The following is a 1,153,433-nucleotide window of genomic DNA, read 5'->3' as shown; positions in this document are numbered from 1 at the left end:
AAACCGTGCGCTTGATGGGCACTCTGCATAGGCAGCCCTGGGGCCTTTCAGGAGGTCCCCGGCTGCCTAGCAACCGCACAGCGTCCCGCGATCTCATCGTGGGACGCTGTACGGGCCCCCTGAACGTCGGGTGCAGCGGGCACCCGGCGGCAGCAGTTCCGACGAGCCGCGCCGCTCGGCGGAACTGTTAACACTCTAAATACCGCTGTCAGAGCGGTATTTAAAGTGTTAACAGTTCTGACAAGCGGCGCGGCTCGTCGGAACTGCTGCCGCCGGGTGCCCGCTGTAAGAACAGCCGGCAACCGACGTTGTATGGAGCGGGATCCACCCGCTCCATACCATTTGTTCGACTTGCGAACACAACGGACTTGCGAACGGGCTCCCGGAACGGAACCTGTTCGCAAGTCGGGGACCACCTGTAATTGCATTTTTTATTGACTGATTGTCCTTTAGGAAGGAACTTAGATTAATTTTACATGGAACAATTGTCAATCAGATAATCATTGGAACATGTGAAACTGAAGTATAATCATGCAGTGTAATCACAACCAAGGAATGGACAATGAATGAAAATTCATTCACTTATCGTTCGTCGTTCATTTTATGCAGGAATAAAAATTTAGCAATAATCGGCTTGTATCAAGAGGCAGTCGGTAATCTATGACTGACTTCCTGCTTACTCTGAATAGAGGGAGGTGGCCAGAAGAGATCTCTGGTGCGCTCCGCCTCCATTCAGTGAGCGCTAATCTTTGAGATGACTATCGGGCACTAAAGCACTAGACAGTCGTCTTGTGTAAAAGGACCCAAAGAGAAAATTACTGGAACTATCGCCTTATCAAAAGTCACTAAAGGTGCCTTGAGAAGTTGCTTAATGATGTGATGTAAACTTAGAAGGCCACGTATGTCATTGGCCAACTAGTTATATATTACATGCATAGGCATATTTACAAACTATAATAGAGAAGAGGAATCTGAAAAGAAAATGCTGGAAGAGACAATTGTCAAATTTGTTGTTCCTTTAATGTAAAATGTGATAAAAGTACTTTATAGCAAAAAAGTCCGCTCTCACTGCAGCTCCCTGTTCTGATACTACAATTGGACTACTCGCACATGGGCATTTTAAAAGAATCTTGGGCACAACACACATTAGACAGCACTTTAGAGATGAGCGAGCACCCAAATGCTCGAGTCCACGTTATTCGAGTCGAGCTTTTCGTAAAATTCGGGAGCTCTACTGGAGTAACGAACCCCATTGACTACAATGGGAGACTCGAGCAATTTTGTATGTGGGACGCCGGGTCCCGAGCTGTTTTTCACTAGGTGTTCTCTCTCTCTCTCCCGCCAAAAACTGGGGCGGGGTCGAACATGGCTTGATGCTCGTTCAAGTAACGAGCACCATCGAGTACGAGCATCACGCTCGGCAAAGTATGTTCGCTCAACTCTACAGCACTTAGATATCCCATCTGCGTTGTGTCCGATGTGCTGAACACAGAACACTGACATGTTTTATTCTCATCCAAAAATCGGATAAGAATAGGACATTCTGCGATTTTATTATTTTTTTACTCAGACTAACAGTCCTTTTAAGGTCCGAAAATCGGACAGAAAAAAGGTCCATGTAGAGCAGCCTCATCAATATCGTTCTGCACAAGAGTGTCTATGTACTGCTCTGCTGATGCTGTCTTGATGAATAAATACTGTTTTCTCATGAGAAGACTCATTTCCAGCACAGTGATTTTCAACAGCTTCTGCTGTCTGGGACATGACAAATAAAAATGAACATAGGAGTTCCTCTTTAAAGTGGCATAAAAGCAGAGCTTGACTTTAAAGTAGCTATTTAGGCTTTCTGGGCTAACTGGTTCATTTGCCACCTGGCGATCTATTTCTCTCACTGGCACAGTACTTTTACTGGCTTAAAACCATTCTATGGTCGTTGTAGTGGAAATCTGCTCTCTATATACTGACTTGAGGGTCATTGGGTCCAACCCCCTGCATTGAGCAGGGGGGTTGAACCCGATGACCCTGGAAGTCCCTTCCAACTCTACCATTCTATGATTCCAGGTGAGTTTTTGTCTATACATAGTAACCATTCTGAACACATAGAGTTGCAGTATAACCCATGAAAATTAGTCAAAATAGCAACCCGAGCCTCCAGTTAGGCAGAAGGTTGATTTCAGGCTACTCCAGATGAACAATGACATTGACACTAAGCTGCAGTCACTGATCACATCTGTACCCCATTAGAGGCAAGTAGCCAACAGTGAAGAAAATAGACAGCAAGGAAGCATTAACAACATTTTTCCCTTCACGTCCACATATATTCGGGGAGGTACAGAAGCATTGTCCATTAACTAGGACTTAAGTTGACCATACGTATCAGACGACTAAACAACCTTCACCCAACAGCTGTTTCCTATAACCTCCCTGTAAACATACATGCTCTGCTGATTTATTGTAACACACGGGGAGCGAGAAGCCACTGCCAGACGTCTCTGTTCCTGCAAGAGATAATATGCTGCGAAAGGATCAAACATGTCGAAACCCAACATGCCCCATCATTCTCTCCCCAACACCTGCCATCAGGCTGCCCCCACACACAATAGATTCTTTGCTAATCTGTCTGAAACAGCCAGTCTGGAAAAGTTTTTATCTGAGGTATGTGCGGTAACAGTCCTGTCAGTTCATCTTCATCGTGATGTACAAGAAAAATAGTGTGGCATCACTTCTATAATAGTTTTGTCTTTTCATATGAAAGTATTTAACATCACATATCTTCGTTGTGGAATGCTTTCTACAAGGCAGTGTAGCAAGAACTTATTTCATTTGGCTTCCGTCTTGGTTTCTATCATGTATTCTGCATAAACTGCTCCTCCGAGTTGAACAACTGTTCACAACATCTGCTCTTGCTGCCCCCGGATGTCCATTTGTGAACTCGTATTTTCCAGCAGTAGCATCCAGATCTGTTGATATTTGTTTGCCAGATTCCCTGGTTGGTTACTTCGCCTGTTTATCTTTTGTTTTGTCTTGCTGCTGTCCTGATTGGCGCTGGGTCAACGACTTCCTGCCAATCCACTGTCTTCGGATTCTAAACATTTACTTTTCAAATAAAGTATTGCAGATGTCCCAATTCCAGTATAATTCAGAACAGACTCCTGCACAATAGGGGCTACTGTACATAAACAATGTAAAGGCTTAAGTCTCTGTAGGTTTGGCATCCTCTCGCTGTACAACCATATAACAAGTGTTATTACGGTGTTTCCCAACCACGCCGATCTAAAAGTGGCATCTTTCTAAAAAGTAATGATCACCAGCTGCTAGCAATGAACATTCCTTCTAAAATTAGTACCCTAAGTTTTTAAAAGACTGCTTATACCATGATGTGTGGTTATACTGCAGTTCTTGTTACATTTTGGGTTGCTACTACTGGTCCCAAAGGAGCGAATGCTAGGACAAGCAATGTGCAGCAATTAGCGCACTGCAACAAATCGCTGAGAAGGGCATTATGTTCAAGGTTCTTAATATGCCAGTCTCAGAGCTTCTTCTTTTTTAACATATACCAGCTCCAACTGTCCCTGTTATAGCTTGTGCCAGCCACAGATGTCATCCATAGGAGTCATAGCTACAGGTATGCCATATACAGTACAGGTGCCACCTATAGCAGTGATAGACACAGATTCCACATAGACCAGTAATATCCCTCCATCTGTTTTACACCTGCTAGCCTCCCAGGTGCTATAAAAGGTTGTTTCTGCCTTCTGGGTGCCTCGCCCCACCTCCTTTGCCTTTCCTCTTAGGATTCAGAAGGCACACACTGTGCCTATGCCGGAATGTAAGGTTGTATTGTACTGACCAGGGACAGATACAGAGTGCAGAGGACCTCTGTGCAAAGAACATGCCTCTCCCCCTCCCGAAAATAGAGAAGAAAAATATATATTTATATATGTTAATTTTTCAGATTTCTTCTCTATTTAGGCCCAGACCGCCTTTAAGACTTCTTCCAGCCATGAATAATCTCTACACACTCTCCCCATCCTGCCTCTACTCACAATGTCCCTCTCTACTAACAATGCCCCATAGAACTAGCACCATCTTTGTAGACCCACATAATCACAATGGACTAATGCTAATGAAGATTATATTTAGATATATACATAGTAACATAGTATGCTAGGCTGAATAATGACAAATGTCGATCCAGTTCAACCTGTTTCACCCCCTTAATTATCCAAAGGAAGGCAAAAAAAACAACAACAATGAGATAGAAGCCTATTTACCCCATTTTTGGAGAAAAAAATTCCTTCCGAACTCCATAATGGCAGTCAGAATAATCCCTGGATTGACATTTGAAAAGTTCCTACCTGACTTCAACACTATCAGTCAGAAGATACCTGGATCAACAACCCTTCTGGTTATTTATTGTCTATAGATATATAGATTGACTGCAACAAAGCCCTGGCTCTATCATGTCATGGTTGTATTGAAAGTCTGTGAAAGTAACAACGATGGTACCACCTGTATCTGGACGGCGGACAGCAAAACAGTTGGAGCTCCTATTACTTGTCAGGTGACTCTCTCTACTGGTGGTCTGACGATGGCATCCTGAGCCCAATTGCCTTGTGTATGTGCCCTCACACATGCACTGGTCCTAACACCTCCTAACAGTCTGGTCAGAATGGCCCAGGTGGGGGGGCAATTCGTCGATACAACCATACAGCTTCACACATTCCAATATTGCACCCCTTTTGAAACTCTGTTAACTTGGCAAAATCTCTCCAATTACGTCGTAGAGGCGTCTAGTGGTCAACAAGCTCTACACAAGTGGAAGAAGAGGTTCCTACACACAAGGAGCCTCCGAGAGCCTTTTTATAGGTCAAGAGTGGAACCACTTTTAGGGCCTCAGGTGGCAAGACCATTCATCCAATCACCTCATAACTCTAAGCATTTGTATATCTGCCTGAGATGGAACTGCATGCCGAGTTTTGCAGCAAAGCAACAACTCCTTCTAGGGGCTTGATTTTTTTATGACAAAGAGTGTATATGTGGCATTATCTATGCTGAAGACGTGGCGACCTTATTGGCTGCATTATGTGACATTGACTTTTGATAGCCACATTTCTAAGCAGAATGAATTGCGCACCATATTGTAGGTATGTGATATTCATTCCTATTTATTGATTATGAAGCATTATACTAGTGATAAATTTTTTTAATAAAAATCATGTTTTTTTTCATACAGTCCTTTGCGCGATGTACGTTAGAAACATGTAATTATTGTATTCACGTGATCATATCTTTGGGAGAGATATTTACATTGTAGGGTTACTGTGGGGACATCATTAGTTAGGATATCTCAATCAGGTTTGAGTGCTTATGTATATCTTCTTGCTTTTTTATTTTTGGAGGGTTTTTTTATGCTCTGTACAGAGCTCACTGTTCGCATTAGTGAGTGATGAAAGATTGTTTTACTGCTGTTGGATGGAGTTACTGGAGAGACCCCCACATTCTGCCCCAGGGCCCCCCTGCCCAATAGCAGCTGCCTTCCAGTGTTAATTTGTCCTATCCTATGTTCCTAGCACAACTCTTTTCTGTCCAACTACAGTGGTTACAGCCAAAAATACTAAGCTGGTAGCAGAATTAACTATCATCCAAGAAAAAGCTGGTGTCCGGAGAAAAAAAGGTGAAGTTCAGCAACAAAACAACGTATCACTTATGTAGCAGGTTCAATATGATATATAACATGATTGCAGTCATTATCTTGTGTAAGTGACCATGGAGTCTAGTCTATTAACAGACCTATTAGTCATGGACCATAACAAACATGGGCCCGGCAGAGAACAAGGCAGGTAGTTTTCACCAATAAAACCAGAAGCTGTTAAGGAAGATGGTTTCCAGTTTTGGTCCAAGTTGGAATGTCATGTTCTGGAGCTATGGGATGGAAGCCAATTGGCAAAAGAGATGGTACTGTGCACAGTGGTTTTGTTAGCGTGTTAAAGGGCAGTTCTTGTGGTGCAATTCAGGTTGAAAAGGGGTCTAATGAGAGTAGAAAAAGGATCTGCTTTCACTTAAGAAACTGCGCCGCTCTTGTCTGTAGACTGTGTCCATTACTGCAGCTCAGCACCGTTCACTAATATAGATGAGCTGCAACATCAGACTCAACCAACAGACAAGGGCGGTACTGTTTCTACAATAAAAACAGACCCCTTTTCCTGATCTCAATCAACTCCTTTAGGTAAAAATAAAATAAATCAATCTTGTTATTTGTATAGTGCCAACGTATTCCACAGCACTTTCTGGTAATTTATTTATTATTACGCACCAAGCTGGATACTCATTTTACCGACCTCAGAAGGATGGAAGGCTGAGTCAACCTTGAGTCGGCTACCTGAACCAGTGGGGATTTAGCTCTCAACCTTCAGGTCGTAAGCGAGAGCTTAGGAGTGCATTCTGCTGACTTAACACTCTGCGCCACACGACTACTACAATACCAGCAGAGCAACAACATAAAGCACAGATGGGTCTGGAATAGAGATGAGCGAGCGTACTCGGTTCGGGTGTTTTTGCACACGAGCACCGCTTTTTCCGAGTACATGACTACTCGGACGAAAAGATTCGGGGGGAGGGGGCGGGGGGGCGGCGTGGTGGAGCGGGGGTAGCAGTGGGGAACAGGGGGGAGCTCTCTCTCTTCCCCCCCCACTCCCCTCTGCAACCCCCCGCTCACCCCTGGCGCCCCCCGAATCTTTTCGATCGAATAGTCAGTTACTCAGAAAAAGCGGTGCTCGAGTGCAAAAACACCCGAACCGAGTACGTTCATCTCTAGTCTGGAACAATGTGGGTTAGCAAGGTACCACAACACCTACTATACTAAAACAGTAAGATTTACTATAATCCCCTCACACCTTTTTGGGGTTTGTGAGAGATTCACGGTTTGATTGGCCAGATGGGCTGCCACGCACTGTCCATGTGCCACCCAGCAGCTTAGCCAATGTTTTGTGAATCAAAGTCACATGGTTTGACGCAACAGACATTGGTGAAATTAGATCACTTAAGGCTATGGTAGTTCTCAGTAAGTTCTTGTAAGTGATGTTTGGGATTCTTTTCTTCACAGGCAGTCTATGATAGAACAAATCAGATTAAACCACTTACATTTCCTGAAATAGCAAAGTAATGACTAACATGTGTCAGTTTATGTAAATCTAATCCCTCAAATCGTGATATGCTCAGTCAGCACTACAGAAGCTCAGTTATGATGAGCCAAACTAATTGAATTGTTGCCATGTAAAAGCATACTCAAACAAACGCAATTACAAATCATGGTGGAGGGGAATTTGCTGTAGCTGCATACTGGATCTAAGTGTTTATGTTACGTTCACCCGCAGGGCTTATTCACCTTATCTGAGTGAACGTACAGAACCCTGAACTTACTTGCAAAAGTTGAGAAGTCCATGAGTTAAACACATTTTTTTTATTGAAGTGCAGATGTTTTTTGTTTACAGAGTACATTTGTTACAGTCCCACAATACTTGCAACTGACAGCATTGGACTGATGTAACTTAGTCCTACCCACAATCTTTACAGAACTTGCAAACTTAAGGCCCATTTACATGCAAAGACAATCTTTCAAAGGATTGAAAGATTGACAGTTTTGGCTATCGTTTTGCATAAAGTGCTAATGAACACTAATGTCCTTTGTTCTCGCATGGGCTGTCAGTTGAATACAATGTAATCTCCAACTCCCATGCAGAACACAACGTGCGGTCCCTATTATCTCTCTCCGGCTGAAGGATGGATTTTAAACTCACCTTAAAATCATCGTTCAGCCAAAAAGTAAACGATGGCAGCGTTTACACGCAACAATTATCGCTCATATGCCATCATTTGAACGATAATCGTTGCGAGTAAATGGGGCCTTCGTTTTTATAGTTACATAGATAGAACATAATCAATGAGGTCTAATAGGTTATTTGTGAGTCAACTCCTAAGAAGTTGACCCACATCACAGGGATTCACTCCAAAGTCAACTCCAAATGACGGTTCATTATTTTGCCACAACATGGGGTCCATCAAGCAATCCTCTGTCATTCTGTATATTGCAATTAAATGGAGTCTATATCAGAGAGGCACACATAGCACCTACATGCTTTACTACACAGTCATTGTTCCGTGGAAAGAGATCTAACACTATTTTTCTGTTCCTTGTAACATGCTCGAAATCCATACTAACGGCTCATATAATGTCTATTAATATACTTGAAACCTTTCAATAAAAATCATTGAAAAGCAACGGTTCTAGGAAATGAAAAAAAACTCAACATTTTCCACAAAAAAAAAACCCCATCTGTGAAACAAGCATTTTTATGTGCTTTTTGATGCCGCAGTGGCACAGTTTACCCTGGCCCAATTATGTGCGGATGAGTCCTTCCAGTACAAATACAGTTTTTGCAAATACTATCCTCTCTCAAAGAAGGCATCCAATTATATATATTCCACACTACGCTGGCAAAAGGCACTCCGGTGTTTGGACCACTGGGTTATAGACTACATTTCATTTTCTTGGCAGATGTGTTGGTAATTTTATGGTACAGCTGCCCGGCGCCAGGAAGTTGTATAATATGACTCTGGAGTGAATGACAAGAGAATGGCCTGCTATGACTTTCTATATTCCTTGGTACTTTCTAGGAAAAATAAAACTAAAGCTAAATATAAACCGGATCTGTTTCTTTGAAAAGTCCCATTGGGATAGATTACAGGTCCGATGTCACATTGTGTCTGAGCAGTAGGTAGTGAGATTTCATACTGTAATAGTGTGAAGAAATATATAATGTCCAACCGTCAAGTCTCCACATTGTATTTTATGCAAAAACAGCTAATTGCAATTCAAAAAACAATTACATTAAAACCTTAATATTTTCATTTAGGGATCATAATTCCCTATTCAAGATCTCCGAGAGTGAAATGTGTGAGATTTCCCTGATTTGGTCAGTTCAGAGCAGTGTGTCCAGTTACCCAAGTACAGTTGTTGTCCTGACATTTTATCTAGTATGGAGGTATTAGTCAGCTTTGTTCAGTACAATTACGGTATATTATAACCAGAGAGATTCTGTGAATCTTTTGATGATATTACGTACTGTAGATGGTGGAACATCTACAGTACGTAAAAGGAACATTTTTCTGAAATTTCTCCACAATATTTCTATACAGTTTTGCACAGATTGGTGAACCTTGGACTATCTTTGCTTCCGAGAATCTTTACCTCTCTAACATGCTCTTTTTATTCACAGGGCTGGAGACTCTACTGCCTCCTCTGTTTATTATTTTTTATCTATGGGTCTAGGATTTTAGGTCTAGCAAACCTCCTCCGCTCCAGTGATTTTTTTAAACACAGTCATGTGACTCAGTAGAAAATTGACCCTCCAGCTGTTTTTCATTAGTACCACTTACTTTTCCAGCATTTTGTTAACCCTGTTGACATTTTTTTGAGATGTGTTGCTGCCATCAATTTCTAAATGAGTTACGTTTTTTTAATGAAATGGAAAAATATCTCACTTTCACCTTCTGATATGTGTTCTATGTTCTATTGTGAATACAATATGGTTACACGAGATTTCCAAATCATTGTATTCTTTTTTTCCTGAACATATATTTGCATTTTACACAGTATCCCAACTTTTTTGGGATTTGGCTTGGACATAAACAGCATAGGACAGCAAGCTATCTATTACTGGACATGTTTGTATGAGTTAGGGTGGGGATTGGGTGTAGTTAGAGATGTGGCTTGATATAAAGAAAAACTGTCGCCACCTAATGTGTCCCTTTTTCTCTTCATTCAAACTTGAAAGTTATGCTTACCAGACCTACAATAAAGTCACTTCTTTAACATAATTACAATGAAATTATATCAAAAATGAACACTGATTGGCCTCATGCCATCTTGTTGTGATGGAGCTGATGGGGCGACGTAAGAAGGCCCCCCCAATAAACAGCTGCCGTGATTAGCACTAATTGCAGAACCTAAGTGGATAAAGTTATCTCCGACCACGGCCATTGCGGACAGGTGTCAGATACTTAACACAACCTGCACTCAATTGGTACGGAGTGGGCTTAGCTCCCAAACCTAGTCTATAACCCCCGACCCCACAAGATCTATGACATACATGTGTATCACAGATAGCTAAGGGGTTAAGATTAGAGATGAGCGAGCGTACTCGGAAAAGCACTACTCGCTCGAGTAATTTGCTTTATCCGAGTATCGCTGTGCTCCTCCCTGAAGATTCGGGTGCTGGCACAGAGTGGGGAGCTGCAGGGGAGAGCGGGGAGGAACGGAGGGGAGATCTTTCTCTCCCTCTCTCCCTGCTCCCCGCTGCGACTCACCAGTCAGCCACAGCGGCACCCGAATCTTCAGGGACGAGCACAGCGATACTCAGATAAAGCAAATTACTCGAGCGAGTAGTGCTTTTCCGAGTATGCTCGCTCATCTCTAGTTAAGATGTTACCTATCCATGTTTTTTTTAACTAAGTTCTCCCGAAACAATCTGAAAAGTATGGATATGGATTTTTTTTATTAAGCATTTAGTTGAACAGTTATTTGTAAAATATTTCTTTGATAACTCAAATTATTGATCAAAAGTAAAAGTATCTATGAATGCTCAAAAAACAAGAATACATTTACTGGACCGATATTAAAAATTCCGAATAATAAAGCATCAGGAGACCAAAAACTAAACATGGTGATTGGAATCATTCCGGTGAAACAGTGTATGATCTATGCGATCTAACTAGAACCCTTGAAGGGGTTATTTCATGAAAGCAACTGCTATCAATGTGCCCTCTTAGAACATAGGCACATCACAGTGAAGACAAATGCTGGCTTCCGCTTTAGTGGACTCAAGCCATCCATGTATTACATTGTTGGACATTCAGATGCAATGTAATACTACATTTCCTCTGCAGTGGCTATACCTTCCCTGGTAAAGCCTACTGACTGTTATAGCTGTTCCTTCTTTGGAAGTATTAGTAATGAACAAGTATAAGCATTTTCAGTGTGTTGGTTATATTCTTGAGCAGCCCAGATGTCACTGGTCATATCACTACTATACAAGCCATATCACTACTATACCAGCCCTAATAAGCTTCATACATTCAATTTGTATTTCCATAAGTTTATTCTGTGTGCTTCATCCCATCCACTGGTATTAGTTATGTTGTGGTTGTGAATCTTTACGGTTGTCAGAGAGACTGAATACATGTATTATGTCTGGTATATTATTACAGACACACTAGCATTGAAAGCAAAATCTAAAGTGTGTCCAACAGTGAGCTATGTTGGAAAATCTTGATCAGAAGTCTGTTTGTATTAACTCCAAATGTGCAAGACTTAGTATGCAGAAAGAGATTTCCCTTAATAGAAAATGTCCAATGTTCTAAATGCCTTGTATAATGAGATTCATGTCACCCAAGATTGATTTTAGTTAGATGATTAAAGAGGTTGTCTAGGATTTCGATGGCCTTTCCTCGTGAGTCCCACTCAACCCTACTCACGTGAATGGGCTGAGCAGCAGTGCCAGGCACAGCCAAAATCCTGTGTAATGTGCTGTATGATGGATACACAATACAGAGACCTCAGCACTTGGGCATATGGAGGGTGTTCTAAAGTGACTCCGTCACCAGATTTATGCTGCCCTACTGAGAGCAATATAGACTAAATACAGGGATCCTAATTACAGCGCCAGATCACTTACCTTGTTTCATGCCGTACGTTCCATAAATTCAGTGTTTCTGGGCTGACTTGATATTCATAAGCTATAGGCTGCCTTGTTCCCGCCACTTTTAATATCATACAGACTACAAAATTAAATCTGTCAATCAGCGGTGGAGAGTAGGGTTCAGCAGCTGGCAGCTCATGAATACTGAGGACTACAGAGAATGCATACAGAATGGAAAGGTCTACCGCTATAGCACAGATACATTGATTTTCTAAAAAATAGAACACAAAACAAAGTAAGCGACCCAACCCTATATTCGGACTCTCTGTGACTAGTTTACACTGCCCTCACATAGTACAGCATAAATCATGTGACAGATCCCCTTTAAACCTACTTCATTAGGCCCCATTTACACTGAAAGATGATCGCTCAAAAATCGCGCAAATGACAGTTTGAGTGACAGTTTTGAGCGATCATCTTCGTATAGTCTATAGAAGCTAATTAGCTACTAAAGAGCTATGCAGGCGGAGCAGGACATTGCCACTATCGCTTGGCAAACAATACAGCTGTTTTGCAATAGCAAATTGTTCTTCGCGCCTACAGCTCGCATCCCGCTGTGGACTACCAGCGGGACATGAGCTGAAAGAATTTTATCAGCGCTGCCGACTGTGATAACCTCCCTCACTGCTGATAAGAGTTCATCGCTCAATTCTAGAAAACTAGAATTGAGCAAGGAACAAATCGTGCACGAAAACTGCAGGATGTCCATGCAGTTAGACGCAACGGTTATCGCTCAAAAGATGGCTTTGAGCGAATTTTGAGCGAGAATCGTTGTGTCTAAGTGGGCCTTTAGTCCCAGAATAGTAGCTGGATATCTACGTATTTTCTGACTACAGCAAAACTTTTGCAGAATGCCTGTTGAGCAATCAGAGATCATAATGGGGATTATACCTTTCACGTGGTGTTGTATGACTTACTGGTTCCAGCTGTTCATATAGTCATGGAAAACCCAGTCTTGATACTAAGGAAGCAGGAATTATTCATCCTGGAAGGACATTTATACAGTAACTGATTAGACATTTAAAACTGATTAGTCATTAATCTTTATTCTTTGCAATTGGAAAGGACTTAAAGGCAAAGAGGCCATAAGCAGAGACAGAAGGCTGTGTTCACACATTGCATTTTTGCTGCGTTTTCATGTATTTTTGATTGTTTGTGATCTGCAGCAAAAAAAAAAAATCGCAATTAAAAAACTTGTGCTTTTGTATACATATATTTTTATTAAAGGAGTTTTCCGGTCAAAAATACTATTGATGACCTATCCTCAGGATAGCATCATAGATCACAGCATGCGTGTTCTTTATTTTTTTTTTCGGACAACGTTCACTGTGAGGGTTAAATAATGTGTTACTTTGATAGATCGGACTTTTACGGAAGCGGCAACACCAAATATGTATTTTTCTTTTATGATTTAGATTTTTTTTATTATAGGTATTGCAAAAGGGGGTGATTTAAACTTTTATTACTTTTTTTTTAAACTTTGAAAAAGTTGCGAAAAAGAAAAATAACTCTTACAATTTGCTATTGGCATAATAGTACCGGCCTGTAGAATGACTTTAGTACATTATTTATACTGCTCAGAGAATGCAGTGAAAAATAGAAATTAAAAATATGCCAGAATTACAGATTTTGTTAATCTTGCCCCTAGAAAAAATGGAATAAAAAGCGATCAAAATTTTACATGTTCCTAAAATTAAATTAGATAAATGAAGACTGGAGTTCATCCCGCAAAAAAAGGCCTTCTAGGGCTCTGGTAATGGAAAAATAAAATTAATACGGCTCTTGGAATGAGGCAACACAAAAGCAAACCTTTAAGAAAAAAAATGTTTTAAATGTACAAAAATAGCAAAACATAAAAAAACTGTATAAACTCAGTATCACTGGAATCGCGTGACGTGATTAATTTTATCGCATTACTTATTCTGCACGCTGAACGTCATAAAAATGAAATCCAAAAAACAAATGGCAGAATTTCTTTTTTTTCCCCAATCTTCCTACAATTTTTTTTTACAAAAGTTATGCAATACATTATATATACCCAAAAATGATGCTATCAAAAAGTACAACTTGTCCCACAAAAAACAGCCCTCACATGGCCATGTCCATGGAAAAATGAAAAAGTTATGGCTCTTGGAACGCGACTGGAACATTAGTTGAAATTAAATGATTGGCCCATTTAAAAAACCTGCCCTGGTGGGTCTGACAGGGGGGTAAGAAACCCGCCACTGAAGGGGATAATGGAGAGTTTACTTTATTAGTCTGCATTTCACCTGTCAGTTTATTTTCCTGAGTGAATACATTGGCGAAAAAGCTATTTAACAGATTTGTTTTCTCCTCATCACCCTCTACTATTTTTACTTTTTAAAGGGCCATCATGTTCCATTTTAATCTTTTTGCCATTTATAGCCCCATTGTATGTTGAAACAATAACTCTTTGAAAAACTGCTAATTGGTTCCAAAGTCCCTAAAATATCAACTAAAAGTAAAACAAAGTGAACAAACCCTGTCCAGTAATAGGGATGGCAAGGGGCCATTAGCCATCACCAGAAGAGGCCCATTTTGTCCTTGTTGAGAGGCCAACTCTCCTATACTCCACCCCTAAATTCTCTACTTTTATGCGAGTTTGGTTTGCACAGTGATTTATATCTCAAGTCTGCGCGTTTCCAGTGGTTCTATTTAAAGTATAAACCTCTAAAATAAAAGACTGAACAATCCTGTAAACTGTTTTTGAAGTGAAGATAGATTCAGCCATCTAATTGTGACATTTTGTGCTTAGTGTAGATACTGATTTTAAATAAGATAGTGCTCTAATACATTTTTTGGCCACAATGATAAAATTGTGAAAAATAAATAGATGCGAGTGTTATTAGGAAATGTGACCTTTCTTGGGGCGAAGTCAGACGAGTGCTTTTTTGCGCGCACCCATGTGTGCAAAAAAAAAAAAACACATCTGATAGAAGCATTGGTTTCCTACGATGTGTTCACATGTCTGTCTTTTACAGGTGCAAAATACTTGCCCCCAAAAAAGACAGGACATGCGTGCACCGGAAAGGTTCCGTGCTGCTCTAAAAGATTCCCCGCGGGGAGTCCCCTCATCATTGAACACTGTTACAGCACTGTCACAGTGTTCAGTGATGAGGGGACTCCCTACAGGGACAAAAGAATCCCCTGCCACAGCTGTCACAGCTGCGGCAGATTATCACGATCTTCTCCCATTGCTTTCAGTGGGGTCGGCGCTGCAGCCGCCCCATTAAAAAGCGATGGGATGCAGGCAACCCCCGCAGTGATTTTCGGGGAAGGGCTTGAAATAAAAGCCCTCGCTTTTATTTATTTATTATAGCTCTGAAGCACTTTCTGCTAACCGGGGATTTAAAAATCCCAGCCTCCAGAAAGTGCTAAGTCTGAATGGCTGAGCGCTCAGCCAATCACAGGCAGCGGTCAGCCATTCATTGAATGACAGCTGAGCGCTGCATGTGATTGGTCACAGTGCTCAGCCAATCAGAGGCAGGGCTCAGCCATTCATTGAATTCATGGGGGATTCATGAAGGAATCCCCTGCCATAGCTGTCACAGCTGTGGCAGAGGATCGCGATCTTCTCCATATGTTTTCAATGGCGTCGGCGCTGCTGGTGCCAGCCCCATTAAAAGCGATGGGCACGGAGTTACGGTCAGGCGCATTTTGCACATCAGTACAGTGCATTTTTTTGCGTACATAGGTGCGCAAAAAAAAATTGCTCATCCGACTGAACCTTTAGGCTGGGTTCACACAGAACGGATTTGCCGCAGAAATTCCTGGGATTAGTCAGCCTTGTGGACGAGATTTGTAAAAAATTTCATCCACACGGGGTGGCCGATCCGTCACGGCAAGGCCAAGCGGATCTAGCACTGTGGTGCGGAATTGACAGCCACAGCGGAATGCCGGCGGCCTTACTGCTCCAAAACCTCTGCGAAATGCTGCAGGTTTTGAAGCTGCGGCTCTACCGCGGAAATCTTGCAGCTTTTCGGTGCGGCCAAGCCACGAGATTTCCGTCCGGTGGGAGTCCAGCTTTAAGGTGCATTTGCTTGTATTTGGTTGTGGTAGAGTTAAAATTGTACTGATGGCACTTTGCAAAAAACACATGAGCTTCTGCCACAGTTTTCAATACAGTTGTGATGTTTACAAGTTAAATATTTATTTTACATGTTTTTTTGACCAGCAACGTGTGAATGCTCCCTTATAATTACATATACATATGTGTATATAAGCCTTGGAAAAGATAATATGCCACCTGCACATTCACCGCCAAGGACTGCCAACATGACAAACAGCAACCCCTAGCTTAACATCTCAATGAATTTTCATTGGAGTTGCCTAATGCTACATTTCATTTCTCTTGTAGTTGCACCACAGAGAAAATGAGAAATTGAGGAAATGAGAAAGGCCAAAGTGAACAACACCTTTGAGTAATCCCTGGTTTCCACTACTACAGCTTTTTTAGAAATTACCGAAGGTATGTGCCAAAATAGTAAAAAAATTCTAATATACTTACCCTTCAAATTCAACGTATTTTTTGGCACCACTGCTGATTGAGGTCCCTGCTACTTCCTTCATGTGTTGTATGACCACAGCAGCTACTGTGGCTGACACGTCATTGCAGCATTGTTGAGTCAACTGTCACTTTTGGTAGACATGAGGGACACCCAATGCAATGTCAGATGGAAGGACTGTTGGCACAAACTAAGGCCCAACGCACACGGATGTATTTGCATTGCAGAATCCAGTGCGGGCATCCGCCTCCGGATTCCGCAGCAAATGCTGCCCATAGGCATGCTATAGAATATGACTTTTTCCTGTCCACGAGTGGAAATCATTTGCGATTTTACACTCTGGAGGGAAAATTGCAGCATGTTCCATTTCGGCACAGATTTCGCATGGACAGCTTCCATTGAAATCCACATCATTGCGTAGTGACGGTGCTGTGTCATCTGTACTGCATATGTGCCGGCTGGCCCGGCCTGCACACCTTCAAGACAGATCTGGAAGGAGATGCAGGTGTCCGCAGGCGTCACCGGACGGGCACCTGGTCGGATTTCTCTGCGGGATCCCGCATATGGAATCCGACCCGGCCAAGTCCATTCGGCCTAAGGGAAATTTTTAACTTTGTCTGCCAGACACTGTATCAAGTATTCTGTAAATGTGTTATTTTACAACTTTATATTACTTTGTGAATCATTTTACACAAGATATCTTAATGTGATACAGAACACAATGCAATTTTGAATGAAGTTAGATTTTTAGACCTAGATGACTATTCAGTGGCACAGAGTAATGTTTTATGCTTTACAATGTTACTTTGTGACAAAGAAATGTTTTCCAGTCATTTACTCTGAGGTTACTAAATCCATTTTACGGCTAATGCGCAGCTTACAGATGGCGGTCCATAGTGTTTATGTCTAAGGATTGCGTTTCAGTAATTAATGCTGTAGAAACGTTTTTGTAATTAAGCTTAGAAATTGTAAACAGACTTAACTGACCCTGTAGGATTCTACCCTTTGAGCAGGAGTAGGAGTACAGAACAGGTGCATTTTAATTGCTTTCCGGAAAATCCCAGCATTGAAAGTAGAATCAGTAGATTTCACTTTTCAAACTCCAATGCACCTGTTACTATGCATAGTGCATGCTAATGGTATATTGTGTGATACTTATTGTTTATTGAACAGAGGGCAAACAAGAAACCATTACTTTGGCCACTCATATGCATACTTTGATGTTTCAGTCATGACCCCTGTGAATGGCATTTCCATATACAGATTGATAGATTGATGCACTTATATATACATTGATGCCCTTAGGCGTCTGTACATAGTGTAGATCTCTTCTGCAACTGAAGACACCCTTCTACTGACTGCCAGCTGGCTCCTAGACTTGTCATTGTTTCTTCTTGGTGCCATCTCTTGTGGAGGAGATCTGCATTGTGTACAGATGCTCTTATTTCAGTATTGCTTTCTAAATTCGGGTACTTGACTGTAGCACTGACTGTGTAATTACCAGAATGAAGAATTCCTTACTTATATTTCTTAAACACTAAACACGGAACTAGTTACTTGACAGATTAGTGCCCATCCAATCAAGATAGATGACATTTTTGGTTGCATGGTGTTAAGTTAACCCTTTCCAATCCTATTTGTATCCTGGTTTTCCTAGGGGGCTTACTGTTTTTCTGCCATTATACAACGGCGCTATCTGCTGGCTGAAGCCAGTACTGCATGAGGTGACACGTTGGATAGGCTCCGACAGCAGAGAGGCTGGCAATATACAGTAAGAGAACCCAGACGGATGTCTTCCAACATCGAAGCTGTACAGCCTTAAATCATAATGTCTTCAGAGGTCAGACAGTGGATTGGAAAGGGTTAATAGAGTTATGGTAAGGAATAGTGGAACTCAATTCCAAGTTTCCCCATTCTGGCATGGCTAATCACAAACTCCTTTAGCGTATCTTAATGTAATTGTAGTTGTGATTCCATCATTCTCTATGTAACATGATTTTTTTTCCCATGCAGAATTACTGAGTTTGCATTGAGGCCACAGCGTTCATTTGAATCAGGTGACTTTAACCCTTTCCAATCCACTGTCTGACATCTAAAGACATTCTGATTGAAGGCTGTACAGCTCTGATGTCGGAAGACGTCCGGCAGGGTATTCTTACTGCAGATTACTGGCCGCTCTGCGGTCAGGGGCCTCCCCAGCATGTCCCATACCGCGGTACTGGCTCTAGCCAGCAGATGGTGCCATTGTATAATAGCAGAAAGAGAAAGACCCCTAGGAAACCCTGAATCCAAAATTGGATTGCAAGGGGTTAAAGAATAATTGCACTTCTCTAAAAACTTTTGACATGTGATAGCGATAAATACAGATCAGGAGGTTTGATTAGTGGGGTCCAGAAGGGCTGAGACCCCAACTAATCCCTGAAATGAAGGGGCAGAAGTGCTCATTACTCTTCAGCTCTTCTCAACGATTGAAGACAGACTCATGGACGTCTGACATTTTGGTATGATCTGTCTAGTTCTACAAAAGTGCAGTTACTTTTGAAGTTGCTGCGTAGCCCCAGCGTAACACCTTCATACACCTCACAGCCCCACTCACTGCTACAGATAAATGTAACAGAACAAGTATGAAAGATTCTGACTTCCACAATATTATCTGTCTTTTCCTGACAACATTCTATGAGTATGTTATGTTAGTGGTCATACATGTCAGAATCGTGACCCCACAAGCTGTCATAACTGAAAGGCTGCCAGATAGCACACAAAGTACAGTCTGCAGAGTCAACATTTTTAGGCTCTCTGGGGACAAAGAAAAACATTACTTACTAGACATCAGACAGCTTAAACAATACTGTTTTTAACTGCAGATGAAAAGAATTTGTCCATAAGAATAAGTCATGCAAATGTAAACCCTGAGATTCCATAACCTTCAGCAAAATATCAAACTGCATTCATTACTGAATTAGCATGAATCCACTTTGTTTTTGAAATGAATATTCTCTTGATGGCGGCTGAAAGCGAATGCGTCTGTGATGGACAGATAACACGCAAATGCAACGGGAAATGGGAATACAATATTATTAAGAAATGTCACAAAAATCACAATATTACATACTTAAATTTGGAAAGAATTAACATAAAACAGATAACAGCTTTCCCTAATGATTACAAAGGAAAAAATTCTGTGGCCACACTCGTATAAAAGCTGATTCTTATCTATTTTCTCTTGTCTATTCTCATCTATTTCACTCTCTCTCATTCTAGGACGCCATCCAATTCTTCAGTGAGTTAGCTTCTTCCAATTTACTCTTAAAGGATTATTTCCATCTCAACACGTTATTCCAGTGGGTCGCACTCCTGCCAATCAGCAAGTCCTCCTCTATCTTGTAGATAGGAAATAACTTAAGGAATCTGTGGCCCAAACCATTAAGCATTGGGGTTGCTCATCTATCCTCCTTCCAATGGTAAAAGAATAGTTTCCATCAGGTCTACAGGCTACTCTCGTTACCATCCATATGTGACAGACTATGGAGGAGTGCTTGGCATTTACCGTGAGGTGGTTGGTTGTGAGTCTTCTTGGGATGTCATATCACGTTGCTGTAATAATATCACAATGATGGACTCAGCATGTAAAGATGATCACTCACTGCTATCTTGTGCAGAATTTCCCATGCTGTGACAGGATACCTCATTATGCCACACATATAGTGGACTTGTCCAAAAAGAGTACAAATTAATCCTCCGTTCAATCTCTTATACTCCCTTTTGCATCTGCCAGTGGCACCGAATGCCTGAACAGCACTGTTGCACTGTAGACCCTCAGCACAATCTTTAAAATTGCCAATTTTACCATTCAGTACGCTTAAAACGTTTAGCACATACCCATGCCAGTAGATGTGTGTATTTGCACACCTCCTATAGACCTCTATGGAAGTTTTTGTTATGCAAAACACAGAAAGATAGGCCGGGTTCTAATTTTTTCCGCCCCCCCAAAAAACGGGCACAAAAAAGAAAAAGTGGGAATGTACCCATTGAAGTCAATGGGTTCTATTCTCTGCGTTATGCGCACAGGAATTTACCGCACGCATAATCCTGGCATTTAATGTTCGTCTATTTAAGTCGGAAGGGTGTATATCTGATACTCCATTCTCCCAGGACTGGAGTTGCTGTGTGCTATGTGCACTGCTTTCTATAGACTGTACAAAGTAAACTGAAGAGATTCTGGTCTCTGTCTTTCATACACAGAACCTCATCATATAGGAGTGTACAGTAAGATGTAGCAGTGTACATATATATAAACAGCAGCAAATATCACATCATTAGCTCCAGCATTCACCTCTATGACGGAGTGTCTCTCTCTCCCGCTTATCTCTGCTCTCTGCATACAATTTATTGAGCATGATGACTTGTTCTCCTGCTCAGCCATACTACTGTCCCATGTTAGTCATGAGAAAACAGACAGTCAACAGCAAGGTATGGGGAAGGGAGATAGCACAAAAGTGATTTGTCAGCACAAAAAAGTTATTTTAGAGAGCTTTGCTAATTATTATACTGGTTATCATAAAAACACAAGTTCATTTGAAATTATAATAGACAATGGCACGTAGAACAGATGCCTGACCAGTATCATGAAGGACACCACCAGTTGCATTGGAAGAGTCTGATGCTTCTGACATTCATATGTCCATCCCAGTTTGGGACTAAAGTCTCTGTCAACACCGCAGCCTAGATTGGCCTTTCAATATTTTCACTTTCAATATATTCACTTCTGGGATGGATCCCCAAACCAGTTCTCCCCCAGCTTTTTTCCCATTTTTCTTCTTTTTCCTTATTTTTCACTTTTCTTATCTTTCTCCTTCGTCTTATTTGCTCCTTAAAGAGGTTGTACTACAATTACAAGTTATTCCCTATCCACAGTATAGGGGATATCTTGCTTATCATTGGCTTTCTCACTGTTGAGACTCCCGCCAATCTCAAGTACCCTCTTCATTTTACTGCACCTCCCCCAGTGAAAAGGAGACTGAATGGACTACTGGTTTTTCAAGTACACTAGCGCTGCATTCAATTTCAATGGGACTGCGGCAAAAGTTGAGGGTACCTGCTCCGGTACTTCCATCCAAATGAATGGAGCGCTGATTGTTCATGCTCAGCTACACTCTATTCGCAGTGCCATCACTGCAGGAGGGAAAGGGGAGCGACCTCCATAGTGAGATGTAGAGCGGGACATGGCAGTCCAATTCTCAAGATGAGATGGGGGTCTCAGCAGTGAGACCCCACGAATCAACAAGTTATCCTTGTAATTGTGGTAAAGCTTTTTCAAATGGGTTTTCTTCATTTAATACATTTATCTCCTATTCACAAAATAGGGGTTAAATGTATGATAATTGTGAGTCTGATTTCTAAGATTCCCAGTGATGCCAAAATTGGCATATCCAAATGCCCCATGTGAATATACATCAGACTAATAAAACTAACCCTCACTAATAAAACTTGATCTTTATTAATTAAGCATAAAAAATAGTAAAACTATCTCAACACAAAGTGCTATAAATGTATAATGTATGACAGCTGCCTCATTACATTAGGGGAGCTTGTACGCACTGAATCACAATACAGTCATTAAAGAACAACAGTACCATGATTCAATAGTAAGGCCAATTCATTGCAGAGTACCTGGTCCTCCATACTGCACCCTGGGTACTTCTTTATCCTTCCCTCAGATTAGAAATGGGGCTGCCTGAAAAGAGTGTCCCTAAGCAGGCAAAATAATGTTATTATACTATTATACTCCTATCTGTTATTATTAGAGATGAGCGAGCATACTCGCTAAGCCAAACTACTCGAGCGAGTAGTGCCTTATTCGAGTACCTGCCCGCTCGTCTCTAAAGATTCGGCTGCCAGCGCGGGGGAGAGCGGTGAGTTGCGGGAGTGAGCAGGCGGAGCGGGGGGGAGAGAGTGAGAGAGAGAGATCTCCCCTCCGTTCCTCCCCGCTCTCCCCCGCTGCTCCCTGCACGCCGTCGGCACCCGAATCTTTAGAGACGAGCGGGCAGGTACTCGAATAAGGCACTACTCGCTCAAGTAGTTTGCCTTAGAGAGTACGCTCGCTCATCTCTAGTTATTATACTCCTAACTTTCAACTTTTAACTTAACTTTCCAATACCCACTTTCGCGCTCACCTCTATGCGACTCATTCGGGGACTGCACCAGGGAAAGAAGCTTAGGGTAACAAATAACCAGGAAAGAACCTAATAAATCTCTCCCAGTTGTCACATATTCTGCATAACAGGTGCAAAATTTCATATGGATCCTACAGCATTGGTCCATCTGCCTAAAGCAGGGACGTACATGTATAACCAAAGCCCTCAAACAAGTACCTCCATCAAACTAAATACACAAAGAGCACCAACTTTTTATTAATGTTTGTGTATATAACAAAGTAAACATACAGTATCAAGTAGTTCTCGCAGGACCGTATACATTGTAGGAAACAGTTAACCAGAACATTTTCTTGTGTAGTTTCAAAACATAGTTTAGTTTATGCATTTCTCCTTTTGATTTTATGATTAGTCAACTTTGACGTGATCTCATTCAATTCCTTACGGGTAGTGGGTGTTTGTGGAGTCTTCCAATGTCTGGGGAGAACGGCACGTGCTGCGGTTAGGAAATGGCGTAAGAGATCTTTCTTTATTGACGAGATAGATCCTGGGAGGATGGAGAGGAGGGAATGGAATAGATCCTCTGGTAACTTTTGTGTAGGTGGAGCACACTAAGTGAAGGGCGGTCCCACCACACGTGCAGCATGGTTCCAATGCCCGAACCGCATCTCCAGCAATTTGATGTAGCTGATGGATAGATGCGATGTAGTAGTGCCGGACATCGGTAGCATCTTCTTAATAGTTTATAATTCTTCTCCTGAGCGTGCAGGCCATGGGCAGCTTGTGGGACAGTAGAAATGCTTTGCTCCACTCCTATGGTGTTATGGATGTGGCAAGCTCTTCTTCCCATGCGCTCATAAAAGCAGGGTCCTGAGTAAATTGGCCATAAGTTTATGAGAGGCATGAGATCAGAGGCGAATTTTTAGTAAAGACAGTCTCAAAGGGAGTCAGAGGGAATTTGAACACAGAGTTGGATATGTTGTTGTTGAGATAGTGTGAAAGTTGCATATATGAAAACCATGAGAGTGAGACTTGTGGGTGCAGATTTTTAAGTTCAGTGGAGGGTGTCTTGTTTCTGTTCAGAATCTGGTGGATTCTAGTGTCATCTGACTCAAGCCACCCCATAAATCTCTCTGTTGCAAGGCCTGGGGGAATCTCAGGATTATGGAAGAGGGGAGTCAGAGGTTCTCTATGTCTAGATAAAAAAATGTTTTCAGTAATCCTATCCCATGTGGTGAGGAAATCTGGGGTGAAGAAGGAACATTTAACCTTATTGTGGGGTCTGAATGAGGGTGATATCTATGGTAACTCTTCTCAGAGAAGTTCCCAGAATGTCGGTTTCCAATTCGATCCATAGTTTGGACTCCCCATGAAAGTGCCAGTCATACAGTCATAAGAGTAAAGCTTAATATCAGGGAGCCCTGCCTCTCCTGTAGATTTAGTTTTTTTCCGGCCGCGGGGAACGCAGTGAACGCTTGCCATAGCAATTCTCCGCTCGTGGGCGGCAAATCGCAGCATTGAGCCTATCTGACAGATAGGCTCACCTCGGAGAATCGTGGCAAATCGAGGTGAGCCTATCTGTCAGATAGGCTCAATGCAGAGAACCATCAGCTCTCCCCTGCTCCCCGGCGGTAGCTCCCGTGGTGGAGCTCCGCCGCGGGATATCGCAACGCCCGTGGACAGGCATCCTGATTGAAAAACGTGTAGTCCCTGTCTTGAGCGTGAAGAGTTTGCCAAATATCACCTAATTGCAGATTATGAAGGTGCTGTTTTATGAAGCCTAAGTGTGAGTTCGGTAGATGGCCTCTAGGATTTGTGGAATTCTGTGGTTTTTTAAGGTAAAATTTTGCTCTGGGCAGAGAGGCATCATTAACATTGGTCATGAGAGGGTTAACTAAAGTTTGAGAACTATGAAAACTTGTTTGATTATCTATTTTGTTTTCCTTATAGAAAAGACAGTTGAATTAACAACTTTTTTCCTTCAGTTACATGAATGCAACTGAAAACGTGAAGTATTTAAGACGGTTGAACTGTCTCCTTGGCTGGCAGGGTTTGTAATTAGCTGTGCCACACTGGAATTAACTACACAGGGAAAGTCTGGAGACCGTTGTGTTACTTATTGTTGCCAACTTGGCTCTGTGTCAGTAATATCGGCCAGAAGTTTGCCTGGCTGGAAATTGGTTTCATGTTGCTTTCAGAAATGCAAAGTAGTAGTTTACACAATAATAACTGTAATGAAAGTTACATGAAGCACGGGGAATTATGTAAAATCTGAACCGATCAATGACACTGCGCATGGGTATATGATAACATGCTAAAGATGGCAAATATCAAGTGGATGAAGAAAGGCAAAGTTCATTAATTTCTACTCACGCATTTCTTTCTGTTTCTGAAATGCAGGGGTTTAAGTAGATAAGGGTGGTCTCACTTCTGTGTTGGGGGTTCGACTTTCCTGCTTTGTTTGGGGAGCAAGAAAGGGGAATCCCTGTGGCAGAACGGCTCCGTTTTAGGGTGGAACCGAACAGTGCGGGAAGGACCCATTAAAAGGTTAAAATGGCATCTTTTCATTAAGGAAAATTACAAACTTTTGGGTTTCAGGTAATAGAAGGTTAAAAAACATTTTACACCAAACCATTATATTTTAACAAAAATGCTACAAATGGATGAAAAGGAACCTAGAAATGTGTAGTTTTGCCAGATTTACGAGGGTATGTCAGATCTAGAGATGAGCGGGCATACTCGCTAAGGCAAACTACTCGAGCGAGTAGTGCCTTATTCGAGTACCTGCCCGCTCGTCTCTAAAGATTCGGCTGCTGGCGGGGGGCGGGGAGTGGCGGGGAAGAGCGGGGAGGAATGGAGGGGAGATCTCTCTCTCCCTCTCTCCCCACTGCTCATCGCCGCAACTCACCTGTCACCCGCGCCGGCTGCCGAATCTTTAGAGACGAGCGGGCAGGTACTCGAATAAGGCACTACTCGCTCGAGTAGTTTGCCTTATCGAGTATGCTCGCTCATCTCTAGATCTGACATACCCTCGTAAATCTACACATTTCTAGGTTCCTTTTCATCCATTTGTAGCATTTTTGTTAAAATATAGTTTTTCACCAGTCTCAACCAATTCAACATAGTGTTCAGCTTTATGATTTCCAAGGAAGCCTTTAATTACTTTCAGAAAACTGATCCATACTTCTTTCTCCTGTTCTTTGAGTCTCTTAATCCCTACTTGTGACTACTGCAAGGGCAGATGGGTAACACTGCTGTATGGCTTGGAGGAGAGGGTGGATATTGTGGTAATTGGAGAAATTGCTGTACCATTACTGTGGGAGGCTGCATGTGACTTGTAAGGTCAGGGCACAAATTTGGCTGTCATCCATTTTTTAAGAAACAGGAAATATTCATATAACTGTTTCCTAAAGAAAAACACGTGTGCCACTCTATATTTTCCAGTATAAACTGCCAAGGTCAAAGACACGAAGCATTCTGTTCCTATAGGCTGCTGACATGTAAATCTGGTAAGGATTCTGTTTAGTGTTCTTTGGATTCTTGCACTACTGCTCAGTCTCCGCATTGGATAGAGCAGTATCCTTTTTTTTGTTTGCCACAGTTTTCTAGCCATTACACTGCATTCTAAGAAAAACTGCCAATCATATAGGGGGAGGGGCTAGTGGCACCTCATGAATAAACTGGATCTCTTGCTGGAAGCTGCTAGAACAAGCTGTAAAGGCCCATTTACACGTAACGATTATCACTCAAAATTCGTTCAAGCAACTGAAAATGAGCGATATCATTACATGTAAACGCTGTCATTGTGCACTTTTCATTAAAACGATGATTTAATGTGAACGTAAAAACCATTGTTCAGCCTTAGAGAGATAAAATATCTCTAAACAGACTGCATGCTGTGTTTTCCTCCGAAGCTGGGAGATTACATTGTATTCTGCCAGCAACCCCTACAAGAACAATGCAACTGTCTACACAGCTAGGCGTGTGATTAGTCACACGCTGGGTCCTGCAAACAGCTCCTGAAGGCCCTTTTACATGCAAATGAAGATGATAAAGTGTTAATGGACATTAGTGTCCATTAACACTGTATGCAAAAAGATTGCTAAAATTTTCAATCTTTCAATCATTTGAAAGATTATTGTCAGGTTTGTGCTGCTGGGATCTGTTGTTCTACAGGGTTCCAGGAGCACACCTTCACAAGTGTGGGATAATTGAGCCGGCTGGGTGTGGAGTTCCTCCTGCCAGCCAATCCCCACTGGTCTGCTGCATATAATATATATATATATATATATATATATATATATATATATATATATATATATATATATATATATAAACACCAGTCCCTCTGCAAGAGGAAGCTAGTATCCCTTCTCTCTATGGTTTGGTTTTCCTGTATGCTTGTTATATGTGTTCTGTGTGTGAACAGTGTCTTGTCCAGTATTGGTGCAGGTAGCCAGACATTAGGTGTGCATAGTCTTGTTCTGTTTGTGTTCTTACATTACTTTTCTGTCAGTTTCATGTGAGTTTGTCTTTGCTCTGTCCTGTTGGATCGTGTGTCATCTCTAGGCTAGTGTGGCCCTTAGGTTCCAGTGCGGGGCCGCCCTTATCGGGGCAATCACCCTGCTTGCAGGCAGGGTTCTGGTGGATGTTGTCTTGCTAGAGTAGGGACTCGCGAGACAATGAGGAGCCTTGAAGTGGTTTGTGGGCTTAAGTGACTTGGCCAATTCATGAACCAATAACTCGTACTTTCATAGCAATTCCATCTGTTATGTGTGCAAGTATGCAAGAAGAGTGTTTTGTCAGTCCCTATGTTATATCTGTCCCTAAGTCCAGTTCGCAGTTCACTGTCTTGTTGGTGTTACAGTCAGCACGTCCGGTATGTATTCGTTACCCTTCCTGCGTCTAGTGACCCATATTTCTAGTTTCCGGCGTCTGTTCTGGCTGCCCCTTGTACCCTGTTCCTGTTGGCAGTCCAGGATGAATGTAACTTAATCATCGTCCCAATAAAATTGTAGGCGCAGTACGGATCCTGTTCCGGTATCCGCCCTGCGGCGAGGTGCGCCCAGCGGACATCTTTGCGTGTAAATGGGCCTTAAGTTCTTAAAAACTACCGCACATTACCCCATGAGCCACAGACCACTGAAATTAGCATGTTGGCCATGTTGAGAACAGTTTAACCCCTTAAAACCACAGAACGTAATTGTATGTGGTAGTTAACGCAATAGGATGTAAACTTATGTCTTGTGGATGGTGCAGGCTCGGAAGTGAGCCCGTGCCATCCTGCAGCAGGAGCCAGCTGTGACTGATAATCGACCTACTGCTGCAACAGCGGCATCAGTGAGAACATTGATACCTGCTCTGAACTCCTTACATGCGTGATCAGTGTACATCTCGGCCTGTAGAGCGTTTACAGAGAAAACACACTCCCTCTGTAATTTCATCAGCAATCTGCGATACAGTTGTGGAGGGTCAATGTGTTGCCACGGCAACTAGACGCTATGTATTGGTGTCCAAGCCTGCTATGGTCTATGATCGCTATTGTGAGCAATAATGCATTTCTGTACAGAAGTACTACAATTCATTATCATAGTGATCAGAGTGTTTATGGTTTAAGTCCCCTACAGGGACATAAAAAATGTAAATATGGATATACTACTTGGCTTTCCAGACTATATATAAACTCAGAAAAATAGTGATCTTTAGATGCACTCATTTTGGTTTTTACAGGTGTCAACAAAATAGAAGAAAAGGACCGAGTCAGACAGACTCACCGGATCATTAAGGCCGGGCTCACACGAGTGTATGCCTAAAATGCTGCGTGTATAATGTAGTGCTTTACCGCAGTGATTTTGGACTATATATCTCACGTACGCCGTCATGAGCAGTCTTCCTGGTTTCTTTTTAAACTTCCCGCTGTCGCCTAGCGACGGTGTGTATAAACGGTTACTATGCGCCCATAGAGAAGATTAGGCCTCTATCGTGTGTAATACGCTGTAAGATCTAACATGCTGCGTTCTTTTTTATATGCATATGATACGCAATGTGTATATACAAATGTGAGTGGATCAATGACAATCAATGTACTTTCATGGGATCCATTCACCGAGTATTATGAGATTAAGTTATGCTCATGTAAGCCTGCCCTAGTGGACTCTCCAGTGGGCCCCGGCCCTGGCACAGTAATGAGCATTTCTGTTCATTCTTTCCATTGTGGTTTCCATCATAAACGCTGGAAAAAATAGTGCTATTTTTTCTGGTAAAATGATGTAAACCATGATGGAAGGCAGATAGAACCCATTATAGCCAATGAGCTCTGTCTGGTACTGCCGTTTTTTTGTCTTTCGATGGCTCCAGTGTTTTCATTCTGCTGCTCCATGATGGAACAGAATGGCGAACATATTATGGAAATATGAGCAGAGCCTTATTAGTACATATTCATCAAGTGTGTAATATCACTATGAAAACAGTCAAAACAAATGGGTAGGGGGGAGAAAAACGACTTGCCACCAGGGCTTATTCCTTAATAGCTGATTATCAGGTAACCTGCTGTATTAGAGCTTATCACTAAATCTTGATGACATGGGTATGCAATTATAGCAGCAAAGATTATAGTGCAATTAAAAGTTGGCATGTTCTGTATAGAAGGAGGGTGAGCCCTCGGAATCTTTTCATCTATTGAGTCCAGTCTAACATTTCATTAGTACTACAGGAGTGAGTAGAGGGCTTTATCGATGAGCAGAAGATTGGGAACGAAAGTGTGTCATCTGTTAGTCATCTGCCTGTATAAAGATACCACCACATGAAAGTACCGCTCGTTTGTTGGGCATCTTTCAAGTAACACCATAAATCATCTGTTGTCGGCAGCACTGTGTAAACAGCAAACCAACGAATGTTCGGCTACGGGGTGATCAAATAACTATGTAGAAGTACATGAGGGGACGATACAAGGATCTCTCCCATGATTTGTTTACACCCAGGACTGCGACGGTAACAAGAGGGCATCTGCTACGTTTAGAGGAAAGCAGGTTTCATCACCAACATAGAAAGGGATTCTTTACTGTAAGAGCAGTGAGACTGTGGAACTCTCAGCCTGAGGATGTGGTGATGGCAAAATCAATAGAGGAGTTTAAAAGGGGACTCGATGTCTATCTGGAGAGGAAGGATATTATAGGTTATAAATCTTAGGTTAATTGTTAATCCGGGTATACAGGCAGGTATGAACTATTAGGTGTTGATCCAGGGATTAGTCTGATTGCCATTAGGGAGTCAGGAAGGAATTTTTTTCCCCAAAAGGGCTAATTGGCTTCTGCTCTTGTTTTTTTTTGCCTTCCTCTGGATCAACACAGGAGGATAGACAGGCTGGACTAGATGGACATTGTCTTCATTCGGCCTAACAAACTATGTTACTATGTTACATACAGTAGTGCTAATCACGCCATTCTAATGCAGTTGACCAAGTCCAAAATGACTTTCAAAAAACATAAATCTGGGCTCAACCCTTGCAAAAACGTTGTTCTGTGTTTGCATCTTTAAGGACTAACTAAGGAGAGTCGTATAACGTTTGATTCCCAGCAAAGTATTAGTACGGTACTAAAATGATGTCTTTAATAACCGACTTAATTAAAGACCCGTGCTTAAATAATTGAAGCCATTTCTACAATTTATTACTTTCATGAGAATTGGAACCAAACAAGCTCATTTTTGCTTAGCTCATTTTTTTTCCATTTTGGATCAAAGCCGCCAATGAGATCATTTTTAGAACTTTTTATGACATGTCTTCACAATGCTTGTGTACCCTTTGGAGGATTTACCTTTCATCTAAAAGAAGTCATGTTTTTTTGCTGCCTATTAACCTTCTGTATTCTTTCCACACAAAGAAATACTTATATGGGACTCCATGATTGAAGCAGCATTGTGTAGTGCAGCTGAAAGGAACCTGCTGAACGAAACCCTTTCTGCCCCGATGAATCATACGATACCCTTAATTATCCCAAGAATCTGAGCTTCCAGTTTTCCCCATCTAAAAAGCTGAGTTTCTACATTACATTATAACACTAATTGATTGTTTTTTATCTGAATGCCCCCTCTGTACAGTGTTCTGGGAGCTTGTGCTAACATATCCTGGGTTTATCCAGATTAGTTTTAGCGTTTTTCCTTTATGAAATAATTCACAAATTTTTGCATCCAAACCGTTGAGCTTCCAGACGCTCCTGGAACGTATGAATCTATGTCTTTTGCTATTAAAAATGATGAAAACAACAGAACACCCTGAAAGTCTGTAAATATCTTCATGTACTTTAATTGCACAAAACTGGTACATCCTGATTCTATGAAGGTCTGTTTTATGTTTTATTGCAGATGTGTTTAGATATCTTATGGAACGTATTATGGTCATACGGCTGCTTCTAGAGCTGTCCTCATCTGCTTAAAGGGGACGTAGAACCTCTGAACATCACCATAAACTAAGTTATTGTGCTGTTCATGGAGGTGCCAGGGAGCCGTGGGATGTATTTTTTTATACCCTCCTGCTTCCCTTTTTCTCGCAGTGTCCGTCGGTGAAGTCCGTGCACGGTCTGAAAAGAGTCAGAATTTCAAAACGCGTGCGGACTTCACAGCGGGCAGTGGGAACGAGGGAGCGGGTAAGTATAAAAATGACATCCTCCGGCTCCCTGTCACCTTCCTGAACACCACCATAACTTCAGAAGTGACAGGTTTCCTTTAAGGCTGGCTTCACACAGATGTTTATGTATGTGTAATACACAGAGAATAGAATCCATTGATTTCAATGGGTTTGTTCACATTTCCATGTTTTGCATACACATTTTGATGGAGCAAAAAAAAAAAAATTGAATATTGGCCCCATCAAGGGGGGGGGGGGGGGGTGCGCAAATGTGTGCACAATACGCAAGCACATGCATGAAACACTGTATAGTCGTACATTCAATCTATGTACAGGTATGACTGTTTGGCTTACTGACAGAATTGTTTTGTGGCAATGTCAAATAATTCCCACATCAACTTCTTTAAACACAAACAAATAAAACTGTACGGTGCTGCGATCACAGCAAGACTGCATAAAAAAGGGAAAAGTAACTTTTTTGTGCAATATTGTAAATACGACATTGAACATTAAAGTGAAAGTCCACTTTTTAACCTAATGTTGTTTTTACTTCTGACATTATCCTGAGGTCTCCATGTGTAATGTAGGTGCCGGCTGGAGTGGTGGACTCTGGAGCAGTGGAAACATGTTCTGTGAAGTGATGAATCATGTATGATTATCTTGCAGTCTGACGAGTGGATCTGGGTTTGGTGAACGCCTGGCAAATACTACCTAAAAGAATGCATAGTGCCTACTGTAAGGGTGCTGTTAGACGGAATGATTATCATTCATAAAATCATTCAAACAAGCGAAAATGAATGATAATCGTTCAGTCTGAACGCAAGTCAACAACTGAAGGATGAACGAGAATCGTGAAGGGTCCCTGCCTAGAAGCGGAGTATTTGTCTCCATAGAGACGGCACCACGGCCTTCATCCTGGGCCCTGGCTGTCCCTGAAGGAACCCCCGAAGAGATGAACCGACCAGCAAAACAAAACAGAAATGAAAAGCAACAATACAACTGAAAAGGAACCCACAGCAACTTATCTGCAAGTAGAGAAACACCCAGCACAGCAGAGCTCCAGACTCCAAGTTCTCCTCTATGGAACAGAATAAGCAGCACTAATCACCAGGAAGGGTGAGAATATATAGCCACTCTTCACCTGAAAACTGGAAGATTGAATAGAAAAACCACACCTCCACCCTACTCTCAGGCATGACTAATCCAGAATGCATCCATGCAGCAAAGGCAGGTAGGACCAGCAAACTCTGCATATGGTAGATTAACCCTTCACCTGCTTAACAAGGCAACAGGTCTTTACCTGTGTTAAGGCCACCATGCCACAACGTTGTCACGACCGACAAGCCGCGACAGTTTGCTTGTATAAACAATAATTGTCTAAAGGGAGCCTAAAATATAGTGGAGGAGGGATAATGGTATAGGGTTTATTATCAGGGTTTGGGCTACACCCCTTATTTCCAATGAAGGGTAAAGTTACTGCTAGAGCATACAAAAGTGTTTTAGATAATGGTAAGCTTCCAACATTGGAGCAACTTCGGGGAATGCCATTTTCTGTTCCAGGCATGACTGTGTCCTTGTGAACAAAGTGAATTTGATGTAACTCCAGTGGCATGCACCAATGGCATACATAGTAGAGATGGGACCCTATAGCAAAAACTTAAATGGGCCCAATATGACATCTGAATTTACCACCCAGGACAGTAGGGCCTAGCATTTGATTCCTGTTCCATGCCCTTTGAATTGACTCTTAAGCAAATTGTCCACCTCCTTGTTTGCTAACAATACAGTGTTTCTTTGGAGGAAAGTCGTGCATATGGTTTTGCTATCTAGTAGTAAAATGGACAGTGCAATCACAGCTGGGGCCCTCTCTCTCTTCTAGGGCCCTGTAGCATTCTGTTTGTAGGCTATGTACGCCCTGGATCTGCACACAGCCCTGAATCATCCATCATCATCACAACTTTGGGATGATTTAGAACTCCTATTGTGAGCCAGGCCTTTTCATCTGACACCAGTGCCTGATCTAACAAATTTATTTTTGGCTGAAAGACTAAAAATTCCCAAATACACACTCCAAAATCTCTTGGAAAGCCTTCCCAGAAGAGCGAAGGCTGTTATAGCTGTAAAAGATAGCCCAGCTGTCCTACAGGCTCATTTAGGTGTATTGGCCAAGTGGTCATATATTTTTGAATGTTTCATTAATGTGAGGTAGATTCTCCTCAGTATATACAAATAGAGGACCATTAGATTCTACTCAGTATACACACACAGAAAGGTAAGGTAGATTCTCCTCTGTATACAAACGGTTTCCCTAGGCTTTATGGTTTCTGAAAAAAGAACTACCGTGTTTCCTCATTGAATGGCTGTGATTTGGTTCTCATTGAGTGCTGGCTCTGATTGGTTCTCGAGCGCCGCGGCTCAGCCAATCATAGCGATCACTTGCTGGAGGCGGGGTTTTCAAACCCGGTTACCAGCAAATCATGTTCTGTCATCGACTGAGAACTGCACGGAAGCCTGCAGAAATGCCAGAGAGCAGCGGGAGGGACCCATACGGTGCCTGCTAGTTAAGTATTGCTTTTTCTACATAGTGTAGCCATGGCTTATTTTCAAGGTAGGGCTTATATTTCAAGCCTCCCCCCCAAATCATGGTAGGGCTTATTATTGGAGTATGTCTTACTTTTGGGGAAACAATGGTATGTCATGTATCGCGGATTTTGACAGTTTTTTACGCTTAGAATTGAGTATTGAAGTTGCAATCCCTTTACTTTTCCTATTAGGATGTAAAGAATAATTGTGGCAAATTTCATGTTTGTGCGGTTCAGATGAGTGTTATTAGTTATATTACATAGGGGGGCACTTACTTTTGCACTTAGAATTGAACAGTCAAGTTGCGACCCCTTTACTTTTCCTACTTAGGACCTAAACAATGGTTGGGCCAAATTTCATGTTTGTACGACACTGGAAAGTTAGGGAATTAGATTCAGTACATAACATAGGGGGTCACTTACTTTTCCACTTAGAATTAAATAATGAAGTTGCGATCCCTTTACATATACTACTTAGGATTTAAAGGGGTTGTCTCACGCCGAAACGTTTTTTTTTTTTTTCAATAGGCCCCCCGGTCAGCGCGAGACAAACACAAGGGATGGGTTAAAAAAAACAAAACGTTTAGTACTTACCCGAATCCCCGCTCTGCGGCGACTTCTTACTTACCTTACCAAGATGGCCACCGGGATCTTCACCCACGATGCACCGCGGGTCTTCTCCCATGGTGCACCGTGGGCTCTGTGCGGTCCATTGCCGATTCCAGCCTCCTGATTGGCTGGAATCGGCACACGTGACGGGGCGGAGCTACGAGGACCAGCTCTCCGGCACGAGCGGCCCCATTCACCACGGAGAAAACCGCACAGCGCAAGCGCGTCTAAAATCGCCAGAAGACAGCGAATTTAGACGGATCCATGGCGACGGGGACGCCAGCAACGGAGCAGGTAAGTGAATAACTTCTGTATGGCTCATAATTAATGCACGATGTACATTACAAAGTGCATTAATATGGCCATACAGAAGTATATAACCCCACTTGATTTCATGAGACAACCCCTTTAAAGAATGGTTGTGCCAAATTTCACATTTGTAAAACACGGGGAAGTTACCTAACGTAGGGAGTCACTTACTTTTGCTCTTATAATTATTCAAGTTTGGACCCCTTTACTTTTCCTATTTATGACCTAAAGAATGCTCCTGCCAGATTTCACGTTTGTGCGGTACAGATATGTGTTATTATTTACATGACATAAGGGGACACTTACTTTTGCACTTAGAATTGTATAATCAACTTGTGACTAGAGATGAGCGAGCATACTTGCTAAGGACAATTACTCGAGCGAGCATTGTTCTTAGCGAGTACCTGCCTGCTCGGAAGAAAAGATTTGGATGGCGGCAGGGGAAAGCAGGGGGGAACGGAGGGGAGATCTCTCTCTCCCTCTCTTCCCCCAGCTCCCCCCTGCTCACTCCCGCAACTCACCGCTCCCCTGCCGGCAGCCGAATCTTTTCTTCCAAGCGGGGAGGTACTCGCTAAGGACAATGCTCGCTCGAGTAATTGTCCTTAGCGAGTATGCTCGCTCATCTCTACTTGTGACCCCTTTACTTTATCTATGTAGGACCTAAAGAATGCTCGTTTCATATTTCACGCTTGCACGACAGGCGGAAGTTACATAAAATAGGGGTCACTTACTTTTGCACTTAGAATTGTATAATCAAGATGAGAGCCCTTTGCTTTTCCTATTTCAATGGGAGCGTTATATCGCGATTGACGCGGCGTTCACACTGCCGCGTTAATCGTGGTAAAAAGCGCCTGTGTGAGATAGGCCTTAAAGTGCACCAGATTTATCACAGTAGCTTTGCTGAATGATAAATCTGTCAAATTTTAAAACTGTCTAGTCTAGGTTTAGACCACCTATTAGTTGGCTTAGTTTATGCTAAAAATTACAACAAAATTTTGGCAGTATTCTTGGCAATTTGCTGCAATTTAAGACACCCTTTTTTTGGACAAATTGGAAGAACTGTCTAAAAGTATCTAAAAGCACAGAGTATATGTTGTAAATCATGTAAGATTTGTGCCAGAAATCTGTTGTATTTTAAATAGTAAATAAGCCCCAAAGTGTGCAGATCTGTCAGCCTGTGAGTGCAGGGAAGCAGCCTGTGAAAATAGTCCCTCCCCTAGGTTCCAGCTTCCAATATACTACAGAAGCTCGGTACCTAACAACAAGCAGTTGATTGTAGAGGGTCTGGAAGGGAGCCCCCTAGTGGCAGCCACTTCAAACTTGATTTACAGAGGTAAAACAACATTTTTAATAAAAGTATATTACAAGATTGATGTGACTAACACAAGATATTAGATAAGCATAAGTTGTCTGAAAAGTTAGTGCCCATTTAAGACCAGCAATGTCAAAACTATATTGGTTGATTAACCCTTTCCAATCCAATTAGTATTCTGGTTTTCCTAACAGGGGGCTTACTCTTTTTCTGCCGTTATACAACGGCGCTATCTGCTGGCTAAAGCCAGTACTGCATGAGGTGACATGTTGGACAGGCTTCAGCAGCAGAGAGGCTGGCAATATACAGTAAGAGAACCCCAACGGACGTCTTCCAACATCCGAACTGTACAGCCTTAAATTATAATGTCTTCAGACGTCAGACAGTGGATTGGAAAGGGTTAACATTCAAATTGACATCAATATTTGTAAACTTCAAGGCAATGCGACTAGTCTGTAAACCGCTAACATCAGAGTTTGGCTTGTATATTTACTAGACTTGGAAGCTTGTGTGAAATGCGTTATTTATTTTGCGACCACGATACTTTTTTGACCTTAACAATTTGTTTTCAGTGATGTTTACTACTTCTTCCTGACCACAGAAGATGCAGCGCTGACTTTATATGGCAGTTTATAGGGTGTCTTTGATTTTTATTCGGTCTTTCAGTATTGTGAAAGTGAGTAGTAACAAACCTTGTGTCTATTTATACAGCGTGCTCTTAGAGACAGGCCGTTCTTCATTCGCACATGTGTATAATACTAAGAGGATACATTTCTTAACTGAAATCTCTTTGGCAGATTTTGAAATTGATCTCTTACGTAATGCAATAACTTACGTTATTTCTATGTGACATTTATTTAGAGATCCCGACATCTCCACTGAGAATACTACATTTGTATGAATTATCCTTTAAAGTTTGGAACAACTTTTCACCGTTTCATGGGAAAATCAAAGTCCCGTGTGTATCGTTCTAGAGCCATCGGCCCAGATTTATTAAGACAGGCACTTACTGCGATGCTCTTAATATAAAGTGTGATGGAGTCACACAATCATAGAGATGTTCCTATCATAGCCAAACATGGCTGCAATGGGAGCAATACTGCATACAAGATGGCCAGGAGGATGGAAACAGCCGAGCACAGCTGGACCACGCTGCTTCCATGATAGAAGTCAATGGGAGTTACACAAACAGCATAGTACAGCAAGCTTCAGTGTTTCCACAACTGCCGAGATACAGAAACAGTGTAGCTTACTGTGCTATGGTGTTTGTATAACTTCCATTGCCTTCTACGGGGGTTATGGAAACAGCAAAGTGAAGCCCGCTTGGCCGTTTTATAGGTTCAGGGGCAGTGGGAGCTGCAACACGACATAGCAGCGTGTCCCAGAGACCCACACTTGTGTGACTTTTATGGCATATCCTTTAGCTATGCAATAATAGGCAAGATGGGAATACCCCTTTGATAGCACCTCTTAATAAATCTTTTGGCAATTTGTATGCCTGAAAAACAAATTTGTTGCCAGATATGAGCTGCTGGCATAGGTTTGCGCCATCATTTATGCCAGTTTATGTCGTAAATTATAGTAACTCTGTTAGGCCATGGGAGGCAGCACCATCTTCCACTAAGCTCTGATTACTTTTTGTAAAAGTTGCAAGCATGTAGAAAACAAAAAAAGGTTGCATACTTTTCGCAAAGCAAGGTGTGTGTGCCAAAATTCGTTACTTTTTTTAATGCCAGAACATTGGCGTAAGGGCTAATTTAAACACAAAGACAATCTTTCAAATGATTGAAAGATTAACAGTTTCAGCGAACATTTTGCATAAAGTGCTAATGAGCACTAGAGACCATTAGCACTTTATCAGCTTTATTTTCATGTAAATGAGCCTCCAGGAGCTGCTTGCAGAATTCAGCAAGTGGTCTGAGCTCTGCAATTAGCTTCTTTGTTCTTGCACGGGGCTGTCATCTGAATACAATGTAATCAGCACTCCCGTGGAGAACACAGCGTGTGGTCTGGGTTATCTTCTCTCCATCTGAATCACGGATTTTAAGCTCACCTAACAGTCATCGTTCAGGCAAAGATTGAAAGATGGAAGCATTTACACGCAACGATTATCACTCAAAAGCCATCGTTTGAGTTCATTTTGAGCGATAATCGTTGGGTGTAAATGGGGCTTAAGTGACTTGATGAATTCCCATCAATATGTAGCATACAACAAAATAATTGCTATTGAAGTGGCAAATATAAGAGATACATGATGCTGAATTTTGTCATACAAGACAGAAGGGCTTGCTTTCCTCTCCACATCCTTTAAATTACCATCCATAGCCTAGCAATGAAGCTTCTCTGAAAAGGTAAGTACTACACAGGTCAGTCACCCAGTAGCAAAGATGATGGACTAACCAGGGCTGAGCTCTCTCTCTCTAAGGCCCCCTAAATAGCCACATAGTCGGCCGTTATGCTATGTACGCGCTTGTTTTTAAGAATAATAAGTATTATTGGCATGATCATATAGCCACTGGCTACTGTGGCTGGGCAGAGTTTCAACCACTAGTGTTTTTTCTGTGTGAAGATACCGTCTCGGTGAATATTTTGGAATCACTTGGATTTCTACATTGATAACTAACATGTGGTCTGATTGTTATCTACTGTAAGTCAGACATAAAGACAAAAACATTCTAACTAATGATACACAAACAGTTGTAACATTCATATGAGTAAAATGAGAAAAAGTAAGTGAATTCTTGAATTATATAACCCTCTGATTTACCTTTAGCAGCAATCAACTCGACAAAATGTTTTCTGTATCAGCAAATTTATATAATGTTGATGAGGAATTTGGGACCATTCTCCCAAGAAAATTTGTTGATCAGTATTTCTGGGATGCTGTCAAACATCAGCCGCTGACTGATTTGGCTTAGGGCTACTTCTAAGAACAGCATCATAGGGGTCCCCTGTGATGCCCCTCCAACTGTGATCTTAGCTGCAGGAGCTTCAAGGCCATTATCCGAAGAGTAGTCTCAGTCAAGTGGCAGCTTACACGGATAGGTCAGAAGGACTGCAGTCTGCTACCAGAGGAACAGTTTAACTTCAGTTCCCCTGTTCCAAAATCTGGTGACCGGGCAGCCACGGAAGTGTGACAATGTTGTGTAGGCTTCCTGTGACACCTTTGCTGTGTGCCACCAAACGTTATCCTGCTGGAAAAGGACTCTTGGAAGCCGCCATGAGAGGAACACATGTGGCTGCAGGATGGCCCCTCCAGACCATCACACCAGCAGTGCTGGCAGTGTGCAGCTCCACAGCAATGGCAGTATTGAGGTGCTCACCCCGAGGTCTACAGAAATGAACACAGCCATTGTCAATGCCCAAACTAAACCTAGATTAATTGCTGGTTCCACTCCATAGCAGTCCAGTTTTGTCATTCATGACACAACTGCAACAGAGGCGACAGTGGGTGGGTGTCAGTGGCCATACACGTAATGGACGCAGTGAAACCAAACGTTCTTCAGCCAAGTGCCTGGAAATGGTTCCAACAGACACAAGTACTTGTGACAATGGTGCCACCTGTCTCAAGATGGTGGACAACAAAACAGTTCATGCTTGTAGAATGATCAGATAATCCTCACCACAGGTGGTCTGTCGAGGGCGTCCTGAGCCCAGTCGCATTGTGTGTATGTGCCCTCATGCATCCACTCGTCCCAAAACCCAAAATCCGGCAATTTTTTGATATGACCATCCAACTTCTCGCATTCCAATAATGAGCCCCCTCTCCGACTCTGTTAACTGGATGAATCTCTTTGATTGTGTTGTAGAGACATGTCTAGTGGTCAATAAGTTCTACAGAAGCAGAAAAAAAGGTCACTCCATACAATTAACCTCTGAGAGCCTTTTAATGAGCCATGGGTGGAACCACTTTTAGGCCCTCAGGTGACAAGACCGTTCATCTAATCACCCCACAACGCTAATCATTTCTATATCTGCCTGAGATGTAACTGCATGTCCAGATTTGCAGCAAAATAACAGCTCCTTCGAGATGCTTGATATTTTTTGACAAAGAATGCACTACTGTTTTTTCCCATCCCCTTCACATCATTAATAATTTATTATCTATGGAGTAATGGTAAGACTTTGTAGGAACTGTTCAGAAGACAGTGTTTTCCATCCTGAGGTTAAAAACTTAGGCTTCAGGCTCGGGGCCAGAAATTATTCAGTGTGTATACTTCATAAAGTAGTTCATAGAGTAGAGTTTAAATTTGGAACTCTTGCTATTTTATAATGGTAAACAGTAAAAGAATAACAATGACTCACAAAATATGACAATTGTTACCACTTACAGTAAACAGTTCAACCACATAAAGAGCACAATTATAAATTCGAATCTTACATCAAAACAAACAACATTAGATTTTGGTACCAAGTATTAGTTTTTTTTCTAAAAACACACCTACTTTGGGGTCCTCACTGCCACCCAGCCTATTACAGAAAAATAGAGACCTTTGTCAAGTACCATAAGGAATCTGTCACCATCTGTATATTCTCGTCCAGCATAAAGTAGTGATAGGTACACTGGTTGCAGAGGTATGTGTGCCTTATTTATCTGATAGGCTTTCTATTAGCTTTGCCACTATTGACTACTGTTGTATTGTGTGCCTAAATGCTGTTGCTTGACCTGTTCAAAATTTTGGAAAACCTCAATTTTTCCAGTTTTTTATTGATATTTACATAGTTTAATATCTCAAATCTACTTTGAAATGAAAGCATTGAACAAATTAACAAATTAAGATTGATGACTCTTCAACGTAGCTCTACCTCTAGTTGATAACAGCTTTATACAATCGAGGCATTCTTTCTACAATTGCATTCAGATATTGTTCAGAAATTTCTTCTCAACGTTGTTGCAGAAGTTCCCACAAATGTGCTGCACTTGTAGATTGCTTTGCTTTCACCCTTTTGTCCAGTTCATCCAATACAAGCTCAATGGGGTTTAACTCTGGAGACTGTGCAGGCCATTCCATTCTTTGAACCCTACCAGCTTTTTCTTTTCTCCTTCGGGCTTATTTACACAAGCGTATATCGGACAGCATTTTCACGCCGATATACGCTTCCATTTGAGCAGTCCCCCCATTCCCTCCCACTCACTGGCTCTCTGCTTCTCTCCTCTCCTCCGAGCAGTTTGCAATGGGAGTGGACGGGACGGGGGCAGAGCTAAGCTCCCGCCCCTTGTCCATAGCCAGCAATGGGAGTGGGCGGGACAGAGCGGAGCTTATCTCTGCCCCGCCCCACCCCCTCCTATTGCAAACGCCGGAGTGGAGGAGAGAGACAGAGAGGCGGTGAGGGGGAAGGAACGAGGGAACTGCTTATATGGAAACATATATCAGCCGTCTGTGAAAACGCCGGCTGATATACAATCGTGTAAATAAGCCCTTAAACTCTGAAAACGCCGTGCTAAACGCTGGATAAAATTGCCTGTGTGAGGGTGGCCTTAGCAGTGGCTTTCTTACTGATACTCTTCCTGTCAGACCTGCAGATAGAAGTTTTTTATTCACACTTGAAATGGAAACTTGTTCATTTTTTGTGCTGTGAGGCGCTGATCACAGAAACTGTTGACACTGAAAGACTTCTCATCTGACTTTGTAGGGGCCTTTTGTCTGCCGGACCTCTTCCTGTTTCCTCCAATTTCCAATCGCCTTTTGAGTGAGCACTCAATGGTACCATATATTGTACATACAGGTTTCCTGCGTATTCACTGTATATTTCCACCAGCCCATTTACTTTAGTGGTCTATTGTGGTGCGTAATACACACCAAAATAGGACATGCTGCATATTTTTTCATGCACTAGTTAAATAGTATAGGTTCACTATGTTAATCTTCTGTTTGTTTAACCCTTTATGAACGTGCCCCTTTTTTTCCATTTTCGTTTTTTCCTCCCCCCTTTAAAAAATTCTAACTCCTTTATTTACCCATCGATGTCGCTGTATGTGGGCTTGTTTTTTGCGAGACAAGTTGTATTTTCCAATGGTACTATTTAACGTACCATATAATGTACTGAAAAACTTAAAAAAAATTAAAAGTGGAGTAAAATGAAAAACAAACCATCATTCCGCCATCTTTCGGTTCCTTTTTAATATTTCGTCCTATTCCCTGTCCCTTTTCAGACTACCCTATGCACAGTGTGCTTCCTTATTCTGAACCCTGTGACATAGCTGTAGGGGGTCATACTTGAGACCAGGCCCCTAAGCCAGGGGGACCCAAAAGTTCCCTTCGCCAATGTAGCAGCCATCACAGGGCCCCTCTTAGGACTTGCACCGCAATTCCTGCCAGTCCGGCAACAGCAGAAACTTTTTCACTGATGTTCTTGCCTGAGCAGCGCCAGCCCAACTCCTACGCCAACTCTCCCTCTCTCACAGACGCTGCGGGGGCTTTGGGGAGGAGTTGGGCTGGCGCTGCTCAGGCATGAAAGTCAATGAAGAAATTCGTGCCACTGATGGACTGACCGGAATTGTGGTGTGTGTGTGTAGGGGTGTTCAATTACTTTGCAGGATCCTAAGATTTTGTGGGGGTATAGGAGGACACTAACACTTTCTGGGGGCACAGGGGATCATAAAATCTTGTGGCAGGCACAGAGGGGATCATTGTGTCAGCTCTGCGGACCCTAACACTTTGTGAGGGTACAAGGGTAACCTAACACTTTGTAGGGGCATGAAAGGGTCCTAATAGTGTGTGGGGGACACATGGGGTTATCTACAATGGGAAATTATTACTGTGGGGCATTAAAAAGGCACTAGTACTGGGACACAATGGATTATTACTGTATGGAGGACAAAAAGAGACAATATTTTTGTGTAGGGGACACTGAAAGGAGGGTGCAGTGGTAGGATGAAGATCTTATGAAGTGAAAAGTCATGAATGAAATATGTGTTTATTATGGTCTGGGCCCAGATAGATTAAAAAAACCAAAAAAAAAAACAGACTGTGCCAACCACAGTGCCATCTGTGATCACTGGAGGTAACTGCACTGTAATCACTATCACTGTGTAGAACTGGTATTTGACTATTATATGAGGACTATATCATATGAAGGTATACTATAACCCATGTCATACAGTATAGTGTTTTTATTAATTGCAAAGCATCACCATCCTCTTCTGCAAAGGTCCAGTACTGTCAGTAACCATTGTGCTCCACCGACCCTCATAGAGCTGCTGTACAAAGTATAGGATGTGAGTACAGGACATGTCTGTGTCGCCGCCGCCTGCTATGTGCCAGCACTGCCCCTCACATGCTGTGCAGCAGTTTACACGTTGTGCCTGCTGTCTGTATGTCTGGAAGTTGTCAGGAGCAGCATGGGTTTCCTCCCTCCTCTGTAATCTTTGTCTTTGTCAGTTCACTCCCCACCTTCCCCCATCCCGCCTCCACATCCTCAGCCCATCCTAGAGGCTGTGAGTGCAGACCTCTGGAGAAGGTGGTCTCAGTGGTACCTGCAGCTCAGCCAAGGAGAATATGCCGCTGCTCTGCCTTCCTGTCCTGCTGCTGTGTGTGACTGGTAAGTGCTGCACCCGGGGGTCTGATGTGTGAGAAGTTTAGGAAGGAGCTAACATGACTGGCACATGAGGTGAAGTGCCATTCAATAGCAGGATGTGCTGCTGCTCCCCAGAGGTGAGAGCCAGGAGGAGCATGTGACCCGTGTACAACTGCTGGGAGACCAGAGGTGCTGAGGGGTCCAACCGAGACAGCAGACAAACCACATACATAATCATGGATATCTGCCTGCCAGCTGTTATATGTTTCCTATTATGGGGATGGCCAATATTTATTCAAATACACATGTCTGACTGTCATCTATCTATCTGTCTATAATACTGTGCAAAAGTTTTAGGCAGGTGTGGAAAAAAATGCTGCAAAGTAAGAATGCTTTCAAAAATAGAAGTGTTAATAGTTTTTTTGTAACGAAATGCAAAGTATATGAACAAAAGAGAAATCGAATTCAAATCACTATTTGGTGTGATCGCCCTTTTGTCTTCAGAACAGCATCAAGTTTTCTAGGTACACTTGCACACAGTTTTTGAAGGAACTCGGCAGAGAGTGTGTTCCAAACATTTTGTTGATGTCGGCTTGCTCAAATCCATCCGTCTCTTCATGTAATCCCAGACAGACTGGATGATGATGAGATCCGGGTTCTGTGGAGCCATAACATCATTTCCAGGACGCCTTGATTTTCTTTATGCTGAAGATAGTTGTTAATGACATTGGCTGGATATTTGGGGTTGTTCTCCTGCTGCAGAAGAAATTTGGGGTCAATCAGATGTCTTCTATTTTCAAAAATAAATTCTTACTTTGCAGCATTTTTTCCACACCTGCCCACATTTGCACAGTAATCTATCTATCTATCTATCTATCTATCTATCTATCTATCTATCTACCCTGTTTCCCTGAAAATAAAACATAGCATGATTTTCCAGAATTTTTGAGGATGCAAAATGATTTTTCAGGCTTTTTGAGGATGCTTGAAATATAAGCCCTACTCCAAAATTAAGCCCTGCTAACAGTTAATTAAAAAAGTCAATTTAAATAGTGTCCAGGCAGCTATACATGTAAAAAAAGTTAAACCTTTTTGAACAAAAATTAATATAAGACACTGTCTTATTTTCGGAAAAACGCGGTATCTATCTATCTCTCTCTCATATCTATCTATCTATCATATATCTATCTATCTATCTATCTATCTATCTATCTATCTATCATATATCTATCTACTGGTTGCATTTTTTGCAGTTGTAGTCTCTACAGGAAATCAATCAATCAGACAATTATGAAAACTCACCCCTACTCTGATACTGTGTCACTCCAATGTTACAGTAGACTTGAACTGTAAACTGTGAAGTTCTCCGACTTGGACGACTGGGTACTCTAGCAGACAAACCTTGCTGCCTCTAGTCCTTGCCAACTTATAGAGATAGATGTCTGCTTCTGCATAACATTACCCAGCAGAAGAGTTGGATGAAAGTTGTGCAGAAGTTGTGTATGTTTCTATTATAATGCATGGTTGACAATCAATTGTAGCCTTTGCTTGCAATTTCCATTGACCTCTATATTAACTAGTTTGGGGTCATCAAGAACTGCAAACAGGGCATCCTCGCACTATGCCTTGTAATTTAATATTTGTAGTGTAGGTAGGTAAAACCCCCTGCTGTAAGCACATGACTGACTCCTAAGGTGACGCACACATGACAGGGGGGGGAGGGGGGTTGCCATTGCCTTCCCCAGTCATCTTTTAACTCCCAGCAAGCTGGGTACTCATTTTACTAACCTCCGAAGGATGGAAGGCTGAGTCAACCTTGAGTCGGCTACCTACAGGTCGTGAGCGAGACTGCATTTTTGCTACCTTAACACTCTGCACCACATGGGGCCCAATGTAGTGTACATCCTGTCGAACTGTTAGTCGACACGTTAGACAATCTTGTAGATGCCTCTCTCTACAGCCCACTTGTCTCATGTCATGCAATTTTCATGGTATTGCAGGCACAGCTTCCATCCACGTCAATGAGAATGGTTCGGGGAACAGCTGATCAATGCGGTCCCGAGTGACAGATGTCTGACAATCAGCTATTGAGGACCTATTTTGAGAACAGGTCATCAATTGTTAGAGCTGGAAAACCCTTTTAAAGGGAACCAGTCACCAACCTAAAGCACCGTAAAGTACCTTATGGGGCTTCCTGGTTCCCATGGTGCCTGTCCTAACGGCACCATAAGTTAGTTCATGGTGCTTTAGGGAGAAGACAGGCGCCCTTTAAATACTACAGTTATGAGAGAGGGAACTGATATATAAAAATTTGGACACACTGTAGTTCAAAAGGGGTTTCTGGTTTCAGCAACTAAAGTTTATGCAGTGTGTAATGACAAGTTCTGCAGATTTCTGATATACATTTTACAAGGCTTCCTCACAATTCTCTGTTTGCACTGAATGGAATTGTTCACTGCAATGCTCACATGGGGGCATGGCTCGTTACAATACAAGGTTGTGATAGATACAATGTACTGTAACAAACCAGAGCATTTCTTCTACTGCTACACTTCAAAAACTGTTACTGATGTATTATTAAACATAGTGGCCAAACAGTATATTATCTGCACTTTGAGTACAGAACAGTTTGCCTGCTCTTGGAATAGCGTTTAAGGACATTTTATTATTACAGTATTAATCTATTGCTCAATGAAGCTTAGTTAGCATTTTGCTAAATTTCCAGAATGTCATAATCTCTGCTATATTGAGGCTTAAAGGGGATGTCCAGTTGTCCAGTTGCAAACTATTGATAGGCCATTAATAGTAGATTAGCAGAATTTTGCTTCCCATGGCCCCCGCCGATCAGCTGTTCACAGTGCCAATGTGCTTGTGCAGTGAGCTAATTTCTGCAGGAAGCAGACAGCTCCGTTCCAACTTCAGTGGCCAGGCTTGGTATTACAGGCAAAGTTCCTAATCTTTTCAATGGCTACCTGGCTTGCATTATCAAACCTGGCCACTACAGTTAGAACAAAGCTCTCTGCTTCCTGCAGGATTCAGCTCAGTGCACAAGCATGCTGGCCTGGAAAACAGCTGATCAGCAGCAGACCCCCTGTGATCGACTATTGATGGACTATCCTGCAGATCTGCTGATCAATAGTTTCCAACTAGACTACCCCTTAAAAATGACTTTTACGTTCTCACATTCTTTTGACCTGTCATAAAAAAGCGTCAGACTTTATAAGGCTTCCATCACACAGACATTTTTGTACAGCGTTTAGTGCTGCCTTTTCAGCACTGCGCTAAACGCTGTACAATGCTCTCATTCATTTCAATGGGGCTGCTCACACAAGTGTCAAAATGCAGCATCTTCAACCTTACTAGTGATGAGCGAACATACTCGCTAAGGGCAATTGCTCGAGCGAGCATTGCCCTTAGTGAGTACCTGCCCGCTCGAGAGAAAAGGTTCGGCTGCCAGCGGCGGGCAGAGAGCTGCGGGGGAGAGCGGGGAGGAACGGAGGGGAGATCTCTCTCCCCCTCTGCTCCCCCCTGCTGACTGCCGCTACTCACCGCTTCCCCTGTGCCGGCAGCCGAAACTTTTCTCTCGAGCGGGCAGGCCCTTAGCGAGTATGCGCGCTCATCTCTAAATGCTACGCTTTGACAGCGATGCATGTTCTATCTTTGGCCATTTCAGCCCTGCGTCACCCATTGAAATGAATGGGCAGCGGTTTCAGTGCTGCTGAAAACATGGCACAACTTGGTACCATGTTTTTGGCAGCGCTAAATGCAAGCGCTAGCTGCACTGCCTAAAAAAAAAGAAATACTTGCCTAGCTGGCGCCGTCGAGCTCCCCGCCACTATTCTTTGGAGCTCCAGGCAGTCTGCCTGGCACTTGTCAAGCCGACAAAGCATCGGTTGCTGGTGACGGGGATTGAAATCCCCGCTTCCCAGCGAAAGATTGCACTGATTGGCGGAGCCGTCGCTCCTGAACCAATTAGAGCCGGCGCTTCATGCACCAATCACAGCCATTCAATGAATGGCTGTGATTGGTGCATCCAGAGCTGGCTGCGATTAGCTGAGCCTGCTGACACTCAGTGGGCTCAGTCAATCAGAGCAATCTCTTGCTGGAGGCAGGATCTTCAAACCCCGTCACTAGCAAAAGATCCTCTGTCAGCAATGACTAGTGCCGGGAGCTCCAGAGAACAGCGCAGGGGCCGAGACAGCACCAGCTAGGTGAGTATTGATTTTTTTTTCAGCATCCTTGGCTGCGTTTTCAGCTGTGCTGAAAACGTAGCCAAAGCGTTGAAAAAAATGCATGACAACGCTGCATTTCTGCAAACGCCTGTGTGACGGAGGCCTTAGTGGGGGCCATGAGGAGGCTTGCAGTTTTTGGTCAGATTTTTTAATGTAGATTTTGAAGCCAAAAAAGAGCACTTGTATCAGTCCTTTACTCTTTCCACCATGTGAACATACCCTTAGGCTGCTACTTATGGGCCAGTGCGGTCTGCTTTCCCCCAGGCTAAAAGTTGTCAGCCATTCCCTGTATGCCATTCGGTTGGCTCCCTTAGAACATACTTGTTGGAGCTTGAGGATCTCAGCCCTATGATCGATGGCCAGCTATGGGCTTTTAGTTTGGCGTAATGGTGGAGGTGCTACCATAGGATTTTCAGCACTGTTATCAATGCTGTGAGGGAATCCATCCAGCTCAGGACAGTTGAGACCCTGCAAATAGATAGAGATGCATTCACACTGCGTAGTCTACCTGGCCAACTGAGTTTGCAGCCAGGAGCAGCGTGCTGCCTGCTGAACCCAGATAGAACCATCTCTACTTTTAGTAATGTGAGCTGATTGATAACTAGCTGCTGTTTAAAGTCCCAAGAAACCACAACAGTTGTCCTATGAAAGGCATGTAATTTGGCATGGAATTTACAGTAAGAGGATAACACAGTTGGAGCAATGTACAGCAGGTGCGGTCATAGCAAGGCATATCCGTATCAGTGTATCTGCTGGTTTGCTATAGACTATGTGGCTATCTATTAAATTAGCTGATCCAAGACACAATGATAGCAAGCTGGTAAAAGCTCACATTACACACAGTAGCTTTTTATTACATGGAATGATGTGGGTGGGTGGTTTTATGCTATTGAGTAATTCTCAGCCTTCCAAGTATGAATGGCTCTGAGCCATCAGGAGAATATGAAAAATGCTTCACTGCCTGTATACAATGATAGTGGCTAGGACAGCTGCACCAAAAAGTGACTGTTGTGTAGCTGCAGTCAAGGTGAAGTAGTGCAGGCAACTTGCAATACCTCCTCCACTTCACATGAAATCCTCTTGATAGATCCCAAGTGAGCAGCTCTAACTGAGCATCTTTCCTCTGTGGCTACTAGGCGGAAGTCTGAAATAGAGGACTTCCTCATTACATCTATATTTTCTAATAGGGTATCCAAAGAGGCAGAGCCAACGTTAGGAGGGGGCAAGCTGGACAATTGTCCAGGGGCCCCAGGCAATCTGAGGCACTGACTGGGCTTGCCAATGTGCAAGTGTACAGACAGATTGAGGCACCCTCCCTGAGCAGTGGAATAGCAATAGGGGTTGCAACTGTTAGGTCCGTAACTAGGAGGGCCCAAGGTTCCTTCATACCACTAACATGGACTTACAAATGACAGACAGTGTAATGCCTTCTTCCTGTCACTGCAGTAGGCCCCTAAACTGTCATCTGTTTAGAATTCCTCAGTGGGCTCCGTGTAATGTGTTCCCCCCACAGCCCTGCTGTAGTGCTATACCTGCTGCAGGGCTCAGTGACCATGGAATGTTTGCATTGAATAACCCTTAAACCCTTCAGGACCAGATATTTTTCTTTGTTTCTTTGTCCCCACCTTTCAAGAGCAATACTTTTTTACTGTTTCCATTGACATGGCTCTGCGAAGGCTTGTTTTTGTGTGTCATTTATTGTACCATATAATGTGTGGAAAAACTTTTTAAGATTTTAACATTTTTTAAGTTTAAGTACATAAAAAAAAAAAAAAGAAATTGCTCTAATTTGGGGGGGGGGGGGGAGGGGGTACATTTTTACTATGTACACCCACCCCACCCTCTTGAACAAAACAATGACTGATGTTATCAATAACACCACCACACAATGCCCATTATTCGTGCTACTATATAGTGAGTATTACTATCAGAACATAGGTGGGACATCATTGGCTGGAGGGTGGGGTGGGTGTGGCTAGCTGCAGCTCATGAATATGCAGGATTACTTCTGTGTCTGGCTGCTACTTAATAAATTGCAAGTTTCTCCAAAACTAATAGTGGGCATTGTGTGGGGGTATTATTGGTAATATCGGTCATTGGTAACATCAGTATGGAGGTCATATTTAATCACTGTATGGTGGTAATATTTAGTCCTGCTATTTGATAACTACATATGTACATAAATATTTTTTTTCTAAAACCCGAGCAACACCCCAGGAAGTACTAGAGTTCAGCACTTCAGCACTCTGCACGCCACCTCCTGAACATCTCCGATATGACTATGTTGTTAATGCAATATTTCAGTATTTCGGGCCCCATTTCTAATTTTGCCCAGGGCCACGTTTTCTCTATAACCGACCCTGCAAAGAGGGGTTGTAACAGCAAATATATTGTATTCTTATGCTGCAACAGAAAACCGTAATCTCTCAACAAAAAAAACACTCAGTTTAGGGGGGTCTATACTTTCAGCAACCACTCGCCACTAAGGGCTCGGTCACACGAGCAGCGACCCGCGTGTATCTCTGCACGGAAAAACGTCCGCACCGCGTGCGGCCGAAAATCCACATGACCACGTCCATTGCCACCCATATGTTCTTTCTTTGGCAGGTGCGGATTTTCGTCCGCACCTGCGGGGCTTTTTTTTCCACGCGGAACTACATGCGGATCTCCGCTCGTGTGACTGAGCCATAACGGTGCATATCCAGCTAATGTAATTGGTGCAGTTTTGCCTAGGGAAAGTTTGCAATATTTTACAGTACGAGCCACGTGGATGAGCTTTCAAGAAATCTCATCCACGTGCTGCAGGGAAATCTGTAGCGTAAACTGACCTTATTAATCAATGTGATGATGAAACATGATAAGGTATGGAATTAGGTCTGTTTTCCTATTTTGTAGAATGACACAGCTTATGAAGCATAGAACATCTCCTACATTATTTAACAGGTCTGGAATTTATGGAAATGACACATCAACCACCAGATGAATAGGATTATGTTTTTAAGGACAGAATAATCTTGAAATTTCAGTTTGACTTTTCTTTAACCCAATACGGACCAAGCACTGTAAATTTATGGTACTTGGTCCTAGGCTTTAAACGTGGCTGATAGTAAAAAATATGGCGTGACATTAAAGCTCCTGCAATAAAGCAGGAGCAGGTCAAGTCTTTAACTGTTAGTGACGGCCGAGGACCCGGAGGAGAAAGCAGAAGTGGTTTTTAACAGCATCTGTCTTCTCTCTTGCAGGCTACATAGCAGTCAATGAGCGCTATGTAGAGAATAGAGAAACTACAAGTGTCACTTCTGCTAATCGATCAGGTCATCAAGTGACCACTGGGTGCTCCCTGCCACAACAGAGCTGCAGAGTCTTAGCAGACCCAGATCTTCTCTGTTAGTGACTACTGTCACACCAGTGGGATGTTTTACCTTGTAACTGGGGTACCTATGGATGCCCTAGTTACAGTGAAAAAATGTGAACTTTAAAAGAAATGTCAATGTGAATGACCCCCAGAGGTCTTATATTACATCATGGGGGACATAGATGTTAAAAGAAATAGTTACAAAAAGAAGTTTGGAAAAATTACAGAATAAAATTAAAATATATATAGAAAAATGAAAACTACCCACTGCTGACGCCAACCAAAACTGTCACCATATGTACCCTGTAATCCGAGAGAATACAAATCATATTTCCAAACGTTCGAAACAAAATAAATGTCTGACTGCACATGGAGAAAACAGCAGATTTAAATTACTAACTCTATAGTGGCACCATGGAGGACACTAGAAAAGTACTGAGCAGTGTAAATGTGATTTCAGTAGCTGTAAATCCTTTACCAGTTAGTTACTGCAACATGTCTGGTCTGTGTAAGTCTCTCCTTCAAGTCTCTTCTCTTTCCTCCTTCTCCCCTCCCTTCTTTATAAACTTATATGGGCAGCATGTGTTATCCCCCTTCTCTACTTCAATGTTATAGGTCCTCATCTATGTTATAAAAGATAGACTTCACATGACAGCAGGTATTTGACAGCAAATTAGAAAGAAGGATATCCTTAGTGCTCAGCACAAAAGCAACATTTTAGGTAAATCACCTAAACACAACTTATTACAAAGTGCTGTGACCTTTTAAACCTATTTTTGGTAGAGGTTTAAATTTTGTTTCCATCCGACACTCTGATAATATTTTAGATAATTGTTTTACATAAACATGTTGGAGAGGTAACAAATCTGATGTGACAGTTAATTACTAGAGTTGAGCGAATGTACTCTTCCGAGCTTGATGCTCGTTCGAGTATTAGCATACTCGATGGTGCTTGCTACTCGAGCGAGCATCACACCGTGTTCAACCCTGCCCCAGTTTTGGCCCCTCCCTGCCGCTAACGTGTCAGATTTTACCCCTCCCCGCTACAATGCTGCGCACGTCAACGGTAGTTTGTGGCTGGATTGGTAAAGGAGAGAGAGAGAGAGAGAGAATGAACTCAGGAAAAAAAAAAAGCTCAGCAACCGGCGGGCCCCATACAAAAATGCTCGAGTCTCCCATTAAAATCAATGGGATTCGCTACTCGAATAGAGCTCTCAAACTTTAGGAAAAGCTCGACTCGAATAACGAGGACCCGAGCATTTGGGTGCTCGTTCATCTCTATTAATTACCCATCGAAATAACTAGCAAATGAAAAAGTAAAAGAACCACTTTGCTGAGGACATATAGAAAGGGGTTAACTCTTTGTTTTATTAGAAATTGTGCTTTCAGTCCTTTGAGTCTTTTTTTACACATCGTGTTTTTGTGATATTTTAGGATCTGTGACATAGTATTTGATAAATTGGGAACAATCTGCTTCTTGCATTCAAGAAACTGGAAAATAATAGCTTTTATGATAGAGTACCTGAGTTTTCAACAAAATACACCAGATTCTCCTTACCTTCCTTACCTTCTCATTTGCTGCTGTTTGCACCGTTTCATGTCTGTAAGTTCTGGTTTTCAGGTGGTCTTACCCATTTTTCTGTTGCTTTGCTGTTTGTAGTCCACTTTCAAGGAGGCAGCATATAGCAAGCCTAGCATTCTACCAGTAGTTCACTGCCCTGACTCCCTTACCCTTACTTCCCATGCTGCATTGCCCTGGCTCTGGTCTAATCAGCATGGAGGCAGCATCTGAATGCCCACCCCTCTGATATCCTGTGACAATCAGACATTTAGAGACATTCTGGCCAAATGGTAAGTAAACCCACTATAATGTGTGTGTAATGTGTGCATGCACACAAACAGACACACATTCACATGCTGTAATAGCAGAGATAGAGACTGTAGAGATTGTTATTGCAGTGTCTGCAGATCTGTCAGCCTGCAGACTCTAAGTGGAGGGGAGCCACCTGTGAAGATAGCTCCTCCCTCTGTTGCTGTGGAAATGTCCCTGTTGCTACTATAGAAGCTCTGTACATAAAGACAGAGAGTGCATTGCAGAGAAGCCGGAAGAGAGACCCCCTAGTGGAAGCCACTTCAAATGTGATTTACAGTGGTAAAACAACAACATTTTTAATGCAAGTATATTACAGAAATGATTAGATTAACACAAGCTAGCAGACCAGCAGAAGTTGCCTGAAAAGTTAGTGCCCCTTTAAAAAATGACCTCTTTCTTCACTGTATGACTAAACTGCTTCATTTATATACATGAGGAACAAGTACCTTGCAATAGTGGTTTGCCAATGAAGACATGAATAAACCATGGAGTTAAATGTCTTGGTGCGTTGGCCATCTGGTTTTTGGGTTTTTCTCAAGCTCTAATCAAGAACATTTTTAGGGATCTCCTTTTGAAAAGTACTTTGTTTATTTGCTGAGATGACTGCAACACAAGTCTGGCTTTCCACACGGGATGTCTTGTTTTGTTCTGAGACTTTGGAACTTATGTCTAACTAAAAAGGCTGCCTTCACATCCGTTCGGACGTTCCGTTGCAGATCCGGCACAAAATACTAGAAAAAATAATGCTGCATGCAGTAAAATGCCGGGCAGCTGAGCGGAAACCAAACTGACCCCATTATAGTCAATGGGGATTGTTTGGCGCTGTTCGGTTCCTTCATAATACGGACCAGTTCGGCCAGGAGATTCCCCTTTCCTGCTCACCAAATGGAGCAGGAAAACGGAACCCCCCACTGCATGTGTGAAAGCAGCCTAATATACACTCCCATTAATGAACCATCTTATGAGCTGATATGTCAAATAATAAACACCCTGTTCACCTCATTTGGTTGATTTGTTTTGCCTAAAATGTACAATAAATTATTTAAAAAAAAAAGATTTTAAAAAGAAAAGTCTGGTGACTAAAGTCCTGTTCTTCGGTATCACTACTTGCTTTGCTATGGCAGCACAACCACTGGTAGAATGTATTGGCATATGGCTTTTCTTGGGATGCATTCTTTGACATCACTGTAATTCACATCATAAAACCATATTTTTTCCCTTGTCGTTGGCAGGTCTCGCTGAGGGAGCCATTGTCTCTGATGGATCCTGCACTTTTAAAAATAGCACATGTGCCTACAAATCCGGCTATGCGTTTCTCCCATGGATTGTAAATACGGAAGGTAATGTAAATGCCGTCAACTTACTGTTATCTTTCCCGTCATTTCTCCCAATTACATGGGTTCTCTCATAAAGGCAGAGCCTGTCCTTAGGACCTATTAGGACCTACTGATACCATAGAGGGGTGTCCCCCACTTGGGAATTTCCACCCTATGATCCAGAATGTTCTAAGGTAGACGGGACTGAATGAGTGTGCGGACACAAGAAGGGTTTGTCTTGGTGAGACTTAGAAATCATACTTATATTCTTCAGGTCAAGATATTCACAAGGCGATAGTCACTTCAGACTGCTGTAATTCATATACATTCGAACATCCATATTATAGCCACAGCGCCTGGACTTCCCATAGTTCTATGCAACTGAACTTCGATCCAGGGTGCAGAGGGTGCAGAGGGTGCAGAGGGTGCGGTCGCAGTTAATCTTACCAGTCAGATGTCCAGGTCCATTGCAGCCATTCTGGTCTCCACCAATCCAGTCCCGAAAGTTCAAGCAGTGATCATGTACCTTTTATTGTCCTCATGACTGCTGCAGCCAAACACTGGCCTCCGTAGTCACATGATTGGCTGCAGTGGTCATGTGAACAATGGACAACAACCGCTGAAAAAAGCTTCCAGGACTGAAGCGATGGGGACCAGAGTAGCTGCACTGGCTTGAAGGGACATCTAAATGATGAGTACTGTCTTACTTCTTTAAAACTTTGTTCCATTTCCTGCCCATTAAACTTTTTTTTAGGGCAACTTTTGCAATGCGGGTGCTGCTGCACAATTTTTTTGCACAGTGAACAAGAGTACTTTGCGCACAATACTGTGCATTCTTGAGCGGTCACTGCTAGTTCACATGAGTGGGGGAATCTCTCCTGCCCTGATTTAAATGGCTATTAAGCTAAAGGAGGTGCCAGTGTGCACGGGTTTGTGTAGAGTATACGCGTGCGTATATAGATGCGCATTTGTGCACCTCCCGCAGACTTCCATGGGGATCTTTGGTGCGCAAATGCAAACAACATAGGGAAGGTCCTATTTTTTTCCCCCAAGAGAAAAAAATAGAAATGAGAATGAACCCATTGACGTCTATTCTCCGTGTATTGTGGCAGGATTTTTCCACGAGCCAAAAATGCGTGCAGATACGGTCGTCTGAATCCGGCCTTAGTCTCACTCTCCTTTAGGACCTAGTCACACAGCCATATTTTCGGTCCAGGTCCTTTCTGTGTATTCTACGGACAGCACACGGACTCATACTAGGCGATTCATAGGAGGTTTTCACAGGGACCACTGTCCGTTTTCGTCTGTTCTCACAGACAGCTGTAGGGCATGCAGTGTATATATGGCAGATTCCCCCGCTGTCCCCATCTCTGTGTAATGCCTGAAGTTACTGGATTATTAGATAATAGTTTTCAGCGTTGGGTTGTCAGAATGAAGAAACAATTCTGGTTATATAATCCCCTCCTTGCGGTTCTGATTCAGCAACTGTTCCTGAAGAAGGGGATTCCCATCTACTCATTTGTTTCCCGTGTCGTTGAATTTTCCATCGCCTGTTGTAATTAAAGAAGAAAGCCTTATGACTTCACATCCACACATGGATATATCTGTGCAGAGGGATCTACACTCATTTTTCTTAACCATTTCATAACTGGAGCATTTTAACTCCTTACTCACCAGACACTATTTAGCAATATTTTATTATTTAATAAACTATTGCTGCCTGTGGACGACCGGGTCGAATCCGGCTGCGAGAATTCTCACAGCCAAACCTGACCCGAGCGCCTGCAGAGAGCAGCGCGGAACTCACCCGCTCCCGCAACTCCCGCTCTTTCATGTGCCGGGCAGCCGACGCATGCGCAGACCGGAGCTGGCGGCCGGTGAGTGACGTCTCTGTGCTGGGCTCTCCGAGCCCCGCACAGAATTAGAGCATACCGCGGTTTGTTTGCTGCATGGGATTTCGCGCAGACAAACCGCGGCCGTCTGCATAGGATTGCGTATTGTAATGCAATCCTATGTAGGTGTGTATGGGTGGAAATTCTGTGGGGAATCCTGCCGCGGAATTTCCACCCGTCTGCAGGCGGCCTATCTGAGTGATTTTTTTTAAGGCTGGCTTAACACAAGATAGAACAGGCTGCAATGTTTTCCCGCATGGCACCGCGATGCTATGCGGGAAAGAAAGCATGTTCTATCTTTCTGCGTGATCCCACATGGCACCGCCCATTCTTTTCCGAAGTGATGCAAGGCTGTTTTCACATGAAAACGACTCACATCCTTGGGGATTTCCCATGGATGGTGATCGCAATAATGGGGTGGGATTTATTAAGCGAATCATGTAGAAATTTGCAGTAACAGCGTAAAGGGGTTTTTCCAGGAAAATACTCAATGACGTATTCTAAGGATAGTTCATTGATAGTTGATCATCTGGGGTCCGCCACTCAGGACCTTGGCTGATCATCTAATCAGGCGCCTGCTGTCATTGCTGTTACACACAGGGCACAAAGCAGAAGCTGCAGCTCCGACCTATTTGTGGTGGCCGGCACTTGTGACTGCAGGTGCAGCTTTTATTAAAATCAATGAGAGCTGCGTCTGCAGTTACAAGCACCGATCATTACATAGGGATCGGAGCTGCAGCTTCCGCTCCGTACCCCTGATTGTAGCAGCGCTGACAGCAGGTGCCCAATCAGCTGATTTACATGTGGATTTGCGCTGCATATTAGCCCGATGGGTGTTAATGCATGCATCTGTGCATATTTAGGGCTCTTTCACACAGGTGAATTCATGCAGCTAATAAACATGCGCAAAAAAATTGCGACTAATACAACCAATGGTTTCTTATGGAAACATTCAGATAGGGGAATTTTAGCTGCGCAAAAAACTCGCACATAAAAAGAAAGGATATCAGCGACAGAAATTCCTAGCTGGGTGAAAAGATAGGACCTGGCCTATCTTTGGTGTGCGATGCACAGGAGTGTCCATAGACTCCTATGGGAGATAGAGGGGAGAGGGAGTGCTGCCACGCCACTAAACCCAGAAGCATCTTTTAAATGTCCCACCGTACACTCCTGTTAGTCCCCGTGGGGATGAGAGAACATCCTGGATGTTCCCTTTATCCCCGCAGAGCCAGAAGGATTTCCCCACAGCGGGGAAAGAGGGTTTTCCCTGCCGGGGAGATGGAGGTATTTCTTCATTCTCTTCAGCCCTCTCGCAGGGAAACACCTCTCTCCCCGCTAAGGGGATATCCCTCCATCTCTCCGCTAAGGGGATATCCCTCCATCTCCCCACTAAGGGGAAATCCCTCCAGCTCCCTTGCAGGGGAATCCCTCCATCCCCACTGAGATGAAGGGAATCCCAAGCAATGAAGGAAAGCTACGTGACTGTTGCAGAATTGTTTTTGAAAAGTAAGGCTAATTATATACGGGCGTTTTCAGTGGGAAACCTCGCATTGCACTCGTGTGCACCTTACATGCTGTATGATGCTTTTGCCGGCCCCATTGAAAACAATGCGCGATACGTTCCAAGGTAACGGCCAAAGATAGGACATTTTGCGATTTTTTAAATTTTTTTTCACTCATGTGTATGCCCTTATTCAAAAGAATGGCGTTCATATTTGTGGGAAACTTGTGTGTCTCACAATGCACAAATCTTCCGTAATTTTCTTGGCCGTGTGAGAGTGGCCTAAGGGGGAGATTTCTGAAGTCATGCAGCGCAGGAAAATCTGCTGCTTTCCCATACAAGTCTACAATCTTCAGAGGGTGAGGGCGGATTTACACTGCTGTGGGTGCAACTACGTTCGGCAGTACGGTGTGTAGCTGTGCCCGAATGTGGGACCATTTCTCTCCCTCGCCAGCAGTTTAAACTCTGCGCCAGAGCGCAGGAGTTCGAAAAAAGAGGTGGGAAGACAGCGGCTGCCCAATCTTCCCCTCACGTACTGAACACATGGTCAGGTCCTATCTTTTCCCGGCTGTATAACCATGCCTGTCAGAAGCTGGCCTAACGGCACAGGAACCAGGGAGCGGGTGAGTATAAAAGATCCATCACCCTTCTCCCCGTCACCACCCCTAACAGCAACATTATTTAGTTTATGGTGCTACAGGTTCCCTTTAAATATATTCCCCTTCTCTAAACAATGGCTCTGTGCAGTGAGTGTAAAACTCAGTCAGTTTCACATAAAGGTAATTTTATTTTACAGTAGTCTAATAAAGTCTGTCTTAATCTTTTTCCACACATTACTTCCCAGTAGACAGTTTTTCTTTGTGGAAAAACTAGGAAAAGTTCCCTTTGAAATGGAAACAAAGTTTGTCAGACCCACCATAACTTATATTACAGGAGCAATTTATCACATTAAAAGTAGTACAAACGTAAGCAGATTTTTTGATTCCTAAATACAATTGCAAGAAAAAGTAAGTGAACCCTCTGAAATTACCTACATTGATTACTAATAAAATACAATCTCATTGTTAGCCAACTTACAATTATAAACAAACACAATCTAACTAAACTAATAACAGACAAACATTTGTACAGTTCAATTCTCTTATTAAACATCCACAGCGCGGGGAGAAAAAGTAAGTGAACCTCTGTGTTAATGACTTCTCCAAGGGCTAATTGGCACAGGATGTTTTGGTCAAGGAGATGATATGGGTTTCACATATGCTTTGCCCATTGCATAAAGGCTCACAAAACCTGGTTGCTGATAGATCGGTTCTTCTCATAAAAAAATTGCTTATGTTACCCATGCAACCGTGCAAACACTTTTTAGAAGACGTGTTATGCATGGAGCTGAAAAACCCTACAAAAAAAACATCTGCAGAGCAGATAGAAGACAACCTGACAGGTACGCGGGGGTCACTGCCAGGGGACAGGGTCTGATTCCACTGCGAGACCTCACAGTCAGAATCTGACCCGGCCATGGGCATTCAGCCTTAACAGTCAGACCACATTTTATTAGTAACCAATGCAAAGATCCAGGTAAATGCAAAGGTTTCATTTACTTTTTCTAGCACTGTACATACTAGACCTCATATATGAAAGCAAGTGCCTTTGAAAGGTCAATCAATGTGAATCCTGTTGTCATTCTTTAAATGTATTATGTCATACGTGTTAGATGATGACATAGATGGAGTCTGTAATCTCATCTGACCACCAATTACTATAGCAAGTGTCAGAGAGACAATTTGGGGGAAAATGAACTAGTGCAAACTTGATGACTTGCTATTGGTAGCTACTCTGTGAGTTGTGGGAGAGGGAGGCTAATTAATATTGTGCAGATTCTCTTAGTCGCAACCACAAAATTACTGCGTAAAACTGCTAATGCATATTGTTTATGGATAACGTAGATATGTTGAGAAAGTGTTTAGGCCCCCAAAACAGTGATGATAAATGTTATTAAGTTGTCTTAGGCCTCCTGCACATGGGGTCATATTTGCATTACAGAGTCCATGGTGGACGTCCGCCTCTGGACTCCGCAGCAAATACAGCTCATAGTATTCAATAGCAAAACCCCATTTCATCTTCACGAGTGGAAATCTATTGCGATTTTGTGCAGGCTACACGCAGCCGGCTTACATTTAAGTCAATGGAAGCTGTCCGTCCTGTGGCACTTCCGCAGTGAGCACTCTGGAAGTATCGCAGGATACGCGTCACCCCCAGCACTAGTGGTTACTGCGCATCCACAACGGAGTGCCGCCCGGCACATCCGCAGAATGTGCAGAAGCCGTCGGACAGGTAAGGTGGGGTCACCTGCCAGGCACTGGGTCGAACTCTGCTGCGGGAATCCCGCATGCGGGGTCCGACCCGCCTGTGTGCAGGAAGCCATAGTGTTACTATACAGCAATATGGCTAAAATTTATATTCCACCCTACTGTGAGATCTGAAGTTTGGCTGAGTGTATTTCAGCAGCAAAAACACAATTTTGTTTGATTGTGTCACTACTTACTGTGTCTCAAGCTTCCTTCCTCTCTCCCTAATGTCCTTAACCCCTTCCTGCTCCATGACGTACCGGTACGTGATGGAGCGGCGGGATATGTATGACTAGAGGTTGCATGGCAACCTCTCTTCATACAGTGCGGGCGTCAGCTGTTTATAACAGCTGACACCCGCGGGCAATAGCTGCTATCGGCCGTTCGGCCGATCGCGGCTTTTAACCATTTAAATGCCGTTGTCAATCGTTCGGGGGTCCCACACGGCCCCCCCGCGGTGAGATCGGGGGAGCCGTGCAGGTGTTATGGCAGCCAGGGGCCTAATGAAAGGCCCCAGGGCTGCCTTACCAGACTGCCTATCAAGCCATCCCCGTGGGGTGGCTTGATAGACTGCCTGTTAAATTGCAGTATGACGTAATGCTATAGCATTACGTCATACTGCAGGAGCGATCAAAGCATCGCTTGTTAAAGTCCCCCAGGGGGACTTCAAAGTAAAGTTAAAAAAAAATCAATACAGTTTTTTTAATTGTAAAAAAAAAGCTATAAAAGTTTAAATCACCCCCCTTTTGCCATATCTATTATTAAAAATTCTAAATTCTAAAATAAAATATGTATTTGGTATCGCCGCGTCTGTAAAAGTCTGATCTATCAAAGTAGTGCATTATTTTTCCTGCACGGTATACGTCGTCCGAAAAAAAAATAAAGAACGCCAGAAATGCACTTTTTTTAGTTACCCTGTCTGCCAAAAAAAATGCAATAAAAAGTGATCAAAAAGTCGTATATACTCAAAATTGATACTAGCGGAAACTACAGGACATCCCACAAAAAATGAGCCCTTACTCAACTACATCGACGGAAAAATAAGAAAGTTATTGCGCGCACAAAATGACGGCAGAAAATAATTGAAAAAAATTAAATGTCTTTGAAAAATAAAGAGTAGTATAGTAAGAAAAAACCTATACAAGTTTGGTATCGTAGTAATCGTACCGACCCATAGAATAAAGTTATCATGTTGCTTCTGTTGACGTTTGTGAGCCGTAGAAACAAGACGCACTAAAAGATGCCGAAATGTCGGGTTCTTTTTCATTTTACTCCACTTAGAATTTTTTTTAAAAGTTTTTCAGTACATTATATGGAACATTAAATAGCACCATTAAAAAAATACAACTTGTCCCGCAAAAAACAAGCCCTCATACAGCGATGTCAATGGATAAATAAAGGAGTTACAAATTTTTTGAAGGGGGGAGGAAAAAGCGAAAATGGAAAAAGAAAAAGGGGCTGTGTCATTAAGGAGTTAAAATTGGCCATACCCTAGTAAATCTAGTAGTCAATCAGATTTAGCTGATTGATCATAAGATCATATCAGATGCGCATATTAGGTAGATATTTTAGATATTAGGTCAAAAACTGGATCTAGCATGTTGGATATTTTTTGTGACTTCTTAAATGCAGGCATTGTCATATTTAAAGTTCTGGTCACAAGTGGAAAACACACTGCAGTGCCAGATCTGTTACATGACGAATACCGGCAGTGACTGATGGACCTCAGTGATTCATGATGGGGTCTGTTGGGTTCTGCAATGGTGTCTGTCGTGTTGATGGGAAAAATAGCACTGCATGCAGTGACATTCTTCCTGTAAAAAGTCCTAATAGAGCCTCAGACGTAGATGTGAACACAGCCTAAGAAATCTGCCATAAAGAACAACATATTGGCGCCAGTAAGCATGTGCCACTGTTGGCGTTACCGCATCAGTTTTCATTTAATCAGCCTAATCAGTGCCCTATGCAGTGATCTCTCTGCCTTCTGCCATCAAAATAAATAGCATTGTTGTCCAATGACATTCTAAGCAGATCAACTATGAACAACTAGTCATTCTTCACCCTGCAGTTTAAAATCACTAATTTATGTCCAGTTTAAATTAATAGGGTTTTCCAGGACTATTGTATTAATGATCTATCCACAGGATAAGTCATCAATAGTTGATTGGCGAGATCAGCTGTTCGGGATCTCCATTGATCAGCTGATTGAAGAAGCTGTGGCGATTGGGTAAGCAATGCGGTCTCTTCTCAGGCTTGTAGTCTGACAGCAACTCAGTCCCATGCAAGTGATTGAAACTGGGCTACAGTACCGCACACAGCTGCTTTACAATACTAGGGATGGGCTGAACTAACAGTAGTGCTGCTGTCACTTCAATCAGCTAATCAGTGGGAATCCTGTATAGCGGACACCGCTAATCAACTATTGATAACCTGTCCTCAGGATAGTGCTGGAAAACACCTTTGTGGGCTGCATTCCCACGAACGTATATCGGCTCGGTTTTCACGCCGAGCCGATATACGTCGTCCTCATCTGCAGGGTGGGGGTAGGATGGAAGAGCTAGGAGCAGGAACTGAGCTCCCGTCCCTTCTCTGCCTCCTTTCCACCCCTCTGCACTATTTGCAATGGGGAGAGGCGGAATGGGGGGCGGGGCTAATTTTGCAGACCTTAGCCCCGCCCTGCCCCGCCTCGTTTCATTGCAAATAGTGCAGAGGGGCGGAGAGGAGGCAGAGAGGGGGCGGGAGCTCAGTTCCTGCTCCTGGCTCTTCCATCCTCCCCCCCCCTGCACATGAGGACGACGTATATCGGCTTGGCGTGAAAACTGAGCCGATATACGTTCGTGGGAATGCAGCCAAAGGGATATAGCTGATAACTCCTTAACCCTAGGATCTAGAACCCTTGGTGAGTACATCATTATATACTGGCAAAATGCTAGCCTTTGCTATGATAATGTATGCCATGCTTAATGAACTGTTGAAGATTGTTGAAGCCAAGAATTACATTCCATAGTATTATGTATGTTCTATCATTATTCTAAAGCTGAACTAGCAGAGCCTTGCAGTTTAATTGCCATCTGTTTTTGTTGACAATGTCAGCTTTTCTCTTACGGCTTCTTAAATTCCATATATTCCATTATCAGCACATGTTTTTGGCTCGTAAACTGACAGGTTTACAGAGTGAATTATTATCGGCATAAAACTTTCAGAAATGAAATATATCTAACCATAAATCACATTCCTCAAACCATCGTCCAAATGTCCATTAAAATAACTTTTTGGTAAAGTAAGAACAACTGTTTGGATGTTGATGAGCTTTATTGGTCATTGCTCACCATCATAAGTCTCAACCGCAGTAATACTTTACACTGTAATATGTTAGAATTGATTAGGTTTCAGGAACATAATAATGTTATGGCACTCTACAACATCCAAGTTGTATGGAGCCATAATACAGCATTTATAGAAATGTATGGGGCCATACTATATGCCACTGACTGCATTTGCTCTTGTGGAATCACACAGTAAGAAAGCTGTGGAGTTTCATTAGATGTTGTATTTCCTAGACATTCCTCCCCAGAATTATTGCTTTCAGATTAGAATACCTCTATAATATAGAGCCATACGGAAGAACCAGTGGTACACAATATGCCCTCATCTCCTTGGTATGGAGGGGTCCAGGGACTTTGCATGCCTCCATACAGACTCTGCGCACACTGCTTGGCTGTGGGTATGTGATGTCTTACGCTTTCAAAAATTTTGTTAGCAGTCAACAAATACTCCCTGCACTAAGAAATGTATGTAGGCTACAGCCAGTGCAGAGATGTCTAGTTATGCAAATATAATTCTATCATCCATTAAACACTCATATAACTTCTTTCCCATGCCAAATACACTGCAATGCTTCTCAAAGTAGTCTACAAGGCATATCTCACAGCCCAACAAAGTCACAGAATGGGGCTCTACAGTATTTCACAATGTTTCAAATGCGGTGAGATAGAAGCTGTCCCTGTGGGACTGCTCATATACTCAATCCTCTTGGAAACACGACTTTGTATCCAGCACCCCAAGTGAAAGTTACCTCCACCTGGGACATCTTCGATTGGATAAGTCAAAACAATGTTAATATTCCCAATAATGACATTAAAATCGTCCAAATGTTAACTGCAACAGCCAATAAAACCATCCCACAGGTCTGGAAACAACTCCTACCTCCTTCCAGAAAACTATGTTTGGAAAAGCTATTCTTTCTTATGGGGGTGGACTGGATAGTGGCAGCCAAGAGCAAGGAGCAAAGGGTTCAGGGATTCTTCTCAGCTTGGGGCAGCTTAATTGTCCTGCTGAGAATAAGGACACAAATACACACTTACTTCTCTGTTATAACAAGGTCTATGGAGAGTGCGATGCGAGGTGAAAACCCTGTTTCCTTGCCATGATACTATGGCATCTCCAAATTCTGGGGTTCTCTTAATATCCACATTTCAGGTTTCTTGGGCATCACTAGATATTGTGATATTCTTGACTCAAGTAAGGGACGGCCCAGCACCACAGACAGTAAATGGTTACATGTACTGTTACATTGTATGATTGTAACTTTGTTTACATGAAAACCATAATGTTTGTAATTCCTGCTCTTTAATCACAAAACAGCAATGAAAACAGTGTGAAAAATAACAATACATTTAATTTAAATAACAAAATGTATTCATTTCTGTAAACATATTTAGGAAATGTATTTACTGTTCACAGTGTGTATAGAGTTTATGTTTGATTATCCATAACACCCCCAATATTATACATAAACTACTTGTTGGCTAAATGATTTCCTTCAACTCCTCTGGAAACATGGTTGCCTAGCCAAACATAGATGTCAGGGAAAAGAGTGGGAGGAAACCGGATACAATTCACCCTGTCTGATCACCATTTCTTCCATAGAGGGATATTGATGGACAGCCAGGCTGCCCACAGCTTCACACTAGATAAATGATCCCAGGTGCAGGAGCCGAATCTCCCTGCTACACTATATTAGCTGAGTGCAATGCACAAATGGAATGAGCAGCTGCACCAAATCACCGAACTCAACGCTGGTGAACTCTACCTGACATAAAGGGTTTCGGTGACTAAACCGCATTTATTGAGCAGCTTCTTCAGTGATAATATTTTGTCCCCGGGGATCTGCAAAACGGAAAATATTGCGCAAATAAGTTGTCCAGATATCAGTGCCTCTTGTCAAAAATGGTGACATGGTGATTACATAATAGCGCCACACATTGTACCACTAATAGTGCCATAAACTGCCCACATGTGTTCAGTGCCAAAATAAGGCTGCCATATGCTGCCTTTGTAATACCTCCATACTTAACATTGATTCTAATTAGATGCAGAATTTGTCAGTAGGGCTGTGCATGGTAAAGGCACACAGAGTGCTCACTAGAGTAGTTTTAGACCTTATGACTACCTGATCCTTTTTCTTTTTTCATAGCAGGTGTACTTTAAAGAGGTCATATTAAGATTGCAAGTTATTGGTGGGGGTCTCAATGCTGATCCGCCGCTGATCAGCAAAATGGGACCCCTGCATCCCATTCCCCTGACACTGCGGGGGTCATTTTCTTTTCACCGCAAGGATGTCAGTATGAAGGGAGCACTGGCCACATTCATTTCAATGAGGTTGACGGAAATACCCGTGTGACTGCCGCTCGGCACTCCCATTAAAAGTGAATGGAACAGTGGTGCGCTTGCATGACCAGCACTTCATCCAGTCTCCTTGTCCCTGCAGTGAGGAAGATAGGGGACACGGGACCCTTGATGTTTACATCAGTGGAGGTCTCAGCAGTGAAACCTCCACCGATCAGCAAGTTGTCCCCATCCTATAGATAGGGGAAAACTTGCAACCTTATTGCAAAACCTTTAAATCTGTACTTTAGATATTTAGGATTATTTCTTAATAAAAAGAAAGTCAAATCACAATGCGGTATTTCTGCACCCTAATTTGCTTTGCCGTTCCATTTGAGATGCCCCGTATCATTCAGAATGTTGTCTCTTAGTAGAAATATGGGCATACTTACTTGCTTGCATAGGATTTTTAGAGGGATTGCCAGGCTGGGTGATGTATAATTTATATACATAGACTATTTTACAGCCAAGTAAGTGAGCAAATAGAAAATAATGATACCAAAATTAGAGCATTTCATGAATTCCACGGCCCTGAATATCCTGAATATCGTCTAGGGCTGTATTTAAACTGATTATTTATTGCAGTGCTGCATTATATTTTCCTCACACGTGTCTACCAAATGTGGCACAGATGTTGTGATAGCTTTCTATGCAAATACCATATAAAAGTTCATACGGAAATCTAGTCCTGATGTGCACTTCAGTGTCTCTAAGTTTGAGTTCATGTGAGGAGCATTTTAATAGAGTTTCACATTTGCATTAGGTACAATAGGAAAGCCTCTTCTCAGGAAATATTTCACTAAATACGGTATCTGAGCTGCACCATATAATAGTCAAAGAGGTTTTTAGATAACATGTTAAGAAAACTCAATACTGTAAATTCAATTATTACACTTTCTATATGTACGAAAACTTCTTTGAGATGATCATCCGAAGTTTTATTGGAAATAGTCATCTAGAGGGGTGGTCCCATCACATGGGATGGTCAGTGTGCGCAGAATATGATGGAAGTGAAAGTCTATCACAGGAAATCAGGATAAACGGGCGGTCTTTTCCAAAAGGTGGTCTTTTGAAGATGCTTCTCTGTACTTTGTGTTTCAAAATAATAAAAAAAAAACTAATACCATACAAAGTTCGAAATCACTTGCATAGACTTAGCGTGCGGGCTAGGGGGAGCTTACTGTGTACTGATTTAGTATCGAGTTTAGCATATGTATGCAGTACGCTCCTAAGCTCCCTCTAGTGATGGCTGCAGGTAATCAGATTTTTCAGATTATCCATTTTGTAAAAAAATAATAGCTTATCTTCAGTATACGCTACCAAATGCTGGTACTGCCTCCTGTGTACTAGTCAGGTTTCACTTTGGAGAGCTTTGTGATTTTGCCATGCCATAGCCATTTCTAGCATGTTCCTTTGGATCTTTTGTTTCAGTACCCACAAGCTTGTAGTTGTTGTGTCTTTTTGCTATACCTCTTGCATTTTGTCCTATCTGTCTGTGAATCTCTCACATCCTTCCTTTTGCCTGTTGTCCTTAACTCACATGTAAGTCTCGTCCCGTCTTCCCAGTCTTCTATAATTTTCTCTCCGGTTTTTATCTAAGCACATCTAGAGAATCTAGTCTGGTTGCAAACATGGAGTTGCCCTTATCAGAGCTGTCACCCTGCTTTAGGCAGGATCAATCAGGGTAGAGTGAGATCCCTCTTCCCCCATACTATGTCTCTTGCATCCGTTTTGCTTGGACTACCTCTTCTTTACTTCATACTCCTTTCCAGTCTGTTCATCCTTTTAGTCTGAGGGGCTGTGAGGGTGCTTTCACAGCTGTGCTGGGGATTCCGTTTTCCTGGTCCGTTTGGGAATCAGGAAAGGAAAATTTCCATAGCCGAACTGATTTGTCTCTGGATGGAACTGAACAGCGCCAGTTGAACCCATTGACTAAAATGGGGTCTGTGCACTTTCCGTCCAGCGCTTTTTCTTCCGGTAGTTTGAGAAGGATCTATGGTGGAACCTCCGGCCGAAGGTTCCAACACAGATATGAAACTGTCCTGAGTCGGTCTCTCTCTTCAGGACAGGTCAGACGTAATATCAGGTTTGTCTATTTCCCTGCATGCTGATCTGGTCCTCATCTGGCTGCAGTATGTAAATAACCACATGTTCAAACCTTTCTCGTAAAATATATTTTTTGAGTCTTACCGCCTTAATCCGCTTCTCACATCTGTCAGATGGCTGTATACTTGCCCTGATACAAAGCCGGTCTGTCCTGCATCCTTCCTCACAAAACCTTTATTCCTCTTGATTTATCTACAATGCGTCCTGAATCTCAGCACACGGTTTTATCTTCAAAGCCATTTCTGGACTCATTCCCTGGGCCTTTATATGAAATATTTTCCTTTGTGTTTTTCAGTTCCCATCTCCGTACTTAGCTGTCTTGTCAGAATAAGCAGACTCAGCCTTTCTGACCTTTCAATTGGGATACCTCTGTGAACGCTCAGTAACCCGATTCTTATAGCGTGAACAAGAGACCATTGGAAACATTCGCTGATATTGTAGTTTCGGAGTCTAGTAAGCCATCCAGGCATAATTCTATGCTGCACTTTCATGCTTGTTCCTGTGTGTTGCAGATGGGTTTATGTATTAATATACCACTTAGCCCTTATTTCTTATGGGTGCCATTAGCAAAATAATGTGCCATATAACTGATGCTGTGATGGCAACATCTTAGGGACCTTTCACAAGCACCGGACAATACACGGAGGTTGGCGCGGAGGTTTCCACTCCGACCTCTGTGTATTTGTGGCATTGACAGCATGCACCCGCTCAGCTGATCAGTCGGGGTCATGAGCGACGCACCCCAGCTGATCAACTATTGATGACCTAATGATAGGTCATCAATAGCATTTCCCTGGAAAACCCCTTTAGGCCTTAGTCACACGGGCGTTTTTTCACACGATTCGTGTATCGCATGACGGATGCGCATCCGCAAATCGCGTGACCGGTGCGCGCAAGTCGCCCGCAAATCGCCCGAAAATCTGCTCCTAGCCGCGTTTTATTAGAAATGGGCCGGAGCTGTCCAGCGCATTGCATTCAATGGAGACGGCAATAGAGCCGGCTCCATTTAAAGCAATGCGCTGCGGGCGAGCCCGGGATTAATTGTCGGGAAGGGCTTAAATATATAAGCCCTTCCCTGCAATTCATCCTAAAATGTGTAAAAATAAAAAATATATATATACTCACCTTCTCCCGGCAGCCGGAGCTCCGCGCGGCTGTCCTGCAGTGGGTGTGAAGGGGGTGTGAGTCAGACCTGCCCCCTGATTGGCTCAGCGCTGAGCCAATCAGAGGCATGTCTCACTCACACCCATTCATGAATTCATGAATGGATGTGAGTCAGACCTGCCCCTGATTGGCTCAGCGCTGAGAGGCAGCAGTCACTCACCCATTCATGAATTCATGAATGGGTGTGTGAGTGAAACCTGCCTCTGATTGGTCAGGGCTGTGACCAATCAGAGGCAGATCATTCAGCAGGCGGGGATTTTAAAGCCCCGCCGGCTGAATAGTGCCGAGAAGCAGTTCAGGAGAACTGCCGCCGGCCGCGGCTGGACTCCGGCTGCAGCGGAAAGGTGAGTATACAATTTTTTTTTATTTTAAACACATTTTAGGATGAATTGCAGGGAAGGGCTTATATATTTAAGCCCTTCCCGACAATTCACCCCGCGCACGCCGGCAGCCCATTGCTTTCAATGGAGCGGCTGTATTGCCGGCTCCATTGAATTCAATGGGCAAACATCGTTCTTCTTTGTTACAGCTGTTACAGCTGTGGCAGAGAAGAATGATTTGTCTTCTATATGTTCTCAATGGGGTCGGCGCTGCTGCCGCCGGCCCCATTGAGCGCATATAGAGAAGAGAACAGGAATCGCAGATCGCAGATAGGTGCGATCTGCGATTTCTGTTCTATAATTTATCGGACGAGCGCATAAAAAGCGCTCATGTGTCCGATACCATTGCAAAGCAATGGTTTTATAAAATCGCCGGACGCATGCGCAAATCGCGGCTAAAAACGCCCGTCTGACTAAGGCCTCAAAGAGAATCTGTCATAAGAATAATCCATTGTGAAATGTGGCCTCAGCAAATGGCATCAAAATAAACATAGTATAACAATTATAAGATTGAGGCCAACATAAGGCCTGATGCACACGGGCGGATTTGATTTGCAGAATCACTATCTCTTCAGGGACTAAAAAAATAGTGTAAAAAAGTTCAATAAAGTTTAATCTAAAGAGAAAACAACTGTTCAAAAAATACACATATTCCCAAGAAAACCCATTTTAAATTGATAAAATGCCCCCAAAAATGCTTAAAAAAGCAATACATAATAGTCATCACCGCACGTGTAATGACCCAAAAAATGAAAGTATTTTGTTATTTATTGGGCACAATGAACGCCGTAAATATAATTTTAACAAATAATGCCAGAATTCCTATTTTAGTTTTGTTTGCCTCCCCAAAAAATACTATAAAAAGCAATCCAAAAGTCACATGGACCTCAAATAGTACCATAATATACTGCAACTCTTCCTGCGTAAAACAAGACCTTACATAGCTCCACTGCTGGAAAAATAGAAATGTTATGGCTCTGCGAATGTGGCGATGCAGGCAATTGTTTTTCTTTTAAAACGTGTTTTTATTGTGCAAAAGTAGTAAAAAATAAAGGAAATCTCCATAAACTTGGTGTAGCAGATAAGAAAGTTATGTTATTGCTACTGAATGGTGAATGCTGTAAAATCAAAACCCAAGGGTACACGCGTATCAGCCTGTTTAGGGCTATTTCCAAATCTAGTTCATGTGCAAATACGCTTTGTTACGGCGAGCGTATTTGTGCATACATTTGTCTGTAGAACCCTTAATCCGATATGCGCTCTATGTAACTTACTAGCAAACTGTCTGATGGATGGTTGACCAGTTATGACTAGTCTAAGTTCTCTTCCCTCTGCTCTGCCAAACCCGTCCCTTGCCAAATTGATGTCTACAGCTCAAGCTAAAGGAAGTTTGGAGACTTCAATCAATGATTCTGAGGACATTTTGGGATCTGCACAGGTATAAGGACACTTACCTACACACCACCCACCTATGTATATCATTGGTTAGACCCTAAAATTCATCTGACAATTTTCTTTAATGAGGCTTATGGAGAGTGATGGCTACCGGCAGCTGAGGACAGAGGAAAGTTTCCAAAGGTAAGTATGTTGGAAGATGTTTTCTAAGGTTAAATAATAGGGTAGCCATTAAGGCCTTTTTATATATTTCTAAAAGAGAAACAATTGTGGCATGGTCCACTGTATGCCGCATTACGGAGGTATCTCCCCTAGAAGCATTGCTTTATATATATATATATATATGCTCAATATATGGCACATGATGGAGCATGATATGGCGGCACATGGAGTACCTACACCTATTTTGTAGGGAGCAGCACAGGGGGTTGTTTGCTGCCATATAGCTACATGCACATGACTGCCAGATGTGAGAGATCTTAGTATATCAGAGCTGTCTGTTCTAACGAGGCAAATGGGAAGTGAAAATGATATATGTATGGTCCGCTAGGATTAAATCACTAAAAAGTAGTAATATTGTAAATCCACTCCAGAAGACCAGCTCTTTATGTAGATCAGATGTGTTGTGTTGCAGGTTCTACCACCTCATGTGAATACTGACCTTCACGTTCCAGAGGGCTACCCGTTTAGAAGATAATTTTTCAGTGCCAGTTTAGAAGGTCTTCTAAAATAGGTTGCACAACTTCAAAGAGTTCTATCAGAACCCCAAGTTATCCCTTATCTCAGCGCTCCATTCACTGTAAAGACGTGAAGTGACCCCGCAGTGATGAGAAAAGAGGGACACAATACCCCCAGTCTCAGGTCCGGTGGGGGTCTCAGCTGTGATCCCTACTGATCTTGTGGATAGTGGATAACTTGCGATTCTGATGCAACCCCTTCAATAGAATTTATACTTCATTATACAACAATTAAGCTTTATTTACATAAAACCAGAAACCCCTTTTAAGACGAACTCTGAGTTCTGTTTTCCTGTTTACGTTTTCAAAAAGCATTTTTGGAGTTGACTTTTATTACCAATCTGGATTTCCGTGTCCAGTTTTTCAGACCTGTCCTTTTCCAAGAAAGTATCATCTTCTTTGCAGTATTAACAGAGTTTTCTCTGCTGCAACAGATGTTTACAGATAATTGAATGTAACATTATATCATATTAAGTCCTGTAGCGTGCTGAAGGTTTTTATTCAGACTTTTTGTGTACAGAGGTTATAAGCGCCACTTTGCTGCTCCGGTCTTTGGATTTATGTCAAACAGAGCAAAATGGGGGCGGAATTTATAAGTATTCTTATGCCAGAATTGGTGTAAAAAGTTACAAATTTTTGCGAAAGTCTCACTTTCAGGACGATGCGCAAAGGTGGCCCAAGAATTGACAAATGTATGAAGAGGCTTGTGTCCCTTAATACATTTGGTGTATTTTAGGGTGGCTTCACATCTGCCGCAGAGGCTCCGGTTTCCTGCTCCGTTCCAGGAGCAGGAAAAGGGAATCCCAGGGCCGAATAGCTCTGTTTCAGGATAGAACCGAACAGTGATGAAAGGAAGCCATTGACTATAATGGGGTTCGTTCGGTTTCTGCTCAGCTGCCCAGCTAGCCAGAAGAAAAAGCATGGCATGCAGCGCTTTTTCTTCCAGTGTTTTGTGTCTGCAACGCAACTTCCGACCGGAGTTCCAATGCAGATGTGAAGCCACCCTTACTCTAGTCTTAGATAAATGTACCCCCACGTCTGTACATATGGCATGCTAAGGGTTTCTGTAGAAATGCTGCAGATTTGCTGCCATTTTGCAAAATACACAATATTTTGATGTGTATTAGCAGTTAGGGCCTCAATAGACGAGCGTGTTTTTGCAAATTTTTGCGCATGGGAAAATCCAGCCTGCAAAACGTGGAGAGTAGAGCCCACTGATTTTCAATGGGTTCATTTTCACTTCTTTTTTTTTGCGGGTGCAAAAAAATAGGACCTGCTCTATTTTGTGTACATTTGCGCACCAAAGAGCCCCATAGAGGTCTGCAAACATGCACATCTGCATGTGTGGGTATGCGCTAAATGTTGTGCATACCTGCGATCACCGACACCTCGTTAGGTTGATTGTGCATTTAAATGAGCCATTTAAATAAAAATTGGGCATGAGCGAGCGTATTGCGAGATATGCTTGTATGTCAAGGCCCAGGTTGTGGTAAATACCTTGACCCTACTGCTGTAATTAGCCCTTACTAATACTGTTTTAATTAGTTCCCAAGCACTGATGTTTCATTTGTAAAATGGTCCTTAGATGCCCTTAGTCTTTATGAGATACTATGAGCCACGTGAATAAGGCCTCTTTCACACGGGCAACAACGATCTCGCCCTGAGAAAATCGCAGAAATATCGCAGCTTTGCTCCCGTGTTTTTCCAGAGATATCGCTGCTTTTTTTTTAGAATAATCTCTCATTGGATCCCGACTGCTTGCCATGAAATCGTATGATTTATTTATCGCGAAAGTCAATAGGACTTTAAATGTTAAAAACACAAGTTCATGCAAAGCGATGCGACAAACAAGGAAGTTCTAAAGGGAAACATGGGCTACAAAAAAAAATCACAAATTGCGACAAGATAGGGCAGGCCGTGATTTTTTTCGCTCGCAACATTGCATCAGTCAAAACATCGCTAATGTGAAGGAAGCCATAAAAAAAGCATTGGCTTCACAAACATGCGTTTTCTCGCACTGTTGCATCGCGGGAAAATCACACAATTTTGTCGCCCGTGTGAAAGCGGCCTACAGACCATGTGCTACCTCTGCTGGTGGAATAATTGGATTCTTATGATAGTGGAATTCCAAATTCTGCCAACATATCCACTAGAGATGAGCGAGTATACTCGCTAAGGCACATTACTCGAGCGAGTAGTGCCTTAGCCGAGTATCTCCCCGCTCCTCTCTAAAGATTAGGGGGCCGGCGCGGGGGAGCGGTGAGTTGCGGCGGGGAGCGGCGGGGAGAGAGGGAGAGAGAGATCTCCTCTCCGTTCCTCCCCGCTCTCCCCTGCCACTCCCCGCCCCCGCCGGCCCCCGAATCTTTAGAGACGAGCGGGGAGATACTCGGCTAAGGCACTACTCGCTCGAGTAATGTGCCTTAGCGAGTATACTCGCTCATCTCTAATATCTACCTATATTGGAAGTAAATTGGTTAGGGCTTAGTCACAGGGGCGCATCCTGTTACTGCAGGAAGAAGACCGCCACACTTCAGGATGGACGTCTCTCTGCAGCGCCGGAAGAAAGAACATGTGACCGGCTTCATTGTACGGACGACGATGCGCCCATGTGACTAAGCCCTTAGGCATATGCAACAATAAAAGCTTATGGTGCATATAGGGAGCATATCCATTGGGCCCAATTTTACCAACACGTTCTAAGAGACAGTTTTTTTGGTATGCACTTGAAAATCTGTAACAAATCCTTTGTGTGTGAATTTCCTACCTACCTTAATCTGTTGTTGGGTTGCTTTCACTTACATTAGGTATTTATGTACCTGCAGTTTCCAATAAACTAATGTAATGCTCACCAAGGGTGTTCCCATTCTTTACACTATAAAATATGAAATTATGTAGGTATATATGACACATGTAAGATGTTTTCTTATATTCTTTCTGGGTTGCAAACATCTTAAGCCTTTGTGCCTATTGGTGTCACAAGATGACTGGGTTCACATCTGCGCTGGAACCTCCGTTCTGAGGTTGTGTTGCAGATACGGTACAAAATACTGGAAGAAATAGAGCTGCATTCAGCATTTGTTCTTGTGATAAAATGCCGGGCAGCTGAGCGGAAACCAAACAGACCCCATTCTAGTCAATGGAATCCTTTCGGTGCTGTTGTGTTCCATTATAAGACAGACCCGTTCGGCCTGGGGATTCCCCTTGTTACGTGTGCTGCTGGGATCTGTAGTTCTAAGCTTCCTAGCAGCACAGCCCTCACAGGGTTAATTGATTGAGCTGACTGGGTGTGGTACTTCCTGCTAGCCAATCTCCTGGGTCTGTGCTCACATATAAACCCAGTTCCTGGTCAGTCTCTGTCTGGTGTTGAGGGTGAGCAATCATGAATCCTTGTCTGTTGCAAGCTTGCTGTGTGATCTGTGTCTTGCTGGTTCATGTCTGTTTGTTCGTTTATATTCTGTCAGTTTTGTGTCAGCTTGCTGTGTAACCTGTCTTCTGTTCTGTCCTGTTGCAGCTTGCTGTGTGAACTGTGTCTGGTGCTGCTGGACTCCTGGTTAGTCTAGGGACAAGCGGTATAGCCAGGAGCCGTGAAGTGGCCCGCTAGCTTTCATGTTTTGTGCAAAATGTCAACTAATACCTGGTATTTTCATTCAGCTTATCATCTGTTACTAGTGTTTGCATTTTGGCTGCTGTATGCTGTGTATTCTGGCTCTGTGTGTCCTGTGGTTCAGTCCCTGTCATGTGGCATGTGAATGCGTCCTGTTCTGGTGCGTGGCTCCTAGGATCAGCTATGGCCCAGATCCAAAGATCGCTGGGCTACCCTTATTGGAGCAATGTCCCCGCTTAGGTAGGGCCATGTCATCCTCGGGTAGCAGAGGGTCAGTTTGCCAGAAACCCGTGTGCGTACCCAGTCCGCTTTGGTCGCGATCGCGTGGGCCCTGTATTTAGTTTGCCCACACGATCATAACACCCCTTTCCTGCTCCATGAATGGGACCCCAATGCAGATGTGAAATCAGCTGATGTCTATTGATTAAAGACCCCTCCATTAGAAAGTGTTAGTTACATTTCAAGAAATACACAGACAATTAAGATTTAAAACCACATTTTAGACAAATGAAAAACGGCGTTGTGCATTCAATGGAGAGCAAAATACACAGAATTTTCTTGTCTTTCCCATTGCTTTTACAGAGAATCCATTATTAAAATTTCAATGCCAGTTTTATTTTTTTGTATATGTTAATTGCTTGACTCCCCATAGGAGTAGGGCATGCAGTTTCGGTTCATCCACTCCCAGCATCCTCCATATCCTTCTGGCATTTCCTGCGGTACCTCAGTGCTCAGGATGCAATATTTTCTGGTTATAGTGAGATGTTGCTTGCTGGCTAAACTAAAAAACATAATTTTCGGTGTTAATGAAACATTTATCAAACCAATAACTGCTTTATTAACCCTTCCCAATCCACTGTCTGACGTCTGAAGACATTATGATTTAAGACTGTACAGCTCCGATGTTGGAAGACATCTGTCGGGGTTCTCTTACTGTATATTGCCAGCCTCTCTGCTGTCGGAGCCTATCCAACGCGTCACCTCATGTAGTACTGGCTTTAGCCAGCATATAGCGCTGTTGTATAACAGCAGAAAAAGAGTAAGCCCTCTAGGAAAACCAGGATACAAATTGGATTGGAAAGGGTTAATACAGAAATACTGCTTTTTTAGCCAGAACACGAGGTCTCGGCTTCTGACAGCGGTCTACAAATCATGTCCTATGAGGAACGGTTACAGCATCTGAAAATGTTTAACTTGCAAAAAAGATGGCTGAAAGGAGACTTAATAGCGGTCTACAAATATCTGAAGGGTTGTCACAGTGCAGAGGGATCAGCCCTATTCTCATTTGCACAAGGAAAGACTAGAAGCAATGGGATGAAACTGAAAGGGAGGAGACACAGATTAGATATTAGAAAAACTTTCTGACAGTGAGGGTGATCAATGAGGGGAACAGGTTGCCATGGGAGGTGGTGAGTTCTCCTTCAATGGAAGTGTACAAACAAAGGCTGGACAAATATCTGTCTGGGATGATTTAGTGATCCTGCACTGAGCAGGGGGTTGGACCCGATGACCCTGGAGGTCCCTTTCAACTCTACCAGTCTATGATTCTATGACAGTAAGGAGTGCTGTGAGGGATGCCAGAAAAATGCAGTGTATGCTGTAAACAGATTAACAGGAAGCCTAAATATAACAGTTAATGAATATAAAGAAATTTATTACTACAGAAAATATAGTTTTTTGTCAGTGCAGGAGATCTTTTAAAACTAGCAAGATTTCATGTTTAAACAGTGGAGGTTACCATGTCAGTAGGATCCAGAGGATGACGGGAGTGAATCAACAGAGAGTTTTTGCCCGACTCCTGCGAGAAATTAAGCTAATAATGTAGGTTTTTTTAGGGTGCCTTAAATGTGGCCAAAAATTCCACCACCGACAAATGGACATCAAAATCTACATGTTTTGCAGACAGATTTGCAGCGAAATTGCTGCGTATTGGCAAATCTTCAGTAAAATCAACCACATATGAAAGCACAGTTTTTGAAGGCACTCTGCAGGGAGGATGTTTCAGACATCTTGGAGAACTAAGCTCAGATCTTCTGTGGATGTAGCTTGCTCAAATCCTTCTGTCTCTCCATGTAATCCCAGACAGACTGGATGATGTTGAGATCAGGGCTCTGTGGGGGCATATTATCACTTTCAGGACTCCTTGTTCTTCTTTATGCTGAAGAAAGTTAATGACATTGGCTGGATGTTTGGGGTTGTTGTCCTGCTGCAGAATATATATGGAGCCAATCAGACCCCTCCCTGATGGTATTACATGATGGATAAGTATCTGGTGTATTTCTCAGCATTGAGGACACCATCAATCCTGATCAAAACGAAAACTCTATTTGCTGAAATACAGCCCTATAGTGCAAGGAACCTCCACCATGCTTCACTGCTGCCTGTAGACACTCTTTATTGTACCACTCTCTCCACCGTGCTTCACTGCTGCCTGCAGACACTGATTATTGCTTTTTGGCCACAATCCTGCCATGAAGACCACTTCTGGCCAGACTTCTCCAAACAGTAGATGAGTGTATCTGGGTCCCACTGGTTTCTGCCATTTCTGAGCTGATGGCACTGCTGAACTTCTGCCAATTTCAAAGGACTGTAAGCATGATGTATTTTCAATCTGCTGCACTAAGTTTCTTTGGCTGACCACTACGTCTACGGTCCTCAGCGTTACCTGTTTCTTTCTCCTTCTTAAAAAGAGCTAGATCAGCACATCTTAAAACCCCAATCTGCTTTGAAACCTTTGCCTGGGAGAGACCTTGCTCATGCAGTATAACTACCTCGTGTTTTGTGCTGTGCTCATTCTTGCCATGGTGTAAGACCTGTGACATCAAACTGTCTTCCACAACCTCACCTTTGTAACAGAGTTTGAGTGTTTTTCATCTAGATTAAGCTGTTTCTGTTTCAGTTAATGACTAGAGATGAGCGAGCATACTCGCTAAGGCAAACTACTCGAGCGAGTAGTGCCTTGTTCGAGTACCTGCCCGCTCGTCTCTAAAGATTCGGGTGTCGGCAGGGGTCAGGGAGTGGCGGGGGAGAGCGGGGAGGAACGGAGGGGAGATCTCTCTCTCCCTCTCTCCCACCCGCTCCCCCCTGCTCACCGCCGCAACTCACCTCTCACCCGCGCCGGCAGCCAAATCTTTAGAGACGAGCAGGCAGGTACTCGAATAAGGCACTACTCGCTCGAGTAGTCTGCCTTAGCGAGTATGGTCGCTCATCTCTATTAATGACTGTGTTTCAAACAACATATGAGAATTATAATCATTAACATCTGCTTGGTATAATTGGTTAATCATACACCTGACTATAACCCTACAAAATCCCTGACTTTGTGCCAGTGTACCAAGAAGGAATGATGCTGTTTTGAAGACAAAGGGCGGTCTCACCAGATTCTGGTTTCATTTAGATTTCTCTTTTGTTCATTCACTTTGCATTTTGCTAATTGACAAAAATAAACTATCAGCACTCCTGTTTCTGGAAGCATTCTTACTTTGCAGCAGTTTTCCACATGTGCCTAAAACTTTTGCACAGCACTGTAATTTTAAATGGCGTTAGAACTTGGATGTAATGGAGTCCTTGACTTATAGCAGATGAGGAGCTGTTTGGTGTACTTGGCTTTTCAGGAAGTACGGAAATCCTATCACTTATTCACTGTGTGAATCCCCTAAAATATGACCTTTATTAGATATTTTTTTTAAATGTAATGCCTCACAAACACAAGAACAATAAACAAGAAAAACCACACAAAAACAATAAACAAGAAATCCTATCACGGTTTGGTGAGCTGTAACTAATGAGTTGGTCAGAAAACAAAATCTTGCACAGCCAATCAGTTACTAATACTAATAAAAGCCGTGTTTGTGGATAAAACACAAGCATCCTTTTCAGGATACAATGTTGCTTTGTCATTTTTCTTAGGTGGCGTATGATTATTACAGCTTTTTCAAAAAACAGCATCCTTTGGGTAAAGTCACTTTTTGTGAAGTTTTGCTCCCATAGGCCTTAAGAGATGTGTTTTTGTGCTGCATTTAAGGGGGCCTTCACACTGGTGTCCAAATTGTGCGAGATTTATGCGTTGTGAGAAGCACAGATCTCGCATAAATGTAAAAACCATTCTTTTGAATAGGTTCACATTCATTTACGATGTTTTTCTGCATAGCACTGCGTTGCGATGCTATGCAGGAAAAAAGTTGCAGCATGTTCTATCTTTTTCCGATATCACCCACTCCTTGCAGTGGGGCTTGCGGCAGCACCAATCCCATTGAAAACAATGGGAGAACTCCGCGATCCTCTACTCTGGCTCTGACAGCCATGGCGGGGGATTTCCTTCAGCCCTCAGGGATGCAAGGCCATTTTCAGATGAAAATCCTGGGGTTTCACGTGAATTGCGAGGGCGATATCGGTCATGATTTATGGCCGATATCGCCAGTGTGAAAGAGCACTAAAACTTCACAGCGTTAAATTACAATTTGTTTTTTTCTGCTGTTTTTCACAATGAAAAACTTGTGGTTCCAAAAGGAATCTTTTAATTCCACAGTGTTAGGGCTATTTCCACGAGCGCATATACGGCGATGGCGTTTTTACGTTTTCACGCCTGCTCTGAATGGGCGTTTTTCTGCGATCACGCACAGCGTCTTCTCGTCCATTCACACGACCGTGAACATCGTTTTTATCGAAAAATTACGCCGCACCCCGGAAAACTCTCGCTCTGCCAAAATCCTCGGGATGCTTTCCAGTGTCTATATATAGAGGCACTTGTAAACTTTTCGCAGTGTTGGACGCTGCAAAAATGCCTCCCCCTCCCTTCTCCTTCCCTGCTCTCATAGGAGTCTATGGGACCTGCCAGCGTATATTGGCCAAGTGTATATGTGCCTGCCGCGTATATGTTCTTTTATTTGCGCTGCTGGTGTATGTGCGCACTATATATTCGCCCGTGTGAACGGCTGAATTGGAAACCAATGCTTGACATGGGTACCGAATATGCGCCTGGGTGTGAAAACGCGTCGTATATGCGTTCGTGGGAATGAAGCCTTAAAAGTAGAAGCTAAGTGAATGAGATGTAACAAATCACCTAAAGGTCTTATTCACACAAGCTTTTTTACGCGGCTATTTAGCTGCGTAAAAACGTTTGCCAAGACTCGCTTCCATGTGAAGCATTGGATTCCAATGCATTCATTCACATGGGTGATTTTCAGGCACAAGAAAAAATTGCAGCATCAAAATGTCAGATCACTGACTGTTTACGATCGCTTAGTTTTCATGCTGCGACAAACGATAGGTCATAACCTATCTTTAGATGAAAAACGCAGGAAGTTCCCATAGACTCCTATGGGAGCTGAAAAAAAGGGATGGGGAGGGAGTTTACCTGCATCCGGCTTGGAAAAGAAGACAGCTGGCTGTATTTCAGCTAATAGAAGCCATTCGGCTGATCGAGGCAATTCCGTGCTGGAGCGTATTTTTCATGCGATACGCCTGTGTGAATGGACGAGAAAACGCAAATTAATTTCAGGACTCGATTGCGGCTAATACTGTGATTTTCGGCCCCATTATAGTCAATGGGGTCTGCCCGGCACTGCTCTGTTCCATCCAGAGACAAAAATGTTTAGCCATGGGAATTCCCCTTTGCTACTCCCCGAGCGGAACGCAGATGTGAAAGTCCACTCAGGGCTTCTTCAGACGGGCACATGTGCTAATATACTCGCTGCTACACAGCATTATAACTAGAGATGAGCGAGCGTACTCGTTAAGGCAAATAACTCGAGAGAGTATCGCCATTTTCGAGTACATGCCTGCTTGCCCGAAAAGATTCGGGGGTCGGCATGGAGGGGTGTGGGGGTGGGGGGGGGGGGGGTGGCGGGGGAGATCTCTCTCTCTCCCCCCGCCACCCCCTGCTCACTCTCGCCGGCCCCCAAATCTTTTCGGACGAGCAGGCATGTACTCGGAAATGGCGATACTCTCTCGAGAAATTTGCCTTACGATCGCTCATCTCTAGTTATAACACATGTACCTGTCAAAAAACGTACTTTTTTGCCAGTTAGCTCTCCGCGCTAGGGCGCGCAAGCAAAATAGTAAAAGCAAAGTAAAAAAAACAAGCAAGTAAAAAAACTGCAGGCAAGAAAAACGTCCTTGAAAACAAAACAGTTGAACTCAATGTTTTTGTTTTGTCACGTTTTGCTGGCGTGATTTTCACGCCTGCAAAACGATCCGAAATCACGGCCATGTGTTTAAGCCCTCAATCATACTGCTTCAGTCTATTGCTGTATTATCGGAAGCCTAGTGACATCAGTGCTGGGCTATGAAAAAGTCATAGATAAATCTGCAGTTACAATGTGTAGTAAAAAGCTATTTTTCATATTTCCGGAACGTCCAATCTGCCACCTTCTTCTAGTTCACATCGGTGCCCTTTCTAAGTTGTTGAATGCAAAAGAGCTAAAATAGATGCGACCAACTCACGGAAAAAAAGCTTCAGCTTTAATTATCATTTAATGTCCTAAGTGGTTTCACTTCCAGATACTCCACATAGCAATTATAGGTATAATACTGAATTTGTACCAACGTGTACTTAGTCATCTCGAGAATAGAAATAATGAAAGAGTAAAAGTTACAATTACCAGCCAGAGTCTCAGTTGTAAATATACATGTAAGCTTGGTGCACCAGAGACAGATGATACGCTCACATAAGCATACATGTATAATGCTTTCAAACGAGCCCATAACATTATGCTTACATTCGTCTTTTATCATGTTGGTAACCCTAGTAGTCAAATGTAATGGCGGAGGTCGTGCGACCACTTTGTGCAAATCTGTATTATTGGTAATTTGACACTGTAATTAGAGATGAGCGAGTATACTCGCTAAGGCACATTACTTGAGCGAGTAGTGCCTTAGCCGAGTATCTCCCCGCTCATCTCAAAAGATTCGGGGGTCGGCGGGGAGCGGCGGGGAGGAACGGAGGGGAGATCTCTCTCTCCCTCTCTCCCCGCCGCTCCCCGCCGCAACTCACCTGTCACCCGCGCCGGCCCCCGAATCTTTAGAGACGAGCGGGGAGATACTCGGCTAAGGCACTACTCGCTCGAGTAATGTGCCTTAGCGAGTATACTCGCTCATCTCTAATTGTGATGTTTTTGATGTATTATTTGACAGGGCTCAGACAGAAGAACGTGTTTGTGCACGTGAAACTCACGCGACAAAGCGAAGACATTGACTTCAATGTGTTCGTTTTCACGAGCGCGTTTCTCATGCACAATCCCTGCGCGCACGCAAAAATAGGACCTGCCCTATCTTTGTGTGTTTTATGCAGAAAGCTGCCACAGGTTAATAAAAGCAGGGAAAAGGGTATGATACTGCGAACAACGCAGAGAATAGGAGACAGATGGCCTTCCAGGGAAATGTAGTAACACGTATGTGCGTGTGAACTGGCATTTCAAGTGCAAAAAACACATTTCTATGCGCGGACACGCGCTTATCAGCTGAATTATGGCCGTCTCCACACCTTGTTCACACACAAATACACTCCATTGCGGCGAGCATATTTGCACATACTGTCATCTGTGGAAGCCCTCAGGTCTGTTCCAGACAAGCATATTGTAACACAGCTGTGGTATGGATCTGTAATGCGGACGTGTTGCAGATGACGTTACAACCGTATGTCATCAGTCTTTGCTTCCATATTGGTTTTATTTTCCATTGGGCAAATACTGATCCTTATTTGCCAAATATAAGAAACCAAGGCACTTATAAAGTAAAACACGAACCAAATACAGAACTAAAATATGCTAGTCTGAAAGCAGCCTTAGGCCTCATTCCCACAAGCGTGTTAGCGCAGCTAAGTTACAAGTGCAAAAAATCGCGACTTTTAGAACCAGTGGATTCCTATGGAAATGTTCAGATGAAAGAATTTTAGGCGTGCAATAAAATTGAGCCTAAAATAATAAGCCAAGCATGACTGAAATCCCGCAACTAAAATTCCCTGCTGCGTGAAAAGATAGGACCTGACCTATCTTTGGTGCGCGATGTTCAGGAGTGTCCATACACTCCTAAGGGAGCTGGATATCAAGGGAGGGAGATTAGGTAAGCATTTCGATTGTTTAGTTTAAACTTCTAAACAACATGACTGGGAGAGGAAGAGAGATAAGAGGGGAGGGAGTGCTGCCGCGCCGCCAAACACAGCACATTTTAAATGTCCCGCTTTAAGCTCCTATTAGTCCACACGGGTATGAGGGGACTCCCCGGGGGTTCCCTTTATCGTCCCTCTTCCCAGCGGAGACTAACAGGAGTTAACAGCGGGACATTTTAAACTTGCTCTGCTTCTGTCCCGCTGTGGAGAACGAGGAATTCCCTGTAGCAGGGAGAGAAGGAATTCCCCTGCAGGAGAGAATAAGGAAATCCCCATAGTGGGGAACAAAGGGGACCAGGGCTATGAGGCTTCCCCAAAAGCGGGGAGAGAAAAAGTGCGGAGTTAGATAGAACTGCCCTCTAGCCTCTCTCTGCTTGCTATGAGGGAATCCCTGGGATAACCCCTCTAGCCCCCCCCCCCCTCTGTCTCTCCCTATTACAGGGGGATTCCCCCATATCAGGAAGAGAAAGAATTCCTATGCAGGGTAAAATAAGGAAATCCCCAGTAGCGGGATATTTCCTTACTTTTCCCTGCAGGGGAACCTCTCTCTCCCTGCAGCAGGGATATCCCTCCAGCCCTGCTGAGATGAAGGGGGTCCCCAGCAATGAAGGAAAGCCCTTATTATGTGTTCCTACTATTAATCATGCAATATGTAGTGGTAAATGCTTGCGGCCTCCACAGACTGTCTATACTATGTTGCACGGTACTAGTTCTAGTACTTTAGATTCAGTTAGGGCTTCTTTATATGGCCGTAGGCGGAATTGCGCACGCATTTGCGCAGTGGATAAGGTAGCTTTGTGCGCATATTGGCGCATAGTACTGTACTTTTTGCGCAAAACACCCCTGCCCTGATTTAAAAGACTATTTAGCCTAATGAGGTCCAGATGTGTTCTGTTTTTCACAGAATTGTGCAATGTATTGCCCTTTTGAGCACACATTAATGCACCTCCCATACACTTCTATGGGGGCCTTTGCTGTGCAATACACAGAACAATAGAGCAGGGCCTATATTGTGCACCTGCATAAAATTCATGCGCAAAACACATCCATGAGAATGAACCCATTGACATCAACGGGTTCTATTCTCTGTGCATTGTGCTGGCAAATTTTGCGCACGCAAGTACATTCATCTGAAGGAGCCCTTAACTGCGGAATGCAAAAGTGTTCTGCCCGTGTGAAAGGTCCCTTACCTGAGAACTGTAGCAGAACTATTGACCTCTTAGCCCCTTACTGGTCTTGTCCATATAACTTAGTCAAACATAAACTGGGCTTTGCACATTGTAACCTGTCACTGTAGATGTCTCATCAGGCATTAGCAGGGGACATGCAGCTTACTGCTCTGTACCTTCCAGGTCAGGATATTAGGAAAGAGATAATCCCTTTTTGTTCTGTGTTTTGATGGAAAAAATTGCATTGTATGCAGCATTCTGTTTCTCGCCAAATATGAGGGAATGTCCAACAGAGACTCCAACACAGATGTGAACAGAACTCCCTTCATCCTCTTCTTTCCTATTTACTTAGGTCAGCAATACGAGGGAGCTCTAGACACAAAGCACATCCGTTAGCTCTTAAAGTGTCTGAGTCATACAAACAGAATGCATATAAATAATGTACCTGGACAGGCTGAACGTGCTACTGCTAAACTGTGTGGGATTGTATCATGGGCTTTATTACAATAGTTAACATGGTTGGCTTGAGTACAATGGGGATTGGTTCCTTTTAGTCCTTCGCACCTTAACCTTGCTTCCTACCTTCGACTTCATTGCAATATATTGTAAAACGCATAAGCTTGTCTTTATGAGCTCTATAATACATACAGAATTGTTGTACATCAGAGAGAATACAGCCATTGAATCATGATACCAATTGTAAGTAGCATTTCTTTCCTTTTACAGGCCATTATGTTTCAGTGGATATAACTCGTGGAATGCACGGACAGAAGGCTGTTCTCCTCAGTCCCGACCTCCAGCCTGATGAATGGAGCTGCCTTAGACTGGTTTATCAAATTACTGGACTGAAGTTTTCGCTCAATCCCAGTATGTTAAGTGTTTTTGTGAGGCCTGAAGGAGAGAGCTTTGATTACCTTCTATGGTCAAGCCAGGAACAGTCAGATGGCTGGTTAATAGGAAGTGTAGACTTAAGAAATTCAACCAAAAAGTACAAGGTAAACAATTATTATATATTGTCATTATTTTACAACCTTTTGTGGGAGAAATGTGTATATGTATATATGAGCTCGAAAGTTGACTCCTATCTATTAGAGATGAGCGAGCGTACTCGCTAAGGCAAACTACTCGAGCGAGTAGTGCCTTATGTGAGTACCTGCCCGCTCGTCTCTAAAGATTCGGGTGCCGGTGGGGGAGAGCAGTGAGTTGTGGGAGTGAGCAGGCGGGAGCGGGGGGAAGAGAGTGAGAGAGAGATCTCCCCCCCCATTCCTCCCCGCTCTCCCCTGCCCCCCCCCCCCCCCCCCCCCCCGCCGGCACCCGAATCTTTTGAGATGAGCGGACAGGTACTCACATAGGGCACTACCCGCTCGAGTAGTTTGCCTTAGCGAGTACTCTCGCTCATCTCTACTATCTATGGAGCCACATCAGTCTATAAGAAAATTCAAAGCAATAGAGAACAGCAGCTCCGGGGGATTCAGATTTCCTATTGCTGCTCTTCAAGGGTCATTAATACAATACAAATGCTGTTTGTGGCCACTGCATTGTGTGAACAGGAAAGGTAAGGAACGCGTTGCAATGTGCAAACGGCTATCATAGCAGCCCCTTTTCTTTCTATGTTCACAAAATACCCGTACTGACGGCTCTTGGGAGAATAACACTAACGGTGGGCTTCACACTCTGCGTGTCTGCTGGGGGCTTTCTGCAGCGGAAAACCCACAGCAAATATGCTGGAAATCCGCAGTGGCCAAATCCGCTCCTATATGATGCTGATTTGGCCATGGATTGTCTTGCAGGCCATCCACAAATCTTAGCCGTTGTATTTTAAGGGTTGAATTCCGCAGCAGCAATCCACAGCATAAATAGACATGCTGCAAATACTCAAAAAGTTGGGAGACTGTATAGAATATAAAGGGAAGTGAGGAGAACAGTTGTTGGAGTTTGGGGAGAGGAATGTTGTCCAATTCTTGTCTGATGTAGGATTCTAGCTGCTCAACACTTACATAACTTAGTAACATAGTATGTAAGGCCGAATGAAGACAATATCCATCTAGTCCAGCCTGTCTATCCTCCTGTGTTGTTGATCCAGAGGGTCCCAGGTCCCTCCCACTGTTCTTTACAGCTCCGATGCGCTTCCCGAAGTCCTCAGCTGCTCATACAACATCACTTTCTGGTTATGGGATTCATAAATCCCACCTCTCAGAAGTGATGGCTGTGATTGGTTCTTCAACCGCTGCTCAGCCAATCAATGCAGCGCTAGATGAACCAATGTGATGTCTGTGATTGGTTCATCCAGCACTGCATGCATTGGCTGAGCAGCGGTCAAAGAACCAATCACAACCATCACTTCCTGGAGGTGGGATTCATAAATCCTGTAACCAGAAAGTGATGTATGAGTAGCTGAGGACTGCTGTAACATTAGCAAACCTCTAGAGAGCAGCAGGGAAAACCTGGACCGAGCCTGTTAGGTAATGTATTCTTTCTTTTTTTAAATGTAGTGTAATTAAGGCTTATTTTCAGAATTTGGCTTCTATTTCAAGCCTCTTCAAAAATTAGGCATGGGCTTATTTTTGGGGGTAGGTCTTATTTTGGGGGAAACAGGTTAGTTCTAAAACCTCTATATACTTCTCAGCAATGATAGCACATTTCAAGATGTGTAAACTGCCCATGCCATAGGCACTAATGCACCCCTATACTATCAGAAATGCAGGCTTTTGAACTGTAAGCTGATAACAAGCTGGACGGTCCCTCTCTACTTCAGTCCGTAGGACACGGTGTTTGTGGTATCCAGAAATCATTTCAAATTTTGATTAATCTGAACACAGAACAGATTACCATTTTGCCTCAGTCCCTTTTAAAGGAGCTTTGGCCCAGAGAAGACATTGGTGTTTCTTGGTTGTGTTGATATATGACTTCCTCTTTGCATCATACAGCTTTAGCTTGCATTTATGGATTGCATGGTGAACTGAGTTCACAGACAATGATTTCTGGAGGTTTCTTGAACCCATTCAGTGATTTACATTTCAGAATCATGCCTGTTTGAATGTAGTGCCGCCTGAGGGCCCGTAGACCTCAAGCATCTAATATTTACCATCAGTCTTGTGCCTTGTGCAGATGAATTTCTCCAGATTCTCTGAATCTTTTGATGATATTATGTACTGTAGACGGTGGGATATTCAAAGTCCTCGCAATTTTATGTCGAGGAACATTTTTCTGAAATTGTTCCACAATTTTAGGCACAGTTTTTCACAGATTAGTGACCTCTGACTATCTTTGCTTCTGAAAGACTCTGCCTCTCTAACATGCTCTTTTTATACACAGTCATGTAATTTAGAAAATTGACCCTCCAGCAGTATTTATTAATACTACATACTTTTCCAGCCTTTTGTTAAGCCTGCCCAAACTTTTCTGAGATGTGTTGCTGCCATCAGTTTCTAAATGAGTTAATTTTTCTAAATGAAATAGAAACATGTCTCACTTCCACCTTCCCCTATGTGTTCTATTGTGAATAAGAGATTTTTATATAAGATTTTTAAATCATTACATTCCTTTTTTTTCCTAACATTTATTGCTGTTTGTAATGGGAGGGGGCGGGACGGGGGCAGAGCCTTGCTCTGCAACGCCCCACCCCCTCCAATTACAAACACCCGGAGGAGAGGAGAAGAGAGGCAGAGAGCTGGTAAGGGGGAGGGAAGGGGGAAGACAGCTCAGATGGAAGCACACAGTCAACTGTAATCAATGTTTTTACATAAAGAAACTGTTTGATAGAATGCCTGTAGAATTGCATCCATAGAAAACAACATTAGCACTACTGCTCTTTTCATCTTTGGAGAATCACTACCATATTCAGAGCAAAGCATGCTGTCACTTATTTTCTTTGCACTCTTTTGTAGATTATGCTGGAAGGAATTCTTGGAGCTGATGAAAAAAGTAGCATAGCAATTCATGAGTTAAAAATGACCACTGGATATTGCATTGGTAAGTTTTAAATGGTAACGTATATGGCTGGAGACACTTGGCATTTTAAATTGTTGCAAGAGATGTTATTGTCTTTGTTGAAACGCCATATATAATTGTATTTTTCTTCTTGCTTATTTCATTGGGACCCGTATACACTAACCGTGAGACATAAATCTTGTACAAATTTGCAGGGTTTGATAGTAAAATAAACAGAAAAAAAGTCTCAAAAAAGCGACGAAAGAGTCTAATAGTGTATTACTAAAGTGTAGTAGCACTAAAAGGTCTAGTTAAATGTACAATACAGAACAATGGCTTGCTCAATAATTGAACATGCTGGTAGGAGTTAGATGCATATGGAGTAGAATATAACACATAACTTCAGATCAGATTTTTTTAAACATCTTTGTGGGTTCAGTTTCACACATGAAGGAGATTCGTGAAAACTGTCTAATAGTAAAAGGTGTCTTATTGCTCTTAGCAACCAATCACAGTGCAGCTTTTATTTCTTTTAGTGCTCATAAGGCATACTTAACGGTGTCCTAACCACATGTTTATATGGGCAGCATAGTGGCTCAGTGGTTAACATTGCTGACAACATCTGCATGGGGTTTAACCCTTTGCAATCCAATTTTGGATTCAGGGTTTCCTAGGGGGCTTTCTCTTTCTGCCATTATACAATGGCACCATCTGCTGGCTAGAGCCAGTACTGTGGTATGGGACATGCTGGAGAGGCCCCCGACAACAGAGCGGCCAGTAATAAACAGTAAGAATACCCTGACGGACGTCTTCCAACATTAAAGCTGTTCAGCCTTCATTCAGAATGTCTTCAGATGTCAGACAGTGGATTGGAAAGGGTTAAATGTTCTCCCTGTGTTTGTATGTGTTTCCTCCCTCACTCCAAAAATATGGAGGTTTGGGTGGTTTCACACTTGCATTCGGGACTCCACTTTCCTGCTCCATTCGGGGAGCAGAAAAGGGGAATCCCCATGGCCAAACAGTTCCATCTCAGGATGGAACCAAATACTGCCGAAAAGACCCTATTGACTATAATGGGGTCCGTTTAATTTTTGCTCAGGTGCCCTAATTTTGGAGCCGGATCTGCGATGGAACCTCCGGTAGCAGATGTGAAACGGGCCTTAATTGGCTTCCTATGAAATTGCAGCCTAGTGGGTGTTGAGCACTCCTATGATAACCACTGACTTCACTAGTCCACTGTCCCATTGAAGTAAATGGAACAATGCTGCAGTATTCAGTACGGCTGCTCCTGGATGTACAGAGTACAGGTGTACAGAGTATATAAAGAATGAAGAAGCTACGAACCCTTCAAACTGCTGATTGCCAGAGATGCCAAGAGCCAGAGCTTCACAGACATAATATGAATGGCCTATCCTAAAGATACACTATCAATATTGTAATCTTGGGAAATCCCTTTAAATTACATAATATTAAGAATCCTGCATTTTTTTCTCTTCATGTGCATAAAGTAAAAGAAAATTAAAAATGCCTACCAATAGAAGTTACAACTGATATTTCCTCTACAGTGGCACAACTACAGAAAGAACGTTAAAGATGGCTATATATATAATAAATTACATGTTTGCCAGACAGACTCTGCAGTTCTTGCCACAAAGAAAAACAAATGATCTGTTTGTCTGGTTACTCAGCTAAAGGATCATTGTGTTTTGTCCAAAGTTCCATGGAGTAAGTGTCTTCTATCACGATTATCATGTGATTAAGTGATATGTATCTGATTATCTGCCTTTATGTTGCAGAATGTGATTTTGAGGGAGACCATCTCTGTGGTTACGTGAACAGCTGGAACCCAAATGTAAATTGGTTTGTTGGAGGAGGCAACATCAGAACTTCACAGGCTGTCATGCCGAATGACCACACACTAGGCAATGAGATTGGTAAGTGAGTTAATTTACAATGTCGTGGGGATACATCAATGTCTGATGCAGACAATAATTATCAGTGCAAAGTAAGATGTTCTTCAAGAATCCTGAAGATCCACATGCTAATCATGCTTGAAAATGTACAATAATACCCTCATAGTAACATAATATGCTAGGCTGGAAAAAGACATATAGCCATCCAGTTCAGCCGATTATCACCCAATGTTGATCCAGAGGAAAGCCAAAATGTCAGAAGCCAATTTTCCTCATTTATGGGAAAAAATTCCTTCCTGAGGCCAAGTCTGGCAATCAGAATAATCCCTGGATCACCAACGCTTCTGATGTAATCAGTGACTAATAATGTAATATTGTAGTGCTCAAGAAAGGCGTCCTGGTCCCTCTTAAACTCTTCTATTGAGTTCACCATCACCACATCATCAGGCAGAGAGTTCTATAGCCTCACTGCTCATACAGTAAAGAACCCTCTTATATTTCGATGTAGAAGCTTTTTTTCCTCTTGATGTAGAGGACGCCCCCTTGTTATAACCACAGTCTTGGGTATTAATTGGAGAGATTATCTCAAGACTAGGGCAACGGGATAAATGTATGTTCTCATAAATCTTTTAATTTTTCTTCATATACCCACTCCAACATATGTATCATACTATCTCGTCAATAAATTAGTCCCACTTTTTAATTGAAGATGCACCACCTTTCAGAACTTCTCCTTTTTTTACACTCTTAGGACACTACATGTATGTTGACTCTGCCTATGCCAAGCAGTACCAAGAAGTGGCACAGTTGGTGTCTCCTTTAATTATTAATCCCATATCTGGTTGCCTTTCCTTCTATTATCGTATTCATCGTGAAAGTAGCAACATTTTTATGGTCTATACAAGAGACTCACATGGGTCCTATGAGGAAATCTGGAAAATGGATGATGTGAGACAAGGAGAGTGGAACCTGGCTGAGGTTGATTTGAATGCATTATTCCCAGTAGAGGTAAGACAAGTTTGATATAATATTGTTTTAAAAATAATCATTATGATGTAGTCCTTTTATCTTTTTTCATTTTTCTTAATGTATCTTTTTAATTCGTGAGAGGACATGAGCATATTATCCCATGATTGCTCATATAAGACACTACAATATTAGGCCTACTAAGTCTACAAAGGCACACCTGGGGGCCTTCATTAGACCCTGACCGCCATGACAATCTATCGATAGTCTGAGATCTGGGTGGGTATGGGGAGACAGAAGGAGACCCCTCCCTCCGTCTAACTGCTTAGATGACACTGATGCTATTGTTTGTGCCATCTTTATGGTTCAGCACCCAGGATTAGTATTATCTCTGATCCCTGCCCATTGCAGCAGGATGTAAGTTGTGTGTTAGAGCTGACATTTGCGGCTAATGGTGTAGGCTCAGCTCCAGCTAAGCGTGTTCTTCACCACACCATACATATACATCAGGCTGCAGAAAGAGTGCCGTATATATAAAAATATATGTTGGAAATGGACTAAAGGAAGGGATTACAATATGATTTCTTAAAATAAAATGTTTCAATATTTCAGATCGTCTTTGAAGTTGCGTTCAATAGCATCCAAGCAGGATATATTGCTGTAGATGATATTTCATTTTCTACTGAACACTGCAGTGAGGAAAGAGGTATGAGCTACTTATGTCTATTAGTCTGCCAATACAGCTATGGTTGCATTGTCTCTCTTCATAGATATAGATTACTTTGTGCATGTTTTCCATCCCCAAAAATGTGTTTCATTAGAAAGTCATGGTTATCTAGCCCAAATATGTGCTAAATCTTCAGAATAAATTCCTGGCAGTGAAGACACAGCTTTCCATGTAAGTAATGAGTATAGGAGTACCAAATTAACCCTTCTACATAAACCTGTAGGTATTACTGGTGTAATAGAGACAGAAACTTTTGCTCCCTTATTAACCCCTTCAGAAAACATACAGTAAAACTCGTTAATGAAATTCAGTCAGCAAGCTCCCTTATTATCCATTTTCTCATCCTCGGTAGCACATGTTAATAAATCATTACTTCAAGTACAGCAGAATACCGGTAATCCCATGCCAGTGTGAGCCTACATACCCCACAATTACAGTGTAGGCAATAGAAAAGTAGCCCACCTTCAATCCTGGCACCCCACTCTTTGGAGGAGGTTGTAGCCCCTTGCCTCTTGTTGTCTTTTGTGCAGTGTTCTGGCTTTATTTGACCCTGCTATTTAGTCCCTATGTGCTAATCATGTCAGAAAGATGGTGTTTTCCCTGCAACAGTCAATAGTGATCGTAGAAGGCTATGTGCAAAGCAGATTAATTAAGGAAACACAACAGACCTACAATGACAAGTCCACAGGTACAACACCACCTGCTAAACAGATAAGAAATGGCACCAAACTGGGTCTGTTGCAAACATGAAGAAACTGAGGTCTCCATCAAGCTGCATGTCTGAAGACATCCATGGCATTCAGCAGAAGATTGCAAATAGCCCTCGGAAATCAATTCATAGAATCATAGCATGGTAGAGTTGGAAGGGACCTCCAGGGTCATCGGGTCCAACCCCCTGCTCAGTGCAGGATTCACTAAATCATCCCAGACAGATGTCTGTCCAGCCTTTGTTTAAACACTTTCATTGAAGGAGAACTCACCACCTCCCGTGGCAACCTGATCCACACATTGATCACCCTCACTATCAGAAAGTTTTTTCAAATATCTAATTTGTGTCTTCCTCCCTTTCAGTTTCATCCCATTGCTTCTAGTCTTTCCTTGTGCAGATGAGAATAGCGCTGATCCCTCTGCACTGTGACAACCCTTCAGATTTTTGTAGACAGCTATTAAGTCCCTCAGCCTTCTTTATGCAAGCTAAACATTCCCAGATCCTTTAACCGTTCCTCATAGGACATGATTTGTAGACCGCTCACCATCTTGGTAACTCTTCTGTGAACTTGCTCCAATCTGTCTTTTTTGAAGTGCAGTGCCCAGAACTGGACACAGTATTCCAGATGAGGTCTGACTAAGGAAGAGTATAGGGGGATAATTACCTCATGTGATCTAGACTCTATGCTTCCCTTAATACATCCCAGAATTGTGTTTGCCTTTTTGGCTGCTGCATCACATTGTTGATTCATGTTCAGTCTATGATCTATTAGTATACCCAAGTCTCTATCATGCTTAGCCCAATTTCTCCTATTCTGTATGTGATTTTTAATTTTTCTTGCCCAGATGTAGGACTTTGCATTTTTCCTTGTTAAATACCATTCTGTTAGTTGCCGCCCACTGTTTAAGTTTTTCTAGATCTTTTTGAATACTCTCCCTCTCTCCCCTAGTGTTGACTATCCCTCCTAGCTTTGTGTCGTTGGCAAATTTGATCAGTTTCCCATCAATTCCCTCCTCCAGATCATTTATAAAAATGTTGAACAACACTGGGCCCAGGACAGAGACTTGTGGTACCCCACTTGATACATTCTTCCACTTGGATGTGCAGCCATTTATGACCTCTCTTTGAGTACGATCAATCAGCCAGTTGTGAATCTACCTAACAGTTGCCTTGTCAATCCCATATTTGGTCAATAAGTATGGTAGGAGATACTTTGTCAAATACTTTACTAAAGTCAAGATATACTATATCCACCGCATTTCCCTGGTCAACCCAGTCGGTGATTCTGTCACAGAAGGAAATTAGATTCATCTGGCATGACTTGTTTGTTACAAACCCATGTTGGCTCTGGTTAATTACTCATTGACCCATGGCTGTTTTCTATGATTGACGAAATGTGGTTTCATTATTTATCAGGTTACAGGAATTCATAGAGTATGTACTGGTCTACTGAAAATCCCCACCTGACTCACTAACCACTATTGCATTACCATAAAATTGGCATTTGCTGCTCAGTGTCATGAAGAGAAATAGTGGGCACCATTTTCTTTAAAACAACTATCAGTAGGGTGGTTTATCTGGGCATGTTTGAACCGGTTTATGACCAACTAACACCAGAAGAAAGAATGTACTGCTATTTCCAAAAAGATGGACTCATTGGGACAGGTTTATGAACTGTTTATAGATGGGGTTATGGCCTCCATTTTCTCCAGAACTTGTCCACATGTGATTTGTATCTGTGGGGAAACATAAAGCAGAAAGTGTATGCCAATAACCCGCATATTCTGGATGAACTGAGGGAAAGCCTTACAAACAATATCCACAACATCACCATTGAAGAGTTGCTGGCAGTATCAGCCAACATGTTGCAACATGCCCAAAGGAGCATAGATGTGAATGCGGACCACTTCCAGCATCTGCTGTAACATGTCGGTAATTCAATAAAGCTTTGGAAAAAACAATCCGCTCACTTATTCTTCCTGCCGTAGTATTGTCAAAGGTGGGCTACTTTTCCATGTCCCACCCTGTATAATGTGATTGTATCTAGAAATACTGTATTCTAAGCAGTATATAAATACATGACATGCAACATAGCTCTAGCGACCAGAAGGAACCTCTTGTTTCCAATGTTGAATGCATTCAAAGCAATCAAAACTGCTAAAAGTAAAGAATCAACTTTTGTATTACGAACTTCTCTTACATTGTGACTCAACACTTTCTATCTGTGGTTTGAAATTCGATCAGAACCCCCTGGCAACATACCTTTCAACATAAAGAATTTGTCAACTGTCCAGGTTCTGCTTCCTCTAATATACGCCTACAGGGTTCCTTTTCCGCGCATGTTGGATTATCCAAGGACCAGCCGAAAAATGCAGCACTTCTGGAGGCCAGATAAAAATAGAAAGGCAGTGTGTATTCTCAGAAATACAAAGGATGATATATGCCTCCTTAATAACGAGAATGTGATGAGGCCAGGAGGCTTAGTTTATATAACCATGGACTGTATACAATATCTAGACAGTCCTGTCTGTTGCATTTTCAAAATAACCTTTCTTGAGAGCTTATTAGGTTTTGGCAGATCATTTTACATTTGGCATGTAAACCACCTGATCTCATTGTTTGGTCATGTGCACAGCTGAGTTCTTTCCATCACAACCAAGTACAGTCAAGGAAACAAATCTGTCCTATTTGAATAGATTCGCTTTCACTGTAAAACAATGAAAAGCATTTTCTAAAATCACTGAAATGTAAGTAAAAGCCCCGGAGTCCTGTAATAGAATCTATATCATTAGAACTTTCTTAAGTTTACTTTGGAGAAAGTTCAGAGAAGAGTTACCAAGATGGTGAACAGTCTGCAAATCATGTCCTACGAGGAACGGTCAAAGGATCTGGGAATGTTTAGCTTGCAAAAAAGAAGGCTGAGAGGAGACTTAAAGGGGTTGTCCCGCGAAACAAAGTGGGTCTATACACTTCTGTATGGCCATATTAATGCACTTTGTAATGTACATTGTGCAATAATTATGAGCCATACAGAAGTTATTCACTTACCTGTTCCGTTGCTGGCGTCCTCGTCTCCATGGTGCCGTCTAATTTTCAGCGTCTAATCGCCCGATTAGACGCGCTTGCGCAGTCCGGTCTTCTTTTCTGAATAGGGCCGCTCGTGCCGGAGAGCGGCTCCTCGTAGCTCCGCCCCGTCACGTGCCGATTCCAGCCAATCAGGAGGCTGGAATCGGCAATGGACCACACAGAAGACCTGCGGTCCACCGTGGGTGAAGATCCCGGCGGCCATCTTCGCAAGGTAAGTAAGAAGTCACCGGAGCGCGGGGATTCAGGTAAGCACTATCCGGTTTTTTTTTTAACCCCTGCATCGGGTTTGTCTCGCGCCGAACGGGGGGGCTATTGAAAAAAAACAAAACCCGTTTTGGCGCGGGACAACCCTTTTAATGGTGGTCTACAAATATCTGAAGGGCTGTCACAGTGCAGAGGGATCAGCCCTATTCTCATCTGTACAAGGAAAGACTAGAAGCAATGGGATGAAACTGAAAGGGAGGAGACACAGATTAGATATTAGACAGTGAGGGGAATCAATGAGTGGAACAGGTTACCACAGGAGGTGGTGAGTTCTCCTCCAATGGAAGTGTTCAAACAAAGGCTGGACAAATATCTGTCTGGGATGATTTAGTGAATCCGGCACCAAGCAGGGGGTTGGATCTAATGACCCTTCCAACTCTACCAGTCTGTGATTCTAGGGTGATGAATGAGTGGAACAGGTTACCACAGGAAGTGGTGATTTCTCCTTCCATGTACATCTTCAAACAGAGGCTGGACAGACATCTGTTTGGGATTTAGTGATCCTGCATTGAGCAGGGGGTTGGACCAAATGACCCTCTCCAACTCTACTATTCTATGATAATAAATCAGTAGTACACATATATGTTTAGTATTAATTACTGATTTATTAACCTATGAATTGAGTCTTCTACAAGCGTTTTCAATGGCCATTATTAACAGTGATATTGTTTTTAACACACAGTGGAAGCATATACACTTTATAAAATTGGCAATTAATATATTCACTTTGCCTTTATTGTCATATTATTATCATTGTCTGTGCGCTAAACATAACAATGTGACAATACTCACACACTGCTTGAAAAAAGTCCAAGATGGTGGGCTGAAAAGTCACAGGTTAAAATATGGGTGAGCAAAAAGGAACAGGAGAATTGTGGAACACTTCCATTTCTTCCTTTATTTTGTAGTACATGTAGGGCCATGTTCAGAATATTTGACAATCTGGCACCTGGCATTTCCTATTTATGCCAGATTTAGGGCTCCTTCACACAGGCGTATATGTGTGCGCAAAATTGTTTTGTCGGCAATACACAGAGAATAGAACCAATGATTTCCATGGGTCCATTCACATTTCATTTTTTGCATGCATTTGCCCAGCAAAGACCCCCACAAAAGTCTATGGGCGGTGCGCAAATGTGTGCACAATGTGCATTATGCTGTGCAATCCCATAAAAAAACACACCTGTAACTCATTAGGCTAAATAGTCATTTAAATCATGGCATGGGTGTGTTCATCAGAAAGAGGATTCTGATTGTGTTTAAGTGGTAGGGCAGAATTGTGTTATACGGCGCAGCACAAGGTCATCACTTCAGCAGCAGATGAATGTCGAAAACATTAACTCCTGATGGGGGATCAAGCTTGCTTTCCCCTTGATGCTCCTATTTCTTTGTGTAAGCAGAAAGTAATCAGAAACATTTGGAATGACATCAATACTTTTTATCTGTCTGCTCTGTTAGAGTAGTGCTGTCTGCAACTCTGTACTAAATAGACACAAAGGAAAGGGCTATACGTGGTTTTTAACAAACTTCCTTCTCATCTTACATATTTTTATAGGAGCAGTATTCAATGCACACGAAGCTGGTTGTGATTTTGAGCATGATCTCTGCAAGTTCCATCAAGACGATAAAGATCTTTTCGGTTGGAGCCGGGTGAAAGTCAAGCCCAACGCCTATAGAATGGGAGACCATACCACCGGACTGGGTACATTATGAAAAGCCCATTCAGCGAGTAATGTGATCTATTCATTGCGCTTTTTTGTAACTAATTGTTCAGGTCTTTTCTGTGTGTTCACTGTGAGTGTATGCGTTTATCAACAAACTAGTGTCAAGGTGTATTTATGACTAAAACTAACTGTTTAACCTCTTAGATGCTGTGGTTAGTAGTGGCATCAGCATCTAAGGAGTTTGCCAGTGGGAGGAGGCTCCCTCTGTCAATGTGTTACCATGTCCAAAAGGGGTTTAGCAAAAGCCCCAATGTCTGTCATAATTATCTGCTTATTTGGCCTTGCCTAATTGCCTGCCAGAGTAAATCCACAACATCAATTCCAAAGCAAAAAAATGCAAGCAGAATTACTGTTACGGATGTTATTGTGTATTTACTGCAGAATTCTGTTGCTGGTTATGGTGTTGAATTTTATATAGCATTGAAGTCCATGATGAAATTTCACATCCAAAATCTGCAATACTGCACAGGTTACATTGTTGCAACAAGTATTTCTCCAGTGGAATAAATCCAGACAGGCAGTAATGCTTTCAAACACTAAGTATTTGAAAGAATTATACAAACAATAAGGCTATCTCGGTCGCCAGTCCCAAAAGGGGCAAAATAAGTAAAACTAAGTTTTAAAAAAAGATTAGTTAGAAAAAAAAATTTTCCCCCAAAAAATCAATGAAAAATTCAATGTTTTTTTAACATACAAAAAAATATTTTACATGATGCACAAAAAAATAAAACTATGGTGGATTTGATTTTTCGGCATTCCCCCTTGAAGAAAAATTATGTAAGTTATTTAGTAAATTATATGTACCACAAAATGCCACTAATAAAAGCTACAACTCTTCCCACAAAAAGCAAGCTGACGTACCATTATATCGACTGAAAGTTTTATGGTCACTAAATTGGTGTTAGGGGGTCACCAGGCTTATCTCTGATATAGATTTCTCATATTCTTTACTGTTGCATGAAGCCTTTTGAAATGGTTAAGCTTGTCCTGATAGCGTCAAAGATGGTTATAAGCTTGTACTCCCAAATTCTTCTGTGAAGTTGAGATTTGAAGTTACTTTTTAATATAATAACCTTCATATGTTCTATGTTGTGTCCATGGCAAGAAATATGCTCAGCCATAGGCAATTTCGTCTTCCTTTCTTTAATCGTGTGGCGATGAGATCTCATCCTGGCTTTCAGTTTCTGTCCTGTTTCTCCAACATAAAGGCCCCAACAGAACATTTACTGCCCAGGATCAGGTACACAACATTGGAAGGGGAACATGTGAAATTCCCAGGGATCTTATAGTCCTGCTGTGTGTTGGGGATTTGTATCCTGTCCGTGGTCCGTACATGTGAGCAGGTCTTGCAGCTCCTTACATTACAGGGATTGGTTCCTTTTTGTGTGTCGGAGGGTAGTGCACTCCTGATTATAAATTTGCTCAGATTTTGAGGTTGCCTGAAACATAGGTGGGGAGGGTCTGGGAATATGGTTTTCAGACTGTCATCCTTGTGTGATGGAGTTTCCTTGTGGTTTTCCTTAGTACCTCTAGCTGTGAATTGTAGGTCACTACCAGAGGTACATGACCGTTTTCTTCCTTCTCTGTATATTGAAGTAGTTGATTTCTGGGTATCTGGGTGGCTCCGGAGATTTGGTCATCAACTGAGGTGGGATGGTAGCCCTGATTTACAAAAATCCTTTTTAAGATGGCATAAATGTTCATCTCTGCCTGTTGGGCTGGAGCAGATCCAGTTGTATGTAAGGCCTGGCTGTTGATGTACTTTTAAATGTGTTTCAGGGGGAAACTGTCCCATCTGAGGTATGTGGGCCGATCAATCGGTTTTCGGAATAGGGATATCTGCATTGAGTTGTTTAAAACTTTTATGGTGGTGTCCAAAAAGTTGATTTCTGTATATGTGTAGTTTAATAACAGCTTTATGGTGGGGTGAAATGTATTGAATCTCTCATGGAATTTTATTAGTTCCTATTAAAGGGAAGTTGTCATCACCCCTGAGCCCCATAAACTACATTATGGTGCAGAGAACAGGAGTTCCAGGGAGCTGTGTTTCATACTCACAGGGTGCCCTATTCCAGCACTGTGTACCAGCAAAGTTGGCGCATGCACACAGAGTGACACTTTTCAGTCGGCTCTGTGGACACGCTTTCCCATTCATCTCTATTGCAGACAGTAATGAAGCACCTGATGAGTATGAAACCATCCAAACATAGTTTATGGGGTTCAAAGGTGATGACAGGTTCCGTTTAAATATTAATGGCCTATTTCCTGGATACTTTTGGGTCCAAACCCTGAAAGCAATACTGATTAGCAGAATAAAGGCTAGGTTGCACTCCACTGAGTACTGCATTGGCTTCATTGCTAATACAAGCATAGGCAGCTTGTCTGTACTGGCGGCTGCGTACTGTAGTGCAGCTCAGTCACGTTCTTAAGGATTAGCCATTAACATTTATTTCCTTGAAAGGCTCTTTAAATATAACTATATTACTAGTGTTATTACCAAAACTAAGAATAGTAATGCAGAAAATATATTAAATGTCCACTCTCCTATTTCCAAATTAAAGCATCTACAGAAAAGGTATTAAGTTCTGAAAAATTATCAATAAAAACAAAAGTATAAGTTGCAAAAACCTTCACAATGTGCATTCATAGCTGTTTTAATTAAACGTTCTGCAGTCTGTGTCTTGCTGTTAATGTTGGTTCCAGCATCTTTTTGAACTCCACAGGTCGCTCTTCAGATCTTGGTAGGCCCAATCTATGTGGGTTAAAAAGGTCACATACTGCATTATAAATCCCAAATGATAAAACCGTACTTAAATCAAACAAATGAAGGTATAAATGAAAACACCAGGGATGCTCAGCAGTAATTATTTTCTCCAAATTGAGTTTCAGCTTTCAACTCCTTCCAGAGTATAACCTCTCTTGGTGTTTTCGGGCAAGTTTTTTAAGCATTTAATACATAGTTCATAGGAAAAAATTAAAGGGGTTTTCCGGGCCGCGTACAACTTTAGCTCCCTAATGCTGCCCTGGCTAATGAAGCTCTTTTCTGATATATACTCACCAGAGTTCTGTGGAAGAATTCTGTCTTTGCCGCATGGTCACATGATGACTCCTCACCAAGTTTCTTAGCTTCCGCCCATGTCGCATCCATCTCTGCCTTCTGGTGTGGCCATTCAATATTAAAGTGAGACTGTTCTTCGACAAACATTTGGCATGTCATAGAGACACGTCAAAAGGTTTGAGTCCCCCCCACTGATCACTGATGCGATGCAAGAAAAGCACTTATCCCAATGCTGTATCTGCTCACTAGCTGAAGATGGGATCATGGACTTTCTATGAGCCTGTCTTTAGCTAGCAAGCAGAGACGAGGCTCAAACGAGCACTTCTGCCTATTTGTTTGGAAATGATCAAAACTTCTGACATCTCTCTATGACATGTCAAAAGTTTTTTAAAATGACAGTAACACTTTAAGAGTAACTGTATGACTGTATGCACTCGTGCCTGCAGCGTTGGTATGCCTAAAACCCCAATTTGGAAAATCCCACATATCTATTTATCGGTGCTGGTCTTTACTGTGCTCTTAGGCTGAAATAAATAACATTTCTGGCATCTTTTGTAATAGGCATGCATCCACATAAAGTATCAGATGGATAATGGAAACTTATCTCCAGTTTGATCATGAGTAATAGATCTTATTTCGCAATTCATCCGTACTCTTTTGGTACTTGGAATGAAAAGTACAAGTGACATTTCAGATGTGTTAATGCATTATTTGCTCATTGCTATCTCTTTTCAAGAGCTGAGTTGCCACAAGTTTCCTGGGTTTACCAAAAGGGTGGAAATCTCGTTTTTTGGCTAAACATTCTGGGGGAAATTCATAAAGGCAGTTGCAAGACTTCTGGCAGAAAAAAGTTGCAAACTTTTGACTTATGCAAAAATATGCAACTTTTTGGCCTTTTTCCGACCCCCTTAATACTTTACTAAAAAGTGGGCAGGGCTCATTAGAAAATGGTGCGACTGTCTACAGCATGAAGCTTTTACTGTAATTTACGACAACTCATAATTGGTGTAGCATTTATTCTCTGGTATAGGGATTGCCAATGATGTGAGAAATGTATTCGTACACTTGCACATCTTAATAAATTTGGGGCATCTTACTCTAACAGCACCGCACTAAGACTGGTCTATGAAACACTGGTCTTAGGTAAATGTGCCACGTTATTTACAGAATGTCTTATCTCAAAAAAATGGGCAAACTATTTAAGAGCTTTCATTCAAAATTGTTTTCTTTATTGATAATGATATATTAGGGTTTCTTGCATCATTGAAGCACAATATTAGGTTGCCTGCAGACGGACGGGTCAGATCCGGCTGCAAGGATTCTCGCCGCGGGACCCGACCCGAGCGCCTGCAGAGAGCAGCGTGTTCTCACCCGCGCCCACGGCTCTGGCTGTTTGATGTGCTGGCTTGCCGGGCAGCCGGCGTATGCGCGGACCGGACCTGGCGGCCGGGCAGTGACGTTTCTGTGCGGGGCTCTGCGAGGACAAACCATGTCCGTCTGCCTAGGATTGCGTTTGCTAACGCAATCCTATGGCAGCTTCCAAGGGCAGAAATTCCGCGGGAAATCCCCCCGCGGAATTTCTGCCCGTCTGCAGGCGGCCTTAGTTTGCATATGTGTGAGTTTAAAAATGCATTCAGAGCCGCTTTCACACAATGCAGATTTGGTCAATATTTTGTATAAGTTTTTTAAACTAAAACCAGAAGTTGAAAAAGGTGAAGCATAAAACTTTTCATTATACCTTTTGATTTGGGCTTTATAAAAAAAGATGCAAAACACTGACCAAATCTGCACCATGTAAAATTGGCCAAAAAGATGATTTTATATATTGAATCTGATCTAATCTACGAGATGCTCATGAAGGGTTACAGGAGTTTTCCAGGACTACACTATTGATGACCACCACTCGGGATCTCCACCGATCAGCTGATTAAAGAGGCTGCGGTGCCACAGTGCGTACCGCGACCTCTTCTCAGGCCAGTGACATCACATTCAGTCGTCACGTGGCCTGAGAGCAGCTGAGTTCCATTCAGGTGAATGGGACTGAGCTGCAATACGAGGCAGGCACAGCCACTATACAATATATGGTGCTGTGCCTGGTTTGGGCCAAAAAGATTGCAGCACTCACCTGTCACTTCAGTCAGCTGATTGGTGGGAATCCCGAGCAGTGGACCCCCACCAATTAACTATTGACTGCCTATCCTGAGGATAGGTCATCAATAATTTACTCTTTACTCTAGTAGGTTTTTTAAATTAATTTTTACAACGAGGACTTGTCAATCATATGTGAACATGTGGAAGACATTTATAGGAACGGTAATTTTTCCATAGATGTGAAGTGAATTTTATATTTAGTATTGCCCTACAATGTAGAACCAGTCTAACCTGGCGTAAGGCTGGGCATGAGTTGTAAGACAATCTGAAAGGCGCCTTATACATTTGCCACATTTACAATAAGTTAGATGACATCCCAAACAGAACATTCTCATCACAAAAGAAAACATACATAAATCTGTATACATAAATGTATCTGAATATGGCTGTGCATGTGCTAATATCATTTTCACTCCATAGCCAGTTTCCATGAATGTTCTCCTATACTTTCAGATGAATGAGTGTATGAGTTGTGTAATGACTGTCTGTACTCTTTTCAGGTTATTTTATGTTGGCAAACACAAGATTTTCCTCTCAATCTGGATATGTTGGACGCCTGTACGGTCCATCCCTGCCAGGAAACATGCAGTACTGCCTACGATTTTTTTACACACTCTACGGGTTTTCGAAAATGAGTGACTCTTTGGCTGTTTATATCTTCGAGGAGAACCAGGTTGTTCAAGAAAAAATCTGGTCAGTGCAAGAGTCGCCCAAAGGTGTCTGGCTTCAAGCTGAAATCAACATAAATAAGCCTATGACTTGCAAGGTACAGAATGTTTACACAATGTTACATTTACATTGGAGATTATACGCTTTTCATACTTCGTCTTTCCTCTGCAGAGCTGGTTCTATCTTGGTTTGTTCTGTATGCATAGAAACCAGGACGGAATGTGGCCGCAACCATAGGGGTGAATATATGAAACCTCTTGGGTCTCCTCAACATTTCCTTCCCTGTCCATCTTTTAAACTAGACAGAGAAGAGGTGAGGAGAACACTTTTCTATCCAGTTTAAAAGACTCGCAGGGGTGGAAATTATGTGGGAGGAGACCAAAAGGTACACAGGGCAGAAACATCAGATGCACATAACATTGTTCTTGACATGAATCACTTTTAGCCACATTTATCAATGTATTTGTGCCAGTTATGTTGTATTTTACTACAAATTAATGTCTAATTACATGGGACACATTTATTAACATTTGCACATCAATTTTCAAATTCATAAAATGCGACTTTTTAAAAAGTCACAGGATTTTTGCACAATCTCTCTTAAATAGATGGGTGGCATACAAATTGTAGAAACATCTCTAGACATATTTAACCCCTTAGGCCTCATGTCCACGGGCAAAATATGATTTAAAATCCGCAGCGGATCACCCGCATGCGGATCCGCATCCCATAGGGATGCATTGACCACCCGCGGGTAGATAAATACCTGCAGATGGTCAATAAAAGTGAATAAAACAAAAAATGGAGCATGAAAAAAAACGTGACATGCTCCATTTTCGTGCGAGTCTCCCGCGGGGACGGCTCCCGCAGGCTTCTATTGGATCCGCAGCAGACCTAAAATAAGAATAACTTACCCGCAGCGAACCGGGCAGCTCTTCTCTTCTTCACGGCCGGACCTTATTTCTTCGGCCTGGCGGATGTGCCTGGCGCATGCGCGTGGCACGCAGCCGGCAAGCCGAGCACATCCGCCGGCCGAAGAAAGAAGATCCGGCCGTGGAGAAGAGCTGCCCGATCGGCAGCGGGTAAGTTTATTCTTCTTTTCAGCGCTCATGTCCGCGGGGCAGGAGGGACCCGCTACGAATTCTCCATGGAGAATCCGTAGCGGGCCTGATTTTCCCCGTGGACATGAGGCCTTAGGGACATGGCCAAGTTTGGTACTTAAGGACATAACAATTATTTAGGATTTTCATCTCCATAACTTTTTTATTTCTGTTACCAGGTGGTATTTGGCAGTTGGTGTAAAAGTTTTTGGGACTGTGGTCTTGCAGCACTTGATGACGTTTCAGTAAACATTGGAAACTGCCAGATAGCTGGTAAGACATTTGTAGTTTATAAAATATACTGTGTTTATCTGTCTATGTATCCATCCAACGCAGAGAGTATGGCCAAAAGTATACAGACATCCCTTTTATTTAGTAATTACAAGCATTTCAACCACACCTATTGTATTAGGTGTATAAAATCAAGAAGTTATTTTCACTCCTTCTGCAATTCTATAACAGAGTGACTGAAAGTTCTTACTTAGACCTCCCTCACACGGGCGTTTTTTTCACCGTTTAAGGGTGCCCACCCACTGGCGTTTGCGATTTTCGTGCGTGAAAAACGCCGCGTTTTCGCGGCGTTTTTTGCCGCGTTTTCACGGCGTTTTCGCGGCTTTTCCATTGACTTTCATGGGTGCATTAGGAGAAAAATAAGGACACATAGGGATGCATTGACCACCCGCAGGTAGATAAATACCTGCAGATGGTCAATAACAGTGAATAAAAAAAAAATGGAGCATGAAAAAAAACGTGACATGCTCCATTTTCATGCGAGTCTCCCGCGAGGACGGCTCCCGCAGGCTTCTATTGGATCCGCAGCAGACCAACGCCCACCCACTGGCGTTTGCGATTTTCGTGCGTGAAAAACGCCGCGTTTTCGCGGCGTTTTTTGCCGCGTTTTCACGGCGTTTTCGCGGCTTTTCCATTGACTTTCATGGGTGCATTAGGAGAAAAATAAGGACACATATGCAACTGACAGTTCCTATGTTAAAAAACGCAACGCAACGCAACGCAAAACGCCAGTGGACAGGAACACATGTTATCTCTATGCCTGTGCAGGAAAAACGCAAAACGCAAACGCAGGTAAAAAAACGCAAGTGGGTGGGCGCCCTTAACTCTGCTTTTTTAGCACTTTGCTAAACACTGTGCAACGGTGCCATTTGTCTCAATAGGGCTTCTCAGACAAGCGTTAAAATGCAGCGTTATTAATGCTGCAATTTTAAAGGGATGTCTGTTCTATATGGGCGTTTCAGTGTTATGCTGTGCGTCACCGATTGATATGAATGGGCAGCTGCTGAAAACGTGGCACAGCTTGGTACCGCGTTTTTCCAGCGCAGATAAGCTCTTCCCTAAAAACAGAATTTTAGTGTAAAAAAAATAAAAATAAATAATACATCTATTCTCTTCAATGGAGCCGCGGCTGCTCACTCACCCATTCATAAATTCATGAATGGGTGAGTGCTGCCTCTGATTGGCTGAGCGCAGGGACCAATCTGAATACTCCTCACAGCAGTGCAGGAGAAGAGCCGGCTGGATGCCGCTGAGCCCCGGCAGCTGAAGAAAGGTGAGTATAGATTTTTTTTATTTCTATCACCATTTTTTGTTGTTTTTCAGGAAAGGACCTTTATTTAAAGCCTTTTCCTGAAAAACAATTACAGGATGCCGGCAGCTGGATCCCTTACTGCAGCTGTCATCTGTGATAGCTGTGGTAGGTAATTTTTCATTCCCCTCAGGGATAAAGAATTCCTTTGCTGCAGCTGTCACAGATGTGGCAGGCGCAGTAGGGAATTCTTTTTCCTCGCGGGGATGAAGGAAACATCTGCTGCATGCATATGTAAAGAAGAGAAGAGCTTATATGTGTTACCATGCAGGGCGGCGCTGGGTCCTGCGGCCGGCGCGCACCGCTCCGATGTCGGCTCATTGGGTCAGACCAGACAACCTTAAGGCTCTCCAGCGGTTTTTAGGTTTTGCAAATTTTTACCGCAAATTCATTAGAAACTACTCTGTTATTGCTCAACCCCTGATCGACCTGACTAAGAAGGGGGCCGACTTGGTAAAATGGTCGCCGGCAGCCCTTGAGGCCTTTAGTCAGCTAAAGAGGGCATTTACAACTGCCCCGGTGCTAATACAGCCGGACGCACGACTATCTTTTTTCATTGAGGTAGATGCGTCTGAGGTGGGGACAGGAGCAGTATTGTCGCAGGAGGTCAGTGGGAGATCTGGGTATAGCCCATGCGCGTTCTTCTCGCGGAAGTTTAATTCAGCAGAACGCAACTACGACGTAGGTAACCGTGAATTACTGGCTATCAAATGGGCTATGGAAGAGTGGCGACACCATCTTGAGGGTGCTAGACACCCAATTACCGTGTATACTGATCATAAGAATCTAGTATATCTCGCCAATGCTAAAAGACTCACAGCTCGTCAAGCCAGGTGGGCGTTGTTCTTCGCCAGGTTTAATTTCGTCGTGACATATATCCCAGGGGAGAAGAACGTGAAGGCAGATGCCCTATCACGGAGTTTCGAGGTGCCGGAAAGTGAGACTATGACTCCCGAGAATATCTTGGCACCTGGCGTGGTGGTGGCAGCTGTAGAGTCTAACTTCGTCCCCCAACTACAGAATGCCCAGCAGGACGCTCCTTCGGGGGTGCCGGAGGGCAGATGGTTTGTGCCAGAGACCTTACGTCTTCGAGTCATGGACGAATCTCACTCGTCGGTTCTCGCAGGGCATCCAGGGTTTCAGGGGACCCTGGATCTTTGTTCCAGACACTTCTGGTGGCCAGGCATGGCTCAGGAGATCCGCAACTTTGTTAGGGGATGCTCGGTCTGTGCTCGCAACAAGAGTCGACGGCGTCCTCCGGAGGGTCCCCTGAGACCGCTACCGGTTCCTTCCAGTCCATGGTCGCAGTTATCGGTAGACTTTATCACTGATCTACCAGAATCCCAGATGTGCACTACTATCTTAGTGGTGGTCGACCGGTTCTCAAAGATGGCACATTTTGTGGCGTTAAAGAAGCTACCTTCGGCAAAAGAATTTGCCAAGATTTTTGTAACAGAAATAATTCGTCTACATGGGGTTCCCCAAAATATTGTATCTGATCGCGGGGTTCAGTTTGTGTCGCAGTTTTGGCGTGCCTTCTGTAGAAACCTGGGAACGTCGCTTTCCTTCTCGTCAGCATTCCACCCGCAAACTAATGGTCAGACTGAGCGGAAGAACCAAGATTTAGTGCAATATTTACGGTTATTTGCTAGCGAAAAGGCTGATCAGTGGGCAGAGTTCCTGCCATTGGCAGAATTTCCACTAAACAACCGCCCTTGTTCTTCCACTGGGGTATCTCCATTCTTTTGTGTATACGGTCAGCATCCTCGTTTTCTTACAGCAATACCTACTCCTTCGGTCTGTCCGGCAGCGGATGTCGCCACAGATACGCTTCGGGGAGTATGGGAAGAGGTACAGAAAAACATGGAAGCAACGGGGACTCGTATGCAGTTGCGTAGTGGGAAGAGTCTGTCTGTATCTGAACCTTACAGGGTGGGACAGAAGGTATACCTGTCTTCTAGAAATCTCAAATTGAGGGTCCCATCCTTGAAGCTAGCGCCACGTTACGTGGGTCCGTTTGTCATCACACGGGTGGTAAACCCGCTCGCCTACGAACTAGGTTTGCCAACTACATGGAGGGTTCACAGGGTGTTCCATAAGTCTTTATTGAAAACTTGTGTCCCTTCGGTGATACGGTTGGTACGGCGGTTCCACCGTCGTTTTCCGGATAAGCCTAGTCGGGTTTCCGGGGGCCCGGAGGTCCCCCGTCAGAGGGGGGGTAATGTTACCATGCAGGGCGGCGCTGGGTCCTGCGGCCGGCGCGCACTGCTCCGATGTCGGCTCCGGCGTCCCGGAGCTCTGCAGTCGGGGCAGCCAGCGTGCGGCGGCGTGGGCATGTCCACCCATAGGGTGCCGCCCGCTCTCCCCCACCTTCCTTATGCACAGTGGGAGAGTCGGCTCCTCCCACTCTCCGCCCCCGGGCGGAGGCTTGAAGTTAAAAGGCTGGCAGTGACCTGAGCTAACTGCCAGTTATTGGTTCTGCTAGCCTCTAGTCAGGTCTGTTCCAGTCTGCCCTAGTTGCTTGTCAGTATCCTTTCGTTTTCCTGTGAGCTCCACCTCCAGCCTTGATTTACCTAGTAAGTTTTGTTGGTCTGTTACACCTGCCTCTTCTGTCGGCACTCTGTCCCCCGTTAGTTAGTTGCATCGTGGTAGTCGCCAGGTCCCTAGCCAGTACAGGGACCGCCGCCCAGTTGTCCGCCTGGGGTTAGCCAGGCCCGAGGCAAGTAGGCAGGGACAGTGGGGTGCGGGAAGTTCAGGGCACCCCACCTGGCGCTTGGGGGGCAGAGTGCCGTAACAATATGTTATTACCACGGGGAAATGGCAGCGTCGGACAGGAAAGTATTTTTAAAATTTTTTTACACTAAAATTCTTGTTTTTCAGAGAAGAGCTTATTTGTAAAGCTCTTCCCGGAAAAATAATTCAGGGGTGCCGGCAGATCATTGTCTTCAATGGAGCCGCTGGCAGCAGCCACGGCTCCATTAAAGAGAATGTGTGCATTATTTTATTTACACTAAAATTATGTTTTTTCAGGGAAGGGCTTATATATAAAGCCCTTCCCTGAAAAACAATTCAGGGGTGCCGGCAGACCATTGTCTTCAATGGAGCCGCCCACAGCAGCCGTGGCTCCATTGAAGAGAATGCGTGCATTCCCTATGGTGCACGCATGTCCTATCTTTACAGGCACACACCTGTAAAACACGGACATGTGAACACATCATAGGGAATGCATTGTTTCTAATAGAAGCGTGTTTTTGTGTGCGCGTATGCACGCACAAAAACACGCTCGTGTGAAGCCACCCTTAGTCCCAGCCCAGCACAGTGTGACTGATAAGTGCACAATAATGATGGCATGTGGGTTTGCTGCTGATTGCTGCAGTTTTGAAATATAGAAGATTGATGGCAGTAAAAACACACTGAGCTGATTTCTGCAGGACACAACAGCTCTGTTCGGCTGTAGTTGCCCACCTTGGTATTACAGGCAAAGTTCCCATTGAAGTGAATAGGAATTTAGCCTGTGATACAGAGCTGGCAACAGTAGTGGAAATGGAGCTGTGTGCTTCCCTCAGTGCATGAACACACTGGCCCGGAGAACAGCTAAGCAGTGGGGGTCTCAGGGAGCTGGACAACTTTTTTAAAGATTTCAATCGTGTCTAGAGATTAGCGAGCATACTCGATAAGTGCAATTGCTCGAGCGAGCATTGCCCTTAGCGAGTACCTGCCCGCTCGAGAGAAAAGGTTCGGCTGCCGGCGCGGGTGAGCGGTGAGTTGCGGGAGTGAGCAGGGGGAGCGGGGGGGAGAGAGAGAGATCTCCCCTCCGTTCCTCCCCGCTCTCCCCGCCGCCGGCAGCTGAACCTTTTCTCTCGAGCGGGCAGGTACTCGCTAAGGGCAATGCTCGCTCGAGCAATTGCCCTTAGCGAGTATGCTCGCTCATCACTAATCGTGTCTCCTCTTTCCCTTCTTTCCTCTAAAATATAGAAATGTAGTTCTTTAAATATTTCTTGATAAGTTTGGTTCTTGAGATCTTTCACCATTTTTGTAGTCCGTCTTTGGACTTGTTCTATTTTATCAGTGTATTTCTGTAGATGAGGACTCCAGAACTGAACACAGTATTCTAGATGTGGTTTAACCTTAGCGCTATACAGAAGGATCATAGTCTCCCTCTTTCTACTGGTTATACTTCCAGCTATGCAGCTGAGCATCCTACTTGCTTTCCCTACTGCCTGGCCACACTGTTGACTAATTTTGAAGCTGTCATAAATCAGTACCCCTAAATCCTCATCTCCTGAAATCCTAGTTAACGCTATTTGCCGATATGATACTAAAAATTTCTCCTCGTCAAGTGCATTATTTTACATTTAAAAGCTGTGAAGCGCAGTTTCTGTTACTTTGACCATTTATCCAGTAAGGCTAAGTCATTGTCCGTGTTACACAAACCTCCAGAAAAATCAACGGTATTACACACTTTTATGTTATCAGCAAACAAACAAACCTGACCTACCAAGCCTGCTCTATTGTCACTTACAAAGGTATTGAAAGCAAGAGGGCTCAGCACAGAACTTTGTGGTCTCTGCTTGTGAACAGCTTCTGTGCAGAATACACTTCATTAACAACACTTTTTCATGTACCCTTTTACCAACTGTAAATCCAATGGACTAACAATGATTTAAGTCCAACTTTCAATAATTTATGTAAGAACTCTTTATATGGAAATAGGATAGTTATCCAGATAGGATAAATTATTATTTTTTAAAGTGGTTTTTGTCCTCTTTTTTTAGGGGAGTTTCAATTATTTTAACTACAACAATATATCAAACTAACTAGGTAGCATCTATTCAATCCATTTGTTTCTGCATCGGTGCAGTAATAAAAAGTTTAAAAAGTGTGATAACCTTTATCATTAGTAGGGTTGGTAGGTATGAAATCCTTCACACATGTACACATTTTAGATCTTTTTCCTTTCATTGCAGATAGGTTTCTACCTCCAACACCTGGGAAATGTACTTTTGAAAAAGATGATTGTGGATTTCAACAAGAATGGCAAAGAAGAGGAATCTGGCACAGGATACGAGGAGCAACACCTACATCTTACACAGGACCAAGGGGAGATCACACTTCTGGGGTAGGTGAGTCCTGTGTTAATAAACAGACTTTCTGTAGTCACTTTATAGCAAAGAATAAAATATTGTGCTTCCCTTAACTGTCAAAATAATGTTTGATTACTAATATATGGATATAAATGTTGCTCGCCTACTCATATCTTTTTCACATATTAGGCCATGTTCATCAAGGGCTTTGTTTTGAGTCTTTGATGGCAGTTCTATTACTTTTAATAGCAAGAATAGTAATGACAGACTCCATTATAAGTCAGTGGGCTGATTGGATCTGCCAATGACTGCTCCATAAAACAAATACAGTTTATTTTTACATATCAGAGCTTGAGCGGGTACAAGGGGGGGGGGGGGGGACTAAAGTAATAAATGGCATGGGCGAACTACAATACCCAGAGAGATTATCAAAATTATGGTTATATATATATATATATATATATATACATACCAGGGGACAATATAGGGATCTCTTCTATGATCTATTTATACCCAGGCCTGGGACTGTAACAAGGGGGCACTCTCTACGTCTAGAGGAAATAGGGTTTGTACACCGACATAGAAGGGGGTTCTTTACTGTAAGAGCAGTGAGACTATGGAACTCTCTGCCTGAGGATGTGGTGATGGCAAATTTGATCTTAAGAGTTCAAGAAGGGCCCTGGACACCTTTCTTGAGCCTTAGAGTATTACATCTTATAGTCAATGATTACTTCAGAAGGGTCGGTGATCCTGGGATTATTTCGATTGCCATATTGGAGTCGGGAAGGAATCTTTTCCCTTAAATGGGGAAAATTGGCTTCTATCTTACTAAGGTTTTTTGCCTTCCTCTGGATTCACATTGGGGATAATTGGTTGAATGGGTATATGTATTTTTTCGGCCTTATATACTACGTTCTGATACCCAAGGCCATGTGTAATCAGTACACTAAACTTTAAATAAGTAGCATTAGGGTCAGTTTCATATGATTGTATTGTAACAAGTCCGTAATATGGATCCATAATACCACTGAATTACAAATCAAATTGCAACTGTATGTCATCTATATTTCAAGTTTTTAAAAACACGGTATGTGCTACTTTTCTCCTTTTTTGGTAAAAAATACGTCCAGTCTAGTCTGTGGAAAGTGATTACAATATGGATGTATCCATATTTCATCAATTATTGATCTGTGGTTGCATCTCATTTGCTATCATTGCTTTTACCTTTACAGGGTAAATATAGTTATATGTTGAAATAGAAAAAGGTCTTTTCCTGTTTTTTTTCGATCTATTGTATTTAATGTGTTTTTTTTTACAGTTTCACATATTAATTTATTGATCTCCAATCCTATTTTTCTAATTTCACCTTCATAATACGCTCATTTTTCCAGCTAAATATTATTTTAGCAATCCTCACTACAGGTTCATTACGATCAGTGATGAACGAGCATACTCACTAAGGGCAATTGCTCGATCGAGCATTGCCCTTAGCGAGTACCTGCCCGCTCGAGAGAAAAGGTTCTGCTGCCGGCGGCGGGCAGGGAGCAGCGGGGGAGAGCGGGGAGGACCGGAGGGGAGATCTCTCTCTCCCCCCCCGCTCCCCCCTGCTCACTGCCGCAACTCACCTGTCACCTGCGCTGGCAGCTGAACCTTTTCTCTCGAGCGGGCAGGTACTCACTAAGGGCAATGCTCGCTCGAGTAATTGTCCTTACTGGAGAGGAGCGAGCACCAAAATGCTCGGGTGCTCGTTACTCGGGACAAAATTTTCGCAATGCTCGAGGGTTCGTTTGGAGTAACGACCCCCATTGAAGTCAATGGGCGACCCGAGCATTTTTGTATATCGCCGATGCTCGCTAAGGTTTTCGTTTGTGAAAATCTGGGCAATTCAAGAAAGTGATGGGAACGACACAGCAACGGATAGGGCAGGCGAGGGGCTACATGTTGGGCTGCATCTCAAGTTCCCAGGTCCCACTATTAAGCCACAATAGCGGCAAGAGTGGGCCCCCCCCCCCCTCACTGTCAGCGTAAAGATCGTTCTCCTCTGCCATAGCTGTAACAGCTGTGGCAGAGAAGAACGATGTTTGCTCATTGAATTCAATGGAGCCAGCAATACAGCCGCCTCCAATGAAAGCAATGGGCTGCCGGCGTGCGCGGGGATAAATTGTCAGTAAGGGCTTAAATATATAAGCCCTTCCCTGCAATTCATCCAGAAATGTGTTACAATAAAAATATATACCGGCGTATAAGGCGACGGGGCGTATAAGACGACCCCCCAACTGTCACCTTATACGCCGGCAATACAGCGGAGCAAAGAATAAAAATCATTACTCACTTCTTCTGACGTTCTGCGGTGCTCCTGCAGGCTGTCGCTCCCTCCTGGTTCCCGGCAGAGCATTGCTTTCTGGACGCAGGACTTGAAATCCCCGCCTCCAGAAACACAGCCAATCACAGCCATTCAATGACATCATTGTTATTGGCTGTGATTGGCTGAAGGCACGTGTGTTTCTGGAGGCGGGGATTTAAAGCCCTTCGTAGAGAAAGCAATGATCTGCCGGGAACCAGGAGGGAGCGACAGCCTGCAGCAGCACCGCAGAACACCAGAAGAAGTGAGTAATGATTTTTATTCTTTGCTCCACTGTATTACCGGCGTATAAGGTGACAGTTGGGGGGTCGTCTTATACGCCCCGTCGCCTTATATGCCGGTATATATTTTTATTGTAACACATTTCTGGATGAATTGCAGGGAAGGGCTTATATATTTAAGCCCTTCCCGACAATTCATCCTGCGATTGCCGGCAGCCCATTGCTTTCAGTGGAACCTGCTGTATTGCTGGCTCCATTGAATTCAATGGGCAAACATCGTTCTTCTCTGCCACAGCTGTTACAGCTGTGGCAGAGAAGAATGATTTGTCTTCTATATGTTCTCAATGGGGTCGGCGCTGCTGCCGCCGGCCCCATTGAGCGCATATAGAGAAGAGAACAGAAATCGCAGATCGCACATAGGTGCAATCTGCGATTTCTATGGCCTAAGACCTTAGGGTGCCTACCCACTAGCGTTTTTTTTCCCTGCGAAATTCGCAGCATTTTTTTCTCTGCAGGGGTCTATGGGACTTGTAATGTTAAAATCGCGATCGCGCAAAATCGCGATTTCGCGGTAAATTGCGATTTTAACATTACAAGTCCCATAGACCACTGCAGAGAAAAAAATGCTGCAAATTTCGCAGGGAAAAAAACGCTAGTGGGTAGGCACCCTCAGTCAGACGGGCGTTTTTTCGCGCGATTTGCTGATCGCATGACGGATGCGCATCCGCAAATCGCGTGACCGGTGCCTGAAAATCACCCGAAAATCGCCCGAAAATCTGCTCCTAGCCGTGTTTCATTAGAAACGGGCTGGAGCTGTCCGAAAGCAATGCGCTGCGAGCGAGCGTGGGATGAATTGTCGGGAAGGGCTTAAATATATAAGCCCTTCCCTGCAATTCATCCAGAAAAGTGTTAAAATAAAATATATATACATACCCACCTGCTCCCGGCAGTCGGCCTGCAGTGGGTGTGAAGGGGGTGTGAGTCAGACCTGCCCCCTGATTGGCTCAGCGCTGAGCCAATCAGGGGGCAGGTCTGACTCACACCCCCTTCACACCCACTGCAGGCCGGCTGCGCGGAACTCCGGCTGCCGGGGGCAGGTGAGCATATATATATATATTTTATTTTAACACTTTTCTGGATGAATTGCAGGGAAGGGCTTAAATATTTAAGCCCTTCCCGACAATTCATAGCAGCTCCGGCATCAACACCACTTTCCCTCCTCTATGTCAGAATGCATCTGTGGCGAGCCGCGGGAGGGGCAGATTTTAATACTCGGGTGACACCTAATCTCGCCAGCCACTCACTGCAGGGGGGTGGTATAGGGCTTGAACGTCGCAGGGGGAAGTTGTAATGCCTTCCCTGTCTTTCTATTGGCCAGAAAAGCGCTCTAACGTCTCAGAGATGAAAGTGAAAGTAACTCGAACATCGCGTGGTGCTCGTTACAAGTAACGAGCATCTCGAACACCCTAATACTCGAACGAGTATCAAGCTCGGACGAGTACGTTCGCTCATCTCTATTACGATCCTAAAAAGTGACTTTTTTGGAATCCATTTAAAAATTTGGAGGCATGATGACTGTCTTGTCTCAACAGATTATTTTAATCCATCTGTTTAAGGGATAATGTAGTGGAAAAACCTGTATCAGTTTAAGGGTCCATTTACACCAAATGATATATCGTTTCAACGAGCGAATGATGTCCGAGTTCGCTCTATTAGCCTGTCTATACAGGCAGATACATCATTGAGTTCGCTCTATTAGCTTGTCTATACAGGCAGATACATCATTGGTTCAGTCAAACGAGAAATTGTCCAGTCGTTCACATAAGTGATAAGGGAATGAGAATAACTGAGTGATCGGTATTTAAACTGAACGATAAGTGAAGGAGCCAACGATGATTTTTAGTCCTGCGCAAAATGAGCGACGAACGAAAAGTGAACAATTTATCATTCGTTGTTCAGTCATTGGCTGCATTTACACTGAACAATTATCATTCAATTTTGCTTGTTTGAATGATTTATGAATGCTAATTGTTCCATATAAAAGGCCCTTAAGCCGCTTCTACATCTAAATACAGAATTTTGCTTTGATTCACCGCCACAGTAAATGTAATAAGATGATGGCAATCATTTAAGATAGCCTACAAATTCAGTCAGTCTGTCAAATGCACTATTATGATGTAAATAGAACTGAAAGGTTTATAATTAGTGAAATTCCATTGCTACTTTGTGTTTGATCCTGAGAGTTCATGGAATCTGTTTAGAGGGGAATGCAGACAGCCGCGAGATTCTCACAGCGGGATGCGACCTGTGCCCCCTGCAGTGACCCGCAGCTTAACTGTCCTGCGTCTTCGCTGTGCTCTGCAGATGTGACGGCTAGCCCACAGCCGCACATGCACAGTGCTGAGTCGGCGCATCAGCGATGATGCACTGAAATAGGACATGTTGCGATTTTGTAATCACGCGAGTTTTCTGCGATCAAAATGTGGCTGTCTGCATAGGATTGCATAAACCAATGTAATCCTATGGCAGCGTGCAATGGTGTAAATTCCACATGAAATCCCACCGCATTCAGCCTAATGCGTTTCTACTAGAGGTGAGCGAGCGTACTCGCTAAGGCAAACTACTCGAGCGAGTAGTGCCTTATGCGAGTACCTGCCTGCTCGTCTCAAAAGATTCGGGTGCCGGCGGGGGAGAGCGGTTAGTTGCGGGAGTGAGCAGGGGGGACCGGGGGGGGGGAGAGAGATCTCCCCCCGTTCCTCCCCGCCCTCCCCCGTCGCTCTCTGCCCCCCATCTGCACCCGAATTTTTTGAGACGAGCGGGCAGGTACTTGAATAAGGCACTACTCGCTCGAGTAGTTTGCCTTATGGAGTACGCTCGCTCATCTCTAGTTTCTACTAACTAAAGTTCAGATAATGTGAGGCAGCATTTATCCAAGAAAGAGATGGAAGCTATTGGAATAATGTAACATTTTTGTGCACTTTATATCTGAACATAGGCTGCTACCTTACATAGTGATAGAATTCAGTTTCTGTTGATTCTATTAAATATAATCTTGACTGGACATTATTTCCAGTTTGGAAAGGACTTCTACTTGTAGCCACTTGGCTCCACAATGGGGTCCCATGCAGTTGCAGGTTACGTAATATTTTTATGGCCACCCATTTTGAAACCCAATTAGTAGAAAACTGTGAATATAAAGAGTATATAAAAGCATGGTTGTGTTATGTGGATAACATGTTTCTATTATTTTTGGAAGATGAGAAAAAACTAACTGAATTTGTAGAATATCTTAATGGTTGTCATAATCTTTTTAGATTTTCTTTGGAGGTACTTTTATGTTCTATAGGAGAATCAATACTAAAATTAGTGAATTATTTTTGTTAATTAATAAAATACAAAGTGAAAGAACAAAAGAGAAATGTAAGTCAAATCAATATTTGGAGTGACCAGCCTATAAGCAGAGAGATAAAGAAGGAACACCTAGCTAACTTAAATGAATTCAAGTCTCATGGTCCAGATGAATTACCCGATGACCCTGGAGGTCCTTTCCAACTCTACCATTCTATGCCTTTGTCTTCAAAACAGCATAAATTCTTCTAGTTACACTTGTACACTGTTTTTGAAAGAACTTGGCAGGGAGGTTGCTCGAAACATCTTGGAGAACTAAGCACAGATCTTCTGTGGATGTAGGTTTGCTCAAATCCTTCTGTCTCTTCATGTAATCCCAGACTCACTCAATGATGTTGAGATCAGGGCCATATCATCACTTCCAGGACTTTTTGTTCTTCTTTACCTGAAGATAGATATTAATGACATTGGCTGGATGTATGGGGTTGTTGTCCTACTACAGAATAAATTTGGAGCCAATCAGACCCCTGCCTGATGGTATTAAATGATGGATAAGTATTTGCTGTATTTCTCAGCATTGATGACTCACTTATTTCTGACCAAATCCACACGTCCATTTGCTGAAATGCAGCCCCAAATATGGCAAGGCACCAGCTCTGTGCTTCACTGCTACCTGCAGACATTCATTATTGTACCACTCTCCAGCCCTTCGGCAAACAAACTGCCTTCTTTATTTCTAATTTTGACTCGTTTGTTCAGAGCCCCTGCTACCATTTTTCTGCATCCCAGTTTGTATGTTTTTGTGCATAGTTGAGTCGCTTGGCCTTGTTGCTACATTGAAGATATGGCTTTTATGGCCACAACTCTTCCATGAAGACCACTTGTGGCCAGACTTCTCTGAACAGTAGATGGGTGTACCTGGGTCCCACTGGTTTCTGCCAGTTTTGAGCTGATTGCACTGCTGGACAACTTCCAATTTCAAAGGGAAGTATGATGTGTCTTTTATCTACTGCAATACGTTTCCTTGGCTGACTACTGCGACTACAGTACTCAGTGTTCTCCCTTTTTCTTTGTGCTTCTTCAAAAAAGCTTGAACATCACATCGTTAAAGCCCAATCTACTTTGAAATCTTTGCCTGGGGAGATCTTGTTGATACAGTATAACTACCTTGTGTCCTGTTGGTGTGCTCAGTCTTGCCATGGTGTATGACCTGGGACATGAAACTGTCTTCCACAACCTCATCTTTATAGCAGAGTTTGGGTGTTCGTCACCCAGTTGTAAGCCTCCAACACAGCTGTTTCTGTTAATGACTGTCTCAGTCTACATAAGAAAATAATGATAATTATCACAGGCTTATTACAATAGGCTAATCATACACTTTACTATAATCCTGCAAAATCCCTGACTTCATGCAAGTGTACCTAGAAGAACTGATGCTGTTTTTAAGGCAAAGGCTGGTCACACCAAATATTGACTTGATAGAGATTTTTCTTTTGCACTTTTCATTTTGTTTACATACAAAATAAACTAACACTAATTTTTCAAAACATTCATACTGCAGCATTTTTTCCCACCTGCCTAAAACTTTTGTACACTACTGTATGTCATACATTAACCCCTTTCTGCTAAACACTGTCCATGTAAGTATGGTGTCATTGCATGGAGTAGGCTTGAAAACCAAGGCCACTTTATTCGCAGCAGATGTTGGCTGACTTTGACAGTCAATGCCCAACTGCAACAGCCAGTTCCAGCCATAAACCCTTCAGATACCACTGTCTATACTGTTAGCAGAAAAGGGAGGGGGCTTGCAGCCCTGCCATGGATATTTTCTTATTAAGTCCTGCCCGTGAATGGCTTAATATAATGCCTGCAAATGTGCAACATTCTGCAATACTGAAATAATGCAGTGTATTGCACGCATGAACAGATGACCTTTTAGATACCGCTGTTTGTACTGTTAGCGACATTTAAATGGCCTGACAGAGGGAGGGGGCTTGTAGCCCTGCCATGTTTTTTTTTCTATTAAGCCCTGCCTGCACATGGCTTAATAGAATGCATGCAAATGTGCAACATACTGCAACACTGAAGTAATGCAGTATATTTTGCACATGACTACCAGTTCAAGTTCCCTTTGAGGGCATGAAAGAATAGAAATAAGATTCATAAAGTTTTTTAATTATTAGTAAATTTAAAATATCAAAAGTTTAACCCCCCCCCCCCACTCTCTTCCAAGTTATCACACTAAAAAAAATGGTATCACCATATCTGTAAAAGTCCATTTTTATAAACAAATTAGATTTATCTTGCACAGTAGACTCCATGAGAAAAAAAAGATTTTTGGTCACCATATCTCTAACAAAAAAATTACACAAAAAATGAGCAAAAGATGTCAAAATTTAAGAAAGGTATTTAAAAACCTTATAAATTTGCTATCTCCATCATCCTACTGGCCTACAGAATAAGAATAAAATGTAATTTTTTACGCACCATGAATGCCATAAAAGCAAGAGCCCACGAAAATGGCAAAATTGCCTTTTTTTTTGTCATTTCACCTCACTTAAAGGGGTTTTGTCATTTAAAAAAAAAATCAATACTTACCTCTTCCTCCCCAGGTAGTCTTCTTACTTCATCTTCTCCTCGCTGATCTTCTCCAGTCCCCGGTTCACCTCACCGCAAGTTGGCCAGATCCTCTTCTTGCTATGGAGAGTCCTTTCTCTGCATTCATCTTCTTGCAGGTCAGTGTAGGTTACGTCACTAGTGATGTAACGTTCACTGCCTAGGAAGGAATGCCCATCTATTGTCAAGACTGCGCATGCGCGCTGTCTCGCTGTGAGTGTTCCTATACTATTGCAGAGAGACAGTGCGCATGCACAGTCTCGTCAATAGCTAGGCAATCCCTGCTAGGCTATGAGCTCTACATTACTAGAGAATGGCGGCACTGGACGCTTTGTCACTGAATCTGCCAGCTGGGGTGAAATGCCCTGGGAGGTGTGCAGGATATCAGCGGGGAGAAGATGTGGCAAGAAGATTGAGGGAGAGGAATAGGTAGGTATTGAATTTTTGTTTTCTAATGACAGAATCCCTTTAATGCTTGTTCACACCAGCGTTAGTAGTACTTTAGGGCTTTTCATCTCTTTGTTCCATTTTTGGAGCAGAGATACGGAACTAAACCGGAAATTAGCATTTTCATATTTTCCGCATTGATTCCAATGGGTTCTAAAGAAAAGCAAAAAATGTATAGCTTTCATTTCACTTCTGTTTGATTAGATTTCAATTTTTTAACAAAAGAAATAGCATCATAGACTTTGCTACTTGTTCCATTTTAAAAAACGAGAACCTAATGGAAAGGCCACCTGAGAGGTTTTGAAAATACATGTGTGAAGTGCTCTTTTATAGTTGTCTATTTTTAATGTAATTTTAGGACATTTTACATATTTATGATTTATAATACCATTTTACTTTTTACCTTTAAGGATACTACATGTACATTGAAGCAACAAACATGGTCTTTGGGCAAAAATCTCACCTTATCTCAAAGTCACTTCGAGCAATTTATGGGAAACAGTGCTTGACTTTCTATTATCACATGTATGGAGCGGGTACTGGACTACTTAATGTATATTTGAGAGAAGAAGGTCGCAGACACAAGGAGAGTCTTCTGTGGACTAGAAGAGGTGAACAAAGCATCAGCTGGTTAAGAGCACAGATAGAATATGAGAGCAAAAGGCAACATCAGGTAAGCCACAAACTGGAAATTATTAGGGCAAACTTTACAAGGAAGATCGCATATGATCCCCTTCATTTCAGGTAACACGTAAAGTGAGAAGATAATGTCTAAACTGGTCACCACTTTAAGGCTAGGGAAATATGTAACTTTCGGTGTGTGATCAAAAGTCACTATGTAGCCCTGCAACTTAGTAAGGCCTTAGTCACACAGGCGTTTTTTCATGCGATTTGCGGATCGCATGATGGATGCACATCCGCAAATCGCGTGACCAGGGCCGAAAAATTGCCCGAAAAAACTGCTCCTAGCCGCGTCTCAATAGAAACGGGCCGGAGCAGTGCAGCGCTGTCCAGCGCATTGAATTCAATGGAGCCGGCAATACAGCCAGCTCGATTGAAAGCAATGCGCTGCAGGCGATCTCACGATGAATTTTCGGGAAGGGCTTAAATATATAAGCCCTTCCCTGCAATTCATCCAGAAATGTGTAAAAATAAAAAAATATATATACTCACCTGGTCCCGGCAGACGGAGTTCAGCCGCGGCCGGCCGGCAGTTCTCCTGAACTACTCTCTGTAGTATTCAGCAGCCGGGGATTTAAAATCCCCGCCTGCTGAATGAGCTGCCTCTGATTGGTCACAGCCTGACCAATCAAAGGCAGCTCTCACTCACACCCATTCATGAATTCATTTTTTTTTATTTTTACACATTTCTGGATGAATTGCAGGGAATGGCTTATATATTTAAGCCCTTCCCGAAAATTCATTGTGCGCTCGCCGGCAGCCCATTGCTTTCAATGGAGCTGGCTGTATTGCCGGCTCCATTGAATTCAATGGGCAAACATCGTTCTTCTCTGCCACAGCTGTTGCAGCTGTGGCAGAGAAGAATGATTTGTCTTCTATATGTTCTCAATGGGGTCGGCGCTGCTGCCGCCGGCCCCATTGAGCGCATATAGAGAAGAGAACAGGAATCGCAGATCGCAGATAGGTGCTATCTGCGATTTCTGTTCTATAATTTATCGGACGAGTGCATAAAAAGCGCTCATGTGTCCGATACCATTGCAAAGCAATGGTTTTATAAAATCGCCGGACGCATGCGCATGCGCAAATCGCGCGAAAAAACGCCCGTCTGACTGAGCCCTAACATAGTATATTAGGCTGAAAGAAGACAATAGCCATTAAGTTCAGCCTGTTTCCACCCCCCCATGTTGATCCAGAGGACGGCAATAAAAAAAAAACAATGAGGTAGAAGCCAATTTAACCCATTTGGGGGTAAAAATTCCTTCCATAATGGCATTCAGAATAATCCCTGGATCTACCAATAGTCATAATAATAATCTGATCAACTCCGCTGTTATTAAATGTCTATATCCTGTAATATCATAGCACTCTAGAAAGGCATCTAGTCCCCTCCTAAACTCCTCTATCGATTTTGCCATCACTAACTTTACACTGCAGCTGAACTCAAACGAGTCACAGATTGCTGTGATTGTAACATCATGGTTACCAAAAAAAAATCTTTCAGTTGGATTTTTGCAACCGCAGCATCTCGGTCACAGCAACCTCAGATTCACACTAGGCCTCCATTGAGTTCACTTGCAGTCCTACACAGCAATCTTTGGTTGTGTGACCCCTGTACAGCTAAACGTTGCCATGTATCCTAGCCTAATGGAGGTGGACAGGCTTACAAAAACATTTGGGCCTATATTATTGTCGCTCTTTACAAAACGCAGTGTTTACCTAGACCAGTGTGTGAAATAATGTTGGTCTAAGTTCATAGGCCCCATGGCTTATTCCAGAAACAGTACCGCACCTCTCCATGAGTTGTGTCTAGTATTGCAACTCAGCTCCACTGGAGTGAATAAGACTGAACTGCAATACCACACACAACTTGTGGACAATTATGGGACTGTTTTTGGAAAGAGCAGGCATGTTTTTGTAATTATGTACAACCCTTTTAAACTAAATGATATAATCATATGAGTCCAAAGGCCAGAGAGGAAGCTTTTTTCTTCAAATCTAGGGTGGTCAAAGTACTATAAATGTGAATTAGAACAGGTCTGTGTTTAGTTAAGGTCTGTATTCTGTAAGTGTATGCAAATTTGACTAAAGAACATAGTTAGTTATCACTATTAGGTCAAGAACTACACTTGCACATAGTACACAGTGCTGCAGGAAGAATCAACCATTAAACAGCTGCTTTGCTTGTAACAGCTGATTCCTGGAGATCCCAAAAATGGGAATCAGGCTATCAGATGCTTGCAGGACGACCCATTATGTGAGATTAGGTTGTTTGTATCGATGAACCGTCTGAATAACTTCTTGGTGATGTAAATGAATGAACATGTGTGGATGCACATGTCTTCTCCCATAAGAACGTGTATTTTTTACTTAGGCGCCAGCTGATGTAACAATGTCTTTATCTTTATCTCAGATTGTGTTTGAAGCTATTCGTGGGATTTCAATAAGAAGTGATATTGCGCTTGATGACATCACATTTCAGAACAAACCATGTGGAGGTAAATAATTATTAGATCCTAAATGAATACAAGCCACACTAGGGAAGAGTGAGCTGGTTCACAGATGGACTTGCAGGTCATTGGCAGAGAATTGATTACCCGAGCATTACCCTGCTCAGTCATAAGAATGATTCCCACCTAATGTCCATTAGACAGGGAAATAGATATAAAAAGTTGTCCTGCGCTTCTTTCAGGAGCAAAGTAATTTTATCGTCAGTGAAGTCAAATCACTTACTTTTATGGGAGGTCCCCTCCATGGAGACCCCAAAATCCTGGCGTGTAAGCCTTTTGTCTTTCTGAGCGTGACAAAGGGATGCAGGTACCCCGCAACGCGTTGCACCTGCCCACCTTAGGTTTTTTATGTTGTTAGTCTGCTTTATATGTATGTTTAATAAATAGTAATTTAATACCCTAAAAAGCTTGAACTTTCCTGTGAAGTCCAGCATGAGACGAAAGGCTTACGCTCCAGGATTTGGTGGGTCTCCATGGAGGGGACCTCCCATAGAAGTGATTTGACTTCATTGAATATAAGATTACTTTGCTCCTGAAAGAAGCATAGGACAACTTTTTTATACCTATTTCTCTAATTGTCTGGGGGACCTTTTGACATCCGGTGAAGGCATCCTGCAGCTCACCATTTCTTGTTTTGAAGGGAGCAAGTTGGTTGAAAGTAGGAGGGATGTTTCCTACGGTGCAGTGGTCGACCACCTACATTTTGGGTCAGACCGCGGGCACCAGTGAGTCCCCTCCTTCCTCCTTAATTATCTTTGAATACATATACATAAACTAATTTTCTAATACATTATTTGTTACTTAATGTCAATGGCGCTGACTAAAAATGGTTTCTAAGGGTGCCTGTCCACGGGCGAGTGTGAATTGCATTCCCCCCGGATTATCGCCGCGGGGAATGCAGTGAAAGCTCTCCATAGCATTGCTATGGAGAGAGCTTCCCCCCTGTCCACGAGCGGAGAATCTGCAGCGATTTGTCACGATTTTCCGTGGTCAGCCTATCTGTCAGATAGGGCTGACCGTGGAGATCCACCTGCAGACTCCTGCTCCCGGGTGGCGGGATACTGCAACGCCCGTGGACAGGCAGCCTTACAGATTACACACTCAGCATGTCTGTCACTACTTTATGCTACTGTCAGTGAGGACAGCATACAGGACAAATTTCTTTAAGGCTTAGCAAGATATTCAAAGAGTTACATGGGCTTTAAAAATTGATGGCCTATCCTTAGGATAGACCATCAATACTTGATTGGTGCAGATCCAACTCCCAGCAGCTGATCAGCTGACTGCGGTAAGCACTGCAGCCTCTTTAATCTTTCCATCAGTCTGAAGATTGGTTTGTACTGCTGAATGCCGTACTATTAGTAGCATAGGTGCAGGATAATGCAACGCTGTCCCATTCAAGTGAACTTTGTCCCATTCAATTCCAAGACCCGTGTAAAGATTGAAGAGGCTGCAGCACTTCCTCGGGTATCGCTGCTCCTTCAAACAGCTGATCACTGGGGTGCCAAGGCTTGGACCCCACCAATGTAATATTGATAGACCATCAATTTTAAAAGCCCAGAAAACCCCTTTAATAAATGGAAGTTGACAAATGCTACTGGGTGGGAAGTGTTCTCTTGTATCCAAAAATAGAGGAAAGAGCTGGAGCCCTGTATGTTCTACATGAAGATAACATTCTAGGCCAACAATGTACTGTAGCATCAGATGTACAGCTAATGTCATTCATGCGTCAGTTGATAATAGTTCTAATCCAAACTTTCTGCTTGCACATTTGTATCTGTCAATAATACACTCCCAGATTTTGGATATGCTGGTATTTAAAGTTTCATGGCTTTCAAAAAAGTATTACTGTATATGCGATTTTATCATTACTATTATTGTGTTTACAGATTTGGAAGAACTACAGTCATCTGGATATTTAGAAGATCTGAATGAAATTGACTTCTAAGTTCTGATCTATGGAGATTGGAATAGTAAAATAGACTTTAGTCACTTCAGAAACTGCACAGTAAAAATATTCTTTAACAGCAAAGTGAAGAATATTTGAAACCATATTTACAGATACATAACTCAGAGCACTTGTGTTCTCAGACAAGACAATCTACTCAGGGCTAGATATGTAACAAAAGCAATTACGCATGTATCGTCAGTAGTAATAATAATGTGTGTACAGCCTTTCCATTTGCCACCATTTTCACTGTATTATAATTGTGTGTGTGTGTAATTATGATGCGTGTTTATTTTTAACACAGGAATTGACAAAAACTCAACTTTCACAATAAAAAATTTTGAGTGGGGAAATTAGTTTTCTTCAGTCATCTTTGTATGTTCCTTTAAGGCCTCATCCACACAGGCAACACGGCATCACTGTGAGAAAATAGCAGCGATATCGCATCGCTCGTCTGTGCGATATCGCTGCGTATTCTCGTGGTGATACCATGATTTTGTAGTGCTACAAAGTCGCAAGTGGTGCTACAAAATCACGTGACTCTGTAGCACCACATGCGAGGATTTTCAGGAAGGGGGGGTTGAAATATAAGCTGATGCTTATCCAGTCAGAGCCAGTGCTCAGTGAATGGCTATGATTGGATCATTGAGTGCTGGCTCTGATTGGATAAGTGTCAGCCAACCAGAGGCAGCGCTTCCAGGAGCGGGAATTTTTCAATCCCCGGCCAAAAGAGATGAACAAGAACAGTGCCAGGGACTGGGAAGAAGCTGCGGTGGAGCCCCGGATAGCGCTTCTAAGGTGATGTATACCTTTTAAAATTTTTTTTCCTGCAGTTAAGGCTTAGTGTATGGCTTTGACAGCAGGATTTCCTACTGTCAAAGTTGCATTGCACCACAAGAAAACCGGGTTTTCATGCGATGCGATGCAACAGAGAAGAAGGCTCCATAGGGAAACATGTGCTACAAAACCTCGCAGGTCTCGTGCATATCGCGAAACCCACAAACTTTTAGTCTCGCAATGTTGCGTGCTACAAAACATCGCTAATGTGAAGGAACCCATAGGAAAGCATGGGCTTCACATACATGCAATTTGTAACATTGTTGCATTGTGAGAAAATTGCACGACTTTGTCGTCCGTATGAAGGAGGCCTAAAAGTACACCAGACAAAAGTTCCTGCATCAGGTCCTTGGCCAGTCAGCCACTCTCCATAATTGCTTCTCTGTAACTTCATTTTCTCCTGTTTAGGTGTTGGTGCTGTTTTTTTGCTTAGCTTTTGTATATGTAAATCCATTTTCATTTTGTTGACTTGTTTTATTGTGCATTTTTTTTATTTTCAGGACATATTGCTTTGGGTTTCTATGCTTTGACATCTTCCTTGGTATAACCGTGTGATTTCTTTCATAACCTTCCGATTTGCTTGAAAGTTTTATCCACAACTGACTGGAAACAACCAACATCTTTTGCCATGCTCTGTGTTGGATTGCCATCTTGATGGAGTTTTATAATCTTTTCAGCTGCTTCAATAGACAACTGTCTTGTTGGGGCCATGTTTTCTTTCTGTTAGCCAAGTCCAAACATTTGTTAAGGTTTATAAACCTTCCCTTTTAAGGCCCATTTAGACACAACAATTATTGCTCAAAAGATGTCTTTTGATTGACTTAATCGTTCTGTCATTTACAGCGCAAGATGATCGCTCAAACGTTGAGAGATCACCTTGCGCTCCGAGCAAAGGATGCAGAAGACAAGTGGGGCCGCTTATCTTCTGCATCCAGCTGTTCTCCGCTCGGAACGCCCAGCTGTTATACAGCTGAGCACTGCGAGCAGAGGATGCAGAAGACAAGCGGGTTGTCCCTGCTTGTCTTCTGCATCCAGCTGTTCTCTGCTCGGAGCGCCTGGCTGTTAGGCCTCATGTCCACGGGGAAAATCAGGCCCGCCGCAGATTCTTCAAGGAGAATCCCGCAGCGGGTCCCTCCTTTCCCGCGGACATGAGGCTAAAAAAGAAGAATTTACTCACCTGTCTGGATGCTGCGGACCTGCCGTCCATCGCGTCCGGATCTTCTTTCTTCGGCCCGACGGATGTGCTCGGCACGCCGGCAGCGCGCATGTGCCGGGCACTCCATTTTTAAAAAAATTCAGGCGCGGGTATACCGTGGATCTGGACGGCTTCTGTAGGCTTTAATAGAAGCCTGCAGGAGCCATCCCCGCGGGACACCCGCACTAAAATGGAGCATGCCGCGTTTTTTTCCCCGCACACGCAATCCGCGCCTCAAGGGGAAAATGACTACCTGCGGGTGTCCAATGCATGCCTATGGGGCGCGGATCTGCGTGCGGGAAAAACGCTGCGGATTTTAAATCTTCTTTTTACCGTGGACATGAGGCCTTATACAGCCAAACGCTGCGAGCGGAGGATGCAGAAGACAAGCGGGGACACCCTGCTTGTCTTCTGTATCCAGCTGTTCCCCTCTCTGATCAACGGCTGTTATACAGCCGAGCGCTCTGATCAGAGAATGCAGAAGACAAGCAGGGTGTCCCCCCTTGTCTTCTGCATCCAGCTGTTCTCTGCTCAGAGCGCCTGGCTGTTACACAGCCAAGCGTTTCGAGCGTGGTATGAAGAACAGAGCTGGACCGCTCTGTTCTTCATACCCAGCCTGTCATCAGGAAGCGAGATGAAGCTGAAACAATAGTATCAGCTGTATCCTGCTGTAAATCCCTGATAAGGCTCATCGTTGTCTTTCAGCATGCTGAAAGACAACGACGAGCGGTGGCTTAACGAAAACTGCACAATGTCAGTGCAGATAGAAAAACGATTATCGCTCCAAACACGGCTTTTGAGTGAATTTTGAGTGATAGTCGTTGTGTCTAAATTGGCCTTTAGTTGCAGACGCATTTGAATTTTTTGGCCATGCTCTGATACAACTACAAGGTGATTCAATAATTTCTCTCCTCAACATTGAATGATTCTATAATTGTTCCCTCCGTTTGGTCTGGAAAAAAATACGCCATTAAATAAAATAATTTAATTTGGACAGTTAGTCAAATAAGAATCTGTGCTGGCCAAATCAAACATTATTCCATTAAGGTCGGACTCATGATCAATCAGTTTGTGCAAACTGCACCCATCAAATGACACTAGTAGTACACCTTATGAAAAAGTAATGTTTTAGAGTTTTTTTTAATAAATCTTTTCCAAAATTACAAATATCAGTTTGAAGACTGAATCCGAGCTCGCCATAATTGGTGTGCCGAGGATATTGGACAGTTAAATAGGAATACTGTGCTTTTTCGAATTTGCAGCATGCTCTATTTTTTTGTGGAAATACCATAGATTTTCACCTTGAAATTGATTATAATACAAAATCTGCATATCAATTTAAGTCTTAACTGTTTCAGCAATATGTGGTTGTACTCTAATATAACAAATGGTTTCTCCAGATTCAACACCTGATGCCTTTTTTAATGACTGCTGCAAACTCAAAAGTGTTCAACCGCTTTACTAAAAATGTCTTAATTACTTAACAGAGCACTTTTTGCTGTTATGACCTGCTGCAAACGTGATGCACAGCCAGGCACCAGCTTCTCACAGCATTTCTGAAGAATCTCTCCCAATTCCTCATGGGCAATGGCTTCCAGTTTACTAATATTCTTGAGTTTGTGTGCTGCAACCAATTCTTTGAGTCCCACCAAAGATTTTTTATCAGGTTAAAGTCAGGCAACTGTGGCAGAGACTCCAGACTTTTCCAGGACTTCTTTTGAAACCAAACTTTGGTGGACTTGGAAGTTTGCTTAGAACAGACCTTGTCACTATAGAGTACTTTAAATATTAGAAATAAGCTTCTATCTGTTACATTACTTAATTCCTTTTGAAAATGGGGGGATGGGGTGTCTTCTGGACTTGATGATTTCTCTATTTTAGTTTGTTGCAGTCCTGTACTTCTTTCTGGGTTAGACAGGCAATGTTTAACCCCTTAGGGATGGCCCCATTGCCTTTTTACATCCTAGCTAAGTGGGCTTTAATCCTCAGAGATGGAAAAACATGCTTCCTCTGAAGATTAAAGCCACGTGGGGTGAGGACGTGACAGCTCCATGCTGACAGCTGACGGAGGTAGCCAACAACCTGGAGCTGTCATGGGGGCTGGGATATCTAACCCCAGGATAGTAAATAAAAAGTGAAAAAAGTTAGAGTTTCAGCTTCCCTCACAGATTAAAGCTGTGGAGGGCCCGGAAAATTTTAAATCTCCTTGCGCCTGGCTACTAAAAGTAGCCAAGAGCCTGGAGCAGTGACCGAGGGGTACGGTGAGCAGTCCCCGGTCACGTGATCGCCGTTATCCAATGGATAATGTACATCATATAAAAGTGAAAAAACTGTTGAAGTTTAATGCTCCATTCGATTTGAGTCCTGTTGTGCATACACACAGAAGATTAGGGCCACAATGGGTATTTTTCTGATCACGTGGCAAACAGGGAGATCCATTTTGGGGTAAAAGTCTTCATTCTTATGTGTGCTGTACAAAAAATACCGCTTTTAAAATGACACAATTGCCAAAAAAATAAAAATCATAATTTTTTCCTTCTGCTTTGCTTAGATTCATTCAAAAACTGTGGGGTCCAAATACGCAGTACACCCCTAGATGAATTAGTTAAGGGGTCTAGTATAAGCAGTCACTTCTGGGGGTTCTCTATTGTTTTGGCCGCTCAAGGGCTCTACAAGTGTGCTATGGTGCCTAAGTTGCCTTCAAGCAAAATGTCTGTTCTGAAAGCCACCGGCTGCATCTATCATTCTGGGCCCTGTTGTACATAGAGACATAATATTAGGGCCACAATGGGTATGTCTCTGAACACGGGACAAACAGGGTTATCCATTTTGGGGTGAAAGTCTTCATTCATTTGTGTGCTGTAAAATAAACTGTTTTTAAAATAACATAATTGCAACAAAAAAAAAATAATTGTACTTTTCTCCTACTCCTTGGCTTAGATTCATTCAAAAACTGTGGGGTCAAAATATGCAGTACACCCCTAGATAAATTCGTTAAGGGGTTTAGATTTCAAAATGGGGTCGTTTGTGGAGGTTCTCTATCGTTTTGCCCACTCAAGGGCTCTACAAGTGGGTAATGGGGCCTAAATCACCTTCAAGCAAAATTTCTGTTCTGCATACCGACAGATTAGGGCGACAACAGGTATGTTTCAGAACATGAGACAAATGGGGGTATCCAATTTAGGGGTGTAAATCCTCATGTAAATTTGGGGTGTAAATTTTCATGTGCACTATAGAAAAAAAATATGTCTTTAAAAATGACATCTGCAAAAATGTTACATTTAATTTTTTCTCCTCTAAATTGCATCAACTCCTGAAAAGTGTGGGGTCAAAATATTCCTGACACCCCTCAGTGAATATATTAAGGGGTGTAGTTTTTAAAATGGGGTCATTTGTGGGGGTATCTATCATTCTGACACCTATGAGCCTTTGCAATCTTGGCTTGGTGCAAAGTGTTCCTCAAAATGTTGATAATCAATGTTAAATTTGTACGTCTCCTAAATGGTAAAAAAAATAAATAAGTTTTTCAAATGTGCATCCAGAATAAAGCAAACAGTTAGAAATACATGTTTTATCAAAAATTTGTACAGTATGTTTGCACATATTACAGTTGAAAATATGAGAAAGTATGACAATTTCTTAACATTTTTCCCAATTTTGGCACTTTTAATAAATATACACAAATTCTATTGGTCTATTTTTACCACCTAAATGAAGTACAACATGTGGCGAAAAACAATGGCAGAATTACTTGGATATGCAAAACCTTTATGGAGTTATTCTATGTTAAAGCGACACATGTCAAATTTCCAAAATTTGGCTCCATCACTAAGGCGCAAACAGGCTTTGTCACTAAGGGCTAATGGATAGTTAACGGATCCAACATTAAAGGGGTTGTCCCGCGCCGAAACGGGTTTTTTTTTTTTCAACCCCCCCCCCCCCGTTCGGCGCGAGACAACCCCGATGCAGGGGTTAAAAAAGAACACCGGAGAGTGCTTACCTGAATCCCCGCGCTCCGGTGACTTCATACTTACCTGCGGAAGATGGCCGCCGTGATCCTCTCCCTCCATGGACCGCAGCTCTTCTGTGCGGTCCATTGCCGATTCCAGCCTCCTGATTGGCTGGAATCGGCACGTGACGGGGCGGAGCTACACGGAGCCCCATTGAAGAAAGCAGAAGACCCGGACTGCGCAAGCGCGGCTAATTTGGCCATCAGACGGCAAAAATTAGTCGGCTCCATGGGAACGAGGACGCTAGCAACGGAGCAGGTAAGTGAAAAACTTTTTATAACTTCTGTATGGCTCATAATTAATGCACAATGTACATTACAAAGTGCATTAATATGGCCATACAGAAGTGTATAGACCCACTTGCTGCCGCGGGACAACCCCTTTAATGGTGACAGTGCAAGGAAGTTAATCTGTATATGAATCAGGATCCAATCAAAGGCCCAGCACCCATCTCATTAAAATCACTGCTTTGTACATGCCTTAAAAATAAAAAAAAAAACAACTCAAAACCTTGGATGTTGAACTCCTATACACTTCTCTTTGGTAGCACAGTGCTCATTGAATTCAATACGACTTATGCCTGCAATACTAACCCAGGCCGCTGTCACTACGGAGAGCGCAATCTGCTTTCTGTGCTGTCCGTAGTAACAGCTGCTCCAGCAATCAGCTGATCCACAAGGATCCTGAGTGGCGGACCCCAGCCTATCATTTATTTATGACCTATCCCGTCGACAGATCATCAATAGAAAATATTCAAAAAGTCCAGGACAACTCATTTAAAGAGAATCTGTTGTTCCGTGTAAATGCATGTCTCCCCTGGCTGAATGTCGAATGAGAATTTGTTCGCTTTTCATTTCGTTGTTCAGTTTCTGTATGCAGAAAACAATGACGAATCGGTCCGTGTCAACAGACAGCCGTTCACTTACGAATGACTGCCTGCTTAGTGTGAATGTAGTAAAGGTGGGCTGGAAAGATTCCTGACCTGTTCCAGCTTTCATTCACTGAACGATGCTCATTCATTCCTATGTTAAAGCACAGGAACAATTATCACTGAGATGACCTGTCAGGTATCAACACCCAACGAGTCGTCCAGTGTAAAAAGGTCATGAAGCACCATAAGCTAACTTATGGTACTGTGAGGACAGGTGACAGGGAGCCGGGGGCATGAATTAAAATCTGAAATGAAATTCTCTGCCGTACTGTGTAAATTGTGAAACAAGGTGATCTAGAATATAGGCGGTTTGCACCATCTACTGGCTTTTCTTAAGAATGCTCTTTTCTAATACAGCAAAAAGGTTTCGCAGTCAACCTCTCCTACATAATGGCCCTGATATATGGCAGATATTTCTGTGACAGATTTTCAAGTCCTTTATATCCCAAGTATAAAGGCCCTTTTCATAAACAATTCAACTTTATTGATGAGTTCGATCAAAAAAGTATGCAGGACACATCATAATAAAATAATATTATCACAGGTGCAATGCACAAAGGAAGAGACTCTAGTAAACTTCTAAATGAAGCACCTGATGAACAAATAAAATAACAAAGAACGTATAACGTCATCTGCTTCGAGAGAAAAGGATGTACACAAACAGCCTTAAAGTATTCACCAGAGCATCTTCAGAGAAGTGCAGTGTCAGATTGATCTAACATGCATGCATCTTAAACCAATATGGTACTAGTTGTTATCAAAAATACTCCGCCCCCATGTGCATACATTATGTAACTACACACTGTGGCTCACACTCAGATCTTCTGTATGTGTCGACTTTCTGAAATCCTTCTGTCTTTTCATGTAATCCCAGATAGATTTGATGATGTTGAGATCAGGGCTCTGTGGTGGTCATATCGTCACTTCCAGGACCCCTTGTTCTTCTTGAAGCTGAAGATAGTTCTTAAAGGGATTCCATCATCAAGTTCATACTGCCCAAACCACGAGCAGCATGAACCCAGGACAGGGATGTCTTTTGCCCCATGGGTGTTTTATTCCGATTCGGAGCTGAGCTCTGAAGTCAGTTCCCCTACACTTTCCCAATTTTGAAGTCTGTATGTGTGCTGGGAGAGAGATAAGTCAACTGTGTGTAGGGAGATATACATAATGTCGGCATATTTAGGGTCCATTCACGTGGCCAATTTTTCTCTCCGAGTTCTGTCCAAGTTTGTTACGGAGCAAGGTCAGACAGAACTTGCAGCCATTTGAAACCATGCAATTTTTTCACAGATTGATTTAAAAAAATGCATCCTGTCCTATTCTGGTCTGAATCACAGATGGGAGCAGGACATGCAATGTCCACTACTCCTGCGGCACAGACAGCGCATGGATGTATGTCAATATGCTGTCCAATGCTAGTTGTGCCTGAGTATCCGAGGCGCAACTCCAGTTCTGCCATCTGAATACGACATTGCTGTTGGAGTGGGATACTGTGGGGAAAAAATACATAATAGGGGGAGCAATATATATAATATATACTGTAAAGGTAAGTTTACTGTGTGAAGAGTTATACTTTGGGGGAGCGATTATACTGGGGTAAATAATATTGAGAATGATGATACTGCAGGAGTGAGATGACACCAGGGAGTTTAGTTACCTCGGGGGGAGAATTAATCCTGGGAGGAAACATAATACTAGGGGACATAATTGACACTGGGTGAATGATACTGGTGGGAGGAAGAGATAATAATAAGAAAAGGAGAGACAAAACTGGAGGGGTGGGACAGTTGGCATTATATTAACTATATTAACCCTTTCCAATCCAATTTTTATCCTGTTTTTCCTAGGGGGCTTACTCTTTTTCTGCTGTTATACAACGGCGCTATCTGCTGGCTTAAGCCAGTACTGCATGAGGTGACACGTTGGATAGGCTCCGACAGCAGAGATGCTGGAAATATACAGTAAGAGAACCCCGACAGACGTCTTCCAACATCGGAGCTCTACAGCCTTAAATCCTAGTGTCTTCAGATGTCAGACAGTGGATTGGAAAGGGTTAAATCAATTACAGGTTAGAAATGGGCCAATCAATACACAATTCTTGTCGGGAGTTAGCCAGAATTCCTCCTTTTAATCAATCATTGCACCGTAGGAGATTCGCTTCCTCTTGACAAGGATCTTTCTGGCCAAGTATTTCTTATTTCCTTTGTTTTAAATGTGCTGTACGCAGTCTAAATAAGCTATGTTAGGTCTTTCACCGTGAGACCGGGTTATTTTCTGGCGTATTGGTTTTACAGAACAGTCTTTCCAGCATGAATTTTATATACTTTGATGTTAAAGTTACAAAAAAAGCAATCGTCTGACCTCAATAAAGTCATCAGGGTCAAATAATAATAAACATGTTTTGGGGTCCTGAAACCCCCGTATAATCATTTTAGCATCTTGTTCCCAAATACTATCATCCATGGACAGAACCCCAGGAGATGGAAGAAGGTCCTCTCCACAGTTTGTGTCTGTCCTATTTTTAAGCGTTTAGCACTCTTCATCAATGATAAGGAATGTTAAATGCCGGTGCCGAAAGTAAAACGCGGCAACATGTGTGTGAGGGAGGTCTAACGCTGTTGAAATGATTAAGACCACTCACACACAGGCGTCTTTTTCTGCGTTTTCAGCGCAGCGATAAACGCTGCCAATCACTGCCATTGATTAAAAGAGGTGTTCTCAGACAAGCGTTAAAATGCAGTGTTTTTAACGCTGTTTTTCAAGCGCTGTCTGTTCTATGTTAATGCTTTGCCCATTGAACTGAATGGGATGCTGAAAACGCAGTAGGGTGTGGTTACCATGTTTTTGACTGTGTTTTCAGCTGCGTTGAAAGCACTGTCAAAAACGCATGTCAACACAGCTGAAAACGCAGTAAATACAGATGGTTCCCGACTTGCGAACGGGTTCCGTTCCGGGAGCCCGTTCGCAAGTCCGTTTTGTTCGCAAGTCGAACAAATGGTTGTATGGAGGGGATCGCGGGTGGACCCCGCTCCATACAACGTCGGGTGCCGGCTGTTCTTACATCGGGCACCCGGCGGCAGCAGTTCCGACGAGCTGCGCCGCTTGTCGGAACTGTTAACACTTTAAATACCGCTCTGACAGCGGTATTTAAAGTGTTAACAGTTCTGACGAGCGGCGCGGCTCGTCAGAACTGCTGCCGTCGGGAGCCCGCTGTAAGAAACAGCCTGCACCCGACGTTCAGGGGGCCCGTACAGTGTCCAACGATGATATCGCGGGACGCTGTGTGGTTGCTAGGCAGCCGGGGACCTCCTGAAAGGCCCCAGGGCTGCCTATGCAGAGTGCCCATCAAGCGCACGGCTTGATAGGCGCTCTGCATAGACAGCCCTAGAGCCTTTCAGAAGGCCCCCGGCTGCCTAGCAACCGCGATCTGACCGGACAGGCTTCTATCAGGCTTGATAGAAGCCTCTCCGGTCCCTGCACAGTATGATGTAATGCCATAGCATTACATCATACTGTGCAGGACAGATTGTTCGTATCTAGCGAAATTCGTAAGTCGAATGTTCGCAAGTCGGGGACTATCTGTACAGTGTTAAAAACACAGCGTTCTTTCAAGGTCCTGTGTGAAAGTGGCCTAATGCCTTATGTCCACGGGCGAGCACAGATTCTAAGTGTGGAATCCAGCAGCAGATTCCACCTGTGCCCGCAGACATGAGGCATAAAAGACATTTAGTCACCTGTCCGGACACGGTGTTGGTCTCCTCCGTCGCAGTCTCTTCTGCACGTGCTTTTTTTCCTTTAAATCTCCTGCTTTTCTGTGGATCTGCATCACATCCGCAGTGTCAGCTGCGGGCGTGCCACAGATAGGACGGCTTCCATTGAATTCAATGGACGCCATCCCTGCAGGATCTGCAGAAAAAGGAGCATGCTGCGTTGCTTTCCCGCGCATGCGATTCGCACGCCAGAAAAAAAGTGACATCTGCAGGTATTTAAATACCTGCGACTACCCAATGATAGTCTATAGGCATACTGAACTGCGGATCATCCGCGCGGGTGACCCACGTGGAATCCGCAATTCAATTATGCCTTTGGACATGAGGCCTTAAGAGTATTTAAGGTAATATTTTGTATATCTTCAGGATAGGTCATCAATAGTTGACCAGTGGATGTCCAGCCCTTTGTCAGTGTAGACTGGGCCACTGCAATGTTTACAGAGTAGTCAGCTTCCGGCTCCATTCAGGCTGGGTTTACACAGGGCGGATTTGCCGCGGAAATTCTGTGTGGAATTTCGCTACGACCGCTAACCCCTAGATTAGCCAGCCATGTGGATGAGTTTTGTCAAAAATCTCATCCACTTGGGACGGCCAGTCCGTTGCGGCAAAGCCGATGCTGCAGCTTGGATTCCCCAGCAGCAGCATGTCTTTTTTTTTTCTGTTTCGGCTGCGTTTCTCTTTATGAAAGCGGTGGCCGCAATGGAAAAGCATGCGGCCATGCTGCTCCAAAACCCGCGGCTAAGTACCGCGGGTTTTGAAGCTGCGCTTTCCTGGCATAAATCTTGCGGTTTTTCGCTGCAGCAAAACTGTGAGATTTCCCTTAGGAATATGACCTGTGTGACCCCTTCTAACTAATATATATGTAGGACCCAAAACAAAATCTGTCTCTTCTATTGAACCAAGTACATGTCAAACTACACACATGCCACAGGAAGAGTAACATGTAGCAAGAATAGAACAAACTTTATTGGCTAACAAGAAAAATTAGATTTGCAAGCTTTTGAGGCTACTTAGGCCTTTTCACCGGCTGTGCAGAAGATCATAAGTTCAAGTCCCCTACAGGGACATAAAAAATGTGAAAACAATAAATAGAAATGGTAAAAAAACAGCACGTAAAAATAATAAAAAAAACAACTTTTTGCACAATTTCCTCTCTTTGTTTAAAAATAATAATTTTAAAACCCACATTTGGTATCGTCACAACCGTAATGATTCGTACAATAAGGTAAAACACAGTTCCTATCCTGCATGTCAAACGCAATAACAAAAAAAGAGAGCGCAGAACCAAGCTAAAATACTTTTTATGCTCCTTTCACCTTGCAAAAAAATGCAATAAAACTGATAAAAAAAAGCCGTATGTACCCCAAAATGGTAAGAAGTAGAAAACTACAGCACGTTGCATGAAAAAACAAGCCTTAAAGGGGTTGTCTCGCAGCAGCAAGTGGGTCTATACACTTCTGTATGGCCATATTAATGCACTTTGTAATGTACATCGTGCATTAAATATGAGCCATACAGAAGTTATTCACTTACCTGCTCCGTTGCTAGCGTCCCCGTCGCCATGGATACGTCTAATTCTGATGTCTTCTTGCTTTTTTAGACGCGCTTGCGCTGTGCGGTCTTCTTCCTGGTGAATGGGGCCGCTCGTGCCGGAAAGCTGGTCCTCGTAGCTCCGCCCCGTCACGTGTGCCGATTCCAGCCAATCAGGAGGCTGGAATCGGCAATGGACCGCACAGAGCCCACGGTGCACCATGGGAGAAGACCTGTGGTGCATCGTGGGTGAAGATCCCGGCGGCCATCTTGGTGAAGGAAGAAGTAGGAAGAAGGAAGACGTCGCAGAGCGGGGATTCGGGTAAGTAATAAATTTTTTTTTTTAACACATCCCTTGGGGTTGTCCTGCGCTGAACGGGGGGCCTATGGAAAAAAAGAAATACCGTTTCGGCGCGAGACAACCCTTTTAACAATGCACCATCCATTGAAAACTAAAAAAATTATGGGACTCTGGATGTAGCAATACAAAAACATTAAATAAAATTATATTTTTCAAAAAAGGGGTTATTTAAAACTGGAAAAAAATAAAACAAGTATAGTTTTGGCATTGTCGTAATCATACCAACCTGCAGAAAAAATGCATCATGTCATTTGTGCTGCGTGATTAATGCTGTAAGAAAAAATAAAAACTTTGCAGAATTGAGGTACTTTTTTTGTCATTGACCTACAAAAAAACGCAAAGGGGTCTTCCATGAAAATATTTATTGATGATTTAGGCCGCCTGCACACGGCTAAGCCGGATTCTCCATGCGCGAGCCTGCCGTGGAATCCGGCTCTGACCCTGGCCAGCAATCCCCACATATCTGTTTTCTTTCTTCATAATCTGTACTGAAAATGGTCCGCACGGCTCGCCGTCGGGCATGTGCAGTACTTTTTTTTTTCAAACTCCTACTTTTACCGCATCATATACACACAAATGATCCAGTTGTGCTCATGATATTTCAGTAGATCGATTACTCTCCTGACATCATTGTACTCTTCTCTGAAATTCACATAGTGTCCAACTGGAACTGAACTGTAGACGTTACCATTGTACAAGAGAACACACTTTAAGCTACGCTTGGAGCTATCAAGAAACAATCGATATTCTCTTGCACTGTTCGTGGTTAACCCTAATTCATGGAGAAGGCCTGGAATATTGTGAAAAAAAACCAAACCTTTTCCTCTGAAAAGAATCTAATAAAATCTTGCTCTCTTTTTCGGAAGTAAGAAACTGTTGCTGAGCGATGTAGCAAATGTTTCTCCTGGAGTCTTGAGGCTAACAGCTCTGACGATTGCTTGGAGAGGCCCAAATCACGCACTAGGTCACTCAGTTCTTGTTTATTATGTTTTTGAGGACATGAAGACTGTGCCGTGTCAGATGAGGATTCTTCTCTTTCAGGAACCATTTAATTCCCCATATTGTGGTCTTCATCATCCTCACTATCCTCGCCTCCTTCACTTGCAAAGCCTTTGAAAAGTGGAACCAGGAGATCTTCACCATGTTGTACAGGTCTTATTGCCAAAGGTATATTAGGGTACTTGATTGCATGATGATTTTTCTTCCCTACACCTCTTATGCTGACAAGACAAAAATAGCAGTCAGTAATGTGGTCCTTGGGTTCTCGCCAAACCATGGTAAACCCAAAAGGTAGACCCTTTTGTTTTCCTTTCGTCCAGTCACGAAGCATTTCTTCACAGTTATGGCACACAATATGCGCAGACCATTTCTTGTCCTGGTCACCAAGAGGAATTTTGAAATAAGTTTTGTAAGCAAGCCTCACAAAAGACGTTATATCCCGTCTCTGATGAGGAAGTGTGTAGCATCCACATATCTAGCAGAGGGCATCAGGTTTATTCACACATCTTTCTCTACTTGATGAAGCCATATTACAAACTGTGAGATTGACGTGTTCTTATTCCTTTCTGAGGGCTCAGTCACTCGGGCGCCGATGTGCCTGTGTTACTGCACGATAAGACGGCCACACCGGCTGCGGACGTCTCTCTGCATGACTGGCCCCATTGCCGGCCATGTGTTCTATCTGCCGGCCGGTGTCAAAGTCGTCCGCACCAACAGTCCAGCAGTCCTATCCTACAGAAACACGGGCGCATTGGCGCCCGTGTGACTGAGCCCTTAGGTTCGGCCTTCACTCTATTTAACCTCCTTTACTTAACTGTAAACAAATCACAATGTAGCACGTAGTCAGTGGAACCTGAAAGAGAAATAAAAAATTAAATGGGAAAGCAAAGATTTTCCAACTAAATCAAAAATATCAAACTGCAAGAAAACTATAGCATCCACACACAAACTGATGACAGATTTGAAATCAGCATTGAAAATACAACTAGAAACAGCTAAAAAATCTCATGCAACAGAAAATTCAAAATCCAATCTGGACGTGCAGTCCATGGACCGGAAGCTATGATTGTGACAAACTGCGTGTGCTTCGCCTCTCCGAATTGGGAGCTTGAGAAAAACTCGATCATTCTTTTTGAAGAGTGTTTTGCACCTACTGCATCTTTATGACAAGCTGTAAAAAAGATGTTTGGCAATGTCTCCTATGCCGCTATGTTCAACCGAAAATCGTGACCCGCATGTTACACAATGTACATCACTGTCGCTGTCTGTCTTGGCCCTTTTAATGAACGGAAATTCGACTTGCAACTGTGCACTAAATTTGGATTCCTATGACATGTTCACAAAGTAGCACACTACAGTCTCTTGAATAAAGCACTCACTTAATCTGCAATGGCAAATAAAAGTCTCTTTAAGGGTATGTTTACACATGGCAGAAGTACTGTGAAATGTCTGAAGTAGAAAATTCTGCATCCAAAAAACAGTCAAAATCCATGCCATTGGTGCGAATTTGACTGGAAATAAGTTGCGTACCCGTAGCTGATATCAAACTATGTAGCGCTCCCCCTCATCTCTTCTGAAGACTTCTCGCTGTCAGCACTCCCCATCTTCTGTTTCCCAGGAAGTCTTCTGAGGAGGTGAAGGGGAGTGTCACATAGTATGAAATCAGCTGCGGATATGCGGCTGATTTCCAGTCAAAATCTGCACCAATTTTGATTATTTTCTGGATGCGGAAATATCCGCTATGGACATTCCGCAGCATTTCCGCCACATGTAAACATACTCTAAGTCAGCTTGAGGTATGCTACCATGTGCAGAGTGGCCTCAGTATTAATAGTGCCCCCTATGTTGGCCATAGTAGTAATAGTGCCCCGCACAGTGGCTAGTAGTCATAGTGATCCCCACAGTGATCTTAGTAATAATAGTGACCCTCACAGTGGCCTCAGTAGTAATAGTGACGCCCCACAGTAGCTAGTAGTCATGGTGATCCCCACAGTAATCTCAGTAGTAATAGTGACCCTCACAGTGGCCTCAGTAGTAATGGTGTCCCCCACAGTGACCTCAGTAGAAATGGTGACCCCACAGTGGCCCCAGTAGCAATAGTGACCCCCACAGTGGCCCCAGTAGTAATAGTGTCTACTACAGTGGCTTTAGTAGCAATAGTGACCCCTAAATCAGCCCTGAGTTGTAATAGTATTTCCCACAGTGGTCCCAGAAGAAATTATGTCCCCAACAGTGGCCTCAGTAGTAATAGTGTCCCCCACAGTGGCAATAGTGTCTGACACAGAGCCCTTAGTAGTAATGGTGTCCGACACAGTGGCCTTAGTAGTAATGGTGTCCCCCATAGTGGCCCCAGTAGTAATAGTGACCCCCACAGTGGCCCCAGTAGTAATAGTGACCCCCACAGTGGCCCCAGTAGTAATAGTGTCTACTACAGTGGCCTCAGTAGCAATAGTGACCCCTAAATCAGTCCCAGTAATAATAGTGTTTCCCACAGTCGTCCCAGTAGTAATTATGTCGCCAACAGTGGCCTTAGTAGTAATGGTGACCCCCACAGTGGCCTCAGCAATAATAGTGACCTCCAGATAGTCTTCAGTACTAATAGTGTCCCCCACAGTGGCCTCAGTAGTAATAGTGACCCGTAAATCAGCCCCAGTAATAAGTGCCCCCCACAGTGGCCCCAGTAGTAATGGTGTCCAACACAGTGGTCTTAGTAGTAATGGTGTCCCTCACAGTGGCCTCAATAGTAATAGTGTCCCCCACAGTGGCCTTAGTAATAATAGTGACCACCTACAGTGGCCTCAGTAATAATAGTGACCCCTAGATTGGCCTCAGTGGTAATAGTGTCCCCTTAATCAGCCCCAGTAATAAGTGTCCCCCACAGTGGCCCCAGTAGTAATGGTGTCAACACAGTTGCCTTAGTAGTAATAGTGTCCCCCATAGTGGCTTCAGTAATAAGTGACCCCCACAGTGGCCTTCGTAATAATAGTGTCCACCTCAGTGGTCCCAGTAATAATGGTGCCCCCCACAGTGGCCTTAATAGTAATAGTGTCCCACACAGTAGCTTCAGTAATAATAGTGACCCTCCAGATTGGCCTCAGTAGTAGTAGTGTTCCCTAAAGCAGCCTTAGTAATAATAGTGTCCCCCACAGTGGCCCCAGTAGTAATGGAGTCTACTACAGTGGCCTCAGTAGCAATAGTGACCCCTAAATCAGCACCAGTAATAGGTGTTTCTCACAGTTGGCCCAGTAGAAATTATGTGGCCAACAGTGGCCTCAGTAGTAATGGTGACCCCACAGTGGCCTCAGTAATAAGTGTCCCCCACAGTGGCAATGGTGTCCGACACAGTGCCCTTAGTAATAATGGTGTCCGACACAGTGGCCTCAGTAGTAATGATGTCCCCCACAGTGGCCCAAGTAGTAATGGTGTCTACTACAGTGGCCTCAGTAGCCATAGTGACCCCTAAATCAGCCCCAGTAATAATAGTGTTTCCCATAGTTGTCCCAGTAGTAATTATGTCGCCAACAGTGGCCTTAGTAGTAATGGTGCCCCTCAAGTGGCCTCAGTAATAATAGTGACCCCCAAATGGTCTTCAGTAGTAAAAGTGTCTCCCGCAGTGGCCTCAGTAGTAATGGTGTCCTCTAAATCAGCCCCAGTAATAAGTGCCCCCCACAGTGGCCCCGGTAGTAATGGTGTCCAACACAGTGGTCTTAGTAGTAATGGTGTCCCTCACATTGGCCTCAATAGTAATAGTGTCCCCCACAGTGGCCTTAGTAATAAAAGTGACCCCCCACAGTGGCCTCAGTAATAATAGTGATCCCTAGATTGGCTTCAATGGTAATCGTGTCCTCTAAATCAGCCCCAGTAATAATAGTATCCCCCACAGTTGCCCCAGTAGTAATGGTGTCGACACAGTTGCCTTAGTAGTAATGGTGACCCCCACAGTGGCTTCAATAGTAATAGTGTCCCCCACAGTGACCTCAGTAGCAATTGTGACCCCTAAATCAGCCCCAGTAATAATAGTGCTTCCCACACTGGTAATTATGTCCCCAACAGTGGCCTCAGTAGAAATGGTGACCCCACAGTGGCCTCAGTAATAATAGTGTCCCCCACAGTGGCAATGGTGTCCGACACAGTGGCCTCAGTAGTAATGGTGTCCCCCACAGTGGCTCCAGTAGTAATAGTGACCCTCACAGTTGCCTCCATAATAATAGTGTCCACCACAGTGGCCCCAGTAGTAATGGTGTCCCCCACAGTGGCATCAATAATAATAGTGTCCCTCACAGTGGCTTCAGTAATAATAGTGACCCCTAAATCAGTCCAAGTAATAAGTGACCCCCACAGTGGCCCCAGTAGTAATGGTGTCCGACACAGTGCTCTTAGTAGTAATGGTGTCCCACACAGTGGCCTCAATAGTAATAGTGTCCCCCACAGTGGCCTTAGTAATAATAGTGACCCCCCACAGAGGCCTCAGTAATAATAGTGTCCCCCACAGTGGCAATGGTGTCCGACACAGTGCCCTTAGTAGTAATGGTGTCCGACACAGTGGTCTCAGTAGTAATGATGTCCCCCACAGTGGCCCAAGTAGTAATGGTGTCTACTACAGTGGCCTTAGTAGCAATAGTGACCCCTAAATCAGCCCCAGTAATAATAGTGTTTCCCATAGTTGTCCCAGTAGTAATTATGTCCCCAACAGTGGCCTTAGTAGTTATGGTGCCCCTCAAGTGGCCTCAGTAATAATAGTGACCCCCAAATGGTCTTCAGTAGTAAAAGTGTCTCCCGCAGTGGCCTCAGTAGTAATGGTGTCCTCTAAATCAGCCCCAGTAATAAGTGCCCCCCACAGTGGCCCCGGTAGTAATCGTGTCCGGTGTCCGACACAGTGGTCTTAGTAGTTATGGTGTCCCTCACATTGGCCTCAATAGTAATAGTGTCCCCCACAGTGGCCTTAGTAATAAAAGTGACCCCCCACAGTGGCCTCAGTAATAATAGTGATCCCTAGATTGGCTTCAATGGTAATAGTGTCCTCTAAATCAACCCCAGTAATAATAGTGTCCCCCACAGTGGCCCCAGTAGTAATGGTGTCGACACAGTTGCCTTAGTAGTAATGGTGACCCCCACAGTGGCTTCAATAGTAATAGTGTCCCCCACAGTGGCCTCAGTAGCAATTGTGACCCCTAAATCAGCCCCAGTAATAATAGTGTTTCCCACAGTGGTAATTATGTCCCCAACAGTGGCCTCAGTAGAAATGGTGACCCCACAGTGGCCTCAGTAATAATAGTGTCCCCCACAGTGGCAATGGTGTCCGACACAGTGGCCTCAGTAGTAATGGTGTCCCCCACAGTGGCTCCAGTAGTAATGGTGGCATCAATAGTAATAGTGTCCCTCACAGTGGCTTCAGTAATAATAGTGACCCCCACAGTGGCCTCCGTAATAATAGTGACCCCCCAGATTGGCCTCAGTAGCAATTGTGACCCCTAAATCAGCCCCAGTAATAATAGTGTTTCCCACAGTGGTAATTATGTCCCCAACAGTGGCCTCAGTAGAAATGGTGACCCCACAGTGGCCTCAGTAATAATAGTGTCCCCCACAGTGGCAATGGTGTCCGACACAGTGGCCTCAGTAGTAATGGTGTCCCCCACAGTGGCTCCAGTAGTAATGGTGGCATCAATAGTAATAGTGTCCCTCACAGTGGCTTCAGTAATAATAGTGACCCCCACAGTGGCCTCCGTAATAATAGTGACCCCCCAGATTGGCCTCAGTAGTAGTAGTGTCCCCTAAATTAGCCCTAGTAATAATAGTGTCCCCCACAGTGGCCCCATTAGTAACAGTGTCTACTACAGCGGCCTCAGTAGCAATAGTGACCCCTAAATCAGCCCCAGTAATAATAGTGTTTCCCACAGTGGTAATTATGTCCCCAACAGTGACCTCAGTAGTAATGGTGACTCCACAGTGGCCTCAGTAATAATAGTGTCCCCCACAGTGGCAATGGTGTCCAACACAGTGCCATTAGTAGTAATGGTGTCCGACACAGTGACCTCAGTAGTAATGGTGTCCCCCACAATAGGCCCAGCAGTAATGGTGTCTACTACAGTGGCCTCAGTAGCAATAGTGACCCCTAAATCAGCCCCAGTAATAAAAGTGTTTCCCACTGTGGTCCCAGTAGTAATTATGTCCCCAACAGTGGCCTTAGTAGTAATGGTGACCCCCACAGTGGCCTCAGCAATAATAGTGATTCCCAGATTGTCTTCAGTAGTAATAGTGTCCCCCACAGTGGCCTCAGCAGTAATAGTGAACCCTAAATCAGCCCAAGTAATAAGTGCCCCCCAGTGGCCCCAGTAGTAATGGTGTCCGACACAGTGGTCTTAGTAGTAATGGTGTCCCTCACAGTGGCCTCAATAGTAATAGTGTCCCCCACAGTGGCCTTAGTAATAATAGTGACCCCTAGATTTGCTTCAGTGGTAATAGTGTCCCCTAAATCAGCCCCAGTAATAATAGTGTCCCCCACAGTGTCCCCAGTAGTAATGGTGTCGACACAGTTGCCTTAGTAGTAATGGTGACCTCCACAGTGGCCTCAATAGTAATAGTGTCCCCCACAGTGGCTTCACTAATAATAGTGACCCCCACAGTGGCCTCAGTAGTAATAGTGTCCACCACAGTGGCCCAAGTAGTAATGGTGTCCCCCACAGTGGCCTCCATAGTAAGTGTCCCCCACAGTGGCTTCAGTAATAATAGTGACCCCCCCCACAGTGGCCTCTGTAATAATAATGACCCCCCAGATTGGCCTCAGTAGTAATAGTGTCCCCTAAATCAGCCCTAGTAATAACAGTGTCCCCCACAGTGGCCGCAGCAGTAATGGTGTCGACACAGTCGCCTTAGTAGTCATGTTAACCGACCCCCACAGTGGCCTTAATAGTAATAGTGTCCCCCACAGTGGCCTCAGTAATAATAGTGTTTCGCACAGTGGCCCCAGTAGTAATGGTAACCCCTAGATTGGCCTCAATAGTAATAGTGTCCCCCACAGTGGCGTCAGTAGTAAAAGTGACCCTTAATTCAGTCCCAATAATAGTGTCCCCCTCAGTGGTCCTGGTAGTAACAGTGTCCGACAGAGTGGCCTTAGTAATAATAGTGACACCCACAGTGGCCTCAGTTGTAACAGTGTCCCCCACAGTGGCCTAGTAGTAACAGTGTCCCCCACAGTGGCCTAGTAGTAACAGTGTCCCCCACAGTGGCCTAGTAGTAACAGTGTCCCCCACAGTGGCCTAGTAGTAACAGTGTTCCGCACAGTAGCCCCAGTAGTAAGAGTGTCCCCCACGGTGACCTCAGTAGTAATGGTGACCCACGCAGTGGACTCAGTAGTAATAGTGTCCCCCACAGTGGCCGCAATAGTAATTGTGTTCCTCACAGTGGCCCCAATAGTAATGGTGGCCCCCACAGTGGCCTCAGTTGTAACAGTGTCCCCAACAGTGGCCCAGTAGTAACAGTGTCCCGCACAGTAACCCCAGTAGTAATAGTGTCCCCCCACGGGGGCCTCAGTAGTAATGGTGACCCCCACAGTTGCCTCAATAGTAATAGTGTCCCCCACAGTGGCCTCAGTAATAATAGTGACCCCAACATTGGCCTCAGTAATAATAGTGACCCCCAGATTGGCGTCAGTAATAATAGTGACCCCTAAGTGGCCTTAGTAATAATAGTGACCCCCCCCACAGTGGCCCAGTAGTAACACTGTCCCCCACAGTGGCCCCAGTAGTAATAGTGACCCCCACAGTGACCTCAGTAGTAATGGTGACCCACGCAGTGGACTCAGTAGTAATAGTGTGCCCCACAGTAGGGTCAGTAGTAATGGTGTCCCTATATCAACCCCCGTATACCCCCTATATACACTACTATATTCTAGACCCTCCTCTACTTGACCATGTCGATGGAAGAATACAAAAAAAAGTTATGCCTTTAGAAAGTGGAGATGAAAATCTCCCCCACATCTTCCTCTCCTTAGGACCAACCCAGGTCGCGCGAGTCAAACGACTGAGCGCATCCATTTTCCCGCCGTTTTCTGTGAGGTAGCAGCTGGCCAATCACGCGTCCCGCTTACTGGGGTCACGTGCCACGCTCAACGCTGTCGTTTTTTCTGCTATCCTATGTAGACCGCCGTAAAAGTGGGCGGGGCCTTAGCGTCAGCAGTCACGTGACGCTCCGTGGGTCCTTCCGGACGATAGAAAGTGTCTGCCGGCACCGGGAAGTACGGGAGCGGTGTGACGATGGCGGCTCCCCTCCGGAAGAGGAAGGCGGACGGCAGCAGGTCGTCGGCCGGGCAGTATGAGCAGTATGTGGAGGGCGCTATCGTCAGGATCAAGATGGAGAACTTCATGTACGTCCCGGCTCTGCTCCTCGGTGTAGTCGTGTGTATGGCTTCTGTGCTGTTAGACTGCCCTATGCAGGCAGCTATGTGTGTAGGATGGCCGGCTGGACGTGTGCGCAGCCTTATCTGTCTGCGTCTGATTGGACGCAGGGAGTTCTGTGACGGAGATCCCCGTCTCTGTGAGACCAGCGCCGCTCTGCAGTAACGGGCTACTCTGGGGCGGGTTCAGGCGGATGTGTTTGTGCGTGCCATACGTAGGGGACATTCACCTCGATGCGTCCGCTCACCTCTCCGTGTTCTGGCGGGCGCATACCGGTCCACGAGAACAAATACAACCTGCGCTACTTATCTACGTAATTGCGCCCCAAAGGTCCCCATAGCGGTTACTGGGGCTGCGTGATCCGCTGCGTCAGCCGTGGGGAAGAGAACACGTCTGGAGCTCACTAGGCGATTAGGCACTTATACTGGCGCGCTCGTGTCCCGCATGCAAAACCCCACAAAAAACATTGGCGTAAATGGAGTAAATCACTGACCTCTGAGGAGCGCGGCGGCGGTATAACGTTCCATCCCGTGATATCGCCTGTATGCTAATCAGCTGTGGAGCGTCCGAGGGGCGGCTGCGGCCTCATGTCCAGCAGCGGGTCGGGTTCTGTATGCGGGAGCTGTCCCTGCCGGCTGCGGCCTCATGTCCAGCAGCGGGTCGGGTTCTGTATGCGGGAGCTGTCCCTGCCGGCTGCGGCCTCATGTCCAGCAGCGGGTCGGGTTCTGTACGCGGGAGCTGTCCCTGCCGGCTGCGGCCTCATGTCCACCAGCGGGTCGGGTTCTGTACGCGGGAGCTGTCCCTGCCGGCTGCGGCCTCATGTCCAGCAGCGGGTCGGGTTCTGTATGCGGGAGCTGTTCCTGCCGGCTGCGGCCTCATGTCCAGCAGCGGGTCGGGTTCTGTATGCGGGAGCTGTCCCTGCCGGCTGCGGCCTCATGTCCAGCAGCGGGTCGGGTTCTGTATGCGGGAGCTGTCCCTGCCGGCTGCGGCCTCATGTCCAGCAGCGGGTCGGGTTCTGTACGCGGGAGCTGTCCCTGCCGGCTGCGGCCTCATGTCCACCAGCGGGTCGGGTTCTGTACGCGGGAGCTGTCCCTGCCGGCTGCGGCCTCATGTCCTGCAGCGGGTCGGGTTCTGTACGCGGGAGCTGTCCCTGCCGGCTGCGGCCTCATGTCCAGCAGCGGGTCGGGTTCTGTACGCGGGAGCTGTCCCTGCCGGCTGCGGCCTCATGTCCACCAGCGGGTCGGGTTCTGTAGCGGGAGCTGTCCCTGCCGGCTGCGGCCTCATGTCCAGCAGCGGGTCGGGTTCTGTATGCGGGAGCTGTCCCTGCCGGCTGCGGCCTCATGTCCAGCAGCGGGTCGGGTTCTGTATGCGGGAGCTGCCCCTGCTGGCTGCGGCCTCATGTCCAGCAGCGGGTCGGGTTCTGTACGCGGGAGCTGTCCCTGCCGGCTGCGGCCTCATGTCCAGCAGCGGGTCGGGTTCTGTATGCGGGAGCTGTCCCTGCCGGCTGTGGCCTCCTGTCCCACCAGTGGGTCGGGTTCTGTACGCGGGAGCTGTCCCTGCCGGCTGCGGCCTCATGTCCAGCAGCGGGTCGGGTTCTGTATGCGGGAGCTGTCCCTGCCGGCTGCGGCCTCATGTCCACCAGCGGGTCGGGTTCTGTACGCGGGAGCTGTCCCTGCCGGCTGCGGCCTCATGTCCACCAGCGGGTCGGGTTCTGTATGCGGGAGCTGTCCCTGCCGGCTGCGGCCTCATGTCCACCAGCGGGTCGGGTTCTGTACGCGGGAGCTGTCCCTGCTGGCTGCGGCGTTCGCGCGTATCGGACGTCCTCTTACCTCTTCAGTGCTTATCTACATAATTGCGCCCCAAAGGTCCCCATAGCGGTTAATGGGGCTGCGTGATCCGCTGCGTCGGCTGTGGGGAAGAGAACACGTCTGGAGCTCACTAGGGGATTAGGCATTTATACTGCCGCGCTCGTGTCCCGCATGCAAAACCCCACAAAAAACATTGGCGTAAATGGAGTCAATCACTGACCTCTGAGGAGTGCGGCGGCGGTATAACGTTCCATCCCGTGATATCGCCTGTATGCTAATCAGCCGTGGAGCGTCCGAGGGGCGGCTGCGGCCTCATGTCCAGCAGCGGGTCGGGTTCTGTATGCGGGAGCTGTCCCTGCTGGCTGCGGCCTCATGTCCACCAGCGGGTCGGGTTCTGTATGCGGGAGCTGTCCCTGCCGGCTGCGGCCTCATGTTCAGCAGCGGGTCGGGTTCTGTACGCGGGAGCTGTCCCTGCCGGCTGCGGCCTCATGTTCAGCAGCGGGTCGGGTTCTGTACTCGGGAGCTGTCCCTGCCGGCTGCGGCCGCATGTCCAGCAGCGGGTCGGGTTCTGTATGCGGGAGCTGTCCCTGCCGGCTGCGGCCTCATGTCCACCAGCGGGTCGGGTTCTCTACGCGGGAGCTGTCCCTGCCGGCTGCGGCCTCATGTCCAGCAGCGGGTCGGGTTCTGTATGCGGGAGCTGTCCCTGCTGGCTGCGGCCTCATGTCCACCAGCGGGTCGGGTTCTGTATGCGGGAGCTGTCCCTGCTGGCTGCGGCCTCATGTCCACCAGCGGGTCGGGTTCTGTGTGCGGGAGCTGTCCCTGCCGGCTGCGGCCTCATGTTCAGCAGCGGGTCGGGTTCTGTATGCGGGAGCTGTCCCTGCCGGCTGCGGCCTCATGTCCAGCAGCGGGTCGGGTTCTGTACGCGGGAGCTGTCCCTGCTGGCTGCGGCGTTCGCGCGTATCGGACGTCCTCTTACCTCTTCAGTGCTCTGGATGGTCTGCACGACTCACCCACGCATGTGCACTACAAATTATTATTTTTTTTCTTAATTCTCTCCACCCGTGAGCTGAAACCGCAGTTGGTTTCCGCCTGTGTACATGAAAAATCACTTATCCATTGTTTACTGTGGAGGCTAATTGCTGCGCAATCCGTAGCCAAAATCCGCCCGTGGACGTGAGGCCTGCCTCTGCCAGCGGTCCGGCTCCCCACCTATTCAGCTTTAAGGCGCCCCCTTTCTTTCTGGGTGATGTCGCCTACTGTGCCCGGTAGAGGCGGCAGGCGTTGCACCTTGTAAGTGCGCTTGTACCACCGGGCAAAAAAACTGCAATTCTAATGTGGTCTTTTTTTTTTTTTTTCCCCCTAACAACATTCGCCCTGCGGGATCAATAATGTGTTACTTGGATAGATCGGACTTTTATAAACCCAGCGATGCCAAATCTGTGTGTGTTCTTATTTTTTTTATTATAGATATGGAATAAGGGGGAGTTTTAAACTTTTATTAACCTAAAAAAATTTTTTTTCTTTTTAGGCCGGCTGCACACGGCCGTGACTGGCTCCGCCGCGTGAATTCCGCGGCGGAGCCTGTCACGGCGCCCCCCAGAGAGCCCAAACTTACCTGCGGATCCGGCGTCCTTGCTCCCGCATGACGCTTCAGCGTGACGCGCCGTAGCATCACGTGACACGCCCGACGCGGCGGCTGTAGGCAGAGAGGCGATTTCACACTATCTTTCGCTGTGCAACACTGACTGCAATGAAAGCCGTCCGCGCGTACACCCGCAGCATGCTGCGGGTGAGGACGGTAGATTTTACGGTGCGGATTTCCGCTGTGGAATTCCGCACCGTGAGCATTGAGCTATTAGGTTCAATAGAACCTAATAGCTGCGGGCAACGCGGCGGAAATCCGTCCATGGGAAGGAGGCCTTTTTTTTTTTTTTATAGCTTTTTTTGAACTTGTGCTGGTTTGATCGCTCCTACAGTATGATGTACTACTATGCTATTGCATCATATTGTGAGAAGTCTATAAAGCCACACCACAGGCAATCAGCCTTGAGATTGTGCGGATGGGAGGAGGGGGCTGATCAATGCATTTAAATGCCACTGTTAGAATTGGCATCATTTAAAGGGTTAAACTGCTGCGATCTGCGTGAGTGTTGGTAGCATTTTTTTCCGGGTGGCTGTCAGCTATTAAAGATGGCTTACACCCGCTTTGTATGGAGCAGGGCTGATCACCGATCCCGCTACATTCAAACCCCGAACCTCCATGATGTAACTCAACATCATGGAGGGTTGAGCAGTTACATTGCACTCGGATGACACTTGCACATTACAAACAGAACAAGATGGCTGTAGAACGCGCATGCGCACAGCATAACTGGAGCGCCTCACCCATTTTTTTTTTTTTTTTCAATGGGTCCCGCAAACATCAATGTGAGGTTTCTCATTGAGAACAGCCGGAAAAACCTGCCGATCCTCCGACGTGGCTGAAGTCTGCGCTGGAGGGATGCGGTTGTACTGAAGTTATTTGACCTAAAACCACCTCACCTCCACGGGGACATCGCACATGCCTGAGTTTAATATTGGGCCAAGTTTAACGACCCGATATCATGCTCAGCCGTATGAACCTAGCCGAAGGGCTTATTCACACTGGCGAGAATATGAAATCCATTCTTTTGAAAAAAACACAAGTTTAAAAAAAATGTTTTTTTTCTCGCAGCGCTGCTCCAAATATAAAAGCCGCAGCATGTTCTATCTTTTGGTGTTCTTGGAACGCCTTGCTCATTGTTTTCAATAGGACATAGTGACATATTTGCAGTACATACGATGGGGTCCACGGTAGATCTACACGTAACGCATCCAGATTTACGCAGTTTTGCACATTGATTCTTGCTGCAGATAATGCCCCATGTGGACCGACCTTGAAAGTGTGTTAAAAAAATTAAAAATGCACATTTGCCAAATGTGTTAGAATACTATAATGACCAATAACATTGCGTGTGAACATGTTGCTTACACTGATGTGCTAAAAGTCATGGGACAGGAACTAATATGGTGTAGGAGCCTCTCTAGTGCAGCAACTGGACCTGGCATGGATGCCACAGGTGGACGGAAGACGTCTGGAGGGACATTGAGCTGTCTGGACAGGTACACACAGCTCTGCAGTATTTGTAGGTGCAGGATCTTGGGTGCAAATAGACCTCTCCTCCCATAAATGCTCGATTTGAGCTTATGTTGGTTGAACGTGCAAGTCGCACCATTTGTAGGAACTCTCCCAGAATGCTCTTCTAACCTATTCTGGGCAACTTGGGCCTATTTGCATGGTGTGTTATCCTGCTTCAATATCCCATTATTGTAGGGATACATGAAGTCTACAAACAAAGGCTGGATAAATACCTGGGATGATTTAGTGAATCCTGCACTGAGCAGGGGGTCGGACCCGATGACCCTGGAGGTCCCTTCCAATTCTACCATTCTAGGAAGGAGTACAAATGATCATGAAGTAGTGAAACATGGCAGGCTTCAGTCCATTATGTGTTTAGGTGGACACCACCCACGAGAACACCCCACACCAGTATGGAGCCACCACCAGCCTGCACAGGGCCTTGTAGACAACTGGGGTCCACGGCTTTATGGGGTCTGCGTCACGTATGAACCCTACCAGCCTCAAACGATTAGTCCTCAGCGGACCACAACACATGTTGTCAGTCCTCTAGTGTCCGCGTAGTAACCTCATGAGCCCAGTTGAGGCACAGTGTTTGATGTTAACAGAGGTACTCTAGTGGGTCTTCTACTTGCATATATCTCATGAAGCTAAAGACCGCTGCACTGGCCTGTGGGACATACCTGTGGCTTCTGCCAGAGTCGCTTCTCTGTTCGCACGGGCAATGCTATCCAGATGCCACTGGCCTCCATCATTAAGCACCTGTGGCTGGTAATGCCTTGTATGATGTATTCCCACTACACACGCGACAACGTGGTTCGAGGAATGTTAAATGCCCATGCTACATTGGAAATGGAATGTCCCATGCTTCATTCAAACTCTGATAATTCACATCGTCTTGCCATGAAGACTTTGGACAATGTTCAACTTCACTCACAAGAGAACACCCCCATGCATATGGGTACGGGCATTCCCAAGCAACTTCATAATCAATTACATTACATACTGCCCTCCCATGACTTTTGGCACGTCTGTGTATCTTCACCTGGATCACCAATCGACATAAATAGTTGAGGCGGATTCGCATATGATGTAATTTTGGTGTGGATTAGTTGTGAATCATTCCATGGAGATATGCAAAATAAAAAAAAAAAAAGCATCTTCCGTGGGCATACCCTATAGATGCTCGGCGTATCTGGTAGTGATGTGCCCAACTACAGGTTTCAACCAGCAGAACTCTCGACTAAAGTTCTGGTCTTTAATACGGACTGCACAATGCAGTGGATTCACAAATTTAGTCGGCATTCACATTAGCCTATTATGGGCCCATTTTTCCCTCTGTATTATGTACACATGTTCTAGCCCAACAGCGGGTTTACTGACCAAATAGGACAGTATAATAGGCCCCTTTGGTGCTGTGAGGTCAGTTCAGTGGATTCTTGGTCAGGCTGGGACATTCTTCTCTAATATGGGCACAAAAATTGATTTCTATGAGAGCTAAGCTTGCAATTACAACCGCCGGCCGCTACACAGGGGTCAAGCAGCACCTCCGCTCCGAACCCGGTATGTCCTGGCGGCTGCTTCCTGGATAACCCCTTTTAATATACTAGTGTGAATGCGGTCTTACTTGACTTTTAGGCTGGGATTGTCTTGTGGACTGTAGCTCAATAGTAAAGATCAATCAGTACTGCTGCAACTGGACTCGGGGTTTATTCTGGCCTTAGGGCGCCTGCACACGAGCGAAAATTCCGCTGCGGGATTTCCGCTGCTGGAAGCCTGCATAGGATTGTGTTAACAAACGCAATCCTATGCAAACGGCCGCGGTTTGTCCGCGCGAAATCTCGCGCAACAAACAAACCGCAGCATGTTCTATTTCTGTGCGGGGCCCCGCACAGAAACGTCACTCACCCGCCGCCTGCTCCAGTCTGCGCATGCGCCGGCTGCCCGGCAAGCCAGCACATCAAACAGCCGGAGCCGCGTGCACGGGTGAGTACACGCTGGTCCCTGCAGGCGCTCGGGTCACGCGGCGAGAATCCTCACCGCCGGATCCAACCCACCCGTCTGCAGGTGGCCTTATGGAGATGATATTTATGAAAATGTAAGTTTTTGCTTTGATGGATTGGGAGGCCTGTAGAGATGGAAAGAATATTGCTGAAATCTTGGGCTGTATGTTTGATTTAAAATCACTCTGATCCTGGGATAAAATGTTGTCCTGGGACCAGAGGTGGGTGGTTATATTACCTACCGTTTTTTGCGGTTGTCCCTTTTGATCCACCGGTTCCAGGCCCTGTTTTCAACCATCCAAGATGGCTACTGCAATTTTCTAGCTCCTCATCATAGACCATCACTGGTGGCTGAGCATGATTGTCTTCTAAGTTTGGGGGCTTTGCGGTGGGTCTGTAGATGACTATAGAGATCTATTCTTGATCCACAGGTTCTTTCGCAGTGGGGACATAGGTTTCTGAGTGGAAGTCAGCCCCGATAAGAGTTGGCTTGACATGCTTTCCTCTTTATATGTTTCTCCCTTTCGCCCTCTATTCACGCCTCTTCAAAATTTACAGTGCTGTTGGTAACGGCTGCCCCCAAATTGAGCGCTCGAGGGCCAGGGCTTCCCAGTTCCCGATGTCTATGCCCTACTTTTTAAGGTTAGCTTTAAGTCCATCCTTAAATCTCTTTTGCTGTCCACCAACCTTCTGTTTTCCGATCTTGAGTTGAGAGTATAGTAGTTGCTTTGAGAGACGGTAATTGGACATTCGCACAATGTGGCCAGTCCAGCGAAGGATCATCGCTTCAATGCTGGTGGTCTTTGCTTCTTCTAGAACGCTGACATTTTGTCAGCCTGTCTTCCCAAGAGATTTGCAGGATTTTTTCGAAGGCAACGTTGATGGAATCGTTCCTAATCTACGCTGTGCACTGCCTTCTGATTGGCCAGAGCTGATCACATTAGGAGCTTTGGCCAATCAGAAAGCAGGTATAGTGCATTGATAATCTAACGCTACCAGTGCACTGTGATAATAGTTCCAGTTGCAGAATAGAATCCTAAGAGTTTAGGAAAGGCCTCGTAGACCTCTCTGAATGGGATCTGATCCGTCCTCTGCTCTATGTTTGTATTGTCTGCATATTTTTGAGTCTCTGCATGTAAGTAGGAATTTTATTTACCTTGAAAAGGGGTTGTCCCATGAATAAAAGTTATTTGGTGGGGGTCTAAATACCCTCACTAATCAAGAGAACACGGGTTCCGGAATGAATGGAGCAGTGATCGTGCCTGCACACAACTACTATATTCATTTTTAAGGAACTGCTGGAGATAGCTGAATGCTTGAACCCGGCAGTTCTGTTGAAATGAATGAAGTAGGGGTGTGAATGAATTACCACTGCTCCCTTTCCCTTCATTTGGGTACATTCAGAACTTTGGTTCCTGTGATCAGTGGGGGTCCCAATGTTCAGATCCTTGCTGATCAGATAGCGATCCCCAATCCCTTTAAGTTAATATCTGGAAAATAGTTGAATTTGGAAGTTGCAACCTACTAAAATAATTGATGTAACACTTGTACTTTTCTTTCAATTTTAGGACTTATGATATGTGTGAGGTTTTTCCTGGTCCTCATTTAAACATGATTGTTGGAGCTAATGGAACGGGGAAGTCAAGTATTGTTTGTGCGATTTGTCTGGGACTGGCAGGGAAGACCTCTTTTATTGGCAGAGCGGATAAGGTACTTTTACGTTCTTCTGTTTTTACTTATAATGGTTTTTTAGATATTTTACAGACACCTGAAACATTATACCAGAAGTGTCACAAAATCATTCTTAGACTTTCCAGACTTTCTTTTCTGTCCTCCGTCAGATGAATGGGGGTCTACGTTTTGGTATACCATATGTACAGAGACCCTTCCCAGCAGATGCCGTGTGGAAGATGGCTTAGGACCTACTCACACAGGGGTATTTTCAGTTTTTGTTTTCCAGATCTGCAATGGACTAGAGTTGGACAGCCAATTCGGCGATTCGAGTAGATATAAATAATGTGGTTGACTATACTATTTTATTAAAGCAAACACAAATGGAAATCTTGTAAAATGGAAACCAAAGAGGTGCCAAGTTCCACAATAGAAATGAATGGTTCGTGTTGTTTCCATTGGGAGATTCCGTGTCAGCGCTGTTTTCAGCAGCTGTCAGGTATTTCCTGAGCTGGGTCGCACTGCGTGTACAGTAATGCTGTGTGACCACTCCCTTAGGCCCAATATCCACGGGCAGATTCGGTTTGCACTCGCCCAGAAGATCTGCAGTTTAAGCCGCTCAAAGGCAGCATTTGCGAATTCCACGGGAAAGCGGAAGTTTGAAAAAACAAACTGTACCGCGTTTGTGCGGCAGCCTGCCAGCCGGCGCTTCCGCACACATCCGCAGAGCAGAAAATAGGAGAAGACCCAGACAGGTACGCATTGTCACCCTCTGAGGGCAAAGTCGGATTCCGATGCGGGCTCCCACATGCAGAATCCGACCCGCCCGTGGACATGAGGCCTTACTCTTGTGTAAAGCCCCATTTACACAGGTCAAATGTTGGGCAAACGATGCCTGACACTCGTCCCCGCATGTACTCGTTCCTGTGTGACAAGTGTATCGTTGGCGGTTGGAGGAGATTCCCCCCCCCGCTCTAGCCCGCCCCTCTCTAGTCACCTAACAAAGCGGCAGTACTGAACGGCTGGTATTTACACTCATCGTTCATGACTTTATACAGCTGAAGCGATGATCCTGAACGTTGAGTGTAAACAGCAGCTGTTCAGTACTGAACAACCGCTGTGTTAAGTCAATGGAGAGGGTCGGGGGAGAGTGGGGAGAGAAATCTCCTCCAGCCACCCCGGCCCCCTGTTGGCCGCGCTGTCAGAGAGCCAGCGATACTCTCTCCTGTGTAACAGCACAGGAGCGAGGAGACACGGGGACAATTGTCGGGCATCGTTTGCCCAACACTTGGCTCGTGTAAATGGGGCTTTAGTTTCTTGCCATCCAACATGCACATGTAGCTTCCAGACTAGGAGTCTCCTCTCTGGCGAGGCAGTGTGACTGTGCCATGGTTGGAGCTTGTGTTAACACTAGAGATGAGCGAACGTACTCGTTACGAGTACTTACGCACCCGAGCACCGCCATTTTCGAATACAGCAGTACTCGCGCGTAAAGATTCGGGGGGCGCCGTGGCGGCACGGGGGGTAGCAGTGGGGAGTGGGGGGGAGAGGGAGAGAGAGAGGGCTCCCCCCTGTTCCCCGCTGCTCCCCCCCCCCCCCCCGCACCGCCGCGCCTCTCCGCGCCCCCCAAATCTTTGTGCGCGAGTACTGAAGTACTCGAAAATGGCGGTACTCGGGTGCGTAAGTACTCATTACGAGTACGTTCGCTCATCTCTAGTTAACACCAAACGATATATCATTTGAACGAATGATGCCAGAGTTTATTCGGGCAGCCTGTTTATACAGGCAGATACATTGCTGGTTTGTTCAAACAAGAAATCCTTCAGGCTTTCACATTTACTGTATAAGTAACTGAGAATGACTAAGCGATCGGTATTTAAACTGAACGATAAGTGAACGAGCCAACAATGATTTTTATGCCTGCAAAAAGTGAAGAAACAAGCAGGAACAGGTCCGGTCCTCTGCTGTCAGATACAGCTGAGGACCCAGAGAAGAAGGAAGAAGTGGTTTTTAACTGCTGCTGCCTTCTCCTTTCCAGGTTACATAGCACTTAATAAGCGCTATGTACTAAAAAGTGGAAGTATTGCTTAACGCTATATGACCCGGCGATCACGTAACAGACAGGAGCGCTCTATCACAGCAGAGCTGCAGGGTCCTGACAGGCCCTGATGAGCTTTGTTAGTGATAACTGTCACTACAGGGGTTGTTTTCCACTGCAGCTGGAGCATCCATATGAGCCCTAGTTACAGGCGGAAAGTAGAAAAAAACAAAAAAAAAAAACAATGTGAATTAACCCCAGAGGTCTTACATGACGTATCTATGAGGGACATAGATGGGGGGAAAAAATGTACCGAATAAAATAAAAATATATACATTAAAAAAGAAAATGACTCACTGCGATGTCCACCAAAACCCTTGCCCCGTGCGTCCTGTCATCCCAAACTATACAAATTATATATCAAAACATCTGAAATAAAATGAGGAACCCGTTGTAATACTCTTTTTTTTTTTTTTTTTTTTTTTTTTTTTTTTTGCCTGAATGTACTGATTTTAAAAATCTAGAATTGATTTAAAATCCCTAAAAAGTGTCTGGTCTTTTAGGACCAAAACAGCCTGGTCCTTAAGGGATTAATAATTGGCTAAAAAAAAAAAATCTAGCGCCTGGTGGCAGTAGTTAGTTAGCAAACATTGTCATTACAGACTCGGGTTATGAGTAGAATCAAAGTAGAACATTCCTGCTAAGCAAATCCTATATTTATATTGTAAGGTGATCTCTAACACCTGTGTCCTTCTGAATGCTGAGGTTGTGCGGCCATCAGAAGCACACGGAACTGATAACCGAAACTAGCAAAAAAGCATTTTATATTAATTATCCCGTTGTGCTTTTTTTGTTTTTGTTTTTTTTCTAATTGGTAAGAATATTCTTGTCCTTCAGGTTGGTTTTTATGTGAAGCGCGGTTGCCAGAAAGGTTCAGTTGAACTTGAACTGTAAGTATTCTATTTTACAAATGTCTCCTTGTAAAAGAAAGCTTGTATAACCCCTTCAGTGCCAACGACATACGTAATACATCAGGACTGTTGTAACAACTAGAATATAAGGGCCAGAGCTTTGATCTTGGTCATATTGAAGCCCAGAATTCTCTTCACCATACCCGGACCAAAGCTCTAGATGCAGTATTCTGAGATGAGCAGTGGCCATCTAATTACACCATTACCCAATGCATTTATCTAACTCTTAATTTCATTTATTTTTGTTAGTTTATGAAGACTCTGATGTAATAAATAATTAAAAATCTAATGTTAGAAAATGGTATTCTGTAGTTATGTATTTTAGGTACTGGGGATTAATTCTCACTTACATTTTGTGTTTTCTGTCACTAATGATACTATTGTATTGCTAATATATTCAGCATGTCCAATGTGAAGGAATGTCCTGAAATAGGGATATTGGGATAAGTGATCTGCGCTGCAGTTACATCATGTTAGATTTGAGCATTATTTCACCGTATTTTGATTTTAATTGGCTGTTATTACTGCCTAATTAGGTACAGGCCTTCTGGAAACTTGATCATTAGTCGTGAAATTCAAGTATCAAATAACCAGTCAACATGGAGCATCAATGGCAAGAATGCATCTTTAAAGATGGTTGAGGAGCAGGTGGCGGCACTGAACGTCCAAGTAGGAAACCTCTGCCAGTTTCTTCCACAGGTAAACCTAAGCGACATTTCAAGAGAGAATTTGAAGAATTATCAACACTGCGCTCCGGTTATGTTGATTGTATGCACAGGGTGGTCCAAAGGTATGCAGACCCCTGAATAAATGGAAACTGTGGTTGGGAATGCCAACCTGTGTTTGACATGTTGCTAAGGGGAAGGGGCAAACCTGTGAGGCCATTTCAAAAGCCACCAACTTGGCAGCAAGTATATATTTGGATGGTAAGGGGGGTTGCATGTGACACATATGTCTGACTAGGTGATATACCCGGCTTCGCCCGAGGTAATTTGGTACTGGTGTTTATCTGGTGTTCACACGGAAAATCTTATGAAGTCGCGGTTACTTAACCCCTTCCCGCAACAGGACGTACCGGTACGTCCTGGGGATAGCGCGAGATCACATAAGATCCCGCGCTATCCCGCAGCGGGAGCCGGCTGTCAGTCACAGCCGGCGTCCCACTGCAACAGCGAGGGGCATCGGAGATGCGCCCCCCCGCTGTTAACCCCTTCCCTGCCGCGATCTAAGTAGATCGCGGCAGGGAAAGAGTTCACAGAGGGATCGTGCTCCCTCTGTGTCTCCGGCCGGCTCTCGCGATGTCATCGCGAGAGCCCGCCAGACACCGGCGTCCTGTATTGCCTGTGCCTATAATCGCTGTACAAGCGATAAGGCATGGCAGAGCAGTAGCTCTGCCATGCCTTATGACAGCGATCATAGGCATAGTGCTGCAAGTCCCTCAGAGGGACTCAAATAGTGTAAAGAAAAGAAAAATGTAAAAAAACAAAGTAAACCCCCTTTCTTTATGCTTTTTCTAATATTAGCATAAAAAAAGGGGGAAAAAATGAAAACCCCACATATTGGGTATTGACGCGTCCGTAACGACGTGCACAAAAAGTTGAACACGCTTTTTATTTTGTACGACAAAAAGCGTAAAAAAACGCTAAAAAACAGAGGCAAAATGCTAATTTTTAGCATTTTTGCCTCCCAAAAAATGCAATAAAAGTGATCAAAAAAGCCGTACATTCCCCTAAATGGTACCAATAAAAACTACAGCTCATCTCGCAAAAAATAAGCCCTTATAGAGCTCCGTACATGGAAAAATAAAAAAGTTACAGGACTTTGAATGCAGCTATAGAGAAAAAAAAAAAGATTTCCAAAAAAATGGGGGTTTTATTGCAAAAAAAAGTGTAAAAAAAACCTAAAAAAAATAACAATTTTGGTATCGTTGTTACCGTACCGACCCGCAGAAAAAAATTTTGTGTGTCATTTTATGCTGCATGATTAACGCAGTAAAAAAAGAAAAAGAAATCTATGGCAGAATTGATGCGTTTTCTCTCCCTGTTGTCATAAAAAAAAAAAAAAAAAAAAAATTTACGATATAGTCAATGTACCCAAAAGTGGCACCGATTTAAAAACTACAGATCGCCACGCAAAAAACAAGCCCTTATACGGCCGCGTCGACGGACAAATAAAGTTATGGCTTTTGAAAATTGGAGATGAGGAAAAATACTAAAAAATCGCTTGGTCCTCAACGCCAAAATAGGCCGTGTCATTAAGGGGTTAAGAGATACCGGGCGAAAAATGTTCACCATTTTGCATGGTTCTTTGTGTTACCCAGGAAACGCCACGGGGAGGCAACCATGCGACGTATATAAATTAAAAAGATTTGTGAAAAACAAATAAGAAAACAATTGAATTTTAAAAGGAAATAATAATTCCTTGTTAAAACTAAAAATGTAGTTATTTGAATGTCACCCTACAGAATGTCCACCTCACACTCTCCTCATTTTTGCCCTGAAAGGTAACGCCCCTTTTTATTCAAATTTCCTACTGAGACTGAAGGTTGCAGCCCCTTGTTATACTTAAGGGCATGCTCCATCCCAGCAGTCCATGTCCACTTCCTTTTGTACTTTACAGCCTTTCAATACATACAACAGTCAGTTTTATTCCTGTCAGTAAATACTCATATTTCTAAATGCATTTTCCTTTGCTGAGAAGATAACTGTCTCATATATTGCGGGGTACAGATATGTTATTAGTTACATAACATAGGAATGGTCATGCCAAATTTCAAGTTTGTGCAGTACAGATGTGTGTTATTAGTTACATTACATAGGGGGTCACTTACTTTTATGCATAGGATTAAAAAATCAAGTTGCAACCCTTTAAATTTCCAATATTTAGTACGCAAAGAATGGTCATGGCAAATTTCACATTTGTGGGGTAAAAATTTGTGTAATTATTCATTGCATCGGGAAGTGAGAGAATTAGATTTTGTAATTAAAATTTGGACGCTAATTCTTTTGCGCTTAGGATTGAATAATTGAGTTGGGACTCATTAGCTTTTCCTATTCATGACATAATAATTAATGCTCGTGCCAATTTTCAAGTTAGAGAATTAGATTCCATTTGTAAAATTTGGACACTACATCTTTTGCGCTAGAATTGAATAATTGACTTGGGACCCCTTTACTTTTCCTATTTTGGACATAATCTATGCTTGTGCTGAATTTCAAGTTTCTATGCCATCGGGAAGTTGGAGAATTAGTAGTCAGTCAGTGTGTGCTTTTGTCTTTATATGTAGATAGATAGATATAGATTGCTTTTCTGATGCAGAATCCAATTTGGTGCTTAAATGTGACATACCTTTATTCCTGCCAAAGGTACTATCAGTTTTCTCTTTGTTACATAGCTGCAAAATTAACACTGAGGAGAGAACAGAGATTGTGCTGATCTCTGGGGAGCCCAGTACCTGGAGAATTGCAGCGGATTTCAATGGTTGGTACCCTAACTAACTAACCACTCATCAGCCATGGCATAGTTGGCAAGTTGCTTGCCAAATTTCGCCAATCAGGTTCTGTGTTGGACCTGTCAAAAAGAGAACTTAACAAAACGGTCACAAACGAAGCAACAACAATGGCCATCCTGGTGTCCTTCAGCAAGAGCCCACATCGTTGCACTCAGCGTCTGTCAAGAAAGAGCAGGGTGAGTTGAACCACCATTGGGCAGATACTGGCAGCCATGCAAGATCCAGTTGCTGCATCATCTCAATGACTACAATCCCGGTCGCTGTGTTGAATTTGTGGAATGAGTATCAAAGTAATTGCAATGGGACTCGCATGTCACAGAGACAGTACTGTTCAGTGATGAAGCAAATTTCTACCTGAATGGGGAGGTGAAGAACAAAACCCTCGCTATTGGTCCAACACAAACTCACACGGGACTTGATGGTTGGCGTACAAAGTCATAGTGTGGTGCGGAGTGTGGGGTACAAATATAGTGGGCCCATTCTTAATCAACAGTAACCTTACTGCTGCCAGGTATCTACAATTGTTATTTAATGAGGTGTTCCCTTCACTGTGCAACGCAGATGGCACACTCCCAGTAGTTCTTCTAGCAGAATGGTGTCCCCTCTCCTTTCCCCCCACATTACAGACCGAGTTTTTGGACCAGTGGTTTCCGGGGAAGTGGGTTGGGCCTTGTGGTCCCTGCGCTCACCAGATCTTGCTGCATTGGACTTCTACCTGTGGGGTCATGTTAAGTCGAGGATTTACACAGTGAAAATTCCGAGTGTGGCGCATATGCAGTAGCGGATTATTGACGCCTGTGCAAGCATTTCAGCTGAGGTGATGTACATCCAATATGGGAGAAGATGATAGCCTTAAAGGGGTTGTCCCGCGCCGAAACTTTTTTTTTTTTTCAATAGCCCCCCCCCGTTCGGCGCGAGACAAACCCGATGCAGACGTTTAAAAAAAGAAACGGATAGTACTTACCCGAATCCCCGCGCTCCAGTGACTTCTTACTTACCTGGTGAAGATGGCCGCCGGGACCTTCACCCTCGGTGGACCGCAGGTCTTCTGTGCGGTCCATTGCCGATTCCAGCCTCCTGATTGGCTGGAATCGGCACACATGACGGGGCGGAGCTACGAGGAGCAGCTCTCTGGCACGAGCGGCCCCATTCAGAAGGGAGAAGACCGGACTGCGCAAGCGCGTCTAATCCGGCGATTAGACGCTGAAGATTAAACGGCACCATGGAGACGAGGACGCCAGCAACGGAACAGGTAAGTGAATAACTTCTGTATGGCTCATAATTAATGCACAATGTACATTACAAAGTGCATTAATATGGCCATACAGAAGTGTATACCCCAACTTTGTTTCGCGGGACAACCCCTTTAATGATTCATAACAGGGAGCACATTGAGCATATCCTGTAGTGGATCATCGTCGTGGTCCATGTCAAGGAAAAATTAATAACCTTGGCAGGAATAAAGGTACAGGATGTTTAAATGCAGATTTGGATTCATCGTCAGATTTTCTATCCGAAAGGGATGTGACATGTACCCTATCACATTTGAAAATATCCACTTGGTTTCAAGATAGCGGCTTTGTAATATGGCTGCCATATTTGCCACCTTCCCCTTAGCAAGATGCCATACACAGGATGGTGTTCTCAACCAGTTTTCCTTTTTTTCAAGTGTCTCCATACCTTTGGCCCACCCTGTATTTCCATGGTATTTTTTTTTTCTTATCTAGGTCAGGGTTACTCAAAACCTTTAAGCCAAGCCTCTTCCCATCACTGTAATAAATCGTCTCAAAATACCTCAGATGCTGGGATCATTAAATGTGCTGCACCTATTAGGGCTCATGCCCACAAGCGTTGCGCGATACCCTCATGGATTTATGCCGTGGGAGTACTGCGATATTAAAGAAGTGCCTGCAAGTGATCGCGGATTTCTGCGGTCTCCATTAATGTTATATTAATGGAGACCTCCCGCTGGGGGAAGTACGCGGCAAATAGAACATGGCGCAATTTATTTCCTGCTGAGGAAACCCACCGTAGAATTCCGCATGTGAGCATTGGCAGGCCGGAAAGCTATTAGGTTCAATAGAACCAAATAGCCGCGGAATTCACATGCGGGAAAAGCGGTAGAAATCCGTTTGTGGGCATTCACCCTTAGAAGTAGAGGACATGAGATCCATGGCATATCCCTTTGACGTAAGCATACGAATGGGTGAGAACCTAAGCTGTAAGGTGTTTAGCTTCGTCTTGTGGCAAAACTCACCTAACTATTGCCCATATACTGCCTTTGGACCAAAAAAATCACTTTGTAAGAACAGGAATGCAGATCATCGCATACTGTAAACTCACACAGGGGTTCAAAAGATTGTGTTCAGCAGGTCATAAACAAATGAACAAAAACAGGTTGTCGCAGGCGGATTAGTATCTTTCCCTAACATAGACACGTAGGTTTTATTCACTGGTTAAAAATGAAATAATGAAGACCCGAAAGATAAATCTAAAAAGTCAATATTCCTATTACAAAACATTAGCCTCGCCTACACTCTGTGCATGTAGCGTGTCCAACAAATTACTTCTTGTATGCATAGTAAAGTGAAAGCCACTGAGAAATGAGATTACAGTTGCCCAGATACATCTTTGGAGGAGAGGAAGTAGACTTTTATGGGCAACTGTAATCTAATCTCTCAGTAAATCTGAAAAGTCATATCCTCTGTGATTTGATCCTTGAAATTGGGGTAAGTGAACAGTGAAGGAGGAAAAGAGTGAAAAGTAGATAAATAATTTTTTTCTCTATTAAGATACACTACAAACTTTTCTTGTTTTCACCTATACTATTTGATGTAAAGAACTTTGTATATAACCCGAGGTATGCATTAAGACCTGTTTTCCTGAATGGATTATTATTACAATACACCCTTTTCCAAGCACCTGTGACTATAACTGTAGAGTGTAAATGTGGAGCCAAAGGAATCCGCTCTAAAGCGGTGACTGTTTTTATGGTTGATTTTGTTTTAAATTCGTTTTATTTTGACAAAACAAAGGCATTGTAGAATACAGAATAAAGAGAGTTTTGTTAGGTATGGCATTGTTCATACATACATTTCCATTACATTAGGATCGATATATCTTATTGCTGTATTCCTTGGATAACTTGACAACAATAAACTTTTTAACTTTTCCCAAAACGGTTCTGCTCTAACTTATTTCAATTTTGATAGAAGAGCTGTATTGCAGGTCTGCGGACATTTATCTAGGGGGGGGGGGTATTGGTCGGGGTTCGAGGTTATTCCGTTTGTAAGGTAGAATGGGAGTCGATCCATATCCCCCACACTTTCCCAAATTTGGTCGGGCATCCTCTGTTTTGGTAAATGATCTTTTCGTAAGAGATTACGGTATTTACCATTTGTATCCAGTGTAGGGTAGAGGGAGTCTCCACCGCCATCCACTTCATGGCTATTGTCTTGCGGGCCAGGAACAGGATCTTTTCAAGAAAGATGCGGGTGTGATGTGGCCACATCTCCTCCTCCAGTAGGCCAAACAACGCCACCTTGGGGTCTAGATCTATAGTCAGTGGGGGAGGTAGTAGTGCATTTATAAGGTTAGTAATTTCCGACCAGTACTCATTAACTGGGGGGCATTCCCATATCAGATGCCAAAAGTTCGCGTCTGGTTGACGGCATCTGTGGCAAGCATTTGAGGATGCGGTGCCCATTCTATATAAGCGGCTAGGGGTAAGATAGGCCTGATATGTTATGTATAATTGAATTAATTTGTTGTTTACAGCGGGGGAAACTACCAGGTGGGACTCAGAGATGTCCTGCCATTCCTCAGGTGTGAGAGATGGAATAGTTCGTTTCCATTTGTCGTATGCTGTAGGTGGGTTAGGGGCTATTTTGGCCGAGAGGAGATGCGTATATAGGGCCGAAATTAGCCCCCTGGGTCCCTGAGACTTGAGGATGCCAATTGTAGGGAATTTAGATATATGTGTTGATGTGGGTGGGAATTGGGAGTTCAGAGCGTGTCTCAGCTGGAAGAATCTGAATAGTTGGAGATGTGGGGACTGCAGCTTGTCGCGTAGTTCTGTGAATGTAGGGAATATTCCGTCTGTATATATGTCGTTTAGTGTGTGTGCCCCTTGAGCCATCCAATATTGTGGATCTGGGATTGATTGTAGGGCAGTGAGGCCAGGGTTATTCCAGAGACAGAGCTCGGGTAGTGTATCTCGGTATTGTTGCAGCGCCTTCACCTCCCTCCACACCCCAAGGGCCAGTCTATGAAGCGGGACCACATCGGATGGGTTAGTGTATTGCGGGAATTCTAGGTAATTTAGAAGATTATTGCCTTTTACTTGCTTTGCCAATTGTTTGTCTGCTATGGGCAGCTCCCTATTCAGGACCCATGTCCGTATGTTCCTCAGTTGTCCTGCCAAATAGTAGAGTCGGAGGTCCGGAAGGGCCATTCCGGCCTGCTCCTTGGGCCTTTGTAATATCGACAGACTTAGCTTGGAGCGAGTGGAGTTCCATACAAAGGAGGTGATTAGGGAGTTTAATGTCTGGAAGAAGCGTTTGGGGACGGTTACTGGCATGTGCTGTAGTATATACAAACATTTAGGCTGGATGGCCATTTTAATAAGATTTATGCGCCCTGCCACAGAGAGCGGTAGTTTAGTCCATCCTTTTAATGTGTGTTTTATGTCGTCCAGCAGCGGGTCCATATTTTCTGCTATGGCGTTATTGTGATCATACGGCATTAGTATCCCCAGATATTTGAATGTTTGGACTGGTTTTAGCCCATACTTAGTTACACAGGGGTCATTTCCGGGGTTGGAGTTTGTATATAGGATTGTCGATTTAGACCAGTTGACGTACAGACCCGAGAAACTGGAGAACCTATCTATGTGGGTCATGGCTTGGGAAAATGAGTTCATTGGGTCTGATAGAAAAAGAATTGTATCGTCCGCGTATAGTCCCACCTTACTCTCGAGGTCCGTCCATCTAATACCTTTTACACTGGGGGCGTCTCTCAGACGTATTGCCAACGCCTCAATGGCTATGGCAAATAGAGCCGGGGATAGAGGGCATCCCTGACGGGTACCTCTTGCCAGTTGGAATTCGGGTGATGGAATGCCATTTACCACCACATTCGCGCTCGGGGACTTATATATGATTTTGATCCATTGTTGGAATATGGGTCCAAATCCAAAGCGGGTCAGACAGGCCTCGAGAAAAGCCCACTCCAGTGAGTCAAAGGCCTTTGCCATGTCCAACGAGACCAAGGCCCAGGGCATATTATATTGTTTTCCCAGTTGCATGGCCGTCTGGACTCTACGGATATTTATTGTCGTAGATTTCCCAGGCATGAAGCCCGTCTGGTCCGGATGGACAATGGACAGAATCACTTGATTTAGTCTAGTTGCTAGGATTTTGGTTAGGATTTTGTAATCGGCATTTACCAGTGAGATTGGGCGATAGGAGCTACAATCTGTCGGATCCTTTCCGGGTTTCTGTATCACCACTATGGAGGCTTTGTAGAATGAGGGTGGGAGGGTATTATCTATTTGGGCTTGATTTAGTGTCTCAAGTAGTAATGGGGCTAGTTGTTCACTATATTTCCGGTATGTTTCTATCGGGAGACCATCTGGGCCGGGTGATTTATTAGAAGCCATATCTCTGATTACCTGCTGGATCTCCTCTAGCGTGATAGGGGCTTCCAGGAGTTCGACCTGATCTAAGGTTGGGAAGTTTAGATCCTCCAAGTAGCTTAGGACGTCTGCCACTGTACTTTGAGAGGAAGAGTTGTACAGATTGCTATAAAAATCTTTAAAACAGTTTGTGATAGATGGGCCGTCAGTCAGCTCCACCCCGCCCTGGTTTTTGATCTTAAGGACCGTATTAGTTTTATTTCCCCGCCTAATGAGGCTGGCCAGTAGGTGACTGGATTGATTTCCCAGTTCAAAATAATATTGTTTGGTAAAGAATAATTTGCGCTTAGCTTTAGCATATATTTGGTGTTTGTGGAGCCGGAGTAGGCTAAGCCAGGTTATTTTGTTGGCATCTGTAGGGTTGGATGTGTATATCTTTTCCGCCTCTATTGTCTGGGATTCTAATTCTCTGTCGGCCTGGGCTGTCGATTTTTTAATGTATGATATGGCGGACTTGAGGAATCCCCTTACGTAGGCCTTTAGGGTGTCCCATTTCAGAGCAGGGTGGGTATTCTCACTGTGAGCCTCTAAGAACAGGGATATGTGGAAAGGTACTTGATCATCTGGTCCGATTAGCTTCAACCAAAAGGGATGGAGCCTCCAAGTGGGTACTATATTTTGTTGGGGAAATTTCAACGTTAACAGTATGGGGCTATGATCGGATACGCCGCGTGGGCAGTGCGTGATTTTGGAAAGGAATATTGCCAGTTCCGCTGAGCTAAATATATAGTCAATTCTTGCCAGTGCGCTATGTCCCGGGGAATGGCAGGTGAACTCCTGCACATCAGGGTGTTTGAATCGCCAGAGATCGATCCAGCCGACACTGTCGATTAATTGTTTAAGGGAAGAGCTTTGGGTGGGGGTCGTATTAGGGGATATGTGGAATCTATCTACGGCTGAGTCCATTACCATATTAAAATCCCCTAGGCAAATCACCCCCGCCGAGGGGTATTGATGAGCGTATGTTATAGCGGATTGTAAAAGATGGAGGTTATTATGAGGTGGGTTATAGATAGATAGGATAATGTAAGGTTTGGAGTCTATTTCTCCGAATATGAATATAAACCTTCCCTCGGGGTCCCTGCGAATGTTGATGGGGTTCCAACGTAATGACCTATGGATGAGCACGGAGACGCCCCTAGAGGAGGAGGTGTGGAAGGAGTGAGCCGCCCATTGCACCCAAGGCTTTGCCAGGGTGTCGGCCTTTTCCCCAATAAGATGGGTCTCTTGCAAACTTATAATGTGTGCGTTAGTTTGCCGAATATACGCGAAGACCGCTCTTCGCTTAAGGGCGGTGCCGAGACCTCGGACGTTCCAACTAAGACATTTTAGAGTCATTGCTGACTGTGTGGATATGTGTTTGAAGTGTTGCCTCTGTGTCCCTAGAGTAGGGAGAAAGGGGGAAGATCTGTGGGTGTAGGGAGGGGAGTTGTGTCGATGCAGACCTGCTAAGAATATTATTGGAGAGCAGATTATAACATTTTAAACCTTTAACCTCTGACATTTTGCTTAATTTCAGCATAAATGTCAAAAACATCAAACAAGAATAAAACAATTTAGCTACAATCTATACAGAAGTAGCAGATGTTCCTCTAATATGGGGGGGGGGGGGGGAAATATCCCGGTGGCCTACAGAGGATCATGGGCGTTTGCCAGATCTGTTGGCAATTTAAAGATATTGTCGCCCCATGCTTCAGCGTCTATAGGTCAGGGGGGTATCAGTCGCACAAGATTATGAGTTCAGAGTCCTGCCATAGATGTTGTGGGTTCAATCGTCTTCCAGTATTTGCGGGTGCATATCCAGCCACTCCGAGGCCTCGGTGGGGGATTGAAGAAAAACCACTTTTCCTTGGGCTACGATACGTAGGCGGGCTGGGTACGCCATTGAATAAGGGATGTTTCTTTCTTTGAACTTTCTTTTGGCGTCTATGAAAGTAGCCCTTTGCTTTTGTAGCTCGGCTGAAAAGTCAGGGAATATAGAGATTATTGCGTTATTATACTTTAATGGGCCCTTTAGTCTAGCTTGACGAAGTGCCGCATCCCGATCTCTGCAGTTCAGAATCCTCACTAGGAAAGGGCGCGGGGGGGCTCCCGGTTGCGGTGGTTTTGTTGGGACCCGGTGGGCTCTTTCCACTACAAAGTGCGTGGAGAAGGTCTCGTCACTTAGCAAAGACTTCAGCCATGTTTCGGCGAATGTTTCTGGGTGGGAGCCTTCGGACTTCTCGGGCAGGCCAATTATCCGTAGATTGTTACGGCGTGACCTGTTTTCTAGGTCATCCGTCTTGGATTGGCAATATTCTGCTACTCGCGTGGCTTTTTTAACTGCCGCAGAGAGCGGGCGTAAGGAGTCCTCTGCGTTGGAGATGCGATCCTCCATTTCCCGCATTCTACCTCTCATGTTCTGCAAGTCTTGTCTCAGGAGCGAGACGTCAGACTTTATCTCTGCTATTTTATTAGTGAGAGAGGACTTGCAGGTATTGATTGCTTCGAGGAGCTGTCGCATAGTCGGTTCCAGCGGCTGCCCGCTCTCGTCTTCGGGCTCCCTCATCTGGGTGGGTCGTACTGGCCGCAGTGTATGATCTGGGGTCTTAGAGTGGGCAAACTCCTTTAGCTTTTCTGCTGCCGAGCCACTTTTGGCTCGTGTGCTCATGGTGAAAGACGTGGATTGGTATAGTGGTTTATGGAAGTAAGTGGCCCTTCCTCTTCTCCGTCCCGAGATTTTAGGTTTCAGTGGGTTAATGCGTCTCTTACAGAACTTAGATGTTATCAGCAAGAGTCTTTGTAGTTATGCAGTTAGTGGTTGTTAGAGGGTAGGAATCTTTTCCCGCTTAGCGTAGTGTGGTATATAAAGTATCAAGAGATATTGATTATAGTAAAGTCTAGAGGGCAGTTCCGGTGGTTTTGGCGTGGTTTTGCAACACTTAAATGTTAACGGTTACACAGTCCTTGTAATTTGCACTTATATTGGTTGTTAAGGAGCGGAAGTTTCTGCCTTTTCCCGTTCAGTGTATAACGAGTATGAGAGAAGTGACTTATGGCGGGCGTCTTATGGTAAAGTCGACAGTTTTGGTGCGGCTTTGCAGGATTTAGATGTGATTAGCTATCCAGTCCTTAGTTATGTGGTTGCCGTAGTTGTTAGAGGGTGAAGGTCCCGCGCCCGGGGCCGCAATTGTATAGGATTTAGTCGAGTCTATGCCCAGTTGTAAAAGAAAAATTAGAAAGTGGCGCTGGCTCCTTGCCACGACACTGTTCGCCACGGGCAGAGGATCGGGCGGACGGGGGTTTTGAACGTAAGTAGTCCGTTCCTCGCGCCCTCCCTCAGGTGGTGTTATGCAGTAATGACAATAGCTGAGGATGTTTTGTTCCCCCCAGGCGGGGTAGTAGGGGTCTATTGTTGTAGATTATATGCCTGGTGTATATTCCCGGAGGGATCAATGTCTCTTGATGAGTGCGTTGTCTCTCTGCTGGTTACTTACAGTTCAGTTGCCGGCTCCGCAGGACCGGGTTCGGGAAGGAGAGTATTGCGGTGCGAGGTTTCGGGGGCCGCCAGGTGTCGCGAGCTGGGCCGCAGGTAGCTGGTCAGCGGTGTGATGGTCAGGCCGGCCTCGGTTCCGGTTGGGTCCGTGGCTGTCTATCCGGTAGCCGTACCGGCCAGAAGAACTCCCAGCTCGCTGATTTGCAGGTGAGGCGGCCGCTGAGGCTTAGATCAGGGCTTTTGTGCGACGTCCAGCCCCACTGGGGGACCGTGGTGGGATGTTACAGGGCGGTCTACCAGGCTGTGTTACCCGCACAGCCCCTGCACGGGGAGAAGAGAACCGGAGGCTGCGAGCCAGGTAGCCCCTCCCGTCCAGGAGGGGGTTAATCTCTCGCCGGCTGCAGAGTCTTCAGTCGCTCGGAGTCGAACGTTGGAGCGAGCCGCGGACCCGGCAACAGGCACCGCTTCTCCTAGGATCGCGGGGCGGGCTCCCCAGCCCGGAGGGATGGCTCCCGCGCGGTCCGCGCGTCGGCACAGGCAGGCGGCAGCGAAGGTCTCGGGGCGGCCGAAGCGGCTTGCGAGCCGCGGCTCTCCCCCCCCCCCCCCCGTCCCAGCGCAGCAGCACCCTCCCCCTCCCGGGGGGGGGGGGGGGGGGTGAGCCGCTCCGTCCCGGGGTCCGGGATCCAGCCGGCGGTGATCGGGGGGGGGGGAGGGTCGGCTCGAGCGGGGTGACCGGGTCCCGAGGAAGGCTCACCGGGCAGGTCTCAGCCAGCAGAAGCGGGCTCACAGGTCCTTACCCGGCTCTGTGGACAGGAGGCTTGGGAGGTCAGCGTCGGAGGGAGCGCGGGAAAACAGGCAATGGCGCCGCTCCTCTTCTTCCCCGGCCCGCGGCTCCGTTAAGGGCACAGGAGACTCCAATCTCCTCCAGACGCGGTTTCAACGTCCCCTCAGGATTTAGGAGGTCCTGGATAATGTCTGGGGTCTCAGGATGTGACTCTGGCCAGGATTATAGCAGGATTTTAGGCTTTCCCTTAGGGAGCTCTCCTCACGTGCGACTGCTCATGTCGGTCGCTGGCCACGCCCCCCCCTTATGGTTGATTTTGAGCTACTGTACCACCACCAGAATTATCCTTCTCAGTAGCGTGTCCAGTAAATGTCACTCAGTGACTCTTACAATGGGCCTTGCTGCCTAGTTCACCACAGCTTTTGCTGTCGTATCACTCCTGCTGCAAACAGGTCTAATGAAGAGTGTATTAGGGAATTGGAGGAATCCTCTTATATGTCCTGATCAGGTGTGTTCTATTATTCTGCAGGATAAAGTTGGTGAGTTTGCCAAACTATCTAAAATTGAGCTCCTTGAAGCAACAGAGAAGTCCATTGGACCTCCGGAGATGTACAACTATCACTGTGAATTGAAAAACTTCAGGAAAAATGAGAAAGAACTTGAGGTACTGTGTTGCGTCAAGGCAAAACTCCATGCCACACTTCCATTACTTACTAACCTTAATATACCTTGTACTATTCTACTGTGCACTAACTACTCATATCTGATGCCCCCTCCTTTCCAGCTATCAATCATCAGTGCAAGGGATTTATTAAACATAATGTTCCAGAATTTTGGTTCGAACTGCGCCAAAAAGTAAAGTACAAGGCAAATGTAAAAGTTATGTTTTAGGCACTTTTTGCAGATTTCAGTGACTGAAAGAAATCACCACATATAGTCATTTGTGCTGATCCGTGCTGGTTATTCTCTATAACAACCAATCACAGCGCAGCTTTCATGTTACCTCAGTGGTATAATATATAACAACCAATCACAGCGCAGCTTTCATGTTACCTCAGCAGTATAATATAGATCAACCAATCACAGCGCAGCTTTCACGTTACCTCAGCAGTATAATATAGATCAACCAATCACAGAGCAGCTTTCACGTTACCTCAGCAGTAACTTTCTACATTTCAATATACAGCAAAACACAGATTAGATTTAAAAAAAAAAAAACCCACGCGGACGAAGTAACAAGCTGGTAACCTATAAAATCCTTGGTATTGTCATCAGGAGCCGAGGAGCTTTGTTATGCCGCAGGCAGCTGATATTAGGGCATTGCTCTAGCTGTAAACTGGCCGCACACATTAGATTAATATTGAATGGATTTCTATGTTTATTTTGGATCCTTTTAGGATTCCTGTAAAAGCAAAGAAGAATTTTTGGAGAAGCTAAAGCAAAGAAATGAGAGATACAAGCAAGATGTTGAAAGATACTATGAGAGGAAACGCCACCTCGATAAAATAGAGATGCTCGAAAAGAAACGTCCTTGGGTGGTAAGTCTGCCGTTAGGGCTTCTTCACACGAGCAGGTTTGTTTCAGCTGGTTAATTCTTACTGTTGCTTTCGCTTCTACATTTTGCATACGCAAAGAACATCCAGCATGCTGTATTTTGACACGCATTTGCGTACTAAATACACCATAGGCGACTGATGCCCACATAATTGCACAATGAACTTCACAATTTTGGGGGAAAAACACATCAGGGATTAATTGGGCTGCATAGCCTTTAAAATCACGGCGCGACTGTGTCCAGCACCGATGGGAACTGTCCACAGCAGCGCAAAAAATACTGTAAAATGTGCAGATACATGAAATAGTGCGGACTTCACTGTGCAGAAAGTCACGGTATTGTGGTTTTTGCACTTACACTCGTGTGAAGAAGCCATCGATCTGTTTTTTTTATAGGTTGCATGTCTATTTTGTACAAAAGTACAGCCATATATAATTTGCCAACATGCTGAATAGCAAAGTAAAGCATGCCTGTAAAAAAACATATTCGTGCCCGTGGTTGACTTCTGACAAACTTTTAAAGTCGGTGTAAACTGTTAACCAATATCCGTCGCCTTATAAAACCTAAATTGACAACTTTAAACATTTTAAGAAAGCTGTTTTCAACATATTTGCAACATATTTCACGAGGCCAAACAAAAATTCGTAAGGTAATAATTTAGGCTCTAATGGGTAAATGACTCCTTCCCCCCCCCCCCCCCCCCCTCACCCCCTTCCTTCCTTCTCCTTTGGCAGGAATATGAAAATGTGCGACTGCAACATCAAGAGGTAAAGCAGATACGTGATGAGATGAAAGCGGAGTTGAAGCAGAAACAAGTGTCACAAGCTCCACTTAACCAAAAACTTCAACAATATGACAAGCAACATAAGCAAATCGATGGCAGAATTAAGGAGAAAGTGAGCATTACTAGCCAAATACTTCTATTCAGCAGTAACCTCCAATTTTGTTGTTGCATGTGCTTTTGTCCACGCCTTACATTGCTGTCTCTGACTTGACTCATGGTGCAGGACATGAATACTTTTGGCATAATGAGTTAACCCATTCCTGCACTGTGCCATAATAGCATTCTGTGGACAGAGGCTACGTATTAATATTATTCAATAGTATCACTCATTCAGTGTAACCACAAAAAATAGGTCACTATTCATTTGAGGATGTTTAGCGCTCTGTCAGCGAAAAACCATCGCTGGATCGCAGGCTTCTTGTTGCGTGTAAACACTCCCCGCTTCACATAGAACAGTGTTTCTCAACTCGAGTTGTCAGAGCGCCCCAACAGGTCATGTTTTCAGGATATCCTATGGTAAGAATACCTGTGGCAATGTCTGAGGACCGACAATAATTACATCACCTGTGCAAGACTGAGGAAATCCTGAAAACATGACCTGTTGGCAGTCCCTGAGGACCGGAGTTGGGAAGCAGTAACATAGAAGGTGAAGCAATGAGCAAGAAGCCAGCGATGTCTTTCAGTCTAAACGCTCTGCAATAGTGCTAATGACCTTAGTGGTGACTTATTATAAAAGCTATCAAGGGATAGCAAGTTTAAGGCCTCATGTCCACGGGGAAAATCAGGCCCGCTACGGATTCTCCATGGAGAATCCGTAGCGGGTCCCTCCTGCCCTGCGGACATGAGGGCTGAAAATAAGAATTACTCACCTCTCCGCACGCTCCGGATCTTCCATTCTTCGCAGCCTGTTCTTCTCTCCGTCGCGGACGGATCTTTTTTCTTCGGCCCGGCGGATGTGCTCGGCACGCCGGCTGCGTGCTGGGCACATCCACCAGGCCGAAGAAAGAAGATCCGTCCGCGAAGAAGGGAAGACCCATACCGTCCGGAGCAGGTGAGTCAAATTCTGGTGCGGGTCTCCAGTGGATCCGGACGGCTTCCATAGGCCTCAATAGAAGCCTGCGGGAGCCGTCCCCGCAGGAGACCCACACCTAAATGGAGCATGTCCGGATTTTTTCCTGCACGCGGGACCCGCGCCTGCAGGGAAAAATGACACCCGCAGGCATTTAACTACCTGCAGGTGTCTAATGCATCCCTATGGGGCGTGGATCCGCGTGTGGGAAAAACGCTGCGGATTTTAATTCATAATTTGCCCGTGGACATGAGGCCTAAGTCCTACAGTGAGACTGAAAAAAAAAAAAAAACGTGGATTGGGGAAAAAAATCCAAGGTAAAAAATGATCATTGTTATAGTTCTTCTGAATTTCTTTGCATTTGCAAAAAGGATTGTGAAAACTTATGCAAAATATATTAAAATTAGGCAAGAGATAACATTTTTATTTCTTAAACAGAGTTTAGGTTTGATGACCTGCATAAAACTTTCTTATTACTTCCAGGTGGTTGAAATTAGGGAAACATCTCAGAAATGCAAACAGAAACAGGAGCTATTGGAAAGAAAAGACAAAGAGGTTCGTATGTTCCTCGATGCATCCGTTTCTAAGTTGTTCTCGTCATTCTTTTTAATCTTGAATGTAACAGTCTTCATTCCATGTTTAAATGAATCAGATAGAAGAAGTTGAGCAGAAACTAAGAATGCGAAAAGATGAAGAATTAGACCGGCAAAAGAAGATTTACAACATTCGTAAGATGATCGAGGACTGGCAAAACGAGCTGAAGTCTATAGCTAACCAGGACAGTCTTCAGCCAGAAATTGATGCCATCGGGAGGGAGTTGAGGCAGATCCAGGATGAGAAGTCCAACGTGGAAAGTGAAATGAGCGACTTGCGAATGGAGAAACAAAACTTGGAAAGAGAAATGAGAGGTAGTTACATGGTTGCCGTTTTGTTCATAGCTTCTTTGTTGCTAGAAATGGCAATTATGTATAAAGCGTTAAGGGCGTTTTACACGGCGCAATTATCGTGCGAATTATCGTTAAGTCGAGTGTCTGTGCTTGATGTTTGGTACAAACGCATGAAATAACTGAACGATCAGTGATAAATCGGTAGATACTCACTGGTTGGATCTTTCATCGGCTGCAAATGCTTTTGTATAAACAGGTGTCGTCATGACGAGGGTTGACGATATGATCCAATGAACGATCAGAGCTGACCGCCCCCCCCCCCCCAATAGCATGTTTATGGGCAGTATTTGCTGTGGAATCTGGAATTCTGCAGCAAATACTGTCCATAAACATGCAAATCTGCCCTTGTGCCAGCGGCCTAAAGTATACAATATAAAAAGCAGCGCTGTTCTTAACATTGCATATAGTTATTCTATCTGTATTCAATGTATATGTTAACCGTGTATTAGAAATGTGATGTGAACAGCCCCTGAAGAAGGACACGTCTGAATATATGCAAGAATCCTCATGGTGACCACAATCCTTCATTAGCCATTGTGAAGAATTACGTCATTATTATTCGACTGTGAACAAGACATGCGTGACTTTGTGATAGTGGAGCTGGTGTTTCCTGTGAACCCACAGCAATGGCGTTACAACCTGCCTTCACACCATTTATTTCCTACATATTATTGTAGTTGAAGCATTTTTTCATCTGTCTCACATTCATTGGAACCCAGACAGTCGTGTTTAAATTACAGCTTTGTATGTGTGAATTAATGGTTTTTCCACTGTTCCTCTTCAGATAAAGCTAATCGCATACAGCAGTTTGATAATCTGCTAAATTTGAAACAAGAAAAATTGCGGAAGAGGTTTGCAGACACTCATAATGCCATTGTGTGGTTGCGAGAAAATAAAGAGCAGTTTAAGAAGCGTGTGTGTTTGCCCATCATGCTTGAAGTAAGTATCGTCAAGAGGGAACTAACATTTAAAAGTGTAGCGTGTACGTACTGTACTCTTCTTAAGTGGAACCTATCATCACCTTTTGTGAGCCCATAAGTTATGTTATGGGGCTCAAAGGTGAAGGATTGGGGAGTCCAGGAAGCTCCGTTTCATATTCATTGGGTGCCCCTTTCCAGCACGTTGTCACCGCGAAGTTGGCATCTCCAGCAGTCTGGCTGCACATGCACCTGCCATAGAGATGAATGGAACAAGCTACTAGTGTGCACCATCTTCCTGGGGGCACAGTACTGGAAAGGAGTACCTGGTCAGCATGGAACACAGCACCCCAGACTTTTCCTTCACCTATGAGCCCCATAACATAGTTTATGAGACTTAAAGGTGGTGATGATCTATCCTCAGGATAGGCAAATAGTAGTTGATCAGCTGGAATCTGCCACTTGGGACCCACATCAGTGAGCTGTTCATCAGGCCACTGACAGAAGTTTACAGCTCCATACACTTGGCAGTTGCTCGGGTTGGTATTACAGGAACTGTTCCAATTGAATTAAATAATAACCTGGGCGGTTGCCACGTGTACAGAGTTGTCAGCTTCCAATGCAATAAATACTGAATGCTTCCTGATAAACACTGATGAACTGTTGATGATCTATCCCAAGGATAGGTCATCAATAGTTAAGTGGAGAACCTATTTAAAGGCTCCAATTTGTCACAATTGGAACTTGTTATAGTATTGCAATGTTCTAGCAAAACTACTGACAGTCTCCAAATGATATATAATAACCACTCCGTTACCACACTTGACACACTCATCTAGTGTAGACACTTCCATCCCTCCGTTCCTGTCATATTATGGTCACTCTATAGAAGGGGTTTCGGTGGAGGACCCTACTGACCATACATTGATGGACTATCTTAGGCTGGGTTCAAGCTGGGCGGATTTGCCGGGATTAGCCAGCCATGTGTACGAGATTTGTCAAAAAGCTCGTCCACACTGGGTGGTGACTTTGTCGCGCCAAAGCCAACAGAAGCCAGCGCTGCAGCGCGGATTCCCGGGACGCAGCGTGTCCATTCTTTTTTTTTTTTCCTTCTGTGGCCGTGCTTTTCTCTATGAGTGAGCCGGCCGCAACAGAAAAGCATGCGGCTGGTTTTGAAGCTGCGCTTTCCCGGCGGAAATCTCGCAGTGTTTCGCTGCGGCAAAAGTGTGAGATTTCCGCTGAGAATACGACCCGTGTGACCGCAGCCTTAAGGAGCTGCCATCAATTAAAACAAAAATCCTGAACAACCCTTTTAATGTCAAACCAAAGGAATCGTCGACTACGTCTAGTATTATCTGATGCACTAGACACCTGAGCCATCTGCGATGGTTTTTTCCTTTTCTACATTCAAATGTATGTTTTCCCCTTAGCAGTTCTACTGACTGCACACATGCACCAGAGAAGAACATTGGCATGGAAACGATTCAATAAGGCTTTTACAGCTTTTTATATTTTCAAGGTTTTCGTGTTTTATTTGTCATTGTTCAGCAGTACGTCTTTTTATTTTGCACAGATTAATATGAAAAACCACCAGCATGCTAAATACGTGGAGAATCACATTTCTATGAATGACATGCGAGCCTTTGTGTTTGAGAGTCAAGAGGATATGGACACATTTCTGAAAGAGGTAAGCGGAACTATATAAAATAAAGTTCTAGTTTAGCCTGCGAGTATTCTCATTCATTGCAGGCTGCAGAATCTGTGGGTTTGCTGTATGGCCAGGGCTCCAACCCTCTCTCCGAAACACAAAATGCATCGGGATCCAACTGGTCAGCCTGAAGGGTTTTGTCCAGAATTATAAAAAAAAAGGTCTGCTGCCTTTGTAGAAACAGCGCCACACCTGTCCATGTGCCTCGTCTGGTATTGCAGTTCTGCTCTATTCACTTGAATGAGGATTTTATAGTTTTGGTCAACCTTCTTTAGGGCAGTGTAAAATATTTGCAAATATTCTGCAGCCATGTGCATTACAATGTTAGCGAATGGTGTTTTCACAAACTCTGTAGCAGAAAAAATCCGCAGGGGAAGCGAGCCATGCTGCAGACTTTCCAATCTGCCGCAGGCTCTATTTGTTGCGGAAATGGTGCAGATATTCAGAGGAATTAATTCATCGCAATGCAGTGAGTGGAATCTGATGAAATGGCACGAGTTTTCTCCGCAGTGTGTGAACATAGCCTGTTTCCCCGAAAATAAGACGCATCTTATATTAATTTTTGCTCCCAAATATGCGCTACGTCTTATTTTCAGGGGGTGTCTTATTTCGCTGCGGCAAATCCGTCTGTGGCCGCTAATCCCTCAATTGGCCAGCTTTGTGGACGAAACTTCTCAGAAATCTCGTCCACATGGGACAGCAAATCTGTCACGGCAAAGCTGGCAGAAGCCGGTGTTGTGGTGCGGATTCACCGGCCACAGAAACGGAAAAGCGTGCAGCCAGGTCGCTTCAAAACAAGCGGCTGAGTCCCGTGGGTTTTGAAGCAGCGCTTTCCCGGCGGAAATCTCGCTGTTTATCACTGTGGCCAAACTGAGAGATTTCCGCTGGAAATACGCTCTGTGAGAACCCAGCCTTAAGAATCGCACACAGGTTGCCTGACTCACACACAGAGCCATAAAATAAGGGCTGTAAAGTAACGTACCTGTCTGCAGACAAGTTCCTGTACCACTTGTAAGCAGGGATGGTATTGCAGCTTCCGGCCACCAGGGGGAGCTCATTACAACAGACATGTACAGCAGGAACAGAACGTAGAGTATGGACTTTTCCAGCCAGCAAGGGGAGCTCACAACAGGACACTCGTACAGCACAGCAGGGACAGGATAACAGCAGACTGTCTGCAGATCTACCTATACATCTGGGGGTAGGAGACAACGGGGATGGCAGCAGGGGACGGGCCTCTTGACTTGCCTGCACATTTTACTATGCCTTACTATCGGGGGGGCGCCTTATATTTGGGACTTCAGCAAATTTCAGGGGGTGCCTTATTTTCGGGGAAACACGGTATTCTTAAATGAATATGAGCCTTTATTAGAGGAGATCTAGTGGTCAGGGAGCTCCACTGCTGGATGTCAAACTTAATAACATTCAGTAGTGTACCCAGAAGAAAAACACCGCAAACTTTATAAGAAAATGTCTTGCGCAAAATATGTAAAACGCAAAAAAAAAGTTCATTGGCCTTTAGGTTACTTTCACAAGCATAGTTCTATGGAGTGCACGGCCGCTTAGCATTTACGCATAACAATTATCGCACATTTTCGTTTGTTTGATCGAATTTTGTGTGACAATTGTTATGCGTCAATAGGCCATTACTTGCGGATTTGCCTTGGATTTCACCTTATTCATTAGAAGAGGTGAAACCTACTTTGAAGATGTGCTGCAGACTTAAAATCTGCATTGCCGGCAGATCTGATGTAGACTTTCCTCCCCGCGGCATTTTATTAAAAGTTTTTTTTGTTTTTTTTTCTTAAATCTCGTCCACTTTGCTGCTACTATAAGCCATGTGGACTTTCCATACAACATTCAGCTATAAAAATGTGCTATGCTTGCTCCACGTGTGGCGGTACTGTAAAACCTATTTCCTGATATGAGTGACTGGGGTGTATAGTTAAAAAAAAACTCCATTTGTTTAGGAATCCCTTGCTTTTACTTTATTTTCACATCGTGCTTAAATTGCCCACCCCTCGTCTATTTTCTCTGTTGAGGAAAACCTGCCGGATCCTTATCTGCAGGCTGTACGGTAGAGTGTCACACGCCGATTTCAGTGGTCTGTCCTTTAATGCATTCTGCCATTCAGGAAAACGTACTTCTGAGAGTTCCCAGCACGTTGCAGGGTCCGGTGCTGCTCATTAAAGAGAACCTCTTAGCAACTGTAAGCAACATAAACTAAGTGATGTTTTTTATAGTTTAGGTGACGTGGAGTCAGAGGAGCGGTCTCCTCACCTGGTCCCCCGTCCCTGCGGTGTTCCCTGGCAAAGTCAGCTTGTGCCAGCAACTTGACTTGTTCCACTTGTGCATCTACCATTCATCTCATAGGAGGTGCACAAGGGTGCGTACTGACTTTGCCTGGGCTCACTGCTGGAACGGAGGGCTGGGTGAGTAGGAGGCACAGCTCCCTGTCACCTAAACGATAAAAACCATAACTTAGTTTATGGTGCCTGTAGTTGCTGACTAGTTCCCATTGACGCCCCCCCCCCCCTTATACTCCTCCCTCTTGCAGATGACTGATGGGCCTCTGCATGTCTCTATGGATATAGAGAGACCTATCCATCTTTTGTAAGAGGGAGGTCGGGGAAGCAGTAAGTATATTATTGATTAAAGCTTATTCTCCTTTCTTAAACCACATTTAGGTCCGTGACAATCGGAGACTAAGAGTCAATGCTGTTTGTTCCCCTGAGGAACAATTTGCAGATAAGAACCCATCAAAGCCAATATCGGAGTTACAGTAAGTCACCTGTTTTATTTCTATTACTTCTATAGCACCAACATTTTTCCCTGACAGAAGTAGTTATGTAGCATCTGCACACGGCATGACGACGACGACCTTTCATATAGCGTCAACATATTCCGCAGCAGGCTGGTCATCAGTCAATATCTACATATGTACAAATACTGAGTCTTGGGTTAAGTTGGGTGGCTGCACATTAGTCTGCACTGAACATTTAGCTCCCTCATATTGCAATCTGGCTCTCTGCATGCTATTAGGGGATGTGGTGATTGGGCCTTCTTTTCCTCCAAGATGGCCGCCGGGATCTTCACCCACGATGCACCGCGGGTCTTCTCCCATGGTGCACCGTGGGCTCTGTGCGGTCCATTGCAGATTCCAGCCTCCTGATTGGCTGGAATCGGCACACGTGACGGGGCGGAGCTACGCGATGACGCATAGAAGGGGGCGGAGTCAGAACGCCGCTCGTGCCCGGACCGACCAGAAGAGAGAAGACCCTTCTGCGCAAGCGCGTCTAATCGGGCGATTAGACGCTGAAATTAGACGGCACCATGGAGACTGGGACGCCAGCGCAGGGAAGGTGAGTATATAACTTCTGTATGGCACATATTTCATGCACGATGTATATTACAAAGTGCATGTATATGGCCATACAGAAGTGTTTACCTTAACTTGTCATCGCGGGACAACCCCTTTAATGGCAACGAGAGTATCGTGGGAGGGATGGTGGTTTTGATGGCTGGCGATTTTAGACAGACTCTGCCTGTAATAAGTAGGGACTAGAGATGAGCGAGTATACTCGCTAAGGCACATTACTCGAGCGAGTAGTGCCTTAGCCGAGTATCTCCCCGCTCGTCTTTAAAGATTGGGGAGCGGCGGGGAAGAGCTGGGAGGAACGGAGGGGAGATCTCTCCCCCTCCCCACTCCCCTGCAACTCACCTGTCACCCGTGCCGGCCCCCGAATCTTTAGAGACGAGCGGGGAGATACTCGGCTAAGGCACTACTCGCTCGAGTAATGTGCCTTAGCGAGTATACTCGCTCATCTCTAGTAGGGACATACTGGTAGGTAAAATAAATGCATGAATAAAGGTGTCTGTTAGGGCAGCATGTAAATGAATTTAGCCTAACTACAAATATGTGAGTCCAACTGCACCACGACACAGAATCAGGCCAATATGCAACTGTGCTTTTGAAAATTGGCGAAGATCGTATCGCAACAGATACTAACAGTATGATTACATTCTGTAATGTTGTTCGTAGTACAGAAGAACTGATAAATGTTTATTCTCAACTGCAACTTAATATGGGGAATAAAGAATGGTTGTGTCTAAGGGCAATACTAACACCGACTAATGAAACTAGAACAGAAGAATGAAAAAAATGATTTCACAAGTCGAAGGAGACATTGTAGAGCATCTGTTTGTGGATAATGTTATGGACACTGAACAAGTCCCCTCATACCCTGTAGAGTTCCTTAACTCTTCGGAGTTGTCAGGAGTGCCTTTCCCTGAGGTTAAAAGTTGGTGTTCCGGTTCTATTAATGCGTAATCTTGATGTGCCAAAACTGCGCAACGGCATGCGGTTACAAATTACACACCTGGAGCGAAATATTGTAAGAGCCATTATTATGACTGGAATAGCAAAAGGAGAAAGTGTATCACTCCAAGCATTCCTAGAATACAGACAGATTTGCCTTTTTAATTCAAAAGGCTGCAATTCCCTCTGAAAATAGCATTTGCAATGGCGATCAATAAGGCTGAAGGGCAAACACTTAAGGTATCGGGTGTACATTTAGAAAAAACATGTTTTTCTCATCAGTAACTATGTGGCAGCTCACGTGTATACACCCCACAAAACCTTTATATCCTAGCAAAAGATGACAAGACCAAAATCGTACAGAACTGCGCAGACAGCAGATTGCAGCTACATTCATTCACCATTTCAATGTTTTACATTTCAATATACAGCAAAACACGCATTAGAAAAAAAAATACAAATTCCACGTGGACGAAGTTGAGGCTAACGAGATAGTATAAAAATAAATTAAGACATTTTAGCACAGAATTTTGGATCCATGTAGGCTTAAAAAAAACAACTAAAAGGTGAGTACACTTTACTAATGACTCCGTGTTACTACTTTTGGAGCAAAAATCGTTGCCTTATTTCTATTAATTATTTTTATTTTTTTTTCTCAGGCATTATGGCTTTCTCTCTTACTTAAGAGAATTATTTGATGCTCCATATCCAGTGATGAATTACTTGGTGTCCCAATATATGGTTCACAATGTACCTGTGGGCACAGAACAGACCAGACATATGATAGAAAGAGTAAGTAATATGCCACGAAGGTTCTTTAAAAAAAAAAATGTGCTAATTGCATCTAAGGGCGGTTTTACTCTGGACAACTTTGAGCACTTAAGTGCCTAATAGCTGTCCCAAAAACTATCGCTCCTGTGCTTTCACATACAAGTGACAGTCGTATACTGAATACAGGTGGCACGCACAGGATATCTCTTCCAGCCACCTACCTCCATTCAGAGTGAATAGGCAGTCGTTCATACAGTAGGTGAACGACTGCCTCTTTACACGGGCCAATAGTTTTTGTGCCTGCATAAAATGAATGAAGGATAAGCGAACTTAGAGATGGACTTTAACACACCCAACAACTACCTGATTTTGTGGGTCAATTATGAAAGTGCATGCTGATTCTGAAGACTTTTAGTGAAATCCACAGACCGTGCTATAAATGACTGATACGTGGGCGCTCCCATGTACAATAAGCTAAAGCAGCCAGTGACTGATGCATTGTTAAATGGCTTAGTGGAGAAGTGACCATGAGAGCAGGCTAGCTCAGCTGTTCCCTTTAAGGGGGCTTTCACTTAGGCCTCATGTCCATGGGTGGGTCGGAGCCCGCAGCGGAATCTGACCCTGCCCGCAGCCGAGAACCTGCGTACCTGGTCGTCTTTATTCTTTACTGCGGAATCTGCGGCTCGTCCGCAATGTCCTTTGCGGACAGGTTGCGCATCTGACGGCTTCCATTGACTTCACTGAACCTCTCTGAAATGGAGCATGCTGTGATTTTTATTTCCGCATCCAAAGATCCACAAATCAAATCCGCATGCTTTAATTCGGATGCGGACGCCCATGTTTCCCTATAGGCGGCTTGAACTGCGGATTGTCTGTGCGGGAGGCCTGCCCGCATTCCGCAGTGCAAATCCACCCGCGGACATTGGGCCTTATAGGGAGAATGGAGGCCGCATGCCACTATATTCACCATTCTCCTCTATTGAACTAATGGAAAAGCTCCTTTTATTGAACTGTCTATAGGGATTACGAAAAACTGCTGAATTCCTGTGAATATGACAATAATGTAAAAGATGGAAAAACAATCTTTCTCGTCTTCTCATTGGGGGACACAGCTCTGACCTTAGGGTATGGCTTTTGCCACTAGGAGGCGACACTAAGCATAAGTGTTAACTCCTCCCACTAGCTATACCCCCCTGCAAGCAACATGCTAGGTCAGTTTTTAGCTTAGTGTCTAGGAGGCAAGACTGTGTATCCTACAGAGACTAATTTTTTTGCATCTTTTATTTTTTATTTTTCTTTGGAAGACCAGGGAATAACGGAGGCAGGACTCTCCCTGTTAACCCACCGAGGAGGGCGAACAGAGGAGAACTAACCCTCTGTTGTCTGCCCGGTCCCCTCAGAAGACAAGGAGGCACAATCATCCTAACCTGGATGTGACCTGCCAGCCATAGAGCCCCCTTTCTCATGGTCCAGCATCCCCTGCCCCATCAAAGGCTGGTGATGGTATGGAGAAGCTCTGCTGGAGCTCCTGATGCGCCGTACGCGGCTCCAGTGGGGTCGCCTGTGTTTTCAGTGGGGCGGCCTGAGCCATGTCACCCACGGCTCCGGTCGGATCGCCCACGGCCTCCCTTGTGCCGCCCGCGGATCCGGGGGGCCGCCTGTGGCTCCTGATGCACCGTACGCGGCCCTGATACACCGATTGGCGGCCCGAGCCATGCCGCCTACAGCCTCCGAGTGCCGCCCGCGGCTCCGGTCGGACCGCCAGTGGCCTCCATTGTGCCGCCTGGGGGGCCGCCTGCTGCTCCTGACATGCCACCCGCAGCCTTGTGGGGCCGCACGGTTGGTAATGCAGCCCGCTAACCAGGCATGGCTGCGTTTGTCCCTGAAGACTGGGCCACGCTTTCCCTATTTTTTGCTGAGCAGCAGCTCAGTGGTGGACACGGGGCCATATGATAGCCGCGGTACGGCCATTTAAGTTGCGGCCACATGCCGGAACGGTTCGTTCTCCCGCCGTGCGGGCATATGAGTTTTCTGCCGAGCGGTCATGTGGTTCACGTGCCCCTGTTGTTGTTAGCCAGCCTACTGCAGTGTCCGTGTCCAGTGTGACGCGTGGACGGGCCGGCCAGAGCCACATACTATGTTCGCTATCGCTGCAGTACGAGGATACTTCCAGCAGAGGATATCTGGTCTTACTGACAACAGTGTTCAAACTGGTTGTCAGCATTACCCCGGGCTTGCTGAGTCCTGTAGTACCTTCCATATCGGGGAGAGCACGTACACAGGGACTCTCCGGACGCAGCGCCCCTGCATGTCCGCTCCGCACCGGGTTGAGCCTTCACTAACTGTAGTTTCCCGCTTGCCCCTCCTGCAGTCCTGGATAACACGTGAACAGGGGCGGCCAGAGCCACATATAAGTGCGCTCTCACTACAATCCGAGATTACACCCAGTCGGAGAATATCTCGTCTTGCGGAAACAGTATGCGTACTCCTGTCAGCATTACTCCGGGCTTCTATGACCTGAGGTGCACTCCATACCAGAAGGAGTACTGTTCTCGTCGCTCCTTGTGGATGCTCCGGTCCGATTGAGCCATCCCTATTGTCCGGCTCTCCTGGTGCCCCCCCTGCAGATCCCTGCAGCCAAACGTACCGCGGTGTCTGAGTCCATGATGATTCGTGAAGAGGGGCGGCCAGAGCCACATGCTACGTGCGCTCTCACTACAGTAGAGATTTACATTCAGCCGGAGAATATCTCGTCTTACGAACGAGGGCTCGAACTGATTGTCAGCATTGCTCCAGGCTGCTCACACATGGGGTACTTCCTATTCGGAAGGAGTTCTTACACAGGGACGCTCCAGGCACATCTCTCCTGTGTCTAGTCTGGATCGGGTTGAGCCCACCCTAGCGGTAGCTCTCTGCACCCCTCCTGCACTTCCCTGCAGGCAGCATAATGCAGTGTCCGTGTCCAGAACCAGAGCCACAGGCTATGTGCGCTGTCACTGCAGTACGAGACTTACCTCCAGCGGAGAATATCTCGCTTTACAGGCAAGGTGACTCAAGCTGGCGGTCAGTCGTACTGCGGCCTCGATGGGACCTGTGGTACCTTCCTTACCGGAAAGAGTACTTGCACGGGAATATCATGCATGCATCACTCCTCATGCCGGACCGGGTTAGCCTGTCCTACGACTAGCTACCCTGTCGTTGCCCGCCGGCAGTTACCTGCACCCAGTCTACCACAGTAGAGCCACGTACTCGTGCGCTCACTACATTTGGGATCCATCCAGAATAAGTCTCGTCCTATGAACAAGATTGTCAATTGGCCTGTTGACTTTTCTCCAGCCTTGCTTAGACAGGCCGTGCCTTCCAGATGGAAAGCGTTCTATTCATAGGAACTCTGCAAACACATTGTGCCTCCTCTCCACTGCAGCGGGTGAGCTTGAGCAACGGACCTTTACCTAACGGATATCTCTCCCACGATGATCACCTGCAGTTCCTGCAGGCAACCTTACTACAGTCTACGATTATAGGCGAGCCACAGGCTGGAGCCGTCCACAATCGCATTCTGTGTGCGTTCTCACCACAAACGACCGTGACGGGCACTCGGAATCTCGTCTTTGCCACTATACATAGACCAGACTGTGTGCATTTCGGGTTCCAACTCCGACAGTGAGCCAAGGGGGCTATGGATACATCTGGAGAGCTTCCCTCCGGTCGGATCTATGACATGTTGATCTGCAGTGAGCCGCTCCCTTTCAGGCGGTCTCTGAACTGCATGTCACCTTGTTTTTTTTTCTAGGAATCTGGACGGCTAGTCCTATCAGCCGCGTTCGTTCGGACGCGGATAGCCTACAGGCATGATACGGTTGAGACAGAGTGCCCTGCTGCCCCGGTTGGGTGCAGAACAGCCCAAGTTTCCCCTATATTGTGGATGGGCAGACGCTCGCCATAAGAACGCTAAGTCAAAATAGTCCCTAATTTAGCTACTTGAGCATTCGCCACGGATTGCACAAGGAAGTTAACACATTCAATGGAGTTAAGTGGGACGAACCCAGGAACACGCTATGATCCTCCTGCGTTCTGCCTGCATTATGCTTCCAGGAGACTGCAAGACATTCCGTACTTGTACTGTTGGCAACCCTTGGGGGTCGTCCCTTTCTACTACTGAGGTTACCTCAAAAGAGACCAGCGAGATTCACGTACCGGTGTGCCCTTTCTGTGCTGCCAACTTCTTGTGCCTAGTGGTTTCATGCATAGCCCGTATGGATACGCAGCATTAGAGCCAGACTGCGCTTCAGCTATGCGACCTGGGACCAGAGTGTGGTCCTCGGGCCCTAGGCCCCCTACATTCTGGTGGTAGTCAGCTGCAAAGATGACTCCTTCAAGATAGGCAAAAGGTAACCAGGAACCTTCCGTCGCAAGTTTCTTTTCAGCAATTTATCAACATGGGACTTTGACCAGAAGCTGTTATGAATCACAAAGAGTTTTCTTTTGCATTGGCGTCCAGAATCATCCTGCTTCCTTCCTCGCAGCGGGACTGGGGAAGGTGATATTGACAACTTGGAGTTATATGAAAGCTGATGTACAACTAGGTCGAATGTGGGAAGGCACGCAACTCTCTGAAGTTTTGACGCTGATGACTCCACAGCATTGTGTTGGACGCTGACTTTGTACCGAAGGTTGTCACCAGGAGACGGTCGTTATCGACCTGTCGTATATTCTGCCGCTGGTATGGGGATCCACTTCAGTGAAGTATCCGGTGGGCACCTTTCTCCGTAGTGCCTCGTGCCGAGAAATGCTCCGGCAGCAAGCGGGCGCGGTCTGACTACGCAAGATTACCTCTCTCAGGTAGTATTCTTCAGTCGCGCTGGCACGCTGCTCATAGTCTCGGCAAATCCGAGGGGAATCTTTGCAGGGGCTCTGCCTTGCGGTAGTACAAGGTTACAGTGCCAGGCAGTTATATGCTCAGGCCGGGTTACGGCTCATAGTACTCGGACGGCGGGTACCTTGTCGGAAGCTCCTTTCTGGAATTTTTTTCTACGGAGGACAGATGGGACCGTTACTTAGGCCCCTTTATACTCCGTCTCTGAGCATACTGGATGCCTAGTCATCCATCAACGTTAGTTGCAGCTAAGGGGCGGATTTGCTACTTTACACCTGCGACTTCTTATATTTTTCCGCCCCCCCCCCCCCCCCTTGGGTACTGCCCTAGAAACTCCCAAGGTCTTTGCTGTGTCCCCCAATGATACAAACGAGAAAACTAGATTTTGTAAGAACTTACCGTAAAATCTCTTTCTCGTCTTGTTCATTGGGAGACACAGCAACCACCCAGTCTGGTATTAGGACTGTAACATATACTCTTTAGTTGGAGGGTCCTCGGTGCAGTCGCACACTGTGTGGTAATGAGTTACAGTTCGTGAGTATTGTTTATCTATTGTTGTTGTATCCTACTGGCTGCTCCTACTGCTTGCACACAAACTGAGCTAGCATGCTGCTTGCAGGAGGGGTATAGCTAGTGGGATGAGTTAACACTTTTATGCTTAGTGTCGCCTCCTAGTGGCAGAAGCTATACCCAAGGTCAGAGCTGTGTCCCCCAATAAACAAGACGAGAAAGAGATTTTACGGTAAGTTCTTACAAAATCTAGTTATTCAGAGATCTCTCCCATGATCTAGTAATAGGGGCATCCTCTACATGCAGAAGAAGGTTTTTATACAAACATAGAGGGGGGGTTCTTTGCTGTAAGAGCAGAGAGTGTATGAAACTGTCTGAGGACAAACTCTTTTTCTTTCATTGGATAGGAAACTGTAGGGCTGGGTGACACGGGGCGGATTTGCTGCGGAATTTCCATGCATACTTTCCACATGGAAATTCCATGGCATTTACAGGAGCAGCAAACTGTATGAGATTTGGACAATCTTGTCCACAAGCTGCGGAAATAATCCACACAAAACCCGTGTGGAAATGGACATGCGGTGCGGAATTCAGTTCCACAGCATGTCAATTTTATTGCTGTTTTCACTGCGGGATTCACCTTCCCTGCAATGAGGGTGAGAATTCAGCAGGGGAGTATGCAATAAAACCTGTTTAAGGTTACTGACTGATTGCTGTGTAAGCGGCTGCGCCACAGCCAACCGCCGCTGCGGCACTCTTCACATGAATATAGTTGACTCGTATCTGTGAGTTGGCATAATATTTTATTATATAGCAGAATATTGGCTATGAGGCACATACTATATCAGCCTCAGACTTCTTTGTCATCTATCCAAACCTTTTTCTTATAGGTCATAAAAGAAACTGGACTGAGACAGTTCTACACTGCTGAAGAAAGATACGCAATTAGAGTTTCTGCATATACGAACAATGTTATTTCTAGCAATACTTCCTTGAAACCAGCCCAGTTTCTAACAGTCGCAGTGGATCCAGAGGAGATAAGACAGGCAGTTGAACAGTATAAGGTAAAACAGAAAACTCTTTACTTTATTGGGAAATCATGAGTAATTCTACTAGTTTATAATTGTCACAGTGATTCTTAGTACCAGCATTTACCATATTTGGTTGATAATCCTCTTCTCTTTGCAAGAAATGAATGCTGCACATCTCAAACAAATTATCCCAGCATTTCATTATTAACACAGGTTTAGGGTGGCTTCACACGAGCGTGTTTTTGTGCATGCACACGAGCGAACAAAAACACACTTCTGTTAGAACCAATGCATTCCCTATGGTGTGTTCACATGTCTGTGTTTTACAGGTGCGTGCCTGTAAAGATAGGACATGCGTGCACCATAGGGAATAATGCGCGCATTGTCTTCAACGGAGCCACGGGGAATAAAAAATAAAGAATTCCCTACCACAGCTGTCACGGATGACAGCTGCGGTAGGGGATCCAACTGCCGGCATCCTGTAATTGTTTTTCAGGGAAGGGCTTTAAATATAAGCCCTTCCATTAAAAACAAGGAAAAAATAGTGATTAAAAAATACTCACCTTTCTTCAGCTGCCGGGGCTCAGCCGCCTGAATTCATGAATGGGTGAGTGCTACCTCTGATTGGTCCCTGCACTTAGCCAATCAGAGGCAGCTCTCAGCTGTCATTCAATAGCTGAGAGCTGCCTTTAAATGGTCACAGTGCTCAGCCAATCAGAGGCAGCCTATTCAGCAGGCGGGGATTTTAAATCCCCGCCAGCTGAATACTCCTCAGAGCAGTGCAGGAGAAGAGACGGCTGGACCTGTCTGAGCCCCGGCAGCTGAAGAAATGAGTTTTTATCACCATTTTTTTCATGTTTTTCAGGGAAGGGCTGATATTTAAAGCCCTTCCCTGCAAAACCATTAAAGGATGCCGGCAGCTAGATCCCCTAACGCAGCTGTCATCTGTAACAGCTGCGGTAGGTAATTCTTTATTCCCCTCAGGGATGAAGAATTCCTTTGCTGCAGCTGTCACAGATGTGGCAGGTGCAGCAGGGAATTCTTTTTCCTCGTGGGGATGAAGGAAACATCTGACGCATGTGGCAGATGTGTTCTTCATTCCCGCGTGGACATGGCAGCCGCAGACAGGTACGTATTTTATTTATTTTTTTTACACTAAAAATCTTGTTTTTCAGGGAAGGGCTTATTTGTAAAGCCCTTCCCTGAAAAACAATCCAGGGGTGCCGGCAGGCCATTGCCTTCAATGGAGCTGCTGGCAGCAGCCGCAGTTCCATTGAAGGCAATGCACGGACCTTCATACACGCGTGTTTTTGCGAGTGTGTATATAGGTGCGCACCTATGTACGCACAAAAACGCTAGTGTGAAGCCGCCCCTTAATTTTTGAATTGCCTTGGTCGCTCTGCCTTGACGTTATCAAGCTTAGCACTTGTGTAGTTTCAGAAACTGCAGTAGTTTGAAAACCGCAGAAGTTATCTTTGTTGAATACTAAAGGCCCTTTTACATGAAAAGATAATCTTTTGAACTGCCGACAGATTTATCGATCTATTGGCATAAAGTTTTAATGGCCATTAACACTTTATCATCTTCATTTGCATACAGAAGGACATTCATGAAATGTTTGCTGCGCCCAGGGTGCTGAAACACACACCTAGCTGTGTAAACAGCTGTCTGCACAAACTTTTGTTCTCCTCACGGCTAGTGTAAACGTGCAACAGGGAGAACATCCTGCAGTCTTTTGAAAGATGAGCGAAATGCATTCAAATGGAATATATTTGCTCAGTCTTTCAGCGGCTGAACAACTTTCACCGTCCGTTTGGACTCATTTTGAAGGCCTTAGTCAGACGGGCGTTTTTTCGCGCGATTTGCGGATTGCATGACGAATGCGCATCCGCAAATCGCGTGACCGGTGCGCGCAAGTCGCCCGCAAATCGCCCGAAAATCTGCTCCTAGCCGCGTTTCATTAGAAACGGGCTGGAGCTGTCCAGCGCATTGCATTCAATGGAGACAGCAATAGAGCCGTCTCCATTGAAAGCAATGCGCTGCGGGCGAGCCCGGGATGAATTGTCGGTAAGGGCTTAAATATATAAGCCCTTCCCTGCAATTAATCCTAAAATGTGTTAAAATAAAAAAAAATTGTATACTCACCTGCCGGGAGCCGGAGCTCCGAGCGGCCGTCCTGCAGTGGGTGTGAAGGGGGTGTGAGTCAAACCTGCCCCCTGATTGGCTCAGCGCTGAGCCAATCAGAGGCATGCCTCACTCACACCCATTCATGAATGGATGTGAGTCAGACCTGCCCCTGATTGGCTCAGCGCTGAGAGGCAGCAGTCACTCACCCATTCATGAATTCATGAATGGGTGTGTGAGTGTTTTCAGCCTCTGATTGGTCAGGGCTGTGACCAATCGGAGGCAGATCATTCAGCAGGCGGGGATTTTAAAGCCCCGCCGGCTGAATAGTGCCGAGAAGCAGTTCCGGAGAACTGACAGCGGCCGCGGCTGGACTCCGGCTGCAGCGGAAAGGTGAGTATACAATTTTTTTTTATTTTAACACATTTTAGGATCAATTGCAGGGAAGGGCTTATATATTTAACCCCTTCCCGACAATTCACCCCGCGCACGCCGGCAGCCCATTGCTTTCAATGGAGCGGCTGTATTGCCGCTCCATTGAATTCAATGGGAAAACATCGTTCTTCTCTGCCACAGCTGTTACAGCTGTGGCAGAGAAGAATGATTTGTCTTCTATATGTTCTCAATGGGGTCGGCGCTGCTGCCACCGGCCCCATTGAGCGCATATAGAGAAGAGAACAGGAATCGCAGATCGCAGATAGGTGCGATCTGCGATTTATTTATTTATTTTTTCTATAATTTATCGGACGAGCGCATAAAAAGCGCTCGTGTCCGATACCATTGCAAAGCAATGGTTTTATAAAATCGCCGGACGCATGCGCAAATCGCGGCTAAAAACGCCCGTCTGACTAAGGCCTGAGCGATAATCGTTGCGTGTAAAAGCGCGTTTTTTTACTGATAGAGATGTCTGGGCTGGTAGATTGCAATACTTGTTAGTCTGCTTTTTTCCGTAGCACCATTTGGGATGCTGTCCAATATGTATGGGGTTTTTGATTTTTAAATGGTGATCCTTTCTAGGCTGTAAACTTTAGTCCCCTCTCTTCAGTCTGAGGTTATAAGGCTATCCCAGACAGTGAGTGCCGTAAAGCAGCACTTTAATCAGCCACCTCTCTCCCTCAAAGGCCTCAGAGGGGAAGGGCACGTTGCATAACTGTTGGTTTTGGGAGATTTGTGAGTTTTGGAAAATAAACATGACAATGTTGGACTATCCGAACATTCCTATGGTGATCTTTCTGAACTTGATAGTGATGGCTGGTACAAATAGGGCTCCTAATGTACAGGATAATGTAACTAGCCAGGGAGAAGTTAGTTTGCATGAGGTGTCAAGTGTTAATAACCAGCATGATGCAGTTCTTAGAATACCCAAGAAGCCAAAACTTGTTCTTGTTGTTGATTCAACAATTACAGGTGTTGAATAAGGACAGAATTTGGATGTGCTGAAGGAGGTGAGAAGACTTCAGGTGCCACAGTCAGTAGTGATGAGAGACGTTTTGTGAATATTGTGAAGGCTGCAAGAAGAAATGCTGAAGTTGATCTTTAGGGCTTATTTAGACGACCGTATATCGGCTCGGTTTTCACGCCAAGCCGATATACGGTGTCCTTCTCTGCAGGGAAGGGGGGGAGGATGGAAGAGCCAGGAGCAGCAACTGAGCTTTCGCCCCTTCCCACTATTTGCAATGGGAGGGCGGGGGCGGAGCTAAGCATCGGTACTTAGCTCCGCCCCTATCTCGCCCCCTCCTATTGCAAATAGTGGAGAGGGGGCGGGAGCTCAGTTCCTGCTCCTGGCTCTTCCATCCTCCTCCCCCTGCAGACAAGGACACCGTATATCGGCTCGGCGTGAAAACCGAGCCGATATACGGTCGTCTGAAATAGCCCTTATGGTGCATCCTGGAACCAATGACTTGTCTCAGAATAATTTGATTTCTGTTCCAAAAGAGTTCCAACATTTTAGCCAAGAGCTTTGTAAGATAAATGGTTCAGTGACCTTTTCAGAGTTTCTGCCAGTCTGTAATCAGATGAACAAGGACACGCTGTATCTCAAGGGTTTAATGCGTAGCTACAATAGTGGTGTAAAACCTGAAGGTTTTGGGTTTTAGTCATAATATTGGTAAGTGATCTAAGTGGAGTTCTTCAAAAGGGATGGATCTTCAAAACAAAGATAGGTGAGGAATTCAGAAACATTTTTGACAGACATTTAAACTAGATGAAGAGGGCATAAATTTAATTAGAGGACAATTTCCCAAAACGCGGTGCTTAATTTTGAGGATGGAAGTAATGTAGCTGTTAAGAACAAAACAAAAAGTAATTTTCTCCACACAATATGTGCTAATGCTCATAGCTTAGGAAACGAGCTCTCTGAGGTAATGGCTGTTATATCCAGGAACAATTTAGACCTGGTTGCCATAACGGAGACATGGTTTAAGAATTGTAATGATTGTGAAATGGCCATGCCTGGGTACACACTGTACATACGAGCATAAAAAGAAGGGGCAGTGGAATGTCTATCTATGTCAAGGATAGTCTTAGATCACTAGTGATTCAAAATACACACACAGAACTAGGACCTCTGGGTTTTCATTGAAACTAAAGGAAGACTATGATTAGAATTGGTGTCATATATAAAACAGCCTTTTAGGCCATCAAACAGAGGCGATAATATTCTAAATTTTAATATTTACTAATGGGTATCTGGTATCCGAAGCTAAGGTGGAAAACCATTTGGGTTCCAGCGACTCGCCAATGTTTTTATGGTTTGACACAAGAACAGACTTTGGGAAATCCTTTACTACCACCAAAGTATTAGATTTTATAAAGACTAATTTCAAAGATATGGGTGAGTTTTTAAAAAAATATAAACAATAAAAAAAACTACTGAGGTGTGTGCTCAGTGGACACTAATAAAATGACCATCTTAAGGACAACTAAATGTTTATATCAAAATACTAAGAAATGGTCAGGGAGGCGCTTCAGGTGGCTAGTTAGTGAGGTAAGTTAGTGTGATCACTAGATGATCGTGACACGTAAGAGAGTGCGGATAAAATTAAAATAAATGAAATTAAATTAAATTAAAATGACTCACCCGGCGTGTGGTGGAAACTCCTGTGGAGGGGAGTCCCACCAACGCCTCCAAAGTCCGAGTTGGCTTATCAGATCTCTTATGGGATCTTTCCTATGGCGTCCGCCAGGTTCCCTGGTCGCTGGAGTGCTGCTGCAGAGCTGCTGTGCCCAATGTAAAATCGGGCCCACGGTATGTACTTGATACATACATACAAGATGTACTTGATAAAGTCGTGTTTAACGACGAAACGCGTTGTACCTATACCTGAATAAATCTTTTTAGACAATATTATTGTCCAAACCGGTCGTTTGTTCGAGGCAGCGCAGGAGCACTTTTTATTTTTAAACCTATATCAAAATACTAGTAATTATTAGGTAATTCTAGTACCAGTGTTTTTGGTGGCGCAATGTGCCACACAGCTCTGCTACATGGTACATCCATTATGATCCCCACACATGACACACAGCTCTACTTCATCCATCCTGACCCCACACATTACACATGCAGCACATGACACACAGCTCTACTACATGCATCCTGATTCACACACATTACACACACACAGCTGTGGTACATCCATGCTGATTTCCAGACAGCACCAGCTCTGCAGACTCCTGGATACAGTGATCAGTCCCAAGTCATGTGATCCTTGACTCCACCCACACAGGTGATCACATGATGGTGACGTCATCACAGGTCCTTGTGGCTGCTGTCTGTTTATACAGTACTTTCTACCAAACTGCACAGTGGCTCCTTCAACAGCAGTGACGTCTCCGCAGATCTTTCAGCCCATCGGATCTCTTTTACCAAACTGCAAAATAGCTTCTCCCGCAGCTCTGTATTTTATCTAGGTTGTTGAACCTGCAATGATGTCACCAGGGGGCGGAGCATGAGAAGCACCCACACACAAACATACATACTCACGCTCAAGTGGTCGTTAGTAGAGATGAGCGATCATACTCGCTAAGGGCAATTACTCGAGCGAGCATTGTCCTTAGTGAGTACCTGCTCGGGAGAAAAGATTCGGGTGCCAACGGTGGGCGGGGGGAGAACGGAGGGGAGAGCTCTCTCTTCCACCCGCTCCCCCCTGCTTACTCCCGCAACTCACCGCTCGCTCGCGCCGGCACCCGAATCTGTTCTTCCGAGCGGGCAGGTACTCGCTAAGGACAATGCTCGCTCGAGTAATTGCCCTTAGCAAGTATGCTCGCTCATCTCTAGTCGTTAGTAGTTTGATACCAAAACTTTTTAAAGAAGAAGTTGGATAGATCTTCTGCTGAATAGCATCTATCCTATAGGACTTAAGGGGGGCTTCTTCTTTGCGGCATTCCTTTGGTATAAAGAGTGAGCTACATCCCTTTTCATAATGACTTTGTATGTTCTATCATATACTTGAGGGGTGACGTGGTGGAATTGTGTTACTGATTTCTGACTAATCCTTGGCTCCCTTAATTTTAATTTGATTTTGTTCTTTCTGCAAAGATTTAGTAGAAATAAATGATATTTTAGATTCCGCAGCTGGGAGGAATTCTCATGTGGCATCGCTGATCATGCCTGCTACAAGTGTGTTGGTGTAAAGAAAGACAACAGGGGAATGTTGAAGCTTTGCACCTTATTTTCACAGTATAAAGCCAAGTCTAAGCATGGTTTCTGGGTGAGTTTTGTTCATTTCAGTAGAAGCACTTTGGGTTTTAGATTTTGAATCTAGCAATGTATACTAACGTTCAACGCCATAGAAAAACGGCAGAATGTTCTGATGGGAGATTAATGTTTTTGTTTTACTTCAGGAAATTGAAAGAAGGTGTAAATCATTAGAAGATCGAATTGGTGAGCTGATCAGCAAACAGAAGATGCTTGACAAAAAAGACAATGACCTAAGGTTAAGGAAGAAAGAGATATTGGATATGAAGAACAAAAAGAGACAACTGGAACAGAAGATTTCTACCAAACGTGATAGGTTGGCTTACAAATAATATGTAGACCAGTAGGGCATACTGATGAATCTCAGTACTCACAAGCCGATCCCTGACTTACCTACGTTACTTTGTCTACCTCCCTTCAATTACCAACCTTTTTCCTTCTTTACACCTGACGCAGTACTAACATTGCTCTTCTACACTGAGTGCCCAGTGCTTTCTGACTGTACTCCCCACGGGGCCCAATGATGAGCGCGGCTGTCACACGAGTTTTCCCACTTGCGCTTTTTATCTTAAAACACTTAACACTCTTCTCCCAACTTACACAAAGTACTGCACACTTTGTCTAGTTTTTAGGGCAAACTACTGACATACATAGTCTTCTTCATAAACCTTCCTCAAGCCTTAAATAGGATCCTAACATGTTTCTACGCAGATGCGTGATTTTTCTAACACGAACAAAAACATAAGATTATATAGTCGTTTATTTTTGAATGCGTTTGCTGTTTTACAAACTCGTAATAAGGCATAGAAAAAAAAATCAATGTCTTTTCAGAGAACTGTTCCTTACTGAACTGATACATTTCCTTTGTCCCACTTGAAAGAGTGTAAATCACAGAGAATGACACAAGTCAATGGTGAGAGAGGATGTGCAAGGAAAATCAATTACTGACATGTACTACTTGTTACAAAAAGCATAGTAAATCCTTAGCTCCTACAGAGGCAAGGAAAAATGTAGAGAAAAAAAATAATAAAACCTTGTCCTACATGCTGAGCGAGGCCACAACTATGCATAGATTACTTCAAAGACTTAGCATTCAAAATAAATGTGACTTCTAATACTCTTGTGTTTAAAAAAAATGTATCCGATGCACAAAAAAAATGTTTTATTGCTTTTATCTGATTATATATACACGAATGGGGTATCGCTTTGGAATTCGCCGCCAGACGCCCACCACGAATTCCACAGCAATGTCCGTCCATACCATGCCATGTTAAAAGATTCTTCTACGTCCACTAGCGGAAATCAACTGATTTTTTTTTTTTTCCGCACGCAGGGAAGAATTGCATTTTGTGCAGAAAATCGCACGGACAGCTTTCATTATAGTCAATGGAAGCCATCCGATCCACAGCGATTCCAAAATGTCAATTTTAAAGTTGCTGCAGAGCCGCATCATCGCCGGTGCGATTCCACTGAGAGATTCCGCAGTCGGAATCCAACCCAGCTGTGCCATGAGGCCTTACAAAATATTTTCACCAGTAGGTGGTGATTTTCAACCTACCTCATCCTTCCGGTAAACAGTACAATTACACCACTATGGTTATTGATAAATAGCAAGAAAACTCGAAATAAAGTAGAAGAATCTTCCCTTAAATATAACTACTCATGCTTTACTGATTGAGGGGGGAACTGAATACAGTAACTATAAGGCCTCATGTCCACGGGCACGCATGATTTCCCAGTGCAGAATCCCGCAGCTGTTTGCAGCCGTGCCCGCATTCATGAGGCCAAAAATTACATTTTCTCACCTGTCTGGACGCAGCGCTGGTCTCCTCCGTTGCGACCGGATCTTCTTTCTTCTGCACGGCAAATGCGTCCAGGCGTGCCGCGCGCATGCCCCGTGCTTTTTAAAAAGAAATAAAAATCTGCTTTCCCGCAGATCCACAATGGAAGCCGTCCGTGCGGGAAACTTTTTAGAAAATGGAGCATGCTGGGATATTTAATTACCTGCGGATGCCCAATGAATGTCTATGGCATATTGAACTGCGGATCATCCAGGTGGATTCCACAATTCGGTTTCGCCTGTGCACATAAGGCCTAATGCTCAACACAGTTGTGTAGTGCCCTGTAAAATACCTTTGTCAACTATAAAGAAGTCAGATGACTTCTCAGTGAGACAGCATGCCTGACGCGGATTACTGATAGAGATGAGCGAACGTACTCGTTTAGGGCTATTTCGCAATCGAGCATCGCTTTTTTTGAGTAACTGCCTACTCGGGTGAAAAGATTTGGGGGGGGGGGGGGGGACAGGGGGAGCTCACGCCCCCCCGAATCTTTTTGCCCAAGTGGGCAGTTACTCGAAAAAAAGCGATGCTCGATTGCGAAATAGCCCTAAACGAGTACGTTCGCTCATCTCTAATTACTGATGCCTATTTGTAGAACTTTGTTAGTGACCCTTGCCTCTCACATAGTTGGGTATTAGATTCTATAGGACTTGTGCAGTAATATGCTTTGTGATTGTACGTTATGCATATACTAACACTTCTAAATAACTCTCTCTTTCCCAGCTTGAAGCAGTTAGAGCAAGAAAATACTAACTTGGAGGATGCCGAACAATCATCAAATCGCAAGATTAAAGAAATACATGTCCAGAAAAAGAAAATTGTTATGGAGCTCACAGGGTTGATAAAGGTGAGGATGACGTATTTCAGTGCCATTTAATCTTTTGGTTCTTTGTAGTTAATAGGGAAAATGTATTAAAACTGTAACAAAGGAAAAGTGGAGTATTTGGCCATGGCAGCCAGTCGGGGTACTGCTTTCGTTTTACAAAAGGCCTGTGTAAAATGATAGGTAGAACCTAATTGGTCACCTTGGGCAACTGCTCCACTTTTCACTTGCACCAGCTTTGTTATTTCGGGCACAAATACAGATGAACAGTATCACATCGTTCACTTTTGGAGATCCAAGAAGAAAAAGAACCGCTACTATAGGCACTGCTCCCCGAATGCTGATAAATGTAATGCCAGACTTGCTCCAAACCCAAGTTCCCTTTTTTTACAAACATCAGTAAAACAATAGCACTGCTGTGCTTTTCAGTGCTGGAGTTTGTTCTTCCTTAATGAAGTTCTTCATATGAAGCCTCATTTTACCATGTATGTATAGTCCTACCATAACAAATAGTATTTATTTAAAGCCTATGGAAACCTTTTGTGCATCAAAAATCAATACACACATATCTTAAGTCCCTACAGTCGTCTTCTGAGATTTTTGGGGGGTATTCCCAGATCTTCTCTTAGATGCCATGCAGGCATGCCCACTCAATCCTACACAATGCTCTCCATGTATCCCCTCCTACTGGAGCAGAGATTGGTGCCGGTCAAGATTGTTGGTGGTGGGGCCGAGGGCCAAATAAACTCATAGAAGCTTATTACTATTGCTGAGGATCCATATCTGGATTCATAGGCTACTCAAGTATAAGAAAAAACAATCATTAGGAATTAGCCCAAGAGCTTACTGCTGCTAATCAAGTGTTGGCTTGCCAGACCAGAGGCACTCAACCACTTCTTTCATATTTATGCAAGCTTTGCAGTTAAGGTATATCCCCTTCTCCCAGAGTAGAAGCCGGTTAGCTTTTACGTTACACTCCTCACGGACTGTAGGAGGCTCCTCACCTAACCAATGCAAAACTATCAATTTCCGGATTATGTAAAGGAGTCTGGCTATAGCAGTCCGCTCCGGTTCCTCCACCAGTAGGTCACTCAAATATCCAAGGATAAATACTATCAGAGTCTAATCGAAAGTCGCTTGATGAACACTGGAAATGAATGCCTTGTATCTCATTCCAGTATCTATTCAATTTTGCACAATGCCGCATCATGTGTGTCAATCCCACAGGTTGAATATTACAATGCAAACGGAGGGGAGAATCTCTTGTCCCTCCTGTGCATACAAAAAGTCTACCCACCTCTATTAACCCTTTCCAATCCAACTTGTATCCTGGTTTTCCTAGGGGGCTTACTCTTTTTCTGCTGTTATACAACGGCTCTATCTGCTGGCTAAAGCCAGTACTGCATGAGGTGACATGTTGGATAGGCCCCGACAGCAGAGAGGCTGACAATATACAGTAAGAGAACCCCCGACGGATGTCTTCCAACATCGTAGCTGTACAGCCTTAAATCATAATGTCTTCAGAGGTCAGACAGTGGATTGGAAAGGGTTAAAGTGCCTGGTTTTTGTTATGTTAAAAAAAAAATCTGACACAGATGAATCATTTCTGATTTATTTCCACCTTCAATGTGACCGATTTTCTGTACAATTCCACTGAAAAACAAACTGCAACCCTTTCAGATGATGGTTGTGGAGGGCATACTAGACTAGCTATCTGTTTTATTTCAAGTTTCCTTTTTTTCCCCCCAGAATTGCATGCTGCGAAATAAAGAAAAGGTTGATTTAACTTTAGAAAATATGACCGTGCTGTGGCAGAAGAACAAAATCGAATCGGAGTACAAAGAGGCTATGTCGAGGGTTAAAGAGCTGCAGGTAACTCTATCTGCCTCATATTAAAATGATTTCCATTGAAGGGCTAGTTAAGAATGTTCGTTCTACTTCAGATGCTTCTGAAATCTCTTACAAAATGTGTTCAATTTTTTTACATTTGTGTCTGCATCTCAAAAGTAAAGCCTGAATGCTTCCTGCGCATTTTACCTTTTACCTATCTGCTCTAGGTACGGAATTCAATTAAAAAAAGGGGAGAAACACTACTTGCTCCTATGTATAAGTTTAGCTGCTCGGATACGGAAATAACTTTTTTTTTAATATAGGAAAAACTTTTGGATAAAACCTGTGCAAGTAATAGAACTGATACATCCAACACAAATGCAAATTGATACAAACAATACCTGACTAGTAAAAAAGGAGTCTGTTTTCACAGAAGAACTTACACAATGTATATTTTTATAACAACTGTAATAATGTGTTCTCAGTCCTGCTTGTGGAAAAAATGCTGGGAAATAGATAAACACAATTGTCTAAGACCAAAAGCTGCCGACTGTGGCAATGTTGGGTAAACCTATTAATTCCCAGATCATCTTTGTATAGGTCTCTCACATTTAGCAAAGATGTTTGCTAAAATGTATCTGCTACTCCGTTTTAAAGTGCATTTACCTTCAGGGGATACGACATCTCTCCGCAATGTGGTCGTGTAACCATAGGCAGCCTCCCTTTTGAGAAGGCAGAAATGCACATTTAAGTTGATTAGAACCCTTTAGGTGTAAAGTTGCACCCTTTTTAGCGTTTGTTTACAGTGGCTGCACAGTCTGCAACCTATACATTGCTGTCCAGAATTCTAAAAACATGGCTTTCTTAAATAAATCGCAATCACACCTGTCCATGGGTTGGGTTTAGTATAGTACATCACATTTTTTTTAATGCGGCTGAGTTTATAGTATCAGACACAACCTATGGAGCTATATTAACCAATTAAGAACCAGGGTGTTTTCATCGTAGACTGGTAGAGTTGGAAGGGACCTCCAGGGTCATCAGGTCCAACCCCCCTGCTCAGTGCAGGATTCACTAAATCATCCCAGACAGATATTTGTCCAGCCTTTGTTTGAAAACTTTCATTGAAGGTGAACTCACCACCTCCCGTGGTAACCTGTTCCACTCATTGATCGCCCTCACCGGCAGAAAGTTTTTTTCTAATATCTAATTTGTGTCAACTACTTTTCAGTTTTATCCCATTGCTTCTAGTCTTTCCTTGTACAAATGAGAATAGGGCTGATCCCTCTGCACTGTGACAGCCCTTCAGATATTTGTAGACAGCTATTAAGTCTCCGCTCAGCCTTCTTTTTTGCAAGGTAAATATTCTGAGATCCTTTAACCGTTCTTCATAGGACATGATTTGCAGACCGCTCACCATCTTGGTAACTCTTCTCTGAACTTGCTCCAGTTTGTCTGTCTTTTTTAAAGTGGGGTGCCCAGAACTGGACACAATATTCCAGATGAGGTCTGACTAAGGAAGAGTAGAGGGGATAATTACCGCACATGATCTAGACTCTATGCTTCTCTTAGCACATCCCAGAATTGTGTTTGCCTTTTAGGCTGCTGCATCACATTGCTGACTCATGTTAAGTCTATGACCTATTAGTATACCGAAGTCTCTATCACATGTGCTGCTTAGTCCAATTCCTCCCATTCTGTATGTGCTTTTTTCATTTTTCTTCCCCAGATGTGGGACTTTGCATTTCTCCTTGTTAAATACCATTCTGTTAGTCGCTGCCCACTGCTCAAGCCTTTCTAGATCTTTTTGAATACTCTCCCTCTTCCCTAGTGTTAGCTATCCCTCCTAGCTTTGTGTCGTCGGCAAATTTGATCAGTTTCCCATCATTTCCCTCCTCCAGATCATTTATAAAAATGTTGAACACTGAGCCTAGGACAGGGACTTGTGGTTCCCCACTTGATACATTCTTCCACTTGGATGTGCAGCCATTTATGACCTCTCTTTGACTACGATCACTCAGCCAGTTGTGAATCCACCTAACAGTTGCCTGGTTAATCCCATATTTGGTCATTTTTTCATTAAGTATGGATGAGATACTTTGTCAAATACTTTACTAAAGTCAAGATATACTATATCCATCGCATTTCCCTGATCAGCCCAGTCGGTGATTCTGTCATAAAAGGAAATTAGATTAGTCTGCCATGACTTGTTTGTTACAAACCCATGTTGGCTCTGGTTAATTACTCCATTTTCATCCAAGTACTTGCATACATGCTGTTTAATAATTTGTTCAAAGATCCAGAGACGTTTTAGTGATTTTACCCATATGAAGGTTTTACTACCCACTTTTTTTTTCTTCAGCTACCAAAATTTTTTAGGTAAAAAGCAAAAAAAAATATTATTTATATATATATATATATATATATATATATATATATATATATATATATATATATAATATATTTTAATTTTTTTTAAATTTCTTAATTTCTAGTTTATTTTAGCGTTAATATACTAATTTTAAAAATAAAGTACAGGAATGGCTTCCGTTTGTTTTGGACGTTTTGATACAGCTATAGGTCCAATGTCCACGGGCAGGTTTGATTTACGGGAGATCTGCAAATCAAGCTGTCCAAATAGATACATGGGCATCCGCAAATCAATTTAAGCATGCAGATTTGTTTTGCTGATCTGTTGGTCCGGAAAACAAATAACAGCATGTTCAATTTTTCTGCGGATCCCACAGGGTAGGCTTCCATTGAAGTCAATGGAAGCCGTCCGATCCGCGGCACACCTGCAGCTGACACTGCAGAAGTGCCGTGGATCCCGTGGGGAAGCAGGAGATTTTGGGGGAAAAAAATCCACGCATGTCCCGCGAGCCGTGAGGACCATGCACAGTACAGCGAACCCGAAAGTGGAGGGATCTGCGCGGATGCTGGGAATTCCACAGCCGGGTAAATGCAGGCAAATACGCTCACTGGCCACAGGCAGGGCGGGATTTCCTGCACGGAATCAAACTCGCCCGTGGACATGAGGCCATATACTCTCCTGTGTTCTGCATCTGTGCTCAGTCCACTTCGGTCTGTGTTTACAGCTGCAGTCCTGCTTGGTTAGAGGACGTCACAGGGGCTGCAGCCAATAACAGAGTTCCGCAATCGATCGCTGACCTGATATTACAACTTTGACAACACTTTTAAGTTATGATTGCTGTAACACAGAGGGAACGGATTTACTGGTTCTTAAAGGACAGCAGCTCAGACGGGAACTCCAGTTAGCCAGCTGAAGACTGATTTCTCGAACAACAGCTTGTAGCTGCAAAGCTGAATTGGGGTTTTCTATTAAAAAAAACAAAACTGAATATGCTGATTTAAACATATTGCAAAAATGCTTATCGCCTATTCTGTACATTTTAGAAAAAAAGTTTGAAGTGTGGTGACATTTCAAGGCTAAAATAAGTAACGTAACAGTAACTAACCGGTTTAACCTTTTCCAATCCAATTTGTATACTGGTTTTCCTAGGGGTCTTACTCTTTTTCTGTCGTTATACAATGGCCCTGACTAAAGCCACTACTGCATGAGGTGACACGTTGGATAGGCTCCGACAGCAGAGAGGCTGGCAATATACAGTAAGAGAACCCCGACGGACATCTTCCAACATCGCAGCTGTACAGCCTTAAATTATAATGTCTTCAGAGGTCAGTCAGTGGATTGGAAGGGGTTAAAAACAAAAGTGCCTGCTGATATGCACGCTGCTCCCTGCTTGCGTTCATTACATCGCCAATACTCATCCATTCTAGTGGGTGATCTTCGACTATAGTATTATAACGCCATCTAGTGGCCTTTTATAACATTATTGCAGTTTAGAAATTGGCTTTTTTTATTTAAGTAGCTTGTGGTCTGTATATACTTTCATGGTATACATCAAATTGACTTCAAAGTCTGGAATAATGACTACTTTATTTTCCATATGTCTTATACACACCAATAAAATATAAAGGGCTTTTAACATTACTATAAAAACTTATCCAGCAGCAGGACCTTTTATAAAATTAAAAAATAGGTAATACTCCCCTCCCCTCAGCTCCCCGAAGCACAGCTGAGCAGCTCATACAGCCCCGGCGCTAGCTTCTGGTTAAACAGTTGACTCTCCTGACATCAGCACTTAATTTAAAGATCGTCGTACAATTAGAATATTAATAGCAGAATAACCTGCTTAAAATGATACCATTGTTAGATCTATCTAGAGTAAAGCGGTCCGTGCCTCCAAATATGGACTATACACACATAAATGGACTCACCTGGTGCAAAGCGGGACCCCTCAAGAGCAAATTGCTAGATATATTAAGACATTGCCTCTATAGTAAAAATATTTAACGGAATGGCAATAATTCATTGAACTCATACTCCTCTAGTACCCGTCCCACCATATGAGCAGAAAGCAATCAAATAAATGCTAAAATGGAGTATTTCTTATCCAGTATTTCCCCCAAATTCTACTATGACATGTACAGGCTCCTAAAAATATGTACAGTTGCCAAAATTTAAGTGGGTGGGGGCACGGAGAGAGTCGGGTAAAATATTATACTGGCTTGGAGAGGAGGAAGCTGGGGAGGATGGGAAGGGAAGGGGTTATGGGAGGGGGAGAGTTGGATTAGAAGGCTTATTACAACCCATACATAAATTGGGCTGCAGATAGAAAAAATGGCTAATTGTATAGCACCAGAGCTTTATTTAGACCTACATAGTAGCAGAGTGTCTCCAGAGAGGGAGACAATGTCCATCCAGTTCAGTCTGTTTCCACCCCCAGCGTTGATCCAGAGGAAGGCAAAAAAAAACCCCAATGAGCAGAAGTCGATTTAAGCCATTGGGGGAAAAAATTCCTTCCCGAATCCTACAGGACAAGTTCCACCATTGTTTTGGGGTTTTGTTTTTACAGTATTCACTTTTCTTTAAAAACCACTTGAGAATTTTACGATTACCGTGATACCAAGTATATAATTGATTTTTAATTTTTCACTACTTTTAAAACCTGCTTTAAAAGCAAAGTAATCTGCATAATTGCGTGCTAAGACCCATAACACTTTTTATTTTATTTTTTAACCTTGAGAGGTTTTGTTTTTTGCAAGTTGTAGTTTTTACTGCTGCCCGTTTGAGGTACATATGACTTTTGGATTGCTCTCTTATTAGAGATAAGCGAGCGTACTCGCTAAGGCAAATTACTCGAGCAAGTAGTGCCTTTTTGTGAGTACCTGTCCGCTCATCTCTAAAGATTTGGGTGCCGGCGGGGGTGAGTTGCGGGAGTGAGCAGGGGGGGCGGGGTGAGAGGGAGAGCTCTCCCCTCCCCCGTTCCTCCCCGCTCTCACCTGCCGGCACCCGATTTCTTTAGAGACGAGCGGACAGGTACTCGCAAAAGGCAATACTCTCTAGAGTAATTTGCCTTAGCGAGTACGCTCGCTCATCTCTACTCTCTATTCTAATTTTTGGAAGGCGAACAAAAAAAATGGCATTTCTGGCATTACTTAAAAAAAATTTTTTTATGCCATTCACCATGCAAGATAAATGAAATATTTCATTGTTACAAACGCAGTAATTATGTGTTGCAATTTTTTTTATTTTTTTGTGTGGTATTTTTTAGTCATTTTAAAATGGGTTAAATTTAAACTCTATTGAACTTTTTCAACTTTTTTTTTAGCCCCTGAGGGAAATTTTGAAGATGCGGTTGTTTGATCACTAGGATAGTACACTGCATTACGTAAGTAGTGCGTTCTACGAAGACTGTGACAACAGGCTGTTAGCCTATTAGACCCCACCTCCCATAGAGTCTAAGTTACATTGCAAACATGGAGGCTTTTGTCAGGGTTCTGGCTGCCATGGCAACCCATTGGTACCTTGAGATCGCACTGCAGAGTGCCAATGGGTGAAGGTATTTTGAATATTTAAAAAAAAAAAAAATTTTCTACTACAGAAAAAAGTATACAATTGCGACGCGTTTCAGCGCCTTTTTCAAGCATTATAATCAGATAATAACAGACAAACCTTTATATATAGGTACATAAACTTACTCATTAGGTGGTCAGTCATAGTGTCCGAGACGCCGGGCTACTGCCGTGACCCCATCATCGCAGATTGGATAGGGGGGTAGGGTCAGGGTCGTTGCAAATGCAGTGCGAAAGACCCTGACCCCACCCCCCCCCATCCAAGCTGCGATGATGAGGTCATGGTAGTAGCCCGGCGTCCCGGACACAATGACTGACCACCTGCTTCCGGACTTCTTCCATTGACTGGGCACTATTTGCTGTGGATACGCAGTGCGTATGCCTGCTGCAGATTCTGCAGCAAATATCGGTTAGTGGAAGTCAGGAAGTCGTTCAAGAACTCTCACTTGATACCGACAGATTTGACCCCAACATGAGCCTGCGTAAACTCGAGCAAGCGGTAATGAATTTGTATGGAGGCGAATGACTGAAAAATCGCTCTTGATTGAATGGATACTTGAAAAGAATCTGTATAATAATGGTAAAAATCTAACAAAATGGACAAAATAGTAGCTGTCAAAGCAACTACAAGAGATGTGGTCATTAAGGCTGCTTCACACGGGCGGGTTGGATTCCGCATTTTATTTGTTTTTTAAACTTCTGCTTTTCCCGCCAAATGTCAATTGTGGGCGTAGGTCGGGCGGCTTGCACTGAATTCAATGGGAGCCGTCCGTGTGGAATCCGCAGGAAAATGGCGCATGCTGCGATTTATTTTATTTATTTATTTATTTTTTTCCCATTTGTGAGCGGAAACTGCATGAAGAATGATTTTGGCAATGCATGCTATGGGCGGTATTTGCTGCAATTCAAATCTGCCCGTGTGCGTTCACCCCAAGGCTGAAAATACCACGGTACTTAGGGCTTAATATTGCTGCACAGTTAATTTCCTTGTGTGTGGCATTACTTCTGCTGTGATTTTGAAAGCTCCTTAAAGAAATGATTCCAGACATTGACCAGTAGAGGTCCCCAAAGAACGTACTTTAACCATCACAATGCACTAGAAGGAGCTGTTTCCAGAACATGATATCACTTGATCAGGCAAGGTGTCCGTGTACACCTTATACGAGGTAGATGTGGCGGACTGCAGAACTAAATGATGATTTGGGGAAGTCGGACCATTCCTACAAATTGTCACGTTTGGATGCTTTCCCTTCTGTGTTGCACCGCTCGCTGTGCTCTTCTCAGGTCGGCTTGTGAATACGCCCGCTGATGGAGGTAAGCTAAGTCTTTATCTGGCTTGTCATTATAGAAGCGGCCATACGTCAAGGTCTTCTAGTTTAGTCGCACTCCTCTTGCTGCTTCTATTAAATCCACGTAAACACAATGAAGTAATGAAGATACATTGTTGTGTCACCGCTGTCCTTGTTCTTACTAACCCTTCTGCCTATGGCATCCCGTGAAATATCCAGTAGTTACTGTGATGTATCATTACATTCCAAGCCTAAGGAGAAAGCATTTGAAAGCGTCTGCTGTTTTAGTGTTTCCTCTACAGCGGCTGGTGGTCGTACACAACTTGGTGACCGTTGGGGGTTTGGGGATGTACAGTATTAAAATCTGCTTCTGGATTGAACTTTCTCATTAAAATGGCTGACATATTTACTGATTTACCCCCCCCCCCCCCCCCCACCCTCTGACTAAATAGAATCCTCATAGTTTATCAGACTTCTATTCCCATAAGGCTATAGGGCTACACGGCGAATGTGTCCACGTTGCGTGGCCAAAGATTACAGCATAGTTCTGTGATCTAGTCTAATAGAACTCTATGCAGGTTGCCTTGCGGCTCTCAATTACTGCGAGCCGCACATGACAAAGTCCAGCAAGGTTGAGGTTTGTTTTTTTTTAGCCATCTGCAGGTTACAACGACTTGTAAGTCGAAAAGTCAGCCGCATTGACTTCTACTAGATTAGGAGATCGCAGAGCGATGTGGTAGTCTTTGGCTACGGGACTTCTGTTGCAGATTCACTTAAGGGCATGTTCATCCATGGGCTGCCAAAAAACGTCTGCGGCATAAAGTGACTTCCGGCGTGAATTTTCTTGGCAGAGGTCATCTTTTGCCATGCAAAGGGTGTATTTTTCAGCTTTTCAGCCGGGCTCACACAAACGTATTTGCACTATGTATAACGCGCACGTAATACGCTAAACGTAAAAACACGACAATATGCAAGTACGCGGTCCCCCACACAGAGAAAGCATTGAGATTTTTTTTTTTTTAACACGGCGTATTACCATACGGTCATGTGAGCCCGGCCTCAGGGTGACTTTACACAGGTCGATGGAAAAATTAAAAGTTATGGCCGCTGAAAATGTTATTGTGTTTCTGAAAATATTCTGTTTTAGGCAGGCTGTCCACAGGCGTTGCGAAGTACTGCGGCAGATCTCCACCGCGGGAGCCGCCGCCAAATCTTCGCCGGTCAGCCCTATCTGATATAGGCTGGCGGTGGAGAATCAGGGCAATTTGCAATAATTCTCCGCTTGTGGACAGGGGCCGGCGCGACTCGCCAGCGGTTTACCGCTGGCGAATACACGTCCATGAACAGGGGGCGTTAAAAGTGGTACAGCAAAGAAAACACTTTAAGTTTGGTATTGCTGTAATCCTACAGGTCCGCAGCATAAACGTTTCATGGCATTCTTGCTGCGGAATGTGAACCTTAAAAACAAAAACTGGCCAAAGATGGCTGAATGGCATCTTTTTTTCCCCATTTCTTTCTACTTTTAAAAAAAGTTAGAAGTTTTTCGTACATTATATCGTACATTAAATAGTACCATTGAAAAAGATGACTTGTTTTGCATTAAACAAGCCTACAGAGAACTACATTGATAAGTAAGAGTTATGATCGTTTTGAAAATGGGGGAGAAAATATGAAAATGGGGGGGGGGGGTGAGTGGGAATGGCTGGTCTTAAGGGGTTAAGCATGGTCACCTGGACGTGGCGGAAAGGCGCACATTTTTTAAAAATCAAAATTATGTACTAACAACCTTGCAGTTTTGTATTTGTAAGTACATAGAACAGTTGGGCCCCCTGTCCACAACAGTAAATTCGCCGGCGAATCACGCAGGCTGAAGCTTTCCATAGCGTTGCTATAGAAAGCGCCGGCCCCTGTACATGAGCAGAGAATCATTGCAATTCTCCGCTCGCGGCGGGCAATTCGCAGCATGCTGTGAATTATTCTGATTCTCCACGGTCAGCCTATCTTTTAGATAGGGCTGACTGGCAGCTCCTACTCCCTGGCGGCGGCTCCTGTGGCGGAGATCTGCCGCGGGATTTCACAACGCCCGTGGACAGCGGCCTTATGCGTCTTCATTCAGATATTAAACGTGTTTGAGTGCTGTTGCTACGTGTTTCTGCTCGTACTGTATTGTTGTGCTGATGATTAGAGGCTCCTGCATACAGTTAGAATGAAGGAGATCACAGCTCTGCCTGTGGACTGTATAATAATGATTAGTTGTCTAGGTGAATATAGAATGCAGAAGTCTATGGCAGTGTCCTCCCAGCAGGCAGAAATGGTACTGCTTGTAGCTGGTCTGGTGATGTTGTACTGATATCTCATTGGATTGTTATCAGGCACCATCTCTATGCTTTGCTAAGTATCAGGCAGGAGGCTGCACTGCATGGAAGTGAGTACAATAAACATAAGACACATCCAGGTGAGAGGGTACAGTGATGGAAAAATGTTTTTGCTTTAGTAGCCCTTTAAGATCATAATGTGTTGCATGCATCTTTATTCCTTTTAACCCTACATTTGCCCAAGTTGATCCCTTTTGACTGCTCTCACGTTATGCTGGAGCTCCTAAAACACGAGCAGTGATTCGTTTTCTTCTACTCTCTCCTCTGCCACATGCACCTTATTTCTCACCTTGCCTTCACTTTAGGGAACCGTTTTGAGCACAAGCCTGGCTGTGTACTCAGCGCCTCGCTTGTACCTAAACCTTTAGCTGTACAAATATTTAATGTACAAGGCTGGATTGGAAATATTTAATCTCTTCTATGTGGTGGATAGAAGTAACTTTTTGTTTATTCTCTTAATTAGAGAGAGTTTGATGCTATGGAGAAAAAAAGACTTCATCTGCACGAATTATGTAACGGCCTTCTGAGCAAGGCAAGACAAGCCTGCAACCTTGGGCAAAATGATGCATTTCGAACTGTAAGTATCCGTTTTTTGCTGACTAGTTAGTAGATGTGTCCCATGAAGAATATTCCTTGTAGTTTAAGTTCAGCCCATAATTTTAATATTGTATTTACACTTGTTTTTTTGTGACAACCCCCTTTAATAGGATTCTGTCACCAGATTGATGAAGTTTGACTGAGCTCTGATCTAAAGAAGCGGGCGGCGTTGGCCTCCTCCCACCCATAGAGTGACAGCTCGCTTCCTATACATAAAAGGGGAGAGAGCTGTCAATTTACGTCATTCCGATTGGGAGAAGGCAGCATGGCCCGCCTCCATGACTCATCGATGAGTCAAAATGTATCAATCTGGTGACAGAATCCCCAGGATATAGCTTACTCATTGTATAGTAAAAAGCTATTGCAATTTCTAATATACCATATTTTACAAATCCTCACCATTTTTTTTTTTTTTTTTAAAAGCTCTCTGCTGGCTATCAGTGAATGGAAATGTTTATCTCTAGAGGATTGAGGCTTGTTTTGGTAATGCGCTACTTACACAGTTAGGGCTAATGCCCACAGACGGATTTCTGCCGCGTGAAAGCCACGGCGTTATCCCGCAGCAAATAGGTTCTATTGAACCTACTGTAGTGGCTCAGGGTTCACGTTGCGGAATTCTACTGCCGAATTCCGCGGCATCTAATTGCCGTGGAAAAACATGCGTCCGGCTTCCATTGTAGTCAATGGAAGCGGTTCGTCACACACTACTTCCGCTGTGAGCACAGTGGAAGTATCGCGTGATTACGTGTGAACGCCGGTCGCGTCATGCGCTGCAGTGGACATGCTCGCCGGACGGGACCGTGTGGCAAATCCGGAGAGGTGAGTATGGGGTCTTTGGGGGGCACAGTGTCGGACTCCGCTGCGATATTCCATTGGTTAGAAATTGGAGCTCTGAAGCAGTGTAACCTGTTACATATGGGTATGAGCGGGACTTTGTCAAAGCATAGTCACACATAGAGGGTGAAGATCTGTCCTGACCAAGTTTCTCTTAACAAAACACCCATCTTTTCGTTAGTTTTGTTGATTTCTTGCTTCTGGGTAGCAAAAGTAACTTCAGGCCTTTCGTGTAAGTAAATGTAATCCTGATAGAATCTGGTGTTGAGAACTCTTCATCTTGGGAAGCTCCTTGAACAAGTCTTCAGTTTTTTTATGTTTGCAGAATAACTTGATGGTAAGAATACAGTTCATATATTTTTTAAATTGTTTTGTTCATTTGTAACTTAAAGCGTACCTAACTTTTCAGGCAACTTATGGTTCTTTACCAGCCTGTGTGTCTCCTCAGTCATATATTTTTTTTTTCACCTCTGAAAATAGTTTGAAGTGCAGCCCCTCTGCAGTCCACTCCTTGTTGTTAGGCATTCAGCTTCGCTAGTAACTGGGATGTTTTCTTAGTCCCTCCCCCACATCTTTCTTCACAGGCACAGCTTTCCTGCACTCGCACTACTCTCAGATCTGCTTACCCAATTTCTGCGCCTCCTGATTTTACCGAACCTACCGTATTTTCCGGCGTATAAGAAGACTTTTTAACCCAGGAAAATCTTCTCCAAAGTCGTGGGTCGTCTTATACGCCGGGAATACGCAGTAGAAAAAAGAATCAATACTTCCCTTCTGCGGCGCTGCTGCAGGCTGTCTCTCCCTCCTCCACGTCGACAGAGCATTGCTTTCTGGATACGGGGCTTGAATGCCCCGCCTCCAGAAAGCTAATGCTCTTATTGGCTAACTCAGCGCGGCGTCAGCTAATGAAAGCTGGTGCTGGGTTAACCAATCGCAGCCATTCAATGACATCCGCTGTGATATTCGGCTGGCGGGGTCCGTCACGGCCGTGGGCATGAGCCCTTAAGCATTACGGTATCTGATTTTTACACTTTAGTTCTTCCACTATTTTACTATATATACTTTTGTTTATTTAATGATTTCACTCCTCTAAGCTTGTGGATTTGAATAAAGGTACGTTAAGGCAGCAGTGTGCAGTCCTAAGCTCTCGCTCATGACCTGAAGGTTGCAGGTTCAATCCCTGCGTGGTTCAGGCAGTCGGCTCAAGGTTGACTCAGTTTTCCATCTTTCTGAGGTTGGTAAAATGAGTACCCAGCTTGGTGGGGGGTAATAAATAAATTACCTGAAAAAGCTGCAGAATAAGCTGGCGCTATACAAATATAAAGTCCCTTTTTCCCTCCGACATCATGACAGCATACACCTGAAGGTTGCTCACCTGCTGACCTGATGGGACAGGAAGACAGGCATAAAAAGCACCTCCCCTCCACCAAACACCAGTGCTTTTCCTGTCCCTCCAGGACAGCAGCGACAGAGCTTCAGCGATGCTGTCCCATGCCAGAGGTTCCAGAACTTGCCGGTGAGCGGCAGCATCTCTTCTGGCCGCCCCGGTTGCCCCAGTGGGAAGTACCTCATCTGGGAGCTAACCGGGGACTGCGTGGGCCAGGGTCCAAGGACGGGCTTTCCGGCACCACCGCGGCCGTCATCTCTAAGATATCATCTTCTGGCAACCCCGGTTGCCCCAGTGGGGAGTACCTCATCTGGGTGCGAACCGGGGACTGCATGGGCCTGGCTCCAAGGATGGACTTTCCGGCACCACCGCGGCCGTCAACCAGGCGGCGGCCGCCATCTTTGGGTCCTGGCTGTAGCGGGTGGAACACAGGGAGTGTGACGCCAGACGCTCCGCAAGAGGGTGTGGCATCGAAGGAGCACACAAAGGGGGCGTGGCTTGGCACCAGATTCAAAAGTTAAAGCCCCCTGCACCTGGAGAAGTCGGCTGGTGTTTTTTCTTTTCACGCTGTGAATCGATTCTAAGGACAGGAATGGATCCCACAAGCACAGGGTGTCGGCCAAGAGAGGACCCAGAGAATCTCCAAGCTGTAAGTGGTCCTGTGGGCCAACCTACAGACACCTGCACTACACTTCCCTTACTAACAGAGCTCTCCCTTTGTCATGTACGACAGGGATACTCAAAAACCTAGGGAGGCTAGGAGGAGAAGTAAAAAGCGTCCAGTATGCTAGCAAAACTTGACGACTCCTATTCTAAAACATTATGCGCTTCCTGCTCAGCGAAAATTCTGCAGGAAGGAAAATCTTCCCCCATGTCTGAAATCCAGTCCGTGAAGAAACACAGTCCTACCTTTTGGACCTCCAACCAGGGCCCTTAGGGGCCACAAGAAGGTCTGCTCCGGCAGTGTTAGAGTCCGACTCTGACATGGCGGAAGAATTCGATCTTTAAGATCTTGGGGAAGTGTCGCAGGGGGACAAAAAATATCTCTTTTTCGAAAAAACACTAACAGGGAAACCTTGCACTGTGCAGGACGTCATGTTGCTAGTCAGCTTCCACAACGTAAATCTACATTCCCTGTAAACGCCACACTTAAACAATTGATCCTTAATGATTGGAATTGTGTAGATCAAACTCTGTTAATTTCTAAAAGAATTTTAGGAGCGTCCTTTATTTGCGGACAATGAAGTGGCTATCCTTGAGGAGACGCCAAATGTTGACACAGCTATCTCTATGGTGTCTAAAAGAACTGGGCTACCATCTGAGGATACGTCCCACTTAAAGGACTCTATGAACAACAAAATAGACATGACCGTGCGTAAGGCTTGGTCCACGTCCAGTTTCATTATAAAGCTAATATTGCGGCCACCTTGGTGGTTCGCTCTATGGCAGTTTGACTGGGTCAGCTTCTATGGTCCGCTTCGGAGCCCGTGTGACAGCCCTATCCAACACGGCCAGGGGTAAAGTAGTGGTCAGGAGACCTAATCTCCAAAAACAGGTTGTGTACCCTACCCTTTCGGGGCGGCTAGTCGTCAGACCCCGCAAAAAGCGCCTTCATTCCATGTTCCTCGTCTACAACGTACGTGGGGAAAGGAAAGACCGGAGGAAGGGGTAAGGCTCTTACCGTTGTCCCTCAACCTGCATCTTCATGCCCGGTGAGCAGAAGATTAGTTCATTTGTGCACTAGTTGGAGAAACATAGCTACTGACTGTGCCTACCACGCGCTGGGAAACTATCCTAAGGACAGGAATCGATCCCACAAGCTCAGGCCTGGGGTACAAGATTGAGCTATAATCCCGCCCTCCAAATAGGTTCATTTTAACCTCGGGGGACTGTGTGGGCTTGGGTCCAAGCACAGGCTTCCGGTTCCACCGCGACCGTCATCCAGGCACCAACCCTAGAGCAGGCTCTACTTAAGGGTGAACAGATCATTCTGGATATCGGTGCAGTTATCCCCATCCCTAAGACGGAATGGGGGGAAAGGGTTTTACTCCCCTCTCTTTCTGGTTCTAAACCAGATCGCTCCCACCGATGGAGACTGTCAGAACCGCAACCCCCCTGATTGGTAGGGATAACGTTATGGCTACGATTGACGCAAAGGATGAGTATTATCATATCCCCAATTATGTCAACTCGCAAAAAGTTCCTAAATTTGCGCTGAGAATGGCGCCTTCCCTTTGGAAGCTCCTCTGCTCCACGGAACTTTTCCAAAGGGATGATTGAAATGGTAGCCTTTCTGCACAATCGCGGGATTATCATCAACCCCATCTGGAAGGGAGCATAGCTCAGTGGATGGTTCCCTGCTGGTGGCAGATTCCCCCACTATTCTGAGGTCACACTCAGGGTCTGAGCTGGATCATTAATGATCTGAAATCCAACATGGATTCGGACACTGGGAAAAAAATTCTTGGGAGTCATTTTGGATTTTCGTCTCCAGTGTTCGTCTCTTCCTCCTCTAAGGAAAAAGCTCATTCTAGAGAATGTTCTGCTCCAAATAAAAAATCTACAGTTTCAATAAGAGGCGATGCGGATCCTGGGGCTAATGACTTCATGCATTGGAGTGGTTCCCTGGGCCCAGTTCCACAGCTGTGATCTCCAGACACTTATCCTCCAGAATGGGTACAAGTCAGTCCTCACTTGACAGGACAATCCCTATTTCCACTAGGGCTAGATCCTCACTCCGCTGGCGGTTGTCCTCAGACAACCTTTCAATGGGGACCCTGCAATAACGGATGCCAACGCCAAAGGGAGAGGGGTCACCTTTGGAGGTGGTCATATACAGGGTACATAGGACCCTCATGAGAGATCCAGGTTATCTAACGTTAGAGAACGTAATGAGGTTTGGGAAACCCGACGTAGCCTGCAAACCGTTTAGGGATGAAGCATGTGAGGATTTTTTCCGATAACATGATGGCAGTGCCACTCATTCGCCACCAGGGTACCACCAGGAATCCTCTACTTCAGCATTTGGCGGGAAGGTTCCTTCAATGGGCAGAACTCACAACTAAGTCACTGTTAGCCTTCCATATAAAAGGAACCGAGAATTCAGCCGCAGGCTTTCTAAGCAGGAAGAGAGTGGGGACTCCATCCCGAAGTGTTTAACCTACTCGGGACAAATAGGGGGTACCCGAAATAGTTTTGTTTGAGTGAAGCGCAAATACCAAGTGCTGTCTTCTCTTTTCCCGAGACTCGGAGAAACAAGCCTTAGGCACGGGCGCCCCCTCTCACCCCTGGGTTTGGGACTTAGCTTACGCTTTTTCCCCATTACCCCTGATTCCGCTCCTGCGGCCAAGGCTGTCAGTAACTTTTAGGAGCGCCTTATTGGCCCAAAAGACCTTGGTTTCATCTCCTGAGATCTGTCAGTGGGAGAGCCTCTCCATCTTCCGCCAAGACTGGACCTATTGCTGCAAGGTCCTCTCCTCTACCCGGAGGTTCACAAGTTCAGGCTTACGGCCTGGATCTTGAGCGGGTAAAAGTCTTAGAAAAGGGTCTATCATCTAATGGGGTTTCCACTATTGGTGAAAGCCTTATGCCCTCGACAGAAAAGATTTATTCCAAAATCAGGAAAAAATTCTTAGACTGGATGGGTCAGGACATCCAATCAGACATTCGTAAAAATTTTAAATTTTGTCCAGGCAGGCCCGGATAAAGGGTTGAGTCCAAATTCCCTCAAAGCCCAAGTAGTGGCTTTGAGGGCATTCTTTGATCTCGCGCTTGCTAAGCACAAGAGGATCAGGAAATTTCCTAGAAGGGCGAGTAGACTGCATCCATTTATAAGTGTTACGGCGCCCCCACTGGGATCTGACTATAGTCCTTCAGGTCTTCTGCGATTTCCCCCCTTTGAACCTATTAGAAACCTATCCATCGCCTTGCTGACGTACAAGGTAGCCCACCTTGTGGCAGTTATGTCAGCTATGTGCGTGGGTGAAATCCAGGCCCTTTCGCAAAGGGCCGCATATATGACTATGCACCCCGATGAGATCGTATTCTCCTTAGACCCTTCACTCCAACCCAAAGTCTTGTCAGACTTCTACGGAGGCCAGCCAATAGTCATTCCTGTCTAAATTTTAAAATGAAAAGGAGCAGAGGCTCCATAATCTTGACGTTAAAAGAGCTGCATTAGCGTACCTTGAGGCAACGGAAAGTTGCAGAAAGACTGACAAACGTTTGTTCAATTTCAGGGGCAGGCCAAAGGGAAGGACGCTTCTAGAGATTCAATAGCCAGGTGGCTCAGAAGGGCCATCAAGGAGGCTTACAAGGCCAAGGGCATTCCTCCCCCAGAAGGTTTGAAAGCCCACTTCACTCAGGCAGTGGCATTTTCCTGGGCAGAAAGAGCGCACGCCTCAATCGAACAGATTTGTAACGCAGCCACGTGGACTTCTAGTCATACGTTTATTAAACATTACAGGCTGGAGATTAGAATCTAGTGAGGATGCAACCTTCGGGAGGAAGGTGCTTCAAGCAGTAATCCCTCCCTAAAAAAGCCCATGCCAGTTATTTGGTATTCCTCCAGCGTATGCTGTCATGATGTCGGAGGGAAAACGGGAATTTTTCTTACCGATTAATTCCCTTTCTTGAAGGCATCATGACAGCATACGGGCTTCCCCCCCCCCCCCCCCCCCCCCTACCGACACGGTTACCCTTGTTTGTTTAACACATGAAGTAATGTGTATGCTTATGATTTCTTTGCCTAAGGTGTGTGGTGCCAATAAAACACACCTTCTGGTTAAGTATTCTGTCACTGTGGTTATTTGGAACGCACTGGTGTTTGGTGGAGGGGAGGTGCCTTTTATGTTCTGCCTCTTCCTGTCCCATCAGGTCAGCAGGTGAGCAACCTCCAGGTGTATGCTGTCATGATGCCTTCAAGAAAGGGAATTATCGGTAAGAAAAATTCCCATTTTCATATATTTAACTTAAATGGGCTACATCTCGGAGCCGAGAGCTAACTCAGTTTTCATTGTCCTTTCCTTTTCTTCCATGACGAAATGATTAAGAAATACTTATTTTGAAGGCAGAAAGGTTTTCACTGTTGAGCTGTGTTGTTAGACCTGTTGGATGAGGGAAATAGAGGACATTACCCCGTTTTTGCTTTTTGGCCCTGGAAATAGAAGAGCATGTTAAAATGTATTGGTGAATAAACCCCTAAATAAATGTTATGTTCCGTGTTCATGTAAAGTTCTTAGACTGGCGGGACACGAACGAGTCTGATTCTGTATTTGGGAGGCCCGCAGCGGCATCCGGCTGTGACCCCTGACCGGTGACCCCGCGTACCTGTCATTTCTGTACTGGGGATGACTGCGGCTGTTCACCGTCGGTCATGCACAGTACAGATTTTTTTTACTTTAAATATTTTCCCTCACTTGCGATGGACGATGACGCAGGTACCTGCAGCCTATCCACAATGTCAATTGCGGGTTGGGTGGTTTCCATTGACTTCAATGGAGGCTATTTATGCGGATTTCAGACAGAAATAGAACATACTGCGATTTTTAAATCCGCTTGCAGAAATCGCAATTGCCATCCGCTAATCTGAGTGGATATGCGAAAGTTCTATCTTTTCAATAGGCGCAGAATACCACGCTTATCGTCCGCGTGGGTGACGGTCACAGATTCTGCAATTGATTACCCAGGATTGCTAGGACACCTAGCTACAGGGAACTGCCCTCTGTACCTCCTTGTGTTCTTGTTCTGCATCAGTTTCAGAGGTCTAATACCCATGGTCATAACATCACTGATCACATCCCAGTAAAGTCTTGTGTGGCGCAGAGTGTTAAGGCAGCAGAAATGCAGTTCTAAGCTCTCGCTCACGGCCTGAAGGTTGCAAATTCAATCTGCATGATTAAGTTAGCCGGCTTAAGGGTTAACTCAAGCTTCCATCCTTCCGAGGTCGATAGGAGTACCCAACTTGGTAGGGGGTAATAAATAAATTACTTGAAAGCGCTGCTGAGTAAGTTGAGGTTATACAAATAAGATTCCCTTTTTTTCCCCCTTTTAATATGTCATAACCTTCTCAGATGAGAATCCCCCTTTTAATGCCTTGCTACTGCATTTACACTAATGTGTAAGTGGACCTCCTGATTCTCCCTCACTGGTAGAGGGATGAAAGAAAGGTTGGGTATGCTAGGTTTCAGCATGCCCAATCCTTTTTTTTGAAGGGAGATAATCTGCCAGTAAGGAGTCTGACAGCCGCCTAGGGGCCTCTTACACAGAACGATTATCGTTCTGATGCCTTCACTATTTCAATAACAAACAAAAATGTGTTTGGTTAACGTTAGTTTGCATCACGCAGGCATAACAATCAAACGCCTATGTAAACAGGCAGTCATTCATTTCTGAACGATTGTCTGTTTACTGTGAATGGAGGCGGTTGGAACGATTTGTGGCCCGGTTGGTCTCCACTAAGCGATGACTGCTCCTGTGTAATGGCAGAGGAGTGAATATTGCTGGGACGCCTGTCAGGTACCTCTGTTCCTGACAATCGTGTTGTGTAAATGGCCCTTACTCCCATCTCACTAATGACAATCATCGGATTGTGTATGGAGGGGTTAGGAGGAATAGCTGGCAGCTATCTGAAGTGTATTGCCAGCCTAAAGGGGTCATTCAGGCATCGCCCACCAGGATATATCGGGGTCGGAACGAAAGCGCTACTCCAATCTCCGTATAGCTCGTATTTGCAAGCACAATTCTCATTGAAATCAATTGGAACTGTGTCTGCAATTACCAGCACAGCTAGCATTGATCTCAATGAGGACTGCGCCTGCAGTTCCGAGCATCAGCCACTAGACACTGGTCGGAGCAGCATTTCCGCTCTGACCCCGGTGTATCCCTGCGGGCACTGCCTTGATAAGCCCTTTTAAGTGTCTGTTACCAGTTTTCGCACTTGCATTTGATGTTTTCTGCTAAACACATGTTCTTTGTTTACATTTTTGCTAAGGAGTCTATAGGCATGTCATCCAGTCCAGAGCACCATTGTGGCGTGTACAGAGATTTGGGACTATAGGACTTATGTGTTAGGACTATAGTCCTCTAATATGTGTTGGGCCAGATGCACGCCATGTTTTTGCTATATAGCAGGGGTTGCAGTCATCTCTTGTCCCCTATCAACCTGTGAACAGCGCCAAAGACAGGGATATTACTTTTTGGTGGACTGTTCTTTAAGACGAGCGCTACACAGTCATATGAATTAATGTACAAGTTGGGTAAAATCACAAAGTAACTGAATTTGTTCTCCGCGGGGAAGAGAGAATTTCAGAAGACTTTCAAGTGACAAGGTTGCATGTCATTCTTGATCCATAAAGAAAAAAAGTCTGGAGTTCATACTCATTGTTACCACCATGTATCCCTAGCTTTAAGCTGGTTTCACATGGCTGCTACACACAGATCCCCAGTGGTTCTACTGAGCCGCTTGGTTGGAGGTTACCCCCGAGATCTGAGGGGATCTCCGTTTCAGTAGAGCTCTGGGGTCGGTCTTGGTGCATACTAATAACATACTAAGTGGCGTGAGTGTGAGAAGAACTTCCTCTAACGTTTCCTGGGTGTTCTTGTTTCCTTTCTTCTGCAGGCTTTCAGATTGGAAACTTTGGCTAATTTGCTGTCTATCCAATCAAATAATGATGACTGTAAGGTACTTGTAATGCCGGCTGTACATGTTGTGTTTGCTGCATTGCCACTGAGCCATTTAAAAGTGTACTGAATCATTGCATGGGAAAGGACACGTAGTCCTGACCAATTACAACATTACATTAGGTGGACTTTGGATTGACTCATTTCTACATGCAATCACTTTTCCAGAAGTTCTCTATCCTTTTTATGTCCTAATTTGTTTTAGGTTCATATTTGAAACTTATGTTAAAGCAAAAAAGTAAATAAATTGTCTTAACCCTTTCCAGTCCAATTTGTATCCTGGTTTTACTCTTTTTCTGCTGTTATACAACGGCGCAATATGCTGGCTAAAGCCAGTACTGCATGAGGTGACACGTTGGATAGGCTTTGACAACAGAGAGGCTGGCAATATACAGTAAGAGAACCCCGACGGACATCTTCGAACATCGGAGCTGTGCAGCCTTAAATCATAATGTCTTCTGACGTCAGACATTGGATTGGAAAGGGTTAAGCCACTATAAGGAAAAACACTGCTTGGGCGACATCCAGACATAGCTGATTTTTTTTCTCTCTCTCGAATTCATACCGAATCCATGTCAAAAATCTTTATTAGTCGAAGTCAGATTTTGGCGCACAGTTCCCTTTTTATGTGTGTGTTTAGATTTTGTTTTTTCTTCTTTTTTTTTTTTTTTGCAAAATTTGCATGTTCTTGAAAATTCATCACTGATTGGTACTGGTGTCCTATATTGAAATAACAATTGTGTACTTTCATAGGAAAGCATGGATGTGCTACATGATGGTATGGCGCTTGGGCGCATTGGAACATGGATTTCAATTTTGTAACAGAGTAAAACCAAGTTTCAAATTTGAACAGTAGCCTGTGAGAAGCAGAAATCTGCTTTCTGGGTCTGTAAGTCCTGAAGTAAGGAACACCTACTTGAAGTGGCTGCCTCAAGGTACGTTACAGTTATGTATGGAGCAGTTGTTGGACCTCTGTTCATTCCAGGGTCTTTCAACGGAGATCGGCACCTGAATCTCTTGTAGACTGTGGTGGATGACTTCATGGATGATCTCCCCCTCTCGTAGCAGGAGGAGGCCACATCAAGTACACTTTTCTTCACTCGTAGCAGGGGTCCCACGGGACTTAGAGAGACGTGGAAAGCGGATTTCTGCTTCTCATATTCTACCGCTATCTCTTATAGTGGCCACAACACAATTGAAATCCATGTCCTGCGAGCCCATGTGCCATACCATTGTGTAACACATCCATGCCTTGGGGGCATCAGCAATAGTATCTGTGAAGCAAAAACTGGCTGGAATAGTAGAAGTAGCATCAAGCTAATCCTTTGTGAAGTAGCGCTGCATTGCCAGCACTGTCCTTTCCCAGTTGCGGCATGTATTTGACGTTTTTTTTCCCCGTTGCCTTCCTTCATTGTACAATATTAGTTTTATGTATGAAAGCAGGTAGTGACAACTTATTTGATAAATTGCTGGTTTTCTAAGCATTACAGCTTGGGTCAATTCTACCGCCTCTCCAGAGATTACTGTATACTATACATAAGTACTCTCCCTCCATTTGGTGTTTAAGTAATCTTTTATAAAAAAAAAAACAAAAACAAAACACAGTATTATAACAAAGTACCATGTTACTTTTACAATACAACATAAGTTCCCTCCACTACTTGATATGGGGAAGCATAGTTGTTCCCATGAAGTACACTTCCTGTTATTGCTTTATGTCAGGATCTATCAGGTCCAAAACAGCCCACTCACCCTGTGCAGCTTATAAAAAAGAGTAACGAGGTGTATGGCCCACCATAATGACTGACTTTCTCAAAGTGCACTCATCTCGCTGGTGGAAAAAATAGAAAACTGCTTCTTGGGTTGGGTTCACACAAGATGGAGCCGTGGGCTTTCGTTCGTCGAACGGAGACCAGAATGGTCTCTGAGCAGGTTTTTCCTCCTTCCCAGCATTTATGCCAGACAGAATAGTGTACACTATCGTACGAAAAATATTTGAGCACCGCTATCAGTAGAATGGATCGTGTCTTGATGGCATGTCACGTGTCCCACACCACTCTACATAAGATGTAGACCCTTGGAGGTGTCAGCCATAGTCTTGCTTTGTTTCACTTGCCTTGATCCAAGGAACTTGGAGTTTAAACTTGGTATCATTGTTGGTTGTCACATTAGTGGACTTCAGCTTTGTGACATTTCCGCTAAAAACCAAATCGCCAGATCAACTGAGTTATGTGATCACAAGGTGGAGGAGAGAGGGATGTACCACACCTAACCAAGGACCAGACGACCCAAAGTATTAACCGAAAGGGACAAACGATAGCAGGAAGGATTGTTTGCAGAGCTGCTTTTCCACTATCCGCTGGGGACCTGCAGGAGAATGGAAACTAAGTCCGTGTCGGCACTGTACGACAGGACGTGCACAATGTTGGATCTATGAGTTGTGCCACTGCACAAGCTGACCAGCACGAAGCATGTGTGAAGAAGAAGCTTGTTCTCCATGTCTCTCGAAGTCTAGTGGGACCGCTGCTTTGACTAAAGTAAAGCGTACTTGAATTGGCCTCCTCCTTGTATAACGCATGGAGCAGTCAGTCATTGGATCTGTGTTCATTCTAGGGACTCCCAACACAGACTTCCCGAAGATGTATCGGCCCATCTACAGTGGTGCAAGGAGTGTTGTCATTGGACAGTTTGAGTAATGGGAAAATGTTCTACGGAGTGACTACTTGGACAACTCCATCTTTAGATCAGATGGGCGCACCTGGGTGTGGAGGATGCTTGGGGAACGTGTTTTGTGCCAACAATTAAGGATGACAGAGGTTCCATTATGGTCTGGGGATGTTTTCCGTGGCATGGTCTCTGTCAGCTGATTGTAGTGGCAAGAACCATAAACGCAGAGATGTGCCATGCCATTCTAGACAATAATGTGCTTTCAACAATGTGGCAATACTCTGGGAATGGTCAGCAATACTTCCAACAAGACAACACACAAGGCCACAAATCCAATGCTGTTTTAGCCTGTTTGAGGATATGGATGTTCCACAATTAGACCTATACAACTGGAGTCCTACTGAACATCTTTGGAACAAACTGGAATGTTGGGTCAGAAAGTATGAACCGCATCTATTTTTGAGAGACATTGTAGACGTTTGCAGGATGAATGGAGGTAAGTACCAGCGGAAGTGTATGAGACATTAGTAGAATGTATGCCATGGACAGTATGTGATGTCATTAGGACCAAAGGAGCCCCATCAAGTATTAACATATGGAAATAAATACTACTTTCGATTCTTGCTCAGGTGTCCAATTACTTTTAGGATAGTGTAGTTGACTACAGCATTCTGCCCAGCGGAAAGGAACCGTAAGCTGCTCAGCCACCAAAAGTGGTATCCGTTTCAATAATGAAAGACTATGGCTTTGTCCAGGCTTATGTCAGATCTACAGGATGGAAAAGCTAATGGGGCACACTAGCACAGTGTGAATCCAGCCCTATACCTTTCTCAGAGCTCGGACACCTCAAACGGTCAATAAAACGACCAAATATTTTTTTTCAAACTGGCTGAAATTGATGATCGGTTGCTATTGAGTTTGCATTATCAAGTGAAACCTTTAGTTGCACATGCCCTTTAAAGTGGTTTTGCAGATTATTGTTCAGTGAATATGAACACTTTTTTACAGTCAGAGGCCGTAAACTGTATATACTGTAGTGTTGCAGTATAAGAGTGACCTGCGGAGTGTGCTGGTCAGGCAGTCTGATACCAGGAAAGGAAGAGTGTTAACACCTGATGGGTGTGGCAGGAAATGGTTGCATTTAAGCCAGTTCCTGATAGAAGCAAGGAGGAAGTTACAACTTGGCAGTGCAGGACAGGCTGCAAGCTGAGGTCCAGTGTGGACCAGTTGGGTCTGTCACCCGGTCTGACGGAGGACGCCCTCCAGACACCCCAGGAGGGGTTAGTGACGGCCCTGTGGGTTGCGAACCATATTTGCTTTTTATGGACTGTATATAATTTCCTTGTGTGCTGTGAAATAAAGGCTGGCAGGTTTCTGGAGTATAATTCGTATGAGGAGGCCATTCTGGTATCCCAAAGTGGGGCGATCCTGTGGCAAGCAGACCCCAACTTGCCACAATACCCATTCCGGACAAATAGAAACAATGATATCCAAGCTAGGCAATGCTCTGTGAGCTCATTACATCAACGGCAGCATGAATCGCTGTCATTTGCTACATTGTATCAGTCTGCAGTCCAGGCTGTTTATTTAAAGGCAGAGTGTTTAGGCCCCTTCAGTGAGACTATGATTAAGGATCTCAAAACTCTGCACTCCACCGATCAGGATTAAGATGGACTTTTAATAGAGTTCTAGAAGACCCCTTTAAGCATTATCTATGGGGGAAAAAAGGAAAACCTTTTTAATGCTTGTCTGGTCTGCATTACATGCCATAAGGTCATACTAAGAGCTAGGCTGTCAGCACCAGTCTTCTTCAGTTCTCATACTGCAATAATAAAGTTATGCTGAAGTAAAAGTTGTCCTGGTGCCACGATTGATGGAAAAATACAGCCTTTAATTCCGTGATCCAACGCAGTGCTTACCAAAAAGATGGCAGACACATGCGGTGTTGATTTCAGTATAGAAGCAGCAGGATCTAAAGCATCTGTGACAGAAAGCAGCAACTCTATCTTCTGGGTCAGCTGCAGCAGAATTGGGTTCTCCTTTTTCTTTTTTCTTTTAGTTGTTTTAGGTTACGGTTACCTTTTTTGCAGATATGTTATTCCCAGAATGCAATGGGCTATGCAACTCTTTACAATATTATCTTGGCAGGAATAAAGTTTGTAGAAGGAAATATTGCAGGTGCATTACCGGAATAGCCGTGATGAAATGAGGCTGTTGGCAATATACATTGCTGTCTGTGATGTTGCTTTTGTATAGCAGACTGTCATAGATTGCCCGCTTCAAGAACAGTTATCTACAGTAATTAAAACCCCCCAGATCAGGTCCTAACGAGCACTGGTCTGTACCTGCGGGTCTATAATAACCTTTTGTTTTGTAGTTTCTGATATAATCCGAGATTTAGGAACGCCACCAGTAAGCGGCCATTGCAGCTCTCGATAACTATGTCAAAGTAGTTTACATCTAGGATAGCTAGGTAAAACAATACTTCCTCGCGGAGTCTGGAGGATTTCCCCTGGAGTCCCGTCTCTTTGCCTGTGCCAGCTTATGAGCTTCCTTCAGTAGCTTAGGGTGCTTCTACATGGAGCGAGAAATCTTTCACCTGAACGAGCGAAGGATGACACAGTTTGCTTGTGCGCTCAGGGGATCAGCTGTTTCCCTTGGCTGGGGTCTTTGTGTTCTGAGCTGTTTTGTTGCAGGAAGCAGACAGCTCCATGCCTTGGGCAGTGGCCTAGGTTGGTACTGCAATCTGAGCCCTATTAAAGTGAATGGGACTCGGCCTGCAGCGCCAATCTAGGCCACTGCAAAATGTACAGAATAATGTGATCGTTTTGCAAAACCATTCAGTATACAGACAGCAATCCAACTCCCACCTCACCCCGCCATCAAATACAGAGGTGATGCCAGACACAGGATCTGGTGTACTATATATGATGAGTGGGACCCATGGCTGCTTGTGCTACAGAGCATACTCTTCTGCTATATGGTCTAAAAACTGTGCATCTGAGACACTTCCATGCCGCAGAGGTCGAAGACCAGCATTACAGCTATTTTTAATGCAATTCTTCCCCATTTACTAATTAAGAATTCTAGTGATTGGGCTTCCATATTTACACAATGATTTATTACCCATCAATGTTATGTCTGGAAAAAAAACACTTTAACATTAAAAACCGCAGAACCCACCAGCACTATCTGTTCATGTGGCTGCATCCAATACTGCAGCTTGGCATTGTGGGTGCCATGCCCCACTACCCCCATTTTTTTTATGTTCATCATGGTGTAGGGAAGCTTCACTAGGCAGTTTCTGTGGTAGAATTTAGACAACCGCATCACGCCAACTGAGAAATTGACTAGTTTCAGACCACATAAACCCAAGCAAATCTGAGCTGGTCAGAATTGAGATCAAATGATCATCTAAGAAAAAAAACAAAACTCTTTTCGTGGCATTGCCCTTTACACAAACTAGCCAATTGCTGCTCTTCTGTCTAGCCCAATCTTGAATTTGTAGTTTTAAGATAACATGATAATTCACAGAAGACAAATGATCCCTTGCTGTATTTCACATGGCTTGACTAGGATGTTTAGTAGGAACTACAGGCTGCTTCCACCTTCTATACAAAGCATGTATTTTAGTGATCTTTTTTAAAGTGGTTTGATAAATTATTTAATTTGTTGTTAAATATTCACATGGATCATTTTTTCTTGTTCTCCACAAGTCCACCATTGGGACTTTCAAAATTAGTGGAAGTCGAATGTTACACAAGTTTATATTACTACATAGGGAAGTGTTAGGCTTAGAATTACATTAGGTTGTAAAAAGCAACACAAGCATATAAATATAAAAGGGAAGCTTAGAGTGAAAGCGGCCTTATAGGTTTCACAATTGGAGATTGCTGCTTATCAACCCCAGTCACTGAAATGAATGGGGAGAAGCCCTGTGCCCATTCGGCTGTCAACTTTCGTTGTTGGCTGTACCGCATAGACTTCCATGAGTCTGTCTTCAGCAGACAAGGAACGATGACGCCCAAAGCGGCACAGCACTTGTGTGAGCTTTTCTGCCCCTTCAGTTCAGTGATCAGCAGGGGTCTCTGCACCCAAATGCTCGCTGATCAAAACCTCTAACATATATCGCCATAACATAACATATCAAAAGTTTTCTAAAAGTTCAGTTACTCTTTAACTGACAAGTTTAGGAGAGAAGTCGAAAGCTACTGTAGAGATGTGTGAAGTTTGGGGTTACCAGCCAACTGTTGCCCCTAGACATTTCATTGTTAGATTAGTAGCATTTACAGGCGATAGAGCAGGTCCAGCAAAGTAGCAGTTTGGCTGCATGACTTGTTTGGAGAGAAGACATCATATTGAGGGGACACATGGAAATTACCTGATCTCATCTGTATCAGTGGTTTTCAATTTCTTTCTGCCTAATGCTATAGTTACATAATTTTTTAAATAAATATTATATATAAATATTTTTTTAATTAATTATATCCCATTAGTCCTAAGATAAGCATCTAGTCCTTTTTAAATTCTGTCATTGCCCCTGGCATTACTATCTTTTGGGGTAGCACATTCCAGATTGACTACTCTAACTGTAAAGAACCCTTTCCTATATAGATGCCTAAATCACTTTTCCTACACCCGTAGTGAATGTCCCATGGTCCTTTTTGTACAGTTATTTTCAAAAATAAATCCTGTGCCATCTCTCTGTATTGACCACACACATATTTATACGTGTAAATGAGATTACTTCTAAGATGTCTTTTCCAAATTGAACAAACCTATTCTGGTTGCCTGCCTTTGAACCCTCTCCAGCTCTCCTTTATCCTTTTAAAAATGTAGGCCTTTATCTCTCGTTATACACCCCAATATCTTATTTGCTTTTGCAGCTGCTGCTTGACATTGAGTACTGCTTATTAATCCAAATACCAAGTATTTTTCAAAGAAAAGTTTGTGCAGCAGATGAAAGGCACATCATGCTTGCTTCCCTTTTGGAGTGAGAAGAAGTCCAGCAGTGCCAACAGCGACAAACTGGCAGAAACTAGTGGGAACTGGGTACACCCGTCTAGTGTTTGGAGAAGTCTGGCCAGAAGTGGTCTTCATGGAAGAATTGCTTCCAAAAAACTATACCTTCAGTGTAGAAACAAGGCCAAGCGAATCAACAATGCATAAAAATATAGAAACTGGGTTGCAGAAAAATGGCAGCAGGCGCTCTGAACTGATGAGTCAAACTGTGAAATATTTGGCTGTAACAGAAGGCAGTTTGTTTGTGGAAGGGCTGGAGAGTGGTACAATGAGTGTCTGCAGGCAGCAGTGGAGCACGGTGGTGAGAGGTACAATAATGAGTGTCTGCAGGCAGCAGTGGAGCACGGCGGTGAGAGGTACAATAATGAGTGTCTGCAGGCAACAGTGAAGCACGGTGGTGAGAAGTACAATGAGTGTCTGCAGGCAGTAGTGGAGAGCAGTACAATGAGTGTCTGCAGGCAGCAGTGAAGAGCGGTGCAATAATAAGCGTCTGCAGGCAGCAGTGAAGCATGGAGGAGAGAGGTACAATGATGAGTGTCTGCAGGCAGCAGAGGAGAGCAGTACAATGAGTGTAGGTAGCAGTGAAGCACAGTAGAGGTTCCTTTCAAATTTTGGGGCTGCATTTCAGCAAATTGTTGTGGATTTGTTCAGGAATAATGGTGTCCTCAATGCTGAGAAATCCAGCAGATACTCATCCATCATGTAATACCATCAGGGAGGCGTCTGGTTGGCTTCAAATGTATTCTGCAGCAGCATTACGACCCTAAACATCCAGCCGATGTCATTAACAACTTCTTTACACTGAAGATAGAACAAGGAGTCCTTGAGGTGATAATATGGCCCCCACAGAGCCCTGATCTCAACATCATCCAGTCTGTCTGGGATGAAGAGACAGAAGGATTTGAGCAAGCTACATCCACAAAAGATCTGTGCTTAGTTCTCCAAGATGTTTGGAAAAACCTACCTGCCAAGTTCCTTCAAAAACTGTGCAAGTGTACTTAAAAGAACTGATGCTGCTTCGAAGACAAAGGCTAGTCACACCAAATACTGTATTTTTTTTTTCTTATATTTCTCTTTTGTTTATTCACTTTGCATTTTACATTGACAAAAATAAACCAGTTACACTTCTTCTATTTCTGAAAGCAGTCTTACTTTACAGCATTTTTTCCACACCTGCCTAAAATTTCTGTACAATACTGTATTTGCAGTAATGCAATTCCTGCAGCCTAGGTGTATCACCTTATACTTCCCAACATTAAAATGTATCAGCCATGTTGTTGCCCATGCCGACAGCCTATCCAGGTCTTTCTGTAATACGTTAGTCATGCCGAGTCTTGAAAATCCTACAGTTTTGTATTTTCAGCAAAAACTGACACTATTGTAAATCCCATCCAATGTCATTAATAAAGGGGCTAAAAAAATAAGCCCTAACACAGATCATTGTGGAACCCCGCTGCTGACTTTTATCCTTCCTTGAGTATGTACCATTACAACTACTGTCTTCTACCTCTGCTAGCTTGTTGCATACATTGTCTCCTAGTCTGGAGCTGCTGTACAAGCCTGTTGTGTGGTACAGTATTAACCCTTTCCAATCCAATTTGTATCCTGGTTTTCCTAGGAGGCTTACTCTTTTTCTGCTGTTATACAACGGCGCTATATGCTGGCTAAAGCCAGTACTGCATGAGGTGACACATTGGATAGGCTCCGACAGCAGAGAGGCTGGCAATATACAGCAAGAGAACCCTGACGGACGTCTTCTAACATCAAAGCTGTACAGCCTTAAATAATAATGTCTTTAGACGTCAGACAGTGGATTGCAAAGGGTTAAAGGCTTTTACAAAAACTACCAAATTTATGTTGGTTACGTTATTGGATTATTCACCGGTTGCAGGTAATCTCTTGTAATACCCTCAAATACCACAGATGTCAAACTTACTGGGCAGTAGTCACATGATTTCACCTTTCTAACCTTCTTAAATATTAGTACATCAGCCATCCTCCAATCTTTGGCACTGACCGTGTTGCAATAGTCTGGTAATCAATAGACCGTTAGATCTCATCCTTTTGAAACTCTGTTCCTTTAATTTCTGTGGATGAATTGCATCTAAACCAGGGACTTCATCAGCGTTTAATGTGCTCAGATGTATCTGTATTACTACTGGCGCTAAATTGGACAGATTGAGTAGAAACCCTTGATTGCAATCCCCCTGAATAATATCTGCACAGGTATCTCACAGGCCTCTTGTCCTCTACAGCTATAATTTCCCTTTTTTTGTTTTCTTTTTAAAAACTTTTTTTTTATTATTTTATTTTGGGGATCATTTCTAATTTAATTAGCATTTTGATTTTTGTGGCTAACTTGATTTAATTTTTAAACTTCCTGTTCAGATCCCTGTAAGGCTGGGTTCCCACTGAGTGTAAATCTCGGGAATGTCTGCATGGAAATACCGCGAGATTTCCACGGCTGAAATGCAGCTTTAAAACTCGCGCGAGGAAAGATGGCTGGAGCTAAAATGGACATGCCACGGCTTTGATTTCCACGTGGCATGTCAGTTTCAGTGTGGCTTGGCTGCAACTGTTTCTCTGCAGCATGTGGATGAGATTTTTGCAAATTTCGTCCACTTTGCTGCTTTATCCTGCGATTACCCCTTTGCGGTTTACCCCTTTGGGGTAATGCTTTAACACCCTTAAGGAGGCGGACCAATTTTTTTTTTCTGCTTTTGTTTTTTGTTGGGTCAGCACAATTACGACAATAACAAATTTCTATAGTTTTTGTTGCTGCACTATTATACTTAAGTGGTTAAATGTACTACCGCAGCGTTAGGTGGTTAATTGCTTTGTGCATGCCACTATGTTTATAGAGTTGTACAGAGCACCCCCCTCCTCCTGATCTTTCCGCATTACTTCCAGGCACACTAGATCTGACACTGTCTGTGAATAGCTTTGTGATTCCGCTCTGTGCAATAAATTCCAGGACTTCCCCCAACCCCTGCACTGCCTGTGCCCCAAGGAACGCAGGATACTGTACCTCATTGTAGGGATGGAGGAATTCTATCACACGTAGATGGACACGGCTTACATACATTCTGCTGATTGGGAGGGAGAAAATGTATTTTACATCTCAACTTACAGGGGTTCTGGGTGGTTTCCCTACCTAGAGCAATTAAGGAATACATTTGTGGAAGCTCTTTGGAATTCTCATGGGATCAGACTTATGGTATATTTTTCAATGATTCAATAAAAAAAAATCCTCCAAGAAACTGCAGATCGTCAGTCCGGTGGGGTTGAATAGTATCGCTACGTATACAGCTTAGTAATGCAGAGCCTATAGGTACTAACAGAGGAGTACCTATGGGCTTCGGGGCCCCAATACAAAACCTGTAGCAGGGCCCCCAACTATAATGCTTTATTCATAGTACTGGGCTTCTTATATGGAGAAGAGAGGCCTTATGGGCCCCCTAAGGCTCCTGGGCCCGAGTGTAACTGCATCCTCTATAGTTACGCCCTTACTGACATGAGAGGAGGTAGTATTTGAAGAGCTAGCATCATCAATATCAGCAAAAAGGCTGCCTGTCCATTGGCGTTGCAGTATCCCGCCCGGGAGCCGGCAAACAGATCTCCACTGTCAGCCTATCCGACAGATAGGCTGACCGCAGAGAATCACAGCAAATTGCAGCATGCTCTCAGCATGTTCTCTGCTTGTGGACAGGGTGGCTGTGCTCTCCATAGCAATGCTACAGGGAGCTTTCACTGTGTTCCCCGCGGCCGGATTATCACCGCGGGGAACGCAATTCAAACTCAACCGTGGACAGGCAGCCTTATTTGGAGAGTAGCTGGTCACTATTGATTTTCTCAGGGTGGATTCACATATGCGCTGGAGCTTACACTTTCCTGCTCTCGAAGAACAGGAATGGGGAATGGGAATCCCTTGGCTGAACGTTCCATCTTTGGATGGAACTAAACAGCGCCGGACGGACCCCAATGATTATAATTGGGGTCCATCGACTTTCCACCCGTCTTTTGGACGGAAGAAAAAGCGATGCAGCGCTTTTTCTTCCAGTATTTTGAGCCGGATCTGTGACTGAACCTCTGACCGGAGTTACAACGCAGATGTGAAACCGACCTTAGGCCGGCTGCACATAGCCAAATTGGGTATTTCCAAATCTGGACCGATTTCGCAGCAAATACCGCCCATAGCATGATATGGAAAAGCGTTTTTTCCTGCCCTCGAGCAGAAATCAACTGCTATTTTCTGCTCGTGGGGAAAAATGTCAGCACGCTCTATTTTGAAGCGGATTCTGTGGGGACAGTTGTCATTAAAGTCAGTGAAAGCCGTCCAACCCGCGGCCCTTCCGCAATCATCATTGTGGAAAGGCCGCGGGATCCGCACCATCGCCTAGCAACGATGCAGCGTTATCTATACCGCACATGTGCGACAGCCAGCACATCCACAGATAGACTGCGGACAGGTGCGCGGGGGTCACCGACGAGCACAGGGTTGAGATCCGCATGCGGAAACCAACCTATCCGTGTGCAGGCAGCCTTTCTCTGATAGTGGCATCTCCGCAAAACCACTTGTTGTAAAATCCTAAAATCAGGTTCTGTTCCAAAATATTCCTTGTTTTATTGCGCTAGAGAGTCTTAAAGAAATGAGTCTCCAGCTTTCTAAAACAATCTTTGAGACGAAACCACTAAAGTTTATTGAAGATCGCTCTTGTCTAGTAATGATTTCGTCTGTTCCTTTTTCTATTGGCTAATTATGGGTTTGTCCGTCCCCATGTTCTGCGTCGCTTGGACTCCAGCCCCCTTAAACTTGTAGAACATAGAGATCCCTCATCACTTTCTTTAGGCTTTTCGATTTATTGTACCATTCTATTCTGTTCATTGATGAACAAGACATACGAATAGACTTCCTCCTGGTTCCTCGCACGTTTCATACCAATTGTCGATGTTGGGGTTTGACAATTTATATGGAAATCCACTCTGGGAATTTTCTTTAAAAGATGGCTGTTATTTAAAGGCTTGCTTTTCTTTGTAAGACACTTCTGTGACGTGAACAGGACAGAACAGCGCACGTAGCGCTCATCTCTACCAAACAGTATGCCACAAGGGGCGATGGTAATATTTTAGCATGTAAATGCCTATGCAGGACCCGCACTCAACAATGCTTTACACATTTCCATTGCCATTTAAATAGAAATAGTCCTAAAATGTGAAAGATTAATTGTGCCGGAGCCCGGCTTGTTACACAGCTGTGAATTTTAATGTCCACTCACTCCATTCATTTGCCTTGCGAGAACTTTTGTATGTTGCTCTCAATAGAAGCTGGCAGCATGTTTTGCAACTTCACCCAAACTGAAGAAATAAGTGTCACATTGTTCTCTGTCCTTGTAACGTTATCATTGCTTGCAAAAGTAGTGATTTTTTTTAATTCTTGTTGTAAGCTATGTTTCCATTTTTCTTTTAGGCTTTCCACTCCCTTCCGGACACCTTGGAAGAGATAGATGCTGTGCTGAACGAAGAACGGTCCAGAGCGGCTTGCTTCACAGGCTTAACTTCTTCAGTATGTTGACTAGTTTTTCTGATAGTACTTACTTGCCCTCCCACGCTGTATTAAAGCTCAGTAATAATAAGCTAGGCAGCAGGAACAATATGTTTGAAATGCCAGAATTTGAATCTATTAGAATTTTAAGTAGAGTCTTTAAGAAAGAACAGAACATACTGTTCCCTTGCACCAAAAAATACTGTGCATAACCTGGCAACTGTCAATTGTTTGTGTTACCATGTGTCACTTCAGCTCGCATTCGCAAAAGCAAACCAGAAAATAGGAGTCAGTAGCGTGTTTGGAAAGATTGTATCTAGATGTCCTGTTCTTTTTAGGTAGTGAATTTACCGAGTCTTTTGTATCGTCAGGTTGTAGAAGACTACACCAAGCGAACAAGAGAAATAGAAGACATGACAGAGGAGCTTCACAGGAAGAAGACAGAGTTGGAAAGTTTTAGGCAAAACATATTACAGGTACTTTAAAAGGTTTTCATCGGCGATCATCTTTGAGTCAGTTGGCAGGCACTTGGCTATACAGTATGCTCAGTTTCTTATCACGTTGTAGAACATGTAAAGGAAGGCTAGTCACTAGAGATGAGCGAGCGTACTCGGCCACACCCCTTTTTCGCCCGAGTACTGCGATTTTCGAGTACTTCCGTACTCAAGCGAAAAGATTCGGGGGGCGCTGTGGGTGAGTGGGGGGTTGCAGCGGGGAGTGGGGGGGAGAGGGAGAGAGGGCTCCCCCCTATTCCCCGCTGCTACCCCCCGCGCCGCCGGTGCTATTTTCAACAGGGAAATCCCTTTATTCCTTCAGAAGTGGTTACAACGTTTCGACATACACGTCTTTTATCGAGTATGCAGGTTTCCCCAGAGGAGGAAACAAATTTATACAATGTTGCAAAAAAAAAAAATCGTATTTCCATAAAACTTGCACTTTATAAACTCTTCTCTTGAATTTTTTGCCCAGGTTAAAGAAGACTGGCTTACACCTTTGAAGCAGTTGGTAGAAAAAATAAATGAGCAGTTTAGCAGTTTCTTCAGGTCAATGCAATGTGTAGGTGAAGTGGACCTGCATACTGAAAATGAGGTAAGGAAGGAGTTGGTGCCATATCTAACACTACAAAAACCATGTATATCTTTCATACAGATCTAGTGTAATTTGGGAGTTTCTGTACAATTTAAAGGGAAACTGTCACCAGGTTCATGATGCCCAAACCACAGGCAGGTGTGCCCATTGGCTTTGTATATGTTGTTCTGAAACACTGCTGCATTACAGAATTAACGCATTTTAAAGTTTGACTCGGAGCTCTTAGTCAGTGGTGAGCCGCATTGGCATCTCCCCTCCCACAGCATAATCACTTGACAGCCCTCTCTTTATACACAAGAGAGGAGAGAACTGTCAGTCAACATGCTGCCGGCGGGGAGGGGACGGTGCAGCCCATCTTTTAGTCTGAGCTCAGAGTCAAACTGAAATATCACAGCGTGTTAGCATAACCTATATGAGGGCAATGGGCATACCTGTCCCACAGGCAACATGAATAATAATCCTAGCAATAAGGAAAAATAAATCCTAGGTTGGCATCACTCTACTCCCAACTATTGCATTGTAGTGAGGAGGGGTAGAAGACTGAAACTGTTCTGCCCACAGATGTATCTCTAGTTATCAGATTATGGTCTAAAACTCCATCTGAAGCCTATAAGAAGTGTCAAGGAAGTTTCTTCTCTGAAGATGTCTTAAGTGCATCACAGCATTTCAGTTGCGCATAAATGGGCTGCATTATTTTCTCTGGCGATGGGGTAAAGGCTCTGGTTTTAGACAACCCTACTAGTGCTATGAATTAGGTTTCAATGGTCACTAACTTTTCAACAGATTTGTGTATATATTGATAGTACAGGTGAATGTAAAAAAATTATAATGTAGCTTATTAAAAATACTACTTACTCTGCTTATTGGGCATCTCTCCTCTTATCCCCCTCCCTCCTAAACTGTTCGTTCACTCTGAAAAATTGCTAAAAATCTATATTGGTAGGCAAGATGGACTAACAGCTCACTGATGGGTTAGATTACATGCTGCCCTTAGAAGTGTGTAGAGAGGGAAGGAGTTGAGTAAGAGGCAAATGGAGACACAGAGAAGCTGTAGCTGTAGGAGATCGTAAAACACTATTGCAGCTAATAGTGTTTTACGATCTCCTAGCAACACTGTACAGTGGTCCTCTATGATGTCTTTCATGCTGCTGCTGCTTTTGTATATGAGAGAGACATGAGGGGGAGCAGGATCTCCTCTTCTTTCTGCGCAGTGTATGAGAGACGTCCTAACAGCTAGTCTATATCCACTAGCTCAGGGAAACCTGAGAATTGGGGATAGAACCTGCAGAGAGGGAAAATTGCCCAAAAATGCAGGACACAAGTCATTTTATAGTCAGATATGGTGTTACTCCTCATGTACGCACAACAGCATATTCAGCAAAGTCACCTGAACGTTTAGGTATACTTGCACTTTGTATGCTCTTTTCTCATGAACCTATAGATCCACAACAAACGGGCAATGCAGGGAAAAATGGCAAAAAATAATAAAAAAAGAACCATTACTTGTGTGTTAAATCCCCAGTGCTCCCCATTGGTCTGTTTACTGTGCTGCAGTGATGATGTCATGTCGACATACGTGACCGCTGCAGGCAATCGCTGATCTCGGTAGTCTCTTGCTGTGCACCACTGAAACCATTGATTGGCTGCAGCGGACACGTGTTTTATGTGCTGTTGAATGTGAATATACACCACTGAAATTGCAGAGCAAAGATCATTATATTTAATTTTGATGAAACTGTTGTAAAAAAAAAAAAAAAAAAAAGACCAAACCTAAAATCTAGATGCTACATGGGCGGAAGATATTACACGGCTAATCCTATTTGAACATTACGTCCTCTCGGTAGGAAGACTATGACAAGTATGGAATAAGGATCCGTGTGAAGTTTAGAAGCAGCACACAACTTCATGAGCTGACCCCGCATCATCAGAGTGGAGGGGAGCGGAGTGTTTCCACCATGCTGTATCTAATGGCTATTCAGGAACTCAACAGGTGCCCCTTCCGAGTGGTGGATGAAATCAATCAGGTAAAGGCGTAATAAGATTTCTACAAAGAAAATGTTTTCCCCTTGTGGGCTTTACTGATATTCTTTGTAATATTGCTCTAAGGGCATGGATCCTGTGAATGAAAGGAGGGTATTCGAAATGGTGGTGAACACGGCATGCAAAGAAACCACTTCTCAATATTTGTTTATTACACCAAAGGTAATTATAACGAAACGCTTGTTTTGGCTTTGTTTGCTAATTGTTTGTTGGTTTCATTGGGAACCATGCTTTAATTAAGTTTAAAGGCCACTTAGTATGACACATGCACTTTAAACATGGGCATTTACCTCATGCCCCTAAAGAGGGGGAACCCGTGAAAAATGAGATTGGATGAAGCTGTTTCAACCCCCTCTTCCAATTAGAACAGGTGGACAGTACAGCATGAGGAGAGCAGTGTCTGACAGTGGCGCTGGCTCCTCCAATCAGCATGTCTAACCCTGTTCTCAGTAATGGGGATTGGAAGGGTGCCACTGACAAATGGGCGTGTCCTCCTGCACTGCCCAGGTAACACCTCGAAAATGGTCTTGCTGAGCTGCATAATGGATGAAATGAATGCTCTCATGACCATGCACTTCAGATGATGATACACTAGTAAGAAAAGGGAAAAACACAAGCTAAGGGTTTATCGCAGTGAAAAAAAATGTAACGTGAATAATCCCTGGCTGATTTAAAGTTATGACTCTTATGTTTACTTCATAGTAAATTTTAAAAATTAGTTTAAAGAGTGACTGCTCTACTAAAAAAAAAAAAACCTCCTTCTGACATGTCAAAGAAACTTGTCAAAAGTTTTAATCGGTGGGATCTGGGTGCTGAGACCCCTGCTGATCGCTGAAATGAAGGAGCTGCAGCCTTTCGCCTTCGGCTATCCTCGTTGGCTCAACTAGGCAGCCGAAGACAAACATGTAGATGTCTATAGAAGTCTCTGCATCTGTCTTGAGCCGCCAAGAAGAGCTGACAAGGAACAACGGCATCCAAAGAGGCACTGCGCTCGGGTGAGCGCTGCAGCCCCTTCATTTCAGCGGGGGTTTCAACCACATGGACTCCCGTTGATTAAAAACTTTGACTTGTCCCTCTGACTTTAGTTTTTTTAAAAGTTAAATTACTCTTTAAGGAAAAAAAAAAAACACTTTCCAAGTCGCCAAAATAAAATAACTGTTATCCCTGCGTCCATAAAGTCCGATTTCTTAACGCCAAAGGACGTAAGGTCATGTCATGGCTGTAGGGTACTTAAGACGGCAGGATGTAACCTTATCTCATGTGGATTGCGCATAATCAGAAGTGAGTTTGCGCCATCAGCCGGCCTCCCGCTGCAACAGCGGGGGTACATGAGGACAGTGACCCCCCCCCCCCTAAGGTTAACCCCCAGGGTTCACAGAGATAGGGTGCTCCCTCTGTGATGTCATCGAACCCATGTGATGTGGCCACGGAGGATAGTGGCATCCTGCTTTGCCATTGCCTATGATTCGCTATTACAATCAATAAGGCATTGTAGTATTGAAGTTCTGCAATTCCTTATCATAGTTGCTATGGTTCAGGTCCCCTTCAGGGACATAAGAATGTGAAAAAAAAAAAAATAACAAAAACCTTTTTTTGCTTGTTTTACCTCCCAAAAATCGCAATAAAAGTGATTTTAAAAGCCATTTGTACCCCAAAATGGTACAAAAAAAAAAACTACAGCTTGTGATGCAAAACACAAGCTTTCAGAGTTCCGACCATGGAAAAATACAAAAGTTATGGGACTTTGAATGCAGCGATGTAAAAAATATTTTTTTTTTAAAAAGGGTGATATCGTGCAAAAGTGGGGAAAAAAAACAATATTATAATATTTTTGGTATCTTAATTGTACTGACTCGCAGGAAAAAGGTTCTCGTCTGTATCATTGGGGGACACAGCAAAGACCTTGAGGGTATAGCTTCTGCCACTAGGAGGCGACACTAAGCATAAAAGTGTTAACTCCTCCCACTAGCTATACCCCTCTGCTAGCTCAGTTTTTAGCTTAGTGTCGTAGGAGGCAGACTGTCTCTCCTACAGAGACTATTTTTTTATTTTTATTTTTTGCCAAAGGACCAGGGAATAACGGGGAGGCAGTACTCTTCCTCTTAACCCACCGAGGGGGGCGAGCGGAGGAGAACTAACCTTCTGTTGTCTGCTCGGTCCCCTCAGAAGACAAGAAGGCAAATGCAGGCCCTAACCTGAATGTGACCCGCCAGCCATAGAGCCCCCCTTTCTTATGGTCCGGCATCCCCTCCCTTCCTAAAGGCAGGCGATGGTGGGGAGAAGCTCTGCTGGAGCCAGGAAATCACCCTACCTCTGTCAAGAGGTAAATATGTGAGTTTATTTTGTAAGTCCGCTGCCGTGCAGACTGAATGGGTTGCGCTGGCGTTTCGCTGCCTGCAGCTTGTGCTTTGCACTGCCCGCGTTTTGTGTTTCACCTGCCGCGCTCCTGCGGCGTAGCTTGCGCCGTTTGCGCCTTGTGTTTGCCGCCTGGACTTATATTGCACCGCTCGCACTGGGTGCTCCGGCGGGTGGTGATGCCGCCCCCACGGTTTGCAGTGCTGCTGCCCGCGGTTTTTGTTGTGTCGCCCGCAGTGGGGCTGTGACTAGCCACCATGCGGCTCAGGCATTATAGCGGTAAGGGGGGTATTCCTGCCGCGCTACCCCCCCTCCTTCAGTGCAGCCGCACGCCCGATCTAGCGTGCAGCTGTCTGTCACCCAGTGCTGCTGGTCGCTGAGCCGCGACAGTCGAGCTCTCCTGCCGGCGTGGGTTAGTCACTGTTTTGAATCTGGCGCAGCCCAGTGTGTTACCGGGCGCCGCGCTGCCCGTGTGTTACCCCCCAATGAACAAGAGGAGAAAGAGATTTTACGGTATATTCTTACAAAATCTAGTTATTGTGTCATTTATGCTGCATGAGTGGGGCTGTTAAAAAAAAAAAACAGCCCCACTCATGCCGGGTTTTCTCTCCCCGGCTCTATAAAAAAAAAAAAAAAAAAAAAAAAAAAGAAAAAACAGCTTTGCAATACATTATATGTACCCAAAAATGATACCAATAAAAGCTATAGTTCGCCATGCAAAAAATAAGCCCTTATATGGCCATGTCAACAGAAAAAAATGTTATGGCTTTTGAAAAGTGGAGATGAAAATTCCCCCCCAAATCGTTGTGTCCTCAACACCGAAATAGGCCATGTCCTTAAGGGGTTAAAAAAAAATCACATTAATTCCACATGGTGAACTCTATCAGGAAAAAAACTGTTGAATAAAAAGTGATCAAAAAGTTGTATCCATCTGAAAATTGTGCCAATAGAGATTACAGCTCACCCAAACAAGCCCACAGAATAAATGTAGTATGTTGTTTTCACTACATAAGTGCTGTGAAAACTATTCCCCCATGGTGAAACTACTTGTCTTTCCATTTCACCTCACTTAGAGATGGTTTTAAAGTTCCACAATACATTATATGGTGCATTAACCCTTTGCAATCCAATTTTGGATTCAGGATTTCCTAGGGGGTTTTCTCTTTCTGCCATTATACAATGGCGCCGTCTGCTGGCTAGAGCCAATACTGCGGCACGTCGCTAGAAAAATAAAGTGACAATATTTAGCAATTTGGGAGAAAGTTACAATTTTGTGTTTTTTGATTTTCTTTTGTTTTTTATGTTTTTACCTCCAGCTGCTCCAGAATCTAACATATACCGACAGAATGACCGTGTTATTCGTCTACAATGGTCCTTACATGCTGGAGCCCACAAAATGGAATTTGAAAGCTTTTCATAGAAGACGTCGAAGAGTAGCTGCAGTCTCTCAGTAAATGTTAACTTTAATCTATAGTCTTTTCTGCAAGAATTACAATTAGTTCTGACTTAAAGGGAACCTGTCAGCTGGAACAAACTGTCCAAACTGCATGTTATAGAGCCGGAGGAGCTGAGCGGACTGATATATAGTTTTATGGGGAAACATTCAGTATAACTTGTGTCTTGTTCTTTTATATCTCCGCTCATTCTGAGCTGAACAGTCAAATGGGCGGTCCTATCAGTGATTGACAACCTCCTTGTATGTACAGACTCAGATAGCTGTCAATCACTGATAGGACCGCCCATTTGACTGTTCAGCTCAGAGTGTGCAGAGATATAAAAAAAGAAAAACACAGAAGTGATACTGAATCTTTTCTCATAAAGCTGTATATCAGTCTGCTCAGCTCCTCCTGCTATATACCATCACGCCTACAGTTTGTACACTATGTTCGAGCTGGCTGACTGCTTTTAAGTAAATTGCAGGTCACTCAAGACTCCTGTTGCTTCCTAATCCCTTCTACCACTCTCTGCCGCACACAAATGCTTCAGCATATGGCCAGGCCTTACACCAAGTATGGGTCCTAACAAGCATGTCGCATATCAATCCTCCATACATTCTCAGGCACTTGTTCACATCTTCAGAGGAAAGGCAGTGGGAAATTTCAACTAGCGGCCAGCAGGTGGTGAGAGAGAACAAGGATCGACCCTTTTAAAATGGGCATTGTTAGCAGTGCTCCTCTGGGGTCCTATACACCCGATATGTGCTATCATCCTTCATAGGACCTTTCTAATAAACAGTTTACATATTTTACTATGTTGTTGAAGTTTCTGAAAATTAATTATTTACTAAATACTAAACATATTTTTTTTATATATAAATTTAATTTAAATAAAGATACTTTGTTGCATATGATGTCACCGTGGATTATTTTGGGGTGTTATCATTAAAAGGCAAGATTAAGGCCTCATGCACACAGGCGGATTTTTGCTGCGGAATCTGGGGTCGGTGTCCGCCTTCGGATTCTGCAGCAATACCCCTCCATAGTATGCTATGGAAAAAGTGATTCTTCATGAACACGAGTGGAAACCAAATGCAGTTTCCACTCGCGGACCAAAAATTGCAGCATGCTTCATTTTACTGCAGTTCCCACATGGGCGGCTTTCATTCAAGTCAAAGGAAGCCGTCCGACCTGCGGCCCATCCACAATTGATATCGCGGACAGGTCACGGGAGAAGCGGGAGTTTAAAATAAAAACCCTGTACTGCGCGTGTCCGACGGCGAGCCGTTCAGACCAGACCATCCGCAGTACAGAGAAGCCGGAAGAAGACAGATCCACACAGACGCCGGTGAAGAAGGCAGGTATGCAGGGTCACCCGCCGCGGTCAGGGCCAGATTCCGTGCGGGACTCCGCAGGCGGAATCCGAACTGCCTGTGTGCATGTGGCCTAAGTGTTTAGAAACAGAAATTTTCATGTTAGAGCTCAAATATCACTAAGGGCTTGTTCGCATGAGCGTGTGCTGGTGCGTGCATACGCGGACACAAAACCGGAACATGAAAACAAGTCCATGCAGCATTGCTTTCAGTGGGGCCATTGCTGCTGCTGGCAGCTCTATTGAAAGCAGTGTCCTGCCGGCACCCCCGCAGTGATTTTTAGGAAAGGGCTTTAAATATAAGCACTTCCCTAAATATCATTCCTAGCTTGTGTAACAAATAAACAAATATATACTCCGCTTTTCGCCGGGGCTCAGGCGCGTCTAGCCTGACAGCTGAGCACTGCCTGTGATTGGTCACAGCACTCAATGAATGGCAGGGCGCTGTTTGCGATTGACTGAGCACTGTGAATTTATTGAATTCAATGAATGGCTGAGCACTGCCTGTGATTGGCTGAGCGCTCAGCCAATCAGACGCAGCCCTTTCAGCAGGGAAATTTTAAATTCATTACAGTCCTGGGACCAAGCAGCTGGACGCCCCTGAGCCCCAGCAGCAGTGGAGAGGTGAGTGTATACATATATTTTTATTTTTTTACACCTGCTAGGGATGATTTTTTCAGGGAAGGGTTTATATTTAAGGTCCTACCCTGAAAATCACTGCAAGGGTTGCCGACATCCTATTTTCAATGTGTCCGCCGGTGGCAGCAGTGGTGGCCCCATTGAAAGCAATGGCAGAATATCGTGATCCTCTGCCACAGCTGTGACAGGGGATTCTTTGCTCCCCATGGGGAGTGCCATCATTACTGAACACTGTAACAGAGCTGTCACAATGTTCAGTGACAAGGGGACTCCCTGCGGGAAATATTGACACGCACCACAGACTATGGTGCACGCATGTCCTATGTTTCGCAGGTGTGTTCGTTTGCACGCCTGTTAAACACGGACATGTGAACACACTATAGGGAACCAATGCTTCTAATAGACGCGTAGTTTTGTGTGGGTGTATGTACACTCATCTGAGTGAGCCCTGAGTAGCAGCATTATAAATAGGGGCCTTGCGGCATGGGTTTTGCACAGCATATGGAAGGCTTGCGTATAGCAGCTTGCACATTTTGTTTTCTTGTTTTAGATTTTATAGCTTTATCTCCGGTAAGTAACACTTAGGTCAGCTGCACACGACTGGGTCTGATTCCGCATGCGGATCCCGCGGCAGATTACGGCTGTGAAGCCAGCTAGTGACCCTGCGTACCGGATTACTCTGCATTATGTATGACCGCAGCGGCTCGACTTGACTTCAATGGAGGCCGTCCGTGCAGAGTCTGCAGCAAAAGAGAGAATGCTGCGATTTTTCCTTCACTCTTGGAATACGCAATTTGTATCCGCGAGTACGAGCGTAAAAGTGACTTTGCAATGCAAGCATTTTGCTGCAGGTCATCCGACACCCCCCCCCCCCCCCCCTGTATTTTGTTCAAGGGTCCGCATCCCAGGGGATGTTGAGGGGAAGGCTCTGCTGAAGCTGGATTTGAGGATAGAAGAGAGTATGTCTCCTCTCTCACCCTCTCCATTTCTCTCCCTTGGTCTTTACCCTGTCTGTCTGGCGGTGTGGGTGTAGCTGTGCTTTGGGCTGTTTCCGCTTGGCTGAACAGCTGAGCAGGGTTCTGGGCACTCCCTTCATTTTCTCGTGGGAATACCTGGGGTGGTAGTTGTCTCCTGGGGGTCCTTGCTGGGGGCAGCTGCGGAGATCAGGGGTGAGGAGTGCCTCATGGATTCTCCGGCACTTTGCGCTTCAGCTGACGGAAACTCCGGTGCGGATCCAATCTGACAACGCGACCGCTGTCAAATACATAAATCGTCAGGGCAGAACCTGCAAAAGTATCATGGCGGAGGTGCAGAAGACTCTGTCATGGGCCGAGGGTCATCTCCCTGCGATCTCAGCAGTTTTCATTCCGGGAGTAGAGAATTGGGTAGCCGATTTCCTCAGCAGGACGTCAGTAGATCCAAGGGAATGGGAGCTGCATCCCAAGGTATTTCAGGAGTGTGTTGGAAATGTGGTCAGCCAGATGTCGATCTGATGGCGTCTTGCTTCAAACAGAAGCTCCCCGGTCTGTTTGGCCAGATAGAGGGATCCCAGATCACAAGCAGGAGATGCGCTGACAGCTCCATGAACTGGATTTCATTCCCCTATGTGTTTCCTCCGGTGCCTCTCATTCCCTGGCTACTCAGGAGAAGCAGGAAAGAAGGCCTCCCAGTGATTCTCATAACCTCGGACCGGCCTTGGAGGGCGTGGTACACGCAGCTCGTCGACCTGCTGGCAGATGCTCCCAGGCGCTTTTTCCTGTGAAAATATCTTCTCTCTCAAGGACCCCTCTACCACCCGAGTTTGACCATGTTACATTTGACAGCATGGCTGTTGAGGCCGCAGTTTTGAAGGCACAGGGTTTTTCAGACCCGGTCATCCAAACAATGATTAGGGCTAGGAAGCCGTCCTCGTCAAAGGTGCATCATCGCGTGTGGAAGCGGTTCATCCTTTGGTGTGAGCAGAGGGGTTTTCACCTGATGCGATTTTCTTTGGCCCGCCTCCTGTCCTTCATCCAGGATGGGCTGGACATAGGGCTCAGCCTCATTTCCCTCAAGGGACAAATTTTGGCCTTGTCTATCCTTTTCCAGCGCCCCCTGGCATCCAGGTCAGCCGTGCGCACCTTCCTCCATGGAGTTACTCATACCGCACCCCTGTTTCGCTCACCGCTACCACCTTGGCATTTGAACCTGGTTCTGGACGCGACAGGCTCATCTGTTCGAACTGTTGGCAGAGATACAATGGCGGTTATTGTCCTGAAAGGTTGCCTTTCCAGTGGCGGTTACTTCCCTCCGAACGATCTCTGAGATCACGGCACTGTCGGCGAAGTCACCCTTTACGGTGTTTCACCAGGATAAGGTTGTATTGCTTCCGGTTCCTTCTTTTCTCCCCAAGGTGGTGTCAGCCTTCCATATCAATGAGGACATTGTGCTGCCATTGTTCTGTCTAGCTGCAGTCCACCCAAGAGGACGGGCTCTGCACACTTGAGACCTAGTGCAAGCACAAAGTCTATTTGGAACAGACCTTGTCATCCCGACACTCTGATTCTCGGTTCGTGCTACCGGAAGGTCCGAGACGTGGTCTTGCTGCCTCCAAAGTCACCATTTCACGCTGGATTTGCTCGTCGGTGGTTGAGGCCTACCGGGCTAAGGGTAAGACACTGCCGTTTAGGGTGACGGCACACTCTGCCAGGGCAGTGGGAGCCTCGTGGGCGGTCTGCCACGGTGCCTCCGCTTCGCAAGTGTATAGGTCGGCTACACACTTTCTCTAAGTGCTACCAAATTCACACTTTTGCATCAGCCGATGCTTTGCTAGGTGGGAATGTTTTACAGATGGCTGTAAACTGACCACATGCGTTTATGATTTCCTTTTCCCTCCCTCGGGGACTGCTTTTGAACGACCTACGGTCTTTGCTGTATCCCCCAATGACACAAGCGGAAAAGAGGATTTTTTACTTAGCGTAAAATCTTTCTCGTCTCGTCATTGGGGGACACAGCACCCACCCTTTATTTAGGACACCGTTTTTTCGTCCTGGCCAGGACCCTGGTTCGGCATGCTTGCAGTATAGGGGGACCGTGGTTGAAGGACCTGCGAGGGGCAGGGCTGGGTCTACGGAAGCTGGGAATTGGGTCGGGTTAGGAGTTTCGGGGCGGGGTTTCTGGGATGCGATTAGTGGCCAATGCTTTGGGGCGGAGCTTGGATGAGGCAATCGATTGGGCGGGAACCTACGTCCCATAGTGAAAGAAAAATGTGTGCAGAAGTGAAAATGAATGTGTTTGAAATGAATGGGGTGTGTAAGGATGATTTATACCAACAACATTGAAAATTATTGGAAACATGCAAAATCGGTTTTCAAGCGCATGATCGGTACACAAAAAGACATGATTCCAAGTTACCTGGATGAATTCATGTGGTGTGAAAGATATGCTGCAACATCTGATTTAGCATATTTGAATATGTTGACTCCTATTTCTGAATTCAAACCATGTTAGCTGCTGTCGTCGTATATTATCTGTTAGCTACATACATTGCACTACTCATCTACCAATCCCATTAAGCCCACCTCATCATTTTCATTTCAAACACACAGGTATTTGGCTTTAGCTGCACACAGCACAGCTTTAGTTTATTCATCTTGCTGGTTCCCGCCCCACCAATCATGTAATAAAAAAGCCCCACCCCCAAAGCCCTGCCCCCCCAGGTCCTTCAACCAGGGTCCCCTTTACTGCAAGTAAGCCCCTTGGTTCTGTAAGTTGCACATGGTGTTGTGTTGTTGTTACAATTATAACCTTCGTGTCATATTGCTATCTATTGTTGTTTTTCCATTCCCGCATGGCTGCTCCTACTGCTGGCATACAAACTGATTAGCTTGGTGTCGGCAGGAGGGGGTTTAGCCAGTGGGCAGAGCTAACACGTGTCGCCTCCTAGTGGCAGTAGCTATATCCCATGGTCTTTGCTGTGTCCCCCAATGATAAGACGAGAAAGAGACTTTATGGTGAGTAAAAAAATCCTCTTTTGTAAGCTCTCAGAGCACAGAGGCTCTGTGCATGTTTAACCTGTTTGCTGCTAAGGGATTTTGGACAGTTTGCACTTCCATTAGCCAGGACAATATTCACAATTTTGACGAGCACAGATAAATTCTACATTTGAAAATAAAAAAATCACACTAATTTCCCCCATAAGTAGGCACCTTGCACATTATAAAAGTGCCATGAAGCAGTTTATATACATGGGCACCTTCATGCAATTTTGCAACAAAGCATAATTTTTAAGGTTAAAAATTTAAATTATGGGCTAGAATTTGACCGAAGCAGAAAATTAGATGTACAATACCTCCTTCTAAAATAAAAGTTCAACATGTGCAGGGTTTGTATATAGCTCTTAGGCCTTTGTCTACATGCACGTGTATTCATAAAATCACCGGAACTGGAAAAGCCAAAAGTTTGGTTTTGAGCTAGAAATTAAAAAAAAAAGAAAAATACAGTATAGAGGAAAACAGACTTGAAAAGTGCACCTCTAAACCCTATACATTTGTTGGAAGCAGACAGCATGATGATAGGACTTGTCTTCACAAAAATATAGTGGCAACAGCACTCAGCCAAATCAACCTTAAAGGGGTTGTCTCGCGGCAGCAAGTGGGGGTCATACACTTCTGTATGGCCATATTAATGCACTTTGTAATGTACATCGTGCATTAAATATGAGCCATACAGAAGTTATTCACTTACCTGCTCCGTTGCTAGCGTCCCCGTCGCCATGGATCCGTCTAAATTCGCTGTCTTCTGGTGTTTTTAGACGCGCTTGCGCAGTCCGGTCTTCTGCCTGGTGAATGGGGCCGCTCGTGCCAGAGAGCGGGTCCCGCGTCGTCATCGTAGCTCCGCCCTGTCATGTGTGCCGATTCCAGCCAATCAGGAGGCTGGAATTGGCAATGGACCGCACAGAGCCCACGGTGCACCATGGGAGAAGACCCGCGGTGCATCGTGGGTGAAGATCTCGGTGGCCATCTTGGAGAAGGAAGAAAGAAGTCGTCGCAGAGCGGGGATTCGGGTAAGTAATATATATATATATATTTTTTTTTTTAACCCATCCCTTGGGTTTGTCTCGCGCCGAACGGGGGGGCCTATTGAAAAAAAAAAAAAAAAAAAACGTTTCGGAGCGAGACAACCCCTTTAAGGTGCAAGGTTTGGATCAGGATTGCAGGCTCAACTGGTCCCAGCTCCAATAAAGTATAATCCAAAAATAGCGTAGAAGAGCAGCACCACCAATGGTCCAAAAATGTTGATTTTATTCATTCCATGCTATGCTATTTATTCTATGCTATTTTTGGATAGCACTTGTCTTGACAGGCTGTTAACAGTGATGTCCATCTTCTTGTAACTTTGTGATAATGCATTTTTTTTTTATTTCTGTTTAACACATTTGAACCTGAAACTCGCATCAACTTGCTGTATCTCAGACTGTATTACTGATAGTGCACTGATTTTGGTCTTGTTTTAAAGCCAATCTTCTATCTTCAGCCTCAAATAAAGCTATATGAAGCAAGGAAGTGTCTCTCTGCAAGGATGTAGGAGATACGTCCAGAGAAAAGATGGAAAGAACTTACAGGAATATATTTGTATATGGGGTGATATATCATTAAAGGGGTTGTCCCGCGGCAGCAAGTGGGTCTATACACTTCTGTATGGCCATATTAATGCACTTTGTAATGTACATTGTGCATTAATTATGAGCCATACAGAAGTTATAAAAAGTTTTTCACTTACCTGCTCCGTTGCTGGCGTCCTCGTTCCCATGGAGCCGACTAATTTTCGCCCTCCGATGTCCAAATTAGCCGCGCTTGCGCAGTCCGGGTCTTCTGCTCTCTTCAATGGAGCCGCTCGTGCAGAATGCCGGCTCCGTGTAGCTCCGCCCCGTCACGTGCCGATTCCAGCCAATCAGGAGGCTGGAATCGGCAATGGACCGCACAGAAGAGCTGCGGTCCACGGAGTGAGCAGACCCCGGCGGCCATCTTCAGCAGGTAAGTATGAAGACGCCGGACCGCCGGGATTCAGGTAAGCGCTGAGCGGTTTGTTTTTTTAACCCCTGCATCGGGGTTGTCTCGCGCCGAACGGGGGGGGGGGGGTTAAAAAAAAAAAAAAAAACCGTTTCGGCGCGGGACAACCCCTTTAAGATAAGCCGAAGCATTGTTATGGATGTTTAACAAAAAGCTCTTTAAAACGTTACTAAAAATGTTGTGTAAGCAACCTAAATGCTAAACATTTCAGCTGTTGTGATGGAATACACAGGGTAATGATAACTAATAACAATAATAATCTTTATTTGTATAGCGCTTATTCCGCAGAGCTAAACTCGTCAGTAATTTCTTATAGGGGTTAGTATGACAGACTCCTTTTTAGACCAGTATTTCCCAAACTCCAGTCCTAAGGGACCCCCAACAAGTCATGTTTTCTTGATTCCCTCAGTATTGCAAAGGTGATGTAATTATGGCCAGTGCCTCAGACATTGCCACTAGAGATGAGCAAGCACCAAAATGCTCGGGTGCTCGTTGCTTGAGTCAAGCTTTTCGTAATGCTCGAGAGCTCGTTTCGAGTAACGAAACCCATTGAAGTCAATGGGCGACTTGAGCATTTTTGTATGGGACCCATGCTCCGCATAGGTAATGACTTGTCAAACACCAGAAAACATCAGAAAGTCATGGAAACACCACAGAAACGGATAGGGAGGGCAGGGGCAGCATGCATGGCTGCATCTGAGGCTCCCAGGTCCCACTATTAAGCCAAAGTGGGGCAAGAGTCTGGCGTCACCCCCCCCCCCTAACAATTTACTTCGGACAAACCCTCATTAGCAAGGCACACGCGCTGGCACATCTTAGCTAAGCACCACACTACCTGCAACCAAGGACAATCACTGTCTGCGGGTGACACCGTTGCCTCTTCTCCTGGGTTACATGCTGGCATTGCTGTCCAACCCCCCGCCCCCCCGCATGACCCCGCGTCCACAGCGCACCCAAGATTTTCAGCTGCACTCATGCCACACGCTTGCTTCATAGCCACACCACCCTCATGTCTATTTATAGGTGCGTAATGGATGAGGAGGAACCGGAGGCACACACTGCAGAGGGTTGGCAGGGCCAGGCAGCAACGCCAGCACTTCTACACATCTCCACAATGCAGCAATACTCTGTGTGGGAAGAACGTGAGTGGGCCCAGGGTCAGGCTCACTCCCAGCTTCCACTTTGTGTGACCCCAGTTGCCGCGAGTTATATAGCAATGGAAAATCCATGTGTCCCCACACAATTCATTCTGTGTAGGTGTCAGATAGCTCAACACCGCAATGGGAAGTTTTTGAGTTCCTTGGGCTCGCCTATGCTGTCTGTGCACAAAGATGGTATTACACAGGAAGAAATCAAAGTGCCCAAAAATGGCAGAGTTTCACCCCGCCAAGGACCTCGGCCTTGGCCCACATTTCTGCCCTAGTCAGTCAGTGTATTTGTGCCAGACAGGTAAAACAATGCAATGGGAAGTCTTTGTGCACCCACAGCATAGGCGAGCCCCTGGAACCCAAGAAGAATATTATACATTAAAAAAATCAGAGCGCCCAAACAAGGTAGTTTCACCCTGCCAAGGACCTCAACCTCGGCTTACACCCTCAATAATCGTGGGCATAAAGCAGACTTGGATGCTAGTGCAGCTGTGAACGTCCTATTAATGCAGTAACACTCCTTTTGTTTGGCCCAAACCAGTGTCTCAGATAACTCTGGTAACATGAGTAAAAATACATGTTGCCCAGCGCTGATCCCCAGACCCCAAGCAGGAGGAGGAGGTGGCATAACAAGGCCGAGAAACCATAACCAAGGTAAGACCCGCAATACTCTGTGTGGAAAGTATGTGAACGGGCCCAGGGTCGGGCTCGGTCCCAGCCTCCACCTTGTGTGACCCAAGGTGCCGTGAGTTTGATAGCAAAGGGAAATCCATGTGTCCCTACAATTCATTCTGTGTAGGTGTCAGATAGCTCAACACCGCAATGGGAAGTCTTTGAGTTCCTTGGGCTCGCCTATGCTGTCGGTGCACAAAGATGGTATTACACAGGAAGAAATCAGAGTGCCCAAACATGGCAGAGTTTCACTCCGCCGAGAACCTCTGCCTCGGCCAACATTTCTACCCAAGTCAGTCAGTGTATTTGTGCCAGATAGGTAAAACACGGCGATGGGAAGTCTTTGTGCACCCACAGCATAGGCAGACTGTAACATTTCTGTATCCAAAATATAGTCAGACTCCTGTAACATTTCTGTAGCAAAATTATAGGCAGACCCCTGTAACATTTCTGTAGCAAAAGTATAGGCAGACCCTAGTAACATTTTTGTAGCAAGAGTATAGGTGGACCCCAGTAAAAATTTCCGTAGCCAAAATGTAGGCAGACTCCAGTAACATTTCTGTAGCAAGAGTATAGGCAGACCCCAGTAACATTTCTGTAGCAAGAGTATAGGCGGACCCCAGTAACATTTCTGTAGCAAAAGTACAGGCAGACTCCAGTAACATTTCTGTAGCAAGAGTATAGGCAGACCCTAATAAAAATTTCTGTAGCCAAAATATAGTCAGACCCTGTAACATTTCTGTAGCAAAAGTATAGGCGGACCCCAGTAACATTTCTGTAGCAAAAGTACAGGCAGACTCCAGTAACATTTCTGTAGCAAGAGTATAGGCAGACCCTAATAAAAATGTCTGTAGCCAAAATATAGTCAGACCCTGTAACATTTCTGTAGCAAAAGTAAAGGCAGACCCTAGTAACATTTCTGTAGCAAGAGTATAGGCAGACCCTAGTAACATTTCTGTAGCAAGAGTATAGGCAGACCCTAGTAACATTACTGTAGCAAGAGTATAGGCAGACCCCAGTAACATTTCTGTAGCCAAAATATAGTCAGACCCTGTAACATTTCTGTAGCAAAAGTAAAGGCAGACCCCAGTAACATTTCTGTAGCAAAAGTATAGGCAAACCCCAGTAACATTTCTGTAGCCAAAATATAGTCAGACCCTGTAACATTTCTGTAGCAAAAGTATAGGCAGACCCTAGTAACATTTCTGTAGCAAAAGTAAAGGCAGACCCCAGTAACATTTCTGTAGCACGAGTATAGGCAGACCCCAGTAAAATTTCTGTAGCAAGAGTATAGTCAGACCCTGTAACATTTCTGTAGCAAAAGTATAGTCAGACCCTAGTAACATTTCTGTAGCAAAGGTAAAGGCAGACCCCAGTAACATTTCTGTAGCACGAGTATAGGCAGACCCCAGTAACATTTCTGTAGCACGAGTATAGGCAGACCCCAGTAACATTTCTGTAGCACGAGTATAGGCAGACCCCAGTAACATTTCTGTAGCCAAAAGATAGTCAGACCCTGTAACATTTGTGTGGCAAAAGTATAGGCAGACCCTAGTAACATTTCTGTAGCAAAGGTAAAGGCAGACCCCAGTAACATTTCTGTAGCACGAGTATAGGCAGACCCCAGTAACATTTCTGTAGCACGAGTATAGGCAGACCCCAGTAACATTTCTGTAGCACGAGTATAGGCAGACCCCAGTAACATTTCTGTAGCACGAGTATAGGCAGACCCCAGTAACATTTCTGTAGCACGAGTATAGGCAGACCCCAGTAACATTTCTGTAGCCAAAAGATAGTCAGACCCTGTAACATTTGTGTAGCAAAAGTATAGGCAGACCCTAGTAACATTTCTGTAGCAAAGGTAAAGGCAGACCCCAGTAACATTTCTGTAGCACGAGTATAGGCAGACCCCAGTAACATTTCTGTAGCACGAGTATAGGCAGACCCCAGTAACATTTCTGTAGCACGAGTATAGGCAGACCCCAGTAACATTTCTGTAGCAAAAGTATAGGCAGACCCCAGTAACATTTCTGTAGCACGAGTATAGGCAGACCCCAGTAACATTTCTGTAGCACGAGTATAGGCAGACCCCAGTAACATTTCTGTAGCACGAGTATAGGCAGACCCCAGTAACATTTCTGTAGCAAGAGTATAGGCAGACCCCAGTAACCTTTCTGTAGCAAGAGTATAGGCAGACCCCAGTAACCTTTCTGTAGCAAGAGTATAGGCAGACCCCAGTAACCTTTCTGTAGCAAGAGTATAGGCAGACCCCAGTAACCTTTCTGTAGCAAGAGTATAGGCAGACCCCAGTAACCTTTCTGTAGCAAGAGTATAGGCAGACCCCAGTAACCTTTCTGTAGCAAGAGTATAGGCAGACCCCAGTAACCTTTCTGTAGCAAGAGTATAGGCAGACCCCAGTAACCTTTCTGTAGCAAGAGTATAGGCAGACCCCAGTAACCTTTCTGTAGCAAGAGTATAGGCAGACCCCAGTAACATTTCTGTAGCAAGAGTATAGGCAGACCCCAGTAACATTTCTGTAGCAAGAGTATAGGCAGACCCCAGTAACATTTCTGTAGCAAAAGTATAGGCAGGCCCCAGTAACATTTCTGTAGCACGAGTATAGGCAGACCCCAGTAACATTTCTGTAGCACGAGTATAGGCAGACCCCAGTAACATTTCTGTAGCACGAGTATAGGCAGACCCCAGTAACATTTCTGTAGCAAAAGTATAGGCAGGCCCCAGTAACATTTCTGTAGCAAAAGTATAGGCAGACCCCAGTAACATTTCTGTAGCAAGAGTATAGGCAGACCCTAATAAAAATCTCTGTAGCCAAAATATAGTCAGACCCTGTAACATTTCTGTAGCAAAAGTAAAGGCAGACCCCAGTAACATTTCTGTAGCAAAAGTATAGGCAGACCCCAGTAACATTTCTGTAGCAAAAGTATAGGCAAACCCCAGTAACATTTCTGTAGCCAAAATATAGTCAGACCCCAGTAACATTTCTGTAGCCAAAATAGTCAGACCCTAGTAACATTTCTGTAGCCAAAATATAGTCAGACCCCAGTAACATTTTTGTAGCAAGAGTATAGGCGGACCCCAGTAACATTTTTGTAGCAAGAGTATAGGCGGACCCCAGTAACATTTCTGTAGCATGAGTATAGGCGGACCCCAGTAACATTTCTGTAGCAAAAGTATAGGCGGACCCCAGTAACATTTCTGTAGCAAGAGTATAGGCGGACCCCAGTAACATTTCTGTAGCAAGAGTATAGGCGGACCCCAGTAACATTTTTGTAGCAAGAGTATAGGCGGACCCCAGTAACATTTTTGTAGCAAGAGTATAGGCGGACCCCAGTAACATTTTTGTAGCAAGAGTATAGGCGGACCCCAGTAACATTTTTGTAGCAAGAGTATAGGCGGACCCCAGTAACATTTTTGTAGCAAGAGTATAGGCGGACCCGAGTAACATTTCTGTAGCAAAAGTATAGGCAGACCCCAGTAACATTTCTGTAGCAAAAGTATAGGCGAACCCCTCAAACCATCTAGTAGAAAAGGTATAGGCAGACCCCAGTAACATTGGTGTACCAAGAGTATAGGCGAACACCTGTAAAAATTTGTTTACCAAGAGTATAGGCGAAGCTTGGAAAAATTAGTTTGCTATCAGTATTGGCAATGGCCTGAAAAATTGGTGTACCAAGAGTACAAGTGTACCCCTGAAATATTGCTCAACTGCGAGGGCAGGTGAAACTAACAAACATTTATTGAAGATACAGCTCGTTATTGGTTAATTTTGTAACAGAGCCAGGAGGCAGCTTTCCGCAAAAATTGGTTTAAAGGGGTTGTCCCGAGAAAGCAAGTGGGGGTAAGCACTTCTGTATGACCATATTAATGCACTTTGTAATATACATCGTGCATTAAATATGAGCCATACAGAAGTTATTCACTTACCTGCTCCGTTGCTGGCGTCCCCGTCTCCATGGTGCCGTCTAATTTCAGCGTCTAGTCTCCCGATTAGACGCGCTTGCGCAGAAGGGTCTTCTCCCTTCTCTTGGGTCTCGGCACGACCGGCGTTCTGGCTCCGCCCCCTTCTACGCATCATCGCGTAGCTCCGCCCCGTCACGTGTGCAGATTCCAGCCAATCAGGAGGCTGGAATCGGCAATGGACCGCACAGAGCCCACGGTGCGCCATGGGAGAAGACCCGCGGTGCATCGTGGGTGAAGATCCCGGCAGCCATCTTGGTAAGGTAAGTAAGAAGTCGCCGCAGAGCGGGGATTCGGGTAAGTACTAAACTTTTTTTTTTTTTAACCCATCCCTTGTGTTTGTCTCGCGCCGAACGGGGGGCCTTTTGAAAAAAAAAAAAGCCGTTTCGGCGCGGGACAACCCCTTTAAGTTTAACTTTTAAAACTTTAAAAACTGATAAAAGTTTTAAACAGAACATTTTGGGCCACATAGAAATTGGCAGTTCAGCGTGATGACATGCTGTATTAGAAGGAGGAGTAATAATATCCAAGAGGGATACTCAAAGCTATTTCTCCCCTTATTTGGGGTGATAGAGGATGCATTTTTCTCCTGTTGCAGCGAAAAGGTTCTTTAGGATCCGCTGCTTTTCACCGGTGGAGAAGAGAAGTCTGGGGAAAACCAGCCTTTGTTCATCTTTATGAGGGTTAGCATGTCGGTGCTGTCAGTTGACAGGCAGGTATGCTTATCCGTGATGATTCCCCCAGCTGCACTAAACACCCTCTCTGACAAGACGCTAGCGGCAGGGCAGGCCAACACCTCCAGCGCGTACAGCAAGCAAGTTCGTGCCACGTGTCCAGCTTTGACACCCATTCGTTGTAAGGAGCAGAGGCATCACGGAGGATGGTGGTACGATCGGCTACATACTCCCTCAACCTCTTTTTACAGTGCTTCCTCCAACACAGCCTTGACTGGGGAGTGGTGACACAGCCTTGCTGGGTAGCCATAAAGCTGGCAAAGGCCTTGGAGAGCGTTCCCCTGCCTGCGCTGGACATGCTGCCTGATCCCCGCACCTCCCCTGCTAGTTGGCCTTCTGAATTGCGTCTTCTGCCACTAGTGCTTTAGCATCACTTTTTCCACCAGGGCCTTGTGGTATTGCATCATTCTCATGCCCCTTTCCGCTTCGGGAATGAGAGTGGAAAGATTCTCTTTATACCCTAGGTGTAGAAGGGTGTACACCTAGTAATCCGTGTTGGCCAGAATGCGTCTAACGCGAGGGTCACGGAAGGCAGCCAAACATGGTCAGCCATGTGTGCCAGGGTCACAGTACGCAATACATCGCTGTCCTCACTAGGAAGATGACTTTCAGGTTCCTCCTCCTCCTCTTCTTCAGCCCATACACGCTGAACATGGGTACTCTCTGCAGTGTGGCCAGCTGTCTCTTCCCCCTCCTCCTCCTCCCCCTCCTCCTACTCCTCCTCCTCCTCCTCCTCCAAAACGCGCTGAGATATAGACATAAGAGTGGTCTTGCTATCAAGCGACATACTGTCATCCCCCATCTCTTGTTCCAACCGCAAAGCATCGGCCTTTATGCTTAGCAGCGAGCTTCTCAGCAGGCAAAGCAGCGGGATGGTAACGCTAATGATTGCCGCATCACCGCTCACCATCTGGGTAGACTCCTCAAAGTTTCCGAGGACTTAGCAGATATCTGTCATTCATGCCCACTCCTCAGTAAAGTATTGCGGAGGCTAACTACCACTCCGCCGCCCATATTGCACCTGGTATTCCACTATTGCTCTATGCTGCTCGTACAGTCTGGGAAACATGTGCAGCGTAGAATGTCAGCGTCTGGGCATGTCACACGGCAGTCGGTGCTCTGGCAGCTGAAACCGACATTGCAGGGTCCTCAGGGTGGCAGCGTCCGTGGTGGACTTGCGGAAATGTGCGCAGACGCGGCGCACCTTGCCGAGCAGGTCAGACTAGTGGGGGTAGTTTTTCAGAAACCGCTGAACTACCAGATTGAAGATGTGGGCCAGGCATGGCATGTGTGTGAGGCAGCCGAGCTGCAGAGCCGCCACCAGGTATCAGCTGTTGTCATGCACCACCATGCCCGGTTGGAGGCTCAGCGGCGAAAGCCAGAGGTCGGTCTGCTCTGTCAGCCCCTGTAGCAGCTCAGGGGCCGTGTGCCTCTTGTCACCTAAGCTGATTCTGCTGGCGACATGCTCACACTTCTTAATTGAGAGGTAGATGTTGGGGAGGAGGGGGTGGCATAAAACGCCGCAGATACCAGCACCGAGGTAGGACCCGCTATTCTGGGTGTGGGTAGGAAGTGAGCGGTCCCAGGCTCTGACTCGGTCCCAGCCTCCACCAAGTTCACCCAATGTGCCATCAGGGAGATATAGTGGCCCTGCCTGCCAGTACTTGTCCACATGTCCGTGGTTAAGTGGACCCTCCCAGTAACCGCATTGGTGAGGGCACGATTTATGTTGCGGGAGACGTGCTGGTGTAGGGCTGGGACGGCACACCGGGAAAAATAGTGGCGACTGGGGACCGAGTAGCGCGGGACCACCGCCGCCATCATGTTTTTGAAAGCCTCCGTTTCCACAAGCCTATACGGCAGCATCTCCAGGCTGATCAATTTGGCAATGTGTACGTTTAAAGCTTGTGCATGCAGGTGGGTGGCGGCGTATTTGCGCTTTCGCTCCAACACTTGTGTTAGAGACAGCTGAACGCTGCGCTGAGAGACATTGCTGGATGGAGTAGAGGACGGTGGAGGTGAGGGTGTGGGTACAGGCCGGGAGGCGCTTGTGCCTGTGTCCTGGGAGGGGGATTGGATCTGTGTGGCAGGTTGGGGCACAGGCGAAGAGGCAGTGGTGTGACCCGGAGGCGGTGTCACAACCCCACCAAGGAAAGGGTATTGTGAGACGCTCTGCACAGCGGCAGAGCTGAAATACTTTGCATTGGCCCAGGAAATATTACAGTACTGTTTAGCGGTGAGACCTCTGTCTAATGCACTGCAGACACAGAACGGTATAACTGAAGTAGTTTGCAGTAGGCTAGGACATGTTAGAGTGCAGTTTCACGGTAAGAGCTGGTTGTACGGCACTGCAGGCTGAGAATGCTATTACTGAAAGGCTGGGAACAGGCCTAGATGTGTAATACAAAAGTTGGTGCACTACTGATCCCAGCCAGCCACAACTGTAAAGCACATGGTCAGATGCAGCCCTAAGAAGGACCATTGGGGTTCTTGTACGGAGGATCAGGACTGTATAACTTTCCCTATAGAAGCAGCTCTGTCCCCAAACTCTGCGTTATGCACTGCAGACTGAGAACGCTATAGTTGAAATGGCTTACACAGCCCGAGATGCTTAAAAAATAAACTTGGTGCACTACTGCTCCCAGCCAGCCACAACAGTAATGCACACAATGTGGCGTAGCCCTAAGAAGGACTGTTGGGGTTCTTGATGACAGGATCCTACACTAACTACTGTCCCTATATCAGCAGCAGCACTATCCCTCACCTCTGCCAGCATGCGTCTGAGGCGAGCCGCGGGCGGGACCGCTTTAAGTACTCGGTGGTCACCTGATCGGCCCAGCCATTCACTATTGTGGGGAGGGGGGGGGGGGAGAGATGGCTGGCACGTCACAGCAGGAAGTGGTAATGCCTCCCCCGCATATCTATTGGCTAGAAAATGGCGCTTAACATGCAGGGAAGTATTAGTACCCTAATACTCGAACGAGCATCCAGCTCGGACGAGTGTGCTTGCTCATCTCTAATTGCCACAAGTGTTCTTACTGTAGAATAACCTGAAAACATGACCTGTGGGGTCCCTGAGTACCGTGTTTCTGGAACACTGCTTTAGAAGTCCAGTCTCCAACAATTCTTTGGAGAACGTTTTCTTTTCTCTTGCTATTTAAGTGCAAACTTGTTGACTCAAACATGAAGCAAATGAGCGATGGTTTAACTTACAGAATATTCACTCCATACTGATAAATCAGTGTAAATGGCACCAGTCCTTGTTGACTGCTGAAGGTTTTCCAAGTAAGTTGTAGTGGGTCCTGGTGAACATCCAGGCCTCTCTACATCTATGCATCCCTGTATCTACCAGATGACGTTGCACATGGGATCTTGCATTGGGCAACGTTTGCTTTGCTGCCCTACATTCCAGGAGTTATCATTTTTAGGTTGGAGCAGATGTAGGAGGTCTTGGTTTTTTGTGGGATGTATTGTACTTTCTCTGCTGTCAGTTTTGGGGTACATCTAACTTGGCATTTAACACATTCATTTTATGGGGCATGTAATACAATAAAATGCTGTTTTGCCTTAATGCACTTTAGTAGTGCTATTCTGCCTACATTAATAAAGTGGATATCCAATCTGAATGTTTTTTGAAAACAATGTTTTTATTTTTAATTTTAGTTTTACCAGGGAACGTTTTTTATTTTAATTTTAAAGGGTTTATTCCACTAATAATTTTCATAACAAATGGTCTGTACATGTTTTTTTTTTTTTGCTTCCCTATGTCCCTCTTGGTGCTGCTAATTTGTGCTGCCACAGGCAGGCTCTGCACAGAATCTGTCTCCTGCCCCCTCTGGCAGCTGACAATCTAGTCCCGTTTTACTCCTCTGTAGGAGTCTTCACTATAATACAGCAAAGGCTCTAATTCTTGCATCACAAGTCGTGTCGAAAGCGGTTTGTATTGGCTGCTTTACAGTAAACAGAAGATCATTGAGCTGAGACTGAGTGTTATGAGCAATAAAGACTGCTTTTCATTTAGACCAGTGTTTCCCATTTCATTCATTTGCGGACCTTCGGAACCCCACACTTTTGTGACTAATGAGGGTCTCACTAGACAGCCGCCCACTGATCAGATACTTATCCGTTGTTTTTTTTGGTGGGACAACAGGTCTAAGCTTTTTTCTCTGTGGCAATTTGACCGAAGAACCCAATGGAGCTCCTAGCCCGAATTGTTCGTTTGGATGGGTATAATTTCATATTATTGATCCGATCTTACTAAAATAAATGATTGCTACTTACAGGTCTAATCGTGCTGATAACGCAAGACCGGTTTGGAACAATGTTTCCCCAGGTCACCTTTACTTATTTACATATACTTTTTGCTACAATATGACATTTTTGTCTGAAATGTAGCGAAAATCATGATAAGCCCACCCACTGTAAGAGAGAAAATGAACTAATGCACAGGACAAGATGTACGCGCAGCCAGTTGTCCTAGTATGCAGATCTGTGATGACGCCTCGTCTATTACACTGTAATCTACAATGCTAATGACTATAGGTTTTTGTAATGTTGTTGTGCTCCATATAAGAATGCGAATTTTGTACAGCAGCAGATTTTTAGCCTCAGCAGTAAAGTAATAATTTACATAACTGCTGTAAAAATAATGGAATTGAAAGTGATTATAATATAATGTGTCTCAGTAATAATCATGTATGATTACGGTTTTTATTGTAACATTCATTTAAAAAAGTTAAAAATATTAAATAAATATGGAAATTACTTGGAGACTATCCTCATATTTACATAAAGTAAGGCTATATCAAGGTGGTTAATAGTAACCATTATATACTTACCCTGAGGATGTGCTCTGGTGGGCCTCCCAAGATAAACTACAGGAAATGCTTTCTGTTGCAAGGTATGATCATTAACCCCTTAGTGCTCCGGGACGTAGTAATGTCATTGAGGTTCGGGGTTTGTATGGAGGGGGATCGTGGGGTGATCCCACTTCATACAATGTGGGTGCTGGCTTTTTTTTTTTTTTTACAGCTGATACCCACCTGCAACAGTTCCGATGATCGGAGTGGTTAACCCTTTAAATGCCTGTCAATTCTGTTGGTGCATCCAATCTGGAATATGCTTCACAGGTGTTGCATGTCCATTGCCGTCTATACTAAAAAGAGTGGTTTGACCTGTTAACCCTTTTTAATGCACTGTCTGACCTATAGAGACATTATGATTTAAGGCTGTACAGCTCCGATGTTGTAAGACGTCCGTCGGGGTTCTCTTACTGTATATTGCCAGCCTCTCTGCTGTTGGAGCCTCTCCAACCTGTCACCTCATGCAGTACTGGCTTTAGCCAGCATAGAGCGCCATTGTATAATGGCAGAAAAAGAGTAAACCCGCTAGGAAAAGCAGGATACAAATTGGACTGGAAAGGGTTAATCTTCTGATGCTTGCATTGTACCAGATTTCGTATGTATTCTCAGATCAGGCAATGTTTCTAGTTCTGTTATCTGCTTTCGACGTTCGTACATTTCTTCACAGACTGGACAGGAACACAGACTGCTGATCTGGTCCCAAATGAGATCCTTGACAGTGAAAGTGACTGATATGTATGGAAGTGCATCACTGTGCTATGCCTCTATTTTTGAATTGTTCGTTCTGTTCTTCTGCACTTTTCATCATTGTTACATCACAGGAATGTCTTCAGCCGTAAGACTTGAGCTATGGGGAATATTGCTTGTTCATGCAACAACACTCCATGGTCACTAACTCTTCATACAACTTATGCGATTGCTAGCAACTAGAGATGAGCGAGCACCAAAATGCTCGGGTGCTCGTTACTCGGGACGAAATTATCGCGATGCTCGAGGGTTCGTTTCGAGTAACGAACCCCATTGAAGTCAATGGGCGACTCGAGCATTTTTGTATATCGCCGATGCTCGCTAAGGTTTCCATTTGTGAAAATCTGGGCAATTCAAGAAAGTGATGGGAACGACACAGCAACGGATAGGGCAGGCGAGGGGCTACATGTTGGGCTGCATCTCAAGTTCACAGGTCCCACTATTAAGCCACAATAGCGGCAAGAGTGGCCCCCCCCTCCCAACAATTTTTTCTTCTGAAAAGCCCTCATTAGCATGGCATACCTTAGCTAAGCACCACAGTACCTCCTACAAAGCACAATCACTGCCTGCATGACACTCTGCTGCCACTTCTCCTGGGTTACATGCTGCCCACCCCCCCCTTCGCACGACGCAGTGTCCACAGCGCACAGCAAAGTGTCCCTGCGCAGCCTTCAGCTGCACTCATGCCACACCACCCTCATGTCTATTTATAAGTGCGTCTGCCAGAGGAACCGCAGGCACACACTGCAGAGGGTTGGCACGGCTAGGCAGCGACCCTCTTTAAAAGGGGCGGGGCGATAGCCCACAATGCTGTACAGAAGCAATGAGAAATATAATCCTGTGCCACCGCCATCAGGAGCTGCACATGTGGGCATAGCAATGGGGAACCTATGTGCCACACACTATTCATTCTGTCAAGGTGTCTGCATGCCCCAGTCAGACCGCGTTTTTTTATAAATAGTCACAGGCAGGTACAACTCCGCAATGGGAATTCCGTGTGCACCCACAGCATGGGTGGCTCCCTGGAACCCACCGGCTGTACATTAATGTATCCCATTGCAGTGCCCATCACAGCTGAGGTAACGTCCGATTAAATGCAGGTGGGCTTGGGCCCACACTGCATGCCCCAGTCAGACTGGGATTCTTTAGAAGTTGACACATGCAGTTACAACTCCCTGTGGACCCACAGCATGGGTGGGTGCCAGGAAGCCACCGGCGGTACGTAAATATATCCCATTGCATTGCCCATCACAGCTGAGGTAATGTCATGTTTAATGCAAGTGGGCTTGGGCCCACACTGCATGCCCCAGTCAGACTGGGGTTCTTTAGAAGTGGACACATGCAGTTACAACTCCGTGTGGACCCACGGCATGGGTGGCTCCCTGGAACCTACTGGCGGTACATAAATATATCCCATTGCAGTGCCCAACACAGCTGATGTAACGTCAGCTGTAATGCAGGTGGGCAAAAAATTAATTGGATTACACTGTAGGCGAGGGCCCCCAAAAATTGGTGTACCAACAGTACTAATGTACATCAGAAAAATTGCCCATGCCCAACCAAGAGGGCAGGTGAAACCCATTAATCGCTTTGGTTAATGTGGCTTAATTGGTAACTAGGCCTGGAGGCAGCCCAGTTAAAATAAAAATTGGTTCAGGTGCAAGTTTCAACGCTTTAATGAGCATTGAAACGTATAAACATTGTTTACAAGAGTTATATGACTGAGCCTTGTGGGCCTAAGAAAAATTGCACGTTCTGCGTGATTATGTGAGGTTTCAGGAGGAGGAGCAGGAGGAGGAATATTATACACAGATTGATGAAGCAAAAATGTCCCCGTTTTTGATGGTGATAGAGAACGATGCTTCCATCCGCGGGTGCAGCCTACGTATTGCTTAGGTATCGCTGCTGTCCGCTGGTGGAGAAGAGAAGTCTGGGGAAATCCAGGCTTTGTTCATCTTGATGAGTGTAAGCCTGTCGGCACTGTCGGTTGACAGGCGGGTACGCTTATCCGTGATGATTCCCCCAGCCGCACTAAACACCCTCTCTGACAAGACGCTAGCCGCAGGACAAGCAAGCACCTCCAGGGCATACAGCGCGAGTTCAGGCCACGTGTCCAGCTTCGACACCCAGTAGTGGTAGGGGGCAGAGGCGTCACGGAGGACGGTCGTGCGATCGGCTACGTACTCCCCCACCATCCTTTTACAGTGCTCCCGCCGACTCAGCCTTGACTGGGGAGCGGTGACACAGTCTTGCTGGGGAGCCATAAAGCTGGCAAAGGCCTTGGAGAATGTTCCCCTGCCTGCGCTGTACATGCTGCCTGATCTCTGCGCCTCCCCTGCTACCTGGCCCTCGGAACTGCGCCTTCTGCCACTAGCGCTGTCGGATGGGAAGTTTACCATCAGTTTGTCCACCAGCGCCCTGTGGTATAGCATCATTCTGGAACCCCTTTCCTCTTCGGGAATGAGAGTGGAAAGGTTCTCCTTATACCGTGGGTCGAGCAGTGTGTACACCCAGTAATCCGTAGTGGCCAGAATGCGTGTAACGCGAGGGTCACGAGAAAGGCATCCTAACATGAAGTCAGCCATGTGTGCCAGGGTACCTGTACGCAACACATGGCTGTCCTCACTAGGAAGATCACTTTCAGGATCCTCCTCCTCCTCCGGCCATACACGCTGAAAGGATGACAGGCAAGCAGCATGTGTACCCGCAGCAGTAGGCCAAGCTGTCTCTTCCCCTCCTCCTCATGCTCCTCCACCTCCTCCTCCTCCTCAACGCGCTGAGATATAGACATGAAGGTGCTCTGACTATCCAGCGACATACTGTCTTCCCACGCCTCCGTTTCCGAGTGCAAAGCGTCTGCCTTTATGCTTTGCAGGGAACTTCTCAAGAGGCATAGCAGAGGAATGGTGACGCTAATGATTGCAGCATCCCCGCTCACCATCTGGGTAGACTCCTCAAAGTTTCCAAGGACCTGGCAGATGTCTGCCAGCCAGGCCCACTCTTCTGTAAAGAATTGAGGAGGCTGACTCCCACTACGCCGCCCATGTTGGAGTTGGTATTCCACTATAGCTCTACGCTGCTCATAGAGCCTGGCCAACATGTGGAGCGTAGAGTTCTACAGTTTGGGCACGTCGCACAGCAGTCGGTGCACTGGCAGATTAAACCGATGTTGCAGGGTCCGCAGGGTGGCAGCGTCTGTGTGGGACTTGCGGAAATGTGCGCTGACCCGGCGCACCTTTCCGAGCAGGTATGACAAGTGTGGGTAGCTTTTCAGAAAGCGCTGAACCACCAAATTAAAGACATGGGCCAGGCATAGCACGTGCGTGAGGCTGCCGAGCTGCAGAGCCTCCACCAGGTTACGGCCGTTGTCACACACGACCATGCCCGGTTGGAGGCTCAGCAGCGCAAGCAAGCGGTCGGTCTGCTCTGTCAGACCCTGCAGCAGTTCGTGGGCCGTGTGCCTCTTCTCTCCTAAGCTGAGTAGTTTCAGCACGGCCTGCTGACGCTTGCCCACCGCTGTGCTGCCACGCCGCGCGACACCGACTGCTGGCGACGTGCTGCTGCTGCTGACACATCTTGATTGCGAGACAGAGGTTGCGTTGGAGGAGGAGGAGGATGTGGTGGTTTAGTGGAGGAAGCATACACCGCCGCAGATACCAGCACCGAGCTGGGGCCCGCAATTCTGGGGGTGGGTAGGACGTGAGCAGTCCCAGGCTCTGACTCTGTCCCAGCCTCCACTAAATTCACCCAATGTGCCGTCAGGGAGATATAGTGGCCCTGCCCGCCTGTGCTTGTCCACGTGTCCGTTGTTAAGTGGACCTTGGCAGTAACCGCGTTGGTGAGGGCGCGTACAATGTTGCGGGAGACGTGGTCGTGCAGGGCTGGGACGGCACATCGGGAAAAGTAGTGGCAACTGGGAACCGAGTAGCGCGGGGCTGCCGCCGCCATCCTGCTTTTGAAAGCCTCCGTTTCCACAAGCCTATACGGCAGCATCTCCAGGCTGATCAATTTGGCTATGTGCACGTTTAACTCTTGAGCGTGCGGGTGCGTGGCGGCGTACTTGCGCTTGCGCTCAAACAGTGGCACTAGCGACGTCTGGACGTTGCGCTGAGAGACATTGCTGGATGGGGCCGAGGACAGCGGAGGTGAGGGTGTGGGTGCAGGCCAGGAGACAGTAGTGCCTGTGTCCTCAGAGGGGGGTTGGATCTCAGTGGCAGGTTGGGGCACAGGGGGAGAGGCAGTGGTGCAAACCGGAGGCGGTGAACGGCCTTCGTCCCACCTTGTGGGGTGCTTGGCCATCATATGCCTGCGCATGCTGGTGGTGGTGGCTCCCCAGCTGATCTTGGCGCAACAAAGGTTGCACACCACTGTTCGTCGGTCGTCAGGCGTCTCTGTGAAAAACTGCCACACCGTAGAGCACCTTGACCTCTGCAGGGTGGCATGGCGCGAGGGGGCGCTTTGGGAAACAGTTGGTGGATTATTCGGTCTGGCCCTGCCTCTACCCCTGGCCACCGCACTGGCTCGGCCTGTGCCCACACCCTGACTTGGGCCTCCGCGTCCTCGCCCGCGTCCACGTCCTCTAGGCCTACCCCTACCCCTCAGCATGCTGTATTACCAGTAGTGCAGAAACAGAACGCTGTAATTAAATGTGGTTGGTGGCTGACTTCGCTTACGGAACGTACAGCAGAGCCAGGAAATAATTTTGTGCAAGCCTGCTGTAACACTTAGCTGGCTACGTATGAATTAGGAGGACAACTACACCCAGCACAGACCCAGTACACTGAGGACAGTCACAGGCAGCCCAAATAGATTTTTTTCCCCAAATGTTTTTGGAAAGGCCCACTGCCTATATTCAATAAATATATGTCTTCTGTCCCTGCCTCACCACCACTACTGGCCCTGGACTATGTATAATTACTGCAGGGCGCAATGCTCTGCACGGCCGATATCCAAAAAAAAAAAAAAGTGCAACACTGCAAAAAGCAGCCTCAACAGTACTGCACACGGTTAGTTGTTTCCCTAAGAAGGACCATTCGGGTTCTTGAAGCCTAAAATACTCCTAACACTCTCCCTATAGCAGCTCCGGCACCAGCAGCACTGTCCCTGATCTCTGTCAGAATAAATCTGTGGCGAGCCGCGGGAGGGGCCGATTTTTATACTCGGGTGACACCTGATCTCGCCAGCCACTCACTGCAGGGGGGTGGTATAGGGCTTGAACGTCGCAGGGGGAAGTTGTAATGCCTTCCCTGTCTTTCTATTGGCCAGAAAAGCGCGCTAACGTCTCAGAGATGAAAGTGAAAGTAACTCGAACATCGCGTGGTACTCGTCACGAGTAACTAGCATCTCGAACATGCTACTACTCGAACGAGTATCAAGCTCGGACGAGTACGTTCGCTCATCTCTACTAGCAACAGTGCAAATCCCTTTATTTACCTAAAATTATATTTTCCTGCTGAAAAATCCCAATAAAGTGTTAGCCACAAGGGAGGAGGGGGTCTTCCTTTTCTGTACTTTGCTCTGTACTGCCTTTTGTCAAGTTAAGTCTGTCTTTGGTAATCGAGATAACATGGATAACGGGACATGGAGGAAGGTGATGACTCTGCTGCCCATAGAGCTTTATGGAAGCAGATAGAATCAGAAACTCACATATATATGGAGCTAATAGTGAGTGATTTACTGTCCCACACCTACTGTACCGAAATCACATCTATACTGCTCATTCCTGCTGTACACTACCTTACATAATGCAGCTATTCCTCTGTGTGTGACACACAGAGTTAGAGGTCCTTCACACTGGCGATCGCAATATCACAATTTTGTTCTGGCAATTTCTGAGCGTCTGCGATGCTTTTTCTTCTGAAAAAATCGTGTATCGCCGCCGCTCACGATTTTCTCGCATGATTAAATTGTGCGACAGTCAATAGGAGTTAAAAATGTATCACATTGCACAAAAATTGCAAGTTCATGCATTGTGATAAAATGGAGGCTCCATAGGGAAACATGGGCTAGAACAAAATCGCAAAACACAGAAAGATAGGACATGCTGTGATTTTTTTTTTTTTTAAACCACACATCACATAAGGGAAAACATTGCAAATGGGAATGAAACCATTGAAAATCATTGGTTTCATAATTCTGCATTTTCACTGACTGTTGCAGTGTGAAGGCACCCTTAGGGAACAGAATGCGGTTTCCTCCATGTGCAGTGTATAGAAGACAACATAGCAGCTAGTCTCCCCCCTCCAGCTAAGAGAGAATTGATAATTAGAGATATAGCCAGCAGACGGCAAAAACTGGTTATAGATGTAGGATACAAGCCATATAATGGCCAGAAATAGTGTTATTCCTCAGGTACACGGCAGCTTATTCTAAAACGTTATGAATAGAGATGAGCGAGTATACTCGCTAAGGCACTACTCGCTCGAGTAATGTGCCTTAGCCGAGTATCTCCCCGCTCGTCTCGAAAGATTCGGGGGCCGCCGCAGCTGACAGGTGAGTTGCGGCGGGGAGCGGGGCAGAGCGGGCGGGAGAGAGAGATCTCCCCTCCGTTCCTCCCTGCTCTCCCCCGCAGCTCCCCGCCCCGCGGCGGCACCCGAATCTTTCGGGACGAGCAGGGAGATACTCGGATAAGGCACATTACTCGAGTGAGTAGTGCCTTAGCGAGTATACTCGCTCATCCCTAGTTATGAATGATTTAAACGGGATAACGCGGTATCTTGCGTTTCATTGAGTTAAAAGCTTAAACAGGACTGTTATCGTGGCTGGCATGCCGGTTTTAAAATTACGGGTATGTCCTGTGAAATAGCAATATAGGTCCAAAAGTGGTCAGCTGCCTTCTCCTTGCTGAGGTACATGTGGAAAGGCAGCCTCCCATAGTACAATGTACACAAAGTGCTGGCACTCACAAATTCTTTCTTAGCATCTCTCTATCCGTGTGTCGGTCTCTTCAGCTTTGATGTACTTGTTATATTATTTGCTTCTTTATTTTTTATAATCTTGAATATATTGTAGGTGCTGCAATCTTGGCTACATTATGCTGTAATAACCATTTTCTGGACCTGAAGCATGGTTGCTTAAAGGGCTTTTCCGTAGAAAATATAAAATCCCCAAAAAGTGTCTAGGCCTTAAGGAGTTAAAGGAGTTTTCCATGGAAAATACTATTGACGTATCCCACCGATCAGATGAGCGGGTGCATGCTGTCCGCGCCGCAAATACACAGAGGTCGGAGTGGAAGCAGCAGAAGTCTCCGCATCGACCGGTACAATTGTATTATGTCTACACCACAATAATGGGTGTAGACCTTGAGTGACAGCTAAAGGCTAGGATATGCTTCCAAAGTTCCTGATTGCCTAGCTGGAGGAAGGTCCTAGCAGCGTGGGGATTGAGTTATGCCTGGGATGGAGGGTTAGGGTTAGTTTCTGTGTTAGGTTTACATTATTAACTGTAAATCGTTACATGTCAGAGCGCGACCACAGTAACATGAAACGATTTACACCAAATAATGTAAGCCTTACACATAAATTAACCTTATCCCATCCAAATTCATTTCCCCCCTGCCACAGTCGCTGCCAAGCTGTTACCAGGGCAGTGCAGACAGCGTCCACCCTTTCATGCCCACATTAACAGCACAGCACCAGCTATCAGCAGCGCAGGACATCCACCCCTGGGATGATGATCGCTGGACAAAACCCCTCAGTGGAAAAGGCAGACTGCCGGTGGTGACTGGCAGGAGCCAACAACCAAAGTAACCCTTGAGCGGACAAGGGACACCCAAATGGTGAGTGCCAGGACCTCTCAGCCTGAGGACAGGAGCGCCAACTGAGACCAGAGTGCTGCGTGCCAGGACCGCTGAGGACGGAGACAGCAGGGACTGGAGTGCTGAGTGATTGGACGACTGAGAGCCAGCAGGGACCGCAGTGCTCAGTGCTTGAACGACAGAGAGCCAGCAGGGACCGCAGTGATCAGTGCCAGGACCTGTGAGGCCCGGCACGGAGAGCCTGCCGTGCAGCTGATGAGGAATAGGGGGCATCACCTGGCTGGCAAACAGCCTTGCCCTTGTCGACACCCACCACTTCCGGTGTCAACAAGATACCCCAGTACCGCGCCGACCTCTGTGTAGTCGCCAGCGCTTGTACCTGCAGGCACGGCTCTCATTGAAATCAACACGAGCCGTGCTTGAAGTTACAAGCAAATGTGTATGAATAAATTGACAACTGGGTGTTACTATTCCTCTTTATAAAAATGGCATATTGTGTCCCTACACACTATTATAAAGGCAGCACTGATTAGACAATGTCAGACTGATGATGTCCAGATGTCAGATTATGGAACACCACAATGCAGAAGCGGCTCCAGAACTGATCTATTATGGAGAATATAATTAAGTTTTCTAAAACAAACCTGTTGGGAGAGGTGACAACTCTGCAACCATTTTCGGTAAATGTAGATTCTCAAATATAGGATTAACCTCTGCACCCCTGTAACGATGCCATTTACCATTTGGTGAGTGACCTTTCACAGTTGATTTATTTTCTGAAGAACTCTTTGAAGTGTTTTTTTTCCTCTTGCATTGGACTCCATATGTGTTCTCACATACAGCCGTGGGTTCCCCTAATCCAGCAAATGTTCCACAGCTGTCAGTGGGCAAGAGACTGACTTAGTCATTTAGCTTTGGAGACATTGACAGCAATGAGGAGTTATGAAGTGTGGGTTTTGTCATGTTTTATAAAGTCATCACAGTTAACTTTAGATACTGTCAAGCCTTAATAATTCAGTAGGCTAGGCATGCATGGGAATGTACATGACTGGCATCAGGAGGATGACTATGGGGTGTAGTCATAAAGACGGATCCAGCACTGTATCTCAGTACTGCTGTCCTATATTGAAATAACCATAGAGTACTTGAATAAGAAGGCATGGTTGCACTACATGAAGGTATGGCTCAAGGGCCCCAGAACATGCATTTCAATTTTGTGTTGTGGCCCCTGCAAGAGAGAGTAAAACCCAACTGAACTGCTAAATTGAAGAGTAGCATGTGAAAAGCAGAAATCCACTTACCATGTCTCTCTAAGTCCTGTGCAACCGCTGCTATAAGTGAAGGAAAGTGTACTCGAAGTGGCCTCCATCCGCTACGATGAGGGCAGACCATCCAGGAAGTCAATACCGGCGCCTAAAGAAGAATCAGGTACCGATCCGTGTTCGGCAAAAGGAGCGGCAGGTGTGAGGGGGGTATCTCTCCTATTTTATGTGTTTTCATGCACTTGCCGATCACCATGTTTATATACACACACTAATATGTATACACACACGTATATATTTATTACCTTTATATACATGATAAAATCTATCTCTAGCACTTAGGCCGAATGCACACGGCTGGGTTGGATTCCCACTATGAGATCTCGCAGCGGATTCAGACCCTGTGCCCCAGCGGTGACCCCCTGCGTACCTTTGCAATGTCTTCTCTGTGCTGTGGATGTTCCGGCTGGTGCACCGCCGAACGTGCACAGAATGATGCACCGGCGATTTAGAAATTGACATTTCGGAATCGTCGTGGGATGGACAGCTTCCATTGACTGCAATGGAAGCAGTCCGTGCGAAGCCCACACTAGAATAGGACATGCTGCGATTTCCCCACCTCCCACGATTTTCCGTTCGTGGGCATGGAAAAGCGTTTAGCACATCTATAAGGCAGTATTTGCTACGGACGCCCGCTCCGGATCCTGCAGTGCAAATACGCTTGTGTGCATTGGGCCTTACACTTCATTGAGGGGATATGATTAGATTTAGAGATGAGCGAGCATACTCGCTAAGGGCAATCGCTCGAGCGAGCATTGCTCTTAGCGAATACCTGCCCACTCGAGAAAGCATTGCCCTTAGCGAGTACCTGCCTGCTCGAGAGAAAAGGTTCAGGTGCTGGTGCGGGGGAGCGGTGAGTAGTGGCAGTCAGCAGGGGGGAGAGAGAGATCTCCCCTCCGTTCCTCCCCGCTCTTCCCCACAACTCCCTGCCCGCCGCCGGCACCCGAACCTTTTCTCTCGAGGGGGCAGGTACTCGCTAAGGGCAATGCTCGCTCAAGTAATTGCCCTTAGCGAGTATGCTCGCTCATCACTAATTAGATTGTTACTCTGGTATTTATAGTGTTGTATATCTGAGGGATTCTTTCCTGTTGAATGTCAAGTGTCTATCTGTTATTATTGTGTTTTGTTGCTAGGGGTTTTATAGATCTTAATAAATGAAGGTGTAGGTCCAATGTGTTACTTTATGGGTGTATTATTCCATATATCCATAGGACTTATATTGGAGGTGAGCTTCTAGTGGTCTTTTAAATAGGGAAAAATGTATTTACTAAGCCTGGCATTTACAACGTTGGGCCTCTTCATGTATTTAGCGCAACCCCAACTCCTGCGTGCGCCTTCAGAGAAATGTACACCACTTCGAACCTGGCATAAGTTTCTGACATGATTTATGCCGGTTTTTGGAGTAAATTGTACATAAATTTGTCGGCCTGGCAGCAATGCCCCTTCCCAAAGGCTCTGCCCACTTTTTGAAAAGTGGCATGGCCAGTGCAAACAAAAAAGTCAAATCTTTTTATACAAATACCTGCTTAAGCAAAAATTGGCTTTTTTTTTTGTACACCGGGAACTGCGGGAAAACATTTTATGAATGTCCCCCAAAGCGTCTAAAGATGCACCTAGTTTATTATCCAGTATTAGCCACTGTGATACATTTGGTGCCTTTTCAGACTGGGTGGTAGAAGTTTACACTGTCTATTATTCTACCTTAATTTGAGCAAGTCTTGATATGGCGTAAAACTGGAGCGAACATGTATGTAGCGGCACAGCTGTCTGGTAACACTTAAGTGTTTCATTTAACTTTTTGCAGTAAAACTGGTACAATATTTAGAGGAAGCGAGATTAAAACAGATTTATATGGCTTATATTGAATTAAATTGGAGTGACCCTCCAGTCAGGAGCTCAAAATTGATATGCAAGTCAGAGCCTACAGGGATGATTACCTGCTATTTATTTAGTCCTCAGATCTTTCACCTCGGCTGCTTTTTAGCTTGGCTCTATTAGGCCTGAGCTATGATCAGTGACTATAGTTTAGCTACAGTGCCTAATCTGAAGTAGGCTTGGTTACGCCCACTGTCTCATCACTGGTATAGGGGGAGACACACCCCCTGCCTCCTATGCAGCCTGCAGCTATAAGAGGGGTGTGTCCAAGACTACTCCAGATTTGACACTGTAGCTAAACTATAGTCACAGATTACAACTCTGTCCTAATAGAGCTGAGGAGAAGGATTTGAGGAAAATAAGTTATAGATATTCATCCCCCACAGGTACTGACTGACCTGTCAGTTTTCGGCTCCTTACTGGAGGGATTCTTTAAAATTTGCATGCACTAAGCTTCCCCTCATTACACATATAATTTTATTATACAAACAGTAAGTTATCAGACTTCTAGGATACGTCACATACAGAACTCTGAGGGTCCTAACATTTGAAGGTTTTTACATTTAGCAAATCACCTGTTGGTCTTGAAGGAATCCACATACCTTTCTTATGCGCGGCCCTTCTGCTGCTTACATCCCACTCTGATGTAATGATGGAAACTTTTTCTAGTTGTGAGCTGTGAAGTCATGGTAGTTTTTAGTTCAATTATTAAATTGAGTCACATTGATTTTACCAAGATTTCAAAGGACATCACTCTCCACTCGGTTCGAACAGAAGTATGAGATGATCCAGAATTCTTATTTTGTGAAAAATAGGACTGTATCAAAATAGACCTATCAAGAGAGCTGACAGTTCTTCCTTAAGATCATCATTTATGATCCAGGTGGTGTTGACCTGAATGTAGGCCTTAACCCTTTCCAATCCAATGTCAGACCTCCCTAGTCCCACATTTAAATTTCCCTGCATAGCTCTGATGCCGGGTGAGGTCCGACACAGGTTTTTAACACTGGGCAGGACAGCTCTACAATGTCGGAGGCTGTACTGCGTATGTACAGTACACTATGCAGGACATCGCAGCTCCGCTGTCATATGGCCGGGAAATTGGATTGGAAAGGGTTAATGGTATGTCCAAACTTGGCTTGGGACTTTATTAGGACATGAAAGGTAAGGCTGGGTTCACACAGGGTGGATTTGCCGCGGAATTTCGCCGCGGCAAATTCGACTGCGGTCGCTAATATCGGGATTCGCCAGCCATGTGGACGAGATTTCTCAGAAATCTCGTCCACACGGGACGGCCAATCCGCTGCGGTAAGTCAGGCTGGAACTGCGGCGATGGCAGCCGCGGCTTCAGAAGATGCAGCATGTCTATTTATCTTTTCTTTCCGCTGCGGCCGCGCTCTCCTCTATGGGAGCGCCGGCCGCAGCGGAAGAGCGAGCGGCCGGTCCGCTTCAAAGCCGCCGCGGGTTTTTCCGCAGCGTTCTCCCGGCGGAAAGCTTGCGATTTTTGCTGCGGCCAAACCGCGGGATTTCTGGCAGGAATACGTCCCGTGTAGAGATGAGCGAGCGTACTCGGAAAAGCACTACTCGCTCGAGTAATTGGCTTTATCCGAGTATCGCTGTGCTCGGGTCTAAAGAGTCGGGTGCCGCTGCGGCTGACAGGTGAGTCGCAGCGGGGAGCAGGGGAGAGCGGGCGGGAGAGAGGGAGAGAAAGATCTCCCCTCCGTTCCTCCCCGCTCTCCCCTGCAGCTCCCCGCTCCGTGCCGGCACCCGAATCTTCGGGGACGAGCACAGCGATACTCGGATAAAGCAAATTACTCGAGCGAGTAGTGCTTTTCCGAGTACGCTCGCTCATCTCTAGTCCCGTGTGACCCCAGCCTTAAGATTACTTTGGTTTCCAGTCATCTCCAGTATTACCAGTTATTAGTGAGTGGAGATGGGTGCTGTAGCAGCTGCTGCTCTGGATATTTGCACCCTTGCTACATTTAGGGTCGTTTCACATCTGCGTTGGAGGTTCCACCGCAAGTCCAGCACAAAATACTTTAAGAAAAAGCGCTGCATGCAGCACTTTTGCTTCTGCCTAAAAGCCGGGCAGCTAAGCGGAAAACGAACGAACCCCATTATAGTCAATAGGGTTCATTTGGCGCTGTTTGGTTCAACTCTGAGACTGAGACGTTCAGCCATGGAGATTCCCCTTTCCGGCACTCTGAATGGAGCAGAAAAGCAGAACGTCAGGCACTGGTGTGAAATCGCCCTTAAGGGCTTATTCACACGAGTGTATATCGGCCGTCCGATATACACTACCATATGATGCATCAGATCACACAGGCGTATTCCCACACCCGGCTGGGCGCTTTTACGCCGGAAGGAAAGATAGTCCTGGAACTATCTTCCTGGCCAGACTGCAGCCGCTGCCATGGTCTCCTATGGGAGCCAATGACAGCTGCCGGAGAAGGGAGGTGGGGGAGGGAGTTTAGCAGAGTGACTGCTAAACTCCCTCCTCCTTTTCTTCTCGGCCCCTTGCCGCTGTTTGTAATGGGCGGCTCATCTTGTTGCAAACAGCGGCAATGGGACAGAGGGAGCGGGAGCTCAGCACACTAGCTCCCGCCCCATCCCACCTCCTGCCTTTGCAGAGAGCAGGCGAGGGGGAGGCGGCTTAGCAGAACTAAGCTTACTCTCCCCCAACTGACAGCATATACACTTAGCCTGTGCATCAGGTGGTATATATCGGCCCGCCGTGAAAACGGCGGCCGATATGTGCTTGTGTATATAAGCCTTTAGTCCCACATTACTAACCAACAGTATTCAGATTGACTTATGGGACATGTTTTTCTTTCCCACTAAATGACTGACGACCAATAAGGCCAGACAGACACAGGCGACAGGAATCACAAGAAAGCCTATCCGTAAATGTTTGTATGACATTTTTTATTGGAACAGTTTTTATATACACTTGTACAAAACTGGGTAGTACAACCCTTGGATTAAACAATTCCATTTGCTCTCCAAAACCAAAAGAAAGCAGAAATAACTTATGAAACTATACAAAAACATTGTAAAAATTAAACAGCTGCAGAAATGACTATGCTAGAAAATTGCAAGTTATTGATCTGCATTGAAACGAATATCTTATCACCCTTCCAGAAGCGATGCTTGCTTAGACTGCATCCATTCCGGAAGGCTTGATGCAAGGTGATTTGATCAAATTTTCAAGATTTCCATCATGTAACTCTTGCATTCTTCACTTATCATTGTCCTAATCTGTTGTCGGAAGGTGTAACAAACAGAAAATGGATTAAGCTTTGCAATCTCAACAACACATAAGGGTCTTCTTTTGCCTACAGTCTGTAAAATGAAAAATTATTCCACAATCTGAAAAACAATTAATGAACAACTTTTGTGAAATTCTACTATTTATTGCCAGACAGTAAAGTTTCCCCATTTGGTCACTGCTGAGTATTTCAGAAACAAAAAGATGAAAATAATCAGAATTTACTATAAATCCATACACCCACAGCAGGCAAAGCTCTACCCCACCGTTATACTTTCGAATACTTTGATTTCATTCTAAAGCCATTTGTGCCATGAGTGTCGGAGTTTTCCAAATTCTAATTACGGTAGTATTACTTTAAGACATTAAACGTGTTATTTGACAGTTGGAAAAAAAAAAATTTAAAAACAGCAGCCAATGTTATTAAAAAAAACAAACAAAAAAAAAAAACACTTGCCTCTTCAATCCCTTGCAGATCCAGTGCAGAAGCTTTGGTGGTCCACCTGTTCTTTGTTTATAAATCACTGCCACATGACCAACCGAAGCCAATCCCTGGCCTTAGCAATTACTTGCCATACTACTGACTTCACTTGGCGATTGTACCAGTACTATGGCATGTGATCGCGAAGGCCACCGATAGCTTCAGTCAATCAAGTGCTGGTCACTCATAACTAATGGTGGACCACTGGATTGTCACTGGTGGCATTAGAGAAGTTTTTTTTTTTTTTTTTTTTTTTTTTTTAAATAACATTTTTTGCTGTTCGTATTTTAATTTTTTTCATAAGGTCAGATAACCCCTTTGATGCATGGTAAAAAAAAAATTAAGTGTCTGTATGGAAGGACATTACACATATAGAAAATTCTTAATAAACCGATTCTTTTTTCCGGAGCCTATGTCTTTATATATGAAAACAGCAGCTTGTATTCTGCTGATATTGTAGCAGGTTAATGGCTGGGACATGCCACTCTTCTGGCAGGAATTAACAGTCATAAAGGGTCACATTCCAATAGAAGCATATTAAAGAACTGCTATATGCAATCTCCTAATCTAGAACTCTAGCCTTGACAAGAGTAAGTCTACTCTTAAAAAGGGGGTTTCCAGACAGCGCCCGCCAGAATACACCAGGGTTAGAGCGGAAGCCGCTGCCCGTAACTGCAGGCACTGCTTTTATTGAAATCAATGTGATCCCATCCTGCAATTAAAAGCACAGCTCCCATTGATTTTAATGAGAGGCATGCTTGCAATTACAAGCGCCGGCCACTACATAGGGTTCGGAGCAGCAGCTTGCACTCCAACCCCGGTGGGTTCTGCCTGGAAAACCCTTTTAAGGCCAATGTATTTGGATGCATTCAGGAGTTTCTTGGCCAACCTCAGGTCTACTGACCCAAACTCACAGTAACATCAATTACTGTGATGTGCAAGCTCAGGTTAGTAGTCTCACCGTTGAACATGTCCGTATTACTGGTAAATAAATGTGCCCATAAGAAGCTTGTGTGAACCTGGCCTTTCAAGAAATTGGAAGTTTTACGTAAATCCAGCTTATTCATTCATTGTATAATGAAAACGATACAACTTTCTAAACTAATATCCGTATCAATGACCTTGCCGTTTTCAAGATCAATCATGCTGTCAGTGACTGGAAACAGGTAGTTTCCGTTAAGTTGTCCAGATCATATCCAACTAACCAAGGTGCATGGCTCTTACAGTTCGAAGCCTTGGACCCGGCCAAACCCACAATAGGTTTTCGCCCTCTGAAGGTCAGCAAGAATGAGGTCGTTCACGGACATCAAGCAACGATCTTGAAAACGGTGAGAAATTGCACAAAGGTGGGTCGGAAAATGGTAGAACTGAGTTATAGAAGGAAAACCCCTTAAAAAAAAAGAGAGGGGTTTGCCCTGATTCCATTAGCTTTTCGGTTTCCCTACAATTGCCCGATAACTGGGATACTTGCTGCATAGGCCTCCGGTAAAGTCTATCTACTATATAATATATTCAGAACAACCTTTGATGGTTAGAATAAAGTTTTGTGATTATAAGTCTCTGAGAATTAGCTCTGCTAAATACAACTTTCTCTCTTTCCTAATCTTCCTTTAGATTGCAGGTTGTTGTAAGCTCTGAGAGAAACACAGTAAATAAATGTTTATAAACCATTCTTTGTAACTTTGGGATGCTGATATGTATTGCACATTACTTGCATTGATAAATAACTATAACTCTTTTATCATGAATAGGGGTGAAGTAAATATCTCCTCTGAAAACAGTCCTGTTACAATTACGCATATTCCTCTACCAGTGATCTTTCCGTAGGCTTGAACAAAAATGCAAAAAATAGTGCTTTGTATATAGCCGTGACTATGTGGAAGAACCGTCACAGCGCCTATGCTCCTGCGCCGGTGGATACAGTATCACAGGAAGTTGAAGAAAACAGACTACCGGGAACAAACTGCATCACCACTGCTTAAGTGGGTTTTGCATTTTAGACAACCCATTTTTTTTAAAATAAGGAACCCCTGAAAAAGCTCATCACAGGGTGGCCCGTTGCATCAATTGCCAGTGATCCGCTGGAGAACCGAGCATAAAGTGGTCAATTTTCCTCTAGCACAGGTGAAGCAAAGTATTACACAAAGTCCATTGAAATAAGTAAGTTGTCCATTTCATGTTTGAAGATGCTTGCTCTTCCAAAGGGTGACTGCTCTTATAGCTCACCTCAGTTCTGGCTAATAGATGAGGGTCCAAAACAAAAGAAACCCCTTTTTTAACCCCATATTGCCTAATAGGGTATTTCAAAATGGGTTTTCTAAATAAGACAACCTCTTTAATTGGGTATTCTGGGATAATTTTTTAACTTTTTCTATTGAGGATGACAAATCCCTGCCAATTAGCTGATTCCTGGTCCGCAGCGGAAGCAGAAAGTGCTGACCATAGCACAGCAGCCTGGGAATTTTTGTTGATATGCACAGAGTTCATTTATTTAGGAAGCAAATAGCTCCATTCCCACTGCAGTGGCCAGGGTTGGTATTACAGGCATTAAAGTGAATGAGAACTTTGCCTGTAATACCAAGCTTGGCCACTGCAGTGGGAACAGAGCTGTCTACATCCTGCAGAAATTGCATGAACACACTGGACCAGCAAAAACAGCTGATTGGCAGGGGTTCCTGGCAACAGATCTCTACCGATCTACTATTGATAGCTTATCCTAAGGATAGGCCATAAGTAGTTTACAACTGGACAACTCCTTTAAGCAATAGTTTGAGTTAATGAGGTTTTCACTTTTCTTGTCAACCAAAGAACCAAAAACATTTCTTGCTACAGTATATGTTCCATATTGCTGGCAGACAAAAGCAGCACTCCTTTTCAGTTTTTAACCATTTAAGCAAGCTCCTCTGTACTGGATATAAAAACACTACTTTTCACTTTCCACTCTACCTCTATATGTCCTCTCCACCTCATTCTTACATTTACTACGACTTCCTGAACTGTAAACACACACTTTCATATAATAATGCACTTTTCTGTACGATTAATGATTAAGAAAACACACCCTTAAAGTGTAAATCCTTACCTTTTCAAAAAGATGCTTATCATTGCTGTAGGTAAATGATAGTAAAAGTTCTGTGAACTTTTGTAACCATTTTTTTTAGTCATTGTTCAAATGTATCTAAAAAATGAGAAACGCTATCATTTTGTGTCTACAGCTCCTATGCAGACTCCAAACCAACACTTTGTGTAGTCTGACTGTACAGTTTTGTGTAACTTTCTTCAATCTGCCCTCTCTCCTACTGTCGCAAAAAGGAGTGACTGCAGAATACATATAGGGTTTGTTTGTAACCATGGAAACGCATCAATCTGCATAACAACTGTATACACAAAACGGTAAAATATTCATTATGGTAGCAAAAGTGTTCACGTCCTTTAAACCGACCAAATATATTATGGAGATGTCGAACAACTAGGACGGTTGAGACATCTTCAAAGACTATTTGATACTAGTGGCATTTTAGCTCTTCGATCCTCCCCTCTTCTATAAGAAAAAAGGAAGTATTACATAAGGCCAAGGAGGTTTTCTAACATTTTTTTTGGAAAGTCTCCTTGTGCGATTATCAAGTGCTTCTGTTTGACAGAAGTGATCCATTGCTGGCCATACATGGTTCAAGTAAGGGTTTGATCCTCCCATTAGGCAAACTATCAAACCGTGTGTGGGCAGAAAAGTATTTTGTGAAATCTGATAGTGTAAACATCACCAAACTGGAAATACACTTTAAGGCCTGTGGTTTGCCTGACTAATCTCTACTAAGGCTACATGGCCACTCATGTTAGGACTAGACTTTGACACAAGTTTAAAAAAAAAAAAGAAGAAAATCTTCAAATGTGATGTTGAGAAAAGAAAACTATCCGATTAGTTCCCAAACGTTTACGATTTTTGCAACTTTGCCGCCCAAAGTCATTTTTTTGTACAGTGATAATGACTGGACTTTGCACTGTAAGTAAAAAAAAAAAAAATTTGGGTAAAATTAGATGTATGGTTTGATTTTCTACCGCCACTTGAGGGCTCGAACTGGTTTTCTTGGAATGTCATTGTCGTTCACCAGTTTGGTACTGAGCACTAAACAGATGAGGTTTGTAAAAAAAAGAAGCAGAATGATTGAATTCCATGCATGAAACAAGTAGTATTATTCCTGAATTTGACACTACGGGGCTCTGCGGGCCCCTCCTTTAATTTAAAGCCACAGCAAAGTGTTTTAAAAAGGTTATAAAAAACGATGTTTTCATCGGAAGTGGTAAAGACACATGCGTCGTAGTTCAATCACAAAAAAACCCCAAAAACATCATTTTCCTTAACGTCACTTTGACTAAAGTTCACTTATCTTCGACTCAAAAACGAAGTGATGTGGTATGTACTTAGAAGCTGAAAACGCGTCGCGGTTCCGTTTTTTTTTATATAGCTGTTCATACTCAATCACCACTACAAATCCAATTGAAACCTGTTACTGTACCTATACACCTTAAAGCAAGTCAGGATGCTATATAATACAATTCTCAAACATCTTATGTCAACTACTTAACAGACAGACATTATCTCAAGGATCACACACAGAGCTTTAGGGGGGTCTTTAGAAGATGAAAGGGAACAGGAAAAAAAAAAATCCCCCGCAAGGATTTCAATCACATGTGATACATGAAGTCACTGTATAGAATTTGTGCTTGTTGACGTTAAGCTCTTCGTTTTTTTTTCTCTTTCTGCTCGATGTGCAAAACCAGAAATGCTTGTAGTTGTCCTCATTTAGCCTTTTACAAAGATCTCCCTCTAAAACCACATGCTGCCCCTGGCAGTAAATAAGAAAAAAAAAAATGTTAAACCAAACCATACCAAATTTTTTCAAGTTCCTTTTAAACTTTTTTTTTTTGCTATTTTTTTTTTTTAATCTGTTATCTTGTCTGGAAGAAATATTTTGCTATGCGGAATAAAGAATTAGGTGTTTCAAAAACTGAAACAGAGGTAGAAAGTGTATCTTTTTTTGTTTGTTTGTTTTCGCTTTTCCTGACATTCCTTATTTCATAGTATATTCGAACTGTAGTGTATTTTTGCAACAGTCTTTCTATGGCCTAAAGACAGACGTAGGATTGCACATTATGTAATATTAATCTGTAATCAAGGAAGAGTATTAAATAAAAACTAATAGTAAGGTGCCTACTGTGCTGTCCTTCTAGCGCTTCACCTTTTCTTGCTACACAAATGGAGGAATACAGGTCATCGGAGGCGTAACTTGTAGCGTCTGGGCGCCAATGCAAAATCTGTAACAGGGCCTCCAACTATAATGCTTTATTCATATGACTGGGCTTGCTATATGGAGAAGAGAGGCCTTATGGGCCCCCTAAGGCTCCTGGGCGCAACTGCATCCCTTATAGTTACGCCCCTGCATGTCATATTCGGGCTGGCACAGCCTTGTTATATAGACATGGAACGCCAAGCCTTTACCTATGACTTGCACCCCCCCTACTTGTGCAACAGACTCTGTTACATGGTATTTTGAAGGCTTTTAGTCCAACTGAATGAAATGTTCTGAAGACACCCAATGAAAGAGGCACTAGAGCCATGTGAAAATTGTATAAAACAGTATAAAAACAAGACCCTTGGCACTCGTATGACTATAAAATTGTCCCAAGGGTTATGATATTGTATCTCGGATCAGAATGACATCTAATGTTTCATCCCGTGCATATATGAAATTGTTTTTTTTAAAGGCTAAGTGAATCAGTAAACCAAAAAGAACCCAAAGAAAATCTAGAAAATCTGACCGGTTTGTCTTTAATGGTTTGTGACATGATGTCTCTAGAATTAGCGTCAGTGGGATACATAAAATGGACCATTCTATCAGCCGTTTAGCTAATAGCATGGACTATTTTCACAACAGTCCTTTCTACTCATTAAATTAGGAACCTGTGGAGTGATCGGAGTGCTTATATCTAATACGAACATGGAATGGACTTAATCTTGTATGTACAAAGACATGAGATTTGTAAACTGCCTGTTTGGCCAAACTCTGCATAGTTACCCCCCCCCCCCCCTTCACTCCTGAAGAGGCCATCACACCAATGGTCAGCCTCTTCAGTAATGGAACCAAGTCTACAAATATTAGGCGTCATGTGAAATTATCACTGGAAACATAAGGTGCAAAAAGTCTTCATTCGATTTGGCGCATCAGGCTACCAAATGAAATGATGTAAACGTGAATTGAATAATCATATCAAGAACCTAAATGACACAATGGTGAGGCATTTAATAGAGTGACACTTTCTGTCAGTCTGTGCATGCAGAGTGTCGTCCCACAATCAGAAAGTGCGATACTGTAGTGGATGCAGTGACAGACCGACTGCCTGGCATTGATCTATGCAATAGACTCCTTGCAAGTGTCCCAATGCTCATTGAACCTAAGCACTGAGAAGACGGCAATGTATCTGTCAACGGCCCAGTCAAACATTCTGGTTTTGCAAGAACTGGTTGTCATTGCTATGTCGAAAACAAAGTGCATAGCAATATACAATTCTACTAAAATGACCCTCAGATAATGAAGTCTAAAAACTTGCAGGGTAAAGGCATATACGTTCATTCAGTGTCTCTTATACTGCTGCACGTAACTCCTCCGAAGATGCAGTCAAACTGGACGCAGAGACAAAGATTTGCCCAACAGTTGGGGCATGGCGCGAGAAGACTTCCACCGTAGGACGTGTGTCTTGTATACCGATTATACACTTGAGTATTGCATCTCCCCTTACATCCCCAACCTGCCAACAGGTGAGAGTCATGGCGGCAGAGCGTCCACCAAATAGGCTGTCCAACTTTTAATTAGCTTTACCAAAATCGATCCTTTTTTTTTTTTTTTTCCTTCCTCCAAAGAATAAGGAGTGGCGTAGGCCCTACAAGAGTGCCCCACCACGGCGATGACTGCGTTTATCCACGTTATAGGGAGAGACCAATATTCCATCAACAATAAAAACACAGATTTCAAGACATCGTAAGACATAATTCCACAAGAAACCAAGCATGTTCTATACCAGCTTGCTTCATAAAATGTATATGTTCCAAGTTTCATCAACAAGAAAAGAAAAAGGATTCCCTTATATATGTATGCAAGTGTCCTCATACTTTTTACTTCGTTCACAAAATGTAAAGCTAATCCATAGCGGGTTTCTATTTCATAAACACATATGCATGCCAGCGCAAGCACAAACGATTGTACAGTCAAAACCGTGATGGTACAGATCACACCACTACAAAAAAAAAAAAAAAAATTAAAAAAATTTGAAAATACCGAGAGTCGGATGCCACCAAAAAAAGAAACCCAGGCAGCAATTTCCTTTTACATACACTGCTGCTGAAGCACGAATGTTAGACTGCTACATTTCCTTTGACAAGATGCAAGAAGATGATATGTACAGCAGCTTAAGATTTGCATTTGACAGCTTTGTATACTCAGATAAAGGTTGAGTTGGACCTCTTGGACCTTTTGATCATGCTTGGATGGAAATCTGTGTGGCGGCGGGCATGCTTGGTCAGGTGGTCGCTCCTCATGAACCTCTTCTCGCACAGGGGACATCGAAACTGCTTCTCACCCGTGTGTGTCCGGTAATGGCGAGTCAGCTCATCTGACCGGGAGAACTTTTTAAGGCAGTCAGGCCATGTGCATGGAAATGGACGTTCACCTATGGGGGTAAAAAAGAATTACCTAAAAAAGAGAAAAAGACAGAACCAACTAGAAATATGTGAAAGCTACACATTGCAATTCCCTCTGTCCTCTGAAGCCTTCCATTGTGACAAACAAGTAGGGTCAGTATTTGACATGTATGGGTCATTGGGCGTGAACCAGTTGAGTTGACTTTTGTTGAATCAGTAGAGTATTGGGGTACTCGATGGTGCTCGTTACTCGAAAGATCAACAAGCCATGTTCCACGCCGCCTAGGTTCGAGAGAACGAACCTAGGCGTCCCACATACAAAATGCTCGAGTCTCCCATTGTAGTCAATGGGGTTCATTACTCGAGTAGAGCTCTCGAATTTTACAAAAAGCTTGACTCGAATAACACGGACTCGAGCATTTGGGTGCTCGCTCATCTCTAGTTATAAACTAGCAGGATGAAACTGAATAAGTGATGTTCTTTCCCTACTTTGATGGCCCTGCCTTAGCTCAATACATTTGGACCTTGTAGAGTTGTAAGGGTGCACTCACACGGATGTATTGTCACTGCGTAATATGCAGTATATAGCAAATACACATGTAACATGCGTATTTTAGGTCTCAATGGCCTGTACTACACACCAAAATAGGACATACTGCGTTCCCCCATGTGTGAGAAAAACACAGGTGTAAGTGGCCCAATGCAAATCAAAGGACTTCTAGCACTGTGTTTTATAGAAGCAAAACATACGCATGTAATATGCAGGGACAATATGCCCATGTAAGTGAGCCCTAAGGGTATATTCACACGTACCAGACGTGTTGTTAATTTTTCACACTGGATTTGACCACTCAAAGGCCTCAAATTCACTGTGGGTTTGCACCAACTTTGTGCTGTCTGATGCCGATTTTGATGACTGATATGCTATGGATCTTTCTACTGTGACAAATCCACAGCAAATTCGCCATGTAGGAACATACCTCAACAGCTATACTAGTGTAGATCTAGGGACATCACTTATTTCTTACATCCCATCCCATTAAAAACACATTGATTTGTAGCTGAAATAAAAAGTAAATGAACCCCTAAGGAATGACCTGGATTTCTGCATTGGTCACTAAATGTGGTTTGATGATTGTTATCCAGGTCATAATTATACAGAAACACAATTTTAATTAAACTAATAACACAGTTGTAGTCGTCATGTCTTATTGAGCACATTGAATAAATATCCACAGTGCAGGGAGAAAAAGTAAGTGAACATATAGGCTGAACTGCATGGACACATGCCTTTTTTGGCTTTACATTCTATGATACTATGAACATCTCTGTTAATGAGTAGAGATGAGCGAACGTACTCGGATAAGCACTACTCGTCCGAGTAATGTGCTTTATCCGAGTACCGCTGTACTCGTGCTGAAAGATTCGGGGAGCGCCGCTGCTGACAGGTGAGTCGCAGCGGGGAGCGGGGCAGAGCGGGCGGGAGAGAAGGAGAGAAAGATCTCCCCTCCGTTCCTCCCCGCTCTCCCCTGCAGCTCCCCGCTCCGCAGCGCGTCCCGAATCTTTCAGGACGAGCGGGGAGGTACTCGGATAAAGCACATTACTCGGACGAGTAGTGCTTTACCGAGTACGTTCGCTCATCTCTATTAATGAGTTCTCCCAGAGCTGACTAGTAAAAGGTATTTCAATTAAATATATGCGATTGGAATTTTGGATTTCATAGGTGCTTTTCCCATTAAATAAAGGTGCAAAAAGCCTGGTTATTGACAAGTTTGGTTTTCTCAAGAAGGTGTGAACCATATCTCGATGCAAAAACCTTTTCGAAGGCCTCACAAAATGTACAATAGAGATGCAGAAAGCTGCAAAAACATTATTGAAAGCCTGTAGTGTACATTAATCCAGGGTTAGACAAATATATCTACAAATGGAGAATTCAGGAATTTTCCTTTTCTCCCTAGGCGTGGGCGTCCTGTTAAGATCCTTCCAAAAGTACAACAGGCAATCTTGAAAGAGGAGAGAAAGAACCTAAAAGACTTTTTATGTGCTGCTAAAAACCTTTGTTCTTGTGTTCAGTATTAAAAAAAATAAACACTGAACAACAATGGTGTTAATGGAAGGACACTAATAAGAAAGCTGCTGCTGCCCAAACAAAAAAAAAAAAAGTGGGGGCCTATTTAAGGCTTCCCTGAGACCACCTGAATGTTCCAGAATTCTTCTTAGAAAGTGTTCTATGGACAGATGAGACAGAATGAGAACTGTTTATTATAAATGCATAACACTATGTTTAGAGGAAAAAGAACACTGCACACCAACACTTCATCCCAACCGTGAAGCACGGTGAACCAAGAATCATGGTTTTGGCCCGTTTTGCTACCTCCAGGCTCCACACCTTGTAATGATTGAGACAACAATGAATTCTAAGGTAGACCAAAACATTTTAGAGGAAAATGTAAGAGTAGCAGTTCATGACCTCAAGCTGAAGAGACATTCGGTGATGCAACAAGACAATGAACCACACGAGTAAGAGTGCTTTCAAACCTGGGCTGGCGATTCCCTTTTCCTACTCCATTCGAGGAGCAGGAAAGGGGAATCCTCGCAGCCAAACGGTTCCACCGGTTGACAGAACCACCCTGTGGCGGGCGGACCCCATTGACTATAATGGAATTCGCCAGCTTTTCGGTCAGCTGCCCGGTTTTGGGGCGGAAAAAAAAGGGTGGCATGTAGCACTTTTTCTTCCAGTTATTGCACTAGCCACATCTGTGACCTCCGACCAGAGGTGGGCAGCGCAGATGTAAAACCACCCTAAATCAGTAAAAGAATAGTTAAAGATTTCTGTTTTGGAACGGCCTATTGACATGCTATGGAATAAAATAAAAAGGGCATGGAAGCAAGGCATCCCAGAAATAGTAATGAACTGAAACACATTTGCAAGGAAGAATGGTTCAAAAGTCCTTCTCAATGTTGTGCAAATCTTATTTGCAGTGACAGTAAATATTTGGTTGAGGTGATTGCGGCCAAAAGGGATCTACAGGTTATAAAATTCAAAAGGTTCACTTACCGTATTTTTCAGCCTATTAGACACGCTTTTTCTTTAAAGAACCATGCATATCTGATGATATGTCTAATAGACCAAATGGGCAGCAGGAGGCAATGCAAGGTGAGCTCTTGGTAATCAAAGGTCCTGGCAGAGTAATGTGTAAAAGAGTGTACAAATTTCTGGACAGACAGACTTGCAAAAAAAAAAAAATCTGATTGCTCAGTGAGCAAAATTACAGCCATTTGTACACAGAGCACAGTAAATGTGTGCAGTGTGTGCTCTGCCAGCACCTTCTAGCCCCCACCTTCCCCATGCTGTGCAAAGACGCTGCCAGGAATGCAAGAGAATCCGTCCCAGGAACTTCTGCACTGCTACTGGTAAGTTCAGGGGACAAGAGTCCCAGAGAATGATGAGGCACTACTGATACCAATGTGGAGGCTCAGAGACAGGCATGATGAGGGGCTACAGTATCAGGCATGGTGAAAGAACCCCAAAGCAAACATAGTGATTGGGCACAGTGGCACACATGGCAAATAGGTATTCTGGCTTTCATACAACCTTGTATCTGTACCATATTAACAGAATACTACCCATAGAAGTTTATATATCCCCCCCCTCCATCCCTTTAATTATAGGTGTGTCTCATGGCCCCATGCATCCTATAGTCCGAAAAATCTGTTACCTTTTCTCCCAGTATTGTGGATAATTACTCAATAAAAGACATGAACAGTTTGTCTGATATCCAAGTCACAATGACAATCAGATCACTTTTTATTAGCAATTCGTACAGAAATCCAGGTAATTCACAAGGGTTCACTAACTTTTTCTTGCAACTGTAAATTGATATGGACAGCAACAGAAATGGTTACAAAGTAAGGCTGCTAAAACATCAATGTCATACTTACCAGAGAGGCACCTGGAGAGGAGGCCCAGCCCCAAATAATGATGTAACAGTGGTGAGAACTTGTGAAAGGCATCCCTTCTCTAAGGTCCTGTGCGGTTCGTGGACATGGGTGGCGAGAGTTATCCCAACAGATTGAGAAAGCAGTCAAGGTCAGACAAGCCCTTCTGTTGGAAGTGGTTAGGGGTGTGGTAGTAACCGACGCTGAAAATAAGCTCCAGTGTAATATTAGCTATGGGGCCCCTCGCCTCCATGGATTCCCCTGATTACTATTGTTCAATATTATTTTTAGAGGTTTGTAGCACAAAATGAACTGAACTTCACATGAAATCTGAAAATGGCTGGGATTCAGTAGCCTACAAGCAATACAACTCTATGCAAGAGATATCAACTCCTGTCTTTCAAAAAGAATTAATTCTAATGGTTTCCTAACTGCACATGAAAGCCAGTTATGGACTCCTAAGAATAGGTTAACCCTTTAGCGCACACGTCAAACGCAAGGCCTGCAGACCAAAGTTGGGGATCAGTATTGCTACTAGGCAGCCTAGGCGGGGATCACTATTGCTACTGGAGCCATCATGGGGGTTGTCACTATTACTACTGGGGCCACTAGAAAGGGCGAAGGGGGGGCACTACTGCTACTGGGGCCACTATGGGAGGATCACTATTGTTACTGGGGCCACCATGGACGAGGGGGGCCGCACTATTGCTACTAGGGGCCACTATGGAAGGGGTTGCAAGTGCTACTGGGGCCATTATGGGAGGGGTTGCTAGTGCTACTGGGGCCACTATGGGAGGGGTCACTGGGTGGGGGTCACTTAATACTGGAGCCACTATGGGAGAGTCACTATGAGGGGATGGGGTGGCACTGTTACTACTAGGGCCACTATCGGGTGGGGGGTGGGGGGGGGTCACAATTGCTACTGGGTACACTGTGGAAGGATCACTATTGCTCCTGGGGCCACTATAGGAGCGTCACTGTGAGGGGATGGGGTGTCACTAATACTAATAGGGCCACTATTGCGGGGTTGGGCACTATTGCTGCCAAAGCCACTATGGGGTGGGGAGAAATCACTATTGCTACTGCGGTCACTATGAAAATGTCACTATTACTACTGGGGCCACTATGGGAGGGGTCACTGGGTGGGGGTCACTATTAATGCTGGAGCCACTATGGGAGAGTCACTATGAGGGGATGGGGTGGCACTATTACTACTAGGGCCACTATCGGGTGGGGGGTGGGGGGGGGGGGTCACAATTGCTACTGCGTACACTGTGGAAGGATCACTATTGCTCCTGGGGCCACTATAGGAGCGTCACTGTGAGGGGATGGGGTGTCACTAATACTAATAGGGCCACTATTGCGGGGTTGGGCACTATTGCTGCCAAAGCCACTATGGGGTGGGGAGAAATCACTATTGCTACTGCGGTCACTATGAAAATGTCACTATTACTACTGGGGCCAATGTGGGAGGGTCACTGTGAGGGGATGGGGTGTCAAAATTACTACTAGGGCCAAAATGAGAGGGGTGGGGGGGCACTATTGCTGCTAGGGCCACTATGGGAGGATCACTATCGCTCCTGGGGCCACTATAGGAGGGTCCCTGTGAGAGGATTGGGACTCACTTACTACTAGGGCCAATATGGGGGCCACAATTGCTACTGGGGAACCTAGGTAGAGATGACTATTGCTACTGGAGCCACTTTGGGGGTCTGGGTCACTGTTGCCAATGTAGTCACTATGGGAGGGTCACTATTGCTACTGGAGCCACTATAAGGGTGTGTGTGTGTGTGTGGGGGGGGGGGGGTCACTATTGCTATACAGTCTTACAATTACAATTGGCCCTTTGAAATCCACCATAAGGCTGATATGCGCATTTTCACTGAGGGCCACAACACCCCTGCCTTAGAGCATTAAAAAAATGTAGGTATTCAGGCCCTAAACAACTCATGTTGCCTATATAATTGTGACCTTCATCAGGCCAGGCTATAACCTTGCATAGCTCCTCTTACCACCTGTGGTGTCTGGCACAAAAGATAGTCAACTGCAGGTGGGCAGGGCAGCATATGTATGCCAGCCACGAGACATCAAGCCCAATGTGATACCAGCTTGTCAGAATGTTATGCTGCTTCTCTTAATGAAGGTAATGTTCATGTAGACATGCGGAGCTCTGCGTCACTTGCAGGTAGTCGTTATATATATATGTATATGTGTCATTGCTTATGCCTACACAGCAGTCTTCTGCCAATGTAGCTGTGACACTATAATGAGGCATACAGTACTCATCACATAGATAGCTCACTTTTAGTGACAATGGTGTAGCAGGATTTCATTTCCTAGGAAACTAACATCTTTGTCATCTATTCTCCTATTATGATGATATTATTTCAGTAAACACTATTATAGCATGTGGCATCATGAATGCACAATGAACATATAACAAAAAATTAAAAGATGCCCCCTCTAGTGATGGTGAACACTACCCCAACCACCTCGGACGGAAAGACAGTTCTATGCAGCCCCATTTCCTACCCAGGATCCCTGGATTAATTCCCCATACCTGGTAGGACCTGTATGGAGGGGGGGGGGGGGGAGGGGGGGGATCCCTGCCTGGCTTCTCACCACTCATTAAACAAAGGACTACAGCCATATAGGAGCCATATGTAGTCATTTGACATCATATGGTCCCTAGTTCTTATATTGTAGCATGCAGGCATCTCACATCACCACCGATGGGTGTGAACACCCAGAGGTCACCTAAGGTAAAGATGCCAGTTACCGAGCGTATGTGGGGCAGCACACCTTATTCACTGGCCTTACAACGGCTCCTAGCTGTAATTCTTCTTTTTAGAGGCAACCGATCACATCCCAACAGCACCATAACTTAGTTTATGGTGCCTTAGGGATGTGACAGGCTCCCTTCAACGTAGTACATTTTGGACGTCTACATTAAGACCTCTCCACTGACGAAGGAAAGGTTGTCCTAGAACAGTGTTCCCCAAACTCCAGTCCTCTAGGCACCCCAACAGATCAGGTTTTCCAAATTTCTTTTGTACTGCACAGATGATGTAATCAATGTCGGTGCCTCAGACATTGCAACAGGTGTTCTCTCCATAGGACATCCTCAAATCATGACCTGCCGGGGGTTGTGAGGTCTAAAGTTTGGGAAACACTGATTTAGGCTAGACCCATACGTTAAACCATCAGGTGTGTAGACCACAAAGCGGAGATCATGGGAAGATCATAATTATGCTGGTAACAACTACTACTATTCCTCTCTAGAGGATGGGTCCACACGACCCTCAACTGTTCCTCTTTGATAAATGAGAACAGATGGACCCAAGTCATAGGCTCACAACCTACAGGAGAGAAGAACGATGCCTACTTTGTGGGCTCAACCTCCGTAGACCCTCTAGTAAGTATATGGTCTATTGTACCTGTTCTTGAACTCAACTACTTTAAGCCTTCAGATATCCAAAAAGCTGGTTGAAAAATGGGTAGGATAGATTTGCTGCAAAAAAGGATGACTACATGGGGTGGCTTGATGTCCTTTGCAGCCACTGCTTACAATGATATAGCAACCTGCTTCATAAACCTTGATCCTACTGCATTCTGCATGGAGGAGTCTTACAAAAAAAAAAAAAAAGGTCTTTGTATGCCCCCACAGCTGTAAGAGAACTTCTCTCAGGGCGGAGAGGCTGGTGCAAGTGAGTGCTGCTGTACTTTTCCACAGGCACACCCAATCCTCACTCTTTCCTGACTGTAACCAATTATGCCGATGAAAACAAAAGAATACTGACCCAGATTTCAATGGGATCACTGCTTTCAATGGGAGTCTCTTGACCCCCCCCCCCCCCCCTTCCTCGTCATAAAGAAAAGCCTGCTCTAAACATCAATCTAGTATAATCTAACACATTCAGATCTACTAGCAAGTAGAGAGGGGCTACATGACGAACGTGATGCCACCCTTAGACTCAATCTATGGCATAATTAGCAGTTCTAGCAAGGTGGCTACAAAGTCATCCAGGTCAGTTGAAATGCAGACGAAGGTAGAGATTTCTCATGAAACCACAAATTGTGTACTTGGCAAATGGCATCATCAACCACACCTTTAAGCCCACAGATGGCATATGGGGCATGCCTACACTCGGATTCTGAATCATTGAGTTTGGAAATGTGAATGTAAGCAGAACGTCAGAAGACATAATGCAGATCTGAACATTGTGACGTTGCAGAAGCCTTTTTTTTTCTATGTACGGGGTTTTTTTATTATCTGGTTCGTTAAGATTAACGATGCAAATATCGAGCTGTAGTATTTGAGGTCATTGGGATTCAGCTGCTGTAGGAGATGGAGCGTCTGCGATACACTAGATGCTGTCTGAGAGCAGGCGGGGTAGCAGCAGAAACACAATCTCCTCAGTCAGTCTCAGTGGAAGAGGTAATCTGAGGTCAGCTCGTTGGTATGGAAGTGCGGAAGCAGATAATGAAGAATGCGATTAGACAGCTCGCCGCGTATCCCTGCTGGCACTTAATCAAACAAGAGGGGGGGAGAAAAAAAATGATACACAAATACGAAACCCACCAGATTGGCTCATAGCGAGATTATAAACCCGGCCTAATCCAGACACCTAGCATAGACCTAATGGGTAGAACACATAGCAAATCTAGCCGGTAGTCCTCTATCAATGGCATTGAGCTCCGTACGGACCCCTCGAGAGGGTTTCTACAATGACCCAACTTCGGTCGTGCCGAGTCAACTATGTTCATCCTTCTCGAATAACTTATTCGTAACCACCGGGGTACTTTCATGCCCCCTTTTTTTTCCCCGTAAGAGGTCTCCATGCCATGAATGACACTGTACCCAGGTGAACGTTCCTTGTTGTGTGACGTCACGTTGAAAAACACGTGTATATGGTAGCCGCCCACCGCTTGGCTGGATGACAAAAATAGGCGTGACCAAAGGGGTGTTTCCCGAATCGACGGGAACCACCTCTTCTTAAGCCTTCAACAACACATCGCTTCCAACCACGTTGCCAAAAGCATGTCCATGAGTCACAACTCCTTGTTCACCAGACTCTCGGGTCAAGAAGTTGGCAACGAGGGAGGGCTTAGTCAGACGGCAAATCTAAGGGTGGGGGGGGGGCACCCACTAATAATACGTGGGTTCCAACTTCAGCACTGAGGACAGCAGACTCCCGATAGTCTCGGAGATGTCTCAAGTGGGGATGAAAAGCTAATTAAGAGCCTTCGAGGGCTGCCCAAAAAAAATTCGGAAAAAAGAAAAAAAAGTCAACTTGTGCAAACTCTTTGCAATTTTTAGTAACCCTTCACTAGCAACTGTCAGGTACTGACCTGTATGCACTCTGTAGTGGGCTTTGAGGTGGGAGGACTTGCCATACACCTTGCCACAGCCGCTATAGGGGCACCTGTGCCTCTTCTCACTGGTGGGGCGTGGCAGAGAGCTGGGCGTGTCCGGGCTGGGTGGGCGTGGCTGTGAAGAGTCCGGCTCGGGGCTGTAGTCCGTAATGCTGGGGGTCGTGCTGCTACTGCTGTAGCTATGTCCGGACTCGGTGGTCACGTCACTGTCCGAGCTGCTGAGCTCCTCGTCGCTGTAGACCGGGGAGGGCAGCGGCCGGTACTTGTTCAACTCCAGCAGGCTCTTGGCTATAGTGAGCAGCGTGCAGTAGTCCTTCCAGGCGTCCCCGGGGCCGTCGTGCAGCTCCTTGGTCCCGCCGGCGTCGGGCATTGTCCGCAGGTCTTGCTCGGTCATCTTGCGCAGGTCTGCCGGTGTGGACGGGGCTTGCAGGCTGGGCTCGGGCTGCTGGTGAGCGCGGTTGGAGATGGACACCAGACACTGAGCTGCTACGAAGTCCGTGTAGGCGACAGCTGTCATCGCGGTGTCGTCAGTAGAGCGTCTCCTGCAGGCAGTCAGTGAGTGCAGCCCGCCGTCTCCATCAGACGGCTCTAGTCTGGGACCTCCCCGCCGCCGGTACACAATGCCCCTCCTGTGTCTGCAGCACACTTTCCCCAAACTTACAGCATCCCACACGTGCGGCGCTACAGCTGCAGCCCGGGCAGCGGCATTGTCTCCCGCCGGCAGGTGCTTTGTGTCGGCGCACTCATCCTCGCACAAGGCTCGGCGCTCCCCTCCTGCCGCTCTCAGGGTTCAGGCATCCTCGGGAACAATTTAACAGCACCCCGCGCGTCACAATGGGATGCGGCTCCCATAGGTTCTAATGGAAGGGGACATTCTATTCTGTTTACCTCCGTTCCTTCTTCCAATCAGGGCGCCCCTCCCGGCCAGGGGCGGGGTAGCAGCTGAAGTAGTTGACCAATCATATCCCTCCCCCTGTTTCCAGCGTGCTACTCCGCCAGACACACATCCACACACTCACAGACGGGCACACAGCTGGCTCTTAAAAGGGCGATGCTTCCCCCCACCCGGCCGTGGCCTCCCCCTCCCCACGGGGTGACCGCTCAGCACCGCCGGGATTTGACTCCTTCATCATCCTATTAGTCAGCTTTTCAAGTGATTTTTTTCCCCCTGTGTGAAAAAAAACAAAACTCCTTACTCCTCACGTAAACTTGTGACTGGATGATACCCTGGCATCCAACCTCATAATGCCCAACTACAGGGGCACATGTGCCCAGGGAACTGAAGACTTACCTCAAATGACTCCAGGGCGGCCGGTGGATATTTACAGGCTCAGACTGGCCCACAGGGGAATGGATGATTTTTTTCGGTGGGCCATGAGTCAGGAGTGTGTCCTTAGCCCCCCCACATGGTGCATAGTGCTGTACGCCAACAGCAGTATATACGGATGGCGAGAGTACAGCATTTAAGGAGTACGCCGGAGATCCCTTCCAGCCACCTGTAATCACTACAGTACATACTAATAAGCGGAGTACAGCATCTTAGGAGTGCACCGGAGATCTCTTCCAGCCGCCCACCTCCATTCACTGCAGTACAAACTGATGGGCAGAGTACAGCATCTTAGGAGTGTGCCAGAGATCTCTTACAGCCACCCACCTCCATTCAATGCGATACATACTGATAAGCAGAGTACAGCATCATAGGAGTACCCTGGAGATCTCATCCAGCCACTCATCTCCATTCACTGTAAGGCCGCCTGCAGACGAGCGGGTCGGATCCGGCGTCGAGAATTCTCGCCCGCGGAACCCGACCCGAGCCCCTGCAGAGAGGAGCGCGTACTCACCCGCGCCCGGCGGCCCCGTCTCTTTCATGTGCCGGCTGCCGAGCAGCCAGCGCATGCGCAGACCTGAGCCGCCGGCTGCGTAAGTGACGTTTCTGTGCGAGGCTCTGCGAGCCCCGCACAAAAATAGGACATGCCGCGGTTTGTTTGCCGCGCGAGATTTCGCGCGGCCGAACCGCGGCCGTCTGCATAGGAGTGCGTTTGTTAACGCACTCCTATGCAGGCTTTGAGCGGCGAAAATCCCGCGGGAAATCCCGCCGCAGGATTTCCGCTCGTCTGCAGGCGGCCTTATATATACTGATAGGCAGAGTACAGCATCTTAGGAGTGCGCTGGAGATCTCTTCTAGCCATCCGCCTCCATTCAATGCGATACATACTGATAAGCAGAGTACAGCATCATAGGAGTGCACTGGAGATCTCTTCCATCCACCTGCCACCCATACTCACTACAGTACATACTAATAAGCGGAGTACGGCATCTTAGGAGTTTGCCAGAGATTCCAGTTGCCCGTCTCTATTCACTGCAATATGTACTGATAAGCAGAGTACAGCATCTGAGGAGTGTGCCAGAAATGTCTTCCAGTTACTCGCGCCCATTCACTGCATTGTATACTGATAAGCAAAGTTTAGCATCTTATGTGCCAGAGATCTCTTCCAGCCACTCGTCCTCCATTCACTGCAATACATACTGATAAGCAGAGTACAGCATCTTAGGAGTGCGCCGGAGAGCTCTTCCAGCTGCCCACCTCTATTCACTGCAATACATATTGACAGGCAGGGTATAGCATCTTAGGAGTGCGCCGGAGATCTCTTGCAGCCACCCGCCTCCATTTACTGCAATACATACTGATAAGCAGAGTACAGCATCTCAGGAGTGTGTCAGAAATCTCTTCCAGCCACTCACATCCATTCACTGTATTAGCACCATATGCTGATAAGCAGAGTACTGTACCTTAGGAGTGTGTTGAAGATTTATTCCAGCCACCCACCTCCATTCACTGAAATACATACTGATAGGCAGAGTACAGCATCTTAGGAGTGCGCCGGAGATCTCTTCCAATCGCACGCCTCCATTCACTGCAATACATACTGATAAGTGGAGTACAGCATCTTAGGAGTGCACCGGAAATCTCTTCTAGCCGCCCACCTCCATTAACTGCAATACACACTGATGAGCAGAGTACAGCATCATAGGAGTGTGCCAGAGATCTCTTCCAACCGCCCGCCTCCATTCACTGCAATACACACTGATGAGCAGAGTACAGCATCTTAGGAGTGTGCCAGAGATCTCTTGCAGTCACCTGCCTCTTTTCACTGTGGAAAGTCAGTCGTTCAAAGATGAACTGACTGTTTTCACTGACCGAGAAGCTGCATACTAGTCACTTCAGTTTTAGTGAGCAGAAACAGAGGCACTATTGACTAGTGAGTGATTTCTAGCTCAGTACCCTGTTGGGTCCAGTGTTTTTATGGGACAGCTATTGCTGAAAATCAGTTATTTGAGCGATTGTTCGCCAGATGCTCGGCCTGTGTAAAGCTAGCCTTAGACAGGTAATATTTGCATGTAACTGTTCAGTAGGCCACGGAATAAACTTCACTAGTGGACCTTAGGCACCCCAGTATAAAGCCCAATGTAGACGCTCAAAATTCGTTCAAAAGATAGGGAGAATGACCGTTTGAGCGATCATTTTGCATAAGCTGCTAACGGGCACTAATGCCCATTAGTAGCTTATTAGCTTCATTTGCATGTAGATGAGCCTCCCTTCGCTGTATGCAGAGAACAGCAGGTGGTCTGTTATCTGCATACAGCCCCCTTGTTCTGCCACAGGACTGCAGCTGAAAACAATGTTATCAGCGCTCCCGTGGAGAATCGCAGCATGCCATACCTGCTATCAGCTGCCAGGCCGAACAATGGATTTTAAACTCAACATAAAATCATTGTTCGTCCGAAAAGCTAACAATGGTAGCATTTACACGCAACGATTATCGCTCAAAAGACATCGTTTGAGTGAAGTTTGAGTGATAATCATACCATGTAAATGGGGCTATACACAAGATATCTGGCTGCATAACTGGTGCCATTGAATGGGTACAATGACTCTCACCTATCCAGCTCCGAATTAAGTAATACATTGGCTGATTTCTCTTTAATTCTTCTTCTCCTATTTAGGGTGTTGGGTGGAGAAGCAGAAGTATGGTGGCAAGTAGCGCTGCCTCTGTGGGCAGTGTGTACATAGAGAAAAGGTGGCCATAGCAAAGATCAACATGAGCCCCTCATCTTGGTGTTGGTCCCCTCCCCTTATGCACTACCCATGGCCATTGGGACAATTCCCTGGTTCCTTGCTGACAATGTGGCCCCTCTAAGGGAATAGGGGAGCTGCACAGATATTTACGACCAAGAAGTAAAGGGGCTGGACCAAACATGGCTGGCCCCTTCTATAGGAGCTGTATGGTCTCTCTCTATAGTATGTACACCCTTGGCTGACATCTGAGTTTGTATGGGCTTCCATCATGCTGCCCATCTCCAGCTATACTTCAGCAGAATATACTAACACTGATCCGAGAAATGTCTTGTATCTACTGAATAGGTAAAGCTAAGACTTCCTCAGGATCTCCTTGTATGAAAACACCGTATCAGAACAAAAGACTGTGGTATTAATAACTAATCAATAATTTAACAGAAGCGGATGATGCGATTGAGAAATCTTTCTCTATGGGCTTGTGTTTTAGAAGAGCGCCTGAATCATCTCTCTATTGTCTACTATTTATAGGAATCCCCAGTCTGTCATTTACAGCGAGGAGGGGGCAATGACTCCTAAGGATCTGTGTATTCCTAGTCTACCCTATAGAATGCTCCTGGTGGAATGTACAGATGTCAGCAATGCAAGATGTACGGCTCTGGGTCTGCCCATAGATGTGCCATATCTAGACCTGATTAGTGGTCATGTCATCAGCATCAATATGTTACATATCAAACCTCATGGATTCTTCTGGTTAGAAAATGTTACAAATGGGAAGATTTGTGGAAACAGAATCTTAGCCAGTAATATAAGAGATGACACAATTTTATTGTACATCACAATATAATAAGCATGCTCATAAACAAGAGGCTTTATTTATTATAAAGACTAGATATGTATCCAGAGCCACATGATGACTGTTAGATGTAGGGTAGTTTACCAGTCTCTTGGTGCATGAAGACATACTGCAAGGTTGGACTAAGTATCCTGAGCCTCTAGTAAGGGATTAGTGACATAGTAATACTAATGGGAGATGTTCCACTGATCAACTGTCTGGAAATTGACCAAAGTATTCTATTCCATTGACACTTCAAACAAGGATCAATCTCTGGATCCATCATCTGCACCAACAGTAATGGAGGCCAATCACAAAGAACGGGATCAGAAAGTCTTCTGTAATGGAAGTCATTGGGTCTCACTCTGCTTTGTAGCCCTTGTGTGCTGCTTAAGGGCTCCCACTCACTGGCGTTTTTTTCTCCACTGTGCTGGGAGAGTAAGTGAAAACTCTCGCAGAGCAGTGCGAGAAAAATCGCTGGGATATCGCTGCGACATCGCCAGTCTTTACAATGGGGCCAGCGGCAGCAGCGCTAGTACCATTGAAAAGATATGGAGAATGCCGCGGACTTCTGCCACAGCTGTGACAGGAGTTTCCTTCATCCCCGCGGGGACCGCGGGGATGAAGGAATCCTCTGTGACAGCTGTCACAGCTGTGGCAGAAGTCCGCGGCATGCTATCCCACTGCTTTCAATGGGATCGGCACTGCTGCCGATCCCATTGAAAGCAGTGGTTTCTGACAAGCCCCGCAGAATGATTATCGGAGAAGGGCTTGAAATATAAGCCCTTCCCCGATAATCATCAAAAAGTGGTTAAAAAAATAATTAAAAAATTACTCACCTCTCCTGCTGTCAGCCGCGTCCTCCGGCTGGCTTCCCGGCACTGCTACTGAGCTCTTTCAGCAGACGGGGATTTAAAAATCCCCGCCTCCTGAAAGGGCTGTGCGAATTGGCTGAGGGCTCAGCCAATAGCAGCTAGTGCTTAGCTATTGGCTGAGCGCTCAGCCAATGGCAGATAGCTCTTAGCTATTCATTCATGAATAGCAATATCTTAGCTATTCATGAATGAATAGCTAAGAGCTATCTGTCATTGGCTGAGCCCTCAGCCAATCTGCACAGCCCTTTCAGTAGGCGGGGATTTTTAAATCCCCGTCTGCTGAAAGTGCTGGATAGCAGTGTCGGGGAGCCAGCCGGAGGACGCGGCTGACAGCAGGAGAGGTGAGTAACTTTTTAATTTTTTTAACCACTTTTTTATGATTATCGGGGTAGGGCTTATATTTCAAGCCCTTCTCCGATAATCATTCTGCGGGGCTTGTCAGAAACCACTGCTTTCAATGGGATCGGCAGCAGTGCCGATCCCATTGAAAGCAATGGGATAGCATGCCGCGGACTCCTGCCACAGTTGTCACAGCTGAGGCAGAAGTCCGTGGCATTCTCCATATCTTTTCAATGGGGCTAGCGCTACTGCCGCTGGCCCCATTGAAAAGACTGGCGATGTCGCAGCGATATCCCAGCGATTTTTGGGTATCTGCCGGCGTTTTTCTCGCACTGCGATGCGAGACTTTAACTTTAGAATCGCATCGTAGTGGAGAAAAAAACGCCAGTGGGTGGGAGCCCTAACTGTCCGACCGCCACGAGGGGCATAACTATTGGGGTACAGAGGTAGCACTCACACCTGGACCCTGGTGCCTAAGGGGAACCAATGATTCTTCTGCCACACAGGAAGACATCAGGGTAAGGCCAGATTCACATGAGTGTATGTGTATTTGTGCCGCATTTTTTCGCATTGTGCGTTGCATATTTGCACATGCAACTGCCTGTGTTTTTACTGTACTTTTTGTGTGAAGAAAACCTGCAGCTACGGTCCCGTAGATTGAAAGACTAATTCGCTTAATTACTTCCATTTGTTCTATTTCCCTGCGCAAATGTGTAGGAAAATTAAACATGCTGCATATTTTTTTGCGCATCACAACTGTGCATGCAAACTACGCACTTGTGAACAAACTCATTGAAATCAACAGGTTGTACTCAGTAACTCTGTAGGTATGGCAAGTGCAAACTTTGCATGCGCAATTCTGCACTCAATTATAGTTGTGTGAATCTGGCCTAAGTGGGAGCCCTGGTAACAAATTTGCATTGGAGCCTAACAGCCCATTTAGACACAACGATTATCGCTCAAAAGTCGCTCAAGAGACATCTTTTGAGTGATAATCTTTGTATGCATTTACACGGCAAGATGATCATTCAAAATTCACTCAACTGGCAGTTTGAGTGACAGTTTTGAGCGTTCACTTTGCATAAGTGTATAAATGCAGGCTCACGCTGTATGCAGAAGAATCTTCAGCATACAGCTGTTGTCTTCTCAGAGCGCTCAGCTAGTATCCAGCTGAGCGCTCCGAGCAGGGTATGCAGAACACAGCTGCAGCGCTGTCTTCTGCACACCCCTGCTGTGTTCACGAAGCACACAGCTGGCATACCGCGGAGCGCTGCAAGTGGGATATGCAGAACACAGCTGGAGCACTGTGTTCTTCATACTCCGGCTGTGTTCACAGAGCGCACAGCTGGTATACAGCTGAGCGCTCCGAGCGGGGTATGCAGCTGGAGCGCTATCTTCTTCATACTCCGTCTGTGTTCTCTGAGCGGGATACCAGCTGAAACACTAGTATCAGCGGTATCCCGCTGAGAACTCAGCATGCGGGACTGATAAGGCTCATCGTTCTCTTTCAGCCTGCTGAAAGAGAATGATGAACGACTCATTAACGAAAACTGCACAATGTCCGTGCAGTTAGACCCAACGACTCTCGCTCAAAAGACGGCTTTTGAGTGAAAATCGTTGGGTCTAAAAGGACCTTAAGAGCTTCACGTTAGGCTTTTACTGTTGGCTATACTGATGTAATAGAGCCCTGTGTAGCGCAGAGTGTTACGGCAGCAAAAATGCAGTCATAAGCTCACGACTTGAAGGTTGTGGGTTCAATCCCTGCTGGTTCAGGTAGCCGGTTCAGGTAGCTGACTCAGCCTTCCATCCTTCTGAGGTTGGTAAAGTGAGTACCCAATGCTGGGGGAGTAAAAGATGATTGGGGAAGGCAATGGCAGAAAAAGTCTGCCAAGAAAACATCACCCTAGTAGTCAGTCATGTCTCGGTGCTTGCACCAGGGGACTTTACCTTTACCATACTGATGTAAAATCTAGCTTAATGGCATAAATTGCTTGGGTTCTTCTAGCACTGCCCAACTGTCCATATCACTATTACCATACCATACATATACTCATACCGTAGTATAAAAGTGTCTTGCTCTGTTGCTATGTGGAGTTTCACCTTTTAACAATGAAAGTTCTGTATTTTGTGCAATCGGCACGACATGTATATTTTTAAACACTTTTTCTCGTGCATGATTCTTCTTGCTGCCCCCAAAGCTAATGAGTAATCTGCTGTATCACGACTGGTAGTGATTCATCACATCTAATAATTAAACGACACCAATTAAGCGACATATAATGCAGTTGTCCATTAGCCGATGTTGCTCACTATATTGCGATGATTCACTTACTCTTGTGATGATAGAATTTGCTGAGTCGCACACTTTTTCGAAAACTCTTTCCAAACAGCTGTTGCTCTTTTGGGTTCCAAATTGTTAAATGACTCAGAGGAGGAAAGAACAGTCACACGGCCCATGCAGTCTCTGGTACCACTGCGACCACAGGTTTAATCTTGTCAGCTGTGAGAACTCACGTGTTGACTATTTCCCTGTAAACACAATGGCCTGGCATGGGAATTTACATTATAGAAAGAGCTAACAAGAAGAAATGCAGCAAAGACATTTGCTGCTTCAGAGACATATTTGAAATCTTCCCCAGTCTTCCATGCCAGGACCTAATGACTTGCAGACTGTTAAATCTCAGCAGAAGGAGCCGATTACATAATCGTTACTTTACCATATAACTATGTCTTCCCTTCTATACAAGCGATATCTTGGTAGAAAGCAGCTATTGATGGCCTTGGAATCAGAGTTCAACTCTAAGCTATGACTCTTAAGTGATGCAGTAAATACTTTGCATTACTTATGCAAATGATCTGCAGTTACAGCCAGTTTAATAGTCCAGAGCTGCATTCATAATTCTGCAGGATCCTGAAGCTCGACTCTCCCAGAATTCTTTACCGTGTCCGCACAGAGCTTGTGGTTTGCTCTCTGAAAGTGGAGTCTTTACATCAGGCACTATGTGGTAATCTGCATTGGGCTATGCTACTAGTGAACTGTCCAATGTCAAGCTTGTGCACTATGTACAACAGCAGCCAGCAGCACAGTGATTGTAGCCCTGGGCTATAAATATAGGCTGTAACTCAAGATCAGTACATGAGAAATACAGTAACAGCCTGTATTTGCAAAGCTATTTAACTTTTTATATATGTCATATCTATAGGTAAGCTGTAAAATTGCGTTTATTAAGGACCATACCCTTAAAAGGATGCTGGCCCATAAAGACAAACTCTGTCCATATGCCCTATTAGGCAGTAGTGTACATAGAAGGGATGGGGGCGTTCGCTTTTGCCACCCAGGACAGTAGGGTCCGGTGTTTGTTTGTCGCTCCATTCTCTTTAAAATAACCCTTGGGCAAAAACTACACCTCCTTGTTTGCTAGCAATGTAGTTCTTCTTTGGAGGAAGGTGCTGCATATGATCTTGCTATCCAGTAGAAAAAGGGATGATGCAATCACAGTTGGGGCCCCCTCTCTTCAAGGGCTCCATAGGAGTCGCATGGTCCACCCCTATGGTATGTACACCTTTGCTATTAGGGTACATGGATGACCTAGTGGGACTGCTACTGTTTAGGTGTACCTTGCCTGCCCATGTGTTCGAATGCCTGGTCAATAATGCTACCTGTCCACCGGAGTGGCCACCGCAGGTATAAAGGCCAGACAAGGTTTTCTCCAGTGATAACACCTTCCCCTAGAGCCTTTCTTTAAAATGAGCTGTCTTCATGAGATTAATCATCTCCGAGCTCTATGATCTGTGTGTAAGACATGATCTGTCAGCCCCATTGAAATGAATGGAGCACTGACCACTCATGCTCAGCCAGGGCTCCCTTCATGCTCACATCACTGAAAGGGTAGAAATGATCTCTGCAATGATAGGCAGAACGGGACAAAGAAGTCCCATTCTGGAGATTGGTAAGGGTCTCAGCAGTGAGCTTCCCACCGATCGGCAAGTAATCTTGTGGATAGGTGATAACTTGCAATCCTGGTACAACGCCGTTAACATAAAAATGTGATTTTTGTAATAGAGCATTTTCTGACGACACAGTCTCCTTAAGCACCCAACAATCGTCCCAATGATCATCACTACTGTGCTTTCACATATCGTGTTTCCCCGAAAATAGGTCCTATCCCGATAGTAAGACCTATCAGGACCTATCTCAGATGCCCCATTAAAAAAAACCCAAAAACAACACCCACCTGGTCCGCGGTGTTCCGATGGTCCCCAGTGGTGCTGCAGCGGCACGGCGTCCTCCTAGTCTCACAGCTGATCTTCTGCTGGAGACGGGGCTTTAAGTACCCCGCCTCCAGCACAGCGAGCGCTGCGATTGGCTCATTGAGCGCTCGCAGCCAATCACAGCCGGCGCTCAATGAGCCAATCACAGCCAATTAGTCGCTTTGCTGGAGGCGGGGTATTCAAGGCCCCATCTCCAGCAGAAGATCAGCGGTGAGATGAGGAGGACGCAGTGCTGCCGCCAGACACCATCGGGATGTCGCCGACCAGGTATGTATAAGCTCCCCCCCGAAAATAAGACACTGTGCCCTTTTTGGGGCAAAATATAATATAAGACAGTGTCTTATTTTTGGAGAAACACGGTAGGAGTGATAATCACTCACTGAATGAGGTAGAGTGGGCCAGAGATCTCTTCCAGCCGCCCGTCTCCATTCAGAGTAAACAGGCAGTGTACACCGGCCATTTACCGTTAGGTTTTTATGCCTGCACAAACTGAACGACGAACGATAAGTGAACTATTGATCGTTGAGCTCTGTTATTGGCTGCAGCTCCTGTGTCATCCCGTAAACTGGGCGAGACTGCAGCTGTCAACCGGAAAAGCAGGAAACTGAGCACCGTCGCAGAACACAGCGGGAATGGGGAGAGGTGAGCATATGACAATTTGTTATGTTAGTGCACGGGGAAGGGGTTGTCCACAGATGGTACAACTCGGACAACCCTTCTAATGTCTGTAAAAACTAGGGTCATCTCAGGTCAATTGAAGAACATTGCCTAAAAATAATTCTCTTATGCATTGTTATTACTAGAATCACTCTATATAGCAGAAAGGGGGTCCTGAAAAAGAATCGACCTACATGTATCCAGCAGCAATTTGACAAGTTTGCAAGTTAAACAAACAAGGGCTATTGTGTAACCTTCATTATGATACAATTATTAGTAAATAAACCCTAATAGCTTTTGCTATTTGATACTCCATGCTGGTGTTTTGCTATCTTCACTTCAAATGTATCAAGCTTCTTCTAGCAGAATCATCCCTGGCAGAGAACAATGGCACATTTTGCTGCAGGTCTGCCAGCTGAAGGTCTCTAAATCTGAATTGTAATTATGTGGCACATGCATTTGGGTTTAGTCTGATGGACCAAGAAGGATCCTCTGAAAAAAATGCCTGGAGGAATTACTAAATTTAGCCTATTTTTTATGCATACGATTAAAAACTGGATAAAGTCAGCTCAGAAGACACAAGTAGACAGGCTCTTTCTAGTTTAACCGTTTACAACCATTTATTTTCTACTAGCTATTCCTTCTTTTACATAGAAGAAAATGCCGCAAGTACACTTTTTTTCTTCTTCAGAAGACATAATTCATAAAATACTACGTCTGCAATTGCCTCTGCGGACGCAAGAATTCCCATGAATGTTTTTGAATCATTGGGAAAAAAAAAATGCGTCTGTCATGGCTCATTCAGAACATGCCTTGTTTACAAGATGAGGAAAGGCAGCGCCGCTTTAAGAAATTGTACTGCAGCAAGCAGCAGGGAAGTTCATCTGAGGACACAGATTCAGTTCTCAGAAATCCCCTCTGCTGGAACATGCAGTTCACTGTTGCACATGAACAGACTGCCCTGGATTTGAAACTGCAGCCCGCCCTAAACTGTACAGGGACAAAACCATGGAGCTAACAATGTGATCCTAAAAAAAAAAAATCCTTTTGTTATGCCGTGTCTTATGCATCACCCCATTTAACCGTGAAATGCATTTTTGCTTCTAAATATATGGTTCCGATACGGAAAAAAACGTTGCATCTCGGGCCAGGACCGTAAAGTCAGCACCCATCGCTAATCAGTCGGAAAGATGTACGGTGCATACATGCATGTTAACATATTAACTGCCGTTTATGGGATAATTAGTTGCGGACATACTGGTAAACATATCCTAAATTAGATGGCATACAGTTGTCATGATCTGCGTAATATATGAATGTGCCAGAAAATATAATAGGGGGCCATGTCCAACTCTGGCAAGTGACAACAGACGTTAAACCTTTAGTAAACAGATGGCCGACAGCCAAAGTAGCAAAACGTGAGCTGTCTCATGAATTTGCTTCCTGCACTAAGGCGAATGAATTTCAACAGAGCCTATTATTTGAGTCACCGAGTCCCCTTGTGATCGAGTAGTCTGGTGGAGGTGATGGAAACAGCCATAGATAGACTGAAGCAGCTTCTGCAGCGGTGGATTAGTAAAGGGATGTTAGAATAGATTTTTTCAAGTCAGACACAAAGAACATTCTTCATGCAGCAGTGTGCCACCTACTGATTAGCGTGGAGATGGATGCCCAAGTAGGTAGGGCCAGCACCTTAGCAGCATCCTTGTGTGATTCAAACTACAGCAAGAGATTTTTACCAAAACTGGACAATAGACGCTTTTTCACTTTTAACAATTAGGAAGTTAGTGTTTTTAAAGCTGCTGTTTTTAACAGAAGTCATCAGTGAGAGTTTCATTGAGAAATACTTCTGCTGGAGATTAGAAATGTTTCGCTCTAGCAGCTGGGATAGCTATGGAGCTTTTGTGATAGAATAAGGGTGGTTTCACACTTGCACCTATTCGGGGAGCAGGAAAAGGTTGGAATCCCCAGGGCCGAACGGAACTGAACAGCGCTGAACGCACCCCATTGATTATAATTGGGTCCTTTCTGTTTCTGCTCAGCTGCCCGGCTTTTAGATGGAAGTAATGTGAGACGGATCTGCAGAAGAACCTGCGACCTAGATGTGAAACCACCCTAATATAAATCTAAAAATAAAAAAGGAAATAAGTAGAGATGAGCGAGCACGCTCGGATAAGGCAGTTACTCGAGCGAGCCTTGCTCTTCTCGAGTAACTGCATTCTCATCCAAGCAGGCTCGGGGAAGGAGGGGGTAGTGGGGGGGAGCAGCAGGGGGGAGAGAGAGAGAGATCTCTCCCACTCCCCCCCCCCCCCCCCCACGGCCCTCCCACCCGAGCCTGCTCGGACGAGAATGCAGTTACTCTTGAAGAGCAAGGCTCGCTCCAGTAACTGCCTTATCTGAGCAGGCTCGCTCATCTCTAGAAATAAGATAAGTCATAAACTGCTAAAATAGTCTTAATCTGTTTCTTAGTTATATCTGTAGCTAGGGAAGCTGTGTGACAACCAACATTAAAGAAAGGTCCCACAGGGATTGTAACTCAGCCTTCCCAGATCCCTCACTGTCATATATGCCTAGACAGCAGCAACACATCTATCCTCTTTAAAGGGGCTGTGCCAAGTTTTGAAGTTATTCCCCTATCTATATAATAAGGGATAACTTTATGATCAGTAGTGTTCCAGCCGCTGGGATCCCCACCGATTCTGAGAAAGTGGCCCCTGAGTGAATGGAATAGAGGTCGGGCAGAGGCACCTGTGCTCCATTCACTTTAATTGAAATGAATGGTGGTGTGCCTGTGCAAGTTCTGTGTCATTCATTCGGGGACTAACAGAATCCCTGTTCTCAGGATCGGTGGTGGTCCCAGCACTTGGACCCTCACCGATCATAAAGTTGTCCACAATCCTGTGGACAGAGAATAACCTTATAACTAGGCACAACCTCTTTAATTGTTACTTAAGGCTATATTCGCACGGGTGAGCGCGATAGGTCATCAATGTCAGATTAGTGGAGGTCCATTGCTAAAGACACCGGACAAACAGGGGTTCACTGTACAAGGAGCAGCAGCTTAGCAGACAGCAAGGGAATGTGGAGGAAGGTGAGTATGAGAGTGACACCTCTGGTCTCTGCGTCCCAGCTGCTATGAACCCTGACTTTAGTTTTTGGGGCTCAAAAGGAGCTAACAGAGTCCCTTTAAAGGGGTATTTTGATTACTGGCACATCCATAATAAACACACATAGTAAATGTCTAGTATTGGGGAAAAGGGTGACCTCTGTGCGTTACGCAAAATGAACATGGTCTGCCAGGTAAGGGGGAAGGGGCAGCAGATTGCTCATTGCTTTCTCCACTAAGGTCTATGAGAGTCACAGCGATCGTAAAATCTCTCCCCATTGTTATTTTTGTAACTCCTATAGACATTAATGGAAAAAACATCTCTTATGTTTGCCATGCTCTCTCCATCTCCTTCACCTTTTACAGCCACTGACGGCCTTTTTGCTTTACACAATGGAGGTCTCAGAACCACCTTTTTCCAGATAGGTGGTCCAGAGGTGTAAACATCCTCTAAAAAATGTTTGATTGGGGGAAAAAATTATTCTATAACATCACAAAGGTCCTCAACTACACTGCTGTGAAGAATAAGATGTGCTTGTCAAACCAAGAAGCTGCCTCTATTCTCAGGACTGGCACTCCCAACTGCCCAAGACCTCAACACCATTGAATGCGTTTGCAATTGGATTCTAAGATTACTTTCAAGTAGAGATGAGCGAGCATACTCGTTAAGGACAGATACTCGAGCGAGTATCGTCCTTACCGAGTACCTGCGTGCTCGCTCACAAAGATTCAGGTGCCGGTGGGGGAGAGCAGGAGGCGAACAGGGGAGGAGATCTCTTTCTCTCTCTCTCCACCCGGCTCCCTCCTGCTCCCTCCCGCAACACAGCGCTCACCCCCGCCGACACCCGAATCTTTGCGGGTGAGCAGGCAGGTACTCGAAAAAGACTATACTCGCTCGAGTATCTGTCCTTAACGAGTACGCTCGCTCATCTCTACTTTTAAGGTGTTTACAAGGGGAAATAAAAAATTTAAAACAATCACAGAAAATGGCCGTTACTTACTGACTGAGGAGTGCATATAGATGCATCCTCCTCTCACCATGCAGGTAGCTGACTACCAAATGGAGGAGCCAATAACACTTGTGAGGGCACCGATGAGACAGCCACTCACACTGCCTCCTGATAATGAGGGGGGTGGATGCTTGGCGTAAACTCCCACACATAGTGGATACAGGGTGCCAGACCATTCTGATAGAAGTAGTTCACCATGCAGACCAGCAACCTATTAATGATGCCATGATAATTCGGCGGGTTGCCCTGCATTTCCATCAGTGAACCACATTGGTGCTGCCACCCTGGGCTTCTGTGATTGTTTTTAATTTTTTCTTTCCCCTTCTGTGATGCATTTATATTAGCATAGGGACCCACTACAACGCAGGGAACCGTGAAGTGGTTAGTGGGCTCATGTATCTTGGCCAACATCCAACCAATGCCTTGCATTTATTATCTATCATTCACATGCAGTGTGGCATTAAGACTCCAGGGGGAGCCCAATGTGGTTCACTGATGGAAATGCAGAGCAACCCGCTGAATTATCATGGCGTCATTAATAGGTTGCTGGTCTGCATGGTGAACTACATATATCAGAATGGTCTGGCACCCTGTATCCACTATGTGTGGGAGTGTACACCAAGCATCCACCCCCCTCATTATCAGGAGGCAGTGTGAGTGGCTGTCTCATCAGTGTCCTGCACAGGTGTTATTGGCTCCTCCATTTGGTAGTCAGCTACCTGCATGGTGAGAGGAGGATGCATCTATATGCCCTCCTCAGTCAGTAAGTAACGGCCATTTTCTGTGATATTTTTTAAATTTTTAATTTCCCCTTCTGTGATGCATCTGTTGGGACTTTAGAACTAATGTTAGACCTCTGCAGGCGTTTTGTAGACAGTAGGATCACAGAGCATTACTAAGTATCTTGCAAAGATCTTCATTGTACACAGGCTTTACAAAACGTCATGATGTCCTTCAGATTGTAATTTTTAAATTAAAGCCTTCTGCTCTATTTTATGTTAAAGGGGTTATCCACAGGATAGGTAATCAATAGTAGATGGTTGGGGGTCTCGGAAACTTCTTCAGGCTGGTTTACTCATGCATGGAACAGATGTGTGCTGGAAGCAGACAGCTCCATTGCAGTGGCCTGGATTGGTATTAGAAGCATTGAAGTGAATAGCAACTTTGCCTGTAATACCAAGCCTGGCCACTGGAGTAGGAACAAAGCTGTTTGCTTTCTGCAGAAATCAGCTCGGTGCATAAATGCATCGGCCCGGTGAACAGCTGATCGGTGAAGGTCCAGGGCTGAAATCTCCTGTCATCAATAGTTTAATGCTAAGTTAAACATCCCCCTTTAGACCCTGCCCCATAAATGTTTATTAACGATCAATACAGCTGTTACTCTCCTGAATGCATTTATGCTTGAGCCGTACTATGAGTGTTGTCTTTGTATTAAAATTACACTTGCATATAAAGTTCTGCAAAGTTTATGTTTCACTAGGTGCAGTTTTATGATTAAATGAGGACTATGCCAAAATATACATTCTGACTGCCAATTTCACGCATTCTGTCCTCCCGCCTAGTGTTAAGCTTCCACAGTTCAGGTTATCCAACCCATCTACATAATTTATTGGGAGATATGAAAATAAGAAATAATGTTTATTTTTTGTGGCCAGTTGAAGTAGAGCGGATGTGACACTAAGCGGTAGAATGTATAAATAATCGCGCCCGTCAGATATATTGGTCCTGTATATTGAATTACAGAACGATCAAAAGGTTTCTTGTACGGAGAATGCTTCTCTAATGTACTTAAACGCTTCCCGAGTGAGGGAGCAAGAAATAGTTTACAGAGATCTCTTCTGCCACGTGTGGTTCTGAGGCGCAACAGGAACATGGGCTGCAAGTCAGATCCACAAAGCCATGTTGTGGGCTGTGTAGCGGTGTCCATGCACCTCTATGTGCCTCAGGGAGAAGATGAGGGGCTCATTCACACAGGTGTATGTGGTCCGCATAGTAGGGTGCCTTGTGGGTATGCACAAATACACGCGCTTCAGTGCAACGTATTTGCACTACAAAGATTGATTTGCGCGCGTAACCACGTAGTATTGTACCTTATACGCACACAGGACGTGTTCACATGCATGCGCAACCCACCCACGACCTGATTTAAATGGCAATTTTGTCTAATATGGTCCAGATGTGTTCTTTTTTTCATGGAATTGCACAGCATATTGCACATTTGTATACCTACCATAGACATCTGTTGGGACCTTTAGTGCGCAAATGTGCATAAAAAAGCAGGTCCTATATTTTGAGCATGCAAATGGGGTCTATGCTCTGCGCATTGTGCCCACAAATACGCCTGTGTGAAGGAGCCATTACATGTGTATATTTCACACCCACTGCTGAAAGCCCTTTGTTTTCTATTTGGTCACTCACACCAGCCCTTTTTTCGTTGCATACTACACACCAATAAGGGTGGTCTCACACAGACATAAGTGCATACACGCTCACTAATGCATGACGTATATGCGCTGTGCAGGGCGCACAATCATGTGTTATAGCTCATGGAATGGTAGAGTTGGAAGGAACCTCCAGGGTCATCGGGTCCAACCCCCTGCTCAGGCCAGGATTCACTAAATCATCCCAGACAGATATTTGTTCAACCTTTGCTTGCACACTTCCATTGAAGGAGAACTCACCATCTCCCGTGGTAACCTGTTCCACTCATTGATCACCCTCACTGTCTAATATCTAATCTGTGTCTCCTCCCTTTCAGTTTCATCCCATTACTTCTAGTCTTTCCTCGTACAGATGAGAATAGGGCTGATCCCTCTGCACTGTGACAGCCCTTCAGATATTTGTATACAGCTATTAAGTCTCCTCTCAGCCTCAGTGGTCTGACCAAGGAAGATTAGAGGGGGATAATGACCTCACGTGATCTAGACTCTATGCTTCTCTTAATACATCCTAAAATTTTGTTTGCTTTTTTGGCTGCTGCATCACATTGTTGACTCATGTTCTGTCTGTGATCTATTAGTATACCTAAGTCTTTTTCACATGTGCTGCTTAGTCCAATTCATCCCATTTTGTATGTGCTTTCTCCATTTTTCTTTCCCAGATGTAGGACTTTGCATTTCTCCTTGTTAAATACCATTCTGTTAGTCGCTGCCCACTGTTCAAGCTTTTCTAGATCTTTTTGAATACTCCCTCTCTCTTCCCTAGTGTTAGCTATCCCTCCTAGCTTTGTGTCGTTGGAAAATTTGATCAGTTTCCCATTAATTCCCTCCTCCAGATTGCGCCCGTATTGGCACTTTTTACTGTACTTTTTTGCACTGCCAATGTGAGTGGTTCCAGCAGCGCCATGTTTGGGTAGGCAGGGCAGCCTACATAGTTCCAGGTGTTATCATGTAACCCCACAAAATCATGCAGTTCAGTGCGCGATTATGGGCAGACAGGGGCCTTTGACGCATAATAGCACACCAAAATAGAGCATGTCGCGGGTTTCACCTTGTGCTCGAATTGCGTACACAAAAATTGTGGGAAGGAACCCATTTAAAATCAATGGATACTATTTGCTGTGCATTCAGCATGCAGATTTTGTGTGCAGCCGCTCTACAGGCCTATGGGAATTTACCATTTGCAGCAAATACGCTTGCTATATGTGTACTTGTTTGCACTGCGTATTATGCATGTGAAAAATAAGCGGGCCGCATACGACAGTGTGAGTGAGCCCTTAGGGTTCTGTTCAGACGTGTTGGATCATCTACGCCTTTTCTGCAGTGGCAAATCTGCAAAGAATCCACAGAGGTAAAATCAGCTGAAAATGGCGCGACTTAGTTGCAGATTTGTTTAAGGATTCGCGGTGGATTTTATTGCCTCATTTGCCAAGGTGATCTCCACAGTGAAAATTCACAGTATCAACATGCTGCGGATTTAAAATCTGCACCATGACTTTGAGTTTGCAGAATAAGCATTTAGCAAAAGCCCCCTGTGCCTGCAACCCCCTCCTCGCCGTTAACAACGGTGTCACTGATGATTGGTAGAGCGGGTCAGGCATCCTACTAGCCTCTTCTCTGCAATAACAGTTATGCAAAAAGTTCTATGCAAATTATCAAGTTGTACACGACTCTTCTGAGAAGTTGTCATGTGATGCAGTCACACCGACCCCCAACTGATGAGCACATTGCCAAGTTGTGTAGTTGAGCTCAGAGCAAATGACTCCTGGAAACATCCCGCTCTACTCAGCATTCTGATGAAGGCGAGGAATAGGGAGCGATCAGCCAATGACCTTCCTTCCATTATCAGCCAGAACAAGACTTGAATGAGTGAGATGGGAGAACAAGTGGTTGGTGGACATGATGAATACCACCACTGTGCTGCTGCAATGCCTCAGTCCAACAGGGCAACCGGTGCGTTAATATAAAGCCTCAACTTTAGTGTCTCTACCATCACAATCCTGATAGGCCAATGCATCCTTATAACTTAGCTTTACTATATAGGTTCTCCAATATCTACAATGTTAAATATTCCTCAGTGGTACTTTACATCCATCCAGGCTTGTGTGGACCATACAGGCAAATGGGGAACTACTGTAGCTTATTAGAGCAGCACAGGTCGTAGTTGAGCAAGCAGTAAAAACATCTATATTTTACCCTCATCCTCTTTTAGGCCGGCTTCACACGAGCGTGACGGGCACCGCCGCGGAATATTCCGCGGCGAAGCCCGTCACGGCGCCCCCCAGAGACCCCATACTTACCAGTGGAAGATAGCGTGAAGACGCTTCCCCGCCCACCGCCGCCGCGTCACGTGACGCGGCCGGCTGTGTCATGTGACGCGGCGGCGGTAGGCGGGAAAGCGTTTTCACGCTATCTTCCGCTGTGTTACAGCGGGAGATAGCGTGAACGGACGGCTTCCATTGACTGCAATGGAAGCCATCAGCGCGTACACCCGCGGCAAATAGAGCATGCTGCGGGTGAGGACGGGAGATTTCACGGTGCAGAATTCCGCGGTGGAATTCCGCATCGTGAGCATTGTGCTATTAGGTTCAATAGAACCTAATAGCAGCGGGCAACGCAGCGGATTTTTGCCGCGAATTACGCGGCGTAAATCCGTTCGTGGGAAGGAGGCTTTAGGCCGGCTTCACAGGGGTGTATTTGCGTGTACTAAATTTGCCCGTGCAATACGCAGATTATAGAAACCGATTTCAATGGGTTTGTTCAGATTTCCAAATTTTACGTGCGCATATCAGTCGAGCAAAAAAAAAAAAAAAAAATACAGCATTTTCTGTTTTTCTGCGCACCAAAGGTCCCCATAGAAATCAATGGAGGGATTAGGGCTAAATACGCAAGGAGATGCATGAAACATTGCGGAAGTCCTTTGAAAAAAGAACCGATCTGGAACTCATTGAGGCGACTCTGACACTGGTGTCTGTGAAACGCTTTGTTTTAAATGTGGCGTTTTACAGCATTTTTGAATGGCATTTCCAAGCGCATTCGCCAGCGTTTTTTAACACACCCCATCATTGCAGATGCTAATGAGGTACGTTAAGAAGCTCTGATGCTCATTAAAATGGAACAGACAGCGTTCAAAAACACGGTGTTAGAAAAGCTGCATTCGAACGCACTTCGGAGAAGCCCGATTGAAATCAATGGAGGCGTTTTACAACATTTAGCGCTGTTTGAAACGGCGTGCTGAACTATAAAAAAACGGCCTGTTTAAGAATGGCCTAAGACTAATTAGCCATCGGTGCGTCCTTGTTTACTGCGCACAAATGAACATGTCTTGTGGGTGCAAAAAGTACATTTAAGGACACCTGCACATAGGCGATTCGGATTCCGCATGCAGAATCCGGCCCTGGCAGCAGCGGCGTCTATGCATAGCTGTCTTTCAATCTCTTCTTCTGTACTGTGAATGGTCCGCACAGCTCACCGTCGGATATGTGCAGTACAGATTTTTTTTTAATACTCCTGCTTTTCCCGTGCCATCGGCTAGCGATGACACGGAATCTGCAACCTTTGCGGAAGGGCCGTGGATCGGTTTGTTTCCCTTGACTTCAATAGAAGCTGTTGACTTGGAATCTGTGCAATAATGGAGCATGCTGCGATTCTTCCTCCGTGAGCGAAAACCGCAATTGGTTTCCGCTCGTGTGCTTGAAGAATCACTTTTCCATTGCATGCTATGGGCGGTATTTACTGCAGAATCCGCAATGCAAATCCGCCTGCGTGCACTCACCCTTAAATATCGTGATGCGCGTGCAAAAAATGCTTCCTGCAACAATGCATATGCCCGTGTGATAGCGGCCTTACTGACTGCACAATACAGATGACTGAGGAGGGTAGAAGCGCTGCCTATAAATACAGCCATGCTGCGGTGGGAGCATGCCTACACTTTCCCTGGATCATGACTCAGGCTGCTTTTAATCAGAGCATATCATTTGCATTTTCCCATCCAATTTCTGTTGTGTTCCATGAACATTGATTCATTTCTAGTGCCAACAGTACAGCGTGTCTCTCTCCCTCTGTACCTACTCGGAAAATAACATCCCATTACATTTCATCATCTGCAAGCGCTCCAGATAAGCCAGACACAATAACAAAGCACAAGTCCTTTTTTTTCTGTTCTTTTTGGGGACTTGTCAGTTACCAGGAAGTTCTGTAATTACAGCTTAATCTTCCCATCACAAGAACTAGATACATAGTTGCTATTCCAGGAAAACAATGTCCCCGATCACTCTGTACCGCTGCTGCCTCATTGTTTGCTTTAAGAAATAGAAGAAAAAAAAAAGTAGAGCCACGCACATGGAGCAAGAGGGTGTGAGCAGGGGAGGCACAGAGGGAGGGATGCCCGGGCATGGCGATGGATGGCACAGCCCACCGCCTGCAGAACATAGTACCAAGGGCTAGGCTGATCAGGCAGGGACTCAATGTACTTTTGTATGTACTTTAGCTTAATGGTGGGCGTGCTGTAGAATGGAGAGGCTTCAGGAAATGTTGTCTGCGTCCTCTGCATGTTTATCCTCCTGTTGATTCTCTTTGGCCCTCCACTCGCTCCCTCCTTTTTCTTTTTCCCCTGTACTAATAACAGCTGCAGTGTGCTAAGAAAAAACATTAGTCACAAGACTTCTCAGAATGAATGCACCGCTTATCACTCCTCACGAACTGATAGGGGTGTGGGCAGCAGGTGGATTCTAGTGGATGCACATATCTAGCACCCAGCGTCTTCTTCCTAGCTGTGAAATGGGAATATACGAGTCGTTCCACATTGTGTCAAAATACAGAAACCATTAATTACACAATCAAATAACAGGTTTGCGTAATAAATAGTAGTTCTGCACATAATGACCCACGCTGATCATTCAGCATGGGAAATATTACCCTGCTGTCCCCACATAGGAGGGCATGAGAGCTGCATAGCTATAGGTTGCAGAGGCTATGGTGCCAACCAGGCTTCAACACCACGGCAGGCATAAGCTTCAATGTATGTAAGGGAAGATCAGTGCTATATGTAGATAGCGTGGAGGGATATCGTACTACTTGTACACTACATGGCCAAAAGTATGTGGATGCTTGACTATCACACCTACTGTGCAGGGATTTATGTTACTCAGAGCGGGGGCACACAGGTGTTTGCTCATAAACAAGGTTTGAAGAGGACCATAGTCAGCGTATTGCACGTGTCTTTGCATAGTACTGTAATGATTTAATGACTATTTAAGCCTATGTGTTTCCCCAAAAATAGGACCTTGTCTTATATTCACTTTTGCCCCAAAAGAGGTACACGGTCTTATTTTCGGGGGATGTCTTATACTCACACAACAGGCACCGTTCGGGTCCCTCCCGCTGGGCTGCGGCACTCCGTCAGGCTTCCGTGTAGTCCTCAATCTCGACGGAGCATCTCTTGCTGGTGAAGGGGCTTGAGTACCCCGTCTACAGCAAGTGATTGCTCCGATTGGTTCAGGAGCACCGCCTCAGCCAATCAAAGCCAGCTCTCAATGAACCAATCACAGTCATTCAATTATGTCATTCAGTGAATGGCTGTGATTGGTTCATTGAGCACCGGCTCTGTTTGGCCCAGGCAGCACTCCTGAACCAATCAAAGCAATTGCTGGAGGCAGGGTATTCAAGCCCCTTCACCAGCAAGAGATGCTCCGTCGGCATTGAGGACTACACGGAAGCCTACTTGGTTAGGTATGACAGGCACAGCTACCATGGAATTCAGTTGAGTTGAGCTTGCAGTACTAACTCTGGCCACTGCAACACAGACAGGGCAGCACTGTTGGCACTGACAGCGGGGCCTGTGATCAGCTGATAGGTGAGGATCTCAAGTGATGAACCTCCGCTGATCATCTTGTGATGACCTATCCTAAAGATAGGTCATCAATGTTAGGTTCCCAGAGAACCTCATTGCAGAATGATGAACTCCATATTGTTTGGAAATGGCCTTATTATAGCCCTTCTCTGATTGATAGGCAGCAACAATTGCTTCTCTATGACCATTGCTGATGTCTTTCCTCCTAGGCACTGTGTTAACACATGCATGAATGCTCCAGACCAGCAAACTGCCAACACTTCTACTTTTTTGGACGTTATCACGCTTGCTGATGATCAGTTAATCAAGGGCATTTGATGATCAACACCTGACTGCTACTTACCCTGTTAATTCCTATGGAAGCGGTTAGGGTGTACTTAATTTTTTATACACTGTTTCTGCATGTTTGCCTAGTTTTTATCAAGTAATAACACTGTGTAATTTGTCATGTGTTGTTGTTCATCTGAGGTAGCATTTACCTAATTTTCAGACCTTCCAAGGACCACATTCTTTTTTAAATTTAGTTGTTGATGGTCCCAGCCCTGATTAACCACTAGGCAGTGGTGGAAGTTCTTGTAGACCCAGTGGTCAATAATTCTGTCATTGTATCTCAGAGGTCCCAGTGGACAGGAGATCGGTCTTGTCTGTTACCTCATCTTGCATCTTTCTTTTCATTCCAGATTCCCCATATCTGTGCTATAATACATCTAAACTATAATTAACCTAGGCTAATTTGAAAGTCCTAATATGACAGTAAGGCTTCTTTCACACGAGCGCATATCAGCCGTCCGTTTACACAGCCGGACGATATACGCTATGTTGGGAGTGAAAAATCTGATGAACGGGCGCACAAATCAAACGTTTGTGCGCCCGCTCATTTAACCTGGTGAGGCTGGCGCAAATGTGCTGAGCTCACCAGGCCATCATCCATTTCCCCTCCCTCCCCATCGCAGGCTCATCTCTCGTTCCTACCCGCTCGTTGTGTGCAATGGGAGGGGGTGGGGCGGAGCTAAGTGCCAGTCCGCCCCACCTCCTCCCATTGATGGCTATGGACAAGGGGTGGGGAGAGGGTGGGCGCTCAGTTCCGCCCACATCCCACGCCATCAATGGGAGGAGGTGGTGTGGACCCGTGCTTAGCCTGCACCCGCCACCTCCCATTGCACAGAATGAGCGGGGAGGAAGAAGAGGTGAGCCTGCACGGGGGGAGGAGAACAAAGGGAGGGAGTTTAGCAACCATGCTGCCAAACTCCCTCCCACCTATGGCCGCTGCCATGGGCTCCCATAGGAGCCCATGTAGCGGCCGACATATCCCAGCCCAAAAGATAGTTCCAGGACTATCTTTTGGGCCCGACATAAAAACGCCGGGCGCTATATTGGCTTGGCCGGGCATTTTTATGTCTCAGAAGTATGCCCATATGATCTGATGTATTGTAATCCAATGCATCAGACCACAGCACATATTGGCCGGCCGTGAAAACGGCCAGCCGATATGCCCTCTTGTGAAAGATGCCTAAGTATGTTATATGGAAACTACAGGCGTGCTTCTGCTCATCCTACCAACTCTAATAGGCAGGAATACCTATTGTACGAGGGTCATGTAAAAAGTATTACTAACACCGGCTGTATTTGCAGTATAACAAAGTCAGAGAAAATGTGGTATATCACATGAAAGTAGAGGTCACAAGTGTTATCTATAGTATCGTTCACTCTTCTTCCGCCAACCAGAAGGTGTCACCTGTCAAACAATGCCATTTCACCAAATACCACCCTATAACACGATGTTCTCTTGACATGAGCAGATTTCTTTAGTAAAAATTTAGGTCCCTCATGGTAAAAAAGAACAAAAGTGTCACCAAGGTATTTGAAAAGCATGTGGCAAATAGAAACTGTCATATCTATGGGGCTGTATGGGTAGCAGCGGCTTGTGACGGCAACAGACCAATCTCACATTGCTCAAGTCCTCCTGCTGCTACAAGAAGACCAACGATAGACATGTGAAGATTTGGCTGCGGAGATTAACATAACATCCAAATCTGTGCGTACCATTCTCTGGGAATAGTCAACAATATGTCCAACAAGAAAACAAGCCTTGTCACAAGTCCAATGTTATTTCAAGTTGGTTTGAGGGTATGGATGTCCCACGTCTGGACTGGTCCCAACTGGAACCCTACTGAATGTCTTTGGGACAAACTGGAACTTTGGGTCAGGAAATATGAACAGCATCCATCTTCTTTAAGAGAACTCGACCAGACATTTGTAGGATGAATGGAGGGAAATACTAGCTGAAGTGTATTAGATATTAGTAGAAAGTATGCCACGGGTAGTATCCAATATCATTAGAGCCAAAGGACCCCCACTAAGTATTAACATATGGAAATAAATACTACTTTTGATTCTTGCTTAGATGTCCAATTATTTGGGTAGGATAGTGTACATGGGAGCCATTCTTTTAGTCTAACTGTCTAAGTGCTGGCAGAGGGTACTTGACAAATGAGTCCTTTTTACCTCAATAGCCTTGTCTCCTGGCTATAGTATCCCCTTTACTGCTTTGATTATAAGCCACAAGCACAAGTCCCTATAATCAGGATGTTATGCACCATATGCTATTACCGGCAGGAATGTATCAATGGGACTTGCAAGACTTCCAGGTTATCATCCCATGGTAATGGTAGCACTCTAAAGTAATACTACATACCCATTTTTACTTATTACTAACAGAAACGTAGGTATGTAATATACTTTCTTCTTTCAACATAATCCCTTATGCGCTTGCAGACAAACTTTGTTTACTCAGGTCATCCCAGCTTCTGATATACTACTGTGCTCAACTGTCATTAAAATACGCCCTCACATGCAAGGCCCTAATACTGACAAATGCCCTGCAGCCATACATGACTACATCACTGCTGCTTCTTTACTATCCACTGTAGCTACAAAAAAAAATGTTGGCCTCCAGCAATTTGGCACCTGCAGACAAAGACCATATCTTTGTATCTAATGTGGAAAGGGAATATAATCTGGTAGATACAATAACCACATATTGTGGCTATTGCCCATTGGTGCATGTCACTTTTTTCAAGACATATGTTATGGTTGTGACATTTTTCCATGATGTGTGCAATGTGAATAAACTCATTCTGAGCCACCTGGATAATGCACCTCTCCAAATATCAATGATTCCTCCCCAGCTGCTTCTGCCTGTCTTTGGATATACATATACATTCACAATTCAGCCACTATCTGTATGGATGGGCAGCTCAATGTGGTATATAGACTCTTGTCCATCGTTGATCTGTACCCATCGTTTTTTTTCTCTCTATCAGACAACTACTGGGTTAATCTGTAAGATAAAAGCTGCAGCAACCACATATTTCATCAGCGCTGTAAGGGCTCAGTCACACAGGCGCTGATCCGCCCGTGTTTCTGGACGATAAGACGGCTGCACCGCGTGCGGACGAATCTCCGCATGACTGGCTCCATTGCCAGCCATGTGTTCTTTTTTTCGGCTGGTGCAGAGAGTCGTCCGCACTGGCAGTGCGGCCGTCTTATCGTCCAGAAACACGGGCAGATCGGCGCCCGTGTGACTGAGCCCTAAGGGTGGTTTCACCTTTGCATCGGATGTTTCGTCGCAGATCCGACTGCAAATACCAGAAGAAAAAACGCTGTGCGGAGAGCTTTTTCTTCCATCCCAAAACCGGGCAGCTGGGCGGAAAGTGACTATAGTTGACTATAATAGGGTCCATCCAACCCTGTTTGGTTCCATCCAGAGACGGAACCATTCTGGCCGCGGGGATTCGCCTTTCCTAACCTCTGAATAGAGCCAGAAAGTGGAATCCCCAAGGCTTGTGTGAAAGCAGCCTTACCCTACTAAAGTCATGTGCTCAATTTATCACTAGTACTGTATGTTTAACCCTTTCCAATCCACTGTCTGACATCTTCAGACATTCTGATTGAAGGCTGCACAGCTCTGATGTCGGAAGACGTCTGGCAGGGTATTCTTACTGTATATTACTGGCCACTCTGTTGTCGGGGGGCCTCTTCAGCATGTCCCATACTGCAGTACTGGCTCTAGCCACCAGATGACGCCATTGTATAATGTCAGAAAGAGAAAAGCCCCTAGGAAACCCTGAATCCAAAATTGGATTGCAAAGGGTTAAACACGTTTAAAAATGATACGTTTGATACATGTGTTTTGTAGTTTAGAATCGAATATCTAAAAAAAGGTAAAATATAATATAAAACACGTTTCATGTATTTCATGTAACCTAGAGGAAAGCTGGGCTACATTTGACTACCATCTTTTCTAATTGTGTTATATGGGAGCAAGCTACAAGGGCAGCGGACAAGACTGCTATAGCCAAGGAAGGCAGAGGAAGGTGTAGTGTTACATGTCTTGATTGACTTTACATGGCACAGAGAAAAAAACTTGTCACAAAAAATCTTTCAAATACTTGATAAGTGGCCCATATTGATAGTTCCCAGCGCTAATGATCGGCATACAGTAGTATTATTATTTTTAAGGCCACATGAGTGGAGCCTATGGCTGTACACACAAACCCCATTGGCTCTGCACTATGGAGCTGTAGACCCTACATTTACGTATTACAGAGATATTCTACCCTAGAAGCATAGGAAGCAGTCATATGGCATTTGATGGAGCATGTCACAACTTTTTCTTCTGTCAGATTCATATGGATTCTAACAAAAAAAAAAAAAACCTCTATGGGGCAGGTTTACTATTAATGTCTAACAGTTAGTGCAAACAAGACTTGACAGTGTTAACACGCATCAGATTTATCACGGTCGCTTTGCTGAATGATAAATCTATTGAATTTTAACACTGACTAGTGTAACTTTTTACCACCCATTAGTTAGCATAGTTTATCCCCAAAATGTTGCCAAAGTTTTGGTACAATTTGACACATTCAGGCCACACCCCTTTATAAATGAAGCTGTACCATTTATTGGCTATGTCAAAAAAAAGTGTCCAAAAGTGGCTAAAAATATCATAAATGTGGTGCAAAGTATGTTAGACTGTTTTTTTTGGCCTTATTTGCATCAGAAGACTCAAATTCCGCCCCTATGTGTCTCTATATGAAATTGGACCCCATGCTTCTCCATGTGCATGGACCCTAACTCTAATGTTTATTTAAAGCCAACATCACTATTCCTGATAGGAAAATTGTTTGGCTCTGAGGCTTCTTTCCCACGAGCATATATCGGACCTCCATTTTCACGGTCGGCCGCTATACGATGTGATCTGATGGTTTCCAATGCATCAGATCACATGACTGTTTTCCTGTGACGTAAAAGCACTGGGCCGGCCAATATAGCGCCGGGTGTTTTTACATCAGGCCCAAAAGATAGTCCTGGAACTATCTTTTGGGCCGGAATACGTCGGCTGCTGCATGGGCTCCTATGGGAGCCAATGACAGCACCCAGAGAAAGGAGGTGGGAGGGAGTTTAGCAGGTGAGCCTCCGAGGGGAAAGGAAAGGGGCAACGGCATGGCAGCCTCGGCGTATATGCGCGGGGGCCCATACCAAGTGAACGGAAACGTTAGATCCTTGGTTGAAAATAAGCGTCCCATCAGGTGGCTTTGAAGATTAAGTCCGTAGCCCTGTTGTATTTTTTTTTAGTTACAGTTTTTTTTGCAGGTTTTAGTGGGTATTTTATGTCCAGGGAGCCTCAGTGTTGGGTCTTCTGTGCTTTACATGGCTTTATAATATGCTTCCATGCTGACAGAATGCTTAACACCTTTAGACTAAATACATGGTTCTGTGTAAACCACTTGCCTCCCACATTTACTCTTTCTTGGAAGCTTATCGAAAGGAACATTTCCACTTTAATGGAGAACAGCCAGTTAGCTTTTTCATCAGCACTGCAGGAAAAAGCCCGATTGTCACAGGGCAAAGTTCATGCTGCTAGCATTACAGGATTACCTTCTTAGAACCGGCGCTCTGTTGGCAGGTATTCCAACGTTATTGTTTTCAGAATTACTTGGAATTTCTATCACATGCCTATATCAGTATTGGAGGTACAAAAGATCATTCCCCAATAGTGCTGTCGAAAAGAGGTGAACGAGTTTATCTTATGTACATAACACACAAATATAGACTTCTACATACAAGCATATATTATATATATATATATATATATATAGCTATATTTCCTACCCAACCCCTATAGCCAAGAGCAAATTGATGACCGTATTAAAAAAGTAATGCTAATATGGATTGTTGTACTAAATAAACCAATAACTATTATAAAAAGTCAACTTTTTAATTTGAAGTGAATGATGAACACTGAACATCTTCTCCTATTCTATGACATCTTTCAATGTTGTAGAGAGGAGACTGCAGGGTGTCAATGACAAACAATACCAGGGCCTCAAGTGGTAGGCTCAATATTGGATTATTGGGAATTGACCTTGGGACTCCACAACCCGCACTTACATGAATAAGGAAGATGGAAAATACCTCTGCAGTGCCACCTATCCAATAGGTGGCGCTGCAGTAGTATTTTTTCCATCTTTCTTATTGCATAAATTACCCAGAGGAGCTAGCATGGCCTTATAACTCTTCTCACTCACTTTCTAGGTGTCCCCATATCCCTTTTGGGTGTTCTCCTTGGAAAGAGACTATGCTATCATCTTACCCACTCACCCCCTAGGTGTCTCCACACACTTTTTGGGTGCTCTCCCTAAGGAGACATAACAACCCTCTTGACCCACATTTACATAGGTGATGGTATAAGTCAAAAGAGTTATTAATGGACTATATATCGTGAGAAGGTGACCGTCAAAGTGCTGGAGGGCATATATATTCTGCCTAGGGTGCTCTCCTATGAGGCTTTGGGGAGCACCTGGCCAGGTACGTGCCACCGAGCAGCCTGGGCTCGGTGGAGGAAGCCGGCAGTATGGTGTCAGTAACATTAGGTTACTGACACATTTGTAGTGAGTAGGTGGCTCCAAGCCACATAGTCTGGGCCGGTTTTTCTGGAGTGACCAAAGTGAAGGGTGGGATGGTCACTCCCACGTACCAGGTGGGGCTGGTACCAGGCCATATAAAGCCTGGGCCTACAGGGCCTAGAGACAGCGCGTCTGGCTGAGAGCCAGAGAGAGCATCTGGCTGAGAGCCAGAGAGAGGGCCCTGTGGAGCAGGGAGCCCGGCTAGCCCAGCGTGTGGGCTGAGAGAGCTGGCTGGCTGTGTGCAGGAGCTATTTGTTACCAGTGTGTAGACAGGGACGCTACGTGTATAGTAAGTGCTCAGACGAGCAGGATTTATGTTATGTTTGCCTGATGTTAAGGCTGGATGTTGCTTTTGTTTGCTTGGAAATAAACCCAGGCAAAGCCTGGACTAAAGACTTTATCCTATGTGTCACTGTCTCTGACTGCTTATGCCCAGGTTGCTACCGATCCTAAACGCTAATCCCTCACATATGGTGTTTGGATGCGGGCAGCGGTCTTAAAGAGACATACACCAGTTAATGGTCATTCTGCCGCAGCAACTGGAGAGTGCTGTAACCCCCAGGTCCTGGGTGAAAGCTGCAGCGGCACAGCCATCAGATACTGCCAAGATGGAGCAACTGATAAAGCAGCTGGTGCAAGTTACCGTGCAACAACAACAAGCGTTTGCTCAGCAACAGCAAGCGTTTGCTCAGCAGCAACAAGTGACGGCAACCCAGAAAAAGGTCCATGAGGAGGCCATGAGAGCTCTGGCCGAGACTAATGCTCAACTCAGGAGCCTCGTCGAGAGGTATAAAGCCAAGGAGGACTTACTGCGAGCCGTGCCTCCTGGACGTTCCAACCCCGGGAACAGCAAGTCGGCTGGAGCCTCTGGTAAGACTGTTCCGTATGCAAGGGGTGTCAAAAGTGTCCCAAGGGGAGGCGGCTCAGAGGGGGATCGTTTGGGGCAGAGGAGGAGCCCCAAATGGACATTCGGGTCCCGGCTAGAACCCCAAGGAGACCGGGCCCCCATACTATGTTGGCGCTGTCGTGAGCCCGGGCATATTGCCGCCAACTGTCCACTTACCGTGGAACCCATGGACTGTGACTCTGCCCGGTGGAGGTCGATGTTCGCACGGCCGGTGTGTTCCGCAGAGACTGCGTCAGAGACTGATCGACCATTATGTCACCTAAAGGTGAATGACTTTGCGGTGACAGCTCTACTGGACTCAGGGAGCTTGGTTACGCTGGTGCACTCCAGCCTGGTCGATCCCACAACCTTCACCAGCCGTCGCATGGGGGTTGTTTGTGTGCATGGGGACACCAAGGAGTATCCTATTGCCCTTGTACGACTTGATACTCCATGTGGACTTGCCACCCATGAGGTGGGCGTTGTGAAATCCTTAATGCACACCGTGATCCTCGGGAGAGACTTTCCCCTATTTTGGGACTTGTGGCGACACCGAGGGTCGTCTGCAAATAAGGTTCGTGATAATGCAAATGTGCATGATGTGTGTCCCGAACCGTTTGACCCTGAGGGTACGGTTCCAGCAGTAGGGGTGACCCAAGAGGATGGGGATAACTTTCCCTTAACAGTACTAGCGGGTGAGACAGAGGTACAGGACGAAATGGTTGCTATGCCTGACTTAGAGGTCTCACGTGCCAATTTCGGAACTGAGCAGCTCCGAGACCCGACCTTAGTAAAGGCCAGGGAAAATGTTAAAGTACTAAATGGGGAGCCTCAATTGCCGGGGGCTGATACTGTGTTTCCACACCTGGCAGTCAATCAAGAGTTGTTGTATCAGGTTGACAAGGTCCGTGGGGAGGTTGTGGAACAGCTGGTGGTACCTCAGTCTTATCGCAGGATGGTCTTAGATTTAGCGCACAAGCATGTGCTGGGAGGTCATCTCGGGAGCGAAAAGACTAAGGAACGCATCCTTCAGCGTTTTTTCTGGCCAGGGGTACATGGTGATGTAAAACGGTACTGTGAGTTGTGCCCGGAGTGTCAGATAACAGGTCCTATGCCCCATTACCGGAGCCCCTTAGTGCCCTTGCCCATCATAGAGGTGCCGTTTGAGCGGGTCGCTATGGACCTAGTTGGGCCCTTGGTAAAGTCTGCCCGGGGTCACCAACATATATTAGTGGTTGTAGACTATGCCACCCGTTACCCCGAAACCGTTCCTTTACGCAATACGTCATCCAAGGGTATTGCAAAGGAACTACTTCACATGTTCTCCCGCACGGGCATACCAAAAGAGATCCTGACGGACCAAGGAACCCCCTTTATGTCAAAGGTCATGAAGGAATTGTGCAAGCTGCTGAATATTAAGCACTTACGGACGTCGGTGTACCATCCACAGACGGATGGTCAGGTTGAGAGATTTAATAAGACCCTGAAAAGCATGCTAAAAAAGGTAGTTAGTAAGGATGGGAAGGACTGGGACTGTCTGCTGCCATATTTAATGTTCTCAATCCGTGAAGTCCCACAATCCTCCACGGGGTTCTCTCCCTTTGAATTAGTGTATGGTAGACCTCCCCGAGGGCTCCTTGATGTAGCCAAGGAGACCTGGGAGCACGAGTCCACCCCCTACAGGAGTGTTATTGAACACATCACCCTCATGCAAGATTAAATTGCGGCGGTCATGCCCATTGTTAAAGAACATTTACAGCAGGCTCAAGAAGCCCAAAGCCGGGTATATAACCGGTCCGCCAAGGTGAGAACCTTCAACCCTGGGGATCGGGTACTAGTGTTGGTGCCCACCCTAGAAAGTAAATTCCTAGCAAAATGGCAAGGGCCCTATGACATAATTGAGAAAGTCGGAGAGGTAAATTATAAGGTATACCAGCCAGGTAGGCGGAAACCAGAACAATTGTACCATGTAAAACCTAATTAAGCCATGGAAGGACAGAGAAGCCCTGACTGCAGTGAGCACCCCCCATGGTGCGGTCCCAGAGGTGTGTGTCTCAGGGTCCCAGTCCAAATCCCAACAACAAGAGTCGAGGGAATCTATACGACGTAATTCAGAGGTGTTCTCCGATATACCAGGGCGTACTGGTGTCATAAAACACAGGGCAGGAAAACTACAGGACAATGCCGATGCCTTGTCAAGGACGCATTGTATGGCAGCTAAAGGTGTCCGACCCCACAGGCTCGAACAGAGGAGGAGGGTATGTGAGAAGGTGACCGGCAAAGTGCTGGAGGGCATATATATTTCGCCTAGGGTGCTTTCCTATGAGGCTTTGGGGAGCACCTGGCCAGGTACGTGCCACCGAGCAGCCTGGGCTCGGTGGAGAAAGCCGGCAGTATGGTGTCAGTAACATTAGGTTACTGACACGTTGTAGTGAGTAGGTGGCTCCAAGCCACATAATCCGGGCCGGTTTTTCTGGAGTGACCAAAGTGAAGGGTGGGATGGTCACTCCCACGTACCAGGTGGGGCTGATACCAGGCCATATAAAGCCTGGGCCTACAGGGCCTAGAGACAGCGCGTCTGGCTGAGAGCATCTGGCTAAGAGCCAGAGAGAGGGCCCTGTGGAGCAGGGAGCCCGGCTAGCCCAGCGTGTGGGCTGAGAGAGCTGAGACCTTTGCAGGTCTGATAGTCCTGGCTGGCAGTGTGTAGGAGCTATTTGTTACCAGTGTGTAGACAGGGACGCTACGTGTATAGTAAGTGCTCAGACGAGCAGGATTTATGTTATGTTTGCCTGATGTTAAGGCTGTATGTTGCTTTTGTTTGCTTGGAAATAAACCCAGGCAAAGCCTGGACTAAAGACTTTATCCTATGTGTCACTGTCTCTGACTGCTTATGCCCAGGTTGCTACCGATCCTAAACGCTAATCCCTCACAATATGTATTATGAACAAAGGTCCCCCCCCACCCACAAACAGGAGAGAGCCTCTACCTAATATTGATCCAGTCCTGGAAGCCTTGAATGAGTAAGCTACTTATAAGAAGCAACCAGTTGTATAGTGATAAGTAAACTTAGTTTGTGGTCTTATAGTCAATAGTTAAAAGGGGTTGTCTGGGACTTTAACTATTGATGACCTTTCCTCAGAATAGGTCACCAATAGTTGATCGGTGAGGTCTGCCCTTTGGGATCCCCACCGATCAGCTGATCACTGGGCTCAGAGGACAGAGCTGGAAGCAGATAGTGCTGTCCTTGTGGCCCAGTTTGGTACTACAGGCGCAGCTCACATTGCATTCAATAGCAGCTGTGCCTGCAGTTTCAAACCGGGCTGCTGCAATACAGACAGTGCTAAATGCGTCTTTCCAGTGCCATCTACACCGACAGTGGACTGGCGATCAGCTGATTGGCAAGGATCCCAAACAGCTACCACTGATCAATAATAAAGTGGATGACCTCTTTGATGATAGGATAAAGTTATATTTACAAATGATATCTGAATCCATACTTGTATATTAGGGAAGTGTATAAACAGTTTTACTTCTATGATTACTCTTTTGCAATCCAATTTTGGATTCAGGGTTTCCTTGGGGGCTCTCTCTTTCAGCCATTATACAGTGGCGCCAGTACTGCAGTATGTGGCATGCCGGAGAGGCCTCCGACAACAGAGCGTCCGGCAATATACAGTAAGAATACCCTGCCAGATGTCTTCCAACATCAGAGCTGCACAGACTTCAATCAGAATGTAGGAAGACGTCAGACAGTGGATTGGAAAAGGTTAGAATCAAGAATGGATCCTATATTAGATTAGATATCCTATATTATTAGATATCTGTTCCAAATAAAGAGTGACACTCTAAATAATCACCCAACCGAGCTGATTTAGAAGTTCACAACCACCACTATTGAAACCTTTTACGTAGCGAACATTGGGTCAATCTTGTAAACAAAAGTCACATAATGGTCAGATACTGTGTTGGTCCTCATGTACAAACAATAGCTGATTCTGTAAAGTGATCTAAAAGTAAAGGGTGTGGACAAAAATATGGAAACACTGTATAAAATACATGTCTTTGATTATAAATCATATTTCAATAACACATTGGACGGATTTTAAGTGGAGGTAATATGACACAGATGCTGCCGAGCGGAAGTGCACATCTCCCCGAGCAACAAGGTCCCATTGGTCATGGGTTTGACCCACTCAGCTGCTGTTACTAACTGACTCCCAAAATCACCCAGAGCAGGGCAAGAGGTGAAGTAAACACAAATTTGGTGGGAAAGCTCTCAGCTTAACAGGAGTCAAAAGGGCAGCTCAGTACCATGCATTTCTAAGGTGTTTCCATATTTTCGTCCACCCCCTGTATGTATACACTGATGGTTTCATATTTGCACTGAACCCCCATGACACATATACTTTTAAAGGAGAATACCTCCGTAATTGCTACTTTTACCTGTGGTCATTAGTTACAGATATTAAACAGTAAAGCCAACATATCCAAAGGTTAAAGATCTCTACAATGATAATGAAAAATGCCTATAAGATCTTTCAGTTGTTCTCTTTGGTCAAGTTGTTAATAATTCTATACATCTGCTTCTTAGTTATTATATCTGTTTCTGGAAAAAAGCTGGTCAGCAGCCAATGTGGCTCCTATTACAGATCTCAAGGGGGTTATAACTTAGGTTTCCTTGACTCGTGAATGTGGTGTTAAATCTACTCTATGTTTTTATTTACATTGCCTGTTTGTTACTGCAGCATTTTGTACATGAGTCGTAGACTAAAAACAGAACCTCCATTGACATGCCCCGCTCTTAATGCTTCTACCTTAAAGTGCTCCGTTTTAGTTGGCACCGGCCTATTTCATGAATACGTTTCCCATCTAATAAAACCCAGTAATATTTCAGCTTGGCTTTTCCAGGCTCACATGCAATAACTCAAACCAGAAGCAGAGCAAAGCAAAGCATCTTATAGGAAAGTTTTCTGTGCACGTAGTCACCTCGTTTGACCCACAGATTGGTTTCAGTAAAGTCTGGAACATTACCTTGTGTGCACGGGGAGGATAACGGCTCTGCTTTGTCATCACATGTGCTTGTGTTATGATCGCGCTACCTTGGATAATGAAACACAATTGCAAAGCTTATATCCTGGATCTATTTTCCCCCCCATGGTATTCTGAGAAGTCTGTGCTCTTCATTTACAAGTCACATGGTTGCAGGCTGTGGACATTACGTTCTGACTTATTACCCTAATGTAGGCTCTTAATTTCTTGCTCTATGATTGCCATTGCAAGTATTCCAAAGTGATATTAGCAATTAGCACATAGTGATTTTTTCAAACTCTCTGAATGGGAAAATGTATCAAAAGGGTTGCATTGAAAAGTGGAGTAGTTATCCATAACAACCAATCAGATTTTTCCTTTTATATTGCTTTGGAAAGTTAAAGGAGGGACTTAATTGATTGCTGTGGGTCACTCCTCCATTTTTTTTTCATCACACCAGTGTCCTTGTATAGTCACCAGGCCCATATTATGTTCATTTGTAAGGGACTCTCCTTAAAGGGTTATTGATGTGCATTAAATTTTGGCGCAGCAGAATTGAGCATGCGCACTGGTGCCTTGCTGATTGCAAGGTGCTATGATATAAAAAGAGGGAATTTCTGCTATGTACTGAGCTAAAGGAGTGCCAAGCTTCCAGCTGTGCTACACCAGAACTAGATGGAAGGCCCTGAAGAATGGTTATCAAGGGAGGATCTTTCAGCCCTGAGATGGAGCGGCTTGACTAGCACAGACAAGGAGACTGACAGAGAAGTGAAGAGGGACACTCCTGACTCCCAGGCAATGCTGTAGGACCACTTGGGTCAGTAGAAGTTGTGATACCCATGTGGCGCATGGTAAGTGAGGCTGGCCTCAAAGGGACACTGGATGCACACACCAAAAAGGGTCACAAATAGTTAACCAACATGCCTGCTGCAGGTTGTAGAGACTGCCCTAAGGAGAGTGGACTGTTGCCAAGTAGTTATCGCCTGGGCTCCTTGTGTTCGTGGGCAGGGAAATTGTGTGAGTGGAACAAGAAATGACATTAAAGATGGAGGATTATTAACCTTTAAGGGGAAGTTGTCGGTATCAATATTTGTTAAAAGTTATTGATTTTGCCCAGTAGGTATTACTTTTAGTATCGATTGACAAGGTATTATTATTCCTATGTTTAGTTAGCAGCAGATAGCGCAGAGGTATTCGAAGATATAAGTTTAATTGCCTTATTATTATTCTATTGTTCACTTTAATTGCTGTGCTCTAAATAAATATTATACACTTTGGTTACTCCATCTGCTGCATCGTATCCTAAATTCTGTGTTACGACACCTTTGCTGGTGACACATTTAAAAATACAATAACATAGTCAGTAAACATCTTAAGGTGCATTTAGAGACAAAGATGATCGCTCAAAAGATGGCTTTTGAGCGATAATTTTGCATAATCTACTTGTTGGTACTAATGCCTATTAGTACCAATTAGTAGTGTCTGAGCTGCTGGGAGCTGAATTTATTCAGAGGACCGCCTGCTGTTCTCTGAATAAATTCTCTTTGTTCTGCCATGCTGATTACAGCTGAGAATGTAATCAGCTGTTATCAGCGCTCCCAGGGCAGAACACAGCGTGTGGTCCATCTTATCAGCTGTTCTGCTGAACGGGTTTCAAGCTGAACTGATGTCCATCTTTCGGCAGAAATCTGAAAGATAGGCACATTTACAAGCAACGATTATCACACAAAAGATGAGCAAAAGGTGAGTGATAATCGTTGTGTCTAAATGGGCCTTTACTGGCTATTCTGTACACATTTATACTGATGTTATTTCAGTTATGAGCCAAAACAACATCCAATTAACAATAGATGGACATGATATAATATTTTTTGATGAAGTTGTAGTTGATTATTGTGATGACAGCTTTTGTGTTAGATGATAAGGAAAAAGTTATGTCTTTTTATGTTCGTGATGTTAGCTTGTTATACAGCCATGATTAAGACGACCTGTTGAAAGGCGTAGGTGATTTCTGCTAAGAAGATGTTTTTACTCTGCTGGATTTAATAAAGAATGTGTTGAGTGCTGGAAATTCTTGCTTTGCATGCTGCATTATTATATATATATATATATATATATATATATATATATAATGAGGATTCCACGAGGGCAGAACACCCTCAAGGAATAGTTGCTTGGAGGGAGACAGACGTAGCAAAAGACAGTATTTAACTTTCTTGAAACCTTACTTGAACTTATAGTACAATGTAAATCAGCCACACTGGGAACAACCCTTAGGCTTAGGGGTCGGTCTCTTTCAAGTCTCTGCAACTTCCAGCTTCAAAGTTTACAATAAGTATCAGCAGCACCATTTAATTACAAAACAGCAACGTCTCCTGATGGGGAGACACTTGTTACAAGCATACAATGCAGTGGTTCTCACGGTGGCAGCTTAACCCAAAAGAGACTGCAAAATGTTTACTGACTCACTAATGGGCTTTATACCTGCACACATCTTTTTAAGGGAAAGGCTTGGCTGACTACTGACAGGCAGGCTCCTGCTCTAACAGCCAGTCGAAGAGAATCCTGGCACCTTAACCCCTTACATGGCACAATCAATAGCAATTGCAGCACATAAGCACATGATTGTGGGATGGGGCGCCTTATGTCACCCATCAGCAACCCGCAATGCGATCGCATAGTACCAATGGGTTCCCATGGTGGGTGGAAGACTGAGAAAAGGCCTTCATGTGTGCCATGTAACTCAGCCCATCAGGCCCTGCCTCCTGCAGAGTCTAATAGGTTGCTGTCATAGGCTTAGTAGAATTCTCTACATAAGTAATGCAATGGACTATTAGGGACTAAAAATAGTGTCAAAAAAGTTTAATTTAAAGAACAAAATCTATCACAGAAAGGGAAATATAAAAACAATCACTGAAAACGGCCATATACTTACTGACTCAGGAGGGCAAACATGTGCACCACCGCAGCATGCAGCAAACTACCAAATGAGGGAGCCAATTACATCTGTGAGGGACACCGATGAGACAGCCACTCACCCAGCCTCTTAATATAGAGAGGGGGTAGCTGCTTTGTGTATACTCCCACACAGAGTAGATACAAAGTGCTGGACCATTCTGATACATGTAGTGCACCATGCAGACCAGCAACTTATTAATGATGCCATAATAGTTTGGCTGGTTGCCCTGCACTTCCATCAGTGAACCACATTGGTACTGCCTCCCAGAACTCCCCCAGGCGTCTAAAGCCACACTGCATCTGAATGATAGATAATAAATGCAAGGTATTAGTTGGATTTTGGCCAAACTACATAAGCTCCCACGCCATGTCAGTACCACATTGGTACTACCATATTAGTGTAGGGACTCACGACACGCAAGGAGCCTTGACACGGCATGTGAGCTCATGTATTTTGGCATTTTTTACATGTACTCAGTATATGTCCCCTGGAGTGGTCCTATCAAAAAATACAACTCATCCTACTAGACTATGTCAACGAGTTACGGCTCTTACAATGAGATGATGAAAATCACTTGGTCTTAATTATTCAGATGACCATAATTACACAGATATTTCAGCGCATTGAAAAATCGCCCATAAAATGCGACTATGCCAAGCATTGAATTTCAATGGGTTCATTCAAATGAGCGTAAAATAATCATGCCAGGAAAAATAGCACCCCGCCAGGATACGCTGGGGTCAGAGCAGAAGTGCTCTTCCGACCCCCACGTAGCCGTCGGCACTTGTAAGTACATGCAAAGCTCTCATTGATTTCAGTGAAAGCTGTGCCTGCAATTATGAGCGCCGACCACTATACAGGGGTTGGAGCTTCTGCTCTGGCGCTGCTGTATCCCAGCAGGTGCTGCCCGGAAAGCTCCTTTAGACGGAGTCCACACGGGGCAGATGTGCCATGGAATTTCCGTGCAGACCCTACATACGGAAATTCTGTGTCATTTACAGTAGCAGCAAAGTAAATGAGATTTTGAAGCAGACTTTCCGCTTCTGATCTGCTGCAGAATGCCCGCTTCCGGGTTCATGCAGCTGGTGGTTTGGGCAGCATGAACCTGATGACAGAATTCCTTTAACACTTTCATTCAGTGACATATAAAAGCAAAAGCCAAGCTTTGTGAGCTACATTAAACTACGCTACCTTGCCATGTGCTGGAAATCATACAGCTTTTAACCATGTAGCAAATTTGTCTAATAGATGTTGCCATCAGGAACTTTCATTGGATAAATCAATTACAGTAAGCACCACTGGGCTTGTTAGCAAAACGCCTGTTAGTGAATGCGCTCAGCTATTTACACTGAATGGGCCTTAATAAGAGACCGCCATCTAGTAGTGCGTTGGTCCTTCTTTGACTCTCAGAACTGCAGCAATTCATCTTGGCATCCATCCACAGATATCAGAAGACCCAGGATGTGCCAAGAAAATATTCCCTATTACTCCACCTCCACCAATTAAAACTACCTGTCAGGAAAAGTTCATCAATTCGTTGTCACGGAACTGGGGTCCGGGTACTGGATGTCCCTAAAAGCTACCCGCACCCCCTGTCCCTACCTACTTGCCCCCCTGGGCTAGGCCCCAGGGCGACAACTGGGCGACGGTCCCTATACTCACTAGGGAAGCGGGGCAGGGAGTCAGACTTACAAACAAATACAGAGACAAACAGACACAGAGGCAAGTCAGGAAGTCCGGGTCGGCAACAGGAGAATACGCGGTACCAGGGATCAGGCGAGGTCAAAGTCAGGTCCAAAAGCAGAGGGTCACAACGGGAAATCAGATAATAATAATGCAGGTGTAGCCTGGCGACAAACATACACTGGCAATGCTGGAAGGAAACAGGCAGGTTTAAATGCTGTCAGAACTCCCGCCCGAGCGGCTGGTTGGGGCGGGGAGCCTGCCAGCAGCCAGACCCAGACCTAAGTCAGCAACTGCAGAGACCCAGACATCCAGCAACGAGTGCAGAACATGCTGATAGAATGTCATGGCAACAGGGACGGCATCGCCGTATCCCCAGCAACCCGATTACCCGGGCGCTGCCTCCTGAGCACAGGAACGTGCGACCGGAGCCAATGTCCGGGACCCCGGCGGCCAGGGGAGGTCACCAAAACCGGGGTTCCCCTGCGCCGCACCCGATCAGCTCGGGTGATAGGATCGGTGGTGCGGGCACGGAGACCCTGAGAGCAGGCGGTCCTGACATTTGTACTGTATGTGTCAAATCCTAACCCTTACATCAGCATGGTGCAACAGAAATCTGGATTTATCTCAACCAGTGTTGTTTTACGACTGCTCAGTGATCCAAATTTTTCACTCCTTAATCCATTGAATTCTTGTCTGCCAGTTTCTCTTAGACAGCAATTGCACTTGAACTGGTTGTCTGCTCTTATTTCCCATCCATGCTGAGGAATGTTGCATGTTCAGAGTAATTGGAGGTCCAGCAGCAACGGCTATTCATCAATACGATTCTTGACATCCTTCTCTGACCCCTTTCGTTTATGAGTAGTTTACATCCATAGGATCCCCTTTTGCTGGATGTTTTTCCTCGGTCACACTGTATACTATCGTCACACAAAAATAAAGTTTTTGAAATACCAACCTTAGCTATTCTAACACTGATGACCATGTCTTCTTCACGGGCGCTCAGATTACTCAATTTTCCCATTCTAATGTGGATTGACACTGAAACTGATCCACACAAAACTAGCTGACTTGATTTTATGCTGCACTGTATTTCCATACAGGGAAGTTGCAATCATGAAGGAGCAGGTGCCTGTAATAGGGCGCCCATTCAGTGTAAGGCTGCATTCCCACAAACGTATATCGGCTCGGTTTTCACGCCGAGCCGATATACGTTGTCCTCGTGTGCAGGGGGGGGGGAGAGGGGAGGATGGAAGAGCCAGGAGCAGGAACTGAGCTCCCGCCCCCCTCTCTGCCTCCTCTCCACCCCTCTGCACTATTTGCAATGAAAGGAGGTGGGGCAGGGGCGGGGCTAAGTGGCAAGAATTAGCCCCGCCCCGCCTCTCCCCATTGCAAATAGTGCAGAGGGGCAGAGAGGAGGCAGAGAGGGGGCGGGAGCTCAGTTCCTGCTCCTGGCTCTTCCATCCCCCCCCCCCTGCACACGAGGACAACGTATATCGGCTCGGCGTGAAAACCGAGCCGATATACGTTCGTGAGAATGCACCCTAAGGAAAATGTCTAAAATTAAAAAGAGTTATGGAATGGCTTCTGGTTAATGCTCTGGGAGTTGCTGCAATAGTCTCCATTCAGTATTTCCATAGATGCATTGTAGATCTATTCTAGTGGTTAGCAATGAGCGAACTTTTGAAAAGTTCGGTTCGACTGCTTCACCAAGCTTTTGCAAAAAGTTTGGTTCGGTCCTAATTACTTCCAACTGAACCAGAAGTTCACCACCTTAAAACTGGTGTATAACACTGTCTAAGACCCATAAAGGCCCTGTATAACCCTGTGTGAATGTTATACAGGGCTTTTATGGCTCTTAGTCAGTGTTATACACCAGTGTTCATGACTAGTGTTGAGTGAACCAAACCATTAGCATCCTGTTTTGGGTAGAACTTTGCTAAAAGCTCGGTTCAGGTTTGTAGTGAACCAAACTTTTAGGAAAGTTTGACCCAAAACAGGGTGCAACTGGTTTGGATCGCTCAACACTACTGGTGATGCTAAATGAACTTTTAGAGATCCTGCACACTGCAGAGAGAGATTTCGGCCCTTGGAGCAGCGGTGTCCGTGCGTACCTGTCACTTTTAGTTTTCATCTGTACTGCGGGTGGTCCGCACGGTGAGCCGTTGGAGATGCACAGTACTGATCTTTTTATTTAAACTACTGCTTTTCCCATGTCATTGTGAAAGGGCCGCGGATCAGTCGGCCTCCATTGACTTCCATGGAAGCCAACCACGCGGAATCCGCAGAGAAATGGAGCATGCTGTGATTTTTTTCCTCCGTTAGCAGAAACTACTATTGGTTTCCATAAGTGTGGAGGAAGAATCAATTTCCAATAGCACGCTATGAGCGCTATTTGCTGCGGATTCTCGGTGCGAACACTCGCGGCAAATATCTGCCCGTGGGCAGGAGCCCTTATTTAGCAGTCAAAAGGTTTAAGGTGCCAAGGTGTATGAGAACATTGTTGTAGCGATCCCTTTCATCATAAGAACCAACTTTTAAGTGTCCAGTAAGCAGTAAAGAAGACAAAAGAACAAGTAGAGATATTCGTAAGGTCTGAATGGATTAGGGGAAATTTAAAGTTTGGTATTTTCACTGCAGAATGTCATTCAATGCACGTTAGACACAGGCCACTGGGGGAAAAAAAGTTCTTTGTGCATGGGTTTGCAGGTTAGGTATTATCAGAACTTGCCCCCTCTAAAGTAAGTGATTCTGACAATATCTTTAGTTAATGGACACTTGTGGCCACTGTGAGTTGCCAGTGCAGCATCTGAGCGGGGCGAGCCAAAGTGAGGGAGACCACGGGGGAAACAAGATGGATGTCATGGGTGGCTCTGTAATCACTCCTGGAAATGGCAGCAAAGGGCCTGGCTCAGTTGCGCACAGTGATGAAAGGGTTACTAGGGTTATTAATTCTCCATGGTGGTTTGTCACGTGACACCAGTACCTCTTTCTTAAGGGACTCAAAGGGTTAGCAGAGAAATAATTGACATGAGTCCTGATAGCTTTGATTTGCTAACTAGAGGTATGCAGTTTACTTCAGCTTTTAGTAAAACATTCAGAAGACAATATATACAGTTCAGCAATGTTCAGAGATATTGCTTTGCATTTAAAGAATGTTGCTCCAAGTTGCAGTCTAGTACAAGAACAAGTTGAACTTCAATGTTCTCTCTTTCTCTTTTTGAATTAAAAGGTTACTTCAAGCAGATGATTAAGCAGTTGATGAAGATGGGCCTTTTTCACTTCTCCTGACTTTTACTTTTAACAGGGGCTTGTGTAACTGACTGTTAGGAAGATTAGTCCCAAACTTTGTCCTCCACACCGCGCTTGTACTGGGAAGCTTGTAGATTCTTGCTTCCATGTCTGTGCAACGTTAATCCTCTGCACACTGAGGAGCACCTCCTCTCACGTCCTCCAAGGACGACAACCTCCTCACTGCTCACTCTAACTCCTCCTTCACTTCCTGTCTTCTTTCCCGCACTTTCTCTCCAAACTCCTCCTAACATCCTGCCTTGCCCCGCTTATTTTCCCGCTCTTTGTTATGACCCTCCCCCCTCTACCAATCAGTGATAAAATGACAAGCAGCCAATCAGCAGCCAGCTGTTGCCAAGTAGCTATCTTAAAGGAGATGTCTCAAGGAAGCAGTGAATTTTTTTTTTTGCCCAGTCCCCCTAATTAAGCATACATTACTAAGCCCCCCTGTAAATGACTTTTCTAGCTGGTTTGTACTTACAGTTCCAGCGTTTCAGCAACTTATAAAAATTTTCCCAAGATGGCCGCCGGCTCTTCTCCCTTCGCTTGCTGCAGCCCGACGTGCGCGCTCCCGAGACGCTACCAGCTGTGTCTCCCTGACAACCAAACTCCCCGCAGCCGCCGTCCGGACCCCTGGATTGAACACGGCCGACCAGTTACCCACCGCCAGGCAGCAGGTAACCGGCGCAGCCCCCCCCCCCGGCACAGCGACAGCCCCCGCATCGCAGCGGCAGCCCCCCCCATCGCAGCGACAGTCCCCCCATCGCAGCGACAGCCGCCCCGGCACAGCGACAGCCCCCCCATCGCAGCGACAGTCCCCCCATCACAGCGGCAGCCCCCCCCCCGGCACAGTGACAGCCCCCCCATCACAGCGACAGCCCCCCCGGCGCAGCGGCAGCCCCCCCATCGCAGCGGCAGCCCCCCCCGGCACAGCGACAGCCCCCCCATCGCAGCGGCAGCCCCCCCATCGCAGCGGCAGCCCCCCCATCGCAGCGACAGCCCCCCCATCGCAGCGGCAGCCCCCCCATCGCAGCGACAGTCCCCCCATCGCAGCGACAGCCCCCCCGGCACAGCGACAGCCCCCCCATCGCAGCGACAGTCCCCCCATCACAGCGGCAGCCCCCCCCCGGCACAGCGACAGTCCCCCCATCACAGCGGCAGCCCCCCCCCCCCCCCCCGGCACAGTGACAGCCCCCCCATCGCAGCGACAGCCCCCCCGGCGCAGCGGCAGCCCCCCCATCGCAGCGGCAGCCCCCCCCCCGGCACAGTGACAGCCCCCCCATCGCAGCGGCAGCCCCCCCATCGCAGCGGCAGCCCCCCCCCGGCACAGCGACAGCCCCCCCATCGCAGCGGCAGCCCCCCCATCGCAGCGACAGCCCCCCCATCGCAGCGGCAGCCCCCCCATCGCAGCGGCAGTCCCCCCATCGCAGCGACAGCCCCCCTGGCACAGCGACAGCCCCCCCATCGCAGCGGCAGCCCCCCCCGGCGCAGCCCCCCCCCCGGCGCAGCGGCAGCCCCCCCGGCCCATCACTTACCTGGGCGGCAGGACGGCGGGACAGCTGGGCGGCTTCTTGGGACAGCTCGGCGGCTCTGCACCTTCCTCTAACAGAGGATGGTACAGAATGGCCGCTCCAGCGCGCTCCCGAGCAGTGACAGCTCGTCTGCGCATGCGCAGAAGAGCTGTAGCGGGGAGCACACTGAAGCAGCTCGTGCTGAAAGGAGAAGACCGGGCTGCGCAAGCGCGTCTAAAAAAGCAAGCTGCCGGCGAATTTAGACGGAACCATGGAGACGAGGACGCTAGCAACGGAGCAGGTAAGTGAATAACTTCTGTATGGCTCATATTTAATGCACGATGTATATTACAAAGTGCATTAATATGGCCATACAGAAGTGTATAACCCCACTTGCTTTCGCGAGACAACCCCTTTAAGCTTGAGAAGAAAGGGGAAAGATAGGGTCTTTCCAACATATGGCAACTTCTCTGTCTCCTAGGAGCACATAGCTAGGTGTTACAGGACTGATGATTGTGTGACTACCCTGGAGGACCTTCCGGGCCACTATACTAGGTCCCATACCTTGGTAGTTTCGTCACTGCTGCTGCCCTAAGAAACTATGATATGTTGTCAAGGGTCACTAGTAAGCACCTTGATTTTTTCATGTGAGTTCTTTAGACACTGGGACAGCTAAAGCTTCTTCCATGACCGGAGCCTGCAGAAGAGCACTTAATGGTCTCATGCACACAGCTACATTACAACTCTTTGATTACTCTCTGTATGCCAATTGTATGGATGGATGCAAGGGTTTATGTCTGTCCCTGATACTATATGAATATAACAGAAAAAATGGCATGATCCATCCATTGCATGCTGTATTATAGATTCATTCTCCCACAGAAGCATTGGATTATCTACAACATAGAACCCCCAATGGAGCGTTGTATGGAGTCACTGCAGCCCTACCTTTCAGTTTGCCTGACTTCTTGGCTTATAATGTGCACCTGCAGAAAGAGGACGATCTCTACGAACCCCCTTATTAAAGCATAATATTATAAGGCTAAGGGTGGTTTCCCATCTCCACTGGGGATTCTGCTTACCTATTCTGTTCTGGGAGCAGGAAAGGGAAATCTTCACAGCCGATTGGTTCTGCAGGAATCGAACAGTGCTATAATGGTTTCCGCCCACTTTTCCCCAAGTTGGACGGCTTTTGGACGGAAGAAACAGCTGCATGCAGCACTTTTTCTTCCATTATTTTCATCGCATCTGTGATGGAACCTCCATTCGAAAGTCTCCGATGCAGATGTGACATCACTAGAGATGAGCGAGCACCAAAATGCTCGGGTGCTCGTTACTCGAGACGAACTTTTCGCGATGTTCGAGGGTTCGTTTCGAGTAACGAACCCCATTGAAGTCAATGGGCGACCCGAGCATTTTTGTATTTCGCCGATGCTCGCTAAGGTTTTCATTTGTGAAAATCTGGGCAAGTCAAGAAAGTGATGGGAACAACACAGCAACGGATAGGGCAGGCGAGGGGCTACATGTTGGGCTGCATCTCAAGTTCACAGGTCCCAGTATTAAGCCACAATAGCGGCAAGAGTGGGCCCCCCCCAACAATTTTTACTTCTGAAAAGCCCTCATTAGCAATGGATACCTTAGCTAAGCACCACACTACCTCCAACAAAGCACAATCACTGCCTGCATGACACTCCGCTGCCACTTCTCCTGGGTTACATGCTGGCCAACGCCCCCTGCACGACCCAGTGTCCACAGCGCACACCAAATTGTCCCTGCACAGCCTTCAGCTGCCCTCATGCCACGCCACACTCATGTCTATTTATAAGTGCGTCTGCCAGAGGAACCGCAGGCACACACTGCAGAGGGTTGGCACGGCTAGGCAGCGACCCTCTTTAAAAGGGGCGGGGCGATAGCCCACAATGCTGTACAGAAGCAATGAGAAATCCAATCCTGTGCCACCTCCATCTGGAGCTGCACACGTGGGCATAGCAATGGGGAACCTATGTGCCACACACTATTCATTCTGTCAAGGTGTCTGCATGCCCCAGTCAGACCGCGGTTTTTTATAAATAGTCACAGGCAGGTACAACTGGGAATCCCCAACTCCGCAATGGGAATTCCGTGTGCACCCACAGTATGGGTGGCTCCCTGGAACCCACCCGCTGTACATAAATGTATCCCATTGCAGTGCCCTGGACAGCAGAGCTAACGTCAGATGAAATGCAGGTGGGCTTCAGCCCACACTGCATGCCCCAGTCAGACTGGGGTTCTTTAGAAGTGGACACAGATGCATTTACAACTCCCTGTGGACCCACAGCATGGGTGGGTGCCAGGAAGCCACCGGTGGTACATAAAAATATCCCATTGCATTGCCCATCACAGCTGAGGTAATAATGTCATGTTTAATGCAGGTGGGCTTCGGCCCACACTGCATGCCCCAGTCAGACTGGGGTTCTTTAGAAGTGGACACAGATGCATTTACAACTCCCTGTGGGGACCCACAGCATGGGTGGCTCCCTGGAACCCACCGGCGGTACATAAATATATCCCATTGCATTGCCCATCACAGCTGATGTTACGTCAGCTGTAATGCAGGTGGGCCAAAAATTAATTGGATTACACTGTAGGTGAGGGCCCACAAAAATTGGTGTACCAACAGTACTAATGTACCTGAGAAAAATTGCCCATGCCCAACCGAGAGGGCAGGTGAAACCCATTAATCGCTTTGGTTTATGTGGCTTAATTTGTAACTAGGCCTGGAGGCAGCCCAGTTAAAATAAAAATTGGTTGAGGTGAAAGTTTCAACGCTTTAATGAGCATTGAAACGTATAAAAATTGTTTACAAAAATTATATGACTGAGCCTTGTGGGCCTAAGAAAAATTGCACATTCGGCGTGATTATGTGAGGTTTCGTGAGGAGGAGGAGGATGAATATTATACACAGATTGATGAAGCAAAAAGGTTCCCGTTTTGGATGGTGACAGAGAACGATGCTTCCATCCGCGGGTGCAGCCTACGTATTGCTTACGTATCGCTGCTGTCCGCTGGTGGAGAAGAGAAGTCTGGGGAAATCCAGGCTTTGTTCATCTTGATGAGTGTTAGCCTGTCGGCACTGTCGGTTGACAGGTGGGTACGCTTATCCGTGATGATTTCCCCCAGCCACACTAAACACACTCTCTGACAAGACACTAGCCGCAGGACAAGCAAGCACCTCCAGGGCATACAGCGCGAGTTCAGGCCACGTGTCCAGCTTCAACACCCAGTAGTTGTAGGGGGCAGAGGCGTCACCGAGGACGGTCGTGCGATCGGCTACGTACTCCCTCACCATCCTTTTACAGTGCTCCCGCCAACTCAGCCTTGACTGGGGACCGGTGACACAGTCTTGCTGGGGAGCCATAAAGCTGTCAAAGGCCTTAGAGAGTGTTCCCCTGCTGCGCTGTACATGCTGCCTGATCTCTGCGCCTCCCCTGCTACCTGGGCCGCGGAAATGCGCCTTCTGCCACTAGCGCTGTCGGATGGGAAGTTTACCATCAGTTTGTCCACCAGCGCCCTGTGGTATAGCACCATTCTCGAACCCCTTTCCTCATCGGGAATGAGAGTGGAAAGGCTCTCCTTATACCGTGGGTCGAGCAGTGTGTACACCCAGTAATCCGTAGTGGCCAGAATGCGTGTAACGCGAGGGTCACGAGAAAGGCATCCTAACATGAAGTCAGCCATGTGTGCCGGGTTACCTGTATGCAACACATGGCTGTCCTCACTAGGAAGATCACTTTCAGGATCCTCCTCCTCTGGCCATACACGCTGAAAGGATGACAGGCAAGCAGCATCTGTCCCCTCAGCAGTGGGCCAAGCTGTCTCTTCCCCCTCCTCCTCATGCTCCTCCCCCTCCTCCTCCTCCTCCTCCTCCTCTGGCCATACACGCTGAAAGGATGACAGGCAAGCAGCATCTGTCCCCTCAGCAGTGGGCCAAGCTGTCTCTTCCCCCTCCTCCTCATGCTCCTCCCCCTCCTCCTCAACGCGCTGAGATATAGACATGAGGTTGCTCTGACTATCCAGCGACATACTGTCTTCCCCCGCCTCCGTTTCTGATTCCAAAGCGTCTGCCTTTATGCTTTGCAGGGAACTTCTCAAGAGGCATAGCAGAGGAATGGTGACGCTAATGATTGCAGCATCCCCGCTCACCATCTGGGTAGACTCCTCAAAGTTTCCAAGGACCTGGCAGATGGCTGCCAACCAGGCCCACTCTTCTGTAAATAATTGAGGAGGCTGACTCCCACTGCGCCGCCCATGTTGGAGTTGGTATTCCACTATAGCTCTACGCTGCTCATAGAGTCTGGCCAACATGTGGAGCGTAGAGTTCCACTGTGTGGGCACGTCGCATAGCAGTCGGTGCACTGGCAGATTAAACCGATGTTGCAGGGTCCGCAGCGTGCGTGTGGAATTTGCGGAAATGTGCGCAGAGCTGGCGCACCTTTCCGAGCAGGTATGACAAGTGGGGGTAGGTTTTCAGAAAGCGCTGAACCACCAAATTAAAGACATGGGCCAGGCATGGCACGTGCGTGAGGCTGCCGAGCTGCAGAGCCGCCACCAGGTTACGGCCATTGTCACACACGACCATGCCCGGTTGGAGGCTCAGCGGCGCAAGCCAGCGGTCGGTCTGCTCTGTCAGACCCTGCAGCAGTTCGTGGGCCATGTGGCTCTTCTCTCCTAAGCTGAGTAGTTTCAGCACGGCCTGCTGACGCTTGCCCACCGCTGTGCTGCCACGCCGCGTGACACAGACTGCTGGCGACGTGCTGCTGCTGACACATCTTGATTGCGAGACAGAGGTTGCGTAGGAGGAGGAGGAGGGTGGTTTAGTGGAGGAAGCATACACCCCCGCAGATACCACCACCGAGCTGGGGCACGCAATTCGGGGGGTGGGTAGGACGTGAGCGGTCCCAGGCTCTGACTCTGTCCCAGCCTCCACTAAATTCACCCAATGTGCCGTCAGGGAGATATAGTGGCCCTGCCCGCCTGTGCTTGTCCACGTGTCTGTTGTTAAGTGGACCTTGGCAGTAACCGCGTTGGTGAGTGCGCGTACAATGTTGCGGGAGACGTGGTCGTGCAGGCCTGGGACAGCACATCGGGAAAAGTAGTGGCGACTGGGAACCGAGTAGCGCGGGGCCGCCGCCGCCATCATGCTTTTGAAAGCCTCCGTTTCCACAAGCCTATACGGCAGCATCTCCAGGCTGATAAATTTGGCAATGTGCACGTTTAACGCTTGAGCGTGCGGGTGTGTGGCGTCGTACTTGCGCTTGCGCTCAAACAGTGGCGCTAGCGACGTCTGGACGCTACGCTGAGAGACATTGCTGGATGGGGCCGAGGACAGCGGAGGTGAGGGTGTGGGTGCAGGCCAGGAGACGGTACTGCCTGTGTCCTCAGAGGGGGGTTGGATCTCAGTGGCAGGTTGGGGCACAGGGGGAGAGGCAGTGGTGCAAACCGGAGGCGGTGAACGGGCATCGTCCCACCTTGTGGGGTGCTTGGCCATCATATGCCTGCGCATGCTGGTGGTGGTGCCTCCCCAGCTGATCTTGGCGCGACAAAGGTTGCACACCACTGTTCGTCGGTCGTCAGGCGTCTCTGTGAAAAACTGCCACACCGTAGAGCACCTTGACCTCTGCAGGGTGGCATGGCGCGAGGGGGCGCTTTGGGAACCAGTTGGTGGATTATTCGGTCTGGCCCTGCCTCTACCCCTGGCCACCGCACTGGCTCGGCCTGTGCCCACACCCTGACTTGGGCCTCCGCGTCCTCGCCCGCGTACACGTCCTATAGGCCTACCCCTACCCCTCAGCATGGTGTATTAGCAGTAGTGCAGAAATAGAACGCTGTAATTAAATGTGCCGCTTATTGGCCTGTGGTTGGAGGCTGACTTCGTTTACGGAACGCCAGGAAATAATTTGGCGCAAGCCTGCTGTAACACTTAGCTGGCTGCGTATTTATTTGTAGAACTACTACACCCAGCACACACAGACCCAGAACACTGAGCACAGTGACAGGCAGGCCAAATAGATTTTTTGCCCAATATTTTTGTGAAAAGGACCACTGCGTATATTCAATCAATAATATATGTCTTCTGGCCCTGCTTACACAATTTTGTCCCTGGAGTGTGTCACAGAACTGCAGAGTGTTGCACTGTTATTAACTGCAACAGAGCGGTGATTTCACAGCCAGGAAATAATTTGGCGCAAGCCTGCTGTAACACTTAGCTGGCTGCGTATGATTTTGTAGAACTACTACACCCAGCACACACGGACCCAGAACACTGAGCACAGTGACAGGCAGGCCAAATAGATTTTTTGCCCAATATTTTTTAGAAAAGGCCCACTGCGTATATTCAATCAATAATATGTGTCTTCTGGCCCTGCCTACACAATTCTGTCCCTAGAGTATTACTGCAGGGCGTAATGCTCTGCACGGCCGATATACCAAAAAAAAAAAAAGTGCAACACTGCTAAAAGCAGCCTCCACACTACTGCACACGGTTAGATGTGGCCCTAAGAAGGACCGTTGGGGTTCTTGAAGCCTACACTAACTCCTAACACTCTCCCTGCCTCCACACTTCTGTCCCTGGAGTATTACTGCAGGGCGCAATGCTCTGCACGGCCGATATACAAAAAAAAAAAAAAGTGCAACACTGCTAAAAGCAGCCTCCACACTACTGCACACGGTTAGATGTGGCCCTAAGAAGGACCGTTGGGGTTCTTGAAGCCTACACTAACTCCTAACACTCTCCCTGCCTCCACACTTCTGTCCCTGGAGTATTACTGCAGGGCGCAATGCTCTGCACGGCCGATATACAAAAAAAAAAGAAAGTGCAACACTGCTAAAAGCAGCCTCCACACTACTGCACACGGTTAGATGTGGCCCTAAGAAGGACCGTTGGGGTTCTTGAAGCCTACACTAACTCCTAACACTCTCCCTATAGCAGCTCCGGCACCAACAGCACTGTCCCTCAGCTATCTCACAACGCATCTGAGGCGAGCCGCGGGAGGGGCCGATTTTTATACTCGGGTGACACCTGATTTCGCCAGCCACTCACTGCAGGGGGGTGGTATAGGGCTTGAACGTCGCAGGGGGAAGTTGTAATGCCTTCCCTGTCTTTCAATTGGCCAGAAAAGCGCGCTAACGTCTCAGAGATGAAAGTGAAAGTAACTCGAACATCGCGTGGTACTCGTTACGAGTAACGAGCATCTCGAACACGCTAATACTCGAACGAGTATCAAGCTCGGACGAGTACGTTCGCTCATCTCTAGACATCACCCTAGATTCAACTTCTTAATCTGCACACGGCTTCAGTCCATCACACCAGGAATATCCTGACACGAGGAATTAAATAAATGACTACATTTTGCATTGTCTTTAGTCATAACTGGCTAGAGTTCATAAATGATGTAGGACTTGTAAAACTTGGTCAAGTAGTGCAAACATAAGCGGTGTGACAACACAATACAATAAACAGCGCCTCTGAACATGTTTTGTATTCGCTGTTAAAACGTCTGGCTTGTTTACTGTCAAAAGTAGGATTCCTAGTTCACTACCAGATGTAGGGCTGGAAGTTTTATAGTTGTGCGAGTACTATTATAATGACCCAAAAAATACTCAGGATGATCATCTGGTCTTTATATTCACACTTTAATCGGTGCAAACAGATTTTCAGGAACTGTTGTGAAATCCAAACTTTTCCTAGCATTAAGACTTGGCAGGAAAAATGTAAATATTAAAAAAAAAAAAACTAAATCGTAAGAAAATGTTTGGCTCGCACATCCAGTCCCTGCATCTGATGTTTACTCTGGGTTGTTCCTACTGGGTTAACTCATTCCACTTAAAGGGAACCTGTCACTACCTATGAATGCTGTAAACTAAGTTATAGTGCTCATAGGGCAGGTTCCCAGGAGTCCAGAAGAGAAGTTTTTATGCTCATTCAGTTTCCCATACCTGCGTGTAGCCTCCAAAAGTCGACACAAGGGCTGTGACTCAAAGCTGCAGCCTGTGCATGCGCACTTCCAATAATCTCTACTGCCGGAACGACGGGTGGGGTGATACAATCTATTATTATTTTTACATGTGGGCAGCCTGTTTAAATAAAAATTAAATAACTCTGTTCGCATTTCTGTACAAAACTTTAAAAAAACATATTTTTACATAAATACTTAATTTAACTTATTTTAACATTTTCTCACTAGGGAACCTCACTTTGTGATTGATCATTTTGATACTTCTGTATTGCAGTTTATTGAATAGTTTTTGTATCTGTACAGTTTAAATCAGGGGCGTAACTAAAGGCTCTGGGACCCTGATGCAAAAGGTGAGCTGAGGGCCCCCCCTTCTATCTGTATCTGTACTCGTACCCATACCTAAACCATGCTGCATAGAGGCATAACTTGAAGCTTCTGGGCCCCAATGCAAAACCTGTAACAGGGCACCAACTATAATGCTTTATTCATAGTATTGGGCTCCCTATATGGAGAAGAGAGGCCTTATGGGCTCCCTAATGCTCTTGGGCCCAGGTGCACCCTCTATAGTTACACCCCTGGTTTAAATGTTATTTATACAGTATTCTGCAACTGCACTTTTTAATAGATTGCAATACTGTACATGGTAGTCCTGGGAGCCTTCACTAGAATTTGGGCTGCCATATAAACTTATGATCATGTTGCATGGGGGGGCAATGAGGCAGAGGTAGGCCCCAACTCTCGCTAGTTGCTAAGCTGACATGGTTAAGCGCAGTATCTAAGTAGTTAAAACTGCTGCAGTTGGAGCTAGCTGTGATCGCCTCTGTTGCAGGCGGGTGTCAGCTGCTTCAGAGAGCGTGCACTTGCCTAAAATGTGAGTTAACTGTATTGACACCCATGTCTCCTGAACTCTCTTTGGGGTCTGCACCACGATTACCCCACTACACTTCTCTCAGCCTAGTGTAGTCCTCTATTTCACCATGTGATAACTAGTTTGGGAAATGAACAATAACGACCATATCAGAGACTGCAGAAACCGTGACAGCAGTTGTCCGGAATACCTACCCCATCCATGGCCACCACATGGATTTAGGAAAATAATCCTCCCAATTTGTTAGGTTTTATTTCCTATTGGTGAATCTGGCTCAGTAAATGTTAATTATCGTGTTTAATGCCCAGCTGAGGCTAGTTTCACACAAGCATTTTTGTGGCGGCGATTTTGCTGCGATAAAACACCAGCCGAAAATAGCGACCAACGCATTTGTTCAGATGGGCGATTTTTTTTTACGCCAGCCAGAAAAGGTAGGACTTGTCCTATCCTTTGCCGGAATAGACAACAGCCGTTCCCATAGACGTTTATACGCTGCACCCTGGTCGCGGCTGCCTTTCGTTCCTGCGATATTCGGCCACGATGCGGGCAGACAAAAATCGCAGCGCCTGTGTGAAAGAGACCTAAAGGCAACATACAGGTAATGGGGGGAATTCATCATCAGGGGTATCTTAGGCATCATCTTTCTGGCAGCTTTTTTTCTCTTCTCTTCTTTAAAGCTGCAACAAATGTATCAAATGTCGTACAATGCTTATAAATTAGTTGCATCTTTAAAGGGGTTGTCTCGCGAAAGCAAGTGGGGTTATACACTTCTGTATGGCCATATTAATGCACTTTGTAATATACATCGTGCATTAAATATGAGCCATACAGAAGTTATTCACTTACCTGCTCCGTTGCTAGCGTCCCCGTTGCCATGGTTCCGTCTAACTTCGGTGTCTTCTTGCTTTTTTAGACGCGCTTGCGCAGATGGATCTTCTCCCTTCGGCTGGTCTTGGAAGCATCGGCGTTTTGGCTCCGCCCCCTTGTACGCATCATCGCGTAGCTCCGCCCCCGTCACGTGACGATTCCAGCCAATCAGGAGGCTGGAACCGGCACACGTCATGGGGCGGAGCTACGCGATGATGCGTACAAGGGGGCGGAGCCAAAACGCCGATGCTTCCAAGACCAGCCGAAGGGAGAAGATCCATCTGCGCAAGCGCGTCTAAAAAAGCAAGAAGACACCGAAGTTAGACGGAACCATGGCAACGGGGACGCTAGCAACGGAGCAGGTAAGTGAATAACTTCTGTATGGCTCATATTTAATGCACGATGTATATTACAAAGTGCATTAATATGGCCATACAGAAGTGTATAACCCCACTTGCTGCCGCGAGACAACCCCTTTAAGTCTATCTAGAGAAGTGGAGTCACTTTGTATGCCACACAGCTACTGGAGCAGGGCTGTGACAATTTTTGCAACTTTTTAAAGTCACATATCATAAATGTCTCTAAAAACCTCACTCCCCTCTCTTTTCTATACACTTTTGGAAAAGTGGAGTGAGAGGCAAAATATCTGTTCATTTTGACACAAATCTATAGTAAATCTGTCTAAACTGATTTGCACCAAATAAAGATGCAACATATGCCAGCATTATACAGCAATACCAGTAATCAATGTGCCCCATTGTGTTCTATTTGTACTATCTCCAAGTATTGCTTTGTGTCTTTAATTACGGTTTGCTTGGCAGTTGTTGCATAAATGACCCGGGAAGTTTTCAAACTTGCATCATGGTGTCTTCTGAGTTTCTCTGTATGCTTCTGATACCTCACATAAGCCTCCATTGATTCTGTTCCATGCATTTACATTTGCTTCTGAGTATTCCTCTGCATGGATTCAGTAATGCTTGATCAAAAATATTGAAAAATAAGTGATGGAAAAGGACAGAAAGGTCAAACGAGTACAAATGGCGATTCTTGCTTGGGGTGAAATACTATACAACTACAGATTAGACAAAGTAAAGCTAGTACTTGTGATTGTGTCAGTTAGTGAGCCGGGGCCAAGGGCCTTCTTAACACCTAGAAGTAGAAAAAACTGGATTGTGGAAGATGCAAAGCAAGGATCATATTTTGGCAAGACTCGCCATTTTCTAAATGCAGTTGAATGGTGTTCAGAAGGGTCAGCAAGATGCAGCAATAAATCATCATGCACATTTATAGCTCGCAGTAGCTCGATGCTGAGTAGGGAGACGCCTTCCACTTGACAACGGGGAGGCTTATCAGGGGGTGTGCTGAGCACTTGACATAAGTATTATACACAGGGAACAAGCTGTGATGTTAATTGTAGCAGTTGTGTCTGCCTATACTGCCAGCAAATGTTCCTCAAGGATAAAAGAACTTCTTCCCACAAGTTGATAATTATTACTGTGCCATATAAACACATACTCTGATGATAACTGTAAATATCAATTGAGTATTAAACTTGTATGTTCAATTCTATTTTTTAATGGCATTTGCATAAGATTGAATGGAGGGGCAGCACGCATGCTCAAGCAGGACTCCATTTAAACGTGAGCAAGGGGGAACAGAAGACTCAGGATCCTTGTTCTCTACTGATCTTGGGAGGTCCAGAGGTGGGACGTCCAGTGATCATACATTTATCACCCTAAACTGCATTGCGTACTGCGTTCCTCAGGCGTTGCACTAGGTATAACACAGTGTATCAGTTATATTTATACCTTTAAAATGTACTTGCTGTTTGAGATGACTTTTCAGAATAGGTTGTTACATGTGTACTTGAGGAGTAGAATTACACATATATCTGCTTCATCCTGCTTTTCTTTACCAGTTTTTCCCTCTGCAGGCTCCATTTCAAATTCTCAGCTTTCCCCAATCCAGTAGGTAAAAACTAGTTTCTACAATGTGTTTTATTTTTCACAGCCATTAAAAGGTATCATCTAGAAGAAGTCTCATCCATGGATAATCCAAAGAAATCTGTAACATAAATCGACCTGCAACGTAGATTTTAATTCCTCTGCTGGTCAATTCATGCTTCTGTTTGATCACAGATTTTACCCAGTGAGTTCAATTGAGTAATCACAATATGCGACAAATCAAAATTGTTGCAGATTTAGTAACATAGTATGTAAGGCCCAAAAAAAGGCATATGTCCATCCAGTTCTGACTATTACCCCCAATATTGATCCAGAGAAAAGCAAAAAACCCCAATGAGGTAGAAGCCAATTTTCCCCATTTGGCTGAGGAATACCCGTAGTCTCTCAGCAAAATCCAGAGGTGGGGACAATTTAGAATAGTGAAAATAATGTACAAAAACTATATATATTTACACACCTTCTCCATTGTGATCCCATTACCATGCAGTGACTTGCCTGCGCTCTTGCTTGCATCTGACCACCATTAATGATGTGTGAAATACTTTATGTATGTAACTGCTGCAGCCAATCACAACCTGCAGTGGCCCCATTGGTCAAAATACCATTGCTGAAGTCCAGGAGAGTCTGGCATTGGAGCAGGCGAACTTCTTCATGAGAGCAGAGAGAAGATAGAGAGAGTGAGTATATGGTTTTTTTTGTAAACCGAACCTCAATGACGAATCTGCAAGCACACGTGCACCAAAATGGTGCAGATTTGCCGCTGCAAATTTGATGTGGAAGGTTCAGGCAGATTTTCCACACCAAATCCAGTCTATGTGAACATACCCTTAGGCCTCATGTCCACGGGGACAGATCCGCTGTGGGTGTCCCGCACGCGTGATCCGCGCCCCATAGGGATGCATTGAACACCCGCAGGTAGTTAAATACCTCCGGATGTCATTTTACCTTGAGGCGCGGATTGCGTGTGCGGGAAATCACCCACAGCATGCTCCTTTTTAGTGCGGGTCTCCCGCGAGGATGGCTCTCGCAGGTTTCTATTGAAGCCTATGGAAGCCGTCCGGATCCGCAGCACACCTGCAGCTGAATTCCTGCTCTCCGGCGCGGGAGAGCAGGAGTTAAAAAAAAAAAAGAGTGCACGGCGCATGCGCGTGGCACGTTGCCGGTGTGCTGAGCACATCCGCCGGGCCAAAGAAAGAAGATCCAGCCGCGACGGAGGGAAGATCCGCAGCGTCCGGACAGGTAAGTAAATCTTCTTTTTAGGCCTCATGTCCGCGGGAAAAGAGGGACCTGCTGCGGGATTCTGCATGGAGAATCCGCGGCGGGCCTGATTTTCCCCGTGGACATGAGGCCTTAAGGTTTTCTTGTTTTTTTTCCCAGCTAGATAAGTGGAAAACAAGATGACTAAACAATCAGCTTATATCATACAGTATAGGCAAGCAAAATAGAAAACAGGTTGCGCAACATATAAGCCTGTAATGAATGTGTGCTAATTCTGCTAACAGCTGCGTTGTCTATTTGAGAGAAGTAGGGGATTTCTTAGAAAGAAGGACATAAGTTATTGCTGTCATCATGTGACCTTGGACGTGTGCCAGAAATAAAGTGAACTGGGAGTACATACAGGGGTGCACCTAGAATTCTGCTGTCTGAGGCAAACAGGGAAACAGCGCCCCCTCCCTGCACCATAGGGTGGGTGTGGGGGAAAGGAGAACAGATAGTGAAAAAAAACAATGATATCATTTTTATGTTCCCAGGTTATGGAAATCTGTTTAATACAATTTGATAGGGATTCATAAAAACCCTGATCATACGCTGTGGAAAATCTACAGTATATTACTTACACGTAAGCTGATCAATGACATTCCTACCAACTCGCACTCACTTTATTCAGCTAATCCATTACAGACCTACAGTCTACGTAGAAATTCAGCATCATAGAGAATGCACTGAATGCAACTCACTAAATAAATACAGTATCAGAACAAAACTCTGGAGATAAATACGGTACTAGAACAAATCTTGTTGCATAAATGCAACACCACAACCAGGTTCATATCATGAATACAGCAGCAGAACCAAGCTCATAACATAAATATAGGGGAAGAATCAAGGTCATACCATAAATACAGCAGCAGAGCCAAGCTTATGAAATAAATACAGCAGCAGAATCAAGCTCAGTACTCATAGCGACTGTCCGGGTCTGAAGAAATAAAGATATCCAATCATCTCGGGGATAAATTCCCTAAGCAGTGATCTATCACACTACATCAATTTACATCTTCGAAAATGGATTGTTAAATTACCATCCCATTTCAGAGACTCTACACAACGAATCTGTGAGTTATGTGAGTTGGACTTTGACTTTGAAGATGTCCTCTTCATCACTATTGATGTGTTGGCTTTGTATTGCAATAGTCCCCACACTCAGGGCGTTGAAGCAGTGGATTTCTACCTTTCAGCCGATCCTAAGATACCTACATCCCAAAAGACCTTTCCATGGAAATGTATATTATTCATTCTAAACGGTAATATATTTGAATTCCAGGAAACTCTCTACCAGCAGATAAAGGCATTTCCAATTGGGACACGATTCTCCCTTGCCAATGTGAATTTATACATGACAGGGCCTTGTGTGGCACAGAGTGTTAAGGCAGCAGAAATGCAGTCCTAAGCTCTTGCTCATGACCTGAAGGTTGGGAGTTCAATCCCCGAATGGTTTAGGTAGCCGGCTCACGGTTGACTCAGCCTTCCATCCTTCCGAGGTCGGTAAAATGAGTACCCAGGTGGAGGGTACTAAATAAATTATCTGAAAGCGCTGTAGAATAAGATGGCGCTATATAAAAGATTTATTTATTTATTTTTTTACATGGACCATATGGAACATACAATATTATTAGAGATGAGCGAGCACGCTCGGTTAAGGCAGTTACTCGAGCGAGCATCGCTCTTCTCGAGTAACTGCTTACTGGTCCGTGCAGATTCAGGGGGCGGCAGGGGGAAAGAGAGAGAGAGAGAGAGAGATCTCTCTAACTCTCTCCCTCGCAACCCCCCGCTCACCCCTGCTGTCCCCCCCGAATATGCTCGGACCAGTAAGCAGTTACTTAAGAAGAGCGATGCTCACTCGAGTAACTGCCTTAACCGAGCATGCTCCCTTATCTCTAAATATTACACCCTCTGTCAAGAATATTCTTTATTGATGATTTGTTCTTTTTATGGAATGATAGTTCATCTCATGTGAATGAATTTATAGACTGTCTAAATTCCAACCCATTTGGCCTTACATTTACCCACCAGTGCTCTAAGGAAAAGACTGTATTCTTAGATATCTATATATATTTTGATCAACACGGAAGGATCCAAATTAGCAGACATTTTTAGAACGTGGATGGAAACAGCTATTTGGACTGTACTAGTCAACACTATTCCCCTTGGCTTAGAAATACACCATTTGGGCATTTCCAGCACATCAGAAACGATTGCTCTGAGGATTCACTATTCTGTGAAGAATCTCACATCCTCAAACAGTGCTTTAAACATAAAAACTTCCCAAGGAGTCTAGTAAGTAATGCTTTTGCTAAAACAAAGACTTTGACTCAAGAGACCCGTTTAGTCCAAAAGCCGAAGCCTGATATGGATATAAATTATACTCATTTTATAACCACGGGTTGATCAGTACAAGTTAATTGGCACATTTTCCATGGTGATCCTCCCTACTAAAGGATAGACCTATAGGAGGATCACTTGTAGAGGATCTTTGACACTACGTGACCTGCTGGTCCCCAACCGCTTGCGTAGGCCGATACCAAAAATGTTGGTATCTTTCCTTCATTGAAAGGCTCATTGGGATGCAGTAACAGCAGGTGTCTCTGCTGTCAGATTATTTCCCATAGAACTAGGCGTTTCACATCGCTGGTTACCGGGATGAATTCTCCATCAAGTTCTTTTTAAATTGTAGTTTTGATCATGTTATTTATCTGATACAATGTCCTTGTGGAATTCAATATGTTGGACACACAATGCAAACTTTACGGAACCGGATGAATACACATAGGTCAGACATTATGAATGCTTTTGCTCTACACAGTGTCTGTAGACACTTTGTTTCAGCTCATAATTCTGACCTGAATTGTCTTCGTGTGACCGCCATTGAGCAGATACCTGTACATATTTCTAATAGAACCCTCAAAGCGAGTCCTTCTGGATTTTTTTATTCAATATCCTCTTTCCAAATGGATTGAATGAAGTGATTGAAGCAGTGACGTTTTTTTTCTTCATTTTCCCACTTTTTCAATTGATTTCATTTATCTAATAATAATCTCTTTTCTTTTTTTTCTTTATATTATTATTAGTTTTTTAGGTCTTTTTTCACATATCTTTTTTTCATTGTATTCACTTATTTTATTCTTTTTTTTTCAATCCTATTTTGGTATCCGCTCATTAGGAGGCTAATGGTGTGTCCCCACTCCTGTTGGGTTTTATTGTGTTAGTGTTCTTATTATCATATATTTTATCATCCTATTAACCCTAATTTAGTTTTGTGTTTTAATAGCAATATTTTCTAATAATTTTAACTCACACACCCGTGTGTCTATTTATGTCTACTATGAGCTTAATAATTCCTTTACTAAATGTCTTATTGTGTTATATTTCATTTACATATACTTTTTAATCTTGGCACAAATTACATTATATCTAATTATACTCATCATTTTATTTTATTGTACTACTAATGTATCACAGCCAATCAGTGGCCTGATGAAAGAGCCAGTCCAGCTCGAAACGCGTAGCCCAATAAAGGATTATCTCTTCAGCAGCGCCGGTCTTCCTCTTGTTGCTTCTGATAGTTTTGCATCAAAGTCACAGATTGACCTTGCAATCAGCAGCCCCTTACTTTCACTGCAGCACAGTACATAGAGTAGCCCTCACAAGGCTATGAGGGCTGCTCCGTCTGCTGCAGTGAGGGGTTGCTGATTGCAAGCTGAGATCCGCAGAGACTGAGAGGTGAGATCCGGATTCGCAGCTCATTTTGAGTCAAAATCCACACCAATTGTGTATCTATTCAGCTCACTGTGCGCTGATGTAAATCTTATTAAATCTGTGCAGAAAATGCCGGGCTTAATACCCCCCCCCTCCCCATGGAAAAGCTCTCTAACTGATAGTGTCCACTTGTTATCATTCAGTCGCATTTAAATGTGGTTGAGTGGAACATTTCCTTGTTTTAAAGAAGACCTCCAGTGGAAACAAAACTTTCCATCAAGTCTCACCTGATTGCAGGGCCAAGACAAGCGTTAGGCGAAGGTTGGCACCTGCATAAGGCGCCGCATTGCTGCATCAGAGGAGGCGGTGTAATTTTAGTTTTTTAAACAGCGAACACTTCTATCACTGATGGAAATGCTCATTGCTAGTGATGAGCTATTTTCCGCTCACGTGATTAAAATCGCGGCATGGGGCGATTTGCTGCGATTCTCCACGGTGAGCCTATCATTAATATAGGCTCATCATGGAGACCTTTAATGCTCCCCCTTCTCCCCTGCAGCAGAATATAGCTAGCGACAGGCGTGGACAGGCGGCTTATGGCGCCAAATCACTTTGCCCCGACCCTGCCTGATTGTCTATCACACTCTGGATATTTTTTATGTATATCGTACTCGCCTCTCTGCAGCTCAGCCCCCTGTCTGCTTCTGTCAGACACCACATTGAATTCTAGATGTCACCTTGCTTTCTCTTCCTCAGTGGTATACTATTAATCTCATGATGCCTCAGCATGACATGACAGCTACCGCCAGTAACATCTCTACCTCCCTTTTATAGTCTCTAAAAACAAGCTTAGAGTTGATAAATATACAATCATGGAAGCCGAACTGTTGTCTTCATTATTACTGTGACAGGAGCCTGTATAATCAGCAGTAACAGTGCTAGGAGTTCGTGTCCCCCTGTAGAATCCTATGCAGAACAATCCATGTGGCTTCATAGGGTCTCAGTATGGTGTAGCCACACAGTGAGACTGGCCACATGTGGCTAAACCAGACAACCCCATGGTTTCCAATGGCCGTATCTTTTTGCGGCAGTATTGTCTAGCCATTGGCCATTGCGGTTGGGTGGAGCTTTGGACATGTGCAGTACCCCATTGCGTGGTTTCCATTGCATTAAATGGCTGTGATTGGTTCATTGAGTGCTGCATTGATTGCTTGAGCCATGGCGCTCGAGAACCAATCAGAGTCAGCACTTCCTGGAGGCTGGATTTATGAACCCCCTAACCAGAAAGCGGCGGCTGAAGACTGCAGACAAGTGTGCCGGAGCTTCAGGAGAAGTGCGGTGGAGCTGACAGCGCTTGCTAGGTGATGTATTGTTTTGCAGTTTTTTAAAATGCTGCTAGGGCTTATTTTAGGGGAAATAGTAGGACTTCCTACTGTTAAAGTTGCATCGCACCGCAAGAAAACCGCAATTTTGTGCAATGCGATTCAACACAAAGGAAGGCTCCAAGGGAAACATGGGCTACAAAGCATAGCAAGTCACTGCAATATTCAGCTTGTCGCAATTTGTGTTTTCTCGCAATGTAACAGCCTACAAAACATTTGAGGGAACCCATTGGAAAGCATGGGCATGTGGTTTCCACTCATGGATACAAAGTCACAGCATGCTAAATTTTGCTGCACTTCCTGCATGGATGGCTTCCATTGAAGTCAATGTAAGCTGCCCTATCCGCAGCCCATTCACAAATGACAATGCGGACGGGCCGCAGATTCTGCAGGAAAGCGGGAGTTTGAAAAATAAAAACTGCACTGCACATGTGCACTGGCATGCCAACCGGCACTTCCGCACACATCTGCAGTACAGAATAAGGGCCCATTTGCATGGCCATAGGTATTTTACGTGCGCCCACTGGCACCATTAAAACGCCTGAATGGCAAAAGGCCCAATGCATATACGCCGAGGCCACAATGCCGTGCGGCCTGGGGAGACATTCCTCCTTCCTTCTCCCTCGCCGGCTCACCTTCTCTCTCCTCCCCTCTGACCGTTTGCAATGGGAGGGGGTGGGACGCGGGTAGAGCTAAGCTCCCGCCCCTCATCTGCAGCGAGCAATGGGAGGGAGCAGAGCTTAGCTGTGCCCCCATCCCGCCCCTCCCATTGCAAACAGCAGCAAGGGGCGGAGAGGGGAAGAGAAGGGGGAGGGAGTATAGCAGTTAGGGCGCCCACCCACTGGCGATTTTTTTCCCTGCGAAATTCGCAGCATTTTTTTCTCTGAAGTGGTCTATGGGACTTGTAATGTTAAAATCGCGATCGCGCAAAATCGCAATTTACCGCGAAATCGCGATTTTGCGCGATCGCGATTTTAACATTACAAGTCCCATAGACCCCTGCAGAGAAAAAAATGCTGCGAATTTCGCAGGGAAAAAAATCGCCAGTGGGTGGGCGCCCTCACGCTACTAAACTCCCTTCTCCGGCAGCTAGCATAGGCCCCCATAGGAGTCTATGCCGCTGCTTCCGCCGGCATGAAGGCGTGCTTTCACACCGCGGAAATACGCCCTTGTGCACTGATACATTGTAAACCAATGCATCAGACGTGCAGTGTATATTGGCCAGGCGTGCAAACCCGGCCAATATATGCCCGTGTGAATAACCCCTAAAGAAGACCCAGAGAGGTAAGCAGGGTCTGATTCCACTGCGGGCTCCTGCATGCGGAATCCGACCCGCCAGTGGACATGAGGCCTAGTGTGATATTTTAAGATAGAAGCAGCACAGAAAAGAACAGGTGAGAGACTGACACATGGAATTCCATATCAGATCCTGTGAGAAACTATAATTTTGGATGGAGTTTCCCTTTAAAAAAAAGTAGATTAAAATGCATGAATTGCTGAAAAGCAGAGGTTCACTTTAAATCTATGTATTTGGAAGGCTGCGGCGGTTGCCCTCGTTGCGGTGCTGTCTTGGGCTGGTGTTGTTGATCTTGTTTTACAGCAGTGATAGAAGCCTCAGCCCTGCTTGTTGTGATCAAGAACAGAATGTTCCCTTCCTGAACTGAGACTGAACTTCTGCAACCTCACTGTGTCACAGGAACCAGCGAGGTACGGCACATACTCCATAAGCAAGACCAAGAGTTAAACACAAGGTTCAGCTGCCCTCCTCTGCACAAGTGCTTCTCACTGAACTATAGTTACCCTGGTGCGCCTCTGCGTGTTGGAAGGAACATACAGAAAAGAGAGATTAATAGGTTTACGTCTGTAGTGATTTCTTGCGGCACATGACTTCTCTGGAAAATAACCCTCTATCTTTTTATACAATTAGTTACCAAGAAAGAACATTGCTATCGAAATGACAGAGTGGAAAAATACAGGAAGTGTTTCAGTTTAAAGCCGCACATGTTGCTACATTGTCTCTTAGCAATACATGAAATTGCAAGTTTAAAAAAAAGTGTGAAATATGGAGTGCACCTGTGCCCCGGGCGGTATAACATAAGCATTATGGGCAGGGCCAGAATATCTATTAGGCATAAGGACATTGACCTTCAGGAAAGAGCACCTGGTCCTTAAGGTCAGGGCTGGGCTACAGTTCATGCAAGGGGAGCCGGTGCCTGCATTCAATACTTGTGCAAGAAATATAGCCCTATGCCAGGGGCGTAACTATAGACGATGCAGGGGATGCGTCGGGGCCCGGTAGCTTCAAGTTACGCCTCTGCCCCATGCTGTAAGCGCTGAACATTTCTCAATGGTCTTGCACTTGGCCATCTGAAGTCCATGGTGGGGTGGCCCAGTCTTTATTAACATTTTCACAATCTCCCCAGAGAAATTGCTGCACCTTCAAGCATAGATAATTGATATTGATTTGTCTGGGTTAAAGGTAAAGTTGTGGAAGTTATGGAAAGAATTGTTCAACCTTTATTTATATATTAGGAACAATGGCATAAGGCGAAGATCCTGGGACTTTGGCTGGCTACACATGGGTGGATTTGCATTGCTGAATCAGGAGCGGATTCCGCAGCAAATACTGCCCATAGCATGCTATGGCAAAATGCGATTTCCTCTACGCAAGTGGAAATCATTTTCGATTTTCCACTCAGGGAAGAGAAATCACAGCATGCTGCGATTCTGGGCGGATTCCGCCCAGACAGTTTCCATTGAAGTCAATGAAAGCCGCCCGCAGCCCTTCTGCAATCATCATTGCGGTAAGGTTGCGGGATCCGCATCATTGCGGAATAATTTGTACTGCGCATCCGCATCACAGATTTTAAAGACTGCGGACAGGTACGCAGGGGTCATTGGCCGGGATTCAGCTGCAGAACTCTGCATGCGGAATCCGGCCTGTCCGTGCGCAGGCAGCCTTAATGCAAGCTACGTAACAGGGCCCTTAATCTATCGTGTGTGATATAGTATACTGGTATATCAGAGAGACAAGTGATCCAGGCACACTGAAGGAGGACGAGTCAATCCGTATATCAGTAACACTTTATGGAAGCTATCCAACGCGTTTCTGTGCCGGTCCGATCTACTGATTGACTGGTCCTCCTCTTTAGTGTTCCTGGATCACTTTTCTTTTCTGGTGTTCCTTGTTCGGGCTCCTCATTGTTCTGTGGGTACTGGCTGCCACTGCGTATTTGCACTTTTATGGTGTTGTGCCGCTGCACAACCATTGGAGGTACCACTTTTCTTAAACAGTGCCAGAATAGCATTTTTTGTCACTTCTCCTCCAAAAAATGAAGTAAAATGGGAATAGAAAGCTATGTGCACCACAAAATAATACCAATAAAAACTTAGGCTTGTCCTGCAAAAAATAAGACCTCGTACACCACAATGGAAAAAAAAAGTTGTGGTCCCTGAATGTGATGATTGTACAATTTTTTTTTTATGAAAGATGCTTTTATATAACTATATAAATTTGGTATAGTGGTAGATGTAACGACTCGAATGATAAAAGGTAACATATTATTTCTGTCTCAGAAGTAAGAAATAAGATAAATAGGTACTAAACTTTCAACAAATTGTGTTTATGTGATGCCAATGTGTTAGGGTGAATGCACACGGGCGGAAATTCCGCAGCTGGATTTCCCACAGAGTTTCCGCCCGTGCCCGTTGCCATAGGATTGCATTAGATAATGCAAACCTATGCAGACAGCCGCGATTTGACTGCATGAAGTCTCTTGCGGTAAACAAATCGCGGCATGTCCTATTTCTGTGTGAGCCTCGCAGCGGCATACGAGCCGGCCGTCTGCAGGAGGCCTTAAGTAAAAAAGTGATTTGTATTTTTGCTAGCTAAGATACTTTTGTGCAGAAAAAATGCTCTAAGTCCTAGCCACAAGGGGTCTCACTTCCTTCTAACTTGCTATCCACTACTTGTTGTTATGTGAAATCTGTAGCCAAAGCTCAGAAATGGATTAAGAAAGTGAGTAAGTGAGGATAGGACTTTGCTGGCATCTCTTTTGCTACCCATAGAAGTCTATGGAGGCAAGGGTGAAGAGATGGAAGCTGCAGAAGGCGGACAGAGACAAAGAGACTCACACAGACAAGGCGCTGAAGTTGTGGTACAGAGAGACAAGGGAGAAGATCTCATCTTTTCTATGTGTGCTGTGTATTGGAATCATGAGAGCATCTGGTCTCCATCACCTCAGCCTAAACTGACAGATATAGTGTATATAGAGAGTAAACTATTGAAAATAAGCCATACACAAGTCATATTCTGGTCTAAAATAGTGCTACTCCTCATGTACATACACAATAGCTTATTCTAGACAGTCACCTGAAAGTGTGGGTATGCTGGATGCTAACTTTTCTGACAATTTATGCTCATCTAAGAGCTTTTGTCTGTCTCGTCAATCTTGTAAAATACTTTTTTTTTGCTTTACCACCTGTAGATCAAGTTTGAAGTGCAGCAGCTCAGCAATCCACTGCCTGTTGTTGGGCATTCAGCTTCTCTAGTTACTGGGATGTTTGGATGTCTTTTTAGCTTTGGAATCTTTTAGCTATCTTCACAGGCTTACACCCTGCAATCACACTAATCTGCATGCTGTCAGATGCTCTCAGATCTGCAGTCAGTGTGTACACAATCGCTGCCTCTCCTGATCTTATATTTACCTAACCTTCTATGTGCAGTTATCTTTATGTTGTAAGTATTATATGTGTCTCTAGTTTGTAGTAGGCAAAGCAGCATAATTCCTGTTGGATTGATCTTTATTAGCTGCTTTACTAGGTTTTGTGTGTTTGCATGTTGACAGCATACAGAGAACATATATAGATATGTAGGGGCTAAGCTAAAGGTTCAGGGGCACGAGAAAAGTTCAGCTCAGGACGACCCCTACACCTGTACCTGTACCCATACCTAAACTGTACTGCGTACAGCTAGAAAACAAATTGACATACATGATCTAGCCCCTTGGCATAAGCTTTCCAAACATGACTCATTTCCTGGACTACATGAAAATTTGTTTGTAGCCCCCTTTGGCTGTGTTCATGTTTTTTGTTGCATTTTTGAACCACAATTAAAAAGCAAATTGAAGAAAACTACATGCGGTATTCAAAAACCACAGGCGGTTTTAAGAAGCTGGACACACTATTAAAAACTGCATGTGGATTTAAACAACACATGCAGGTTTTTTAAAACGCATGCAATATATGAAAACCACATGGAGGTTTTTGATGCATTTTTTAATTGTGCGTAGTGTGCAATCATATACAGGAGATACAAAGGTCATACTAGTACGGTCCATATCAAAGGATATATGACTTATACCAGCTGTTCATATATAATTGTATACAGGAAATACCCAGGTTATACCAGCATGCTCCAGATTACTATATATAGGGGAATGTATAGCCTATACCAGCAGTACATATGTAATTATATACAGGAGATACCCAGGTTATACCAGCATGGCCCATATCACTATATACACTATATGTACATCTCCTGTATATAGTGGTTTGGAGCATGCTGGTATATCCTGGTAATGTTCTATATATAATTATATATGTACAGCTGATATAAGTTATACAGTGTAACGTACACCAGCTATATGTATATATAATTATATACTCACATACCTCATTGCACCGCAGGGTTTGCTCCCTTCCCCTGCTATCAGACACCGCCGGCCGGACCAATCACGCAGCTGGCAGGGAACTGATAAGACTACAGTTATGAGAATCAGAAGTGCAGTCTCTCAGTGGAAGGGAGGACCACATGCCAGGAGAGTCTGCCGGCTGCCCCGGGTAATGGCTATCCCCTCCACGAGAGCCACTCACAGCCAGCCTGTGGAATGCAGTGGTAAAAAAGTATATGGCGGGTGCCCCGTGAGCCATCCTATGCCTATTATCGATCGTTCCTTGGTGCGGTTTGTCCCTAAGGGGTACAAGTATGTTATTCCTATTACAGTGTTCGCTGCACGCAAACTATATCGCGCGGCACGTCTTTTGATGTGTTTATATGTCTTTTTATGTCAGATGTCACTGTGTGAGACATGACATCTGTTTGCCGTCTCACAGGGGGGCGTGAAAGGGGCATGATTTAGGTTTAACCCCACTCTTCCTGGATGCTAATAGAGCATTTATATATATTAGTGAAGCTCATAGAGACGGTCCTGCCCCTTGATGGATTAGCATACTACACCAGAAGGACGATGAGGAGGAATAGTTGAGATTAAATTTAGAACAAACCAATGGAGGATAATGCGATTAGGGGTACTGACAGAGGCAGACTTTTATATAAGGTCTGCATACACTCCTTTACTGTCATTTAGCACTCCATCGAAGTGTCATATATAGGTTAAATGATACCTCAAATGTTAGATACTGTTAGAGGATACATCAGATTCTGTTTGTAAGGTGCCGAAAGAAGTTGCAAAGTGTCTAGATATATATCATAGGATAGTACCCAAAGAGGATTTAATGCATTCGACCATGTTCTGGAGAGTCTTGGTTAACCTAGAAAGATAGTTGTCTCTCATAAAGTAGAAGGAGAAACCTCTCAGAATTTATAAAAAACAATTAAAGCTTAGTGTCGCATTGAGGCCTTCTGGTTTTACTGTGTTTAATGTAAAAATCCAGTTGGCCTCTTTTTGTAGCAGCTTTTTGTCAGTGTCGCCTCGTCTTGCATTTGTCCGTAGGACCTCAATTCCCTGAAATTTAAGGTCTTTTAGTTCGCTCTGGTGGAAGTCTCGAAAATGATCCGCTAATGGGGTGGATTCACCCCGTCGGATATTGCCAACGTGCCCCAGGATACGACGCCGGAACTCCTGTACGGTCTTTCCGACGTAGTTCCTGGGGCACGGGCAAGAGGCCATGTACACCACATTGCTGGTACGACAATTGATAAACCCGCGGTTGGAGTATATCTTGTTTGTACTCGCACTCTTGAAGGTATTACTTTTTAGAATGAACCCACATGCTTCGCATGGGTAGAGAAACGCGTCGAGCGAGCTTTTTAAAACGTCTTGGTCAGTATCACTGACACACAATGAGCCCATGTGTTTAGCACCCGTGCATACGGTAATTGTGCTACCAATGGGAATTTATTAAAAAGTGTTCTAGCAACAAGAATACACATAAGAGTATTGTGCCCTAGTACAGGTACTAACTCCTGTACCATATCAATATCCAAGTACATACCTTATATTGGTGTACCACTCTTCCACCATCTGGAATTCTACTCTCGTTCATTTTTATGAGTGGTAGCTATCTCTAAAAATCTATCTGAGAGATACGCTGTCTTACATATACCTACTAGGGCCTATTCTTTGTCTATATGTTACCTGTCCTTTTTACGTATTGTCTATAAGTGTTATATGTGAGCCCACAATTTTAGAATTTTTTCATTAAAAGTCATTATATTTTAATCTATATCTGTGAAGGATTTCAGTAAACTCTATATAGATCTCTATACCACTGTGATTTAGCTCCCAAAATACGCAGCTCCCAAAAAGCGATCAAATAGCTGCACGATCTCGCCGACCTTATCAGCAAGATGATGCTGCCATTGGGTGCCGCAGATGGGCAGAGACTCATTTGGTTTCTGTTACGTGGGAATGCACCCTTAAAGTGCCATTTTGTGTTTTTTAACACTCAAAACAGCCAGATGAGGGGAATAGAAAATGCCTTCCATAGCAAACAGCCTGTGTGCCTCAAGGTTTTTTTTCACATGTTCAATGACTTTTATACACTGCTTTGTCTATGTTTCTGAAGTCAATGTAGACTGCGACGGTAACAAGAGGGAATCCTCTATGTCTAGAAGAAAGAAGGTTTCATCACCAACATAGAAGGGGGTTCTTTACTGTAAGAGCAGTGAGACTGTGGAACTCTCTGCCTGAGGACGTGGTGATGGCAAAATTGATAGAGGAGTTTAAGAGGAGACTAGACATCTTTTTAGAGTACTATGATATTACAGGATATAGACATTAAATAATCAGCGGGGTTGTTGATCCGGGTCTTAGAGACGGGTAGGAACCTTCAAAACGTTGAACCAAGGATTATTCTGACTGCCATTATGGATTTGGGAAGTAATCTTTTCCCACAAAAAGGCTAATTGGTTTCTGCCTCATTGTTGTTTTTTTTTTTTGCCTTCCTCTGGATCAACACGGGGAATGGAAACAGGCTGAACTAGATGGACATTGTCTCCCTTCAGCCTAACATACCATGTTACTTAGAGCCTTGCTTCATTCGCCCAGTTTTCTTGTGTTCATGACCTACCATTGGAAGCCGTATTTGTAAGTGCCAGGCACTTGAAAAGTGCTCCTGTAGGCTATACATGCAGTTAGATGACATGTATATTCAGAAAGAAGTCTTCACATTTTGAACTGCTGATGTATCGCCTGATATTGTGACCTTGCTACATTATTGCCTGCAGGAATAAATCCAAGTAAAATAAAGAATTCCTGCCTTGCCTCTCTATGTCATTGAGCTGGTGGCCAATCCACCTCAATTGCGTAAAGGTGAAAACTGGATCAGATGTGAAGCAGAGGTAGTCCTGTGCATCAGTGTGTCAGCTGAGCAGCTCCTACAAGATCATTAAAAGCCACTACAAATGGACACCACATTTATGTACTCCCATACAGAGGCGTAGCTAGAAGCTCTTTGGGCTCCGATGCAAAATTTGCAAGAAGGCCCCTACCTTCCATGCACTGTTTATAATACTGGTGTCTTCTTATGCGATGGGGTGGCCTTTGTGCTCCCTAAGGCTCTGGGGCCCGGTAGTGACTGCTACCCCTGCATCCCTTATAGTTATGCCCCTGCTCCCACAAGTATGTAACAGGTTAGCCACTAGTTTGCGGCCTCCAGCTAATACCTACAGGGCAATGCTGACACCGCAGAACTAGTTAATGATAAGGTGAAAGGCAGACATAAACAGAGACAGTCAGCGGCATATAGTAATCATCTGAGATTCCTCAGTCACTAAACATTACGTAGAATATTTCAAGTGTTTGTGTCACGGAACGCCCTCCATTGAAGTGACTCAGTGCTCGGCAATGTCCTTCCACTGTACCTGGTGTGACAGGGGTGCACTGAGGACTTTATTATGTCTGCAGTGTGTTCCGAGGTAATGTTTACTGGGAATGTTTGAGGACAGACGTGATGCAGATTGCAGTTGTTTTCCAACTCGTGTTGATCCTGTAATGTGATGTTACTCATGCCAACAACAAAAAAAAAGTCTTTGAATCATTACTTTGACCTGAAATCCTCTTCATATACTGTATCAACATAGATATATTATTTCTTGCTCCGCGCTGTAACTCTTCACATTCTTCACAGTTTTCTCATTATAAGCAAAGTATTGCCAAATAATAAATACGCTAATAAAAAAGGGTGGAACAGGTTTTGAAGGGCAGCAGAATGTCAATGAATGACAGCTGCTAACAGCAAACAGATTAGCGCAAATTTCTGCCGAACAACTTGCTGGGATGTCCTGTTGTCATTATTTATAACCGTGTAATAAGAAAAACCCCTAAAAGGTCAATAGGGCCTGAGAAGTAAAACTCAATATCCAAACCATTTATAGGCTGACCTCAAACGGCCTGTGGAAGATGTGAATCAACCTATGGAGCTGTATTACCTTGCTCTAATGTGTAACATCTTGAATTCTTCTCAATACTGAGTACATTTTAACTTCTTTCTCTATGCTTAACCCTATAGGGGTATTCTATTGATGGCAGGCAGGTGATGATTGGCGGGGACCTGCTGCTCAGATCTCCACCGATTAGCTGGTTCTCGGGGTGGCTGTCAGTGCAGGAAGTGCTGACCATAGCTCAGTGGCTTAGGTTGATATTGCAGGAGCAGCTTCTGTTGAGTGTAGGGTCAGTAAAGGGTTAGTTTTTTTCTACCCTCTGGTTGAAAATAGGCAACAGTAGATCGGTGGCATGCAGTAGAATCAGTGATGTGTGCTGGCTGATAACAGGGAGCAGTAACTTGCAGGCACTGTCCCAAGCACACAATTGGCTACCTGTTTCCGCAGTGATTGTGTTTTCTATATGTAGTAACATAGTGTGTTAGGCTGAGAAAAAGACTTACCGTATATACTCGAGTATTAGCCGACCCGAGTATAAGCCGAGACAATAAGTTTCACCACAAAAAAACTGGGAAAACTTATTGACTCAAGTATAAGCCGAGCTATACCCGAGTATATACTAGGTTAAAAAAAAACCCTCCATACTCACCTCCCAGCTGGCATCTGTGTTCATGCGACAAGCTGCTTGAATTCTCCCCGCTGTCATCCTCTCTGCTTGGCTCTGTCAGTGCTGTGTAAGTAAGCTCTGTGATTGGATTGAGCACCAGCGAATCACAGCTGGCGCTTGATCCAATCACAGTGCTTACTTACACAGCACTGACGGCAGGGGATTTGAAAGCCAAGCAGGGAGATGACAGCGGGGAGAATTCTAAAGCAGCTTGATTGGCTGTGAATGATCGAGCACCGGCTGTGATTGGCTGACGCTCAATCCAATCACAGCTCTTACTTACACAGCGCTGACAGCGGGGGATGACAGAGCCGAGCAAAGAGGACGTCAGGGGATGACAGCGGAGAGAATTCAAGCAGCCTGCCACACCGCCGACGGAGACACAGATGCCGGCTAGGAGGTGAGTATGGAAGTTTTTTTTTTAAGCCCTCCCTGACTCGAGTATAAGCTGAGGGGGGCTTTTTCAGCACAAAAAAATGTGCTGAAAAACTAGGCTTATATTCGAGTATATACAGTATGTCCATCCACTTCAGCCTACCCCAATGTTGATCCAGAGGAAGGCAAAAAAACTCCAAAGAGGTTGAAGACAATCTTCAAAATTTGTCCTCTCTTCTGTTCATTTTTTTACGTAATTTTGTATCATCTTCATCTACAAATATTGATATTTTGCTTTACAATTAGAGATGAGCGAACCAACTCGTTTCGAGTAATTACTCGATCGAGTACCGCTATTTTCGAGTACTTCAGTACTCGGGTGAAAAGATTTGGGGGGCACCGGGGGGCGGGGGGAGGCGTGGTGGAGCGGGGGGGAACAGGGGAGAGCCCTCCCTCTCCCCCCCACTCCCCGCTTCAACCCCCCACTCACCCACGGCCCCCCCGAATCTTTTCGCCCGAGTACGGAAGTACTCGAAAATCGTGGTACTTGGGACGAAAAAGGGGCATGGCCGAGTAGGTTCGCTCATCTCTATTTACAATCCTTCTATCAGGTCATTAATAAATATATTAAAAAGAATAGGGCCCCAAACCAACCCCTGTGGTTCCCCACTAGTAATGGTGACCCAATCGGAGTATGTACCATTAATAACCACCCTCTGCTTTCTATCACTGAACTAGTTACTAACCCACTTATATAAGTTCTCACCCACATTCTATTTTATGTATATAGAGTTTATGGTGATTTTAGGCAAGTAACAAAAACATTAAGGTTTAATGATTCTCCTTTTAGAATAAATTGTTTTTTTCAGTGATTTTTTATAACTCATGCCGACAGAAGCAGAAACACACATAGACCTGCTGTTAGAGCTAATAGTGAGTTATATACTGCTATTTACTCACATCTCTACTGATCAGTACTTCTCTAGTGTCCACCCTGATGATGATATTTTACATTGTGTGTAACGGCCAGTTAAGGAGCAGGACTTGCTGTTTTTTCCACGTGCATTGTATAGAAGGTAATATAATAGTAGGCACCTCGCACCAGAGAGAACTGAGAAATATAGCTGCAGCCTGCAGAGGGGAAAAGTGATGACAAATGTAAGATACAAGTTATAGTATGTCCAGAAATAATGTTATTCCTCATGTACAGACAGGATGAATAATTCTGAAAAGTTAGGTACACCTTAAAGTTCTAATATCTGATATTTAAACCTGAAGAATCTATTTCTTTTATAAGCAGGAGAGCCTAATTGATAATACAATATTAAAAACTACTGCTTCTTAGGCTTTACATATAATTACTTCTATCCCTACTGGGCAATATATCTGACTTGTTCCTCCATAGAAGAGTATAAATTATATGCTAAATACTTAACCTATAAACTGGGTTTATGAGGTTATAAAGACTAAAATGAGAAAAGAGTATGAAACCCCCGTATGCAGGTAGCGATTTAAGTTAATTCATGGTAAACGCTGTAGGAGAAGTCCTAATAATAAATGTCACCCTTTTATTACCTTAGTCCTTGGGTGATCACAAGCTGTAATTGATTCTACAGAAACAGTGACACATTATTTCAGATAATTCTGTTTGTAGTCTTCAAAACCAAATTTGCAATCATATATAAAGTATTGTATAACTGAAATTAGACCAACCCAACACATATTTAAACTTATTTTCTGCTACTTTCATATAATTGAATTTGTCACACTTTGCAGTATATTTGCTGTACCACTAGGGGGCATTCAAATTTAATTAAGGTTAAGTTATTTACAACTTTATTAGTGCATGTTCTAATAATAAAGGCAGGGTTTATTAGTGCAGGGTGATCGTCATTTGGCTGACAATCACAATTCCAAACAAGTCTGATTCCAAAAACAGTGAAAAATGCATGTTTGACTGCATTTGCCCGCATTTTGGGGTCATTTTTACTTGTCAATACACTGCAGGAATAAAATGCAGATGATGTAGAAGCCGTTAATATTAATTTTTTAAAAAGAATACATTCTTCTAGGTTTGGAGTGAAGGGAAGGAAATGCCTTAACGAGTCAATGCCTGATAGTCAGAGAGAAGATACATATTGGTGTGGATTGAAGTTGCTTAATGTAATTCTAGATTATAGTTTTGCTCCTTAGTGAAGTTAGTTGAAAAAAAGGTTCTGTGCCATGTGTGGGTTAAGTCGGTGTAATATAGTAACAGCAGCCTTAATACTCACTTGTGTGGCGCAGAGTGTTAAGGTAGCAGAAATGCAGTCCTAAGCTCTCGCTCACGACCTGAAGGTTGTGGGTTCAATCCCTGTGTGGTTCAGGTAGCTGGCTCAAGGTTGACTCAGCCTTCTGAGGTCGGTAAAACTAGTCCAGCTTTCTGGGGGGGGGGGTAAAAGATGATCAGGGAAGGCAAGGTGACATCACCCTAGGAGTCAGTCTTGACTCAGTGCTTGCACCAGGGGACTTTACCTTTACCAAAATTCACTTGTACATGGACATATACAACAGAAAATAAAACTACAGATGTTTCCCCTTTACTTTTCCTCTTGATGATTGGAGAGAGATGAGCAGCTTGGAATAATAAATCATGATTTTGCTTTACTGCATTGTGAGATGTTTCCTGTGTGTGTCTATTGTAGCTTACCCGTGGTTGTGATGCGTGTTGCGGCCTGCCAATAGTTTTGCTAGCATATTGCGAAAAGGTATTGAATTTGCATTGCAAGAAATCGAAGTCTTTATGTGCTCCATAAAGATAAGGCTGATGTCTAATCTTAGGCTGGACTTTATGGTGCTGTTTTGCATTTTCCGGAACTACTGTAAATCATTTAGTCAGTGTTAAGTACAGATACAGGGAATTAAAAAGTCTACACACCCCTGTTAAATGCCATGTTTTTGTCATATTAAAAACCCTGACAAAGATGAATCATTTCAGATGTATTTCCACCTTCAATATGACCCATTAATTATCTGTACAATTCCATTGAAAAACAAACTGAAATCTTTTAGGGTGAAAAAAAAGTAAAATAATGTGGTTGTATAAATATGCACAGCCTAAAACTAATTCTTTGTTAATGTACCCCTTGACTTTATGACAGCATTCATTCTCTTTGTGTAGGTGTCTATCAGCACATTTTGACTTGGCAATCTTTGCCCATTTTTCTTTGCAAAAGCGCTCCAAATCTGTCAGATTGTTAGGGCATCTCGTGTGTAGCGCCGTCTTCAGGCCACCCGTAGATCCTCAATGGGATTCAGATCTGGGCTCTGGCTGGGCCATCCAAAACTTTGATAGTCTCCTAGTGAAACCATTCTTTTGTTGATTTGGAGGTCTGCTTTGGGTTGTTGTTGTGCTGAAAGGTGAAATACCATCAATCTTCAGCTTTTTAGCCGAGAGCTGAAGGTTTTGTGCGAAAATGGACTGTTGTTTGGAACTGATCATAATTCCTTCCACCTTGACTAAAGACCCAGTTCTAGCCACAGAAAAACGGCTCCAAAGCATTATCAGAGGCATAATAATAATAATAATAATCTGTATTTGTATAGCGCCAACTTATTCCGCATAGCTTGAAGCTCTTGGGCCACAATGCAAAACCTGTAACAGGGCCCCCGACTATAATGCTTTAGTCATAGTACTGGGCTCCATATATGGAGAAAGACCTTATGGGCCCCCTAAGACTTCTGGGCCCAGATGTAACCACATCCTCTGCATCCCCTATAGTTACGCCCCTGGGTATGGTGTCCTCTTGGTGATGCGCAGTGTTGGCTTTGTGTCCAACATACCTTTTGGAATTGCTGCCAAAAGTTTAACCTTGTTCTCATCAGACCTTAACACATTCTTTCACATACTTCTGGCAGGCTTGATGTAAGTTTCGGCAAAACATAGCCGGACTTGGATGATTTTCTGTGTTAGAAAAAGGCTTTCACCTTGCCACCCTACCCCACAGCCCAGACATATGAAAGAGTTGGCAAGACTGTAGTCTACAAGTTATCGAGACTGCTGGGTAGATATCCTTTGAGTGGTTCCCAACTGCTGAAGCCAATGCTGAGAGCTGCAAGCTGACTGCCGAGAGCACGATCAGAAGGCTTCCATGAGAGTATGCTGCAGATTGACTCGTACCAAGCACAACACCTTGTGAGATTAGAAGTTGCTGAGTCTGTCGGACCATCTGATTGGGAGCCGGTTCTTTGGACTAAGCGCTATATAGAGGCTTGTAACCGGAAAGGGTAGCAATCGTGAGTGCCCTCTTGTTTCTGGATCTGTTATGCACAAAGTCCCTGGCCAGGCAAAGTTTCCCTCTGTGTCCCCACAAAACAATAATGCCCTATTTGTGTCCTCCCAGTAAGAGTGATCTTCTTTGTGCCCCTGTATAGTAACAATATTCTCTTTGTGTCCCCCACATAGCAATAGTATTCCCTTTATGTAATATAATAATTCCCCTATGCCCCTGTAATCTGCACAGATGGACTGCAGGGCCCACAGCTACCCACTGCTGATGATCCACAATGTAATCCTATCTACATCAACCAACAGCAGAGGGGAGGGATTGGAGCGGCTTTACATGAGAAGAGTCAGGAGCACTGAGAGGATATTTGCCTGCTAATTTCCATATAGTGTGTAACTTATTCAAACTTTATTTCCTTTTTTCAATGCAATGATTGACCATATAGATACTTTTAAACTAGACTTCACAGCCGTGTGCTCAAACTGCTGGCAGTCAGCCCTAGTGTAGCTTGAGGGTCCTTTCATAACTGCTGAGACCCCTATAGTTAGGCCATTGGTTCACAGTTTTCTTTCCTGTGTAGACAGGATGTCACTTTTTCCTGTTGGTAGGACTTCCTGTGAACTACAAGATCAAATCATCACATATTAAATCCAGATACCTATCTTCCTCGCTATGTTCCTGCCTCCTCGTTACTCTTTGGCACCTTCATGTATAAAGTGCTGCTGAAGATATCATTTCCAATTTATCTTAGAAAGCAGTCATATAGTACGGGCATCCATACAATGATTAGCTGCAGGCGTTATTACTTACACTAACTATCTATACTACCTGTATGTGCAGTTTGCAAAATCTCCAGTGTGTTTCCACTGTGTATCTAAGATGTTACTTCACACTGTTTTTCCCTGTCTCCTGCTTGTAAGAGTTGACAGAGAAACCTATCACATGCAGAAAACAGGAAAGCAGTGTTAAGCTGGCATCATATATAGTTGGAAGGTCGGGAGGGGTGTCGTCTCTCCTTATGGAGAGCACACAAAGGGGATGTGGAGACACCTAGGGGGTGAGTGTGTTTGGGGGAAGGTATAGTCTTTCCCCAAGGAGAGCACCCAGAAGGAGTGTGGAGACACCTAGCAAGTGAGTGAGGAGACCTATAAGGCCATGTATGCTCCTCTGGGTATTATATGCAAATAAGGAAGATGGAACAATACCTCTTCAGCGCCACCTATTGGATGGCAGCATTCCTTGAAATCAATGTGCGACTCTTTAAACAAGTCTTTTAAACAATGATTGGGAATAGGAAACCAAGCCAGAGAATCATACACAATGCCCCTATCAACTCACTCACCTCCTAGGTGTCTCCACACACCTTCTGAGTGCTCTCCTTGGGGAGAGACAACACCCCTCCCAACCCACGCCACAGGCCTCTCACTAGCTAATCCAGCAATTTACTGCACACTGATGAGGGGCAATCTTTCCGAAACAGCTGTCTGTATGGTAATCAAGATGGTTTTCAAGACTGCCCATAAATGCCATATCACCCAAAACAGGAATACACAAGAGCCTCTACATTATTCCTTTATAAGAGTCTCTGCTGCCCAGTATAGGGAAAAAATAGCTGGAATGTAATACACACCACTCGATGCAAGATGGAACTGTAAGGACACTATGAGCTGCCATAAAACCTCTGTGTATGAGGTCTTTAGGCAAGATGTCTAAGTTATATAATATAATATAGTTTATTTAAAGAGGACCTGTCACATCCTCTGACATGTGGTACAAGCTGCATACCATTAACCCTTTCCAATCCACTGTCTGACCTCTGAAGACATTATGATTTAAGGCTGTACAGCTCCGATGTTGGAAGACATCCGTCGGGATTCTCTTACTGTATATTGCTAGCCTCTCTGCTGTCGGAGCCTATCCATCGTGTCACCTCATGCAGTACTGGCTTTAGCCAGCAGATAGCGCCATTGTATAACGGCAGAAAAAGAGTAAGCCCCCTAGGAAAACCAGGATACAAATCGGATTGGAAAGGGTTAAAGTTACGTCCTCTTTCAATCCTCCACTGTTTTTATTCTTGCTTCCTTGCAATGGCTCTGTTTCTTTCAGAGTCGGATACTAGTCAATTATCAAGTGATGTCACGTTTAGTTGACACTGGATGGTGGAAATCACCCAAATGTCAATTGACTACCGTAGTATCAGATCTGCAAGTGATCGAAGCTATTAGAGGCGAAAAAGTATGCAAAAAGAAAAATAGGAGAAATTGACAAGGATGCAGCCGTAAAGGTATGCAGCCCATTGTGCTTGGCGGGGGGACATAAAAGGCTAAGATGGCCATTAAGTGCAAGTTATTCATTATTGACTGTTAGTTAAAAAAAGGAAAAAAATATAGATAGTTATCAAAAAAATTTTTGAAAATCCGCCTCCAATTCTAATTATAACAGTAAATCGATTCCCATTTCATGCCTCTACTTTTACAGCTGCACCCTCCTGCCACTTTAATATTTCATCGTTCTAATCTTAAAAATTACAGTTATGTCCTCCCAACAAGGGATGTTCCCACGGGGCTCGTGAACATTATGTTATCTTTGACAAAGACAATAACATTTACACAAGCCACTATCTACAATATCTGAGCTGACTTACAAATGTCTTTCTGATGTGCATCTAAAATAGCCATGAGGAAATCCAGCAGTCGCACGGAACATCTGTGGGGCTGAGGAAGGTTTTATGGACCGCTTAGTCTAAACCTGAGACCTCTGGGAGCAACATAAGGCAGCATGTACACTTCTGATTCAATGAATGGCCTATAAACCAAGTCTTCAACCATCAGTGAAATATGGAAAACACTTTCCCTCATATTTGATGGTGTTTACAAGAAGCATAAAAAATATCCTTGCAAATTTCCTTTAAAAAGTGAAATAGTCCTAAAAAGAATGCCAGCTGTAATAAAGGGCGGGCGCAGGATATTCTGAAAATGTCGTATTACAGTTCATTGTTAAGGCTGCTATGTCATTTACTGGTAAATGTATATTTCTGTTTTTCAACTTGAATCTGAGGAATGAATAACTTGCACCTAACGGCCGTATATACTACTTGTACCGAAACCAAACTACACTTATTGTAAAAAACATCCCTCCACTAGAAGGAATCGTTGGAATCAGATGAAACTTTCTCTGTGTGATTGTAGCGATGATAGAAGTGATTACAATATCAGCGCAAGAGGAGAATTTATTGTGGAAAACTGACCCCTTGTAGGGAGGCTCTAGTACCCTGTTGTTCCGCCTCTAGTTTGGATACAAGATGTGATACCGGAGGGCATGAAGGCTCTAGTACCCTGTTGTTCCGCCTCTAGCTTGGATACAAAAAGTGATACAGGAGGGCATGGAAGCTCTAGTACCCTGTTGTACCGCCTCTAGCTTGGATACAAGATGTAATACAGGTGGGCATGGAGGCTCTAGTACCTTGTTGTACCACCTCTATCTTGGATATAAGGTGTAATACAGGTGGGCATGGAGGCTCTAATACCCTGTTGTACCGCCTCTAGCTTGGATAGAAAATGTGATAAGGGTGGGCATGGAGACTCTAGTACCCTGTTGTACCGCCTCTAGCTTGGATAGAAAATGTGATAAGGGTGGGCATGGAGACTCTAGTACCCTGTTGTACTGCCTCTAGCTTGGATACAAAATGTGATACAGGCAAGCATGGAGGCTCTAGTATCCTGTTATACCGCCTCTAGCCTGGATACAAGATGTGATACGGGCGGGCATGGAGGCATACAGGTCCACATTTACTTTATTTGAGCCTCTAGATCAGTGATGGCGAACCTTTTAGAGACCGAGTGCCCAAACTGCAACCTAAAACCCACTTATTTATCGCAAAGTGCCAACACGTCAGGGGGCGGGGCTTATCACGACATATGATTTTACCCCCTTCATTCTAAAAAGGACAGGGCCGCTTCAAAATAGACAGCGTGCAGATTTTGACTGCTTTTTGGATGCAGAAATACTGCAGAATGTCCTCAGGGGAAATTTCTGTGGAAAATTCTGCAGCATTTCCGCATCCAAAAAGTAGTCAAAATCTGCACGCTGTCTATTTTAAAGCGGTCATGCCCATGTCCGCCACATGTAAACATTCCCCACCACACAGCAGCCCCAGCGGTAATAGTGACACCCCCCCAGCAGCCCCAGCGGTAATAGTGACCCCCACCGCACAGCGGCCCTTAGCGGTAATAGTGACCCCCCCCAGAGTGATAATAGTGACCCCTCACCACACAGCAGCCTTAGCGGTAATAGTGACCCCCACCCCCAGCGGTAATAGTGACACCCCCCAGCACCCCCAGCGATAATAGTGACCCCCACCCAGCAGTAATAGTGACCCCCACGCTGCAGCAATAATAGTAACCCCCACCCCACAGCGGCTCCAGCGGCGATAGTGACCCCCACCCCACAGCGGCTCCAGCGGTGATAGTGACCCCCACCCCACAGCGGCCCTAGCGGTGATAGTGACCCCCACCCCACAGCGATAATAGTGACCCCCCCAGCGGCCCCCAGTGCATTAGGGACACCCCCCAGCGGCCCCCAGTGTATTAGGGACACCCCCCAGCGGCCCCCCAAGTGCATTAGAGACGCCCCCCAGTGCAGTAGTGACACCCCCCCAGTACATTAGGGACACCCCCTAGCGGCCCCCCAGTGAATTAGGGACACCCCCCCCAGCGGCCCCCCAGTGCATTAGTGACACCCTCCCAGCGGCCCCCCAGTGCATTAGTGACACCCTCCCAGCGCCCCCCCCGTGCATTAGTGACACCCCACAGTGCGCCTCCCGAGACCCACATACTTACCTCCTCCTCCTCCTCCCCCCCCTCCTCCTGTAAGCTCAGCTCCTCTTCTGGTCAGCGATGGTCCCGGCATGCATATTAACTTTTTCTTCCCCACTTCTGCCTCAATAGGTAATTCCCAGCAACCTGATTGGTTGTTTGGTGAATCAGCCAAACCAAGCAACCAATCAGGTTGCTGGGAATTGCTGATTGCTGCAGAAGTGGGGAAGAAAGTGTTAATATGCTCCCGGCACACATTCTGACACACACGCTGCTGGACACCGCCCCCTCCCGGCGGAACCAAGTAGTAGGAGACGTCGGGGCAGGGGGAGGGGGATTCCAGCTGCAGACTGAAGTCAGTGTGTGCCGGGATCAGCGCGCGAGCAGTGCCGTTTGTGAATGCCACGGCCCCTGCTGGTATTCACAAGTGGTGAGCGGCCGATGTGGCGCGTGCCAGCAGGGAAGGCTCTGCGTGCCGCCTCTGGCACGCGTGTCATAGGTTCGCCACCACTGCTCTAGATCATGCAATCTCATTAGCTGTTGAAGTTGGCATCCCAGATGGTCCCATGTATGTTCTATTAGCAATAAACCTGGCGACCAGCCAAGCCACGGAAGTGTGACAATATTGTGGAGGCATTCCTGTGACCCCTCTGTGTGTGCGGCCGAGCATTATCCTGCTGCCTCTTGGAAGCCACCATGAGAGGAACACACGTGGCTGCAGGATGTCCTGAACATATCACTGAGCTGTCATTGTCTAGGGGTGACAGACTGTCGTATGCAATATCCCCCAGACCACACCAGCAGTGAGGGCAGTGTACCACTCTACAGCAAAGATAGAATTGAGGTGCTCACCTCTAGGTCTCCAGACACAAACATGGCTCTTGTCAGTGCTGAAATGCGTTGCTGAAGACAACCTGGTAGCAGTCCAGTTTTGTTGTTAACGACACCACTGCAAATGATGGCAACGTTGGGTGGGTGTCAAAAGCAGTACGTGTAATGGGTGCCATGAGATCAAATGTCCTTCACCCAAGCATCTGGAAATGGTTCTGGCAGACACAGGGCCCTGTAAGGATTGTGCAACCAGTCTCTGGATAGCAGACAATGAAACAGTTGGAGCTGTCCATGCTTGTCGGATGATCAGACGATCCTCCTACTGGTGGTCTGTTGAGGGTGTCCTGAGCCCAGTCGCCTGTGTGCATGCCCTTATGCATTCACTGGTCCCAACAACCCCAATAGTCCGGTCAGAATGGCACAAATGAAAACTCGCACAGGAAAATCGCTTGTGTAAATACACCGTTAGTCTGACGGGATCTGTCTTGCTTTTAAAGGGCCACTGCCATGATTTTTTTCTCATTCATTATGGAAGTAGCCCCCAGTATATATAACTTGGCTAGTGTTTCCTTGTTTAGCTATTCCTTTCTATGGGGCTCATGTGATCTCATTCTGACCACCTGAGGTTATTTGGCTTTATGTTCTCTCACAGTCAGCATAATTCCTGTGTAATGATATTACATGGACTCCACCACACATCCTCTTCATTGGGGTTGGGGGGGGAGGGGGGCTAGGGAACAGAAACTCCTATCACAATTACTGATGAGGATCAGAGGACCATGTTATAATGAAGGCGTTCACAGCTCACCCTCCAGATTGTGTATTTATGGTCTGTATTTTATTTAGATGAATATAGAATACAGAAGGTAATGGCAGTGTCTTCCCTGCAGGCAGAGATGGTAAAGGCTTTAGCTGGTCATGTGACACTGTACCGATGCAACATGGGAGAGTGTAGTCCCTTTTGTACTGCCTTAGGCCGCCTGCACACGGGCGGAAATCCTGCGGCGGTATTTCCCGCGGGATTTCCGCCACTGAAAGTTTGCATAGGAGTGCATTACAATACGCACTCCTATGCAGACGGCCGCGGTTTGGCCGTGCGAAATCTCGCGCGGCAAACAAACCGCGGCATGTCCTATTTTTGTGCGGGGCTCGCACTCACCCGGCCGCCGGCTCCGGTCTGCGCATGCGCCGGCTGCGCGGCAGCCGGCACATGAAAGAGCCGGGCCGCCAGGCGCGGGTGAGTACGCGCTTGTCCCTGCAGGCTCTCGGGTCGGGTCCCACGGCGAGAATTCTTAGCTATATAATTTTTACTGGACATGTTGTTTTATGTTACACTTATGTTGCACTGCTTCTTTAAGGTGTTCCTCTCACGTCAATTGCATGTAGATAAAATGAAAGTAGGAGAACGATCCGCTTTGGTATTTAGCTGCTGATATACTGGCTGAGCATCCGTCTCTGACGGAACCAATACCAAGCCTTCTATGAGGAAACAACACTTGGTGGGAATGCTAAGCGACATGGACTGACCGCGTGCCATAGGGATGCTGCTAGTTCTGGCCTGCGTCACCCTCCTATTAGACCTGTATGCTGGTGTGCATCTTGAACTGTGACTTTGTGGAACTTGAACTTTCTTGAATTTGAACTGTTGTTTAATGTTTCTGCAGCATCAGGGCTCTTTCCCACAAGCATATATCGGCCCGCCATTTTCACGGCCGGCCGATATACTCTGTGATCTGAGGCATTGGATTCCAATGCATCAGATCACATGGCCGTATTCCCGAGACGTAAAAGCACCTGGCCGGCCAATATAGCACCAGGCACTTTTACGTCAGGCCCAAATGATAGTCCTGGAACTATCTTTTGGGCCGGAATAAGTCGGCCGCTGCATAGGCTCCAATGGGAGCCAATGACAGCGACTGGAGAAGGGAGGTGGCAGGGACTTTAGCAGCGTGACTGCTAAACTCCCTCCCTCTTCTCTCCTATCCTCCAGCTGATTGCAATGGGAGGGGGCGGGACTAGGGTGGAACTAAGCAACACCCATCCCGCCCCCTCTAATTTCTGACTGCAGACAAGGGGCGGGGAGGGGTGGGAGCTTAGCGATGCCCCACCCCCTCCCATTGCACACAGCCAGAGGGGGTGGGGGGAGAGGAGGTGAACCGGCGAGGGGGAGGGAAGGGGCAACAGCATGGCGGCCTCGGCGTATATGCGACGGGGCCTATGCCATCTGAACAGGCGCACAAATGTTAGATTTGTGTGCCTGTTAACAGGTTTTTACTTCCCAGATCGTAGCATATATTAGCTGGCCGTGAAAACGACTGCCTATATATACGCTCGTGGAAATAAAGCCTCATCTTCAGTGTTAATCAATTTGCATACTCACCCTATAACCTCACCACTTTATGTGCCATTAATTGGGAACACGTGCAACTGGGCTTATGCCCAGGTTTACCCACTCCTCTACGTCTCAGAGCTGGTACAGCCTCCCAAAAATTGCTGCCCGGCGATAGCCACCTTCCTGCTGACCTATCGCAACCATACAGGTTCAGGAGTGTTAGCAGAACATACAGATTTAGCATGACGAAATTTGAGCATCAAGTGCGTAATAAGCATCAGACAGGAGGCTGCACTGCATGGAAGTGACTGCAATATACATAGTAACATCCAGAGTGTGACAGGCAACCTGGTGAGGGGGGTAGGGATGGTAAACCTAGAGAATGAAGCTTCTTTTAGCAAATGTCAGCCAGGTTCAGCAACTCCTACATAGAAAGTTTATTTTATTAAAGCTTTTACATTAAAATACTAGATCTACCTCTAAAATTCACTCCAGCTCTGGTCTGGATGTAGATCACTGTTGGATATACATGGAGTTTCTCCATTTTGCATGAAATATTCAGCAGGCTCTGTATCAAAGATTGTGTAGAGCGTGATTTACAGAGACATGAAAGGTGAACAGTTGGTGGTGGATTTTTTATGCCCACACTTTATATGCCACTTTTTTATAGTGGCAAGCTTGAACACATATATGACCCATATAATGATGGCTCTCCCGAGCCTTACAACATCATGCTGTAGTAGAATAACTTATGTAAGTAATAAAAGGACAGTAGCTCAAACTGCTATAAGAATGACATTACCAGAGGACCTATCATGTGCCGAGTGTATAATAAGACATATCTGGCTATAGTGCTCTGATACTTTGTGATATGTGTCAATGGGGTCTGTATAAGGGCGTATAACCATTCACAATGGTTGTACACTACTGATAACAGTCAAACTCATGCCACTATCTACTACTACGTAGTAGCAGTCAAACAGATGTATCGGTCTGTCCTAAGGTAAAGGGGTATCCCCATCTCTGGAATCTGATTTCAATGTGTTCAATATCACAAAGCATTGCATTCACCCATAAGATGTTGATTTCCGAATTGCTCCGTTCTCCAGATTCCAGTAATTGATTCCTCTGCCCCCTGGTTGTTTACTGCCTGCTGCCAGGCAAACAGAGCAGCTCTTCAATGAAAAGATATAGCAGAGGAGTCTGCGCTCCTTTCACCATAGTGATGGACTCAACTTAGGCTTTTATTTTCCGCTTTGCTCTTGGCGGCGGGCTTCAGTCATGTTCGGACATCATCTGAGTGCCTTTGCTCTTCTCCAGGTGCTGCTCTACATCCTGTCCTACACAAATGTCTGCCATTTTTTGCAGCAAAACTGGCAAAAAACGCTGTTAAAAACATAGGGAAAAATGTAGCATCTTTGATTGAAAATGCTGTATTAAACCTCCTCATCTCTGTATTTGCGCCTCATTTTTGTGCATTGTGCATTGTGCTTTTGTGCACGCCCTTGTGGATTTTTCGATACCTTTTGTGCGTTCAAATTGTGCACATTTGTGTGCGTAAAAAAAACAACTACGGTTCCAGCCATTGAAATGGCCAATTAGCATTATTAGCTCCATATGTCCTCTTTCCCTGTGCAAATGTGCAGGAAAATAGAACAAGCTGCATATTTTTTTGCATGACGGAATTTCGCACACAAAATTTGCGCTTGTGAACAAACCTATTAAAATCAATGGGTTCTAGTCCCTGAGCATTGTGCGTGCCAATGTTGCATGCTGAAATACGTTCTTGTGACAGGCATAAGAAATACAATATAAGGGCCCGTAGCCGTTTTATGTGTGCCTGCCTGTGCTGTAAAAATGCCTGAAGGGTAAAGGGCCCGTCGCATATATGCAATGCTGTGGGGCCTGGGTAGACATTCCCCATTGCCTCCCCTTGCCAGCTTACCTCCTTTCTCCTTCCCTATGGCCGTTTACAATGGAGGAGTCGGGAGGGGGGGGGGGGGGGGTGCTAAGATCCCGCCCCCTCCCCACCGCTTGTCTGCAGCCAGCAATGGTGAAGCAGGTGACGATTAGCTCCACCCCTGTCCCACCCCTCCCATTTCAAACAGCGGCAAGGGGCAAAGAGAAAGGGGAGGGAGTTTAGCAGTCACGCTGCTAAACTCCCTCCTACTTTCCTTCTCCAGCAGCTAGCATAGACTCCCATAGGCATCTATGCAGCTGTCGCCACCGGCATGAAAGCGCCCATTCGGGCACTTTTACACCGCTAAAATACACCCCTGTGCACTGATGCATTGCAAGCCAATGCATCAGAGGGGCAGCGTATATCAGCCAGGCGTGAAACCCGGCCGATATACGCCCATGTGAATAAGCCCTAAGGCTGGGTTAACACAACCATTTGAGCCGGCCTGCCGTGAGCGAGCTATGCAGCAAGTACGCAATGACATTGGTTACTTACTGACGCCTAATACTTCCCAGATAGAACATGCTGCGATTTTTCAGGCGTGCATACTTTGCGCAATTTGTGTAACCAGCAACATGGCATCTAATGGGAGATTTATATGGTACCCCTTTAATACGCTGTGACCACACGCTCATATGAGCCCGGCTTTACTATCTTCTTTTCACATACTTCCCCAGTGAAATGAAGCATTTCACAAGATTGTTTATTGACAAACAATAAATAAATAAGTGATACACGGTGACAACATTGTAACCACATCCTTTTATTGCAAAACATTTGTTACATAAATTCCCGAAATGTCTACAGCGATATTACTCATCTCTAAACACACAACCTAAAAGTGCATTGTGAATCCAGTAAACCATTTAAAAGTCGTTTCTCTGTAAAATAGTTCTCTATTTACACAGTCATTCCGTGAAGCCGTTTACAGCTCGCCGCAGCCATTCGTTAGAGCCTCAATATAATACACATGGCACAGGCTGCTCGGTGGAAGAACTGCATATGTACATTACATGGAGCTATTCAACACAACTAACAGCTAGACATATTCTCCGGAGATGCCTTTAGCACATCCTCCATTCCCTTTTCTTTAAAAGCTATTAATCATCATATTCTGTATAAATAAAATCCTAGATATCATCTATGAAATAGTATTGCAAACACTGTTCCAGACAGCAGTAGCAGCAAAGGTTCTCCTTTTTCTGTGGCCTGGAGAACAAGACCCTCACACCTTGAAGCATTACTTCATAGTCAGTGACTCCACACGCTATGATTGAGCACACGCTGAATGGTCCATAGCTCATCCTGTCACATCCATCGCCCACATACAACACTTCGTTTAATGCCTTGCTGATATTTCAGGACATGAGAATGGTGCCGACAAGAATGGGAGAGGGAAGCAGTCTCGGTTTCTTGGTGCAGGCTCTTATGGTTACGTGAACATAGTTTTTCTTAGAGCCCATTCAGACAGGTATTTTGGGACTGTGTGCTGATCGTGTATTTACTGGACAGTACACGGACCCCCTTATAGTCAATTAGGCTATTCAGTAAAACTTTTTATATGGACTGATGGTCTGTGTTGAAAAAAAAAATCACTGCATATTCTATTCTCGTCACAGAAAACTACTGCACACTGATGAAGGGCAAAACCCCCGAAACAGCTGTCTGTGCATGGTTATTCTGGGTTGGTTTTCAATACCCAGTCATTGTTATAAGGCTTGTATAAAGAGTTTAACATTGACTTGCAGGAATAGGTGGTGCTGCAGAGGTATTGTTCCATCTTCCTAATTTGCATATTTCCCAGAGGAGCATGCATGGCCTTATAAGTGTCCTCACTCACCTTTTAGGTGCTCTCCTTAAGGGGAAATGATACCGTACCCAACCCACATCACTTGCCGAACCAGAAACCTACTGCAGGCTGATGAGGGGCAAAACCCCCGAAACAGCTGTCTGTGTATGATATTTTGGCTTGGTTTTCAATTCCAAGTCATTGTTATAAGGCTTGTATAAAGAGTATAATATTGACTTGCAGGAATGCTGCCTTCCAATAGGGGGTGCTGCAAATGTATTGTTCGATCTTTCTTAGATGAGAGTAGGGCATGCAGTGAATGGGGTCTGTGAAAATTGGACAACACGCAGATGGCAATGTATGCTGTCTGATTTTTTTTTTTATTGCATATGAGAGACTCGGATGCAACTCGCAACCTGCTGTCTGAATACGGAATAAAGTTCAAACAAGTGATAATATTCTAGAACCTATGAGCATCCACACAAATTCTATAGGATCTTGTAAAACAACATTTTTCTTAGATGCCATAAGCCACTAAAGATATTACATTGAAGCCTCATATACAAAGCCGTATTACAGCTTCATACAAGTCGTGGGGTGTACAAAGCTGTGGCACGGCACCAATGGAACTGCGCCGAAAAAAATGCAATTTTTATACGGACTACTGTGCCATAGTCCACTGCATACCGTATAATGTAATTTAGTGATGTATGGTGGTACTCTATGGCCACGTGGAGGCTCAGCTGTGTGTTTGAGGCGCTGCAGTGACACAAAAGCATTGATTTTCAGCAGAATCTGACAATGTTATTATGTTAGATATCTGCTCTGTGGAGGACGCTGTAGTTATTTTGTATCTATTTGGCTTACAAAAGAAGAGTTAAATAGAAATGTGATTTATACTATATTTCCTATACTGTATATTTAATATGTAAAATTTAGTGAGCGTTTAAGGTCACCTATGAAAAATATGACAATGTGGATCTTGTGTTATTATAGAGGATATATGAAATTAGACGTAAAGTTCTGCTCTTTCCAGTAAAAGTGCCACTGTGCTTGGTATTGCATTTCAGTGTCATTTCAGTAAATAGGGTTAAAGCAGTTGCCCAACTTAATATATTTTTATCTAAAGACGCTCCCACTTTGTGAAAGTAGCAAACAGGTTAATACCCCTTCCAGCTCCCTTCTGTGTCCAACACTGCTACTCTTAGTTCCCTCTCTGATGTAATGTTTACAGTTTGCAGCTGCCTGTGTATGGGACGTTACAGGCAGCTGCAGCCAATGACAGAGCTCAGTGATTGAGTGCTTTGGCTGCAGCAGCCTGTGACTTCCAGTACACAGGCTACTGCAGCCTGTGACTAGTTCCTCACATGGGAGACCCGAAGCGGTGGCACTGGACACAGAATGGAGATGGGAGGGGTATTAGCTTGTTTATTGTTACACAGGGGGAGCCTTTTTAGATAAAATGTAAGAAGTTGGACAGCCCCTTTAAGCTATAAAACTAGACACAATCTATAGCTAAGACTGACACTGTTTCTGGCAGAAAGTAGCTAGGAATTACTAATCTCATTCTACAGATCTAGCAGCGATGAAGCCCCATTTACATGCAAAGATGATCGCTCAAAATTTGTTCCAAAAATAGGGAGAATGACCGTTTGAGTGATCATTTTGCATGAGCTGCTAATAGGCACTAATGCCCATTAGTAGCTTATTAGCTTCATTTGCATGTAAATGAGGCTCCTTTTACTGTATGCAGATAACAGCAGGTGGTTTGTTATCTGCATCCAGCCCCCTAGTTTTGCCACAGGACTGCAGCTGAAAAGAATGTTATCAGCGCTCCCATGGAGAATCACAGCGTGCGGTCCCCACTAAAAGCTGCCCGGCAGAACGATGGATTTTAAACTCAACAAAAAATCATTGTTCGGCCGAAAAGCAAATGATGGTAGCATTTACACGCAACGATTATGGCCTGAAAGACACAGTTTGAGCAAATTTTGAGTCATAAACATCCCGTGTAAATGGGGCTTTACTCATGCAACTACACTAATTTCATAGCACCACTGCCATTCACTGCTGCAATTAGCATAGTGTGGCCAAAAGGTGCCTGAACATCCTGTTTGGTGCTGCTACATATGAACCCCTTAAATGGTCACAGACTCTCTTTTTCAATAATATTATTAATTATTTTATTACCTATGCTAATAACTCCGAATGTGTTTGATTGACATGCCGTATTGAAAAGGCCAGTAAGGCATTAATTCAATGAAAAACAGAAAACAATAGGGTATCGTATTTTCTGAGCACTTTTTAGTTGACACTCACCTTAGATGGATAACTTTGTTTCAGTTTTTTGGTCCCACTATTATAAAGCTTATAAAATAGGCACAAGTACTTTTAGCTAAACGTCATACGAACCCCACCACTTTGTGCTGCAAAAATAATTGATACCTATTTGTAGCTAACGGTAAAGTAAAATCTCTCAAATGAACTTCTATGAGGATATGAACATACAGATTTAATTAATAATGCTAAATAAGAGTCAGATAATAACATTTTTTGGATGCACATTGAATTCATACTTATTTTATATGCATATATGGAGGTTATACATTAGTGGGATCTACTGTTTATAGAATTAGGCCGGTTTCACATCTATATTGGAACTTCCAGTCGGAGGTTCCGACGCAGATCCGTCTCAAAGTACCGGAAGAAAAAGGGCTACATGCAGCGTTTTTAATTCCGTCCCAAATTCAGGCAGCTTAGTGGAAACTGAACGGACCCCATTGTAGTCAATGGGATCCATTTGGTGCTCTTCAGTTCTATTCTGAGACAGAGCCATTCGACTTCGGGGGTTCCTCTTTCCTACTCCCCCGATTGGAGCAGGAAAGCAGAACCCCGAGCGCAGGTGTGAAACCACCCTTAATGACACCGAGAACACCAAAGGAAAACATGTTACATTATAAAAATAAGCAGAAGTGAGGATAATACACACAGTATTGCTAAGAAGGATAATGTACTCACTAGATACCAGTTATGCATCGTGCTGCAAAACTAGTTCTTTCCATAAATGTATGTACAATACATTTCAGATTGTTATAGTATACAAATTTGGATATCAGAATAGTCGCTGGTAATCTGAATGTCTGTAGATGTAACGGGTCCCTTTTTTTCTCTGCTGTTTCTATTTTCACACCATTATGAAATGTAATAATATAATTATGTACTTGCTCTTCTGGCTACTAATACAAACAAAAGAGTAACTATCTAGCAACTTGAATGCGGTCTAAGGCGTCTTCCATGACCCATCCACTTTATACAGTGTTGAGTGATGTTAAATACACTACAGGCCTTGCTACATATATAACATATTTTAGTTTTATACCATTTTATTTAAATTGAGGTCCCTATCTTTCCTTAACATTGGCTACACGTATTATATGTATAGAGTCTAGGAAGTAAGTCTGCTGTTCCTACTGGATGCTATTATACTTATTATGTTTCTCTACTTAGTACTTTGGGTACACATGGGTGTACAGTTATGGGTATGATGTGAGTTACAAAGAGTTTCTCACACTCTAGAACACCCAGCCTATCTATGCATTACATGGCACAGCCCATTGATTTGAATGGGACTCATGTAATGCTTAGGCTAGGTTTGCATTGTGTTTGTGTGTTAGTTGAGTAGACTACGCTGGAAATGAGCTGAAACCTGGCCAAATGAAGACCAAAGCTTACAGCTTTAGTCTTTGTTTAACTTATGCAATCCCTTGTTTCCATCCATGGTCCCATCTGTTTTTTGGCATCTCAAACTGCATCCCAGAATGGAAACCATAGACGGCTTCACAAATGCAATGTGATTCTGGCCTTAAAAGGAACCTGCTACATTGAAACTGCAGTCTGATCTGCCTGCCAGCATAATGTTATAGAACACAATTTGCTGATCAGATTTAATTTGGTTTCATGGAAAAAGATTCAGTATAGGTTGTAATTAGAGATGAGCGAGCATACTCCCTAAGGACAATTGCTCGAGTGAGAATTGTCCTTAGCGAGTACCTGCCCGCTCGGAAGAAAAGGTTCGTGTGCCGGCGGGGGGCGGGAAGCGGCAGGGGAGAGCAGGGGGGAACGAAGGGGAGATCTCTCTCTCCCTCTCTCCCTCCACTCACTCCCGCAACTCACCGCTCACCCGCGCCCGCACCCGAACCTTTTCTTCCGAGCGGGCAGCTACTCGCTAAGGACAATGCTCGCTTGAGCAATTGTCCTTAGCGACTATGCTCGCTCATCTTTAGTTGTAATTGATTCAATTAAATTTCCGCTCATTGTGAGCTTAGAGGTCCAGTGGGCGGTGCTATCAGTGATGGCAGCTATCTTTTTATACATGCTTATATAGGAAATTCTGTCAGTCACTAAGTAGGACCGCCCACTGGACTCCTAAGCCCCAAATGAGCAAGAATTTAAATGAATAAACTACAAGTTACACTGAAGTTTTCTAGAAAACTATATATCAATCTATTCAGCTCCTTCTGCCCTATGACATGCAGCCGGCATATTGATCAGTCTGCATGTTCTGTGTGGCAGGATCTCTGTAATTTCTCGTGAGAGGCCCCTTTTGGAGAATTAAACACTTATTGCTCCTTCCTCTTACATATACCAGCTGAACATTGGAGGTCTCAGTCATTTCTTTTAACAAAAGGCATTGTCTAGAATGGAAAACCACTTAAAGTGCTTTTAGACACGAGCCAACGACTAAAAATGGAATAAGAAAAGTTCGCTTTTCGCTCATAGTTCATTTTATGTAGGCATAAAAATCATGGTTGGCTCGTTCAGTCTTTCACATTTGCTTATATAGTGAATGACTGAACGATTTCTCATTTGAACAAGCCAATGATGTATCTGCCTGTCTGAACAGGCTGCACAAGAACGAACGAGCTAGCGGTGGCATCAGTCACTTGTTCATACGAGAATGGGCTCGCCTAGAATAACCCTTTGACACCTGGCTACTCAAGATACGGATTATGAATTAGTTATTCAGACTATAGGGCTCCTTATGTGTTAACAATCCCTATTGCCTTGGGGGTATATGCAATAATACAACAGGCAACCCAAGATTAAAGGATCCCCGGCCCATTCACAGTAGGACTTATTGCCCACTCAGTACTAACTATAGATACACAATAATATGTGATATGAGCCTGCTAGAATGCTTGTTTATGGATTCGAGATAGCAGCAAGATATTCAGTCTACTAAGTATAAAGTATAAACTAATTGCAAAACACGGGAAAACAACAAAACCAGTAAAGGCATTGCTAGATGTACATTCGTTGAATGTATTGTCAATGTTAATCAATTAAGTGAGCCTTTAGGCCCAATGTCCATGGGCGGATTTGAATTGCGGATGATCCGTATTTTCCGCATACATCCGCAGTACAGGGAGAAAAAAAACCCGGACAGGTAAGCAGGGTCCTCGGCTGCAGGCAGGGTCCGATTCCGCTGTGGGCTCCTGCATGCGGAATCCGACCCACCCGTGGACATGAGGCCTAAAAAGTATTTAAACTTTTTTAACTCAGTCAGGATATGTCATATTACGTAACTTTGTAATATATTTTAGTAACACATTTTTTCTGCAACACAACTTCTTCCAACACCAATACTTAAGACTATTCCTATGATAAATCCATGCACTGCTTCTAAGCATGATGCCTTACGGGGGATGCCAGCTACGCAGCCTGCCACGCTTCAGAGGCTACATGGTCACTCTTCTGCATTGAGCGATCTTCCTCCGTCTGGTGGCTCCCTGCTTCTGCAGCTGTGTGCTCCTCTGTCTCTAGAGCGTGGCAGGATGAACAGCTGGCTCCCCCATAAACTGTCAGCATAGTCTGTACACCACTTGCTAAAAAGCCTATGCAGTAGTCCTATGCAGACAGGTACCGATGCTGGAAAAATCTGTTTAGAGGAAAGATATGTTAATAAAATCTATTACAAGTTACTCAATAATGACATATCCTGTTGAAATCTAAAACCGTATAGTTACTCTTTAACTTAAGGATTCTTATTAACTACAGTACTGAGCTCAATTCTGTATCACTACTTGACTTCCATCTCAATAGTCATGTTAGCAAGGCTATCACAGCAACTAATTCTAACCATTTGCTTTTTAGTGCGGCTACTTTCCTCCTTGTAACGTTCTGCGCTACTCATGGCACTTGGCAAAAGTAAAGAAAAGTTTTAAAAACTTGTAAAAGTCTATTTTCCTCATATATATATATATATATATATATAAATATATATATATATATATATATATATATATATATATAAAAAAAACGTTGTAGCATTCACACATTCACCCAAGTTTTCTTTAAAAAAATATTTGCTTATTCTCATCTCTTCTTTGACATTTAGTAACAGTAAGGCATATCCTAATGAATCACATTGGCCTAATATATATTTAGGAATTTGAAGATACAAATATTAAGACCATTCCTTCTGGTTATTATAAAAGCACTTTACTACGAGTCTCAATCATCCAAACTGATTGTCTTCTATCTCCATTGCTTTCTGGGACATTAAAGGGGTTTTCTGGAACTAAAACATTAATGATCCTCACCGATCATCTGAATAAAAAGTTTGGAGCTGCATGTATGGAGAAGCTGCTGTGACTGGATAGGCCGCGGCACAGCAGCCCCCTCCTTCGGTTGATCTGCAGGGTTACCACATCAGTGACCTATCTTACGACTGGATCATTAACATTTTAGTCACAGATAGCTGCTTTCACAATAGTAAAAGTAGCATACTTAGAGCAAATTTGCTTCAAAGCATTAAAAACTATGTGCAATGACATTGTTTTAGGCTTGTGCTTTTAGTAAGTAGTTAAAGTGACTCTATGGTCCTGGGGACAAAAATTTGTACCTGGACCAGAAGGGGGGATAATATTTGCTCAACTCCATTTATGGTGATCTGTTTTGGATCTGCCACTTTATGGGGCCCAGCTTCAGTCTTCCTATATGGCCACAGCATTCTTCTCACTCCCCAATTCACACTGTGTATCGGTAGTCTATGACACAACATGCTGCTCTATGATTGGTCAGTGCAGTTCATGTGAGCAGTACTGGCCAATCAGAGAGCAAGCGTAGTGTATTTGACTACTGATACGCTGCCAATGTATAGTGTGCACTGAGTAGTCGAAGAGGCAATTCGGCCATTTTGGTAGACTAAAGAGAGGCCCAAATAAATAAATATTTTTGTATTTCTCATTTTTAAAAGCACATCTACACTATTCATTGATAACAGAATTTAACAAATGTGATATCTTTGTCAAAAAGATGGAATTGTCCCTTTATTAAAGACACCATCATTAATTCCATTAGACTGTTGTTTGCTCTTAGTCAATTTGCTATTTGAAACTGTTCTGACACTGACTCCATTATTGCTCTCTAGCAAGCCATCTGCATTGGATTACCTTCAGAGCACATGGGATCCTATTAATGCTGTCAGAAGATGACTGCACATTAGCAACAGCTGTCCATCTATATGATCTAGCTTGCTTTCTATCCAAATCATTATTCATTAAGACAAGTATTATGTAGGTTTTGCAATAACATAAACTGTGCTATTGGGGATGCATTGACGTTGGAGCTGTCTCATGAGGGGGAGAGGGGGGGGGATCCCCGACTTGGGACCATCCTCCATGAGCCAGAACGGAGAGACACACAATGAAAGCTATTTCCATTCTAGTAGACACGAGCCGTCCTTGTATTACATGGATAGTCATGCATTTGATACGATTTTAATGGACTGCAGTCATAACACAGGCTGTCTCTGTGATGGATGTACAGAGCAACTAAGGAATATTTGTAGCCTTTATGTTGCAGAGTGTGAATAAAGAAAATGATTTTTGATATTAAAGGGAATTGAATTGAGAACAATCTCTTCTCAGCTACCCTGGCAATCACCTGATGAAGTTGGGCTCAGCTCCAGGAAGCCACATCTGGCCATAGTATTCCATGCTGACCATTCTAATGAACGACGGACCATGTAATACATGGAACAAATAAGTCACTTTACATCTTAGGCTAAGTGCACATTTGCGTAAAAAAAAAACTCTATGCTATATCTGCAAAAATACTTTGTTTAAAATAAATGAGTGCATCTCAATGTGGCCTCCATATTCGCATCCGTCTGTCTATTTTTTATCTCTACATGCCATGCGTTTTTCACGGTCTGCAAAGAAAACCCTGACCTGAAAGTCCTAGATTTACGGAAATGATTTGAAGGCAAAAGTTTTCTTATCAAATACTGACAATACCAATTGAATCTTTACTGCTGTGCAATTATATAATAGCAATGTGTGAACAAAGGACAGAGGGAACACCAACTGTGATTTCCCACTGCGTTCATAAATTACTACACGCTATTCGCCAAGGTACTGTGCAATAATTGTGCGTTTATGCTTTAGCATTCAATCTTCCTTTCTATTTTGCAGTCTGAACATAAACTAATCTTGATGTATGGACTTTATATCATACAGAGGTTTGTTTCACAGTAGTATCTTCTAATATCAGTAATTTGTGCTCTTGGGATAAATGCTCCTGAATGTCCAATCTGTGATTTTCTGCTTATCTCCATTTTCTTGAAATTTTACACGGTTTCTGTAAAACCATATCTGTCTAAACTGTTCCATGTCAGTCCTCTCTAATTAGCATTGCTAAGGCTATGTATGTACATTTCCTACAGCCTTTAGTATTAAATACCCTGGTCACTGTTCCTTTAACATCAGAGTTTTCGTCATCTAAGCCAGATTTTGAAATTATTTCAATAACTTGTCTTTATACTGTGCAGTTCTCAAAATTCAATTTTGGATACATAGGATCTGTCTGAATGCAAATCATCATTCAAAATCATCGTTCTTCTCCCTAGGAGAAGAAGGAGAAGAAGAATGTCTTCTATCATATGGGAAAATCCATTTGTTCTATAGTATTTCTTTGTAGATATGGGAAGTGTTTATAAACTTCTCCATACATGGCGTAGAAGTTGCAAAATTGAGCCTTATATGGATGGTATAGTTCCATGTGATTCTACTCATTAACAAATACAGGGAAACCTCTCTAAAAGACCACCTCTTTGAGAAGACCACCACCTTAGGGTGGCAGGGTGGCTGTACACAGGATGATTACCTGGTGCATAGGCATTCCACAATCATCCCAATGACTCGTCACTCCTGTACTTTCACACGGAAGCAATGGTTGTTCAGTAAATGAAGGCACCCTTAGGGCTCATTTACATGGGCGATAAAGCTGGGCAGGTTTTGTGCATAGCGAGACGCACAAAACTCACATGAAAATAGCAATTTTTCTCTTGCATCGATGCGGCGAGACGGATTCTCGCATGAGAATAGAACATGTAGATGTGCGGTCTCAGAATGTCCGTGTCCTGTGTGATGCGAGTCGCCATTGCCCATGTGAATCCGCCCTTATCCAGACCAGTTGTCCTGAGACACATTTTTGGTTCCACCATATACAAAGTGTAGTCAAAAATACTGATCCAGCTTTATCTCTATACGGGTGTCCTATATTGAAATAACAATGATATACTTGAATACGAAGGCATAGATATTCTGCATGACGGACGATATGGCTTATGGACCCCTGGAAGCCCCAGAACATGGATTTCAAATTTGTGTCGTGGCATCTATAAGTGATAGAGAGTAAAACCCATCGACAAAGTTAGCAAAGAGTAGCATGTGAAAAACAGAAATCCACTTTCCATGTCTCTGTAAGTCCTGTGGAACCGCTGCTATATCTGAAGTAAAGAAAGTGTACTCAAAGTGGCCTCCTTCTGCTACGAGAGGGGCAGATCATCCAAGAAGTCATCCCCTGTCTTCTGCAGGAGATTCAGATACCGATGCATGTTGAGCATCCCTGGAATAAACACAGATCCAACAACGTCTCCATTCATGTATCGTAGCAGATGCAGGCCACTTTGAGTATGATTTCCTTACTTCAGTTATAGCAGTGGTCCCACGGGACTTAGAGAGACGTGGAAAGCAGATTTCTGCTCCTCACATGCTACTTTTCAACTTAGCAGTTGGGTTTTACTCTCTCTCTCTTACAGGGGCCACAACACAAATTGAAATCCACGTTCCGGGGATCCCAGGGGCCCATGAGCCATACCATTGTGTAGCGCATCCATGCTTTCCTATTCAAGTGCATAATTGCTATTTCAGTATGGAACACCAGTATTGAGATAGAGCCCTCGATCAGTCTTTTTTCACTACACCCTGCATTATGTATACCGGCAATCTCCTTTGTGAAACCCACCCCCATAGAATACCACTTAACAATGCCATTTTGGATGTCATCTCCAAGAGGTTTCATTGTATAAGGTTTTCAGACTATTACAGTAAACATGTTAATGTTTTTGTCTATGGTCTGAACATGCAATGTTTTCAGGACAATTATGATACAGTATGATATTATGGCTTGGAATGTCTCCCATGCTACTTTTGTGTTTTTTTTACCTTCTAAACAATGTGGTACTATAAAGATACTTACTTAACAGCAAGAATCACATTACTGTGCAACATTTAAAGTTTATCTGAATTTCCAGATGACTTTTAGAATAATCTGTTGTCTGTGTATATGAGGAATAACTCAATTTATGTCCATCATGTGACTCGTATCCTGCAGTTTTTTAGCAGTTTTCTGCCTCTGCAGGTTTCATCCCTAATTTTCTGACTTGGTGGGTGGAGAGCAGCTGCTATGGTGTCTTTCATAGACATCACAGAAAGAAAAGTAGATCCTGGTCCCCTCTCTCTATCACTTAAAGAAGTAGCAGCATGGAAAACATTATATGGCAGTACTGAGCAGTGTAGATGTGACTCCACTAGCCATGAGTCAAGAAAACACAATTAACTGCAGCAGCATCCTCTGTTTCTCTCTCACTGAGCTACTATTTCCTCCTCCTACCTCACCATCTTATTTACCAAGAAAGACTCTAGCAGTTCTTCAGAGTGAGTGAAATGTTTACAGATAGGAGGGGAAGTAAAGGAGCCTGATAAGTGGAGAAAGAAGCATTTTCTCTGATGAGATATATTGCAAAGATACTAATATTCACCTGTACTATTGATTTATGCAAAGTTGAAATATCAGTAACCACTTAATTAACTTAGTAAGCATGTAATGGGATGGGTAATTAGCAAACCTCATTGTTCGTGATGTACGCATATACTTTTGCTGGTACATACCATTAGTAAATACTTCAGGAAACTGAAAAACGCATTAACACTACATAGCACATGTAGCTATACTAAGAAAGGAAAATGTATTAGGGTATACACGGTGTCTGATAAATAACTGCACAAAATTCTCCAACAGTTGTAAGCATGTCCGAAAAAGCCTGGCTGGTTGCAATTTACTATAGATGACATCACTTGTTCTGCATACTTTTACCAAAACAGCAAGACCTTCCATAGAGAGAAAAAGACTCCATCGTGTGAAATTTAAATGCCCCCTAATCTTAATGGTACTGGGTATTGCTAACCAGAATAGAAGAGCCTGGTTCTTATTTGGATTCCCATTGCTTGACCTCCACAACCCCTGTGCCAATTCCACCTCTCATGTTCTCTAACATTGTAGTACTTATGGAGAAAGGAGTCTTTCACTCAATATTTCCTTACAAACTAATACTAGACCAGCAGAGGAAACCTTAAATGAACTTTCATCTTCTCATGCAATGGACTCCTAAAAGTGGAAGACAATCTCAATTTAGATGGAATGCATCTAGACCAAAACCCTTAGAACTGGGCAGAACGTAAGCAATGACCAAGTCTTTGAATTCCGTAACAATCCAAGCATTCTGTATGAAGGAAAAATAGAGATTTTAATAGGAAATTGAATCGTCTTGTGTTTTTCTTATATGATGTATGCATTCATTTCACTATATTGGTGATTATATAGGGAATTTCTTAGCAGAAAGAGATTTCTATGTACAGTAGGTTCGTTTGGGGCCTTATTAATTGATGTATTTAACGTTTAAAATAGTGTGTACAGATAAAACCTGGTTGATGCTCGTTCGAGTATTAGCGTACTCGATGGTGCTCGTTACTCGAACGAGCATCAAGCCGTGTTTGACCCCGCCCCAGTTTTTGGCTCCTCCCCGCTGTGACGTGCCTGTTTTGGCTCCTCTCCACTGCGACGCAGCGCGTGTCATTGGCAAATTTTTTGTCTGGTAGGCAGGGGAGAGAGAGAGAGAGAGAGACGAACCTAGGAAAAAAAAAAAGCTCGGCACCCGGCGTCCAACATACAAAAATGCTCGAGTCTCCCATTGTAGTCAATGGGGTTCGTTACTCTAGTAGAACTCTCGAATTTAACGAAAAGCTCGACTCCAATAACACAGACCCGAGCATTTGGGTGCTCGCTCATCTCTAATGTAGACCTATTCTAAAGTACATTGTATGCTTCATTTGTGGACCCCTTGTCGTCCAGTAAAAAGCATGGAGATTCTGTGCTCATAGTGAAGGACGCAGCGTTCCCATATTTTTCAGAGTATCCTGTTTTCTGAACTCTCATAGTATGAATAGCTTTTTACAAAATGCACAAAGTATATATCTGTATTATTAACCCATTGTAATACTTTAGGGGGCAAACAAACCAAAACATTCTCATTTATTTTCCATGTGAAATGCCTGAAAAGAACCATTCTTCCGCTCTGTGACTTTACCTTGGAGAAGATACCATGAAAACTAAAAAAAAGTATTTATATTTATCAACTACAGAGCAATATTGTAAAAAATGAAAGAATAAGTCCATATTTGAAATGAAAAGTAACCACAAGAATTCTTTTCATTGTCTTTTCTTTGTCCTTGAGTGTCGGCACCTTAACAATGATATAAACTGGCAGTGATTGCAAAGTACATAACCTACCATCGAGAAACAAAAACCACTGAAACAAAACAGTGAAGGTTAGCATATCACACTCCTCACACCAACATATATCATCATAGTATCACTGCTTTTTAAAGCATGCGTTTACTGAGGCAACTGCATTGACAACACATTGTAAAAAAATAGATATTACATTACACCATTAAATTACATTCATCCTGAGCTTGCTTGACTGTGCTAGAATGCCCATGAAACACAAAAAGTTTATTTGGATATATATTTTAGAGTATAACTTTCTTTTCTTGTTTTGTGATAAAAAAAGGCATATTTTCCTTTAGTTTTTTCCTTTTTGTTAAAAAAAAAAAGACACACGGTCATGTGGCACTGGAAGCTAATAGAGAACAGACAGGTCAGTAATCATGCCACAATTACGTTGTCATGTTTGTTCTTCGATCATGATCAACAGCGTTGTTGGCAGAGCAAGATTCGGACCTGAGAGCTCCTGTTGTGGAATACATTGAACAGGACAAAAGAGGCTTCTTAACAAAGAGTAAACACAAGAGATATCAAGTACATTTTATACATTTCCAATAGAAAGGTCCCTTGTCGGCGTGCAAATTCCTAAACGCTTTCCGTGAAACCAGGGAGAGCTCATTTGATCTACGTAACATTTCAGTTTACTAGAATAAAACCATGTAAAGAGGCGTAATAAATATGTTGAATGACATAAAATGCAAATGAATCCTATCATCTTCTTCCAATCCTTACGTATGAATGCAGTAGACTAAAAATTAGAAGCTGTTTTTGCTGCCGGATTAAACAAAGTGATTGCTTGGCAAGTGGCTTATGGTGCTTTCCATCCATGTTCCACATTGTGAGGTCACCGTATTGTGATAAAAATGCTGTGGTTGGGCAACTTTTTGACATGTATTCGAAGAAAACAGTTTTAGATCTAACTATGCTTGCTTTCAAAACTACGGAAGGCTGATGTTTTTGAGAGTCTTCTCATGGATAAAGTGTCACCTCGACTTTCGGGCCTCGATGACTTACTCCTTTGGAATGGATTTCTAAGGCTTGTAGTGTTACGCTGCCTGTCAAGTTTATCACTTATTGAATAACTCTTCTTTGTGTGTTGGTACAACACATTGGGTTCCTCTGCCGAATAACTATTTGCCCTTTCGATTTTTGGGAAGGACAAGTTATTCAAGAATGTTTTTGAAGTTGAACCTTCGTTAGAAGGTAAACATTTGCCTTTTCCTTCTGTTTCAGGATCTTCGTTATCTGAACTTGGATGACTTAGCTCAGCTTCTCTTTCAGGATGACAACCGCCAAGATCTTCTACTTTTTCTCGGACACATCCTGGAGATGTCGACCTCTCTGCGGTGGCCTGTGGAGTGTTGTTTACACACCTGGTATCAATACAGTCAGTAATACTTGTGTATTCTGCAGACTTTACAGGTATACAAAGATTACTATAGTAGCTTCTAGAAGGGGAAAACATAAAGCTTTGTGACTTGACTATAGGTGTCTCTTCTAAAACAAAAGGAACAGTGGCAAGTAAGCGACTGCTTTTTGAACGTTCTAATGTATGATACATAGGAGGGTCCAAATCCCAGGGATTTTGGCCACTTACCAAACTTGAGTGTTCTGGAAGATATCCAATTGTGTCCATTGTGGTTCCTTCTTCATAACTAGGATTGCGACTACAGCTACTTCCACAATGGGAAAAGGACCTACAGCCTCGACTTGTTCCAGATCCATCAGCAAGGTGATCGCTGCATCCAACATTCATTGAGCTTTCTCCACAGTCCATACCAAATTGCGCCTCATCCATAGCTGAAACATAAATATCTATACAAGAAGAGGGCCTTCTAGAGTCTGGTGCTACTGACAAAGAGTTAAGAGGGGAAGAAGGAGGTTTTATATCTTTTGATATGGAATGTGAGCTTATAGCTCTGTGCAGACTTACTGTCCTCTCTTTAAAAAAACCTTCAAATTTTTCCAAACAAGTCTTGTCTTTCAAGTTTGTTGCATAAAATGACTGACTTCTCATTCGAGGCATCAGAGTTGGGGATGTTGGAGACAAGGGCTCTTCTCCAACTGGGTCTATGATATCATGTAATTTGTAAGAGTTCCCTTCTTGGCTATTAAAACTGCTCTGCCTTATAATATATGCTGCATCAGTACAATCTGATGAAGTTCTAGATCTTGCTTTAGTTGTCTCGACTTTTTCAACCCCAGCAAGCTTTTCCATGGCTGTAGTCATTCTTCCCAGCATCTCTTCGAGCTGAGCAAGTCTTACATCTACAGTTTGAAGGGATGCCTTCATGAAATGTTCTCGTTCATTGACTTCCTCAAGGCGCATGGCCATATTTTCCACTCTGAGAGACAAAATAAAATGATAGCCTATATCAGAGTGGATTAAATGAAATAGAACATCCACAACATACATCTTATTATTTCTATCTAAATTATATTAATGAAGGTGTGTTTCACAGATATCATGTTTCAGGCTTTCTAGGTCTGAAATTCTTATTGTTGGATAATGTACGCATTCATTCTGAATGGAAATCAATGTAAATAAGAGTTCCACTTTCATTAAAGGAGATGTCCCGCGCCGAAACGGGTTTTTTTTTTTTTTAAACCCCCCCCCCGTTCGGCGCGAGACAACCCCGATGCAGGGGTTAAAAAACCCACCCGCACAGCGCTTACCTGAATCCCGGCGGTCCGGCGTCTTCATACTCACCTGCTGAAGATGGCCGCCGGGATCCTCTGTCTTCGTGGACCGCAGCTCTTCTGTGCGGTCCACTGCCGATTCCAGCCTCCTGATTGGCTGGAATCGGCACGTGACGGGGCGGAGCTACACGGAGCCGCTCTCTGGCACGAGCGGCTCCATAGAAGACTACAGAAGACCCGGACTGCGCAAGCGCGGCTAATTTGGCCATCGGAGGCCGAAAATTAGTCGGCACCATGGAGACGAGGACGCTAGCAACGGAGCAGGTAAGTATAAAACTTTTTATAACTTCTGTATGGCTCATAATTAATGCACAATGTACATTACAAAGGGCATTATTATGGCCATACAGAAGTGTATAACCCCACTTGCTGCCTCGGGACATCTCCTTTAAATAGATTACATCTGCCCTGAGTATTGTTCTACACTATAGCAAATGCCTTGCCATACAATTCTTACATTGTTGCTGGAATTCAATTCATCCCTTTAATTGCAACCGTTGGCTTTTCAGAGTTTGTTCAACATCTGCTGTCAATCAGTAATAAAACCTTAGTAAAGGCATTTAGATAAATATATTACTTATTTTTGAAATGAAGGAGAAGGAGGACTATGTTTCAGGTTCTGCAAAGAAATACTGTAAGGCCTTAGTCAGACGGGCGATTTTTCGCGCGATTTGCGGATCGCATGACGGATGCGCATCCGCAAATCGCGTGACCGGTGCGCGCAAATCGCCCGAAAATCTGCTCCTAGCCGCGTTTCATTAGAAACGGGCCGGAGCTGTCCAGCGCATTGCATTCAATGGAGACGGCAATGCAGCCGTCTCCATTGAAAGCAATGCGCTGCGGGCGAGCCCGGGATGAATTGTCGGTAAGGGCTTAAATATATAAGCCCTTCCCTGCAATTCATCCTAAAATGTGTAAAAATAAAAAAAATTTGTATCCTCACCTTCTGCCGGCAGCCGGAGCTCCGCGCGGCCGTCCTGCAGTGGGTGTGAAGGGGGTGTGAGTCAGACCTGCCCTCTGATTGGCTCAGCGCTGAGCCAATCAGAGGCATGCCTCACTCACACCCATTCATGAATTCATGAATGGATGTGAGTCAGACCTGCCCCTGATTGGCTCAGCACTGAGAGGCAGCAGTCACTCACCCATTCATGAATTCATGAATGGGTGTGTGAGTGTTTTCAGCCTCTGATTGGTCAGGGCTGTGACCAATCAGAGGCAGATCATTCAGCAGGCGTGGATTTTAAAGCCCCGCCGGCTGAATAGTGCCAAGAAGCAGTTCAGGAGAACTGACAGCGGCCGCGGCTGGACTCCGGCTGCAGCAGAAAGGTGAGTATGCAATTTTTTTTTATTTTAACACATTTTAGGATGAATTGCCGGGAAGGGCTTATATATTTAACCCCTTCCCGACAATTCACCCCGCGCACGCCGGCAGCCCATTGCTTTCAATGGAGCGGCTGTATTGCCGCTCCATTGAATTCAATGGGCAAACATCGTTCTTCTCTGTCACAGCTGTTACAGCTGTGGCAGAGAAGAATGATTTGTCTTCTATATGTTCTCAATGGGGTCGGCGCTGCTGCCGCCGGCCCCATTGAGCGCATATACAGAAGAGAACAGGAATCGCAGATCGCAGATAGGTGCGATCTGCGATTTTTTTGTTCTATAATTTATCGGACGAGCGCATAAAAAGCGCTCATGTGTCCGATACCATTGCAAAGCAATGGTTTTAAAAAATCGCCGGACGCATGCGCATGCGCAAATCGCGGCTAAAAACGCCCGTCTGACTAAGGCCTAACTGGTACTTCCTACACTTGGCGTGAAAATTGAATTAGCCACCGTTTGCCAACTTGCCCTGCAATACGGCCCTGCCAAGTATCTAAATATTTTGGACAGGGCAGGGAAACTGTAGCTATCTTTAAATCATTTATGTGGAAAAGTGCTCCCATCATCAACATAGGGTACTTTACAATAAGAGTTACCAAACTCTAGAATGCCTGACTAAAAGATAGTAACAAGTATTAAAATTTAGAACTGCGCTTGACAATTTTCTAATGACGAAGGGCATTGATGGGAACTATCTAAATTGGGGAGTTTAGGAAAGCAATTAAGTTTGTTATATTATTTACGAACCATGCTAGTCTACTGGATATAGGTTACTTTAAGTCTTCCATTTTTTACAGTCACTTATGAAATGGTACCGGTATGTAGGATTGTGTCTTTATAATATTTGGCTGCTATTGTTATTTTACTGTTTACGCTTACATTGACATTGTATGGTATTGTACATGATGTCTGTTAATGCTCTATAAGGGCTTAGTCACACAGGTGCATCGGCTCCCGTACACGGGGGCCGATGCGCCCGTGTGACTGTGCCCTTACTGCAGGAAGAAGACAGCAGTCTTTCAGGACGGACGAGCCCCCACAGTGCAAAAGAAAGAACACATGACCGGCAATGAAGTCGGTCACATGTTCTTTCCTCCGGCGCTGCAGAGAGACGTCCGTCCTGAAGTGCGGCCGTCTCCTTCCTGCAGTAATACGGGCGGCGATGTGCCCGTGTGACTAAGCCCTAAAGTTTGTTTTTAAAAATTATCAAAAAGTCCCCAAATTGTATCTACAGCTTTCCATGATGGAAAAAGAAACAAGTTATGGGTCTCAAACTATGGCAACATAAAGAAAACTTTTTAAAAAGGGTATTTATTTTGTAAAAGTAATAAAACATAACAAAAACTATCAATTTGGCATTGTATTGACCCACAGAATAAAGTTAGCATCTCATTTTTTCATTACATGCTGTAAAAACAAAACCCAAAGAACAAGGCCAAAAATTTGTAATTTCTGTTTTTTACATCTACCCTCCCACATTTTATTTTTACATATTTCAATACATTATATTGTACATTATCTGGTGCCATTAAAAAAACAACAAATTCTGCAAAGAAGCAAACCTTCATATGTCTATGTCGACACAAAAATAAAAAATGTATGACTCTTGGAAGATGGGGATGACAAAAGAAAAAAATCATCACCAAAACCGGCTGTGTTGGGAATGGGATATATATATATATATATATATATATATATATATATATATATATATATATATATATATATATATAAAACCATATACATGTTTAATACATAGTTGAGCAAATTCTTATTGATCTGGCATCTTGCTGACACTGCATTATAAAATAAACTATAGACACAACTTTAAAAGCTGACCTTTGGTGCACTCGCATGGTTACTCCACCCAAGGAAATGAGAATTACAGGAACCAGTGAGTGATAGAATATGCTTATGATTTGACTTAAAAGGGTTATTTAGTTAAAAACTATTGATGGTCTGTCCTGAGAATAGGTCATGAATAGTAGAACAGTGGACGTCCATCATCTGGGAACCCTGCCGATAAGATGTTTGCTGGGCTGCTGTGCTCGTCCATTGAGCTGATTTCTGTAGGAAGCACACAACTCCATTCCCACTGCAGTGGTACATTCATGTTAATGAGAACTTTGCCTGCAATACCAAGTTGGGCCACTGCACTGAGAACAAAGCTATCTTCTTCCTGTAGAACTCAGCTTATTCCCCAGTTGCACAGACTCAGAGAATAACTGATTGGCGGGAGTCCCTACTAATGGGCCTTTATTGATGAGTTATTCTGAGGATAGACCATCAATAGTTTACATGTTGACAAACCGTTTTAATGATATATCTGATTGACATGTCATATAAGTTAATTAGGGGGTAGCATTCCTTACAATTTGCATTAAAGGGGCAATTTATAGCATGGGGTTTCTTTTGAGTAATTTATAGAGGTTCTGCAATGAAATGTGTTGCTTAAAAGATCAAGAAAGGCACCTTGCCAGGGCCCCATTCCCCTATTCTTCTCCTAGGTTACTGCAAATGTGGCGTTGATTTAAAGTCCAGAATAATCAATAGTACTGATTGCTATGGATGCACTGTCTGAGAATCCCATTTAAAATGCTGTAACACTTTCTGCAGTTACTAGGCAGTTTACCCCTGAGACCCAGTCGCCTGTCTCAAATTACTTTGCTGTGCACCTCAAAGAATTGTCACTTGACAACAGTCAAGCCAGACCATTTTCCATCTCAGTCTATTAATCAGCTTTTTTGTAGATAAATTTAAACGGAGACAATTATTTTACTGAAATAATTGAAGATACAGTAAAATAATTGCGATAACTTTTTTCCTTGATTATCCATTAATTTCAACATTTCAGAAATAAAGCCCTGCTAAGACAATCACCAGCAACACGATCTGGAGAAATACAATTCAATGATCACCAGGAGTAAAACAATGATAATTGTGTATCCCTCACAATGGGGCTTCCCTTTTCGATCATTATTCTTGAACGTTTTGATGCAGTCAGATAAAAGCCAGAATTGATGGATCTGATCATAGCTACATGGCATTGATTATTGCTATATGGTAACATTGTTGGTGAGAGTTGCTACAAAATTGCAATGTGTAAACCAGGTTACTGAATTACATCAGAGAGTTAAAGTGAAAAATTAAAGGGGTTGTCCCGCGGCAGCAAGTGGGTCTATACACTTCTGTATGGCCATATTAATGCACTTTGTAATGTACATCGTGCATTAAATATGAGCCATACAGAAGTTATTCACTTACCCCCTCTGGTGTTGGCGTCCCCCTCTCCATGGCGCCGACCAAAGCCGCCTTCTGCCTGGATTAGACGCGCTTGCGCTGAAGGGGCCGCTCCGGCGTGTTCGCGCCGCACAGGTCTTCTGCCGGAGCCGGACAGAAGAGGGCAGACTGCGCAAGCGCGTCTAATCCAGGGAGAAGGCGGCTTTGGGCGGCGCCATGGAGACGGGGACGCCAACACCGGAGGGGGTAAGTGTATAACTTCTGTATGGCCAATATTTAATGCATGATGTATATTACAAAGTGCATTAATATGGCCATACAGAAGTGCTTAACCCCACTTGCTATCGGGGGACAACCCCTGTAATGAAATAGTTACAAAAACTTCTCACCGTTCTGCAGTGACTCGAATTCTTTCATCATTAGAAGAGTTGAATCGATCATCTTTTTCTCTAAAATATTCCTCTATGCACTGTTCTTCAAAATCATGTACTTTCTTAAGTTCATCCTCTGTTATAAACAGTTCTGTTGGGAAGAAAGCACAGACAATGCTCATAGTGGATTTTCAGAAACTTTTTGGTAAAGGGTTTATTCCTTTGAACTGTAAGTGTATTCTTGAGCTAAAAAAGTCGCTTTGTTTCATTCGATTTAGTATGTATTTATATGCATCTTACCTAGAGTGCATTTACATGCTATAATTGTGTGTGCAATTTCATTCGTTTCCATTGCAGCTAAAGAAAATTGCTGTATCTTCTAAATATAATGCCTTTTTATACCAAAGCTGGCTGGTGGGCAGCTAAGTGCTGCTGGTCTGGCTTCAGAAACACCAGCTGGACACACATTTCACATGTTGGATATCCCAATTAATGGGCATCCATGTAATACATGGAAGAATGGGGAAGCTTTCTACTCTGGCTCATAAGCAAAGAACCCCACTCTATAAGGGTGCATTCACATCTCATAGGTATTGGTCAGAGAAAATCAGATTGATATTGCACTATTTAAGCTGCGATTTCTGCCCACTAGTACAGTGTGTTTTGTGAGAAAACGCATTGCAGTTGTCATTCTTGTGAAATAGAAAAAATTAAAAATTCGCATTACGCTCGTATTTACAAGCGAGTGGGATGCCTTTTTTTTTTAGCCTGACATTGGAAGGAATGGACAATTCTTAAACAACAGTCCTCAAAAATAGGACACAGAGCAATATTTGCATCTCGAACCATTGGTCTGAGAGAAGAATCGCGCATGTGAATCATATCCTAGAAATGAATTAGTTATTTTCATGTGCGATATCTGACCATATCATAATAGGTCAGATTTTGCATCTGAAAATCACTCATTTCAATGCACCTTGACATGAATGTTTTCAGAAACATAAAAAAGTTTTTATGAGTACTCGTTGGTGTGCGTATTTACAGAATGGTCACTATACACATGAAAATAAACTTAAAATAGGATATTACGTCTCTTACTAACTCATATTCATTTAGCATTTTGTTTCACTGTATCTAGTGATGTGTTGTTGTCATCTCCTTGTCCATTTGATTTAACGGAGGAGCGGCCATGGGTATACACTTGTGACCTCGGCTTCCACCTGTACTTTTATCTGTGTTAGCACTGAACAATAGGTTTTTCTATACTGTATGGGCGCAAACGCCAAACATCACAGATCACAAAATATTTAAATTGGGTTTTCCAAAAGTAATAAAAAATCGCTAGAAGCTTCTCCATATGGAACAAAAACTCTGGCCAACACATCATTGTGAGTCTAAACATCAAAGCATAGGCCAGAGCAGAATTTCACAAGTACATATAAGACAGTTTATTCCAGTTACATATGGGGAGCTTTGGGGATAAGGGGGGGGGGGGGGGGGCTCTGATTGTTTGATATCCCCTGTAAACTGAATTCTGTTCATGTAAAAGACTATATCCCATAGTCCCACACTTCCTAATTCTCTTCATTTAATAATATGTCGAAATATTCTGTAAACTAGGAAAACTGAGCATTCCCAGCTCATGAAACCTTAAGGAGGTGAAGCACTAGCCTTCCCTTGAGTTAGAGTTGCTTGGCGGAATATAATGGGTCATTTTTCAAAAATGGTTATTGAAGGTGCACTGGCGTTGTCCAGCATGGCTGTCAGTGTGGTAGGGTTTTTGCGTTGGTACAGTTACCCCATGATGGGTTGAAATAACTGGTCACTGGACTGGGGGAGATGAACATTCACAATGACAGACGGGCACATGGGAGAACTGGGAGGAATTGGTATAGAAAGTATAAAAAGTGTGTTGTGGCACAAATTAGAGGTTTGCAGAAGAAAGTGCAGAGCTGGAAGGCATAGAAAGTTGGGTGTGTTTTAAGCGAAGTCAGTCTGTCGAAAGAGTAGGAGCCTTGGAGCTTCCCAGTCATGGAGAAAAGGTGTCTCTGACCAGTGTGACTGACCCGGATTGTGCAAAAGGTACCCGCCTTTCTCCTGGTTGAAAGACTGTGTAACAGTGTGATGAACCAAGTGGAGGACCATGCCATGCTACCACATTTAACCTCTACCTGATCTCTGTGGGCCATAAGGCTGAGTAGCTTTAATATGTATCTGATACTTGATGGAATGAGGAAACATTTTGTTTGACTGCAACAACTGTCCTCTATTGTCTAAGGTATGATTCCGACAAAATCCCACAGGTGTTCCCTGAAAGCCAAGGTTCATACAATTTTTAGTAATGCGGGATCTTTATGACTACATTCAGTGCTGTAAACATTGTTGCAATTATCTGTTCAAAACATAGTCAGACTCAAAAGTCTGTTTCAGAAAAAATGCAGAGAAGGTCATACTGACAATGAAGTGCGCGGCAGTACTTTCACTGTGCCATGTGTGACACCTGGCATTCAGAGTTGATACAAATGACAGAGCAGGATACTTTGTCTCTGGATATTATTCAATTTACTGATGCCTGATGACAAAATGATTAAAGATACTTTACCTGCACTTCAAAACTCTTCTTTTATTAAGCCTCTACTTTATTATACAGTCAGTAATAATCCTGGTGCTCTATGGAGCATTAACTGGTGCACATTGTTCTATCTGTAACAAACATGAATCAAAGGCTTCCAGCACCGCTAGCTATTTAACCCCTTTCCCCATTTTTATTGCCATTTTTTCATCCCTACCTTCCAAGATCTAGAACTTGATATTTTTCTATCAACATAGCTGTATGAGGGCTTGTTTTCTAACCCCTTAATGCTCCAGGGCATATGTTTACATCAATGAGGTTTGGGGTTTGTATGGAGTGGAATCGGGGTCCATCCCGCTCCATTCAAGGTGGGTGTCGTCTGTTTCTTAAAGCTGATACTCACGCGCAGCAGCTCCGATCAGCAGCGCCACTAATTGGAGATATTAACCCTTTAAATGCCACCGTCAATTCTGACAGCAATATTTAAATGCCCTGATTGATGCTTGGGGGTTTCGCACTGCACCCAGTGATGAGATCGCACGGTGCTGTGCAGTTCCTATGGCAGTGGGGCGTCCTCTGAAAGTTCCATAGTTGCCATAGTTGCCTATCAAGCCATGCCTGAGGCTTGATTGCTTGTCAGATCGCGGTACAATGTAATACTATGGTATTTCATCATACTGCAGAAGTGATCGAACCATCGCAAGGTCTTGTCCCCTATAGGAACTAAAAAAATGTAAAAATTTGTTTTAAAAAGTTTTATTAATTATTAAAAATAATAAAAGGCAATAAAGTTTACCCCCCCTCCTCCTTTGCATACTTATAATAAAAAAAACTAAATAAAAAAACCCCCAAAACATGTTTGTTATCGCTGTGTCCATAAAAGTCCGATCTGTCAAAGTCAGACATTATTTACCACGCACGGTGAACGTTGGCAGAAAAAATGAATGAACGAGGCAGAATTGCGTTTTTTTTTGGTCACCTCATCTCCAAGAAAACAATATAATAAACAGTGATCAATAAAAACTACAGGATGTCCCACAAAAAATGAGCCCTTGCACAATCACATTGATGAAAAAATAAAAAAGTTATGTCTGTCAGAAGATGGCGGCAGCAAATAATTAGGAAAAATAAAATATCTTTGGAAAAAAACTACATAAATTTGGTATCTTAGTAATCGTACTTAGAATAAAGTTATCACGTCATTTTTCTTGCAGTGTGTGCGCCGTAGAAACAAGATCTACCCAGCGCTGGCGGAATTTTATTTTTTTTTCCATTTCACTCAACTTAGAATTTTTAAAAAAGTTTTTCAGTACATTATATGGCACATTAAATAGCACCATTGAAAAATACAACTTGTCCTGCAAAAAACAAGCCCTCATACAGCGACATCGATGGATAAATAAATAAAGGGGTTATGATTTTTTTTAAGTGGGGAGGAAAAATCGAAAATTGAAGGAAAAAAAAGGTCCGAGTCCTTAAGGGTTAAGAAACAAGTTGCATTTGTGAATGGTATCATTGAATGTACTATATAATGTGTTTTATATACTGTATGTTTTTTAAATTTTAATAAACTTTCAATTACATTTTTTAGTCCCACAAGAAGACTTAAAGGGATTGTTTGGTCTGAAGCTCACTTCAATGGGAGAGAGCTGCACTCCCATACTGGGTCATTACAGAATAAACAGCATTTTGAGACTTTCAACCAGCCACAAGCTCCTTCACATCAGCTGATCGCTGGGATTTCCTGATGGTGGATCCCTGCCAATCTGCTATTGATGACCTATCCTGAGGACAGTTCGTTAATAGCTTTGGACCAGAAAACCCATTTAACAATGTACTCCCTTGTACAATACACTGCAATATTTCTGCACTGCAGCATATATTGCTTGTGTTATCATCCTATTAACCCTATAATAGGGGTACTGCAAGGGCATACCTGGAGGTTTTAATTAAGCCTTCAGGTGCTATAAAAAGACACTTGGTAACCCATGTTCATGTCAGTGGAGCATCGGGTGACAGAGGGAGAACTCTCTACCATCTAACTGCTTAGATGTCAGCATTGACTGCGGCATCTAAGGGTTTACACAGGTGGGATTGGAGTTGCTTTTAGTCCTGGTCTCTGTAGCCGGGTGTCAGCTGTATAGTAGAGTCAGGAAGGATCTTTTTTCCCTAAGATGAGAATAATTGCCTTCTACCTCATGGCAGTTTTTGCCTTCGACTGGATCAACATTGTAGGAGAACAAGCTGAAGTGGATGGACTGGTGTTTGTCTTCAGACTTACAAACTATGTTCCTAGTATCTACATGGGCACAATAGACAACCTCAATGCAAAGGGAATGCAATATGCTGAAACGATTGGCAATACTCGGCAAAGTACCAAGTTTTTCTATAAGAAATAACGAGTGCAACTTGATCATTACTGTTGCGCCTTGTACATCCTTTAAACAATAAATGCATTAATTAATTATTTAATTAAAATGACTTAAATTAATTATCATAGACCACCTCTCCATATTTTGATTTGGTGAGTATCCAATTTATAGAGTCACGAGTTCAGAGGTATTCTTAATAGATGATAATACTACCAGTAGTTCGTTAATATCCTGTAAGTACCGTATCAAATATTTTCTACTGCTAAGCAATTCCCTAATATTTTAAGACGTTTGACTTATCCCCCTGCTGAATGTTTTCCCTCATTGTCATGTGAACAGTAAATGACTGTATAGTGTAAGTCTTACTTAAGCCATAGTCTCTTTCATCTTGGTCACTTTCATGTTTTCTCCAGCGGCAACAAAGGTGTTTGCAAATCATAGTGAAATGGCTAAAAATAATTAAAGGAGGAGGCAAGACAGGCCTTTCATGAAATGTCATTATCAGCTGGTATCGCTGGAACTTCCAAACCTGGTTCGAGATTGACTTGACTTCAAAGAATGTATTACTGGAAGGAAACACAATATAGACATTCAGAAGTGGATAGTAACCACAAGAGATGTAATGCACATACACATACAATCAATACACAAATCAATTTCTTGGGATGATAAGTAACATTGGACTAGTTAATAAAAAATTACGATGTAAGTCATGTATAGGACTAGAATGCATTGGTAAACCCATTAAAAATAAATAGCAATTCCACAACATACTGCTACATCAAAATCACTCACATTAGCAGGATGAAGTCTGCAGAGAATTAGAGACCACCCATGTGTAACACTGATCCCAATGAACAGAACAACACCTCAAGTCAAGTCAATTATAAGATTTCTTATAGTATAAATGTATAAGATTTTAAAATAACCTTGATTTAAAAAAGACATCGGCAAACTGGAGCAAGTCCAGAGAAGAGTTACCAAAATAGTGAGCGGTCTGCAAGTCATGTCCTGTGAGGAACGGTTAAAGGATCTGGGAATGTTTATCTTCAAAAAAGAAGGCTGAGAGGAGACTTAATGGCTGTCTACAAATATCTGACGGGCTGTCACAGTGCAGAGGGATCAGCCCTATTCTAATTTGCACAAGGAAAGACTAGAAGCAATGGGATGAAACTGAAAGGGAGGAGACACAGATTAGATGTTAGTAAAAACTTTCTGACAGTGAGGGTGATCAATGAGGGGAACAGGTTGCCATGGGAGGTGGTGAGTTCTCCTTCAATGGAAGTGTTCAAACAAAGGCTGGACAAATATCTGTCTGGGATGATTTAGTGATCCTGCACTGAGCAGGGGGTTGGACCCGATGACCCTGCAGGTCCCTACCTACTCTACCATTCTATGATTCTAGGGTGATCAATGAGAGGAACAGGTTGCCACAGGAGGTGGTGAGTTCTCCTTCAATGGAAATCTTCAAACAGAGGCTGGACAGATATCTGTCTGGGATGATTACGTGAATCCTGCACTGAGCAGGGGGTTGAACCCGATGACCCTGGAGGTCCCTTCCTACTCTACCATTCTATGATTCTATAAAAGCTTAAAAGTTTTACAATGGAGAAAAGGATAAAGACAAGGTTATCAAAGTGTGCAAAATATTTAGCTGACTGGCCTGAGAGGCAAGAAGATAAGATGTCAAAAAGTATCGTACCAAGAGGCCAGTCTTACCAAAACCACTGCACAACGAGGCTAGCAGACAAGAACTACTGCTTGATGGGGTTTCCTTGACATCTTATAGTTCCCTTGCAGGAAAGATGATCACGTGTCAGCAATAAGAATTCCTCAAATAAAATCTCCTTCTTATACCTACATCTTATTATTCCAAGGATTGTTTAGATACTGTCTGGAACTAATTGCATCTAGACTAAACAGCGAGGAGTGTGGGATGTACAGTCTTGCCTTTACAGAAATACATATCAAATAGCAGATCATGTAGTCTGATTACTACATTGGAGCATTGATAGTTTTCACTAGAAAGTGGAGACTGCCAACGCCTCAAGCTGACATTCTTACATCATAACAGGACCTGAAAATCTCACCGTCTGAGTTCGACAGTGCGGGTGAAATGCCTCTTCAGAAGTTCGGATCACTTGTTTGCACTCATCACCAACGCAAAGCTCACCAATCTATATTATCAAACTCCACTGATTAGGCACCCAATTTTGGTGCTCCTTAGCCCACTGCAGCCAGCCATTGATTTTTTTGCATGCTTATAACAAGTGGTTTTTGCTTTGCTTTGTAGAAGCCAAAACCTAGTCTGTGTGTGCCTCTATTGCATGTTATGTTACCTAAACTCTTGTAGTCTGGCACTTGATTCAGATCTACAGTACATAAACTTCACCTTAGTGTTCATGCATAAAGCAGAGCAATGTATACTAATGCTGTACACAGGGTGCCTAAGAGAGAGGTAACATATTCTCTCCTAGGTGCAATGCTTCTAGTAAGAAGACCAACGCCCAATGCACACAGATTGATTTGCATTGCCGAATCCTGAGCGGGCATCCACCTCCGGATTCCGCAGCAAATACTAGCCATAGTATGTTATGTAAAAGCCCATGCCCACAAGTGGAAATCCATAATGATTTTCCGCTCGCGGGGAGAAAATTGCAGGATGCTGTACTTTGAAATCAATGAAAGCTGTCTGATTCTAGCGACGGCGCGGCGTCATCTGCACTGCCGATGTGCCCAGTGGCTCGGCCAGCACATCCGCATTGCAGATGAAGAAACACTGCGGACAGGTACACAGGGGTCCACATGGGTCACCGGCCTGGCACCAGATTGGATTCCGCAGGCAGGATCCACAGCGGAATCCGATCTGGTGCCAGGCATGCAGAATCCGACCTGACCGTGTGCATTCGGCCTTAGAATAGAGCATGCCACATCCATGAAAAAAAAAACCTTTGTGTGTATCCACATAAAATCAAAAGCCCCACAGAGGTACAGTATGAGCCCATAGCTTGTAATGTGTATGAGATATAAAGGCCCATTTACACGTAACGATTATCGTTCAAAAAATCATTCCAACGAGCAAAAATGAATGATAATTGCTCAGTATAAACGCAGCCAACGATCAAACAACTAACGATAAATTGTTCGCTTTTCATTCCTTGATTAAGTTATGCATGCATAAAAAATAATTGTTGGCTCGTTCACTAATCCTTCAGTTTAAATACGGATTGTTCATTCGTTCTCATTCACCTAGAGCCCGTTTATACCAAATGATTTATCGCTCAAACGAGCAAACGATTTCAGAGTTCGCTCGTGCAGTCTGTTTATACTGGTAGATACATTGTTGGCTCGGTCAAACGAGAAATCGCCCAGTCTTCCCATTCACTGTATAAGTGGATACGAATAACTGAACAATCACTGTTTAAACTGAAGGTAAGTGAACGAACCAACGATGATTTTCATGCTTGTATAAAATAAACAATAAACGGAAAGCGAGAGATTGGTCACTCGCCATTCGATCGTTGGCTGCGTTTATACTGAATGATTATCGTTCATTTTTGCTCATTCCAATGATTTTGTGACCGATAATCCGTGTAGAAGGGCCTTTATACAGCAAATGTGAACGACTAAACAATTTCTCGTTTGAATGAGCCAACGATTTACCTGCTGTATGAACAGAGTGCCAAATGAACTCTGACATTGTCCGCTCATTCAAACAATAAATCGTTTGGTGTAAAAGGACCCCAAGGCCGCACATTGATTTACTGGTCAGTTTTGTTTTCCATTAGAGATGAGCGAGCATACTCGCTAAGGCAAACTACTCGAGTGAATAGTGCCTTATGCGAGTACCTGCACGCTCTTCTCTAAAGATTCGGGTGCTGGCGGGGGGTGGGGAGCAGCGGGGGAGATCTCTCTCTCTCACTCTCTCCCCACCCGCTTTCCCCCCTGCTCACTCCCGCAACTCACCGCTCTCCCCCGCCGGCAGCTGAATCTTTAGAGACGAGCGGGCAGGTACTCGCATTAGGCACTACTCGCTCGAGTAGTTTGCCTTAGCGAGTACGTTCGCTCATCTCTATTTTCCATCTTTTTTTAGTCATTGGAGGTATTCTGACATATACTAATAGAGGCAAAACATCGTATTTCCAAGGTCTAGTTGAACCACAAAGTCCTTGTGGATCCTGACGAAAAAACAAAACATGCCCATAAAAGCATAATCCAATTTGTTTTTATTGCAAGCATTTCTCCTATTGATATGGCAGAATCTACTATGCAAACAATCTACTAGACAAGTCTATGGCAATACACTTAATACTGCGAATAATAGGAATTCTTTAACTGCTGCAAATAAATAGTATATTTAATTCCATCTTTAACACAATACAGAATGACTATTTCATGTTCTTTTCTTCATTCTGCTTCCAAAGTTGTACTTCGCTGTCAGACGTATGACCTAACAATGTAATTGCTCAATAGCAACAGGGAGCCAGAAGAATTCTGAAGTTAGCATTTTACAAGCCCAGTCCAATGTAACAATGGCACAAGATAAGTAAAACTAAGTATTTTTTTGCAACATTTTACCAGTGAAATGTTGTAATTAGAGATGAGCGAGCATACTCGTTAAGGCGATTTACTTGAGAGAGCATCGCCTTTTTTGAGTACCTGCTGGCTCGTCCCAGAAGATTCAGGGGGGGCGGCGCGGGGCGGCGGAGGGGAGCGGGGTGGAGAGTCAGATCTCTCTCTCCCTCCCGATCTCCTCCGCAACCCCCCGCTCACCCCCGCGGCCCCCCGAATCTTCAGGGACGAGCCAGCAGGTACTCGAAAAAGGCGATGCTCTCTCGAGTAAATCGCCTTAACGAGTATGCCTGCTCATCTCTAGTTGTAATGTTTTTTGGTAAAAAGTGTAGTTCTCCATTAGAGTTTAATAAGAATGGGATGACTACTTACTTGAATAATAGGATGACTACTTACTTGAATACTGCTATGAGAAGGTTTACCAGAAGGATATTTGCCACTAATAGGTAACAAGCCATGATTGCAGGAACGATCCATGCCCCCGTCTTGCATGGAGGGAGCTGAACTATTTTCCCATCTTCTCTAGTCTCATTATATCCGCAGGGAGCTAAAAGAAATTATAACAGAGTCAGTCTTAGATTTATACTGTCTTGTCCAATCAGGTGTAAGACTTTTTTGTTTTGAGGAATGAACTCCCAAACTGATAGCAAGGCTTACATGCTGTATTCATGCACTAACCACATTTATTGACAGCCTAGACTCTGATATGACACTGTAGATGGCCACCTTATGAATGGAATGCATGAGAAGCAGTGACTTATATGAGCCAAATCTGGATTCACCATGACAGATGTCTCATGGGACAGTCTACAATATATGACATTTCTCCAGTAGACAGCAATACGTTTCCATCTCCACATCCATAAATATCCCTGCTGGCATACACCTGATCTAGCATGAAAGACTACATAGTAATATTTCTCAATTGCTACAAACATATACAATGTATCAGTCCAAAGTGCTAGATATTTGAACATGGGTGCGTTTCTAGAGGTAAGCAAGCTGTTCTGTTCTGTGGTATATTGTCCATTCAAACAGTGCAAATGGTCTCTGGATATGTTAGTACTTTTACTGAAAGGGGTTCATGACTTAAAAAAAACCCTCTCCAACATGTAAGGAAAAAAAATACATATTTTTTTTCCAATGTACTTACTATTAGAATTCTTCCTCTCTCCCCTAACATGAATCCACAGCTATAGTGACATAATGAAGGGACATAGCTAGACTTTCTTCAACGGGGAAAATAATTAAGTTTGGTGACCGGCAACTTCTTATAAATACCCTGGCCAATACAAAACTACTTGTTGGTGCCCTTCCTAGACATAGTCACCTGATCCTGTCATCTAATAGCTTTGGGATTGGCTCTAAGCGGCATTGGATGAAGCAATCACATGATAATAGATCACTATGGACAAAACGTGAGAAATGTCTACTCATAACACCATAGAGCTATGGGACATATTCAATAGGAAATATATTAGAAGTGTTTTGTTTCCTTCAGGTCCCCAAGGTTCCTTTGAAAGCTTCTAAGTTCTAGAACAGCACTTTGAAATTTATAGAGAGATTTAGAGCAACTGAGAGTCTAGCGTGCTTCTGGTTTGCATATTAAGAAATTGCATTATTTACTTTACCTAATATGTTTTCACTAGCTGAACAGGGAACCCACCGGGGAAACGGATACAGACTCTTTTGCATCAGTCTACAGCTTGCTTTGTGTTGATAATCTAAAGGCCTCTGTTAAGTGTGATTTTGGGAAGAGGGTTGAAAGCAGCCAGAGGAAATCATTTTTTTTCCATCGCTTCCATTCTGTACATTTAGACTTCCCCTACTCACTACAAGAGTTATTCTATTAGTGACCTTACATAAAAGGCAGGGGATAGCTATAGGGAGGGCAGAGGTAGCAGTCACTACTGTGCACAGGATCCTTAGGGGGCCCAAAGGCCCCTTTATCACATACCAAGACACCAGTATTCTAAATGGTTCATAAGGGGCCCTGATACAGATTTTGCATTGGGAGCTCTTAGTTACACCTCTGATTAAAGGGATTCTTCCACTAAAGATATTTATCCCCAATGCACAGGAGAGGTGATAAATGTCTGATTGCTGGGGATCCCGCTGCTGTTACCCCTAGCAATCCCCATAACGACACTCCCCGAATACTCTATGTGAAGGGCACAGCAGTGTGCATGCATGATCCCAACTCCATTCACTTCTAGGGGGCTGAGTAAGATCAATGCTCTCAGCTATCCCCCTCCATCCCACAGAAGTGAATAGAGCGATAGTCACCACTCCATTCATGGGGCATTCGAGGTGTGCCGTTATAGGGATTGCTAGAGATCCAGTCTTTTTCGATAGGAGATAAATGTATATAGTGGGAAAACCCCTTTAAGGAATTAACATAAAGCCATCTTTTAAGGCTCCTTCATACAGGCGTATTTGTGCATGTAAGCTGTATGAGCGCAATACGCAGAGAATAGAGCCCATTGGTGTGTGCATATATTTTCTTACCAGTCCAGATCCAGCGTGGGTCTCCTCCGTGCCGGCCGGATCTTCTTTCTTCAGCACAGTGGATGCATCCGGACGTGCCGGCGATGTGCCGGACGCATGCGCAGTGCAATTTGTTTATTTTGAATCTCCTAATTTCCCGTGGATCCGTGGCACATCTACACTGACAGCTGCGGCTGTGCCGCGGATCAGATGGCTTCTATTGACTTCTGCGTGATCCGCAGAAAAATGGAGCATGCTGCGATTTCTTCCCACGCATGCAATCCACACACCGGGAAAAAAAAATCACATCCGCATGCTTTTTACTGTTCTGCGGACGGTAATACATCCCCATGGGTGGTTTGATTTGTGGATTTCCCGCGTGGGTTCCACAAATCAAATCCGCCCGTGGACATTGGGCCTAAGGATTTTATCATAATTTATTTACAAATAGTTTTTTAATGTTCATGAAACTGTGAGATAAATCATCTTATCAGCATCGTAATTATATTCTAGAAGCTTCAGTGAAGTTGCTGTCTCTGGAATCACTTATTGTATAGGAATATTTAATGGTCCGATGTATTTAGGGGCATTGGTTTCTGGTTTTAACCACAAGATAATAGCATTCTTTGAGTCGTTCTGCTTCTGGAACACTTTGTAACAAAGCAATGGTTGTGGTTGACTCTGTACCCTATTTAAACTCCTGTTCCTCTTTAGATGCCTGTTTATCAGCAACTTCAGAGTAGTTACAAAGCTACAAAATGCCCTTTGCACGGTGCGTATGTACAGGGGGTGGGCAAAAATATGGAAACACCATACAAAATGCATGGATTTTAATCATTAGCACTGAGCTGCCCATTTGACCCTTGCTTGGCTGAGAGCTGTCTGGCCAAATTTGTGTTTATTTCACCTCTTGCCCTATTCTGGGTGGTTTGGGGGAGCCAGCTGGTAAAAGCAGCTGAGTGCCTCAATCCCCTGACCAATACAACCTTGTTGCTCGGGCAAAAGTTCACATGCGCCCTGCAGCATCTGTATCATATTACCTTCCGTTAAAATCAGTCTCTACATGTCTAATTGGAATATGATATATAATCCCATGTAACTTAAGGCATGCACTCCGTACGGTGTTTCCAAATTTTTGTCCACCCCCTGTACGTATGTTTTCATATGCATAGAACACATCCCCTTTCAGAAGTGTACAGGCCCTAACTACTCACCTTCCTGTTCATCCCTCAGTCCCCCATCCATACCATTGCACAACCCTACTGTGTCTGCATTTTAGATTCACTTTGCCAGCAAATAAAATTTGGTGAAATGTGTGTTAGAAAGCATAGTGCATATAAAGACAAGAAGATATGATTGTAGTTCTGCGTTCCAACGAGGGAATTTTTTTTCTTCCATGCTCCAATTTCATAACTATAACAATCTATAAAACTGCATATAGATTATATTCTAATTACATTTTATAATGTATATCTGTGGGGAATAAATAGGACTCTCTTTATATACAGTATTTTAGTTACCACATCACCGAGGTTTGTCGGATCAATGATATGCATTGCCCAGTCCATCCATGTTGTCTTCATAAACTTTAAGCGTCACAGAACAAAACTTGTTCAAGTGATGTCACTAGTCCCTCTAGTACTACCGGTACTGCCATAACAGATATAGTAGTGCCGCACAGTTGTGCACAGTCAGCACTGATATAAATCAGACACCTATAAAGTAGATCCACATTCCTTCTCTATCCTGATAATAGCACTGCGTATCTGCATTGCACACATATGACTAAAATCTATGAGGCATAGAAATGTGCAGCAAAATATGGTTTCACTTATGTGCTCCGTTTGGAGAGCAGAAAATTAGAATCCCCGTGGCCGAATGGCTCCGTCTCAGGATGAAGCCAAACGTCGCTGAATAGACTTAATTGATTATAATGGGATCCGTTCGCTATCCGCTCAGCTGCCCCATTTTAGCCGAAAGAAGAAGTACTGCATGCAGCATTTTTCCTTCTGGGATTTTGTGCCGGACCTCTGACTGGAGGTTTCATTGCAGATGTGAAACCATCCTAAAATAATTGATAAGTTTACTTTGTAGAGTGTTTATAATTAAAGATGAGCGAACCTACTCATTTCGAGTATTTACTCGATCGAGCACCGCGATTTTCGAGTACTTCAGTACTCGGGTGAAAAGATTCGGGGGGCGCCGGGGGGCGGGGGGAGGCGTGGCGGCGCGGGGGGTAGCAGCGGGGAACAGGGGAGAGCCCTCTCTCTCTCCCTATCCCCCCCACTCCCCGCTGCAACCCCCCACTCACCCACGGCGCCCCCCGAATCTTTTCGCCCGAGTACGGAAGTACTTGAAAATCGCGGTGCTTGGGCGAAAAAGGGGCGTGGCCGAGTAGGTTCGCTCATCTCTAGACATAATCTGTTGTAAAATAAAGCATTTACCAGATTATAACTGAAATCTAATCTGAATGAAATAGGTGCAGATGCCGTTCTTTCGCATGTCAATGTACCTACATGTATGTACAACATGTCATACTTTGTCCTGTCAGGTTTAATGATACTTTTAGTTGTTTTTCTTATGTGAAATATATAAAGAAATAATTAAAAGAAAGCAAACACTAACGGGCAGCTTTTAACTTCACAGGGCTCATGCAGAGAACACATATACACTATCCCATAACCCTTTGGAATTACCAGATTTTCTGCATTGATTACTTATAGAACGTGGTCTCCTAGTCATATTTAGGCCATGCCCACATGACCGTAAGCTCACTGTGTAATACCGGTGCAAAATAGCAATCTCCCATACACTTTAATTGCGCAGCTGTGCGGCTCACAAGAGCCACATGAAATATGCATGCAAAAAAAGTTGCGGATTATATGCCAAGATAGTGTATGGAGATTGGCAGAACGCAGCAAGTACGCATCATTGTGTACTTGCTGCATGCTTGCATGCAAGAGATACGCATTCGGCAAACATGTTTCTGTGAGCCCTGCCTTATAGGCAAACACAATCTGACTAAACTAATGACACACAAACAGTCCATGTCTTTTATTGAACAAATTGAATAATCATCCACATAGCTCTTGGAGAAGTCATTAACACAGATGTGTACTTAATTTTTTCTCTCTTCTAATTTTCATAAAGTTTTAACTGAGAAGATTAGAAAAGTGAAATTCACAGGTGCTTTGCCCAATAAATAAAGGCATACAAATCATGGTTACTGAAAAAAGTATTCTTCTCCAGAAAGACTGGTTAGTGTGAACCAGGTCTTGATGCAAACAATTTTCAGAAGACCTTTAGAAGTCATGTTATAGAGACAAATGAAGCTGAAAAAAACCCTAAAAAAAGCATAGCTAAAGAGCTGGAAGTACATCAATGAATGGTTAGACAAATGATCTATGAACAGAGAAAATTTAGCTACTCTCCTTCGTAGTGGGCAGCCTGTTAAGATGACTGCAAAAACACAGACATTCCTGAAAGAAGTGAGAAAGAACCTAAAGCTAATAGGAAAAGACCTACAGAAGACTCTACAAACTGCAAAACCCTTTGTTATTGTGTTCATTATTAGAGAAACACTGAACAACAATGATGTTCATGGAAGGATATCATGAAGGAAGCTGTTGCTGCCAAAAAGCACTGTGGGCTATCTTAAGTTTGCCTGAGATCACCTGGATGTTCTACAATGCTTCTGGGCAACTGCCCTATGAATAGATGATACAGTATGCTTGGAGGAAAAAGAATGCTGCACACCAACACCAAAACCTCATCCCAATTGTGAAGCCTGGCAGAGAGGGCATTATGGTTTGGGACTACTTTGATGCTTCCGGGCCTGGACACCTGGTGATCACCGATTGAACAATGGATTGTAATATGTATCAAAAAAAAGTTACAGGAAAATGTAAGGACAGCCGTCCATGACCTCAAGTAGGTAAGATGTTGGGTGATGCAACTAGACAATGGTTTAAATCACACAAGTAGATTGGTAAAGAAGAAGATATGCGTTTTGGAATAGCTGAGTCAATCCTGATTTTAGCTCTGTGGACCTGAAGAAGGCTGTGAATACAGAGGCTCCACAGGTTATTAAAGTCAAGGGTTCACTTACTTGTTCTCCCTGTAATGTGGATGTTTACTCAATGTGCTCAATAATAGTCATGAATTGTACAACTGTTATTATTTTAGTTAGATTGTTTTTGTATATATTTGTGATGTAAATGAACTAGACCACAATTTATTAGTAATCAGTGCAGAAATCCAGGTAATTCATGCCTGCGTGCTTTTTCTTGTGACTGTAATACGGTCCTGTAGTGCCACTGTCCACTGCTGCAGCAAAAAAGGTCCACAGCCCCACTGGTAAATAACTTAGGCCCGTACAAATCCTTTTCACAGGTCATCCAGTGGGCCCTAGCACCTAGTCAGGTTTTCTTACACCAGAGCTGCACATCACACTGTTACTGCCTGAAGTATCCCCTATACAGCTATGCTAATGCTATGCTACCCTTTGTTTTGCTGCCTTTCATTATAACATACTTTTTGACAAGCCAAACCACTTTTAAGGTCTGAAGCTAAACATAGTTTTGAGGTACTGTATTTAAACACTGTATGGCAAATTTTATATAGGTATGTCTTCTACTTTTCCTCAATGCGTGCTATGTACTAAAAAGTGAAAGTGTTTCTTCCACTACAAGAGCCGGCGGTCATGTGACCGTCGGGATTCCCTGGGACAGCAGAGCTACAGGTTCCTACAGACCCTGATCAGCTCTATTAGTGACTAATGTCACTACAGGGGATGTTTTCCCTGTAACTGGGGCTCCTATGCATGCCCCAGCTACAGTGGAAAAGTGTCAAATAAAAAAAAACCAAAAATGTGAATGGCTCCTAGAGGTCTTATATGACGTCATGGAGGGCATAGATGGTAAAAAAAATAGTTACATGAATAAGAAAGAAAAAATGACAGAATAAAATTAAAAAAAGGAAAATTACCCAAATCCGACACCAACCAAAACCATCGCTGTATGCGCCCTGTAATCTGAAACTATAATATTCTATATCAAAATGTCCGAAACAAAATGAAGAACCCATTTTGATAGTATATTTATGCTAAAACAAAGTAATTAAGTTTTTAAGCTTTTTACCGCCAATAAAACTAAAAAACAGGAAAAAAGTCAGTGAAAAAATTATTTAAAAAATAGCCCTATATGTCCCGGAAAAAAAAACCCTGAAAAAATAATTTTGGTAGCTAAAGGAAAAAAAAAAGGGCAGTAAAACCACCACATGGGTAAAATCCCTAAAAAGTGTCTGCTCCTTAAAGGGGTTGTCCCGCGCCGAAACGGGTTTTTTTTTTTCAACCCCCCCCCCCGTTCGGCGCGAGACAACCCCGATGCAGAGACTTAAAAAAAAACCGCACAGCGCTTACCTGAATCCCTGCGCTCCGGTGACTTCTTACTTACCGGTTGAAGATGGCCGCCGGATTCTTCTCCCTCGGTGGACCGCAGGGCTTCTGTGCGGTCCATTGCCGATTCCAGCCTCCTGATTGGCTGGAATCGGCACGTGACGGGGCGGAGCTACACGGAGCTACACGGAGCTACATGGAGCCCCATTGAGAAAAGAAGAAGACCCGGACTGCGCAAGCGCGGCTAATTTGGCCATTAGACGGCGAAAATTAGTCGGCTCCATGGAAACGAGGACGCTAGCAACGGAGCAGGTAAGTGAAAAACTTCTGTCAGTGGCCTGATGAACAGCTCACTGATGTGGGTCCCAAGTGGCAGATTCCAGCTGATCAACTACTATTTGCCTATCCTGAGGCTAGGTCATCACCACCTTTAAAGGGGTTGTCCCGCGCCGAAACGTTTTTTTTTTTTTCAACAGCCCCCCCGTTCGGCGCGAGACAACCCCGATGCAGGGGTTAAACAAGAACACCGGACAGTGCTTACCTGAATCCCCGCGCTCCGGTGACTTCTTACTTACCTGCTGAAGATGGCCGCCGGGATCTTCTCCCTCGGTGGACCGCAGGGCTTCTGTGCGGTCCATTGCCGATTCCAGCCTCCTGATTGGCTGGAATCGGCACGTGACGGGGCGGAGCTACACGGAGCCCCATTGAGAAAAGAAGAAGACCCGGACTGCGCAAGCGCATCTAATTTGGCGATTAGACGCTGAAAATTAGACGGCACCATGGAGACGAGGACGCCAGCAACGGAACAGGTAAGTGAATAACTTCTGTATGGCTCATAATTAATGCACGATGTACATTACAAAGTGCATTAATATGGCCATACAGAAGTGTATAGACCCACTTGCTGCCGTGGGACAACCCCTTTAAGGTACAAAACAGCCTGGTCCTTAAGGGGTTATTAAGCACCACTTACAGTGTGGTCAGCCTCACACAGGCGTATTGTCATTGCGCAGAACACACGATGCCATTGATTTGTATTGGGCCTTTCACACCTGCGATTTTTTTTGCAGGTGTATTACTAGTACAACAAACGTGGCATGTCCTATATTGGCACATATTACGCACGCATACACACCAAGATCGAGTACGAGGACTGGCAGCACACAGCAAGTACGAATTTCATTGCGTACTTGCTATGTGCTGGCGTGCGGCACACCAGCACACACGTTTGTATGAGCCTGGCCTATGTCAGAAACCTTTATTTTCTTATTTCCCCATGGTGAACCATAGATGAATTTATGCTTTAACATGTGTTTTGAGTTATATAACTAAAATAGAGTGAACCTTTCTAGTTTCTATCTGATGCTGCTTAAATACATCGAGTACCCCATACACAAAGTACTATAATAAAGATAGCATATGAGTGGCCTACAATAATGCTTACTGTTGTCACTTGTACAGGGGCTGGAACACAATATCATATTCATCTTCTAGTATTGCATTGCTCACAATAGCAGCATTGGCTGTCCACCTTATTTGGGAGATGAGATCTCCTTGTCAGTAATGATGTCATGGTTACCAATGGATGTACTTATGTGTTTTACTGCCAGATTTAACATTTGGTTTGGTAAAATCACATAAATCATGTAATGAGCGGATTTAAGACTGTATATATATTTCAATGCTACGTAAAAATGGAAAAAGCAGACTTAGTAGGGAATTCAAGCTGTTGGGTGTATATATACATATATCCAAGTCAAGGCAGGTCAGCATGGAGTGCATGCTTAGTTGTATACTGCATAAGACAAGATAGATGCAACTGTTAGCATACCATATCTGAATTGTACATTTCTCAAATACACAACGTTTTTATCTGTAACAAATGCAACCACATTAGAAAAACAAATTTACTACAAAATAACAGCATTTAATGTGTTTTTTGCTTGTTGTGTTACCAATCTTATGATGTTCTTTTACTTAACCCCTTAAGGACCAGGCTGTTTTGTACCTAAAGGACCAGACACTTTTTAGGGATTTTACCCACGTGGCGGTTTTACTGCTCTATTTTTTTTCCTTTAGCTATCAAAATTATTGTTGCTGCATTTTTTCCCCCGTGACATATAGGACTATTTTTCAAATATCTGTTTCACTGACTTTTTTTCCCGTTTTTAGTTTTATTGGGGGTAAAAAGCGAAAAAAATTATTTTTTTAACATTTCTAGTTTTTTTTTATTATTATTTGTATATTTACACTAAAATAAAGTATGGGAACGGGTTCCTCTATTTGTTTCGGACGTTTTGATATATAATATGTGCCATTTTGGTCTACAAGGCGCTTATAGCAACGTTTTTGGTTGGTGTCGGTTTTGGGTTATTTTCTTTCTTATGTATATATTGTTGTTTTATTCTGGAATTTTATTTTACTTATTTATGTAATTGTGTTTTTTTACTATCTATGTCCCCCATGAGGTCATATAAGACCTCGGGGGGACATTCAGATTTGTTATTTTTCTTTGTTTGACACTTTCCCACTGTAGCTGGGGCATCCATAGGAGCCCCAGTTACAGGGGAAAACAACCTTTGTAGTGACATTAGTCACTGGCAGAGATGGTCAGGGTCTAGTTTGACCCTCCAGCTCTGCAGTAGCAGGGAATCCCGGGAGGTCACATGATTCTCCCCCCCCCCCTCCCCGGGCTCCCATAGTGAAAGTGCATTTTACTTTCACTTTCCCCACACAGTGCTCACTGAGCACTGTGTATCGGGGAAGCAGAAGGCAAAAAGGGTTAAATACCCCTCTTGCCTTCTGCTTCGGGTTATCAGGAGATTTAAAGTGCCGCCGTACTTTTACTATTGGTGGTGCTTTAAGCACAGGACCAGCAGCTGTAAATTTACAGTGGCCGGTCCTAAATGGGTTAAGGACCCAAACACCGTAAATTTACAGCACTTGGTCCTTGGCTTTAATACCAGTCGATGGTAAAAATGCACTGGGGGATTAAAGTTCCTGCAATCTAGCAAGTTGAGTCCTCAGCTGTTAGTCACAGCCGAGGACCTGGAGGAGAAGGCTACATAGCGCTTAATGGAAAAGTGTGAAATTATAAAGAAAAAAAAAAGACAATGTGAATGACCCCAGAGGTCTTATATGATGTCAAGGGGTGCATATATGTGAAAAAAAATAGTTACAAAGATAAGTAAAAAAATTACAGAGTAAATTAAAAATATATAAATAGGAAAATGACCCATCGCTGACGCCAACTTAAAACCGTCGCCATATATATGCCCTGTAGTCTGAGACTATACAAATTATATATCAAAATGTCCGAAACAAAATGAGAAACCCATTCCTGTACTTTAATTTAGCAGAAATATGCTAATTTTAAAGTGAACTATAAATTTAAAAAAAATCTTTTTTGTAGCTTTTTACGCCTAAAAGGCAGGAAAAAAACTGTAAAAAAGAAATATTTAAAAATAGCTCTATATGTCCCAGAAAAAAATGCAGGAAAAATAATTTGGGTAGCTGAAGAACATAAAGTAGGGCCGACAAACCACCACATTGGTAAAATCCCTAAACATTGTCTGTTCCTTTAGGACCAAAACGCCCAAGTACTTAAGAGGTAGCCCTATCAGACATATTTTACAATTATTTGCAAGTATTAGCAATACAATCCATTTGCTCAGGTACAGAAACATTCTGGAGAATGACTGAAATCATAAACCTATAATAATTAAACCATTGTGCCAAAGGGAGTGGTCTACATTTAACAATGCCTTTTGTGATACGCATCATCTGACAAAACGTTGGTCACTGAGTCTCTTGCTGGTGTTACATTCTGTAAGGGAACCTACAGTAGTAGTAAGTGTCCAATTCCCATAGGGGAAATTTAAAGGACAGACCATGCAATGTGGTGGTCCACAACCAGTGTAATGGAAGCCGCATGTGGCTCACAACCCCTTGTTGCATGGCTCATCATAGGAGTCCTGCTTTCTGATCAGATCTACTGGCAAATGGATGAGAAACAGTGCCGATTGGGATGACCTAATACTGGTGTTAAACTTCATGATGGAATATTTATCAGCAAAGGCTTGCTAAGGCTACGCAGCAATGTTGTCCCAGACGCATGCCACACAGTCAAAAATCATATTGTGACTCTCAAGTTGCCAAGTTTGTATTTTTGGTGATTCTAAGGTCATTGTTGAGGCAATGCGACTTCACTTACACTAGGATGTACCATAGCAGGATCATATTGCAATCTTTCACCATGCGACATGGGTAAAAGCCAAAGTCATCATGTACCCTAGCCTAAACATTTACTTCCTCCATTTTTGAGATAATTATGGTTCTCGACAATCTCTGAAAGTAGAATATAGCTCAGATGCTAAAGGTTGGGAACCTCTAGTGTAATGCATAGACATGTTTGGTCTTCTAAACCCTTTGGCTAATAGATAAGGATTATGAATGTGTGCCCACCATGTGGTTTTAAGGCCCTTTTACATGCAAAGACAATTTTTCTAATGATTAAAAAATCGACAGTTTTAGCGATCATTTTGCATAAAGTGTTATTGGACAATAATGTCCATTAACACTTTATCACCTTTATTTGCATGTAAAATGGCCTCTGGGAGCTAGCGCCCAGCATGTGGGCTGGGCTCTGCACACAGCTGCATTGTTCTCGCAAAGGCTGGCGGCTGAACACAATGTAATCTGCGGTACCCGCTAAGCACATAGCATGCAGTCTGTGTTATCTCTCTCTGGCTGAACAATGGATTTTAAGCTCAACTTAAAATCATCATTCAGATGAAAAGTGAACGATAGCAGCGTTTACATGCAACGATTATCACTCATTTGCTATCGTTTGAACGAATTTTGAACGATAATCGTTGCGTGTAAACGGTCCTTTAGCCAGAGGGTTTTCTAAATCAGACAACATTTTAACTCTTGAATTTTAAAAGTGAACATTCACTAGTAATGTCCACCTATTGGAGTACCGTCATGGTTTGATCAAATCTCTTCCTCTTTCTGATAGTTGTATTTACCGTGTGAGGTCTTCAAGTTCACAATGAAAGTAAAATTATAACAATTCATGACTTCTAGATTACAGAAGATGGGTTATTGATCTATAGATTCCTTCTGATTGCCGGATTTGGAGTCGACAAGGAATTTTTCACTCCAATACATGGGACTTGGAATCTGCCTCATAGGGGATTTTGCTGTGATCCGGATTAACTCCATAGGATTTTAACATGGACTTCATGGACCTGTGTCTTTTTTTAACCTTCTCAAGAAAGTAACTATGATAAGATTGGATAGAAAACTATAAGCAACAATCACATTAAGCATGTCAGAGGGTAAACAATGATATACTGTATTAACACAATTGTACTTGTGTGCTGTTTTTCATTGACTGCTATAGTTACCTACAATACCTAAGTAAAAGTCCTAAAAGAAACTCCTGAAAGAAACCATATGAATGACACCTTATATCGCAATTTTGTGGCACTCTTTTGCCGGGATTTTTGGTGGGGCTTGAAATATAAGCCCTACCCCAAAAATAAGCCTTGGCTACATTTAAAAAAACAAAACAATATATTACGTAACAGGCGCTGTCTGCTCCACCACACTTTTCCTCCAGCACTTTGGTGGCACTTGTCTGTAGTTTTCAGCCAGCGCTTGCTGGTGATTGGGTTCAAAACTCCTGCCTCCAGGAAGCACTGGCTCTTATTGGTACTTGAGTGCCGCGGCTCAGCCAATCACGGCAGCACTCAATCAACCAATCACAGCCATTCAATGTATTCGCTGTGATTGGTTCATCAAGCTCTGTAGTGATTGGCTGAGCCGCGATGCTCGAGAACGAATCAGAGCCAGCACTTCCTGTTGGCTGAATTTTTGAACCCCCTCAATAGGAAGTGCTAACTAAAGACTACAGACAAATGTGCCAGAGCATTGGGAGGAGAAGTGCGGCATGAGCGGACAGCACCTGTTAGGTAATGTATTGTTTTTTTTAATGTAGCCAAGGCTTATTTTAGGGGAAACAGTAGGACTTACTACTATAAAGGTTGCATCGCACCGCACAAAAACCGCGGTTTTGTGCGATGCAACCGAAAGGAGGGCTCCATAGGGAAATATGGGCTACAAAACATCGCAAATCGCGGCTGTATAGCCTACAAAACATCTCTAATGTGAAGGAAACCATGAGCTTCACATACATGTGATTTATAGCATTATCGCATCACAAGAAAATCACGCGATTTTGTCGCCCGTGTGAAGGTGGCCTAAAGCATTTCTGAAATGAAATCTAGTTCCATGCAGATGTGTCCTTTCTATGTGTCTGTATATTTTTTCCATAGGGCAGCCAAGAATGCTCTGTCTGGTCCATTCATACCATGCCTTAATAACCCACAAAGAGCTTCAGTTTCCACCTCTCAGCACATTGGCTTCCTGCCTTTATTCCCTGTCGTCAATACCAGGTACATTGTGCCCTCTTTTCTTCCAAAGGTCTGCACAACCTGCTATGATGACCTAGATTAATGTCATAGTTATTATATGTTGACATTTCGCTGGTTCTTGCCAGGAGATCTTGTCCCACAGAAATGACTTGAAGCAAAGTAGCCCCAGACTGCAGCATTAGCACGATATTCATTTCATTCAGATGTTTCTCTTGGACTCACGTCTTAGTCTTAGTGTGCCGAATGCATTTGTACAGGTGTTTCAGTAGATACAGCGGCTCGGACTGGTAAGGTACGGCATTTACATGCTTTTGCAAGGATCTCTTGATTTTCCTTGCTGAGTAAAACACTGCAGTATGATACAGTAATGTAAATAACTGGATATCATGATTCGGAAGCGAAGGTGTGGACCTCATAGAAGGGTTATTTTGAGAAGTGCTCTTTTCCTAGAACCGTCTTGTAAACATGCATCTCGTGATATATAACCTGAGAAGCTTTCCTGGAGTCTCGAACACTGATTAGAGACTTCCTAAAGTAGCAATATTATAATCGCTCGTTACCAGGTTCTTACATTGCTGTTAATGGAAGTTCTTTCATGTCAGATGAAGCACTGCAAGAGGTGGTTTTACTGTCTCAGCTGTCTCATCAGTTCTGCTTGAAACATTTCTATGCAGTTATCATCATGAAGCCAGACGGCTGAAATAAAATAGGGCATATTTCACCTTTTGGTTGGCTGCGAGCCATGATGATACTAGTAGTTTGGCATTCAGGGGGCCATACATGCATGAGTGGGTTATTACCGTCATGTAGTGTCCTCGTATGGCGAGTATGTCACACAGGGAGAAGTAATATGCTTGACATAGTCCCATTTTGTCACTCACGCCTATGCTTTTGGCACACTGTCCAAGGATACACTTTGTTATAGTGACATGCATATGTCTCTTCAGTAGTGCTGTTAGTGTGTTTGACATCATTAATTCCTTAACGATCGCTCATGTGCCTTTTTACGGTGATCGTTAATAGACCTTATTCTGATGCATGTGCCCTTTTATGGTGTGGCATGAGAAGCCTGGCACGGGTCTTCTGTGCCATGGGGAGCGGGTGTTAGGCAAGAGAATGACAGAATGGCACTTGCTCTAACAGCAACCTACGATCCTTGCTGTTTAAGCATTAACTGATGTGGTCAATGCAACCACAGCATATAAACAGAGTGGGCTCCCCTGTCACTCATTGGGCCCCTGTGATGTGATCGCGGGGTCCCGGAGGGCTGCTATGACACAGGGAGGCTTGAAGATGGCCTTTGGGTCTTCTTGGTGGTGTTTATCTGAGCTTCATAAGCTTTATAATTCACTGCTATACTAAGGTATTGGAGTGTATTATAAGAACGATCAAAAATGGTGAAATTCAGGTCCCCTAGTGGGACAAAAGTAAAAAGTGAAAAAATTGTAAAAAATAAAGAAATAAAAGCTCCGCCTTCCAGCCTTAGTTTGCAAAAAATACACGCAAAAAATTTCGTTAGTATGCTATTTAACTTGAACGCTGTCTGTAAGTATGGAAAAAAAAAACATGGCAAAAATGGCTAATTTTTCCTATCTCGCCATAAAAAAAAACAATAGAAAGCAATCAAAAAGTCGTATGGATCAACAAATGCTAGCATTAAGGCTTAAGCACCTGAGCGCATTTTAGTGATAATCACAGCCGCATAACGGGACAAAACGAAACCATTGATTTCAATACTTTTGTTTTCCTTAGCTCTTTTCTCGGGCGTGAATACTATGTCTGAGAAAAGATAGGACTTGTTCTATCTTTCCAACACGTAGTTAATACTCAGTGAATTACTCGCACAATACTCGCGCGAGATTCACGCTCATGTCACTGTAGTCTTATGCAGGCATTTCTAGTTCATGCTCACCCAAAAGTAACAAATACACAAAAAAGACTAGTAATGAGAATAGCAGGATAGCAAGGAGAGCAATGGGTTGAAGCCTCCCCTCTCTGCCCATGGGTAGGCATCAACACGAGAAAACAATGTTAGCTTTTAGCTCTTCACTTTGCCATGCAGTAAAGTATTGGTACAGATTATGAATAGAGATGAGTGAACGTACTCGGTAAGGCCGATTTCGCAATCGAGCACCGCGATTTTCGAGTACTTCACTACTTGGGTGAAAAGATTCGGGGGTCGCCAGGGGGCGTGGCGTGCCGTGGTGGAGCGGGGGTAGCAGCGCGGAACAGGTGGGAGCTCTCTCTCTCTCCCTCTCTCCCCCACTCCCCTCTGCAACCCCCCGCTCACCCACAGCGCCCCCGAGTACTTTTCACCCGAGTAGTGAAGTACTGGAAAATCGCGGTGCTCGATTGCGAAATCGGCCTTACCGAGTACGTTCGCTCATCTCTAATTATGAACATATATTACTATTTGTGTATTAATTTTTGCTGTGTATTAAACATTATTTATGGGAACCCAGACGGGTCTATCCCCCTCCGCCACCATTTCATAGTTCATATATAAAATGAATCTACTTACAAAGTTGAGTAACTTTGTAAATATGCTGTATTACTTATCTTGTTTTACTGTTTATATTGTAGCCAAGAGCTGTATTCAATATTCAGTGGGCTTGAGGCCTGAAATCTCTCCAGTTTCTGCTGGATCGTTGTCTATTCAGAGTTTGCGATTAGGATTTCCAATCTGAGAAGTGTCATCTTTACACTGTACAGTAATATGATGCTGGGAAAGCTGACTGTCCGACTGCATTACATGAGCTGAGCTAAGCTGTCAGGGATGTTCTTCATATGTTTGTTGACTGTTTCCAATGAAAACCAGCTAATGTATCAGCACAGCTCTAGGACATTATACAGGCTGTCAGTCAGGATGAATACCTGATAAATAATGCAATTTATTTTCAAAGTTTTATAACTTTTTTATGTAGATTAATTTTATTTATAAACTCTAAAGCAACATGAAGTGGTAGGTAAAACTTTAAAAGGGTTTCCTACTTCTAGCCGTTTTCAGACAGCTCCGTACATTGCACGGTGGCCCAAGTTGGTACTGCAGGCTGAATCCTATTGAAGTGAATGGGACTCAGCCTGCAGTAGCACGGCACAATGTACCTGCCTGAAAACAGCTAGAAGTGGAAGAGCCCCTTTAAGTAAATGGAAAAGTGGGTTGGAGGAAAATTTTCTCTGCTGATCTTCAGAAGCTTGAGTCTATTGATGAATTCATGATTTGAAAACATGAGCACTCTTCCTCTTTCTGCTAAACTTCATCAGAAAAATTGAGCAGAAGTAAGTTCTGAGTGACCCATCACAGGATCCTCCAGTCAATCCAGGCTTTGACACAATAATAGTTCCCAAAGATCTAGCAGAAGACAACTCATTTGGATCAGACTTTGTAGCCAATCACTGACCATTACGGTCTACGTCTTATAAATCTATTCACAGGCAACCTATTTGATGTTACTGATGAAGGTTGCAGTGACATTAGGACACTGACAAACACATTAAATAGTTTATAAAGACATAAGTATAAGGCCCATTTTAAGCAACTTGTAGAAGCAGTCCAAGCAAATTTGTTTATGTATTATGCTAAGTGCAGGCCTAAGAGGTTAGTGTATGACTGGTATTCTCTTAAGTGCTCTTTGACCCTCTGTTGCATAAACTGCCCCATATGGCCCTGCACCAGGCATAACACTTTGTATCAGTTTAACTGAGATCTGGTAATCCCCTGTTTAGCACACCAGAGAGGAATTGAAGAGGTGCTGCACTATCCATGGTAGCTTATGAGAGTTGTGAAACTCTTGGCTGTACTTTTGATATGTCAGAAATGTCTCTGATGGGAATGCCCCTTTAAGCTTCATTGCGGCTCTTGAGAGTGGAAAATCTGACAATGTGGACCTGACCAGCAAAGGTTGTACATGTAACAATACCAGCTAGACAATAAACAGCAGAACTTGATTTCACCTTTAGCAGTCACATTTTCCCGGTACTAATCGTCTCTCCCAGTATTTAGATACCCTCAGGACTTACTGTAGAGCCGAGTATAACAACAATTTAGTCACAAGAGTAATAGATATGATATATAGTGATATCAACACAATAGAAGACACAGATACAAAGCTACAGACTCACCATTATATGATAGGGGCAGAAGATGACATTAATCAGATGATGAGGATGAACCTAACAGTAGAGCAGATGGTATAGAACAAAAAGAACAACATAGAAATCCTTTCCTTGATGCTAGCTCTTTCTATGTCTTTCTCTAATCTTTCCCTGACACTGTCCCTAACATCAGACACCACTGTCAATAAGTGACCCATGGTTACCAATACTGCCAACCCTGTCTGAAATACTGTCCCTGAGAACAAGAGGGCACTAGGACCCAGACAAGCAGCCAAACAAGCAAACTGAATTATAAACCAAGGCTAGGCAGATACTAATAAGAAATGGACAGACAAAAACAGAGGCTAGGAAACAAGACTAGACTAGATAACTACAGGATCAAGACCAATATGACAAGAACAAAGTAGAGAAGAACAAGGTACCTCAACTTTAACATCGATTTAAATGCACATTGTTACTTTTATAACAAGTAAACATGCAACAGTATTCAGGGATTCTTAAAGGAAGGCTAACTAAATGAGGTCGGCTGAGCAATGAGGTTGGCCGATCCACTCCAATATCCAAATAACATGTTAGAAAGTAGAAGATGATGATCTAGCAGGAGAATTCCTGGTTGTTCTGGCTGGCTGTAATAGAGCACCCCAATATAGATGGTGGGTGAGCCCTCTGTAGCATTTTCTCTGGTAGGCCGAAGAAACATTAGTCTGAGGCTGGATTCCCACATGGTGCTTATATAATGTTTATTGGGCAATCCTATGGTGGTTGTGATGTGCATGCCTTTTAACGGCTAACGAAAAATAATGTAAACAGCATAACATTTTGTATATATACAAAAGAGCAGAGTTATTGAAATGCAAATTAATCACGTCATGTCTCTGCTTTTTTGCATTTTTGATGTGCAGTTGTGTTATCCCAGCCAGATATACAAAATAATCTTCTAGATATGGCTAACAGAGAAAAATGATAAATGTTAAATATAGCCAAAGACACACATGTGTGTCTTTGGCTATATTTAACATTTATCATTTTTCTCTGTTAGCCATATCTAGAAGATTATTTTGTATCTCTGGCTGGGATAACACAACTGCACATCAAAAATGCTGTCAGAAAACAACGTGTTTTACTGCGAAATGCCATAGTTTTGCAATGTGATTTTCTGCCGATTGGCTTCTACGGGTGAAGCACATTGAACTCACGTGCTTCGGCTGTAGAAGGCGATCAGCAGAAAACTGAATCGCAAAACCGTGGCGTTCCATGGTAAGTCACATGCGGCTTTCTGACAGCGTTTTTGATGTGCAATTAAAAGGCACATCAAAGACACCACAGGAAAGCCAAGTGGGAGCGCAGCCCAACGCTGAGCAAAAGTACTGTTTCATGGAAGATTCACCTTAAACGGAGTATACAAAGACTTTTATAGAAGCCTTGTTGACAAGTGGATCATTTACGAGGTTTGTCTGTACATAAGACTACACAGTAGGTCTTTTAGATAAAACCTACAAAAAGCATCATGAGACAGTCGGTACTCACCCCAATTTGAAAAATCAATTACACTAAGAAAAGACTTTTCACAAGTAATGAAAACTTTTGGTTTATTATACATAAGGAGAAAGAAATCTACCTGTGTATGTACTTCTCCTTCAATATTAATTAAGTTGCTGAGCCCCTTTTTGGGTTGTGGAGGATTAAGTGTGAACCATATGAAATAACAGAATAAATAGTTAGACAATCTTAAAGGTTTTGCTTACGGTCTATCTGGTCAGCAAAGACTTCACCGTATATCATCCAATAGGGCATGTAAAAAATGTTCTTAGCTAGTTTCCATGATGGTTCTTCATTGGGAAAGAGGATGGATTGCCTTGCCACACCGAAACTCATCAGCACAACCAACATGATGATCACAAAGTACATCATGTCTATCATCTGTACAGAATAAGAACATCGAAAGCAAGTCAGCAAAACAAGAGAATAGGAAAACAATAATCTAAACAATATGGAAATTTACATTAATGTAACCATTAACATAACACGAATGTATTCCCTAAAGCACTGTACATGGATAGAGCCTATCCTCCACCACCAATGGATCTCACAATGTCATTTACCTACCTGCAGTCACACGCACCTGGGCTAATTTTGTGAAATCAAATTTTATGAAAACAGTTAAGTGTTAACCCTTCCCAATCCACTGTCTGACGTCTTAAGACATTATGATTTAAAACTGTACAGCTTTGATGTTGGAAGACATCCGTCGGGGTTCTCTTACTGTATATTGCCAGCCTCTCTGCTGTCGGAGCCTATCCAACGTGTCACCTCATGCAGTACTGGCTTTAGCCAGCATATAGCGCCGTTGTATAACAGCAGAAAAAGAGTAAGCCCCCTAGGAAAACCAGGATACAAATTGGATTGGAAAGGGTTAAGTATGTGTTAGGCTGGGTTCCCACACGGTGTATTCCTGGCGGAAATCTTGCAGTTTGGCCGCAGCGAAAAAAGTGAGCTTTCAACCGGGAAAGCGCTGCTTTAAAACCTGTGGCGCTTAGCCGTGGGTTTTAGAGCGGCTTGGCTGCATGCTTTTCCATTGCGGCCGGAGCTCCCATAGAGGAGAGCGCGGCCACAATGGAAAAAAAAATTGGACATGCTACGGCCGGCAAATCTGCGCCACAACGTCGGCCTTGCGGTGACGGATTTGCCGTCCCGTGTGGACGAGATTTCTGAGAAATCTCCTCCACATGGCTGGCCAAACACGGGATTAGCGGCCGCAGGCAGAATTGCCGTGGCGAATTACCGGACGGAATTTTCGTGCCAAACCCACCCTGTGTGAATCCAGCCTTAGACTTTCGGATAAACTTTAGGAAACATTTGCAGACATTTTTCTGCTCTGATTCGAATCAAGGATCCCAGTAATACAAATCGACTCGGCCTATTTTGGCCATATGGACACAATGATTTTCTAGTGATTTTCATCTCCACTTTTCAAAAGAAATACCTTTTTAATTTTTTCATCAAGCAGGGAGAAAAAACCCATACATTCTGCCACTGGTGTTCTTTTTTTACAGCATTAATCATGCAGCATAAATGACATGATACATTTTTTCAGCAAGCTGGTACGATTACGTCAGTATGAAAATTATTACTTTTTTTTAGGTTTTTCCACGTTTGCATAAAGAAATTTTTATTTTTTTACATCATCGTAATAAAAGTCCAATAACCTTTTTATTTTTCCATAGACAGAGCTCTGTGAGAGCTTATTTTTGGCGTGAGGCTGTAGTTTTTACTACTTTTTGATCACTTTTATTGTCATTTTTCTTTTACATGTTTTATTTTTTACACAGCTTTTATTTTTATTTTACATTTTTTATGTCCATGCAGGGGACTTAAACCATAAAAGGTCTGATCACTATGACTTTTGTACTGCAATACATCATTGCTCACCATAGCGATCACAGACCATGGCATACCTAAAAACCAGTGTATGGTTTCCAGTATGGCATCGCAATGGCCCTTCGCGAGAGTGCACCAATGATGTCACGGGGGGGTGGGCTGGATTGAGTGGGAGGCATACCACCAGACGCATGCATGATAGAGTCTGAAGCCAGTCAGCTATGCATACGGCGGTCAGCTTCTGTATTTGATGCAACAGGTCCTTGTCAGACATACTGATGAGTGCTGTTCTAATCGTCAAAGAGGGAGAAGTGGGAGTATCCACACTATATAAAAATACCCACTCCTCACCCTTCGTTTCCATGCTTCCCTGCTCCGGGACCATGCCTCATCCTACTAATTCCTAAGCTACTCTCCTCGACAAGCCCTGTCATTATATGCCACTATTATTGGTTCTGCCTAACAGTTCAGCCCTTGCCTTTTTGAAAGCCTTTTTCGAACTAAAATTTCAGATGACAATCATCATTTATGACTAGAGATGAGCGAGCGTACTCGCTAAGGCAAACTACTCGAGCGAGTAGTGCCTTATGCGAGTACCTGCCGGCTCGTCTCTAAAGATTTGGGTGTCGGCGGGGGAGAGCGGTGAGTTGCAGGAGTGAGCAGGGAGGAGCGGAGGGGAGAGAGTGAGATCTCCCCCCCCCCCGTTCCTCCTCGCTCTCCCCACCCGCTCCCCACCCCCCGCCGCCACCCGAATCTTTAGAGACGAGCGGGCAGGTACTCGCATAAAGCACTACTCGAGTAGTTTGCCTTAGCAAGTACGCTCGCTCATCTCTATTTATGACCATTAGTGACCTTTGCACTAGAGAATTGATTTGTATTAACAGAAACTTTAAAAAAGTCACCAATAAATCTGCAATTGATTTCAGGAAAAACATCAATCTACAAGGTTAGATGCTTAACCCCATAAAGACCAAGGTGTTTTGGTCCTAAGGGTGGCTTCACACGAGCATATTTTTGTGCATGCATATGCACGCACAAAGACATGCCACTATTAGAACCAGGGCATTCCCCATGGTGTGTGCACATGTCCGTGTTTTACAGGCGTGTGCCTGCAAAGATAGGACATGCGTGCACCATCGGGAATGCATGCATTGTCTTCAATGGAGACACGGCTGCTGCCCGCGGCTCCACTGAAGACAATAGTCTGCCGGCATCCCTGAATTGTTTTTCAGGGAAGAGCTTTAAATATAAAAAAAAATAAAAAAAAATACTTACCTGTCCGCCATTGACGTGTCCCCGCATGGATAAAGAAGAACACATGTACAGCATGCGGCAGATGTTTCCTTCATCCCCGTGAGGAAAAAGAATTTCCTGCTGCACCTGCCACATCTGTGATAGATGCAGCATAGGAATTCTTCAACCCTGCGGGGAATAAAGAATTCCCTACCACAGCTGTCACAGATGACAGCTGCAGTAGAGGATCCAGCTGCTGGCATCCTGTAATTGTTTTTCAGGGAAGGGCTTTAAATATAAGCGCTTCCTTAAAAAACAAGGAAAAGTGGTGTTGAAAATAAAAAAAAATTATACTCATCTTCTTTCAGCTACTGGGGTTCAGCCGTGTCCTCTCTGAGCTGTCCCCAGCTCTGTAATGCAGTTCTTTTAGCAGGCGGGGATTTAGAAGTTATCTGTGACAGCTGTGGTAGGGAATTCTTTATTCCCCGCAGGGATAAAGAATTCCTTTGCTGCTTCTGTCACAGATGTGGCAGGTGCAGCAAGTTATTCTTTTTCCTCACAGGGATGAAGGAAACATCTGCCGCATGCAGCAGATGTGTTCTTCATCCCTGCGGGGACACGGCAGCGGCGCACACATAAGTATTTTTTTTTTACACTAAAATTCTTGTTTTTTAGGAAAGGGCTTCTATGTAAAGCCTTTCCCTGAAAAACAATTCAGGGGTGCTGGCAGACCATTGCCTTCAATGAAGCCGCCGGCAGCAGCCGTGACTCCATTGAAGGCAATGTACGGACTTTTATACTCGCGTGTTTTTGCATGTACAGGGTTGCGCACCTATGTATGCACAAAAACACACTCGTGTGAAGCCACCCTAAAGGACCAGGCACTTTTTAGTGATTTTATCCATGTGGTGGTTTTACAGCCCTATTTTATTTCTCGGCTTGCCAAAATTACCATATATACTTGAGTATAAGCCAAGTTTTTCAGCACATTTTTTTGCGCTGAAGAAGCCCCCTCGGCTTATACTCAAGTCCGGGAAGGGTTAAAATAAAGCAAAACTCCATACTCACCTCCCCGCCGGTGTCTGTGTCCCCGGCGGTGGTGCAGCAAGCTGCTAGAATCCTCTCCGCTGTCCTCTCTGCTCGGTTCTCTCATTCCCTGCCGTTGCCGCTGTGATTGGCTGTGAATGATCGAGCGCCAGCTGTGATTGGCCGGCGCTCGATCCAATCACAGCGCTTCCAATCACAGCGCTGACGGTGGGGAATGACAGAGCCGAGCAGAGAGGACAGCGGGGAGGATTCTAGCAGACGTCGGCAGGAGGTGAATATGGAGGTTTTTTTTTACCCAGCATATACTCGAGTATAGCTCGGCTTATACTCGAGTCAATAAGTTTTACCAGTTTTTTTGTAGTAAAACTTATTGACTCGACTTATACTCGGGTCGGCTAATACTCGAGTATATACGGTATTTTTGTTGCACTTTTTTCCGGCACACATAGGGCTATTTTTTAATACCCCTTTTTAGTGAAATTTTTTATTTTTTTTCCATTTTAATAGGGATAATATGTACAAAAAAAAGCTTTTCAAATGTAATTCTTTATTTTTAAATGTATTATATTTACGTTAAAGTATAGGAATGGGTTTGCCATTTTGTTTCACCGTTTTGATATATATTTTGTATAATCTTGGATTACAGGTCGGATATGGTGATGCTTTAGGATGACATTGGTGGTGGGTCATATTCTTTTTTTTATATATAATTTTTTTTATTTCATTCTGTAATTTTTTAAACTTATTTTTGTAACTTTTTTTTTAAACAACTTGCAACAAGAGTAGCCAAGGTCACACAAATGGAGTTGCAGGGATCAGTATAGGGCAGAATTTAAAAGAGAGGGCATAGAACTATAGCTGGCAGCCACCCTGGCTGGTGACAACCACTACTTCCCACAATTGTCTGCAATAAGGACATAATACCCTTTTGGATCCCTGTTTTGTAGCAACATTCCTGATCCCTCGGCCTTCAGTCTCATCAGTCACATGACAATTCACATAGTAGTACAATGTTACTTATTTTAAGTATCACCTGCAGCAAGGCCTACACAGAGTTGCAACATAATATAGCCTGCCACTGCTGTCTCCTTTGTTAAAAGTTTGCAGTAAGTCCAGATCCTCTCTCCCCCCACCTGCAAGCCAACTAGAGAGGGAGAACTGGCATCAGCCTAGAGGCCCCCTGAGTCAGCTGAAAAGTGCGGACTGAAGCTGGATTTCCATGGGTGTCAATGATAAACCGTCTCTGTGGTTCTGCAAGGGTTTTATAACTTCTTAGGATTTATTGTTTGCTTTCTCAAGTTCTAGTTTCTGAGCTAGTGGGCTCAGTCATCAATAACAAGGAATCATCAGATAAGAGTAGGATTTATGTACGTGACATCAAGTTCTCTTCCTACATAAACTGCATCACCGTGAGATCCCACACTTCTCTAACAAAATCATCAGATCCCACACATTACACTACACCCCTTCTGTCAGTCTCTTGCTAAAATCACACCGTTTAATAAGTATGACTGTGCTGAAGAGAAAAAAAAAAGGAGAGAGTCATCTTTGTCAGCGAAACAAATACAAACAACACAGGGTACAGCATATGGTATATGAGTAGCTATTTTTCAATGTTAATATTTTAACCCAAAATGTGATTGTTCTCAGCAAAAGAAACCACGTAATCTTGTAGATATGATACCTTTTAATGGCTAACAAAAATACATGATGTTAATGTGAACTTTCGAACCAATGCAGGGTGCTGCTTCAGGCTAAAATGAAGTAGGTCTGAAGAGGTATGCATATTTATATACACACCTACTTATGACAAGGCACATACATGGATGGGAATAATTTGCACTTAATAGAATACTACCACAAAAATACAAACATCTTTGAATAGTCACTGATAAGGGAGTAAAGGTTTTATGGTCCCTGAATTAGTGTTAGAGGGTCACCAGGCCAGCAGTGTTATCTGTGCCATAGATTTCTCATACTTCTCAGTCATGCATGAATCCTCGTGAAGAATTAAGCCCTCTATTGAAAGAATGAAAGTTGCCATAAATTTATATTCCCGAATTCTTCTTTGAGTTTGTGACTTGAAATAGCCTTTCAGTATCATAACTAATTCTGTCTTTCTCTGTCTGTTTCATCGTGTGGCAATGAGATCTCATCCTCGCTTTAAGTTTTTGTTCTGTTTCTCCAACATAAAGTCCCCCAACCGGACATTTACTGCACAGGATCAGGTACACAACATCAGACGTGGAACATGTGAATGTCCCTGGGATCTTATAGTCCCATTGTGTGTTGGGGATTTGTATCCTGTCCGTGGTCCGTACATGTGAGTAGGTCTTACAGCTCCTTACATTGCAGGGATAAGTTCCCATCACAGAAGGGACAAAAGGTTTCAATAAAGATTTATGGAACACCCTGTGAACCCTCCATGTAGCTGGCAAACCCAGTTCGTAGGCGAGCGGGTTCACCACACGTGTGATGACAAAGGGACCCACGTAACACGGCACCAGCTTCAAAGATGGGACCCTTAATTTGAGATTTTTAGAAGACAGGTATACCTTCTGTCCCACCCTGTAAGGTTCAGATACAGACAGACTCTTCCCACTACGCAACTGCATACGAGCCCCCGTTGCTTCCAAGTTTTTCTGTACGTCTTTCCATACTCCCTGCAGCGTATCTGTGGCGACATCAGCTGCAGGACAGACAGATGGAGTAGGGATCGCTGTAAGGAAGCGAGGATGCTGACCGTATACACAAAAGAATGGAGATACCCCAGTGGAAGAACAAGTGCGGTTGTTTAGTGCAAACTCTGCCAACGGCAGGTTCTCTGCCCACTGATGAGCCTTTTCGCCAGCAAACAACCGTAAATATTGCACTAAATCCTGGTTCTTCCGCTCAGTCTGACCATTAGTTTGCGGGTGCAATGCTGAGGAGAAGGAAAGCGACGTTCCCAGGTTTCTGCAGAAGGCACGCCAAAACTGCAACACAAACTGAACCCCGCGATCAGATACAATGTTTTGGGGAACCCCATGTAGGCGAATTATTTCTTTTACAAAAATCTTGGCAAACTCTTTTGCCAAAGGCAGCTTCTTTAACGCCACAAAATGTGCCATCTTTGAGAACCGGTCGAGAACCACTAAGATAGTGGTGCACTTCTGGGATTCTGGTAGATCAGTGATAAAATCTACCGATAACTGCGACCATGGACTAGAATTTACTGGTAACGGTCTCAGAGGGCCCTCTGGAGGACGCCGCTGACTCTTATTGCGTGCACAGACAGAGCATCCCTTAACAAAGTCGCGGATCTCCCGAGACATGCCTGGCCACCAGAAGTGTCTAGAACAAAGATCCAGGGTTCCCTGAAACCCTGGATGACCTGCGAGAACCGACGAGTGAGATTCATCCATGACTCTAAGACGTAAGGTCTCTGGCACAAACCATCTGCCCTCCGGCACCCCCGAAGGAGCATCCTGCTGAGCATTCTGTAGTTGAGGGACGAAGTTAGATTCTACAGCTGCCACCACCATGTCAGGTGCCAAGATATTCTCGGGTGTCATAGTCTCACTTTCCGGCACCCCGAAACTCCGTGACAGGGCGTCTGCTTTCACGTTCTTCTCTCCTGGGATATATGTCACGACGAAATTAAACCTGGCGAAGAACAATGCCCACCTGGCTTGACGAGCTGTGAGTCTTTTAGCATTGGCGAGATATACCAAATTCTTGTGATCAGTATATACGGTAATAGGGTGTCTAGCACCCTCAAGATGGTGTCGCCACTCTTCTAAAGCCCATTTGATTGCCAGTAACTCACGGTTACCCACGTCGTAGTTGCGTTCTGCAGAACTAAACTTCCGTGAAAAGAACGCACATGGGCTATACCCAGATCTCCCACTGACTTCCTGCGACAATATTGCCCCTGTCCCCACCTCAGATGCATCTACCTCAATGAAAAAGGGTAGACGCGCATCCGGCTGTATTAACACCGGGGCAGTCGTAAATGCACTTTTTAGATGACTAAAGGCCTCTAGGGCTGCAGGCGACCATTTTACCAAGTCGGCCCCCTTCTTAGTCAGATCGGTCAAGGGTTGAGCAATAACCAAGTAATTCTTAATGAATTTGCGGTAAAAATTTGCAAAACCCAAGAACCACTGGAGAGCCTTAAGGTTGTCTGGTCTGACCCATTGGGAGATTGCTGCTACTTTGTCAGACTCCATCTGGATCGCCGTGGGTGAGATCACATAACCAAGGAAAGATACTTGTTTAGAACCAAATGTACATTTCTCCAACTTGACAAAAAGGTGATACTCACGCAAACGGGTCAGAACCAACCTCAGGTGCTGCACATGTGAATCCCAGTCAGGAGAATACACCAGGATGTCATCAAGATAGATGACCAGAAATACCCCCAGGAAGTCGTGAAAAACCACGTTCATACCCTGAAACACAGCGGGGGCGTTACAGAGTCCGAAGGGCATGACCAGACATTCAAAATGCCCTAACGGGGTGTTGAACGCCGTCTTCCATTCATCTCCCTCTCAAATGCGAATTAAGTTGTAAGCCCCCCTTTAGTCCAATTTGGAGAACCAGTGGGCCCCTACCACCTGATTCAACAAGTCAGGAATTAGGGGCAAGGAGCACTGGTTCTTCACTGTGATTTTATTCAAGGCCCGATAATCCACACAAGGCCTCAATGTCCCATCCTTCATCTCAACAAAGAAAAGACCTGCCCCGGCAGGGGACCTGGATGGCCGGATATGTCGTTTGACCAGAGACTCTGAGATATAGGACTTAAGGGATTCGTGCTCACGCCCTGACAAATTGAAAATGGCTTCCTTAGGGATGGGACTGTCAGGAATCAGATCAATACCACAGTCCCACTCTCTATGGGGAGGCAAGGCCTCAGACAGTCTTTTGGAGAATACGTCCTGAAAATCCGACAAATATTCCGGAATAAGCACAGTATCTGCGGAGCACATGACTATAGTAGTTAGGTGATTATGACAGGATGACCCCCCATGAGTCAATTCCCGGGTGGACCAATCAAATTGAGGATTGTGCAGTGCCAACCAGGGCATACCAAGCACCACATCAACAGACATATTTTCCATAACTAGGAAAGATAGATTCTCAAAATGGAGAACACCCACAATGAACTGCAGAATGGGAGTCCTCCATTTAACAACACCTGCGGAGAGAGGGGTCGAATCAATACCAATGAAGCGCATGGGGGGCTTCAGCATGGAAAATTCGGTTATTAGAGGTCTGACAAAATTTAAATTAATCAAATTGACTGCAGCACCCGAATCAATATATGCTTGACCAGAACGAATAAAATTCCGGAAGCCAATCTGACAAGGCACCAACAACCTAGGGAGTACCTGTGACCCTAGGCGACCCTTCAGAGAATCGCCTAGGATCGGTAGTTCTTCCGCCACTTCAGACTGATGTTGGCGTTGCTTCTGTGGACAGGTTGCTACTCGATTTCCGTCTTCTCCACAGTAGAGGCAAAGATGGTGAGTCATCCGGAACCGTCGCCGTTCCCCAGGACTTAGCTGGTCCACTTCCATAGGCTCAGCCCCTGGAGCTGGCATGGGGGTAATGGGAACGGATCTACAGGACTCCCTAGTTTTACAGGCCTGACGTTCCTTTTCTCTAGATCTCAGTCTCCTGTCAGCCTTTACTGCCAATACCATCGCCTCACTAAGTGTTATGGGAGCGGGATGGGAAATAATTAGATCCTTGATAGCATCAGAAAGGCCCAACAAAAACACATCTTTGAGGGCACCATCATTCCAGGAGGTTTCACCGGCATACTGTCTAAACGTAGAGCAGTAGTCTTCAGCACACTGCTGCCCCTGACGCAAAGCCATGAGGTGTGATACAGCTAACCCCGCCCGGTCCGGCTCATCAAAAATACCTCCTAGTTCCTGAAAAAAAGCATCAACAGACTGCAGGCAAGCAGAACTCTCAGGTAAGGAGTAGATCCATGTCTGGGGGGGACCCCGCAGCAAGGACAGAATCAATCCCACCTTCTGGGACTCAGAGCCGGAGGATCCGGGCCGCATCCGGAAATATAGTTTACATGCCTGCTGAAAGACAAAAAACTTGCTTCTCTCCCCAGAAAACACCTCAGGGAGAGGAAATTTGGGTTAAGGAATAGATGGGGCGGCAGGAACCTGCGCCAACATCCGCTGCTCCTGGGCCACCATATGACCGGACAGGTCTTGGATCACGCCCACTAGCTCCTGCAACTGATTAGCAAGGATGCTCATAGTCTCCATTGGAGACTAAAGAAAAACCCGTAGGGAAATTTTAAGGGCAAGTTATTATGTTACGGTATCCTACCTGATGATACGCCAGCCTGGGTTGCCCTAGAACTTACCTGCAACCCCTGTCCCTGCCTACTTGCCTCCACTCCTGGCTAACCCCAGGCGGGCAACTGGGCGACGGTCCCTACACTTGCTAGGGACCAAGGAGGGACGCTGGCGTACCAAGATGGAACAGGGTAGGATACCGATAGGAAGGGCAGGTGAAGAAAACCAACAGGAAATATAAGCAGACCAAGGCAGATGGATAACCTGGCAGATAAAGCACACAAGCTGAACACAGGAGACTGACAGAGGCAGGAAGCTAGCACACTGAACAGAAACCAATAACTGGCAGAGAATGGACCTCACTGCCAGCCTTATAAACAGAAGCCTCCACCCAGGGGTGGAGAGGGGGAGGTGACGCCTCCTAGCAGAATCTCATAAGAGGGACTCGTGCATAGTGCTGCAATCACATACGCCCGGGCACACGCTGCCGCCAGGACCCACGAGCGCGCGCACCGCGCCGACCAACCACCCGCGGCCCTGGCAGCCGCCGCATGGTAACAATCTGATGGCCTGGCTGTAGACGATGGACTTTTTGATGTGCTTAGGATGGAAGCTGTCCCATCTGAGGTATGTGGGCCGATCAATCAGTTTTCAGTAAAGGGATGTCTGTATTGAGTTGTTTGAAATTTTTATGGTGGTGTCCAAAAAGTTGATTTTGGTATATGAGTAGCTTAATGTCAGGTTTATGGTGGGGTGGAATGCATTGAATCTCTCATGGATGTTTTTAGTTCTTGTTTGTTGTTGGTCCAATGATTATGATATCATCAATGTAGCGGAAGTAGGCCAATGGTTTGCTGGGGCTGGAGGCCAGAAAGTCACTTTCCAGTTTTGCCATGAAAAGGTTGGCATATTGCGGTGCCATTTTACTGCCCATGGTGGTGCCGGTGAGTTGCAGGGATATCTCTTTGCCAAAGGAAAAATAATTGTGTGTGAGGATGAACCTTGTGAGTTGTAATACTGGCAACCCCATTGGCTTCAAGATGTGCCTGGCAGGCAGTCCATTCATCTTCATGAGGGATGTTGGAATGTAAGGATTCCATATTCATAGTGGCCAGGATGGTGCCATCAGGGAGGGGACCTATGGTTGATAGTTTGTTCAGTAGGTCTATGATGTCTTGCAAGTAGCTGGTTGTATTTTTCACCAGTGGTTTGAGGACACCTACCCATCCTGAGATTCCTTTAGTGAGGGTTCCCACATCTGAGATAATTGGCCTTCCTGGGTTGCCAGCTTTGTGTAGTTTTGAAAGCATGTAGAAAGTTCCAACCCTGGGGTTCTCCGGTATCAAGTCCAAAAGTTTTGTGGAGCCCACATACAGGCTTCTAATGACCCTTCTCAATTCCCTCACATATTTTTGGATCAGGTCTTGATACAGTTTCGTGTAGTATCTGGTGAATGTCAGCTGTCTGTCTGCTTCTTTCTTGTAGTCCGATGTATTCATGAGGACTATAGCACCACCCTTATAAGCAGGCTTAATGGTGATCTCCTTGTTGCTCTTAAGTGCATAGATGGCCCTTCTTTCCTGCATACTGATATTAAATGTTTCCCTTTTCTGCTTGTCCAGTATAGTAGATTGCACCACATCCCTAAAGGAGTCTGTATATTTGTCCAAAGTGGGGTTGTGCCAGGAGGGGGTGTCCAATCAGACTTCTTCTTGGCCCCAAGTTTCTCCTGTGTTCGGGTGCTCGAAAGTACCGTATCCTGTCTGTCATGGAAGAACTCATTCAGTCTCAGTCTCCTAAAATATTCCTCCATGTCGCTACAGAGTTCTGCTTTATCCAGCATTTTAGTGGGACAGAATGAAAGTCCCCTGGAGAGGACACTGAGCTCCACATTACTAGGGTTGTGAGATGACAGATTGATAACACAGTTGATTTTATGGTCCCCCCCAACACTAATTCAAGGACCATAAAACCTTCACTCTCTTCTCAGTGACTCGTTAAAGATGTTTGTATTTTTTTGGTAGTATTCTTTTAAGTGCAAATTATTCACAAATTATTGCCTTATCATATGTATGTGTGTATAAGTATGCATGCCTCTTCAGATCTATTTAATTTAAGCCTGAAGAAGAACCCTGCGTTGGTTTGAAAGCTCGCTATAACATCATGCATTTTTGTTAGCCATTAAAAGGTATCATATCTATAAGATTACGTGGTTTCTCTTGCTGGGCACAATCACATTTTGCTCTTCTGGCTAACACGGTACCAAACCTTTTTTCATTATTTTAACCCAGTAACGACCAGCCACCATATACAGAGCTTGGTCCTGGGATTTAATCCTGAACCAATAGTAAATATACGGCTTGAAATTAAAGTTCATGCTCCTGCAATCCAGCAGAATAAGGTTGGGTTCTCGGCAGTCAGACACAGCAGAGAACTCGAAGGTAAAAACAGAAGCAGTTTTTAACCGCTACTGACTTGTTCTTTACAAGTCACATGGTGCTCAGTGTGCGCTATATAGAGAATGCAAGAAGCAGCAGTGCCGCTTCCTGCACAGGTGCCGTCGATCATGTGATTGCTGGTAACCTCCGGCATGAGAGAGCTGCAGACCCCTGACCAGTTTTGACAGTGACTACTGTTACAGTTAGGGCATGTTTTCCCCTCTAACTAGGGCTTCTACAGATGCTCCAGGTAAAAGGTGAAATACAAAAAACGTATGCAATGTGAATGATCCGCTAAAGTCTTATATGATGTCACGAGGGACATGGATGTTGAAAAAAAGAAAAATGTTACAAAAATAATGTAAAAAACTGCAGAATAAAATCAAAATATATATAAAAAAGAAAATGAGCCAACCAAAACCGTCGCCATATGTGCTCTGTAATCTGAGACTATACAAATTATATATCAAAACATCGAAAACAAAATGAGGAACCCATTCCTGTGATTTACTTGAGCATAAATATACTAATTAAAAAAAAAACAACTATAAAATGTAAAACATTTTTTTTAGCTTTTTACCCGTAATGAAACAAAAAAACGGAAAAATATTCTCTGAAAAAAGGTATAAAAAATTAGACCTATATGTCATAAAAAGAAAAAAACACAGCAAAAATAATTTTGGTAGCTGGATAAAAAAATAGTGCTTTAAAACCACCATATGGGTAAGGGTGATTTCACATCTGCTATGAGGATTCCACTTTCCTGCACTGTTCAGGGATCAGGAAATGGAATCCCCATGGTCAAATGGTCAATGGATCCCATTGACTATAAGGCGCGTGGAGCGGCTGCACCCAATGCACACCACTTTCCTACCGTCAGCAGCGGACGACCAGGGGGAACCCAGTGGAGGTACCAGTCCGCTGGGGACTTTTGCGAGAAGCTGAGTGACAGCAGTCCCGCCTGCAGCGGCCAAAGCCTGGACGGGGTGACCAGGGGGAATGCAAGTTGAGGCGGCAGTCCACAAGCGAGAGCTGCGGAGAGCTGAGTGACAGCTCTCCTGTGTGCAGCGGGTGAAGCCTGGACAGAAGAGCGGAGATGGCAGTGGCAGTACAGCGGCGGGAAGAGGTATGCGTTGTTCAGCATCGGGTGAAACAAGCTGGCCCCGCTGTGAATGTCCTCCCTGCCACACTAATAGCCAATCGGAGGCCAGGGGCTGGACAGGAGGCGTTCACTCCACCAAAGCCTGCTCAGCCCCTAGCTTCCGGTGGCATCAAGTTACAACAGTACCCTGGCAGGGAGCAAAGTGCAGCGACACAACCCCAAACTGCTGATTGCCTGGCTGTAAGCCGTTGAAGCCGCCACTTACCCCATCGGACAGGAGCTGACATCTCCGCTAAGCTTAAGGCGCTGTATAGGTGACAGCGACCCCAGGTGGAACTAAATTTCAACCCCCTCCATAACCCCACCCTCATATGACCAAATCCCTGCCCCACCCACACCCCGCCCTGCCGGGCCATAGAAAAGTGCTCATCCTCACTGGTGTGCGCCAAATTAACTATTTGAAATTAATGGGGAAAAAAACAGCAATGTTTAATTCCGTTTTCATTTCTGTTTCTCTTCTCCACAAACAGAACAGAGAAACTGAAATGGTTATCGGGTGAGTGAGGAGACTTATAGGGCCATCCATGCTCCTCTGGGAAATATGCAAATGGGAACATGGAAGCGCCACCTACTTAGTATTATTCATGTCACATGAAGGCAACTTAAAATCAGTAGTCAAGGAGAAATGGCCTAAAATTCCTGTAAATCTGGGGATCCATTTTGTACTGATAGTGTTAGGCCTCATGTCCACGGGGAAAATCAAATCTGCTCCGGATTTGTAACGCGGATTTGGGCCGCGGATGCAGTGCGGATGAGCTTAAAATAGTATTTTATTGCATGCGGATGACACGCGGATGCGTTTTTTTTCACGCGTGTATGCACGCGGATGGCATTTTTGCATCTGCGCGTGAAAAAAAATGCAAGGCCACTGAAAAAGAAGCCAAACTTGTAATCCGCATGCAGATTTCACGCACCCAAATAAATGGCATTTAACACCCGCAGCGGATTTCCCGCACCCCATAGAGATCAATGGGGCCATCCGGAGCGTGATCCGCACCTAAATGGAGCATGTCCATTTTTTTTCATGCTCCATGATTTTTCTAATTCACATTTATTGACCATCCGCGGGTATTTAGCTACCCGCGGGTGGTCAATGCATTCCTATGGGGCGCGGATCCGCGCGCGGGTGATCCGCTGCGGATTTTAATTATTATTTTCCCCGTGGACATGAGGCCTTAGGGTTAGATGGTATATTGTAGTGGGATAAAGGGAGGGTCATGCCATATATAAGGAAGATGCAATAAGATTTCCAAAATAAAAAAATGGAAATTTAGGAATCGTGTACTGCCTTTTGGATTTGTAGGTAAATGCAAAACTAAGGCCAGCTTCACATGCGCGCATCTGTGCGCATATTTGTGCATGTCAAGTTTAGGAGTGCAATATGCAGAGAATAAAATGCATTGATTTCAATGGGATTGTTCTCATTTCATGATGTTGCTCTATCTTTGTGCGCATTTGTGCACCGAAGGTCCATTGAGTTTATGGGGGTGCGTGCAAATGCACACGTTATAACTTATTAAGCTAAATAGGCATTTAAATCAGGGCTGTTCGTCTGCTGCCTGCAAATGCACATGGCCTGTGTGCGCAAAAAGTACAGTAAAATGCACTGATACGCATGCAAAAAATCATCGTACTTAGAGCAAACATGTTGCGCAAAAATGCATACGCCCATGTGAAGGGGGCCTAAAACCAGGTCCACATTTCCTGTGTGTGAACTGCGTCTGACATGCCTGCATCGGGCCACACACGGACACCTGTTTGATTCACATGGACATAGCGCATAGACCTGCATTGTCCGAGACACGGACAGGAATAGGACATGCGGTGAGTTTTTTCACATGAACCATCAGTCCACATCTGCATAATATCTATAATGGGGCCATATGATGTACATGAATTTACCATGATAGCACATGGCCTCAAATCCGCTCATGTGCCGGAGGTCTAAGGAAGGTACAAAAATCAAAATAATAATAATCTATATGCAGCGACAACATATTCCACAGTACTTTACAAATCTGTTGATGTTACTTCAGCCACATTACTCCAAAGTTTTCTCTTTTTGCTAACAATAAATCTCATGAAGCCAAAGGCTGATTGACTCATTTCTATTTCGAGAACTGCTAGACCACAAGCTATTTTGGAGCTCTGTTGCCTGAACTGGTTGCTTAAGGTTATGTCACTGTTTCAGTTGGGAGAAAGAATAACTCCATCTTAACCTCATTTATTTCTTTAGCTTAGCCCGTTCTCCTGCTTACTTTTCGGCAAGCAGGAGAAAGTAGTTGTCCAGGAGAGCCACGGGCTTTTGGTTTCATGGTGACAATTTTATTCGTTGACACAGCTCTTCTGAAAATGGAAGCTGGCACCCGGGGAAAAAGTCATAAATCCGAGCTAAACCATGTTTTCCATCTTCAGTTTCCTACACACTAGACTTCATGCAAACATCGCCAAGTTTAAAGATCCTCAGGCTGCTGTATTTCTCATAAACCTTAAAGTGTAAGGTCACCTAAAGCTGTAGACCACTTTTCAATGTTTCAGAGCCAGGTACCCCTTTAAAAACACAAGGACAGTCTTGGCATCCCCTAGTTATATTGTATACCACATGCCACATGTTAATGTTCTCAGCTCTGGCCACTGGCATAACTATAGGGGATGCAGTTGCACCCGGGGCCCAGGAGCCTTAGGTGGCCCATAAGGCCTGTCTTCTCCATATAGGGAGCCCAGTACTATGAATAAAACATAATAATTGGGGACCCTGTTACAAGTTTTGCTGTGGGGCCCAGAAGCTTCAAGTTACGCCTTTGGCTTTGGCCTACTGTTATATATGAAGGATCTTATTCCAGTTTCTCACATATACTTGTTGAGTCATGAGAGGTCTTCAAATACTTTTTCGAACCTATCTAATACTGGCCTTATGTTATATTAAACTTTAGATAACAAAGTGTGAGTTTTTAGATTTCTTATACCCCATCATGTTCACAAATACCAAAGACAAGGCTCACCATTTTGCCAATCATCATAACGTAGGGACCAAGGTACTTGTTCACACCAAAGATGTCTAGCAGACGAATATACCAGTAGATAATGTTAACGCAGTATATTACTCTTCCATAGCTGCTGAAGGGCTGCTCTTGTAATCGAAGTATCATCCCAATGGAGAAGAGCAGGATGGAGATGAGGTCTGTCACATTCCAGTATTCCTGCAACCATACTTTAAACTTCTGCAACAACTTTCCTGGTTCTGACATCAAGATCTGTAAGGTATAAAGACACGGCTGAAACAACGCACCAGTGCAAACTTTAGCAGATTATCTAGTTTCTTGTCACATTTAGATAAGACTTTACATGTATCGGCATTACGAGATGTTTCTGCAATGAACATATTGGGGAGATTTATCTAAACTGGTGCAAGGAAATCCGGAGCAGTTACACATGGCATTGGCAACCAATTTCATTAGCATATTTAAGAACCATATTTTGTGTGAATGGTGTAAAAGTGGTTTTCCAGGGAGCATCGGCTGTCAGTGCCTGTGTTAGGGTTCGCTGCAGGAATCTGTTGTATTACATGGGTTTCAGCATAGCTTCACAGGTAGTGTTGATTGAGCTGGCTGGGTGTGAATTGCTCCAGCCAGCCAATCCTCAAGGTCTGTTGCTTATATATACCAGCTCCTCTGCTAGAGGCTGCTGCCTTTTCTCTGTTTGTTCAGTGTGGGCAGTGTCATTCTCCTGCGTGTCTGTGCATGTGGCTGGACATGAGGTGTCTGTGCAGAGCTCAGGGTGTTCAGTGTGAGCAGTGTCATGCTTCTATGTGTCTGTGCTGCTCTCGGTGCGTGTGGTGTGAACTGTGTCTTGCTGTGGGTCTTTTATGATCTAGAACGAGGTAGGTCCCTAGGTTCTAGTGCGGGGTCGTCCCTATTGGTGCGATCACCCCGCATTGCAGGCAGGTTTCCTGGGGTTAGTTGTCTCGCTAGTGTAGGGACCCGTGAAACAACAAGGACCCGTGAAGTGGGCTCACGGGCTTAAGTATCTATCTTGGCCAAAATACAAACTTATACCTCGTATTATATCTACTCCATCTGTTTATACATGTGGGTATGCTTGGTGTGTGTTTTGAGCATTTATCAGCCGTTGGTTTGTGTCTGTCCACGAGTATGTAGTTCGTCTCTCTGTCCTGCGGTTCCATTCGCCTGCTGGTGAGTTTTGTGTCCAGTTCGCAGTTGCAGTTCATGTGCTGGTAAGACTCTACAGAGTGTTCATGTCCCAGTTTGATGTAGCAGCCTGGCTACACTAGGGTCGGAGCGGAAGCAACTGCTCCGAACCCTGTGTAGTGGCTGGCACTTATAATTGCAGGTGCAGCTCTCATTGAAGTCAGTTGTAATTGCAGGCTGGGTTCCCATTGATTTTCATGAGAGCTGTGCCTGCAATTATGAGCGCCGGCCACTACACCAGGATCGGAGCAGTAGCTTCCACTCCGACTCTAGTGTAGCCAGGCACTGACAGGTGTCATATACCATTGTATACCTGTACAATTGTATATGTCAGAGCTTTCTATTGAAGATACTGTATGTATCAGGAAATACTTGAGCCGTAAGCCTCTAATGGAAGGCTCCAACATGATGTGAAGACAGCTTTACCAGCACAATTTATCCACCAAGGAAACAAAGGATCCAGTATTTTCGGTTCCAGCCCGTTTGCTCCTTGGTTTATCTGGCAGAGGGCTTCAAGGGATAGTTGGGGATTTATTGGTGGATTCTGCAAAAATTGGCAGGATCTGCAGACACAACACTCATGTGTATGTCCATCTTAATACCTGAAAACTGTCAGAACAAACACAAAAAAGTCTCAATTTGTGAATCTGCCCTAGACTAATATTAGGAATGTAACTGAGGTTTCAGTAGGATGGATACTTAGTGCTTAGTTGAACACTTTTTGTCTATTGACTTTTCAAAATCAGAGCATGCAAATGGCTTTTTCAACTTGTAGATTGGAATTGTAGCTAGTCTCGTTCTTCGCATATTTCAGTCGGTAAGAATAATACTTGAGCATATATTAATGTCATAAGAAAATTCTCATTAAGGGTATAATCACATGCAACAGATTTGTTGCAAAACTTTCTTTGACTGAAAATCAGTTCTGTTCATCTGTCGGGGATTGTTAGGGTGGGTAGGGATGAGCAAACTTTCAAAAAAGTACGGTTTGACTGAAAAAGAGGGAAAAAGAAGAAAATGACGGAAGAAGAAGGAAAAAGAAGAAGAAAAAAGGAAGAGATTATTTTCCTTACTTTCCTTCTGCTCCCTTTTCCTTTTTTTCTTCTTCATTTTTAAAAAAAGGAAAAAGAAGAATTTAGCTGGTTTGGCTGAGACCAGCTGCCGAGGTTCGGGTTCGTGCCAAACCAAACTTTTAGCAAAGTTCGACTTGAAACAAAGTTCGACTGTTTCGGTTTGCTCAACACTATTGGTGGTATGTATGTGGTTTTCTGCAAGTTCCATTAAGATGAATAGGAAACAGAGGAAATAGGGTTCTCCTTGCCGCATTTCTTATCAGCGCAATTGCCGAACATTGTCTGTTGTGACATTATTGATTGTGCTTCCAGGTCAGGCAGTTACAGGCATACCATAATAGTATGTCCACATGTAGCATATACACTGCATACTCTTCACTGCAGATTTGCTTGTTTAAAACACACAGTATACAGTGGATATAAAAAGTCTACACACCCCTGATAAAGTGCCATGTTTTTGCTGTGTTAAAGGGGTTGTCCCGCGCCGAAACGGGTTTTTTTTTTTTTCAATAGCCTCCCCGTTCGGCGCGAGACAAACCCGATGCAGGGGTTAAAAAAGAAAACCGGATAGTGCTTACCTGAATCCCCGCGCTCTGGTGACTTCTTACTTACCTGGTGAAGATGGCCGCCGGGATCTTCACCCTCGGTGGACCGCAGGGCTTCTGTGCGGTCCATTGCCGATTCCAGCCTCCTGATTGGCTGGAATCGGCACACGTGACAGGGCGGAGCTACGAGGAGCCGCTCTCCGGCACGAGCGGCCCCATTCAGAAAAGAAGAAGACCGCACTGCGCAAGCGCGTCTAATCCGTCGATTAGACGCTGAAAATTAGACGGCACCATGGAGACGAGGACGCCAGCAACGGAACAGGTAAGTGAATAACTTCTGTATGGCTCATAATTAATGCACAATGTACATTACAAAGTGCATTAATATGGCCATACAGAAGTGTATACCCCCACTTTGTTTCGCGGGACAACCCCTTTAAGTGTGACTCATTATCTGTACAATTGCATTGAAAAACAAAGAGGGCACTAGTACCTTATTGGCACATACTACCTTATGAGAGCTCAAAAGAAGCTGTATTATCTTATGAAGCACTAGTACCTTATGGGCATAGAAACAGCACTATTATATTGTGAGAGGCACTATTACATTATGGGCACAAGAGAGACACTTATGGAGGTATAGGGGGTCATTATTACCTAAAGGGGCACTATTACATTATGGGAGCTGCAAAGGATCACTATCACGAGGGTACAAAAGGGGCACTATTACCTTACAGGGGCACAAAGAAGGCACTATTAACTTATAATAACTGAGGTGGGCAATATTACCTGAGGGAAACACAAAGCACTATTATCTTATCTTGGCACAAATGTGGTACTATTATCTTGTAGAACTGTGAGGTACAGAGTTCTATAATGGTAATAAATGGCAAATGGGCACCGAGATAAAGGGCATTAAAGTGGCAATAAGTGGTATTTCAGCAGAAGGGGAGCAGAGAATAGAAGGACACTATGGGAACAACAATTGGTAAATGGAATTCAATACCTCCTTATTGTCCCTTTGCTATTTGTTGCCTTTTAAGGCCTGATCATATTATATTGATGATCTATGCTTCACCTGTATGCAAGGAAAAGCCCCCATTAACATTGTAAGTATACTCAGAGGACTCTATTCACCCGAGGGAGGCCAAAAGAGTGTTGTTTTGATCTCTGTTGTGTCGGAATACTTCAATATACCGTTTTATTGAATGGAAAATATATTATTCCATAGAAAGGATCTCCTACATGTAAAAAAATCGGCACCCCTGCAACATGATCGCTTTGATCGTCTATTGCATGTATGTTATGAGCTTGGTTCATTATGATGCTGTATTTATATTATGATATTAGTTCTGGAACTGTTTTTAGGCACTGAGCTTGGTCCTGGTTCAGTGCAGCATTTATGTTGTGAGCTAGCTTCTGATGCTGTATTTATGTTATCAGCTCGGTTATGGTACCGTATTAATTCACTGAGCTGCGGGTATGCTACCCTCTTGCTGCTTTCTGCACAAGCAGAATATAGGCAGACTGCTCTCCTCCCCTGAGGGTAGTTCGGGACCCGACCAAGTTACTACTGGGGAAAGTCACAGAGAAAAGTAACCGGAGGTTACCTATAATATTCTTGTCACTTGTGACACCACCATTCCATCCTCTGTGGTGATTCTTGATGATGAAATAACTTAGTCCACACACAGGGAAACATTCTGGACAAATCGGGAACAGTCGGTAATGTCAGTTCACTGTAACTTTTAGTAAAGTCCACTTTACAATCACAGTTTCGCACAATTACAGAATAAGGTGATATGACAGAAAGGATTCTCAGTGTAATCTGGACAATCCACAGTCCTAGTTATCTGTGTGACTCCGCTCCCGGTGACTCTCTCTCTCTCTTCAACTCTCTACTGGTCAACACTCACGCTTCTTGTGCCTTTCTCTCTCCAAGCAGTGGTCCTTCTCTCTCCCTTAGTGCTTAGTGGTAGCACTGGCATATCCTGGGTAGACTGGTCCCAGGCAAAGCAGAAGGGAATCACCCAACTTTTTCCCTTCTGTCCACACACAGACTAATCCATGTCTGTGGGGTTCACTCACTTACTTGCAGGCTTCTCTCTAACTACTTGATACTCTCTTAGACTCTCTTGCATAGACTAACTTCCACAGACTAAGGCTTTATTTCCGCGATCGTATATTGACTGCTGTTTTGGACGATATACGCAATGTGGGAAAGGAAAATCTGGTAAATGGGCACACAAATCAAACGTTTGTGCGCGCTAAGCTCATCAGGCCATCGCCCATTTCCCATACCTTCCCATCGCAGGCTCACCTCTCATTCCTCCCCGCTCATTCTGTGCAATGGGAGGGGGCGGGATGAGGGCAGAGCTAAGAGCCTGTCTGCCCCATATTTGCCCATTCATAGCTATGGACAAGGGGTGGGTAGAGGGCAGACACTTAGCTCTGTCCACGTCCTGCCCCTTGTCCATAGCCATCAATGGGAGGAGGCGGAGCGGACCGGCGCTTAGCTCCACCCCTGCCCCTCCCACAGAACGAGCAAGGAGGAACGAGAGGTGAGCCTGCACGGTGGGGAGGAGAATGGAGGGGGGGGGAGTTTAGCAGCCATGCTGCTAAACTCCCTCCCACCTACGGCCGCTGCCATGGGTTCTCAGAGGAGCCCGTGCAGTCGCCGACATATTCCGGCCCAAAAGATAGTTCCAGGACTATCTTTTGGGCCCGATGTTAAAACACCCAGCGCTATATTGGCCCGGCCGGGCATTTTTACGTCTGAGAAATACGCCCATGTGATCTGATGCATTGGAATCCAATGCATCAGATCACAGCACATATCGGCTGGCCGTGAAAACGGCCGGCCGATATGCGCTCGTGGGAAAGAGCCCTAACTCTCAGACCCTCTAGCATAGCATTCTTGCAAACATGTATATCTAAGAAGGTCACATGGCACACAACATGATACATTTTCCAGACCTAACCCAGACATAAACCCATGCAGTGCTGCAGAGGTGCAATACATATAACTCTGATGCATTCCACAATTAAGACACTGACAAGACAATTGCACAAGACAGACATATAACATTATGGAGCGGCTTCACTAACTCTGGGCCACTACACTTTCTCGTCCAACTTGACAGCTTCCCTGTCCATAAAATGAGTTCAGAATCATTGATAGGTGATGTGTGAAAAAACTAGGCTTATTTACACAGAACCCTGACTATGACCGTATCCTTTTGGATAAGTGTGGACATCAAATGTATGCCAGGCCTGATAACACTTTGTCAGTGTATAGACACAAATCTGCAGAGCCTTTTCCCAGAATGTAGTAGCAAGACCTCCCAGAAGAGTGTAGGTCGTTATAGCAATGAAACGAAAGTCTACGGCTTTGAAATGGGATCTGTTATATGCTTACATGCATGTAAGATTTGGGTGCCCACATCATTTAGGTCATGTAATTGTGGTTTCTTTACTGGCGAGGCATCTACAGAATCATTCATGATATTCTGGAGTCCTCTAGTGGTCAATCTGAAAACTTCAGAAAGTCATTGCTGCTATTCAGTTTACTGGTAATGTATAAATTCTCATTTAAAACAATAATGCTACAAAGTGAAAGGGAAAATTGATTTGTCAATATAATATGCAAAAACAGTCTAAATTATCCACTTTGAGATCCAAACAAAATCCAGCTTGCCAGCAAATTCAAAAACTATGGATCCATGTTCTTCCCAAAAGGTAAATGGAGTCTAACGAGTATTACAGCTTTACATTGTTAGGCTCTGCTGCCAGTTAAGCAAATATATAAGTTATCAGAATGGTGAAAAAAGACACCTATTCAGAGTCAATGACTATTTTAATGATATCCACTGACATGCCAGAAGTCACGGGACAGAAATTAATATGATGTAGGACCTCCTCTGGCCCAGCAAACTGTAGCATTTTGACGTAAATTAAATTCCACAAGTAGACGGAAGACATCTGGAAGGATGTTGAGCGAGTCACGCCATTTGTAGGAACACTCCAAAATGCTCCCAGAACCAGTTCTGGACAACTTGGGCTTGATGGCATGGTGCATTATCCTGCTAGAATATCCCATCATTTTGGGGTATGTGAAATCATGAAAGGCTGCAAATGGTCAACAAGCAGTGAAATGTAGCAGGCACCTGTCAATGATGTGTTTTGGTGGACTAGTGGACCCAAGCCAAGCCATGAGAACACACCCCACACCAGTATGGGGCCACCACCAGTCTGCATAGTGCCTTGTAGGCAACTGAGATCTAGTGATGGGGCTAGCACGTCACCACCCAGAAGATCAAACCAAGGTGGGGACTGATGAATGGGGTTTATCCCTGCCCACTGGGGGTTGCGCCTGGCCACCATCTTGGTGATAAAAAGATTAAGAGCTGTGTTACAGAGGAGATGCAGCAGCGGCAGTGTGAGGTGCTGTAGCTACTGTAGGAGGCCACAGAGGAGGCATGCAGCATGGGCATCTGATGTTGTGGCTGCACTTGCAATAGACTGCGGCTCGAGTTTGCTGTCCCCATGCTGCGGTCTAGTGCAGCTGAAAGAAAAGGCCCTGATAACCAAAGGTGGTAAAAAGTGCCGAAAGGTCCCAATGACCCAGGGGCCAAAGATAGAAACAAGCCACATGGAAGGAGAGGGAGGCTCCCCTCCTACAGAGGACTTGTTCCCGAAAGACAATGAGGACGCCACGGTCTCGGACCAACGGCTGTAACACTTTCACTGCTGTAAAGGTGTCAATGCTCCTCACAGAGCAGTGAACACAATTTGGATTCTAAGTGTTATTCAATGTAAGCATTCAAGGGCCACTGGGCCCTGTTGCAGGTATTACACATATAGCAGGGCTGTGAGGGGGGATGGGAAGCACATTACACCAGTGTTACTCATCTTGATCAATCCGACAATAAAATTGTCCTGATGTTAGTAAAATCGAATTAGGTCCAAACCGATTTTTGGTGGCAAAAATCAAATTTCCAATAATGCCTGTTGCAAAGGTCAACAAGCAACCAATCAGAAGCTAGGGAACCTTGCTGATGTCACCAAATATGTCCTCCATCTTGCATATGGGCAGCAGTTTCTTTGGATGCCTGTATCACATGACCTAGCCATATATAATATAGGCACAGTGTAACCAGCGGCCATTTTGCAGTACAGGACATCACGTTTATATCACCAGTCCGGCCACTACAAATTATTTGCAGACCTTTTGCAGCTAGCAGTGGGGTTTTAGGTAATTGAATTAGACTGTGCCAAACAGGGAAAGCTCACAAATATGCAAGCTATACTCTGTGGCCTTCTGTTCTCACATATCGTGCCTCCCAGGATTTGCGGCTTATTTAGTTGGCAGTGCTTTGTTTTGTTAGTATACAACAAAAAGAAAACCAGACAGGGAAACAGCAAATACACACAGTGCGTGTCAGTGGCCTCAGACGTCGTTCAAAGTTGGCCAGTCTGGCCACTACTAATGATTTGTAGGCCTTACGCAGTTAGCAGTGGTTTTATATGTCAATATAGAGCTACAGCTGTAATGTGTACATGAGGAGCACACTCTTCTCTCTAGGTACTGTTGCTGGTGGTGCTGCTGCTCTCCTTCTCCTGCCTCCACCATGTTTACTACTCCTACTCTGCCCCACTCCCAAATAAAAAATATATGGATATGGAAATACGGAGCTACAGCCCTCATGTTTTCACCAGGAGCACATTCTGCCCCTAAGGTGCTGTTGCTGCTGGTGGTGGTGGAACTGCTGCTGCTCTCCTCCTCCTGCTTAAACTGTGTTTCCTTCTCCTCCCCCTTCTCCCAAAATGAAACCCTAAAGCTTTTCCTTGGAGAAGGTCCGTGCTTGGCTGTTCTGTTCACCTAGTAGAATTTGTCCTTTGCAAACTTTATGACATTGTTTTTAAAACAATCACCACACCTACTGTCTTCTGTAGCAACATTTTTGGTAGCTCTACAGCTGTTCCTTGGAGTAGGGCCATGCTTGAGTGTTGTCTTCACCTAGCAGAATTGGTCCTTATAAAATACATGACATTGCTTTTAAAACAAGTAGCCAACCTGCTGTCTTCCCTGGCGCAATTTTTGATCTAGGAGACCCTATGTGGGCCTTCTTTTATTTTCAGTGACATCCCTGTGTAACGATTGACCCCTACACCACTCTACACTATTTTGACAAATTTTTGGCAGGAGTACAGTATTTCTCAGATGTGTGGCTGTATTCTCATGCAATTTGAGGGGCTTTAACAGTATTGGGGACCTTCTGGAGGGTAAATTAGTGAACTCGATTTTTATTCCCATTGCCTTTAATGGCAGTAGGAACCGACCATCCCAGTTCACGATCATTTTCATGAAATCGGCCAAATACAGGCACAAATCCAAATATTCCAATTATTGCTCATCACTGCATTACATACTGGGCCTACTGAGAGATGTAACAGACAGTTCAGGGGTCTTCTGCAGTGACAGGAAAAACGTAGCACATTGTCTGTCATTTGTATGTCCATGTTAGTGGTGAGGGTAGCACTTTGGCCCGCCTAGTTTATGGGCCCCAAAATTGTGAACCCTACGACTCTTGCTATGCCACTGCTAAGGGAGGGTGCTTCAACCTGTATGTACACTAGGCAAGTTCAGTCCTAATGCCGGCCCTGTGTTTGACACACATTCTGTGTGTCATTGTCACATTGAAGTGTGTGAATGGAGCTTGAGAGGAAATGTATCCTTTGGGGGAGTGGAGCATGTGTTGTATATGTCCAACGCATAACTGAAGCAACTTTTTGCGCACACAGGGCATGTTCATTTGCCACGGCAGGCAAAGACGTTCCAATTTAAATGGCTATTTAGCCTAATGAGGTCCAGAGATGTTCTTTTTACTCACGCAATTGAGCAGTGTACTTTTATGGGATCCTTTGCTGCGTAAATGCACAGGAAAATAGAGTATGTTCTATTTTTTTGCACGTGTGAGAAATGTGTGCATGAAAATGGGAAATGCACATGAACCTATTGATATCAATGGCTTCTATTCTCTGCGTATTGTGTGCACGAATGCAACTGCAAATACGCTAGTGTGAAGGAACCCTTAGACTGAGGGCTTATTCAGGGCGCAACTACAATCTGGAGTACTGAGCATAGTTGTGTCTGAATGAGGGGAATCCCTTCCCGGGCTTTTCAAATCCATTGATATCAGTAGTTTCGTTTTGTCCTGTTACGCGACCGAGATTATCACGGCCGCATAAGAAGAGAGAACTACGCTTGTATGAATCTGCCCTGATACCATAACAATCAGCTGTGTGGTAGAAGCACTAGGTCTTTCATACCTCTTCATCACATTTTACATAAAATGTGTATGTTTTCTACTGGCTCTAAGGAAAACCTTTACCGAGAGGGTTTTACACAAACACACATATATACATATATATATATATATATATATATATATATATATATATATATATATATATATATATATATATATAGTTATGACATAGCTAGTTATCTACTTTGGGCTTCATGACCTCTAAAAGTCCTTCTCACATTTTACATTACCTCTCTCATCTTTTCTATTCCCAGTGTGAATATGTATGAGATGACGATCCACTCCTGTGAGGACGGCCAGCGCTCCATCTTTACCAGCACAATGTAGTTAAAGAGCATAAGGTAGCCCATGTACGCCATCTGTAGAGGCAGAAACATAGTATTACATGTAGTGGTAGTCACATACATTTTATGAGAAAATTTATTTAGCAAGTTTTGCATATCTAAGGGATTCTGACATTGTTTTTTCATCACATGTTGTACTTCATTTAGGTGGTAAAAATTTGTGTATATTTATTAAAAGTGCCAAAATTGGGAACATTTTGAAAAAATTGACCTTTTTTTACATTTTCAACTGTAATATATCAAATATGTGCAAACATGCTGTACAAATTTTTGCTAAGATATAAATTTCCATCTGTTTACTTTATTCTGGACACACATTAGAAAAACTTTTGTTTTTTTTAACTATTTAGGAGACTTACAAATTTGACTTTACTTATCAACATTTTGAGGAACACTTTGTACCAAGCCAAGATTGCAAAGGCTCATAGGTGTCAAATGATAGGTACCCCCACAAATGACGCCATTTTAAAAACTACACCCCTTAATGTATTCACTGAGGGGTGTCAGGAGTATTTTGACCCCTCAGTTTTTTTTCAGGAGTTATTGCAATTTAGAGGAGAAAAATAAAATTTTTAGACCCCTTAACGAATTCATCTAGGGGTGTACTGCCTACTTTGACCCCACAGTTTTTGAATGAATCTAAGCAAAGCAGAAGGAAAAGATTATGATTTTCATTTCTTTTGCAAACTGTGTCATTTTAAAAACTGTTTTTTTTTACAGCACATATATGAATGAAGACTTACACCCCAAAATGGATCCATCTGTTTGTTCTGTGTTCAGAAACATACACATTGAGGCCCTAATCTACTTACAGGACACATGGCTCAACCTATAATTGAGCGAACACCCATTGGATTTCAGGGAACAACTGAATACATTTCAGGCCCCATTGCTCACTTGTGCAGAAAAAAATTGACTCCCTAAAAATTATCTCCCCCCACTCACATTTTTTGGCGTTCCCTAAATCTTTGATAAAAGTAATAATGTAAACTGTGTGGTATGTCCAAAGACTGGGGTAATTATGGAGGCTGGTTGGGATGGGCACATGGGGCAATAAAGTCTGGTATCCCTCCTCCTCCCATGCTTTTTTAGTTTTGTTTTTTTTACCTCAGCAGCAGGGATGGGGTGTAAAAAGTGGCGCTCTGTGAGGCTTCGTAAGCTTGCGGAGGTGCGGCGGTCTCACACAGAAGGCGCTTAACAAGCTGCCCAGGGAACTGCAGGAAGGTGAGTGTTCTTTGGGCTTCTTGTAAATTATATATTACAGGTAGCGATATGAATAACGCAGGGCTCACTTGGCCGTATATGGAATCCGCTTGTGGAGGCCCACAGCGGATCCCAGCTGTGAGCCCAGACAGGACCCTGTGTGCAGCCGTATAATGTACTGCACATAACTGCCTACTCACACAGGCGGTCATGTGCAGTACAGCTTTTTTGGTTTGTATTTCCCGCACCATCGCTTAGTGATGACATGGCTACCGACAGCTCGTACACAATGTAGTGTCCACAACCATGGAGCACAATGGGCTTTATGTTGCGCATATCTGTGGTGAAATAGAACTTGCTGCGTTCTTTTTTCTGCGAGTGGGTTACATAATTCTGACATGCTGATTTGGGTAGAATTTTGTAATCCAGTGCATTTGATTGATCTGGGTATTACAGCGGATCAATTGCATGCAGAATCCGTAATTCCTATCCGGTCGTGTGAGACCAGCCTAAGGTAGATGACCACCTAACGAGGTCTCTGCTCCAGGCTTTCTGCCACTGTTGGTAGTTGGAGGTAAGGATATTTTAAATTTCCCTGGCTCCCCGGCTCCTGCGAATGTGTCTGGCATTTTGCCGGCGGCCGCATGCGCAGCAGCCGGACGGTCCACGGAGGAGGATCACATCTGGGTTCAAATGTGGAGGCCTCCGGTAAGAAGTTTCATCTCCTCCCACCAATCACTTCGGTGAGGGGAGATGAAACTTTAACTTTTTTTAAAACTTTTGCGTGATCGCCATTATTCATTGGATAACAGAGATCACGTGACCAGTAACCGCATACCGCAGCACCCCCGGACATCTCCAGGCTCTCGGCTACCTTTGGTAGCCAGGAGCAGGGAGATTTTAAATTTACTGGACAATACTTGACTTTTGAACATGTGTCCGCCATTTTACTGATGGGCGCAAGCACCAAAGCTGAGAAAGGTCCTCGGATAAAGATCTGATTGGGAGAACAAATCCGGGGAGCTTTGGTATGTCATTTCATCTCTACTCACGGATATGATCCGTAAGGGGAAATGAAACTTTTTTTTTACACTTTTTAACTTTACATGGATGGATAACAGTGATGGATAACAGTGATCATGTGCCTGGAGACCACGTACAGCGGTCCCTGGTGACATCTCCCTGCACTTGACTATTTTTGACAGCCGGCAGCAGAGAGATTTTGAATTTGCTGGGCTCTCTGGCCTTCTGCGCATGCAGGCCTCTTTGGTGCATGCGCAGAAGCCCACGGCAAGTGCAGATCGCCGTGGAACATCACGGAGGACCGCGGTGAGTATTTTCAACTGCTCTCATGGATCCGATCCATGAGGGTAGCTGAAACTAACTTTTTTTTCCATTTTTCCGTGATCGCTGGTATCCATTCGATAGCAGCGATCACGGGCCCGGGGACCACTCACTGCGGTCCCTGGTGATATCTCCTGATTTCATATTTCCTGGGTCTCCCAGCTTCTGCGCAAGTGTGTCATGATGTCTGGAGCGCATGCGTAGAAGGCCGGCGTCAGGTCCTGGAGTCCAGGTCCTGGACATCGTGGAGGACGGGGGTGAGTATGCTCAGCTGCCCCCATAGATCCATGAGGGCAGCTGAATATTTAACTTGGCTATCTCCAGGAACCGACAGCATGGAGCTGTCACGTCCACAGCCTGCAGGGCTTTAAACCCCAGAGGATGCATATTTTTATGTCCTTGGGGATTGAAGCCCACTTAGGCAGGACGAAAAAACACTATGGGGCCGTCACTAAGGGGTTAAGGGCAGGATCAAACAGGTGTATGCAAAAAAACGCTTGCGTAAGCGCAGCGCATTTGCGCTGTGAAGGATGCGCTTTTTATATGCTGTTTTGCACATATTACTATTCTTTTTGCTCTTGCAGGGCCATTTCACATGGGCATGGAACACAGCCGCGCCACAATTTAAATGGCTATTTAGCCTAATTAGTTCCAGATGTCGTCTTTTTCCTGCATTTTGGGGCTTTTGGAGTATTCTTTTTCAAGAGCATGGAATGTGCGTGCAACAATGATTAATGAGAACGAACCACTTGGAATCACTGGGTTCTATTCTCTGTGTATTAAACGCGGAAACATGCTTGTTGAGACCACCCTAACGTGCTCCGCTGCTCCATGCACACTCCATGGGAGTTCTAGAACCAACCACATGCAGCAGAGAGGCACCCAGCAAATTGCTTTTGGCCAGACTTTGGGCTCTTTCACTTGGGTGTGTGGTGACAGCGTATTACGCATGCTGGTTTTATGCATGTAATAGCCTGTATCAGTCTGTCATAGGCTCCCATGTTGCAGCTCACACATATTGTGTGGAATACGCATGCAAGAATTACCGCAGCATGTTCTAACTTGGCGTGTATTACGCGTGCGGACATTCTAAGATATTGCATGGCAATTGGCAGCATGCAGCAAGTACGCAATGACATTGCTTACATGCTGCGTGCCGCTTTGCGAGTGGCATGTAGTGAATACAACGTCCCAATACGACAATTAAGAAGCGTTGACATGGGCCACTCAGCAGAATACTAATCACTCACTGCTGCTGCCTGTATCTACTGACTCTACCCACCCCCACCAAGGGTACCTTTACACGGGACATATGTGCCCGACAGCCATCCCATGGGCTACCACCTGACTATCGCTACTGTGCTTTACAAAGGAGTGATAGTCGTTCAGGTGACTAGATCTGGAGCGACTGGGGGTCATTCCAGCTGCTAGCCTCCATCCACAGTAGACAGGAATTGCTCAAACATTGGCTGGCTCTGGTTTACGTGGCCCAAAATTTGCTTGATGTTTAGTTCTGCTAAAAACCAAGCAAGTCCGACAGGCAAGCGATTTCTCACTCAGTGCCCTGTTGGTCGCCATATATACATGGGACGATAATCGCCCCATGTAAAGGTACCTCAAGATGTGGGAGCAGGGGCAATGGAAGGGTCACAGGCAGCACTATTTCTAAATGAGGCCATATAGAAGGAAGTTTTACTAATAAAGGGCCCATAATGCACTATTCCTATTTGGGGCATACAGTAGACATTATTACTAATAAGGGGTGCAGAGGGCATTATTAGTATTTAGGGCACAAATGGAACACTATTACTAATTATGGTACAAAGTGGGCTCCATAACCAATGGCAGTGACACAGAGGGCACTATTATCTTTTGGAACACAGAGGGGCGCTATTATCAATTGGGGACAAAAAGGTGGCACTATTATTCAGTGGGTGCAGAGAGGAGTTGTGATTGGAAGAAGATATCACAGTTGTCAGAAAAAAAGAAGAAAAACAAAAACTGACAATCCTTATCAGAGAGGATGCCACCTGTGATCACTGAAGGTAACTCCACCATCATCACTATCACTGTGTAGAACTGCCACTGACTATTATTTGCTGACTGCATTATTTACAGAGATACTAGAGCTGGGCCATTGTATCTTGGTCCGGTGTGTTATAAAGGTTGTTATATACACCATTTTGGGCGGAGGGACAAATCTGAGTTTTGTTATGGGGCCCCAACATATAATAGCTGCTGTCATCCTAGACAGAAGAACTCATGTGTTGCTCAAAGGGGGTGGTCCATGGGTAGCTGGCGCAGAGCCTAACGCTACACTGCTCTGAACTGCGTAACATTAGACTCCACCCATATCCATAGTCCTGCCCCAACCTTGCCCAAATTCTTCTCCTGGCTGCACATGGATTCTGTTAGTGTACCATTAGGTTCCCCCCTATCTAGTCTACACATGGAATCTCTCATCCTAGGACACATTTCCACAGGCTGCACTGACAGCAAACATTTTATACCATTCGTGAATACTTCCTTTACATACATAGCAGACCTGGTGTGGCTCCATGGTCACACTTACAAACACCGAGAAGTATGCCCACAGTCTCTATGGTGGCTTCTTAAGGGGGAGTGAGCTGCACACTGATTGGCTGAAGGGCTAGGTATAAAAGACAGGCTCTGGTGTGACTCAGCACTTTTACAGAGTGCATGAAGGAAAGAGACTCAGTCAGTGAGAGCTGCAGCAGAGCTGACCAGTGGCTGGACTTTGTCATGTGACCTTTCGGAATGTTATTGCCATAATATACATGGATATATATGCATGGGTATTTAACCCCTTACATTTCCACCCCACTTAACATTTGTAGTAATAAACAAATGACTCCACAGCAAACAAAATCTGTTCAGTTGTGTGGCTCTATGGGGCACCTCTCTTTGTGAGAGTGAAGTATGTTGATTTCTGAGACTCTCTGGAGGTACAATTTGAACTGTCGCTTCTTTCTCCCGAGGAGCTGGATCTACTCTAGATTTGCAAGGCCTCAACTTGTTTCAGTGTAGTGTCATTGAAAGTCCTTCCTTATTTTCCTTAAAGTTTGACTTTATACACAGGGCCATATGGGAAGACTCTCTGTATTACTATATACGTGGTAGATTCCCAACAGTCATCCAGTTTCCCTTTTGGTCGCTTGGCTTGTACCAGGACCCATTTACCCATCTTAAGTGGGGTTTCTTGCACTGGAGACTTACTGACATGGTTTTTGTGCAAGCATTTATTTGTATGTTAGGCTGAAAAAAGACATAAGTTCATCCAGTTCAGCTTATTTCCTTGCCAATGTTGATTCAGAGGAAAGCAAAAAAAACCCATGATGAGGTAGAAGCCAATTTCCACATTTAAAGAAAAATTTTCTTCCTGACTCCAATCTGGCAATCAGAATAATCCCCAAATCACGAACCCTTCTAAAGTAATCAGTGATTATAAAGTGTAATATTATAACGCTCAAGAAAGGCGACACCAAAGGCTATTAATGGCAAGACTGCAACTGTTGGTAGTCTACGCAGTTGATTCTTTACGCGCTTTCAGTGGGAAGATGAGAGAATCCCGGAATAGCTGAATGACTTACAGGAGATTTTGATCAGCATTCCATCTCAGCTCTCAGCGAGATCGATCAGATCCTCAGTCACCAATTCATTATAACTCTAAAAAAGTGCAGGCTTGTGGCAGACCTTGCACGAGAGGATCCTTATCAATGCTACCCTGAGTTCCGATCAAGTCCAGGCTGAGACAGTAGCCTAAGGATAACAATTATGGTCCATCTGTGATCCATTAGCAAACTTTTGAGTTAGAAAAGTTGCAGAGGAAGGAAGAAATTTGGGAAAACATAATCAGGCTGAGAGGGTACACACATACATGGGGAAGGCACTTGTTATTTGTATAGAGGCAACTTATTCCGCAGCGTTTTCAGGTTATTTGTTTACTACCCCCCCAGCAAGCTGGGTGCTCATTTTACCGACCTTGGAAGGATGGAAGGCTGAGTCAACCTTGAGCCAGGAACCTGAACCAAACGGGGATTGAACCTGCAACCTTCAGGTCATGAGTGAGAGCTTAGGACTGCATTTCTGCTGCCTTAACACTCTGCACTACATGAGGCCCATGGCACAATCTACACAAGTATAGGGAGAAAAGGAAACAGCTGAGAACACTGCTGAGCTGTTAATGTATTTCCTATAAATTGCAATGGAGCATGCAGGTACTTCCTATGCTGCATACATCTCCTCCCAAATAATAAAGAAGATCATGGGACATATGTAAATGATGGCAGCTTATAAACCTCCAATAGAAGATATTGACTTATATGAGGGTGGGTGGATAGTCCTTCTCAAAGGAACAGTTGCAGGCCTAAACAGGTTAAAATACAGTAATAAACTATACTTTTCCTTTTCTTCACATGAGAATTAGCACAACATGCTTGATGGTTTACAAACCCCATATACAGCACAAAAGCCTAAAGGGGTATTTCCAGAATTCACCTTTATCACCAATCCACATATGCTATGGATAGTTAAGAAATGTAAATTCTGGGAATATTCCTTTAACACTTGCAATGCACTCTAGATGGCGCTGTTCCAACTTGAACGATCTTTAAAACACAACAGCTTGAATTGTCTCTCAGGTCCCTGTAGACTTTACATTGGCCTCAACCAGCATTGACTTCAGAGAAACCTCAGGACAGGGCTTGTCAGAGATTTAGCCACAACTCAACTTTATAACCCCACTTTTCATACACAACCAGGAGGGGAGCTACTATTACTTATGGCCCTGTTCCTAGGAGCCCGTGCCAACCCAACCCTCCTACCAGGGGTGTATCACCCATGTGTCGGGTGATGTTAAAATATTTTTCTTATTTATGATGTTCTAAAACATTGTTGTTATTACACTAAATGTACAGAAATACTATTATTCTATAAACACCTGCTATATATTGCTACAATTTCCTTATGTAATAGCAGACTGGCTACTTACTGTATAGAACCAGAATTTAACAATTGGTGCGTTGTAGAATTCATATATTTTTCTGCCCAGTGGTATGAGCCGATGCCGTGTATGTTCCTCTTCCTCCTTCTTTCTCGCGGTATCACCGTTGCCTCTTGCCAGCATTGCCTATAAAGTGGAGCACTATTATCTGGTTGTACAATACAAAGTTTAAAGAGCAATCTTCCTCTTTACATGAAACATTCACTGCTGAAATCACGAGAATAGAAATCCTGCGTCTTGCGCCCACATATAGAGTACTTTGTTAGTGCGGGTAAAAGGAAACACATTTGCAATGTCAATGTCAAATCGTATAACAGAAAAATGGTACAGATTAATTGTAGGGAGTGTACCGATATAGACAGTATCACACCCGGTATGAGAAATAGATCACACAATTGACATCTATCTAAAAACGATTATGAATATGCTGTAAAGTGTATGTTACCTACTTACAAATGGTTTCGCATATGTAAGGCCGGATTCATATCTGCGTTGGAATCTCCGGTCAGAAGTTCCGCCACAGATCTGATTCAAAATACCGCCTGTAGCAAATGGACCTCATTATAGTCAATGGAGTCCATTCGGCGTTGTTCGGTTCCATCCTGAGTCATTTGGCCATGGGATTCCCCTTTCCTGCTCCCCGACCGGTGCAGGAAAGGGGAACCCCGAAGGCAGGTGTGAAACCGCCCTAAGAAATCCTCTAGAATTGTTTGCACGAAGTCATAGAGTATCTCACATGTACCACATATGCCTTATAGCAGTTTGCACTATCAACACCATACCTACTCAACTGAAAGGCTCTCTGTTTTTCCCTGCTGGTCAAAAGCAGTTTTACATTTTTTCTACAGTTCCGAAACCTATATATAAAATCTATTAAAGATGCCAGAGCATTTGGTTAAAGTGTCTCACTTAAAGGGGTTGTCCAATTATAAACTATTTATGATCTAGTCTTGTACAGGGGTGGACATACCACCTGGGGGTCAAGGCTACCAGGGTAGGCAGGGCAGTCAGGCCACACTAAAAAAACTGACTATATTCCCCTATGTTGCTACCCTGGCATCTATAGTCAGCACCATTCTTCTCTGACTTCCCTGCTGGCTTGTGTGATCATGTGATATATACATACATAAATAGGGACAATTATACTATTACAGGCCCTGGGGCCATAAATAATATTATTACAGACTTTGGGGCCATTACAGGCATTATTACTGGCTATGGGAATTAAGGGCAATTATTACAGACTAAGAGCATTAGTAGTTCCTAGAGGCAAAAGAGGGATTATTACTGACTGAAGGCCAAAAGGACATTGTTATTAAGTAGGAGCACTGTTACTGTGGGGAGGTCATTATAAGCAACACTTAATGTGTGCGGCCTACAGGGGGCACAATGATGGAGACATGGGGTGGAGGGGAGTTTTACTATTGGGCTCAAATTGTTCCACTACATGTGTAGTGTATATATAATCTTTTGGCGGGGCCTATGCATATTCTTTACACAGCGGCCCTGGGCAATCTGTGTCTGCCCCTGCTTATGTAGATATGTATGAGTATATGAGTGCCCATGCCTGCATACATGTGCCTAATTTCATGTATATTACGGAAAATCCCTGCAATATTAGTATTTTAATGACATACGAATATCATAGCGGAAAGTTTTGAGATGCCCACTAGGGGGAGCTTCACATAGACGTATTTGTACCATGCATTGCGCAAAGAGAAAAGAGCCCATTAATGTCAATAGGTTCATTCTCATTAATTTTTTGCGTGCATTTCAGGCGCACACAAAAGTACTTGCTCTATCTTTTTGCATATTTGCACACCAAAGTGCCCCATAGAAGTCTATATGAGGTGCGAAAATGCGCAATACACTGCACAATTCCTTGAATAATAGAACACATCTAGACCTCATTAGGCTAAGTAGCCTTTTAAATCAGATGGGGGGGGGGGTCATGCATACATATGAACAGACCCTAGTACAGTACTATGCATCAATGCATGCGCAAATCAACTATGTTCACTGCACAAATAGGTTTGCACATATGCTTATCTGAAGCCGCCCTCATAGCTGCAGAGTAGAGCTGCTGCGAGAGTAGTTAATGTAGAGTAACTCTCATCATGAAGAACTTGACCCAACCATGTATTATAGAACTTTGGAAGAGATGTAGTCACATCAGAGCTTCCTACTGTAATAGCAACTAAATATCATGGATTCCAACAGCCAGACCACCGGGGATCATCTCAAAAACGTAAACTGGACTCACTGAGTTTAAGAACAGTACATGGAGAATAGGCATCGTTTGCATACCTCCTGCACTACTACCTACAGAAAGTCCCAAAGTGCAAGCAGTTAACTACACCTTATGTTCTCAAGGTATTGTTCTATCTTCCTTATTTGCATATTTCCCAGAGGAGCATGGATTGCCTTATAAGTCTCCTCACTCGTCTTCTAGGTGCTCTCCCTAAGGAGAAACGATACCCCTTTTGACCCACATCTCTAGGACTCTCACTAGGGAAGCAAGAAACCTACTGCACACTGATGAGGGGCAATCACCAGAACAGCTGTCCGTGTATGGTTATTCTGGCTTTGGCTCACAATTCCCAGTAATTCTTATAAGGCTTGTCTAAAGAGTCTGCAATTGATTTGCAGGAATGCTGCCTTCGTATTGTTGGCGCTGTAGAGGTATTGTTCCATCTTCCTTATCTACAAATACTTAAGTGTAACATGCAGCGTAGAAGGCATTAGAACTCCCAAAGGATTTCCGTTAACATGCATGAGGCCGCATGCCAATACATAAGTGATAATAGCACTTGACACCTCTGTAGAACCACTATTTCTGCATATTCCTATAGGAACATATACAAAGTGATGCAATCCTGGTGCGGGCGGCTGCTGCTGGATTCAGTTTGATTTGCTCTATAAACTTTGGATTAGATCTGTCATGATGTTTTTGTCTTTTGACAGCTTTTCCTGCCTGTTTCGGTTTGTTGTGCCGCCTGTGATCAGTGTAGGATAATATTAATCATTACTTTGTAATTGAACAATTTCAGAGTAAACATTGATTCTATTTTTTTTTCTTCAATTTTGCACCGAATGAAAATCCTGACAAGTATTATTCTACAAAAATGAGCTTTGTGCTGAGCTGAAAGGGGTCCATGCATTTCATTAATTTTAATTACCGCCTGACACATACTTAGTATTGCGGAATTTAAATTGTAAATGAGCCTGGGACTTCTTTGCAGTATTGTCCTGATTTCCACCTTCTTTGCCGCTTCTTGTTTTTAGATTTAATTTCAGTGTTAGTTTGTAAAATATGGAAGCAAGAAAAAACCTTCAGGGCTTGTCCACGTTTCACTCTTTTTATGCATTTAGTTAGAGAATAGGAAATCATACAGCTTTCTAATATACTGTTCATGGATTTAAAATTCGGCTCACACTTTTTTTTTTTACACCCTTCTGCACAGTCAAATAGTAAAGTCCATGGACCAGTCATTCCAGACTAAACACAGCAATAGTTGTGTGACCCATATCTTATCATGTGACCCCTGACATTCAACTGACACCAATCAGGTGTCATGGTGCCGCTAGGGCCAATTAGCTCTCAGTGCATGCATGGGTCCCGTGTGATGTCACAGCATTAGTGCCAGATCGCATGATGCGTCTGCCTGTTACTGTATGGATAGGCTGACTGGCTATCGTTACCTCTTTTAGGGTGTTTTTTTCCAGTGCCTCTGTACAGAAGACGCTGGTAATACTTTTGTATCCTGGTCTTGTGTTGGTACTTGGTGGTTTTGGTGATTGACGTCCTGTGCATGACTTTTTGGACTCTGGAACTCTGACTATGATTTTTTGCATGTTCCTCTGGTACCGACTATATTCTCTCTAGGACTCTGACCTTGGACTTGGTTTTCAGACACTCTTTTGTCTTTTCCCTTTGGTACTGCGTTTTTGTCTTTTTCTGCTCTTTCCTTCTGCATTTCCCTCTCCCATATTACACTTAGGGATGTTTAGGGGATCTAGTTAGACTCCACCCATGGGTCACCCTTTTCAGGGTAGGTGCTCCACTTCCTTTTCAGGTCCAATTAGGGCAGATCCAGGGAAAGGTTCCAGTCTCCCCTTCTGTTTCTAGCTCTGTCTGTGATACTGTTTTGTATGTCTAGCACCCAGTTACCTCCTGTGTTTTACATGTTCAGCCTGTTTCTTCACTCAGTTTCCTTGTCTGGTGTTTGGTTGACATGAGGTATCAATAAAAAGTGGACAACCCCTTTAACAATTGCAGAGAACTATTAAGCTCATCAACTACAGAACTAAAGTTTGGGAAAAATGAATTTAGCTTGGGAATTTTAAAATATGAGAATATCAGAATCTTTGAACATTTAGAGCAGTTTTGAAGCTCTCTTGAAATAATACCTTTCAATTAAGATCAGTCAGACAGTAGGTACTATGTGGGCACAGTACGCAATAATGTGTATTTTTACACAATACTATTTGTATCTTGGCTATTTGTCAAACTCTCTGGACAACTATTTGAGCAAAGTATAGCTGTAATTTGGCAAAATGTAATGTTCTCTGGACACTGTTTCAAAATATGTGGAGATTACTTTAGCTGGTACACTATAGGGCTGTATTATACATGATTTGGCTCTATGTAAATTGTTCCCAGCAAGAGAAACCAAGTAATCTTGTAGATATGATACCTTTTAATGGCTAACAAAAATACATGATGCTATAGCGAGCTTTCAAACCTCTCAGGGATAATGAAATAGATCCAAAGAGGTATGTATATATATATATATATATATATATATATATATATATATATATATATATATATATACACGCACACATACTTATGACACAGCAAAGACATGGATGTGAGTTCAGAGACCATAAAATCTTCAAATCTCATTAGTGGATTATTTAAGTATGTATTCATGTCTCTACTCATCCTGTTGCGGTATTCCTTTATGTACAAATTAATCATATCCATGTCTGTGCCTTGTCATAAGTATGTGTGTATATATATATATATATATATATATATTGTAACAGGGTAAGAGGAATGGTCTGGAGGGGAAGGTATGTGTCACAGAGGTTATTAGCCTCTGTGAGGTAGTCCGGTCCTCTTTCACTCCAGGCCAGATCTTACCACCTGTCCAGCATGCCATTTAAGGAGACAGGTGGAAGGTAGAAGGAGGTGTGTGCGCCTGGGAGATACAGGCTGCATTTACTCTGTGACTTCCACTGTGAACAGAGAGAGGCGCTGTGGACGAGGCGCTACCTGGTTGCAGCAGGACCCCTGGAGGGGATACCCCTGCCCTTGGACTAGAGCCTGAGAGATTGAAGGCAGAAGGACCAGCTGCGCTCTGGACATCCACAGGTCTGTGCACCTCCATGGACTTGTATGGTCTCCTCAGCTGAGGACGTACCTGTGTCACCTCCGGACTGAGGAGGGTTAAACCTAAACAGAGACTCTTTTGTTTTTGCTATCATTTACCATTTATCTGGAGACCCAGTTATTTATGTTTCTGTTAAAGACTGTATAAATAAACATAACAAAAAGAAAAGTGACGGTTTGGAGTGCTCTGTAACCCCCGCTGTGCTACAATATATATATACATACATGCCTCTTCAGATCTATTTCATTATGCCTGAGGAAGAACCCTGAGGGGTTAGCCATTAAAAGCTATTATATCTACAAGATTACTTGGCTTCTCTTACTGAGAACAATCACATTTTGCACTACTGGCTAACACATACCAAACCTTTTTCATTGGCTCTATGTAGGCATAGTATGGCACTATATGGACACTATATGGCTCTATGTTGGCACAGTATAGTATTATGTAGACATAGTGGACACGGTTTGGATCTATGTGAGCAAGCAATAGCTGTGTTATGACATAGTATGATGTTCTCTTGGCGCTGGCACTTTATGGACAACAATTTGGCACTACATGTGCACAGTTTCACACCTACTATATTTGATGTGGGACGCTGTTTGTTGTGTCACATTTATGTATGCTTTACTACAAGTTCACAGAATGTGACATGCAAAGGCATATTTGTATACATCAGTGTGTATGCATGAAACTTTTGTGTGAACTCCTACTGTACCATCACAATATCCTATGCATGTCGTGCCCCTGGTTTGTACTACTTAACACAGTTGCTTCATATTGGAATTTTTATGCCATTCTTTGGGTGGTTTCACATCTGCATTGGACCTCAGGTTGGAGGATGCAGCGCTTTTTCTTCCGGCAAAAAGACGGGCAACTGAGCAGAAACTGAACGGACCCCATTATAGTAAATGAGATCCGTTGGGCGCTGTTCGGTTCCATCCTAAGACGGAGCTGTTCAGCCATGGGGATTCCCCATTCCTGCCCCCCTGAACAGAGCAGGAATCGAAACCCCCCGATGCGGCCTTACAGTAATTACCCTACAGAACTCATTTCGAGCATTTTATTCTTAACGAGATAAATTCAGCAAGGCAATTACAAATGCCAGGGCTTCAAGCAAACAACGCCTGCTGATATCTTGGTATGAAGATATGGCTAGAGTTACATTAATTATTCAAAATGTCTTGCTGATCAAGCTTTATCTGAACATATTCATATTCTGTTTTGCAAAAGTAGTAATTACATCTAGTTCTTATATGGTGACGGATGGGAAAAAGATAAGGATATGTAATGAATTGATTAATACTACCAGAACACTGGGGAGGGAAGTGAAGGAATGGTACAGGGAATTAAGGCAGTTATCCATCCTGCTCACCCTCTGGTAAGGACCTTGGGTTTCCAAGTACTTACAGCATCTAATTTTGTCTTGAAGTCCACCATTCTTTCTTGAAATGTTTCCTCAGGTGGGCGATTCCACACCCTCACCACTCCCTGTGTAAAAAAGTTGGGTTTTAAACTGCCCATCCCTTTAGGTTATACTTCCTTTATGTAGATCTTGAAATAATTGTCAATACCTCCACTTCTAGAATAATGTAATTTTGTCTGGGGGGGTTAGATGTTTAACAACAGAGGTCATTGAAATCTAGATTGGGGGTATGATATCATTGATAAGAATACAAGATGTATACACTGGTCAGGCTGTCGGGAAATGCTACGTCATTGAAAGTCATTTACAAACTAGGGAATTGTTCTGTTGAAATTATACAAAATATATAATCTCATCATCAAATGTCTAAAATGTTGCAAAAACGCCATTTCAATGCATGAAGGGGAATGAATTTAAGACACAGACAGTAAAGGATTCATTATTAGAAGCATACAAGACAATCTGCTTGGCAAAGGATATTCGTAGACTTCAACGTGTTCAAGGAGAGAAGTGAGGGACTGAGCAGGATGGTTAAGTGTGGATGAGATGGGACAAGTAAGACGACTGAACATGCTGCATGTTGCAAAGTTTACCTTGAGTAACACTTTATTAAATGCCTAGGAAAGATGTACTCTATACAAAGATCTGCTTTGAATAGCCCATTCATACCGTTAGCTCCATGTCATCATCTTCTTTGTCTTTTACAGTCTTGTCGGGCTCGTCCACTTCCTTCTCCTGCAGGTCTATTTCATTCGCCTGGGACATGTATGGCATCTCGTCTTTGTTTTTGAACTCTAGACTAAGAATTGAAGGAGGAAGTAGAATTCCTAGAATCACCTAAAAGAAGAGACATGATAATAGTAAGGAAGACGTTGAACAGGTATTCTACATTAAACCATTCACATTAAAGGACTTGTCCAGCTTTAAAGGGGGTTTGTCATTAAAAAAAAAAAAATCAATACTCACCTATTCCTCCCCAGGCAGTTTTCTTACTGCATCTTGTCCTCGCTGATCTTCTCCAATCCCCCTTTCACCTCACCTCCAGCCGGCTGGATCCTCTTCTTTTTGTTATGGAGCGACCATTTTCGTCATTCTTTCTCCTGCAGTTCAGTGTAGGATAATGTCACTAGGAAGGAATGCCGATCTATTGCCGAGACTGCGCATGCACTCTGTCTCAGCAATAGCTCGGCACTCCCTGCTAGGCTGTGAATACTACATCACTAGTGACATAGTGTACATTGCCCTGCAGGAAGGAGAATGCTGGCAATGGATAATAATAATAAACTATTTGTATAGCGTCAACATATTCCGCAGTGCTTCGTCACCGGAAGAAGAATTGGCCAGCTGGAGGTTACGTGACCCAGGGGGACTGCAGGAGCCAGGAGAAGATCAGCGGGGAGAAGATGCAGTAAGAAGACTGACGGGGGAGGAATAGGTAAGTATAGAATTTTTGTTTTCTAATGACAGAATCCCTTTAAGGTATTCCTTGCCTATTCTCAGAATAGGTCAGCAATAGTAGATTGGTGGAGGTTTACCGGCGGGGAACCCTGCTGATCAGCTATTTGCCAGGCTTGTGCACTGAGCTGATTACTGATGCAGACAGCTCTGTTCCCACTGCGGAGGCGAGGCTTGGTATTACAAGCAAAGCTCCTATTCACTTCAAGGGTTGACAAACTCCCATAAATCTACTACTGATCTCCTGAGGATAGGCCATGAGTATTTTAAACCTCCTTAAGATATTAAAGAGTGAGGGCATCAGTGTTCCAAAGAAATGAGCAACAAAGATCAAAAATTCATTGATTTGCATCATATTTAAGCACGCTGATAAATGCAGGTGGTGAATTTATTGTTGTCACACCAGGCCATGATGACTGAGGGTCTTCAAGGCTCTCTTGTCCACATAAAAAGACACCAGATCTAGAACTGGCAGGGAATCTTGGTAAAGATCTGCTGCAGTAATGATGCCCAGGAACTTTAAGTTATGCCTTTTCTTTGAGGCAGTGAATAAGGCCGCTCTCACACAAGCGGTTTTTACAGTGTTTTAGCGGGTGTTTGAAATGCCCGCTAGAAAAAAAGCTATACTGGGCCTCCATTGATTTCAATGGGGATTCTCAGAGGAGCGTTTTAGCTCGACATTTCAAAGGCCGCTCTCAAAAAATGTTGTCTGTTCTACATTAGTGTGTCTCGGAGCTTTTTAACACATCACATCACTCATTGCGATGATGGGGTGCGTTAAAAACGCTGTTGAAACGTTTTAAAATGCCATTCAAAAACGCTGTAAAATGTTGCATTTTACAAATGTCCGTGTGAAAATGGCCTTAGAGTTTGCATATTCGATACTTATGACGTTTCACTTAAAAGGAATGTATCACCTATATTTTATCACTAATTAAAGCTTGACAGTGACACATTTTCCACTTTTCAAATCCGTTTTTACTTTCTGATTGTAGATTTGCTTATTCTGTTGTCTACTCATGACTATGTGGACGGCCATCTGCCTTCTTTACAGCAGTCTTATGGACCATTCACACAATGGACAATATCTGTTCCATTGGCTTCTATAGGAGACTATTCTAGTCATGCTCTGCAACATATATAGAGGTCACTGTGCGGGGAGGAGAAGTAGATGAGATGTGACCATGGCCAATTGTTAATGGTGGATCTGGTGTTACTTATATGCAGTAGAAGAGTTATCTTTCAGTGTAATCCTGCCTGTGATGTTAGCGAGGTGACAAAAAGAACGTTCTTGAAAATATATTTAATGTAAAATTCTAATTTAAACAATAGCCCATTTTCTGATGATGCAATTGCTGAAACAGTTTTCGTAATTTGTGATTGTTCTCAGTTAGAGAAACCGAGTAATCTTGAAGATATGATACCTTTTAATGGCTAACAAAAATACATGATATTACAGCGAGCTTTTGGGGATATCTCACCCCCTTCGTCAGGCTAATGAATGAAACTAGTTTGGATGGCACATAATTATAACATACAGATGCAGAGGGGAGGAGAGGAGAACACATTCCTGTTGATCTAAATAAATGTTCACACGCAGAAATTTGGGACTGTTTCGCACTCAAAACTTAAAACAACATACAAACAGAGCGAAGACATACATCGTAAATCAGTCCACTGAGCTCAGGACAGTTTTATGATGTGTCCTATCTCTCCTTCAACCTGCACATGGAGGTGCATTATAACATTATGTTATAATTATGTGCCATCCAAAGTAGTTTTATTCATTAGCCTGACGAAGGGGGCGAGATATCCCTGAAAGCTTGCTGTAACATCATGTATTTTTGTTAGCCATTAAAAGGTATTATATCTACAAGATTACCTGGCTTCTCTCACTGAGAACAAACACATTGCTCTTTTTTAGTTTTCGTATTTGCACACAACCCCTTTTAATAGTGCAATGGGGCTATTCCTCAGATGTGGTGTGTGCACGAATTCTTGAAGCAGCACAACTCCCATTTTCTATTGGATTTATACAATCTAGTCAATTGTTCACCTAAATTAAATCACTTGATTTTAAACAAGTAAGAAAAGACAAAAGAAAGTGCCGTTGTATAAAGTGCAGTAACTAGAGATGAGCGAGCCTACTCGATAAGGTCAGTTACTCAAGCGAGCATCGCTCTTCTCGAGTAACTGCCCTCTCATCCGAGCATGCTCGGGGGAGCAGCGGGAGGTGGCAGGGGAGAGCGGAGGAGAGCGGGGGGGAGATGGAGAGAGATCTTTTTCTGTGGCTTTTAGCTATACTAGTGAAAGAACTCACAAGACAGCAAGGACCCTTGGCGTGGGCTTGTGAGCTTGTGTATTTTGGCCCAAAAATTAACCAATACCTCATATGTATTGGTAATTCTACCTGCCTTTCTGTATTAGTACATTTGTAAGCAATTGGCCACTTTATCTAATCTGATGTTGTTCGGTGCCTGAGTTCCCCTTTCTTTTAGCATCGCGGCAATATCAGAATTTTGCTCATGAGATGTCAGAGCGTCAGCGCTGCTTTTTCTTGCAAAAACATCTTTGCCGCTTGTGATTTTCTCACGAGATAAACAAGAGGATTCTCTAATGTTAAAAACGCATTGCATCGCACAAAAATCGTAAGTTCATGCTTTGCGATGTGATAAAAAAGTTGGCTCTAAAGGAAAAAAATGCAGAAAGATAGGAGATGCCACAATTTTCTTTCCACACAACACTGCATGAGCGAAAACATCGCAAATGTGAAGGAAAGCGTTGAAAAGCATGGGTTCAAAATTCAGCGTTTTCCCATCGCACTAAGGCCCGTGTGAAACCAGCCTTAGTTTGGTCTGTTTGTTGCTCTGTGTCCGGTTTTAAATCTATATCCTTCCCGTTAGCTTTAATTATATTACAAACATCTAGGTCGCTGTTCACACGAACAGCACTAATGTAACACCTTCCATGAGGAGGAAAGGGGGAACTCAAAATGCAATGCCCAGTTGTTGTTTTTTTCTACATTTCCAGGAGGAATAACGTAGGAACAGCATAATACAGAGAACTGAGAAGATTATGTCAAGTGGAATACAAGAAGAGCTCTTTCATGTATATAAGCAAAAGTGTTAGAAATATTTCCAAAAAGCAAATGAAAGTTGCGTACTCTTAGTTACATAAGGATCTAACCTTAAGACCAGAATTCTTGCGCATCCGGAGCCGGCCCATCCACATGTCTGTCAGAAGCATTTGGCTGCACGTGTGAGCAATGAAGTCCCGATGCTTGGCCGCCACGGCGAGCTGCAGGCATGTGGCGTTGCTCCAATTCTTTAGCTCGTAGGTCAGCAGTTTCATTGCCAGCTGCTCGTCCTGCTTGTAAGACTGGTCCAATAACTCCACTGCCAGCTGCCCAAACTCCCTGAAACATAATGCTCTTGTACTTATTCCATGTAATCACAGAAGGCTTTCTTGTCGAACTCTGTTGCTACAGAGCTCCATGGACGGGGCGCAAATAAAGACAGATTAGGAGCAGGTACGAGAAAAATAACCGCAGTGAAAACGGGTGTTTAACTAATAAATATCATTATATATCTCAAAGACAGTGTATGGTGTGAGTAAGCTTGGCTTCACACGACCGGGTCGGATTCTGCATGCGGATTCCAGCTGTGAAGCTGGTGGTTGACCCCGTGTACCTGTGATTTCTGTATTGCGGATGATGGTCGATTATGCGCAGTACAGATTTTTTTCCAATATTTCTATTTACCGCACCGTCACTTAGCGATGGCACCAGTACCCATGGCACATACCTAATGTTAATTGCGTATGGGTCGTGGGTCGACAGCCTCCATTGACTTCAATGGAGGCCATCCACAACAAAATAGAGCATGCTGCGATTTTTCGTCCGCTAGTGGAATATGTAATTCGTATCCACAAGTGTGAGTGAGAAACCGAAAGTAAATGCCTGTCAATGTGTGCAATAAGCTGTGGATCCTCCGCACAGACAACAATCGCGGAATCCACAATAGGAATCTGTTCATGTGAAGCCAACCTAAGGCTGTTTTCACATCTGCATCGGGTCTTCTGTTTTCCTGCACCGTTGGTGGAGCGGGAAAGGGGAATCCCCTGGCTGAACAGGTCCGTCTTATGACAGAACCGAACACCACTGAATGGACCCCATTGATTATAATGGGGTCTGTTTGTTTTATGCTCAGCTGTCTTATCGGACAAAAAAGTGTTGTGGACTAGTTTGTATTGGTGCATTGAACTGTACTTTTTTGTGCATGCAAGCCTGTTTATATGCGTGCATGACAGCCCCGCCATGAATTAAAAGGCTATTTAGCCTAATAAGGTCAGATGTGTTTCACGGAATTGCACAGCAAGTTGCACATTTGCGCATCTCCCATAAATTTCTATGGAGACCTTTGTTGTGCACACAGCCGAAATGCATGTGAAAGAACCCATTGACATTAACTCCTGCGAAATACATTCTTCTGAAGACGCGCTCAGATGCTTTTTCCTTACTCCTAAAATCCTGGAGTGTTACCATATGCCACTAATATGGAGACAACATATACCCCCCCCCTATAAGTGCAGCCGCTCCTTACATCCTGCAGCCTATTGTTCCATCTCTACATTCCTACTTCTTCGAACAAATGAATTCATAGTGAATACATTACCTAAAATGACTATTAGATTGAGCAGATCTATATGTCATTAATGCTAGTTATAATTTATTGGCATATGGGGCTTTTTAAACATAAGTAGATTTTTTTAATTTACAGTAAACTATAATTTTATTATGTGTAGCCCGCTAAACACTAGGAGAGCAATATGGGACCATATACTGAGTTTACGTATCCTGTATGCAGGCAGTAAGTTAAGGAGGACTATGGGTTCCCACTAGTTATCTAGACTTAGTTTTAACGGCATATTTTACTGTTGTTCTTGCGCTCGCAAAAAAAAAAAAAAAACGCAACAAAGCTCTCAGCCATTGAAATAGCCAATTAGATCATGCTGCGCCTTTTTTTATGCTACTAAATTGCGCGTGCCAAATATGCATATGAGAACGAACCCATTGAAATCAATAGGTTCTGTTTTCTGCGTATTGTGCACATACGTCCGTGTGAATCCGGCCTAAGAGTAGAGCCCTACACTGTGGTAAGCTGCATGCCGCCAAAACCCAACCACCCGCAGCGGCCAGTGGTCAGAAAGGGCAGTATTACTGGCAGGACCTTCGGGCCACTGGCTGCCACAAATGAGTTTAACTTAATTATGTCCGAAACATACATTGTATCACAATCCTTCATACATTCACTCTTTACAGTGTTACTACAATATCAACCTGGAGTTGTGATTGAGCTCCTGCGATATGTCGTCAACCATATCATTCTCGGATGCTTCATGTGCCATGGCCTTGCAGAGCTTGCACGCTACTAGGGCTTTGGCCATTGCCTCTTCTCCATGCTGCCAGAAGAACAAAGCCATCTTCTGCCTCTTCATCAGAACCGCCCAAACCATCAGCTCATGGAATGGGAAAGGGAAATGATTGATTTCTGGATCATCCAAGTCGATGTCCACCTCCTCTTCTCTCTTCTTAGTAGTCTTCCTTCCTCTTCTCGTTGGTATGTCATCCTGTCACAGACATTATAATTAGTTGCAAGATCATAGCTTTATGCGTGGGGAACATTCTAAGGTTATTTTCATTGGCATCTAGCTATATATACAGTGGATTTGCGCACATAAAAAAAACCGCTGGCATATGCAATTTTTGGTTGCACAAATATTTTTTAGGACCGAAATGCGCTTACGCCCGCGTGAAGAGCCCTAATAGTGACCCCCATAGTGGCCTTAGTAGTAAGAGTGACCCCCATAGTGGCCACAAAAGTAAGAGTGACCCCCCATAGTGGCCACAAAAGTAAGAGTGACCCCCCATAGTGGCCACAGTAGTAAGAGCGACCCCCAAAGTGGCCCAGTAGTAAAGCGCCCCCTATATTGGTGGCAGTAGTAAGACTGCCCTCTTAGTAGTCCCTGTAATGCTACCCGGCCAGAGGTCAATAGCAACCTCCCTATTGGCCTCTAGCCGGCCAGCATCCCTATTGGCATCTCTCTCTACAAGCCTGCAGCTGATGCTGTGTCTGTGACCGCTGACCTCTCTCCTCGGGGCAGACGTCAAGGCTTTATGATAAGGATGTATATTGATGTTGCCCTATATGTTTGCCGTACATTATAAACCAGGCCCTATAGATGTGCAGCTTGAGCACAGGCATCACGGTATGCATTTTGGTTCTATAACCCCTGGCTTGATGTATAAGTAGGTCAGGATCACACAGGACAGTTTGCTGCTGTAGTTTATGTTTTAGGCAGCTAATAATAATAATGGTCATAAAGTGCATAGATAGTCCCTCTCTGAATATTACTGTGACACCTTAATTGAGCATCCTGTACACCACAAGGCGAGTACAATACATTGTTTCTAGTTTTAATTAGTTACAAGAGTTGATATATTCCCTGCAGGGTCAGTTGTGGATACTTGTAGTTAGTGGGTTTGGTTTGTCTATTTCGGCCACACTTATTAGTAGGTGTTGAACAGTTCTTACTACTGTGTACATTTCAGGCAAACACTTCCTTCCATAAGGCTTTATTCACACAAGCGTTTTATGGCGGCTATTTTGCCAAAATAAAATGCCGGCCAAAAATCGCAACTAAATAAAGCATTGGATTCCAATGTTTTTGTTCAGATGAGCGAGTTTGTGGTGTGTAAAATTGGCTGACCGGAAAAGATAGCATATTCAGTGCATATTCTGGCTGCCCGATTTTACACAGAAAAGATAGGTCTTGAATTATCTTTTACCGGAATATGCCTATGGGAACCTATGAGAGCTTCCGGAAAAGGAAGGTAGGGGGGAGATTAGCAGTGGCTCACATAAGCTGGGGAGGGAGGGGGATAGACTAGCTCTGCTAAGCTTCTGCGATACAGGCAGGCATGGAGGCTCTAGTACCCTGTTGGTCCGCCTGTAGCTGGGATACAAGGTGTAATACAGGTGGGCGTGGAGGCTCTAGTATCCTGTTGTTCCGCCTCTAGCTTGGATACAAAATGTGATACAGGTGGACATGAAGGTTCTAGTACCCTGTTGTATCACCTCTAGCTCAGATACAAGATGATACAGGAGGGCATGGAGGATCTAGTACCCTGTTGTACTGCTTCTAGCTTGGATACAAGATGTGATACGGGCAGGCATGAAGGCTCTAGTACCCTGTTGTACTGCTTCTAGCTTGGATACAAGATGTGATAGAGGCGGGCATGGAGGCTCTAGTACCCTGTTGTATCGCCTCTAGCTCAGATACAAGATGATACAGGTGGGCATAGAGGATCTAGTACCCTGTTGTACCACCTCTACCTTGGATACAAGATGTGATATCATGGAGGCATGGAGGCATACAGGTTCCTTATAGTATCCTGTGACACATTGGTCCATAATTACTGTAACACAGCCTCTGGAGTCCTTAAATTGTAGGCTGTAGAAGTTGGCATGCGAGATGGTCTTATTGGCGATAAATCTGGTGACCGGGCAGCCACAGAAGTGTGACAATGTTGTGGGGACATTCCTGTGACCCCCTTGTGTGTGCGGCCGAACATTATCCTGGTGGAAAATGCCTCTTGGAAGCCGCCATGACAGGAGCACATGTGGCTGCAGGATGTCCTGAACATATCACTGAGCTGTCATTGTCCCTCGTACCTTTAGGGGAGACCAACTGCTGTATGCGATGGCCTCGCAGAACATCACACCAGCAGTGGGGGCAGTGTGCCGCCCCACAGCAAAGGCAGGATTAAGACGCTCACCCCTAGGACTACAGACATGAACATGGCCATTGCCAGTGCTGAAAGTAAACCTGCATTCATTGCTGAAGACAACTCTGTTCCACTCCGTAGGAGTCCAGCTTCATTGTTCATGACACCACTGCAAATTAGGTTGATAACGAGTGTCAGACACAGTACACGTATTGGGCGCCGTGAGACCAAGCGTTTTCCAGCCAAGCACCTGAAAATGGTTCTAACAGACACAGGGGCCTGTAATGATGGTGCCATCTGGCTCTGCATGGTGGAAAATGAGACAGTTGGAGCTGCTCGTGCTTGTCAGATGATCGTCTCTACTGGTGGTCTGTTGAGGGCATCCTGAGCCAGTCGCCTTGTGTGTCCCCAAGTATTTACTGGTCCAAACACCTTCTAACAGTCTGACCAGAGTGGCCCATGTGGGGGGCAATTCATCGATACGACCATCCAGCTTTCCAATAATGCATCCCATACCAAACTCTGTTAACTGGGTGAAATCTTCTCTGCATCATAGAGGCGTCTAGTGGTCAACAAGCTCTACACAAGTGGAAGAAGAGGTCACTGCACACAAACAGCCTCCGAGAGCCTTTTATAGGCCAAGGGTGGAACCATTTTTAGGACCTCAGAAAGCAAGACTGTTCACCTAATCACGCCACAAGCCTAATCATATGCACATCTGCCTGAGATGGAACTGCATGCCGAGTTCTGCAGCAAAACAACTTCTTCTAGGTGCTTAATTTTTTTCTTAAAGAGTGCATTAGGCCATTGGTCACAAATTGCCACAGCAGAAAAACTACCAAGCTTTAATATGACCAAACTGGCATTGACCTAGAAAGTTTAAAAGAAAACTTGTGACTGCCATTTACACTAACATGGTGGTCCAATGGAAACTTTTATATATTCTTCAAAAATGTTTTTTAATCCCCTGACTGCAGCTAGGAGCTCTAATATTTTTTTGCATGACAGCGATGTAATTTTTAACCAAACCGCTATTTCTTGTGCGTGTAGCCAATCAAATGAATTTTTGCGTTTGGTTTCCGAGTAATTTACTGCAATATCCAGAAGTTACATTGTAATGAAGAAGGTGTTGAAAAATTCTCATTTACAAGAGCTGTGCAAAAATGTATACATTTTTATATCACAACACACCAAATTTTTTGGGGTGCTCTTGCAGTTTTGTTGGCCTTTGTCCCCATTCACAATAATGGATAAGAAAGATGACATGCAAATCCACAGATTTTATTACATGCCCTAAGGGCAAAAACTTATGCGCAGGTCATCCTCCCCTTATACAGCCTTGATACTCATGGCCGTAAAAGGGGACAAAACGAAACTACTGATCTCTATAGGAGGAAATATATGACATGCCCTATGTTATCTGCATCTAGTAAACACAGTGCAGGGAAGATCGAGCAACTACTATCTTCCCGCTTCTTTTTCAAACTCCTGCGCTCTGGTGCAGAGTCTGAACTGCCAGCGAGGTTATCTTCCTTGTTCAGGTGCAACTATGCTTAGAACTGCCAAACATAGTTGCGCCAACGGCAATGTGTTTTCAACCATAGGGCTTATTCACACAGTTGTATTTTCCTTCAGCATTTTATAAGCCAAAACCAAGAGTGGATCCAAAATACGGAAGAAATGCAAATATTTCCATTATACTTTCTCTCTGTATGTTCCTGGTTTTGGCTCACAGAATACTGATGAACTGAGCGTGCAACGACGCTTGGCAATATGGAGCATAGTTGAGCCTGAATGAGGGGAATCCCTTCCCCATCGCCGACTGTTCAAACTCCGAGCCAGAGTGCCGGAGATTGTAAAAAGAGGCGGTATAAGATAGTCCAAGATAGCGGCTGCCCGTGCTTTAATTGCATGCGGGAAAGATAGGGTAGGTCCTGTCTTTTCCCAGCCGTACAAATCACAGGCAGGGAAAGAGGTGGTGAAAATGGAACCCCTGAAATCCCATAGAGATGCGGGGTTTCGTTTTGTCCCATCATACAGCCGTGATTATCATGGCCATATAGGGGAACAAAGCCACGCACGTCTGAATCCACGCTTAAACACCTAATTAACCCATAGTGTTTTACACTGCCGTACCACTACAGAATACTCCGTCTGGGGAATGACATACTGACTGATGTCTTTCAAGCTGAAAAATGAAAGAAGCAATAGTAGAACTTACCTCCATTCCTAGTAGCTTCAGGGCTTTGGGCTGTTAGATAAGAAATAGCCAATAATATGTATGAATATAATGCATATCACCTACATAGAATACATTTCTTACAGTCATTATTTTATTGCATATGGAACTATATTTCCATTCATTAGGAGCATGTGGCCACAAATAATGTGGGTCACATGATAGATCAACTAAAACACTGTTTGTGAATGCAGTTTTGCTCATATGAAAAAGTTGCAAAGTGGAAAATGTTGATAGCAGGAGCGGAGCTATGTGTGAGGAGTCTGATAAAAGATTCAATGTGCTCAAAAAACATATAAAACGAGGTAATCGGAAGGTGTTAATATGATTTGGGAGTTGGGGGAGATTGAGTTATTGCTGTAAAGGGAGACAGAAACTGGTGATTAATGTTGTATTCCACTTTCCTTACTCCCTTGTGTCCCAAAGGCAAAATTGTTTTTAACAACTGGAAATATGGCATTTGTTTCATGTAGAGATGTGTAGCTCTCACAATATATATATATCCTGCTGTCAGTTTATGCAGGTTTATAACCGATTATGTAGATAAGCTACAGTGTGAATAGTTGTAGCATTGCCTAATGCACATGAATGGATAAAGGTTCTTATATCCCTGCGACCGCTCAGTACCGTAACTGGAAAATGTGTAGATGTAGCAGATATTAATGTAACACTTAATGCATTCAATACACAGTTGCAGAAAACCCATATTTAACCCAATAAGGACATGGCACCGTAAATTTACAGCGCGTGGTCCTGGGCTTAAAGCACAGCCGTATGTGAAATTATGGCATCGCTTTAAGTCTCCTGGCTCTGCAATCAATCAGGAACTGTTAGTGACAGCTGATAACCAGGAGAAGGCAGGAGGGGTATATAACACTTTCTGCCTTCTGCTTTCCGAGTACACAGTGCTCAATTAGCACTGTGTATTAGAAAGTGAAAGTAAAGTGTAACTTTCACTACGGGAGTCGGGGGGTCATATGACCACCAGAGTTCCCTGCTACAGCAGAGCTGGAGGGTCATACTAGACTCTGACCAGCTCTGCCAGTGACTAATGTCACTACAGGGGTTGTTTTCCCCTGTAACTGGGGGCTCCTATAGAGGCCCCAGCTACAGTGGGAAACTGTCAAATGTAGAAAAAAAATGTGAATGTCCCCCAGAGGTCTTACATGACGTCATGGGGGACATAGATAGTAAAAAACAAAACTACATACATGAATAAAACAAAATTACAGAATAAAACAACAATATATACATAAGAAAGAGAATAACACAAAGCCGGAGCCGGAGCCAACCAAAACCGTCGCCGTATGTGCCCTATAAACCAAAACTATACATACTATATATCAAAACATCCAAAACGAATAGAGGAACCCATTCCCATACTTTATTTTTAGCATAAATATACTAAATAAACAAAAATAACTATAAATGTTAAAAAAATCTTTTTTTTTTTTAGCTTTTTACCCCCAATAAAACTAAAAAATGGAAAAAAAAAGTCAGTGAAAAAGATATTTAAAAAATCACCCTATATGTCATAGAAAAGAAATGCAGTAAAAATAATTTTTGTAGCTAAAGAAAAAAAATTGGGCAGTAAAACCGCCACATGGGTAAAATCCCTAAAAAGTGTCTGGTCCTTAGGGTTTATTTAGATGACCGTATATAGGCTCGGTTTTTACGCCGAGCCAATATACGGTGTCCTTTTCTGCAGGGGGGGTTAATGGAAGAGCCAGGAGCAGGAACTGAGCTCTCGCCCCCTCTCTGCACCTTGCCATTATTTGCAATAGGAGGGGGCGAGACAGGGGCGGAGCTAAGTCCTGGCGCTTAGCTCCGCTCCCATCCCGTCCCTTCCATTGCAAATAGTGGTGAGGGGCGGGGAAGGGGCGGGAGCTCAGTTCCTGCTCCTGGCTCTTCCATCCTCCCCCCCCTGCAGACAAGGACACCGTATATCGGCTCGGCGTGAAAACCGAGCCGATATACGGTCATCTAAATAAGCCCTTAAGGTACAAAACAGCCTGGTCCTTGAGGGGTTAAGTAACAATTTAAAGTTTGCAATGACTGTGGATTGAGTGCGTTAAGTGTTAATTTTACATTTGCTACATCTGTAATATTGTAGTTCAGCTTAAAGCGTTGTAAACACAGACAAATAACTAAATAACACATAGATACAAATATTTAATGTATTAAAACACAGCTTATTACAAGGACTGTTGTGTTGGATCATCTGCCAACCATTGTAAGAAATAGAGCAAAGAAAACAAGAAGAAATTGCACATAGTTATCAACTTTCAGCTCCTATATTTCAGAAGGTTTTTGGAAAAAGAATCCGTATTATTATTGGTTACTATGGGCAACCCCTCTATTTCCCCGTGTATTAAGTTTGTTAATTCCACAGATTCTAACATCCTTTTGTATTTAAAAAAATCAAGAATTAATCTATTGTATTTTTACAAAGAATGTGTTTGTAAGGGCGGCTTCAGACGACCATATGCGCAATTGCTCATGCACCAGTCAACGTATTTGCGCAGTGAACGAGTTTGAGTCGTCCTGATTTAAAGGCTATTTAGCCTAATGAGGCCCAGATGTGTTCTCTTTTTCACAGAATTTCATAGCATATTGCACATGTTCCTGCACTTCTATGGGGCCATTGGTACGCAAATACGCAGGAAAGTAGAGCAGGTCTGACTGTTTACCGTGCTCGCGAAATATGGAAATCAGAACCAAACCCATTGAAATCAAATGGTGCGCAAATACAGTTGTCTAACGGAGCCCTAAGAGAGGCTTCAGACGGATGTATCTGCAAGCGTATACGCAAAGCACAGTAAATAGAACCCATTGATTTCAATTGGTTCATTCTCATGTCTCTTCTTTGCACTCATGCAAAAAAATAGGATCTGCTCTATTGTCCTGCGTATTAGCTCACCAAGGGCGCCATGGAAGTCTATCAGAGGTGCGCAATGCATTCGCAAATGCACAGTATGCTGTGCAATTCCGTGGTAAAAAAGAACAATCCTGACCCGATTAGCCTAAATGGCCTTTTAAATCAGGGTGCTGGTGTTGTGTGTGTGTGCAGGTGAACAGGCCCTGCATGTGCAAAAACGTCAATACTATGTGCAGATACACGTGCAGATCAAATTAGTTCTACATTGCGCTACCACCAGCGTATTTGTGCATACGCTCATCTGAAACTGCCCTAAAATTTAAGAAAACTGGCCAGCAGCTCCTTCCACTTCCTATATAGTCCCACAAGGAATGTCAACTCCCCATCCCTACTGGGTGATAGTTCACTGGAGAAGAAACTCGGCCGCCTAACCTCTGCAATGGTAATTTACCAAGGCTGAACCCAGAGGCGTAACTTGAAGCTTCTGGGCCCCAAGCAAAACCTGTAACAGGGTCCCAACTATAATGCTTTATTCATAGTACTTGGCTCCTTATATGGAGAAGAGAGGCCTTATTGGCCCCCTAAGGCTCCTGGGCCCGGGTGCAACCGCATCCCCTGCATCCTCTATAGTTACGCCCTTGGCTGAACCCGCTGGGGCTCATAGGCATCACAATATACAGTAAGAATTCACAAGGGAAATGCTGGTTTTCCTTCAGGTCAGTTTTACTAAGACTGTAGAACTCCTGTACATGAATATGTAAGACGTTCACAAATAGAAGTGGACTCCTAACTTACTCTTTTTGGTCCAAATAAATTGTGATACAAAGTCCGAAACCTTTTCCTGGTGTAGTTACAGCGGTACGCTCCTCCCATTAGGTACTCAATAACAAGCCCGATATCAATCAAACTTATTCTGTAGTCCGGAGGTAGATTTCCCTGTGAAGAAGGCACACAGAAATGTAGGAGGACACACACAAACACAGGAGGTGACGACAAGGTTTATAAAAGTACACCAATTAAGTATTCTAACAAAGATTTAAGCAAATGAACGGAAATGTATGGAAAGAAATGAAATATATTGGCCATGTAATTCACCTTAAAATAGATCCAACCGAAACCTGGATATTCTCGCTTGGAAAGAAGACATAAATGAAATAAGAAGATGCAGCAATCGATGAACATTACTGAAGTTTACACCTTTTTCACCATTCACCAGCACGCAACAAGCTGCCTATAGAGAATACGGTCAGTGGGATGTGGGTGCAGTGACAATACATGTCACAATAAGTTATTTACTGTGTTTCCCAGAAAATAAGACAGTGTCTTATAATACTTTTTGTTCAAAAAGGTTTAACTTTTTTACATGTATAGCTGCCTGGACACTATTTAAATGGACTTTTTAAATTAACTGTTAGCAGGGCTTAATTTTGGAGTAGGGCTTATATTTCAAGCATCCTCAAAAAGCCTGAAAAATCATTTTGCATCCTCAAAAATTCTGGAAAATCATGCTATGTCTTATTTTCAGGGAAACAGGGTATTAGGTGGACGTCTATCATATATTATCATTTGAAAGGATAGTTGTTCTCAAATATGTTTTCTCTTCTCTAAATATCAGTTTCTTTTGAACACTAGATCCCCTCCTATATGCAGCATAGGGTAATAAATCAAAGGCAAGTTACAAGGACCTGGGATACATTATGAAATTATTTCCTTCTTGCTGTAATACTTGAATATGTCTTGTACTCCAAGTTCCCAGTACAGCGTGTTTTAGGCTAGGGCTACACAGACGGCGGGTCGCAAGAAATGCAAAAATGATAGATTACTTGCAATCTGCGAATTATAGCTACTTGTGAGGGGCAACCTAATTTCTATTAGATTACGAGGTTGCAATCTTTGACCAAAGCCGTTGTGCAGCGCTAGCCTTAATGTTAAATGCTGGCCCATGATAGCCGAGAACATGGTTGTAGGACGTGAGAGTATTTACATCTGCTCATTCATACTAATGGAGTATATTTGTAATGAACACACTGCATCCAAAGATCTGGCAGTATGTAAGTGACCATTTCCCTTTGTCCAGAAGACATGATCTCTGAGTTAGGTGAGCAATTAGTAGCACACGGTACATGAGGAACTTGGTGTACAGCACTGCTATTAAGCAGCGTAGATCTATAAAGAAGCAGATTCTATTCTAAAAGGCTCTACAATATCTAGTAGAACAACTCCTGACATTGCAAATAGATATGGCAGAGTAATAGTCACAGCAGTAGGGGGAGGAGAGCCAAATGGAATTGTTCCCACTGTTGATCATCAAATTAGAGAGAGGCTTTCATATTGAGCATGTGGACAATATGCAGGTAGCGTGCTATAGAGCAGGAGGAGTTGTATGACATGCTCACTATAAAACGTCCCTGCTCACTGTGAGTATCTCACTAGTAAGGGTGGTTCCACATCGGAATTGAAACCTCCGCTCTGTTCAGGGAGCGGGAAAGGGGAATCCCTGTGGCTGAATGGCTCAGATTCAGGATGGAGCCGAACGGCATCCAACGGATGCAATCGACTATTAAAGGGTCCATTCAGTTTTTGACTCAGATCCGGCACAAAATATTCTAAAGCAAAGCGCTGCATGCAGTGCTTTTTCTTCCCTCTAAAAGCCAGGCAGCTGAACAGAAACCCAACAGACCCCTTTATAGTCTAAGGGGTCGGTTCCGTACTGTTCGACTCCATCCTGAATCAGAACCATTCAGCCACAGGGATTCCCCTTTCTTGCTCCCCGTAAGCAGAACCCCGAGTGCAGATGTGAAAACACCCCAACACCCTTCCTTCTATGAGTGCAAAGACCCCCTGCTGGACTCTGATACACTGAATAGTTTTTTGTTTTTTTTGCAAACCTATATATCCATCTTTTTCACTCCTTCTGCTCCATAACACATTGCCTGCTTACAGGACATCATGCTGAAGGAGACAGCTTTCATTCAACATCAACCCTAGAGCTTGTTCACTTTGAGCAGTTTGGGGTGACATGTTTTGGACCCCGTTTTCTCATGTCTGATTCACATATCAGAAGCTGGTATAATGGGGGAAACCTCTTTAATGGGTATCTGGCCTTACAGCAAAGTACATTATATAATGGACTGAACTAAGCCTTATTGAAATTGGGGAGTCTTACCAAGGGATTTAGAGGAAACCAGTCCCATCCAATCCTCCCACTGCATACTTTAGTCACTACGTGCCGTTGGGACATCAATTCCCTCACTAGTATGATAGCTTGAATTACACCTGGTCTATAGTGTTCACATTCAGCCCACAGATAGAGATTTCTAGCTTACCTTTCCACTATGAATCTTCAGTCAGGCCATAGACAGCTTATCCTGACCACAGAGGATCTATTGCAAAATCACTTAAAATCCTTCTGTGGTTTGTGATACGAGACAGCACAATATCAATAGCACAACCAAAACCGTGAAGGGGAACGTCCACAGTACCGGCCACTTACATTATAGACAGAAACTGAAACATTGTTCAGGTGCTTGAGTTGAACTCGCAGTATGGACTGCATTTCAACTAGTGGTCTGGGCAGGACATAACAAGAATGACGAAATATCTGTCATATGTGGACACGCTCCTATGACAGAAGGCACAATAGGGAGATGTACAAATAACCCAAGGAAAACTATTACATTGTACTGGGAGGACAGAACTCAACGAGTAAGGCTAGTGAGGTTAGTAAGGCTTTTCTGTACCTTGGAATGAAGTTTGATTTTCTGCCCTATTTATGTATTTAAGTACTGTGGCCAAGGCACATAACCCGGCTATTTTCACCCTGCATATAATATTATTATTTTCTTATCTGGGAGGGGGTGGTAATAGGAGTGTTTGGCATCCATAAAGCAATATAAGGGCATGTTCACATGCTGCAGATTTGCCACTGATATTCAGTGCAGACCCCAGAAATTCTGCAGCATTTACAGTAGCAGCAAAGTGGATGAGATTTTCAAAAGCAGATCCACATACTGTGGTAGAAATCCGCACAAAACCCATACGGAAATTGACGTGGTGCGGAATTTAAATCGGCAACATATCAATTTTATTGTACGCAAGTCCTCCTGTGAGTACTGATGTCAAGACTAGAGAATACGCGAGTGATTATTGTGCTGTTTGCTCCTTTATTCCTATAAATGGATGTACACTACTTGTGCAGAGCATGTTGGGAACTGTAGCTTCAAGCCACCAGTCCAGAACAGCAGCTCTGGTAAGTTGATGAACAACTCCTCGATGGCCATTTACTTTTTGGGTGGTGAGTGGTCCACCATAGATGTACACTGCATTAGCTTCTACCTGCCAGCAAAAGAACGTAGCCATAACACCTCCACAATACAGTATATAATGGGCAGCATTACAAACTAAAAGATCAATTCAGAATTTTCGTGGAGTCATAGTAAAGATTGTTTCTCTGATTTTAAGTAAATGAAGTGTATCCATTGTATAATGTGATCTTTATTTGATGTCAGTGAATGGAAACATTCTTGTTTATTTCCAGAGGTTGGAAACACATCTAAGATCGGTAAAGGTTATATGGACTTGTAGTTTTGTGTTGTAGCCACAAGATGGCGCTCACTGTTCTTTCTACTATACAGAACATAAACTGTCTGTCCCTCTGAGATGCTCAGCAAACACTGGAAGTGAGAGATATTTACAGACTTTCTAAACTTCTTCTATGTAATCAACAATTATATATTTGCCCATTATATACTTACTGCACCTGTTCCTCTATACTGCCCATCCATAATCACAGCTAGAAACGTTAACCCCACGGCAGCCCTTTTTTTTTTTGTGTTTTCATTATTTCATTGCCACTTTCAAAATAAAATATCATTATTCTTATTTTTCCAGCGACATCGCTGCATAAGGGATCTTTTTTTTTTGCAGGATGAGCTTTAGTTTTCAATGGCACCATTAATGTACCATATAATGCATTGGGGTGAATGCAAATTTTTTTTAGACGGCGGGTATATTGTTTTTACAGCATTCATAGGAAGGTAAAAATTAGCATTATCTTCCTTTGTGGGTCAGTACAATTATGGATATATCACATGTTTATGGTTTTTATTATGTTGTCCCACTCAAAAAAATTAAAATACATTTTTGAAAAATTGCTTTCTGTCGCCGTCTTTGACAGCCATAACTTTTTAAATTTTTCCATCAGTGCAGCTGTGTAAGCTAAGCTCCGCGCAGTCCTGCCCCTTTCCATTGCTGGCTGCCGATAAGGGGCGTGGGCTTAGCACACTAGCTCCCGCCCCATCCCGCCTCCTCCCCTTGCAGAGAGTCGGCGATGGGGAGGGAGAACTGTTTAGCAGCACTAAACTGTATCCCCATGCCCAATGGCATTGTGGGCTTGGCATATAGGCACCGGGGCCGTGCCGTCTGAACGGGCACACAAACATTAGCTTTGTGTGCCCGTTCACGCATTTTTACGGCATTTGCTGGCGCACAAAGAAAACGCCAATGTCTGTGTAAATAAGCCCTAAAGAGAACAAATTGGGTTTGTGCATATGCACGTATTTTGCACACGCATTTCAGTTGCGGAAAAAAAAATACGCCCCATGCTCTATTTTGCTGCATTTTTGTGCTTAAAAAAGGGAACTAATTAACTTAATTGCCCATTTAAGTGAATGGGAGCGTGCTTGTGTGATTTTTTTGCACCTGCAATTGAGCATGACCTGTGTGTGCCAAAAGTACAGCAAAACACACATGCAGGCACTCAAAAACGCAATGCCCATTACGCAAATAAGTGGTGCAAGTGAATATGTAAATCACTTTTTACGCCCATGTGACGCAGGCCATATAGAACTCAATGTGATCATGTTGCCATGGCAACGACCTGCAAATCACAAAAAAATCCAACCTCGCTGGATTTTCTATGATCTGCGGGGCACGATTCCAGCAACATGTAACCCACATTGAGTTTTATTAGACTGCAAGCTCACAAGGCTACACTATAATCTTCAATCATGTAGCCCCAGCCCTAATTGTACCTTTATGAAGAAAGTAATGGCTTCTATGTATGCAGAGGACCTTTAGCTTTATTTTTTTTATTGTAGTTTCAATTTTATGAATTAAGCTTTTTAGCTAAACTTTGTATTGTAACAAAAATTATTTCTTGACTTTCAGATTGTCCAACTTAACTTCTAGTTATGCAAAGCTCATAGATGTGTTTGCATATCTCATTACTAAAGCTGTGATCAAAGTAGAAAAATATTGCTGATATTTACTATTCAAGCAGCAGTCCTCAATATAGGACAATAAAAAGAAAATGAAAAAAAAGCTTAGATTTGGGCTCATGCACATGGCCATATGACAGCTTCATAAATACCTAGAGTGATACGGATCCATGATAGGAAAGTCCTAGCAGTCTATGGGGACATACTGTACCTCTGCATGCCTCTGATTTTATGCAGAGCCATATAAACTCCAAGTGCTGCCATATAGGCATTGCTGGTATAGGGCAGTTTTCAATATGTCTTTCTATAAGTATTTCTATGTATCCATAGAAAGGCAGCAGAAATGCAGGCCTAAGCTCTCGCTTACGACCTGAAGGTGGCAAGTTCAATCCCTGCTTGGTTCAGGTAGCCGGCTCAAGATTGACTCATCCTTCTGAGGTTGGTAAAATGAGTACCCAGCTTGGTGGGGGTAATAAATGAAAAAGAAAAACCTGAAAGTGCTGCGGAATAAGTTGTGCTATACAAATGACAATATTTATTTAGTTGAAGGAGTTGTCCAGTTTAAAAAAAAAAACATTTTCCTACACCCTAGTAGGAGATTCTGAGTTAATCTGTTTAGGACCCTCATTTCTTGGCCAGAGTGGAGAGCAGTAACAAAGCGCATCTCTAGCTTTGGAGGATCTGTCCTATCTAGAGATGAGCGAGCACGCTCGTTTAAGGCTGATGCTCGATCGAGCATCGGTCTTGTCGACTAACTCATTAGTTGACCGAGCACCATACGGCATACGGGGGGTGGGGGGTGGCGGGGGGAGAGTCAGAGAGAAATCTCTCTCTCTCTCTCCCCGCCGCTCCCCACGTTGCCCCCCACCGCTCCCCCGAATGGTGCTTGGTCGCGTGCTCGCTCATCTCTAATCCTATCCCATGTTACACAGACAGGCCATTCATGTGAATCTACACAGTGTAGTGCTTCATTTCCCCTGTGGTGGTGCTGCTGGGAAATTGAACAATTACTGCAAGTTTTTTTTCACAGATTCTAACTGATTCCAGTGAATTCCAGCAGGAAGACACTTATCACTAATCAGCTTATTGTCAAGTGACTCTTCTAACAAGTAGAGATTGCCCTAGGAAGAGAACCCTTGTACGTTTTTCTTTCCCCTATATCCAGTAGAATTGACTAGTGAACATGTACTCTTGCAGGGAAGCCAACCTAGATGATATTAATCAATCTATTTTATAGTTAAATGGGTTGTTCCATGATAAAATATTAGAGTTCTCTACTAGATCATCCAAACCATGACAATTTTTCAATTACAATAATTTACCTAAAACGCTCCTGTGTGCAGATACTACCGTCACATACTTGCTATAGCGCCCCCTGGTGTTCTATTGATTTTCTTTCAGAATGTCCACCTAATGTGTCCAATATTGGTAAAGGCGGATAGGCTTGTTCAGAGGCTTAGTCTCTTCACCCAGTTCCTGGTGGCAGAGTGATTGACTCTGGAAGTTGCTTCTTCATGAGCACTGGACACATCAGGTGGACTGTCTTAGATATAAGTACATAAATGCAATACCTAGATGCAGGAGAATGTTTTTAAAAACTAATTCAGTTAAAAAATTGTTATATATGATATGATTTTGCATAAAATATTTAATCGTGAGACAATGGAGATTTCATTATGGGAATAGTTTGGTATGATAAATTATGTATTAACCGTTTAATTTCTGTGCCTAACAACAAAGAAACTTGGAGTTGCTTGTTTAAAATAACATGAAAAATGATTACACCTCTGGACACACAAGACCAACGATTCTTAACCAGGGACCACACATTGCAAACAACTCCGGAGAACCACTAGGAACATGTCAATGGACATTACTCACACATGAATTACTCTTCTTGCTCATCAAGAGCAAAACAGGTTCACAAAAACGTAGAATGTTTCAGTTCCCATCAGAAAGAACAAAATAGCACCACTAGGATGACCATAATGTCTTCTGGTTGTACAGTATCAATGCTCTTTAATAGTATCATCACCAGATGGGAAACCTCTAGAGGAGGTCTTGGAATCATGCATGAAGGAGAATCTGCACAAATATGGACACGGACCATGAATCATGTCATAGGGAACTTATAAGGGTAGATTCAAGGCACTTAATGACATGCGCTGTTTGTAGTGAAGGACAAATGTTCTTCCCTTGTAAAAACTAGAATGCTGAGAGTAATTGGTCCTTATATAGTATAGAAAGTTTGATCCCAACTCATTATAGTATGTTAGTAGTATAACAGTCCTATAAATTATAAGGCTTGTCCAGCTAGAACAGCACTTGCATTAAAGTGGCTGTGTATCTCCGCCACGGTTTGACCTCTTAGCTCTTAGTTTGATTCTGTCTCTTTGTAAGTAACATTCGCAATACCAGTGGGTGATGAAAATGTAAGAATTGTGGGGCGTCGGAAAATAATATTTTATTGCATTCCCATCAGTAATAACCTATGAAAGTAACATATAATTTTTCAAACAGTTACCCTAGCAACAACGATACACTGTTATCACATCATGTATCTGATTACACACTTCCAGACTGCAACTATGCACCATCCATGTCTTTAGCAATATGTAGCTCTAAAGGAAGAACGATTGTGAGCTCATTAGTACCAAATGGGGCACAGTGGCCGGGAAGTGTGCAGAGCTGCAATGCTTCTTCAGCATGCACTTCTTGGAACATCAAAAATAGCAAAAGCATTCAACTTTAGTCTTAGTCTCTCTTCTCATTGAGCTTTTCCATGAAAACAGGCCTCACTTTTATAAATGCATATTACTACATTAAGAACCCCCTTTGATATACCTGCAATAGCAAATGTGGAAATGTGGGCTCCTGGAACATCTTTGAACGGCAGGAGTCTTGTATGATGGATGATCAGATGCAAATTGTCATTTTTGGAATGGGCTACAACATTGTTTGTATTCTTCCAAATGCCCCCTATTATTGCGTATTGGTCACACTATAAAAGGTTTCTGGTCTTTAAAAAAATTAGGCAATTAGATCAGAAAAACATATACAAAAAATTTTGCCTTATTAATTGTTATATTAGTCATATGACCCCAATTATTAAGGTAACTGAGTGAATCTTCAAAACTCTTGTAAATATCAACATTTCGCAAAATTCCCTTTTATGGATATATAGTATACTGCCTATAAAATAACGGAGCCAGAAATCCTTAATCCAGAATTTCAGCCTCCATTGGCTTAAATGTAATCCCTATAGTTCCATAATGGAAAACCGACCCATAGTCGATACACTGACAATACTGATTTATTCGCCCGCCTTTTCTGAACTCTTGAATGTTAGAGACATTGGTAACGCTGCGTTTAGACGCAACGAAATTATCGCTCAGTTAATTGATCAAACGAGCAAAACTAATTGATATTAGTTCAGTTTAAACACAAGCCAACAACAAATGAAAATCGTGAGGCTTTCATTCGTCATTCAGTTTCAGTCAGCATAAAAATCAGCGCCGGCTCGTTCACTTGTTGAGCAGTTTAATCACTGATCCTTCGGTGTATCACATAGGAATGTGAAACACTGAATGAGAGGTAAACGAGAACCACACAATTCTCAACGAGGATTGTGCAGTCTAAACACACTGTCTGAGCGCAGACGAGCTGGTGATGACGTCACCAGCTCATTCGCTCGGGCAAGCGATAATCATGGGGCTCTCGTTGTGTCTAAAAGGTGCATTAGTCTATTTCAGTTTCTAACACAACTCTGAAATCTAATTGTTTTATGTTCAAAGCAGAGTTTTCAACTGCACAAATCCCGAATTTTTAGTGTGGCGGTACTTTGGCAGTCTGTCTTATTTTGGCAGTTATGAGCATTATAGCAGCATTGATCACGTTCATAAAGGGTCCTGACTAGAGATGAGCGAGTATACTCGCTAAGGCTAACTACTCGAGCGAGTAGTGCCTTAGCCGAGTATTCTCCCGCTTGTCTGTAAAGATTCGGCTACCGGTGCGGGTGACAGGTGTGTTGCGGCGGTGAGCAGGGGGGAGCGGGGGGGGGGGGGGGGGAAGAGAGGGAGAGAGGGATCTCTCCTCCATTCCTCCCAACTCTCCACCTCCGTTCCTCCCCGCTCTCCCCCGCTGCTCCCCACCCTCCGACGACACTCGAATCTTTACAGACGAGCGGGAGGATACTCGGCTAAGGCACTACTCGCTAGAGTAGTTAGCCTTAGCGAGTATACTCGCTCATCTCTAGTCCAGACATATATGTCTTCTCTGTTCCATGTGAGAAAGTTAAGAGAAAAAGTTAGAAAAAGTTCCGTTTCATTGGGAAAGAATCCTGTAAAGTAACAGAGAGTACATATTCATCCCTCTAAATAAACCCATTTATGCATGCCTACCCCTTGTCATGGCCCAGACTGAAGGGCATCTCATGAGGTTGAGGGTCTACATGATAGTGTCTTTCTACTGTTCTAACACTGCATTTTATTTATTTTACTTTAAAGACCAAAAACATTTTTGTTATGACAAGTATGCAATAAAAACAAACATCTGAGAGATTTTCCACATCCCTGTACATACCAAGGTTCAAAGATGTTACAATGTAGCAGGAGCCCAGCGTTTCCAGTACTAGCAATATGCAAGCATACAAAGTGTACAGATGTCTATGTCTATTCAACAATGTGCAACAGCAAAATGTATATTTGGATGGAGTTTATAGGAAAGAGTAGCAAATTGTACAACATTTTCCGCTTTTTCCAAAGGTATTTATCCTGAATGTGTTCCTCGGTCTAACGTAGACCAGCAAAGACCAAACTAAACTAACCGTGACGACTAATCTCAAAGCTGAAGCTAATCTTATAATGTCACTGTACAGAATAATAGGTGAACCAAAATGTTAACCGATAAAATCCTTTGTGCCTCTTCCGTGAAATATTTATATGCAAAGACTTGTTTTCTGAGACCGGCACCCAGGCATTCAGTAATCTCTGAATCATAGCTGTGACTCATGGAGCTCTACAGATTAACAGAGCAGAAACCTGGAAACCCGGCTTCATGGACACTTCTTTATTCAGCTTTATCTTAGGCAGCTATGAAAATTAGAGCAATGCTGGTCTGATCTTCTATGACAACCTGTTGGCCCTGATGCTTTATTTCTACAGAAGGATTTCTGTTCGTTGCAATCATCAACGCAATCAAATCTACAAAAGTGTCAAATGTATATCTACATATTAATATTGCATAGATAGATAGATAGTTCTGCTCGGATTCTATCTATCTTATATCTATCTATCTATCTCATATCTATCTATCTCATATCTAGCTATCTATCTATCTATCTATCTATCTATCTATCTATCTATCTATCTATCTATCTATCTAATATCTATCTATCTAATATCTATCTATCTATCATATCTATCTATAATATCTATCTATCTATCTATCTATCTATCTATCTATCTATCTATCTATCTATCTATCTATCTATCTATCTATCTATCTATCTATCTATCTATCCATCCATCCATCCATCCATCCATCCATCTATAGTGTGTGTGTGTGTGTGTATATTCTCACAAGTAACATGAATATATATAATAGTAGTCGCCTCTGCTTCATAATGCAGTGTGTGCTTGTGGCAAGGGAGCTGCTCAGGAGCACATAGCCCTTTATCAAAATTAGTTGCTCTGTGCCAGGAGTTTACAGTGCCTAATGAATAATGCAGATTGTGCCACTTCCACAAAGGAAGGACAGGATTATAGGTCCATGAAGGGTGATATTTGTTCTAGGTTAACCCTTTCCAATCCACTGTCTGACGTCTTCAGACATTCTGATTGAAGGCTGTACAGCTCCAATGTTAGAAGATGTCTGGCAGGGTATTCTTACTGTATACTACTGGCTGCTCTATTGTCGGGGGCCTCTCCAGCGTGTCCCATACTGCAGTACTGGCTCTAGCCAGCAGATGGCGCCATTGTATAATAGCAGAAAGAGAAAGCCCCCTTGGAAACCCTGAATTCCAGTGGAATGTTCTTATACTAAAAGACTTGAAAATGTATTCACAAATCCTGTGTGTTGATGCCAGTAACAATTCTGTAACAAGTGTTTATCAATGCTGAGCAAAATGTCTACATTATAGTTTGATGGTGAAAGTCTAATCCATGAGAAGTATGTATCAAGGTTTTAAAGGTCTTGCTCAATATCTTCCCTGAACATAAAGCAATTCTAGCCCATCCATATGGAAGCATTCTTCTTTTTTTATAATAAGTGAATGTAATTATTATTTTATGAGTTTATTATGCCAGACATTTTACTGTACTGTGCCCCAACTACTGTGGAACTCCAAAATCCAGTCAACCACCTTCATGTAAAGGTTGAGTGTTTTTATACCAATAAATTAAAGTGGTTGTACCAAGAATACAAGTTATCCCCTTTTCATGGCATAGAGGATAACTTGCTGTTCAGTGAGGGTCTCACCGCAGAGACCCTCACCAATCCCGTATCCCCAATCCTCACTGCAGGATTACTGCACCCCCTGCAGTGAGAAGGAGACTGAATGGAGCACTGATTACGCAAGCGCACCAGCGCTACATTCACTTTCAGTGGGGCTTTGGAGATATCTGAGCGGCACCGTCTCGGGTATTTCTGTCAGCCCCATTGAAATGAATGGAGCACTGACCGTGTATGCTCAGCAAGCGCTCCCTTCATGCTGATGTCACTGTGACAGGAGAAGAGACCCCCACAATGGCAGACAAAATGGGACAAGGGATTCCAGTTCTGGAGATCGGTGAGGGTCTCAGCAGTAAGACCTCCAACGATCAGCAAGTTATTTTTAAAAATCTTCTTGATACATGCTGAAATATAACAAGATGGAGATGAATGTTGGCAAAGTGAGGCGATACACATGGTAAATAATAGTCACACTTGGAAGAAAAGCTCATGCAAAATAGAGAGTTACTAAGATCTAGGGATGAATGGGAAATTAGTTTACCTCTTCCTTTTGTGGAATTTGATTCTTACCTTTTTGACATCCCTGACCAAATGGTATAAGGTATTTGATGGCCCGTGCCTCTGAAATATAATGAACAGAAAAGATATTGAAATTACAAAAGTACAAAAATAAAATCCGGCACAAAGCATTCTGATCATAATGTATAGCTGCTCTCCATAATTCAGTCCTAACAGAATTCCTTAGGATACCATTTATGTGCCAAGTGGCTTAGGGTGGTTTCACACCAGCCCAGGGGTTCTGCTGACCTTCCAACAGAGATGTGAAACCACCCTTACACATATAAGCAAACAACGTTGTTACTATAGGGTGAGCAGGTGAGAAAAGGCCCGGTACTGAACTTCTCCATGTTCCCAACAAAGTCATAACTTTTCTGACTTGGAGCTCCTTTTGAGTTCAGTAATAACTGTATGAAGCCATTTGCAATGAGTGCCCACTAGTGGTGGCCACAGGCATCAAGAGTTTCATCATGTATTGTTTTAAAGGGGTATTCCAGGCATTTATTATTGATGACTTATCCTTGGGATAGGTCATCAATAGTTGATTAATGGGGATCCGCCAATCAGGATCCTCAGCTGTCAGAGTGGTGAAGCTGGATGTATGCATTGGTGGTTAGGAAATGTAATAAATGGCTTCACTCCCATTGAAATTAATAGTAGCTATATCTTCTATTACATCTCTGGCTCTGACTGCAATGAGGATCCTGAAGTAATAGAAGGCATCGCTCTCGTTGATTTCAATGGGAGTGAAGCTGTCTATTACACTTCTGGCCCTGATCATTGATCCAGATGTCCTGCCCCGCTGCACTGACAGTTGGCCTGAAGGTCAGCTGATCGACGAGGATCCCAATCAACTATTAACTAATAAAAAATAGGTTAAGATGTTAATACAAAATATGCAGACTTACGCTTCTTTCACATGAGTGTTTTATTGCAGCTATTTTGCCGCGATACAATGCCTGCTGAAAATTGCGACCATGTGAAACATTGGATTCCAATGTATTTGTTCAGAGGGGTGATTTTCCGGTGCATAAAATCAGACGGATGAAAAAGATAGCACACACGGTGTGCATTCTGGCTGGTTGCTTTTACGCACTGCCAGAAAAGATAGGACTTGTTCTACCTTTTGTGGGAATACGCCAGCCGTTTCCATAGACTCCTATGGGAGCCTATGAGAGCCATCAGGAAAGGGAAGGGGGAGGGAGTTTAGCAGCGTCTCGCATTGCTAAAGTTCCTCTCCCTCCCCTTGCTGACAGCTCCCATAGGCTAGGGAAGGGGAAGGGAGTTTAGCATGACTAGCTCTGCTAAGCTCCCACCCTCTCCATTTACCGGCAGCTGGCAAGGGGCGGAGAGGGGAAAGATAGTTTAGAGCTGAACTCTCTCCCCCCGGTCGATGGCATCTAAATGGGTAAGAAAGCAGTTCATGTGAGGCCGAAGATCGCATCGCCTGTGCGAACGAGGCCCAAATCAGAGCCAGACATACAAAACAATTATATTTTGGCCCATAGTAGAGCCATTTATTACACTAATGCTGATATCTTACTGCATTTTTTTCTAGTATTGTATTCTATATGAATGTGTTGAGGACTAATCATCCGGGACAGTCTGGTACATTGGTGCTGCTCTTATATCTACAATGCTGATAGGTCATCAATAGTAAATGCCCAGAATGCACCAATAAGGGAGACCGGTCATTTCAAGTTACCTACCTTAGGCAACATGCTAAAATCTTAATGACCGAGGCAAATTGTGCTTTATAAACTACCACAGCTTCTACTTGCAAATCATGATGCCACATGCAAACAGTAAAAGTTCTTTAAAGCTGATCATTAGAGATGAGCGAACGTACTCGTCCGAGCTTGATACTCGTTCGAGTATTAGCGTGTTCGAGATGCTCGTTACTAGAGGCGAGTACCGCGCGATGTTCGAGTTACTTTCACTTTCATCTCTGAGACGTTAGCACGCTTTTCTGGCAAATAGAAAGACAGGGAAGGCATTACAACTTTCCCCTGCGACGTTCAAGCCCTATACCACCCCCCTGCTGTGAGTGGCTGGCGAGATCAGGTGTCACCCGAGAATAAAAATCGGCCCCTCCCGCGGCTCGCGACAGATGCATTCTGACAGAGATCAGGGACAGTGCTGCTGGTGCCGGAGCTGCTATAGGGAAAGCGTTAGGAGTTATTTTAGGCTTCAAGAACCCCAACGGTCCTTCTTAGGGCCACATCTAACCATGTGCAGTAGTGTGGAGGCTGCTTTTTGCAGTGTTGCACTTTTTTTTTTTTTTGTATATCGGCCGTGCAGAGCATTGCGTCCTGCAGTAATTTTACATTGTCCAGGGCCAGTAGTGGTGAGGCAGGGACAGAAGACATATTTAGTGTATATAGGCAGTGGGCCTTTCCAAAAACATTTGGGAAAAAAAATCTATTTGGGCTGCCTGTGACCGTCCTCTGTGTACTGGGTCTCTGCTGGGGGTAGTTGTCCTAATTCATACGCAGCCAGCTAAGTGTTACAGCAGGCTTGCGCAAAATTCTTTCCTGCCTCTGTGTTGCCTCTTACATCACCGCTGTATTCCTGTCCACAAGTGTACTGGGTCTCTGCTGGGGGTAGTTGTCCTAATTCATACGCAGCCAGCTAAGTGTTACAGCAGGCTTGCGCAAAATTCTTTCCTGCCTCTGTGTTGCCTCTTACATCACCGCTGTATTCCTGTCCACAGTGAAACAGTCTGCAGTAATTTTACATTGTCCAGGGCCAGTAGTGGTGAGGCAGGGACAGAAGACATATTTAGTGTATATAGGCAGTGGGCCTTTCCAAAAACATTTGGGAAAAAAAATCTATTTGGGCTGCCTGTGACCGTCCTCTGTGTACTGGGTCTCTGCTGGGGGTAGTTGTCCTAATTCATACGCAGCCAGCTAAGTGTTACAGCAGGCTTGCGCAAAATTCTTTCCTGCCTCTGTGTTGCCTCTTACATCACCGCTGTATTCCTGTCCACAAGTGTACTGGGTCTCTGCTGGGGGTAGTTGTCCTAATTCATACGCAGCCAGCTAAGTGTTACAGCAGGCTTGCGCAAAATTCTTTCCTGCCTCTGTGTTGCCTCTTACATCACCGCTGTATTCCTGTCCACAAGTATACTGGGTCTCTGCTGGGGGTAGTTGTCCTAATTCATACGCAGCCAGCTAAGTGTTACAGCAGGCTTGCGCAAAATTCTTTCCTGCCTCTGTGTTGCCTCTTACATCACCGCTGTATTCCTGTCCACAAGTGTACTGGGTCTCTGCTGGGGGTAGTTGTCCTAATTCATACGCAGCCAGCTAAGTGTTACAGCAGGTTTGCGCAAAATTCTTTCCTGCCTCTGTGTTGCCTCTTACATCACCGCTGTATTCCTGTCCACAAGTGTACTGGGTCTCTGCTGGGGGTAGTTGTCCTAATTCATACGCAGCCAGCTAAGTGTTACAGCAGGCTTGCGCAAAATTCTTTCCTGCCTGTGTGTTGCCTCTTACATCACATCTGTATTCCTGTCCACAAGTGTACTGGGTCTCTGCTGGGGGTAGTTGTCCTAATTCATACGCAGCCAGCTAAGTGTTACAGCAGGCTTGCGCAAAATTCTTTCCTGCCTCTGTGTTGCCTCTTACATCACCGCTGTATTCCTGTCCACAGTGAAACAGTCTGCAGTAATTTTACATTGTCCAGGGCCAGTAGTGGTGAGGCAGGGACAGAAGACATATTTAGTGTATATAGGCAGTGGGCCTTTCCAAAAACATTTGGGAAAAAAAATCTATTTGGGCTGCCTGTGACCGTCCTCTGTGTACTGGGTCTCTGCTGGGGGTAGTTGTCCTAATTCATACGCAGCCAGCTAAGTGTTACAGCAGGCTTGCGCAAAATTCTTTCCTGCCTCTGTGTTGCCTCTTACATCACCGCTGTATTCCTGTCCACAAGTGTACTGGGTCTCTGCTGGGGGTAGTTGTCCTAATTCATACGCAGCCAGCTAAGTGTTACAGCAGGGTTGCGCAAAATTCTTTCCTGCCTCTGCTGTGTGTTCCGTAAGCAAAGTCAGCCTCCAACCACAGGCCAATAAGCGGCACATTTAATTACAGCGTTCTGTTTCTGCACTACTGGTAATACACCATGCTAAGGGGTAGGCCTAGAGGACGTGGACGTGGGCGAGGACGCGGAGGCCCAAGTCAGGGTGTGGGCACAGGCCGAGCTCCTGATCCAGGTGTATCGCAGCCGACTGCTGCGGGATTAGGAGAGAGGCACGTTTCTGGCGTCCCCACATTCATCTCACAATTAATGGGTCCACGCGGTAGACCTTTATTAGAAAATGAGCAGTGTGAGCAGGTCCTGTCGTGGATGGCAGAAAGTGCATCCAGCAATCTATCGACCACCCAGATTTCTGCGCCGTCCACTGCTGCAACTCTGAATCCTCTGGCTGCTGCTCCTCCTTCCTCCCAGCCTCCTCACTCCATTACAATGACACATTCTGAGGAGCAGGCAGACTCCCATGAACTGTTCCCGGGCCCCTGCCCAGAATGGCCAGCAATGGTTCCTCTCCCACCGGAGGAGTTTGTCGTGACCGATGAGGTGACTGACCCCACCTGGGTTGCTACGCCTACTGAGGACAGGTCTTCAGAGGGGGAGGCAAGTGCAGCAGCAGGGCAGGTTGCAAGAGGCAGTGCGGTGGCCAGGGGTAGAGGCAGGGCCAGACCGAATAATCCACCAACTGTTTTCCAAAGCGCCCCCTCGCGCCATGCCACCCTGCAGAGGCCGAGGTGCTCAAAGGTGTGGCAGTTTTTCACAGAGTGCAGACGACCGACGAACAGTGGTGTGCAACCTTTGTCGCGCCAAGATCAGCCGGGGAGCCACCACCACCAGCCTCACCACCACCAGCATGCGCAGACATATGATGGCCAAGCACCCCACAAGGTGGGACGAAGGCCGTTCACCGCCTCCGGTTTGCACCGCTGCCTCTCCCCCTGTGCCCCAACCTGCCACTGAGATCCAACCCCCCTCTCAGGACACAGGCACTACCGTCTCCTGGCCTACACTCACACCCTCACCTCCGCTGTCCTCGGCCCCATCCACCAATGTCTCTCAGCGCACCGTCCAGCCGTCGCTAGCGCAAGTGTTGGAGCGCAAGCACAAGTACGCCGCCACGCACCCACACGCTCAAGCGTTAAACGTGCACATAGCCAAATTTATCAGCCTGGAGATGCTGCCGTATAGAGTTGTGGAAACGGAGGCTTTCAAAGTTATGATGGCGGCGGCGGCCCTGCGCTACTCAGCTCCCAGTCGCCACTACTTTTCCCGATGTGCCGTCCCAGCCCTGCACGACCACGTCTCCCGCAACATTGTACGCGCCCTCACCAACGCGATTACTGCCAAGGTCCACTTAACAACGGACACGTGCACAAGCACAGGCGGGCAGGGCCACTATATCTCCCTGACGGCACATTGGGTGAATTTAGTGGAGGCTGAGACAGAGTCAGAGCCTGGGACCGCTCACGTCCTACCCACCCCCAGAATTGCGGGCCCCAGCTCGGTGGTGGTATCTGCGGCGGTGTATGCTTCCTCCACTAAACCACCCTCCTCCTCCTCCTACGCAACCTCTGTCTCGCAATCAAGATGTGTCAGCAGCAGCATGTCGCCAGCAGTCGGTGTCGCGCGGCGTGGCAGCACAGCGGTGGGCAAGCGTCAGCAGGCCGTGCTGAAACTACTCAGCTTAGGAGAGAAGAGGCACACGGCCCACGAACTGCTGCAGGGTCTGACAGAGCAGACCGACCGCTGGCTTGCGCCGCTGAGCCTCCAACCGGGCATGGTCGTGTGTGACAACGGCCATAACCTGGTGGTGGCTCTGCAGCTCGGCAGCCTCACGCACGTGCCATGCCTGGCCCACGTCTTTAATTTGGTGGTTCAGCGCTTTCTGAAAAGCTACCCACGCTTGTCAGACCTGCTCGGAAAGGTGCGCCGGCTCTGCGCACATTTCCGCAAGTCCCACACGGGCGCTGCCACCCTGCGCACCCTGCAACATCGGTTTCATCTGCCAGTGCACCGACTGCTGTGCGACGTGCCCACACGGTGGAACTCTACGCTCCACATGTTGGCCAGGCTCTATGAGCAGCGTAGAGCTATAGTGGAATACCAACTCCAACATGGGCGGCGCAGTGGGAGTCAGCCTCCTCAATTCTTTACAGAAGAGTGGGCCTGGTTGGCAGACATCTGCCAGGTCCTTGGAAACTTTGAGGAGTCTACCCAGATGGTGAGCGGCAATGCTGCAATCATTAGCGTCACCATTCCTCTGCTATGCCTCTTGAGAAGTTCCCTGCAAAGCATAAAGGCAGACGCTTTGTGCTCAGAAACAGAGGCGGGGGAAGACAGTATGTCGCTGGATAGTCAGAGCACCCTCCTGTCTATATCTCACCGCGTTGAGGAGGAGGAGGAGCATGAGGAGGATGAGGAGGAGGGGGAAGAGACAGCTTGGCCCACTGCTGAGGGTACCCATGCTGCTTGCCTGTCATCCTTTCAGCGTGTATGGCCTGAGGAGGAGGATCCTGAAAGTGATCTTCCTAGTGAAGACAGCCATGTGTTGCGTACAGGTACCCTGGCACACATGGCTGACTTCATGTTAGGATGCCTTTCTCGTGACCCTCGCGTTACACGCATTCTGGCCACTACGGATTACTGGGTGTACACACTGCTCGACCCACAGTATAAGGAGAACCTTTCCACTCTCATACCCAAAGAGGAAAGGGGTTCGAGAGTGATGCTATACCACAGGACCCTGGCGGACAAGCTGATGGTAAAATTCCCATCCGACAGCGCTAGTGGCCGAAGGCGCAGTTCCGAGGGCCAGGTAGCAGGGGAGGCGCAGAGATCAGGCAGCATGTACAGCACAGGCAGGGGAACACTCTCTAAGGCCTTTGACAGCTTTCTGGCTCCCCAGCAAGACTGTGTCACCGCTCCCCAGTCAAGGCTGAGTCGGCGGGAGCACTGTAAAAGGATGGTGAGGGAGTACGTAGCCGATCGCACGACCGTCCTCGGTGATGCCTCTGCCCCCTACAACTACTGGGTGTCGAAGCTGGACACGTGGCCTGAACTCGTGCTGTATGCCCTGGAGGTGCTTGCTTGTCCTGCGGCTAGCGACTTGTCAGAGAGGGTGTTTAGTGCGCCTGGGGGAATCATCACGGATAAGCGTACCCGCCTGTCAACCGACAGTGCCGACAGGCTTACACTCATCAAGATGAACAAAGCCTGGATTTCCCCAGACTTCTCTTCTCCACCAGCGGACAGCAGCGATACCTAAACAATACGTAGGCTGCACCCGCGGATGAAAGCATTGTTCTCTATCACCATCAAAAACGTGGACCTTTTAGCTTCATCAATCTGTGTATAATATTCCTCCTCCTCCTCCTGCTCCTCCTCCTGAAACCTCACGTAATCACGCCGAACGGGCAATTTTTCTTAGGCCCACAAGGCTCAGTCATATAATTTTTGTAAACAATTTTTATACGTTTCAATGCTCATTAAAGCGTTGAAACTTTCATCTGAACCAATTTTTATTTTAACTGGGCTGCCTCCAGGCCTAGTTACAAATTAAGCCACATTAACCAAAGCGATTAATGGGTTTCACCTGCCCTCTTGGTTGGGCATGGGCAATTTTTCTGACGTACATTAGTACTGTTGGTACACCAATTTTTTGGGGCCCTCGCCTACAGTGTAATCGAATTAATTTTTTGCCCACCTGCATTAAAGCTGACGTTACATCAGCTGTGCTGGGCACTGCAATGGGATATATTTATGTACCGCCGGTGGGTTCCAGGGAGCCACCCATGCTGTGGGTCCACAGGGAGTTGTAACTGCATGTGTCTACTTCTAAAGAACCCCAGTCTGACTGGGGCATGCAGTATGGGCCGAAGCCCACCTGCATTAAACATGACATTACCTCAGCTGTGATGGGCAATGCAATGGGATATATTTATGTACCACCGGTGGCTTCCTGGCACCCACCCATGCTGTCGGTCCACAGGGAGTTGTACCTGCCTGTGTCTATGAATTAAAAACCCCGGTCAGGTTGGGGCATGCAGTGTGGGCCGAAGCCCACCTGCATTTAATCTGACGTTAGCTCTGCTGTCCAGGGCACTGCAATGGGATACATTTATGTACAGCCGGTGGGTTCCAGGGAGCCACCCATGCTGTGGGTGCACACGGAATTCCCATTGCGGAGTTGTACCTGCCTGTGACTATTTATAAAAAAACGCGGTCTGACTGGGGCATGCAGACACCTTGACAGAATGAATAGTGTGTGGCACATAGGTTCCCCATTGCTATGCCCACGTGTGTAGCTCCAGATGGAGGTGGCACAGGATTGGATTTCTCATTGCTTATGTACAGCATTGTGGACTATCGCCCCGCCCCTTTTAAAGAGGGTCACTGCCTAGCCGTGCCAACCCTCTGTAGTGTGTGCCTGCGGCTCCTCCTCATGGCAGACGCACTTCAAAATAGACATGAGTGTGGTGCGGCATGAGGGCAGCTGAAGGCTGCGCAGGGACACTTTGGTGTGCGCTGTGGACACTGGGTCGTGCGGGGGGGGGGGGGGGGGTTGGGCAGCATGTAACCCAGGAGAAGTGGCAGCGGAGTGTCATGCAGGCAGTGATTGTGCTTTGTTGGAGGTAGTGTGGTGCTTAGCTAAGGTATGCATTGCTAATGAGGGCTTTTCAGAAGTAAAAGTTGTTGGGAGGGGGTGGGGGCACTCTTGCCGCTATTGTGGCTTAATAGTGGGACCTGGGAACTTGAGATGCAGCCCAACATGTAGCCCCTCGCCTGCCCTATCCATTGCTGTGTCGTTCCCATCACTTTCTTGAATTGCCCAGATTTTCACAAATGAAAACCTTAGCGAGCATCGGCGATACACAAAAATGCTCGGGTCGTCCATTGACTTCAATGGGGTTCGTTACTCGAAACGAACCCTCGAGCATCGCGATAATTTCGTCCCGAGTAACGAGCACCCGAGCATTTTGGTGCTCGCTCATCTCTACTGATCATATAAAGCTGTTTCATATTTGCCTTCATGTATAACTTGTAACAAGTCTATCTTTTTTGAAGTAATGCATTAGAATGCTTCACTATATAGGAATCACAGATACATAATCCACTACACCTGGGGACATGTAGGGGGAAACGTAGCGCATCATTAACAGCAATGCAGCTGAGAAGTATTGTGTTAGGCTTCTTAGACAGGATGAGAAGGTCACATATAAATGCATGCATCTGAATAGGAAACAAGGGCAATCACTTGCATTTGTTACACTTGATAGGAATTTATCATCTGGAATGAAAGTGAATAATTTATTAGGAGGAAACTTCAGAGGATAAGAAGTGATTAGTATTTCTTTGTTGTTCCTCTTGATTGCAAAGGTAATTTCTTTGTAGCTAAAAGCAACTCTGGATGTGGTGTAGTGGTTGCTGGCATCTAGAGACTTCACAGGACTTTACAAATTGCTGTACAAGAAATCCCCTGCCATTCTATTGACTTACTCTTCAATTCTTCTTTAGAAGACAAGAATGCTGATAATCCTTGATATATTGGTATAAAACTTGATTTTTCTGATCATTGTCCCTCCCCACTGGTCCCCAACCAGTGGCTCTGGAGTCACATGTGGCTTGCAACTCCCAGCTGTTTGGCTCAGTTATGGTTTCAATTATGGCCTCTGAGTCACATATCCTATGTGTGTGTAAGGGACTACCCTAAAAGGTGTACTGGGCTTCACAATGGACCACCATGATGGCCACTGCAAACAGAACTGAGCATGCTCCCTGGGAAGTTTCCAGTGAGATGAAGTTAGAACTCTAAAAAGTTTTGGAACCGCACTACCAGAGAGATAGTGTAGGGACTGTGTGAGTGCTGCCGAAAGGGGCGATGATATGCAGAGGAGCTGTATGGATAAGGCTACATTCACACAAGTTGCGAGATGCACAGAACTCATGTGAATATGAACTCCATTCTTTCGAATGGAGTCATACACATGAGCGATGTTTTCCCTCTCAGCGATGCTGCACGGTAAAAAAATGATTGCATGTCCTACTTTTTCGTATCCCTCAGAACACATTGTCCATTGTTTTCAACGGGACAGTCAAACACATTGCATGCCGTGTGATATGCATACCAGTGCGATGTGAATGCCAGTGTGATGGGATGTTACTCATTGAAATCAATGGGAAACACTTGCTGATAATCAGATACGCTTAAAACAAGTGCTGGAGGATCGGAATTTCACAGAAGGGATGTGAGGCATTTTGCATTAAAAACACCTTGCATCAACGGGTTAAATGCAAGTTGACAAACATGATACAGCGCTCACCCGTGTGAAGGTAGCCTTAGACAGAGAGCACCATGCAGAGGAAAATCAATGACAGTCACACATTAATACTCAGGGAATTGCATTCTGAGCAGATTGCTAATGCACATCTGTTAACCCCAGTTGTTCCGTATCCAGCTGGACAGTTCCAGATTTCAAGGGCTGTGCACCTGATGGCTATGCTCCTGGTTTCAGTTCCTGGCCATGCCCCTGATCTACATGCTCCGGGTTCAAGCTCCTGATACATTCCTGGTCTCCCTGGTTCTGTTCCACAGTCCATGTCTGGTATCCCTGGTCCTGTTCCTTGTTCCCATCTTAGCTCCACTGCTAATCAGTGTGTGATTGGTTAGAATCTTTTTATATGGTTTTCGTTTCTGCAGTGTGGTGAGGTTGATAGCTGTGACAATGGGTTCTATCAAGTATTACTTCCTCTGTTTGCTAGTACCTAGCTCTACTCCAGTCTTGTCAAGTCTGTTCCCTCAGTGTTCCTTTTCCTTAGATTTCTGGTCTAGTCTGTGTTTACCAGTTTATGGTTTGTCAAATCCTTCCTTGTTTGTTTCCATCCGCATTGGGTCATTCCAGCATTCGCTTCTTTAGTCTCTTGCCTGAGTGTTGCTGACCTGTTCTCAGAGATAGTGTTTTAGACAGGATCATCCATAGGAACAACTTAGGTCTGTTTAAAAACAGTAGGGTCTGGTGTTGAGGTGCAGTGTCAGGGGGAGATTAGGAAGAGACATAGGGAGAGGCAGTTTTAGGATCAGCATTTCTCTGGTTATTTTGGTTCCTTACTATCTGTTCCAGTCTCCACTGCAAGTTTTATTATCAAGGTCCTCATCATCTGGTTACCATAATACTTGGCTCATCGAATGGTGAGTTACTAGTTACATTTTTGTTTTCACTGTGTTGATATATGCTTTATATTTATATTTCTTGTGACATTTGGTTGCTATGCTATTCGGCTCCACTGTAAGTCCTGGGATTATCTGAATACTTGCAGATACAGTTAGTACCCAGGAAAGGCGATGGATAAATGTGTGGTCTAGTTCTGCTGTTTAGTGTCCAGTTCAGCTGGAGTCATTACAGTTTTGGCTGCCAGCTGGTAACTATTCAGGGAAATGTACTGATGGGTCTTCTAATTCACATAGATACATTTCTTATAGTTCTCTTTTCTTCTTTTATACTGTCTATGTTCTAAACTTACAACTTTGTTAGTTACTGTATATAAAAAGCTGAGATAATTTTCTGTTCTAATCATGGTTACTATAATGTACTTACTAATTCAAGACACTAGAAGCCGTACAATGAAGTTAGTTATTGAAGGCTTTGCTCCTTACCGTATTGTAAAGTTCCTCTAGCCTGGAAAGTGTGAGGAATCGGTGCATGCTGACTCCATTTTCTATAAGTAATTTCACAAAGTCTACCCTGTCTAGCACCAAGGCATCTAGCATTGCTTGTTCCAAAGACCCAACCTAATGGATACAAAATCAATAGAAAGGAAAATTGGATTTAATTCATAATTTCATTAGGATAGCAATTAACATAAAGATTTCTCTCAGTTAAAAGAATGTTTCAATACGTATCTCATATCGAAATGCTTGTCTGAAAACAATATACATGCCATTATGCTGTATGAGGGTGGAACTTTTGCATTGTGAGATATTTTTGACCTAAGGTTGTGAAATAGTACCTTTGGAACTGGAATCTTCACCAAAGTTATAAGAGCTAGAAACGTTACCGAATATTAGGAAATTGCTTTTATATCACACTGACCATAGGAAGTCTGTAGTGCATCTCTTATTAAGGCCTTAGTCAGACGGGCATTTTTTTCGCGCGATTTGCGGATCGCATGACGGATGCGCATCCGCAAATCGCGTGACCGGTGCCCGAAAATCTGCTCCTAGCCGAGTTTCATTAGAAACGGACCAGAGCTGTCCAGCGCATTGCATTCAATGGAGCCGGCAATACAGCTGGCTCCATTGAAAGCAATGCGCTGCCGGCGAGTGTGGGATGAATTGTCGGGAAGGGCTTAAATATATAAACCCTTCCCTGCAATTCATCCAGAAAAGTGTTAAAATAAAAAATATATATATACTGACCTTCTCCCGGCAGCCGGAGTTCCGCGCGGCCGGCCTGCAGTGGGTGTGAAGGGGGTGTGAGTCAGACCTGACCCCTGATTGGCTCAGCGCTGAGCCAATCAGAGGCAGGTCTGACTCACACCCCCTTCACACCCACTGCAGGCCGGCCGCACGGAACTCCGGCTGCCGGGAGCAGGTGAGTGTATATATATATTTTTTATTTTAACACTTTTCTGGATGAATTGCAGGGAAGGGCTTATATATTTAAGCCCTTCCCGACAATTCATCCCGCGCATGACGGCAGCCCATTGCTTTCAATGGAGCCGGCTGTATTGCCGGTCCATTGAATTCAATGGGCAAACATCGTTCTTCTCTGCCACAGCTGTTACAGCTGTGGCAGAGAAGAATGATTTGTCTTCTATATGTTCTCAATGGGGTCGGCGCTAGACACCTAGACGGTGAGGAGACTCAAAAGGCCATTCATGCTCCTCTGGGTAATATGCAAATAAGGGAAATGGGATAACATCTTCATTTTTGCTCGCAAATACTGACCAAAATACATCTGTGTGAAAGACGCCTAAAATCTGTCAAAATGAAATCTGTTTAGCAGCACAACAGGAGTGAATCATAAACATCTAAAAATGTACCGGCCACTGTTGTCCATAAATAAAGATCTGGCTGCGAGCAATATCCACTCTATTCCAGGCTAATGCGAGGCTCAGCTGGTCCGGAGCAGAAGCATTGGCACCTGATTATCAGACAGAAAATAGCAATTTTAAGTCAAGCAGTATGGATACAATGTAGCAATCATCATTTATACCATGTCTATACTACAATAGCACATATATAAAATTCCTCCATTTCAACCTTTCAAATATTAACATTGATGATGATAATAATAATCAGTTATATCATCGCTTGACAATGCGCACGTTTCACGCCCGTCAGAGAATCTCATCAAGTTCAATGGGAAACATTGCATCATACTCGCATGCACATGACACAACATGTGACTGCCATGCAATGTCTTTTAAGGTCCCATTGAAAACAATTGCCGAGGTGTTCCGAGGGAGTGCCAAAAGAATGCCTCTCAGAACATGCTGCGAGGAAAAAAAGAGAAAAACAGGGTCTTCTGGTGGGTGGGATGTTACTAGTAAAGGCTTTGCTTGCTAGGTTAATGTCGGCTGAACCCTTCTGAGGCAGAATGCCAGCCGACATTGTTGGAGAAGGTTGCGTTCAGCTCCAGTGATTTTTTTTCAAGAAGTTGTTCAGTTTTTTGCCTGATGGCTGATTCATACAACAAGTGAAATCAAAGGTGACAACAATGTTTGCTGAAAGGCGGACAGTGCACTGAGAATTTATAACACAGGGTCAAACAATTAACCAAAGTTGTTATTTGAAAGTTTTGAAAAGGTTGCGTCACGACAAACAGGTGACTGGTTCTTCCATCATGACAATGCATCTGTCCACTCAGCATGACACTCTGTATTCACCCGATCTCGCTCTGTTCGTGTTTTTTTTTAAAGTTTTTCTTCATTGGGTTACAAGAAACCTCAAAGGAAATGATTTTGCAGATGTCGAAGAGGTGAAACAAAAAACAGCACAACAACTAAACGAACATCAATAACGAGTTTAAAAAATGCTTTGAGCAGTGGATAGAACGTTTGAACAAATGTATTGCCTTAAATGGAGAGGACTCTGAAGGAGACTGAGGCTTCAAATTGTACAAATAAATACATTATTTTTAATAAGTGAATTCCCATTTCTTTTGAGAATTTCTTCATATGTAATTTTCATATTACGGCATATGATGGAACATGCTTTCATTTTTTTAATCGTATCATCAGGAGATAATTTACCATATATACTCGAGTATAAGCCTTGTTTTTCAGCACATTTTCTAATGCTGAAAAAGCCCCCCTCGGCTTATACTCAAGTGAGGTAAAAAAAAATAACAACAAAAAAACCGTAATACACCCCTCCCAGCCTGCGTCTGTATCCCCGCCATGATGGTCCTCCCGGCGGTGCGCCAAGCTGCTTGAGAATTCTTCCGACTATCATCTCCCTGCTCAGCTTTGAATTCCCCCGCCGTCAGCACTGTGTAGGTAAGCGCGGTGATTGGATCGAGCGTCAGCCAAGCACAGCCGGCGCTCGATGATCCACAGCCATTCAGTGGATCACATCACTGAATGGCTGTGATTGGTTTATCGAGGGCCGGATGTGATTGGCTGACGCTCGATCCAATCACAGCGCTTACTTACACAGTGCTGATGGTGGGGAAATTCAAAGCCAAGCAAGGAGATGACAGAGGGGAAAAGTCTCAAGCTCTTGCCACATCGACGGGGAGACCATCATGCTGGGGACACAGACGCCGCCTGGGAGGTGAGTATTGCATTTTTTATTTACCTAGTATATACTCGAGTCAATAAGTTTTACCAGTTTTTTGTGGTAAAACGTATTGACTCGGTTTATACTCGGGTCGGCTAATACTAGAGTATATATGGTATGTGCCTTTAGATTTCCATGGCCACCATATTACAGATCACAACAACATGAATTTGTAAGACAGTCGTGCGTATGAAGCCTTTTTCGGCCATTTCTGGCTATGGGCCAGTTGCTATGATAGCAGTGCTACACAAATTTTATTTGCATTTGTTGTATAAATTAACTTGTGCTTCGACTTTAGTCTCCAGATCATAAAGTTTATGGTGATGGTTATTGCCAGTACCTTCAAATATTAGTCAAGGACAGTCAAGTTCAATTGGCCTCCTTTATAAACAAAAACAATTTTTGGGCATAAATATAAAAAAATTTGCCCAAATGTAAAAAAAAAAAAGGAAAGAAAAAAGCTAAATCAATACATTTATAAGTGGTGGATATTATGTTGCCCTCTGTGCACCAACACTTGTATCCAGAGGCTCCAATGTGTTTTTTTTGTATTGTTTGAGATGAAAATATTGAAACTAGTTTAGAATCTGATGAATTGCTTGCAACATTTGGGATTGTGTAGACATTGGTGTGTATTATTGCCAGGGGATTTCCTGGGTTCCCTTTGTAATCATTCATGGCCCATGATTATCATATCTATTTCAAGTGCGGCAGATCTTGTACTGATTGCTAGCAGTTTTCTTGCTTTATTACAGTCAAGCTGTCATGACTGGGAGCTCAAATCCATCTGTTATTACAGACTTACGCCGCTATGCATCCAGAAGTGTCACGTTTTGAAGGGTAAGTGGAAACATCAAAAACTATATCGCATCACACATAAAATATGGTAACAGAAAGACATTTTCTGCTTGTTTGGGGACATAGAACACAATGCGAAATACTCATCACAGATGGGGATTGGATGGCAACTGCTTGTTCAATGATTACTATGAAAGTGGTTGTATACTGTAATTATCAATTAAGGGAAGATAATCCAGAACTCGATAGACATCCTATAAAGATTCCTTTTTTGGCAAAGCTGTTTAAAAACCTATTATTAATAATATAATAATCATTACCATTGTTTAATTATTACCATTGTTTTTGAGTAAGATTTAGTATACTGAATATATACAGTGTTTCCCCAAAAATAAGACCCTTATTTTCTGGAAATGGCTTACTTTACTTACCCAGCAGCCGTGGTCCAAGCCCACGCACTGGTCTGCCAGGTTCCATAGCTGCGCCGAGCATCCTGCACTCCTTAGCCGCGGACAGAAAATCACTTGCTAGTCGCCGGGTTCATAAATCCCACCTCCAGGAAGTGGTGGCTCTGATTGGTTCAGCGAGTGCTGCCCTCTGCCAATCACAGCCGTCGCATTGGTTCATCGCTTCCTGGAGGCGGAATTTATGAACCGAGCGACCAGCAAGTGATGTTCTGTCGGCGGCCGAGGAGGGCAGGACGCTCGGCGGAGCTATGGAACCTTGAAGACCAGCGAGAAGGACCCGGACTGCAACTGCTAGGTGATGTATTAATTTTTTTCAATGTAGTCTAGCTACGGCTTATTTTCGGGGTAAGGCTTATATTTCAAGCCTCCTCGAAAATAGTCAAAATTCAGGGTAGGGCTTATTTTAGGGGTAGATATTATTTTCGGGGAAGCACGGTAATATATATTATATATGTATTGTAGCAGCAATATCTTCTAGAATGTCGGTGTTATCTTTTCAGCCATGCGCTTTGTTATCATTATTGACCGTCATGGCATCCTGTGATTCGTAATTTTATAGCAGATGGAAAGCCGTAGGATACAGATCACTGCTTTAAATAATGTCATGACAGCAATAAATGCATTAAGATAATACATATAAATGTGTCTATTATATCTCTATCTGTGAGGACATTGTAGACATTTCTTTCCACATTTATATTGATGTCCTATAATCACCTTTTAGTAGAGCTGTCAAGATTGCTAAATCAATGTCTTGATGACCTTCTGATCCCATTCTGAACACTGTGATCTGTAAAATAAGGAAATAAAGGGTTGTATGATTGCTCCAGAGGTCCGATAAATGATTAGACTGATTCTTGTATGTGCTAATATATAAAACCATATTGCAGAATCTTACAATTATATTGCTACGTTTCATGATGTTTAAAGTGACCCTCCAATTTTGGAAGAACATTCTGTCCTGGAACGGGAGGGGGCAGGAGGATATATTACCTCCAGTTATTTTTTTCTCTGCTGCCCCTCCAATCTACTGCTTCAAGGTCCAATTTTCGGTAGTTCAATATGGCTGCAGCAGTTTTTTAACTATGTAATGCACACTTTGCACTGCTTTCTGGTTGGCCAGGGTTGATCACATGAGCTCTGGCCAATGGGAGCAGGTTTAGTGCATTAGTAGTTTAACACTACCAATGCACCGTGGAGATTAGGTAGTCTGAAGATTGTGTCAGCCATCTTGTATTATCAAAAACGGGACACAGAATTGGTGAGTAGGAGGCCAGGTAAAGAAAAACAACAGCAGGTAATATATCCCTGCCTCCTCCAGTCTCAGGACAGAATTTTGTGCCAAAATCAGTTGCTTCAAGGCTTTTCTTCATACATCTAACTCAAAGTGACACGCATGTACAGGCCACATACAATAATAGATCTGTCACCAGCTATAAGAAATATGCTGCATTTTAGAGAATTGCAACGTGGTTACATTCACGAAGACAACGCAAGGAAATATTTCATACCCATGTATATGGCTCAAAAAATTCATTAAAAACAGCCACAAAAACTGCGTGTGTGATTCCAGCCTGTATGAATTAATGAATTTGGAAGCAGAGGCATTCAATATGGCAGCCATTACGGGAATGTCAGCTCTTCCATCCTGGGAGGGACTTGGTTTTTGGGCCCCCTCAACAGCTCACCAATCTCCAGCCACTGCAACAGGAGTTAAGTGGTGGAGCCAATGATGAGTCTACTCAACAGGCTATAACCTGTCAGAGACCAGGGGTTGAAACAGAGCCCCATGTAGAGGGCAGTTCAGAAGAGACAGTTTGGTCCTGAGTGGTGCTGGAAAGATGTTGAGTTGGAGTGGGAGAGGCTACAAGCTCTGTGCTACACACTCCAGGGCCAGACTGTAGAGACTTCAAAGGGTTTGAGGCCTATTTCCCATAATTTGTTGGCTCAAAAGTCTTAGCCCCTCTAATATGTTACTGTATGTCTGATGTTAAAGGGGTTATCTGCAAAATTAAAAAAAATCTAAAAACTCCTAAAAATGTAAATGTTATAAAACTTAAAAAGAACCACTACTTACCTCCAGTTTCCCTTGCTGATGCAGCACTGATTGTGCCTTTGTTCCCCGCTAGTCTATGTTTACAAGTAGGCAGCCTTCAAAGTTTGTACGGCTCATGACTGCTGTACCCAATGAGTGGCTGCAAATGGTCACATGCCATACTCCTGGCATTATAGTCCCTATCACTGAGCAGTGATGCCAAGTAGTATATTACATGACTATTGTGGCAACTGATTGGCTGCAGTAGGCACATGTTGCTACTTATAAACAAGACTAGTAGGACTGCCCAAGCATTAGAGCTGGATCACCAGGGCAAACAATAGATAAATTCTGGTTATATTTACGTTTTATAACATTTGCAGAGGATTTCTGATGACTATTCCTGCACAAAGAACATCCCTGCAGCCCTCAGCCTCCCATAATGTCCTGGGGACAGTTTAGGGACACTAGCCCTAACATATAACACGTGGGCGACCAGTGGTCACAGAGGCCTCCTTGGTGGATAGGGGGTATCCTATCCACTTAAAACTGGATTTTTCATAGTAAACAAGTTGTAAATCATTATTCATATTTTTATTGTAAATTACTACTGTGATGTTAATAAATTCATATTTTAGAGTTTCTGCACATTTATTATTTGACTAGTACAATATTAACACTTATGTTTTCTATGTCTAGAGGAGCTGCTTGAAACTACCCCTCGGTCAGTGACTAAATATGTTCAGCCACACCAGTTTATATAAGCCACACCTTCAAAATAAGCCACTCCCATTTTGCTACAACCTGTTGCGCCGCTATCGCCCTGTGAAGGACTGTCCCAGGTTGACATCCTTGGATGTAGCAGTCCATACATCTCTGAACAACTTAGAGGTCGTACGGAGAAGTAAAGTTATGTTCGCACATGGAACTTTATTCAATTGAAAATCTGCTCCGTATATCTAAGGATTGTTTCCGGAACAAATACACAGACTTTTACCATTCCAATTCCAATTATGGAACAGTTGTAGAAATGTTTGTAACAAACCACCCACGTGTGAATATACTTTAATGCGCCATTGAGCACAAGCCTTTAGAAGTTTCAAGCAACTCTTGTGGACATAGAAAACACAAGTGTTAATATTTGACTAGTCAGGCCATAAATGTGCAGAAACTGCCAAATAATGTGAATTTATTAACATTACAAAAGTAATTTACAATGAAAACATGAATAATGATTTACAACTTGTTTACTATGAAGAATACGTACATTAATGAAGATTGTACATGACAAGTTCCTTACGGTATGAATGTATTCCAGCAGGACAGTATTTATGGCATGTAAATTCATACTGTACAGTTTATTAATAAATAAGCAGAAACTTCTATTTAGGCAACGAGTCAGACGCATCGTTATATATGGCAGCAGAGTATTTCCATTCATATTTATTCATGAGGTGAAGAAATAATTCTGGAGGAGTTGAAATTGACAGCAGAAAATATGACACTGACAAATATATATTTATATCTATCTCCCATATCTATCTATCTATCTATCTTATATCTATCTATCTAATTTTATTGATCTAATCATATCTATCTATCTATCTATCTCTCTCATATCTATCTATCTATCTATCTATCTATCTATCTATCTATCTATCTATCTATCTATCTCATATCTATCTATCTATCTCATATCTATCTATCTATCTCATATCTATCTATCTATCTATCTATCTATCTATCTATCTATCTATCTATCTATCTATCTATCTATCTATCCCATATCTATCTATCTCATATCTTTCTATCTCATATCTATCTATCTATCTCATATCTATCTATCTATCTATCTATCTATCTATCTATCTCATATCTATCTATCTATCTATCTATCTATCTATCTATCTATCTATCTATCTATCTATCTATCTCTCTATCCCATGTCTATCTGTTTCATATCTATCTATCTGTCTCATATCTTTCTATCTATTTATCTCATATCTATCTATCTCATATCTATCTATTTATCTATCTATCATTCTGTAACTAATATGCAAACACATTGAGCACAATAAATATTTTAAGTTAAATTACTTAGCAAAACTAGCACATTCTATATGCCTGACAGAAGGATTCTGTGATTCACCTCTCCCGAACAATACCTTGTTACAAGGTTATGGCATAATATAAAAATGAATCCTGTTATTGGATTCTGAGACTGGGTCATTAATCAATGACGCTCTGAGACCTTGCTAGACATTGTCTCAAATCTTTTCTATTTTCACTGAAGTATAGAGGGGCAGTGCTTCGGTGTTGCACAGTAATGATGGGCATTGACTACTGTTAATTTATGGGAAGTATGACCCATATGTTGTTAATAATGTTTATATGTGGTTCTTTTATTTATGCGATTTTGCTGTCATCTAATAGTCAAGGTTTATAGCGCCGTCTTGTACTGTATACTGTGGATGCTGTGATGGTGGGAGAGAGCAGGTGACGGGGAGCACAGGAACTGGAAAGTGGTCTGAGTCCCTTGGTGTGTAGCAGAAGCCACTGATGTGAGCGGACACATTGTGTTTTGACATGTGGGTGGTTCGTGTGTCGGGGCCTCCGACTTGGACACTAGTTCAGTGTTCCTCAAAGGCAGGGGGCCATCATTCAACGCACCTCAGGTACCCTATTGCTTGTCATTTTGGAGGTAGCCCTTTCCACTCTGGGAAATTTTCTGCATTGTGAACCGCTACCCCAGTGGGATGCCCCCAACAGTAGTAGAAGGCATAGAATAAAGGATTTGAAAATGGGAACAGAGGCAACCAAAAATTTTTAGCAACTTACTGTCAAGAACAATGCAAGTAGGCAGTTATATAGGTGTAAACAAACATCGTTCACCATTTTGCAAACTACTTGTTGTAGTTCCACTGTTACAATTTTTAATAGAATGGGGAAAATAGAGCAAGGGACCTTTCACATGCACAGAATATTTCTGCAAGACGCACCTAAAGACATAGCTTAATCTGTTGCTGCAGAGTTCTACTCCATAACCTTCAGATATACATGTGGATTTTGGTGCAGAATCTTCTGCGTCTGTAGGGCGCATTCAGATGACCGTATATCAGCCAAGTTTTCATGCCCAGCCTATATACGGTGTCCTTGTCTGCAGGGGGGCATAGCTGGAAGAGCCGGGAGCAATGCACCGAGCTCCCGCCCCCTATCCACCCCCTCTCCACCCCTCGGCACTATTTTCAATGGGAGGGGTCGGGGCGGGGGCAGAGCTCTGCCATGGAACTTAGCTCCACCCATTCCACCCCCTCCCATTGCAAATAGTGGTGAGGGGCGGAGAGGGGGTGGAGAGGAGGCGGGAGCTCAGTGCACTGCTCCCGGCTCTTCCAGCCTCCTCCCCCTGCAGAGAGGGATGCCGTATATCAGCTGGGAATAAAAACCCATCCGATATACGGCCGTCTGAATGCGCCCTTAGGGCGAGCACCCACTGGCGTTTGCGTTCTCCGCGGGGAAAAAACGCAGCGTTTTCGCCGCGTTTCTCGCGTTTTTCCGCGCGTTTTGCGTTAATTTCCATTGACATTCATGGGTGCATTAGGAGAAAAATAGGAACACATATGCAACTGACAGTTCCTATGTTAAAAACGCAAACGCAACGCAAAAAAAACGCCAGTGGACAGGAACACATGTTATCTCTATGCCTGTGCAGGAAAAACGCAAAACGCAAAACGCAGGTAAAAAAACGCCAGTGGGTGCTCGCCCTCAGGTGCGTTTTGCAGAAACATTCTGCACATGTGAAAGGTCTCCAATAGAACTCTTGGGTTTTGAGAATATCAGGCAAACAGATTTGTCTGATATGTACAATAATGAGAATCATTTCACTAAAATGTAAGTAAAAGATACAAATATTTTGTGACTATTAGACCACCCTCACACTGGTCATAAACGCTGCGGAATTTCCATAGCCGTCTTAATGCTGAAATTTTGCAACATTTACAGTACAAGCCATATGAAGGAGATTTCAGAAATCGTTTTCACATGGTGCCAACATTTTCCACAATTAATCCACAATGTGTTTGAAAAATGCTGTGGATTTTAAATCCCCAGCATGTCTATTTATGCTGCAGGATTCATTAATTAAATTTAAAAATGCGGCCAAAAATGCACTATTTAGGTGCACATTTGACCATTGCGGATTTACAGCATAATAACCATCACGGAATTTCCGCTGGCAAAATTATATGGGGGTGAGGTTAATTTCCCATGGGCAATCACAATTTTGCAACAAGAAAATCGCGGCAAAATCGCATGTTTATTCACTGTAATTTGTGAGCATCAGCAATGTTTTTTTTGATGAATAATCTCGCATCGCGGCTGTCCGCGATAAAATTGCGCAATTTTTTATTGCAAAAGTCAAGGAGACTTGTGATGTTAAAATTGCATTGCATCACAACACGCGTTTGTAGCATTGCTATGCGATAAAAAGAAGCTCCATAGCAATACATGGGAAACACAAAATCGCACATTCATGAATAGCTAAGCGCTGGCTGTAATTGGCTAAGCGCTCTGCCAATTAGCACAGCCCTTTCAGGAGTCGGGGATTTTTAAATCCCTGCCTGCTGAAAGTGCTGGATAGCAGTGCAGGTGAGCCAGCCGGAGGACGCGTTTGAGCGGCCAAGAAGTAAGTAAATTTTGTTTTGTTTTTTGAACCAGCTAAGGATGATTTTCAGGGAAAGGCTTATATTTCAAGCCCTTCCCCGAAAATCATACTGCGGGGGTTGCCACAAACCACTGCTTTCAATGGGGCCGGCAGCAGCGCCGACCCTATTGAAAGCAATGGGATAGCATGCTGGTCCCCGCATGTGACAGCTGTGGCAGAAGTCCGCGATATTCTCCCTATGTTTTCAATGGGGCTAGCGATGCTGCCGCTGGCCCCATTGAAAACACTGTCGATATCACAGTGTTTTTCTTGCGCTGCGAGGTGAATGTTTTCACTCACTCTCGCAGCGCAAGAGAGAAAAAAAAGCTAGTGGGTAGGAGCCCTAAAGTCTACAGTTAAAATATGCAAGAAACTCCACGAAACACATTACACAATTAAAGATGCAACAAAATACGCAACCGCGCTGTATCCTGTGGAATAACTCTGCCCTTGTGAAAGCACCCTTTTCATTAGTACTAGCAGAATACAGTATTAAATGGACACTAAATGGCAGCTTTATTCAATTAATTGCTTGGAAGGGGTAATTGTTTAATTAAAGGGGTTGTCCCGAGGCAGCAAGTGGGTCTATACACTTCTGCATGGCCATAATAATGCACTTTGTAATGTACATTGTGCATTAATTATGAGCCATACAGAAGTTATAAAAAGTTTTATACTTACCTGCTCCGTTGCTGGCGTCCTCGTCTCCATGGTGCCGACTAATTTTCGCCCTCCGATGGCCAAATTAGCCGCGCTTGCGCAGTCCGGGTCTTCTTCTTTTCTGAATGGGGCTCCGTGTAGCTCCGTGTAGCTCCGCCCCGTCACGTGCCGATTCCAGCCAATCAGGAGGCTGGAATCGGCAATGGACCGCACAGAAGCCCTGCGGTCCATGGAGACAGAGGATCCCGGCGGCCATCTTCAGCAGGTGAGTATGAAGACGCCGGACCGCCGGGATTCAGGTAAGCGCTGTGCGGGTTGTTTTTTTAACCCCTGCAGCGGGGTTGTCTCGCGCCGAACGGGGGGGGGGGTTTAAAAAAAAAAAAAACCCGTTTCGGCGCGGGACAACCCCTTTAAGCACTATGTTGGGGAGCTAAGTAGCCATTGTATGGAGGTATACATTTAGGGAAAACTGCGAATTTCCACTGACTGAGTGATGTCATATTTCTCTTGTGTTGCTTTTTATGCCTTTTGTATTCATTATTTGTGATTGGTTTATGCATGGATTTGAACCAATGGCAACATTGCAGTGAACCATTCTGCCAACTCTGTACATTTACTAATGATTGTGATCAAATGTTAACTTTGGGGTAGAAATGTCTTTGGTTACAGGGTTCTATGCTTAGAAAGGTTGAAAAATAGTCAACTAGGGGGATGGATGCAAATACAGTGATTGATGGAAAGGTTGGAGTTTATATCCCGTTAGAAAATTTGTTAGATTAACAGGCAGTTTTTGTTGAATTGGGACAGATTTAGAGATTTTCTCATTATTATAATATTACTGTACACAGTAACAAAGTATACCCCCATGTGGACAGCAGAACTTCATAATGGTACATAAAGTGAGATATGTCCAAAAACAACAATTACATTGAACTTAAAGGGGTTGTCTCGAGCCGAAACAGGGTTTTTTTTTTTCCATAGGCCCCCCGTTCGGCGCAGGACAACCCCAATGGATGTGTTAAAAAAAAACAAACATATTACTTACCCGAATCCCCGCTCTGCGACGTCTTCCTTCTTCCTACTTCTTCCTTTACCAAGATGGCCGCCGGGATCTTCACCCACGATGCACCGCGGGTCCTTTCCCATGGTGCACCATGGGCTCTGTGCGGTCCATTGCCGATTCCAGCCTCCTGATTGGCTGGAATCGGCACACGTGACGGGGCGGAGCTACGATGACCAGCTCTCCGGCACGAGCGGCCCCATTCACCAGGCAGAAGACCGCACAGCGCAAGCGCGTCTAAAAACGGCAGAAGAAAGCGAAATTAGACGGATCCATGGCGACGGGGATGCTAGCAACGGAGCAGGTAAGTTAATAACTTCTGTATGGCTCATAATTAATGCACGATGTATATTACAAAGTGCATTAATATGGCCATACAGAAGTGTATAGACCCACTTGCTTTCGTGAGACAACCCTTTTAATATATGGCTTTAGGCAAATGCCTTTTTTTCTCCAATTTCAGAAAAATTATATTGGAAAAATGTAACTATGTAGAAATGTTTTCATTATTATAAATTAATAGCATGTATCGGAATAATGCAAACAAAGGTATTTACATACAAGCCTACGGAAGGAAGTTTGACATAATGGAGTAATTGGGCAATAGCAGAAGGGATGCAAAAACAGGGATGAAATGAGCAGATACATACCAGCTCTTTTTTTTTCATACATTCCATAAGAATCATAAAAAGGTGCTGTGCCTGGGTTCGAGTGTAGGTGAAGGTCTTCTGGATAGTAACTAATAGTTGGTCCCTTAATGATTCATTAATAAGGCTGAAAAAAGACACAAAACAATGTAAATTACCTTTACATGTTATTTTCATACCAGTAATTCATGCTCAGGATAGCTGTTGGCACTTTAAGATATTATCTGAGACCATCCCTACTGCCTTCCAGAGAGCATGCATGTGAACTACTCCTCAACCAGGTGTAATATCCCCCCTATACGCTAACATGAACTAGCCCCACCGGGAGTTAAGCTCCCATTCATACTATGGAATCAGACCCAAATATTTCCCTCTCCTTAGCCCATTGGTAACACTGCTGTACTTTTATACCAAAAGGCAGCCATCAAGTAACTCTCGCCAAACCATAATTAAAGATTAAAGACATAGATCTTATTTAATCCCATCGACAATTCAGAAGGACTCCACAAATACCCCTCAAACTACTTTAGAGGCTGTAATCTACTGGGAATGATGTGTCATATTTGGTGGACATGTCCGGTGGCATGGACTCTTTGGAGGCAGGTGGCCAACCTCATATCTAGTGTCTTTGGCAAACCATTTCCCCTTTCTTTGTTGACTTGTCTACTGGCTGATAAACCTCTTTGATTCAATAATAATCAACAACATAAACTTTCACAGTATACTGGTATGGCTGCTAGAATCTACATTGACTTTCACACGTTCTTCTAATTAGTCCAATTTATGCTATGATCTCAAGAATGATGATAAATAAAAAAAATGTTGACTATGAGAGAAGATAAAATGGATCTATGTCTTAAAACTTGGCAACCCTGGTATGCTTTCTTGTAGTCACCTGGATTGCCTCAATTACTTACTACATAGTAGAAATAAGTAGAAAATGAATGTTAGGAATGGGGGCCGTCAAGGTCTAACTTTTTTATCTTAATTCTTCTTTACTATAAAAAACAAAGACCAAAAATTCTCATCTCGCCTACTTATGTATGAATGTTATCTGTTCTCTTCATATTCAGATTTGTATTACATACCACCTGCGTAGGGAACCTTCTGGCTACATAGTTTGTAAGGATTTGCCTAAGTTCTCAATAAAGTTATTTGACATAAAAATATTATCTGAGGGCCAAAAAGTTAATTTAAAAAACAGGAGTGTAGCGTAATATGTATCGTATAGTACCTTGTAGTAAGAGTGTTGTCTCCCACTGAAAGCACCCTTTGGTGAATATGATTGGTGAAATATCTCATTATGTATAATAAATAGAGATGAGCAAGTATACTCGCTAAGGCTAACTGCTCGAGTGAGTAGTGTCTTAGCCGAGTATCCTCCCGCTCGTCTCTAAAGATTCGGCTGCTGGCGCGGGTGACAGGTGAGTTGCGGCGGTGAGCGGGGGCGAGAGAGGGAGAGAGAGATCTCCCCTCCGTTCCTCCCTGCTCTCCCCCGCCACTCCCCACCCCCCGAATCTTTGGAGACGAGCGGGAGGATACTCGGCTAAGGCACTACTCGCTCGAGTAATGTGCCTTAGCGAGTATACTCGCTCATCTCTAATAATAAACAAATACTCCAGGCCAAACTGAAAACAGTGTTCTTCCTGAGGGGAGGTGCGTGTTTTTCTAATTCCTGTGTCATGCACCTCCCTCTCATGTCCTGGAAACTGGCATGGCACAGTGTATCAGTTTTACTTGGATTGTTCCTTTAAGAAATTTCAGATTCTCTGATCTTTTGCAATATGGTTGTAAGAAAAAGTAATTAGAATTACATGGACTTCTGATTACTAAGTGCTGTGGTGTCCAACATAGTGGCCATTTTCAATGTCGCCATCTTTGAACCAAGTCAATATTTTCAAATGGGAAGGGGTGCATGTGACATATTTATCAGATGAAGAATTTGATTAGGAATCTAAATCTGCTGCTTTGTTGCCATGTACCTTTATTTCCTGCCAAACCTATTAACAATTTCCCTGTGTCATGGAACACAACGATTCACAACAAATTGTCAAAGCTATCCTTTTCTCCTATTCATGATGCAATGAGAGCAACACCTCAGCAGAAACACATGCACAGGCATCCAGGTCCGCTGTTGTATGTGTGCCACTCTCTGGATTCTCAACTTGATATCACCCCACAGATAGGAGTCCAAGGGGGAAGATACAGCAAGCGCGGGAGCCACTCCACTGGGCCACAGTGCCAATCCACTTTCCCAGAAACTGCTGATCCAAAAAGTCATGGACATCACCATCACATTCATAGTGTTGTGGGGGGGGGGGGGGCATCATCCAACTAGAAGAACAACGGGAATATGCCATCTTCATTGCACAGTGATGGGAGAACCTCCTCATGTAACAATTGCAGTTACTTGACGGCAGTAAGATTACCGTTAATGATAAATGGGCCCACTGTTTTCATAGTCACACACCCAACTACAGAATGACTTTCTGTGTGCCAACCATCTTGGAAGGATATGTCCACTGTTGGCTTGTGCCGGAAGGCTTTGTGTGCTTCATCACTGAACAGTACCGTCTCTGTGAAATGTGGATCCCTTTGCAATTGCTGTGACATCCATTCCGCGAATTCAACATGGTGATCTGGATTGTTTTCACTGAGATGATGCAGCAACTGGATCTTGTATGGGTCCCATTTGTGTGAAGTCAGTATCTACCCAATGGTAATTTGATTCATCCCGCTCTTCTGTATCAGACCTTGGATGCAATGATATCCCACACCAACGCTCAGTATAGCTAATGCTGCTACAAACCGTACAGTTAAAGGGCTTGTCTGAAAAATATGTATCAGACACATATGTCACATGCACCCCTTCCCATTAGAAAATATAAACTTGGCTCCAAAAGGGCAACTTTTAAAATGGCCATCATGTTGGCCACTAGCCCTCACAAATTTGTCCCCTTCCGTTTAGCAATATGCCACACACACAGAATGGTATTCCCAACCACCGTTTTCCATTTATTGAGGTGTCTCAATAGCTTTGGACTACCCAGTATAATTCTCAGTATACAACAGTATTACTATTGCCTGTCGGTAATAAACTGATAGAAAATCTACGTGTCTTTGGAACAGTCTAGTAGGCATATAGATATAACAGTCCTGGGTGCTTCTGTTAGCCCACCAGCTGGCATGACAACTCTGTGATCATATTGCTGCCCCTTCCATCTGTATAACCACCTAGGAGCCGAGGTCACCATTAACCAAGTCATCTAATGGATTGAACAGCTGGGTCGAAGTTATCTTTGATCCCAGCCATTGTAACAGATGTTGGCACCCACTGATGATGATCCGCTAGACGCAACTGTATGTCCATTCGTGGCAGTGAATCTACAGACTGGACATCCAGTTACATCCATCTGTGCGAAGGGGTAAGTTCTAGGTTATTTGTACTCTTTTTCTGATATTCAGCTATCATTTTATGAATAATGTAGGAGGCATTTCAAAACTGTATTATCTAAAGAAAATATTCTGCCTTTTGCATTTTTCATGGCTTCGATGTGTCCCAGATTTCACATGCCATAAAGCTTAGAAAAAAAAAATAGGCTTCATACATAAGTCATGTATTTTCTACTTCTCCTGACCAGCCATTGTATCTAGCTGTCTGCTAGCACATAGATGGCAGGCAGACATAAAAAAAACCAAAAAACGCCCATACGCAACAAAAACGCATCCAGCAAGCGCATCCACACACAGTGAAGTCCACACCCATATGAATAAGCCCTTAGCCTAAATGATAAGACTCAAAAAAGTATGCGGTTACAAACACTTGCTGTGTAACTTGGCACTAGTATTATGCCATCTGAATAGGCACTGTCTGGTGGTTGGGGAATGTCTGTAATAATGTCAATTGCCAGTACATATGATCAAGACTTTCATGGTGAGTCACTCAACAACGGGTCCCAAGCTACTGGCTGGGTGACTACTGCTGTATACCAAAGCATTGCTGCGTATTGGTAATAAACTGATGGGTAATCTGTTAGGCCCTGGCTTTGGCACAGACTAATAGGCATATAGCCATGACAATTTAGGGAAAACTATTTGAAGTTGGTAGCAAAAGTTGTCAACTTCATTGATAATGTCTTACTATTAAGTTGTTCTAGATCAGTGATTGGCAACTTGTGGCCCACTGGTGTCCATCCTCTCTGTATCTGTGGCACATGACTGCACTTCTGGGGCACAAGTGACTAGATTTTATATAGAGGCATAAGGCTGCATTACCTCTGGAGGGGCGCACATGTGTCTGCACTCTTTATGGGAAGAAATAGCTGAATTTCATATGGGGGCATATGGCTGCACTAGGGGGTACATGAACTTCATATGCAGGGCCTGCAATATTCAATTCTATTGAATTCTGGAGTTTTGTGATTATGACTTTATAAAGGGGGGCAGGTAGCTATAGTATGTTTGTATAAGGTGCTGCGACTGTGAATTCATTCACACATTGTACCTGGCACCTCAAAAGTTAGAACACAGAAATTTGCTGTAGACCACTGCAGGCCATCAAAAACTAATCAGCTGGGCTCAGAAAACCTCTTTAAGTATTTGAGTATACGGGTAATGATATGATTCTTCTGCAGTTGATCAGAACAGGGATATCTCTGTGTATACTATATACACAGCTGTTTAAGTTAATGACTGTGTTCTAACCTACATATGAAAATGTTGATTATTATCACTACCGTATTATCATTCTCTTTTGTTCATTCACTTTCCATTTTGTTAATTGGCAAAAATAAACTATTAACATTTATATTTTTGAAAGCATTCCTAAGGCTCATTTACATGCAACGATTATTGTTCAAAATTTGCTCAAAAGCCATCGTTTGAGCAATAATCGTTGCGTTTAAATGCTCTCATCTTTCACTCTTCGGCTGAATGATGATTTTTAACTGAGCATAAAATCCATCGTTCAGCCAGAGAAAAAATAACACAGACGACATGGTGCTGTATTTTCCATGGGAGCGCTGATTACATTGTATTCAGCTTACAACCTCACGGCAGAACAAATGGGCTAAATGCATTGAACAGACAACCTGCTGTTCTCAGCATACAGGTCCTGGAGGCGTATTTACATGCAAATGAAGGTGATAAGCTGCTAATGGACTTTAGTGCCATTAGCAGTTTATGCAAAACACTCACACAAATCTTTTGAACGATTTGCATGTAAATGGGCCTTTACTTAGCAGCACTTTTTCCACAACTGCCTAAAATTGTTGCATAGTATTGTGTTTATATAGAATACATTTGCAAAGTCAAAATCAAAATCAAATTTTCTCCCCAACATTCTGCACTCAATATCCCATAATGACAAAAAGTTAAAACAGAATGTTAAAAAATTTTTTAAACTGAAAAACAAACATTTTGCATTGACATAAGTATTCACACCGTGTACTCTGTATTTAGGTGAAGCACATCGGGCAGCAATTACAGCCTCCAGTCTTCTTGGGTCTGAGGCCACAAGGTTTGCACACCTGGATTTGGGGATTTTGTGCCATTCTTCTTTGCAGACCGTCTCAAGCTCTGTCAAGTTGGATGGGGACCGTCTGTGGATAGACGTTTTCAGGTCTCTCCAGAAGTGTTTGATTGAGTTCAAGTCAGGACTCTGGCCGGGCCACTCAAGACATTCACAGAGTTGTACCTAAGTCACTGTTGTGTTGTCTTGGCTGTGTGTTTAGGGTCATTGTCTTGTTGGAAGGTGAACCTTCTGCTCAGGCTTTATTCACACAGGCATTTTATCATGGTGATTTTGCCACAATTAAACCCTGGCTGAAAATCGCGACCATCTGAAGCATTGGATTCCAATGCATTTGCTCAGATGGGTTATTTCTGGGTGTGTAAAATCGTCTGGGCGTAACAAATAGCGCACATGGTGTGCATTCCGGCCAGCCGCTTTTACGATGGACCAGAAAAGATAGGTCTGGACCTATCTTTGGCCGGAATACGGTGGCCGGTCCTATAGACACCTATGGGAGCCTATTGGAAATGCCAGAAAAGGGAGGTGGGAGGGGGTTTAGAGCTAGCGTGTTAAACTCCCGCCCTGTCCTGCCCCCTCCCTTTTCTGGCAGCTGGCAAGCGGCGGAGAGGGGCAGGGAGTTTAGAAGAGCTAAACTCTCTCCCCCCCGCCTGTTGGTATTCTGGCCTCCGGCGTGACTTGGTTCTGGATGCATCCGCGACTTGGTTGTGACTGCCCCTTGCTCATGCGATTTTTGGCTGCGATGCAGACGCGACGTATGTGCAGGAAAATCGCATCACCTGTGTGAAGGAGCCCTCAGTCTGAGGTCCATTGTGCTCTGGATCAGGATTTCATTAACAATTTCTCTGTACTTTGCTCCATTTAGCTTTCTATCAATCTTGACCGGTCTCACTGTCCCAGATGCTGAATTTTCCCCCACAACATGATGTTGATCACTTCTTTCTGCTCACTCTGCCATGAAGCTCAGATTGGTGGAGGCTTCAGCGATGGTTGACCTTCTGGAAGTTTCTCCCATCTGCACACAGGATCTTTGGAGCTTAGCCAGGGTGACCATTTGGGTGTCACGTCGTGATAGTTTGTGCTCCTTGGGCTTGTAGTATTATGGGTTTCCAGGAGCACATCTCTACAGGTGTGGCTGATTTGGCTGCTGATTGTGTGGATTGCTCAGCCAACCAATCATGCATTTCTGTCTGAATCCTTTTCCATCCTTAGGTGTGAGGACGCCTGAATTCCCCTCCATTTGTAGGTGTGCGAATGCCCATGTCTGAACAATGTCTTGTTTCATCTCTTCCCTGATCTTTGGGGTTTGCCTGTGTTTGTTGTTCTATTTGCTGGAGTTTGCACTATGTGTCATCTGTGCTACTGCTCCCTGCAATCATTTAAGGAGAGACAGTTTGGCTTTAGGTTCCTGACGTGGGGCGTCCTTATTAGAATGATTACTCCGTTTATAGGCCGGCTTCCCCTCTTGGTGTAGACCAGTGTTTCTCAAACTCCAGTCCTCATGGACCCCACAGGTCGTGTTTTCAGGATATCCTATAGTAAGAACACCTGTTGCAATGTCTGAGGCACTGACAATAGTTACATCACCTGTGCAATACTGGGGAAATCCTGAAAACATGACCTGTTGGGGTTCTTGAGGACTGGAGTTGGGTAACATTAGTGTAGACCATGGTCAGATGTTTCCTTGTTGTTGGTATGACAATGCATTTATGTTGTATACTTGTCCTGTTTAATAAAGTATCATTTGTTTTGTATATGTGAGTTGTGTTTATTTATGTCCAGATATTCACTGTCCAGTTGGGGGTTATGTGCATTCATGCAAAGTGAATATCCCCTGCGGGTGAACGTAGCATTGGGTTCTTGGTCACCTCTCTTACCAAGGCTCTTCTCTCTCTATTACTTAGTTTGGTGGGTCGGCAGCTCTAGGAAGAGTCCTGGTTGTTCCAGACTTCATAATTAAGAATAATGGAGGCCAGTGGGCTCTTGGGAACTTTCAGTGACGCAGAAATATTTATGTAGCCTTCTTAATGGATCTGTGCCTCCACACAATCCTGACTCAGAGCTCTGCAGGCAGTTTTTTCTCATCATGGCTTGGTTTTGGCTCTGATATGCATTGTGAGCTGTGAGACTTTATATAGACAGGGCTATGTCTTTTAAAATGATGTCCAATCAACTGAATTTACCCCAGATGGACACCAGCCAAGGTGTAGAAACATCTCAAAGATGATCAAGAGAAATGGGAGGCCTAAATTTCAAATGTCCTATCAAAGGATTTGAATACTTATGTCAATGCAAAATGTTAGGGTTCATTCACATCAGCATTGGAAATTCCGTTCAGAACATCCGTCACTGGTTTCTGCTAGACAACAGGATGAAATAGTGCTGCAAGCTGTATTGCAGAAACATGACGGACTGCTGTGGTTCGGTCATGAGATGGAACTGTTCGGCCAGGGGCTGCCGTTTCCCTGCTCCCCGAGCAGAGTAGGAAAAGGGAATCCCCTACTGTTGATGTGAATGAGATTTATTTTTTTATTTTCAAAAAAATTTGCTGAGATTTCTAATATTCTGTTTGCACTTTATAATTCTAGGGTATTGAGTGCAAAATGATGAGGAACAACGGGATTTTTTTTTAAATTTGCACAAGGCCACAACATAAAAAAATGTAAAGAAAGTGAAAGGATCTGAAAACTTTTCAAGTGCAACATGTATATATATATATCGCAATATTGCCAAGATATTGGTAGCAATATTCCTGCGATATTCCCCAAGGTAGGACGATTCTCATTTTTTCAGGTAATTCTCAAATATATCATGACTTTAGCTTTTGCTTTGACAAAAGTCAAGGCCCTAGAAGTAATTGTCGTTTTGCTGCAAAACTTGGCATGCAGTTACATCTAAGGCTGATATGCAAATGATTAGAGTTGTGGCAAGATTGGATGAATGGTCTGGTGATCCAAGGCCTTAAAAGTGGTTCCGCCCTGGCTACAAGTTTTTCCACTTGTGTAGAGTTTGTTGACTACTAGACGCCTCTATAACGTAAGCAAAGAGATTTCACCTAGTTAACGGAGTTTGAGAGGGGTGCATTATTGGTTTGTGAAAAGCAGGATGGTCGTAATGACTAATTGCCCACCACCTGGACTGCTCTGACCAGACTGTTAGGTGTTAGGACAAGTTGATGCATAACGGCATACAAAAAGGGGATCGGCCTCAGGATGGCCTTAGACAGACCATCAGTAGAGAGGATGGTCTGATCGTCCGACAAGCAGGAGTAGCTCCAACTGTTTCGTTATCTGCTACTCATAGACAGGTGGCACCATCGTTACAGACCCTTGTCTGTCAGAACCCTTTCCGGCTACTTGGGTGAAGCACATCTGGTCTCCCAACGCCTTATACGTCTACCACCTTTGACACTCATCGACCATTGCCTCCATTTGAAGTAGTGTTGTGAACAATGAAATTGCACTGTAAAGGAGTGGAACTAGCTTGTTTTCAGCGACAATTCCAGGTTTAGTTTGGGCACTGACAATGCCTATAATTGTGTCTGGGGACCTAGGCTGCTGGTGTGATGGTCTGGAGGACCATTTTATATGACCATTGGTCACCCCTAGTAGTGGTACGAGGGACAGTGACAGCTCAGCGTTATGTTCAGGACATCCTGCAGCCACATGTGTGTTCCTCTCATGGCGGTTTCCAAGAGGCAGCAGGATAATGCTCGGCCGCACACAGCAAGGATGTCACAGGAATGTCCCCACAACATTGCTACACTTTCATGGCTTGTATCCAAGCTAGAGGTGGTACAACAGGGTACTAAAGCCTCCATACCCACCCGTACCACATCTTGCATCCAAGCTAGAGGCGGTACAACAGGGTACTAGAGCCTCAAGGCCTGCCCATATCACATCTTGTATCCAAGCTAGAGGCAGTACAACAGGGTACTAGAGCCTCCAGGCCTGCCCATATCACATCTTGTATCCAAGCTAGAGGCGGTACAACAGGGTACTAGAGCCTCAAGGCCTGCCCATATCACATCTTGTATCCAAGCTAGAGGCGGTACAACAGGGTACTAGAGCCTCAAGGCCTGCCCATATCACATCTTGTATCCAAGCTAGAGGCGGTACAACAGGGTACTAGAGCCTCCATTCAAGGGTGCAGTTTTCTCCAATAAATTCTCCTTTCGCTCTGATATTGTAATCATCTACCTATATCAAAGTTACAATTGCACGTATTTCATTCATTTCCGACATCTCCTTCAATGTGCTTGATTTTTTTTCCCCTCACAATAAGGCCTCATGTCCACAAGAAAAACATATTTTCAAATCGCGCATGATCCGCATGTAAAATTTCCCATAGGAATGCATTGACCACCGGTGGGTAGATAAATATCCGCGGATGGTATTTTAAAGTGATTTAAAAATTTCATGCGCGTGAAAAAAATGCTACATGCTCCATTTAAGTGCGGATCACGCATGAGGGAGATCATAGAGCTTATAGCTCAATTGATCTCCCACATGAAAAAAAAAAAGAAATTTAAGCTCATACGCACTGCATCCGCTGCGGAAATCCGCGTTACATATCCATGCGGGCCACATTTTTCCCGTGGACATGAGGCCTTAGTGTACATGCAGTTTCTTTCTGGTTTGATCAGCATGTCCTTCCTTGTTATCGTATGTGATAGTTTACTAAAAGAAAATATTATGAAAACATGACTTGTGGCTTCTTTATAAAAGAGAAATATGTTTGTACTTGATCCCCAATCCAAGTCACTGCATGACAACTTAAGACACCTATTCAGGCACCTCCTGGTTTCCTGGTTGATACAAATGTCCTTCTTGTATATACAGATACAGGGGTATATACTATGATTACAGTCAGTTGTATCCTTTTCTCTTAGGGCAGTTTCAGACAAATACATTATGGGTAGATTTATGCATCCATAATACATGCGGGTGTCCTATTCTGAGTGCGGCTCTTCTGGCCAGAATTCATAGCATCATAGGAATATGAGTTCAGGTAAGTAGATCCACAGTCAGGCAGAAACACTTGTCCGTATCACAGCTGTACAAATGTGGCCGTAATACGCTAGTGTGAAGCTGGCCTTAAGGCTATAACCTAGTTTGGTCCTTAGGCCGCATTCACACGGGCGACACGATAGCGATGCGATAAAATAGCAATATTGCATCGGTTGCTGTGCGTTACTGCTGCGTTTTCTCAAGGCGATAATGCGATTTTGTGGCGCTACAAAGTTGCACGTGGTGCTGCAGAGTTTTGCGTCTTTATAGCACCACCTGCAAGGATTTTCGATGCAGGGGCTTAAAATATAAGCCCTAGCTGCAGTAAAAAAAAATTTTGATAAATCACCTAAGAAGCGCTGTCCGGGTCCGGCGCAGGTCTCTTTTTTACATCTGGGACTCGTCTTCTGCCAGGCCTTCCTGGATTGGAGGATCAAAATCCCCGCCTCCAGGAAGGGCTGGCTGTGATTGGTTCACGAGCACTAGGGGCTCAGCCCATCAGAGCTGGTGCTCGATGAACCAATCACAGCTATTCATTTATTCATTTAAGGAATGGTGAAAAATAAAGAATGCATTTGTAGTTCTCCTTCCTGCTGGATCCAATTCTGGATTTGGCTTGAAAAGTACATTCAAAATTGCCACAACAAGTGTATATGAAGCCACCATTAGTGATATGTATGTTCTGGATTTTTCACTACTGCCTTGTTGATGATAATCAGTGTGAGGGCTCCCACACACTTGTGATTGCGTTTTTGTTAATGCGATTAATGGGACTTTCTATTGTAAAAAACGCAACGCAACTGCGTTTTTGGTGCATTGCGTTGCGTTTTTAACATTAGAAAGTCCCATTGACAATTGTGTTAGCGAAAAATGCAATCGCAAGTGTGTGGGAGCCCTGGATGATTCTATATAGCTAAGTGATATGTATTATTGTTTACCTCTTTATCTGCAATTTTTAGTTGTCCTTAGGCCCCATTATCTAGGTGTATTCACAAGTCCAGCACCACATTATTGTTCTGATCATGTGATATCTCTCCCCCCCACTCACTCCCGCAACTCACCGCTCACCCATGCCAGCACCCGAATCTTTTGAGACGAGCGGGCAGGTACTCGCAAAAGGCAATACTCGCTCGAGTAATTGCTCTTAGCGAGTACGCTCACTCATCTCTAGCTGTGAATGTTCCACAGTGGAAAATCCACAACAAAATCTGCATTTTCCACTGCAATTCCTCAGTTGATCCTGCCCTTGTGAAGGCGGCCTTATGTAGTGCATGAATTACTTTGGTTGCACTGATATTCCAATATTCCAATATTTTTCATGTGTATTTATGTGCTATCTTTTCTCCTTAGAGAGAGGACCTAGAAGAAGAGTGGGTGAGGAGACTTATAAGGCCATTCATGCTCCTCTGGGTAATATGCAAATAAGGGAGATGGAACAATACCTCTGCAGTGCCACCTATTTGAAGGCAGTCTTCCTATAGGTGGCGCTGCAGAGATATTGTCTCATCTCCCTTATTTGCATATTTTTTTTATATGCGCACAGTTATCATTAGAAGCCAGAAAAAGTGTCAAATGAAAACAGCTAGACACATTAACCTCATATATACTGATATTTATTTACTGGGAACATTGCAGGAAGTGATGTCAGGTGGGTATATATATAAATATATGTAGTGGTCAGGATCACATTGTATTACAGAGCTGCCAGACCTCATAATTCCCTCAAAAAGTTTACAAAAGCCTTACTTGGTAGATCAATATGTTAATAAATATAATGAAAATGCTAGACAATTCTAAAGCTTTACAAATGGATATATCCAGAATGTGATCAGCCTACCCTCCTTCTTCTGAGTATTTATGACCAAAGGCAAGAATATCGGATGCACGTCCGCTTCCATCACACACCACAACTGGAACAGGGGGGCTGTCTCGTAGATACTCCAAGACAATCGATATGACATTTGGTCCACCTTCCACAATAAGCGCCACCACTGGAACCCCTTGACCAATTCCTGTAGCGGCAAAACAATAACCACATCCCCAGCGTGACATAAATACATTGATCAGATGACAACTTTTAGGTTATAAAAGAAAAATAATACAAGCACAGCAAATTACTCCACACGTAAACATTTACACATGGGGCTTCTTTCACACAAGCGCATATTAGCCGGCGTTTTCACGGCCGGCCAATATACACTTCCATCTGGGAAGTAGAAGCTTGTGAACAGGCGCACAAATCTAATGGGGCCTGGTGCATATGCACTGAGCTCACCATGCCGTCACAAATTTCCCCTCCCTCCCCATCGCAGGCTCACTTGTCTTCTCCTCCCTGCTCGTTCTTTGCAATGGGAGTGGCAGAGGCGGAGCTAAGTGCCGCCCCGCCTACTCATTGATGGCTATGGACAAGAGGCGAGGAGAGAGTGGGAGCTTAGCTCCACCCACGTCCCACCCCTTGTCCACAGCCAGCAATGGAAGGAGGCGGGACAGGCCGAAGCTTAGCTCCGCTCCATCCCGCCCCCTCATATTGCAAAGATCCAGCCAGGAGGAGAAGCATGGTGAGCCTGCACAGGAGGAGGAGAGCAGAGGGAGGGGGTTTAGCAGCCAGGCTGCTAAACCCCCTCCCACCTGCGGCCACTGTCATTGGCTTCCATAGGAGACCATGCAGCGGCCGACGTATTCTGTCTGAAAAGATAGTTCCAGGACTATCTTTTGGGCCCAACGTAAAAAATGCCCGGCGCTATATTGGGCTGGCCGGGCGCTTTTACGTCTCAGGAATATGCAGGATCCAATGCATCAGATCACAGCGTATTTCAGCCAGCCATGAAAATGGCCGGCTAATATGCGCTCATGTGAAAGAAGCCTAAAGGAGATGTACTGAGTACATGACATTTATTTATTCTCCTATCATTAATATATATCTTTTATTATACATTATCTCTTGTATTATAGGTGACGATATGTAACAGCTCCATGCAGTCATGGAAAAAGTATGAGCGCTAACAATGGTCATCAGATATGAATATAGCCACATAAATGTAAGACAGTGTTATTAAGTGAGTTATCCACAGCTACATGCACAATCCTTGATCTCTATACATAGTGTAGTAAAATGCACATTAAGTAGAATCGGCATATAGACCTGAAGCAAATATGCTAAATCCAATTTAATTTGATTAAAATTAATTAGATTTATGTAAGCCAATGGAGTCTGCAAAGGGTGAATCTCCTGTGAAATATTTGCTAATTTCCCTATTTTAGGCCTCAGTCACAAGAGCGTGTGTTTTGTGTGCGCATAATGCACACTTCTGAAAAAACCAATGGGTTCCTATAGAAGCGTTTATATGCGTTGAATTAGAAGCACAAAACAGCGCTCACCTAAAAAAGTGTTCAGTGATGATGCTATCCCATTGCTGCCACCCCACTGAAAGCAATGGGCTGAAAGCAACGCCCGCAGCTAAGATTTTCGGGGGAGGGCTTGAAAGCCCTACCCCGAAAATCATCCCTAGCTGTAGAAAAAAAAATGTAACTCACCTAGAAGCACTGTGTGGCTCTTCTTCCCATCCCAGGCAGTCTTCTTTTGTATTTTGGTGGCCAGGGATTTAAAAATCCCCGCCTCCAGAAAGCACTGCCTCTGATTGGCTGAGCACTGTGACCAATCAGAGGCAGCGCTCAGCCATTCATTGTTTGACAGCTGAGTGCTGCCTCTGACTGTCTGAGCGCTGTGACCAATCACAGGCAGAACTCAGCCATTTCTTTCGCGCACATAAGCGTACAAAAAAACACACTCATCTGAATGAGGCCTTAATATCAGTCACCAGCTGCTAGCATGTTAAATGAGTCTACCTTAAAAGAATGACCCCAGAAAATGGTTGGAAGAGGTATACATTACTGACTTTTTGACAATTTAGCTCTCTTATTTTTTTTTGTTCCTTGCTATTAACATATGGTGAGTGGAAAGCCTATAAAGATGCTGCCAAGCCAGAAGCCAATAGGGTTGCTATTACTACTGGGACTATTAGAGGGGTCACTTATTACTACTGGGCCAATATAAGGGACACTTTTACTACTGGGGGCCACTATGGTGGGTCACTATTACTACTTGGGCCACTATGGAGGCTATTGTTACTATTATGGCCACTATGGGGTCACTATTAGGGCTCGTTCACATGGGCATAAGCGCATTTCAGTCAAGCAAATATACTGCATATTTGTACAACTAAAAACTGCTTATGCTCGCGTTTTTTGCCAGATCCGGCATGCTTTGATGTGTTAAAATATGCTACGTATTAGCGCACACAAAGTATGCAGGCAGGCCCATTCAAATGGTGCGCTAATACACAGTGAATATGCAGGTTTCCTACGTATTTGCACCTGCCCTTTCACTTCAATTGCCTATTGGGGTGCATAATACACATTAAATTATGTAATTACGGTAAGTCCCATGCTGACAAATCGGCTCATGTGAACAAGCCCTTACTAAACAATTACATACAATTCCAAATGGCCCTTTAAAGGCACCATAAGACTGATGTGTAAAAATGAGTTTGACACCCCTTCTATGATACATTGTACAGCCCTGTATGATGGTGCTGTATCTAGTAGTCTCCCTGCCCAATCTATCAACCATCATTATAATTGTTTCGTACGTTCCTAAAGAAGATTAATGTGCCGGCTGACTGCAGCCGCAACCACTAGAGGGAGCTTAGGGGTCAACTACATTGAACTCGGCAACAAGACTGTATGGAGTAAGCGTCACTGCAACATATATTGCTCCATGCAGGAGTTCATTCAAATCTGCAGCCATTTAATACAAAAGATTTTTTTGTATTTCACATTGTATTGTTTTACATTAAACCTGAATAAACTGAAAAACAAAGATAGGTAGGTGCAAACTGACCCCATGAATGCTGCCGGGGGAGGGGGGGGGGGTAATTCTTTCATACTGAATCATGATATATTCCAGCCACAGTATGAACAACATTTCACAGTTTCTACCATATATAGAATGAATTTGCATAAAAAATAAGTAACTTTGTAGACTCATGACACTGTGCTCTGTACACGTCATGTTTGAGTCTTCTGGGAGAATATATGATGTCCTAAGAATTTCTTGATTTTCACCTCCAATGGAAGGCTCTGATGTATGCCAGTGTAGATACACACAATAAGATATGTTGAGTATTAGCTCCCATAATAAACAGAAGTATATCACGTGGCATTCATTTAATTGCAGATTATATTGTATTGAAGGTTTAGTCGACTACACTTCTATACAGTTTAAGAACCTTTCCAGGATTTTTTTCACTTTATGCTCCTGTTTGTAAACTGCATTCAGTAATATGTATCGTACTTGCCGGAACTTTCTTACCAGCCCTTCACTGCCGCTAGATAACAGGACCCTCCCTTCTGACAACACAAATCCGTCTACTGTACGGACCAGATTGTCCTGACAATCTACACATTTGTGCTGTTCCAACAAAAATACCCCCAAATATATGAAAACTAGCTGGTATACCCGGCTTCGCCCGAGTTAATTTGGTACTGGTGTTTATCTGGTGTTCACACAGAAAATCTTATGAAGTCGTGGTTACTTTAGAGATACCGGGAAAAAAATATGTTCACCATTTTGCATGGTTCTTTGCGTTACCCAGGAAACACCACGTGGAGGTAACCATGCGACGTTTACTTATATAAAATGACATCAGGAAGTGAAAGAATTAGATTACGTACATAAAATTTGGATGCTAATTCTTTTGAGCTTAGAATTGAATAATTGAGTTGAGACCTTTTAACTTTTCCTATTTATGACATAATCAATGCTCGTGCCAAATTTCAAGTTTCTATGACATCAGGAAGTGAGAGAATTAGATTTGCGCTTAGAATTGAATAATTGAGTTAGGACCCATTAACTTTTCCTATTTATGACATAATCAATGCCCGTGCCAAATTTCATGTTTCTATGACATCGGGAAGTGAGAGAATTAGATTCCGTACGTAAAATTTGGATGCTAATTCTTTTGCGCTGAAATTAAATAATCGAGTTGGGACCCATTAGCTTTTCCTATTTATGACATAATCAATGCTCGTGCCAAATTTTATGCTTCTATGACATCAGGAAGTGAGAGAATTAGATTCTGTACGTAAAATTTGGACGCTAGTTCTTTTGCACGAGTTCTTTTGGCACAAGCATAACCTATGCTTGTGCCAAATTTCAAGTTTCTACGACATCGGGAAGTTGGACAATTAGTGCCGAGTCAGTCAGTCAGTGAGTCAGTCAGTGAGTGCTTTCGTCTTTATATACATAGATAGTCAAAATGACGACACAGATACTTGTCAGTCATGGCTTAAGGACTGGACAGCAGACTTCCTGGTAATCTATGTTGGAACAACCTTGCGATTTGCTTCCACGACTTGAAGCAACAGTTGTTTTTCTTTTTTGTCATTAGTCTGAAAATTCATGGTCTTTGAGCACAACTTTGTCGTAGACATAAGAACCTGAAACTCTGCCCAAAGAAAGGTTTGTTGAAAGGGAAAAATTAGAGGTTGTCTTGCTTTGTAGTTGAAACTTGAGTTTTTTGGGTCACCCTAGCACGCAGGGCAGGGTTTTTGCAGAGGATACTACTATACCCCAATATAAAAGCATATTTTGCCTAATGAAGTCCGGATGTGTTTTTTTATGGAATTGCTCATTTGTGTACCCCCATAGACTTCTATGGGGACCTTTGGTGCATAAATGTACACAAAATAGAGCAGGTCCTACTTTTCGTAAAGGAACCCTTATACATGTAATCACTGCCAATGAAGAGCTAATGGTACGAAGATAAATCCTAGAGCATAAACAAAACATGTTTCTTCATTGAGACACATCTCGGAAACAACGTTTGTGTAATTGCAGTGATGAGATCTTCCTTGACATTTGCGCTGGATGTTTCATCACTAGTCCGCCATCATATACCACGGGCGTAACTATTGAGGATGCAGGGGATGCAGCTGCGACCGGGCCCTGAAGCCTTAGGTGGCCCATAAGGCCTCTCTTCTCCATATAGGGAGCCCAGTGCTATGAGTAAAGCATTATAGTTGGGGGCCCTGTTACAAGTTTTGCATTGGGGCCCAGAAGCTTCAAGTTACGCCTCTGGTGTTTACCATATTCTTCCATGGTCCTTATTTCCTGGTGAAATCATTCACCTTGACCATCACTTACGGCCTTATAGTTCTCAAGGGAATGCTTCACAACCACACAAAACAAAGACCGCGCACGTGTCTCAGTCCACTGAATCTTAGAAACACCGTTTTTTTCATGAGCTTGCGGATTTGTGGTCCATCGAATGTGCCAGCTTTTAGTTTCTCAATGCTCATGGGAGGAAACTTTCTACATTTGTAGCCGAAACACCTTCTCTTCAATATCTTCACAAATCATTTTATCAACCCAAGTCTGATGTGCAGCGGTGGCAATATGTATCATGTGTGCTAATTAGAGATGAGCGAGCATACTCGCTAAGGGCAATTGCTCGATCGAGCATTGCCCTTAGCGTGTACCTGCCCGCTTGGGAGCAAAGATTCGGCTGCAGGCAGCGGGCAGGGAGCTGCGGGGGAGAGCGGGGAGGAACGGAGGGGAGAGCTCTCTCCCCCCCCCCCCGCGCTCCCCCCTGCTGACTGCCGTAACTCACCTGTCACCCGCGCCGGCAGCCGAACCTTTTCTCCCGAGTGGGGAGATACTCGCTAAGGGCAATGCTCGATCGAGTAATTGTCCTTAGCGAAAATGCTTGCTCATCTATAGTGCTAATAGTAAATGCTGATGAAGAAGTCTAAAATCCAGGCAACATGAAAATTTTTTTGTTTTGTACCCCAGTGTAATACAGGATGTAACTCGGGATCGGTACAAGTGATAAGCAATGTCTTTACAAAGTTACTCAACTTCTTATGCAGACAAACTGTAAAATGGTAGTCCAAGGTAGACATATCCTTTCATATGCATCACATATACAACAGGGAATATAAAGGCAGGAATATCAGCTAAAATCTAGAGAATGTAGAGTAATGACATAATGAATGAAGCTGGAATGATCGCCTTCATAGGTTTTGATGGTTCCCATTTAACTCTAGAGGTTTCATATCTTTGCTGTCAGCATGCACTTTATATTAACTATTACTGTCAGATGACCAGAAGGATGAAGTCATGGCTGAAGTAGATGTCAGTAATGACAGTTGAACGTCCCTTTGCCTTCCCAGCCCCCTTCATATATTCTCAGGCATAGGATGACAAAGGGAAGCCCACGGGTCACATGGCTTCTGTTAATAAATGACAATCTGTTAAATGAGGTATGCATATTTATAAGAAATGATAAACAAAATGACAGCATTATTCTCAATGTCATCTCATGCGAAATCATAAGTTATGCAGTTGAAAAAATGGCAGTTGGATGTCTCCCCGTTATTTATATGCACCGTCACCAATACTATATAATAAGGGATTTGGGGAAGAAATACAGATTGTTCATTAAATCTGTGCATTGTACTCATTTCTTCTAAGGGCATTAAGATTTAACTGTAGTTTTAGCTGTAACTAAGAATAAAGCGGAGAACTCAGAGCGAGACGGAATTAAAATGGATGAGACAATAATGACAGTAATGACATGTCAGAAAATAGCTAAAGAAGCAGATACACTTTAATTAGTAGCAAGTTAATTAGCAGCTTTGTCAATTATTCTTTCTTATAGCCAAGTTTTATCCAAGTTTTCCAACTTTTAATACACTTTGCATTTTAAATGTCTCCATTTACAAGATCTATGTTGGATGTCAGGGGATGGTAACTTTCTGGTTTGTATGCATTAGACTTAAACCAACTCCGGTACTACGCTGCTCACTTAGGCCGGTTTCACATATGCATTGGAACTTTCGGTTGGAGGTTTCGTTGCTGATCCGGCTCAAAATACTATAAGAAAAAGTGTTGCATGCAGAGCTGTTTCTTCTATCCAAAAGCCGGGCACCTGAGCGGAAACTGAACAGACCTATTATAGTCAATGGGGCCCGTATCCCGCTGGGGATTCCCCTTTCCTACTACCTTCACGGAGCAGGAAAGCTGAACCCTGGGCACAGATGTGAAACCACCCTTATACATATGAAGGGCTCATCATAATATATTAGAGGTCACCCTTGTATGTGACAAGAGCGACCCTGCTGTCTAACCCTTAACTGACCATGTAGATGACCCTAATCATATAAGCCAGACACGTTTCTGTTTGGAAATAACCCAATTTCTTCAGTGGGTAGGTATCTATGCCATGTTTGGCCACCATCTTTGGTCAGAGGAAGTGGGCGTATATAGCAGGATATAATGTAAACAATTGACAAGTAGGAAAAACATCTGGCACTTGCCATGGTGACCAGAGATGGTGGCCAAACATGGCATAGGAACCTACCCACTGAGGAAATAAGCCATTTTCCTCGGGGGGTAGTTACTTATGTCATGTTTGGCCACCATCTCTGGTCACCATGGCAAGCGATAGATTTTTCTCTTACTTGTCAATTGTTTACATTATATCCTGCTATATATACCCATTGAGGAAGTTGGGTTATTTGCCAAAAGAAACGCGTCTGGGAATAGCAGGGTCATGTACAGAATCTATTAAGGTTAGATGGCATGGTCACTCTTGTCAAGGTGGTAACTCTGCCAGGGTTATAATAGAAGCAGTATTAGGGGTAGAGATTAGTGTATTCCCTCCATCCCTGCCTTGGATACTTTTTTTTCTGTTTATATTGTCTATTTTGGGCTACACTGCCTGTCTTGATTTCCACCAATACCGTTTGCAGAACCTACAGAGTCAAGACTGCACTAAAAGCCAATAAGTGAAGCTTGGGCAGCTTGGTTAAGTGAATAAATGGCTCACTGTGTGTATCAATATTATTATTCTGCCATCATCCTGGTTTCTTGGTATGAGCTTTATAACAGCTTCATGCGCCATTCACAGAATGCATGGGAAGGGACCCATTGTATGGAAGACTGGTCTAGGCATGGTTTGTGCATGGTTTTGCAGGAAGGGGGAGTAGATAGGCTGTCACCATCACCTATTGTGAATGATAGATCCTATGTCTTGTATATATAGCTGTTAACTTTCATTGTAATCCTGCCTGTGAAGATAGCGAGATGACTGCTGAAAAGTTTTCTCTACAGAACAGGAAGTGACAGAATAGACTTAGTGGTCCATGTGGAAACTGTAGGATTTTAGCTTGCTTTTTTAAAAATACATTGCGAAAATCAGGAAAAATTCTTTAAAAAGTGATTATAATAAAAACGTGATTTATACAATTGCTCATTTTCTGATGATACATTCCCTTTAAAAAGGGTACAACTAACCCATAGTTACTAATAGTGTTTTAGACATTGGTATTATTGCTGTGATATAATATTAAATTTGTGTTTGCATTAGGGCTCTTACAGAGCAACATATAATCAGATGCTTTGAAAGGGGTTTTCCAGGGAAAATACTATTGATGACCTTGCAAGTGCAGCTCTCATTGAAATCAATGGGAGCCATGCCTGCAGTTACAAGCTTCAGCCACTACACTGGGGTTGGAGCATCTGCTTCTGCTCTGACCCCTGTGTATTTGCGGCGCTACAAGCGGGCACACAATCAGCTGATCGTTCGGGGTCCCAAGTGGTGGACCCCAACTGATCAACTATTGATGACCTATCATGAGGATAGGTCGTCAATAGTGTTTTCCCCAGAAAACCTCTTTTACAAAGAGTAATGTGATAATCCCCTTACCTAGACGGATCAGTGTTTCTGAATAAGGATATTCTATCTAAAGTTTAACCTTGACTTTGGTTTGTTATTGCTCTTCTCATTTACACTATATATTTAGTCATTCCTAGCTAACGTGTCAAGTGGAGGCTCCATTCGTGTACTGCTGTGGCATTTGTCTTGACGTGTAATAGCATAGATAGCAAGTTTAATGTCAGGAGAAATAGTTTCAGATATTTGTTAAGCTTTATTCTATTGAGAAAGAGGTTTGTGTAGTTTTTCTAAAACTGCCAAATGCCTTAAATAAAATAAGTCATATATTGCACTTTATGTAACTTTAATGCCACCTCGTATAACTTCCACACTTGACCTAATTAAAGCAATAACTTAGCAAATGCTGATGAATTCTCTTCAGCCATGTTAAACAGTTGCAAACATAATGATGTACAACTGTAAGATATAATGAAATTAGGGCATAAAACATCCTAAAAGTTTATATTCTGTTCTGTGTTCTTAATGAGACGTATGTGTCATTTATATATCTATCTATCTCTCATATCTATCTATCTATCTAATCTATCTATCTGTCTATCTACCTATCTCATATCTCTCTCTCATATCTCTCTCTCTCTCTCTCTCTCTCTCTATCTATCTCATATCTATCTATCTATCTCATATCTATCTATCTATCTATCTATCTATCTATCTATCTATCTATCTATCTCATATGTATCTATCTATCTCATATCTATCTATCCATCTATCTATCATATCTATATCATATCTATCTATCTATCTCATATCTCTCTCTCTCTCATATATCTGTCTCTCTCATATCTATCTCATATCTATCTATCTATCTATCTATCTATCTATCTATCTATCTATCTATCTATCTATCTATCTATCTATCTATCTCATATCTATCTATCATCTATCTATCTATCATCTATCTCATATCTATCTATCTATCTCATATCTATCTATCTTCTGGTAACCACTTATAATAAAACATGGACTGGTATATTGTGGAAAGTTAATCACCTGCCCTCCTATCCATTTTAATTAACTTCTTCAAGGTGTGTTCACATGTAGCTGATTTCGTACAGATTTTGTCGTAGATTTTGGTGCAGAACTGCAGCAGATCTCACAGTTTCAATTGAATTCAAATTTAAGGGGTAAAATCTGCTATAGACCTGCAAGAAAATCCACAACAAAATCTGCAGCAAATCAGCTCTGTGTGAATACACCCTGAAAGAGAATCAGTTAAAGGGGTTGTCCCATAAAACTAAGTTACTAAATAGCTTATTGCTGGGGATTTGATCGCTTGGACCTCCAATGATCAGGAGAATGGGAGACCAGAGTATCCTTAAATGAGTGGGACTATGGTCACACATGTGCACCACTGCTTCACTCATTTCAGTGGACTCATTAGAGATAGCCGAATTCAAGTGTTTGACTACCTTCGGCAGTCCGGCTGAAATGATTGGAGCTGGTGGCACATGGAGTGTCTACAGTTTAGTTCACGGTCTTAAAATAAGTGAACCACTGAGTCTCCCTAGAATAGGACAAAATGAAAAGAAATGTCCAATTGCTGTAAATGTTGTGAAAAACCTATCTATATGACTAGCAATCTACTGTATATAAGAAGTAAAATGTCTAACATATGGACGGCTAGACATCCATGAAATCCAAATTCTAATATTACATCATTCAGCACAGTTAAAGAAAAAAGAAATGACTGCTGTTTTAATAAGTCTGTTGAAGTTCTAGTCTTGATAGGTTCATAGCTGCAGGGATAATTACTGTATGCCTTATTCAATCTCTGCAAGCAAAATAATAGAGAATGAACAGAAAGAGGTCAGAAGCACATCATAAAGTTATTATATCTGGACCTCCCTGCAGAAGTGGCGTGTGTGCCGGTCTACCTAATCAAAAGTATTGTCATTATAAGAAGTTCATAAAAATGAGTTTTTTGGTTACTACGTTAAAAAGTGATAAAAAAAGTAATACTTGACACTCCATGAATATTTAAGTATTATCAACATGTGTTCATCTTTATTTACAGCTACATTAGACTTTCTGTTTCAAATGAAAGATTGGCGCAGTGCCCAATCTATTGCACAATGGAAACCAGCGTCATCCATCAAACCCCACTGGAGTAATACGGGTTCCATCAAAGTGTCACTTTTTTTGGAGCAATTTGTACCAGAACTCTTATACATATTACTTGGTAAATTTTCTCCAGTGCCTTTTGACTTTGGAAGGAACATATTATAGCCATGTCTCACTTGAAAGTGTGGTAAGATCCAAACCTACAGCAAGCTCATCAGATGGACCCAGGTGGTTCTGGACCTGCCACTGCAACTTCAAGCTGGTGCAAATCACCAACACTGGTACAGGTTTAGAAAACTCGTATTTATTATGGCTGGTGTCTTGTAGGGTGAGATGAGATGGCACAGAAGAAAATGGATAATGCCACATGTTCTTCAAACAGTAGGTAAAGGTAAAGTCTAGAGATGAGCGAGCATACTCGTCCGAGCTTGATGCTCGTTCGAGTATTAGGGTGTTCGAGATACTCGTTACTCGAGACGAACACCACGCGGTACTCGTCTCGATTAAACGAGCACTGACCATTGAATTCAATGGAGCCGGCAATACAGCCGGCTCCATAGAAAGCAATGGGCTGCCGGCGAGCGCGGGATGAATTTTCGGGAAGGGCTTAAAAATATAAGCCCTTCCCTGCAATTCATCCAGAAATGTGTAAAAATAAAAAATATATATACACTCACCTGGTCCCGGCAGACGGAGTTCAGCTGTGGCCAGCAGGCAGTGGGTGTGAAGGGGGTGTGAGTCAGACATGCCCCTGATTGGCTCAGCACTGAGCCAATCAGAGGCAGATTTCACTCACACCCATTCATGAATGGGTGAGTGAATGCTGCCTCTGATTGGCTCAGCGAAGCTCTCAGCTGAATGACAGCAGTTCAGCACCACAGTGCAGGGGACAGCAGGAGAAGACGCTGCTGTGCCCCAGCAGCTGAAGGGAGGTGAGTATCTATTTTTTTTGTTTTTTAAATCCCTTTTAATTCATTTCCAGGGAATGGCTTATATGTAAAGCCCTTCCCTGAAAAATAATTCAGGTGTGCCAGCAGACCATTTCCATTGAAATGGAGTCGCCGGCAGCAGCAGTGGCTCCATTGAAGAAAATGCCTGCATTTTTATTCTTTTTTACACTAAAATCTTTCTTTTTCAGGTAATGGCTTATATTTTTAAGCCCTTCCCGAAAATTCATCCCGCGCTCGCTGGCAGCCCATTGCTTTCAATGGAGCCGGCTGTATTGCCGGCTCCATTGAATTCAATGGGCTAACATTGTTCTTCTCTGCCACAGCTGTTACAGCTGTGGCAGAGGAGAACGATCGTTATGCTGACAGTGGGGAGGGGGGGTCTCACTCTTGCCACTATTGTGGCTTAAAGGGGTTGTCCCGAGGCAGCAAGTGGGTCTATACACTTCTGCATGGCCATAATAATGCACTTTGTAATGTACATTGTGCATTAATTATGAGCCATACAGAAGTTATAAAAAGTTTTATACTTACCTGCTCCGTTGCTGGCGTCCTCGTCTCCATGGTGCCGACTAATTTTCGCCCTCCGATGGCCAAATTAGCCGCGCTTGCGCAGTCCGGGTCTTCTTATTTTCAGAATGGGGCTCCGTGTAGCTCCGTGTAGCTCCGCCCCGTCACGTGCCGATTCCAGCCAATCAGGAGGCTGGAATCGGCAATGGACCGCACAGAAGCCCTGCGGTCCATGAAGACAGAGGATCCCGGCGGCCATCTTCAGCAGGTGAGTATGAAGACGCCGGACCGCCGGGATTCAGGTAAGCGCTGTGCGGGTGGTTTTTTTAACCCCTGCATCGGGGTTGTCTCGCGCCGAACGGGGGGGGGGGGGTTTAAAAAAAAAAAAACCAGTTTCGGCGCGGGACATCTCCTTTAATAGTGAGACTTCGGAGCCCGAAATGCAGCCCTGCATGTTGCTCCTCGCCTGCCCTATCCATTTCTGTGTTTTTTACATGACTTTGGTGATTTGCTAAGATTTTCACAAATGAAAACCTTAGCGGAGCACCAGTCATATACAAAAATGCTCGAGTCGCCCATTGACTTCAATGGGGTTCGTTACTCGAAACGAACTCTCGAGCATCACTGAAAGTTCGACTCGAGTAACGAGCTCTCGAGCATTTTGGTGCTCACTCATCTCTAGTAAAGTCCCCTGGTGCAAGCACCGAGTCATGACTGACTCCTCGGGTGACGTCACATTGTGACGTTTTCTCGGCAGACTGTTTTTGCGGGGCGCCATTGCCTTCCCCAGTCATCTTTTACCGCCCAGCATGCTGGGTACTCATTTTACCGACTTCGGAAGGATAGAAGGCTAAGTCAACCTTGAGCCACCTGACCCACATATGGTAGTTACTATCAATCTTGAACACAAGCAGTTACAGGTCTGGTGGAAACACTGGTATGGCTTGGCACAGCTTTATGTTACTCTAGTCATACATGTCAACAATAGCCATTTCACTCCCCATACATTCACTCATCCAGCAGAATTCAAGCACACCCTGACAATGGCTCGGCAATCTTCGGGGTAATACTCCATAAGGCCGACTACATCTACTTACTCTCCTCATTGCTCAGCTTTGCTCCAGACAGTCTAGCACAATTCTGCAGGCGAACAGCTTTAGCTCCACCGCGACATGCACCACAGCACAACCATGAATGTCTCTTTGTCATGCATTATCAACCCACTCCCCAGTGGGAGAACCAGGGGTGTAACTACCATTGGTGCAGAGGGTACAATCAAGCCTGGGCCCTGGAGCTTTAGGGGGCACACAAAGTCCCTCTTTCACACATAAGGAGAGCAGTGCTATGAATAAATCCTTATAGTTGGGGGCCCCTGATATAGATTTTGCATTGGTGCCTAGCAGCTTTAAGTTACACCTCTGATGGAAACTTTCATAGCAATTCCCCCAATATGATGTATCATGTCTCCACACTCACACAGCCACTCCTGCCATCACCACTGTTTGCTGCCATTACAAAGTGCAAAGTCATAAGATTTATTAACGACACAGTACTTAAAGGGGTTCTGTCATTAGGAAAAAAATCAATACTTACCTATTCTTCTAAGTGCAGCCTTCTTACTGCATCTTCTCCTCACCGATGTTCTCCTGGCTCCTCCAGTCCCCCGGGTCACCTCCAGCTGGCCAGATCCTCTTCTTCCGGTGCCGTTTTGTACATTGTCGGCATTCTGCTTCTTGCAGGTCAATGTACCCAGTCACTAGTGATGTAGCGTTCACTCCCTAGCATGGAATGCCGAATCCTATGCTGAGCTATTAGCGAGACTGTGCATGCACGCTGTCTCGCCACGATTGTTCATATAGTATTGCCATGAGACAGCACGTATTCACAGTCGCGGCAATGGCCTGGAATAGGATTCGGCATTCCCTGCTAGGCAGTAAACGCTACATCACTAGTGACCAGGTACACTGACCTGCAGGAAGCAGAATGCCGGCAATGTACGCTACACAACAGGAAGAAGAGGATCCGGCCGTCTCAAGGCGAGGTGACCCGGGGGACTGATGGAACCAGGAGAAGATCAGGGAAGGGAAGATGTGGAAGAAGACTGATGGGGAAGGAATAGGTAAGATGTAGGTCCCTGAAAATTAGATTGGTATGAGGGTAGTGAATCTATAATCAGTGCTCACTACATTACTATTCCTGCTGTGCTACCCTAAGCAAGCAATGTTACATTCTACAAGAGTAATAACAGTTCTAGTCTACGGGAAAGCAAATGGATTTTCACAAGTGATGTAGGGCAAAATATAAATAACCAAATGACTTACTTGTATTAATTTTCTGGAGGGAGATGTGTTTTTCCAGTTGCCGTCGCAGTTTGACTTCTGCACCATACTTGCCAGTTGTCCCATTATCAGCCAGAATAAAATGTGAGTGCATACTGTTTAATACCGTTAATTTGCTCATGGGATTAGACATGGTCTGATATGGCCGGACCACCTATAGGATGAAATGCAAAAAAAAAAAAAGATGTGACAATGTTGTACTGTAGCCTTCAGTGCCTATCATATATGCTTGAATACCTAATGAGTGACCAATAGCAAATAAAACTGGACTGCTTATGTAGTGACCCACTACATCATCCTGGTCCCCTCCATAAATGGCATACATGTTTGTCTCATGTAGATGCACTGTGCAAGTCTGTCTTGTTATTTCCAGTGTGTGTTGCACAACTGCGGCGCTTGAGAGGTTAACTTCAATAAAATCATTGCCTGCATGTAAATGTATCCGTCTGTCATGTCATGTGGTATAAGTGAAGCGATAAATAAGAGTGATTGAGAGCAAGAAATGGGTTCCAGGTCTTCAATCTGTGTTCAGAGGAGTCCATCTTCTGAAGTAGCAAGAGTTCCACCTAGCGCAGAGCCACCACAAGGAAGCACCTTCAGCTTCCTTGTAGTGAAGATGGAAGTGGAGGAGAGATATCCCGATATGATTGAATTCTGGATGTGAGTGGAGTGAGCCCCAAAATAAGAGAGAGAGCAATTGTAAGTAATCACTTTCCCTGACAAGGCCAGTGCAGAGGTACTAAGTAATTCATCAAGTTTTCCTACGCGGCTGTCCAGAGCCAGGATCGCCGTGTAGACGTACGTTCCTTAAGTGTTTACACCCACGCATCTCCAGGGCTGGGTGCGAGTCAATAACTACTGTCAGAGTATCTGTGGAGTGATCCCTACTCCTTTCCTCTTTCGGAGTGTTCCCTTCCGGGAGCGGTTCCTGGCAGATAACGTAGACTGCAGGACCAGTGTCATCCTGAGTTTCCTCCCTGACCTCAAACCTCTTGTCTTGCCTGTGTATTGGCTATACCTATATTGCCTTGTGACAATTGTTTTCTGCAAGTTTACCAAAGTAAAGTTTATACAGGGCCCTAACCATTCCTGGGGACCCGAGGTACTAAAAGACTGTGTCTGTAATTATTCTCCGCCGTGTATTATTCCGGTGTGTAGGAATGGTGGCTAGAGATGAGCGAGCACCAAAATGCTTGGGTGCTCGTTACTCGAGTCGAACTCTCAGTGATGCTCGAGAGTTCGTTTCGAGTAACGAACCCCATTGAAGTCAATGGGCGACTCGAGCATTTTTGTATATCGCCGATGCTCGCTAAGGTTTTCATTTGTGAAAACCTGGGAAATTCAAGAAAGTGATGGGAACGACACAGAAACGGATAGGGCAGGCGAGGGGCTACATGTTGGGCTGCATCTCAAGTTCCCAGGTCCCACTATTAAGCCACAATAGTGGCAAGAGTGAGACCCCCCCCCCCCCACACACTGTCAGCATTAAGATCGTTCTCCTCTGCCACAGCTGTAACAGCTGTGGCAGAGAAGAACCATGTTAGCCCATTGAATTCAATGGAGCCGGCAATACAGCTGGCTCCATTGAAAGCAATGGGCTGCCGGCGATCGCGGGATGAATTGTCGGGAAGGGGTTAAATATATAAGCCCTTCCCTGCAATTCATCCAGAAATGTGTAAAAATAAAAAATATATATATACTCACCTGGTCCCGGCAGACGGAGTTCAGCGCGGCCAGCGGCAGTCCTCCTGAACTGCTCTGAACAGCTGTGAGTAGTATTCAGCAGCCGGAGATTTAAAATCCCCGCCTGCTGAATGAGCTGCCTCTAATTGGTCACAGCCTGACCAATCAGAGGTAGATTCCACTCACACACCCATTAATGAATTTATGAATGGGTGAGTGACTGCTGCCTCTCATCTGATTGGTCAGGCTGTGACCAATTAGAGGCAGCTCATTCAGCAGGCGGGGATTTTAAATCCCCGGCTGCTGAATACTACTCACAGCTGTTCAGAGCAGTTCAGGAGGACTGCTGCTGGCCGCACTGAACTCCGTCTGCCGGGACCAGGTGAGTATATATATATTTTTTATTTTTACACATTTCTGGATGAATTGCAGGGAAGGGCGTATATATTTAACCCCTTCCCGACAATTCATCCCGCGATCGCCGGCAGCCCATTGCTTTTAATGGAGCCGGCTTATATATTTAACCCCTTCCCGACAATTCACCCCGCACACGCCGGCAGCCCATTGCTTTCAATGGAGCGGCTGTATTGCCGCTCCATTGAATTCAATGGGCAAACATCGTTCTTCTCTGTCACAGCTGTTACAGCTGTGGCAGAGAAGAATGATTTGTCTTCTATATGTTTTCAATGGGGTCGGCGCTGCTGCCGCCAGCCCCATTGAGCGCATATAGAGAAGAGAACAGGAATCGCAGATCGCAGATAGGTGCGATCTGCGATTTTTTGTTCTATAATTTATCGGACGAGCGCATAAAAAGCGCTCATGTGTCCGATACCATTGCAAAGCAATGGTTTTAAAAAATCGCCGGACGCATGCGCATGCGCAAATCGCGGCTAAAAATGCCCGTCTGACTAAGCCCTTATACAGCGAATGTGACAGACTGAACCATTTCTCGTTTGAAGGAGCCAATTATGTCTCTGCCTGTCTAAAGAGGCTGCGCGAGCAAGCGAGGTAACTCTGACGTCATTAGCTCTTTCAAAAATTGGCTCCTCTAAGAGTATCATTAAGGCCCCTTCACATGAGTATAGGTGCAAAAACGTTTGCCTAACCGCAACGCATGTGCGCCGTGAGTGATGCATATTTGTGTCCGTTTTTGTTCATATAATTGTACTTTTTTTTGCTCTCGCAGGGCCAGTTCACATGGGTGCTGGACACACCTTTGCCCTGACTTTAAAGGCTACTTAGCCTAATGAGTTTCAGATGTGTTCTTCAGAATTGCGCAGTGTATTATGCACTTGTGCTCCTTCCATAGACTTCTATGGGGACTTTTGGTGTACAAATGTGCACAAAAATAGAGCATGCTGCGTTTAACTCCCATTTATTGTTAAAGGTTGGAATCTTGAAAGACGCAATGTTTGAAGATACTATCAGACTGTTGAGCAGCCGGTGAGTTGAGTACTTACAGAACTGGAAATTACTTACATCTTTGCCAATGAGGTCCTCTTGGTTTTCTACTATTCCCCAAGGAGCAATACCGATTGTGCAAATCTTGCCTCTTGACTTGGATGCATGGTCCTTCAAAGCATCACCTACATGGCGAATGACACCTAGAAAGTTGTAGGGTACATGAGACATAATCAATACAAGAATGTATGTATAGAGTAGCAGATACGGTTATATAGATTTACTTGAAATAAGCATCTTGAAGTGGCTGTCCTCTATGGACAATTCCCTTTGTTAAAAGAGTTATGCATGCATGTAGTGAGCATGCATATGTGTAAATGTATGTAGTGAGCATGCATATGTGTGAATGTATGTAGTGAGCATGCATATGTATGAATGTATGTAGTGAGCATGCATATGTGTGAATGTATGTAGTGAGCATGCATATGTATGAATGTATGTAGTGAGCATGCATATGTGTGAATGTATGTAGTGAGCATGCATATGTGTGAATGTATGTAGTGAGCATGCATATGTATGAATGTATGTAGTGAGCATGCATATGTTAATGTATGTAGTGAGCATGCATATGTGTGAATGTATGTAGTGAGCATGCATATGTGTGAATGTATGTAGTGAGCATGCATATGTATGAATGTATGTAGTGAGCATGCATATGTATGAATGTATGTAGTGAGCATGCATATGTATGAATGCATGTAGTGAGCATGCATATGTGTGAATGTATGTAGTGAGCATGCATATGTGTGAATGTATGTAGTGAGCATGCATATGTATGAATGTATGTAGTGAGCATGCATATGTGTGAATGTATGTAGTGAGCATGCATATGTATGAATGTATGTAGTGAGCATGCATATGTTAATGTATGTAGTGAGCATGCATATGTATGAATGTATGTAGTGAGCATGCATATGTATGAATGTATGTAGTGAGCATGCATATGTATGAATGTATGTAGTGAGCATGCATATGTGTGAATGTATGTAGTGAGCATGCATATGTATGAATGCATGTAGTGAGCATGCATATGTATGAATGCATGTAGTGAGCATGCATATGTTAATGTATGTAGTGAGCATTCATATGTGTTTGAGAATGTATGTAGTAAGCATTCATTTGACTATCTATCTGTGTAATAACGGTGTGCTTGCACACATTTAGTGAATGTATGGGTGTTAATATATAATCATATGCATACATGTACAATAAAATGTATTATATGGGCGTTCCTATCTGAGACTTTAATGTCATATCTACAGGATATGTCATGAGATTGGACAAAAAAAAATTGGACGATTGGGCGAAATGTGGATTGGACAAAATGTCCTAGTGGACAAGGAAAGCAATGGACAAATCTATAGATTGGACAAGATTTGGATTGGACGAAATGTCCTGAAACCCCTCTGGGACTCAGACCTATTTCTAGTTATGGCCCGTCTGAATGTGTGATGGAGGCAGCCAAGCGGGCAGTGTTATGCTGTTTCCATAACTCCCATTGAAGTTTTAGATGGGAATTTTGGAAAAAAGCATCGCACAGAGAGCGCTGCTGTTTATACAGCTGCCAAGTTCTGGAAACTGCATACCTCACCAGCTAAGCTGTTCAGTAACTCCCATTGACTTCTATGGTCATATAGCTGCCATTGGAGCAAAATCGAAGTAAAAAAGACCCTAAACAAACAATGGCAAACTATTCTGCAACCTAGATTTGTACCTGATTTTTAAAATCTGCAGACTCTGTGTAATTACAATACACTGACATATAAGATGGAAGGTTACTGCATTTTCCTTATAACACTTTGTAACCTTTATTTTGAAAAATCCAATAAAATTCTTGGAATTAAAAAAAAACCAAACAAACATATGATCCCAATAAAAACTCCAGCTCACCCTGCAAAAAAGAAAGCCCTTGCACAGCTCCATCTACAGACAAATAGAAGCTATGGTGCTCAGAAAATGGCAAGACAAAGCAATTTTTTTTTCAAAAAGTTTTTCTTTTCTTTTAAAACTAGTAAAGCATAACAAAAGCAAGATCTATTTGGTATCTCTGTGATCTCACTGACCCACAGAACAAGGATAACATTTAAGTTTTGCTACATAGTGATTGTAGTAAAAATGAAACCCAAAAAACAATGCTGCTATTTTTTATTTTTTTTATATTCCACCATGCTTAAATAAATTCAAGCAGTTTTTCAGTACATTGCACGGTACAGCCAATGGTAGCATTCAAAAATACAACTCATCCCGTAAGTTAAGCCTTCAGTCAACGGAAAAAAAGCACTGGCTCTTAGAAGGCAGGGAGGAAATAGTTGCCACTCAAATATAGAAACATACAAAAATAAGCCTGTCTATGTTTTTTCACAAGTTTAAAAAAAACCCCAAAAAACAAATAGATTGATGAAGTCCTATTCTCTGGAATCTTCGGAACGGTGAAAGAGCAATGTAATAAAATGTTTCTACTTAAGTATGAATTGACAATCTTTACTAGAAGGGAAGTCCCCCCCAGGCATATGTAAAGCCTGTGTTCACACGGCGCGGATTTGCTGCGGGTTTTCTGTTGCAGTTTTGCTGCAGAAGAACTGCTTCTGCGGCAAACCTGCTTCAAAGGTTATTCTTGTCTTGCGTATTTTCTTGCACATTTTCCTGCACTTTTTTTGAGCAGAAAATATGCACGCGTTTTTTTCCGCAGCGCTTTTTTACTTTTGCAGCATATTTTGCTGCGTCCATAGAGGTCTATGGACAAAAAAGCGCTGCGGAAAAGTCAAAAGCATTGACATGCTGTGTCTTGAAAAAAACGCTGCATTTCCGTACTGCGGCAGCACAGAAAAAAATCCGTCCTGTGAGAACAGCTTTTTGCCCAAACCTATTTGCACTGCATTGCACTGCAAAAGCAGCAGTTTTGCCGCAGTGCGGATATGCAACGGCAAACCGTGGCAAAATCGCAGCAAATCCGACCCATGTGAATGCAGGCTTCGGGCATCAAAATACCCTGTCCCAACCCTGCAGCCACCACATTCATCTGAGGCCAAGGGGCGATGGGGGTCAGAACTGGGAATAGGAGTGCGTCACAGAGGTTGGACCTGCATATAGCAGACTTTCATAGCATATTCTGTAGTGTAGACATGTTATTAAAGTCTCAGATGGGAATATCCCTTTAAATGTTTGCGCTCATGTATGCAGTGACTACACATATACGTGTGTGTGCTTGTGTGTAGCAGCTTTGTGTAAACTCCTGCTTTTTAAGGCACGGTATGGTGGTATTAATTTAGTTCTATATGCCAGTATTATCTGGGCACTGCATGCTGGTGTTGTGGAGCACTATATGGAGGTATTTGGTGCTACGGTATTAATATACTGTTATTTCTCCACAGGACACTAAAGCCTGTAAAGAAATAACAGTATCGTAATACCGTAGAATGATTCACCTTATATTGGTATTATTTCTGCACTATATGGCACCATTTCTTGTCTACATTGTATTTTGGAAATCTATTATCTCCATCAAGTTGGAAAATATCTCTGAGCAAAATAGTTTGTTTTGCTATTAGAACTAACAGTGCAGACTATTACTCCCCTGACAATGTCTGCGCTTTCTACTCTGTTGTATATCTACGTTTCCAGATTAGTAAAAAGAGAAAACAGCTCATGTACTGCAGGCCTCATCGGAGACTCCCTGCGTTATAAATCAGACATTGCAGCTCGAATTCTAGCAAAAGAACAACCTTGTAATATAACTCACACGGAATCCCTGAACTGTGAAGTACAAGAAATAGGCAGATAGAAACTTTTTAAAATATGTATTTCGACCTTTGACAATATACTGTTCAGATCCAGCACTGTGGATATATATCTCTCTCATATAATAGTTTGTTATCTTGATATGAAATGCAAAAGGAACCTCAGGAGACACAAAGTTTTACAACATTCATATCATCTATATTTAAAATAGCAGCATTACAAACTTGTTAACTGGTTGTACCATTTTTAGCAAAATAAATTGCAACGGGCCTGTCTTCCAAAACATTCTGGCATGGAAGTAGTGAGCAAGTAATGAGGTGCAATCATGACCAGGGCCGTTGTGGAAAGGGTCCGTCCAGTTCCTCAATGGGTGCAGAGAGCCATCAACTCCCTGAATTGCTATTTCATGGGATTATACAAGTACTCACTGCGGGCGGCTTCACCCTTGTGCGTTTATGTACGCGACACACTGGCAGAAACGCACATCCCGTTACGCATATTTGCACCCCCCTAATGGACTTCTTTGGGGTCCTTTGGTGCGCAAATGTGCACAACAGGTAGAGCATGCTGCACGCAAAAAGAGGAAATGAGAATTGACCCGTTGAAATCAATGGCTTCTATTTTCTGCGTATTGTGCGTGCAAATATGCCCGTGTGAAACCGCTCTAATAGAGATCTATCAGAAGAGCTGACAAATGCTCTCTAACGGGATGTTCACATGTAGCGGAAATTACCTTGGCAAATCCCATAGTATTTCCATAAAGAAAATCACAGTGAAAGCCACGCTATTAGTGCAGATTATCACCAGAGATCAGTTGGGTATCTGCAGATGATTTTAGCAGCTACAGCACTCCCCCTCACCTTGGAATACATCCCTACTAGAGATGAGCGAGTATACTCGCTAAGGCACATTACTCGAGCGAGTAGTGCCTTAGCCGAGTATCTCCCCGCTCGTCTCTAAAGATTTGGGGACCGGCGGGGGGCGGGGAGCAGCGGGGGAGAGCGGGGAGGAACGGAGGGGAGATCTCTCTGTCTCCCTCTCTCCCCCCTGCTCCCCACCGCAACTCACCTGTCACCCGCGACGGCCCCCGAATCTTTAGAGACGAGCGGGGAGATACTCGGCTAAGGCACTACTCGCTCGAGTAATGTGCCTTAGCGAGTATACTGGCTCATCTCTAATCCCTACCCATTACACATCACCCAGCAACCTCTAATGAGCGCCGAGCTGCTGATCACGTGATTTGGAAATGGCATCACCTGACCAGCAGCTTGGCGCAAGCTTAAGGCTGCCAGGTGACATGTGACCAATGGTGTGAATTTTACTATGGTTTTCAATGCGGAAATGCAGCAGAATTCTCTGCTACATGTGAACATACCCTTAGTCACTGTCATGATGGTGGCAGCAAAAGTACTATAAATGCATGTGTTACCTATGCGGTGAAAAAACACCTATATGAATCCCATTTTATTGGTTACATTGTGTAAAATTTACTAAAATACTGTATTTACACCAGAATTCTGGCATTGAAATCATATATGTGCAAAAATTATCAACTTTATGACCTTTTTGAATCCTACTTGGGACTTTTCTAAAAGTGGGTGTGGCTTAGCAAAAGTTATGTGGCTCACATGGCCTGAAATATTTACTATAATGTACCCAAAAAACTAAAGTGAATTGTAGTGTAAGGGTGCCATGGATTTCACATTCTGGAGCGTGGACTGGCCAGCCGATAATAGATTTGATACACCTCATTCTAGAGCACTTTGGACTTAGACAAGCATATAAAATGTCAGTCTAAGTACATTTCCCCGATTGTTCTTTAGATAGATCAGTTCAAACTAGATTTCTTTGGACATTGCAGGTCCCATTATGTCTGGTGTAAAGCAAATACAGCAATCCATCAAAACAACATCAAATCAATAGTCCAACATGATGCTGCTAGTGTGATGTATGGGGCGCTCCGCTGATTCTGGAACTGGACAGCTTACTATTATTTATAGGAAACCTCTAGACAAATTAGTGATATGGCCCTAATTGGGTCATGTAACATATCATGGACACCCATTCTTTCACTCTAGTCCTGTAAATGCAAATTTCAAGGTGCTCCTTTTACACGGAGTGATAAATCATTTGCAAGAGCAATTTTAAGGAGACACGACACTCCTCCTGACCTACATCACAGGCCTCTCACCAGCTAAGCCAGAAACCTACTGCACATTGATGAGGGGCAAGCACCCCGAAACAGCTGTCTGTGTATGGGTTTTGGCTTGGTTTCCTATTCCCAATCATTGTTATAAAGACCTGTATAAAAGGTCTGACATTGATATGAAGGAATGCTGCCATCCAATAGGTGGCGCTGCAGAGGTAGTCATTCCATCTTCCTTATTTTAGTTTAGAGGTCACTTTAATCTAGACAGATTTTATTATAGTTCTAATTGTTCCAGAATGTGTTTGAATGGCATCCGTCTGTCTGTTGATCCATCTCTCTCTCCACCATTCCATCCATTTTTCTGTCTCTCTATCTCTCTCTCTAATCATCCATCTCTCTCTCCATCATTCACTGTCAGGAACCTAGTAGATTTGTAAATATTTCTAGCTTAAAACTTAGCTTTTATTAAGAATACTTAAATATAAAAAATATACATATAGCACTATTCCAAAATTATTGACATACACAAACTTACATATAACACATTTTCCTTGACCTCTCTGTTATCCTATAGGGCTGTAGATATAGATTGGCCTGAATTCGCCACCAGATACCTGGTTCTTTGATCTTATGGGGTATACCTGGTCTGCGATTTTTGATGATAATCTACTAGCCCAGGAAATTCTCTTAAAGGGAATTGATCAAGGAATGATTTTTATGGACTGAATTAGTCAGATCAATCATATTTCATCTTTTAGAACTGTTATTCATACTGCAAAACATATCACTTTCTCACTCAGTACACTCGTGATATCCCGAGTCATTACCCAATAACTGTCACTTGGCAAGTGACTAGTTATAAAAGTCCCCACGTGTTCACTAGTGGAGATCAATGATCACTTATGGGTTTGATTTTATTAACCCTATTTTACTGGATCTAAAACAAAATAGGATCGACACGTTTCTTTAGTCTGGTGTTGTTGTTAGATTAATTAATCAGGATCCAGAATTTTCTAATTGTCGAAGAGGTAAAATATTTACCCCAACAATTACAATGTTGCAGTATGGGGATTATCTGAGCCTTTCGGCTTTAAAGGAGATGTCCCGCGCCGAAACGGGTTTTTTTTTTTTTAAACCCCCCCCCCGTTCGGCGCGAGACAACCCCGATGCAGGGGTTAAAAAAACCACCCGCACAGCGCTTACCTGAATCCCGGCGGTCCGGTGACTTCAATACTTACCGCTGAAGATGGCCGCCGGGATCTTCTACCTTCGTGGACCGCAGCTCTTCTGTGTGGTCCACTGCCGATTCCAGCCTCCTGATTGGCTGGAATCGGCACGTGACGGGGCGGAGCTACACGGAGCCGCTCTCTGGCACGAGCGGCTCCATAGAAGAAAGCTGAAGACCTGGACTGCGCAAGCGCGGCTAATTTGGCCATCGGAGGCCAAAAATTAGTCGGCTCCATGGAGACGAGGACGCTAGCAACGGAGCAGGTAAGTATAAAACTTTTTATAACTTCTGTATGGCTCATAATTAATGCACAATGTACATTACAAAGTGCATTATTATGGCCATGCAGAAGTGTATAGACCCACTTGCTGCCTCGGGACATCTCCTTTAAGGATAGATAAACCCCGTATCTGTAGAATTGAGGTAACAGTTAATGATAAGTACCCCAATTAAGCATGCTATCATGTATAGCCGCCTAGTGGTGTGATATTTACAATCACTGAAAACCCTCCTGGATTAAATGACCACACATGAGCCTCCTATATAGTAACAGCGCTAGAGCACCTAAACATTGATGGGGGTATGCTTCAGAGCATATATCTGCATACCCCTATTCGATATTTCAGTCTTACGGTGTGACTGGTAGCTCTGGTTGTCGTGATGCTTATGTACTGATATCACAATAAGCGTCCACCCCAATCACCCGGTCTAGTTAAGACGCCCCACTGTTTGTTTTTTGTTAGTGCTCAGGAGCGCTGCATGGTACGTGCATGTGCGCGCTCTGACAGTCCTCTCTCCATCCATCCATCCATTTATTTATCTATCTTTCTCCACCCATCTTTCTCTATCCCTCCATCCATGTCTCTGTCTATCTCTCCATCCATCCATCCATCCATCCATCCATTTATCTCTCTCCATCCATCCATCCATTTATCTCTCTCTTTCCATCCATTTATCTTGCTTTCCATCCATCCATCTATCTCTCTCCATCCATTTATTTATCTCTCTCTCCATCTATCCATGTATCCATCTCTCTCTCCATCTATCCATGTATCCATCTCTCTCTCTCTCTCTCTCCCCATCTATCCATCTCTCTCTCTCCATCCATTCATTTATCGATCTTTCTCTCCATCAATCCATCCATCCATCCATCTATATTTCTCTCCATCAATCCATCCATCCATCCATCTATCTTTCTCTCCATCAATCTATCCATCCATCCATCTATCTTTCTCTCCATCCATCCATTTATCTTTCTTTCCATCTATCCATTTATCTCTCTCTTCATCCATCCACTTATCTCTCTCTCCATCCATCCATCTATCTCTCTCCATCTATCCATGTATCTCTCTCTCCATCTATCCATGTATCTCTCTCTCTATCCATCCATTTATCTCTCTCTCTATCCATCCATTTATCTCTCTCTCTCCATCCATCCATCCATCCATTTATCTCTCATTCCATCCATCCATGTATCTCTCTCTATCCATTTATTTATCACTCTCTCTCTCCACCCATCTCTCTCCATCCATCCATCCATGTATCCATCCTTCTACTCATCCATCCATCCATCCATCTCTCTCTCCATCCATCCATGTATTTATCTCTCTCTCTCATCCATCCATGTATTTATCTCCCTCTCTCCATCTATCCATCTCCTTTGCTCCATCCACCCATATTTCTCTCTCCATCTATTAATCTATGGCTTTTTACCAGTGTTGACTCCTCCAGTGAATATCCAAGCTCCTGTGGTCATGGCAGCTTTAATCAGGCCTTTCCCGAAGACCTGTTTCAGTTTTGGCTGGAGTTCAAAGTTTTGGAGGCCTCCATGGACTGATATGAGAAGCTTTGGCAGTTCTAGCTGCCACTCCTTTGTCATAAGGTGCAGCAGTAAGTCAGGCTTGGTGTCAAAGGAAACACGTACATACTGTAAGGAGACAGAAACAGAAGATATAAACATAAAGGGATTCTTATATTTATAGGTAAACATCTGCTATATTTACAGGTATGTCCTTAATGCTATTCTATATTTGGAGAATAAAGTCAAGCAAACGACTATAATGTTAGGCTATAATTACATGGCCGACAGCAATGCTTGGTATACTTGAGCGCATGTCGCATTGCACGGCACATGGACACTCCATCCGTGTGCTGTGTAATTTACAATAGACACATTGCAAGTCCTATTCTCGCACCTGAATCCTACGAAAATAGAACCTGTTCCAGTTTTTTCATCGTATAGGTGAGAGAGGTAAATTAGTCCACTGAACACAATGGGTTAATACAACGCACAAGTTCTGTGTGTCACATAAACACACAGAGCTCGCCTCGTATGATGTTCTCAGCTGTGTAAATACGACCTCAGTTAGAGGAATTGTTGCTTTTATTGTGGGTAGACTATGGAATTTAAAATTCTGCAGAATCTGCAATTTATGGCCGCCTATATTCTGCCACTGAACTGAAGGTGAAGGATGTCATAATAGACATTTTTCCTATGTATTTACTCAATCCATTGAAACATTGTAGAATAATGTACACAGTAGAATGAATTCTGCACTTCAATCTGTTAGTAATTCCCTAAATTACTGCAGTTTATGATTGGATCACATTTTCTATTCAACATTATGAGGAAATTATTCTTTCAATCAGCTCCATAGCGTAATATATAATATATATAAAATATATAATATATAAAAACGAGCTTCATGTGAAGCTTATTATATGAGAAGAAAATGGAAAATTCACATGATGAGAAATGGGAAAATTTGTTCTATAATCAGTTAATTTAGATTACTGATATTGTCTATATGCTATAAGAACTGATTAAGATGACAGTGATATCTCAGAACTTCTCTTTAGGGCTCATTGACACGACCGCTGTGGGTGCGCAGTATAGGCACATGAAAAGATCGCGGCTATATTGCTCTAAAGATCCCATGAACAGGTTAATGTCAGCTACCAGAAGTAGCCTGCTCAGACAGTGCCTGGTACAGTACATGCTTTCCAGCTCCCATAAGAGTCTATGGAAAGCACGCAGCAAAGATAAGTCAGGTCCTAACTTTGTGCGCACCACGGAGCTTAGATGCGGCCTGCAGTCGCATGTTCTATCTAAGTGCAAGAATTTAGCGTGTCTAACATTATTTCATGTGAACACTTCTATACGCGTTCTGTGCGCTCCTCTAATGTGCACGGACAGAGCTGGTCTGAACGAGGTCTTAACCCTTTCCAATCCACTGTCTGACGTCTGAAGACATTCTGATTAAAGGCTGTACAGCTCCGATGTCGGAAGACGTCCGGCAGGGTATTCTTACTGTATATTACTGGCCGTTCTGTTGTCGGGGGCCTCTCCAGCATGTCCAATTCCGCAGTACTGGCTCTAGCCAGCAGATGGCGCCATTGTATAATGGCAGAAAGAGAAAGCCCACTAGGAAACCCTAAATGCAAAATTGGATTACAAAGGGTTAAATGAGTTGTTCAGGATTGAAAAAATGGTCTGCTTTTTTCAGAAACACCACCATTCTTGTCCATAAGTTGTGTTGGGTATTGCAGTTTATGCTCATTGACTTGAACAAGGGTTATCTGCAATACAATGTACAGCCCATGGACAAGAGTGGTGTTGTTTGTGCAAAAAAGCTGACCATCTTTCTTAAACCAGGACAACTCATTGAAACATCAGCAAGCGTCCTTTTAGACAAACCGATCCTTGTTTGAATGAGTGAACGAGTGGGTGACGTCACCGCTAACTTGTTCGCACTCGTGCAGTCTGTTAAGACGGGCAAATGCATTGTTGGCTCGTTCAAATGACAGTTGTTCAGTCTTTCACATCCTCTGTAGAAGTGAATGAGAAGGACTAAAGAACTACTGCTTAAACTGAACAATAAGTGAATGAACCCACGATGGTTCTTATGCCTGCGTAAAATGAACAACGAACGAAAAGTGGAGGATTCTCATTCATCGTTTAGTCGTTGGCTCGTGTTTAGACAGAAAGATTATCTTTTACTTTTGCTAGTTAATCGTTCTGTCTAAATGAAATACCACCTAAGTTATAGAAAGTACTTCAATGGCTTGCATTGATATGGAGGTAGTGTAGTTATGGGGACCTAATTATGAAGGCAGTTGTCTGCGTGCATATGCATATGCTTTTGTCTTTGCAAATCCTACATTTAGTAAATCATGCACACTACCCTGCTGTTGAAAGATTTGTTGCATCTTTATATTTCTTGATTTAGGACTTGTATGCATAATTGTGTCCTTCTGTAAACTAGCTATAGGTCTGATGAATGGGCTACGGTTTATTTGCATACTTTGCTTTGCCTTGTTTGTTAATGCTCAATGTGATTAATACACAATCAATGCAATTCCTATGTAGTCTGAACTGCCAGTCTACTTGTTGATGATTTCCACATAGTAGCAAAATGTATCTATGCTGCTTAAAGAAGAACTACAGAATAAATAAACAAAGACAGTAGCAAAGGAATAACGATACATTAAATCAATGCTAGATTATACATTTGCTAGCTTTACAGCCTATGGTAACAAACAGTTGAGCTGCCACTTGAATATACAGAATCTGAAGTGCAAATGTATCCATTGCTTATACAGTTGGTGTTAATAAAATAGTACTTCAGTACAACATACTAGATGAATACAGTATAAGAGAGATGTACCATGGCCTTATTGGAGTGCCCCCCTCCCTGGAATTCAATTGTCCCAAAGGCATCAGTGGGGCTGAGCTGAGTATGTTTTCCGATTGACCACTTTTCTGACTGAACATCATTCCGATTCAGTCTGCCTTCATTCTTCTCATTTTGGATGATGGATATACTTGGAGTCAGGCCAACATGCTGGCCTATGAGTCGCCCACAACAACACCTACAGTATAAAGGAAACAATAGGGTGATTGTTTTAGCATTACAACACATCAGAAGCAGACAAGACAATGGGGGCTTCCAGGACAGCGTTTGTGCTGTGTTAGCTTTCTACAGTATGCTGAACTCAAACACTGGACAAGCTATTACATTTCACTTTCATTTGCATCTGCTGGGATTAAACTCCACATAACCTCTCCACTCTCTCCAAATGTTTGGACTTCTTATGACGTAATCTCAAAATAAAGGGGAAACAATCACTCCAAAAATTGATTGTTCGTTAACCTTCTACTGAGGTTATTCAAATTGTGTTGGTTTGGGACTTTATTCTACACTGATTTTAATTACATACATTTTAATTACAGTACATACGTTATAGTAAACAGCAATGTAAATGTTTGAAGTATACTACTCATTAAATGCACCTAAAAAAAGGGTAGATATGTTACCTTAACCCTTTGCAATCCAATTTTGGATTTAGGATTTTTCTTTCTGCCATTATACAATGGCGCCATCTTCTGGCTAGAGCCAGTTCTGCGGTATGGGACATGCTGGAGAGGCCAGCGACAACAGAGACTCCAGTAATGTACAGTAAGAATACCCTGCCGGACGTCTTCCGACATCGGAGCTTTACAGCTTTTAATCAGAAAGTCTTTAGACGTCAGACAGTGGATTGGAAAGGGTTAATGCTGGGACAAGGGGTAGATGGAATAGGCAGCAGCCTAGGACAACATTCAGAAGAGCAAAATGTAAAGATTTTGTGGTCTTTTTTTTTTAACCCCTTAAGGACCAGGGTGTTTTGGTCCAAAAAGATCAGACACTTTTTAGGGAGTTTACCCATGTCGTGGTTTTACGGCCCTATTTTATTTTCTTTCAGCTAGCAAAATTATTTTTGCTGCATCTTTTATAGGGCTATTTTTTTAATATGTTTTTTTTTCACAGAATTTTTTTCAATTTTTTGTAGTTTTATTAGGGGTAAAAATCTAATGAACTTGTTATTTTTAAAAAAAATTAGTATATTTAAGCTAAATTAAAGCACAGGAATGGGTTTCTCATTTTGTTTTGGACATTTTAATATATAATTTGTATAGTCTCAGATTACAGGGTGCATTTGATGATGGTTTTGGTTGGCGTCGACGTTTTTTTAATTATTATTTTAGCCTGTGATTTTCTTCTTTACTTGTTTTTGTAACAATTTCTTTTACCATCTGTATCCCCCATGATGTCATATAAGACCTCTGGGGTTCATTTACATTGTCTTTTTTTTATTTTACAGTTTTCCACTCTGGGAAATCTGTGGCATCCATAGGAGCCCAGTTACAGGGGAAAACATCCCCCTGTAGTGACAGTAGTCACTAACAGAGCTGATCTGGGTCTGTTAGGACCCTGCAGCTCTGCTATGGCAGGGAGCGCTTGCACTTTATGTATTCTCTACATAGTGGTCATTGAATGTTATGTAGTGTGCAATTGAGAAGACAGAAACGGTTAAAAACAGCTTCTATCTTCTTCTCTGGGTCCTTGGCTGATACTAACAGCCGAGGACCTGACCTGCTCCTGCCTGATTGCACGAACAGAAACTTTAATTCCACTCTGCATTTTTAGCATCAGCTGAGATTAAAGCCCAGGACCAAGCGCCATAAATTTACGGTGCTTTGTTCTTATCGGGTTAGATCAATGTGCTTTTGAAAATAAAGACTTTTTGTAAAAGTGTTTCCTTACAAAATTTTTAATTGTTTGATTTCTATGCATGCATTGTTTTCTAAGGCACTGCAGACTGGGGGATTGAAATCTTTCCAAATTCTGTCAGTCAGAATAACATAACAGCTCTTTCCTTAGCCTTTTCCATGTTGTGAAGGTGCATTCACTGCCTTCCCACTGAGTTATTACAGAGGACAGTATGGCAGTGCCGGGTGATAGTGGAGGAGATCAGGAGGACAGAGACAGAGCAGAGAAAGCTACTATTACAGAGGGCTGTAATTCACTCTGGTTGAATTTTATGCTCTTATCAGTAGTGAGGAGGAACATCCAGCAGCTACTCAGAGAAAGAATGAGCTTGACAGAGAAATAGCTTTGTAGCATTGTGTAGACATGGTTATGCTATGCAGCCTCTGAAAGAGGAGAAGGGAGGGGGAGCTGAGTTTGTGCACAATCATGAGAGAGACCAGTTGATCAGTGCTGGGAATCCCCTCAAGCCAGAAATCTGAATGTCGGAGAGCTTGCAAACCAAGCATGAGGCTTTTCCAAATGCATGAGATGGAAAACCTGATGTAAAAAACAGAAACGCATCATTTTTTCTGCAGGGACTTAGTAAGATATGTATGGATTTTTCATACACAAAGGTTTCAATGGCCTTTGAAGATTAACAAAAAATAAATATTGAGCTAAATCTCTTTGTACTACCAATTGGACACTGTGTCCAATCTGCTTATAACGCTGTAAGTAATGGGGTACAATGAGCACTTCTTTTTTAGTTAAGGGCTTCTTCGCACCAGTGTCTTTGATAGCTGGCACCTGCCTGCAACAGCCATGATCAGCGTGAAGGCTGAACACGACTGGTAACCTTTTAAATGCCCCGATACATATTCCAGGGTCTCGAATAGCCCCCTCATGATGAGATCGTAAGGTGCTGCTTGCCTGCCATAGTAGCCTGGGGCCTTCTGAAGGCCCCCAGGGATGTCATGGCTGATTGCCTATCAAGCCATACCTGACCATAGAATAAAGTTATCATGTCCATTTTGCCATACGCCATAAAAACAGCGTTTAAACTCGTTTAATGGAATAAATATACCATACAGTATATGAATAGAAAACTTTGCATACATTGTAAGTTTTTCCAGTTAAGGAAGAATTACACAGGTACATTGTTACAACCAACAAATAAATATTGCATTAGCATTAGCTCATTAGGTTACAGTGTCAGCAGAGTCTGACTGTTGGCACCCTCATTACCGACCAGACCTAGATACAGTTCTGTTCAATAAACTTTGGAGCAAGTCTTGTGTAAAAGTTTTGTCTGTCACGCCATACCACCTCCCCCCCACACCTTGTCAAATTTCGTGTAGTGTTTTATTTAAGTGATTAAAGGATTAAATGTACAAATCCTATTGTGGCATTTATAAGCGAAAAAACTGAAAAATCACAGTTTTAAACAATAATATTCTAGAGAAAACTATATAAAATTAGTATCACTGCATTTGTTCTGTACATTATTTATCCCGTAGAGCGAATGCTGTTTTTTCATCCTGCCTCTCAAAAAACAAAAAAAAAGTCAACTTTCTTCTTTTTCTTTTTTTTTTGTATATTATAAAACCCATTGAAAAGAAAAAAACAAAAAGTGGTAAGAATCCCGAAATGGTCTCAATGAAAACCACAGCTCTTCCTATAGAAAACAAGCCCTCACACAGTTACGTCACCAGAGAAATTAAAAAAAATATATATATGTTTCTCAAAATATGGCAACAGAAAAAAACAAATTATATTTAAAAAAATGATTTTATTGTGCCAAAATAGTAAAACCAAAAAAAAAATCATATAAATTTGGTATCACCATGATCACATCAGCTGTTAGGGCTCAGTCAGATGAGCGTTTTTTTTCACGCATGTGAGGTCCATGAAAACGATTCTCAAAACACATGTCTAAAAATTGCGCAACCAAAGCGGCCGGCACGTTTTAAATTCGCATTTGTTGTGCGGTCACACGACGGTAAAATTTGCACATAAAGTGCAGTCCCATCGCTATCCCCTGCTGCGGCTGTCACAGCCATGCAGATACGACAGCATCCAGGGGTTTCACCTTGTTGTCAATGGGGCCAGGGGAGGCACGCAATGCTATCCCATTGGCTGCTCCCACCCAATTGAAAGCAATGGGATGAGGGGACCCCCACAGGGATTTTCAGGGGGGGGGCTTGAAATATAAGCCCTCCCCCGAAAATATGCCCTAGATGCTGGGAAAACCCCCCAAATAATACATCACCTAGAAGCAGTGTCCGGGGCTCTGCTGCATCCTCTCCCCGGGTCCCCGCCACTGTTCTTCATCATCTTCTTCTGGCCAGGGATAGAAAAATCCCCGCCTCCTTAAAGCGCTGTGATTGCGCTCAGCCAATCTCTCTCTCCCCCCCGCCAACCCTCCCCCCCAAGCCTGCTCGAACGAGAATGCAGTTACTCCAGAAGAGCGATGCTCGCTCGAGTAACTGCCTTAACCGAGCGTGCTCGCTCATCTTTAGTAACAATAGTTACTGACAGAGCTGGTGTAGAGTCTGCTAAGATCCTGCAGCTCTTACATGCCGGGCATCACTGGGGGTCACCGATAATGAATACTGTGTTGAATAGCAGAAGCGCACTTCCGTTTTCTCCTTTCACTACATATCTGGTCCCCCCCCCCCCAAACTATTAACAACTGCTTCTGCCTTCTTGAGATGTTTGGCTGTCATGGACAGCCAAGGTTGCAACCTGCTCCTGCTAGATTGCAGTAGCTTTAATCCCACACCATATTTTTACTATCGGCTGGGATTAAAGCCCAGGACCAAATGCCATAAATTTACAGAGCTTGATCCTTATCAGGTCAACTCACATTATTTTCAACATAAGAAAACAAAGGTAGAATTGCTTTTCCTTCCCATGCCCCTAGACAGAGACAATAAAAGTTAATCAATAAGTTATAAAATAGGTGGCATTGAAAAGTACAACCCATGCTGCAAAAACAAGCCCTCATATAGCTGCATCAATGGAAAGATAAAAAATAATCATGGCTCTCTGAATGTATCAATGCAAAAGCAAAAAAATAAATAAATCACTGCGCTCTTAAGACCCAAAGACTCGCAATGGGTTAAAAAAATTGCCATGGCTTATTCAATGATTATTAGTTTACCGAAAATAAACTGCCATCCCGGTGTGCGGGACTGCTCTAAAGCGGCTTGTGTACATCAGTCCTTACCTATGGGGGTCTTTGGTGCTGGGTATGATGTGCACGCACTCTCTCTTGTGAAAGACTCGTTCGATCCATGATTTCTGGGCCTAAATAAATGAACACAGAACAGAAAAGGTAAGAAAATCAATATGAAATAATGTCCTGAAATGAGAAAACAAATGTAGCAATCATCTTGGAAACACGGCTATTGATCAACACAAGAATTCATTTTGACCATTCGTGGACTGATTTATTTCTACCTGACACAGCGATCGAGTCAGTCCATGTTAAGGGTAGATATACCTCCAACTGATAGCAGCCCTCAATGCTGAACAGGAAAGATCTTGCAATAACTGCACCCCATCTTTTTCGTAAGGAATTATTGGACCCCATTGGCTGTTGTATAGGTAAGAAATTACAGTATTGATCATAATTGCCTATTTAGTCTTACAAAATGTGTCTGTTAGTAAGAAACAGGTGTGGTTCAAGTCTTGTCAAACCTCTGTCCTTAACTCGATGGTTATTCTGCCTTGACCTGAACACGTGAGACCAGGGGTGTTACTATAAAGGATGCGGTTGCACCCTGACCCAGGAGCCTTAGGGGGCCCATAAGGCCTCTCTTCTCCATATAGGGGGCCCAGTACTATGAGTAAAGCATTATAGTTGGGAGCCCTGTTACAGGTTTTGCATTGGGACCCAGAGGCTTCAACTTACACCTCTGCGTGAAAACAGAATGGTTTCTAGAGCCGTGTGGCCTGACAACTCTACTATTGGTTATAGCTGGCAGGAGAAGTGTCAGTGCCAGGTCCACTGAAGATGCTTGGCCCACTCTGGACATTGGGGCCTCAATACTTTCAGCTTCTCCTTCTATGCTGGGTCCTAAACTCTGCATCTTGTATCTGGTAGATAGAAAGCATTAGCACTATAGACCGTGGGCTGCTCTGCTAGCTACAAGTGCATATTTTTTGCATGAGGCTCTATTCACACGTATTCTACTTAATATTTTGCATCAGTATTTGTAGGCCAAAACCAGCAGTACATCCAAAATACGTAAGAGGTTCTAATCTTTCTATAATATGTCATCTCTGCAGGTTCCACGCCTGGTTTTGGTTTACAAGTACTGAACTGAATACTACTGTCTGGATGAGGCCTAAGGCTGCTTTCAGATTTGGCAGAAAATTCTACCGCGTACAAATCTGCACCAGATCCGCAAGTCTTATAGTTTGATGTTGATTTGCCACAAAACATATGTTATAAGACGTGGATTTTCATGCAAATTTATCTCAGGTGGCATTTAAAGCTATATGCAATAGTACCTTATTTGGTCAAACAGTCATATTATTCCTAAACAAAATGTACTGGCATATAGGGCTATGTATTATATGCATTAGAATATGCGAATTAAAAAATGATTTAAAAAGGGAAATTAAGAGTTAAAATTTAGGTAAAATTAACATTTCGAAAAAAATGATGCCAAAAACATACAATTAGGCAGAATCAGATTTTTCCAGTGCGGATTCCACCTCTAAAACCGCAGTATAAATCTGCAGCTCATTTGCATATTTCTGTCGTGTATCTGCATGGGGATTTAGCCCTTATCTATGGACAAAATCTCTGCCATGGATTCAACGTGGATCCATGTGAAGAAGTGGCATCACTACTTTTTTCCGATGATGTGAATTTGAAATACACAGTGGAAAAATCTGCAACGTGAAGACAGCGATGTGGCTTCTCCTTTAAATAAATGGGGTGTGCACTCAAAGTGGATTTTGCTGTGGATTCCACACCAAAATCTGCTGTGTGACCATTTAGAGAGATTTCACACAGAATGGAATTGTCCTTAGAACACAGAACAAGTGCAGATTTTGTTTCTTTTTTAACTGGAAATCATTCTATGGAACATCTTGTAGAATTTCTTGCATGTTTTTACAAAGACCTTAATTCTGGAATTACATGTCCTGTATGTTAGAAATCCGCAACAACAATTCCACAAGACGTTTGTAATTCTGCAGCAGAAAGCTTTTCCGCTGTGGAATTCAATCTAGCGAGTTTAACAAGTGTGGAATTCAAGCCCCATGTGGATAACATTGAGACTCAGAAATGTCCATGCGGACTAATTCCGTCCCGTGTAAGAGGGTCCTAAAGCTGCTTTCACATGGGCTGGAATTAGCCACAGGACAAATCCAAATCCGCAGCTGTGGAATTCCAACTCAAACTCCGCAGGTCAAACTGTGGATTTGGATATGGAACTGCAGGCAGGTTTTTAAGCTATTTTCAATCTTCCAATAAAAATCCGCAGTTAGCCTACAGATTTGGGTGCGGAATTTACAGCAGCCTGCTGTGCGCCCTGTGGGCTAATTCCACCCTTGTGAAAGCATCCTAAATATTTTTTTTGTAACACTCTTTCAATATTGTGAACATATTCTCAGTGATATGTACATTTTTAAATAGGGGTTTTCTTTATTTTCCAAACAATAAAAGTTAATATGAATTTATTGCTGACTAATGTCTAAAGAAACTTTCTCACACAACTACTTTGTCATAAAAATAAAAAAGTTTTGACTGTGTTGTGTGAAGGCAAAATCCAAAAAATTCTTCCAGCCAATTTGGCCACAAGTACCCAAATTTCCTTATTTCCAGCTGCCCTCTCTCCCTTTAAGCATATGTTCACATGTGGTGTTCTAGCTGCTTTTTTTTGCTGTTGTCTAGTAAAAATTACAGGAAAATATGATCATGTCATTTTTTTAAAGCAAGAATGGGCACAAAAGCAAGGCATAGTGTCAGGTGTGAACATATCCTTAGTGTGACTTATAGCATACTGGTGCCCACTGCGTTTCTACAGACGAAGGGCCTACGCAACTCTTAAGCTGGTCCTGTGTGATACTTGGCAGTATACCCCTAGCAATCAGACTACCAGACATGACTAAATTATTGAGCTCAAATGTGGACTGGCATTGTGCTGAAGGCAGGGAATACAAAAAGTCAGTTTGGTAGAATTTTTTTTTCATCAAAAACCTTTATGTGAATGAAGAACCTTTTAAAAAGATCATTCATATACAATGTAACATGCGCATATATTTCCAAATATCCCATGTAATGCTATTCTGTGGTATTGAATATATTTAGTATATCTCGTTAAGAACCTGACTAGACTAAATCTCAGTTTGTACATTTGCATAGATAAGTCAAGAACAGGTCAAGTACTCTTGAGGTATTCGCTTGACGTAGGAAAACACTGGCTCTTGGCTTTCTATAAAAACAGAAGGAAGTTGACAATAAACATCTACAAGTATCTTTTTCTGCAACTGTGGTTTTGTTTTGCCCTAAGCATTGTAGACCTGAAGAAAGGAAAAGATTAGATTATTCCCCTGAGAAAGTTATCTTGGAGTTCACTTGTTATTATGGCACTCTGCTTAAGACATTACTTCTGGAAATGTGAACTTTCTAAGTACAAATGTATGTGAATGGCGTGATAGAGCAATGGGATTTATACTTTAGCCTAGCCATAGTATATACCTTGCAGTAATACTGTTAAAATCCTATCTACATGGAATAGCTAATTCATCAACAATGAGTAATTGCAAACAATAGTTTTCTTATGAACAGAACATAAGGAAGAGGTTGACCATATCATAACTAACTCAACATGATTGGATTGTTCTAGATTTCACAAAGAAATCTAAATTATGGATTCAACTAATGATATAGGAAGAAACCCGGAGACATTAGAGCTGAAGAAAAACTGTTGCTACCATTAGTTTCTACATACAATATACTAGCTGTCAATTTTATGACACTGAGAAAGTCATAGCAAAGCAATTACATATGTTCCTTGTTTACAACATTCAAATGAGCTTTAAGAAGGCATTCTATGTTGCCTTGTGTTTTTACTATACTCTCTCAATAAAGCAGCATATCTGAAGTTATAGATGTCCGCCTCGTGATGCTGTGACCTACATTGACTGTACATTGTATCTAGAGGTATATACTTAGTTTAAAATGTAACATAGTATATTAGGCTGTAAAAAAAACATATGTCCATCCAGTACAGCCTATTTCCATTCCAATGTTGATCCAGAGGAAGGCAAAAAAAAACCCCAATGAGGTAAAAGCAAATTTTCTCCATTTAAGGGAAAAAACTCCTTCCTGACTCCAATCCGGCAATCACAATAATCCTTGGATCACCGACCCTTCTGAAGTAATCAGTGACTAGAACATGTAATATTGTAATGCTCAAGAAAGGTGCCCAGGCCCCTCTTGTACTCTTTTACCAAGTTCACCATCACCACGTCCTCAGGCAGAGAGTTCCATAGTCTCACTGCTCTTACTATAAAGAACCCCTTTCTATGTCGGTGTAGGAACCTTCTTTCTTCTAGATATAGAGGATGCTCCCTTGCTACAGTCCCGGTCCTGGGTATAAACAGATGATGGGAGAGATCTCTGTACTGTCCCCTGATATAGTTATACATAGTTTTTAGGTCGCCCCTCAGCCGGCTTTTTTCTAAACTCAATAACCCCAATATTGATAACCTCTCTGGGTATTGTAGTCCGCCCCATTCCATTTATTAAATATAATTATCCATTACTACTACATATTTCAACATAATGACATAGTATGTTAGGCTGAATGAAGACGATGTCCATCTATTTGCTCTATTAAATAATTTTCAATATTTATGCAAGATCCAATATTACACAAACATATTTTTTTTTAAAAGTGCTACAATTCTTCATCAGTGATGAGAAAGACTGATATCACTTCTAGATACTGTTCAGTGGCAACCAGTTGTTATTAAAGTGCATAAGCATGAAGAATCCTATGGCAGTTACCAATAGCTGTAACCTTGGTTGATTGAAAGATCTGTATTAGGATGAAGAACAGGCAGCCTGCGGCCGTGTCAAGTGCAGGACTTTCACTCTTACTTAAGGCATTGATGACCATCATAAAGTCTGGGAACACATAAAACGGCTGTGGACTTTCTGGTCTTCATACTTAGAACGATATAGTCACTGGCTGGCTGTATCCCACAACCATATTGTCATAGGCCATAATACCCCTCTTTTACCAAGATTGGTGAGTGCTGTGGGATTTATTCAGGTTTATACACCTTCTAAGCACCACTAAAGCCGGGGTGCAGAGAGTCTTTGGCTCATATGAAAAATTGTGTGACTTATAGTCCTACCTGTGGATGCAGCAGTGACTGCCTGTTACTTGCTGTGGTTTGTGATCAAATATTATGTGTAACGGGCAGTTACGGGCTCTACCAGGAACATGTCTGTTGAATAACTTTGTTCCTATGGTGTTATGCAGTTACTCATTATTTGTGTGTCTAGTATTACTTTAGGTTTAAAAATCCAAAACGGTTCAGTATGAGAAATGTCAAATCTTTTAGTATCACTGTGGCATCTTACAACTATGGGATAAAACAGAACCCCGGTACAATAAGACTTTAGTATACTAGAACACATTCACAATACATATTTTGGCTGATTCTAGAAGAACACTTATTGTGGTGGGAATAGAAGAATAAGTTCTGACCTTTAGGGCTTCTTCAGATGAGCATATATGCAAAGACATTCGCCTCAGCGCAACATATACGCGCAGTGAACAAGGTTGATTTGCGCACGTGTCTACGCATAGTACTGTATTTTTTTGCACATGCAGGGCATGTTCATTTGTATGTGCTACACATCCCTATCCTGATTTAAGAGGCTATTTAGCCTAATGAGGTCCAGATGTGTTCTCCTTTGCATGGAATTGCACCGCGTATTGTGCATTGGCGCACCTCCCATAGACTTCTATAGGGAACTTTGCTGTGCAAATATGCAGAAAGATAGAGCAGGTCCTGCTTTTTTTTGCATGCACAGAATGCACACAAAACATCATTAATGAGAATGAATCCATGGACATCAATGGGTTATATTCTGTGTGCATTGCGCGTGCTTATTCCGCACGTATGATGCACGCCACAAATACATATATATTTTTCTAATCAACTTCTGTACAGAGAAGTAAAATGAAAGTTTATTAAATTTATTAACTGACAATATTTTACTGTTAACCGCATAATAATGACTGTAATAAAATGGCTCTGGATACCATGACTGTACAAATGTAGCAATCACTAACATGACTGGTACATTGTGACAATGCGGTTTACAGCACTGCAGTACATTGTAGTTATGCTAATGCAGTAAATGTCAAATTAAGGTTTGCTATATCTGTACTTTAATTTGCCAGGGTGACAATGTGGCCCATGTCACTGCCGTCTAACTCAGTATTTAACCTACGGCACCTAGGCAAAATTAATCTGTTGCACCTGATTATAGTAAAGCATAGGAATTTCCAACTATTTTATATGAATGGTGATAGTTTCGTGTGCATTATGAGATACCATTTGATTAATAATGTAACCAATTCATAATTTACAGACATATTCTGAATCATGGCTCCTGTGGTTGGTGACTATATCTGTGTGTTGTCTTTATCAACAGAATTGGATGCTTAGGGGAAAAATAAGGGGAATAAAATGACCTATCCTTCTATAACGGGTTTGTCTTTAGACTAATTACGCTAATAAAGTGTAGAGTTAATCAATGTATCAGGAATTACTGATGATGGTGGAGAGCAGGTTGGAGCCCTTTGGGGAGAAACTGTCTACATGGAACTGGTTAGTATTCAATATGGACTCATTTTAATATGTCACATATTAGCAAGAATGCCATATATTAACGAGGGGAGTGAAAATAACTCATGAAACGCTGAACATCAGAATATCATACAATCCATCACAACTTTGACCGAGAGAATGCTCTTCAGTTTGAACTTTCTTGATTTAGTAAAAACTTTTTTGTTGGCTATGTCTCTAAAAACACTCCTTCCTAACAGCAGTTGGTGTATGAGTGACCTTTTAACGCTTTTCTGCTGTTCCTAGTAACCACATGCCTACAACCATGCATTCATTTCTCCAAATATGTGACCCTCAGCAAAAGGTGCTCCAACTGCCTCAGTATATATGACTTGCTGTATGTTCCACACCAACATTAAGAGTCATTAGAAAAGCAGATTACTAAATGTAAAAGGCTTTTTATATATATCTTATTTTTCCTGTAGATGATCTCATTCATCTTCTGTTACGTAAAGAGAAACAAACATTCCTTTGGGAGGATTTTTCGCAAGGTCATTAATGGCAGTATTTAGCCGACCAGGAAAAAAAATGTATAAATCATAAGATACTTAACATTAGCTTCCCGCTGTCTCTTTTTTATTATATTCCTAATTGACACATTACATTAAAGATCATAAAAGTGATTGGAGCAGCAAAAGAACAATCTGCTCATTTATTGGAATTTAACATAGTTTGCCTCGATTTAGCAGGTTTCCAAAACTTTTGAGCAATTTCAGCAGAACATGTTCAGTAAGTGACATAATTTACATCAAGTCCAGAGAGGATTGCTAATATAAAACTCTTATATTATAGAGTTTACTGCATAAAAGTGCATTTCCTATAGATTTCTTGATGCATGGAAGTAGTTTGGTAACAAATGTATCATTTTCTCAAGCCACAATGTATGCATGTTGATGTTTACAGTTCTATAGTTGATACATTCTTGTATACAGAGTGAAATGCTCTAAATAATATCAAATTGCAGCATCACAATTCTCAGAAAATGACTCAGACTTTTATTGCTAAGGAGGCCTCTAGTGAAGAATAACACATAGTAATCTATCAAATTTAGAATGCTAGTTCCTCAACAAGTGCAAAATGCGAATGGTTTACCTGAGTTTCAAGCAAGTTCCTCACCAAAGGCAGTCAGTCAGTCCACTGAAGCAAGTGTTGTCTTTGGTACTTTGCTGCTGACCATTATTCTCATAGCATATTCATGAGTCCTGACCGCCCACTGCACAAGTTACTCTTTGCTTGCCCAACTGAAGGTAGACTAGGCACTGAACCTGAGCCCATTAGCTACTTGGAATGTACTGCTGTGGGATTAGCCTCATTAAAAGTTCCACAGACATTCGCGGCAGCCCCCATATACACTACATGATTTGAACATCTAATCTGACGCCAAAAGAAAAACAAATCCCCTGAGAGTTTGGATTTAACTGGCACAAGCCCTGACAGGTTTCCCCCCCTTTTTTTCCCTTTTGTATGGAATATGAAAGTGTGATAAGGTGTTCTGGCCTCTGAAAGCTTAGCTCTAAAAGCAAATTCTTCAAAAGCCTCAGTGTGTCGAAGCACGGAGGAATCCGCACACACAAGAGATATTGTTAATCTGCGAAGAATGAATCCAGTGTGTTTACAGGCAAACAGATGGGACACTCTATGCCATAGCAATGTACTGCAAACGTCAATATTGATGGGTTCAATCTATGAGGTTGGTGATGAAGAACGTCATGTTTGCTTGGCCAGAAGCCTACCGGATTTACTTCTAGGATAGTCCATAAATGAGAAGATATTCTTAGTTGAATTATTAAACAGTAAGGGCTTATTCACATGGGCGATTTTTCTTTGTATTAGCAACTAATTACATACAGACATAACACTGACCCATTACAGGCGATGATGCTATACAGACTTGCATTTTGGTTTCACTTCTCAGAAGATAGTCATTAATTCAAATCAATGGGTGCACAAAAAAAAAGCAAAAAACAGCTCACATAAATGGCATACATGTGTGCTCCTTTTCTATCTGATTGCTGCTATTAGAGATGAGCGAGCGTACTCGGATAAGCACTACTCGCTCGAGTAATTGGCTTTATCCGAGTATCGCTGTGCTCGGGGCTAAAGATTCGGGTGCCGGCACGGAGCGGGGAGCTGCAGGGGAGAGCGGGGAGGAACGGAGGTAAGATCTTTCTCTCCTTCTCTCCCGCCCGCTCTCCCCTGCTCCCCGCTGCGACTCACCTGTCAGCCGCAGCGGCACCCGAATCTTTAGGGACGAACACAGCGATACTCGGATAAAGCCAATTACTCGAGCGAGTAGCGCTTATCCGAGTACGCTCGCTCATCTCTAGCTGCTATGCAATGCTAGAAAAAAATTGGGGCACTTCTTGTTTTTTTTTGTGTGCTAGAAAAAAATGGATGACATATAGATGTAAAAAAACAGACATGTAATGTGTACGGATGCAACACAGACAAATGTACAAATTTAAATTGGTCCATTTTTGTGGACCAAAATCACATATACTCATCTGAATAAGCTTTAGGGTACGTTTACATGTAGCAGGAATGAGGCTGATTTTCCACAGTGGAAAATCCATACCAAAATCCACATCAAAACCCTGTAAGACAAACTGCATCAGACTAGGATTTTGATGCAGATCTGCAGTAGACTATACCCCTTCAATTAAAAGGGTAAAAACTGCTATAGATCTGCATCAAAAACCACATCAAAATGTAGATTTTAAAGTATTTTTCATGAGGATTTTGATGTGGATTTTCCGCTACAGAAAATACTCACCATTTCTACCAGCAGAAATGCTGCGGAATTTCAGCAGAGGAAAATTCTATTGCGAATTCCGTAGCATTTCTGCATCGAAAACAGAGTCGAAATTGACACCATCAGTATGGATTTTGACTCTAAATCAGCTGTATATCTGTAGCTTCTTTCAACAGGTGCAGCGCTACTCTCACGCACTAATTTTTTGGGCTATCAGCACACCCCTTTCATCCAGTACCCGATACCTGCATCACCTGACCAGTGACCATGGGTATCGATTGAAGGAAGTGCTGAAAGCGCAAAGAATTAGGAGGGGAGGCGAGTGCTCTATGTGCTGAAATCAGATACAGATACTCAGCTGATTTTGAGTGAAATCCACATTTTTGGATTTAGAAATGATGCGGAATTTCCACCCAATGTGAACATACTTTAAGACAATATAGCTGAAATATGGATCCTTAATTCAGTGTTTCACCCTCCAGTATATTATTTTGCAGGAAATACGGCTTTATAATAGGAATTTTGAGCATAAGTAAATTCACTTGTGATTACAGGTAAACCTGGATAGAATATGATTTTCAGATTCAGCATTCTGCGCTGAATAAGCGATAACTGATCTGTTTTTTCGATGCAAGAGCTCCAAGCTCTCTGGATAAACAGAGTTAAATAAGCAATTCCTGTTACCACTAGGAGGAGCTAAAGAGCTTTATTGTATACAGTTTTACTTTTGAGTCAAAGGTATAAGTATTATATGGTTTGTTCATAAGCTTCCCCTGGTGGTGGCTGAAGGCAGTCAGAATTTCATGATTTTACTCTGTGTCCATGGTGAAGATTTGGGGCTCTTACAGTAAAAACATGAGCAACATCTGTTGTAATGATATTATGACATTGATCAGCACAGAATTATGGGCCTATTTAGGTAACATAACAAAATGATTATTAGTTAAAATGAGGTCCGTTTGAGTTCTACTATGGTGTTTATAGTAAAGCACTATTTTGTCTTGATTTTAATATAAATCTGCGACAGGGACTCCGAACAGAACCTTTAACACAGATGTGGATGAGCCCTTAAATTTGCATTATTATTTTGTATATTGGTAGACAGTTGGTAGCATAGTTAGTGGAGTAGTCAACTGGTCACATTGTTGCACATATAGCTTATTTTGTCTAATTAATAAGGTGATATTTGCACAGTTTTTCATCTTTATATGTAATTTAAGGCCCATTTACACACAACGATTATCGTTTAAATTAAGTCAAACCATGTCTTTTGAGCGATAATCCTTGCGTGTAAATACTACCATGGTTAGCTTTTCAGCTGAACGATGATTTTTAGTTCAGCATAAAAACCATTGTTTGGCCGGCCAGCAGATAGCAGGGACTGCACGCTATGATTCTCCGCAGGAGCGCTGATAACATTGTTTTCAGCTGCAGCCCCATGGGAGAGCAATGGAGCTGCATGCAGATAACAGACTACCCACTGTTATCTGCATACAGCAAAGGGAGTCTCATTTACATGCAAATGAAGCTAGTATGCTACTAATAGGCATTATTGCCCTTTAGTAGCCATGCAAAATGATCAACTGTCTTTTGAGCACAATTTGAGCGATCATCTTTGCAGCTTTAGTCTTAAACCTATACAGTCAGCTGTATGACTATGTGGTGGGAACAAAGCTTAAGTGACATCTACAAATAACTGCAATGCAATATAGCTGAAACACAATGGTTCACTGATTAACAATGATTAACTTGGACAGAACTGAGTTATTAGTGGATCTGGATGAGAGTCCATTTACACCAAACAATTATTGTTTGATCGAGTGAACAAGTGAACAATGTCAGAGTTCGCTCAGGCAACCTACTGATACAGACAGATACATTGTTGGGTCGTTCAAACGAGAAATCGTTACTTCGTTCACATTTACTAAATAAGGGCTCTCTCACATGGCCGTAAGCTTTTTTATGTGCGCCTGCCTGCATCATAAAAACGCATGAATGGGCGCACAAACCTAATGTTTGTGCGCCCGTTCAGATGGCATGGGCCCGGCGCATATACGCTGAGGCCATAATGCCATTGGGCGGGGAGAGACACAGCTTAGCTCTGCTAAATTGTCTTTCCCTTCCCTCCCCCTTGCCGGCTCCCCTCCTCTCTCCTCCCCTCCGGCTCTTTGCAATAGGATGGAGCGGGAGGGGGGCAGAGCTAAGCTCCCACCCCCTCCCATTGCAAACAGCCGGAGGGAAGGAGAGAGGAGGAGAGAAGTGGGAGAGAGTTTAGCAGTGACATTGCTAAACTCCCTCCTACCTCCCTTCTCCGGCCACTGTCATTGGCTCTCATAGGAGTCTATGCAGCGGCTGTCATATTCCGGTTGGGAAAGATTGCTTCAGGTCTATCTTTGCTGCCCGGCGTAAAAGTGCCCAGCGCTATATTGGCCGGCTGGACACTTTTATGCTGCAGGAATACGCCTGTGTGATCTGATGCATTAGAATCCAATGCATCAGATGGTAGCATATGTCTGCCGCCGTTTTCACAGTGTGAGTAAGCTCGTGTGAATAAGCCCTAAGTGAATGAGAATGACTGAACAAGCTCTATTTAAAGTGAATGATGAGTGAATAAGCCAATGATGATTTTAATGCCTATAAAAAATGACTGACGAAGGAAAAGTGAACAATTATCGTTCGTTGCTCAGTCATTGGCTTCAGTTTGAAAATAGATTGAATGATTATCGTCCACTTTTGCTAGTTTCAATGATTGTTTGAACGATCATTTCAAGGGCCTTAAGTTGACGGCTTGGGCAGAAAAGCAGCAAATGAGGTTTAACACTGATAAGTGAAAGGTTCTGCACATGGGCAAAGAAATACATGTCACCATTACACACTAAATGGGAAACACTGACATGGAAATGGACTTGGGGATTTTAGTTAACTTTAAACATAACTGGAGCAATCAGTGTCAGGCAGCTGCTCCAAAGGGAAATAGGATCATGGGGTGCATCAAAAGAGGTCTAGGGGCACATGATGAGAACATTGTTCTTCCTCTTTACAAGTCACTGGTCAGACCACACATGGAATATTGTGGACAGTTTTGGACATCGGTACTCAAGAAGGACATATCAGAGCTTGGGTGGGTACAAGGGTGGGCAACTAAAGTAATAAATGGAATGGGTGGACTACAATACCCAGAGAGGTTATCAACATTGGGGTTATTTAGTTTAGAAAAAAGACGATTGAGAGGCGGCCTACTATGTATAAATATATCAGGGAACAATACAGAGATCTCTCCCATCATCTGTTTATACCCAGGACTGTGACTGTAACAAGGGGGCGCCCTCTACATCTAGAGGAAAGAAGGTGTCTACACCAGCATAGAAGGGGGTTCTTTACTGTAAGAGCAGTGAGACTATGGAACTCTCTGCCTGAGGACATGGTGATGGTGAACTCGATAAAAGAGTACAAGAGGGGCCTGGACGCCTTTTTTGAGTGTTACAATATTTCATTATAAACGCCAATTACTTCAGAAAGGTCGGTGATCCAGGGATTATTCTGATTGCCAGATTGGAGTCAGAAAGAAATTTTTTTCCTTGAAATTAGGAAAATTGGCTTTTACCTTATTGGGGTTTATTACCTTCCTCTGGATTAACACTGGGGGTTGAGGGATAGACTGAACTGGATGGACATGTGTATTTTTTTGGCCTAACATACTATGTTACTATATCTCTTTCATACAATTTAGTAAGAATCAGGAAAAACTGCATTTTTATGTTGGTGGTAGACTCTTTGCTTAAAAGGTTTCTTTAGATGGGTTGTTGTCAGTGAATAGAGGCGGGGGGCGGAAGAGAATGCCAAAGCAATCCACCTTCCTTCTCTGAATAAAAGCATATTCCTCTGTGTAAAAGCATAGGAGCGATAGTCAGCGGGACAGCTGTTGGTGGCTTATGTGCCCAACGGTCATCATGTATAAAAGGTACATTTAAGCTACAAAAGCTGCACATGTAGTACAGTATGGTACAGTTCCAAGAAAAAGTAAGTTAATCCTTTGTTGGAATTACCTGCACTTTTGCATTTATTACTAATAAAATGTGGTCCGATTGTTATCCAAGTCACAACTGTAGACAAACACAATCTAATCTGCTAATATACAAGTAAGAGAACCTCTGTGTTAAAAGCTTCTTCAAGGTATAATTGGCAAAATTTGTTTTAGTTAAGGAGAGGAGATTGAAAATGTGGATTTCACATATGCTTTGCCCCATAAATAAAGGCACACAATGCCTGATTACTGACAAATCTGTTCTTCTAAAGAAAGCTTGGCTAGTATGAACCATGCCACAATGAAAACAATTTTCAGCAGACCTCAGAAGATGTCTTATAGAGACACATGAAGCTGGATAAGGCTACAAAAGCATTGCCAAAAACCTGGGTGTACATCAATCCACAGTTTGGTCTCTTTCACATGACCGTATGCATTTTCACATTTTCTCATCCATGCTGTAAATTCGCATAAAAGGATGATTTTATGTGATCAACGGCTAGAGATAATTACCATTTTCTCCTCCATTCACACGACTGTGAGTGATGTTTTTAGAAAAAAATACATTGCACCCCGGACATCCCTTGCTCAGCATAAATCCTCGGAAGCCTTTAATAGAGGCACCGGTAAGCTTTTCACAGCATCGGTTGCTGCTAAAATGCCCCCCCTCCCTTTTTTCCTCAGCTCCCATAGGAGTCTATGGAAGCCGCTGCCGTATATTGGTCAAAAGATAGTCCCAGAACTATCTTTTCACCCACCGTATATTCACCGGTGCCGTATGTTAGTTGCTCATGGTCTATTTTTTTATGGTGCAACGTTTTTATACGCCGTATATTCGCCCCTGTGTGAACTAATACATTGGAAACCAATCCCTTAGATGGTCATGTGTATTGGTTGGCTGTAAAAATGTGCCGTATATGCACTTGTGTGAATGAAGCCTCAGACTAATTATCTACAAATGGGAAAAAAAAATCAGCACTGTTGTAACTGTCTCTAGAATCTGACATCCTGTTAAGATCTCTCCAAGAAAACAATGGGCAATCCTGAAAGAGGGGAAAAAGAACTGAAGCTTAGCAGCATGGGTTTACTTACTCTTCCTCCCTGTACTGTTGATGCTTAATCAATGTGCCCAATAAAAGACATGCATGGCACAACTGTTTCGGTGTTTAGTTAGATTGTATTTGTTTAGAATTGTTACTTAAATTGCAGTGAGAACCCATTCTGTTCGTAATTAATGCACAAATCAAGGTAATTCCTAAGGTTTTACGTACCTTGTCTGCCTTGGTAAACACAATTTCTTTGTATCTGTTGCACTGTGATGAAAAGTATTTGATGATTTTATAACGGTTTGTATTTTCTTTTATGTTGTCTTGTATTGTGTTGTGTTGACATTCCGTGGGCTCATGCCAATATATACATTTTTAGGCTTTATTCACACGAGCGTATATACGCAGCTATTTACCCGTGTAAGTACGCCGGCCATCAGAAAGAATGCATGGGATTCAATGCGTTCATTCAGATGGCACGGTGTATTTATGCGGTAAATAGATACGTATTTACGCTTGTGTGAATAAAGCCTGAGGGCTCCTTCACACGAGCGTGTGTGTTTTTGTGGTCACTCGTATACACCATTAAATAACGTGAATGAAGAGAAGACATAATCAAGTCCTGAGCTTAATTAGCATTTTCTCGTCCATTTACATGGCCTGGAGCAACATATTAGCAAAAAATACGCCACAGCCCAGAAATCCCTCGTTTGGCATAAATCCTCAGAATGACTTCAAATGCCTACATAGAGGCACCTGTAAGCTTTTCCCTGTGTTGGACACTGCTAGACTGCCTCCCCTTCCCTTTTATTCCAGAGTCTATAGCCGCCTGCAGACGAGCGGGTCGGATCCGGCAGCGAGAAATCTCGCCGCGCGATCCGACCCCAGAGCCTGCAGGGACGACCGCGTACTCACCCGCGCCTGGCGGCCCCGGCTCTTTGATGTGCCGGCTGCCGCGCAGCCGGCGCATGCGCAGACCGGAGCCGGCGGCCAGGTGAGTGCGTGCCCCGCAGGAAATTAGAACATGCCGCGGTTTGTTTGCCGCGCGAGATTTCGCGCGGCCAAACCGCGGCCGTCTGCATAGGAGTGCGTATTGTAATGCACTCCTATGCAGACTTTCAGCGGCGGAAATCCCGCGGGAAATCCCGCGGCGGGATTTCCGCTCGTCTGCAGGCAGCCTAAGGGAGCCACCAGCGTATATCGGTCAAAAGATAGAACCAGACCTATCTTTTCTGGCCGCGTGTAAAAGCACTCACCGAAATTGGCAGTGTATGTGCTATTTTTCCACACCGGGCGATTGTTTGTGGGGTAAAATCACCTATGCTTACGAATGCACTGGAATGCAATGCTTCAGATGGTCGCTATATTCGACCGGTTTTAAAGATGCGGCTACATAGCCGCGTAAAACGCCCACCTGACTAAGGCCTTAAGCTGTGTTCTATTTTGACCATATTCCAATAGATACACTATATGCATAAAAGTATTTGGACACTGCATGTTTTTCGGAAAAGTGCTTTATTATCCTATTTAGTAAGGTATCGGCCCCCCTTTTGCTTGTATTACAGCGGCAACATGTCGGCAGAGTTTCCACAAGTTCTCTGTAAGTCTGGGCAGGAATAGCTCGCCATTCCTCTGCCAGGCTGTGAGAAGAGATTGTTGTGAGGATGGGCGTGGGTGGTGGTGTTGTACCCGTCGCTCCAGTTCGTCCCACAAGCGCTCGATCGGATGAATGGATAGTTATTACAAAATGCGTTGCTTTTTATTTTACCCATGCCCTTCCCAGCATGCCGTTCAGCAAACTCAGCATTTGCATATTTGATGATTTTCTGCAGTGTCCAAATACTTTCGTCCATAAAGTGTATATTAAAGGGGTTGTCCCGCGAAACAAAGTGGGGTTATACACTTCTGTATGGCCATATTAATGCACTTTGTAATGTACATTGTGCATTAATTATGAGCCATACAGAAGTTATTCACTTACCTGCTCCGTTGCTAGCGTCCCCGTCTCCATGGTGCCGTCTAATTTTCAGCATCTAATCGCCGGATTAGACGCGCTTGCGCAGTCCGGTCTTCTTCTTTTCTGAATGGGGCCGCTCGTGCCGGAGAGCGGCTCCTCGTAGCTCCGCCCCGTCATGTGCCGATTCCAGCCAATCAGGAGGCTGGAATCGGCAATGGACCGCACAGAAGAGCTGCGGTCCACCGAGGGTGAAGATCCCGGCGGCCATCTTCACAAGGTAAGTAAGAAGTCACCGGAGCGCGGGGATTCAGGTAAGCACTATCCGGTTTTCTTTTTTAACCCCTGCATCGGGTTTGTCTCGCGCCGAACGGGGGGGCTATTGAAAAAAAAAAAAAACCGTTTCTGCGCGGGACAACCCCTTTAAGGGCTACACTGTATTATGTTGTGCTGATGTCACACTACACTATTGTGTGTTTTATTTCTAGGCTGGGTTTTCTTTCCATTTTTCCTAGGCTCTATTATGATCTTTTCACAATAGTGTTTTCCCATATCCATAAGATGTGCTGCAATGTACTGATGTTACAATAACCCGTGTCTTTATTTATCAGCCGTATTCTGCTTTTCACAATATAGGCTGTCTGCATTCATAGACTGTGTTTTATTGTTATGATGCCCCAGTGGTATTTGTCTTCATGTCACAAGAGTTTTTGTCCTCATTGCTATGTTGTGCTCTGTATGTATGATATCACAATACTCTGCGTCTTTTCCTAGACTGTGCTTTTTCATGATGATGTCTTAAAAGTGTTCATTTTTATTTTTACTCGTTGTCCTTTTTCATAATGTTATAATAGTTTCCAAAGTTATTCCTATAATGTTCTGTTGTAATGATTTCAAAATAAGTGTTGACTTTAGTTCTAGGCAGTGGTTAATTATACTGTCTCAGTAATGTTTGTCTTTATTCATAGGATGTGTTTTTTGTGATCATAGAATGGTAGAGATGGAAGGGACCTCCAGGGTCATCAGGTCCAACACCCTGGAGGATTCACTAAATCATCCCAGACAGATATTTGTCCAGCCTCTGTTTGAACACTTCCATTGCAGGAGAACTCACCACCTCCCTTGGTAACCTGTTCCACTCATTGATCACCCTCACTGTCAGAAAGTTTTTTCTAATATCTAATTTGTGTCTCCTCCCTTTCAGTTTCATCCCATTGCTTCTAGTCTTTCCTTGTACAAATGAGACTAGGGCTGATCCCTCTGCGCTGTGACAGCCCTACAGATATTTGTAGACCGCTAGTAAAGGGGTTGTCCCGCGCCGAAACGGGTTTTTTTTTTTTTTCAACCCCCCCCCCGTTCGGCGCGAGACAACCCCGATGCAGGGACTTAAAAAAAAAACAGCACAGCGCTTACCTGAATCCCCGCGCTCCGGTGACTTCTATACTTACCGGTTGAAGATGGCCGCCGGGATCCTCTCCCTCCGTGGACTGCAGGGCTTCTGTGCGGTCCATTGCCGATTCCAGCCTCCTGATTGGCTGGAATCGGCACGTGACGGGGCGGAGCTACACGGAGCCCCATTGAGAAGATAAGAAGACCCGGACTGCGCAAGCGCATCTAATTTGGCCATTAGGGCGAAAATTAGACGGCAACCATGGGGACGAGGACGCCAGCAACGGAGCAGGTAAGTGAAAAACTTTTTAGAACTTCTGTATGTCTCATAATTAATGCACAATGTACATTACAAAGTGCATTATTATGGCCATACAGAAGTGTATAGACCCACTTGCTGCCGCGGGACAACCCCTTTAAGTCTCCTCTCAGCCTTCTGCAAGCTACACATTCCCAGATCCTTTAACCGTTCCTCATAGGACATGATTTGCAGACCGCTCACCATCTTGGTAACTCTTCTCTGAACTTGCTCCAGTTTGTCTATGTCTTTTTTAAATTGGAGTGCCCAGAACTGGACACAGTATTCAAGATGGGGTCTGACTAAGGAAGAGTAGAGGGGAATAATTACCTCACGTGATCTAGACTCTATGCTTCTCTTAATACATCCCAGAATTGTGTTTGCCTTTTTTGCTGTTGCATCATCCTGTTGACTCATGTTCAGTCTGTGATCTACTAGTAGTCCCAAGTCTTTTTTCACACGTGCTGCTGCTTATCTCAGTCCCCAACATTCTGTATGTGTTTTTTTCATTTTTCTTGCCCAGATGTAGGACCTCGAATTTCTCCTTGTTTAATACCATTCTGTTAGTCGCCCGCCACTGTAAAACTAGATCTAGATCTTTTTTGAATCCTCTCTCTTCTGTAGTGTAAAGGCCCATTTCGACACAACGATTATTGCTCAAAAGATGTCTTTTGAGTGGCTTTTGAGCGATAATCGTTGTGTCATTTACAACGCAAGATGATCGCTTAAATGTTGAGCGATCACCTTGCGCTCCAGAGGATGCAGAGAAAAAGCGGGGGGCCGCTTGTTCTCTGCATCCAGCTGTTCCCCGCTCTGAGTGCCCAGCTGTTATACAGCTGAGCGCTCTGAGCGAAGGATGCAGAAGACAAGAAGGTGTCCCTGCTTGTCTTCTACATCCAGCTGTTCCCTGCTTTGAGCGCCCGGCTGTTATACAGCCGAGCACTCTAAATGGAGGATGCAGAAGACAAGCGGGGTGGCCCCGCTTGTTTTCTGCATCCAGCTGTTTTCTGCACAGAGCGCCCAGCTGTTATACAGTCGAGCGCTCCGAGTGGGGTATGGAGAACGCAGCTGGACAGCTGCGTTCTTTATACCCCGCCTGCCATCAGGGAACAGGATACAGCTGAAACAATAGTATCAGCTGTATCCCGCTGTGAATCCCTGATAAGTCTGATCATTGTCTTTCAGCACGCTGAAAGACAATGTTGAAGGATGGTTTAACGAAAACTGCACGATGTAAGTGCAGGTAGACACAACAATTATCCCTCAAAAGATGGATTTAAGCTATTTTTGAGCGATAATCGTTGTGTCTAAACGGGCCTTTAGCTATCCCTCCTAGCTTTGTGTCGTTTGCAAATTTGATCAGTTTCCCATCAATTCCCTCCTCCAGATCATTTATAAAAATGTTGAACAACACTGAGCCTAGGACAGAGCCTTGTGGTTCCCCACTTGATAAATTCTTCCACTTGGATGTGCAGCCATTTATGACCACTCTTTCAGTACGATTGCAAAGGTGCGTTTGTCTTCGGGCTCAGTCACATGTGCGCAGTTCCGCCCGTGTTCCTGCCCGATTCGAGTGGCCGCAGTGGGTACGGACATCTCTCTGTATGACCGACTCCATTTGCCGGCCATGTGTTCTATCTGCCGGCAGTGCGGAGAGTCGTCCGCACCTGCAGTGCAGCGGTCCGAATTGGGCAGAAACACGGGCGGATCTGAGCCCGTCTGCCTGAACCCTTAATCCCAAGACTGTTTTCTTTTTTAATTACATCACTGCTGTCATTCCAAGCCTGCGTTCAATACTGGTGATGGCACAATAGGCTTAGTATACCGAAACTGTGTTATCATGTTGTCACAATAGTGTTTACTTCTATTCCATCGCAGCACATTTTTCTTCTCTATTTCCCGATTGTCTTATATTATAGAGATGTCACAATAGTATTTGCATTTATGCCACGGTTGTGTTCTTTTCTTAGCACAATAGGGCTTGTCATTCATTCTAGGCTGTGTTGTAAATGGATGATTTTAAAGTACTCCGTGGAATTCTATTGTGGGGATGTTATAATAAAATTAGTTTTGGCTGGGCTCACACGGCTGAACTTTGCTGCGTCACATCTGTGAAAGAGCTGGGTGTGGTATGCAGCAAGTATGCAATGACATAGTGTACTTGTTGCGTGCCGCCAATCGACATGCATTATTTGCAATATGCAATATGATTTTGCTGATGTCATAAAGCTGTCTTTATTTCTAGGCTTTTCTTTTTCGCGATAATGTATTTATTTCTAGGTTGTGTTCTATTGAGGTGATATCACGGCAGTGTTTGTCTTTATTGCTATGCCATGTTCTGATGAGATATTGTGGAAATTGCCTGTTTCTCCATTTATAAGCTGTGTTCTCTATGTTATTACTGGTCATAGTGATTGGACTTGCAGCAAATTAGATTCTTATTTACATAACTAACTCTAATAACTCTTTATTCTGCCAGCAATCCCAGTTCCAAATTGCTTGAGCAAGGGGGCATTTGGTTCCCTTTAGCCCTCCTGATCCTACCGTTGCAATTCCAAATAACAGCTGTGAAGCTATACCCAATTAAAACCACAATTTTAAGCACATAATCTTCCACAAGTTCTCATTACCGCTGCCTCGCTCCTATTCCAAGGACAAAACAGCCCTTTATTTTGATCGTTGCACTTTATGTAATTTTAATATTAAAAGACAAGATTACAAAGTACCGAAACCTACAAACTCCATTTCAACATACTGATTCCAATTGGAGTAGAGCAATTACAGAAAAATAAAGATTACCAATAGAGATGAGCGAGTATACTCACTAAGGCACATTACTCGAGCGAGTAGTGCCTCAGCCAAGTATCTCCCCGCTCGTCTCTAAAGATTCGGGGGCCGGCGCCGGTGACAGGTGAGTTGCGGCGGGGAGCGGGGAGGAGCGGGGGAAGAGAGGGAGAGAGAGATCTCCCCTCCGTTCCTCCCCGCTCTCCCTCGCCGCTCCCCGCTCCCCGCCGGCCCCCGAATCTTTAGAGAGGAGCGGGGAGATACTCGGCTAAGGCACTACTCGCTCGAGTAATGTGCCTTAGCGAGTATACTCGCTCATCTGTAATTACCAACAAAAATCATCACAAGGGATACCAACACTGAACCACAATTAAAGGAACAGCTAAACTTAGACATAATAAAACTAGTAAAACTTGCTCAAACCATCAGTTTGTGGATTTTTATGTATTCTCCTGAAACGGTCTTCTAGAAATTTTTCAGAGAAGACGAATTCTTTATACATTTCTCACATACTATGTCACTTGGGATGCTCTGACATCTCTATTTACCGTGTTCAGATGAGATGGTGTCTCTTCAGGCATTTGGTCTTACAGTAGCTCTTGAATTCAGCTAATATGAAATAATGTGTTAGACGGGGTATCACTTGATTTTGGCAGATCAAACAAAAAAAGTAAATAAATCAGCACTGCACTGTCCCGATTGTCACACTAGGAAGAAAAGCAGGGCCTTAATATTGGCTCCATCAGCCATAAGGAATATAAGAGAATATAAGAGAATAGTGTATATATAAGGTCATTGTCACACCATGGCTGTGACTTAAGTTAAGGGATATATACCAAGACTGCCCCCAATGTATGATCCTAAAGTGTCCATGGACAATAATAGGCCCAACATGTGCCATAGCAATGTGCTTTTGGCAGTATGCATTTTTCAGTAAAAGCCGTAAAGAGCTTACAGCACATCAAAGGAATCCAATTGTTGAAAGGTATCAGTTAGGAGAAGGGGACCAAAAATTCCCAAGGCATTACATATACCATGGAACACATTGAAGACATCATCAAGAAGTGGATTAAATTTGGCACAATAGTGACATTACCAAGAACTGGATGTCCCTCAAAAATTGATGAAAAGACTAGAAGACAGTTAGTCCAGGAGACCAAGAGGCTTACAGCAACATTAAAGGAGCTGCAGGAATTTCTGGCAAGTACTGGTTGTGTAGTGCATGTAACAACCATCTCCCCCATTCCTCATAGGTCTAGGATTTGGAATAGCGTGGCAAGACATAAGCCATTTCTAACAAAGAAAAACATCCATGCCCGGCTATGTTTTGCCAAAACCTTCATTAAGTTTGCCAAAAGTATGTGGGAGAACATGTTATGGTCTGATGAGACCGAGGTGGAACATTTTGGCCATAGTGTAATTCCAAAGAGTATGTTTGACACAAAGCCACCACAGCACATCACCAGTAGAACACCAGCCCACAGTGAAGATGGTGGGGGGAGTATTATGCTGTGGGGCTGTTTTTCTGCTGCTGGACCTTTAGCTGGGGCTTTCATCAAGGTGGAGAGAATTATGAACCGTTCCAAATATCAGTCCATTTTGACAGAAAACATTCGGGCCTCTGCTAAAAAACTGAAGATGAAGAGGAATTTCACCTTTAAGCACAACAATGACCCAAAGCATACCACCAAGTCAACAAAAGAAGGGCTTCATCCAGAAGAAGATCAAAGTTTTGGTATGGCCCAGCCAAAGCCCAGACCTGAATCCCATTGAAAATGTATGGGTTGACCTGAAGAGGACGGTAAACACAAGATGCCCTCGCAATCTGACAGATTTGGAATGCTTTTCAAGAGTGGGCAAAGATTGCCAAGTCAACATGTGCCATGTCACAGTGCCCACAAAAATCTCCATTGTGCTCTAAGCCATAATACTGGCAATTGCATAACACCTAAAATAGAACCTGCAGAGATAATGTCCATATAATGCCATCTATACAACCCTGTAACATAATGTTCACATAATAACAACAGTACCCACATAAACCTCGTACACCAATACTTAATCATTATCTATCAATCCACCTATCTATATAGCGTGAGCGTAGAACACACAAGATCATTGATGGGACGTAGGGTATTCTCCTATACTGTTACAAACGCAGTCTAGAAAATGACATGCAAATATTGTAAAATCTGAATTGACCTTTGACTACTTTATTTGTATGAGATTTAGTGAGTTCATGATTATATCACATGAAATGTTAATGCGATTTAGTCATCGGCTTTCAAAGCTAAATCTTCTTACGTTAATCTAGCCTGTAATGTTATTTTATTATTTAAAATTTTGGAATATCTTTAAATTGCCTTATTTAGGCGTCTGCAGTATTTTTTAAAGCAGTAGTTGTTTAAAGGTATTAGTATTGAGAACATCAACAACTTAATGGCTTACAGAGACTTGCCCAGCAATTCCTAATATACAAGCCTTCAGATATTGATGGTTGTATTCAAAAGATAAAAAGATATCGTCATAAGCCGTCAATCGATATGATCACACTTGTGCTTTTTTATCATACCTTCCTTTAAAGGGGTATTCTGGTGGTGAAGCAAATTTTCAAAAAGTTCAGATATGAAGTTTTTTGCACCCTATTTATGTACAGCTGGTAACTGGTATAAATTGTGCAGCCATTACTTTCTTCTTATCCCATTCTCCATTTCTGATGTTTCCCCACATCGCTATTGTTGAAGATGGCCACCGCATACCTACCAATATATAGCTTAGAACTACATTTACCAAAATGTCCTGCTCTGTACTTCCTTCCAGTGCCCTGCTATCGGTCAACAGTCCAGTCCTGAGAAAAAAAGCCGTCCCTGAACTTTCCAATTGAGCAAGCCCAACTTGCTCAACACTATCTCTAGCTTTGGAATGCCTATAGGTTGTATCCATGGCAACCTGTGTATAGACACTTCAGATGTGCCAGAAAAAGGTAATGGTTTTAGAGCTACAGATGCAAAATCCAAAGCAAAACCACACTTGTCTGTCCCAAGCAGACTGAAATACTGATGGGATGAGATCGGCTAGATGCCTTAACTGGAGTACACTTGAGCTTGTGTCACAGTTTAACTACTTTTGAAACACAATTAATGGAAAGGTGTAGATAGTCCCAAGAAGGGACTGACTGCAATCACTGAAAAATAGATGAAATTCAGACTTTTATAAAACTATATACCCATTGGTATTCTCAGTCACTGAATAGTTGGCCTCATGAAGATATTTATTTATAAAACTACTAACTCACTCACCTGTCCGTCCGTGCGTGAGTGAGTGGGTTTGTGAGTGATCACATGACGATGACATTAGCAAGTGTCCTGTACGCACACGGCTTCTGTCCGGCTATGTGTTCGTTAGTGTTTCATAGCAAGTGAGACTGCAGGGGGTTAGTAGTCCACCCATAATCTGCACAAAGATGCAGGACCTTTGATTACGCCACCATCATGTGATCAGGGGTAGAGCATGTAAGTCATTCACTCGGCATGAGCATCCCCGTCATGTGATGAGAGACAGAGCATGACGGTGGCATCATCACAGCTTCTTCATCTCCACTGCTGTGCTGCTTTTGATTCCTTGTTGTATGGGATGTACAATGTAGGTAGCACTACTGTGTATGTGACAGGCATGTAGCAGAGCTGTGTGTGTGGTTTGCATGTAGCAGAGCCGTGTGGCGCATTGCACCACCAGAAACACTGGTACTATAATTTCCTAATAATTACTACCCTGTTTCCCTGAAAATAAGACATACCCAGAAAATAAGACATAGCATGATTTTCCAGAATTTTTGAGGATGAAAAATAATTTTTCAGGCTTTTTGAGGATGCTTGAAATATAAGCCCTACTCCAAAATTAAGCCCTGCTAACAGTTAATTAAAAAAGTCAATTTAAATAGTGTCCAGGCAGCTATACATGTAAAAAAGTTAAACCTTTTTGAACAAAAATTAATATAAGACACTGTCTTATTTTCGGGGAAACACGGTAGTAGTATTACATTTACCTTGACAACAGAATGCGAACATTTTTACATTCTTTTTTTAGTTGAAGGGAGCTAAAGGATAATTATTATTCAGTACAGCAAAAGCATGAGGTCACAGCTTGGTAGTTTGTCTTCATAACACATTGGAAACCATCAGGAACCTAGGAAGACTTTATGTATCGGGGTAAAATGCATGCAGAGACAGATATTAATTTGGTTGATATTGAGTTGTTTCAAGTGCCAGTCAAGATCTTTAGGCACAACACCCAGTGTGCCAATTACCACTGGGACCACCACTGCCGGCTTGTGCAGAGACGCGGTATATTATTAGCAGAGGACTGCTGCAAGTGAAGCAAATGGTAGAAGAGGAAAAACAGGCCCTGGCAGATTACATCAAAGAAAGTACAGAATAGATGCTGATTGAAGTGAACAAGCAGAAGTTGTTTAAAGTACAGCAAACAAAACAAGAATTTCAGAATGAAAGTGTGAAAACTTGTATTGCTAATTGGCACTGCAAAGCATTACATGCCAGCTTCTGGAAAAAACGGAGGGTAGAATGGATAAGTAAAAGTCTGAGTTATGGTTTATATCGGAAAGTCTGAAAAAAGAAACAAAAAGGACTAATTTTAACTGTACAAGAACAGGCGATAAAGGATTAATGGGATAAAACCCAGGGTGGAAAAATCTATGAAAAATGCCGAATCCGTAAAGAAGCTGATGAAATAATCCACCATGCTGTTGCAAAAAATATTGCAGAGGTTCAGTACAAATAAAGACACAATTCAACGGCAAAGATGATTCACTGGAATCTCTGTAAAAACCACCATCTGCCCAAAATGAAGAATTGGTGGGCCCATGAGCTCAAAAAAGGGGTTCAAAGTAAAGCAGTAAAAATACTGTGGGATTTCTGTATGCAAATAGACAAAGTCTTGACTCATGACCTGCCCAATTTGCCCATCATTGAAAGGAAAAGGGTGTGGATCTTCAACATTGCTATACCTGGTGATGGAAGGGTCGATGAGAGACAACAGCAAAAAATGACCAAATAGGAAGATCTGAAGACACAGCATCTCTGGCACAAGCCGGCAGTGGTGGCCCCAGTGGTAATCGGTTGGCATGCCTAAAGACCTTGACTGGCACTTGAAACAACTCAATATCAACCAAATTAACATCTATCAGTTACAATGGGCCACACTGCTGGGCTCTGCAAACATCTTACACAGATGCGTAACGCCATCCTAGGATCTTTGGTGGTTCCTGATCCGTTATGAAGACAAACTACCAAGCTGTGACCTTGTGCTTGTACTATACTGGTTTGCTGTGTCTAATAAAAACTATTCATCACAAAGGTGCACAAACTTCATGTTACTGAGTACTATTTGATGGAGGTATAATTCATGTTTAACATTGTGGTTTGGTTTTACTTCTTAAACGTCACAACTATATTTGAGCATTGAGTAGTGTTAGATATTGACAGTGAATGTGTCACATACTATTGTAACCAAATCATTGTGTCCCATTCACAAATAGGTGATGTGGCAGTGACATAACGACACATGGTAGTCCTTCCACAACATCTATCATAGGTGGGACAAGTGAATACTGCCAGGCTGCAGGTGACCGGAGGATAACTTCTTTTGATACCCTATCCAATTCCTGTCTCTGGGTCTTGAGTCTGATTCAACCAAGCATGCAGGACAAAGGCTTATAAAAGTTAGTGAAAGAGAAAAAATATAGGAGTGACTAACAGGACCAATAAGGTTGCAGCTTTCATTTTCTGAAGGTAATATGACAATTGAGAATTGGATTGGCTGATATGGGAAGCTCCTCCTCTTTCTCTTACATTAGTTTTCATAACTATCTAGCAACAGAAGAGATTTGTGAAAACTGGTGAAAGGAAAAGTGAAGAAGTTGCTCATAGCAACTAATGAGATCACAATTTTAACTTTTCATGGACTATGTTGAGAATTCAAAAAGAATTCTAATGGGTTGATGTGAGTAAATACTTTACTTTTTCTTTGCACCAGTTTTGATAGCATTTGTGATTATACCTAAGGTCATTGCCACAGAGAATGGCAATGCAGGCTTCATAGGTTACCTGGCTCACACATTCAGCTTGTATAATCTATAGTGATTGGTTGTTAACACCAGTAGGGTTCTTGGGCTCATGCTGTTTACATTAAGAGTTTCTTACATAACATTGAGGAACAGGGTTATACTACTCAATCTACAGTATATAATGAGGTTTGGAGTCAACAAGGATTTGACAAATTAAAATAAATTATAAAAAGCGTTTGGCTACTACTACTGACGCTGAAGGAGGTGCAACAAGTTATTAAATGGTTTATGTAGATCTACAAGACCTAATATGGAGCCATATTAGGTAAAACGAGTCAGCTGATCGGCGGGCATGCCAAGAGTTTGACACCCCAATTATCTGATATTGATCACCTATCCTAAGCATAGGATAACCCCTTTAAAGGGAACATGTAATCAGAAAATGACTTATTATATGACTCAAATTCACTGAGGCAGAAATAGTCTCTAAGTATTAAACCCTTTCACCAACTAGACTATTTTTTTTTAATCTAACTTTTAATAATAATATAAAAATATACTTTAAAAAATTGTAATATATGAATCACATTTTTGTGTTAAACATATTTTTTAAGAATTTTTGTTAATTTTCTTTTTAACTTTATAATTAGAGATGAGTGAATGTACTCGTTTAGGGCGTTTTTGCACTCGAGCACCGAAAAGATTCGGGGGGTGCCAGGGGTGAGCGGGGGGTTGCAGAGGGGAGTGGGGGATGGCGGGGGAGAGAGAGAGAGCTCCCCCCTGTTCCCTACTGCTACCCCCACTCCACCATGCCGCCCCCCGTCGCCCCCGAACCTTTTCGTCCGAGTAGTCAGTTACTTGGAAAAAGCAGTGCTCGAATGCAAAAACGCCCTAAACGAGTAAGTTCGCTCATCTTTATTTATAATCACAATCTGTAGCTTTAAAAAATCCAAAAATCCTACATTTTTCCCACTGACCGCAGAGCGTAATACTAGTCTGTCACCTTCTGATCTGTAGAGAAAGCTTTGCAGCAGTCATCTCATCATCACAAGTAGGATTACACTTAGAGGTAGCACCTATATGAAGATAACACAAGATCCACTATTCACAATACATACAAGCTGTGACCATCTACTCCCCTACTTACAAAATGACCCCTGCACAGGTCACAGAGCATGTCTAGAACAGTCTCCCGTACAAGTCAGTGGGTCCCCTAATGTTCATTGTATGAATGACCCATGAAGCTGCTCTAAAGAACATCTCTAAATTCTCTTAATGCTGTTAAATGTAGGTCTAGAAAGAAGCCCCCCGCCATAGTCATGTATAGACAACAGAATAAAACCTTCTCCAATCAGAAAATAAAAACAGATTTTAATTTAATGAATACAAAAATATTGGTTATATAGTCCATTTACGTTTAAAAGGCAAAAATATTTTAAAATGTGTGCTAAGAGTGCTTAAATAACTGTTCTACGCATATAAAGAAAAACATTTCTAGGTTTTACTCAACTTTGATTGATAGCTAGCATATAAGAATAATGAGTATCCATAGTATTATCCATACTGTCATAGTGACAAGCAACATATTCTGAATGTTATTAAACAGTAAGTTACAGTACATATCTTGCCAAATTTACTATGTCAGCTGTTTGAAAAAAGAAAACAATCCAACAAGACCAATTTAAAGGACTCAACACAAGAAATATAACAAGTAGTTTCTCGAAACTTAATGCAAAATGCTACTTTTAATGATTACTCAGAATTATTCAACCTCCTAAATAGAATCCATCATAAGAGCACACATTTGAAAATCAGGTGTTGTCTCAAGCACACCTGATGTAACTAATCAGCGGCTTCATTAGTTGCATCAGGCGTGCTTGAGATAAAGCAAATCAAATACCTGGACTGGGTAGGCCTTGACTGTGACATTTGATTGCATGCTAAAATAAGCTAGAGGTCCAAAAAGTTAAGAGAAGACATTGTTGCCTTGCAAAAACAAAGGAAAAGGATACAAAAAGATAGTAAAGGTACTGAATGTTCCTAGAGATACAGTTGTCGTCACCGAGACAGAAAAGTTCCCTAAGGAACCACAATTAGATCACCGAGGGAACCACTAAATAATAAATAAAATTTAACCTTTATTGATATAAATTAAAAAATATATATGCATATACATAGGGCGTGATCAATCCTTATTAGGTATAGTGCCTGTCACAACCAATCGGCACCATCCATAAAATATGATACCTAGGACAGGTAAGGAATGTTAGTCTCCATTCACTTATATAATTATCACGGATGGGATTCACCACACTACTGATGCTCTCTAGGTGTGTGTTCCCCGTGCAAAAATATCTACTATTAATCTAACGGTCTGTTAGAACCCATACACCACTTTGAGATTACCCGTGGTACATATGAATAAGATGACCAATCCAAAGTGTGATCAAGATAAGGTAGACCGTATAATCACAAGATGGTTGAGTACTGGGTAGAAGCATTCATAGGGCACTTTCCAATTTTTACTTATCTCTGCTATATGCACAAACAGATGAACAATGATGCATATGCTCTAATAGAGATATTCGTGACCCTATCACTGCCTCCCCATTTTGGTAAATATCCGTGACTATAATATGGATGAAGAAATTCCTTATGATGGAGTAGTGTTATGGATACGCGCATTCATATGGTACACGAAATCCTCCACTACAAATATGACTACTTTGATAGCGGAAAAGTATATAACAATTGTCCCAGGTGTCAATACATATAGTGTATACTGTTAGTTGAAATGTACTCCTAACAGTGTTCATACACCATGCTGCATGGGTGCTTATTCTTATTTCAATTTTATTGAACAAGCACTAGGTTCCAATGACAGTGGTTACTGTGAGTAATGTTCAGGAACAAGTAACTACAACTGTTAGTGGATTATAGAATACCAAAAAGAAGATCTAGTATGAAAGGCAGGACTGATAAAATAGTCCAGCAGTAGCCTAACACCTGATCTTCCACTAGGGCCCGTTTAAATGGCACAAGTAGACCAGCATCAGAGGCAGAACTGATGATGCATCTCAGAAATGCCTGATAGTTGGTCTACTAATAGCCAGTTGCGCTCACTTAATAGCACAGTAGTGAACTACCGCAGGCAATCAGCCTATAAGGAGTCTTACTACTGATAGCTAAATCAGATAGAACCATCAATAGAACCATCTACGCGTTTCAACAGCTTAGTTTAACAAGCTGTATCATCAGGATGGTATAATATGATGCATTCAAGATAAAGAGATTGCATCCACAATTCAGCCACGTACTGCACCAGTCATAGATATATAACTATGTGCAACACAAGCTAAGGTTTAAGATGGTATACTAAAGTGCAATCAAGATAGAACGATTGCATCTAAAGTTCAGCTAAGTAAAGCACTAGTCATAGATATAACAGACTGTGCCATAGACAAAGCTGGTGTTAAGCAAGTAGCGAGGTGAACAGCCTAACGGGCTGTGTACAACTGAGCAGCAATGGTCAGTAGCCTGATGACAGGGCTTATAAAGACCAAACCACGCCTCCCTGTGTGGAGGGCTCGTCCCCGTTCAGCCAATCTGCTTCATTGCTTCCCAGCACTCAGTTTACCGAGATCTCGCGATAATTGAGATCCCGCGCATGCGCAGACGCACACAGCGTCCGTGGATGCCAACCAACGCCAACCAGCAGTCCGGAGGGCGCCGCAGCATCAGGGCACTGTGCAGATCAAACGAACGTTGTGTGCAAGGGAATACGAGGCTCAATAAAGCCCAAACCAGGGCGATATCACCAACAGGTGTAATAATAAATCTGACTATAAGAAATGGATAGAATAAACCTATAACATATCAGGAACAGATGTTTAAGGCATATACTAGTGCATAGAAGAAGGTAAGTATCAGAGTGTATGGATTGCTGCTCAAATGAACAGTATAGCAGAGATGGTATCAGGCATAAAATTAATGCAGCGCATGAAGATAGCTGTAGTCACTTTGGGGTAGTATATAAGGTATATGTATGCATGATATAGAGTTAAAGACACCATGAACATAATGATTTGACACCCATCTATATTAACCACAGTCATATATAGATAGTTAGGTGTGTATGTATGTAAAGTATCTGACCATATTCATTTATTTAGCACTCAACATACAGCATAGTAGAATGGTACAAACAGTACCTCTATCCAGAGACAGTGATTTATCACCGAGCTGTAAATAAGTGGTCCTAAATATCTATGTGGTCAATGGGACATACATCATTAGTTGCTAAAAGGGCGCATATATATAATGAACCTTATAACACTATTTACATGATGCACTTATATAAATGCAGCAAAAGATAGCTGATCATTCAAGCCCCTTGGACTGCAGCAATCCAACCGGTGAATCCATCGTGTCTCTTTCTGTAGCAACAGTCTGTCCAAGTTGCCCCTTCTTCCATTAGGTCTGATAATTTCAATTCCTTGAAACTCAATACAATCCGGGTTATTGTTATGTACATCACGCACATGTACTGCCAGACTCGTCTTTTCTCCCCGGTTGACGTTACCAATATGTTCTAGTACACGTCTACGTAATTGGCGGATGGTTTTGCCTACGTAATCCAGGGGGCATGGGCAGGTTGCTTTATATACTACACCACTAGATCTACAGTTGATAAAATCCTTTATTTGATACGTCAGACCAGTGGCTGAGCTGGAAAAATTCCCACCCCTTTTGATGTACTTGCATGCTTTACACCCAGTGCACCTGAATGTACCCTTAGGAGGATCCGAGCCAAGCCATGTTTTCGTAGATGTACGTGCCGAAAAATGGCTATGGACCAGTCGGTCCTTCAAATTGCGTCCCCGCTTGTAAGTGATCAAGGGTTTATTTGGAAGATGTTCCATCAAATCGGGATCTTTGCACAATATATGCCAGTATTTATCCAGAATCCGTCTGACTTCATTGGATTGATCGTCGTAAGTGCCAATAATACGGATCTTCGCATCACCGTCAGCTCTCTTTCTTGGTTTCAGACAGTCCTCCCTTTTTAAACTCTTAGCATGTATGTTAGCTTTATCCACTACCTCACCAGGGTAACCACGATTAATGAATCTGCGGCTCATCTCCTGAGATTTAATCAGGAAGTCATCGTCCGAGGAACAGTTACGCCGTGTGCGAATTAACTGTCCCTTGGGTATACCACATTTAAGGGGGGTAGGATGGTGACTCTGCCAATGCAAAAGAGTGTTGGTTGCTGTTGCTTTTCGAAATATCGATGTTTGCAGCGATCCGTTTGGCATTTTCGTTATGACGAGATCCAAAAACGTGATTTTGGACAGATCAATTTCGGCCGTAAAGTATAATCCTAGATCATTTTTGTTCAGATGACTGACAAATGTATGAAAGTCATCTATTTCACCAGTCCAGAGGATAAGCACATCGTCAATAAAACGGACCCAAAGATCGATAAATGGGGTCCAGGTCTCATTGTTCTCACTAAACACGGTGGTTTTTTCTTCATGCGCTGCATTAATTTTATGCCTGATACCATCTCTGCTATACTGTTCATTTGAGCAGCAATCCATACACTCTGATACTTACCTTCTTCTATGCACTAGTATATGCCTTAAACATCTGTTCCTGATATGTTATAGGTTTATTCTATCCATTTCTTATAGTCAGATTTATTATTACACCTGTTGGTGATATCGCCCTGGTTTGGGCTTTATTGAGCCTCGTATTCCCTTGCACACAACGTTCGTTTGATCTGCACAGTGCCCTGATGCTGCGGCGCCCTCCGGACTGCTGGTTGGCGTTGGTTGGCATCCACGGACGCTGTGTGCGTCTGCGCATGCGCGGGATCTCAATTATCGCGAGATCTCGGTAAACTGAGTGCTGGGAAGCAATGAAGCAGATTGGCTGAACGGGGACGAGCCCTCCACACAGGGAGGCGTGGTTTGGTCTTTATAAGCCCTGTCATCAGGCTACTGACCATTGCTGCTCAGTTGTACACAGCCCGTTAGGCTGTTCACCTCGCTACTTGCTTAACACCAGCTTTGTCTATGGCACAGTCTGTTATATCTATGACTAGTGCTTTACTTAGCTGAACTTTAGATGCAATCGTTCTATCTTGATTGCACTTTAGTATACCATCTTAAACCTTAGCTTGTGTTGCACATAGTTATATATCTATGACTGGTGCAGTACGTGGCTGAATTGTGGATGCAATCTCTTTATCTTGAATGCATCATATTATACCATCCTGATGATACAGCTTGTTAAACTAAGCTGTTGAAACGCGTAGATGGTTCTATTGATGGTTCTATCTGATTTAGCTATCAGTAGTAAGACTCCTTATAGGCTGATTGCCTGCGGTAGTTCACTACTGTGCTATTAAGTGAGCGCAACTGGCTATTAGTAGACCAACTATCAGGCATTTCTGAGATGCATCATCAGTTCTGCCTCTGATGCTGGTCTACTTGTGCCATTTAAACGGGCCCTAGTGGAAGATCAGGTGTTAGGCTACTGCTGGACTATTTTATCAGTCCTGCCTTTCATACTAGATCTTCTTTTGGTATTCTATAATCCACTAACAGTTGGAGTTACCTGTTCCTGAACATTACTCACAGTAACCACTGTCATTGGAACCTAGTGCTTGTTCAATAAAATTGAAATAAGAATAAGCACCCATGCAGCATGGTGTATGAACACTGTTAGGAGTACATTTCAACTAACAGTATACACTATATGTATTGACACCTGGGACAATTGTTATATACTTTTCCGCTATCAAAGTAGTCATATTTGTAGTGGAGGATTTCGTGTACCATATGAATGCGCGTATCCATAACACTACTCCATCATAAGGAATTTCTTCATCCATATTATAGTCACGGATATTTACCAAAATGGGGAGGCAGTGATAGGGTCACGAATATCTCTATTAGAGCATATGCATCATTGTTCATCTGTTTGTGCATATAGCAGAGATAAGTAAAAATTGGAAAGTGCCCTATGAATGCTTCTACCCAGTACTCAACCATCTTGTGATTATACGGTCTACCTTATCTTGATCACACTTTGGATTGGTCATCTTATTCATATGTACCACGGGTAATCTCAAAGTGGTGTATGGGTTCTAACAGACCGTTAGATTAATAGTAGATATTTTTGCACGGGGAACACACACCTAGAGAGCATCAGTAGTGTGGTGAATCCCATCCGTGATAATTATATAAGTGAATGGAGACTAACATTCCTTACCTGTCCTAGGTATCATATTTTATGGATGGTGCCGATTGGTTGTGACAGGCACTATACCTAATAAGGATTGATCACGCCCTATGTATATGCATATATATTTTTTAATTTATATCAATAAAGGTTAAATTAGAGATACAGTTGGTACAGCAGCATAGTCTGCAAGTTCAAAGTTAAAGGAACACTGGCTACACTCCCTGGATGTGGCAGAAATAAGAAGCTATGACCAGCAGGTTATATGGTCATGAGCCACACACAAGGACCTCCTTACATGGATATGTAATATTATGTGTATATATACAATCATACTAATCAAACATGGGAAGAAACTGCATATACACTCATTGTAAAAGAAAACCATACACCTAAAAGGAGTTGTCGGAATCGAATGAAACTTTCTATGTGTGATTGTAACATTGATTACAATATCACAGCAAAAGGATGATTTGTTGCACAAAACTGAACCCTTGACTATAGTGCCCTGCTGCGAAACCTCTAGCTTGAATGCAGGATGTGATACGGGTAGGCATAGAGACATACAAGTTCCATATGATATCCTGCGGCATTTATTGTAACTGAGCCTGTGGATCATGCAAACTTGTAGGCTGTTGAAGTTGGTTTCCCAGATGGTACTGAACATATTCCTGAGCTGTCATTGTCCCTCGTACCACTACTAGGGGTGACCGACTGTTATATGCAATGGTCCCCCAGACTGTCACACCAGCAGTGGGGGCAGTGTACCACTCTACAGCAAAGATAGGATTAAGGCACTCAGCACTAGTTCTCCAGATATGAACACGGCTGTCGTGAGTGCCCAAACTAAACCTGAATTTGTTACTAAAGACAACCTGGTTCCACTCTGTAGCAGTCCACTTTTGTCATTCACGACCCCACTGCAAACAAAGGCGACTGTGTGTGGATGTCAAAGGCAGTCAGACCAAATGTCCTTCAGCCAAGCACCTGGAAATGGATCTGATAGACAAAGGGGCAGGTAATGATGGTACTACCTGTCTCTGGATGGCAGACAATGAAACTTTTAGAGGTGCCTGTACTTATCGGATGAAAAGACGATCTTCTCTACTAGTGGTCTGTCAAGGGCGTCCTGAGCCCGTTCGCCTTGTGCACATGCCCTGACATATCCACTGGTCTCAACAATTCCTAACAGTCAGATTAGAACGACCCTGGTGGTGGGAAATTTGTTGATATGACCATCCAGCTTCTGGAATTCCAGAATCTCAAAAATTGTTAACTTGGAGAAATCTTTTAAAATGGCATCGTAGAGGCATGTCCAGTGGTCTACTAGCTCTACACAAGTGTAAAAAGAGGTCCGTTGCACACAAGTAGCCTCTGTGAACCTTTTTATGGGCCAAAGGTGCTAATTTAAGTGATTTTTCAGCCAATGTAAAGCCACCCTAAATTAGTTAGGTGAAAGGGCTCAATAATAGCGGGCTGAACCCTTCCCAAAATGGCTCCTAGTCTGCAGAAGAGATAGGCTCCTGACCAGAGAAAGAGAGAAGCCGTGCAAAACGCCTGTGGGAGCTGAATGCACAAAACGGGAGTCCATTACTGTGATATGTTTTGGGGTGTAGACAGTAAGTAGGTAGCAGTAGGTACTACCAATGTGGCACACAGCTTGGTGGTAACATACTTTAATAGTTGCACTGAGCTTGGTGGTCACTATTGACAACGGTCTCAGAGGGCTCATTGGGTATGGTCTCTCTACTGAGCACTGAGCTTAGTGGTTATATTCTCCGTTAGCTTCACAGAACTTGAACAAAACTTAGGACAACAGATTTCGCCCAAAACTTGGTCTACTTGACAGCTCTGCCAGGACTCAACTAGCCCATTATGGGAAACTGCACCAATAATCTAATAATAATCCAGTAATTGCTCATGGCACCCAACTCCAATCTCACATGAAAGTACGTATAGCTCTGTCAGCATAAGGCACACTGCCACGCTCATTGCCACTACGTCATAACGTATCATGAGGCATGTGAAACAGCCCCAATTCGAACCTCCAACGCCTTTCTTGATGAAACCCATATGGTTCTATGCACAGATTCTGCACCTGTGACCAATCATTCATATACATTATAAGAGGTGCTTAAACATTAAAGCCAATCTTCGGTCCAGAAAGAAAGTTGGCCACAGTTCTTACAGTTCTTCTCTGACTACCTGATGCCCATTGGGCTAGTTTACGGTGTTGTCGGGACGTGATGGGTTCTCTTTAAACTTAGGAAGTCTTTTGCACAGCCAATGGTAGCACAGCTCATTTCGCATTCCTATTTTGGTACGGGGGTGCAGTACTCCGTCACCATCTACATCAATTCTTTCTACATCCACATATAAAGGAGATTTTATGTATTTCCAATTAAGAGAAAACAGTTCTGCACTGTAGCAGCGTGATCGCTCTTGACCTTGCAGCATTCTAAAAATGACCTTGTTAAAGAGTCAGAAGGCAACAATCACACAGGCGCGCGGATTGTGCGGTGCAGCACTTGTTAGACAGGAGAGCAGGCTGTGTTTCTTAAATCTTTTGGAATCTGATTACACAGGACATTCCATTACTGTTGCCACAGCAGGCTCTTGTAACAAGGCTTGCTGATTATTACTTACACATTGTTTCCATGTGATTTATTGAAGGATTTCATTTAATACAGATTAGGCTGTTTATTAAGCTGTGGATAATTGAAGCCTCAAAGATTCATTAGCCGTCGTTCACTGAAGTGAATTCATATAGGCTTTTACTTTCTGGACTTGGACTTTACAAGGTATTGGATCAAAATGCTCAACCTCAGTACATAGTAAACGACAAAATATAATAGTTATACTCTACAGCCTACAACACTATAGAGGGACTACACTAACATGGTGTTTGATGGCCTGTTGGTTGGACATTCAACTTCACTGCCCTTAATGCTGAGATCAATAACTGTATCTGAATGGGGTTGTTTTAGCAACAAGTACACTGATTTCTACAAGCTGCATTTGGATTCTTGGGTCAGTTATAGAAATTTATTTTACAAATCGGTCACATGTATATATCTTCAATTCAATGTGGCTAACATAAATTCTTCAGCACTTGCTGCTTGGTTATCTCTGGCACTCCCACTGAAAATGAATGGGGCAGCATCACCCTTGTGCAACCATTGCTCCATTCAATCTCATGGAATGGTAGAGGTGGAAGGGACCTCCAGGGTCATCGGTTCCAACTCCCTGCTCAATGCAGGATTCACTAAATCATACCAGACAGATGTATGTCCAGCCTCTGTTTGAAGACTTCCATTGAAGGAGAACTCACCACCTCCTGTGGCAACCTGTTCCACTCATTGATCACCCTCACCGTGAGAAAGTTTTTTCTAATATCTAATCTGAGTCTCCTCCCTTTCAATTTCATCCCATTGCTTCTAATCTTTCCTTGTACAGATGACAATAGGGCTGATCCCTTTGCACTGTAACAGCCCTTCAGCTATTAAGTCTCCTCTTAACCTTCACTGTAGGGGTGCAGTAAGCCCACAGTGAGAAAGACAGAGGACATTGGACCTCCGTTCTCAGAATTGGTGGGAGACTCACCAATGAGACCACCACCGATCAGCAATTTAGCCTGTAATTCTGGTACAACCTCTTTAATAATTTCAGCAAATATTGCAGATCATTATTAATATACAGAGGATGTTCGCAGTTTTCAGCCTGTGTGTCATATTGTGTATATCTGCCGGTACATGCAATATTCCAATAAAACCATACAGAGCACACGTGCACACACCTAACATATAGAGTATACTCATACATACACATTGAATCGGATTCTCAGGATTTTGGAGAATTGTAAAGAATGCCAAAACAGATTTGGACATTTCTGCTGAACTGCTAGTATTTCTTGCTATATCCTGGACTATCAGGCGATCCGGGATTACAATTGGTATCATTTTATGTAGCACCCAGACTACAGAATTATACAAGATCCATCTAATTTGTGGACATTTTATATCATGACCAACTTTCAGTACATCAATCTGATAATCCCACTTGGTGATCATTTATCATGAACACCGATCTAGTAAAACCAGTAAAATATTTAGGTACAATATTTAGCTGTGGGTCTATATGGGATATAATGGAGGGAAAGGTTTTCCATGTACTTTTGCTGTACACTGAAAAACGAAGCCAGAAAGATTTACTGCACAGTAATTTACCTGTGATTCCTTTGCCAAGCTGCTCGGAGCAGACCCTAGGGCACGGATAAATTCATAGTGCTCCAGCATGCATATATGACCTACATCCAGCCTCAGTGCAAACTAGTGTGAGGAATTAAAACTGCAGCTCTTAGCAACAAGTGATGCCCTTCCCATCAGAAAAAAATACATTTTAGGAAATTATTGTATGTTTTTGTTGTATTCTAAATAGATTATATTGTGTAAAATGTTGATTCTGCTTATTTCCTCTTTGTGTCAAATTAACCATTGGCTTTACCATTTGTATCCGCATAGTATATTCACCTCCACACTTTGTACTTCGGTGGTATATACTCTTCCTTTGGTTAACATTAGAGATGAGTGAGCATACTCGCTAAGGACAATTGCTCGATCGAGCATTGCCCTTAGCGAGTATCTCCCCGCTCGGAAGAAAAGGTTCGGCTGCTAGCACGGGTGACAGGTGAGTTGCGGCCACGAGCAGGGGGGGGAGAGAGAGATCTCCCCTCCGCTCCTCCCCGCTCTCCAGTGCCGCTCCCCGCCCGCAGCCGAATCTTTGCTCCCGAGCGGGCAGGTACTCGCTAAGGGCAATGCTCGATCGAGTAATTGCCCTTAGTGAGTATGCTCGCTCATCTCTAGTTAACATGTAACACATTCATCATATACAGATTCTGAATTGTTGCCATAATTTGCTCTTGTAGTGACTGGAATGTAATTGACTTACACTCAGCAGGAGAAATATTTTTGGTACTGGTCCCAAGACAATGCTTATTCATCCCAGTTTGCCATTCATTCATTGTACTCTTCTTCTTGTAGACCCTGTTTAGTAGCACCTGCTAATTACAGAGTTGCAGGGCAGATAGCTATATGGCTGTCTCTTTTGCCTATCCTTTATCCAAATCCCCCGGTCAACAAAAATGTAATTTCCTTATGCTTTATAGGGTGCTGAATACTAATCCGGGCTCCAAATTCCTCCAGCACCCAAAGTTTTTGAGAGATATTTTTCAGTAATATCAAAAATATATTAAACTGTGCTTTGCATGCAAGATATGAACATTTTGGGGGGAATCTCCTCTTTATCTCTTCAGGACAGGAAATTTTTAATTTTTTTAACATTTTTGCTCTTTGGACCACCCAATACAATGGATTTTCATAGCAGAATTCATTCGCTGCATTGCATGAATTATATAGTAAAAATCTACACCAGAATCTGCATCAAGATCGGCATGCAAATTTTGGTGTGAATTTTTCCAGTGTCATCGTACTCTCCGAAGGTATGTTCACACAGCGGAATTTACTGCCGAATTTTTTGCGTGAATTCCACCTCGAAGAACCACGCCAAAATCTGTATCTTTTTGACGTGGCTCTTGCTGCAGAAATTGCCCTTTCAATGGGCAAAATCGGTGTGTAGAAAATTCCAACACCGAAAGAAAAACGTGACATGTCGGAATGCCACATGCAGATTTTGTCCATTGACAAGGCAAATTCCACGTGCGGTTCCGTGCTAAAAACCGCATCAAAAAGACGTGGATTTGGACTTGGTTTTTTGAGATGGAATTGACACTGAAAATTCTGAAGTGAATTCCATTATGTGAACATACCCTAAGCATTGTAGCACCAACTGCAGGTACCACATTAGTCAATTGGAAGTATCAGGGGGTTTTAAGCAGATCAGTCCTTTAACTATCTAATATCTATCTAATATTTATCTACTATCTATATCTATCTAATATTTATCTATTTATCTTATATCTATCTAACTATCTCATATCTATCTATCTCATATCTATCTATCTATATATCTATCTATCTCATATCTATCTAATATCTATCTATCTAATATGTATCTAATATCTATCTCATATCTAATATCTAATATTTATCTACTATCCATATCTATCTAATATTTATCTATTTATCTCATATCTATCTAATATCTATCTAATATGTATCTATCTAATATCTATCTAAGGATCTCATATCTATCTATCTATCTATCTATCTATCTATCTCATATGTATCTAATATCTATCTATCTAATATGTATCTAATATCTATCTATCTCATATCTAATATCTATTTAATATTTATCTACTATCTATATCTATCCAATATTTATCATATCTATCTAATATGTATCTAATTATGTCATATCTATCTATCTAACTATCTATCTCTCTATCTATCTATCTCATATGTATCTAATATCCATATATCTATCTATCTTCTCCATGGAGTTGGTTTATTAGTATCCTAACAATAACCTAACAGGTGGTTTCAGTAAATTCCTGAGCATTTGAATCAATTTTATGGTAATTTAAAGTTTAGTAAGGCATATTTTATGAAACTTACTTGAAGCCATTATGGTTGAAGAATTACAGTGGAGCAAGTCTTTATACAAGCATTGGATGACAAATGTGAGTGTCTAAATTGGTCTACTGGACCAGAAAGATGAGCTTGTTTAGCAATGTCACTTCTAATACATTACAGCAGTAAAGAACAGCTATGCAGCCCATTTCCCACAGATATCTTCAAAGCCCTATAGTCTGCCATTTGAACCATTGTTTAATTACCTTTGGCACAGGCTTGAGCAAGCCGACACACTGCTAAAGGGAAAGCATATTAATTGCATATTTCTATATTAACCTCAAATGCTTGCCTTTGATGTATAATTTCTAAGGAGCTTGTCCACCGAGAAAACAAAATAATTATGAAATGCTTAGATATTCACATTTTATTTCAGTTTGCTTCAATCCTAAAAAGAACTGCAATTGAGTCCGGTGGGAAATTACTCCTGCTGTCCCTCCGTGTCTCTCGCATAGATTGAATTTTATGTGTCATAAGCAGGTGCTGATCCAGAAAATGTTACTTGTGTTAACATCATATATTCAAATGTTATGGCTTTTTCTAGTTTATCACTGTAGAGTCCTAACATTGATTATTTTTAACTTTCTACAACTGCTTGCAAATTTAGGACACATTAAAGTTAATGGGCAGTTTCAAGCACAAGAGTTGGCAATGCACTGAGATAGAATCAACATTCTGTAACACCAGATGGATGAAAAAAAAAAAAACAGGTCGCTAAGTCAAAGGAAGCAGAAACGCCAAACATGAGCAGACATTAAGTAAACATTTTGGCATTACGGGTTTTGAATTGAACCAACTTTTATAAAATGCAAAATCAAAACTTAAGCAGCCTTGGTTATTCCATGATGGCTTCGCAGCTCCTGGCTCTACTTTGGGTGGGTTTCTGCTTCGCAAGCTAGACTCACATAGTAGTTGCCAGTTGAAATCTAATCAAATCAACACTTTTTAGGACTCGTTTGTAGGTTGCTTTTTATATTTTACCTGAGGTTGCTTCTCTTAGAATCTATTTGTAGTCATTTTAACGGCGCATTAAGCAAACTACTAGTACAGAAAATTAAAGGGGCTGTAACCCCTTGAAGTTAAAAGTGTTCTCCATGCGTTATTAATAGGAGCCCTTCTGCCAGGAACCTCTCCACCAGCTGTTTGGAGCTGCTGACCCATGATGTGTATGTTTGGTCTCCCCACAGCTTGCATTAAAGATCAGTAGAGAAGCAATAGAGCTCTATATAGGCTCCTGGGTTTGGCTAACGGACTACTACTTTTAGAGATAGAGTATCAATTAGCAAAGAAAAAATAAAAAATCACTTTTGAGGTTCCTTAACATGGATGAATGCGTAATTGCGCACACCTCAATGTATCATGTTTGCACAGTGGACAACTGTTTTTTGGGAGTGTATCAGTGTATTTTACTGTACTTTTTCTTACATGGGCAAGGCATGGTTTTTTGCGCGTGGGACACAGCCAAGCATCAATTTAAATGGCTATTTAGTCTAATGAGTTCCAGATGTGTTCTTTTTCCCAAGGATTGCACAGTTTATTGAGCATATCCTTGTGTATTGCACCCCCCCTTCCCATAGAGCTCTATGTGGACCTTTAGTGCGCAAATGCACACAAAAGCAAAACATGCTGCTTTTTGTGCACACGCGCGCAATGTGAAAGCAAAGTACGGTAATGTGAACGAACCCATTGAAATCAATGGATTCTATTCTCTGCATATTGAGCCATGTAAAGGTGCCACCAACAATTAGACAATTTTTCCCAACAACGGATAACATTAGAGTTCAATCTTTATTAACCTATTATTTATGGACCAACCCAAAATGCAAAGCCGCCTTCTGGGTATCGATGGAGGATTATAATAAGAGTTAAATATTAATTCCTCTCACCAATTCCTTGAGAAATACCTTCTAAACTGACCTTGAAAACAAAAGAATAGTAATGAGAAATGCTTTCAGTGCGACTATTCTTCAAACTGTAGGTCAAGTATAGAAGAGTAGAAAATATTATACAATTCGCTAAAATAATGGCATTAGGAAAGTCGCATGAGAGATCTGTAGAAAAACAGGAAGAGAGATGTGCACCTTAAAAGTCATCCCCAGTTTGAGTCTTTTTGAGCTATTTTCCTAATATCAGCGACAAGTCTCTAGCCCAATTCTGGTGTTAGTATACCACGATAGGGTGGGATTTCAAACTTCGCAATGATAACATCTTCTGCCATCTTATTACAACATGTCAAAAATAAGTTTAAGGTACTGTAGATAGAATAGTCTAAAGCTGCAGCGATGTAGGAAATATTGCAGAATTGCTGTGTTAAAAAACGTATTGTCATCCTTCAGTGGGCTAAACAAAAGTTCTTTCTATGGCTTTATATTGAGCGTCATGACCTCCTATTTAGCTTCTTGAAAAAATCTGTGCATTGCCATTCTGTTTTATATAGGAGCTGCCCTGGCAATGATCTGATTGCTGTGGCTCTAGGTACCCCTGACAAAGAAAAACTGATTCTGTTAGGCAGTGTTGAATGAAACGCAACAGTAGAGCCCTGCTTCAGGTCAAACTTTGCTAAAAGTTCAGTTCTACGTACATGAACCCAAACCAAGCTTTTAGCAAAGTTTTACTCCAAACAGGGTTCTACTGGTTCGGTTTGCTCAAGACTAGTTTTGAACTCTGGTGTATAACAGGGTCTAAAAGTCATGTGATCTTTGGATAAGTTGTCTAAAAAAAAAAGCATGTTGGAAACCCTGGTCCCTGGTGTAAGATTAGGCTGCTTTCACATCTGTGGTGGAGGTTCCATTCTACTACTACGTTCGGAGAGCAGGAAAGGGGCATGCCCTGGACGAACAGATCCGTCTTATAACAGAACCAAACAGCACTGAACAGACCTTATTGACTACAATGTGGTCCCTTCGGTTTCAGCTCAGCTGCCCGGCATTTTACTGAAAGTAAAAACCCTGCATGCAGAGCTATTTCTTCTGGTATTTTGTGCCGGATCTGTAACCGAACCTCTGAACGGAGGTTCCAGTACCGATGTGAACCCGGCCTAAAATACCAGAGTACTTGTATCAACTATACAATAGTTTTTTTTCATTGTTATTTTTTTATTGTAATTTTTTAATTGGCCGAGTTCGAGCCCCTTTTAATCCGGATTTCCATGCATTCTGCATTCAAGCTTTCAATAAATTTTATTTCATTTGTTTTTACTAACTGTAATATTAGTACAGTGTAGAATAAGAGATAGCACTTGTTTGGACTGCTGCTGTGTGATGAAACTTGAAGATGATTGAGGTTTACAGTCCAGCTCATTTTTCATAATCCACAACGTGAACATCTAAAACTTGGCAAAAACATCAGTCATTGTCATCATGTCAACAACGAGCTTACAAATTGATTTGGACGAATCAGTCCAGTTGGAAAAAAAAAAACTATAATAAATTGTATTTTTAATTGTTTGATACAGAAGTAGAATTCACTTCATACATTATAGTATTGCCATTTATTACAGCAATGCTGTCCAACCAGTGACTCCGCTCTCAGGCCTGCTGTATGTGGCTTTCCTATACAAACAAATATACCATAAAGCTTGGCTCTCAGTCAAAACCATACCATTGCCACTTGGCTTCAGGGATCGGATCATATTGTCTACATTTGACAATTGAATTGATACTGTAGAATCGGACGTTGTATTTTCTCCATTGCACTCAAATCTGGCATTTTTAACACAAAAATATCATGTGTGGTCATTTATTGGTGGCTTGTACAGGTTGGAAATCTTGACACTATAAAATATAATATCAGCACAGTAACGTCTGGGCAGTAACATTTCCAAGCTTTGCTTTGATTTGTGTTCGCAGTGGAAATATATATGTATATTTTAGAAAAGGTTAGTGCTTTTCAGTCGGCAAATCAGTTATTTTGCATAGTGCTTTTATACTTTGAACCCTGCAATAGCAGCTTCCATCGTGTTGCCATATTAGAATGTCATTTGTAACTCTATATGGTGAGATTGTCCCATCACCGTATAATAAAAGTTAATGTAGTACATGTTTGTTTTGTAATAGATTTTAGCCCTCAGAATATAAGAGGATATTTTTGTTGCTCTTACATGCAAAACTGAGCAACTACCAGTGCACTAAGGTGGAAACTCGATGTACATAAGATTTTGGGTCATTTTAGAGTAGCTGATTATCGTTTGAATGAGCGAATGAGTGAGTGACATCATCGTTAGCTCTTGTGCAGTCTGTTTAGACAGGCAGCTACATTGTTGGCTCGTTCAAACGAGACTCATTCAGAATCGTTTAGTCTTTCACATTTGCTGTATAAATCATGAGAGGGACTGAAGGGCGCTGTTTAATCGAATGATAAGTGAATGAGCCAACAATGATTTTTATGTCTGCATAAAATGCATGATGAGTAGAGTTGAGCAAACATACTCTGCCGAGCTTGATGCTCGTTCAAGTATTGGCCAGTTTTGGCTCCTATCCGCTATGACGTGCCTGTTTTGGCCCCTCCCCACCGTGACGCAGCACGCGTCAATGGCAAATTTTTTGCCGAGAGAGAGAGAGAGAGAGAGAGAGAGAGAGAGAGAGAGAGAGAGAGAGAGAGAGAACACACAAACCAAGAAAAAAAAGCTCGGGACCCGGCGTCCTACATACAAAGATGCTCGAGTCTCCCATTGTAGTCAGTGGGGTTCATTACTCGAGTAGAGCTCTCGAATTTTACGAGAAGCTCGACTCAAATAACGCACACCGAGCATTTGGGTGCTCGCTCATCGCTAATGATGAGTGAAAAGTGAATGATTATGGACCATCCTTCAGTCATTGGCTCTGATTTATTGTTCACTTTCACTTAAAGCACCTTTTCTCTTACTTTTAATCTCCCTGATGTTTCAGTAGTCATTGTTTTGTTGTTTACCTAGTTTGGTTGGCTATTCTGCACAGTTAATTGATCATGGATTTGATGTCACGCAGTACGTGAGTGCTGGAATGCGCTCAATTATTATCATGCATTGTAAGATTGAAGCAGCACAATCAAGGATAATGTAGAAGGTAATAACAAGAATCCAATACACCCTAAGTAACTGATGATGCAATTAACTATGGTGAAATTAAAGATTCGGTAGGGTTAATAGTATAATATGTTGAAGAAGATAGCATAGAATTTGTCTTCTAAATCTTTTCTTAATGCCTCTATTTGGAGACCTTAGTTAGATTATTTAGAAGATTCCGATATGGCATTAGAAACAAAAGCCTGAAAGCAATAAAAAAAGGAGGATAAAATGAATTTCATTCTATACTAACTTCTGAAATCACACTCACCCATTTATCCATGGGGACACAATTACCAAGAGGAGGAGTGTCAGGAAATCCTAATATCCAATTTTGTAGGTTTCTACCATAATCAGCTTCCTTTTCCTGCACTGCACCTATCATATGTATAATTGGGCAGAACATTTCATAATTACTCTGCCTGATCAGTAAACAAACAATCTAGGCAATCTAGAACAGACAGGCTTCCTTTACTACCTAGCTCCCTGCCTGGGAATGCTGAAATTAAGCATTTTCCATGTTAAGAAAAAAGCCATTCAGTAATGAGGTAGCATAGGTGGTATGTCATGATAATAAATAAATATTGTTATTTGTATAGCGCCAATGTATTCCACAAGATTTTCAAGTGATTTATTTATTACCCCCCACCAAGCTGGGATGGAAAGCTGAGTCAACCTTGAGCCGGCTACCTGGCATGTGGGGATTGAACTCACAACCTTCAGCATTTCTGCTGCCTTAGCACTCTGCGCCATACAAGCTTGTGCTCCTGGATGTTGTAGTTCTAAGCACTTGCAGGAGCACATTTCTACAGCTATGGTTGATCTGGCTGGCTGATTGTGTGGATTGCTCCAGCCAGCCAATCCCCTGTGGTCTGTGCACATAAATACCAGCCCCTCTTGCTAGAGGGTGCTGGTCATTATGCCTCATCAACTCCTTACTGAACACCAATGGTAGCATGAATTATTTGTTTGGTTTATGTCTGTATTCCCCTCCGTCTGTAGGTGTGCAGATGCCTGGTCAGTCTGAACTAAGTCCTGCTTGGTTCATGTCTGAATCCCTTTCCATCTGTAGGTGTGGGGATGCCAGTATCTGAACTATGTCTTGTCTGTAGTTTGCTGTGTTTAAATTCTGCCTGATCCGAGGCTTTTGCCTCTTTCCCTAATTCCACCCAGGGTAAGTCAGGTTTACCCTAGATTCCTCTGTGGGGCCGTCCTTGTCAGGATGATCAGCCTGCTTTTAGGCAATGGTTCCCCTACTTTGGAGTTGTAGGGTCAGATTTCCCCTTTTCATTTATTTCGTTCTTGTTTGGTGAGCTCTATGTCTGGTCTTAAATATATATTCATCCCTCTAGCAATATACTACAATTGAGTAGGTCGCTGTTCACATGCCCCGGATGAATGTAATATGACATTTATATGGGTTCTAAACCTGGAACTACATCCAAAAAGTAAAGCCTAGTGCAGAGCTAGGTATAGGGACATACTTAAAGGCGTGAAATGAAAAAAGAGTGTTTGGTAAAGCATTAGCCAGTAGAGCAACGTGTGATTGTTCTCACTTAGAACAATCACATAAAGGCGTGAAAACATGTGAAGGCTTGGGAGAAAGAGGTAAATGGGTTAAGTTTGTTTCAGTCTTTGTGGAAAAGTCATTTTGAGAGCAGTTATGAATTATCTCCTCCCTCTTGTCTCTAATTTACAACTTTATAATTATGTGCATGTGAAGTTTAGTGTCACAGCAAGCTTCGATTTTTTTTTTTACTAAAAGTATATTAAATTTATCTTTTCATAGACTCACAGAAATGGAAATGAAAAGTATAGTTTTAGAATATATTGTTAGGGGAAGATCATTGGAATTGCTTACATTAGCTGCTCCAGCGTCTAGCAGCAATAATGGGAAGCAATTGAAAGGCTGTCCTTGAAATCTGCTTTATAGTAGTAAAACAACAAAATAATGAAAGTATATTACAAGACTGATAAGACACACAGGCTATTAGATGAGCAGAAGTCTGAAAAGTTAGAGTCCTTTGAAATCTGTATCTGTGAAGATGGTTGTATTGGATAGAAAAAGTAAAATCAGTGAGATTTTACCATTTCAAATGAACTTGTTAAATTATTCATAACTGAAGATACAAGAAGAGGAAGTACAAGTGAATTATAGGTAATCTAATTTTAAGATTTTTCTCTTAAGAATACTATTTTTGATTTTTGCCGTTTTCTTTTGTTTTTTAATTTTAGTATAAGAAATGGGACAATAGCTTACAAATTGCAGTTCTATTTCAGCACTACCACTAAAGAAGTAATGGCTTGTGCAGGAAAGGCCTCCGGCTCCCTCGTGTGGAACCTAAATTTTATTACAAAAAATAATCTTACAAAAAAAGTGCACAAAATTTGGGGACTTTGTTATAGTAAGAGCAAAAGTGATAAGATCACAATTTAACACTTAGGGAGGGTTACGTCCATGCGGCACATTAAAGCGTCACGCTTCAGCACAGACGCAAGATGGTGTCCTATTTAAAACTGCAAACAGCTCTTATAGTGTTGCAAAGACCAACTGCACCTCTCCAGGTAAAGATTGAAGGACCCCTCTCCCTTACTAATCAGGGAGCATGGGGAATCCCTGCCTAAAAACAGGGCGATCGTCCCGATAAGGACAGCCCCACTGTTTTCATCTGGGACCTGGCTATCCCTGATTAGGAACCTGGAGAGATGCACCAAACACACAGGACATAACACTGTTCACACACACTGAACCCAGAACATGGCAGTTCACACCTCATGTCTGGCACCCTGCACAGACATTCAGAACAAGTCGCTGTTCACACCAACACACAAGGTTATGCATGCCACACAAAACAAGAACCCCACCCAGAACCCACATGCATAAAGGTAGCAAACTATAGCTAGTCCAAGTGTCTTCACACCAAGGGCATAGAGAGTCAGCCACCATGCTGACATACAGGGAACAGTGTCAGGCATCGCCCACCTGACACACACATAAGACATCAGACGTCTGGAGGCCGCACCTGCAAAGGGATAGGGAGAAACCTACAGGTGTATGCCCCTGTGTGGTCACCGTACCACACACTACTCGATGCACGGACCCCAGAACACAAAGAGAGGAGAAACAACAGGTGTCCAGATCATCCTCAGGGAAGGTGAGAGAGACACTACAGACAAGCATGCATAACACCATCTCTGAGTGGGTTTACAACAAACTAAAGCACTAAAATGACCAGCATCTACTACCAAGAGATGCTGGTATTAATATGCAGCAGACCAGAGGAAATTGGCTGGTGGAGAAAACCACACCCAGCCAGCTCAATTAACCCTCGCCTGTGACGCTGTGCTCATGAAAACCTGTAGAACCACAGGTCCCAGGCGCACAACCTAACAGAGAGCAACTTGTAGAGAAAAATGATAGATGGATGACTGATGTATTTTACAGCCTAGGAATAAAACATACTAAATAGCTACAAACCAAAGAAGAGCTAAAACAACCCTCCAGGCCTGGACAACCCAAGATAGCTGAACCACTTCTCTAACTACCTGATGTACACTGTGCATAGTATGCATTGGTAGTCTAAGACACCACATGCTGGTCTGATTGGTCATCACTGGTCAGGTGTAATATCTTAGACTAATGATGCATATAAATGCACCATTTGCATCAGGTAGCAGGAGAAGCTGATGTGGTCATCTTTATTTTCCAGGCCCAGATGGTCGATTTAAAGGGGCTACGCTATGAAATGAAGCTATTCCCTATTCACAGTTCAAGTGATCAGCTATATCCGTCAGTCCCACGGCAGCGCAACACATGTGTGACCAACACTCTATTCATTTGAGGACCTTAAGGGACTCCGTTCTCCTGATCATGGGAGATCAGATGGTTATCCCCTACACGGTGGATAGAAGATAACTTCATTTCATGGGACACCCTTTCATTATACCTATTATCCCGAATTCCATTGAACAATTTTCCTGAACATGGATATATGTCTATATATATTGCAGTCGCCTGAGAGGGAAATATATACATTTGTAGGTAGAAAATACGAATATATATATATCGTTATGCGTCTTTCTTTTTATATGTATACTAATTTTATTTTTCTATACATACTAATTCTATGCTGTAGTACAAAAACTTAATATGTAGCCTTAAAAATCATGTCAGATATGCCAGGGCTTTGCTAGGCTGAGAGAGATGGGTCCAGAAATTCAGAGAAGATACAGAACCAGATATGAAGGCCGCGTGCTTGGCTGTTTTCCCAGTATCTACATAACAACTGTTTAACTACGTATATGACTAACACTGCCTCAGGCGGAACTGTGGACTTCACATATATGGTTATGCGGTGGATTTGAGCCAATGAGACCATTACATATTCCTAGTGACGTGACCAAAGGGTATAAGACCCCATGTAATCTGTAATAAAGTGCGCAGTTATGTCCCCGTGTGAGGAACTATACCAGACCTCCGTGTGTGGTGTCTCTTCTTTACCGCCGGCAGCGGGGCATTGGGGTGGGCCTGATTGGTGCTGTACACAGAATTTCCCTGACACGCCGTCCTGTGAGGGCCTTTGTTCTAGTTTATGTATATACAGTATGTGATATAAGTACGTTTCAATTGGGTGGACTCATAAAAGATTTCTCCCAAAAGCAACCAGATAACTTTTTTCTGTGCATCACCGAAAGGATGTGCAGCCAATGGAAGACCAGCAGAGAGGAGGAAATAAGTCTGCACTCTGCACTCAGCTGGTCTGGTCTACAGTAAGACATTTCTCCGATCCAACTTCCTTAGCTTGGCCATTCCTTTTATTTGAAGAAAAGTTCTTTACTCTATTGTTTTAAGCAAGGCATTGTCTATGAAGATGACAATCCTCTGTGGTATCGCAAAAGATAATATTTATATACTGTAAAATCATTGTAAGAAATTGATTACTTCCATTTAAAAGAACGTCTTACTGACAGAAGACAAACCACGATCAACAAAAATCGAAATAGATGGCAGGAGAATAAATAAAAAATTAGTATTGGAAACAGATGGCAATTCTTTGAAGAGCAGCCATCTGTAGGTCAATTAAACCATAAAGTTGCTGCCTTGCTGTTAATACGCCGCTTCAGGAAGTGAAAATGGATTATGTGCTCTAGGCTTTATTCCAGGTTTGGTCTTCTAGGCTGATTTTCGAGTGCTAGATATTTTTGTCTTTTTTTCACCATGTTTTCAGGTTTCTAGCATGCTGCTTAGAAAAACAACACAATCAATTACACTCATACCTAAAATTAAATAATTCATTATTTTGCTTAGATTATAGTAATGACTTAGGCCTTATTCAGACAAGCGTGTTTATGTGCATACATAGGTGCGCACAAAACAGCGCATTTATTTGAACCCTGTATTTTCCTATGATGTGTTCCCATGTCTGTGTTTTACAGATGTGCAAACGTGCGCACTTGCAAAATATAGGACATGCGTGCACCGCATAGGTCCGTTGTGCGTGTAAATATTCCCCGCCGGGAGTCCCCTTCTCAATGAACACTGGGACAGCACTGTAAAGAATCCCCTGCCACAGCTGTCACAATGAATAGCCGAGCGCTGCCTGTGATTGGCTAAGTGCTGTGACCAATCACAGGCAGCGCTCAGCTGTCATTCAAGGAATGGCCGAGCGCTGCCTGTGATTGGCTGAGCGCTCAGCCAATCAGACACAGCCCTTTCAGCAGGCGGGGATTTTAAATCCCCGCCTGCTGAAAGAGCTTCAGAGCAGTGCAGGAGAACAAGCGTCTAGACACACCTGAGCCCCACAGCAGCGGAGTGGTGAGTATATATTTTTTAGGATTTTTTTACACAAACTAGGGATGATTTTGAGGGAAGAGCTTATATTCAAAGCCGTTCCCACGAAAATCACTGCAGGGGTTGCCGGCAGCCCATTGCTTCAATGGGGCTGTCGGCAGCAGCCCCATTGAAAGCAATGGTGCACAGAGCTTCATTCACGCGTGTTTTTGCATGTACGTGGACGCGCAGTTTTGTGCGCACCTATGTACGTCTTTGGGAGTGACTAAGACCTGTGGGAAATAGGAGGGGGAATATTGGACATCATAACCCCCTCCTTCAAAGTAAGTCTCCTTCTTTTGAAGGAAAAAAATTTTTTAAATGCGATTTTAAAGTTCTGTGAGCGCAGGAAGTATTTTTATTGAATGAAAAATCTCTTTGTTTTCTATATGGGGGTTCCATTTATGGATCCCTGAGCGACTCCCAGCGTCTCTCCTCCAAACAAGAGAGGATATTTGCATACAAATACAGAACTTCAGAAGATCCACTTTGAGGTGAGATCTTGAAGGTATTATACCAGTTTTCTTCTTTCCCTTTTTTTTGGAAGTAAAAGGAGAAGTTTTGTATATCTTTTCTTTGGCGCTGTTTTCCATTTTTTCCTAATTCGGTTAAGGACTGCTGTTTCTTATTAAAGGTATTTAATACTATGTCGTAGCATACTAACAAAACCTTCCAACCAACAACACAACCACTGGGTGGCTACAATAGGCTCATACATGACAAGGACCTCATGATGACAGCATATTGTTCTGAGAAACTAGTAATTTCTTGACACGCATATCTAAATACACTATACCCTGCCAAGAGGAAAGGTGGAAAGGACATATCTGTATGATAAGTAATCATCGGAACTGCAAATATAGTTAAATACAAACTCAAAGCAAACCAATCATATTTTTTATATCAACCAGAAGTACATAGGACTATGTGAATCTTTTTAATGTGTCTTATTAGGGAAAAAGTGGCATCATTCTTACCTTCCCACAGGATGCAATAGCCCTTCCTTTTCTACTAGAAAGGGAAGATTAGGGTAAGGGGGATAGAGAAAGTGCTGCAGTATCTTCCCCTAAGGGATCTTTCACATGGAATGGAATATTCCACTACAGTGTTGCGGAATATGCCCTCCTATGGTATCTTCAGCCCCCAAATCTGTACAACTAACATGCAGATTTTGGTGCAGAATTGAAGATAGCCGAATTCTGCTGGCAAATCTTCATCAAAATCCACAGTTAGCCATGTAGAATTCAGGGACGTCGTATTACACAACGCAGAATATTCTGTCCTGTGTCAAAAGGTACCTTAGTGTTCATATGAGATGCACTTTTTAGAGGGAGGGAGTTACCAATAACGGGAGGTGGTGTATCTGAATGGTGGGAAAACAACCATTGAGATACCAGTGATGTAAGAGCCTTCCCATACGGCATAGGTAGGAAAATTTGAATGGTGCTTGGCTAGACTCCGAAACAATTTTTAGTGTAACTATAGGTACGCTCTAGATACATGTAGTAGGCACAATAAAGATACTGCCAAACTGTACATCCAAGTATAGTGCTCAGAACAATCAAGGCTCTTCAAGCAAAGCCAAGTCAAAGACTACTAGCAGGAATGACCTAACTAATAAAATGATCAGTGAATCCAAACATATATACTTTAGAGTTAAAGGGGTTATTGCAAAATCTAAAGTTATCCCCTTTCCACAGTATAGAAGTTAAATTTATTATCTGTGTGGAGGGTGGATTAATGCTGAGACCCGCACCGATTCTGAGAATGCGAGTTCTGTGCCTCCATCTACTCATCATTGTGGGGTCACTTCTCACACCCAAAGTGATGACAGACTGAATGAAGCATTGGCCACAATGGGGCTGATGGAAATTGTTGAGTGCTTGTAATCGGCTATGCCAGCAGCCCTAGTCAATGGTGTGCCACCACACATGCACAACCACTGCTTCAGTCAATCTCCTCCTCACTGTGGAGGGAGCAGTAAGTCAGCAGTGAGGAGGAGAGGAGGACATGGGTGCCCTATTCTCAAGATCAGTGGCTGTCCCAGAGGTGAGACTACCACTGATCATATCCTGTGGATAGGGGATAACCCCTTTAATCGACATTAAGGTCAGTCAATACCCTTCATACCTAGTAAATTCACCCTAAAAACTGCAAAGTCTTTGGCAAATAAATGATAGGACTAGCTAAATATGCATTTGTAAAAAATATCCAGCAGAATGTTGAGTACATTATGATACATGTTTTAAGCAGTAGACTTAATCACATTGACTCAATCAATGCAATTTTCATTACATCCTCAATTTTCCAACAGATGTGCCACAATCCCAAGGGTTAAGCTGAAAGCAATTTCGAATTTTTATGGTGTGTAAAAGCATCTGAGCATTTGGGTATTCCATCCAGAGTGCGCTGAATGTAAATGCAGGCTAGTTTTCTAGGAATAGCAGTTTTGTAAAATACAGATTATAGGATAGGCACATTGTAATTTAAATCTCCTTACCCTCATTATAATTCTGAGGTGCTGTAGTGGCAGGTAGGCATCTCAGCCATGACACCTTACCTTTAAAAGAAAGCACAGTTTTCTATTGCCACATTTCAATACATTGCGATAACTATTCATTAACCCCTTAAGGACCAGGCTGTTTTGTACCTAATGGACCAGACACATTTTAGGGATTTTACCCATGTGGTGGTTTGACTGCTGTACTTTTTTTTCCTTCCGCTACCAAAATTTTTTCCATGACATATAGGGCTATTATTTTGTATATTTTTTTCAATAAGTTGTTTTCCATTTTTTAGTTACACTGGGGGTAAAAAGCTAAAAAAAAATTTTAAACATTTATAGTTGTTTTCTTAATTAGTTTATTTACGCTAAAATAAAATATGGGAATGGGTTCCTCATTTTGTTTCGGATGGTTTGATATATAATATGTATAGTTTTGAATTTCAGGACACATACGACGACGTTTTTAGGTCATTTTCTTTTTTATGTATATATTTTTATTTTACTCAAAAATTTTTTACGCATTTTTGTAACTATGTATGTTTTTTTTTAACATTGATGTCCCACGTGATATCATATAAGACCTCTGGACACATGATCGCTGGGCCGCATAGTGGAAGAAACACTTCCACTTCTTAGTACATAGCGCTCATTGAGCGCTATGTTCTCGGAAAGGAGAAGGCAGAAAGGGTTAAAAATAGCTTCTCCCTTCTCCTCCGGGTTCTTAGCTGTAGCTAACAGCTGAGGACCTGATCTGCTCCTGCTTGATTGCAGAAGGAGAAGGTTTATTCGTGCAGCATACTTTTGCTATCAGTGGGGATTAAAGCCCAGGACCAAGCACTGTATACTTACCGCACTTGGTCCTTAAGGGGTTAAAGTATATAAAATCAAGGATGGAGGATGCCTATCATTTGAGAGCTATCCAATCTGTTAAAGGAAACCTGTCATTGATTCTGATACAATTAACCAGCTACACCTATACAACGTGGAAGTATTGCTCATTCTGAAACGTATTTTGTTAAAAATAGTAAATAATTCATACGTAGAAAACTCTGTTTAAAACTTTTCTCGTGCAGCATGCTTATTCTGACCAAGCGAGCCACCTTGGCTGCTGGAGTAGGTCCCATAATGCCACCCCTCTCTGCCAGCATGACATAGATGACGCACCAGATGTCATTCACAGGGCTACTGAACTCTCATGCATGTCATCTAGAGAGCGTAGCTGGCGCATGTGCACTTCATTTGGCCTTTTAACGGACAGATTCAATGTTCTATTATGCGCATGCGCAGGGCTGTCATCTCTGGGTGCCGTTCAGTTTGCAGTTCAACTCAACCAATCATACAGTAGATCACCATACAACTCGTAATTTAAATTCAGTTTGTCTGAAATGCTGGAAGTCCAGATGTTGCAGATATAATACTGATACTAACATGTGGCCACATTATTTCTTTCATCTAATTGGATTGTTAATTGGAGTAACGTACTATCATGGCAGTCAGTATGAGGTCTTGCACTAGCTAATGCATGCTAACTGAACAAGAAACATGAAACAAGCAACAGTATGTTAAAACAGAAGAAAAGAATTTCACAGCAAGCCAGAAAGCATTGTTTAGTTCCAGACAATGCTCCATAGATGATATTTCACTGTTCTTTCTAGCCGTATTCCTTTATACTCACCATTTGTTACCTTGGAAGAGAAAATATATTGTAGCAATTTAGCTTTATCAAGAACAGGAGGAACGTGGGAAAGCGCCGGCCACATAATTCTCATTTCTTAGGGAGATTTACTTATACTGAATACAGCACAGTGTGCGCTTATCCTTCTTGATGTATTACCATTTTATATGGTTTTCTCTGCTGTGTTGTGCACCAAAAAGAGAAATCTGATTGAATTTCATTTGTGACCAAGACAAATCCATAAATAAGACCAAATTTAGTGGTTTTACTCTTAGTTCACTTAGTTAAGAGGATGTATAGCAAACCACTTTATCACCCCCTGGATAAAAGGCTGGGAATGTCATCTCTAGTCTACATAGTATTTCATTTTCTCCTTGTTATTTTAGTCTGTGTGTTTTACAGCACACTTAGGGCTCCTGCCCACAGACGGATATTTGCTGTGGAATCCGCGTTGGGCGTCCACACATGGATCCGCAGCAAATAGCGCCCATAGCATGCTAGCGGAAATCAGTTCTTCCTCTAAACTTGTGGAATCAACTGCGGTTTTCGTAAGCGGAGGAAAAATTGCAGCTTTCTCCATTTTTCCGCAGATTCCACACAGACGGCTTCCATTGAAGTCAATTGAAGCCATCCGATCTGCGGGCCTTCCACAATGAAAGGTCGCGGATTCCGAGTCATCGCTACGCATGTAGCATGTGAACCATCCACAGTACAGATGAAGACTAAAGAGACAAGCTACGAGCATGGCCGTATTCTGTTGTGGGATTCCACATGCGGAATTCGGCTATGCCGTGTGCAGAAGCCCTATGTTGGCATTGTATGAGTGAGAACAGCAGGAATACATATGGTATACAAGGAGGAATACAAGGTATACAAGGAGGCCTGTTGAACAGTAGTTGGCTAGGAGCAGCAATATGGCGTACTTCTGTTATATGAGCTGCTCTAAAGGGAATCTATCAGTATCTGTGAGCGTCATAAGCTAAACTTATGGGCTTGTAGGAGCCATGGCTGATTCTACCACTGGACAGGGGATACGAATGCTCACAACAGGCTGAAAAGGGGCCAAGGGATCAAGGGGGGGGGGGGGGATGTTGACACCCTTGCCTTTATTCTCTGCCCCACACTTATTGCCTTTTTAGTGAGCTTCTGTCACACATCTATCGTGGCGCCCATCACCGACACTGTGTGCATTTTTCATCCAGTTTTGCTATCTCTGATGCCTCTGATGACAGCAACCACAGAGTAGAAAACAGCAGAGCAGGTCAGAAGATACGCACAGTGGTAGCACTGGACGCCATGATGGTTATGTGACACCAGTTCATTAATAGGGTAATAAATGGGACAAGAGGCAGCAGTACAAAAGAAAATTATTCATTGAGGGCCACAAAGTAGGCATTATCACTACAGAGACCCACAGAGAGAGCACTATTATTGTAGGGGAACACTGAGGGGCACTTTTACTGTAAGGGGGCAAAAAGCAGGCACTATTACTGTAAGAAGCCACCAAGAGGGCACTATTACTCCAAGACGTCATAAAGTGAGTGCTATTTTTTGGTGGACAAGTGGGGGAATTATTAATATGTGGGCTGCACTGAGGGGAGCATCAGCACTGAGGATTTGTGTGCATAGATGAGTAATGGCTGGAAGAAGTAATCATGGCAGTATGGAATCAGAGAAGAAAAGAAAATGCAGATGACTAACGGAGGAGGAGTCCATAGAAATGCATTTCTATGGACTTTCTGCCTCTTGATCCTTGGGTCCGGATCATACACTGGGATCGTTCACTACAAGCCTAAGTGTGCTTCACTAAAGTGGTTGGACGTGCTGCTACTCATATTTCTTTCCTCTGACTAACGGAGGAGGAGTGGTCGATATTGTTCATAAATTTTTTAGCGCTTGCCATACGAATCAGCTGTCATGGGTTTGCTTGTAATAGTTAACTGGCCTGTGAGAACTGAATTAAACTACTTGCATCACTTTAGGGTATGCTTACATGGCTTGGAAATGATCGTTACACAGTTGAATTAGCTGCAGGAAATTTGCAGCGTAAATTGACCTGCCTGTCAATTCGTGGTATGGATCTTCACAATGGATTTCTCTCCTTGAGAGGGATGAAATCTGCAGATAATCTGTGTCAAAATGGATTTTGGTGTGGATCTCAGGTTTGCAGCAGATTTTATGCAGCAGAAAATCAGCAAAGAATCCACAATGTGTGAAGATGTGTAATATGTGGTTCTGCAGCAGCTGGGTTGCGTATTATGATGTTCTGAAAATCTAATTAGGCAGCACTAGTATTAGTGTTGTGATGATTATTAGTATACAAAGTTGTCAGCATTATTTGATTGACATTTAATTTTCTTATAGAAACTGCCCTAATAGAAGCTGACACACTGAATCTGGGGATAGAAGTCTTATACCATCAAAGCCATCACTGCACCCGAGCAGACTATATAAGCTTGCATGTAGTTCTGTAAGGACTGGCAGTTCGCGGGTCCGTCATGCCCGCACCGCCGGTCCTGTCACATGTGCGGCTGCTGTGCGGCGCAGGGGAGCCCTGGTCCTCCTCACCTCCCCTGGTCGCCGAGCTCCTCCTCGCCGCCAGGTTGCTAGGGACGGGGTGGGTGTTGCCCCGCGCCGCGTCCTCGGTATTATGGCAACCAGGCATTTGCCTCCTTCCCTGCCTCCTGCAGGGCTAAGGGTGGGTTCCCCAGTGCTGCTGGGTGCACTCAGCTGCTGTCAGACTCCCCGCCCCAATCAGCTGCTGGGGCGGGAGCTCTGACAGCATTTAAACCTGCTTGTGTCTGCAGACCAGTGCCAGTGTTAGTTTGGTCTTCCTGCTACACCAGCGTACTTCGTGTTTGGCCTCCTGATATTGACTCTCTGTTTTTGACCTGACGTTGCCTTTGCTTGACCGTCTTGTACTGCGTACCCTCTCGTTGCCGACCCGTATAGTCTGACTCTCCTTGCTGTTGTTTCTTCCAGTGTCTGTCTGTTTGTTAGTCCAGGTGTTCCCCTTCCCTAGTGAGTGTAGGGACCATCGCCCAGTTGTCGCCCTGGGGCTTAGCCCAAGGGGGGCAAGTAGGTAGGTACAGGGGTTGCAGGTATTTTCAGGGATTTCCAGTTTCCCGGACCCCGAGTCCTGACAAGTTCTATGTGAGCACTAAGTAGACATCAGTTCTGGTGCATTATGAAGCTGATCTCTCAAATACTGGTTGTCTCTTTTCTTGTGCAACTGTGCCTCTCTAACAGGCTCAGATTCTCCACGGCACCGCAAGCAGGCTCCTCACTATTTTGGCAGTTCACTGTCCCAAAACTATGGTCTCTCTTAAGGCTCAGTATCCTTGCAATTGCTCTTCAACTTGCAGCTCTTTATGATCTCAAGTCAAACAGAGCTTCCACCTGACCTCTGCAGCCAATAGGAAGTCACATACAACACTCCACAGAAACATACACAAACCGCAGTAATGTTTGAAGGCCAGTAGAGGTCACCCTTATACCATCCAGATTACATAACTATAGGAACCATAACAGAGCTCATTACAGCACAAACTCGAACCTGGGCTCCATCTTACAGGAGAACAGCGGGAAAGGCAAATATAAAACTTACATCCCAGGATTCAGCTTGTCAGCTCCCATGAGCATAAGTGCACTTTGAATTTTGATATCCTAAGGATTAACGCAATAAGAAAAATATTCATTTGATTTAAAGGGAACCTGTCACATAGAACATGCAGTCCAATCTTCTGGCAGCATGTTATAGGGCAGGATGAACTGAGCAGATTAATATATAGTTTTATAGGGTTAGGAATGCAGTGGGCAGTTCTACCCAGTCACTGAAAGTCTTTTGTGTATGAGTGTATATATCTAAAGAAAACTGCCAATCACTGGGTAGCACTGCCCACTGGACTGCTAAGGCCTTAGTCAGACGGGTGTTTTTTGCCGCGATTTGCGCATGCGCATGCGTCCGGCGATTTTATAAAACCATTGCTTTGCAATGGTATCGGACACATGAGCGCTTTTTATGCGCTCGTCCGATAAATTATAGAACAGGAATCGCAGATCGCACCTATCTGCGATCTGCGATTCCTGTTCTCTTCTCTATATGCGCTCCATGGGGCCGGCGGCAGCAGCGCCGACCCCATTGAGAACATATAGAAGACAAATCATTCTTCTCTGCCACAGCTGTAACAGCTGTGGCAGAGAAGAACGATGTTTGCCCATTGAATTCAATGGAGCCGGCAATACAGCCGCCTCCATTGAAAGCAATGGGCTGCCGGCGAGCGCAGGATGAATTGTCGGGAAGGGGTTAAATATATAAGCCCTTCCCTGCAATTCATCCAGAAAAGTGTTAAAATAAAGAATATATATATACTTACCTGCTCCCGGCAGGTTAACAGCTGGGTTAACAGCTCTGATGAGTGGCACGGCTTATCGGAGCTGTTGCGGAATGGATGCCAGCTGTTAGAAACAGCCGACACCCGCATTGTATAGAGCAGGGTCGACCCGCGATCCCTCTCCATGTATACCCCGAAGCTGCAGGACGTAACTGTACGTCCTATAGCGTTAAGGGGTTAAAGGTTAAATACCTACAATGCTTAGGTGTTGCTTATCATAATACCAAGCGCAAAGACTGATCGTAGACTCATATTGGTTAGCTGGCTACTCCTCTTTTAACAGCAACATTACAATAACATCACCATATCGGACAGTGTACAGCAGTACTGAGTAGTGGAGATGTGAATAAATAGCAGCAAATAACTCGCCATTAGCTGTAAGAGAACTTTTTCGTTTGAGTGGCTTTTCCTCCTCCGCTCTGCTCTCTTAGACTTCAGTGAGCAGTATGACTCATCTCCTTACCTTACCTCTTGCTCTACTATAGTACTATGTCCACTTACACAAGTAGCATCACTTGGGAGCAGGCAGTGGATAAGAAGTGAGGAGGAAGGGAGACCCCTAGTGGCCAGTACTTTAGAATGATTTCAGCACAAAAAAACCCCATAATTTTAGGTAAATGTAGTAAATTGCACACTATCACATAAGCACAATTTGTTTTTAACATTAGGGACCATTTACGTTTTCCACTCTACTTCAAAAGGGTATTTCTATGTGAGTAGAGTACTATTAAAGTGAGTATGAGGACTTAGTTCAAGCTTAAGCAATATGCTGCTGCATGGCAGTTAAAGAATTTTACAATGAAAATGGACAGACTTGGGAGAAACATATCAATCAAACATGTCAGTATTTGATTCAGCTTTAGTACATCGATATGGATGACTGCATCTCTACAAGGTTCTCAGTGTGTGGCCACCTACTTCTTAACCCAGAGGTAAAACAATGAGAGGCATCTCAATAAATACTTAATAGAAATAGATGAAATATGAATGCAGCTAAATTAAAAATAAACCTTTCTTCTCTCTGATACATATGTATTATTGAAAAGTCAAGATCTGCTTGTTTTATACATGCAAATTATAAAAATCCACATCATAACATACTGAAAATCGTAATTAATAAAAAAAATATAGAAATGTGTCCTTCCTTAGCCTTCCTCTTGACAAGACATATTCAGATATGTCTATTATGGCTTAACTGCTTTTCAAAACGACATGATTTCGGGATACTCTGTCACAAGCTCTCTATCCTATCTGTGTCAACTGTAGCCACCTAGTGGTTATGTTGTGAACCGTAACCTATTAGGTTACCTATCCATGGACAATTATCCGATTCTCACAGGATTAAAATCGCAGCATGCCGCGATTCTCCGTGGTGAGCCTATCTATTAGATAGGCTCATCGCGGAGACATGTCAGTGCTCCCCCCTCCTCCCCTAGCAAAGACATGGTGCAATCTTTGGCTACACAACTTGTGTTTTAACCAAGTCACCATGTAGCCCTAGCTTAAAAATTTCATCCCTTGATTTTTGAGTTTAATATGGCTACCGATCAATTTTTCACTGATGACCAGAGGCTTGGTAATCAGTGATACATTAGTCAGACATACTCTTTAAATTGTAGTAAAGCTATACTAGTACAGTATAACAGAGAACTACACAAATAGCAGTTATAGAGAGAATTTATCATTCTGAATTCCTTTACAAATAGAACAATTTTGACAATGATGCCAGGGGAAATTTAATTTCCTTGTGACTTCTGTGTCATTCCATCAGCACAGCACAGATGTTTTACGACATCTTGTAACTGTGTTTCCATAGACAGGATAGAGGCTGGCTGGCTATAAATGGCAATTTGCTTCCAGATTAAAAAAAATTCTGTTGCCATGCAATCTTATTGAATGCTGAAACTTGTAATAGGGCTTGTAGTAGGGAATAGTTGTATGTGCAGTTTTGTTATATATTAATTAGAGATGAGCGAACGTACTCGTCCGAGCTTGATACTCGTTCGAGTATTAGCGTGTTCGAGATGCTCGTTACTCGTGATGAGTACCACGCGATGTTCGAGTTACTTTCACTTTCATCTCTGAGACGTTAGCGCGCTTTTCTGGCCAATAGAAAGACAGGGAAGGCATTACAACTTCCCCCTGTGACGTTCAAGCCCTATACCACCCCCCTGCTGTGAGTGGCTGGGGAGATCAGGTGTCACCCGAGTATAAAAATCGGCCCCTCCCGCGGCTCGCCACAGATGCATTCTGACATAGAGGAGGGAAAGTGCTGTCTTGGTGGAGCTGCTATAGGGAGAGCGTTAGGAGTTATTTTAGGCTTCAAGAACCTCAACGGTCCTTCTTAGGGCCACATCTAACCGTGTGCAGTACTGTGGAGGCTGCTTTTAGCAGTGTTGCACATTTTTTTTTTTTGGTATATCGGCCGTGCAGAGCATTGCGCCCTGCAGTAATACTCCAGGGCCAGAAGTGGTGGTGAGGCAGGGACAGAAGACATATATTGTGAGGCAGGGACAGAAGACATATTTATTGAATATAGGCAATGGGCCTTTGCAAAAACATTTGGGGAAAAAAAATCTATTTGGGCTGCCTGTGAGTGTCCTCAGTGTTCTGGGTATGTGCTGGGTGTAGTAGTCCTCCTAATTCATACGCAGCCAGCTAAGTGTTACAGCAGGCTTGCGCAAAATTATTTCCTGGCTCTGTGTTGGCTGTTAAATCACTGCTGTATTCCAGTCCACAGTGCAACAGTCTGCAGTTATTTGACATACTCCAGGGCCAGTAGTGGTGACGCAGAGAGAGAAGAGATATATTTATTGAATATAGGCAGTGGGCCTTTGCAAAAACATTTGGGGAAAAAAATCTATTTGGGCTGCCTGTGACTGTCCTCAGTGTTCTGGGTCTGTGCTGGGTGTAGTAGTCCTCCTAATTCATACGCAGCCAGCTAAGTGTTACAGCAGGCTTGCACAAAATTATTTCCTGGCTCTGTGTTGGCTGTTAAATCACCGCTGTATTCCAGTCCACAGTGCAACAGTCTTCAGTTATTTTACATACTCCAGGGCCAGTAGTGGTGACGCAGAGAGAGAAGAGATATATTTATTGAATATAGGCAGTGGGCCTTTGCAAAAACATTTGGGGAAAAAAATCTATTTGGGCTGCCTGTGACTGTCCTCAGTGTTCTGGGTCTGTGCTGGGTGTAGTAGTCCTCCTAATTCATACGCAGCCAGCTAAGTGTTACAGCAGGCTTGCGCAAAATTATTTCCTGGCGTTCCGTAACCGAACTCAGCCTCCAACCACAGGCCAATAAGCGGCACATTTAATTACAGTGTTGTGTTTCTGCATTCCTGGTAATACAGCATGCTGAGGGGTAGGGGTAGGCCTATAGGACGTGGACGCGGGCGAGGACGCGGAGGCCCAAGTCAGGGTGTGGGCACAGGCCGAGCTCCTAATCCTGGTGTATCGCAGCCGACTGCTGCGGGATTAGGAGAGAGGCACGTTTCTGGCGTCCCCACATTCATAGCACATTTAATGGGTCCACGCGGTAGACCCTTATTAGAAAATGAGCAGTGTGAGCAGGTCCTGTCGTGGATGGCAGAAAGAGCTTCCAGCAACCGATCGTCCACCCAGAGTTCTGCGCCGTCCACTGCTGCAACTCAGAATCCTCTGGCTGCTGCTCCTCCTTCCTCCCAGCCTCCTCACTCCATGAAAATGAGACATTCTGAGGAACGGGCAGACTCCCAGGAACTGTTCTCGGGCCCCTGCTCAGATTGGGCAACAGTGGTTCCTCTCCCACCAGAGGAGTTTATCGTGACTGATGCCCAACCATTGCAAAGTTCCCGGGGTCCGGGGAATGAGGCTGGGGACTTCCGGCAACTGTCTCAAGACCTTTCAGTGGGTGAGGAGGCCGATGACGATGAGACACAGTTGTCTATCAGTGAGGTAGTAGTAAGGGCATTAAGTCCGAGGGAGGAGCGCACCGAGGATTCTGATAAGAGCAGCAGGACAATGAGGTGACTGACCCCACCTGGTTTGCTACGCCTACTGAGGACAGGTCTTCAGAGGGGGAGGCAGGGGCAGCAGCAGGGCAGGTTGCAAGAGGCAGTGCGGTGGCCAGGGGTAGAGGCAGGGCCAGACCGAATAATCCACCAACTGTTTCCCAAAGCGCCCCCTCGCGCCATGCCACCCTGCAGAGGCCGAGGTGCTCAAAGGTCTGGCAGTTTTTCACTGAGAGTGCAGACGACCGACGAACAGTGGTGTGCAACCTTTGTCGCACCAAGATCAGCCGGGGAGTCACCACCACCAGCCTCACCACCACCAGCATGCGCAGACATATGATGGCCAAGCACCCCACAAGGTGGGACGAAGGCCGTTCACCGCCTCCGGTTTGCACCGCTGCCTCTCCCCCTGTGCCCCAACCTGCCACTGAGATCCAACCCCCCTCTGAGGACACAGGCACTACCGTCTCCTGGCCTGCACCCACACCCTCACCTCCGCTGTCCTCGGCCCCATCCAGCAATGTCTGTCAGCGCAGCGTCCAGCCGTCGCTAGCGCAAGTGTTTGAGCGCAAGCGCAAGTACGCCGCCATGCACCCGCACGCTCAAGTGTTAAACGTGCACGTAGCCAAATTTATCAGCCTAGAGATGCTGCCGTATAGGGTTGTGGAAACGGAGTCCTTCAAAAGTATGATGGCAGCGGCGGCCCCGCGCTACTCAGTTCCCAGTCGCCACTACTTTTCCCGATGTGCCGTCCCAGCCCTGCACGACCACGTCTCCCGCAACATTGTACGCGCCCTCACCAATGCGGTTACTGCCAAGGTCCACTTAACAACGGACACGTAGACAAGCACAGGCGGGCAGGGCCACTATATCTCCCTGACGGCACATTGGGTGAATTTAGTGGAGGCTGGGACAGAGTCACAGCCTGGGACCGCTCACGTCCTACCCACCCCCAGAATTGCGGGCCACAGCTCGGTGGTGGTATCTGCGGCGGTGTATGCTTCCTCCACTAAACCACCCTCCTCCTCCTCCTCGAACGCAACCTCTGTCTCGCAATCAAGATGTGTCAGCAGCAGCAGTACGTCGGCAGCAGTCGGTGTCGCGCGTCGTGGCAGCACAGCGGTGGGCAAGCGTCAGCAGGCCGTGCTGAAACTACTCAGCTTAGGAGATAGGAGGCACGCGGCCCACGAACTGCTGCAGGGTCTGACAGAGCAGACCGACCGCTGGCTTGCGCCGCTGAGCCTCCAACCGGGCATGGTCGTGTGTGACAACGGCCGTAACCTGGTGGCGGCTCTGCAGCTCGGCAGCCTCACGCACGTGCCATGCCTGGCCCACGTCTTTAATTTGGTGGTTCAGCGCTTTCTGAAAAGCTACCCACGCTTGTCAGACCTGCTCGGAAAGGTGCGCCGGCTCTGCGCACATTTCCACAAGTCCCACACGGACGCTGCCACCCTGCGCACCCTGCAACATCGGTTTCATCTGCCAGTGCACCGACTGCTGTGCGACGTGCCCACACGGTGGAACTCTACGCTCCACATGTTGGCCAGGCTCTATGAGCAGCGTAGAGCTATAGTGGAATACCAACTCCAACATGGGCGGCGCAGTGGGAGTCAGCCTCCTCAATTATTTTCAGAAGAGTGGGCCTGGTTGGCAGACATCTGCCAGGTCCTTCGAAACTTTGAGGAGTCTACCCAGATGGTGAGCGGCGATGCTGCAATCATTAGCGTCACCATTACTCTTTTATGCCTCTTGAGAAGTTCCCTGCAAAGCATAAAGGCAGACGCTTTGCACTCGGAAACAGAGCCGGGGGAAGACAGTATGTCGCTGGATAGTCAGAGCACCCTCCTGTCTATATTTCAGCGCGGTAAGGAGGAGGAGGAGGAGGAGGAAGATGAGGAGGAGGGGGAAGACACAGCTTGGCCCACTGGTGAGGGTACACATGCTGCTGGCCTGTCATCCTTTCAACGTGTATGGCCTGAGGAGGAGGACGAGGATCCTGAAAGTGATCTTCCTAGTGAGGACAGCCATGTGTTGCGTACAGGTACCCTGGCACACATGGCTGACTTCATGTTAGGATGCTATTCTCGTGACCCTCGCGTTACACGCATTCTGGCCACTACGGATTACTGGGTGTACACACTGCTCGACCCACGGTATAAGGAGAACCTTTCCACTCTCATACCCGAAGAGAAAAGGGGTTCGAGAGTGTTGCTATACCACAGGACCCTGGCGGACAAACTGATGGTAAAATTCCCATACGACAGCGCTAGTGGCCGAAGGCGCAGTTCCGAGGGCCAGGTAGCAGGGGAGGCGCGGAGATCAGGCAGCATGTACAGCACAGGCAGGCCAACACTCTTTAAGGCCCTTGACAGCTTTATGGCTCCCCAGCAAGACTGTGTCACCGCTCCCCAGTCACGGCTGAGTCGGCGGGAGCACTGTAAAAGGATGGTGAGGGAGTACGTAGCCGATCGCACGACCGTCCTCCGTGACGCCTCTGCCCCCTACAACTACTGGGTGTCGAAGCTGGACACGTGGCCTGAACTCGCGCTGTATGCCCTGGAGGTGCTTGCTTGTCCTGCGGCTAGCGTCTTGTCAGAGAGGGTGTTTAGTGCGGCTGGAGGAGTCATCACAGATAAGCGTACCCGCCTGTCAACCGACAGTGCCGACAGGCTAACACTCATCAAGATGAACAAAGCCTGGATTTCCCCAGACTTCTCTTCTCCACCAGCGGACAGCAGCGATACCTAAGCAATAGGTAGGCTGCACCCACGGATGGAAGCATCGTTCTGTATCCCCCTCAAAAACGGGGACCTTTTCGCTTCATCAATCTGTGTATAATATTCCTCCTCCTCCTCCTGCTCCTCCTCCTGAAACCTCACATAATCACGCCGAACGGGCAATTTTTCTTAGGCCCACAAAGCTCAGTCATATAATTTTTATAAACAATTTTTATACGTTTCAATGCTCATTAAAGCGTTGAAACTTTCACCTCCACCAATTTTTATTTTAACTGGGCTGCCTCCTGGCCTAGTTACCAATTAAGCCACATTAACCAAAGCGATTAATGGGTTTCACCTGCCCTCTTGGTTGGCCATGGCCAATTTTTCTGATGTACATTGGTACTGTTGATACAGCAATTTTTGTGGGCCCTCGCCTACAGTGTAATCAAATGAATTTTTAGCCCACCTGCATTACAGCTGACGTTACATCCGCTGTGTTGGGCACTGCAATGGGATATATTTATGTACCGCCGGTGGGTTCCAGGGAGCCACCCATGCTGTGGGTCCACAGGGAGTTGTAACTGCATCTGTCCACTTGTAAAGAACCCCAGTCTGACTGGGGCATGCAGTGTGGGCCGAAGCCCACCTGCATTAAACATGACATTACTACCTCAGCTGTGTTGGGCAATGCAATGGGATATATTTATGTACCGCCGGTGGGTTCCAGGGAGCCACCCATGCTGTGGGTGCACACGGAATTCCCATTGCGGAGTTGTACCTGCCTGTGACTATTTATAAAAAAACGCGGTCTGACTGGGGCGTGCAGACACCTTGACAGAATGAATAGTGTGTGACACATAGGTTCCCCATTGCTATGCCCACGTGTGCAGCTCCAGATGGAGGTGGCACAGGATTGGATTTCTCATTGCTTCTGTACAGCATTGTGGGCTATCGCCCCGCCCCTTTTAAAGAGGGTCGCTGCCTAGCCGTGCCAACCCTCTGCAGTGTGTGCCTGCTTTTCCTGTGGCAGACGCACTTATAAATAGACATGAGGGTGGCGTGGCATGAGGGCAGCTGAAGGCTGGGCAGGGACAGTTTGGTGTGCGCTGTGGACACTGGGTCGTGGGGGGGGGGGGGGGGAATTGGCAGCATGTAACCCAGGAGAAGTGGCAGCGGAGTGTCATGCAGGCAGTGATTGTGCTTTGTTGGAGGTAGTGTGGTGCTTAGCTAAGGTATGCATTGCTAATGAGGGCTTTTCAGAAGTAAAAATTGTTGGGGGGGGCCACTCTTGCCGCTATTGTGGCTTAATAGTGGGACCTGGGAACTTGAGATGCAGCCCAACATGTAGCCCCTCGCCTGCCCTATCCGTTTCTGTGTCGTTCCCATCACTTTCTTGAATTGCCCAGATTTTCACAAATGAAAACCTTAGCGAGCATCGGCGATATACAAAAATGCTCGAGTCGCCCATTGACTTCAATGGGGTTCGTTACTCGAAACGAACCCTCAAGCATCGCAAAAAATTTGTCTCGAGTAACGAGCACCTGAGCATTTTGGTGCTCGCTCATCTCTATTCTTTATTCACAAGGTGCAATGCGTTTTGGCTGAAACATCAGCCTTTATCAAGCATACAGGGTGGTAAAACATGGTTACATTTATAGTGAACATGACTGAATGAATGGAGGCAGCGTCTGCTGGTTACCGCCCCTTGCGGGTCACGTGTGTGGTCACATGGCTCGGGGGGTGGGAGGATGATATAGGATGGTGAAAAAAGGAAATAACTGATGGCTGAATGAATCCCCTGGAGAAATGACAGAGGAACACTATACATAGGATCGTGGATTTCAGCGGTCTCCATTAATGCTTTATTAATCCGCGGCAAATAGAACATGCTGCAATTTATTTCCCGCTGTGGAAATCAGCAGTAGAATTCCACATGTGAGTATTGGCAGGCAGAAAGCTATTAGGTTCAATAGGACCTAATAGCCCCGGAATTCACATGCGGATTTCTGCTGCGGGGAATGCGACAGAAATCTGTTCGTGGGCATTCACCCTAATTGTGGAGTCTTTCTGGTGTTTGTGTTCCACACTCTGGCCTCCTATTAGTCCGATTACTTGATTTATATTATGTCTCTGTTTACCTGTATTCCTGTATCCCAATCCTGTATACCTGTTCTGTTTTTTAACCCATTTACCTCTGCTATTCTGTTTACCTGTATCTGACCTGATTGTTTTCATGTGTTCTGTCTGTTCTGATACCTAGATTCTGACCTTGTAGTCCTTCTGGCTTTGACCCTGCTTTGTACCCAACTCTGATGCTCCTTTATATCTTTGGTTCTGATATACTCTGACTTCCCAGTATTGACCCTGGCTTGTTTTGACTTTGTCACCTCTTTGCTCCACCAATCAGCGATTATTCTAATGATGCACCCTAGGAATTTGGAGCAGCTAAAGACCACATGCTGCTTGAAGAGGGTAACCCCTCCAGGACGCTGACTTTTTTTTTGCCATTTTCGCTTTCCCCCCTAAATTTATATAGCTTTTTTTTGCTGTTCTACTTTTATTTATTTCAAAGATATTTAATTTGTAAAAACTATTTTCTGCCGCCATTTTCTGACAGCCATAACTTTTTTATTTTTCAATTGACATAGCTGTGCAAGGGTTTATTTTTTTGCGGGACTTCCTGTAGTTTCTATCGGTACCATTTTGGAGTACCGTTTTGATCACTGCTGTCAGAATTGACTGCGGCATTTAATGGGTTAACAGCTCTGATGAGCCACACGACTTATCGGTGCTGTTACGGATGGATGCCAGCTGTTAGAAACAGCCAACACCAATGTACAGAGCTAGGTCGACTTGCGATCCCCCTCCATCCATACCTAACTATACATCCTATAGTGTTAAGGGGTTAAAGATGAATACCTACAATGCTTAGGTGTTGCTAGTAGAGATGAGCGAGCGTGTTCGTCTGAGCTTGATGCTCGGTCGATCATTAGCATACTCGGAACTACTCGGAACTTGAGCGTGCACCAGGCAGTGCTCTGATGCTCGATAAAATTTCAGGGGAGAGAGAGAGAAAAAAAATGCTCGGCATCCGGCGGGTCTATTAAAAATGCTCGAGTCTCCCATTGACTTCAATGAGGTTCATTACTTGAACAGAGCTCTCGAGCATTACAAATAGCTCGTCTCGAATACCGAGTACCCGAGCATTTTGGTGCTCGCTCATCTCTAGTTGCTAGCCATAATACCAAGCGCAAAGACTGATTGTAGGCATACACTGGCTGGCCAGGCTACTCCTCTATTAAAAGCAAGATTACAATAATATCACCATGCAGGACAGTGTACAGCTATACTGAGTAGTGGAGATGTGAATAAATAGCAGCAAATAACTGGCCATTAGCTGTAAGAGGACTTTTTTGTTTGAGTGGCTTTCCTCCCTCCGCTCTGCTTTCTTAGACTTCAGTGAGCAGTATGACTCATCTCCTTACCTTACCTCTTGCTCTACTATAGTACTATGTCCACTTACACAAGTAGCATCACTTGGGAGCAGGCAGTGGATAACAAGTGAGGAGGAAGAGAGACCCCTAGTGGCCAGTACTTTAGAATGATTTCAGCACAAAAAAAACATAATTTTAGGTAAATGTAGTAAATTGCACACTATCACATAAGCACAATTTGTTTTTAAAATTAGTGACCATTTACGTTTTCCACTCTACTTCAAAAGGGTATTTCTATATGAGTACAGTACTATTAAAGTGAGTATGAGGACTTAGTTCAAGCTTAAGCAATATGCTGCTGCATGGCAGTAAAAGAATTTTACGATGAAAACGGACAGACTTGGGAGAAACATATCAATCAAACATGTCAGTATTTGATTCAGCTTTAGTACATCGATATGGATGACTGCATCTCTACAAGGTTCTCAGTGTGTGGCCACCTACTTCTTAACCCAGTGGTAAAACAATGAGAGGCATCTCAATAAATACTTAATAGAAATAGATGAAATATAAATGCAGCTAAATTAAAAATAAACCTTTCTTCTCTCTGATACATATGTATTATTGAAAAGTCAAGATCTGCTTGTTTTATACATGCAAATTATAAATATCCACATCATAACATACTGAAAATGGTAATTAATGAGAAAGAATATAGAAATGTGTCCTTCCTTAGCCTTCCTCTTGACAAGACATATTCAGATATGTCTATTATGGCTTAACTGCTTTTTAAAACGACATGATTTCGTGATACTCTGTCACAAGGTCTCTATCTTATCTGTGTCTACTGTGGCCACCTAGTGGTTATGTTGTGAACTGTAACCTATTAGGCTGCCTATCCTTGGGCGATTATCCGATTCTCACAGGATTAAAATCGCAGCATGCCGCGATTCTCCGTGGTGAGCCTATCTATTAGATAAGCTCATCGCGGAGACATGTCAGTGCTCCCCCCTCCTCCCCTAGCAAAGACATGGTGCAATCTTTGGCTACACAACTTGTGTTTTAACCAAGTCACCATGTAGCCCTAGCTTAAAAATTTCATCCCTCGATTTTTGAGTTTAATATGGCTACCGATCAATTTTTCACTGATGACCAGAGGCTTGGTAATCAGTGATACATTAGTCAGACATGCTCTTTAAATTGTAGTAAAGCTATACTAGTACAGTATAACAGAGAACTACACAAATAGCAGTTATATAGCGAATTTATCATTCTGAATTCCTTTACAAATAGAACAATTTTGACAATGATGCCAGGGGAAATTTAATTTCCTTGTGACTTCTGTGTCATTCCATCAGCACAGCACAGATGTTTTACGACATCTTGTAACTGTGTTTCCATAGACAGAATAGAGGCTGGCTGGCTATAAATGGCAATTTGCTTCCTGATTTAAAAAAATTCTGTTGCCATGCAATCTTATTGAATGCTGAAACTTGTAATAGGGCTTGTAGTAGGGAATAGTTGTATGTGCAGCTTTGTTAAAGATTAATCTAGGTTGTTTTCTTTTGTATAGAACTACAGATGTATTCTACAGATGTGTTCTTCCTTACCTTTCTTACTTGGCTCAACATATACTAAAATGATATACATGTGAGGATGAGCCTTGAAAAAAAACATGATTTCATCGTGCTCTGTCGTTAGATATCTATCCTATACGAGTCTAGTTATGTATCATAAATGGATAAACTTTTAAATAAAAACACTGAAAAAGACCTAAATTCCTCAAAATTTTTAAAACAGGTCACCCAGAGAAAAAAATTGGAATCACAATTTATCTAAGATAACTATTCAAAAGAAGTATGACTCTCTAACACTTCTTAGACTTTATGAAACTTCCTAGAACTTATTTGAGCTTTATGGAACTTTGTAAACATGTATATGAAAGACTTTTGAGAAACCAATTCAAGTTCCTACTTATTTATATTTTTTCAGGAGCAATATATAATGTTGCACAAGATAAGTTATACTACAGTACAGAAGAACAAGGATATCTTGACCAGTAATCTGATGAGATATCAGCAGTCACATAGAAGAAGACGTAGTGTGCCTTCTGAAAAACATCACTAAAAGAAAATGCAGAATGCCACTCCAATTGCAAATTATTAGACAGTACCAGTTTCTTGGAGCAGAAATCAAAAGAAGAAAGGTATGAATAACGGAAATATCCAAGGAAGTTAAGAAATTATGGCACAATAAATAGAATTTTCCACATGTATTGGATCAAGTAATACAAACAAAACTTGACAAAGTGCTGAAGTCTTATGATCAATGTGTCCGGAGGGAAAAATGTGATGCCCTGAATGAAGTGTTTGATGTTACAACAGTTAATGGCCAATGGTTATCCATGGAAGACAAACAACTTTAGTATCTACAAGTGGAAAGCAAAGAAGAAGTGAGGAACTCCACAGGTCAAGTTGAAAGTGAGAAAACAATTCACCCTTCAAAAAGACAAAAACTTCTTGCTTCAGCCTCAACATCTTACGATCCACTACCTAGTGGTAGTGATACTGAGTCTAAAGACAGCGAATAGGAAGATGAGAGTACTTGTCAACCAGACAGAAAATACAAAAGCTTTCCACTCATTGGAGAATCACTGGCAGCCGGAGCCATCCATACTCAACATACCAAGAAGTAATCAGTGCGCAGAATGTGCAATCAAAGTGATGCAGGAACTGTATGTGCAGAAACAAAGACTAACTGCAAGTTCGATTTCTTTTGAGCAGTAAGCAGTGATGTACAAGTATTAGAACTAGAGATGAGCGAACGTATTCGTCCGAGCTTGATATTCGTGCGAATATTAGGGTGTTCGGGATGTTCGTTATTCGTAACGAACACCATGCGGTGTTCCGGTTACTTTCACTTCCTTCCCTGAGACGTTAGCGCGCTTTTCTGGCCAATTGAAAGACAGGGAAGGCATTACAACTTCCCCCTGTGACATTTAAGCCCTATACCACCCCCCTGCTGTGAGTGGCTGGGGCGATCAGATGTCACCCGAATATAAAAGTCGGCCCCTCCCGCGGCTCGCCTCAGATGCCTTGTGAGTTAGATGAGGGACAGTGCTGCTGGTACCGGAGCTGCTGTAGGGAGAGAAATAGCAGTTAGTGTAGGCTTCAAGAACCCCAAAGGTCCTTATTAGGGCCAGTAATACCTGTGTGTTGGCTGCTGTTAGCAGTACCTTTTTTTTTTTTTTTCTCAAAATCGCCTCTGCAGAGCGTTGCACCCGGCATTAGGGACAGAAGTGTTGGATAGGCAGGGAGAGTGTTAGGAGTGAGTGTAGCCTTCAAGAACCTCAACGGTCCTTTCTAGGGCCATATTTAACCGTGTGCAGTACTGTGCTGGCTGCTGTTAGCTGTGCTGCATTTTTTTTTTTTCCTCAAAATCGCCTCTGCAGAGCATTGCACCCGGCATTAGGGACAGAAGTGTTGGATAGGCAGGGAGAGTGTTAGGAGTGAGTGTAGCCTTCAAGAACCTCAACGGTCCTTTCTAGGGCCATATTTAACCGTGTGCAGTACTGTGCTGGCTGCTGTTAGCTGTGCTGCATTTTTTTTTTTCTCAAAATCGCCTCTGCAGAGCATTGCACCCTCCATTGATACTAAAGGGAAAGAATTGTGTAGGCAGGGCCACAACACAGTTATTATTCATTGAATATACGCAGTGGGTCCTTTTGGTGTAAAAAAAGGGAAACAAAATCTATTTGTCCTGCCTCTGTCCGTCCTAAGGGCTGTGGACACGTGTGAGCTGCGTGTACAACGTTAAAAAATCAGACGCACCCAGCTACGGTTTACTGCTGGCTTCGCCATTTGCTTTCCTTAATTGGGAAAAAAATACCTGCTCTGCCAGAGTTAATAACTCTGCTACCCTCAAGTTCTGTGACACATTAGCAGGGACACAGCACAGTTATTAAACTTCTCATGTTCATTGAATATACGCAGTGCTGCCTGTTGGTGTAAAAAAAGGGAAACGAAATCTATTTGTCCTGCCTCTGTCCGTCCTAAGGGCTGTGGACACGTGTGAGCTGCGTGTACAACGTTAAAAAATCAGACGCACCCAGCTACGGTTTACTGCTGGCTTCGCCATTTGCTTTCCTTAATTGGGAAAAAAATACCTGCTCTGCCAGAGTTAATAACTCTGCTACCCTCAAGTTCTGTGACACATTAGCAGGGACACAGCACAGTTATTAAACTTCTCATGTTCATTGAATATACGCAGTGGGTCCTTTTTGGTGTAAAAAAAGGGAAACGAAATCTATTTGTCCTGCCTCTGTCCGTCCTAAGGGCTGTGGACACGTGTGAGCTGCGTGTACAACGTTAAAAAATCAGACGCACCCAGCTACGGTTTACTGCTGGCTTCGCCATTTGCTTTCCTTAATTGGGAAAAAAATACCTGCTCTGCCAGAGTTAATAACTCTGCTACCCTCAAGTTCTGTGACACATTAGCAGGGACACAGCACAGTTATTAAACTTAGATTATTCATTCACTAGAGGCAGTGGGGCCTTTCGTTTTCAAAAACGGGAAAAAATTATATTTGGCCTGCAGTCTTGCGCCAATTTATTTCCTGCCTGTGAAATCAAATCACTGGTAATACAGCATGCTGAGGGGTAGGGGTAGGCCTAGAGGACGTGGACGTGGCCGAGGACGCGGAGGGCCAAGTCAGGGTGTGGGCACAGGCCGAGCTCCTGATCCAGGTGTGTCGCAGCCGACTGCTGCGCGATTAGGAGAGAGGCACGTTTCTGGCGTCCCCACATTCATCGCCCAATTAATGGGTCCACGCGGGAGACGGTTATTAGAAAATGAGCAGTGTGAGCAGGTCCTGTCCTGGATGGCAGAAAGTGCTTCGAGCAACCTATCGTCCACCCGCAGTTCTGCGCCGTCCACTGCTGCAAATCAGAATCCTCTGTCTGCTGCTCCTCCTTCCTCCCAGCCTCCTCACTCCACTCCAATGACACCTGCTCAGCTGCGTGAAGACTCCCAGGAACTGTTCTCTGGCCCCTGCTCAGATTTGGCAGCAGTGGTTCCTCTCCCACCAGAGGAGTTTATCGTCACTGATGCCCAACCATTGCAAAGTTCCCGGGGTCCGGGGGATGAGGCTGGGGAATTCCGCCAACTGTCTCAAGAACTTTCTGTGGGTGAGGAGGACGATGACGATGAGACACAGTTGTCTTGCAGTCAGGTAGTAGTGAGGGCAGTAAGTGCGAGGGAGGAGCGCACAGAGGATTCTGAGGAAGAGCAGCAGGACGATGAGGTGACTGACCCCACCTGGTTTGCAACGCCTACTCAGGACAGGTCTTCAGAGGGGGAGGCAGGGGCAGCAGCAGGGCAGGTTGCAAGAGGCAGTGCGGTGGCCAGGGGTAGAGGCAGGGCCAGACCGAATAATCCACCGTTTCCCAAAGCGCCCCCTCGCGCCATGCCACCCTGCAGAGGCCAAGGTGCTCTAAGGTCTGGCAGTTTTTCACAGAGACGCCTGACGACCGACGAACAGTGGTGTGCAACCTTTGTTGCGCAAAGCTCAGCCGGGGAGCCAACACCAACAGCCTCACCACCACCGTTCACCGCCTCCGGTTTGCACCCCTGCCTCTCCCCCTGTGCCCCAACCTGCCACTGAGATGCAACCCCCCTCTCAGGACACGGGCACTACCGCCTCATGGCCTGCACCCACACCCTCACCTCCGCTGTCCTCGGCCCCATCCACCAGTGTAGTTCAGCGCACCGTCCAGCCGTCGCTTGCGCAACTGTTGGAGCGCAAGTACGCCGCCACGCACCCGCACGCTCAAACGTTAACCGTCCGCATAGCAAAATTCATCAGCCTTGAGATGCTGCCGTATAGGGTTGTGGAAACGGAGTCCTTCAAAAGTATCATGGAGGCGGCGGCCCCGCGCTACTCAGTTCCCAGTCGCCACTACTTTTCCCGATGTGCCGTCCCAGCCCTGCACGACCACGTCTCCCGCAACATTGTACGCGCCCTCACCAACGCGGTTACTGCCACGGTCCACTTAACAACGGACACGTGGACAAGCACAGGCGGGCAGGGCCACTACATCTCCCTGACGGCACATTGGGTGAATTTAGTGGAGGCTGGGACAGAGTCAGAGCCTGGGACCGCTCACGTCCTACCCACCCCCAGAATTGCGGGCCCCAGCTCGGTGGTGGTATCTGCGGAGGTGTATGCTTCCTCCACTAAAGCACACTCCTCCTCCTTCTCCTCCGCAACCTCTGTCTCGCAATCAAGATGTGTTAGCAGCAGCACGTCGCCAGCAGTCGGTGTCGCGCGGTGTGGCAGCACAGCGGTGGGCAAGCGTCAGCAGGCCGTGCTGAAACTACTCAGCTTAGGAGATAAGAGGCACACGGCCCACGAACTGCTGCAGGGTCTGACACAGCAGACCGACCGCTGGCTTGCGCCGCTGAGCCTCCAACCGGGCATGGTCGTGTGTGACAACGGCCGTAACCTGGTGGCGGCTCTGCAGCTCGGCAGCCTCACGCACGTGCCATGCCTGGCCCACGTCTTTAATTTGGTGGTTCAGCGCTTTCTGAAAAGCTACCCACGCTTGTCAGACCTGCTCGTAAAGGCGCGCCGGCTCTGCGCACATTTCTGCAAGTCCCACACGGACGCTGCCACCCTGCGCACCCTGCAACATCGCTTTAAGCTGCCAGTGCACCGACTGCTGTGCGACGTGCCCACACGGTGGAACTCTACGCTCCACATGTTGGCCAGGCTCTATGAACAGCGTAGAGCTATAGTCGAATTCCAACTCCAACATGGGCGGCGCAGTGGGAGTCAGCCTTCTCAATTCTTTTCAGAAGAGTGGGCCTGGTTGGCAGACATCTGCCATGTCCTTGGTAATTTTGAGGAGTCTACCCAGGTGGTGAGCGGCGATGCTGCAATCATTAGCGTCACCATTCCTCTGCTATGCATCTTGAGAAATTCCCTGCAAAACATAAAGGCAGCTGCTTTGCGCTCGGAAATGGGGGCGGTGAAAGACAGTATGCCGCTGGATAGTCAGAGCACCCTCCTGTCTATATCTCAGCGCGTTCAGGAGGAGGAGGAGGAGGATGAGGAGGATGAGGAGGAGGGGGAAGAGACAGCTTGGCCCGCTGCTGACGGTACACCGGCTGATTGCCTGTCATCCTTTCAGCGTGTATGGCCTGAGGAGGAGGAGGAGGAGGAGGAGGAGGAGGAGGATCCTGAAAGTGATCTTCCTAGTGAAGACAGCCATGTGTTGCGTACAGGTACCCTGGCACACATGGCTGACTTCATGTTAGGATGCCTTTCTCGTGACCCTCGCGTTGCACGCATTCTGGCCACAACGGATTACTGGGTGTACACACTGCTCGACCCACGCTATAAGGAGAACCTGCCCACTCTCATTCCCGAAGAGGAAAGGGGTTCGAGAGTGTTGCTATACCACAGGACCCTTGCGGACAAGCTGATGGTAAAATTCCCAGCCGACAGCGCTAGTCGCAGAAGGCGCAGTACCGAGGGCAAGGTAGCAGGGGAGGTGCGGAGATCGAGCAGCATGTACATCCCAGGCAGTGCAACAGTCTTTAAGGGCCTGGACAGCTTTATGGCTCCCCACCAAGACTGTGTGACCGCTCCCCACCAAGACTGTGTCACCGCTCCCCAGTCAAGGCTGAGTCGGCGGGAGCACTGTAAAAGGATGGTGAGGGAGTACGTAGCCGATCGCACGACCGTCCTCCGTGACGCCTCTGCCACCTACAACTACTGGGTGTCGAAGCTGGACACGTGGCCTGAACTAGCGCTGTATGCCCTGGAGGTGCTTGCTTGTCCTGCGGCTAGCGTCTTGTCGGAGAGGGTGTTTAGTGCGGCTGGGGGAATCATCACAGATAAGCGTACCCGCTTGTCAACCGACAGTGCCGACAGGCTAACACTCATCAAGATGAACAAAGCCTGGATTTCGCCAGACTTCTCTTCTCCACCAGCGGACAGCAGCGATACGTAAGCAATACGTAGGCTGCACCCGCGGATGGAAGCTACGTTCTCTCTCACCATCCAAAACGGGGACATTTCTGCTTCATCAATCTGTGTCTAATATTCCTCCTCCTCCTCCTCCTGAAACCTCACGTAATCACGCTGAATGGGCAATTTTTCTTAGGGCCACAAGGCTCACTCAAATAATTTTTCTGAACAATTTTTAAAAGTTTCAATGCGCTTAAAAGCGTTGGAACTTTAACTTGAACCAATTTTTCGTTACACTGGGCTGCCTCCAGGCCTAGTTACCACTTAAGCCACATTAACCAAAGCGATTAATGGGTTTCACCTGCCCTCTTGGCTGGCCATGGCCAATTTTTTGGATGTACATTAGTACTGTTGATACAGCAATTTTTGTGGGCCCTCGCCTACAGTGTAATCAAATTAATTTTTAGCCCACCTGCATTACAGCTGACGTTACCTCAGCTGTGTTGGGCAATGCAATGGGATATTTCTATGTACCGCCGGTGGCTTCCTGGCACCCACCCATGCTGTGGGTCCACAGGGAATTATAAATGCATCTGTTTCCACTTGTAAAGAACCCCAGTCTGACTGGGGCATGCAGTGTGGGCCGAAGCCCACCTGTATTACGCACAACATTACTACCTCAGCTGTGTTGGGCAATGCAATGGGATATTTTTGTGTACCGCCGGTGGGTTCCAGGGAGCCACCCATGCTGTAGGTGCACACGGAGTGTAACCTACATGTGTCCACTTGTAAAGAACCCCAGTCTGACTGGGGCATGCAGTGTGGGCCGAAGCCCACCTGTATTACGCACAACATTACTACCTCAGCTGTGTTGGGCAATGCAATGGGATATTTTTGTGTACCGCCGGTGGGTTCCAGGGAGCCACCCATGCTGTAGGTGCACACGGAGTGTAACCTACATGTGTCCACTTGTAAAGAACCCCAGTCTGACTGGGGCATGCAGTGTGGGCCGAAGCCCACCTGTATTACGCACAACATTACTACCTCAGCTGTGTTGGGCAATGCAATGGGATATTATTGTGTACCGCCGATGGGTTCCAGGGAGCCACCCATGCTGTAGGTGCACACGGAGTGTAACCTACATGTGTCCACTTGTAAAGAACCCCAGTCTGACTGGGGCATGCAGTGTGGGCCGAAGCCCACCTGTATTACGCACAACATTACTACCTCAGCTGTGTTGGGCAATGCAATGGGATATTTTTGTGTACCGCCGGTGGGTTCCAGGGAGCCACCCATGCTGTAGGTGCACACGGAGTGTAACCTACATGTGTCCACTTGTAAAGAACCCCAGTCTGACTGGGGCATGCAGTGTGGGCCGAAGCCCACCTGTATTACGCACGACATTACTACCTCAGCTGTGTTGGGCAATGCAATGGGATATTTCTATGTACCGCCGGTGGCTTCCTGGCACCCACCCATGCTGTGGGTCCACAGGGAATTATAAATACATCTGTTTCCACTTGTAAAGAACCCCAGTCTGACTGGGGCATGCAGTGTGGGCCGAAGCCCACCTGTATTACGCACGACATTACTACCTCAGCTGTGTTGGGCAATGCAATGGGATATTTCTATGTACCGCCGGTGGCTTCCTGGCACCCACCCATGCTGTGGGTCCACAGGGAATTATAAATGCATCTGTTTCCACTTGTAAAGAACCCCAGTCTGACTGGGGCATGCAGTGTGGGCCGAAGCCCACCTGTATTACGCACGACATTACTACCTCAGCTGTGTTGGGCAATGCAATGGGATATTTTTGTGTACCGCCGGTGGGTTCCAGGGAGCCACCCATGCTGTGGGTCCACAGGGACTTCACAATAGGGAGTTGTACCTGCCTGTGTCTATGAATTAAAAACCGCGGTCTGACTGGGGCATGCAGACACCTTGACAGAATGAATAGTGTGTGGCACATAGGTTCCCCATTGCTATGCCCACGTGTGCAGCTCCTGATGGCGGTGGCACAGGATTCTATTTCTCATTGCTTCTGTACAGCATTGTGGGCTATCGCCCCGCCACTTTTAAAGAGGGTCGCTGCCTAGCCGTGCCAACCTCTGCAGTGTGTGCCTGCGGTCCCTCGTCATGGCAGACGCACTTCTAAATAGACATGAGGGTGGTGTGGCATGAGGGCAGCTGAAGGCTGCGCAGGGACACTTTGGTGTGCGCTGTGGGGGGGGAGGGGGGGCGGTTGGGCAGCATGTAACCCAGGAGAAGTGGCAGTGGAGTGTCATGCAGGCAGTGATTGTGCTTTGTTGGAGGTAGTGTGGTGCTTAGCAAAGGTATGCCATGCTAATGAGGGCTTTTCAGAAGTAAAAGTTGTTGGGAGGGGGGGGGCCCACTCTTGCCGGTATTGTGGCTTAATAGTGGGACCTGTGAATTTGAGATGCAGCCCAACATTTAGCCCCTCGCCTGCCCTATCCGTTGCTGTGTCGTTCCCATCACTTTCTTGAATTGCCCAGATTTTCACACATGAAAACCTTAGTGAGCATCGGCGAAATGCAAAAATGCTCCGGTCACCCATTGACTTCAATGGGGTTCGTTATTCGAAACGAACCCTCGAACATCGCGGGAAGTTCGTTTCGAATAACGAACACCCGAGCATTTTGGTGTTCGCTCATCTCTAATTAGAACATTTTCTTTTTTGTATTATCATACATGCATATTAGATAATAAATAATCATTTACACATTAAAAAAATTATGATTTTTGATTTTGAGGTGACCTTCTCTGAAAAACTATTGAAATAATTAAATTCTTTGTTTTTAGGCAAAAGTTCATCAAATTAGGATAAAGAAATATGAGATTGTAAAAAAGTGATAACCCTAGTGTAGTGACCTGAAGTGTGGCACTACAGTATAATAGGGCTTAATTGCAAGTCAAGAGCACCTGTCCTGACTACAAGCTCATTTAGCAAAGAGTAGTTATGCTGGATTTTGTTTAATAAGAAGATGAAGTCAGGATAGGAAACTAAATAGCTAATTTAGCTTAGTCATTTCTATGTACAACAATGACTGAAGGACCTTCCACTGTCATAGATCACGTGACCCAGCAGAAGAAAGAAGCTCCCTTATTGATTGAGGGTTGAAACAAATGACCTGAGTGGACTAGGCTGAAGAAATTCCTGGCAATTCCCTGTTAGTTGGGTTAATAGGGGTTTCCAGTCCTCGCCAGTCTCTCCATAGCTTTCCCTTATTTCAGGTGCTGCCTCTCCAGGGCTTGTTTATCCATATATCAAGGTTTAAACTGTGTATGGGCAAGTTCTACTGTTTAACATTTTTGAAGACTGTCACATTCAACAGTTAATGGTGTGCCTGCAGTTTACTCAAATACATCTGTTAGTCTTATTTCTCTACCAAGAGCTTTTAAGTCAGGCACTGGTGTCACGTTCACCTAATTCCATTAGTAGTCCATAAAATAAGGAGAGGCGGAGATTGTATACACACTGACTGCAGATCTAAGAGCAGTGTGAGTGCAGAGACGCTGATCCTGTGAAGACAGGCTCTCAGGAACAGCTAACAGTATTTAAGGTTGAAAATAGACATATGTCCATCCAGTTCAGCCTATTAACCCCCCCCCCCCCCCCCCCTAATGTTGATCCAGAGAAAGAAAAAAAAAACATGAGGTAAAAGCCAATTTTCCCCACTTATGGGGAAAAATCCTTCCTGACTTTAGTCTGGAGTTAATAAAACATCCCAATGTCCCAGTTGCCACAACAAGCATTAGATGACAAAAGGGCTATACTTAGAATGTGATTTACAGGGGAGAAAAAAATGTAAAACAAAAGTATAATACAAGATTGATGAGACAGACACAGGCTATTAGATCAGCATAAATTGTTTGAAAAGTCAGATATGCTTTAAAGGAAATGTTATAAATGCGAATGTTTACATAGGAGAATGATGTAAATGCTGACATTTATTAGGAGAAATCCTATAATGAGTAATGTGTATTATGCAAATGCTGTGATTTATCTGGAGTGATAGTGCAGTGATGGATAATTATTGCATAAATGGTTCGATTATTGTGCATTATTAATGTGTATTGTACAACTGTGCGTTATTATACAACTGACTGTGGATAACAATGCATAGAAATATGTGACATATATGAATAGATATAGGTGACAGATTCTGTTGTGGCTTCCATGCATGGTACCGTGTTTCCCCGAAAATAAGACAGTGTCTTATATTAATTTTTGCTCAAGAAGATTTAAGTTTTTTAACATGTATAGCTGCCTGGACACTATTTAAATAGACCTTTTTAATTAACTGTAAGCTGGCCTTAATTTTGGAGTAGGGCTTATATTTCAGGCATCCTCAAAAATTGTGAAAACTCATTTTGCATCCTCAAAAATCCTGGAAAATCATGCTAGGTCTTATTTTCATGGTAGGTCTTATTTTCAGGGAAATGGGGTATATATGTGGCCATTGGAACATTACCAGCTCACACTGCTGGGTAGAGCATATGCATATGTGGACAAATCTATGGGAGAGCGTGTACACAGAAAAGAGTCAGATTTTCAACTGGCACGCAGACTTTATAGGCGAGCACCACGGGATTCAGGAATTAGGCGAGTATGAAAAATATATCACTGAACTCCTTGTTAACTGCCCTAACAGTACCCTAAGTTGGTTTATGGTGCTGTAGGTAGATGACGGATTCCCTTTAATTACTGTAAAGATTGTGACTAGCCAAAGAGCCTAAGAATATATAACGAGACTGGAACTTGATTCCACAAGAGTTGTACACCAAAACAGTGTTGCTGAGCAGTAAAGCTTGCATTGATAAAGTATTTGAAACTGTGTTGCAATGTTCCAAACTGTGTGTCAAGTTAAAGTGACTCTACCATTTGATTTAAGTTAAAGTACCGCTAAATTGGGTGCTAAGTAAAGACTGTTGTTTATTGCCACGTGTGCTCTATCTCTTAATCCACCTGAACGAGTTTTGCTGGTGTTTGCACAGAAAATGTTATGAAGTCGTGGTAACTTAAGAGAAACTGAGGAATAAAATATGTATACACATAGAAGAGCATTAGATTCTCCTCAGGCTGCCTGTTCCGATGTCCCTCTGCAGAATGTGCCACCCTTCCCCTCTCCTCATTTCGGACCTAAAGAATGCTCACGCCAAATTTCATGTTTGTAGGACGAGAAGTTACTTTACATAGGCTTGTACTTAGTTTTACAATTAGCATTGAATAATCGAGTTGTTACCCCATTGCGTTACTTATATAATCCCTTAAGAATGCGTGTGCCAAATTTCACACCGGGAAGTTACATTACAAATGTGTGCCAATACTTTTGCAATTAGCATTGAATAATCAAGCTGTGACCCCTTTACTTTTCCTATTGAGATCCTACAGAATGCTCGTGCCAAATTTAAGTTGGTTTCTACGACACCGGGAAGTTACATTACATAGGGGTGCACTTACTTTTGCAATTAGCATTGAATAATCAAGTTATGACCCCTTTACTTTTCCTATTAAGGACCTAAAGAATGCTCATGCCAAATTCCATGTATGTACAACACCGGGAAGTTAGAGAATTAGTGGTGAGTGAGTGAGTGAGTGAGTGAGTCAGAGCCAGTTAGTGAGTCAGTCAGTGAGGGCTTTCACACACACACACACACACACACACACAGACATGACAGATAGAGACTCTTTAAATATCTTCAGTTAAAAAAGACCCAGTAACTGCACAGATTGTCCAAGTCTATTTGTTGTCTGTCCACATGCACCCTACACTTGTGCCTATTTGTTAAATGGAAAAGAAACTGTGGTCACTAGTGATTTTCTTTCCTGAATTAACAAAAAAAAATGACTCTGCAGCGCAGGGTAAATTTTATAAACTGCTTGACGTTGACCCTTTAAAGCTGATATTTCGTTAGTGACAAGTGATGTAATGGAGATAACAGCCACTACCAGATTGTATGCAGCAAAACTATTTGTCTCCTGCCAGACCTCTCGCCTCTACTGTAAATCCGGAAATGTGACAACAGAGAATCCTCATTGCTGACTCATATAGTACATATACAGACGTGTCCATCCTTATCTTTACTTCAATTTAGTTAAAAGGAACATATGATCAAAATATGACTATTGCATAAGTCAAGTTTTTATTTGAAACATATTTTTGAAGAATTTTTGGTGTTTTTTTTAAATCTTCAATATCAGGATTTATATTTTAAAAAATCCTAAAACCCTGCATTTATCACACTGTCCACTAAGTCTAATAATAGTCTGACATTTCCTGTTCTATGAAGAAAACCTTTCAGTGGTCATCTCATTATCATCACAGAACAGGAATACAATGAAAGGCAAACACTTAGATATTGATAATATTGGTTCCATCATTCACAATAGGTGATGGTCACAGCTTATCTACACCATCTCTATGCACAATGACCTCTGTAAAGGTCACAGAACATGGGGGAAATTTACTAAGCCTGGAATTTCCTGCATCGAGCTTAGAAAGATTTTCCCCAGCACACGGTGCATTGAATACAAGAGGAGATGCACGCATATGCTTCTTGTATTTATCACATGCCTGTCACCTCTGTGCGCCTTTTCAGAAATGTACACCAGTTCTGACCTGATATACCTTTCAGGTATAATGTACGCCAGTTTTTTTGCATAAATTATCAATAAATCTGTTGGTCCAAGGTGGCCACATCTCCTTCCGACAAGCCCAGCACATTTTTTTGGAAAAGGGCCAGCAAAAAAAGGGGAAAGTCACAAATTTTTGCGCAAAACTTTTAAAAAACTTTTTTAGGGCATAAAAAAGTTATTCATAGGTGCATTGTATGAATAGCAGATGATTTCTGCTGTAAAGCATCTCCAGATACTTTTAATTTCAGCTCATACAAGATGATATCCCCCAGCATAGTCATGTATAGAGAATAGAATAAATTATCTACAATCAGAAAATAAAACAGATTAATAAAATGAAAAATGTGTCACTATCTGGGTGGGTTCACACAAGCGTGTTTTTGTGCATACTTAGGTGTCTTCATACGTGCCCACCTAGGTACGAGCAAAAACACGTGTGAACACAGCTGCGTGCTTGTTGTCAATAAGGCCTTAGTCAGACGGGCGTTTTTAGCCGCGATTTGCGCATGCGTATGCGTCCAGCGATTTTTTAAAACCATTGCTTTGCAATGGTATCGGACACATGAGCGCTTTTTATGCGCTCGTCCGATAAATTATAGAACAAAAAATCGCAGATCGCACCTATCTGCGATCTGCGATTCCTGTTCTCTTCTGTATATGCGCTCAATGGGGCCGGCGCCCCCTGCGTTCTTTTTCAGGGAAGGGCTTTACATATAAGCCCTTCCCAGAAAAAGAAACATTTTAGTGTAAAAAAAAGAAAAAAAAATTACATCTGCCGTGACCCCCGCGGGCACGAAGAACACATCTGCCGCATGCAGTTAAAAGAATTCCCTGCTGCTACATCTGCCACATCTGTGGAAGATGCAGCAGAGGAATTCTTCAATTCTCAACCACAGCTGTCACACATGACAGCTGCGGTAGAGAATCCTGCTGCCGGCATCCCCGTCAATGGCTTATGAAGCCCTTCCCTGAAAAGCCATTTAAAAAAGTGTATATAAAAAAAAAACTTCAATACTCACCTCCCTTCAGCTGCCGGGGCTCAGCTGCAACTTCTAGCGCTGTCACCGACTCTTTAGTTCTGAGCTATCTGCAGCCGGGGATTTAAAATCCCTGCCTGCTGGTAGCTCTGATTGTGGTTGGCTGAAGTGCTTCAGAGCTACCAGCAGGCAGGGGTTTTAAATCCCCAGCTGCTGATAGCTGAGAACGATAGAGTCGGGCACAGCAACAGAAGTCGCCGCTGAGCCCCGGCAGCCGTCAATGGCTTTTCAGGGAAGGGCTTCATAAGCCCTTCCCTAAAAAGACATTTAAAAAAGTGTCAAAAAAAAAAATTCTATAGTCACCTGCTGGGGCTCAGCCGCGACTTCTGCTGCTGTCCCCGGCCCTGTAGCACTGACACATGACAGCTGCGGTAGAGAATCCTGCTGCCGGCATCCCCGTCAATGGCTTATGAAGCCCTTCCCTGAAAAGCCATTTAAAAAAGTGTATATAAAAAAAAAACTTCAATACTCACCTCCCTTCAGCTGTCGGGGCTCAGCTGCAACTTCTAGCACTGTCACCAACTCTTTACTTCTGAGCTATCAGCAGCCAGGGATTTAAAATCCCCGCCTGCTGGTAGCTCTGATTGTGATTGGCTAAACTACTCAGCCAATCACAATAAGAGTTACCAGCAGGCGGGGATTTTAAATTCCCAGCTGCTGATAGCTCAGTACTACAGAGACAGGGACAGTGCCAGAAGTCGTGGCTGAGCCCCGGCAGGTGAGTATTTTATTCTATTTTTTCACTATTTTAAATGGCTTTTCAGAGAGGGGCTAATGAGGCCCTTCCCTGAAAAGCCATTGAAGGCTGCCGGGGCTCAGCGGCGACTTCTGCCACTGTGCCCGGCTCTATAGTTCTCAGCTAGCAGCATGCAGGGATTTTAAATCCCTGGCTGCTGGTAGCTCTGATTGTGATTGGCTGAAGCATTAAATTGAAGAATTACTCTGCTGCATCTGCCTTACATGTGGCAGATATAGCAGCTTGGAATTCTTTCAACTAGCGGGGGTGAAGGAAACATCTGCCACATGGCATGCGGCAGATGTGTTCTTCATGCCCTCGGGGGTCATGGCAGCGGTGGAGAGGTAAGTATTTTTTTTTACACTAAAACGTTTCTTTTTCAGGAAAGAGCTTATATGTAAAGCCCTTCCCTGAAAAAGAATGCAGGGGTGCCGGCAGACCATTGTTTTCAATGGAGCCGCCCGCAGCAGCCGCGGCTCAATTGAAAACAATGCGTGCATTCCCAATGGTGCACGCACGTCCTATCTTTGCAGGCACGCACCTGCAAAGTACGAACATGTGCACACACCATAGGGAATGCAGTGTTGTAAATACAAGCGTGTTTTTGTGCGTGCGTATGCACGTGTGAACCCACCCTCTGGTTGTAATTGATAAAAAAAACTGATACATTTCCCTTTAAACATTCCAATTTCTCAGTAGACAAATTCAACACAGTTTTCTGACATGACAGCAAAATCCTTGACAGGCTGCAAACCACATCACAACCACTGTGTGGTTACTAGTGCAACATGCAACAAGCGGGAAGAGGCGTGCACTCTCTGAGCGGTTTCTAAGAGGTGGCTGAGGAGCCGTGTCACTGTGGAAATGAGTGCAGAGCGCTAATAATACTTAGGTTGATTTTACCACAGCAAACTGGAGACACATATAATGCCCAGAACATAATAACTGCACATAGCAGGTTAAGTAGGAGAGGCAGAAATTGTGTACACACTGACTGCAGATCTCAGAGCAGTGTGAGTGCAGGGAAGCTGAGCCTGTCAAGACAGCCCCTTCCCCACAGCTAGGAAAATGTTCTAACATCCCAGTGAAGAAGCAGTGGATTGCAGAGGGGCTGAACTTCAGCCTTGTTTACAGTGGTAAAACAAAAAAAAAATCAATGAATGAATATTACAAGATTAATGAGGTGCACTCAGACTAATAAATGAGCATTAGTTGTCTGAAAAGTTAGGTGTATTTTAATGATCAGCAGCATCCCACAGAATCTCTACATTTACACTCCAGCGGCTGTAGCATCTACCCGATTACACTACCCGTTTCCCTGAAAATAAGACATACCCTGAAAATAAGACATAGCATGATTTTTCAGAATTTTTGAGGATGCAAAATGAGTTTTCAGGCTTTTTGAGGATGCTTGAAATATAAGCCCTACTCCAAAATTAAGCCCTGCTAACAGTTAATTAAAAAGTAAATTCAAATAGTGTCCAAAAAAATTATTATAAGAAACTGTCTTATTTTCGGGGAAACAGGTAGGTTACCTTTTCTCAGCCCCCTTAGAAGCAGGATGGCAACAACTGGGATCGCTGTGTTTCTTGGAGCATTTCTGTAACTATTACAGTCTATTGGATATAACTAAGGGGAGTAGTAAGTCACAATCCCTACTGTATAACTCACAATCTACAACCATATCCTTGGAGATGGTCTTCTTACCTCCCCTTGGCATCCAGCCTTTCTGTGCACCCACTGCCCTGTTTCTGTTGTTATTTCTTTCAGGGACTTACTTTAAGTCTGTTTGTCACCAGTGCCTCTGCTGTCACCCACTCTGATGAGAAATCTCTTATTGGGGATGGCTTCATACCAGATACATGGAGCTACCGTATATAATCTGGTGGTTCCAGGATCTTACTCTAGTTGCTTCCATGAGCGGGCACAGACAGGGTCCGCCAGCTATGCACTACTCACTCTTGTTCTATCACCCTGTGCTTGGTACAACGTCTCCTGCTTCTGGTTCCGGACAAATCTTTGTCCCTTGACACCGATTCTCCAACTCATGCACCGACTGTTGTGTATTACATAAGAACAGGTAGAGGTGATTTATGGTGTAAAAGAACTCCATTCACTAGTAACCCAGCTTGCTTGATTGAGATGAACATTCCTATATGGCAGCTAGGGGTGTAGCTATAAGGAAGTGCAGGAGCAGTTGTATCTATGCCATGGTGCTTTAGAGAAGAAGTCAAAATAGCCATTGCTACAGAAACACAAGTATTATAAATGGTCAGGAGCTGGCTGGTTTGGGAGACAGGAAAGCATGTGACCCCCAGCAGGTACCCCACAGTAGCTCTTTAGGGTCACTCCTCCTAAGTGACTGAGCCTTGCTAACCTGTAGTGCTACCCTGGATCAAGTGCAGCCATTGAATGACTGTGATTGGGTCATTGAGTGCTGACTCTGATTGGCTGAGCCGTGGTGCTCGAGAACCAATCATAGCCAGCATTTCCTGGAGGTGGGGATTTTGAACCTCCAATCCAGGAAGCGCTGACAGAAGACTTCAAACAAGTGCCAGAGCTGCAGAGGAGAAGTGCGGTGGAGCAGACAGTGGCTGTTAGGTGATGTATTTTTTTTAATGCTGCTATGGCTTATTTTAGGGCTTTCACAGTCGGACTTCCTACTGTAAAAGTTGCGTCGCACCGCACGCAAATTGTGTTTTTGTTCAATGTGATGCAACAGAAAGGAAAGCTCCATAGAGAAACATGGGCTACAAAACTTTGCAAATCGCAGCAATATTTAGCAACCCGCGATTTTTTTCTCACAACGTAGCAGCGTACAAAACATGTGAAGGAACCCATTGGAAAGCATGGGCTTTACATACATGCGATTTGTAGCGCTGTCGCTTCACGAGAAAATTGCGTGATGTTGTCGCCCGTGTGAAAACGGCCTAAAAGTTCAGGTAACCCCTTTAATGTTGTAAGGATGTGGCCTATTCTGGACTTCAAAGCAGCGTACGTTCCGCAAATACGCAGCGCTCATGTGCGTGTAAATAAGCATACGCTTGTGTGAAGTCGGCCTAACTAGATTTGTTGTCAGAATCAGTTGAGAGTAAATTGGACAGATTTATAGCTTTAACAGTGCTACCCTTACATTATAGTGAACTCGCACATTATTAACACACGGATGATGTGAGAGTCTTGGGGCATGATACAGTGATTTTTTTAAGGGCTCCTGCACACTTGCATTTTTCTTGCGCATTTTTCGCACACAATATCGCTGCATTTATTTCACACGATTGTCAATGGGACTTTCTGATGTTAAAAACGCATCGAAAGTTTGTGCTTTGCAATTTTTGTGTGATGCGTTTTTAACATTAGAAAGTCCCAGTGACAATTGCGTGAAAAAAGGCAGCAATCTCTTATGAAAAAAATGCGCAAAAAAAAACGCAAGTGGGTGTCCACTTGCCCGTGTTACTGCATGAAGAAGACGGCCGCACTGCAGGTGCGGACGACTCTCCACACCGCCGGAAGAAAGAACACATGAACCACAATGGAGCCAGTCATGTGTTCTTTCTAGCGGTGGTGCAGAGAGTCATCCACATCTGCAGTGCAGCCGTCTTATCCTGCATGAACACGGGCGCATCGGCACCCAGATGCGCCCATGTGACTGAGCCCTAATGCAGTTAAGTCGCCAGTCTGTTTTACCTCTTTGCTTGGCTCAGCCATCCAGCAATTTATATATATAAAAAAGCGAAAAAAACTTGTAGGTTCATGTTTAAACTACATAAAACTGGAGGATTAGCATAACCAGATTACACTGTATTTTATAATCAGATTTGAAAATGAAATGATCAATGCTATATCCATTCTCTGCTTCAGGATGTAATGGTATGCAGCTCATGATATTACACTGATAATATCTCATTAATCTTCCACCTGTCTGCTACAAGATTACATTTAACTTAAACCGCGCAGTAATCCTCTGCTTTTAATGAAGTCACTTTACCTGCCAGGTTTAAATGACACTTCGCTGACTCAGTAATGTTATTTAAAGGGAAGAAATCAGAAATGTTCCAAGTCGTTGCATTTGACATATACCTTAGGGCTTATTCACATGAGCATATTTGTGCACAAAAAATTTGCATGTGTAATATGCAGTGAACAGAACCCATTGATTTCAATGGGTTTCTTCAGATAAGCGCATTTTGCGTGCGTATTTTATTCATGCAAAAACGTGCGCAACATGCTCTATTTTCCTGTATATTTGTGCAGAGAAAGAGCACATATGGAACTAAGGTCAGGAGGGGTGTCGCCTCTACTTTAGGAGAGCACCCAAAAAGTGTGTGGAGACACATAGGGGGTAAGTGGGTTGGGATGGCATCGTCTCTCCTCAAGGAGAGCACCCAAAAAGTGTACGGAGACACCTAGGGGGTAAGTGGGTCGTTGGATGGCATCGTCTCTCCCCAACGAGAGAGGAGGTGTGAAAAGACACCTGAAAAGTGATTGAGGAGACTTATAAGGCCATGCATGTTCTTCTGGGTAATTTATGCAAATAAGGGAGATGGAATAATAGCTCTGCAGCGCCACCATCCAATAGGTGGGGATGTAGAGGTATTATTCCATCTTCCTTAATTGCATATGGAACTAATTACACATTTCAATGAATGGGAGCATCGGTCCATGTTTTTTCGCATGCACAATTCTGCATGACTTGCACGCAAAAAGTACAGTAAAATACGCAGATGAGCATGGAAACACACAACACCCGTAAAAACACACACATTAATCTGGCATTAGTGACCAAAACCCTGTAAGGGACCCTTCACACGAGGGGAATCAGCCACATAATGCACCACAAGCTGCATAAATTCTGCTCCAAAATCTGCAGGCTATCTGTGCCTTGTGATGGGAAATTGAAAATGGCTTAAATCTGTCGGCAATTCCTCATCAAAGTCTTCAATTTGACCTGCAGATTTTGGTATGGAATTCCCTCGCTATGCGTCTTTTGGTGTATCCTGGTGGAAATATCACGCCCATGTGAAAGGCTTAATCTGCTGGTGATGAATTCCGCTACAACACATGCAGGTCTACCTGCAGATTTTGGTGCGGAATTGACTGCAGAATTAAGCCATTTTCATGGAGGCTGCAGATTTTGGTGCTTTATTTACCACGTCTTGCGGTGTGTAATTCGGTTTAATTCTGCCTCTGTGAAAGCACCCTCAGAGCTCAGTCAGACGGGCGTTTTCACATGCGTATGTTACCTCCATTTGTGATCCGCATCTATATAGAACCAATGCATTTCAATGGCAGCGGTCATATGCCCAATAGTTACCTGCGCACAAAAATGTGCAGCAGTGAAAAAAAGGGCAGCAGATTTTAAAATGTGGGTAACTGCGGCATCCGTCTTTATTGGGTGTGAAACCCCTGGATGCTATTGCATCCAGGAGTTTCACCCTGTGCCCAATGGGGCTGGTGGCAGCAGCGCCGACCCCACTGAGAACGTACAGTGAAGATCGTGATCTTTTTGCACAGCTGTGACAATTGTAGCAGAGGCGCGCGATGTTCTCCCATTGAATTCAATGGAGCTGGCGCTACAGCCAGCTCCATTGGAAGCAATGGGCTGCCGGCAAGCCCTGCAGTGATTTTCAGCCAAGGGCTTTAAATATAAGCCCTTCCCTGAAAATCATCCCTAAAATGTGTAAAAAATAAAAAATATATATCTCTGCAGCTGCCGTGGCTCAGGTGCATCAGATTTATGCAAAATTGAATTATGACTTACGAATTGTGTGACCACTGGGTGGATCTTCACCAAAGTTTGTTCAAAAATGTTGTTGCCCACTAATAACAGACTGGCAGACATGAAAATCAAGAACACAAAATGCATTCCTGTCTTTATTGGCAGACATTTTGTCTCATTGTCTCCTAGCAACGACTTCAGCAGAATAAAACTTTTTGGGCCTCTTTTAACAAAACTGTCTAAGGGCGCCCACCCACTGGCGTTTTTTTTTCTTTTGCGTTTTGCGTTTTTTCTCAAGAGCAATTAGTTTTGAATGTGTTCCTGTCCACTGGCGTTTTTTTTTTCGGTCCGTTGCGTTTTTTAACATAGGAACTGTCAGTTGCATATGTGTCCTTATTTTTCTCGTAATGCACCCATGAATGTCAATGGAAATGGCGTGAAAATGCCGCGAAAAACGCGCGGAAGACGCGCCAAAAACGCGCCGAAAACGCTGCGTTTTTCACGCACGGAAATCGCAAACGCCAGTGGGTGGGCGCCCTCACAGTAAAACTGTTCTTGTTGCCTATAGTAGCCAATCACAGCACAGCTTTAATTTTGCCTCTTCAGCTTGAGAAGTGAAAGCTGCACTGGGATTGGTTGTTATGGACAAAAAGGACCATCTTAGGTGGCACACGGAGCGAAATTGATATGGAATTCCCGTGTGGTTCCTCTGTATGGAAATTCCACTGCATTTACAGTAGCGGCAAAGTGGATGAAATTTTGAAAATCTTGTCCACAAGCTGCAGAAATAACCCACACAAAACCCGTACAGGATTAAAATCCGTGACATGTCAATCTTATCACAATAGCAAAGAGGGGGGTGAATTCCGCACAGGAATTCGTGATGAAACCCGCTTCAAAAGCCTCAAATGGTGTAGGTTTGGAAGAAACAGCCCTCTGCGGACATTCCTCTGCAGACAGCCCCGTGTGGGCCCAGCGTTACTGTTAGACAGTTATGTTAAATTAACTTTTTGATATCAATGTTTCCATTGATATCAAATTTATGCATCTGAGGGTCAATAAATGTAAGTTATGAATGTTTCAAATCTGGAAGATCATTTGTAATAGCCCTGTACTTCTATATAAACGTCCTATACTCCAGAATATTTCATAATTAAGCACTTGTCAGAACCATTAATATTGGAACTTTACTATACTTATTGACCTCATTAAATTATACCACAAAAAGTACTGTCATTCAAGTCTATAGATAAGGTGACCAAATTCTCCTAGGGTCAAAGCGGGACAACGGGGTGTGGCCAGGGGCAGGGCTCATCACAATGCATGATTTTACCTCCATCATTATAAAATGTACAGGATCGGTTCAAAAAAAGACAGGGAGCAAATTCCGCAGCATTACTGCATTCAAAAAACAGGCAAAATACGTACTATTGCTGTGGATTTTGACAGTAAATCAGCCATATATCCGCAGTTAATTTCATACTATTCAGCTCCCTCTAGCCACCTTCATAGGCTTCCCACTGTCAGCGCTTCCGGGTTTCTGGTTCCCAATGGCCTGTAGTGGCCTTACCTGAACAACGGCGCTGCACCCCCAACAGGCTGCAGGGAACCAGAAACCAGGGAGCGCTGACAGCGGGAAGCCTTTAGAGAAGGTGAGTGGGAGCACCCCATAGTATTAAATCAGCTGCGGATATCTGTACCAATGGTGCAAATTTTGACAGTTTTTTAGATGTGGAATTTGCTGCGGAAATTTCCGCTATGGACATTCCACAGTATTTCCACAATGTGTAAACATACCCTAAGTCAGCATGAACAGTGGCCTCGGTAGTAATAGTGTCACCTATACCAGCCCCAGCAATAATAGTGACCCCCTACAGTAGCCCAAATAGTATCATCACTCCCCTATACCAGCCCCAGCAGTAACAGTAGCCCCCACAGTAGGCCCAATAGTATTAACACTCCCCTTTACCAGCCCCAGCAATAATAATAACCCCCACAGTAACCCTAATAGTATTAGCACTCCTCTATATGAGCCCTAGCAATAATAGTGACCCCCATAGTAACCCCAGTAGTAATAGTGATCCCCACAGTAGCCCCAGTAATATATGTGACCCACACAGTAGCTCCAGCAGTAATAGTGACCCCCACAGTGACCCCAGCAGTAATAGTGCCCCCCACAGTAGCCCCAGCAATATTAGTGACCTGCAGAGTAGCCCCAATAGTAATAATGACTCCCACAATAGCCCCAGCAATACTAATGGCTCCCACAGTGGCCCCAGCAATAATAGTGACCCCCCACAGCAGCCCCAGCAATATTAGTGACCCCACAGTAGCCACTGTAATAGTGACCCCCACAGTGGCCCTAGTAGTAATAGTGACCCCCACAGTAGGCCCAGCAATATTAGTCACATCCACAGTAGCCCTAGGAGTAATAGTGACCCCACAATAGCCCCAGCAATAATAGTGACCCCCCCACAGTAGCTACAGCAATAATAGTGACTCCCAAATTGGTCCCAATCGTATTAGTGCTCCCCTATAAGAGCCCGGGCAATAACAGTGACACACACAGTAGCCTCAGTAGCAATAATGACCCCCACAGTAGCCCCAGCAAAATTAGTGAACCCAATACCAGCCCCAGCAATAATAGTGAGCAGAGTGATTATTGGCCAGGGAGCTGCGACACCCCGGCTGGTAAGCACTTTAATGTGAATTGATGTCCCAAAAGTTTGATAAAAGCTGTCCCACTGAGGTCCTAGCAGAAAGCGGAACACAGAGTCCCAAAGCGGGAATATTCCGCCTAAATCGAGACGTCTGGTCACCTTACTATAGATTGCTATTATGCAACAACACGGTCACAATAAACCATATAATAAACTTTTATATGAAAGTACAGACAGCTTTAAGCATACTGTTAAATAAATAATTGTATGATATAAAACCGCACAAGCACATAATCCTCTGCTTCTGGAGTGTAATTTGACAGCCCTTCATAAATAACCATTATTGCAGGCAATAACTCCATTATTTTTACCTCCGTTTGCCATCACATGACCCTTACTGTACTCAAGGAGCTAAATAAAATAAAATGAAAAACATCAGCGCTGAGAACTCGCTTTCAGCAACTTCTGCATGAATAATAAATATGATGAGACAGTGACAAGGAGAATCCCCCTACATCCTGGCTCACTACTTTTAACACACTCATTGTAAAATGCCGCCAGCAAGCAACATATTTCGCTGCATTAAAATAGTGCTTGTTACATAAAGCTAAATGGCTTTCTTGTGAATGCTGACAGTCAAGTTATTTGGATAAAATTGAAATTTATAATATTGTCTTGACGTTCATATTTCTCAGCGGAGTTCATGAGCTGCCATCCATACGCCTGATATAATTAGATTGATACAATAGACCTATTCAACACGTAGTCAAACATATATTAACATAATATGACGTGCAACTGTCAATTTCTCCATTTAATGATGAGTTCCAAATGAGATGTAAAATGTCTTAAGCACACACAATGCTATGACTAGCTTCACAAACAGCTAGATCTATGGATGAGTATATGTGATACAGAACAGTGTGGCAACCTGGGGGTCACTTGCTTATAGGATCGCCATTAGAGATGAGCGAATATACTAGTTTCGAGTAATTACTCGATCGAGCACCGCGATTTTCGAGTACTTCCGTACTCGGGTGAAAAGATTCGGGGGGCACCGGGGGGCGGGGGGAGGCGTGGCGGAGTGGGGGGTAGCAGCGGGGAACAGGGGGGAGCCCTCTCTCTCTCCCTCTCCCCCCCCACTCCCCGCTGCAACCCCCCACTCACTCTCGGCGCCCCCCGAATCTTTTCGCCCGAGTACAGAAGTACTCGAAAATCGCGGCGCTTGGGCAAAAAAAAAAGGGGTGTGGCCGAGTAGGTTCGCTCATCTCTAATCGCCATCTTTTCCACTCAAGATAGTTGGCACCACATGCATAAAGGCTTCGAAGACTCAGATCTCTTGAAATTCTGGTGTCTGACAGTTTTTATTTCATATCACAGCAAGCACTGGTGACACCTACAACTACTCAGGGTTCACAACCCACAAGGTCTCTGTCACTATTTTCCCACCCAGGGTGTCTAGAGGGCGTCCTCCTCTGTCAGAATTATGATGGGTCCAGACTGGTCCAAGTGCCTGATGGCTGCTGCTACAGCCTCTCACTCTGGCTTTCAGCCAACTTCCCCCTGAGTGTGGCAGGAACTTATACTTTTATTTTACTTCCTGTCACACCCAAAGGTGTTCTCTCTCTCATTTTCTGGTACAAGAATGCCTGTTTACAGCCCCCTACAGGCCATTCTGTGTACTGCCCTTCTACAACAGCTAGTTCTAATGATGTCAATATGTGATAATATTATTATTATAGAAAGATCCTTTAAGAAAATGATGTAATATCGAGCAAGTTTTTTTTAAATATTATTGACTTTTTATTGTCAAAACGCCCTTTTAGACAGAATTATCATTCAAAAAATCGTACAAATGAGCAAAAGTGATCGACAATTGTTTAGATTTACCGTGAGCCAAATATTGAACGACGAATGATAATCGTTCACTTTTCATTCTTTGTTCATTTTATGCAAACATAAAAATCATTGTTGGCTCATACACATTGTTCTATTCAAATACCGATTGTTCAGTCGTTCTCAACTTATGCAACGACTGTGAAAGACTGAACGATTTCTCATTTGAACGAGCCAATGATGTATCTGCCTGTATAAACAGACTGCCCATGCGAAGTCTGATATCATTCGCGCGTTCAGTCATTCAAATGATAAATTGGCTCATCTAAACAGAACCTAAGGCCTGCAATGTGCTAATATATTTGCATCGGTGTGCTGTCCATGTTAATTCATGGACAGCACACAGACCCATTATAGGCTATGGGGCTATGCACAAGCTGACTGATGGTCCACTTGAAAAAAACTCATCGCATGAACTATTCTTGCCTGTATCACAGATGAGAAGTAGGGCATGCAAATACATATCAATGTGTGAGCCATCCATGTATTGAACAGCACACAAACAGGTATGGAGTCCGATGCAATTTGCACCCACACACAACACAACTCACACACAAGGCAAGAATGCAGCTGACCTAAAGCTCTGTGTACACTTGCTTTAGTGGCTTCTGCTGAGTTTTCCAATATTTTTAACTCCATTATTGCCATCCAAATTACCGAAAAAGTCCCATAGAAATGAAGAGAGCTGTATTGTGAATGCATAACCCCCACTCCATTCATTTGAGGACACTCTGAACCCCAGTTTTCAAGTTCAGTTAGAGTGACAGCGGTCAGGCGCCCAACATTGAGGTGTTTATCCCCTATTCTGTGGATAGAGAATAAATTGTTTGCATGGGACAATCTCTTTAAAGAGATATTCCAATTATGAGGTTTTTATGGCATTTCCACATCTGAAACCCAAAGCTATCACCAGAATGGGTCCCCAAGACCACCAGGAGTATCAGGGTTATGAAAACAGCGAAGCTTGACTATCTTATACTGTTTCCATAGCTCCTATAGAAGTGAATGAAAGTTACAGAAGCAGTGTAGCACAGCGAGCAATGGAGCAAACGGAAATGGAAAAATCCAAGGTTAGAGATGAGGAGCAAAGTCCGAGATAGGAAAGCTGAATCAAAATACAGGCTTACTATAGTGTATATGCAAGCTAGGAGCAGGGTTCAGAAATAGGAATTGGTTTGCGCCCAGTTGCCATGACAATTAGACAATCAGTTCAGTAATGTCAAGTGTCCAGTTACCCCAGAAATGTAGTGCTCACTTTCGATGTGACATGGAGGAGCCATGCTGGATTGAGGCAAGGCATGTACCACTATGCTATAGACTGTTTAAATCCCTTTCCTCCCCACTTTCAAAAAAACAATAACTCTTTTATTCATCCATTAATGCAGCTGTCTGAGGCTTTGGGTTTTGCGGACCAAGTTGTGTTTTTCAATGGTACTGTTTAATGTACCATATAATGTACTGAAAAACATTTAAAAAATTCTAAGTAGAGTGAAATGGAAAAAAAATGCAATTCCGCCATCTTTGGGGGGTGGGGTGGGTGGGATCTTCTTTCTACAGCGAACACATTGCAGCAATGATTAGTAACTTTATTCTGCGGGTCAGTAGAATTACTATGATACAAACTTATATAGTTTTTTTTTTTTTTTTCTGTACTACCACAAATAAAATATTTTTGGAAAAAAAAATGAAAAAGTTATGGCTGTCAGAAGAGGGTGGCAGAGAATGTTTTTCCACCAACATAGTTGTATGAGGGCTCATTTTTTGCAGGACATTATGTAGTTTCTATTGGTACCACTTTGGAGTATATACGAGTATTTGATCGCCTTTTGTTAATTTTTTTCTAGGAGATGTGTCACCCAAAAATGTGCAATTCTGAAGTTGTGTATGACATTCAACATGCAGGATAATTGATGCACTACTTTGATATATTGGAGTTTAATGGATGCAGTGATACCAAATATGTTTTTTAAAAATTTAGGATTTACTATGAGCTGTAAAATGCTGATATGATTACAGTTCTAATAAACTGCAGCAGCTCCTCTAGCTTCACAAAAAACACAAACACAACACTTTTTTTGGACAGTGGAAAAAAGTTTTTCACTATTTTTTGCTTTATTTTTACAGACTATGCAGGAAATTACAAATGGCTGTCAACCCTGGAACATAACTATAGGGGAAGCAGAGGCACCACTCAGTACCAGAAGGATGACACTAGTATTATAAAGGGCACATGGTTGAGGGAAGGCCCTGCTATAAACATTGTACTGGGGTCCATGACTGTGAAGTTAAGCCTCCAATATGATGTAGCAATACCCATGAAACAGTTTACAAATACTCCTGGTCAGAGGCGTAACTTGAAGCTCCTGGGCCCCAATGCAAAACCTGTAACAGGGCCCCAACTATAATGCTTTATTCATAGTACTGGGCTCCCTATATGGAGAAGAGAGGCCTTATGGGCCCCCTAAGGCTCCTGGGCCCCGGTGCAACCGCATCCCCTGCATCCTCTATAGTTACGCCCCTGCTCCTGGTCTTAAAACGTATTGCATATCCTTCTTAGGCTGGATTTACATGGGACTAAAATCCAGCGGAAATCTCGTGTAATGACTGCATGGAAATACCGCTAGATTTCTGCAGGAAAAATGCAGCTTCAAAACCCTCGGCCTTTCGCAGCTTTTTTTTTGGAGTGGCTTTGTCGCCTGCATTCCACTGTGGCCATCTCTTCCTATAGAGAGGCTGACATGGAAACGGGGAAAGAATTGACATGCCTCGTCTTTGAATTCATGGCATGTCAGTTTCAGTGCAGCTTGGCCGCAACGGAGCGTGTGGACCCAGCCTAAAAGAGTAAGGAATACAGCTAATTGCACAGAGCACACACTATGTAATGCAATCGCCATATTGATTTGGAAGTCTCAAGGATCAGACTGTATGGACATCTGTGTGCTTGTTTAAAAGCAGACATTTTGTCGGCCAACTACTGTATGGTTGGGTTCACACATGGCGGATTTGCCATGTCCGGAATTTCTCCACGGCAAATTCGCTTGCGGACGCTAATTCTGGGATTAGACAGCCATGTGAACGAGATTTCTCAGAAATCTCATCCACGCGGGACAGCGAATCCGTCGTGGCAAAGCCGGCAGAAGCCAGCGTTGCGGCACGGATTTGCTGGCCACAGCATGTCCATTCTTTTTTTTCCACTGCGGCCATGCTCTCTTCTATGCGAACGCCAGCCACAGCGGAAAAGCATTCGGCCAAGCGGCTTCAAAACCCGCAGCGAAGTGCCGCAGGTTTTGAAGCAGCGCTTTCCCAGTGGAAATCTTGCAGTTTTTCGCTGCGGGCAAACTGCGAGATTTCCACCGGGAATACGTCCTGTGTGACCCCAGCCTTAATGTAGTAAAAGCCCAAGCAGGATCACCATAAGGGCATGTGTGTATATAGAAACACACAGTCGCCCGCGCAGCAAGGACCGCAAGATACATGTTTATCGGTCAGTTGAAACAAAAAGTGCATAAAAAATATAGCCCAACTTAAATATCAGTCATTGGGTGTAACTGATGCAGAAAAATAAGAAATTCATATTTATATAGCAAGGCTGAAAACAAAGACCCAAGTCCAACTGGTTCAACCTCTGCCACCTAGTTCTTCCTATAAATGGACCTTTCTTCATGACTATCTTCTTGACTTTCTGCTTTTATGAGTATCTCTTTGTTTGTTATCACAGCGGACCGTATGGATGAGCAGGTCTACAGGTGGGTATCTCTTGTCGAAGCACTTGCTGCGTTTTGAGAACAACCTTCCATGGACTAATGTTATTTCGCCTGCACTGTGAATAATTTAACACACCCTGACTCAGAATGGAGCTGAATGTAAAGCCTATTTCGCTTTTCTATGCTTTGTCTCTTCCAAGCCAACTTCTCAGAAAATACACATTTTTAACTTATACCTCAGATATAAGATTTTTTTGTTCCATTTTCTAATGCGGCCTGTTGTATCAATGGAATGGACCATAAAATAGAGCTGTTGACTATTGTTAGAAGTAACAGAATCTCGTGTGACTGCTCCTGTTACTATACCGAACCGTATGTAGGGAAATGGTGGTCACTCAGAATGACGTCACATGGTTTCACATCTGCATCGGAACCTCCAGTTGGAGGTTCCATCATAGATGTAGCTGAAGCGCTTTTTTTATGTCCAAAAGCCAGTCAATTGGGCAGAATGTGGATGGACCCCATAACAGCCAATGGGGTGCCCTCGGCGCTGTTTGGCTAAGCCCCCAGAGACAGAACCCTTCCGCCATGGGGATTCCCCTTTTCTGAACAGATCAGGAAAGAGGAATTCCCAGCACAGATGTGAAACTACCCTAAGAGAAGTAAATATAGATTCTTCATACACACCAAACCCACCTCAATAGTCTCGGAGATGAACTAGAATATTCTGCATGGTCAGGTCTTGCTCTATTATGCACAAAAATGTTGCTGGAATGCAAATGGACTTTTATTTTATACTAAAGTTTACAGTGTCTAGTATACAATTATACACACTGACTAGAAAGTGTCAGATGCTTACCTACAGGAACCCATGGGGCGAGAATAGATTTTATTGTTTCCTGCTACCAGATTAGAGTTGACATAGGCTTATAGAGAATAAAACAAGCCTAAAGGTTTTTTTGCATTGTCATGTCCAATATGTTACTGCGGCCACATATCGTTTGATCATGCCAAATCATACTGAAAAGTGTATGATCAAACCAATTATTATGTATAATGATTTTATACCCCATAATGAGATTCTGCAGGCTCTCATTAAATATCGCTGTGTCCTTAAAATCGTTCTACTAAGATTACACAGTAAAAAAAACAACAAACAACCCAGTGAATATAAATCCTAATCTGTACCATTGATATAACCTGTTATGTTGTGTTACTTTTGATGAGTATAATTGCCTCATGTCCAACGTTTCTTACAATGACAGCAATGCAGTGAGGCACCCTGGCCTTCAAGCCCTGCAGTCTTACTACAATATCTATCTATCTATCTCATATCTATCTATCTATCTATCTATCTATCTATCTATCTATCTATCTATCTATCTATCTATCTATCTATCTATCCCATATCTATCTATCTATCTATCTCATATCTATCTATCTATCTATCTATCTATCTATCTATCTATCTATCTATCTATCTCATATCTATCTATCTATCTCATATCTATCTATCTCATATCTATCTGTCTATCTCATATCTATCTATCTATCTCATATCTATCTATCTATCTCCTATCTATCTATCTATCCCATATCTATCTATCTATCTATCCCATATCTATCTATCTATCTATCTATCTCATATCTATCTATCTCATATCTATCTATCTCTCTATCTCATATCTATCTATCTCATATCTATCTATCTCATATCTATCTATCTATCTATCTATCTCATATCTATCTATCTATCTCCTATCTATCTATCTATCTATCTATCTATCTATCTCATATCTATCTATCTCATATCTATCTATCTATCTCTCTATCTCATATCTATCTATCTATCTCATATCTATCTATCTCATATCTATCTATCTATCTTTTATCTATCTATCTCCTATCTATCTATCTATCTATCTATCTATCTATCTATCTATCTATCTATCCCCTATCTATCTATCTATCTATCTATCTATCTATCTATCTATCTATCTATCTATCTATCTTCTATCTATCTATCTCCTATCTATCTATCTATCTATCTATCTATCTATCTATCTATCTATCTATCTATCTATTTCATATCTATCTATGTCATATCTATCTTATATCTATCTATCTATCGTATCTTATATCTATCTATAACCAAGATAACATAAATGATAACATATGAGCTTTATACTTTTTACAGCAATCTGGAAAAGAAAAAAATGTAATTGGTTGTTTGGGGCTTTAGCCTCACTTTTCTCACTTATTTTAGCGATATGTGATAATTAAGGAGAGTTAAGGCAATGATATGGACATTTGCTTATTCATAATGGATTTTCTTTACAGCAAGCACGTATGAAGAAAAAAAAAGATTCAAAGGGGTTACCTGGGTTAAATGCCTATATACACAGTATATGAATATTATTACTGTACTTTATGAATCTGCCAGGACCTTCAGAGAGAAGTAACATGACTTTGTTCACTCCTATTTTTGTTACTATTGACCGACATGTCCTAAGCTACACAATGATTGGCCGAGGGGCTGCATACTAAAAGAAAGGTGTTGTTCCCAGGGAACAACACTCTACTGTTGATGTGACTCAACAGTTTTATAGAGTGCAGGAAAGAGAGACTCAGCTAGTGGGAGCTGCAGCAGAGCAGATATGCAGCTGGACTTGTATACACAGGAGGGAAATCCTCAGGTGATAAACTCAGCATCCCTGAACTGCACAGGGAAAACAGGAGCCATTAAGCATGGTTTGTGCTGACGCCTAGTGTGCTGTATGTTTGTTCGGACTGCATCGCAAGGTAATGCACACCATCACCAGACAGACAGAAACTGACCTGGAAGTGCAACAATGACTGTGGAAAGCCAAAGTAATCAACAAAGAAAGCATCCAGACAAGAACCCTAGTGATGCATATTTGTCAGTAATGTTGCACCCTGAGACCCCCCAATTCCAAAGGTAAAGGGTGATTCCTGAAAATCAGTCTTTACCAGAAGGTGTTTTGATTAGCACTGGCATAACTATAGGGGATGCAGGGGATGCGGTTGCACCTGGGCCCAGGAGCCTTAGGGGGCCCATAAGACCTTTCTTCTCCATATAGGGAGCCCAGTACTATGAATAAAGCATTATAATTGCGGGCCCTGCTACAGGTTTTGAATTGGGGTCCAGGAGCTTCAGGTTACGCCTCTGTTTTAAGGGGTTAAGAGAAGTTGGGGGCCCCCAAGATAAATGTTTGCACCCGAGTCCATGAGCCTTTAGCTACGCCCCTGGTAATTAAATATCAGTTTATGGACAGAGGCCATTCCTAAATGAAACAACCTATTCTTGCTCCCAAATATGAACTTGTCCTACCCACCATTAATTAAGTATGTATTAGAGCTTCACAGTTAGAGATGAGCGAACCTACTCGTCCACGCCCCTTTTTCGCCGAGCGCCGTGATTTTCGAGTACTTCCGTACTCGGGCGAAAAGATTCGGGGGGCGCCGTGGGTGAGTGGGGGGTTGCAGCGGGGAGTGGGGTGGGAGAGGGAGAGAGAGAGGGTTCCCCCCTGTTCCTCGCTGCTACCCCCGGCTCTGTCACGCCTCCCCCGCCCCCCGGCGCCCCCCGAATCTTTTCACCCGAGTACGGAAGTACTCGAAAATCGCGGTGCTCGATCGAGTAATTACTCGAAACGAGTACGTTCGCTCATCTCTGTTCACAGTATATTGATACTTGTCTTAAAGGAACTCTCCAACTTGTTCCAGTGGGTTACTATCTTAGGCCAGGTTTGACAGTAGAGCTGCTTATGATTACTTAAAGGGGTTGTCCCGTGAAACAAAGTGGGTCTATACACTTCTGTATGGCCATATTAATGCACTTTGTAATGTACATTGTGCATTAATTATGAGCCATACAGAAGTTATAAGAAATTTTTCACTTACCTGTTCCGTTGCTGGCGTCCTCGTTTCCATGGAGCCCGTCTAATTTTCAGCGTCTAATGGCCAAATTAGACGCGCTTGCGCAGTCCGGGTCTTCTTCTTTTCTCAATGGGGCTCCGTGTAGCTCCGTGTAGCTCCGCCCCGTCACGTGCCGATTCCAGCCAATCAGGAGGCTGGAATCGGCAATGGACCGCACAGAAGCCCTGCGGTCCACCAAGGGAGAAGATCCCGGCGGCCATCTTCAGCAGGTAAGTAAGAAGTCACCGGAGCGCGGGGATTCAGGTAAGCGCTGTCCGGTGTTCTTGTTTAACCCCTGCATCGGGGTTGTCTCACGCCGAACGGGGGGGCTGTTGAAAAAAAAAAAAAACCTGTTTCGGCGCGGGACAACCCCTTTAAGGGTGAACATCTAAGATTCCTGGTACCGGTTCTCTAAGAGACTCTTAGATGACATATATATAGTTTTCTCATCAGTAAGAAACTGTATATCTTATTAAAAGCGGTTTGCATACAAGTTCCTTTTAAAATAATTGAATTATCCAATTTTCAGTTAAATATGTTTACTTGGTAAATCTGTGTAAAGCCTTTATTATTTTCAGCATCCTATTCCGCAGCTGTCACACGTTTCACTTTTACTATTGATGACCTGTCCTCAGGATGGGTCATCAATAGTTGATTGGCAGGAATCTGTCATTCTGAATCCCCATTGATCATCTCAACGCCTGGACTGCAGTCAACCCAGACAGTGCTGGAAAAAGTCCCAGACAATCTCTTTAATAATTAATACATATATTATGAGGAAAACAAGTTTGAAGTTCCTTCCAAGAAGTTCCTCTTCACTTATTTTAAAGAGTTTGTCTTGTGAGCACAACTACTGTCCATCATCATACTTTGCTCAGGAATCCCTCTTTGACCCACATCAGAAAGGTGCTCTGATGGGCCCAAAGATATAACATACATTTGGTAGATGAGGCTTTCCCCGCCAATAGCACGTTGATCGTCGGTAGTTAAAAAAGTGAGACCCATGGCAACTACCGTATATACCGGCGTATAAGGCGACGGGGCGTATAAGACGACCCCCCAACTTTCACCTTATACGCCGGTATACAGTGGAGAGAAAAAAAAAATTCATTACTCACCTCCCCCGGTGTTCTGTCGCGCTCCGGCAGGATGTCGCTCGCTCCTCGTCCCCGGCGCAGCATTGCTTTCTGAATGCGGGGCTTGAAATCCCCGCTTCCAGAAAGCTAATACACACGCCGGCAGCCATGACATCATTGAATGGCTGTGATTGGCTAAAACGCACGTGGCTTCAGCCAATCACACTATTCAATGACATCATTGAATGGGTGTGATTGCTAACACACGTGCGCCTTCAGCCAATCACAGCCATTCAATGCTGTCATGGCTGTCGGCGTGTGTATTAGCTTTCTGGAAGCGGGGATTTCAAGCCCCGCATTCAGAAAGCAATGCTGCGCCGGGGACGAGGAGCGAGCGACATCCTGCCGGAGCGCGACAGAACACCGGGGGAGGTGAGTAATTAATTTATTTTTTTTTACACTTTTTTTTTTTTTGTATTACCGGCGCATAAGACGACCCCCGACTGCAGAGCAGATTTTTCGGGGTTCAAAAGTCGTCTTATACACCGGTATATACGGTAATTGATCACTGTGTTGGCTTCCAATTAAAATGGGTATTTCTTCATTATTATTATTATTAATATTATTTATTTTTAAGTGTTGATAATTCCAGTGTGCTGTACATAGGAAAACAGGAAATTAAGTTTGTTACAATATACGTTTATGCAGGTGTGGAACAATTCTGCAAAGTAAGAATTTTTTTCAAAAATAGAAGACTTTACAAATTTGTGTTACTGGTGTCCATATGCATTTACTTTTAAAGGAGTTTACCAGACTTTGACAATTGATGACCTTCCATTGTACTGACAGTGGCTCGGACATTCAGCTGAAATACAGGGATCCTGAGTGGTGATCCCTACTGATCAACAAGTGATGACCTATGCAGAGGATATATCATCAGTTGTAAAAGCCCAGAATAGCCCTATAAAGTCTTTACTGTAGTTGTGCCCGAATGTCCTTATTTCTAAAACCACATCCCTCTTCGCTTGGCTAGCCTCCTGTGTCTTCTGGACAGTGGTTCCATCCATAAGATGGCAGCTTATAAAGGGGCATATGATCAACATGTCATCATGCCACCTCTATTGAGATACATAGTAATATAGTATGCTAGGCTGAAAAAATACAAATGTCCATCCAGTTAAGCCTGTTTCCACCCCTCCCTTGTTGACTCAGAGGAATGCAAAAAAAAAAAACAATGAGGCAGAAGCCAGTTTGCCCCATTTTGGGAGAAAAAAATTCCTTCCCAATTCCATAATGGCAGTTAGAATAATCCCTGGATCAACATTTGAAAAGTTCCTACTGGAGTCCAAGACCGGCATTCAGAAGATACCTGGATCAACAACCCTTCTGGTATTTTAATGTCTATATCCTGTAATGTCGTAGTGTTCTAAAAAGACATCTAGTCCCCTCTTAAGCTCTTCTATTGATTTTGCCATCACCACGTCCTCAGGCAGAGTGTTCCACAGTCTAACTGCTCTTACAGTAAATAACCCCCTTCTGTGTTGGTGATGAAACCTGCTTTCTTCTAACTGTAGAGGATGCCCTCTTGTTACCGTCCCAGTCCTGGGTATAAACAGATCATGGGAGAGATTCTTGTATCGTCCCCTAATGTATTTATACATAGTTTTTTTGATTGCCCCTTAACCGTCTTTTTTCTAGAGTAAATAATCCCTGGTTTGTTAGCCTCTCTGGGTATTCTAGTCCTTTCATTACGTTTATTAATTTAGTCACCCTTTTTTGAACCCCCTCAAGCACTGCAATGTCTTTTCTGAGCTCCGGTTGTCAGAACTGTATACAGTATTCCATGTGGGGCCTGACAAGTGCCTTATATAGTGGGAGGATAATGTTCTTGTCCCCCGACACAGATATGTAAACAATATATTTAGCGGTTATTTCTTTGATTTACAACCTTCGTATTTTGGGGTCCTTTACAAAGAATAATTGTATTTTCACTGTTAAAATGTAATAGATTTACTGTATTTATAAGCAGCTACTAGAAACATTTGACCTATTAGTAAGTTCTTGGACTCAGAGAGAGAATTAGTGATATTGAATATATGGAGAACACTAGGCTATTCGAGATTCAGCACTACCCCACTAGGTCAGAAGAGCGCATTTACCTTGCCGACATCATACACTCGATCTCTTAACTTTAGAGCACCTAACTGTAAAACTGTATTTGCCGTAAGTAGGTCTACTGGTGAATACTAAAGAGACAACCTGAGAGCTTGGTAAAAATTTTTGAGAGATTGTCAAGCATCTCCTCAATATATAGTATGAACAATGACTTATATGAAACCTAATGGCATTTTAGTCAATGTTTAGTTAAAGCTCAGCTATTTAATGACGTTTGCTGAAACCCATATATCACTTCATGTGCTCTATTTGATAAATTTGTTACTTCATCCAATACATCACTGTCATTGCTCTTCAAAATGCCTAAAATGATGGAGTATTTCTAAGCCATGATCTGTGGAGAAGGAATGTAACTTATTTTCTCATCTTAAAATCTGTGCAACTTTTAAAATAGTTGCATTTCATGAATGTGTCTAATATAAACCGGTCATTAAGGGGAAGTGCAAATACCTGTCAATTCTGATGGAAATTGATAAAAAAAAATTACAAACAGCAGCTAAGACACTATTTTGGAATTAAATGCTCCACAAAGGCACAAATACTTTGGTCAATGTGGGCCTATTTGCCACAGATGTTAAAAGAGGTTTGTGCCATCTCAACAACCCATCCACTTGCCGTATCTAAGACTCTTCATTCTACAGAATCGTGGGAGTCTGCTGAATTGGACCTCCTAAGATCACACATTGAAAGTTATAATGTAATTGGAGTGTACTGTATTTCCTATTTCAATCAATCATGGCTGAGATAGGAATACTTTTTCTATGCCATGGCCAGAGGAGGCCATGATTGTAGAAACAATTGTGTTGGCTGTTCTATGTTGCCACCATAACTCTAAGGCCTTAGTCAGACGGGCGTTTTTTCGCGCGGTTTGCGGATCGCATGACGGATGCGCATCCGCAAATCGCGTGACCGGTGCGCGCAAGTCGCACGCAAATCGCCCGAAAATCTGCTCCTAGCCGCGTTTCATTAGAAACGGGCCGGAGCTGTCCAGCGCATTGCATTCAATGGAGATGGCAATACAGCCGGCTCCATTTAAAGCAATGCGCTGCGGGCGAGCCCGGGATGAATTGTCGGGAAGGGCTTAAATATATAAGCCCTTCCCTGCAATGCATCCTAAAATGTGTAAAAATAAAAAATATATATATACTTACCTGCTCCCGGCAGCCGGAGTTCCGCGCGGCCATCCTGCTGTGGGTGTGAAGGGGGTGTGAGTCAGACCTGCCCCCTGATTGGCTCAGCGCTGAGCCAATCAGAGGCATGTCTCACTCACACCCATTCATGAATTCATGAATGGATGTGAGTCAGACCTGCCCCTGATTGGCTCAGCGCTGAGAGGCAGCAGTCACTCACCCATTCATGAATTCATGAATGGGTGTGTGAGTGAAACCTGCCTCTGATTGGTCAGGGCTGTGACCAATCAGAGGCAGATCATTCAGCAGGCGGGGATTTTAAAGCCCCGCCGGCTGATAGTGCCAAGAAGCAGTTCAGGAGAACTGACAGCGGCCGCGGCTGGACTCCGGCTGCAGCGGAAAGGTGAGTATACAATTTTTTTTTATTTTAACACATTTTAGGATGAATTGCAGGGAAGGGCATATATTTAAGCCCTTCCCGACAATTAACCCTGCGCACGCCGGCAGCCCATTGCTTTCAATGGAGCGGCTGTATTGCAGGCTCCATTGAATTCAATGGGCAAACATCGTTCTTCTCTGCCACAGCTGTTACAGCTGTGGCAGAGAAGAATGATTTGTCTTCTATATGTTCTCAATGGGGTCGGCGCTGCTGCCGCCGGCCCCATTGAGCGCATATAGAGAAGAGAACAGGAATCGCAGATCGCAGATAGGTGCGATCTGCGATTTTTTGTTCTATAATTTATCGGACGAGCGCATAAAAAGCGCTCATGTGTCCGATACCATTGCAAAGCAATGGTTTTATAAAATCGCCGAACGCATGCGCATGCGCAAATCGCGGCTAAAAACGCCCGTCTGACTAAGGCCTTAAGAATGATTAAAGAGGGTTACAGAAACAGCGTAGAACGACCAGCTCAGATATTTATGTAAACCAAGCCGCCGCATATAGACAGATATTCCCATTTCTGCCATGATTAACTGAAATGGAAATACCCCATTAATGATAATTGCCTGTATATAGATAGCTACATGATAAAATGATGGGTGCATACAGTGGCCCCAGTTATCTCAATATACTTTAGTATTTCTTGCCACAAAGATTACAGAACTAAACATCTTTGTCTCGGAGCTTTGCAACTGAAAATCGAGCTTGAAACCAAAGAACCTCTAACATGTTATCTATAACTACCAGTACACATTTACCTTGGGTAGGTTAATATCTCATTGAATCAGCTCAGTAAGCAGCTCATAGCTTCAAGGTAAATTGGTTAATGTTAATGTCAGGTATTATCAAGTAGATAGCATTATTAATGAAGTCATTAGAGAAGATTATATAAAACTGCAGGTTTTTATAATGCAGATAATAGAAAAAAATGTATTGTCGTTGAAGTTAAATTATGCTTTGAAGTCAATGATCAGCAATTCCATGCTAATAGTAAGGACAGAAGGGTAAGACAATTACACTATGGGTTCAATATAAGTCTAGGAATACCATGTGTGAAAACTGACTATGGTGCTGGATATAAAGTGTACATGTGGTTTTTATGATATGTTGTTGGTTGCTTTTGGTATGACTGCTATGGCTTTTGACTTGCAAAGTATGGATGGACTTTTGATAAAATTAACTACTTTTCTCTGATATGCTTTTTTGCCTAAATTACTAAAAATAATACTCTATCCACGCATTAACCCCTTGAGTGGCGGGTTTCCTACCACCCTGTCGTGCCCACCAGGGCAGGTTTTTTAAAATGGTCTAATCATTGAATTTCAACTAATTTTGCAGTTGCGTCTCAAGAGCCATAACTTTTTCATTTTTCCATTGACATGGCCATATAAGGGCTTGTTTTTTGTGGGACAAGTTGTGATTTTTTAAACAGGGGGGAGGAAAAAAAGAAATGGGGAAAAAAGAAAAAAAGGGGCCATGTCATTAAGGGGTTAAATAATGTATTAACTTCCTTCTCTGGGTCATTACGACGCATGGATACCACATGTGTGATTGTATTTTTGATTTTTTACAAAGTAAAGGGAGACAAGTGTTTTTATTTTTTTTTTTCATAATTTTTTTACTTATTTTTATTTTTATTTTTTTTTGTCCCTTTAGGGGACTTCCACGGGGACCCATCAGGACCCCCTGATCACATTCCGGGGGTCCGATGGTGACAGCCCTTTACATGCTGCAGTGACAGCCCTTTACATGCTGCATTCACATAGACTGCCGCATGTAAAGGGTTAACACAGCAGAGATCGGAGGTTTTCTCTGATCTCTGCTGTAAGAGCTAGTACCTAGCTGTCCTCTCACAGCCAAGCACCAAGCTCTCCCTGCCACAGAGACCATCGGCTTGCTTCTGACAAGCCGATGGTCTCTATGGCAACCTGTAAACAAAGCAGGAGATTGCCGGCATATCGGCAATATCTTCTGCTGGTTTTTCAAAGCCCTTGCTTTGTTCTCTCTGGGTCTGTGCAGGCAGAGCACACTGTCACAGCTTGTGGCATTGTGCTCTGCAGCTCCCATAGTGATACATAGCCCGGAAATCTTCCGGGCTATGTCGCTATGAGCAGTGGAGCTCGTCCCGGAAAATTTCCGGGCGTGCCACTCAAGGGGTTAAATAACTTTGAGCCATTTTCTCAATGTTTTCATCTGTTCACTATCATTTTAGCAGCTTAAAGTGGACTCCTCCGCTCTCATAAGACATTTATTTTAGTAGATACTTGGAATTCCCCATAATAGAACAATTTGAAGCATCTTTTCTTAGAACACAACATTGTACAGTTCCTCTGTTATTCCAACTAGAAATTTTTGAATAAAGTGATAACTGGGTGTTACCAGTGGTGGTATGTTCCTACATATTGTAACAATGGACTCCAGCACCAAAGGTTAAATTAAAACTTCATGCATTATTAGTACACATGCTTAAAAACTCAAGGTATGCAGACAGTGAAAACACCAAGGTGATGCAGTTTAAGTCCTTAATGGGGTTTTGTCATTATAAAAAAACCCAGTCCACCTGCTCGGCCCAGCCTAAAATATAAAAAAGAGGGCATACTCGCCTGTCCTGGAACCCCGGGATGCAGCTGAGAGCCGCAGCGGTATCAGCTGCGACTTCCTGGTAGATGGCCTGTTGGAAGTCAGATGTCATCTGCAGCCAATGAAAGGCTGCAGTGTCACCATGCATGTTTACCAGGAGCATGTATAGTGACATATTTACAATTGCGCTGTGGCCTCCGATTGGCCACAGCAGACATATGAGTTCCACCGGGCCATCTACCCGGTAGTCGCACCAGATACCAGTGGTAGCTCTCAGGTGCGTCCCAGGGCTACAAGACAGACGAGTATACCCTCTTTTCTTATTTTAGGCTGAGCCAAGCCGAGCAGGTACACGGGGTTTTGTTGTAATGATAAAACCCCTTTAATTATGACAGAAGGTACACAGAAAAGGCAAGGTAGTACACAAAACATGGAGGCTAGGAAGAAAAGAAAACCCGGAACAAGGGAACATGTAGCAAATACTCATGAGAAGGATAATTGAGTCAGGAACAACATTAAGGGCAATTCTGAGTTATTACTGTGCTGGCACTAATTTTTGGCTTCATGAACACAAGAGATCAGAGTATTTTAAAGACCTTAACGTTAGGCTTCCCTTCACCTGGGGCAAAAATTAACTTGGATGGTTTAGTCGCATATAAAAAAATTATCCTAGCCATGACAGAGGGGCTTGTTGGTACTTTCTTAGAAGGTATATGTCCCATCAGCCCTGACGTAGGTACACCTCTGTTGAATGTTAGCCAGTCATTACTCTGATTTCAAGAGGATAGTTAGATTCCCGCTCTCGGTATATATGACTATGACTATACAGCCATGTGCAGAGGCAATTCAGCATCCATATTATGGATGCAATACCCAGAACTCCAACTGCCCTCCTGAACCTAACTTAGAGCATGGTAGAGTTATTTTCTGATCCAAATTTCATCAGAACTGTGATAGAACATGCCTTCATTATGTCTACAAGGATTTTGCCTCATGCACACTACCATATTATGACGCCATATAATCATCGAGCTGTACAGAGCTTTAAGAGGATGCCCATAGACGTCTATGGTGATCTACTTAATACAGTATCATTTCTCTCAGATTTCATACGGTGGAATATGAAGGTTTTTTTCTGTCACATTCCATAATTTCTGAAGGGCTGTCACTGTGCAGAGGGATCAGCCCTATTCTCATTTGCACAAGGAAACACTAGAAGCAATGGGATGAAACTGAAAGGGAGCAGACACAGATTAGATATTAGACAGTGAGGGTGATCAATGAGTGGAACAGATTGCCACGGGAGAAGTCTTCAAACAGAGGCTGGACAGACATCTGTCTGGGATGATTTAGTGAATCCTGCACTGAGCAGGGGGTTGGACCTGATGACCCTGGAGGTCCCTTCCAACTCTACCATTCTATGATAATTGTAACATTCATTGTTCGAAAAGGACTCTGCGCACATGACTTTACCCTGTGAATGATGACTAACTCCGTGCAAATTTATTTAAAACATATATTCTAAGAGATTTATGATATGAGATCTTCTGAACTTCTGTAAGTGTACATAATTATCTCGATACACGGAGTATTAAGTGACTCTGTGATGTTCCCTTTCACTTACAGATAGAATATGCCTTAGTCTGTCTTCTCTCTCCTGCATGGTTTAGTAGTATTGTCTGTTTTTGGAGATTGCAATTCAGGCTAAAAAAAGAAATGAGCAGATTACATGGGGCTTAGATGCTTTAGAAATCTACTCCTTGAGCGTACCAAGCGTTAACATTCATTTCATATACACAACACTATATCTTGTATCATTGAAAGCTGCCAGCAGCGCTGACATTTTATTTCCCTTGTGCAGCACTTGAAAGTTTTCATTATTGTAGAATACTATATAAGTTAATGCCAATGGTTATGTTATAAGGGGTCATTTTATAATAAGGCTATAATTGGATTAAAAAGAGGCTCCAGTGTGCATCCTTGATTCTAAGCCCATTTCAAAAGCTTATAATTGGTTCCACATTAATGAATGATACTACTTAGATGCAACTCTGGGATTTAAAGGATTCTGAGTACTATAGAAACTTTTTCACTTAACATGAAGAATAATTATGAACTGTATAACTGAGAGCCATATAGAATAACTTGCCAATTCAACACATCCTCAAAACAATCAAAATATTAAGGCTAGGGTTACACAGCGCTTTTGCCCACAAAGAGGTGTCGAGCATCCAAAGCCGCAATACAGTGCAACAACACTACACTGTCATTGAACTCAACAGTCACAGATTGCTTCAACCACTACATCGTGGTCACAGAAATCCAACCTGCAACTCCACTGAGTTCAATGGAAGTGTGATGTCACTACGCCACAAAGTGGTTTTGGCCATGTGACACACATTGCTGCCAAAATCAACGTGTAGCCCTACCCTAAAACTGGTAGTACTTGATATCAAACGGAAGTAGCTTATGTTTTTTGTAACAGTTTCTTCCAGGAAAAACTATCCAAAAGCAGGATAACTGCTATTACTGGGAATAGCATGAAATACAATAAAAGCCAATATCCCAACGGCTGAAATACAAAGTATCACTTACTTTGAGTACTTGCAATGCGTTATTTTCTAGTTCACATTTATAGTTTCTGTAGTTTTTAACAGGTAATGTATAGAATACAATACGGTACTTATGGGTTTTGAAAAATTCATAAGATGCTTTGTAGCTTGATCATTAAAGAGGTTGACTACTTAGAAAAACCCCTATCTTCATGACCAATTAGGGTATAAGACAAGACCAAAATTGTTGAATCCAAAAACAAACAAACAAGATCAGAACACCAAAAGAATCCAAAAAGATTATTTAACTAAAAAATGAATAAAAACACATACAACTTTATTAAAGGGTTCCTAAGTTATGGTGCTTATAGTTTCGCTGACGAATAGAGATGAGCGAGCACCAAAATGTTCGGGTGCTCGTTACTCGAGCCGAGCTTTTTGTAATTCTTGAGAGCTCGGCTCGAGTAACAAACCTCATTGAAGTCAATGGAAGACTCGAGCATTTTTTAAGGTGCCCCATGCTCTGCATTGTTTTCAATGGAGCTGCAGCTGCTGTCGGCGGCTGCATTGAAAACAATGGTCTGCCGGCACCCCTGAATTGTTTTTCATAGAAGGGCTTTACATATAAGCCCTTCCCTGAAAAACAATAACTTTAGTGTAAAAAATTTAATTAATTAATTATAAAAAAAATGTACCCTCCATTGCTGCCGTGTCCCCCGCGGGGATGAAGAACACATCTGCCGCATGTGGAAGATGTTTCCTCCATCCCCGCTAGTAAAACGAATTCCCTGCTGCTGCATCTGCCAAATTTGTGACAGATGCAGCAGAGGAATTCTTCAATTCCCTACTGCAGCTGTCATGTTGCCGCCCCCCCCCCTTAACAGGCATTCAGCGAGAGCTGCCTGTGATTGGCTGAGTGCCTCAGCCAATCACTATCAGCTCTTTCAGCAGGCGGGGATTTTAAATCTCCGCCTGCTGATAGATTAGCACTTCAGAGCCGGGGACAGCGCGGAGAAGATGCGGCTGAGCCCCGGCAGCTGAAGGGAGGTGAGTACCTATTTTCTTTTTCTTTTTTACACTATTTTTCCTGGTTTTTCAGGGGAGGGCTTATATTTAAAGCCCTTCCCTGAAATCCAGTTACTGGGGGGCCGGCAGCAGGATCCTCTACCACAGCTGTCATGTGTGACAGCTGCGGTAGGGAATTGAAGAATTCCTCTGCTGCATCTGTCACAGATGTGGCAGATGTAGCAGCAGGGAATTCTTTTTACTAGCGGGAATGAAGAAAACATCTGCTGCATGCGGCAGATGTGTTCTTCATCTCTGCGGGGGACACGGCAGTGGCGGAGGGTAAGTTTTTTTTAAGTTTTTTTTTACACTAAAATTATTGTTTTTCAGGGAAGGGCTTATATGTAAAGCCCTTCCATGAAAAACAATTCAGGGGTGTCGGCAGACCATTGTTTTCAATGGAGCCGCCAGCAGCAACCGCGGCTCCATTGCAAACATGCGGGCAGGATAGGTTGAAATTTCCTCCAGCACCGCGTGGTGCTCGGCTTGAGTATCAACTACATTCGAGTATGCTTATGCTCACACGAGCATTAAGCTCGGACAATCATGCTCGCTCATCTCTACTGACAAAGAATTAGGGGAACTATGTTTCATACTCACCTGTTCCTTCATTCCTGCAATGTACCCCTGGAAATTGCGCATGCACATCCAGCTTGACTCCTTTCAGAAGGGAATGCACAAGCACTCTCACTCATCTGTATGGAAGGTACACACACAACCTTCTGTAAAGAGTCAAGCTGACTGTTTGCCCTAACTTTGCCGGGGAATACCGCAGAAACGGAGAATAAAGTGACTGAAACGCAACTCCTCAACCTCTACATCACCTAAACTAGAAGCACCATAACTTAGTTTTTTGTACTTATACTTGATGACAGATTCTCTTTAATGCATCAGTTCATAAAAACATCTATAGAAAGACAAACACACTCAAACACTCAAAGACAGGATGGGTGACCCACGAAATAATCAAATCGGTCATGTTAACATGCCAGTGCCAAGTTCTGTATGTCTTCGTGCAATTTATGACCAGTTCAAAAATTAACTTTGATGATTGAGTCTTTTATAAAAACAAATATCCGAGCCATGGCAAAATGGCTTGTTGCCACTCTCTTGGCCCACATCACAGAAGGTACATGTCCCACCAGCCTCAATCCTATGGGCAATGGTAATTTTGATATTCCAATTAGGTGTATGGACAATATAGATTGCAGAAATCTGTGCTCAGCACCCCTCTCACTTGGGGAAATTAGAAGGCCTCTACAAAAGGAGTTGAACACAGCTACTCTATGCCTATCTAAATAAAGCCTAACGCTGTAATATATCTTCATTACCGTGCATCCCAGGAAACCTGACACACGTGGTCTACCTGCTACAGACTATTTACTTCTTGTGAACGCAGCACATCATGTTGACTAGTCCTTCTTTAATTGAACATTTCCCAGCATACTTCATCCACATCTGCTCTATGGAAAACATTTTAATATCACAACTGTAGGTTTAAGAGGTACAATATATAATCCTGTTCTATAAGGTCAGTCCACTTTTACATTACCCTATTGGTAAAAATAAAGTAATTAGGGACAACACAGAGTCAGAATATGGCTCATTTGTCTTTCATTTCATCATAATACTTTATGTCTGTGTTAAAATAACAATGTTAAATCAAGCAGAAGCACTTCAGCCAGAGGCAATGTTTCCATATATTGTTCCAGCATAAAGAGATCCAACTTGTTTGTGATCATAATTTAACACTGTTAAAAAAAGGAGAATTAAGGACAGATAGATTTTCGCTATCACAATGACAGAGATTTCATTTTTCTGCTCTAAAGCTTAAGAAAATTAGTATGGGCTATAACAAATAAGACTCCATATACCAATGCCAAAATCAGAGGCGTAAATATACAGTAGAGGTCCACAAAGCAAAACAAAAATCAGCATTTCGAGAAATGACGGTCCTGCTCTTGTGGACCCTTTGCAACAAACTATCCCATTATGTATGGAGAATATGGTGGCATTACCCTTTGCCCAGTTTTCTGGTTTTTTTTCCAACAACCATTAGGGTTTTAGCATTGAAGTTGTGTGAAATGAAAGTTGCCATTTAAGGGTGACTAAGGGCTCCTTCACATGACCGTATTTGCGTATACGTGCGCTATACACAGAGACTAGAACCCATGGATTTCAATAGGTTTATTCTCCAGCTCATTTCGCAGAAAAAAGTAGGACCTGCTCTATTTTTCTGCATTTTGTACTGCAAAGGTCCCATGGAAGTCTATGGGAGGTGTGTGAAAACACAAGGAAAAGTGTCGAACATTGCGCAAAACGCAAGGAAAAGAACACATCTGGACCTCATTAGGCTAATTAGCCTTTTATCACTTGTATGTGTGAACTAGTACTGTGTGCGCAAAGAGTACAGTAATATGCTCAGACACATGAGTAAATCTACCTAATTAAACCTCAGTCATGCACATAGATGCTGCGACGAATGTTGTGGCGCATACATTTGCATGAAGCCATCCTAAGATAGGGGATGGGGGAAGCTGGCCTTTAGGGTCACCGAGGGTCGTGAACGACTAAATGAGTAACAACAACAACAAGGACGCAAGAAGTAAAGAACAGATCTGTACAGCAGCTGAGGACACAAAACGGTAAGAAGATTTTAATGAATACTATTTGCAAAATCTTTTCTTTCTGCTATTTAGATGCATTGGCTCAATAAAAAAAAATGGTTGACAAGTTGCAACACGCATTTAATAATTCATGTAAATAAGGTAATTTTCATATCAGTCTTAAAAACAGAAGAATACATGCCGTGTTGGGTGGATTTACATGCAAGAAATTAGCCTGACCACAAGGCAGTACTAACAGCTTCTACAACCTAAGTCTGTGGCCAACCATATGTCCACGTGGGGGGGGAGGGGGGAAAAAGACTGTAGAAAAGGAATGAAAGCTGCAGGGGCACTCACAAGAAGTGAAAAATGTAAATTAGGAAAAATATATACTGCGGAGTTGAGTTTCTCAGATGTTTCCCTGAAAATAAGACATACCCTGAAAATAAGACATAGCACGATTTTCCAGAATTTTTGAGGATGCAAAATGATTTTTCAGGCTTTTTGAGGATGCTTGAAATATAAGCCCTACTTCAAAATTAAGCCCTGCAAACAGTTAATTTAAAAAGTCAATTTAAATAGTTTCCAGGCAGCTATACATGTAAAAAAGTTAAACCTTTTTGAACAAAAACTAATATAAGACACTGTCTTATTTTTGGGAAAGCAAGGTAATAGAACTAAGCCCTAATTTGGCACAATTTATCATTATATCATTTAGCCAGTTATCACTGCCAGCACAAAAAAGGAAAGACTTAAAGAAGGTAAGGGGAATCCATTACAAAATCACTGGCCTCTGCACTTTCTTTTGTCCTCCAGACCACATGACTGGCACTCTGACAATGCTCTGTCACCTGCAGTTATGACAAATGTCTAAAAGAAAAACTGCCATTGTTCCCCATAGCAGCCAATCACGGTGCAGTTTTCATTTCTCAAGGGTAGAAAAGGAAATGAAAGCTATGCTGTGATTGGTTGCTATAAGCAACAAATAGGTTTTTTATTAGATAGTGGTCATAAATCTGCCTCATTAACTGCAGGACACAGAGTGTTGTCAGAGTACTAGTCATGTGGTCTGAACACCAGAAGAAAAGTGCAAAACACACAGCCTGGAGGGGACGAGCTACAAAAGTGGATTCTTCACGGCTCACTGCGTTGAGTGAAATACAGCAATCTTTTCAATCAGCAGGGAGTTTGTATTTATTCCTCTTTCTGAATTATTTACACCTTTGATACATTCTGGATGGAAATGAATAGAACTGGGGCGTAGGGAAACAGTAATAACAATCATTGTGTTGCTTCTAGAGAACTGATATTCTTATTAAACAAATTTTTCTTATTAAAAGGAATCGTATTTTACAATTTTTTTTCCCTTCAGATATGAATGAAAATGATTAAAAGCTTCTATATACAATATAGGTTGCTTTTACACAACTATTGAGCATGAAAGAGCCAACAGAAAATGCATTTTCGACAGCAACAAAGCGCTGCTGTACGGCTTCAATGGCATAATAATTGATTTTCTTCTCGTTATACAACATCTATTGATTTCTAGGTAAATGCTAGGTGAAGTGCATAGTGGTTTTATTGTTAGCTTTGACAAGAAAAGAATTGTTGGTATGTTGTTGCAGATGTGCTGCAAGCTATAATTACAAGGCAATATTATTAGTCATGCAGATTTCTCCACGAGGTCTCGGAGAATTAGTTAACAACATAGTTCATACCTAAGTAAAAAGTTGCTCAAAGGACCGTTTGAGTGACAGTATTGAGTGATCATCTTTGCATAGTCTATAGTAGCTAGGTAGCTACTTAAGAGCTATGCTGGCGGAGCGGGACACCACCGCTATTGCTCAGTGAACAATACAGCTGTTCTGCATAAGCAAACAGCTGTATTGTTCTTTGCGATTACAGCCGGCGTTCTGCTGTGAACTACCAGCGAGACATGGGCTATAAGAATCTTATTAGCGCTGCCGACCGTGATAACAGCCTGTACTGCTGATAGGAGTTCATCGCTCAATTCAAAAAAGCTAAAATTGAACGATGAATGACTCGTGCAGGGAAACTGCATGATATCCATGCAGTTAGACCCAACGACTCTTGCTCAAAAGACGGCTTTGAGTGGTTTTTGAGAAAGAATCGTTGGGTCTAAATGGGCCTTAATCGATTAGACATGGCAAAAGGTGTGAGGATTACTTGTCCTGAACGTAATGTGGAAACAATGGTAATAAAGTAGACAACACATTCGATGTCCCTTCAATATATCTATTGCATACTACACATGCTTATGAAATAGGACCTTCAGACTTGATGCTTCTAGATTCTTTATTTGTCTTGTACCTTGTCTTCTCAAGACATCTCTTTCAGCTCTTAGCTCTGGCGGTCCAGCCTTCTCATTGGGTCAATGTGTGATTCTCGTGGATATACTGTACATATCCTAGTTGGCTTGAACTGAGTTTATATATTTTAATAGATGTTGATTTGCAGGGTTTCTATAATTTTGAAGCACCAAAAAACAGAACTATGTCGTGGGGTCATTGGAGCAGAGCAGTTGCATGTTTCAAATCATAATTACAAGAGCCGCTAACAGTAATAAAAAGGTTTTTTGAAGACTTAGCCTACTTTCACATCTATTTGGAAGCTTTCATTGCATGTTCCATCAGATTTCATGGGAAAAATAATGCTGTACGCCATTCTCCTCATCAAATTAATGGAAACCACAAAAGAATTTTAAGGGGTTTTCCAGGGAAATATTATTGATGACCTATCAGGATAGGCCATCAATAGTTGATCAGGTGGGGTCTGCCGCTCGGAACCCCGACCGTTCACATGCCATCAACACCGCAAATACACAGAGGTCAGAGGGAAAGCCTCTGCGCCAACGTCTGTGTAGTGGTCGGTGCTTGTAACTGCTGGCACGGCTCTCATTGAAATCAATAAGAGGCATTCCTGCAGTTACAATCGCCGGCCACTACATGGGAGGTCAATGCTTAGAGACATCCGCTCCAAATACGCAGAGGTCGAAGCGCAAGCCTCTACGCCAACCTCCATAAAGTGGCTTTCACTTGTAACTGCAGGTGCTTGATTTCAATGAGAGCTTTGACTGCAGTTACAAGCGCCGGCCACTACACAGAGTGTAGGTCCGCTCCGACCTCTGTGTATTTGCGGCACTGACACCAGCTGATCAGTCTAGGTCCTGAGCGATGGTCTATTGATAACCTATCCTGATGATAAGTCATCAATAGTATTTTCCTGGAAAACCCCTTTAACATATGCCATTATAAGACAGCCAATCGGGTTGCGCCGGTGGTATCAGTTGTTCTACAAATCTGACAATGTGTTGTGGTCTCCATCATAACCAGAAATCATTACAAAAGGTTTTTAAAGAAAGCCCTAGCAATACTGATAAACATAACTGAGGAACTGTAAACCACTAAAGTCTATATTACATAAAAAGTAGTTTAAAGTTTTCATACCAAGAAGTCCTTGAATGTTTTCGATAAGCATCGGTTAAAGACAGTTGACAACATAAGCAACATATTTCATGCAAAGTTAGGAACTGAATGCTATATAATTGTACCTACAAAGATTCCTAACTACCATGAAATGTTCTCAACTGTTCAGTGAGAAAAAAGTGTTTTGTAGATTTCCAAAAATGTATTCCGCCTAATCAGCTTAAAAATGACTTAATGAGGCCACCTACATATGAATCTGACAACATTATAGATCCTCCAAATATAACTCTATTCAACAGACAGTAAGAAAATCCCACACACAAACGCGGAGTAAAATGAATGCAAGCCAAGCTTCACGTCAAGAAATCAACGTGTACTGCGGTAACAAAGGAGGGATGGGAATCATAATGAAGAATAGTAATCAGTCTATTGTGTAGTGAGATAGTGGGAAAGGGACATTTATATTAACACATCCAGCCAACAATGCAGCAATACAATGTACAATCTATAAGGTCTAAGCAGTAGATGCAAGAGCTGGTGGAGCTGGTCAACTATCGCTGCCTTGTCTGCAGGAGATATTAGTAAAAGCCCAGTGTAGGAAGACTTGGAGGTGTAATTTGAAGTTCTGGAACTTCAATGCAGAATCTGAAGCGGAGTCTTCCACCTACTATGTGACATTTATAATACTGGTGTCTTCTTCTGTAGCAGAGGAGATTTGGGCCCACTCAGGCACCAGGGCCCAGGTGTGAATGCTATGTCTGCAACCATTATAACTATCACCCTTGAAGAAACCAAGCTATAGGCTTGTCAGAGGTGATGTGTAGTTAGGGTGCGTTTGTAGGTAAGAAGTATAAAGAGTGTCTTGGATATGAGAGAATGGAGACAATGATTAGACTAGCAAAGAGGAAAAGTAGGAGGTCAGTGGCAAAGTAGAATAAGAGAAGTTTAGGATGAGCTCTGTTCATTCTGCAGGTAAAGGACATTGCAATTTTGGACAAACTGAGTTTATTTTACTTCAAACAGCTGATTCTCTATTTGCGCTATCAATATGCCAGGCTTTAACATGACATCAATGGCATGCTGGTAGCACTTGCAGAAACAAAGGTACAGCCACTTGAATTGGGGTTGGGAATATTGAACTTACAGCTATTACTCTTCAATCAGTGTGCAAAGCAAAGAGAGAGATGATGGGGGAAGGGGGACATGCTGAATATAAAAAAAATCTGAATATCTGTATCTCCTTGTTTCAGGGGTGGAGTGACATGGATTTTTCTTTATGTTATCAGTTATCATCCCCTCACCCCCCAACAAAAAAAGAGCATATTTGCTCTCTCATTATCACGTATGGGGGGCTTTTTTTCTCAGAATGGCAGTGAAGAGATGAACACTTGCTCATCTAATCACTCCTCTACACTGTTTACCCTGCAGATGTTGCAGTCATTACTGACCATGCTAAATGTTTTTACTGAAAAGTTTTTTAAAAGTTTTTTCCACTTACACAAGGCATTAGATATTAAAAAAATAAAAAGAACCGTAAAAACTTTCACATAATTGGTTTGGCCATATCTATTACAATCTGCACTCTAAAATAGTGCTTTATTTAACTAGTACAGTAAATTCCATTAAAAAAAAAAAGAAATGCGAAAATAGCCATTTTCTGTTCATCTTGCTTCCCAAAAACAGGAATAAAAAACTATTAAAATGTTGTGTATATCTCAAAATTGTACCAATAAAAGCTACAAGTTGTCAAAAACGAGTCCTCATACAGCTCCCTAAATGGAAACCTAAAAATGTTGTGGTTTCAGACTGTAATGACACAAAGAAAAGTCTTTTTGTAAAAAAAAATGTTTGTATTGTGCAAAATTCAACAGAAAATATCACTTATCAGAACCTCCATAGTCATGTTTGTGATGGAAGAAAAATGATCTGTCCATGGTACCTACAAGAACCTGAGATGTCAGAGCGGAGGACACTGCAGTTTGCCGCAGCGCCACCGGAGACCATCGTGAGGCATCGGGACGCGGACCAGGTGAGTATAAGCCCCCCGCAAATCAGACATTTTTGGGGCAAAAATTAATATAATACAGCGTCTTATTTTCGGGGGAAACACCGTAGTTGAAGCACCTTTAGCAGCGATTACAGCCTCCAGTCTTCTTGGGTATGATGCCACAAGATTTGCACACCTGGATTTGGGGATTTTCTGCCATTCTTCTCTGCAGATGCTTTCAAGCTCCAACAGGTTGGATGTGGGGCGTCTGTGGAGCCCTTTTCATGTCTCTCCAGTGATGTTCGATAGGTTTCAAGCCAGGGTCTAGCTGGGTCTCTCAGGAACATTCACAGAGTTGTCCCTAAGTCCCTCCTGTGTTGTCCTGGCTGTGTGCTGATGGTCATTGTCTTGTTGGAAGGTAAACCTTCTGCCCAGTCTGAGTCCCTTGGGTTCTGGATCCGGTTTTCATTGCTAAAGTTCAAGTGTCATACCTAAGGCCGGTTTCACACAGGCAATAAAATCGTGCGATCTTCCGGCAATGCGAAAGGGCGTGAAAACATATAATATGAAGCCCATGTATTTCAGTGTTTTTCTTCACATGCGCAATGTTTTCACTCATGTGATGTGGCATGAAAAAAACAATTGTGGCATGTGCTATCTTGCTGCGATTAGCCTTTTTTCCCCGCCCATGTTTCCCTATGGGGCCTCCAAAATATAGCATCACAACTTGTGATGTTCGTGTGATGTGATGAGTTTCTAACATTAGCAACTCCTATTGTCGTTTTTTGTGCAAAAAAAATCTCAAGTGGCAGTGATGCGATGTGAGATTATACATGCAATGTGAGAAGTACAAAAATGCGATAATGCTGCCATTTTCTCACGGCGATATCGCACTTGCCCATGTGAAACAAGCGTAAGGGCTCAGTCACACGGGCGCATCGGCACCCCTACAGCGGCGCAGATGCGCCCGTGTGACTGCAGGAAGGAGACGGACATACCTAAAGACGGCCGTCTCTCTGCAGCGCCGGAGGAAAGAACACATGACCGGCAATGAAGCCAGTCACATGTTCTTTCCTCCGGCACTACAGAGAAACGTCCGTCTTCAGGTACGTCCGTCTGCTGGTGTCAGTCACACGGGCGCATCGGCGCCGGTGTACGGGTGCCGATGCGCCCGTGTGACTGAGGCCTAAGGGTCTGAATACTTATGTCAATGCAAAATGTTAGTTTTTAATTTTTTTTGAAAAATTACAAAGATTTTGAACATACTGTTTTCACGTTGTCATTATGGGGTACTGAGTGCAGAATGATGGGGGAAACTTGACATTTTTTAAAATTTACACAAGGCCACAACATTACAGAACGTAAAAAAAGTGAAAGGGCCTAAAAACCATTTGAACACATATGAATATCTAAATATACTCTTTATTAGAAAGCATAATTTATGTATTTTTGCAATTTTATGAATTAACAAAATCAATCATTCATTCATTCAAAAATTCAGTAGCCGCTTTACTCAATGCATCCAGAGCTCATGGAGAGAAAGCCAGCCCTTTTTTCTAGTCTCTTTTAACAGCAAGAACGGCTTCGGTGCTTTCACATGGAATGTTCCATCATGCAGAAAAATATCTATTATGTAGGTCTTGACACGGATTTGAAAATGACTATAATCTGTCACAAATTCACATCAGAATTTGTGTGTCAGACATGCAGATTTTGGCATTGGTTTCCACTGCAGTATTATAAAATACTGCAGTATAGTATGTGAAAGCACCTTAAGCCCCCTTTGCTTCCGTAGCCAACTTGTCAACAGTGATTTACTTTTTATATGGCGCTCCTGTCATGGCTCTTTATGGCGAAATCAATAGAGGAGTTTAAGAGGGGAGTAGACATTTTTTTTAGAGCGCTATGATATTACAGGATATAGACATTAAAATAGCAGAAGGGCTGTTGATCTGGAGATCTTTTGACTGTCAGACTTGGAGTCAGGAAGGAGCTTTTCAAATGTTGATCCAGGGATTATTCTGACTGCCATCATGGAGTTGGGAAGGATTTTTAAATTGGCTTCTGCCTCATTGGTTTTTTTTTGCCTTCCTCTGGATCAACAGAATGGGGGGGGGGGGGGGGGGCAGGCTGAACTGGATGGACATTGTCTTCTTTCAGCCTAACATACTATGCTCTCTCCCCTCTAGCATTGCAGTGAAACACTGGAGGGAAACGGAGGTTAGAACTAATCCCATAGTTTTTTATGGAACAGTTCATGGGCATACGGCACATCAGCTTCTATGCTGGATGCCTCCATATGCCAGACAGAAAAATGTGTCATGCAGAGTTTATCTGTCTGCCTATGGATGCCAGACCGGTACAAAAAGTGTACAAAGAAAATGAAGCCGCTCCCTAGCAGGATGCACGGTCTTAGCTGGAATCAATTACAGCAGACAGCAAGAAAAGGAACAAGAATCCGTAAAATCACTGCTTTATTTAGACGTAATAAAATCCCAACAGGAAGGACATACAATGGCGCAACAACTGTCATGGCAGCTCTTAGTCCTAGCATAAGAACATGACGCACCTTTTAACCCCTTGAGGACGTGGCCCTTTTTTTCCCCATTTTCGTTTTTTCCTCCACCTATTTAAAAAATCGTACCTCCTTTATGTATCCATCGACGTCGCTGTATGACGGCTTGTTTTTTGCGGACAAGTTGTATTTTTCAATGGTGCTATTTAATGTTTAAAAACACGTTCCAGACATCATATCTCTGATATACCAAATAGGGCATCCAGGAATGTTTCTGCAGTTTCTGCGCATTTTTTCAACATACATGCTGGGAATTTTTTATCTATGCGCGCTGCAGGCATTGAACGGGTCAGTCGTCCCATCAGGGCAGGTGACCACCAGCAAAAATGACTTAATAGAGAAATATACTGGATTTTTTGGTTGAAAACCAACGCCCATGGTGATTTCAATTTGAATGGCTTGTCATCCTTGCTGCCAAGTAAATAACAAAGAATCATGGGGGACCACAATAGTGTTGGCGCTGGGGATCTGAAAGCTGTGCGATATTCTGGTTTTTTTTTTACTAATATGTAGAGATGAGCGAACATACTCGTTTCGAGTAATTACTCAATCGAGTACCGCGATTTTCGAGTACTTCTGTACTCGGGTGAAAAGATTTGGGGGCCGCCAGGGGGCGTGGCGGAGCGAGGGGTAGCAGCGGGGAACAGGGGGAGCCCTCTCTCTCTCCCTCTCCCCCCCACTCCCCCCCACTCCCCGCTGCAACCCCCCACTCATCCACGGCGCCCCCCGAATCTTTTCGCCCGAGTACGGAAGTACTAGAAAATCGCAGTACTCGGGCAAAAAAGGGGCGTGGCCGAGTAGGCTCGCTCATCTCTACTAACATGCTATGATTTAATGTGTTTTTTTTCTTCAAAAAGTTGGGAAAACCTTTTTAATAAATATAGAAGAATCTAATAAAAGCATATATACAGAGTGCTGAACTCCAAGCGCACCGCAGAAGTAGTTCTGTATTTATTAACATCCCATTTATATCTCAGTTAATGATCTGACAATGTATGTAATGATTTGTGAAAGTAAATTGCTGGGTTATGACTTTGTGGAGTAATTACTTCCAACTGTTTGTCACACATTGGTGATTCTATTACATATAATAGCTTTGATTCACATGAAAACTCTTAATTTTTGGAAGATGTAAGAAACATTATTACACTGAAATATGCCTAGCTTCAGATTCATTCTAAGCACCACTCAAAGGGGTGTTCCAGTTACTTCATGTTTTTTCAAGTTTTCCCCCATCCACTGAATGGCTGAAACTGCTAGATCGATGGGGCCGACGGTTCAGACCCTTACCAATCCCTAGAAGAGGTGGACTCCTTTCCCCATTCCTCCTCACTTCTGGTTGGCTTCTCCCACCAGCAATGACATCATCAAATGGAGCGCAGATAGCACCTCTACAGCCACTGAATGATTAATTTCAGTGGGACTGACAGAAATAGGCAAGGGCTTTGTACTCCCGGCAGTCTCATTGAATAAAAAAGAATGAACCGCCACTACCTCTTGGGGTTTTTGCCTTCCTCTGGATCAACAAGTAGGTTGAAACACGCTGAACTAGATGGACATTGTCTTCATTCAGCCTAACATACTATGTTACATTCAGTCTCTTCCTAAAGCCCACAGTGAGGAGGACAAGGAAAAAGGACCCCGTTCTCGTGATCAGTGCGGATTCCAGTTGACAGACCGCCACCAATCAGCTGGTTATCCCTTATCCCATGGATTGGAGATAACTTGTCACAAGCGGAATAAACCTTTAAGTGCATATTTCCTAATTTGGTAATGTGTGCCTATTTTTCAGTTTGCCATAAGTAAGGACTTGTTCACACAGGAGATTTTTACATTTCATCCAAGTTGAAACTGACAGAACACGGACAGAACTCAGATCCAGTAAAGTCAATGTGTGTATTCACATGTGTGATTGTTTTTCACGGACCAATGGTGCATGGAAAAAATTGCAGCATGGCATATTCTGGTACGATTCCTGGGCCAAGTCACTCATTCAGGTCAATGGGTGCTTTAAAAAAAAATGCATTCACATGGCAGCATATATGTTCTGTTATTTTTTTTTTGTACGTGTGGGTCATCTGTCACCACTTTTTAAATTAATTTCACAAATATTTCACCAATACATATGCATAAAAAAACCCACAATTTATTTCTTAAACTCTTTTTATTTCTCCAAAGCATAAATATTTATAATATTATTCAGGTAGTATAAACGGCGCAATAACCTGCATCGAATGGTATACAGTATATTAAAAAAGTGGTGACAGATACCCACAAGTACCTTTTTTTACACATACCCATTGACTTCAGTGGGAGTTTTAAATGACCTCAAGTGGGCCACTTTCCATTTTTCTGACACGCATGAAAATGGATGACAATGAGATGAGTTGGAAATACAAAAACTGATCCAAAACTAATGTCTTAAATTATTACATTGATGTTTTACTTTTTTATCACAATAGCAATAATCTACAATAGTCTAGTACAGTTTTCATTTTTGACATCAGGTTAGTACTAGAGATGAGCGAACACGCTCGTTTAAGGCTGATGCTCGAGAGAGCATCGGTCTTTTTAAGTAACTGCTTACTCATCCGAGCACCCGTGATCTCTCTCACTCTCCCCCTGCTCCCCCCCCGCCACACCCCCGCAATTGCTCGAACGAGTAAGCAGTTACTCGAAAAGACCGATGCTCTCTCGAACATCAGCCTTAAACGAGCTTGCTGGCTTATCTCTAGTTAGTACCAAATGCCATTTTCATCCACTTCCATGTGTTATTCAATGCATTGCTATACTGTGTATTATCTCCCATTTGGTAATGATTAGCAATTTATCTTCTCCTGTATTATTCTCAATGAAACCAGTATAAAATCTATACAAATAGGTGAATTGCGTTAGCGGAAAATAGATAGAAAGTGGATGATTGCTTTATGTCAATAACTCTTCTGCATTCCTGTTCTGATTTCTCATGGACCATTTGAAAAGATGTTACGTGAATATACTGTAGACCTATCGATTTAGAGCACAGACTTGAAAAATCTCTATTTGTTGGGTTGTTGTCACACTGTCCAGTGACTTTAATTCTAACACAAGGAGGACATGAATGTTCTACTGGAATGCATCTGCACTGCTATGACAACACCCTCTGCCTAGTGTTATTGGGTTACACCACCTTTTGGTGGTGTGACCCTCAGGCTGGTATCTATTTTACATGCTTATTGTTAGGATGTGTTGCTGGAATCTGTTGTACTACTGTGCTTCTAGCAGCACAGCCCCCAAGGGTGGTAATGATTGTGCTAGCTGGGTGTGGTGATCTCCTGCTAGCCAATCCCCTGGGTCTGTGCTCACATATAAACTCAGCTTCTGTCAGTGTCTATCTGGGTTCCAGGGTGAGCAGTCATGTTACTTCTGTGCTGTGTAACTTGTTATCAGTTTTGCACAGTTTGTTTCCACTCAGATCTGTGTTTGCATGTAGGTCTGTTGTGCTTCTCTGCTTCCCAAGGATGGTTTGGACACCTGTAGTTCTTCTCTGTGTTATATGCAGATCTCCTTTACAGGTGCGGCCTCCAAATGTCTTATGTCTCGCTCTGTGTGTCAGTTGGTGGATCCCTGACACAGTTCCCTTTGTCAGCACAGTGGCTGTCTATCCTCCCTATATGATGACACATGGACTTGCTGTGAGTTTCATCTGTGTGCATGTGAGCTCTGGGTGCAGTCTGTGTAGTTTCCATTATATGTTGCAGTCTGCTGTGAGTCCGTGCCGGTAGAGTCTGCGCCGGTAGAGTCCATGCCCTGATTGTCTGTCCTGCTGCAGCTTGCTGTGAGTTTTGTGTTTTGCTGGTTCATGTCCATTTGTACATTTATTTTTTGTCAGTTTTGTGTCAGTTTGTATTGCTGGACTCCTGGTTAGTGTAGGGACTAGCAGTATAACCAGGATCCGTGAAGTGGCCTGCTAGCTTCCATGTTTTGTACAAAATGTAAACTAATACCTGGTATTTATATTCAGCTTATCATCTGTTACTAGTGGTTGCATTTTGGCTGCTGTATGCTGTGTTTTCTGGCTTTGTGTGTCCAGTTGTTCTGTTCCTGTCATGTGGCATGTGTATGTATCCTGTTCTGGTGTGTGGTTCCTAGGAGCAGCTAAGGCACAGATCCAAAGACCGCTGGGCCGCCCTTATGGGGGCAGTGTCTCTGCTTAGGTAGGGCCGTTTGATCCTCCCTCCCAGTAGTTCAGGGTAAGTTTGCCTCAAACCCCTGTGCGTCCATCCGTCCCTCTTTGGTCACGATCATGTGGGCCCCGTGCTTAGTTTGCCAACACGATCGTAACACTTATTTGTTACATGTCTCTAGAGTAAGGTTGCTCACATACTGGGGTTTTGTCATTGCGCATCGCACACAGGAAAATTGCATACGCAATGCCAATAGCCCATTGATTTGTATTGGGCCACTCACATCAACATTTTTTTTTATGAGGGTATTACTCCCGAAAAAAAAATGGCAGCATGCTGTATTTTGGTCTGCAGTACGTGCACATACACACCAAAATAGTGCATGGGTATTGGTGGCATGCATCAAGTATGCATGTCTCATACATGGCACGCCAGCTCACAGCGTCATGTGAACCTGGCCTAAGAGAGCCCTGTGATTTTTCAAACCACCATAGCAACAAGAGATGGCCAAAACGTTCATATTAGTGTATTTTCACACCTTCGTTAGGGATTCTGCTTTCCTGCTTCGCGACCGAACAGCTCCGTCTCTGGACAGACCCAAACATCGCCAGATGGACCCCATTGACTATAATGGGGTCATCCGCTTTCCACCAAGCTAGCTGCTCAGATTTTGGACAGACGAAAAAGTACTTCATGCCGCACTTTTTCCTCTGGTATTCGCAGCCGTATCTGCAAAGGAACTTCCAACTGCAGAATCCAACACTTGATAATAATAGCGGATTATAATAATTCCTGTGTTACTTCATTGTCACAAGTGTTTATACAGAATAGAATCTTTCAGAGGGCCAACATCCTGAAATTATAATTTGACCTCAGCTAATTGAAGCCGACACTTGCTGCTGGGGTTTAACATACTTTTTTCCTTGCAAGAACATATTCATCAATGCTAATGATTTGACCTGTAGTCCTATAGAGCTTGAGGCTTGTTCACTAAGAATGGCCCTCAGCGTGACACCGTTTTTCCATGAATTGCAGATTATGGGTTTTATCTGAAGAACTATTTTCTTCCTGTAGGCAAAGGCCGTTATACAGTAGGCCCAGATTTGCCTAAAGTGTGAAAAATAAGAACAGAACTGGTGTTGAGATATACGAGATGTCTGCTTCTATTTCCAAAACCATCAATCTGCCTTTGTGTAATGCCAGCTAACACTAAGGACTGATAGTCTTTGTGCTGAAGTATATTGACACATAATGTTCAGCTTTATGACACTGTAAAGATGATATGACCTGACATGGTTTTGTTCTTTCAACATTCACCCATTTAACTTATGAATATTAAAGTAGACATTTACAGCTCAATACAGTCAAGCAGGATACATTATTTTTGCACTTAATACACTACACAATGACATACAAACTTGTGTTATGTTCTAGAAAGTTATACTGGTTGAGTATTTCACGTGAAAGTGAGTTCTGTGAGCAGACTCGGGGGACCATCGGGGGTGAGTGGGGGCAGCGGGTGTTAGCGGGGGGTAGAGAGAGAGATCTCTCTCACTCTCTCCCCCGCTACTCCCAGCCGCCCTCCATGAGCCTGCTCGGACCAGTAAGCAATTACCCGAGAAGAGCGATGCTTGCTCGAGTAACTGCTTTATCCGAGCGTGCTCGCTCATCTCTACATAGCAAGAACATAAACAACCTCAACACAACATGTTTGAACGGTCATATGAACTCCCAGCACCTGCTGCCTTTGAGATCTGGGCCAGAGGATAGGTAATAAAAGTCTGATTGGTGGAGGTCTCACTGCTGAGACCCCCAGCAGTCCCATGTCCCCCTCTTCTCATCACTGTGGGTTCTCTGCACCCACCTGCAATGACGTTAGATTGAATGTCCGAGCAGGCACAGCCGCTGCTCCATTCATTTCAATGGGGCTGTTGAAACAGCATAGTACAAGCTCTCGACTATCTCCGTCAGCCCCATTGAAGATGAAAGGAATGGCAACGCACATACGTGACTACCACTCCATTCACTCTTCTCCTCACTGAGATGGGTGCAGTGAACCTGTAGTGAGGAGGATAGCGGGACTTGGAACCCCCGACCTCAGGATTGGTGGATGTCTCAGTGGTGGGACGCCCACGATCATGCTTTTATCACCTATCTTGGGAATACCTCTTTAAGTAGTCTAATAATTTATCGGAAATCTGCTCTATCACTGTCCTGGATCCTCCTCCAACCACCAATGCACGATCTACAAGGGCTCTTTTACACTGAGCGATAATCATTCAGATTCTTGCTGGATCTCGGGAATCTGAACAATAAAATCATTCAGTGTAAATGCCGACAACGACTGAATGACACGTGATAATTCATTGTTCGTTCAGTTTTTGCAGGCATAGGCCCCCTGTCCACGGGCATTGCAGTATCCCGGGGCGGATCTCTGTAGCGGGAGCCACTGCCCGGGAGCAGGAGCCGGTGGACGGATCTCCGCTGTCAACCTATCTGACAGGTAGGCTGACCGCGGAGAATCGTGGCAATTCGCCGCATGCTACAAATTGCTGGCCACGATCGGAGAATCTCAATGATCTTTGGCCCATTTACTGTGAATGGAGGTGTGTGGCCGGAACAATCTCTGATTCGGTCCGCCTTCATTCACTGAGCGACTCTCGTTCCTGCGGGAAAGCACAGGAGCGATTATTGCTCGGATGACTGTCGGGTGGTGAAGTGCCTGACAGTCATCCCATGTAAAAGGACCCTTGTTCTTCTAAAGGCACCGTATACATTCTCCCAGCTACTTGTATCTTGTACTTCTTTGTCCCACTTTCTATACTGCTGTGACTGAGTTTGCAGCGGTTTTGATTTCGATGAGTGTGACTAAACATCCTTTTTCCTCTGTTTTTGGCTCATACTATGCAGCCTGACTATTGATACTTTTACACGCTGATAGTTACATGCTTGAGGTTTCTAGAGTTCCATACAAAAATACAATTTAATAGACACTACATTCATTTATGTACAAGTATCCAGGATTGTAAACAGCCAGCAGTCAACATCCCTCTCTGAATCCTCAAAAGATTCTAGGGCAACTCAGCTGGCATATCGCCTCCTCGCCCCCATAAGACATTGGAGCAAGCCTGCTTCTGTTTATTGGTTCTAATAAATATCTTCATACAGAAAAGGTTAAGAGCCTCATCAAATACGCCACAGACTGCCATTACTCCATTAATACACTTCACTGCAAAGCCATAATTATAGCACATAGTGTACTTCTCTGATGACTGTAGCATTATGCTGCCTCCGTTATTCATCTTACCGTAACATATTTGCAAAACAACCCTCATCGTTGTGTTATGTCAGAGGACTCATGCAACAAAGTGACTCAGCCAACCAGTAATAACTACCAATGTGCCGCAAATAAACATGTTAGTTCAAACAGCAGGATGAGTGTACATGGATATAACACTTTCATCCTACCTTCATTACGTCAGCTTCTATCATTACTGCATTATCTCAACCGTGTGCGGGGGAGAACGCAACAAAAAGACTATGGCATTACATATAAAAATCTGATATCCATATTTACTAATATCGCCCAAAGAGGCTAATCTGTAAAAATGGTGCCAACTTCCCTTATCTCCAAGGACAGTCACAAGTAGAGAAGATTAAAAATGTGTCATCCTGGAAACAGACCAAAGTTCTACATATCGGCCTTTGCACTTGATGATGACGTTATTTCACTTTATGTTCTCGTTACATTTGTTTTTCTATGGCTTCAAAGCCATAAGTATAATATGTATCAATGTCATTATCTGGAATGCAAATCCTCTAAGAGCTAAGTTCAATCTTCAACATTTCAGGTGGTTTAGAGGTTTAATGCCGTATTCTTCAATAGATATACTGATAGGAAATCCAAAAAAGTATCTGCCCCCATGTTATGTACCTGCAATACTGAGAGCCTACAGATACATATGCATACGCTGAATGACCGCTTTATTACAGATATCTGCCCATTCACGATTGGAGTTTCTGTGTATAGAAATTAGACACATGACCACAGAGTGCAGCATGATAGCAGGTTTACATGGGTGGATTAGTCTGCGGTGCACAAATGAATATATCTTGAATGCGAAAAAAGTATATTAAAATACGCTGGTATGCACGCAAAAAAGTCCATTTTTGTACATTTCGCAAATACGTTGTGCTGATACATGCGCAAAAATAAATACGCCCGTCTGAAGGAGCCCTGAAACTAAGTCATTTGTCGATCAGCTTCAGTGTAGATCTATATTAAGATGTGAAAACTGAGCGATCTGAGCAATTTTGAGTGAGGGCTCAGCCACACGGGTGAGCATCCGCCCATGTTCCTGCACGATTAGACCGCTGCGCTGCAGGTGCAGACGACTCTCCACACCGCCGGCAGAAACAACACATGGCCGTCAATGGAGCCGGTCATGCCGAGAGTCGTCCACACGCGGTGCAGCCGTCTTATCAGGCAGGAACACGGGCGGATCATCGCCGTGTGACTGAGCCCTGAGGCATGGTCTTGAGTCTAACATCTATTAGAATCTATGCCACGATGAAATGCTGCGAAAGGAGGTCAAGCACGCCCCTAGATGGGGGTCTCTAATACATTTGGTGTATATACATATTAGCAGTTCTGGCATTACTTTTATTACCTTTTACTATTCGTTGGCCCTTTAAATGTAATATAAAGCCTCTCCGATTCGACTTCTTTTAGGTACCTGGATGCCAGGATGTGTTTAATTCCTGCTTCTCAAACATAGTTTTATTATACTGTTAGATTTGGTTTAGAAATGCACATGGGATGACTGACAGCTTTGGGATTTAAATAAGAATTATGCTCAGGGGGAAAACAGGCTGTAAGTATAACTCACTCCACAACAATAAATATATAGAATGCTAAAATAATGTATGCAGTCCTAGGCTTTTGCTCATGACCTGAAGGTTGTGGGTTCAATCCCCGCTGGTTCAGGTAGCAGACTCAAGGTTGACTCAGCCTTCCATCCCTCCGAGGTCGGTAAAATGAGTACCCAGCTTGCTAGGGGGTAATAAACAAATTGCCTGAAAGTGCTGCAGAATAAGTTAGCGCTATACAAATATAAAGTCCCTTCCCCCTTCTCCCTATATTGTATAGACTTCATTTATACGGAATTCACAAGGTATACCGTAATGCACTAGGTATACTGTATGACAACAGCATGCCAGGGTGCAGAATGTTCCCACTATATGCGTGCATCGGCATATATTTTGCAAAAAAATACACACCAATGCTCCCAGCCATTGATATGACTCCAATGAGTTCAAGATGTGTTCTTTTGCTGAGCAATTGCGCAGTGCATCACTCATTTCCTAGCGTGCTTCGCGTCCATTTGCTCATGTCTATGAAGTCTTTTGGTGTGCAAATTTACAGGAAAATTGAGCGTGCTGCATTTGTTTGTTTTTTTGCGCTACCAAAATGAGCAGGAAGAATACGCGCATGTAAAGAAACCCACTGCGTATTTCGTGCGCAAATTTGTGTGCAAATATGTGCGCAAGCCGGCTTCATGCGAGTGTAAGCGTGTTTGTGTACATTTTTACACTGTGGAACAAAAGTTGCATATTTGCACACACGTCTACATATTTTACTGCACGGTTTGTGGGCGCAAGTTGTGCGCAATTGTGCACACTAAAGATTCGCACCAATGTTCTCCGTAATTAAAATGGCCAAATTCTTTAATGAGTGCCAGATGTGTTCTTTTCCTGCCTAAATGCCCATAAAATTGAGCGTGCTGCATTTTGTTTTTTGCGCTATGGGCACACGCCAAAAAAAAAGCTCTTGTGAACGAACCCTTTGAAACCAATGGGTTCTGTTTTCTAATTTCATGCGCAAATGCGTCAGACCTAAGAGATATCTCTCAAATTATGGAAACAGCATAGCTTGCTGTGTTAAATTTTTTTTATAACTCTAATTTTCTATGAGAGTTACAGAATCAGTCTTGAGCAGCCTGCTCAAATGTTTCCATCAGTCCTGACCACCTCAGACCGTTGCATTCAGCCAGGAGTTGTAGGCAGTGGGGGGCCAAAACTTGGGGTAGATATGTCACGAAGTTTGGACCTACATCTGTCAGATTTTCATGGCACATTCAGTGGACAAGCCATGACATTCTCATGGGAATGCCCCTTTAATTCCGTAATTGGGGTACAGAAGATTCTCCATGCTCTTACAAGGCACATGTTGCGTTAGTTCATTCTTCACTTCCCAAGAGCAATTGCTGGCAAGCTACTGATTTTTAGGTCAATCTCAAAAAGGAAGTTAAACGAATCATGAATCATTCAATAAGAAGCCAAGACAATTATTTCTACAGTCATATTCATCCTCAAATTGATGATAACTTCAGACATTCTAGAGGTTTACCTAGAATTTTCAAGAATGGACGTGACACCTGGAGGGAACGGCTTGGTTGGGATGAGATGCATTCTAGCTCTGCGGGATTTGTGTGTCATGCTGTACAGCAAGGCCAAACATGTTAATACGAAGCCAAAATGGTAAACTAGTCATTTGCTTTTTTAATGGTACATCATTGCAATGATACATGCACAGGTTTATATCCAACACATTCATATCATATGTATTATCTGAGGCATCTAACCAGTAAATTAACTCAATTAGTATTGATATGAATGAAGTTGATATATATGAACAAAATCACTGTAGCAGGACGAACACCTGATGATACGTTCAAACTATTCACTGTAGGGTTCGAGAAGAAAACTAAAATATAACTTTTAATAAATAATATATTAAAAAGGAACTTGAATCTCAAGTTTCCAAAGGGACACACAAAAAAAACATAAACCAGTTGCTTCTTTAGTAGGTAATCCCCACAAGGCTAGTATAATGAGGGATACCGTATCACCTGAAGAGCAGAAAAGAGGGCTCATATCAAGTAAAAGACCATTTTGCGGCTTGGACGATAGTCAGAGGCTACCCTGTAATGAATATAGTGTAACCACTGCCGTTTACTGAAAGGGTCAACCCCACTTATATATTCAAGATTTAGTCAGAGGTTTCCTTGGTCTACTGATGGAGATTTTGATCATGAGTGTGCTTGGGAAGAAAAAAGTTTCACCTCACTAGCACATTTTTTAGAGACCAAACGGAAATTACTCCTAAGAGGAATAACACCCTAGCAGGAGAAAGTGCCTGGGATGTAAATAAATCCCCGTATTGCGCACAATCTAACCAACCAAAAAAGAAAATTAAGGTGGATTCCTTTCAAAAAAAGGATGGTATCGGCAGACCAATACTAGCAAAAAAAAACATAGAGGAAAAAGACGTAGCTTTTTTTCAGTAAATTATGCAGTTCAACGCGTTTCTGCTGCAATCAATGCGGCGTCATCAGGAACCTATTTCTTAGCACAGCGTCTAATAGAGTAGTAGAAATATCCTCACTTGCTAGATAGTAGCGCTAGCTAAACTATAGCAAAGGATAGCAATAGGAGAGATAGATGATGCTATCACTAAGAAGGATTCAATATTCCCCCAAAGATTCCCCTTTAAAATAAAAAAGATCAGAGTGGTAGCAGCACCAGCCCTTGTGGTAGGCTGGCGGTTTTTTTATTTTAAAGGGGAATCTTTGGGGGAATATTGAATCCTTCTTAGTGATAGCATCATCTATCTCTCCTATCGCTATCCTTTGCTATAGTTTAGTTAGCGCTACTATCTAGCAAGTGAGGATATTTCTACTACTCTATTAGACGCTGTGCTAAGAAATAGGTTCCTGATGACGCCGCATTGATTGCAGCAGAAACGCGTTGAACTGCGTAATTTACTGAAAAAAAGCTACGTCTTTTTCCTCTATTTACAGCCCCAGGCTGTTTTTTTTTGCTAGTATTGGTCTGCCGATACCATTCTTTTTTGAAAGGAATCCACCTTAATTTTCTTTTTTGGTTGGTTAGATTGTGCGCAATACGGGGATTTATTTACATCCCAGGCACTTTCTCCTGCTAGGGTGTTATTCCTCTTAGGAGTAATTTCCGTTTGGTCTCTAAAAAATGTGCTAGTGAGGTGAAACTTTTTTCTTCCCAAGCACACTCATGATCAAAATCTCCATCAGTAGACCAAGGAAACCTCTGACTAAATCTTGAATATATAAGTGGGGTTGACCCTTCCAGTAAACGGCAGTGGTTACACTATATTCATTACAGGGTAGCCTCTGACTATCGTCCAAGCCGCAAAATGGTCTTTTACTTGATATGAGCCCTCTTTTCTGCTCTTCAGGTGATACGGTATCCCTCATTATACTAGCCTTGTGGGGATTACCTACTGAAGAAGCAACTGGTTTATGTTTTTTTTGTGTGTCCCTTTGGAAACTTGAGATTCAAGTTCCTTTTTAATATATTATTTATTAAAAGTTATATTTTAGTTTTCTTCTCGAACCCTACAGTGAATAAGTTGATATATATGCATTCACTAGTTCCTTGCATTGTGGGAGCCAATAATTTCATCTAACAATGTAACACAGTTTGTAAGGCTGAAAAATGATATATGTCCATCCTGTTCAGCCTAATATGCTGCATTGTTGATCCAGAAGAAGACAAAAACTCCAATGAGATAGAAGCCAATTTTCCTCATTTTAGAGGAAACAAATTCCTTCTTGACTCCAATGTGGTAAACAGAATAATCCCCGGATCATCGACCCTTCTGAAGTAATCAGCGATGATAACATGTAATATTATATCACCCAAGAACGACATCCAGGCCCCTCTTGAACTCTTTTACCAAGTTTGCTATCACCGCATTCTCAGGCAGAGAGTTCCATAATCTCACTGCTCTTACAGTAAAGAACCCCCTTCTATGTTGGTGTAGGAACCTTCTGTCCTCTAGGCGCAGAGGGCGCCCCCTTGTTACAGTCCTGGGTATAATAGATGATGAAAGAGATCTCTGTATTGTCCCCTGATATATTTATACATAGTTATTAGCTTGCCCCTCAGCCATCTTTTTTCTAAACTAAATGACCCCAATTTTAATAACCTCTCTGGGTATTGTAGTCCACCCATTCCGCATATTACTTTAGATGCCACCTTTGTACCCGCTCAAGCTCTGATATGTCCTTCTTGAGTACCAGTGCCCAAAACTGTCCACAATATTCCATGTGTGGTCTGACCAGTGACTTGTAAAGAGGAAGAACAATGTTCTCATCATCTGCCCCTAGACCTCTTCTGATGCACCCCATGATCCTACTTGCCTTGGCAGCAGCTGCCTGACACTGGTTGCTCCAGTTAAGCTTACAGTTAAGGGCTAATGCCCACGGACGGACTATTGCTGCAAAATTCACGTACAAACGCCCGCCACGAATTCCGTAGCAATGACCATCCATGGACATGCAATGGTAAATGATTCTCCCCTGCCCACGAGCGGAAATGAACTGCGATTTTATGCTTGCGGGGGAGAATCACAGCATGTTCTATTCTGTGCAGAAAATCGCACTGAAGTCTTCCATTGCAGTCAATGGAAACCATCCGCGCAGTGGGCACTGCGTCACAGCCAAGCATCGGCGCATCATGCGTCACCGGAGAGGTGAGTATGAGGTCTCTGTGTGGCGATGGGTCTGATTCCACTGCGAGATTAAAAAAGCACAAGTATGTGGGGGCCCTAATGGTGACACGTATTTCCTCTGCCCATGTGCATAACCTTACATTTATCAGTGCTAAAAGGGAACTTGTCCACTTGAATACGCTGTCCAAACTGCAAGCATCATGTTATAGAGAAGGGTAGCTGAGCAGACTGATATATAGTTTATGGGGAAAGATTCAGTATAACTTGTATTCTATTCATTCATATCTCTGCTTACTCTGAACTGAACAGTCCAATGGGCGGAGCTATCAGTGCTTGACAGCCTTTCCTGTATGTACTGTCACACACAGCTGTCAACCACTAATAGTATTGCCCATTGAGGTCCTGGAACCTCAGACAAGACAGAATTAGTCCACATGGACCTTTCTGTGCCACAATGTTATCCCTATGGGGCTTGAATTTCGCACCTGCAATAACCCGTGCATCTTCAAAGGGCATGTTTAAATTCTGCAGTGAAAAAGCTTTCTGCTGTAGAATTAAGGACTTATTGTGGAATTGTTGTTGTGGATTTCTAACATACAGGAGATGGAATTCCGCAATTAAAGTCTGCTTAAAGATTCCCAAGGTGTTCCGCAGAACGCATTCCACAGTTAGAATCTTAACTAAATGTGCACTAATTGAAGAAATCCACATCTGCGCTGCATCCATGGCCAATTCTGACGGAAATAAGGTCTTTCTTCCCCATATACAAAGACGAGTGAATGAAGCATTGTAGGGGGGGGGGGGGGGGGGGCATGCAGCCTTTTTTTTTTATGTACGACCAAAATGCACAGAAAAAATACACCCATGTGAACAAACCCAATGACATGAATGGATTCTATTCCCTGCATATTGTGCGTGCAAATACGCCCATGTGAAGGCGGCCTCATAGTTGCTTCTGACACAGCATTTTTTGGCAAACACACTTTTACATTTTGATGCATTTATTGAACCAAAGCCAGAAGTGAATCTAGAACAGACCATTGTCCCACTGCACTGAGATCAGCGATGAAATTGCTCATCCAAAATCTTCAACTCATGTAGAAAACATTGCAGAAAGTATTTCCATAGCGGGAAAAATCCATGCGGAAAATTAAACCGTGCTTGTGTGGCAGATTTTTTTTTTAGCCCTCATAAAAATAAATAGTGTAAATTTCCAGAATGGATTTATTTTTTTTACAGTAGAAATGAGACCCCACGTAAATCCGTCTTTACATTATATATTCCAGCTGTGTCTTGTAATGAAGTCCTGCATGTGACCAGGAGGGACGTTTATCGCCGGGAAATAAACAGAGATAGTTCCTATTAAATAACTACTCCCATCATCTATTTATACCCAGGACTGTAACAAGGGGGCGCTCTCTACATCTAGAGCAAAGAAGGTTTCTACATTGATATAGAAGGGCGTTCTTTACTGTAAGAGCAGTGAGACTATGGAACTCTCTGCCTTTCTTGAGCGCTACGATACTACATGTTATAGTCACTGATTACTTCAGAAGGGTCGGTGATCTGGGGATTATTCTGATTGCCAAATTGGAGTCCGGAAGGAATTTTTTTCCCTTAGGCCTCTTTCACACAGTCGTAGGCTATTTAACGTGTGCCCGCCAGTGCCATAAAAATGCTTGAATGGGCGCACAAATCTAACATTTGTGCACCCGTTCAAACGGCATGGGCCGGGCGCATATACACCAAGGACGCCATGTTGCCTTTCCCTCTTCCTGGCCAGCTCACCTCCTCGCTCCTCCACTCTGGCTGTTTGCAATAGAAGGGGGTGGGATGGAGCAGAGCTAAGCTCCCGATCCCTCTCCGCCCCTTGTCCGCAGCCAGCAATGGGGGGAATCAGGACAGGACAGCACTTAGCTCTGCCCCCATCCCGCCCCCTCCCATTGCAATCAACCAGAGGGGGGGAGAGAAGAGGGAGGGAGTTTAGCAGTCACGTTTCTAAACTTCCTCCCATCTCCCTTCTCCAGCCACTGTCATTGGCTCCCATTGGAACCCATGCAGCGTCCGACGCGTTCCAGCCGGAAAGATAGTTCCAGCGCTATATTGGCCCGGCTGAGCTCTTTTACGCTGTGAGAATACGGCCATGTGATCTGATACATTGGAATCCAATGCATCAGATCGTAGCATATATAGGCCGGCTGTGAAAATGGCGTCCGATATACGCTTATGTGAAAGAGCTCTAAAATGGGGAAAATTGGCTTCTACCTCATTGGGATTTTTTGCCTTCCTCTGGATCAACATTGGGGGGGGGGGGGGGGACAGGCTAAAGAGGATGGACAATTTTTTTCCCTTATATACTATGTTTCTATAACAGCAAGCAGAAATCTTAAAAACTGTGAAGCATTTATGCAAAACTAAACTAGAAAACAGTCCTAATAAGTTATAGGTAAAGTATAACCAGTCCTCAAATACCACTTAATAAGGATGTTAAAAAAAATCAATACGAAAAATCATTTGGAGCTCATATTTAATTCATTATTCTCCCCTGAAAAGTAATAATGATGAGTTATATCCAGCCACCAGCAGTTTTAATCTCCCAGTCAATAGAAAAAAAAACGGAAGCTGCATTCAATTGCGCCATTCGGTTAATTGATTAAAACAAGATGGGCTGCAATATAGCAAGGAGCCACAGATAAAGCATTTTGGTGATATATTTGCTAAAAATGAGAAATGCAATATTGCCAGCTGAAGCTTACAAATGAAACTGCCTCAATTTGAGGAGGGGAAAAACTCATTTCCTAGGAAGTAACATGGAATTCAGTGTTTATCAGAGTGAGCTAAAGCTCAATTCTAGAGCAAAGCTTTCTGATGCAATCACAGCTGCCAAGTCCCTGGCCCTCAATGTCTTCCCTTATCAAGCAGCTGGACCAAGCACGGATTACCCAAGCTAATGATTACGCACCATATTGCCAACAGTGTATATTATCTGGCCCCGTCCAAATAAACAGGATGGGGGGGGGGGGGGGGGGGGAGAAGACAAATCAGCTGTGTTCCAAGCAAAATGTAGCTTTATGCATATACAGTTGCAACAGAGCTAAATTTGGGGCGTTACAGTTGCTTTTGCACATAGTGATAACTTACACTTGTGTTACGGGGTCTCAACAGCATAGGTTGTTGGTAATTTGGGTCAGTAGACCAGCGGTTGGGGTGGGATGTGCTTGTACAATCGTACTGATTAGGTGTAGTTTTACCTGTAGCCGTACAGTTAACCGAGTTGCAATGAGTAATGGCGAATGCTAAAAATCAGCCCTGCTATACGTGGCGCAATTTTTTTTTTATTGCGAAGACTATAAAATGTGTATTTTGCCATGAGGCGTTGTCATAAAAAAATATATCGGATCCCAAAATATACACACATTTACAAATTGTGTTATAAAAATGTTCCAGCCCAGTAGGAAACAGCAGAGTAACGCTGCAAGAGCCGCATACTCTTCCGAAAGACTGTGCTTAGAGGAATGCAAGAGTCAAATCAGATTAAGAGAGATTACCGAAACATTTTTTATACTTCCCTGCACAGACATCTCTATGAATCTGGCACGGCTTCACATTAGTTACAGAACTCTTGAAAACAGGTCAGCATTTTTTATGTGGGGAATTCAACCATCAATTATACAGCTATGTAGGAAATACAGCTGGAGAGCATGTAAGTGTTCTGCAGGACTCTAACGGCAGGACACTAATAAGCAGGCTTGGAGAAAACCATCATTATATTAAATACCTTACATACCAAGAAATCAGTGTCATGGGGTTCAAGTATAGTTAATTTATATTTCTAAGTCCTTGTAGTATTCTCCTCTTATATACACTATGCGGCCAAAATGATGTGGACAAGTGTACATCACATAGAGAATGAACATGGTTCAAAACCCTTAACATCTTAACAAGGAGCCTCATGTGGCATAGAGTGTTAAGGCAGAAAAAATACCGATCAGATTCTTGCTGGGTCGCGGGAATCTGAATGATAATGGTTCAGTGTAAATACTGCCAGCGAATGAACGACAAGCAGTAATTTGTTCGTCATTCAGTTTCTGCAGGCATAAAAACTCAAATGAAAATTGGCCTGGCAGTCATTCATCTATGAACAACAGCCTGTTGACTGTGAATGGAGGTGGGTAGGAGCGATCTCTGGACGGCTCCTTCTCCATTCATTGAGCAATTATCACTGCTGTGTGAAAGTCACTAGTAGTCGTGCCATGTAAAGGACCCAATGGTTGACGTTGGGGCTTTGTGTAGGCCACTTACATTCTTCCACAACAAACAAGGCAAAAATGTTTTTCTTTTGAACGAGAAAAAGAGAAAGAATCGCCACCAAACTCTACCACGTGGACTAATGCACACACTTCTCCAAAAAGGTTATTATTACATGTATTGTCAAAAAAAAAATTACATTCCTAGAAGAAGTTGTAATTTTGCTGCATAAGTTGGTATGCAGTTACATCTCAGACAGATATACTAATGATTAGAGTTAGGGTCTGATTAGATGAACGGTCTTGTCACCTGATGCCCAAAAGTTGTTCCACCCTTGGCCTATAAAAGGCTCTCAGGGGCTCCTTGTGTGTAGTGACCTCTTTTTCCGCTTATGTAGAGCTTGTTGACCACTAGGCGCTTCTACAACACAATGAAAGAAATTTCACCTAGTTAACAAAGTTTGAGAGGGGCGCATTATTGGAATGTGAGAATCTGGATGATCATAATAACGAATTGCCCACCACCTAGGCCAATCTGACTAGACTTTTAGGAGGTGTTGGGACCAGTGGATATGTGAGGGCTCACACACAAGGTGACTGGGCTCAGGATGCCCTCGACAGACCACCAGTAGAGAGGATCATCGTCTGACAAGCAATAGGAGCTCCAACTGTTTTGTTGTCTGCCATCCAGAAACAGGTGCAACATCGACAGCACGATTTAGAGGCTCAGAGTTTGCATGATCTAGAGGCTCAGTTACATTAAATCTGGCCCAATATGCCGCAGGACACCATATGGAGCCTGCATGCCTCCATGCCCGCCCGTATCACATCTTGTATCCAAGCTAGAGGCAGTATAACAGGGTACTAGAGCCTCCATGCCCACCCGTATCACATCTTGTATCCAAGCTAGAGGCGGTACAACAGGGTACTAGAGCCTCCATGCCCACCCGTATCACATCTTGTATCCAAGCCAGAGGTGGACCAACAGGGTACTAGAGCCTCCATGCCCACCCGTATCACATCTTATATCCAAGCTAGAGGTGGTACAACAAGGTATATCCAAGCCCACCTTCAAGTGTTCAGTTTCCACAACAAATTCTCCTTTTGCTCTAATATTGTAATCACTTATTAATATCAACGTCACAATCACACCGAGAAAGTTTCATTCAACTCCGATAACTCTGAGCCTCGATTTTTTTTTTTTTGACAATGAGCATATTATTATGCTGTAGCACTAATTTTCATATAATGTGATCTCGCTATTACCAAGTATCTTTCTGTTAATTAGAGTTTACAAACTCATCTAATGAGTAAGCTCAACCATTTTAAGCATCTGTATTAAAGTTGTTCATCCTGTATGTCGAGAAAAACGGTAATGCAATGGAAAATATTCCAACTCTAATTGCTACCCAAAATGTTCCTCTCTTGATCCCTCTGCAGGACACAACTGTTGTCTTCACATGTACACTACAGAAATCAAATGAACTGAATTTTGGACATCTGCTGTATTATCTGTCGGCATGAACTGAATGTTGGATATACAGTACTGCAGACGGCTCTATTAGCATAGATATGGATGTGTTCTATAATCCTGAACATTATTTAAGTTTTAATCAATAGCGAGTGTTCTGTAGTTAACAGTTCAGATGATATGAAGGCAGCTTAAAATGAGTTCTTTTCAGCTGCTGGATATTGTTATGGAAAGCCCTTGCTTTTGTGTCGGAAGAAAGCTTTGTTATATAAGCCTTTTTCTTATTTTCTTCATTTCTGGTACAGCAGCTTATCTGCATTCCCAAATTGTGTCACATTTTAAAGGTGCTGCTCATCCTATTTTCTAACTAAATGGTTGATATTCGCTAAATTATGCCATTCAAAGCACCTTTTTTTAAATAGGGAGTGGCAGTAAAATTCTGTCTAATACTGTACTCTATGAAATAATATATATTTATTATAGCACAAACTCTTTCATCATAAAGTTCAATTACCGTACAGTTCCACTTCTGATGCTGTACTAATAACTAAGAAATTACTTTCAGCCGTGTATCCTAACATACTTGCAATGTTGGGTGGGCCATGGAAAATTATTTCTTTCCTTATACTGCTGAGATGAAATAGAAGCTGCGCTATCAAAGACAGACTTTCTTTTAGACAGCTTACATAAGAATTTGGTGCGGGGCTACTTTTCCGTGGCCCACTCTGTATAACAGCTCATGTACAAAACTGTATTGTGACTTCATACAAGTTCCGAGTTGCCATGCTCTACCATCGATTTCATGCAAGACACGTGAAGGTTTTTGTTCTGTAGGGTTCTGTATTAATCCAATGGGAACCAGATCATGTTATAATACAATGTTATATGGGAGCATCATACAATGGCACATGGAGTGCCTACTACTCTATACTATACCATGCAGGTTGTAATAATCTGAGGCAACATGAACCTGTAGGCGGTGTATGATCAGCAGGCACTGGAATTAGGAATTGCCGCAACTCTTGGGTCAGACAGAAAGTTGAGTTTCTGAAGGCAATAACCCAGCGGAGCTGGTCTTTAAGTCAAGATAACATGCAGATTTTTATAACAGGACTAGTTTATCATGCTAATAATGGCTATTTTAACCCATTAAGGGGCAATTGCTGTAAATATACAGCACTTGGTCCTGGGCTTAAAACCCAGACGATAGCAAAATTACAGTGGGGATTAAAGCCTCCTGCTTCTGCAATCAATCAGAAGCAGGACGGGTTGTCAGCTGTTAGTAACAGCTGATAACCCGGAGGAGGATAAAGTGGGTTTTAACCCTTTCTGCCACCTCCTTTCTTTAGTACACATCGCTTAATGAGCGATATACTCTAAAAGGTGAAATTGGAAGTGTTTCTTCCACTACAGGAGCCCCAGGGGTCACGTGACTGCTGGGATATCCTGCTACAGCAGAGCTGCAGGGTCGTAGTAGCTCTGCCAGTGACTATTGCCACTACAGGGGATGTTTTTACCTGTAACTAGGGCTCCTATGGATGCCCCAGCTACAGTGAAAAAATGTCAAATAAAAAAAAACCCAAAACATATGAATGTCCCTCAGAGGTCTTATATGGCGTCATGGGAGACATAGATAGTAAAAAACATAATTACATACATAAGTAAAAAAATTACAGAATAAAACAATATATACATAAGAAAGAAAATAACACAAAGCTGACGCCAACCAAGACCATCGCTATATGCACCCTGTAATCCAAATTCATACATATTATATAACAAAACGCCCTAAACAAAATGAGGAACCCGTTCTCATACTTTATTTTAGCATAAATATACTATTTAAAAAAAACTATAAATGTTAAAAAAAATCATTTTTTAAGCTTTTTACCCCACATGAAACTAAAAAAACGGGGGGAAAAAGTCAGTGAAAAAGATATTTAAAAAATAGCCCTATCTGTCATGGAAAAAAACGCAGCAAAAATAATTTGGGTAGCTAAAGGAAAAAAAATAGGGCAGTAAAACTACCGCATGGCTAAAATCCCCCAAAAGTGTTTGGTCCTTAGGGTACAAAATAGCCTAGTCCTTATGGGGTTAAACAACATTGGAAAATACTGCACATCATGGGTTCATATTGCTTGGTACATTGCCCCTTTCCATATGTACAGAAACCAAAAATTTGTAATGGAAACCTTGAGTAATTCCATCTAAAAGTATACTTTAGACCAACCTAAAAATGACATGCACCAAGTGTAATCTAATCCACATATACTCTGCACTCAAGCTAAATTCTCTATATGTAATATGCCTGCTGTCTTGTGGTTATATTTGACTCCAAATTTTCCTTCCCTCCCTATATTTAATCACTTGCACACTCATGTCTCCTGCACCTTAAAAACATCTCCAGAATGTTTTCTTTAGGCCTCGGTAACACGGGCGTTTTTTGCTGCGATTTGCGGATCGCATGACGGATGCGCATCCGCAAATCGCGTGACCGGGGCCGAAAAATCGCCCCAAAAATCTGCTCCTAGCCGCATTTCCTTTGAAATGAGCCCAAGCAGTGGAGCGCTGTCCAGCCCATTGAATTCAATGGAGCCGGCAATACAGCGGGCTCCATTGAAAGCAATGGGCTGCGGGTGATCTCAGGATGAATTTTCGGGAAGGGCTTAAAAATATAAGCCCTTCCCTGAAAATCATCCAAAAATGTGTAAAAAGTAAAAAAAAATATATACTCACCTTGTCCCCGCAGCCAGAGTTCAGCCGCGACCGGCCGGCAGTTCTCCTGAACTGCTCTGAGTAGTATTCAGCAGCCGGGGATTTAAAATCCCGCCTGCTGAATGGGCTGCCTCTGATTGGTGACAGCCCTCACCAATCAGAGGCAGCTCTCACTCACCCATTCATGAATGGGTGAGTGAGTGCTGCCTCTGATTGGCTCAGCGCAGGGACCAATCAGGGGCTATTGAATGACAAAGCTGTACCTGATTGGTCCCTGCGCTGAGCCAATCAGAGGCAGCACTCACTCACCCATTCATGAATTCATGAATGGGTGAGTGAGAGCTGCCTCTGATTGGTGAGGGCTGTGACCAATCAGAGGCAGCCCATTCAGCAGGCGGGGATTTTAAATCCCCGGCTGCTGAATACTACTCAGAGCAGTTCAGGAGAACTGCCGGCCGGCCGCAGCTGAACTCCGGCTGCGGGGACAAGGAGAGTATATATATTTTTTTACTTTTTATACATTTTTGGATGATTTTCAAGGAAGGGCTTATATTTTTAAGCCCGTCCCGAAAATTCATCCTGCGATCGCCGGCAGCATATTGCTTTCAATGGAGCTGGCTGTATTGCCGGCTCCATTGAATTCAATGGGCAAACATCATTCTCCTCTGCCATAGCTGTTACAGCTGTGGCAGAGGAGAATGATTTGTGTTGTATATGTTCTCAATGGGGTCGGCGCTGCTGCCGCCGGCCCCATTGAGTGCATATAGAGAAGACCCGGAATCGCAGATCGCAGATAGGCGTGATCTGCGATTTCTGTTCTATAATTAATCGGACAAGTGCATAAAAAGTGCTCATGTGTCCGATACCATTGCAAAGCAATGGTTCTATAAAATCGGCGATCGCATGCGCATGCGCAAATCGCGTGAAAAATCGCCCGTGTGACCGAGGCCTTACTGTGAAACAGCAAAATCTCTTATTGTTGCCCTGATCCATACTCATCTTGATTATTGTAACTCATTATTGATGTGTCTTCTCCTCACTAAACTCTCTTGTCTCCAATCTATCCTGAATACATCAGCCAGGCTCATATTTCTGTCATACCAATTGTCAGGGCTCGAACCCACAACCTCTTGCATTCCAGTTGGAATTTCTTCCTGCTAGACTATCCAGGACTGGGACAGCTCCCCTGCGGAAACCTAGCCTTGTTCTGTATTTCCCAGTTAACTTGTTCCTGACCCTGACCCTTTTTCTGATAGCACTTCCTATATGAGTCTAGCCCTGCCACTCCTTCAGTCCGTGATTATTGTGCTCCACCACCTTGATCAAGCTCCTCTTCCTCCTGCTCATCTGCAGTTGTACCAATACCTTCTGCTGCTAAATTCTGGCTCCCATTTGACTATGCTTCCGCCTCATCCCATGGTATTGCATACAGATACCTCCTGCTGCTGCCCTCTGGCTTCTATTTGACTACGCTTCTGTCTCATCCCATTGTACTGCATACCTTGACTTCCAGATAATGACTCCCAGCTATTTTGACTACTCTCCAGTGATGGGCACGGCTACTACACCTGGTCTCCAATCCAGTGCCGGTACACCTTTGGCTCCATCATGTGCCAGTCACTGCACTGGTTGCCCATCCACTGTAGAATACAATTCAAACTTATCACTCTCATTCATAAAGCTCTCCACAGTGCTGCACCACTCTATATCTCCTCTCTCATCTCTGTCTACCATCCTATCTGTGCTCTCCCCTTTACTAATGATATTAGACTAATTTAATCCATGATCCGAACCTTGCAATCCCATATCCAAGATTTTTTCTGAGCTGTACCAGAATGCTCCACCCCGAACAATGAGGTTAATTTCCAACAACCTCAGCTTTTAACATGTCCTAAAAATACATCTTTTAGGTGATGTGATAGGCTTATCACATCACCTAATCTAACACTTTCTCATTTACCTCTCCAACATTTTCCCTCAGAACCTGACCCATTTAATCCCACTGTATCCCCATACCCCATAATGCACTCCATGTTTATATATACACAGATACTGGACAGTGACCAACTCAACAGTTACAGATGACTGGACCATTGTACAAAAGAAGCACTTGTACCTTGTGTCATCCCTATTTTCTCATAGATTGTAAACTTTTGTGATTAGGATCTTCACCCTCATTGTTTTAAAGGTTTAATTTGTTTAATCCATATGTCATTGCTCGTTCATGTGCCATCTGATTTGTAAAGTTCTGCATAATATCTGGGTTCTATATAAAGATTACACAGGTCAACATGGATTATCCTTTTTGTTTTTGACTCTTGTTTTATATGTAATTTGTTCTCCTGAATCCAAAAATGCCCTTACTTTTGTCCTATTACATACTAATTTTTAATCATTTCAGAAATTATGATTAACAAAATATTAAAAAATAAACAAAATCTCCAATGAAATAGAAACACAAATATGTATTTGAAAGTAAACATTCACTCTAATCGTTTTTACAGCAGACGACATTATTTCATCAGATGGCAGCACGTTCCATTGTTGCAATGGTGGACATTGGGTAGAAGCTACATCAACCATGCATGTCTAGAAGAGTGTTTCAGTGGACTATTTCACTGTTTTAGTAGATTTGTTGTGCTTTAACCATGCAAAGAAGTAAGTGCTTGAATGATCCAAATATATTTTGTTATATTTGTGGAGGTTTTATGATCGCAACACAGAGACCGAGCATAACCTCATTTATTAGAAGTGTTTATTTTGCTTATTTTGGAATGAAGCTGAAGGATCAAGATAAAAAACAGTGGGTCCCTCATAAAGTGTGCCGTGCTTTTGTTGCAGAGCTGAGAAACTGGTCAAAGGGAAAGATAAAGGCACTTAGTTTTGGGTTCCAATGGTATGGCGTGAGGCAAAGAACCATCGGGACAATTGCTATTTTTATATTTGTAAAGTAAAAGAATTCAATACAAAAAACAAAAAAGGAATGATTTATCCTGATTTGGAGTCTGCTAGAAGGCCTGTACCACACGGCGCTGATGTGCGGGTACCTAAACCTAGTATGAACATTGATTTCTTTTATGCGTAATTTTTTGAAAACTTCCAGGAAAATGGAAGTAAATTCTGTAATCCGTACACTGTGAATATACAAAATGAGTTATTGGATCTAAAAAAGGTCTCAAGAAAAAGTTTGAGGGGAACTGATGACACAACTGATTCTATTCTTTTGAGAATAGAATAGGAGTCTGTTTTCCGCATTTTTTTTTTTTACCCCAAAAAGTGTCTGGCAAAAACATTGGCTATCTTTTTTATAACACGGTCAGCTTGACAGAAATGCTGCTTTCAGGTGGGCAATAAGGCAAAAGATGTTCAAGTCCTGCCAAATGTAAATGATGAGTGAGTACCAAATATAGATCTATTGTACCCATCCAGTAGGCTTCTGATATATGTGAACCTAACAATTTGTGTTTAATGACCCAACTAATCTTAAGTAGTGTTGAACGAACAAAAACAGTAGAACCCTGTTTGGGTCAAACTTTGTTAAAAAGTTTGGTTTGGTGCAAACCCGAACATTGGGCTGTTTGTCTTGGCTGAACCCACTAAAATGGCTACTTCTTCCTACTTTTCTTCCTCTCTCTTCGACTTTTTCCTCTTTTCTTTCTTCTTCTTCCTTCTCTTCCTTTTCCTCCTCTTCTTATTTTTTTTCTTCATTAACTTTTCCTTTCAAAACAACTCAAAAATACTTAGATACATTTCCAAGTGATATAAGAGTGTTATACTGTGCTTTCGTGGCTGTTAGACAGTGTTATACACCAGTTTTTGGGGTATTCATTAAGTTCCAGTTTGGTTCAAACTAATTTAGAATGAACCGAAGTTTTTGCTGAAATTCAGCGAATGGCTGAACCTAACTTTTGAAAAGTTTGCTCATCACTAGTTTTCAGCCTTAAGGTAATTAACCCCTTGAGTGGCGGGTTTCCTATCACCCTGTCGTGCCCACCAGGGCAGGTTTTTTAAAATGGTCTAATCATTGAATTTCAACTAATTTTGCAGTTGTGTCTCAAGAGTCATAACTTTTTCATTTTTCCATTGACATGGCCATATAAGGGCTTGTTTTTTGCGGGACAAGTTGTGATTTTTTTAAACAGGGGGGAGGAAAAAAAGAAATGGGGAAAAAAGAAAAAAAGGGGCCATGTCATTAAGGGGTTAAATAATGTATTAACTTCCTTCTCTGGGTCATTACGACGCATGGATACCACATGTGTGATTGTATTTTTGATTTTTTACAAAGTAAAGGGAGACAAGTGATTTTATTATTTTTTTTTATAATTTTTTAACTTTTTATTTTTTTTTTATTTTTTTTTTTGTCCCTTTAGGGTACTTCCACAGGGACCCATCAGGACCCCCGATCACATTCCGCGGGTCCGATGGTGACAGCCCTTTACATGCTGCAGTGACAGCCCTTTACATGCTGCAGTCACATAGGGTTAACACAGCAGAGATCGGAGGTTTTCTCTGATCTCTGCTGTAAGAGCTAGTACCTAGCTGTCCTTTGACAGCCAAGCACCAAGCTCTCCCTGCCACAGAGACCATCGGCTTGCTTCTGACAAGCCGATGGTCTCTGTGGCAACCTGTAAACAAAGCAGGAGATTGCCGGCATATCGGCAATATCTTCTGCTTGTTTTTCAATGTCCTGCTTTGTTCTCTGTGGGTCTGTGCAGGCAGAGCACACTGTCACAGCTTGTGGCATTGTGCTCTGCAGCTCCCATAGTGATACATAGCCCGGAAATCTTCCGGGCTATGTCGCTATGAGCCGTGGAGCTCGTCCTGGAAAATTTCCGGGCGTGCCACTCAAGGGGTTAAAGGAGACTAATTAGCAGATACCCTACTCTGCCTGACATGATACAATACAGAACACAAAAAACTGCATCCGCTGGACAGAAAAAAGGGCAAGTAGCTGCTTCTACCGCAAAGACATGTAGGGTTGTAGCTGTCCATCATCCCTCATAACTGTAAATTCTACTCTTAATCTGCCCAGGACAGGGCCAACTTGTCCTGATTGAGTTGTATGGTCATGCTCCATAAATCTTAATTATAAGAAACTATTTGCATCTGTAGTGGAAGGGGCTACATGCCTGGAGAGGGCAATATGCTCAACATACTATATATTGCTTTTATGTACATACAAACTTTTTTTCTCTGTATATAAAACAAAATATAGAAAAAAACCTAATGACATATAAAACAAACATGACGACCTCAATATGAAATCTAAAGGCTTACGAAGCCAACAAACATTTTCTATATTACATTCATACTGTATTACAAGCACAAAGGCAAATGCTGAAAGTAGATATTAATATAAAGAGCCCACATAACATTACTTCCGGGGCCCATTCACATCTTTGCATTATTCATTTGTCTTTAAGTGTTTTAGACACAACACAACAGCTTTCTTTACTCCTTGCTGTTGACAAGATATTGCATTAGCCTTTCGCTAACCCAGCATGCTGCTTTCTTTAACAATAACTTATTTTTATGGCAAGTAAATTAGGCAGACTCTAGGTCAACTCATGAAAAGGACAGTTACAGAACTATCTCGCTTCTTAATTCATATCACTGAAATGCCAAAAAGTGTGAATGAACAGACCCAGGATGACTTCGGAATACATTTCCTGTGACATTTTTCAGGCGAGCTTATTAAAGTCAGAAATCTAGACCTCATTATGAAAGTGAGGATATAACATACTGTACACTAATGCAACTTTATTAAAATAAGGTCATCCTGAAGAGTATACAAGTCTCCGAGATCAGCACAGAGACAGCTATGGGTCGTGACTCACACTAGCCCTATCAATGGGTGGTGTGAACCTGTGCCAGGCTCATGCCAGCCTTCCTTTGTAACCACACTTTTACAGCATGCTGTATGCGGAAGTCTAAATGCCCCCATACACATTAAGATATAGTCATCCAAACCCACCAATTTCAGTGGATGACTATTGAATGTGTATGGTAGACTCTCAGCTAGCCTCTGACGGATGATGTCAGGGGAAAGAAGGTATGTTGATTTTCAAAGATAAACCACTGCTTGAGATGTCTGGCTACGGCTTTCTGTTTTCTGAACCAAGTGTTCATGTGTTTGGGGTAGTCGGGAGAAATATCTGTTGGCAGAATAAAAAGTGGACAAACACATATTAAAGTTGTATGGGGGTCTTAAAGAGGTTGTCCAGTTGTAAACTATTGATGGCCTATGTGCAGGATAAGCAATCAATAGTAGATTGGTGGGGGACCGCCGCCAGGGATTACTGACAATCAGCTATTCACTGGGCTGGTGTGCCGTTGCTAATTTTTGCAGGAAGCAGACAGCTCCGTTTCCACTGCAGTGGCCATGCTTGGTATTGCAGACAAAGTTCTCATTGAAGTGAATGGGAATTTCACATATAATACCAAAATTGGCCACTGCTGTAGGAACGGAGCTGTGTACTTCCTACAGAAATCAGCTCAATGCATGAATGCACTGGACAAGCAAACAGCTTATCGGCAGGGGTTCCTGGAGGCTGACCCTCCCCTATCCTAAAGATAAGCCATAAGTAGTTTACAACTAGGCAACCTCTTTAACTTTAGGCTGGTGTGAAATGAAGATGTCCTGCTGTATCAAAGGGGAGGGCAGTTTTAAAACATTTCCATATGAATACTGTTGCTGAATCTTTAGCAGAATGCAAGGTGACGATGATGATATGTAAATGTGGAGTACTGAGGGAGTTGGTCTGAAAACAAATTGCAAAAAAACACTTCTTTATTTGCAATACAGTAAAAAGGTTTCTGCTGACATCAGCGGTGGGACTGCTAGTAATTACATATATCACATCTGGACAGTATTGTTTGACAAATTACTCTATCTACTGTTAAAGATGACAATGCTGGTAAGAGGCGCATATTAAGGGATACCTACCATAATGATGCCATTGCCTAATATAATGTTTTACCAGTAGTAAAAAGCATTCATACCTCAGTAGATAGCAAAAAGATTAAAATCCACTGAAACACCCAGCGTACATAAATCATCAATGCTTTAACTCAACATTCTGGAGGTTTTAGCCTTCAGCGCTGTAGTAATGCATCAGTGATCATTAAAGTAGTTTTCCTCCATTAAAAGTAATGGGATATCAATAGGATATGCAATCACTTATTGACTGGTAGGGATCTGATTGCTGGGATCCCTTTGATCCTACTAAGTTGCTCTCTAAACTGCGGTTCATCTGGCCACTAGAATTCTGTGCCAATGGCTTTCCACATAAGGTATCTTACTTATTTAAAAGCAAATCTGATACATTGGGGCCCATGTTCTAATACTGCCTAAAAGGTTAGACAGTGCAAATTAGGACAGACAGCCTTAAAACACACAGATTCATCACAGCGACTCATGCTGGATGCTAAATTTGACAAATCTTAAGACTATCAAGTCTAAGTTTATACCACCTTTTAGTTGGCTTAGTTTATGCAAAACATTGTGCCCCAAATTTTGGCAAATTTTCTGCAATTTTTGGCACAATTTAGGCTACAGTCCCTTTTCATGAAGCCATATCTCTTTTTGGATAAGAGAAAAAAAGTGTCCAAAGTGTCTAAAAGCACATAGTAAGGTCGCCTGCAGACAGGCGGGTCGGATCCGGCGGTGAGAATTCTCGCCGCGGGACCCGACCCCAGCGCCTGCAGGGAGGAGCGCGTACTCACCCGCGCCTGGCGGCCCCGGCTCTTTCATGTGCCGGCTGCCGGGCAGCCGGCGCATGCGCAGACCGGAGCCGGCGGCCGGGTGAGTGACGTTTCTGTGCGAGGCTCTGTGAGCCCCGCACAGAAATAGGACATGCCGCGGTTTGTTTGCCGTGCGACATTTCGCGCGGCCAAACCGCGGCCGTCTGCATAGGAGTGCGTATTGTAATGCACTCCTATGCAGGCTTTTAGTGGCGGAAATCCCGCGGATAATCCCGCCACGGGATTTCCACCCGTGTGCAGGCGGCCTAACACATAGTAAATATGGCACAAAGCATGTAAGTCAGTTTTCTGGCACAATTTGCGACCGGATAACTGTCATATTTTGAATAGTAAGTCTCCCCTATTATGTTATGCCTAGTGCAAGGCCTGGGGAGATGTTACACATCTTGGGTGATCTTTGAATCATGTATCGGCTCAAGCCCTTCATTAGACATAACAAAATGTAGCAGTTTTTTCCTGGAGTATTCCTTGAACTCTGACTTTCCCTGTAAACCTATTTACTAATAACGTTAGTGTACAGACATATTTTATGATATTGGATGTTCTTAGATGAGCAAAAAAAATACAAGCAATTTGTGGCCAATCATATTTTATCAGCGGGCTGTCATCCTCCTCTCATCTACTTGCACACAAGCATCCCAACAGTACATGTAATGACACTTTTTTGCATCACTGTTTATATATTGCAATTATTTGCACGGTCAGTCTCAATTACAGGAGTGATTGATGGAGCGTCACCTTCCACTGTTAATTAAAGTGATATATGTTACAGCAATGAGTCTATTTGGAAATCAGATGAAAGAAGCCTAATCCATTTGCATTCCAATTAGGCTGCTCCCCCCTAGACTGAACATAGCTAATTTGTGACAATGAAAACATTGAAATTAGGGAGGCATGTTTTTATTAACTGCTTAACTACCAAACAGAATCAATCTGTGATAATGAAATACTGAAACCATCATTTCAGTTTAGGTATGAAGTAAGAATGCCCAAATGTATAGAATTTGGAAAGATTCACATTTAGGCCTCGGTCAGACGGGCGTTTTTTTCGCGCGATTTGCGGATCGCATAACGGATGCGCATCCGCAAATCGCGTGACCGGGGCCGACGATTCACTGAAAAATCTGCACCTAGCAGCGTTTTCAGCTAAATGGGCTCGATCAAAGGAGCGCTGTCCACTGTTCGCCCATTGAATTCAATGGAGCCGGCAATACAGCCGGCTCCATTGAAAGCAATGGGCTGCCTGCGAGCGCTGGATGAATTTTCGGGAAGGGCTTAAAGATATAAGCCCTTCCCTGAAAACCATCCTGAAATGTGTAAAAAAAAAAAAGAATACTCACCTTTTCCCTGCAGCCGGAGTTCAGCCGCGTCCGGCCGGCAGTTCTCCTGCTCTGTGTAGTATTCAGCATGAATTTTCGGGACGGGCTTAAAAATATAAGCCCTTCCCTGAAAATTATCCAAAAATGTGTAAAAAGTAAAAAAAAAAAATATATACTCACCTTGTCCCCGCAGCCGGAGTTCAGCTGCGGCCGGCCGGCAGTTCTCCTGAACTGCTCTGAGTAGTATTCAGCAGCCGGGGATTTAAAATCCCCGCCTGCTGAATGGGCTGCCTCTGATTGGTCACAGCCCTCACCAATCAGAGGCAGCTCTCACTCACCCATTCATGAATTCATGAATGGGTGAGTGAGTGCTGCCTCTGATTGGCTCAGCGCAGGGACCAATCAGGTACAGCTTTGTCATTCAATAGCCCCTGATTGGTCCCTGCGCTGAGCCAATCAGAGGCAGCACTCACTCACCCATTCATGAATTCATGAATGGGTGAGTGAGAGCTGCCTCTGATTGGTGAGGGCTGTGACCAATCAGAGGCAGCCCATTCAGCAGGCAGGGATTTTAAATCCCCGCCTGCTGAATACTACACAGAGCAGTTCAGGAGAACTGCCGGCGGGCCGCAGCTGAAGTCCGGCTGCAGGGAAAAGGTGAGTATACTTTTTTTTTATTTTTACACATTTTAGGATGATTTTCAGGGAAGGGCTTATATTTTTAAGCCCTTCCCGAAAATTCATCCCGCGCTCGCCGGCAGCCCATTGCTTTCAATGGAGCTGGCTGTATTGCCAGCTCCATTGAATTCAATGGGCGAACATCATTCTTCTCTGCCGCAGCTGTTACAGCTGTGGCAGAGGACAACGATCTTTATAGTATATGTTCTCAATGGGGTCGGCACTGCTGTATAAGCGCACGGCCCCGTTGAGCGCTTATACAGAACACAAGGAATCGCAGAACGCAGATAGGCGCGTTCTGCGAATCGTTGTGTTCTATAATTTATCGCACATCCGCATAAAAAGCGGACATGTGACTGATCCCATCGTGAAGCATTGGGTGTATATATGCGCAGATCGCATGCGTAGATCGCATGAAAAAAACGCCCGTCTGACTGAGGCCTTAGGCTGATTTTATTAAATTAAATGCACCATATCTACATAGTCCTGTATAGTAATATGCACATCCCTCTAATAGGACGAGTGCTGGTGGACACACATGATCAGCCTCTGTTCATTGCAGAACAACCAATAGAAATAGCTTTCAGCCCTGCTTGTGGGGAGAAGAGCAGATCCTCTGCAGCAACATGGCAGTAGCACTAAGAAGACTCTTTCTACAGGGGAGTAATAAGGGCTATGTTGTCAGCTGCCAGAAGGGGAAGGAAACATACTGTGGAGATTCAGCCTCCAGCAGCACAGGTTAGGCTTCTTTCACACGAGCGTATATCGGCTCGCCGTTTTCACGGCCGGCCGATATACGCTACGATCTGATGCATTGGATTCCAATGTCTGCTGGTTCTTTTCCCTAACCTCTTGCATGCATTCCCTGTTCCTTATAAATTGTAAGTTTGTATGGGTAGAGCATACCTTGTAAACTATTGTTTAAAGCTTTATTCACACCTGCATTGTAACATTCTGTTTTCTTGTTCCCTCATACAAACAGGGAAACTGACTGTCAGAAAGTGACGATCTGCTACATGACAGAAATTAACTGCACCCATAGAATCCCATTGACCATAAGGAGGAGCTTCCCCCATGCCAGCCAGCAATTTCCCTGACAAATTAGCGCAGAATGCTGTGCCATATTGTCTGGGATTCTGTACTAAATTTGTGCTGGAGGCACCAAATGGAGCCTTTGACACAAATGTAATTTGTCTGTACCACAATGTCTTCTATAATGGCTAAAATAGATTACCCAAATATTGTGTGACACAAGAAGCCATGGAAGCCGATATATAAATAATATGAATAAAATGTCTTCATTAATTGTGTAAATTATGTGGCCATAGCACGGTGGCTACAGTAACATCTAAGGTATGTATGAATACTTTGTAGACCTTCACTAACAAATTCTCAGTACTTCTGAGGCTACTATAATCTACAAATTGTCTACATCACCTCAACTGAAAAAGAACAGATACTTCAATGAACATTTCCAAGTACAGATTTATAATAGATAAGGCTGCCTTCACATCTACTGCGGGGGTTCTGTCTTCCTGCTCCGTCCGGGGAGCAGGAAAGGTGAATCCCCAAGCCGAATGGGTCCGTTTTGTGATGTAACTGAACAGCGCCAAACGGACCCAATTGACTATATTGGGGTCAGTTCAATTTTCGCTTAGCTGCTTGGCATTTTACTGGAAGAAAACACTATTTCTTCCAGTATCTTGTGGCGGGACTGCGATGGAACCTCCGAACGGAGGTTCAAGCGCTGATGTAAAACTGGCCTTACTTTTGTCTTTTAAGGTAGTATTAGGAATAAGATACATCAGACTGACCGGTAGTAAATGTAATAATGCTTTATCACTTCTCCCGGCATACAGAACACTCATGGGAACAGAGCTCGTAACACTGCAGCTCGTTACAAGTACAACTCTTATGTTACAGTAACGTTTGGAAAACCACTTTTATCCTATAACACACATTGTGAAGGGCTAGCACATGAATGAAGAGCTGTCAGCTATTTGCATTATTATGCCTGTTATGCAGAGCTGAAAAGCTATATGGCACATTGTGTGAGCTCAAGCTCCTTATCTTGTCAGTGGCAAATAATGTCATTGACATTATAAATGAGATTCTGCGGTCAAACGAGACACCCACGAGAATGTACAGGAGCTGAGTCCTGAACAAATAGGCAACTGGTATTTCTAATTCACTGAGCTTGAGATTTCCTCCTGGACATTGCAGCTCTTATCACTTTCTTAGGTTAGCCCACTTTATTTACCCAAATGATATAACACATACATCAGCAAAGACGTTTTTATACAAAAAATTCTTGCTGTTTTTAACAAAATAATTCATTTCCATGATACATAAATCACATTTTTAATTATAATTTTGGGCTGTGTGATCTTCACAATCCTTTATTTGGTCTCAGTGTGTGGCTTCTCTAATCACACCAAGTGTCTCAATGAACCTTGCAATTAATTAAAGATTACCATGTTATTTACAGATTACAACAAGATGATTATTTATATGGACATTTCTAATTTTAATTGTTGCTTTCAATAGCTTTGTTGGGTTTTAAAGAAGGCAAACAAATAACTGTAGTCAAAAATAAGTAGATATCATAGGAGGGCTATAACACCAACGATGTCGAATTTATGTGTCGCTTTGGAAAAGGCAGTATACAAATGAAAAGTCTAAGAAAATACAATAAAACACAAAAGGAAAATATAAGACGTACAAGAGTATGGAAGGAGAGGTTGGGGAGGAATAGAGAATTCAACGATTAACCCTTTCCAATCCAATTTGTATCCTGGTTTCCTAGGGGGCTTACTCTTTTTCTGCCATTATACAATGGCGCTATATGCTGGCTAAAGCCAGTACTGCATGAGGTGACACGTTGGATAGGCTCCAACAGCAGAGAGGCTGGCAATATACAGTAAGAGAACCCCAATGGATATCTTCCAACATCGGAGCTGTACAGCCTTAAATTATAATGTCTTCAGAGGTCAGACAGTGGATTGGAAAGAGTTAAGAGAGTTGGCCATGTATGAAATCGAAGGGGACCAAACTGCATCAAACTTAGCTAAAGTATCATTCATCATGCCGGTAAGTCGGTCATTGACCATTTTCCAGCCCAGTTTATTCTTAACCAATTCTAATGGGATGGAACAAGTCTTCCAGCTCCAGGCTAAGATATTTTTGGCTGCTAAATAGCGGTAAAAAAAAAAATCTAATTTTTGGTACTTTTAAGGATATTAGATTTGGGGCATTCAACAGGACCTATGTTAGATCTCTTCTGAGAATGACATCCATGATTGAATAGATCATATGATCAATATGAATCCAAAATCTACAAGCAACTGGGCACTCCCACCATATGTGGTACATAGTGCCCCTCAGCTGGCAGCGCATAAAGCATAGCCATGAAGTCCCAGGGTACATGCACGACAACCTAGCCAGAACAATTTTAATTTTTGTAGTAGTGAAGGATCAAAATGGGAAAATAAGAGGGGTTCTAGATATTCCATCGAGTGCTGTTTTCAGTATATCAGACTTTGGTATACATAAGTGACAACCAATATGGTCACTGCTGTAGCTTAGATATGGGTTATTACTTGGTCTTCCAAAACCCCAATATGGCACATCTGTCTTGTTATGCTGCAAAAGGGCAAGAAGAAATGTATCATTGCATATCTAGGCAGATTTGCCATTTAGACGCCTTGAATAACTATGTAACGTAAATGACGAACCATGTCGGAGTTTTAATAGTGGCCATGTCTTTTGTAATGCAGTTTTTACAGCTACACAAGAACCCAACAATATTTGCATCATGGGCTATCATATCTGAAAATCTATTGAGCAAAGGAGCTATCCAGAAGTAGGTGTTGGTGTGGTTATGAATTTTAAGGCTTTGGTTATGCAAGTAGTAACCTTTGCATAATCATAATAATTCCAAAAGCAAATATACAAAAAGATATCGCATTTAGGTTGCATTACAATGTGCTCACCAGACAGGTGTTCACACAAAACAAGCCTAAAACCCATCAATGTATTATAGCTGCACACATCTTGACAACTTTGATATTAACTGATGTTTATAGATTCTAAATTCCCTCATCTGTGAAATGTAGAGTTATGAAAAAGGAAATGGAATTAGAAAGAAATCATTAAGTGTCATGCTATTAGATAATGGTAGATAGAAGAGAAAATAATAGCCATGCAGGTATTTAATCATAGGATCATAGTTGCTGAGCTAGTTCTACATTTCAAGTAGTCTGAAAATGTTTATGCTGCAGGATATATAAGTGTATCAAATATATAGTCATACTATAAGCCCAAGAGGATCATGACCCAAGAGTTTCACTCTATGCTAAATATGTCTGCCCTCCCTCGATGCAGAATAGAAAATGCTCCATCCCTACTGTGACAATATATGTATGAAGGACATGCTTCCCTTACGGATTGATGACCTCCATCATAACTTTCATCCTATCTGTGCTCTCCATGTATTTCACATGGTTACATGCACAGTAGGTATAATGGCTTAGTATTTATTTTGTGTTGGAGGTTAACATGGCAATAAACACTGTTCAATTTTCTGTCCGTGAGAGAGGCATACAGTAATAATGGATGGCTATAACCGCTGCACAACAGAGTTGTCATTCTTCAATTATTTAGGTCATGTATTTTTCACTCACATGTAAAAATAAAGCAGTTTCTATATAGGTTGACCCTGATATAGTCCTCTGTGGAAACACGATGAAGACATTGTTCTACTCAATGCTATTGGACTGAGTGTAACGTGTCAATGTAACGGATGTCCCATTATGTTCAGAGTCGGACTGGCCCACTAGAATACCAATGGATCTTCTGCTAAGTCCAGCCTACGTTCCTGGAGTTCACTATCTATCTGACGCCTGCCCTGGCCTTTGCCTTGATACTGTTGTTAAAGTTGTACTGCCAACCCTGACCATTACTAGTCATACAGATAAGACACTGTTCACACCATCAGGTAGTTTACCTTAGTCCTATGCAGCATCAGCAGCCACACAACAGAGACTATTCTCACAAAGAATGGTTGAGGAACCTTGCAGCGAAGACTTCGATGGATCAAGGGTGAAAACCGGGGTTACCTAAGGGTTGTCTCCTTAGGTAGTCCAAAGTCAAATTGGTGTGTGGCAAGGCAGATCCACAGTTGTCTGTCTAACAAATAGTTTTTCCATGGCTTAAGATAAATAACTTTTTACAAAAAGTTATGACAGTCAGATTCAACTTGCCGATATCTGTATATAGGAACCATGCAAGGGATGACACAAACAAGGGTTTTTAACACTTCTGTAACACAGAACTTCTTTCAATTGATACTTGTCAACTCCCACAGAGAGCTGACCTTTCTGCTGGTAAACAAAGAAAAGCATATTTCTATTTCTCTGCCTCCTCCAGTCCTACTCACAGCACTCCGATTCCAGTCCCAGCCATAGTGCCTTTTATATGGCAACAAAGCCAACAACAGGCGCTCCTATTACCGCGCCAGCTACAGTACATTGCCTTACACCAGTCGCACAGTGCCAGTGCAACTACTGTACCCATGTAGTAATGGCATGTATAGTGACCGTCTTGGTGAATCTAAAGCTAACAAATAAATGGATACCAATCCAGAACGCTAACAGCTCACAAGTGGTGGGATAGCAGAACACAGAGAGTTAAAGGAGCTTCCAAGGTTATAAAGTCATGGCTACTTTGGGCCAAAAACAGTTGCATATCTCTTCACAGGTTGTGTCTGGTATTGCAGCTCATCCCCATTTATTTCAATAAAGATGAGCTGCAATACCAGACACAACCAGTGGATGGGTGTGGTGCTGTTTCAAGGGGAGAGCAGACATGTTTTTCTACGTTTTAAACCCCTTTAAGGCTTTTCTATAGTCACATCTTCTACTCTATATGCCATGTTCCCTTTTCACCTTGGGCCGAAGGATCAGCCAAATAGTCATTCATCAGCAATAAATACATGGTTGAGAATACACAATGATATAGTAACAACTACTAGGGACAAAATGTTGTGGATATATATGATCAGATTTACTTAGTTCTCAGCAATAGTTATATCTATATTCTTACAATTGTGCATCTACGACATATAAGGTTATATTTGGGGCAGCATTATAATTCAGCGTATTGCCTCCGCAGTAATTCCTTAAACTGGAGTTTTGTCTTTCTGAAGCACAGAAATCTGGAGGATTAGTGATTCTCAAGAAAGTGTACTGTAGTGCTTGGAAAGCAATGTAACAGATTTATTTTTCTGGCAGTGATATCTCTGTAACATATCCTGCTAATTAAATATAGAGCTTGGCTATCTGAAGTCGAGTACTTGAAGCAGAACCATCATGTGTGATCACGACATGCTCTAGTGGGCACTGAAATAAATAGTTAAAAGGACTCTGTCACCTACTTTTAGCCTTATAAGCAAATTTATGGGCTCAAAGTAGGTGACCCGTTGAGTCTAGGTATGTGTTATACTTACCTCCCCATTGTTCCTCTGTTGCCAGGTCTGGAAGCCGCCACTCAATGCATTGAGCAGTGCTGCTAAGTAGTCCGCCAGTTCTAATTTTATAAAGCTCAATGCACACAGCAGCGGCTTCCACAGCTGACACCGGGGAAACTATGTGGAAGGTAAGTATAATACCCAGACTTAGTGGGTAACCTACTTTTAGCCCATAAGCTTAGTTTATAGTGCTAATATTGGGTGACAGATTCTCTTTCAGGCGTCATGCCCACGGTCGAGTCAGATTCCGACTGCAAAATCTCGCAGAGGAATCAGACTCGGTATCCCCTAAAGACTGTCTCGGCTGGTAAGAACAGCGCGCATGCGCAGTGCAGGGCATGATGCGCCGGCGCTGGGCTATGACGCGGATTTCCCATGATACTTCCGCCGTGCGCACTGTGGAATTATTACGGGACGGATGGCTTCCACTGACTGCAATGGAAGCCATCCGTGCAATTTTCTGCACCAAATAGAACATGTTGCGATTCTCCCCCACGAGCAGAAAATCACAGTTGATTTCTGCTCGTGGGCAGGGGAGAATCTTATAACATAGCATGTCTATGGACGGACATTACTGCGGAATTCGCGGTTGGCGCCTGGCTGCAAATTCCACAGCGAAAATCCGTCCATGGGCATTGGGCCTAAAAGGGTTTTCCAGAACTTTACTTTTGGTGACCTATAATCAAGATACATTATATATCTCTATATCTATATAGAGATCTCTTTCTGTCTATTTATCTATATATACATACATATATACACATCTTAACCCCACTGTCCAAACGTGGGGTCTCTGAACATAAGTGTCAACGTGGGGTTCCAGAATACCTCCACTGTAAAGTGTCAACATAGGGGTCTGAGGACACTTTTACAACAGCAAACATGTGATCCCTAGAACACCAGTAATGTCAGATCCACCAAATTAAGTTTCTTAAACTCCTTGACCTACCAAATGAGATTATAATAAATATCACTTCTGTAGCTTACATAACAACAATGTAATAATAAAGGAAAACTCCTGGGGGTCCCATAGACCCCACATCGGCACAGCAGGACAATGTTTTCCTTTAACTGGGCTTAATTTTGCATCCTCCCTCCTGTTTTACTAGTAGATTTGTCCCAAGAATCTCGTAAACTGTGTGAAAACGATCTGGATGCACGGCCATGGCTGGTGTAGATGTAGTAGTTACATCTAGGTCTTAAGGCCATTTGCCATATAAAGAACACTAGTATTAGATTGGGGTTATATGAAGACTTGTTGTAGTGCAACTTTCCTGTTCAAGCTATACCTGCGGTCTAGGGGAATACTGTAACTGCCTGCCCTTCTGTGAACTGCAGCTGTCACTCAATAGTTAAAATTGAAACACTACAAAAAGTTTCATGCAGCCTTAAAAATAGCCCATGGTAATTACGGGACCTGTTACAGATTTTGTATTGCCCCCCCCCTCAAGCTTCAAGTTAAGCCTCTGTGTGGAAGATGTAATAACCCCCATGTTTGTGACATATTTGCTGGTGATTTATAGACTTTAGGTGGAAATGTTCTTTACTGGTGAAGAGTTGTACAGTTTCTAGCAATCCATTTCTAATGCACTTTGGATAATGCAGAATAGCTCTCACTTATTACCTAATACCAAAAGCCGCATCCAGTCCAGTTCTTGGCAATGCACATGATAAATAATAATTGGTTTGAAGGTCCGCTGACTTTAATGCCCACTGCAGAGAAAAAGAGAATGAAGAGGCAGCTCCCCTGCTGCAGACATCTGATGGGCTGTCAGCAGACCTTGTGAGACTGATTAAACGTCATGATAATCAGATGTACAGAGACGGGTTCTGGCTATTAATTTGGGATTGTCTATAATACTGCTTTGAATATAGGAGGAAATGATCCTTAAACTTTAATATATTTAATTAGCTGTATCTGTTTCACTAGTGAGTCTGATCTGCGGTATGGAGATCTACGGCATATATTCAGGTCTTGTATCTTAAATGAAGCAGAGAGCGGGTGTAGCTCAGGTATTTATACAGACAACAGGACTAGAGATGAGCGAGCATACTCGCTAAGGCAAACTACTCGAGCGAGTAGTGCCTTATTCGAGTACCTGCCCGTTCGTCTCTAAAGATTCGGCTGCCGACGCGGGTGACAGGTGAGTTGCGGGAGTGAGCAGGGGTGAGCGAGGGGGAGAGAGGGAGAGAGAGATCTCCCCTCAGTTCCTCCCCGCTTTCCCCCGCCGGCAGCCGAATCTTTAGAAACGAGCGGGCAGGTACTCGAATAAGGCACTACTCGCTCGAGTAGTTTGCCTTAGCGAGTATGCTCGCTCATCTCTAAACAGGACCGTTCTGACCTGTGTAATGCTGGACAGCGGCTTGGACTCTACCCACAATAGCTATAAAATACACAAACCGATCTGTGAAAGGAGTTGTCCAATTACTTTTTAAAAGTTAAAAAGCCCTCCAAGCGTGCTTCAGTTACGAACAAGTGGACAGTGCCTCGTAATCTGCTACCGCAGCTCTATTTTATGTATATGAGGTAAAGGAATAGGTCTTAAGGAGCATTTACACACAGATGATCGCTCAAAATTTGTCAGAAACTGACAGTTCTAAGCAATCATTTTGCATAGGTACTGATGGGCTCATCAGCCCTTTAGTACTTTATTGCATGTATTTGGAGAACAGCGGGTGGTCTGTTCTCTAAATACATTGCTATTGTTCTTCAGCGGGACAGCGGCTGTTAACAGCTGTTGAAAAATGTTATCAGCTGTTATCAGCGCTGCCCGCGGAGAACTTAGTATGCGGTCGCTCTTATCTTATCGTCCTGAGGGACAAGGATTTCATGCGGACCTGAAGTCCGCAATGGATGAAAAGTGGGCGCACATTTGCACACAACGATTATTGCACAAAAGATGGCTTTTCAACGAATTTTGAGCGATAATCGATGTGTGTGAAAGGGCCTTTACCCAGTGCCTAGTGGGATTCCTGATCAGAGAAACAACCCGCCAGCACCTCTGAGTCCTGGTCCGCTTGGTATTAATAATGGTAGTGCTTTAATCCCGTCCGTATCCAGAATTTCCATAGAGCCGCCAAGGAGAGTATGTCCTCTGGTCCTCAGTGGGCATATGCATATACAAAAGATACATCCCAAAAAGTACTAAAAAAGTTTCCGCGCTCGATGGATTAGGGAAAATTAGTGAATAAATTTGGTTTGCTATATAGCCCCAGTGGCAACTTTTTCCAACTTTTAATCCATCGCACGTGGAGACTTTTTTTTAGCACTACTACATTTTTTTAAAAACAATTTGTGAAACTACCCTCTAAGGAGTATTACAGAAAATAAATATTCTTTTCTGTATAATGATTAGTTTAACAGTTTTTTTTTTAAATACTCCCCCTGTGGCAATTTTTCATAGCTTTCAAGAGCTCTGCTTGCAGTCATTCAATATGGAAACTTTTTTCTTTTTCCAGGGAAGTATAATCTGTCCCAGGCATCATGTGATGGTCAGACAGGGCTCAGTTTATTACAGTTATAGCACAGATACCAAAGCGGTGTCTAATAGGTTGTGCACCCATGTGATCATATGATGACCAGAACAGGTTTTCATTCACTGTAAGTAATCAGTGATAGTTGCTATTCACTGATGACAAGCAGAGGTCTTGAAAACCACAAGGAACTCTACAGAGGAATAACTAGAGGCTCTTGGGCTCAATGTAAAATCTATAATAGGGCCCAACATGTGCCATTTATAATATTACTGGTGTCTTCTTATGTGATAGAGGCACTTTTGGGTTCACTAAGGTTGGTTAATAGAGATGAGCGAGCACACTCGGATAAACCAGTTAATCGAGTGAGCATCACTCTTTTCGAGTAACTGCTTACTGGTCCGAGCGGGCTCGGGGGGGGGGGGGGGGGCACGTGTTAGTGGGGGGTAGAGAGAGAGAGATCTCTCTCACTCTCCCCACCGCTATTCCCCGCTCACGCCGCCCCCCGACGCCCCGCGAGCCTGCTCAGACCAGTAAGCAGTTACTCGAGAAGAGTGATGCTCGCTCGAGTAACTGCTTTATACGAGTGTGCTCGCTCATCTCTATTGGTTACATATGGGTGATAAAATAGAGCTATTTTCGTGTGTTGTCAGAATGCGTTGAACTGCAGAAGTATAAAACCCAGGTTTTTCAATGGTTTCCTTCACATTTGCAATGTTTTCACTCACGTGAAATTGCAATAAAAAAAAAAAATCGCAACATGCACCATCTTTTTGCGCTTTGCAATTTTTTTTATCGCCCATGTTTCCCTACGGAGCCTCTTTTTTATCGCATTGCAACGCACAAACTTGCGATTTTCGTGCAATGTGTTTTATAACAATAAGTCCTATTGACTTATGTGCTAAAAACAATTGCAGCAAAATCGGCAGCAATGTTTTTGCGAGAAAAAGCAGTGCTAACGCTCAAAAATCCTGAGGAAAAAGACGGGATTTTCCCACGTCAATATCGCGATTGATTAAGGCTGATTAAGGCTCCACGACCCAGTAATGATTGCTACTCCTGCAGCTATGTCCATTGTGCAATGAATAACCTTTAATTATTAACACATTTATACTCCTTCAACAAAAAAACATTTCTAGACCCCGTCAAACCTACGTTTTCATTGGAGAGGAAAATTACGAACCAGCGACTCATACTTCGGCCACATAGTATGAGCTAATTAATTAGAAACATCAATAACGCTTGGAGTGGTCAGCGGTCAAAGAAAGCGTTGACTTCATACTATCAAAGCCGACACCAACATGCAAATGATCAACTGAAAGAAGCCGCACAAAACAGAACCGCATGGAGAAGGCTGACCCATAAAGCATCCGAGACTCGACCCCCACTAAACAGATAAAGATAGATATTGGGATTAACTTTTTAAAAGTTCTATCTAACAGCTGGAAAGTATTTAATAGAAGAAATGTCCTCATTACATTGACAGGGACAGAAATCTAAGGTGTGATTATTAGTAATTATAGAATATTCTTGGCATTTTCCTAACTTAAAATGACATAGAGAAAATTCCTGCTATATTCATAGGAGATTCAGGAGAACTTCTGCATTCAGGATGACAAGACTTAAACAAAGCATCTCTCTTGGGAGATGGATACCTAAATGACAGAAGGACAGAAGAAATTGCCTGCTTTGCCCTCCCCATAATTTGGCCCTGCTGCTAGCTGTTAACGTACGGGCGTTTATACTTGATAGACCAGTCATTGTACAAATCGATCTCCTTTGTATAGCAGAATCCTTGTATTTTCAGGCACAAACACTACAGTTTTCTGTATGTGCTGCTGGATGGAGGATTTCCTTTGTATTCCACAATGAATCTGCTGCAATCATTCCAATATATTCTCAGTTTTTTAAATTTCTGCTGACTGTAAAATGTGAAGCCCCGATGATAGCTCCGCAAATCCAATTACGTAAGTCACAGTGAGAAATGTGAGATTTCTTTCCTGCCTGTTTACATGTTGACTGTTCCTTCCATCAATTCACTAGTCATTGTAGTGCTGTAATGATAGATGGGCGATACACTAATTGATTTGTTGGTTCACTGCTTTGTGTATGCATCTTTGAGCAGGAAGCCATTCAAATGTTAATGATAACAATCAGGCCATAAAACATTACTGGATTAATGCCCACTGCTACTGTATGTAATGCAATGTCATGTATTATATGACTGGGATCAGAAATGCTATCTTTTCTGCTTAGGGAGAGCACCTAAATGGTGAGTGAGGAGACTCAAAAGGCCATTCATGCTCCTCTGGGTAATATGCAAATACGGGAGATGGAATAACACCTCTACAGTGCCACCTATTGGAAGGCAGCATTCCATGTATAGACAGCTGTTTCAGGGTATTTGCCCTTTATCAGTGTACAGTAGGAGTCTGGGTTGGTAATGAGAGGCCTGGGAAGGGCAAATACCCTAAAACAGCTGTCTGTACATGGAGTCTGGCTTTGCTTTTAATTCCTGCTCGTATAAGAGTCTAGCTTTGGCTTGAAGGAATGCTGCCTTCCAATAGGTGGCACTGTGGAGGTATTAGTCCATCTCCCTTATTTGCATATTATATGAGTGTAACATCTATATCATAAAACTGCTCGAGAATATATCATGGGTAAATATTATATAGTACTGACATTTTGCAATCACTCCTTGCATATAAATGCTTCCAGTCTTCAATGTATCATTCGCATACAGTCCATTCCAAATACTTCCCTGCAATATGACACATCCACTTAGCATGATTATAGTATAACTGGGGTGTACTCTAATTAGCTGGTCAATACATAATAGGAACATATATCAATAGTCAAATTATTACTTCTCTGCATTATTAGTCAAGGCCAAGTAGTTCGGATTGCAATATGACTTTGGTTAACCACAATACCCAATACCCGCATGTCAGGAGTTGTTTGGTGAATGCTTACATGGTAGAGCTATCGGAATTAATTTTTTTTCCTGCTATGGTCTTAAATTTTTTTTAATCGAAAGGCAACAAAAAGTTTGCAATTCTATTATGGCGTGCTCTTTTTTTTACAGCATTCACTGTTCTTGATAAATGTTGCAGTATTTTAACATTTCAGACTTTTATGGATACAGCAGTACCAATTATGGTTTTTTTATTGTTTTGATTTTTCTATGTGAAAAATGGGAAAGGTTTTTGTAAGTTTTAATTTATCTTGCATTTTTTTTTAATTAAACCTAATTGTACTTTTTTTTCCAATTCCCCATAGAGGTTTGATCTTGCGATTGACTAGTTGCATTAATAGTAGCCTGGGGCCTTGCGAAGGCTCTAAAGGCGGTCATTTATTCAAGCCCAATAGACTGCTGGTTAAAGTGCTATATACTGCAATTAGGTATTGCAGCATATAGTTTTTTGTTTTTTTTTACCAGCAGTCTATTGGTCTGAAATACATGACAGCCCTTAGAGCCTTCAAAAGGTTGCAGGCTACTATGACAACTTATTGCCACCCAGTAATCATGTCACAAGGGGGATAGTAGGGGGGCAGGAAGTGTTACAGGAAGCTCCCTACTCAAGCTAGCTGCTTAGATGCTGTGGTGCAAATTGACTGCAGTAATTAAACAGTTAATCAAGCATGACCAGAGCTAGATCCAACTTTGGCCAATGCCAGTGACTGTCAGCTAATAGCCATCGGGTATGAAGCGAACTTGACTTCCAAGTCTGCTTCATTCCCTTTTTGTAATCCATCATGGATATATCCAGACCTGAAAAGTGGCAGATACAACCTGTGTATATATCAGAAGAGTATGTTGTCATAAGGAGTCTCTTCAGGATTTGGACCTGTGATCATAAGTCAGCATAGAAGTAATATGTAAAAAATGTTTTTCACATTTTTAAAATGAACACTATATACATCTTTTACTTCTTATAACAGGCACAAGATAAATTACCCCATATTAATATGCATTACTACCCTTGGAACCAAAAGACATTTAATGGCCAAAGGAGAATAGACCAAGTCCAATCATAAGTTGCAAACATAAATTTTTCATATCTATTATACTACTGTAATAATGCAATATCTCATACTTCTGCAGCCATGAACTGTCAAATGAAGAATGGGGTAAGATTAATGAAAACTTTGTCCTCAGCAACAGATATTCATCAAATAGGGACATAACTAGAGGTACCATTCACACTAAGCTATAGTACTTGACTGGGTATTCTGGGCATTTCACCCCTTGCAGTATCGATGACTTATCCTCAGGATAGCCTATCAATAGTTAATCGGCAATTCTCTGCCACTTAGGAACCCCAGTGATTAGCTGATCTCAGCCTCCACATTCACTGCAGAAGGCCACATGTTGAGAGCTCTGTCCACATTGGGGTCAGAGCCAAAAATGTAATATTCTGCAAATAGGTCATTAATACTGCAAGGGGTTAAATGTCCACAGGATAGCAGATAACTCGCTGATCAGTGGAGGTCTCACTGCTGAGACCCTCGCAATCTCGAGAATGGGCCGCCTGTGTCCCGTTCTTCTTTCCCCATAGTGATGTCACGTTGAATGGAGAGCTAGCCGCAGATGCACAGTCAGCAATCCATTCATTTCAGTGGGGCTAACGGAAATACTCAAGCAGTTGCCGTTTTGTTATCTCAACAGTCCCATTGAATGTAAATGGAGCATGAGCAGCGCTTCATTCAGTCTCTTCCTCACTGTGGGAGGGGGTGCAACAACCCTGCACTGAGGAGGAGGGGGACACGGAACCCCGCTCAGCAAGTTATCCTCTATCCTAGTGAGCGAATGGTGATGCCACTTCCAAATCTGCCAAACATGTGACGAGGTGCTATGTATTGCAAAGTGAGGGGGAGCGCCGTAGCTACTAAAATCAGCTGATCCCTTGTTAAACTCTGGACCAAAGGTGTGAATTTTGATGCATTTTTTATGCGGAAATTCTGCAGTATTTTTTACGGAATTTTCTGTTGTAGAAATTACGTAGCATTTCCACTTCCTGTGAACGTAATTTAGGAGGTCTTAAACCCCTCTTCCATGGAAGATGATTCCAATATTGTAACTGCCATATGGTATGTACGAGGCCTTACTAAAAATTTAAGAGCAAGGAGCTTCAAGTTATCCTTCTGGGAGAAAATATACAGAATGTAATGGTACTCTCATTACATATTCCATGGGCGTCTAGTATCGAAGCAATTAGCTGAAATATTTGGGATTTTTATTTTGATTATGATGGCTGACAGCTTTGTTTGCGAGGGCACTTATGAGTTTTCGATCTATGCTTACTACTCCCTCCAACTGGGAAATCTGGCCTTGGACATCCCCACGCCTAAACTGGGCCAGAACACATTTTGGCCCTTAATCTTGCTGAGATTGATTTGGATCTTGCACAATGCTATTTGCAGCCACACTAAGTCACTGTGCCCAATTCATTATTCATAAGCAGCTTTACTGTCAACAAAATGTGTTTCCTTCTCTGCGGGTCAGTGGTTCTCCGCTTTTGTGAATTTTTACACACCTCCCCACACTACAGTAACAGCGATTGCCCTCCCCTCCCCCCCCCCCCAAAAAACAACAATCAAAATCATAAAACCATGAAATAGAAAGTAGCAAACACATTCATGGTTGTTCATGGCGTTTGCTTATAGATGATTAATTATGGAAATGCATCTTCATGTGATTGAGACATAACTGATAAGACCGGATGACTAGACATTGGAGGTATTGTATACCTTCAAGCCACTTCTTTGCTAGATTTACACAGAAATAGGCATTTGGCATCAAAGAGGACAAGAAAAGCAAAAAGATGGTACTTTTTGAGAATTACCCCCTACTGGTAAAGAAATGCCATTGAGCAGCCAAACAGATGTAGAATAAAAAAAACAACAAGTGTAGGTTGGTACACAAAGATTGGACTACGTATCTATAAACTTTGCACTATTGTTCTGCCTGCATTTTGCATGTCTTCATGCTTAAATATACTGTAGAATGTTGTTTTACACTCAAGACAACCATACAGTGTAGGAAAGCCCAGAGAGGGTTTTCTATAAATTGGGAATGGAATTGGAGGTGGGACCATGTAATTGGCTGCTCCAACGAGGATGACATGATGATGTTGGCACGCATAATCCCTTCCCTTCAACAAGCTATATCCTAGAACTGTAAGCACCAGTTAAGTAACTGGTGACTAATGTCATGGTATATTGTAGTATTTTATATTATGCTTTGCCATGTTATAGAATATAACACTATATATAGGAATGCATGTGATGACACAATCATGCAGTTTATTTTATGTAAATTGCAGAATTAATGGGCTTTATGCCTTTAAGGTGATAATACTGTGTAACCGTGGGCACGCAGGTTGGATGAGGTCAAATGCACATGTGCAAAAAGTAGAGACACATAGCATTGCACTGCATTAGTTCCATCCTAAGAGGGACCAAATTATGACTAGGAGGAGCTCGATGTGCCTTATGGTTGTGGTTAAAGCTGGGCCTGCTGACAAAAGTAGTGACCCCGAGATCTTACCGGGCTATTTTGGACCATTACCTATTCTGTGGACCTGCTTCAGATAGCTGTTACTGACTAGTGGAATGAGTGCCTGCTCTGGCAGTAGAAAATGCCCTGGGTATCCTAAGTGGTTTCAGACCACTTCTGGCCAAGAGACCGTACTGTGGATAGGCCCAACGAGATACACTGGTTTTATCTGGTCTGTGAGACTGTGACCCAGGCAGCTTGCTAAGCCCAGCAAATGCTCACCGTGAGTATACTGCCAGCTGCACCATGTATCAAAAGTAAAGACTGTCCTATTACTAGTGATAACTGCCTGTGAAGTTATAAAAACTGGGTTCTTACTGCCGCCACCTGGAGCTACTTTGCAAACTGTATAGAGAGATTGTTGAGTTGCTAATGATTTCTGCCAAGCTCCTTGCCACAACTGTGTGTGTACCTCCAAGATTTGTGCTGTAATACTGTGGTAAACCATTAAGTTTGTGTCTTCTGTTAGAGACTATAATCATATGTTCATTGCCTTAACCGGAGTAAACGTGAGTCAATGCGCCATCCTCAAATGTGGTGCAACGCAACAGTCATAGGCCACATCCATAGTGTCTGAACCTCTTACAAGTGCTCAATACTAGATGAGATTATTCTATGTGACAGAGCTGCTATACAGGTCAAGAAAAAGTAAGAAAACCGAGAAAAACCCCACAATATTCCAACATATGGTTTTACAGTAATTAATGACATGCTAAATATTTTGACAAGTGTTTTCCCTACATTAGAAAGCAAACATTTTTCCAAGGAGCATTTTTAGGGACAGTATGCATTTCATTACTCTTGTACATAAGCTTGCATGTCATAGTTTCCCCCACCCTTAATTCCTCTGCATGATCACGCGTTCCCTGGAATAGCCTCTTGTCATTACTGTGTCGACATCTGTCAGAGACCTGGCATACACTAGTTTGTCTGGCTGCTGTTCTGTAGATCTATGGCTTATCAGAAAGCATCTCAGAAACAGACCGGCTCTTGATGCAAGTCATACATTCCTATACAGTTAGAATGACCATTAACCTATAGCGTAAACCACTTCCAGCATTATAAGGATCAACCAGACACAAATGTCAGACGTTAGGCAGATGCTACGATTACATAGACTGCCTGTGGTCCTGTGATATGCTGCATTGGAAGATCAAGTACACAATATTCCTAACTTTTCCATTTCTTCTTCATTTTCCTTTTCCTCTTGTTTTGTATAGAACGGTGACCAAAGTAGAGCATATTCGATACAAGATTTCCATTTTCTAGTACGGTTAAATATTTAATGACATGCAAGTTTGTGGTGAGCAGAACGATATTTATTTGAGATGGAAGTGACTTGACAGTAAGATGCATTACATCACAGGATTATTGCTTGCAAAGAGGTTAGTGGAAAGCAGAGATGAATTCAAATGTATCAAAGTTGACTTTTATTATTGGATCTCTGTGTAATAAAGTGAGATTTTAACATTTTTTTTCTTCCTGACTCAATCAAATGGTAGAATTAAAAAAACAGTCACAGCACAGTATACTTATTCTCCCTGGTTATAGGGGGGGCATGGAAATAAGCATTATATCAACTGTGACAGTCTTTTGTTCAACCTGGAACAATCCTTCTGTGACAAACCTCCCTAGGCAATAGAGAAAATACTTGTGAGACATTTAGCTGCAGCTTTGGAAATCTAAGTACATTGTAGCGCAGAGTGAAAATGTATCAGATTGCAACAAAACATCATCCGTCTGTTTGTTTGTTTTTTTTACACCAGTTTTAACCTACTTGCAAATACCCAAATAGGCATAACAGTAAATCATCTGCTTACAAGCCCACACACAGTTAAATGTGGATCCACAAAGTTAACACTAGACAGAGTGCAAATGCAGTTACATAGTAAAACATCAATTGTTTCCAATGACTTGCCATCCTTTTGCTTTCATACCTTTAGAAGTCTGACAGAAGGGAGAAAGGCAGCATGGCAAAGCTTCCGAATGGTCCAGTTTAGTGGCCGGGGAGCATCTATTTGACTCATGACCCTTTGTAATATTCCACTGGGAAATTGAACATCAAACCTTGAGAGATATCTAAAGAACAAAAGAGCCCTTGCAAATCTGACATTCCATGCTCATCAACATGTCCACATCAGCTTTGTAGCAATTCCGTGCAGCTGATGCTCCCAGGAACTTGGAAGGCTGGAAAAGTAGATTTTCTTTTAGCTCCTGATCCTCCTTAAAAAAAAAAAATCAACCTCCTGTCTTGAAGCAGCAGTGCTCATGCATACCAAATGTGGCTGAATGGAAGCAATCAGTCTGCTGCTCAGGGGAGGGTTGCACTGTTTTAAAGGAAAGGGGTAGCCTGCATTAAAAAAAGGAATCTACCTCTCTCAGTCTTGTGTGTCTCTCCTTCACCCCCTCCTCCTCCTCTCCTTCACTGTTTCCAGTTACACATGCTGTTTCTTCCACTTCACACACATGCCATTTATTCCAACTGTATCCCACTCTCTGGCTGGCTTTTTATTTGTTTTCATATCTCCACTTGTTTCACAGTGTGAAATGGATAAGATCCATTTAGTTTATAACTGGGTTATGTACTGCATCTCATTAAGTGAATGAAATCCCTAAGAAGATATTTATGCACATGAACTAGGACTACAAAATCTAAAGTAGATCCATGCAACAGAATGTGTTCTATCGTCTGTCCGTCCATCATCTATTTCATATAACTAGAAGAAATCCCTGTATATGTTATTGTATTTCAGCTACATATCTATATCAGATATCTTCAGATCTTATATTTTAGATGATACTTATTTATATATTTATGTATATATCTATTGCAGACTTAATTCATTCAGTAATGTGCATTTTTATGCAGTTGTCACTATATGGTCTCTAATGCTAAGGACCATTTTCAAGCGCATATCTGACTTTAAAAAATATGATTGCTAGTTAGAGCAGCAGTGGTATTGTATAGATGTCAGTGGGACTGACAGGCCATCTAATATGTATTAGGACTCCCAACTCATCCCCGATAGCAGATATCAGGCGAGCCAAGGAATAGCCAATTAAGTAGTTCTCGGGAAGATAAGCCGCTGCCAGATTTATCTGGCAGTGGTTTTCTCCTTCTATCTGTTGCAAACAGTTGAACGGTTGTAATGTGTATGACCAGCCTTAGGTTATGATCACACAGATCAGGTCCACTGGGGACTTCCTGCAGTGGAAAAGTTGCAGCAAATCCATATTTAATCTATAGTGGCAACTAAGGGCAGCCTCACACAAGTGCATTTGTGGATGCAAAAATCTGCGTCCGCAATGCGCAGCAAATAGAACCCACTGACTTCAATGGGTTCCTTCACATATGTTTTTTTTTCCCCTTCCACACTGGAAAAAACGCAACATGCTCTATTTTCTGGCAAAATTACACCCAGAGGCCCCCATCTGCACAAAATTGCGCAAGGAACTGTACAATTCCACGGGGCTAAAAAATATGATCTGAGCCTACTAGATCAGCTGACCCATGCACTCAAACATGCTGCGACAGCACTGATGTGAGCAGTCACGGCAGTGCAATGCAGTACAGTAAACTGCACTAATACAGGTGCAATAGTCCATAATCGTGCGACCTGCATAGCACACATACACTTCGCCGTATAACGAGACAAAACTAAGCCTCTGCTTTCAATGGATTTTAGTGGATTCGTTTTCACTAGCAGGATTCTTGCCTATTAATACTATGGCCGAGAAAAGATAGAACCTGCCCTATCTTTCCTGCACATACTGAATACTACACGCGGGAAAGATAGGGTAGGACCTATCTTCTTGCATTTTTTTTTTAAACTCCTATGCTATGGCACAGCTGGCAAAGGGGAAGAAATTTCCCTTGTTTAAGCGCAACTACACTCTGTACCGGCGAGCATAGTTGTGCCTATGGCCTTTTAAAACTACTGTAAGGTCAGAGTCACATGAGCGTATTTGTGCAGCAATTCGCGCATACAAAATCTGCACACGCTAAACACAGAAAATAGACCCCATTGATTTCAATGGGTTCATTCTCAGAAGTGGATTTTGCGTGCACAAATAAAAAAAATTGTTGCTGCCCTATTTTCCTGCATTTTGCCCAACAATGCCATAGAAGTCTATGGGAGGTGCGAAAATATTTAAAGGGGTATGATACTGTGCAAAATGCAGGAAATGAAAACAGTTGGAACTTATTAGGGTAAAATAGCCAATAACTTCCATAGAAAGGGTGGCCTTGCATGTGTAAAAATGACAGTAATATGTGCAGACGCCCAAAACAACTGATTATGGTCCTCTTCAAAATTCGTTCATGCGCTAATACTCTGCTGCAGCGAGAATTAATGGTGTGCATGTTGTTGCAGATTTTGGTACAGATTTGCTTCAGATTTCACTCAGCATTGCAAAGGATAAAATCCATGACAAACTATTGACATCCTGCAGATTTCAAATCTGCACCAAAAGCCAATTCCACTGCGAAATCCACAGAGATTTTTTCCAAGCCTTTCCATGGTCTTTGTTATATCTCCTACACGTAGCTTGTATTGTAAATGTTGCAAATTTTCCATGCAGACGATCTAAAAGTATTTACATTTCACATACATTGTGATAGTTTGTGCTCCTAGGGCTTGTAGTACTATATACTTCCAGGAGCAAATCTCTACAGGTGTGGGCTAATTTGGCTAGCTGATTGTGTGGATTGCTCCAGCAAGCCAATCACCACGGGTCTTTGCACATAAATACCAGCCCCTCTTACTAGATGGTGTTCTTCATCACCTTTGTGATACTTTGCATGCATTTCTGTCTGGTCTGAACTCTGTTGGATGCCTGAGCACCCTACCTCTATCTGTAGATGTCTGGTCAGTGTGAACTTTTGGCCCTTGTAGGCGGGACGAGTGTCGGACAAACAATGCCCGACACTCGTCCCCACACATACTCGCTCTCGTGCTGCTGCATGGGATCTAGTATCGCTGGCTCACAGCAGGGCGGCTGGAGGAGATTTCACTCCTCACGCTACCCCACCCCTCTCTATTTTCTTAACATAGTGGCCGTTCAATACTGAAGGCTACTATTTGCACTGAGCGATCAGTGATCAGCTCATCGTCCATTGTTTATGCAGCATAAACGATGGACAGTGAGCTGATCGCTGATCACTCAGTGTAAATAGCAGCTGTTAACTACTGAATGGCTACTATGTTATGTCAATGGAGAGGGGCAGGGGAGTGTAAGGAGAGAAATCTCCTGCTGCCTCCCCGCTCCCCTGCTGGCTGCTCTGCAAGCGGGCCAGCGCTTCTAGCTTATGTGCCAGAGCACAGGAGCGAGGACACACAGAAACAAGTGTCGGGTATTATTTGCGTGACATTCGTCCTGTGTAAATGTGCCTTAATCCTTTGCAATCCAATTTTGGATTCATGGTTTCCTAGGGGGCTTTCGCCTTCTGCCATTATACAATGGCACCATCTGCTGGCTAGAGCAAGTACTGCGGAATGTGACATGCCGGAGAGGCCCCCAACAACAGAGCGGCCAGTAATCTTCAGTAAGAATACCCTGCCGGACGTCTTCCGACATCGGAGCTGTACAGCCTTCAATCAGAATTTCTTTAGACGTCAGACAGTGGATTGGAAAGGGTTAAGTCCTGCTTGGTTCATGTCTGAATCCCCACAGTCTGTAGGTGTGCAGATATTCGTGTCTGAACTATTTTATAAGGAAAGGAGACTATCTTGGGGTATACCTGGTTAAACAAACAATTACCAAGAAAATTGCTAGTGGCAAGAAAATAGTCTAATGGTTATACCTTCCCAAACACAAAATAATAAATTGTATACTTTATTAACATATATGCCCTCAAAAAAGGACAAAGACATTTTAAAATAAAGGAGTAGGTGGCTAAACAAGATCTGAAGTATGTCCATAGAGGAACTAAGTGTATGTTAGCTAGGCAATGAATAGGTAAGCGCTGCCGGTAATTTGCTGAGTGCTCAGCCAATTTCAGGAGGCAGGGATTTTTAAATCCCCACCTGCTGAAATTGCCGGACAGCTGTGCAGCGGAACAGCCGGAGGACAGGCCTGAGCGGCGGAGAGGTGAGTAAAGAATTTTTTTGTTTTTTTTACCAGGTAGGGATAATTTTCAGGGAAGGGCTTATATTTCAAGCCCTTCCCTGAAAATCATGCTGTGGGGGTTGCCTAAAAACCACTGCTTTCAATGGTGCTGGCAGCAGCAGCGCCGACCCCATTGAAAGCAATAGGATAGTATTCTGGACTTCTGCCACAGCTGTGACAGCTGTGGCAGAGGATTCCTTTTTCCCCGCGGTCCCCGCGGGAATGAAGGAAACTCCTGTCACAGCTGTGACAGAAGTCCACGATATACTCCCTATGCTTGCGATATCGCAGGTCTTTTTTTGCACTGCGTGGTGAGTATTTTCACTCGCTTTCGCAGCGCAAGAAAAAAAAAAACGCTAGTGGGTGTCCACCCTTACTGTGGAAACAGCAAAAATCAGGTTCCTATTACATGGAGTGTTTCTTGCCCGCAAAAAAACGGCAATAGCACCCTTAAGGCCCTTTCACACGGGTGGAATTTTCTGCAAGTCACGTTAGATTCCACACCAAAATCCACAGGGCTCACTGTGAAATTCAACAGTGGCAAATTCCACTGCGTCTTGGCAGAAATATTCCACCCATATGAAAAAGCCCTTATTGTTGCTCTGAATCATTCCTGTCTTGATTATTCTAACTTATTTGTTCCCACAGCTGAACCATAGGACTGGATATAATGATCATTTTGTTTAGCCTACCTTGTAAGGGGGTTGTTGCTAGCCTCCCTTTAAAATGGTGTGGTTCTAGCAGTCTGCAACATTGATAGCTGACTTTTAGGGTTTCCATAGCTTTTCTAGTATCAAGCATCTAATTCTTGATCTACTATTATGTGTACGTCTTGTTGGTGTTATTTAACTCTTGGTGTTCTAGCCTAGTCTGCGTTCCTGCTTTGTATCATTTGCTTGAGTTCATTTTTCGGTGCTTGTTAGGTCTCTGTCTAGGCCTTAGGCGCTCATGTGGTAAGGATAAAATAGCAGTCAGGGCCAGCTGTGTAGGGATAGCTGAGCGCTACATAGGGACAGTTGTGTCAGTGTGAGGGATCAGTGAAGGCTTGGGGACCAGAATTAGGAAGGAACAGCGTTTATTTTTGGTATAAATTTTTTTCCACTGCCAGTGTCATATTCATCATTATCATTCTTCTCATCTGGTACCATCTGTCAGAACAGCAGGTGTGGGCCTACAGTTCCACAAGCCGATTTGGATTGTGGCAACTCCGGAGGGTAGTACTTGAGGTACTCTGGTTTTCACCCTTAAACCCCAACAGTTAGGGCCTGATGTTCATTGTAGGAACTTATAGGCCATTTCCTATTAAATAGTCTTGATTTTGTGGTAGTTGATGCAAATTGGTCAGCTTGGAACCAAAGAAGCCAAGGTCAGGACAGGGAGAGTGTCATTCAATATTTTCTGAAGAGCTCAATTTGTTCCTTTGACTGACCCTGTCTAAAACACTATCCCTGAGAATAGGAAGACACGTAGACACAGATAAGACTCTAAAGAAGTGAATGCTAGAATGAGAGGCAGATAAAAACAAACCACAAACTAGGAAACACAAAATGGTCTTAATCAAGGAGTAAGAGACACATTTACATTTACTATTCCAAATTTGACAATTTTGGGTGCAAATAACGGCAAAAACTGTCTAACAAAATTTATAATGCACTTTAGACACTTTTGGACATGTTTTTTTAGACGTTCACCAAAGGGTAGCCTAAATTTTGGCACAATTTTTGCCGTAAACTACACCAACTAATACGGTAGGTAGTATTAAGACCAGTATTAAGACAAGTATTAAGACCAGACAGTCTAAACATTTGACAATTTCATCATACAGCAGTCATATTACACTGTATTAGTAAATCTGTCCTACTGACTGGACAAGCTATACAGACTAGGCAAAACTAGCCTAGTTTCCTTTAACCCTTTCCAATCCACTGTCTAATGTCTAAAGACATTATGATTTAAGGCTGTACAGCTCCGATGTTGGAAGACGTCTGTCAAGGCTGTCTTACTGTATATTGCTAGCCTCTCTGCTGTCAGAGCCTATCCAACGTGTCACATCATGCAGTACAGGCTTTAGCCAGCATATAGCGCCGTTGCAGAAAAACGGCAGAAAAAGAGTAAGCCCCCTAGGAAAACCAGGAGACAAATTGGATTGGAAAGGGTAAAAGAAAGGCTAACTAAGTAGAAACTCCTCTCTGAATGAGGCTAGGCTGATCCCCTCAAACAGGTCAACTGTGGGAACAGTTGCATAGTAATACCCCCAACGACAGCTTAGAAAGCAGGAGGTAATGATGCTGTACTCCTGACATCATGGCTCCTTTTGCTGAGCTTGGTATGGGTACATGACATCTGCAGCCATTAATTAGTTGCAACAGTTACATACTGCACTTCGGTAAACCAAGACCAGAGAGACCTCCGGAGCTGCAGTGCTGCTTCAGTGGGGTAAAAAACAGGTGAATATCAGTCCTCTTTTTTGTGTTTTGTTTGTTTGACACACAGGGCTGTTTTTTGTATTTTCTTACAAAGTTGGATAACTCCTTCAAGTTCCTAAGAAAAATTATTGGGGTTTGGGATACAGGTATAATAGTATCTTGTAAGACTTGTATCACTGTGAATTGGAATCGCCTATACAATAATTGGAGTGGACATTCATTATACTGAAAAAGCAGATCAACAACTGATGGAGTTTGTCAGAAATATTTATAAAACTATAAATATGCTGCACCTGATGTAAAATAGACAGACATATACAGTGTGACCAACGAACAGTGAAAACCTTTCTGTGGAGGGATTATGTGTCAGAAATACCCATGAGAAAATCTAATGTCAAGGAGAATTTTACTCTTATTTCAACTAAAGTCTCGAGTGAAATGTCGCAGGAAAGTACAGGAACTTGACAAGAATAACTTTTTTGGATCCAGATACATCTACTGCTTCAGCATACTTGCTATTACGCCCGAGTGGGTACATAATCAGAGGCAGGGGTAAAAGGGGAAAGATTAAAAAATATGTCTGGTTGCTTAATGTTGATGGCTTATCCAAGGGATGGGCCATCCATAATAGATTGTTGGGGGCCCACCTCTCCGCACCTCCACCATCAGCTGTTTGAAGCATTAATGACTCTTTATTGAGACCCACATCCCCTTTACTGATCACAATTCACAGCTTAGTACTAGTGTGGAGCAAACTTTTGAAAAGTTCGGTTCAACTGGTTCGACAAATTTTGGCAACATTTTTGGCTTGGTACAAATTAGTTTGGTGTATAACACTGTCCTAAAAGATAAAAAAGATATTTAAAACACTCTTACGTCAGCTCAGAGGGTATCTAAGTACTTTGATAAGGCAAAATAGGAAGGAAAAAGAAATATGGAAAAAGAAGGAAAAAGACAAAGAAGGGGGAAAACATTTTTTCCCCCTCCCTTTTACCTGCTTCTCCTTTTTTTCTTTCTTGTTTTAACCAGTTTAGCTGAGACAAACCACCTGAGGTTTAGTTTCGCACAAAAATTCTAACAATGTTCGACCTCGTTACTTTTAGTAGCGTCTTTGCTTGGTGTTACAATGCACCAAAACGTCCTTCCATTCATGGAAGCTGTAGTACCAGGCACAACCCCTACTAAAGGTATGGAGCTGTATAGAGCAGTGTAAACAATGAAGGGAAAATGGTAGAGCACCAAAGCCGCTTTAAACAGCTCATTAGTGGGAGTGCCAAGAGTAGGATCCCTACAACTATAATACTAATTACCCTTCTTTCATTTCAGATAACAGTAATTAAATGCCTTTTAAAGTATAACTTTCATATTATTACTATGTTGTGAAACTGAGGTACTTGTGGGTTATCTGTCACCACCTTTTTAATATATACCATTCAACGCTATCTTGAAGGCTATTGCCTAAATAATGTTATAAATATTTATGTTTTGGAGAAATAAAAAAAAATTAAGAAATAAAGTGGGTTTTTTATGCATATGCATCGGTGAAACATTTGTGAAATTAATTTTTAAAACTGGTGACAAATAACACACAAGTACCAAAACTAATTAAAAAAAAATAACATATTACATAATCTCCTAAATGAGGTACATGTACGTTTACTTGTGGACTTGATTATCTACCTTATCGACAATTTGGTTAAGGACTGCAATTTCTCATTAAACCAATTCACTACTTTTTCGCAGCATGCTAACAAAACCCCTGAACTCTGCAGTTAACATCATAACCACTAGGTGGCCACAAGAGACGCATAAAGGTTGGAGATCTTGTGACAGAATATCTCAAAATAATGTTCATTTGAAAAGCTGGTCATTTCGGGACACACACATCTGATCATATCCAGCCAAGGGGAAAGGTAAGGAAGGACACATTGGTATTATCAACACGTGGGCACAACTTCTTTGCCGCACCAATCACCACAACAGTCTGACTGTACGTGAAAGTCAAGGTCCCATTGTAATGAAATGGAGAGATAAAGCCAATCGCGAACGCTTAGGCCTCATGTCCATGGGGAAAATCAGGCCCGCTACGGATTCTACATGGAGAATCTGCAGCGGGTCCCTCCTGCCCCGCGGACATGAGCGCTGAAAATAGGAATTTAAAAGAATTTACCCATCCGTAGCGGGCGGGGAAAGTCTTCTCTTCCTCACGGCCGGATCTTCTTTTTCGGCCGGCGGATGAACTCGTCACGGCTGCGGCACGTCACCGACGTGCCGCGCGCATGCGCCGGGCACATCCGCCGCGCCGAAGCAGGAAAGATGCGGCCGTGAGGAAGCGAAGACCTTCCTGGTCCGCTCCGGATGGGTAAATTCTTTTAAATTCCTATTTTAGGTCTCTCGTGGATCCGGACGGCTTCCATAGGCTTCAATAGAAGCCTGCGGGAGCCGTCCCAGCGGGAGACCCGCATGAAAATGGAGCATGGTCCAGATTTTTTCATGCTCCATTTTTTTTTAAATCCCTTTTATTGACCATCCGCGGGTATTTATCTACCCCGCGGGTGGTCAATGCATCCCTATGGGGTGCGGCTCCGCGGGCAGGAGAAGAGTTAAAATCTGCTGCGGATTTTAATTCTTATTTTGCCCGTGGACATGAGCCCTTAACCTCTTCAATGCCAATGGTAAATTGTAACTGCAGTAGGGGTTTGAATAAGGTAATACGACACTCATCTGCACACCTACATCTAGTTTGTGGGAAGCTGATGGGTTTTCATGGCAGTCGGGCACCTAATGAATCCTCAGGTCTGCGATGTTATACGGCACAAAAAACATCAGAGAGCACATGAACATGAGGATAGGACATGCGGTAACTTTTCTCCATATGGACCATTAGTCTGTATCAGGGGCGTACCTAAGGGCTCAGGGGCCCGGGTGCAAAAGTTCAGCTTGGGGCCCCCCCCTGGGCCTCCACCCCACACTCCCCCGTACCCATATCTAGATTGTGCTGCATACATGATCTCCCCCTTGGCGTAATTTTTCCAAACATGACGCATTTCCTGCACATGAACATTTGTTTGTAGACCCGCAGGCCACTCTCTCGCACACCGCTTTTTACCGCTATTAGCACGGTGTCCCGAGCGCCGTACTAACCGCGGTTCAACAGTCTCAGAGATTTTAATGAGCTTACTTAAACCTGCGCTCGAACACGGTGTTTCTAACGCTGTGATTTTCGAGGGCTGTCTGTTCTATTTTTGCGTTGTCGTGGTTTTTAACACACCTCCTCACAACGATGGGGTGCATTAAAAAGCACCATCAGATGCTGTAACCTGTGTTCAAAAACGCTGCTCGAAATCCTGGTAAAAATGCCACGATTTCAAGCTGCGTTTTCTGAACACGTGTCTATCTATCTATCTCATATCTATCTATATACTATTTATCTATCCCATATCTCTCTATCTATCTATCTATCTATCTATCTATCTATCTATCTATCTATCTATCCCATATCTATCTATCTATCTATCTATCCCATATCTATTTATATACTATCTATCTATCCCATATCTATCTATATACTATCTATCTGCTATCTGTATACTATCTATTCATCCATCTATCTATACACTATCTATCTATCAATCTATCTCATATCTATCTATACACTATCTATCTCATATCTATCTATCTCATATCTATCTATACACTATCTCATATCTATCTATTAACTATCTATCTATCTCATATATATCTATACACTATCTATCTATGCACTGCCTATCTATCTATCTTTATACTATCTATCTATCTATCCCATACCTATCTATATACTAGCTATCTGCGATCTATATACTATCTATCCATCTGCTATCTATATACTATCTATCTATCTATCTGCTATCTATATACTATCTATGTATCCCATATCTATCTATATACTATCTATGTATCCCATATCTATCTATCTATCTATCTATCTATCTATCTATCTATCTATCTCATATCTATCTATACACTATCTATCTATCTCATATCTATCTATATACTATCTATCTATCTCATATCTATCTATATACTATCTATCCATCTCATATCTATCTATACACTATCTATCTATCTATCTATACACTATCTATCTATCTAATAGCTATCTATATACTATCTATCCCATATCTATCTATATACTAGCTATCTGCTATCTATATACTATCTATCTATCTGCTATCTATATACTATCTATGTATCCCATATCTATCTATATACTATCTATAGATAAATAGTATATAGATAGATATGGGATAGATAGCAGGTAGTAGATAGATAGATAGATAGATAGATAGATAGATAGATAGATAGATAGCAGATAGATAGATAGCAAATAGATAGATAGATAGATAGCAGATAGATAGATAGATAGATAGCAGATAGATAGATCTGAGATAGATAGCAGATAGATAAAGGAGGGAGACAGACAGACACACACACACATATGCACTTACCCCAGGGCCCGGTCCACTTCTCCTTCATGTGACACCAGCAGCAAGCCAGCAACTCAGAAGCTTCCCGTTCAGCAGGAAGCAGGGGGCAGCACATGATCACTGTGCTCTGCTGCCCCATGTGACTTCTTCACTTCTTCCCTCCTCCCCTGCCGTCCCATGTGACTTCCTCCATCCTCCCCTGCCGGCCCATGTGAGTTCTTCCCTCCTCCTCCCTGCTCTGCCGAGCCTTCCTCTCACGCTGGCCGTTCCGGCTGTCGCATGATGAGAATTTTGCTGCGGTCAGAACGGCCAGCGATTAATGCACTAAATGTGCATGTTGGTATTGCAGAGGGCGGCCTCGGGGCCCCCTGAGCCCAGAGGACGGGTCGCCATGGCGACCCCAGAACCCCCTGACGCTACGCCTATGGTCTGTATGAAAAATAATATGTGCAATTAGCATCATTGGCTATTTTGGGTCCCTGTACTGTACCTGGAACACTCAAACAAATATACATAATTGGTATCCCCACAACCGTAATGACCAGAACTATAACATTTTCATGTCATTTAACCCATAAGTTAATGCCTTAAATAATACGTATAAAAAGGCAGAATTTCTGTTTTTTGATCATCCTGCTTAAAAAAAAGCAATAAAAAGCTATTAAAAAGTCACATGTGCCCAAAATTAGTACCAATGAAAACTACAGCGCATTTAGAAAAGATAAAGTATACGGCACCACAAAACCCTATTCCTTTAAAGTGTTTTACTGTGCAGAGAATACATATATAACAATATATATATATATATATATATATATATATATATATATATATATATATATATATATATATGTTTGATACTGCTGTAATTGTTGTGACAATTAGAATAAAGTTACCATGTTATTTATATCACTTTGTAAATGGCTAAACATTTAAAAATATGGAAAAAATCATTGAAGAATTACTGTTTTTTTTCCCCATTTCCCTGAAGAAATAGATATTAAGTTAAGCAATCAGCCCTTATACAGCTGTCAAAAGAAAAATTAAAAAGTTGACTCTTAGAATGTGACTTTGAAAAGAGAAACAAAAAAAATGCTTGGTCTTTAAAGGGTTAAATGAGCTGTACCAAGATTACTTGCTGATCGTGGGGGTCTCACCATTCACAACTGATCTCAAATGGGGGGTCCTGCGTCCCCCATCCTCCTCACTGTGGAATTACTGCCCCAACCCCCCCAAAGTAAAGACAAGACTGAACAGAGTGCTGATGGCACAAGAATGGGCCTGCAAGCATACCCGAGTGGAAAGCACTCACATATTTCCAACAGCCCCATTTAAATAAATGGAGCATCGACCGCACATGCTCCGCTAACTCACCATTCGTTTTGAAATCACTGCGGGTGGAGAACCAACCCCCACAGTGACAGGCAGAGAGAGGCATGTTACTCTCTTTCTCGAGATCGGTGGAAATCTCAGCAGTTAGAACTGCCACTAATCAGCACGTTATCCCCTATCCGTGGATAAAGGAGAACTTGTAATTCTGGTACAACCCCTTTAAGGGAATTCCTTCACCAAAGAATCTAATGCTACATAAATGTTTTTTATTTAAAGCTGATTACATATAGTTATATAATAAATTGCACCCCATGTCATATAGTGCCTCCAGGAGTTACTGTATTATCTGTTAGAAGCAATATGTCAAGAATACCTGTATAAAATGGTATGTGAGGAAGCACATATAAAGTTGGTGGCACATGATAGAACAGTATGGGATTGTAGCAGGCCATGGGTGTAGCACAGGCATAACTTGAAGCTCCCGGGCCCCGATGCAAAACCTGTAACAGGGCCCCCAACTATAATGCTTTGCTTATAGTACTGGGTTCCCTATATGGAGAAGAGAGGCCTTATGGGCCCCCTAAGGCTCCTGGGCCCGGGTGCAACCGCATCCCCTGCATCCTCTATAGTTACACCCCTGGGGTGTAGTATTATAGATTTGTACAACTTGGATCTATAATATGGCCAAGGCCTAAGGGTAGACACCCATGGCACGAATGTATCTAGTTTAGACAGTCCAATGCAGTTATGTCATGCTACAAACAGACAGGAGCCGTCATGATCTTGACTAGAGATTTCCCAATATGTTAGATCTCTATGTAATAAAACAATTGTGTTACAGAAAATGTGGAGATGTTGCTCATATTCAAAGGTCCTAAGATTTATCAAAACTTTCCCATGGAGGTTTAATAATGGCCTTGAATGTGTAAACAATGTTTAAATACGATAACAGGACATTAGATAAAGAATGAAGCTCCAACTTCTGTATAAGCATGTTGTTAAAGTCATTTATTACATGCAGTTCATTAGTGGTCATACTCTGTAGTAATATTTACCCTCCATGTACAGTATTCCTACCATTAGGAGCAGTAAAACGTGATGACTGAATTTATCTTATCCTCAGGGGAAACCTCCAAAAACTGTCAAGTCCATCGCACTTTTATGATGTCGTCTTCGGGATGATTGTATCCATGACAACCTACATTTTCGGATCAGGTTGAAGACTGCTGTTTCACTATTTTTTTTTACATATAGTGCATAAAATGGAGCAAGATAAGATAGATGGCTTTCCTCCTTCACTACTTTATTTAATGTGCGAGGTTGTACTTTTACAATATTCAAGGCACTCAGACGAACATTTTCAGGAGTCGTGACAGCGTGAAACGCTTTGAAGCTTTGTCAAGTGCTGTAGATTACCTCTAGTAGAAGTGTCTGTTGTCAGCAAGTGCCGGCTCCGGGGTCACTTTAATGAGTTTATTTCAAAAATGTCACTTGAAGAGGTACTGTACACTGGAGACGTATAATAAAGTACAGTCTGGAAAATCTGCTAACTAATGTGCTTTTCAGAGTTGCTACACATAGAGATACTTTTCCTAACCAACCACCCGAGCGCATTCACGTAGAGGTAGGGTTGTCACCATCCATACAGTTCTGTCCACATCTGCTGAGAATTAGTCTGATATTACAGTGGTGCTACATTCTGCTCGATCTGGTTTCTGGTGGGGAAACTAACTGTTTGGGCTCGAACCCACAACCTTTTGCATACTAGTCGAGAACTCTCTCTACTAGGCTATTAGAACTTGGACAGCTCCATTGCTGAAATCTAGCCTTGTTATGTATTTCCCAGTTACCTAGTTCCTGCCTCTTGGTCCTGAACCCGCCTATATAAGTCTAGCCCTGCCGCTCCTTCAGTGCGTGATTATTGAGCTCCCAGCCTGTAATCAAGCTCCACTGCTACCTCATCCTCTGTACTGCAACAAAGACCACCTGCTAATGACCTGTCTTCCACTTGACTACGATTCCTGCCTCATCCTCTGTACTGCAACAGAGACCACCTGCTAACGACCTGGCTTCCATCTGACTACTCTCCAGTCCGGCTTGGCTACTACACCTGGGCTCCAATCCAGCGCTGGTAAGACTTTACACTAACACAATCTCATACTCTCTTTTACCGAATAGAAAGAAAACTGATGAAAACTTGATAGACCCATTAGTCAACTCGATTCATTAGGAGCCAATGCAAATGGATCAAAGCTGATGATGCTTAGTAGAAAGAGGCTTAAGGCCCTTTTACATGGCAAGATAAAAGGGCTCTCTTTTACCGAATAGAAAGAAAACTGATGAAAACTTGATAGACCCATTAGTCAACTCGATTCATTAGGAGCCAATGCAAATGGATCAAAGCTGATGATGCTTAGTAGAAAGAGGCTTAAGGCCCTTTTACATGGCAAGATAAATTGGAACAAACACATGACTAGCGGTGACTTAGCGCTTGTATATTGTTTGCTAGGCATGCATTTACACTAAACAATAATTGGCTAGTTTTGATTGTTGATTTCGAACATAACCAACCTCTAGTCTACCCTTCTGCCACCTCTTACTATTCGGTAAATCCTTTAATGCCGTGTTAAACCAAACGATGAACGATTTTCAAGTCTGCATGAAAAATCCAATAATTCAACAATTTATCGCTAATAATTCGCTGCACCCATTTACACCTAATAATAATTGTGCAAATCACCCAATCTAATGCATCTTATTTGGACAATAATTGGGCAGTGTCATGGCTCCTCCACACATGCACTTTTGTGCAAAGATTTAAGCGCACAATCCGCAGGGAATAGAATGCATTGATGTCAATGGGTTCGTACACATTTCCTGAGCCAGAGGTCCCCATAGAAGTCTAAGGGGGGTGCACAAATGCATGCGCAATACACAAGGGAAGGTGTGAAACGCTGCACAAATAAAGACCTCTGTACCCCATTAGGCTAAATAGTCATTTGAATCAGGGTGTGTTTGACTGCCGGACGCAACTGACCATGCCCTGTGAGCACAAAAAGTACAATATGGCGATACGTACGTAAAAAAGACTCGCTCATAGCACAAATACGTTGCACTGAGGCGTGTACAAAATTTCATGCAGTATATGTTCATTCATATTCCTACAATTGTATCTTCTGACATGTGAATGAACAGCAGTTTGAATGGCTTTCCATTGGTGTGAAGTCTGTACATTCACTCCTTGCAATCACCAGGAATTCTCCTGCTGTTTAATCATCATCTATCTGTGTTGTTGGGGCAACCACTATGCAGCTGGTTCACTGCCGGTCCATTAGGGCCGGTCAGAGGACCACAATGCTGCAGCTCAAGCTCATTTGGGGACTTATTCCTTGCTTACTCCAGAGATATAGGCAATAGAACAATACATGTAAAAGGACCTACAGAAAGGATTTATTCATCATTCCAGGTTTCCATCTGGAGTTGGGTTCTTTTTTGTAGCCAAAAAGTGTCAATCTCCATCCCTTCATAGACTACAGAGGACTAAATAGGATCACCAATCCAACTGTTACATAATCTGCCCCTTCTGTAAGTCTTGGGGATATCTGAATACTGCAAGATACCATTAGTACCTTGGAAAAGTGACTGTTATAGGGGAAGTCCAGTTCTGCCATCTTGTGTCCAGCCCGCAATGTTACACACCTCTAGTTCTCTTCAGGTTTATGAAACGTGAATCACGTTGAAAGCACCATTGGCTATATTGTTAACTTTCAATCAATGCTTTGTAATTTACAAAGCCCCTTTTCAGAAATGTAATTAAGGAGGCACGAACCTAAGGAGTTTGCCTATCTCTTAACAAGTCTATGGAGTAAAGATTCAAGAGAAAGCTTTGGTTGATCCCACTCACTGTAGCTCAGCAGTTAAGTAAAATGCACAATTAATTCTGTCACTTTAATTTAGGAGTTAGTTAAGTACGGAGGGACGCGGTACCTTTTATCTTTGGACACATACGCAGCTCCGATCTTTCAGTTTACATGAGCAAAACATTTTAATATCAATGTACTTGACATAAAAGACCAATCCTCGAAATAAAAAACATTGCGCTAACAAAAGGTTAAATATTGTTTCATTCTAATTACAAAGACAAGAATTCTTCAAATCAAGTACAAATGTACAAATGTTCAAAGGGAAAGTTGCTGTCAAATAGCATTATGTAATAGGCTCAGGGGGCTTTTCTGAGTCATGCAGAATCCTGAAGGCCTCCAAAGTGCTTATTGTTACAGTATGAAGCTCATCATAGGCCCTGTTTAAAGGGGTTTTGTGATACTAATGTTTAGTCTCAAACAGACATTTCCAGTGTGAAGATGCGCTAATTATATTAAGAGGTACAAGCCTTTTAATAAATTTGGAGCAGCTTTTTTGGCTGTCCGTGTACCATAAAATCACATTGTAAAGTTGCACTATAAGTTACACCAGCTTTTGGTGTAAATTATGGTAAATATGTCAGGCTGCAAAGGCCTTTCCTCCACCCGCTGAGTCAGCCTACATTTTTATTATGTTGCAAAAGTGCTAGAAAACGGGGGGGGGAAAAGTATCAATGTTTTTTGCAACTGCAGCATGCACCAAGATTTGCCCATTGAGCTTGTGTGCAGTCATGAGCAAGACCAGCTGATCAGTGCTGGGAACACACCCCCGAGCCAGAAACTTGAATGTAGGAGAAACTGCAAACAAGTATGAGGCTTTCTAAATACATGAGAAGAAAAACTCAAAACAAAATAACAGATAAATGCATTTTTTTTCCTTCGGGGACTTAGTAACAGATGTGTGTATTGATTTTTCATGAACAACGGTTTTCATAAGGTTTATTTGCAGGGCAAATACTTGTTTGCCACATTTAATTTACTCCACCATTGAATACTTATTTCTTAACTCCCTTTACAATTACCATATAGAATAACATACTTGTCATATATATATAGACTGCTAAAAAAATTGAATACTTAATTCAAGAAAATTAAGGGCACAGCTTAATCACACATTCGATTTTGATGATTTCAATTGTCTCTAGACTCTTTCACATCTGTCACATGTGCTCAGTGTGAACCTGCTCTTGTCTATGGAGAGAATGGGGCACCAATGGCGGATCTGCAGATTCTGGTGTTCTCTGGCTAATGCCAATAAAGCTGCACAGAGCTGGGTTGTGAATACAGATATCACCAGCTTTAGCAACATTCAACCTGTGTGGTAGCACAGGGGGCTTTCAACAGCTTGTAGGAGAAGGCACCAGGCGGATGTAGGCTGGGGACAATCTCCCTCCTTAGGTCCTCCAAAGCAGATGATCTTCCTCCATTGTTCAGCAGCATTTAGCAAAGCTACATGAAGCATTATCCTGCTAACTCTGTATTCTCACCCAGGCGCCACTGTTAGCCCATCCATATCCCTGCAACACAATTGCTTAGTTCTGCTACTGTATTGTAGTATTGTATCTGGGTACTGAGGTTGGTTTGCACTATATTTATGTTATGAGGTTAGTTCTGGTGCTATATTTCTGTTATGATCTTAGTTCGGGTGTTGTATTTATGTTATGAGCTTGGTTCTGGTACAATATTTATTCCTTGAGCTATTATGATCTGGGTATGCTGCTATATCGCTGCGTTTTGCACAAGCAGAATACAGGCAGGCTGCCTATTAGTGCAATGTATCGTTTTTTTCTTATGCACAACATAAATTCTGCCCAAAGTATCATCTACCCTAGGGCTGGCACTGAGCACCCAGGTCCCACTATATAATGGCAGGCCCTCATGCTACCCCCATGGAGACTTTCTATAGTACTGTCTAGCTCTCCCCATGTAACGGCCTGTGTCCTGATATCTGTTCAATGCTCTTGAGGCTGTACTGGGAGGCACACCAAACCTTCGTGTGATGGTACGTATGACTATTTCATCCCGGTGAAGCAGAACTACCTGTGCAGCCTGAATGGGTACTGTTTAATACTACCAGTAATTATAGGTACACTAGTCAAATACAAAAGTAGAGAAGAGTCAATCAGGAAGGATAAGGAGAGATTAATCTGTGGCCACAACCTGCAGAACCATTCCCTTTCTGGGGGTTGTCTTACTGTTATCTCTCCACTACACCAAAGCAGCTGAAATTGATTTACAATCAGTTATGCTTCCTGTCTGTATAGATTGATATCCCTGAAGTTTACATTTCTGTAAGTTACTTGTGATTAGAGATGAGCGAACACCAAAATGTTCGGGTGTTCGTTATTCGTAACGAACTTCCCGTGATGCTCGAGGGTTCGTTTCGAACAACGAACCCCATTGAAGTCAATGGGCGACCAGAACATTTTTGTATTTCGCCGATGCTCGCTAAGGTTTTCATGTGTGAAAATCTGGGCAATTCAGGAAAGTGATGGGAATGACACAGTGACGGATAGGGCAGGCGAGGGGCTACATGTTGGGCTGCATCCTAAGTTCACAGGTCCCACTATTAAGCCACAATAGCGGCAAGAGTGGGCCCCCCCCCTCCCAACAACTTTTACTTCTGAAAAGCGCTCATTAGCAATGCATACCTTAGCTAAGCACCACACTACCTCCAACAAAGCACAATCACTGCCTGCATGACACTCTGCTGCCACTTCTCCTGGGTTACATGCTGACCAACCGCCCCCCCTCCCCCCCACAGCGCACACCAAAGTGTCCCTGGGCAGCCTTCAGCTGCCCTCATGCCACACCACGCTCATGTCTATTTAGAATTGCGTCTGCCATGACGAGGGACCGCAGGCACACACTGCAGAGGTTGGCACGGCTAGGCAGCGACCCTCTTTAAAAGTTGGGGAGCGATAGCCCACAATGCTGTACAGAAGCAATGAGAAATAGAATCCTGTGCCACCGCCATCAGGAGCTGCACACGTGGGCATAGCAATGGGGAACCTATGTGCCACACACTATTCATTCTGTCAAGGTGTCTGCATGCCCCAGTCAGACTGGTAATATGCACCTTAACAGTAACCGCGTTAGTGGTAATGTGGTGGTGACTGCGGACCTAGTAGCACGGTTGTATTTTGTTGGTTTTCGGAATGTGGCCAGGATTAAGTGGGCCGTGGCGGGGGGATGGTGGGGGGGCTCTCTTGTAGTGTCGGTAAAGGTGAAATTCTTGGACTGCCACCAGACGAACCAATGCAAAGGCATTTGCCAACAATGTTTTCCCTGTTGGAGGAGGAGGGGGATGTTTTTGAGGCACTACGTGTCCTCTCCACGTGTCCGTGGTTATATGCACCTTAACAGTAACCGCGTTGGTGGTAATGTGGTGGTGACTGCGGACCTAGTAGCGCGGTTTTATTTTGTTGGTTTTCGGAATGTGGCCAGGATTAAGTGGGCCGTGGCGGGGGGATGGTGGGGGGGCTCTCTTGTAGTGTCGGTAAAGGTGAAATTCTTGGACTGCCACCAGACGAACCAATGCAAAGGCATTTGCCAACAATGTTTTCCCTGTTGGAGGAGGAGGGGGATGTTTTTGAGGCACTACGTGTCCTCTCCACGTGTCCGTGGTTATATGCACCTTAACAGTAACCGCGTTGGTGGTAATGTGGTGGTGACTGCGGACCTAGTAGCGCGGTTTTATTTTGTTGGTTTTCGGAATGTGGCCAGGATTAAGTGGGCCGTGGCGGGGGGATGGTGGGGGGGCTCTCTTGTAGTGTCGGTAAAGGTGAAATTCTTGGACTTCCACCAGACGAACCAATGCAAAGGCATTTGCCAACAATGTTTTCCCTGTTGGAGGAGGAGGGGGATGTTTTTGAGGCACTACGTGTCCTCTCCACGTGTCCGTGGTTAAATGCACCTTAACAGTAACCGCGTTGGTGGTAATGTGGTGGTGACTGCGGACCTAGTAGCACGGTTGTATTTTGTTGGTTTTCGGAATGTGGCCAGGATTAAGTAGGCCGTGGCGGGGGGATGGTGGGGGGGCTCTCTTGTAGTGTCGGTAAAGGTGAAATTCTTGGACTGCCACCAGACGAACCAATGCAAAGGCATTTGCCAACAATGTTTTCCCTGTTGGAGGAGGAGGGGGATGTTTTTGAGGCACTACGTGTCCTCTCCACGTGTCCGTTCCATGTCAGCAATAGTAGCACTCAAGACAGGCCCCAGTAACAATTCTGAAGCAGCAGTATAGCGGGAGCGCAGTCTTCGTTCCATGTAAGCAATAGTAGCACTCAAGACAGGCCCCAGTAACAATTCTGAAGCAGCAGTATAGCGGGAGCGCAGTCTTCGTTCCATGTCAGCAATAGTAGCACTCAAGACAGGCCCCAGTAACAATTCTGAAGCAGCAGTATAGCGGGAGCGCAGTCTTCGTTCCATGTAAGCAATAGTAGCACTCAAGACAGGCCCCAGTAACAATTCTGAAGCAGCAGTATAGCGGGAGCGCAGTCTTCGTTCCATGTAAGCAATAGTAGCACTCAAGACAGGCCCCAGTAACAATTCTGAAGCAGCAGTATAGCGGGAGCGCAGTCTTCGTTCCATGTAAGCAATAGTAGCACTCAAGACAGGCCCCAGTAACAATTCTGAAGCAGCAGTATAGCGGGAGCGCAGTCTTCGTTCCATGTAAGCAATAGTAGCACTCAAGACAGGCCCCAGTAACAATTCTGAAGCAGCAGTATAGCGGGAGCGCAGTCTTCGTTCCATGTAAGCAATGGTTAATGTGGCTTAAGTGGTAACTAGGCCTGTAGGCAGCCCAGTGTAACGAAAAATTGGTTCAAGTTAAAGTTCCAACGCTTTTAAGCGCATTGAAACTTATAAAAATTGTTAAGAAAAATTATTTGAGTGAGCCTTGTGGCCCTAAGAAAAATTGCCCGTTCAGCGTGATTACGTGAGGTTTCAGGAGGAGGAGCAGGAGGAGGAGGAGGAATATTAGACACAGATTGATGAAGCAGAAATGTCCCCGTTTTGGATGGTGAGAGAGAACGTAGCTTCCATCCGCGGGTGCAGCCTACGTATTGCTTACGTATCGCTGCTGTCCGCTGGTGGAGAACAGAAGTCTGGGGAAATCCAGCCTTTGTTCATCTTGATGAGTGTTAGCCTGTCGGCACTGTCGGTTGACAAGCGGCTACGCTTATCTGTGATGATTCCCCCAGCCGCACTAAACACCCTTTCCGACAAGACGCTAGCCGCAGGACAAGCAAGCACCTCCAGGGCATACAGCGCTAGTTCAGGCCACGTGTCCAGCTTCGACACCCAGTAGTTGTAGGGGGCAGAGGCGTCACCAAGGATGGTCGTGCGATCCGCTACGTACTCCCTCACCATCCTTTTACAGTGCTCCCGCCGACTCAGCCGTGACTGGGGAGCGGTGACACAGTCTTGGTGGGGAGCCATAAAGCTGGCCAGGCCCTTAAAGACTGTTGCACTGCCTGGGATGTACATGCTGCTCGATCTACGCACATCCCCTGCTACCTTGCCCTCGGTACTGCGCCTTCTGCCACTAGCGCTGTCGGCTGGGAATTTTACCATCAGCTTGTCCGCAAGGGTCCTGTGGTATAGCAACACTCTCGAACCCCTTTCCTCTTCGGGAATCAGAGTGGGCAGGTTCTCCTTATACCGTGGATCGAGCAGTGTGTACACCCAGTAATCCGTCGTGGCCAGAATGCGTGCAACGCAAGGGTCACGAGAAAGGCATCCTAACATGAAGTCAGCCATGTGTGCCAGGGTACCTGTACGCAACACATGGCTGTCCTCACTAGGAAGATCACTTTCAGGATCCTCCTCCTCCTCCTCCTCCTCCTCCTCAGGCCATACACGCTGAAAGGATGACAGGCAATCAGCCGGTGTACCGTCAGCAGCGGCCCAAGCTGTCTCTTCCCCCTCCTCCTCATCCTCCTCATGCTCCTCCTCCTCCTCCTGTACGCGCTGAGAAATAGACAGGAGGGTGCCCTGACTATCCAGCGGCATACTGTCTTCCCCCGCCCCCGTTTCCGAGCGCAAAGCAGCTGCCTTTATGGTTTGCAGGGAATTTCTCAAGATGCATAGCAGAGGAATGGTGACGCTAATGATTGTAGCATCGCCGCTCACCACCTGGGTAGACTCCTCAAAATTACCAAGGACATGGCAGATGTCTGCCAACCAGGCCCACTCTTCTGAAAGGAATTGAGGAGGCTGACTCCCACTGCGCCGCCCATGTTGGAGTTGGTATTCGACTATAGCTCTCCGTTGTTCATAGAGCCTGGCCAACATGTGGAGCGTAGAGTTCCACCGTGTGGGCACGTCGCACAGCAGTCGGTGCACTGGCAGCTTAAAGTGATGTTGCAGGGTGCGCAGGGTGGCAGCGTCCGTGTGGGACTTGCGGAAATGTGCGCAGAGCCGGCGCGCCTTTACGAGCAGGTCTGACAAGCGTGGGTAGCTTTTCAGAAAGCGCTGAACCACCAAATTAAAGACGTGGGCCAGGCATGGCACGTGCGTGAGGCTGCCGAGCTGCAGAGCCGCCACCAGGTTACGGCCGTTGTCACACACGACCATGCCCGGTTGGAGGCTCAGCGGCGCAAGCCAGCGGTCGGTCTGCTGTGTCAGACCCTGCAGCAGTTCGTGGGCCGTGTGCCTCTTATCGCCTAAGCTGAGTAGTTTCAGCACGGCCTGCTGACGCTTGCCCACCGCTGTGCTGCCACACCGCGCGACACCGACTGCTGGCGACATGCTGCTGCTAACACATCTTGATTGCGAGACAGAGGAGGAGGAGGAGGAGGAGGAGGGTGCTTTAGTGGAGGAAGCATACACCTCCGCAGATACCAGCACCGAGCTGGGGCCCGCAATTCTGGGGGTGGGTAGGACGTGAGCGGTCCCAGGCTCTGACTCGGTCCCAGCCTCCACTAAATTCACCCAATGTGCCGTCAGGGAGATGTAGTGGCCCTGCCCGCCTGTGCTTGTCCACGTGTCCGTAGTTAAGTGGACCGTGGCAGTAACCGCGTTGGTGAGGGCGCGTACAATGTTGCGGGAGACGTGGTCGTGCAGGGCTGGGACGGCACATCGGGAAAAGTAGTGGCGACTGGGAACTGAGTAGCGCGGGGCCGCCGCCTCCATGATACTTTTGAAGGACTCCGTTTCCACAACCCTATACGGCAGCATCTCAAGGCTGATGAATTTTGCTATGCGGACGGTTAACGTTTGAGCGTGCGGGTGCGTGGCGGCGTACTTGCGCTTGCGCTCCAACAGTTGCGCTAGCGACGGCTGGACTGTGCGGTGCGAGACATTGGAGGATGGGGCCGAGGACAGCGGAGGTGAGGGTGTGGGTGCAGGCCATGAGACGGTCGTGCCTGTGTCCTGAGAGGGGGGTTGCATCTCAGTGGCAGGTTGGGGCACAGGGGGAGAGGCAGCGGTGCAAGCCGGAGGCGCTGAACGGCCTTCGTCCCACCTTGCGGGGTGCTTGGCCATCATATGCCTGCGCATGGTGGTGGTGGTGAGGCTGTTGGTGTTGGCTCCCCGGCTGAGCTTTGCGCGACAAAGGTTGCACACCACAGTTCGTCGGTCGTCAGGCGTCTCTGTGAAAAACTGCCAGACCTTAGAGCACCTCGGCCTCTGCAGGGTGGCATGGCGCGAGGGGGCGCTTTGGGAAACACTTGGTGGATTATTCGGTCTGGCCCTGCCTCTACCCCTGGCCACCGCACTGCCTCTTGCAACCTGCCCTGCTGATGCCCTTGACTCCCCCTCTGAAGACCTGTCCTCCTGAGTAAGCGTTGCACACCAGGTGGGGTCAGTCACCTCATCGTCCTGCTGCTCTTCCTCCGAATCCTCTGTGCGCTGCTCCCTCGGACTTACTGCCCTTACTACTACCTCACTGCAAGACAACTGTGTCTGATCGTCATCGTCCTCCTCACCCACAGAAAGTTGTTGAGACAGTTGGCGGAAGTCCCCAGCCTCATCCCCCGGACCCCGGGAACTTTCGAATGGTTGGGCATCAGTGACTATAAACTCCTCTGGTGGGAGAGGAACCGCTGCTGCCCAATCTGAGCAGGGGCCCGAGAACAGTTCCTGGGAGTGTTCCCGCTCCTGAGCAGGTGTCATTGTAGTGGAGTGAGGAGGCTGGGAGGAAGGAGGAGCAGCAGACAGAGGATTCGGATTTGCAGCAGTGGACGGCGCAGAACTGCGTGTTGACGATAGGTTGCTCGAAGCACTTTCTGCCATCCAGGACAGGACCTGCTCACACTGCTCATTTTCTAATAACCATCTCCCGCGTGGACCCATTAATTGGGCGATGAATGTGGGGACGCCAGAAACGTGCCTCTCTCCTAATCGCGCAGCAGTCGGCTGCGACACACCGGGATCCGGAGCTCGGCCTGTGCCCACACCCTGACTTGGCCCTCCGCGTCCTCGGCCGCGTCCACGTCCTCTAGGCCTACCCCTACCCCTCAGCATGCTGTATTACCAGTGATTTGATTTCACAGGCAGGAAATAAATTGGCGCAAGACTGCAGGCCAAATATTATTTTTGCACTTTTTGGAAAACGAACGGCCCCACTGCCTTTAGTGAATGAATAATCTAAGTTTAATAACTGTGCTGTGTCCCTGCTAATGTGTCACTGAACGTGAGGGTAGCAGAGTTATTATAACTGTGGCAGAGCAGGTATTTTTTTTCCCAATTAAGGAAAGCAAATGGCGAAGCCAGCAGTAAAGCGTAGCTGGGTGCGTATGATTTAGCAATGTTTTTCACGCAGCTCACACGTGTCCACCGCCCGTAAGGACGGACAGAGGCTGGACAAATAGATTTGTTTTCAGTTTTTTCCCACCAAAAGGCAGCACTGCGTATATTCAATGAACATGAGAAGTTTAATAACTGTGCTGTGTCCCTGCTTATGTGTCACAGAACGTGAGGGTAGCAGAGTTATTATAACTCTGGCAGAGCAGGTATTTTTTTTCCCAATTAAGGAAAGCAAATGGCGAAGCCAGCAGTAAAGCGTAGCTGGGTGCGTATGATTTAGCAATGTTTTTCACGCAGCTCACACGTGTCCACCGCCCGTAAGGACGGACAGAGGCTGGACAAATAGATTTGTTTTCAGTTTTTTCCCACCAAAAGGCAGCACTGCGTATATTCAATGAACATGAGAAGTTTAATAACTGTGCTGTGTCCCTGCTTATGTGTCACAGAACGTGAGGGTAGCAGAGTTATTATAACTCTGGCAGAGCAGGTATTTTTTTTCCCAATTAAGGAAAGCAAATGGCGAAGCCAGCAGTAAAGCGTAGCTGGGTGCGTATGATTTAGCAATGTTTTTCACGCAGCTCACACGTGTCCACCGCCCGTAAGGACGGACAGAGGCTGGACAAATAGATTTGTTTTCAGTTTTTTCCCACCAAAAGGCAGCACTGCGTATATTCAATGAACATGAGAAGTTTAATAACTGTGCTGTGTCCCTGCTTATGTCTCACAGAACGTGAGGGTAGCAGAGTTATTATAACTCTGGCAGAGCAGGTATTTTTTTTCCCAATTAAGGAAAGCAAATGGCGAAGCCAGCAGTAAAGCGTAGCTGGGTGCGTATGATTTAGCAATGTTTTTCACGCAGCTCACACGTGTCCACAGGCGTTAGGACGGACACAGGCTGGACAAATAGATTTGTTTTCAGTTTTTTCCCACCAAAAGGCAGCACTGCGTATATTCAATGAACATGAGAAGTTTAATAACTGTGCTGTGTCCCTGCTTATGTGTCACAGAACGTGAGGGTAGCAGAGTTATTATAACTCTGGCAGAGCAGGTATTTTTTTTCCCAATTAAGGAAAGCAAATGGCGAAGCCAGCAGTAAAGCGTAGCTGGGTGCGTATGATTTAGCAATGTTTTTCACGCAGCTCACACGTGTCCACCGCCCGTAAGGACGGACAGAGGCTGGACAAATAGATTTGTTTTCAGTTTTTTCCCACCAAAAGGCAGCACTGCGTATATTCAATGAACATGAGAAGTTTAATAACTGTGCTGTGTCCCTGCTTATGTGTCACAGAACGTGAGGGTAGCAGAGTTATTATAACTCTGGCAGAGCAGGTATTTTTTTCCCAATTAAGGAAAGCAAATGGCGAAGCCAGCAGTAAAGCGTAGCTGGGTGCGTATGATTTAGCAATGTTTTTCACGCAGCTCACACGTGTCCACAGGCGTTAGGACGGACAGAGGCTGGACAAATAGATTTGTTTTCAGTTTTTTCCCACCAAAAGGCAGCACTGCGTATATTCAATGAACATGAGAAGTTTAATAACTGTGCTGTGTCCCTGCTTATGTGTCACAGAACGTGAGGGTAGCAGAGTTATTATAACTCTGGCAGAGCAGGTATTTTTTTTCCCAATTAAGGAAAGCAAATGGCGAAGCCAGCAGTAAAGCGTAGCTGGGTGCGTATGATTTAGCAATGTTTTTCACGCAGCTCACACGTGTCCACCGCCCGTAAGGACGGACAGAGGCTGGACAAATAGATTTGTTTTCAGTTTTTTCCCACCAAAAGGCAGCACTGCGTATATTCAATGAACATGAGAAGTTTAATAACTGTGCTGTGTCCCTGCTTATGTGTCACAGAACGTGAGGGTAGCAGAGTTATTATAACTCTGGCAGAGCAGGTATTTTTTTTCCCAATTAAGGAAAGCAAATGGCGAAGCCAGCAGTAAAGCGTAGCTGGGTGCGTATGATTTAGCAATGTTTTTCACGCAGCTCACACGTGTCCACCGCCCGTAAGGACGGACAGAGGCTGGACAAATAGATTTGTTTTCAGTTTTTTCCCACCAAAAGGCAGCACTGCGTATATTCAATGAACATGAGAAGTTTAATAACTGTGCTGTGTCCCTGCTTATGTCTCACAGAACGTGAGGGTAGCAGAGTTATTATAACTCTGGCAGAGCAGGTATTTTTTTTCCCAATTAAGGAAAGCAAATGGCGAAGCCAGCAGTAAAGCGTAGCTGGCTGCGTATGATTTAGCAATGTTTTTCACGCAGCTCACACGTGTCCACAGGCGTAAGGACGGACACAGGCTGGACAAATAGATTTGTTTTCAGTTTTTTCCCACCAAAAGGCAGCACTGCGTATATTCAATGAACATGAGAAGTTTAATAACTGTGCTGTGTCCCTGCTTATGTGTCACAGAACGTGAGGGTAGCAGAGTTATTATAACTCTGGCAGAGCAGGTATTTTTTTTCCCAATTAAGGAAAGCAAATGGCGAAGCCAGCAGTAAAGCGTAGCTGGGTGCGTATGATTTAGCAATGTTGTTCACGCAGCTCACACGTGTCCACAGGCGTTAGGACGGACAGAGGCTGGACAAATAGAATTATTTTCACTTGTTTTACAAGCAAAAGGCCGCACTGCGTATATTCTATGAATAATAACTGTGTTGTGGCCCTGCCTATACAATTCTTTCCCTGCAGTATCAATGGAGGGTGGAATGCTCTGCAGAGGCGATTTTGAGAAGCCCAAAAAAAATGCAGCACAGCTAACAGCAGCCTGAACAGAACTGCACACGGATAAATATGGCCCTAGAAAGGACCGTTGAGGTTCTTGAAGGCTACACTCACTCCTAACACTCTCCCTGCCTATGCAGCACTTCTGTCCCTAATGCCAGGTGCAACGCTCTGCAGAGCCGATTTTGAGAAAAAAAAAAAATGCCACTGCTAACAGCAGCCAACACACAGCTATCAGTGGCCCTAATAAGGACCTTTGGGGGGTCTTGAAGCCTACACTAACTACCAATTCTTTCCCTACAGCAGCTCCGGTACAAACAGCACTGTCCCTCATCTAACTCACCAGGCATCTGAAGCGAGCCGCGGGAGGGGCCGACTTTTATATTAGGCGAACACCTGATCTTCCCAGCCACTCACAGCAGGGGGGTGGTATAGGGCTTGAACGTCACAGGGGGAAGTTGTAATGCCTTCCCTGTCTTTCAATTGGCCAGAAAAGCGCGCAAACGTCTCAGGGAAGTAAGTGAAAGTAACCAGAACACCGCATGGTGTTCGTTACGAATAACGAACATCCCGAACACCCTAATATTCGCACGAATATCAAGCTCGGACGAACGCGTTCGCTCATCTCTACTTGTGATGATTAAGTGTTTTCTTAAATTTTTGAGCAGCTTATATAATATAAATAAGTCACAGAAAGTGGCCATGTACTAACTAATATACTAATACAAGAGGGCAGACAATAACACCACATCCCTCAACATGCAGATAGTCAAGTTGTTAAACAGTGCAGCAATTACACAGGTGAAGGTACTGATCTGGTCTCTTTCTGTGATTTTTGTTTCATCTGTTTGTATTCCTCTTTCGGTGATTTTTCTGTATATAATATATAATTAAAGTGTATTTACAACTATAAACATTTTGTTTTTGATCTAAGTATCTGTTCTGATTAAAATATACTGTATCTTTTCAGGGCGGATGAGCTTAATTATTACCTTCACACAGCCATAAAGTCATAACTAATACAATTTTGGGTGCTGTGGCTGACACTTGGAGCTTACTGAAGATAGATATAATATTTAGTTAAATGGGAACTATGTAAATACGTTGATAGGAAGCCATCCCTAGTGTTGGCTGTGGGACAGACAATCTTATTGCTTAACGCTATAAATATTTGAATGGGAGTAGGGGATTTGAAGCTTCTGGATCAGAAAAAATGGAGATCAAACTCCTATAAAAATACATTATGGAAAATAATAAGAACAGAATTGTGTTTTAAAAATACTTTCTATTTCATGATAAACAGGCAATTTATTACATATATCTATGCTGAAAAATATGTTGGGACACACAGACAGTGACTAAATTAGATTTTATTCACATTTTCCAATAGTGTTGGACTGCCTTCGGCCTCCATGACTGTAGTAACCCCCCTAGGTTGCTTTCCATCAAATTTCAATAAATGTGTGGAGGGATTTTCATCTATTCCTTGAGGAAAGCTTCAAATAGTGATGTGAGTGATGATGGTGTGTTGGGCATACACAAATATGGCATTCTAGTTTGTCCCAAGGATGTTTGACAGGATTGGGATCCGTCCTTTGGGACAGCCAATAAAGATTGTAGATGTTCTGCTCCTCAAACCAAGCCTCAACACTGCTTACTGTATGACATGGTGCTCGGTCATGTTGGTCAAGGCATGGAGCTGTATCAAAGTATTGCCTCAGGGTAGGTAATACCACATTGTCCAGAATCTCTCTGTACCCATTGGCGCTGAGGGTGGTCTCCACTATAACCAATAGCCCTAGTGCTTCCTAGCAGAAACACCCCTACACCATAGCAGAACCTCCTCTAAATTTCAGTGTTGGGATGATACGTGCATGCCAAAGAAAGATTGCAGAATCAGATTTAAACATAACTATCGGGTCTGGCAAGACCCAATGTTCTAAATGTTTACATGATAGAACCTGCTATCACATCAGTTTGTCATACTAAGGCCTCCTTCCCACGAGCGTGACGGGCTCCGCCGCGTAATATTCCGCTGCGAAGCCCGTCACGGCGCCCCCCAGAGCCCCTATACTTACCTGCGGGAGATAGCGTGAAATCGCTTCCCCGCCCACCGCCGCCGCGTCACCGCCCGTCACCGCCCACCGCCGCCGCGTCACCAGCCGTGTCACGTGCACGGCCGGCCGTGTCACGTGATGCGGCCGGCCGCGTCATATGACGTCATATGACGCGCGGCGGTGGGCGGGAAAGCGTTTTTTCACGCTATCTCCCGCTGGTTACAGCGGGAGATAGCGTGAACGGACGGCTTCCATTGACTGCAATGGAAGCCGTCAGTGCGTACAGCCCGTCCTCACCCGCAGAAAATAGAGCATGCTGCGGGTGAGGACGGGAGAAATCGCGGTGCGTAATTCCGCGGTGGAATTACGCATCGTGAGCATTGTGCTATTAGGTTCAATAGAACCTAATAGCTGCGGGCAACGCAGCGGATTTTCGCCGCGAATTACGCGGCGGAAATCCGTTCGTGGGAAGGAGGCCTAAAGCCGGGACTCCTGAAAAGGCTATGTAGAATAAATAACTATATTAAAAAAGTATATAACATTTATCTTGATAAATACAGCCTGTGCATGTCTATACAAATACCTATGTGTATATATATATATATATATATATATATATATATATAAAGTAATTATACATAAATATAGAATATATGTTAAAAAAAAGTCAATAAATAAAGTCTAATATACATGTAATAAAGCAACAAATTGTAAATGTATAAAATAGTCAATGAGATCAAATTGGTCACTATAACAAAGGTGTTCTACCTGTGTATATATATATTCAATGAAATGAGATAAAATATCACATTTCTTAGTTTTTTCTTTGTTAAAATTAGTGGGTGTTGTAATACAGTCTGTTCCAACACTGGTTATATGGAATCAGAAGGTTTGAAAGTAATCTACAAAAGTTGAAACACCTATTGGAATAGTTTGTATCCAATTTCAAACCATAGTTTGCTTTCTGTGCTGCAGAGAAGCCGTCCTTGATGTGTTCCCTGAAAAAGCCCTTTGGTTAAAATTTTAAATTCAGACTATTGTGTTTTCAAGCTAAAATTTCATAATTTGTTTTTAAATACATGAAGCGTCCTATGGGATACACTAAAAATTGAAAAAAGTAGTGCATGTTACATTCTAAAAATCCATGTAAATAGATAGTTGTTTATTTTACTGTAATACAGAGCTCTAAGTATGGGCCAAAAATACGTTAATTTGAAAGCAGCCTTATTCAAAGCAACTTCTAACATATTTTTGTCCAAGAACAATTGCCGTTAGGCATGACATTAAACTTTATTCACTCCTGCTTTCATAAGTGACTGCCATTAAGTTGCTTTAACTAATTAGTTGGTAATACTTATTTTTTAACATGATTTTTTTTTATAAATGTGCTAGTACTACAGCCAGTATTGGGCAAACTGCCCAGTATTACATCACATACGAGCTTTAAATGGCCTCCTTGGCACTACAATCTGGTTGTTTATGCTGTCATCTTCTTAAACATATTGCAATTAAATCTGCAATGATTTGGCTGCCCAGTCCAAGGAGTTGAAAGCCAGATCTTGTTTGTTTAGCTTTCTAAGAGAAGGACAGAATGAGAAATTTTTTTGCCCGCAAAGAGCCTTTGTACTTGTTTCTGTTATTGAGGAAACCCAAAGATGGCATAAGGCTTGGGAGCCATGTGATAGATTTTTCCCTGGTCTTTAGAGAACAGCTCCAGTGCTTTCTATTTGCTCAAATTCATATTAATATTCATTGTTGTCAGAACTGCTATACAAAAATTATACAAAGTAGCTTGCCAAGCCAACAGTTGAATGTCCCTGCCCCAATTTTGTCTATGAGTCAGAAATGTATGAAACATATCTTGGTAAGCTTTTAAAAGGTATTTTCAGTGTAACTCAATTTTTTTTTTACTTTTCATTCAATTTTTGGTCATACTAAAAAAAAAAAAATCCTGTTGCATTCACACTTTTATGACAACTTCCTTTGACACAAGAGTTTTATTGATGTGGGGTCTGGAAGCTGAAAACAAATAAGTGCTAAGAAAACAAGGTCAAAGTTAGTACCTCAAATAGTTGCTACCATGGTGTTATCAATTTGAAGATCTCATGAATGGCGGACTATCGAAATGTCCCATATAGAAGAGTGGATTCTTATTTGAATGAGCGAGTGACATCACCACTAACTCATTCACATTCATTGAGCCTGTTTAGACAGACAGATCATCCTTGAAAATCGTTCACTTTTCGTTTACTTGTTGAGTATTTCACATTCCTATGTAAATAAGGGAGATGGAACAATACTTCCATGGTGCCACCTATAGGAAGGCAACATTCCTTCAAGTCAATGGTAGACTCTTTATACAAGCCTTGTAACAATGACCTGGAATTGAAAGCAAAGCCAGACTCCATACACAGGCAGCTGTTTCAGGGTGTTCGCCCCTCATCAGTGTGCAGCAGAATTCTAGCTTTGCTAGTGAGAGGTCTGGGCCGGGGGTCAGAAACGCTATGTTTTCTCCTTAGGGAGAGCTCCTAGACGGTGAGTGAGTGAGGAGACCTAATAGGCCATTCATGCTCCTCTGGGTAATATGCAGATAAGGGAGATGGAACAATACCTCCAGAGTGCCACCTATTCGAAGGCAGCATTCCTTCTAGTCAATGTTAGACTCTTTATACAAGCCTTGTATTCCTATGTGAAAAGCTGATCGTGAGTGTTTAAACACAACAAGAAGTGAACGAGCCAGTGGTGATTTTTAGTCCTGCTGAAACTAAATGATGAACGAAAAGTGAACAATTCTAACCATTCTTATTTGTCATTCGGGTCGTTGGCTCACGTTTTAGACGAAACGATCATTCATTTTTGCTCATTTTGACGCTTTTTTGAATGATAATCATTACCTCTAAATACAGCATAACCATTTTAGGCTAGAATAGCACAAAAAACACTTTTGTGGGTTTTCAGTGGTATTTTTTATTGCTCTTTTTTGAGAGGGGGCACTGCAGCCAGATGTTTAAAACCTATTTTGAAATATGAGAATGCCTACATACGCAGCATTTGTGTGGTTTGTGTTTTTTACAGAATGTTTCAGGTCAGTGACATTTTTCTCCAGTTGTTGCGTTTTTCCCATCGGCTTCTTTCTGGAATGTCAAAAAATAAAATATATGCCACTAAAAATGCTTGTAAGAAATGCTATATAAGCACTTGAACCTCCTGGAGGTTTTTACATGTGTTCTTCAATTCAGATAGTTATATGGTCAATTTAAAGGGAATGTATCATCAGAAAATGATCTGTTGTATAAATCAAGCTTTCATGTTAACCATTTTTGGGTGCTTTAAAAAAAAAATATATATATATATATATATATTCTCTATTTAAAACAAAAATATCTTACAGGTTTCACACTGACCACTAAGCCTAACCACTAACACTTCCTGTTGTCTAGAGAAAACTTTTCAGCAGTCAGCTTCTTTTTTACAGCAGGATTACAATGAAAGATAACACCTATATGTAGCTAACAAACACCATAGACAATTGGTGATGGTCGCAGCTTCTTTAAACCCCCTTCCTGCACAATGATCTCTGTACAGGTCACAGAACATACCTAGAACATTCGCCTATAGAAGGCAACGGGTCAGCTTCTGGCCATTGTGAATGCAGTCTTTGAGTCTGCTGTAAAGCATATGTATAAATGCTGTTAACTGTGTCTCAGGGAGGTTGGCCGCCCCCATAATCGTGCACAGACAATACAATTAAAAATTCAGAAAGTAAAAACAAATTAGAAAAAGGCTAAATACTAAAAGTACTTTTTTGTATTTTCTTTTACAATCAGTTTAGGTTAATGGGAAACATGCTGAAAAAGAAATCTTAAACTTTTCGGTAATTATCTTATCTGTTTATCCTAGACTTTAATGTAAAATGGAACTGTTCCACCAGGACACATTCTTCTGAACAAAACAAAAACCAATACTGATAGAATACATAAGGACTGTAGTCAAAATTAACAGATTTTCCAGGACTTTAGCTAAAGCATAAAATTAAATTATTATCATGAGGAACTGTAACTGTATATGTAGCCAGTGGGGTGACTTCACTCCAGCAACTTCTAACAAACAAACCGCTAAGTTTGCTGGGAAACAGGATGACAGCCAAGCATTTGCCCTGCAGCGACTACTGGAGGGAAAATGTAGTATTATGTGGCTCAGGTCCACCACAACAAGAGCCACTTATTCAGAAAGGCTTTCCATTCTACCTCATGGAGGGAGTCCTCTGTGATGTCCACATAGCTTAACAGGGTATAGAAATAGGAGTTGTCTTCATGAAACTACCACTTTAAGGGCTCTTTCACACAGGTGTGGTTATTTTCGGTCAGCTGTGTCATGGCCATAGCAAGACTAAAAACCGCGTGAACGAGTGCACAAATTTACTGTTTGTGCGCCAATTCAGACGGCCTGGGTCCAGCGCATATACGTATTGCTCTGCTAAACTGCCTCCCTCTTTTCGCTCCCTCACCGGAGGCTGGAATCGGCACACGTGACGGGGGCGGAGCCACGCGAAGAAAGGGGCAGAGCCAGAATGCTGCTCGTGCCGGACCGAACAGATGGGAAAAGACCCTTCTGCGCAAGCGCGTCTAATCGGGAGATTAGACGCTGAAATTAGACGGAGCCATGGAGACGGGGATGCCAGCGCAGGGAAGGTAAGTGAATAACTTCTGTATGGCTCATATTTAATGCACGATGTATATTACAAAGTGCATTAATATGGCCATACAGAAGTGTATAACCCCACTTGCTTTTGCGAGACAACCCCTTCAAACCTTACAAATGACAATGCATTAGGTTAATGAACTAAATTCTATTGTTTAGTAGAATGGATCCTTTTAATAATACAAAATATATGATATTAAAACATTAGTATGTGACTAATCCATTCCCCACATACAACGCAAATCTTGGTTACAGCGGATGCTCCCCTGTATATACGATATCACTCCATGGTTGGAAAATGTGGAAACCTTGTGATGAATTATGAGCTTCCCAGACACATAAATTAATACTAGTTAGTGGGTCACATTAAATGTTCTCATGATCAAACAAAGTCGATTAGCCAATCATATAATTAGCAGAAAGAATTAAACACAACGTATTAAGTGTAACTTAGAGGTAAGCAAAGTTGAATTACTTGGAGACAAAATCCAACCTTGTAGAAATTTTAAATTTGCCTTTTACGACTTATGACCTATTGTCTGGAAAGATCATCGGTTGTTGATTGACTGGGACGTCTGGTCCTGACTATAATGAGGAGCAGGAAGCGTAATAGAATTGCAGCACTCTTGATTTCAATGGGAGTAAAGCCAACACTGATGGACAGTGATCCTGAGTGGTGGATCCCTGTCGATCAACTACTGATGAGATCGGAGGGTAGGTCATCAGTTGTAATATCCCTAAATACCCCTTTAATTGACAATCAATTGGTTTAAGAAAAATCCATTGAAATAGAAGATGAAGATGCTAACATATTTTAGTATTGATAACTATGTTATAATAGAAAAAAATCTGACGTTTTACTGTGAAAGCTCCCAAAGACCTTACAAATGGCTGTACATGGACTACCAGAATAGTTTAAATCAGTTTCCCCACTAATAACATTTACTATATCATCTATAAATGGAATAGCTGTTAAATGTTGCATTTGAGAGTCTCCACTGCTAAAACCCCCATTGAAAATGAATATAGGGGATTTCAGCAAGTCCACAGTGAAGAGGAGTTGTATGGAGCACAGGTTAAACATGCAGGATGCTTATTTCAATATGGAGGAGGATTAAGGGACAGAGAATACACTGCAGTAAACAATGCAGTAACCATCTAGTTAGCAGCTGACTCAGCGGTACAGTTACTCTAACTTGGCACACAGTTTCAAAATATTGTAACAAAGTTACAAATGCTCTGTCAATGTTGGCTTTGCTATTCTGTTACACTATCTTGTCAGCCCTTATGGAATTAAGTATCAGTCTCTTTATAAAGTATATTCACAGGCTGTTTATCTACTCAGGCTCTTTAGTTAAACACTCTGGGATTTTTCCTAGGACACTCAATATACTTCTCTTTGGTAATGTATATACTTACAACTGTAATTATGTAAGGCTCTCTCTCTGACTCCATGCAATAACCATCATCATCATAGCTTCTCTTCTAATATACCTGGGCATTTGCATAACAGACATTATTTATTTTAGCATTTCTCCTAATAAATGTTGGTGGTTTTCAAAAACCACATCCAGTTTTATTATGCTTTTTTTTTTGCTATGGGTCACAAACGCAACAAAAAGCGCCAAGTGTGGACGTAACCTAAGACTAACTTAAAGGGGTTCTGACATGAAAAAAAAAAAATTGTACTCACCTTGCCTGGCCTGGCCCGATCGCCAGGCATGTCCCCTCCAGCCGGCATCTTCTTCTGTGCCTTTAAAGCAGAGCAGGAGCGGTCAAAAAGACCGCTTCCTGCTCTGGTCCGTCCGTCAGGCACTTCCGAGGTCAACGGACAGACCGCCACAGCAAGCACGTCACAAGCAGTGCTTGCTGTGGGCGGCCCGTCCGTCCGGCTGAACTCCGGAGTGCTGCGCATGCGCAGTGGAGACGCAGCCCGTCCTGACTCCTGTCAGAGGGCACCTCTCCACTGCGCATGCGCGCGATCCCGGAGCGGCGCGGCTGCTGGAGGAAGAAGACTGCCTGCCGGGAGGCATACTAGCACTTTCTGCTTAGGTTAAGCAGCGCTGCTGATTAGAGCCACCTGATTGGCTCTTCGGCACCACGTGACTGCACAGCGTGCACCAATCAGGTGGCTCTAGTCAGGCTGCTTAACCTAAGCAGAAAGTGCTAATATGCTGCCGGGAGATGACCCCCCGATGTCAACAACAACAGGAGAACAGGTAAGCATAAGATTTTTATGCTTTAGCAGCCATTAACCCATGGGTTCCCTGGGTCCATTAGGCAGACCAGGGAACTGTTACCATACAGCGCGGCACGGGATCCGGCGGTCGGCGCGTGTCGCTCCGGCGTCGGCTCCAGCAGCCTGGAGCCCTGTGTCGAGGTTATCCCAGCAGCTTGGGACGGCCGGTGGGCGGCGGCATGGGCGTGTGTCCACCCGTAGGGTGCCGCCCGCACTCCTCCGTTCGTCTTATACAGCAGTGGGTGGAGTTGCCTCCTCCCACTCTCCGCCCGGGGGCGGAACCTTGTGGTTAAGAGACTGGCAGTGATGTGAGCTCACTGCCAGTTATTGGTTCTGTTTTCAGCTAGTCAGTCTGTCTGCAGTTTACCTCAGCCAGTCACTAGTTGTCTGTCAGCCCTGCTATCCTTTCTCAGCCTGTTTCTGTTGGTCCTGTTAGCCCCTAGTCTGGTCTGTCCCAGTCAGCACTAGTTGCTATTCGGGTCCTGTCTATCTGCCTGTGAGCTCCATCTCCAGCCCTGCTTGTACTTGTAAGTTTTGTTGGTTTGTTACACCTGCCTCTTCTGTCGGCACTCTGTCCCCTGTTAGTAGTTCCAGCTAGGCAGTCGCCAGGTCCCTAGCCAGTGCAGGGACTGCCGCCCAGTTGTCCGCCTGGGGTTAGCCAGGGCCGAGGCAAGTAGGCAGGGACAGTGGGGTGCAGGAGATCAGGGCACCCCAACTGGCGCTCGGGGGGCAGAGTGCCGTAACATAATAACTGGCCCTTAAAATACCTTTTTTTTCATGGCGGCGATCAGCGCCCTTGCAAACCAGCTGCAAGACCTGGTGCCGGTGATCCGGGATTTGTCAGCTCGCATGGTGGCCCAGGAGCAGTGGGCGTTGTCGCAGGGGCAGAACGCCTTTACCAGTCCCGAACCCAAGTGCCCTCTCCCCGAGGTGTTCTCTGGGGAGAGGAACAAGTTTTTCGTTTTTCAACAGGCGTGTCGCCTGTTTTTTCGGATGCGTCCCCGTTCTTCGGGCTCAGAGGCCCAGAGGGTCGGGCTTATAATGTCCCTGCTGCGGGGCTCTGCCCAGACTTGGGCCTTTTCTATTCCCGAGGGTTCCCCCTCCCTGCAGTCGGTGGACTCCTTTTTTCAGGAACTCGGGGGCATCTTCGATGAGCCGGACCGAGTGGGGTTGGCGGTTTCACGGTTGCTGGCGCTGCATCAGGGGTCGCTTTGTGTGGAGGATTATTGCTCCAGTTTCAGACGCTATGCGGGCGACACTGCATGGAACGAGAGTGCCCTGAAGGACGTTTTTCTGCAGGGTCTCTCGGACGCGGTCAAAGAGCTGTTGATCTCCCATCCCATTCCCGGGTCCTTAAAGGAGGCCATGGAGCTAGCGGTGAAGGCAGATAGGAGGCTCAGGGCTGGGAAGCAGGACAGGCAGACCAGTAGAGTCAGGGAGGTCGTTTGTCCGGTTCCTTCCTCTTCCGTACCAGTCTCTGTTCCCGAACCTATGGAACTGGACCCGCTGGACCCCAAGGAGCGACGCCGAGTTCGGTTATTGCATCATCTCTGCCTCTACTGCGGGAAAGCTGGACATCGGGTGATAACCTGCCCCCTGAGGCCTCAGCGCCCACAGTCCGAATCGGCAGAAAGACTCCCAGTCCTAGGCGATTGCAGGGAGGGTCGCCTAGGACCACAGGTACGTCCTAGACTTCTAATACCCTGCCAGGTTAGATTCCGGAACTTCTCCCGCCTAGGGCAGGCATTTATTGATTCCGGAGCAGCCGCTAACCTGGTAAGCATGCGTCTTGTTGAGCCCCTGAGGGCAGAATTTTTGGCGCTGAAGACGCCAATTCGTTTTGCTAGCATTGATGCTACTCCTCTGGCTTCGGGCTTGGTACGATGGAGGACCCCAGTGTTACAACTCACTGTGGGGGGTCGCCATTCGGAAGGTCTATCATTCCTGGTAATGGAGAAAATGTCGGTAGACATGGTACTAGGGATGCCGTGGCTGGCGTTGCATAACCCCCAATTCGATTGGGCCACTGGGGAGCTAACCCAGTGGGGCCCGTTCTGCCATAGCCATCGCGCTTCCCATCCTCCCTGCTCAGTCGAGACCGCACTCAGTCCCCGAGGTCCCACTTACCTTCACACCCCGTCCGCCTGCCCTGCTGCTGATGTCGCCACCGATGCCCTGCAGGGGGGACGGAAGAAAGGGGTGGGGTCTCGTATGCAGTTGCGTTGTGAGGAGAGTCTGTCGGTGGTTGAGCCGTACAGGGCGGGACAGAAGGGGTACCGGGCCTCTGGAAATCGCAAAAGGAGGGGTCGCAGGGGGTTCCATAAGTCTGTGTCGAAACCTGTTGTCCCTTCGGTGATGCCCACCTCCGGTCCCCCGCCGCCCACCCCGGTCCGTGATGAAGTTGAATACGAGGCCCAGGAGATCCTGGATTCTCGCCGGGCTACAGGAACCTTACAATATTTGGGGGCCCGGAAGAGTTTTTTGGAGTATGATAGCTCAGATGACAGTGATTTTAAAGTTGGAGATGCCTCAGATTTTGAAGGTAGCGTCATTGGTAGCGAGGATGGGTCAAAAGACAGTGGTGAATGGTTGGACATTGACTCGGAAGACGACCTGAAACATGACGATATGTCAACGGTTGGCCCTGAAGGAAATGGGGCAGCCACAGACTACCGAAGTCATGGACCTGAGGATCAGCCCATGGTGACCGCCCAGGTGGGTCACATTCTCGGGTTGGTACAGCGTTTTCGCAGCCGCCTCCTGGATAAGCCTGGTCGAGTTTCCGGGGGCCCGGAGGTCCCCCGTCAGAGGGGGGGTAATGTTACCATACAGCGCGGCACGGGATCCGGCGGTCGGCGCGTGTCGCTCCGGCGTCGGCTCCAGCAGCCTGGAGCCCTGTGTCGAGGTTATCCCAGCAGCTTGGGACGGCCGGTGGGCGGCGGCATGGGCGTGTGTCCACCCGTAGGGTGCCGCCCGCACTCCTCCGTTCGTCTTATACAGCAGTGGGTGGAGTTGCCTCCTCCCACTCTCCGCCCGGGGGCGGAACCTTGTGGTTAAGAGACTGGCAGTGATGTGAGCTCACTGCCAGTTATTGGTTCTGTTTTCAGCTAGTCAGTCTGTCTGCAGTTTACCTCAGCCAGTCACTAGTTGTCTGTCAGCCCTGCTATCCTTTCTCAGCCTGTTTCTGTTGGTCCTGTTAGCCCCTAGTCTGGTCTGTCCCAGTCAGCACTAGTTGCTATTCGGGTCCTGTCTATCTGCCTGTGAGCTCCATCTCCAGCCCTGCTTGTACTTGTAAGTTTTGTTGGTTTGTTACACCTGCCTCTTCTGTCGGCACTCTGTCCCCTGTTAGTAGTTCCAGCTAGGCAGTCGCCAGGTCCCTAGCCAGTGCAGGGACTGCCGCCCAGTTGTCCGCCTGGGGTTAGCCAGGGCCGAGGCAAGTAGGCAGGGACAGTGGGGTGCAGGAGATCAGGGCACCCCAACTGGCGCTCGGGGGGCAGAGTGCCGTAACAGGAACAATGGCTGCTAAAGCATAAAAACATTATTCATGTCAGAACCCCTTTAACACGGGCATTTGTCTGATAATCAGAGTAAAGAAAATTACAGTATGTCCTATTCTTGTTCAATTTTCAGACAAGAATAGCACGTCAATGTGTAGTGTTCAGCACATCAGACGAGACAAGAATGGGATGTTTGAGTGCTGTTCAATACAAGTAGTGCCCAATAATCTTTGGGGCAACCTTTAAATTGCCCATGTGCATGTGCAGTATTCAAGGAGCGGGCACACAGCCAAGGAGATGGCGGGGTAGATGAGAATAACTATGTTACAGTGGCTCTACCATCTCCTCTCCTGGGGGTAGCTTGGGACCCGTCCAAGTTACTACTGGGTAAGGTCACAGGGAAAAGTAACTAGGAGTTACTTTAGAGTTCTTTGTCACTTGTGACACCACCATTCCTTCCTTTGCGGTGAACCTTGATGAAGTAAATAACTTAGTCCCCACACAGGACCACTTTCTGGACAAACCGGGAATGGTCAGTAATGTCCGTTTACAGTAACTTTGGCGCAATTTCACACATAGAAGGTGGTGTGATAGGGAGGACTCTTGGGGTAATCCGGACAATCCACAGTCCCAGTTATCTGTGTGATCCCGCTCCTGGTGACTCTCTTTCTCTCTCCAACACTCTACCAGCCAACACTCACACTTCTGTGTCTTTTCTCTCTCAAGCAGCGGTCCTTCTTTCTCTCTCTCAGTGTTTAGTGGTAGCATCGGCACATCTTGGGTGGAGTAGGCCCAGGCCAAGCGGGAGGGAATCGCTCAGCTTCCTTTATTCTCCACACACAGACCGATTAATGTCTATGGGGGTCACTCATGGACTTGAGAGCAGAACTTCTTGCACTCGCACTCCTAGACTGCCTCACAGACTCTCTTGCATAGACTGGGCTCTCTCACAGACTGACTTGCATTCCCCTTGCAAACACATATATCTAACATGCTCACATGACATACAACATGATACATTTCTCAGACATAACCCAGATATTAACTCATTCACTACTGCAGAGGTGCAATACACATACCAAATGCACACTGCAAATAAGACACTGACAAGACAATGGCACGAGAGAGACACGTAACATTATGGAGGAGCCCCACTAGTTCTGGGCCACTATATATGTACCCTTAGCCTGTTCGTGGTGTTCTACCTATTACATTGGGGTTCTGTTGCAGCTTCGGTGATAGTTATGGGTCATGTTTGGATTGATTATGTTTTCTGATTATTTTTTCTCTTAAATCGTAACCCAAGAATATCGACTAGTACGGGAGGGAAGCGTTAATGGTTCATGTTCTTACCGTGTTGGAAAACTGACATATCAAGTGTAAATGTTTCAGCACAATAGAGGACATCCTGAACCGAATTCCTTAACATTTTCATTGTCAGGCTCAGCGTTATTCTGTTCTATTAAAGTAGGGTAATTCTGCATTTCAGTGTGTCTAATCTGCAACATTACAATATGATCAAAGCTCTTTTTTTTTTAGGAAGGGATTGGCGAGCCTGCTGAGAAGGGCGCGTCTTAGCTATGCAGATAAATACATTTGTATGCTATTATTTAATTAGGATGAAAAATTTCTGTTTCACAGCATCCATGCTGAAAACTCAAATCTGCACAGCAAAAGTCTCCGAGTACGCTGTAAAGCGTATGGCGTGTACTTAAATGCCAACGCTGTTTATGCGGTTGTGGAATATATTGCAGGTGTAAAATACTTCATACATTTTTATGAACAGTAAAAGCTGATTATTCCGAACTGCTATGAAGGAAAGTGATATACCTTCTATTCACAACCTTTCCCTTAGCTCTTTTCATCCTAGATTAGTCATTTATGGCTCAGGGTGCATCATGTAAACACCCACTCGTAAGGTAGAACGAAGTAATGGAGCATAAATGATGTGACTACGTGGGGAAGACACAGCTGATAAACACTAGCAAATAGAAAATTATAACATTATGTTTTATCAAAGCTTCCAAAATAAAACTGTATCACTGTAATAAACTACTGCATAATCTTAGAAACATAGTAATAACACCAGCAGATGGATTCATTTCGTAAATTGCTTTATATAGTTACGGTATTCTGTATATTAGTCTCACACCAAGTATTTTAACATAGGCTCACAGACGAGATATGTTGTTATTACACATCTTTTACCAAAGATTGCCATCGCGAAAATTTGTTACACTAAGGCCGAATAGACACGACCGGGTCGGATTCCGCATGCAGGATCCTGCAGTAGAATCTGTCCCTGGGCCCGGCCGGAGACCCTGTGCACCTGTCCGGATGGTTCTTCTCTGTGCTGTGGATGTGCCGGCCGGTGCACCGGCACACATGGTCAGTACAGAAAATGCCAGATCATCGACCAGCGATGATGCGGAATCTGCAACCTTTCCGCAATGTCATTGTGGAAGAGCTGTAAATCGAACAGCTCCCACTGACTTCAATGGAAGCTGTCCGCGAGGAATCCGCGCTGGAATAGGACATGCTTCGATTTTCCCTCGCAATTGATTTTTGCTCGTGGACATGGAAAAGCAATTTTCTATAGCATGTCTATGGGCAGTATTTGAATGCGGAACCCGAAGGCAGACGCCTGCTCCGGATTCCGCAATGCAAATGTGCCCGTGTGCATTGGGCCTAAGACCGAGCTCACACAACTGTATGGTAAAACGCTGCGTAAAAAAAAGACATCCCACATGATTTTGGGGCATGCCTGTAGGAATTTGCACTCTTTCAATCCAAAAAGTATGTGTTAGCTCAGGTAGTAATGTTGGAAAAGAAAGTCCGGCTAGCAATTGACATTTCAATTTATTACAAAGGTGTTTGATAGAGGTTGAAATCAAGGCTTTGTGCAGTCATGCAGGTTCCTCCATTCAAAACTTGTCACACCATGTGCTTGTGGACCTTGCTTTGTGTACATAGGCACTGATTTGCTAGGACAGGAAATAGCCTTCCCCAAACTGTTGCTACAAAGTTGAAAGCACATAGTTGTGATAAACGTTTACGCATGCTGCAGTATTAACCCTACTGGAAATAAGGAGCAAGGGCCATACCATGAGAAACACTCCCATACCATTATTCCTTCTCCTTCCTTCAGATTTTACCGCAAGTCTTATGTATGGTACTAGCATTCTCCAAGTAGCCACTAAACCCAGATCTGTCCATCGTACTGCCTGATAGTAAAAAGTCATTTACCACTTGAAAGAACTTTCCACTGCCTCAGAATCCAGATGCTTGACTATGAAAATTCATATCCAGAAGCTCCTGACACAGAGTTCTTCGGTCGATGTCACTTTCAGAGGCGGCAGTGATCTTTCTGTACTAGGCGCTTTAGAACTTGGTGGCACACTTTGTGAGTTTTTGTGGTCTACTACTTTAAGACGGAGCAGTTGTAACTCCTAGATGTTTCCACCTAATAATAATAGCGGTTAACCAGGGCAGATCAAAAATATTAGAAATGTCACAAGCTCTTCTTCAGTGGGACCCATACTACTATTGATGTTTGTCTATAGAGTTCGCATGGCTATGGGATTGAATTTACACACTTGTTTGCAATTTGTGTGTCTGAAACACTGGAACTCAATCATTAGGAAGGTTTTCTACATGTTTTCACCCATATAGTATTTCATGACATTCTGATTATATAATCCATTTTCATACTGATATTTTTTCTATTGGTTATGAATGATATGAAATTGCAAGATTTGGTTTTACAAAGAACCATGTGCCTATCCTGAAGCAATAGTAGCATGACAAAATGCATAAATCGCACAGTCAATTTTCCTTAGAGGGAATCTTCAGTTCCATCCGTAAATGCATTTACTCTTACTCAATGCCGAAACCTAGATAGACGGTAATATATGGGCACAATAACAAAGAGAAAGTGTTTAACCAGCTCCCGACAACCACTCCATCTTCACGCTGGGGAACTCGCGACAGTGCATGGAAGATAACTGAAAAGTACTGCGCTGGTTCTCAGTGACTAAAAATGAAAATGTCCTCAGCGCCTGTTGCTTCTTCATAAAAACATGTTTTTTGCATGCATATAAAAAAAGTATGCGCAAAACATGCAACGGAATTCTTACTTGTTTCAGAACAGAAATATGCAGTCTTTACTCATAGCTTAGCCCTATCTAACTGAAACTGAACTCACAGTTAAAAATGTGGCCACCGAAAGGACACCGAGCGAGAAATTGCTCACTTGTTGGAGTTGCTTTGTTTTTAGCAGAACTTAAAGCTAATCAACTATTGGGCCATGTAAACAGAGGCCAATCAATGTTTGAGCGACTCCTGTTTACTGTAAATGGAGACGGATGAGCCAGAATGATCCCTGGCTGCTCCGCCTCTGTAGCGGACAGGGTCAGTTCTTTGGGTTGGGAAAGATGGCCGGGTAAACTCTTCCATGGTCACGGGTGGCTCTGCCAGCTTCTCTCTCACAACTCCCAAATCACGGACCAAGAATGACAATGGTGCTGGATTGTTTTATTTCCTGTTAGTCTTCGTGACGCCAGTGCCTCTTTATAGTGAATAAAGTAAATAACAAAGTCCACAATCAAGGAAATAGTTTCAAACCTGAGCAACACGGTTATCTTTTACAGGAACAGTCAAATGCAAATTTTCTTCATTACATGGCATTAAACAGTCTTAGGCATAACAATGCAAACACTCCTTCTCCTTATTCTTGCCTCAACAAGTTTATACCCAGAAGTCACTTTTCCCTTTGAATATCCACAGTCTCAGTTATCTGTCGGACTGTTACTGCGGTGCTCCCATTACTTGTTTGACACCTATCACATACACTCCACTTTTCTCTGTTCAGTCACTTGCATAACTCTAGTTACTCAGTACCTTAGGGGTGCTTACGGTGGTGGGAGATGAACAGAATAACCATGCACTCACCACCATCGGCGCCAGGAGAACAGAATCTACTCCTCACACTCTCTGAAGGTAAGCATCAGCTCTCCCGTCTCCTCCTCACACAGTCTCCTTTTCGAATCATCTCTTCACACATGAACTTGAGCAACCTTCACTGCTGCTCTCTCTCACATCACACCTTTCTCTCTTCCACTCTACTCTGGCTCTTCCCCCAAAAAGCTGACTCACCACTTACATGTTACATGCTGAGCAGGGTAGGGAATCAGACCACACAATCAACATAGGTTGAATCCACACAACATGCAGACAAACAGGAATACAATACACACAAAGAAGACAAAACATCACAGGGAGACACTTTGAATGGAGGCGGGGAAACCAAAATGATCCCAGATGCTCCATTAACTTGAATGATTCACTCTTCCATAAAGCAGGAGAGCAGTAGTTGAGTAGTAGTCCATGGGACGGCTGTCGGGCACTTATGTACCTGACAGTTGTCGTATATAATGGTACCATTAACTGTTTTGTATTATGATCCTATAGCGGAACCAAAAACCAGGAAAAGTGTGGGTGTTTCTTGGGTAATCAATTTACTGTATCATATGTACATGTTGACAGAATAAAAGTATGTTCAAATAGAATGTAGGGTAGGTCCCTTGGGAAATCAAGTATCTCGTATGAGAATCCAATAAGCTTCTCTACTATGCACTTTTCGACCCCTGTGTCATCTCCTAATGGGTTTGCAGACTCTTTCAATACCTGTAACAATTAAATCATCAGTATTACCCTGGTGTTTGGAAATAAAGCGTGTGGATGCAACTGAAACATTACATATACAAGGATTTTTAATTTCATAAATGAATACATTTACATAGCGGTGCTTATAGACTGCATTGTGCACATTATATCATAAACCACATACGATGTGCCACAATTGATCAATGTGATCTTATATAGTTCATTAATACAAGACTTTACTATTGAGTACTTTTCATGTATTTATAACAAGCATAGTGGCTCAGTCATTAGCATTGTTGCCTTGCAGTGCTCGGGTCCTAGCATCAAATCTGTTCAAGGACAACGTCTGAATGGATGTTGTGTGTGTCTCTGTTTTCTCCTCCACAGAAGGAAGACAAAGCATGGTGGCTCGGTTGTTAGTTCTGCTGCCTTGCAGTGCTAAAGTTCTTGGTTCAAATCTGTCCACAGGTAACATCTGGCTGGTGTTTTTATGTTATTTTTTCTTCCTGTCCTTTAGGCTTCTTTCCCACGAGCGTATATCAACCACTGCTAAACTCCCTCCCGCCCCCGAATGCTATCATGGGCTCCCTTAGGAGCCCATGCAGCGGCCGATGTATTCTGGCCCAAAAGATAGTTCCAGGACTAACTTTTGGGCCCGACGTAAAAACGCTCGGCGCTATATTGGCCTGGCTGGGCGCTTTTACGTCTCAGGAGTACGGCCATGTGATCTGATGCATTGGAATCCAATGTATCAGATTACAGCGTACATTGGCCGGCCGTGAAAACAGCTGGCTGATATATGCTCGTGGGAAAGAGGCCTTATTCTTCCTGTCCTTCTCCTCTGGAGTAGAACAGACAAGTGTAGTGGCTCAGTTGTTAGCACTGCTTTTTTGTCATGCTTGAGTTGTAGATTCAAGTTTAAGCAAATGCAATATCTGGATGCAGTTTTTAAAAGTTCATACAGGTGTTACCCCTGTTTCCCTGAAAATAAGGCCTTAACCAAAAATAAGACCTAGCGTGATTTTTCAGAATTTTTGAGGATAGAGAATGGTTTTTCAGGCTTTTTAAGAATGCTTGAAATATAAGCCCTGCTCTAAAATTAAGCCCTACTTACAGTTAATAAAAAAGGCAATTTAGATTATACATGTAAAAAAATGAAATCTTTTGGAGCAAAAATTAATATAAGACACTGTCTTATTTTCAGGGAAACAGGGTGACTTTGATAGGATTTGAACCTAGGACCCAGCATTGAAAGTTGACAGTGCTAATATGCACACTACTTTTCTGATTTTGATTTGTAAAACGATTTTCTGTCGATTTTTACTAAAAATCAGGTTGGGATGACCTGATCCAATTTTATCACCTTGCCGATTATGACAAGCAACACTACTCACAACCCCCCAGCAGGTGATGATTTGGGGATATCCTATAAAGAGAACACCTCTGACAATAATTATATCACCTGTGTAATAGTATGGAAGTCCTGAAAGCTTGACCTGTTGGGGACTGGAGTGTGGGAACACTGGTCTAATGGGAAATATTTTTCTTGGAAAAGCCCATTAGGTCTCTTGCAGAGACAGAGTCCGGACAGAGTTTTAATACATTAGACCCGGCACTGTATGTGCTCTTTACTGATTTATTACTGGGCTACATGTAAGATAAAAGTACTACGTGGATGCCCTCAGCTCGTCAGCTAGTTATGTTATATACTCTGCTGTCTTTTATCACAAATGCTGTCTGTTCTGTAAAAGAAGTTATTCTTCACATGGTGTGAGCAAAACCCTTTTATTCCTGCATGGTTCTGTACTTACTGAGGCTTTTTCAATGTAATTCCTGCGGGCCATTTCATTGTGTGCACTTTTTATTATCAGATTGTACGTTGCTAAATTTCATGTTGACTATATTTGATTTAGAGAACATGAAATAAAATGTTAGAAGGGAGTTTCTCCTCAAATACTCTGGCACTTTGATGGGAAATTAAAAGTACAGTACAACTCGGTGAGATCCTTTACTGAATAATATCCCATTTCTAAAGCACTTTCAGCAACAAAAAAAAGCATTTCCAATTTTCTACAGTTTTCTTTTAGAAACACAATACATAAGAAGTAAGTTTTTGGGTTAATGGTTCAACCCCTTATTCACATGGGTGTGTATAGGCCGTGTTTTCACGCCCGGCCGATATGCACTGCCCTCTGATGCATTGGCTTACAATGCATCAGTGCACAGGGGCGTATTTCTGCGGCGTGAAAGCGCCCGATCAGGCGCTCGCACATCAGCGGAAGCCTATGCTAATTGCCGGAGAAGGGAAGTGGGAGGGAGTTTAGCAGCATGACTGCTAAACTCTCTCCCCATTCTCTTCTCCTCTCTGCTCCTTGCCGCTGTTTGCAATGGCAGGGGGCGTGGTAGGGCAGAGCTAAGCTCAGCCCGCTCCACGCTCTCCCATTGCTGGCTGCAGACAAGGGACAGCTTAGCTCCGCCCCATCCTGCCCCCTCACATTGCAAACTGCCAGAGGGGAGGATAGAGGAGGTGAGCCGGCGTATATGGATCGGGCCCTTTGCCGTTCAGGCATGTTCAGGCATGTTCATGGCGCCGGCGGGCGCATGTCAAACACCTATGGTTGTGTAAATAGGCCCTAAATCAGGGGAAACTTATAGAAGTTGTTATATGAGTAATGGAGCATAAACTGTGAAAATGCACTACATTACAAACTGCTTTTTACGGCATTCCTTCACATAATATCCAACACAATGCCTAAATTGAAGTTTCCCTTAAAAAAGCAAAGAAGAAATATTTAGGACAATTTTTTTCTTTACTTTTACATCCAAGGATAAATAGTGTGACTAAAAAAAAAGTTAGTTTTAATAAGCATACATGCAATACATAACTTTCAGTAGACACAATAACTTCTGGCACTCCTGTGCATAACGCAATACATAAATCATATTGAACTGAATAAGCAAGAATTAAGTATTAAAAGTTATGATCATGTGTAGTCTTAGAATCTCTTAAAGGGAATCTGTCAGCTCCTATGAACCGTATAAACTAAACTTGTTGGCTATTAGGTCTGCAGTTCAGACTCGTCCTTCACCTGCTGTTTCTGGCAGACGCGAGTGTCGTCCTGTTTTTCCTGTAACTTCAACTGCTGCATACTTCTCTCCAGCACTTTAATGGTTAGTATAGTGATGTAACTTAAAATAGAAAAAAACACTTTAAGGGTGCGGGCAGACGAGCGTAGGCTTATTTACGTTCGCACAAGCGCAACGTATAATCGCCCGAGAGAACGTTTTTCGCCGATCACGACCAGAGCTAGAAAGCGTATTTTCGTTTGTTCCTACTTTGCAAACTATCTTTTCGGCCATCGAATATGCGTTGGCGCGTATTTCGGTCGCATATGTTCCGTTTTTTTTTCGGGTTGCCGTTTATACGCGCCGTAAAATCGCCCATGTGAACGAATACATTCGAAACCATTGCCTCAGATGGTCACGTATATACGTTTGGTCGCAAAAACGCGCCGTTTATGCGCTCGTGTGCACGCACCCTAAAGGGAACGTGTCATCAAAAAATTAGAATCACTGCGCTGCTGGAGCCAATTGGGCTCAAGCACAAGTTCGATGTGGCATGATGGTGTCAGCGCTAGACCACATGATGCACAGTAGTATTCGGCACTGAACATCAACGGAGAAATATCTCCCTTCTGTTATTGAGCTGATAAGCTGACTGAGCTGGATGATATCTCAATCAGCCTATCAGTGCCTGCTTGGAGTATCTATTCTGGGTCCTCAATACAGAGGATGTCAGTAATCCATTTGTATACTGCTCTTGCTCAGTGGTTATGACAGTTTTGCCTTTGCTCCTCTGATTGCTTCTTTCAATGCTTTTACTTTTTTGGACTTTGGAATACTACGGTCTGCTTCTCTCTTTAGTACTGACTTTTTTGTCACTCCAGAACACTTTCCACAGCTTACATATTTGTTTATTCTGTCCTGCCTTGTCCTCATATTTCTCCTGTCTTCCATATTACACAGAGGGATGTATAGGGAATCAATTTAGATTTTAGATAAGGGATTACCCTTTTTGGGGCAGGTGCTCCACTTTTTGGCAGGTCTAGTAGGGGTAGATCAAGGAAAGATCCAAGGCCCCACTTTTGTATCTATCACAGTGAGTTGTCTTGTCTCAGACGTCTACCTACCCAGAAACCACTGTGTTCTACACATTATCACGTTAGTCAGCCTGTCACTGCTCCCTGTTTGTGGATCTGTTGGTCAGCTTTCTTGACAGGACTGGGCTGCCATGACAAAAAGCTACTGCACAAAGTTTTTTTTGTTAAACACTCTTAATAGACTAATAATAGTCTGTCTTGTGGAGAAAACTTTTCAGCAGTCACCTCATTAGCATTACAGACAGGATTTTAATGAAAGGTAAAACCTATATATAGATGATACAGGATTAATCATTCACAGTAGGTAATAATGACAGTTTATCTACTCTCCCTCCTGGCACAGTGACCCCAGATCACATCTAGAACAGACTCCCATAGAATTTCATAGGTCAGCTCATTTCCATTCCATGAATGGCCAATGAGTCAATGGTAAAACCCAACTCTAAAAGCTGCTGTAAATCATATCTCTGCAGCAAAAGCAAGATGGCAGCCATTATAGTCATGTACAGACAATAGAATTTAAAAAATTGACTTTTAGAAAAAAACAGACTAATAAATAAAAAATATTTCCACCTAAAATGTTTTAATTATTAAAGAAAAATTGATTCCCTTTAAGAGTTTAATGGTCGCATCAAAGTTCTGTGACCTTTTTTATGCTTGTGGCATTCCTCATTAAATTCCACTATTCTTATAATTTACAATATGGGGTACATGAGTGCCATATACAGTATCAGGCTCTTTTATGTATAACCTTTACTGCATGTACAGGCTCTGCCTTCATATCCTTCTAATGTAACATTAATAGCCAATAAATTCATTTACTCCTCAGTCTGTCCCCAGGTTACTACCATGTGAAGGAGATTTCCGGATAATAAAAAAAATCGATAATTTATAGTTCTTTTTCGGCCGGTGCATAATTTCTTCAATATCAGTAGAACAGCAGAAACCAAATGAAGCATAGTAAGAGGATGATAATACAAGATAATGTCAGATATTTAGCAGATTTACTGCTTCTATATTGATTGTCTTTCATTCAGGTGAATCTATAATCCACATTTTAAAGGACTGTACTGTATGAATGTACAATATATTCTACAGGCCTTTCACAATGTCCTGCTTATATCCTTTACTCTGGAGCAAGCGTAAACCCAGAAACTTAAAGAGATGAGCTAATTAAGGGTGGTTTCAGACGAGCGTGTATTTTCTGCGTGCATACGCATGCACAAAAACCTGCGTATATTAGCCCCAATGCATTCCCTATGGTGTGTAGACATGTCCGTGCTTTACAGGCATGTGCCTGCAAAGATAGGACATGCATGCACCATAGTGAATGCACGCATTGTTTTCAATGGACCCACAGCTGCTGCCGGCGGCTCCATTGAAAACAATGGTCTGCCGGCACCCCTGCATTTTTTTCAGGGAAGGGCTTTACATATAAGCCCTTCCCTGGAAAAGAAAAATTTTAGTGTAAAAAAATAAAAAAAATATATATATACTTACCTGTCAACTGCTGCCGTGATCCCCACGGGGATGAAGAACACATCTGCAGCATGAGGCAGAAGTTTCCTTCATCACCGCTAGTAAAAAGAATTCCCTGCTGCTACATCTCCCATATTTTTGACAGATGCAGCAGAGGAATTCTTCAATTCTCTACCGCAACTGTCACACATCACTGCTGCGGTAGAGGATTCTGCTGCCGGCAATTGATTTCAGGGAAGGGCTTTAAATATAAGCCTTTCCCTGAAAATCCAGTAAAAGTGCTGTAAAAAACAAAAAGAATAGATACTCACCTTGCTTCAACTTCCGGGGCACAGCTGTGTCTTCTCCTGCTGTCCCCTGCTCTGTGGTGCTGATCTATCAGCAGCCGGGGATTTAAAATCCCCGCCTGCTGAAAGAGCTGAATGTGCTTGGCTGAGGTGCCTTATTTACCAGCCAGCAACTGCTTAGTGCATGAAATGCACTCGCAGAAAAGTGGGAGCGAATCCTTTTGTATGCACAAGTTATGTGCGCAAATGCGCCTGTGTGAATCCGTTTTTATATATACAAAACTGTTTATATTGCATATAAGTATGTTGATGTTTCTAGCATTACTTGGCTGTAGGTTATAGACAGGTCCCGAATGTCGGACCCTCTTTATGCTATTCACAGGAGAGCCTGAAGAGAGCTGCATCCATCATATGTAGAGGAGCTGACAGATACTGTCTAGAGATGAGCGAACGTACTCGTTTCGAGTACTTACGCACCCGAGTACCGCCATTTTCGAGTACTTCAGTACTCGGGTGAAAAGATTCGGGGGGCGCCTGGGGGCGGGGAGAGGCGTGGCGGTGCGGGGGGTAGCAGCGGGGAACAGGGGGGAGCCCTCTCTCTCTCCCTCGCCCCCCCACTCCCCACTGCTACCCCCCGTGCCGCCACGGCGCCCCCCGAATTTTTTCGCCCGAGCACGGAAGTACTCGGAAATCGCGGTATTCGGGCGAAAAAGGGGCGTGGCCGAGCACGTTCGCTCATCTCTAATACTGTCTGAAAGTTCCCCTACTTCTGATGGACACAACTAAGTTTTCCTAATATCACAGAGTTGTGTTTTATCCAGCTTTCACCAAAGCTATGGAACCAGCTAAACCTGTAACTCCCTTAAAGGGGTTTTTCGGGCATTTAGTACTGATGACCTATCCTCAGGATAAATCATCAATAGTTGATCAGTAGGTGTCTACTGTTCCGGATCCTTGACAATCAGCTGATCCTTTGGCTCATTGTCAGTACAGTGGAGACAGGTGTTTGCATCAGTAGTCAAAGCCAGAAGTGTAATAGAAAGACTTCTCTCCCATTGAAATCAGTGGGAATGATGCTTCCTATTACATTTCTGACTCCTCATTGAAGTTAGAGGCGGAAGTGTAATAGAAGTTATCGCCCATTGAAAACAATGGGCGAGGCGTTCCGAGGGAATGCCCAAAAATAGGACAATTTTTTTCCTGGACTGCAATGCGATGTGGAAAACAATCGTGCATGTATAAGACTTCATTCAAAAGAATGGGGTTCATATTCGTGCGTCTTGCAACACACAATTCTCTAGTGATTTTCTCAGCCGGCTTCATTTTCTAGCCTCTGGTCGATTTGTATTTTTGGTGAAAAAAGCGAGAAATTAATGAACAGGGCATAAGAGTTTTGTCAGGGATCCTGTTACATTTTTTCCAAACATATTTTTTTATTAAAACTCCTTCATACAAGAATGACAAAGTATATTCATGACAATGATATATTAAAAGCCCTAAAGAGGTATGAGACAGTAAGTTATAATGCCAACTTGGCACTCTGAAAAGTATCATTGGTGTAACACTAAAATTATAGGAGAGGAACAAGGACACAAAAAAAGGAGAGAGTAGAAACAAGGATTGTTGCATATTACATAGTGAAGAGATGCAATAAAGTTAAAGCCTCAGTCAGGCTTCAGTAAGTATTCTTATGTATTAAGACTAGAGATGAGCGAACACCAAAATGTTCGGGTGTTCGTTATTCGGAACGAACTTCCCGTGATGCTCGAGGGTTCGTTTCGAACAACGAACCCCATTGAAGTCAATGGGCGACCAGAACATTTTTGTATTTCGCCGATGCTCGCTAAGGTTTTCATGTGTGAAAATCTGGGCAATTCAGGAAAGTGATCGGAATGACACAGTGACGGATAGGGCAGGCGAGGGGCTACGTGTTGGGCTGCATCTCAAGTTCACAGGTCCCACTATTAAGCCACAATACCGGCAAGAGTGGGCCCCCCCCTCCCAACAACTTTTACTTCTGAAAAGCCCTCATTAGCATGGCATACCTTTGCTAAGCACCACACTACCTCCAACAAAGCACAATCACTGCCTGCATGACACTCCACTGACACTTCTCCTGGGTTACATGCTGCCCAACCGCCCCCCCTCCCCCCCCACAGCGCACACCAAAGTGTCCCTGGGCAGCCTTCAGCTGCCCTCATGCCACACCACGCTCATGTCTATTTAGAATTGCGTCTGCCATGACGAGGGACCGCAGGCACACACTGCAGAGGTTGGCACGGCTAGGCAGCGACCCTCTTTAAAAGTGGCGGAGCGATAGCCCACAATGCTGTACAGAAGCAATGAGAAATAGAATCCTGTGCCACCGCCATCAGGAGCTGCACACGTGGGCATAGCAATGGGGAACCTATGTGCCACACACTATTCATTCTGTCAAGGTGTCTGCATGCCCCAGTCAGACCGGGCTTTTTAATTCATAGACACAGGCAGGTACAACTCCCTATTGTGAAGTCCCTGTCGACCCACAGCATGGGTGGCTCCCTGGAACCCACCGGCGGTACACAGAAATATCCCATTGCATTGCCCAACACAGCAGAGGTAGTAATGTCGTGCTTAATGCAGGTGGGCTTCGGCCCACACTGCATGCCCCAGTCTGACTGGGGTTCTTTATAAGTGTACAGATGTAGTAAAAACTCCGTGTGCACCTACAGCATGGGTGGGTGCCAGGAAGCCACCGGCGGTACATAGAAATATCCCATTGCATTGCCCAACACAGCTGAGGTAGTAATGTTGTGCTTAACCCTTTCCAATCCAATTTGTATATGGTTTTCCTAGGGGGCTTACTCTTTTTCTGCTGTTATACAACGGCGCTATATGCTGGCTAAAGCCAGTACTGCATGAGCTGACACGTAGGATAGGCTCCGACAGCAGAGAGGCTGGCAATATACAGTAAGAGAACCCCGACGGACGTCTACCAACAACGGAGCTGTACAGCCTTAAACCCTAATGTCTTCACAGGTCACACAGTGGACTGGAAAGGGTTAATGCAGGTGGGTTTCGGCCCACACTGCATGCCCCAGTCAGACTGGGGTTCTTTACAAGTGGACACATGTAGGTTAAACTCCCTGTGGACCCACTGCCTGGGTGGGTGCCAGGAAGCCACCGGCGGTACATAGAAATATCCCATTGCATTGCCCAACACAGCTGAGGTAGTAATGTCGTGCGTAATACAGGTGGGCTTCGGCCCACACTGCATGCCCCAGTCAGACGGGTTCTTTAGAAGTGTACAGATGTATTAAAAACTCAGTGTGCACCTACAGCATGGGTGGCTCCCTGGAACCCACCGGCGGTACACAAAAATATCCCATTGCATTGCCCAACACAGCTGAGGTAACGTCAGCTGTAATGCAGGTGGCCTAAAAATTAATTTGATTACACTGTAGGCGAGGGCCCACAAAAATTGCTGTATCAACAGTACTAATGTACATCCCAAAAATTGGCCATGGCCAGCCAAGAGGGCAGGTGAAACCCATTAATCGCTTTGGTTAATGTGGCTTAAGTGGTAACTAGGCCTGGAGGCAGCCCAGTGTAACGAAAAATTGGTTCAAGTTAAAGTTCCAACGCTTTTAAGCGCATTGAAACTTATAAAAATTGTTCTGAAAAATTATTTGAGTGAGCCTTGTGGCCCTAAGAAAAATTGCCCGTTCAGCGTGATTACGTGAGGTTTCAGGAGGAGGAGCAGGAGGAGGAGGAGGAGGAGGAGGAATATTAGACACAGATTGATGAAGCAGAAATGTCCCCGTTTTGGATGGTGAGAGAGAACGTAGCTTCCATCCGCGGGTGCAGCCTACGTATTGCTTACGTATCGCTGCTGTCCGCTGGTGGAGAACAGAAGTCTGGGGAAATCCAGCCTTTGTTCATCTTGATGAGTGTTAGCCTGTCGGCACTGTCGGTTGACAAGCGGCTACGCTTATCTGTGATGATTCCCCCAGCCGCACTAAACACCCTCTCCGACAACACGCTAGCCGCAGGACAAGCAAGCACCTCCAGGGCATACAGCGCTAGTTCAGGCCACATGTCCAGCTTCGACACCCAGTAGTTGTAGGGGGCAGAGGCGTCACCAAGGATGGTCGTGCGATCCGCTACGTACTCCCTCACCATCCTTTTACAGTGCTCCCGCCGACTCAGCCGTGACTGGGGAGCGGTGACACAGTCTTGGTGGGGAGCCATAAAGCTGGCCAGGCCCTTAAAGACTGTTGCACTGCCTGGGATGTACATGCTGCTCGATCTACGCACATCCCCTGCTACCTTGCCCTCGGTACTGCGCCTTCTGCCACTAGCGCTGTCGGCTGGGAATTTTACCATCAGCTTGTCCGCAAGGGTCCTGTGGTATAGCAACACTCTCGAACCCCTTTCCTCTTCGGGAATCAGAGTGGGCAGGTTCTCCTTATACCGTGGATCGAGCAGTGTGTACACCCAGTAATCCGTCGTGGCCAGAATGCGTGCAACGCGAGGGTCACGAGAAAGGCATCCTAACATGAAGTCAGCCATGTGTGCCAGGGTACCTGTACGCAACACATGGCTGTCTTCACTAGGAAGATCACTTTCAGGATCCTCCTCCTCCTCCTCCTCCTCCTCCTCAGGCCATACACGCTGAAAGGATGACAGGCAATCAGCTGGTGTACCGTCAGCAGCGGCCCAAGCTGTCTCTTCCCCCTCCTCCTCATCCTCCTCATGCTCCTCCTCCTCCTCCTGTACGCGCTGAGAAATAGACAGGAGGGTGCCCTGACTATCCAGCGGCATACTGTCTTCCCCCGCCCCCGTTTCCGAGCGCAAAGCAGCTGCCTTTATGGTTTGCAGGGAATTTCTCAAGATGCATAGCAGAGGAATGGTGACGCTAATGATTGTAGCATCGCCGCTCACCACCTGGGTAGACTCCTCAAAATTACCAAGGACATGGCAGATGTCTGCCAACCAGGCCCACTCTTCTGAAAGGAATTGAGGAGGCTGACTCCCACTGCGCCGCCCATGTTGGAGTTGGTATTCGACTATAGCTCTACGTTGTTCATAGAGCCTGGCCAACATGTGGAGCGTAGAGTTCCACCGTGTGGGCACGTCGCACAGCAGTCGGTGCACTGGCAGCTTAAAGTGATGTTGCAGGGTGCGCAGGGTGGCAGCGTCCGTGTGGGACTTGCGGAAATGTGCGCAGAGCCGGCGCGCCTTTACGAGCAGGTCTGACAAGCGTGGGTAGCTTTTCAGAAAGCGCTGAACCACCAAATTAAAGACGTGGGCCAGGCATGGCACGTGCGTGAGGCTGCCGAGCTGCAGAGCCGCCACCAGGTTACGGCCGTTGTCACACACGACCATGCCCGGTTGGAGGCTCAGCGGCGCAAGCCAGCGGTCGGTCTGCTGTGTCAGACCCTGCAGCAGTTCGTGGGCCGTGTGCCTCTTATCGCCTAAGCTGAGTAGTTTCAGCACGGCCTGCTGACGCTTGCCCACCGCTGTGCTGCCACACCGCGCGACACCGACTGCTGGCGACATGCTGCTGCTAACACATCTTGATTGCGAGACAGAGGAGGAGGAGGAGGGTGCTTTAGTGGAGGAAGCATACACCTCCGCAGATACCACCACCGAGCTGGGGCCCGCAATTCTGGGGGTGGGTAGGACGTGAGCGGTCCCGGGCTCTGACTCTGTCCCAGCCTCCACTAAATTCACCCAATGTGCCGTCAGGGAGATGTAGTGGCCCTGCCCGCCTGTGCTTGTCCACGTGTCCGTAGTTAAGTGGACCGTGGCAGTAACCGCGTTGGTGAGGGCGCGCACAATGTTGCGGGAGACGTGGTCGTGCAGGGCTGGGACGGCACATCGGGAAAAGTAGTGGCGACTGGGAACTGAGTAGCGCGGGGCCGCCGCCTCCATGATACTTTTGAAGGACTCAGTTTCCACAACCCTATACGGCAGCATCTCAAGGCTGATGAATTTTGCTATGCGGACGGTTAACGTTTGAGCGTGCGGGTGCGTGGCGGCGTACTTGCGCTTGCGCTCGAACACTTGCGCAAGCGACGGCTGAACGGTGCGCTGAACTACACTGCTGGATGGGGCCGAGGACAGCGGAGATGAGGGTGTGGGTGCAGGCCATGAGGCGGTAGTGCCTGTGTCCTGAGAGGGGGGTTGCATCTCAGTGGCAGGTTGGGGCACAGGGGGAGAGGCAGGGGTGCAAACTGGAGGCGGTGAACGGCCTTCGTCCCACCTTGTGGGGTGCTTGGCCATCATATGTCTGCGCATGGTGGTGGTGGTGAGGCTGTTGGTGTTGGCTCCCCGGCTGAGCTTTGCGCAACAAAGGTTGCACACCACTGTTCGTCGGTCGTCAGGCGTCTCTGTGAAAAACTGCCAGACCTTAGAGCACCTCGGCCTCTGCAGGGTGGCATGGCGCGAGGGGGCGCTTTGGGAAACACTTGGTGGATTATTCGGTCTGGCCCTGCCTCTACCCCTGGCCCTGGCCACCGCACTGCCTCTTGCAACCTGCCCTGCTGATGCCCTTGACTCCCCCTCTGAAGACCTGTCCTCCTGAGTAAGCGTTGCACACCAGGTGGGGTCAGTCACCTCATCGTCCTGCTGCTCTTCCTCCGAATCCTCTGTGCGCTGCTCCCTTGGACTTACTGCCCTTACTACTACCTCACTGCAAGACAACTGTGTCTGATCGTCATCGTCCTCCTCACCCACAGAAAGTTGTTGAGACAGTTGGCGGAAGTCCCCAGCCTCTTCCCTCGGACCCCGGGAACTTTCGAATGGTTGGGCATCAGTGACGATAAACTCCTCTGGTGGGAGAGGAACCGCTGCTGCCCAATCTAAGCAGGGGCCCGAGAACAGTTCCTGGGAGTGTTCCCGCTCCTGAGCAGGTGTCATTGTAGTGGAGTGAGGAGGCTGGGAGGAAGGAGGAGCAGCAGACAGAGGATTCGGATTTGCAGCAGTGGACGGCGCAGAACTGCGTGTTGACGATAGGTTGCTCGAAGCACTTTCTGCCATCCAGGACAGGACCTGCTCACACTGCTCATTTTCTAATAACCGTCTCCCGCGTGGACCCATTAATTGGGCGATCAATGTGGGGACGCCAGAAACGTGCCTCTCTCCTAATCGCGCAGCAGTCGGCTGCGACACACCGGGATCAGGAGCTCGGCCTGTGCCCACACCCTGACTTGGCCCTCCGCGTCCTCGGCCGCGTCCACGTCCTCTAGGCCTACCCCTACCCCTCAGCATGCTGTATTACCAGTGATTTGATTTCACAGGCAGGAAATAAATTGGCGCAAGACTGCAGGCCAAATATAATTTTTTCCCTTTTTGGAAAACGAAAGGCCCCACTGCCTCTAGTGAATGAATAATCTAAGTTTAATAACTGTGCTGTGTCCCTGCTAATGTGTCACAGAACGTGAGGGTAGCAGAGTTATTATAACTCTGGCAGAGCAGGTATTTTTTTCCCAATTAAGGAAAGCAAATGGCGAAGCCAGCAGTAAAGCGTAGCTGGGTGCGTATGATTTAGCAATGTTTTTCACGCAGCTCACACGTGTCCACCGCCCGTAAGGACGGACAGAGGCTGGACAAATAGATTTGTTTCCACTTGTTTTTCCACCAAAAGGCAGCACTGCGTATATTCAATGAACATGAGAAGTTTAATAACTGTGCTGTGTCCCTGCTAATGTGTCACAGAACGTGAGGGTAGCAGAGTTATTATAACTCTGGCAGAGCAGGTATTTTTTTTCCCAATTTAGGAAAGCAAATGGCGAAGCCAGCAGTAAAGCGTAGCTGGGTGCGTATGATTTAGCAATGTTTTTCACGCAGCTCACACGTGTCCACCGCCCGTAAGGACGGACAGAGGCTGGACAAATAGATTTGTTTTCACTTGTTTTTCCACCAAAAGGCAGCACTGCGTATATTCTATGAATAATAACTGTGTTGTGGCCCTGCCTATACAATTCTTTCCCTGCAGTATCAATGGAGGGTGGAATGCTCTGCAGAGGCGATTTTGAGAAGCCCAAAAAAAATGCAGCACAGCTAACAGCAGCCTGGACAGTACTGCACACGGATAAATATGGCCCTAGAAAGGACCGTTGAGGTTCTTGAAGGCTACACTCACTCCTAACACTCTCCCTGCCTATGCAGCACTTCTGTCCCTAATGCCAGGTGCAACGCTCTGCAGAGCCGATTTTGAGAAAAAAAAAATGCCACTGCTAACAGCAGCCAACACACAGCTATCAGTGGCCCTAATAAGGACCTTTGGGGGGTCTTGAAGCCTACACTAACTACCAATTCTTTCCCTACAGCAGCTCCGGTATAAACAGCACTGTCCCTCATCTAACTCACCAGGCATCTGAGGCGAGCCGCGGGAGGGGCCGACTTTTATATTAGGCGAACACCTGATCTCGCCAGCCACTCACAGCAGGGGGGTGGTATAGGGCTTAAACGTTGCAGGGGGAAGTTGTAATGCCTTCCCTGTCTTTCAATTGGCCAGAAAAGCGCGCTAACGTCTCAGGGAAGGAAGTGAAAGTAACCAGAACACCGCATGGTGTTCGTTACGAATAACGAACATCCCGAACACCCTAATATTCGCACGAATATCAAGCTCGGACGAACGCGTTCGCTCATCTCTAATTAAGACTTCACATATACTGTAGATTAGATAACAAAAAGAAATTCACATCCTAGAATTTTTAAATGTTGCCCACTTGGTCCATATTCATGGAAATTTGCCAATATTGCCTTATTTACCAGCCAGCAACTGCTTAGTGCTGTAAGTTAATTGGATGAAGTTAGTGATTTCTGTGATAGAGGGAAGTTTTGTTCCCTTTCAGTTTCTAGCTATACAGTCTACAATTTAATTACAAATGTGAGAAAATGCTAGGAAAGGACGGTCAAATCCGGCAACTATTCTGTCTTATAACCAAATTTTTGTTTTGCTTCAATTGCGAATAGTTCTTCAGAATAGATATATAATGTTCCACTACTTCCAACCCTCCGTGGATTCATATGGGACATTTCCATCAAAGGAGAAATAGCCTGTCCAGAAAATGTGCGCCCACAACCAGGCTTTAGGCTGGCTTCTTTGGTTATTGGCTCCTAAGGGACCACAGGTTTTCACCCTTTAACCCCTTTTTGAGGAATATGGCCGTCAATGCTACAATCACCCTGTTGCATCCCCAGAAAGAGTAAACAAGTGCAGGATAAAGGGATACGCAGAGACGGAACTGGTTCAGCATCAGCAGATGTCACAGTGTGGAACACACACCAGGATGAGTTCACAATTCCTGGCAGAGGTTGAAGGGCTGAGCAGGTTTATCTAGACCGTAGAGAACAGTCATTGGCTGCTAGAGAGACACATTGATTAATGTGCTGGCAGAGACTTAATGACTGGTGAGAAGAACCTGGAAACAAACAGCTCAGGATTAAAGGGATACACACAGAGGAGTTTTATACAAAATACAGAAGTTACCTAATGCTACCACTGGGGGCGAAATGATGATGTCCAACACAAAGGACACAAAGTTGCATTAGATTAGGCAGACAGTCCCATGAAATCAGACATTGGGGATGCAAGCATCCTACACAATGAATTTCGATTAGCTCAGTCCTTTGTTTTCTCCATATATAAGCTTTTCCAGGTGTTTGGATATTTGATTAAGGCAAGTGTACATATTTATGGGAAGATTAGTACCGAGAGTAGTCAACCAATTGCACAGTGCAGGATATGAGGCATTGATTACTGGCATAGCCAAGAAAATCCTTAAGAAGACTCTCAAAAGAAACAGGCATTCCTTATTCCACGTATCAAAGAGCTGCTAAAAAGCAAAACTGCACCCATATCGTGTGTCTGTAGTCCAAGAGTTGCTTCCAATTGATTTGGAGAAATGTGTCCAGTATTGTTTATGGTTGATGCCCTCGAAGACACAATACAGTAGGGGGTTGCTGCCATTGCCAATGTCAAATTAGCAGATGCCTTCACCAACATGGAGACTTGCATACAAAAGTGCTTGGATACTATGGGGGGGGGGGGCATTTTTAGCATATGATTTTGCAACAAACAAGGTAAATACATCTCAGTTTTCAAAGGGAACCATGGAAAAAGTAAAACGCTATTAAGGAATGATTGGGTATCCTAACGAGAGAATCACCCTGTGTATTTAATTAACTTGTCAGTATTTATTCATCATGATTTGCGAGCGATCAACTTAATTAGTCTCATTACAGATAAATAACTTAAGATGCTTCTTTTCTTTTACCTCTTCCCGTTAATTTCTTCATTAACTACTTAATGTACAGCTGCAGAATGCAATCTGTGTGATAACGAACAATCATATTAACGATCATTCATCTCCAAGCTAGCAATTATCGACCACTTATAAATGGCAGTAACAAGCACCGATTGACATGCTGTAGTGTCGATTGGCGCTCATTAATGATCTACCCTCAGAGATCTTTCATTTGCCAAGAAATAACTACTCACTTGGTTTACTTAATTTACATCCTATGAATTCTCCAATAACTTTGTATACATAACAAGTTAATTTGCATAAAAGGATTACAGCTTGGAAGTGTCCAGGCAGCACAACTACAGAATGGTTAAATATTGCTTTCTGTCGATCCATATATAATATAGAAACTGACCTACCAACTGTGGTGTAATGCCAATAGGGACAGACCACACAGCTGCAAACGTCCCATGAGCCAGCAAATACAGATATTATTAACTTAAAGGGGTCTTACAGGAAGTGCCACCTGTCAGTGCATGGCAACACCATGGTCAATGAGAGCTAAAATTGCACTTACAAGCACTGGCCACTATGCAGGGATCGGAGCAGTGGTGTCTGCTCTGACCCCGATGTATCCTAGCACTGACAGCTGGTACTGCTTGGAAAACTCCTTTAATCCTTCACCTTCTCTCTGGCTTCCACCTCTTCCACTACTGGTACTACCGCCTACTGCTGCCACCCTACAAGTTAGTTCCACCAGTAGATGAGGGCTGAATAGTTTGGCTGCCTGCTCCTGCCAGGACCATCAGGACTAGACTGTCACAGAGGTAAGTGCACAGAGGAAGGGCGGGACAGACTGATGAGGGTAAGGGACGTCACTGTGTAGTCACTTAAAGGGGTTGTCTCGCGCCGAAACGTTTTTGTTTTTTTTTCCATAGGCCCCCCATTCGGCGCAGGACAACCCCAAAGGATGTGTTAAAAAAAAAAAATTTATTACTTACCCGAATCCCCGCTCTGCGACGTCTTCCTTCTTCTTCCTTCACCAAGATGGCCGCCGGGATCTTCACCCACGATGCACCGCGGGTCTTCTCCCATGGTGCACCGTGGGCTCTGTGCGGTCCATTGCCGATTCCAGCCTCCTGATTGGCTGGAATCGGCACACGTGACGGGGCGGAGCTACGAGGACCAGCTCTCCGGCACGAGCGCCCCATTCACCAGGAAGAAGACTGCACAGCGCAAGCGCGTCTAAAAAAGCAAGAAGACATCAGAATTAGACGGATCCATGGCGACGGGGACGCTAGCAACGGAGCAGGTAAGTGAATAACTTCTGTATGGCTCATATTTAATGCACGATGTATATTACAAAGTGCATTAATATGGCCATACAGAAGTGCTTACCCCCACTTGCTGCCGCGAGACAACCCCTTTAATATATTGCTGTTCTTTTGTACTTTAATTTCCCCTAATTTTGTGGTGGTTGAGGATGTAAAGGGTCCGGAGGCCTGGATGTTAGGGTAAAATGGGGATAAGGGGGAAACTTTTCTCTTTTTTTAGGGAGTGGGTTTCAATTTTGAGTTTTGCTATGGAGCCCCATGAGGTCAATGTATGCCCTTGCCTACCAACATTGTCAAGCTTGACGAAGACTCCCAGTGGGTCGAAACGTAGCTTTTATTTGTCACAGAGGAATACATTTTGGGTATTGCATTGCACTAACTGCCTGCTGCCCTCATCTATACACACAGAGCATTACTTGTCACTGCAGAAGGGCACACCATGACCTTGGCCCCCAGAGCTTGCATCTCCAATGCTACTCTTGGTGCTCAATGAACACAACCAAAAAGTTGATGAGTATGATCAAATTGACAAGGTTATTTGCGGTATGTCTACTGTATTAATGAACTGTATATAACACTGTAGTGAATTGGATATTAAAAAACATCTCATTCATACAATGTAGCTTACTGCCAGGCGGTCTTCAGGGGAGACTGCTCTTTCATTACAGGCACAGCGGGCCCCATAAGTCACAGATGTGTCTCTAATTTACAATGTTTGAATCAAATTGACTCCAACAGAGAAAACCAAGAATTAATAAAATCTACAATTATGTTCTTTTATTGTGTATATAATACCATGATTTTTTCCAACAAGTTCTTCACATGCAAATGCCTTCTGCCATACCACAATCAGTCCATGTGAATGTACCTTCCCATTGATTCATAAGACAAAGATCCCCATGCACAGGGCAGAGTTATGACCATGGGGCAGGGGCGTAACTATTAAGGAAGCAGGGGATGCGGTTGCACCCAGGCCTAGGAGCCTTAGGGGGCCCATAAGGCCTCTCTTCTCCATATAGGGAGCCCAGTACTATGAGTAAAGCATATAGTTGGGGGCCCTGTTACAGGTTTTGCATCTGGGCCCGGGAGCTTCAAGTTACACCTCTGCCATGGAGCCCATATGGCAACACATATAGCCCCTTGGGTTTCGCACTGTGGAACCTTAGGCATTTAATGTGTCACACTGTGAGGCCTCCACAGTGGTATAGCACTGTATTAAAAGCATTTCTTCTAGGAAGGAATACCTGCATTATATAGCACTCAATTCCATAAAGAAAGACTCCTCTTTGTCTGAATATGAAATAGGTAAGGTAAAGGTAAAGTCCCCTGGTGCAAGCATCAAGTCATGACTGACTCCTACTGTGACATCCCATTATGAATAGGGATGAGCGAGTATACTCGCTAAGGCACTACTCGCTCGAGTAATGTGCCTTAGCCGAGTATCTCCCTGCTCGTCCCTAAAGATTCGGGGGCTGCCGCAGCTGACAGGTGAGTTGCGGCGGGGAGCAGGGGAGAGCGGGCGGGAGAGAGGGAGAGAGAGATCTCCCCTCCGTTCCTCCCTGCTCTCCCCCGCAGCTCCCTACCCCGCACCAGCCCTCGAATCTTTAGGGACGAGCGGGGAGATACTCGGCTAAGGCACATTACTCGAGCGAGTAGTGCCTTAGCGAGTATACTCGCTCATCCCTAATTATGACGCTTTCTAAGCAGACTGTTTTTGCAGGGTGGTTTACCATTGCCTTCCCCAGTCATCTTTTACCCCCCCCCAGCAACCTGAGTACTTATTTTACCGACCTTGGAAGGTTGGAAGGCTGAGTCAATGTTGATCCGGCTACCTGAACCACGCGGAGATTGAACACGCAACCTTCAGGTCGTGAGCGAGAGCTGAGTACTGTATTTCTGCTGCCTTAACACTTTGTGCCACACGGGGCCATGAATATGAAATAGGAGGTACCTAAAGGTGCAACATGACCCCTATAGTCTTTAATGGGTGCCATGTTATGAACGTGAAACATGTATAGAGCCGTAATACCGGCATATGTATGATGCCGATGAGTCTACCGGCGTATGATACATTACACAGAATCATATTTACTGACAAACTTCCAAAACTTTACAGCTTAGCGAATAACATAAAGCACAATACGCTATTAGTGCTCACCATGTAATCTGGACCTTATTCTTGAAGCAGTATCATTGAGATTAACTGGTCTCTGTGTATTCATTTTGATGTGCAAAGCATCAGTTTGATTAGTCTCATTAAAGTTAAAAAAGCGTTCTGATTCTCGCTCCCTTTTATCTCTGCCTCTTAATTTCTTGGAGACTGCTCATTTATCAAATTGTTCCAAAATCAGCACAGATAAGAGACATTTGATCTGCACTGAATCACTTCTGCAGACTGGAATAGTTATCTCAGATTAAATGTAAAGTACATTATATACCATGGATACAAGATGGCAGTGCTCAGACAGCGCAGAAAAAGAGTGATTTTTTAAAAAGTTTTTTCAAATGTAGTTCTTAGACGCTCATTATACTAGGAGTGTAATGTCGGTGGGTAAAATTTCCTAACGTATACACCTACATGTCAGCCGACTTTAACCCTTTCCAATTCTCTGTCTGACGTCTTCCAACATTCTGATTGAAGCCTGTGCAGCTCCAATGTCGGAAGACGTCCGGCAGGGTATTCTTACTGTATATTACTGGCAGCTCTGTTGTCGGGGGGCCTCTCATACATGTCACATACTGCAGTACTGGCCCTAGCCAGCAGATGGCGCCATTGTAAAATAGCAGAAAGAGAGTGCCCCCTAGGAAACCCTGAATCCAAAATTGGATTACAAAGGGTTAATAGACAAACACAATGTCAAAATGTTATCCTTTTTTCTACATATGTGGAACGGAAACATTTAGATCCCGTAGACACAATCAGTATGGAAAAGTACAGTTAACTGCGCTTGTCAATGCAACTTTATTAATGGTAACATTAAGGCCTTAGTTACACGGGCGTAAATACGCGCGTATATACTCGCGTATATACGCGCGTAAAAAAAACGCGTGACCATGTCCATTGCCAGCAATATGTTCTATCTTTTGTAGGTGCGTTTTTACGCGCGTATATACGCGCGGAAAACCGCCCGTGGGTTTTTATGCGCGTATATACGCGCATATTTACGCCCGTGTGACTAAGGCCTAATAGTAATGCATGGCAGACTTTCATGTCTATTTCATTGGATTCCACAGAGAGAAACCACCAGAAATATACACACAGGTCTCCTTCACATAAAAGAGGAATGCTGGTAAGAAAAATCTGCTGTACAAAAGCATCCAGGCAAGGGGATCTAAAAATCCTTCACCTGATTGTTCCCATAGGAAACCATTGATTCTACTGTGTTTCACCCAAAAATAAGACCCTGTCTTATATTAACTTTTGCACCAAAAGAGGCACTAAGTCTTATTTTAGGGGGACATCTTATACTTACCTTGGTCCGGGTTCTCCCGCTGCTCTCTGTAGCTTTGATGCGCTGAGCTGCGGCACTGATTGGCCAATTCATAAATCCAGCCTCCATATGTGATGGTTGTGATTGGTTCTTCGACCGCTGCTCCGCCAATCAATGCAGCACTCGATGAACCCATCACAGCCATCGCATTGGTTCATCAAGTGGTGCATTGATTGGCTGAGCAGCGCTCGAGAACCAATCAGAGCCATCGCTTCCTGGAGGCAGGATTTATGAATCCCATAACCAGGAAGTGATCTTCTGTGGGCTGCCGAGGACTTCAGGATGCACGCCAAAGCTCCAGACAGCAGCAGAAGGACCCAGACCAAGCCTGCTAGGTAAGCATGCTTTTTTTAAAGTAATGCAGCTAGGGAAGGCTTATATTTTAAGATTCTCCAAAAATCCTGAAGAATCGGGATAGGGCTTATTTTCAGGGTAGGTCTTATTTTTGGAAAACATGGTAATAGCCATGAGTGTTTTATGCATAGGTCACTGTGTGAATGAGGTCTCAGTCACTGCACACATACTACTACTGTTCTCTGTGAGAGTGCGTGCACACTGATTGAGACCTCATTCACACGGGGACCTACGTGCGCAAAAATCACACGTGTAAAAAACTTGTGAGTATATTAGATGAAGACGTTTAGATGAAGGAATTTCATGCAAAAACCATCTGAACGCTCCCATAGGAAACTATTGGTTCTAACAGCTGCAAGCTTTTTACGAGTGTGAGTTTTGCGTGCGTAGGTCCCTGTGTGAATGAGGCCTGAAGAATAGATTCATGCTGACAGACCGGGCACTGACAACAATGGAACGGGGAACGCAGTAAGTTTAAAAAGTTCACCCCTAGACTCTTCAGCACTTGTCCTATAATTATCATAATTTAGTTTATGGTACCCGTTGATCTTGATATGTTCCCTTTAAGGGCTTCTTTAGACCTTACTTGCATATATATAATATATGTGTTCAATGCACGGAGATTAGAACCCATTGATGTCAGTGGGTTTGTTCTAATTAATGTGTTTTGCATGCATTTTGTGCACATGCAAAAAAAACAGGATCTGCTCTATCTGCGCAGCAAAGGCCACCATAGAAGTCTATGAGAGGTGTGCAAATGCGCAATGTGCTGTGCAACTCCCTAAAAGAGAGAACACATCTAGACCTCATTAGGCTAAATAATAGAGATGAGCGAACGTACTCGTCCGAGCTTGATGCTCGGGCGAATATTAGCGTGTTCGGGATGCTCGTTACTCGTAACGAGTACCACGCGATGTTCGGGTTACTTTCACTTTCATCTCTGAGACATTAGCGCGCTTTTCTGGCCAATTGAAAGACAGGGAAGGCATTACAACTTCCCCCTGTGATGTTCCAGCCCTATACCACCCCCTGCTGTGAGTGGCTGGGGAGATCAGATGTCACCCGAGTATAAAAGTCGGCCCCTCCCGCGACTCGCCACAGATGCCTTGTGAGATAGCTGAGGGACAGTGCTGTTGGTGCCGGAGCTGCTATAGGGAGAGCGTAAGGAGTTAGTGTAGGCTTCAAGAACCCCAACGGTCCTTCTTAGGGCGACATCTAACCGTGTGCAGTAGTGTGGAGGCTGCTTTTAGCAGTGTTGCACATTTTTTTTTTTTTGGTATATCGGCCGTGCAGAGCATTGCGCCCTGCAGTAATACTACAGGGACAGAAGTGGTGGTTAGGCAGGGAGAGTGTTAGGAGTTAGTATAGGCTTCAAGAACCCCAACGGTCCTTCTTAGGGCAACATCTAACAGTGTGCAGTAGTGTGGAGGCTGCTGTTAGCAGTTTTGCAATTTTTTTTTTTCCAAATCGGCCGTGCAGAGCATTGCGCCCTGCAGTAATACTCCAGGGACAGAATTGTGTAGGCAGGGCCAGAAGACATATTTTATTGATTGAATATAGTCAGTGGGCCTTTCCTTTAAAAAAAAAAAAGGCAAAAATTCTATTTGGCCTGCAGGCTTGCGCCAATTTATTTCCTGCCTGGGAAATCACCGCTCTGCTGTAGTACTGTGCAACACTGCAGTTCTGTGACACAGTGCAGGGCCACAACACATTTATTATTGATTGAATATACGCAGTGGGCCTTTCCTTTAAAAAAAAAGGGCAACTACTATTCTATTTGGCCTGCCTCTGACAGTCCTGAGCGTTCTGGGTACGTGTGTGCTGGGTGGAGAACGTAAAAAAAATCATACGCAGCCAGCTACGTTTAACAGAAGGCTTGCGCCAATTTATTTCCTGCCTGAGAAATCACCGCTCTGCTGTAGTTAATAACTGTGCAACACTGCAGTTCTGTGACACACTGCAGGGCCACAACACATTTATTATTGATTGAATATACGCAGTGGACCTTTCCTTTAAAAAAAAAGGGAAAAAATTCTATTTGGCCTGCCTCTGACAGTCCTCAGCGTTCTGGGTACGTGTGTGCTGGGTGGAGAACTTAAACAAAAATCATACGCAGCCAGCTAAGTTTAACAGCAGGCTTGCGCCAATTTATTTCCTGCCTGGGAAATCACCGCTCTGCTGTAGTTAATAACTCTGCAAAACTGCAGTTCTGTGACACATTGCAGGGCCACAACACATTTATTATTGATTGAATATACGCAGTGGGCCTTTCCTTTAAAAAAAAAGGGCAACTACTATTCTATTTGGCCTGCCTGTGACAGTCCTGAGCGTTCTGGGTACGTGTGTGCTGGGTGGAGAACGTAAAAAAAATCATACGCAGCCAGCTAAGTTTAACAGCAGGCTTGCGCCAATTTATTTCCTGGCTGGGAAATCACCGCTCTGCTGTAGTTAATAACTGTGCAACACTGCAGTTCTGTGACACACTGCAGGGCCACAACACATTTATTATTGATTGAATATACGCAGTGGGCCTTTCCTTTAAAAAAAAAGGGCAACTACTATTCTATTTGGCCTGCCTCTGACAGTCCTCAGCATTCTGGGTACGTGTGTGCTGGGTGGAGAACTTAAACAAAAATCATACGCAGCCAGCTAAGTTTAACAGCAGGCTTGCGCCAATTTATTTCCTGGCTGGGAAATCAAATCACTGGTAATACAGCATGCTGAGGGGTAGGGGTAGGCCTAGAGGACGTGGACGCGGCCGAGGACGTGGAGGGCCAAGTGAGGGTGTGGGCACAGGCCGAACTCCTGATCCAGGTGTATCGCAGCCGACTGCTGCGCGATTAGGAGAGAGGCACGTTTCTGGCATCCCCACATTCATCGCACAATTAATGGGTCCACGCGGGAGACCTTTATTAGAAAATGAGCAGTGTGAGCAGGTCCTATCGTGGATGGCAGAAAGTGCTTCGAGCAACCTATCGTCCACCCACAGTTCTGCGCCGTCCAGTGCTGCAAATCCGAATCCTCTGTCTGCTGCTCCTCCTTCCTCCCAGCCTCCTCACTCCACTACAATGACACATGCTCAGGAGCGGGAAGACTCCCAGGAACTGTTCTCGGGCCCCTGCTCAGATTGGGCAGCAGTGGTTCCTCTCCCACCAGAGGAGTTTATCGTCACTGATGCCCAACCATTGGAAAGTTCCCGTGGTCCGGGGGATGAGGCTGGGGACTTCCGGCAACTGTCTCAAGACCTTTCAGTGGGTGAGGAGGACGATGACGATGAGACACAGTTGTCTATCGGTGAGGTAGTTGTAAGGGCAGTAAGTCCGAGGGAGGAGCGCACAGAGGATTCTGAGGAAGAGCAGCAGGACGATGAGGTGACTGACCCCACCTGGTTTGCAACGCCTACTCAGGACAGGTCTTCAGAGGGGGAGGCAAGGGCAGCAGCAGGGCAGGTTGCACGAAGGCAGTGCGGTGTCCAGGGGTAGAGGCAGGGCCAGACCGAATAATCCACCAACTGTTTCCCAAAGCGCACCCTCGCGCCATGCCACCCTGCAGAGGCCAAGGTGCTCTAAGGTCTGGCAGTTTTTCACAGAGACACCTGACGACCGACGAACAGTGGTGTGCAACCTTTGTCGCGCCAAGATCAGCCGGGGAGCCACCACCAACAGCCTCACCTCCACCAGCATGCGCAGACATATGATGGCCAAGCACCCCACAAGGTGGGACGAAGGCCGTTCACCGCCTCCGGTTTGCACCGCTGCCTCTCCCCCTGTGCCCCAACCTGCCACTGAGATCCAACCCCCCTCTGAGGACACAGGCACTACCGTCTCCTGGCCTGCACCCACACCCTCACCTCCGCTGTCCTCGGCCCAATCCACCAATGTCTCGCACCGCACCGTCCAGCCGTCACTAGCGCAAGTGTTTGAGCGCAAGCGCAAGTACGCCGCCACGCACCCACACGCTCAAGCGTTAACCGTCCACATAGCCAAATTTATCAGCCTTGAGATGCTGCCGTATAGGGTTGTGGAAACGGAGTCCTTCAAAAGTATGATGGCGGCGGCGGCCCCACGCTACTCAGTTCCCAGTCGCCACTACTTTTCCCGATGTGCCGTCCCAGCCCTGCACGACCCCGTCTCCCGCAACATTGTACGCGCCCTCACCAACGCGGTTACTGCCAAGGTCCACTTAACAACGGACACGTGGACAAGCACAGGCGGGCAGGGCCACTACATCTCCCTGACGGCACATTGGGTGAATTTAGTGGAGGCTGGGACAGAGTCAGAGCCTGGGACCGCTCACGTCCTACCCACCCCCAGAATTGCGGGCCCCAGCTCGGTAGTGGTATCTGCGGCGGTGTATGCTTCCTCCACTAAAGCACCCTCCTCCTCCTCCAATGCAACCTCTGTCTCGCAATCAAGATGTGTCAGCAGCAGCAGCACGTCGCCAGCAGTCGGTGTCGCGCGGCGTGGCAGCACAGCGGTGGGCAAGCGTCAGCAGGCCGTGCTGAAACTACTCAGCTTAGGAGATAAGAGGCACACGGCCCACGAACTGCTGCAGGGTCTGACAGAGCAGACCGACCGCTGGCTTGCGCCGCTGAGCCTCCAACCGGGCATGGTCGTGTGTGACAACGGCCGTAACCTGGTGGCGGCTCTGCAGCTCGGCAGCCTCACGCACGTGCCATGCCTGGCCCACGTCTTTAATTTGGTGGTTCAGCGCTTTCTGAAAAGCTACCCACGCTTGTCAGACCTGCTCGTAAAGGTGCGCCGGCTCTGCGCACATTTCCGCAAGTCCCACACGGACGCTGCCACCCTGTGGACCCTGCAACATCGGTTTAATCTGCCAGTGCACCGACTGCTGTGCGACGTGCCCACACGGTGAAACTCTACGCTCCACATGTTGGCCAGACTCTATGAGCAGCGTAGAGCTATAGTGGAATACCAACTCCAACATGGGCGGCGCAGTGGGAGTCAGCCTCCTCAATTATTTTCAGAAGAGTGGGCCTGGTTGGCAGACATCTGCCAGGTCCTTGGAAACTTTGATCAGTCTACCCAGGTGGTGAGCGGCGATGCTGCAATCATTAGCATCACCATTCCTCTGCTATGCATCTTGAGAAGTTCCCTGCAAAGCATAAAGGCAGATGCTTTGCGCTCGGAAACGGAGGCGGGGGAAGACAGTATGTCGCTGGATAGTCAGAGCACCCTCCTGTCTATATCTCAGCGCGTTCAGGAGGAGGAGGAGGAGCATGAGGAGGATGAGGAGGAGGGGGAAGAGACAGCTTGGCCCACTGCTGACGGTACCCATGCTGCTTGCCTGTCATTCTTTCAGCGTGTATGGCCTGAGGAGGAGGAGGAGGATCCTGAAAGTGATCTTCCTAGTGAAGACAGCCATGTGTTGCGTACAGGTACCCTGGCACACATGGCTGACTTCATGTTAAGATGCCTTTCTCGTGACCCTCGCGTTACACGCATTCTGGCCACTACGGATTACTGGGTGTACACACTGCTCGACCCACGGTATAAGGAGAACCTTTCCACTCTCATTCCCGAAGAGGAAAGGGGTTCGAGAGTGTTGCTATACCACAGGACCCTGGCGGACAAGCTGATGGTAAAATTCCCATCCGACAGCGCTAGTGGCAGAAGGCGCAGTTCCGAGGGCCAGGTAGCAGGGGAGGTGCGGAGATCGAGCAGCATGTACAGCCCAGGCAGTGCAACAGTCTTTAAGGCCCTGGACAGCTTTATGGCTCCCCAGCAAGACTGTGTCACCGCTCCCCAGTCAAGGCTGAGTCGGCGGGAGCACTGTAAAAGGATGGTGAGGGAGTACGTAGCCGATCGCACGACCGTCCTCTGTGACGCCTCTACCACCTACAACTACTGGGTGTCGAAGCTGGACACGTGGCCTGAACTCGCGCTGTATGCCCTGGAGGTGCTTGCTTGTTCTGCGGCTAGCGTCTTGTCAGAGAGGGTATTTTGTGCGGCTGGGGGAATCATCACAGATAAGCGTACCCGCCTTTCAACCGACAGTGCCGACAGGCTTACACTCATCAAGATGAACAAAGCCTGGATTTCCCCAGACTTCTCTTCTCCACCAGCGGACAGCAGCGATACCTAAGCAATACGTAGGCTGCACCCGCGGATGGAAGCATCGTTCTCTCTCACCATCCAAAACGGGGACATTTCTGCTTCATCAATCTGTGTATAATATTCCTGCTCCTCCTCCTGAAACCTCACGTAATCACGCCGAACGGGCAATTTTTCTTAGGGCCACAAGGCTCACTCATATAATTTTTCTAAACAATTTTTATACGTTTCAAACTTTAACTTGAACCAATTTTTCGTTAAACTGGGCTGCCTCTAGGCCTAGTTACCACTTAAAGGGGAGGTCTCGCGAAAGCAAGTGGGGGTATACACTTCTGTATGGCCATATTAATGCACTTTGTAATATACATCGTGCATTAAATATGAGCCATACAGAAGTTATTCCACTTACCTGCTCCGTTGCTAGCGTCCTCGTCTCCATGGTTCCGTCTAAATTCGCTGGCAGCTTGCTTTTTTAGACGCGCTTGCGCAGTCCGGTCTTCTCCTTCCAGCACGAGCCGCTTCAGTGTGCTCCCCGCTACAGCTCTTCTGTGCATGCGCAGACGAGCTGTCACTGCTCGGGAGCGCGCTGGAGCGGCCATTCTGTACCTTCCTCTGTTAGAGGAAGGTGCAGAAACTGGAGCTGCCCAGCGGAGAAGCCCAGCCCACCAGAGAAGCCCAGCCCAGCCCAGCAGCCCCAAGAAGCCGCCCAGGTAAGTGATGGGTCGGGGGGTGATCTTGACTAACAGGTGAAGGTCCCGGGCCACAGCGGTAGGCCCCGGAGCCCAGCGCTGGGCTCCGGAACCTAGCGCTGGGCTCCGGAACCTAGCGCTGGGCTCCGGGGCCTTCACCTGGGCTCCGGAACCTAGCGCTGGGCTCCGGAACCTAGCGCTGGGCTCCGGGGCCTTCACCTGGGCTCCGGAACCTAGCGCTGGGCTCCGGGGCCTACCGCTGGGCTCCGGGGCCTTCACCTGGGCTCCGGGGCCTAGCGCTGGGCTCCGGGGCCTTCGTCTGTTGTCAGGGTCTAGCGCTGGGGAGCCGGGAGCGTAGCGCTGGGGAGCCGGGAGCGTAGCACTGGGGAGCCGGGGCGGTAGCGCTGGGGAGCCGGGAGCGTAGCGCTGGGGTGCTGGGGGCTAGCGCCGGTTACCTGCTGCCTGGCGGTGGGTGACTGGTCGGCGGCTGCGGTGGGTCCGGTCGGCGGCTGCGGGGCGTCTGGTTGCCATGGAGACACAGCTGGCAGCGTCTCGGGAGCGCGCATGTCGGGCTGCAGCAAGCGAAGGGAAAAGAGCCGGCGGCCATCTTGGGGAAACTTTTATAAGTTGCTGAAACGCTGGAACGGTAAGTACGAACCAGCTAGAAAAGTCATTTACAGGGGGGCTTAGTTATGTATGCTTAATTAGGGGGACTGGGAAAAGAAAAAATTCACTGCTTCCTCGAGACATCTCCTTTAAGCCACATTAACCAAAGCGATTAATGGGTTTCACCTGCCATCTTGGTTGGGCATGGCCAATTTTTTCTGAGGTACATTACTACTGTTGGTGCACCAATTTTTTTGGGCCCTCACCTACAGTGTAATCATAGTAATTTCTATGTTCTTCGCCTGCACTCATGGTACAGAAAGGTGTGTGGGGTTGGCCTACACTTTAGCTACATAAATGTAACTGGGGCCTTGGCTATACTAAGGCTACTGAAATGTGAAAGAGACTGTTATCTCCCTAAACTGCTGCAATGGGAATGTTACTGGGGCCTGTCTTGAGTGCTACTATTACTGAAATGGAACTAAGACTGCGCTCCCCCTATACTGTTGCTAGTGATATGTTAGTGGGGCCTGTCCCTAATGCTACCGCTGAAATGTTAATAATTCTGGGCTCTGCCTATACCGCTGCTAATGGTATGTCACTGGGGTGTGGAAACAGAGGCTTCACAAAGACATGATGGCGGCGAGGCCATTTCCCACCAACGCTGTTACTGTTAAGGTGCATATAACCACTGGCACGTGTAGAGGACACATAGTGCCTCCAAAACATCCCCCTCCTCCTCCAACAATGAAAACATTCTTGGCAAATACCTTTGCATTGGTCCGTCTGGTGGCAGTCCAAGAATTTCACCTTTAACGACACAACAAGAGAGCACCACCACCATCCCCCCGCCACGGCCCACTTAATCCTGGCCACTTTCCGAAAACCAACTACATAAAACCGCGCTACCAGGTCCGCAGTCACCACCACATTACCACCAACGAGGTTACTGTTAAGGTACATATTACCAGTCTGACTGGGGCATGCAGTGTGGGCCGAAGCCCACCTGCATTAAGCACGACATTACTACCTCAGCTGTGTTGGGCAATGCAATGGGATATTTTTATGTACCGCCGGTGGCTTCCTAGCACCCACCCATGTTGTGGGTCCACAGGGAGTTGTTACTACATCTGTCCACTTGTAAAGAACCCCAGTCTGACTGGGGCATGCAGTGTGGGCCGAAGCCCACCTGCATTAAACATGACATTACCTCAGCTGTGATGGGCAATGCAATGGGATTTATTTATGTACCGCCGGAGGGTTCCAGGGAGCCACCCATGCTGTGGGTGCACACGGAATTCCCATTGCGGAGTTGGACCTGGCTGTGACTATTTATAAAAAAACGCGGTCTGACTGGGGCATTCAGACACCTTGACAGAATGAATAGTGTGTGGCACATAGGTTCCCCATTGCTATGCCCACGTGTGCAGCTCCTGATGGCGGTGGCACAGGATTGGATTTCTCATTGCTTCTGTACAGCATTGTGGACTATCGGCCCGCCCCTTTTATGGGGGGGTCGCTGCCTAGCCATGCCAACCCTCTGCAGTGTGTGCCTGCTTTTCCTGTGGCAGACGCACTTATAAATAGACATGAGGGTGGCGTGACATGAGGGCAGCTGAAGGCTGGGCAGGGACAATTTGGTGTACGCTGTGGACACTGTCGTGCGGGGGGGGGGGTTGGGCAGCATGTAACCCAGGAGAAGTGGCAGTGGAGTGTCATGCAGGCAGTGATTGTGCTTTGTTGGAGGTAGTGTGGTGCTTAGCTAAGGTATGCCATGCTAATGAGGGCTTTTCAGAAGTAAAAGTTGTTGGGAGGGGGGGTGGCCCACTCTTGCCGCTATTGTGGCTTAATAGTGGGACCTGTGAACTTGAGATGCAGCCCAACATGTAGCCCCTCGCCTGCCCTATCCGTTGCTGTGTCGTTCCCATCACTTTCTTGAATTGCCCAGATTTTCACACATGAAAACCTTAGCGAGCATCGGCGAAATACAAAAATGCTCGGGTCGCCCATTGACTTCAATGGGGTTCGTTACTCAAAACGAACCCTCAAGCATCGCGATAATTTCGTCCCGAGTAACGAGCACCCGAGCATTTTGGTGCTCGCTCATCTCTACTAAATAACCTTTTAAATTAGGATGGAGGTGTCTTGCCCACATGTTGACAGGTGCTGCGTGCGCAATACACGTACTATGTGCCAATACACATGCAAATCAACCTTGTTCACTGTGCAAATATGGTCATCTGAATAAGCCCTAAATAAGCCCTAAATGATTTGCCCCATTTATGTCTTCTTAGTGCTCACCAATGGAAATCGTGTTGCTAATTTGTCAATATATTTTTGTGTAAATACATAAAAAAAATAAAGCATGTTTGGGTTGAACGTCACATTTAGGACAGCTTGAGGTGAGAGTACATTTGCGCAGCGAACAAGGTTTGATCAGGCAGATTTGCATGTGTATTGGTGTATAGAACTGCATTTTTTACACACGCAGGGGCAGTTCACAAGCAACACACCCCTTCTCTGATTTAACCCCTTAACGACTGCCCCATCGGGAAACTACGTCCTCAGAAAGTGGGCTTAAATCCTAGAGGACGTAGTTTTATGCATCCACTTTGGATTAATGCCCACTTGCCTGAGGACGTGACAGCTCCATGCAGGTAGCCGACAGCATGGAGCTGTCATCCCAGGATGCGGGCAGTCCCCCCCGGCATTGCGATCGGCGATCGCAAAAAAGTAAAGAAAACTGTCAAAAAAGTTAGTTCTTCAGCTGCCCTGCTGGATCGGCTCCACCAGGGCAGCTGAAATTACTTACCCGGCTTGTCGGCGGTGTCCCACGGAGATCTCGTCCTCCCGGACCCGCCGTCGGCCTTCTGCGCATGCGCGCCAGGCGGTGACGTCACGCGCATGCGCAGAAGCCCGGGAGCCCCCGGCAAATTTAAAATCTCCTGGCTCCCGGCTCCTGAAGGTAGCCGACAGCCAGGAGGTGTTACCGGGGACCGCTGTGAGCGGTCCCCGGGCCCGCGATCGCCGCTATCGATTAGATAGCGGCGATCGCGAAAAAGTTGAAAAAGTAAAAAAAAAGTAAGGTTTCACCTCCACCCATGGATCAGATCCATGAGGGGAGGTGAAAATACTCACCCCCGGTCCTCTGCGATGTCCTGATGTCCCGGGACCCGAAATCCCGGTCTGCGCATGCGCGCCCGATGATTGACATCGGGCGCGTGCACAGAGAGGCTCGAGCCCCGGGAAATTCAAAATCCCTCTGCTCTTGGCTGCCATGTGTAGCCAAGAGCAGAGGGATGTCACTAGGGACACGATCACTGTCATCCAATGGATGACAGTGATCATGTAAAGTAAAAAAAAAAGTGCAAAAAGTTAAAAAATAAAAATAAAAAAAGGGGTAAAAAGTAAAAAAAAAAAGTGCAAAGAGTTAAAAAAAAAGTTTAAAAAACTTGCGTTTCATCTCCCCCCACGGATCATATCCGTGAGGGAGGATGAAATGACGTACCTAAGGCCCGCGGATTTATCCGCGGACCTTACCCCAGCTTCTGCGCACGCGCCCGTCGCCAATATGGCAGGTGCATGCGCAAAAGCCGTGGTAATTTAAAATCTCCCTGCTCCTGGCTACAAAACTTAGCCGAGAGCCTGGAGATTTCACGGGGGGCCGCGGTGAGTGGTTCCTGATCACGTGTTCGCCGTTATCCAATGGATAATGGCGATCACGTAAAAGTAAAAAAAAGGTGAAGGTTCATCTCCCCTCACTGATGCGATCGGTGAGAGGAGATGAAACTTTTTACCGGAGGCCTCCGTATTTGCGCCCCGACACAATCTTCTTCCGTGAACGTTCCCGGATTCTGCGCATGCGACCGCCGGCAAAACACCGGACACATGCGCAGGAGTCGGGGAGCCCAGGAAATTTAAAATCTCCTTGCTCCCAGAGACCAACGGTCGCCGAGAGCCTGGAGCAGTGACAGGTGGCCTCGTTGAGCGGTCCCCGGTCACGTGAAAAAAAGGTAGCGATCTAACATAGGTCGGTCTCACATGACCGGATAGGAATTATGGATTCCGCATGCTTCTGATCCGCGGTAATACGCAGATCAATCGCATTAGATTACCCAATTCCGCTCACATTAGTGGGTCGGAATTGCGTAATCTCCTTGCAGAAAAGAGAACGCAGCAGGTTCTATTTTACCGCGGATATTCGCAACATAGAGCCCATTGTGCTCCATGGTGGTGGATATACCCGCAGCCCATACACTACTACATTGTATACGGGCTGCGGGTACCCGCGTCATCGCTAAGCGACGGTGTGGAAAATACAAACAAAAAAATATATATATACTGCATATGACCGCCTGTGTGAGTAGGTAGTTATGTGCAGTACATTACGCAGCCGTATGCAGGGTCACAGCCGGGCTCACAGCTGGGATCCTCTGCGGGCCTCCGCAAGCAGATTCCACCTACAGCCATGTGAGCCCGGCGTTATTCAGACCGCTATCTGTAATACGCAATTTACAAGAAGCCCCGGGAACGTTCGCCTTCCTGCAGTTCCAGGAGCAGCTTGTTGAGCGCCTTCTGTGTGAGACCGCCGCATCTCATTAAGCTTACGGAGACTCACAGAGCGCCACTTTTTACACCCCATACCCGCCACTGAGGTCACGAAATACCCCCAAAAAGCATGAGAGGAGGGGGGATACACGGTTTTATAGCCCCATGTACCCCTCCCAACCAGCCTCCGTAATTACCCCTGTCTTTGGAAATATTACACAGTTCACATTATTACTTTTATCTAAGATTTGGGGAACGCCGAAAAGGGCGGAGCGATAGGGGTGTGTGTGTGTGTGTGTGTGTGGGGGGGGGGATATTTTTTTAAGGTGTCAATTTTTATTCCGTACAAGTGAGCAATGGGGCCTGGAATGTATTCAGTTGTGCCCTGAAATCCAACGGGTGTTCCCTCCATTATAGGCCTTGCCATGTTTCCTGTAAGTAGATTAGGGCCACAATGGGTATGTTTCTGAACACGGGACAAACGGGGGTATCCATTTTGGGGTGAACGTCTTCATTCCTATGTATTCCACTGTACAAAAAAAACTGTTTTTAAATTGACAAAATTGCCAAAAAAATGAAAATCGTAATTTTTTCCTTCTGCTTTGCTTAGATTTATTCAAATACTGTGGGGTCAAAATACGCAATACACCCCTAGATGAATTCATTAAGGGGTCTAGTTTTTAAAATGGGGTCATTTGTGGGGGGGTTTTATCGTTTTGGACGCTCAATGGCTCTATAAGTGGGCAATGGGGCCTGGAATTTATACCGTTGTACCCTGAAATCCAACGGGTGCTCCATCCATTATAGGCCTAGCCATGTGTCCTTTAAGTAGATTAGGGTTACAGGGGTTATGGTTCTGAACACGGGACAAACGGGGGTATCCATTTTGCGGTGAAAGTCTTCATTCCTATGTGTGCTGTACAAAAAAAACTGTTTTTAAATTGATACAACTGCCGAAATAATGAAAATTGTAATTTTTCTCCTACTGCTTTGCTTAGATTTATTCAAAAATTGTAGTGTAAAAATACACAGTACACCCCTAGATAAATTCGTTAGGGGGTCTAGTTTTCAAAATGGGGTCATTTGTGGGGGCTCTCTGTCGTTTTGGCCGCTCAAGGGCTCTACAAGTAGGCAATGGGGCCTAAATCACCTTCATGCTAAATTTCTGTTCTGAAAGCCACCGACTACTCCTTTCATTTTGGGCCCCGTTGTGCATCCAGACAAAATATTAGGGCCACAATAGGTATGTTTCTGAACACGGAACAAACAGGGGTATCTATTTTGGGGTGCAAGTCTTCATTCATGTGTGTGCTGTACAAAAAAAGCTGTTTTTAAAATGACAGAATTCCCAAAAAAACGAAAATCACAATTTTTTCCTTTTGCTTTGCTTCAATTCTTTCAAAAACTGTGGGGTCTAAATGGGCAGTACACCCCTAGATAAATTCGTTAAGGGGTCTAGTTTTCAAAATGGGGTCATTTGTAGGGGTTCTCTTTGGTTTTGGCCGCTCAAGAACTCTACAAATGTGCTATGGGGCCTAAAACGCCTTCAAGCAAAATTTATGTTCTGAAAGACTCCGACTACTCATTTCATTTTGGGCCCCGTTGTGCATCCAGGCATAAGATTAGGGCCACAATGGGTATGTTTCTGAACACGGGAGAAACGGGGGTATCCATTTTGGGGGGCAAGGCTTCATTCATGTGTGTGCTGTACAAAAAAAGCTGTTTTTAAAATGACAGAATTGACAAAAAAACAAAAATCACAATTTTTTCCTTTTGCTTTGCTTGAATTCATTCAAAAAACTGTGGGGTCAAAATGGGCAGTACACCCCTAGATAAATTCGTTAAGGGGTCTAGTTTTCAAAATGGGGTTACTTGTGGGGGTTCTCTTTGATTTGGGCCGCTCAAGAGCTCTACAAATGTGCTATGGGGCCTAAAACGCCTTCAAGGAAAATTTATGTTCTGAAAACCACCGACTACTCCTTTCGTTTTGGTCCCCGTTGTGCATCCAGACATAAGATTAGGGCCACAATGGGTATGTCTCTGAACACGGGAGAAACAGGGGTATCCATTTTGGGGTGCAAGGCTCCATTCATGTGTGTGCTGTACAAAAAAAGCTGTTTTTAAAATGACAGAATTGACAAAAAAACGAAAATCACAATTTTTTCCTTTTGCTTGGCTTGAATTCATTCAAAAACTGTGGGGTCAAAATGGGCAGTACACCCATAGATAAATTTGTTAAAGGAGATGTCCCGCGCCGAAACGGGTTTTTTTTTTTTTAACCCCCCCCCCCCCGTTCGGCGCGAGACAACCCCGATGCAGGGGTTAAAAAAACCACCCGCACAGCGCTTACCTGAATCCCGGCGGTCCGGCGTCTTCAATACTTACCGCTGAAGATGGCCGCCGGGATCTTCTACCTTCGTGGACCGCAGCTCTTCTGTGCGGTCCACTGCCGATTCCAGCCTCCTGATTGGCTGGAATCGGCACGTGACGGGGCGGAGCTACACGGAGCTGCTCTCTGGCACGAGCGGCTCCATAGAAGAAAGCTGAAGACCCGGACTGCGCAAGCGCGGCTAATTTGGCCATCGGAGGCCAAAAATTAGTCGGCTCCATGGAGACGAGGACGCCAGCAGCGGAGCAGGTAAGTATAAAACTTCTTATAACTTCTGTATGGCTCATAATTAATGCACAATGTACATTACAAAGTGCATTAATATGGCCATACAGAAGTGTATAGACCCACTTGCTGCCTCGGGACATCTCCTTTAAGGGGTCTAGTTTTCAAAATGGGGTCACTTGTGGGGGCTCTCTTTGGTTTTGGCCGCTCAAGAGCTCTACAAAAGTGCTATGGGGCCTAAAACGCCTTCAAGCAAAATTTATGTTCTAAAAGACACCGACTACTCCTTTCATTTTGGGCCCCGTTGTGCATCCAGACATAAGATTAGGGCCACAATGGGTATGTTTCTGAACACGGGAGAAACGGGGGTATCCATTTGGGTGTGTAAATCCTCATTTTCATGGGCTCTATAGGAAAAAAATATGTCTTTAAAATGACATATTTGCAAAAATATGAAATTTTATTTTTTCTCCTCTAAATTGAATTAATTCCTGAAAAAAACTGGTGGGGTCAAAATACTCATGACACCCCTCAGTGAATACATTAAGGGGTGTAGTTTTTAAAATGGGGTCATTTGAGGGGGTATCTATTATTCTGACACTTATGAGCCTTTGCAAACTTGGTTTGGTTCAGGAAAGCAAAGTGTTCCTCAAAATGCTGAAAAGTAATGTTAAATTTGTATGTCCTCTAAATGGTTAAAAAAAACACAAAAGTTTTTCAAGTGTGCATTCAGAATAAAGTAAACAGATGGAAATATGTATCTTATCAAAAATTTGTACAGTATGTTTGGACATATTTGAGCTATTACGGTTGAAAATGTGAAAAAATGACAATTTTTTCAAAATTTTTCCAATATTGGTACTTTTAATAAATATACACAAATTATATCGGTCTCTTTTTACAACCTAAATGAAGTACAACATGTGGCGAAAAAACAATGTCAGAATCACTTGGATATGTAAAGCCTTTATGGAGTTATGCTACGTTGAACGACGCATGTCAGATTTCCAAAATTTGGCTCCGTCACTAAGGCGCAAACAGGCTTTGTCACTAAGGGGTTAAAAGGCTATTTAGTCTAATGGAGTCCAGATTTTTTTCCCCACGGAATTGTACAGCGTATTGCGCAGTCGCGCGCATACTGAATACGCATTTGCGCACCTCCCATAGACTTCTATGGGCCGTGGTGCGCAAATACACAGAAAAATAAAGCAGGACCTATTTTTTTTTTTGCATGTACATGAAATGCATGCGCAAAACAAATTCATGAAAATGAACCCATTAACATCAATGGGTTCTGTTCTCTGCGCATTGCATATATTTTACGCGTGCAAATACACACGTAGATTAGGTTGTCTGAAGAAGCCCTTAAGAAGTCCCTGTACCGCTTTAATGGAACATATGAATGTGTCGGAAAAGAATAGGTGGGATTTGAGAGTTAGCTATATCAATATATGGCGATATATATCTCATACAGCACTGCCGTAAATGTCATCTATCACTACTGACTTATAGTCCCCTTAGGTCTATATGTCTAATATTTAACACGGCTTAATGAAATACTGCTATTACACAAAGGGCCTGCGAAAGTAACATAAAGAAGATTTTAGTGCACGGTATTCTGCAGTAATTTATTCTGGTCTGTCACATTAAATTCCCTGAAATGGGGAATAGCATTTAACTGTCAGAGTTTGGTTGTCAGATGGTTCTTGCAGACTTCCATTTACTCCGCGACAGCTGCAGCCCTTTTAGACTTTGCCAATTCTCTATTATTTATACCAATGCTCTTCTGCGGCAGGGAAGTGGCTGTGGAATTATTTGTATTCCTGTTGCTTTGTTTTGATGATGTTGCAAAAATTGGGATTCCTTTGATACATTTTAGAATGTTGCATAACATGTAGTACATCTGATTTGATGCAGCATTAAAAGGGTTCAGGGTTGTCCATGAAAAGCCATCTCTTTAGCTAGCAAATTGGAGTGGGGTGTCACTTTCTAATATGCACCCTGTCCTGATTCTGGCTTCCTGCACTAACTGAGGCCCAATATTGCGTTCGCCTACATACAATTTCTCCGCCTATGCCTCGCATCGCAATGCGTGCACCAGCACATGATGCAGTGCTGCTGCTGGCCCCATGGAAAACGATGGACAATGCGATGGCACGCCCACAGATAGGACGCACTGCAATTTCTTTTCCTTATCGTGTGCAAGCTGATGCGGGAAAATATGTGGATGACCCTATTCAAAGGAATGCAAATGCAATGCATTGCCTTTGCAATGCAAGGAGGCGGGACAGGGGCAGGGCTAAGTTGTAGGAATTAGCCCCACCCCCGTTCCGCCTCTCCTCATTGCAAATAGTGCAGGGGGGTAGAGAGGAGGCAGACAGGGGGCGGGAGCTCAGAGCACTGCTCCCGGATCTTCCAGCCTTCTCCCCATGCAGAGAGAGACGCCGTATATCGGCCGGCGTGAATACCCGGCCGATATACGGTCGTTTGAATGCACCCTGAAGGTCGCCGCTGTATATTGCAACCACTTCCATGCACTGCAGCTCCCTGTCTGATGCTTAACAGTCACCATCTTAAGGGCTTATTCACATGAGCGTATATCGGTCGGTGTTTTCACGGTCAACCGATAAACCCTACCATCTGATGCAGGGCTTGGCGTATATGCCATCAGGCGGGTGGAGCTAAGCTCCTGTCCCTCCCCGTAGCCAGCAATGAGAGGGGGTGGAGCGGGTGGAGCCTAGCTCCACCCATACCCTGCCCCTCCCATTGCAAACCGCAGCAAGAGACGGAGAGGAGAAGGCAGAGAGAATTAAGCAGTCACCTCTCTTCACCAGCCGCTGTCATTGGCTCCATTAGAAGTCAATGGCAGCGGCCGTAGTACGGCCAGGAAGATAGTTTCATACCTGGCATTAAAGTGCCTGGCCGGGCGCTTTTACACCACGGCAAATACGCCTGAGTGATCTAATGCATTGGAATCCAATGCATCAGATAGTAACGCATATCGGCCGGCCATGAAAACGCCGACTGATATACGCTCATGTGAATAAGCCATAGGAGTGAGATTTTTTTAACTTTCAAATCTAACCCATGATGCATCAGCATATTAATTGGAGGCTATACCATTTCTGCCTACTGAATGAACATTAACTTCTATATTCTCCAAATTAAGCAATAGAGATTAAGTATCGCACAGAAAGATGAGCTGTGTGATCATTATTAATTAGTAACTGTGATAGGAGTACCTGGATCCAGGCAGTTTTTGTGGTATGATCCAGGTAACACCATCACACAGACTCACACAGGATTCTCAGATTGAAAGAAATAACTAACCGAGCTGCCTAAAAACCAAAAAAAAGAAATACATCCCCTAAGAGACGCAGTCCAGCTCCGCCGCATGTCTCCCGAAGCTCCCTGACACTTAGGGTGCGTTCACACGAACGCATAAATGGCGCGTTTTTGCGCCCAATCGTATATACGTGACCATCTGAGGTGTTGGTTTCCAATGTATTCGTTCGCATGCGCGATTTTACGGCGCGTAAAAACGGCAACCTGAAAAAAAGACGGAACATACGTGACCGAAATACGCGCCAACGCATATTCGATGGCTGAAAAGATAGTTTGCAAAGTAGGAACAAACGATAATACGCTTTCTAGCTCTGGTCATGATCGCCAAAAAACGTTCTTTCCGGTGATTAAACGCTGCGCACGTGCGAACGTAAATACGCCTACGCTCGTGTGAAGCTCTCCAGCATAGCTTCCTGGTGAGGATTTTGAAAAAACTTGCCTCCAGGTGCTCAGCCAATCAGAGCCAGTACTCAATGAACCAAGCAATGAATGGCTGTGATTGGTTCATCGAGCACTGGCTCTGATTGGCTGAGGTGGGGGGTTTTCAAATTCCTGATCAGGAAGCTATGCTGGAGAGCTTCAAATAAGTGCTGGGGAGCTTCGGGAGATGTGTGCAGAAACATAATGCAGTGTGAATAGAGCCTTATACATTACTGAAGCAGCTTAGTTCAATAATATGTAACTTGCTGTTTCTAATACTAATATTTTCCAATATCATACAGAAGCCTTTGGGGCCCTTAAGCACCAGCACCAAGTGTTACCTCTGCACCCCCTATGGCTACAGATGTAGCATTCATTATCTTGTTAACCGACACTCTAAGCTAATGACATAGCGAGGCAGGGCGCACAGCACTAATAAAGTAATGCGCCATTCTGGTACTATGTGTATTAGAAAGGCACACCATGTTAATACAATAGTGTGCCAGCTGTCAATATTCACAGTAAGGCCTCCTTCACATCAGCGTTGCGATTTTATGTTCCGCAGCTCACACAATAACATCACATGAACGAAGAATAGACGCGACTAAATCACGGCGTAAGGCAGGGAAATTCCTTGGTCAGCAAAACTACTATTAATCACTTTTAAATGTCTCACTAGAGGCACCTGTCAGTGTTACAAATGCTAACCTCCTCCTCCCTTCTCTGACGGCTCCCATAGACTCCCATAGGAGTCTATGGAGCTTCCAGCATTGTACGGTCCAAAGATAGGGCAAGACCTAGATTTTTCCACAGAATGAAAGTTCGGTTGCTGAAATAACGCACTTATGTACTGTATCTTTCACTCCAATATTTTTGTGCGCCACAAAAACGTTCGTCTAAATGAATTAATTGGAAACTAATACTTTAGATGGTCGTGACTTTTTTTGTGCGGCTAAATTAACCGGGATATAACGCTCATGTGAATAAGACCTTAGGCTGCATTCACATCTGAGTTTTCCCGTTTTCCTATTCCATTCGGAGAGCAGGAAAGGGGAGCCCCTGGCCAAATGGATGCGTCTTAGGCTTTATTCCCACGAGCGCATATACGGCGCGTTTTCACGCCCGGGGCGCATATACAGTACCCATATGAAGCATTGATTTCCAATGCAGCCGTTCACACGCGCAAATATACGGCGCGTAAATACGCCGGCAGCGTGAAAAAATAGAACATATACGCAGCCGGCGGGTCCTATAGACTCCTATGGAAGCAGGGAAAGAGAAGGGAGGGGGAGGCATTTTTGCAGCGTTAAACGCTGTGAAATGCTTGCAGGTGCCTCTATATAGGCACTGGAAGGCATCCTGAGGATTTTGGCAGAGCAAGGGTTTTCCGGGCGTATTTTTTCGCTAAAAACGACACTCGCGGTCGTGTGAATGGGCGAGAAAACGCTGGACGTGATCGCGGAAAAAAGCCCATTCAGGCGCTTATATGGAGTAGGCGGGAAAACATAAAACGCCGTCGCCGTATATGCGCTCGTGGGAAAGAGCCCTGATAGAGCTGAAATCACCTAAAGCTTCTTGCTTGTTTGCATGGCGCTTGCACTGGTGATTTGCAGCTCTAGAGAACAGTACAGACTGTAAGATATATAATACAAAGTACTGCATTTAGAAGGTTAGGCAGAATAACCATTGGGGAGCAAGGGGTGTCGCACACAATCACTATAGGTGACATGTAGAGAGTATGTATCATTTTATTATGAGAGGTTATAGAAGAAATATATGTACTAAAATAACTTGAAAGCTAAACGTGACATGATAGCGGTGCACATGGCTGCACATGCATACAAAATGTCATAATTGACCAAAATGCCCTCGGGAAAGAGAAGTTCATCATACATGAACTAGACACTTGGGCAAAAGAGTGCAGTGCTAGTAATTTAAATGTATTTGTAGATCCCAATGTGCTAACATGTCAGTGGCAATCATTGGAGTGACAAGGTGCGCCATTTCCTTTTCACATGTTGACACGTGTCTCTTCACATCTGTGTAAAGGAATCAGATTATTGCCGAATAATAATAGATCTTACTCTTCTATTCCAATCAGAAATATTGGAGTAAATGGTTATTGTCAATATTGTCAAGGCTGCAAGTCTTGTGGTGCATCTTGGAAACAATGATTTGTCTCAAAATAATTTAATTCTGTTCAAAATAAATTCCCAAATTTTAGCCAAGAGCTTTGTAAGATAAAAGGTTCAGTGACATGTGCAGTAATCTAGTGACTCTAATATGCAATATTGTAACGCTCAAGAAAGGTGTCCAGGCCCCTCTTGTACTCTTTTAGTGAGTTCACCATACCACATCCTCAGGCAGACAGCTCCACAGTCTCACTGCTCTTACAGTAAAGAACCCCTTCTATGTCAGTGTAGACACCTTCTTTCCTCTAGATGTAGAGGGCGCCCCCTTGTTATAGTCACAGTCCTGGGTATAAATAGATGATGGGAGAGATCTCTGTATTGTGCACTGATATATCTATACATGGTTATTAGGGCGCCCCTCAGCCATCTTTGTTCCAAACTAAATAACCCCAGTTTGGTAACCTCTCTAAGTATTGTAGTTAATCCATTCCATTTATTACTTTAGTTGCCCGCCTTTGTACCCGCTCAAGCTCTAATATGTTCTTCTTGAGTACCGCTGCCCCAAACTGTCCATAATATTCCATATGTGGCCTGACAAGTGACTTGTAAAGAGGAAGAACAATGTTTTTGTCATGTGCCCCAAGACCTCTTTTGATGCACCCCATGATCCTATTTGCCTTGGCAGCAGCTGCCTGACACTGATTGCTCCAGTTCAGTTTACAGTTAATTAAAATCCCCAAGTCCTTTTTCATGTCAGTGTGACCCAGTGGTTTCTCATTTAGTGTGTAATGCTGACATGTATTTCCTCTGCCCATGTGCAGACCCTTACATTTATCAGTGTTAAACTTAATTTGCCACTTTTCTGTCCAATTTATCCTGATGCATTTGCAACCATCATGCATCCTCTCTTGTGTTAATGGCTTAACATAGTTTTGTATCATCTGCAAGTATTGAAATTTTACTGTATAATCCCTCCATAATGTTGTTAATAAATATATTAAAAAGAACAGGGCCCAGTGCTTACCTCTGTGGTACCCCATTAGTAACGGTGACCCAATCAGAGTATGTTCCATTAATAACCACCCTCTGCTTTCTCACTGAGCCAGTTACTTACCCACTTACACACATTCTCACCAAGCATTCTCATTTTTTATACCAACTAGAGATGAGCGAACGTGTTCGTCCGAACTTGATATCCGTGCGGATATTAGGGTGTTCGGGATGTTCGTTATTCGTAACGAACACCATGCGGTGTTCGGGTTACTTTCACTTCCTTCCCTGAGATGTTAGCGCGCTTTTCCTTTTGGTGGAAAAAAACTGAAAAAAAAATCTATTTGTCCTGCCTCTGTCCGTCCTAAGGGCTGTGTGTACGTGTCGGCTGAGTGTGCAACGTTTAAAAATCAGACGCACCCAGCTACGTTTTACTGCTGGCTTCGCCATTTGCTTTCCTTAATTGGGAAAAAAATACCTGCTCTGCCAGAGTTATAATAACTCTGCTACCCTCACGTTCTGTGACACATTAGCAGGGCCACAGCACAGTTATTAAACTTCTCATGTTCATTGAATATACGCAGTGCTGCCTTTTGGTGGAAAAAAACAGAAAAAAATTGTATTTGTCCTGCCTCTGTCCGTCCTAAGGGCGGTGGACACGTGTCGGCTGCGTGTGCAACGTTTAAAAATCAGACGCACCCAGCTACGTTTTACTCCTGGCTTCGCCATTTGCTTTCCTTAATTTGGAAAAAAAATACCTGCTCTGCCAGAGTTATAATAACTTTGCTACCCTCAAGTTCTGTGCCACATTAGCAGGGCCACAGCACAGTTATTAAACTTCTCATGTTCATTGAATATACGCAGTGCTGCCTTTTGGTGGAAAAAAACTGAAAAAAATTGTATTTGTCCTGCCTCTGTCCGTCCTAAGGGCGGTGGACACGTGTCGGCTGCGTGTGCAACGTTTAAAAATCAGACGCACCCAGCTACGTTTTACTCCTGGCTTCGCCATTTGCTTTCCTTAATTTGGAAAAAAAATACCTGCTCTGCCAGAGTTATAATAACTCTGCTACCCTCAAGTTCTGTGCCACATTAGCAGGGCCACAGCACAGTTATTAAACTTCTCATGTTCATTGAATATACGCAGTGCTGCCTTTTGGTGGAAAAAAACTGAAAAAAATTCTATTTGTCCTGCCTCTGTCCGTCCTAAGGGCGGTGGACACGTGTCGGCTGCGTGTGCAACGTTTAAAAATCAGACGCACCCAGCTACGTTTTACTCCTGGCTTCGCCATTTGCTTTCCTTAATTTGGAAAAAAAATACCTGCTCTGCCAGAGTTATAATAACTCTGCTACCCTGAAGTTCTGTGCCACATTAGCAGGGCCACAGCACAGTTATTAAACTTCTCATGTTCATTGAATATACGCAGTGCTGCCTTTTGGTGGAAAAAAACTGAAAAAAATTGTATTTGTCCTGCCTCTGTCCGTCCTAAGGGCTGTGTGTACGTGTCGGCTGAGTGTGCAACGTTTAAAAATCAGACGCACCCAGCTACGTTTTACTCCTGGCTTCGCCATTTGCTTTCCTTAATTGGGAAAAAAATACCTGCTCTGCCAGAGTTATAATAACTCTGCTACCCTCAAGTTCTGTGACACATTAGCAGGAAAACAGCACAGTTATTAAACTTAGATTATTCATTCACTAGAGGCAGTGGGGCCTTTCGTTTTCAAAAAAGGGAAAAAATTATATTTGGCCTGCAGTCTTGCGCCAATTTATTTCCTGCCTGTGAAATCAAATCACTGGTAATACAGCATGCTGAGGGGTAGGGGTAGGCCTAGAGGACGTGGACGCGGCCGAGGACGCGGAGGGCCAAGTCAGGGTGTGGGCACAGGCCAAACTCCTGATCCAGGTGTATCGCAGCCGACTGCGGCGCGATTAGTAGAGAGGCACGTTTCTGGCGTCCCGACAGTCATCGCACAATTCATGGGTCCACGCGGGAGACGGTTATTAGAAAATGAGCAGTGTGAGCAGGTCTTGTCCTGGATGGCAGAAAGTGCTTCGAGCAACCTATCGTCCAACCGCAGTTCTGCGCCGTCCACTGGTGCAAATTGGAATCCTCTGTCTGCTGCTCCTCCTTCCTCCCAGCCTCCTCACTCCACTACAATGACACCTGCTCAGCTGCGTGAAGACTCCCAGGAACTGTTCTCTGGCCCCTGCTCAGATTGGGCAGCAGTGGTTCCTCTCCCACCAGAGGAGTTTATCGTCACTGATGCCCAACCATTGCAAAGTTCCCGGGGTCCGGGGGATGAGGCTGGGGACTTCCGCAAACTATCTCAAGAACTTTCTGTGGGTGAGCAGGACGATGACGATGAGACACAGTTGTCTTGCAGTCAGGTAGTAGTGAGGGCAGTAAGTGTGAGGGAGGAGCGCACAGAGGATTCTGAGGAAGAGCAGCAGGACGATGAGGTGACTGACCCCACCTGGTTTGCAACGCCTACTCAGGACAGGTCTTCAGAGGGGGAGGCAGGGGCAGCAGCAGGGCAGGTTGCAAGAGGCAGTGCGGTGTCCAGGGGTAGAGGCAGGGCCAGACCGAATAATCCACCAACTGTTTCCCAAAGCGCACCCTCGCGCCATGCCACCCTGCAGAGGCCGAGGTGCTCTAAGGTCTGGCAGTTTTTCACAGAGACGCCTGACGACCGACGAGCAGTGGTGTGCAACCTTTGTCGCGCAAAGCTCAGCCGGGGAGCCAACACCAACAGCCTCAGCACCACCAGCATGCGCAGACATATGATGGCCAAGCACCCCACAAGGTGGGACGAAGGCCGTTCACCACCTCCGGTTTGCACCGCTGCCTCTCCCCCTGTGCCCCAACCTGCCACTGAGATGCAACCCCCCTCTCAGGACACAGGCACTACCGCCTCATGGCCTGCACCCACACCCTCACCTCCGCTGTCCTCGGACCCATCTACCAGTGTAGTTCAGCGCACCGTCCAGCCGTCGCTTGCGCAAGTGTTTGAGCGCAAGCGCAAGTACGCCGCCACGCACCCGCACGCTCAAGCGTTAACCGTCCGCATAGCAAAATTCATCAGCCTTGAGATGCTGCCGTATAGGGTTGTGGAAACGGAGTCCTTCAAAAGTATCATGGAGGCGGCGGCCCCGCGCTACTCAGTTCCCAGTCGCCACTACTTTTCCCGATGTGCCGTCCCAGCCCTGCACGACCACATCTCCCGCAACATTGTACGCGCCCTCACCAACGCGGTTACTGCCACGGTTCACTTAACAACGGACACGTGGACAAGCACAGGCGGGCAGGGCCACTACATCTCCCTGACGTCACATTGGGTGAATTTAGTGGAGGCTGGGACAGAGTCAGAGCCTGGGACCGCTCACGTCCTACCCACCCCCAGAAGTGCGGGCACCAGCTCGGTGGTTGTATCTGCGGAGGTGTATGCTTCCTCCACTAAAGCACCCTCCTCCTCCTCCTCCTCCTCTGTCTCGCAATCAAGATGTGTTAGCAGCAGCATGTCGCCAGCAGTCGGTGTCGCGCGGTGTGGCAGCACAGCGGTGGGCAAGCGTCAGCAGGCCGTGCTGAAACTACTCAGCTTAGGCGATAAGAGGCACACGGCCCACAAACTACTGCAGGGTCTGACACAGCAGACCGACCACTGGCTTGCGCCGCTGAGCCTCCAACCGGGCATGGTCGTGTGTGACAACGGCCGTAACCTGGTGGCGGCTCTGCAGCTCGGCAGCCTCACGCACGTGCCATGCCTGGCCCATGTCTTTAATTTGGTGGTACAGAGCTTTCTGAAAAGCTACCCACGCTTGTCAGACCTGCTCGTAAAGGCGCGCCGGCTCTGCGCACATTTCCGCAAGTCCCACACGGACGCTGCCACCCTGCGCACCCTGCAACATCACTTTAAGCTGCCAGTGCACCGACTGCTGTGCGACGTGCCCACACGGTGGAACTCTACGCTCCACATGTTGGCCAGGCTCTATGAACAGCGTAGAGCTATAGTGGAATACCAACTCCAACATGGGCGGCGCCGTGGGAGTCAGCCTCCTCAATTCTTTTCAGAAGAGTGGGCCTGGTTGGCAGACATCTGCCATGTCCTTGGTAATTTTGAGCAGTCTACCCAGGTGGTGAGCGGCAATGCTACAATCATTAGCGTCACCATTCCTCTGCTATGCATCTTGAGAAATTCCCTGCAAAGCATAAAGGCAGCTGCTTTGCGCTCGGAAACGGGGGCGGGGGAAGACAGTATGCCGCTGGATAGTCAGGGCACCCTCCTGTCTATTTCTCAGCGCGTACAGGAGGAGGAGGAGGAGCATGAGGAGGATGAGGAGGAGGGGGAAGAGACAGCTTGGCCCGCTGCTGACGGTACACCGGCTGATTGCCTGTCATCCTTTCAGCGTGTATGGCCTGAGGAGGAGGCGGAGGAGGAGGATCCTGAAAGTGATCTTCCTAGTGAAGACAGCCATGTGTTGCGTACTGGTACCCTGGCACACATGGCTGACTTCATGTTAGGATGCCTTTCTCGTGACCCTCGCGTTGCACGCATTCTGGCCACAACGGATTACTGGGTGTACACACTGCTCGACCCACGCTATAAGGAGAACCTGCCCACTCTCATTCCCGAAGAGGAAAGGGGTTCGAGAGTGTTGCTATACCACAGGACCCTTGCGGACAAGCTGATGGTAAAATTCCCAGCCGACAGCGCTAGTGGCAGAAGGCGCAGTACCGAGGGCAAGGTAGCAGGGGAGGTGCGGAGATCGAGCAGCATGTACATCCCAGGCAGTGCAACAGTCTTTAAGGGCCTGGACAGCTTTATGGCTCCCCACCAAGACTGTGTCACCGCTCCCCAGTCAAGGCTGAGTCGGCGGGAGCACTGTAAAAGGATGGTGAGGGAGTACGTAGCGGATCGCACGACCATCCTTGGTGACGCCTCTGCCCCCTACAACTACTGGGTGTCGAAGCTGGACACGTGGCCTGAACTAGCGCTGTATGCCCTGGAGGTGCTTGCTTGTCCTGCGGCTAGCGTCTTGTTGGAGAGGGTGTTTAGTGCGGCTGGGGGAATCATCACAGATAAGCGTACCCGCCTGTCAACCGACAGTGCCGACAGGCTAACACTCATCAAGATGAACAAAGGCTGGATTTCGCCAGACTTCTCTTCTCCACCAGCGGACAGCAGCGATACGTAAGCAATACGTAGGCTGCACCCGCGGATGGAAGCTACGTTCTCTCTCACCATCCAAAACGGGGACATTTCTGCTTCATCAATCTGTGTCTAATATTCCTCCTCCTCCTCCTGCTACTCCTCCTGAAACCTCACGTAATCACGCTGAACGGGCAATTTTTCTTAGGGCCACAAGGCTCACTCAAATAATTTTTCTAAACAATTTTTAAAAGTTTCAATGCGCTTAAAAGCGTTGGAACTTTAACTTGAACCAATTTTTTGTTACACTGGGCTGCCTCCAGGCCTAGTTACCACTTAAGCCACATTAACCAAAGCGGTTAATGGGTTTCACCTGCCCTCTTGGCTGGCCATGGCCAATTTTTGGGATGTACATTAGTACTGTTGATACAGCAATTTTTGTGGGCCCTCGCCTACAGTGTAATCAAATAAATTTTTAGCCCACCTGCATTAAGCACGACATTACTACCTCAGCTGTGTTGGGCAATGCAATGGGATGTTTCTATGTACCGCCGGTGGCTTCCTGGCACCCACCCATGCTGTCGGTCCACAGGGAGTTGTAAATGCATCTGTGTCCACTTTTAAAGAACCCCAGTCAGACTGGGGCATGCAGTGTGGGCCGAAGCCCACCTGTATTACGCACGACATTACTACCTCAGCTGTGTTGGGCAATGCAATGGGATATTTTTGTGTACCGCCGGTGGGTTCCAGGGAGCCACCCATGCTGTAGGTGCACACGGAGTGTAACCTACATGTGTCCACTTGTAAAGAACCCCAGTCTGACTGGGGCATGCAGTGTGGGCCGAAGCCCACCTGTATTACGCACGACATTACTACCTCAGCTGTGTTGGGCAATGCAATGGGATATTTCTATGTACCGCCGGTGGCTTCCTGGCACCCACCCATGCTGTGGGTCCACAGGGAGTTTAACCTACATGTGTCCACTTCTAAAGAACCCCAGTCAGACTGGGGCATGCAGTGTGGGCCGAAGCCCACCTGTATTACGCACGACATTACTACCTCAGCTGTGTTGGGCACTGCAATGGGATATTTTTGTGTACCGCCGGTGGGTTCCAGGGAGCCACCCATGCTGTCGGTCGACAGGGACTTCACAATAGGGAGTTGTACCTGCCTGTGTCTATGAATTAAAAAGCCCGGTCTAACTGGGGCATGCAGACACCTTGACAGAATGAATAGTGTGTGGCACATAGGTTCCCCATTGCTATGCCCACGTGTGCAGCTCCTGATGGCGGTGGCACAGGATTCTATTTCTCATTGCTTCTGTACAGCATTGTGGGCTATCACCCTGCCCCTTTTAAAGAGGGTCGCTGCCTAGCCGTGCCAACCCTGTGCAGTGTGTGCCTGCGGTCCCTCGTCATGGCAGACGCACTTCTAAATAGACATGAGGGTGGTGTGGCATGAGGGCAGCTGAAGGCTGCGCAGGGACACTTTGGTGTGCGCTGTGGGGGGGAGGGGGGGCGGTTGGGCAGCATGTAACCCAGTAGAAGTGGCAGTGGAGTGTCATGCAGGCGGTGATTGTGCTTTGTTGGAGGTAGTGTGGTGCTTAGCAAAGGTATGCCATGCTAATGATGGCTTTTCAGAAGTAAAAGTTGTTGGGAGGGGGGGGGCCCACTCTTGCCGGTATTCTGGCTTAATAGTGGGACCTGTGAACTTGAGATGCAGCCCAACATGTAGCCCCTCGCCTGCCCTATCCGTTGCTGTGTCGTTCCCATCACTTTCTTGAATTGCTCAGATTTTCACACATGAAAACCTTAGCGAGCATCGGCGAAATACAAAAATGTTCTGGTCGCCCATTGACTTCAATGGGGTTCGTTATTCGAAACGAACCCTCGAACATCGCGGGAAGTTCGTTTCGAATAACGAACACCCGAACATTTTGGTGTTCGCTAATCTCTAATACCAACCCTTTATGTGGCACAGTATCAAACACTTTTGAAAAATCAAGATATACAAGATATAATGACCCTCCTTAGAACTTACCTCCTCACAGAAGCTGAGCAGATCACTTTGACAGGAGCAATCTTTCATAAACCCATGCTGATACAGAGTTATACAGCTATTTTCATTGAGGTACTCCATGATAACATCTCTTAGAAACCCTTCAAACATTTTACTCACAATAGAAGTTAGACTTAAAGGCCTATAGTATCCAAGTTCGCTTTTTGACCCTTTTTTGAATATCAGCACCACATTTACTGTGCATCAATCAAGTAGAACAGACCCCATCACTATAAAGTCCTTAAATATAAGAAACAATAGTCTGTTACTTAATTCCCTAAGGACCCGCGGGTGTATGCCATCGGGACCCACTGATTTGTCTATTTTAATCTCTTTAAGGCATCTCTGCACGTCTTCTTTGTTTGAGCGATATTCGTTGTGTCTGCTTGCACTGACAGTGTGCAGCTTTCATTAAGCCGTTGCTCATTGTTGTCTTTCAGCATGAGGAAAGACAATGATGAGCCTTATCAGGAGTTTATAGCGGGATACAACTGATACTATTGTTTCAGCTGTATCCCGTTCCCTGATAACAGGCTGAGTATGAAGAACAGAGCCATCCAGCTGTGTTCTCCATACCCTGCTCGGAGCGCTCCGCTGAATAACAGCCCGGCGCTCTGAGCAGAGAACAGCTGGATGCAGAAGTCAAGCAGCCCCGTTTGTCTTCTGCATCCTCCGCTCGCAGCGCAAGGTGATCGGTCAATGCTTGAGCCATCATCTTGTGCTGTAAATGACACAATGATTTGCTCAAAAGTCGCTCAAAAAACATCTTTTTAGTGTTAATCGTTGTGTCTAAATAGTCCTTTAGACTCGTGACATTTAATGGGGAGTTTACTTTATCACACTGCATCTCATCTGACATTTCATTTTCCTGAGTGAATACACTTTCTCCTCATCACCTTCTACTATTTTTCTCTCATTACTTTGTAAAGGGCAAAAACTTTTAATCTTTTTGCTATTTATATAGTTGAAGAACAGTCTAGGGTTACTTTTTTACTCTCTTTGGCAATAAGTCTCTCTGTCTCCACCTTTGCTGCTTTTATATGCTTTTTACATTATTTAATTTTTTCCTTTTCTAGCTTTTTAATGCTTCTTTGCTGCCTTCTTGTTCTAGTAGTTTAAATGCTTTCTTTTGTTGCTTATTTCCCCCTTTGCATTTTTGTCGAGCCACATTAGTTTTCTCCTATTCCTAACCCTTTTTTTCCCTGTAAGGTACAAACCACTCACAGGGACTATTTTAGATGCTTTTAAAATTTCATATTTATTGTCTGTACTCTTACTTCTTAGGACATTGTCCCAGTCGGTAAGGTTAAGGGCATCACTAAGCTGATTGAACTTCACCTTTCTAAAGTGTAGTATTTTTGTATCTCTCCTATTGAAAAAGAAGTTGAAATTTCTTATATTATGGTCACTATTTTCCAGTTGCCCCCCCTGTTATTCTGTCAGGTCAGTGTTTAAAATTAAGTCCAAAATGGCTGCCCCTCTAGTTGGGTCCTGTACAAGTTGGGAAATGTAATTATCTATAGTTATTGACAGTAACTCATTCCCTTTATAAGATCCACAGGTTTAGGTTTCCCAGTTTAGATCCAGTTAATTTCCCTAACATAACCCTGTAAGTTAACCGCCCACTCACAGCTTTCATTCAACCCGGTCTCCATAATTCCCGCTATGTCATTGGTTTTCCTCAGACATAATTACTTGCAGTTTGTTAACTTTATTGGCCAGACTTCTAGCATCAGTCAACATACAGTTTAGAAAATGTTTTGTTTTTTTTTAATTTTAAGTGTATTAACTATTCTGCCAGTTCTAATTATACAAACCACTCCTCTCTCATTTCCATTATTTACTCCCAGATCACTGTCTACACTATCTTCCCCATTATCTCTCTAGTTGCTTTCCCCCCAGTTTCTAGTATAAACACCCCTCCAGCCTTCTAGCTATCCTCTCCCCCAGCACATCTGCACTCTCCCATTAAGTTGCAGCCCATTCCTATGGTAGAACCTATAGCCAACAGCAAAATTGGCCCAGTTCTCCAAAAGCCCGAATCCCTCATTCCTACACCAAATCTTGAGCCACTTGTTTACCTAAATCACCCAATGTCTTTCTGCTGTGGTACGTGGTAAAGGTAGTAGTTCATAAAATATTGCTTTGGAGGTCCTTGTCCTAAACTTACATCTTTGTTCCCTGAAATCGTCTTTAAGCACCCTCCACCTACCTCTAACTTTGTCATTGGTACCAATATGAACCATGACCACTGGATACTCACCAGCCATTTTCAGCAATCTGTCAACCTAATCTGCAATGTGTTGAACTTGAGCGCCAGAAAGACAACACACAGTTCGACGATACCTGTATTTGTGGCAGATTGCCTTGTCTGTCCCTCCTGTCTAGCCTGCCATGTGCGTCTATATTCCTTCTTACTGTTGAAGGACTGCATACATGGCACACGATATATACTGGACAGCATTACCAAGCATGGAGCACATTCCAAATGAGGATGGTACAGATAAAAATCAAGTAATCAAGTTATTTAAACAAGTAAAAATTAACAGTAAACAGATATGTGACTCTTTTTATGGTCCCATAACTTTAAAGTGACATACACTTAAAACAGCCACACTTTACATCAAGCACACGTCACCTTGGTCCAATTGATCTGTTGTTTGGTTTACATAACTTTCAGCAGCAGTAACTCCTACAATGAATCCGCCAATGCTTGTTTTGATCTATGAACAGACTTTAAGAAATCTTTTAGTTCAACCGAAGTATTAGATTTTAGAAGCACTGATTCAAGGATATGGGTTAGTTTTTAAAAAATGATTAATAGGGTGGAATAAAAAAGCAGGAAGGTGTGTTCAACGCACGCTATTACAATGACCATCTTAAATGCAACTAAACTTAAATTAACAAGCAAAAGTAAAAAGATATCACTATGGCTCACTAGAGAAGTTAGTAATATAGTAAAAGAAAAGAAGTCTGCCTATAAGAGGTTTAAAGAAACTGGGAGTGTAGCTGATAACATTAGACAGAAGGAGGCAAAACTGTTATTAATGCTGCAAAAGTATAAAGTGAGGAAGAAATGGCCAAATCCATTAAGGAGGAAATACAACATTTTTCAAGTGTATTAGTGACAGAATGAAGAAAAATTGTGGAATTACAAAAATGAACTATATTAATGGAGACTAGGCCATCGCTAAACATTTGTTCTGTATTTTCAGAAGCTAGTTTTTAGAATAATATCATATGTTTGGGTCTGTTTGTGCTTATGGTTCTAATTGCTCAGATCCCATGGTTTTGGAGGCTGTTGTTGTAGGTGAACTTGCACGTATAGAGTTGAATAAGTTGATGGGTCCAGCTGGCATCCACCCGAGAGTTCTTAAAGAACTCCAATCTGTGATTGCTGTACCTTTAACTGATCTGGTTAACCAGTCCCTTGTAACAGGTGTGTTCCTGATGACTGGAGAATGGCCAAAGTTGTACCCATCCGTAAGAAGGGTAGTAGAGGAGAAGCCAGGATCCACAGACCAGTTAGTTTGACATCTGTAGAAGCTAGATTAATGGAAACTCTCCTGAAAAATAAAATGTCTGACCACTTAGAAAACCACCAACTATTGTACCCTAAGCAACACGGCTTTACTGAGGGCAGATCATGTCAAACTAATGTAATTGATTTCTTTGTCTGTCACAAAAGTGGTGGCTGAAGGTGGTGCTGTGGATAGCGTCCTTCTGAATTTCAGAAATCCTTTGATACAGTTCTACATAAATAGCTTATAGATAAGTTATTGAAAATTTGACATAACCCTTTCTAATCCAATTTGTATCCTGGTTTTCCTAGGGGACTTACTCTTTTTCTGTCATTATACAATGGAGCTATATGCTGGCTAAAGCCAGTACTGCATGAGGTGACACATTGGATAGGCTCCGACAGCTGAGAGGCTGGCAATATACAGTAAGAGAACCCCGACGGACGTCTTCCAACATCAGAGCTGTACAGCCTTAGAGCATAATATCTTCAGAGGTCAGACAGTGGATTGGAAAGGGTTAATCTTTTGATAGTATGGTGGGTTCACAGATGGATATCAGAGGCTTGTTCTTAAAGGAGTGTATTCTAAAAAGGGACTAGTTACAAGTGGTGACCACAAGGGTCCGTTTTGGGTCCTATTATTTTTTAATAGGTTTGAAAGTGACATAGGAGATGGTTTAACAGGTAAGCTCGGTCTGCTTGCCAATGACACAAAAGTGGGCAACAGATGTGATCCTCTTGGTGGTGTCTTAAACATAGAGAAAGATTTAGCCTTACTGGATGAATTGTCAAAACAATGGAAACTACAGTTTAATGTTTCAAAATGTAAAATAATGGACTTAGGGAGAAGAAATCCTCAGAATGAGTATCGGATTAGCTGTTCTGTGTTGTCCAGGAATTCAGAACAGAATGATTTCGGGATTCTAATTTCTGACGGCCTTAAAATAAGTCCACAGTATAGCCAAGCAGCAAGGAAAGCTTGACTGCATAGTTAGAGGTATTACCAGTGTAGAAAGAAGGAGATTGTGATCCCCTGTATAGAGCTCTGAAAAGACCACATCTGGAATACTGCGTTTAGTTTTGAAGACCTCATCTATAGAAAGACATTGATAAAATAGAGCAAGTCAAAGATGGGCTACAAGAATGGTGGAAGGTCCCAAGAACAACACTCATCAGGAGAAACTTAAAGAATTTAATTTGTAGAGCCTGGAGGAGACATCTGGGGACATGAGAAAAACTTGTAAATATTTTAAAGGTATAACTAAGGTTCAGGAGGGAAGTGTTTTTTTTTAGGAAGCTGATCACTAGAACGGGGGGGGGGGGGGGGGCACAATTTGAGATTAGTTAGGGGAAGATCAGAGGCAAAGAGTAGTAGATGCTTGGAACAAACTTCCAGCAGACGTGGTTGGAAAATCAACAATAAATGAAATCAAGCATGTATAGATCTATCCTAAGAGAGAAATAAAGAGGAGATAGTATAAGGGCCAACAGGATGGACCATGGGGTATCTTTCTCCCATTTTGTCTGTATTCCTGCCCTCAATAGCAATACGTTTAAGAGCATAAAACATTAGAGGGGCCAATGATAAACTCAAAGTGGTTTGAAAATGAAAGGACGACTACCAGAAAAAATGTATGAAATGACCGGTAATTTATAGCAGACCTCCATCTTCTGTGTCCTTATGACAACACCTCTTGAGGTTCCAGGTTCCCATTCTAATGGACCAGTAAAGTGCCAGATATGTGGCAGGTGAAAAGTAATGTACAAGTTTATTTGACTCTACCCAAGAAGAAGCCTGAACACAGAACAGAAAATGTAGCCATGAGGTCTCCGGGCACAGCAGCCGCAGGCTGTGGACCTCTATGGCAGGCTGCAGTTTTGTACCTTGAATCCGAAGGAGACCAATTCCTTCAGGGAAGCTTATTGTCTGACTTTCCCATCATATACCTTTTGAATATCATATCTTGTACTATAAGAGGAGTACTGGAAAGGATTGCCTAAAGAAATGACTTATTACACATGCATATGTCCCATCTTCTTCATAATGCCCTTGTTTCTCGCAGTTCATGTATTTGCAGCTGAGTCGTTAGCGAGCGCTGAATGCAACAAGGAAATTACACAAACTCACAATTAAATATTGAAGTTCAATACATTATTTAAAAAGCCGTTGGGAATGTGAGTAACTACTGTATGTTCCTCTTAGTCATACTATGGTTTATCATCATGACTGCAAATCACAACGCCTGCTTGGTATTTTCTAAAGAGATTACCTATTACACATGCATATGAAGCCATTAGGGTGAACTACATGTCTCTTGCTCAATTTTCCCTAATCAAGGTAACTCCACTTCTAAAGTATTTACTGCTAAATACAATAGCTACATTGTTTTCATGAACATAGCCAGCATTTATCTCCCTTTTTTTGACACAGAACTGAAAACTTCCTGATATTTTTCAACTAGTGATATAAAAGGTTTTCCTACAGCCACCACTAGGTGAAGTTTACTGCATATAGAGGTATACAGCTGAGCTCAGCGGTTGCTGTATAAACCTGTATGCAAAGAGCTCCCCCTAGTGTCTTTTCTTCCCAAAGAGATCCAGATCTCTCACTGCAGTCTGCATCCTGGTGGTGTGATGTGCCTCTATGGCATGCCATTTAAAGGATTGGCAGTGGGCATTGTAATACCAACTACTAGTACCAAGTAAGTCACTTGGAAATATAAGTGCCATATTACACTTCATGACCAGGGGTTTTTAAGCAGATCAGTCCTTTAACTACGAGAGTTTTATCTATCTATCTATCTATCTATCTATCTATCTATCTATCTATCTATCTATCTGGAACCTATCAGATCGCCTAAGCTGCACTTCCCCTAAAGGGCTCAGTCACACAGGCGCATCGGCATCCGTACACCGGCGCTGATGCGCCCGTGTGACTGCAGGAAGGAGACGGACGTACCTGAAGACGGCCGTCTCTCTCCAGCGCTGATGAAAGAACACATGACCGGCAATGAAGCCGGTCACAGGTTCTTTCCTCCGGTGCTGCAGAGAGACGACCATCTTCAGGTACGTCCGTCTCCTTCCTGCAGTCACACGGGCGCATCGGCGCCGGTGTACAGATGCCAAAGCGCCCGTGTGACTGAGCCTACATACTGATTTCAGTGGTCTGTCATTTAAATTGATTGTTTTAGTGGTTTTGTGAATCTTACTTCTGAAACTTTGCAGAGCAGGCCTGGAGATAAGTCCAATGAAGCTCATGCATATTCATATATGCATACTCCCCTACCATCACCCTCCCACCAGATACAGATTGGCAGGTCCCTCTGTATGCACAGAAACAGTTTTGTTTATGGAATCTGTATTTGTATCCCTTAAAGGAGATGTCCCGAGGCAGCAAGTGGGGTTATACACTTCTGTATGGCCATAATAATGCACTTTGTAATATACATTGTGCATTAATTATGAGCCATACAGAAGTTATAAAAAGTTTTTTACTTACCTGCTCCGTTGCTAGCGTCCTGGTCTCCATGGTGCCGACTAATTTTTGGCCTCCGATGGCCAAATTAGCCGCGCTTGCGCAGTCCGGGTCTTCTGCTGTTCTCTATGGGGCTCCGTGTAGCTCCGTGTAGCTCCGCCCCGTCACGTGCCGATTCCAGCCAATCAGGAGGCTGGAATCGGCAGTGGACCGCACAGAAGAGCTGCGGTCCACGAAGATAGAGGATCCCGGCGGCCATCTTCAGCGGTAAGTATTGAAGTCACCGGACCGCCGGGATTCAGGTAAGCGCTGTGCGGGTGGTTTTTTTAACCCCTGCATCGGGGTTGTCTCGCGCCGAACGGGGGGGGGGGTTTAAAAAAAAAAAAAACCCGTTTCGGCGCGGGACATCTCCTTTAATACAGACCCCAGACCCCTAAACAACCGTATTCAGATCTATGGAACAGATTTACAGCTGCCACATGTGAATATACCTTAAAATCATCAATAATAAACGTAAATTAAGAAATTGCTGTTTATAGAATTCCCCAATATAGAAAGGAAGGTCACTGAAAGAATTCTGCAAATCAAAATGAAATGTTAAGCTTTTCTGATAAAGCGTGCATATGTGAGAAGCAGTGAGAGCACAACTTGTTAGTGCTGATTGGAAACTCCGTGCTTACATTGCCTGTGGCTTGTTTTGTACCATTTCAAGTAGGGCAAACAATTGTGTCAGTTGGTTATGCAGAGAACTACACATTATATATCTGCTGTTTATTATCTCGCTAATATACATCATGCTTTCCTTGATACATATTACTGATATATCCCATACAGTAACACACTATGGGGTGTTTAGTTCTGAAAATTGCTAAGTTATTCTTTACATGCAATCATTTCACTGTTGCATTATGCTGTATAATTACATGTTTACTTACTTCAATATACGAGGTTTCTAAAATTCATAATTATAACATCCCTTGGAATATTTATTGCAAACAGAAAATCTATATCTACACATTTCTTTCTATGCCTCCAGCTCTACAGATGTGATTCGCTTATCACACACCAGTTTCTGCATTTCACCATCTAGTGGGTAATAGTAATAATGAATCGCTACAATGCTTGGACTCTCTGCAATATTACAGCAGCTAAGGAGGGTTTCACATCTGTCCTGGAGGATCCATCACGGATCCGGCACAAAATCCTGGAAGAAACCAAACGGACCCCATTATAGTCAATGAGGACTGTTCGGTGCTGTTCGGTTCCGTTATAAGGCCCCCTGTCCTCGGGCATTGCGGTATTCCGCAGTGGATCTCTGCCGCCAGGGAGCAGGAGCTGGCAGATGGATCTCCGCTGTCAGCCTATCTAACAGATAGGTTGATCGCGGAGAATCGCGGCATTTCGCAGCATGCTGCGAATTCCCGGCTGCGAACGGAGAATCGCAATGATTCTCTGCTCGTGGACAGGGGGCCGGCGCTTGACATAGCAACACTATGGAAAGCTTCAAACGCTGTGATTTGCCGGCGATTTAGCGCCGCAAAATCGCGCCCGTGGACAGGGAGCCTAAGACGGATCCATCTGGCCAAGGGATTCCCCTTTTCTCCTTAAATGGAGATGTAAAAATTAGCCTATATTATCAAACAGATCTAATGTAGCCCATAGAGAGTCCAAAATGAGCTTCTCTCTTCTACAAGGTTTGGTTGAATGACTTCAGGATCTAATTATTTTTAGGAGTTACAGCATGGGACATTGTACCGAGACTGAAGTGACTTAGGAGCCCAAAAGTGCCTCATAAGACTCCAGTTATATAAATGGCACATGGTACAGATTTTGTTTTTGTGGCCCAGGAACCTTAAGATGCTGCATGTTGTAGGGCTCTGGTAGTGAAATTATGGATAATTTGGTTGAGAACCACAATGAGTATTTAATTAGATTCCCTAAAGGTTCTCAGAATATTTACTTTTTGCTTATTGAATCTATGTACAGTCGGGGCCACATTTTAGTGTAAAGAAAAGAAGCAATTGTTGTGGGGTGCACCACTACCCAATGCACTAACCGTAAAATATGGGGCATGAAAAGATTAACAGGTATAGCCAAAACTGTAAAAAAGTTTTAATATATAGCAAAAAAGCTAATTATGCTCTTTTTCACTAACATCTCCATAATACAGTGTCATAGGAAGGTGCGGTAATGAGGAACCATACCGCGGCGCATGAAGTGCCTGCCGCTCCATACTAAGATTCCTTTGGCTGCTGTATATAAAGCGTTATACAATGAATAATCTTTATTCGCATAAGACTAGAAAATCCCTTAAATTGTTGCTGTCCAAATAAAAATTCAACATTGTTAAGGCTAATCTTAAGCATGCCGAGGAAAACACGTATTTCAGTTGATGGATACAGAAAGCACTATGATGTATCCCCATTTCAGGTGCATATAATAAATCATGCAAGCAAAAGACAATCCATAATAATAAAATCTTAATAAAGATCTGGGCATGCCTTCCTATCTAAAGATGACACTTTCATTTTGGGATGAAGGTGTCTAGAGTGGATGATATGCAATAAAACAAACTCTCTGCTCACTGAATGTTCAGCGCATAATTAATGTTTAATTCTACTGCTCTCTGTTCAGTCTTTTATGGATGTCTCCGGGGACTTCTGTTGGTGAATAAAATACGAGAAGATCTGGCTCACTCAGTATCACAGCTCTGCACCTGTTCGTTCTGCCCGACGCTCGTATCCTCAGTATAGATTCCGCTAATCATCACCATTTTCGCTATTGGAATTCTTTCTATACACTTCTTATTGCCTTTGTATTATGTTCTCTTTGCACACAAGCATTGACAGTTACATTGTTTATAAATATACTACATGTTGCCATTTCAAGAACTTTACAGATATACTGTAACATTCATGGTGACATTTGGATACACAGATAAGTCAGTGGGCATCTAGCTAATTCAGTATTGGTATCTCTAACTACTGGGATGTATAGTATAGAGAAATACTGTATTCTTTCTGTAGATTGTGATGCAGATGGGAGAGTTCACAAAATCATTTGAGTCTCTGAGCTAGGTCTGCTAAAACATCAAATAATAATGTTCTCTCCCAAAATGTTCACATTCCAGGACATATGTAACCTATAGAGCAAATATCTTGTGTAGGGATGTATGAATAATTCATCCATGACTGGTTCAATTGCCTTATAGCCATGTATCTTCCTTAATAGTGCACAAAGGTCATTTGAGAAACTCATTGCTACCGAAAGTCAAACAAACTGAAAAATGTTCTTCAGTTATATACAGTAAATAGTAAAAGGTTACAACTGAAATTGCCTGCCCTTTACAAAGAAAGGGAGGAGGAATTGTGGAGGATGATGAGGAGAAAATGAAGTTTTTAAAATATTTTTTTTTTGTAATCTGTGTTCATATAGGCAATATCTGGTGAAATAAAGAGTGATAAAGTAAACCCTTCATTAAATGTTGCTAGTCTAAGGGCGGATTCACACGGGCGTATGCATTTATGCGCTATGAACGAGGCTTTTTTGTAGGAGCATTGGTACATTTTACTATACTTTTTGCACTCGCAGCCATGTTCATTTGCACGTGGCAGACAAACACACCTTGATGTAAATGGCTATTTAGCCTAATGAGTTCCATATGTGTTCTTTTTTCTGCAAAATTGTGCAGCGTATTGTGCTTCCTGCTGTCCATCTCCCATAGACTTCTATGGGGACCTTTCTGCGCTAATGTGCACAAAAGTCAAGCATGCAAAAAAAAGGTGCTGTAACGGAATCCATTGAAATCAATGGGTTCTATTCTTTGTGTATTGCACTCGAAATACGTGCACAAATACACCTGTGTGAATCCACCCGAAGGCTTAATTTCCATGAGCGCATATACAGTACCCATGTAAAGCATTGGTTTCCAATGCAGCCATTCACACGGGCGAATATACGGAGCATGAATATGCCGACAGCGTGAAAAAAAAAACATACACGCGGCCGGTTGTGTAAATGGACGAGAAAACACTGTCTGTGATCACGGAAAAACGCCCGTTCAGGCGGTTATATGGAGCAGGTGTGAAAACGCAAAAAATGTCTTCGTCATATATGCGCTCATGGGAAAGAGCCCTTAGGTTGTATTTACACATGGTCCAAGATTAAAAAATTGCTGCATACCCCATCTTTGAGTGAGTATCACATGAGACTAAGACATGAAATGTGTGGTGTCCCGCACTTTGTACAGCACATAGACAGGGAATCCTTGTGTTGTGCAGTGTGACTTGCGCCCGAGAATCTTCGGTGTAACTCCCGGGGGCCTGTGTAAATACAGGCTTATCCAGGAAAAAATGCAAAACCACCTTAAAAATATTAAAATAGACAAATCACTGGGTCACAATGGCAGACACTCCAGGTTTTCAGGCAATTAAAGGGGTTGTTTGGCCTTTTACTATTGATGACCTATCCTCAGGATAGGTCATCGGTAGTTGATCAGTGGGGGTCCACTCTGGATCCCCACCGATCATCTGATCTCAGGTGTGTTATCACTGCAGACAGTGCTGGAAGCATATAGCATTGCTAACTTGGCAGCAGCCTGCTTTGGTATAACAGGCGCAACTCCCACAGAATTCAATGGGAGTTGTGTCTGAAGTACCAAACCGGGCTGCTGCAGCGCAGACAATGCTGTCTGCTTCAAGCCCTGTTTAGGCTACCAGCGGTATCCGGAATCAACTGATCAGAGGGGATCCCAAGCAATGAACTTCCGCTGATCATCTACTAATGATCTATCCTGAGGATTGGTCTTTAATAGAGATGAGCGAGCACCAAAATGCTCGGGTGCTCGTTACTCGGGACGAACTTTTCGCGATGCTTGAGGGTTCGTTTCGAGTAACGAACCCCATTGAAGTCAATGGGCGACCCGAGCATTTTTGTATTTCGCCGATGCTCGCTAAGGTTTCCTTGTGTGAAAATCTGGGCAATTCAACAAAGTGATGGGAACGACACAGCAACGGATAGGGCAGGCGAGGGGCTACATGTTGGGCTGCATCTCAAGTTCACAGGTCCCACTATTAAGCCACAATAGCGGCAAGAGTGGCCCCCCCCCTCCCAAAAACTTTTACTTCTGAAAAGCCCTCATTAGCATGGCATACCTTTGCTAAGCACCACACTACCTCCAACAAAGCACAATCACTGCCTGCATGACACTCCACTGCCACTTCTCCTGGGTTACATGCTGCCCAACCGCCCCCCCTCCCCCCCACAGCGCACACCAAGCTGTCCCTGCGCAGCCTTCAGCTGCCCTCATGCCACACCACCCTCATGTCTATTTAGAAGTGCGTCTGCCATGAGGAGGAACCGCAGGCACACACTGCAGAGGGTTGGCACGGTTAGGCAGCGACCCTCTTTAAAAGGGGCGGGGCGATAGCCCACAATGCTGTACAGAAGCAATGAGAAATAGAATCCTGTGCCACCGCCATCAGGAGCTGCACACGTGGGCATAGCAATGGGGAACCTATGTGCCACACACTATTCATTCTGTCAAGGTGTCTCTGCATGCCCCAGTCAGACCGGGCTTTTTAATTCATAGACACAGGCAGGTACAACTCCCTATTGTGAAGTCCCTGTCGACTGACAGCATGGGTGGCTCCCTGGAACCCACCGGCGATACACAAAAATATCCCATTGCATTGCCCAACACAGCTGAGGTAGTAATGTCGTGCTTAATGCAGGTGGGCTTCGGCCCACACTGCATGCCCCAGTCAGACTGGGGTTCTTTACAAGTGGAAACAGATGCATTTATAATTCCCTGTGGACCCACAGCATGGGTGGCTCCCTGGAACCCACCGGCGGTACATAAAAATATCCCATTGCATTGCCCAACACAGCTGATGTAACGTCAGCTGTAATGCAGGTGGGCAAAAAATTAATTGGATTACACTGTAGGCGAGGGCCCACAAAAATTGGTGTACCAACAGTACTAATGTACCTCAGAAAAATTGCCCATGCCCAACCAAGAGGGCAGGTGAAACTTATTAATCGCTTTGGTTAATGTGGCTTAAGTGGTAACTAGGCCTGGAGGCAGCCCAGTTTAACGAAAAATTGGTTCAAGTTAAAGTTTCAACGCTTTTAAGAGCATTGAAACGTATAAAAATTGTTTAGAAAAATTATATGAGTGAGCCTTGTGGCCCTAAGAAAAATTGCCCGTTCAGCGTGATTACGTGAGGTTTCAGGAGGAGGAGCAGGAGGAGGAGGAATATTATACACAGATTGATGAAGCAGAAATGTCCCCGTTTTGGATGGTGAGAGAGAACGATGCTTCCATCCGCGGGTGCAGCCTACGTATTGCTTACGTATCGCTGCTGTCCGCTGGTGGAGAAGAGAAGTCTGGGGAAATCCAGGCTTTGTTCATCTTGATGAGTGTAAGCCTGTCGGCACTGTCGTTTGACAGGTGGGTATGCTTATCCGTGATGATTCCCCCAGCCACACTAAACACACTCTCTGACAAGACGCTAGCCGCAGGACAAGCAAGCACCTCCAGGGCATACAGCGCGAGTTCAGGCCACGTGTCCAGCTTCGACACCCAGTAGTTGTAGGGGGCAGAGGCGTCACGGAGGACGGTCGTGCGATCGGCTACGTACTCCCTCACCATCCTTTTACAGTGCTCCCGCCGACTCAGCCGTGACTGGGGAGCGGTGACACAGTCTTGCTGGGGAGCCATAAAGCTGGCAAAGGCCTTGGAGAATGTTCCCCTGCCTGCGCTGTACATGCTGCCTGATCTCTGCGCCTCCCCTGCTACCTGGCCCTCGGAACTGCGCCTTCTGCCACTAGCGCTGTCGGATGGGAAGTTTACCATCAGTTTGTCCACCAGCGTCCTGTGGTATAGCATCATTCTCGAACCCCTTTCCTCTTCGGGAATGAGAGTGCAAAGGCTCTCCTTATACCGTGGGTCGAGCAGTGTGTACACCCAGTAATCCGTAGTGGCCAGAATGCGTGTAACGCGAGGGTCACGAGAAAGGCATCCTAACATGAAGTCAGCCATGTGTGCCAGGGTACCTGTACGCAACACATGGCTGTCTTCACTAGGAAGATCACTTTCAGGATCCTCCTCCTCCTCCTCCTCTTCCTCCTCCTCAGCCCATACACGCTGAAAGGATGACAGGCAAGCAGCATGGGTACCGTCAGCAGTGGGCCAAGCTGTCTCTTCCCCCTCCTCCTCATCCTCCTCATGCTCCTCCTCCTCCTCCTGAATGCGCTGAGATATAGACAGGCGGGTGCTCTGACTATCCAGCGACATACTGTCTTTCCCCGACTCTGTTTCCGAGCGCAAAGCGTCTGCCTTTATGCTTTGCAGGGAATTTCTCAAGATGCATAGCAGAGGAATGGTGATGCTAATGATTGCAGCATCGCCGCTCACCACCTGGGTAGACTCCTCAAATTTTCCAAGGACCTGGCAGATGGCTGCCAACCAGGGCCACTCTTCTGTAAATAATTGAGGAGGCTGACTCACACTGCGCCGCGCAAGTTGGAGTTGGTATTCCACTATAGCTCTACGCTGCTCATAGAGTCTGGCCAACATGTGGAGCGTAGAGTTCCACTGTGTGGGCACGTCGCACAGCAGTCGGTGCACTGGCAGATTAAACCGATGTTGCAGTGTCCGCAGGGTGGCAGCGTGCGTGTGGGATTTGCGGAAATGTGCGCAGAGCTGGCGCACCTTTCTGAGCAGGTATGACAAGTGGGGGTAGCTTTTCAGAAAGCGCTGAACCACCAAATTAAACACATGGGCCAGGCATGGCACGTGCGTGAGGCTGCCGAGCTGCAGAGCCGCCACCAGCTTACGGCCGTTGTCACACACGACCATGCCCGGTTGGAGGCTCAGCGGCGCAAGCCAGCGGTCGGTCTGCTCTGTCAGACCCTGCAGCAGTTCGTGGGCCGTGTGCCTCTTCTCTCCTAAGCTGAGTAGTTTCAGCACGGCCTGCTGACGCTTGCCCACCGCTGTGCTGCCACGCCGCGTTACACCGACTGCTGGCGACGTGCTGCTGACACATCTTGATTGCGAGACAGAGGTTGCGTTGGAGGAGGAGGAAGGTGCTTTAGTGAAGGAAGCATACACCGCCGCAGATACCACCACCGAGCTGTGGCCCGCAATTCTGGGGGTGGGTAGGACGTGAGCGGTCCCAGGCTCTGACTCTGTCCCAGCCTCCACTAAATTCACCCAATGTGCCGTCAGGGAGATATAGTGGCCCTGCCCGCCTGTGCTTGTCCACGTGTCTGTTGTTAAGTGGACCTTGGCAGTAACCGCGTTGGTGAGGGCGCGTACAATGTTGCGGGAGACGTGGTCGTGCAGGCCTGGGACGGCACATCGGGAAAAGTAGTGGCGACTGGGAACTGAGTAGCGCGGGGCCGCCGCCGCCATCATGCTTTTGAAAGCCTCCGTTTCCACAAGACTATACGGCAGCATCTCTAGGCTGATCAATTTTGCAATGTGCACGTTTAACGCTTGAGCGTGCGGGTGCGTGGCGTCGTACTTGCGCTTGCGCTCAAACTGTGGCGCTAGCGACGTCTGGACGCTACGCTGAGAGACATTGCTGGATGGGGCCGAGGACAGCGGAGGTGAGGGTGTGGGTGCAGGCCAGGAGACGGTAGTGCCTGTGTCCTCAGAGGGGGGTTGGATCTCAGTGGCAGGTTGGGGCATAGGGGGAGAGGCAGTGGTGCAAACCGAAGGCGGTGAACGGGCATCGTCCCACCTTGTGGGGTGCTTGGCCATCATATGCCTGCGCATGCTGTTGGTGGTGCCTCCCCAGCTGATCTTGGCGCGACAAAGGTTGCACACCACTCTTTGTGGGTCGTCAGGCGTCTCTGTGAAAAACTGCCACACCGTAGAGCACCTTGACCTGTGCAGGGTGGCATGGCGCGAGGGGGCGCTTTGGGAAACAGTTGGTGGATTATTCGGTCTGGCCCTGCCTCTACCCCTGGCCACCACACTGGCTCGGCCTGTGCCCACACCCTGACTTGGGCCTCCGCGTCCTCGCTCGCGTCCACGTCCTATAGGCCAACCCCTACTCCTCAGCATGGTGTATTACCAGTGATTTGATTTCCCAGGCAGGAAAGAAAGTGGCGCAAGCCTGCAGCCAAAATACAATTTTTTCCCTTGTTTTTCAAAGGACAAGCCACACTGCGTGTATTCAATGAATACTACTAAGTTTAATAACTGTGTTGTGGCCCTGCAAATGTGTCAGAGAACTGCAGTGATGCAAAGTTATTGGCTCCAGCAGATCAGGGATTTCCCATGCAGGAAAAAAATTGGCGCAAGCCTGCAGTAAAACGTAGCTGGCTGCGTCTGATTTTTTTTAACTTTCTGCACGCAGCACACACGTACCCAGAGCCCTGAGGACTGTCAGAGGCAGGCCAAATACAATTTTTTCCCTTGTTTTTCAAAGGACAAGCCACACTGCGTCTATTCAATGAATAATGTATGTCTTCTGGCCCTGCCTACACAATTCTATCCCTGCAGTATTAATGCCGGGTGCAATGGTCTGCACAGCCGGTTTTGAGAAGAAAAAAAAAAAATGCAACACTGCTAACAGCAGCCTGGACAGTACTGCACACGGATAGATGTGGCCCTAGAAAGGACCGTTGGGGTTCTTGAAGCCTACACTCACTGCTAACACTCTCCCTGCCTAACCACCACTTCTGTCCCTATTGCAGGGCGCAATGCTCTGCAGATCCAATTTTGAAAAAAAAAAAAATACAGTGCTAACACAGTACTGCACACTATTAGATGTGGCCCTGAGAAGGACCGTTGGGGTTCTTGAAGCCTACACTAACTCCTAACGCTCTCCCTACAGCAGCTCCAGCACGATACCACTGTCCCTCAGCTAACTCACAAGGCATGTGTGGCGAGCAGCGGGAGGGGCCGACTTTTATACTCGGGTGACATCTGATCGCCCCAGCCACTCACAGCAGGGGGGTGGTATAGGGCTTGAACGTCACAGGGGGAAGTTGTAATGCCTTCCCTGTCTTTCAATTGGCCAGAAAAGCGCGCTAACATCTCAGAGAGGAAACTGAAAGTAACCGGAACACCGCGTGGTACTCGTTACGAGTAACGAGCATCCCGAACACCCTAATATTCGCACGAATATCAAGCTCGGACGAGTACGTTCGCTCATCTCTAGTCTTTAATAGTAAGAGGCTGGGCAAACCCTTTAAGTAATGAGATAAACCATTCTTTCTAATATTTAAGGACTCTATAGTGATGGGGTCTATTCCAGGGCATTTGGACATAGTTGGTGTTGTGACAATATTCAAAAACGGATTTAAAAACCTGGCAACTTCTATTTTGGGTAAATTAGTTGAAGGTATTAGAGATGCTATCTGGGAGTATATCAATAAAAATATGACTCTACATCAGCATGTGTTTATAAGTGATGAGTCCTGTCAATATCAGCTTCTATGAAGAGGTAAGTTCTAGAGTGGACCAGGAAGAGTACCAAATGGGTCAGTATTGGGCCCCATTATCGTTATTATATTTCTTAACAACCTTGTAGAAGGATTGCACAGTGATATATCAAAATTTGCATTAGCACAAGAGAAGACATCATACTGTTAAAGGGGTTGTCCCGCGGCAGCAAGTGGGTCTATACACTTCTGTATGGCCATATTAATGCACTTTGTAATGTACATTGTGCATTAATTATGAGCCATACAGAAGTTATAAGAAGTTTTATACTTACCTGCTCCGTTGCTGGCGTCCTCGTCTCCATGGTGCCGACTAATTTTCGGCCTCTAATGGCCAAATTAGCCGCGCTTGCGCAGTCCGGGTCTTCTGCTGTCTTCAATGGGTCCGCTCGTGCAGAATGCCGGCTCCGTGTAGCTCCGCCCTGTCACGTGCCGATTCCAGCCAATCAGGAGGCTGGAATCGGCAATGGACCGCACAGAAGCCCTGCGGTCCACAGAGAGAGAGGATCCCGGCGGCCATCTTCAGCAGGTGAGTATGAAGACGCCGGACCGCCGGGATTCGGGTAAGTACTACCCGGTTTGTTTTTTTAACCCCTGCATCGGGGTTGTCTCGCGCCGAACGGGGGGGGGGGGGGTTAAAAAAAAAACAACCCGTTTTGGCGCGGGACAACCCCTTTAAATGTGGATAAGCTGGAGGCTTGGGCAAAGAAGTAGTAAATGCGGTCTAAGGCCTCTTTCACGCGGCTGTAGCCATTTTTACGTGCGCCGGATGGCGCCGTAAAAATGTGTGAATGGGAGCACAAATCTAACGTTTGTGCGCTTGTTCAGACAGCATGAGCCCTGGCGCATATACGCCGAGGCCGCAATGCTGTTGCCTCTCCTTCCTTCCCCCTTGCTGGCTCACCTCCTCTCTCCTTCCCTCCAGCTGTTTGCAATGGGAGTGGGCGCTGTCATAGGCTCCCATAGGAGTCCATGCAGCAGCCGATGTATTCTGGCCAGAAAGATAGTTCCAGGACTTTTACGTCATGGGAATACAGCCATGGGATCTGATGCATTGGAAAACGGCGGCTGATATGCGCTTGTGTGAAAGAGCCCTTAGGGTGTGTTCACACATAGTGTATTTGGGTGTAGATCCATATCAAAATTGTTGGGTGCAGATTTTGACACAGATCCACAGCAGATTTCACCCTTTCAATTGAAGGGGTGAAATTTACTTCAGAGCCACATCAAAATCCACTGCAAGTCTTATTCTCGTGCCTGTTTTTCTACCTATTTTGTATGGGAACAACTCAGCAATGAGAATGCAGCCTTAATGACTTCTCCTAGAGATAATTGACAAAATATGTTTCAGTTAAGAAGATGAAATTGGAAATTTGGGTTTCACAGGTGTTTTCCTTATGAAATAAAGTTATAGAAAGCCTGGTGCACACAAACAGCAAACCTCATCCCAACTGTGACATGTGGTGGAAGGAACAATTTTCAAACTCATGTTTTTCTATAACACGTCTTCTAAAGTCTTCTGAACTGTTTGCATCAAGGCATGTTTCACATGAAGCAGTCTTTCCTGTGAGGAACAAATTTATTAGTAACCAGGCTCCGTGTGCCTTTATTTAATGGGCAAGGTACATGTGAAACAGATACTTCCACTCTCATCTTCTTAATTGAAACACTTTTTGCCAATTAGTTATTGGAGAAGTCATTTATACAGAGGTTTACTTAATGTTTCTCCCTGCGCTGTGATACGGGGATGGTACAACTGTTTGTGTGCTATTAGTTTAGTTAGATTGTGTTTGACTATAATTGCAATAATAGTCAGACCACATATTATTAGTAATCAGCGGAGAAATCCAGGTAATTCCAAGGGGTTGACTTATTTTTTTGTACCTGTATATCTAGCTTGTGTGTTCTATTAAAATTACTGTTTAAGCAGTTTCCTTAAACTTTCAAACTTTTTTTTCTATTGACATGTTTTAAATTAATTTTGGTAGTATCTATCTATCTATCTATCTATCTATCTATCTATCTCATATCTATCTATCTCATATCTATCTAGCTATCTCATATCTATCTATATATCTATCTCATATCTATCTATCTATCTATCTCATATCTATCTATCTATCTATCCCATATCTATCTATCTATCTCATATCTATCTATCTATCTATCTATCTCATATCTATCTATCTATCTATCTATCCCATATCTATCTATCTATCTATCTCATATCTATCTATCTATCTATCTATCTATCTATCTATCTATCTCATATCTATCTATCTATCTATCTATCTATCACATATCTATCTATCCCATATCTTTCTATCTATCTCATATCTATCTACCTCATATCTATCTATCTCATATCTATCTATCTCATATCTATCTAGCTATCTCATATCTATCTATCTATCTGTGTCATATCTATTCTGTCCATATCTATTTACCTCATATCTATCTATCTATCTATCTATCACATATCTATCGATCTATCCCATATCTATCTATCTATCTCATATCTATCTCATATCTATCTATCTCATATCTATCTATCTATCTATCTATCTATCTATCTATCTATCACATATCTATCTATCTATCTATCTATCTATCTATCTATCCCATATCTATCTATCCATCTCATATCTATCTATCTATCTCATATCTATCTATCTATCTATCTCATATCTATCTATCTATCTATCTATCTATCTATCTATCTATCTATCTGTGTCATATCTATTCTGTCCATATCTATTTACCTCATATCTATCTATCTATCTATCTATCTATCTATCCCATATCTATCTATCCATCTCATATCTATCTATCTATCTCATATCTATCTATCTATCTATCTATCTATCTATCTATCTATCTATCTCATATCTATCTATCTATCTATCTATCTATCTCATATCTATCTATCTATCTATCTATCTATCTATCTATCTATCTATCTATCTATCTATCTATCTCATATCTATTCTGTCCATATCTATTTATCTCATATCTATCTATCTATCTATCTATCTATCTATCTATCTATCTATCTCATATCTATCTATCTATTTATCTATCTATCTATCTATCTATCTATCTATCTATCTATATCTATCTACGGTATCTATCTATTAAATGATCTATCTCATATCTGTCTATCTCATATCTATCTATCTATATCTATCTACGGTATCTATCTATCTATCTATCTATCTATCTATCTATCTATCTATCTATCTATCTATCTATCTATCTATCTATCTATCTATCTATCTATCTTAAAGGTAACCCTGGAGTGTGAGTGCATTATTATTATTATGGTATGATAATCTAACATAACAGGGAACTGACATGTAACTGTAGGGGTTGCAGTCAAACCTGGTCCCTAGTACCTAATGAGGCATAGTAGCTTAGCCTAATGCTTAGCATATGCACATCGTAGTCTGATGTGGTGCAGTTTGTTATCAGAACAACTCTGCCCTCATGTGTATGCATAATGTAACTACATACTAAGCCTCACACTCACTCATCATCATCATAGCATCTACAACATGTTACTATAATAACTATGTATAAATACATGAGGGGACAATACAAGGATCTCTCCCATGATCGGTTTATACCCAGGACTGTGACAGTAACGAGAGGGCATCCGCTACGTCTATAAGAAACCAGGTTTCATCGCTAACCCAGAAAAGGGTTCTTTACTGTAAGAGCAGTGAGACTGTGGAACTCTCTGCCTGGGGATGTGGTGATGGCAAAATCTATAGAGAAGTTTAAAAGGGGACTTGATGTCTTTCTGGAGAGGAAGGATATTATAGGTTATAAATCTTAGGTTAATTGTTAATCCGGGTATACAGGCAGGTAGGAACTATTAGGGGTTGATCCAGGGATTAGTCTGATAGCCATTAGGGAGTCGGGAAGGAATTTTTCCCCAAAAGGGCTAATTGGCTCTTATTATTCTTACAATGAAATCATACATACATGATGATCCCTGTGCTGTGAGATGAATGAGCTTATTAGGCCTCTTTCACACAGGCGACAGCAATATCACCTTGAGAAAATCGCACCGATATCATAGCTGTGTCCTGTGATTTCTGTGCGATATTGCTGCGTTTTCTAGCAGCGATATCATGACTTTGTAGCACTGTTTTGCTGAGAATTTTTGGAAGGGGGGTGGGAGTGGTGGCTTGAAATATAAACGCTACCCCCAAAATAACCCCTAGCTGCATAAAAAAAACAATATATCACCTAACAGGCTCTGTCTCCTCTGCTGCACTTCTCTTTTCAAAGCTCCGGCACACTTGTTTGCAGTCTTCAGCCACCACTTTCCGGTTAAGGGGTTCATAAATCCCGCCTCCAGGAAGCGCTGGGACTGATTGGTTCTTGAGCACCACGGCTCAGCTAATCAGTGCAACGCTCAATGAACCAATCACAGCCATCACATTGATTCATCTTCCTGGAGTCGGCATTTATGAACCCCCTAACCTGGAAGTGATGACTGAAGACTGCAAACAAGTGCGCCAGAGCTTCAGAAGGAGAAGTGCGAGTGGACAGCGCCTGTAAGGTAATGTATTAATTTTTTTTGTTTTTTTTAAAAATGCAACTAGTGCTTATTTTAGGGGAAGCAGTAGGACTTCCTGCTGTTAAAGTTGCATCGCACCACAAGAAAACTGCAATGTTGTGTGTTGCGACTCAACACAAAGGCAGGCTCCGTAGGGAAACATGGGCTACACAACATTACAAATCACAGCAATATTGAGCATGCCACTTTTTTTTTCTCGCAATGTAGCAGCCTACAAAACATCGCTAATGTGAAGGAATCCATTGGAAAGCATGGGCCTCACATACATGTGATTTGTAGTGTTGTCACATTGCGAGAAAATCACGCAATTTTGTCACCCAAAGCAGCCTTAACTATTTACTGGGATGTAATTAGCAATTATCTGTCACATCACTAAGTATAATATTCCTGCTCTGTGACATCATCCTTGTTCTATGATATCACTTTGTGCATTCACCCTGTGTTAATATCTCTGTGCCGTGACATTATTGTGGTCCTTACCTCTTATCCATGACATAACATGTAGTTATTAGATGTTTAATGAAAAGACCACATGGTACAAATAACAGACATGGAGTTTTCACATAAAATACGATTACTTTAGAGCAGTAGTAAAGTACAGATGTTGTAAAGTACAGATTTTGCAGAACGCAGTTATACCTTTATTATGAAAATACTTAAAAAAACATTTTGACACTCTAACCATATCACAATATAGAATAAAAATAAACTTGAATCATTTTCTACCAGGCTTTCCTGCAATACTTCCTATTCTAGGTAAGGCCACTAGGGGCCACTAGCTGCATAGATTAATACATTTGTAACATCTATGTTCTACTTCTATGAAGAAATGGGGAAATATACAATGTAATACATTGTGTTACCTTCTGGGGTGGGATCATTACTGCTACATGTACAGCATTAAAACCAAGTATAGCTGACCTGCATTGCATGGACCAGAAACTAACCCGTGTGGGTATATCTCATGAATTTAGCTGCAAGTCATACGAAAGCTGTAGTAAATGTTATTAGAAATGACAAGGCTATTCATTAGGGCTTTTTCAGACAACTGCAGTTGCACACATTTTTGCACGTGTAACATATAAGCACGCAATGTACAGAGAATAGATCCCATTGATGTCAATGAGTTTGCTCTCATTTAAGTGTTTTTGCACCTGCTTTTTATGTGCATGCAGAAAATAAGAACTTGTACTATCTTTTTGTGTATCGTGCAGCAAAGGCCCCCTAGAAGTCTATGGGAGGTGTGCAAATACATGCGCAAATGTGCAATACGCAATTCCACCAAAAACAAAACACATCTGGACCTTATTAGGCTAAATAGCCTTTCAAATCAGGCGGGGGTTCAGTACTAGGGATGAGCGAGTATACTCGCTAAGGCACTACTCGCTCGAGTAATGTGCCTTAGCCGAGTATCTCCCTGCTCGTCCCGAAAGATTCGGGGGGCGGCGCGGGGCGGGGAGCTGTGGGGGAGAGTGGGGAGGAACGAAGGGGAGATCTCTCTCTCCCTCTCTCCTGCCCGCTCTCCCCTGCTCCTCGCCGCAACTCACCTGTCAGCCGCAGCGGCACCCGAATCTTTAGGGAGATACTCGGCTAAGACACATTACTCGAGCGAGTAGTGCCTTAGTGAGTAAACTCGCTCATCCCTATTCAGTACCATGCGCCAGCATGCACGCAAATTTATCTCGTTCATCGTGTGTTACGCTGAAGTGTGCAGAATTGTGCAAATAAGCCCTTACAGACATTTCTTACTGTGTTACTGATCGTGCATACAGTAAATTGTATTTGAAGTTGTTTTCCGGGTTTTGTAAGAACTTTTTATTATGCCTAAAACTATAAAACAGTCACCAATTGGCTAAACAACCACCGCACGATATGATGCCCGATTAGATGTGACGTCATAGTAGCGGTACTCAATTGGATGCTGTGATCACGTGACACCACTTTATCGCATGCAGCTGATAATCTGGTGGGAGTGTAGACGGCGCAGAATCACTAAGGTGCAGTAAGTTATACTCTAATTTGTCCTGTGTACTAATACATCCTAAAGAAAAGCCCTTTAGGCCGCTGTTCACATTCCTGCTTAACAGAGGAAAGAAAATGAAATGGCTTCTGACTATAATGGGTCCCGAGCAGCATTTCTGATTTAGGGTTGCCCTTTATGACATACTGTAATCCCTAAGGCCATTTTCACAAGGCCGAGAAAATCGTGCAAGATTTGTGCATTGTAAGACGCACAAATCTCGCACAAATATAAAACTCCATTCTCTTGAATGAGGTCATACACGAGCGATGCAGGAAAAAATTGCGGCATGTCCTATCTTTGGGCGCTCCCTCGGAACGCCTTGTCCATTGTTTTCAATGGGGACTGGAAAAACATTGCACAGCGTGCAAGATTTGCCATTGAAAACAATGGAGATCACTTGCCGATCCTTGGACACAAAAATGTCTCACATCCGCGGGGACATCAAACGTTCCTGAGTTTCACGGCCCAATATCGCGCTCACCTGTGTGAAATTAGACTAAATGGAATGAGCTGAGGGAAATCTGACCAAAATTAAAGCAACCATCCAATTTCAGGACACATTTCTGTCCCTGGACCAGAGATGGGGTGTATTATCTCATTCTTCTCTGCCACTGTCCCTTCGATCTGCAGGTTTGTGATTCTAGTTTCTACTGCAATTTTCAAGCTACCTAATGCACATTGTCCACTGCCCTCTGATTGGGCACCATTGATCACATGAGCAGAGCTGGCCAATCAGGGCAGGTTTAGTGCATTGGTAGTCTAATACTAACAATGAGGATTGAGTAGTCTGAAGATTGCATCCAGCAAAAATTGGCCTGATTTTATCACCTGGCCAATCACGATGAGCAATACTAGTGGAAATGCCCCAGGTGGAATTTAGTAGTGATATCAAGGGGGAGAAAATATAAGGGTGTCTGAAGAACCCTCCGATGCCAGCACCATACTCTTTGGAGCCCTTTCCTTTTTCCTCAGCGGTATAAGAAATTAAAGCTTTGCTGTGATTGGTTGCTATGGGCAACCAAGACAGATTTTCTTTTAAACAGTCGTCATAAATCTCCCCCATGGTGTTACTCCTGCAATAGCAAATGCCTATTGTGGAAAGCTATGCACGAAGTGGATCAATTAAGGAGAAGCAAGAGGTCTTCCCCGACAAGTTCCCAGGTACAAAACCACTTGTTAAGTACTTTATTCAGAGTCTAGTTCAGAAACAGAAACAACATTGTAGTCTCCACCAGTCTGAACGTTGGAAGTTGTTCGAAGTCCGAACTTGGAGACTGTCCCAGCTCCGAACTTGGAGACTGTCCCAGCAAGTTGATCAATCACAAATGACATGTCGGCGAGTGATAATATCTCTGAACCTGAAACCATCCTGAATAACGTGTGCAGAAACTGAAAGGGCTCGACAAGGCTAAATGCGTAAATTACTGGATGTGGTTGCTGACTGATTGCCAGAGGACTTTCGGACCCACTGCTGTACTTTGTGATGGATGAATCATGGTTGCATTATATATCGGATCATGTGAATTCACAGAAGACTATGTACTGGTCACATGACTCATGAAACACTATTGGATGACCAGAAAATTGGAGTTTGGTGCACAGTGTCCGCAACATGAATAGTGTGTCCAGTTGTCTTTAAATCAACTGTAAATACTGCGTTTTATTGGGGCCTTAAAGAACCTCAAAAGCTTGCATATGTATTTTTTCTGGTTGGGCAATAAAGGTATCACCTCTATAATACTTTTGTCTTTTTGTACAGGAGTATTTAAAATTACTGAAATTTTTTTTGGCTAACACAGTACCAGACTTTTTGCTCTATAACAGTTTTATGACCAACTAACAGCAGAAGAAAGGTCCCCAGCCCTCTTTGCTATCGCAATTGAGCCGCTTGCAATACAGATTCGAGCGACAACTCTTGGTATTTGTGGGGTGGTAGCTGTCGTCTTCCGACTATAACCCAGTGGTGGGACTCGAGCACAGAGTGGTGGGCTCAGAACAAAGTTTGAGAGGCTTATTACTAAGGGGCCCAACCCCGCGTGTAAGTGCCCTATCTGCGCCCATGTGGATGACTCTCAAAATCTTCATGAATTCATGAATGGGTGAGTGCTGCCTCTGATTGGCTGAGCGCAGGGACCAATCAGAGGGAGTTCTCAGCTGTCAATAGCTGAGAGCTGCCTCTGATTGGTCAAAGTGCTCAGCCAATCAGAGGCAGCCCTTTCAGCAGGCTGAATACTACTCAGAGCAGTGCAGGAGAAGAGCCGGCTGGACGCGGCTGAGCCCCGGCAGCTGCAGAGAGGTGAATATACTTTTTTTTTTTACACATTTTTGGATTGAGTGTTAGGGAAGGGCTTATATTTAAAGCCCTTCCCTGAAAATCACTGCAACGCTTGCCGGCAGCCCATTGCTTTCAATGGAGCCGGCTGTATTGGCAGCTCCATTGAATTTAATGAGAGAACTTCGCTTTATCTCCGTGGGGAGTCCCATTTTTACTAGACACTGTGACAATGCTGACACAATTCTGCGTGCATTCTTAAGCCTGAGACTAAGCAGCAAAGTGGACGAGATTTGCAAAAATCTTGTCCAAACACTGCGGACAAGCCGCACAGAAACTGACATGCGGCATGTAATTCAAGTCTGCGACATGTCAATTGTACCGTCGTTTCTGCCTCGGGCCCTCTTCTCTCTATGCGGAGAGATTTCCGCAGCGCAATACAGGCAGACAAGCAGCTTCAAACCCACACCATTTAGTGCGGGTTTTGAAACAGCCTTTCCACTGCGGAAATCTAGTGGAATTTCTGTGTGGTCCCTCTGCGAACATTGCGTGAGATTTCCATGGCAGTTCCGTCCCGTGTGAACCCAGCCTTAGTTTTCTACATGGCTTTTATGGCTGTTAGGCTTTATTCACACCAGTGTATATTGGCCAAGTTTTCACGCCTGACTGATATACGCGACCATTTGAGGCATTGGTTTGTAATACATTTGTTCACATGGGCAAATATACAGCGTGTAAAAATGCTGCACCATAAAAAATGGAGCATATGCAACTAAAATAGGTGTTGGTGAATATACGGTGCGTAAAAAGACAGTTCTGGTTCTATCTTTTGACTGATATATGGCGGCGGCTCCCATAGACTCCAATGGGAGCTGGGAAAAAAAAGGGAGGGGCAGTATTTTAGGAGCATTAAATGCTGCGAAAATCTTACAGGTGCCTCTATGTAGGCATTGAAATTCATTCCGAGGATTTATGCCGAGCGAGGGCTTTTTTGGGCGCAACTTTTTTTTTTGCTAAAACGTGAATGGATGATAAAATGCTACATAAATACTGGACTTAATTGTGGAAAATTGTGCATTCATGTGAATTTTCAGCGCGGATGAGAGAACGTAAAAACGTATACACTTGTGTGAAAGAGCCCTTAGACAGCATAAACACCAGTTCTGTTGTTTTGGTAAACTTCTGGTTCAATTTCAACTAATTTGGTCCAAACCAAACTTTTAGCAAGCGTTCAGCGAATCGGCCGAACAAAGTTTTCAAAAGTTCATTCATCACTACGGATGTGATATGTGAGTGGCATGGTTGATGTGCAGGAGAAAACATTGATTTGACCAGGACATTACAATTGGTAGATCAGACTTTCATTGACGTTTATTAGAATCCCGTTCGGTGGTGCTGAGCATAGAAAGCCATTATTAGAAATCTTCTACTAATGAGACATTTGTAAGCCCAGTGCACAGAAAAGGTTATGAAGTTCAAACTATTGTATAAAACATTTATGTATGTTGCTATTGGACAATTGCTACTATAACGTATCCATTCTCTTCTTCATCACCCTCAGATCATGCTGAAAATATTCACAATATTCCTAAATCAAGATGCCCTAACAGAACACCTTATGCTTCACTATGCAAACCAGTAGCCACAGTAAACATATAGTGAACACATCAAGAACATGCTATGTGCATGCATGTAAATCTTGAGTCTGGTATAACTGGTGTGGTGCTTGATCAAATGCTCAGAGGAAACATTTTTTCCACAACATTTTTTGTACGTGAACTTTAGGTTATAGAACAACTTAAAGAGGCAGCCAAACTTTCCAGATAACTTTTCAGAATAAGCTGTATGTGTGAACATGAGAGATAACACTATATCTGGTTGTAATATGACTTGTAGACTGTATCTATAGTCTTTAGTTCTGCTGGTGAAAGGGGTCTACCTGTTATACTGTCATCTATACATTGTGCACAGAGAAAATAGTAGATTCTGATCTCTAACTGTCTATAACACACACAGAGATTTATCAGCATGTAGGGCAGTGTACAGCAGTACTGAACCATGGAGATGTGAATAAATAGTAAATAGTTCACCTAACAGCACGTCTGCGTGTGTCTTTGCCTTTCTCCTCCTCCTCCCCCTTCCTTCTCCTTGCTTCAATGATCAGGACGAATCATCACCATCCCTCACTTTCTTATTCCCCATCTTGTTATCTCTGTTACTAGAGATGGGCATCACTTGACAACAGGCAGTGGACTGCAAATTAGAAGGTAGGGAGACCCCTAGTTGAAAGACTTTTCAGCCCAAAACTGTCATTTTAGGTGAATAAAGTGATCTGCAGTTCTGTAGGGATTACATTGGCTATCATGACCATTTAATTCTATATCAGCCCCAGAAGATTAAGAACTTAAAAGGTTCAAGAATTAGGCCTTATGGTCCTTTAAGATTGGCCAAATTCTTAGCCCATTTTAATAAGTGACAATCAACACACATCAATCAGGGCTCCATTAATTTTTGTTTTACATGGAGTGAGAATTGGCTGATGGGGAGGAACAATCGCCAGTACAATCATTTGTCCCCATAGGCTGGCTGCACATCTTCCTGTTCACATGTGGAGAGAGCTGATCAGCGAGCTTTTTTTTATGCTCATTGAAACTGAATGATCAATCAGTGAATGAGCATTTCCTCATTTGTCAGCTGATTGAAAAGTCATTCATGTGAAAGAACAAACAGACGTACGTTCAGGCTTGATAATCAGTCTGTGTAAAAAGATCTTTAGTTAAGTAAAGAAAAAAGCTTTTTATATGGCTTTAAATATGCAATCTGCTTTAACCCCTTAATGCCACAGGACGTAAATGTACATCCTGGCAGAGGGGTACTTGACGCAGCAGGATGTACACTTACGTCCTGTGGATAGCGCAGGATCAGAAGAGATCCCTTTTTTGTGCTGTTTCCCATATTAGCATAAAAAAAGTTTTTGAAAATTAAAATTCTAAAGCTACTTTCATACAGATGAGTGTGATATTGGACTGTAAAACTTCAGCCCGATATGGTGGTCGCCAACATGCAATATCTGCACGGACGCAGGAGTTAAAATTGCTTCACATCACTTGGAGGTAGTGAACTTTTTGGGGGGGAGGGGGGAGAAAGGCAGCAATTGCACATTTGATTCTTATCTGTTTTACAATGTGCCTGAATGGAAGTGACGTCAGAGAATGGCGGGAGTGGCATCAGATGCGAACTGCAAGCAAGGAGCGAGGGGGAGCAGGGGAACGTCAGAGGGACCACCGCAAGGAGACTGAGGAAGCAGCCAGAGGATCTGTCCAGCGGGGAGGAGCAGGTCCCGGAGTGGCAGGAGGCCAGAGAGTGAGGTCCTGACGCTGAGCCTACGCCTGGTGGGTGATGACATTGGCTGCTGACGAGGGCTAATAGGTATATTCTGTGTGTGTAAGTCAGTGTGTGTAAGTCAGTGTCTGTTAGTCAGTATCTGTTCGTCAGTGTGCGAAAGTCAGTGTGAGTAAGTCAGTGTCTGTTAGTCAGTGTTAGTAAGTCTGTTAGTCAGTGTCTGTTTGTCAGTGTCTGTAGGTCAGCATCTGTTAGTCAATGTCTGTTAGTCAGTCCTCAGTCACACGGGCGCATCGGCATCCGTACACCCACGCCGATGCGCCCGTGTGACTGACACTTAGAAGACGGCCATCTCTCTCCAGCGCTGCTGAAAGAACACATGACTGGCAATGGAGCCGGTCACATGTTCTTCCTCCCGGCGCTGCAGAAAGACGTCCGTCTTCAGGTACGTCCATCTCCTTCCTGCAGTAACACGGCCGCCGATGCCTAAGTGTGTGTAAGTCAGTATCTGTTAGTCAGTATCTGTTAGTCAGTATCTGTTAGTCAGTATCTGTTAGTCAGTATCTGTTAGTCAGTATCTGTTAGTCAGTATCTGTTAGTCAGTGTGAGTAAGTCTGTGTGAGTAAGTCTGTGTGAGTAAGTCTGTGTGAGTAAGTCTGTGTGAGTAAGTCAGTGTGAGTAAGTCAGTGTGAGTAAGTCAGTGTGAGTAAGTCAGTGTGAGTAAGTCAGTGTGAGTAAGTCTGTGTGAGTAAGTCTGTGTGAGTAAGTCTGTGTGAGTAAGTCTGTGTGAGTAAGTCTGTGTGAGTAAGTCAGTGTGAGTAAACCAATGTCTGTTAGTCAGTGTAAGGCCGGCTTCACACGAGCGTGACGGGCTCCGCCGCGTAATATTCCGCAGTGAAGCCCGTCACGGCGCCCCCCAGAGACCCCATACTTACCAGCGGAAGATAGTGTGAAGACGCTTCCCCGCCCACCGCCGTCGCGTCATGTGATACGCCCACCGCGTCACATGACGCGGCCGGCCGTGTCACGTGACGCGCCGGCCGCGTCATATGACGCGCGGCGGTAGGCGGGGAAGCGTTTTTTCACGCTATCTTCTGCTGGTTGCAGCGGGAGATAGCGTGAACGGACGACTTCCATTGACTGCAATGGAAGCCGTCAGTGCGTACACCCGCGGCAAATAGAACATGCTGCGGGTGAGAACGGAAGATTTCACGGTGCGTAATTCCGCGGTGGAATTACGCATCGTGAGCATTGTGCTATTAGGTTCAATAGAACCTAATAACTGCGGGCAATGCAGCGGATTTTTGCCGCGGATTTACGCGGCGTAAATCCGTTCGTGGGAAGGAGGCCTAAGTCTGTTAGTTAGTGTCTGTTTGTCAGCGTCTGTAAGTCAGCATCTGTTAGTCAGTGTCTGTAAGTCAGCGATTGTCTGGGAGTGTGTGTGAGGTTTAAGGGAAGCGAAAGTGTGGACTGAGTGAGAGAGAGGAAAAACAAACAAACAAAAAAAAACTCTGAGCAGTTGCGGAGGTGCATTTGGAGTGTGATTAGTCAACCTTCGTAACTTCTGTAGGTAAATTTGTAGGTCCCCATTAGGATGAGCTCCATGCCTGGCAATGCTGTCCAGTGTGCTACTCGTGCAATGTATGCGCTCCTTGATCAGCCGATCGGGGGTGCATACTGTTGCGCAAGGTGCGTGCACGTCGCACATTTAGAAGCCCAAATCCTGGATCTAAATGGGCAACTGGCAGCACTGAGAGCCATTGACATCATGGAAAGGAGTTTGCTGCTTACTGAGCAGGCACTCGCTGGGGTAGATGCGGGGGGAGGATGGTAGTTCGGGAGAGGAGGGGGAGCAGCAGCTAGCTGGGTGACAGACAGGGAGTGAAGAGAACCAGGGAGGCTAGTCCTGAACAGGCACAACCTAACACGTTTGCAAAGTTGGCAGATGAGGTGGAGGCCATTACAGGGCCAGCACTGCTGCAGCACGACATGCCCTCTGAACGCCAGGAGATGACTGCTTTAGTAAGAAGGGACGGGGAGCGTAGGGCAGGCTGGACAGGTCATAGCGGTGGGGGACTCAATTATAAAGGGAACAGACAGGGCAATCTGCCACAAAGACCGAGATCATCAAACAGTGTGTTGTCTTCCTGGCGCTTGGGTTCGACACATCGCAGACCGGGTTGACATTACTGGAAGGGGCTGGTGAGGATCCAGCGATCATGGTGCACATTGGCACTAATGAACAAATTAGAGGAACTACACAGTAAAATATCAATAATTGCAGATGATACGAAATTATACAAGATAATTAAAACAAAGGAGGACAAACAGACCTGGATAAGCTGAGGGCTTGGGTTAAAAAATGGCAAATGAAGTTCAGTATTGACAAATGTAAGGTTATGCACATGGGCAGGAGAAATGGATGCCACCAATATATACTAAATGGTGTGCTGCTAGGGAAAAGTGATATGGAAAAAGATCTGGGTGTACTAGTGGACTGTAGACTTAATTGGAACAATCAATGCCAGTCAGCTGCTGCAAAAGCAAATAAAGCCTTAAGGTGCATTAAAAGAGGCATAGGGGCGAAGGACGAGAACATTATCCTTCCAAAATATAAGGCACTTGTCAGGCCTCACATGGAATACTGTATACAGTTTTGGACACCAGTACTCAGGAAAGATCGTCATCCAAATAGTAAATAAGCCGTAGCAGCAATAACGATGCAGAAGTTATTCAAGCGTTTTCTTTATTCCTCTGTACTTTGTATGCAGTACTCAGGAAAGATGTTGTGGTGCTTGAGGGGGGTTAAAAGAAGGGCAACTAAATTAATAAACAGAATGAAGGGACTGGAATACCCAGAGAGGCTATCAAAACTGGGATTATTTACCCTCAAAATAAGATGGCTAAGAGGCGACCAAATAACTATGTATAAGTACATGAGGGGACAATACAAGGATCTCTCCTATGATCTGTTTATACCCAGGACTGCAATGGTAACAAGAGGACATCCGCTACTTCTAGAAGAAAGCAGGTTTCATCACCAACATAGAAGGGGGTTCTTTACCGTAAGAGCAGTGAGACTGTTGAACTATCTGCCTGATGACGGCAAAATCGGGAGAGGAGTTTAAGAGGGGACTAGACATCTTTTTACAGGATATAGACATTAGGTGACCAGCGGGATTGTTGATCTAGATCTTGGAGTTAGGTAGAACTCAAACACTGATCCAGGGATTATTCTGACCGCCATTAAGGAGTTCATAAGGAATTTTCTCCTCCAAATAAGCTAAATTGGCATCTACTTTGTTGAGTTTTTTTGCCTTCCTCTGGATCAACAAGGGAGGGAGTAGAAACAGGCTGAACTAGATGGACATTGTCTTCATTCAGCCTAACATACTATGTTACTATGTTACTAAATAACATGATACATTTATTCAATAGGTCAATATAATTATGGAAATACCAAGTTCATTTTTTTTTCATTAATTTTTTTTACCTTAATATTATTACAGAGGTGCAATAGGGTTACGGAGAAAGCTCCATTTCCCTGAAACCACACAGATTCTAAAGTCACTATTGACCTTGGCATATGAGCAATAAGATGGCTGGGATAAGAAGTTTTATTAGACATTTGAATACCTGCTACATGTCACATAGGGACACCCATGGAAGGCCTAGGTTAGGTCACCATAAATAGGCTAGCCAAAGGCTTATTGGTGACCATAGTAAAAAGAAGTCACTGACGGTCACTGACTGGGCTAGTTTGGTCATACAGATGACTATGTCATCCAATTCTCACATAAATGTGTACATTAGTTTCTGTTGTGCCTATATAATACCTTTGTGAGCCTACATAAAATTGTGGGAAAACATGGAATCTCTAGTTGCATTACTTCTAGGGAAGACTATGGTGCCTCACAGAGGCACCATATAATAGCACAACAGAATGGGTTGCCTATAGGTCTGCCATATGGACCTGTATCTGGTGTAGGTGGTGATCACATATAGTAAAGTAAAACCTATTTAATACTAATCTGTAGGTATGATACTGAATGATTAGTATATACTTATGACATCAGAACCTGAAAAACCCAAAATATAGTCTAAGAAAATTAGTCCAAGTGCCAGATTTATTGAAACCACCAAACAAACATCCTCAAGTGCAGGCGAGACTCATTCGTCTGCGAACCTCAACTCTAGCAACATAATGTAAGATAATTCTGCGTATTACTTGTACTTGAGCTCTACATTTACTGTCAGTAATGAGCAAGCATTAGGCTGGTATTACTTCTCCTTTATGTCAGTACTGTCTTACTAAACGGAATACAAAGTCAAAGCAATGATAATGAATGGTATTTGTACATGTTTAAGGTATGGTGCAATTTATGCTGTAACATTGATTGAAACCTCTAAAATGTTAATTTAATTTGCGTTTTGTTAACCAAATTTATCATAGATTTATAATTTAAATGCAATTAAAAGGAATTTCTAGAACTAGAAATTAGCAACAATCTACAGTCTTCTTCTTCTATTACTTCCTAATCTTTTAGGCATAGCAACATGTCCACGTTCACCTGAGAGTGATTGAGTTGTGGTGCAGGGCACGGTCTTTATAGATGGGCTGCTGTAACTGTGTAAATAGTATAGCAGATGCGGCAATCACTGCGGAGGCACAGCCTCTTCATTTTGCTGATAGTCAGGGCCTTAGGAGACGGACCTCCACCTTACCTTCTAAGGATAGTGACATGGTATATTAGAACGAAAAAAGACATCTATCCATCCAGTGTAGCCTATTTCCTCCCCAACGTTGATCCAGAGGAAGCCAAAAAAAAAACAATGAGTCAATTTTCCCCATTTAAAGGAGAAAAATTCCTTCCTGACTCCAATTTGGCAATAAGTATAAATTCCTGATTAAGAACCCTACGTAATTAATTAATTACTGATGAACGTGTAATATTGTAACTCTCAAGAAAGGCGTCCAGGCCCCTCTTGAACTCTTTTATTGAATATGCCATCAACAAGTCCTCAGGCAGAGAGTTCCATAGTCTCACTGCTCTTACAGTAAAGAACCCTCTTCTATGTCGGTGTAGAAACCTTCAATATAAGATAAGCCATTATTATCAAAGTTCTAAATAAACACTTTAATATCAAGAGGAAAGTCATATGATAGTTGCATTGATGGAGCAGAACCATAATACTGCTGTTTTAATATCTAAGGATCATGGTATGTAGAATTTGTTCTTGCCATTTCTAACTCCAAGCAAAGAAAATGAATATATGTAGATGTAAAATAATAGACATTGAAGGATAATGTCTGGTTACAGAATGTTTGCCAGAAAGGCTAAATATGTAAATTTACAGTACTAGAATAGAAAGAAAAGCTCAGAGAATTACCATTTCTATATGGCATTCTGTCAGATAACCTGACTTGGTGAGATTGACAAGGCTGCGGGTGGAAGCTACTGATTGCCCAGTTTCACATCATTATGCTAGTCCAGCTATTGCATACTGCCTGTGCCATTTTCTAGAAGAGGCATCTGACACCAGGAGTCTATTATTTTTAAATCCTTGCTTTCTTTTCTTTGGTATCGACCTTCATAATGTGTCATGTTTAAGTCAAATAGTTGTTGTCATTTTGTGACAGTGAGGGAGCGGAGGGAAATATTAATATCCTTTTACATCCCAGCACTGTATGGTAGATTTAAGAAAAGGTTTAATTGTTTGTGTTTTTTTCTTACCCTTCTAGCATTATGCGTTTTGAGAGAAATGCATATATATGAACATGTGACACTAAAGTGATGGATATAGAATAGAGATGAGGGAGCATACTCGCTAAGGGCAATTACTCGAGCATTGCCCTTAGCGAGTACCTGCCTGCGCGGAAGAAAAGGTACGGCTGCCGGCAGCGGGCAGGGAGCGGCTGGGGAGAGCGGGGAGGAACGGACGGGAGATCTCTCTCCCTCTCTCCCCCCCTGCTCTCCCCTGCTCACTGCCGCAACTCACCTGTCACCCGCGCCGGCAGCCGAACCTTTGCTCCCGAGCGGGCAGGTACTTGCTAAGTACAATGCTCGATCGAGTAATTGCCCTTAGCGAGTATGCTCGCTCATCTCTAATATAGAAATAACTAGAGAAAAGAGAACCCTCATTTCTTTTATCCCTGAAATCCCAGTTATTCCAAAATAATATATTTCATTTTAAAATATTAGAAAACTAAATTCTTATAAAAACATAATTTTGAAATTGCTCAATTTACAAGAGAAATATCAGGAATTGAAATGTGAGCCATTACTGTGTTAGACCTGTTTCACTCCAGCATAATTTGTGAATGTCATTAATACAGATCTGCAGTATAGGCATATTACAAAAGGAATTACTTCATCAGTATGTCATCAGTATTGCTGATTAGTGATAGTTAGGGGATGACATCTAGGCAGGAAATTAAACTACATAAGAAGCCTTTTTGAAAAACAGATGCAATACGGATGGCATACTAGTAACATACAGATGCAATATGAATCAAGTGTAAATCATTCATTTTTTAAAATTCTTTTATTTAACTTTTTGCAATTAAAGACAAGCAGATCAACAAAATGGTATAGAGGCCGAAAAGCTATCAAGCTACTAATGACCACTTGTCTGTGAGTATGTATGTATGTGTGTGTGTGATTCTTATGCCCCACCCCTGGTAATGTCATGGCTCCACCCCCTGGTGATGTCATTGAAGGTCCTACAACATATATAAAACACAGAGTCTGACCGACAGAAGAACAACACAGTTAGGGCTCTTGAAAAGGGGACGACAAAAAAATACCAAAATGAGAATACAACTAAACCGCTATTATGTCAGACACAACTCAGCAGTCCTGACAGAACACACTGACCTACCTCCATCACAGAGATCCACTGGGCTGAAGGACCTGTGGTGATGTCACTGCTTTGGGAGGAGCCAAGCTGTGTTTGTCTTGTGTGGTAATCAAGCTGCTGTGTGTGTGATGTGCCACCAGAAACACTGCTACTATAATGGCCTAATAATTACTAGTATATAAATAACATTTGCCATAACCGTTCAAATTCAAGAATTAAAATGAATACATTTTAAAAAATCAACACACTGTGCAGTTAGATGAAACCACGTACAACCAACAACAAGGGACAAGTTGGGGAGTGGGGATAAAAAAGTGGGGTGTTAAGGGAGCAAAATATTAATAGAACAAAGGTAGGGTAAAAATGGAGAAGAACTATGGAAAGATTTTAAGAGACCGGCATACTGGGGAATTCTGAAACTCCAACCAATAGAACCATGATTCTAGGAACTTATCATGATTCCTTTTAATTGTTGCTGCAAGGTCCTCCATCTGCATAATCTCCTTTATTTTATGAAACCATAACGAGACCATCAGGGAGGAGGTTTGTCTCCACAATATAGGTATACAATTCAGAGGCGTAACTTGAAGCTTCTGGGCCCCAATGCAAAATCTGTAACAGGGCCCCCAACTGTAATGCTTTATTCATAGTACTGGGCTCCCCATATGGAGAGGAGAGGCCTTATGGGCCCCTTGAAGCTCCTGGGCCCGGGTGCAACCACATGCTCTGCATCCTCTATAGTTATGCCCCTAATACAATCCAAGCTGCATTAACTAGATGTTGCGCCACTGAACGTTTGTACGTAGATAAAGGAACATCAATGGGGTGCAGCAGGTACAGTGCCAGGGATTTGGTTAGAGCAAAATTCATAAATTTGTAAGATATGCTCTAAACCGAATCCCAGAAATGAGCTAATGCTGGTAAGTCCAAGAATATGTGTAATAAAGTACCCTGATCCCCACTACATATCCCCCAGATTTGAGATATCTCTGGCCTAAACAGGTGATTCCGGGAGGGCACCCTGTACCACCAGGAAAGAATCTTGCTAGCAATGGAGGATTTATGCATATGCATAATAATTTTCAATTTCTGATCTGCTCTAAAGCAGACACTCAAATCCTTCTTCCACTGTAGTAGATAGGAGGGACTGGCCGGGTCTGGCTGAGAAATTAGCATGTATGAAAGTGAGATAAAGTATGGTGCTCCAGACCATCAGCACCACACAGTTGCGTGCGAAAAGCCCGATGGATGAGGTAAGGACACCAGAAAGTGGTGTAATTTGAGGGACTGCCACAGTGGGAGTGGGGAATGGTCTGTAACAGACATCATATCTTGTAGTGATAATCAAGCACCCCCTCCTCCCCCCCCCCGAGATGCGCAGTTCTTACAGTTATGCAGCCAAAGGTGAAAAAGACCGCCTCTAAGGGCTCAGTCAGACGGGCGTTTTTTCGCGCGATTTGCGCATGCGCATGTGTCCGGCGATTTTTTAAAACCATTGCTTTGCAATGGTATCGGACACATGAGCGCTTTTTATGCGCTCGTCCGATAAATTATAGAACAAAAAATCGCAGATCGCACCTATCTGCAATCTGCGATTCCTGTTCTCTTCTGTATATGTGCTCAATGGGGCCGGCGGCAGCAGCGCCGACCCCATTGAGAACATATAGAAGACAAATCATTCTTCTCTGCCACAGCTGTAACAGCTGTGGCAGAGAAGAACGATGTTTGCCCATTGAATTCAATGGAGCGGCAATACAGCCGCTCCATTGAAAGCAATGGGCTGCCGGCGTGCGCGGGGTGAATTGTCGGGAAGGGATTAAATATATAAGCCCTTCCCGGCAATTCATCCTAAAATGTGTTAAAATAAAAAAAAATTGTATACTCACCTTTCCGCTGCAGCCGGAGTCCAGCCGCCGCCGCTGTCAGTTCTCCTGAACTGCTTCTTGGCACTATTCAGCCGGCAGGGCTTTAAAATCCCCGCCTGCTGAATGATCTGCCTCTGATTGGTCACAGCCCTGACCAATCAGAGGCTGAAAACACTCACACACCCATTCATGAATTCATGAATGGGTGAGTGACTGCTGCCTCTCAGCGCTGAGCCAATCAGGGGCAGGTCTGACTCACATCCATTCATGAATTCATGAATGGGTGTGAGTGAGGCATGCCTCTGATTGGCTCAGCGCTGAGCCAATCAGGGGGCAGGTCTGACTCACACCCCCTTCACACCCACTGCAGGACGGCCGCGCGGAGCTTCGGCTGACGGCAGAAGGTGAGTATACAATTTTTTTTTATTTTAACACATTTTAGGATGCATTGCAGGTAAGGGCTTATATATTTAAGACCTTACCGACAATTCATCCCGGGCTCGCCCGCAGCGCATTGCTTTCAATGGAGACGGCTGTATTGCCGTCTCCATTGAATGCACTGCGCTGGACAGCTCCGGCCCGTTTCTAATGAAACGCGGCTAGGAGCAGATTTTCGGGCGATTTGCGGGCGACTTGCGCGCACCGGTCACACGATTTGCGGATGCGCATCCGTCATGCGATCCGCAAATCGCGCGAAAAAACGCCCGTCTGACTGAGCCCTAAGCCTGATAGAAAAGCCTTATCGAAAATGGGTAAGAGGGGGTGAAAGGAGAGGGAGAAATGTCTGACCTACAAAAGACTCAATGAGTCACTCTCAGGGTGGTACCTATGGCGGGCTGAGAAATACCTGTATGAATCCAAGGGAAAGCTGTCAGCAGTAGGGAGAGGAAAGCTTTTTTAATGAAGGCCCTATGTCTGTGCCAGTCAATGATCCAGTGTAAGTGAGAGGCCTGAAAATAAGCTTCAAAATCAGGAAGACCAAGTCCACCCTCTAGTTTCGGTCTAAAGAGAGTTGCCCATGCAACTCTAGCAGGTTTGTCCGCCCAAATGATTTTGGACAGCATAGAAAGTAAAGTCTTGCAGAACAACCTGGAAATGTGTACCAGCAATTCTTAGAAAAAGTAAAGAATCTGGGGCAAGATATTCATTTTAAAGATAGCACACCTGCCAAACCAGGAGAAATGCCCTTTCATCCAATTATGCACATCTTGCTTAACTATATTGATTAAACTCCGGCAGTTAGTCGGTATTAGTGCATCTTGACGCCACCAGGAAGCTAGGGGTTTGACAGGGCTGGCATGCAGGAATGCCCCTGTCACACCCCTAGCTCCCAATAGGCTGATGTCAGTAAGGTCCTAAGCACAGTGTGTAGAGATTGTAGCAGCCCCGGGACAGTTAGGGTTAGGGGTTATTTACCAGGGAGGGTTAAATTGTTTGTTGTAAACACTTCCAACTTAGAGGTGCAACATGCAAGCATTAACAGTTAATAATGTAACCCTCACTTTAAAATAACCCCTAACCATAACCGTCCAGGGGCCGGCAGAAGTCTGTACACACGATGCTGCAATGTGCGCTTCCCATTCCATGTGGGCAGCCCAACCGCTGCCTCCGGACAGAAGGGAGACGGAGAGCGGGTAGCAGCAGCACGCCGGAGGTTTTGGACTGCACTGTCATGCCCCCGCGGCATCACCATCATTTGCATGTGTGTTGCAGCTGGCACTGCGGAAACAGCGGGGAAGGGGCCGACGGCACTCTCCTGCCAGCGCTGCCGGACCATATACTCCATGTTCTGCCGGCAGTACTCGGAAGACATAGCCTGTGCTGTGGATCAGCAGCAGCTGCGGGGACACCGGGGATGATCTGCAGCTGTAGCGGGGAAAGGGGGGCCCAACAGAGAACAGCAGCGAGGACGTGACCTAATGGCCGGGGAGGCTGCAAAACTTAAAGCAGGGTGGCAGCAGAAATGAATACAGCATCGTGGAGCTTAACACCAGGGACCTGGGCACACTTACAGCAGCAGCAGGGACGACAACTGAGGCAGCAGAGGAGAGAATAATGTTAACCTTCCAGGACCTGCAGAGCAGACATCTATGCAGCCAATGAGGTACTGGGGGCGTCACCGGGTTGTCAATGCTCTCCACAGCACTACTTCCTGGTGGCTTCAAGGTATACTAATACCCAGTTACTAGTCTTATAGACAGAGGCTATGAGATGAATACCTAGATATTTAATGTAATCTTTGGACCAACAAAGAGAAAACAATATGGCAAGCTTGGTAACAAGAGTTTGGGGTAAAGAGATGTTAAGAGCTTCAGATTTCTGACAGTTGATTTTGTAATGAGACAAGGTGGCATATTTGCAAATTTCTGCAATAATAGGTAACAAAGCGGGAAGGCTGCAGGACAATGTGGCATGGGGGAGTAGAGCCTGGACACCATCTCTTGTGGAGCTGTGCAGCGGCTGGTGCCATGTTAGATGCAGGGTTTCAGGTAGGATTTGAAGGCTGTGGACTAAGAACACGGCTAAGTGGGGTGTCTGGGGATGGTGGATGCTGCCACACCCTGCTGTTTCTTGTGCCCTTTGACCATGGTGGCGGAATTCTGTAGGAGAGGTATGTAGCCTGGTTTTATGTTGCGCGGACTGGAGCTCTTAGAATCAGCTTCTTCACTCCACCATGCCAAAACCACCAAGAATACTGCAACTCTGTGTTCTGTGTTATGTCATTCACACTCACGAACTGGCGAAACTCCGGCGGAACTCAGAAACAGTGGACATAACTAAGAAACAAACATAAATCATGACTAACAAACACTCAAAACACTCACCTGCATACCTGCACACAATTTCCACATGGAATAACTATAGCATGTATGAGGTATTAGTTCATATTTTGACCAAGACACTTAAGCTCGCAAGCCCCTTTCAAGGGTCCTCGTCTCGCGGGTCCCTACTCTAACGAGACAACCTCCACATGAAACCTGCCCACATGGGGGGCGATTGTCCCGAGAGGGATAGCCCAGCGCTGGAACCTAAGGACCTACCTAGATTTAAATGACAAACGAAACACAGCAGGACTGAATGCAACTCACACCAACACGCCAGGGATTTGCATACAACACAGAACACCATGCACTCTGAACAGTACTGTTCACACCAAATGCCAGGCACCCTGCACAGACACACAGGAACAGTACACTGTTCCACTGAACAAAGAGGAGAAAGCCCAGCCACCTCTAGCAAGGGGGCTGATATATATGAGCTGGAGAAATCCACACCCAGCCAACTCAATCAAACCCTACCTGTGGGGCTGTGCTGTGAGAGAACCCATGTAGCACACCCTACCATTCTGGTTGCAGATTCCTATAGTGTTGTAAGTTTGGTTCAGTAGAGCTGTGATGGGGCTAGATAGTACATTAAGAATAAAGGCAATTAAATAGAGATATAATACATCTAATGATCCCTCAGAGAATAGAACCCATTGATTTTAATGGGTTCGTTCACATATATGTAATTTTCCTGCGCATTTTGGTCAGACGAAAAAAATTCCGCGTACTTTATTTTCCTGCGTATTTGCACACCCAAACTCTCCAAGGAAGTCAATGGGGATGCACAAATGCACACATAATATGTTCGGAGATGCATGAAACGCTGTGTAATTGTGCAGGAAAAAGAACCCATCTGGAACTAATTAAAATAATTAGCCATTTAAATCAGTGTGTCTTTGTTGAACCACCTTGCAGGCTCAAAAAATTCTGTAAAATACGCGAACTCAAAAAAACGTACTTTCCACAAATACGAGTTTGCTTGCGTGGAGGCGGCCTTAGATTATATTTAGTTATAAAGATACAATAAAGTTCAAATAGATAAAACATATTTGAAAATAAGGCCATGCAAACATCCTGAAGAGCAGGTGAGACGGATCTGCTTGTAAATCTCTAGCAACAATATTTGATTAGGAGCAATTTACCTTGTGTATTGCTTGTATTTGTGATCTGTAGCCAGGAAACCACAAGACTGGCATTCCATCTATGTCAGTACTGGTATTGAGCAACATAAGTAAGGGAAATAAGATAATCTCAATATAATGCTCATAGAAATGCACGTAATGTCAGCCTCATAGTAATGTCCTTAAAGGGGTGGTCTCGTGAAATCAAGTGGGGTTATACACTTCTGTATGGCCATATTAATGCACTTTGTAATGTACATCGTGCATTAATTATACAGAAGTTATACACTTACCTGCTCCGTTGCTGGCGTCCACGTCGCCATGGATCCGTCTAAATTCGCTGTCTTCTGGCGTTTTTAGACGCGCTTGCGCAGTCCGGTCTTCTCCCTGGTGAATGGGGCCGCTCGTGCCGGAGAGCTGGTCCTCGTAGCTCCGCCCCGTCACGTGTGCCGATTCCAGCCAATCAGGAGGCTGGAATCGGCAATGGACCGCACAGAGCCCACGGTGCACCATGGGAGAAGACCTGCGGTGCATCGTGGGTGAAGATCCCGGCGGCCATCTTGGTAAAGGAAGAAAGAAGTCGCCGCAGCGCAGGGATTCAGGTAAGTAATAAACTTTTTTTTTTTTTAACCCATCCCTTGGGTTTGTCTCGCGCCGAACGGGGGGCCTATTGAATAAAAAAAAAAACCTGTTTCGGCGTGAGACAACCCCTTTAATTAAGGCCTGTATCTTTCCCATGGGATGGTCCTATGAACCCTACCAGACCTCAAACAGGCATGGCTTGCTATCACAGTGCAGGACTTAAACAGTTGTAGACAATGTTATTAGCACCCTCAAATATTAAACGGGTTGTCTGAGATCTTTTTTTTCTATAAAACAAAGCTCCCACTGCCATAAAACAACAAATAGTCATAAAGTCACCTCTCCCTGCTCTCTGCTATGTCCCACATCGCTGCTCGGTCCTCACTCCCATTGTTTGCTTACAGGTTGCCTCAGTCAATGACAGAGCTCAGCGCTTAATTGCTGAGCTCTGTCAATGGCTGCAGCAGACTGTTACTTCCAGGGGCGTAACTAAAGGCTCAAGGGCCCTGATGCAAAACGTGAGCTGGGGCCCCCCCTCTATCTGTTTCTGTAGCCATACTCATACCTAAACCAAGCTGCACAGAGACATAACTTGAAGCTTCTGGGCCCCAGTGCAAAACCTGTAACAGGGCCCCCAACTATAATGCTTTATTCATAGTACAGGGCTCCCTATATGGAGAAGAAAGGCCTTATGGGCCCCCTAAGGCTCCTGGGCCCGGGTGCAACCGCATCCCCTGCACCCTCTATAGTTACGCCCCTGGTTACTTCCCTGTAAATGTGATGTTATGGGAGAGACTCGGAGAGGCGGTGCAGGACACAGCAGGTAGCTTAAAGAGTTGAGTATATACCTATTTGTTCTTTTATGACTGGGGAAGCTATGTTTTATAGAAAAAAGGGGTTTTGTCATTAAAAAGCAAAATAATTCTGCACTGAACGATTTCTCCACAGGCTGTCTACTTAAAGCATCTTCTGCTTGCTGAGCTTCTCCAGTGCCCCAGGTCACGTCAACTCCAGCCAGCTAGCTTGTTATGAAGCTGGCATTCCTCGCATTCCTTCCTGCCAACCAGTAAAGGTCACGTGCTTGTGATGTAGCGTTCACGGGCTAGGAAGGAATGCTGATCTACTGCAGAGACAGCTCGCATGAGCAGTCTCTGCAATAGCTTCGCACTCCCACTGCTGGGCTGTGATCTGTGACATAATGTACATTACCAGGCAGGAAGGAGGCTGCCTGTGAATGTATGTAATGTCGCAGGAAGCAGAGGAATTAGCCAGTTGGAGGTAAGGTGACCCGGGGGGGGGGGGGGACTGTGCTGGGGTCATGAGAATATTAAGGAGGTGAAGATCTGGTAAGTAGACTGACAGGGGAGGAAGAGGTAAGTATAGAATTTCCATTTTTTATGACAGAACCCCTGTAAGTGCACATGTAAAATATTTCCTGAAATACAGTATTTTTTGAAACTGCTTAGATATATATACATTTATATGTTTGATACAAAAAATAGAAGACACAAAAGTAACAAAATAAAAACTTTGTAGAAGAAAGGAAACAAAATTGAAAACAATGCCAGGATACAATGAATGGCACAAAGGACAAAATCTGAATAAACTGTGATTAATTAGAAATTAGACCCACTGCTCCCCACCTTGTCAATGTTCACATGGCTTTTACTAGTCCATGAAGAGTGGCTTAAAACATTTCTCTAGTCCTGGAGAAAGATGGCCACACAACTTTTCTGACTACCTGATGCACACTGTGTGATAGTTAGCTTCGGTGGTCTAAGACACTACATGCTGCTCTGACTGGCCAACACTGCTCATGTGGATGGCACTGGGCAGTCAAAGCAGGTGTAGTGCATTAGACTAATGATGCAAACTAATGCATATTGTGCATTCCGTAGTCAGTGAAGCAGTGCAGCCATCTTTGTCCAGGAGCAAAGAGTTACTTTGAAAAATCCAGTTTTATTCCCTGTTCCTTGTTTACAATGACAAAGGCAAGAAAAGTGTCTGAGCAAACCAGAAATGCTATTATCACCAAGCAAAATAAGTCTCCAAAGACCTTGACATCTCAGCTTCAACAGTTTGAAATGTAGTCAAGACGTCTGTTACTCATGAAACAGTCAAATACCTTTCAGAATGTGGTCGATAGAAGTAAATTGATGAGAGATCCCATGAACATTGCGTCTAAATGTGGCAAAGAAACCACATACAACATCCAAAGAACTTCAGGTTGAGTTTGATATATCTGTCGTGATGGTTTCAACTTGTACTCAAAAAGGGGGCTCTATTGGCAAAGGTCAAGGAACACCCCAGTGTTAAAGAAAGTCATAAAAAGAATGACTAGTCACATAAACAAATAGACATCCCTTCTGGGAAATATTCTGTGGGCAGAGGAAACCAAACTAGAGCTTTTTGGAAAAACACTATGTTTATAGACATCCAAGTGCATTCAACCTACAATTACACATAGTAGAGCTTCCATACAGTCGTTAGACTGCTTTGCTACAGTACCTTTGGGACAGAACTTCTTGAATGTGCAATAGAAACCATAATCATAGCATCTTAGAGTAAAAAGTGTACCCAAGTGTAAAAAATCAAGGTTTGAGTCAAACAAAATGGGTCCTACGGCAGGAAAATAACCCAAAGTACACATCCAAACATACCCAAGAATAGTTAGGAAAGAAAAAATGGACTGTTATAAACTAGCAGGAATGAGTCCTGATTAGAGATGAGCGAGTATACTCACTAAGGCACATTACTCGAGCGAGTAGTGCCTTAGCTGAGTATCTCCCCGCTCGTCTCTAAAGATTCAGGGGTCGGCGGGGGGCGGGGAGTGGCGGGAGCGAGGGGGAACAGAGGGGAGATCTCCTCCCCCCTGCTCCCCGCCGCAACTCACCTGTAACCCGCGCTGGTCCCGGAATCTTTAGAGACGAGCGGGGAGATACTCGGCTAAGGCACTACTCGCTCGAGTAATGTGCCTCAGCGAGTATACTCGCTCATCTCTAGTCCTGATCAAAATCCAATTGAAGATCTTTGGAGAGAGCTGATATCTGCTATTGGGCTATTGAGCTTGAGAGAACTGCAGGGGAAGCAACTACCAGAAGCCCAAGGATGGCTACAAAAATATTTGAAGGCTGTCACGGTTGCCAAAGTTGTGCAGCCAAGTATTAGGGGAGAGTGCCTTTAATCCCGTCCATGTCATATGCTATGTTTATTTCTGTTTAGCAATAACTGCATGTATGTTAACCGACACACTTTTGTGTTGAATGCATTTGCACATGCTATTAAAATATTCTAATGCTACAAATTTAGTACATATCCCCTTAACAAAACCACCATGTTTGCAGTATACGATTCTTAAAGGAAAGGCATTCTAGCTAAAAGCTGATTAATGTACTACACGGCATTGCACAGGAGGAGTTTTAACCCGACAGCCAAACCTCATCAATTTTAATATATGTTATTTTCAAAGCTAAGTCAAATGCCAACAACAACTTGAGTAATCATCAGGTAAAGATCTTGGGGTCTTTATGACTGCCCAGCGGCAGTATTATGTAGTTAAGACTCTGAGGTCATTGAGCAGCAGGATTACTCATTAGAAAAGTACATTAAATGTTCGCAGACTTGTATATTACTTGAAAACTACTCAAAGGTTGTTATTAATGTGATGTTTTTAACTTCTATGTTTATCAATTTAATATACATGTGTTGATATTGTTCATTTGTGGATGTTCAGTATCAACGAATGCCCTTATCTATTAATGCAGGACACCTATACCACATACACTGATGTGCCAAAAGTTATGGGACAGCAAGTGGTGTTCTCTCATATGACGGCTGTATAAATTGTGAGGCATTATCTTGCGAGTGGGGTTGAACACTGGACAGTGTGTTCCTGGCAAGCCGACATTAGTTATTGTAGTTCGAACAAGACATGACAGTAGGTGCCAAATGAGTGGGCCATCCATTTCCAAAGTTGGGAGGGGATTTAACATTTTTCGCTCTTTAGTGTCAAATGTGCACTGGGAATAGAAGGCATTACCACCCATAGTGAACATCGCAGTAGCCATCCACGGATGCTTAACGATTGTGATCAGTAGTGTCTGTATAGAGTTGTCTATGCAAACAGACAATCAACTATTGCAGAAATCACCTCCAAATTCAATGCAGGAGCCCCCACATGCTTGTCCCACAGGTTGATGCAACGTACTTGAGCTTCTATGGGATATGGTAGCAGAAGACCCACCACAGCGCCTCTGTTAATATCACAATGCCAAACACAGCATCTCACCTTGGCTTGTAAAGTTGCTAACTGGACCCAAGAGGGCTGCAAGCATATGGCATGGTCCGATGAGTTCGATGAAACTTATATATATAAATTTTGGTCCTGCAGTTTCTCTAGAAAATATCTTAAATATGATTAAATTACCCTAAAACAAAGAGAGTTTATGGTGACTATTTGTAGACAATGGTCTTCAGGAGTCAGATGGTATTGGGATACTAATTAAGCATGTGGTATAAGTGTTTTCCCTGCCATAACTGTGCCAGAGTAGTAATACCCACTATAGTCCACTTTGAGATATTTAAGAAAGAGATAGCATATCGAAGAGGCCCTTGCATGGTTATGGAATATTTTCCATGCTAATAAAGAGATCTTCCCTAACTAATGTTGGCAGAATAGTGGCCAATCTGGAGGCCTATGTTTTCGCATAGATTTTAATGTCAGTGATCAATAATGAGATAGGTCGGACGTTCTGGGGGACATCTGGCTTTTTCTCTTATTATGGGGGGTAACTATTAAAGCTTGTTGGTTTTTCCTTTAGATAAGAGCCTTCTGTAACTGTTAGCTGGAAAGCTTTACACATATGCTGTGATAGAATAGATCGAAAACTTTTGTAGTATTTGTGAGTCCGTCTGGGTCTGATGCTTTACCTGCCGGTAGAGAATTAATATGTTTAAGTACTTCTGCTATTGTGATGGGAGAGTGAAGGGGTTCTTTCTGGGCTGTGGAGAGTTTGGATAGATTAATCTTTTGTGAGAACACTTGAACATGATGGGTTGTATCATCCTTCAAGTTATATAAAGTTGGATAATAGTCTCGAAAAGCATTTGCTGTATCTGTTGGATTTGTTAGCTTTCCTGTGTGACTTGGGCTTAGTATGTATGGGATACGAAATTTAGGGTGCATTCACACGAGCATGTGTGTATGTACAAAGGTGCGCACAAAACCGCACTCCCACGTACATGCACAAACACGTGTGAATGCAGGTTCGTGCATCATTGCCTTCAATGGGTCCGTGGCTGCTTCCTGCAGCCCCTTTGAATGCTATAGGATGCCGGCAATCCCTGCAGTGGTATTCAGGTAAGGGCTTGAAATATAAGCCCTTCCCTGAAAATCAGCCCTGGTTTGTGTAAAAAAAAACAAAAATATATATACTCACCTCTCCGCAGCTGAAAGCAATGGTAGAACATTGCGATCCTCTGCCACAGCTGTGACAGCTGGGGCAGGGGATTCTTTACTCCCCGCGGTGTTCAGTGACAAGGGGACTGCCCACGGGAAATATAGACACGCCTGTAAAACACACCATAGGGAACCAATGTTTCTAATAGACACGTGGTTTTGTGCGCAGCTATGTACACTCACGCTCGTCTGAAGCTAATACTTTCCCCGCTTTATTGTTTTGTGAGTAATATTGGGTTCTGATTATTTTTGGTTTATTTTCGGAATTCTGAAGCAATATGTTACAAAGTGTCTGTCTGCATTGAAATAAATTTGTCCGCTTGTTGTGTTGTTTGTATTGATTTATTTTGTGCTTCAAGCACTTTAATTTTGTCTAGCATTTCTCTTAAAAGTCTGTTTCTTCCTTTTTTTACATAATGCCCTATTATTATAAAGGAACACCTTATATATGCTTTATGCGCAGTCTATATGGCATGGGGGGGGGGGGGGTTCATGTGATGCATTGAGATTAGAATATTCCTAGCAGTCCCTTTCAAAGGAAATTCTATGTTCTGGTTGAGACAGTAAAAAAATCATTACTTTGCCACAAATATGTAGGCATCTGGTTGTATAGTTCAATGATAGTTAAAGATATCGCAGCATAGTCAGACCATGTGATGGTCTCGAGATCGTTGATTTTCTGGATAACGATAGTACGTCTTTGTCAATTATAAACATGTCAATCCACAAATAGCTATTGTGAATATGTGAGTACAAGGAGTAATCTTTCTCTGAACTATGCATGGCTCGCCAAGCGTCAAAGAGCATCAAGGCTGCATTAGGCATAGTGGTAACTGCATGTGGTTGAATCCCCACCTACTCACAGTTGCCAATGGCCTCGTGTATTTGCAGGTAGAAGGGCAATATTACCGGTGCAACCAACGGTAGGCGAGGTTTCAGCCACATGTGGTTAGTGCAGCGTAGGAACCCAGCCTGACAGCTCTGTGCATGTGTCATGTATTAATTGCCAAACTTGATGTTACTCTCTGAGATCAGAAAAAAACTTTTTCCAAAGTCTGATCACACAAGATGCGTTATAGTTCCAATATCGGCTCTATAGATGAAAAGTAAAATATATTCTGTCATACGCATAACTTAAAACTATGGTTAATGCCGCAGTCCAAGCAACTGCAGCAATAACTTCTATTAAGCCTGAAATCAGAATTTTCTAAAGACACGCGCAGAAAAATTATTCATCCAAAACCATATGGCTGATCAGCTATTTTGGAGCAAATGTTAAGTGCAGAAATGAAAGCCGTATTCATTAGAGACACGAGGAAATCCTCACACAGCAGGTAGCATTTGAAAACCAAAGCAGCAACTAATCAGAGATGCTACAAACACATTTCAATTGAAAATGAGAAGCAAGTAAAAAATTTAATCTAAAGCCTAGACCAATTAAATCAACCTGTGACTCCCAGTAAGGCATATCCTTGTTAAAGAGGAAAGCGTAGAAACGTGTAATTACCATCTTCTAGCGAATTCATATATTTATACAATTATCGGGCTCTTGGTGGGCCATAAACATAAGAATGGTAAAACGGATTTAATCCAAACTTAGTTACATTAATAAATGGGGGGGGGGGGGGGGGGTGAAAAATGGTGGAAGTCAGATGTTTTTGACTGCAGCTAGTTAAGTTATATCATTGATGTTTCAAATGCTAATGTATGAAATGGCTTTTCCCCACAAGAAAGAAAACTGTCTCTAATTAAGGCCTTTTTCAGTCGTCCACATCGCAGCCGAAAATCACATGCATGAGAGGAAGCCATGACCAAGTCACAGCTAAATCTCTCGTTTTCTCGCCCGTTCACACAGTTGGGCTACGACGTATATACGCCGCAGCCTGGAATTCCGTGGGCTGGGGGAGAAACCTTAGCACTGCTAAGGTCTCTCCACCTCCCCTTGCCGGCTGATAGTGGCAATAAATTCTCCCATAGAAGCCTATAGGAGCTGCCGGCAAGAGGAGGGGGAGGGACTTTAGCAGCGCTTGCCATGCTAAATTGCCTCCGGCTCCCTCCCCAGCCTATGGAAGCCCTAGGCAAGGGGAGGGGGACAAACTCCCTCCCCCTACCCTTATCTGACGGCTCTCAAAGGCACCAATAGGAGTCTATGGGAACGACCGGCGTATTCCCTTAAGTCTTATATTTTCCTGCGACGCATAAAAGCGGGCTGGCCGACTTTATGCACTGGAAAATTGCCAATTTTGAAAATTGGAATCCAGTGCTTCCGATAGTCACGATTTTTGGCTGCGTTTTATCACGGCAAAATAGCCATGATATAACGCTCGTGTGGAATAAGCCTTAACCTGTAGGTAACTATCCTGTAAGTCAATGTCCAACTCCTTAAAGGGGTAGTCTAAGAAATAGGAACATAAATGAATAGTGAAAAACAATGTATTCAGTGATATAAATACCTCCCCGAAAACATTTAGTTATATCTGACGGCTTATTTTGTCTGGGAGATAATCATTAGGGAATGAAAATGGTTGCTAAACACAGAACCCGTTCTGCTAGGATGGGTGGCGCCAGGACAGTGAGCTGATCACTAGAGATGATTGAGCTCACTCGCTAAGGCAAACTACTCGAGCTAGTACTGCCTTATGCGAGTACCTGCCCGCTCGTCTCTAAAGATTCGGCTGCCGTTGGGGGGTGGGGAGCGGCGGGGGAGAGCGGTGAGGAACGGGGGGGAGATCCCTCTCTCACTCTCTCCCCCCCCCCCCCCCGCTCCTCCCTGCTCACTCCCGCAACTCACCGTTTTCCCCCGCCGGCGCCCAAATCTTTAGAGATGAGCGAGCGGGCAGGTACTCGCATAACGCACTACTCGCTCGAGTAGTTTGCCTAAGCGAGTATGCTCGCTCATCTCTACTGATCACTTATGTAAAGGTGCTTTTACAAGGAGCAATAAATTGTTCGCCCGAGCAAATAGGTGAATAACTGAACAACTCGTTTGCTTTCAAGCAAAGACTATTTACACGTATAGATAATCATATACATTTTTCTTGCACTCGCATTGACTTGAATAGGTGAGTCTCATCCACAAAATGGATCGGAATAGTACATGCCATATTTTGTCATGTGATCTGTGTGTCCTTGTGATGCATGATTTGACACATTCACTTGTAGGGGTCTCTGTGTTGTCTGAGTCTCGTCCATTGTAGACTCGGACAGCATACAGACTGAAAAGAGGCTCATGAGCCTTCAACCCAACAGTCGTAGTCCGCACCAATAAGTATATGACCCTTTCAAAAATTTAACAGTATTGCTGGTTAATGAGATGGTTATTCAGATCTGCCAAAAACATCAGTCACTGTGACCTTTTAAAGCAAAATTAGTCATTTTGCTGCCTAATCATAGAATAATTCAGACAATACAAACTAATGAACTCAATTTTAGAAGCTGTAGGAGAAGAAATCTTGTTTTTAGGTCATTGGCTAATTCAGTCATGGAAAGTTCCCATGTTTCTTGCACAAATGTATAATTTATTATTTAGCTCTCACAAATAAACACGTTCAACAGCTAAAATGCGTGTCTGCATAACATAGGAGCTGCCTTGTGGCTCGGCTGGTTATGGTATTTTGGAGTACAATTATTTGGAAGGAATATAGTTTTAATTTAATTGTAAAGAACAATTAAAAGTTTTTTCAATTAAGACCACACACTGCTAAGTATCCTATTAAGGCATGCCAAGCCTATGGAAGGGAGCTCTATGCATGTATAGAAATTAATAAGGAAAACAATGAGTCCAAATCAGCTAGTGCCCTGGAATATCCTCATGCCTACGGTCATATTTAAAGCGGACCTATCAGCTCTTCTTATTTGCCGATTTTAGTATTCCCCATAAAATAACAATCTCACCCATGTGCAATTTTTCTTCTGCGCCTCCCTAGAACTCTAGCAATCATTAGGGTGTTAGCATTTTGCTGGTCTACAGGGTGTATCCCTACACACATGGTACTCTTAAGGCCCATTTACATGCAACAATTGTCATTTGAACAACTCAAGTTTTTTTTTTGCTGTCAAATGTTGAGCGTTTACACGTAAAGATAATCGTTTGAAATCCTCACTATTTCCTTAGCTATGTAAATACTGTATATGTTGTTTTGCTCAGGCGAGTGTGTGTATATGCGAAGAATCTCTTAGCGGAAAGTTTTAAATTAGTTCGGAGAAAAAGCCATTGTCTTCTGCCAGCATGAGTCTTTGTGTTCAGCTGGGCAAACAATCACCCCTTCCCTCAAGTCGTTTAAAAGACTGAACAACTGAACGAATGCCATTTAAACCTAACGACATGCAAACGAACTGATGACTATTTTTATACAGGCTGGAACTCAGCAATAAAGGACAAGTGAACAGATAGTACACGATCGCCACGTGTTTAAACGTAACGATTATTACTCACTTTCACTCATTAGAATGAATTTTAAGTGATAGTCATTGCGTGTAAATGGGCCTTTAGAGTTGATAGAAGAGTGTGAGTCTGTATAGGGACATGAGGAATATTTCTAGGAGAAATAAAATAGGAACAACACAATGCAAAGTTCAAAGAAAAGGTCCTTCCAGAATAGTCTTTTTCTCAGGGAACACAATTTTCTCTTACTAAAACGGACATGTCAGGTGAGCTGACAGGTTCTTTTCTGTAAACCAAACTCCAGGTGAAAGAAACTCTGACACCAATGTCAGTCAGCTTGATGATACAGCTATTTGAATGCCATGTCCCCTTCGTTATTTTCCCAGGCACAGTGCTATACATAACGCTGTGACTGTGCCTGGTACTGCTCAGTTTAATTTAGGACTCCTTTACACGAACATACTGTTACAGTGTATTCTGCACATGGGTTTTGCATGTGGAATACGCTGTACCAATCTGCCATAGGCTCCCATGCTGATGATCACATAAATTGCGCAAAATATGCAATGGAAATTGCAGTATGTTCTATCTTGGTGTGTATTATGCGCTCATATACGCTAATAAAGTGGATGGCAATCAGCGGCCCACAGGAAGTACACCATGTCATTGCGTACTTACTGCGTTCCACGCGACTGTCACATGCAGGCGGCACACAGCCCTTACTTGAATAGCTTAGATAGATAGATGATAGATAGATAGATATGAGAGAGACAGATAGATATGAGATAGATAGATATGAGGATAGATACCGTGTTTCCCCGAAAATAAGGCACCCCCTGAAATTTGCAGAAGTCCCAAATATAAGGCACCCCCCGATAATAAGGGATAGTAAAGTGTGCAGGCAAGTCAAGAGGCCTGTCCCCTGCTGCCATCCCCGTTGTCTCCTACCTCCACATGTATAGGTAGATCTGCAGACAGTCAGTTGTTATCCTGTCCCTGCTGTGCTGTTGTGAGCTCCCCTTGCTGGCTGGAAAAGTCCATACTGTACGTTCTGTTCCTGCTGTACACGTCTGCTGTGATGAGCTCCCCCTGGTGGCCGGAAGCTGCAATACCATCCCTGCTTACAGGTGGTCCAGGACCTTCTGTCTGCAGACAGGTACGTTACTTTACAGCCCTTATTTTATGGCACCCTGTGTGATTCTTAAGGCTGGGTTCTCACAGAGCGTATTTCCAGCAGAAATCCCGCAGTTTGGCCACAGCGATAAACAGCGAGATTTCCGCCGGTAGAACGCTGCTTCAAAACCCATTGCACTCAGCCGCTTGTTTTGAAGCGACCTGGCTGCACACTTTTCCGTTTCTGTGGCCGGTGAATCCGTACCACAACACTGGCTTCTCCCAGCTTTGCCGTGACAGATTTGCTGTCCCATGTGGACGAGATTTCTGAGAAATTTTGTCCGCAAAACTGGCCAATTGAGGGATTAGCGGCTACAGACTGATTTCCCGCGGCGAAATAAGACACCCCCTGAAAATAAGATGTAGCGCATATTTGGGAGCAAAAATTAATGTAAGACGCGTCTTATTTTCGGGGAAACAGGGTAGATATGAGAGAGAGAGATAGATAGATAGATAGATAGATATGAGAGAGACAGATAGATAGATAGATAGATAGATATGAGAGAGATAGATAGATACATAGATAGGAGATAGATAGATAGATAGATAGATATGAGATAGATAGATAGATAGATAGATAGATAGATAGATAGATAGATAGATATGTAGATATGAGATAGATAGATATGAGATAGATAGATATGGGATAGATAGATGGATAGATAGATAGATAGATAGATAGATAGATAGATAGATATGAGATAGATAGATATGAGATAGATAGATATGGGATAGATAGATGGATAGATAGATAGATAGATAGATAGATAGATAGATAGATAGATAGATAGATAGATAGATATGAGATAGAGAGATAGATGTTAACCAAAATATTTTTTGTACAAATCTACTTGTATAAAACAAACTCCTGTATTTAGTGTTTGGGCTGTAAGCAGCAGAGAAAGATGTTCTTATTTGGTCATATCCCTCTGCAATGTGACATTGTTATTCCAGAGAATTGCAACTTTAATATTAAATTTCGTCTTTCCTTAGTTTGTAACCAAATAGAGTTACAGGCTGAAATGTTAATTTGATGTTAGAATTTTCATGCTGACATTATCTTCTATGGAAATCCTCCCTGAATCTTTCTGTAAAATATATTGCATGATCTAACATAAAAAGACACATCAAATCAATCGTTTTTAAGTGCCATATTTCACTGGCTTAGAAAAGTAGCAATCTTTGATGATTATTCAAGCTAAGGGTACTTCAGTACAGATAATATGTTATCACTTTGTGCAGAAAATTATAGTGGGCATTCTTATGCTAAGACTTTAACTTTCAATCACGTATCCTTCAAGTTGACAGTTCACATATAAAGTATTGGCACAATTCCCTCTTCTTGGACAGAAATTGCGTTTCTGACAAGATTTGTTCATATAAAAATACAGTGTAGATGGTAAAATAAATGACTGTAATTTACTGCTTGTTAGGTTAACATTACAGTTCCACACTTGATTGATTTAAAGGGGTTGTCCCGCGGCAGCAAGTGGGTCTATACACTTCTGTATGGCCATATTAATGCACTTTGTAATGTACATTGTGCATTAATTATGAGCCATACAGAAGTTATAAAAAGTTTTATACTTACCTGCTCCGTTGCTAGCGTCCTCGTTCCCATGGTGCCGACTAATTTTCGGCCTCCGATGGCCAAATTAGCCGCGCTTGCGCAGTCCGGGTCTTCTGCTATCTTCTATGGGGCCGCTTGTGCAGAATGCCGCCTCCGTGTAGCTCCGCCCCGTCACGTGCCGATTCCAGCCAATCAGGAGGCTGGAATCGGCAATGGACCGCACAGAAGCCCTGCGGTCCACGGAGACAGAGGATCCCGGCGGCCATCTTCAGCAGGTGAGTATGAAGACGCCGGACCGCCGGGATTCAGGTAAGCGCTGTGCGGGTTGTTTTTTTAACCCCTGCATCGGGGTTGTCTCGCGCCGAACGGGGGGGGGGGGGTTAAAAAAAAAAAAAAACCGTTTCGGCGCGGGACAACCCCTTTAACTAATGTAGTGGCCCAGCACATCATCCTGGTTCCCTCCATAAATGTTATACATGTTTGTCTCATGTAGATGCACTGTGCAAAGCTTGTCTTGTTATTTCCTGTGTGTGTTGCAACAGCTGTGGCGCTTCAGAGGTTAACTTAATCAAATCATTGCCTGCATGTAAATGTATCAGTCTGTAATGTCATGTGGTATAAGTGAGGGTATAAATAGGAGTGTTTGAGAGCAAGAAATGGATTCCATCTTGTCTTCTGAGAGAGTGCTAACACCTACGCTCACATGTAGGTGAAGATGGAAAAGGAAGAGAGATATCCAGTGGCGAAGTGCTAACACTTCAGCTTCCATGTAGGTGAAGATGGAAAAGGAAGAGAGATATCCAGTGGCGATTGGAGTCTGGATGTGAGCGGAGTGAGTCCCAATACTCTAAAAGAGAGCATTCCCCAATAATTCTGTATACTCTGCCCCATCGTTCAGGTACTAATTCAGACCACAAGTTTTGCCTGTGCGGCCGTCCAAAGTCAGGATCACCACTTAGAGGTACACTACTGAGACACGCATGCACCTGCTGTGCAGGGTGTTATTGTTAAGCCTTTTACTTTAAATAATTGTCTGTCTGAGTGTCTACGGAGCAACCCCTACCCCCTTTCCTCCTCTGGAGTGTTCCCAGTCCAGGAGCAGTACTGTACAGATACCATAGACCGTAGGACCATTTTCATCTTGTGTATCCTCCCTAACCTCTGGTCTGCCGACACTTAGAAGATTTGTACCTGCCTTTTGTGTAAATAAATGTTTGCCAAAGTTATACCAAGTAAAGTTATTCCAGGCCCTAACCGCTCCTGGGGACCCGAGGTACTATACACAAGCTTACTGGTGTGTGGGAACAGTGGCGGTGGCATCCTGTTTATTGGCATTCCCTATCCTAGGGGTATTGAAGGTAGCCTGCAATCCTGCTTTGGCCTTGGCTGCGTGTCATCCCTCTGGGACCAGAGCCTGGTAAGTGCCACCGTGACAAGCCAACACTCAACCCTCCCAGCTCTTCACGTTAGTCAAGTGGCCAGGGTACCCCTCAGGGGTGTTGCACTAAAACTTATATTTAAACTCATATTCTAGTGTTCTAGTATCAAGAATTGAAAAATATTTAGCAAGTGCACCAAATATGTCAGAAAATATGGAGTGTAGTTAGCATCCCATATCTACCATTGTTTTAGTCCCTTTTCTACCCCAGATGCGAACAGCTCTAATACTCTATAGGAAGCTCATCAGTTAGTGTAATTACATCCTTTGAATGGTGCCTAGAATCTTCCCTTGGGACATTGCTGTAAAGCCTGTGTTGTATGTAAATGAATGTTTCTCCAGGACAGAGAAGAAACATGAGGTCACATCTATTGTACTTGAATTCCTGAAGGAGTTGTGGCTGCAACAGTAATCAGGCTGAATGGTACAATTATTTACATTTATCATACACCATAAATTGCTTTCCTCCAGAATGGGCATTCCAGAAGGATTTCTTGGAGGAACTCTATTAGATACTCTTACATACACATTTTTATATGAACAGATGTCACATAATAAAAAACTTCCTACTGTTCACCTCTCTACGTTCCAGCATTGCTCTCCTGCTCTTCATTGTCTGCTTTCGATTACAATAAGTAACTCCAAAAACCATGACCTGGGGACATGTCTAACTTCATACCTTTGTGAAGAGGTTAAAGGTAAAGGATAGGAAGGTCATTAAGACTTCATGCCCTGTTAGCACCAAACTGGTCAATGCACAAGACGTTTTACAGTTTATAGCACCTACCTACTGCCCTCGTGTGCTTAGTTTCATCCAACTAGCATTCTGGAATCATGGCTGCTCAACTAATCCGAGTAACCGACCTTTAAGCCAATTCAGAAGTCTTGTTGATTGGCCAATGAGAGGACTTGGTCAATTAACAAAGCAGCAGAATGCTTAGTGTGACCAATGGGAGAGGAGGGCTTGCTATCTGAACCTGCTCAGCCGGTAAATTTGGAGTCTTTGTGTGTTCCACAATGAACGGTCTCAGTGTCATTACCTGAACCCCTTCTGATCTGATTATCTGTATACCTGTGTTCTTCTGTTTTTGTAGCTACTGCCTATTTGACCCCTCTGTTCTGTTATCCTGTATTAATGTGATTTGCCTACATTTCTGTATTAATTGGCTTGCCGGCTTGACTGTCTGACTACACATTTACCTGCCATCTTGTACATCATAGTCCTAGTTTTAACCTCCCCTTGTACCTGACTTGATCTGTGATTAACCCTTTGGCTCTGATGAACACAGACCTGTCACTACTGACTCCTAGTATGTCTGACTCTGTTGCCTGTCCACTCCCCTAATCAGTAGCTACTCTGGGGACACAATTTAGGCAGCTAAAGACCACATCCCTCTTGGAGTGGTTAAAGGTTGAAAACCTTTGGTTTCTAGGAGCTACTGGGCATAGTAGCCAGTGCAAAGCCTGACTATGGACAAGCATTTACTGGACTAGTTTTCCTCTCATAATGAAAACATTACAAAGTTTTGATGAATTCTATAACAGGGTCAAACTTAATTTCTAAGACATTTACCTTGGAAGACTAATATCTTATACATTGTCTGTCAAATGCAGCCCTGTCAGTGCTATGCTCACCACTCACTGTTCATGCACTGTTCTCCTTCATCTGCCCAGTCTGTGGGCATTTGATTCAAGTGGCATACTTAAGCAGGTAAGGTCCTCCAGACTGTTGCTGGGTACTACCAAAGCACAGTACCAGCCCAAGATCATAAATTCTTCACTTCCTCTGCAGGGCCCCGCCCCATTACTACAGCTAAGTAATGGTTAAGTCTTTCCTGCTTCTGGGCTCTGTTTATATTCTTAGTCGTTTCTGATAAGCTCATCAAGGCTTAGCTATTTATTCAGTACTCATCCAGGTCTTTCACTCACTGCCTGAGTGTCAACTTGCAGTTTCTAATTGATTCTATCTAGTCTACGTTCCAGTTACTCTGCTCCAAGCTTTTTGTTCTTGATTCCTTGTATCTGGTTCCTTGTACCTTGATCCTTGGTACCTGTAGTGCTACTTTTGTACTTTTGGTCTTGACCTCCATCTTGCTCATTATTATGCTTCTGCATCATCTTTTGTCTTGATCTGACACATCCTGACTGCTCTCCTAGTGATGACCTTCGACTCTGCTTGACCATGCTCCTGTCCTGAGCTCCTGATCCAGCTCTGTCTGACCAACTTCTTTTCCTGACCTCCTTGTTCTGTGTGAGACCTGTTGTTGATTGATATTTCTGGTACCTCTTGGTTCCCTCCTAGGCCTGTTCTTCGTCACTGTCCTTAGTGTATTCTGGTTTTGTGCAAAGCTTATTCCTGTTCCTGGTATATCATAGTTCTGTCTGAGGCCTGCTTCTGGATACTGCTCTTATTGTGTCTTCTGGTTATATCCCTAGTCTGCTCCTGAATGCTGTCAGTAGTATCTCATAATTCCAACCCTTACCCATTCCCACACACTATTCCTAATATGTCCTTATTCCAACCCTGGCCTATTTCTGGATTAAATTCCTGGTCTCTCCTGGTTCTGGTCTTGGCATATCTCTGGACACTGATGCTAGTATCTCCCAATTCCAGTTCCTTGGCCGTTCCTGGTCTCTGTGGTCCTGCTTACAGCTCTTAATCTATTCTCTGGTTTCCTGCTCACAACCTGTTGTTAGACTCCATCCTTTGGTCCAGCAACCATGTTTAGTCCATCCTGTGAGCTTTCTCCAGCCATTCCTTCGAGCATGTGCCAGCCAGTCCTGTTACCATCTTCCAGCATGTCCTGTGATGATGCTCCTGTTCCAGATTTTTGTCCTGAGACCATTGTCCTGTGTCACACTCCATATTACTGCCCTGGATCCATGCTCTTGTTCCATGCTCCATGGTTTTGTTCCTGTCTAGCCAGTGCAAAATAACTTGCATCCTAATGATCTATGTTCTTGTCTCAAGAGTGAAACTGTTATTCACATCTCGAGAAAGATAACACTCTTAAATGGGTCACTAGTCAGATTTTCAATGAATGCATCTCCAAATCACCTCTAGGTACCGTGAATGAGCTAGAAGGGTTTTTTATGCTTTTCCAAAATATGAAGAAAGTCATTCACTCAGACTCTATTTCAAGACCATATTTTGCTTTTCTTATTTTACGACACATTTACATACGAGGCCCGATATATGTAAATTTAGTGCGACTAACCTCTTCAGCTATATAACCTTCAGAAGAATACTTCTTCTTGTTTGTTTTGCAAAGAATAAGGCAAACTTGTTTACAAATAGTCCTTTATCTAAAGTAACAAGATCCAATATTCTTATTCTATTTTTAGTTATTTATGTTGACATTTTCAGCTCTGTATTTCATGATTGTACGTCTGTGCCAGTGCAGCAATTAAGTCAAACATAAATACTTTGCAAGAATTGTGCTGTTCATCTGTATTTTGTTCTGTGCACCATGTAATTCCATTATTCTTTACCAGAGATGAGCGAGCGTACTCGCTAAAGTAAATTACCCGAGCGAGTATTGCCATTTTCGAGTACATGCCGGCTCATGCCAAAAGGGCCGTCGGGGGTACGCGGTGAGTTGTGGGAGAGAGCAGGGGGGGGCGGGGGGGAGAGAGAGAGATCTCCCCCCCCCCCCCCCGTTCTTCCCTGCTTTCCCCCGCGGCCCCCCGAATCTTTTGGGGCGAGCGGGCATGTACTCGAAAATGGCAATACTTGCTCGAGTAATTTGCCTTAGTGAGTACCATCGCTCATCACTATGCTTTATTCATATATATAGTACATATAAAGATTTCAGAATTAGCTGTTCAAGACCTCTGCCCCATGGAGCAACTATATCTCAGTTTTCTAGTTTACTGCTTCCTAGATCATTAATAGTAAGGTGAACCTGGGACACAAGCATATTAAAATACTTTTGTGTGCTGGTTATGCATTACTGCTTTGAGCCATTCAGCCAAACATACTTTGATGGCCTTGGGAATCAGAAGTGAACAGTTGCATTATTTAATATTGGGATAAGCAGCATTCAATGGGCTTTGCTAATCTTTTACCACCTACTGAAGCAAGCAAGTATTCTTCTCTGCAGGTTAAGCTATAAGCCATTTTCCTCAAGGCTTGAATATCACATTGCTGATCCCTGCTGGAAGAATAGATTTATTAACGGTAAATGTGTGTCACAAAGAGCCGAGGGGTAGACATTAGGCTTGTGTAGTAAACAGTTTTCTAGATGATGTGTTCCTCATGATAGGCAAAGTGATATTCACGAATGGAAACTTTCTTACTATATGGAATGATAGGGGTGTTTCCTCCCTACAAGCTAATTTATAATGTTGATTTCATTCATTCCTGTTATTTTTGTCTTCTTTAACTTTTTTTTTGGTTAATTCAAAGTATTGATATATTGTTTTCTTGTACTAGTATGCTGATGACCTCTATTCAGGGTCACCAATCAAAATCTTTCAATTTACTTGACTACTTTTTCAAAAATCACAGACAACCAGCATTTTTTCCAGAAAACCGTACTGAATGATAAAGATTATCAGTATTGTCTACAGATCAGATATAATCTCGTTACCAGCATTTATTGAGAGCTGAAAAATCATGACAATTATGTCTCTTTCATGCGTCGTTCTTGCGCAGAAAAAAAATCGCGTCTATTAGAACCAATGGTTTCCTATAGAAATGTTCAGATGAACGAATTTTAGATGCACCAAAAATTCGAATCTTACAAAGATAGGCCTGTGGACCTGTAATGCTCGCATCTAAGGTCCCTGCTGCGAGAAAAGATAGGACCTGACCTATCTTTGGTGCGAACTGTGCGAGAGTTTCTATAGGCTCCTATGGGAGCTGGATAACACGCAGCACGCAGCTCCCGATTGTGTGAACATGCAATTTCACTGCTAATTAAGCTCGGCCCTTGATAGCTGGAAATTGCCAGCTCACGCTATTTTTCGTACAGTTCGCCGCAGTTTTTTTGCGCACCTATTTTGTATGCAAATGATGGCTGTTTGAAAGGCCCTTGCCTTCATATTAACCTGCTCAAGTATCACCAGCCTAAAAAAAAAGTTCATGAACACATATAATGTTTTTCACGGACACTGCCTCCATACGCAATGTTAATTGTATATGCACTGCGGAACGCAGGCATCCATACAGATCAATGGAGACCATATGCGCAGAATCCACACTAAAATAGTGCATGCTGTGATTTTTCGTCCGTTCGTGGAATCCGCAATTCCTACCCGCACGACTGAGTGAACCGGTAAAAGTCCATGCTTTCAACCCCTATGTATTACCGCATATTGTTTGCATGGATGGCGATCACAGAATCCGCAATTCAAATGGGGTCTGCAAGACCAGCCTTAGGCTGGGTTCACATGAGACGTATTTGCCGTAAAATTTCTGTATGGACCCTCCACGGGGACATCCTATGTTGGTGAGCACAATATCAGATTGAGTTTCACGACCCGATATCGCACTGGCCCTTGTGGAATTAGCCTTAGGGTGCCTACCCACTAGTGTTTGCGAATTTGGTGCGTGAAAAAACGCTGTGAATTTGCATGTGTGCATATGCGTTTTTACTGCGTTTGCGTTGCGAATGGCTGTAGAACATTGTGCCAACCCTATGGCCATTGTGCCGGTCTTATGACGATTGTGCCGACCCTACGGCCATTGTGCCAGTCTTATGGCGATTGTGCCTGCTTAGCGGCGATCCTGCCTGCTCTGCACCTTATCAGGTATTGCATTTTTGGCTCTTTTCCAGTGAAATATAAAAAATTCTAAACAATAAAAAATCCACATTATTGTCGCTACTGTCTTTGTAAAAGCCTGAACTATTTAAATATTTATCCAACATGATGAACTCCATAAAAAAATAATCAGAGCCAGGATTATAGCTTTTTGGACCTATTTCCCCCTCAAAAAATGTACTTCCAAATGGCATCAACAAACATTACAGCTCTCTACGAATGTAAAAAAGTTACAAGCCTCAGAATATGGCAACACCAAGCAAAGTTGTTTTTTTTCATTTCGGGAAACACAACAAAACTTATATTAATTTGGTACTGATATAATCGCGCCGACCCACATAGTAAAGTTAGCTTGTCATTTTTATCGCACAGTGAAAACTGTAAGGACTCAGTCACACGGGCATTTTTACGCGCGTTCATTAGTGCGTAAAAACGTTTGCGCTGCGTGCATTTAAAAAAAGCGTGACCACCAAAGATAGAACATATGGGTGCCAGTGGACGTGGTCACGTGTTTTTTTTAACGCACACAGTTCGAACGTATTTACGCGCGCAAAAACGCTCGTGTAACTGAGCCCTAAAAGCAAAACTTAAAAAGCTGTTAAAATATCCTGAGGTTTATGCTTTTTATTATACGCACACATCAGTGGTCACTATCCTAAAATGACACTCAAATTACAGGCGAAGGGTGTTCTATCCCATAAGCTTGAGAGTGCAGCTTGCTGGGATTCTCCAGTGATACTATATGATGGCTCTTAATGAGAAATGTGAAACTGCCAGGGTACCTTTATTCCTATTTTGGCCTCGGTCACACGGACGTCTTTAGGTCCGATTTGCAGACGCGCTTGCAATCTGCAGATTTATAGACCCAATGCAAAGCAATGGGATCGGTCACATGTCCGTTTTTGATGTGGAGGTGCCGATAATTTTAGGACACACCGATTCGCAGAACGCATGTTCTGGGCAAATCGGTGCTTGTATATGCGCTCAATGGGGCCGGCGGCAGCAGCGCCGACCCCATTGAGAACATATACTAAGATTGTTCTCCTCTGCCACAGCTGTGCCCCAGAGAAGAACAATGTTCTCCCATTGAAGTCAATGGAATTGGCAATACAGCCGGCTCCATTGAAAACAATGGGCTGCCGGCAAGCACTGGATGGATTTTTGGGGAAGGGCTTAAAATATAAGCCCTTCCCTGAAAAGCATCTTGCAAATGTGTAAAAAAAAAAAAAAAAGGATACTCACCTTTTTCCTGCAGCCGGAGTTCAGCTGCGTCCGGCCGGCAGTTCTCCTGAACTGCTCTCTGTAGTATTCAGCAGGCGGGGATTTAAAATCCCCGCCTGCTGAATGGGCTGCCTCTGATTGGTCACAGCCCTCACCAATCAGAGGCAGCTCTCACTTACCCATTCATGAATGGGTGAGTGAGTGCTACCACTGATTGGCTGAGCGCAGGGACCAATCAGAGGCAGCTCTCAGCTATTGAAATCCATCCAGCACTTGCCGGCAGCCCAATGCTTTCAATGGAGCCGTCTGTATTGCCGGCTCCATTGAAGTCAATGGGCGAACATCGTTCTCCTCTGCACAGCTGTGGCACAGCTGTGGCAGAGGATAGCGGGCAGCGCTGGGCCATTTTGCTAAAAACGCTGCTAGGTGCACATTTTTCAGCGAATCGTCGGCCCTGGTCACGCGATTTGCGGATGCGCATCCGTTATGCGATCCGCAAATCACAGGAAAAAACGCCCGTGTGACTTAGGCCTTTCCCTGATGTCTCCATGCGCCTCTCCTCCATCTGCATTAAGCCCTTTCCATCTCCATGGCTAATGTGCTAATATAAGAATAAATTGACAAGTAGGTAGTCTCCACCATGTAGTGCCAACTGGGCGTGAACTTCATCCACTTTGTCACTGTCCAATCACCACAGACAATGTCAGAAAGGCTCCAGCAGGGTGATCTCATGAGCCTTACACCATCTTTCAAGAATTCACTCTAATGCTAGTGTCATGTATAGGTTTTAGCAAAAACGCCATATTTTTAGAGTTTTTGACAGTCATTTTCTAATTTTATTACAGCTAAAAAGGCCATGTTCAGTTTTTAGATGCTTTTGGGTGACGGTGAATTATGAAACACGCTATATACAGTACATTTTTACTTGGCACTTTTTCTCACTTTTGGTGTGTTTTTTGGGTTTATGGTGATTTTCAAAATTGCAGCGAGCTCTAGGTATTAAAAAAATGTATAAATTTCATAGTGTGTTTTTACAGACTAGAGAAGAACCAGAAAAAAGACCATGAGTGAAATTGATCAAAGCTGGCATTTCCATTGCAGGTCTTACTATAATTTCCCCTTGGCACAACCCATTTGAAAAAGTCTGATGTTTTTTTTTACCTCCTTCCCTTGCATTTTTTGCTCCTGCAATTTAAGTCTGGTTCCCATCAGTACTTGAGGGTTCAGTTTTTCTGCTCTGTTTGGGCAATAGAAAAATGGCACCCTCTGGCCGAATAGATCCATCTTATGATGGAATCGAATGGCACAAAATAGACCCCATTGACTGTAATAGAATCAATTTAGTTTCTGACAAGGCTTCCAGCTTTTCATTCTGTTTTTAAAGTGAACTAAGCAACAAAGGTTCTAAATGGAACCTCCTATGATGTTGTTAGACACATTTTAAAATATCTGCCCAACAGGTGTTGGCACATGCTCTGCATTCATGTGCAAAGTAAAGCAGAGGATTTGGAAAGTATCTGGGCCACAGCCACCAACTCCCCCACTCTCCCATCTGTGTTTGCAGCCCCCATCCCTCAGTTGCTGCAGGTAGGCACTGTATCCTGCCATACAATAGATCTCCTATCAATGCCATCCAAAGGGTGTGCACGCACCTAGCTGTCCAGTCCCAAGCCAATCCTGATAGGTCTCTTCCTAGCTCCTAGAGATAGGTCTTTTCCTTTCTGCTGTCCGTCTTTCTGGTTTCGATCCATACCTTTTTTTTAACCTTTTTTTACAGCTAGTCATGATTTTCAGGGAAGGGCTTATGTTTCAAGCCCTTCTCGAAAATCATCGCTGCCGGGGTTGCTTGCAACCCACTGCTTTCAATGGGGCCGCAGCAATGCCGGCCCCATTGAAGGAAATGGGATAGCATCACGGACTTCTGCCACAGCTGTGACAGCTGAGGCAGAGGATTCCTTCATCCTTGCAGGAATAAAGGAATCCTCTGCCATAGCTGTCACAGCTGTAGCAGAAGTCCGCGATGTACTCCCTATGTTTTCATCGGGGTCGGTGCTGCTGCCGCCGGCCCCTTGAAAACACTGAGCGATATCGCAGATTTTTTTGTGCACTGCGAGACTTAAGAAAAAAACCGCAAATGAGTATGAAACCAGTGAAAATCATTGGTTGCATAATCATCGCTTTCGCACCGCAAGAAAAAATATCGCTAGTTCTCCCTGCTACAAAGAGCTACCAAGGCTGTAGATCATTACTTTCCAGCACTTTGGCATTAGAATACAAAACTCTGCGAATAAGTGAAGGAAAAAAATCAAAGTATGAATGGAAGGTTTTACTTTATACAGCATTTTCATAAATGCAATGTGAAAACACTTTCCTCGTGTACGCAAGATAATAACGTGATTTCAAGAGATGCAGATTGATCAAACAAGAATCCAAATTAGAAGAAAGAAATAATGAAAAAACTCATGTAGCAGAAAATAAGCAAATATGTTACTGAAGAAAGCGTAGCAGATCCAGAAAAAAGGTTGTATAGTCATAGAATGGAAAAAGAAACATTTAAACATCATTACTACACCAATTCTTACCAATTCCTGCATCCTCTTTGTCCACATAACTTCTTTATGGGTGTAATGTCATTGCATATTATGTGTGCAGTATACGCATATAAGACACTGTATATATGCAATTACATTGCGTATGTGCGACTTTTATACACAATGTTGGTAAGCAACAGAGCCGGAAATCTAAATGAAACCAGAAACATTGCGTATTGATACAGACAAGAAATAGATAACAGCTTGCTCTAGTTTTTTGCGTACGTATGCAGCATGAGCCCTATACATTTGTATAGGCTGCGTATGCTATGCTGTCCATACGCAATACATTGCATATGGGTAGCATTTTCATATGCTTCCCTGCTCTAAAACAGCTCTGTTTAACAGCTTACATGCTCTGTCAACCCTCACTGCGGCATGTAAACTGTCAGCCAGAGGTGAGAGCCTTCACTAGGCTCAGGGCTGCCATGGCAATCATTGCACCTTGTGATGCAATCATAGAGTGTCAATGGCTGCCATAGCAGCCCTGGGCCCAGGGGTGTACCTAAAGGCTCAGGGGCCCAGGTGCAAAAGTTCAGCTTGGGCCCCACCACCACCCGGGCCTCCACCCTACCTCCTTTCCCCCCTACGCATACGTAAACTGGCTGCCTACACCTGTAAAACAAATTTCCATACACAAACTAGCCCCTTGGTATAATCTTTCCACACATGACTCATTTCCGACACTACATGAAAATTAGTTTGCAGCCCCTTAGGCCACTCTCACACACACAACACTTTTTATGTTATTAGCATGGCGTCCTGAGCGCTGTGCTAAAAGCGGTACAATTCCCCCATTGATTTTAATGGGGTTACTCAGACCTGCGCTCGAACATGGTGTTTCTAATGGCGCATTCTTTGAGAGTTGTCTGTTTCTTTTACGTTTTTCATGGTTTTTAATGCCTGATGGGGTGCATTAGAAAGGGCTGTCAAACGTTGTACCATGCGTTTAAAAATGCCGCTCGAAATTGCAGTAAAAATGCCACGTTTTCTGATTAATTGTGTGAGTGGCCTTAGAGTGTATTCCTGTTTTTTGTTGTACTTTTGAACCACAATAAAGAAAAACACAAGTAAAAAACTGCATGCGGTATTCAAAGAGCACATACGTTTTTAAGAAACTGCATACACTATTAAAAAGCGCATGTGTTGTGCGCTTTGTAATTGTATGTAAAGTGTGCAATACATACAGGGAAATGTATAAATTATACCAGCCGAAGAGAGATATGAGAGAGAGAGACAGAGAGAGATAGATATATGAGAGAGATAAATTGATATATGAGAGATAGATAGATAGATAGATAGATAGATAGATAGATAGATAGATAGATAGATAGATAGATAGATAGATATGGGATAGATAGATAGATAGATATGAGACAGAGAGATATAGATAGATATGAGAGAGACATAATTATGAGCGAGATAGATAGAGAAATAGATATGAGAGGGAGAGATAGATAGATAGATATGAGAGAAAGAGCTAAGTATGACAAATAGATAGATATAAGATTGATAATTATGAGAGAGAGATAAATAGATATCAGAAAGAGAGAGATATGAGAGAGTGAGAGATAAATAGATAGAGATACAAGATAGAGTGATAGATATGAGCGCTAGATAGAAATAGATATGATAGATAGATAGATAGATAGATAGATAGATATGAGATAGATAGATAGATATGAGAGAAAAAGATAGATATAAGAGTGAAAGATAGATAGATATAAGAGATAATTATGAGAGCGATAGACAGATATGAGAGAAAGAAATAAGTATGAGATAAATAGATATAAAAGAGATAATTATGAGAGATAGATAGATAAATATGAGATAGATATGAGAGTGAAAGATAGATAGATTGATAGAAATAGATATGATTGATAGATAGAAAGATAGATAGATATGAGAGATAGATGGATAGATAGATATGAGAGAGAGATATGAGACAGAGAGACATAATTATGAGAGAGATAGATAGAGAGATAGATATGAGAGAGAGATAGATAGATATGAGAGAAAGAGCTAATGAGAGATAGATATGAGAGTGAAAGATAGATAGATTGATAGAAATAGATATGATAGATAGATAGATAGAGATGAGAGTGAAAGATAGATAGATAATTATGAGAAATAGATTGATAGAAATAGATAGATAGATAAATATGAGAGATACATATGAGAGTGAAAGATAGATTGATAGAAATAGATATGATAGATAGATAGATAGATAGATGGATAGATATGAGATAGATATGAGAGAGGTATGAGACAGAGAGATAGATAGATATGAGAGAGACGTAATTATGAGAGAGATAGATATGAGAGAGATAGATAGATATGCGAGAAAGAGCTAATGAGAGATAGATATGCTAGTGAAAGATAGATAGATTGATAGAAATAGATATTATAGATAGATAGATGTGATAGATATGCGATAGATAATTGATAGAGATATGATAGAGAGTGATAGATATGAGAGATAGATATTAGAGAGAGATAATTATGAGAGATAGATAGATATCAGAGAAAGATAGATAGCTAGATATATAAGAGAGAGTGATAGATATGAGAGATAGATAGATAAATAGATAGAAATAGATATGATAGATAGGTAGGTAGATAGATAGATATGAGAGTGAAAGATAGATAGATAATTATGAGACATAGATTGATAGCAATAGATAGATAGATAGATAGATAGATAGATAGATAGATACATACATACATACATTCCCCAGTGCCCGGACCACTTCTCTGTGTGAGGAGAGCAGCTGTATAAAGTGTCAGCAGGAAGGGAGCAGCAGGGAGATGACATCATCATCCCTGTTCCACTCCATGCCATGCCTTGCCATGCCGTGAGTCTGTGTCTGCGCCCCCCTCTCTCCCATGCCGCTGCTCCTCTTCCCCCTCCCTCATCCTCCCTCCGAGTCCTTCCTCCTCCCTTCTCCTCTCACTCGTGCTGTCAGCTGGACCGCACTAATCACGTGGTTGCTGACAGCGTGACCTGATTGTGTTTTTGTATATGGCGGAGGGTGGCCTCTTGGCCCCCAAAAGCTCGGGCCAGCTCACCATTGTGACCCCAGCAACCCCTGATGGTATGCCTATCCCTGGGCCTAATGAAGACTCCTAGAGCTGCCATGTATGTAGCCATATTAAGACCTGCTTGTGACAAATCTTATTACGGGAACATAAAAAATACAATATACTGCAATACTACAGTATTGCAGTATATTGTGGAAGCAATTAAATGATCACAAGTTTACGTTTTCTAGGGAGACTAAAAAAATGAAAAATGTATGTTACATATATATATGCAAAGATAAAAAAAATTACAAGTTAAAAAAAAATGTTCCCATTATTTTCACAAAACAATGAAAATAATAAACATTATTGGCATTGCCAAATCTGAAAGAGCCTGAATTAAGTATCACAATATTTATTTAATACAGTGAATGCTATAAAAATAAATTATGCCAGAAACCCTGTAAAAATTGAATAAAAAGTGTTCAAAAAGTCTTGTGCACCCAAAAATGGTAGCTCTAAAAACTACAGCTCACCCAACACAAAAGTGAGCCATCATACATCTCCATCGAGAAATAAAAAAGTTACGGGGCTCTGAATATGACAACAAAAACTATTTTTCTTTTCAATTCAAGGGTTTTTAAAGTAGTAAAACATTTAAAAAATCTATAAACCTAGTAGTGTTGTGATGATACTGACTCATAGAATGATGTTATCATGTCAGCTTTATTGCGCCTTGACCTCTGAGACCCTCCGAAAAATAGCACATTTGCATGTTTTTTTTTATTTCACCTGAACGTGCAGATTTTTAAAAGTTTTCCTACACATTATATAGTGCATTAAATGGCACCATTACAAAATGTAATTTACATGTATGGCTAATGTGTGCAGGAATCTTATGGAGCAGGCTCAGGAGCGGAGCATGTTTGATACATGCCTTTGGCAGACAACAGTCAACAACTGCTGGCAGCAGCTGTGATTGGCTATAACTTGGATTGTTCTTACAGCTAATTCTGACAGCGGCATTTAAATGTCCTGATAGACATTTAAATGTTCCGAATAGCTTACCCATGATGAAAACACAGGGTACCATTTGGGTGTCACGGCAGCTGTGGTCCTTGTGAAGGCCCACAGGACTGTTATGCAATCCTGCCTATTAAGATGTGCCTGTGGCACATCTTTATAAAATGCTTGCTGAAATACAATGTACTGCACTACTGAAGTATTACAGCATATTGTTTTATTAATCAAAAGGCCCTTAAGGAGCTGAAAAAGTGAAAATAAGTGAAATAATGTCTATATAATTATAAAAAAAATATATATTAACAGTTTAAAACCCCATTTTCCAATATTGCTAATAAAAATTATGCGTAACCTATGTAGATTTCAGAATTAATTTTCTGTTGTGGAAAATCTGCAACGTTTTCCCCTACATGTGAAAGTATTCTTACGTTTATATATGTATTTATTCTGTCTCTACCTACCCATTTTATATCTATCTATCCCTCTATCTATCTATCTATCTATCTATCTATCTATCTATCTATCTATCCCTCTATCTATCTATCCATCCATCCATTCATCCATGCATGTGGACATTTTCTATGATCCTCTATTAATATATGCTTCTCTATTAATATTCTCTCTATATATAATCTTAGGTCTTCCCTTGATACACTTCATAACATATGGGTAGCTGATGCAATAAAATCTCTTGTAATGAAGACATAGTATAATGGAGGTTACATGTGAGGGCAGCGCCTTTCTTTCCTTATTCACAAATAATTTAGAACTTTTGTGAAATATCTATTAAGTAATAAAATGCCCTAAAATGATGGCTATAGCTTATGTATAAAATTTTCTACATTTATAAAATCCATGACCTTTCACAACTAAGGAGGAAAAGGGTAAGATTTAGTTGTGCTATAGTTTAATGACTAGTGGGATTAAGACCTTTTTCTTGAATGCCCATTATGACTCATGCTACGCTGGATAAGACTTGGACCGACCCAAATAAATGGAATAGCAAAACCTTAACTCCAAACTGTTCATTGAATGCAATGGATACTGTATAGATCCATACGCAATTGCTACCTCTAGCATTGATTGCCACCAGATGTCATATAATAATAGGAACACTTTAAAGGGAACATGTTGAGTATAGAGATGATTTATTTCAAAAAAGTTCCCTTGAATTGAAAATTGGGGGTACAGACACCCCTCCTGTATAGTCAGTGCAGTAGGGTATGCGCACATTATGGCAGATGAAATGAATAGGGATTAATTGACAGAGAAATCGCATGGATATTTCCTGTCTCCCAGAAGTGATGGAGTATTGCCCATTAATTAGAGATCAGGGAGTGTCCGAGTTTGTATGTACATAGTATATAGTGTCAGTGCCTTATCTAGGCTTCCAGAAGCGCAATAGCGCTGTCACCCAAAAATTAAACAACTCCATTAAAAATGTGTATAGTAAAAACCTGTTTGAAAACTTTTTCTGACAATGCATTCCCTTTAAGAACCGTAAGTTAGCTCACTGACATTGTATGGATTTTACAGGCTCACTTAATCATCATCCATGAAGAGTTGTATATTTCTTCCAATTTAAATTTACACCAAAGTCATGCTAAAATAATGAATGTGTGACAGCGTATGCTACAGAACAAAGTCTCCCATAGTATCTATGTCGGTCCATTATGCTGTTAGATTCAATAGAATCCATTAATTCTTTTCATGTTAAATAGAACTTGCTACTGTAACAGTTTCCTTTAGATTAGGGCATGAGCTATTATGGCTAGTCTTAATAGAACTGTTTATAATAAGAGTCCCAGCACATGGTAGAGCCATATGTATGGAACTTGTATGGCAGCACGCGGCGTCCCCATAGCAATGTAATATACTATACTGCAGAATGGTAAGCAAACCTTGTGCAGGCATTTGGTGCTTCCATACATTCCCATATTACTGGTTGCTTCAAAGGGATAATTCCTTCATAGTACAAATGTAGCAATTGTTCCCATGACTGGCATATTATAACTTGATTTACAGCATTGTAGTAGGCTGGCTGCATAGCTTTGTAGGCACAGCGCTGCTGACTCCAACGATGTCTCTCTGTTCCTTCACCCCTTGCTATCCGCCCCCATATGGACTCTTCATAGTTTCAGTGTGAATGTGTCATTTGGGCTACTACTGCTCAGAGTCAATCAAGCCTGACAATGCATTGTGAGGACCACCCAAATGACATGTTCGCAGCTCTGAGAACTTAAACTAAGAAGAGTTGGAACAGGAGGGAGTGGAAGGGAAAAAAGAATCAGCAGGGGCGCAGTTGCAAAGCTGTTCAGCTGGCCGCATTGACATGAGGACATGACAGATCCTCTTTCAAGGGGTTCTCTGAGCTATTTATTTAATATAATTTTGAGTCCCCCGTGACTATATAAAATAAATATCCTCACCATGGTGTGCGACCGCCATTTCGGCGATCCGGCTCTGCAGGATTTGATAGGTGACATCACACAACCACAAGGCGTGGTGATGTCTCTCAAACCAAACACATGGACTTCTAATGTAGAAGCCCTTGGTAGGTTTATGAGACATCAGAAGTGATGTCCCATAAACCTTGTCATACCGCCGTTTCAGCGATCCGGCTCTGCAGCATTTGATAGGTGACGTCACCCAACCAGAAGGCCCAGTGATGTCCTATAAACCCAACATGTGGGCTTTGAATGTTGAAGCCCTTGGTAGGTTTATGGGACATCAAAATTAATGTCCCTGTCAGGCCTTCTGTTGGCTGAAGCGGTCACAGGCATAAACAAGCACCTTTAAACAGAAGGCCGGGAGTGCAGCGAGCGGCAGAGAGGGAGCATAATGGCATTGGGAGGTGAGTATTATGTCTGTTTTTTTATGCAGTCTGCATCCCTTCACTGCCACCAATACCTCAGACAGCCCCTTTAAGTGATGACAACTAGAGATGAGCGAACGTACTCGGATAAGCACTACTCGTCCGAGTAATGTGCTTTATCCGAGTACCGCTGTACTCGTGCTGAAAGATTCGGGACGCGCTGCGGAGCGGGGAGCTGCAGGGGAGAGCGGGGAGGAACGGAGGGGAGATCTTTCTCTCCTTCTCTCCCGCCCGCTCTGCCCCGCTCCCCACTGCGACTCACCTGTCAGCAGCGGCAGCTCCCGAATCTTTCAGCACGAGTACAGCGGTACTCGGATAAGGCACATTACTCGGACGAGTAGTGCTTATCCGAGTACGTTCGCTCATCTCTAATGACAACTTGTTTAATGTCAAGGTAACATTTGGTATATCTGCCCATCATTGGATAGAACGTGGCACAATTTTTCTTCATACTCTCATTATTACAAATATTATATAAAATTTACACGCTGGGGGAAATGCAGCAGGTACTCTGTACACTTTCAGCCAATAGCAGGAGGGCAACAAGTAAAGACAGCGAAGGAAGAAGTTTTTTTGTCAACTTCTCCTGTACAATACAGTAGTATGTATTTTTTTCCTGCGGTGTTAAGGACCTGTAGTGTACGGAGCACCAACATGTATTTCAGGGATCAGAGGGAAAGAAAAAAGCTCTGACATGGTACAAGTATATTTTCCTAGGAGCTCCGTTTTATTAGTTATTAAATGTGTCCTGGAGTTGCACTTTAACAGCCTTCTGAAGGTTACATAACAGCACCCTGCATATAGTGATCAGTTAGAGCAATGAGTATGTGATAGCCACCACTGCGGCGGCGCGACGGCTCCATTATGGTGTCCTCTCCTCTTACCAAATAAGTTCAAGCAGGGGCATAGCTAAAGACTCATAGGCCCGGGTGCAAAAGTTTATCTTGGGGCCCCCCAACTTCTCTTAACTTTCCTTAACACAGAGGCGTAACTTGAAGCTCCTGGGCCCCAATGCAAAATCTGTAACAGGGCCAACAACTATAATTCTTTATTCATAGTACTGGGCTCCCTATATGGAGAAGAGAGGCCTTATGGGCCCCCTAAGGCTCCTTGGACTGGGTGCAACCGCCCCCCCTATAGTTTCGCAAGTGAGTTCAAACTTTCATATACGACCTCTGCCATATGCAGAAGCCCAGTCTTTAGATATGCTATTAGCTCATGCTTTCATTGCAGGGTTGAACTTTCTTACATGAAACAGTCAAAAAAGTAATAAGGATGTAGGTACTGAAACAGAAGTATTAATATCCTGCAATAAAACCATCAAAGCAGTAAAATGGTGACCTGCGTTCTATCTGAAAGATATTGTCCAGTCCTCATGCCTGAAACTCTCCACGGCTGCTTGAGGAGAACGCAATTACTTTTAAAGGAAGCTAGATTTTGAATGATGAAGAAATTAGAAGGCTAATGACCAGTCCACATTGGTTTGCTATTTATGCAATGTCTTACTTTTTTTTTTTTAGAACAAATATGCAAGTAATGGTAATTCACTTGACACACGGGCCCAGAACCATAGATCATATCCAACGGTTTGCAATCTTTTCTTCCCGTCAGGCCTATAGACTTGGAGCAGCAGTGTTGATGCTCCGCCACATTTCCATTCAAACTTTTTCTCAGGACCCCTTTACAGCAATTTCTGACCATCCCAGCAGTGTGGATAGGTAATAAATGTTCTTAGTAAGAAACTCCTTAATGTACCCCAATATTTGGTTAATAGTGTAGATTTGTTTGAACTCACAAAGTCAACCTTGAGCCGGCTACCTGAACCATGCAGGGAATGAACTTGCAACCTTCAGGTTGTGAGCGAGAGCTTAGGACTGCATACTGCTGCCTTAACAGTCTGTGCTACACAAGGCCCCTAATAAGGGTATAAAAGTCTATCAAGTTTTGCCTATTGATAACCATAATAGTTTATTTTGGGAATGTTTACATGTAGGTGAAAAGGCAAAGATTTTCAGCAGCGGAAAATCTACACCAAAATCCGCATCATTTCTGCATCTAAATCCAAATCACTGGTGCAGAATTTAACACTGAAAGGGGTGAAGTCTGCTGCCAATCCACATCCAAATCTGCATCCAAGTCCGCACCAACAGTGAGGATTCTGTTGGGGTCAATTATGCGGATTTTGGTACAGATTTTTTGCTGTGGAAAATCTGCATCTTTTCCGCTACGTGTGAGCATACTCTTATACTTCCCTTCAAAATAAGGCCTTTATATGACTGCTTCATTTTGGCTTGCACTTCTGTGTGCGGTGTATTATCTCAGACTGAGTTTCTTCTAGAAGTACTGAAATTAGTGCTTCTAGGTAAATCGGTCCAATATACTGCATATATAATATCTCATAATACCCCTTTTTAAAGGGAACCTTATCACCTATGAGCACCATAAACTAAGCTTATGGACTTTTAGGGCAGGGACCAAGAAATTCAGGATTATGATTCCTATACTTACCTGGCTCCCCGTCCGATGTGCTTGGCGAGTACATCGGACTTATCTCTGCAGTCAGTCACACGTGCATGCACTGTTCTCTATGGGTGTGCGCACACACTGACTGCAGAGATGAGTCCAATGTATGGACGACCCACCAACTTCCAGGGCTGACAGCAAGCAAACAGGGCCCCTATATATATAAATAAAAAAAACTTTGTCCCCTGCCCTATAAGACCATAAACTTAGTTTATAGTGCTTATACAGAATGACAGGTTCCCTTTAAAATAAAGCCAGCACTGTGAAAATAGTCAATTGGCAATCCAGCCAGCATGGTTCTCCCTTTTGACATGGGTTCCCTCTATGATCTTATGATGTCTAAATAATCATTTTAGAGCTTACAGTGTGTGCATACTATCCTCTCTGAGGGCAGCATAAGGTAGGGACAGACATGCTGATTGCAACAATGTGTCTTATATATCAGTGAAATCAGAAACTTCCATTTTATCAGTAGCAGCATACACATAGAGGACTACAGGAAGTAGTCCTTGATATTCATGATCAACAGCCTAGCATGGCCTTCCCCATCTTCCAGCCACTGATTGACAGCTGTCTGCATATTACTGTGCCTAGAGATACCGCTGACCCATTGACTTGGCCTCTGCTGTTCTGATGGGGAAAATAGCTCAGCAAGCAAACTTTTCCGACAAAGAATGGCATCACATACAATAGATGGACAGTGAAAATGGGCAGCAGCAATTACACAGGGGGCACTATGCTTATAATAAAGGGTAGATTTAATTTTAACAAGGCATTGGTTTTAACTCTTTGCAATCCATTTTTGGATTCAGGGTTTCCTAGGGGGCTTTCTCTTTCTGCCATTATACATTGGCGCCATCTGCTAGCTAGAGCCAGTACTGCGGTATGGGACATGCTGGAGAGGCCCCCGACAACACAGTGGCCAGTAATATACAGTAAGAAAACCCTTCCAGACGTCTTCTGACATCAGAGCTGTAGAGCCTTCAATCAGAATGTCTTCAGACGTCAGACACTGGACTGGAAAGGGTTAATTGGTGACATTTGCTAGCATGGCTAAAATACTGTTTCCTATCTAATAAAACATACAAGTAAAGGTGGCAGAATCCATTTAGAAGGGTTTACTGGGCATTTACTATTGATGACCTATCCTTAGGATAGGTCATTAATAGTTGGTCAGCCGGGGTTCTCCTCTTGGAATCCCAGCAGAACAATTGATTGTCGATCCCGCTATCTGTCCAGCTGAGCCAGATTCTGCAGCGGGGTCACAACCAGAAGTGTAATACAAGGCTTTTCTCCCATTGATTTACATTCTTTCCCATATGAACACTGTAGTACTCCTCCTGCACATGTGATGTGGAAAATTTAGATCTCTCTGAAGAAGCTGTCCCTGGTGATGCTTCACCACAAGAAGCATCTATATAGGATCACTTTCGACATTCCCTGCATATGCCTGGCTTGTTCTGTAGCCAGCCAACGTGAATGGATCTAATTTTACTACAGCAAAGACTATTTTTTTTTTTTACTCTGCCAGAGGCTTTGTTGGAAAAATATTTTTCCCATCAGGACAACAGACACCAAGTCAATGGAGTCAGAGGTGTCTCCATGCACCTGACGATAGGTCATCAATAGTAAATGCCCGCAAAACTGCTTTAACATAGTAGGAGCTGTCTAAATCTGTATGCAGAAAAGTCCACCTAGTGGTAGCTGCAGATAAATTCCATGACTGTGTGACAGGTAGGTAAGGAAGTAGTTCAACACCACTTCCCTATATTAGTCCCATGGTCTACCTCTATAGTGGGGACATCATTTGTCCTTTACTCTAATCAGATTATACAGTGTTTTCTAATATCTGAAGATTGCAACATTTTCCGAATTAGGTTCTTTTATTTAGCCCCAGTAGGTGTTCAATGTATATTTTATTTACTTGTTTTACTTTACTACTTATATTATTTTTTTTTATTACGTGAATTGCAATCTGAGGCTGAAAATGTCCAATTAAGGAAATCTTAACTTTGTAATAGAATTTCATGAAACTTCTTTAGCTACCAGTTCCTTTATACGAGGGCATATATGATTTGGAAAGACTTGTTAAGTTTTCAAAATATTTATTAGATAACTTGTGAAAATACAGAATGACAGCTGATATCAAGTACCAAAATATTAGAACACAACATCTTGAATTGCTGTATAAAGTCATACTAGAACTGGGACTATATCTGCACTTGCTACTACCCTATTAGATTCGTACATTTAACACTATGCCAAGCTCATACAGTATGCAATCCACTAAAACTTTACATTAAAATTACTGACGATAACTGCAAAAGTTTAACCAATGCAGCATTGAATGACAACCACTTGTCTATAGAACTGCGTTAAGTCCAACCAAACATAAAAGCATATTTTTGCAACTATGTAACACACAATCTCACATATGCAATTTTATAAAGTGTACAAAATGTAATATATGTCCCATTATTGATCGTTTGGGTCATTTCAGCAACAACAGAGATGAATTGAAATCAAATGCAAGGAACAATTGAAATATCTAAAATATATTCTGCCCTTCAAAGCACTGAAATGAACATGACAGGGGATGCTTACTATGGGCTGCATTTAGCTCTACGTAAGGTACTTGTGTTCTTTTAGATGAAACAATAGACTGATTGTTTTTGCTTTTCGAATTAAATATTAGAACTACAAGTCTTGCAAGAAAAAGTTCTTACCTGACTGAGGTCTTTTGGAGAGGAAGTGGAGAATATAAGATATAGGGGATGCACACCTTCTACTGATATCAGCATGAAGGAAACCTGGAGTGAATTAGCATCGTGCGAAACCCTTCATCCTGCTACTTGAGAACTGCCTAATCAGCCCCTGAGATTATGTTTTCCACATGGTCACACTACAAACTTAAACCCTGCCAACTCTGTCTGGCAAGAGATTCGTCTCCATCAGCCACTGGCTTGAATCATATGTGGATGTTCTGTAGCCGGCTGACTTCTTGATTTAGACATGCAGAATCCACTTTGTATAGAGAGGCATCGTCTTCAGGTGTGTCTCTTGCACAAGCCGTAGAGACAAGTGACAAGCTGGGGACAATTCTCAGAGAGTAGCTACTGAGCCAATGTGTTAAATATATCTGAGACAGAGGAAGCACAGGTAACAAAATTATCTATCACTAAGGAATTAGATTTTCCACATTAGGGAATTGAACTCTGAGTCACATACTACCATAGCATCCAAGCAATTGCAGGCTTGAAGGCAAAATATGCTGGCGGGACTTATGTGTAATAGTTACCTATTTCATTGACTAGGCTTTATACAAGTGGCCGCCTACACAGACTGCTTAATATTCATTTTAGACTCTAAAATAAGTTGAGGTGAAGATTTTACAGTACTATGCTTCTATAGGATGAGTTGTAACTGTGAAGCCAATGCCTAAAAAATCTACCTGCCTCCATGTGATATCTTTAGCATGTAGAGTTATAGCATTGTCGCCATAGATGGTGCTAAGTTAGTGCTCTGTTAGACATATGGGTTGTACAGAGCTTATGTTATAAGGCCATGTGCCAGAGGCATAACTTGAAGCTTCTGGGCTACAATGCAAAACCTGTAACAGGGCCCCCAACTAATGATTTATTCATAGTACTGGGCTCCTTATATGGAGAAGAGAGGCCTTATGGGCCTCTTAAGACTCCTGGGTCCGGGTGTAACCGCATCCCCTATAGTTACACCCTGGCCATGTGCTGAGTTGTAATAAGTTCATTTTTAGGGCTATATGTGTAAGGAGATTTTATGTGTTTACCAAAGAGAAGACAATCCCAGATCTCCTGTAGAAGTTTGGGTCCCTAGGAGAAATACAAATCGCACCAGCCTAGTTGCGGTATCAAATGACTTCAAATGTATTCAAAGGTGCATGTGGTTTACATACCATAAATGACATCACAAGAAAAGTATATACCTCCAAGATTAATAAGAATACATGAGAGGGTACAATCAAAATGTTTAACATAAGTTACACCTTCTAATGTGTAAATATAGCATACAAAGAAACCATTATTATGTCAGTGAGAAGGAATGCAGGGGGGGGGGAGTGAGGGACTGTCTTATCTTCTGTCTGTCCCATCCTGCACCATTCACTGGTATAGAAAAGGTTTCGTTTAACCCCTTCACTACTTATACTAGCATCATGCTATATCTTTCTAGTCTACAATCTAATAGAAAAACAATTAACTGATACATTGATCTACAATTTTCTTAACAATATGAAAATGCTAATGTTTGTAAAAACTTGTCCCATACTCTAGGTAGCATTTTAATTGCATTATCCTCCTTCCAGTCCCAGTCTGCTAGTACAGTGTGCTAGATATGTTGAAGGCCTAGTATTAGATGCAGTGAGGTACATTTATAGAAATGCTCATTGATATTTTTTGTAAATTTCAGTTATTTATATTTGCATGTTACATACTGTATGGAATGCAAACCTATTGCACAACACTGGCAATACAATTAATCGGATGATCACACTCGAAAAAGGAGTGGAGCTGACAAGAAGTGCACACACTAATTTTTTAAGTGGACTGGCTAGGTGAACCTTTTGGGCTATTTGCTGTTACTAGAGATGATCGCGCATACTCACTAATCTCTCTCTCCCCCCCCCCCCCCCACTCCCTTTGCTCACTGCCGCAACTCACCGCTCTCCCCTGCCGGCACCCGAATCTTTAGAGAGGAGCGGGCAGGTACTCGCAAAAGGCATTACTTGCTCGAGTAATTTACCTTAGCGAGTACGCTTGCTCATCTCTAGCCGTTACCTTTTACTGGAACAAGAATATTGGATGGTGTATGAGGATGACTTGCTTACTTCGTCCTTATAATATCCAGCCCTTGTTCAATAATGTTATAATTTTGGTATACGTTCATGTATTTTAGTGTCTTTGGACTCCAATAAACAAATACCCAGATATATCTTTTATTTTTTATACTGCAACAAACATTGCAATTGCCATATGATGAGTACTGTCTGTATATACAAAGTGGAAATCTGTTTGCTACACTTAAGTTTGCTCAAGGAATAGGTGGCAGACTATGGCTGTTCCGGTATACAAGATACCTCAGTGCAGATGTTGCACATGTTTAGGCCTTATAGGATGGGAGAGGAGTTTTGCTACGTTTGTATATATACTGAAAATGTACAAAAACTGTAATAAGAAGCACATGATTTAACCCCTTAAAGAATGGCCCATTTTTTTTTTCTATTTTTGGTTATCCTCCCCCTTTTAAAACATCCTAATTATTTTACTTATCCATCGGCGTCGCTGTATGAGGGCATGTTTTTTGTAGGATGAGTTGTATTATTCAATGGTACTATTTAATCTACCATATAATGTACCAAAAAACTTTAAAAAAATTCTAAGCGGAGTGAAATGGGAAAAAAATGAAATCACCATTTTGGGTGCATCTTGTTTTTACAGTGTACACATTGCAACAAGAATGACCTGGTAACTTTATTCTATGGGTCAGTATGATTATTATAATATCAAATTTATATAGTTTTTTTTTTTTTTGCTCTACTACTTTTATTTATTTTTAAAGATATATATTTATTTTTACTTATTTTCTGCCGCCGTCTTCTGACCACCATAACCTTTTTATTTTTTCATCAACATAGCTGTGCAGGAACTCGCTTTTTGAGGGAAGTACTGTAGTTTCTGTTGGTACCATTCTGGGGTACATATAACTTTTTGATTGCTTTTTATTCCATTTTCTCTTCGAGACAGGGTGACCAAAAAAGCACAATTCTGGCGTTCTATATTTCATTTTTCAGACGACATTCACCATGCGGCGTAAATAATGCACTACTTTGATAGATCTGACTTTTACGGACACAATGATACCAAATATGTATTTATGTTTTATTATTTAGATTCTTTTATTATAAATATGGCAAAAGTTTTTTTTTTACTTTTATTCCCTTTTTAATTTTTTCTACTAATTTGTAAACCTCTGTTAGATTAACTTTTACTTTTTTTTTATTCATGCAATGCTTTGATTGCTCCTGCCATAGCATTACATCATACTGCGATCGGACAGGCATTCTATCAAGCCACCCCAAGGGCATGGCCTGATAGGCATTCTGCCAGGACAGCCCTGGGCATTTCAGAAGGCCCCCGGCTGCCATGACGCCTGCACGGCAACCTGAGATCTCATAGCGTGGGGGGGGGCCACAGAACATTGGCTGGGAGATTTAAATGCCACTGTCAAAATTGGCAGCGGCACGTAAAAAGTTAACAGTTCCAATGAGTGGCGCAGTTTATTAGAACTGTTCTGAATGGGTGCCATCTGTATGGAACAGCCGACACCCGAGTTGTATGAAGAGAGATCACCGCACAATCTCCCTCCATACATACCCTGACGCTGCAGGACGTAACTGTAGGTAAATTAATACTGTACATTGAATTCTTTTAAAGCCGAATAGTAAATTTGCCACCATTGGGATTATTTTTCTATCCATTTGTTATGAATTATTTCCAAACACATCATTGTGACTGACATGTAAATGCTGTATTCATTTGTACTTAATTCTGAGATATCACTTGTCATCATATTTCAGCGATCAATTTTGAAAACATTTTTTTTCAGTGAAGATTCAGTTCTTAAATAAAGAGACATTCATTCTCAATATTTGATTCACTGCATTGACTGGTAACACAAAATGAGGCTGTCAAAGTATCGAAAAAAATCACTGTGCGCTATGCTGACATTGTTTTTTTAAATGACCATATATACTCGAGTATAAGCCTAGTTTTTCAGCACATTTTTCTGTGCTGAAAAAGCCCCCCTCGGCTTATATTCGAGTCAGGGAAGCGTTAAAAAAAATAACAAAAAAAAGCTTTATACTCCCCTCCCTGCCGGTGTCTGTGTTCCTGGTGGTGGTACGGCATGCTCTTTGAATCCCTGTGTTCCCGGCGGCGATGCGGCAAGCTGCTTGAATTCTCACCGCTGTCCTTCCCTAGCGTCCTCTCTGCTCGGCTCTGTCATCCCCTGCAGTCAACGCTGTGATTGGATCGAGCGCCAGCCAATTACAGCCAGCGCTCAATCATTCACAGTCAATCAATGAATGACATTCACTGATTGGTTGATTGATCGAGGCCCGGCTGGCGCTTGATCCAATCACAGCACTTACTTACACAGCACTGATGGTGGGGGATTTGAAAGTCAAGTAGAGAGATGACAGCGGGGAGAATTCTAAAGCAGCTTGCCGTGCGCAAGCTGCTTTAGAATTCTCCCCGCTGTCATCTCCCTGCTCGGCTTTCAAATCTCCCGCTGTCAGCGCTGTGTAAGTAAGCACTGTGATTGGATCGAATGCCGGCTGTAATTGGCTGATGTTCAATCCAATCACAGCGCTTACTTACACAGCCCTGACAGAGATGACAGAGCCGAGCAAAGAGGACAGCAGGGATGACAGTGGGGATAATTCAAGCAACTTGCCGCACAGACACAGATACCGTCTGGGAGGTGAGTATGGAGGTTTTTTTTTTACCTAGTATATGCTCGAGTCAATAAGTTTTCCCAGTTTTTTGTGGTAAAACCTGTTGATTCGGCTTATACTCGGGTCGGCTAATACTTGAGTATATACGGTATCTTGAATTGGAACAGCCAATTCTGACTTCCATTAAAATCAATGAGGGTAAAAATTGACTTCACTAACGTGGTTTCTTCTATGAATGTGCTCAACTGTTAGCACTGTTACCTTTTAGTGCTGGGATCCTAGGTTCAAATCTCATCAAGGTTAACAACTGTATGGTTTTTTTTAAAAACTTCATCCAGATCTTGCCCTTCATAAGATTTAACCCCATCAGTGGCAGGTTTAGGTAGTCTCCAGCACATTTCAACACTGATTTTTAGGAGATTTTCTGGGCGTGCCACTAAAGGGGTTAAACCAACAAGTGAGCCACCACACCTGTGCTTTCTGCTAAATAGGAGGGGAAAGAGTAGGAAGAATAAACACAAAGAAAACATGAAAAACAGCATCTGGATGTTGCTCTTGGTCAGATTTGAACCAAGAACTCCATAACTGCAAGGCAGCAGTGCTAACGACTAAGCCACTACATGTTTCAGAGTGCCACCCTAAATAAATATGAACTATGTTTATATCACTTTTAATTACTTCATAATCACTATACTCACAGTATATCACTGAGTAGAAGAGGTTCTCAGCAGCACAGCATATATCCTCACATAGAGCCAGGCAAAACAGTGTGCAAAAGCCAGTCAAGAAGCCTAAACCAGAAAGGCTCCAGGGGTGCAATCAGGATTAAGAAAATAGTGACTGGCAGCATTCAGCAATGTAGAAAAATACAAGATTTATTTCCCCATTACAAAATTTACGGCAACGTTTCGGTCGTAGTAGACCTTCCTCAAGCCAATACATATCATATAAAGTGCACCATATATATAGGAAATGTGAACACCATTAACCAATGACATACAAACATGCACAGGAGTGTCTCCTCACTGATTACCTCTCTCCACACGTCTCAGCTGTTGTCCAGCGCATCGTTGATGATGTCATCTTTAATTGACCTCCTCACACATTGGTGCATCCATCTAGGTTAAACTGCGCCATCTGCGCATGTGCCGAGCTACAACTATCGCGAGAACACGCTCTAAGCCACAGTAGGGCACAGCGGCCATGTCAGAAATGGGCAAACCGCACTGATAGTGCGTCTGCGCATGCGCCGGTCGTCTGTCATCACAGAGGCCGATACTCGGTCCCATCACCGCGCCTCAACTTCACTTCCGTATTCCACTTACATATTATTTACTCGGATACCTCCTCAGTGTATTAGTCACCAGTAGTGATGCAATGAAAAGTGTCAGAATCGCCGATCATACGTTGCTATAACTGACACTGACCGCATACCGCATAGCCTGCAACACCTACTGAGAGGACCCTGATGTATATATCTATTAATGTCACATATCAAATGGATAAATATGAAGATAAAGGGTAAGTAAATTCTTTCTCAATCATACCAATCACAGGGAGAATATATCTATCCAATCAAAATATATCATGTTGGTATAATATAGATGACCTTTTCTCATTACTGTGATGTTCTATATCTATATACCCCTTTTTATCAGATATAGAACATCACAGTAATGAGAAAAGGTCATCTATATTATACCAACATGATATATTTTGATTGGATAGATATATTCTCCCTGTGATTGGTATGATTGAGAAAGAATTTACTTACCCTTTATCTTCATATTTATCCATTTGATATGTGACATTAATAGATATATACATCAGGGTCCTCTCAGTAGGTGTTGCAGGCTATGCGGTATGCGGTCAGTGTCAGTTATAGCAACGTATGATCGGCGATTCTGACACTTTTCATTGCATCACTACTGGTGACTAATACACTGAGGAGGTATCCGAGTAAATAATATGTAAGTGGAATACGGAAGTGAAGTTGAGGCGCGGTGATGGGACCGAGTATCGGCCTCTGTGATGACAGACGACCGGCGCATGCGCAGACGCACTATCAGTGCGGTTTGCCCATTTCTGACATGGCCGCTGTGCCCTACTGTGGCTTAGAGCGTGTTCTCGCGATAGTTGTAGCTCGGCACATGCGCAGATGGCGCAGTTTAACCTAGATGGATGCACCAATGTGTGAGGAGGTCAATTAAAGATGACATCATCAACGATGCGCCGGACAACAGCTGAGACGTGTGGAGAGAGGTAATCAGTGATGAGACACTCCTGTGCATGTTTGTATGTCATTGGTTAATGGTGTTCACATTTCCTATATATATGGTGCACTTTATATGATATGTATTGGCTTGAGGAAGGTCTACTACGACCGAAACGTTGCCGTAAATTTTGTAATGGGGAAATAAATCTTGTATTTTTCTACATTGCTGAATGCTGCCAGTCACTATTTTCTTAATCTTTATACTCACAGTATATGTCATCAATAAGGTCTAGTACATTATTTGGGAATCATCCAATAAGGATTACAGTCCAATTGAAAGTGATTGGTTTCAAAGTCAGCTTCAATGCAGCTGTTCTCTGGGGAAACAATAGACTCCATTATTATATAAGAGCCTGGGCCCACCAGGCTCTTATATAATAGTAGGCTCTAGAATTCTGGTAGGCCAGTCCAACATTGAGTGTGACCTACGCAAAGCTTGGTATGCTCAAATATATACTCGGCCAGCAGTGTCACAATAGATTGATGCCAGTATGTTAAAAAAGTATCCTAAAATAGCACTAACCTATTTTTAAAATCTATTTATCTTACATGTCTATAAAGCATTATATAGGCCTGTAGTAAATGTTCATTAGGAAAATGGTAGAATTCTTATTGTGGCCTAAACAAAGTCCAATATAATAAAACAATTATTTGGAAAAATATGCTATCAAACACAATTGTCTCATTGAAAGTAAGAACATTTTTTAAGCCCCCGGCAAATACCTATTCTTCACAATGGTGAGAGCAGCTCAGCTTCCACATCCTAATCACACATTTTCAGCTATCTCTTTTTTCTTTTTGACCTTTTACAGTTTTGTTCTTTTCCTATGATGTGGAGGTGAGGAAAGACTGTCAATTACATTTGTGGCTTCCTTTCATACAACTTTACTACTTGATAGTTCATATCTTAACTTTAGGATCAGTCAAACTTTCTGAAATCATGCAGACTTTTCACATTTCCAGTACAGAAGACTTACATTTTCTATAATATTCTATACAGCCCAGAGACAAATAGCTGCACTTTTTTAACCCCTTAATGAGTAGCCTACTTTGGGCCCTAATGACCGACCAATTTTTCAATTTGTTTTATTAACCCTTTCCAATCCAATTTGTATCCTGGTTTTCCTAGGGGACTTACTCTTTTTCTGCCATTATACAATAGCACTATCTGCTGGCTAAAGTCAGTACCGCATGAGATGACACATTGGATAGGCTCTGACAGCAGAGAGGCTGGCAATATACGGTAAGAGAACGCCGACAAACGTCTTCCAACATTGGAGCCGTACAGCCTTAAATTATAATGTCTTTAGACAGTGGATTGGAAAGGGTTAAAGCATTCAAAAAGCATAACTGTTTTGTATTTTTTCATCATAATTGCTGTCTGTCAGCCTATTGCTTGTGGGACAAGCTGCACTCTGTAAGGCTGGGTTCACATGGGATGGATTTGCCGCGGAAATTCTGTGCGGAATTTCAGTGTGGCAAATCCGCCCGCAGCTCCTAATCCCGGGATTAGCCAGCCATGTGGACGATATTTTTCAAAAATCTCGTCCACACGGGGCGGCCAATCCGTCACGGCAAAGCCGGGCAGAAACGACAATGCGGCGCGGGATTGACAGCCGCAGCATGTCAATTTTTTTTTTCATTGCGGCCTCACTCCTCTGTATGGAGAGAAAAAGCCGGAATGCAATGCCAGTGGCCGAACCTCTCCAAAACTGACGGTGAAATGCCGCGGTTTTTGAAGCTGCGTCTCTCCTGCAAAAATCTCGTGGCTTTTCGGTGCAGCCAAGCCGTAAGATTTCCGCCAGATTTCCGTCCTGTGGGAACCCAGCCTAATAGTTCATGTTGGGATACATGTCATATATTGTATAACTTATTATTTTTTGAGAAAGTGGTGATGGAAAAAAAACATAAATTCCATCCTTTTTTGTGGGTTTAGTTTTTATGGCATTCACCATGTGGTATAAATAGGGTGATAGCAGTATCCTCTAGGTCAGCATAATTATGGAGACACCAAATGTATGTAAATGTTTTAGATTTTATTACTTTTTCACAATAAAATCTCTTTAAAAAATTGTTTTCCTGTTGTAACTTCCCAAAAGTCATAAGATTTTATTTTTACATAGAAATGGTATGAAGGCTCGTTTTTGCAGCTTGAGCTGTAGTTTAATTGATAATGGTTTGGGATCACATTTTGATCACTTTTTGTTCCATTTGTTTGGAAGTGAGATTAACAAAGAATAGCAACTGTGCCATTGTTTTTTTTCCTTTTCTTTTCGTAGCATTCGCCATGGGGTATAAATGACATCATAACATTATTCCCTGGGTCAGTATGATTACGTTGAGAACAAATTTATATAGTTTTATATAATGTTTTATTACTTTTGCACAATAGAAGTACTTTATAAAAACTATTTGAATACCTATGACATTTTATTATACTTTTGCCAGAGCTGCATGAGGGCTTGTTTTTTGCAGGACAAGGTGTAGTTTTTACCATTTTTAGGTTCATGAGACATTATATGCAGAATTAGCAAATTTAAAAAATATTTTAAACCATCTATTTGTCTACACAACATATTATTGTCTAAATGGTTCAGCGAGATGGATACTTGGAGGATAAGAGGGTTTTCTGTGTTTCCCCATACCATTGTGTTGAGATATTTGAAAACAATGAGTACAAATTACTGGCTTATTTTCTGACAGTTTTGGAAACGAGAGTATCCTAATGTAATATAGAGGAGCAGGACTTTACTGCATTATGTGAGGGGATGATAAAATACATCCCAAGTCATTATGTACACTGGATAGAGCATACAAGCTTTCACAGTAAAATAACATATATTAGCCCTAAATGTTAAATATATTAATTTAGGATTGAATATTCCCTACTAGTTAGACCAGATCTCTGCTATTGAATAAAAGTAAGTACAGGCAATAATTAGAGATGAGCGAGCACCAAAATGCTCGGGTGCTCGTTACTCGAGACGAATTTTTCGCGATGCGCGAGGGTTCGTTTCGAGTAACGAACCCCATTGAAGTCAATGGGCGACCCGAGCATTTTTGTATATCGCCGATGCTCGCTAAGGTTTTCATTTGTGAAAATCGGGGCAATTCAAGAAAGTGATGGGAACGACACAGAAACGGATAGGGCAGGCGAGGGGCTACATGTTGGGCTGCATATGAAGTTCCCAGGTCCCACTATTAAGCCACAATAGCAGCAAGAGTGGGCCCCCCCCCCAACAACTTATACATCTGAAAAGCCCTCATTAGCAATGCATACCTTAGCTAAGCACCACACTACCTCCAACAAAGCACAATCACTGCCTGCATGACACTCCGCTGCCACTTCTCCTGGGTTACCTGCTGCCAAATCCCCCCCCCCACGACCCAGTGTCCACAGCGCACACCAAACTGTCCCTGCCCAGCCTTCAGCTGCCCTCATGCCACGCCACCCTCATGTCTATTTATAAGTGCGTCTGCCACAGGAAAACCAGGCACACACTGCAGAGGGTTGGCACGGCTAGGCAGCGACCCTCTTTAAAAGGGGCGGGGCGATAGCCCACAATGCTGTACAGAAGCAATGAGAAATCCAATCCTGTGCCACCTCCATCTGGAGCTGCACACGTGGGCATAACAATGGGGAACCTATGTGCCACACACTATTCATTCTGTCAAGGTGTCTGCATGCCCCAGTCAGACCGCGTTTTTTTATATATAGTCACAGGCAGGTACAACTCCGCAATGGGAATTCCGTGTGCACCCACAGCATGGGTGGCTCCCTGGAACCCACCGACGGTACATAAAAATATCCCATTGCATTGCCCATCACAGCTGAGGTAGTAATGTCATGTTTAATGCAGGTGGGCTTCGGCCCACACTGCATGCCCCAGTCAGACTGGGGTTCTTTAGAAGTGGAAACAGATGCATTTACAACTCCCTGTGGACCCACAGCATGGGTGGGTGCCAGGAAGCCACCGGCGGTACATAAAAATATCCCATTGCATTGCCTATCACAGCTGAGGTAGTAATGTCATGTTCAATGCAGGTGGGCTTCGGCCCACACTGCATGCCCCAGTCAGACTGGGGTTCTTTAGAAGTGGAAACAGATGCATTTACAATTCCCTGTGGACCCACAGCATGGGTGGCTCCCTGGAACCCACCGGCAGTACATAAATATATCCCATTGCATTGCCCATCACAGCTGAGGTAGTAATGTCATGTTTAATGCAGGTGGGCTTTGGCCCACACTGCATGCCCCAGTCAGACTGGGGTTCTTTAGAAGTGGAAACAGATGCATTTACAACTACCTGTGGACCCACAGCATGGGTGGCTCCCTGGAACCCACCGGCGGTACATAAATATATCCCATTGCATTGCCCATCACAGCTGAGGTAGTAATGTCATGTTTAATGCAGATGGGCTTCGGCTCACACTGCATGCCCCAGTCAGACTGGGGTTCTTTAGAAGTGGAAACAGATGCATTTACAACTCCCTGTGGACCCACAGCATGGGTGGCTCCCTGGAACCCACCGGCGGTACATAAATATATCCCATTGCATTGCCCATCACAGCTGAGGTAGTAATGTCGTGTTTAATGCAGGTGGGCTTCGGCCCACGCTGCATGCCCCAGTCAGACTGGGGTTCTTTAGAAGTGGAAACAGATGCATTTACAACTACCTGTGGACCCACAGCATGGGTGGCTCCCTGGAACCCACCGGCGGTACATAAATGTATCCCATTGCATTGCCCATCACAGCTGAGGTAGTAATGTCATGTTTAATGCAGGTGGGCTTCGGCCCACACTGCATGCCCCAGTCAGACTGGGGTTCTTTAGAAGTGGAAACAGATGCATTTACAACTCCCTGTGGACCCACAGCATGGGTGGGTGCCAGGAAGCCACCGGCGGTACATAAATACATCCCATTGCAGTGCCCAACACAGCTGATGTAACGTCAGCTGTAATGCAGGTGGGCTAAAAATTAATTTGATTACACTGTAGGCGAGGGCCCCAAAAAATTGGTGTATCAACAGTACTAATGTACCTCTGAAAAATTGCCCATGCCCAACCAAGAGGGCAGGTGAAACCCATTAATCGCTTTGGTTAATGTGGCTTAATTGGTAACTAGGCCAGGAGGCAGCCCAGTTAAAATAAAAATTGGTTGAGGTGAAAGTTTCAACGCTTTAATGAGCATTGAAACGTATAAAAATTGTTTAGAAAAATTATATGACTGAGCCTTGTGGGCCTAAGAAAAATTGCCCGTTCGGCGTGATTATGTGAGGTTTCAGGAGGAGGAGCAGGAGGAGGAGGAGGAATATTATACACAGATGATGAAGCAAAAAGGTCCCCGTTTTGGATGGTGATAGAGAACGATGCTTCCATCCGCGGGTGCAGCCTACGTATTGTTTATGTATCGCTGCTGTCCGCTGGTGGAGAAGAGAAGTCTGGGGAAATCCAGGCTTTGTTCATCTTGATGAGTGTAAGCCTGTCGGCAATGTCGGTTGACAGGTGGGTACGCTTATCCGTGATGATTCCCCCAGCCACACTAAACACACTCTCTGACAAGACGCTAGCCGCAGGACAAGCAAGCACCTCCAGGGCATACAGCGCGAGTTCAGGCCACGTGTCCAGCTTCGACACCCAGTAGCTGTAGGGGGCAGAGGCGTCACCGAGGACGGTCGTGCGATCGGCTACGTACTCCCTCACCATCCTTTTACAGTGCTCCCGCCAACTCAGCCTTGACTGGGGTCCGGTGACACAGTCTTGCTGGGGAGCCATAAAGCTGTCAAAGGCCTTAGAGAGTGTTCCCCTGCCTGCGCTGTACATGCTGCCTGATCTCTGCGCCTCCCCTGCTACCTGGGCCGCGGAAATGCGCCTTCTGCCACTAGCGCTGTCGGATGGGAAGTTTACCATCAGTTTGTCCACCAGCGCCCTGTGGTATAGCATCATTCTCGAACCCCTTTCCTCTTCGGGAATGAGAGTGGAAAGGCTCTCCTTATACCGTGGGTCGAGCAGTGTGTACACCCAGTAATCCGTAGTGGCCAGAATGCGTGTAACGCGAGGGTCACGAGAAAGGCATCCTAACATGAAGTCAGCCATGTGTGCCAGGGTACCTGTACGCAACACATGGCTGTCCTCACTAGGAAGATCACTTTCAGGATCCTCCTCCTCCTCCGGCCATACATGCTGAAAGGATGACAGGCAAGCTGCGTCTGTACCCTCAGCAGTGGGCCAAGCTGTCTCTTCCCCCTCCTCCTCATGCTCCTCCTCCTCCTCCTCTGGCCATACACGCTGAAAGGATGACAGGCAAGCAGCATCTGTCCCCTCAGCAGTGGGCCAAGCTGTCTCTTCCCCCTCCTCCTCATGCTCCTCCCCCTCCTCCTCAACGCGCTGAGATATAGACATGAGGTTGCTCTGACTATCCAGCGACATACTGTCTTCCCCCGCCTCCGTTTCTGATTCCAAAGCGTCTGCCTTTATGCTTTGCAGGGAACTTCTCAAGAGGCATAGCAGAGGAATGGTGACGCTAATGATTGCAGCATCCCCGCTCACCATCTGGGTAGACTCCTCAAAGTTTCCAAGGACCTGGCAGATGGCTGCCAACCAGGCCCACTCTTCTGTAAATAATTGAGGAGGCTGACTCCCACTGCGCCGCCCATGTTGGAGTTGGTATTCCACTATAGCTCTACGCTGCTCATAGAGTCTGGCCAACATGTGGAGCGTAGAGTTCCACTGTGTGGGCACGTCGCACAGCAGTCGGTGCACTGGCAGATTAAACCGATGTTGCAGTGTCCACAGGGTGGCAGCGTGCGTGTGGGATTTGCGGAAATGTGCGCAGAGCTGGCGCACCTTTCCGAGCAGGTATGACAAGTGTGGGTAGCTTTTCAGAAAGCGCTGAACCACCAAATTAAAGACATGGGCCAGGCATGGCACGTGCGTGAGACTGCCGAGCTGCAGAGCCGCCACCAGGTTACGGCCGTTGTCACACACGACCACGCCCGGTTGGAGGCTCAGCGGCGCAAGCCAGCGTTCGGTCTGCTCTGTCAGACCCTGCAGCAGTTCGTGGGCCGTGTGCCTCTTCTCTCCTAAGCTGAGTAGTTCCAGCACGGCCTGCTGACGCTTGCCCACCGCTGTGCTGCCACGCTGCGTGACACCGACTGCTGGCGACGTGCTGCTGCTGCTGACACATCTGGATTGCGAGACAGAGGTTGCGTAGGAGGAGGAGGAGGGTGGTTTAGTGGAGGAAGCATACACCCCCGCAGATACCAGCACCGAGCTGGGGCACGCAATTCTGGGGGTGGGTAGGACGTGAGCGGTCCCAGGCTCTGACTCTGTCCCAGCCTCCACTAAATTCACCCAATGTGCCGTCAGGGAGATATAGTGGCCCTGCCCGCCTGTGCTTGTCCACGTGTCTGTTGTTAAGTGGACCTTGGCAGTAACCGCGTTGGTGAGTGCGCGTACAATGTTGCGGGAGACGTGGTCGTGCAGGCCTGGGACGGCACATCGGGAAAAGTAGTGCCGACTGGGAACCGAGTAGCGCGGGGCCGCCGCCGCCATCATGCTTTTGAAAGCCTCTGTTTCCACAAGCCTATACGGCAGCATCTCTAGGCTGATCAATTTTGCAATGTGCACGTTTAACGCTTGAGCGTGCGGGTGCGTGGTGTCGTACTTGCGCTTGCGCTCAAACAGTGGCGCTAGCGACGTCTGGACGCTACGCTGAGAGATATTGCTGGATGGGGCCGAGGACAGCGGAGGTGAGGGTGTGGGTGCAGGCCAGGAGACGGTAGTGCCTGTGTCCTCAGAGGGGGGTTGGATCTCAGTGGCAGGTTGGGGCACAGGGGGAGAGGCAGTGGTGCAAACCGGAGGCGGTGAACGGACATCGTCCCACCTTGTGGGGTGCTTGGCCATCATATGCCTGCGCATGCTGTTGGTGGTGCCTCCCCAGCTGATCTTGGCGCGACAAAGGTTGCACACCACTGTTCGTCGGTCGTCAGGCGTCTCTGTGAAAAACTGCCACACTGTAGAGCACCTTGACCTCTGCAGGGTGGCATGGCGCGAGGGGACGCTTTGGGAAGCAGTTGGTGGATTATTCGCTCTGGCCCTGCCTCTACCCCTGGCCACCGCACTGGCTCGGCCTGTGCCCACACCCTGACTTGGGCCTCCGCGTCCTCGCCCGCGTCCACGTCCTATAGGCCTACCCCTCAGCATGGTGTATTAGCAGTAGTGCAGAAACAGAACGCTGTAATTAAATGGCCGCTTATTGGCCTGTGGTTGGAGGCTGACTTCGTTTACGGAACACCAGGAAATAATTTGGCGCACGCCTGCTGTAACACTTAGCTGGCTGCGTATTTAATTGTAGAACTACTACACCCAGCACACATGGACCCAGAACACTGAGCAGCACAGTGACAGGCAGGCCAAATAGATTTTTTGCCCAATATTTTTTTGAAAAGGACCACTGCGTATATTCAATCAATAATATATGTCTTCTGGCCCTGCCTACACAATTCTGTCCCTGGAGTGTGTGACAGAACTAAAGAGTGTTGCGCTGTTATTAACTGCAACAGAGCGGTGATTTCAGAGCCAGGAAATAATTTGGCGCACACCTGCTGTAACACTTAGCTGGCTGCGTATTTATTTGTAGAACTACTACACCCAGCACACACGGACCCAGAACACTGAGCAGCACAGTGACAGGCAGGCCAAATTGATTTTTTGCCCAATATTTTTTTGCAAGGGCCCACTGCCTATATACAATCAATATGTCTTCTGTCCCTGCCCAAGCGCTTCTGGCCCTGGAGTATTACTGCAGGGCGCAATGCTCTGCACGGCCGATATACCAAAAAAAAAGGACCGTTGGGGTTCTTGAAGCCTACACTAACTCCTAACACTCTCCCTATAGCAGCTCCGGCACCAACAGCACTGTCCCTCAGCTATGTCACAACGCATCTGAGGCGAGCCGCGGGAGGGGCCGATTTTTATACTCGGGTGACACCTGATCTCGCCAGCCACTCACTGCAGGGGGGTGGTATAGGGCTTGAACGTCGCAGGGGGAAGTTGTAATGCCTTCCCTGTCTTTCAATTGGCCAGAAAAGCGCGCTAACGTCTCAGAGATGAAAGTGAAAGTAACCCGAACATCGCGTGGTGCTCGTTACGAGTAACGAGCATCTCGAACACGCTAATACTCAAACGAGTATCAAGCTCGGACGAGTAAGTTCGCTCATCTCTAGCAATAATAGTAATTTTATGAAATAGATTGCCTTATACGGTTTACTCCACATAAGGTTGGCTTTGTCAGATTTAAAGCTACTCTTTGTTAGTGCATATCTGCTTTAATATTATAGGGTTCTGAGCTGGTAGCCTCTGCAAACCCTTTAAGGTAAGCAAGATATTTACATTGGCATTTCTATGGTTGACGTCACAACACAAATATATAATGCTAGCAAAAAACTTTCCATCTCTGCTATTTATTTTAATTCTCTAGTTGTATTCATAATTACAATGGGTGGACAAAAATATGGAAACACCAATCACCAAAGCTGTAGTCTGCTAGTCTGCTTCTTTGTTATCACAACCCTACCCAATTATCGTCTGTCTCTGTCACTCAACACACATTTCCATCCACTATAATGTTTGTCAGATGCAGTTTTCCAGTCTTACTGTATGCAGTCATAATTTTGGATACTGTGCCTTGTGATACAGCAAAAACTTCCACTACCTTTGTTACAGAGGCACCCACCATACGGGCCCCAACAATTTGACCTCTTTGCAATTCTGTCAGCTCCGCCATGATTCCCTCACAACTGCGCAGAATGCTGCCTCAAAGACAAATGACACTTACCACGTGTTGGGGCTGTTATACAGATCATTGCATCACACAACAACTACAGCGCCGCCTTCTAACTCTGCTGTAGTACATATGTATGGATTCCAGACAATTCGGAGGGATCCACATGGGATTTTAATCTTTAGCACTGAGCTACCCTTTTGATATAGTTACAATTTACTGGTAGTATTGTGAACAATGATTTATAATCCCATGTAATTTAAGGCATACATTTCATATGGTGTTTCCATACTTTTGTCTACCCCGTGTATCTCGTATGGAGTTTTCATATTTTTGTCTACCCCCTGTACGTAAATGAAGACTATTGTCCCATATAAACATAGCATAGCTATGTTATAAATCACTCTCTGGGCACAAATACGACATTTTCAAGTTACGTATTAACCCTTTACAATCCACTGTCTGACGTCGTCCTACATTCTGATTGAAGCTTGTACATCTCCAATGTAAGAAGACGTCCGACAGGGTATTCTTACCCTCTATTGCCAGCCACTCCACTGTCGGAGCCTCCCTAGCGCACACACACTGGCTTTAGCCAGCAGATGGCACCGTTGTACAACAGCAAAAAGAGAAAGCCTTTTAGGAAACCCTGAATCCAAAATAGGATTGGAAAAGGTTAACCCCTTAAGGACATGGCCTATTTTGGGCATAAGGATGCAATGATTTTGGGGGGATTTTCATCTCTACTTTTCCAAAGCCATAACTTTTTTATGTTTCCGTCAACATAGATGTATGAGGGCTAGCTTGTTGCGTGGCGAACTGTAGTTTTATCTGAAAGTAGACATTTTTTTAACAAGTGTAAATACAAAAATGTTTGATCATTGGTTGGATCATTGGATAAATATTCATATTTAATGTATTTAGTGGATTTAGTTGGTGTAAGCCAAATGTTTTATCTGCCAAGCTTTCACATGCTAAATAGAATTTAGCCTGCTAATTTAGTGCAATTAAATTGTGGGCAATTTCATAGAAGGAATCTAATTTTTGTACCGCGGTATAAATTTTATTTCTAACACCTAATAATAAGCAAGAAATCTTCTGTACAGTTTTTAATAACACTCAAACCCTAGCGAGTGTTTAATCTCAAGCTAAGAAAAAGCTTCATATGAGATGGAAAAACCTAATTATTTTGCAAGGAAGCATTATTTTACCTTAGGGCCTTTCACACAGATATCCTACTCAAAGAATAAAGCCTCCAATGATTGCCTGCAAAACAATATATAGAGATCATAGTGGTCAAGTTTTATACTCCCAGCAGCAAATTAAATGTACAATATTCACACATGGGCTCTATCCAGATTGTCTCAAATGTATAAAGTGAAAATGAGCTGAAGCCATACAGGTACAAATAGATAATATGTTTCTTCTAGCTGCAACATATAACACTGGGCAACAGAATTTTTGTAGCAGATAAGCAGATAGGCGGCTCATCGTAACTTTAGTGCGCTGAATTCAAATATGATATCAGTTTTCCAGTTATGGGGAATAATGTAATCCGATTGCCGTTGTATTGTATCTTTTGGAAATCTGCCTATACAATTAATCCAGTCGGCTCGCCATTAACCTTGCCTAATAAAAAGAGTAATAAAAGTGATTGCACAACTATTTCACAATCACTGTTACACACCATGTGCTGACTGAGCACTATAAGGGTAGGTTTATGTAACATGTAGGGTATGTTTCCGCGTTGCGTAAACACTGTGGATCACCCACCAGTAAGTTGTAATTAAAGAACTGTGTATTTACAGGTCATTGGTTAGACCAAATAAAAGAATCAAAATCATAAAATAAAAATACATGTTTGGTATTGCTGCATACGTCCCATCTATCAAAGTAATGCATTATCTACCCGGAACAGTAAACGTCGCCCCTACAAAATTAAGTCTCCAAGAAAAAATGCAATAAAAAGTAATCAAAAAGTTGCATGCATTCCAAAATGGTACTAACGCAAACTACAGGACGTCCCACAAGAAATGAGTCCCTTGCACAACTATGTGGGTGAAAAATAAAATTAAAAAGTTATTGCGCGCAGAAGATGGCGGCAGAAAATAATTTTTAAAAAATTAAATGCCTTTGAAAAAAAAATAAAAGTAGTACAGCAAAAAAAAAAAACTACATACGTTTGGTATCATAGTAATCATACTGACCCATAGAATAAAGTTATCAGGTCATTTTTGTTGCACTTTGTGGACCGTAGAAACAAGACGTATCAAAATTTTGCGGAATTTCTGGGCTTTTTAAAAATTTTACTCCACTTAGAGTGGACTTTTTAAAAGTGTTTCAGTATATTATATGGCACATTAAATAGCACCATTGAAAAATACAACTCGTCCTGCAAAAAACAAGCCCTCATACAGCGACGCCGATAGATAAATAAAGGGGTTACAATTAGAGATGAGCGAGCATACTTGGTAAGGCGATACACTCAAAAGAGCATCGCCTTTTTCGAGTACCTGCTGGCTCGTCCCTGAAGATTCGGGTATCAAAACACCCATGTGACTGAGCCCTTTTATGCAGATAAACGTTTTTTTCGCCGTGACGCCAGCTTCGGTCACACGATTTTTTGAATGCATCAGTTATGGGCACAAAAATTCGTGGGACAAAATGCCCGTGTGACTGAGCCCTTAGAATAACTACCTGGATCACTTACTCTTCTGAAGTAATCAGTGATATACCATGTAATATTATTACACTCCGGGACCGTCTTGAACTCTTTTAGTGGGGTCGCCATGACCACGTTCTCAGGCAGAGAATTACATAGTCTCACGGCTTTTACAGTAAAGAAACCACTTCTTTTTTGGTGTAGAAACCTTCTTTAATCTAGACATAGAGGGCGCCCCCTTGTTACTGTCACAGTCCTGGGTATAAACAGATGATGGGAGAGATCTCTGTACTGTGCACTGATATATCTATACATGGTTATTAGATCACCCTCCAGCCATCTTTTTTCTAAACTAAATAACCCCAATTTTGATAATCTCTTGGGGTATTGTAATCCATTTATTCCGTTTATTACTTCAGTGGCCCGCCTTTGAACCCGCTCAAGCTCTGATATGTCCTTCTTGAGTACCGGTGCCAAAAACTGTCTACAATATTCCATATGTGGTCTGACCAGTATATTGTAAAGATGAAGAACAATGTTCTCGTCATGTGCCCCTAGACCTCTTTTGATGCACCCTATAATCCTATTTGCCTTGGCAACAGCTGCCTGACACTGGCTGCTCCAGTTTAGTTTTCAGTTAACTAAAATCCCCAAGTCCTTTTTTATGTCAGTGTTACCCAGTATTTTGTAATGGTGACATGTATTTCCCTGCTCATGTGCAGAACCTTACATTTATCTCATTTGTTAAATCTCATTTGCCACGTTTCTGCCCCAGCCTCCAAGTTATCTAGATCTATTTGCAACTGTTTACTGTCCTCTCTTGTGTTAATGACCACCCTCTGCTTTCTATCACTCAGGCAATTACTTACACACATTCTTTTTTTCCATCTTTCTTATTTGCATAAATTTCCCAGAGGAGCTAACATTGCCTTCTAAGTCTCCTTACTCATCTTTTAGGTGTCCCCACACCACTTCCGGGTGCTTTCCTTGAGGAGAGACTATACCATCCTCTGACCCACACACCCCCTAGTTGTCTCCACACACTTTTTGGGTGCTCTCCTTAAAGAGACACAACACCGCTTCTTACCCACATCATAGGCCCCTCTCAGACTAAGCCAGAAGCCTGCTGCACACTGATGAGGGGCGATCACTCCGAAAAGTCGGTCTGTGCATGGTATTCTGGCTTGGTTTCCTATTTCCCATCATTGGTAAGACGTGTTATAAAGTCACTTAGTTTTGAAGGAATGCTGCAATCCAATAGATGGTGCTGTAGAGGTATTTTTCCCTCTTTCCTATTTGCAATCCAGTGGAACAAACATCTTCACTATAGAGTGCTTACATATAAGACACAATGGTTTGTCTATTACATTACTTAATTCCCTTAGAACCCGAGGGTATATGCCATCTGGACCTTGCGATTTGCCTATTTCCATCTCTTTAAGGCAGCTTTAAACTTCTTCCTGGGTTAGACTGCAGAGATTAATGGAGAGTTTACTTTATTACTCTGAATTGCACCTGACATTTCATTTTCCTGAGTGAATACACTGGTGAAAAGACAATTTAACATCATTCTCTACAATGTTTCCTTATTACTTTGTAAAGGAATTAAGTCTGATTAGTGGAAAAATAAGCACTTTTTATTGAAAATATATATTACAAAGTATCTTAGCTTTGCTTTTACTATAGATTTATACATGATCTGGAAAGCTCAGTAACCATGTGTTTCTCTCAAAGAAGATGGCCTGTATGCATAGAATATGATGGAACTGAAAACCTGTCAGCGAAAGTCTTATCTAGATAAATTATTGAGCCTCTCATAGAGAAGAGGTTTTCCTGTATCCGTTTTCTGTTAGTGATAAGAAAAAGGATATTTCACAAAATACTTTGCTTTAACTAAATAACACATCTTTTTTAATGGCAACACAGGTTTCAAGTTTTTAAGCAATTTAATGATACATATGACTAAAATATAGTGATGGTTTGTAAAGGCCACTCATGGGTTATGTAAAAGGCCAGACAAAACACTGAAATTACATAGCAACAGAAGTAAAGATGATAGTTTTATTTTTACAAGCCAGCACAAATAACAACGAGTATCTTTCTTTCTGACTCCGATAGGGAACCTTATGTGTAACATTCTGCTATTCTTTATTCTCAGAATTCAGGCTTTTCCTCTAATCAAGATTAAACAGTATATTCTGAGCTTGCAGACCAGCCATAATAGATAAGAAAAAGCTTATGCTTATCCAACCACTTTTGCTAAAAATCAATTTGAAACAAGGACCTTACGCTAAAAAGCAACATAAAATACAGTTGTCTTTGTTCTTCAGGGCAAAGACCATTGCTATAGTAAAAAAAAAACGGAATATTGTATACTTAATAAGATTCTAGACAAAGAAGCACAATAGTAAAAAGAATTCACAATGAGGACTCTAAAAGATAGATTATCTGTCATTGAGTACAGTATGCCGATAGAATTCTTAGAGAAATGCACTTATCATTCCTAATAATTGATTTTCCTTGGCCATAAAGAAATATGGTATGTGTTATAATATGATGGAGCCATAGTCCTTGTATTAGTCAGTCTGGACAGAGGTAGAGCAAACGATTCAATATAATTGTATTTCAGTGCCCCGTAATGCCAATTTGTTCACAGAAACTTCATTTTAAACAGTAACTATTGAAATCATGGAATGATGATGATTATCTGTTCAGTCACATCCAACCTTCGGTCACTCCATGGATCAATGTTCTCCACGCATTCCTGTCTTTCACAGCTTTTTTCAATTCCGCGATTGACATGTTCATGGTGCCTTGATTGTATCTAGCCATCTTGTTCTTTGTCATCCTGATCTTTCCACTGACCTTGCCGAGCATCAGTACTGTTTCCAGTGAATTAGCGTGCATCATGTGGCCAAAAAGAGTCGCTATTTGATGATTTTGCCCTCTAGTAGAGATGAGTGAGCATACTCGGTAAGGCGATATACTCGAGAGAGCATCGCCTTTTTCGAGTACCTGCTGGCTCGTCCCTGAAGATTTGGGGGGCCCGCAGGAGTCGGAGGCAGATCGGGGCAGCGAGGGGGAGCCAGGGGGAAAGTGAGAGAGATCCCTCTCACTCTCCCTTCCGATCCCCTCTGCAACCCCCCGCTCACCCCCGCGGCCCCCCGAATCTTCAGAGACGAGCCAGCAGGTTCTCGAAAAAGGCGATGCTCTCTCGAGTATATCGCCTTACCGAGTATGCTCACTCATCTCTACCCTCTAGTGATATTTTCGGTTTGATGCAATCTAACACTACCTTGTTCGTTGTCATGGCAGTCCAAAGTATCCATAGCATTCTCCTCCAGCTCCATAGTTCAAACCCATCAATTTTCTTTCTGTCTGTTTTCCTGAGCGTCCAACTTTCACAACCATACGTTATCTTGGGAAAGACGATTGCATTGACCAGTCTGGTTTTTGTTGCAATGCAACTATCCTTGCTTTTCCATTGGTTGCATTGCATTCCTACCAAGTGTAATCCCATTGCAATCGATTTTGGATCCAAGGAAGATAAAATCTTGGAATGCCTCGACTTTTTCGTTGTTAATCTTTATGTTCACTGTGCCGTTGCCGACCGCGGTCATGACTTTGGTTTTCTTGCTGTTGAGGTACAGTCTCATGCGTTCACTTTCCACAAGCAGGGTAGTGTCATCTGCATATTGAAGGTTGTCGGCATTTTTACCACCGATTTTGCCACCGATTTCTAATTCGTCCAAATTGCATCGCCTCATGATCGTTTCTGCATACAGATTGAAAAGAACTGCTGATAGAATGCAGCCTTGTTGTACGCCTTTCTCGATTCCGAACCAATCCGTGTTTCCATAAGCTGTCCTGACTGTTGCTTCTTGGTTATTGCTAAAACTTTAAAACAAGTCATACTCACCTCACCTCATCCCCATTATTCCCATTCCTCCAGTGCCTGTTCCACCACTGGTCCTCACTTCTTACTGCAGCAGTGATGACATCCTGACAATGGAACATATGACTGTTGCAGCTAATCCCTGGCCAAGGTAAGCCAATGATAGCCTGCAGCAGTCACATGTTCCTGATATTGCTGATGTCATAATTACTATAGGAAGTAGAGAACATGGGAGGACTAGGCACTGGTGAAATGAGATTGGCAGAGAAACTGTAGTAATGGTAATATAGTTCTGGGAAAGGAGAGTATGTGTCTTTGAATATGTGCTTTTAATTGTGCTCTATATTGTAATAATATTGTTTAGCTGGTGCCATATACTGTAATAGTTTCACTTTTATTGTGTGTTCATACACATACTTGAAGCTGGTGGTCTGAGGATGATAGACCTCAATTAAGAGAAAGATAGAGCAGCCCCAGTGATTCTGAACTTTGCTATTCTTCTGATTCTCAAGGAGAATCAGCCTTAAGCTGAGATAAGGGGTTAAAGTTATATAAATTAGTATGCAGTTCTAGAAGTTTGAGAAGAGAGAAGACTAGGTGTAGTGACAAGTCAGCAGTTAGTTGGCAAATAGAACAGATGAAGTAGCCATTTTCCTAAATGAAAAGCCCATATAAGCAATATGGGAGCTGTTAGAAGAGCAGCAGTACTTACAGCCACCACCTTCAAGCCTGGATGTGAAAGATTGGACGGTAATGGACGTTAACACTTTCATCATCTCAATGGTCAATGGTCAACGTGAGTTGTTGACTGTTATCCTGCTTGACTCCTTTGATTCTTCTCCAATAGGGAACACATTGCACTACACCAGTAAGCATAGCTCAGCTTGTAATATCAATACCCCAATGTAGTGTAGCTGGGTGGTAGAAGGACGTTTACCATCACCACCACCATGACACTAACTTCTCACTCTGGCACACTACAAGTCTGGTGAAGTGAGTATGGATTGTTTTCTGCAACAATTTTGAGCTGTTCTCACTTTTTTAAACTTTTTTCTGACCAGATTACCCCTTTAATGACTTTAAAAAGGTAAATTTCTGCTATTTCCCCTCTACAGTGAGAAGTATAGTAACAGTAACCATATCTTCGTCCAGAATCAATTAAATGATTATTCATGCATTATATAAGAACTCATTTATGAATATATGCATGTAATTACTATGTAAATTTTAATTTAGCTTCATATTAATTTCCATCCATGATTCTTTGATGTATGGGTTTCAAGTCCTAATATAGGGCTTTGTGATATAAAACTTTTGTATTGAAAGTATTAAAAAAACCTACTTACTGCATGATAGATTAGAATGACATAATTAGACAAATCTTAGGGAGTAAGAAAAATTAGTTTAGTTTCAGAGTTGACATAGAGATAAGCAAGATGGCTCTGAAATCAGGAACTTGATTCCACCAATGACAGGTCAGCATGAGTATTTACTTTGAGCAGGTTGACTGTGCAGATGCTTGTGAAACTCAACTGGAGTGGGAGTTTCTACTGGAGTTTGCCCATGCCTGTAAAGCCATCTATCAAAACTGATGTGCCTCCACAGATCAGAAATGGATCCCCATCTACTACACAAATTACCAATGCTGTAGACGGTGTGTGGCCGCAACAATTGTCCAGAGATAGCTTCCAAGCAACCTGGGGGCACGGGACCTAACGGTGATTAGCGGCTAACTCACTCTCGCTAGGTGGACATGGCTGTTAGAACTGCCTTCTTCCTCCTGCCATGATGGATATAGATATAATCGACGCTTTAGATTTGATTACTTGGGAAAATGGTGAGGCTCTCGATGGAGATTATTGATGGTGGAGGATTAATAAAGCTCTGGATGTCATTGTTGGAAAGGGCAATGGTGAAACTCCATGAATGATTTACTAGTAAGAGGGTCTGAATTAATATAGAAGTATGGTATGGAGGTCTAATTATAGATCTGGAGTATGAATTTACTCTGGGGTCTGGGATTTGGAGTCTCAATTAATTCTGCTGTATAGGGCCATTACAAGGGGAATTATTTGGGGGTTTGGCATCTAGGGTCTTAATGAATTTTTCTGTGTCTTGCGTATTACTTAGTTTTAGCCTTTAAAAAAAAAAAATGCAACTAGCCTGCAGCAAATTTGGATTCTGCACTGCAAATATAAAGCAATTTACAGTACAATACAAGGGGATGGGTTTTTGAAAACGCCATCCAAATAAACCAGAAAAGTTCTCACGTAAATCAAATTTTCTATTCTGTGGCATGCTCATCTTGTTACGGAAATTCTGTGAATTTTACTTTTTGCAGTCCCCGGCCTAAATTAGTAGGGATCCACATGAGAAAACCATTTTTTCCAAGGGTTTCCCAGCACTAAAAAGTAGAAAGTTAGCCGTGCACCAATTAGCATGATGGTCCTCAAATGTATATAGTCACAACTAAGTCCATATCTCTTATGCAAAGTACTATGAAAAAATGTACAGTAAGTTTTGATACCTTTTATTGAACTAATGCACTATGTTTACAATGGTGCTGCAGTTTATGCCAGCCCTGATGGTATCACTTCATTAGTGCTGGTCCATCAAAGAGTAGACAGTGACTCAGATTACTGAAGCACACTCTGATGGCCATTTTACATATACAGATAGTCCCCTACTTGCGAACATTCGACTTACGAATTTCGCTAGATACGAACTATCTGTCCTGCACAGTATGATGTAATGCTATGGCATTACATCACACTGTGCAGGGACCGGACAGGCTTCTATCAAGCCTGATAGAAGCCTGTCCGGTCAGATCGTGGTTGCTAGGCAGCCGGGGACCTCCTGAAAGGCCCTAGGGCTGTCTATGCAGAGCGCCTATCAAGCCGTGCGCTTGATGGGCACTCTGCATAGGCAGCCCTGGGGCCTTTCAGGAGGTCCCCGGCTGTCTAGCAACCGCACAGCGTCCCGTGATCTCATTGTGGGACGCTGTACGGGCCCCCTGAACGTCGGGTGCAGGCTGTTTCTTACAGCGGGCACCCGGCGGCAGCAGTTCCGACGAGCCGCGCCGCTTGTCAGAACTCTTAACACTTTAAATACCGCTGTCAGAGTGGTATTTAAAGTGTTAACAATTCCGACAATCGGCGCGGCTCGTCGGAACTGCTGCCGCCGGGTTCCCGCTGTAAGAACAGCTGACTCCCGATGTTGTATGGAGCGGGATCCACCCACGATCCCGCTCCATACAAGCATTTGTTCCGACTTGCGAACAAACGGACTTGCGAACAGGTTTCTGGAACGGAATCTGTTCGCAAGTAGGGGACTAACTGTACTACTAATTATTAGAAAATTATAGAACCAGTGCATGCATGTCTTGAACACACAGCTCTGCTACATGCACGCAAACACACACAGCTCTGCTACGTGCACCTCACACATAGCTCTGCTACATGTACGTCACACAGCTCTGCTACATGCACATCACAAACAGCTCTGCTACATGCATGTCACACACACACAGCTCTGCTACATAGTTTTCGCATATGACCTGCATGTGTTTTACGAACTTCAGCTGGTGGCTGAGGTGAAATCATGGCTTATCGCTGTGTCATGTAAGCAACGGTTTGTTTCAACACTGGACATCGGTTGACGGTTAAATGAAGGCTGGACTGGTGTCGGGGGCATTAGTACTTGAGATGTCATGATATCACGTTCAGGAGATGTGAAGATAGTTGGAAAGGACTATGCTTCAATGTTGTTGGTCAATATGCACCGCCAGCAATGTATGTGTAAAGGACCTATGATGATGTCACCGTCATGTGATCAGGGGGCAGAGGTAAGCTGGTATGTGTAAATTTGTGAGGTGCCATTTATTGGAGATGTGCAACTGAGACCGCATGGGTTTGTGGCGGATGTAGTCTGCCCATAATTCCTCAATCACTGCAGAAGGAGGATAAAGAACATGTGATGATTGTCATGTGATCAGGGGGTGGATCTAAGGGACAGTAATAACTGACATCACAGGCGCTGTCAGACTCTGCATGTAACTCACACATCACACACACAAATTGGACGGACAAGTGGTCGTTAGTAGTTTGATGAAGAAGGGATTGGGAATGAGATAAACCACAGCAGCAATATTGAAAAGGAGGGCACCAGGTATATTAACTTTAAATTATATGGGCCCCTATTTATAATGATTCTAGCAAGGACACAACTTCAACAAATGTACAAAAAATATTTTACACTGAAATTCAACCTTTTTAAAAGTTGTTTTTAATCTGTGTACAATGTAACTATATACTCATTTCCAATATTACCGTGTTTCCCCGAAAATATAAGACCCTGTCTTATATTAATTTTTGCCCCAAAAAATGTGCTAGGTCTTCGGGAGGTGTCGTATTATACTTACCTTGCAGGTTCAGTTCAGGTCCCGCTCGCTGCTCTCCAGAGCTCTGAAGCACCTTTTGCAGTCCTCGGCCGCCCACAGAAGATCACTTAGTGGTTACGGAATTCACAAATCCTGCCTCCATGAAGCGATGGCTCTGATTGTTTCTCGAGTGCTGCTCCACCAATCAATGCAGCGCTCAATGAACCAATGCGATGGCTGTGATTGGTCCATTGAGCGTCGAAAAACCAATCACAGCCATTGTGTTGTGGAGGCAAGATTTATAAATTGGCTGAGCCGCAGCATTGACTGGCCAATTCATAAATTCTGCCTCCACATAGTGATGGCTGTGATTCATTCTTAGACCGCTGCTCAGCTAATCAATGCAGTACTCAATGAACCAATCACAGTCATCACATTGTTTCATTGAGTGCTTCATTGCTTGGCTGAGCAGCGCTCGAGAACTAATTAGAGCCATCGCTTCCTGGAGGTGAGATTTATGAGTCCTGTAACCCGGAAGTGATCTTCTGTGGGCGGCTGAAGACGGCATGAAGTGCGTCGGAGCTCCGGAGAGCAGCGGGAGTGACCTAGATCAAGACTGCTAGGTAATGTATTCTTTTGTTTTTTATTTAATGGAGCTAGGGCTTATATTTCAAGCCTCACTGAAAACCCCAAAAATCAGGGTTGGGCTTATTTTCAGGGTAGGTCTTCTATTTGGGGAAATTGGGTAATAAGGGGAAAGGGAGATAACAATCCAAGTGAAGTCTACAGGAGCTGAGTCAACATTAGCTTGAACATACACTGATCTTCCATCTATAATCTGAAGACACTCTGGATTTACAACAGGATGACAGGCCTCTTCATTTTAGAGACACATCAGGAGTTTACATTGCAGAGGATCCATAAGCTGTAAGCCCCACAGATGCAAATGGCTGACATAAGGGGCATAGTTAAAGGCTCATGGGCTCAGGTGCAAAGTTTATCTTGGGGCCTGGCAACTTCTCTTAACCTCTTAACGCAGAGCTGTAACTTGAAGCTCCTGGGCCCCAATGCAAAACCTGTAACAGGGCCCCAACTATAATGCTTTATTCATGGTACTGGGCTTCTTATATGGTGAAGAGAGGCTTTATGGCCCCCCTAAGGTTCCTGGGTCTGGGTGCAATTGCATTCCTACCATCCCCTATAGATACACCAGTGGCTGACATGTCCTTAGGATCTAATGCATTAGATCAGAAGTACATTAAAAACCCAGTTTCAATTTAACACACTTCCACATGTAGGAAGAGATATGCAATTATTCCTTTGTTATCTGGTGACCAGTTATGCATCCAAAATCACCTTAGGAATGAGCCATTTATTCCAACTTTACAGCTGTCCCATCTTTTTAGCTCTCAAAAGTGTAAATGATAGACAGCATAACTTCATACAGTGAGGCCTCGTTCACACGAGTGCTGTTTTAGCGCAGTATAGGCATGTGAAAAGATAGCGCCTATACCACACTAAAGATCGCATGAACGGGTGATTTCCAGATATTTTTACGCACCTATAATGCGCGAAAACAGCGCTCGTGTGAACGAGCCCTACAGCCTTTAACCATTTCCAATCCAATTTGTATCCTGGTTTTCCTAGGGGGCTCACTCTTTTTCTGCTGTTATACAACGGCGCTATCTGCTGGCTAAAGCCAGTACTGCATGAGGTGACACGTTGGATAGGCTCCGACAGCAGAGAGGCTGGCAATATACAGTAAGAGAACTCCAACGGATGTCTTCAAACATCGGAGCTGTACAGCCTTAAATCATAATGTCTTTAGACGTCAGACAGTGGATTGGAAAGGGTTAAAGTACCAACATAACTCAATGTGTTCATTTAGGGTGATTTGGACCTAAAATTTGATATCTTAAAGTAGCAATCAATAGAGGGGTCTAACACCCTCTTTAACCGTGGTCATAAATACATGCAAGGTAGAGAGGAGGGAGGCCAAGTTTGGTCTTGAAGGAACCATATATTCTGCATAGATCATCAATCTTAATCAAAGTTTAAGTTTAGCTTCAGGTGTGAACCAAATTTGAAACCATTCTAAAATCAGAGAATACATGTAAATATTGGAACAAAATGCATCAATAATGTGAACACTGTGCTAAAAACTCATATATTGCTAACATTTACCTAGATTTACCAGACTGAAGCACCGCTTAGAGACAGCAGATGGGAGACTAATGACAGGATTTTGGCAGTGCAATGTATATTCAGTTTGTACTGCTTTGCTAGATTAAGTTTGTATAATATGCTAGGAAGTTCGTGCTCTTATTAAGTCCCTTTGTTTTATTCAGCTGGTATAAAAATGTATGAAGTCATCAGCTCACAAAGCTGCCCAGACCAAAGGGCAAGACAGGCAACTCCTGAAATAATGAACTTTGTTTCTATGAGTTACCAATGTATAGCCTATTCACAAACCTACAGAAGCATAAAGGTGAGGGCTTCTACCCACTAGCGTTTTTTTTTAACGCTACAATATAGCTGCGTTTTTTTACTGCAAATGTCAATGGGACTTTCAAACTTGCGATTTTTGTGCGATGCGATTTTAACATTAGAAAGTCTCATTGACATTTGCAGTAAAAAAAATGCAACGATATCGTGGAGTTAAAAAAACACTAGTGGGTAAAAGCCCTAAGAGTGGTAAAATCTACATACACACATATATACATATACCACCGGTTTGTTATAAGTATTGAACCTTAGGGCTTATTTAGACGACCGGATATCGGCGCGTATTCACGCCAGCCGATATATGGCGTCCCTCTCTGCAGGGGGAGGAGGCTGGAAGAATAGGGAGCAGTGCTCTGAGCTCCCGCCTCCTCTCCGCCAACTCTCCACTATTTGCAATGAGGAGAGGCGGGACGTTGGTGAAACTAATTTCCCAGAATTTAGCCCTGCCCCGCCTCCTCTCATTGCAAATAGTGCAGAGGGGCGGAGAGGGAGTGGAGAGGAGGCAGAGAGGGTGCGGGAGCTCAGAGCACTGCTCCCAGCTCTTCCAGCCTCCTCCCCCTGCAGAGAGAGACACCGTATATCGGCTGGGCGTGAATACCCGGCCGATATACAGTCATCTGAATAAGCCCTTAGTTGTTCAGAATGTTTAGCCTGCACTTCCTCTGGTGTACAGCCCAGGCAAATCTTCTGATATTCAACACTGTGCAAAAGTTTTAGGCAGATGTGAAAAAAGTGTAAGGCTTCATTCACATGAGTGTATTTCGGCCCCATTTTTACGGCCGGCCGATTTACGCTGCCCATCTGATGCATTAGTTTAGGCGTGTTCCCGCGGCGCAAAAGTGCCTGGCCAGCCAAGCTAGTGCATTCGGTACGCATTTCGTCTGGGCGCTTTTACGTCAGCCAGGAAAGATAGTTCAGGAACTATCTTCCTGTCCGGAATATGGTGGCAGCTCCTATAGACTCCTATGGGATCTGCTGGAGAAGGGAGATGAGAGGGATTTTAGCAGCAGCACTGCTAAACTCCCACCCACTTCCCCCTTCTCTTCGCCCCTTGCTGGCTGTTTACAATGGGAGGGGACAGGATGGTGCTGGAGCTAGTTGCTAAGCTCCCGCCTGGTCCTGCCCCTCCCATTGTTGGCAGCCAACAAGGGGCAGACAGGGGGCAGAAGCTTAGAACACTAGCTCCCGCTCCATCCGGCCCCCTTGCCGAGAACCAGCTTGGAGGTTGAAAGGGTGAGGCAGTTTAGCAAAGCTATACTGTCTCCCCCCACCCGAAGATATCCCAGGCTCGTCGTATACTCGCTGGACTGGGCCATCTGAAAATCGCCTACACCTGTGGGAATGATCCCTCACGGGGGTTTTACAGAGGTGAGAAAATCGTGTGCAATGCACAGAGAATAAATCTAATTGATGTCAATGGATTCATTCTCATGATCGCGCAAAAAAGTACCTGCTGCAAAAGCCCCTATAGAAGTCATTTTAAATCAGGACGGGGTGTTTTGTGCAAGGATGTGAACCGGCCCTTTGTGGGAAAAGTACAGTACTATGTGCTAATATGCACCCAAATTAACCTCGTTCATTGCCTTGAGGCAACCGTATTTGCAAATAAGCCCTAAGGCGACCTTCATAGACAACATCTGAGCTGCGGAGCTTCCGCTGCAGAATTTGTTTTCATTTCTGCAGATGGGTAGAGTTTACGGGCTTTGTGAGATCTGCTGCAGCTGTTATTGTGGATTTTGTATACGTACTCGCGTTTTTACGTGCCGGAATGTGTTGCGTTTTTATAATACATTAGTGTAGTTCACACTTGCAAACCTAATTTTCAAACATCAACAAATGTAGATTTTCAAGTCGATTCAGTGCATTTCTGCAGCAGAAATGCTACAAAATCCATGACAAAAGTCTATGGATTTAACCCCTTAAGGACATGGCCTATTTTGGGCTTAAGGACGCAACGATTTTTGGCGGATTTTCTTCCTCATTTATCAAAAGTCATAATTTTTTTATTTTTCCGTCGACGCGGCCAAATAAGGGCTTATTTTTTTGCGTGGCGAACTGTAGTTTTTATCGGCATCATTTTTGGGTACATTAACTATATTGTAAAACTTTTATTTTTTTTGCCCTGTACTGTAAGCGGATCGGCTGGACATTTACCATGCGGACCCTCTTGATTGGAAAACTGCAGCAATTACAGTAGCAGCAAACTGGATGGGATTTTAAAAATCCTGTCCCCAATGCTGTGGAAAAAATCGGCACCAAGTCTGTGCGGAAATTAAAATGCGGTGCGACATTTTAGCACTGGACACATTACCGAATTCACCTCTTCTCAATGAGTGGGTGGATTCCACACCGAAATCCACATTTAAAACCTGGGCAAAATCCACACCAATTGGTGCTGGTCTTGATGCAGACCTTCAGCTGTGAATCTGCTGCAGAATGTCAGCTGCCAACATTCTGCAGCACTCCACCCTGTAGAAACATGCCCTAAGGCTAGTTTCACGTGGGCGATCGCGATTTGCCAAGATGAAATCGCAGCAAAATTGTGTCTTTGTTCCTATGATTTTTGGGCGTCAGCCATGCTTCTTTATTTAGAATCATCTCGCATTGCACTGCTGCTGCCCACAATACAAATGTGTGATAACAACATGCGATAAACACCGGCAATTTTTTATCGCAAAAGTCAATAGAACTTTGTAAAGTTAAAATCGCATCGCAACGCATGTTTGCTGCGTTGTAATGTGATAAAAAAGAGGCTCCATGGATATAAATAGGAGATTAAAAAAAATCGCACATCAAAGAAAGATAGAGCATGCCACGATTTTTTGTTCTCTTAACATCGCATCAGTGAAAACATTACAGATGGGAAGGAAACCATTGTAAATCATTGGTTTCCTAACCTGCTTTTTTACTGATTCACGCATCAGGCGAAAATCGTGCAATTTTCTTGCCCGTGTAAAACTACCCTAAGGCTTCATGTCCATGGGCAGGCTGGATTCTGCAGGCGGGAGCCCACAGCAGAATCCCACCTTGCCCATGACAAGAGGACAATACTTACCCGTCCGGATCCTCTGTGTGCGTCTTCCCACATGCACAGTGGAGTTTTTTTTAAATTCTGAATCTCTGGCTTTTTCATGGAATCCGTGGCCCATCTGCAGTATCAGCTGTGAGCAGGCTGTAAATCGTATGGCTTCCAATGACTTCAATTGAAACCATCTGCACGGGACCCACAGCAAAACGGAGCATGCTATGATTTGTTTTCCGGACCAAAAGGTCCACAAATCAAATCTGCATGCTTAAATTCATTCATGATTGTCTTAGGGTGACTTAAACTGCGGATTGTTTGCGCGGATTCCACAATTCAGTTCCGCCCGTGGTCATTGGGCCTAAGGGAATATGAAGCCGGCCTGAATCAAAAAAATATTTTGTATGACTGCCCTTTGTCTTTAAAAGCCTCCTACACAGCTGTTTCTGTTTCAGTTAATCACTGTTTCAACCTACATATGAAAATTCTGATCATTATCACCGGTTTGGCATAATTGCTTAATCATACACATGGCTATAGTCCTACAAAACCCTGACTTTGTGCAAGTGTACCGAGAAAAAACGATGCTGTTTTGAAGACAAATATTCATTTGATTTAGATTTCCATTTGGTTCATTCAATCTGTATTTAGTTAAAGGGGTTGTCCCGCGCCGAAACGGGTTTTTTTTTTTTTCAACCCCCCCCCCCCCCCCCGTTCGGCGCGAGACAACCCCGATGCAGGGACTTTAAAAAAAAAATGCACAGCGCTTACCTGAATCCCCGCGCTCCGGTGACTTCTATACTTACCGGTTGAAGATGGTCGCCGGGATCCTCTACCTCCGTGGACCGCAGCTCTTCTGTGCGCTCCATTGCCGATTCCAGCCTCCTGATTGGCTGGAATCGGCACGTGATGGGACGGAGCTACACGGAGCTACACGGAGCCCCATTGAGAAGACAAGAAGACCCGGACTGCGCAAGCGCGTCTAATTTGGCCATTTGACCATTTTAGACGGCGAAAATTAGACGGCAACCATGGGAACGAGGACGCCAGCAGCGGAGCAGGTAAGTGAATAACTTTTTATAACTTCTGTATGGCTCATAATTAATGCACAATGTACATTACAAAGTGCATTATTATGGCCATACAGAAGTGTATAGACCCACTTGCTGCCGCGGGACAACCCCTTTAACTGACAAACATATCTATTAACACTACCATTCTTGAAAGCATGTCTTTTGTGCCATCTTTCAAAAAAAGGTGGAAAAAATGGCAGTATAAAAAGAAACATCACAAATGTTGAATAGCTTGTGATGTCTATGTTTTTTATTAGTGTACTTTTTGAGCCTGTTATGGTGTGTTAACCCCAGTGGCACAAAGACTGTATGGTGACATGAAATAAACTGGGCAAAAAAGCCACTTTATTCTTTGGCAACATAACATGCTCTGGTGGTCTGGGAATTACACTATTCAAATATTCTCTTAGCCAAGAGAATTGAGGTAACATATTTTAACATAGTGTATAAGGCTGAAAAAAGACATATATTCATCTATTTAAGCCTATTTACCCCCAATCTTGATCCAGAGGAAGGCAAAAAAAAACCCCCAATGAGGCTGAAGCCAATTTTCCTCATTTTAGGGGGAACAATTCCTTCTCGACTCCAATCTGGCAATCAGAATAATCCCCGGATCACCGACCCTTCTAAACTTATTAATGATTATAACATGTAATATTGTATCGCTCAAGAAAGGTTTCCAGGCCCCTCTTGTACTCTTTTAGTGGGTTCGCCATCATCACATTGTCAGGCGGAGAGTTTCATAGCCTCACTGCTCTTACAGTAAAAAAAAAACCTATTTTAATCTTTTTAAGGCAGCTGTGGGCTTTGTCCTGAGTGAAGCTCCATTTTCACGGGATGAATGTCAGGCAAACGATGCCCAACACTTGTCCCTGCATGCACTCACTCCTGTGCTGTCACACAGGTGCAAGTATCACTGACTTGCAGTGGGGCAAATGGAGGAGACTCCTTGCTCTCCTCCGCCCCTCTCCATTCACTTAACACAGCGGCTGTTCAGTTCTGAACAGCTGCTGTATACACTGAATGATTATCTTTCACAATTTTATGCAGCTTAAACAATGAGCGATGATCCTGAACAATGAGTGTTCAGTATAAACAGCATCAATTCAGTACTGAATGGCTGCTGTGTTAAGTGAATGTAGAGGGGCAGGGGAGAGTATGGAGAGAAATCTCCACCAGCCACCCGGGCCCCTGCTGGCCGCTTTGTCAGAGCCAGCGTTACTTGCTCCTGTGTGACAGCACGGGAGTGTTGGGCATTGTTAGCCTGACAGTAATCCCGTGTAAAAGGGGCTTTGCACTGGAGAGATATAATGGGAGTTTACTTTATCACTTTGCATTTTACCTGACATTTCATTTTCCTGAGTGAATGAACTGGCAAAAAAACTTCAGCTGTTCTTTTTCCTCATCACCCTTTACAATTCTTCCCTCAATATTTTTTAATGGGCCAACACTTTCCAATTTAATCTAGGTTTCCATCTGAATACTGTTTTCAGCAATTCTAACAGAACCCCAAAAACAGAAGCCCACAGTGGAAATAAAAATGCTGTGTGAAAAGACCCTATCATGTATGTGATTATTGTATAAATGTAATATTGTATATTGCATTTTTCATCAGTTTTCCTCTCTGCTGGCTCCATCTGTAATTCTCAGTTTTCTCTGAGCTGGTGTATGGACTAGCTGTTTTGCTGTCTCTTTTACACTACACAGAGGGAAGGAGGAGATTTTGTTCTCCTATCACTATCTTTCATATACAGGGAAGCAGCAGCATGGAAGATAAGGAGAAGCACTGAGAAGTATACACTCATTGTCAAAAAAATCAAGCACCTAGAAGGAGTTGTCAGAATTATATGAAACTTTATATGTGGGGTTGTAATATTCATATAAGTAAGTGAGAACAATATTACAGAAAAAGGATAACCTATTGCAGAAAACTGAATACCTGAAGAGAGGCTCTAGTGCCCTGTTCGGCCACCTCTAGCTTGGATGCAAGATGTGATACGGATTCGCATGGAGGCATACAGGTTCCATCTAGAATCCTGCAGCATATCAGGCCACATTTGCTGTAACTGAGCCTCTAGATTGTGCAAACTCGTTGGTTGTCAAAGTTGGCATCTCAGACTGACCTATTCATGTTCTATTGATGTTAAAGCTGGTGACTGTGAAGACCATGGAAGTGTGAAAATGTTGTGGTGACTCCTGTGACCCCCTTGTGTGTGCAGCCAAGTATTATCCTGCTGCCCCTTGGAAGCCGCCATGAGAGGAACACATGTGGCTGCAGGATGTCCTGAACATACAGGCGGCAACAGGCGGCAGCAATTCATTGATGTGACCATCCAGCTTCTCGCATTCCAATAATGCGCCACCTCTCAAACTCTGTTAACTGGGCTACATCTCTTTGATTGTGTCGTAGAGCTGTCTAGTGGTCAACAAGCTCTACACAAGGAAAAAAAGAGATCAACTACACACAAGCAACCTCTGAGAGCCTTTTTATAGGATGGAACCACTTTTAGGGCTTTAATTCTGGTGTCTCAATTACTGGTCCACAACTAGGCTGGCAGGATCTGAAAGTGCCTGGATCCTACCATACACACAGTCAAGGGACAAGACACGGACAATTTCACACAGGCATTTGCACAACATAAACACACATACACACACTCAAACATGCATATAGACATGTAGGGTCACACACATACAGTATATAGACCTATGTAATAACTTTTGCTTGGGAGGGAATGGAAAACAAGGCATCAATTCCATCACTGTTCTACAAGTTTAATTCAGGCATTCATAGTGCTGTGTAAATGAGTTTTTTTATTTTATTCTACAGGCGGGTATGATTATGACAATATCAAATTTATATCGCTAATGTTTTACCAATTTTGCACAACAAAAACATTTTTCATTGCTATAATCAGAGCTATAACTTGTTTAGTTTTCCATCTGTAAGAGTATTTGTCTTTTGAGGGATGAGCTGTTTATTGCAGTTTTGCCATCATACATCATGCTTTAGAGGAAAATTTTAAATTTGCATTTCCTTATGTGAACTTTTTTAAATATAGGAAAACATTTTATGAAGTATATGAAAACACTTATGTAGTGCAGCTTATTACCTTCATGTGCTATTTTACTGATTGACAGACTAGGCCTATTAGACCCTGCCTCAGGTGGCTATAAATGGAAGACCCAACCATTATTTGTCCACCAGGTGCAATGGTGACCATCAGCAGCCTGTAATAGCATTACATGGAGGGGCAATGGCTTGAGAGAGGGGGCTCCAATCCTCTTCAATGATGCAGTCAGTATTGTCCACAGATCTAAGGTGTTAAATGGATCAGACACCAACGTTATTGGTCTCTGATTACTACCCAATGCCTAAGCTGTTACTACCGCAACAGCCGCATGTTTGTATATGTAGGAGCTAAGCTGCAGCCAGATAGCTCAGGTAGTGGCTTATCTCTCAGGAAACAAAAAGGTCAGACATTTAAATAATATTATTCAAAACCTCTTTCCCCAACATCATCTGTTGGTGGAAAATTGAGCTGCTCCTATACACTTTTGAAAGTCATCAAGCCCTACCTTTAATAGGGGTCTCAGATCACTAAACTAATAATGTGTATTGGGGCTCTAAAAGGGTTCTGTCATTGGAAAACAAAAATTCTATACTTACCTATTCCTCTTCTGTCTGTCTTCTTACCGCATCTTCTCCTCACCAATCTTCTCCTGCCTTCTGCAGTCCCTCCGGGTCATCTCACCTCCTTCCTGCAGGACAATGTACGCTATGTCACTAGTGCCATAGTATTCATAGCCTAGCAGAGAGTGCCGGGCTATTGCAGAGACTATGCAGTCTCGGCAATAGATCAGCATTCCTTCCTAGGCACTGAACATTACGTCACCAGTGACATAACCTACACTGACCTGCCAGAAGAACAATGCAGAGAATGGATGCTCCATAACAAGAAGAAGAGGATCCGACCGGCTTGCAGTGAGGTGACCCGGGGGATTGGAGAAGATCAACAAGGAGAAGATGCGGTAAGAAGACTGACAGGGAAGAAATAGGTAAGTATTGATTTTTTTATGACAAAACCCCTTTAAGAAAAGTGACATCATAATGGGCTATTAGACACGAAATGTAGAACAAACATATCTTTTCCTTTTTCTACAAGGCTGTTATTCATTACAGAACTAAAGTATACATTACCCAGTGAAGTATCCTGTAATCCTGCTACGGGAATGTTCCACTACAAAACAAATATTCTTTGAACAGCAATTTATTTCTTCCCCTGAATACAGAAAACAGGAACACAACATCTATGTAGCTTTTCCAGCTATTAGTGGATCCAAATATTGCTGTGGTTTAACAGGAAACCACTGGGAATTGAGGGTAACACTTATGCTTTCTTCATAAGAGCTACCACATGACCAAATATGTGAATCACAAACTACTGTAAATGTCGGTAACAAAAAAATCAGTTGAAGTTTAATTCCTTCCCAACGCTGGAGCAGATATAATATTTTTTCTCCGTTGGGAAGAATGTTCCAGTTTTCAATGAGTTTAAAGCTGAACTACCAAAATGTATACTGTAGTTTCTGTAGAGCGTTAACAAGGTGGTGTGTTATACCTGTGTCAAGTTCTTGGCGGTTGAGGTTACAGGCTTGTGGCTGTGTCCCTATGATAACATTTCCTGCTGTTGTACTCTGGCAGCCTAATGGCATCATAGGGACAATATATAGCAGCTGGCAAGAACTCAACTTTCACTTTTCCAGCATGGATAAGAAGGTGAAAAATGAGATCTGACTGGTGAAATAATGCCATGTGTCTGTATGTTAACTCTGAACTTTCAGAATACATGGGCACAAAGTCCTGTTGGAACAAGGGCAAAAAAAAAAAGACCAGCCTGTAACATACTGTAAATCCATGATATCTTTCAATTAAAATAGATCTAAAATTTATTTTCATTTTTTAACATAACAAATAGCCGAAACACTAATTTTGCATTACTTGCTCATTTAATCATTAACAATCTGCCCAAGGCAAGTTTTTGTGCAAAGCAACAATCTGTGTTTTGCAACAACTTCAAAAAAATTACATAGACATTTAAGATTGGAAAGAGATTAAAAGAGGAGGGTTAAAGTCATCTCACATGTTAGTGCAGTCTCTAAATTCTGCAGGCCATCATATAGAGAGAGTATATTAACCCTTTCCAATCCAATTTTGGATTCAGGGTTTCCTAAAAAGGCTTTCTCTTTTTGCTGTTATACAACGGTGCCATCTGCTGGCTAAAGCCAGTGTGTGTGTACCACAGAGGCTCCAACAGCAGAGTGGCTGGCAATAGACGGTAAGAATACCCTGTCGGACGTCTTCTGACATTGGAGCTGTACAAGCTTCAATTACAATGTAGGAGGACATAAGACAGTGGATTAAAAAGGGTTAAATCTAGAGATGAGCGAGCGTACTTGCTAAGGGCAAATACTCGAGCGAGTATTGCCTTTTGCGAGTACCTTCCCGCTTGTCTCAAAAGATTTGGGTTCCGGCGGGGGGCGGGGAGGGGCGGGGGAGAGCGGGGAGGAACGGGGGGGGGAGAGATATCTCTCTCTCTCTGCCCCCTGCTTCCCTCTGCTCACTCCTGCAACTCACTGCTCACCCCCGCCGGCACCCGAATCTTTTGAGACGAGAGGGCCGGTACTCGCAAAAGGCAATACTCGCTCGAGTGTTTGCCCTTAGCTAGTACGTTCGCTCATCTCTAGTTAAATCCAAAAGTAACATGATAATAGCCCAGACCAAAAGATTGCGTTTTTGAAACATTGGGCCTACCAGTGTGTGCAACTTCTGGTAGAATTGCCCCATCATGTCATGGAGTGTGGCGAGGCAAGAGCCAAGACCTGTAGTCTGGCAGAAGAAGGAGCCCTCAAGGCACATGAAGCTGCTTCCTTCCCTGTGCATTATGGTCTATATTCTATGTACTAAAATAGCGATAATTTGTACGTCGGACAGCATAAATATATTTTAAGAGATTGGTGCCCTCAAGCCTCCTAGGTGGCATGGGTATCTAGAGTTAATTTAGGCATGTTAGAAAGGAATCTGATACTGGAATGAGTCAAGATCCACCTGGGGAGCATTGTGGAATAGATACATGAATTTAAGTAATAGGGTCAGTATGAAAGAATATACCCTACTTTACATGTTCATATACATTTCTAGTTAATGAAAAGCAGTAAGCAAATGTTTTGCTTCACGAAACAATTGCATCAAAGAGGTGATTCATCTCACAGGTATCAAAGATCGTCTGTCCATCTCTTATACTTATGTTTCTTCAATTCTACTGTACAGTCTGGTAAAGTAATATTTAAGATCTCCGATTCAGCACTGTTTAATACTCCCGACATGTTCACAAAAATGTTCAATACAAAATGTATAGAATAAGAGATTGTTAGAAATCTCCTTGATGTTCAGCTCTTTAGTGGTCATAACTACCTTTTTTTTATGGCAGACATAAATGCTGTAGCTTAGGGGATATATAAGTAGTCCTGTCAGGTTCCATTCTGGATATATCTGATACTAACCCTGTGGGCTGTCAGAAACATGGGTCCAAATTTGACCCTGCACAAGGCATAAAACAAATGGGCCCATAAATGGCAATTTGGTGGTTTGTATACAGCATTTCCAATTTTAGTATCATCCATTTCCTCTATTGAGTATTTATCCTAATATTGCTTATTACTAGACCATATTCATTTGAAAGATTTATTTAGATTGATTGCTCATCAGGAGAACCTTTCTTTTAAATCTCAGCAATGCCTCTAAAATCAAAAATTTAAGGGTTGGTCCGAGTTGTAATATCTCGGTACAACCCCTTCCCCATGCAGTAACATAAGAGTCCCATGCTCACCTATGCTTGTTCCCATTGGGTCCCACGCCGATGCTCGGTTTCCCGCTCAGGTCTATGTTTACAGCTGCAGTCCCACCAGGTTTACGGGCCGTCACAGGGGATGCAGTCAATAACATAGTTCAGTGGTGATTATATGACTATTTTGTATGTTAATGCATGGGGAATGGGCTGTACCAAGATCTTACAACTTGGACAACCCCTTTAAGCGAACTAGAAACATACATGCAAAATGAAAAATACTAGAGCCTGGAATGGCCTATTTCCTGTGGAAGTGGATTGAGATGGAAAGGGGAGAAACTGTAGTCTGTTCAAGGCGGCACTGAAGGATTGATGGGGGCATTGAGGCAACCTTTTGAAAGGGAATGGGACACTGATCTACCAAGCGAAGCTGTGTCATCATGGGAGCAAAAACGGTTTATGTCAGTTTCTGGTGTAAAAAAAGTCACTAATTATTGAGCAAGTGGGTATTTGTGCAAAAATTGGCAGCTTTTCTTCTTTCTGTGCTAGCCCTGCTACTTCATTGAAAAGTGGGTGGAGATTCTCAGGAGGGGGCGTGACCACCACTGACCGACAGACCTATGTATAATTTATGCTAGAAACCATTGTAAATTACACCAGAAATGTACATTATAGAGGTATTGGAAATGTTCTCAATAAATGAAAAGGCGTGCACCTCTTCATGTATTCAGTGCATTGTGCGCTGGGAAACATTGTACTAAGCCCAGCATCAGAAATGTCAAGCTTAGTAAATTTCCATCATTATTCTTTACTGTAGTTTGTTCAGTTCGACTTCATAATAGGTAAGTCTAATATGTAGGTCTAAGCACCATGTAGTCTTCATCTCTTACTATTACAGACAGAGCATTCTTAAAGGGCCACTCACATGATTTTTTTTTTCATTTGTGATGTAGCTAGCTCCCCAGTATATATAAGTAAGTTAGTGTTATCTTGGGTAGTTTTTTCCGTTTATCTGAAACTGTCCCCCCAGGTGGTCATATGATCTCAGTTCTGACCAGCTCAGATCTACTTGACTTTATGTGGGAAGTTTCTAGTCAATGACTCAATCTGTGTGATGCTGTTGTATGAATCCTACTACAGAAACTACCTAGAGGGGGAACACACAGACTCTCATCACATTTACTGATGATGATCACAGAGTTATAATAGAGGAGATCACAGCTCATCTTCCTGATTGTATAGTTGTGGTATATAGCTTATTTAGAAGAATATAGAAGGTGATGCTAATTAACCCCCCCCCAGCATGAAGAAATAGTATAGCCCCCTAGCTATTAATATGCTGATGCATCCTGAGATTGATTGAAAGTGAAAGTAAAAAACTCCACTCTCAAGATGGTGCCGGATAAGCATCAGGCAAGAGGCTGCTCTGCATGAAAGTGACTGTAAAACACAAAGGAGATCTCCAGAGTGTGACAGGCAACTAGGTGATGAGGACAGGGATGAAAAAACATATTTTCACCGAAGTGAATCTTTAAAGTGACAGCAGCCATTAAGATCTTGTACCACTACATCTGCAGTTGTGTTCAGTAGAATTAAATTATTTGCACTAAATCTGGTCCGCAATTGTCTTCTTCAAAGGGGATCTATACCAGGGTAACCACCATGTTACAGGCGTATCTGATTAGCCTGATTTGATAGCCAAATTTATCACAAAGACATATTGATAATAATATATTGAAGTTTGAATGACCTGTAAATCACATTTCACATACAAACTAGAACAGAGGTTGTACTCACAGCTACATAACATGTCAGAATGCAATACTCAGAATACTCTAGCCATAATGAAAGACATCACATCTTTCCCAAAATTAAGCAAAAATAACAGACATTACTTGTTTAGCTGAGAAATAACCCCAGTCACGTCCATTTAAACCAATTAACTTGTTTTACTACAGGCTGAAAAGCCAGCTTAAAACGGTATGTCAGCATTTAGTTCTAATATGCCCTTTATCAGGACCACGATTTCATATGGTTCACTAAGAAGGAAAGCTATTCTGCACATGTGCTGTCAAGTATATAGAGGTTAAGGGCTTAATTAGAATATGAAGCAAATTTTCTTTGACAAAGTTCGTTATTTTACAATTTGACTGTTAGTTATATAAATGGATAAATTGTGAACAGCAAATGCGCAGGACAGACAATGAAATGATTCTGAGCACTGTGATTAATTGCCAAATGTGTCTTAACAATTAAAAATAACAGTCCAGAATCCATTACAGTGACAAAATTGTTGAGTCTCCAGCAAAATATGAATAGAATTGCCATAGGCACTTTTTAATTGCCTCTGTGAGCTAAGATAATACGAACCACAGATCTGAGACATACAGTACTTTGTGGACCTATGTAGTTAGTTACTAATTAAAAAAACTAACCTAAGTTTGTAGCATAAATTACAAAGTGACTGCAGTAAAACCACACACACTATCATCAGAATACATGTTATACTTTATGCAATACATTCAATATTTATCTTATTATGATACAGTACCCCATACTGTTTATATACACTAATGTATAAACGTTTTAGTCGGATCTGGAAAAAATGCTTTTGATTGACTCTAGAGTTGAGCGAACATACTCTGCCAAGCTTGATGCTCATTCGAGTATTAGCGTACTCGATGGTGCTCGTTACTTGAACGAGCATCAAACCGTGTTCGACCCCGCCCCAGTTTTTGGCTCCTCCCTGCTGTGACGTGCCTGTTTTGGCTCCTCCCTGCCGCAAAGCAGCGCGCGTCATTGGCAAATTTTTTGTTGGCAGGAGAGAGAGAGAGAGACAAACCTAGAAAGAAAAAAAAAAGCTCGGGACCCGGCGTCCCACATACAAAAATGCTCGAGTCTCCCATTGTAGTCAATGGGGTTCGTTACTCGAGTAAAGCTCTCGAATTTTATGAAAAGCTTGACTCAAATAACACGGAATCGAGCATTTGGGTGCTTGCTCATCTCTAATTGACTCCAAATGTGTTCTGTAGCAGGACAACAACCTTAAACATGCAGCCGATGTCATTAAGAACTATCTTCAGTGTAAAGAAGAACAAGGAGTCTTGGGAGTGATGATATGGCCCCCACAGAGCCCAGATCTCATCATTATCAAGTCTGTATGGGATTATATGAAGAGACAGAAGGATTTGAGCAAGCTACATCCACAGAAGATCTGTGCTTAGTTCTCCAAGATGTTTGGAACAACCTCCCTTTTCCTTCAAAAAATGTGTCCAAGTGTATCTAGAAGAACTGATGCTGTTTTGAAGGCAAAGGAGGGGCGCACCAAAAGTGAATTGGATTTAGATTTCTCTTTTCTTCATTCACTTTGCATTTTCTCAATTGAAGAAAAAGCTATTAACACTTCCCCTTTTAGAAGAATACTTACTGGGCAGCATTTTTCCACACCTGCCTGAAACGTTTGTACAGTAAACTATTTGCCTAATAGTTAAAAATCATCCCTTAATTTCTAAAGAATCTATTAGCTGGTAGAGCAGGAACACTTGATACTAATTTAATTTATATCTTAGATCATTTCAGACTACTCCTCTGCTTGATTCCACATGGAGAAGAAAGTTAGATTGTATTCTTCCTCCAGCCAGCAACATTGCAAATCACTAGTTGTCAACCGAGTAGTATAGGAAAGTGATTGTGGGTTGGCTGGCAAATTGATGTAATGTTAAGTAGATGCGTTTGCCCACCAAGAGCTATTGCTAGGTAGTTTTTGCATTGCCTGTATGGATTACAGTAGCTGCCTGCTTTATATATTAACCCTTTCCAATCCACTGTCTGGCGTCTGAAGACATTCTGATTGAAGACTGTACAGCTCCGATGTTGGAAGACGTCGGGCAGGGTATTCTTACTGTAGATTACTGGCCGCTCTGTTGTTGGGGGACTCTCCCGCATGTTTCATACCGCAGTACTGGCTCTAGCCAGCAGACAGCGCCATTGTATAATGGCAGAAAGAGAAAAACCCCTAGGAAACCCTGAATCCAAAATTGGATTGCAAAGGGTTAAAAGCATGGAAGGAATGTAGGGCAGGGCAGTAAAGGATGCAACAGTATAAATGTACATCTTTTGTGTAGATTACAACACTGCGTTAAAGGGGTTGTCCCGCGGCAGCAAGTGGGGTTATACACTTCTGTATGGCCATATTAATGCACTTTGTAATATACATCGTGCATTAAATATGAGCCATACAGAAGTTATACACTTACCCCCTCCGATGCTGGCGTCCCCGTCTCCATGGCGCCGACTAAAGCTGCCTTCTCCTTCCATTAGATGCGCTTGCGCTGTCCGGTCTTCTGCTCTGTTGAATGGGGCCGCATGCGCAGACCAGCTCTCCGGTGCGAGCATGCCGGAGCGGCCCCATTCAACAGAGCAGAAGACCGGACAGCGCAAGCGCGTCTAATGGAAGGAGAAGAAGGCTTTAGTCAGCGCCATGGAGACGGGGACGCCAGCACCGGAGGAGGTAAGTGTATAACCTCTGTATGGCTCATATTTAATGCACGATGTACATTACAAAGTGCATTAATATGGCCATACAGAAGTGTATAACCCCACTTGCTGCCGCAAGACAACCCCTTTGACTGATTTTTGGGGGGAAACAGATTCGAATAGAGAATCTTAGATTTTTTTTACATTTCCATTGCAAGATACTAAAGATGTGCTTTACAGTCAGCACTATTGTGTATCAAAAATGTACTTGGCATTGTAGGGATGTGCATGGAAATGTGGGATCCCATAGCAATAATAAAAATGGGTCCATCTTACATGTGTACATTCATATTAGCACTCTCCTGAATGAAGAGGCAGCTCTTGTTTTTCATCTTCCTTATCTTCTTTTCCCTTGCACCTGTATCACAGAGAATACATCGAGTGGCAGGGAAGGGAGCTGAGCATGGCTTTCTGTAGTGACCCTACCATAGTCTATTGTATCCATGTCTTAAAGATGATGATATAATTGACTTCAGAGAGCGAGAGGACTTAATCGCCAACCCTGGCACTCCGCAACTCTGCAAACTGACTCTAAGTTTAACAAGCAGTTTGGAAGAATCAGGGATAACTAGTTGAATTCAACCCCTGGGAAAGGCTAACCTTAATTGGTACTCTTAATCTGGGAGTTTACTACAACTGTATCCCATCTGGATAATTGTTTGTCAGCTAAACAGCCTGGATTACTTGCAGATAGCACTTAGTTACAGTGATGCATTATAGAAAATTGATAGGAAGGAGATTTGTGCCGCTGCCAATGTCTTCAGCCCACAGGAGTAAACTAGACTGGGTAACGTTGTAGAAAACATTCTAAGGGCTCTTTCACACATCCGTATGAGTTGTTACGTTTTCTCGACCGCACTGTAAAATTTCATGAACGGCTATTTTTCGGCGCTCACGGCCAGCGTTTTCTCACCCATTCACACGACCAGAAGTAATGTTTTTAGTGAATAAATACCCCGGAAAACCCTCACTCTGCCAAAATCCTCAGGATGCCTTCTAATGCCTATATAGAGGCATCTGTAAACTTTCCCTAAGATAAACGCTGCTCAAATGCCTCCTCCTCCCTATTTTGCAGCTCTCATTGGAGTCCAGGGGAGCCACCACCGTATATCAGGCAAAAGATAGTTCCAGAACTATCTTTTTGCCACCGTATATGTGTTGGCGTGTATTTCGTTCGCAAATATTCAATTTGCAACGTGTCGTAAATTGACCTGTGTGAATGACTGCATTGGAAACCACAGCCACAGATGAGCGCATATATTGGTCAGCCGTAAAAACGTATCATTTATACGCTCGTGTGAATAAAGCCTAAATCTGTAATATCAGAAAGTTGAAAATGGTCATAAAGTGTATTAGAATGTTGCAGAACCCTTAATTATCTAATAAATGTCTGGTAGATGCAGGTCCTACTTCTGAGACCTGCAACTACGGATGTAGCACAATTGCTAATAACTTGCTGTAACAAGTTATTTGAACACAGAAAAAATTATCAAAAAGCCTTTGAAAGGACAAGAAAAAGTTCTCTATCTAAAATGTTAAATGTCAAGTTAAACTTTGCTACATATGTACATCCATAATGGGGGTCCCTCCATCCCCATCTCACCTGGTGAGGTAGCTGTCAGCATTTGCATCCTGATGGAGAATGAATGGAAAGGTGGCTACTGATGTTAGTGGCTCTCTCCATTTACTAGTATGGGAGTCACAGAAACAGCTGTAGATGCTTGTATAAATGTCTGAGATGGTAGTACCCATAAAACGTTATTAAGATAAAACTAGAAAACCACAGATGTAATGACCACGGTCACAGGGAGGAGGTAGGGGGAGCCCATCAGGGTTCACAGGCAAGCATTGTTTTTTAACTGGATCGGCGTCCTCAGGATGTGAAACGATGTGAGTGAAGTTGAGTCTTAAGCTGCTAGCCCTAGCCCTTACACTGGGCAGGCAGACAAAGAGAACCTCACTATGGGGATGGATGTTAGGTGAGTTTATTGTTATTTTAATTGCCACAAAGGGACCACCATGACTTTATGGGGTACTATGATTCTATGGGAGCACTATTAGGGCCGCTATTAATCTATGGGAACATTGTGGTGTCCACTATTACTCTGTGGGGGTCATTATTACTCTGTGGGGCCACTGTTGTTATGTGAGGGGACTACTGATGGCAAAATTACTATATGGTGCCACTATTATGATATGGGGCACCTTTACTATATTGAAGCATTATGGAGGAACTGTTACTTCACCAGGCCACTATTACTATATACAGGCAATATTACTATATGGGGGCACTATTACTGTATGGGGGCACTATGGTTTTTTATATGGGGGCACTACAAGAACCAGTATTATTGTATAGGGGTATTATTATTGTAGGGGAGCACTATGGAGGCCACTATTACAATATAAGGTCATTCACTGTATGGTGGCACTATGGGGACTATTGTTGCTACATAGGGCCACTATGGTGACCAAGTTTACTGTATGGGGCACAATAGGAGCACTATTATTGTATGGGAATACAGTGGAGTACTGTTACTGTATGGGTGCACTATTACAGTGGATTTGCATTGCAGATGGGGGGTATGTCAAAAGCAAAAGAAAAGTCAAAGATGCTATTGGATGTTTACAAGATGAAAATGGTGAATTGGTTAAGAACGATGTTGAGAAGCCCGAACTTTTAAATTCCTATTTTGTATCTGTTTTCTCTCAAAAAGTAGATGGAACATCAACTGATCTTCCCTGTGTTATTGGGGGAATAAAAGAATGCAGGCTATCTATAAGCAGAGAGATGGTAAGGGAACACTTAGCTAACTTAAATGAATTCAAGTCTCAAGGCCCAGATGAATTACATCCTAGGATACTAAAGGAAGCAGCGGAGGTAATTGCTGAGTCACTGACTATAATCTTTGAAAATTTCTGGAGAACAGGAGTAGTCCCAGAAGATTGGAAAAGGGCAAATGTTGTCCCTATCTTCAAAAAAAGGAAGAAGGTGGATCCAGGAAACCACAGGACTGTGAGCCTGACTTCTATACTGGGAAAGATCTTTGAACAAATTATTAAACAGCATGTATGCAAGTACTTGGATAAAAATGGAGTAGTTCATCAGAGCCAACATGGGTTTGTAGAAAACAGGTCATAGCAGACGAATCTAATTTCTTTCTATGACAGAATCACTGACAGGGTTGATCAAGAAAATACAGTGGATATAGTATATCCTGACTTTAGTAAAGCATTTGACAAAGCATCTCATACTATACTTATATAATAGGGATCAACCCTATTCGCATTTGCACAAGGAAAGACCAGAAGCAATGGGATGAAACTGAAAGGGAGGAGACACAAATTAGATATTAGAAAAATCTTTCTGACAGTGAAGGTGATCAATGAGTGTAACAGGTTACCACAGGAGGTGGTGAGTTCTCCTTTAATGGAATTGTTCAAACAAAGGCTGGACAAATATCTGTCTGGGATGATTTAGTGAATCCTGCATTGAGCAGGGGGTTGGACCTAATGACCCTGGAGGTCCCTTCCAACTCTACCATTTTATGATATCCAAAGCACCAGGAATAATAGCCTTCAGAAACCCCAGAACTCATTCTCATGTTCATTTTAACATCAGAAGCTCGACACTAGATGCAAGTACTTATTAATGTGTATAATGTAACTTTTGGAAACACACTATATTTTCCAATGTATAGCATAGAGTTGGGCATTATGCATATTTACATCACATTTGAGAATCGAAGATACAATATGTGCATATACAACATAAAATAACAGTAATTACCATTGAAAAAACTGTATTAGACATGTTTCAGTTTCTTCCATTCAACGCTTACTAAAAAAGTGTTATGTATTAAGCGGATACTTTTTATCACCAATGAGTGTTCTTGTCTAAGTCAGCACCAACAGTTGCCTAGCTGTTGTCTATAGAGACCATATCACAGCCAAAAGGCTAAGACACGAAATAGTCATGACAAAAAGGCTGGGAGTAAGGTGCAACCCTTTTGATCAAGACCATTTCATGCATTCATACATCTACCTATGGGTTGACCGTTTCCTGGGTTGGCTGCACCTGGCACTCCATACACATACCTCTCTTGTCACTTCAACACTAAGATATGCAAATAGGACAAGGAACAAGTCATCTTCACTGCACCTGGCCTCCATTGAGGTAGCTCCACTCCTTTTTCTGCACCAAAAGGCTAAGGCGTCAATTTTGTAGTTCCAACAAACATACATCCTATTTGTGCACCAAATCCTGAATATTTTTGGTTCCTATTTTCAACAACCAGCCACATTTAACCTATTTTGATATTTGCAATGGATCCCTTTTGTCTCAGTGTATGCTGCAGATCCTTATATAATGTATTTTGCTCTTTATCGGAGGAATATGACTACATTTGAATCCAATTTTCTCTTTTAAGTACAGTGTGGCTGGAGTAGCCCAGGCTACATGTTTCCCTGGCCCCCTCAATAATGTCATACATGTATGTCTTATGTAGATGCTCTGTGCAAAACTGTCTTGTCATTCTGTTATGTGTATTACACAGCTGCAGCAGGTGAGAGGTTAAGTGTTTGCAAAGCCTGGAGACTGTCTTTAAATGTATCAATTTATGTCCTGTTATGTGGTATGAGAGAGGTTATAAATGTGAGTGCTTGAGATCGGGAAAAAGAGTTCCATCTTGAGTTCCAGCTGAGAGTGTAAACCACAGAGCCCCATGAGGGTACCTTTGGCCCTCATGTGTTGAAGATGGAAGAGAGAGGAGAGGTTTCCCGAGTGCAAGGATCAGGATGAGCAGTGAGTGGTCCCACCCCAGAGAGAGAGAGCGTGAGCCAGTCCTAAGTCTTCTAACTCAAGGCCCAGTGCAGAGGTACTCTTTCTGTCTTCAATTGTTCACGCCCAAGCGTCCTGAAGTCCGGAATTGCTGGGTGGAGGTACGCGTCTGCAATTGTCACACACATAGGCATTCTGAAGTCTGGGGTCGCTGTGTGGAGGTACTCATCTTCAATTCTGTCTGTATATATCTGTAACACCACCTGCACTTGGAATACTGTCTGCTCTTGCCATGTATTGTTGGAGTTGTTATCCAGTAAAGTTATTCCAGGCCCTTTCCATTCCCAGAGACCTGAGGTACTCTATTTCTGTCAGCTGCTCATTTATTCTCCACTGATGTTCATGCCGGTGGATACCGGAACGGTGGCATCACCCGTGTCAAACTCTTTCCCTGTTCTACCATCTCTTGGGCATTCCTATCCTAGGGGTGTCCAGAAGAGGCCCAGTGCTGCCCTGGCCTTGGCTGCGTGCTCCGGTAGGGAGCTTGGTAAGTGCCGCCGTAACAAGCCAGCATCTGGCCCTCCCAGCTCCTCAGCATATGCCATGTGTCCGGGGTCACCCTACGGGACACTGCATGGCAAATACATTACATTCAGGGACTTGAAACCAAGAGAATATATATTAATATTAACAAAACTGAGGCGTTCAAAAATACTAGATACAAAGGCAAAGAAAACTTCGTATTCAGTTACTTTACGAAGGAAAGCATGGGCTATGTACATCAATCTTCTTTGTGCAAACAGTATGTATTTATTATCAGAGCCAAGGAACAGCAAGGCCCTGCTTTCTGTATCCTAACTGTGCACTATAGGTGGAAAACTTCTAACCATACAAGAGCTATACAAACATTTGTCTCATCAATGCCCCTTTAAAGTAACTTGACCTTTATATTATCTTTTAGCCATTCATTCTACTCTCATTTTGCTTCTTACTCCAAAAGGACAATGCTGCTGTGTCTCATTAATATTTCATTTATGTCAGTTTAAATATTTTACTTTGCCTGTTATTGCTCCCCAAATTGTGAGCCACAATGTATGCTTTCAGATGACAAACATTGGTCAAATAAACATTTTCTTGCTACTCTGTACTACTTTATCTAAATTTGTTGCAACTTCACTTTGAGATTCTAATTCGACCTAATGTCAATCTTTGAACAGGTGAGTTTTGACTGTTACTGATTAGTGCAGGGACCACAGAACATGAACTAGACAACCTTGAATAGTTGGCACTTGCTGACACTATTTTCCTTTACACAAGTTCACTGATATAGTAATATCTTTGGACAATCATTTTACATTAATCTCTCTATAGGCGGCTTGTACAAGGCTGGTTCAGAGACTGATTTGAATACACAGATGCTATATATATGCAGAACACAAACTGCCAACCCAGTGCTAATCCCTAAAGTCTGAAATTAGAAATTAAACTTTTAGACAAAATAAACTCTAAAGGTATTTAACTCCTTAGTGATTGCTAATATGCATTTTTACTGACCTCACTAATGGGCTTTTAACATGCACATATGTCTTTTTTAGAGATGAGCGAACCTACTCGGCCACGCCCCTTTTTCGTCCAAGCACCTCGATTTTCGAGTACTTCCGTACTCGGGCGAAAAGATTCGGGGGGCGCCGTGGGTGAGTGGGGGGTTGCAGCGGGGAGTGGGGGGAGATGGAGAGAGAGAGGACTCCCCTCTGTTCCCCGCTGCTACCTGCCGCTCCACCACGCCTCCCCCCGTCCCCCGGCGCCCCCCGAATCTTTTCACCCGAGTACGGAAGTACTCGAAAATCGCGGTGCTCAATCGAGTAATTACTCGAAATGAGTAGGTACGCTCATCTCTAGTCTTTTTAAAATGGTGGCTTAGCTGACTACTGACAGCCAGGCTCCTGCTCTAACAGCCAGATGCCAAAATCAATAGCAATTGCAGCATTTGAGGAGATGATGGAGAAAAGTGTCACCGATTGGAAACTCACAGTGTGATAGCAATGTTTCAATTGCAGCAGGAAGCCTGACTTAAGCCTCATGTCCACGGGCAGGTCAGACTCCGCAGGCAGGAGCCTACAGCAAAATCCCACCCTGCCCATGGCAAAAGGGACAATACGTACCGCCAGGATCCTCTGCGTGGCTGTGTGGGTCTTTCATCTTGTCCACTGTGGATGTGGGCGAGCCGTGATTCCGCAATTCAATTCCATCAGTGGACATTGAGCCAAGAGCCTCAATGTTTGCCATGTAACTCAACCTGTTTCCGGCAGAGTGCTGTTATAGGCTTAGTAGAATGCACTACATAAGTAATGCAGTGTACTATCCTAGAGCTTGAACTATCGTATCTTCAAGTCCCCTTGAGGTACTAATGAATAGCATCAAACAATGTCTAATAAAGTCGTGTGTACCTCAAAATAATACTAATAAAAACTACAACTCTTCCCACAAAGATTAAGACCTCACATAGTTTGTTTGCTGTAAAAACGCTATAGATCTTTCAATGCAGCAATTATTTTTCTTTAAAAATGTGTTTTTATTGTGCAAAAGTAGTAAAAAAAAAATCATCTACCGTATATACTTGAGTATTAGCCGATCCGAGTATAAGCCGAGTCAACAAGTTTAGCCACAAAAAACTGGGAAAACGTATTGACTCGAGTATAAGCCGAGCTATACTCGGGTATATACTGGGTAAAAAAAACCCTCCATACTCACCTCCCAGCCGGCGTCTGTGTCTGTGCGGCAAGCTGCTTGAATTCTCCCCGCGGTCCTCTCTGCTCGGCTCTGTCAGCGCTGTGTAAGTAAGCGCTGTGATTGGATTGAGCACCAACCAATCTCAGCCGTCACTCGATCGTACTTACACAGCGCTGACAGCGGGGGATTTGAAAGCCGAGCAGAGAGATGAGAACGGGGAGAATTCTAAAGCAGCTTGCGTGCGTCCTCTCTGCTCAGCTCTGTCATCCCCTGCCGTCAACACTGTGATTGGATCGAGCGCCAGCCAATCATAGCTGGGCCTCAATCATTCACAGCCAATCAGTGAATGTGATTCATTGATTGGCTGTGAATGACTGAGCGCCGTCTGTGATTGGTTGGCGCTCGATCCAATCACAGTGTTGACGGCAGGGGATGACAGAGCTGAGCAGAGAGGACGCTGGGGAATGACAGTGGGGAGAATTCAAGCAGCTTGCTGCATCACCGCCGGAAACACAGGAATTTAAGCAGCTTGCCGCACCACCGCTGGGAACACAGATGCTGGCTAGGAGGTGAGTATAAAGGCTTTTTTTTTTTTTACCCCTCCGTGACTCGAGTATAAGCTGAGGGGGGCTTTTTCAGCACAAAAAAAATGTGTTGAAAAGCTAGGCTTATACTCAAGTATATATGGTATATAAACTTGGTATGGCAGTAATCGTGCTGATCCAGATAGGAAATCTGTTTTTATCAAATGGTAAACGCTGTAAAAGCAAAACCCAAAAACAATGGTGGAATTTCCATCAAAATTTCCAAGTTTTTCCATCTGTCCCCACAAAAAATGTGTAAAAGTTATACAACAGATTATATGTACCCTAGAGCGGTGCCATTAAATATACAACTTGTTGCCAAAAAAAACTAAGCCCACATACACTGTGATGATGACAATTGCTTGATCCTTAAAGCAAAAAAACAGGCTCTTCAATGAGGGTTTATGATGCAATTCATAACAAAGAACTGAACATATTAAGGCTGAGACTTCATGGCAACTTTTTGCAACTAAAGATTGCTGTGTTGTGACTTCGCACTCTCATTAAGGCCAATGGAGTCATGGTGTGAGTCGCAAGCGGCTGCAACTGCAAAAAACAGGTCACAAAAATCCACTAAGGCTGGATTTTTTGCAATCTGTAGGTTCCGGTTGCGGACATTTGTGACTCACATCTACACCCTATTGCCCTTAATGACAGTGCAAGGTGGAAGGACTACATAGTAATCTTTGGTTTCATGACCCCTTGTAATGAGCAAAAGTCACTGTGCAGCCCCAGATTAAATTACAGAATCTATGAAAGCAAATGTATGTAGAATGTACATTACACATGAGGCTGTGTAGCCATGTCACATCACACTCTCATAGAGGGCAATGGGGTCACGTTGTGAGTAGCAATCGGCTGGAGCTGCAACCCACAGGTCACAAAAATCCACTGAGGTTGCACTTTTTGCTATCTGCAGGTCACGGTCACAGCCACTTATGACCCACACCATGACTCCACTGACCTCAATGAGAGTGTGAAGCTGCAGGGCTACACAGCAATTCTTGGTGTGCAACCCTTGTCATGGTTAAAAGTCACAGACAGTGAAGTCCTTGCCTACGGCTATAAAATACATGTAAGAAAATGTATGCATAAAGTACATTACACATATGGCTCTAGTCATTTAAGGAAATAAGCATATTTATCCTTTTTGCCTTAAAGCCTCAGATACATTTCAAAATATAGTTATGTTTCCAGTAATTTACAAGCAAGTTTAGCATTCTGAAAGTGCTATTATAATGCCATTAAACTGCATCCGTGAACTGCGGCTTTTATTCTTCATCATGATCACACATGGGCTTGCAAATCATAAATTCTAGTATATTTTAGAGAAGAAGAGTAATAATTACTTTAATCAAGAGGGCATAGTTCCATAATCACAAATGTAGCTTAAAGATCCAGAACCGCTGTGTAAAAATCTATACCTTGATCCACCTCCAATCTACAACACCCTCGGGGCAACAGGCATCCCTGTCCTGGGTACATGCTGTTCATGGTTCAGGCGGCACGAACATGATGATAGAACAGTATAGCAAAATGAATGGAAATTACTAGTACTTAAATTGTTTCTTGGTGTTGCAGGGTCTCATATGAATCTATAACTTACCCTTTGTAGAGATGGATCTAGAGCTTTAAAACTTGTATAAGCAAGCATGGCTTGCAATTAAAAACAACCTTTTCTATTTTTTATGTACAGTTTAAAAAAAACAAAAAAAAAAAACATAGTTGGCAAACTTTTTAAATTTTCACTGCAAATAGGGCTGTGAGATTGCAGCCAATAGGTAAGTGTATGTCTGCAGAAATTAGCAGTATGTATGCTGATAATGCATCACAGAGTTGGCAAGAATCTCATATAAGGCCTCGTTCAGACAAGCGCTCTTTTAGCGCTGATAGTGTCTATCAGCGCTAAAAGATCAACATGAACGGGCAGCTGCTCACTGGAACAACTGCGCTTTAAAAAGCACAACTGCTCCAGGAGGAGAGAAAGAAGAAGACCAGCAGGGCTCTGGGACTTCCCCATAGCAGGGAGAGAGAGAGTGGGGCTACAGGGAATTAACCAATAGCCCCGCTCTGTCTCTTCCTGATATGGGTTAATCCTCCATAGCCCCACTCTCTCTACTACTGGGGATTAACCCGTAGCCCAGATCTCTCCCTTTCTGCTCTGGGGATCCCCGAGGGATATCCCCATAGCACAGAGAGAGTGGGTGGGGCTAGAGAGAGAGGTGGGGCTACGGAGCTTCTCCAGAGACCCCCCCATAGCAAATATAGAGGGGTGGGGCTAGAGGGTGGATCCATTTAGCCCCACCCTCTCCTCCCATGCTCTCAGAAGAAGCCCTGTAACCCTGCTCTCCCCTCTCTCCCCACTATGTCCTATCTTTGTTAGATACACTAATTTAGCCTGTCTAACAATGGTCCATGTAAACGCTTCTATAGAAACCTATTGGTTCCTATAAAAGCGTGTTTGTAGTGATGCTAAGCAGCGCTAAAAAAACGCTCGTCTGGACGAGGCCTAACACTGAGGACACAAGATCATTCATGTATGACATACAATACTGATCACAAAAATAGAATTCCTGAAAAAACATCATAAATGAATGAACCAGGGCCCATTGTAAAATGGATCACAATAGATGCATCGTGGATCTTGTAAAAACAGAAACCATGAAGCCAGAATGGACAAGCCCTAATTGTGAGTTTATTATCTTGTACCTGTAAGCTTTACATTGCACGCGGGGCTTTGTGGAATATAGTTTTCATATACTGGTTATGCAATAATACATAAGTAATAATACATAGTTGTGTAATGTATGTAAGAGCAGGTACAATATGGAACTAGAGATGAGCAAGCGTACTCAGTAAGGACAGTATCGTCCTTTTCGAGTACCTGCCTGCTCGCCCGCAAAGATTCGGTTGCCGGCGGGGGTGAGCGCTGTGTTGCGGGAGGGAGCAGGAGGGAGCGGAGGGGAGAGAGAGATCTACCCCCCCCATTCCCCCCGGTCTCCCTCGCTGCTCCCCGCCCCCCACCGGCTCCCAAATCTTTGCGGGCGAGCAGGTAGGTACTCGAAAAGGACGTTATTCGCTCGAGTATCTGTCCTTAACGAGTATGCTCGCTCATCTCTATATGGAACTCTTTCGCCATTTATAAACTTGATGCCTTTCTAATGAAAAAAAAGCATAATATTAATGCTCATTGGTGCTGGATTCCTTAGTGTGGGTAGCTAATTCAGAGCCATCGGATTTCCATATTTGGAGCCAAGAATGCTTTTTTTCTCTTCTAAGAGGACGAATTTACAACAGCCTCAAATTGGAGTTTAGTTTAAGTTTATAATCCTCTTAATTAAGATAACCAGAATGTAGGTTGAGTTTTTAAGTTTTCTCGGCTTTAGTACATTAAATATCTAACTATATTGCCACTTTTGCCTCCAGCTTTAAAGGTTTATTTGATCAAAGAATTCCAATTCCAATGATAAAATGTTTTCAGACCGGTCAAATATTCATTACCTTAAGAAGAAATTATTCTTTGAATAGAAGTGAAGAAGAGAATGACCAGAATTCATTGTGGATAATTTATCATGTACAGTATATTAAATTCATATTAATTTGTGCTATGGAATATGAAATAAAACTTAGCTAAAAGAGAACTTCCAGTGAGGCAGGTGACTGCAAATCCAAGCAAAAGTTTATAAATGGTAGCGGGAGACTCGGATGAAGTAGCAGGAAGTTTGGTTTCCTAGTCTGATTTACTTTACAGATTATTTTGGCCAACATGACCTTGACGATATTGCCTGGAAAATGGGATTGTTGCTGAAAAAGATTGCTTCTGTGATTAAGGGCTCAGTCACACGGGCGTTTTGAAGGGGGAGCTTCCGCGCATAAAAAAGATTGCACTAGATAGAACCAATGCTTTTCAATGTTAGCGGTCACATGTGCAAATTTTACATGTGGAAAAACACCTGTGGTGAAAATTATTGGACATCGGTTCTCAGAATGCATGTAACTGCGGCAAACCAGTGTTTTGTGTATGTGAAACCCCTGGATGCGGTCGCATCCAGAGTTTTCACCTTGCACTTAATGGGTCCAGCAGCAGCAGCGCCGACCCCATTGAGAACATATAGTGAAAATCGCGATCCTCTGCCACAACTGTGACAGCTGTGGCAGAGGAGCGTGGTGTTCTCCCATTGAATTCAATGGAGCCGGCAATACAGCCCGCTACATTGAAAGCAATGGTCTGCCAGCAAGCCCTGCAGAAATCCTCTGCCACAGCTGTCACAGCTGTAGCAGAGGATCGCAATGTTCTCCTATTGAATTCAATGGAGCTAGCAATACAGCCGGCTCCATTGAAAGCAATAGGCTGCCTGCAAGCTCTGCAGTGATTTTCGAGGAAGGGCTTAAAATATAAGTCCTTCCCTGAAAATCAATCCAAAAATGTGTGAAAAATAAAAAAAAATGTATACTCACCTCTCTGCAGCTGCCGGGGCTCAGCCGCGTCCAGTCGGCTCTTCTCCTGCACTGCTATGAGGAGCTTTCAGCAGTCAGGGAATTAAAATCCCCGCCTGCTGAAAGGGTTGCCTCTGATTGGCTGAGCGCAGGTACCAATCAGAGGCAGCTCTCAGCTATTGAAGGACAGCTGAGAGCTGCCTCTGGTCCCTGCACTCAGCCAATCAAAGGCAGCACTCACCCATTCATGAATTCATTCATTGAGCATCTGCAGAGAGGTGAGCTACTTGTAAGCATATCCTAAAGGGTACCTCCAGTTCCTCCAGTTATGAAGCTGCCCATGTCTTCTGGTGGAAGTTAATGACGTCAGGAGATAAAGCCAACGGAGTGGACGGTAAGGCTCCTCAGCCAGCCATAAAATATTAGAAGTCTGGTCTTAAAAATCTCCCTTACAGTTACCTCAGCAACCTGACTGCTCGCACTGCAGGGTGCATCTCCCAGCATTATTTTTAAGCTTCTGGTGGGAGACATGGTCAGCTGTCAAAATATTTATGAGCGAACAGGCAAGATGCAAAAAACACTCTAAATTCAAATTTCATGTATTATTTCTTGTCATAAATAAGTTAAAAACAATTTAACAGTGAATCAAATTATATAAAGGATCAGAAATAATTTGCTTGAATTTGGGACAATCTCATCAAAAATACACAACTTTACTATGGATCAAAGTTCTGCGTACATTGTAGGGGTCATTTAGGTTCACATATTCCATTTTCTGATCCCTGAATATTCCATGTATGAAGCTATAATGTTAAGAATCCCAGTTGATAGGGTTACAGAAAAGGTAAATAGATTAAGGCTGGATTCACATGGACATAAGTGCATGCATGTTTAGGAAAGATTTGCGCACACAATACGCAGAAAATAGAACACATTGATTTCAACAGGTTCGTTCCCATGTGCATATTTGGCATGTGCATTTTGGTTGTGCAAAAAGTACAGTAAAAAACGCAGTTGCACTCTCGTGTGAATCTGGACTAAAGGGGTATTCCAGGCATTTAACCCCTTTTAGTACTGATGACCTATCTTCAGGTCAGCAGTAATTGATCGATGAGGGACTACCACTTGGAATCCCAGGAAATCACCTGATCTCACTCCCTGCAGCAGGCTGAATGTTGATGGCTGAATTCACATTGGACTTGGAGCTGGAAGTGCCACAAAAGCACAGCTCCAATTGATTTCAATGGAAGTGAACCCTTCTTTCACACATCTGGCTCTGAAACTGGGGTATAGAGGGCTTTGCTTTCATGAGTGTGGGAGCTGAAATCAGGTGATCAGCAAGGGTCTCAAGTGCGAGTACTAGAAGGGACTAAATGCTCGGGATACCCCTTTAACTTCGAATTTGCAAATAAAATGGCACATCTACATCTCAGGTTTCTATAGAAAAGGTCACACCCCACTATCTACAGTAGTGCTGGTCACACTGATCACAGTGATCTGTCTGCTGTATGTATCTGTGCAGTAGTTTTGAAGTAACTCATTTTTTATTAGTAGCAGCCAGACACAGAAGTCCTTCATATTCATGAGCTGCAGCTAGCCCCACCCACCCCACTCATTAGCCAATGATTGGCAACTTTCTCATTATGTACAGTAATAACCAGAGAGCTGTACATCATTGGCCAGAGGTTGAGGTGGGTGTGACTAGCTGCAGCTCGTGAATATTTTGAAGGAGTTTTCTATTAGCAGTGGCCAGACATAGAGAACTAATCCTGAGCTGCAGCTAGCCACACCCACCCTTCTCTCCTGCCAATCATGTACAGCTCTCTGGTTATTACTGTGCATAATGAGAGAGCTGCCAATCATTGGCTGGAGGATGGGGTGGGTGTGGCTAGCTGCAGCTCATGAATATTCTGGACTAGTTTCTCCAAAACTACTGCACATATACATACAGCAGACATATCATGGCAATCAGTGTAATGGAGACTATCATATGGGGCTCTCAATGAGGACTGCATAAAGAGGGTGACAGGGCCTCTTTAAGGCATGTCGACACTAGTTTTTTTTTATAGTGCTTGTGAAAATAACTGGTCATGATAAATCCATCAATCCTGTTCATGCGTGGGGGTGTGGGGGGGGAGGGGGCTGCTTCTACAGTGTATCAGCTCGCAGTCATCAAAATACATATTGCAAAAAAAAGTACAAGTATGGATGCACTCTTAATGTATACTTCTATATAGAGAGAGAGATTAACAGCATATTTTAATATGATTGTTACTTTTCTCCTTTCAAGAGTAACACAAGCCTGTATAAGTTTTTCAGCTGTATCAAAGCATATACAGTGGATGTTGTGAATACACCTGACGATCTGCATTCAGGTGCCATGCACAGCATCTGTGATCAGTGTACACATTATCGTGCATTTTCTAAACTCATTAAGTAAAACTAATACAATCCTTACAATGGCAAATTCTGATCTGGACTTCTCATGGCTCTGAATCCCTGGATTAATACCCTATTATGCAGTATGCTAACAAAGATGTCTAATTGGGTGCATCGACATAGATGGAAACACCTGTTGCTGCTGCTGAAACATTCATAAACTGATCCGGATGGGAGGTCTTATATTTATTAAGACGTCCAATTATTATCTAATGTAATATAATAAAATAATATAATGAAATTAGATATTTTTCCAACATCATTACTTTGATACAAAACCTGTGGGGTGTGAATTCATAGTTAACCAGCTACAGCTGTTGGGGCATGCTGGGAATTATACTTTTCACATCCCCTGGAAAGCCACAGGTTGCAGACCCTGTACAGACTATAGAGCAAGTCAATTTCATTGAAAATCTTCAAAATTGTGAATTCAACATCCCCAGTGTTGCTCAACAGTAAACTACAAAGAAAACAAGAAAACTGTAACTCTACTAATAAGAAGTAGCCATACATCATGTATAAGTTCAAATCTCTGTGTATTGGACCAATACAGTTTACCTCCATTGCATATGTTCCTTTAAATCGCAGTAACAACATATAATATTGTGCTATAACAGTGCTGTGCAATAACCTCAGTTGACAAAAGGCGTACAATGATTCCAAAGTTTACGCAATATACAACTTTTTTTCATGTAAAACATTGAAGAAACAACAATGCATGTGTGCTATGTCCATCTATTCTAGATACATAGATAGATAATCATGGTTTTCATGTTCCCTATGTCCATAAGCTACTAACTGTATTCCAAATCAAGCAGTAGTGGTAATTGGAGTGCAATAACTAAGAATATAATCATCCTAATTGACATTCCCATGTGTCCTCTTTTGAATAGGAAAACAAAGCAATATTTAAATACAAGCAACATAGTTTCTAATATGTTGACACATTCTAGCTAAAGTAAACATCCTTCCACACCATCATCATAATACAGATCTCACACTAAACACATGTAGAACAAGTAACAATGTTCATCCTGTAAAGAAGAGAAGAAGAATTATCTGGAGCCTACTGTACTGAATCTTTGGTACATCAAGTCTATTAAGTATTTATGTTTCCTATTAAGCCCATTATAACTCACATGGCCCTGTGTTAACCCCTGATTTGCTGTAATGTTTTCAATGTAACTCTCTGTGAGGCAGATTTTTTTAATACTGGTTCCCTAACCCAATTGGAGACATTTGACTCCAGAAAGTGTCTTATAAGGATTAAGCTGTAATATAAAGAGCCCCTGCTCATCCCAGCATGCAGCCTGCAGAGTTCAGCACCAGCTCGGTGGACAGCGCACAGGGAAGTCATGCATATGAGGCTTTGACTACACAATGAGGAGGACACTGCTCTTACCGGAGGCTGCAGAGACAACAGTATAGATTTCCTGGTGGATCCTTGCCTTGAACTTATTCTTTTCCAGGACTCACTAAACCTTCCACGGCTAGCACGGCTGGCACTCCTACTCCTCTTCCTCCCAGCTTCTCCCCCTTCTTCTCTTATAGAGCAGCCTTTCTCCAAGTCACCAGGGTTCCGCCACTTGTTCACCATTGTCTGTATAGTGTAAATAGAGAGTTTTTCCTTTGCTTTCTGCTGTGGGCTCAGCTGTGCAGTACCTGCTGATCGGTAAAAACTTGCTGCACACTCCTCCCAAGGTGTAGCAAACCCTCCAAGGATCTGGGAGCTAAGGGGTGTCGCCTGCAAGTGCCATAGAGACTCCAAGGAGCACGCCTTGTCTATACCTAACCAGGTACCATTACCAGGAATAGATCACAGACAGGTATCCTACACAAGGCTGCAGATCACGATGTGCACAGCAGCAGTAAGAACTGACACTACATCAACTGTACACTGAGAGATAGCACTGATGAGCAGGGAAAGATGGACACTAACAAACAGATAACATGAAACATGCTGTATGCACAAGGAAAGACATGGGAAGAAGGGATATCAAGGCATAGCATGTGGCACACAGAATGCAGATTGGCTTACTGTATGTTAACACAGGGATGGGAAGGGAAGTGAAATACAAGACCACAGGCAGTAAGAGAAAAAAAATAAAAGTCAGAGAGAAAGAGAGCTAGTCAGGCAGATAAGTCACTCAGGGCTGCAAGACTCACAGGGAGGAACAGAATGATAGAAGCACTCCACAGGCTGAGTGCTCCCCCTGACAGGCACATTTACTGAGGAAGCTTTGTTTCGGGAAATATGGTTTATTCACTGTTACTGTTAATGTCTTTGGAGTCACAACTTCTCATAGATGCTACAATTGTGTACTGGATTTCTCCCCTCAGATGAGAATACTCCAAGGAAATGTTGATATAGATGTTTACATATATATATATATATATATATATATACATATATATATATATACTCTCATACTGTATATGTTGTAAATGCACAAAGAAGAGATGCAGACCATTTACTGTACTTTCAACAGATTCCAGTATACTACAATTAGATTGCCAATTCTTCAAGACTGTCTCTTTGCTATCCAGTGTGATTGATGACATGACCTTAGTTGTATTAGTTACTGTTACTCATTGAGATGCAAAAAAGTGATCACGTCACTATTGAGTAATAAAATTCCCCAAATTATATTAACCTCTTGAACTATGCTATTCATTATTTATGTTTTACACATATAATGTATCATATCAGTTGCATTGCATGGTAGAGGAGGAGAAGGAGAGAGAGAAGGAAAAAATAACACTCCGCCACACCCATCCCCATACGCATATGCCTATATCCCCTAGGGCTCTAATCACCTAGTGATAATGGTCAGGAAAAAAACAATATCACAGTAAGATCACTAATACTAAGGAGCAGTACCCAGGAAACTCCCACCTATCTAGCAAATCATCTCAATGTAGATGATCAAATACTCTACCAATAATCCACTAAAAAAGGACTACTTGTTACTGTTATATAAATATTGTTTATGTTTATTAATCCAGGAGGCAACATCCATAGCATTATCAAAGAAAAAAGTCTCCCCTGAATCACAACTCTCAGCCGTGCCGGATACAGAATAGCACAAAGCAGCTGTAAACCTTTTTCCTAACATCTTGAAATTGCATTTGTTTTCTGTATGTCCACTGGATAATCTGGCAGACAGCTATATGATGACTGGCCATTGTTAACTCTTTCATTTCTCTTGATCTCTTTAAATTAATGTTCTGATCTTTATAGTGCAAGAGTTTAATTAAAACAGTTCTCAGTGTGGCAGCAGATGGAGGTGGTTTAGCAGGAGATCTATGAGCCGTTTGCACAACAAAGAAAACTGACAAAGTACTTTCCACAATAGTTGACTGACTTTAGCCATTCCTAAGAAAATTCTTTCAGATACAACCCTTTTCTGAAACCCCCACCAGTCACAAATGCTTTCTCCTTAGCCTATTTTCCAGATTATCTGCTTCAGGGCGCAGTCAGATGAGCGTGGTTTTTTTTTTGCATGCCTATGCACGTGAAAAAAAATGCGCTCTTCTTATGTGTTGAAAATGCGTGATCAGTCATAGTTTCATATGCGCAGCATATGAAACTTTGCCTATTCACTGGAGCAGCTGCGCTTGGAGAAGTGCAGCTGCTCTACGAAGAGAGAGAACCAGCCCTGCAAGACTTCGGGATTTCCCCAAAGCAGGGATAGTGAGCGGAGCTATGGGGGGTTTTCTCAGAGCAGGGAGAGATGGAGCGGGGCTATGGGGAACCCCCCCCCCCCCATAGCTCTATTCCCTGTCCCTGCTTAGGGGAAATCCCCCATAGCAGTGCTGTCTCTCTTTGCTATGGATAAATCCCAAGGGCTTCCCCCAAGAGTGTGGGAGGAAGGGCAGATCTAGAGGGACCTGCCCCCTTAGTCCCACCCCATAGCCACACCCCTCCATAGTTTTCTATGGGGATTTTCTGTGAGAATCCCCATAGCAAACCATGGTGGGGCAGGGCTAGGGGTGGGGCTAAGGAAGGTCCCTAAAACACCACCCCTCATTCCACACTCTCGGGGAAAGCCCTGAAACCCTGCCCCCTCTCTCTTTCCACTATAGGGAATCCCCCTGGGGAGAGAGGTGGGGGGAGTCCCCTACTGCCCCCCACTGCTGAGGAATTGCGCAGCAGGGGGGGCAGTAGGTATACCCCGCCACTTACAGAAGGACATTTAAAAGGTGCTTCCCAGAAGCCTAAGATAGTGCATGTTCTATCTTTTTTTATGTGCACACCGTTTTGCGCTGCTAATTCCTTGCATATGAACGCTTCTATAAGAACCCATTGGTTCTTTTAAAAGCATTAATTTTCAACGCACATAAAACACATTAGTCTGACTGTGCCCTTACATTGTAAAGTACAGATAGACGGCTTGCATTTACTAATTGTAGCCTGAATAAGAGCAATTTTTGTTTTAGAAAATTCTTCAGAAATGTTCTGCAAATCATGTTTTATAAATCCAATATCCTCTTTCAGGCTACCAACCTGAGCAGAGAGGGCAGCCAAAATACTATCGCTTGTAGTCACAGCTAGAAAAACATTGCCTAGAGTAAGTTCCTTTTTGTGTATTATTTTGCATATCCACACCACTAGCTTGCTCTGAAATTACCTGCGTAATAGTATTCGCAGAGGCAGATGAAGCATGTGAAGTAGGCCATGCTTACCCTTCTCAATTGAGGAGTGAGATAACATATTGAAAGTCCCATCAGAGGAGGCAGATATAACTTTAAATGTTTCATGAGCATTTCAACGAGTAAATTCTGCCAACCTCTTCACCTCATAATGGTATCTCTCAGTAAAGTGTTCAGAATGGTCAAATCCTTCTGTGCATTCTGTATAATCACCCCGCTCAATATTCAATATTGCCTCCAATGTAGCGTGGGCATCCTCTCGGTGTAAAGTCCTCATAGCAATTTTAGCAGAATGAAGTACATGTGCACCTCTAGCTTCTTTTTTTTTTCTTGTCATTGCAACTTGGTTAAATGACTCAGTCCTCACAACAAACAAGCCTCAGCCATCACTGCTCCTCTACTCTTATGCTCCCCTACAACATGAACCATTGTGCAGCACAACCAAAGACCCAGGGACCAACAAGGCAGCCAGTACAACAGAGTTAAAAATACAATCTCAGGTAGACCAAGCTAGCAAGCTAGTATAACAGGTGGGAGCTCTCCTGGTGTCTTCTCCCTGTTCACATCATGCTTTATGCTTTTATTTCCCCTTCTCTCTCCTGCTCTTTCTCTACCTCACAATGCAACCAGTATCTTAAACTATAAGTGTAAAACATAAATATTGAATATCATTTACCAGGATTCAATAGGTTAATATGTTTTTGTGGAATGTATGGGGGATAAAACTAAAATATATGCATTTTTTTTCATCTATTCAACAATTTAAACCAGCTATTGTTTGTCTATTAGAAACACATTTAACAAAATATACTGTACACTTGCTTCACCATTCTGTATGGCCACATTCTTTTCATTCTGTGTGCTTGAGTTATTTGCATGCAGTAAGTGTACTGATTCATAAAAATATATATTTTAAATGTGAGTCCCCTTTTATAGATTCCATGGGCAGATTTGTTTGTCTTAAATGTATTATTGTATAATTTGTTACAGCTGTGGCAGAGGAGAACAATCTTTAGTATATGTTCTCAATGGGGTTGGCGCTGCTGTCGCCGGCCCCACTGAGAGCATATACAAGAACAACGATTTGCGCAGAACGCAGTTACATGCATTCTGCGAATCGTTGTGTCATATAATTTTCGACACATCCGCATAAAAACGGCCATGTGACCGATCCCATTGCTAAGCATTGGGTATATATATTTTCAGATCGCAAGCGCATCTGCAAATCGGACAAAAAAACACCTGTGTGACTGAGCCCTGACTGTCTAGCTATGTTCTGAGTAATAGCAATGCCCTAAAGCGTAATAACATGGGATTGCAATACTTGTGGTCTAATACTGATATTAATAGATGAAACAGAGCTCTTCCAACATGTTTCACTACTTACGTGGCATCTTCAGGGTAATATAGAAGTTATATACATATATGTCATGCAGTTTTCCTGCAGGTTAAGTGCTGCAGGATGGTGTAGCAGGTTCTGACAATCAGATCATTTAGTCAGATGCTATAGACAGTGCTCTGGAGGCATCCCTGTACCTCCAGCTAGGAGAATTTATTTGTTGGTATTGGTCTCTATGGGGAACGTGCGTCCCCTGTATTATTTTTTGACCATCTGATCATCCTCTCCAGTAATGACCTGCTGAACAACACATGCAAATATAACTATAGCCATAGACTGACATCTATCTTAATAGGGGATAACACTGACAATTTGGATAGTAATAAACCACACACACACATATATATATATATATATATATATATATATATATATATATATATATATATATATATATATATATATATATATATATATATATATATATATATATATATATATATATATATACAGCATATACTGGGCTTTTAAATATTTCTGTTTTCGTGTGCAATATTTGTATAATTCAATTAAAGTTATATTTTAAAGGGATCCAAATCCTAGTTTCCTAGTTAATGCTTATGGCAAGAGTGTTTTTAATTTTGATTGCAATAGGACTGGATTGGATTTTGATCCTATTTTTCCTTTTTTGTCCAATTGTCAATTTTGTCTAATGATCATAGAGTGATGTTAGAGGCTCCTTTGAGAAACACTTCCTAATGAAAAGTTGCCTGGGCTCGATGGTCTTCCAAATGTATTTTTCAAGTGCTGCCAGGATATGCTCCTGCCACATTTATTGACAGTGTTTAATGAATCCCTGCATGAAGGTATACTTCCACCGTCAACGAGAGGTGCTATGATTCCTAAACTAGGAAAGTATTTGTCTCGTCCTGATTAGAGATGAGCGAGCACCAAAATGCTCGGGTGCTCGTTACTCGAGACGAAATTTTCGCGATGCTCGAGGGTTCATTTCGAGTAACGAACCCCATTGAAGTCAATGGGTGACTCAAGCATTTTTGTATTTCGCCGATGCTCGCTAAGGTTTTCATTTGTGAAAATCTGGGAAATTCAAGAAAGTGATGGGAACGACACAGCAACGGATAGGGCAGGCGAGGGGCTACATGTTGGGCTGCATCTCAAGTTCCCAGGTCCCACTATTAAGCCACAATAGCGGCAAGAGTGGGCCCCCCCCCTCCCAACAATTTTTACTTCTGAAAAACCCTCATTAGCAATGCATACCTTAGCTAAGCACCACACTACCTCCAACAAAGCACAATCACTGCCTGCATGACACTCCGCTGCCACTTCTCCTGGGTTACATGCTGCCCAACACCCCCCCCCCCCCCCGCACGACCCAGTGTCCACAGCGCACACCAAAGTGTCCCTGCGCAGCCTTCAGCTGCCCTCATGCCACAACACCCTCATGTCTATTTATAAGTGCATCTGCCATGAGGAGGACCTGCAGGCACACACTGCAGAGGGTTGGCACGGCTAGGCAGCAACCCTCTTTAAAAGGGGCTGGGCGATAGCCCACAATGCTGTACAGAAGCAATGAGAAATCCAATCCTGTGCCACTTCCATCAGGAGCTGCACACGTGGGCATAGCAATGGGGAACCTATGTGCCACACACTATTCATTCTGTCAAGGTGTCTGCATCCCCAGTCAGACCGCGGTTTTTTATAAATAGTCACAGGCAGGTACAACTCCGCAATGGGAATTCCGTGTGCACCAACAGCATGGGTGGCTCCCTGGAACCCACCGGCTGTACATAAATGTATCCCATTGCAGTGCCCTGGACAGCAGAGCTAACGTCAGATTAAATGCAGGTGGGCTTCGGCCCACACTGCATGCCCCAGTCAGACTGGGGGTTTTTATAAGTAGACACAGGCAGGTACAACTCCCTATTGTGAAGTCTGTGTGGACCGACAGCATGGGTGGCTCCCTGGAACCCACCGGCGGTACATAAATATATCCCATTGCAGTGCCCAGCACAGCAAAGCTAATGTCAGGTTTAATGCAGGTGGGCTTCGGTCCACACTGCATGCCCCAGTCAGACTGGGGTTCTTTAGAAGTGGACACATGCAGTTACAACTCCCTGTGGACCCACAGCATGGGTGGCTCCCAGGAAGCCACCGGCGATACATAAATATACCCCATTGCAGTGACCAGCACAGCTGAGGTAATGTCAGGTTTAATGCAGGTGGGCTTCGGCCCACACTGCATGCCCCAGTCAGACTGGGGTTCTTTAGAAGTGGACACATGCAGTTACAACTCCGTGTGGACCGACAGCATGGGTGGCTCCCTGGAACCCACCGGCGGTACATAAATATATCCCATTGCATTGCCCATCACAGCTGAGGTAACGTCCGATTAAATGCAGGTGGTCTTGGGCCCACACTGCATGCCCCAGTCAGACTGGGGTTCTTTAGAAGTGGACACATGCAGTTACAACTCCGTGTGGACCGACAGCATGGGTGGATCCCAGGAAGCCACAGGCGGTACATAAATATATCCCATTGCAGTGCCCAGCACAGCTGAGGTAATGTCAGGTTTAATGCAGGTGGGCTAAAAATTACTAGGATTTCACTGTAGGCGAGGGCCCAAAAAAATTGGTGTACCAACAGTACTAATGTGCCTCAGAAAAATTGCCCATGCCCAACCAAGAGGGCAGGTGAAACTCATTAATCGCTTTGGTTAATGTGGCTTAATTTGTAACTAGGCCTGTAGGCAGCCCAGTAAAAATAAAAATTGGTTCAGGTGCAAGTTTCAACGCTTTAATGAGCATTGAAATGTATAAACATTGTTTACAAGAGTTATATGACTGAGCCTTGTGGGCCTAAGAAAAATTGCCCATTCGGCGTGATTACGTGAGGTTTCAGGAGGAGGAGCAGGAGGAGGAGGATGAATAGAATACACAGATTGATGAAGCTAAAAGGTCCCCGTTTTTGATGGTGATAGAGAACAATGCTTCCATCCGCGGGTGCAGCCTACGTATTGTTTAGGTATCGCTGCTGTCCGCTGGTGGAGAAGAGAAGTCTGGGGAAATCCAGGCTTTGTTCATCTTTATGAGTGTAAGCCTGTTGGCACTGTCGGTTGACAGGCATGTACACTTATCCGTGATGATTCCCCCAGCCGCACTAAACACCCTCTCTGACAAGACGCTAGCCGCAGGACAAGCAAGCACCTCCAGGGCATACAGCGCGAGTTCAGGCCACGTGTCCAGCTTCGACACCCAGTAGTTGTAGGGGGCAGAGGCGTCACGGAGGATGGTCGTGCGATCGGCTATGTACTCCCTCACCATCCTTTTACAGTGCTCCCGCCGACTCAGCCTTGACTGGGGAGCAGTGACACAGTCTTGCTGGGGAGCCAGAAAGCTGTTAAAGGCCTTAGAGAGTGTTCCCCTGCCTGTGCTGTACATGCTGCCTGATCTCCGCGCCTCCCCTGCTACCTGGTCCTCGGAACTGCGCCTTCGGCCACTAGCGCTGTCGGATGGGAATTTTACCATCAACTTGTCTGCCAGGGTCCTGTGGTATAGGATCACTCTCGAACCCCTTTCCTCTTCGGGTATGAGAGTGGAAAGGTTCTCTTTATACCGTGGGTCGAGCAGTGTGTACACCCAGTAATCCGTAGTAGCCAGAATGCGTGTAACGCGAGGGGCACGAGAAAGGCATCCTAACATGAAGTCAGCCATGTGTGCCAGGGTACCTGTACACAACACATGGCTGTCCTCACTAGGAAGATCACTTTCAGGATCCTCCTCCCCCTCCTCCTCCTCCTCAGGCCATACACGCTGAAAGGATGACAGGCAAGCAGCATGGGTACCCTCAGCAGTGGGCCAAGCTGTCTCTTCCCCCTCCTCCTCATCCTCCTCATGCTCCTCCTCCTCCTCCTCAACGCGCTGAGATATAGACAGGAGGGTGCTCTGACTATCCAGCGACATACTGTCTTCCCCCGCCTCCGTTTCCGAGCTCAAAGCGTCTGCCTTTATGCTTTGCAGGGAACTTCTCAAGAGGCATAGCAGAGGAATGGTGACGCTAATGATTGCAGCATCCCCGCTCACCATCTGGGTAGACTCCTCAAAGTTTCCAAGGACCTGGCAGATGTCTGCCAGCCAGGCCCACTCTTCTGTAAAGAATTGAGGAGGCTGACTCCCACTACGCCGCCCATGTTGGAGTTGGTATTCCACTATAGCTCTACGCTGCTCATAGAGCCTGGCCAACATGTGGAGCGTAGAGTTCCACTGTGTGGGCACGTCGCACAGCAGTCGGTGCACTGGCAGATTAAACCGATGTTGCAGGGTGCGCAGGGTGGCAGCGTCCGTGTGGGACTTGCGGAAATGTGCGCAGAGCCGGCGCACCTTTCCGAGCAGGTCTGACAAGCGTGGGTAGCTTTTCAGAAAGCGCTGAACCACCAAATTAAAGACCTGGGCCAGGCATGGCACGTGCGTGAGGCTGCCGAGCTGCAGAGCCGCCACCAGGTTACGGCCGTTGTCACACACGACCATGCCCGGGTGGAGGCTCAGCGGCGGAAGCCAGCAGTCGGTCTGCTCTGTCAGACCCTGTAGCAGTTCGTGGGCCATGTACCTCTTCTCTCCTAAGCTGAGTAGTTTCAGCATGGCCTGCTGGCGCTTGCCCACCGCTGTGCTGCCACGCCGCGCGACACCCACTGCTGGCGACGTGCTGCTGCTGACACATCTTGATTGCGAGACAGAGGTTGCGTAGGAGGAGGAGGAGGAGGAGGGTGGGTTAGTGGAGGGAGCATACACCGCCGCAGATACCAGCACCGAGCTGGGGCCCACAATTCTGGGGGTGGGTAGGACGTGAGCGGTCCCAGGCTTTGACTCGGTCCCAGCCTCCACTAAATTCACCCAATGTGCCGTCAGGGAGATATAGTGGCCCTGCCCGCCTGTGCTTGTCCGCGTGTCCGTTGTTAAGTGGACCTTGGCAGTAACCGCGTTGGTGAGGGCGCGTACAATGTTGCGGGAGACGTGGTCGTGCAGGGCTGGGACGGCACATCGGGAAAAGTAGTGGCGACTGGGAACCGAGTAGCGCGGGGCCGCCGCCGCCATCATTGAAATCAATAAGAGAATAGCTAGCCCCGCCCACTCACTTGACTAGAGAGAGGTTACTATAATAACCCCTCTAGCCACGCCTCCTCTCAAACCCCCCCACAAACACCCCCCAGGCTCTAGGGGAAACCCAGAATCACCACCCTCTATCTCTCCAAATATGTGGAGATATGTCACAGATCCCCCTGTATCTCCGCCACCCCCCTTTCTTCTCTCTCTGGGGAAATTCCTAGCCTGCTTCACGAACTTCTATTGATTGACCCATTAAAAATTATTGGTTTCATTATCATGCATTTTCACTCACTCTCGCATCAAAGGGATGTGGGATCACCAGTAGGTGTTAACCCTTAATCTCAGAATTTGTATATTGGGCATAATTGATTAGCATATTCTTTTGGGATTTCAGGGAGCATTGTATCAGGCACAGAAGCTGATTACGCCCCATTGGATGCAGCCTGCTCCCCCTTCCCCTGACAGTAGGAGATTTTATCACAAAAATAAGAGAGGTTATATCTTTGGAGAGGGCGATATTTAAAAAAAAGGTCTGTTTGACTATGTTTGGGAAATTTTGAGGAAGATGGTCGGATATATATATATAATTGATAGTTCATATCAAGTGCTGGTTGCAGGAGGAGGTTTTAATCAATCATACTTGATTAACAGGCTGTGTGTGCAGTACAAGTTCACAACTGGCCACAGCTTTTATATACTGCATTGTATGGACCGATTAATATACATGTTGCTTGCATTGGTCTAGTTGTCAGAAAATATATTAGTATCATTTATACAGTACTGTGCACAGGTTTTAGGCAGGTAGGGCAAAATGCTGCAAGGAATGCTTTTATAAGTGTTACTAGTTTTTTGGTCAATTAGCAAAGTGAATATACAAAAGAGAAATGTAAATCTAATCAATATTCAGTGTGGCCACCCTTTGTCTTCAAAACAGCATCACTTCTTCTAGGTGCACTTGCACACATTTTGTGAAGGAACTTGGCAGTGAGATTGTTCTAAACATCTGAAAGAACTAACTGCAGATCTCCTGTGGATGTAGCTTGCTCAAATCCTTCTATCTCTTCATGTAATCCCAGACTGTTGAGATCAGGGCTCTGTGGGGGCCGTATCATCACTTTCAGGGCCACTGTTGTTCTACTTTACACTGAAGATAGTTGTTAATGGCATTGGCTGTATGCTTGGGATTGCTGTCCTGCTCCAGAATCAAACTACTAACAACGACCTGTCCGTCCGTGTGTGAGTGAGTGGGTTTGTGAGTGACTTACATGCTGCACCCCTGATCACATGATGGTGACATTATCAAAGGTCCTTCATCCCCAGTGAGGGAGTTACATCCTCCGCCCCTGATCACATGACAGTGACATAATCACAGATTCTGTACGCACATGGCTGCTGTCCGGGAAGGTGTTCGTTAGTATGCTATAGAAACTGAGGCTGCAGGGGGTGGTTAGTCTGCCTGTAAACTACACAAGGAAGCAGGACCTTTGATGATGTCACTGTTATGTGATCAGGGGCAGAGCGTGTAAGTCATTCACTCGGGACGAGCGTCACCATCATGTAATCAGGGGTGGAGCATGATAGTAACATCATCACAGGTCCTTCATCTCCAGCGCTGCACTGATTCTAGTCCCCGTTGTATGGGATGAACAATGTATGTAGCAGTGCTGGGTGTGTGATGAGCATGTAGCACAGCTGTGTGGCGCAGTGCGCCACCAGAAATGCTGGTACTATAACTTCCTAATAATTACTAGTACATTTGGAATCAATCAGATGCCTTCTATTTTCATTCTTTCCACACCTGTCTAAAACCTTTAGGCCTAAGGGCGCCCACCCACTGGCGTTTTTTTACCTGCGTTTTGCGTTTTTCCTGCACAGGCATAGAGATAACATGTGTTCCTGTCCACTGGCGTTTTTTTTGTGTTGCGTTTGCGTTTTTAACATAGGAACTGTCAGTTGCATATGTGTCCTTATTTTTCTCCTAATGCACCCATGAATGTCAATGGAAATTAACGGAAAAGCCGCGAAAACGCCGCGAAAAACGCGCGGAAAAATCGCGGGAAACGCGGCGAAAACGCAAACGCCAGTGGGTGGGCGCCCTTAGGCCTCCTTCCCACGAACGGATTTCCGCCGCGTAATTCGCGGCGAAAATCCGCTGCGTTGCCCGCAGCTATTAGGTTCTATTGAACCTAATAGCACAATGCTCACGATGCGTAATTCCACCGCGGAATTACGCAACGCGATTTCTCCCGTCCTCACCCGCAGCATGCTCTATTTTCTGCGGGTGAGGACGGGCTGTACGCACTGACTACTTCCATTGCAGTCAATGGAAGCCGTCCGTTCACGCTATCTCCCGCTGTAACCAGCGGGAGATAGCGTGAAAAAACGCTTTCCCGCCCACCGCCGCGCGTCATATGACGACGTATGACGCGGCCGGCCGCGTCACGTGACACCGGCGGCGGTGGGCGGGGAAGCGTTTTCACGCTATCTCCCGCAGGTAAGTATAGGGGCTCTGGGGGGCGCCGTGACGGGCTTCACTGTGTAATATTACGCGGCGGAGCCCGTCACGCTCGTGGGAAGGAGGCCTTAGTCAGACGGCCGTTTTTTCACGCGATTTGCACATGCGCATGCGTCCGGCGATTTTTTAAAACCATTGCTTTGCAATGGTATCGGACACATAAGCGCTTTTTATGCGCTCGTCCGATAAATTATAGAACAGAAATCGCAGATCTCACCTATCTGCGATCTGCGATTCCTGTTCTCTTCTCTATATGCGCTCAATGGGGCCAGCGGCAACAGCGCCGACACCATTGAGAACATATAGAAGACAAATCATTCTTCTCTGCCACAGCTGTAACAGCTGTGGCAGAGAAGAACGATGTTTGCCCATTGAATTCAATGGAGCCGGCAATACAGCCGGCTCCATTGAAAGCAATGGGCTGCTGGCGTGCACGGGATGAATTGTCGGGAAGGGCTTAAATATATAAGCCCTTCCCTGCAATTCATCCAGAAAAGTGTTAAAATAAAAAAATATATATACTCACCTACTCCCGGCAGCCGGAGTTCCGCGCGGCTGGCCTGCAGTGGGTGTGAAGGGGGTGTGAGTCAGACCTGCCCCCTGATTGGCTCAGCTCTGAGCCAATCAGAGCTGAGTGAATTCATGAATTCATGAATGGGTGTGAGTCAGACCTGCCTCTGATTGGCTCAGCGCTGAGCCAATCAGGGGGCAGGTCTGACTCACACCCACTGCAGGCCGGCCGCGCGGAACTCCGGCTGCCGGGAGCAGGTGAGTATATATATATTTTTTTATTTTAACACTTTTCTGGATGAATTGCAGGGAAGGGCTTATATATTTAAGCCCTTCCTGACAATTCATCCCACACTCGCCCGCAGCGCATTGCTTTCAATTGAGCCGGCTGTATTGCCGGCTCCATTGAATGCAATGCGCTGGACAGCTCCGGCCCGTCTCTAATGAAACGCGGCTAGGAGCAGATTTTCGGGCGATTTTCGGGCACCGGTCACGCGATTTGCGGATGCGCAACCGTCATGCGATCCGCAAATTGCGCGAAAAAACGCCCGTCTGACTAAGGCCTTACACAGTACTGTGGATGAAAATAATTTATGTCATGTCACATCAAGCACATTTTACTTAGCAGTTTTTCATAATAGGACTAGGTAAAGCATATATACTGGGGAATCACCAAACAACAAGTACAGCAGTGTGAGGCTCTGTTCACTACTCTGTTAGAGACTCTGTTTATAGTAATTGAACAATAGTGCAAGAACAAGGACTTATCTTTTCCATGCTTCCACTCCCCTCTCACCACATTCAGCAGGGAGTCACTGCAAACAGCCAATCAGAGTAACTGCCTGGAGCATGTGATACAGGAGGATGGTGTTTGCAGTTTAGGCATTTCTGTTCTTGGGTAATATGAACAAAGAAATTATAGTAATTGGTCAGCTGACACAGGTGGAACACCAGTCATAAAACCTCTTCCTTTATTTACCTATTTTTGAAGACCCTATACTGATCATCGTCTTTGCATTTATATTTAAGCATACTTCTTAGGCTGCTATAGAAGCATATTAGATTTAGCATAGCCAGAAATGTTTCTGACCTGCATATATTATTTTTACCTTCCCTCTGCTGGTTTCTGTAAATGCATTTTGTCTCTTGATATGCTTTTTGAGTGTGTGAGTTCTTCCTGGTGTGATGAAGAGCTGTGTTGTGTGTTCTGAGCCAATTATATAACTCCCTCCTGTTGCTCCCTCCATGGATATTATCCTAGAAAAAGGGTCAGAGCAATACTGTCTGAATAGTAAGCAGGGGAACAGCCAATTTGCACAATATTTGTATGTGTCTTAGTGCAAATAAATATTGCATCATTTCTAGACTGCATGTTCATGCAGAAGAAAGTGACAGAAATTGAGGTGCTGGTTGAAAACAAGTTTTCAGATCTTCACCAATTGTAGTTATTAATTTTCCATTTTCTTTTCCATTTGATGCAGACCACCATGGCGAGTTCTCCCAACCATGACACATCTATGTAGAGTGTCCTGCCCAGACACCTTTGGCTTCTCACCAAAGATGTATAGGCATCCTTCTACTCTAACCACTTATTTTCCACCTTCTACACTGCCACCCTTTTACCGGTATCATTCAGTTGATTGTTTTATTACTGTACTTGCTGCTACCTCTTGTGACCACATTACTGTGCCTGATGTATATTAGGCTGGGTTCTCACAGGGCGGATTTTCGGCGGAAATCTCTCGTTTTGGCCGCAGTGAAAAACTGCGAGATTTCCGCCGGGAGAACCGCTGCTGCAAAAGCCGCAGCGGCTTTGAAGCGGCCCAGCCGCTCGCTCTTCCGCTGCGGCCGGCGCTCCCATAGAGGAGAGCGCGGCCGCAGTGGGAAAAAAAATGGACATGCTGTGGTCGGCAAATCCACGCTGCAGCGACGGCTTCTGCCGGCTTGGCCGCAGCAGATTTGCTGTCCCGTGTGAATGAGACTTCTGAGAAATATTGTCCACATGGCTGGCTAATCGCGGGATTAGCGGCTGCATGTGGATTTGCCGCTGTGAAATTCCGCACTGAATTTCCGCAGCAAATCCGCCCCGTGTGAACCCAGCCTTAAAGTGCTCCAGAGAGTAATAGTTTCCCACACAGTAGTGTACCTGGCTTTGTACCCCTACACAGTAATTGTGCAATTTGGACAGCAATAGCGCCCATTGCCTCCTACTTAGTAAATGGGTCACCTAGTGCATTCCACATAGTAGTAATGCTCTGCACACAGTAATAGTGCCCCTAAGTAAATCTAACATAGTAAAAATGTCTCTTCAATGCCCCACATAGTAATAGTTCCCCCCGTTAAGCCCAAACATTGTTATGGTGTTCTTTAGTGTCCCTCACACAGTAATAGTACCCCGAAGCAAGCATCAGCACATTAAAAGCGCCCCTTTAGTGGCACCTTCTTCGCATAGTAATAGTGCCCCTCAAGAAAGTCACTAAAAAATAATGAAATTAATAAACACCAATCCCATAATGAAAGTAGCATAACAAGCTCCTCTATGGCATGCACTGTGGCCATTAGTGTAAATGGTAGCCATAGTATTTAGCTGTATCTGTATCCTGAGGATGCAGATACAGTCAAAAGTGGAAGGGGGCTATCCAAAAAAGCCATCACAATGTATCCCTGGTATGATGACAAACTTGATCCCTCCTACATCTCATCCCCTGCTTCCCATACTCATGCTATCGATTTTCTGATTAACACTAAACAGATTTTTCAAAAATTGAGGATGTTTGTAAGCATTTAAAGTGACTACAGAGTGCTCAAAGGGCATGAAGATGCAAATAATAACAAGGATAGGTACACTTTAAAAATTGTATTAAAATCTCCTTAAAGTGTACCTAACTTTTCAGAAAAAGCTGTCGCGTGTGTACATAAGGAATAACACTATGTCTGTCATTATATAACTTGTATCCTGCATTTTTCCCTATTTCCCTCTCTACAGTCTGTATCTGTGATTCTCAGTTTTCTGAGAGCTGGTGGAAGGAGCCTGCTGTTATGATGTGCTTTATACATTGCACACACAGAACTGCAGATTATGTTTCCTAGTCATATGTAACACATACAGTCAGACATAACATCATCATGTAGAAATGTACAGAAATTATAAGAAGTAGAGATGTGAATAAACGGCAGAAAATAATTCACCATTAGTTCTAACTCTATGTAAGTCTCTATTTCTCTCTCCTGTTTTCTCCTCTCTGCTATTATAGACTTCAATGAGCAGGACGGCTCATCCACCTCTTACACTTCCTGTTCTACCATCTTGCCAACTCAAATAACAGATATAACATAACTTGTCAGCAGGCAGTAGACAGCAAGTTAGAAGCAAGCAAAACCCCCAGCACTTTAGAGGGAATTTTAAGTACAAAAACATCATTTAGGTTATCAGCGCTGCTATTTTTTTCCTCCCCACTTTCAAAAAATCATAATTTTTTTATTTATCCATCTACATAGCTGTCTGAGGGCTCGTTTTTTGTGGGACAAGTTGTATTTTTCAATAATACTGTAATGTGCCACATAATGTACTGAAAAACTTTTAATAATTTCAAAGTAGAGCGAAATGGGTAAAAAAACTCGCATTTTGGGGGGGGGGCATGGGTAGCCTTTAGAGATGAGCGAGTACCTAAATGCTCGGGTCCGTGTTATTCGAGTCGAGCTTTTTGTAAAATTTGAGAGCTCTACTCGAGTAACGAACCCCATTGACTACAATGGGAGACTTGAGCATTTTTGTATGTGGGACGCCGGGTCCAAAGCTTTTTTTTTTTTCTTGGATCTCTCTCTCTCTCTCTCTCACCCCCCGCCTGCCTGCCAACCAAAAAAATTGCCATTGACACGCGCGCTGCGTCACGGCGGGGAGGGGCCAAAACAAGCACGTCACAGTGGGGAGGAGCCAAAAACTGGGGCACCATCGAGTACGCTAATACCCGAACGAGCATCAAACTCGGCAGAGTGTGTTCGCTCAACTCTAGTAGCCTTGTTTATATAATGTGGCAAGAATGATAGGATAACGTTATTCTATAGGTCAGTAAGATTATGACCATACCACATTTATATAGCTTAGTTTTATGCTGTACTAACTATATTTTTTTTATTAAAACTTTTTTTTTAATTAAAAAAGAATGAACAGCAAAGAGGTAAAAACACGAGTATAATACTGAGCTGTGAGACCTGAACAACTCAAGTATAGTAAGATGAAAGTTTACAAAGTACAGGAAATGAGTAGAAAATAACAAGGATAAGATATTAGATCCTAATTGAAGCAGAAAACTGTAAATGGAATATTTAGACGCAGCCTTCTGTACTTAGTGACACAAGGACGATTAAGTTTACTAAAATCCCACTGTGACAAGCTTATAAAGAAACATACATTACCCAAGTGATACACTAGACAGAAAGAACATACTTATAACAGCAAACAGAAATAGCGGGCACTTAAGCTGGTAAGAGTGGAACTGCCATTTCCAAGACACTGTGGTGGATTAAATGAGGAAGAGACGAAATGTCTAAACCTAATCCCAGAACCTAAAGTGTATATCCCTTTCTAGTTAATTGTGAAGCTAAATTTCCTAGTTAGAGCGGTAAATATAGTGTTCAGACACTTAGCCACTACAAACGTATGAAAAATACAGTTGTGTGGAAAGGAGGTAGGTCCTCTCAACCAAGGCTGACCAGACAGATCAGGAGACCAAAGCATTTGGTATCCTAAGAAATGTGTTAGAAAGTACTGAACCTTTTCCTGGAAAGAAGCCAGTTTAGTGTAAGTCCAAAAGTGTGCAATCATTTACCTATCTCTGAGTGACACTGCTAACAGAGGTTAGATATATTAGAAGATATCCGTGAGAGTCTATGTTTTGTAAAGTACTATCTACATAGCAATTTCCTTGTGGATTCCAGGTGGGCCGTACATCGAGAGTATTTATTACTCTCTTGGTACTACGTACAAGTATCTGTTCATAATGTATGAAAAATAAGTTAGATGGTTATCATCCCGAATTTGACTTAGGACAAATACATCCAAAGCATACCAGTTGGCAAAGCTAATATCAGGAATGAAGAACCTAACCTCTGATAATGGAAGGTCTTGAGGAAAATCTATTTATTACAAATAACTATGAAGGACCAAGACATTAGCAATGGTTGAATGAGGAGAACTAAGGAGAAAAGTAGGAGATTATGCTATGACCCACTGTAGGGAACCATAGATGTGGTCGTGAAAGTCGGGACTCTATATCTGCCTAATGAGGGTATAATTACTACATAACCAACAGCTAACTTGACCAAGGATTGCTGCTTGATAATATTTATAAATATTTGGTAAGCTTAGTCCATCTGTTACGTGTGCTGCTGAGACATGTTGTACTACTGAGCTGGCTGGGTGTGGTACTTCCTGCTGGCCAATCTCCCGGGTCTGTGCTCACATATAAATCCAGCTCCTGGTCAATCTCTGTCTGGTGTTCAGGGTGAGCAGTCATGAATCCTTGTCTGTTGTAGTTTGCTGTGTTATCTCTGTCTTGCTGGTTCATGTCCGTTTGTTCGTTTATATTCTGTCAATTTTCTGTTAGCTTGCTGTGTGACCTCCGATCTGTGTCCTGTCCTGTTGCAGTGTTCTGTGTGAACTCTGTCCAGTTCTGCTGGACTCCTAGTTAGTGTAGGGACTAGCAGTATAACCAGGAGCCGTGAAGTGACAAGCTGGCTTTCACGTTTTGTACAAAATGTCAACCAATACCTGGTATTTATATTCAGCTTCCTATCTGATCCTAGTGGTTTCATTTTGGCTGCTGTATGCTGTGTATTCTGGCTTTGTGTATCCTGTTGTTCAGTCTCTGTCATGTGGCATGTGAATGCGTCCTGTTCTGGTGCGAGGCTCCTAGGATCAGCTAGGGTCCAGATCCGAAGACCGCTGGGCTGCCCTTATTGGGGCAATGTCCCCGCTTAGGTAGGGCCAGGTCAACCACCCGTGTAGAACAGGGTCAGTTTGCCAGAAACCTGTGTGCGTACCCAGTCCTCCTTTGGTCGCAATCGTGTGAGCCCCGTGCTTAGTTTGCCCACACGATCATAACAATGCCCCCCCCCCACTTACAAAAGGGGGTGCATTATGTTACGATCGAAGGCTGCATTTTGCTGTATTGCTTTTAAAAAATAAAATATCTTAATGGAAAAAATAAAATTATTTTCTGCCGCCATCTTCTGACAGCCATAACTGTTTTATTTTTTAATGAATATAGTTGTCTGAGGGCTCCTTTTTATTTGTGGGATGGAGTGATTAAAAAAGTGCAATTGTGTATTTTTTTCTGAAAATGTTCACTCTGCGAGATAAATAATGCTTTACTTTGATAGATCAGACTTTTACGGGTGTAGAATTACGAAATATGTATTCAGGTTTTTTAATATTGATTTTTGATTATAAATATGGCAAAAGTTTAGTTTTTTTTTAACTTTTGTTACCTTCTATTTTTTCTAATAATTAACAGAACTTTTTTTTACCTATTTTTACATTTTTCTCGGTCCCCCTAGAGGACTTGAACTTGCGATTGTGTGATTGTTCCTAGAATATAAAGTCAATGGCATAGTATTGCATTATACCGTGTTTTGACAGGCAGTCCATCAAGATGTGTCACAGGCGTATGTTGATATAGCAAGAAAGATCTGCACCTTGTGATCTTTTCAAGGGTAGAGAAGGTCATTCGGAAAACCCCATACATCATTTCTTGTATTTAAATGCCACTGTCAGAATTAGCAACAGCATTCACACTGATTGTGGCTGCTGCGGGTGGGTGTCAGATGTCAAAGACAGACAACACCTGAAACCTATGGAGAGGGAACAGCTCCAGATCCTACACACAAAGGATGTAACTGTACACTGTGGGTCAGGAATACTATCTTTTCTCCTTAGGGAGAGCACCTAGAAGGTGAGTGAGTGAAGAGACCTATAAGGCCATTCATGCACCTCTGGGTACTATGCAAATAAGGGAGATGGAACATTACTTCTGCAGCACCACCTATTAGAAGCCATCATTCCTGCAACTCAATGTTAGACTCTTTATACAAGCCTTGTAGCAATGACTGGGAATTGAAAGCCAAGACAGAGTCCATACACAGACTACTACTACACACTGATGAGTGGCAAACACCCCAAAACAGCTGTCTGTGTATGAATTCTGGTTTGGCTTTCAATTTCCAGTCATTGTTACAAGGCTTGTATAAAGAGTCTAACATTCACTTGCAGGAATGATGCCTTCCAATAGGTGGCGCTGCAGAGGTATTATTCCATCTCCCTAATTTGTACACTGTGGGGCTTAAAATGATTAAAGTGAATTGCACTTTCGCTAGTTATTATATTATAAGAACATATCTGGACCTCATTAGGCTAAATAGCCTTTTAAACCGTGGAAGTGGAGTGTTACACCTATGTGTGAACTGGCCCAGAATGCGTATAATGTACAGTATTATGTGCCGATATGCATGCAAATCTACCTCATCCAATCTCATTCACAGTACAAATATGATGGGCTGAAGTGCGCACAATTCATGTGAAAAAGCCATTAAACATATGTTTTTTACATGGGAGGCTATGGACAATGGATGGCATCTGTCACACGTATGCATATTATCCTGTAGAAGGAATGCTCTTAGGGTCGAATATTTATATTATATTGCACGGGAGGCATAATATTTTTTCTATCAAATTCTATATGAATGAAGGAAAAATATTTTGTATGGCTATGTATGAAATCAGAGGCATAGGGAGGTACAGAAGAAGCCATAGACATCCACTGATGTGGTACAATTTATAGGCTGTACATAGTAATACAGCAGTGTGTATAAGGCCTCAGTCTGGATCTGTTTTACTAATTATCCCAAGACAATTCTGTAATTTCATTAAAAAACTCTAAAACCAAAGGCTGTTGACTCTTGAATAATATTAGTTAATCATAAAGATGTGTAAGAAGACATTATTATCTGGCATTAACTGGGCTTTGTAGATAAGAAACATCCCCGACATGATTACTTTACCTGCAATAAATGATAGCCGAAGATTGTCCATGCAATTACTAGAGTAAACGACTATGCACATAAATTAATTGGAAATTTTCTTGGTCTATTTATACTTAAATTATGATCAAGTTAACAAATTATTACTAATGAGTTCTATGCAGTTGACAACTAAAATGTGTTCAAAGTAACATAACTATTTTTAAATGCTATTTTGGCCTTTCATTGTTTCCATGGTTATACGACTGGTTTAGATATAATACGGAGTGGGATTTTTGACCTTTCCTTTTTTTGTGATTAAACTGCTTACAGACACGATCATAAAATTGCGAACTGTTATACCAGATTTTCTCCTTTTAAGATTTTTTAAAATATTATCTGTCATGTAATTAATATGGTTGAAAAGAAAGAGGTACTTATTTGTATTAGTTCTGAAATGTATTTCCAGCAGATATGTAGATTAGTACCAATTAGTTATATCTGTAAATCTGCCTTTTTTGAAGAAGTAACATGAAAGCAGAATGAACAAAGGGCAGGGGAAATGTTATGTCTGACTCATATTATTTAAATGGTATAATAAATTAAACTCTTAGATTTGTCAAAGTTCCTGTGTATGTGTGATTTATAGACAATGGGGTCTTCAGCAACAAATAAAGTACCCCAGCTCTATTAGCTATTTTCTAGTTTTTCTGCTGTTTTGCCCTTTTCTTTACAGCTTTTAATTTCAGCTCACATAGTCCCATACTAATGCTGTGTATTGATGAGATAGGGGTGCCATATCCATCTCCTCCTTGTATTACCATTTAATGCCCAAGTAAGGGCTTGTTCACTTCTGCATTAGCGCTTTTCATCTCTCTGTTCTGTTTTTGAATCAGAAAAACGGAATTAAAATGGAATGAAATGTTTCCATTTTTCCCACTTTGGTTTAAATGGGTTTTCAAAAAGATTACTTTCAGTTTGTTTGTAGCGGTTTTTAGCACTGGATTGGGGCCTCAGGTGTAGTAGCCACAGGTCTGGAGAGTAGTCAGAAGGGAAGCCAGTGGTCGGTATCAGCAGGTCTCAGTTGCAGTACAGGTGGATGAGGTGAGTAGCGTAGTCAGAAAGGAAGCCAGGGGTCGGTATCAGAAGGTCTCAGTAGAATAGCAGAGGGGCAGGTAAAACTGGAGCTTGATTAAGGCTTGGAGCACAGTAATCATGTGCTAGTGCAGTGGCAGGGTCAGGCTTTTATAATGAGCTTAATCAGGAACAGAGGCAGGGTCAGGATCAGGAGGCAGAAACTAGAAAAGTGGGATCAGGGAACAAGGCTGAGAGTTATGCAGGGAACTGTCCACAAGCTGGATGGCTCAGCAGGGCCTACCAAATGGAGTGCAGGAGGTTTGATTCCTTATACTGCTTAAGTTGTGATATGTTTCTGTTTTTTAAATGAAATAATAATGAAACATAATAGAACAGAAGCAAACAAAATAATCTTTTTTTTCTTGAAAACCCATTGAAATCAATTTTTATTTCACTTTTATGCTCTAAAAATGGAACAGAGAGACAGGAAGACCTAACACAGATGTAGCTGAGCCCTAACATGCAGTACTCTAATAGTATTCTTTTACCCAATTAAGAGTGCTGCATATTTTGGCCTTTAGTACGTGATACTCATTTTTATTGTTCTATTCCTGTCTTTTGAAAGTAATGACATATTTTACTTTTCCATTGACATAGAGAAGTTGTATGTCAGCTTGTACATTGTAGGACGATTTTTATTTTTAATAGCTCCATTACTTAATCACTCATATAACACTGGAATACTTCTGTATTGCAGTTATTATTCCTGTCAGCATAATGTTGATGTAAGGTCTGCTACTCATGTCTGCCGCACTCTTGCGGATGCGGGCAGCCGCAAGCATCATTCTTCTATTTCTGTGCATATAGATCCTATCTGTCTGTTTTAATCCAGCACTGAAATGGTTAACCAGTCCTCTGGCTCTCAGCTCAGCTGTGGGATTAATGGGCAATCACTTCCCTATTTAAGATGAGCTCATGCACTTCCTTGTTGCATCAGTATTGGTGTGTTTTCCTCTGTGTCCCTCCACTGCTAGGTATTCTGTCTCTTGACTGTTCAAGACTATTTTGACCTTTACCTGCTTATCCCGTTTGTTCCTTTGCCTTGTGCTCTGCATCTGTATGTCTGTCCAATTCCTTTCTATCTGTAATGCATTCTGATCTCTGTAGGAAGTTAGTTCTGTGAAGTGTCTTTAATTCTGTGTTTTAGTACTTCATCCCTGTTTTCTGTCAGGACTAGTCAGTCCCAAGGTCCCAGCATGGGGCCGCCCTTATCGGGACGATTGCCCTGCTTGTAGGCAGGGCCCCTTCCATCTCCCTGCTTACCTTAGGGCCAGTTACCCATCTGTAGGTACTCCTTATGCTGCAATCAGCTGCCAGTCACCCAGTCTAGTCCAAAAGCCAGGCTGGTTGGTTAACTCAGTGGGTCCACATCCAAAATCTGCAACAGTTGACAGGCATCCTTTATAGCTTTGCTTCTAGACCCGTCAAAGAATTGTATTAAGATGGCAAATCTGGGGGCCATTGTTAGCCCCTTGGCTAATACCCACACTTATATGTATATGCACTGATATAGAAATACATAGCAGAAGCATTTGAAGAGTGACACAATTTTCCTATTTTAGCCTCTGTACATCACCACAATAGATTTGAAATGTAGATGTGTGCCTTTATTTGGAAAGCATTATGAGGGGTTTATTTGGACCTACATTTCTCATGCCAGTCCTAATCAAAGCCTATTGGAGTAAGGTGCACCAATTTTATTAAGAGGCGCACACCTCTTAACAAATTTGGAACATTTTTGCTGTCTATTTGGCAGAAAATGACACCCAAGCCTGCTTCTTTATTCTTGATTGAAGTGTAGACTTTCAGCTTTGATGTAAGGGTTTAACAGAAAAATTACCTTTTTTTCAGAGACTCAAAAGTAATTGGAGATTGACTGATAAGAGGTTTCAAGATCCAATGTGGCCTGTTACTTCAGTATTTCATGAGAAATTAAGTAATATTGAGCCTCGAAGAACACAATAAGATAAGTAAAGCGGATGATTGCAGAGTTGTTTCCTTGGAAAAGAAAAACCCCTTTACAACATTTAGCCGAGTCAAGAAGGTAGACACATCCAGCTAAGGGCTTATTCACACAGGCGTATATTGGCTGGGTTTTCATGCCCATCCAATATACGCTGCCCCTCTGATGCATTGGTTTTCAATGCATCAGTGCACAAGGGCGTATCTCTGCAGCGTAAAAGTGCCCGGTCGGGTGCCTTTACATCATCATTGGCAGCTTCATTGACTCCTATGGGAGCCAATGACAGCTGCAGGAGAAGGGAGGTGGGAGGGAGTTTAGCAACGTAACTACTAAACTCTGTCCCTCTTCTCTTTTCCTCTCCGCCCCTTGCAGCTGTTTGCAATTGGAGGGGCGGGACAGGGTTGGGAGCTCAGCACACTAGCTCCCGCTCCATCCTGCTTCCTTCCCTTGCAGAGAGCTGGCGAGTGGGAGGGAAGGGGAAGACAGCCCGATGGCGTATACACCGCCCCGTGCATCACACGGTAGTGTATATTGGCCGGTCACTTTCATGGCCTGCCGATATACACTCGTGTACATACGGCCTTAATATGATAAATGAATCAGGCTTTGGCCAGATAACGGTATGGGCTTGGACTAAGTCCATAATTTCCGGTGAAAGGTAATGTTAATGCTACAGCCTACAAAGACATTTTAGACAATTGTATACTTCCAATGTTGATGCAACAACTTGAGGAATGTCCTTTCTTGTTTTATCATGACTGCACCCTTGTGCACAAATTGCGGTCCATAAAGATATGATTTGGCAAGCTTGCCATGTATAAATTCATGACTTTAATGCGCATTAAACACCCTTTGGATTAATTGGAAAGCTGATTGCATGCCAGACTTTCTTGTCCAACATCAGTGCCTCACAAATGCTCTTGTATGTGAACGAGTACAAGATCCCATGGGTGCAAACCAAAATTTTATGGAAGGCCTTCTCAAAAGAGTGGAAGGTGTTATTCCATTGCCAAAGCTCATATGAAGGGATGTCCAAAAAGTTCATAGAAGTGTAATGGTCAGGTGCCCGATCTCTCAAAAGTGAACTAACATTTATGAAAAGTTAGTATGGTTTATTTAGTTTAATTAAAGGGGTTACCAGTGGTAGACTGAAAATAAAGAGCAGTGTGGCACCACTAAGTTATAGGTCGAAATGGAGATATGAACACATTAGCAGTGTTCACTGTAAACAGTAACATGATAATTACAGTCTCAGTACTGGGCACAAGATGTTTCTGATTCCAAAACATCATAAATTCATCAATTTTTCATTATGGGTACATGAGAAAGGTCTACTATTTTTACCGACTAACCATAAGTCTACAGATTTAGTCTGACATTTAGCACTTAGCTACATGAAACCTTAGCTACAATGTACTACAATGATGTTAATTGAGTTATCACAATGCTCCAGTGGTGCTAATCATTGTTACATTTGTATGCTGGTCTTTTCAAAATTGATACACATAAAATGTAAAAAATTTAATTTAAGGAAAAATTACAAATTCATTGATGATTTTATATGAAAAAAAATAGAATTTAAAAAAAGAAATGCCCTTTAAAAAAACAACTTATGTTCACACTGAGGAAGCATCTGCACCTTTTCCTCTCTGGTGGCATATTTACAAGAGTAAACACAATTAGTTGCCTGGCTATAACACCTAAAATGACTCACATGGCTAGAGAACATAATAATGCAATTATATACACAGAACAGGTTATAATTTACTACTATTACAAGACCATTCCAATAAGAGAAATGTAACAGTTGACAAAATCATCAAAGAGCACTTATAAAACAGGTATCAAACCATTCCTCTACCAGACAGAAGAGTTATATTTTAGACTAATAAAATTGACACAATTCTGCATACATTACTAAGGGCTCATTGCAAATAAGGGAGCTGGAACAATACATCCGCAAGCCACCTATAGGAAGGCAGCATTCCTTCAATTCAATGTTAGACTCTTTATACAAGCCTTGTAATAATGACTGGGAATTGTAGCCAAGCCAGAATCCATACACAGACAGCTATTTCAGAGTGTTTTTCCGTCATCAGTGTGCAGTAGGTTTCTGGCGTGGCTAGGGAGAGCCATGTGATGTGAGTCAGGAATCCTATCTTTTCTCCTAAGGGCTCAGTCACACGGGCGCCAATCTTCCCGTGTTTCTGCAGGATAAGATGGCCGCACTGCGTGCGGACGACTCTCTGCATGACCGGCTCCATTGCTGGACATGTGTTCTTTTTGCCGGCCGGTGCAGAGAGTCATCCGTACCTGCAATGCAGCCGTCTTATCCTGCAGAAACACAGGTGGATCGGCGCCCGTATGACTGAGCCCATAGGGAAAGCATCTAAATGTGAGTGATTGAGGAGACTTATAAGGCCATTCATGTTCCTCTGGGTAATATGCAAATAAGGGAAATGGAACAATACCTCTGCAATGGCACCTCTTGGAAGGCAGCATACCTGCAAGTCAATGTTAGACTCTTTATACAAGCCTCATTCACACGAGAGTAAATTTGCACCATGTTATGCACGTATTTTACCCATTTTCAATTAGTTTATTCACATGTGTATTTTTCAAGCGATTTTCAATTGTGTGAAAACAAAAACAGCAGCAAATCGCATTTTGGTCCATATTATGGACCAAAATAACCCATTGATGTTAATGGGAATGCGCAAATCTACAGTGAATGCACATGATACACACATGTGCATTTATGCTGGAAATCAATGGGGCCTATTGCATTCTTTTTGCGTGCGTGAAAGATGCGATGCAACAAAAAAAATCACACCACCCATGGAATATGCAGTTATTCATACACATGTCCCTGTGAATGAGCACTTCCATTAAATGCTGAGGACGATATGCAATTCTACACTCACATATGCCTACAGTACATGATACATTTTTTTGTTTCCTGCTTTGAGAACTAATTTTTATTCTCTCTTTCTGGCAGTAGAAGTGAGATTAAGGTTTGTTTCACACTTTGTCTTTTTTGCAAAAATGCCAAGTCTTTTTGGATTTTGACACAGTGGTGTGTTTTTCTGGCAATAAATGCTGTATTCAGATATTTGCTGTAGGTCAACAATAAGATATGAAATTTCTTACATATCCTGCATTCTTGTAGTGGCATTATTTTCTCAATTTTACAGCTTTTTTGGGTCCATTGTGTTTTTTTTGAAAATCGGCACAAAAAATGAGAAAAAAAGCTAAAATAACTACACTTTAGATTTATCTGCCATCATTTTCACCCCAAACACCAGAAACAAAGACTTGTCTGTGAGTTCCGAAATTGTCATTTTTTCATGATCTAAACTACGTACTGTGCATTAATTGTGTTTATATTTGCACACCTAGGCTTTGTGCACATGAGCGTGCATTTGTGCCCACGTATGTGCGCACAAATTCCGGGCACCTGTGGACGTGCCAAAACACGCGAGAACAACGCTCCGTGCCCATTGCTTTAAATGGAGCTGCCACTGCTACTGGCGGCCCCATTGAAAGCAATGGGCTGTCAGCAACCCCTGCAGTGATTTTTGGGAAAGGGCTTTAAATATAAGGGCTTTAAAAAATAAAAAATATATATACTCAGCTCTCCGCCGCTGTCGGGGCTCAGGCGCTTCTAGCCACTTGGTCCCCCTGCACTGCGGCAGCCCCATTAAAAGCAATGGACACAGAGCTTCGTTCACATGTGTATTGGCATATCCATGGATGGGCAAATTTGTGCGCACATGCGCGCTCGTGTGAACGAGGCCTTAAAGAGGTTATCCAAAGACTGAATTTTTTACAAAACTGCCTAATACACTGTAGAAATATAACAAAAGCCTTACTCGCTTCCCCTGCAGCTTTTGGTCCACTGATCCTCGCTGGTCTTTTCTTCCAGATGCAGGAAGCTAGTGATGATATCACTGACAATAGGGCCATGTGATCACTGCAGCCAATCACAAGCTCACTTCAGATATGTGATCCATGAAAGGAAAGGGAGGATTAGGTAGACTGGCCTCTATACCAATGCTTATTGTAACCTTCAATAGAACTGCTCTATATTAGAAGACCATGTGACAGGTCTATGAGATGTCACCAGGCCAGGAGACCTGGTGACATCACCTGTCAGATGCCGTGGTGTTGGAGTGCTGAAGTTGTGGTCCGACAACAAGGTGATGATCTTTATTCCTTGGTAAAGCCAGTCCCCAGCCCAAAATGGAACAGATAAGCTGGAAATTAACCCTTTTTTTCTCTGCAAGATTTCTTCGAGACTGTTTCAGGAGCACACAGAAAATGCTGCAGACTGACAAACAGCAGGGGGTAAGATAATCTGCTGTCCAATCTGCTATGTATGAGGCAAATGTTACAATCCACAATGGAAAATAAATAATTCAGTTTATTAGCTTGAATTTTAAATAGTCATAATCCAAAATCTGATTACTTGAAAAGATCTCAATTGTAGAAATTGGTAGTTTTCTTGCTTGCAATGAAAGCGGCAGGTTGTGCTGCTGGGACCGGTTGTTCTGCGGGTTTCCAAGAGCACACCATCACAGGTATGGAATAATTGTGCTGGCTGGGTGTGGTGTTCCTGAGCCAGCCAATCCCCACTGGTCTGCTGCATATATATATACCAGTCCCTCTGCAAGAGGTAGCCGGTATCCCTTCACTCTAGGGTTGGTTTTCTTGCATGCCTGTTATGTGTTGTGTGTGTATAGGTGTGAGCTGTGTCATGTTCAGCGTTGTGCATGGTGGCCGGACAAGGGTGTGAACATGCTAAAAGAAAAATCTGCTGTGTAGGCGCAACTCTCTGGAGGTTCCAATAAAGGCGTCAGAACAATTAAATAAATATATCCAACTTCTCGTTTTATTTAGAATATTGAAATTTAAAATCCAGCTAATAAACGAATTTCGGGGTAAACCCCATCATCAGTAGTGCTGGGATGACTAACAGTACATGGGTAATGGCAAAACACGTATGAATATAACACAAGGGTACGGTGAAGAAAAAAACAGAGAAAGGAAAGGAAAAAAATAGAGGAGGATAAAATCAAAACAAAAAGCACCTCTTGTTATCTACCATATCCAATCTAAGCACTTTAAGACCAGGGTATATTCCCAGGCCTTTAGTCCCAGTTTTTACTATGCGTTTGCTCCCCTTCTCTCTCCACCTATCAGGTGTGAACAGACATGTTCAGTGTATATGTGTATGAACAGTTATGTGTTCTGTGGATCTGCGCAGGTGGCCCAAACATTAGTTATGAACAGTCCTGTTCTGTGTTGCATGCTATCCCTAGTGTGTTGGTGTGAACTGCGTTCTGTCTTGCTTTGGATTGCTTTCCATCCTGGGCGAGGTAGGTTCTTAGATTCCAAGCGCAAGGCCATCCTTATCGGGACGATCGCCCTGCTTTCAGTCAGGTGTTATGTGGAAGTTGTCTCATTGGAGTAGGGACCTGCTAGACAATGAGACAATGAGACGTGGGCTCGCGGGCTTAAGTGTCTTGGCCAAGACTTGAACTAATACCTCGTACACTCTATAGTTATTCCAACTGGCTATGTGTGCACCTGTGCTGGTGCATGTTTTGGGTGATTGCCAGTCATGATTTATGTCTGTCCATGAGTTCTGTTTTCAGTTCTGCAGTTTACCTATAAAGGAGACGTGACAGAAAGTTTTTGGCTTCAACATTTCATTTATCTCTTAGGTGAAATTGTATGAAAAAGTTAGAAACAAATGAATACGGAAAGGAAGCCCCAATCCCCATTATTTTAATTATTAATGGGATTTTTAGCATTGTCAATAAGAAAGGACTCTAAAATCAGCGGTTTTGGGCCTTCAGGTCCAAAAAACAAAAGTGTCTTTGTATGTGGCTGACATTATGCTCTTTCTGGATAATGATCAATGTTTGTTTCCATATGTGATGGATAGAAAGAAAGTGCTGATCTGGTGAATCTTCTTTGGAGGTCCCCAAAGTCAAACCGTTGCAGAATAGATATCATACGTAGTAATAATATTTTTAGCTTTTTCATTGTAACCAATTTTAGCACTATGTGTTTTTTGGAATATTGGAAATGTTTAATATTTTGGAATTGATAAAAGATAAAATAAGTGAACTGTTTTATTTATTGGATGCCACGTTTGCCACTAAAGATAATAAATTGATGAAGGATTATGCTTCGACTGTTTTACACAGCAGCGTTCCTCCCCTGCAAAATGCACTGACTGCAGCCACCATCTGGACTCATCATGGTGACTGAATTGACTATACATATATGAGAAGTGGAAACTGTCACAATTTTTTCTTGTTTTTTAAAATGTTTTCATCTTCCTTTATGGATGCAGAAAGGGGAAGGTCGTTCAGGTAAAGCTAGTTTCATACACAGCGGAAAATATCTGTTATTTCCACACAAAAAAATCTGCAACACTGAAAGCCGTTCATGATTTTGCTGTGGATTTTATTGTGACTTTAGACACGGATTTCACTCATTAAATTTAAATGAATGAATGAAATTTGTAGTGAATTTTTCACAACAAACAAAGCAGACATCAGATTCAGGGCTTTCTCACATGAGTGTGTTTGTGCATACGAAATCTGAGCACGCATTGCGCAGAGGATAAAACCCATTGTTTTCCATTGCTTCATTGTCACTTTTGCATTTCACTTAAAGTGACATGCTCTATTTGGTGCACCATAGGAGTCTATGGCCGTGCGCAAATACACACCCAATACCTGCACAATTGCTCATTGAATTGCACAATTTTTGGGGAAATTCAAAAACACCAGGGACATATTAGACTGCATAGCTATGTGGGTGTGTCCAGCAACGATGTGAACAGCCCCAGGCAGCGCAGAACAGTTAAGGACCATTTACACGCAACAATTATTGCTCAAAATTCATTCAAACGACCACAAATGAGCGATAATTGTTGCGTGTAAACTCTATCTTCGTGCACTTTTCATCTGAACGATGATTTTAAGGTGCACTATCTCTCAACAGACCGCATGCTGTGTTCTCCGTGGGAATCTGGAAATTACATTGTATTCTGCCGACATCCCTGATGAGAGCAATGCAGCTGTGCGCACAGCAGGGCGTGTAATTAGTCACATGCTGGGCTCTGCAAACAGCTCCTGGAGGCCCTTTTACATGCAAATGAAGATGATAAAGTGTTAATGGATGTTAGTGTCCATTAACACTTTATTCAAAATGATCACTAAAGACCCATTTACACAGGATGAGTGTTGGGCAAATGATGCCCGACACTCGTCCCCGTGTCTCTGCGCTCCTGCACGGGAACTAGCAGAGCTGGCTCACACACGGAGCGGTCAGCAGGGTGCGGGGCAGTGCTGGAGATTTCTCTCCTCTCGCTCCCCCGCCCCTCTGCATTGAGATACACAGCGGCCGTTCGCTATTAAACGGCGGTTGTTTAAACTGCACGATGAGCGATGAGCTTCATTGCTCATCTTTTATGCTGCATAAACTATGAGCGATGAAGCTCATCATTCAGTTTAAACAGCGGTCGTTCCATAGCGAACAACCGCTGTGTATCTCAATGGAGAGGTGCGGGGGAGCGAGAGGAGAGAAATCTCCTGCACTGCCCCACCTCCCTGCTGTCCGCTCTGTGTGTGAGCCAGCTCTGCTAGTTCCCGTGCAGGAGCACAAGAGCTCAGAGACACAGGAACTAGTGTCGGGCATCGTTTGCCCGACACTCGTCCTGTGTTAATGGGCCTTAAGACTTCAAATCTTTCAATTGTTTGAAAGAATTACCTTTGCGTGTAAATGGGCCTTCAAAAATGCCGATACGCTTCCGATGGCGCAAACTTCAAAGTCGCACTCTCATGAGCATTTCACCGCTTACGCTCATCTGAAGGAACTCTTAGAAATCCACAACATGACTTCAATCTGCAGCTGATATTTTCCGCTGTTCGTTAATGAAATTTGTCTAGGGGGTGCGGAAAAATTCTGCAACTAGTCTGCAAAATGTGACAGCAGCTTAATCATGTCTAAAATGTGTACCCTACAGTCTATGAAATTATTGTATGTTGTACTAATATTTCACTAAGAGTTAAAAAAAAAAGTCATCTGCCGAGAAATGGGAAATGCCATACAAACAAAACTCCATTGCTTGAATTTGATTAGCAATTTCAAACATTTGATGTTAGCGGAATAGAAAGAAAAATGGTGTTTGATGTCAGCAGACAGATTTCACGGGGTAATAAACACAGACTATTTATACAGGCATCTATTTGACTTGGGCGCTGCCTCATAACAGCCTGAGTCCACACACTATAGTAGTTTTACAGGCTAGGAATGGATTATACTGATAAAATTCTAATTTTTTTCTAATACAGCGCCGACTTTCCTCAGTTCATGTCCGTAGAGCTGAGACAGACAAATGAACATTGCTTTGATTTTTTTTTTTGTTCCACGGGATAAACTTTTGATTTATTTTTAGACTGATAAATGGTTGTGGTGAAACATTTGACTGAATTTCTCATCTGTCGCCATTACCAAACCCATTTATACAGCAGGAAGGATCAGCAGGCTCACCTCTGTGTGCCTGGCTGATCCCTCGTTACTTTATGGAAGAGATGCCTGCAGATTACACAAGCCTGCTTTTTTAATTAGAAAGGAAAAGCAATTGAGAAGCTTGTGTACTAACAGCAACCTCCAAGTTTCAGTACAGATGTGTGACTTATCTAAGCATTCTGTGATCCTTGGCTGATCAAACTGATTTCAAATCTCTCTGCGCAGCACCAGTCTGCTAGGATTGTGCTAAGGTTACAGTATTAAAAAGCAGGATGGATATAACACAAAGCACAGTTGACATCCAGTTATGTATTATATGCGGAAGAAAACAACTTTGGAAAGGAAATACTAAACAATACTAACATACAGGGGCTGGACAAAAATATGGAAACACCATACGAAATGCATGGGATTTTAATCGTTAGCACTGAAGGTTAATTTTGACCCCTGCTTCGTTGAGAGCTTTCCCGACATATTTCTGTTCACTTCACCTCTTGCCCTGCTCTGGGTGGTTTTGAGAGCCAGCTGGTAACAGCAGCTGAGTGGCTGACCAATGGAACCTTGTTGCTTTGGCAAATGTTCACTTCTGCCCAGAAGCATCTTTGTCATATTACCTCCACTTACAATCAGTCTCTATTAACCTTATTGTAATAGGATTTATAATCCCATGTAACTCAAGGCATGCATTTCGTACGGTGTTTCCATATTTTTGTCCACCCCCTGTAACTTCCTTTATGCTTCCGATCTATTTATTCTATTGTATTTTACAGTTTTTCATCACTGTTTTTAGTTTACCCCATTCTGAAATAGTTTCCAAAAAGAAGAAAAGTGTAAAGCAAATGGGGGATCTTATTCAAGACTCAACTCATCCACGTATGAAATGGACAGCCATGCATGTCAATGGCCATTTTTGGCTAGCAGTAGCTTCCTGTGGTGATAGCAGCTTTTTAGGGGATCATGAAACTGGACCCATGCTGATCAGCTAGTTTCAATATAAAAGCATAGAGAAACATAGACAGAACTGCTGGATTATGGTGCAACCCTCCAAAAAAGACTTATTGAAGAACCAGTTAGGTAGAAGGAATTTTTTATTGGTTGATGTTTAAAGCCAAAAAAAACGTGTTTTGAGGACAAAGCCTCTTCCTCAGTTTGGCTGGGTTAATGCACGACCATATTGTAAGGGGGTGCTTGGTCATGCATGAGAGAAGACACCACTGTTGCAGTTTATGAAGCCTCTGCAAAGCTTGGGCTCTCCCTCATGTTGGGGTGGCAAAGGTAAATGAGGACCAGGAGAGGTAGCTACACACAAAGGACTGGACAGCATCGGTTTGAGTAGTAAGCTGGGTGGATAATTAACTCGTAGCAGGAGCTTAGATGTGGTTTGCCACATGCAAGGCAGCTTGCTTGGTAGCTTGAACCATCAAAGAGGTAACAAATTAATGTAATCCATACAAAATTATTCGTTAACAAGTTGTATGATTTTAAATGACATCATCACCATTAGTCAAATTCATAATTATCAGTCTTAAGTGCACAAAAAATCTGTAACATAATTGTAAATACCAATATACAAAATTATTGCAATGACATGATTACAGTGGAATTGGGTCCCCAATTACTTAAAGGGCCCATGAATCAAATACAAATTTTGGCAAGGGAAATGGCTCAAAACAGTTCATTCTGTAAAGTGCACATGTTCAGAAATGGAAGGTTAGGAGCAAAATATATAGGCTCAGCCAGGTTATTCACTGGAACATCCATTATATGCTTGCAAAAATCAATGGACTTTAAGAGGACAGTCTATTATCACATCCAATTCACTGCAGAGAAACCATAAAGTGCACATGCATATAGCAAGTCAATAAGTTCTGGACAGCGGGTAACCAGTTACTTAATAAATACAAATTTAACGACTCTCCCCATACCGTTTTTACACCAGATAGAAACATCAGACCCACTACTGGTATCAGTAAGACAGCAATTACTAAACAAAAATTGGTTATCGCAATAGGTTATCTACAGCTCCCCATATGTCATTTGCTAAATGTTCAAAGGTAGAATATGCAATACTTCAAAAATATGCAAAAGGTAGAGTCATGCCATCCTCCCATAAGTTGTAGAGGGGGGATATAAGCAAGTATAACCCGAGTAGAATTTCCGTGACTGCAGGGTAGTTATCCAAAAGAACCATCCAAGTTTTAGCATCTGTTGAAAAACAGTATGAGGAATAGCATAAGAAGCAGACCACCGAGGAGGGATTAGTACGCCAGCACAACCATCTGGGACAGTTAGTTGAGAAGCTAGGCCGAACTTTAATGTATGACAAATCAGAGGGCACCAAGATAGTGGATGACATCACAGACACTCACACATTTCATTATGATCATAATAGAAAAGATATATCATGCTTTGCACTCAAAGTAATATACATAAAAGGAAAAAATATACATAAATGAAATGTGTTGGTCACTAATATGGCCCATTGGTAGGCGTTAAGTTTTAAGCAGTTCTGGTTCATCATACATGGTTACATCATACCCTCAGTGTATTACATAGTATATTAGACATGGACTGATATCCAGTATAGGGATAGTGACAGATTAGGTAGTCGCCAAACAGGGAGAGTAGTAGTCCGGTCAGAGAAGATGTCACCTGTGATAATTGAAGGTAATTGCTTTGTAATCTTTAGCACTGTGGTAGAACTGGTATCTATGAGCAGGGATGTTAAGTGTGTGTTTTGATGTGATCAGTATCATTTTCCTGTGTGTCTTTGCTGTTTTCGGTATGTGTGGTGTGAACTGTGTCTTGCTGTGGATCCTTTATCATCTAGGACAAGGTAGGTCCCTAAGTTCCAGCAAAGAGTTATCCCTGTTGGGACAATCGCCCTGCAAGCAGGCAGGTTTCCTAGGATTAGTTGTCTTGTTGGAGTAAGGACCCACAAGACAAAGAGGACCCTTGAAGTGTGCTTGCGGGCTTAAGTATCTTGGCCAAAATACAAACTAACACCTCGTACATTTATAGTTATTCCATCTGGCTATGTGTGCAGGTATGAAGGTGAGTGTTTTGAGCACTTGTCAGTGTTTGATTTATGTCTGTGTCTTAGTTATGTTCGTGAGTATCGAGTCCAGTTTGCAGTTCTGCGGTTTCGTCTGAGTTTGCCTGTCAGCTTGTATGAAGTTGGTTTCACATTTCTGCGGTTCCTTCTAAGTTTGCCTGTTGGTGACTATGAAGTCCGTTTCATAGTTCTACAGTTCAGTCTGAGTTCGCCAGTTTGTAGCTGTGAAAGATGCAACAAGTTGTTCACACCCCTGTTTGACGTTATGGAATGTACACGTTCCAGTTTGGATGTAACAGAATGTACATGTTTCAGGTGGGAGATGTGCATGGCAGTTTGGACAGCCGTGAGTGTTTGTACCGGTTCCCTGTATGTAGGCTGTGCCTTTGTTCTGTTCCCTCTCCTTATTTGTCATACATGTGTGTCTGTGCTAGGCCTGTATGGATAAGTCCTGTGCATCATTTTGTCAGTCTGGCTTATGTCTGTTTTTCATTCTGTGTTCTGTATGTGTGAACTATGAGGTGTTCTTTGGTCTGTTCTGGCATCTAACCTCCTGGTGCTATTCGCAGTATGATCATGTTCTGTATGTCTGCCCTTTGAAGAAGACCACTATGTGTTAGGTACTTGTGTCTCTAGAGGCCCCTCTTTAAGGTGGAGGTACTGCTAGGATGTGCTGCTGGGATCTGTTGTACTACATGGGTTTCAGCAGCACAGCTCAACAGGTGGGGTTGATTCAGCTGGCTGGGTGTGGATTTCTCCAGCCAGTTATTCCCCAAGGTCTGTTGCTCATATACCAGCTCCTCTGAAAGAGGCTGCTGTGCTTTTCCCTGTTTGTTCAGTATGTTCAGTGTGAACATTGTCATGTTCCTGTGTGTCTGTGCATTTGGTTGGACATGAGGTGTGAGCGGGCATGTTTAGTGTTTGTTTTGATGTGATCAGTGTCATGTTCCTGTGTGTCTGTTCTGTTATCGGTACGTGTGGTGTGAACTGTGTTTTGCTGTGAATCCTATATCATCTAGGATGAGGTAGGTCCCTAGATTCCAGCACTGGGTCATCCCTGTCAGGATGATTGCCTGTTGTCTTGTTAGAGTAGGAACCTGCAAGACAATGAGGACCCTTGAAGTGAGCTTGCAGGCTTAGGTATCTTATCCAAAATACAAACTAATACCTCGTACATTTTACAGTTATTCCATCTGGTTATGTGTGCAGGTATGCAGCTGAGTGTTTTGAGCACTTATCAGTGATTGATTTATGTCTGATTCTTGTTGCGTCCAACCGGACATGCAATATCCAAAACAAACGAAAAGGCACACCTGTGCAAAAGAAACATAAAACTACGGGAAATCCTCTCCCTACAAACCCCTAACCTGGGAGGGGCACTCTGCCTACTTGGCGGGCCGATCGCTCCAATAGGTGCGGACCAACACGATGCCTGGGCCACTGACAAGTCCCTATCAGGGAGCCCTAGAACCAAAAGAAAGGGAAACAGAAAACCAAACAAAACAGATATAGGAACTTAGCTAGCACGGAGGAGCTTCAACCAGGATGAGTTCCTCAGCAGTTATCCAGCGGCAACTGCAGCATTGACCAGCACTGGGGTCAATGCTAGCTCTGCCTAAAAAGGAGCAGAGCTACTCAGCACCAGGTGATGACTGACATCACTCTTGCAGCCACCACACCCCTCAGCTCCAGGAGAGGTAGGAATACTTCTAAACCCTGGTCTGGCCTGAAAGCAAGGTGGGAACCTCCGAACGGCTGCAACAATTCTTAGTTATGTCTGTGAGTATGAACTCCGTTTCGCAGTTCTGCAGTTCCGTCTGAGTTTGCCAGTTAATGGGTGTGAAAGACATAACAGAATGTACGTCTTTTACACCCACGAACATCATCTCAGTTTGACATAACACTACCCCTACAACCCCTATCGCTACACCACTGCTTTAGAGTGATAGGCAAAGACCTCAAGGGGAATCACAGGAATCTGAATGCTGCAGTGGGGTGTTTCCATGAGGCACTGTCATTATCACCCAGAACCATTTCTTCCATAGCAAAAACCTCTATGAAAAAAAACATCTGTATGTGGCTTTGGGCTCCAGCAATCTATGAGCCCATATTACAGATGCATATCATTTTTTAGATTCTAAATGAATCCATCAACTGTAACATGATCCATCAGACTCTGAATATACTGAGGAATTCTCTCCTAGATGCATTGCTTCTTGCAAAGAACATCTCCGTACACATCATGTCCAACAAAGATTGTATGGCAGTGCAAGAAGGGTGTATGGCTCTATACTAATATACATTGAGGTCTCATGCCCTGCCGTACAGGTCTGTGCACAGGGCTCTGCCTTGTGCTTTTTGCCTTCATCCTGGCTTGTAAACCTAACCTAAGGGCCCATCTACACGGAGCGATAATCGCTCAAAGATCGCTCAAATGACAGTTTGAGTGCCAGCTTTGAGCGATCATTTTGCATAAACTATTAAGTAGCTGCTCATTTACTTAATAGCAATTTAGTGTGCAAATGAAGCCTTTAGCTGAAAGCAGTTAATAGCCTGAGGGCTCTTATCTGCTTTCAGTTCCTTTGTTCTCGGATGGGAAACAATGCTATCAGCACTACCCGTAGAGAACTGGTGATAAGGCTGAAGGACGATTATTAGGTTGGACTGAATTTAACGATCAGCTAGCAGTGCACAAAAAGTCCACGATGTCCGCACGTATAGACGCAATGATTATCGCTCAAACGATTGCTTTTTAGCCATTTTTGAGCGATCATTGCTCCGTGTAAATGGGCCTTTAGTGTTTAAGGTAAATAAACAATTTAAACTCATTAACCATGAAAAATAATGCACTTTCTACTTGTACCTTAATTGTAAGAGTGTTTATACTGTTTACAGAATCTTGCATACATTGTACTAGTAAATGACATTCTTTGATTAATGTTTATAACTATGATAATAGAGAAGCAGCAGGGGCTTAATGGATAATGAGAAGAGACCATAAATATGCAGAGTGGCAAGATTACATTTAAGTCCTTTCAGGTGAAGCCTCACTTTTGTGAACATTAAACTAATTCATTCTCTAATTTTTCTTCAGATGCGGAAGAAACGATTTGTCCAAGCATTTTGCAAACAAACTGTTGCCATGGTAACCCTTCATACAATTACCATTCAACTCCTGCTGTTCATTTTTTTAAGAGGAGGGATAATATTCAACACATTTCTTAAACCATTTGCTTAAAGTTTCTTAAACCATATGTGGCCAAGTGTCAGCTGCAGTGGCTGGGATTGGAGATAACTCAGATTGCTGCCACTAACCATTTAAATGTTGCTGTCAATTCTGACAGACCTGGCTCACCTGCCTTGGGAAGTCCCTCCGGGCTGCCATAACTGTTTGCCTGTTAAGCCGTGGCTGTGTCAGAACATAATAGGACACTTATCAAAATGCAATATACTGCAATACTGAAATATTGCGGTAGATAATATAAGTGATAAAACTATTGATAGTTCAAGTTTCCTATAGGTACTAAAAGTAAAAATAAGTTACATAAAAATTTATAAATATTACAAAAAAATGAAAGGTATTAAAAGTTTAAAAACTGTCTTTTCCCATTTTTAACAAAAAAAATCAAAACAAGAAATGTATAAACATATTTTCCATTGCCTCATATGTAAAAATTTTATCTACTAAAATGATGAATTATTTATCCTCTGCAGTGAAAGCCATAAGAAAAAAATACACAATGCAAAAATTTTGCTTTTTTTAGTAACTCTACCTCCAAGATAATATTTAATACAAACTGAAAAAAGTCATATGGTCATCCCATTAAAAAAAAGTCTTCAAACAACCCCATTGACAGAAAGATAAAAAAGTTATGATGGTCAGAAGACAAAAATTGGCAAAATAAAGTATTTTTTTAGGATTTTTATGTTTTAAAAATAGGACAACGAAAAAAAACTATATACATTTTGTATCACCGTAATTGAACTGGCCGACAGAATAACGTAACATGTCATTTTTGCTGAATAACCGCCCCCCAAAAAATGACTCATTAGTGTTTTTTCCTTTTCACCTCACTCAGAAATTCTTAAAGCTTTTCAGTACATTATTGCATTACATTATACAGAATTGTACCATTGAAAGATATAACTCGTCCCTCAAAAAATAAGCCCTTATGGGGCTATGACAAAGGAAAAATAAAAAGTTATGATTTTTTGAAAGCGAGGAGGTAAAAAAAAAGTAAAAACAAATAGCTGTTAGTGATTGGGAGGAATTCTGATAGTATTTTAGCAAAATGCTTTATATACAACCAGCGGAACTTCATCCAAGCTAAACCTATGCTCCGAGAATATTTAATAGTAATTAAAATACAGTTCATATTTTTAGATAGACAGTAAGTGACACGAAAAAAACAATGTAACATATAGGTCAGTAGATTAATTACAATATCTTCAAGGATCTTAAATGTCTTAATGAAATCGACTGATAATAATGTGAATAATATCCTATATCCTCCATTGTAGAAGATGCTAAAACTAAGGGTCAACATGAAAGTATCCCATATCTGCCAAAATATGGTTGCTGCAAGGAAGATGATATAATCTACAGCAAATATCTGAGCAATGAAAATCATAAATGATCCGCATAGTCTACACTCCACAGTATGTTCCAATTAGGTTAATGGCGGTAAATATCCGATCATTTGTGGGATTGTTCGGTAAATGGCAACATTGAGGGAAACTGAAAGAATTACTACACAAGGATGCAAATTAATTAATGACAGATGTAAAAAGTTGTAACTTTTTCCCAAAGGCGATCAATATGCTAGTGTAACTAAATAAACAAAACTAGTTTTACATGTATGCAGGCATTGGGTAACCTTGATATTAATATTTTGGAAAAGTACAGATGGTACCTTTTATCCCAGTGTGCTGACTAAAATCTCATGATCGAGCCAAGAACAAGCTTGTTTAGAACAATTTTGTATTTTAATGTAAAAAGTCTTAAAAAGACAAAAACGAGTGCTGTATTTGAAGCAGAACATATTGTATATTATAATAAAAAAACTCCTCCTTGTTGCTTTCTCCTAGCAGGAGACTTATAAATGGAGACTGTGCTATCACTTATCCTTTCGGGATGACAGCTGTGTTTTGGGGCATTGTTGCCATCACTGCATTTGAAGGCACAATGCCTCCCACTGTATTAGAGGGCATTGGGGTAGCCATTGTATTTAGAGACATTGTGTCTAGTGCTGTTATGGAGCACTGACTGTAGCTGCTATCATTATGGGGGCATAGTGGGGTCTTCTTGCTGTCATTCTCAGCCCTACTGTCAAGACCAATGGCACTGGAGAAAGGAAGTAGAACAACACAACAATTGAATGCTTGAAATTACTTGTTTTCTACTTCTGGATTCTACACAAGCTTCCTTTCCAGTCTGGTGATGAGTGCCTATGCCCAAAACTTTACAAAAATCAGTGTGTACACCCGTGGTATGGGTTTTGTGGATGCAAGAAATCTCAAGCATTTTTTTGGGGTGCACTTCTACTCCCCATCTCCCGCGGTTTACCTTGTATGGGGAGTGGTCAGCCCTAGAAGAATATGCATCCACACATCTGAGTTGTGCTGCCTAAAACTCGTGTCTTGGAGGAGAGATACTGATTGACATGGTTTTTCTCAAAAGGTATTTGGATAGAAAGCACTTCTTCTTTATGGGCATCTTATTTACAGTGAAATTCTTTGATGACAATAGTATTAACCCCTGAATGTACCAGGGTGTAAGTGTATGTTCTGAATGCGGGTACTTGATGCAATCCTTAATCATAGCGATCATAGCTGCTATGATACAAGTCCCCTACAAGGATATAAAAAGTGTAAAAAAAAGATAAAAAATTGTGTAAAAAAAATTAAAAACAAAACTTTTTTGTGATTTTTCCTTATTAATATAAAAAATATATTAAAAAAACTAAAATCCACCATATTTGGTATTGTTGTATCTATAACGATTCATACAATCAATTAAACACACTTTTTATCCTGCACGCCAAAAAACATTAAAGAAAAACCCTAAGGGCTCAGTCACACGGGCGCCGATCCGCCTGTGTTTCTGGATGATTAGATGGCCGCACCACATGTGGACGATTCTCCGCATGACCGGCTCCATTGCCAGCCATGTGTTCTTTTTTCTGGCACCTGCAGTGCGGCCGTCTTATCGTCCAGAAACACGGGCGGATCAGCGCCCGTGCGACTGAGCCCTAAGAAACTGAGGCAAAATGCTTATTTTTTTTTTTCATTTTGCCTCCCAAAAACATAATAAGGCACACAAAAAACACTGCTGAAAACGCGTGAACGGGCAAAGTTTCATATGCAGATCGCATGAAACTTTGCCCGTTCAATGGAGCAGCTGCTCCAAAAAGATCCCTTCATCACTGAACACTGTCACAGCACTGTCACACTGTTCAGTGATGATGGGACTCCCTGCAGAGATTAAAGAATCCCCTGCCAAGTGAGGAGGTGAATTCTCCTTCAATGGAAGTGTTCAAACAAAGGCTGGACAGACATCTGTCTGGGATGATTTAGTGAATCTTGCACTGAGCAGGGGGTTGGACCCGATGACCCTGGAGGTCCCTTCCAACTCTATCATTCTGTGATTCTACAAATTATAAAAATGTAAAACATTAATTAATACACTGTTACATGGGAACAACTCTGCCTGCAGCTGCACTAGAGAGAACAGTGCAGGCGCAGCTGGAGCGCCCTCTTCTGCTATGCTGTTAGGTGTAGATGGATTTTCCTAGCAATGCTGCAGTTGCATCTGTTTGGTTCTACCTAAAGCTCCTTCTGCCACACTAGAAGAAACCCATCTTGTAATCAGCACAGGTATGTGGGGAGGCGGGCTCTGTTTTGTAATTAATTTAAACCTCTGAGTATTTGTTTTCTTATCCCTACAGCTAAATATATGAGAAGCTTGAAGCTCAAATGCCTTGGTTAACAAAAGACTGCACACATTTACCATTATTCTGGAGAATAGTCAAGTTTTCGTCCTTAAAGGGGATGTCTCGCGAAATCAAGTGGGGTTATACACTTCTGTATGGCCATATTAATGCACTTTGTAATATACATCGTGCATTAAATATGAGCCATACAGAAGTTATTCACTTACCTGCTCCGTTGCTAGCATCCTCGTCTCCATGGTTCCGTCTAATTTCGCTGGCGGCTTGCTTTTTTAGACGCGCTTGCGCAGTCCAGTCTTCTGCTCTGAGCACGAGCCGCTTCAGTGTGCCCGCCGCTACAGCTCTTCTGCGCATGCGCAGACGAGCTGTATCTTCTCGGGAGCGCGCTGGAGCGGCCATTCTGCTACCATCCTCTCTTAGAGGAAGGTGCAGAAACTTGAGCCGCCCAGCAGTGCCGCCCAGCCGTGCCGCCCAGCCGCCCAGCCGCCCAGGTAAGTGATGGGTGACGGACTGACAGGGGTGACGAGTGACGGACTGCCGCTGTGGCCCCGGAGCCTTCCGTTGGGCCGCCGGGGCCTACCGCTGGGCCCCCGGGGCCTACCGCTGTGGCCCCAGAGCCTACCGCTGGGCCCCGGGGCCTACCGCTGTGGCCCCGGAGCCTACCGCTGGGCCCGGGGCCTACCGCTGTGGCCCCGGAGCCAACTGCTGGGCCCCAGGGCCTACCGCTGTGGCCCCGGAGCCTACTGCTGGGCCCCGGGGCCTAGCGCGCGGGAGCCGGGGCCTAGCGCGGGGGAGCCGGGGCCTAGCGCGGGGGAGCTGGGGCCTAGCGCCGGTTACCTGCTGCCTGGCGGTGGGTGACTGTGGCCCAAGAGCGTGTGCCGTGGTCGGTGGCCGCGGTGGGTCCGGTCGGCGGCTGCGGTGGGTCCGGTCGGCGGCTGCGGGTTGTCTGGTTGTCAGGGAGACACAGCTGGTAGCGTCTCGAGAGCGCGCACGTCGGGCTACAGCAAGCGACGGGAAAAGATCCGGCGGCCATCTTGGGGAAACTTTTTATAAGTTGCTGAAACGCTGGAACTGTAAGTAGAAACCGGCTAGAAAAGTCATTTGCACGGGTGCTTAGTAATGTATGCTTAATAAGGGGGACTGGGCAAAAAAAAATGTCACTGCTTCCTCGAGACAACCCCTTTAACTAAATGTGTATTTTCAGGAATAATTTCAATGTGTAGCTTATTGGAGTTCTTACATTGGTGACAATCATGGTAATATTTGTTTTGAGGGTGATTATAAAATGCTTATGGACCCTAGGATTTAGACGCGCTTGTACAGTAATTTTACCTATATACAGCAATGACTACTAGAGCTCTCCACTGTCTTTACTGTTGTAAGTGTCTATTCTTCTGCTGATGTTCCCAGATATATCCATTTTAAAGCCAGTTACATTTTATTCAGCACACTATCCTATTTTTATATCATCTACAGTAACTCGGTGAATAAAGAGAAAATACTGAAGTGTAATTCTACATTTGTATACGTTTTCAAGTAGAACCATACAAGAAAGAACATTTCAAACCGATACTACTTCTTATTTTTGTGTCTTTAAAAGCAATCATTTATCTGCATTCCAAAGGAAATGGCAATTTATAAATGTATCAAGATGGAAAAGCTCTTTCCTGAATAATGTCACTAGAGACTTGAACAAAAAATACAGGTTATGCAATAAATAAAAGACTGGTAACCTGTGGCTGGCTCTTTTGGAGACACTGTCACTCTCATTGTTATGGTGGCATTGTGACTGGCTTCGGCAGTGTAAGGACACATATATATAGGATCTGTTTAAATGGCAATATGTTGCCAGAAAAAAAGAGACGATCCTGCCAGAGTTAAATTAAAAAATCAGCTTTTTTCAGAGCTAGGCTTTCCTTCTCCTCGGCAAAGGTTCAGTTTGCTGCCCTACCTCTGAATCTAAATACGCTGGCCGAACAAAAGGGTCCCACTGGCAACCCCAATGACACCCAACCGCTAGGGCACATTCCTTGGCAGTCCTGCATAGCTATGCTCCTGCTTTTATTCAATCTTCTAGGATATGATCTTGCTTCAAGTTTAAAGGGGTTCTGTCACTAAAAAAGAAAAATTATATACTTATCTATTCCTCCCCCATCAGTCTACTTACCAGATCTTCACCTCCCCTATCTTCTCCTGTCTCCTGCATGCCGGGGGTCACTTCACCTCCAGCTGCCTGATTCCTCTCCTTCCTGTGAGGTTACATACATTTGGTTGGCAGTCTTCTGCCTGCCAACCAATGAACGTTATGTCACAGCTCACAGGCCAGCAGGGGGACTGCCTATCTTCTTCAGAGATTGTTCAAGAGAGCTATCTCTGAAATAGAATACAATTCCTTCCTAGGCAGTGAAGCTACAGCACAGGGATGTGACCTTCACTGACCCAGCCGGAAGGAATTTGAGATATGCAGCCCTCATAACAAGCTGGTCCCAGCCTGCAGTGAGCTGACCTGGGGCACTGGAGAAGCTCAACCAGGAGAAAATGTGATAAGGAGACTGACAGGGAAGGAATAGGTAAGTTTAGATCATTTTTTTTAATGACAAAACCCCTTTAAACATTCATAGGGAAATAAAGCCAACAAATATGGAAAACAATCCCTACATATGGGGGTATCCTTAGCATCAGTGAAAGGAATTCGAGAACAAGAGTTCACTCAGTGGGATTTCCTCTATGAGAGACCTCGAAGAGGGAATGATAGAACCCTCCCGCCAATGGAATGACACAAAAATACCACAGTTGAGATTCCATTTTTGCACCTTTGTGTCCCATTAAGGAAAAGGATGAGATTGAGATTGCCGAATAGAAGATAGCTACGTAATCATCCACTCATTTAATTCCCAAGTGAAAAAGAATTAAGGATTAAGGGGTTTGAGGAGGGTGCATGAATAGAAATTACTGGACAAAATATTATTTCAATGAAAGCCATATCCATAGAGGTCCTTTATCTGATAGAAGTCCCAAGGTGCTTCTATTACGGACATCAGTGGGGTTTCATCTACAAGACCAACTTCGGTGACTCTTCTAACACATTTAATTGGCATCTTTTAAAAATCCACTCTTAGAAAACTTTGCTAGCCATAAGGAGAGCAAAAGAAAATGCCAAGTATAGTTATAAATGTATGCATAACAATATAAGGAAAGTGAGACATTTAAACTTACTGCGTTCAGTCGACATACCTGATTCAATTACAGCAACTCATTTTACAAACTAATGTGGCATGAGAGATTACCTTGACATCATGTAACAGCTCTGTTATTTTTAGAGCAATTAGACTCCGTTGATATATCTCAGTTTTTATGGATTTACTATGTTTTATTACCTGTTTATCCCTGCACTGCTAGTACTTCCCATGATGTCTATATAGCTAGGCTAACATACTGTACTGTGTACTGTACTTTATTCTCTTTATTCTTGGAGAGTTTTTAGATCATCTGACATCCCTCTATGAATCTGATCTCAAAGACCTGTGCAAAAGTGAGAAACAAACAAATCTATATAAAGAAAGCATACAAGCGAACACAAGTCAAGAAACAATAGGTTTTCTTGATTTTGGTAGCAATTAAACTCGGTTTATCACCACAATGGTGTTAAAAATTTAGCTTATCACTAGCTAAAAGTCAAGAAGCACAGGGATATCCATCAGATGCTCATTATATTAGATAGAAATCACTGCATTGTTCCAAAAGTAAGCTTAGGCTAAATTCACATGCGCGAGGGTGATATTGGGCCAAGAATCATGCCCCGATATCGCCTCTGTCATCCATGTGAAAGCCTTACATCACTTAAGGGATGAAGGGAATCCCCTGCCACGGCTGTCACAGCGGCGGCAGAGAATTGTGGAGTTCTCCCATTGCTTTCATTGGGGCTGGTGCTGCGAGATCTCGCAGCTATATAGAACATGCTGAGATTTGTTGCCTGCCATGTGGGAAAGCATTCAAAAGATACCGCACTCCGCAACCTGCGTTTTACCCGCGCATGCGAGGTGATTTTCAGGCAAAAATGCATCACATTGGTTAATTACGATGCTTTTGTACAAGTGGCAAGCACAATAGAAGATTGTCAATGGAAAACCTCACATCGCACTCGTATGCACAGCGCACGGCATGCGAAAGCCATGTAATGCATTAAAGATCCAATTGAAATCATTGGCAATGTGGGAAAACATCGCACCAAATTTATTATCTGTTTTTAGACACTTTCAGACATCTTTTCCAACTTATCTAAAAAGGGACTTGACCTAATTTGCGCCAAAAATTATACCAAATTGCCATGAACAAAGCCAACATTTTTATGTAATAAACTAAGCCAACTAATAGATGGTTTAAACTTAGACTAGACAGTCTTAAAATGCAACAGGTTCATCATTCACTGATAAACTGGCATATTTAAGACTATCTAGTCCACAGGTGTCAAACACAAGGCCCATAGGCCGAATCCGGCCCGCCGCCCTATTTTCTGTGGCCCGCCAGTTGTGCACAAAGTTCCCTCACCTCCGTGCTGCTGTCAGTAGGTGATCATCTATCGGCTAGTTCTGTCTAGTGCAGACAGTAATAGAGGAGTGCCGATAGCAGACTGACAACAGCCGCAGAGGAGGGAAGAAGAGTGCAGAGAACATGATCTCTGGTGCGAGTAGGACGCTGAGGAGGAGCAGCTGCAGAGTGAGAGCCTGGTCAGCGCTTTCCTCCTCTCACTGGCCCTACCTCTGTTCATGGCAGCAGGCCTAGGGAGACATCAGGGGCCAAAGTATGCAGGAGGGCCCCAAGAAGAGAGCAGCCAGTATACCTGCCAGTGGGACCACATTGGGTGCAGGTAAGTATGAAAATGTGTATACAGAAGTGTCCTTGTGTACATATGTATGTGTGTGTGTGTATATATATATATATATATATATATATATGTAATGTGCACCTGTGAGTGTATGTATATGTGTATATATATATATATATATATAAATAATGAGTCTGTGCATATATGTGTATAATAGTGTGTGTCTGTGCGCATATGTGTATAATAGTGTGTTTGTGCATGTATGTGTATAATAGTGTGCGTCTGTGCGTATATGTGTATAATAGTGTGCGTCTGTGCGTATATGTGTATAAAAATGTGTGTCTGTGCGTGTTTGTGTGTAGTATTGTGTGTCTGTGCGTATATGTGTATAATAGTGTGTGTCTGTGTGCATATGTGTATAATAGTGTGTTTGTGCATGTATGTGTATAATAGTGTGCGTCTGTGCGTATATGTGTATAATAGTGTGTGTCTGTATGCATGTATGTGTATAATAGTGTGCAACTGTGCATGTATGTGTATAATAGTGTGCGTCTGTGCGTATATGTGTATAATAGTGTGCGTCTGTGCATATATGTGTATAATAGTGTGTGTCTGTGTGCATGTATGTGTATAATAGTGTGCATCTGTGCGCATATGTGTATAATAGTGTGCATGTATGTGTATAATAGTGTGCATCTCTGTGTTTGTGCATAATAGTGTGCGTCTATGCGCGTATGTGTATAATAGTGTGCGTCTGTGCATGTATATGTATAATAGTGTGTGCCTGTGTGCATGTATGTGTATAATAGTGTGCGTCTGTGCATGTATGTGTATAATAGTGTGTGCCTGTGTGCATGTATGTGTATAATAGTGTGCGTCTGTGCATAAATGTGTATAATAGTGTGTGTCTGTGCATGTATGTGTATAATAGTGTGCGTCTGTGCATATATGTGTATAAAAGTGTGTTTCTGTGCATGTTTGTGTGTAGTAGTGTGTGTCTATGTGTATATGTGTATAATAGTGTGTGTCTGTGCGTATATGTGTATAATAGTGTATGTCTGTGCGTATATGTGTATAGGAGTGTGCCCGTGCGTATATGTGTATAATAGTGTGTGTCTGTATGCATGTATCTGTATTATAGTGTGCGTCTGTGCATGTATGTGTATAATAGTGTGCGTATGTGCGTATATGTGTATAATAGTGTGCATCTGTGCGTATATGTGTATAATAGTGTGTGTCTGTGTGCATGTATGTGTATAATAGTGTGCATCTGTGCGCATATCTGTATAATAGTGTGCATGTATGTGTATAATAGTGTGCATCTCTGTGTGTGTTTGTACATAATAGTGTGTGTCTATGCGCGTATGTGTATAATAGTGTGCGTCTGTGCATGTATGTGTATAATAGTGTGTGCCTGTGTGCATGTATGTGTATAATAGTGTGCGTCTGTGCATATATGTGTATAATAGTGTGTCTGTGCATGTATGTGTATAATAGTGTGCGTCTGTGCATATATGTGTATAAAAGTGTGTGTCTGTGCGTGTTTGTGTGTAGTAGTGTGTGTCTATGTGTATATGTGTATAATAGTGTGTGTCTGTGCGTATATGTGTACAATAGTGTATGTCTGTGCGTATATGTGTATAGGAGTGTGTGCCTGTGCGTATATGTGTATAATTGTGTGCGCCTGTCTATATAAACAAAAATAATAGTGTGCGCCTGTGTGTGTGTGCATATATAGATATAGATATATATTTATAATATTGTGCGCCACTCGTCGCTCTTCAGTTTTGAGATGTCCCCGAAAATTAACACACCCCATAAAATGGTACTGGGGTGTTTATAGTGACGGGAGTAAGTTTCTAATGGAGGGTATAATCCCGCCCTCCTATTGATATGCTTCAGGTATTAAAAGTTTCACCTTCAACTGATATAACCCCGTTCCACTCATCTGTGTATCATAAGTTCCGCCCCCCACTGACCTATGTCCCACGTGTAAGACTCCGCCCCGTGCATCCTCTGTAACGGAGTAAGTGAGTGAAAGTAAAAGAGGATTTCTTAAGTCTACAACGGAGGGAATAATCCTGCCCTCCCATTGATAGGCGTCGGGTGTCAGAAGTTTTACTTCTAACTGACATAATCCCGTTCCATTCATCTATGTGTCACAAGTCCCGCCTCCTACTGACGTAGGTCTTACGTCTAAGACTCCGCCCCGTGCATTCCCTGTAACGGAGCAGTGAGTGAAAGCAAAAGAGGATTCCCTCTACTACGTCAGTAACTCCACCCACATATGAGGTCACTAACTCCGCCCACCAATATGGCGCTGCCCAGGGACTGACCGGAGTGAAGACATCTCCTTTCCTATAAGGTATTTATATCGGCGTTTTTTGCATTTATTGTTCACTGGACTTGAGAAAGGTACCGTGGAGGTACTGAAATGCGTTGTCCGCTCTACCCGTGTGTGTGGCACACGTACGGCATTTGTGTTGGTCTGCTCTACACGTGTGTGTTTTACACATACGGCAGTTGTGTTTTGAGAAGGATTAATAAACCTGTGAAGAATCTTTCTTATATACTGGTCGTATGAAGATTGGTTTAATCATTTGGAGTCTTCACTACAAGGAGGGGGATTCTGCATCACATACCCCCCTCCTAGAAAGTAAGTGTTTGTTTACCATCTTTTTTTAAAAATAGAGACCAAAAATCTTTTTATTCTCACCATCTCTGGCAGCGCAGAGTTTTTTTTAACTGTGTATTGTTTACTCGTCGCTATGGGGGACCTAATTACCAATCGGGCCACTTTTACTATACTGTCTTACAATTAACAATTAGAAAGCAACCATATGGCTGATGTGCCCCTCGGTGAAAATGAGTTTGACACCCCTGATCTAGTCTAAGTTTCAACTGTCCAACTTTTTGACAATATCAGTAAATAAGTCCTAACACACTTTCCTTTGAGCCATCATCTTGTGTATTCTTGTCACCTTGGATACTCAATCCCACTGACCTCAAGATGGAAAGCTTGAAGACTTTTCTTTCATTAAACGTCTATTTCATTTCTCATGTTTTATTCCTACAACACAATCATTTGAAACCCAACCATAAATTTTGAATTTTGGGACACACTGCATATAAAGGTGGGAATATGTCTTCCATATTTATGCAAAAAGCAACACATTGGGGGAAGTTCATATATATATATATATATATATATATATATATATATATATATATATATATATATATATATATATATATATATATTAGGTTAATGCATGAAATAAAAGGGGAGACTAGGGGAATGCACTCTAAACTTGGTTGAGGAAGTTGGAATTGTTTTATTATTATTATTTCTATAATTGATGGGTCACACACTAATATTCAAAAGTCAAGGCTGCCCAGAAAATCTTCTGAACCAGGAGATACAAGTCAGAAACTTTGTAGAACACATAGATTAGAAAAAAAACTTCTTGGCACTAAGTTGGTGCCAGTTGGCTATCTTGTATTTAACACAAGAAACTTCAGTGGAAAGAGAATAATAGGATACATCATTTAAAGGGGCTCTCCAGTTGTAACTATTGATGGTCTATCTTCAGAATAAGTAATCAATTGTAGATCAGCAGGAGTCTACCGCCCTGGATACCTTCTGATCAGGTGTTTGATGTGTTCTAAAAATAGGTCACCAATAGTTTACAACTTGACAACCACTTAAAGGGTAACATTTAATCTGTGCAGTTATTTTTTCAATACTTGCAGCCATTTTTGAGTTATGGATGATGTCATGTTGAGTATTAATAAAGTTGTTATGTGGTATGGACAGCACTAATCTCATGTCTTTTCTGGTACCTGAAGATGACGTTAACAATCCAGGACAGAATTGAGATCATACTGATGGCCAGAAGTTCATATGCGTTGGCCAAGTTTTCAATCAAGAACGCCCAGAAAGATAGCCAGTGAGTGCGCAAATTATCAGGACACTGACTCAGAAGTTCAGGGACACTGGTAGTGTCCAGAACAAACCAAGAACTGGTCATTCTAGCAGTGTTTACATTCCCCAAGTGTCGACAGAAAAGCACCAGTACATTCACATTGGAGAATGCTGTGAGTCAACCAACTATTGTAAGGATCCTGAAGACATACAAGTATTTTCCATACAAACTGCAGCTACAACAGACGTTGTGTGAAGATGACAAGATGAAGGATCCTTAAGGTGGTTGACTCATGACTAGAGATGAGCGAACGTACTCGGTAAGGCCGATTTCGCAATCGAGCACCGTGATTTTCGAGTACTTCACTACTCGGGTGAAAAGTACTCGGGGGCGCCGTGGGTGAGCGGGGGGTTGCAGAGGGGAGTGGGGGGGAGAGGGAGAGAGAGAGAGCTCCCACTGTTCCGCGCTGCTACCCCCCGCTCCACCACGCCTCCCCCCGCCCCCCGGCGACCCCCGAATCTTTTCACCCGAATAGTGAAGTACTCGAAAATCGCGGTGCTCGATTGCGAAATCAGCCTTACCGAGTACGTTCACTCATCTCTACTCATGACCAGTTCTCAGTTTGTTCTGGATACTACTAGTTTTTATCAACTTCTGAATCAATTTCCTGACAGTTCATACACTCACTAGTTGTCTTGTTCTTGATTGAAAGCCTCTGCCCCTTCATGTGAACGTCTGATACTGACCATCTGGATCATCTTAATTCTATTCTGAATTGTTAAAGTGACCTTCTGGCCCTGGACAAACAAAAATGGCCACACCAGTTCTTTGATGATCTAATGCACACTGTGCATTAGTAGGTGACTTTAGTCTAAGACATAGCACATGCTCTGACCAGTTCTGCCCACACAAGAAGCACTGACCAGTCAGAGCAGTATGTGGTGTATCAGGTAGTCAGAGAAGTGGCTCGGCCATCTTTGCTTGACTAGGAATGGCGGAGTCACTTTAATGGCATCTTCTGGTACCTGAAAAGGCATAAAACAATTCAACGTAACAACTTTATTAACATTACATCATCCATAACTCAAAAATGGTTGCCGGTATTGGAAAAAAGACTCCACCTATAAAATTATGATGAAATTCTACCATTGAATCCTATTTCCCATAATGCCCTTTCCATTAAAATTTCTTGGGCTAAATTCAAGATAAGCAACCAAGATGGCTGACAGGCACCACCATAATACCAAAAAGTTCTCCTTCCCATCTAAGTGTTCTAAAAAGTTCCCTATTTTAGTTCAGAGGATATTCCAGGTGGCCCTGATTTCTGAATCACCCTGTGTATGTATGTATATATATTAGAGATGAGCGAACACCAAAATGTTCGGGTGTTCGTTATTCGTAACGAACTTCCCGTGATGCTCGAGGGTTCGTTTCGAACAACGAACCCCATTGAAGTCAATGGGCGACCGGAACATTTTTGTATTTCGCCGATGCTCGCTAAGGTTTTCATGTGTGAAAATCTGGGCAATTCAGGAAAGTGATGGGAATGACACAGTGACGGATAGGGCAGGCGAGGGGCTACATGGTGGGCTGCATCTCAAGTTCACAGGTCCCACTATTAAGCCACAATAGCGGCAAGAGTGCCCCCCCCCCCCCCACTGTCAGCATAAAGATCGTCCTCCTCTGGCACAGCTGTAACAGCTGTAGCAGAGAAGAACGATGTTTGCCCATTGAATTCAATGGAGCGGCAATACAGCATGTTCCACTGAATGCAATGGGCTGCCGGCGATCGCAGGATGAATGGTCGGAAAGGGGTTAAATATATAACCCCTTTCCTGCAATTCATCCAGAAATGTGTTACACTAAAAATATATACCGGCGTATAAGGCGACCGGGCGTATAAGACGACCCCCCAACTGTCACCTTATACGCCGGCAATACAGTGGAGCAAAGAATAAAAAGCATTACTTACGTTTTTAGATGATCTGCGGCGCTCCTGCAGGCTGTCACTCCCTCCTGGTCCACGGCAGACAAGCTTTCTCCACGAAAGACTTTAAATCCCTGCCTCCAGAAGCACATGTGCCTTCAGCCAATCACAGCCAATGACAATGATGTCATTGAATGGCTGTGATTGGCTGTGTTTCTGGAGGCGGGGATTTCAAGCTAAAAAACGATCATCTAAAAACGTAAGTAATGCTTTTTATTCTTTGCTCCACTGTATTACCGGCGTATAAGGTGACAGTTGGGGGGTCGTCTTATACGCCCGGTCGCCTTATACGCCGGTATATATTTTTAGTGTAACACATTTCTGGATGAATTGCAGGAAAGGGGTTATATATTTAACCCCTTTCCGACCATTCATCCTGCGATCGCCGGCAGCCCATTGCATTCAGTGGAGTCGGCTGTATTGCCGGTTCCATTGAATTCAATGGGCAAACATCGTTCTTCTCTGCTACAGCTGTTACAGCTGTGCCAGAGAAGAAGGATTTGTCTTCTATATGTTCTCAATGGGGTCAGCGCTGCTGCCGCTGGCCCCATTGAGCGCATATAGAATGCATCCATAGCGAGCAGCGGGAGGGGCAGATTTCAATACTCGGGTGACACCTTATCTCCCCAGCCACTCACAGCAGGGGGGTGGTATAGGGCTTAAACGTTGCAGGGGGAAGTTGTAATGCCTTCCCTGTCTTTATATTGGCCAAAAAAAAGCGCTAACGTCTCAGGGAAGAAAGTTTAATTTACCAGAACACCGCATGGTGTTCGTTACGAATAACGAACATCCCGAACACCCTAATATTCGCACGAATAGCAAGCTCGGACGAACGCGTTCGCTCATCTCTAATATATATATATATATATATTTTTTTTTATTTTTTTTTGTAACAATAAAAATAAATGACTTTTATAGTTTAAAGATTTTTCTTTAATCATTTCTGTGTTTATATCCCACTACAGCTGGGCATATAGGAATACTGTAACTTGACTGTTCTGCTGTGGTTGAAGATCACCTGTCATCTCACCAGATGTAAAAAAGAAAGAATAACCTTCCGTAATAATTTACTGAGCTGCAGTTTGTCGGTCCCCTAGCAGTCCCCAAATAAACACAACCCTGCGCTGATGTGGAGCCTGTAATGTGCTGACTGGGATTTTTGCATGATAGCCAGCTTGATTAGCACATTTAATAGCTTGCTTAGTAAGCTAATTATCAGAGCTATGAGAGCTCACAAATGTTTATTTATTAATTTTGACTTTAATATTCCCGCTTACTCTTGTCACTTCAGCTAGTAATTAACCAAAAAGGAGCTGTCACCTGTATCACATGTAGATATTCTAATGAGCCATGTGAATCACTTTCATTTGCTGAGTGTTCTCATTAATGGGTCTTGATGTTTTAGAGCAGGGGTGTCAAACTCATTTTCACGGAGGACCACATCAGCCTTAGGCCTCTTTCACACGAACGTCATTTTGACGCAGAGTAGGCGGGTCAAAAAAAAAAATCACCTCTAAAATAACTTATAGTTCCCTATGGGTTGTGTCAGATGAACGATTTTTTGACACCGATGTTTCACTCCATCAAAAGCTAGGACATGTTCGAAACCCTGGATGGCAAAACTCCGGAGACTCCATAGACTCCTATGGAATTCAATGGGAGCCGGACGGCAAAGGGAGGGGAAGGGAGATTAGCAGAGAGGAGCACTGCTGAACAATGACAGGTGCCTCTAGTTCTGGCAGCCGTGGGATTGTGGGGCTGTGGCGTCGGTGCACTGCAAGGTGCCGCTGCCAGCTGGGTAGAATTGCGAAAAATAGCCGCAACTTGGCCGTGGCTATTCTTTGATCATGTGATTTAGCGCTCTGATAGCCGCCATTTTTAGGGGGAATATCGGAGTGCTAAAATGACGTTTGTGTGAAAGAAGTCTTAGGACTTATTCACACATCAGTATTTTTCATCAGTGTTTTGTAAAAAAAAAAAATCAGAAGTGGGTCCAAAATACGGAACAAATGCAAATCTTTCCGTTATACTTTCTCTCTGTACGTTCCAGAAGCGCGGGAGCCTCGAGAGCGGCAGAGAGGTGATTTAAATTTTTTTTTTTTTACACCAACTAGAGGTTATTTTCAGGGAAGGGTTTATATTTCAAGCCATTCCCAGAAAATCACTGCGGGGGTTGCCTGAATCCCATTGCTTTCAATAGGGTGGCTGCAAAGCCGGCCCCATTAAAAGAAATGCACGAACATCGCAGTCCTCTGCCACAGCTGTAATAGCTGTGGCCGGGGATTTCTTCATCTCCCTGGTAACCCCCCAGCTGTGGCAGAGGATCGCGATCTTCTCCATATGTTTTCAATAGGGCCGGCGCTGTTGGCGCCTGACCCATTGAAAGTAATGGGCACGGAGCTACAGTCACGTGCATTTTTAACATAGATGCGCAAAAAAAAAAACGCTCCTCTGACAGAGCCCTAAAAGAGAGAGTGCTGCGGTTTTTTTCACACATGCAAAAATGAAAACTGAGGAATAAGCCATTGATATCAATATGTTCTTTTTTCTGAGTATTGCACAAATGAGTCTCCACTAGGTCTGATGTTTTATTTACTTGTCTGGGATGTGGTTCCCGCTTAGTCCTTGTGCTATCGTGGTATTTATATTTGTTTGACATCTTGCCTCTTTTACAGTTCTCTGTCACCATCAAAGGAAAGACAGGGTCAAACTTGGTTCATGATCTCCCCATTTATAGGCACGGTCTCCTTGCTTTGGTTATGGTCCATTTACCTTTATTCCTTGTTTTGTGTTTAGTAAACATATTTTGTGTTATCCACTTTTATACCTTGTGTGTATATTCATCCAATTCAACGTTTCACATATATAACTTGCAATCTTTACAGTTGTGATCCTCCTTCTTCTACTAGATATTCCTATGTATTATTAAAATTAAGGACGGCTTCACACGAGCATGACGGGCTCCGCCGCGAAATTCCGCGGCGGAGCCCGTCACGGCGCCCCCCAGGAGACCTCATACTTACCTGCGGATCCGGCGTTCTCGCTCTCGCATGATGCTTCCCCGCCCACCTCCGCCGCGTCATGTGACACGCCCACCGTGTCATAAGACGCGGCGGCGGTGGGCGGGGAAGCGTTTTCACGCTATCTTCCGCTGTGCTACAGCAGAAGATAGCGCGAACGGACGGCTTCCATTGACTGCAATGGAAGCCGTCCACATGTACACCTGTGGCAAATAGAGCATGCCACGGGTGAGTACGAGTGAAATCACGGTGCGGAATTTCGCGGTGGAATTCCGCACCGTGAGCACTGAGCTATTAGGTTCTATTGAGCGGGCAACGCAGCGGATTTCTGCCGCGAATGACGCGGCGGAAATCCGTTTGTGGGAAGGAGGCCTAACTGAAAGCATCACTGTACATGTTCTTGCAATTTGCAGTGCAGGTTTCAGGTACTGCGACTACTTGTACAGCGTTGTTTGCTTGAAGGGTATATCTCATTCCTTACATGCAAGCGATATAACCAATTAGATTTTCTAGGTAGTTCCCATCCTGGTTCTCAAAATCAGCTTGGTAACAACTGTTGGATCTCAGATATTTATTTCACATCCAGGCATTATTTCAGACTAGGGCAGCCAATCACAGACCTCGGTGGTCTACCACTGAGGTCTGTGATTGGCTGCAACAGCCTATGATATCCTGTATGCAGATTGACTGCAGCAAGTAAACAGAGCTGGCAGAGACAATGGCAGATGCGGTGGTAGAGCAGCGGGGCTATATGTTCTTTAATTATTTTTCATGGCCAACCTATCTAATACTTCTTGGAAATCCCCTTTAGGATATATTCATACTTAGTGGAATTGGTGCCGATTTTCCATGTCAAACTCCATGACAAAAACTGAGTCAAAATCCACAGTAAGTGGTGCAAATTTTTAGGGGAATTTGCAGCAGATTTCACCCCCTACAATTGAAAGGGTGAAATCAGCTGTGGATCTGCTTCAAAAGACGCAACAAAATCAGATTTAGTCTTCCTTTTGTTCATTTATTTTGCATTTTGTTAATTGACAAAAATAAACTATTAACACTTCTATTTTTGAAAGCATTCTTACTTTGCAACATTTTTTCCACACCTGCCCCAAACCTTTCTACATTACCATTAGAGATGAGCAAGCATACTCACTAAGGCAAACTACTCGAGTGAGTAGTGCCTTATGCGAGTACCTGCCCGCTCATCTCTAAAGATTCGGGTGCCGGGGGGGGGGGGGGGAGCGGTGAGTTGCGGGAGTGAGCAGGGAGGAGCAGGGGGGAGAGAGTGAGGGAGAGATCTCCCCCCCATTCCTCCCTGCTCTCCCCCGCCGCTCCCCGCCCCTTGCCGGCACCTGCATCTTTAGAGACGAGCTGGCAGGTACTCGCATAAGGCACTACTCGCTCGAGTAGTTTGCCTTAGCGAGTACGCTCGCTCATCTCTAATTACCATACCTTGGGGGAGGGGAGGGGAGGGGGCACTATTATCTGGAATCAAAGCCCATGAGCTTCAAGCTATGCTTTCTTTGAAGAGAACTGATTCCCCAACCTGAGATATGAGCAGCATATCTATATATATAAAGCTGAAAGCCCTCACTGACTCACTGACTGACTCACTGACTCACTGACTCACTGACTGACTGACTCGCCAAAAGTTCTCCAACTTCCCGATGTCGTAGAAACATGAAATTTGGCGCAAGCATAGATCATCTCCAAAATAGGAAAAGAAATTGGGTCCCAACTCGATTATTCAATTCTAGCGCAAAAGAATTGGCGTCGAAATTTAACGTACATAATCTAAATCACTCACTTCCCAATGTCATAGAAACGGGAAATTTGGCACGAGCATTGATTATGTCATAAATAGGAAAAGGTAATGGGTCCCAACTCGATTATTCAATTCTATGCGCAAAAGAATTGGCGTCAAAATTTTACGTACATAATCTAAATCTCTCACTTCCCAATGTCATAGAAACGTAAAATTTGGCAGGAGCATTGATTATGTCATAAAAAGGAAAAGCTATTGGGTCCCAATTCGATTATTCAATTCTATGCGCAAAAGAGTTAGCGCCCAAATTTTACGTGCGGAATGTAATTTTCTCACTTTCCGGTGTCATAGAAACGTGAAATTTGGCACGAGCATTGATTATGTCATAAATAGGAAAGGTGAATGGGTCCCAACTCCATTATTCAATTCTAGCACAAAGGAATTGGCGTCGAAATTTTACGTGCGGAATGTAATTTTCTCACTTTCCGGTGTCATAGAAACGGGAAATTTGGCACGAGCATTGATTATGTCATAAATAGTAAAAGCTAATGGGTCCCAACTCCATTATTCAATTCTATGCGCAAAAGAATTAGCGTCCAAATTTTACGTACGGAATCTAATTTTCTCACTTTCTGGTGTTATAGAAACATGAAATTTGGCACAAGCATTGATTATGTCATAAATAGGAAAAGTTAATAGGTCCCAACTTGATTATTCAATTCTAGCGCAAAAGAATTGGCGTCGAAATTTTACGTGCGGAATGTAATTTTCTCACTTTCCGGTGTCATAGAAACGGGAAATTTGGCACGAGCATTGATTATGTCATACATAGAAAAAGTTAATAGGTCCCAACTCTATTATTCAATTCTAGCACAAAGGAATTGTCGTCGAAATTTTACGTGCGGAATGTAATTTTTTCATTTTCCGGTGTCATAGAAACAGGAAATTTGGCACGAGCATTGATTATGTCATAAATAGTAAAAGCTAATGGGTTCCAACTCCATTATTCAATTCTATGCGCAAAAAATTAGCGTCCAAATTTTACGTACGGAATCTAATTTTCTCACTTTCCGGTGTCATAGAAACGGGAAATTTGGCACGAGCATTGATTATGTCATACATAGGAAAAGCTAATGGGTCCCAACTCCATTATTCAATTCTATGCACAAAAGTATAAGCGTCCAAATTTTACGTCCGGAATGTAATTTTTTCACTTTCCGGTGTCATAGAAACAGGAAATTTGGCACGAGCATTGATTATGTCATAAATAGTAAAAGCTAATGGGTCCCAACTCCATTATTCAATTCTATGCGCAAAAGAATTAGCGTCCAAATTTTACGTACGGAATCTAATTTTCTCACTTTCCGGTGTCATAGAAACGGGAAATTTGGCACGAGCATTGATTATGTCATAAAAAGTAAAAACTAATGGGTCCCAACTCCATTATTCAATTCTATGCGCAAAAGTATAAGCGTCCAAATTTTACGTCCGGAATGTAATTTTTTCACTTTCCGGTGTCATAGAAACAGGAAATTTGGCACGAGCATTGATTATGTCATAAATAGTAAAAGCTAATGGGTCCCAACTCCATTATTCAATTCTATGCGCAAAAGAATTAGCGTCCAAATTTTACGTACATAATGTAAATCTCTCACTTCCCAATGTCATAGAAACATGAAATTTGGCACAAGCATTGATTGTGTCATAAATATGAAAAGTTAATGGGTCCCAACTCGATTATTCAATTTTAAGCGCAAAAGAATTAGTGTCCAAATTTTATGTACGTGATCTAATTCTCTCACCTCCTGATGTCATTTTATATGAAGGAAACGTCGCATGGTTACCTCCACGTGGTGTTTCCTGGGTAACGCAGAGAACTATGCAAAGTGGTGAACATATGTTTTTCCTCAGTATCTCTAATGTAACCACGACTTCATAAGATTTACCGTGTGAACACCAGATAAACACCAGTACCAAATTAACTCGGGCGAAGCCGGGTATATCAGCTAGTATCACATATGAGGATGATCATATATTTTCACACATCAGATGTTCAGTCTAGTTGACAATAATTGTTACATTTGCCTTTTAAGCATCCATTTTTCACTACTAGTAATTGGCTATTTCACTTTCAATCTTATAAAAATATAATCCTGCCCAGAAAATACATCCATCTTTTTAATGGTCAATGAAAGGATAAATCACTCAGAAAGCCATGGCATGTTACTTGACACATTAGTTTTAGAGTTGCATGTGTATATATAGGCAATATAATGAATTACAATTATAAGAATAATAACAACGACAATCAGATGAAGTTGTATTTTTTTCTTGAAGGTAATTTTAATTTTCTTACACTATTTAGGAAAGTAACGAGGTAAAGAATTGGATTTATAGGGCTTTATATTTTCTAAAAATGGTTTGCAATAGTCACCATATAAGATCTATGTAGACTTCTTTCTTTCTTTTTGTAGTTTCACAGTATTGCTCGTTCCCAGGTCATTGGCTACACAGTTTCCATAGTAACAATATGCTGACGGAAACCTGTATCTTAGTTACTTAAGAATAGGAATATTTTAATTTTCCAAGAAACTTGTTCACATGAAGTTAGAATAGTGGCAAAATCTTTTGCCAGCATAATTCAACCACCGTAACACCAAAAAAACACGTATTTTTTCAAGCTGGGCAGCAGGTTATGGATCATTCAGATTATTCTGAGCCTCATAATTAAATAGCATGTACTAAACTTCCTCCAATACTTTGATCATAAAGAATAATACACTCCTCTCTACTGTCAAACTTACCTGCACAACACTGTCTAGGTGGTGAACGATAGGTAAAAATTGTTTTCAGTCTCATAGTCATTGAAAAATGTACAGATCATACTTATAACTAGAGATGAGCGTGCATACTCGTTAAGGTGATTTACTCCAGAGAGAGCATCACCTTTTTCGAGTACCTGCTGGCTCGTCCCTGAAGATTCGGGGGGGCAACGGGGGGTGGCGCATGGCGGCGGAGGGGAGCGGGCTGGAGAGTGAGAGAGATCTCTCTCCCTCCCGATCCTCTCTGCAACCACTCACCCCCATGTCTCCCCACCCCCGAATCTTCAGGGATGAGCCAGCAGGTACTCAAAAAAGACGATGCTCTCTTGAGTAAATCGCCTTAACGAGTATGCTCGCTCGTCTCTACTTATAATCCAATATTATTTCATGAGGCAAATAAGCATCCAAAATTTCCCACATATACTGTACATATGAAAAGCTTTTGTTGGGTTAAGGTGATGAAATGCATCTGTTTTATACTCATAGTGCCCCCTTCGGTCCTAACAGGAACCTACTTTATGTATATGAGCAGTCTCACAGGATGGTGATGGTTCATGTATTTTCTTTTCCTGCACTGATCTCTGCTGTATGAGAATAACCCAAAACTTTCCATTTACAAAAAAGTTGCTAAATAATAAACAAGTATAGAACACAAATAAAAACATGTTAACCATAAAGTAGATGGAGATGCCATCTGGCAATATAGTCTAGCCAATAGGACTTGATGAAAACAAGACAAATTAAACTCATCAACGACTTCCACCAATGGAAACAGACTGTAGAATTAATTTCCTGCTACATTTTAATGCCACAAGGCCATCTATAATTGAAATCAGGTTACAGATGTGTCCACCCTTATCTTAACTTGAATTTGGTTAGAATGGTAGAGTTGGAAAGGCCCTCCAGGGTCATCGGGTCCAACCCCCTGCTCAGTGCAGGATTCACTAAATCATCCTAAATCAGCCTTCCATCCTTCCGAGGTTGAAAAAATGAGTACCCAGCTTGCTGGGGGGTAATAAATAAATAACCTGATAGTGCTGCAGAATAAGTTAGCGCTATACAAATAACAAGTACTCCCCCCCAATCTCCCTTGGTAACCTGTTCCACTCATTGATCACCCTCACTGTCAGAAAGTTTTTTCTAATATCTAATCTGTGTCTCCTCCCTTTCAGTTTCATCCCATTGCTTCTAGTCTTTCCTTGCGCAGATGAGAATAGGGCTGATCCCTCTGCACTGTGACAGCCCTTCAGATATTTGTAGACAGCTATTAGGTCTCCTCCTAGCCTTCTTTTTTGCAAGCTACACATTCCCAGATCCTTTAACCGTTCCTCATAGGACATGATTTGCAGACCGCTCACCATCTTGGTACCTCTTCTCTGAACTTGCTCCAGTTTGTTCATGTCTATTTTAAGGTGGGGTGCCCAGAACTGGACACAGTATTCTAGATGAGGTCTGACTAAGGAAGAGTAGAGGGGAATAATTACCTCATGTGATCTAGATTTTATGCTTCTCTTAATACATCCCAGAATTGTGTTTGCCTTTTTGGCTGCTGCATCACATTGTTGACTCATGTTCAGTCTATGATCTATTAATATACCCAAGTCTTTCCTCCCATTCTTGATGTGCTTTTTTCATCTTTATTGCCCAGATGTAGGACTTTGCATTTCTCCTTGTAAAATACCATTCTGTTAGTCACTGTTCAAGCTTTTCTAGATCTTTTTGAATACTCTCTCTTCCCTAGTGACAAAGTACTATGAAATTATACTTTTTTAAAAACCTGGTTATCTTAGGATATGTAGAATTATGGGACACATTAAGGGAGGACATATTTCTTTATGTGCAAGTTGTAATTGTTGTATTCTCAGTGTTCTCCCATGCTTGAAAACGCGGCAGAATAAGTTGGCACTATACAAATAAAGATTATTATGATTATTTAAGTTGTGTCTGTGATGTATTTAGCAGACTGAATTTCAGCACAAGCATAAACCAGCACAGTCTGTCCATACTGATATCTGTTGCAACAGAGCTAGCAGCAGTGGTGGTGGCATAGGCGTAGCGTCAGGGGGTGCTGGGGTCGCCATGGCAACCCAGCCCGTGCGCTCAGGGGGTCCCGGGGCCACCCTCTGCAATACCAACATGCACATTTAGTGCATTAATCGCTGGCCGTTCTGACTGCAGCAAAATTCTCATCATGCGGCAGCCGGAACGGCCAGCGTGAGAGGAAGGCTCGGCAGAGCAGGGAGGAGGAGGGAGGAACTCACATGGGCCGGCAGGGGAGGATGGAGGAAGTCACATGGGATGGCAGGGGAGGAGGGAAGAAGTCACATGATAGGGATCATGTGCTGCCCCTGCTTCCTGCTGAACGGGAAGCTTCTGAGTTGCTGGCTTGCTGCTGCTGTCACATGAAGGAGAAGTGGACCGGGCCCTGGGGTAAGTGCATATGTGTGTGTCTGTGTGTCTGTCTCTCTCCTTTATCTATCTATCTCATATCTATCTATCTCATATCTATCTATCTATCTATCTATCTATCTATCTATCTATCTCATCTATCTATCTCATATTTATCTGTCTATCTCATATCTATATATCTCATATCTATCTGTCTATCTCATATCTATCTATCTCATATCTATATGTCTATCTATCTATCTATCTCATATCTATCTATCTATCTCATATCTATCTATCTACTATCTATATATCTGCTATCTATATACTATCTATCTATCCCATATCTATCTATCTATATACTATCTATTTATCTATCCCATATCTATCTATCTATATACTATGTATCTATTTGCTATCTATATATATATATATATATACTATCTATCTATCTATCTATCTATCTATCTATCTATCTATCGATATACTATCTATCTATATATATACTATCTATCTACTATCAATCTATCTGCTATCTATATACTATCTATCTATCTGCTATCTATCTATCTATCTATCTATCTATCCTATATCTATCTATATACTATCTATCTATCTGCTATCTATATACTATCTATCTATCTGCTATCTATATACTATCTATCTGCTATCTATATACTATCTATCTATCTGCTATCTATATATAATCTATCTATCTGCTATTTATCTATCTATCTGCTATTTATCTATCTATCTATCCCATATCTATCTATATACTATCTGTATACTATCTATCTATCTACTATCTATCTATCTATCCCATATCTATCTATATACTATCTATCTATCTATCAGCTATCTATATACTATCTATCTGCTATCTATATACTATCTATCTATCTGCTATCTATATACTATCTATCTATCTGCTATTTATCTATCTATCTGCTATTTATCTATCTATCTCTCTGCTATTTATCTATCTATCTATCTATCTATCTATCTATCCATCCTATATCTATCTATATACTATCTATCTATCTGCTATCTATATACTATCTATCTATCTTCTATCTATATACTATCTATCTGCTATCTATCTATCTATCTATCTATTTATCCCATATCTATCTATATACTATCTATCTATCTGCTATCTATATACTATCTATCTATCTATCTGCTCTCTATATACTATCTATCTATCTGCTATTTATCTATCTATTTATCTGCTATTTATCAATCTATCTGCTATTTTTCTATCTATCTATCCCATATCTATCTATATACTATCTATCTATCCCATATCTATCTATATTCTATCTATCTATCTATATACTATCTATCTATTCATCCATCTATCTATATACTATCTATCTGCTATCTATATATTATCTATCTATCTCCCTTTATACTATCTATCCCATATCTATCCATATACTATCTATCTATTCATCCATCTATCTATATACTATCTATCTGCTATCTATATACTATCTATCTACTATCTATCTATCTCATATCTATCTGTATACTATCTATCTCTTATATATCTATATACTATCTATCTATATACCATCTATCTATCCCATATCTATCTATTTACTATCTATTCATCCATCTATCTATATACTATCTATCTGCTATCTATATACTATCTATCTCATATGAGATAGATAGATAGTATATAGATAGATGAATAGATAGTGTATATATATATATATATATATATACATATATATATAGATAGATAGATAGATAGATAGTGTATAGATAGATAAATGAATAGATAGATGGTATATAGATAGCAGATAGATAGATAGTATTTAGATAAATATGAGATACATAGATAGTGTATAGATAGATATGAGATAGATAATGTATAGCTAGATAGTGTAAAGATATAGTATATAGATAGATAGTGGATAGATAGTATATAAATAGATAGATAGTGGATAGATAGTGGATAGATAGTATATAGATGGATAGTGTATAGATAGTATATAGATAGATAGATATGAGATAGATAGTATATAGATAGATGGATGATTAGATAGATAGTATATAGATAGCAGATAGTATATAGATAGATATGGGATACATAGATAGTATATAGATAGCAGATAGATAGATAGTATATAGATAGCAGATAGATAGTATATAGATGGATATGGGATAGATAGATAGTATATAGATAGATATGGGATACATAGATAGTAGATAGATAGATAGTGTATAGATAGCTAGTGTATAGATAGATATGAGATAGATAGATATGAGATAGATAGATAGTGTATAGATAGATGGATGAATAGATAGATAGTATACAAATAGCAGATAGACAGTATATAGATAGATATGTGATACATATGGGATAGATAGATAGCATATAGATAGATATGAGATAGATAGTATAAAGATAGCAGATAGATAGTATATAGATAGATATGGGATAGATAGTATATCGATAGATATGGGACAGATAGTATATAGATAGATATGGGATAAATAGATAGTATATAGATAGCAGATAGATAGATAGTATATAGATAGCAGATAGCTAGTATATAGATAGATATGGGATAGATAGATAGTAGATAGATAGATAGATAGTGTATAGATATATAGTATATAGATAGATAGTGTATAGATAGATATGAAATAGATAGATAGTGTATAGATAGATATGAGATAGATAGTGTATAGATAGATAGTATAGAGATAGATAGTATATAGATAGATATGAGATAGATAGTGCATAGATAGATAATGTATAGATAGATATGAGATAGATAGTGTATAGATAGATGGATGAATAGATAGTGTACAGATAGCAGATAGATAGTATATAGATAGATATGGGATAAATAGATAGTATATAAATAGATATGGGATAGATAGATAGTATATAGATATATATGAGATAGATAGTATATAGATAGATATGGGATAGATAGTATATAGATAGATATGGGATAGATAAATAGTATATAGATAGATATGAGATAGATAGATAGTATATAGATAGATAGATAGATAGATAGATAGATAGATAGACATGTGTTCAGAAAACGCAGCTTGAAATCGTGGCATTTTTACCAGGATTTCGAGCAGCGTTTTTGAACACAGGTTACAGCGTCTGACGGTGCTTTTTAATGCCCCCTATCATTGTGATGAGGTGTGTTAAAAACCACGACAATGCAAAAATAGAACAGACAGCCCTCGAAAATCACAGCGTTAGAAACACCGTGTTCGAGCGCAGGTTTAAGTAAGCTCATTAAAATCTCTGGGAGTGTTGTACCGCGGTTAGTACGGCGCTCGGGACACCGTGCTAATAGCGGTAAAAAGTGGTGTGTGAGAGTGGCCTGCGGGGCTACAAACAAATTATCATGTTCAGGAAATGCATCATGTTTGGAAAAATTACGCCAAGGGGGAGATCATGTATGCAGCACGATCTAGGTATGGGTACGGGGGACTGTGGGGTGGAGGCCCCGAGCTGAGCTTTTGCACCCGGGCCCCTGAGCCCTTAGGTACGCCCCTGGGTGGTGGGGTTGCTGAGTGGCATATAAACAGACAAGACTCAGGTGACCCCAATTGATCAGCCAATCAGCAAGCTCAGCTGTCTGCCAACGAGTGAATAGGGCACATTCTTTAAAGCTCTGGGCCTTAGTACCAGTTATTAGGTCTTATTTCTCAGATTTTTTTTTGGTGCTACTTCTTGGATTGCACTTTTAGCTTTTGACCCAAGTTTGCTTTCTAACAATACTCTGAAAAATTCTTTTTACAGTGCCTTTAAGCCCCCTCTGTTACTGACCCTCAATTGATCGCCCTTCTGTTTATATATTGTACTGACCACTGTAGTACATCAGCTAGCTTGTTAACTCTTTATATCCGAGAATGTCTTACTTTGCAAGCCATTTAAATTCCAGTTGGTGATTTTACCGAGTATTGCAATCTGGGGATTTCTTGCAGTGAAGTTCAGTTCCCTGGATAAGGGGTCTAAGGGGTGATTACAGTGGGATCCCTTAGACTCCACGCCCTATTTTAGCCTGTGCCAAGCTGAGTGCAATTAATGCTCCAACAGCAACTGGGAATTCGCATTATAGTGTCTTTATTTTGAGAAGCTATGGGTTCAGATGCCCCTTTAGTAAATTGGCTAACAAATCTAAAGTACAACAGAAACAGTGTGGGAAACAGAAAATCTTGGCATTTCCTAAGATAATTGGAATCTGTGGCATATATTTCGAACTTCCAGTGTAATTAGAGCATCAGCTTCACACTGTTATTGTTTGCGACTGATGACAATGTAACCTAATGGGCTTCCATTGCTCTTCTCATATTGTGTCACTGCCCAGTGTGAGACTTGAATGTGAAAACTCCATGATTAATCTGTCTGTATTACAAACCAAGAAATAAAATCAATGGCAAATTTTATAGAACACAAAGATTTCTTCTGAAACATTACTAACACCCTCATTGGCTAAACGATGATAAATTGTAAAAGCATTTTATACGCTTCAGTAGGGATTTACTTGCAAGGCTTGTATTAATTTAATGTTTCTGATTTTCCTATGCTAAACATATTTAATTGAGCATCTTCTGAAAGACAGCTATAATTCTGCAGGAAGGCAGCACCTCATTACTATGGCATACTGTACATATCATAGCGGAGCTTTACTGCAAATGATATGAAAATATAAGTAAGTGTAAAAAGAAAGTCAAATCTGCTACAATTATATTAGAAAAGAATGTTATAATGGATTCCTTCACTAGAAGTTCAGCCAGCTCCTTACCTTGCCAGTCGTTCTCATAAACCTCACAAAGATCTTGCTTATTGTGCTTATTGTGCTTATTGTGTTGATGCTACTACTGCAGCATTATTGTAGTATGAAGCACAAAGATTGGTACATGACTGTGTGGGGAACTATTACCATCAGGAGATATGCCTGTTTGGTGCTATTTTGGGTGTCATTTTACTACAAAGCAAGTACAATAGTATGGGCACCTGCGGTAGTAGTAGGTACAGTAAATGGGTGAAGCAACAGAATGGTACTATTAAAGGAGCAGCAGGATGGGAAGTTTGTGCAGAGGGCTGGAAATAGGTGGGTACGGTGCTACAAAACGTGGAGCTGCAGATGTTTGGGAAGCAAACTCTACAGAAACGAGTCACAGTTGGGAGAAGTCGTTATGGAGGTCGGGCTTGGATGGATAAAAAAAGGGAAAGCAAATGATTCCAGTCAAAGAAGATGTCACCTGTTAGTGTCTTAATTTAACTGTACTTTATTTGCTTACCGTATATACTTGAGTATTAGCCGACCCGAGTATAAGCCGAGTCAATGTGTTTTACCACAAAAAACTGGTAAAACTTATTGACTCGAGTATAAGCCTAGCTATACTTGAGTATATACTGGGTAAAAAAAAACCCCACCATACCCACCTCTCACCCAGCGTCTGTGTACCCACCAACGGTGCAAAAATCTGCTTCAATTTCTGTGTTACAGGCGGCAGTGTGGCAAGCTGCTTGAATTCTCCCCTCTGTCATCCCCTGTTGTCCTCTCTGCTCAGCTCTGTCATCCCCCGCCGTCAGGCTGTGATTGGCTGTGAATGATCGAGCGCCGGCTGTGATTGGCCGGCGCTCGATCCAATTACAGCAATTACTTACACAATACTGCGGGGGATTTGAAAGCAGAGCAGGGAGATGACAGTGGGGAGATTTCTATAGCAGCTTACCGCACGCTCCCTGCTGTCATCTCAATCAGTGATAGTATGGTGGTATTATTTCAACTCTATGTGGTGGTAATATGTGGCCCTGATGTGGTGATACTACATGGTAACTGGATAACTCTGTTATTTACAGGTCTACCATCATAAATACTGTACACAAAACAAATTGTTTGGGGACAGGTTCTATGAATACAGGTTCCATGAACCACAGAATTGATTTCCACTACAAAATAATTTCCAGGGACAGTTTACTGTTGACGTGGTGTATCTAAGCCCACTATGTGTAAGGCCTTAGTCACACGGGTGTTTTTTGCCGCGATTTGCGGATCGCATGACAGATGCGCATCCGCAAATCGCGTGACCGGGGCCGAAAAATCGCCCGAAAAAACTGCTCCCAGCCGCGTTTCAATAGAAACGGGCTGGAGCTGTCCAGCGCATTGAATTCAATGGAGCCAGCAATACAGCTGGCTCCATTGAAAGCAATGCGCTGCGGGCGAGCGCGGGATGAATTGTCGGGAAGGGTTTAAATATATAAGCCCTTCCCTGCAATTCATCCAGAAATATGTAAAAATAAAAAATATATATATACTCACCTTGTCCCAGCAGACGGAGTTCAGCGCGGCCGGCCTGCAGTGGGTGTGAGTGGGTGTGAGTGGGTGTGAGTGAGAGCTGCCCCTGATTGGCTCAGCGCTGACACCCTGCAGCGACCTAAGGAGATGGCGGGAATGGCACTCCCATACTTTAAGCTCTATTACTTGGCAGGACAGGTTAGATACATTTGCCACTGGCTGTCGGGCTCTCCCCTCCCAAACTCCGAACACCATTTGACCTTTTTTCTTTCCGAGATCTCACTTTGGATCCTTTTGGAAAAGCCAGGACTGCTGACTAGGCAGATGCTGCCTATTCATAAACTTGCAGTTAGTGTATTGCAGGCATGCAAATTATTGACTAAACAGGAGAGTACCCCTTTGGAAACGACCCTGTGGGATAATAGAGCGCTTCCGCATCTAGTGAATCTGCCAGATAGTTCTGGGTGAACCTGGGAATCACTACACTGGAACATCTATATATTAACAGGGTCTTGGCCTCCTTTGAACAGTTACAGCAGTTGTACCAGGTTGCAAGAGCGTTTTTTTTTTAGGTATTTGCAACTCTGGCATGCTCTTGCAACACAATTCCCAGAACCCAGGCAACCTTTCTCTCTATACCCACTGATAGGCATATGGCGTACCCAAGAACCCCGGGGCCTGATATCGGTGTTATATACCCATTTACTACACTCCAAGATTCCTGATACACCAATGACAGTGATGGAGAGATGGAAAGAGCTTATTCCCTCTCCCACTAACGAGAACGGGGATTCTGCAATGTCTTCATATACTATGGTATCACCAGCTGCAAATAATAAATTAACCCAATTGTATATCCTTCACCAATGTTACCTGACACCGATTAGGTTTCATAAAATGAACAGAATAACTACTAACCAATGCCATCACTGCCGGGCACCTGGTGCAAACTTTAATCATTTAATATGGTGCTGCCCAGACATTCACACATACTGGGGGGAGGTCACAGAATTCTTAGGCCAACTATTGGGAATACCAGTTCCACTTGATCCAGCCATATGTCTTTTGGGTATTCTAGATGAGGAGCACTGGTAATTCCATGACAGGATATTTCTTACCAAGGTATTATTTTCCGCCCACAAGGTGATAGCTCTACGGTGGATGGACAGGCGCCCTCCGATGCTCTCAAAGTGGCATAATATTGTTAATTCTACTTTACCGTACGAGAGGATAGTTTATAAAAATAGAAAATGTCCGGAGAAATTTAATAAGGTGTGGGGGAGATGGTGTGGTGCGACAGATACAACCTTCACACAGGATCTGTTCCAAAACATACTAAGAGGAGCTATGTCTGGGTCTGCTTCCTAAAGCAGGTGCTAATTGCTGATTTCTACTGACACCAGGAACAGATGAACCAATATACTGTATCTATATGTATGTGGTGCGCAATGTATCCGTGTATTTCTCCTTTGATTTTGAAGAGCCTATCATGTATGCAAAGTTATCATCCATATATCATATGACATATCTATTGTTCAAGGAAACGAGTTAAAAAAAAAAAAAAGAGTTAAATGCAGGCGGAGTGGGACACCACTGATAACTCAGAACAAAGCAGGTGTTTTGTATATGCAAACAGCTGCTTTGTTCTCACAGTTATCAGCGGTGTCCTGCTGAGCTGATGGCTCCGAGAAACAGCATGAGCGCTGACAGCTGCTTTGTTCTCGGAGCTTACAGCTGGTACTCTGCTGGGAAGTCCCAGCGGAATACCAGCTGAAAGAATGCTATCAGCGCCACCCGCTGAGAAAATCAGTGTGCGGCGCTGATAAAAGTCATCATTGATTTCTGACTTGCTAGAAATCAAGGATGAACGAACAGTGCACAAACAGCGCATGATGGCAGCACATTTAGACACAGCCATTATCACTCAAAAGATGGCTTGCAGGGGCAAGGACTGTTTTCATGTCGCCATTTTTTATTTCCACTGTTTCATCATTGGAGTAGAACAATGAAAGTGACAGTGCTACTGGGCCCATTATATAGTAGACCACATTTTCATTTTAATAAGCAGATTGGTATCTTGTTTCTAAATATCATGGCAGTCTATCATTGTGAGTTATGGGGATCTTACATAAAGGTTTTATCTGGTGCATTCTTTAATTTAAAAAAAATCTCTGGATCCAGGTCTGATGAAAACATAAACTTAAAGGGGTTGTCCCGCGAAAGCAAGTGGGGTTATACACTTCTGTATGGCCATATTAATGCACTTTGTAATGTACATTGTGCATTAATTATGAGCCATACAGAAGTTATCAGAAGTTATTCACTTACCTGTTCCGTTGCTGGCGTCCCCGTCTCCATGGTGCCGTCTAATTTTCAGCGTCTAATCGCCAGATTAGACGCGCTTGCGCAGTCCGGGTCTTCTTCTTTTCTCAATGGGGCCGCTCGTGCCTGAGAGCGGCTCCTGGTAGCTTCGCCCCGTCACGTGCCGATTCCAGCCAATCAGGAGGCTGGAATCGGCAATGGACCACACAGAAGCCCTGTGGTCCACCGAGGGAGAAGATCCCGGCGGCCATCTTCAACCGGTAAGTAAGAAGTCACCGGAGCGCGGGGATTCAGGTAAGCGCTGTGCGGATTTTTTTTAGGTCCCTGCATCGGGTTTGTCTCGCGCCGAACGGGGGGGCTGTTGAAAGAAAAAAAAAAACGTTTCGGCGCGGGACAACCCCTTTAAGCCTTGCTTGTGCTCCACTTTTTACATCTATGGTGCCGCATCTAACTCTATGTGATGTGTAGAAGATCATTAGGATCCAACATGTGAAATTATGTGAGCTTGCATTAATCCCAACCATAGACCACGTTCTCAGTCCAAGAAAATAAGAATTATCAAAGCACCTTAAAGTGATCCTCCAATACTGGACAAACTAAGATGGCCACATGGCTGCTCTGACTATCTGATGTACACTATGCATTAGAATGCATCGTAGTAGTAGAGTTGAGCGACCATACTCTGCCGAGCTTGATGCTCGTTCAAGTATTAGCGTACTTGATGGTGCTCATTACTCGAACGAGCATCAAATCGTGTTCGACCCCATCCCAGCTTTTGGGAGAGAGAGAGAGTGAGAGAGTGTGTGTGTGAGTGAGTGAGTGAGAGAGAGAGAACCAAGAAACAAAAAAAAAGCTCGGGACCCGGCGTCCCACATACAAAAATGCTCGAGTCACCCATTGTAGTTAATGGGGTTCGTTACTCAAGTAGAGCTCACGAATTTTACGGAAAGCTCGACCCGAATAACGCGGACCTGAGCATTTGGGTGCTTGCTCATCAGTAATCGGTAGTCTAAGACACTACATGCTGCTCTGACTGGTCAGTGCTGCTCACGTGGGCAGTATTGGCCAATTAAAGCAGAGTATAATTTTTTAGGCTAATGGTGTATATTGATGCACAGTGTGCTTCAGGTAGTCAAAAAAAACGTACAGACATTTTTGTTTGTCAAGGGCTGGAAGAACACTTTGAATCTGCATATGGCAAAATAGGTGTATTCCAGTAGAACAGCACACATAAGAATGAATTACAAGTAATATAATATATAGGAAATTCCCTTTAAAACCAATATCCTCCTGTACAATTAAAGTGGTTTTCCCACTATAGAAAGGGATGGCACATTGACTGAAGGATTATCAATCAAAAAACTGTTCAAAAGAGCAAAAGTGAAGGATAAGCATTCGGTCTAAATGTGAGCCAACGACTGAACACCTAACGAGAATCATTCACGTTTCGCTTGTCCTTCATTTTATGCAGGCATAAAAATCATCATTGGCTTGTTCACTTATCATTGGGTTTAAACAGCGCTCGTTCAGTCTTTCGCATTCGCAAGTACAGCGAATGTGAAAGACTGAATTATATGAATGAAGACTGAATGATGCTCCTTTGAATGAGTCACAAATGTGTCTGCTTGTCTAAGCAGGCTGAACGAGAGCAAACGAGCTAGCGGTGATATCACTCGCTCATTCAAACAAGAATCGTCTTGTCTAAAAGGAGCCTAAAACTCTGCTAATGCTCTACTGTGATGTTTCCAGCAGCTCCATTGAAAACAATGCACGGACCTGCATTCACATGTGTTTTTGCACGAACATAGGTGCGCACTTATGTACGCACAAAAACACGCTCGTGTGAAGCGACCCTAAATCATTGATAAGTAAGCTGTTTTCATGGAATTCTGAGTAGGCTCAAGTAATTTGTTGAACTGTAACATGATTTTACGCTATATTAATAAATAAATCTTGTTATTTGTATAGCGCCAACTTATTCTGTAGCACTTACAGTTAATTTATTTATTACCCCCCACCAAGCTGAGTACTCATTTTACCGACCTCGGAAGGATGGAAAGCTAAGTTAACCTTAAGCCGGCTGCCTGAACCATGCAGGAATTGAACCTTCAACCTTCAGGTAGTGAGCGAGAGCTTTGTACTGCATTTCTGCTGCCTTAACACTTAAACTATAGCTCTAAGAAATCATGTCACTTAAAGCATACCTCCAGTGAAACAAATGCACAATGCAGTTAATGCCTCACTTCTTCAAAGCTTAACCATTTGTGCTGCAGGACTCTCCTTCCCAATTTACTGGCAGGAGTTGCTATCATTGTCTACCATGTTATATATACAATGGGGCTGCAGCCTAATCTCCATTCACTGCTCCAATAAAACCCAGAGGGCTCCTTCAGATGGACGTATTTGCATGCACAAAATATATGCACACAATACATAGAGAATAGAACCCATCACTTTCAAGAGTTCATTCCCATTTTCCCTTTTTCCGTGCACATATCACATCTACTGAAAAAAGTAGGACATGTTCTATTTCTGCGCATTTGCGCACCAAGGGCCGCATAGAAGTCTATGGGAGGTGTGCAAATGCTCACTCAATACGCGTGTAAGTGCATAATGTACTGCACAATTCCATGAAAAAGACCCTTTTAAATCACAGTGTGGGGGGGGGGGGGTGTCGCAAGCAGGCCCTGCGTGCACAAAAAGTACAGTACTATGCGCCAATAGTTTACAACTGGACGACCCCATTAAGTCTACAAGTGTTTTAAGTGGATAAATGAAGATAACGTTTAATTTTAATTCCCTTTTCTATTTACTATGGTCACATGTAACATATTGTAGAGGCCAATCAAGGTTCCAGTAGATATTTTCAGAATTGCATTTTGGTAAGAGTTAGAGATGAGCGAACGTACTCGTCCGAGCTTGATACTCGTTCGAGTATTAGCGTGTTCGAGATGCTCGTTACTAGAGGCGAGTACCACGCGATGTTCGGGTTACTTTCACTTTCATCTCTGAGACGTTAGCGCGCTTTTCTGGCCAATAGAAAGACAGGGAAGGCATTACAACTTCCCCCTGCGACGTTCAAGCCCTATACCACCCCCCTGCTGTGAGTGGCTGGGGCGATCAGATGTCACCCGAGTATAAAAATCGTCCCCTCCCGCGGCTCGCCACAGATGCATTCTGACAGAGATCAGGGAAAGTGCTGCTGGTGCCGGAGCTGCTATAGGGAGAGTGTTAGGAGTTATTTTAGGCTTCAAGAACCCCAACGGTCCTTCTTAGGGCCACATCTGACCGTGTGCAGTACTGTTGAGGCTGCTTTTAGCAGTGTTGCACAATTTTTTTTTTTGTATATCGGCCATGCAGAGCATTGCGTCCACAGTCTGCAGTCATTGTACAGAGTATAGGGCCAGTACTGGTGAGGCAGGGAAAGAGATATTCAGGCTATATAGGCAGTGGGCTTTTTCCAAAAAATTGATCGCCGTCATCCCGCCAGAGGGAAACAGTATACATAATATTATACGCTGCCTACAGTAGCTATCTGCTGGGGGTAGTAGTCCTAATTAATACGCAGCTAAGCGTTACAGCAGGCTTGCGCAAAATTGTTTCCTGGATCTGCTGTCTCTGTTACATGATCGCCGTCATCCCGCCAGAGGGAAACAGTATACATAATATTATACGCTGCCTACAGTAGCTATCTGCTGGGGGTAGTAGTCCTAATTAATACGCAGCTAAGCGTTACAGCAGGCTTGCGCAAAATTGTTTCCTGGATCTGCTGTCTCTGTTACATGATCGCCGTCATCCCGCCAGAGGGAAACAGTATACATAATATTATACGCTGCCTACAGTAGCTATCTGCTGGGGGTAGTAGTCCTAATTAATACGCAGCTAAGCGTTACAGCAGGCTTGCGCAAAATTGTTTCCTGGATCTGCTGTCTCTGTTACATGATCGCCGTCATCCCGCCAGAGGGAAACAGTATACATAATATTATACGCTGCCTACAGTATCTATCTGCTGGGGGTAGTAGTCCTAATTAATACGCAGCTAAGCGTTACAGCAGACTTGCGCAAAATTGTTTCCTGGATCTGCTGTCTCTGTTACATCAGCGCTGTCATCCCGCCAGAGGGAAACAGTATACATAATATTATGCGCTGCCTACAGTATCTATCTGCTGGGGGTAGTAGTCCTAATTATTACGCAGCTAAGCGTTACAGCAGGCTTGCGCAAAATTGTTTCCTGGATCTGCTGTCTCTGTTACATGATCGCCGTCATCCCGCCAGAGGGAAACAGTATACATAATATTATACGCTGCCTACAGTATCTATCTGCTGGGGGTAGTAGTCGTAATTAATACGCAGCTAAGCGTTACAGCAGGCTTGCGCTAAATTGTTTCCTGGATCTGCTGTCTCTGTTACATGATCGCCGTCATCCCGCCAGAGGGAAACAGTATACATAATATTATACGCTGCCTACAGTATCTATCTGCTGGGGGTAGTAGTCGTAATTAATACGCAGCTAAGCGTTACAGCAGGCTTGCGCAAAATTGTTTCCTGGATCTGCTATCTCTGTTACATGATCGCCGTCATTCTGCCAGAGGGAAACAGTATACATAATATTATACGCTGCCTACAGTATCTATCTGCTGTGGGTAGTAGTTCTAATTAATACGCAGCTAAACGTTACAGCAGGCTTGAGCAAAATTGTTTCCTGGATCTGCTGTCTCTGTTACATGATCGCCGTCATCCCGTCAGAGGGAAAGAGTATACATAATATTATACGCTGCCTACAGTATCTATCTGCTGGGGGTAGGAGTCCTAATTAATATGCAGCTAAGCGTTACAGCAGCCTTGCGCAAAATTGTTTCCTGGATCTGCTGTCTCTGTTACATGATCGCCGTCATCCCGCCAGAGGGAAACAGTATACATAATATTATACGCTGCCTACAGTATCTATCTGCTGGGGGTAGTAGTCCTAATTAATACACAGCTAAGCGTTACAGCAGGCTTGCGCAAAATTCTTTCCTGGATCTGCTGTCTCTGTTACATCAGCGCTGTCATCCCGCCAGAGGGAAACAGTATACATAATATTATACGCTGCCTACAGTATCTCTCTGCTTGGGGTAGTAGTCCTAATTAATACGCAGCTAAGCGTTACAGCAGGCTTGCGCAAAATTGTTTCCTGGATCTGCTGTCTCTGTTACATGATCGCCATCATCCCGCCAGAGGGAAACAGTATACATAATATTATACGCTGCCTACAGTATCTATCTGCTGGGGGTAGTAGTCCTAATTAATATGCAGCTAAGCGTTACAGCAGGCTTCGCAAAATTGTTTCCTGGATCTGCTGTCTCTGTTACATGATCGCCGTCATCCCACCAGAGGGAAACAGTATACATAATATTATACGCTGCCTACAGTATCTATCTGCTGGGGGTAGTAGTCCTAATTAATACGCAGCTAAGCGTTACAGCAGGCTTGCGCAAAATTGTTTCCTGGATCTGCTGTCTCTGTTACATCAGCGCTGTCATCCCGCCAGATGGAAAGAGTATACATAATATTATACGCTGCCTACAGTATCTATCTGCTGGGGGTAGTAGTCCTAATTAATACGCAGCTAAGCATTACAGCAGGCTTGCGCAAAATTGTTTCCTGGATCTGCTATCTCTGTTACATGATCGCCGTCATTCTGCCAGAGGGAAACAGTATACATAATATTATATGCTGCCTACAGTATCTATCTGCTGGGGGTAGTAGTCCTAATTAATACGCAGCTAAGCGTTACAGCAGGCTTGCGCAAAATTGTTTCCTGGATCTGCTTTCCTGGATTAGGAGAGAGGCACGTTTCTGGCATCCCCACATTCATCTCACAATTAATGGGTCCGCGCAGTAGACCTTTATTAGAAAATGAGCAGTGTGAGCAGGTCCTGTCGTGGATGGCAGAAAGTGCATCCAGCAATCTATCGACCACCCAGAGTTCTGCGCCGTCCACTGCTGCAACTCTGAATCCTCTGGCTGCTGCTCCTCCTTCCTCCCAGCCTCCTCACTCCATTACAATGACACATTCTGAGGAGCAGGCAGACTCCCAGGAACTGTTCCCGGGCCCCTGCCCAGAATGGCCAGCAATGGTTCCTCTCCCACCGGAGGAGTTTGTCGTGACCGATGCCCAACCTTTGGAAAGTTCCCGGGGTCCGGGAGATGAGGCTGGGGACTTCTGGCAACTGTCTCAAGAGCTTTCAGTGGGTGAGGAGGACGATGACGATGAGACACAGTTGTCTATCACTCAGGTAGTAGTAATTGGAGTAAGTCCGAGGGAGGAGCGCACAGAGGATTCGGAGGAAGAGTAGCAGGACGATGAGGTGACTGACCCCACCTGGTTTTCTACGCCTACTGAGGACAGGTCTTCAGAGGGGGAGGCAAGGGCAGCAGCAGGGCAGGTTGGAAGAGGCAGTGCGGTGGCCAGGGGTAGAGGCAGGGCCAGACCGAATAATCCAACAACTGTTTCCCAAAGCGCCCCCTCGCGCCATGCCACCCTGCAGAGGCCGAGGTGCTCAAAGGTCTGGCAGTTTTTCACTGAGAGTGCAGACGACCGACGAACAGTGGTGTGCAACCTTTGTCGCGCCAAGATCAGCTGGGGAGCTACCACCACCAGCCTCACCACCACCAGCATGCGCAGACATATGATGGCCAAGCACCCCACAAGGTGGGACGAAGGCCGTTAACCGCCTCCGGTTTGCACCGCTGCCTCTCCCCCTGTGCCCCAACCTGCCACTGAGATCCAACCCCCCTCTCAGGACACAGGCACTACCGTCTCCTGGCCTGCACCCACACCCTCACCTCCGCTGTGCTCGGCCCCATCCACCAATGTCTCTCAGCGAACCGTCCAGCCGTCGCTAGCGCAAGTGTTGGAGCGCAATCGCAAGTACGCTGCCACGCACCTGCACGCTCAAGCGTTAAACGTGCACATTGCCAAATTTATCAGCCTGGAGATGCTGCCGTATAGGGTTGTGGAAACGGAGGCTTTCAAAGGTATGATGGCGGCGGCGGCCCCGCGCTACTCAGTTCCCAGTCGCCACTACTTTTCCCGATGTGCCGTCCCAGCCCTGCACGGCCGCGTCTCCCGCAACATTGTACGCGCCCTCACCAACGCGGTTACTGCCAAGGTCCACTAAACAACGGACACGTGGACAAGCACAGGCGGGCAGGGCCACTATATCTCCCTGACGGCACATTGGGTGAATTTAGTGGAGGCTGGGACAGAGTCAGAGCCTGAGACCGCTCACATCCTACCCACCCCCAGAATTGCGGGCCCCAGCTCGGTGGTGGTATCTGCGGCGGTGTATGCTTCCTCCACTAAACCACCCTCCTCCTCCTCCTCCTCCTACACAACCTCTGTCTCTCAATCAAGATGTGTCAGCAGCAGCACGTCGCCAGCAGTCGGTGTCGCGCGGCGTGGCAGCACAGCGGTGGGCAAGCGTCAGCAGGCCGTGCCGAAACTACTCAGCTTAGGAGAGAAGAGGCACACGGCCCACGAACTGCTGCAGGGTCTGACAGAGCAGACTGACCGCTGGCTTTCGCCGCTGAGCCTCCAACCGGGCATGGTCGTGTGTGACAACGGCCGTAACCTGGTGGCGGCTCTGCAGCTCGGCAGCCTCACGCACGTGCCATGCCTGGCCCACGTCTTTAATTTGGTGGTTCAGCGCTTTCTGAAAAGCTACCCACACTTGTCAGACCTGCTCGGAAAGGTGCGCCGGCTCTGCGCACATTTCCGCAAGTCCCACACGGACGCTGCCACCCTGCAACATCGGTTTCATCTGCCAGTGCACCGACTGCTGTGCGACGTGCCCACACGGTGGAACTTTACACTCCACATGTTGGCCAGGCTCTATGAGCAGCGTAGAGCTATAGTGGAATACCAACTCCAACATGGGCGGCGCAGTGGGAGTCAGCCTCCTCAATTCTTTACAGAAGAGTGGGCCTGGTTGGCAGACATCTGCCAGGTCCTTGGAAACTTTGAGGAGTCTACCCAGATGGTGAGCGGCGATGCTGCAATCATTAGCGTCACCATTCCTCTGCTATGCCTCTTGAGAAGTTCCCTGCAAAGCATAAAGGCAGACGCTTTGCGCTCGGAAACAGAGGCGGGGGAAGACAGTATATCGCTGGATAGTCAGAGCACCCTCCTGTCTATATCTCAGCGCGTTGAGGAGGAGGAGGAGCATGAGGAGGATGAGGAGGAGGGGGAAGAGACAGCTTGGCCCAATGCTGAGGGTACCCATGCTGCTTGCCTGTCATCCTTTCAGCGTGTATGGCCTGAGGAGGAGGAGGAGGATCCTGAAAGTGATCTTCCTAGTGTGGACAGCCATGTGTTGCGTACAGGTACCCTGGCACACATGGCTGACTTCATGTTAGGATGTCTTTCTCGTGACCCTCGCGTTACACGCATTCTGGCCACTACGGATTACTGGGTGTACACACTGCTTGACCCACGGTATAAGGAGAACCTTTCCACTCTCATACCCGAAGAGGAAAGGGGTTCGAGAGTGACGCTATACCACAGGACCCTGGCGAACAAACTGATGGTGAAATTCCCATCCGACAGCGCTAGTGGCCGAAGGCGCAGTTCCGAGGGCCAGGTAGCAGGGGAGGCGCAGTGATCAGGCAGCATGTACAGCACAGGCAGGGAAACACTCTCTAAGGCCTTTTACAGCTTTCTGGCTCCCCAGCAAGACTGTGTCACCGCTCCCCTGTCAAGGCTGAGTCGGCGGGAGCACTGTAAAAGGATGGTGAGGGAGTACGTAGCCGATCGCACGACCGTCCTCTGTGACGCCTCTGCCCCCTACAACTACTGGGTGTCGAAGCTGGACACGTGGCCTGAACTCACGCTGTATGCCCTGGAGGTGCTTGCTTGTCCTGCGGCTAGTGTCTTGTCAGAGAGGGTGTTTAGTGCGGCTGGGGGAATCATCACAGATAAGCGTACCCGCCTGTCAACCAACAGTGCCGACAGGCTTACACTCATCAAGATGAAGAAAGCCTGGATTTCCCCAGACTTCTCTTCTCCACCAGCGGACAGCAGCGATACCTAAACAATACGTCGGCTGCACCTGCGGATGGAAACATTGTTCGCTATCACCATCAAAAATGTGGACCTTTTAGCTTCATCAATCTGTGTATAATATTCATCCTCCTCCTCCTGCTCCTCCTCCTGAAACCTGACGTAATCACGCCGAACGGGCAATTTTTCTTAGGCCCACAAGGCTCAGTCATATAATTTTTGTAAACAATTTTTATATGTTTCAATGCTCATTAAAGCGTTGAAACTTTCACCTCAACCAATTTTTATTTTAACTGGGCTGCCTCCAGGCCTAGTTACAAATTAAGCCACATTAACCAAAGCGATTAATGGGTTTCACCTGCCCTCTTGGTTGGGCATGGGCAATTTTTCTGACGTACATTAGTACTGTTGGTACACCAATTTTTTGGGGCCCTCGCCTACAGTGTAATCCAATTAATTTTTAGCCCACCTGCATTAAAGCTGACGTTATATCAGCTGTGCTGGGCACTGCAATGGGATATATTTATGTACCGCCGGTGGGTTCCAGGGAGCCACCCATGCTGTGGGTCCACAGGGAGTTGTAACTGCATGTGTCCACTTCTAAAGAACCCCAGTCTGACTGGGGCATGCAGTGTGGGCCGAAGCCCACCTGCATTTAATCGGACGTTACCTCAGCTGTGATGGGCACTGCAATAGGATATATTTATGTACCGCCGGTGGCTTCCTGGCACCCACCCATGCTGTCGGTCCACACGGAGTTGTAACTGCATGTGTCCACTTCTAAAGAACCCCAGTCTGACTGGGGCATGCAGTGTGGGCCGAAGCCCACCTGCATTTAACATGACATTACCTCAGCTGTGATGGGCAATGCAATGGGATATATTTATGTACAGCCGGTGGGTTCCAGGGAGCCACCCATGCTGTGGGTGCACACGGAATTCCCATTGCGGAGTTGTACCTGCCTGTGACTATTTATAAAAAAACGCGGTCTGACTGGGGCATGCAGACACCTTGACAGAATGAATAGTGTGTGGCACATAGGTTCCCCATTGCTATGCCCACGTGTGCAGCTCCTGATGGCGGTGGCACAGGATTATATTTCTCATTGCTTCTGTACAGCATTGTGTACTATCGCCCCGCCCCTTTTAAAGAGGGTCGCTTCCTAGCCGTGCCAACCCTCTGCAGTGTGTGCCTGCGGTTCCTCCTCATGGCAGACGCACTTACAAAAAAAACATGAGGGTGGTGTGGCATGAGGGCAGCTGAAGGCTGCGGAGGGACACTTTGGTGTGCGCTGTGGACACTGGGTCATGCGGGGGGGTTGGGCAGCATGTAACCCAGGAGAAGTGGCAGCGGAGTGTCATGCAGGCAGTGATTGTGCTTTGTTGGAGGTAGTGTGGTGCTTAGCTAAGGTATGCATTGCTAATGAGGGCTTTTCAGAAGTAAAAGTTGTTGGGAAGGGGGGGGGGCGCTCTTGCCGCTATTGTGGCTTAATAGTGGGACCTGTGAACTTGAGATGCAGCCCAACATGTAGCCCCTCGCCTGCCCTATCCGTTGCTGTGTCGTTCCCATCACTTTCTTGAATTGCCCAGATTTTCACAAATGGAAACCTTAGCGAGCATCGGCGATATACAAAAATGCTCGAGTCGCCCATTGACTTCAATGGGGTTCGTTACTCGAAACGAACCCCTCGAGCATCGCGATAATTTCATCCCGCGTAACGAGCACCCAAGCATTTTGGTGCTCGCTCATCTCTAGTAAGAGTAAAGGGATGGTAATCCTGACCTAGCTAAAAAAATGGTATTTATATACCAGAAATATGCCGTTATCAAGAACTCATTTTCAACATTGCTGTAAAAACATATATACTAATTGAAAAGCAGGAAATGATTTCGACTGCTCATTATAAAACATTCATATGGCCTTTTATACCTTTCTACTGAGCTAACTAAAAAGAATGTCACTCAGGCCCCCAGTTGGGTGCTCAGTGGATGCTTCTACATTATTTAGCATTCTCAAAAGACACATTTAATCTGTCATATTATAAACAGGCACCTGACTTTTAATTGTTTCCAAACACTAGTATTATACATCTTAAATAACAGATTGCTAGTCACAATTAAGGTTTTACAAAGGCGGTTAAACTAACATTGAATTATTAGATTGATAAATAGACAGGCAGTCAAAATATATGTATCCATGAGATATATAGATAATATATGGCAGTTAATTCTGGACACCACTGGTAAGCAGATTCTGGATATAATTTGATATACACAGATAACCATTTTGTGAGGTCATACACACTACATAACATGTACTGTGGCTTATCAGTGCCCTGAATATATCTATGCCATCACTGGAGCATTTTGTATACCATCAAGAGATTCCAGTTCCTAAATTACAGGTGTAATTACAGATAAATTGGACCCATCATGTCTTCTGGTCAGCAGGGCCAACCACATAGTTTTGCAGTCGCAGCCTCGTTAATTCTATCACAACTCTTCTTTTCTTTGTACGCCCCCATTCCCCTAAACCGACATCCTCTTCTCACTATCAATGGATGATGTCAAGTTTCCTCCGCCTACTGACATCACCCGTCACCCATTTACAGACAGCAGAGGAGACCGCCTACTTGACAGATTCAAAGTGTCGGGAGCCAAATCTAATGGACATTCGTATGGGGGAATGGAGGTGTGATAGAGTCGGCAGTGGAATGAGTCCATTATGCATGCACACACCATACTATATGCATAATGGACTCATTTCAACAGCTGCACAGTTGAGTTCATTGGTGTCGAATTCCGTAGGCGGTAATGTGATAACAGAAAACCCAGTGAGTATAAAAACGACATCACTTGACTCCTTGGAACTTAGCCTATGAACACCAAATTTTAATTTATTGTGCTCATAGGTGGTGACAGGTTCCTTTTAAGTTTTTTTGAGTTTTAGTTATACATTTCTTACAATTTTCTAACATGCTGCTGGAAACGAATATTCAGGTAGAACAAGATATAATGTACCACACCTCACTATAAATAGTCACTTAAAACAGCCGTCCATGCAATAAAATTGCAAAATAAACAACACTTACCTCTTTTCTCCCCTTTAGGAAACAGTGCAGCAGGTTCTGCGACGATCCTGGTCTATACTGATAGCGGAATTCAGGTGACCACTGCAGTCAAACAGAGGTCGCAGTATCAATGTTCCTAACTCTTGGCATCATGGCACCCAGGATGTAAGCACCGATGCCAGGAGAATGAGTGGTGAAGCTGCAACCTCTGATTGGCTGTAGTGATCACCTGACTTCAGTACAGATCCAGATTGTTGCAGGACCTGCTGCCACATTTTCCGTGGGAGAAGAGAGGGGGGTATTAGTTTTTTATCTATATTTTATTCCATGCACAGCTGCTTAGATTATTTTTAAGTCAGAACAAGCCCTTTAAATCTTGATTTGTATAGGACTGTTCTTTCCATTATTTTATGTTAAAGTTCAACATAGGTATATAGGAACTCATATCAAACCATCGTCCGCAACCAATGAGTCATACCTTGAATGGTAGCAACCAATTCACCTGTAAGTCAACATAAAAAACTAAATTCAAAAACGAGTCCCAAAGCATTAAAGTGTTTATCTAGAGAGGAGTTATTGCAATTTCAAAGTAAAACCTCCTCTTGCAGTGATCAGACAGGATGTGCTCTTTCATCCAACCCCTTGCATATCGCACATGCTATTTGTATGTTAAATAGAAACAGATGGTTTATTCATACACAGAGAAATCAATGTAGCTTCAAACAGCATAGGTAATCTGCAGGACTAACAAAAGAGAAATCTATAGCTTTTATATTACATTAGTATTAAAAACTGGCGGTATAACAATCTTCTGTGGATTTAGTCTTGTTAGGCTTGCTCGTTTTAAATTCATTACGTCTGACCTAGAATAGGAAAGTATAGTTTGGAGATGGTCGGGGAATTCTGTCCATATTTCTGAACTGCTTCATTTAAATAATCTGTTTAAAGAGTTACTAATGATCTCTGCTTTTCTAGATGGTGTATCTTACCAGTTAGACCTCATGCACATGACTGTATAATGCCTCTGTATATTGCAAGAAGCCGTCGTAGCAGAGGTGCAACCTTAAGCTCCCGGGCCCCAGTGCAAAACCTGTAACAGGGCCCCCGACTATAATGCTTTATTTATAGTATTGGGCTCCCTATATGGAAGCAGAGAGCTTATGGGCCCACTAAGGCTCCTGGGCCCAGGTGCAACCGCATCCCCTGCATGCTCTATAGTTACGCCCCTGCGTCATAGGGATACCATTCTAGTGCATAGGGTTGTACCCTCATATCCCTCTTATCTCATAGGTAATTTTTTCTGTTCTATTCTGTGTGAATCAGATGAAAAACATTTTGAAATCTTCCATCAGATGCCTTATGTATGGAGGTATTCTTGCCTAGAAGCATGTTGAATGGGAAAAATCCATTGACTTGAATGCAACATTTTCATCATTTGTATTTTTCTTTCATCTCATTCAAGTATTCACTTTGATGGAAATATAATATATGTAAAACTTTTAAGACGCATTTTCTATACAAGTGACAACACACAAGAAACACATTTTTTTTAGCTGAAACCAGGCATGGGTCCTAAACAGAAGAAAGATATAAAAGAAACTGCATTATATGATAAAGGCTCTAGCAAAATTAGATTATAGTTGGGAATAGAATTTTCTACTTATTTAGTACACAAGAAAAATTTGAAAACTTGAAAGTATGTTACAAGTTCTGTTTTACATCATTGCTAGCAATGAGCCATAGAGAGTCCATCTACCAACATATTGTGCCTCCATGGAGCACTGTACAATGTATACCATACTTCTAGGGGAGAATACCTTTATAATATGGCATCCTATAAAGCATGACACTTTGCTTTTTTGCGTCTGATTTTATTTAAACCAGTTAGAAAACACATAGATGTGGCTTAGTATGCATTCAGAGGCATACAGAAGTACAGCATGTCCCATAGATAACTCCCTGTTTGTTTGATACATACAGTAACCTTTCTCAGGTCTCAGAAAGTTACATTGTAATAAAATTTAGACTCAGCACAAAAATTATGGGACACATTTATCTAAGATTGGTCGTATACATTGGTCTTGGGGTTCAATTAATGGTCAGAATGAGCCAATAAGCGAGTCATAGTCAAGTAGTTTGCTTTATAACAACATCCATTTTAGAGATGAGCGAGAACGCTTGGATAAAGCAGTTACTCCAGCGAGCATCGCTCTTCTCAAGTAACTGCTTACTGGTCTGAGCAGGCTCGGGGGGGCCGTGGGAGTAAGCGGGGAAGCAGGGGTTGGCGGAGGGGAGACAGAGATCTCTCTCACTCTCCCCCCCGCTACCCCGCCGCCCCCCGCTCACCTCCGCCGTCCTCTCGAGCCTGCTCAGACCAGTAAACAGTTACTCGAGAAGAGCGATGCTCGCTGGAGTAACTGCTTTATCCAAGCGTTCTCGCTCATCTCTAATCTCTAATTGTTTACATTTTCACGTAATTTTTTCATCGTAGCTCGTTCAGTCTATCGTTGGTCTATTAGTGGAATGGCCTAGGAATGGTCTTGAATTTACTGAACAATCACCTTTTACATGAAACAACTGTAAAAGAGGAACAATGATTTTTACGCCTGCGTAAAATGATCAGCGAAGGATAAGTAAATTCATTATTGTTTATCATTCAATCATCGTCTATGTTTATACTGAACAATTATGGTTCATCTGTGCACAATTCAATGATGATTTAACGATGGCGTAAGATACACCAAATGCAAGCCTCTTATTACATTTGGCGCATCTTGGGCTGGCTGAGCGCCGGTTACTAAAATCTGCAGTAGATAATACCTCCTGCAGGTTTGCATTATTATTTACACTAGTTTCTGGCATAAACTATAGTGAATTTGATAGACCATGATTGGCCCTGCTCAACCCACTCCTGTTCAATCATGACAAAAATGCTGAAAAGTCACATTTTTATGCAAGTTGAACTTGTGCAATAATTTGCAACTTTTTAACACCATAATTCTGGCATGGAGCAGTTTATAAATGTCTCCCTATGTATGATTGGCATGGGACGTGAACACATCATAAATTAAATATATGGAGCTGGACTATAAATAAGGAATCTTCAACAAGACAGTATGCTGGGATGCCATTACTATTGCATTATTTTGTCTTTCAGTTTTTGACTTATCTTAGAACCTCAGTGGGTGAAAGTAAACAAGCAAAGCAGGAAAAACATTTTATAGAGATAATCAATTTATACAGTATAAAACATGGGTGTATAATACGGACATACACATCTATTACAACAAAATAGTGCTAACTATTTTAGTAGCCAAATTCATATTTTAGGACAAGGGCATTTTTATTTTCTGTCTGCTGTCCATCATTATTTTTCATAATTATACAATAAACAAACAAGATTCTTCATGCATTTACTATACAAATCAAATTATACAAAAAGAATCCTAAAACTTCCTTGTATCACCAGTAAAACAGCATCCTACAAACCATCGGGGATAAAGTTTTTTCCCATATGCCAAAAAGTAAGGAGATTTAACTTTTCAAAACGAACCCTTTTAAAACAAGCAATTATAACATATGCATGAATTGTTATCTAAGCATGATGAGATTGCATCTGGAGGAAAACGTGTCTGTGCAATGGTGTTAATGAACTTATAGACCATAAAACCCGTAACAGCTTAATTCTGTTATATTTAACAGTAGAGCATGGACTTGTAAAGGATGTGTAGAAAACTAAAGGCAGCAGAAAGAAAAGTTTTTTTAAAACTTTCCCTTTTTACTTTCAAAATACTGCAGTTGATTACCAATAATTTATATTAGTATTATTATAATATAAAATAGATACATTTGTTAAGAAACATTTAATAGATGGATAGATAGATAGATAGATAGATAGATAGATAGATAGATAGATAGATAGATAGATAGATATGAGATAGATAGGTAGATAGATAGATAGATAGATAGATAGATAGATAGATAGATAGATAGATATGATAGATAGATAGATAGATAGATAGATAGATAGATAGATAGATAGATAGATATGGGATAGATAGATAGATATAAGATAGATAGATATCAGATAGATAGATAGATAGATATTAGATATATGAATAGATAGATAGATAGATAGATAGATAGATAGATAGATAGATAGATAGATAGATAGATAGATAGATAGATAGATGTAGTATGGTGCCAAGCAAGATAGATAGATAGATAGATAGATATTAGATAGATGGATAGATAGATAGATAGATAAAAAGATAGATAGATAGATAGATAGATAGATAGATAGATAGATAGATAGATAGATAGATAGATAGATAGATAGATAGATAGAGTGTCCTAGCTTTATGTGATTCCTTTCCATGTATATATAATAAAATATGCTAATAATAAGCAAAAAAAATCCAGAATAAAATATTTCCTTTTCTCTGAGCAATAACAATTTCAATCACACAACTTTAGAAGCGTGGGGGACTCACCAGACTGGCTTGTTTGTTTTTCATGTCTGTTGCAGTTTAATACAGATAATTAACTGGCATCCAGCAACCCTCACTGTTTTTGGCAATCCTTCCAGTTGTAGCAGAGGTGATCCCACACCAGTTTTGGAGAATTATCTTCAAGGTTTATTTACTGTAGCTGGCAGCTCACAGGAGAGCTAAAGCTGGTTGTCTGTTGCACAAGTGGCAGTGATTGGCTTTGGCTGACAATTTTCCTCTATGACATTGCTCCCTGTCGAGTTGGGATTGTGCAAAGGAAGACTAACCACTGCTTGCTTCTGCTAAATGTTGGAGTTATAGATCAAGATGTTACACAAAATATTAAGAGGCTTACACCGCCATGGGTCAAGTTGCCGTTCACTTGTATTCTTTGCAACTAATATTAACAAATAACTGTATGTATTTAAGATAATTTTTCTATACATTATTTAACCCCTTCTATGTTGCTCTCAGAGTAGATCTCCAGGGTCAATTGCAGGACCCCAGAGCTGTCCTTTAGTATTTGCATTCATTAGAACATAACATAGACACATTTGGTATCTTTTCTAAACATAACAATTTGTAGTATGATTTAGAACACTATTTAAGAATGATCTAAAAACAAGAAATTACAATAAAAGTTTTTCTTCTACATTTATTTTTCATATTCTGCAAATTCATACATATTAAATAGCAACAAATATGAACCCAAAATAGTGCCCCAACAAAATGAAACTTGCCTCATGAATAACAAAGTCCCATAGAGCGCTGATATTAACCCCTTCCCACAGAAAGACATAACTGTGTGCCCAGATTAGAAGTGATGTTTCAATTACATAATAACATTAAAATGCCATTGTGTCAAATGTCATGATGGCAGCACCAGAATTGAAACTGTCATGCAATGGTAGGTAGGTTGGTAGTGGAAACACAAAAAGTGGCTGAAATCAAGCAAAAGTGGCGCCATGAAAGCCATAGGGTGTTCTTCCCCTTTTGGGCTCTATCAACTGTTTTGGCAATAGAAAAAAAAACACACCTGTACTTAATAAATATAGAAGAGCACTTCTGGTGCTTACTGGGATGGGAAAACATTGCCCTAAAATGACTTTAGGTAAAAAAAATATACTTTTGATTCTGCAGCGCTGCATTGTGCATTATTTGCTGCACACAGTTTGTGCTGTCAGATTGCTCACTGCACTCCCAGATAAATGCATTAAGAATAGTAGTTGCCAAAGTGTGGTCACTTCTCAGGGGTTAATAGTATTGTAACACTTCTGAGCATCTGTAATCATGGTACAATACAGTAATCACCACCATAGTAGGCCTATGTTGCATAGTGCTCTTTCGCTTCTGAGTTCTGTCATGAGCCCACCAGATAGCTGATTATGACCTCCGAGATTGCTGTACCCAAGAGAACCAGCATAACAAATTATGAGGTAGATGCAGAGGCGTAACTTGAAGCTCCTGGGCCCCAATGCAAAACCTGTAACAGGGCCCCCAACTATAATGCTTTATTCATAGTACTGGGCTTCCTATATGGAAAAGAGAGGCCTTATGGGTCCCCTGCGTCCCCTATAGTTACGCCAGTGGGTAGGTGTCTCCAATGGCACAAACTGCATAAGATTGCACACTAAAATGGTATCTCAGTAGAAAAAAATGAAATTTTCACTCTGCACCATCTATTTTGTATTAAGCTTTGGGCCCCAAATGCTTGTTACACTTCTGAATGAATTCCATGAGGAGTGAAGTTTCCAAAATGGGGTCACTTTGTTTTTTTCCGCTTTCTGGTGCCTCAGGACTTCTTAAAATTTTACAAAGTGCCCAAAAGCCATTTTAGCAAAATCTGCACTCTTAGGCCTTAGTCACACGGGCGTTTTTTCACGCGATTTGCGGATCGCATGACGGATGCGCATCCGCAAATCGCGTGACTGGTGCACGCAAGTCGCCCGCAAATCGCCCGAAAATCTGCTCCTAGCCGCGTTTCATTAGAAACGGGCCGGAGCTGTCCAGCGCATTGCATTCAATGGAGACGGCAATAGAGCCGGCTCCATTTAAAGCAATGCGCTGCGGGCGAGCCCGGGATGAATTGTCGGGAAGGGCTTAAATATATAAGCCCTTCCCTGCAATTCATCCTAAAATGTGTAAAAATAAAAAATATATATATACTCACCTTCTCTCGGCAGCCGGAGCTCCGCGCGGCCGTCCTGCAGTGGGTGTGAAGGGGGTGTGAGTCAGACCTGCCCCCTGATTGGCTCAGCGCTGAGCCAATCAGAGGCATGTCTCACTCACACCCATTCATGAATTCATGAATGGATGTGAGTCAGACCTGCCCCTGATTGGCTCAGCGCTGAGAGGCAGCAGTCACTCACCCATTCATGAATTCATGAATGGGTGTGTGAGTGAAACCTGCCTCTGATTGGTCAGGGCTGTGACCAATCAGAGGCAGATTATTCAGCAGGCGGGGATTTTAAAGCCCCGCCGGCTGAATAGTGCCGAGAAGCAGTTCAGGAGAACTGACAGCGGCCGCGGCTGGACTCTGGCTGCAGCGGAAAGGTAAGTATACAATTTTTTTTTATTTTAACACATTTTAGGATGAATTGCAGGGAAGGGCTTATATATTTAAGCCCTTCCCGACAATTCACCCCGCGCACGCCGGCAGCCCATTGCTTTCAATGGAGTGGCTGTATTGCTGGCTCCATTGAATTCAATGGGCAAACATCGTTCTTCTCTGTCACAGCTGTTACAGCTGTGGCAGAGAAGAATGATTTGTCTTCTATATGTTCTCAATGGGGTCGGCGCTGCTGCCGCCGGCCCCATTGAGCACATATACAGAAGAGAACAGGAATCGCAGATCGCAGATAGGTGCGATCTGCGATTTCTGTTCTATAATTTATCGGACGAGCGCATAAAAAGCGTTCATGTGTCCGATACCATTGCAAAGCAATGGTTTTATAAAATTGCCGGACGCATGCGCATGCGCAAATCGCAGCTAAAAACGCCCGTCTGACTAAGGCCTCAAAGCCAAAAGGTGCTCTTTCCCCACCTCGTACCCAAACAGCAATTTACAACCACATTTGTGGTATTGAAATATTCAATTGAAGTTGTCTAACAAATTGTGGGTTTGTTTTCCTCCTATTATCCCTTGTCAAAATTAAAAACTTGGGTTTAAAACAAAACTATTGAAAAGAAATGTAATTTTTCATTTTCACAGTCAAATGTTAAAAAAAATTGATGAAATGCTTGTGGGCTTAAAAAGCGCACTAGACCCCTAGATTTATTCTTGAGGGGTAAGGTTTATGATATAGGCTCTTTTGGGGAGTGTTTCTTATGTTTTGGCACCGTGGATCATAATAAAAAATATTTTTATAAAATTAAATTTTTACAATTCTTCTCCATCTTGCTTTGATTCCAATTAAAATATATAGACCTCGTTCACACAAGCATTGTTTTGCATGCACGTATGTGCGCAAAAAACAGCGCTGCACACGTTTGCAAAAAAACATGTGAACAAAGCTCCGTGCTCATTGATTTTAATGGGGCCACCACTGCTGCTGTTATTTAAAGCCCTACCCTGAAAATCATTGCAGGGGTTGCAGTCAGAAGCGTTGGCCCCATTCAAAGCAATGGGAAAACATCGCGATCCTGCTGTCACAGTGTTCAGTGATGAGGGGGCTCCCCGCAGGGAATATTTACGCACAGCACGGACCTTCCTGGCGGGCGGATGTCCTATCTTTTGCAGGTACACAAATTTGCACGGCTGCAAAAGACGGACATGTGACCACATTATTGAGAACCAATGGTTCTAACAGATGCGGTGTTTTGCACGCACATACGCGCGCATGCAAAACTACGCTCGTGTGAACGAGGCCTAAAGGATGAAACTTCATAACTGAGGTTTTTGAATACTTTGAAGGGGGCAGTTTTTAAATGGGTGATTAATGGGGGTAGTATAAAACATGGGCCTCTTACAGCCACCTCCGATCTGATTGTTTTCTGAAATTATCCTGTAAAAAATTGCTACTAAATGCAACCTTTTAACATCCTAGAAAAATTAAAAGGCGATTTAAAAAAAGATGCCAAGATATAGGGCAAACTATTTTGTGTGGCATGAGTATCTGCCTTAGGGTGGACACTCACTGGCGATATTTTCTTTTTTGCGCTGCGAGAACATGAGAAAACTCTCACCTCGCAGCGCAAGAAAGATGCCGGAATAGAACCGGCATATCGCTAGTGCTTTCAATGGGGCCAGCGGCAGCAGCGCTAGCCCCATTGAAAACATAGGGAGAATGCCGTGGACTTCTGCCACAGCTGTGACAGCTGTGGCAGGAGTTTCCTTTATCCCCGCCGGATCGGCACTGTTGCCGATCCCATTGATAGCACTGCTTTCATGCAAGCCCCACAGTATGATTATTGGGGAAGGGCTTGAAATATAAGCCTTCCCCGATAATCATCAATAAGTGTTAAAAAAACTTTTAAAAAATTACTCACCTCTCCGGTGCTGAGACGCGTCCTCCGGCTGGCTCCCCAGCACTGCTGTTAAGCTCTTTCAGCAGGCGGGGATTTAAAAATCCCCACCTCCTGAAAGGGCTGTGCTGATTGGCTGAGGGCTCGGCCAATAGCGGCTAGTGCTTAGCTATTGGCTGAGCACTCAGCTGAGCGCGGTCCCTGCGGGGATGAAGGAAACTACTGCCACAGCTGTCACAGCTGTGGCAGAAGTCCGCGGCATTCTCATTTCTTTTCAATGGGGCTAGCGCTGCTGCCGCTGGCCCCATTGAAAAGACTGGCGATATCCCGGCGTGATGCTGGTTTTTTTCCTGCACTACGCTGCGAGACTTTACCTTTACTCTCACAGCACAGTGGAGAAAAAAATGCCATTGTGCAGGAGCCCTTACAAACCTAAAAATTACAATATTAGAAATTGCTAGTTTTTGCAAATATAAACAGAAAAGCCGACAAAAAAGAAAAGAGTAGCACTTAGGGTAATAAACCAATGAATAGATGCACACGCATGAACATCCCAAAGGAAAACTTAGGATTATTGCCCCCCACATCCAGAAGGCCTTTAATAATAACACTGATGCTGTCTGGAATTTCTACCAGTTCAGGGAAGTAGCTTCACAAGGTTTATTCACTACACTATGGAGATTGGCGGGAGATCTGACAACCAAGAATATACAATAAAGGTCCCAGGCAACGCGTTTCAAAGTAAAAATGACTCTTCCTCAGGCCCAAGTACAATCACAGTGCTTTTAAAGCACAATATTTAAAAAGCTTGAGGAAGACCCACCGGTGTATAACCTCGGCAGACATAAGATAAGATTTCCTGTTCTTTTAGAAAATGCCTGGCATCATGTGCAGGGCAGATCCTTGTCCATCTTCTAGGGCAAAATACTTAAGTAATATGGCATCCAGTAGAGCATGACAAATATTTATTGAGAAAGAACCCAAAAGAAAAATCTAATTAGCTGACTGAAGATTCCCAGCAGGAGGATCTCGCAATGATTGACTATAGAATAGAAAATATTTCACAAGAAAAGGAATTATTAAACATATGCTCCTACTTCTAAAGCCTAAGGCCTCATGTCCACGGCTTAAATAAAATTTAAAGTCCGCAGCATTTCTCCCGCACGTGTGATCCGCGCCCCATAGGGATGCATTGGACACCCGCAGGTAATTAAATACCTGCAGATGTCATTTTCCCTTGAGGCACAGATTACATCTGCGAGAAAACACTCGCAGCATGCTCCATTTTATTGTGAGTCCCCTGCGGGAACGGCTCCCGCAGGCTTCTATTGAAACCTATGGAAGTCGTCCGGATCCACGGCACACCCGCACCTGAGTCTCTGCACTCCGGCACAATCGATCACATTCGCCGGGCTGAAGAAAGCAGATTCGTCCGCGATGGAGGGAAGATCTGCAGCGTCCGGACAGGTAAGTAAATCTTCTTTTAGGCCTCATGTCCGCAGGAAAGGAGGGACCGGCTGCGGGATTCTGCATGAAGAATCCCCGGCGGGCCTGATTTTCCCCGTGGACATGAGGCCTAAATCAGCTATTATCCCCACTGCAAAATAAAAAAATATCAACATCAATCTAATGAATTGTGGATGGACACACAATAGCCAGAGAATTGCTACAGCAGTGAATCTGTTTCTTTCTAATTGTATCTTAATGATGGGTGCTCATTGACCCAAAAAAGCTTAGGTATAGGTGTGTCACATGATAGTGCCCACCAGAGATGTAAGTAGGTCTTCCTGCAACCGGGGCAAAGATACACTTTGGCACAACCCCCACACCTCCTTCCCCCAACCAATTCTGTTTATTCATTCAGTTTCTACATTGTTGAATCTGGGTATGGACATCTGAAGATAAGACCACACAGCTGAAATATGTACTTAAGCACCTGCCAGCACAATTTGAAAATCATTTGTTATTGGCTGCATGCTTTCACAGGTAAAATTACTTTTTACCTACTTAATTGTGCCACCACTTTTTGAAACCACGCCAAAGGGTATCTCAACGTGGTTCTCAGCTGTACTGTGACCATACCACTCTATGTCCTTACTCTAAGGGGTTTAGCTAAAGCCTCATAGACCCTACTGAAAAAATTAAGTTTGGGGCCTCTCTTTGCAATTTCTTTTCATGGCTGCTGCCGACATTCCATTTCTAACTTTCCACTGCATTGCAGGGTCTCTTAAACTGTTCACACGGGGTAGGTTTCAATGAAATATCCACTTCAGAAATCCATGTGGTTGCTGCAGATTTCAGACATGGGTTTTGCTTTGTCATGGATCTGCCTGCAGATTTAATACAGTCAATGGGGAAAATCCATGTGCGGTTTTCTGATGCGAAATCTGAGTTAAGATGTGATCACCCCCATCACCCCTGGTGTTCTTAATATCTTAAGAGATCAGGCCACAAGTCGAACAATTAGGTTCCTCCTTCCTGCTGCCACACAGTAATAATTCCCCTTTGTACCACTTCCACAATGATAGTGATCTTCTATGTACCCTCCACAATGATAGTGTCCCTCTATGTGCCCTCCACAGTGATAGTGTCCCTCTATGTGCCCTCCACAGTGATAGTAATCTTCTATGTACCCTCCACAGTGATAGTGTCCCTCTATGTGCCCTCTCCACAGTGATAGTGTCCTTCTATGTGCCCCCTCCACAGTGATAGTGTCCTTCTATTATCAGGGTTAAAATTCTAAGTACAGCACCAATCGGGCCCACCCCACTTGCCCCGTTGCCGGCGGTAAGAAGAGACACCACACAGGGATCTGGTATCATTCCTCACACGGGACATGGCTCTCAGCTGTGCCAACGTGCTTTATTACAGATTACATGAGATCTTATACCCTTTGTCCCCTCCCCAACAAGGGGTGATGGGCTTATAATCATATATGGGCAGTCCGGATTTCCGGCCTTGCTACGGCGCCTCTGGCTTATGTACAGAAAATCACGTATTCAATTAACTCCAGTACAAAGAATCACCCACTCAATTCTAAGAAAACGGCCAAACATGCATTCTCCATATATGGGAAGTCCGGATTTCTGGCCTAAGACAGTGAAAGTTATGTACATGGTTGAACATCTTGATATCTTGTTTCTGGGAAAATGGCCAAGTACACGCGTCCTTCATGTCTGGTTCTTCTTCTCTGAATTTCTAGAACATCTCTCTCAGCCTTCTAAAGCCTCGGAATATCTGATGTATGGCGACATATAAGTTTTTTTTTCTCATTTGGAATTGAATAAAACTTGCATACAGGTATAAAAGCATAAAAAACACATATGGCAATATATATATACCCTCACAAACCCCCCTAAAAAACTTAATATGGAGATCAAGCATCAGACCTTGCACTCTTCCTCGGTCGTCTCTCCCTTGCGTCAGGGTTTCTCCACTGCCCGTAAGTCCCTACTCCTAAAAGGGAGGGATCCCTACCTCACCTCAGAAGGAGGCCATGGATTCCCTGGGCTTATTTCCGGGCATCCATACCCTCTATCTGTACGAATTAACACCCCGCAGGGTGTGCCCTCGCCGGAACCTAAGGTCTTCTGCACTTTCCCTAGGCAAATGGGAAGTCCACTGACAGTCCATCTTATGAGACTGAGGCAGGCGCAGTACTAGTACATCTCTCCATTCTTCTGGTAACGTATCTGGTTGGCATTATCGGAACTGGCTCTTCATCTTTTTCAAACAAGGGAAATTTTGGTCACATTATCCAGTCCCTTACTCATACTCTTTGATCAAAGGGATAATACACATACAGAAAATTACATACCCAACCTCTTTCTGCTAAAATCATATCCAGGGCTACTCTATTTTGGAACGCCATGGATGCAGTAGGCCCTAACTGGTCAGCTAACCCTTGCGAAACATCTCTGGTGTAGTTTACAAACCTCTGCTGATTGTAATTGATATAATTCATCCAATCTACATTATTATTAACAGTGACAAAAGCAAATAAGGACTCAAAACCTGCTTTAACCTGATCTCTAGTATTAAATTAATCTGGCACCCCCCTTGGCACTCCTATTACATCTATGTATACATGTGGGTCAAAGTTACCACCTGGAGCGTCAATGTCTCTCTTAGCACGATGCGGTGTTGGATTCTCACCCTCAGTGTACTCTTCATATTGCACATTTGATTGTATTAATTTTGTTCTGAAACAGGGGGCTAGTGTACAGTAGTCAAAGGTGTGTTAGAGGAATTGTACCACATTATAGCATGTAAAGGATATGCAGGATCATTAGTTTTTTCAGTGCGAAGTGTGGATCCAAGTGGGTTTTCCTTCGAGCTTGACTGCAATTGGGATGGTGAGCAACATCTGGTAGGGATATTCAAACCGGGTTTCTCTCTCAAACTTTTTCACATAGACCCTGTCACCTGGTTTCAGATTGTGACACTCATCTGTAGGACCTGGGAGAAAAGCAGAGACTGCAGAATACATTATTGACAATTCCTTGGAGGGACCCATGACAACATTAACAAGAAAATCATTCCCCAAACTCTGATACTGTGGCATGTATCCTCCTAAGAGAAAAAGAAAAACTAATAGAAGACACTCAATTCAAAATTTACCCATTTCCTCTATTGTCTTTTGTATCTACTTTCCCACTACTCCGCGGATGGTAGGGTGTGTGAAAAGCCTGGAAAATACCCAAAACAGACATGATGTATTGCATTATTTCACCTGTGAAGTGTGTACCTTTGTTTGACTCAATCACTTCCGGTACCCCATATCTGCAGATTACCTCATTCATGAGCTTCTGTGCGGTTACCTGCTTATTTACTTTGGTAACAGAGTAGGTCTCCAACCTGAAAAGAAATCAACAACAAGCACATATTCATGCTTCCCAACAAGTGGGAGCTGAGTGTAGCCAATTTGCAATCCCTGAAATGGGTAGAGTGGTCTAGGCAAGTGTGATGTGGCAAATTTACTTCTGCCCTGTTGCTTACGGCAAAGATCATGCAAAATTGGACAAATGATGCAGCAGCTACAGAAAACCAAGGAGCCACCCGGCCTTGTTCAAGCATCGACATCATTACTGCTTTGAGAGGTGCGTCTTTCCGTGCGTCAGCTGGGCTATCATGGGGCATAGGGACTATGGTAAGCAAGTTCTGTTGACTGTTCACCATACGCCGTCCCTTTTTAGTCCATTTGTCTTTTTCTTCCTTGCTGGCTTGTAACTGTAAAGTCTTTAGCATATCAAAGTCCAATGTTTTTATCAAAGTCCAAGTTCAAATCAAAGTCCAAAATTATTATCAAAGTCCAAGTTGTTATCAAAGTCCAAGTGTAGTCAAAGTCCAAAATTATTGTTAAATTCTTCTTTTCTTCTTTCTTTCACGGCTTGAGGGCCGCTGCTTTTGCTGTGTGGCCTGTGATGGCATTGCCTCTTGTTTCTCCGGTGTAGGAATTGGTGTGAGCTTTCCACCTTGTCAGGTAGAAGTAGGGTCTCCATGAGACTGCACCACTGCAACATTCTTAATTGGCTGTCCTGCTGTGGTAAAAAACTGTCTGGCCTTCCATGTTGGGCCGTAATCATGAGCTATGCCAGATGCATACCGGGAGTCAGTGTAAATGTTTGCCGTCTTACCTTCCTCCACTCTACACGCCTCAGCGAGGGCTTTTAATTCCGCTTCTTGTACTGCGACATGCGGAGGCATTCTGCTTTTTAGGACATCTTGTTGTGTAACCACCGTATATCCAGTGTGGAGTCGTCAATCGCCCTGGGTACCATCTATAAAAAACAACTCAAAATATGCATTATTAACAAGGGCTTTCAGTAACTTTTTAAAACTTAAATTTTCTTGTTGCATCACTGCTAGACAATCAGGCTGGTATTCTATTTCAGAAAGATCAGAACCTTGTTGCAAAAAATTTAAAGATTTAAAAATGGCTTGCAAAAAATTAAAAAATGGCTGAATTTAAAAATGGCTGACTTGCAATACCTAGATCACCTATGCCTTCTCCCCCCCCCCTTTAAACCAGGGTACTGTTACCATACAGTGCGGCATGGGGTCCCGCGGTCGGCGCGCGTCGCTCCGGCGTCGGCTCCAGCAGCCTGGAGCCCTGTGACGAGGTCATCCCAGCAGCTTGGGTTGGCCAGTGGGCGGCGGCGTGGGCGTGCCCGCCTGTAGGGTGCCGCCCGCACTCCTCTGTGCTTCTTATACAGCAGTGGGTGGAGTTGCCTCCTCCCACTCTCCGCCCCTGGGCGGAACCTTGTGGTTAAAAGACTGGCAGTGAACTGAGCTCATTGCCAGTTATTGGTTCTGCATGCACCTAGCCAGTCTGTCTGCGGTTCTCCTCAGTCAGTCCCTAGTGGTCGGTCAGCTCCCTCTGGTCCCCTGTTACTCAGTCTGTTTTAGTTGGTTCTGTTTGCCTCTAATCTAGTCTGGCCCAGTCAGCACTAGTTGCTATCCAGCACCCTGCCAGTTTGCCTGTGAGTTCCATCTCCAGCCTTGTCAGTTTTGTTGGTCTGATTCATCTGCCTCCTCTGTCGGCACTCTGTTCCCCCCATTAGGTAGGTTCCTGCTTGTCAGTCGCCAGGCCCCTAGCCAGGGCAGGGACCGCCGTCCAGTTGTCCGCCTGGGGTTAGCCAGGGCCGAGGCAAGTAGGCAGGGACAGTGGGGGTGCGGGAGATCAGGGCACCCCAACTGGCGCTCGGGGGGCAGAGTGCCGTAACAGGTACTCAATTGGAACAATAGTAGCCGGGTTTAAGTTAGTACAACATTGTAAAAAGATTTGATGGATGCAGATAAGGCCTGTAAGAAGTTAGCACCTATAACAGAAACATGAGTTACACCGGGGAAGAATAACCTACAAAACATCTACTAATATTTGAAATGTGATATCCCTTTAAGTGAATTCATTATTAGTCTGTTCCTGCCTGCAATTTCTTTATCAAATTTCAGACAGAAGAAAAAAAAACAAAAAACTTTTACTAGCTGCTCAAAATCCTCACCCTCCCTTGTGCAAGAGGAGGGATGAAACATTACTACGTACTATTACATCATCTAGCTCCACCCCTTCGATATTGGCACATTGCGTCCGTTTTCTCAGCTTAATTTCAGCTTAACAGTCTACACGTCCACATCTCAACCAAGCAAAGTCCCATGCATGGGGAGGACTTTTATCCCCAGTCATTTATCCACATCACACATTCCACCACAGCTTGAACACGGGTCACTAACTCTCATCCATCCATGCTCTCAAGTCTGCTCCGTCACCCCCCTTGGAGGTGTACCAGTACACACAGATGCACGGACAAAAAAAGTTTGACAAACATACATACATCAGTTGAAAAACATTGAGGTGAGTGCTTTTAATTTTATAAAGTACATCATTCTATTGAGATGAGATTGTGAATGAGCGCTATCTTTGACAAATTATGTGAAAAAAAAGTTTGCTGATACATGCTATATTTCTTATCTACTGAAGCTATTATATGCTGTATTAAACACTGAAGTGTTTTAGTTTCTGTGACCCTGACTGTTATCTCTCCGCGAATATGAAACACAGACTGAATAAGTTTTAGCTTAAACTATTGCCTGCATTTTGAAATCATAATTAACACATATCCTGGGACCTTGCAACATTCATTTTCAACCCCTGTATAAGTAAGAATATACATTAGAAATTACTATATTTCCCTGCCTACTAAGAAAGTATAACTAATTAAATTCATTTCAAGCCTCCATTCCATTTACGCAAGCAGAGATATTATCCAGGGTTATTATTGCATTCTTTCTCTCGCTTCGTTATCTCTTGACCTTGAAGACTAAACAGACTGAACACAAGCTCGCAGCTACATGTCAACAAAACTCTTCTCCCCTAAAAGCAAGCTCAGTTAACTATTTGCACATACAGTATATATATATACACATATATATCCACCTAGTATGGATTATACATATTATCTATTATCTATTTTGTATTATACACATTTTCATCTCTCTTTGCCAACAAATCACATGCATTGTAACTTACTTATCGACTTGCTTGCTCCCCTTATTTCTCTCCCCTACCTAACTGCCAATATAACCTTTAATAGACACTCTCCTGACGCCCTCTTGATCACTTACTGTACTTTTCAACATTTGACTTACGGACACTTTCTTAAACAAATAATGTGTACATACAACTTTCTCTGACTGTCTCTCTCTCTCTCTCTCCTCCAGCATTTTCTAGCAAACCTTGATCTTCCAAGGCACCTCTCGGTCCTAAAGACCTCCCTCCCAGACACCATTTTGTAATCTGCCGTGCGGGTCGGTGTCACACATTTTCATTAGAGTTTTCTTACAGTTTACAAATTCATCCGCACGGCGGCAGCCCTTGAGGGGCTCTATCTTCTTTAATAAGTTCTTACGCATATTACAACAACAACAACAATAAAAATAACACGCTCCATAGAATGCATCCCTCTTAATTTTCAAATTGTCAGCCCCTTATATACTGGCAGAACAACCGAGGGTCCCTTCTCCTTATGGAACCAGCCCCATAAAATGCATCTCTCTGAAATCAAATCGCTAGCCCCATATATAAGGCAAACCGACCGAGAGTCCCTTCTCTTATGAGACTAAATGAAAAGAAAGAGAAAAAAAACTTCTGCAGATACAACAATCTCCACTATTATTAAAACGTTAAAAACTTCAAAGTACAAATAGACTACAGACTAGTTTCTGGGTGACCGATTGGTGCGCATATCACGGTCAGTGGTCCATGACGGCAAACCCGGAGCCCACACGAGTTACCGTGTAGAACTCTTAACCCAACCCGTCCGGTCACAAACCACAGATAGTCAGTCCTGCTGCAAGACTCGCAGTATAAAACATAGCATAAATATATGCTGGCCTTACCTGGAGTTCTAAGTGAGTTGATCAGGCTCGGTTTGCAGCAGGACGGCTTCTCAGTAGCGTGGATCCGGGTGGAATGCGTTGTAAGCTCCGGTTTTGTCGCCGCACGTTCGGGCGCCATTTATCAGGGTTATACTAAGTACAGCACCAATCGGGCCCACCCCACTTGCCCCGTTGCCGGCGGTAAGAAGAGACACCACACAGGGATCTGGTATCATTCCTCACACGGGACATGGCTCTCAGCTGTGCCAACGTGCTTTATTACAGATTACATGAGATCTTATACCCTTTGTCCCCTCCCCAACAAGGGGTGATGGGCTTATAATCATATATGGGCAGTCCGGATTTCCGGCCTTGCTACGGCGCCTCTGGCTTATGTACAGAAAATCACGTATTCAATTAACTCCAGTACAAAGAATCACCCACTCAATTCTAAGAAAACGGCCAAACATGCATTCTCCATATATGGGAAGTCCGGATTTCTGGCCTAAGACAGTGAAAGTTATGTACATGGTTGAACATCTTGATATCTTGTTTCTGGGAAAATGGCCAAGTACACGCGTCCTTCATGTCTGGTTCTTCTTCTCTGAATTTCTAGAACATCTCTCTCAGCCTTCTAAAGCCTCGGAATATCTGATGTAAGGCGACATATAAGTTTTTTTTCTCATTTGGAATTGAATAAAACTTGCATACAGGTATAAAAGCATAAAAAACACATATGGCAATATATATATATATATATATACCCTCACACTATGTGCCCTCCAGAGTGATAGTAATCTTCTATGTACCCTCCACAGTGATAGTGTCCCTCTATGTGCCCTCCACAGTGATAGTGTCCTTCTATGCGCTCTCTCCACAGTGATAGTGTCCCTCTATGTGCCCTCCACAGTGATAGTGATCTTCTATGTACCCTCCACAATGATAGTGTCCCTCTATGTGCCCCCTCCACAGTGATAGTGTCCTTCTATGTGCCCTCCACAGTTATAGTGTCCCTCTATGTGCCCTCCATAGTGATAGTGTCCTTCTATGTGCCCTCCACAGTGATAGTGTCCCTCTATGTGCCCTCCACAGTGATAGTGATCTTCTATGTACCCTCCACAATGATAGTGTCCCTCTATGTGCCCCCTCCACAGTGATAGTGTCCTTCTATGTGCCCTCCACAGTTATAGTGTCCTTCTATGTGCCCTCCACAGTTATAGTGTCCCTCTATGTGCCCTCCATAGTGATAGTGTCCTTCTATGTGCCCTCCACAGTGATAGTGTCCCTCTATGTGCCCTCCATAGTGATAGTGTCCTTCTATGTGCCCTCCACAGTGATAGTGTCCCTCTGTGTGCCCCCTCCACAGTGATAGTGTCCCTCTATGTGCCCTCCATAGTGATAGTGTCCTTCTATGTGCCCTCCACAGTGATAGTGTCCCTCTATGTGCCCTCCACAGTGATAGTGTCCTTCTATGTTCCCCCTCCACAGTGATAGTGTCCTTCTATGTGCCCCCTCCACAGTGATAGTGTCCCTCTATGTGCACTTTCCACAGTGATAGTGTCCTTCTATGTGCCCTCCACAGTGATAGTGTCCCTCTATGTGCCCTCCACAGTGATAGTGTCCCTCTATGTGCCATCCACAGTGATAGTGTCCTTCTATGTGCCCCCTCCACAGTGATAGTGTCCCTCTATGTGCACTTTCCACAGTGATAGTGTCCTTCTATGTGCCCTCCACAGTGATAGTGTCCCTCTATGTGCCCTCCACAGTGATAGTGTCCCTCTATGTGCCCTCCACAGTGATAGTGTCCTTCTATGTGCCCCCTCCACAGTGATAGTGTCTTCTATGTGCCCTCCACAGTGATAGTTTTCTTCTATGTGCCCCCTGCACATTGATAGAGTCCTCCTATGTGCCATCCACAGTGATAGTGCCCTCCCATGCAGCGTTAGATCTCTCTTTCCTGCTCATGAGGACATCTTTATTTTTTGCAATGTAGAAAATACTGGAAGAACCTACCCCGACGACCCAGCCAGGAGTCTGACTCTTCTCACTCATGTGACCGATCACACACTTATGACATCTTCAAACCTCCTTCAGCCTTTCTCTGCTCTCCCACAGCAATCAGCTGATTGCCTCCTTTGACCACAGTCTGCTCTAGCGTCCTCCCTAGCTACGCCCATGGTGCCCACATACGTATACAGTATATCATACAGATGACCAAGCAGAGCAATCCCTTTACAATAGGGGCTAAATAAGTGGCATGTGACAGCTACACTGTAGGCAAACACCCTTTTTACAACTGTTATATCCAACAACGTTAAATAACATATAAACCTATACAAAACCTTGTAGAAAGTCTTTTTAGTACTAAAACCTTGTAACAAGTGTTTTATAGTATAGTATTTCCAAAAAAGGACAGAATTATAACTGTATACAAGAATATCTACTTAGATTTTTTTTCCTTCTCGGACATCAAGATTTAGTACCCAACTCTCCTTGTTCTTTGAAGTGATTATCTAAAATGCCTTTTTCCTGTGAATAGTTCCATTTTTGAGTCATTTCTAAGTAATTTTCTTTTTTGACTGCCTTGCTCCTAATATGAAATTAAGTTTTTTTCGGAGCCTCAGTGCGCTGTGATGTTTTTGCGGTTACAGCTTTCCATGCTGTCTGACCTCTAGATGATAGGATTATTAAATATTTTGTTTCTAACTATTTTCTTATCATTTTTGCTAAATAAATTTGTAATAGTCAATTATATAAAATGTTGTTTAAATATGAATCCTGACTTTTTGTACACTTCCCTTTACTGTAATGTTTGTGCCTCCTGGTATGAACACTTTGTTCTATGTAGTCCCAGTTCAGCTAGTTTAAAGGGGAACCTTTCATGTACTTTTTCCTGTTCTCACTGAGGGCAGCATAAAGTAGTGAAAGACATGTTGATTTCAGTGGTCTGTAACCTAGGGCTCATTCACACGAGCTTAGGTGTTTTACGGTCACGATTTTAATTAGTGTTTTCTCATCCATTCACACGGGTGATTGCAGCATCCTGACGAAAAACACGCTGCTGCACGGAAATCCCTCGGTTGGCAGAAATCCGCGAAATGACTTCTGATGAATAAATAGAGCCAGCTGTCTTTTTTCCCGAGCACCGGATGCAGCTAAACTCCCTCCCCCTTCCTTTTTTTCCTGCTTCCATGGAAGCCTCCAGTGTATCTTGGCAAAGATAGGGCAAGACCTATCTTTTCCGGCAGTTTTCTCTGCAGTTGATGATTGGGCTGAAGGCTTCAGAGCCAGGAGTTGGAAATGGAGACAAGAAGTTGAACTGCTACCATCACCACCACCTTCACCAACCTTAAAATTTACCTCTTATTCCAGCAACTCCTAGGTCAGTAGCCAGCCCTCCAAAAAAAATACCACCCCAATTATCCAAAAGCACATGGCCTAGATGCAAGTATTGCATAGCTGCTTGCAATGTAAATGCTGCCCTTCAAGCTAATGGAGATGGATGCCTTCTGCAACATGATGGTCCATGCTATCCCACAGTACCAGATGCCCAGCCGCCATTTCTTTGTCCAAAAAGCTGACCCTGCCCTGCACCACATGCAGTGATATCATGTCCCTATAGTTGGTCAAGGGCATTACATATCCTTAACAGCACACTTGGACAATGTTCTGCAGGTGGGGCATGAAAGCTGAAAATGGTGATCTACATTTCATGGTACCCGCAAGAGTTGTGAGACATTCATCCTTATCTGTCTCCTCCTCATCCCCTCCTCCTTCTCTTCCTCTACCTCTTCATACCACCTCTCAACATTCTCCACATTGGCACACACAACCATGATAACCACATTGGCACAGATAATGTGACAAAATCCCACCTCCATGCAGCGGTACACATGGTAAACACCAAAACGCTACCCTAAAACTCATATGTCTAGGGAAGTTCAGCCACATGGCTGAAGAGCTGTTGACAGCTCACAGGCCCAGGTTGATACATGGCTGACCCCGCACAATCTGAGAGCGATCACAGAGTATCAGATGGTAAATGCCATTAGCAGACGCCGTATGGAGGTTGGTCACTTGACATCTATGGAGTAGCTGCAGATCAAAGACGTGCTGTTTTAGCTTGCTTTGAGGAAGTGACCAAAATGGAGAGTGGTGATGATGCAATGATCAGTATGACCATCCCTGTTGTCTGCCTGCGGGAACGGACGCTACAGGCTGGACTAGATGGACATTGTCTTCATTCAGCCTTACATACTATGTTACTATGTTACTATGCCTCAGGGACAATGACATGTTGTCACAGGAGGTTATGAAACAAAACATAATTTGCACAAATACCTTTTATAGTGCCCCCTGGTGTTTGATTTCCTCTCAGAACGCCTATCTCATGTGTCCAGTTGACTAATCCCATTGTGTAGTTATTTAAAGGGGTTTTCTGACCTCCATAACACTGGTGGAAGTAGAGGGACAAGGTGTGCTGTAAAATAAAAGCCATACATACTTACCTGTACCTCCCACAGCGCGCTGCTCCCCTGCTGGCCACCATTCTCTGTTTGCTTCAGCGGCAGCAGTTACATGGGTTGTTTACCCATGTGACCACCATAGCCAACAGAGGCTGAACAAGGGCGTCATCCATGATGTCCTATGAACCAGACTTGGGGCTTCTACATTAGCACAGGGAGCTCAAAACTAAAAGTAGTAACTTGCAAAACCCCTTTGGCAATCAATTTGAAGCTGTGCCAGTATCTCGCATTGGTTTTTGGCTGTACCATGACCATACCTTTCTGTAGCCCTACTGTACGCCCAGGAATTTAGCTAGAGGCTCATGAACCCTGATGCAAAAATTCAGATCGTGGTCCCTCTGCCCAACTTCATTTCATAGCTGCCATCTACATTCCATCTGTAACATTCTGCTGCATTACTAGATCTCTTAGGCTATATTCACATGGGATAAATCTGTGTTGGATTTTTCTGATGAGGATTTCAATGAAGATCTGCATGGTTGCGGCGGATTTGGATTTGCTGTCTGTCCTTTTAATAATGGCTTTACAACTAAAGTACCATGCTTAGTGCATGTCTTTTATCTTTGTCCACCAGTCTTTTTTCAAAAAGTGTGCAAGTAAACCCTGCTTTCATCATTTCGACTAAATCAGTAAATCCATGGTGTTGATCCAGGGATTATTTGGATGGCCAGATTGTAGTGAGGAAGGTTTTTTCCCCCTAAATGAAGAAAATTGGCTTCTACCTCATTGACGTTTTTTTGCCTTTCTTTGGATCAACATTGGTAGATAGTGGGCTGAACAGGATGGACATATGTCTTTTTTCAGCCTCACTATCTTTTCTGCTTAGGGAGAGCACCTAGAAGGTGAGTGAGTAGACTTATAAGGCCATTCATGCTCCTCTGGGTAATATGCAAAAAAGGGAGATGGAACAATACCTCTGCAGTGCCACCTATTAAAAGGCAGCATTCCTGTAAGCCAATGTTAGACTCTTTATACAAGCCTTGTAACAATGACTGGAAATTGAAAGCCATACATGCTATGTTACTATATACTGTATCACACTGTAGTGTAATATTGCCTTACCATTTAAAACCTGTACTGTATCATACTTTACACAGCACTTCCCACTTAAAATTATACAATTCTCTTGAGAATAGAAAATTCAGTTACCTATGAACAGTAAAGTTTTACTGACTTTCAATTATTGAAGTCTAATTAGCTTATTACCAGAGATAAATTAAATCTCTAATGCCTGAACAATATTTTACCTGCTTCTTGATATGTTGAATGTAATTACTTTTAACGAGCTATCTTTATTCTGCATTACATAATATGACTGACAAGTTATAAAACGGTAATGAATTTGTACTAATGAGTATTTTAGAATGTAACGTATTTGTGTGAAGTGAAGAACACTTTTCTACATCTGTAAGAATATTATTTTTACTTTCTGATTAAACTCTGTGCTAATGGAATGGTTGATTGGTTCCCAAAAATATGAACTTGTAAAATGGACTGTTTTAGGACCCCTTACCCACCTTCATCAATGGGAGATTTTCTTTCTCATACTACTTTCTAGACCAAAAGGAAGATCTGCTCTGGATCCAAGAGAGATGGGGGAGGGGGCTTCCCTATTATTTCCATAAAAATATGTATGGAAGAATCAATCACCCATACATGATGTAAAATAGGCATGGTGTCTATGAAACAAATGAGTTGTGAAAATCTACAATATCTCAAATTATTTCATTTGGGCTAGAGTTTTCCATTTTGGACAACTATTGTAGAGCTGAACCAAAGCTCCAGCTTCGTACAGAAACACACCAACAAGTATTTTTTAAGACTCAACAGTATTATGGGCTGACATAATGGGAGAATTTACTAAAACCTGGCAATCTTGAGTTCGGAAAAGATGGAGAAAATGTTTTAAGATACACACAGCTCCTAGGCTACTGGGCGAGCCCGATAAACTTGGCCTGAAATCAAGCTCACCAACGTGTTTTCTGGGAAAAATGTCTTCCATTACTTCTGTGAAATAGCAATCCTCCAGCATGGCTTTCAATCGCATTAGAGGATAGGCAAGTATGGGAAACTTCACATGCACATCCCGCGCACATTGCACGTTGCGCGATATGTTTTACTGTCCTATTGAAAACAATGGGTGACGCAATCCAAGCAATCTGAAAAGATGGGACATGCCGCTTATGTGTATGACTCCATTCAGAAGAATGAGGTTCATAGTCGTGCAAGACTTGTGAGTCTTGCAATGCACAAATCTCGATCGAGATTACTGGCCGTTTGAAACCAGCCCTCATGGGTTTTGCACATCTTTGGCTGTCTATCAGTATTTGCTTTGCAAACATCAATACTTACAGACAAATATAAGAAACTCTGTAAGCTATCTTAGTTGAAAAAATCCCTCTTTCTCCCCTTATCAAGCTCCTTTCCTCCTCCTAAAATGCTCACACACTTCTAAAAACTGCTTAAATCCATCTTGGACTCCCAAGACAGACTGTTAGATCACATGAAGGATCAGATCACATGCTGCCCATAGAAGCCTATGGAGAGGGACGACAGATAGAGCCAAGACCTCCTTCACACAACCATATGCATTTTATGCTCACCCGTATGCACTGTATAATGCATGAATGAATAATTGCTGCATCGAGTGCTGAACTTTAGCTGCATATTTTCAGCCATTCACACGGGCCACTGATGTATGTAGTGTTGTTTATTCGTTCAGTCACTTCCGACGCTTCGTGACCTCGTGGACCAGCCTACGCCAGAGCCTCTTTTGGCTGTTGCCACCCCCAACTCCACCGAAGTCCAGTCTGTCACCTGAAGGATATCATCCATCCATCTTGGCCTTGGCTCGCCCCTCTTCTTTTTGCCTTCCACTTTACCCAACATCAGCATCTTCTCCAAGGTATCTTGTCTTCTCATTATGTGGCCAAAGTACTTCAGTTTTGCCTTTAATATTATTCCCTACAGTAGGCAGCCTGGCTTTATTTCCTGGAGTAAGGACTGGTTTGATCTCCTTGTGGTCCAAGGCACTCTGAGGATTTTCCTCCAACACCACAGTTCAGATATTTGTCCAGCCTTTGTCTGAACACTTCCATTGAAGGAGAACTCATCACCTCCCGTGGTAACCTGTTCCACTCATTGATCACCCTTACTGTCTAATATCTAATCTGTGTCTCCTCCCTTTCAGTTTCATCCCATTACTTCTAGTCTTTCCTTGTACAAATGAGAATAGGGCTGATCCCTCTGCACTGTGATAGCCCTTCAGATATTTGTAGACAGCTATTAAGTCTCCTCTCAGCCTTCTGCAAGCTAAACATTCCCAGATCCTTTAACCGTTCCTCATAGGACATGATCTGCAGACTGCTTACCATCTTGGTAACTCTTCTCTAAACTTGCTCCAGTTTGTCTATGTGTTTTTTTAACACATTATTCCAGATGAGGTCTGACTAAGGAACTGTAGATGAGGATAATTACCTCACGTGATCTAGACTCTATGCTTCTCTTAATACATCCCAGAATTGTATTTGCCTTTTTGGCTGCTGCATCACATTGTTGACTCATATTCAGTCTATGATCTATTGGTATACCCAAGTCTTTTTCACATGTGCTGCTGCTTAGCCCAATTCCTCTCTTTACATCAGCCATCTGCTCCATTATCTATACCATCATCATCTATTTGTGCCAACCTCTAATTACTGTAACCCTCCTGGTCCTGTCATCTATGCATGAGTTCCTATTTTTCCACCTACCAATGTTTATAAGTGATTCATATATTCATGCAACTGTTCAATTGTTACACAATTTGGGCATACTATATCTATGGGTATCTGACTACTAAGAGACATTGTTAGTACCCAAGGTGACTGCTCAAAGTGAAGACCAGTTCTGCCATCTATTGCCTGTCTCCCATTCTTACAAATAATCAGAAACAGTGCTACTTCTCATGTGCACGCGACAACGTACTCAGAGGTTATGTGAAATGGCAGGTACACTTCAATTCATCCATCATTCCATCTTAGAGATGTGTTTTCCCATCAGAAGTGCTTTCATAGTCAACACTGACATCATGTTTCCTTAAGGAAGACACTAAGATTGACATAAACGATGACCAAACCAAAAAAATTGAATTCATAAAAGTATTAAAAGATATAAAGAAAATGGGATTTCTCTCAACTGTCCAAGACTGCCCAAATCTGAAAGTAACAGAGGGCAGTTTCTATGCGGCATGTTTAAAGATTAGTGGTGGTGTGGGTCATTGGCCTAATTCAATTGCAGCCAACTGCTAAGGCTGATTTTGTAATACTATGGTGATGTGCAGGAGTCATATATTTAAAGCCAAGAACAGTGTAAGATCATGACTTGTGAGGTCAGGAACACTTTTTACAAAGCAAGCGATCTCACAGAACAGGATCCGATTAAAAGGAGCGGTCCCACTTTTAGCTGTTTTGCTGCAAGAAACAGAGAGCTCTGTCCATTACATAGTGGCCCGAGTTGGTACTGCAGGGTGAGTTCAATTAAAGTGAATGGGACTGAGAGTGGTAGAACCCCCTTAAATACATGGTTCCTGTATATAGTTGTGTAAAACCAGTCTCCGACTGAACTTCAATGGTTTATAAAATTAAAATTAAAACAATCCCTGCAGATTTATAGAAAAACTGAAGACAACAAGAAATATTTGATGGAAGTGATTGCTGCTAAGGGGATCTAGAATTAAACGATTCACTTAATTTTTTTCCCATTGTACTGTTGATGTTTATATGATTTGCTTAATAAAAGACGGTACAACTATTTGTGTTATTAATTTAGTTAGATTGTGTTTGGTTATAATTGTATTAGTAATCAATGCAGAAATCCAATTAATTCCAGAGGATTCACCTACATTTTATTGCAACTGTAAGTCTTATATTCCTAACCGCCCCCCTAGTTATTTGTTTTTTTACTTCAGCATTTTTAAAAACTTTTATTATTTTCTTTTAGGGTGAGTGTGTTTTATGTGCTTTGAAAATGAACACTTCTACAACAACCAATGGGTTCTTAGAGAAGCGTTCATACGCAAGGAATTAGCAGCGCAAAATGGTGCTCACCTAAAAAAGATAGGACATGCACTATCTGTGGTGCGCGCCGGCAGGAGTTTCCATTGACTCCTATGGGACCAAGAGTTAATGGAAACTCCTGCACTGCCAATAGCTTCCCCACTGCTTACAGCAGGGCATTTAAAAGGTGCTGCTGGCCAGAAGCACCTTTTAAATGTCCCGCTGTTAATTTCTGTTAGTTTCCTCAGGGATGAGGGGACTCCCTGTGGGTTCCATTAATCCCCGCGGGGATTGACAGGATTTTACAACGGGACATTTAAAAGGTGCTTCTGGACTCCCCCACCTCTCTCTCTAAGGGAATTCCCTATAGCAGGGGGAGAGAGGGGGGAATTTCAGGGCTTCCCCCAAGAGCATGGAAGGAGGAGGCGGGGCTAGAGGAACCTGCCTCCCTAGCTACGCCCCAACTATGGTTTGCTATGGGGTTTCTCTGTGAGAATCCCCATAGCAAACCATGGAGGGGCATGGCTAGGGGCGGGACTAAGGGGGGCAGGTCCCTCTGGCCCCGCCCCCACCTTCCACGCTCTCGGGAGAAACCCTCAGGATTTCTTCATAGCAGAGAAAGACAACACTGCTATGGGGGATTTCCCCTGAGCAGGGAGAGTGAGCGGAGCTATGGGGGGTTTCCCCATAGCCCCGCTCTGTATCTCCCTGCTCTGAGGAACCCCCCCATAGCTCTGTTCACTGTCCCTGCTCTGGGGAAATCCCAAAGACTTACGGAATGACTTCTCTCTCTTCGTGGAGCAGCTGTGCTTCTCCAAGCACAGCTGCTCTAGTGAATGGGCAACGTTTCATGCGCTACACATATAAAACTTTGCCCATTTTCAGCATACGCGAGGAGCACATTTTTGTTTGTGCACATAGGCAAGCATAAAAACACGCTTGTTTGACTGCGCCCTTAAGGCTTCATTGCCCCACGCGCATATACGCCGTGTTTTTACGCCCAGATGCATATATGGTACCCATGTGAAGCATTAGTTTCCAATACAGCCGTTCACACGGGCAAATATGCGGCGTGTAAATACGCCGGCAGCGTGAAAAATAGAACATATATGCGGCAGGCGCATATACACTCAGCCAAAAGATAGTTCTGGAACTATGTTTTGGCCAATATACACCAGCGGGTCTTATAGACTCCTATGTAAGCAGGGAAAGAGAAGGGAGGGGAGGCATTTTTGCAGCTTCCAATGCCGCGAACAGCTTACAGGTGCCTCTATAAGGCATTAGAAGGCATCCCAAAGTTTTTAGCAGAGCAAGGGTTTTCCGGGGTGCGCCGTATTTTTTCGCTAAAAACGTTGCTCGCAGTCATGTGAATGGACAAGAAAAAGCTGTCCGTGATCGCAGAAAAATGTCCATTCAGGCACATATAGGGAGCAGGTGTGAAGTCGTAAAAACGCCGTCGCCGTATATCCGCTCATGGGAAAGAGCCCTTAATAGTGTAAAATAATGTAAGATACCACAAGTATAGCTATTAAAGATTTATTTAGGGACAAATACTGTAAAATTGAAAATAATTGTGCGAGGGCGATGCTTTTTAATAATTAGATTTGTAATTAAATAAAAAGAAATCACAGTCTTGAAATTAAAAAAACATTAAGATGCTTGATGAAAACATATTAGTGAATAATATCTTAAAACATATGTGGTTAATAGGAACCATCTTAAGTGGCATCCAAAGTAGATTTATGATTGACAGATCATGTCAAATTAATATTCATGCATTTAATGAAGACTAGAGGTAAGTAGATTATCTCACCATCCTGGAGTCACTAATATTCCTGTCTCCACTATGCCTCATGTAACATCCAATATGGGAAATGGAATAGAAGAGAAGATGATTTGCACCCCAGGATCTTTCTATATAGTGTAATTCATTATTTAGGATTAGGTAAGCACAAATACATGTGATGTGCGTGCACTGATACCCCTAATTATAGTAAACAGAAGTCTAAAGACTTTTTTGTGTCTTACAGATTAGGGTCCTTCTAGATGAGCAGATTCTCGTTTGAATGAGCAAGTGATGTCACTGCTAACTCTTTCCGACTTGTGCAGCCTGTTTGTACATTGGCTCATTCAACGAGAACCGTTCAGCCCCTGTATAAGCAAATGAGAGGGATTGAGCGATTAAACAAAGAGCCAATGATGATTTTTACACCTGCATAAAATGAGTGGCGAACAAAAAGTTAACGATTCTCATTCGTCGTTCAATCATTGGCTCGCGTTTAGACCGAATGATTATCGTTCATCTCTCGCTCATAGGATGATAATCATTCCGTTTAAAAGAAGCCTAAGGCCTCTTTCACACGGCCATAGGCATTTTTATGTGCACCTGACTGCGCTGTAAAAACTTGTGAACAGGAGCATAAATCTAATGTTTGTGAGCCCGTTCAGACGGCACGGGCCCTGGCGCATATATATCGAGGCCGCAATGCCGTTGCCTCCCCTTCCCTCCTTCTCGCCAGCTCCCCTCCTCTCTCCTTCCCTCCGGATGTTTGCAATGGGAGTGGGCGGGATGGGGGCAGAGCTAAGCACTCGTCCCCTCCCCTTTTCTGCAGCCAGCAATAAGAGGGGGCAGAGCGGGAGATTAGTACACTAGCTCCCGCCCTTCCCATTGCAGACAATGGAGTTTAGAAAACTAGCTCCTGCCCCATCCCACCCTTCCCACCCCCTCCCATTGCAGACAGACGGAAAGTGGCTGCAAGGGGCAGGAAGATTAGCAGAGCTAAACTCTCTCCCTTCGCCCGACAGTATTCCGGGTGCGGCGTATACATGCTGCACTCGGCCGTCTGTACGGGCGCATAAATGGGAGATGTAGCCGGGATTTGAACATGGCTGCCTCTCATTCATGCGATTTTCGGTCGCACTGTGGCCATGACACAGCTGGTCGAAAATCGCAGCGCTGATATGAAAGAGCCCCCACTGTCAGGCCTTGGGCCTCCTACACAGTACCTCAAATACATGTCATGATGAAGCACTTGCAGGCTCCCACATGCTGACTATGCCTGCCTTCTTCATGCAGAGAGCAATGTACTTGTATAAGAGAACCACACCTCTTTTAAAGAGCCCTCCCAGCTGGTTGCTCATTAGCTTAATTAGCCAGCTCAAATGCAAAGAAAACTTTTGTTTACAACTCCCTCACTTCCTGAAATGTCACATTTTGTATCACAAATATGTCACTTCAATACTGAACTACTACAATCCATATACACTCATGTACATACTGTTCTTCACAGATATAGACGAAATTAAAATAGATACCTTTTATTAATAACTTGTTTAAAATTAGGGCCACATAAATCATATAACAAACACTAACATACGTGGACTAACAACATGAATCGTGCTGTGTGACTCAGTGACCGGATGGAATAAGGGTCTAGGTTCCCCCCTAGGTATCCAGTCAGGTTAACCCCTATTAACAGAATTAGGGGACTGGGTCACTGGTTTATAGCGGTATGTCACAATAGGAAGGTTCCCAATCTAGCGTGGCTGGTTCCCAGCCGGAAACCCCTTGACCGTTATTATCGCTATTTTCAATAAGGATCATATGGTTGATCAAAAGATCTATGTTACACCATACTAGATACGTTGTCACTTGTGGTACGTATATTTTGACGTTAATAATGGGGGAATTAGACCCCTCAGTGGATGATCGCTCAGATATTAATATAGGTGTTCCAACGTCAATGACTGGGTCGTCAATCAGTGCTCACTCAAGCATTCTTTTCATGTCTTGAGATAATTCCTCAGCAGGTAGGTGACTACTCAGATGGCTTGCAATGTTTCGGCACTTATAAACGTATTGCTTCAAAGTTGTGTATTGATTTCACACAGCGAGTGACTGCTCAAGTATTTAGTGTACGTATTACGAATGGTCACTATAGTGGTCACTTAGACGTACATCAGTTTGGAGCAACGGAATAATTACTCCAAGAGTGCGTGATCACTTCCGTGGCCATTCGTTTGTTTTGTTACAGAATTAATTTGCTTAAGGGATAGGACATTAGCTCAACGCGTTTCTCCGTCCCTGTCTGGGGCGGTTCTTCAGGAGCAGGGCCGAAAATTGCCCTAAATTCTATGTGATAATCCCTATGAATCCTATTTTAGTGAATAAGACCCTTGTTGGTAGTCCTTGTTTTTATAAAAGGAAATAAGACAAAGGTTCTCCTCCTAATAGTTCCCTAGGCTCAAAAATTAAATATGGAGGGTCGCTTTGCTTGATGAAGATAGCAAGCGGACCGATGAAAGCCTACAGGAATATTGACTTTACTAATTGCAGTGAGACCGGTTGTATTGTATGATTCTCACGGCAAGTAGAGAAAAGTCGCCGAACACGACTCCCCGTTTTCAGAAGGAATCTCAAGGGACGATTCCCTCAAAGACACGATTTGAGTCGTGCCTCAAAAAATAATAGAGGGCTAGTCCCATAGACCTGTAGTTTCAAGTCTATAGGTACTGGATCGGTGCCCAATTACAGCCTGTGGCCTGTAAAAAGTAGTCTAATAGGGTTGGATCAATCATCCAATACGCCAAAAAAATAAGTAAGTAGTGCTGCCCCAAATGCCGGACAGGGCTGCGTAGCCCTACTAGTAAGGGGAGTCAAGCTGCAAGAGGAAGAGAGGAGAGATAAAGTGCCTGCGGCTCTGATGGTGAGCGGCTGGCAATGAAGTCCCAGAGCTCACAGCAGGGATTAAAAAGGGATATAGCTCCTCCTAGTTCCGGGGGCTTGTCAATGGTTAACCAATCTGTTCCCTAGTGGGGCGGGTCTGAGCTTAACCAGGTAATTGGCAATGCATTCAACCCGATAAACCACTACCTATGTTATCTGTTGTGGTACCAATTCTAGTTCGGATCGTAGCGCTGTTGGCCCAGTATCTGCCATGACCTAGCGATTCTTTCATAGAGGGCTGCGATCGGCGGCATAGGTACGGATGCGGCACTTCCGCGTCCCATGCTGGAACGCATGCACCGTCGCCTAGTGACGTCATCACGCATAGTGCGCTCCCATTGGACGGGAGGGCGGTACTGCAATGACGCCAATTGGGTACTGTGTCCGTGGGCGGAGAGAATGTTATAACGAGGACATCCCTTAGGCAGCCTATGAGTGGTCAAAGCCGCTTTGTCGCTGCCTCCTCGAACGGTATACAAACGCTTCCGCGTTCCAAGCTGGAACGCATCCTACGTTGCGGAGTGACGTCATCGCGCACGCAAATCACCGCTACCCCAAGGGGGCGGCGGCGCGATATCGTCACTGGCCGACTGAGCCCGTAGGTGGAGTATACAAGTAAGAGGTATACCACAGACACAGACATTGTGGGCGTGGTTGCACTTCTGTTTCTCCGCCCCTAGATGATCGGTGTGTCAAAAACTTGTAGCCGATGGAGTACAACTCAACAGATAATAAAGATCGCAATGTCCGGAATTAGCTTCCATAAAGGGGCAATGATGGTGAAATCTGCATTATGTTGTAGTGGGGAACGGACTACTCATGGTAGGGAGCTCAAGGTTTATATATATCCCATGTAGTGATAATTTCTGGGATGTTGGTTATGTAAAGTATGTGGACCCCAAATATAATAATTTTTAATAATAGTCAGGGTTGTAATTTAAGCATACAGGCAGGGAAACAATGTACAACGGCACAATGTATCGCTACCAGCATGCAAAAATATAAGTCATGCGGGGAGACTGTCATGGCCCAGAACAACATGCGAGAGATTTATCGCCAGTTTGTCTGGAAAATACTGGACATATATGAAGATAATCCCCTGTTTAACCCACAATAGGGCAGGGAGTAGATCCGACATGGGTCAGGAGAACCGGAAAACAGCGGAAGAGGCAATCAATTTTTTCTCCTCAGACCCAGATTTTCCAGCTAAGGAAAGAACTCTTCAGACCAATATCGAGAAATTTACTCTGCAAATCAAAGAACGTAAACACATACAGTTCAATAGAGATCTACAGGATTTTCGTGAAAACCGGGTTTATACAGATAGGGGTAGATTTCCTGAGACAGACATTAGCTCCTCAGAGCCTGAGCAATCAGATAGTGAGAGAAACAGCAATAGAAGACCCACACGACCACAAAGACGAGGCTCATTTGCACAACAATCAAGGAGACGTGGGAGACCAACACAACCTGCCGGTTTTTTAGAACAACCGATCTCTCAATACTTCCTGAGAGGGAGGAGAGATCTGTGATTAGAAAAGTAACGAATAAATCTAGAACCGGTAGGAGACTACCACAATACCGACCCAATCTCTCCTCGGGCTCTAATACAGTGGGGATCACACCTACAAACAAACTACAGGTGGTTAATCTATCTGACCACCACCTCACCCTGGACGAGAAACGAGTGCTGGAGAGGGGGCTGTCCTTCGTCCCCACGACGCAATACAATCCGTTCGTGTGGGCGAAGGACATCTCCCTCTTCACCCGTAAGTTGCGGTGGCATAAATACTTTGGCACTAAAAACCGTGAGCGTGCTAAAGAACTGGGGCTCGCTGTCGCAGACCTTCCTGGCCTGGACACACTTCAAGCCCTGGAGGACGAAAATATGAGAGAAATGGGAACCGGTCCCTTTACGGACCTTAAGGCACCTAACACCTCAAATCCTCCAGCATGTCCATGTCCAGAGATTGATATCTTTGAGCGCCTAGTCACGGCGGACCTAAAGATCATTAAGCCCCATAAAAAACGCCCCAACTTATCGCAAGGGGAGAGTATAGCATTACAAAGACTCAAAGCAAATGAAGATCTAATAATTAAATCAGCGGACAAGGGGGGGAATGTCGTTGTTATGAATAGGGATGATTATAAGCAGATGTGTCATCATCTTCTTGATGATCCTGCCACATACAAAGTCCTCACCACGGACCCAACAACACACTTCCAGAGGGAACTAAGGGAACTCCTCTATAAGGCCCGAGAGACAGAATGCATCGATAGGAATGAATTCATATATATGAATCCAACACATCCAACTGTGGCCACGTTCTACGCCTTACCTAAGGTCCACAAAGGGACAAATCCCCTGCGTGGTAGGCCCATTGTGTCTGGCATTGGGAACCTTACACAGAATATGAGTATTTACGTGGACGAGATACTACGCCCCTTTGTGACATCCTTGCGTTCCCATGTCAGAGATACCATGGATGTTCTCAGAATCATTGATGGGATTTCTGTCGACTCTGATACACTCCTCGCCACATTGGATGTGGAATCTTTGTACAGTTCCATCCCCCATGAGGGAGGTCTAATGGCCACACGGTTCTTTCTGGAACAAAGGGGGACACAGTTTCTGCAACATAACCAGTGCGTTCTGAATTTTCTATCATTTATTTTGACCCACAATTTTTTTCTGTTCGATACCCAGTACTTCCACCAGCTCAGGGGGACTGCGATGGGGACATCTTGTGCCCCATCGTATGCCAATCTCTACCTGGGCTGGTGGGAGGAAAAGTACATATACCCAAATGAAGAATGGGCTGAAAACATCACCCTCTGGTTGCGTTTTATTGACGATATTTTGGTCTTCTGGAGAGGTTCTGAGGTATCCTTCCATAGATTCGTAGAAACACTCAATACCAATAACTTAAATCTTAAACTCACCTCGGAAATCAATTGCGAATCAATCACCTTTCTTGATTTATCGATTCAGAAAAATATCGATGGATCAATTACATCGACACTGCATCGTAAAGCAACGGCGACAAATAGTCTCCTTAAATGGGATAGTTACCACCCCTTTACCTTAAAGAAAGGAATCCCAAAAGGGCAGTTCCTTAGAGTCAAACGGAACTGCTCGAGGGAACAAGATTTCCAGAGAGAGAGCGAAAGTTTGAAGCAACGTTTCTTGGAAAGAGATTACCCAAGCGATATAATTGAAGACGCACAGAAATATGCAGAACTACAGCCGAGATGCGATCTCTTAGTCCCTAGACAACGTAACAATTTGAGATCCTCAAGGATCATCGGGACCTTCGATACAGGAACGAGAGAGGTTCGCCATATCCTGGAACACTACTGGACCATTCTCTCCAATGACCCTGACCTAAGAGACATTATACCAACATACCCGATGATTACATTCCGGAGGGGTCATAACCTTAGGGATCACCTTGTCAAGAGCCATCTAACCCCTTGTCCAAAGGAAAACTGGTTGGGTAGCCTAAAACCATGTGGGACATTTCCCTGCCATGATTGCGAGGCGTGCACCTTTATATTGAAAAGCAAGACGTTTACAAGCGCCAGTACCAACAGAATCTATTCCAACAGAAGTTTTATTAACTGTAAAACACGAAATATCGTTTACATGGCGTCTTGCTCGTGCCCCAGGAACTACGTCGGTAAGACTATTCAGGAATTCCGGCGTCGTATCCTGGGGCATGTGGGGAATATTCGACGCCGGGAAAAAACACCACTGGCGGACCATTTCCTAACGGTGCACAATGGCAATCTGGATGACTTGAAATTCCAGGGAATTGAAAACCTACGAACGAACGCCAGACGGGGCAACATTGACAAGATGCTCCTTAGAAAAGAAGCGGCCTGGATCTTTAGGCTAAATACGGTAACCCCCGCAGGTCTTAATGCAACCCTAAATTTCAACTGTTTCCTTTAGACTGATTATCGCTGATGTGAAAAAATTCTCAGCTCCCTAAAAATTGATTGCCTCTTCCGCTGTTTTCCGGTTCTCCTGACCCATGTCGGATCTACTCCCTGCCCTATTGTGGGTTAAACAGGGGATTATCTTCATATATGTCCAGTATTTTCCAGACAAACTGGCGATAAATCTCTCGCATGTTGTTCTGGGCCATGACAGTCTCCCCGCATGACTTATATTTTTGCATGCTGGTAGCGATACATTGTGCCGTTGTACATTGTTTCCCTGCCTGTATGCTTAAATTACAACCCTGACTATTATTAAAAATTATTATATTTGGGGTCCACATACTTTACATAACCAACATCCCAGAAATTATCACTACATGGGATATATATAAACCTTGAGCTCCCTACCATGAGTAGTCCGTTCCCCACTACAACATAATGCAGATTTCACCATCATTGCCCCTTTATGGAAGCTAATTCCGGACATTGCGATCTTTATTATCTGTTGAGTTGTACTCCATCGGCTACAAGTTTTTGACACACCGATCATCTAGGGGCGGAGAAACAGAAGTGCAACCACGCCCACAATGTCTGTGTCTGTGGTATACCTCTTACTTGTATACTCCACCTACGGGCTCAGTCGGCCAGTGACGATATCGCGCCGCCGCCCCCTTGGGGTAGCGGTGATTTGCGTGCGCGATGACGTCACTCCGCAACGTAGGATGCGTTCCAGCTTGGAACGCGGAAGCGTTTGTATACCGTTCGAGGAGGCAGCGACAAAGCGGCTTTGACCACTCATAGGCTGCCTAAGGGATGTCCTCGTTATAACATTCTCTCCGCCCACGGACACAGTACCCAATTGGCGTCATTGCAGTACCGCCCTCCCGTCCAATGGGAGCGCACTATGCGTGATGACGTCACTAGGCGACGGTGCATGCGTTCCAGCATGGGACGCGGAAGTGCCGCATCCGTACCTATGCCGCCGATCGCAGCCCTCTATGAAAGAATCGCTAGGTCATGGCAGATACTGGGCCAACAGCGCTACGATCCGAACTAGAATTGGTACCACAACAGATAACATAGGTAGTGGTTTATCGGGTTGAATGCATTGCCAATTACCTGGTTAAGCTCAGACCCGCCCCACTAGGGAACAGATTGGTTAACCATTGACAAGCCCCCGGAACTAGGAGGAGCTATATCCCTTTTTAATCCCTGCTGTGAGCTCTGGGACTTCATTGCCAGCCGCTCACCATCAGAGCCGCAGGCACTTTATCTCTCCTCTCTTCCTCTTGCAGCTTGACTCCCCTTACTAGTAGGGCTACGCAGCCCTGTCCGGCATTTGGGGCAGCACTACTTACTTATTTTTTTGGCGTATTGGATGATTGATCCAACCCTATTAGACTACTTTTTACAGGCCACAGGCTGTAATTGGGCACCGATCCAGTACCTATAGACTTGAAACTACAGGTCTATGGGACTAGCCCTCTATTATTTTTTGAGGCACGACTCAAATCGTGTCTTTGAGGGAATCGTCCCTTGAGATTCCTTCTGAAAACGGGGAGTCGTGTTCGGCGACTTTTCTCTACTTGCCGTGAGAATCATACAATACAACCGGTCTCACTGCAATTAGTAAAGTCAATATTCCTGTAGGCTTTCATCGGTCCGCTTGCTATCTTCATCAAGCAAAGCGACCCTCCATATTTAATTTTTGAGCCTAGGGAACTATTAGGAGGAGAACCTTTGTCTTATTTCCTTTTATAAAAACAAGGACTACCAACAAGGGTCTTATTCACTAAAATAGGATTCATAGGGATTATCACATAGAATTTAGGGCAATTTTCGGCCCTGCTCCTGAAGAACCGCCCCAGACAGGGACGGAGAAACGCGTTGAGCTAATGTCCTATCCCTTAAGCAAATTAATTCTGTAACAAAACAAACGAATGGCCACGGAAGTGATCACGCACTCTTGGAGTAATTATTCCGTTGCTCCAAACTGATGTACGTCTAAGTGACCACTATAGTGACCATTCGTAATACGTACACTAAATACTTGAGCAGTCACTCGCTGTGTGAAATCAATACACAACTTTGAAGCAATACGTTTATAAGTGCCGAAACATTGCAAGCCATCTGAGTAGTCACCTACCTGCTGAGGAATTATCTCAAGACATGAAAAGAATGCTTGAGTGAGCACTGATTGACGACCCAGTCATTGACGTTGGAACACCTATATTAATATCTGAGCGATCATCCACTGAGGGGTCTAATTCCCCCATTATTAACGTCAAAATATACGTACCACAAGTGACAACGTATCTAGTATGGTGTAACATAGATCTTTTGATCAACCATATGATCCTTATTGAAAATAGCGATAATAACGGTCAAGGGGTTTCCGGCTGGGAACCAGCCACGCTAGATTGGGAACCTTCCTATTGTGACATACCGCTATAAACCAGTGACCCAGTCCCCTAATTCTGTTAATAGGGGTTAACCTGACTGGATACCTAGGGGGGAACCTAGACCCTTATTCCATCCGGTCACTGAGTCACACAGCACGATTCATGTTGTTAGTCCACGTATGTTAGTGTTTGTTATATGATTTATGTGGCCCTAATTTTAAACAAGTTATTAATAAAAGGTATCTATTTTAATTTCGTCTATATCTGTGAAGGGCATTTCTAAGGCTATATAGATTCGGAATACCACTGTGATTTTCATGTACATACTGTTATATTAGCTGTCACCACTTCAGCAATGGCCCACACAGAACACTTGTAGGATCACCTACCTATGACCTATCTCTATCAGCCTGTGGTCATTTGTTAGCTCACTGCTCACTCTGTGACAGAAATCTAGACCTCATTTAGCAAAGCAGCAATATTGGTTTCAACTCAGAGTCTTGCTTGCTCTTCCAAGTGACCTCTCTCCAGTCATGACTCATAACTTCCAATCCACCACCTCTTCAGTTCATCCTCTGTCTCTTCAAAGAGAAACAAGCCTGCTTAAAAAAACTGACCAGGTCCCAGCTAAAACTTTGCACAGATCATAAGCACTCAGGTCCACCACTTTTCATAGTTCTGCCACACTCTCCTTATTGGTGCCAAACTTCTGCCCTTTATGGACCCCCACTGTCTCCACCTGTGGGGGTGCGGAACATCAGCATCACTACACGTTCACCCCCAGTTACTGCCATGCTCTTCCTGAGCCCAACAGGTCCTCCACAAGGCCTCTGTATCTATCTCCACTCTTACTCTTACTTTGTCCGGTCATAGCAACATACATCTCTTACCCAGCCAACTTACAAGATAAAACATTATATACAGTACCACACAACATATATTCATACATGTACACATAACATATGTATTAGATAGTCCTTCAGTAAACTTGCAGTCCATTTGAAGAAGCAGGTAAAATGTAAATTATACACACCATTCATGCTCTTCACAAGCCTGCTGGATTGGAATGTGTGTATGTATGTAGCATGCATGTGTGTAGCAAGTGATTATGAGTGCATGCTTATATTTCAGTAATTTTATAAGGATTTTACATTAAAAAAGTGATTGGAAGGCAATGCCCCTTTTCATAACACAAACTAAAAATATAGTTTGCGTTGGGAGAAGGAGTGAGACAACAAAATAGGGCATATTCGTTCTTAGTGCCTAGGGCAGTATGAGCTGTAAATATATCCCTGTTTGCACTGATATTCAAGTGTACGTTTCCTTAACCTGAAAACTTAATCCTCAATGGTATGTTTCCTGCATTGTTTAAATGAAGCCAACTTCTGTAGATCTTGGAATTATTCATCTATAGCATGTGGCACACTTGCATTTCACTTTCATACTGCAGTAGGATTCTTTTTTAATGTGAGGTTCGTGTGTTGCTGTAAATTATCATTACAGTTTTCCTAGCTGAACATACACTCATCAAAAAAAATTCTGCCCCTAGAAGAAGTTGTTATATTGCTTCAAAACTCGGCATGCACTTACATCTCAGGCAGATATACAGATGTTTAGAGTTGTGGCATGATCAGATGAACGGTCTTGCCACCCGAGGCCCTAAAAGTGATTCCCCTCGTAGCCTAAAAAATGGCTCTCAGAGGTTTGTTGACTACTAAATATGCTTTTACAATGCAATTGAAGAGATTTCACACAGTTAACAGAGTTTGAGAGGGGCTGCATTAAGGAATGCGAGAAGCTGGATGGTCATATTGACGAATTGCCCGCGAACTGTTTTGTTGACCACTATCCAGAGACAGGTGACACTATTGTTACAGGCCCCTGTATCTGTCGGAACCATATCCTGGCACCTGGCTGAAGGACATTTTGGTCTCACGGAGCCTATTATGTGTACTGCCTTTGACACCCAATTCCTGTATCCTCCATTTGAAGGGATGTCGTGAACGACAAAACTGGACTGCTAAAGTGGAACTGGGTTATCTTCAGCAAAGAATGGAGGTTTAGTTTGGGCACTGACGATGGCTGTTTTCATGTCTAGAGACATCTGGAAGAACACTGGAATTCTGCCTTTAATGTGGAGTGGCACACTTCCCCCACTGCTGGTATGATGGTCTGGGGGAAATCTCATACATCAATCAGTCACCCCTAGTAGTGGTACAAGGGACAATGACAGCTCAGCGATATGTTCAGGACATCCTGCAGCCACATGTGTGTTCCTCTCATGGCAGCTTTCAAAAGACATTTTCCAGCAAGGGTGTCACAGGAATGTCTCAACAACATTGTCCCACTTTCGTGGCCTACCCGGTCACCAGATTTATGGCCAAAAGAAAATATATGGGACCATCTGGGATGCTAACTTCGACAGCCCACAAGTATGAACAATCTAGAAGCTCTGTTACAGCAAATTCGGACCGATGTACTGCAGGACACTATATGGAACCTGTATGCCTCCCTGCCCACCTGTATCACATCTTGTACCCAGGCTAGAGGCAGTACAACAGGGTACTAGAGCCTCTATGCCTGCCTGTATCACATCTTGTATCCAAGCTAGAGGTTGTACAACAGGGTGCTAGAGTCTCCATGCCTGCCTGTATCACATCTTGCATCCAAGCTAGAGGTGGTACAACAGGGTACTAGAGCCTTCATGCCCACTCATATTACATCTTGTATCCAAGCTAGAGGTGGTACAAAAGGGTATTAGAGCTTCCATGCGTACCTGTATCACATTTTGCATCCAAGCTAGAGGCAGTACAATAGCGTACTAGAGCCTCCATGCCCACCTGTATCACATCTTGTATCCAGGCTAGAAGTGGTACAACAAGGTACTAGAGCCTCCATGGCCATCTTTATCACTTCTTGTATCCAAGCTAGAGGCGGTATAACAGGGTACTAGAGCCTCTATGCCCATCCGTATAACATCTTGTGTCCAAGCTAGAGGCTGTACAACAGGGTACTAGAGCCTCCATGCCCATCTGTATCACATCTTGTATCCAAGCTAGAGGTGGTACAACAAGGTACTAGAGCCTGCATGGCCATCTATATCACATCTTGTATCCAAGCTAGAGGCGGTACAACAGGGTACTAGAGCCTCCATGCCCACCTGTATCACATCTTGTATCCAACCTAGAGGCGGTACAACAGGGTACTAGAGCCTCCATGCCACCTGTATCACATCTTGTATCCAACCTAGAGGCAGTACAACCGGGTACTAGAGCCTCCATGCCACCTGTATCACATCTTGTATCCATCTAGAGGCAGTACAACAGGGTACTAGAGCCTCCCTGCCCATCCATATAACATCTTGTATCCAAGCTAGAGGCGGTATAACAGGGTACTAGAACCTCCATGCCTGCTAGTATCACATCTTATATCCAAGCTAGAGGCAGTACAACAGAGTACTAGATCCTCCATGCCCGTCCATATAGCATCTTGTATCCAAGCTAGAGGCGGTACAACAGGGTACTAGAGCCTCCATGCCACCTGTATCACATCTTGTATCCCACGTAGAGGCGGTATAACAGGGTACTAGAGCCTCTATGCCCATCCGTATAACATCTTGTGTCCAAGCTAGAGGCTGTACAACAGGGTACTAGAGCCTCCATGCCCATCTGTATCACATCTTGTATCCAAGCTAGAGGTGGTACAACAAGGTACTAGAGCCTGCATGGCCATCTATATCACATCTTGTATCCAAGCTAGAGGCGGTACAACAGGGTACTAGAGCCTCCATGCCCACCTGTATCACATCTTGTATCCAACCTAGAGGCGGTACAACAGGGTACTAGAGCCTCCATGCCACCTGTATCACATCTTGTATCCAACCTAGAGGCAGTACAACCGGGTACTAGAGCCTCCATGCCACCTGTATCACATCTTGTATCCATCTAGAGGCAGTACAACAGGGTACTAGAGCCTCCCTGCCCATCCATATAACATCTTGTATCCAAGCTAGAGGCGGTATAACAGGGTACTAGAGCCTCCATGCCTGCTAGTATCACATCTTGTATCCAAGCTAGAGGCAGTACAACCGGGTACTAGAGCCTCCATGACTGCCCGTATCACAAGCTAGAGGCAGTACAACAGAGTACTAGATCCTCCATGCCCGTCCATATAGCATCTTGTATCCAAGCTAGAGGCGGTACAACAGGGTACTAGAGCCTCCATGCCACCGGTATCACATCTTGTATCCCACGTAGAGGCAGTACAACAGGGTACTAGAGCCTCCCTTCAAGTATTTAGTTTTCCTTTTGCTCAGATATTATGATCAGTTACCTCTATCAACGTTACAATCACACATAGAAAGTTTCATTCAATTCCGACAACTCCTTCTAGGTGCTTGATTTCTTTTTTACCAATAAGTGGATTTTACAGAGCCACATAACTAATGTTATTTACTGAATACTAATTAGGATACAGAGAGGAATTGTTAGAAATAACTGCTATGGTGCGTGCTAGAAGGGTAAAAATGGCTAGCAATCTTGAGTTTAACATTAATGAGGGCTGCAAAGAAGATTCTCTTTAGTGGTCCATATCAGGCACACTTAAGGCTCATTCAGACAGCCAATTTTCCCATCCAGGTGCTGTCCGTAAATTTCAGAGACAGCAGTAGGACCCATTATAGTCAATTAGGCTATTGACATGAGTGGTATTTCACTCGAATGGAAAAAAAACTAACAAAAAGTCCTATTCTGGTCTGATTTATGAACAAAAATCTAACATGCAATGTCCACTGCCTGCAGCTATCGAACAACACACGGATGTGTGTCTAATGTGAGCTGTGCCGAAGAATCCCGTGCGCAACTCGTATTTGGCCATTTGGATATGGCCTTATAGAGGCAGCAAAGTCAATTCAGATCAGAGAGTCTACAAAGTTTTAACACCTAAGAACAATCCCACCAGGATTAAATGCAGATATCTTTGAGTTATATGAAATTCTATCATATATGCTTAAACAAAGATGGTCGCATCGGCTTCTCCGACTACGTGATACACACTGTGCATTAGTATGCATCATTAATCTAAGACACTACATGCTGCTGTGAATATCCAGTGCTGTCCATGTGAGCAGCATTGGCCATTCAAAGGAACAGCATTTAGTGATGCTTAATAATGCACAATGTGCCTCATGTGGTCTGAAAAGTTATGCGGCCATCTTTGTTTGTCCAGGCCTGAAGGGTAGCTCCGATACTTTTTTCTTCTCTATAAAGTCACTTCCAGTGTGATGCAGATAGTGGTTGACAGATTTTGAATATATATTTTATGCAGCAGTAGAAACACAGATTCCTACTCCAGTAATATTAATAAGTAAATACTAGCTGGTGTGAATATGTTCTCTGTTCTCATATCAAAGGGGTTAAACATCTTCACATTGAAAAATCTGCAGTCAATCCTGATTGCGGAGTAATCCCACATGCAAGTGGAATAAGAGACAGAGCACACAATCCAAAGGTCAACGATAAACCTTACTACTCAGCGAAATCAGCAGTACATTCACTTGAACTCAATCAACAGTTTTGATTGTTGCAACATGATCTGGAACACCCTGGCAACTCTATTACAGTCTTTAACGTAACACAGCCTGTTGCAACTTGCTTTGCTTCCCAAAAATGCTGTTACTTAGTTACATCCAGGTCACTATAGACAGGTTTTTATTCTATATCCGACCCACACCACCATAACGACTTCTCCCGTCCACAACGTGTTTCTGCGGAATTTGACACACAGACATCTTTGGCTCCATACTGTTCTATCATCATTATACATCTTTATGCAATCCCACCTGCTATAGTACCCAAGATGACAATCATGCTACCTCTGGTACCCTACACAGTAGTACTACTTTTTGTGATCGCCATTCAGCAAAAATACGCCTAGTTGGCAATAATGCCTTCTTTATTTCTCCACTAAGTGGTGATACCTTTCTTTGCCTCCACTCAGTAATGCTGATCCTTTTCTCTCCATTCACTAATAATACCCTCTTTAAAAAATAATGCCCCTGTTTGCCGCTTTCAGAAATACAGTAATACTATTTTTGTCCTCTTTAGAAATAAGGCCCCATTTGCCTCCTTTGAATATTAATGCCACTGTTTGCCTTTTTTTTAAATAATCCCCCCACAACAAATTCAAAATTAATGTCAAAGTCTAAAAAACTAACATATATGCAAAAATGTACATTGTACAGCAACCTGCTGTGGTACTCTCAGCAGTAGGTAGCAATGTCCATGGAAACGTTCCTTGGTTAGTGATCAGAAATCTTTAATTATTAAGATGGCAAATAGTAATGATAGATTCTGATATGAAATAGAATAAATTGTGCGAGAGGCAATGGCAGAAAATTATGTTTATATTATGTTGTGATACATATGACCTTTAGTTTTTTTTGTTTTTTTTTGGGGGGGGGGGGGGGTGGAGCCAAAAAAAGCTAAAGCAGTTTGCAGACTTTTTAGCAAAAAAGGGTGTTCAATCAACTGGCGTTGATAAGACGGCTAATGATTGCTAAATAAGGGCTCTTTCAGACTGAGAAATGTTCCACAGCATCTTGTGGAATATTCCGTTACTTGTGAAAACAGCTTAAGGCTAATATCACACAGGCGAGCGTGATATGGGGTTATGAATCCCGGCTCCATATATCACGCTCGCCAGCATGTGAATTCCCTGCGGATGTGAGGCGTTTTTATGTCAAAACAGTCTTGCATCACTTTAGCCATAGCAGAAGATTGCAGAGTTTCTTCCATTGCTTTAAATGGGAGACCTCACATCACATTGCATGCACCTAGCACGGGGTGCGATGCTGCCGCTCAAAACAATGATTGGTGCGATGCAAGAGCACACAGAAAGATAGAACATGGCGCGATTTAATTCCCACATCCAGCACGTTGCCATGCAGTAAAACATCGCTCATGTGTCTGATCCCAGTCAAAAGAATGGGGCTCATATTTGTGCGTTTTACGCAATTTTCTCACCCGTGTGAAGGCATCCTAAGGGCAGATTCAAACGAGCATGCTTTTGTCCCCTTATACGGCTGTGATAATCACAGGGACAAAACAAAACCACAAATTCCTATGGGATTTCAGTGATTTTGTTTTCACCACCAACACAGAAGGGGGTTCTTTACTGTAAGAGCAGTGAGACTGTGGAACTTTCTGCCTGAGGACGCGGTGACGGCAAAATTCATAAGAGGGGACTAAGTGTCTTTGTAGAGCTCTATGATATTACAGGATATAGACATTAGGTGACTAGCGGGGTTGATGATCTCAAATGTTGATCCAGGGATTACTCTGGCTGCCATTATGGAGTCAGGAAGGAATTTTTTCCTCCAATGAGCTAAATGGCTGCTTGGGTTTTTTTTGCCTTCCTCTGGACCAACAAGGGGGGGGGGGGGTTGAAACAGGCTAAACTAGATGGACATTGGCTTCATTCAGACTAACATACTATGTTACTATGTTTTCCCGGCTGTGATTTGTACGGCTGCAAAAGATAGGACCTGCCCTGTCTTTCTGGCATATAGTTAAACTCTGGTGCGGAGTTTGAACTGCCGGTGAAGGGGAAGAGACTCCCCTTATTTAGGCACAACTACTCTGCCAATGAGCGTAGTTGCGCCTACGTCAGTGAGAATAAGCCCTAAGGAAGGTCAAAGAACAATTAAATTAATGATGGTCCATTCAACATCTAAAACGCTGAACTTTGATCAAATAAACCAACATTTACTCGTATATTTAGTAAATACCAAAATTTTTTCTATCCAGACAATCAACATTTACTTTAAGCTGAAAGGTCTGCATGTATTCAGCGTGTTATTGGTCTGCTGTGATCTGATGTAAAACTGAAAGCTATAGAATCTGTCACTGTTTAACCCTTTCCAATCCACTGTCTGACCCCTGAAGACATTATGATTTAAGGCTGTATAGCTCCAATGTTGGAAGACGTCTGTTGGGGTTCTCTTACTGTATATTGCCAGCCTCTCTGCTGTCGGAGCCTATCCAACGTGTCACCTCATGCAGTACTGGCTTTAGCCAGCATATAGCGCCGCTGTATAAAGAGTAAGCCCCCTAAGAAAACCAGGATACTAATTGGATTGAAAAGGGGTAATGTTCAGGTGATGTAGATTTGTCGGCATATGCCAGGATAGAATTACGGTGTGTTTTCTAGGGAGGTCATTTTTTTTGAATAGTGAATGCATATTTTGCCCCGATAGTTTCAATCATTTTAACTTGTAGAACGAAGATTTATACTGACTACAGTTTAGTTATAATTACATTTTACATTAAAGCAATCTCTAAAATGCAGAAAAAATAGATATAAAAATGTGTGGTGAAGGAAACTCTTTCGATGACTTTTATGTTTGTAGATATGATTACTGTTTCATCAATATTTATCCAGTTTTTCAACGGCATTTTTCACTTACGTTTTTTGCGGGTTTTTTTCTTCAAACTGCAACGATCACATTTGTAAAAGACTGCATACTAAAAAAATTTTAAAAGGTCTAAATACAGCTTTTTGTATAGTTTTCAGAGAAGTAGTGTTTTTATCAAAACACAGCTGTTGTCTTTTTTTCTAGCATTTTTCTTCATTGGCTTCTTTATACAACTTCCAAAATGCTAGGAAATATTTTTTTACATTTTTGAAAACTCTACATACCCTACGCTTTGGTTTTTGGCATGTTTGTATTTTTTTGTGGGGTTGGAGTGGTTTTTGTCAAAACACAGCAGTATACATTTGACTTTTTTGGGTTGTTGCATTTTTTTCTATTTTTATAACATCCACAAAATGCCAGGAATAACACTGGTATAAAATGTTGTAAAAATGAAAACACCACCATATGCCACTGTCAGAAATATGCTGATTGTATATATGATTATTTATACTCCATTTTTGTCCCTTCCAGACATTTTTGAACTTTGAGTGACCTTTATTTTCCCGAGCAGAGAATCAGAATGAAAAAAAAAAAATCTGCATTTTTGTGATCTGTGCAAGGTCAGCATTTTTGTCTGTATAAAACGAAATAGCTGTGGCAATTAGTTTGCTTTCTGCCTTGTGACAGAATACGCAGGCATAGTTTCTGTCTCTAGGAATAAAAAATGAATATATAGGAATTTGTGCTATGATAGTATAAAAGATTTACTTTCCAGAGCTAAGACAGAAGCTCTTCATGACAGCTGAGGGGGCGCTCTAACTGTTTGTCCAATTCCAGGAGAAGATTTCTCTGTCTTGGCGCCGTTGAAACAAGCTTCCCGGCTGCTGTTATGCGAGTCTGATGATGCTGCCTCCCAGTAATGTGATGTTAATTACAATCTTTATCCATTGTATACAGCTAGTGATGTAATGTGGGTTGTAACCTTCATTCTTTTTATATGAATAATTTACAACACAGGACAATTATTCATCACTATGCTCGATTATCATTTAATTTGAATAAACTATTATAGTTAAACCTTCTATATTGTCTTACTCTCTTTAAAGTCGTATCTGAAGCTACGTTTTGCTCCTTGCAGCAAAACAGCCACACATGTAAAAACACCCTTAGTCATTTGCATGTCTTTTCTACATAATAACTTACTGTTGATCCATACAAAAATGTTTAAGATATATAAGAGTCAGGACACACTTGGATGCCCCAGTCATCTGTTGATGGCTTTTTAATGCAGATCTGTTGACATTAGTATTACTAAGGTAAAAAAATGAAAATATACACAATTGCTTCCAAATAAAAGTGAAACCCCAATAGAGTATATACCAGGCATCACACCAACAATTCCACACTGGAATATAATGACAGCAGCAGTCAATGTGTGATTCCAGTTTGGTCACATTTAAAATAAAGTAGACATATAGAGTGAAAAAGCCAGCTGACAAACTACTGCATCTAGCAATATAAAGAATGCTCATCGGCATAAGGATAAACTAATTACTCTGTGAGGAAAGAATACTCAACATTAGAGATGAGCGAGCATACTCGATCGAGCATTGTCCTTAGCGATTATCTCCCCGCTCGGCAGAGAAGGTTCAGGTGCCGGCGAGGGTGACAGGTGAGTTGCGGCAGTCAGCAGGGGGGAGCGGGGGGGGGGGAGAGACGGAGAGAGAGATCTCCCCTCCATTCCTCCCCGCTCTCCTCCGCCGCTCACTGCCCGCCACCGGCAGCCGAACCTTTTGTCTCGAGCGGGGAGGTACTCGCTAAGCGCAATGCATATAAATGTAAGGTAAACTAATTGAAGAAACAGAAGATCCAAACAGATATAGTTCTGCTTGGATAGTCCTGTATCCAGATCTTTCCATTTCTGAGCAAGCAGTAAAATATCTACCTAGTAGCTGTAATTGGAGGCACGTCAAAGCTCAGGATCCTTGGGAGTATCGGTGCTTGGGTAGACAATGTGGAAATGCTCCGGTCAGTAGCATCTGACACTTTTGCTAGTATTTCGTGCGCTAACAATGGCATCACTGGAGGCTTCTTGACTGTTCTCACCTGTTAATTTTCTTTATATTGGTAGATGTGCATTAGCTGGCTGTTTCGCTGTTGTAGTGGAGTAAGGGGGCAAGTCCTGGGTGGTGTGTATATACCCCGGAGCTTACTAAACTCCAGGACACAACTCCAGAGTTTGCATGAGACAGGGGCTGTCCGGGTCACGCGTACACTCCAGTACAGGAAGTACCTGAATCCGAGACACGGCTGAAACTTAATTGGAAACGGAGCAAGCAAAATCTCAGTAAGAGAGAGATGGTTGCAGAGTGTGGTCAGCCAGAACAAAATGAGGACAGACTTTGTGCAGAGTCCCTGGAAAGCCAGGTGAAAGTAACCTGGAGAACTGAAGGAGGCTAAACCCTAAGGAGAAGGGTTGGGTGAGAATCCATGTATAGAGTTACAAGGACTGTTATATTGTTTGATTTATGGACATTATCTTGCTGGAGAAAGCCTGTGTTTGTTTATGACTAAGAGTTTGGCAATAAACCACCCTGAATTACCGTCACCTACCTCTGCTGCCGCCTGACTTCCCAACGTGAAAACATACCTGTTGTTGGATACTGCTTACAATGTATATATCTATTTGCTTCCATATAAATTAATTAACACACATTTCTGCGTCTAAGGCTAATTTAACACAGCAATCACCTCTATATTTAATTCTCCATTAGATTAAAAAAATAATTTGGCCCATATATAACAAGTCAATGAGATGCAGGACATATTTTTCCTCTAAGGGGATGTTTAAACCAAAACCATAATAGCATTTACTCAAGCCTTGGTGTTTTCAAAATTATAGTGCCCAAGAGTAACTGGGTACAATAACCAGTCCCTGATGATCTTGACTAATACCGAGGCCACTTTCTGTCCAAATGAGTGGTGAGTTTTAGGGAAACCAAACCCTTAGTAGGCCTTTTGGTGTGTTTTTAGTGTGTATTGATTTCGTGGCATTAAATTGTAATTCAGTGGTCTAACCAGTGACGTGATAAAGCGGTCTTCGATAATTTCTATGGATTTAGTGATCATTTATTGTGATAACTTCTTTAATAGGTAATTGTGATCATAGTGATTCACAGATCATTCCTGGTACATCTAGGAACAAGAATCCATTTCTGATCCTATTTCGGTCATACCTGAGCTTTTATTGGTTCAGTAGTCTCTCTTGGTACATAATTATATACTATTGTGGTCCAGTGTGGGCAACTCTATTATTTAGAAATTACACAATGATATAAAGTAGAATTGAGTGTGAAAACTCTAATCCTTGTGCGGTACATCCTAGTATCCTCTATTTGGTAAAAAGAATAAAGTTTGTTACCATGTTGACATGGTACCAGCCTTCATACTTTTTTTAATCAAATGGAGGATACCAGAATATACAGCAGCTCTAGTCCTTGCCACTGCTGCATGCACCTAAATGCTATATAGCTCCATATGACTGCCAATAACGTAGTATACCATGTGGTATAACCTGGTTGTTTCTGTTTACATTTATATTGGATAGTTCAGTTGACTATGCATTCAATACATTTAGGGGCTAGAGATCCCAAACCACCCTCAAAGATTTGTGTCAAAATGACACCCTTGCTGCATGCTGTACGTTTTGCAACTGAACTATATTTACACAGATATCCAACAGCACCTTCAGCTCAGAACTAGCAGAAACTACTGGGAACCAGGTATACCCATCTAGTGTTCGGAGAATTCTGGCCAGAAGTGGTCTTCATGGAAGAATTGTGGCCAAAAAGCCATAACTTCAGTGTAGAAACAAGACCAAGTGACTCAACTATGCATTAGAACATAAGCACTTGGATACATAAAAATGTCAGCAGATGCTCTGGACTGATGAGTCAAAATATAAAACATTTGGCTGTAACAGAAGGTAGTTTGCTTGCCAAAGGGCTTGAGAGCGGTACAATAATGAGCTTCTGCAGGCAGCAGTAAAGTATGGTGGAGAGCGGTAAAACAATGAGTGTCTGCAGGCAGCAGTGAAGTATGGTAGAGAGTGGTACAATAATGAGTGTCTGCAGGCAGTGGTGAAGCACGGTGGAGAGCAGTATAACATTGAGTTTCTGCATGCAGCAGTGAAGCATGGTGGAGTGAGGTACAATTATGAGTGTCTGCAGGCAGCAGTGAAGCACGGTGGAGAGCAGTATAACATTGAGTTTCTGCAGGCAGCAGTGAAGCATGGTAGAGAGTGGTACAATAATGAGTGTCTGCAGGCAGCAGTGAAGCATGGTGGAGAGCAGTATAACATTGAGTTACTGCAGGCAGCAGTGAAGCATGGTAGAGAGTGGTACAATAATGAGTGTCTGCAGGCAGCAGTGAAGCAAGGTGGAGAGCGGTACAGTAATGAGCATCTGCAGGCAGCAATGAAGTATGGTTAAGAGCGGTATAACAATCAGTGTCTGCAGGCAGCAGTGAAGCACAGTGGAGAGCGGTACAATAATGAGGGTCTGCAGGCAGCAGTGAAGCATGGTTAAGAGCGGTATAACAATCAGTGTCTGCAGGCAGCAGTGAAGCATGGTTAAGAGCGGTATAAGAATCAGTGTCTGCAGGCAGCAGTGAAGCACAGTGGAGAGCTGTACAACAATGAGTGTCTGCAGGCAGCAGTGAAGCATAGTGGAGAGCAGTACAATGAGTGTCTGCAGGCAGCAGTGAAGCATAGTGGAGAGCAGTACAATGAGTGTCTGCAGGCAACAGTGAAGCACGGTGGAGGTTCCTTGCAAGTTTGGGGCTGCATTTCAGCAAATGGAGTTGTGAATTTGGTGTCCGCAATGCTGAGAAATACAATCAGATACTTATCCTTCAAGCAATACCATCAGGGAGGGGTCTGATTTGGTCAAAATGTATTCTGCAGCAGGAGAATGACCCAAAACATCCAGCCAATGTCATTAAGAACTATTTTCAGCATAAAGAAAAACAAGGAGTCCTGGAAGTGATGATCTGAAAGCCCCCCGGGCTGCCATTGCAGATTCCCTATCAAGCCATGACTATGGCTTGGCTTGAAAGATTGCCTGTCAGGTCAAGGTATAATGTAATACTATGGTATTACATCATACTGCAGGAGCAATGAAACTATGGCAAGTTCTTGCCCCATATGGGGGCTTAAAAAATGTAAGAATATTGTTTTAATAAAATAATAAAACTTTTTAAACTAAAATGTTATAAAAGTTTTAAAGAAAACTTTTGCCATATTTATAATGAAAAATCTAAATAAAAAATCCCAAATATTTAGCATTGCTGTGTCCATAAAATCAGATCAATCAAAGTTATGCATTATTTACCTTGCACGATGAACATCGGCAGGAAAAAAAAAGCCAGAATTGTGCTTTTTTTGGTTCCCACATCTCCAAGAAAAAAATGTTATGAAAAACTAACAAAAACTCATATGTACTCCGAAATAATACCAGTAGAAACTACAGGACGTCTCTCAAAAAAATGAGCCCTCACACAACTATCTTGACGGGAAAATAAAAAAGTTATGGCTGTCAGAAAATGGTGGCCGAAAATAGTTTAATTTTTTCCCAAGGATGTTCTATATTTTTAAAGCAGTACGGCAAAAAAAAAAAAAAAGGTATATAGATTTAATATCATAGTAATCGTACTGGTTAATAGAATAAAGTTATCATGTTATAATTGTGTATGCTGTAGAAGCAACCTGCCCCCAACCCCTTAAAGATGGCGGAATTTCGCTTTTTTTCATTTCACCCAACTTAGAATTTTTTGACATTTTTCAGTACATTATATGGCAGGTACTAATGGTGCAATGTGTCGTCATTTTTGTGACCTCCATATATTAAAGGAATGAGGGTCTCCTAACCCAAGTTTAGCACTCCCGAACAGACTAGATGAGGTGAAATGATGGTCTCTTCCTGAAGTGCGAATACCAGAGAAAAGTACCCCCATTCTCTTGACAGTCTGGGGTCCTGAAAGTGGGAACAGCACCTATCAGACATTTGTGGCATAGAGTTTCGAAATTCCATAAATGTCTCACATGATAATACCCCCATGGGATCAGTTCAATCAGACAATGTGGACCAAAAAAGGTTGTGCACCCCTGCTCTAATCAATAAAAGTACTCAAAATGAAGAATGATAAATGTAACCTAAATGCCTCTCAAAATGACATGAACCTTTCCTTTATGTGATCATGTTCCGCCCGTACATAGTGGTAAATCACTGCCAGAGTTCAGGAATAATGCACAGTAGGCCATTATCTTCTTCTTTGATTCCTGTGGAGATCCTTTCCTGAAGTAAGCTCATTACAACCCTTGATAAAATAATGAGCCATTAATTACTTTTACTATTGTTCGTTTTAAGGGAAAAGCTACAAGTATTCACAATAGTTGTTAAAGAAGCAGACAATATTAAAATGACAATGAATTGGCTGGATTACTCTGTTCTTACCATTTCCATGCACATAATGGCTATTGAATTCTTGTCTGGGGCAGTCCAACCCTACAACATTTGCCGTATATACTCGAGTATTAGCTGACCCGATTATAAGCCGAGTCAATACGTTTTACCACAAAAAACTGGTCAAACTTATTGATTTGAGTATAAGCCGAGCTATACTCGAGTATATACTAGGTAAAGAAAAATGCAATCCTTAACTCCCAGCCGGTGTCTCTGTCCATGGCAGTGCGGCAAGCTGCTTGAGACTTCTCGCCGCTGTCATCTCCCTGCTTGGCTTTCAATTCCCCTGCTGTCAGTGCTGTAAAAGTAAAAGTAAGCGCTGTGATTGAATCGAGCACCAGCCAATCATAGCCGGTGCTCTATAAACCAATCACAGCCATTCAGTGATGTAATTCAGTGAATGGCTGGGAATGATCGAGCGCCGGCTGTGATTGGCTGGCACTCGATCCAATCACAGTGCTTACTTACATAGCGCTGATGGCGGGGGAAATCGAAGCCGAGCAGGAAGATGACGGCTGGGAGAAGTCTTAAGAAGCTTGCCGCACTGCTGGGTACACAGACGCCATCTGGAAGGTGAGTATTGCACTTTTTTTTTTTACCTCACCTGAGTATGAGCCGAGGGGGGCTTTTTCGGCACAAAAAAATGTGTTGAAAAACTCGCCTTATACTCAAGTATATATGGTACTTACTATATATATATACATTTACAAAGAGGAATAGAATTAAAAAAAAAAAAAATATATATATATATATATATATCTACTCCCATACTTACGAACATGTTCCATTCCAGGAGGCTGTTTGTAAGTGCATTTGTACATATGTCCATACTGGGGTTTGTATGGAAGGAGATCAAGAATCTATCTTGCTCTCTTTATTACAGCCGATACCTGCCCACAACAGCTCCGATAAGCCATTTAAATGGCCATACTGATAATCAGGGGTCCCGTACGGCACCCCGCAATGAGATTGCTGGTTGCCGTGTAGTTGCCATGGCAGCCGGGGGCCTTCTGAAAGCCCATAGCACTGCCATTGCAGAGTGCCTATCAAGCCATGCCTATGGCACAGCTTGATAGAATGCCTGTCAGATCACAAACAACCTTATTTGCATGTAGCCAAGCTCATAACTAGAACGTTTGTAAGTAGGGAACTATCTGTATTTACAAAGAGGAGTAGAAATAAGAAAAAAGTTAGACAAGTTGCCAGGCCCTCTTAAAAATTGTGCCAATTGAACTTGGAGCTACATTAACCCTTTCCTTCCCCGTGCCATTGTCACAGGGAGCAAAATAGCAATGCAGGATTCAGGATACGATGCAGCAGATGGAGGGATCTAAATGTACAATAATTATTTGAAACACAGAAAAAGAAGTGACCAATAATAGTGATTAGCGCTAACTGCCATGAGGTTGTCATGTATGTCATAGCAGTTAGGTATGATTCTTCCACCAGGTGGCAGTTTTGTTACACTAACATCACGAATGGGTATTGTATAGAGATGAGCGAGCACCAAAATGCTCGGGTGCTCGTTACTCGGGAAGAAATTATCGCGATGCTCGAGGGTTCGTTTCGAGTAACGAACCCCATTGAAGTCAATGGGCGACCCGAGCATTTTTGTATATCGCCGATGCTCGCTAAGGTTTTCATTTGTGAAAACCTAGGCAATTCAAGAAAGTGATGGGAACGACACAGCAACGGATAGGGCAGGCGAGGGGCTACATGTTGGGCTGCATCTCAAGTTCCCAGGTCCCACTATTAAGCCACAATAGCGGCAAGAGTGGGCCCCTCCCCCCTCCCAACAATTTTTACTTCTGAAAAGCCCTCATTAGCAATGCATACCTTAGCTAAGCACCACACTACCTCCAACAAAGCACAATCACTGCCTGCATGACACTCCGCTGCCACTTCTCCTGGGTTACATGCTGACCAACCACCCCCCCCCCCACACGACGCAGTGTCCACAGCGCACACCAAACTGTCCCTGCCCAGCCTTCAGCTGCCCTCATGCCATGCTACACTCATGTCTACTTATAAGTGCATCTGCCATGAGGAGGAACCGCAGGCACACACTGCAGAGGGTTGGCACGGCTAGGCAGCGACCCTCTTTAAAAGGGGCGGGGCGATAGCCCACAATGCTGTACAGAAGCAATGAGAAATCCAATCCTGTGCCACCTCCATCTGGAGCTGCACACGTGGGCATAGCAATGGGGAACCTATGTGCCACACACTATTCATTCTGTCAAGGTGTCTGCATGCCCCAGTCAGACCGCGGTTTTTTATAAATAGTCACAGGCAGGTACAACTCTGCAATGGGAATTCCGTGTGCGCTGTCGGATGGGAAGTTTACCATCAGTTTGTCCACCAGCGCCCTGTGGTATAGCATCATTCTCGAACCCCTTTCCTCTTCGGGAATGAGAGTGGAAAGGTTCTCCTTATACCGTGGGTCGAGCAGTGTGTACACCCAGTAATCCGTAGTGGCCAGAATGCGTGTAACGCGAGGGTCACGAGAAAGGCATCCTAACATGAAGTCAGCCATGTGTGCCAGGGTACCTGTACGCAACACATGGCTGTCCTCACTAGGAAGATCACTTTCAGGATCCTCCTCCTCCTCCTCCTCCTCCTCTGGCCATACACACTGAAAGGATGACAAGCAAGCAGCATGTGTACCCTCAGCAGTGGGCCAAGATGTCTCTTCCCCCTCCTCCTCATGCTCCTCCCCCTCCTCCTCTGGCCATACACGCTGAAAGGATGACAGGCAAGCAGCATGTGTACCCTCAGCAGTGGGCCAAGCTGTCTCTTCCCCCTCCTCCTCATGCTCCTCCCCCCCTCCTCCTCCTCCTCCTCCTCTGGCCATACACGCTGAAAGGATGACAGGCAAGCAGCATGTGTACCCTCAGCAGTGGGCCAAGCTGTCTCTTCCCCCTCCTCCTCATGCTCCTCCCCCTCCTCCTCCTCCTCAACGCGCTGAGATATAGACATGATTGTGCTCTGACTATCCAGCGACATACTGTCTTCCCCCGCCTCCGTTTCCGAGTGCAAAGCATCTGCCTTTATGCTTTGCAGGGAACTTCTCAAGAGGCATAGCAGAGGAATGGTGACGCTAATGATTGCAGCATCCCCGCTCAGCATCTGGGTAGACTCCTCAAAGTTTCCAAGGACCTGGCAGATGTCTACCAACCAGGCCCACTCTTCTGTAAATAATTGAGGAGGCTGACTCCCACTACGCCACCCATGTTGGAGTTGGTATTCCACAATAGCTCTACGCTGCTCATAGAGCCTGGCCAACATGTGGAGCGTAGAGTTCCACCGTGTGGGCACGATGCACAGCAATCGGTGCACTGGCAGATTAAACTGATGTTGCAGGGTCTGCAGGGTGGCAGTGTCCGTCTTGGAGTTGCGCAAATGTGCGCTGACTCGGCGCACCTTTCCGAGCAGGTATGACAAGTGTGGGTAGCTTTTCAGAAAGCGCTGAACCACCAAATTAAAGACATGGGCCAGGCATGGCACGTGCGTGAGGCTGCCGAGCTGCAGAGCCTCCACCAGATTACGGCCGTTGTCACACACGACCATGCCCGGTTGGAGGCTCAGCGGCGCAAGCCAGCGGTCGGTCTGCTCTGTCAGACCCTGCAGCAGTTCGTGGGCCGTGTGCCTCTTCTCTCCTAAGCTGAGTAGTTTCAGCACGGCCTGCTGACGCTTGCCCACCGCTGTGCTGCCGTGCCGCGCGACACCGACTGCTGGCGACGTGCTGCTGCTGACACATCTTGATTGCAAGACAGAGGTTGCGTAGGAGGAGGGTGGTTTAGTGGAGGAAGCATACACCGCCGCAGATACCACCACCGAGCTGGGGCACGCAATTCGGGGGGTGGGTAGGACGTGAGCGGTCCCAGGCTCTGACTCTGTCCCAGCCTCCACTAAATTCACCCAATGTGCCGTCAGGGAGATATAGTGGCCCTGCCCGCCTGTGCTTGTCCACGTGTCTGTTGTTAAGTGGACCTTGGCAGTAACCGCGTTGGTGAGGGCGCGTACCATGTTGCGGGAGACTTGGTCGTGCAGGGCTGGGACGGCACATCGGGAAAAGTACTGGCAACTGGGAACCAAGTAGCGCGGGGCCGCCGCCGCCATCATGCTTTTGAAAGCCTCCGTTTCCACAAGCCTATACGGCAGCATCTCCAGGCTGATCAATTTGGCAATGTGCACGTTTAACGCTTGAGCGTGCGGGTGCGTGGCGGCGTACTTGCGCTCGCGCTCAAACAGTGGCGCTAGCGACGTCTGGACGCTGCGCTGAGAGACATTGCTGGATGGGGCCGAGGACAGCAGAGGTGAGGGTGTGGGTGCAGGCCAGGAGACGGTAGTGCCTGTGTCCTCAGAGGGGGGTTGGATCTCTGTGGCAGGTTGGGGCACAGGGGGAGAGGCAGTGGTGCAAACCGGAGGCAGTGAACGGCCTTCGTCCCACCTTGTGGGGTGCTTGGCCATCATATGCCTGCGTATGCTGGTGGTGGTGGCTCCCCAGCTGATCTTGGCACGACAAAGGTTGCACACCACTGTTCGTCGGTAGTCAGGCGTCTCTGTGAAAAACTTACACACTGTAGAGCACCTTGACCTGTGCAGGGTGGCATGGCGCGAGGGGGCGCTTTGGGAAACAGTTGGTGGATTATTCGGTCTGGCCCTGCCTCTACCCCTGGCCACCGCACTGGCTCGGCCTGTGCCCACACCCTGACTTGGGCCTCCGCGTCCTCGCCCGCGTCCACGTCCTATAGGCCTACCCCTACCCCTCAGCATGGTGTATTACCAGTAGTGCAGAAAAAGAACGCTGTAATTAAATGTGCCGCTTATTGGCCTGTGGTTGGAGGCTGACTTCGCTTACCGAACGCCAGGAAATAATTTTGCGCAAGCCTGCTGTAACACTTAGCTGGCTGCGTATGAATTAGGAGGACTACTACACCCAGCACAGACCCAGAACACTGAGGACAGTCACAGGCAGCCCAAATAGATTTTTTTTCCCCAAATGTTTTTGCAAAGGCCCACTGCCTATATTCAATAAATATATCTCTTCTCTCTCTGCGTCACCGCTACTGGCCCTGGAGTATGTCAAATAACTGCAGACTGTTGCACTGTGGACTGGAATACAGCGGTGATGTAACAGCCAACACAGAGCCAGGAAATAATTTTGCGCAAGCCTGCTGTAACACTTAGCTGGCTGCGTATGAATTAGGAGGACTACTACACCCAGCACAGACCCAGAACACTCAGGACAGTCACAGGCAGCCCAAATAGATTTTTTTCCCCAAATGTTTTTGCAAAGGCCCACTGCCTATATTCAATAAATATGTCTTCTGTCCCTGCCTCACAATATATGTGTTCTGTCCCTGCCTCACAATATATGTCTTCTGTCCCTGCCTAAGCGCTTCTGGCCCTGGAGTATTACTGCAGGGCGCAATGCTCTGCACGGCCGATATACAAAAAAAAAAAAGGGCAACACTGCAAAAAGCAGCCTCCACAGTACTGCACACGGTTAGATGTGGCCCTAAGAAGGACCGTTGGGGTTCTTGAAGCCTAAAATACTCCTAACACTCTCCCTATAGCAGCTCTGGCACCAACAGCACTTTCCCTCCTCTATGTCAGAACTCATCTGTGGCGAGCCGCGGGAGGGGCCGATTTTTATACTCGGGTGACTCCTGATTTCGCCAGCCACTCACTGCAGGGGGGTGGTATAGGGCTTGAACGTCGCAGGGGGAAGTTGTAATGCCTTCCCTGTCTTTCTATTGGCCAGAAAAGCGCGCTAACGTCTCAGAGATGAAAGTGAAAGTAACTCGAACATCGCGTGGTACTCGTCACGAGTAACGAGCATCTCGAACACGCTAATACTCGAACGAGTATCAAGCTCGGACGAGTACGTTCGCTCATCTCTAGTATTGTATATAACATTAAAAAGTAAAACATGCCATTTTCCTAATGTTTCCTTCTTATAATACTCTATAACAGGACTGTATTATAATATATAACATCTTCCAAATGTTGGAGTTACCACCCTCCGCTAAAAACATTTCCAAGAAAAATTAGGATTCACTATGAACATGTTCTGTCTCTCGTTCAGTTACAGTATATTAAAACCATTGGCGATCCTAAATCCTCTACATGCTAGAATCCTTCATCATACGCTGGGAAATAAATATTCTCTGAGACTATCCCTCTCAAAAGACACATCTGTTTTCCATACGTTTATGCCGTTCTACCAGTTATTCACAAATACGAGGTGGGTCATGTTAAAAGCCTCTCATATTCTACAATAGATCTCACTGATCCATCATTGTAGAATATCATCAGTCTAACAACAAATAAAAATATGTATTCTCCTAGCTAACGGCTCAAGGTCCCTGTGCAAAAGTTTGGCTTAAGTTCTCCCCCTACTATGTTTCATGGCTGCCGGCCATGGTCCACTCAGAACTTTCTGCTGCATCATTGGGTCTCATAAGTGGCCTATTGGTGCAGCACTAGCAGTCAGAGATGTTGCTTGTGTTTTAAAAGATTAGGAGCACATATGTTTTGCCCACCCCCTCCCCCCCATGATAAAGATACATGTAGCCCATTGTAATAGTGCTCTCCTTTGTAACCCTCATCCTTCAGGGGAATAATCTCCATGTTGTGCCCCCCAAAAGTAATACATCCATGCTTCCAAGCAATAGTGTCCATCTGTGCCTCCACAAACCAATAGTGCCTCTCTGTGCCTCTATGGTTAACACATTCCCTGTATGCCCCCTAGGGTTATTTTCTGTGTGCCCTCTAGGCTTGCCATCTTTATCACCAAAAGAAACCGACCAATGTAAAAAGGGGTGTAGTTTAGGTTGTGGTTTGGAGGAATAGCTTACCAAGACATTGGATTTTTACTCCACCTGGAAATGTGTAGATAAACTGACAACTGGCTGTTACCATTCTTGTATTGTAGTGCTATGCTCTAAGGCCCCTTGTACTAAGATGCCAGCCGCTAATGGCTCCTGTATTGTGTCACCAGTCTGCAATGTAATTAATCTCCAGTCACAGACACCCCCATGTTGGGCACTGGCCACTGACGCCTTCATAAAATGTACAGGTGCTTTGAGGGCTACTCATGACCTTACTATAGTCAGGGGCATGCATAAAACTCATGGGGCCCCACAGCAAAACTCAGAATTACTGTCCCTCCAGGAAAAATAAAAAAATAATAATAATAAAAAAATAAATATATATATATATGTGTGTGTGTGTGTGGTTATACAGGGGTTTTCAAAAATAACTGAAAAACCTAGATGTTGATTATTAACCCTTTCCAATCCAATTTGTATCCTGGTGTTCCTAGGTTGGGCTTACTCTTTTTCTGCCATTATGCAACGGCGCTATATGCTGGCTAAAGTCAGTACTGCATAAGGAGACACGTTGGATAGGCTCCAACAGTGGAGAGGCTGGCAGTATACAGTAAGAGAACCCCGATGGATGTCTTCCAGCCTTAAATCATAATGTCTTCAGAGGTCAGACAGTGGATTGGAAAGGGTTAATCCTACTCCCAATAAACTTCTCAATAATCACCCTATAGAAATAGTATCCCCTCTGTGTCCCAATCAGTAATAGTGTGCCCCTCAGTGGTTCCAACATTATTAGTGCCTCCTCAGTGGCTATAACTAGTAATAGTGGCCCCCTTAGTGATGCCAATAGCAATGTAGTCCCCCTTAGTGGATCCAACAGTAATTGGAGAACCACTATGGCACCAGTCCTTGGACTGAATCTTACTGTCTTGGTCATATAGGTATGCTTATGTCTTGCCCCTAGTGATCAAATTTTTGAAGAAGTCTCGTTCTCCAGCTTCAAATGTGTCCAGGAGCTCTAGACAGACCTCCGCCTGCCTCCTCCAATTATTAGCTGCTTGGGAACCTGTTTAGCACAAACTTTGTGATACCCCAAGTCAGTAATCATAGTTTGTGCAGAACCAAATGACACATACACCCTGAACTGTGCTGCATCTGTCGCCTCAAATGAAATCATCAGTACGCTGTTGGTTCTCATTGGTAACTAATGTTGACATATGGCCACTCCTCGGCTTATCTGCAATTTCGATTTCCCCTGCTTGAAATTGCTTCACCCCATGCTGGCACATTGTTAATGTCTATTACAGCATCCCCATAAACATTAGAGTAAGGATACTAATATACCATTTTTCATAGCCATTTACATCACGTGAAAAGATAAAAAGTTACAGACACTGAGGTATTAATTTCTTATTCACCCTCACATCAATGGACCACCAAGCACTACTATCAGCTTTAGGTCTGATAACAGAATTCTGCGAATGGGGTACATAGGATGGATGGATAGATAGCAATTTGCATTATTTAAGAACTATGCATAATTTACATACAACAATTTATACCGCAGTAACCAGAGATGAGCGAGCGTGCTCGTTTAGAGCAATTACTCAAATGAGTATCGCTTTTTTCGAGTAACTGCCTAATCGGGCGAAAAGATTCAGGGGGCGCCGGGGGTGAGCAGGGGGTTGCGGGAGGGGCGGGGGCGAGAGAGAGAGCTCCCCCCGTTCCCCCCTGCTACACCCCGCTCCACCCCGCCGCCCCCCGCCCCCCTCCGAATCTTTTCGCCCGAGTAGCCAGTTACTCGAAAAAAGCGATGCTCGTTCGAGTAATTGCTCTAAACGAGCATGTTCGCTCATCTCTAGTAGTAACATAAATGTTAAGCACATTTCTCTTCATTATTTGGTGCATCTAGTAATTAAACAAGAAAGCATTATGTTTCATTAATGGTGCATCTGCCAATGATGATAGTTACGTAGTTCTGCTGTTCACACCTAATTACCTGGAAATGCCAACATACTTCCTGAGCAAAAAAAAAAAGATCATATGCAAACTACTGTAATTCATTCCTGTCAATTAGATTTGTGGGCAAGTTTAGGATTGTCTGCTTAATTGGTGTCAAATGAAAAAAAGAGATAAAATGAGGAGATTTTCTCATCTGTTCTCATAGCCAGACAGTGTAAACGTAAACAAGACACTCTAAAAATGCACCAAATTACACACAGTGGTTCATACTGAGTTATACATTTGGCTCATGTTTTGATACTTTTCTTAACTTTATACAACTTATCGGTTGGCTTATTTTGTGCTGTTTGGTGCAACTTTGGTGCAAAGTGTCATATATAGGCCACTCCTACTTTCTCACAAAGCCATGAGCCATACCCCTTTGACACTAAGCCACTTCCTCTTGATGAACGCGACATATAAAGTGTCTAAAACACATAATACATATAGTGCAAGGCATGAAAACTTGCTTTTACTTGAGTATTAATTGGGCAAAATTCTGGCGCATTTAGCTTAGTAAATTACCTGCAATATCTCTTAACCCACTAATGACCAGGCATTTTTTTATTCCTGTTTTTCCATACCCTTTTTATCTTTCTATCAATACAGCCATATGAAGGCATGTGTTTTTGTAGAACCAGTTCTCATACCTTCTAGGTCACAACTAAAGGCCTATGGGCCAATCCAGCCTGCCACATCATTTTAGGTGGCCCATGAGGTTCGAACGCAGTAGGACCGGGTCTCCACTTGCCCTGTAGGATGTAGCCAGCATTGGGCAGAGGGGGCATTGCCAGCACAGAGAGTGGGTGGTGTCTAGGATTCTTAGCTCCCCTGCACACTTTCACAATGCTGTACAGCTCACAGCTGGTGGCACGGCTTTGCCAGCCCTATGCAGGTAGGAAAGTGTGGTCTGAAGAGGAGGAAGGGGCTGTTTGGGAGCACCTATCTGTGCAAACACGTTTTCAATAATGAATTTATACAAGACTGAGCACAGCTTACACATCACTGATGACAACCTACATGTTGTTTTATGGAGTGCTACAGTACAGGATCTAAAATCAGGCAAAGACACGTTGACCATGGGAAACCGGTGTCAAAAATACAGGCAAAAAACTAAATAAATAAGCATTTTTGAGAACTTGGTTATTTAACAATATGTTAAGGAGCAGTTACATTTATACAGTCTTACAATTACAAAAGCCCCTTTGGAGGCAACCATAATGATGATGTGTCTCCCAAAAAAGGTTGACATCCCTGTTCTAGAAGATGAAACTCTACCTTTCCTGACCCACATCATAGACTGAGCTGGATTATGGTTTTCTCCAGCAGGCTTCAGGGTATTATGTAGCTTCCTAATTGTGTAGAAGCAGTATGCGCACACTGACCAGGTCAAACACGAGGTATCAGTCTCATGTCCAAAATGGCTCTTCTGGGAGAAACATCCAGACAGGCCCTTTTATTGAAAAACGTAACACCTGCCCTTTATGGGCGTTTAACAGATTACATCAGTAACATATATATATATTCTTATTCGCTGGGTTATATAGAATTCCCCGCCTCCCCCTCTCCCCACCTCTCTCAAGTAGAAGCCTTTGTCTCAATAACATGTGGCTAAACCTGAAACTGAAAGAAGATATCTCTTTGTTGAAGAAGATTCTGTGTGGGGGATGGGGAGGGACTGGGAAAACACTCAATATTGAATACAGGTATATATATAACACTATGACCTTTAACTCTTAGAGGCTGCTTGTGCAACTTATATATATATTCAGCTAACATTATACCACACATCTTTCACCATGTCATTGTCCAGCAGCTACCATGATGAAATTGTGTGGCCATTAATCGCCACAAAGTTAAAAGTCATTACAATAGCATAATACATTTGGTTTATACAAATCAATAGACATTTTATACTAACTAATTATCATGTCTACTACAATCCCCCCTTGAAATGTCTATTCTCTAACTTTCCCTAGTAATTCCACAATCCCCTGCGGGTGACCCTCCTTGGGGTCCCAAATCTAGGCAGGCCCATCGAGCATACCAAGGTAAGCTCTCTAAGCCAACCACGGGTTCTTCACAGCCCTTGCGACTGGACCACAGCTAGCCTGGGTCCCCCGTAGTCACCGACTCGTAATTCCAAGGAGGGTGGTCTAACCCTATAACTGGAGCGCGTTGTAGGTTGGATTTAGAGTCTTCAAGGGGGTGTAGGACTTGTCCACTCCGTCTGGGGATGCATCCAGTAAACTCATTGTGGGAGCGGCTTTTTCAACAGCAGTTTCACAGGTCTTTTTGACACAGGGGACAACACAGCAGGCTAGAATAGAAAAGATAATCAGTACACATAGAACAGCAATGCCTATCTGCACCAGAATTCTCTGCCACCCGCTCATCCATGAAAAGTACTGGTCCCAAGGGTCAGTTATCCCTGAGTTTCTTTTTAATTCTTCCGATAGTGCGGTCAACTTTTTAATGGCAACTGTGACTTTACCCGTGGGTCCTGTATTGTCTGGGATGTAGGTACAACAAGTCTCCCCTATCATCTTACAGACACCCCCCTTCTCAGCTAAAATCATGTCTAAAGCCATTCTATTTTGAAAAGTCATAGTCGAGGCAGGTCCTAACTGGTCAGCTAGTCCCTGTAAGGCATCTCTGGTGTAATTTATAAATCACTGCTGGTTGTAATAAATATAATTAATCCAGTCAACGTTTTTATTTACCGTAATGATTGGGAAAATGGACTCGAATCCAGCTTTAACTTGGTCTCTAGCTTTATACTCGTCAGGTACCCCCCTTGGCTGTCCTATGGCGTCAATGTACACGTGTAAATCGAAACTACCGCCAGGAGCCTCTCTTCTTACTCTATGGTAACTATTGGGGGTATCCTCATTATCCTCAACATTATCTGACAGGATGTGGAGGGGCATAAGGGCTTTTGCTAAGGCACACTCCCCTGTCCAATTACCTTCCAGACGGGTCCTCAACCTCATGTCTCCACAAAGCCAGTAAACGTCTCCTAAGGACTGGACCTGATTCTGCGTCCATTCCCCTCCCAGTGTACTGTAGGAGGAGCAATACCCGTTGGTGAAGTTCCCCAAAAATCTTTCCCCCCCCCTTGTCTGTTTGCATAGCAGGTATAGTTTCCGGGGTAGATTATAATACTCTCCCCGGGGCAAGGCACTTGAGTGATTATGGGGTATTCCTTTTCCACATCTCACAAGCAGTGTGATTGGTGGAAACGTTCGTGAAGAGACTAAGGAAACACTTTTCAACATCTACAGGGAGATTCAGCGGGACCGTCCCCAAGTGCGGTCGGGCACTACCGCACACGTAACAGTTAGACTTGTTGCTCTTGTTGGCGTTATACCTCATCCACTCTAACCAGAGATTCTGGTCAGAGTAGCCAGTCTCTACTGTCATGACGTCTTCAAAGGTAGGGTCGGCTATGGCCATCATGTTCGTCAAGGTCTTTATTTTGGGGCGCAGGGGGTTAAAGGGGTGGTCTCGCGAAACCAAGTGGGGTTATACACTTCCGTATGGCCATATTAATGCACTTTGTAATGTACATTGTGCATTAAATATGAGCCATACAGAAGTTATTCCACTTACCTGCTCCGTTGCTAGCGTCCTCGTCTCCATGGTTCCGTCTAAATTCGCTGGCAGCTTGCTTTTTTAGACGCGCTTGCGCAGTCCGGTCTTCTCCATTCAGCACGAGCCGCTTCAGTGTGCTCCCCGCTACAGCTCTTCTGCGCATGCGCAGACGAGCTGTCACTGCTCGGGAGCGCGCTGAAGCGGCCATTCTGCACCATCCTCTGTTAGAGGAAGGTGCAGAAACTGGAGCTGCCCAGCGGAGAAGACCAGCCCAGCCCAGCCCAGCCCAGCCCAGCAGCCCCGAGAAGCCTCCCAGGTAAGTGATGGGTCGGGGGGGCTGCCGCTGCGCCGGGGGGGGGCTGCCGCTGCGCCGGGGGGGCTGCCGCTGCGCCGGGGGAGCTAGCGCTAGGCCGGGGGGGCTGTCGCTGCGCCGGGGGAGCTAGCGCTAGGCCGGGGGGGCTGTCGCTGCGCCGGGGGAGCTAGCGCTAGGCCGGGGGGGCTGTCGCTAGGCCGGGGGGGCTGTCGCTAGGCCGGGGGGGCTGTCGCTAGGCCGGGGGGGCTGTCGCTGCGCCGGGGGAGCTAGCGCTAGGCCGGGGGGGCTGTCGCTAGGCCGGGGGGGCTGTCGCTAGGCCGGGGGGGCTGTCGCTAGGCCGGGGGGGCTGTCGCTGCGCCGGGGGAGCTAGCGCTAGGCCGGGGGGGCTGTCGCTAGGCCGGGGGGGCTGTCGCTGCGCCGGGGGAGCTAGCGCTAGGCCGGGGGGGCTGTCGCTGCGCCGGGGGAGCTAGCGCTAGGCCGGGGGGGCTGTCGCTGCGATGGGGGGGGCTGTCGCTGCGATGGGGGGGGCTGTCGCTGCGCCGGGGGAGCTAGCGCTGGGGAGCCGGGGGCTAGCGCCGGTTACCTGCTGTCTGGTCGGCGGCTGCGGGGCGTCCGGTTGCCATGGAGACACAGCTGGCGGCGTCTCGGGAGCGCGCACGTCGGGCTGCAGCGAGCGACTGGGAAAGAGCCGGCGGCCATCTTGAGGAAACTTTTATAACTTGCTGAAACGCTGGAACGGTAAGTACGAACCAGCTAGAAATGTCATTTACAGGGGGGCTTAGTAATGTGTGTTTAATGGGGGGGACTGGGCAAAAAAAAAAATTAACTGCTTCCTCGAGACATCTCCTTTAAATATAGGCACGGGGCTAGGTGAAGGCCTCCATTCGGGAGCATCTACCATATCCCTTATTTTAAACTTCCCTAAGGGATCTGTCCTCCCGTACCAGTATGTCCCCAAACAATAAGTCCCCTCGTCTCCCGGGCTTGGATTTTCTATGGTTAGTGTAAGAACCATATTAAAGCCAAGCAACATGCTGAGTTCAGCCTTCCGATTCCCACTATCCTTATTATTTTTAAGGAGGGTCATACGACTAATTAGGGATTTCCCATTCTTATCTTTCCTATTTAAGGCACTTCGCGGTTCATAGGACCAGTCTGTTCCTGTGTTCCATCCCACTGATCCCCAATAGCGACAGTCTTCTCCCCAGACGTTATCAGTGACACAAATATATTGAATTCCCCGGCTGTACAAGTCATATAGCCAGCTGGACCGGGTTGAATCCGGCCCATGGTGGGGTCTTGTCTCTAGACACGGGACCACAGTACAATAGTCGAAGGAATATGTGGCCACCTGAGTGTTGGATGAGTTATACCAAAAGGTAACAGTACCCTCATATTCCTCCGACCAAGGATTCCAGTTGCCACCCTCCTCTCTCGTGATTACTGCTCGAGACCCACCTCCCACTCTGACGAGTCCCAACCAGAATAATGTCCACAGCATGACTAGACCTGGTCTCCCAGATCTGGAACTTTCTTACAGTGGGAAGCGTGGATCCAGGTGGGTCTTCCGGCTAGTTTCACAGCTGTGGCAGTAGTCAGAAGCACCTGGTAGGGACCATCAAAACGAGGCTCGAGGGAGTGCTTCCTGAGGAACTTCTTGACATACACCCAATCCCCAGGCTTCAAGGTATGGGTCCCGGTGTCCGCCTCTGGATCTGGAATGGAAGAGAACACCTGTGCATGGACCCTGGTTAGTTCTTTGGCAAGGGAAGTCACATACTTAGTCAACACATCAGATTGCAGTTGTAACTGTTGGGGGTAGTAACAACCTAACCTTGGGGCTGACCCAAACAGGATCTCATAGGGGGATAGTGCGTGATCCCCCCTGGGTGTATATCTCACACGAAACAGGGCTATTGGGAGACAGTCTGTCCAGGGTAGCCCTGTTTCCTGCGTCATTTTGAGCATTTTGCTCTTTAGCGTGCCATTAAGTCTCTCTACCTTTCCACTACTCTGGGGGTGGTAAGGTGTGTGGAACAGCAGACTGCTACCAAGGGCCTGCCAAATTTCTTTGGTGACGTTGGCAGTGAACGCTGGACCTTGGTCACTTTCGATGACCTCTGGGATTCCGAACCTGCAGACGAGTTCTGAGAGTAGTTTCTTAGCAGTAGTCTTTGCAGTCATATTGCTCACTGCGTATGCTTCTGGCCAGCCGAAGAAGACATCTACTACTACTAGGGCGTATTCGTATCGCCCGCTCTTTGGCATTTGGATGTGGTCAATCTGGATCTGTTGAAAGGGATACATGGGTCTGGCAAGGTGTTTTGCAGGAACCCTCTCCATACGTCCTGGGTTACATTCCGCACAAGTAATGCACGACTTACAGTATCGGTCAGTCAAAACTGAGATTCCAGGGTCCACGTAGTACTTCTGAATGAGGGCGTTCATCGGCATTTTGGATAAATGCGTGGGTCCATGAGCCCATTGTACCTCTGCCGGGTACAGAGATCTTGGAAGACAGGGTTTCCTTGAGATTTGATACAGCCCTCTTCTGTCTTTGGTAGCCCCCTTATCTTCCCAGATTTTCAGCTCTTCTGGCGTAACTCTCGCCTGTGCTTCTGAAAAACTTCTTACATCTGGGGTGGTAGACACTTCTGGTCCCGTCCGAGCGACCATTTCCATTGGCTGATCCTCCACTCGAGTCCCACTTCCTTCGTCTGGACCTGCTGCTGCTTCTTTAGCTGCCTTGTCGGCTAGATAGTTCCCTCTAGCTTCTGGTGAATTTAACTTTCCGTGAGCCTTGACCTTCAGCACAGCCACTTGGGTAGGTAGAAGTAGCGCATCCATCAGTTCTCCGATAGCCTCATGATGTTTCACTGGAGTACCAGCTGTCGTCAGGAATCCCCTGGTTTCCCATATTAGTCCAAAGTCGTGTGCCACTCCAAGAGCATACCTGGAGTCCGTGTAGATATTTGCAGTCTTCCCTTCGGCCAATTTACAGGCTGAAAACAGGGCTTGCAGTTCTGCTTCTTGTGCAGACATCGTTGAAGGCAGTCTCTGAGCTTGGAGGATGGTGTCTTCCGTAGTGATTGCATACCCCCTGTGAAACCTTCCCTTGCTGTCCGCGTACCTGGAACCGTCAATAAAAATTGTAAGTTCAGGATTCTGCAGTGGGGTATCTAGGACAGTAGGTAGCTGTGAGGTTTGTTGTTTCATGAGCTCAAAGCAATCATGTTCGGGCACCCCCGGATCATTTGTTTCTTTTTCCTCTTCTGACTCTACACCCCCCTCAGGAAGTGGAAGGAGAGTGGAGGGGTTGAGTATATGGCATCGGCGTAGAGTCACATTATCCGGCAGGAGGAGCGAACATTGCAGTCTGAGGTGTCTTGCTGCCGAAAGATGTTTTGGTTGCGTTTGATTGAGGATGGCCGTAATGTCATGAGGAGCTTGAACAATCAAAGAGTGTCCCAAAGCAAGGTCCAAGGTTTTGTCCAACAGGACCTGAGCAGCAAAAACGGCCCTTAGGCAGGAGGGCCCTCCACGAGCTACTGTGTCTAGCTGTGCAGAGTAGTAGCCAACTGGCCTCATTCTGGGGCCGTGAGATTGGGCAAGGACACCCGTCGCATGTCCCTGCAGTTCGCTGACGAAAAGGTGGAAGTCCTTGTTATAGTCCGGCAGGCCCAATGCAGGGGCTGTGGAGATGGCTGTCTTCAAAAGATAGAAACTTTCAAGCGCCTTGGGTCCTAGAAGAAATGGATCCGTCTTTGAAGCATCGTACAGAGGTTGCATCAGTAGAGAGGCTTCTGGGATCCATGATCTGCAGTAGGAGATTAGGCCAAGGAAAGCCTGTAACGCCCGCGCGGAGTTTGGCACTTGTATCCTCTGAACTGCCAGTATCCGTTCGTGGGTGAGGTGCCTGGCCCCCTGCGTGATGCAGTGACCAAGGAAAACCACCGAAGTGGAGCACCACTGGAGCTTGGATAGAGATGCTTTGCAACCTTGGTCGGCCAGGAAGTAAAGCAGGCTTTCCGACGCCACCTCAGCTGTGGGGAGGTCATCAGCACACAGCAAGAGGTCATCAACATATTGTAGGAGAACCACCGTAGTGTGTTCAGATTGCCATGGTGCGAGGATAGACACAATGGCTTTCGCGAACTGACTTGGGGAATTCTGGGCCCCCTGAGGCATCACGGTCCATGTATATTGCCGGCCATCATGGGTGAAGGCGAAGAGAAATTGGCAGGACGGGTCCAACGGGATGCTGAAGAAGGCATTTGCAAGATCCACGACTGTGAAGTATGTGGCGGTGGGCGGTACCCCCGCCAACAGGGTATGTGGATTAGGCACAAGGGGTGTGTCCAAAATGGTGGCCTCGTTCACTGCTCGGAGGTCCTGCACCATACGGTATTTCACCGACATCCCCTTGGGTGTCTTCTTCTTTACCGGAAACAACGGGGTGTTGCAGGGAGATTCACAGGGTATGAGTGCCCCATTTTCAAAGAGTGCCTTCACTTGCCCTGCGATAGCCTGTGAGACGGCAATCTTGAGTGGATACTGCGGCCGACGTGGTAGGCTGGCTCCAGGTTTCAGTTTAACTACCACAGGTGGCACTCGGAGTTTACCGACATCCCCTTGGGTGTCTTCTTCTTTACCGGAAACAACGGGGTGTTGCAGGGAGATTCACAGGGTATGAGTGCCCCATTTTCAAAGAGTGCCTTCACTTGCCCTGCGATAGCCTGTGAGACGGCAATCTTGAGTGGATACTGCGGCCGACGTGGTAGGCTGGCTCCAGGTTTCAGTTTAACTACCACAGGTGGCACTCGGAGTTTACCGATGTCTCCCGGGCCTTTGGACCACAGTTTATCTGGAATTCGCTGGAGGACATCGGCCGGCACTGTATTAGGGTTTTCCGTGCTGACTGCAAGGAGTAAAGGTTCTGATGCCAGAATCATCGTATCTTCTTCCGAAAAAGGCGATGATACCTTTATTCCTCCATCCTCGGTATAGGTGATGGTGGCTTGCAGCTTGGATAGCAGGTCTGCTCCCAGCAGGTTCAGCGGAGATGTCTTGTGGATCACAAACCGTGCTAACACATTAGGGAGAGAGCCAATCTGTAGGGGTTTTGAAAGGCGGTGAGAGGTAGGACGTCCTTCTATGCCCATGGTCAAGATTTCGACATTGTCCAGCAGGGTCTTGAAAGGGAAATCCACTTCCTTAATCACACTTCTGGCTGCACCTGTGTCCAGGAGGAAGGTAGTGGGACGGCCTGCAACGGAGAGGGTAACCTGGGCTTGTGGACCCGGCAGATCAATGTTGGTATCCCGCTGAGACATGGCCATAATGGACGCAGGCTTGCCACTGTCCTATTGTAGAAGGTCAGTGGCTGGAGGAGGTGGGGGAGGAAGTTGCTCTCTGGTACTTTGGCCGGAACGTCGCCTTCTTGGGGCGCGGCAGTCACGGCGGAGATGTCCAGGGCGACCACAATTGTAGCATGTACGCAGATCTGGTTGTCCAGGCTGTGGCACCCGAAATCTCTGCAGGGATGGGTCCTCTGCCAGCATTGCCAGTGAGTGTCCTTTTCCTTCTAGGCCCTTTGCTACCAGTAACAGCGTATCCATGGACAATGTCTTGTATTCCGGACGAGATGTGATGAGACCTTTCCGTATGGGTTCACGAAGTCCTGACACAAAGGCAGATGAAAGCATTTGGGCATGCGCTTTGGTTTGTGTGGAGAAGCCTAGGTCATTAAACAACTGCATCAGGCGAGTGTGGTACTTCTCCACAGATTCCCCCTTTTCCTGGGTGACGTCTTGGATGGTGGTCGCTTGATCTGCAAGACGATCCTGGGCCCACACCTTGATCTGTTCACAGAACTGAATACCGGATTCATATGTAACGTCGCTCTCCACCTTCAGTGGGTCCAGGTGCTTTTCAATCACTGGCCAGTAGATGTCTCCTGCTTTAACTTCAGTAAGGGCCTGGAGGTCCTTCCAGGTAGCACTAAAATTCTTCAGAATTTGCACCAGTCTCCGATAAAAAGGCATCAGCTGTCTCTCCGGGTCAGGGAGACTGGTGTTAAGGGTAGACGCCTGGGTAGGAGTAAAAGAAACGTACAACACAGGAGCATCAGCTGGAGGCCGGACTCCTGCGGACTTGGGAGGCTGTTGGCTGTGGGCTAAACGTGCGGGCCCTGGCATCCGGGCCCGCTAGTCTCCACTTGCGTTAATGAAGTGTTCAAGGCGGTCCTGCGCACTTCGGATATCTCTCTGTACTCCTTGGAACTCCCCCAGGAGGCTACGGGTTACATTGGCACTAGCGGGGGATGGATCTGCCCATGGATGGAGTCCGTAGCCAGGGGCAAGGCTCGGGGAACCATCTTCCCCTAACATCATGAGGGGAAGGCTGCCAGAATTGAACTGGTTGGCTTGTTCTACAGTGCCTTCTAGGGATAGAGGCACAGTGTTGGATGGCACATGAAAAGAGCCATCTGCATGCAGCACTGGATACAGAGATGTCAGAGAATTAGGATTCCCGGGTGTAGCAAGATGGCCACCGGAGGAAGGGGCGGGGCCAGGTGAAGCAAGATGGCCGCCAGAGGAAGGGACGGGGCCAGGTGCGGCAAGATGGCCGCCAGAGGAAGGGGCGGGGCCAGGTGAGGCAAGATGGCCGCCAGAGGAAGGGGCGGGGCCAGGTGAGGCAAGATAGCCACCGGAGGAAGGGGCGGGGACAGGTGAGGCAAGATGGCCGCCAGAGGAAAGGGCGGGGCCAGGTGAGGCAAGATGGCTGCTGGAGGAGGAAGGGCCGGGGCCAGGTGAGGCAACATGGCCGCCGGAGGAAGGGGCGGGGCCAGGTCCTGTCCCGGATGGGGAGGGACCGGAAGTGATGTTACCGACACTAGAAGTGGACACTAAGGAAGAAGTAACATCACGGTAAGGGCGGGGCGCCCCACAATTACTGCAGACCTCACGCCATGTGGGATTTTGAACATTACAAACAAAGCAAGTCCAGCAGGGATGGCCGCCATCATAGGGAGGGGGTATAGTGGACACAAAGGCATTACACTGTTCATGATACAAGTAATACACATCCCCCCCCTCCTTCACCTCCTCCTCCACCCAACACTGCTCATGTATCCCTTTTGCTACTCTATACCACGCCTCAGCAGACTGCAGCACCCCCCTGTCTGCCAGAGCCCCCTTTTTGTCCTTCAAAACTTTCCTCCATTGTTCTGGCTGTAACCTACCACCCCTAATCTTCTCCCATCCTGCAGCTTTCCTGATCCTCTCCCATTGTTCAGCCAACTCTGCTCCCTCCCTTTCAGCAACCAAATCACAAACTCTATGGCCTTTATCCTTACTCACTTTGTTCCCCATTTTCTAAACAACCTGCGTCTATGCCTAACCTTCTCAATCTGCTCAACTCTATTCTACCTACCAAGTCTATCGTATCCAAAGTTTCTGGACACAGTAGTGTTCCTCTTGTAAAATCTGCTTTCTTCAAATCCTTCCAATATAACCCCTCTTTCCCACTCAGATCACAATGCACATTAATTCTATAACACCGAACAGACGGTACTGACGGGATTACTGGAGAATACCCACAATGGCTCAAGGTATATGGGTCACCTACCTTAGCGACAGCCCACCCTCCACTAGTAATCCCCAACAGCACTCCCTGAACACAGTTTGGACAGGACATTTAGCTATACACAGAGACTGACGATTATATTCAGTGACCAAAGACCTCAACAATATTCCGGAGACGTCAGCTGTCACAACGCACGGCTATAATTCCCACGTATTCCTCCCTTTGTACAAGAGCATATACCGAGCTCAATCATACAAATGAATACGCGTTTTTCAAATTTACCTGCCCGCTCTCCAAGCATATTAGAGCCACCGTGCCCTATTACCTAGGGGAGTGTGGCCCTCAGGCGTGTGCCCTCAAAGCGTATAGGAACACAGACTATGTCCTGCTATACACTCGAGTCCGCCCCTCTACACACAAAAGGTTAATCCTCACAGAATTTGTCTCTTGGTCTTAGATACACAGTCTTTAACCGTCTCAGACACAACAGCCACAGCATACAAAATACCCCTAGACAGGTAACATGGTGGTTTTTCGGGTGGACAGAACTAGAGTTATTACCTGCCTTTCAGTGAAGGTCTAGTCTGGATCAGATACAGGCAGATTTAGCAGTTAGAAATCAGTTTGACACAGGTAGATAAAGCAATCTTACCGTGTTCTGTAGATTTTGGGCCCCTGAGTTCCGCGTGCTATCTGCCGGTCTCTATACGTTCCAGGCTGTGACCTCACAGATCCACCCGCTCACCGAGGGACGCCACTGAGCTGGATTATGGTTTTCTCCAGCAGGCTTCAGGGTATTATGTAGCTTCCTAATTGTGTAGAAGCAGTATGCGCACACTGACCAGGTCAAACACGAGGTATCAGTCTCATGTCCAAAATGGCTCTTCTGGGAGAAACATCCAGACAGGCCCTTTTATTGAAAGACATAACACCTGCCCTTTATGGGCGTTTAACAGATTACATCAGTAACATATATATATTCTTATTCGCTGGGTTATATAGAATTCCCCGCCTCCCCCTCTCCCCACCTCTCTCAAGTAGGAGCCTTTGTCTCAATAACATGTGGCCAAACCTGAAACTGAAAGTAGATATCTCTTTGTTGAAGAAGATTCTGTGTGGGGGATGGGGAGGGACTGGGAAAACACTCAATATTGAATACAGGTATATATATAACACTATGACCTTTAACTCTTAGAGGCTGCTTGTGCAACTTATATATATATTCAGCTAACATTATACCACACATCTTTCACCATGTCATTGTCCAGCAGCTACCATGATGAAATTGTGTGGCCATTAATCGCCACAAAGTTAAAAGTCATTACAATAGCATAATACATTTGGTTTATACAAATCAATAGACATTTTATACTAACTAATTATCATGTCTACTACAAGACCTCTCACTTAGCAACAGAAACCTACTGTACACTGACGCAGGGCAAAGCCTGAAAACAACCTCTGATCAGTAAAGTGAGTGAGCTTGAAGCGAGAATATCTGAAGAAAATTATGATATAGTAGGAATAACGGAAACATGGCATGATCATAAGTATGATTGGGTGGTGAATTTATAGGGTTACAATCTCTTCAAAAGTGACTGTTGGAACCAGAAAGGGGGAGGGGTATATCTGCATATTAAATCCTACTTAATGCCGAGGCCACGAGAAGATATAGGTGTAGGAGATGAACACATGGAATCTCTGTGGGTAGAAATATACAGGGAGGGAAAAAGGTTGGACATTGACTTGTAGGAAAGCTGCCTTTTAATAAGTGGCACTGCTGATACATTGCTACAGTTGCATATCTTAAAAAGTAATAAAACGACCTGAGTGTCTCCTTACGAAGTAATAATCCTGACCAAATTTTAATCGCCTGAGGAGTGCAGTGACTCCTCTTCTGGTTTGCAATTAGTGGGCTACGGCCATTGTGCCGGTCTTATGGCGATCGTGCCTGCTTTGTGGCTATCATGCCTGTTCTGCATCTTATAAGGTATTACATTTTTGGCTCTTTTCCAGTGAAATATCAATTAGTGGCCTGGTGCAAGCAACACAATGCAGTGACATCATTGATGTCCTGTGAGTGATCCAGGTGCTCTACAAGACAGAGAATGGTAGTGGAAGATTACTTGCCCTACCATAAGTTTTATGCTCGCAACGGAGCATATTAGCGCATGAACTAGCTTTATAGATGACAATAATCAGGCTGATACGCACTAGTCAGCACGTATTACCATATTTTTTGTGCTCGAAATGCCATTTCATACGTGTTACTCGCTTTCCGTTATTTAAAGGGCCAGCTGTCTTGGTTTCCCTGTGTTGTATGCTGGGTCACAACCCTCCCCCTTACTTTTTTTAACCTGCCACAGACTTCTATGGCAGCCTGCTGTGTAAAACGCAGAAAGATAGGGCAAGTCCTATCTTTTCTCGCGCACAGTAATTGTGCGTGAGAAACACGCTCATGAGAACGAGTCCATTTAAATCAATGGGTTCGCTTCATCCCATTTTACGGGCATGAGTTTCAAGTGTGCAAAACTGTGCACAAACACGTTCGTCTGTTTATGCCCTAAATTAAATGTGACTGTTCCCAGCAAGAGAAACCAAGTAATCTTGTAGATATGATAGCTTTAATAGCTAACAAAAGTACATGATGTTAATGCGAGCTTTCAGACTGAGGGTGCGGGCAGACGAGCGCATAAACGGCGCGTTTTTGCGACCAAACGTATATACGTGACCATCTGAGGCAATGGTTTCGAATGTATTCGTTCACATGGGCGATTTTACGACGCGTAAAAACGGCAATTCGAAAAAAAACGGAACATATGCGACCGAAATACACGCCAACACATATTCGATTGCCAAAAAGACCGTTTGCAAAGCAGGAACAAACGAAAATACACTTTCTAGCTCTGGTCGTGATCGGTGAAAAACGATCGCTCGGGCGATTATACGTTGCGCTCGTGCGAACGTAAATACGCCTACGCTCGTCTGCCCGCACCCTGACTCAGAGTCCTTCATCAAAGCAAAATGAAATGGATCTGAAGAGACGTATATATTTATACACACATACTTATGACAAGGCACAGGTATGGATGTGAATAATTTGCACTTAAAAGAATCGTCCTAAGTTATATTTAAAGTTTCATTTTAGTATGTTTTTCATGTAAAATAGCAATACTTGTAGAGACCAGTTCCCCCAATTAGCGGAGTCAGCAGTGTTCCCCATTGTCTTGCATATGTACAAAGTGAAGTTAATTATCTATTTATGATATTTGCATAAGAGATGGCAATTCTAATGCCAAAATGTCAAAAGGATATCCTTTTCTAGTAAATCAAATGTTTTATGAGCTCATAGGAGGAAAACAAACTCTGTTAGTCAATGGCGGTGACTCATATCATTAAGCCATTATCACTTTGCGGTGATATTTTCATGTGCCAAAGGCTGCGATGCCCTAAGAAAGGCATCTGAAAAGTATCCTCTATTAATTCTAAATACAGCACTTTCAACATCCCTCAGTTATGAGCCAAACACATTGCTAAATGACCTGTAGCATTCACAAAAGGAAACTCAGAGCATTAAAAGCACAACAGACAGAAGTGGTGTCATGGAAGGTGAACTGCTAGGATCGGCTCGGAACGCTTTGTTTCCAGCGGTTATTTTGTTACTGTTACTAAACAGGAGTTTAGGGAGTAACTATACTTTTTATGTTTCATCTGGATAAGTGATTTTAGTAAATTGTGTAATATATCTTGTTAAGGTACTTTGCCGCCGCTGCTGCACGCTCCTCTACTGCATCGCATAGGGCTATTCCCTTCTGAAATCTGTACATTGCATGTAGGCATGTGGTATACAGACTATACTATACTGCCTGTGTACAGCTGATTAGAGTTCCACACTCCATACAGAGGCTACATAGTCGCTCTTCTGCATTCAGCTATCTCTCTCTGTCTAGCGGCTGTGCCTGCTCCTCTGTCTCCGTCACAGCCAACTTCCCTGTATACCGCCAGTGCAGTCCGTACGCCGCTTGCTTAGAAGCAGTTTATGGATTGGAATAGCCCTATGACGTCTAATAGAGGAGCTTGCAGCAGCTAAACAGAGGCAAAGTGCCTTAAAGGGGTTTTCCAGTGAAATACTATTGATGACCTATCATCAGAATAGGTCACCACTACTTGATCGACTAGGGTCTGACCCGACCGATTAGCTGAGTGCGTGCAGGCTGCCAATGCCGCACTAACACAGAGGTCGGAATGGAAGCCTCCGCGCCAACCTCTGTGTAGTGGTTGGCGCTTGTATCTGCAGGCACAGCTCTCATTAAAATCAATGGGAGCTGTGCCTGCAGTTAAAAGCACCGGACACTATAAGGAGGTCGGCGCAGAGGCTTTCGTTCTGATCTCTGTGTATCTTGGGCGGAAGTCTCTGCGCTGACCCCCCATGTAGTGACTGGCGCTTGTTACTAAACGCACGTCTCTCATTGATTTCATGACAGTGATTTTTGGGGGGAGTGCTGCTCTTAGCTCCTCATATATTGGTTCCCCTGTATTTCTAAAAATCTGATACATTCTAATGTCATTTTTTAATGACCAACCCAGGAAGTTTCCCTAGCAGGAGGAAAATCCGGGTTACAAAATAAAGGGGTTAATGGCCCATTCTTCATGGACAATGCAAATCTTATCACTGCATTGTCCCATAATTTCAGAAATACTACTGCAAAAAGTGAACGCTCAATAGTATTCAGCCTCAATGTTTCCGCCAGCCAGAGTAAACCCCCTACTTTTGTTTCCAGAAAATCCTCCTCTAATCTAACCCATTGTTTGGAGTCCCGGTGGAAATGGCAATCAAACAGTTGCATTACTACGGAGGCCAGGTGAAAAATCCCAAGGTCAGGTAACCCTGCTCCTCCCTTACCCCTGGGTCTCATAAGTGTCCTGAAGACTATCCTACTATGGTTCCCTCCCCACACAAATCAAGTAAATGTTGTTTTCAGTCTGTCCTCCATTCATGATGTTTCCAAGATGGCCACCACATCCCTGTTGACATGTAGCTTGAAACTACATTTATCACAATTTCCTGTTCTGTACGTCCTTCCTGTGTGCATCCCCTCTAAGTGCTGCCCTGCCAGTGGTTAGCAATCCAATCCTGAAAGGTTAACAGAAAAAAAGCTATCCCAACCTGCTGCCCAACCCGTAGCCACAGGTCATATCCAGGACAACCTGTGTATAAGAACTCCTGAAATGCTTGGAGAAGGTGATGGTTTAACGAGCTACAGGCGCAAAATGCAAAGTGAAACCACATTGCAAACTTTAAGAACTTTTGACTAGCACTCATTTGACAGAAACTTTGCATAACCAGAATATC

At 43.8% G+C, this 1,153,433-nt stretch overlaps 4 protein-coding genes across 12 annotated transcripts; 2 read left to right on the top strand and 2 right to left on the bottom strand.

The window, feature by feature from the left end:
* Positions 1-43,276: 43,276 nt before the first annotated feature.
* On the top strand, positions 43,277-125,692 carry MAMDC2 (MAM domain containing 2). Of its 3 annotated transcripts, XM_066604186.1 has the most exons (14): positions 43,277-43,414; positions 54,083-54,190; positions 84,960-85,228; positions 88,121-88,205; positions 89,960-90,097; positions 90,828-91,084; positions 91,655-91,748; positions 97,385-97,531; positions 103,263-103,528; positions 104,711-104,804; positions 111,099-111,254; positions 120,620-120,882; positions 123,301-123,385; positions 125,287-125,692. In XM_066604186.1, exons 1-14 carry the CDS (start codon positions 43,372-43,374, stop codon positions 125,343-125,345), a joined length of 2,064 nt encoding a protein of 687 aa, XP_066460283.1. In that variant the 5' UTR covers positions 43,277-43,371; the 3' UTR covers positions 125,346-125,692. The 3 variants fall into 3 exon arrangements, with proteins under 3 accessions (XP_066460283.1, XP_066460284.1, XP_066460285.1); XM_066604187.1 differs by lacking the exons at positions 123,301-123,385; positions 125,287-125,692 and having other exon boundaries at positions 111,099-111,250; positions 120,620-120,861; XM_066604188.1 differs by lacking the exons at positions 120,620-120,882; positions 123,301-123,385; positions 125,287-125,692 and adding an exon at positions 117,957-118,170 and having other exon boundaries at positions 111,099-111,250.
* Positions 125,693-147,157: 21,465 nt separating this feature from the next.
* SMC5 (structural maintenance of chromosomes 5) lies at positions 147,158-243,443 on the top strand. 2 transcript variants are annotated; one of them, XM_066604184.1, is made up of 25 exons: positions 147,158-147,340; positions 155,908-156,049; positions 158,946-158,998; positions 159,556-159,718; positions 173,014-173,148; positions 173,882-174,022; positions 174,774-174,935; positions 176,376-176,447; positions 176,545-176,800; positions 177,624-177,778; positions 179,330-179,443; positions 182,152-182,246; positions 184,442-184,574; positions 190,830-191,003; positions 197,937-198,106; positions 200,355-200,478; positions 202,204-202,326; positions 212,349-212,462; positions 222,322-222,384; positions 235,540-235,635; positions 235,986-236,090; positions 236,584-236,703; positions 238,548-238,727; positions 238,810-238,905; positions 242,415-243,443. In XM_066604184.1, exons 1-25 carry the CDS (start codon positions 147,231-147,233, stop codon positions 242,550-242,552), a joined length of 3,234 nt encoding a protein of 1,077 aa, XP_066460281.1. In that variant the 5' UTR covers positions 147,158-147,230; the 3' UTR covers positions 242,553-243,443. The 2 variants fall into 2 exon arrangements, with proteins under 2 accessions (XP_066460281.1, XP_066460282.1); XM_066604185.1 differs by lacking the exon at positions 222,322-222,384.
* Positions 243,444-276,593: 33,150 nt separating this feature from the next.
* Positions 276,594-295,405, bottom strand: KLF9 (KLF transcription factor 9). 3 transcript variants are annotated; one of them, XM_066604182.1, is made up of 3 exons: positions 294,423-295,405; positions 284,953-285,160; positions 276,594-282,282 (listed from the first exon to the last, which is right to left on the bottom strand). In XM_066604182.1, the coding sequence occupies exons 1-3, from the start codon at positions 294,961-294,963 to the stop codon at positions 282,264-282,266; spliced, it is 768 nt and encodes a 255-aa protein (XP_066460279.1). In that variant the 5' UTR covers positions 294,964-295,405; the 3' UTR covers positions 276,594-282,263. The 3 variants fall into 3 exon arrangements, with proteins under 3 accessions (XP_066460279.1, XP_066460280.1, XP_066460277.1); XM_066604183.1 differs by having other exon boundaries at positions 284,962-285,160; XM_066604180.1 differs by having other exon boundaries at positions 276,594-285,160.
* A 103,311-nt stretch (positions 295,406-398,716) lies between these two features.
* On the bottom strand, positions 398,717-990,680 carry TRPM3 (transient receptor potential cation channel subfamily M member 3). 4 transcript variants are annotated; one of them, XM_066604176.1, is made up of 26 exons: positions 990,486-990,680; positions 576,974-577,053; positions 571,840-572,044; positions 568,886-569,099; positions 560,076-560,200; positions 556,896-557,067; positions 542,095-542,269; positions 529,722-529,845; positions 521,335-521,407; positions 517,612-517,712; positions 516,224-516,358; positions 504,556-504,606; positions 492,413-492,448; positions 492,113-492,253; positions 488,422-488,451; positions 483,753-484,042; positions 481,601-481,829; positions 477,629-477,796; positions 470,123-470,260; positions 462,451-462,579; positions 452,066-452,317; positions 435,240-435,414; positions 415,453-415,603; positions 410,851-411,050; positions 405,559-405,691; positions 398,717-400,194 (listed from the first exon to the last, which is right to left on the bottom strand). In XM_066604176.1, the coding sequence occupies exons 1-26, from the start codon at positions 990,678-990,680 to the stop codon at positions 398,766-398,768; spliced, it is 5,151 nt and encodes a 1,716-aa protein (XP_066460273.1). In that variant the 3' UTR covers positions 398,717-398,765. The 4 variants fall into 4 exon arrangements, with proteins under 4 accessions (XP_066460273.1, XP_066460274.1, XP_066460275.1 ...); XM_066604177.1 differs by lacking the exon at positions 488,422-488,451; XM_066604178.1 differs by lacking the exon at positions 492,413-492,448.
* Between the last annotated feature and the right edge of the window lie 162,753 nt (positions 990,681-1,153,433).

Source organism: Eleutherodactylus coqui, chromosome 5 (assembly GCF_035609145.1).
Source record: "Eleutherodactylus coqui strain aEleCoq1 chromosome 5, aEleCoq1.hap1, whole genome shotgun sequence".
NCBI lineage: Eukaryota > Metazoa > Chordata > Amphibia > Anura > Eleutherodactylidae > Eleutherodactylus > Eleutherodactylus coqui.
This window is presented reverse-complemented; position numbering and strand designations above follow the sequence as displayed.

Coding starts and splice junctions, on each gene's coding strand:
- MAMDC2 (XM_066604186.1), top strand. CDS start 43,372: ATGCCGCTGCTCTGCCTTCCTGTCCTGCTGCTGTGTGTGACTG. Junction 90,098..90,827: donor CACACTAGGCAATGAGATTG/GTAAGTGAGTTA, acceptor TTACACTCTTAG/GACACTACATGTATGTTGAC. Junction 120,883..123,300: donor AGAGCAAAAGGCAACATCAG/GTAAGCCACAAA, acceptor TCTTTATCTCAG/ATTGTGTTTGAAGCTATTCG.
- SMC5 (XM_066604184.1), top strand. CDS start 147,231: ATGGCGGCTCCCCTCCGGAAGAGGAAGGCGGACGGCAGCAGGTCGTCG. Junction 176,801..177,623: donor CTTGGAAAGAGAAATGAGAG/GTAGTTACATGG, acceptor GTTCCTCTTCAG/ATAAAGCTAATCGCATACAG. Junction 238,906..242,414: donor ATTTGTTTATTACACCAAAG/GTAATTATAACG, acceptor TTTTACCTCCAG/CTGCTCCAGAATCTAACATA.
- KLF9 (XM_066604180.1), bottom strand. CDS start 294,963: ATGACAGCTGTCGCCTACACGGACTTCGTAGCAGCTCAGTGTCTGGTG. Junction 285,161..294,422: donor CCACTACAGAGTGCATACAG/GTCAGTACCTGA, acceptor TTACCCCCATAG/GTGAACGTCCATTTCCATGC.
- TRPM3 (XM_066604176.1), bottom strand. CDS start 990,680: ATGGTGAACAAGTGGCGGAACCCTGGTGACTTGGAGAAAGGCTGCTCT. Junction 517,713..521,334: donor CTTGACAGCTCTACTAAAAG/GTGATTATAGGA, acceptor TCTGATAATCAG/GTGCCAATGCTTCTGCTCCG. Junction 481,830..483,752: donor GAGCTCAATCACAACTCCAG/GTTGATATTGTA, acceptor ATTATGTTTCAG/GGAGTTTGGGCAGCTGGCAG.